This window comes from Pleurodeles waltl, chromosome 9 (assembly GCF_031143425.1).
Source record: "Pleurodeles waltl isolate 20211129_DDA chromosome 9, aPleWal1.hap1.20221129, whole genome shotgun sequence".
In the NCBI taxonomy this organism is placed as follows: Eukaryota; Metazoa; Chordata; class Amphibia; order Caudata; family Salamandridae; genus Pleurodeles; species Pleurodeles waltl.
In genome coordinates this window covers 134,289,842-135,443,274 of record NC_090448.1, presented here as the reverse complement: position 1 = coordinate 135,443,274, position 1,153,433 = coordinate 134,289,842, and the positions used below count along the sequence as shown (strand labels likewise).

The 1,153,433-nt window shown below is 44.1% G+C and overlaps 1 protein-coding gene across 2 annotated transcripts; it reads left to right on the top strand.

Annotated features, from left to right (window-relative positions):
* Positions 1-248,765: 248,765 nt before the first annotated feature.
* On the top strand, positions 248,766-886,246 carry WNK2 (WNK lysine deficient protein kinase 2). 2 transcript variants are annotated; one of them, XM_069206414.1, is made up of 27 exons: positions 248,782-249,067; positions 250,590-251,468; positions 418,919-419,091; positions 420,149-420,369; positions 464,895-465,052; positions 504,213-504,301; positions 505,014-505,233; positions 519,397-519,688; positions 520,377-520,436; positions 555,649-555,845; positions 576,194-576,343; positions 596,260-596,418; positions 603,254-603,730; positions 647,362-647,411; positions 652,695-652,851; positions 652,964-653,080; positions 681,904-682,074; positions 693,219-693,264; positions 694,684-694,803; positions 709,677-710,779; positions 719,915-720,510; positions 748,375-748,589; positions 828,002-828,232; positions 828,948-829,046; positions 832,140-832,184; positions 871,294-871,553; positions 884,137-886,246. In XM_069206414.1, the coding sequence occupies exons 2-27, from the start codon at positions 250,758-250,760 to the stop codon at positions 884,473-884,475; spliced, it is 6,456 nt and encodes a 2,151-aa protein (XP_069062515.1). In that variant the 5' UTR covers positions 248,782-249,067; positions 250,590-250,757; the 3' UTR covers positions 884,476-886,246. The 2 variants fall into 2 exon arrangements, with proteins under 2 accessions (XP_069062516.1, XP_069062515.1); XM_069206415.1 differs by lacking the exons at positions 520,377-520,436; positions 828,002-828,232; positions 828,948-829,046 and having other exon boundaries at positions 248,766-249,067; positions 576,191-576,343.
* The last annotated feature ends 267,187 nt before the right edge of the window (positions 886,247-1,153,433 follow it).

Below are 1,153,433 nucleotides of genomic sequence, written 5' to 3'. Positions count from 1 at the left end.
GCTTTTACCGCCAATGTTGTAATGACCCCCTTTGTCACTTTCTAGCTCAGTGTGGACAGCACTGTGCCAGTCCTATGCCTAAAACATTGGTAGAAGAACAGACATTTGAGGCGAGCAAATCTAGAGTGTTGTTGGTGTTGCAGGGTGATCCTTACTGGAGCTGCTCTCCACCTAAACTTGGGAACTACCCAGAGTTATCTCTTCTATTTTGAGTAATGTATGCATCACTGTTACTGGGTGCATCTTTATGCCTAGACAAAACTAAATCTAAAGAGATAAAATGACATCGAAACACAGGTCAGGGGTTGCTTTTTCTCATTCCAGGTCGGCTTAGATGGTATTTTACCAGTCCAAAGCTATCTGGAGTGGTGAAAGGTTATGTCATTTTGCAGCTCTGCAAGGGTGGCATTGTTCCAATCTTATGGTTAAAAATGTTGCTGTACAAATGGCAAAAGACTTTGTCGCTTTCTAGTGTGGATGGCACTGTGCCAATCCTATGCTTAATGAATACTTCACAGCCAGAGATATGCAAATTTGAATTTCCCTAAATTTCTCAAAAACTACTAAAAGGATTTACACCATTTATCAAAAAGCACAATCTGTGTACTGACAGCTAGCTTTCAGCCAAATTTGATGTAATTCCGTCCAGCGGTTCAGGCTGTAGATGACAAATCCTATCCTAACATGGGAAACACAAATTTTTTTTAGCTCCCTTTTTCTTGGCCCCCACTTGGTTGATAACCCCGAAACTTTCCATGCACACCAAGAATCACCGGGACACTTTTGTTTGAAAATTCATGATGTTTCGTCAAACGGTGCCAAAGATATAGGCATTTCAAAAAATGCTATTTCCATGGAAATATGGTCCTAACTATAACTTCCTAGTGGCGACTGCCAGTAGGTAATATATATTATCTCCTGGGGGTCACCAGTATGTAGTTAGAGTTAGGACCATGTTTCCATAGAAAAAGCATTTTTTTGACTTGTCTATATCTTTGGCACCATTTGACGAATCCTCATGAAATTTTCCCCAAAAAAGTGTGCCAGAGAATTTTGTTGTGCATGGGTCGTTTCGGGGTGATCCGTCAAGCGGAGCCCAAGAAAAAGGGGCAGTAAAAAAAAGAGCATTTTTCATTTTAATTCCCACAAGGATTTTAGACACAACTAAAGCCCAAACTGCTGCACAGAATTACACCAAATTTGGCAGAAAGGTAGCTCTTGGTCCAGAAAAAGTGCTTTTTGTTATTTGGTGTAAATCATTTTTGAGATATTAGATGAAAACTAAATATGTATATCTGGAGGTGCAAAGGCTTGGCGAATACTCTTGATCTTGTGCAGAAATCTGATTGGCTGGCAAAACTTCAACCAGGAAATGAAAAAAAAGAAAAGGGTGTAGGGTACCCTCCTAGGGCTTTTCAAAGCCCTGGGGACCGCCACCTCCATGTAGCAATGTAAAATAAGTATGCGGGGGGCGCACAGGCGCCTGACACCCCACCACCTCCCTGGGGTAAAACATACATTTTTAATGTGGGAGGCATTTAGGGCCTCCCCGAATCCCTCGGCACCGCCATCTCCCCAGGAATAAGTATGCAAGTAATGCAAGGGGGCCTGCACGTTCCCTCTGCAGCCCCAGAGCCACAACCTATCTAGGGCAATTAATTCAAAATAACTGGGGCACAGCCCTCTGCAGCCCCAGGGACTGCCACCTCCCCTGGGCTGAAATAAAATAAGATAGAGGGTCCATCATGGACCCCTGGCCCAGGGACCACCACCTCCCTAGGGCTAAATAGAAAAGCTAAAGGGGGGTTGTGTGCCCCACCTCTCATGGAGCCAATAATGGCTCTGGGCACCATCACCCCCAGGGGCAGCTCCTGCTATGTCCCTGGGTGCCCACCTCCAGAACATAGCTGTTTGCTTTGACTTTGCTGAGCTGGCAAAGTGCTCCCACCCGCTAGAAGCAGATGTCTCAACTCTTTCCCTGCCTGCAGAGCTGCGAGTTATAGTTACTTGAAATAACTCTGACAATGACTGCTGAATTTCTCTGCATTTTGTGTGAGTAAATTCAGAACCTAACTAAAACGTCCCTGCAACTTTTGTTTTTGTAACTAAATTTCTATATTTGTTTTAATTCTATTTCCTAACTATAATGTGCCTGGATTTTTTATTTTATTAAATATATATATATCGAGAGAGATTAAGAGAGAAATGGCCCGGGCAGAAATATAATTCCGCTCACAGAGCTAGTGGAATTGCCACCCACTAGAGTTATATCCAGTCACATGAAGCCTTCCGGAGCCATCATCGTCAAGGAAACCATCTAATGCATCATCACCAATGATGACCCAAAGCCCCTCATGGAGCACCTCAACTTCTGACTCCAGATCGATGCCAACATCACGATGCGAGGCACCCTTGAATACAGACCCCTGGGATCAGACTTCTGTGAAGCCATTGCAAACCTCATTGCCCTCCTCGCCATAGAGTTCCTCCACTACATCCAAGTTGGGATCTCAAATTCCACCTTAACAACCGCAACAACACCAACTCCCTTTTCTCATAGAGAACCTCAGCAACATCTGCCTCACCCAGCTGGTCATTAAACCCATGCACAAAGCCGGACACACACTGGATGCTGTCTTCACTTCTAGCGGCAGAATCAATTTCACCGACGTGATGAACTCACCTGGAACGACCATGTAATCCTCCACTACCATTTCCAATTTCCAGCACACCACCTCCAAGCAGTTCAGCATCCCCCACCGAAGCTGGGGCAAGGTAACCAACAACCTGTGGGCACAGACCTTAGGCACTGCACAACCTGAGCTTACGGCAGACTTCGACCTCAACCAGGCTCCAGAAAACTTCACCACCTGGATCACCAAATCCACCAACATAGTCTCCCCGCTGAAACCAGCTAAAACCGACAACACCTCCAAGCCAGTTGATGGTACACTATAGAGCCCAGAAACTCCAAACGTGACTACCACTGACTCGAGAAACAATGTCGTGTGACCAGGCACTGCTCTGACAGCTGCCTACAAGGCAGCCCTCAACAACTACCACCACCACATCAAAGCAGCAAAAAGAGCAGCAATCACTGCCTGAATCAACACCGCAGCCAATCACAGGAAAGAACCCTTAAGAATCATCAAGGAATTCTCTAACCTGATAGCCACAGAGACCACCATAATCCCACACAGGAACTCTGCAACACCCTCTCAGACTACTTCCACAGCAGGATCACCACTATATACAACGATTTCAACCCTAACCCTTCACCACTAGCCTAGACAACATCTCTCAAGTAGCAAACACCAGCCACATGATAACCTCCTGGTCCCCGATTACCACACAGACCACTGCAGCCATCATGTCATCTATCCAGTCCGTGGCACCCACCGGCTTACCTCTGAGCAAACACTATTAGCATGGAACTAACCTACATTCTCAACACCTCTATCTCCATGGCAACCTTCCTGGATGAATGGAAGCACTTAGAGGTCAGACCCCTCCTAAAGAAACCCTCTGCTGACTCCAGTGACCTAAAAAACTACAGACTGATCTCCCTTCTCCCCTTCCCAGTCAAAGTGCTCGAGAAAGCCATCAACCAACAGCTCACCGACTACCTCAAATGAAACCACCTTTGCGACACCTTATAATCAGGATTTTGGGACCAACCACCGCATGAAGGGTGCACTGATCACCACCACAGACAACATCAGGACCCGCCTCGACTGAGAAGAGTCAGCAGCTCTAATCCTTCTGGGCCTCTCCGCAGTGTTCAATACAGTCTCTCACCACATTCTCCTCAATAGACTCCACAAAATAGGCATTCAACAAAATGCCCTGAAGTGAGTCGCCTCTTTCCTCTTAGGCCACACGCAGAGCATCCACCTTTCTCCCTTCACGTCTACACCCAAGAGCATTACCTGCAGTATACCCCAAGGATCCTCCCTCAGCCCAACCCTGGTCAACATCTACATGACCCCCACGCAGACATCGTCGGATCCTACAGACTCAGTACAGTTTCCTATGCACACGGCACTCAACTAATCCTCTCATTCACTGAAGACCCCCTAAAAGTCAAAGCCAACTTTCGCAACATCATGACTAATATAGCAACATGGATGAAAAACAGCTGCCTCAAACTATACACTGACAAAACGGAAGTCCTGATCTTCGGGAAGAACACCTCTGTATGGGACCACAGCTGGTGGCATGCAGAACTTAGACCAACGCCTTCTCAATCAGACCATGCATGAAACCTTGGCATTATTCCCGACTGCCAGCTATCCATGATTCAACAGGTAAACATTGTCACCTCCTCTTGCCTCTACATCCTCGTATGCTCCACCGAATCTTCAAAAGAATCCCAACAGACACCAGAAAGACAGTCACGCCCACCCTGGTCACCAGCCGCATTGACTATGGCAATGCTCTTCACACTGGAGTGTCTTCCCAATTACTTAAAAGACTTCAGACTCTACAGAATACCACAGCCAGACTCATACTCAACTTCCCAAACACTCAAGCATCAACCCACATCTCAGGAACCTTCACTGGCTCCCTTTCCAGAAGAGATGCCAATAAAAAATGCTCACAATTACATACAAGGCTCTCCACAACCTATGGCTGTCCTACATTAACCATTGACTGAGCTTCTATGTCCCAGCAGGATAACTACGCTCCACCTCGCTAAACTTCACACACTCTACCTCCACATCCATTGCAGCCGCAGTGGAGGCCGCTCCTTCTCCTTCACAGCAGCCAAGCCCTGGAACTACTTGCCCCTCAACCTCCAAACAGCTCCCTCCTGGGTGAACTTCATAAGGAGACTCGAGATGTGACTTTTTGAGGGAGACACAGCACCCGCAACGCCCAGATACCCTTAGGGTGATAATGCTGGGCTTTACAAATGTTTGATTGATTGATTGATTTTTTAACACCAGAAATTGCAAGTGTCCATGGCTGATTCTAGAGTAGAATTTCTACTTGAGATGCCGCTAAATCAGCTCAAATATACCTTTTTGAGTTGGCATTGTACTTGATCTGACGGTTTAGGTTGTTTTTTAGTGTGAAAAGCATTTGTTTATTTAACATTTTTTAAAGAGGAAGGAAGTGACCCAGAGACTCCCACTTTCTCTTCCTGTCCGAAGGTTCTTCCTAGTGCTTTGTCCATCTCCTGGTCACTTTTCATTTTGATTCCAATGCGAAAGGATCACTGTCTTTGTCTGCAATGTCTGCTGCATATATACTATTAGATTTTAAGGACTTTGTGTGACATCAAAATAAGTAAGTTAAAAACATTTTGGATAAGGGTGCTGTTTGATAGAGGGCATGCACCAGTATTTTTATTTGTAGTTTTAGTCAATTTTTTAATTTGATTGTGGTTGTGGCGAGTGGCTTTGAGTTGCAGTAGGGGGCTAGTATTTTTTTGCATTGCATTTTTTGTCTTTTATAATGGAAAACGGATGCACAGTAAAGTACATTTTCTCCATGCCTATTTAATTTGCAATATTCATTTATTTGACCTTTTGACCTGGTCTGCCCATGGTCTATAAAGCCAGTTGTAATCACTGGGTATATGAAACAACTGTTTCTGTGATAGGTGTCATTTCAAAACATCTATAATTTAGGCCAGGGCTGTAATTGGATTAATGTATTCTTGTATTTTACTTTGTTTTTCTGCAAAAAGTGTATTTTGGTGGGGTAATATGCTTTGGGAGGCTGTGTGTTGCTGTAAAATTCTTTATAGCTGACTTAATTTTCATGTTTGGCATTGCTAAATTCATTGTAGTATTTTCTTCTTGTGTACCATGCCTCCTTTGGCTGGCTAGTGTGGGTCTGTGTGTGTTTGCCATAGCTCACCATTTTGTCTTTGTTCTCCATTCCATGTGGCTGGTGTCCATTTTATGTAGTCAGTGTCCATCCATAGGCCCGCGTGGATTCTTGTTGTCCGTGCCTCCTTGTTCATTATTGTTGTTTGACTATGTGGCCTGTGGCCATTTGTGAAGCCAGTCAGTGTGCTTTTGTAATGTGCCTGCATGTGTTCTCTGTTGCCCATCCCTCCTTGCTTGCTGTTGTTTGACCATGTGGCCATTATGTGCAGCCAATCTGTGTGCATTCGCCATAGGCCTGCATGTGTTCTTTGTTCTCCATTCCTCCTTCCTTATTTGCTGGTGTTTGACCACCATATGGCAGGCAGCCATTTTGTGTATATAGTCAATATGCTTTTGCCATAGGCCTGCATGTGTTCTTTGTTTTCCATGCCTCCTTGCTTGGTTGAAGTTGTTGCTTGGTCATGTGGCCGGCAGCCATTTTCAGCCAGCCACCTAGTGTATTAATCTTTTTTTTCCATTTTTCAAAGCCATTTTCTAGGAACATTGATAGAACCTAATATCAATTTAATTTGCTTGAGGATCATTGTAGTATATGTATGAACAGTGTTTATTAGATTATATGATTTTTTTTTTTTCATTTTTCCGTGTACCTCCTTGCCCCTCCCAATGGATTTCTGATAGTCCCTAATGATACACCAGCAATTCTTTTAGCATTTTCCCTCCACTCCCTGCCTGCCGTAGGTCTTCTTCTCTTAGGCCATTGAAGAACATCAGCTTTCATTTTTTAAGGAATATATCATATTCACCTGCCTGCCATGGGAGAAGAGCAGCATTCATTTTTAAGGATTATTCCATTTTCTCTTGCACCCCTTGCCTGCCATAGGCACACAGCATTATTCATTTTTTAAGGAATATTCAATTTTTTCCCCCGCAACCCCTGCCTGCCATTAGCGCACACCAGCATTCATTTTCCATGCACCCCTTGCCTGCCACAGGTGTCTCCCTTAGATGTAAATAAAGCAAACAGTTGCATCTACATGTTGCCACAGCCAGAAATAGTTCTTCCTGAAGTAGGAGCAGAACAGGAAGTTGAGCTTTCTGCTGAGGAAGATGCACCTCTTCTTGAACCACAGTTTTTTTTATCTCTAGCAAGAAAAATTAAGGTTACTCCATCATCTTTTCTAAGCCCCTGTTTTAATGATGTGAAAATGGATTGGACCCCGGCTGAGTCTGCGACCCGCCACGCAAGATAAAGGAAAAGGAAAGTTCCGAAAAGCCTCAGTATTATGGAAGGGGATGGGGAGACTGAGCTAGTCATTTTCATGGAAGCTGGCTCAAAGGAGACTGACATTACCCCTCCTATTCCACCTGCCCCAAAAGATGTGGCACTAGTTCCACCACCACTGCCAGATTCCATATTTGTAAGGCCCCTGCCTAGACCTGCATCCACCACTACCTCAGTCAAAGTATGCACTGCAGAGAGGCAATTGTCAACACACCCACCTACCTCCAGTTCTTCAGGCATTGGCACCAGTGGCACACTAAAAAAGTTCTTCCCCCCAGTTTGGGACTCCTTTACAATTAGCAAGCAAGAGGATAACATTACTATATACTTAATTTGCCATGTGAGCTTTCGTGGATGTAAGCCTGGCTCACACTATGGTACTGGAGTCTAAGCAGACCATATGAAAAAACAACATGCAATCCGGTGGAAGAAGCACCTTAAAAAAATTGCTGATGGTAGTGGTGGTGATGAGAGAAGGAAATCAGCTCCAATCATGGTTGAACGTGATGAGTAAGAAGAGGGTGGCAGCTTTACAGAAAGCAGTCCTGTCCTGAGCAATGCACCAGCATCAGCAGCCTCAAAATGGCACAAGACTCAGGTGGAGACACCACAACAGACAATGACTACTACAAGATGCACATTGAGTGTACCACATCCTGGTTCTCTCTGAAGTCGCCTAAGTCACCTGTATCAGTGGCACCACAAAAGAAAAAAAAATCCAAGCTACTATTAAGAGCATGTTTAGGCCGGAGAGGCCCTATGAACACAGCTACCCAATGGGATGCTCTGTACCACCTCCCTTTTTGTTTTGTAGAAGGAGCGATATTTTCCAGAATTTGTAGTGGCCGTTTGTCTGAACTGGAAGTTTCCCAGCCAGACCTATTTGGGTGTTCCAGTGCTCTATCATGATGAGCTGCAATTGGTTGGACAAGGTTTGCAGCAGAGTGCTGTTCACACTATCTACCTGGTGACAGAGATGTGGACCAGCTGTTAAGCAACTGATTTCAATTGTATCACTGCACACTGGATATCTTTTGTGGGGGGGTTAGGCAACAGCTACCTGCAGGTCTCAGCAATGAAGAAACTTTTAAGGATATTCAGTGGCATGCAACAGTAGTGAGGTTCGCCATAGAGAAATCCCATACAGCCTCAAACATCTTGGAAGACTTTAACAGCAAAGTGTTTGAATGGATGTGACCCAGAGGTCTCAGAATTGGATTTGTTGCCACAGACAATGGCAGTAATATAATCAAGACCTTGGCAGATGGTGAATATTTCAGGGTCTGGTGTTTGTTGCATCTCATCAACCTGCAGGACTTTCTCAAAAAAGAAAACATAGTCAGCAACATACTGGCCACCTGTACAAGACTTTGCACAAATTTCAGTCCTTCTTTTAAAGGATGGAAGCATTTGAGAACCATGCAGAGTACTAATAGAACTTGATTTAAAATCCCTGATACAGGAGGTGGCAACCCATTGGAACTCTGCCTACTGCATGTTGAAATGTCTGCTTGAGCAGTATAGACTTTGGGAAACTGGCACTTTGTTGCAGTACCTCCCCCCACACTTGTTGACTGGCTTCTGGATGCAACTTGGACTGGAGTGCACTGGGATCCTACTAACCACGTTCCCTGTGCCAGTGTTCTTTCCCTAAAAATGGCAAAGGTAATTGGCAAAACCTTTAGCTGCCACTATAAGTCCTTGGTAAATGATATTTAGATACCTAGAGCATGGGCTACTAAGGCTAGGCCCATGTGGACAACAGCAATGATTGTACTACGCTCTATGGCCATGCATCCAGATGTACCCAGCACTGCCATTGTGGGCTGAGTGTCCTGGTGCAATCCTAAAATGCAAACTTAACATGGCACACTGCGTGTGTGCCCTGTCCACTACACCCCCCGTGCAAACCCCCACTTTTGGTGGGAGCAAAGGTAGGAAACGCCACAAAGAGTAAGAGGAGTGGCCCCACCTGGAATGCACCACCCCTAAGGTGTTGCCTGTGAGGTGGGCACTCCATTTCATTTTCCTCCATCTTAGACCTGCTGCACCCAGGACCTGACAAATGCCACTGAGGAGCTGTTGGACAACTGGAAAAGCTCTAAGCTCTGAGAGGACCTCCAGGTTTTGAAAATCGCAACAGAACTCACTCCAAAGTGGAGGCACCACTCTGCAACAGCAGAAAACCAGCAAACCAGTGAGGGCCACTTCACTGACCAGCCACTAACTACCGGACTGGCCAAACCCTGTAAGTGTGCCCTAAGGGTCCCTGTCCCCTTGAAACCTCAGTACTCTAAGGGGACCCCAAGGAACCATCTTTAAATTTACCTGTGCAGTGTTTTCCAAATAGGCCCACGCACTGGCCCTGCAACAGCTCCAGAGACCTTTCACTGCTGCTCCCATCGGAACCGAGAGCCGACTGAACTTCTCTAGCTGGCACAGTGTCCCCACCAATGACCCTGACCAACCTGCAAAAGAAGAACTTTGTAAACCAACTGTACAATTTTATATGTATTTTTAAAGGTGATCTTCTATTGATTCCTATAGTGTGTAAATACACACAAAAAGACTATTTTTATTAAACTTCAAAAATTCATATCTCAAAAAGTACTTAACCAATTTTAATAATCTTGGTCTTAAAATTACATTAAAATCTGAAGTATTTTTATAAATTGGTCATGAGTTATTCCTTTGAGTGTGTGAGTTGCATGATTGATACTGTGAGTATAACAAATGCTTTACAGATTGGCCTACCTACTCGACCAAGCTACCTTAAAAATTAGAGCATTAGGTGATATAGTTTTTACCCCTGTAAACCAAGTGTAGTTGCCTGGACCTCCTGCACATTGTGCCTAGCTTTGCACACTACATAAAGGGCCAGCCTCCTACATTTGGTATATCAGCGGTGGGATAAAGACTTTGCATTTGCTGATACCACTTTGTCAATTTTGTGAGCACACGGATAACTCTTCAAATTCATGTTAGTTAATTATTTTTGTTGATTTTTAGTTGACGAAACATTTATTGCAAATTTTTTATATAATTGTTAGGGCCTTGGTTAGTCCCTGCAACTTTAGGAAAAAGGTTTAAAAGTCCTTACTTTAGTTGGCCTATCCAAAAAGGGGATTCCAAATTCTTAAAAGGTCTCAACTTTAGTAAAGTAAAAATGAAAGATGCAGAGACCAAGACCCAGTAGCTCGACCTGGAAACCGGACCTGGAACCTTATGAGGCATCTAGCTTTGACCAATTAGGGAGACTCCGCAGGGTGTAACAAAGTTGTACTGGAAAAAGCCCAAGTGCAGAGAAACCCAGGTTTCTGGTGGCCCAGCACAAAAAAGATAACCCCTCAGATGAAGAAAATGAATCATCTGTGGTGGGTGAAGAAGATCCTGTGGATAATGGTGATGAGGGTGGTTCCTCTTGTACCAGAAGCACTAGAACATCCACAGAACCAGATCTGGAAATTGCCAGGCTGACTAGGAGACTGGCCTTAGAGAGTCAGCTCTTGGAAATAGAGAAATAAAGAAAAGAGTGTGGCCTAGGACCCATTTTGGGTAGCAGCATACAAGTGTTGAGGGAGGCATCATTCAACATCAAACTCCCAAAAGGAGCTGCCCCTCCCTTCATTGAAGGGGATGATATAGTCAATGGTTTTCTGCCTTTGAAAGATTCTGCATTGGGCGGGAAATTGAGAGAAAGCATTTCTGCACCCTGTTGTAGGAGTTATTCTCAGGAAATTGCAGGGATAGGCTCCTGACACTGAATGAGGCAGATTCTAAATCTTATGACCTCATGAAGGGTACCCTGGATAACAGCTTTGGATTTACAACTGAAGAGTACAGAATACAATTCAGGGAGACTCAACAATCCTAGAGTCAGTCCTGGATAGAATTTGTGGAATTCTCAGTAAAAATGTGAGGTGGTTGGTTAGAAGGCAATTAGGTACATCGTTATGAAGGGCTGTACAATTTAACGATGAAAGAATAACTTCCGAGTAATTGTGTCCATGACAGGTTGCATCAGTACCTAGTAGATTTGGGGCCAGTTTCCCCCAAAGAGTTTGGGAGGAAGGCTGATCATTGGGTGAGAACTAGGATATCCAAAACTAGAACTGGAGGGGGTGACCGAAAGAAAGAGTCAGGGAGCCCCCCCAAAGAGAAAAAAGTTGAGAACCATAGAAATAAAGAAAAGGAGTCCTTAGGCCCCCAAAAATCTGTCCAGGAGGATGGGCCCAAAGACACCTAAAAAAAGCAGGATAAAAACTGGGATGCCAATAAGGCATCGTGCCACAACTGTCAAAGACAGGGCACCACACCAAGGACACTTCTTGTCCCAAAAACAAACCCACTAGTAAGCCCCCAGGGGTAACCAGTGTAGGCATTGGAGATAACTCCTCAGATGAGGAGTTCCTCATAGCCTTTAACTGGAAAGTGGGCCCAACAGATGAGTTGGAGATTCCAGAGGGGAGTAGACACTTCCACCACCATTGGTGAATGGAATCCCAACCACTGCCCTGAGAGACACCTGTGCCAGTCACACAATAGTGCATGACAGGATTGTGCTCTCAAATCAGTATAAGCCAGGAAAAGTCACTGATAGGTCAGTAGCCGTAGTGCCTATAGAGATAGATGGAACCCTTAGCTGGAGAAGCGTGATGGTCAGTACAGACTTCCGCCTTGACTGCCTTGACTGTCTCTTGGAAATGACCACCCAGAGGTTGGTCAGAACTCAAAAGAGGAACTGGTCCAGTGCCAGCCCTCTCTCAAGGATTCTGGAGGTGATGCCCCTGCAGTGCAAGTAAGCCCCAGAAGAAGAAGAACAAGCAAAAGAAAAGGAAAGGTGGGCAACCTCTAACTCGGGCACCAGAGAGCCAAGGAGTTTCTACTCCATTAAGAAAGAATTCTACTATCAGAACTGGTCAAGCCTATCTTGACTAATCAAGCACCTGCTCATCCTGAGTTGGTGGCTCCTCAGCTGACAGAAAAGATAGTGGAAGGAGGGTGTTCTATGCAGGATGTAGATATCCCCAACTCCCTTACAGCAGACAAGCAGTCTGAACCCAAAAAAGCCTGTAAGGTAGCCCTGTCCCCTGTGGGTATGGAGCTAAAGTTGTGGTTCTGGGCTCTGACAGCTGTCAGTGGCCTCTGCTGGGTGTTAGCATTTATGGCTGCACTGTCCTTGGCATGGTGGTCTGACCCCATACCAAATATTAAGTTAGGCTCCATGACCCTGTTGGTCATGGTGGGGTTACTCCAGTTATGGGTAGCCTCTTTGGGTAAGATAGGAGTGCCCTGGCTAAGATAGGGATAGCAGAGGTGGACACCTCTGACACCAAGACAGAAGGGAAAAGTGCAGACACTGGTGGTACAGGTATAAGATATTTCCGATTGGGACCTATAGCTGTTGAGGTGAGTCAATTCCCCACAGGGAATGACCTAGACAGGAGGATGTGAGTAGGGTAGCCTGATTCCATTCTCTTCCTCACCTGACAGACTAGGAAGCCTATACCAGATATTGGCTGAGTCTCCTGGACCATGCTCTGGGGGGACTTGTGTGGGAAATTGGCACTTTGTTGCAGTACCACCCCCCCCCCACATTTTGCCTGGCTTCTGGATGCAACTTGGACTGGAGTGCACAGGGATCTTGCAAACCAGAATCCCTTTGCCAGTGTTCTTTCCCTAAAAATGACAAAGGTAATTGGCAACACCTTTAACTGCCACTATAAGTCCCCAGTAAATTGTACTTAGGTACCTAGGGCATGGGGTACTAAAGGCAGGCCCCAGGGGGCAGCAGCACTGATTGTGCCACCCTCTAGGTTCATGCATTTAGATATACCCATCACTGCCATTGCAGGCTGAGTGTCCTGGTGCAATCCTAAAATGCATACTCAACATAGCACTCTGCTTATGTGCCCTGCCCACTACACACTGCGTGCAATATAGTTAAGTCACCCCTCTGGCAGGCCTTCCCTCCTTAAGACTGGGTGCACTATACTGTATGTGAGGACATAGCTCCATGAGCACTACGCCTCCACTGTTTCCTTGCCAAACTTGGGACATAATGAGTGAACAGGGCAGCCATTTTCCTACATCTGCCGGACACTGGTCAACATGAGTTTCCCAGCTACATGATAGCCACTCTGAACATTGGATTGTTTGGAATCAAACAACTCAGAATGATATATTCAAACTGGTACCAGTATTGGATTTATCCCCAAAATGTACCCCAGGGTCACCTTAAAGGCACCCCCTGCAAAAGCTAACTACCATGGCATGGTTGCTGACTGGTCCTATCCAGCCTGCCACTCCCAGACACCCAATCTACAAACCTTAGGGTAGAGATCTGTCTCTCTGGTTTGTAGAACAATGCCCTTCCTGGGTGGACGTGCTAACACCCCATCCCTCAGCAATGTGCACTTCCCTGGTGGCAAGGTTCAAAGCGCTTACCGCCTTTGAAACTCAACCCCCAGGCCTGCTGCTAGCAGCAGATGGTCACCCCCTTTCCAAAATCCCACTACCCACTTTTGGCAGTGGGAAACTACACAAAGAGGAGGAGGAGTGGCCCTACCTCGCATGCACCACCCTTAAGGTGTTGCCTGCGAGGTGGGTACTCCATTTCATTTTTCTTCATCTTGGATGGAAGGAAAATAGCCAATCATTGATAGGGAAGGGGCCCTTCCCACAGGAAGTGGTCACTTTAGTGGTTGTTGCCACCCAAAGATAGGTGACACATTGATCATTTCCAGGTTCCCCCTAAAATGTCCACTAAATACAGTATGTAGTGGGCACCCCTAGACCAGGAAATCAGATTTGCTGGACAAAAGACCAGCACAAAGAAGATCCAAGGCATGAGAACTGTGGACCTTCTGCAACCAAGAAAAGGCGCCAAACCTCGCCTGCTAGATCTAGGACCTGACAATCATCACTGAGGAGCTGCTGGACAACTGGAAAAACTCTGAAGAACCCCAAAGGACCTCCAGGCTTTGCCAACTGCCATACAACTCCCTCCAGAGTGGAGGCAACACTCTGCAACAACAGGAAACCAGCAAACCAGTGAGGGTCATTTGACTGACCAGCCACTTACTCCTGAACCGGAAGTGGCAGGTGGACTAAACAACACACCAACAACTGCGCAAACAAACCCTGTAAGTGTGCCAAGATTGGTGGCAATGCACCCTCCAGTGGTCAAACCATACCATTGCCCTTGGTATTGGTCAGCTAACAACAGACACCAAGAAATCCAGCCCGCCTGGGCTGAAAAATGACCAGGTGGAAGCCCCAGTCGAGGGACTTCAGGAACACCCAAGACTTCCTGCCAGAGAGCCCCAGTTGTCCTGCAAATGACCTATGAAGCAACTTACCTTCTGCTCGATAGGGCATTCTTGCACACAGCTTCTGGCTCACCGATTCGCTCTGCAGCTGCGTGCCCTGCAATGAAGAACTTGCTGTGCCCTAAGGGTCCCTCACCCCTTGCAACCTCAATGTTCAAAGGGGACCTCAAGGAACCATCTTTAAACCTACCTGTGCAGTGCTTTTCCAAGTGGTTCCCTGCAGTGGCCCTGCACCAGCTCCAGAGACCTTTCACCGCTGTTCCTGCCAGGACCAGAAGCCACCTGAACATCTCCAGCTGGCACAGTGTGCCCACCAACGACCTCCACCAACCTGCAAAAGAAGAACTTGGTAAACCAAATGTACAATTTTTTATGTATTTTTAAAGGTGATCTTCCATTGATTCTTATGGTGCGTAATAACATTCAAAAAGGCTATTTTTATTAACCTTCACAAATTCATACATCAAAAAAGTACTTAACCAATTTTGATAATCTTGGTCTTAAAAGTTACACAAAAATCTGAAGTATTTTCATAAATTGGTCTTGAGTTATTCCTTTGAGTGTGTGAGTTGCATAATTGATACTGTGAGTACAACAAATACTTTACACTTCTCCATAATTGGCCTAACTGCTCGACCAAGCTACCTTAAAAATTAGAACATTAGGTGATCTAGTTCCTACCCTTGTAAATCAATGTGTGGTTGCCTGGCTCCTCTGCACAGTGTGCCTAGCTTTGCACACTACATAGAGGGCCAGCCTCCTACACAGACCGATCACAGAATCTGTCTTTCAAAGAAGAGGGGATGCAACTGGAAAAAGCATGATCATGGAGTTGGATAAATAGAGCATAATCAAATGTCAGACACAATGCTACTTTCTTTTGAGGTATTCACAGGGGAAGTCAGCAAGGAGGACAGTAAGACAGTAAGATGTGTAAAGTGTACCTGTTGTCGTAGGACAGGGTGGAGGAGGTGCGGTGTTGCATCTGAGGAAGGGAGGGAGGTGGTGATATGGGTAGCAGTGGAGGATGCCAGAGGTGATAACAGGGCTGAGTTGGAGGTGGACCTGGCTGCCAGCCTGCGGTACCTTGTTGTTTTTGGACCTGGGCTTGTACCTCCTGCTCTTCAAGTTCCAGGGCCACCAGCCAGTGATTTTCACCAGTTACTGCCCCCATCTTTTGCCGCCACAATCAGGCAGCTATCTTCTGCTGTGAAGGTGGGTGGGGCCTCAGCAAGAATAGCTATTTCAGGAAAGTATAAGAAGAACAAAATACAAAAGCACAAATTGTGATGCTCACCGCAAGCACTTGTTTATACTATACATAGTAGTAGCACACTACAGTAGCAGGACAATGCTGTTCCCCTGCGGCCATTGATTTGTTTTTGGATGTGATGATTTATGATATTGGTTGCAGTACAAGTCAGTCACACACAACCAAGGCCAAGTTGTTCCCACACATACATCACATCATAGCTAGGTAACTAATCATAGCACTAACTGCAAGGAATAATTGTAAGCTAGAACACAAATATATAATCAAGAGAAAGAAAATAAAACATGATTTTTCAAAGGATTTAATTTCATAGTGAAACAGAGCACACACTTTGTGTGTTAAAAAGTTTGGATTACCTTACCTGGCATCAAGGAGCAAGGCATATACGTTTGTATGCTGCACAATTGATTCTTGACTATGCAACATATACAGATTCATGCTGATACTTAACTATGCAACATAGCAGATTCAAAATCCAGCATGATTTTGGGGAAGCCCAGCTGTAGCATGTTATGTGAATTTGTAGTTCCAAGGGCCCTGTTATTCTCCAGGCACCCTCCTCCATTCTACTATCTTAAGTCTAAACTTAGGTTATAGGCTTAGGATGATAGTCTTTCAGATGGGACATACTTGGTAGGATATCCCATCTGCCATATCGCAGGCAAAATCTAAATCAGGCCCTTATTCCCATATTACCCCGAGGCCACCAACGCAGATTAGTGTCAAGAAATAACTTAATTTGGAAGCGGGGACAGTTAGTCGACAGGGAGGTATGTTATAGGTATTGGGCCACATAGAGGTTTAGCTATGAAATGGTTGGTTGGGTGTCAATAAATTATCATGTACTACGGATTGTTGGTTCAAATAGTTTTCCTACCATCAATCAATGTGAAGAAGAACTTCAAAGTCACAGTGATCGGGGAGGAAAATATTTCAATCAATCCGTCTTGAAAAATAACTTCTCTTGGGCAGAGAAATGTGGCACAGACATCATATGCTAAGATAGAATTAACTTTTTTAGGTAGGCTGGGACACAGAGACAGAATGATGAAGTGAAGCACTAGTAGGTGACTGAGTGTACACTGGGAAAAAACACCTGTTTGTGCATTGAAGACTTTGGCCCTCATTTGGACCTCAGCGGTCTTTTTAGAAGACCGCTGAGGTACCACCATGCTGAAGACCGCCAGTGCAGGCGTTTTTCCGCACAGCATATTATGACTGCTGGCAGCTCTCCGCCCTTTTCCGGATGGAGAGCCGCCAGCAGCCATACTGGCGGTCGGCGGTGAAGTGGAGGCTGCTCCACCTCCACCGCCACGTCATCAGAACGCCGCCCACCGAATCCCAACCCAGGTGTGGTGGTGTTCTGGTGACGGGGAGCTGGAGGCGGAGCAGCCCCCATGGATCCCATTCCCTCCCGGAGGATCACCGGACCAGGTAAGGTGATCGTCCGTTAGGGGGGGGGTGTGAGTGTGTAGAGGGGGTGTGTGAGTGCGTGTGTGCATGCAGGGGGGTGTTTTGTGTATGGGAAATGTGTGCACATATGTCTGTGTGTAAGTGTGCGTGTATGTCAGCGTGTTTGTGTAGTTGGTGTGTGAGTGTGCGTGTAGGGGGGTGGGGTGTGTGTGTGTCAATTGGGGGTTGGGGAGGGGGGTCCTGCCACCTTTGGGGGATGGTAGGGGGGTCGTGGGTGTGGGGGGAGGATTCTGGAAAGGGGGAGTGGGATAGACCCCTATCAGTGCCAGGGAAGGAATTCCCTGGCACTGATAGTGCCTACCGCCATGGATTTCATGGCAGTACTGAACCCCACGAAATCCATGGCGGTATGCGGGGTCGTGATACTACCGGCGGTGTAGGGACGGCCGCCGGGCTGGAGACCGAAGTCTCCAGCCCAGAGGTCGTTACCACCCTGGCGGTCAGAGTGGAGAAGTGGCGGTTTAGCATGGCGGTAATTTCATTTTTTTTACCACCGGCCTGTTGGCGGTATTACTGCCACTTCTCCACCGACTGCCAGGGTTGTAATGAGGGCCTTAGTTCTGTCATGCTGCTGTGCTGCGGCCATCATACATGAATTCAATCACTACCTACACTCACTGCAGCACCAGAGATTACACCACGCTGCAGTTTTAGGTGGTGAGATGCTAACAGCAGAGAATGGACTCTGGAGGTGATGGACGGGATATCTGCCTCACTTAATCAGTAAAGTACACTGTCAATTAGAAAGCAAAGTGACTTACCACTTGTCCTGCCACCACAGGGCAGCTCCCTCTCCATCGGTTGTCTCTCCAACCATTGACATTCCAGCTTTGACGGCATTGCTGGAGGTGCTCTCTGCGCCTGGTGAAACCCATAATGCACCCATTTTAGATACCAGATAGACACCTAAGTATTTATCTTGCACAAGATACAACAGCAATATTTTACTACAGTTAGGTTAGCTATCTATCAATAGCTTTTTCTATCAAACAAAATCAATTTGGGAGTTTTGTGTTATTTATTGCTTGACAATATTTTAAGAACCAGATAGCCATTGCGTAACAATACATAATCGGAATTAGGAGGATTTATGAATAAGGGAAGGGCATATAGTAAGGCTAGGCCATGATTCTACGATTGATAAGGGGTAGAAGGGAATGCAAAAGACAAATGCCATTGGTTGTGGATGTGGTATCTCGTTCCTGCCATGCTACACTGTCATGGAAACTGCTAGTATAACACAACATTGTGGGACCATGACCATGATGACCACTCGGTCTCTGGCCTGTACTTTTTGGCTGTTTATTTGATCAAGAAAACAACCAACATGTTTGGTGACTAGAGTATTACTTGGGCCTGGCTGTGCAATCTTCTTTTGGTTACCAAAAATCTTTTCCCCTCTTGATACTACACAATAACAAGACATGGTATTCTAAAACAGGGGCAAGGGGAAGCTTAAGACAAAAGAGCAGACAAATGGTGCAGACAGGAGAAAGTCAGCTATGGATACAGGAAATATAGAAAAACACAGGGAAATGTGGGGTCACAAACATCCAACATGTAAAAAATAGTAAGTATGCACACGGCCATAATCTTAGTAGTGGGGGATAAAAATGACTTACAGGGGACAGCATTACAAGTGGCCGTGGTGCTGGTGGTCGTGGTCACACCCACCATGGCGCTGGTGGTACCCGGAACAGAAGATGCCCTCTTTCCGTTAGGTAGTTAGGAAAGAAGATTAAAAAAAAACAATGATTGGTGGTTCTCTGTACCTACACATATTTTTACAGGCACACCATCGTACTTTTTCAATCAGAGAGCCTATCTCTTGTTTCATAATCCCAAACCTCAAACCATAACATTTTGAATCATTGATGCATTCCAAACAATGATCTTTGCTTGGACACAATGTTATGAAAATGGGGAGTCCACCGGCAGGCTACATGCATTACGGACAGAAGGAGGCAAGCGGTCTGATACAAGCAATCAAGGACTCCAGGGGCAATGTAGCAGAAGATCTGCCAGGTATTATTAGGACCTTTCAAGAGTACTATCAGGCACTCTATTCAGAGGAAATAGACCGACTAGCGGCTGGGTTGGGGAGTATCCCCAGGGACAGACAGTGATAAGGTATCTGAGAAAGATCGGGTTGGTTGGACTCTCCAATCACAACTGAAGAGGTCTCAGTGGCAACAGACTCACTGGTGGTGGAGAAAGCAGCTGCCTGATACTCTACCACTGGAATTTTATAAAACCTTTCTTTCGGAGGTACAACAAAATATGCTCCAACTATTTGATCAGCACAGCAGGGTGAGGCTCCGGTCTCCTGGTCTATAGGCCTCCTATAGGCCTATATCCATATTAAGGCCCTCATTACAACCCAGGTGGTAAATGCTGCCTACTGCCGTGCTGACGGCCGCCAACATACTGTGACTGCGGCGGTAATCCGCCATGGGTATTATGACCCACACATAGAATTCCGCCTCAATACAGACACCCACACAAGTCCGCCAGATCAAAGGTCCGTGATAAACTGGCGGTACCAGAATCCACACCGTTACGCCAACAGGATTACGCCTACAGTATCACGACCCATGAATCACCGCAGCGGTCTTTCAATTGCGGTAAAACATTGGCGGTACACATCGCCGCGCTCAAAATACACACACACTTCCAAAACTACACCACATTGGACAATTCAAAATACACACACCTGACACACATACACACACCACACCCACACAACACTATAAAACACACACCCACAATGCCCACAACCCCTTACAGCAAAAGAAAGATAGCAAGCAGAGAGAGACAAGCAAGGAGCACCCACTCAATCAGAGGCACAGAACACCCTTACCCATACCCCATTCACACACATCACAGCATACACCACAACACATCACCCCACACATCACCCCACATATCCTCACACATATCACTCATACCACATCCATGGCACCCCAATGACACCCCAGGTTTTCTGAGGTGGAGCTAAGGGTCATGGTGGAGGAAATCATCCGGGTAGAGCCACGGCTATTCTGATCACAGGTGCAGCAGACATCCATTGCAAGGAAGATGGAGCTATGGCGGAGGATCGTGGACAGGGTCAACACTGTGGGACAGCACCCAGAACTAGGGATGACATCAGGAAGAGGTGGAATGACCTACGGGGAAAGGTGCATTCCGTTGTTGCAAGACACCAGATTGCAGTACAGAGGACGGGCGGTGGGCCCCCACCTCCTCCCTCACAACTAACAACATGGGAGGAGCAAGTCTTGGCAATAATGCATCCTGAGGGCCTCGAAGGAGTAACAGGAGGACTGGACTCGGGTAAGTCAAATCTTTACTACTACATCCCCCACTCTACCTTCATGCCATCACATGCCCCCACCCTTACCCTCACTCCCATCACTCCATCACCTCACATAAACCCCACCATCACAACCCACCCATCCCAATACCAAGCCCTGAATGCAACACCAATGCATGGACACCCATCACAGACCTGAATGGACACCCATCACCAAAGCATGCCCAGTAGGGAGACTCACCCAGCCAACAGATTCACCACCCACATAAGGCCAAGCTAACAGGGAAAGCACAATCATACAGGGAAACACACACATGTACAAGATGGCACACGCAGATACATTAACAATGCACTTGTATCCCAACAGGACCCCTACTCAACGTCAGCTACATCCAGTCCCCCCCTGAAGAGGCCCACAGTGACAACAGCAGCTCTGTACGCCTGGATCAGAATGACCAACCTGGCCCATCAAGGGCCTCTGACAGTTGGTTCCCCTGCCACTGTCTCAACCCACCACAGAGCTGCCCCCCTCAGGAAACTCCAGCACAGTACCCACCCAGCGGGCCCATGTCACTGTCCCCAGGACACATCAATCAGCAGTGTGTCCACCACTACAGGGACCCCAGGCAACCCCACAAACACAGGACGATCAGGGACCTGGGTTCAGTGGCAGTGGGCACACGGTTCAGGGGACAGAGGCACAGGACAACAGGGAAGCTGGGAGGACTGCTGTGCACAGGGGGAGGATAGGCCCAGGGAACCTGCTCTCCACAAGGCACTCTCCAACATCCTGGAAGCATACCACCATTCCCAGGAGACCATGCGCCAGGTACTGGCTAAGTTGCAGGAGACCTAGTGGCTGCAGGAGGGACAGTACCTAGGGATCAGGGAGGACCTAACAAAAATCTACACCATCCTGGTCACCATTGCAGGGGTGCTGGCTGACATGGGCAAGACCATGAGGGAGGCAGTGGCACAAGAAAGGGCGCCTGACACTAGCCAAACTGAGGAACAGCCTTCCACCTCCGCCGGTGCTAGTGGACAGGAGGCCCGCCACAGGAACAACAGGCCACCAGCACCCCACTCCCTGCAGAAGGAGAACCAGCCCACAAACGGTCCCTGCGATCCAAGCAGAATACAGAGAACGTTGTCAAGACCACAGCCAGGAAATAGGACTCTCCTGATTGTCACCCTTCTGTCCCACTCTGGTACCCAGTCCACCTTGAACTGCCATTGGTCCCCTTCCTATGCCCCCTTGGACAATGCACCTGTGATACCAAGAGACTGGATTCTAACTGGGCATTCCTCCACCATCACCCCAGCCCCTTGCACAGACCCCTATACTTATTGGCACATAAATAAACACCCTTGAAACAAATACCATACTGGAGTCAGTGTAATGGATCTCGTATGTACTAGTACAACATTCTCAAAGATTTGCAACATATATGTACAGTGAAATATACTACATGATGATCTTTGATGGGCAGCAGTACATATAGCAGGAGCCAGAATGGGGCACAGGGATCTGAAAATAGAGAATCTAAAGGGAACAGTCAGTGGCCATAGACATAGGGTAAGAGGCTGCCTTGTACAATGTCCAACAGATTACTGAAATGTTAAGTGAAGTTACAGTGTCTTACCTGTGAGTCACTGGAAGTACTGCTGTATTATATTTGTTCTGTTGTCAACATCTTCTTCCTCTGCCTCCTCTTCCTCATGGTCTACAGGCTCCACCGCTGCCACAAGACCATCTCCAGGCACATCCTCCTACAATAAAGGCACCTGGGGTCTCAAGGCCAGGTTATGCAACATTACACATGCAACGATGATCTGGCACACCTTCTTGGGTGAGTAGTACCGGGAGCCACATGTCTGTTGGAGGCACCGGAACCTGGCCTTCAGGAGGCCGAAGGTTCTCTCAATATCCTCCTTGTACGCCCATGTGCCTCATTGTAACGTTCTCCTGCCCTTGTCCTGGCATTCCTCACTGGGGTCAGCAGCCATGAGAGGTTGGGTAACCAGAGTCACCTGCAAATATAGGGCATACCTGTGGGTTGGCGGATGGCTGACACTAGGTCTGGCTCCAATTGGGCACACAGTTCTTGGATTGTGGCACAATCAAGTCTATATGTGATGAAAATGTGTTTGGCCTCCATTGTCGCAAGGTCCACCAGGGGTCTGTACACCGGAGGATGCCGCCATTTCATAATCTGCCTGAGCGGTTGTAGCCTATGGAAGAGAACGGTGAACAGAGGGTCATATTTCCAGATATATTGCACTGATGTTGCTGAATTTACTTTACAGAAGCAGTATGTGAAGTCGAGAGTCAGTTAATGTGCCAATCTCTAATGTGACGCAGTTAGGTGCCATGCCCTGTGCCCCCCTGAAATGGTGGCTGCCTGACCTGTGATGAGGGACAAGTGGAAATGAGGCAAGTGCGCTTGCGTTGTGCGCCTTTGCGGTAGGCGGTCGATGACGGCCACGCAACTTTGCATTGGTTATTATTGGGCCCTAGGGGTTCCAGGAGCCAATGGTGATGTACGCCGGTGGCGATGGTATGCACTGCCGTGGACGTCACCGCCATTTTCAAACTATTCACTCAAGTGCTGCTGTGATCTGTGTCTGGAAGCGACAATAGCTCATGTGTCTGGGGAAAGGGCCCCTGTCTTCACTGCGGAGGAGTTGGAGAAACTGGTGGATGGGGTCCTACCCAAGTATACATTACTCTACGGTCCTCCAGACAAACTGGTGAGTACACTGTGAGCATGATGCGTGGGCCATGAATGTTTGGAGTGGTGTGGATGTAAGCCACATGTTAGGGGGTGCTGAGACGTCCTGGCCTGAGTGCTGCATGAGAGGTGCTCAATGTATGTGCATCAGGGCATGGGTGGGAACTGGTGGGCAATGAGTATGACGGTCCGGACGGGTGAGTAATTTCCTTTTCTGCTGTCTTTTCCCTCCAGGTCAGCGCCCATCAGAAAAAGGGTATTTGGCATGCCATGGCCAAGGAGGTGCGGACCCTGGGGGTCTATCCCAGGAGGAGCACCCACTGCCGCAAGAGATGGGAGGACCTGCGCCGCGGGACCAAGAAAACAGCAGAGGCCCATCTGGGGCTGGGCTCCTAACTTGGAAGGAGTGCCCGTCACACCATGACCCCCCACGATGTTTCACATCCTGGCGGTGGCCTATCCGGAGTTGGATGGGCGCTTGAGGGCATCACAGCAGCCACAAGGGGTTGACTACAGATTCTTAAAGCGGACTTTGTACGCTTTAGGAGGTAGCTGGGTGGGGGATGTGGGCAGGCTCTGGCACACTCCTACCCCAATGGTGTAAGTGGCCATCTACTAATGGGCAGGGTCCTGTGGGTTTCAGGTGTGCAGATGCTGGCGTTAGGCATTGTACCCCATGGGCTGGTGACTGTCTCAGTAAATGGTTGGGCATGGCCTAGTGCATAGGGCTGCTCCCTGTGTGTTGTGTATGCCAACGGTAGTGGTGTTGCTGGCATTGACCAAGTGTATCCTCTGTCTCTTCCCCCCTCTTTTTGTTTTGTCACCCTGTCCTTGTGTGCATTAGCATCATCTGGGGGAGGAGCAGAGGCATCGGTGACGGAGGGAGCTGCATCCCACATGGGCCTGGAGGCTGAATCCACTGAGGGTGAAGGCACCAGTGGAACGGACGGCGAGGGGAGCTCCACGACGGGGACAGGAGGGGAGACCACTGACAGCGACTCTTCCTCCGATGGACACCTCTGTGCCCACCCCAACAACAGGTACAGCTGCACCCTACCTACCAGCACCGCCCCCCCCCTACAGCCCCTCAGCGTGTTTCCCGTGCCCGCTCACCCAGGAGGGTGGGCATCTCCTTCGCCCCAGGTACCTCAGGCCCTGCCCCAGTCAGCCCTGCTGCCCTCAGTGAGGAGTCTATTGACCTCCTGAGAGCCCTCAGTGTTGGGAAGTCAACCATTCTGAATGCCATCCCGGCTGTCGAGAGGCATTTGCAACAAACAAATGCATACCTGGAGGGCATTCACTCTGGCATGGCAGCCCAACAGAGAGCATTTCAGGCTTTGGCCTCAGCACTGATGGCAGCCATTGTGCCTGTATCCAGCCTCCCCCTCCAACTTCCACTACCCGGACCCAATCCCCTCAACCTCAGCCTATCCCAAGCACACCTTCAGACCAGCATGAACCCAAATCACCATACAAAAGTGGCTCAGGCAAACATAAGCACCACACTTCATCTCACAGGCACTCACACAAGCACCATTCAAACACACCAACATCCACTGCCTCCACCTTATCCCCCTCTTCTCCCCGTCCACCTCGCTCCCAGTAGCATCTACACTCATACCTGCATGCACTACATCTTCATCCACTACCTCCATCACCAGCACGCCCATCACAATACAGCCCTCATGAGCAGTCACCATCCCCACAACCATGCACACATCCCCTGTGTCCTCACCCAGTGTGTCTGTGACCCCTCTTTGCAAAGTACACAAAGCAAGCACCCAACCACCCACCCACCCAACAGCCTTCCACCTCACAACAGCATCCATCCCATGCACCTTCGTACACCTCCTACAACCACTCCCTCTTCCTCCACTCCCAAGCCCTCTACATCTTCCCATCCCAGGGTGTCTAAAAAACTTTTCCTGGCAAACATTGACCTCTTCCCTACGCCTCCCCCGCCGTCCTTCCCCTCGGGCCAGTGTGTCCAGGTCCCAGGCCAGCACCTCAGATGCTGTGGTACCTGCAAGTCCCAGAGGATCAAAGGGGGCACCCGTCAGGGCAGCCAGTGTGCCACCGACACCTGCAAAGGACCAACCCATTCTGCCACCTGCCAAGGTGAAGAAGGGGCCAGCACGCAGCACAGCCAAGGAGCATGACCCACCCAGCAAGGCCTCCTCCAAAACTCAAGCTGCCAGTACCAAGGTCCCAGCAGAATCTGCCAAGGTGAGGAAGGGGAAGAAAACTCAAGGCAAGCCACTTCAGGCCTCGGAGGCTTCAGGTGAAGGACTGCCCACCATCAGAACCGACAGCCCCGAGACCTGCACCGTGGCAAGCCCCGCCGCAGGCACCGCCACCTGCACCGCAACCTGCACCGCCGCTGCCACAACAACTGTCAGCAGCAGCATCCCCAGTAAGCACCCGTCCGAGGCTGCAGGAGACGGCCTGGAGCCTCCCACCACCACTTGAAGCACCCCCACCAGCACCGGCACTACCACCAGTTTGCAGCATTAGCAGCAGGATGGACTTTGGTCCTGCCTCCATGGAGTATCATGCTACCTGTTCCCTGCAAATCTCGTGCCTCAGACACCCAGGTGAGGGAATGTGAACTGCCACACCCCCCGTGCAGCATTACTGGGCACAAGGCCCCCTCCAGAACCAGTGGAGAAATGCATCCACTATCCCTATCCTTGGCAGGATGAAGCAGACTGAGCACAATGCCCCCTCCAGAACCAGTGGAGAAAAGAATCCACTATCCCTATACTTGGCAGGATGAAGCACACCGGGCACACTGCCCCCTCCAGAACCAGTGGAAGAAGGCATCCACCTAGAGAGACTGTGGCTTTCCACTCCCCAGGACCAAGCAGTGGGCAAACCACCCACTTGAGAGACTGTGGCTTTGCACTCCCCAGGAGCAAGCAGTGGGCAAAGTACCCACTTGAGAGACTTGAGAGACTGTGGCTTTGCACTCCCTAGGACATCACTGTGGGCATGTACTCCCCCCCCCCAAGAGCAGTGGCGTAGTACCATCTTCTGGCTGAGGTGCCCCCCCTTCCCCTTGAGGTGCCTGTGTGTTTATGACCTGATGCCCCTGCAGTGTTCTCTCCATTTGGAGGCAGGAGTCAAGTGTGTGCTTCGCCCATGATTTTTAGCCCAGTGGGCCACGGACATTTGCTAAGGACAGTGTACTGCCTTCTGTACATATTGTAAATATCTGTATATACTGTTTTTCTATTCGTTATGTATATCTGCATATTTCAAAATATCACTGATTGAACTCAATTTCTTTTGTCCTTGCGTTCTTCCAGGGGGTAACGGGGTGTAAATGTAATGTTGTAATTTTGTAGCAGACAGTGAACATTGTGAGGGTGCTGGGCAGGGAGGCCTCATACTTCCCACGCCAAGTGCATGGGTAGAGCAGGGCCCTCCTGTGGTCCTCTGCACCTGTTCTCTGGCAGCCTTTTCATGCCATTGTTACCACCATGAAAAGGCTGGTGGAGAACAAGGCCGTAATCTGCAGGGCAGCGCTTCAGATTACAATATCTGGCACCACCAGGCCACCGGGAAAAATTATCCTAGCAGAGCCGGTGGTTCCCTGGTGGTCTAACTGCCAGGGTTGTAATTTGGCGGTGGAACCTGCGCATCCATGACAGTTCTGCCAACCACACTCATAATGACTCACTTTGGCTTATATTGTGGCATAATCCCTGTGTTTAGTTTGCGTTTATTTTATGTTTTGTCAACTTTGTGTTTTATTTAATCCTTATTCCTTTCCTGGTCTTTTCTGTCTGTCCTACTCTTGTTTTTTGCTCGGGTCACACTCCTTCCTTAGTTTCTTCCTTCCTCCTCTAGTCACTCACTCTCTCTACTCTATCTATGGCAGAAGCAGGCAACAGAGGCACCACCCGTACCTCATGTGGGTGATGCAGAAGGGCAAGGGGTGGTCCTGCCCCATCTTTAGTGAGGCAGAAGTGGCAGCTCTAATTTTATGGGTGCAAAGCTATCTCCTCCACATGTTAGCAGCAGGTGGCAGGCCTGGCAAGGGCTATGTCCTGCGGGAGCGTCAGCTGCTGTGGGGGCGAGTGCAGTGGTCTGTTGACGCAGCACCAGAATCATCCGCATCCAGCAGCAGCTGATGCACCATTGAGCAGATGTCCTTCACTGGGAATAGGACCTGCTCAACCTGCTGGGTATCGAGGTTGTGGGGTTCAGTGACTAAATTATATTTTAATTTTCTACAAATTCTAATGTTTGCATGATCACAGGTAAGATAAGTGAAATTGGTGATGTTTAAGTAAAAGTTTTGATATACACACACACACACACACACACACACACACACACACATACATAAATACATACATGGCACAACACCCTTGATTGAAGGGACATCTCCCTGCACAAAAACAATCCTTACAGGCAAGGGCAAAACAAACTCGTAATAGTAGTGGTACATGGTGCCAGCCTGACAGGAAGGATGTAGGAAGATGAGAACGTAAGAGGGTAGTAGAATTCAAGGGAATGATACTGCCAGGAGTCTGTTCCAGTGTGAGCTAGACAGGTGCTTGCTTGGGCTGATTTAAGACATGTTCGTCAACTTGTCATCATGTCACTCACTCCTCCTTTAAAAAAAATATTTGTATTGATTTTTGCCAGTTCATAGATGTGGAAGACAGGTAATTTGGCTTTAACCCAGTCAGTGGCAATACATAGACGTGCCACCACCATTGCAATGGTGGGCATCTGTGCTTCCTACCATGAATCCCTTTGTAATGTCCATCAACCCTAGAAGCAGCATTTGGTCATCTAACTGTAATTGTTGTCCGAGCACATTACTTAGAAACTCTGCAAAGGACTACCTAAAGGGATCAACCTTGGAAAAGGCAAAAAACATGTGGACAGTATCAGCCATTCCTGTACCACAACATCTACATCTGCCCTCAGCATCCCCTCCCCATTTAACCAGCTTTGTCGGAGTATGGTATAAATCGAAGATAGTCTTAAAGTGTTGGCTCCGCAGGCTAGCAGTCAGTAACACCCTATCACAAAGCTCCAGTGAGCTCTGAGTCACCACCTTATCCTTGCCGAGTCTAGCACCCCACTTAATATTCTGTGTTTCTAGATCGTCCTCCAGCATCTGCAGCAACAAACCATAAATGCAGCCAATCTTCTGCTTGAGCTGAACTGACTCGATGAGCGGAATCTTGAGCGCATCCTGTAACCTTTTGCTATTCTTAAAGACAAAATCTTGAATTTGCAACTTTCAGTAGGTCATACAGTTCCTGCACTTCTAAAAAGGATCGGACTTGAGCATCTTGATAAAGATGTCCTATCAGTGAAAGACCTTTCTGCCTCCACTTCATCACCACAGAACCTTGAAAGATACAGGGTAATACATTAAATGCAAAGGTAGGTGTGTATTAATTGACCTTCCCAAGAGCCAACTGCCGTCTCAACTGACTCCATACTTTATGCGTAGTCTTCAGAACCTTAAAACTTTTTTTTTAATAATAGCTGAGTTCCAGAAGCCTTAAAATACTAGCCCTTGATTCTTCCCCTAGCAACATTTCATAGATAGTTGGGGCCTCTGCCGTAATTAGCCCACTGGTGTCTCCGGTTACCAATATAGCCACGTGTTGCAGCATACAAGCCCAATAATACAAAGTAAAGTTTGGGACTGGCCATCCCCTACGCTCCCTTGGCAAGATCATACATTTAGCAGCTCTCCTTGGTTTCTTATAGCCCCATATAAAGCTAAGACGTAACAACTCCAACTTCCTGAGCCACACCTTACCAATCTCTGGAGGGATGGCCCAAAATATGTAAAGTACCTTTGGCAGTACAGACATCTTAATCACATTGCTCCTGCCTACTAAAGAAAGATGTAGGTGATTTAGTCTATCAAGTTCCCACCTCACTTATCCAGTATAGGAGTCATGTTAACCTCTGCTAGTTGATCAATAGTAGCTGTGATTCTTATCCCCAAATAGACTGCTTCAGGAATGACCCGCTGATCTCTAAAGCCCACACTGTCTGTGCAAATGATGTGTGTCTTAGTAGCATTTCATTTATACCCTGACTACACCCCAAACTGTTTAGCGAGGCTCTTAATTTCAGTTACAGCCACCCCCGGATCAGGGAAGACCACGCCACATCATCAGCATATGTAAATACTTTTTAACATGTAGAATACTGGATTACAGGCTTTATATCTGAATTTTGTTCTAACTTAGCAATAAGGGGGTCAATATAGAGAGCTAAAAGCAGGGGTGAGCAAGGATACCCCTGTCTTGTTCCTCTCGCAACACATATCTCTCCTGACTCCAAACCTGTGATGCGTAGCCTGGCCACTGGATTCTTACATAATGTCCCAATGGCCCTTATAAATCCTTCCCTGAAACCTTTATGTTCCATCACTGCCCATAGAAACTGCCATGCCATGCGATCAAATGCTTTCTCAGCATCCAATAAAATCAAGCCCAGGGGGTATCTTGAACTGCAGCAATATCAACTACGTACGGGGGATGAACCTGTGCTGCCTATCTATAACTCTGGCTAATCTAGATGGAAGAATCTTTGAATAGCTCTTCCCTTTGACATTTAGGCCCTCATTACAACCCTGGCGGTCGGTGATAAAGCATCGACAACACCGCCATCGCCAACAGACCGGCGGTAAAAAAATGGGATCACGACCACGGCGGAAACCGCCAACATAGACAGCCACCTTAACACTCCGACCGCCACGGCGGTAGCAACAAACACCGCAGCGGTCACTGCCAACAGCCAGGCGGAAGACAATGTACCGCCCACCATATCACAACCCGCCAATCCACCAGCTTTTCCGGGGCGATACCAACGCCATCAAAAGCACGGCGGAAACAGGACTTGGAAGGGAAACCACTCACCTCTCGACACAAACGAAGAACCAGGATGCCATGGAGCCCGAGCTGCAGGTCCTGCCCATGCTGGTCTACCTCCTCATACATGACGGATATCAAAGGCGGCGGCAACGACCACAGTGAGTACTGCACCTAGCACACAGTGGAGGGTGGGAGGAAAAAGAGAGTGACACACACGCAACACCCCCACCCCCACCCCCACCCTCACCATACACACTTACTTCTAACCTTTCTGTAAGCATTGTAGTACCCACTGTCAAGCATCATGTTACTTGGAAAAGCTGTCCTAATATTTATGTCACTGATCATGGCAGAAGGCAAACCCCTGCATTAAATGCCCACTGTACATGGTGAAAAACTGTACTCAGTGTGGTTGGTTGCACGGTAGGTGGGTGCAAGGCCTGGTTGAATGCCAGCACTGTATTCACACCCGATTCCACACATCTGAATGTCATGCACTGCAGCTGAGGCCATGGTGCTGAGTGCAGTGCCAGGCAGAAGGCAAAGTTAGCAGAAGGGCCTAGATAAAATCAGCTAAGATGGGACACTGCAGCCACCTCCTGCAGCTGAAGTTTGTGCACAACTTGTTTTTTTACCATTACTGCAGAGCCTGACCAGAGGTAGGAGACTCATTTCTGTAGAATCCAACTGAAGGCTTTGCATAGTATTTTATATCAACATAGACGCTGCATATAATATATTGTTGAAATAAAAAATATATTGAGAATCTTGTTGTATTTTATATATATATATATATATATATATATATATATATATATATATATATATAGATTATAGAAATATTTACATATTTATTTATATGTGCGTGTATGTGTGTGTCTGTGTATATATCTAAGTGTGTATATATATATATAGATAAATATATACACACAATGCAACAATACAACAAGATTGTTAATAAATATATATATATATATCGCCAGTAGGTAGATATAGAAGGAGCGTTTTTTGTTTTGCCTTTGGCGCCGCTTGACGAATCTTCACGAAATTGTGAAATCTTATACTTTGCGAAGTTCAGCTTTTATCTTGAAAGTTTCAGGGTGATCTGTCAAGCGGGAGCCGAGAAAAAGGGGGTGTCCCAAATCGTGTTTTCCCGATTAATTTTTCCATAGGACTTTTAGACACGCCTACAGCCCGAACCACTGAACGGAAGTACACCACATTAGGCATGAAGCTAGATTCTGTTCCACAGATCACACTTTTTGTGATTTGGTGGGAATCCTTTAAGTAGTTTTGGAAACATTTAAGGTAAAAAAATATAGATCTATAGGGACACGGATCTGTGATTCACGCACCACAGGAATAATCTGATTGGCTGCCCGCGACCTGAGAGAAATGTTGCAGATGTCATTTTCATTTGTTGGTAAGCGGTTCCCAGGCTGAAATATGGGGGGCAGTTGAGTTGATGTGTTAAGGGTATAGGTTCCCTGGCCACATGGGGGTGATAAAGTTGTGGTGATGGGACAAATAAGGCCTTTAAAATGTAGAAAATGATTTTTGGGGGCATTTTGCAAGATCTGCAGATCCACCCCAGGGGCCCTGCGCGGCCCCAGTGTGAATCTCCGGTTGGATCCTCGGAGCTCGGAAAATGGTAAATAAAAAAGAAGTAAATTCTAATAGAGACACTCTCACATTCAGTATTACACGCAGGGAGACACTCTCACACCCAGTCTGACATGCAAGCAGACACCTTGACACTCTCACACCTACAGAGATGCTGTTACATCCACTGTCACATGTACACAGAGACTCTCACACTCACTCTCACAGTCAGAGGGACACTTTCACACCCACCCTCGCATCGAATCACACTCCCTCTCAAACTCAGAGAGAGACTCTCATGCTGAGTATCACACTAATATAGAGACTTTCACATGTAATGTCAAACCCAGAGACACACTCTGACACTCACCCTCGTACCCAGACAGCTACTCTCAGACTCAGTCTGACATCCAGGCATATACTGTAACAAGCACTCTCACACCTACACAGACAGTCTCACACTCATCCTTGCATCCAGGCAGACACTGTCACTCTCCCTCTCACACCTAGACAGACTCTCGCACTCAGTGTCACACTAACATAGAGACTCTCACATGTCAAACTCGGAGATGAACTCTGACACTCCTCCTCACACCCAGACAGCTACTCTCACACTCAGTCTGACACCCAGGCCGACACTTTGACAGCCACTCTGACAACTACAGAGATGCTGTTACATCCACTGTCACATGTACACAGACACTCTCGCACTCACTCTCACATGCAGAGAGACACTCTCACTCCCACCGTTACATCCAGGCAGACACTGTCACACTCCCTCTCACACTCAGACAAAGACTGTTACGCTCAGTCTCACACTAACATAGAGACTCTCATATGTAGCGTTGAACCCATATCTATACTCTGACACTCACCCGCACACCCAGACAGCTGCTCTCACGCTCAGTCTGACATCCAGTGAGACATTGTTACAAGCACTCTCACACCTACACAGACAGTCTCAAACTCACTCTCACGCTCAGATAGACACTGTCACATCTACCCTAGCATCCAAAAAAGTGTTTCTTTCCTTTTACGTGATCCACTGAGCCATTTGCAGGTCCAAGCGAGATTTGAGAAGTATATATATATATATATATGTATATATATATATATATATAAATACATCTGTGTATGGTAAAAGATTGGCTCTGAAAAGAGCCTTTGTGTTTACAATGTGTAGATGATATACTACACATGATATTGTCTCTGAAGCAACGCAGGAAATGTTTTTCGCCTTTTTCTGTTAGGTGAACTCCGTCATTTCTGTATATACCCTCCATATCACATGTATTTTGTTGTGGTATATAGAAATCATATTATGGTCCCTGAGGAATGCAGAAACATTTTTATTGACATGTTTCCTGGATTTCTCTATTTGTGGGCAAAACTGAGTTGACCAGTTCCACTTCTGCCTTTCGCAAAAGTTTGAAAAAAACAGGGCAGTGAGTGGGAAGAGCGTCATTAATTTTTCAAAGGTTTCTTTCATTAGGATTTCCAAACCAACTCCTGTGATTACACCTAGGTCATTGCCATCACAGTGTACAATCATAAAGTCTGGATGTTGGCAATGCTTGATAGCTTCAACTAAAGGAAGTAATTGATACCACTTTCACCTTCAAACTCCTCACCCACACTCACAAAGTACTGCACAACACCGGACCAGAATACCTCAACAGAAGACTCTCCTTCTACACCCCAACCCGGCATCTCCGCTCCGCCGACCTCGCCCTTGCAACCGTACCACGCATCCGCAGAACTACAACCGGTGGTAGATAATTCTCGCACCTCACCACCAAAACGTGGAGAACACTTCCCACCCACTTGCACCAGACCAAAGACCTCCTTACCTTCAGGAAACTTCTCCAGACCTGGCTGTTCGAGCAGTAGAAGCACCTACACCCCACTTCATCCTCCCCACTCCTCAGCACCTTAAGACCCTCACGGGTGAGTAGTGTGCTTTACAAATTTCTGATTAATTGATTGACTTTAACCCTCTCTGGCCAATCCAAGTAATATCCGCATTAGACAATCCTAGGTCCCTGTCAATACTACTTCTTTTTGCAGTCACACTGGCGCAAAACATAAAGCTGTGACCCACAATCCACACTCTGAGCATCTTGGAGGTAATCTGGAGAAGCACACAGGAGATGGTTGCAGCTGAATGAGGCTGGTATGAAATGACCATCAGTTGAACTAGAGGGTAGTAGGTACAGTCTGGAAGAAGTGATTCCATTGGCTGTTGTAGATATTTTAATTGGGTGAAGGTAGGTAGTGAAGGTATGTGAATTGTAAGTATATGTTGGATTGGGTTTAGAAACAACTGGAAAACAGTAAAAATATCTATGATATGTTTACTCTGAAAGATTCAACCACACCCACTAATTTTGGCTTTAAACTAGGCATGGTGTAGTCAGAAACAGTTATGAACTTGTGACCTGGTGCAGCAAGAATGTTGGAGACTGTGTAACCATGGTAACAGAACTAAAGGACCATGAGGGGGAAGGGAAGAGAAAAAAAAGACTATAACGTGACTTTGTTCTCCGCGATTTATAGAGGCAGTAATGATTCAAAATTAATATTTAATGTTATGATTTTGTTTTGTGTTCTAAACAAAGTGTTTATATGGATGTGTTTTTTTATAAGATCATAAAATAATTTCTGAACTTCTCAGTGTACCCACCCGCAAATTTACACAGGGGGGCCGCACTGAGCGCCGAGGAGGATCACCAGATTTGCAAAACTCACATGTTATTGGCTAACTTTTCAGGAGCACTGCAAAGGGTTAACTATACAATCCAGGGAGAAGTTGTATAACATTGTATTAACCCCTTCGCTGCCAGGCCTTTCCCCCCTCCTGTGCCAGACCTTTGCCTATTTGGGGCAGTTCGCGCTTAGGCCCTCATAACTTTTTGTCCACATAAGCTAACCAAGCCAAATTTGTGTCCTTTTTTTCCAACATCCTAAGAATTCTAGAGGTACCCAGACTTTGTGGGTTCCCCTGAAGGAGGCCAAGAAATTAGCCAAAATACAGTGAAAAATTCGTTTTTTTAAAAAAAAAATGGGAAAAAGTGGCTGCAGAAGAAGGGTTGTGGTTTTTCCCCTGAAAATGGCATCAACAAAGGGTTTGTGGTGCTAAACTCAGCAGCTTCCCAGCTTTCAGGAACAGGCAGACTTGAATCAGAAAACCCAATTTTTCAACACAATTTTGGCCTTTTACTGGGACATACCCCATTTTTGCAATTTTTTGTGCTTTCAGCCTCCTTCCAGTCAGTGACAGAAATGGGCATGAAACCAATGCTGGATCCCAGAAACCTAAACATTTCTGAAAAGTAGACAAAATTCTAAATTCAGCAAGGGGGCATTTGTGTAGATCCTACAAGGGTTTCCTACAGAAAATAACAACTGAAAAAGAAAAATATTGAAATTGAGGTGAAAAAAACATCAATTTTCTCTACGTTTTACTCTGTAACTTTTCCCTGCAATGTCAGATTATCGAAAGCAATATACCGTTACGTCTGCTGGACTCCTCTGGTTGTGGGAATATATAGGGCTTGTAGGTTCATCAAGACCCTAGGTACCCAGAGCCAATAAATGAGCTGCACCCTGCAGTGCGTTTTCATTCTATACCGGGTATACAGCAATTAATTTGCGGAAATATAAAGAGTAAAAAATAGCTATCAAGAAAACCTTTGTATTTCCACAAAGGGCACAAGATAAGGTGTTGAGGAGCAGTGGTTATTTGCACATCTCTGAATTCCGGGGTGACCATACTAGCATGTGAATTACAGGGCATTTCTCAAATAGATGTCTTTTTTACACACTCTCCTATATTTGGAAGGAAAAAATGTAGAGAAATAACACTTGTTTTGCTAATCTATGTTCCCCCAAGTCTCCCGATAAAAATAATACCTCACCGCGACAGGAAACGCCCCAAAACGCAACGTGGACACATCCCATTTTTTTAAAAGAAAACAGAGGTGTTTTTTGCAAAGTGCCTACCTGTAGATTTTGGCCTCTAGCTCAGCCGGCACCTAGGGAAACCTACCAAAACTGTGCATTTTTTAAAACTAGAGACCTAGGGGAATCCAAGATGGGGTGACTTGTGGGGCTCTGACCAGGTTCGGTTACCCAGAATCCTTTGCAAACCTCAAAATTTGGCTACAAAAACACATGTTCCTCACATTTCTGTGGCAGAAAGTTCTGGAATCTGAGAGGAGCCACAAATTTCCTTCCACCCAGCGTTCCCCCAAGTCTCCCGATAAAATGATACCTCACTTGTGTGGGTAGGCCTAGCGCCCGCGACAGGAAATGCCCCAAAACACAACGTGGACACATCCAATTTTTTGAAAGAAAACTGAGGTGTTTTTTGCAAAGTGCCTACCTGTAGATTTTGGCCCCTAGCTCAGCCGGCACCTAGGGAAACCTACCAAACCTGTGCATTTTTGAAAACTAGAGACCTAGGGGAATCCAAGATGGGGTGACTTGTGGGGCTCTGACCAGGTTCTGTTACCCAGAATCCTTTGCAAACCTCAAAATTTGGCTAAAAAAACACATGTTCCTCTAATTTCAGTGACAGAAAGTTCTGGAATCTGAGAGGAGCCACGAATTTCCTTCCACCCAGCGTCCCCCCAAGTCTCCCGAAAAAAATGATACCTCACTTGTGTGGGTGGGCCAGGTGCCTGCAACAGAATAAGGCCCAAAACTTGTAGAGATAGAGGGGATAGCACAGCGAGTTTATAAGGACATATTCTTTTATACATCTTTAGACGGACTCTGCTTTGAGGACCCACATAAGTGAGGTGTCATTTTACTTGGGAGACTGAGGGGAAAACTGGGGAGTAGGAATTTTGTGCTGGAGCGGTGATCCTACTAAGAAAAGTCAGGAAAATATGCTTTTTTATGCACATTTTGAGGTTTACAGAGGAGTCGGGGTAAGAAAATGTTGGGGGAGCCTCGCAAGCCACACCTCCCTGGACTCCTTGGGGTGTCTAGTTTTAAAAAATGTCTGGGTTTTCTAGGCCGCACCCAGGACCAAAAACATAGGTGGGCCCTCCCCCCCAAACACAGGTATTTTTGTAATATATCATTTTGATGTGTGCACATACGTCCGTGATGTGCCAAACACTAAAATTGTGAAAAGAAACACACTTAGGTTATGTGAAAAAGACCCCTCACCCACCAACCAAGTTGGTGGCATGCTTCATCATCGGGGTCCCTCCCGAGGCACCTAGCGTGTCACAGGTGTGCTGCGACGCCTGATTACAGCAGAGCAGGTTTTGTCATTTTTACCACACATACTGGTTGGATTTGGCACAAGGGTGAGTGATGGTTCAGTGGATCAAATGTTTTCACAAAAATGAAATGCACTGTTAATAACTGAAAGGCAAAAAACTGAACCAATGACTCACAGCTCATGAGCTGTAAAGCCACGACAAGGCACCAACCGCTTTACAGTCCATTCACACACCTTTCATACATGACACGCACAAGACCATTCACACCGCCAGCCACGGGACCAGCACATTACAACACTCACATCGACAGACCGCGCCACTCAAGGGCCCATCACTTACATACGCCCACATGCCTGATACAAGAATCACACCAACTGATGGGAGTGTGGACTGGCGTTTGCCTGGCACCGCCAGCCAAGCGCCACCCCAAGCACACCGCCAGCCAAGCCCCACCCCAAGCACACCGCCTTCCAAGCCCCACCCCACGCACACCGCCAGCCATGCGCCACCCCAAGCACACCACCAGCCAAGCGCCACCCCAAGCACACCGCCAGCCAAGCGCCACCCCAAGCACACCGCCAGCCAAGCTCCACCCCAAGCACACCGCCTTCCAAGCGCCACCCCAAGCACACCGCCAGCCAAGCCCCACCCCAAGCACACCGCCTTCCAAGCGCCACCCCAAGCACACCGCCAGCCAAGCCCCACCCCAAGCACACCGCCTTCCAAGCCCCACCCCACGCACACCGCCTTTCAAGCGCCACCCCACGCACACCGCCAGCCAAGCGCCACCCCACGCACACCACCAGCCAAGCGCCACCCCACGCACACCGCCATCACTTTTTTTTGTTTATAAACAACAAATAAACCACTAATTATAAAATAAGCACAAAACTACAAACACAAAAGCTCTAACTAAATACATGACAGAGATGCCAACCGTGAAACATATGAAAATATAAAACAGGCAGCTTACGCTCACGGTATTTCCCAGAAGTTTTATTTGGTATGGTAACTTCTATAACAGCTGGTCACACACAGAGCAGGCTTTGAAGGGCATTCGGGGCAGTACATCCGGCTCTCCCTCCGGATTAATCTCCGGGCACATACTCTACATTTCTTTGTGGGCAAGTCTTTTTTGGGAGTGGGAGGAATGTGATCTGGAAAGTTCCGATCTTTCAATCTAGCCACATCCTCCACCACTTCTACTCTAGGAACTCTTGCCGGTTCCACCACAATAAGGCTTTCTATCACCGACTCCTGAAATTTAACAAATGTCATCCTTGACTCAGGTGAACAATCCTTGTATACAATAAAGGCATTCAAAGTTGTCAAATGAAATAAATGTAGGGCCAACTTTTTATACCACACATAAGACTTACGAAGAGCAGTGTAAGGTTCCAACCTCTGATCTACTCTATCAACACCACCCATGTGCCTATTGTAGTCCAAAATGCACGCAGGTTTGCGCACTTCCGCAACCTGACCCCAAACAGCCACAGGGGAAGTACTCTCATCATGGATGGTCGATAGCATGTACACATCCCTCCTGTCTGAAAATTTCATAGCTAGCAGCTCATTATTCCGCAAGGCACTGCACTGTCCCCTCACAAGTTTCTTACAGACAAGCTCCCTTGGATAGCCTTTCCGGTTAGAACAGATTGTGCCACAAGCAACAGTGTCCACTCTAAACAACTCCTTGAACAACTGCACTCCAGTGTAGAAATTATCTACGTACAAATGGTGACCTTTGTTAAACAGCCCTCCAGCAAGTTCCCACACAATTTTTTCGCTAACTCCAAAAGTGGCCGGACAACCAGGAGGGTCAATACTGGAATCCCTACCAGTGTAGACCCGGAAATTATACACATATCCTGTACTGCTTTCTGACAGCAGATACAATTTAATCCCATACCGTGCCCTCTTACTAGGAATGTACTGCTTAAAAACTAAACGCCCCTTGAAAAGGACCAAAGACTCGTCCACACTTATCTCTTTGCCTGGAACATAGACCTCTGAAAACCGATCCACAAAATGATCAAGGACAGGCCTAATCTTAAAAAGACGGTCACAATCAGGGTGATCTCGTGGCAAGGCTAAAGCATTGTCTACAAAATGCAGCATACGAAGAAGAAGCAAATACCGATTACGTGTCATAGTTGCAGGAAATATAGCGGTTGCCATCAAGGGACTAGTAGACCAATAAGAAGCCAGTGACGGCTTCCTGATCAACCCCATCAAAAAAGTCAAACCTAAAAACCTTTTCATCTCTTCCAGATATGTGGGAACCCACTGAGTAGCTCTAGACTGAGGCTTAAGTCTGGCAGCGTTGTCCCGCAAATATTGCTCTGCATACACATTTGTCTGCTCCACAATCTCTTCCAAAAATACATCGTCCATAAACAAGTGAAAGAAATGGACAGGCAAAAAGTTTTCCGTATTAACTCTACACCCTGGGAGACCAGTAAATGCAGGTAACCTTGGCTGCTCCATGTTTGGGGCAATCCAGGTGTCAGGTCATCTAATGGGAAACCCTTCAGCCCCAGGCTGCTGCACTCTTGGCACATCAATGTCCTCCTCTAACACAGGCCCTTTATCTGCACTGAGAGTAGCTTCCTCATCAGAAGAATACTTTCGGACAGAAAACTCACTTCCAGAATCTCCTGCTTCCTCCTCTGCCTCAGATGCAGAGTCGGTGTCGTAATCATGGTCTGAAGACAACTCAAAGAGCATGCAAACAACCTGCTGAGCGGTCACTCTGCGGCTAGCCATGATCATCACTAACAACAAATGGATTGCCAACAACAACTAGCACTAAAATAAGTAATAAACAAAGTGTAGCTTTATCACAAAGAGTTATGTACTACAAAAAACTATACCACTCACTTGCCTGAAAAAGCTACTCACCAAGCAACTACTCTGCACAGACACAGCAATCACCAATGATATCCCACTAAAAAGAAAAAAGCTAATTAGACATATGACAACACAAACATCACTGTGCTCAAATCTAAGGACAATGTCAAACACACAATACTGCATTTAGTACACCACCTACAAACATGTCATTCATGCATGTCAACAATACTCCTTTGGAGTAAATTGCTTTCACTTACCTAAAACATGCAACTATGCAAACCGCAGGACAACTACTGCCAAAACTGCAAGGATCCACAGCAAAGGAAGCAAAAGCATTGAACTAGAAGAAAAAGAAGAAATAAATTGTTATAATCACAAATACAAATACTTCGCCAGTTGACAAACACCCCACCACCAAGAACTTAGAAGTTGTCCCTGGTACCTAAGTGGATCCTGCCCCCCTCGGGGTAGATGGGCATAAACAAATTGGCCAATCTGCCCCCAAGGGGGGCAGAAATGGGCAACACCTCTGTGCCCCCTTTAGGGGGCGACCCTTCCCAAAGGGGGCACCCCCAACACAAAACAACAATAAAATCCCTGGCGTATTGGTGGTTTCTGCCCTCCTTGGGGGCAGATGGGCCTACAAAAATAGGCTCATCTGCTCCCAAAGGCGGGAGAGATGGCCATTATGAACTTTCCCCACTTTAGGGGGGCGACCGTTGCCCAAGGGGTGCCCCCAAACACACACCACACACACACCACACAATCCCTGGCGCCTAGTGTGCTTCCACCCCCCGGGGGCCAGATCGTCCAAAAAAATGGCTGGTCTGCCCATCGGGGGGGGCGAAACAGAAAAAAAAATAGCCCCCAGGGGAGCGACCCTTGCCCAAGGGGTTGCCCCCAAAATAAACAATAAAAACAAAATCCCTGGTGTCTAGTGGATTTCGCCCCCCCCCCGGGGGCAGTCATTGATATGAGTGAAGTGTATTACTTCAAAACCTAAGAGAAAAGATTGGGGGAGAGCAGCTTGAACTGTTTTTTGTTGTAGAAGGGGAAGGGGTCAGAAATACTATATGTAGGCTGAGGAGGAAGTTGCTGTGTCAATAGAAAAGAAAAAATGTGTTGTTATTCTTTATTGTGTTAAAACAGTACTTGTTCTTTTTAAGGTATGTGTATACTGTCTAATGAATACTGTTAAGGAGATAGAAAATAACACAAATATAAAGGGAGACTTATACTCATTTAGAGACATTAACAACCACTTGTATTTTGATGTAGACATAGAGAATTTAAGTACATAGGCTGCAGTAAGAGATGTATTTGGGATGTAGTATACTGAATGCAATGTGTAGGCATACACTGGTCTGTACACTGGGGGCCTCATTACAACTTTGGTGGTTTCCGGGCAAGACTGCTGTGCAGAATACCGCAACCATGCTGTGGCCACTGTATCACGAGTCACAAACTGAAAGCTGCCTACAACCAGCCACAAATGCGTCACTGCCAGGCCCGCAGATGATGAGAGAATGACTGTCTGACCATCAGCCCTGCCAGACCAACACCATTTCGTCCGCCCTATTACGTGTCAGTTTCCTGCCCAGCGGACCATGCACAGTGGAACACGATTGGCGGTGCGCACCACCGTGGTTCAAAAAGGTACGACCAATAGTAGGCAACACCACATTCCATACAACCACAATCCCTTGTGATTTCTACGAACAGCACACATAGTGACAACCTATTCACACAGATCCCATAAACCACAGGCATCTTCACACAGCACACAACTGCACGTTTTGCACTAGGCACACATCACACTTACAGACCAACACCACAACCCATCTGCACCCACATCCAAACTTCCACACCCCACCAACCACCCCACACTGCACCCTACACGTACTTCAAAAATACCCATGTTTCACTGACAATGAGTTGAGGGCAATGATAGATGAAAGGGTCAACTCAGTGGGCACACATCCATGTACAAGGGAGGACATCAGGAACAGGTGGAATGACCTATGGGGGAAGATGCGTTCCATGGCATCCAGGCACCAGATTACCCTGAACAAAACTGGTTGTGGGCCCCCACCCCTTGAGTTAACATTCTGGGAGGAGAAGGCCTTGGACATCATGAATCCTGAGGGCCTGACCGGAATCATAGAAGGGCTCGACTCTGGTAAGTAAACAACACCCCCAGGCACCAACCACTCCTGCCTAGCATGCATCCCCACCACCCATCACTCCCAAATTCACCCCATCCCACACTTCTGCACCACCCAAAGTACCCCACACCCTTCCCCTGCATGCCACACCACCCAACTGCCATCATCCCCACACAGTCACCCCCTCATGACAGATACCAAGTTCAATGCCAAACACCACAACTCCCACAATGCAATACTCCCTACACATCAGAGGATCACAGTCCCACTTCACAGTGGAACACCTGCATGGAAAACCAAACCACATGCCGCACCAACGGGTTTCCTCAACTGCGTTCAAAACACTTGGCAATGACAGCAATGTTATTCACTATCCTCAATCCTCAATTGCACATGGAAACAATGGCACAATCTGCATTCCCCAAACAATGTTGCAGTACTGCAGCTGTCACTGCCATCACTGGCAAGCAAGTTAGGCTACAACATGCATAACACAATGTGGCCAACAAGTACATCTCCAAAATGGAACTCACTCCCTTTCCATCCACAGGTCCCGCTGCCACTGCCAACCACCAGCAGATGCCATGGTCAGACAGCCCTTCCCAAGATGAAGGCTCCAGGGAATGTCTGTACAGTGATGACTTGCCTGGCCCATCAAGGAGGACTAGTCAGTGAATACCCAGCAGCCCCACCCTGGACACACCGGACTCCCCCTCCCATGTAGCAACTACACCGCAGCCAACATTTCGTCCCCAAACCAGTGCCCCAGAGATGGGTCAATCAGAAGTGTGCCTCACAGTACAGGGGTCAGAGTCAAGGGCACACACTCACGGCAATGAAGGTCCTGGTGCTACTGGGAGTTGGCACACTATGCCAGGGGCACAGGCACAGGGGGAGTGGGAGGGGACCTGTGGTCCAAGGGACATGGCAGCCACAATCTACTGCCCAGGCGGCCCTCTCCTAAGTCCTGAGTGCATACCACCAAACCCAAGACACGATGGGCCACGTCCTCACGACCGTGCAGGAGAACCAGAGGCTGCAGAGGGAACACCATCAGGAGGCCATGCAGCAGTGGCAGACCCTCGATGCTACCCTGGCCTCCATTGCAGGGGTGCTAAAGGAACTGACCAGCATCTTGCATGAGTTCTCCACCCACCAGCAGGCCCCTTCCACTAGCCACATCCCAACAGATCCCTCCACTACAGCGACAGCTAGTGGAATGGAGGCCCTGCCTGAGGACCTGCAGACCACCAGTACCCCTCCCCCTGTAGCTGGGCGACCCCCACACAGGAACTGATGCCAAGACGAACACCACCGCCAGGAAGTGACCATCTCCTGAACATTCTCCCCTGTGTGCCACAAAGACACCCTGTTGACTGTCCACTGTCATCTATCCTGTTCTCCTATGGCCCCCTATACTGGACCCAGACTACACACAGCTGGGCTAACTAGGCTGATGAGTTCCCCCACCATGACCCCGCTCATCACCCCTTGCACGTGTCAGTCACAAATAAACTCTATTGAGCACAGCTACTCTCTACGTTCTTTATTGTAAGAAGTACCATTTACTGTGGCATAACCTGTTTAACTGTCAACCCATTGTCCTGCCAAGGGTTGTTAGAGTGACAGAAGGGGGAGCAATATGCAGCATGGATGATAGTGGAGCAGGCAGGGACTGGAGTAATGTTTCAAGGGAGGCAACAGGTGATGCAGGAACCAGTGTTCACCACACAAATACCCTGCAAGTAGAACAAGGCAGGGACAACAATCACTATGGGAGTCAAATATGCCCACATGCATGCCAATTACAAAGTCCCATGGGTGAGAGGGCAAGTGTCAGCTCTAACCATATGCCAATGTCAGACGCACATTCCCAAGACAACCGTCCCCAATGGTCCTTCCATAACAACAGACAAAGATAAACCTAAGGCATGTTCCACAGTCAGAAACAGTAATGCCTCCCAATGTGGACTCTTAAGATAGGTAGCAATACTGTTGACACTACAATGTATAGCACACATCTTGCAGTTGATATGGCAGTACAGGGAACAATGAAAAACCACAAACATGTCACATGTGAAGCAACACAACAGCAGGGTGATAATTGCACTGAAATGTGCACAGTAACAACTCCACTGATGGGGAAACGTGACCCCATCCCAAGCCTCCACAGAGACAGAGCTACACCCAATTCTACAAGTGCTAACAGACACCAGGAGGATCTATGTCACAAGGAAACCAGGAGTACAGGTCACATACCATACATCTGACACATATTTGTAGCTCAGTGGAAGTATTGTTGTATCAACTCTGCTCTGGAGTCAGCTGCATCCTCATCATCTTCCTCCTCATCACTTCCCATTACCCCTTCATCAGTCACTGGTCTAGCTGCCACCTCCTCTGCATCCTGCAATGGGATGTGACGCATCAGGGCCAGATTATGTAGCATGCAGCAGTCAACAATGATCTGACACACTTTGAGTGGTTTGTAGAGTATGGCACCTCCCGAGATGTGTAGACACCGAAATCTAGCATTCAGTAGCCCAAAGGTTCTCTTGATCACACGCCTTTTCCTACCGTGGGCCTCACTGAAATGGTTTTCAGCATCTGTAGTCGGATGTCTCACAGGTGTCAGTATCTAGGAAAGGCTAGGATAGCTAGTCACCTGTGTGCACAGAGGTAGGATCCATGTCAAGACCGGTAGGGAGATAGGGCAGGGTGTGAGGAGAGTTGAGTGTACAGGGGCACACAGACAAATGTATACATTCCGATGAGCCAGGCCCGGTCCCTCTGTAGTGGTGCCATCATGTGGGGGACATTGCTTTTCCACAGAATGAAGGAATCATGCACAGAACCAGGGACTTGGCCGCACACCACCTGCACATTGACTGAATACAAGTTTTTTCAGTTCCTGAACACTTGTTCATTTCTCCTGGGTGGCACCATGGCAATGTATGTGCCATCTATGGCCCCTATCACAGGAAGGACATGTGCCAACTCATAGAAGACAGCTTTGACAGTGGCTAAATCATCCAATGGGGGAACCTGATGTAGCATGGCAGATGTCTTAGCAGGGCACACAGTACATCCCTCAAAACGTTGAGCATCTGCTATGGCATCCCTACTGCCAAGCCTACTGTCATCTGGAACAACCCTTTGGCAAGAAAGTGGAGGACTGACAATACCTGTACTGGTGGAGGGATGGCATTGGGATGACTGATGGCAGGCATCTGATCAGACTCCAACTGGGTCACTAGCTCCATGATGGTCTTATGGTTTAGACAATACGTCTGAATGAGGTGTCACTCTTCCAGGGTGGCAAAGTTGACTAGGGGGCGGTACACAGGAGCATGTCTCAACCTCAACATTGCACTGTATCTGGGAATAGGAGAGGGAGAAGTCAGTCTAAACTGCATTGACTGTGTGAACACAGTGAAGCTGTGCAATAGTCACAAAATGTCACCCATGATGCATCTAACATCCAGCCACTATTCACTAAATACACATAAAATGTCAGCCACCTGTCCTGCATGCACAGGACAGATGAAAGATACCTAATACCGCCGGCGTTGGATGTCATGGCGGTAGGCGGTTGCAACCGCCGTGCATCTCCTCATTGGATAACATGGTTGTCTCTGGGATACTGGAGCCAATGGTGATCGCTGCCGCCGGTGACAGTGATGTCCACGGTGGACGTGATGACCATTTCATGTGGCAATGCCCACTTGACTCCGGATACTCCTACACACAAAACCTTCACTGTGTGTGCTGCTTTGTTCTGACTCTGGTAGCCAAGATGCCATGTCCTGTAGGTGAAAGGAACCCCGCCTTCTTCCAGGAAGAACTCAAGAAGCTTGTGGACGGGGTCCTACCCCTGTATGGACAGTTGTATGGGGCACCAGAGCAGTAGGTAAGTCTAATGTCACCATCCTGTCTGATAGTGATGTGTATGTGAATGAAAGGCTTTGGGATGAGGCAGATACAGTGGATGGGTGAGGAGTCTGAGTGTTAGTGGCGTGAGGACATGTGAGTGGGGACATGAGAGGTGTGAGATGTGTGCTGTCCATTGCTGTCCCTGTGATGCCGCTCTACAGTTAGTTACACACAAGCTTTATTCGGCCAGCAGGCCATCAAAGCAATACAATGCAAGGTAAAATAATCATCATAAAAGAACAATACAAATCGACCATTAACCAAAAGTAAAATCCGTTCTGCCCAAGCTAAAACCATTTAAGATCATTATAGATAAAAGTTACGTATACGCCATGCCTCTACTAAAAACTTGCTTACTGCATAAATTAACACACTTGAATTGTGACTTTTCAGAATCCTCAAAGCTAAAGCACATTTTCTTAACTTCAATACCCGACAAATGCTACGGATCCATTTGAACCTTGGAGTTAAATAAGCAGGACAGAAAAACATAAAATGCTCTACTGTTTCCGGGGAATTACCACACACAGGACAAATATCAGATGTTAAATTGGATCCCCATCTGCTTATCAAGGCCATTAATGGTAATGTTCCAAATCGGAATCTGGCATACAGTCCTTTGCCTAATAGGTCAGGTATTATATCTAGATATAATTCAAATTCTGGATACCATTTAAAATCAATGAAAAGATTAGTTAGACGACCACTAGATTTGCGGAAAATATAATTATTCCGTACATAAGACCAGTAGGCCTCCTTCAATACTTTGACATGGGATTTCTCAAGTTGATAAGGATTCTCCCATAAATCTCTCAGTCCCAATGTGCAAAACCAGCTGGATACATGTTTGATCCATGGGATAGAGGTAGAATTAGTACATTTTAGCAATTCTAGAAGTGAGGACTTATATACGACCAATTCTGGGACTACCCACAGCCTCACCCAATACAACAAGGGTTGTAGAATAATTAAGTCAGCCATTCGTTTTAGGCCCAGGAATTAATGGGGTGCTGGTGGGGCATGCACATAAAGCCCGAGCAAAGCTATTCTCAATTTTAGTTATTCTACTACTATCTGCCATGCCCCAAATCTCTGCATTATAGGTAGCAGCACCCTGCGCCTTAGCCACATAGATCTTTATTGCTGGAGATACAGCTTTGGCAATCGTACTCCTATAAAGGCGCAATATGGATGCTGCCCGGTGTTGCAAAAGCCCAGCGCTCTTGCTAACCTGGTCCTCCCAGTGGAGTAAATCTGTGAGCCTTACGCCCATGTAATCAATGGTGCTAACCTGGTCCAAAATATCACCATCTATCCTTATAGTGCATTTCTTCCGAGGTCCGGAACGGAGCACCATCAGTTTAGTTTTCTTCAGATTCAGCTCTAGGCCAGAATTCCAACAAAATAAATTGAATTTATCCACCAGAATTTGTAAACCCATCGTCGTTTTTGAAATAAGTAAGGAGTCATCCGCAAAGAGGAGAATAGGAATTTTCTGATTGACTAAAGTGGGAGCATCATTCTGACATGCCCTTAATTCTTGCACCACCTCATTAATAAATAGGGAGAACAAGAGTGGTGCCACTCTACAGTACTTTGTCCTTCTGTCTGTGTCACCCATGCAGGTCAGTGCCCATCAGAAAAAGGGGATTTGGTGGGCAATCGCCAAGCAAGTGCGGACCCTGGGGGTCCATATCTGGTGGAGCACCCATTGCAGAAAGAGGTGGGAGGACCTGAGATGCTGGGCCCAGAAGACCGCTGAGGCCCAGCTGGGGACGTCCTCCCAAGGAGGGAGGGGTGCCCGTCGGACCCTGATGCCCCTAATGGCCCGCAGTTTTACGCTGGCCTACCCTGAGGAGGCAGCCACAAGGGGCTAAGTGCACACTCTCACCTCATTAATGTGTTGCTTAGGTGAATTTAGGTGGAGTACTAATGGGAAGCTGTAGCGCAAGTACTGGTTAGATGCCTGTCCACTATAGGTATCAGTCACCCTGGCAGGATTGATATCACAGATGTGTACCCATACCATGCAGACAGTGACCTATGAGGGCAATTACTTCCAATGTGTAATTTGTGTGGTCACCTTCAACCAATTTTGGAACCCAGTTCCTGCCAACGTCATCAGTACACCTGAGGTGTCAGGGCATTGTCATCTGTATTTGCATACAACTGTGCTAGAGGAGATAAGTGAACTCTCAGTCTGCTGCCATGTACTGTATGTGTAGTGAGGCAGAGTGGGGCAAGATGTTACTGTGCTATTTGTCAATGGCTTAGTAAGCATGCTACCTACCCATGCAGGATTCAGTTGATACAGAAGTATAGGAATTGTTTCCCTAAACAGCCATGTGGAGTTGCCAAGAACTGGGCAAGTGTGACTAGTGTTACTCACATCAAGTACATGGGTGCAATTGTACCACCATCAGCAGTTCACATCAGCATAGCTGTAGTTTCCCCTATGGTGTCCCACTGTTGTAGCATGTATAGGTGAGGGCATGGTGTGCCATTCCACGGCGACAGATAATGATGTTGTTACTCTGTGTGACTGTTGTGCTGGCATTGACCCACTGCACCCTGTCTCTCTCTCCCACACTCCCTCCCTTCCTCTCCTCCTCTGTCTTTGTATGCATCACGGGTGAGTAGAGCGCTTTACAAATCCCCTGATTGATTGATCAGATCATCTGCTGAAGGAGAAGGGGCACCGTCGAGTGGGGAAGCTGCAGCACACGGGACCCAGGAGGCTGAATCCAGCGAGGCCGAGGTGACCATTGGGACAGAGTGTGAGGGGAGTTCCATGGGGAGACAGAATCGACCACACCATCTTCAGATTCCTCCCCTGACGGTGGCTCCCTGGCAGTGGCGGACCCATGTGGGACCACAAAACTAACATCCTTGTCCCCCACCCTTTGCCCGCTCACCCAGGAGGGCAGCATCTCCTACACTGCAGGCACCTCTGCCCCGCTCCAGTCAGCCCTCCTGCCCTCAATGAGGAGGCTATTGACCCCCTGAGCTCCATCTCTGTGGGACAGTCAACCATCGTGAATGCCATCCAGTGACTGGCATTGCAGATGCAGCAGACCAATGCCCTCCTGGAAGGCATTCACAGTGCCCTGGCTGGCCTGAAGATATCATTTCAGGCTCTGGCTTCCTCATTGGTGGCAGCCAGTGTCCCTTCTTCTTCTGTCCCCCCTCCAGCTAACTGTTCTCAATCCCACATCTCTCTCCCCTCACCCATCGAAGCCACATTTTCTGACCCACATGCATCCACATCAACAGACACTGTACACAAGGTCAAACATAAGCACCGCAAACGCCACCACTGCCATCATGCACACACACAACATTCAGATGCAGACATGACAACATCCACTCCCTACACTGACTTCCCACCACGTCCCCCCGCAGGCACTACACCACTCACACCTGCAGTCACCACCTCATCAGTCCCAGATTTTGCCACAAGTGCATTCACTGCCACCGCCACCACAACATCAGACCCGCATACATGTACCCCATACACCACATGCACAGTCAGCACGACTGTCAACACCCCTACATGCAGCACACCCACCCTAACTGCAGACACCAGCCAAACATTCACTCACAAGTCCCCCCTGCCATCTCCCTGCATATCCTCCTCCCACTACATCTAAATGCTCAGTCACCTACCCTACTGTCACGCAGCAAACACATAGCATCCAAGCACGCACCTACACCCAAATCACCTCCACATACACACCTCTGAACCACTCCCTCTCCCTCCACTCCCATACCTTTCTTCCATGACTGTCCCCATGCCCCCAAGAAACGTTTCCTTCATAAATTTTGCCTGATCCCTACCAGTGAGCTAGTCCCTGCGCCCCCAGGCACCAATACAGTGACACAAATTCACTTACCCAGACAACCACTCTGACACCCATGCGCACACACATACAGCCATCCATAGACCGACTAACAAAATGAAATGCAGCTGCTCACACAGTCACTTCCTCACCCATACAGCAACTCACACATTCATTCAGTCTCCCCTACAAAAAATGATTCAACTACTACTTCATCTATAGACCCACTCACACACCCATTCACACATTGATACATCCACCTACACTCACTGGATGATGTCATCAGTGATGTCATGTGAGATGTCATCAGTGATGTCACTGACTATGTCTTGAGTGATGTAATATGTGAGGTCATAAGCAGTGCATTACAGGAGCGCAAGTTATAGTTAGCTCAGGTAACTATAACTGCTGAATTTTTGTATGAGTAAATTAAGAACCTAACTAAAACATCAATGTAACCTTTGTTTTTTCAGTGAAATATCTAGATCTACATATATATGTATATCTATATAGATATTGTTAGACCTGACATGCCTTAGGGTGGTCACCTCTAACTTTTTGCCTGCCTCCCTCCACTTTTTGGACCCTGTTTTGCTGGCTTTTAGACTCTGTGCACTTTACCACTGCTAACCAGTGCTAAAGTGCATACGCTCTCTCCCTTTTTAAACATGGTAACTTTGGATCATACCTGATTGGACTATTTAATTTACTTATAAGTCCCTAGTAATGTGCACTACATGTGCCTAGGGCCTGTAGATTAAATGCCACTAGTGGGCCTGCAGCACTGGTTGTGCCACCCACTCAAGTAGCCCCCTTAACCTTGTCTCAGGCCTGCCATTGCAAGGCCTGTGTGTGCAGTTTCACTGTCACTTCGACTTGGCATTTAAAAGTACTTGCCAAGCCTAGAACTCCCCTTTTTCTACATATAAGTCACCCCCAATGTGTGCCCTAGGTAACCCCTAGAGCAGGGTGCTGTGTGGGTAAAAGGCAGGACATGTACCTGTGTAGTTATATGTCCTGGTAGTGTAAAACTCCTAAATTCGTTTTTACACTACTGTGAGGCCTGCTCCCTTCATAGGCTAACATTGGGGCTGCCCTCATACATTGTTGAAGTGGCAGCTGCTGATCTGAAAGAAGCAGGAAGGTCATATTTAGTATGGCCAGAATGGTAAGACAAAATCCTGCTGACTGGCGAAGTCGGATTTAATATTACTATTCTAGAAATGCCACTTTTAGAAAGTGAGCATTTCTTTGCACTTAAATCTTTCTGTGCCTTACAATCCACGTCTGGCTGGGCTTGGTTGACAGCTCCTTGTGCATTCACTCAGACACACCCCAAACACAGGGTACTCAGCCTCACTTGCATACATCTGCATTTTGAATGGGTCTTCCTGGGCTGGGAGGGTGGAGGGCCTGCTCTCACATAAAGGACTGCCACACCCCCTACTGGGACCCTGGCAGACAGGATTGAACTGAAAGGGGACCTGGTGCACCTCTTAGCCACTCTTTGAAGTCTCCCCCACTTCAAAGGCACATTTGCGAATAAAACAGGGCCTCTGCCCTACCTCATCAGACACTTGCTGGAGAAGAAACCTGAACCAGAAACTACATCCTGCCAAGAAGAACTGCCTGGCTGCTCAAAGGACTCACCTGTCTGCTTTCTACAAAGGACTGCTGCCTTGCTGTTGGCCTGCTGCCTTGCTGAACTCTTGTCTGGCTGTGAAAGTGCACTCCAAGGGCTTGGATAGAGCTTGCCTCCTGTTCCCTGAAGTCTCAGGACCAAAAAGACTTCTCTTTTTCACTTGAACGATTCGTGTGCCGAAATGTTCGACGCACGGCTTGTTCCGCGGCGAGAAAAACGCCGCACACCGATGCTGATCGACGCGACGCCTTCGGGGCGACCAGAACTTCGACACACGGCCTCGCAAGGACAACGCCGCCCGACCTCCAGAGGAGAAATCGACGCAACGCCTGCCGTGAGAGCAAAACTTAGACGCACAGCCCCGCAGAACGACGCACAGCCGGAAAACAAGCAGGAGAATCCAAGCACAGACCCGGGACATCTGGTAATCCCCGTGACCCACAGAAAGAGACTGTCCACATGCCGGAAAACTACGCACGACTTCCCGGTGTGAAAATAATGACGCAAGTCTGTGTGTGCTGGGGAGAAATCGACGCACACACCATTTTTCCACGTATCTCTTCTTCTGCGGCCCTCTGCGGAGATTTTCCACTCCAAACCAGGTACTTTGTGCTTGAAAGAGACTTTGTTTGCTTTTTAAAGACTTAAGACACTTTGGGGGTCATTCTGACCCCGGCGGTCAAGTACCGCTGGGGCCAGGGTCGGCGGGAGCACCGCCAACAGGCTGGCGGTGCTCCGCAGGGCATTCGAACCGCACGGTATGGCCGCGGTCAGAACCAGAAAACCGCGGTGTCCCGCCGGTTTTCCGCTGCCCTGCTGAATCCTCCATGGGGATTCCGACACCCCATACCGCCATCCTGTTCCTGGCGGTTCGCCCGCCAGGAACAGGATGGCGGTATGGGGTGTCGTGGGGCCCCCGTAAGAGGGCCCCACAAAGAATTTCAGTGTCTGCTTAGCAGACACTGAAATTCGCGACGGGTGCAACTGCACCCGTCGCACCTTCCCACTCCCACTCCCACTTCCCACTCCCATTCGGAGCCGGCTTCCTCGTGGGAAGGGGGTTTCCCGCTGGACTGGCGGGCGGCCTTCTGGCGGTCGCCCGCCAGCCCAGTGGGAAAGCCAGAATGGCCTGCGCGGTCTTTCGACCGCGGAGCGGCCATATGGCGGCTACAGCCGCCCGCCAGCCTCAGAATGAGGCCCTTTATATCACTTTTCAGTGATATCTTTACAAATTCACATTGCAACTTTATTCTTATAACTTATTTTTGACCTACAATTATCCTGATAAATATTATGTATTTTTCTAAACACTGTGTGGTGTATTTTTGTGGTGCTATATGGTGGTATTGTATGATTTATTGCACAAATACTTTACACATTGCCTTCTAAGTTAAGCCTGACTACTCGTGCCAAGCTACCAAGGGAGGGCACAGGCTAATTTTGGATTGTGTGTGACTTACCCTGACTAGAGTGAGGGTTCTTGCTTGGACAGAGGGTAACCTGACTGCCAACCAAAAATCCCATTTCTAACAGATATATATATATATATATATATATATATATATATATATATATATATATATAGATATAGATATATATAGTATCTGAACAGAGTGAACCCAGTCAAAAGCTAACAGAGTACTGTACAGGGTCAAAGGAAGCACAGATACAGCCAAAGGGTGATTGAAGGGGTTAGCTGGGTTCTGAGAGCAAACGTAGATTGGTACTTTGGTGTAGGTGGCTATGAAGGAGGGCATTGTCACCATTCACATGGGAGTGCACCAGGGCCTGAACAGCAATTCTTTAGTGGCTCTTTGGGAGAAACAATTTAATTTTTTTATAAGGGAAGAAATCGGATCCAGGCTTCATGGTTTTCTTCAGAATGTATTCCGTGATGTTGAGGCCTATAGCCAGGAAGGTTTTCATTAGATGCAAGTTAGGGATGAAATCTATCCAGGCTCATGACAGTGAGCCACATGTGGACTACTATAGTGGTATTAGACCATTGAATCTCAGTATTGTACACATTAAAATAACTAACACAATTTGTTGCAAGTGTGCTTCAATTCAACATTTTGCTTTTGAATGTTTATCAGAAAATGATGACCTGCTTAAGACGTTGCTACTTGCAACAGACAATGTACCTCAAGCTTTATAAGGTACAGGATAAACTTTATGTACCAGAAATTTGTGTGTAGAATGCATCTATATGTTTGAAACATAAAATGTGTTAATCAGAACTCTGTTTTCTATTTCTATGATTAGTGTGCCACTTACACAAAACAAAATATGAAATTACTGTTATGTATCACTTTACTGCAGGGCTGGATAGCATGCAGCAGGCACCTAAGATTAGGCCTGGGTGGAGTTCGCATAGCCACGCAACGTGGAACTCTGCGTAGTCTGAAAAAAATCTCTGTGCGCTATGTGGAGTTCCGCTAGCGGACAAAATTTCTTGCCGCACCTGTTCACCTGACGGTTAACGTCACTGGTAACACGAAATACATCCTCACGTTTGAATTCTCATGTGAACTGCACCATGCGGTACGCATCGGCACAGCCATCTTGTTTTTTTGCTTGTTCTGGTGCTGGGGCCTACTTTTATATCTCTCTACATCTCTCCCATCCCACACTTTTAAAACCTATATTCCCTAATTTCTGTTTATTATATTACCTTTTCTCTGTGTTTTTATATTTTAACATTTCTCCTTATTTTTTGTGTTATTTTGTGACTTTTTTACATTTTAGTTTTTTTGATTTAGTTTCTTTTTTTCCCTTCCTTCTTCCTTATCTCTCCCCTCCCAAGTCACCAGAGCCATGGCAAAGCAGGAAAGTGGCAGCACCTAGCCCTCTAACACCACCACCGCCTTTCATGCAAGTGGCGGAGATGTGAAGGCGTGCAGCGGCAAGTCATTTTTTCGGAGGTGGAGGTGGCTACCCTGGCGTTTTATGTGCAGCGTCACCTCCCCTCCACCTTGGCAGCAGGTGGCAGGCCCAGGTCTGGGTACACCCTCTGGAGCACCAGCAACACAGGGAGAGGGTGCACCGGGCTGTGCACCGCAGCTCTGGGGTCCGGCACACCCAGCAACAGCTTACACATCAATGGACTGTTAAACAGACCTCTTGACCTGCTAGGCATAAAGGTTGCGGGTCTCGGTGAGTAATATTAATTATTAGTTGTGTTTTATGCTAATAGTTTCTTCCCAAATAGCAAGCATGCTGCTCACACGAAGGTAAGTTAACGGTATGTTACAAATATAATATTATGTGATAGTCATCTAGACAGGTGCTCGGTGCTACCCAATTGTACTTGTTTTTGGCTCTTACTTGGGCTGATTAAGAAGTAATGCAGAGATTCCTCCTGTGCCCTGTCTAAGATAGTCATAGTTAATATTAGTATTAGTGAGTTAACATGTTCTCTCACTTCTCTATGCCTTTATCTTTTTGTAGCTCGTACAGTGCCAACTGCCATGCAATTTTCCGGAGATATGTAGTAGTTTTGCATGCATACATCTAATCAATGCATTGAGAGATGAACTGTAGAAATCATTCACTGCAATTCCAAAATGTAGTTTAGGAAATTTGGGATAGGGTTAAAACATTTGGAATAGGATGGTCCATGATACGAATATTATTATTATACAGATGTGTTGAACCTCTGATGTAGAAATGTTACTGTGTGTGCCTTTTCCTTTAAAAAAAAAATATTCTTTAAGAGATTATTTATTAACAGTACCACTAATCTTTTCTATTTCTTTTCTTACATCATCCAGCAACCAGGGTCAAGAAGAGGGTTGGAGAGGTGGGTGAGGTAGCTGAAGGGGGCCCCTCCATTAGTGCCGGGGCAGATGGGTCTGCCTGCCCCAGTAAGTCCTCCTGTTGTTGTTTATATTAATATTTATTTCCCTAACTTTTACCGCTCCACATTTAGAATTATTTTCTACTTTTTACTGTGCCTGCCTACTCATTTTTTTCCAATTCCACTTCAATTTATCCATTAAAAAAATTATTCTTATCCCTGCATTATCCTATTTACTTATTTTCTATATTTCACGTTTCTTTACTTCAAACTGTCTGGCTATACTAGTCTATCTGTAGCTTCCTTTCTTCTGCTTTGTCAGTGAGCTAACCCTCTTCCCTTATATATCTTATCTTGAGGGGAGGTGGTAAGGCTCAGAAAACCCATGTACTGAAGATTGCATGCCCATGTAAGGTATTCTACACATGTTTCATGAGAAGGGTTTCTTTTTCTTGCTCCAACTCAATCATTACAAAAATGAAAAAAAGCGTTTTTGAACATTGTCATGTAATTGTTTCTACCCTCCAAAGTTGTGTATTTTTAAACTAGCATTTAATGACGGCGCACCATGGTTGAAAGTATGATGCGGATAGCCCCATTGCATTAGCCAACCAAGACCATGGCGGTCATTCTGACTTTGGCGGGCGGCGGAGGCCGCCCGCCAAAGTCCCGCCGTCAGAATACCGCTGCGCGGTCAGAAGACCGCCGCGGTAATTCTGAGTTTCCCGCTGGGCTGGCGGGCGACCGCCAGAAGGCCGCCCGCCAGCCCAGCGGGAAACCCCCTTCCATGAGGATGCCGCCTCCGAATGGAGCCGGCGGAGTGGAAGGGGTGCGACGGGTGCAGTTGCACCTGTCGCGATTTTCAGTGTCTGCTTGGCAGAACCAATGCGAACAAAAACACGGCGGAAACAGGACTTGGAAGGGAAAACACTCACCTCTCCACACCCCATGAGGAACCAGGACGCCTTGCAGCCAGAACTCCAAATACTCCCTGCAATGGTATTCCTGCTCCTCTATCAGGAGCAACAAAGACGGCGGCGACGACCACGGTGAGTACTGCACCTACAACACAGGGAGGGGGGAGGGAAAAGAGAGTGACACACACACGCAACACGCAACACCCCCATCCTCACCCACAACACCATACACACAAATACATGCTGCAACATTACATTAACACCTCCCCACCCCCCTTTCAAGAACGCAAGGACAAAAGGAAATTAGTTGAACGATTGTAATCATGAAAAAAACAGTGGTCAAAACTCGAAATACAGTATATACAATTATGTACACCAACTACACAAGTCCGGATAGTGCACCAATAATTGTCTGTGGACCACTGGGCCCAAAATGCATTGGCGAGGCACACACTCGATACCAGACAGCAAACGGAGAGAACACTGCAGGGGCATCAGATCGAAATGAAACAGGCACCTCAGAGGGAAGGGAAGGGGGGGCACCTCAGCCGGATGAGTGCACGACGCCACTGCTCCACGAGGGGGCTCCATGCCCACTGCTGTATCCTGGGGAGTGCAAAGCCACAGTCTCTCAAGTCTCTCCAGTGGGTGGGTTGCCCACTGCATTATCCTGGGGAGTGCAAAGCCACAGTCTCTCAAGTCTCTCCAGTGGGTGGGTTGCCCACTGCATTATCCTGGGGAGTGCGAAGCCACAGTCTCTCAAGTCTTTCCAGTGGGTGGGTTGCCCACTGCATTATCCTGGGGAGTGCAAAGCCACAGTCTCTCAAGTCTCTCCAGTGGGTGGTTTGCCCACTGCATTATCCTGGGGAGTGCAAAGCCACAGTCTCCCAAGACTCTCCAGTGGGTGGGTTGCCCACTGCTGCATCCTGGGGAGTGCAAAGCCACAGTCTCTCAATCGGATAACAGTCTCCACTGGTTCTGGAGGGGGCTTTGTGCCCAGAGTGCTTCATCCTGCCAAGGACAGAGGTAGTGGATGCCTTTCTCCACTGGTCCTGGAGGGGGCTTTGTGCCCAGAGTGCTTCATCCTGCCAAGGACAGAGGTAGTGGATGCCTTTCTCCACTGAAGGTGTTGCATCATGGAAGCTGCCCAGGCTCCTGGAACTGACCACCAGGCTCGGTCGACTGACCACTGGGGATGGCAGCCATGTCTGCGGTGGTGCCACTGGCTCAGGACATTGCGGGGCCATTGGCGGTGCTTGCAGCAGTGTCAGTAGTGGCGGTGCGTGCAGCGGTGCGTGCGGCGGCCTCTGTGGCATCGGTGCTGATTGCGGACTCTGTGGCATCGGTGCTGGCGGTGGGCTCTGTGGCAGCGGTGCTTGCGGCGGCCTCAGTGGCATCGGTGCTGGTGGCGGACTCTGTGGCGGTGGTGTGGGTGGCGGTGCTGGTGGCAGGCTCTGTGGTGGCGGTGCTGGTGGCGGGCTCAGTGGCGGCAATGATGGTGGCTGGCTCAGTGACTGCAGTGCTGGTGGTGGGCTCAGGGACTGTGGTGCTGGTGGCGGGCTCAGGGACTGCGGTGCATGTGGCGGTGCAGGTGGCGGTCTTCTCCACCGTACCGGTTGGCGTCGACGTGGACAGAAGGTGTGACACTGGTCCCATAGTCGGTGCCACCATGCCCTCTCCTGACATGCCCTTGATTTTCTGGCCCTTCCCCACCTTGGATGGTGGCGCAGCTGTCTTGCCACTATCCCCTTTTGTTTTCCCTGAGCCCTTGGTGGCAGGTGTTTTTGCCTTCTCCCTTCGGGATGTGGGTAACTTTTTTACTTTCGCAGGTGGCGGAATGTCCTTGCCCTCGCTCCATGGCACACTGGCTGCCCTGATGCTTGGCGCACTCCAAAAGTCCTCTGTTGCTGGGACCACTGTGCCCGGTGATGTGGTGGCTGAGGTGCTGGGTTGGGACCTGGAAAGCCTGGCCCTAGGGGACGGACAGGGGGGGAGGTGTAGGGAAGAGGTCAATGTTAGCCAGGACATTTTTTTTACACACACTGGGCCAGGTAGATGGAGTGGGTTTGGGAGTGGAGGAAGAGGTAGTGGTTGTAGGAGGTGTACGATTGCTGATTTTGGGTGAAGGTGCATGGGCTGGAGGCTGTTGGGAGGTGGATGGCTGTTGGGTGGGTGTGTGCCTGTGTTTCTGTACTTTGGGAGGAGGGCTCACAGACACACTGGGAGAGGACACAGGGGATGTGTGAATGGTAGTGGGGGTGGTGAGTGCATGTGAGCGATGTGTGGTGATGGGCGTGCTGGTGATGGAGGTAGTGGCTGAAGATGTTGTGCATGCAGGTGTGAGTGGAGACAAGACAAGGAGGGAGGAGGAGATGTGGAGGAGGGGGACACAGTGGAGGCAGTGGATGCTGGTATGTCTGCATGGGAATGATGCTTGTGTGAGTGACTGTGGGATGTGCAGTGCTTATGTTTGCCAGAGCCACCTTTGTGTGATGAGGTGTGTTCATGCTGGTCTGATGGTGTGCTTGGGATAGGCTGAGGTACAGGGGATTGGGTCTGGGTGGAGGAAGTTGTAGGGGCGAGGTTGGACACAGGGACAATGGCTGCCATCAGTGCTGAGGCCAGAGCCTCAAATGCTCTCTGTTGGGCTGCCTGGCCAGAATGAATGCCCTCCAGGTATGCGTTTGTTTGTTGCAAACTGCCTCTCAACACCCTGGATGGCATTCACAATGGTAGATTGCCTGTTGTGAGGGATCTCAGGAGGTCAAAAGCCTCCTCACTGAAGGCAGCAGGGCTGACTGGGGCAGGGCCTGAGGTGCCTGGGGCGAAGGAGATGCCCAGCCTCCTGGGCGAGCGGCCACGGGACACACGCTGAGGGGCTGCTGGGAGGGTGGTGCTGGTAGGGGGGGTGGCGGCTGTACCTGTTGATGCAGGGGGCACAGAGGGGCCAGCCACCGCAAGGGAGCTCCCATCAGAGGAGGAGTCGCTGATGTCACCTCCTGTCCCCGCCGTGGAGCTCCCCTCGCCCTCTGTCCGACTGGTGGCTTCAGACTCCGTTGTCTCGCCCTCCAGGGCCAATTGGGATGCAGCTCCCTCCTGCTCCGGTGCCACTGCTCCTCTGCCTGATGATACTATTGCACACAAGAACAGGGAGACCACAAAAATGGTGGGGGAAAGACAGAAGAAAGACATGTTCAGTGCATGCAATACCACTACCGTTGGCGGACACTACAGACACAGCAACCCTCTACACTACGCCATGCACTTAGAATTCCTAGAATAATCACATGCCCATGGGGTACAAGGCCTATGCCAAATTGCTGCATACATGGAAGTCACAGGAGCCTGACTAGGTGTAGATGGCTCTAACCACTGGTGGGGTTGGGGTGCCACATAGCCTGCCTCACAAAGGGCCCTTGCCTACAAAGCTCACCTTGGCCTAGGGTAACCCACTGCCCACCTCCCCCACCCAGACACCTCATAATGCGTGCAGAGTCAGATAGATGTGACGGTACTCACCCCCTTGTGGCTGCTGTGATGCCCTCAAGCGCCCATCCAACTCCGGATACGCCACCGCCAGGATCCGGAACATCAGGGGGGTCATGGTGCGATGGGCACCCCTCCCACGTTGGGAGACCATCCCCAGCTGGGCCTCCGCTGTCTTCTTGCTCCAGCGGCGAATGTCCTCCCACCTTTTACGGCAGTGGGTGCTCCGTCTATGGTGGACCCCCAGGGTCCGGACGTCCTTGGCGATGGCACGCCAAATATCCTCCTTCTGATGGGCGCTGACCTAGAGGAATAGTACAGGGGAAAGGAAAATCATCAACCGTCCGGACCGTCACAGTCATTGGCCCATGTTCCCACCCTTGCCCTGACACACATACACTCACCGTCCGCACATGCAGGCCTCAGTCCCCCCCATGTATCTTCCATCCACACCACTCCAAACAGGCATTGCCCATGCAGCATTCTCACAGTGTACTCACCTGTTTGTCTGGAGGACCATAGAGTAGCGTGTACTGGGGGAGGACCCCATCCACTAACTTCTCCAACTCCTCCGAAGGGAAGGCAGGGGCCCTTTCCCCAGATACATGAGCCATCGTCGCTTCCAGACTGAGGTCACAGCAGCACTTGCAGTGTAGGTCCTCTCCTGTCGAAGGTCAGGTATCAAGTGAGTGAACAGACAGAAAATGGCGGTCACGTCCGCGGCGGTGCGTACTGTCACTGCCGGCATATATCGTCATTGGCTCCTGGGACCCACAGGGTCCAATGTTAACCAATGCAGGGTTGCACTGCGGTCTTTGACCGCCTACCGCGACGGTGTAGAACACCAGCGCAGTTACCTCATATCCCCTTGTCCCACCTGTCAGGTCAGGCAGACACCATTTCAGGGGGCCACATGGCATTAATATTAACTGTGTCACAGCTATTTAAGCTTTGCATACACACAGTAACAGGCACATTGCGAATTTACAAATGTATGCTAATGACATGTAGTAATACCTCAGTGTTGGCTGACTCTCTGCTCGATGTTTTCCTCCATAGGGCACGTCCGCTGGGGCAGGTGGTGAGATGGCGGCATCCTCCGGTGTACACACCGCTGGTGGACCTGTCGACAATGGAAGAGAGACACGTAATAGTCACCTACAGACTTGATCGTGCAACAATCCATGAACTGTGTGCCCAGTTGGAGTCAGACCTGATGTCAGCAATCCGCCATTCCCACAGGAATCCCCCCTCTAGTGCAGGTCCTGTCAGTACTCCATTTCCTGGCACGTGGGTCTTTTCAAACAACAGTGGCCATTGCATCAGGGATGTCCCAGCCTATGTTCTCAAACGTTTTGTCCAGAGTGTTGTCTGCCCTGCTTAAACACATGCGCAGCTACATCGTTTTCCCTCAGGTGGAGTATTTGCCTACAGTGAAAGGTGACTTATATGCCCTGGGACATATACCCAACATCATAGTTGCCATTGATGGGACACATGTGGCCTTGGTACCCCCGCAGGAGTGAACAGGTGTACAGAAACTGGAAGAGTTACCATTCAATGAATGTGCAGATGGTGTGGGCCGACCAGTACATCTCCCATTTGAATGCCAAGTTTCCTGGCTCAGTGCATGACACTTACATTCTGAGGAATAGCAGCATCCCTTATGAGATGGGGCAACCGTGTGTGGCTAATAGGTGAGGACAAGGACCCTATACCCTGTGAATAGTTGTCTGGGGTTGTCCCTAAGGGTTAGTGTGTGTCTAACAGTTGTCCCTCGACATTTGCAGGTGACTCTGGGTACCCCCAACCTGTCATGGCTACTGACCCCAGTGAGAAATCCCAGGACAAGGGCAGAGGAACACTACAATGAGGCACATGGGCGAACTAGGAGAGTGATCGAAAGGACCTTCCGCCTCCTGAAGGCCAGGTTCCGGTGCCTCCATGTGACAGATGGTTCTCTCTACTACTCACCAAAGAAGGTGTGCCAGATCATCGTGGCCTGCTGTATGCTGCACAACCTGGCTTTGCGACGCCAGGTGCCTTTTCTGCAGGAGGATGGTCCAGATGGGGGTCCTGTGGCAGCTGTGGAGCCTGTGGACAGTGAAGAAGAGGAGGCAGAAGAAGAATATATTGACAACAGGAACAACGTTATCCAGCAATACTTCCAGTGAGATACAGGTAAGAAGATGTCACTGCCGCACACCTCTCATACAATTGTGAGACCCATCATATGTCTGTCACTTTCACCCAGTGTATGGACCTTGACTTGTCACTTTGCCTTTCCATTTCACAGATGTGGGTCCCGCTGTGTGACCTCTGCTATATTACCCCATGGACTAGAGCTGTTTACATAGGTATGTTGACAATACAATCGACATTGCTATATTCCATAGTTATTGCAAATACACATTTGTGAAAGCACAGACTGACTCCAGCTTGTTTTGTGATTCAAGGGTGTTTATTTCAGTGCAAAATAGTGGAGGGGGTTGTAAAATGGGCAGGGGTGATGGTGGAGGATTGTCCATGGCAGAGTCCAGTCTATTTGTTTCACAGGTGCATTGTCCAAAGGGGCATAAGAAGTGGAGCTAGGGCAGTTGATGGATGGACAGGGTCACAAATTGGGACAGAAGGATGACATTCAGGGGGGTCTAATTTCCTGGCGGGGTCTTGGCATTGTTCTCTGTCTTTGTCCTGGAACTCAGGGACCGTTGGGTGGTTCTCCATCTGCAGGGGGTGGGGTGCTGGTGTCGTGGTCCTGTGGCGGCGCCTCCAGTCCACTCGCGCCGGCGGAGGTGGTGGGCTGTTCATCATCCAGGCTAGTGTCAGGGGCCCCTTGTTGTGCCACAGTGTCCCTCCTGGTGTTCACAAGGTCATCAGCACCCCTACAATGGTGACCAGGGTGGTGTTGATGGACTTAAGTTCCTCCCTGATCCCCAGATACTGTTCCTTCTGCAGCCGCTGGGTCTCCTGAAACTTGGCCAGTACCGTTGCCATTGTCTCCTGGGAATGATGGTACGCTCTCATGATGTTGGAGAGGGCCTCGCGGAGAGTGGGTTTCCTGGGCCTGTCCTACCCGTCGCACAGAATTCCTCCCAGTTACCCTGTTTTCCTGTGCCTCTGTCCCCTGAACCGTGTGCCCACTGCCACTGCCCCCAGGTCCCTGATTTTATTGGGGTGGTGGGTTTGCCTGGGTTCCCTGTAGTGGTAGACACACTGATGCTTGACGTGTCCTGGGGACAGAGGGATGGACCCGCTGGGTGAGTGCTGTGCTGGTGTTTCCTGAGGGGGAGGCTCTGTGGTGGCTTATGCCAGGGGAACCGACTGTCCCGAGGTCCCAGATGGGCCGGGCTGGTCATCTTGATCCAGTTGGACAGAGCTGCTGTCATCACTGTGGGCCTCTTCTGTGGGGGGAGTGGACATGTCTGGAACTTCCTGTCCGGTGACGTTGGGTAGGGGTCCTGCAGGGGTGTAAAGGCATGATTATTGCATCAGTGTGTGCTATCGTGTGCAATGGGTGGGTGACCCTGTACTCCAGTGCTTGTATTCTTGTGTAGGACCTAGTGTGATAATTGGTTTGGGGATCTGTGTGGGTATCTGTAGTGGACATGCTTTGGTGATGGGTGTCCATGCTTTGGTGTTGCATGCAGGGCTTGGTGTTGGGATGTGTAGGTTGTGATAGTGGGACATTGTGAGGTGTTGGAGTGATGGGGTGAGGGTGGGGTATGTGATGGCATGCAGGTAGGGTGGGGGATGTAATAGTTAAGATTTGACTTACCAGTGTCCATTCCTCCTGCTACTCCTGCGAGGCCCTCAGGATGCAGTATAGCCAAGACCTGCTCCTACCATGTTGTTATGTTGTGGGGGAGGAGGTGGGGGTCCGCCGCCAGTCCTCTGAAGTGCTATCTGGTGTCTTGAGACCACGGAACTCACCTTCCCCCGTAGGTCATTCCACCTCTTCCTGATGTCATCCCATGTTCTTGGATGCTGTCCCACTGCGTTGACCCTGTCTACGATTCTGCACCATAGTTCCATCTTCCTAGCTATGGAGTTGTGCTGCACCTGTGATCCGAATAGCTGTGGCTCTACCCAGACGATTTCCTCCACCATGACTCTGAGCTCCTCCTCAGAGAACCTGGGGTGTCTTTGCAGTGCCATGGTGTGGTGTGGGTGATGTGTGAGGTGGTGTCGGTTGTGATGTGTGAGGGGATGTGTTTGTGTGTGTTGTCTGAGGTGCGTGAATGTTGTGTGAGTGATGGTGGTGTGTGCCTGTGGATGCTGTTGTTGTTGATGGTGGTATCTCTCTCTGGGATTCTCTCTCAATTTTTGTCGTGGGAGTTTGTAGGTGATGTGGGTGTGTGTTTTATATTGTATTGAGTGTGTGGGAGTGGTGTGTGTATGTGTATCAGGTGTGTGTATTTCGATTTGTCCAATGTGGTTGTGTTTTGTAAGTGTGTGTGTATTTTGAGCGTGGCGGTGTGTACCGCCAATGGAATAGCGCGGTTGAAAGACCGCTGTGTGGATTCGTGGGTCGTGATAGTGTGGGCGTATACCTGTTGGTGTGACGGTGGAGGTTTTGTTATCGCCAGTTTATCACTGACCTTTGGTGTGGCGGACTTGTGTGGGTCTCTGGATTTTGGCGGATTCCGGGCTGTGGGTCGTAATAGCTGTAGCGGAATTCCGCCGCCGCAGCGTTGTGTTGGCAGGCTTCTGCACAGCGGTAAGCGGGATTTACCGCCAATGTTGTAATGAGGGCCATAGTCACTACAAGGGTTTACTAGTGTTGTTGACTCACTTGCTTTAGCAGATGCAGCGAGAGTTAAGTTTTAATGGCCTCTTCTATTTGCAACTCAGCAGACTAAGGTTCATAAAATGAAGTTAAACTATGATGTGTTTTAGAAAATTGAAAGAAGGATGGAAGGAGAAAGATGGGTGAAATATAATATTAGTGAAAGGATGTGTGGATGAAACGGTGCATAATAATCATATAGGTGAGTGACGAGGAGGATGATAGGATGCATGGGTGGGTGAAGGATGGATGAAAGGGTATACCGATGAAAGGCTGCCAGCCCAGCTGGGTGAAAGGGTATGGGTGAAAGGATTCCATGCCCTGGATGGGTGAATGGACTCATCGGGTGGGGTAGATCTTTTGGATGGGTGAATGAGTGAAAGGATGCATGGGTGTTTGTTGGGTAAATGGATGTTGGTGAAAGGTTAGTAGAGAGCAATGTTTGGAATTTGGATGGTTTTAAATGGGAAGGGATGGGATGAGATAATGTAAATCTTACATGGAGTGTATCAAAGCAAGGGTGAAGAATAAGAGTACTAGAAGAACAGACTTGCAATGATGAATAGATAAATGCTTGGAATAAAGAAACAAGAGAGCTCTTATAGATAGGTGCATTCTTCTCACCTACTTTACTTGCTTGGAATGGTTTTTATCAAAGTTTTGATTCAAAGGGTTGATGGTATTTCAGAATATTCCCTTGATTCACAGTATTTTTCCAGCTAGGCAGGTATATGTATCCACAATCCACTCACCATCGCCTCCCTCCCTCGCTATGGCCTTTCACCAATGCCAGCCATGATGACCTAACAGCTACATAGATCAATTTGGCAGAATCGGTACTGCAATGTTGGCTGTGCAATGTGCATCTATCTGCATCAGTTAAGTTAACGTGTCAAACACTCTTCAATGCATGGCAATGCAAATCCAATGTGTGTCTCACTTTTCTCCCACTGTCCACTGGGTCAGTTGCTTCCTAGTACTTAACTCCTTTAATGTTTCTTAAGTTCTGTCACAGACTTCTGAATAATTTGAAAAAACATATCTTTGCCTCTCCACATTTTCCTAGCCGAGTGATATAAATATAATTCATTATGGCTTCCATAATAGAATTACTTCTGTTCTAATGTTTCCCTTTCAACATTTGCCAACCATAGTAAGTAACACTACTAGCCAAACCGTAGGCACATGATGATGATGAGGAATTGATTGATCAGTAAAGTGTGTTCTCGACCTACCCATCCTAATCCCCTCTACCTTACCCTACAGTTGAGTTTGTTAAGAAGATTCCTTTCCTTACTGCAAAGCAGATGTAGTTTTTTTTAGAAAAAAAATAGTTATTTCAAAGTGTGGTGGAGGAGGGGCATGAGGACAGTGCCTAAAGTGGTACATAAGTAGGTGCCTTGATTTTCCGGAATCGGATAGTCTATTATGATGTGAATGCACTAAACACAATATATATAGTCTTAGAAGGTGGTGGTAGGCTCAATGTGCGTCTCAGGAGGCAGCCACTGTGTGTTCTTGCCTTGGTGTTTTAACCTGGCTCTGAGTCTTCCTGTACCATTGCGATGTAGCTAAGGTGGGCGATTATACTACTGCACTTCTAAGGACAGGGCTGATTTGTGTAACAAAAACGTCACCCTCTTCTTCACCTTTCACCATGATCGGATCAGATTCCCTGCTTTCAACACCTTCACTAACAACACTTGCAGGCTTTTGGCCGCTGAGGTGTGCTTCCCAGCGGATTGCATGGTATTTTCTGAAATGGGTTGTTTGGTCTCTGTTTCCATAGTTTGTACCAAGCTTACCCCAGCTAACACTTGCTCGGCAAATGGAGCATATGGCAATGTTTGACTCCTTTTCACTAACTGTAAAGTAGTCTAAAACTGGAGGGGGGGGCAGTTTTCTAACACTGGGGCCACTGCCAATGTCTGTAGAAGTGGCCGTAGGTGGATATTGTTTTGATGACATTTGCCTCTCTGAAGTGCCTTCTTCTACTGAGGTGCCTGTGGATGTGAGTCGCACCCGGGGCCTTGTAAATATGGAAGCTGGTGGAGGTGGTGGTATTTGTGTCACATCCCTCGGAGCAGGTTGAGAAGATGGGGTAATGTTTGACTCCACTGGGACCGGGCTAACATCCATGATGACCGGCTCGTCATCAGACTTGTCAGCCTTCTCTTCATTGTTAACTCTAAGCCTTTCAGGGACCTTCCTTTTCACTCCTTGCCACTCCTGGCACGTATCAGACTGAGGTGGCATCCAAGTGGAGTCTTGATCATCAGAAGAGGGGCTTGAACAAAGAAAATTGTGGAGATCTGGAAGACAGTGGATCTTGTGAAAGAGGGGTTTCCTTTGCTTCCTCAGCATGAAGCTCAACATCCTGGTGCACTCCTTCTTCAGGAGGAAATGCTATTGCTGGCTGCAGCTGTTGGTGTCCACTGGCCTGATTTTCTGGCAATAATTGAGTACTACTTTGAGAAACAGATAAGTCCAATTCAACGTCACTGCTCGTAGGCGTTCCTGTGATTAGAGGGGCTGCTTCTGTGGCAGACATGGGTTTGGGCCTAGTTTGGAATGGTGCCGCTGATGCGGGAGTGCTTCTCCCTGTTTGCTCTCCAGAGGCTGGTCCGGCAGACACATGTTTTTGCCCAAAAAAGGTCTTGGGTGACATATCAGTGGTGGGAAGCTTTCTTGGTAGCAACTTTCTTTGGGGCCATCTTGAAGCTGCAAGTTGGCAGTAGCACTTAGCTTCACAAGCTGAAGAGATATCCATGTGGTCGTGAGTGTGATCACACGTCACTTCATGCACAGGCCTTCTGACTGGCAGTACTGTGGGTGATGTCTCTTTATCATTTTGCACCTAAAAGCAAACATGCAAGAAGGATCAGTGAAACGTGGCATTGTTGCAGTTGTATTAGTAGTAGAAACAATATCATTTAATGGTTACTTAACTAAACTTATAAATAATTATGAAATAGAGTGTATACATTAGTAAAACCACACCAACGTTAACTTTTATTATCATCTACTCTCATGAAGGATATGAAAGAGAAACAACTACAACATACAGAATGTAACCGTTAGCTTTATCTGCATCAGGTCGGCAAATGGCACTCACAGAGCCGCTCGTGACAAATGGAATAATGATCCTTGAATAATGTAATGTAGTGCAAATGTACACCTATGGCAGACATGGGGCTAATGGGGAAAATGAAAAACAATGTAGATTAAAAAAATTCAATTTATTTTAAAACAATCAAAAAACAAGAAAAACATTTTTTTAAAATATTTAAATATTATTATTATACTTATTGCAAATTTAAATAAAATAAAGTTTGTGAAACAAATTACAACAAAAGAATAACATAAAAAAAAATAGAATTCAATTGCTGATGGACTAGGGGAAGGGGACTACCATGAAAAACGACAGGGATTGGGGAGGCAAGGAGTATATAAAGTACATAATAAAATATAAAACACTGCTCAGTACATTCAGTACTAAGCCAAGTAAAACTATAACTACCCCAAATAAAGGCCACCCACCACAATAAATTCTAAAAATTGAATAACAGTACAGATAAATCCTGGTGCATGCCCTCTATCAAACAACAAGTTGTACAACAGCCTTATACAAGTCTTTTTTAAACTTACTTGTGAAATCTCAAATACAACAAAGTCCTTAAATCCAATGATACATCCAGGAGACAAACAAAGTGATCCTTCCAGCTTGAAATCCAAGTAAAAAGTGACCAGGAGATGGACATAGCACTGGAAGGAGCCTGACGGACAGGAACAGGAAGTTGGAGCCTCTGGGGCACTTCCTGTTGTTGAAAAAAAAAAATGTTTAAGTACTCCTCGCACAACAATACCAACGCGAGTGGCCCATTAGAAATTTTTCGCTTGAAGTTGTAGATTTTAGCTGCTTCAGCTTTCCCAGTTTGCAGCAGCAGTTGATCGCGCTCACTCGCGCTTGCCTATGTCACAAAAGCTGCGCCGGAAGTCGCTGGCCTGGTGCTAACTCTCGTGAGCGGGTAAAAAATCTCGTTTGTGCTCACAAGAGACCGGAAGTCTCCTACAGGGGAAAAACTGAAGAAAACTCTGCCACGTTGCTGAATTCAGCAAACTCCGCCAGCGAAGCTGAGTTTTTCACCCAGGTCTACCTAAGATCTGCCTAAGGTCTACCTAAGTCAGGCATGCATTTTATGATGAATGGATCAGATACCCACTAGAGGCATGAAAATACGCTTTTCTAAGTCACAAGGCTCATTTGATGCTACTTCTGGAGCTTAAGTAGGCCATGCTGTAATGCTTACACGTAGGACTGTGAGAGTACAGTACTGGTATCATAAACCATGCCTTTAGAGAATGCACATTGACACTTTTTGGAGAAAAAAAATACTAAATTTTTGCGCCACGATTGTAAACATCCAAAGAAAACAAAAAAGGACTAAAGTTAGACTAACAACAAGTTGTTTCCGCATTGCACACAACTGGATCTTTCAAGGAATGTGTTATGCTTCTTTTTCTAAAACTTTCTCTCCTTGCCTGGGGTAGAAATGTGTCAAACACCAGTAACATCCAGGGACCCATTAACAGTAGATTTAACCTAGGAAACCCTATTTGTTTAAGCATGTCTCACAATAGTATATGCAGAAAATGTTTGCTAATTTAATGGCAGGATTCCTGAAACAGTGCTGTTGCCATAGTTAGAGTATCCTACAAGGACCTAGCAAAAAGGAAATGTAGGTAACTGAGAATACTTACAAATGGATGGTAACAAGAACATTTCTACAAAGTCCAAACTTCATTATGTGCCCGTGTACGTAACTGTCTCCAAGAAAAAACAGTAATCCTTCCTAATCTCGTCTCTGGACATTCTAAATGTATCACAGTAGGCTAGGTCAAAAAATATCTTGGAAAAGACATCAAATTGTAGATAAGTAACAGAAAAATGGGGATGTTCTGAGCAGCATCAAATAGATGACAAGAGCAAAGCTGAATTGTCTCAGATGTCATTAGGAACCCTCAGGTGAAAAACATCCCATTATTCAATTTTTACCCATCTTTAATTTTACTTTATGTAGGCCCCACAATTTCATCTGCCCTTGATGTCAACATTTATGCAGGGGCAGAGGATTTATCAATGAGCCAAAAATAAAAATCCCAGAGATGAACACAATCTGGCCTCTTGCCACCCACTTTCTGTGCCTTACCTCCCCGTCCTTGCCAAAAATAAAAAGGCCTTCCCTCCCAAAGATGAACACAATCCAGCCTGTTGCCACCCACCTTCTGTGCCTAACCTCCCTGTCCTTGCTGAAAGCTTTGATCTACACTGATATAGTGAGAGTGAAGAGCCAGTGCCACACTCACAGCAACTGTGGGAGAGTGGTGGGCAATTTGTTTTTCCTGTGAGTACAGGTCTGCTAAGAGTCAGAGGTGGTGGATGAAGCAGGAAGCATGTATTCTGCGGAGACCCAGGACAGTCGGTATAAAGAGGGGGGAGGTGCGGCCAGGAGCTGTCACTTCACCACCTCGCTTGGGTCTGACAGCGGGCTGCAACTGTTGTTTTCACACTGTTGTTATATCATAACAGTGAATAACCAGATTTCTACTGTTATTTATGCTAACTGCTTTCAATGGAAGTCATAGATAATAAATAAATAAATTTTCAGAAACCATGGAAGTAAATTAGGTCTTTGCCCTTGACCCGTCCTATGACTGGGACAGGTTGGAGGGGGCGGTTCTCAGAACGCTCTTGTGTCCAGGGTATAAGGAGGGAATCAAACTTAACCTCCTGAAATCTGTTGGCATTTTCCTGCGTTTTTAAGATTTTTAATAAGCTTTTGGAGGTGTGTGAAGTGGCAAAGGTCTTGAAACTTTCCTGGGATGAGATCCAAGGTAGTGAAAGAAGATGTCCAAGGGAAGTAAGGAATAGATTAAGGGACCTTCAAAATTTACATTCATAGAGTGGTACAAATTTAACCTGGTCCCTTTTTCCCAGTAAACACGTCTTGAAATAGTCTGTGGCAAAGGTGCCTGTGACTCTTGACTTGGCTTACTTGTGAAAGAAATCATCTATAAGCTTTTCAATAAGCACTCTTGCCCTTGACGTGGTCTTCCCCTACTTGGCATAGTTACCCAACCCCAGACTGCAGAAATGTTAAGGGTGAGAATGGGATGTAACCCAATCTTTTCAGCTCACATCCGATGTGCTATGATCCAGAATAACAACGGTCTTTGCCCTTGCCTCCTGTTAGAGCTGAGATGTTCTTGATAAATGCTTAGTCTTTATGTGATTATACTTACAGATTAATGTGTGAATTAATTTAATAATAATATTGTGTTTACGAGGAATGTGACTAAATAAATGGCCCCCATCTTATGTAAGGCCTATATTTTGCTAACTTAACCTGATGAAATTATTTTGTTTTTACAAGATAGTGTGTTTCCTAACTAAAATAAATGTCAGAATTAAATTTGTATTTAGTGGCCTCTGCTGGAATGAAGTAGAAGCAGATACAAGGTAACTGTGCAATACCAGCTGTATAAAATGTTTCTAGTGTGTTCTGTAGTTTAACTGACTTAATTGTTTGTAGTTATGTTTCTAACTCATATGTCTTTCCTCGAGGGAAAAGAAATGGTGTGGTAACAGATTTTTTAATCAATTTCCTGTGGCTTCCTATTCCGGTGGAGTGAAAACAATGGATCCACAGATGAAGCTGGAGAAGAGGAAATACAGGATACAAATGTATTAGTTTAGATTTTGTCAATGAAATAACAGCAAATAGAAGAGCTTGGAACATACTAATTGCATAATTTTTTATATCTGTTGATGTTCTGATTGGTCACCACTTTCTCACCTCATGCTTTAGCCAATAATTTTCATTTAACAAGTTTAATGTAATGTTCAGTCACTGTGGTCATTCAAACATTATTCTTCCTGAGTCAGTTGCTCTTTGTCCGTGTTCCAGGTTTCTGAGTATTACTTTATGATCTGTCACTTTGACATTTCATGTTTTCCAGATAGTCTCTAGACATTCTGGTACTTTATTAGTTTATGTCTGTTCAATACTGAACTTATGCTTAGATGGTTTAGTGTATCGTATAGTCCAAATTCTAAACCATCACCCCTACCCTTATTCCTGTTCCTGTCCTGATGTTGGTGCGTGATGTTGCTGTCCCACTGACGATGTTGCTGATTATCGTAGTGATTTGGTAAATGTATGACCTGTGAACTGTTATTTGTCTTTTGTTGTTCAGGTAGCAGCTGCAAATGTGTATTTGCTGCTGCTTATTATTTATAGCACCATAGTTAGGTGTTTTCTAAATTTGTGTTACCAAAACGTTTACATGAAGCCCAACATGTTGATGCTAATTAGTGGTTAGTGAGGTGTTACTCACATGCTCACAAATAATCATTGATATTTTTGTCTTATCATTATCAGATGTATTCAATTTCTCTTGCTCAGATCTTGTTACTATGGTTTTGTATAATAACCATTGAGATAATTTGTCTTTTGCATTGATTAAACTTAGATTTATTTGGTGTTCAAATCAGCCTTTGTTGTTTCTCTATATGTATCATTTGTGTTTGAGAATTATTTTCGTGACCTTAGCATTCTTAAAGCAGATTTGGTTCAATTCATCAGCCTAATGTGTGAAATCCACTATCTAGTCTTTTGTGACTAAAATATAGCTAGGTTTTCTCTGCATCAACAGTTTTGGTTGCAGAGTTCAGATATGTGTATCTTCTTAGATGATGGCATTGCTTGCGTCATAAATTGTGAAAATTAATTGGCGTGTTTTGATTACTATTATTGAAAATGTTGTTCAAACTTGATAAAATTAGTTGCTAAATGCCTAAAGTGACTTTTCCCCAGTCTTTGGAGAATGCCTAGGATGAGAGAACATTCTTTATGATTCTCAGCCTTCTCTTGTTAGATTGAGTGAGTAGAATATGCGCTTGCATAGCTGTAACTAATCTGCAGTTGATCGAGTTGTTTGTGAGTTTATTTAGGGTAGTTGTCATACGCCAAAAGAACATTATGTTAGAGAGTTGGCATACTCTGAAGTATGTGAGTAGGGAATTCGGCGAACTTTACATGTGTGTAGTGCATGGTGCTCGGAAAAATTGTCCACGTGGTTGTTGATAAGATGGACCTAACAAGAGAGGTGTAAGACTCCGGAGTATATTGAAAAGTGTAATGAGACACTTGGTTTCTGTTGTAATTTGTCTATTTAGTAGACCAAAAGGGGAGGTTGGTAAGTCGAGTTTGCAAGTTAAATTGAGTGTTTAGGAATTTTCAACTGAGATTTGGCAAGTTCTACGTGCTCCAGAACTGTCTCCATTGATCAGTTGAGGGTGAAATTTGCGGGTCGAATTTCGCTCGCAAATCTGGGGAAGTGAAGAAAAAAAACTAACTGCAAGAGCGAAAGCCGACAGTGAAATTTAGAAGGTTCCTGAAGCGATTGTGTTACCCTACCTATAGTAAATAGACAAATTTGCTTTTTCTTGGTTTTGAAGAAGTGCTTGCGATTAATTTTTGCATTAGTGTTGAGTGTTTTTGAGTTTAGGAGGACAAGCCGCAAGACTTTGTCAGCCGATGTGTGTAAATGTGATGTCAGTTTTGTACCATGCTGGGATAGTTGGTTAGTGGGAAGGGTCGCGCACAGATTGGTGGACAACCGTGAAGTGTAATTGGACGAGAAGGGAGTCGAGAAGGATTGTGGGATTGTAGTCACTTCCTGCTTATTGATTTTATTTTTTTAATAGATTTTGTGGAAAATTAAGTTTTTCAAAGCCTTAAAAAGTGCTCTTAGAGGAGATGAGTATATTCCAGCAAGGGAAGGAGAAATGTGTCCGCTAGAAGGTACTCCGGCATATATTGTAATTGAGGAGAAAGGTACCAGAGTTTGTCTTTGGTTAAAGCACTGGATTAAGATCACAAAGAAGGAAGGGAAGGAGAAATGTGTCTGCTAGAAGGTACTCCGGCATATATTGTAATTGAGGAGAAAGGTACCAGAGTTTGTCTTTGGTTAAAGCACTGGATTAAGATCACAAAGAAGGAAGGTTGTTTAGCTTTTCCCGAAAATTGTACATTTAATTTGAGAATTTTGGAGAATTTAAGACAGAAGATGTATGGTCTGAGCCCTCCACCAAGACCAGCTCAGTTTGAAACTTTAGCGATCTGGGAGCTAGTAGCTAGACACCAACAGTCTTTGAAATTTGAGAAAAGAATGAGAAGGGCAGAAAAGTCACTAGCAGAAGCTAGATGGGACATTGAGCAGAGACAGTGGAGAGTCGAAAACTTACAAGGTATTAGATTGTTTCCGGCATTGTGAAAAGACAATGAAAAGGAGACAAATAAGATTTCAAAGAAGTCTAAAAAGAGTTCTTCAGCGCTCGAGGAGCAGACATTGAAAGAGCCCATAAGGGTTTGGTTTAATGAATCATGCGATGATGAGTTTATTACACAGATTTTGAGAAATCGTCCACCACCCTATGCGCTCAAGAAGGTTCAAGCATAAGTGGTATAAATCCTACTGCACCAATACCTGCTGTAGTGACAGAGAGTTTAGTTCAGAATGACTATAACACAACTGAGAGTTCTGTACTGGTTAATCCTAACGTGAACCAGAGTTCAGGACAGAGTTAACAGAGCTCTGGACAGACTAGTCCTTTACTGCTAATACCAACGCAGAGTAGCTTTAATCAGTCAAAAGACAATAGACATCTACCAGAGATGAATGTTCCTGAGATTTATCCAGATGTTCCGATTGTAAAGACAACTACTAATTTAGTATTATCTTCGAGTCAGAATCCACAGGAGCTTAGATTGATTCAGAAAGAGCCTACTCCAGTATTATTACCACAAATGTAAAGTACTGGAATAATGCAGTCACAGAATGTAGAAACCAGGAGCCTGGACACGATTTCAGTACCAATTACGTTTGGTCCACCTATGCCTTTATGTGTTCAGGTCAACAGGGGTGTAGTGAATCAAGGAGTTCAAATTCAGAATGGATACATTGGGTTAATATCATCTAAACAAGTCGAGATCTTTAATAGATGTGGCTCCTGAAATAACTGGATCATGCAGTGGCCAGGAGAGAAGATTATTAACACCACAATGTGTGCGTCCAATGCAGCAGCAGTTACCTAGTGTTCAGCCTTATAATATTTTATTAAAGGATCTGACTGCACAGGAAATAACAAAATGGTTAGAAGATCTGAGTGTTTTCAAAGTCCCAGAGAATCAAAATAAGGGAAATTCAGTTTTAAATAAAATGAGATTGTCAATGGAAGCAGGGAACTTCTTGAAGGGACAATGGGAGTAAATAGACTTGAACCATATACTGCAGCTCAGTTGAGATATTTGTGTCAATTAGTTACAGAGGGAGCTGCTGAAGTGCATCAGCAATTACAAGAATTAGCAGATAAATATGAAATAGATCTTACAAAAACAAAGATAGATTAAATTTTGAGACTGAAGATATTGAACACATGAGGTCTGCAGGGATGAAAACACATCTTAGAGAGTTACTTGAAAGAGTGCAAATATGGAGAGCATTGGAAAAATAGGAAGGCAGATGGGTCAAGAAAAGAGAAAGGCCAAGGAAAGTTTGGGTACTCCTCTTGTAGATATAACGCAAACAAAAGAGCCAGTAAAAATGTTGCCAATGAGAGAGACTCCGGGAGGGAATTTTGTACATGTACCTTGGAGTAGAAGTGATATTTTGTCATTTACAAATGATTACCCCAGGTTGAAAGAGAAACCAGTGAAATGGTATAAACAGACAGATAGGTTTGTGAAACTTGTGAAATACCTGTGGGAGGACTTGAATCCTCTTTTTGAGATAGTTGTTCCAGCAGATCTGTGGACTGAGTATAAAAGGAGTGTAGATTGGCCTACAAGTGAACCGCAAAGAGATGAGAAAACAGGTGCACCATCTCCTGAAGTAATAAAATATTTCTACAAGGTCACTGAGTTCCTGAAGACAAGAATTTACCCCAAAAAAATGATTGGCAACACATAGATAGAACAGATCAAGAGGGGAAAGAATTGATTAATGCATATTATGAGAGGTTGTTAAAAACTTTCAAACATTACAGTGGTACAGAAATAATTGAGCCAAAAGATATGATTCATTTTGTGTTCGGGTTTGTCGAAGGATTGAGACCAGAGATTAGCCAGATGATTAAGAGTAATTTGATTTGTTGGCAAGCAAAGCCGATTGATGAGGTGTATATGAAATATTGTAGTGGTGAGATTAAAACAAAGAAAGTTGAAAGAGGAAGCAATGGTGAAGCAGATTAAAGCTGCACAGACAGGGATTCAAGGACATTTTCAGCAGCAGCAGCCGCAGGGAAATGGTGTGTTTCAGAATCAAGGCACAGGTAGAGGACGTGGTAGAATGACACTTACAGTTGTTAATTGAAGTGTGGATTTGAATTCTATGATGATGCAAGGAGAGCAGCAGGGAAATAAAATGTTACCTTGTCATGTTTGCGGGGCAATTGGACATTGGAAACCGCAGTGCCCAATGCTAAATCAGAGAGGTATTGTTCAACAGACACCATCTATCAATTCTTTTCAGAGCATGAGGGGACCAGAAAGAGAGGTCAAATTCAAACTTTTCAGAATGATGTAAATCCGATGCAGGGTTTCCAACCCTTACAACCAATCCAGCATGTGCAAAATGTACAACTCCAGGTACAACAAGTACAAATGCCCCAATTACAGCAGACACAGCCACAAGTGCAGATGGTGCCTGCACAACAAATTCAAATGCTTAGACAATTGCAAATACCCAAGAGCCCTATGGATCAGCAACAGGTGATGCTTTCTCAGGTGATCACAAGTCGGAAATTAAAACAGAGTGACAATTTAGTACATCAATTTCCTTTACATAGTGAGAATGAAATAAACAATGTTTGGCTGTCGGATAGTTCCGATGAGGAGGAGTGTGTGATGGCTGCATCATTAGAAGTGGATCAGAAAGGTCCTTATGTTGAAGGGAAAGTGCATGGTAATAAAGTTTATTTTCTGGTTGATATTGGAGCTACACGCTCAACAGTGAGATCTGCCGAGGTTACAGATTTATCTTTGTCAGGGAAAACAGTTAAGATTGTGGGAGTTGCAAACAAACATTTGACAAATCCTATTACAGAACCTGTTATAGTTAAGATTGGTAATTGTAAGGGATTACACAAATTTGTGGGTTGTGACTCAAGTCCAGTGTCACTCATGGGAAGAGATTTGTTGTGTAAAACAAGATGTTCACTTACTTGCACAGATGAGAGAATTGAGATTCAGACAAACAGTGATGATGAAGATCTGACACTAACTGTTAACAATGAGTCAGTGTCTGGGAAATTTCCTTTGATTAGTTTCAATGAGTCAGAGGTTGAAGAAGCATCTTTGATTAGTTTCTTTCCAGTTTTTGAAATAAGAGATCTTCCGGTTGATTTGCAGAAGACTGTTAAGTCTAAAGTTTGGTATCTTTTAGGAAAGGATATTGGGTTAATCAAAGGAGTATAACCATTCAGGGTTGCAGTGAAGCCAAATGTTGTTTTCCCTCAGACTCCACAATATCCAATGACAATTGAAGCAATCAAGTGTGCAAGACCTTTGATAGAGCAGTTTATGGAGAAAGGAATTTTGAAAGACATGTTGAGTAGCCCATGTAATTCACCAATAACTGGGAAAATCTGTCTTGTACATGATCTGAGGAAAATAAATGATGTTGTAATTAAGTGTTGTCCAGTTGTGCCAAATCTAGCTAAATAAAGTTTCAGATCCCATGTGAAGCTGTATGGTTGACTGTATTAGACATGTACCAAGCATTTTTCTCTGTGCCTCTTCATGAGGACAGTAGATTTATCTTCTGTTTTAAATTTTTGAGCAAAGTCTACTGTTGGTGTAGAATTCCACAGGGGTTTTCAGAGTCACCATACATTTTCAACCAGATCTTGAAAAAGAATCTAGAGTCATTGGTAATGCTTTACCAATCGACATTGGTGCAATACAGTGATGATTTATTGATTGCATCACAGACAAAGGAAGGGTGTAAACATGATACAATTGCCTCTTGAATTTCCTGGGAGACAATGGTCATAAAGTGTCCCCTACTAAATTGCAGTATTGTCAGAGAGAGGTGAAATATTTGGGTCATCTAATTGAGAAAGGAACTAGGAAAATTTTGAGAGAGAGAATTGCGACAATTTTGCAGATGAAACTACCAAGTACACAAAAGGATGTGAGGATGTTTTTTGGGAATGGTTGGTTATTGTCGCCAGCGGATTTCAAATTTCTCGGTTCTTTCAAAGCCCTTACAGAGACTGATGTTTCCAATCTTATATTAACGGATGCAACTTGTATGAAAGCGTTCTCTGATCTGAAAGAGAGTTTGTGTCAAGCTCCAGCTCTAGGTATGCCTGATTACACAACAAGTTTTTGGTTGTTTTGTCATGAGCATGTTCTTTGTCTGTTTTGACTCAGACACACGGTGGTGTCAATCTTCTAGTAGCTTATTTTTCAGCTACTTTAGATCTGGTCGCAGCAGCCTGCCAGGATGCTTGCAGTCCGTTGCAGCAGTAGAGCAGAACATCGCTCAGAGCGAAAACACTGTGATGGGTTACTCTCTTACTGTGATGGTTCCCCATTCAATAGAGATATTGCTCACACATTCAAAGACTCAGTATCTGACTAGTTCTAGACTGACCAGATATGAGACCGCAATCTTGGGATCTCCTAATGTAACGATCAAGAGATGTCCAGTGCTTATCCCAGTATCTTTACTTCCAGTGGACAATGTTGATTCAGATAATTGGATGATACTGAACATAATTGTTTGGAAATTACAGAGTTATGTACAAAACCCAGAGCAGATATTAGAGACACCTGCCTGGAAGACAATGATTTTTTGTTGACGGTTCCTGCTTGAGAGATAATGTGGGCACTTTGAGAGCAGGATATGCAGTATGTACTATCACTGGCATACTGGAAGCTTCATGGCTTCAGAGAGTGTTTTCTGCACAAGTAGCAGAATTGGTAGCTCTTATTAGAGCATGCCATATTTCGAGTCAGATGAAAGTGACTATCTACACAGCTAGTCAATATGGATTCGGCATTGTGTATGACTTTGGCCAAATATGGTCACACAGAGGTTTCTTTACTTCTTCTGGTTCACCAGTAAGAAATGGTGAGAAAATTCATGAGTTGTTGCAAGCTGTTAAAAAACCAGAGCAAATTGCTGCGGTGAAATGCAGTGCACATCAGAGATCACAAGATTACATGTCATTGGGAAATGCATATGCAGATCTTGCAAAATTTTGTGCCTTCAATGGCATATCTTTCAAAGGAAATTGCTACCTGAAAATGATGAAGTGTATACAAATTTTACTATGAAGATTATTGAAACTGTGGAAGAGCTGAAGGCTCTACAAGATAATGTTTCTAAAGAAGAGCGCAAGGATTGGATCAAGCTTAAATGTGTCCAGAGGGAGGATGATGTCTGGGTGAAAGGAAAAGGGAAGGGAGCTCTACCAATTAGTCTACTGACTCAAATGGCTAGATACTATGTTATGTTATGTTATGTTATTGCGACTTATATAGCGCCAGCTACCCGGAGGCCTCGTAGCGCTGATCAGTTTGAAAAGTTTAGAACATACTGGAGGAATCTAAAACTTCACTGGAGAAGGGGAACTTAGAAGAATTTAGAATAGCCAGGTTTTAATGGCCTTCCTAAATTCAATCTCCTGATTCATCATGCGAATATTCGTGGGTAGAGAGTTCCAAAGTCTGGCTCCTTGGTACTTCAGGGATCTTCCTCCCCATGATGTTCTCTTTACTTTGGGTACCACTACCAGGGCTTTAGAGGCCGATCTCAAAACTCTTGTGGGTGTGTATAGTGAAATTAATGATTTTAGATAATGAGGATCCTTTTTATATAAAGCTCTGTGGAAGAAGCAAAGAGCCTTAAACTTTATCCCTTTTGCCACTGGAAGCCAGTGCAGTTCAATCAGAGCTTTTTTAGCTGATGTGGTCCTAGGCAGATTAAAGAGCAAACGTGCTGCAGCATTTTGTACCACCTGTAGTTTGTTAACCACATAACCTGGAGATCCCCAAAAGAGGCTGTTTCCATAATCTAATCTGGATAAAATTAGGGCTTGTACGGCCAATCTTTTGGCCAATGGCGGAAGCAGACCAATAATCTTCCTTAGTAGATTAAGAATCCCAAAACAGGTGGCTGACATTCTCTTGGCTTGATGTTCCATGGTGAGTTTGAGATCCAACCAAACTCCCAAGGCTTTAATCTGAGCTTTTGGGGGGGGAGGGGGTAAGTAATCTAAATGTATTACTGGTCCTATATTTTTAGCAGGGTTGGCCAGTTTTTCTAAAAACATAATTTCTGTCTTTTCTTCGTTGAGTTGCAGCCTGCTTTCTGTCATCCAGGCAGCAATCGCTTGGAGACAGGCAGGCAAGGCCAAGTTGTCCGCCTCCTTATTGGGGGAGAAGGAAACCACCAGCTGTGTGTCATCCACATATGACACCAGGGATAACCCAAAGGGTTCTATGACTTCTGCTAGGGGGGACATGTAAATGTTGAACAAAGTAGGACTCAAAGATGAGCCCTGCGGAACTCCGCATAAAAGTTTCAACTGGGCTGAGAAAAAAGAGCGATCCAAGACTTGAAAAGTTCTATTTTGTAAGAACGAGCTTAACCATTTAAGCGCCCTTCCTTTAATCCCACTATTTTCCATTCTTTGAATGAGTAGATCATGATTGACCGTATCAAATGCCGCACTCAAATCTAGCATTATTATTACAGTTGCCTGACCTTGGTCCATTCGTTTTCTCGCTTCTTCCGTAACCGCAATCATGGCAGATTCAGTGCTGTAGCCCGGTCTAAAGCCCATTTGAGTTATATGCAAAATCTTATGTTCCTCCAAAAAGCCCGATAGTTGTGTATTTACGTGCTTATCAATAGGTTTTGCCATCATGGTCACTATCATGGTCAAACACACATAGGGAGAGATGCAATGGTCCGAAGTTTTAAGCAACACTATTTTAATCCAAAATGTAGACAGGTTGCTGAAGCAGCTTGCCATAGATGCATTGTTTGTCAACAGATGAACGTTGGCAAAGGAACACTGGTTAATATGGGACATATTGACATGGCAGGAGGACCATGTGTATTGGTGATTGTGTGCATTTTCAGTCATTGGATTGAGGCTTACCCTACAAGAAGAAACAATAGTCTTACAGTAGCAAAATTACTGCTTAGAAAGTTAATTACACATTTTGGTTTCCCGGTCTCTTTGGAATCAGATAGAGGAAGCCACTTCAACAATGAAGTGACAATGTTGCTATGTTCAGCTTTAAACATTGAGCAGAAACTCCATTGTAGTTACCTCCAGAAGCTTTGGGAATTGTAGAGCAGATGAATGGAACTCTTCAGTCCGGAGTGGCAAAGATGTGTGCATCCAAGAACTTGAAATGGCCAGATGCTTTGCTGTTGGTTCTAATGTCAATAAGAAGTCCCCCTGACTAGAAAACAGGATTGTCGCCCCATGAAATCCTCATGGGTAGAGCTATGAGACTACCAGCAGTACCTGCAAATGCTCTTATAAATATTACAGATGACATGGTGTTAGATTACTGCAAAGGTCTTGCTGATGTGGTTCAATCTTTATCTCATCAGGTGGAAGCAACCACACTTCAACAATCTCAAGGTCAAGGACACAACCTGAAGGCTGGTAATTGGGTCATCATTCATAAGCATGTGAGGAAATCGTGCTTGGAGCCAAGGTGGAAAGGACCCTACCAGGTGATACTAATCACAACTACAGCTGTGAAGTCTGTACAATTTGCAAACTGGGTGCATGTAAGCCACACTCAGAAAGTGAACAATCCAACAGAGCAAGAAGAAGAGCTGTTGAGATTACCTGCAGCTAAACATATTCAGGGAAAGAGAGAGAAGGAGAAGAACTTGGAACCTGGAAATGTTCCAAATGATTTACCCACTCCTGTATCAGATGAAGTGGAGAGTATCCAGGAAGAGGGTGAATCATCACCGAATTAAGTAGTGAAAGATCAGGTTCAAGGAGAACAAGAGAGAGTACCGGTTGAGAGAAACACTGCTCAGAGGAGGATGTCCTCAGAAGCAGGTGGTCTGACGAACCAGACTGAACAAGTAACTGACCCCAGTGGAAAGGGAGTTGAGACAGATCTCAGTCAAGAGGGTTTGACTCCTCCTGAAACAGTTGCAGGAATGTCAAAGGAGAAGAGTTCGAGTTCAATTCTGAAAAGAGTATTACCAAGAAGACCTTTGAAAGGTGACAACTGGCCAGAGGAAAGCTCAGAAACAGGGAAGATAAAAGTGGTACCACCAATTCAGGAGAAAACTAGTTAAACATAGGAGATTTCAGTGAAGAACCTGGTAGTAGTCGAAAAGGCGAAAAGAGAGTTGCAAACCAAAGATACTGTGGTCCTGAATGAGCATATCTAACTACAAATGAATGGCAAGAAGATTGTTTGAATTTTTGTTTTGACAGACACATTTCAAGTTTATATTTTGGTACGTGAAGAGAAAAGGAAAGACTGATGCTGATTTTTTTTTTAATTAAATGAAAAGACTTCGATGAAGTCGTACCTAGAGAGACTTTGATAACCTGACGTGTGAAGCTGCTAAACTGATTTGACAAATTTTTATCAAATTTTGACTAGAGGAATCCTGATAGTGTGAATACACTTTTGAAAAAAATTAGGAGGGATTGAAGACTGACGGTTGAAAGTTAAAGATTTTAGAAATTTTTGTCTTTTGTTATTCTTTCGTTTTTTTATTTTTGCTGCATAACCATATTTGTTTATTTCTACTTTTTTATTCTTTATGGACCATGGAGAATTTTAGTAATCAACACACTAAAAATAGTTGTTGTAAATGTATAAGTATTGGTTTGACAATTGTTTGTGTAATAGTATGTTTGTCATTGATTGTGAGTATGATTGTTTTTGAGGAAAATGGAGCCAACCATACTATAGAAACACTGACAACTGTTAGTCCTTTGGAGTCTACTACTACTCTTTCAGCAATAGATAGTTTTAAAATAGATGATAAGTACTCACACGAAGAGAAAGAACTTTCTTCTAATGTTTTCTATTGTTTATAGCATAAGTATGTTGATGTAATGCATGGAAAGATTGTTATGTCTTACGCAGATTCCAGCCTCTGTTTAGGAGGGAATTGCTTATCATAGTTTACCGCTTACTTATGCTATAAGCTGTAGTCTTTTACTTACACAATTCTATAACCAAGAATATATTTAATACTTTTATTTGAATATAGATGTTGTGTTTTCTTTTGTGCCTATTATTAAGGATCTTAGTAAGATAGCTAGGGATCACAACATAGAGATAGTGAAGGGTTACTTCGAACCTACATTAACATTTGGAACTGCTTTCATGCACCGCAATAACCTTACCTGTTTACTTTCACCTGTAGAAAAGAAATTTCTAGATAACACAAAAGACAGGAGAAGAGCAATCAAAGATAAATAAGGGAATAGTTCACTGTAGACCTGGCATTGATCATGCTTACACTGACATCACTAAACAAGGGAAGTTAGCATTAGATGTGCAACACATAGGAAAGCTTTGTATATATAGGCCGCAAATTTATTTTGATAGCAAATATGTGGGTACAAGTGAATGTAGACATGTGTTTTTGTTTCAGAGTAAATTGAATTTTATGTTAAATGGTCAGGATCCTCCTGTGCCTGGAGTATATTATATTTGCGGGAAGAATTCTTACTGTCGTCTTCCTAGAGGATGGTATGGCACATGTTATTTGGGAATAGTCTTTCTGAAAATGTACCAGCGGGAAGACTTAAGTATGTTTCCTAAATTTACTGAGATTCAAACAAGACAAAAATGAGAATCAGTTTCTACCATTGTGGGAGACATATTTGGGGCAATAATTCCTTCAGTGAGAGTTGCTCTGAAATCAATAAAAATACAAAAGTTGTCTACAGTTGTGGATAACATGTTAACAGATAATTCAGGAGCTAGTCTCCTCTTAGATACTGAAATGGCTGCTACAAGAGCTATGGCTCTTCAGAACCGCCTTGCCTTAGACATTCTTTTGGCAAAAGAGGGCAGAGTTTGCAAATTACTTGGTCCATTTCACTGTTGTTCAGATATACCGGACAATAGTAAATTAGTTAGAGGTTTGATTAACAATTTAACAAAAGATAAAACAGAACTAAAAGAATTAACTGATACTACCATTTGGGAAAAAGCTGGCAAAGGAATTGCTTCGGTGGGAAATTGGCTTGGCACATTGGGAGAAGGTATTTTATTAAAATTAGTCGAATGGATTTTGATTATTGTGTTTTGTTTATTTGCAATTTGGGGAATATATAAAAAATTTAAATAACTAAACAAAGAAGATTTGAAAAGAATCAGAGGAGGGTAGATGTTCAAATGGAAATATTTTATGGGAGAAATTCAAGGAGAAAGAAAATATATAAACAAGTGAATGAATCAAGATTCTGAATTACTAAATGAAATAAATACATTTATTTTTGTTTTTTGTGTGATGACATATATAGTCATGAGAGGAGGGATTGTGAGAGCTGAGATTTTCTTGATAAATGTTTAGTCTTTACGTAATTATACTTATGGATTAATGTGTGAATTAATTTAATAATAATATTGTGTGTACAAGGATTGTGACTAAATGGCCACCATCTTCTGTAAGGCCTATACTTTGTTCATGCTAACTTAAGATGATTAAATTATTTTGAGAGTGTGTTTCCTAACTAAAATAAATGTCAGAATTAAATGTGTATTTAGTGGCCTCTGCTGGACTGAAGTAGAAGCAGATGCAAGGTCACTGTGCAATTCAAGCTGTATAAAATGTTTCTAATGTGTCCCGTAGTCTGACTGACTTCATTGTTTGTAGTTATGTTTCTAACTCGTATGTCTTTCCTTGAGGGAAAAGAAATGGTGTAGTAACATATTTTGTTATTGTTTTCCTGTGACTTCGTATTCCAGTGGAATGAAAACAATGGATCCACAAATGAAGCTGGAGAAGAGAAAATACCGGATACAAATGTATTAGTTTAGATTTCGTCAATGAAATAACAGCAAATAGAAGAGCTTGGAACATATTAATTGTATCATTTTTTATCTCTGTTAATGTTCTGATTGGTCACAACCTTCTCACCTCATACTTTATCCAATCATTTTATTTAACAAGTTTAATGCAATGTTCAGTCACTGTGGTCAATCAAGCATTATTTTTCCTGAGTCAGTTGCTCTTTGTCCATGTTCTAGGTTCCTGAGTTCCTGAGAATTACTTTATAATCTGTCACTTTCACATTTCATGTTTTCCTGATAGTCTATTGACATTCTGGTACTTTATTAGTTTATGTTTGTTCAATACTGAACTTATGCTTAGAAGGTTTAGTGTATAATATAGTCCAAATTCTAAACCATCACCCCTACCCTTATTCCTGTTCCTGTCCTGATGTTGGTGCCTGATGTTGCTGTCCCACTGATGAAGGAGACATTGTTGCTGATTACCGTAGTGATTTGGTAAATGTATGAGCTGTGAATTGTTATTTGTCTTTTGTTTTTCAGGTACCAGTTGCAAATGTTTATTTACTGCTGCTTATTTTTGATAGCGCCATAGTTAGATGTTTTCTAAATTTGTGTTACTAAAACCTTTACATGAAGCCTAACATGTTGATGCCAATTAGTGGTAAGTGAAGTGTTACTCACATGCTCACAAATAGTCATTGATATTTTTGTCTTATCATTATCAGATGTATTCAATTTCTCTTGCTCAGATCTTCTTGCTATGGTTTTGTGCAATAACCATTGAGATAATTTGTCTTTTTGCATTGATTAAACTTAGATTTATTCTGTGTTTGAATCAGCCTTTGTTGTTTCTCTATACGTATCATTTGTGTTTGAGAATTATTTTCCGGACCTTAGCATTGTTTATATAGGGAAATAAATTATTAACTTCTTAATAAACTGGTGTGGTTATTGAAGTTGAATTGGTTATTCAACGTTATATGTGATGTTTATGACATATTCCGAATGACATCATTCTTAAAGCAGATTCGGTTCGGTTCATCGGCCTAATGTGTGAAATCCACTATCTAGTCTCTTGTGACTAAAATATAGCTAAGGTTTCTCTGCATCAACACCCCTGAATGTAAAATGTTCTCTGTTACACATGCTTATGGTGTGTGATTTTTATATTTCTAACTGGATTAAGTTTTTAAGACATTTGTTTTTAAAGTATAGAACAGTACAAAGGGTGAAGGCTATAGAGTTGCTGCCCTAAATGTACTAACTAGATGTGGCAGCAGGAATTTCTCATGTTTTACGCACTGTCAGAGCTTTAAAGATGGGCTAGAGTAGGGAGGGAGGTTTATGGGAGAGACAGGTGGGTTTTAACTTTATTTTATATTGTAAAATGTGTTTATTGTCTTAGAATGTTTTATGGACAACTGTCTAAAACTTGTTTTCTACTTTTCTACCTACCATGGATCCCTAGCATTCTGTTGATGGACCCTGAGTGTACACCCAGAGGTCCCCCTTGAGGAATCATTAAGGTACATGCTGCCGCCATCTACCTATTAGGGCCTGATGCCTTTTCTACTTAAAAATGAAACCACGTGCCAATGCAGCCACATGGTAGCTTTACTTTAACTTTGAGCTGTGGCAGTTTGTCTGAGGACTGTCTGAGCTGCCACTGTGGGAAAGCTGTGCAGCAATGTGCAGTTATGCTGCTCTTCAATAGGTAGCACTTGGCAGTAGGAAAAGGGGTGCAGAACGTATGAAAACAAGGAAGGTCCACCTTTGCAAGCACTCCAAGCCATTGCTACTCTTGTGAAACAGATTTCTATGGTGCACTTTTAATAATGCACAAAAGGGTTAAGGTTACCACTGTATTGGTCAACTGTTAACAGCGGTCAAACTCCAGATCAATGTAAATGACAATTTACAATTGTGAAAGTGTCCAATGATGCATAAACCATGCTGCCACTCAAAATGGACCCAGTGCTGTGACAGCCATAGTGCTGTAAGGAGGTAATTTGCAACAAAATAGAAAAACACTCAAATAAAACGTTTATTGCAAAAAAGATACGGAGAGAATTTGCACCCAACAAAGTAGGAGGAACACACTCAGATTCATAGTAAAGTGGCACCTGCGCCTTAAAATGATAATTGATGGAGCTAAAAATACAACACAGTGGCTCTGTTGAGAATATTGTTTAACTCCAAACTATTACATATATTTATCTCAGAGGCAGATAAGACTAAAGAAAATACTGACAAAATAGAAATAAAAAAAAACTAACTTTTTTATAATCCTAGATACACCTTTGGTACAATAAATAGATCATTACATTTGCTGATTTGGAATCTATTCGTCAATTATGAACATGGTAGCTACAACGTTGGAGTAAAGAACAGGTTTACAGATACTTGTCACATCATTGAAAGCCCATCACAAGTCACTTTAACCTAGAGATCATTTTGCTGTCATTCCGAAAAGCTAATCATTGTCTATCTGACATTCGTTGGACTGGAAACAATGATATCACCATGTGTCACAAGGAAAGCGCCAGGAGTAATATTTGAACGTAAATGATACATCCAGGAGATGGACGTATGATTTATGATTCAATGGGTTCGTGCACCAAATTGACATGGATTACACATTTGTGCAATAAAAATGATTTATTTCTTGGAGGCTGAATTGTCAGCCGTCTAACAAATGCACCAGTTCAGATCTAAATCTTGCATATGTTCCAAGCAAGTAATTTATGTATCACTCAGGTGTTTAATGGAGCTAAACAACTTTAGGCCCGAGTGATGTAAAGTGTTTGAAAAACATTTAGATCTTCCATTTTAAAAGTAAGTTACAGAATTTAACAATGACTCCACCGTCACTTGTGACCTTTCATTGCCGAGATAATACTGTGAGGCTTTGCAGGATGCTATTGACACACTGTGCTGCTCCCTGATGGAGGCTGCCATGGTTTTATTGCATGAGGCTCTTATTTAGCTATCCCAGGTCGGAGTTCACTGAAGAAATATGAAGGGAAGAGAACTAACGTCATTTGTGGGGGGCAAAGGTCGTAGTTGCAACCCCCTGCCCCCACCGCTTGCCCTTTAATACTCCTGGAACTGTGTGGTCCCCCGTTCTGATGCTTTCACAAGCATATTTAAAAAACAATGTTTTCTGTGAAAAGTCCAATTTGCACTGGAAAACGTAATATTAAAAATCCCTTTTTTTCTCCCACATAGGAAACTAAATTCAGACAAAGACTATTTGGCATATGTGGTTGCTGTTTGAGCAAGAATAAATATGGAAATGAGTTATTTTGTTGAAGTATATCTAAATATAGCAGAATAGCTTCATTGTTTATCTTGGTGAAAAAGCAGTGCTGATGCAAAGCTTGCATTGAAGACCGGCAAAGTTAGAAACATGAGCTCCAAACTCATGTGCAGTTTATCACTACCTTGGAGACCACTAAGTCAGAAAGTCTGATTTTAATCATGAGGAAGTAGGGAAGTTGGTATGTTACACCAAGTCAGCAGCATACTAACCAGGTTGCAATGTGGATGTGACTTTCTGTGCCTTTCTGTGAACCTATTAGCAACTCACTGTCTCTGGGAGTTAACCAAGACCACTTGATTCCTTACTTAACCCCTTAGCTGCTGGGTCACCAATCCCCCTACCCCAAGCACTGAGCCCTTCTTTGGCTATTTGGGGTAATTCACGTTTAGGCCTTCATAACTTTTTGTCCACATAAGCTATGCATGCCAAATTTGCGTCCATTTTTACCAACAACCTATGGATTCTAAAGGTACCCAGAGTTTGTGGGTTCCCCTGGAGGAGATCAAGAAATTAACCAAAATACAGCTAAAATTTCATTTTGTTTATCAGAAAAATGGGAAAAAAGGGCTGCAGAAGAAAGCACGTGTTTTTTCCCTGAAAATGGCATCAACAAAGGCTTTGCGGTGCAAAATCACCAACTTCCCAGCTTTCAGGAACAGACTGACTTGAATCAGAAAACCACATTTTCAATAACATTTTGGCATTTTACTGGGACATAACCCATTTTCAATATTTTTTGTGCTTTTAGCCTCTTTCCAGTTAGTGACAGAAATGGGTTTGAAACCAATGCTGGATCCTTGGCAGCTAAATATTCATGAAAAGTCAACAAAATTCTGAATTCAGCAAGGGGTCATTTGTGTAGATCCTACAAAACAACAGCTGAAATAAAAAAAATATTGAAATTGAGGTTAAAAAACAGCCATTTCTGTCCACGTTTTCTTCTATAACTTTTTCCAGCTATGGCAGATTGTTGAAAGCAATATATTGTTACATCTGCTGGACTCTTCTGGTTGCGGGAATATATAGGGCTTGTAGGTTCATCAAAAACCCTTGGTACCCAGAGCCAATAAATGAGCTGCACCTTGCAATGGGTTTTCATTGTATACCTGGTATACAGCAATTCATTTGGTGAAATATAAAGAGTCAAAAATGTGTATCAAGGAAACCTTTGTATTTCCAAAATGGACACAAGATAAGGTGTTGAGAAGCAGTGGTTATCTGTACATCTCTGAATTCCAGGGTCCCCATACTAGCATGTGATATACAGGGCATTTCTTAAACAGACTTCTTTTTTACACACTGTCTTACATTTGGAAGGAAAAAATATAGAGAAAGGCAAGGGGCAATAACACTTGTTCTTCTATTCTGTGTTCCCCCAAGCCTCCCGATAAAAATGGTACCTCACTTGTGTGGGTAGGCCTACTGCCTGCGCCAGGAAACGCAACATGGACACATCAAATTTTTACATTGAAATTTTACGTGTTTTTTGGAAAGTGCTTAGCTGTGTATTTTGGCCTCAAGCTAAGCCGGCACCTAAGGAAACCTACCAAACCTGTGCATTTTTGAAAACTAGACACCTATGGGAATCCAGGATGGGGTAACTTGTGGGGCACTCAACAGGTTCTGTTACACAGAATCCTTTTCAAACCTCAAAATTTGGCAAATAAAAAACACTTTTCCCTCAGAGTTCGGTGCTGCACAGCTCTGAAATTTGAGCGGAGCCACAAACTTCCTTCCACCCAGTATTCCCCCAAATCTCCCTTTAAAAATGATACCTCACTTGTATGGGTAGGTCTAGTGCCCGTGACAGGAAATGCCCCAAAACACAATGTTGACACATCACATTTTACCAAAGAAAACTGACCTGTTTTTTGCAAAGTGCCTAGCTAACCTGAACATTTCTGAAAACTAGACACCTAGGGGAATTCAGAATGGGGTGACTTGTGGGGCTCTCACCAGGTTCTGGTAACCAGAATCCTTTGCAAACCTCAAAATGTGGCAAAAAAAACCTTTTTCCTCACACTTCGGTGACAGAAAGTTCTGGAATATGACAGAATCCACAAGTTTCCTTCCACCCAGCAAGTCTCTCAATAAAAATGGTACCTCACTTGTGTAGGTAGGCCTAGTGCCCGCACCAGGAAATGCCCCAAAATGCAACATGGACACATCAAATTTTTACATTGAAAACTGATGTGTTTTTCGTAAAGTGCCTAGCTGTGAATTTTGGTCTCTAGCTCAGCCGGGACCTAGGAAAACCTACCAAACCTGTGCATTTTTTAAAACTAGACACCTACGGGAATCCAGGATGGGGTGACTTGTGGGGCTCTCACCAGGTTCTGTTACCCAGAATCATTTGCAAAACTCAAAACTTGGTAAAAACAACACTTTTCCCTCAGATTTTGGTGCTGCAAAGCTCTGGAATCTGAGAGGAGCCACAAACTTCCTTCTACCCAGCATTCCCCCAAGTCTCCTGATAAAACCAGTACCTCACTTGGGTGGATAGGTCTAGTGCCCGCGAAGGGAAATGCCCCAAAACACAACATGGACACATCGCATTTTCCCAAAGAAAACTGACCAGTTTTCTGCTTAGTGTCTAGCTGTGGATTTTGCCCTCTAGCTCAGCCGGCACCTAATAAAACCTAGCAAACTTGGACATTTCTGAAAACTAGACACCTAGGAAAATTCATAATGGGGTGACTTGTGGGGCTCTCACCAGGTTCTGTTACCCAGAATCATTTGCAAACCTCAAAATTTGCAAAAAAAAAGCTTTTTCCTCACATTTCGGTGACAGAAAGTTCTGGAATATGGAAGAAGCCACAAATTTCCTTCCACCCAGCATTCCCGCAAGTCTCCTGATTCAAATGGTACCTCACTTGTGCGGGTAGGCCTAGAACCGGTGTCAGAAATGGATTACAAAATATTCAATGTTAGTCCTTACATGAGGGCAACTGTTGACCCTGGGGTGATCCATTCCTGACGCAGGCACTAGGTACAGGCACTCAAGTGGGGTAGCATTTTTAGCAGGACAGGTGGGGATACAGTGGGTGGTAGGAATTTTGTGGATCCCAGCATATTCCTGTAGTTTTTGTGACAGAAATGCAAGAAAAAATAGAGTTTTTACTCAACATTTCACCTTTGCAGGGTATTCTGGGTAGGAAAACTTTGGGGAATCCACACAAATCACACCTCAGTTGACTTCCCCTGGTGTCTAGTTTCCAGAAATGTCTAGGTTTTGTAGATTTCCCTATATGGCGGCCGAGCCCGGGACCAAAAACGCAGGTGCCTGCCTTACAAAACCATTGTGATAGATAATTTTGATGTCTCCACAATAGGATTTGGGCGGTGGAATTTGGGGCTGAACTAAATTGCAGAGCTCCCAAGAGAGCACTCTCTCTGTGCTTGTTACCACATGCACCTGCTCTCTGGGGTGGGCTAACCCGCTGTTGTCCAGCTGCACAGACTATGCTCACCTCCCTCGGAATCACTGGAAAAGGAGTTGTCGGAAAAATCACTCCCAGAGTCTGCGCCATTCTCCTATCCCTCAGATGCTGTCTCAGTATCTGCTGTCTCAGTCTCTGATCCTTCGTCAGAGCTTTCCTCTATAACTCTAGTTAGGGCTTGAGCTGCAGTCTTCCAACAAGAGGCCATCTCTGCTATTGGCTAAACTGTCGCTCTAAAACACTAGCCTACGTAGACAGTCACAAAATTGCTGGTAGGTGTGTGTGAGATGCGTGCAACAGTAAAGGTCCGTCACCTTACCTTTGCTTCTTCCCTCAATCAGCACGTTCTCTCAAGACACAAAAAAACAAAAAAGACACACTATTACTTCGCCTTGTCACATACCACTCATCACAATCTTTAGCACCTCTGGCGCCCAGTCCAACAATCATTATTGGTGCTCCCACGACCTCCTCCTCGGATTCTCTCACTACCACGCAGCAAAAGTGCCCTTCATCTCTCCATAGCCCCTCTCGCACATACATTTCATTTGTACTATAGTGCAGGTAATGGCTGGCTTCACTAATCCACTCAGCTATTTCCATAAAATACAGATATGATCTTTGCAGTAGGCATATAAACCTTCTGCGCTACTTTATGGCATCAAAACTGCCACTAGACAAAAGTCAGATCCTTTCGTATCAGAAACATAATCCCAAGAGTTACTTGACTTTTTTTTTGCTGCCTAAAATCTACAGTTGAAACACGTCAGTTGAAGTATGTGCATTGCTTTGAAGATGCAAGGTGCATCTACCAGAGAACTGGTGGCGAATGTATTGATATATATATATATATATATATATATATATATGACAAGATCACTTTTATATGTGGGTGTGGTTTTCCTGGGGCCGATCGCAGCCCCCAGGGAAACCACACATGCATTGACAAAAGTGATATATATATATATATATATATATATATATATACACATATATATATGTTTTTGTTTTTATTTTTACTTTATAATTACTTTAGTGTTCACTTTGTGTTGAAAGGGTTTCTACCAGATGTGAGTACAGGTCATATTCCACGTTATCAGTTTCTGTGCCCTGCCAATGCTCTTGTAAATTCCTTTGACGTGCCCTTTGTTGATCTGTATTTCACAGCATAACAGATTCCATTGACACTGTTCTGAATTGTTATTCTCTTTTTACTATGCATACAGTACACAATATTGTATATGTGAATCCACAACATGTTTATTCTGGACTCCCCAATGGTTCTTTAATAAACTCTGCCTAAGATGAAAATCAGCATTTATTGTGTTTAATTCGCAGCACTAATAACACCTTTTTTTACTTATCTCCTTCTTCTCTCTTTCTTTGTATTTTTGTTTCCTTCTTTATCTGTTTCTTTCCTCTTACCTTCCTTCTTTTTATGTTCTTTCTTGTTTTTCCTTTATTTCTTTTTTCCTCACTTACATCTGTTTCCTTCTTTCTTTCCTTTCTTTGTTTACTTGTTCGACTTTCCTTCTTTTTTCTTTATCTTTCTTTCCTTCCTTTTTACTTCCTTTCTTTCTATTATTCTGTCTGTCTTTCTCTCTGTCTTGCTATTCTTTCTTTCATCCTTTCTTGCTATCTCTCTCTCTTTCATTCTTTCTTTGCTTCTTTCCATCTTTCTAGCTTTTCTTCTTTTTTGCCGCATACTTTCCTCTTTCTTTCTTTTTCTTCCCTTATTTCTTAAAGCCAATGGCAGAATGATTGGCTTTTTTTAGGTCTGTTTTAGCCAAGACCTTTTAATTTTACTTAAGTTCTGTGTCTGACACAGTTACTTGTAGGCATTTTCAGCCACACTTCAGTCGTCCGTGGTTGTGTCATTCACATTTTTTCCCATTTTCTCAAACCGACACAAGCATGCATCAAAGGACAAGGTGACAGCTGACTTCAGCCATTAGCTGAATTTCTTTGAGACCAAAAAACAGTTTTGCCTTTGGTCAATTTTTTTTTTTAGGTTGACGAACACCCAGCAGCTTCTAGAACAATAAAGTTTTGTCAAAAAACAATGAAAAAGCAAAACAGGATTGGCAAAAGGCTAGCAGACCTATTGGCTTTACCTATGTTTGTTAAATGTGCCGTCCTACCTGAAATGTACCCCGTGTTCGGATATACTCATGGGTACAAACTTTTTTCAACACAAGATAGCCCTACTTCGGCTGTGCACGGTCTTATTCTGTCATTCTCAAAGAAGGGAGTTTTTACCAATGTATTGCATGTTTATTCCTTCAGTGCTATTTCATCAAAGGCACAACTCCTTATTGACCAGGTTCACAAACATAGGATGAATAAAATCTGTCATCTCCTAAACTAATAACTCAAAATGACACTTTAGAAATATGCAAAAATTTGCAGTAGTGAAGAAACTTATTAAATTGTATCACTTCTGGTAAACATACATATAAATCCATTATTAGAAGTCGAAAACAATCATTAGTAGTGATATACACATGCCCCATCACTACATCCAACAATGTAATACATCAAAAACAATTAAAAAAAAGAATAGTGAAGCACTGACTTAGCAGACTTTGTACGTAGATTTAACTTAATGCCTTCCATGCTACAGCCAGAGTTCAAATATATTTTGTGAAGATAAACATTGTTATGCTGTCTTTAGCCGAGGACAAGTTAAAATTCATTGTTGAATGTTTTGAATTCCTTGACCACTGAAACACCTTAGCCATATTCTTTGAATTTTCCTCCAAAGGACTATATTTTCTTCTGGGGGTATACCCTTTGCATGTAGTTCTAGGAAAAGCAAATGAATTCTGGATTGTTTCAATTCTCAATATATAGTTCCAGTTTGAACTCTGACATGAGACTTATTGTTTCAAACAAACTAGGTTTTGAGTAGCAATAAAACAAGTCCTTGCTAAAACTACATCATTTTGTCTCAAATCATAAAACGTCTTATAAGGTTCCCCTGCTCGTGTTTACAATATTATACCTTCAGTCATGCCTAGAGCTTTCAGTGTTTTATGTAAGAAGATTTTACAATTTCACTTCTCAAAACTATCCTTAATCAGAACAATGAATACAATTGATGCAAAAGGTCTTCCAAGATCTCAGGCCAATTCAACTATTGTCCTATTAATGCCAAGTTGGCTTTTGTTTAAACACCCACTGGACCCATGTCCAGTCTAATCAAATGTATTGGCACACTCTTTCTTTTTTTAATAGCTCCTTCTATTGTTCCCATGAATATGTGAGTATCAATCAAGTCACTTTATTCGGTTAGAAAATGTTCAACCATATGAACATATAAATAAACAACACGTAAAAACAATTATAAAGACAATTACATTCAAAATTACAGTACTTATTTGATGAATCGATAAAAGAAGAAAAATGTATATAAACACTTGCAAAAACTTTAAAGTTAACACTATTCTGCCAAGTTATAGCTCCCTTTAAAAAAGGAGCCTATCCCTTGCCACACCAACGCATCAGAAGTCATACACAACCACATAAAGGCTGGGCGGTATTGCACAAAACCCCTGTCCCTCAAAAGAGGGACTAAATAGCGTTTCCTAAAAGGTACATAAAACTCACAAAACATAGTAAAATGAATTAAGGTCTGTGGGGATACACCGTCACACAGACACAATTTTATGGAGTTTTGCTCAAACTGCCCTAGCGGAAAACACAAATTGCTTCTAATTGCTCCCAGGTGGAATTGAGTAATAAGGGTCCTTTCCCATACATTTTTAACCTCCAAGAGGTAGGTCTCTGGGCCCACCCCATCTTTATCATAATATAGCCCCTCACTGATTTTTTCCTTAACTCTACCTCCTCCCTCTTGGCCCGTAGAATTTTTAGGAAGTTCTCCTTCACCCACCGTTTGTCTGAGCTGGTTAAACCCTATGGTGCATAAAAAATATCTGAGTGCCCCAATACACTTTTCTTACATAAGCCAACAAGCGAATTTCCTTTGCGTGATCGCATAGCAAACAATCTCGCAGGATTTCCCTGTTGAGGAACGCAAACTCATTAGTCCAGATTGAAATCCACAATAAAAGGGGAGCTTTTTTAATGGCATCTTCTATAAAATCCAAATCCAGCTCAACATGCAAGCAAAAGTCAGGAATATTTTGGCCCACCCCTAGTAACCTTCTACAAAAACGATTTTCCTCAATCGCAGGGGCCCTATTATTCATATAGCCCCAAAGTGGGGCCCCATACATCAGAACTGGAAGGCATTAACCCCTATAGACCTCGAGCAAAGGCTTAATAGGTTTATTGCCCACCCTGGCAGCAAACTCAAACGTGGCGCCTACAGTGGAGTTAAAAAGCCTCCCTCTCAGAGATACATGGTTTCCAGGAGCTCTTATCATCCAAGTTCACCCCTAGATAAGGGAAATCCTGTATTTTTCCAATTACCTGCACCTTTATTTGCAGCACACCCACCCTACTCAATGGCTTACCAAAAATCATAAAATGTGATTTGCTGCAATTTATCTCTAAGTCTAGGGCTGACATAAATATTTATAATCTTTGACTGCCTGACGTAGTCCATTCATGGTGCAGGCCATAAGAACTGCATCGTCTGCGTAAATCAGTACTGGGATACTTTTGCCATTGATTTTAGGAGCGTCCTTACATCTTTCAGCTAAAAAAATCATACAGCCCACTTGTATATAACAAAAAAGGATAGGGCCAAGACACCCCTGTCGCACGCCCCTATTTAATTCAAACAATTCCGAGTTTTCCCCATGCTGCCCAACCCTCACATTTGCATTGGTTCCTGTGTGGAGATAACGAAGCAGCTCCGCAATGTGGGAATCCATGCCCAACCGGGTTAGCCTGTCCCAGAGCTTACTACGATTAACCTTATCAAAGTCACAACTTAAATCCATAAAAGCAAGATACAGGGTACCCCTCTTAGCTTGTGTATATTTGCCAATCAACATAAGCCTGTTTAGGCACTGCTTTAAAGTGCCCAACCCTTCCCTAAAGCCATACTGAACCCTACTCAAGATTGTATTTTCAGTCATCCAGTCCTCAATATTTCTTACAATAATCCGACCTAGAATTTTTGCTGAGTAATCAAGTGGTGAGATCAGACGGTACGACTTCGGGTCATTACGATTGCCCTTTTTATAGGTACTATACAAGCTGACCTCCAAGTAGCCAGAATTCCTACACTAACCACCTCATTGAGGACATTTAGCAAAATAGGAGCTGTGGGAAATATTTGTAAATATCCATAGGGATAGTATCAGGGCCCGGGACTTTATGGCTAGCGCTGTGTTGCAGCGCCTCCTGTACCTCCTCAAGGTTAAATCTAATGGCTAAGTCTGGGGATCCCACAAAAGTGGGCCACCCAAGTCTCAGGGGCGATATTACAGCCCAAACCCTCAGTGGCTTCCGTCTCAAAAGAGCCCCTGTTGACCACCTTCCAGAACAGACCTGGGTTCTTATATAATGATGCTTGTTCTAAATCCTCCCAGGCCCGCTCCTTAAGCTGTTGTTTCCTGGCCCTCAAGACAGATTTATAATGGTCCTTCGCATCTATTACAAGAGCTGTGTCTCTCGGTTGTTCCTTTAATGCCTTCCTCAGAGATTTCTTAGCCTCCTAGCAGGGCTTACTAAACCAACCACCCTGTTGCTTACACAGAGGCTAGACAGCTGCAGTCATCTCTTCTTTAATAGCTCAGTTAACTTTACATATGGTATCCATGACTTCCCCTGGACTGGAGGAGTCTGCCAAGAGAGTGCCTAAAATCAGATTTAAATTTATTTCCACCATCTTCTCTGTTACTTGCTGAATGTTTACCTGTTTCCAACCAAGTCGTCTCCCCTGATCTTTGGGTCTCACCAAGACTGGCCCAACCCACACTGATTTCTGCATTATCTCAGGAAAATTAAAAGAAATCCTAAGGGGATTATGATCACTAAAACACTACACTACTACTTCACCATCCTTGATCATGTTCCTTATAGGTGGGGACACAAAAATATAATCAATTGTTGTTCCAGCCCCCTACCTACAAAAGTAGGGGCCTGAAGTGTACCCACTGCTTCCAGGTCATAGATGTTCAAAAGACCCAAACTCCTTAGGCCCTTGATCAGAGCCCCACCCCTCACTTCATGTAATCCCTCGTCTGAGTGTATCTCACAGTCCTGCTCAAAAGGGTTCATCGTAGTGCTGTAACTCCCTAGTTTGGCATTAAAATCCCCTGACACCACAGAATAGAAATCCAGCCCGAAACCCTCAAACCTACACTTCAATTTCTGCAAGACAGAAAAAAGGACCACAATTTGGCAACCAGAGTCCCAAACAGCATTGTAAAAGTTAAACAATACAATATTACATATATTTGAGAAAACTACCCAGGTGATTAGAAAGCCCTGATGTTTACAGGTAATTTGATAGGCTCTCGCTATTTTGGAAAATCAAATTAGGGTGACTAGGCCCCCTTTGGGTGACCACCTTGAGAACTTACGGCCGGGACTGCAAATCTTTGAAAACCATCACACTCAGCCAGCCCATCCGACCAGGTCTCTTGAAGTAGGATGAAATCATAGTGTGCCACAAACTTCAGTCAATTGCTGTCCAGAAGCTTAGAGTCATGCCCTGCTACATTCTAAGAAATAAGGCAATACTTCGCATTTGAACCATCCCGACCTTCAGTGATCAGGGCATTGAAAGGAGATTCTATCACCCCCGCCTTTGTGTCTCTGTACATAGCGTCAATCCACCCTCTCCAAGTCTGGGGAGGTAGAAAAATCATGACTCATACTACAGTATTTGGCTGTAAGGCACCCTGCCCTGGGTAGAATTCCTAATGGAGATATTGTCACTCAACTTAGTATGATTATAGAAAAAACCCAAAGGGACCATACCAATCTTACTCTTCAGCTTGAGTGCCAAACGTTGTGACAAAAGGATCCTCTGGGCCAGACCTGGATATCTATAATTTACAATTACACAATCCCTATTACCATCCTTTGCCCGAGACCCTACCCAGTCAATTCTTCTGACGAACAAAATATCCTCAGAATCCCTACAGACAAAATCACAGTTTTTACTCAGCCAATGACAGATTTTATTCTTCAGTTGAACTGTGGATTCGCTAATGCCCAACCCTAAGGGGGGAACATAGGTGAGCACCACCACATAGGGTGCACAGGCTGTAGGAAGCTCTAAGCAGACAAATGGGGCCCTTTCACCAAATATTGATTTTGAGTCTCACTTGAATATGTGAGTAGTTATAACACAAATCTCATACAGGATACTGGGACTTTGGCCTAATAGGTTTGCTTTAATGCTTGCACCCTCAATGCTTTTTCTGCATGCTATTGCCGGGAACCTTTTGAATGTACATCAGAAGCAAAGTAATCATGATGAAAAAATAACTACCAAAACATTGACTACAAAACATCTAAATTTTAACATTTGTACTTAAAATACAATAATATTGATTGCAAAAATATTACTGTTAAAATCATTGAAATATAACGTTATTAGGTACAAAAATATAGAAATCAAAATTATCAATAAACACACAAATCAATGGAGCAACATAAAAACATCAACACCACAAATCTCATCATCAGAAATATAGAAGACACATGCTAAGTTGAAAATAATACAAATAATATATAGAAATCTTGGAAAATCAAAGTTTATAACATACATTATTTATTTCTCTTTCCCTTATATCCAATAATATAAAAAGAAATAAAAGAACTACTAAAGCAATGATGTTCAAAATTGCTATAGTTGATTAACAGGGAACCACTACCCACTACTGAGATATAAAAATAGAAGATGCGTCAAACAATCAGTGCTTTTGCAGACCAACCTGAAAAAAGAGAAGTGATACGTGGCCTGAGAAAAGTACTATCCTGCCACCAACAAGCGCACATTTTTTAATTTAACACTGTAAACTAAACATAAAATATCAAATAAAATATTAATAAAAGAGCCACAAATTGAGAGGACACTTTATACTTCATTCTTTTCCTACATATTTTTCTGCTACAAATACTCCACCTAAAAATACTTTAACATTTTTTTCCCTAAAATAAGATAAAATTACAATTTTAACTGAGCTTTTCAAGGTGCAAAACCAAAGAAAAGTAACAACCACTAAGTTTGAGCTCTAATTGTATTCATAGATTGTTTTTTTAACTGTTTTTATTGAGTTTTGGTAAATTAAAACCAACAAGAACATACGTACAGTGCAGATAATAGCAAGACAATACATCATCATTACAGAGGAGTACCAGAGGGCCAATAGCAACCAGGTTTAAGTCATGTGAGAGTCACAACCACTGTACAGACATAACCCACCATCCCGCCATTCCAACCCAAAACATTGTGGGACCAAACATTAAACAGCTTATGCAAGTAGGAACGTGTCGAAACCATAGTTGGCCGCCCCCTGCTTAGAGGACGCAGCTCATGTCCCCACCCCCCTCATCCTCTGCGCTGCTTATAGAGCTCATGTCCTCCCCACCAGTGAACCGTTCCAACAAAGTTCCCCAAGCTGCTACATCAGCGAGTGCCTTCTTATCTCTTCGTGTCAGGCGCATAATCTGCTCCTTGGCTGCACCCCATTCCAGTAAATCCCTTAGCCAGCTGGAGACCATCGGGGTCCGGGAGCTCATCCAACTGATTGCTACTCTACGCTTGGCAAGCGCAAGCGGTGCCAATTTGTATGGAATGCCCGACCGCGCAGCTTCCGCACTACTTCCAAAATACAGGTCAACGGCGCTGCCCTTACCCCCAATCCTGTGACCTCCTCAATCGCTGCTACCACTTCCTGCCAAAAGTCATATACTGCTCTGCAGGTCCAAGCCAGATGAAGGAAGGAAGCACCAACCGCACCACACCTAGGGCAGCACGCTCTATGGTTCAGGTCGATCCTGTTTAGTCGACGGGGTGTGAGATATGTTCTATGCACAAAGTGTAGCAGCTTAAACCTATGATTGCACGACACCGTATGCACCCAAGAAAGAGCCAAATCCCAGACAGCATCCGTTATGGGTTCCCCCAGGTCAGACTTCCATGCCTTACATCCCAAACTGACCACACCTGGTTGATCCCCCCATAGGCCTTTATAAAACCGAGTAATCAAATGTGTCCCTCACCCCAATTAATCAGACCGTTCATCACTGATGAGGTCTCAGGGGCGACTGGGAAACCACTCCAGATCTCACGTGCCACATTCTTGATTTTCGCATATTGCAGAAATTGACCAGGACCCAGATCAAACAAATCTTGAGCGTCAGTAAAAGAGAGAAAATCTCCATTAGGGTAAAGATGCCCGCCACCTCACATCCTCCCAGTCTCCAAGCCTCTACTGACATTAACTTCTCCATATCCCAAAATGGGGCCAAGTCCCATAAATTCAACTCCCTACCAAAAGAGGCTCGTCTAGGTACATGTTTAACTACCTGCTCCCAAATCCCTGCAGTGGTCTTGATCAGGTAGGGCGCAGCAGGGTCAGATATCAATATGTGCACCAAAGACCACCCATCGCACAGTCCTGCATACAGCCTCTTCTACCAGTTATCAGTGTCCGTCATCCACTTGGCAGAATATTGCAAGTGTGCTGCGTAATAGTAGTGTCTGATGTTAGGTATTGCCAACCCGTCTCCTTCAAGATCCTTCTGCAGCACTGGCAGCGCCACCCTACTTCGCCGACTGGCCCACACCAGAGAGATCAGCAGAGTATCCAAAAAATGAAAAAGCTGGGCAGCAAACGGAAACAAAGAGTTCTGAACCAAGTATAGATACCTTGGCAAGAACACCATCTTAGCCACCGCAGCCCTGCCCGTCACAGAGAGAGGCAACCTGTTCCAAAAGGAGACTGAGCGTTCCAGGCCAGCTACTACTCGCTCAACATTTTGTTTATCATGCGCAGCCATAGAGTGAGTGACCCATATACCTAAGTACTGGAAACTGTCAACCTCCCATCGAAGTCCTGCTCTAGGCAGATCAGCACACGAAACCCAGTGAAGGGATCCCAAGGGAAACAGCAGCAACTTCTTTCTGTTGACTGTAAGTCTAGAGACAGCCCCAAAAACCTCCACCCTCCGCAGCAGCATCGGCACCGAAACACGAGGATCCCGTACATAAACCAATGCATCATCCGCATACAGGGAGATTACATGTGTAGACCATCCCACCTGGATCAGGCATGGCTCCATCTCCTCGCGAAGCTATATCACTAGTGGCTCCACCGCCAGAGCAAACAAGAGAGGCAAGAGCGGCCCCTACCGATCTCCCAGGTGTTCGAAAGCTCTCTCCCCACCTGTACTTGTGCAGTAGGAGCAGTATACAGCAACTGCACCCAAGCGCAGAAACCGTACCCAAACCACGTGCCCTCCAAGACCTCTAAAAGGTACCCCACTCAACTGTGTCAAAGGCTTTTTCCAAGTCCAAGGACACTAGCGCCAACTCAGTCTCCACATCTTCGGTCTCGTGCAGGATATGTGCCAAGTGGTGCAGATTAAAGGACGTACTACGACCAGGGATAAACCCACATTGATCCTGGTGCACTAGATCCAGAATCACCCCCACAGAGCTGGGTGGCCAAGATCCTACAAAGTATCTTAACATCACTATTTAACATGGTAAGCAGGCGATAAGAGGAGGGGTCCCCAGGGTCCCTCCCCCCCGGCTTGAGCATCAAACAGACAATACCCTGACAGATGGTGTCCGGCAATATACCACGCACTCGAGCTTCCTTAAAGACCTCCAGAAGCTTCTCCCGTAGAGACAAGGAAAACGTTTGAAACAACTCAACAGGAAAACCATCACTACCCGGGGATTTGGACTTAGTCATTGCAGCCACTGCCTCATTCACCTCCTCTAAAGAGATCGCTGTCTCAAGGGCATCCCTACTCTCCAGGCCCAAGCGTGGGAGCCGCAAGTGCTTAAAAAAAAACCCACACCCTCCTCAAATGGGACAGCACCAGCCCTCCACACCCTTTTGCGATGCGCCACCAATTCTCATAAAAAGTCTGTGCACTTCGTGATCATTTTGCCGTCAGCATTCCTGATATGCAATATAGGAGGGGCCTCCACCTCCCGTTTCAGAATCCACACCAGGAGTTTGCCAGATTTATCTCCCTCCCGATGCAGTCGCTGCCTATAACCTTTAAGTGTGATCCGACTTAAAGTATCCCAACAACTATTAACTTCCTTGTATAGCCTGAGTTCTTCTCGATCAGCCATTCTCGCATCCGGTGGCTGCTGTTGCAGATCCCCCAATTTCACCTCCAGCGTTGGAAGATCCTGCTCCAGTTGGCTGCGTACCCCGCACACCATGCCTATACACTCCCCCCTTATGACTGCCTACATAGCCTCCCATTCCAGACCCCTAGTCTGTGTTGTATTCCAATTCATTTCCATGTACTTTTTAATGGCCTCAACCACCCATTCACGACACCCTGCATCAGTAAGAAAGGCCGCAGGCATATGCCAACTAAGCTCTAGAGAGGCGGCCGCAGCACCCCACTGTAACTGTAACCGCACTGGTGCATGATCGGATAAGAATCTACCCATATGCGTAACATCCAGTACTTGCGAGCTATTAAGACCTCCTAGCAGAAACCTGCCCAATCAGGTATGCGTAGTATGTGTTCTGGAATGAAGTATATTCCCTGCCCTCTGGGTGCAGCTCCCTCCAACTATCCTATAGTCCCCAATGTGTCATTACTTTCCTAAGAGACTTCACCATCAAGGGCTTAGTTCCCAGCTTCAGCGGAAGGAGGTCCAGATCACAGTGCAAAACACAATTGTAATCCCCCGCCCAGACCAAAGGCCCATCCACACTGTCCCCGAAAATCTCAGGTATTCTGGTGTAAAATGAGTGATCATCAGTATTAGGTGCGTATGTATTGAGGATATCTATGGGTAAGCCGTCCAACATACCTTCCACCAGGACATATCGGCCCTCAACATCCACTTCACTGTATATGTGGGTGAATGGAACCCCCTGAGCCACCCATACAGACACACCTCATGCATAGGAGGAGAAGGAGGATGAAAACATCTGACCCCGCCACTTCTTGGACTGTTTGTGTGCTTCCTCCTCAGTCATATGTGTTTCCTGAAGGCAGGCAATATGAACTTTATGCCTCCTGGGAAATGAGTGTACCCTAAAGCGCTTGGTGTAGCTCTTCAATCCCCTGACATTCCAGGTCAATATGTTAAATTGACGACCCATAGTAATACTGAATTGCCCTCCCTCCCAACTGAACACCTCCCCCTGTGACCCACCCTCATGGGAGGACAAGGAAAGGACATATAGCACATCTCACCATCATACCTGCACTTTTGAATAAACTTCAAACTTTGACAAACTTGGTCACTCAATACCCCCAAACCCTGACCCCCACCCCGGATATACAGCAAAACAACCATAACAAACCATACTGTAATTCCATTCCATAGATGCTCCTAGGACAACAGCCTATCCCCCAGTTTACCATGTCTTAAGTCCTACCACAAATGTGGAGTGACCACCACCCACCCCGGCATCAATCCACTGATGACCCGAGTACCACCGCAGTCTTGGTTCATTAAGTATTAAAAGCCCCCCAATGGCCAGCGGATTTATTAAAGCCACAGCTCTACCACAGAATAATACATTGTTGACACCAACCCTGCAGAGATGGGTGCGATGGCACCCTGAATCATGAAGATCATAGTCAGAGTTGCACAGGAACCTCCCCAGCTTCTCACCCCAGTTCCACATCCAGACCCCCGGCCAAACCAGTAGACACTACCGCCATTGTTCCATCCTGCTGTATCTCCACTCTATGATTAGAGTCCACAGCTGACCTGCCAGTCCCAGCATCCACCAGCTGACCTTCTTCACGTGACCTCCAATCTGGGCTTTCTGCTCCAGAGGCCCGAAGAGCCACGCCTCCAGCTCCCTCCGTCCTCCCCAGAACCACCTTATCCCACATCTCCAGCCTTCGCCACACCTCCTTCAGACGAACAAAGAAGTGTGATCTCCCACCTGAGATCCCTTCAAACGTGCCAGATACAGAAGCATATATTGAATGTTCATGGCTCTGAGTTTTGCCTTGACCTCATGAATCCCTTTCGAGAACTCTGCACCTTGTTTGTGTAATCAGGATAAATGGATATTTTGCAGTTCTCATAGATTACCTTATCGGACTCACGGGTGGCCCGCATCACACCGTTGTGATCTTTATAGTTCAGAAGACGGGCAATAATGGCCCTGGGCAGCGCGCCAGGCCGAGGAGGCGCAAAAAGGGCCCTATGCGCATGCTCGACTACAAAAACCTTGGATAGCCCAGAAGGCTGCGGCACATCTCTGATCCAGCTTTCAACAAAAGATTCCGCAGCAGACCCCTCGACACGCTCCAGGAAGTCCAGCTGCCTGACATTGTTCCACCAAGACCTCCCCTCTGCATCCTCCAACCTCACCTCCAGCCGTCTGACTATGGAAATGGCCTGCACCATTTGTTTCCACAGGGCCCCCACCTCCGTTTGTAGCTCCACAATGGATCCCTCCGCCACCTTGACCTTATCAGACACCTTCCAAAGGTCCGCCCGAAGCAGATTAACCTCCACTGCCATAGTCTCTATCTTACCCTCCAGTGCCACCCTTGAGCCCTGGATGGCTGCGAGGAGCTCCGCACGTGAAGGCTCCTCAGAATTCGTTAGCACCCTCACATTATCTCCACAACCCTCCGATCGGGTCAGGCGTTGTGGCAGGGGCACTGGGGTAGTGTACTGCTCCATGGTGTTACCCTGTAATAGGGCTATCCCCTTGTGCCGCCCCATCCCGTCCCACCCCCAGACCAGGGCTCTGACCTAGTCCCTGTTGTGGCGGGGGCCGCTGGTGAAGTCCGCAACACAAAGTGCCACAAAAAATAAGGGGGTCATTCTGACCCTGGCGGTCCAAGACCGCCAGGGCAAAACTGACCAAAGCACCGCCAAGAGGCTGGCGGTGCTTTTTTCCCTATTCTGACCGCCGGCGGTTTCCCGCCGTTTATGCCCCGGCAGGGATAATCCGCCAGGGCAGCGCTGCCCTGGGGATTATGACCCCCTTACCGCCAGCCTGTTTCTGGCGGTTTGCACCGCCAGGAAGAGGCTGGCGGTAAGGGGTGTCCTGGGGCCCCTGGGGGCCCCTGCACTGCCCATGCCACTGGCATGGGCAGTGCAGGGGCCCCCTAACAGGGCCCCGGCCAAACGCGACGGGTGCAACTGCACCCGTCGCACGGCCGCAACAGCCGGCTCCTGTGTTGCGGCCTCATTGCCGCCGGCCCAGCGGGAATGTCGGAATGGGGGCCGCGTGAGTGCAAGCTCGGAATGACCCCCTATGTCTGCTGCTCTCTGAGCCACCAGGCACCACTATTCACCTCTGTTTCCCAAAGTGTCCGGTGCAAAGGCCGCAGGTGCCCCCATTGGGAGATGATCCCCCTCAAGGTACTCACAGGTGGGAACCAAAATGATCAGGAATGCAAAAAATTTAGGTCCAGGAGCCTCTTCTGCTCACGCCCATCCGGGCAAGCGCCATCCAGCCACTACAGGTCTCCAGACCCCAATGTGAACCCCCAGGGCTCAAGCCGGCCCCCCTTGTGTTCCCACAGGAGGCCGCCACCAGTCTCCAGACCCATACGACCTATACCACAGGCCAGGGGCCTCACGTCCAACAGGCCCGTAGAAGGCAGCAGTATGGAAAACGCTGCCCAACGTCGCACACCGCAACGGGTCCAGCAGTCAGTCTCCTGACAGCCCAGGGGAGGCCTTCGCCCACAACCCCCCAGCGTTGCTAGCTCCCGCGGTGATCACCAGTGTCCAGCCCCCACCTTCGGATCCTCCAAGGGCGCCGCTGCCCACCTCGCAGCCCAAGAGGCCCCTTGCTCAGGATAGGGGCCACCAAGACAGCACGCTCTCCAATCCAGCAGCGCCGCTGATATGCCGCCCACTGCTCCAACTCAAGCTCCCCAGGCCTGGCCGCTGCCTCCAGCGCAGCCCAAGAGAGGCGTGTGCTCTCCACCTCTATTCTGACTCCATTGGTGCCAAAAGAGGGACCCCATAGGGCATGAACTCACAGCACGATGTCCCGCTGCAAAAAGGGGGGTCCCCACAGCCTTAGGTACCCCAGGATCGCTGCAAGAATTCGACAGGAGCGGGAGCTCAGTAGGAGCGCGTCCCGCCAGCCATGTTCCTTGGCCACACCCCCATCAAAAGGCTGGCGGAAAGAGGACTTGTAATCAGCACAGCAGCGCTGAACTCAGCGCCGCCCCGGCTCACCATTTCTCCGACCGCCCCCACCCCGTCAGGAACCATGTTTCTGGCGATAATCCCCTGTCGGCCCGACTGCCAGGGTTGTAATTTGGAAGACAGATCACCAGGAGTGCGGCAGTCAGACCACCACAGTGAGTCTGAAGACCACCAGACACGTAATGAGGCCCTTAGTATTTTAATGCCAATTCTATAAATATTGGCCAAAGAACATATATTAGAGTGGGACTCATTTACTATTTTAACTTCAATCCAATAAACCTTGGTGAAGAAGCATACATTGGGGGACAGAGGAGGCATATGTTACTATTTTTAACTCTAACACCTAAAACATTGTGGAAACTGCATATCATAGAGGGGGTCAGTTTTACCCTTATAACTTCAATCCCACACACATTAAGTAAGTGAATGTATTTGATGGAATGAGATTTATTATTCTAATTCCAGACAAACAAACATTGAGAAAAGTGCATATGTTACAAGTGAACTCCAAGTTTTAAAAATTACAACATCTTATACAATATCAAAATGTATGTCTCTTACAAAATATTAATAGCACTTTTTAACCCCAAAAAGTAATGTAAACTAATAATCCAAATAACAAAACATTAATGACCTCAGCCTCAAAACTACCAAGAAACTGTCTTTCACAAAAATAACAGTAACATTTAAATATACTTAACCCCTTTAACCATTTTAATTATTATTGTTTACCATCTAATAAAATTAAATAGTACTACTTAACATTACAATGTTTAATTTTCAACTGAAAAAGTTTCTTCAATAAAATAAATGTAAATGAAAACACTAACCACCAATCCCTCAATAAGGCCCTCAAACTAAGAAATAAATTAAATACTTCATAACAACTACCATAAAAAAAATATCAAAAAGGTACAATGACACTGTTAACATTATTTACTTAAAAATATTTTGAGTATATTAAGTGAACATAAAATACCTAAAAATACATCTTAAAGAATAAGAAATCAAATTGCAATATCAATGTATTAAATTCCACAGTATTTTACTAAACTTTATTTTCCACATTAATACTATTTACAACAAACACATTAGCATACTTACCATCAGTATTATATCCCAACATTTCTGCAGGCAAAATATTTTGAGAACAATATTGCAGTCCGACAATATTATCCTTTGGTATTGATAATAATCAAAAAATCTTAATGTTTAAGAAAAAAACTACCACAGGATAGGTAAGTTCAGTCCCTCTCTACATTAATATTTATCTAGATACCAGTACCATGGTTTGTGTTTTGTTTGAGGTTATTCTGGTGAAGATTGAATTTAAGTGCTCATCAAGACAATCCAAGTTTCTTTGAGGACTGAATGGGGTTACTTCAATTAAAACTAAGGGTCCTATTAGAAATATGGCGGTCACAAGACTGCCAGACCCATTGTGGCGGTCGCACAGCTGGGGCTGAGGCAGTCAGACTTCCACATTGCGACCCTTGCTGTCGGACGGAGAAAAAAACGCTGTTTCTACCGGGATCTTTGATCCCAATGAGATGAAGGAGGTAGTGGTTGAAATCAGCCACGGTGGCGCTGAAGTCAGCTCGCTGTGCTGAATGCAACCATGTTCTCCGCCAGTCTGAAAAGGCTGGTGGAGAACAAGTGCAGGAGGCCACGGGGGGCCTTCTGCACTGCCCATGCCTATAATACAGGCATAATACAGGCATGCGCAGTGCAGCCCCCTCTCCCCAGCACTGCAGACAGTGCTTATTCCGGGAGTGCGAGGGAGGCTCCATGTGCAACAGCATAGGACTCGGCTCCACATGGAGTCCAATGCCACCAGACTTTTTTCCACTGGGCTGCAATGTTCCACCGGTTGGCCGAGTGGAAAACTTGTAATGGGGCCGGTGAGGAGACCACCAGCACAGTTACGGTCTCCTCATCAGGAGTTTGGCGGTCGATTTTTTTCAGACTGCCAAACTCGTAATCAGTCCCTAAGTCAAGAAACATCAATAGTGGAATATTTATAGGGCCTACTCTCCTCGGAAAGGGACAACAACCATTTAATGTGTCTGACAATTCTAATAAGTAGATAACAAACCAGAATGTGCCCAAATTGCATCCTTTGCCTAGGTCATGTTTGTGCTACATCCTTCTAACCTTGTATCTACAGAAATGTCACTGTTTTTGTCCAGAAGTACTTTTGGAATTCACTGTTTGTAATTATTTTGCCACAGGGCACTGCCTTGACTTGTAGTTTATCAGTATAAGGTATAATTAATTAATACTCTTTTGATTTTTCTTTACATCTTGTTTGGTAAACGGGTATTATGTTGCTTTTTCTTCCCATTCTTGAAGATAAAATAACAAGTGTTTACAGAACAGTTTACAATAGTCACTCTTTTTAAAGATTGGGACTATAAGACTTACTTTGTTTGAGACCAGTATGGCATGTCTAACAATGTTTTAATTGAAAATCTGTTGAAACAACCCAGGTCAATTATCCAGCTGTTATTTTATTACAGACATTATTGGTAGGCAATCGGGGCTCACAATTGTGTTCCATAAATTGTTTCAGGATGCGTTTTCAAGTGCCACATGATGTCCTTTCCTGTAATGTCTACCTGGGGAAAAAAAAAAGGTGAGCGATATTAGTTCCTTTACCATTGTCATCTTAGTGAATTGATGTCCATTAAAAGAGGTGTACCTCTTTGACAATTCTACCCTAACTGTAATGCATATAGTGTAGAAAAAAATAAAAGTACACTAGGTAGTGAAATCATGGAAGTAAAATACTGTCAACTTAAAGTTTAATCTGCAGTGATTTTTAAACATAGAGGGATTGCTCCCGCTCCAGCACTCTTTTAACCACTGCACAGCAGGGCATAGGAATGTAAGAGTACTGAGTGGTATGCACTACAATGCATACCCCTCAATGCCCCTACATAAGTATGTAAGGGTACCAAGTGGTACGCACAGGAGTGGATACTCCTAAGTGCCCTTACATACTAATGTAAGGGCACTGGCGGTATGTACCCCGCTGCAGTGCATACCCCTTGGTCTCCTTACATAACTATGTAATGGCATTGAGTGGTATGCATTGAAGTTGATACCCCTCAGTGCCCTTACATTCTTATGTAATAGCACAGAGGACTATGCACTGCACATAGCGGTGGCCACTCTGCCCCTTCATGGAGTTCCACTAAATCTCACAGAATTTTAATGTAATTCTGCACAATTAAGGCCTGCCAGTTCCGTCCACCCCTACTCTAGACTCCTTTTCATAATATTAAATTAACATGAATTTGCCATTGTACTAGTGTCCTTTTGTCCTGCCTACATTATGACCTGTTTTTTGCTTTTTACAGATGATTGTAGATTCAGTCGAAAGTTCCTGAAGATAGATACATTGCTGATCCTGAACTGGAATTCAGGGCAGCAGCTGCAGCTGCAGCATTGCCATGGATCTGTGAGGCTTCACCAAGCACGAAAACTGTTGTAAAGTAACTTCAGGACTCACTGTAATCCTGTGACACTTCTGCAAAGGTCCCTTAGTGTTATAGAGAAGGCTTGACTTATGCTTGACCTCGCTTGGGTATGGGTTGGATAGTTTGCTTCTTTTATCATGGCCCCTGGTTTCTTGGTAAATTATGTTTTCATCAATTCTCCCCAATTCGACACAGAAGAGGCTCACTAGCCATTTTTACCTTTCTGATCAGGGCGATTGCAGTGGAAGGTCGTCTTTTTTTCTAGTGCATGCCCATTTGCTGCTTCTTGACAACAAACTCCACCACAGATATGGCAGTGCATGTTCTGCAGGATTTTTGGCATGAGTTCTATTGGGCAGCTCCTCTAATTTCAAAACAACCTCTCCTCTAGTCTGTAAACCCTTTCAGTCCAACAAATGTGGGAAATAAACATGTTTTAGGGCTCAGACCATTTCCCACTTAGTACATGACTTTCTCATTATCTTCATATGTGTAGGACATGGGAAACAGAACACACCCTTAATGCTAGTGAGTGGGTTAGAGCACTGGACCAAGATTTCTCTTGAAATACTATGTAGCTCAAGTAGTAATACAAAATTATGAACAGGAAAAGGGTTCGGAGGAACCCAATTAAATAAGGATAAAGAAAAGTTTGTAATTCAAAACAGTTCCTATTTGTTAAAGTTAATTTATATTTTTTCAACAATTAATTCTAGTTTTTCACAAGTTCAGAGGTGTTTAGTTATTTGACATGGTTTTCAAAAGAAGAAATTGTGCTATGGTATTAAAAAGAGGTCTTGTCACTAGAAGGAATACATCTTGCTGGAAAGAAGAGAAACCACTGTTTGTGGACTGATGATTGTTCTTAAATGAATTTGTAACTAAATAGATAAACTGATGACTTCCTTCAAGACATGTATCATTGCTTTTAGAAGACTGAAAAGTATGAGTATAAAGTAAAAGAAAATAATAATGCTAAATACAAGGGAAAATCTTCTAAATTATGTAATTGAAGTAAATGATATACAAATATTTCAATCACCTTGCCCTTCCCCCTGATGCTTAAAATATTCTTTGGTTGCAACTTTTTGTTGGTCCTTTTATTTATCAGGACTCATAAGGCGTAAGCCAGAAGGGGTTATTGGTAATGAATAGTATTTTATTTCAGCTTTAGCCTTTTAAAGTGGCTGGTAGCTGAAGGAATTCTCTTTAAATTAGAGCGGTGTTCTTCTACCCAGTGGTATTTTACTTTTTCTTAACCATGTCTTTGACAACATTCTAGGGTGGTATCAATGAAGAAAATAAAATGGCAAAATTCCTAAAAGAAAATTTGTTGCATTATCATATTTAAATTCACATAACCATGATAGGGTTCACCCGAGCATCAACTTTCACCAGTATAAAAGAGAGATATTGTTCAACAAGTCGTTCACATTGTTCAACTGACTGTAGTTTAGTTACGGCTAAATAGTGAAAATACTCCTTTGCAGGCACCAGCCTACAAAAATCAGTCAAACATTTAACAACAAATTGTGGACCTTCACCGTGTTGAAAATACTGGCATGCAAGATTTGGAGCTGTACTGAGCCATTTCAAGGTAGAAAGAAGCCCCCTTTGCTAATTTGATACATAGTTATCATAACCATAATTGTTTGAGAGTTCCAAAATAAAGTACAGTAGATTCAACAACCATTGGCAAGGTAATATGTTATTGCCTTGCCACAATTTACAGCAGAAATGAAAAGTATCAGGCTAAATGGCTACCCAAAATACATCAGGAGTAGATTAAATGCTTTGAAGTCTCTTTGTAGTCCTACATGTTTGGTGTATTGGTCTCACATCAGAATATATTTTTTCAGTTGTATCGTGAGGATCAAAAAATTCTCACTGTGAAACATAATACTTCCAGGATTGGTTATCAAATGGTGACCTGCTAACTTTTCCCTAACATTCAAACCCATAGCTCCCGATTTAATAAAGACAAGAATTCTTTTATACCAGGTATTGCTAGGATCCTGGCCAATGGCAAAATCCAAGAGTCTTCTCAGGGATGAAAATCTGTCAGAAGAGGTAAGGCCTTCAACTTGCAAATTTTCTAGCTAGTTGGGATAGCATTATAAAATGAAAGTACACATAAAATTAAGTGCAACTCAATTTCTGAAACCAGTTCTCTGGTGGACATCAAAAACAGTAATCTGTAAATGGGGTCTATGTTCCACATACCCCAAAAGGATGTTATCAGCAACTGAGTATCTCAATTCAGAAGGAAATGTTTTCTTTGAAAAAAATGTAACTGCCCAGTTTCTGGGTGACATTCAGTAAAATGCCCACACAAGTGGTCTGCCTGGACTGGTTTAAATGACTTGCCACAGAGGCTGAACGAGTTTCAGGACATAGGGGGTCATTACGACTCCGGCAGTCGGTGCTATAGTGGAGGTATTACCGCCAACAGGCTGGCGGTACCTACCTCCACTATTATGACATTGGCGGTTTGGCCAAAGCCAAACCGTCAAGTCAACACATCGACCTCCACAGCGGTAATGACCACCGGGCTGGAGACTTCAGTTTCAAGCCTGGCGGCCGTCACTAGGCCACCCATGGCATTTTGACCCCGCCCACCGCCATGGTTTCTGTACCACCACGGAAACCATAGAGGTAGGCACTGTCAGTGCCAGGGAATTTCTTCCCTGGCACTGATAGGGGTCTCCTCTGCGCCTCTCCCCCACCTAATAACCCTCCCCCTCCCGACCCCCTCACATATACACACATACACACACATACACACCCATACACACACGCATACACACATTCACCCATGCATGCATACATTCATACATACTCACAGCAACACTCACTAACATACATCCAGACACACACGCACTCACACGGCACAACATGCACGTACACTCACACCCACTCATGCACACACACATTACACATGCATGCACGCATTCACACACAATCACACACATCCCACACTCGCACAACACCCCCTAACCCCCTCTCCTGTCGGAGAACCTGACTTACCTGCTTGAGGGGGTCCTCTGGCAGGAGACGGGACACGGCGCTGCTGCCAGCATCAGCATCCACCAGCAAGACACCGCCAGGCTGTATCATGGAACTTGATACGGTAGGCAGTGTTTTTCTGGCGTGGCTCTGCTGCTGGCATTATCATAGATGGAATTTCGCCAGCCTTCTGGCGGTATTCCGCCTACGGTAATAATTAGGTGGGCGGTCAGTAGCCACAGCGACGGTATCTTGGTGAGCGTCACCGTGGCGGTAGGCGGCATTTGACGCAAATGTCATAATGAGGGTAAAAGTATGCTTCGACGAAATAAAAGTATCTGTTTTGTGTATTAGATTCATGCTAGGAAATGCTACAGTTGAAAAGGCACAGATGCTGGTCTTGGTTGAAGCATTGTTTCTATTTTATGTGCCATTTGTAGTACTGAATCAGGGAAATGTTAGAAATCTGTTGTAGAACATATCATTCTGGAGTGTACTTCATTCTCAAACAGGATTAAAATATCAGAATTAAATTGATGCCTTTAGTCACAGGTGACAATTATATGTAAGATATTAGTCTGCTTTTTATTCATTTAAATTTGAGGTCTGACATTATTAGTTCTAAGCTTTTAATAAGCCTCTTCATAAGCCTACAATTGGATGTATTTTCTTGTGTGTCTTATTTTAGTATCATCAATGTAGACAGCAAAGCAGACACTGAAGACATTTCTAAGAAGTTCCTGTGTAAAGCAATAAGGGGTCCATTCTGCTAAACCACTCTTGTGTAGATTTTCTCCTACACCTACATGTATACCTCCACTTTTTTGCAAATCAAGTGGTGATATTTATACACCTAGGCCTAGACTACTTTCTCCAACCCATCAAATAGGGGTTGGGCTCTTACAATCTGTAAAGTTACTATTAGTAATTGCTTGGCTGTTTGTCAAGAACACCAGTACCAGGGCAGCAATCTCCATGTAGGCAAATATAAGGAAAATTTTAAAGTTTATTATTTAAATAAAAAATAAATACATATAAATGCAGATTACCTGTAAAGAATTACTGTTAACTAAGAACTGATAAAATAAAGTAAATGTTACATTTTATTATAAGCATTTTCATAAATACTGCATGTTGGCCAGGTAAGGAGACTCGTATTCTTTACTACAGAGTTGGAAAGTGGTTGTGTATTATTGATTGGTTCTTGAAAAAATATAAAATCCATAATTTTGGAACTTGTTGCAAACAGGTCAATAAGTACAGAGGGCCTAATTATGAGTTTGTCGGTTGGCGATCTGACCACCAAACCAAGCGTATTACAATGTTCCCACCAGGCTGACCAGCAGGAACATTGTGTTACGCTGTTCCTGCCGGGCTGACCGGTGGAAACAGTTCTACGGTATTGGTCTCAGCTCCCCTGAGGGAGCAGAGGCCAATACCATAATACAACAGCACCATCGGAATGGGCACTGTATATAAAACAGACAGTGCGCATTCCAGTGGTGCTGAGCAGGGGGGACTGCACTGCCCATACCCTGGGCAGAACAGGGGCCATCCTGTGGCCCCTGGCACTGGCTTTACACCAGTCTTTCCATGCCAGGGTGACCGCCATGGAAAGGCAGGTGGAAAGCTGAGTTGTAATAAGCACAGTGGCACTGAGTTCAGCACTGCTGTGGCTTGGTACCACTCAGACCTCTATCAGCCCATCTGAAACAATGTTTCTGGTGGTGACGGTGGTCGCATGGTGGGTCCGCCTGCCACAGTTGTAATGTAATGTGGCATTCGGACTGCCTGGAGTGTGGCAGATTCAGTTCCCAAGCTTTGGTTCCCATGACCCACCGAACCCTCCTACAACTCCACAGATCCATCCCATCGAACCTCCACAGACCCCACACCACTCACCACAGACAAGACCCGCACCATCATGAGCAGCATCCACGCGTTCCTCACCCCCAAGCACCAACACACCTTCAACTGTTCCATAGAGACAGCCACCTTCCGAGAGGACTGGAAGCATGCCGAGATCCGCACTCTCTTGAAGAAACCCACCGCTGACCCCCTTGGACCTAAAAAAGTACCGCCCCATCTCTCTACTGCCTTTCCCAACCAAGGTCATTAAAAAGGCCATCAACACTCAGCTCTGTAAGCACATCGAGCACAACAACATCCTGGACATCTCACAATCAGGCTTCAGGAGCAATCACAGCACGGAGACTGCACACCTCGTGACCACAGATGACATCTGTTCACTCCTCAACCACAGCCATGCAGCAGCCCTCATCCTACTGGACCTATCGGCCACCTTCAACATGGTCTCAGACCTCACTCTCTGCTCCAGGCTCCATGCAGCCGCATCCGTGGAAAGGCCCTACAATGGATACGCTCCTTCCTGTCTGGCCGAACACAGAGAGTCAAACTCCCACCTTACCTGTCAAAATCTACTGAGATCAGCTGCGGAGTTCCACAGGGCTCCTCCCTGAGCCCCACACTCTTCAACATCTACATGGCCCCTTTTGCATCCATCGTCAGGGATAGACTAAACATCGTCTCCTACACTGACAATACCCAGCTACTCATCTCACTGACTGAAAACCCCACCACTGCCTAGAAGAATTTCCACAACGAGGTGGAAGCTGTCGGCCCCTGGATGAAGGACAGCTGCCTCAAGCTCAACTCTGACAAGACCATCTCACCTCATCCTGGGACCATTCACATCAGCCTGGGATGAGTCCTGGTGGCCATCGACCCTCAGCACACACCCCCACACACACCAACAAACCACGCATGCAACCTCAGAGTCATCCTGGACTCATCATCACCATGACCCACCAAGTCAACTCAGTCACATCCTCCTACTTTTATACACTCCAACTTCTCCAGACGTTCTACAAATGAATCCCAAAGGACTGCTGCAAAACCGTAACCAATGCCCTGGTTACCAGTAGAGTCGACTATGGCAACGCCCTCTACACCGGTACCACCCAGAAGAATCTTAAGAAATTACAGCACATCAAAAACGCCTTTGCCAGACTCATCCTGGACATTTCCCGCCATGAACATATCTCCAAACACCTAAGAGGCCTCCACTGGCTCCCTTTCGAGAAGAGAATTAACTTCAAGCTCCTTCTCCTTGTCCATGCTTACAAGGCTGTGGTTCTAAAAATTCTGGACCCATGTAATTTACTTTGCAACAGCAGTACGATTTTAGTATCAAAAGACCGATAATGACTAGTACACTAAGCATGAGCATTTTCGCTCAATTCCAGCAGCGTTTTCACCTCGAAATCGCCATTTTCGTCCTGCACTCGTGGCTCCCATTTTATACACGGCAGCCATTTTAAAAGTTGCCCTCACATAGGCTTATAATACAGTCAGATTTGATTCCAAGGACACGTACACCTTGATTGACTTTTCTCTGACCTGGGCAAGCTGGAACCATTGCCTCAGGCCAAACCTGTTTGGTCAGTCCCTCTCCCAGTGGCCGAATCAGATAGCATCAAGGCACACCATGCCATAAAACCCTTATTATCGCTCACACACCCTGCCTAATCTTGCTCACACCTGCACCTGCTCTTTTCTTCTTCTTACTTTACGAGGGGGAGGTGCCCGTTTTTATTGGGGGTCCACACTTATCTGATGTAAAATACTAGGCCTTGCCGGGTAATTTATTATGGGTTGGATGACATGAAATATGAGGTTTCATCATGACACTGTTTTTTCCTTTGTAGTGAAAACATGTGAATGACCAACCAAAATGTCAAGAATGTTTGCTTGAAGCTTAAAAAACTGTATATAAGGAAACCTGACTTTGCATTGAAACACAGTCTCCTGAGAACATACAAATCGTGCTGTTGTACTTCTGGACACTTGTCAATTGGTTGCAGCCAATAAATTCGATCTTTGACTTCACCTAGAAGACTCTGAGTTTCTGTAGTCTGAATCAGGAAAGTACCCGAGGTCTTTGGGTGTACCCTGGCACCGCTGGGTTACCGGATCATTACCGGTTCTGAAAAACCCAGTACCTCAAGGCCCTCCATGACCTACGACCTGCCTACCTAAACCACAGCATCACATTCTACTCCCCCACCTGACCTCTCCGCTCAACAAGCACTAGCCACTGTCGCCCGCATACGGAATACCTCAGCTGGTGGGAGATCCTCCGCCTACCTTGCGGCAAAGAGCTGGAACACCCTGTCCCTGCACCTCAGGCAGTCAGCATTGCTACCCCAATTCAGAAAGGACCTTAAAACCTGGCTATTCGCCTGAAGGTCAGAAGACACACCCCCTTAGTGCCTTGAGACCCTTATACGTCAGTAGTTGCGCTTTATAAACCTCTATTTGATTTGAGTTTGACAGTCACTGTGAGTGTGGCGGTCCTCAGACCGCCACTCTCGCAATGAGGCTCTAAGTGATTTCTGGACTTTTAAGTAACATTCTGGCAACTCAGTTCAAAGATGAACCAATATTTCTACTGCTATGTGTTGAATTTAAAAAGAAAAACAAAATAACTTCACAATCTTTGAACTGTTTTATCAGTTTGGATGTGAAGATCCATTTTAACTGCTGGAATTATACCTGAAGAATTCAGAAGATCATACATCTGTTTTCTAATATGTTGGAAAGAGGTATATTAGTAGATACAGGTAGGTACCTATAGTTAGTAAAAACACCACAATCACAAATACATCCAGTCAAAGCCTTAATAAATGAATCCCTGCTCAACCCTTGGTAACTTGGCTCACGAGCAGTCAGGCTTAACATGGGAGACAGATGTATAAAGCATGTAACATCAACAAAACAGTAAATAAGTAAGACACAACACATAACAAAAATCCAACACCAATTTATAAACATAGGAAATATTGATATCTTTAAAATGACACTAAATTGACAAAAGTCCAATGTAGGGAACTCAGGATATGAATTTTTAAAGTTTAAATAAAAAATGTGATTTCTAGTGCCTAAAAGTGAAAAGCGCCAAACTAGGCTATCTGGTCACACCTGACTGGGTCAAAGTCAAAGTGTGAAGACGGCTGCAATGGTGGCTGGGTCTGATACACTGAGTGGTAGCCTCGGTCCAAATTTGATCATCGCATTCAATCACTTTTTGTGGGTTTTTTTCTCTTGTCATTAAGTGAGGCTCATCAGCAGGCTGGATTGCAAGTTGGTGGACACAGCTTGGTTCAATGCAAGGCCCTGGCAAACGCCTGGAGGTCTTAGCTCTCTTTGATGGCCAGAGTTCCGGAGCTTTCAGCTAGCCGCACCTGAATTTCAAGGAGTGTTGCAGTTCGACATCACCGGCTTGACTCTCAATGATGGGTCGGATCACTTATGGAGTTTTTTCTCAAAATTTCACAGAACTCATACACTGGTGTTTGGGGGAAAAAGGTTGGGTTTTGAAAATATACTCAATTTATCTAAAGTTGATGTTTTAGTAATAAATCATGAGGCACCAGGGTGGCATATTACTAATATCATTGCCTTTGTGCCAGAGGTATTGCAGCTGTGGTTGTTGTCAGCTATTAACCATACACAGGAAGTCCAAGTTCATAAAGTATTTTTTGCATTCCTGATGGCAATCCTGTTGGATGCCTGAGGTGCTCACTGCTGGTAATCTTGCGTGGGGTAGTCAGTAATGTAATCTTGTCTGACGTGATCACCATTAACACAGTAAACATATTAGCAGCTTGGTATGATTTTCATTTACACAATGTGCTCTTATTACAAAAATGTTTGGAGACCACTGTCTTAGACTCATATTACGTTAGTTTAGAAAGCACATAGTGGGACACTATTAGAGAGGCTAAGCCAAACTAGCCACCATTATTTAACTCTCATCAATAACAGTAAACTATTGTTTTAGAATAATAGGTGTTTTTCTTCTGAATTCCAGCTGAGTCACAAGTTAGGGTAAATACAACAAGGGGTGTGTCACATTTTCCTAAAGCAGCAGGTATTCTGTTCCTTCTTAGATCTTCTTATCCCATGGGTATTAAACTGCCATCTCTATCATAGAGTCACAGGTTAAATAGAAGTAGTGGGCATTTTGAACGGTGAGGTGGAATAATTACAGTGAGCGGCTGTATAGAACAACCACTGCAAAAAAGGTTGTCTTTTATTAATGACCTTCTCAGACAAAGATGAGATGTTAAGGCATGGCAGGTCCAATTAGTATAAATGGTTGCTTTTCTAACGTGAACTGAGGAATGAGAATCCAGGTTAATGGAAAAGATTCTTAGTTCACCATTCTTTTTAGAGATAACAAGTTGAAGTTTCAAGTGGTGTATACAATTCCTTCAGAACCTTTACTCAGTTTGGGTGAAAGATAAATTGTGCAACAACAAGAAAATATAATGCTTACGCAATAGAAATACCCAAGGTGGCAGCAAAAGTGACACTAGCATTGATTATATGGTCTTCCCAACTTTTGGTGATGCTTAGGTTGTGCCATATCTTAGTTACTGACCAGGCTATGGGGCTTTCCAATGAGACCTTGGGGTGCTTTCATGTGGCTGCAGCTGTTTGTTTCCTCAAATTATATGACTAACTCTTTTGACTTTCGATGTGCGTTTCTTAAAATGGCAGAAATGGGATGCAGGCTATTGATGTTACTGGCAGCCACGTCTGAAATGTTTCAAAAATTGCAAAAACTTTTTGAGAATAACTGCCAAAAGCATTGTTTCTGCCAATCATTTCCACAAGTCTCGTCTGGCAACAAAATGCTGCCAGAGCCGTACACATTTTTGGGAGGTGTTAGTAGTATCAGTACTCATCAGAAGAATCTTACCTTCAGAGGTGGTGCTGACCTAAAAAGTGCAGAACAATTCAACTGTTAAAGTGCCCTAGTCCCTGACCAAACAAAGGAGCAACCCACCGGTACAGACCAAATGTCCCTGAAGGATAACTGTCAGAGACATAAATGTGGTAAGATAGTACTTCAATAAAGGAGCACAGAACCTTTCAAGCTTTCAGTCACCAACTCCATGAATAAATTCCTCTGAAAAGCTTTCATGAAGCACAGTATCATGATGTGAGGAAATTATCTAAGTGAATTTGTACTGTACTAACTTTTTAAATTAAAGTAAATTACCTCTCCGTAAATTCATCAGAATATTGCTCCTATAAGAAGACTTTAAAAAATGAAATCAAATATGCAAATATGCTAGGACTGCATATACCAAAATGCAATGGGGCCTTACAGATGGTTCGCACTTCTGAAAAGTTTAGTACTCATTTGTTTGAGGGCCAGAACAATATGTGTTTATGTTTTGATGCTGGTTGCTCTTATTCATTGCGTTCTTCATAACTAAGCCAGAGTCTTCAGTTGTTTGAGTTTCTTCACTCTTGAAAACTGGTAAAAAACATTTTTACACAAAAGTGATTAAAAGGGTAGAAAGACAAGAAGTGAATCTTCGTTTCATGCCCTATCACAGCCACAAGGAGGTGAAGATGAACGCCCAACCTAAATATGAGTTTTTCTGCCAATGGGGATAATATAACCTAATCATTAGGTGGATTCGCTTAATCCCAAGTGGCAACATTTCACCCAAAATTGACCTGAAAGACCCTCAAAAGATTGCCTGCAGAGAGTACTTTAGGAGAAAAAACTAAAGTTGTTTAGGCGTATGCTGTTTAAATTTATTGTCATGGTCTTCTTTTAGGGGTTGTACTCCAAGAGTCCACAACCAAGTGGGATGGTAGTACTCCTACATGAGAAGCCAGTGGTGGTCACATTGAAAGGGCAACGGGGTAAGAGCTGCTAAAACATTACCGGTTGTAATGCCTTGTTCATCTTCAAGGTAAGTATAGGGATTCCAAGACCCAACTGTGGTCATCTTGCCAGGAAGCAGCTTCTTGTAGTTTGGATTGATTTATAGCAGGGGTATTCAACCTTTTCTGTAGAGAGAGCTACTACTGATCACTGAATATCATGGAAAGCTACTATAGGCTGTGCAACTTGTGCATTATTTCTAGAGACCCCCACTCAACACACCCATATCAAACTTCACTGGCCTTCAGCCTAAAGTCTAGGGAGCCAATACTGTGGTTTGAATAAATATATTCAGTGCTCTAGAACCACTGTTAAGAATGACTTTGGGTTTGTGTTGTCACCATACTTTATAGTATGGAGAAAGAGGAGTGAGTTTGCAATAAAAGTAGTACTGTTTTGAACTCAATTGAAGCCAATGAGATAGAAACGTTTTTATTTATTGAAATGCCTACATGAAACTTAGTCTTCTGCTGTGCATGTTCAAGGCAACTTCAATACGTCTGTGAGTTATATAATAATAAGCTCTGACGTTGACCAGATAGCTCAGTCTTAAACATGCTCAGCAGAGAAGAAGGAACATTCATGTGGGCATTTCAATACATAAAATATTTTCCATCCCATCAGCTGCCGGTGAGTTAGAACAACAGAACTTTGATTTGCAAACTCACTCCTCTCCCTCCTTTATAGGGCAAGACTTAACACAAACCAGAAATAAGCACATATACATTTACAGGTCCTGCATCGAAAACAAATCTGAAAAAAGAGAGAAAGTCAGCCTGTTTAACTGGGCCCAGTAACAATTATGAAATTGTTATACAGTTTCGTATTTCTTAAAACTAAAGTACCTTTTCATTTTTCTGATGACGTACATCTCAAGCTGGAAATTATAGCTGGTCCTTGCCTTTCGCTGATTGCGCTCTTTCACCGCACCACCTGCACAGTATCCAATCAGAAAACCCAGGCTTTATAATAAGGCTCCAGTGTCAAAATTGCTGCTTCACCCCACTGGCCACACAGGTTCTGCACTGTGTAAGCGCGGTGCCTGGCTCCAGAAGGCAGATACACAATTCCTGTTGGACAGTTTAACACTGCTCATACCCGAGTCAGGCTTTCAGCAATGATGTCATCTACTTTAGTACCCCAACCCCAGCTAAGCTCAATTGAGCCAATCAGAGTTGTGGTTTATTTAAGAATGGACAAAGGCTGCAAAGAGGCCTGAAATTAAACAAAATGCTAAGGTCTGGCTATACAAGGGAAAAAGGAGATACTGGTTCATGAGCTACTCACAGGGTGTCTGCAATCTACTGATTTCCTGTTTACAAGAACCACAGGCCTGCACCTAAACGTGGACAGTAGTGACAGGGTTTGCAGAGTAATCTTTTGTTTGAACTTAAGGTGAGAGATATCCATGACTTTTGAAATCTTGTGCTTAAGAGATTTACTGCTCTCTATTTACCTGTGAGGCCCATGAGCTATTATCACTCTATCAAACACCTAAGTAATTTCACTGTCTCAAAAGCAGATTAATTGTAAATCTTTGGACAGGGTCTATGTTTTATTAAAACCATGGGCTGTATTTCTTGCTTTAGCATCCATCTTTTTAGTACAATAATAACTCATCACATTTTTTACTAGCACGTTGTTTCCATGCAATGTGTGACGCATCTTAATTAATACAAAAAGTCTCATGTGCAGTCTAAAATCAAATAAAAAAATCTCCTAGTGATAGTGGATGATGAATGTTGAGGAGTGCACAAATGATGGTTTGAGACAGATCCAGCAAGAACATCCATCCAAAGAGTGCCCAGTCAGATGTTACAATCATAGAAAACTCCAAGAAAGCTGAAGAAGAGAACCTCTCTACTGCAAACCAATAAGGCATTTAGGCTTAATGTACTGTCTCCACAATGGATGGTTCCAACTGGGCAGGGTGGTGTGTTGACTGTACAAATTTGGAGATGATGTGCTTGCTTTTGGATCATCTTTTTCACACCACAGATGCATCAGCAATGTAGGCACACTATCAACCATCATGCATTCAATTGGCAGCAATGTCAGCGGGCTGACACAAAGACTTGGTGGCTTAGTAAGCCATCCAGGTAGGGACCAAGCAACCACCAAGCAATAATAGAAGCTGTACAATAAAATAAAAAGTTGTGATCAATTCTGACCAAAGGACACAGGAAAGACCAGGGGAGTGAGTGGAGGCCACACAAACACAAATAAATTAAAGAAAAAGGGGGGGGCCAGTAAAATAGAAAGACAACAATTACCAATGTAAATGTAGTTATGGATTCCAGTGGGACATCAAAAACTACAGACAAAAGAACACAGCAGCAACAGCTAAAGCAAAGAGCATAATCTTCCAAATAGCCTGTATGTCAGTTAGGAATTGTCTCAGTGTGCTGAAACTAAAACACAGAGTTTATTCACCAAACCTTGCAGTCACAAGATCAGAAAACCTTCAGGCTACAGTAGGAACTGTACAAGGAAAGAAAACATTTCTGGCTAATGGATACAATAAAGGGCAAGAGAGAGGGTCATAAAACTACCCAAATACAAGGGAATTTAATAAACAAAGGGGGGCCAGCACCTTAAATAGCAATAATAAACGCAGTGAGAGAATCTCTCCTGCATGCCTAGTGAAGAGTGCAACACAAACCTTTGGCAGGCCTAAATCTTCCTTTGTTATACTTATACATAACCGCTTATGTATACCATAAATGCCCATAAGACAGTGTGCATGGTATTTAAAAAGTAGGACATGTATAATGTATGCTTTACATGTTCTGGCAGTGAACTATTATCAAAGGTTGATTTTCACTGTGTCAAGGCTATCTCTCCTATAGGTTAACCCTGGTTTAAATTATTATCTTTAATAAGTGCTTAATTCCGTTTGAAAGTAGCTAGAAAAAATGGTTGAAAGACTCATTTTAATAGTAATTTAAAATCCCACTTAATGGTCAAGTGGATTTTATATTACTATTTCACAAAATTACACTTTAAGAAAGAAGTCACTTTCCTGTTTCAAATCAAAAAGTTTTCCTGCCAGTGTCCAGCTGTCTCATGATCCCTGATACCTCCCCTGTGGTGAGATGTGGACAAAGGGCCCTGGGTGTGGGGAGAGGGACTCTTCCTGACAGGATGGCCTGGGTGGCTGTGCCCCTTTTTGAGCTTAAAAGGATGCCTAAGGTGTCACTCGCAGATGAAGCTCTAACTTAGGCCTGCCTCCCCTTTCTCTTTCTAGTCAGGATGGCATCAAACCCAGTGGGGGTGGAGGAATTGACTAGAACTGGTTGAGGGGTGGACAAGTACTTGGTCTCCCCCCACAGGCTGAGACTGGAAATAAAAGTGGACCCCTCAGAGCATTCCTGAAGCTGTTGAGAATCGGAAGAACTGCCCTGCTGTCCGAAGAACCTAAAGGGAGACTGAAGCTGTTTGCTTTGAACCAAAGACCTCACAGCTGATTCCAAGGGTCTGTTGGCTGACATCCTGTTTGAGCTACAGGGACACAATACGATGCTGGCGGTGTCTCTCTCAGCCAGTAACCTGTTCGTCCCAAATGAGACACAATGTTGACCAAGCTGTTTGTTCCCGATTTCACCTAAACGTTGTGTGCCTCCCACTTGAATGCACATGATCAGCACCACATCGTCCCTGGGGAGAGGGGATGGATGAGAGAAGGAGAGAGACACAGGAATCACAGGGCTGGATCTAGATGTTTAGTGATGATTCTTGAAGAGCCGGTCTTTCCTATGATAAATTACATATCAGTGAAATAACTAATATCCTATAACCCAAGTATAATCTACGGTTAAAGTATGATGTGCAAGCTAGATGTACCTGTTTGTGTCCCCTTTCCTACTTTTAATGGCTCTCCCTCTCTCTAGGAATTTCGGAAACGATGTGGATTACCTGTAATTAAATAAGCTTCTATACTGTCTATAACCACTTCCACTGTGATCCCAGATTTGTCCCTCGTCACCTCAATTAAGTCTACCTAGATGTTCCTTGACATTCAGTGGATATCTTGTGTGTTTCACTTTGATGTGATTTTCCAAGATGCGGACTCACTTGACTCAGACATTTACATAGGCAACAATAATAAGAACAAACTCTCAGGGAATTAGATTCTCCAGATATTCATGGGTTAATCATTGTACTGTGCTAGTATTGCGAGGAATGCAATTCAGTGTTTAAATCACACTGAAAACATAAGGTTAATATCAAGGATTATGGTTTACATTGTATTCTATGAAAACATAGAGTTAATCAATAGCATTCAACTTCACGAGCAACCGTATCACTGTTACATCACAGCATAATTTTGAGCACTAGAAAGGTAAGCTTCAACTTTGTTTAAGCGCCAAGCACATAATGTTCTGCATCAGCAGCAACAATTTGAAATAATGCAAATGTCACTTTGAACTCAGTGATAATAATCATATTCACTGTACATCGTATCACTAACAGCAATAGTAATGCCACATTAAACTCAGAGATAATAAATATATTCACAGTATATCGTTTTCATATTAATTGTTCAATAGAAACTCCTTTCTCTGGCATAATGCAAGCAACTACAATAAGCGTTATAGCATGACAAGTGGCGAACATCCCAATGACCTTAAAATCCAAAGCTGTGCCCTTATAGGCGCATTGCATCCTGGAAAAATAAAGTTTCAAGTCAGCAAGTATCACGTTTTCACAATAAATGTTCTGAAATCAACCATAGCATGTTACTGCCTTTTTAAGGGTTAATTCCCTCGGTCTCTTCTTCCAGAAGCAGCCTCCAAGATGCTGGACAGAACGTGAAGATCAAAAGCGGGGGAGCAAAGATTCCTTCTCTGTAGCAGGTGACCTTTACAGCAAGCAATTCACTCAGGCCAGGTGTGGTTTTGTTAGAAATGGGGTCTTTGGTTGACAGTCAGGTTACCCCCGTTCAAGCAAGGACCCTCACTCTAGTCACGGTAAAAGAGAATCACCCTCAGCTAACTCCTGCTACCCCCTTGGTAGCTTGGCAGAGCAGTAGGCTCAACTTCAGTGTGCTAGGTGTAAAGTATTTGTACCAACACACACAGTAACTTAATGAAAACACTACAAAATGACACAACACCAGTTTAGAAAAAAAGGCAATATTTATCTAAACAAAACAAGACCAAAACAACAAAGATCCGACATGCACAAGTCAAGTTATGAATTTTTAAATATTAAACTCAAAAATAGCTCTTAGAAACACAAAATGCTTCAATGAGGTGTTAACACGGCGTCGTTCCAAACAATCAGAAACAGAGTCGCGTAGACCCCCAAGTACAGTACCTTTGGTGAAGAGTGAAAAGAAGTCGATGCACGAAGTCAGGGATCGCGGCGTCTGTGCGAAACATTGAGTCTGCGCACTTCGAGCGGCGTCAGTCACAACGTGGTGTGGCGACTTCAACGAAGTCACGGACTTCAGCAGGGGTGCAGCGGCGTCAAGCCGGCAAAGGTCGTCGCTTTCCAGCAAAGATCACAGAGTCGGTTGCAGGTGGTGTCACCGGATTCAGCAGCGGTGTCAGTCCGAAGTCATCCGAAGTTGATTTCCTTGGATTTCCACCAGCTTTCCTTTCAAGGGCCCAGGGACTGGATATGGCACCACTTGTCAGGCCCCAGACACTCACCATGGGGTCGGAGACTGCATTGTGCGAGGGCAGGCACAGCCCTTTCAGGTGTAAGTGACCACTCCTCTCCTCCCTCCTAGCACAGATGGCTCATCAGGAAATGCAGACTACACCCCAGCTCCCTTTGTGTCACTGTCTAGTGTGAGGTGCAACCAGCCCAACTGTCAAACTGACCCAGACAGGGAATACACAAATAGGCAGAGTCACAGAAATGGTATAAGCAAGAAAATGCCTACTTTCTAAAAGTGGCATTTTCAAACACACAATCTTAAAATCAACTTTACTAAAAGATGTATTTTTAAATTGTGAGCTCAGAGACCCCAAACTCCACATCTCAATCCGCTCCCAAAGGGAATCTGCACTTTAATCAGAGTTAAAGGTAGCCCCCATGTTAACCTATGAGAGTGACAGGCCTTGCAACAGTGAAAAACGAATTTAGCTATATTTCACTGTCAGGACATATAAAACACATTACTGTATGTCCCACCTTAACCATACACTGCACCCTGCCCTGGGGGCTACCTAGGGCCTACCTTAGGAGTGCCTTACATGTAAGAAAAGGGAGGTTTAGGCCTGGCAAGTGTGTACGCTTGCCAAGTCGAATTTACAGCTAAAACTGCACACACGGACACCGCAGTGGCAGGTCCGAGACATGATTACAGAGCTACTTATGTGGGTGGCACAACCAGTGCTGCAGGCCCACTAGTAGCATTTGATTTACAGGCCCTGGAACCTCTAGTGCACCTTACTAGGGACTTAATAGTAAATCAAATATGCCAATCATGAATAAACCAATCACCATTACAATTTACACAGAAAGCATATGCACTTTAGCACTGGTTAGCAGTGGTAAAGTGCTCAGAGTTCAAAAGCCAACAGCAACAGGTCAGAACAACTAGGAGGCAGGAGGCAAAAAGATTGGGGATGACCCTGCATAAGCAAAAAACATGTTTAAATACGTTCTGCATCCAGCCACACCCAATGTGAGTCATAGGGATGTTGGAGGCTTGTGTTCCCAAACAACCATTGGTCTTTAACAAGCATTAGTTCCAACAAGCATTGGTCTCTGCAAACAAGCATTTTTTTCTGTAAACAAGCATTGGTCCACGCAAAGGCAAATGATCAACTCAGAAGTTTTTTACTGGGGTATTTCTGGGTTTACAGGCCAACACTCTCTCTCTGCAACTATGCAGCTGACCAGTACCAACAGAACCTGCCTTGGAACCTGCTGCTGGTCTCTGTTGGAGAGAGTCCTAACTTCAAAGTAAAGCCCCCCCAGGTCCTGGATCATTGCCTGGCATTAGAGTACATTTTCCTTGTCCACACTGCAAAAGCTGGGGCTTAGAATCTTTTGGGCAACTTTCTGCCCGGAGAACCGACAGAGACCAGGATTGCCATCAAAGCCACAGCCATCAGTGTTGAAACACTGATTGGCCTAAGCTTGCTGGTTTGCCCTGCTGAAGGTGATCTGACTTCCAGAACCTTATCTAAGCCCACATGTAGAGGGCTTCATCAGGACTGACACTGAGCAGCAACCCATCGACAGAGGCCTTCCTGGGGACAGACTCTATACTTCACCTTTCATTAGAGCCCTACTTTTCAGGAATCCATTGTCATTGATCCCGACCTCGGATCCAGCATGCCCTGCAGATGACTCGAGGATGACCATTTTTCTCTATGAAAGTTTCTAAGTTCAAAGGTAAACTTTTCCCCAGGATAAACCTGGACACTGCAACTGACCAGTGCTACATAGCAGTCAGTCTTAACTTTGGACTTTTGACTTTGACCTGGTCTAGTGAGACCAGAAAATCTAACTTTGTGCTTTTTGGTGCTATTTTTAATTCAAACTTTAAAAATGTATATCTCTGGTTCTACTTATTGGATTTTTTGTTGTTGTTTTGTCATTTTATTAAAATAGTTTAATAAAATGTACTATATATTTCTAAATTGATTTGGAATTTTGTTTGTGTTGTGTTCTTACTTTATAGTGGTTTGATTGCTGCATATTTTACACATTGCCTCTTGTCGAGACGGGCCACTCACCTGAAAAGCAGGATGTCTGCAGGGGCGATGGTACGCCCCCAACCTCCTGGAACACCTGTCGGCACTTCCTGGTGGACACAGAAACCCCAGCAGGTGTCCCAAAAGGAAAGTGGGAGTGGAAGAGAAAGAGACAAAACACTGCCACATCTTGCCGGTTCAGCCAGGCACCCTGTATGTTCGGGGGGCAGGTCGTTGTTGACAGAGTGATAGTAGAGTTAGTGCACTCAACTTCCTTGAAACGGAATCTCTCTTTCTGATATGGGCATGGGAGCGGTAGAAGAACACTGGGATGCTCCAACACTTTTCTTGGATAATAATAACTGTTGGCATAATTACTAACACTACATTACAAAAACTCAAACTGAGTACCATAACAATAAGTACTGCAACACTAGGGATGGCTTCACAGAGATTCACTGTTGCACACTACAATTAGAACTGTGGTTGCACTTATCATGCATAAGAAAGACAAACAAGAGCATTAATTATATCACATATAACTTTCCTGCATGCATAGGGTTAAACTAAAAGGAACAAAAACAATCCAAGAAATACAAATGTCCACTTTGGGTTCAAACAGTTAGGGTGGCACAGTTTGGTTTGGTTTCACTGTGTGTGTGAAAAACCCTTCAAAAGCAAACTCCTCAAACCTGAAACACGGGAATGAATGACACAATTTAAATCCAAGAGTTATGCTATTAGAGAAAGAAAAGTCACGTTAATGCTCTTTTTAAATTGCACTGTCACTTTTTGTAGTACTTGAGCTCAAGCAAATTTCCTGAAGCACATTTAGGCAAGTAACTACAATAATGATGCAACTTGATCTTCAAATTTTGGATTGGCACTTGAATATTATGACTAAAGAAAATATAGTTGGGTTTTGCAAATCAAGTTTGAAGAAATTTGAGGGTATGTAATAATTGAAAATTGAAATGTAAAAGCTGGATCTCAATAGCGCTTAGCTAATACACATATTTGGTATAACGAAGGTGATTAATACATTACTTTAAACTTTAAGAGTGCAATTTGAATTATATGTCTGTGATTTAGTACTATGGACCTACTGAGTCTCTTGGAAGGTGCAGCTCAATGAGGTCTCTGGTCACATGAGAAGGCTAACATGAGGGAAGTTAGATAAACAGTGATGGCATCAAGCATGTTTCCAGGACGGTGGCACTGTAATGGGAGGGAGCATCAGGTAGTGGGACTTGAGCCTCTAAAAGGAAGTTCTTACAAATGAATATTGATTGTATTATTCAGATTGCGGGCCCCTGGAACTCCACATTGTGGGCTGCAGGAAAAGCTACAGGACAACAGCAACACTGTGATAAAAAGGCAGGTTTTCTTGCCTTGATCTATTCAAGAAAATACTGTGAATAAAATAATTATTATGCATGGCTTTCATAGAGAGACATTAGCATGAACAACAGGATTATACATTTAGTAAATGCACTGCAATTATTTAACAAAGGTGAGTAACACTGTTGATATGTAATAAAGGAATTGCCGGCTGCTCTGGTCTGCGAGAACCTGTCAGAGTAGTCCTGGAAAGAAAGGAGGACAACTTCTGGAGGGAAGGAAAGGCACGGAGAGTGATGGGATGGGTCGCATGAGGCCATGTATTTATTTTTAAATTTGGGACTGGCAGGAAAGACCTTGTTATGTATGGCCCCTCTGCGTAGTAGTTGAAAGCAGGGTAAGATAATGTTGAGGGCCATGGTTGACATAAAATTATAGATGAGCAAAAAGTGAATTATGGAGATGTTTTTCAGGGTTCTGAGTGCATGTTATATGTTGCCTCAACAACAGAATAGTGGGTATATAATAAAGAAGAACGTGGGAGGAGGGGGAGATTCCAAGGGAGACACGAGCGTGAGGTTATGGGGGATGTGTGCTGTTTTGCTGTAGGACTTACAACTTCTGTCCTGAATAAGATCCCTTTGAAAGTGAATTGGTCTACAAACTTGTTTCTACAGTACATCACAGAAATTTCAAGCTTCTTTCTTATTATCTATTTGATGTCACTGAGTGAAAACCGTCCTTGTAATTCACTGTTACCCATCTCTACTTGTATATGTTGTATGTGGTTCCACATGAAGCCTTTTTCAGGAATAAATGGATCAAACTCAAGTTATTTAATGTACTGATCCCATAACAGTGGTTAACCACTGTTGTGATTTGACCCAGGGGAAATGCTTGTTTCCCCTTTGTTTTTCCACCTCCTGGGGTCTCCTGAGCATGACAGTAGAATGTCAGTTGGTGGTCCTAACCTCATTTTCCTGCATCTTCACAGATACAAGGCAGAAGAGAGAATGCAGGCAGCACAGATAGCTTCTCTCTTAAAGCACACTTCTCCAAGCTGAAAGGGGAAATCAAGCAGCACTGACAACCAACTGTCACAGAGTCTGCTTTGTGCCAGCCCTCAACGGTCAGTATAAGACCGGGGAGTGTGACTTTGGGCTGAGAGTTCAGGGTAATATGAAGGGGGTGTTGCTGGTGGGCAGCATTTTTTAACATGTTCCATATAGCTCTATATCCCTCCTCTGCATATATGTTGGTAGCAGGTTCAGATGAACTAAGGACCAATACAGAACATAAAACTATAAATGTTTGAAATGTGATTTATGGGTTTGTTTTTCACCTCTCAGTTCTGAGTGACCTCATAGACAACTTGAGCTTTACTCAGTCACTCAGTCTGTCGCCCATCAGAAATTCTATGTATTATATACGGTTCTCACAAAACATCATAGCATGAATACTTAATTCTAAATCTTGTTATTCAATGTTATGACATAGAAATGATAGCAAACTAACGCTGTTTCCCACTGCTGCAACATCCTAATGGTATTCCAGGCTGCTCTGCAGTGCCAGATTAAACCCTATGGAGGCCCCTAGGCAGTTGAACTTTTGTAGCCCCCCCTCGCAAATTATCACATAATACGTTTTAAAATTTAACCAGCTAACAATTTTTAATAAACCACCTTTATTACACAAAACTAAACATTACATGTACATAGTTTACACCGAATTATTTTACAAACTGACAGAAGATGAGCTTTTAAGAGACAAACTGTTATGTGAACCTGATGTCTATGGTTTGCATACTTTAAGTTGTTAATGGGTACATTAAATTAATATAGTATTTTCTCTATAGTGTATTTAATGTAACATTTGCGTTTCTTTCAGTTAATTCATTTATTTCTATCTTTTGGAAACAATTGAAGAAAGCTTGATTGTAATTTTCTTTCAAGATCAAATCAATATTATTTTTATCAGTTGTTGAGGGCCCCTAAAAGGAGTGGGGCCCAGAGGCAGGTGCCTACTTTGCCTATTTGGTTATCCGGCACTGCTGCTCTGACAGAGCTCCCTAAGAGCTTGCCAGTCAGCACTGACTCTCTACTGTTATAGAGAGCAGGGAGAATAGCTTCAGGATGGGAGGTGGAGGGAAAGTACAGATTTGGCCGAAAGTCAGGCATTTCTTTCTACATCTGGGACGGGGAGGAGAGTCCATGTCAGATAGAGCTTCCCATTATTCCTCTGCTCCTGCAGCACAGTTGAAAGCAGGATCAAATGATTTTAGCGACCACACATAATATAACGTTATAGTTGGGTAAAAAGTGAATAACCGGGATTTTTTTGCACCTCATGGTTCTCAGTGACCAAATAGACAACCCAAACATTGTTCTCGTTGTTTATTTGATGCCATTCAGAACCGCCTGGTGAATATCATCCCAGTTATCCATTGTTACCCATCTATAATTTTATATATACTTCATTTTGCAACATGTAGCAGTTGTTCTTGACCAACTTGACCCTAAGCCCCATTTTGACAACAAAAAGTGATGAGTACTGTGAGAGCCCATTGTTGTGCTCCTCTGTGTTAATGCCAAATATAGTCAAGGAAAACTGTGCAAAATTAATACATTCTGATCTTTTAGCCTAAAAAATTCAACTTTGTACGCATTTATTTCTTGTATATTCCAGAAGTGAAGTCACTCAGACATATTCAAGCTTAAATAAGGATGCTGTATTTTCAAATTTCAAAATTTACCCATGGTTCTATGTAAAGTACTTGCTATCTGAGGCGCGTGATATTTGTAACAAGGATTTTTCAGCAAAGGAGAGTCTGCATTTAAGTAAAAGCCATCAGTAAGAAAGGCGAAATTACTTATTTTTGACTTGCAATGATTAAGCCAAAAATAATTACCGAAAACAAGGACTGTGAACCAAACCAAAATGTTTAATTTTCAGTGGGATTGTGTTTTTCCCTAAACTATTTGATAGGCGATAAGTGGTCTGTAGCGAAGTGCGTTGTGAGCATTAACCACTGAGGTGGTTCACTCGCAGCAGTGATGTATGTTTTGTGGCCGGGAAATCAGGAGTGTCACCGTAAGTCAAACCCTGAATAAACTCTGCTGCCGCAGGTGTGGAAATAATAAAGTACTTACAAGTGTTTTGGTTAATGAGCCATGACTTATGATGCCTGGTTTTCTGCTGCAGGCTTAGAAGAGCTGGCAGCAGGGCAGGCGCAGCATAGCTCGAGGAGAAGCAATCACACTGTGGGGTTTGGTACAGAACCTGAATTGTCTAAAAAGGAAAGTCCTTGCACTCTGAAACAACCCCTGCCTACAAAAATAAACAAGCATTTGCAATGCAATAGGGTCTCGCAATTCTCCCAGTTACAGCTATTAGAAGTTGTAAACTCCCAACCGGATTTTTCTTGTCACACCGAATGGAAAAAAACAGCGCGAACGCGCTGCTAGAGTTCACTCGTAGTGAAACCTATTGGCAAAAGTGCAATTATCTATGTAACCGGCAAAAGTGCAATTAACTATGTAACAGGGTCGATGTTATGCAAAGCGCTCGACTTCTGCCAAGCGAGATTGCACTGCGAACAAAAGATAAAAAGTAGTCCACAAACCTGACGGGAAACAGCGAGCCTCGCATGTTTTCAGTACTTGGTCGCTGCACTCGAGGAGGGTTAACCACCGGAAAAGGCATGACGTATGCGTGCATTCCACTAATGAAAGCAAGCAGATTTGAACAGGCAAGCCCATGAACCAATGAAAGATACTGATGTGACATGGACGGGGCTCCGAGCCCTTTTCTAATGCCTAAAGCGTCTTGCAAGCGAAATGCATGCGCAATCGCTTGTGACGCAGGCTCGACCCTAAAAAGCAGTCTACCTTCCACATGTTATAGAATCAAGAACCTGATGTACTATCCAGGTTCGTAAACCAGGGATATGTAAATTGCACAGCGACTGGTTTGTGTGGTAGTATACTCTTTATTTGGTCATATGACTAGATCATAAAAGAATCACAATATACATACATATCATAAAAACAGGTAAAAACTTCCATTAAAATAACGACATAAAATCTCACTAAAAGCAGAGAACGGATTCTTATCTTTAACAAAGGTTAAAACAACATCTTACGCCAAGCCACCACTTCTCTTAAGAAATGGCCCACTGAACTGCATACCTCATAGTCATTCAGCTGGCGAAGAAAGAGCAAAGATGCCCTACAATTAGTAAAATTATTTTCTGTAAAAGTGGTACCAAATACAGTCTTTAAAAAGACTAGTAAAATTAACAAAAAAAAAACAGAAAAGTGCAGCAGTGTTTGTGGGGATAGTTCATTACAAGGGGAAATATAAATATCACCAGAGGAGAACTTCCCTTTCCAGCAAAGGGACCGTAGCCTAAAGTGGGTTAGTAGCATTTGCTCATATACATTTTGAACATTCAATAAATAAGGTGCTGGTCCAGGAGACATTTGGGCCATACAGTTCCCCCTAACTGTGATCTTGTTACTTCATTTGTCTCTCGGTTTGCCCTTCAGTGCTCGAGAAAACAATTGTGGACCCATAATTTGTCTTTTTTAGATAGTAAATGTGGATTTTCGAACAGGTGCAAAGCTAATTCTATACTTTAGATATTCTAACCCCAATTACTGCTGAAAATAAAAGTTTGGTGAGGACAGCAGAATGCACAGCATCCTAAAGGCTCCCAACCTCTTTATGACCCCATGCCATAGGTCACGGCGGGTAAACACTTTCTCTTGTAGACTGCCAGTATGGGGGCGACTGGCTTCCTCCCTATATTCGCAGCTAGGGAATAAGTGGTTCCCACTGTGCACGTAAAGCGTAAAACCCTATTTTTCAAACTCAGGAGCCAACTACATGCCTCATCAAATTCTAACCCCAAGTATTGAAATGAACTTACTTTTGCCAGAGCATGTTCTCCTATGTGCACTGGGTGCGTCTTAGTGTTCTTGGGGCCACAGACCGTTAAAAAAGTTTTTGTGCAATTAGTTTCAAGATCCAAACTTTGAATGAACTCGACAAAGCTATCCACAAGCTGCTTAAGCCTATTAGCTGTCCTGGCCAATAGAACTCCGTCATCTGCATACAATATAGCCGGAATGGCGAGATTACAACTATGAGGGTCATCAGCTCCAATGAAGACCTAAGTTTTCTCCAGGTCATTATTGTAAAGGAGAAATAAGATGGGGGCAAGATCACAACCTTGGCGTACACCCCTACTGACACGTAAGGTTGAAGTGGTCTCCTCATTAGGACCATACCTCACTTTTGTCCTCTGCTCCTGGTGTAGAAGTCTCAGAAGGTTTACCAACCCACCAACAAGACCCATGGTCAATAAAATTTCCCACAACTTCTGCCTATTGACGCAGTCAAAGGCCCTTGACAAGTCCATGAAGGCTAGATGAATGGACACTCCCTTCACATACTTGTACTTGGGCATAAGGAGGTGGAGGTTGAGACACAGTTCTATAGTACCCAAATCTTTCTAAAAACCATATTGGGCCTGGGACAGAACCCAGGAAATCAGGCGTTCCAACACAACCCGCCCTATTAATTTTGAGGAAGAGTCTAGCAGCGAGATTGGTCGATAGCACCTAGGGTCCAGGATATTGTCCTTTTTAAAAATTAGTATCACTACAGAGGTCCGCCAGGACTTTGGAGACCCAGCTCTACACACCATATTGAAAATATTGGTTAGAAGGGGAGACCAAAACTCTGGATATTTAATAAATCCATTGGAATCCCATCTAGCCCAGGGGCTTTATTGGGGAGGCTATCACGAATGGCCTTATTTACTTCCAACTCTGAGAAGGGAGGGTTAAGATTCAGAGGTAGAATCACCAGTTCAGTGTTATCCATTGCCTTGTCAGACCCATAAAAACTAGAGAAATGGTTGAGCTAGTCCAGAGATTCACCATTAGCAAGGCCAGGCAGAACTACCCACCAAAATGCCTGGGAATCCTTTTCCTGACAGCTGCCACTATGGTTTCCCACTGCTCTTCCTTGACTTCGGCCCTCAACTTCTTCAAGGCCCAGACATATGCCTTTCTGCAGGCAGAAACAATGGCCTGATCTCTGGGATTTTGCCTAATAGCTGGCTCAGAGAAGCGTTTGCTATTCTACATGAGCCATGAGCAGCCAACCATGGGACGATTCTTAATGAGTCTGCTCATAAAGTCCTTAATACGAGACAAAAAGCTTGACGAAGCCTAATAGAGAATTAGCAGGGTCACCGCCATCCACTTGGCACAATGTTAACAAAAAAGAGCAGGCATTTTGTATGTGGTCCTTGATAAGCCCTAGGTTTGTAGAGCACCAAATCACCCTCCTACCATTGTCCTTAGTCCCTAGTTAATGGTTGGGACTGTCCTCCCTTACACCAGCCTGCGAAGGTACTTTAAGAGACAGAACCAGGGAGTTATGGTCACTATAGACAGATGGTATCACTTTTGTCCCATAGGTCAAAGCTAAGAGGTTCCGAGAAAAAAACACATAGTCGACTGGTTTGTGAATGGGGATATAAATTGCGAGCGAAGTATGTACAGATAGGACACATTGTAAATGTCAATTTGTGAAACAACCAGCCCAATGAATATTAATGAAGCAGGTCTTATTGTGCTCCATTCAAAGATTTGATTCCTCCAACGAAGTCCATTGCTATATTAAATGCTTTTCAATCTGACTCCCATAGAGTCATTTAAACTTTAAAGGGATAATAGGGAGTATGGCTTACATTATGCCTTCCTTCCCAGAACTAGTGATCTGAGAAAGTTTTCATTCATGCTCACTTTTCATTTCTAGCTCCCGTTTATAGTTGCAAGTGCAGGGACGATGTATGGTGCGCAATGGATGACAGACTACCATGATTTCATTTGTTATACTAATCGAGAAAAATGCAGCACATATCCATTACAAAGAGGCGTTGCTTTCAAAAAGAGAAAGAAAAGTTTCCCATTTGAAAACACATTGGGCAAAGAAGGCAGTGGTCCAGTTGACCACTGCCAGCCGTCCCACCCCATGGCCCCGAAGGAAAATGACTTGTTTCCCAATTGGGTAAACATTTCCTTTGACAGTCACTTAACACCCCAACTCGGGGATTGGTAACCAAACAGTGGTTAGTGATAGCTAACTATCCAAACTACCTGAAACATTCTTTAAGGACCCGCAAAGAAGAGGGGAAGGCCTCTTTTACACCCTCTCCTGTTTGCAGTTCAGAAAGAGTTTAGGGGCATATTTATGAACCCCTAGCGCCACTGACTCATCACTTTACATGACGCTCTAGTGGCGCTAACCTCTGCTCCATATTTACAAGGAGGTTTAGCTCCACTTTTTGTGGTGTTACACTTCCTTGTAAATATGGGCCCCTGCGACGCAGTTATCTGCATCAGAGGGGCATGCTATGGGTGTTGCTGTGGGTGTGCCACAGCAACACCCATTGCATTTTAAGACTGCCTCAGATTTATACAATTTTGTAAACCTAAGGCAGCGCCAAAATCTAACGCCACCCACAGGGGTGGTGTTAGCAAGGCACAACGAGAAGGAATAATTTTTTTCCTCCTCATTTTTTGCTTTTTCTATGCGTGCTGCATTCTGCAGCATGCATAGAAAGAGCAAAATGCCAGAAATTATTGTTTATGTGCGGGAAGGTGTCCCTTCCTGCACATAAACAATCATTTGAAAATGACACTTTGACACTTCTGTGTGTGCTGCATTCTTCAGGACACACAGAGGTGCCAAAGCGTCATTAGTGATTGTTTATGTGCGGGAAGGGACCCCTTCCCGCACATAAACAGTCACTCCCCTCAATGCAGACATCCTTGCACGATGGTGCAAGGATGCCTGCGTTGGCGCTGGCAGCTAAATTTAGCGCCAGTGAAGGGGACAACACATTCACTTAAATACAGCGCATCACTGCATTGTGAAAATGATGGAGCGCGGCGATGCCAATTTTGGCGCAGCATCACGCTCTGTCATTTTCCCATAACTATGGGTCTTAGTACCTGAGTTCAAAAGGGTCAGGTATTCGTGTGAGTGACAGAGACTTTGATGCAGCAGGTAAAAGTGATATCCCCAAACATCCAAGTCTTGATCTTGGTGTCAAATTAGAGAGGCAGTAAGGCAGAATGCCAATGTTATGTTGGAACATATTTCTTCAATGTACCCTGAAGAAACAATAGACCTGGCCTGTGAAAGGTTAGAAAGTTAATACAGCATGTTTTCAGAGAGATGCACTGATCCAGAGCCAGTGAATTGTCCGGATATGTCCTGATACAGACTTGTGACGACTGTGGCCCAGAATGAGCATGCCATATGAATGCATTCTGGACTACCTGACACTTCAGCAAAGCTAGATGCAGAAAGTTTTAGAAAAATAAAAAAATGATGGTAATAATCACAATTCTAAATTCTTATTTGCAAGGAGAGGAAGAACCTTCCTAAGGGCTAAGGGCCAGATGTACCAAGCCCTTTTGCATTTCTTAAAGGTCCAAATTGGTATTTCGGGCCGTTAAGAAATACAAAACAGCATTTTCCTATGTACAAAGGCCTTTAAGGAATTGCAAATTGTGATTTCTACTTTGTAGAAATCACAATTTGCGATTCCTAGAATAGGAAATCGAAAATAGGGATTCCTTATTTGCGAATACTATTCTGATGTACAAAGCATTTCCTATATGCAACTTGGGCATGTGCAAACAATTACTTGAAGTCGGAGGTAACCAGGTGCAATTTTTAAAAAGCACCTCATGGTGCTATAGAGCACACACGTGCCCCTTAGGCATATATGTGCCCTACAGATGCACCCCTATTTTGGGGTTGCACCCAGGGGGGCCTTTTGCCCTTTGCCATCCCTGGTTTTGCATTTCCTAAATAGTGATGTCTTAATGAGAAATCACTATTTAGGAAATGCAAAACCAGGCCATTGACTAAAATGCAATTTCTTAATACGGATTTCCTAAAAGCAATTCCTACCTAAGTAAATCTCTCACCCGGTTGCTTCTGTGAATCCCATCACCACCTTTATGTGAAATGGAGGAACTAGTCTCACCACCATCCATTAGCTTCATCATCACATCTTTCTGGGGTATGGTCTCACCCTGATCACCTCCACACTTCACCACTTTCCCCACATTCTACCAATTGCATCCATTAGCTCTGACTACATTACTGCAAAACTTGTCCACAATGACTGTGTCACGGTGTCCTTTCCTCTGGATCTGCACGTCGCTGAACAAAAGGCCCACCTTCCGGCGTCATCAACTCAGAAAGCTATTATGGCACAGAGTTATGATGAAGCCAGTGGGGGGGAAGGGAATTAGGGTAGGGAACTGCAGGGAGAGAGATCTGAAAAGTCAAAGTTAGAACAAATATGCATTTACTCATTTATAGAAATGTAACTCATCAATAGACTCTTGACTAAATGCGTCTCCGAGATATCGGATGGAGACCTCTTTTGAAATGAGGGCAAAACCCCTTCTTTGATACATGGAACAAGAGTAAACTACAACCTCAGAATCAACAGATGGCAAGAACTTTGAACTATGACTATACACAGAATATCAATCCTGTAACATCTATGTATTCACAACATAAACCTTTGATCATGACTTAGAAAATCTCAAAGAATTAAATATGCTTTTCACTTCTTAAGCTTTTTAAAGAACAATGAAAACTATGATTTGGTTATCTCCAGAAATACTTTCACATTCACAATAAATGCCAAAAAGTTTTGCTCATTGACCTTGAAGCGCTTTACTCAAGTAGCCTGAATCACTTAGATTGTTGTGTCAAGAACCTTTTACTCCTGTGAATTGAAGCGATTTAATTGTCGTGCCAAGAGCGCTTTAAACCTGAGGACTGAATTGCTTGTGCAAAAGAGCGCTTTACATCTGTGAACTGAAACGCTTCGAATTGCTTGTGCAGAAGAGCTCTTTACATCTGTGAACGGAAGCGCTTTTGATTGTTGTGCCAAGGCCGCTGTACTTTAGAAACTGGAACACTCTTTGCTCATTATGCTAAGGGGCGCTTTACCTTTTGGAAGTAATGACTTCCTCCAAACTTGGATTCAGCAAGGCCTTACCGCTACGAGTACGACCTACTCATTTTTTAATGCACCATGGAAACAAGGATTCTTTGGTTGGACGACACTTTGCCATTCAGGAACTCTGTTCTTCTCCAGAGAAACCCCCACAAGGTCTGGCTGCATCGAAGTCTTCAAAATAGTGAGCAACGTGCTTGGGTGTGGCTGGGCTTTATAGGCCTGCCACACCCAAAGATGGCTGCTGCCTCTAAAAACATGGGAATTGTAGTCCCTTCATAGAATAGCACTGATAAGTGCATCTTGTCCACCAATGTCCTGAACCTGCAGCTCTATGAGCTTTGCCACAGGGCAGACGACGCTGATGGCCACTTTTGGAACAAGAGGGAGTGACAAGTGGTGCGCATAAAGCACCTCAGAGTCACGCAGCGGAGTTTCGGCAGAGACCTGGACCGCCCCTGGCCTTATTCCTGACGTTACACCCCTCTCCCAAGCGCGGTCCAGGACCTAGTTTATCAGGATTGAGGAGGTGAAATCGTCGCACCAAACGTGGTGCATGGACATGTCTTGCAGGTTCCCAAGAGTCATTTTACCGGTCCATATCCTTTCCAGGACACCAAGTACAAAAGGGAAGACCCCCCCTATACTTAGAGTCTAGAATAGATCGCACCTCATACTCCCAATGACCTTGAACTAATAGAGGAGCAGGTTGTGTGACGCTTGAGGGCGAAGCAGGTTTAAGAAGCAAATTGTGGAACACTGGATGAATTTTCAAAGACAATGGTAATTTTAGCTTATATGTTACTGGGTTTACTTGTCGTATTACTTCATAGAGCCCTATGAATTTTGGATGAAGCATATTTTTATTTTTGAATACAAAGTTTTTTGTGGATAACCAAGCTCTATCTTTGATCGTATACTGAGGACCAGGCTGGTGTTTTTTGTCATATTGCATTTTATATTTTTTCTTTGCTTGACAAAGATTTGTTTGTAATTGTGCATGTATCTTTTTCATGTGCATTAGCATGTCCTTGACTGCTGGAGTGGTTTGAGTAGATGCAGGTAACTTAACTGGCAAAATGTGCGGATGACGCCCATATAAACCTTAGAAAGGAGTTGAGTTTATTGAAGAGTGGTGACAGTTATTATAAGCCAGTTCTGCAAACCACAAAAGATCCAGCCAGGTTGTAGGAGACTTTGTTGCATACCATCGTAAATATTGTTTCAGAGTTTGGTTTAGTCTCTATGTTTGACCATCCGTTTGTGGATGATAACTAGTAGATTAAGTCGAATCAATTTGTAGAGCCTTGCACCATTGTTGCCAAAAACGTGCAGAAAATTGTGTATCTCTATCAGAGAGAATAACTCTTGGAAGTCCGTGAAGCCGAACTATGGGGGTCATTCCGACCCTGGCGGTAAAAACCGCCAGGGCCGGGGACCGCGGATGCACCGCCAACAGGCTGGCGGTGCATCCTTGGGCATTCTGACCGCGGCATTACAGCCGCGGTCAGAAACGGGAAACCGGCGGTGTCTCGCCGGTTTCCCGCCGCCCTAGGGAATCCTCCATGGCGGCGCTGCAGGCAGCGCCGCCATGGGGATTCCGACCCCCTTACCGCTTGCCTGGCTCTGGCGGTTTTGACCGCCGGAACCTGGCTGGCGGTAACGGGTGTCGTGGGGCCCCTGGGGGCCCCTGCAGTGCCCATGCCAGTGGCATGGGCACTGCAGGGGCCCCCGAACAGGGCCCCACCAAGATTTTCAGTGTCTGCCAAGCAGACAATGAAAATCGTGACGGGTGCAACTGCACCCGTCGCACCCCTTCCACTCCGCCGGCTCCATTCGGAGCCGGCATCCTCATGGAAGGGGGTTTCCCGCTGGGCTGGCGGGTGGCCTTCTGGCGGTCGCCCGCCAGCCCAGCGGGAAACTCAGAATTACCGCGGCGGTCTTTTGACCGCGCAGCGGTATTCTGACGGCGGGACTTTGGCGGGCGGCCTCCGCTGCCCGCCAAAGTCAGAATGACCCCCTATATTTTTTTAAATGATAGTCGCTAAGGTGTCGGAAGTCGGGAGTGCTTTACAGGCAATGAAATGAGCATACTTGGTAAGACTGTCTACTACCACTAGAATGGTTGTAAATTGTTTTATTTGAGGAAGACCAGTAATAAAATCCATAGAAATATGTTCCCATGGATGATTGGGAACGGGTAGAGGTATAAATAGACCTTTGGGCTTGCTATGTTCGCTTTTGCATCTTGCACATACTTCACATGATTGTAGCATTTGCTTAAGGTCGTGAATGAATGTAGGCCACCAAAAATACCTTTTCATGAGTTCTATTTTTTTTGAGGACCTTGATGTCCTGCCAGAGGATGCTTGTGTAACCAATGAAAAGTTGTCTCTCTTAACTCTTCAGTAGGCAGGAATACTCGAAATTCATGTAGAGGTAAGCCTTGTTGAATAGACCTCTTGGTGTCTTGTGGTAACCACTCTTGCCACTTAGTGATGTGAAAATGATTACGAATGAGATCGAAAAATTCTCTGCAGCTACTAAACACAACACTTTTGAAGTCCTTATAATAGGCATGGGTTCAGTAGGTGTGATTGAAGAATCTTGTCTAGATAATGTATCGGCCTTACGATTATCTATTCCTGGTCTAATGGTCACTATGAAATCAAATTCTGCAAAGAAGAGCATCCATCTTAGTTGTCTTGGAGTTAGTAGCCTGGCAGAACTCATAAATTGTAAATTTCTATGATCAGAATATACAGTTATGGTGTGTTTCGTTCCCAAAAGATAATGTCTCCATTCTTTAAAGGCATTACTAATTGCTAGTAATTCTTTTTTTGCTATGGTGTAATTCTGTTCTGCTTCATTCAATTTTCTACTCAACAGCAGTAGCTATGGAGTGTTGAAGATTTCCTTCTTTGTTTTGTCTTGATTGAAAACATTTCGTTGCACAAGAAGAAGAAGAAGAAAAATGCAAAACCTGGTTGCGCCAGTCTATGCATGGATTATGTAACATTAACCACTGCATTCCTAAGATAAAACCATATTGAGGTGCTTGGATTATATCAAAGCGAATTATCTTATAGTGGTTCTGATTCTCCTCATCTTTGCAAATCATTTGTATTTGTGAGGTCTGTTTAGTAGCGGGGCTTCCTGCCAACTCACTTCCATCAACTGCATACACAACTTCTGGAACCTTTTTCTTGACACTGGGTGTATGCAGGTCTAGAGCAGTTTTTTGGTCCACAAAATTTCCTGTTGCCCCTGAATCAATTAGGACTTGAACCTTATGTATTTTTCCCCGCACAGTCATTTGTACTAAGATTCGGGAATGATTGATATAACGATTTGTGCAAGAGCACACTGAAGGTTTTGTCAATTTGCCCAAGAGGTCCCCTTCGTTCTTTCCTGGACACTTTAGTTTTCCTGTGAATTTTCCAAAGCAACCACTATCTTTTTCTTTGTCACAACTGTTGGATCAATTTTGCCTTTGGTTTTTTTTTGGCACTCTTGTACAAAATTACCCTTTTTCCCACAATACAGACACTGACCAATTTTTAGTCGCATGTCTTTCTCCTCTTTATTCAGTGGTGGGCGAACAGTTCCTATATCTATCTATTATAGAATCTGAGGACAATTGAAAGTGTCTGGATCTTTCCATTCGCCAGTTTGTTTTTTCCCATTTTTTCCTTGCTTCCTTTCTTTCAGAAAGTCTGTAATCTATCCGTAGGGTTAGATTAATTAAATCAGTACAAGTTTCTGGTTGTGGTTCAACTTGGGCCAATACATCTTTCAGTTCGTCATTTAGCCCTTGATAAAATACTGCTGGCCTTTTTCCTCAGGCCAAGCGGTTTCCAACACTAACCGGTTGAAGTGTGACAAATACGTTATCAGGTATTTATTTCCTTGACGTAATTCTAGTAACTCTTTGTCTGCAGCCATAGTGATTGCGCTTCTGTCAAAAACCTTTATGAATTATTCTACAAAGCGACACTAGTTATATAAAAGAGGACTGTCTAATCGAACTAATGGCACTGCCCAAGTAGCTGCACCACCATTCAGGTATGATATAAGGAATGCAATTCCAGATTGTGCATCCGTAAAAGCACTAGGCCAACACGTAAAATGTAATTCCACCTGTGTCAAAAAAATGTTTACCTTATTGGGGTCCCCAGAAAACCTTTCTGGTGCAGCTAAAGAAATCTGTGTCGGCACATTCACAGCTATGTTAGTAGATGCGGGACGCGTAGGAGGAGACTCAGATTCAGAGCCATGTACCTTACACTGTAATTGAGTTACTTTATTCACTAAATCAGCTGTAACATTTTTTTAGTCTGTGAAATCCCTTTGCATCTGAGTGACTATTTGCATAAGGGTATCTAGGGTGGCCATTTTGAGCAGCTCCCGTACAGACCAAGAGGAAAGTATAAAACTTGTGGGCTCACTATTCTGCCACGGTGTCCTTTCCTCAGGATCTGCACGTCGCTAAACAAAAGGCCCACTTTCTGGCGTCACCAACTCAGAAAGCTATTATAGCACAGAGTTATGATGAAGCCAGTCGGGGGAAAGGGAATTAGGGTAGGGAACAGCAGGGAGAGAGATCTGAAAAGTAAAAGTTAGAACAAATATGCATTTAATCGTTCATAGAAATGTAATTCATCAATAGACTCTTGACTAAATGCGTCTCTGAGATATCAGAAGGAGACCTCTTTTGAAATGAGGGCAAAGCCCCTTCTTTGATACATGGAACAAGAGTAAACTACGACCTCAGAATCAAGAGATGGTAAGAACTTTGAACTATGATTATACACAGAATATCAATCCTATAACATCTATGTATTCACAACATAAACCTTTGATCATGACTTAGAAAATCTCAAAGAATTCAATATGCTTTTCTCATCTTAAGCTTTTCAAAGAACAATGAAAACTATGATTTGGTTATCTCCAGAAATACTTTCACATTCACAACAATAAATGCCAAAAGGTTTTGCTCATTGACCTTGAAGCGCTTTACTCAATAATACCAGGAAGCACTTTTACTCAAGTAGCCTGAATCACTTAGATTGTTGTGCCAAGAACCTTTTACTCCTGTGAATTGAAGTGCTTCCATTGTCCTGCCAAGAGCGCTTTAAACCTGAGGACTGAAGCGCTTGAGTTGCTATGCCAAGAGGGCGCTTTACATCTGTGAATGGAAAGCTTTGAATTGCTGTGCACAAAAGCGCGTTACATCTGTGACCTGAAACGCTTTGAATTGCTTGTGCAAAAGAGCTCTTTACATCTGTGAACTGGAACGCTTTGAATTGCTTGAGCAAAAGAGTGCTTTACATCTGTGAATGGAAACGCTTTGAATTGCTGTGCACAAAAGTGCTTTACATCCGTGAACTGAAACGCTTCGAATTGCTTGTGCAAAAGAGCGCTTTACATCTGTGAACGGAAACGCTTTGAATTGCTGTGCACAAAAGCGCTTTACATCTGTGAACTGAAACGCTTTGAATTGCTTGTGCAAAAGAGCGCTTTGCATCTGTGAATGGAAACGCTTTGAATTGCTGTGCACAAAAGGGCTTTACATCTGTGAACTGAAACACTTTGAATTGCTTGTGCAAAAGAGCGCTTTACATCTGTGAACAGAAGCGCTTTTGATCGTTGATCCAAGGCTGCTGTACTTTAGAAACTGGAAAACGCTTTGCTCGTTATGCTAAGGGGCGCTTTACCTTTTGGAAGTAATGACTTCCTCCAAACTTGGATTCAGCAAGCACTTACCGCTACGAGTACGACCTACTCGTTTTTTAATGCACCATGGAAACAAGGATTCTTTGGTTAGACGACACTTTGCCATTCAGGAACTCTGTTCTTCTCCAGAGAAACCCCCACAACGTCTGGCTGCATCAAAGTCTTCAAAATAGTGAGCAACGTGCTTGGGTGTGGCTGGGCTTTATAGGCCTGCCGCACCCCAAGATGGCTGCTGCCTCTAAAAACATGGGAATTGCAGTCCCTTCATAGAATAGCACTGATAAGTGCATCTTGTCCACCAATGTCCTGAACCTGAAGCTCTATGAGCTTTGCCACAGGGCAGACGATGCTGATGGTCACCTTTGGAACAAGAGGGGATGACAAGTGGTGAGCATAAAGCGCCGCAGAGTCGCGCAGCGGAGTTTCGGGCGAGACCTGGGCCGCGTCTGGCCTTATTCCTGACAGACTGGACCACTGAACTTCTTGCCTCCTTTTTTGATGTACGCTCCTTTCCTGATACGAATAACATCACCTATCTTTAACTCACCCTGGCCTGACTGTCGTAGACTACTTTCTGCTTAGCCTTTGCCATAGCAGCGTTCTTCTTGCTTGTCACATTCATCCAATGACACTCCAAATTTGACCCATTTTCAAATCCAACCTGGGAAAATCTTGGTGAAGGGCTGCCTTCCCCTTAACAATTCAAAATCAGATATGAACGTAGAACTCTGCAGGCTGGTATGACAGAACCATATCATGGAACCCACATCATTCATATCAACACGCTTAATTGGAATTGTACACTGAAGACACTGTACTACTACCCGATTCATGAGCTCCACTTGACCATTGCTTTGGGGATGATACAGTGATGTTCTCAAGTGCTTTACATTCCCTGTCCTTTAAAAACCCCTCACTTTTTCCATTAACAAATTGGACATCGTTATCTGAAAGTGGAAACTCTGGAAAACCTTTGAGCATGAAAATATTCTTCAAAAACTCAATCACTGTTTTTCAATTGGGTTCTGACACAAACTTCACCTCAGGCCACTTAGAATACAAGTCAACCAAAACCAGCCATTGGCTTGGAAGAGCATAAAAAGAGTGCTTCCTTATGAAAAAATGCCTGAAGTGGCACAAATGGCACATTTACTGACAAAGTTATCTACTTCTCTATCCATCGAAGGCCACCAAAAAGTTTGCCTTAGGCGGCATTTAGTAAAAGTACCCTCTCAGTGTCCCTCATGAGCTATTGTGATGAGCTTGTGCCTCAAATCTGCAGGTGGTACCAATTTCTCAACTCTAAGCAACAAGCCATCCTCAACTGACTACTCATCTACCAATTCCCAAAAAGTTGGCACCCACCCTGGACAGATTTCTCATTGAGCCCTCCTTTCGTAACATACTTGATGGTTTGTTTAATTACTTCATCAGCAACAATATCCATCTTCCATTCCAGTTCGGATATAGCATGCATCTCTTCTAAATCGATCGCTGCAATCAAACAACTCTCCTCGCAAACTTCATCATACACATCATCATTTTCCTTTGACGAATATTTAGATAAGAAATCAGCTCTTGCATTTTTCACACCTTGAATATAGACAATATTGAAATTATATTGTAAGAGCTTCATTGACAGCCTATGTGAGTGGTTTGAACTGATCTCCACTCAAGATTGTCACCAAAGGTTTGTGGTCAGTCTTTACAGTGAACTTGGTTCCATACACACAGGGCTTAAATTTTGAATGGCCCACCAACAAGCCAAAAGTTCTTTCTCAGTAGTGAAGAAGCCTGTTTTGGCCTTCCTGAGCATCCTGGACCCATATCCCAAAGTGTTTTCTACACCTGCCTCACACTGGGTAAGTACTGCCCCCAAACCACAATTGCTGGCATCAACAGGTTACACAGCAAGGCAATTAGGGGTTAAAAGGTTTAAGGACCTTAGAGCTTGCCAACTGTCTTATAATCCATCCAAATGTTTCCTGACATTTAATGCCCCAATCAAAAGACACATTCTTTTTTAACAATCCAGTCAAAGCTTTTATGTGAGAGGCATAGTCAGGAATGAACCTGGCATAATCTTCACATAATCCCATAAATTACTTGAGAGTAGTTTAATCTATGGGTGCCACTTCATTGATAATGGCATCAACTGAACCTGGCCTTGGTTTGCTCTATCTAGCTAGCAATCTATGCAACACTATTTGTCAATACCACCCCCTGAGTCTTTGCACACATTTCCATTTATCCACATTTTCAACCCGATCTATTTGTAATGAAGATTTACAAAAACATTACAAAAAAGCATTAGCCAAGTGAAGAACACTAGACCAATTGGCTTTGTAGGCCTGGTGTTAGCTAAGACCCTTTGATTTCACTAAAAGTGTGTGTATTACACAATTACTTATAGCGGTTTCCAGTCATACATCATCCATTAGTCTGCTGCTGTGTCATTCTCGTTTTTCTTCCGACCTCTCCAGCAGGCATCATGGCGCAATGGGCCGGCCCACTTCAGCCAATGGCTAACTTCAGTGTGAGCTATGACATGCTCCTCTTTCAAAAGGAGCACATCCACACACAAAGTAGTTTCCTTCAGTGCCAGGGACTACTATGGTAATATGTGTTATTTTTTTTTTAATCCAAACATATTTTCCTTTTAGCCAAAGTTTTTTTTTTACATTAATGAGAGTCTAGAAGTTTGCCCGAAAATATTGTTTTGCAAAAAACATGACAGAAAAATACAAGAATTGCCAAGCCAAGATTCTGGCAGCCAGACCAATTGTCCTTGTGATGGCTTGTTTATGTTTCACTGCAACATATGTATAGTGATTGGCGACATGACAAATATGCATCGAGATGCCTCCCTCAAACAGGGCAGGCCTTTTGACATAGTGTAGCCAGCAGCTCTTTAGTGAACAGACTGCCCATTAAAGGTTTCCAATAGCGGAGCCGACTGAGGCAACATCTAAGGAAACTGATCCCTGCCCCTAAGAAAGGAGTTAGAGGAAACACACAGATTTGGCAGAGCAAGATATCTATTTATAAGAGGATGATGCTTTTATCCAATACAGTTTTTGAAAGTAAATAGCTGAATTTTCATCCCCAAACCTGGTGTCTAGGCAGGAGACAGTTCATATTTCACCATGCATGTCCACGAAGGGCAGTAGCCTTTGGAGGCCAGTTTTGAAAGCCTAAGGCTGCTCCTGCTGACTCTGCCACTTTTACCCAGATCGCCAAGGTTAATTTTAGTAGGCACAGGAAGGCTTCAAGAGAGAGAGAGAGAGAGAGAGAAAGATAGGTAGGGAGGGAGAGGGTAAAGAGAAAGCGATCAGAGACTGAGTTACTCTGCTTTCTGACACTCCAGTTATTGTTTGAGTCACTACATTCTAAAAAGCCACAGACTTTGACTTAACTCACTACCTTTGACACTCCAACACTCCCCTAAATACACACTTTGACATGATTCCACCCATGCCATCCACTTTTAAAAAAATGGAATTCACATTGTACGGCCATGCTTGCTAACCAAAGTGATATAAGCGTCCCACAGTCATGCCTTTGCAGCAAAGTGTGGACACCCAGTCGTGGCTCGCAGGGATTCCTGAGGGCAGGGCGGTGCGGGGGTGGGGGGGCAGTGGGGAGAATTGATAACATAGAATAAAATAAAATTAAAAAAACTTACCTCCGCTCCCGCGCCACTCCTCTCCTTTGTTGCTGGATGTGTGTTTGGCCACCCCAAGACGGCCGGACAAACACACGTGCGCTCTGAAGGGAGTGCACAGTGAACTCCACTCTGTTCGCCACCCCCAATGCCCCGCCCCTTTCACAAGGGAGGGATATTAAATACAGTTTATCATCTCTTCCTTGTGAAAGGATTTGCAGCGGATGCTGCTGGTGGGGGACGATGCTCCTCCGCCCTTATGGAGGGGCCGTCCCTGTGGATACCCCTAGGCTGTCATGGAACATGATGGGGAGGGCATTTCAGTTTGATGGCAATCCGAGGTGGCAGCAGTGCTGGTAGACCGCGTCACTCATTCCCCATGCAGAGCTCACCCCCTCACAGTAACTCCGCAGAGAGTATTGGGAGTCGCAGGCAACTGACAGAAGTTGGAGATCAGGGATTTCTTTGCCCACCATTGGCGAGATCGGAGGGTAATCCAAGGTAAGACAGTGTTAAAAGTCCAATCACAGGCAAGAAGAAGCTAAGATGAACCCGACATGAGAACATAGAGCTGTGACGCCACTGTGGTCACTGCAAAGTCACCCCTGAGTTTAAGGCAAGGGTGTACGTGGTTCAGCAGTGGCTTCCGGTATCTGGAATCTTAAGGGTGATTCCTTTTTGCTGAAGTCAGAGAACAAAGAGGGGCACTCCTACGTGAAGGCAACGAGATGCTATTCAGCAGATTGCTTGAGGCTGATGCCCCTTCAGCTACACACTTAAAAAGTTGGCTGCATAAAGAGAAAGTAAAAACCACAGGGGAGAAAAAAAACTAGCTGTAAAATGGATCCGAAGTTAGTGTTGCAAGTTTAAAAAAAAAACAGTGAAATGGGCTGTCGACTCGTCAGTTCATTGTTTCTTTCGTTTGATGACTCACGTTAAGGATTCAGGCTTAAATCTGAAACTAAAGGAAATTCAATCAATGTTTAAACCAAATAATGAAAACAGTCTAAGGTGAGTGTCGTCTGTTAGCGCAGTAACACCAAGAGCAATGGTAAAACGAGCATAGCTAAGCAGGCATTTTAAAAACAGTTTGATCACCACACCATGAATTTTGCAGCTCTAAATAGCAAACCCTATTCAACCACTTCCTGCTTGTAATGAGCAGAGAGCATCAAGTGAAATATTAGAAAGGCCCCCTCAATAATGGTAGGTCTAGATGCATGAATTTTAACCCCCCAAAACCTACGGACTTCATTGACAAGAGCCATGTGCTCAGGAGACAAAGGTGGTCAGAGAACATGCTAAAAGGTATTGGAGTAGAGGAGAGAGGTGTGGAGTGGAGGAGAGTGTCAGAGTGGGGTGAAGTGGAGTGGAATGTTGTAGAGTGGAATGTCATAGAGTGGAGTTGAGTGGCTTGGAGCGGAGTGACGTAGAGCATACTAGAGTGGGGTGTTGTAGAGTGGAGTGGTGTAGAGTGTTGTAAAGTGGAGTGGAGTAGAGTGTCAGAGTAGAGTGCCGTGGAGCAGAGTGAAATGGCATAGAGTAGCATAGAGTGGAGTAGAGTGTCTTAGAATAGAGTGGCATATAGTGGAGTGTCATAGAGTGGAGTAGAGTGTCATGGTGTGCTGTAGAATGTAGTACAGTTGCATAAAGTGGAGTGGCGCAGAGTAGAGCAGAATGGACTGGAGGCAAGTGGAGTGTCATAGACTGGGGTGAAGTGAAGTGGAATGTCGTAGAATGGCATGGAGTGGAGTGTCGTAGAGTGGAGTGTCATAGAGTGTTGTAGAGTAGAGTAACGTAGACTGTTTAAAAGTGGCGCCGAGTGGCGTAGAGTGACGAAGAGTTTTAGTGAAGTAGAACTGAGTAGAGTGGATTGGTGTAGAATGGAACAGAGTATCATAGAGTGGAGTAGAGTGTCGAAGAGTGGAGTGATGTTGAATGGAGAGGTGTAGAATAGAATAAAGTGGCATGGAGTTGGAGTGGACTAGAGTGTCGCAGATTGAAGTGTTGTAAAGTGGTGTTGAGTTGCATAAAGTGGTGTAGAGTGGAATGGAGTGTGTAGAGAAGAGTGGCGAAGAGTGGAGTAGTGTGTCACAGAGTGGAGTGACGTAGAGTGTCTTAGAATAGAGTGGTGTAGAGTGGAGTGACGTAAAGATGATTTTCCCTTTTTACTACACCATTTTGGGACTTTTACTATAAGTGAATCTCTCCAATGGAGGCTGAGTCACTGTAAACTCTGTGAGAATGAACTGAGAGTGCTAATTCCCAGTGTCCAACTTTTAAATAAGGTCACTGTTGAGCAGCTAGAGTACGAGGCTCTGGACTGGTTGCACAGGAATAATTGCTCATGCATTTGTAAAGGCTGCACATTTGGGCATGTGTATCAGCTGAGCATCTGAGACTATGGTCTGGTTCTGCCCGGCATCAGCACACAGGTTGACCTTTGCAGAAGAGACCCTTCAAGGATTGGTGTTGCTCTGGGGTAGTTATAATGTGAGTGAGCATTTACAGAGTAGGTCTGTAGTGCTCACTGAACGTCTGTGAATGTGAATTAAGCATTACAGGCAAAATCTGCAACAAGGTACAGTTTTGCCCCACCTTGGCCTACAGAGTTCAGTGAAATAGCAACCTTAGATTAAGCATGCACCGGGAGTGTAAATCCACAGCCACTTTCATGATATCTACACTCTTTAAGGAGCTTTAATAATTGTCATGTTTCTCTGGTCGAGCTATAATCAGATTCCAAGCCTTTGTCCCACTTACTGGACCAAGGTAATTACTCTGTTGGCCAGCTCTTAAAACTCTCTTAAGTAGGGCCTCCCAGTGGCTCCTATCCTCCCAAAGACTGGAGAGTGAGGTAGGTGCTCTCCCTTCTCCTTGTGCCCATGTCTGAAGGGAGGGGGCAGGCCACCCAGCAGCCATTCCCACTCATACTCCCTGTACGAAACACAGAAAAGTGTCCAACAAGTGGTGAGCCCATTGGGCCAGACAGGAGTGTGCTCTCCTTTGTCCCCAAACAAGTACCATCACCGGGTGCCCCATCAAAAGGCAAGGAACCCATCATTTTAAAACCAAAATCTGCAGCACAAGGCCACATGCATTAAATAAATGGCTGATACACAAGGCTACAAATTCAAGAAAACCATTCCCCGAAATAGACAGACTCGCTCACTTCATATTCATGCAATTGGCTAATGGATACACCACGTAAACACCAGTGCAGGGCCACAATTTACATCTTTCTTCTCTTTTGGTTGCCCCAGGATATGCATCGGCACCAGCAACATAGCTCTATAGTATTTGGAGATGGGCTGCAGGGAGTGCAGTAATCCCCCCAGAAATATTTTCCCACAAACCTGCCCTAATCTCCCAAGGGATTCAATTCCTGATCCCATGAGACGCGTTCCATGCTATTAAAGCACTCCTAGAACCTGAACCTTTAAACCTGGACTTAGGATTGCAGGGACCCCGGTTGGTTGATCCCAAAGATGCAGTAGAAGAATAGTAAAAGTAAAAATAAGGCTCAAGGACACACATCTTTTGCTATAATACTTTATTTATAAAGTTGATTATTGACAACACAAAGTTTCATATTCCTATAAACAATTTTGAATATTGATACTCTCCCAGTTGATTTCAATGATAGAGTATAATAGGATTTCTGCTATTACTAATAAAGTGACAACCTGACACAGTCAGTAGGCTTGCTTATTGATATTGACACCCCCTTATGTTTTGCGATTGCATGCAGTATGGGGGTTCTGCTGGTGTCACCAAAGGTATTTCCATTACCTGATTGTCCATATTTGAAATTTAATGAGCAGTATTTAGTGATGTGTGTGTAAAAATGTATGTTTCCTTTTTATAAGAAAAAGCACTGACTGGAAAATGTTGTCGGTATGCACCAGCGGACTGGGGATTCTAAATCACACCAGCTCCCCTGAGTAGGCCTTTGATTGCTCAGCTACCCTGAGAGAGTCAAGTGTCACAATTGGGCACTTGGTACCAAAAAAAAAAAGAAAGCTGCTGACTTATTACTTATGAAGGACCCACATCCTTTGCAACTAATCACCTAATTTCTTTAAATCAGTCTTCCAGCGACATTACCTTTTGTTTGAGGAATTTCACATGTTGACCCAGTCAGGAAGCTTGTCATATCTGGATTCAAAGACCCAGTATCTAGCCGTGTCTGGAAATCTGAAATGGCAGAACACGCTGACTTCATTTCCGTGGATAATTCAGTTAATTTGTTAGAAATGGGGTCTCTGGTTGGAAGTCAGTCCAAGCAGGGACCCTCACTCTAGGGTAAGGGAGTTACACTCCTTATACAACCCCTGCTCACCCCTTTGTTAGCTTGGCACAAGCAGTCAGGCTTATCTCAAAGGTAGTGTGTAAAGTATTTGTACGAACACACATAGTATACAGTGAAAACACTACAGAATGGACACCACACCCGTTTAGGAACATAGGCAATTTGTATCTAATCAGCCAAGACCAAAATTACAAAAATCCAACAAACACAAGTCAAGTTATGAATTTTTAAAGAAAAAAGAGTCTTACTCCATAGAAAACAATAGAAACGCTGTTGTTACACAAAGTGCCTGGTTTGCGTCAAAAATAAAGCCACACGGGGAAGCGTCTGTCGAAAAAGTCAGTGATGCATCGATTCCTTATTAGCAAGTGATGCCGTGCGTCATTTCTTCTCCGGTCGGGTAGGCAATGCATAATTTTTTTTCTCTCCGCAAGAGAGCGATGCTTCAATTCCCGTACAGGGACCTCGGATCCACGCAGGTTCACGCTGATTTTGACGCCCAGCGATGATGAGTGTGAAATCCGGCCGTACAGTGATGGAAAATCTGCACTGCAAGGGGTTGCGTCATTTTTCCTGCCGTGATGCAGGTGGTGCATCAACATTTTCCTTGCATGGCATCCTGTGCGTGGATTTCAGTCCTTTTTCTACCAGCTTCACCTTTTCAAGGGCCCAGGGACTGAATAGGCCACCACTTGGCAGGGCAGGAATCTCAGCAGAAAGCCCAATGCTGGCAGAGGAAGTCTTTGATGGCCCTGAGACTTCACAACAGGAGGCAAGCTCAATCCAAGCCCTTGGAGATTCTTCTCAATCAAGAATATACCACAAAGTCCAGTCTTTCTTCTCTTTCAGGCAGAAGCGGCAACTGCAGGCCAACCCAGCAAAGCACAGTCAAAGGCACAGGAGCAGTACTCCTCTTCCAGCTCTTCAGCTCTTCTCCTTGGCAGATGATCCTCTTGGTTCTAGAAGTAATCTGAAAATCTGAGGTTTTGGGTCCACTACTTATACCCCTTTCTGCCTTTAAAGTAGGCAAAGGAAAGTCTCTGCTGTTCACAAGATCCTGCCTTGCCCAGGCCTGGCTCCAGACACACACCAGGAGACTGCACTGAGTAAGGGCAGGCACAGCCCATTCAGGTGTAAGTGACCACTCCTCCCTCTACTCTAGCCCAGATGGCTCATCAGGATATGCAGGCTACATCCCAGATCCCTTTGTGTCACTGTCTAGAAGAGATTTACAAACAGCCCAACTGTCTGTCTGACCCAGACAGGGAATCTACAAACAGGCAGAGTAACAGAATGGTTTAAGCAAGAAAATGCCCACTTTCTAAAAGTGACATTTTCAAACTATCAATCTAAAAACCAACTTCACTAAAAGATGTATTTTTAAATTGTGAGTTCCATATTTCTATCTTCTCTCAAGGGGAATCTGCACCTTAACAATATTTAGAGGCAACCCCCATGGTAAACTAAGAATGAGATAGGCCTTGGGCAGTAAAAATGAATTTGGCAGTATTTCACTGTTAGGACACGTAAAACACATCAATAAATGTCCCACCTTTAACATACATTGCACCCTGCCCATAGGGCTACCTAGGGCCTACCTTAGGGGTGCCTTACATGTATAAAAAAAGAAGGTTTGGGCCTGTCAAGTGGGTACACTTGTCAGGTCGAATTGGCAGTTTAAAACTGCACACACGGACACTGCCGTGGCAGGTCTGAGCCACGTTTACAGGGCTACTAATGTGGGTTGCACAACCTGTGCTGCAGGCCCACTAGTAGCATTTGATTTACAGGCCCTGGGCACCTCAAGTGCACTTTACTAGGGACTTACTAGTAAATCAAATATGCCAATCATGGAAAAGCCAATTACACATTCACTTTACACAAGAGCGCTTGCACTTGAGCACAGGTCAGCAGTGGTAAAGTGCCCAGAGTACCACAAACAGCAAAAAGTCCAGCATACAGTCAAAACATGGGAAGCAGAAGCAAAATACTGGGGAGACCACGCTAAGGATGCCAGGTCTAACAAGGGGAAACAAGGCAGAAAGTTTGGAGATAACCCTGCAGAAATGGGCATTTCCAACAAAGGGGCAAAGTTAAATCGGCGGGGGCAAATTTTTTTTATTTGTAAGTAATTTTCAGGCAGATCTGACAAAGAGGCAAAGTTAAAGCAGGGGTCAAAATTTATTTTATTTGCTAATATCATTGGTGGTATATCATGGACTGGCATGAAATTTGGCATGCTTATGTATGTGGATGGATTATGTATATGGAGATTCATGCAACTCCATCAACAGGGCACAGTTCTGGGTGGGGGCAGTAAAGTGTTAATTTGCTAATAATTTGCTAACCTACCACAGACTGCCAAACGCCAAAACGAATGTCCTTCAAACATGCATAGCACCTGTTGGCCATAGGGTCTGGCCTTTAGACTGGCTTAGTATTTTATTTGTGGATCTTATTTAAATGAATGTGCACACCAAACTTTGGTATTGTGGGCTTGAAATGGACAACAGGAGCTAGAAGCTTCTTTGTCCAAAGGGGGCTTTTATTTTTGAATATTGATTTGCATAAGTCTGCAAACCTGCATTCTAGGACTGTGCGCACACTCATGGTCCAAGTAGCTCTATCTTTCAACCTTTTTAAGCCCAATTACACAATTTCGTAATGCAAATTTCTTAAAAACTACTCAACGTTTTTGCTCTAAACCAGGCAATTGCACTAACCTTAGTAAAATTTTACTTTGACTTCAAGAATGCTATAATTCCTTCGGGGTTTCTTTCTGTAACAGTGAGCAAAGATTCCTCTGGGCTTAATGTGCTAAAAGCCAGCCAAATCCCATGCAGATTCATTACAAACCACCAAAGTAATTGACACATGAAATCAATTTTGCCCACTATTCAAGTTTACCCTCCCTTGATGGATCTGAATGAAACTTGTCATACCCATGAAAGACTAAACATGCCAACTACCTGCCAAATTTAGGGCCTCATTGCAAGTTTGGCGGTCCCAGGACCTCCATTTTGGCGGTCGCACAGCCAACAGGCCGGTAGTTAAGACCTCCATATTATGACAATGGCGGTTTTCAGGACACAGCCAAAGCACCGTCTCCACTGCCAGTGTGGTCTAGCTACCACAGACGACGGTAGGCATCTTCAGACCAGCAGAGACCATGTTTTCACCAGACAGATTACGAGGTTGCACGCCGGCAAGGTTTCCGCCACGGTCGCACCAGCACGGAATCCCAGGTGGAACCAACCGAATAAAAGGAGACACTCACCTTCAGGAAGCCAGACTCATCTGGAGCTGCCATGGAACCAGAACTACATATCTTCCTGCTGCTCCAGCTCGCCCAGGGACACCAGAATCAACGCCAACAATGACGACAGCATCCGTCAGTACACACACTTACCTGACAAAGTATGTACGCACACACAACATATTAATCAGGACCGGGTGGCGAGGGCGACACACACGTAACCTGACACTGACACGCACACTCACAAACAGCCACATACACACCCACACATACACAGTACACACACTACAGCCATCACACACACACACACGTCAAAAACACACACCTACTTTCAGAAATACAGCACCGGCACAGTCACACACAACACCACCAAACAACACCACAACTGCGAAACCATCAAACATTGGCAAGTACCCTCAAAACACTCTACCCATTGACAAATCACACATACAACTCAATGTACCACCATCAAGGAACAAGCACACACTATCACACAACCATACAATGCAGCAGTCGACGTACCCAGCAAACACACATCACAACATATCTGACACACCATTCACCAAACACACAGTCAAACACACAAAGGCACACAATACTGCAACAAACACACGTAAACACTAACACCACTCAATACCATGACAACAACGTGTCCCCAACATACACATGCATATCACACAACACACACCCATCACTTGGGGACAAATGTACTGCAATCAATCAATCATAATACTTGTAGAGCACACTACATACCCGCGAGGGTCTCAAGGTGCTGTGGGCGTGGGGGGGGTGATGCTACTGCTCGAAGGGCCAGGTCTTGAGGTGTTTTCTGAAGGTCACATGCATCACATGCTGCCCAGACAAAACAGGTAGCACAAGCACCACTTACACACAAATACTCACACACAAACAATGTCAGCCATTTTTTTAAATGCCTGAAGAAAAGAAATCTGGGACAAATATGTAACGTTGAAACCAACAACTGGGTGGTCTAAATATGTAATATAAATATTAAAAAGTTCAAGGCCATAGGCCAATCCATAAATGTGAATTCCATATGCACACAATGCACAGATGAGTGCCCATAACTTGACTCCTGTCATTTAACCTCCACAGATAGAGGCATCAAGGGGGCAGGCAGGCACCTCAGGGATTGGGGGGGGGCAGAGGGCTGGGTTTGGGTTTAGGCTTGGGAGGGGCTCCTTTGGGATTGGGCTTGGAAGGGGGGATTTAGGTCTAGACTTAGGGAGGGTTTGGTTCTCTTGGGAGGGGTAGACTTCTTGGTGGGGGAGGGGCATGGGTTCTAGCAGGGGGTTTGGGGAGGCCCTGTAGAAGGAAGGGATGGGCCTGGGGAGAGAAACAGAGGTTTTGCGGTCTAAAGGGGGGGAGTAGGGAAAAGGTCAAAACATGAGAGGAACACATTCTTAGACACATAGAGACAGTCATCAGAAGGGGGTTTGGGTGTGGACTGTAAGGGAGTGGTTGTCTGACGTGTTGGTGTGCTCATCGTGGGTGTGTGTGTGTGGGAGGTATGCTTGTGGGTGGTGGCTGTCTGTTGGGTGGGTGAGTGAGGGTGTTTATGTGTATGGGACTGAGGGGGGTGGAGGTGCTGGGGATGCCGTGTTGGGTAGGTGACTGTCTGTTGGGGTGATGACTGCAGGTATGGTGAATGTGCTGCATGTAGGAGTGTCAATGGTTGTGATGTCTGTGAGTCTGGTGATTGGGGTGGATGTCTGAGGGTCTGCTATGGTGCTGTCTGTGAGCAAGATAGGTGTAGTGGCTTGATCTGTGAATGTGGTGTGGTGTCTGCAGGTGTGTCAGGTGTTGTGTATGTGATGCTGGGGGTTGTGGGGGTGTCAGGGCAGGTAGTGACTGTTGATGTGTGTGCAGGTGTATGTTGCTTGTGTGAATACCGGTGGTGTGTCTTGTGGTGCTTATGTTTGACTGAGCTACCCATGGATGTTGACGTTGAGGCATGCTTGTCTGTCTGTGTGCTTTGGCTGGGTCGGAGAAGAGGAGTTTGGGATTGGGAAGAGGAAGAGGAAGGTAGAGGGGGGACAGAAGACAAAGGGTGACTGGCTGCCATCAGTGTGGAAGCCAGAGCCTGAAATGTTCTCTGTGGAGTCATTGCACCATGAATGCCCTCCAGGAACACATTACTCTGTTGGGCTTGAGTTGCCAATCCCTGGATACAATGCACAATGGTTGACTGACCCACAGAGATGGACCTCAGAAGGTAAATAGCCTCCTCACTGAGGGCAGGAGGGCTAACAAGGGCAGGGGCAGAGATGCCAGGGGCAAAGGAGATGCCCATCCCTTTGGGATCAGTCCATCATTCCTTCATCGTACGGTGTCCAATGGCTGATGACACCACTCCACAAAGAGAGGGCCTGGCTGGTTGGTACGTTACAACTGAAGTGTGTCTGCAATGTATGTCTCCAGCCATTACAATGTACCATGTGTGTGTTGCTCTAACAATTTGTTCACAGGTGACTCTGGCTATCCAAACCGTCCTTGGTTGTTTACAAACCACGTCAGGTGGAACTCCGCTACAATGAGGCCCACGGGAGGATAAGGCGTGTAGTTGAGCGGACTTTTGGGCTCCTTAAGGCAAGATTTAGGTGCTTGGACAGATCATGGGGAGCCCTCCTCTACCCACCCAACAAGGTATGTCATATAATAGTTACCTGCTGCATGCTCCACAATCTTGCCCTGAGGTGACAGATACCATTCATTCCAGATAAGGGGGGCAGCAGTACCTGTGGTTGTTACTGCAGAATTGCCAAGTGAAAAAATCCACAGGAAAATTAAGCAGGAGACTCTAGGGCAGATCTCAACAATCAGTTGACTAAAAGGTATGTGAAGTAGACGTAATGTTATGGGTCAAATTTGCAACCTGATGTAGATGGGTAGCATGTCACCTCCTTCATTGCATCATCTGTGGGGTTGTAGATAGCTCCACTGCCTATGGTTGAGTTGTGCTTGCAAACTGTAAAATGTATTGTGTACAGAACAGAGTGGTCTTCATTGTAATGTCAAGGAGCGACCCTTGACCATGCTTCAGGCAGGTCGCTCCCCTGCACCGAGTGCCGGTGTTGCCGCTGCTCCAGGCTCCATATTTTCTCTGGCCTGCTCTCCCCGCCACTGCGTCCCTGCGGCCCCGCCCCTCTCCCTCCACTTCAAACTCCTTTTACCCCGCTGCTACGTCCCTGTGGCCCCGCCCCCCTCCCTCCACTTCAAACTCCTTTTACCCCGCAGCTGCATCCCTGCGGCCCCTCCCCCTCCCTCCTCTTCAAATTCTTCTTTTCCCACCGCTGCGTCCCTGCTGCCCCACCCCCACTCGCCCATTCGCTGCCCCCTCCCTCATCCCTGCTGCCCCTCCCTCCCACCTCCCCTTATATAGCGGACACGCGCAGCGGGTGTGCCTAAGGCAAACCCGTGTGCGCCCGTCAGCGTCCAAACCGCGCCCAGCACCAGGACCCCTAGTCCTCAAGACCACCACGGCCAGCAACGCCATTACACCGCCAGCACCCTCTGCGCACTCGACACCGGATGAGAACACGCCTGCTTCCTGGCCTCCCCTAAGCACACCCAGGGACTGTTCACCTGCCGGAACTGCAGCCTCACCAGCCTCCAAATCTCCAAACCTCCTTCCAAGCCTGACCGCAACTACCTCCGATGCATCCTACTTAACACCCGCTCCGCACGCAAACATGCCATCCAACTCTGGGACCTGCTCGACACCTCCACCCCGGACGTCGCCTTCCTGACGGAGACCTGGATGAACACCTCCTCTGCCCCAGACATCGCCATAGCCATTCCGGATGGCTACAAGATCACCCGCAGGGATCGCAACAACGGAGTCGGAGGCGGAATCGCCATCGTCCACAAGAACACCATCAGGGTCACGACCTGTAGTAATGACACCCTCAGCACCGCCGAACACCTACACTTACAGATCCACACCAACCCCAACACCACCCTCAGAGGAACCCTCATCTACAGACCCCCCGGACCACGGCCTCAGTTCTGCGACTCCATCGCTGACCTCGTCAGCAGGCACGCCCTAGCCTCCGCCGACTACGTCCTCTTCGGCGACCTGAACTTTCACCTGGAGAATAACAACGACCCCAACTCCACCACCCTAATCGACAACCTCGCCACCCTTGGACTCAGACAACGCGTCACTACCCCAACTCACTCCGCAGGCCACACGCTGGACCCCGTCTTCTCCGCTAGCCCCCACGTCACCTTCAGCCACACCACCGAACTCCCATGGACCGACCACCGCTGCATCCATTTCACCTTCCAGAAACCCACCACGCACCACTGCACCGAACAGATCCCCCGCCGCAACTGGAGCAAAATCAGCCAAGACCAGCTGAACACCAGCCTTGCCTGAAAACCACCCACGAACCCACCAATCCTGACCTCGCAGCCTGCAACTTCTGGTGCAGGATCGACAACTGCGCCAACACACTCGCCCCGCTCAATAAACCTTCCAACAGAGATGCCAAGAGAGCCAGCTGGTTCACCTCAGACCTTTGAGCCTCCAAACAAACCTGCCGGAAACTGGAGAGAAAGTGGCTCCTCGAACAGACACCAGACAACCATGCCGCCTTCAAGAACACCATCCGCAATCACCATCACCTCATCAGATCTACCAAGAAAACCTCCTTCAAAGACCACCTGGACAACAACGCACACAACAGCAAGGAGCTCTTCAACATCGTGAACGAACTCTCCCACCCCAGCTCCAGCACAAACAACATCCCACCTTCACAAGACCTGTGCAACTGCCTCGCCACCTACTTCCACCACAAGATCACAGACATCCATGACAGCTTCAACAGCCAGACCACCCCGCCAATCACCGACTCCTCAGACTCTCCACCCACCTTCAACTACGACCACTTGCTCATCTGGGCCAACATGAACGAAGACGACACAATCAAAACCATGGGCACCATCCACTCTGGATCTCCCGTCAGACCCATGCCCGCACCACATCTTTAACAAAGCAAGCGCCACCATCGCACCCCACCTCCACAAAATCATCAGCATCTCCTTCGAGACCGCGACCTACCCCGAGAGCTGGAAGCATGCTGAGATCAAACCCCTACTCAAGAAACCCATTGTGGACTCGAGAGACCTCAAGAACTTCCGTCCCATCTCCCTGCTCCCATTCCCAGCCAAGGTCATCGAGAAGATCGTCAACAGACAACTGACCCACTACCTCGAAGAAAACAACATCCTGGACCAATCCCAGTCAGGGTTCCACAGCAACCACTGTCACCGATGACATCAGGGCTCTGATTGACAATGGCAAAACTGCTTCCCTCATCCTCCTGGACCTCTTGGCCGCCTTCGACACCGTCTGCCACCGCATCCAACGCACACGCCTCCACAACGCAGGGATCCGGGACAAAGCTCTGGAGTGGACCACCTCCTTCCTCTCCGGAGGAACCCAGAGCGTCTGCCTCCCCCTTTCCGCTCAGAAGTCTCCAAGATCATCTGCGGCGTTCCCCAAGGTTCGTCCCTCAGCTCTACACTTTTCAACGTCTACATGGCCCCACTCGCCTGAGTCGCTCGGCTACACAACCTCAACATCATCTCCTACAGTGACAACACCCAACTGATCCTCTCCCTCACCAAGGACCCCCTCACCACAAAATCCATCCTCCACGAAGGTGTGAAGGCCGTCGCCGAATGGATAAGGAACAGCAAACTGAAGTTGAACTCAGAAAAGACAGAGGTCCTCATCCTCAGCGCCAACCCCGCAGAATGGGATGACTCCTGGTGGCCGGCCACTCTGGGAGCAGCCCCAACACCCACCAACCATGCACGCAACCTGGGCATCATCCTTGAGTCAACACTCTCCATGACCAAGCAAGTCAGCGCCGTCTCCTCATCCTGCTTCAACACCCTCTGCATGCTCCGCAAGATTTACAGATGGATCCCCACAGATATAAGAAGAACAGTCACCCAAGCACTCGTCAACAAAAGGATAACTTTCAAGCTCCTCACCCATGCACACAAGGCGCTCCACAACACCGGTCCAGCCTACCTTAACAGACGACTCACCTTCTACACCCCGTCCCGCCAACTCCGCTCAGCCGACCTCGCCCTTGCCACCATCCCCCGCATCAGAAGAGCAACTACCGGAGGCAGATCCTTCTCCCACCTCGCCGGCAAGACCTGGAACACCCTTCCCTTGCCCCCACGACAGACCGAAGACCTGTTGACTTTCAGGAAGCGGCTCAAAACCTGGCTATTTGAGCAGTAGCAGCACCCTTATCCCCCCCTCCTCAGCGTCTTGAGACCCTCACGGGTGGTAGTGCGCTCTACAAATACACTGATTGATTGACTGATTGAATGTACTGTTATAGCAGATGCAAAGTTACACTTCTAGACATTCACATATGTGACACCGACACAAAAAAAGGTGATAGGCTTAGTCATGGTAGATGACATCATCAGGCTAGCTGCTACACCATTTGAGAACACAGGTCCAGTGTCCTTGCACCATAGGAAAATGGAGATTGGTTACAGAACAGTCAACAGGGTGTATCTGTGGCACACACGGGGAACAGTTCGGGAGAGGTTTACTTCATGGCAGTGGGTTTGGTCTTGGCATCTGCTCCTGAACGATGTCTGGGTGGATGTCCACATTTGCGGGGTTTCTTCAGCTACAGAGGGTGGGGTGACTGAGGAATGTCTTTCCCCCGGCAGGGCCTCCATTCCACTAGCAGCCGCAGATGTTGAAGGGCCTGAAATATCATTGCTAGTGGAAGGGGCCAGATGTTGGGTACGAGACCTACTCAGTGTGTTATTCAAGTCTCTCAGCACCCCTGCAATTGAAGCAAAGTGGGCATTTTGTGCCTGCCACTGCTGTATGACTTTCTGGTGGTTGTACCTCTGCAGCTTTTGGATTTCCCCCAACATGGTGATAAATTGGTCTATCATGCTTTGGGAACTTTGGTAGGCTCCTAAGACTTGGGAGATGGTATCCTGGTCAGTAGTGTCCCTTTGAGACCCCATCCTCTGGCCCACAGCATCCCTCCCACACACCTTGTCCCCACATGCCTGTGCCCCTGGCGCAGTGTGTTCACTCCAAGTGGTGGCAGGTTCATCATTGTCAGGGGTGGCAAGGTGAGACTACGGTACCTGTACTGTGGGGAACACAATGCATGAGACAGTCCTTGGGACACAGATAAGGGGGCAAATGGTTTCCTGTGATGTAAATGGTACAGGGCTGGGTGGAGTTGCTGTGGGCAGGGTGAGGCTGACAATTGTTGACTGACCAGGTATCCCAGATGGGCCAGGTTTTTTGTCAGTGTCCAGACATTCAGGGGTGTTGTCCTCACTGGGGTCTTCATCCAGAGGAGTATTGGCAGTCTCTGGCATCCTCTCCATGCTGACAATGGCAAGGCAACATGTGGAGGGAGTGGAACACAGAGTTCAAGTTACAATGGGAGTATTGTAGCAGTTGTGTGAGTTGCAGACAGTGCCTTGACATGATCCCCAGCAATGACATTGACAGCTTATGCACTATGTAACTTGGATACAACGTGAAACTCTGCAACTTCAGTTCCATACGCCATGTTTTATGCTGGTAAACCATGTTGGTAGTGATTGATTGTTCAGCTGATGGCATCTGGTATTGTCAGATAATTGACTTGGCTGTTCACCTCTGTTACCTAGTGAACTGTCTGGAATGATAGCTGGCACAAATGAGAGCTATTGGAATGCACATTGATGTCCTAGTAGGAACACAGTATATGAGTTTACAATGGGCATTGGCCTGTATCTGAATGCGTTGCATGTGCATCCACTCACCCATCTGACTTTCCAAGCCAGGTTAGTAGGTTTCTAGCTTGTGTTCTTTGATCTGTGGCCATTATATATGGGCACTCAGCTATACCTGTGTTTTGGTTGGGATGTTAGTGTGAGTGAACTATTGCTTTCCTGTCATTGCCATGTACTGTTCCACAGTAGTACAATCAAGATGGTCAAGATGGGATATTGCTTTGACATGCATGACAAGTTATGTTTGGTGCAGTGTACTGGTGATGGCGATGTTGGGATTTAGCATTCTGGGAGTTGTAGTGCTATGTTTAGCCAGTGCTTAACATGCCATTTCCATGGACTGTGGGGCCAGATGTGTTTACACGTGGCATGCCAGGAAGGGGTATTGGGTGACTAGGTGAGAGTTGTAGTGGGTGGAATGTAATTTGGGGTGGGTATATGTGGTGAGGGAGCATGAAAGACAAGACAGTTGTGTGACATGAATGTTGTTGGTACATACCAGACGCCAATTCCCCAGGTATTCCTGTCAGGTCCTCATCATGCAGTATGTCCAAGACCTTCTCCTCCCAAGATGTGAAAGTAGGGGGAGGAAGTGGGGGCTCACCGCCAGTCTTCTGTCCTGCGAGCTGGTGCCTGGATGCCATGGAACGTGCCTTCCCCCGGAGGTCGTTCCACCTCTTCCTAGTGTTCTCCCTTGTGCATGGATAACTGCCCACAGAATTGACCTTGTTGACTATCCTTTGCTACAATTCCATTTTCCTGGCAATGGATTTTTTTTGTACCTGTGCTCCAAACATGTGTGGCTCTACCCTGACAATTTCATCCACCATGATCCTCAACTCCTCGTCAGTGAAACGTGAATGTTCTTGTGTGGACATGGTAGTGGTTGTGTAGACGGAGTGTTTGTGTTCAAAGTGAAAGGGTGCAGACTTAGGTAAATGGAGAAGTGTAGGTGCCGTGATGTGAGTGGGTGACGAGTGTTGTGGATTGTGCGTGCTACTAATATGTGTGTTTTGTATGTTGTGCAGGTGTGTGATTTGCGTGTCGTGAAGTGTAAATGGGTGCCTATCTGTGGTAATTTTGACTCTCTGTGATGCTGGTTTTCCTTGGCTGTGTGTTGCATTTTGATTGCAAAGGACTGTGGGGTGTGTAGGGGTGTGTTATGTAGTGCAGTGAATAGGTGTGTCTAATGTGGTGTGGTGTTCTGACAGAAGTGAATTGACGCTGCTGCGGTTCACACTGCCAATGGTTTTCCACCATGGAAGAACTGATGTTGTGATTTGTGAATCATTCTATGTTGGGAAAAGTTTTGTAGGGCTGGCGGTGCTGGTGGTGGGACCGCCTCTTTTCCATCCTCCACTGTCCTGGCGGTTTCGGGAATTTGGCTGTTTTTTGGCAGTCTACACAGTGTGACTCTTAATACGGTGGTCGGATTACAGCCAACATGGCAGTCTTTTGGCATCCACCACTGTGGCAGTCTTGCCAAAAGATTGCCAAATTAGTAATGAGGCCCTTAGTGTGGATTCGTCAAATGATGCCACAGTTCTTAGCAAATTAATACATTTTGATTTCCCTTCAATTAAAATATGGCCCCCCCTCGAAGAAACCACACAAATTAAAAAAGATAAAGAGAAAGCTACACATGCTAAGCATCTGCTAAATCAAGGGCAAATTCCTTCAACAGCACTAAAGTTATGTGTCAATTAAAAATACAGCTTTCTAACTGTCAATATATATCTCTAAAATGTAACCCGATGTCCAACCAGGCGCCTCTTTAAAAAGTAATTTCTCTAAAATTACTTAACAGGTTTACACCAAACCAACAACACCACAATCCCTGAATGAAGTTTTACCTTTTAGGCAAGTTTGGTGTTATTCTGTTCAGCCGTGTTTTTTTTCTATCAAACAGCAAAGAACTCTGGGAATCGCGCTTGTGTGGCCCCGTTTTTTATTGGGCCCTGCTTGATGGATCTCCACTAAACGTCTAAAGAATTACTAACGTAGACGAACTTTTTTTCCGAAAGTTTTTTTGCAGATTCTTCACAAGGCCACAAAGTAATTTAAAGAAAAATGACTTTCCTCACCATAACTATACTTCGGCTATCTCTGCGAGTGTAAACTATTTTTATATTGAAGCGTTTACCAACCCTGACAAAATAGGACATTATCATTGAACTCACTACAATTTTGTTACAAATTCCTTAATCTTATTTTCTCCGTAATTTTTCACCTCACAGTTTTCTAGGGATTATTTAGATTATTTATGTGGAGATGGTAGAGGGCAATAGCTATTATTGCTTTCTAAATATAGTTTGTTACATATTAAGTAGCTATTCCATGTATTGCATTTGTATAGAGCTTTATAGACCCGAGAAAGTAACGAACCATTGGGTTCCCGTGCCCTCTGCATGGTTGGAAAGGGTGTTGGTTGTAGCTTGGTCAGAATGGGGACAATTTGGTGCAGTGCACGAGACTTGGAAGTAGTTTTAATTGACTTTTGTTTGTGGTCTAGCGGTAGATTTTTTAGCAGCTTCCTTTTCAGAGAGGCCCCGATGCTGTCCACGCTCAGCTATATTCTCCACCCTTTCAGCTCACAGACAGTGACAAACTACACAGGAAATGAAAGAAGAACGGGAGAACATGAAGATAATAGCTGCAGCGCTCCAGGATGGAGTCATTAGCCAATGCTACTCACATGGTTAACCACGGCAGAAGCAAATTAATGTGTTACTGATATCAAAATAGGTAAGACAACTAGACTGCTTTTATTAATTATGATCTCACAGGGGGCGAAATTGTTTTCTTCCCTGACCCACAGGCAATAGAACACTGCGTTTTAAAATACGAAGTTCAGTGTTGTGATGTTGCTAAGAAGAGGGCTTGGTGTTTTTTTCAGTGAACGCATGTTTCTGGTTGGATTATAGAATTTATTTCTAAATTTTCTAAGTATTACGAGTGTACTCTGACTATGCCAGCATATTTGGAATTCATTTATTGAATTTTTAAAATATATTGTTCTTAAATTTCATAAAAATAAATTACATAAATAAACAATAGTACCTATAGTTTTTTGTGCACCTATTCGGGTCTTGGTAATTGTATGAGCAGATGGGTAAAATCGCAGGGCAGGGGTTAAAATGGCATAGCAGCAAAACCCTTTACAATGTAGTGCTCACAGCGCCATCCTCAGTATGGGTGAGGGGGAGCCATTCTCAGGGCACCAACTTTAAGAAGGGGGCAAGAAGCAGTCTGCATATGTTGTAAATAGCAGTCTTTTTCTAACTTGGCTCCAAAGAAAGGTGTTTTAAAACCTTTTTAACCTCCTGTGAACATCTCCTCATCCTTCCTCCTGCCTTCCGTTTATTTGAACACTTCACATGGCTAGCTCTTGGACAGTAATGTCAAGTTACAACAGGCATAGTGATTGAAATATATATATATATATATATATATTTTAAAGTAGTAGATGTAATGTATGGAATAATATCATATAACATTAATATAATGTAAATAAATAAATCCCACAATTTAATTTTATATAACACTATGGGGGTTATTCTAACTTTGGAGGAGTGTTAATCCGTCCCAAAAGTGACGGTAAAGTGACGGATATACCACCAGCCGTATTACGAGTTCCATAGGATATAATGGACTCGTAATACGGCTGGTGGTAAATCCGTCACTTTTCCGTCACTTTTGGGACGGATTAACACCTCCTCCAAAGTTAGAATAACCCCCTATAACATATATTCGTGTTTATTCAAATATATATATACACATGTTTCTATAAACAAAATGACACTAAAAATATTTATTTTACATTATATTCATTTATTACTGTAATACTTAAATTTGATAAACACAAATATGTATATTTAATACAAAATACCTAAACAAAAACATAAAAATATAAACAATTCTATGACAAAATATATTAATTTCACCAATATAAAATAGTAGAATATCAGACCCCCAAAAATATTTTGTAAAAATATTATAACCATTGAGGGATTAAATTTACTAATCCCACTACAGTCAAAGCAAAAGTGGGAAAAGTGTTGGACTTCGGGGCATGGTTAGATTTACTGTTCTTACGCCAGTCTAAGGCATAGTAGGAAAAGTGTTTGACTTCAAAATGATTACATATATGAATACAAGTCTTATTATTTTACTAACAAAATTGAACACTTAATATACAATAATAAATTAAAATATACAGAAATAAATATATATTTTAACAAAAATGAAACAATTTAATATAAAAATTCAAAAAAGGAAAACAAATACATATTATTAGCAACTCACCTGCCTACCAAAACACAACAAAATTATGAAATCATTACTTATTAAACTTCAATTAATACATAAAAATAACATTTAAATAAGTATCATTCCACATATGAATTTTCACAAACACCATTACTACTAAAATATAACTTCTTATTACTAATAGTAAAGCTAAACAAAACATTTAAATTACAATTTTAAATCAAAATACAACACTTAGAAATGTACCTCATTACTAAGCAGTTAAAAAGTGATGTACAATAAAAAATAAATATAATTAATTAGAAATTAAATTATATCTAATTTAAATAACATCCCAACCTATCCCACTACAAACAGAACAACCTGCTGTAACTCTGCAAATTACTTTAACACCTTAAATTACTATATTAATGAGACACATTGACATAATGAAAAAAAAGATATTTTAATTACCCAAAATAGTATTAAAATCAACAGTATTCTTAGAAATTATATATTTTTTTTTACTAAAAAACGATATTCTTGACAATGATATTCTATACCACTATATTTTTAAAACATAGGGGGTCATTCTGACCTCGGCGGTAAAAGGCGCTTACCGCCGGCCAGAAGACCGCCAGAACACCGTCGCGGCCGCGGTAAACCGCCACGGTCATTCTAACCCGCAACTGGCAAACTGCCAAAAACCCGACATCCACAAAAGTCCGCCACACCAAAGGTCAGCGAAAATATGGCGATGACCAAACCTCCACCGTCACGCCAACAGAAATACGCCCATACCATTCCGAGCCACAAATCCACGCGGCGGTCTTTCAAACGCGGTATTCCATTGGCGGTACACACCGCCACGGTCAAAATACACACACACATAGAAAACTCGGCCACATTGGTCAGTTTGAAATACACACACCTGATACACATACTAACACCACACCCAACACAATATAAAACACACACCCACATCACCCACAAGCCCCTACGACCCGAAATCATTACCGAAGGCTAGAGAGAGCACAGATTAGACAATCCCACAACACCATCACCCACACAGAATCCACGCACCAAACACCACACACCACCACACACACCACACTCATCACCACAAACGCCACACCTCAACCACACCACCCCATGGCACCCCAAAGACACCCCAGGTTCAGTGACGCCGAACTCAGGGTCATGGTGGAGGAAATAGTCCGTGTAGAGCCCCACCTCTTCGGGGCACAGGTGCAGCACACCACAATTGCCAGGAAGATGGAGCTATGGCAAAGGATAGTGGACAGGGTTAACGCGGTGGGACAGCATCCACGCAATCGGGAGGACATCAGGAAGAGATGGAACGACCTACGGGGGAAGGTGCGTTCCATGGTATCAAGGCACAACATTGCGGTGCAGAAGACTGGCGTCGGACCCCCACCTACTCCCCCCGAATTTACCGCATGGGAGGAGGAAGTCTTGCACATCCTGCATCCTGAGGGCCTCGCAGGAGTATCTGGAGGAATGGACTCTGGTAAGTCAAATCTTCACTACTGCTTCCCACCCCCACCCCACCTGCATGCCAAATCATACCCCCACCCTCACCCCCACCCCCATCCCACCAACTCCTTGCAAATGGCTCACCATCACAACCCACCCATCCCAACACCATGCCCTGCATGCGACCACAAAGCATGGACACCCATCACCAAAGCATGCCCACTGCACACACACATCACCCCCACAAGCCACCCTCACAAAAGCCCCCACAAGGAAATGCCTGCACTTAGGTACACGAACACCCACCCATCACACGAAATGCCACACACAGAAGCCATAACCATACCTTTATACCCCTGCAGGACCCGAACGCCACCACACCGCCACGGAGGGTCCAGAGATGTCCATCCCACCCCCAGAAGAGGCCCCCAGCGATGACAGCAGCTCTGTCTCCCTGGAGCCAGATGACCAGCCCAGCCCATCGGGGACCTCTGGACAGTCGGTTCCCCACAGACAGGCACAGGCTACACCAGACCCAACCTCCTCTGGGAACACCACCACAGCTCCCACCCAGCGGGCCCATGCCTCTGTCTCCAGGACACGTCAATCAGCGGTGTGTCTACCACTACAGGGCACCCAGGTTGACCCACCACCCCAACAACAACAGGGACCTGGGGGCAGTGGTAGTGGGCACACCATCCAGGGGACAGAGGCCCAGGGACACAGGGGAACTGGGAGGGCTGCTGTGCGACAGGGGGGGGGACAGGCCCGGGGAACCGACTCTCCAAGAGGCCCTCTCCTCCATCATGGGAGCATACCACCGCTCCCAGGAGACGATGGCGACGGTACTGGCCCGGTTCCAGGAGATCCAGGAACTGCAGGAGGAACGGTACATGGGGTTCAGGGAGGAACTGAGGAACATCGGTTCCGCAATGGGGACCATCGTCGTGGCCTTACCCAGATCGTCACCACATTGCGAGACCATGTGGCACCCCAAAGGGCCCCTGTCACTAGCCCAGGCCAGGAACAGCCTACCACCTCCGCCGGCGCTAGTGGACAGGAGGCCCCCACACAACGACAGGCCACCAGAACCCCACCTCCTGCAGAAGAAGAACCACCCCGCAAGCGGAACCTGAGATCTCACAAGAAGACAGAGTAGGATTGCAAGACCCCCGCCAGCCAAAGATACCCCCTGATGTCATCCCACTGTCCCACATTGTCACCCTGTCCAAACTTGAACTGCCCCTGCTCCATCCTTCCCCAGGCATATGGACAATGCACCTGTGCGACTGAGAACTGGACTCTGCCATGGACATTACTCCACCCCCACCCATCACCGTTTCACAATCATGAACCTATATGTAGCACTTAAAATAAATCACTTATTGCACTTAAAATAACAGGAGTCTGCTTGTATTCTTTACAAATGTATTACACATAACGGTGCAATAATGTCCAGTTACTTTGTGATGACAACATAACAATTTCAATAAGCTTTAGTCCATGGGCAAACAAAGCTGAAGTCAGGCAGTGGGTCATACAGCTCTGCAAAGGGAAGGGAAAGTCACAAATCAGTCAACAGGAACTGGGGGGAAACACAGACAGTGGAGACCCATGAGGCCGTAAGTAAATGTAAAATGGCGTGGCTGATTCTTACCTGTGTGCTACTGAAAATATTGTTGTATGACTGTATCCCTGTTGTCCGTGTCGTCACCGTCGTCTTCCTCCTCTTCACTCTCCACAGGCTCCACAGCTGCTACAACACCACCATCTGGACCATCCTCCTGCAGAAAAGGCACCTGGCGTCGCAAAGCAAGATTGTGAAGCATACAGCAGGCCACGATGATATGGCACACCTTCTTTGGTGAGTACATTAGGGATCCCCCTGTCATATGCAGGTGCCTAAACCTGGCCTTCAGGACCCCGAAGGTCCTTTCTATGATCCTCCTAGTGCGCCCATGGGCCTCATTGTACCGTTCCTCTGCCCTGGTCCGGGGATTCCTCACTGGGGTCAGTAGCCACGACAGGTTGGGGTAACCAGAGTCACCAATTAGCCTCACACGGTGTCTCTGTAGCTGTTCCATCACATAAGGGATGCTGCTATTTCGCATGACATACGCGTCATGCACTGACCCAGGGAACTTGGCATTTACATGGGAGATGTACTGGTCAGCCAAACAGACCACCTGGACATTCATCGAATGATAACTTTTTCTGTTTCTGTACACCTGCTCACTTTCTTTGGGGGGAACCAAAGCCACAATGGTCCCATCAATGGCACCAATGATGTTGGGGATGTGTCCAAGGGCATAGAAATCACCCTTCACTGTAGCCAATTCGCCCACCTCAGGGAAAGTAATGTAGCTCTGCATGTATTTCATCAGGGCAGACAACACTCTGGACAAAACCTTAGAAAACATAGGCTGAGACATCCCAGATGAAATGGCCACTGTTGTCTGAAAAGACCCACTTGCCAAAAAATGGAGTACTGACAGAACCTGCACCAGAGGTGGAATCCCTGTGGGTTGGCGGATGGGGGACATCAGGTCTGGCTCCAGCTGGGCACACAGTTCATGTATAGTTGCTCTGTCAAGCCGGTATGTAAGTATGATATGTCGTTCTTCCATTGTCGACATGTCCACCACCCGGCGGTACACGGGAGGATTCATCCTTCTCCTCGCAAGTCCGAGCGGACGGTGCCTAGGAAGGACAACATGGAGCACACAGTCAAGCAACCCACAGGTTCGTACACACAGCTTGCACAGTACATGAATCGCCATGCATTGAAAGGCTTGTATGAGTGGCAATGCAAGGCCTAGGCCTGTGTGACGCAGTAGAAATCATGCCATGTGGGCCCTTGAAATGGCGGCTGCCTGACCTGTGAAGTGTGACAGTGGGATGTGAGGTCACTGCGCTGGCATGGCACACCGTGGCGGTAGGCGGTCGAAGACCGCGGCGCAAAGCTGCATTGGTTAACATTGAACCCTATGGGTCTCAGGAGCCAATGACCCTATGGGTCTCAGGTCGCGGCACGCACTGCCGCGGTACGCACCGCCGCGGGCGTGACCGCCATTTTCTGTCAGCTTAATCACTCGAGACCTGATCATCCACAGGAGAGGACCTATACTGCAAGTGCTGCTGTGACCTCGGTCTGGGAGATACAATGGCTGCTGCGACTGGGGAAAGGGCCCCTGCCTTCACTTCCGAAGAATTGGAGAAACTTGTTGATGGGGTCCTCCCCCAGTATGCGCTACTCTACGGTCCTCCAGACCAACAGGTTAGTACACACGGTGCACGTAGAATGGGCTATGCCTGTGTTGAGTGGGGTGTATGTAAGATGGTGGGGAGGGGAGCGAATGAGGAGTGCAACGCATGAAAGATGAGAGCATGTGCCACATGGCAAGGTTGGGGAGGGGGGGTGCACTCACATTGATCAGGCAGAAAACTGATGCGATATCCTTTACCACCCTGTACATGTCACATAGGTCAGCGCCCATCAGAAGATCGACATTTGGCGTGCCATCGCCAAGGGCGTGCGGGCCCTGGGGGTCCACAACAGACGGGGCACCGACTGCCGAAGGAGGTGGGAGGACATCCGCCGTGGGACCAGAAAGACCGCCGAGTCTCTGCTGGGGATGGCCTCCCAACGTAGGAGGGGTGCCAGCCGCCAATTGACCCCCCTGATGTCCCGGATCCTGGCGGTGGCCTACCCCGATTTGGATGGGCGCGTGAGGACATCACAGCAGACACAAGGGGGTGAGTATCAGCACATTCTGCTATCTTTGCGCACAGTGAAGGTGTCTGGGTGGGGGAGGAGGGCTGTGGCTATCTCCAGGCCAGGGCGCATTCTGTAGGCTAGGCCCCTCCGTTAGACACGGCCCTGTCCCCCCGCCCCCCACCTCTGTAGGGTGCCAAGTACAGCTATCCATGGTCCGGCCTCACCCATGTGTGCATTTCTCGTCCAGAAACCTGTAGGCCTAGTCACAATAACTGAGTAGTGTACCCCGATTGCGTGGCCTAGTTCAGGGGGCTTCTGTGTCTGTTCTCTCCGACAACGGTGTTGGCAATGCATGCACTCAACCTGTCTTCATTTCTCCCCCCCCCATTTTCTTTGTCTTCCTGTTCATGTGTGCATTAGCATCATCAGGCGCAGGAGAAGTGGCATCGGCGCACGAGCGAGCTGCATCTCACATGGCCCCGGAGGGCCATACAACAGAGTCCGAGTACACCAGTGAGACGGAGGGCGAGGGGAGCTCCACAACGGGGACCCGTGGAGTCGTCAGCGACACCGACACGTCCTCGGAAGGGAGCTCCCTAGCGGTGGCGGCAACATCCGTGCCCACCGCCACAACAGGTACAGCCGCCACCCAGCGCACCAGCCCCGCCCTCCCAGCAGCCCCTCAGCCTTCGCTCCGTGCCCGCTCGCCCAGGAAGGCGGGCATCTCCTTCGCCCCAGGCACCTCAGGCCCTGCCCCAGTTACCCCTGCTTCCCTCAGTGAGGAGGTCATTGACCTCCTCAGGACACTCATTGTTGGGCAGTCTACCCTTTTGAATGCCATCCAGGGTGTAGAAAGGGAGGTGCATCGGAGCAATGCATACCTGGAGGGCATTCATTCGGGTCAGGCTGCCCATCAGCGATCGTTCAACGCTCTGGCCTCAGCACTGACGGCAGCCATTGTCCCTGTCTCCAGCCTCCCTCTTCTGACTCCCTCCCTCCACCCAGTCCCAGTCTCCTGTTCCTCTGCCTATCCCATCCACACCATCAGACCAGCCTGCACACACCTCAACACCCAAGGGCAGCTCATCCAGACATAAGCACCACAGATCACACAAGCATTCACCCAAGCAACATCCAGATGCAGACATGCCAACAGTCACTACCACCTCTGTGTCCCCTACGTCCTCATCTCCCTCCTCCCTCCCTGTGACGTCTCCACTCACACCTGCATGCACACCACCATCAGCCAGTACTTCCATCACCAGCACACCCTCCATTACAGTCCACACACGTGCAGTCACCACCACCACTGCCATTTACACGTCCCCTGTGTCCTCTCCCAGTGTGTCTGTCACCCCTTCTTCCAAAGCACACAAACGCAGGCAGCCACCTGCCCAACAGCCATCCACCTCACGACAGCCTCCGTCACAGGCACCTGCACCCAAAGACAGCACACTTGACTCTCCTACAACCACATCCTCTTCCTCCACTCCCAAACCCACTACACCTACCCGTCCCTGTCCTTCCCAAGTCCTTTTCCTTTCCAACCTTGAGCTCCTTCCAATCACTGACCCACCCCCTCCATCTGGTAAGAGTAAAAAAAGCACCTCAGCCACCACCAGCCCTGCATCTACTGTGACCAAAGTGCAGGGCTATTGGAGTCCACCAGATCCTAGGGCAGGAACATCGGCCAGCAGCAAGGGAACAGCCAGCCCACCCCCTGGGAAGAGGACAAAAAAGAAGAAGGCCCGGCGCGACAAGAGTGAGACGGCTGCCACCAAGGACAGTAGCCTTGCCCCGTCACCTGCCACATCATCCAAGGGAGGCAAGGGCCACAGAGCTTCAGCGAAGGAGGGCAAGGGCAGCAGGGCGGAGAAGTCAGGCAGGAGGCGAGCTGCCCAGGAGTGCCCCACCAGCCCCATTCCGGGTGTGACGGACGACACCCACGGGCCCAAGACTCCATCACAGGAGGGCGCCGCCACCGCAAGTTCGGATGGTGAATGAGCGGGAAGTCTTGCCCAGGTCTGGCTCCCTAGACACACAGGACAAGCACCGCTGAACAGGGCCCCGCCGGGAGGTGCACCGCTGAACAGGGCCCCGCCGGGACAACATCCGCTGAACAGGGGCCCGCCGGGAGGAGCACCGCTGAACAGGGGCCCGCCGGGAGGAGCACCGCTGAACAGGGACCCGCCGGGAGGAGCACCGCTGAACAGGGGCCTGCTGGGACAAGAACCGCTGAACAGGGCCCCGCCGGGAGGAGCACCGCTGAACAGGGACCTGCCGGGACAACATCCGCGGAACAGGGTCCCGCCGTCTCTGCACCGCTCCGCTGGGGCCTTCATCTCAAGCACTGCTCCACTGGGTCCCGCCGTCTCTGCACCGCTCCGCTGGGTCCCGCCGTCTCTGCACCGCTCCGCTGGGTCCCGCGGTCTCTGCACCGCTCCGCTGGGCCCTTCATCTCAAGCACCGCTCCGCTGGGCCCTTCATCTCAAGCACCGCTCCGCTGGGGCCTTCCTCTCAAGCACCGCTCCGCTGGGCCCTTCATCTCAAGCACCGCTCCGCTGGGCCCTTCATCTCAAGCACCGCTCCGCTGGGCCCTTCATCTCAAGCACCGCTCCGCTGGGGCCTTCATCTCAGGCACCGCTCCGCTGGGTCCCGCCGTCTCTGCACCGCTCCGCTGGGCCCTTCATCTCAAGCACCGCTCCGCTGGGGCCTTCATCTCAAGCACCGCTCCGCTGGGCCCTTCATCTCAAGCACCGCTCCGCTGGGCCCTTCATCTCAAGCACCGCTCCGCTGGGGCCTTCATCTCAAGCACCGCTCCGCTGGGTCCCGCCGTCCCTGCACCGCTCCGCTGGGTCCCGCCGTCTCTGCACCGCTCCGCTGGGGCCTTCATCTCAAGCACCGCTCCGCTGGGTCCCGCCGTCTCTGCACTGCTCCGCTGGGGTCTTCATCTCAAGCACCGCTCCGCTGGGTCCCGCCGTCTCTGCACCGCTCCGCTGGGGCCTTCATCTCAAGCACCGCTGGCCCATTTACAGTGCCGGTTCTGTGTCGACCAGGGCTTCAGGAAGCACTCTGGGCACCATGCCTCCTCCATTAACAGTGGAGTCGGTAATCCATCTGATGGACTGTGGCTTTGCACTTCCCAGGATGTAACAGTGGCCAGCCCACCCACTGTAGAGACTCGAGAGACTGTGGCTTTGCACTCCCCAGGATGAAACAGTGGGCAAGCCACCCACTGTAGAGACTCGAGAGACTGTGGCTTTGCACTCCCCAGGATGGAAGAGTGGGCAAGCCACCCACTGTAGAGACTCGAGAGACTGTGACTTTGCACTCCCCAGGATGGAACAGTGGGCAAGCCACCCACTGTTATCCACTCGAGAGACTGTGGCTTTGCACTCCCCAGGATGGAACAGTGGGCAAGCCACCCACTGTAGAGACTTGTGAGACTGTGACTTTGCACTCCCCAGGATGGGACAGTGGGCATGGAGGCCCCTCGTGAATCTGGCGTCAAGGACTCATGTGGCTGAGGTGCCCCCCCTTCCCTTCCCCCTGAGGTGCCTGTAGTTTTGTCATCTGATGCCCCAGCAGTGTTCTCTCCAATGGGATCTGGTCTCCTGTGTGGGCTTTGCCCATGTGTTTGTGCACATTGGCCCACGGACTATGGAACTTTGAGGGTATGTGCAGGACTTATTGCCTATGTATGTATTGTTGACTCTGTTCATTCCTTATTTTTGTATCTTTTTTATGGCATATTTCCCATACCTTTAATGGAGCTATTTCTACATATATTTTATAGATCAATTTAATTGTGTCTTTGCATTATTCCGGTGGGTTTGGGGGGTGTCACTCTGACTTGTTGCTCGGCATTGGGGTGTAGGTATTTGTGGTGGGGGGGTGGGTGTATGGCACATGTGTGTGGGCGTAAGCTTTCCTCCTCCCCCCTCGTAGGTGCAGTACTCACCGTTGTCGTCTGCGCCGGCGTTCGTACTCCTGGTAGATGAGCAGGTAGACAATAGCTGGTAGGATGTTTAATTCGGGTTCCATGCTGTCCTCCTTCCTCGTGTAGTGTGTATAGGTGAGCGTTTTCCCGTTCGTAGTCTGTTTCCGCCGTGTTTTTATCGGCGGGGCTCCCTCCCCGGAAAAGGGGGCGGATTGGTGAGTTGTGATAGGGTGGGCGGTACATTGTCTGCCGCCTGCCTGTTGGCGGTGACCGCCGCGCTGTTTGTCTGTCCCGCCGTGGCGGTCGGAGTGTTAAAGTGGCGGGCTGTGTTGGCGGTTCCCGCCAGGGTCAGAATTCCATTTTTTTGACCGCCTGCCTGTTGGCGGGTTGGCCGCCGCTTTATCACCGACCGCCAGGGTCAGAATGACCCCCATAATATGTTTTTTCCAATATTTGTGTTCTTAGTATTGTGTCCAAACACCTTTCCATCGTAAAGCAAATGAATCTACTTGAATGTTGACACCCTCCAGCATGTTGCCAAGCAGGAGCTCAGCTATGAAGTATTGAGATGACACAAGAGAGGAGTGTGGATCATGGGCGTTGTGTTAGATGCCTCACCGTCATCACAAGCAGGGTTGGTGTAGTTTTTCTATTTCTGTCTGGAAGGGGAGAGTGAATTTGGTTTTGCCTAGTCTTAGCAGTTTTTAAAATTAGATTTTATTAGCTAATCATGAAAGAAGAAAGTGTCCCAAATGTATTGGGGCAATTCAGCAAGCAGTTCAAGTAAAAAAGGGCATGAAGGCTTCTCAAGCAAGGCATGCAGTGTATCACAAAAGAGAAACTCTGTTACGTCTCTTTCTAATTCTGGAAGACTAGCCCACATGTGTCCTTTTTTACCCAGTTTCCAGCTTTTACTTCCTGTGGTGCAGTTCAGAAATTATAGCAACACTATTTCTGCCCACATCATAAAAAAGAACCTTCATTGACTAATAAAGAGTTGAATGGCCTGTATGTTCTAGTAAGCATGATGGGTATTTTGTCATTTGTGCGCTTGACTGAAACTCTGCTGTTGCAGCAGCGAAGGCATGATGACCAAAGTTCCTCTTGGTGTGTGACTACCCCCCAAGACCAGTCTGCTTTGTGTTCATCAAAAAGTCTTTTACCTAAGCAGCATATACTCTCTTGTTAGATTCCCTACCAAGGTCAGTGTGTGCAGTACCTCATACATCCCTATTATGGTTGCATCCTCCTGAATGAATGGAATTATGGTTTGGATGCTGACTGCAAGAGGTTACACAATTTTAACAATGTAGCAGATGTATTATTTGCCGTTCAAGCAGGGGCGGCTCCTCCGTTAGGGCGGAGGAGCAACGGTCCCCCTCTCCTCCAGCAGCAGACGCTGCAAACCTTCCAGAACGAAAGGATAATAAACAAAGTTTATTATCCTTTCGTTCTGAAAGGGGCAGGGCCATGGGGGTGACTAGCAGTGAGGAGGAGTGCACAGATCTCCCCCTCAGAGCGCATGTGTGTTTCGCCAGCCGTCTTGGGCCGGCCAAACAGACATGCACAGTAGGCTCTCTCCAGCCCAGCAACACGGTTGCGGGGCTGGAGAGAGCCCGCACAGGTTCCCAGTCTGCCTGGGAGCACCCTGACTTGGTGCTCCCAGCCAATCCTGACGCTGCTCTGAGCAACATCAGGATTGGCTGCAGGGCAGACTGGGAGCCTGTGCCTGCAGCGACGATGGAAAGGAGAGTGGCACTGCGCAAGTCGGCGGATCAGGTAAGTTTTTAAAAATTATTTTTATTTAATTAATGTACCCCCCAATGCCACACCTGCCTGGCCCCTTTTTAGCACTGTGAGCTGCAACCGCATTCAAGGAGGCCGTAGTGTCTTTGGAGTGAGAAATCTTGAGACAAAATCTGCAATGCTTTGGGGGCTATCATCTTTCCTCTGGGGATATGTAACATGGAATTTGCACTCATGCATTCACAGACTCCATCTCTCAATCCCAGATGAAATCTGTGCCTTTGATTTCCCAAAACTGAAGAGGAGCACTTGGTCATTTTTTTCCACAGAAGAAAATGTGGAAGTGTTTATAATGGTAAGACCTGTTCACTTCCTGAACATAGGCTCTGTGTCTATCAGGAAATTCAATGCACAGGCTACTATCTTACTTGGTGTGTAAAATCCTGGTTTGTGTTGAGCTGAAATGCCCCTTGGACGAAATGGACTAGTATCCACAGTCAGTCCCATATTGGAAGAAGTAATGAAATAGGTCATTTGTTTGAATTGTGATGTTTTAGTGCATGAATAAGTTTGGCAGCAATCAGTTTGTAAAAATCTCTGACTTTCATATGAGATCACAGTGGAGGCACACAGAAAGGCAAGGTTTTCAATATATATTACGTGCATTAGTAACTATGTGTTGGGATGTGAATAGAGACAGGATGTGTTTTGAGGCCCTATACGTTGTTATATTCCTTCCATGAAACAAGATGTCCATAACATTTAATCGAGGGCTTACGGAGGTCACATTTCTCTCCCACTTGCATTAGGTAATGTTTATCCTGTTCTATCTGAGTATTGACCAACACCAAGAATTCATCACTGCAATTCCCTTTTTGCCGAAGTACAGCCCTGGATGAACAGCAAATGCAGTTGGGTTTCCTCTAATTCATGCTGGTGGTATCCTTTGCTGATATCATGTTTTTAGAGCATAAGAACTCCATTAAGTTGGTAGATCAGGTTGTTTATCTGTGTAGTCTTGTTTCTCACTACCTGTCTGTACAGGTATATTGTGTTATCTCAAATTCATAGAATAATGCAAACACTAGTCTTTTTCTTTCAGGCATGAATATTGAGGTAACACATGGCAGTGGCTGTGATTCTAGTTCAGTGATGCTTTCTCTAAAAAGGATGGACACTCCTTCTTCCCCCCTGCTTATGGATGTTGTAGGAGACCACCTAAAGGAGCTGGACAATCTTCCTCAGCAATTATTCAATGTGGACAACTTCTAAATTCTGAACTCAGTAGCAAGCAATGCATCCAACAGATGTTAGCATATGAAGCACAGTAGACCCATCTTGACGGCAAACTGGAAGCTTTGCAGGTATACCGTATCAGTTTCAGCCTCCACATTAAAGAAGTGCCTCTAGGTGAAACTCGCAGCTTAGTGTTATATGAATGTACCCTTTGCATGTAAAAGGCCCACTAGAGTAGTTGGGGTGCATCCAGGCATTGAATGAGGTCAGTGGACACTTCACGGATAAATTTGTGAATTCTTCTAGTTTACTTTGGTTTATTATTTCTAATATATAAAATACAATTTATCTTTATGGTGAAACGTACAAACAAAGCAAATGATGAAAACATAAAAACTAAAAAACAGCAAATAAACCATCTCACAAGACACTTTTAAGAGACTGACTCCTGAAAACAAGCCAACATTTTCAGGAAACTCAACCATCATGAGCTAAATAATCATGAAATATTTTTATAAAAAACAAGGGCAAGTCTTGAAAGATTTTTAGTAGGACTGGGCAGAATTTTGATTAAGCCACAGTAATCACAGCAATTTTGGTAATTCTGCATCACTCTTTGATGAGGAATTATAGATAATTACACAATTACTCCTGCTGGTGGAACTAAGAGTACGTTTGTGGAACTAATTCTACCTCAAAAGCACATTAAATGAGCACAAGCTTGCTTTTTATGCTCTGCAGCACTTAGCGCTCTTTCTTGGTGTGAAATCTATCCTTGCATCCATTTTGGACAAGAGGATGGATTTTGTGCTAAGGAAATAATGCTGAATGCTGGTAGTAAGTTGACGGAACCTACTTTCCCAAGAGCACATTTAGCAGGCGGCTGCTCGCTCTCACTATTCGTGTCCTGTTGCATTTAGTGCTAGTTCTTAGAGCAAAAGGCATCCTTGTGTCCATTATATACTGTATATATAATAAATAGTGCTAAATGAAGAATTAATCATTGCTAATTCAAGTGGAATCTGGCTGAATTCTTAGGTAATTCTGTGTGATTATGCTACACAGATTTGTTTTTTATTATTATATTTTTTTTTCATTAGGCATTATATCAGTAAACAGCCAGGTCAGGTGACAATGACATGTACACGTTCATATAAAAGATAGCAAATGAGTCCGCCTGACAGGCTGTACAACAAAGCAGCTTGCATCTTAATCAGTTGAACCAGAATACAACAATAAATCCCATCTCCCACCCACTCCCACCGCCAGAGCTTCCATGTAGGGTCCATCATCTTCTATCTGTCAATACAAGATAGAGTTGTCTTCTCACTGTTTCAGTCTGTTATAGTAGTTATCCATTGGGCAATGAACAGACAGAAACCTCCCCCATCCACCATCATTGTTGTTATTCTACTCCATCCTCCTGAGATATGGGGGTGTTGGTTTGTGGGAAAGCATATACGAGCAGTGCTCCAGTCATCTCCACCCAGGCCAGCAACATTTCCTGTGCCTTGTCATCTCTCTTGGTCCTTCTCATATGCATTTCTTCAGCCCCCGCCCATTCTATCATATCCGACTCCCAAGTAGCTCTCGTTGGGGCCCTGGAACTTAGCCAATGGATGGCAATGCATCTTTTTGCGACTATGAGGCCCAGCATTGTGCAGCGCCTACTCAGCTTCCTGGCCGGGTTCTGTGGGAGACGTCCCACCAGTCATTTTTCAATCTCCAACAGGACATCCCATTCTGTAGCCGCTTTCAGCTAGGCAAAGGAACGCCACCCCATTAAACTCATATCTTTGGGCAGTTTGATGACAGGTGGAGGAAATCAGCATCCTCTGCCCTACACTTTGGGCAGTTTTGATCTCAAGAGGGGTATATGGTATGTAAGCGCCTGGGGGTCAGATATGTCACATGTATAAAATTGTATTGAATTTACTTGAAGCAGGTGCATACCTCCACTTCTTTCACACCTGTTAGACTTCTCATCCCTGGCGTGGTCTCCCTTAACTTTGTGCCTCTGTTTCCCAGGTTGTTGATGTGCGCTGGACTCTGTTTTTGCTGTTTTTGTTACTCTTGGCACTTTACCACTGCTAACCAGTGCTAAAGTGCAAGTGCTCCTATACAAAATGTGTATGTAATTGGTTCATCCATGATTGGCATATTTGATTTACTAATAAGTCCCTAGAACAGTGCACTATAGGTGCCCAGGGCCCGTAAATCAAATGCTGCTAGTGGGCCTGCAGCACTGGTTGTGCCACCCACATTAGTAGCTCTGTAAACATGGCTCAGACTGTTGTGTAGCCATTTTAGTTATAGCTCCATGCACATTATTTTAACACACTAGGCCGCTGTGCACTTTAACCTAGATATATTTTATTAAGCTTTGTCTTATTATTGTTACAATAACCATTTTTACGTTCTTGTTTTATTTTCCATTTATCTAACTGTTTTTGCCTAGGCCAGCACTCTGTTCTCAAACAAGACATTCTCGATCACTCTGTGCTTCTTCCAAGGCTACCTCACGGTACATTGCCGGTGAACGTGGTAGAAGTTTAGTCTCCAACATTCATAGAAGACACACATCCTTACGTAGGGACATTTTCTCAGAACATCAGCTGTGTTATTATAAAAACACTTCCATGTCCCTTACACGTTAGAAGGAGATTTCAGCCAGGACTGTATGCTGATTACTGAATGCTTCGCTACAGATGCTAACACAGACCGCAGGCCTTTGCTCAGGTATGGGGGTTGATGTCTTTCCAGGGGATCCTGAAGGGCAGAATTAGAGCTTAACATGCTGTGCTCTATCGTAGCCTAGGTAGGAGCTAGTCCATTGATTATAGTGACAATATGATAGCGTTGTTTTTATGCTTCACTCTTCTCGTCACAATTTTAATACTGTCATGTTGTGTCGTCCTGGTTATTGCAGCTCACGCTTTGCTATTTAAGATGCAGTCGTTTTATTAAACTCATTATTGAAACATATACTGCTTCTGTTTGTCATTTATATATGAGACTGAATTGTAAATGAGAGAAATGGATGAGACCTGAGTGACCATGACTTCCATGAGAAGCCAAGTATGTCATGCGCTCGGCTGCCCAGTCATCCCTATCCTTGGGTAGAGATGAGGCACTGCTAGTTAGCTGGAGCAAAACCCGGATTGGAGCGACAGGTGTCACCCGCAGTGGGTTAGACTTAGTCTCCCATACTGCGGGCGATTCTGCCGCTCAAAATCCAGTAGTCTCATTAGGATAATGAGAGCCTATGCGACATGGCACCGCCAACGTTTGGTCAGGCTCTCTGTCTCATTATATACAATGACGCCTCAATACCATATACGGAGACGTCCGTGGTACTGAGGATTTCCACCCCAGCTACGTAGGCTATCCTATCTGAGGCTGGAGGTTGCTCAAGCTTGAACTTTAAAAGAAAAACCTCCATTTGGTGTGCCTTCTCTGAACATATAGTCTGTCTATGATGGCGAATCCACAGCAGATACAAATAGCAGTTAATATGAGACAACCTCTGACTGCACATTTATTAGCAAATGGCCTAACAGCCCACGGGGTCCAGTCACATTTGTGTTGGATGCCCATGCAGCTTATAGAACAGAACTCTTTTATTCTTGGGTCACATTTCCAGCAGTTGATGGGAACACAAATACATTTCATCATTATACACTTTCAAATGCACCTGGACAATACAGAGCATACGCATATTTAGAAATACCACTACCTTATCAAGAACGTAATATTTGGCTTGATGGCGCCCTACCCCACACAATTTTACCAGTAAGTTTAGGTCCTCTAAGTAACGATGGTCAAACCTGGCCTTTATTGGCCACCTATACACCACATCCTGCAGTTGCAAATTCAGCGGTAGCTGAGGTTAGTCGCTTATATACAGAATTAAGAGCGATATATAGATGATTAGTACAATTCGTAATGCAGACATTAAATACAAACCTAGCATGTGCTGCTCCAGTGGCGCCTGTACATTCAATCATGGGTAAAGTACCCGCCAAAAGAGAGCAACCTCCGTTCTGGTTAGCACAAAAAATAAATGCGCTGGAGGCAGTATTTCCCCATACAGGACCTCAGGATAAACATAGAATATTAATGATGTGCTTGCCATTTGGGATGGTCCCTACAGTGGATAACTGTAATACCTGGGGCACGGTATTTGCCACGCTCTATACAACCGCACACAGTACACCGACAATTGCCAATTTACCGGAGGTGTTGAAGCAAATTCAAGATGAATACGGGGCTGCCCCGGCCCTAGATTTGGGGATGCAATTGATGGGCAATTTTGTCGTAGTATCCTCAATCATTTTAAGTAAACTTTAAGGGGAAGCGGTCGCACTGGCAGTGCGCATGTGGCTCAGTGACGTTCCGCAACAGGATCAGGAACGCAGGCTGATTAAGATTATCGCAGAGACCTATTCTAGTATAGGTCAAGACAGTTTAGGGGGGAAACCATCTAAACCACAATTTCAGGGCAAATCTAATAAAGATTTTCCCAAGCAAGGTCCTGAGGGTAATAAGAAATGCTGGAATAAAAAACAACAAACTCCTAAAAAAGAGAGGGGAGAATCTCCACGAATGGAGACCCCACAAAATAGATATAGGGGGTTATTACAACTTTGGAGGAGGTGTTAATCCGTCCCAAAAGTGACGGTAAAGTGACGGATATACCACCAGCCGTATTATGAGTCCATTATATCCTATGGAACTCGTAATACGGCTGGTGGTATATCCGTCACTTTACCGTCACTTTTGGGACGGATTAACACCTCCTCCAAAGTTGTAATAACCCCCATAATCTCAGAAATAGAGATAATATAAAAACGCCCGATAGTTATCAATGTACTGATACACACCAATCTCGTTCCTTTCAGGACTCATCGGAAAAACGAAATGAGAGAGGTGGGCGATCAGAGAGAAGAACAGAGTACGTGAAACCGAGACAGGAATCACAACGTTCATCGGAGGTTTCTGTTAAAAAGGAAGAGAAACCCACCCAACAAAAACCTCAATTCAAAAAGAAAAAAGTGGGAGCAGTCGCAGTCCGACATGCCACTCAGGAAGAGGGTCCTCTTGAAGAACAAGAAGTGGGCACTAGCACTCCTAGACAGCGCGGCAGAGGTCACAATAGTTTGCCGGAGTCTTCTAGAGCATCTGGAGGTGAAAGCAACTGATGACTTTATACAAGTAGAAACTGCGGACATGCGTGTCTCCACACCTGATAGGGTGTATAAAGTAACGCTACATTTAGAAGGAGACATTGAGCGCATAATAGATGCAATCTTTTGGGATTTTGTAGTAAACATATATGATGTATTGTTGCCCAATCAAGATTGGCCACCTGAATTTGTCCGTACCTGCCCATATGGAGAAGACGTAATTAAGCCTTCCTTCTCGCCCTTGTTCCAGAGGAACTTGCTGAATCCTATGCCATTGATTGGGCTTTGGCACAGGCACATGTGTTATACCGAAATCATTTAGGATGGGATAAAGAATCCCTCTGCCATGTAATTCCAATCAAAAATGAACCTCAGTATCCAATAAAACATGAAGCAAAAGCATCTGTGAGAGAAATACTCACACAATTAGAGTACCAGGGCATAATTGAACCCTGTGTCTCCCCAGTGAGTAATCCATTGTTCCCAGTAGCTCAACCAGACCATTCATATAGAATAGTCTTAGACTACAGACACTTAAACAGCCATACATGCACTTATGCTATACAAAACTCACATAGCACAGCACTAATGAACAATATAGTGTGTGAAAAATACAAAACAACACTGGATATTTCCAATGGTTTCTTCTGCCAGAATATAGCACCTGAGAGTAGAGACTTCACAAGTTTCAGTGCACTAGGCTCCCGGAAAAGAATTCTGTTGTTTACCTCAGGGGTATAAGAACAGCCCAGGACTGTTTGCAGCTCGTGAGACAGCAATTTTGCACGAGATTGATCCTGAGCATTGTCCTATGTAGATGATATCTATTTTATGGATGATGAATTGCTACAAGATTTAAGATGGGTAGCCCGCATTGTTGTAGGATTTGCTGAATTTGGCTACAAATTAAATTTCTGAAAAACAAAAATCACCTTCCTCAGTGTCCTGTTTCCGGGATGTGAGCTGTCAAGTGAAGGAAAGAGCCTAGCGCCACAATTCTTAGAAAAATGTGCACAGTTACAACCCCCAAATACGATTAAAAAACTCCAATCTCTATTGGGTTTCCTAAATTTTGGCAGAATTTACATTCCAGATTATGCTACACGCATAAAACCTTTATATGATTTGATACGTCCTGATTTTTCAAGCAAATTCTGGACAATTGAACATACACGCATTCTTAGAGCATTGCAAACAGACATGCTTGCAGCACAACATTTACACACAAGTGAAAACACGTCCTTGTTCCTTACACGTTAGAGGGAGATTCCAGCCAGGGAACCACGACTGTATGCTGATTGCTGAATGCTTCACTACAAATGCTAACACAGACCGCAGGTCTTTGCTCAGGTACGGGGGCTGATGTCTTCCCAAGGGAACCTGAAGGGCAGAATTAGAGCTTAACATGCTGTGCTCTATCATAGCCCAGGTAGGAGCTAGTCCATTGATTATAATTACAATATGATAATGCTTCACTCTTCTCATCACAATTTTAATACTGGCATGTTGTGTCGTCCTGGTTATTGCAGCTCTGTCAACACCAGAGCAGTACACGCTCTATTGGCGACAAAAATGCAAAAACCCAGCACTCTCAAAACAACGTAATTTATGCATTGTGCTGATATGTTGTGGTTTAACATTTTGCATTGCAGAGTTCAATCCTGAAAACTTATTTTTAATATGCTTACAAATACTGTTCCTTTGCAATGTATTGCTGCAGGTTTTCAGAGTGTGTTAGGGTGTGGTCCCTTTCCAGGGCCTTCCAGAAATGTTCCCTGCAACATGCCTGGGCGTGGTTCTGGGCTGGGCCAAGACTCTATAAAAGAGAGCCAGCCCAACTCCCAGTGCTCAATATTCAGAGGTCCCGGTTCAGAGCAGCAGCTGCTTCCTGAGCTCCTGTCCTGGCAGCCTATTTGGATCTTCCAGTCTTCTGCCCTTCATCCTTCATTGGTGATCATTGTTCTAGGCGGTAAGACGGTGGTTGGACTATCCCGACACCGTTATTTAGAATTTTCACATTCTTGGTTTAATTATTAAATGAGTAACAAATTACTTGCACGCTACCATTTCTTGACATTAATATGGTAGTTTACAAATAGGCAAGACGCGCGATTTGTTTCATAAAGGTCTGACTTTGTTATTCATTGCGTACTACCATTTTTTGACATTGGCATGGTGGCTTAAGAATCGGCAAGACGCGCGATTCGTTTTATGGTGTTTAAACATTGTTGTCCATTGCACGCTACTATTTCTTGACATTTACATGATGTTTTACGAATTGGCAAGACGCGCAACTCGTTTCATGAGGATTTAACCTTGTTGTTTATTGCGCGCTACCATTTCTTGACATTTACATGGTGGCTTAAGAATCGGCAAAAGAAGCGCGATTCGTTTCATTGTACTTTGATCTTGTTATTTATTATGAACTGTTATTTCTTGACATTCACATCGTGTTTTACGAATCGGCAAGACGCGCGATTCGATTTATGGTGTTTAAACATTGTTGTCCATTGCACGCTACTATTTCTTGACATTTACATGATGTTTTACGAATTGGCAAGACGCGCAACTCGTTTCATGAGGATTTAACCTTGTTGTTTATTGCGCGCTACCATTTCTTGACATTTACATGGTGGCTTAAGAATCGGCAAAAGAAGCGCGATTCGTTTCATTGTACTTTGATCTTGTTATTTATTATGAGCTGTTATTTCTTGACATTCACATCGTGTTTTACGAATCGGCAAGACGCGCGATTCGATTAATGATGATTTGACTTTGATATTCATTGCGTGCTACCATTTCTTGGTATTTTACATTGTAACACTCGAATCGGCAAGACGAACGATTCTCTCCTCGAGTTTAATTCATGTTGCTTATTGTATGCCACTATTCTAAGATATTTATTATATAATATTCGAGTTGACAAGTTATGTGATTTGTTTCCTGAATCCATATTGTGTTATTCATGGTGCACAATCCTTTTATGGTGTTTACTATATATATATCTGCAATATGCGCAATTTGTGTTGAATCATTTTAAGAGTACACAGAAGGCCAGAGTTTCTAGATGCGATATTGTATGGTCCTAGCATACATTCTCAAAACAGGATTGATATGACTGGTTTAAAATTTAGTCAGAATGTTTTTCTGATTCTCATGTAAAGGAAAGTACTTGAATAAGAAAATGTTCATTTAATTCATCTTGATTCCCCTACAGGTATCCGGCCATCTTGAAACTTAGTCATTTTAAACTTAACTCTTAGATTGTTCATGTTTTCAGAGTGACTAGGCTTAGAATCATAGTCTAGTATTGATTTCAGGAGATATAATTTTCTTATAGTGTGTTCTAACCTTTTTCTTATTACAGGTCTCCTTTCCAGCTGTTCCCTTCCTAATCCCCTCTTCCCCTCTTGAACTCTCTTAGCCTCTGTGATTTATCTATCAGAGTCTTGGAGCTGTTCAGTGGTGGACGTGTTGGGAACGTGCACAGACCCCGAAGATCTGGTGACTCTGACAGAATAGTGAGCCCACAAATTATTATCCTCCTGGCTTGTGTATGTTCTCAGCATGGCCACGCTAGACGAGTTAGTCAAGGCTATCACCCAGCTCCAAGCAGAGGTGGTATCATCCAAAGAATTGACAACTAGCTTAGCAGAGAGAGTGAGTCAGTTGCAAGATAAGGTAGAGAAGAAGGAACAACGTCCCACAGGTGTGTCTTGGCCAGGTACTTCTTCTCAGGCTTCTGGAAGTAATCCGATTTCCCTAAATGTTCCTTCTGCAATTCCTTTAGCTCCCCCTGAACGTTTCTCAGGTGACCCTTTGAAAGCACAATCTTTCCTGGTTCAAGTGGAACTACACTTCACCTGCAAACCAAATACTTTCCCCGATGCCCAGTCCAAAGTAGCTTTCTTGTTATCATATCTGTCTGGGGATGCAGCTACTTGGGCAATTCCCCTTGTGCGTAAAAATAGTCCCTTATTGTACAACTGGAGAAATTTTGTTCGTGAATTTGAGAGAGTTTTTGATCGTAGAACTGTAACACAGTCAGCAGATCGTGAATTATTAGATTTACGCCAAGGGAATCAAGACCTAGTGTCGTATTTAGCCAACTTTAACCGGTTGGTTGCCGAGACATCCTGGCCTGAAGAAAAACAAGCGGTCTTGTTTTACAAGGGACTCAAAGAGGAACTAAAAGATATCTTAGCGCAAATCGACCCACAACCTACAGACTGTCAATAATTAATAAATCTTGTCTTGAGACTTGATCATCGTTTAGCAGAACGTAAAGGAACGCGCAAAAAGATTGAAAAATATTCATGGCTCGTTCATGATAACAGAGACTCAAGAACTCCGAAAGAAAGAACACCGGAACCGATGGAAATTGGAACCATCAGAAGACCTTTGACCAAAGATGAAAAGGACCTACGCAGAAAAAATGGACAATGTCTTTATTGTGGGCGAAAAGGTCATTTTGCCAAAGATTGTCCAATCAAACCAAAGAACAAGCAAGGTCCAGTTCAGAAGGTCGCAGCCAATGCACCAGTCGAGTTGGAAAACTAAAACACCCAAGATGCAGAGAAGGGTTGCTCTTGGGTGTCAACGTGGACCCTTCACAATCTAGACATCTTAAACTGGAAATAAGAGTTCAGGTCAAGAAAAAGATCTATTTCAAAAAGGCTCTAGTCGATTCTGGGGCTACTGGGAACTTTGTTGATGTCCAATTGGTTCGTGCATGGGGGATCCCATGTATTGAAAAGAAGACCCCAGAAATCATCCAGGCAGTCGATGGAAAACTCTTGACTGGAGGCCCGGTAACTCTTCAGACTATCCCCTTGTCGATGATTTGTGAAGATAAGAATCAAAGAAAGAAACATAAAGATAAAATCATCCTTGACGTGATCCATGCTCCCCAATATGGGATTATCCTCGGCTTGCCATGGTTAACTCATCACAATCCGGAGATCAATTGGGCAGAACGAAAAATCGTGTTCTCATCTGTGCTATGTAACGAACAATGTCTCCAAAAGATTCAAGTACCAAATGTTTGCAACTCTTACATAGCTACTGCCGCGGAGAAAGAAATTCAGCTGCCCAAACAGTATTCATCTTACAAAGATGTATTTGATGAGATAGGAGCAGAGACTCTACCTCCTCATAGATCTTATGACTGTTAAATTGATCTATCCCCAGGTGCGATACTTCCCAACTGTCGTGTATATGCCCTGTCAGAACATGAAAATCAACATTTACGAAAATACCTAGATCAATTTTTGGAGAATGGCTTCATTCGCCCCTCTAAGTCTCTGCAGCTTCGCCTTTGTTTTTTGTTCCAAAAGCTAATGGAGAACTTCGAATTTGCATCGACTATAGGGGTTTGAACAAAGTCACCATCAAGAATAAATATCATTTACCCCTAATTCCGGTCTTATTGGAACAAGTAAAAAGAGCAAAAATCTACACGAAGCTTGACCTTCGAGGTGCTTATCATTTGGTCAGAATGAGAGAGGGTGACAAATGGAAAACAGCGTTCAGGACAAGATATGGCCTTTTTTAATACACCGTCATGCCTTTTCGTCTGTGTAATACTCCAGCAGCATTTCAATTTTTCTTGAATGACGTTCTTAGAGAGTACCTCAACATATTTGCCATAGTCTACATCGATGACATTTTGATCTACTCATACAATGAAAACTAACATGTCCAACATGTCAAGAAAATTCTTGCAGCCCTTCGAAAACACCATTTATACTACAAACTAACCAAGTGTGAGTTTCATGTTACCACAGTTGAGTTTTTAGGGGTTATTTTTACCCCTCAAGGTATGGTGATGGCAGAAAAGAAAGTAAAAGCCGTATATGATTGGCCCACCACAAAGACTGTTCGTGATGTACAATGTTTCCTGGGATTTGCACATTTTTACCGGAGGTTCATAAATCATTTCTCCCAGACAGTGGCTCCAATCACTAAGCTACTAAGAAAGAAAGAAACGTTTGTATGGTCCCCAGAAGCTGATCAAGCCTTCTCGACTTTGAAGGAAGCTTTCTCCACTGCCCCAGTCTTGACTCATCCTGATGCGAATCAACCTTTCATAGTGGAAGCTGATGCTTCAGATGTAGCAATAGGAGCCGTCTTATCACAACGAAATAAAGACACTGGTCAACTTCATCCTGTAGCTTATATGTCTCAGAAGTTGAACGAAGCCGAACAGAACTATGTCATTGCTGAAAAAGAATTTATGGCGATTTGTGATGCCTTTAAAGAATGGAGACATCATTTGTTGGGTGCCAAATACACTGTCACAGTATATACTGATCATCGTAATCTTCAATTCATGAGTTCCGCCAGACTTTTGACCCCTCGGCAATTACGCTGTGTTGGAAAATGGGTTATTGGTAAGGGCAGGTAGGTACCTACACCTAGCAACAAGCCACTAACCTCCACCTAGGTACAGTTAGGTCTCAGTAAATTAGTCCCAGCTCAACCATTAGTAGCTTGGCAACGAGCGTCAAGGCTTAACTTAGGAGACAGTGTGTAAAACATTCAAATATCACAAAACAGTAATTAAATAAAACACAGGAAACAGTTTAAAAATCCAAAACCAATTTATAAGAATAGTTTATATTTTTATCTTTAAAATGACACAAAAACGAATAAAATCGGATAAAGAGAACCGGAGATATGAATTTTTAAAGAATTATTACTTTTCGAGCGCTTAGAAACAAAAAGCGCCAATCGGGTCATCTGGTTGCACCAGGACCGGGGCAAAGTCAAACTTTCAGGCCGACCGCAATGGAGCCCTGCTCGGCTACAGGTCGCGGGAGGCCTCGGTCAAAAAGTTACCTTCTGACTTAGTCTTTATTTTGAAGTTTTTCTTCACCGGGACGAACCTGCCAGTTGAATCCGACCTCCTGGAGCCCTTGTCCGGATACGCGATGTGGGTTTCCTCGGTGGAGATTTTTACCTTCGGACTTAGTCGTTTTTTTTAGATGAAAATCCTTCGACCGGGGTAAACCTGGATCTTGATCCGACATCCGTGGAGCCCTTCTCGGATACGATGGCTGGGAGGTCCCGGTCAACTTTTTACCTTCGGACTTAGTCTCTTTTTCTGAGGTTTTTCTTTACCGGGACGAACCACCAAGTCAGGCCGGGTCGCGGTTGAGGCAAGCCGGCTAGAATTTCCGCGGCGGGTCGGTCCCTCTCTGGAGCTTTTTTTAAAAAATTCTCAAATCTTTTCCAAACTTCTGGGGCTTCACCCAGATGTTCTTTTAAGGTTCTTTTGGGGTCCACAGCTCACCCCAAGGGTCCAGAAGTTCTGTGATGGTCCTTGGGGGGTGCGGACTTCAACTCCCAGAGTGCACCTGGCGCAAACTCCTTTTTGGCCACTGGACAGTGGTCAGCTGGTCACTTTTCAGGAGTTGGTGCAGGGGGGCTCTGGATAGCAATTTTTCACCTGTAGCAAACAGGGAGTCCCTCCTTGAACCAGTTGAAGCCAGGCAAAGTCCTTCTTGTGGTGAAGCCCAAGTGTGCAGCTGGTGCAGTCCTTCTGAGTGCAGGTTCCAGGTGCAGGCCAGGGGTCCAGCAGGGCAGTCCTTCTTCTCCTTTAGTTCTTTTCTTCTTGAAATCTGGTGGGGATCTGAGGTGTGGGGGCAGGTCTGCCAGTTTTATCCTTGCTCCTGGGTGAAAAGCAGGGGGGTCCTGGTCCTCCAATCAGGTACAGGGTCGTCCCCCTGTGATGACCCCTTCCTGGGAAGTGTGGCAAAAATCCATCCCAAAAGGCAACAGTCTCTAAAAATCCAACATGGCTGAATCTGATTTTTGGAGGTTACATCTGGCTAAGCCCACCCACTGGTGTGGCTAAAAATCATAAACACACCCCTCTCCTGCCCTCTCCTAATCTAATCAAGGGGGCACCTAGTTGTCTGGGGTTGCAGGATGTGGGGGTGTTGCCGGGTGCTCCAGATGTCCTTCTCTGCCTTTGAAGACCAGTTTGGCAGCCCTCCCCCTTCCTGCCTCACCATCTGCTGAGGGGAGATTCTCTCCCCCAAGCACATTCCTTTGTGTGAAGCCAGGCCACTTCACACCTCATCAAGGCAGCTTGGCAAAAGCTGCTGCAGGCTGGCCAATCAGAGCACAGCAGCAAAAACAATGCAGAGCTGAAATTGGCAACTTTTTAGGTAAAGTCTAAACTTTTTACCTGAACAAGTTATATTAAATCCAACAACTGGAAGTTGTGGGATTTATTACAACAATTAATTTGATACCAAATTCTTGGTATGCAACATTTAAGGAGACTTTAAAATTTAAAATAAAGTCTCCCCATTCTAGCCTATGAAGGCCATTTACTTCAATGAGGGAAAAACAAATTTGGCTGTTTTTACCTCACCAGGGCTTATAAATCTATTTTTATAAAGTCCCATGGCACCCAGCCCTAGGGGCACATAGGGCACAACTTAGGGGTGACTTATATGTAAAAATAAGGTAGTTTAAGACTTTGGAAGTACTTTTAATTCCAAAGTCGAATTTGCATATAACTTTAATTTAAAAGTAGCCAGCAAGGCAGGCTTGCTTTTAAAATGACACTGGGCACTTCAGCAGTGCACCTAGGTGTGCACCACCTATGCTGTGGTCCCTTAACCTACATGCCCTACCATATACTAGGGACTTATAGGTAGGTTAACTTAGCCAATTATAATTAGCCTAATTTGCATATCCATTTTACACAGAGCACTGGCCCTGGGACTGTTAAGCAGTACCCAGGGCACAGCCAAGAGTCAGTAACCACCAGTACCTATCCAAAAAGTGTGGGGGTGATCAGGCAAAAAAGGAGGACTTTCCTACACGCTGGATGCTTTTTTTTGCCGAATTTGATTTTGTAGTATCCTTTCGGCCTGGTAAAGATAATCGCAAGGCTGACGCCTTGTCCCGTCAAGAGTCTACCACGTTGCCTGCATTTCAAGCCTCCAGAGCTATCATTGCTCCTGACAAGGTTCTATGTATCATAAAAACTGAAGATTTCTTTGAAGAAATTTGCAACTCTTTCACTGTTGAAAAATGGCAAACATGGGCCCAAGCAGATCCCAAAAGGTCAATCAAGCAAGGTTTACCCTTTCGTGACGCTCGTTTGTTCGTACCCACTACCAAACTTCGCAAGATAGTGTTTCATTCGTTGCATGTTATACCTACGGCAGGTCACCCAGGTACTCCTAAAACTCTTGAACTGATCCAACGCTATTTTTGGTGGCCTACCCTAACAAAAGATGTAAAAGCAATGGTAAACAACTGTGAAGTTTGTGCTCGCATTAAAACAAGTCATTCAAAACCAAAAGGGTTGTTACATCCACTTCCAACCCCAAGTCGTCCATGGGAGCACATTTCTTTAGATTTTATTACCGGTCTGCCAGTGGTTCAACAGCATTCAGTAATTCTGATAGTAGTAGATAGTCTCACGAAATATGGACATTTCATCGCCTATAAAAAAATGCCCACTTCTAGTGAATTGGCAACTATTTTACTGATCAGAGTGGTTTGTTATCATGGACTGCCAAAGGTTATCCTCTCCGATCGGGGGTCACAATTTTCCTCCAATTTCTGGAGGACCTGGGGTAAAACACTCCAAGTGACATTTACGATATCTACTAGTCACCATCCTCAAACAGATGGTCAAACGGAGAGACTAAATCAGACTTTGAAACAATACCTACGTGCCTACGCTGAAAAGGCACTTCATTCTTGGACATCTATGCTCTGGTTAGCTGAGTTAGCTTACAATAACTCATTCCACACTTCTATTGGCGTTACACCCTTTTTTGGTTTATTTGGCTATCATCCTGACACCTTGCCCATCACAATTCCTCAAGAAAGTTCTCTTACTCCAGCTGTGTCAGAAACCATTCAGCATTTACATCAAACACAGAAACTGATTCAACAACAGTTAGAAAAAGCAAAACAAAAATATAATAGGCATTATGACAAGAAACATTGTGAGGGACCGCAATATCAACCAGGTGACAAAGTGTGGCTTTCCACAAAACATATAGACTTCAAGAAGAAGCACATGTTTAACCCCAAATTCATAGGTCCTTATACTGTCCTTCAGCAAATCAATCCGGTGACCTATAAACTACAATTGCCCAGATCCTTACGGATTCATCCAGTGTTCCACACTTCCCTCTTGAAAAAGGCAGTCCAAAAGGTCCACCCTCATCCAGCTCCTGTTCTAGTACAAGGGGAAGAAGAATACGAAGTCAAGAAAGTGTTGGATTCTAAACTGAGAGGGCGTAATCTATGGTGCTTGATCTCATGGAAAGGTTATGGTCCTTAAAGTAACTCATGGGTTTCCGCATCCGATGTTCATGCTCCAGTACTTGTGAGACGCTTTCATCATCTTAATCCAAGCAAACCAGGCCCTAGAGCGCGTCTGGGAGAGGGGAGTACTGTCAACACCAGAGCAGTACGCGCTCTATTGGCGACAAAAATGCAAAAACCCAGCACTCTCAAAACAACTTAATTTATGCATTGTGCTGATATGTTGTGGTTTAACCTTTTGCATTGCTTTGTTCAATCCTGAAAACTTATTTTTAATATGCTTACAAATACTGATCCTTTGCAATGTATTGCTGCAGGTTTTCAGAGTGTGTTAGGGTGTGGTCCCTTTCCAGGGCCTTCCAGAGATTTTCCCTGCAACATGCCTGAGCGTGGTTCTGGGCTGGGCCAAGTCTCTATAAAAGAGAGCCAGCCCAACTCCCAGTGCTCACTATTCGGAGGTCCCGGTGCAGAGCAGCAGCTGCTTCCTGAGCTCCTGTCCCGGCAGCCTATTTGGATCTTCCAGTCTTCTGCCCTTCATCCTTCATTGGTGATCATTGTTCCAGGCGGTAAGACGGTGGTTGGACTATCCCGACACTGTTATTTAGAATTTTCATATTCTTGGTTTAATTCTTAAATGAGTAACAGATTACTTGCGCGCTACCATTTCTTGACATTTATATGGTAGTTTACAAATAGGCAAGACGCGCAATTTGTTTCATAAAGGTCTGACTTTGTTATTCATTGCGTACTACCATTTCTTGACATTGGCATGGTGGCTTAAGAATCGGCAAGACGCGCGATTCGTTTTATGGTGTTTAAACATTGTTGTCCATTGCACGCTACTATTTCTTGACATTTACTTGATGTTTTACGAATTGGTAAGACGCGCAACTCGTTTCATGAGGATTTAACCTTGTTGTTTATTGCGCGCTACCATTTCTTGACATTTACATGGTGGCTTAAGAATCGGCAAAAGAAGCGCGATTCGTTTCATTGTACTTTGATCTTGTTATTTATTATGAGCTGTTATTTCTTGACATTCACATCGTGTTTTACGAATCGGCAAGACGCGCGATTCGATTAATGATGATTTGACTTTGATATTCATTGCGTGCTACCATTTCTTGGTATTTTACATTGTAACACTCGAATCGGCAAGACAAACGATTCTCTCCTCGAGTTTAATTCATGTTGCTTATTGTATGCCACTATTCTAAGATATTTATTATATAATATTCGAGTTGACAAGTTATGTGATTTGTTTCCTGAATCCATATTGTGTTATTCATGGTGCACAATCCTTTTATGGTATATATATATCTGCAATATGCGCAATTTGTGTTGAAACATTTTAAGAGTACACAGAAGGCCAGAGTTTCTAGATGCAATATTGTATGGCCCTAGTATACATTCTCAAAACAGGATTTATATGACTGGTTTAAAATTTAGTCAGAATGTTTTTCTGATTCTCATGTAAAGGAAAGTACTTGAATAAGAAAGTTTTCATTTAATTCATCTTGATTCCCCTACAGGTATCCGGCCATCTTGAAACTTAGTCATTTTAAACTTAACTCTTAGATTGTTCATGTTTTCAGAGTGACTAGGCTTAGAATCATAGTCTAGTATTGATTTCAGGAGATATAATTTTCCTATAGTGTGTTCTAACCTTTTTCTTATTACAGGTCTCCTTCCCAGCTGTTCCCTTCCTAATCCCCTCTGGAACTCTCTCAGTCTCTGTGATTTATCTATCAGAGTCTTGGAGCTGTTCAGTGGTGGACGTGCTGGGAACGTGCACAGACCCCGAGGATCTGGTGACTCTGACAAGCTCACGCTTTGCTATTTAAGATGCAGTCGTTTTATTAAACTCATTATTGAAACATATACTGCTTCTGTTTGTCATTTATATATGAGACTGAATTGTAAATGAGAGAAACGGATGAGACCTGAGTGACCATGACTTCCCTGAGAAGCCAAGTATGTCATGCGCTCGGCTGCCCAGTCATCCCTACCCTTGGGTAGAGATGAGGCACTGCTAGTTAGCCGGAGCAAAACCCGGATTGGAGCGACAGGTGTCACCCGCAGTGGGTTAGACTTAGGGGGTCATTCCTACTTTGGCAGGCGGCGGAGGCCGCCCGCCAAAGTACCCCCGCCAGAACACCGCTGTGCGGTCAGAAGACCGCCGCGGTGATTCTGGCTTTCCCGCTGGGCTGGCGGGCGACCGCCAGAAGGCCGCCCGCCAGCCCAGCGGGAAAGCGCCTTCAACGAGGAAGCCGGCTCCGACTGGAGCCGGCGGAGTTGAAGGCGTGCGACGGGTGCAGTAGCACCCGTCGTGATTTTCAGTGTCTGCATAGCAGACACTGAAAATCATGGTGGGGCCCTCTTACGGGGGCCCCTGCAGTGCCCATGCCATTGGCATGGGCACTGCAGGGGCCCCCAGGGGCCCCTCGACACCCCATACCGCCATCCTGTTCCTGGCGGGCAAAACCGCCAGGAACAGGATGGCGGTATGGGGGTCAGAATCCCCATGGCGGCGCAGCAAGCTGCGCCGCCATGGAGGATTCCCCTGGGCAGCGGAAAACCGGCGGTACACCGCCGGTTTTCCGTTTCTGACCGCGGCTGTACCGCCGCGGTCAGAATTGCCCTGGATGCACCGCCAGCCTGTTGGCGGTGCATCCGCGGTACCCTACCCTGGCGGTCTTGGACCGCCAGTGTAGGAATGACCGCCTTAGTCTCCCACACCACGAGCGATTCTGCCACTCAAAATCCAGTAGTCTCATTTGAATAATGAGAGCCTATGCGACAAGACCTGCCATTGCAGTGTCTGTGTGTGCAGTTCAAACTGTAAATTCGGCTTGGCAAGTGTACCCACTTGCCAGGCCTAAACCTTCCCTTTTCTTACATGTAAGGCACCCCTAAGGGAGGCCCTAGGTAGTCCAAGGGCAGGGTGCAGTGTATGATTAAGGTAGGACATATAGGCCCTCATTCTGACCCTGGCGGTTTGTAACCGCCAGGGAAGAGGGCAGAGGAAGCACCGCCAACAGGCTGGCGGTGCTTCCGGGGCAATTCTGACCGCGGCGGTAAAGCCGCGGTCAGAAAAGGGGAACCGGCGGTTTCCCGCCGGTTTTCCCCTGCCCCAGGGAATCCTCCATGGCGGCGCTGCATGCAGCGCCGCCATGGGGATTCCGACCCACTTCCCGCCAGCCTGTTCCTGGCGGTTTACACCGCCAGGAAGAGGCTGGCGGGAACGGGTGTCGTGGGGCCCCTGGGGGCCCCTGCAGTGCCCATGCCACTGGCATGGGCACTGCAGGGGCCCCCTAACAGGGCCCCATTAAGATTTTCAGTGTCTGCAGAGCAGACACTGAAAATCGCGACGGGTGCCACTGCACCCGTCGCACCCCAGCAAATCCGCCGGCTCCATTCGGAGCCGGCTTCATCTTTGCTGGGGCTTTCCCGCTGAGCCGGCGGGCGATCTGCTTGAGATCGCCCGCCGGCCCAGCGGGAAAGTTGTGATCACCGCCACGGTCATTTGACCGCGGTGCGGTGTTTGGGCGGTTTCCGCCCGGCGGGCGGCGCCCGCCGGGGTCGGAATGACCCCCATAGTAATGTGTTTTATATGTCCTGACAGTGAAATACCGCTAAATTCGATTTTCACTGTTGCAAGGCCTGTCCCTCTCATAGGTTATCATGGGGGCTCCCTTTGAATAGATTCCCTTTAGGAGTGGCTAGACATGTGGAGTTTAGGGTCTCTGAGCTCACAATTTAAAAATACATCTTTTAGTGAAGTTGATTTTATGACTGTGTGTTTGAAAATGCCACTTTTACAAAGTGAGCATTTTCTTGCTTAAACCATTTCTGTGCCTGTTTGTGGATTCCCTGACTGGGTCAGTTTGACAGTTGGGCCGGTTGCGCCTATCCCTAAACAGTGACACAAAGGGAGCTGAGGTGTAGTCCGCATTTCCTGAAGAGCCACCTTTGCTAGGAGGGGGGGAGGAGTGGTCACTCACACCTGAAAGGGCTGCGCCTGCCCCCACACAATGCAGTCTCAAACCCCTTGGTGTGTGTCTGGGGCCTGGCCTGGGCAAGGTAGGATTTCACAAACGAGACTTTTCATTGAAGTAAGCATACTTCAATGGGCAATATGGGTATAAGAAGGGCACCCAAAACCGCAGCTATCAGAACACGTCTGGAAACCAAGAGGAACCTCTCCCTGGAGAAGAGCTGAAGAGCTGTCCTGCCTTTGACTTTGCTTTGTGGAGCTATCCTGCAGTTGCTGCTTCTGCCTGTGCTAGAGGACTTTGTGTGCCTTCCTTCTCGTGAAGAACTCTCTAAGGGCTTGATTTAGAGCTTGCATCCTGTTGTTTGAAGTCTCAGGGACAGCAAAGACTTCTCTCTGCCAGCACCTGGAGCCTCTGCTGAGACTCCTACTCTGCCAAGTGGTGCCCAGCCAGTTCCTGGGACCCTGAAAGGAGAAGCTGTCAGCCCAAGAGTGAGAAATCCATGCACAGACTGCTGTGCGGGGAAAAGATCGACGCAACTCCGATTTGCGTCTGAAAAATTGACGTGCCGCAGGCTTTGCGCATGAAAATTGATGCTCACCAGCAATGCGACCGGAAGATCGACGACCGGGGCTGGAGAAACAACGCGCAGCATTGTTGCCAGAGGCTGGTGAGATCGCAACCTGCGCTGAGTGGTTTTCGGACCATCGTGCGGCTGAATTTCTGATGCAAACACCGCTGAGCGTGTAAGAACGACACAAGGCCTGCCCGGAACCGAGAGTGCTGACCGAATCGATGCATCGCTCTCCTGCAGAGAGAAGACACAACGCACGCCAACCCGACTGAAGGAGAAACGACAAGGTCACGCTCGTGAGTGAAATTGACACATCGCAAACGCTTTTTTTACGCACACTCGCCCGTACAGGGTTATTTTTGACGCACCCGAGGTACATTTTAATGCTAACTGTGTTAGTGTTGTGTTTAAAATTACATGAAGACTCTTTTTGCATTCTTAGTGATAACTTGACTTGTGTATTGTGGATTTTTGTCATTTTGGTCTTGTTTTGTTTAGATAAATATTTTCTATTTTTCTAAACCTGTGTTGTGTAATTTTGTAGTATTTTTATTAAATTACTGTGCGTGTTGGTACAAGTACTTTACACCTATCACTCTGAAGTTAAGCCTGCTGCTCGTGCCAAGCTACCAAGGGTGTGAGCGGGGGATTAGTGAGGGTAATTCTCTTTTACCCTGACTAGAGTGAGGGTCCTTGCTTGGACAGGGGGTAACCAGACTGCCAACCAAAGAACCCATTTCTAACAACACCCATATGTATTTTGGTCCATTCCTGTGGGGTTAGTGCATTTCCAGTGTGTAGATGCCAGTGTCTTTACATGGTTAGGGTTTGTACCGCTCTGTCTGACCACAGTGCCTGGTATAGGTGGGTTATGAGCCTGTGCCCCCCACATCTCAAGCAGTGTAACTAGTCTTTGAGTAGGTGTGGGTCCTTCAGGGAATGTAGGCCACAATTGTCTGCAATTGCCACCACCAATGCGAATTGTAAGAAGTGTCCTGCAACCAGGTTAAACGATTCCTGTGCTTATTAGTATGTAATAAATTTACCCTACGAGTAAAGATCGAATAGCATTAAACAACCAAACTATCCTCCTGCCACTTGATCACTGACATTACACGTTTCATTTGTACAAAGGGAGGCAAGATCCAGACATCCATATCTGGAGCGTAAGGTACCCTCTTAAGAACCTTCCTAACTACTCTCTGCCATATTCTACCCATTAGCTGGCTTAAAAGGGGAAATGTGTTGGATATTCTTCTGCCCCTAATCAGGAGTTCCCCTAGTTGGTAGTTTTCTTGTGATCCCTGTAGTGGGTTTCTTTCCCAGTTCGGCTCCTCATCCAGCCAGTGCACCATATGTTCTAGCTGGGCAGCCAAGTAATACAGTTCAAGGCCTTGCACCTCTAATCCACCCTTCTCCCATTTTCTCTGAGGTGTGATAGAGTGTTTGCCACGCCACAGGAGGTCCACCATTAGGCGATCCAGTTCTCCAAAGACCCATTTTGGGATCTCGTAAAAGGAACCTTGCATCACATACAGGCACTGCAGTATCACCACCATTTTCAATAGTGCTATCTTCCCCATCAGTGATAAATGTAATGTGTTCCATAACTGTATGGAGGGTTTTAGTTTTGTTATTACTAACCCTAGGTTAAGGGCATAAAATAGGTTTTCATCATGAGTAAGGTGTAGGCCCAAACATTTAACCTTGTCCGTTTTCCATGGAAGGCCCTCCAGTGAGTCAACCTCAGTTGGCTGACCTGCTATAAAACTGATTTCTTTACATTGGCTTTGAGTCCTGAAAATTTCCAGTATTCTTGCTTTACATTCAATAGTATTAGGACAGAAATGGCCGGGCGTCTTGGGTATATCATGGCCTCATCTGCATATAGGGATACTACCTGGCTTCCACCTTTATGCCCCAACCTGTAAGGGTATGTCTTAGTCTCCAGGCCAGCAGCTCCATAGTGATGGTGAATATTAATGGGGATAGGGGATATCCCTGTCTGGTGCTGCGTTGAAGGAGGATTTCCTCCAACACGTAGCACACCATTCTTACTCTTGCTCGTGGGTGAGTATACAGTACTCTAACCCAAGAAACATATGAGGAGCCAAGCCCTGCTTTCTATAAGGCCCTCTACACATACTCCCAATGTAATGAATCAAAGGCTTGTTGTATGTCTAAAAAGGCGAGTGCTTAGCATCCCTCTTACACTTGAGGGTCATTGATCATGTGCGGCAGCCTTCATAAGTTTCTCAGAGTGTTTCTCCCAGGAATAAACCCCAACTGATCTTCATGGATCAAATGATGTAAGTATGGAAGGATTTGGGCCACCAACACATGGCTAAGGAGTTTAAGATCGACATTCAGCATTGTTATGGGGCAGTAAGACCCAGTCCCAGCCAGGAAGATCAAAACTTTGCCCATTGAGCTCTGTAGTTCCCGCCTTTTATAAGCCTCTGCATAAACTTCCACAATCTTATCCAGCAGTATAGCAGGGAAATCTTTATAAAATTCAGCGGGAAGGAAATTGCCTGCAGGCACTTTGGCTGATTTTAGAGTTTGTAACGCCTCCAATAGGTCTTGTTTTGTTATGGGGGCCCCCAATGTTTTGTGCTCTCCCTGGGATAGACATGGGAATGGGAGCTGATTTAAATATTTCAATAGGTCCTCGTCACGACCTGGTAACTGTGGTTTTGCATATACTGCATGCATAAGTGCAGTCAAAACTTATTTGATTGACTGTTATATATATATATATATATATAGAGTATATTTCACATTACCGTTGCTATCTTTAATAGACAATATGGGCTAAGGTGCCGACTCAAACTAATCGGTCGGGCCAATAACCTACCTACTTTGTCCCCATCACAGTACCAACTCTGCCAAGCTTTCTTCCTGCTACGTTTTTCTAGTTGATCTCAAAACTCACACAGCTTGTGTTTTTGTTACGCTGCATAGAATTATGTGAGTTACGCCCACCCCCAGTTTCTAGGTGCATGAGAGAGGCGTGATGTCTCTTACAACTCTTGGGAATTCATTCTTAAGCTCAGAAGCAGGAACTGTAAATGTTTCCCTCCCCAGATCAGACTATAGAATATTTGCCAGAAGCAAATTACGATAACTGAGAGAGGAAATCACTTCTGATATCAAAACAGGCATTTTTTTAAAACTTCTACATCAATATCGGGGTTGTAAATTTAATGTAGACATTGTTAACCAACTGTCAGCTAGAGCTGAGTGAGGGAGAAAACACAGAAGACATACCTGAAATCCATTGCTGCTTTTCTCTGACATCTGCGCCTACAATAATAAACAGAAAACACACTTTTATTTTTGCAGGAAACTGTGGAAAAAGAAGTCGACATAGAAGATAGACAGAGAAAAGCACAAAAGGAGGAAGTGAAAGTGAGGAAGGATGAGGAGCGCGACGAAGACCGAGGAGAAGACACCGAAAGAAACGTGAAAACTGAAACAATGGGAACAAACAAGGAAACACACATATCGACAGAGAGGCAGTACATTGAGCTGAGAATCTATTACAGCAAAGAGCTAAATAACCACTATATGGAGCTGAGAGTTAGTGGTTCTGTGCTAGAGGAGGTAGAGAGGATGAATTCCATCAGGATATCCAAGCCACCCACCAAGACCCAGCCACCTGCAGACGGACCTGCCAGCCGCGCAAGTGTGTCAAAGGTTCTGATAAGATCGAGGAGGATAAGGAAAAAGCAATTATTTGAGCATTTTGAGAATGCTGGATGTGAAGCCCCACTTCCAATATCTCAATTTACTTTTATCTGGACCCTCAGTATGGGTCTTTATATGGGAGTGGCTGAAAATATTATAATGCTGCAACAACAATCACTTATTTAGTAAATGAGATCCATTACAGTCAATAAAGAGAGTTTCAGTAGTTTTGAAATATTTATTTTAAAGAATATTGTTTTGTTAATCAAAATATTAAGTTACAGAAACACACATGAAGAGTGTCCTGAATCTGTCCCTACTCTATTTCTCTCTATCCCACAAAGTAGTACGTCTGTCCACTATACTGCCTTTTAGGGCCTTATTATGAGGCTGGCAGTCCTAGGAACGCCAGCCTCGCGGTGAGGGTCAGACCACCACAACTGTGGTCGTCCAACTGCCACATTACAACCCTGACAGGCGGACCTGCCAGGAGACCGCTGTTCCCACCAGGAACATTGTTCTCGATGCGGTGACCACAGTTGGAGATGTAAACAGCCAGGGCGGTGCAGAACTCAGCGCCGCCTGGCTAATTACAACCCCACTTTCCATGAGCATTTACATGGCGGAACCCTGCATGAAAAGGTTGGCAGAAATCCAGTGTGGAGGCCACAGGGGGGCCTCTGCACTGCCCATGGCATGGTCATTGCAGGGACTCGCTCGCCCAGCACCATTGGAATGCACACTGTTCGAAGAGAGTGCGCAATCCGGTGGTGCTGGGGGGGTCCCCCTGTGCGATGGCATTGGCGTCGGCTCCATGTGGAGCCGAGACCAACGCTGCCGCACAGCTTCCACTAGGCTGACCGGCGGAAACCTTGGTTTCCACCAGTCAGCCTAGTGGAAACCTTGTAATGAGACTGGTGGGGAGACCACCAGCTCCACGGAGGTCTTCTCACCGCAAGTCTGGCAGCAGGCCGTTACTCTGGGAAAGTTGGAAAAGAGCATTCAGGGCCTGATTACAACTTTGGAGGAGGGTGTTAATCCGTCCCAAATGTGACGGATATACCACCCGCCGTATTATGAGTCCATTATATCTATGGAACTCGTAATATGGTGGGGAGGATATCCGTCACATTTGGGACGGATTAACACCCTCCTCCAAAGTTGTAATCAGGCCCTCAGTCTGTTACAAAACTAAGATTCTCACGGTGATCTGTCTCATGTGCTTATATTTATCAAACTATTCTGAAACAATTTATCACTCTTTCTAAGACCTAATACAAAATCTGTAGCAGAATCAATGACTGTTGTAACTAGTAGCTCTGTAGCTGGACAGCTCTCAAGACGTTCTCTACACTCAATTCTATTTCCCTAAGCAAATGTAATTCACTCAGTATGGTCTCTTTAAAATCTCGTCTCAATCCCTCTATAGTTCAGATATGCTCTCTAGTTGCCTGTAGCACTCAGTTCCAGCAGCAGCGAAGAAATAGTGGCTCAAGGCAAAGGGCACAGGGGTCGTCTCTCAGTCTCTCTTGATTGGCCTTATCTAGAAGATATGCCTCCTTCTCTTTCCTTAGGGCATCTTTTATATTTAATTTGAGAGATACAGTTGTTAACAATGTTATAAAATTGCTGAGATGTTGCAACAGTAGACAATGCATTGTCTGTTAGATGGCAAGGATCAGATAATTTAGCTTCCTTTCCCATACGCCTTTCACTTTTGTAAGAACAACTTTTACATCCATAAACACCTACGTTTTTCACATCTTTCATGTAATGTTATTGTTTCGATTCTTTAAGCAAATGTTATTTTCTAAATACATGTCAGCACATTCCAAAGCAGTTTAGGATTTGGGTATGGGTGAAAGTAATGCTGGTTCTATTGTTTTAAAGAAAGTTGTACCATTTCAGAAGTCAAGTAAAAGTTATAGAGGAAACATATTAGAAAGAAATTGTGCCAGCATAGCAAGTTTTGCAAGTCATGCTGCACCAGTTAAACAAAGTTCAGAGCATGCTTTTAAATGTTTAAGCAACATCAGTTTTTGGCCTAGCAATTCTTTCTCATGTTAGTGAGTAGTATCATGATTCGTAATTTTCTATTGAGACCTTATCCATCACCCCCCTCTAATGGTTTGAAACCATCATAAACTTACTTCAATAATTATTCTTCAATTATTTCAGATTCTTTCTTTTTTGCTTTAGTTTTTCTTTTTCTCTTATTTTCTTCTATTCTTCACTCTCTCTTTCACTCACTTCTATATCCTTTTTCATTCTACTTTTTAATTTGTTTTCTCTGTGTTTCTTTATTAGCAATTTTATTACTGCACAGAAGCAGTAAAATAAAATAATACAAATTATCACTATTTTAATCAGGATTAGTACATAACAAAGGATTCCTCCACCCCGAGCCTTTACCCATGCTCTCACTTTAGTAAAACCTTTAGAGATACTTTCAGTTATAGTTGGAGTCTCCAGAGATTTTAAACCTAGTTTAAAATCAGTAATGTTGCTTGCATATGCTTCTATCTTCTTACTTTCACCTGGGATATAATTGCAGCAATTTTCAATTCTTAACATTTTACAGACTCCGTCCTTTTCAGCTAAAAGGATGTCTAAAGCATATCCATTATGTAAAACCATTCATTTAACAGCAGTAACCTTCTAATAATATAGCTTCAGCTTTACTTGTTGCTTATCTAGCCAAAACTGTGGAGAGTTTTCCAGTTTTCTCATCATTCAGTACCACTTCCACAGCAGGAATAACTGCTCCAAATATATCTCCCACCATTTGTGTCTCTTCATTCAAAGCTCTTGTGTATCTTTTAATTGCAGGTGTCATTGTTAGTGCATCCAAAGAATCAACACAATACATTTTGGGAAAGATTAATCCTAAATGACATATTCCCTCCCAAAATGGAGGTAATTTGAAATAAGCATTCATTCCACAAATAAAATACGCTCATGGTATTGTTGGATCATCTTCGTGAAAAATTTGCATTTCACCTACTGGCATTTCAAAAGTGTGTTTGCATGTACTATTTCCCACTAATATTGTCTTTCTTTGTAGTCATCATTTCTATACACATATCTTTCCATTCAATCAATCTTCCAACCTTAGTTTAGGTACAGTTATCTTTTTCCTGAATTCATCTTTCTGTCTTTTCCCCACATTCTTTTGTACATTTTTGTTATTCTCAGCCTTTGTAAGCCTTTGATTCCTTTGTTCTAACATTTGTATAAAACTTTTCTCTTGTTTATTCATTTTTTATGTTAAATTTTTCTCATGTGTCCTAACAGTATTTATAAGAAAACAAGGTCTAAAATATTTCAAGCTGTCTTCTTTTCTTTATCTTTTGGGTGTAGATTCATGTCTTTCAATAATGGTACCTTTGAAAGCACCATTTCATCATCTAAAAAATAATATTCAAAATGTTGCAATCTATATCCTAGGCTAAACAATATACTGCAAGAAGTAGCATATACAAGTGGTATGTGGTGATATGAAACTTGTTCATCTGCTGGAGAAGGCATGTGTGCACAAACATAGCAATCCTTAACATCTAAAGCTCTAGTGTATTATTGCACTAGTCTTGAATAAACATTCATCTCATAATTATCTGTCATATAGTTTACAATGCTTTCAGCCTGTCTTCGTCTGTTGTGTATGATGTGTTGCATGCTGTAGTAAAGATATCATCTTCTCAGTCTCTAGTGTAAAACAAACCACTAGAAAAATTGTTGCTGATATTACTACTATAAGTAGAGTCCCTAGGAATAGTTTAACTCTGGTTGTAGTTACAGTACACATTTTCTCTACAATCACATCTGCTATCAAAGAAATGTTTTATTAACCCCTTAGCTACTGGGCCTTTTCCCCCCCAGTGCTGAGCCCTTTTTTGGCTATTTGGGGTAGTTCGCACTTAGGGCTTCATAACTTTTTGTCCACATAAGCTAACCACGCCAACTTTGCGTCCTTTATTTCCAACATCCCAGGGATTCTAATGGTACCCAGAGTTTGTGGTTTCCCCTGGAGGAGACCAAGAAAATAGCCAAAATACAGTGAAAAGTTTGTTTTTTCCAAAAAAATGGGAAAAAAGGGCTGTCGAAGAAGGCTTGTGGTTTTTTCCCTGAAAATGCCATCAACAAAGGGTTTCTGGTGCTGAAATCACTATCTTCCCACCTTTCAGGAACGGGCAGACTTGAATCAGAAAACCACATTTTTCAACACAAATTTGGCATTTTACTGGGACATACCCCATTTTTACTATGTTTGGTGCTTTCAGCCTCCTTCCAGTTAGTGACAGGAATGGGTGGGAAACCAATGCTGGATCCCGGAATGCTAAACATTTCTGAAAACTAGACAAAATTCTGAATTCAGCAAGGGGTCATTTGTGTAGATCCTACAAGGTTTTCTTACAGAAAATAACAGCTGAAATAAAAAAATATTGAAATTGAGCTGAAAACAACAGCCATTTTTCTTTATGTTTTACTCTGTAACTTTTTCCTGCGATGTCAGATTTCTGAAAGCTATATACCGTTTTGTCTGCTGGACTCTTCTGGTTGCGGGGATATAAAGGGCTTGTAGGTTCATTAAGAACCCTAGGTACCCAGAGCCAATAAATGAGCTGCACCCTGCAGTTGGTTTTCATTCTATACTGGGTATGCAGCAATTCATTTGCTGAAATATGAAGAGTGAAAAAGAGGTATCAAGAAAACCTTTGCATTTCCAAAATGTGATCAAGATAAGGTTTTGAGGAGCAGTGGTTATTTGCACATCGCTGAATTCCGAGGTGCCCATACTAGCATGTGAATTGCAGGGCATTTCTCAAATAGACGTCTTTTTTACACACTCTCTTATATTTGGAAGGAAAAAATGTAGAGAAAGATAAGGGGCAATAACACTTGCTTTGCTATTCTATGTTCCCCCAAGTCTCCCGATAAAAATGATACCTCACTTGTGTGGGTAGGCCTAGTGCCCGCGACAGGAAATGCCCCAAAACACAACATGGACACATCCTATTTTTTTTATAGAAAACACAGCTGTTTTTTCCAAAGTGCCTACCTGTAGATTTTGGCCTCTAGCTCAGCTGGCACATAGGGAAACCTACCAAACCTGTGCATTTCTGAAAACTAGAGACCTAGGGGAATCCAAGGAGGGGTGATATGCGGGGCTCGGACCAGGTTCTGTTACCCAGAATCCTTTGCAAACCTCAAAAAGTGGCTAAAAAAACAAGTTTTCCTCACATTTCGGTGACAGAAAGTTCTGGAATCTGAGAGGAGCCACAAATTTCCTTCCACCCGGCGTTCCCCCAAGTCTCCCGATAAAAATGATACCTCACTTGTGTGGGTAGGCCTAGCGCCTGCGACAGGAAACGCCCCAAAGCGCAACGTGGACACATCCAAATTTTTGGAAGAAAACAGAGGTGTTTTTTGAGAAGTGCCTACATGTAGATTTTGGCCTCTAGCTCAGCCGCCAGCTAGGGAAACCCACCAAACCTGTGCATTTCTGAAAACTAGAGACCTAGGGGAATCCAAGGAGGGGTGACTTGCGGGGCTCGGACCAGGTTCTGTTACCCAGAATCCTTTGCAAACCTCAAAAAGTGGCTAAAAAAACAAGTTTTCCTCACATTTCGGTGACAGAAAGTTCTGGAATCTGAGAGGAGCCACAAATTTCCTTCCACCCGGCGTTCCCCCAAGTCTCCCGATAAAAATGATACCTCACTTGTGTGGGTAGGCCTAGCACCTGTGACAGGAAACGCCCCAAAGCGCAACGTGGACACATCCAAATTTTTGGAAGAAAACAGAGGTGTTTTTTGAGAAGTGCCTACCTGTAGATTTTGGCCTCTAGCTCAGCCGGCACCTAGGGAAACCTACCAAACCTGTGCATTTCTGAAAACTAGAGACCTAGGGGAATCCAAGGAGGGGTGACTTGCGGGGCTCGGACCAGGTTCTATTACCCAGAATCCTTTGCAAACCTCAAAAAGCGGCTAAAAAAACACGTTTTCCTCACATTTCGGTGACAGAAAGTTCTGGAATCTGAGAGGAGCCACAAATTTCCTTCCACCCGGCGTTCCCCCAAGTCTCCCGATAAAAATGATACCTCACTTGTGTGGGTAGGCCTAGCGCCCGCGACAGGAAATGCCCCAAAACAGAACGTGGACACATCACATTTTTTCATAGAATACAGTGCCTACCTGTGGATTTTGGCCTCTAGCTCAGCCGGCACCTGGGAAAACCTAGCAAACCAGCACATTTTTGAAAACTAGAAACCCAGGGGAATCCAAGATGAGGTGACTTGTGGGGCTCGGACCAGGTTCTGTTACCCAGAATCCTTTGCAAACCTCAAAATGTGGCTAAAATAACACGTTTTCCTCACATTTCGGTGACAGAAAGTTCTGGAATCTGAGAGGAGCCACAAATTTCCTTCCACCCAGCGTTCCCCCAAGTCTCCCGATAAATATGATACCTCACTTGTGTGGTAGGCCTGGTGCCTGCGACAGGAATAGATCACACAACGGTCAATGTTGGTCCTTACGTGAGGCAGCTGTTGACCCTGGGGTGATCCATTCCTGACACAGGCACTAGGTGTAGGCACTCAAGTGGGGTAGTGTTTTTATCTGGACAGGTGAGGAGTCACTGGGTGGTAGGAATGTTGTGGATCCCAGCATATTCCTGTAGTTTGTGTGACAGAAATGCGAGAAAAATAGAGTTTTTTTTCAACATTTCAGCTTTGCAGGGTATTCTGGGTAAGAAAACTTTGGGGAATCCACACAAGTCACACCTCTGTGGACTCCCCCGAATGTCTAGTTTCCAGAAATGTTTGGGTTTAGTGTGTTTCTCTATATGGCCGCCGAATCCAGGACCAAAAACACAGGTGCCTGCCTTACAAAACCAGTTTGTTTTGCCATAGACAATTTTGATGTCTCCACAATATGATTTGGGTGGTGGAATTTGGGGCTGAACTAAATTGGTGAGCTCCCAAGAGAGCACTCTCTCTCTGCTTGCCGCCGCATTCACCTGCTCTCTGGGTTGGCCTAACCCACTATTACCCAGTTGCACGAACAGCTTACGAAGGGACAGCAGGACTGTCCTCATCACCTCCCTCATAATGTACTGGAAGAGGAGTTTTCGAATGGGACTCCTCTGACTGAAAAATCACTCCCAGAGTCTGCGCCATTGTCCTATCCCTCAGATGCTGTCTCAGTATCTGATGTCTCAGTCTCTGATCCTATGTCAGAGCGGTCCTCTATAACCCGAGTGCAGGCAGCAGTCATCCATCAAGATGCCATCTCTGCTATTGGCTAAACTGTTGCTCTAAAACACTAGCCTACGTAGACAGTCACAAAATTGATGGTGTGTGTGAGATACGTGCAACAGTAGAGGCCACCTTACCTGCGCTTCTTCCCTCAATCAGCACGTACTTTCAAGACACTCAAAAAACACCTTGTCACATACCATTCGTCACAGTCTTTAGCACCTCCTGCGTCCAGTCCAACAATCATTATTGGTGCTCCCACTCCCTCCTCCTCGGATTCCCTCATTACCACCCAGCAAAAGTGCCCTTCATCTCTCCATAGACTTTACTAATGTACTCAGCTATTTACATAAAATACAGATGTGCTCTTTGCAGTAGGCATATAAACCTTCTGCGCTTCTTTATGGCACTAAAACTGCCACTAGACAAGTCGGACCCTTCTCCCCCCAGGGAAACCACACACATATTGACAAAAGTGATATATATATGACAGCCAACCACCTGAAACTCAACTCAAGCAAAACCGAAATAATCCTCTTTGGCCCACACAAAAACACCTGGGACCCCCCATGGTGGCCCACCACGCTAGGCCCTGCACCCACCCCCGCCAACCACGCACGCAACCTCAGCATCATCCTAGACATTTCCCTCTCGATGACCCAACAAATCAACGCTCTTACCTCCTCATGCTTCAACAAACTCCGTATACTGAAAAACATTCAAATGGATCCCCACAGAGACCAGAAAAACTGTCACTCACGCACTCATCAGCAGCAGGCTTGATTACGGAAACGCCCTCTACGCCGGCACCACTCTAAAACTCAAGCGCAAACTACACGCATCCAGAACTCAGCAGCACGACTCATCCTCGACCTCCGCCGACACCAACACATCTCTCCACACCTCAAATCCCTCCACTGGCTCCCCATTGACAAAAGGATCACCTTCAAGATCCTCATCCTCGCACACAAATCACTCCACAACACAGGCCCTGCCTACCTCAACGAGAGTCACATTCCACACCCTCACACGAAACGTCTGCTCAGCTGACCTCTCTCTCGCCTCTGTCCCCCGCATCAAACACACCACCACCGGGGGCAGATCCTTCTCCTACATTGCACCCAAAACCTGGAACGCACTCACAACCCACCTTCGCAAGACGCAAAACCTACTTCTTTTCAGGAAGGGCCTCAAAACCTGGCTTTTTGAACAGTGAACCTCCCAGCCCCTTTCCCTCCCCCCGTCCTCCCCCCCCAGCGCCTTGAGACCCTCACAGGTGAGTAGCGCGCTTTATAAATCTCTTTGATACAGATCTACCTCTATATATATATATATATATATATATATATATATATATATATATATAAATATATATATATATATATACATAGATATATCTACATAGATATATCTATAGATATATCCATGTACCTAGATATATCTATCTACATAGATATATACATAGATATATACATATATTTTTTTAGTAGTTGTATGGTTTCCTTGGGGGCCAAAATGGCCCCCAGGGAAACCCTACAACATCTAAAAAAAAAATGCCCCCACAGGGGGTCACCCTGCCCACGGGCGACCCCCTGTCATTTCATTATTTTTTTATTTTTTATTTTTTAAACAAAAAAAAATCCCCTGGGGGGGGCACGATCGCGCCCCCCCCCCCCCCCCCAGGGGGCTCCTACCTTTTTAAAAAAAAAAAAATTATGCGGGGGGGGCGGCCCGTTTTCCAGGGGGGCCGCCCCCCAAAAGTGAAATCCCTGGTGTCTAGTGGGGTTTCCTGGCCCCCGATCGCAGCTGTGCTGCGATCGAGGGCCAGGAAACCGTTTCAGAAGACCTCGTAAGAAAGGGGAGACTCTCCCCTTTCTTACGAGGCCTTCTGAAACTGTTTCTGGCCCCCGATCGCAGCACAGCTGCGATCGGGGCCAGAAACAGTTTCAGAAGGCCTCGTAAGAAAGGGGAGAGTCTCCCCTTTCTTACAAGGCCTTTTCAAAGTGTTTCCTGGCCCCCCCGATCGCAGCTGTGCTGCGATCGGGGGCCAGGAAACACTTTCAGGAAGGCCTCGTAAGAAAGGGGAGACTCTCCCCTTTCTTACGAGGCCTTCCCGAACGTGTAAAAGGCTGTTTTCCCCATCAAAGCAGGAAGCGGCCGCAAGGCTGCTTCCTGCTTTGATGGGGAAAACACCTTTGCAACGTCAGCGCGCCTCGCGGCGCGCTGACATCACAAAGGGGCGGGTGGGAGGCGGGGGGAGACACGGTAGCTTCCGTGTCTCCCCAGGGAAGAAAAAAATAAATAAATAAATCCTCGGGTGCGACGCACCCGAGGATTTATTAATGCCCTTCCTGGTGTCGGCCACTAGTCGTGACCCGCACCAGGGAGGGTGTGTGGGCGTCGGCCAGTGGCCGACGCCCGCACCTAAGTGGTTAACAGCAATGAAGAAAACAATAGTATGTTTTTCTAATTCTTTGTTATTAAAATCTTTGTTAGACAACTCCTAACCCTTCTCAATGGTCTTCTTAATTGTTATCCTTAACTTTATTCTTCTTAATCTCAGCTCTAGATTATCTTTTGTTTTCGGTTTCAGGGTATTTTCTTTTCTTTCAGGGGGTATTGACTGTTCTGTGCTCTATTCACGTATGTCAGAAATTGGCCTATTCAGTATTTGTCCCAGATAGTATGTCTATATAGGCGATGAATATTTTCGGCATTGCATTTGTGCTCTTTTTGACATTCTGAGTGTGCGTGATGAGTCTTCCTTTTCACTAGCACTACTTGATTCTTCTTCCTCTTTGATTGTTTTCACTGGTGGTAGATTATTTCTCACACTCAATCTTTGTTTCATTTTGGCACTCTTCTGCCAGATCTCAGTCACTGTTCTTTCGTTATTGTAGCTGTCAATGGAACTTTACCTTCTCCTGGGTCCTCAAGTTCCCTTAGTGCTTCTGTGTTTCCTTCTTAACCTTGGTTTACAACAATTACTGTTTGCACCTCTTAGTTGTTATCACTCTGTGATATGTCTGGCAATTGGAACACTTCATCTGTTAGAGTTTCTTCACCCCAATTTTCTCTTTGCTGATTCTGACCACTGATTTCTTCTTGTGCAATGTTTAGTGGCACGTACACCAAAGCACTAGACTCTATTTCTTCTTCTGGGTTTCTTGCCTTTTAACTGTGTGAGGCATGAATCCAATTTGCAATTCCAGCACACTTTATTGCAGTGTTCGTGATCAGAATTACCTGAAAGGGGCCTTCACAACAAGGCTCTAAACAGTACTTTCTCACATTCTTCGTAATGTGAATCCAGTCTCCAGGATTTAGATTGTGGAACTGTCCTTGGCATGGATTCTTGGTTACAGCTTCAGCCTGTTAAGACACAGACTGTACCACATCAGCCAGACCTTTGCAGTAAGCAAGTACCATATCGTCTATTATGTTCACAAGCACATTTGCTGGGACTGCAGGCAATCTCATGGTTCTTCCCATCAACACTTCCTAGGGAGACAATCCAGTTTTTCAATCTGGTGTATTTCACAAACTCATCAGGACAAGGGGTAAAGCATCTGGCCGCTTTAATGATGCTGATGCAAAAACTTTAGCCAATCTTGATTTATTAGTACTATTTATTTGCTCAACAATTCTGGAAACTTCTGGTCAGTAATTGCAATGACGTTTCTGATCAATTCTCAATGTTGCACACAACATTTTTATAATCTCACTATTAAAGTGAGTACCTCAATCTGATTCCAGAGAAACAAGGATACTGCACCTTTGGTATCAGCTCTCTCAGTATTAATTGAGCAACTGTGCAACTGTCATTTCTTCTTGTTGGATATGCCTCCACCCACCAGAAAAGACTCAGACAATCACCAAAATGTACCCTAAACCACTGCAAGGTAGTATTTCAATGAAATCCATCTGCATTATGTTGAAGGCTGTTTGAAATGGGTTCTCTAGTTGCCGGTCACTTTACACCCTGTCCAAGCAGGGACCCTCACTCTAGTCAGGGTAAGGGAGATACACAGCTCAGATAACCCCTGCTCACCCCCTTGGTAACTTGGCACAAGCAGTCAGGCTTATCTCAGAGGCAATGTGTGAAGTATTTGTACAAACACACACAGTAACACAGTGAAAACACCAAAAAGCCTTCCACGCCAGTTTAGACAAATAACCAATATTTATCTGAGTAGAACAGACTAAAACAACAAAAATCCAACATACACAAGCAAAGATACTAGTTTTCAAAGATTAAACTTCAATATAGCACGTAGAAACACAATAGCTCCACCTTGGCTATCAAAAGGATGTTCAAGGAGTCGTTCCCAACAATCCGATGCCACTTGCAAGGAGGGCGGTGCCGGTCACGGAGTCGCACAGACCCCAGGTACAGAATCTTTGGAAAACAAGGAAACAAGCTGGTGCACGGAGTCAGGAGGTGAGGCATCGCTGGATCCGGTCTGGTGTTGGTTCCTTACTGTAGAGCAGGGGAGGTAATGCGGCGTCGATTGCAGGCATCGGTTCCTGATGATCTGGTGGGGCCGATGAATCTGGCAGGTCCAGATGCGTTGGGCGACCTCACATGGTCGCGGTCAAGCTACGGGGCTACAGGCACCACGGCGGACTCGGGTGTCACAGATATCAGTAAGACAGCACTTGGGACTCACAGAGTCACGGGACATCAGCGGAGCTGTGGCAGCATTGGGCCTGTGGTGTCAGTTGCGGTCATCACACTCCAGCAGGGACCATGGCTTCAGTTGCAGCCAGTGCCACGGAGTCTTCCCGAGTAGGTGCGCCTGATTCTTCATGGTTGTAGGCCAGCTTTCACTCCCAAGTGTCCAGAAACTGGGATAGGCACCACCTGGCAAGTTAGGGTCCACAGCATGCGAATTCAGAGGCTGGTAGGTGAAGTCTTTGATGTCCCTGAGACTTCTTAACAGGAAGCAAGCTCAGTTCAAGCCCTTGGAGAACCTTCACAAGCAGGACACACTGCAAAGTCCAGTCTTTGTCCTCTTTAAGGCAGAAGCAGCAATTGCAGTCAACCCAGCAAAGCACACACAGCAAAGTGGCAGTTCTCCTCCAGCTCTTTAGCTCTTCTTCTTGCAAAGGTTACTCTTGATCCAGAAGTGTTCTAAAAATCGGGGGTTTTGGGTCCAATATTTATAGTTATTTCTGCCTTTAAAGTAGGCAAACTTCAAAAGAAAGTCTCTGTTGTTCACATGATCCTGCCTTGCCCAGGCCTGGCTCTAGACACACACCAGGAAGTTGGAGACTGCATTGTGTGAGGACAGACACAGCCCTTTCAGGTGCAGGTGTCAGCTCCTTCCTCCCCACTCTAACCCAGGAAGACGTGTCAGGATATGCAGGGCACACCTCAGTTCCATTTGTGTCAGTGTATAGAGGGAATTCACAAACAGCCCAACTGTCAGTCTGACCCAGACGTGGATTCCACAGGCAGCCAGAGGCACAGAATGGTTATGCAAGAAAATGCCCATTTTCTAAAAGTGGCATTTTCAAACAGACTATCTAAAAACTAACTCTACCAAAAGATGTATTTTTAACTTGTGAGTTCAGAGACCCCGAACTCCACATCTCTCTCTGCTCTCAATGGGAAACTACACTTAAAAGATATTTAAAGGCAGTCCCTATGTTAGCCTGTGGGAGAGATAGGCCTTTAATAGTGAAAAACAAATTTGGGACCTGTAAAACACACCAGTACATGTCCTACCTTTTAAATACACTGCACTCTGCCCATCGGGCTACCTAGGGCCTACCTTAGGGGTTGACTTACATCTAGTGAAAGGGAAGGTTTGGGCCTGGCAAGTGGGTAGACTTGCCACGTCGAATTGGCAGTGCAAAACTGCACAGACAGACACTACAGTGGCATGTCTGAGACATGTTTACATGGCTACTGATCTGGGTGGCAAAATCAGTGCTGCAGGCCTACTAGTAGCATTTGATCTACAGGCCCTGTGCACCTCTAGTCCACCTTCTAGGGACTTACTAGTAAATCAAATATGCCAATCAGGGATAACCAATCATATTCACAATGTATACAGGGAGCACTGGTCAGCAGTGGCAAAGAGCCAAGAGTACCAAAACCAGCAAAAATCAAGTCCACCACTCAGTCAAAAATACAGGAAGCAGAGGCAAAAAGACAAGGGAAACACGCCAAGGATGCCAGGTCTAACAAAGGGTGCTCCTGATTTACCTGCATGACTCAGTGTAACATGTGTTCTTTTTCCCCAAATTAATTTGCTGACATGCAACACATCTGTTGCAAACCTCTTCTGCTTGTACTCTAAACCTTGGATTGTACCAATACTGCTTGTCTGTTCGTATCATGGCATTCCTACCCAAATATTCCTGACCATGTAGATGTCATGTCACTGGAATCATCAAGCTGTCTGGTAATATTGGTTGCCCTTCCAATGAAACCCAGATGTTATTGTCATAAATTCCACATCCTGCCTTGATTCAACCTTGCTTTTCCGCGATCGGTGCATTCTCTTGCATTCGTCTCAATTCATCCCACTTGTCTGCAGTTCTCAGAATCATTGCAAGAAGGCTCTTTTCCTGATTTTCAATCATGCACGATCTGTTGCAAGTGCATGACATCGTCGCACAGTAACGTGTCACTTCATCAGCATACCTGTTGTCGATGGTGACATTGCTACAGTCACTCCTACTTGCCACACATTTTACAACAGCTATTTTTTTTTAGGTTCTTGTAAAGCCTCCAATAGATCTTTCACTTTTTGCCCATTTTTAATAGGCATTCCAGCAGAGGTCATGAAATCACTCTGCAACCGCAATTGCCCATAGTCATGGACAACACCAAACCCGTACTGACTGTCTGTGAAAATCATCACTCTTACTCCATTGGTCTGTTTGCAGGCTCTAGTAAGAGCAATCAATCCTGAAACTTGAATAGATGTAAATCCCTGTAACCAAGATGCTTAAACTACTTCTTGTATAGTGCAGACTGCAAATGCTGCTCTTAAGCATCCTTCATTTGTTCTTAAACATGAACCATCCACAAAAAGCACATAATCTGGATTAATCAAAGGCTCATCTTTTACATCTGGTCTGGGTTTGATGCACAAGCCTGTGACATCAAGTAATCATGTTCATAATGATCAGAATCACTTTCTTCAGGTATTGGCAACAGTGTAATGGAGTTTAAAAATGGCATATTTGTATTACCACATTGTTTCCAGACAATATCTGTTGCTCATATTAAGAAAGTCGCAAATTTGTGAGGTGCTGTACTTTAGTTTTGGTTAGTAACACCTCAACTGAATACAGGACCATAACAGTTAAAGGAAATCCCATCAAGATGTATTCATACTTTGAGACTCACACTTACTGAGGCTACCGCTTTCAGACAACTAGGCAAAGCAACCACCATAAGGTCAAGGATCACAGAGAAGTATCTAACTGGTCTTTTGTAAAATTCATGAGTTTGGGGTACCACTAAGAGAACGCACCCTTCCTTCTCACATCCAGAGCAGAACAAATTCTTTAGTATAATCTGGCATTCCCAAGGAAGGTGCACAACAAATATTTTCTCTCAATTTTAGGAATGCTTTCATGCGTTCGTTGTCCCATGGAATCGGATCAGTAATTTCCATGTGAGTCATTTTCACCAAAGTGTTTGACAATACGGAAAAGTTGGGTATCCACTGTCTACTGTAGTCAACCATTCCAAGAAACATTCTGACCTCTTTTTGTGTTCTTGGTGCACTCATTTTTTAAATCATTTAAATCCTGTCTTTAAACGTCCCTTTCTCAATTATGTGTCCCAAATAGTGTACTTCTTTTTGAGAATATTGCAGTTTCTGGGGTGACACCTTGTGCCCATTCTCCGCTAGATGGTTTAGCAACGCTATGGAATCTTCCTGATGTTTTTCTTCAGTACTAGACCCGATAATTAGATCATCAATGTACTGTATTAGGACCAAGTTACCTGGCAATTTCAAAAGTTCCAAACGTTTCTTTCAAATCTGATTAAAAAGTGACACACTCTCGGTATACCCCTGTGCAGCACAACACCACATGATTACCTTTTCTTGGAACACAAAGGAAAATAGGAACTGACTGTCTTCATGTAAAGGAATGGAGAATAATGCATTTTAGAGGTCAATCACCGAGGACCATTCAGCTGTACACGGTATCTGACAAAATAACGTGGCTGGATTTGGTACCACGGGACAACATGGGATTGGGATTTCATTGATTTCTCTCAAATCCTGCACTATTCTGTATTTGCCACTTGATTTACATAATCCCATGATTGGTGGGTTGCATGGACTCCCAATCAGTTCATTTAATATTTCTTTCTCCAACATTTTGTTTATTAGGGGTGTAATTTCTGCTCTTGTTTCTGGTGTCATTGGATAAGAAGGTGCCCTTGGAAAAATCGCATCAGTCTTAACTTTCACTCATACTGGCTCAACTCCTTTTATTAATCCAATGTCTGACCCAGTAACGTCCCACACATCTGCCTTCACTTTTTCAATCAACTCTTTGGGCAAATGGTTTAATACCAACATCGGGAAGAATTCTGCAGTTTCTCTCAAACATGGTCTGATTCCCACATCTTCGTCATTGTGAGTCCGGAAAATAACTCTGTTCGGAGTACAATTGATTATGCAATTTAAGTTGCACAATAGATCCCTTCCTAACAGGTTAACAGGGCTCGAAGCACATACTACAAACTAATGTTTGTCTCTGAAAAATCCTATAGGTATCGGGAATTCCACTGAAATTGGATTAGTAACCAGTTAATTTACAACATCTACTACTTGTATTATCAGTGTCTTTTAAAAACACTACTGAATGGCCACTTACAATTCCATCTAAATATGGTCCACTCTGGTCTAACACTAAGATTGCATCAAGCATGCAATCTGCCTCCCCCTTCAGGCACTGTCATTGTCACGTGCCAAAATTTAGTACCATATTCTCATCAAACATTGGGAATTGTTATATTATTTCAGAATTCTGTTACATTTCAGGACATTCAAGGTAATTGATTTTGATTAAATCGGGCTCTGTTCAAATTAGGCAGAATTACAGGGGGTTGTGACATGGGTATTAATAGATTTTGACTCTATAAAGGGGCTTGAATCTTTCTCATAGCGACATTTGCCAGCTAGACCTGATTCATCTGTTGCAGTTGATTACTATGATTCTTATCAGGATTAAATCTACATTCCCACTTCAAATGCCCCTCATTATTACACACTGACAGGCAGTTATTTTCTTTAGCATTGCAATAGCAACACCAGTACCTGAATCAACAGGAACTCCCCTTCCTCTTTCTGATAATGCCTGAATCACTTCTCTCATTCCTTGAATAGCGGTCACATTGTTAACGCCTGTAGGATTCTGAAACCCTTGCTGTGTCACCTTAGTCTGGGTTAGCATGAATTTCTCCTAAATCTTTTGCTGTTTCATTTCTTGTTCATCACTACAATGCTGTACATACTTCAAAATCTCATCCAAAGACTTTGGGGGTCATTACGACCATGGCGGCCGGCGGTAAGTTGGCGGTAACACCGCCAACAGGCTGGCGGTGTTCCGCCAGCAATTATGACCGTGGCGGAAAAGCCACGGCCATACCGCCGGCCCCTCCACTTTCCCACCAGGTTTCCGCCTGGCGGTCATAATCCCCAGGGCAGCGGTGCAAGCACCGCTGCCCTGGGGATTATGAGTCCCCGACCACCAGCCTGTCCGTGGTGGTAAACACCGCCATTGAAAGGCTGGCGGTAAGGGGACTTGGGGTGCTCCTGGGGGCCCCTGCACTGCCCATGCACTTGGCATGGGCAGTGCAGGGGCCCCCAAGCATAGCCCCGTCGCGCATTTCACTGCCCGAATTTCGGGCAGTGAAATGCGCGACGGGTGCTATTGCACCCGCTGCACATCACCATTGCCGCCGGCTCTATTACGAGCCGGCTGCAATGTTGATGTGACATTTCCGCTGGGCCAGCGGACGGTAACACTGTTACCATCCGCTGGCCCAGCGGAAATGTCATAATAGGGAGACAGGAATACCGCCGGCAATGGCGGTATTCTGTCTCCCGCGGCCCCTTTGTCTGCAAACAAATGACATTCTGCTGTTTATGCTGATAAATTGTCAGGTTGCAATCAAAGCATGAAAGTCTTAATAAAGGAACCCATAGTTCCTGGTTCTAAATGTGTCTCTCCTGTATGCTTCTGAAAGTCTTTCATCAATGATTAAAAAAACTCATGTACAGTTTCCTTAACCTCTTCTTGCATTCTATTTAACTTTAAATAGATTCTAGGGAGGGATGCTCCTCTTCAAAATCTCATTCACCTCATTGTACTTTTCCATTACTACAGGAGACAGCGCATTTGTACCAACTTCCCTCTGAGATTGGTCATTGAATTGCTGCTTTACATTTAGCCCACAAATCGCTCAGCCCTACTGTGTTGAAAAAGGTATCTAAATCAACCCACAAAACCTTTGACAATTTCACGAACCTTTTAACCTGGGCATACCATTGTTTTGGACTGTCTCTCAACTTTGGGAAATTGTAATAAATGATAAAGGATCACCTCTGCTCCAAGGCACATGAAGTTATGTCGCTCTTGGTGTTTCCATAAAGGGATATGCAGTAGTGGCTTCTTTCTTTTCTGACTGCTCTTCATTTTTCTCCCTAGCATCTTCAGCTAGCTGTTTTTTATTTTTCTGTTTTTGTGCGCACTTAATTTTGTACTTTTCCATATCACTCCTTTTGTGTACATGTTTCACCAACTCGGTAAGATGTATTCGCAACCTGGCGTGCACATGTTTTCAATGGATTTGTCATCTAGCTGCACCCTAAAGCTTCACTGAAGAGGCAGGCTCCTTGAAACGTCTACATCATATTTATTTGCTAATTCTATCAACTGATCAGGCACTTGTGCTGATTTTCTGGTAATTTCCTTCCACAAATCCAGTTCCTCTTCTTAAAATTGTTCAATATGCTCATTATTTAAACAACCTCTCAAGATTGCCTCCAATTCTACTTTCAGTTGTGGAATATTCAGTAGTCTCCCTTTTTGGGTTCCTGGATTTGTCTCAGCATTAACTACTCTAGTGCTAGTACTCAGTTTCTCTGCTTCATCTGTCTTTCTGTACTTTCTAAAAACTCCCTGTATCCATTCTGGGACCCATCCTTCTCTTGATACTTCCTCTGTCTGTGTAGGTTGTGCCATAAACACAAATTGATTTCTCTCTCTTAATGCTATAACATTCCGTGGTAATGTCCAAACCATGATTTGCGAGTACTGTGAAGTCGGGACAAATCTAATCATACAACTGTCCTCTGAAGCTTGCTCGGTCTCTTCAGTCATGTGACCTGTTTCCTCTTCCCTCAATGTTTCTGTTCTTCCTTTATACGCATAGGGTATAATCTTGTTCCTTCACTTATGGTCTTCCCCCAAATCTGTGCTTATCGGTCCCAAACTGCATCTTCATAATGTCTTACTGCTCTTTTGTTTGTTTGATATATCGCTCCCTTTCATGTTTTAAAGCTATTCTCTCCAATTCACATAATGCTTCAAAATGGGTGGGTCTAGCAGGTGGCTTTAAATCATAAAGTATCTCTCTTAATTGTCTTATTACTGCCAACAATAAGGTTCCCCATCTTGGGAAACTCAGCTCACCCTCCTTTTCTGTAATTTTACTCCATTCTTGGAGCCAGAAACATAATCCTTTCTCCACCATCATATGGTGCCTGGTTTTTCTTCTGGAGGAGTTTATTCTACCTCTATAACTGGAATCACCACATCTCCTGTTACTAATCTTATTGCTTTTTAAATCTTCATTATCGTCAAAACCCAGGTTAATTACAATGATCAGAAACAGAATGTCTTCCACCAATCAAAGCGCGAACCTTCACCAACTGACCAATAATGTGCAGTACCCTATTACCTCACAAATTACTCTCTGCAGCAGCTACCCCTCATTCACAATTCTCTCTGCTCTCAACAGAAAACCACTCAAATATATGAAGTTTACTAAATCTCTATCTGATTTTTCTAAAGAAATACGAAGATATTCTCTCAACTGTTGAGATTAAAACTCTTTTTAAAAGGAATCTACCACGTTTTTAATCCACAATTCATTCAAGTGAGTTTTGGACCCGTGGGAAATCCCCTAATTGGCAATGAGTCACCTTTGTACATCAAATTCCTCAATCACCAATCCCTGTTAGTACATCCATAAAAAAAGACATTGTGGGGGTCATTACAACATTGGCGGTAAAATCTGCTTACCGCCGTGCAGAAGACCGCCAATACACCGCCGCAGCTGCGGAATTCCGATACAGCTATTATGACCCACATCTCGAAATCCGACAAAATTCAGACACCCACACAAGTCCGCCACACCAAAGGTCAGTGATAAACTGGTGGAAAAAAAACCTCCACCGTCACGCCAACAGAAATACGCCCACGCTATCACGACCCACGAATCCACGCGGCGGTCTTTCAACCGCGGTATTCCATTGACAGTACACACCGCCGCGCTCAAAATACACACACTTCTACAAAACACTGCCACATTGGACAATTCGAAATACACACACCTGATACACATACACACACCACTCCCACACACCCATTACAATATAAAACACACACCCACATCACCCACAAACCCCTACGACCACTATTACAGAGAGAAGGCCAGAGAGTGACACCACCATCCACAAACTAGCATCCACAGGCACTCAACACCATCACCCACACAACTTCCACGCACAAAACACCACACACCACTACATATCACCACACTTATCACCACACACACCACCCCACACATCACCTACACCACCCCATGGCACGGCAAAGACACCCCAGGTTCTCGGAGGAGGAGCTCATGGTCATGGTGGAGGAAATCGTCCGGGTAGAGCCACAGCTATTTGGAGCACAGGTGCAGCACACCTCAATTGCAAGGAAGATGGAGCTATGGCGAAGAATAGTCGACAGGGTCAACGCAGTCGGACAACACCCAAGAAATCGGGACGACATCAGGAAGAGGTGGAACGACCTACGGGGGAAGGTGCGTTCCGTGGTCTCCAGACACCACCTGGCTGTTCAGCGGACTGGCGGCGGACCCCCACCTCCTCACCCACAACTAGCAACATGGGAGGAGCAGGTTTTGGCGATTCTGCGTCCTGAGGGCCTCGCAGGAGTCGGTGGAGGAATGGACTCTGGTAAGTCAAACCTTTAACTACCATATCCCCCACCCTACCTGCATGCTATCACATACCCCCACCCTTGCCCCCTCCCCTATCACTCCAACTCCTCACAAATGTGCCAATATCACAAACCACACATCCCAACACCAAGCCCTGCATGCAACACCAACGCATGGACACCCATCACTAAAGCATGCCCACTGCACATACCCATACACCCCCCTAAACCATCATCACACAAGCCCCCACACAGGAATGCAAGCACTGGGGTACACGCTCACCCACCCATTGCACACCATGACACACACAGATGCAATAATCATGCTTTTCCACCCCTGCAGGACCACTACCCAACGTCACCAGACAGGAGGGTCCAGACATCTCCACCCCACCCACAGAAGAGGCCCACAGTAATGACAGCAGCTCTGTCCAACTGGATCTAGATGACCAGCCAGGACCATCGTGGGCCTCGGGACAGTCGGTTCCCCTTACACAGGCACAGGCCACCACAGACCTTCCACCCTATGGTAACACTAGCACAGCACAGCACCCACCCAGCGGGCCCATACCTCCGTCCCCAGGACACGTCATTCAGCTGTGTGTCCACCACTACAGGGAACCCAGGAGGTCTGCTGTGCGACAGGGGGCAGACAGGCCAAGGGAACCCACTCTCCACGAGGCCCTCTCCTCCATCATGGGAGCATACCACCACTCCCAGGAGACGATGGCAACGGTCCTGGCCAAGTTTCAGGAGACCCAGCGCATGCAGGAGGAACAGTATTTGGGGTTCAGGGAGGAACTCAGAACCATCAGCTCCGCCCTGGGCACCATCATAGGGGTGCTGAAGGAAATACTCAACACCAGGAGGGACACTGTGGCACTCCAAGGGGCCCCTGACACTAGCATGGTTATGAACTCCCCACCGCCTCCGCCGGAGCTAGTGGACAGGAGGCACCGCCACAGGCCCACCACACCAGCACCCCACCCCCTGCAGATGGAGAACCACCCCGCAAGCAGTCCCTGAGATCCAGGAACAAGACAGAGCATGATGCCAAGACCCCCGCCAAGAAATGAGACCACCCTGATTGTCAACCCACTGTCCCACTTTGTCACCCTGTCCATATTGGAACTGCCCCAGCTCCACTTCCTATGCCCATATGGGCAATGCACCTATGAGACAAATAGACTGGACTCTGCCATGGACACTCCTCCGCCATCACCCCTCACCATTTAACTTCCCCCTCCAATATTTTGTATGTAAATAAACACACCTAAAGCACCAAAAGATCTGGAGTCTGTCTGGGATTTTGAAATAGTGTATTTGCAATTACAGTGACAACATACCTATGTCACACAGCTCTAGTCCATGAGGAATCTAAGCAGATGACACACGTTGGGACCCACACCTGTGAAACCGTAAGGGAAAGTGACAACTCAGTGACCATACACTGGGTGAAATCGACAGACAGGATAGAGGTAGAAGTGTAAAAGTACTTGTAGTAGGCAGGAATGTATTCTCACCTGTGTTTCACTGGAAATCTTGCTGGATGACTGAGTCCCTGTTGTCAATGTCTTCTTCCTCTGCTTCCTCCTCATCACTGTCCACAGGCTCCACAGCTGCCACAACACCGCCATCTGGACCATCCTCCTGCAGAAAAGGCACCTGTCGTCGCAAAGCCAAGTTATGAAGCATACAGCAGGCCACGATGATCTGGCACACCTTCTTTGGTGAGTAGAATAGGGATCCACCTGTCATATGGAGGCACCTAAACCTGGCCTTCAGGAGGCCGAAGGTGCGTTTGATCACCCTCCTAGTCCGCCCATGGGCCTCATTGTAGCGTTCCTCTGCCCTGGTCCTGGGATTCCTCACTGGGGTCAGTAGCCATGACAGGTTGGGGTAACCAGAGTCACCTAATAGCCACGCACGGTGCCTCTGTAGTTGACCCATCACATAAGGGATGCTGCTATTCCGCATGATGTAGGCGTCATGCACTGAGCCAGGGAACCTGGCATTCACATGGGAGATGTACTGGTCTGCCAAACATACCATCTGTACATTCATTGAATTATAACTCTTCCGGTTCCTGTACACCTGTTCACTCCTGTGGGGGTGGGGGGGACCAAAGCCACATGGGTCCCATCAATGGCACCTATGATGTTGAGGGTATATGTCCAAGGGCATAGAAGTCACCTTTCACTGTAGGCAAGTCCTCCACCTGAGGGAAAACGATGTAGCTCTGCATGTGTTTCAGCAGGGCAGACAACACTCTGGACAACACGTTGGAAAACATAGGCTGGGACATCCCTGATGCCATGGCCACAGTTTTTTTTAAAAGACCCACTTGCAAGGAAATGGAGCACTGATAGCACCTGTACTTGAAGGGGGATTCCTGTGGGATGGCGGATTGCTGACATCAGGTCTGCTCCAACTGGGTACACAGTTCCTGGATTGTGGCACGGTCAAACCTGTAGGTGATGATCAAATTTCTTTCCTCCATTGTCGACAGGTCCACCAGCGGTCGGTACACCGGAGGATTCTGCCATCTCCTCACATGTCCCAGCGGACGGTGCCTATGAAGGACAACAGCGAGCACAGAGTCAAACAACTCAGAGGTATGTACCCACAGTCTACACAGAACACGATTCATACACAAAATCTGGCCTGTATTTGTGTTGAGAGTAGGCCTAGGTATGTGTGACGCAGTTGGTAATTAGGCCATGTGGGCCCCTGAAATGGCGGCTGCCTGACCTCTAAAGCGGGACAATGGGATGTGAGGTAACTGCGCTGGCGTTGTACACCGTCGCGGTAGGCGGTCGAAGACCGCATCGCAATGCTGCATTGGTTAACATTGGACCCTATGGGTCCCAGGAGCCAATGACGATGTACGCCGGCGGTGATGGTACGCACCGCCGCGGACGTGACCGCCATTTTCTATCTGGTGAATCACTCGATACCTGATCTTCGACAGGAGAGGACCTACACTGCAAGTGCTGCTGTGACCTCGTCTGGAAGAGACAATGGCTCGTGCGTCTGGGGAAAGGGCCCCTGCCTTCACATAGGAGGAGTTGGAGAAGCTCGTCGACGGGATCCTCCCCCAGTACACGCTACTCTACGGTCTTCCAGACCAACAGGTAAGAACACAGGGAGCATGTTGTATGGGCTATGCCTGTGTGGAGAGGGCTGGTTGTAAGCAGGAAGGGGGCAGAGTTCTGCGTGCATGAAAGACGGTGGGGGCATGTGCCACATGGCAAGGGTAGGGATGGGGGCCACTCACTTTGACGGTGCAGTTGTTAATGACTTCTCTTCTTTCCCTGTACATTTCATGTAGGTCAGCGCCCACCAGAAGAAGGATATTTGGCGTGCCATCGCCAAGGACGTCCGGACCCTGGGGGTCCACCACAGACGGAGCACCCACTGCCGGAAGAGATGGGAGGACATTTGCCGCTGGAGCAAGAAGACGGCGGAGGCTCAGCTGGGGATGGCCTCCCAACGTGGGAGGGGTGCCCGTCGAACCATGACCCCCCTGATGTTCCGAATACTGGCAGTGGCCTACCCGGAGCTGGATGGGCGCTTGAGGGCATCACAGCAGACACAAGGGGGTGAGTACACTCTCATTCTGCTGACTTTGTGCGCAGTGGAGGGGTCTGGGTGGGGGAGGAGGGCTGTGGGTTTCCCTAGGCAAGGGCGAGTTCCGTAGGCTAGGCCCCTTCGTAAGGCATGGCCCTGTGGCCCCCCACCCCACCTCTGTAGAGTGCCAAGTACAGCTATTCATGCACCTGTATCATCTATGTGTGCAGATGTCTTCCATAGCCTTGTAGGCCATTTCCCAGGAATTGCACTGTAGAGCCCAACAGCGCGACGTAGTGCAGGGGGCTGCTGTGTCTGTCTTGTCCGCCAACGATAGCGGCAAGCCATGCACTCAACCTGTTTTTCTTCTGTTTCCCCCCACCTTTTTTTGCGGTGTCCCTGTTCTTGTGTGCATTAGCATCATCAGGCGGAGGTGCAGTGGCACCGGAGCATGAGGGAGCTGCATCCCACATGGGCATGGAGGCCCACACTACGGACTCTGAATACACCAGTGGGACGGAGGGCGAGGGGAGCACCACGGCGGTCACAGGATCTGCAACCAGCGACACGGACTCGTCCTCCGATGGGAGCTCCCTTATGGTGGCGGCAACATCTGTGCCCCCCACTTCAACAGGTACAGCCGCCACCCCCCCTACCAGCACCGCCCTCCCAGCAGCCCCTCAGCCTTCACCCCGTGCCCGCTCAGCCAGGAGGGTGGGCATCACCTTCGCCCCAGGCACCTCAGCCCCTGCCCCTGTCACCTCTGCTGCCCTCAGTGAGGAGGCCATTGACCTCCTCAGGTCCCTCACTGTTAGGCAGTCTACCCTTTTGAATGCCATCCAGGGTGTAGAAAGGGAGTTGCAACACACAAATGCTTTCCTGGAGGGCATTCATTCTGGTCAGGCTGCCCTTCATCGAACAGTTCAAACTCTGGCCTCAGCACTGATGGCATCCATTGTCCCTGTGTCTTGCCTCCCCCTCCAACTTCCTCCACCCAGACCCAATCCCCTGTACCTCTGCCTATCCCAAGCACACCATCAGACCAGCCTGCACACACCTCACCACACAATGGAAGCTCAGGCAAACATAAGCACCACACATCCCACAGGCACTCACGCAAGCATCACACACATGCAGACACACCAACATCCACTGCCTCTACTGTGTCCCCCTCCTCGTCGTCTCCCTCCTCCCTCCCAGTCTCATCTACACTCACACCTGCATGCACTACCACTACAGCCACTACGTCCCTCTCCAGCACACCCACCACTACAGCCCGCTCACGTGCACTCACCACCCCCACTACCATTCACACGTCCCCTGTGTCCTCTCCCAGTGTGTCTGTGACGCCCTCTCCGAAGATACACAAACGCATGCACACACCCACCCAACAGCCATCCACCTCACGACAGTCTCCAGCGCATGCACCTGCACCCAAATCCACAAAAGTTACACCTCCTACAACCACCACCTCTTCCTCCACTCCCAAACCCCCTCCAGCTTCCCAAAAACTTTTCATGTCCACCCTTAACCTATTTCCCACCACCCCCCCCCGTCCAACTCATAGGTCCCGTACTAGCACCTCAGCCACAAAATCACCGGGACCTGTGGTGCCTGTTGTCACAGGTATGTGGAGTGCACCGGCCACCAGGCCAGCCAGTGTATCACGGAGCCAGAGCAAAGCCAGTCCCCCCGCTGTGAAGCACCAGAAGTTGGCCAGTGCCTGGTGGGAGAGGGTGAAGACTCCAGCCACCCAAGCCGCTCATAGGGGTCCCGGGGGGAGTGTGGACTCAGCTGTGACTCCTCCCAAGGTGGGGAAGGGGCAGAAGAAACCTGCAAAGTCTGGGTGGACCAGCACGGCGGAGAAGAACGCCATCATCCCCGCTGGCCAGGAGGCCACTGCCAGCCCCATCGTCGCTGTCCAGTAGGACCCCGCCAGCCACAGCCCAGCTGTCCAGGAGGACCCCACCAGCCACAGCCCAGCTGCCCAGGAGGGCCCCGCCAGCCACAGCCCAGGAGGGCCCCGCCAGCCACAGCCCAGCTGCCCAGGAGGGCCCCGTCAGCCACAGCCCAGCTGCCCAGAAGGGCCCTGCCAGCCACAACCCAGCTGCCCAGGAGGGCGCTGCCAGCCACAGCCCAGCTGGGCAATGAAGGACCGCCAGCCACAGCCCAGCTGGGCAATGAAGGACCGCCCGCACCAGGCCAGCTGGGCAATGAAGGACCGCCAAGTCAAGCACCGCTGAACAGGGCAAGGACCGCCAAGTCAAGCATCGCTGAATATGGCAAGCACCGCTGAACAGGGCAAGGACCGCTGAGCAGGGCAAGGACCGCCAAGTCAAGCACCGCTGAACAGGGTAAGCACCGCTGAACAGGGCAAGGACTGCCAAATCAAGCACCGCTGAACAGGGCAAGCACCGCTGAACAGGGCAAGGACCGCCAAGTCAAGCACCGCTGAACAGGGCAAGCACCGCTGAACAGGGCAAGCACCGCTGAACAGGGCAAGGACCGACAAGTCAAGCACCGCTGAACAGGGCAAGCACCGCTGAACAGGGCAAGGACCACCAAGTCAAGCACCGCTAGCCCATGAGCGGCAGGGTCAGTGACGCAACAGGGACCGTCACGGGGTGAGTGATGCACTCTGGGCACAAAGCCCCCTCCAGAACCAGTGGAGACTTGCATCCACTCTGTCTGTCCTGCACAGGATGAAGCACTCTGGGCACAAAGCCCCCTCCAGAACCAGTGGAGTATCCCATCCACTACCTTAGTCCTTGGCAGGATGAAGCACTCTGGGCACAAAGCCCCCTCCAGAACCAGTGGAGAAAGGCATCCACTACCACAGTCCTTGGCAGGATGAAGCACTCTGGGCACAAAGCCCCTTCCAGAACCAGTGGAGACTGTTATCCACTTGAGAGACTGTGGCTTTGCACTCCCCAGGATAACGCAGTGGGAAAACCACCCACTGTAGAGACTTGAGAGACTGTGGCTTTGCACTCCCCAGGATGGTACAGTGGGCAAACCACCTACTGTAGAGACTTGAGAAACTGTGGCTTTGCACTCCCCAGGATACATCAATGGGCATGGAGCCCCCTCGTGGATCTGGCATTGTGCACTCATCCGGCTGAGGTGCCCCCTCCCCCTTCCCCCTGAGGTGCCTGTTGTATTTCTATCTGATGCCCCTGCAGTGTTCTCTCCGTCATGTTCGGGTATCTTGTGTGGGCCTCGCCCATACATTTTGGGCCCAGTGGTCCACGGACTATGAATGGTGCATTACCTGGACTACTATTTGTGGTGTATATTTTGTTAATAGTGTATATATGTATATTTTTGCTTACTCTATTTTGATATATTACAATGGTTACACTCATTTCCTTTTGTCTTTGCATTCTTCCGGAGGGGTTGGGGGGTGTTACTGTAATGTTTGGATATGCATTGGTGTGTGTGTTGTAGTGGGTGAGGGTGGGGGTGGGGGTTGGGGTGTTGCATGTGTGTGTCCCTGTTTTTTGCCTCCCCCCTCCCCTATGTCGTATGTGCAGTACTCACTGTGGTCTTCGCCGCCGGCGTTGGTGCTCTTGGTACCAGAGCAGGAAGACTAGCGCAGGAAGAATATGGAGTTCTGGCTCCATGATGTCGTCGTTCCTCGTGGAGTGTGTAGAGGTGAGCGTTTTCCCTTCGAAATGCCTGTTTCCGCCGTGTTTTTATCCACGGTGAATCCGCCCCGGAAAAGGTGGCGGATTGGCCTGTCATAATACTGTGGGCGGTACATTGTCTCCCGCCTGTCTGTTGGCGGTGACCGCCGCGCTGTTTGTTTGTACCGCCATGGCGGTCGGAGTGTTAAAGTGGCTGTCTTTGTTGGCGGTTTCCGCCACGGTCGTAATTCCAAAATTTTTACCGCCGGCCTGTTGGCGGTCTTACCGCCGCTTTGACACCGTCCGCCAGGGTTGTAATGACCACCTAAATCCCCTAATCTTCTGTAATCGACAATGTCTCACGATTTACACTTTACCTTAGCAGACAAACAATTTTATTATCTATACTAGGATCTTAGACTACTTCTTAGTCTGATAACCTATTTTTTTAGTACAACAAAACAACCATTCAAACATGTCTATACTCATGGATGCAACAGCCCTATTAATACTTAGGTCGATTGAAAGTCTTCTTCAGTTCAGCAGCTGCCACTTGTGACTACCATTGACCACTCTTCGTCTGCTTACTGAAGTAAGCTTCAAGAATTACTTTATGCTATTACTCACCTAGCTACTAACGTATTTTAATCTTTTGCAGCTTAATTTTTTCCTAGCACTCAACCATTTCCTCTGCTACCAGAAATTACTGCTGGGTGCACCATCACCCTCTCAATATCTCATTTACTTTTATCTGGAACCTCAGTAAGGATCTTTATCTGAGAGTGGCTGAAAAAATTATAATGCTGCAACAACAATCACTTATTTAGTAAATTAGTTCCCTTGGAGTCAATAAAGTGAATTTTAGTTGTTTTGAAATATTTGTTTTAAAGAATTAATATTGTTTTATTAATCAAAATATCAAGTTACAGAAACACACATGAAGAGTGGTCCAAAATCTGTCCCTTCTCTATTTGTCTCTGTCCCACAAAGTAGTTTGTCTATCTACAATACTGTCTCTTATTCTGGGAAAGTTGGAAAGGAACATTTTTTTCTATTACATTAACCAAGATTTTCATGGGTATTGGTCTCTTGTGCTTACAGTTATCATAATATTCTGAAAAAATGTATCACTCTCTCTAAGACCTAATACAACCTCTGCCTTTTTTTGCGGTCTCCCTGTTCTTGTGTGCATTAGCATCATCAGGCGGAGGTGCAGTGGCACCGGAGCACGAGGGAGCTGCATCCCACATGGGCATGGAGGCCCACACTACGGACTCTGAATACACCAGTGGGACGGAGGGCGAGGGGAGCACCACGGCGGTCACAGGATCTGCAACCAGCGACACAGACTTGTCCTCCGATGGGAGCTCCCTTATGGTGGCGGCAACATCTGTGCCCCCCACTTCAAAAGGTACAGCCGCCACCCCCCTACCAGCACCGCCCTCCCAGCAGCCCCTCAGCCTTCGCCCCGTGCCCACTCACCCAGGAGGGTGGGCATCACCTTCGCCCCAGGCACCTCAGCCCCTGCCACCTCTGCTGCCCTCAGTGAGGAGGCCATTGACCTCCTCAGGTCCCTCACTGTTAGGCAGTCTACCATTTTGAATGCCATCCAGGGTGTAGAAAGGGAGTTGCAACACACAAATGCATTCCCATTCATTCTGGTCAGGCTGCCCTTCATCAAACCGTTCAAACTCTGGCCTCAGCACTGATGGCATCCATTGTCCGTGTCTAGCCTCCCCCTCCAACTTCCTCCACCCAGACCCAATCCCCTGTACCTCTGCCTATCCCAAGCACACCATCAGACCAGCCTGCACACACCTCACCACACAATGGAAGCTCAGGCAAACATAAGCACCACACATCCCACAGGCACTCACGCAAGCATCACACACATGCAGACACACCAACATCCACTGCCTCTACTGTGTCCCCCTCCTCGTCGTCTCCCTCCTCCCTCCCAGTCTCGTCTACACTCACACCTGCATGCACTACCACTACAGCCACTACTTCCCTCTCCAGCACACCCACCACCACACCCCGCTCACGTGCACTCACCACCCCCACTACCATTCACACGTCCCCTGTGTCCTCTCCCAGTGTGTCTGTGATGCCCCCTCGGAAGATACACAAACGCAGGCACACACCCACCCAACAGCCATCCACCTCACGACAGTCTCCAGCGCATGCACCTGCACCCAAATCCACAAAAGTTACACCTCCTACAACCACCACCTCTTCCTCCACTCCCAAACCCCCTCCAGCTACCCATCCCAGTGTCTCCAAAAAACTTTTCATGTCCACCCTTAACCTATTTCCCACCACCCCCCCGTCCAACTCATAGGTCCCGTACTAGCACCTCAGCCACAAAATCACCGGGACCTGTGGTGCCTGTTGTCACAGGTATGTGGAGTGCACCGGCCACCAGGCCAGCCAGTGTATCACGGAGCCAGAGCACAGCCAGTCCCCCCGCTGTGAAGCACCAGAAGTTTGCCAGTGCCTGGCGGGAGAGGGGGAAGGCTCCAGCCACCCAAGCCGCTCATAGGGGTCCCGGGGGGAGTGTGGACTCAGCTGTGACTCCTCCCAAGGTGGGGAAGGGGCAGAAGAAACCTGCAAAGTGTGGGTGGACCAGCACGGCGGAGAAGACCGCCATCATCCCCGCTGGCCAGGAGGCCACTGCCAGCCCCATCGTCGCTGTCCAGTAGGACCCCGCCAGCCACAGCCGAGCTGTCCAGGAGGACCCCGCCAGCCACAGCCCAGCTGCCCAGGAGGGCCCCGCCAGCCACAGCCCAGCTGCCCAGGAGGGCCCCGCCAGCCACAGCTCAGCTGCCCAGGAGGGCCCCGCCAGCCACAGCCCAGCTGCCCAGGAGGGCCCCGTCAGCCACAGCCCAGCTGCCCAGGAGGGCCCCGTCAGCCACAGCCCAGCTGCCCAGGAGGGCCCCGTCAGCCACAGCCCAGCTGCCCAGGAGGGCCCTGCCAGCCACAACCCAGCTGCCCAGGAGGGCGCCGCCAGCCACAGCCCAGCTGGGCAATGAAGGACCGCCGGCCACAGCCCAGCTGGGCAATGAAGGACCGCCAGCCACAGCCCAGCTGGGCAATGAAGGACCGCCAGCCCCAGGCCAGCTGGGCAGTGAAGGACCGCCAAGTCAAGCACCGCTGAACAGGGCAAGGACCGCCAAGTCAAGCATCGCTGAATATGGCAAGCACCGCTGAACAGGGCAAGCACCGCTGAACAGGGCAAGGACCGCCAAGTCAAGCACCGCTGAACAGGGCAAGCACCGCTGAACAGGGCAAGGACCGCCAAGTCAAGCACCGCTGAACAGGGCAAGCACCGCCAAGTCAAGCACCGCTGAACAGGGCAAGGACCGACAAGTCAAGCACCGCTGAACAGGGCAAGGACCGACAAGTCAAGCACCGCTGAACAGTGCAAGCACCGCTGAACAGGGCAAGGACCGCCAAATCAAGCACCGCTGAACAGGGCAAGCACCGCTGAACAGGGCAAGGACCGCCAAATCAAGCACCGCTAGCCCATGAGCGGCAGGGTCAGTGACGCAACAGGGACCGTCACGGGGTGAGTGATGCACTCTGGGCACAAAGCCCCCTCCAGAACCAGTGGAGACTTGCATCCACTCTGTCTGTCCTGCACAGGATGAAGCACTCTGGGCACAAAGCCCCCTCCAGAACCAGTGGAGAAAGGCATCCACTACCTCAGTCCTTGGCAGGATGAAGCACTCTGGGCACAAAGCCCCCTCCAGAACCAGTGGAGTATCCCATCCACTACCTCGGTCCTTGGCAGGATGAAGCACTCTGGGCACAAAGCCCCCTCCAGAACCAGTGGAGACTGTTATCCACTTGAGAGACTGTGGCTTTGCACTCCCCGCGATAAAGCAGTGGGCAAACTACCCACTGTAGAGACTTGAGAGACTGTGGCTTTGCACTCCCCAGGATGGTACAATGGGCAAACCACCCACTGTAGAGACTTGAGAGACTGTGGCTTTGCACTCCCCAGGATGGTACAGTGGGCAAACCACCCACTGTAGAGACTTGAGAGACTGTGGCTTTGCACTCCCCAGGATAAAGCAGTGGGCAAACCACCCACTGTAGAGACTTGAGAGACTGTGGCTTTGCACTCCCCAGGATGGTACAGTGGGCAAAACACCCACTGTAGAAACTTGAGAGACTGTGGCTTGCACTCCCCAGGATGGTACAGTGGGCAAACCACCTACTGGTGAGACTTGAGAGACTGTGGCTTTGCACTCCCCAGGATGGTACAGTGGGCAAACCACCCACTGTAGAGACTTGAGAGACTGTGGCTTTGCACTCCCCAGGATACATCAATGGGCATGGAGCCCCCTCGTGGATCTGGCGTTGTGCACTCATCCGGCTGAGGTGCCCCCCCCCTCTTCCCCCTGAGGTGCCTGTTGTATTTCTATGTGATGCCCCTGCAGTGTTGTCTCCGTCATGTTCGGGTATCTTGTGTGGGCCTCGCCCATACATTTTGGGCCCAGTGGTCCACGGACTATGAATGGTGCATTACCTGGACTACTATTTGTGGTGCATATTTTGTTAATAGTGTATATATGTAAATTTTTACTTACTCTATTTTGATATATTACAATGGTTACACTCATTTCCTTTTGTCTTTGCATTCTTCCGGGGGGGTTGGGGGGTGTTACTGTAATGTTTGGATATGCATTGGTGTGTGTGTTGTAGTGGGTGAGGGTGGGGGTGGGGGTTGGGGTGTTGGGTGTGTGTGTCCCTGTTTTTTGCCTCCCCCCTCCCCTATGTCGTATGTGCAGTACTCACCGTGGTCTTCGCCGCCGGCGTTGGTGCTCCAGGTACCAGAGCAGGAAGACTAGCGCATTAAGAATATGGAGTTCCGGCTCCATGGTGTCGTCGTTCCTCGTGGAGTGTGTAGAGGTGAGCGTTTTCCCTTCGAAATGCCTGTTTCCACCGTGTTTTTATCCACGGTGAATCCGCCCCAGAAAAGGTGGCGGATTGGCCTGTCATAATACTGTGGGCGGTACATTGTCTCCTGCCTGTCTGTTGGCGGTGACCGCCGCGCTGTTTGTTTGTACCGCCATGGCGGTCGGAGTGTTAAAGTGGCTGTCTTTGTTGGCGGTTTCCACCACGGTCGTAATTTAAAAAAATTTACCGCCGGCCTGTTGGCGGTCTTACCGCCGCTTTAACACCGTCCGCCAAGGTTGTAATGACCACCTAAGTCCCCTAATCTTCTCTAATCGACAATGTCTCACGATTTACACTTTACCTTAGCAGACAAACAATTGTATTATCTATACCAGGATCTTAGACTACTTCTTAGTCTGATAACCTATTTTTTTAGTACAACAAAACAACCATTCAAACATGTCTATATTCATGGATGCAACAGCCCTATTAATACTTAGGTCCATTGAAAGTCTTCTTCAGTTCAGCAGCTGCCACTGTGACTACCATTGACCACTCTTCGTCCGCTCACTGAAGTAAGCTTCAAGAATTACTTTATGCTATTACTCACCTAGCTACTAACGTATTTTAATCTTTTGCAGCTTAATTTTTTCCTAGCACTCAACCATTTCCTCTGCTACCAGAAATTACTGCTGGGTGCACCATCACCCTCTCAATATCTCATTTACTTTTATCTGGAACCTCAGTAAGGATCTTTATCTGAGAGTGGCTGAAAAAATTATAATGCTGCAACAACAATCCCTTATTTAGTAAATTAGTTCCCTTGGAGTCAATAAAATGAATTTTAGTTGTTTTTAAATATTTGTTTTAAAGAATTAATATTGTTTTATTAATCAAAATATCAAGTTACAGAAACACACATGAAGAGTGGTCCAAAATCTGTCCCTGTCCCACAAAGTAGTTTGTCTATCTACAATACTGTCTCTTATTCTGGGAAAGTTGGAAAGGAACATTTTTTTCTATTACATTAACCAAGATTTTCATGGGTATTGGTCTCTTGTGCTTAAAGTTATCATAATATTCTGAAACAATGTATCACTCTCTCTAAGACCTAATACAACCTCTGCAGCAAAGTGAATGACTGTTGTATCTAGTAGCTCTGTAGCTGGACAGTTCTCATGATGTTCTCTACACTCGATTCTATTTCCCTGAGCTAATGTAATTCACTCAGTATGGTCTCTCTAAAATCTCATCTCCATCCCTCGATAGTTCAGATATGCTCTCTAGTCACCTGTATCTCTCAGCTCAGATAGCAGCAGCGGCAAAGAAATAGTGGCCCTAGGCAAAGGCCACAGTGGTCGTCTCAGTCTTCCTCAATTGGCCCTCTCTTGAAGATCTGGCCCCTTCTCTTTCGTTAGGACACCTGTTATAATTAATTTGATTGATACAATTGTTAATGTTATGAAATTCTTGAGATGTTGCAACAGTAGGCAATGCATTGTCTCGTTAGATGGCAAGGATTGGATACTTTAGCTTCCTTTCCTATACGCCTTTCACTTCTGTGAGAACAATTTTAACATACATAAGTATAACACCTAAGTTTTTCACATCATTCATGCAATGTTCATGTTTTAATTCTTTAAACAAATGTTATTTTCTAGATACATGTCAGCGCATTCCAATGCAGTTTGGTGGGTAAAGGTGTAAGTAATGCTGGTTCAATTGTTTTAAAGAAAGTTGCATCATTTCACAAGTCAAGAAAATGTTATGGAAGAAACATTTTTTTTAAATTGTGCCAGCCTAGCAAGTTTTGCAAGTCATGCAGCACAGGTTAGACAAAGTTCAGATCGTGCTTTTAAATGTTTAAGCAACAACAGTTTTGGGCCAAGAAATTCATTCTCATGTTAGTGATTAGTATTATAATTCTTAATTTTCTAATTCTCTATTGGGGCTTTATCAAGAAGTTCAACAACAGTGATATCATGGCAGATTTCAAATCATGGGATCCTTGGAAGCCAGATGGAAAGAAAATAAAGCACAGCTGTTGTCAAAGAAGGTCTGCAGTATAAGGGTGATGATGGGTTCCAGCAGTGTAGATAAGAATGGTAAGACTGCTACTTGTAAGACGTTGAGTTTGACATGGGTTGAATCAATTTTTCTTAGTGTTGGTTTGAGCGAAGCTAGGTTCAGGACACTTGGGATGCAGCTTTGTAAGAAACCCAGTTTGCATAGGGATGTAATGGTTAGGATTGCACTAGCACAATAACCATTGATCAAACAGGGTGTGCAATGTCACTGTGGGAGAGATAAATAGCCTGCTGATTGTGTTGCTAACTTTCTAAAGTGCTAAAGGATCTATTTAAAAGAAAGGTGGGTCTGGGGAGCTGGACAAGGTGTGAGCAGTGGATGCAAGAGCATCAGTGCCTTTAATGCTGATATTTTGGATAAGCGAATGCTTTGAGGTTTTATGTACCACTTTAAGGACGAAGAAAGTCTGGCAGTTCAAGCATGGAGGGCATATCAGTCAGAAGACCATCCTGAATAAGACACAGGGCTTAGTTGGCAATTTACAGATCTTCTCTGATATTAGACTGCTTTTCTGAAGTGTTGGGATTGACATCCCTGAGTATTTTTGTATTTGAGATGTTTGGAGTCTGTCCATGCCCCTACCTTGTGGTGGAGCTCTTGTTTGAGAATTAATAAATCTAGTGGGAAGCAGCTTGTGCTGAATTATTTGTCAATGTGCATCGTTTTGAGGACGACAGTGGCACACAGTTGCTCAATGACTGCTAAATGTCGGGGTTTGAGAGCAATGGGGGAGTCATCTATGGATAGAAAGCCAGCTAATTCAGGAATGGAAACAGATCAAACATCTGTGGTGATGGTCTTGTTTTAAGGTGATTCACTACTAAAGATGATGTTGAAGAATTATTTAGTGGATCACTGTGGTGCCACTTTAGCACTATTTTAATACATTCTTATTTACTGTTTTATAAAACAAGAATAAAATTACTTAAAACTCAATTAAACCACCACAAAATATACAAAACATTTTATTAATTGTCCATGATTCATCAAAATCAACAAAGTGTCCATCAGCATGTCTGGTTGGACCTAAAGAGTAATTAAGTAGTGAGCCAACCAAATGGCAAGATTGAGCAAGACAACAATATCTTGAGTAAGGGAACTGTGGACAAGAGCAAGGCTGTGCTCTTCCACAAGGTGGGGGGAGCTGCATAGAATTGAAATATAAGCTACAATGGTGTTTGACGATGGTAGTACAAATGTTGGCAGGCCATCAAGAGTATTTTGAAGTCATCAGTAACAATGAATCATTAAGTTAAGTTCGGATTGTGGAAATGTGATCTAGAAAACCGATGAGGACCATGAAAGTTGCCCTGGTGAATTGGCAAAGGGTGATAGGTGCATCAAATGACAGGTAGGAAATGTACCACTGATGTGTGATGGAGAAAGTATTGAAAAAACAAAAGTCTTCTATGTTTAATTTAATGTATGTGGTCTTTCAGATATTGAAGAGAAGTAATCAATTATTGACCAAAGATGGCCTTCAATCAAGGTTCAGATAGAGCAAAACTGCAAATCACATTATCCTGGATGAGATCTGAGGTCTAAGGTGTCCAAAACTGGGTTATTAGCTGAAAGGGGTGATACTTCCACTCAAATATTAAACACAATCTTTGTCAGGGTGAACACAAAAGTCACTATATAAATCTGTGTTTAATTTCCTGGTAGATTTGTAAAAATAAAAAGCAGTCAGGCTTAACCTAAGGGCAATGTGTAAAATATTTATGCAGTCCACAAACAGAAATAAATTGAAAATGCAACACAAAAAAATACCAAACCAATTCAGCAAAGTAGAGTATTTTTCGATAAATAAAATGACACCAAATTGACAAAAGTCCAATAAGCAGAACTGAAGTTATGAAAATTTAAAGTTTGAGGTAAAAATAGCAACTAGAAGCACAAAATCACAAGATCGGGCCAAATGCGATGGAGCGCAGGTCAGATAAAAGGCCTCGGCCAGAGCTTTGTGAGAGACGCGAGGTGATCATTGTTGAAGTGAAGAGCAAGTAGATGCTGGGGCTTTGCACTGACTGTAGACGGGGGCCTTCTCTGTGGAAGCAAAGAGTTGGTCAACTTCACAGCTTCTTGCATAGAGATTGGTCTATAATCCAACCAGCATGTGTTCATTCAGGAGATGCTAGGAATTGTACGAGAATGGAGATTAATTGGAGAGTTATCTACAAATGATGTTCATACACAGACTGAACTGTAGGGTTTTTAAAGGTGATTATTTTCGCATTGCAAAAGTGTACTCTGATTTTGAATCAGCAACTCTTGATCATTGCTTTATTTAGAGTCTCACAGATTACTGTAGTCAGCAAAGGCTTTGGTGTTGATTTCCCTTCTGGTCCCCTCCTCTAACAAACTCTATGGGTGGAAGATATGCATTTTGATAATGCTTGTTATACCGCTTAGGAGGAGTTGGATATGTTTTGTCACCTGTCCTTTTGTTTGTATTTATAATTTGCTGACTGTATGCTTGAGGGTTGTGTTGTGGGGCATCCTATTTAGTAGGCCTGAGCTGGTTAGGGTGGCAAGCCAATGATCAACTCTGTAGGTCTAATTGTTTCATTTGGGAAATGTATGTCAGATGCCAAAGGACTGATCTGTTTATAATGAAAAGTTATGAAAAACCAATAAACCGGTATTTATTGTGAAAAGCATTTGTAAAAGCCGATAGGCATTTAAAAGTGGATTGTCATTACGCTGAGTCTACTCTTGTAGACAGGTATTTTATTACATGGGGTCTCAGAGAGAATCGAAGTAGGCCGGGCCATTGGTGTTGGTTACTCCTCAAAGAAATTCTCAGGATAGATCTGTGCTTTAAAAATCCTTGTTAATGTATTTTTTACAAGAGGCTGTATATTGTTTTGCCAGCTGTAATGTCACACATATTTCTAATCTTATGACTGTATTGCATTTATTGCTTTAAGGCTAAGATTATACTCATTATAGTAAATTTTCGATTTTTATGGTGCGAAAGCAATGATAAATTATGTTGGCCTAATGAGTTAATTGGGAAAAGTTAGGTCTGTAACCCTAGTTCGGATTTGATTATTATGAAATGCTACAACAAAATGAGTATGTCTCACCCGTTTACTGTGAAAAGCGTATGATAAAGGGTAGGTCATTATTGCAGTTGGAATGCTATTGTGGATAGGGTATCATTGTTTATACCGCGCCAATAAAATACTTCTTGAAGTGGAAGCTAGTTTGGAACATCAAATAATGATACACTGTTGTGTTGTTATGTATGTAATTATTCTAGATACTATTATTCTAGATACTGAGTTGTTATTTGAAATATGTTGTTGAATTGTGCGCGTGTCTCCATCGCGTGTCGGAGTTCGGATTCGAGAATGGATGGGAAGTTGTTGGGAGATCGGAGAGAGGATTGGAGAGGAGACACGGAGACACGCAGTGCAGTGTATTCGGCAAGCCTTATCTCTTGTTGATACTTAATAAATATTTCATACCAAATATAAGGACTCCGACTTTACAGATTTGGCGACGAGGGAAATCGGAAGACGTTGTAACGACGTTAGAAACCCGCGCGGCATAGAAGAAAGGGTATGCATTACCGGTAAGGCTTGCCGGGATATCTAGAGAATTAACTCGGTTTTACGGTACTTGGATTTCGTCTACGGATTCGTTATATCATCCTTTATTTTTTTTAATGAGGATGTGTTGGTAAAAGAAGTGTTAAAGAAGCATTACCGTTAATCTTTGGTGACAGTTGAAACGACGCTCACCATTCTTCTTCACAAGATATATTGGAAAGGATCCAACTACGCTGCACGCGCTCTAACGCATGCGTGTTAACTGATTAAAGGAAAGGTTTTGGCAACGCTACCTGTTAACGCTTGCTGAAGCGTTTTTGCTATATTGGAGGACGAGGAGACAAGGAAACGAAATACAAAGAGTTTTATTTTTTTTTTTAAATATTTTGGACATGCGTTTAACAAGAGGAAATGTGTAATAAGAACTTTATCTATACAAGTACATTTTATGGAACGATTTCTAGTGACATTTTTTTTTATTTATTATTTTTCTTCTCATTCCAGTTATTGTATATTAAAAAAAAAAAAAAAATGTAATATATAATTTTGGACGTTAACAGATTCAATATGGCTACACAGCAATTTTCCCTTCAACCTCCACAGACATTTTGGCCAGCGGGTGCGAGTCCATGTATGAAATGGACAGAATGGAAGTCGTATTTTCTGAATTTTCTAGAGACTATAGACGAGGAAGGAAGAATGAGTTCAGAAAGGAAGAAAAAGATTTTTCTACATTCGGTGGGCCCTGAAGGACTAAAAATATATGAATCCATGACAAAGATTAGTGGCAGTGGGGACACTAATGTATTTGAGAATGTGTTAAAGGAGTTTGATAATTACTTTGCACCTAAAGTATGTTTAGGTATCCTAAGATACAAATTTTTTCAGAGGAAACAAGAATGTGGTGAGACGGTGGATGAGTATGTTACTGCGCTCAGAGTTTTAGCGAATGATTGCAAATTTGACCATTTGCAGGGGCAGTTAATTAGAGATCAAGTAGTAATGCATACCCGTGATCCAGCAATTCAGGAAAGACTGTGGATTCATGGAGATGCTGAGTTGGATGATATTTTAGCTATTGTAAGGAAAGCTGAATTATCAAGTCGTAGTGCGAAGGCAGTTAAAATGGAAAATAAGGAGTTTATGGAAGACACAGTTAACAAAATAAAATATAGGGATGTGAGTAAATTAAAGAAAGAAAGTGGAAAGAGTCAAGAGACATCAAATTTTGATGGTCAAAGGTGTTATCGCTGTAATAGTAGCTCACACTTGGCTTCTTATAAATATTGTCCAGCATTGAAGCAGAAGTGTATGGCTTGTGGAGTTATAGGACATTTTGCTAGGGTTTGTAAGAAAAAGAAAAAGAATAACACTGTGAAGTATGTGGATGAAGTAGGTGATAATTCAAGTGAAGATGAGGATAAGATCAATAGAGTCATGCAGAGTAGTAAATTGATAAACAAGGATCAAATGTTTGTGTTCAATGTACGTGAAGAGTCATGTTGCAGTAAAAAGAAACCAGTATGTTTAATGCGCATAGGAGGGATAGAAATTCAAGTTTATGTTGATTCAGGTTCTCCTTTTACTATAATTAATGAGGAAGTGTGGAGGTCAAAATTTGTTGGAAAATTAGGCAAAGGTTTACAGGAACCTGATATTAGTCCAGAAGGGTTTTCTGGGGAAAAAATAGATTTGTTAGGGTTCAGGGAACTTACTTTTGCTTTTAAGAACAGGAAGTCTATAGGAAAATTATATATAGCAAGGAAGGGACCTTCAGTCCTAGGTTGGAAGGACCAGGGAGATTTGCACATCACACTTGATCCGAATAGTTCGGAACCTGTCATGGTAGTCGATGAGGGAGAGAGCATTGCAAAAGAAATGTTAAAGAAATTTCCTAAGGTTTTTAGCGGGAAAATTGGTATTTTAGAAGGTTTTGAACATAATATTGTTCTCAAGTCCAATGCTTGTCCAAAGATTCACAAGGTGAGGAATATTCCCATTCTGATTAGAAGTGAAGTTGAGAAAGAATTAGATAAGTTGAAGGAAGCGAATATCATTGAACCAATCGAATCTTCCGAGTGGATTTCTCCAGTGGTAGTAGCTAAACGTGCGAATGGTAAGATTCGTTTATGCATAGATTTGCGCCACTTGAATAAGAATATCGTAGTGGACAAATTTCCTTTACCACGGATTTCAGAAATGTTGACATTAATTAAGGGGGCTAGATGATTTACCACCATAGATTTGGCCGCAGCGTACCATCAGATCAAATTAAATGAAGCAAGTAAAAAGTACACAGCGTTCATTACTCCAGTGGGATGTTTTCAATACAAGAGATTACCGTTTGGTTTAGCTTCGGCAGCTGCCATCTTTCAGAGATTGATGTATCAGCTATTTGGGAAACATACCAATGTAAGATGTTTCCAAGATGACATACTATTGTTTGGGAGGGATAGAATGGAACATGATAAAGTCTTGGAGGATGTGTTAAGTATTCTGGAAGAGAAGGGTTTGACAGTAGAACACTCGAAGTGTAAATTTGGAGTACAGTCAGTAACTTACCTTGGTCATGTGTTAAGTGGAAATGGTGTGACTATGAAACCTAAATTAGTAGATGCCATTTTGAATTCTCCACATCCTATGTGTAAAGATGATGTCAGGTCATTTTTAGGAATGATTGAGTTCTATGCGAAATTTGTGAAAGGTTTCTCTAGCAGAGTGTACAATATCAGACAGCTGTTGAAAAACCATGTTAAATTCAATTGGTCACATGAGTGTGAAGTGGAGTTTGAGGATGTTAAAAATGCAATTGTGCAAGCTCCTATTTTGGGTAGTTTTGATCCTGATTGTACAAGTGTAGTAACCGTGGATGCCAGCAACAAAGGATTGGGAGGTGTACTGACACAAATTGATGCTTCAGGAAAAGAGGTCATAATTGCTTTTGCTTCTCGTGCATTATCACCGAATGAAGATAATTTTTCGGTGATTGAGAAGGAAACACTTGCATGTATATGGGCACTGGAGCATTACAGATCTTTTGTGTGGGGTAAGGAATGTATTTTACGAACGAATCACAAACCGCTAGTGAAATTACTGACCACAGAAGGAATGTATAAGGCATCAGCAAGAATTGCAAGAATGTCAATGCGTTTGCAGGATTTTGTATATAATATTGAGTATGTTCCTGGAAGAAATAATGTACTGGCAGACTATTTATCCCGTATGCCCACAGAGATTTTGGAATGGAATGAAGAAGAAGTGGAGGAGTTACAAGTTGCTTTGATTCATGATGACGGAAATTTGAGCATAAGGGAAGAGGTGTGGAAGGAAGAATATTCCAAGGATTGTGATTTACAAAACCTGTTAAAGTGTGTTATGAATGGTTGGCCTAACAAATCTAAAATGCCTAATATACTTAAACAGTATTGGGAGGTGAGGAGTGAGCTTTCAGTTGTTAAGGGAACTGTTTTTAGAGGTGATAGAGCTATTCCACCAATGACACTTAGGTACAGGATTTTGAAGTTATGTCACGAAACGCATTGTGGAATAGTGAAAACTAAACAGAGGGTAAAAAGATGGTATTGGTGGCCAGGAATTGATATTCAGGCAGAAAGGGTTGTGAGAGAGTGTATCGTGTGTGCAAATTCTGATAAAACCTTAAATACTTTAAGGCCTAATATGTGTGAACCAATTGTTCCAAGTAAACCTTGGCATACTATTGCCATTGATATTATGGGTCCCATTGGTAATCCTGGGAAGTACATTATTGCCATGATCGATGTTTTCTCCAGGTGGCCAGTGGTGAAAGTGGATTCGTTGGAGGTTCTATCATTTATGGACTCTACGTTTGTTGAGGAAGGTTTACCAGTACAAATCATTAGTGATAATGGGGTACAATTTACATCTGGTTTAACGAAGAAGTATTTTGAAAGAGTTGGTATTAAACATAGAACGACATCTTTATATAATCCTAGTGGAAATGGTATGATTGAGAGGTTTAATAGAGTTATGAAGGGTGCGATTCAGATTGCGTGTAAGAATGGAAGTGATTGGATGGTCCAGGTTAATAAAACATTATGGTCGTATAGAACTTGTTATCATGAAGCACTTGGGTTATCTCCTTTGGAGCTAATGAGGGGCAGGGTACCAAGGACGAAATGTAATCCGGAATGGTTATTGGAGGCTTCTGAATGCAAAGTACCATTTGAAGAAGTAAGAGATCAAATTGTAAGAAAACATAGGAAATATAAGCAGACATTTGACAAGAGTAGAGGTTCAAGGAAGGATGTGGAAGTTCGGGTTGGTAGTTGGGTTAAAGTGAAGAAACCATGGAAAGTGAAGAAGGGTGAGAGTCAATTTTCGGAACCTATTCAAGTGAGTAAAGTTCTGCGCAATGCGGTTCTTTTGAGTGATGGGAAGGTATGGAACCTTAAGAGGATTGCAGTATTTAAAGGACAGCCTATTAATAGGCGGAAATGAGATGATTTTTTAGAAGATATTAGGATGGAAGAGAATATGGTGAGTGACAATCTCATGAATGACAGGGTTGAGGATGGTGTGTCAGATTTGCAGGATGAGGAGGTTCCGGGATGTGTGACTAGTGACGTTGGGGGAAGTGAAGTAGGGCAAAATATTAGATCTATGGAAAAGCAATTAGCTTTTGGAAATGCTGATAACAAGGAAGGTTCAAGTTTAATGGGTAAAAGGATTTCTTGTAAACCTAAATGGTTAAATGATTATATTTTGTGATTTATTTTTAATATGTATGTATTGTTTTATTTACTCTTTTGTAATTGTTTAAGGGGAAGATGTGTTGTGTTGTTATGTATGTAATTATTCTAGATACTATTATTCTAGATACTGAGTTGTTATTTGAAATATGTTGTTGAATTGTGTGCGTGTCTCCATCGCGTGTCGGAGTTCGGATTCGAGAATGGATGGGAAGTTGTTGGGAGATCGGAGAGAGGATTGGAGAGGAGACACGCAGTGCAGTGTATTCGGCAAGCCTGATCTCTTGTTGATACTTAATAAATATTTCATACCAAATATAAGGACTCCGACTTTACATACACCATTGCAAGATGACTGTCCGCTACTATGTTTAATTTTATTTTTGTATTGCAAACATATGTCCACGATTTTTAGGGGGTGGCATGTTTTATTTTTTCTACTTTTATTTTAGGAGTTTGTCTCTTTTGTCAGAGATGCGCAAGTGGGACAATAAAAGAATGAGTCTCTGAATGGATAACTGGGTGTCTGAGTTGAAGGATGGAAGACAGAGTGCATGAATGATGATTCACTGAGTGCGAAAAGCATGAGTGACTGAAGAGGCACCTAAAGGCATAAGCCAAAACGAAGGGCATTGCCAATGCTCGTTTAATATTGAAGTTGCTCCAGTATGCTCGCGCTCTTGGCATTGTATGCACTGTAATTACTGGGTGTATAATCTCGGTCTCCCAGGTGCTCGTACTAACTGTGATGCACTACAAATCTCAGAGTATGAAAGAAAGAGACTCGCTGCACACCGAACACGGGTTTAGTAAATGTTGCAGCGGAAACCCCCAGGGGGTATGACGCCTGCTGTGAAAGACAAGCAGGCCACAGTGCCGGTGGCCTTTGATGCTAAGCCTGGCGAGAAGCACCGGCAGGGCAGGGAGAAGGCAGTGCGGCCAATCAGTGCCGAGGACATGGAACATCCATCCAGCTGCCGCCCTGCTCTCTCTGTGGGCGGGCTGGTGATGAACACGCACGCTTTCCCCGGCCCCCGCCTGCCTGCCGCTCCCTCCTTCCCACCGCCCACTCAGCTCCTCATTGGAAGGCGCAAGGTGCCCCTGCCTCGGAGCCGGTGCGCTGCACCGAGTGGTCATTAGAGAGCTATTCCCATTGAAAGGGCACGGGTGGGGCGTGGCGCAGGAAGCAGGCATCGCCAACAATCGTGTGAACGCAGCGAGCGCATCAATGACTGCACCGCGGGCCGATCTCCTTCCAATGCGTGCGCCACCCTGTGCTGTGAAGAGCGTGCTATCATAGCCCGAGAATAGGCAACAGCCAGCACTGTCATAGCCGAGCAGCCGCAGCATCACAGATGGGAAGCAGGTCAGTCCGCGGGATGTCTATGCGTCGGACAGGCCTCGCGCACATTTATTTTAAAATAAGTGCTGCTCCATTTAGGAACTGCGCCTTCCCTCTCTCGGAGTACTTCCTGCAAGTTTTTTTCCCCTCGGGGGCGAGAATGGAGCCTGTTCTCTCAGCTTGGCTCTGCGGGTCCACCCTTCAGGTTACTGTGGGTGCCGCGTATAGACTGCGCTGTATGTGCGTTGGGGTGCTGGGACCTGGTGTCTGAAGCTGCACACCAACCCTCCTGCGTGTACCTGTCACACAGCTTTCGGGGTGGGGGTATACTGTGTCGCTGCATAAAGGCCTGGTGTCACAGTGCTTGGCCCTGCAGGTGGACAGTCCTCTGACAGAATGCGTGACAGAGAATCCAATTTTAGGAGAAAATTCCCTGACGCCACAAATGTTCTGTGCAATGTATCACAGTAGAACATGAAGGTTGGCCGTCAATTCAATACAAATCACTCCTTTGAAAAGTTGTTGCGTGTGCTGTATTGCTGGTGGTAGCGACGCCCCTTTTGGTGAGGTGCATTGAGCACATGGTGGCATCACTACTTGGTGTGGCTAATATGGTGCTTCGTTACTCTGCTAGGGGTAGTTAGGTTTTGGCATGCTGATTCTACTGTGTGCCTAATGTGGGAGCACAGTGTGGTATGTTAGATTAATGCTCTGTGCGTCAGGCGCACTTACTAAGGCCTGCTACTATTTTAATGGGCGTGGGATGCCGCAGGGGTGCCTGGTGACAGCGTTTGTGTGCATGCCAGAGTGGTGCTGCAAGACTACATGGCTACAGGCTCGTTTTGCCCGACCGCGGGGTTGGTTGATGCTAGAGCCCCTGCTGGCGCTCTTTTGCCACGTGCGTGATGCAGGGTCACCTGTCCATAAACCCTGTGGTGCACGGGGCTGTTAAGTCGCAGAGCCATCTGTTAAGCCATCCTTACTGTGGGCGTGCGTAGTGTAGGAACAACCAGTAGTGCTGAAAGCCTAGTGGCAGACTTCCTGTTAGTGTGTCGAGAAGTCCACAGCATCTTTCAGTGTGCGTTTTTGATGCTGGAAGGGCTCCCGGTGACACTTTTTGTGAGAGGGTGTGGTGTAACTTATAGCCCACACTCTTTTGTGGGTATGTTTGATTATGCACGACTTTCTGTTAGTGTGCTTGAGGAGCCAGGGACACAGGTGGTGTTCTCTTACTGTGTTTCCTTTTGGTGCTGCAGCAGTACCCTGTGGAGGCACGCTTTTGTTTTTTTGGGTAGGCGCAGTGGCGCGCGGCACCCGGCACTCTGCCGCATGGTTCTGAATCTCATGAATTTATCAGATGCGGATCGCACGCTCCTGTTGGACGCCCCCGCTCCTTGCGCTGCTGCGTATATCGGGTTTATTAACTACTGCAAGGCCTGTACTGCAGGTCACTCGTGCTGGCTTCCAGGGCTCACCTTGCGCACAGAGCGGCTGCTGCAGCGCGCACGCGGTCTCCTTGATAAACGGTTGCCCTTTCCTCCAACAGAGTCAGCGCAGTATCCCGGCCAGGATTTCATTCCCTCCTGAGAGTGTGAGGCGTCCCGGACGGAGAGACGGGCTTCTCACCCCGCCTTGATGGAGGTCTCCCGAGCTACCTCTGCCCTCCACGCCCCGTGCATGTGCGCCGGGCGCTCCAGGTGATCGCCCTCCCGGGATGATGGACCGTGATTGGCGCAGGTCGAGGAGCCGAGGCGCAGCCCCCTCGGCTCTCAGGAAGGCTGGGGGCGAGGCCAGGCGCGCTCCAGCTGAAGCCAATGCTTCCCATGATGACACGCACATGAATATTGATGGAACTGCCGCTGCTGCAGGCAGGCGTGCGGCGAGCAGGACCCCTGGCTCCGCAATGCTACCCACCGCCGAGCGCCCCACTCCATTTGCCACCGCGGCCAAGGACCCCAAAATCGTGAACCTCCGCTTCCTGAGGCGGACCGTGGTGGAATCAGACCAGGAGGAGCCCGTACTTGAGCTGGCCGTTCCTCTCCAGCAGAAGAAAGCCATTCCTATCTCAAAAACCAGGAGGGCCATCGCTAAGAGGGCGCAAGGGGTCAGCGAGGAAGGGTCCAGTGGTGGGGAGGGCTCCTGCGACCCGGCGGGAGTGACTCCGGAGAGCGGCAGCCTTCAGGAGCTCCGGGAACAGGTCAAGGTTGCAGAGCAAAACCATGTCCCCGACACCCCCCAAGAGCCTCCCAAATCCACGCGGGAGGAAGAGGACGAGGAGGAAGAGGCCGATATCAAGGCGGTCGCCACTTCCCCTGACGGCCGCTTCCTGAAGTTTGACATTGAGATTGGACGGGGCTCCTTCAAGACGGTCTACAAGGGTCTGGATACGGAAACTTGGGTGGAAGTTGCGTGGTGTGAGCTGCAGGTAAGAGTACAACTTCCCACAGTTCACTGGGGTCCACTTAAGTCTGTCTACTGAATGCAAGCACACGTTTTGTGTGTTGGGCAGGTCCCGTAGTGGTAAATACTGTAATGTGCAGCTAAACAACTTGTGCCTGATGAAGATTCCATTCACTGTACATCTTTCATAGTCATTGTAAATGCACTTAAAGTGAATTCTAATATCGGGTGGTCCTGCAGGCCCACCCGCATCTGAGGCCCACTTTGGTTTCAGGGGTGTCATTCTACAGTTGGTTACACACCTGTTTTATCAGCCAGTGCTGTGCTCGGCCACACATCAGTTTGTCCGCATTATGTGTTTCTGGTGGAATGGATTTGGGTCACTATCTAGGGCAGATGCTTTCTATCCTGTCACGGAGCCTTGTCTGAGGCTAGGAAGACCTGTCCCTCTGTGTCGATTGGTATAATAGGTGCCCACCTTCCCAGGTCCATGCCTGATCTGCTGGTCCAGAAAAGGTTTTTTTTTTTATTGAAACCTGGGACGTCAAGTCATGTTTTATGATGCAGTAAACAAAACTACATGTCCCAGAACTCAGAGAAAATATGGACCCGGGAAAACGTGACGGAGCTGCGGTACTAGTTACACTCCTCTGCTGGTGTCTTGAATCGTGTAGTCCAAAGTGTTTTTTTCCCTTTGTCCCATCTTCTCTCCTGAGTTGTAGCGTTCTTGTTTCCACTGGCAGCAGCACCGAGCACACGGGAAAAGCCAATGTGGACCTGTACCCTCTCTAGGAAAGTCAGCGCTTTATTCTGTGACATGTCTGGCCAGCGAGATGTAGTTCATGGAGCAGACTTGAAATAGACAGAAATGATGAATGGAATTGCTTGTCTCGGTTTAACTCCTGGCAATTTATTCTGGCTCATTCCATCCAATAATTTTTGATCCGATTGGTGGGAAAAACTAATGTGGTGCCATTGAGAGTAATTACCAGTGGGTGAGATTAATTGAAGCAGCGCACTCGACACCAATTGGCTTTCTAGGGTAATAACACTAGGTTGGGTAATAAACCAGACGCACACTAGCTACCCCCATCCTGTTTCCTTGAGGTTAATGTAAAAACAAATTAGAATCGACATCTTGCTATCACGTCTTCCTCCCGCCGCTGGTTTGTCACTTGCTTCCTGTTCGTTGCATACCTCCGATCCTGAAACCCCACACATTTGCAGTAATCTTGATTTACTTGGTTCATTTTGAAACCGCAGCCCCGTGTGTCGTGAAGCACCACGGGAAGCTTTGTTACTGCATTTTTATGCCCATAAAAAGGACTAGATTTTCAGCAGTAAAACGCTTGTTGACTGTTGTCACGTGCGCAAAGAATATTCTGTTGGATAGATTATCCTTCGTGATGTACATTGCAGTGTTCTGTTCTGCGTTTTTCAGTTCAGTAAATATTGTAATGAAGATTCAACAAAAGCTTTCTAGGATACTGTTCAGAAATGTTATTGCCGCATTTAGGGAGAAATACCATACTTTCTGAATCGACTCCCCTTTTATTAATTTAGTGTTTGCTTTTTAAGAGCAACTCTATTTCTTTTGCGCGCTTGTCAGGTTAATTCTCACTCATTTATTGCACAACTGCTGCTATGTGGCACTTGAAGCACAGTAATTGCCTGGCGTGTGCTTGCTTAGCATTTTGTTTGCAGACCATAGTCAATGTACGGTACAGATTGACTTATACAATGTTTTTTTTTGCCTCTTAGTTTTTTTCATTTGCTCAGCCTGGAGCAATTGCTTTTTATATAACATTTGTCTAACGCCCTGACTTTCCCAGACTCTTAGACTACATTATTTTTGTCCTCCTACAATCACCAGCACTAGGCTTTCCTGCGATACATGAGAACCACTGGTGGCACATACCTCAGAGCTCCAGCCAGACGCACGTGCATTGCCCACCCCAACAAACATGGAAACAGCCATCATAACAACTCTCGACCATCCACGTTTAGCTCATTGGATCATCACAGGAGCCCTTTGTGTGGCGTGCAACAGATGGAGTCACACACTGGGTCAGGGTGAAACTTTCTTTCTGAGCCACTGCCAGAACATGTCTCCTCTTGGTTCCATTGTACCTTTTAGTGCCCTACTTCCCCCTCTTCCCTCGCCCAGCCACACCAACAGGGAGTGACTATTTGGCACCTGGTCATCCGACAGGGTCCTGGTGACCTGCGATGACCTCTTATCTGCTTTCACTTCTATTCATCAGCCAGGCCTAGACTGGCTACCAGAAACGGGGATTGAAGGTATCACCATCCTAATCAGAAAAGAGATATGTTATTTCATTCAATCACAGATCTCCCACTGAACTATGCAAATTACCAACACGAACCATCTAAAATCGAGCCTTCAAAGGGTGTTACTTTTAGGCTAACCATTCAGCGTTAAATTGTTTTGTTCATTGATCACTGGAGTAAAAAAATAAAACACTAGTGTTATGTTACTCGCAGTTTCCCAAAATGTTTTCAGTGTAAGGCATAATTCCAGACGGTTTATCAGGGGTTAGTTATTCTACTGCCATTAATGCATGCTGATGACATGATTTTTTGTTTCAGCTGAATCTTTGATGTGTGGCAAGAAGCGTAGTGAACAATAATCCTATATCCATCAGGGCTGCCCCCAAAGCTTCTCCAGTTTAGAGTTGAGGACACGCTGTTTTAATGAACACTGCATCATAATGCATTAACAGTTCATAAGCCAGCCGCCTCTCCTATCACATGTTGACCGCATAATTGCCTTTGTACATGTACAGTGCTCCATTGTGTTTTTGACTAGGCTCTCCTTAGACAATGCCACATGCATACAAAAAGCAACTGCATGAGAGCAAGAACAATGTCACCTGTCCTCATAGTTGTGACATCACAATATCTCCTGGTGTGTAAAGGGGGATCACAAGTAAAGGTTCCAAAACCAGTAAGGTGACCGCTCTTTCATATAGTGCATGGAAATTGCTTTTCCAAGAGCCCCATATTTCATAGAGGGAGGCGTCTGAGAAGGAAGATAAATCGGGGAAGAGGTTGGGAGGTGAACCATTGCTCCATATCAATCTTGCATTGCCTGGTGTTTGTTTAGGACAGTAGATTTATTTGTGATAAAATATGAGCTTCCGTCAGATAACAATTCTGATTGTGTGTGTGTGTATTGGTGTGCATGCCAGCAGACTACCTTATGAGATGGCAGCAAGCTAGTTTGAGGTTTGTAAAGTCCCCTGACAGTTTGCTTGTACCACTATTGTGAACCCCTTGGTCAGTTGTTACAAACTTTCTTTCAATACTTAGTTTATTGTATTCCAAATTTTGATTATTTTTGCAACCCCGTTCAACAGTCTGCTTCTTTATTGCTTGGAGGTCGTGCTGGCCTGCAGGGGTGAATACACAAATAGCATTATATCTATTTTGAGTTTGATGTTGGAGCAGCACCGCTCAGCCCTTTCAATCACTCTTCATTTGACATAGCTTCATAGTGTGGCTAACTGCTTACCATTCTTTTCATTGTCTTCTGGGGTCATGTTGAAGATTTCTATTAACCTCCACTTGACCTCCTGAAATATTTTTTTACCTTATAACACATTACATTTTGTCCAATGCAAGTCTTCTGTGATATAAAGGGCTACCTAATGGATTGTCTGTCAAGGAATTTTTCATGAGCAAAGCAAGGTTATTTGTGGATTACTTTTTACCAGGGTGAACATTGGAGATTGTGCCTAGTTACTCTTTGACTTCATAGCTTTGTTTCGTGAATACCACTGGCATTCTACTTGTGATGTGCATTTCTGACCACTGGAATGTTTCTTGTAAGAAAGTTCTGTTGGTTGCAATATGATATTGTCAACCACCTGGCTTTTTGTGAGATCTGAAAGTGATTTTAAAACTCTGTAACTGTCCTTCATGCCCCTGGAATGTATCACTAGTCCTCCCACCTTGATCCATTCTATGAGCCTGTTGACAGCACCTTATCAGATAGTCTGAAGATGAAACACTACGCAGAATCGGATACATTGTTGTCCATGAGAACTTATGTGGAAATGTGCTCCACCATAGATTAAGATTGTCAATAAATCAAGCAATATAATATTGCTCCAAAGACAAGACATGAGTTAGAAACCATGAAGGTGTATTAAAGGTTTAAGACCATTACAGAAGCCAAAAATACATTTATTTAAAATATAGTTATTCATTCCTAGGCAATAAGCATAAAGCTTAATCCAATGCAGAAATCCATATTTAGTTGTAGTCTTGCATGAATAATGTGAAAATGCTTTCTAAGACTAAGGAAACCAATTCCAGAGGTTCGGGACTAAAGTCTGGCTGACCTCCAAAATAAACACACTTTTTATAGTAAGACACACAGCAAAAGTCAGTCAGGACGAGGTGATGAAAATGGTACATTGACTCAGCAAATCGCAACACTGAATAAAATGCAAGATTACATAACACCATCCCTTAGGTGAATAATATTTAGGGCCTAATTACGAGTTTGTCGGTCTTGAGACCACCAAACTTGCGGTGGTGGTCAGACTACCGCACTGGTGGTGGCCTGACTGCCAGATTATGATCCTGGCGGTCAGACTGCCAGAAGACTACCTCCACTGGGATCAGGGATCCCGACTGGTTGGTGGTGGTCAAAGTCATGGTCAGCCACAGCGGTGCTGAGTTTGGCACCACTAAGCTTATAACGACTTTGCTTTCCACAAGTCTTTTCATGGGGTGGTCGCCATCATGAAAAGACTGGTAGAAAACCAGTGCTGGGGGTAACAGGGAGGCCCTTGCACTGCCTATGACCAAGTCGTGGGCAGTGTAGGGGCCCCCCGGCCAGCACCCTCTGAATGTGCACTCTTGGAGTCCTAATACAGCATTTTTTTCCAGTCAGCCCGCTGGAAACATCGTAATATGACCGGGGTGAGGGCTGCCTCACCCCCACCGTATTGGAGTTGTGGCAGTTCAACTGCCCAACTGGTAATAAGGCCATTTTTCTCTTTTGCCCTTTTGTCATGATACGACAGTAGAAATCTAGTAAAAAAAAAAAAAAACAATCAAATACTTATGACACAAATCGGCTCACTGAATTTCGTTCAAGAAGAACGGAAGAGCTTTGAGCATTAACATTGAGAGGAAAGCTATCTCTAGTGCTCACCGAGGAAAAACATCTCAGACAGAAGGAAATAACAGAACCACAAAACAAATTAGATTTAATAAAATTTCTCTGCACGTCTAGCTTTGTAGTGTGCAGTGTTAGTAAATCAAAGCATTCATGATATCATTTATTAATTAGAAATTACCTCCAACAAGATTTAGCAAAACCCTTTCCTTGTATCCCTCCTTTGAAATATGTGTCATAGAGAAGTTTCTACTCCTTTTTGTTTTGCATGGTTCTGGATTTCTTATTCTGAAATGCTCTGGGGCTCCTGTGTTTCTGAAGAAGATTATTGTAATCTAATAAGATTAACAACCATCTTCATACCAAAGTGTAAGTTGAGTTAACTTCTAAAATATCTAAAGGTAAAATGGATGATTTTCCCCCATAGATTTGAACAAACCTTGACAACATTTCCAACATGATTGAAAAATACACTTGGTTTGGTGTGGTGGTTAAGACCTACAGTCACATTCATTAACTCCTTCTAAGAACTGGAACATATTTTTTTTTGTTAATTGCTATAGTTTACCAGTGTATAATGTACTTTTTATTTTTAGTGCTCTCCATGCCACTGTGATATATGCACTACTTTTACTCTTCTGGAAAATAAATTATTCCAGGAATACCTGTAATTCTGGGATTCACTATGCTTAAAAAGTACCCGATTTGCCTCCTCAGTAGTTAATACCAGTTCAAGCAGATGCCATGTTAAGGGTGTGGTTTGCAGACCTATTTCGAATATTAAAACTTTTACGGTGGTGAAGCCATTCAGTCTGGATTTTACCCTCTTACTCCGCCCACAGAGGAAAGCTGCATGTAATCGGATTTTTTTCACCCAATGCCGCTCATTCTGTTTAGCATTTCTGCAAGATCTTTTACAGCTTACTTCCATTGATTTTGAATTGTCTTTTGTAAACATCAGAGAGACTTTGCAGATGAATCTGCACAATCTGTTAACAAACTAAAGTTTCCAGGGGCCTAGCGTGGGTTATGAAGATTTTTTTTTTATCTAATCATTTCTGTAAACATTGGTAACAGCCACCATCTTCTTTTCCTTCTCTCATTGCTATGCAACGCGCAGAAGTTGGGAAGGAGCAATGGTACCAGAGGAGCAAAATATTCACATAGCCACGGCTATGTTCTTCCTAGAAGTCTAATGTTTTTGCAGCATGTGCCACTTCTGATCTGGCATTGAAGACCACACACTCTTCTTTTATCACTGCCGCCCTGCAGGTTTCTCTTGACTGTTAGTTGGTTATTAGCCACTGCCCTGTTCAGTGGAGTACCTAGATCTTGTCCTATTTGCTCGGTGCCATTATGAAGGAAGTTTCATGTTGACATGCCACCGGTTTCTTGCTTCAGCGTAATCAGTTTGAATCGTATGTGCTCCAAATAAGTCAGTTTACTTAAGCTTTGCATTTGAGGTCAAATTGTTTTTTGGACCACCATCCGGTTGCCCAAATTAAATTTAAAACCTCATCTACTGTGTATAGGACTAGAGGGGTAAGGGTCATTTCACCTCAAAGCGTCTTCAGGACTTTCATCTCTGAGGATCAATCTTTCTTTCCATTAGCAGTGAATTCTTTCCATCCACAACTGCATTAGTTCATTCCTGATAATAAGCCTTGCTTAAGAAGTGCGTTTTTTGCTGTTATTCTCAATGATCATCCTATTATAATACATTATATCCTAATACCTTTTAAAATTTCTGCCCTGTTTTTTAACATATGGATAGAAACCTCGATCTAAGGCCATATTGTTGTGTTCCGGTGAAGATCCCTCGTATTTCCATGTTTGGTTCATTTCTTTGGTCAATGAAGAACAAGATGTAGAATTGAAACCTACACAGAACACTCATATATTTAAGCCACGTCAAGGTTCAGCATTAAAACATACTGTACCTGAACATGCACAGTAACACAAGATGGCATTAGACTAATTGGGCTCTGCCTCTTTGTCACTGGAGTTAATTTGTATTGGTATTCTCTCCTTAGCAACCTCCAATAGAGATAATTCAGCATTTAAATCTAACCTCTTGGAACCTTTTTAGAAGGCGCTTGATCCATATTCAAAATGGTCTTCCTTGTGTCCCTCCCTTCATTGATTGGCCAGTTGAATACTTATCCGGCACATTGAAAGGATTGATGCATGTCCTCTCAGTCCTGGATCACTCAGTGATGGCTACCACTTGGCAATGTTGCATGGTGGGCAGTGTGGTTTTACCCTCACATACTGCTGTTCTAACAAAATAGTATCCAAGATACTACCTTTTACACAACCAATAATTAAAGGTTTGCGAATGTGAGTCGAATACATAAATTAAACCACAATTCTTCCCACTTGACCTATTCTTCACTAGGTAAAAATCCTGAATGAACAGCAACAATGCAGGCCTTAGCAACAGAGGATGCTTTCTCCACTAGTTTATATCCTGACCACGCATTATGGTGAAAATACTGTCTCTGTGGCTTTTGTTGCAGCTGTATGACAATGACTTTCACTGGAGAATAAAACAAAGAAGTTCATATCTGGACGCGTGTGTGTGTAAATATATTTTTGTATCTGTATTACAATCTGTGCTGTGCTTCACAATTTGCATCTTTAAGGGCTTTTATGTCCGTGAATTGTTATGCCATTATGCTAACCGTGAGAGCTGTAGGTCAAGGCTTACTCCAGGAGGGGAGCTCGTGTACTGCTTTACACATGTAATGACTTTCATTGTGCAGTCATAACTTTGTCTTTGAAAAATATATTCCAATTAAATTAATGAAACACCCTCAATTACTACTCCAGCTCGTCAAGATTTCTTAGTCCCTGTAGTGTTTGGGGGCACTAGGCCATCGCGCTACTGAAATAAGTGACACAGGCACAGTTGTAGGGTGACTGAAAACTGGCCCAGGGCACGTGCACGGCCCCTTTTATTAGCAGGGTCACCTGACTGGTGACGTCTGTGAAGGATGGGTGTGGGGTGAGTGTGGAAGCTAGCCCTCAGCTTAGTGGCTGGTGGAAACACTAGAATGTGTCTGGCAGGACACTACATCCCTCCCAAACTTTATTGAAGAGCAAACCAACAAGCCCAGTCTGTGGGAGAGAAACAAACACTATAATAAACACTGAGTCTCTTTAGGCAGTCCACTGGACATGCTGAATGGACCAGGACAGCTTGGGGCCTCAGCATCCTAGCACACCTCCGTCTAACCAGACTGCTCTGGACACAAATGGCAGTGTTGATTGAAGTCTGGATACCTCAATCGCATGACCACAACATTACAGTTCACTTGGGGACTGTTGGTCCTGTCCCGCCCAGGCTTACGGTGTTGGAGTCTATTTACAAAGTTTGATGTGGGTGCATCAGGAGCAGTGGGGAGTTCACTGCAAGGATCTCTGGGAAAGTGACCTCCAAAGACTGGAGATGACCTGGATTAAAAGGCATTGCCCTTGAGGGCCTTGGTGCATCCGAATGTCTGCTGGTAGAACAGCTCCATGCTTCCCTCTCATGCCCGAACTCCATCGGACAGGAGGCTCCTCGAGGCCCTTTGGGGGGCTGCCATGGGACCATGTGGACTGTGCCTGGCTTATCGCAGGCCAAGCAGAGACGTCACTGAGGAACTTCCATCAGGACCACACCCAAGACATGCTTAGAGCCACAAGGGTGGTTGTCACAGGGTCAGTGTGCTCTGGCCATCAGGACTCTGGTGCACTGGCCTTTATCCGATAGTCTTTGGGTGTCCAGTCTCCATCCGTGACCTCAGTGCTTCCCGGTGCCTGTCATGGAGCTGCCTAGGACACATCTCTCTTGGCGGGATTCCCCTATCACCGGAATTCCCTTTTAGGCCCTTGCCCCTGGATTGCCATGGGACCCCGTGGGCTGTGCAAGCCATTGGTAGGCCACGCCAAGGGGGTCGCTGCGGAACTCCCAACAGGACCACGTCCAAGCCTCAAGCAACCCCAAGGGTGGATGGTCCAAATGGTAAGTATGCTCTCTTCGGCAGATCTCAGGTTCATGGGGGCTCACAGCAGGTTTCTGGGTGGTTAGCCTCCCACGGTGGCAGGGATGCCTTGTCAACTTCTGGTCTTGTTGCTGACTTGGTCTCCACTCTGGTGGTGCTGTGCCCCTTTGGTGGTTTGGGTGATGCACCTGGTAAGGATGAAGATCTTGGTGAATAGTAGTTAGATCAACAGGTGGTGGTGTCGTTCTTGGAGAAGGGATGACTTGAGGGATTTCAGGGCCATGTGCGTTTCTTGCATGGCGTGTGCAGTTGGCAACAGAGATGCCATTGACGTCAAGCAGCCGGTGACAGGTGGCAGGACAGTTGAGCTGAGAAGTGTGGGGAATGGACGCAGTTAGCGCATGCTGGCGGCTTACAGTTGGTCCAATCATGGAGCTGTTTCCAGTGACGTCTACTCACCCTGGTGGCTGGCTTATGGTGATTGATACCCTCTTGTATGCTGGCACGAGTCCTGAGTCTGGTCGCTGTTCTCCCTTTCGCTTGTGCACCTGTGGTGTTCTTGATCTTCTGTGTGACAGGTCTGTCACACCCTTTTTCTTCATAATCTTCACATTGTGGCATCGTGCTGCGTTCCTCTTTCCTATCCTTTTCCCTTCTTAATGTGGTATTGTCCCACAGGTTGCATGTTGCGCCACATGGACCGTCTGCTAGCTTGTGCTGCACCTCAGCCGGTGCATCATGTTCTGCTGCGGCCTCTCACAGACCTAGTCCTGTCAGTAGGACTTGATCCATTTACCCTTCAGACCTCTTGCAGGCCTGGTCCGTCCGGGATCTTCTTGGTGTTCCGCTCTCTCACTGGAGGGTCAGCGTTCTCTTTTTCCTGTCTGCACTCTAGGGTGCAGCGCTTGTGCATCAAGACTGCACAGTTGTGGCATTTGCTCCTGCCTCTGTCTGGTTTGCTTGGCAGAGTTGGTCACTTCTCCTGAGCTACTCAACGATGGGCCAACGGTGGCCATCTTGCTCTGCAGTGTGGCCGGCTGGCACGGCCTCTTCTCACTGGCATTGTATGGCCCTCTCTCAGAGGGCTGGCTGTCTCTCGGGCTCCTGCTAGTGCTGTCAGGTTCGCTGGTGCAACCTTCTGTGCACTTCTGACATTGCTTCTTCCTCCATGGGCACACTTTTGCCGGCTGAGAACTACAGTAGACTGGGCACGTCCCTCACCAGCATACTGCACTTGTGGCATACGAGGCAGACTGGTCTCTGTGTTAGCAGGGTGCGCCACAGGCTGTGGAGGCACCGCACTTCTACGACGGTTGCCCAGAGCACAACTCACAGGGCACTCCGTTTGTGGGGCAGTGACCACCCAGGCCTTGGAGCAGTAGCTGCTCTTGTGGGTGTTTCAGCTGCCACAAGGTGATTGTCGTGTCATCGACCCTGCGGGCACTGAAGGTACAGGGGGCAGTGCTCCCCTCTTGCAGTGAGGGTTGGCAGCATAGAGGCTCCTCAAGTGCAGTGCTGGCTGCAACCCTTCACCCCCTTTCGTGCCTCTCACCTCTGGGCCAGTCTGTATGGCGTGCGGCTGCCGAGGGTATGGATGGCTGGTGCCCCTCTCCCCCAATCAGGACCAACACAGTTGCTGCCATTGCATACACGAGGTCAGACCCCTTCATCGCCAAAGCCGTGTTGGGGCCCCAGGCCGTCATGCTACTGAAATAAGTGCCACAGACACAGTAAATAGTAGGGTGACTGATAACTGGCCCAGGGCACTTGCATCCGGCCCCTTTTATTAGCAGGGTCACCTGACTGGTGACGCCTGCGATAGATGGGTATGGGGGTCAGTGTGGAGGCCAGTCCTCACCAGAGTGGCTGATGGAAACACTAGAATGTGTCCGGCAGGACACTACAGTCCCTGATCTCTGGAAAGAAGTGTTTGCAAGCAGTGTGTGCTAACATAAGGCTATGTAATGGGCAGGGTAGGAGAAAGCGAGGAAGCAGAGATTTCCAGCGCCTAGACTCCAACGTATTGGAGATTTGCACACCACTTCGTAATAACTGTTGGTATGCAGATCTTCTGTCACCGAGGCTTGGCTCTGGAAGTCTCCTTTGATGCACTGTCTCTTCTGAGGCCATTACTCGCCAGTGCTTGAATACAGTGTGGTTTCAGTGCTGTTCAGATTAGAATTGTTGATGATCTTCATGCATCCTTCGTACACAGGGGCCTAAAGTATTTTCTGGGTTAAAATGTATCTAATTAAATCAGTGCAACAGCAGCTTTGTTCCACCCCTTACAGCACTAACCGATTGATCAGTATTAGTTTGCCCTGCTAAGCACGTGCTCAGAATAACGTATACCAAATCATATTTGCATATATATTCACATGAGTTTCTGAGAGTTGAAAATTTTACACAGGGCTGGCTTTAGCGGTGCAGCAAAATTGTTTTTTTTTTCTTGTTTTTTTTTTTTTTTTTTTAGTTCTGCCTCCCTACCCCTTTCCCCCCCATCCCCCAACACCACCACCTCCTCCGATTCCCTCACTGCCACCTGTCAAAAGTGCCCCTCATCTCTCCATAGCCTGTCTCAAATACATTTCATTTGTTTTTAAAGCACAGGTAATGGTTGGCTTTACTAATCCACTCAGCTACCCACATAAAATACAGATTTGTCCTTTACAGCAGGCACCAGACACCCTCTGCTCTACTTTGAGGCTTCAAAACTGCCACTGGGGAAAACTCCAATCTCTCGCAATAGCAAGAACATTAATCACAATGGTTATCTTGACATTTTAATTGCTTCCTGAAGGTTGGGCGCACAAGGGACTTTTCAGCAGGAGCCTTTATATGGCAAGTTTTGTAAGTTATTGCTAAACACATCTCCCGCCCTGAGGTCAGCACCCCCTTTCCAGGTCAGCACCCAGTGTGGCCGCACCGCCCTAAAGCCGGCCCTGATTTTACATACCAGAATCAAGTCGATATCATTATCAGTTTCACGAACGCGCTATTTTGAGAACGAACAAAAACAAAACAAAATTTAATGGCGAAATAAATACGTGAAGATACAATGTAAATACTGGTCCACACACTGGAGTTTGAACGTAGCTAACTGTTTTCCATTGCATATTAAATCAACTTCGCACATTTGGGTGCCTACCAATTTAAATGTATATTAGATCTGTATTTCTCATCTGGCACAATTATTGCACAGTGTGCAACCATATTAATTATTCAGAGGTTCTTTCTTAAACTTTTTGAAAGTAATACATTATTTAAATTGCTTGTAATGATGACACTGACAGTTGCAAACAGTACGTTATTTTATTCATTTTTGTTAACGTACCTCATGAAAATGTTTGTTCCCATTAGCATATGACTTTTGATATTAAGAATACTAGTTAACTAAGTGGCTGTGAGGATTACTCTGTCATAATTCCCCTCCCCCGCAAAATGGCCCAGAGATTATTAAGCAGTTCAACCATCAGTGCAGCTAGGCAGTTGCAACTAAACTTCGAGATATCACAACGATGGTGGTTAGTTGTAGCTATGGTGGCCTTCAGCCCTCCATCTCCTATGGTGATGCCTATAGACCAACTACCATATTTGCCATCTACTCTCATGGCAAATTTTCAGTTTGTTGATTTACACTGCCTCGTGTTCACTGTCGTTCAAATAAATGATGCCAGCTTTATCTAGTGTTTTTACTGAAATTTCCAACCTTTGTTTTACCACGTGGCCGTTTTTTCACCTCATTTAATAGACATTTTGGTCATTTCAATTCATTGTTCCTTTGGTTCCGCTGAATTATTATTTTTATTTTTTATTTTTATTTTTCTATTTTTCTTTTCTTTTCTCCCCCCACCTAATTTCAGATGCATCTCCAATTCTTTTTCTCTCCATTAGTACACAAATATATTAGTCATGGAATAGCCCCAGGCATTAGCAGGTCTGAGGCTTTTGTAATGATTTGCAGGGCAGTTTCTGGCCTACTAGTTTGCAAATCGTTCCTTCAGTCAACCTAGCGTGCTCTTCAGCAGGTCACAGAGGCTTGGAGACTTTCCCCATCACTAACTACTGTATCAGCAATTTTTCATACGTTGACCATCCTGTACATCTGGAGTACATGAGACTTGGAGGTCAAACTCTGAAATGGTTTACCAGTGTCCTGAACATCATTATTGTACAGGCAATATGTATTCTACAGACTTGCTGTGTACCGCTAGGCTTATTTTTACCTCGGCCCCTCTTCCCTTCCTGTTTGATTCGAATTCTTTTCACTACTTTCACACCTTCAAATAATTTACTGCTGTTGATAAATGTTCTACGATTAACTCCAGTTATTTGTTACGTCCTTGCTTTTTCGTATTTCCCAGCCAATTCCACAATGTAATGACAAATTGATTGAAATCTTTTCTTAAAAAAAGAAGTCGCTGTGGGCTGTTATCAAAGAATGAGCGGCAATGATTATTGCTGAAACCCTTCAACTGGAATTATAAACCATTCAAAAACATCTAGTAACTGCATAACCCAAACCACCCACATTATGAAGAAACGCTGTTGGCTTTCTAATATGATTTTGCCAATATGAAATTAAAAAATGACACACATGTCGGGGTGCAGTAAAAGACAGGAATGTAATTTTTTTATTTTTATTTTATTTTTTTAAATTGATATTGTTCCTTTCGTATATCCCGTTCGCAAAAAAAAAACAGGACCACTCCCCCAACCTAGGATGGTTCCATTTTAAAGTGATCTCCATGGAAAACATGCTATTGCCAAGCTCCTTCAATCTGAATCTCCCAAATTGATGTTGAGCAGGGTCACTCAACCCTTGTTGCCATCATTAAAGTCTTATTGCGAGCTTCCAAATTGTTTAATATGGATCGGTGTTGGATACCAGATCTGATCTGCTATGCTGTTTACATTTGTGAGGCACTAGTGTCCATTTTCGGGGATTCCTAATGTTTATTTAACTGGGTGACATTTTTGCGAAACTGGCAAGGCCATCAATCAGCTGTGTCTACCGTTTTGTTAGTGTTTGGTTGTTTGAGAGTAGCAGAAAGCTACGTTTGTTTAGATTAGAGGTTGTTTGTGTAGTTTCATGTGAAGATAAATTGCAGCTAAAAAGCCTTAGGGTGTCTTCCTTTGGAACAGAAACCTCACTTGAACCATTGCGCACTGTAACTACTGACCTTTTTCCAATGTAGATGACCATCCCACTGTAAATCCTCAAAGACCGCGACCTGCTGCGGAAGCAACAGTTAATGAAGCAGCACTGTGCATTGGGTGAAGGACAGCCTAGGTTTCACCTAGTACTGGTGTAAAGTCTGTACGTCTGGGTGTGTGGTAGATCATCTGATCCATCCTAGCTGATGGCTCAATCTCTATATATGAATGCTTTTTGTGCGCTCTACGATTAATCCATCCTCTTTGAGAGAAGGGTTGATGTTCTGGGAATGTAGGATGAACCTAGAATCTGTTGTATGTAGGTGTGTCATGGCTAAGGGTGAGTCTGTACAGCAAATCTGAGGCAAAACCGCACACCTGAGAGACCTTTTGTAGCTCCAGCTTATCACCTTTTGTTTATTTGTATGTTATACTCTTAAACAATTACTTGAGAATTACACCGATGATTCACAAATTACCTTTAAGATGTACGTATAAGAAAGACCCAGTACAGTCTGCACTCAAAGCATGCTGTATCTGTGTTGGTTCAAGCAGCATGAATACAGAGGATGGAGCATCCCATTTCCATACAAATTCGGATCTTCCAAAATCCACAGTTCTGTTATGTTATTTGCAATTGGATCGCACCAGTCATGTTCTCCATATCCATTTTGCATTATATGATCTGAACTTAAGCTGAATCCTCACTCTTGGCAACTGTTTGATCCACCATTTTTAGGAATCTCATGATAAACAAATTGCATTTTCCTCAAACTGCTGCTTCCTATGTAAAGCCAGTGGCCACTTTTTGTTGTCAAAATCACAGAAGAGTGATCACAAGCCATCACTGGCTCCAAGATTGATTACTGCAACTCTTTTTATCCCGGTATTGAGAAATTGTCTAAAAAAAAAACTGCAGGTCTTGCAGATTTATGCTTCCTGGTTTGTTTAGGAAGTGCGTGATACCAGTCCTAAGGACATTTCACTGGGTGCCTAAGTTTGTACAGGAAGTGCGTGGCACGAATCCTAAGGACATTTCATGGGATACTTATGGATGCCATATTTGATCTGAGGTACTCTCATTAGCCCATAAGGCTACTTACTGAACTGATGCAACCAGCCTTAAAAGGAGGATAATAAACTATAACCTATTCAGATTATCAAATATAGAAGACCGCATATATGAGGCTAAAGAAGTTCCCAATTACATGGGCTGCTGCTTACATTTGGGTTGGGCAGGTGCTCTTCAGCTGGGGAGACAGCTACTGCTGCTCATACCTGAGCTATGGACTTGCTGAGCCCAACACTCGGGAGGTGCAGCATTCTGTTGTGTTGGACACAGACATTGAGAATAGTTGCTGGAAATGTGTATACGTCTGACAATGATGGCGCTGTTCTGCTTGGCCAAGAGTGGAGGCTTTTCAGAGCCTAGCTCAGAAGGATTGAGTGTCTTTTGGGCACTTCCGTAGGTTCCAGATGTTGACTGGTTGTGATTCTAAATACAAGTAGCGTGGACTGAAGGGGCCGGGATGGTGTTCTGCCCAACACTATGGAGTGGAATGCTTCTGAACCTAAGAACAGTGAGCAGTGGAACTGCTGCACCCTTTGGTCGGAAGTCAGCCAATGCACTGCACAGTGTGGGCGCAAGGATTCATCTGAGGAGCTGCCACTACGTCTAACAGGGGAGGTTGTTTCACATTTTATGGCATGACAGGAAGACCTGGCTCTTCAATTGCCCACGTCCCCCAGCTAGCGCCTTGAGACCCCTTGGGTGATAAACGGCGCTTTATAAATGCTGATTGATTGATCAAAGGCAAACTGCCTTCATATGACGGTGCAGTGGGTTGTGCTTAAATTAGTAGTCGTACATGCTGGCATTTAGAGTGCTGGTTCAGGCTGTCAGATGATTCTAGAGCACACATTATCTTTACTTACAAAGGACCAACTCATACCTATATTTAAAGAATGTTATTGATGTTTACAAAATAAATGCAAGGCTTGTACGGTTGGCGTTCTGCGGTGGGGACGGTTGAATCTTTTGCTCTATGTTGCGCTATGATCTCGTACCAGGAGTTAATGGCATGTTTTTAGGGCAATCATGAAACACACAGACTTACTGACACCTCTCCAAAATTGAAGATTGAGTGCAGAGGAGTGTAAATGAAATGATAACTTCAGGTTATCGAGGGTGGGGAAATTGATGAGGTCGGAATAAAAAACAAAAATTAAAGAGCAAGAAAAGTGCTATTTCTGTGCTAAGTTATTAGGCAGTATAACGCTTTTAAATCTGTAAAAAAATAAAAAAAAAAATAAAAAAAAAAAAATACCCATAACTATTGTTTAAATTTGTTGAGTGTTAAATTGAACTGATAGTTCTCTGCATCAGGAGTCTCATGCATAGCCCCTTTCACTACCCTTGTGAGACCCACATATATTCTTAATGCCCCCTCCGGCCCCCATCTTCTGAGATTTTTTTTTTCTTCCATTTCATAGGCCCATTTAGACGTGATATTACGGAGATACTTCATCCTGTTCTTAAAAACAAACATTGGCAAAGCTAATAGGTTGGACTTGCATTTGGAGTACTGACTAAAATATCAAGAAACAAACATGCAGCAGTAAAAGAACAAACAACTTGCTTTCTATAAGCAATGCATTGATGATGTAAAGAACTTAATATGAGATAATTAGGGGTATTTTTGAGTTTTAAAATAGCCCCTAATACATGACAGTACAAACACTTCATAGGATGTAGAATGTCATTTCAGCAAGTAGCATGTGGTAAGAGAGAAATGCTCCTCTGGTGGGGGCCGGTTCCCACCTGTGTGTACCTAAAGAAATGGTAATAGTAGGTCAAACCCACAGAATTCTGCTTCCGACTGAGCACAACACCTCAGATCTGAACAGCTTCGCAATATTTTACGATTGATAAAGTACTGTATAATTTGCTACGGTGTGTGTGTGTGGTGTGGTGTGTTTTTTTTTTTTTTTTTTTTTTTTCTTTTTTTTTTTTTGAAGTATGCAGATTGATAGCTTATCTAATAACATTAGGAAAGTAGAATGCAAAGGCAATGTATAGGGTGTTGTATTTATATTTCAATAATAATGCTATATTCTCATGTTAGCGCTTACGGTCTAAAACAACGAAAACAGAACGTTGCTTTTCTTCTTCTGTAGTTTTTAGCTTAGCATACACTCCTTAGATGGAGAAAATCTAGAATCTTTCAGCATGTTTCTACACATTCCGAGGTACGGTATCTATACTGACTTGTTTTGAACTTTTTTTAACATCTTAAAGGTTTTGGATGTGTTTAATTTTGCACTAGAGGTTTTATTTTTATTCTTCATGTTTGCAAGCATGCTTGCTCTGTCATATGAAAGAGCTATGAACCAAGGTTTAAGTGGTTTGTGGGAAAGGTGATGGTGCCACCATGTATTTATGAAGCAAAAGAACCCCCTAGGGAAGGGAGGATACTGCATGTCACCTTCGAGTTCCTCTTTTAGTCTCTTCCCTCCATGTGGTTATGCATTTCCTTGGTGGCTTGCAATATCCTTATAATGTGTGGCAGAGGGTCCCTTATCCCATATATACAACGCATTATTTTATAGCAATGCTCAGCTCAAAGTTTCTTTGTATCAGGCACTAATTTGAGGCCAAGTACCAGTGAAAAGATGGAAGGGGAATAGTTCCATTTCCTTCTATATTGCCGAAATAATGTGTTAAGTGGAATATTTGACTCCATAAACGCAGATTTAAGCTTTAATAACACCCAAGGAATAGAGACCCTTTGTCGTGTACAATTTACAAACTATGTTCCCATTTCGTGGTGATAAGAAAGCTAGAGAGAAAGCCATTTATCACTAGCGTAATCTCATGTAGTTTTGCTTTATGCAAAATACCAGAGATTGTGCCATTTCTGCCAGGTCGTTTAATCCCAAGCGGTTTGCAGCAAACATTTAACATGCAGGGAAACAATGTGAATGACCAGAACCCAAGCCACTGTCATTTGTGGCGCTTGTAATTTTTGCATTATTTTTTTTTAGCAAGAAATGCGTCCTCCCACCCAAAATGGTTGTGATGATGCATTTTTCTCTTAAATATAGCACCAAATGCCAGTTTAGCACTTTGCAAAACCTTACCCACATTTTGTGTGATTACGGAAGTACAAATTATGTGAATTTCACACTCACCTGAAGGATGACTGGTTCAGTAGGTTTTGCAACTATTTAAACCTTTCAACTGGGATCTCTGCATGATGGTGAGGCACCATTACGAAGTGGCTCCCAGTAAAGACCAGAAAACTACAATTTTTAAGGTCTTGGCTATGGGCTACTTGAGCTCTCCTGAGCTCATGTCACCATACACAAAAACACACACAACATGCGCACACACACGGACTTTTGGACAGCCTCTTTGAGCCAGTGACTACTGTGATTCAGCTGACCATTAGCGTTGGTATCAGCCCGCACCATTTTGAGGATGTGAAATGCCTACAAATAGTCAACAATCACATTGAATTAATGACAAAGCTTTTTACTTGTTTGTGTTTATTTTTTGTATTGGGAGGAGCCACAGCACCCCCTGTGCTTCTGATCCTCTCAGTCTACCTTTGCCCACTTGTCCGCTTCTTAAGAGTGCTCCCTTGCCAGTTCATGTCTTGCTCAGCATTTTTTTTTTTCAGACGTTCTGGCAGCTGCAGTGTGCCTCTGGGCCACTCGGTTTACTTTTAAGCGATCTGTGTACTTATTATTATTATTATTATTTTTTTTTTTAAGTTTGCTACTCCATCTAAGCAGTAATGCAGGTTGAAATGGCAAAGTTAAAAAGAAAAGAAGCTAAAATTAGCCACTGGTGTATCACAATGTATGTGCGTTTGTTGTGGCCATCTTGGAATCACAGTATTTTAAAATTCCCATTGTCCGGACCCATGCCTGAACATGCATCTCAACATACATAGATTCCTTCTTTTAATGTATGTATCGCTTACCTTTTATCCACATTTTAGTTTAAGTATTTCTGTTCATCCTTAACAAATATATATTTTTAAATCCATTAAATAACTTATTTACTTGACCACTACTTTTTTTTGTATACTTTTTTTATATTCTCAATCTTTCCCATATCTTCTTTTGTTGGGTGTGTGTGTATATGCATATAGGGGTGGGGGGGGGAAGGTTTAAAACAAAATATATATTTAGTTACTTATACTGGCCTGCAGTGTATTAGCCCTCAACCTCATAGGTCTTGCTCGCCGCTCCCCCCCTGCAGCAGACTCCAGTAGTGCAGAGGCACCACCCCGGTCAGCTACCCTGTACGGTGGTTCAAGTCCAGGTGCTCCTTCCTGTTATTTCTATTGCTGTGATGTAATAACGTTTTTCACTATTATAGAAATCTTTTGGTGGCTCCCTCCTGTCATATTCTAGGGCTAATAACGTTTTGTCTATTATAGATATCTTTTGGTCATGTGACTGCATTGTAACTTAGATTGCTTGCTCTATTCTTTGGGATTTGTGCTGTTTTTTTTCTGATCGGTTTTCCCGTGCTGTTTTCTTGCTGCCCAAGCCCTTAGCCATTCTGCCTCCCGGACCGCCCCCTCCCACCTCCCATGGCTACTTAATGGAGGCCACAGTGCAGCCATGCAGCGGACACCGACAGCAGGCTTGCCACAGGCAAGCCCGTCTGCGCCTGCTTACTCCTGGACTGAGCCCAGCACAAGGAACCCTGGCACCACACACTTCCACAAGTACTCCACATCAGAACTCCGTGCCCAGGACCCTACATTAACAATTTCTGGCAAGCTTCTCCTTGATCCATAGCGGGACCTTTCACCTGCATACACTGCTGATTCACTGACCACTACCACATCGAACAATGCCGCACCCCACAGGTCCAATTCAACTGTCTCCTGATTACGCCAGATTGCTCTGACAACATGCCACTGAAATGGGGGACACCAGCACCACCATTGCCCCAGACATGAACTTTGTCACGGAGACCCGGCTCGCCCCCATATCTTCTCTAGACATCGCCACAGCAATGCCCTGCGGATATAAGATGAAACACTGCGACCATACCAACAGACGTGGAGGGGGCATCACCATCCTACTCAATGAAGCAATCATGTGCACCAACGACGACACCATGCCAATTGTGGAACACCTGAACTTAACGTCTCATCCCTTTTTTAATCATGTCAGCCAGCTGAAGGTAATCCTTGCCATAGAAGTTAAACTTCACTCCAGGAAAAGGGGAAAACTTGAACAGTCCTCATGTTGGGCAACATTTTAAGTCTGCACACTGGTATATGTTAATCTTCTTTTGCAACAGTTCCTGGCAGGTCTATCTTTCCCCAGAACATATCTGTATGTTTAGACAACAGTCCACTGCTCAGATGCTAAGGCTGAGTCAAAGCCAGAAAGCAGGTTTATGGTTGCATTTTGTTTGATGTGAAATTGTAAAAGAAACAAATGTGGGTAAGAAGAATGTTATTCAAGACTGTCTCTGTTCATCCCTTCTGCTTTTATTCGCTAATACCCTTATGATAGACAACTCTACTTGAAAGTCACCTCTGCTCAAGCAGGGGTGTGGAATTTATTAAAATATCTACTTGTCCAGTGGACAGGTTGCTTCTCAAATCTACTTGTCCTGTAAAAAGATCTACTTGTCCCTTTGGTGCCATGTAGTGTGGCGACAAATTATGGCAGCAATCTCATTATGTAAGTGCTCTGATAATAGCCTCTCTGATTATGCCAGGGCTACTACCATAGTAGGGCTTGAATACTTGCAGTTTCAATCCCTACTGTAGCAATTTCCTTATTTTGCCACCTTTCTGCAGATCTGCATACTGGGGCTGGAGGAAGCAGTAAGCAATAGTTCTAGGGCTGGAATGCCTTTGAGTCTGCAAACCTACTAACCTGCATGTTTTAAAGATTTTTACCAGCTTCTCTCTAATATTTTCCCATAATAAGAAAGGTTGGACATTTACTCCTGACAATGGCAGAATTAGAACTTCTTCCAGGGTTGGGAAGAAAGTGGCTGGAGGGAAAATGAACTTGCAAATGCTCAATAGATTTTTACATGAGCAAATCTACACATCGTATTTACCCATGCTAAAATACAGTTCACAAATATTTTATAGGGTACGACATATACCATGGGTGCACTTTTGTGACTTTCTTTAAGAATTTGGGGCCACATGTAGGTAGGTTCAGATTTGCGACCTGCAAATTGCGAATCGCAAATCCGAATGTAGGATGGTGTCCCTGACACCATCTGTGATTCGCAAGGGCTTCGCAAATGCCCACCTCATGAATAATCATGAGGTGGGTCGCAATTTGCGACCCCCTCGCGAATGGCGGCCCTCACAGGGATGGTGGCCTGCTGGAGACAGCAGACCACCATGTCTGTGACTGCTTTTCAATAAAGCAGTTTTTTTTTTTGTAATGCAGCCCGTTTTCCTTAAAGGAAAACGAGATGCATAACAAAAATGAAAAATGAAACGTTTTTGTTTCATTTTTTCAGAGCAGGCAGTGGTCCACAGGACCACTGCCTGCTCTGAAAAAATGTTTACAGTGACATTCACAATGGGGAAGGGGTCCCATGGGGATCCCTTCCCTTTTGCGAAAGTGTTAGCACCCATTTGAAATGGGTGCAAACAGCGATTGGTTTGCGCCCGCGTTCGCGGTCACAAAACAATCCTACATTGCACGGCGAGTCGCAATTAGGAAGGGAACACCCCTTACTAATTGCAAGTCGCAAACCCGTTTTGCGATTCGGTAACCAGGTTACCGAATCGCAAAACTGGGTTTGTGCATCGCAGTGTGCTTTTTGCATGTCGCAAACAGCGAAAGTTGCTGTTTGCGACATGCAAAAAGCTACCTACATGTGGGTCATGGTCCCTAATTAGGTCTGGTGTTAACAAAGACATTTTGTTTTTATTAAACTTCTATTTCTCTCTCTTTCGGCCGGCTTTACTGTGAGTGATCGCATTCTGCTCTTCCACAAGGAGCATATTGTCACACAAAGTAGTTTTGTTCAGTGTCAGGTACTACAGTGGCAATCAGTGACGTAACTAAACTGGAGGGTGCCCCTTTGTAAAGAACATGGAGGAGCCCCCTCTCCAGACTCACTCAGGGCAGGTGCTGTGCTGAAGGGGCCCCCTGGAGGGCGGCTGCTGGGCCTTTGCTATGCTGCTGGTGTGCTTTTAGAGAGTTCAAAAACTTTTTTTGGGGGGGTTTGCCAGTGTTTGTTACAATGTTGAGGGCCTGGTAGCTCCCACAACAATAAAGTGTTACAAAAGCCATGTCAAAACAAGACACGCATTGATGAAACTAAAAAACTTATAAAAATATGTCAGATCAGTTGGCTTTGTCCGTGTTTGTTTATTTTCATGCTTCCCATAATCGTGTTGAAAATGGTTACACTGATTTTCCATTAGAAATATTTTTGGGAAATACTAGCATGCATCAACACATTTTACTAAATGACACTTCATTTGCATATAATCAGAGAGCATTCTGGGAGCATTATACTTAGCCTCATAGCCTAAACTTTTCAAACATGTATATACACGTTTTTTTTTTGGGTACTGGAACCAACGTCAGTAGTGAAGTGTGACCTTAAAACATTTATTTACAGCACTCACCCTAATAATGAAGGCTTTCAAATAATGAACCATAAATACAAGTTCGAACAGCATTATCTTTTGGAAACACATTACCTCAACTGCAGAGAGTTCCACTCTCTGTAATCAGGCAGCCAAAGGGTTTGTGCTGCAGGGAGTTGGGCCTACTTGTCCCAAGGACAAAGTAAACATAAAAACTTGTTGCCCTTGACCCCAAACAAGATGTCCCGGGCGTCGGGCGATAGGAATTCCACATCCCTGGGCTCAAGACATAAAATGCCTCATACACTGCCTGTACACCATCCAGACCCAGATATCTTGCACCTACCTGAAGCTCAACCCAACTAAGACCTAATTCCTGTTTTTTGCAAAGAACAACAAAATAAAAACCACACAAAACTGGCTCAAAGACATGGATCTTGATGCTTTCACACCCTACCTTTCACCAAATACCAAGTCACTTGAATTAACCCTGGACAACCACTTCCCCTTCAAGGAATACTTTGACTAAAAAATAGCCTGATACAAGCTCTTTCTTTTAAAGAAAGTGAAATCTTTTCTTCCAGAAAAAGACTTCAGACCTCCTGTTCTACCCCTGTTACCCTTACATTTGGAGGTGGTAATGCCCTGCTCCATGGCTTCCTAGACTGCATGCTCCCACCCCTTAATGCCATCCTGCATGCCATAGCATGAAAAAATATGATCACTTCATCCTCCTACTGATGGAACTCCATTTGCTTCCCTTGCCGACTAGCATCATATTTAAAACCTGCTGCATCATTTACAGAGCCATCACGACTAGGCCCCCCTGCTTTTTTTGCAGACAAGCTAACCATTTTGGATGTTTCTCAGCCCACCCACCACCCAAAAAACATCGGATTAGATAGTTTTAAAAAGAAAACGCACTGCAACACACATTTCCCATGTATTCACCCGGGCTCTGGAACTACTTCCCTGTATCGATCAGGACTGCCCAACATGCCTACCTTTTAGGAAAGAATTGAAGACAAACCTCTTTAAAGAACACTACATCATAATGGATTAACCATCTACAGACCAGCTACCTCTATTAGTCATTGACTTTATGCTTGTCTTTCACCCTGGACCTATTAGCTAGGTTTGCAGTATCGATATACCCATCACACATACATACCTACATACTATTATAGTACTAATTATTCTAGGGTAGATTGGATACGTTTTTGTGAAAACAAGAGAATAAGGGACGTTTTATCTACCTATTACACATTGATAGGCAAAATTCTGAAAAAGTAGTTGTATGTTTTAAATGCAATATGTTATCTTAAGAATAAGAACTAAACCTAACTTTTGGTGAACCCTAAGACTAAAGGGCCACTTGGGAAGGCAGAAGCTTTATTCAGGGAACTGCTAAGCTGTGGAATTTTCTACCTATGAATTTGAAGAACAGCCCTAATCTTTTGTCTTTCAGGATATCTCTTAAAACCTGCCTATTCAGCAACTAGTGGAGGAGCTTTTTCATTATGACAGATTTAGCACCAAGATTCCTCCAGGCAATCGAGTGCTCCTACAAATCTAACATTCAAATTCAAGAATGTATCATCTCTCTTGATTTCATCACAGAGTGGTATTTAAGAAGTGCTGCTTTGATTGAGCTAGCACAACAGCGTTTTCACTGTTGTAGGACTCGTTAATTGAACAAGACTGCTGGATTTGTGGCAGCAGCATCACTGTTTGTGGGTGACTGAGTCAATCCCACACTGTTTTGGCAGCTGTCGGTCCAACCCTTTCCGCTAGCTAGCAGCACCTCACCCAAACATAGAAAGCAAAGGTGATTTGTAACAGCCTGTTGTATGACGCTCTGTGGCTTCTCAGGGGAAGTCATGGTTGACAAATCTTACCCCCTTCTTTCAGCAAAGGTCTCATGCACACACATAGGCCAAAGAAAAGATGTAGGATGGGTTCCAATACATTTATTGAAAAGACTGCGATCAACGATAAAAGATAGGAGCTGTAATTGTTCGCGCAATGAGACCGAACGGGATTAGGATTGTTGTGACCAGCGAGAACAACCCCAGCACATTGGAATAGCATACATATATGAATTCTACTTAGGGGGCCACATTTCTCACAGTGGCAGATGTAGAAGGAGCCAGGAAATCCATATGTGGTGGCTCATAAGATGCCTCATGTATCAACCGGAGTTTCAATGGGCATGTCTGCGAATGAACCCTAATCGAGAGCATTAACAGAACCGTGTCCACAGAAGGCACAGGCCGCACAGCAAGACACACCTTTGGTGCTCACTTGAAGAAGCACCACAAGCAGTGGAAAATCGGCTGCACACATGTCAGTATTGGCAGGAATGTCCATGACCAATTCAGCTCAATCTTCTCCAGCAGTGAAACTCCGAATGTTGGACCTGGCCCTTTTACAGGGTCATTCCCCAACTTTTTGCCTTTTTTTCTTTCTTATTTTTCTGACCTTTGTTGGCTGACGTTATGACTCTGAGCACTTTACCACTGCTAATCAGTGCTAAAGTGCGTGTGCTCTCCCTAGTAAACTTTGGATGATTGGCTTATACCTGTTTGGCATATTTAATTTACCTATAAGTCCCTTGTACAGTGGTATCTCTATACCCGGGGCCGGTAAATTAAATGCTACTAGTGGGCCTGCAGCACTGCTTGCACCACCCACTGAAGTAGCTTTCTAAACTGTCTCAGGCCTGCTAGCGCAGGGCCTGTGTGCACAATTTTCTGCCACAGGGACCTGGCATCTCAATTTACTTGCCAGGTCTAGAACTCCCCTTTTACTACTTATAAGTCACCCCTGTGGTAGGCTCTAGCTAGCCCTATGGGCAGGGTGCTATGTATGTAGAAGGCAGGACATGTTCCAGGTAGCGTGGCCTGTCCTGGTAGTGACAAACAGCCTATTTGGTTTCTCACTGCTGTGACTGAGCACTTCTCATAGGATTGATTGGAAGTTTCCTGCCTTATGTGTAGGGGGTGTTGTCTGATTTATGAGGGGTAGCGTAGGCATGTTTGGTATGGTTGTAATGGTGATGAGAAATGCTGCTTACTGGTGTAAGTGGAATTTTTATTACTATTACAGAAATGTTACTTCTACAAAGTGAGCATTTCTCTGTGCTTATGACTCTGACTCCAATCCACGTCTGGACAGAGTGACAGTTGGGCTTTGTGCATACTTTTCGGACAGCCTGTACACACGGATGGTGGAGGTGTCACAGAGGTGCATCTACATACTGGATAGTCTTACTGGGCTGAGAGAAGGTAGAGCTGTGCCCTGGCCTCACACAATAAGGTCGTTTAACACCAAATGATGTTTGGGGCCTGTGCTGGAGGAGAGAGGGGCACTCCCAGAACCAGTTTTAACTGGTTGAATCCTCCTCTCTCCCCTCTTTGTGAAACACACTGTAAATTGAGTATAAGTACAGGGGACTTTTCCCCACAGTTTAGACACAAATTTACATTTCTGGGACTCCAGAGACTCTGCTGGAACTGGACACAGGACGCTGCTGAATGCACTCACCAAGACTCCCCTTGGACTGCTGCTGCTGTGCTGACCTGGTGACTATGAGGAACTGCCTCCATCTGCATTCCTCGTGCTGGCCTGTTGTTGGGCCTGCTATCTCTGTGCTTCTCTCCCCTCTTCTGCGTCCAGGGTGCCATGACCCCTGACCCCTGCAATGAACCAAGGGGAAGGAGGGCTGCTTTCCTTCTTATATAGTGCCGGATGAGCATTTTTTCTGTGCCCCCTGTGCTTCATAGCACCTGATCCCTGAGGGGAATTCACCATTGTTGGAATGGAGGAGCTCCGTATGGCTCTGAGAATGTTACCGCAAGCTAAGGTGCCGGGCGGTGATGGCTTCCCACCTGAGTTCTATCAGGCATTCTCAGCAAAGGTAATGTAGGGCCTCCTGGAGGTATTTTTGGAGGTGCATGAAAGCGAAGTCCTTCCTCCATCAATGCAAGAGGGAGAGATCTACATTTTCCTTAAACCAGGCGGTGGCGAGCCGGAACCGGCCACTTATAGAACACTTACTTGATAAATGCAGATTTGAAAATACTATGCAAGTTACTCGCCAACCGCCTGATTCCCCATATGATTCAGCTAGTACATGAGAATCAATGTGGGTTCATCCCGGGGCGAAACACTGGTACAAATCTTAGGCATCTCGCCCATGTCCTACATGAAGTGGAACACCTGCTTGAGGAGCTGGAACTGGTCTCCGATGACTTGGAAAAGTTTTTCGACATGGTGGACTGGGGCTACCTGCTTGACGTACTAAGAGCTATGGATTTCGGCCCACATTACTCAGGATGGATCCAGTTGCTCTATACCAATTCCCAGCGCATGATTACATGTAGGACAAAGCCGCTCAGAAACGTGGGCTTTGGAGAGGGGGACATGGCAGGGCTGCCCCCTGTCGCTTCTCCTGTTCACATTAGTGATAGAACCCCTGGCGATTTGTGCACATCACATCTTGTGGGATAGGGACATACGACTGGGTGATGCCCGACACATCATATTGATCTATGCAGATGAGGTGCTTCTTTACATCGCCCGTCCATGAGTAGCACTACCTATACTGTTGCAACTGTTAGATGAGTTAGGGGCTTTTTCCGGTCTCCGCCTCAACCATAATAAATCCTTGCTCTTTCCAGTGGCAGCGCTGGTCTCTACGCCACTAGATTGCCTCCCGAACCTGGGCCTGTGTTGAGAACCGGCACGCTTTAGATATCTGGGGATACAGGTGGCCCACACTGAGACACAGCAGCTACGCCTTAACATGGCCAAGGTCGTAGATGCCCTACGGAAGTCAGCAGCCTTCTGGAACACACTACCATTATCACTGAAGGGCAGACTGGCAGTGCCCAAAATGGTGATTTTTTTTTTGATTTTTTTTATTCCTGTATACATTGCAGAACTTGCTCTGCCCCATTCCCCAGAAAGTCTTTAAACAGCTGAACTCTGTACTTCCATCATTGTTGTGGGTGGCCACCACAGCAGAGTAGCCCTGACCACATTGACCAGACGGAAGAAGGTTTGGGTGTGCCAAGACTAGATCTGTACTATTATGCTGCAGATCTACAATATGTGGCCCAGTGGCTGAAGGAGGGGGACAATAGGGAGCAGCACCTACTGGCAGGGTCAGTGGCCTCCAATAACCTCCCTGGGGCACTGATGGAAGGGGTGGGAGCTGCTCTTGATCTCTACTATGATGTTCACCAAACAGCCCACATATGACAGCGCTATGTAGAGGTGGTCCTGAGGTGCGCCCCCTTCCATCGAGAACTCCCTCTCTGGATACTGGCGCCAGTTCAGCAGATGATAGCCATCTTCTCTTTTCAGGTCTGGATGGATGGCTGGGACATTTCTTCCATCATGCTGGACTGGCCAAGGTGGCTAAATTGACCTGGCCCTCACTCCCTGATGAACCCCAGTCCACACGCACGCTGGATGTTTTATTGTCCTGTGTTGCAGGTAGGCATCTGATCACACATCTCTACAGAACGATGAGAGTAGATGCAGCTGGACTGCTGCCAATAGCACGTGCTGCTAGGGAACTGGATCTGAATTCTTTGTTGGATGATAGTGTATGGATGGATATCCGTGAACTTGCACACTGTCTTGCAATGCCCGCTTTAGGCTGGTGCACTGCAATTTCTTCCATAGGATGTATATGACACCCAAGAGTCTCCACCGCATATCCCCCACCAGACCGGACAGTTGCTCACGCTGCAATTCAAGCAGCGGGATCTTCATGCATCTGGCATGGAAATGCCGGACAGTGAAGGACTTCTAGGCATGAGTAGTGACAGACCTGCAGCAGGCCACACACTTGCACATTGACCATATAACATTATATTGTTTGCTGGATTATGTTAGGAGACTGAAGGGTCATAAGATGACCTATAAATTCCTGCATTGGGCGCTAGTTGTAGAGTGGCCATCACGTGGCTGAGTCAGCGTAACCCAGCAGTCAAACAATGGCACAGAGACTTACACGAGTGGGTACTGGCTGAGGAGATACACATGAAACTGAGCTGGCAAAACACCACACTGGAGGAAACCACCCCATCCTGCGCAAAGACACAGAATCCTTTAACAGTGATGATACAGATGAGTGTGAGAGATGACGCACATTCAGGTGGGGGAGGGGTTAACCCACAGCAGTTGTAGGGTGTTCACACTGCCCGTCTGCTGTGTTGTCTGGCAACTTGGAAAGATAGACAAAGGCCGCCAAGCATTCTTTATTTGTCTGATAGTCCTTTCCATAATGACAGGCCATGTATTATGTACAATGTTCCCAGTACAGCTGTCTGTTCTTCTTTCAAACTGAAAAATAAATACATAAAAATAGGTGTTCTTTGACAGCTGATAATGTGGAAGAATGTAACCACTGTTGGCAAAGTTTACCCACACTAAATGTTGTAATTATACCGGAATGTTGAACAGTGGTGTAGCGATGGTCCGGTCGGCTTGCTCTGAAACCCTGTGTGAAATTTACCAAATGAGTGTCAACCATTTGTGTCCACTGGCCATAATACCCACCCGCCGGGATGTGAAAGTGAGGAACTAAAAGTACCATTCTGGACCCAATTAGTGAGCTGTTTGGTGACATTTAAAAAGTGTCTGCCAACTGTTAAATTTAGCTTGCGTCAGGATACTGGATGTATTCAGTTCTGTTATTTTTGCTAACCCAAGGCAAGTTGTTTGCTGAACTGTCATTCAGAAATATTATTTGGAAAGGAGTAAGGCATGCTTTAAATAAAGCATGTGTTCCCCATACACTCTTCAACAGTCTTTCCAAAATTCATAGTTCTCAACATCCAGCCGGGAAACAAAGGAATCCAAATAGATAAATTTTTTGTTGGTTAGCAATAACTTTTTCTCTTCAGAAGGAGTTTTGTTTTTAAATAATATGGCTCTGGATTTTTAGTAGCATGGCCAGAAAAAAAATTGAAACTTTTCTACATATGTTTTGGAACTACCACGGGTGAAGTCGGACAATGCTCCCATTGGATATTTATTTAAAAACTGATCTCTGGGTACTTGCTCAGTGCAGAAAGTAATGTCCATAATGATGAAAACAAAACATTTCCCCATAATTCACTGTGTTCACGTAAACATCTTCACTTTCAAATACAGTAGATTATTCAAGCTCACAAAGCTTGGAATCAACTGTTTTAACATCCCAGTCATCACAAACAACCGCAGGTGTAATAATATAATTTATTGAAACTTGGAAGACACATGGAATTTGAATGACCTCAGTAGGTCTGAATATATCATATGGTACTTTATCCCACACAATCCCATCAGGAACCGGAACAGCTGAAATGTTCACAAGGGACAAATCTCTTCATACCTAATAGGAAGAACAGTAGATATCAAAACCTCATCCAGCAGTTTTACAACAAAGCGTTAAGGAAGATAGTGACCATTTATCAGTAAAACAGAAAACAATGACAAACCCAAAGCAGAAAGGCATGCTCTGTCAGCAGTATCCATAAATGGTACCATGGACGAACCAAATAATTGTTTCTAAGTTTATGAAGCTTATGTGTTGAGATAGGTGCAGCCACGGATGCAGAGGAATTTGAAGAAAAGTTGTCAATGTCGACAAAATAAGCAGAAGCAGTTTGTGCAAAAAACAGGAACCAGTGCAGGCCTGGTAGATGGACCCAATGGTGGTGGTTCCTAGTAAACAATGTCTCCAGTTTGTGTTGAATTGGAATAGGCAAGATCCATGTTTTGGGTCAATGAAGTGGTGACAGAAAGTAACAAAAGGTCTTTCTCCACCCTCCCCAAGCTCGGGGAGACAATTGTAGCATTGGTACCTGAAGAAGCATTGTTGAGTGCTTGAAGAGGTATATTCTGTTGGATAGTGAGGGAGGCTAGGGAACTACTCAGGAGTCCTCATGGTTTACTGTGCAGGATCTGCCACATGATGCAATTTGACGTGGTTAATTAAAACAAAGTGGTTTTCTTTAGAACCAGGCAGCGGTGGTATGATGACAGTTCTGGTACCGTGTATTCCCAGGACTGGAACCGGTGCTCTATATGATGGGCCAAATTCCTTTTTCACAGCAATCTTTCCTCATACTAGATCCCTTACTTTAGAATCCAGCCAGTAGATGTTGTTGGCAAATCCCCCCCATGCCCAAGGTGGCAGCTTAGGCAGATGAATTTTCATTGTGGAATTGTGTTTCCTGAAAAACAGCAGCACATTCACTTATGTCAAATGATGTTTCTACTGTCAATGTGCCAGGGCCAGCAAGATCTGGGACATACAAACATATCCCAAATAGGGCCTCACAAGGGGTATGTCCTCCAAATGACCATCTGGGCAGATTTAGTGCTCTCTGGACCCCAGGTAGGTGATGAAACCAACTATGACCAGAACCTAATACCCTCGATATTAAGGATTGCTTTAAGTCTCCATTCTTCCACTCCACAACAGAATTTCCCTCAGGTTGATATGGAGATGAAAAATGGAGTTGATCACCCAACATTGCCGTGGTGTCCCTGATTGCCCTGGAGGACAAGACTGGGTCCTGGTCCGAGTGGAATGCTGCAACTACATATGTCTAGATGAAGACTTGCAAATCGTTAATAACAGTTCGGGCATCAGCCGATAGTTTTGGCCATAAGCACAGGAATCTAGAACATAAATCAACAGTGACTAGGATGTACTTGTATGTATGTTGTAAGGGACCACTATGGTCCAGGTACACATTACAGTGGTTTGTTGGAAACTAGGAGGGTGTTTGATGGTGGACCCTTTAATTTGTTGACACATGTCACAACAAAGGACATACTGTTTGGTCTGTTGTATAGACCTGGCCACCAATAGCATTTTTGTAAAAGGGAAATAGTAGCCGTCACAACAGCATGGGCAGAAGCAACACCCTCATGCACTGCTTTAATGAGATCTGATCTTGGTTGGGGATCACATGATCACTCACCCCTGAGATAGTTGCAAAGGCAATATTTTGGGCACTGAGGTGGTAGATATATTTAGCAGGGTATGCTTTTGGTAAAGGCTTGCCATCACCCAAAGCTTTCACAGCAGCCAGTGTCTCATTATCCAATCTCGTATGAGAACGAGTAGTTACAGAAGGCATAGCTACTCCAGATTTGGCAGATTAATCAGCCAAAGGGTTTCCTCCAATATGTACTACAACATGTTGATGGTCCATTGTATGAACTACATGAGCTCTTGGTAATCTGTCCTTAAGATCTGCTACCCTCCACCACAAGTTTGTGTTTGATGGTGTTTCCTTTTGAATCTCTGAACTCATTCAGGTGCCATTGATGTAAGTAATAATTTGAGGACTGGACACAGTAATACGAATCACACACAATCAATGTAGACTGTTTAGGAACCGTATGTTCCAGTGCCAGAATTATAGCAAGTTATGCTATGCAGTCCTCTAGGGTCTGCGTGTAGGTATGTTGAGGGTGGAATGTACCATTTCTCCACTAACAGCTGCCCAAGCGGCGGATTATTGATGCTTTGTACCTAAAACTGTTTGTGCTGAACATTCAGTGTAAATTATAATTTTGTATTGATCAAGAGGCATGATGTTAAAGGGCTCAGGGTACTCAAGTTAATTTTGAAGAAATTCTTGGGTCTGTAGTTCGGGGTTGAAAACATATTCAACATTGGTGGCAGGCAGGGAGGTTGCCCATCGAATCCAACGTGGATGTAATGCTTTTGCATTTGGAATGCTAGCTTTGGTAACTGCCTGAAGTACTGGCACCAGGGTAACGACAATAATGCGTTTCCGAATTGTGCTAAGCATCTATATATTGCTACTGGCTCATTGCATAATGTGCGTACTTCAACTACTTGCATATCCTACACATTGGGATGTGGTCTTTATGTGGCCAGTGTTTGTCAAGTTGGTCCATCATTGCTTAAAGGACCTTACCCAACAGGTTGTATTGTATGTGAAAGGGTGCCATTAAACCAATCTTGGTGTTCTCGATGATAATTTAAAGGTATTTCTAAATATTAATAGGCTCTGTATTGTGGTACATTCACCATTCTGTATGTATGAAATGTATTCAAGTCTGCGTTTATTGCTGGGAAGGTGATCCACAAAAATATTTCTGTTCTGTAAGTCTTGTGGGCTTCAACAACAAATGTAACCTCTCCAACCTCATTTTTTAGTCCATTTGCTAAAAGAAGCTTTGTAACAGGTTGTCTACAGTTCTCTCGAATATTTACTGGTTGTGCAATATTAAAGATTAGGTATCAGAGTTGGGAACACTAACTGGGGAATCCTTTTAAAGGTTCAAGCTTGAACAACCTAAAGCCTATATAGGAGGTCCCTATTGTTTTGCTTCACTAATGACCGAGCTGAAACACTCATGCACTGACAAAAATCTCTGGTATGCACTTCTTAGTCCAAAGAACATAATTATTATTTCATTATGCAAGGTGCTGAAAGCACACGTTTAAAAATAGTCACAGCAATAAAATGAAAACATGTACAAATGATTCTCAACTGCAATATACACAGCAAATATATGTATCTATATTATAATGCAAAGCAAATAATGAATTAAAACATTCATCACCATGAGGCAAGGGCATCACTGCTTTATCTCCCTCCTATTCAGCATCAGATCGCCAGATCCCTGGATCGATCGAGGAGACCGAGATCAATTATCCTCATGGGAAGGATGACGCACTCCAGCGTCCTGGATATGCCTGAGATCTACAAACACTCTCTGTCTCCAGTCCATCTGGTCTCGGCCTCTTGTACTTTGAACAAACGAGAGGAACATTTTAGAACCTCCCTCTCATTGCAGAAGTTTATTTATTCAAAAACTGCTGATTGCTTTATGCCAGCTTTGAAAATAACACCTCAGGACTTGGCCACAATCCCAAGGTGCCAATTCAAAACAGGACCGTCCCTCCCGTCTGAGTACATTCTTATCAGCCTAAGCCCTTGGTAGGAAAAGAACAAAAAATAAAACATCTGCACTTTGTACAATGTGGAAAACTAATGTGGCAGTGGCTAATGCTAAAATAAAGTCAATAGGCAAAATGAAGTTGGTGGTCACTAATGTGATGGTGTATTGCTAGGCTAAGTGCAACATGGAGTCACATCTCATTACATTCCACCCTTTTGACCAATGACTCGTAGTTTATAGCCCTAAACTCAACTTCTCTTTTTTTTTTTTTTCTTGGAAAAAAAACACATTACAAGCAAATTAGGTATGCATTGCACACAGCAACATAATGAAATAACAAGAGCAATCACTATAAAGTAATGGAAGTGGGATTAACTTACTGTTACTACAATTAAACCAAGCACACCTACAATAAAAAGACTGAAGCTTACATATTCTGATTGGTATAATAACTGATTGAATAGTGTCTGTAGGATAACGAGTTGGTATAGAGTTAGATGGAAATATCATGAGTCCTAATCATGTAAAGATACACGGTCCACCTGTAATGTTTGCTGGAATGTAAGTAAAAGTGAGGTTCCCATACGAGAATAGTCAGCCAACTGGCAACTCAAACATGTTTAATGTGACTGGCAGCAGTCATCAGGTGATAACAAGCCATGGTGTTTGTTCCGTTAGAATTGCAATATAAGAGGATGATCGAACATCCCGGGTACTCTGCATTATTCCCATGCAGAACTTTGATCTGTGAAGAACGATTTGTACCACATGGATCCATAGGTTTTGCCCTTCAAAAGCAGCAGGGGTGTTGTGCAACGTAATTGATCAATCAGGTTCAGGTTGGGGGTGCTGTCTCACCCAACTGCACACGCCCGAAGGGAGACCACACGGCACACTCATGGGCAGAGGTAAGTCCTATTATGATCTGTAAAAGAAACAAGTATGATCTTTCTTGCAAATAACATTTGTCAGCTGAAATGTGCTGCCCTTTTTCCTTTCCTTGTTTTATAATCAGCAGGGCATTATTAGGGCCCTTGGCTATACTTTCTGAAGGTTCTGGAGGGCCATTTGGGGATTCCACCCATACCTTAGCATCAGGGTTTTTGTCAGTTGAACCAAAACCTCCTGCTCCGTGTACTGTCAGAAGGGCTGGGGCAGTTCCCTTCCTCACTAATCCTCCATACACTGGACTTATGACAAGTTGGGCATGTTGTAAGCATGTAGGTCCAGACCTGCAGATTCTGGTGTAGCTCTGTAAGGAGCTGAAGCTCTAGGGTTTATTTCCCAGTACACAATGGTGTTAGTGGCCACATGTGGTTGTATCAGAGTTAACAGTTTCATCAGGGCAGTTTTAGCATTTGTGAAGGATTTGTTATTCAGAATCTGGAGGGCTTCAGTTAAGTGCTGTCTCCAGTTCTTTAAAGTCCCATCAGATAATTTTTTAGTCCAGAACCCCAGGGACTCTCCTGTTCTTCTCTGCTTTTGCCACCTGCTCCAATCTACATATTGTCTCTAGATAGTTACATGCAACACAATGTCTCCTTCCATCTGAGTACATTCGTATCCGCCTAAGCCCTTGGTGGGAAAAGAACACGAAAAATATAACGTGCACATTGTACAATGTAGAAAACTACTTGCAGCTTTTAACATGGAAGTGGGCTAAAATAAAGTCAGTAGGCAAAATGAAGTTGGCGGTCACTAATGTGACCCTGTATTGCTAGGCTAAGTGCAACATAGTCAGTGGTCAAAACTCACACCATTACATTTTATTCAGCTGAAAACAATTTTCCCTAAGACTGCAGGCATCTCCATATAACGGTACTTAGGGTACCTTTTCCATGTGACACAGAGATTCTCGGGGGACCTGTATAATTAGTGCCTTACCAACCTTGGCGGCACCATGTCCCAGGACTCACGTTATTGGAATGAGACTGTTGGTTTCAGGGTGAGAGCACCACTGTTTGTGGGTGACTGAGTCAATTCCACACCATCTTGGCAGCTGTCGGCCCAACCCTTTTGGCGTGCTAGCTTCACCTCACCCAAACATAAAATACAAAGGTGATTTGTGGCAGCCTGACATATGACATTCAGTGACTGTCAAATGCTGACACAAGCCAGTGGACTTTTCCAATGCTTGTTGATTATGACATATTTTCAGGCCAAAGTTATTCCAAGATGGCCTCCATCCCTGAATATGTGTGCAGATGCATGAAAGGGTATATTGGAGTAAATTATTTAAACTATTCAATCATTCTCCGATTGCTGCCATACATGCACACGCAGCAGTGACCTTCGTAGAATGTATTGTTTTTTTTAGTTTTTTTTTAATGTGCTATTCCAACATAATGGACTGCAGTTTCGAAAGGTAAACCACACCATTGCTCCATTCTTTAGATCTGTAGAGTCTTTAGGTTTTGTACTGCTACAAAAGCCCTTACACCCATGTGACTACTGCAGTTCAGTTGTCTAACATAATGAGATGAAAATCTACCATTCGTAAGCTGTCTGCAAACAAACATGCACCCCATTTACAGCAGAGTTGTAAGAAAAATCCAGTAAAACTACATGTCTGAGTGTCATGGAAGTAAGTATCTTCTAGAAAGGCAGTATAAGTACAGGCTGAAATGTTGGCCCTGAGCTCTTTCTCTCTTTGCTCTAATGTATCTTGTACTGCACAGGAATTCTCCATGGTAAGGCAGAACAAAGAGAGGAAGCAGGCCGCGTTTGAAGTCAGGAAGGCTTGTTGATAAGCAGGATCGGAGCGAGCTGCACTTGATTTCTTAAGATTCACAATCATAGATTAATGTCTGTTTAGTTGAATAATTAATGGCCCAAGCAACAGGCATCCCAGATCCTTGCTTTTATATTCACTGAATGTTGAATTGGGTTTTAGGTGCTACTTTCTAACCTTCTAAACCTCTTATGATTTAGAAGAATGAGTACAGAGCTCACAAGGTTGATATTCCTTGCAATATCAATTTCTACCAAGGCGCAAGCATCCCTTACTGTACAAATCTTGACCTGTTCCAGCACTAGCTCCACCCACTAAAATAAACTCAAATTTCTCATTGGCAGTTTCCAGACTATTATCCAGGTACTTCTGGTGTAAGAAAGAGACTGAGGAATGCAGAGAATATCTGATAATCAGACTATAGTGAACACAGTTACTCCAGTTTAGAGAAGAATTCAGATCTGCTCCTGCGTCACACATTCAAACCAGTTTACACCTGCACCCCACCCAGACCAAAATCTAATTTGATAGCATGCAACATATGTATTTCTCTTTCTCCTTCTCTTGACCCATTCTGCAAATCAATTAGCAACCCTTTTGCAGATCCTCAAATCGCTTCAAGGCATATAATCTCAATCCATCAATTGATCGACACCATGCTTACATTGTGTTAAAACTTTAATTTTTCCTAAATAATTAAATTCCATACAGTTAAACTCACTGATTTTGTGAGTGTGAAATGTGTTAATATTGAAAGCCATTTGCTCTTCTGTGGTGCTTCTACCTTACGGTTCCCCTCCGAGTAGTCTATGAAAATCCTTGGCTCTTATGATAACCCCCTGACTCTAATTGAGAGTCAAATGCAATATGTGACATTCCTGGGAGGCGGGAGTGGGGCAAATTGTGCTTGAGCATGGAGCAGTAGTCCGTCAATGTCTAATGATCTTATAGTGAGCTACAGTGATTCGTGGCACGTTTATAAAATGTGTGTGGGGACAAGTTATGAGTGAAAGCGCTGGGACGGGGGTTTGTGAGTGTCTAAGATGCTGCATTGAATTGAGCACATGCTGCCCATGGGTTAGCTGTTCGACTCCTATCCAGGTCAGTTCAATCTTTATTTCTAAGGTTGAAAAATAAGAATCAGTGACTATGGCACTAATAACTCATCTGTGCTTCGAAAATGGCAAAACTACATTAGTGACCACTCTATGAATGCATAAATCTTAGTTATTTTCATTTTCTCATAAAAAGCTTGTCAACCCAACTACACCAATAGACACTGTTGCATACGTTCCTTCCCTATTTCATTTTACTTCTTGTGGCATCGAAATTGTTTGATGTTGAAAGCCAAGAAATGAAATTTCGTTTCTGCAAAACTCCCATCCGCAGGCAGGCAACAGGACCCGTTTGGGTTGGTCCAGTGTTTTCCAAACTGTATGGTCTATCACAAACCTATGCTATTAGCGGGTTCACAGGTGAAAATATAGATTGGAAAAATATAGACTGCACAAATATTGCTCAAAACATCTGTCTATCTTGCATAGTTAAAAATACAGTTGAGAAATGCGTTTTTTTTTATTTATTTTTTTTATTATTTTTTTTTTTTTAAATTCCCAAGTCCAATCATACTTCTTTCCAAGGACTTGGTTTGTTTACAGTTATTTTACTATTCGAACCACAGTCCTAGAAGACTTAGGGCATGTTCTTGATAATATGTCTAGATTAATTTAGATATTTAAGTAAGACATGCATTTTGGTAGGAGATGTACATGCATTCTATATTTTTAAGTGTGGCCTAGATGCAGTCTTGTGTAATAAAAATAAGTCGTAAATAATATATGTCAATACACACAGGGGCTCTCGGTCAGCCTGCTTCAGCCATTTCTTCTCTTGCAATGTGAGTAGCAATGTTTTGCCTAATGATTCGAGCAGATCGGTACTGCACTTCATTGCAGGAATGTTAGGCAAATTCCTTACTTTGCCAATGATTTTTATCCTTCCATTCTTTATCTTTTTTTCCCCTTATGAACTATGTGTGCTTAAACTGTGCCTATTTAAAGCCAATAGTATATTTTCTTTGCACCATCAAGACTCATATTTTCATTTTGATGTGCATTAAAATAGTTTTCTCTACCTGTTAAGTGCGCTGCTTGCTAGTAACCTCTTGTACTGTTATATGAAGTGTGTGTGTGTGTGTGTTTTATGCTTGCCAACAAATACCCATTGCACTGGCTTAGACTGCCATACTTAGTGATTTGCAAATGCTCGTTTCAGTTTGTATTTTGGCACATTGCCGTCAGTAGTGCTAGTGGACAGTTATGCACATGATTTTCGAACTGATTATATACCGCAGCATGCTAAAACCTGAATTTTTACAGAGACTCTGCATCTGTGTAGGGGCTCATTGTACTTAAACGTGTTCCCTGGACTGCCTAATGAGTCTAGTTTAATTTAAAGAGTCTGAGGGTGTTTCTGCTTTACGAAGACCTGACTGAAATCAGTAACTGTGCTGCCATTTGTCAGATCCTTGTGATGTCTTGATTCTCTCTCAGCATGGAGCTGGAGTTATCTAATTTACTGCACACGGGATTGGAAGGGGGAAGTCGCTGTCCTGGCTGCTTGATGCAAGTTAGATTAAGAAAACGTAGATCACGCATTGCATATTCAGCGGTTTCAAGACAGACTTGGTGTTTTGATCAGTGAACTATTGGGATCTGTAATCGATGCTGCTGCAGCGTGCTCAATCATTCATCAATGCTTCTGGTGACAGCGAATGCATTTGGCTCCCTCTGTAATGTTCTAATTTGGAGAATAATCCAAAGAAGGCCAAAATGAGTGGTAAATATTTACTCCTCAGGAAAAACGACGATCTGTACAATATGCCTTTTACCTCGAAGTTCAGATGGTCCTTAAGCTATATTTTGACACATTCCATTTGTGAAAGCTGTGTTTCCACTAATTTTGTGTGTCTGATATGTCTCTTACCCATTACCACAATGTCCACTGCAGATTGTTTACAACACTTTAGGCTGAGAGCAAGACTTAATGCACGTTCACATGAATTGCAATCTCCAGCATGTGTAGCGGAAGTGATTTTAATTCAGGCATTCAAACCACCCACCCACACACACTTGGAGCACGGGACTAATCCATATGTCAAGCCCTCAGCAGATGAATATCCTCTTATTAGCTGTAGAGGGGCTAGGGAAAAGTGAGATGGTGTTAATGCATTTTCAAATCCTTCACAGGAGTCGAAAATGCTTCATCGAGATCGATGGACCTTTAGACCCAGTTAAGTGTGGTTAACCATATACAATCATTTCAAACTTACCCCCACAAATTTAAACACCATGGCCAATGTGGGCACAGAAGGAAAACTCCAATCGGTAAACGCTTCAAGGTTTTATTTCATATCCACAAAGCTAAAGTTTTATGTAAATTGTGCGCAGAATCAAATTGTAAAGATAAATCACTACCATTGGTTGCCCCAAATGGTGTAACACATTTAATCTATTTAGCATCAACACAACACCATTAAGCATTCAAGAAGAATAATACAGATCGATAAAGTTATAATTTGAGCAATAGAAACATATCTCATATCATAACATAGATGCAATAATCGGAGTTGCACATGGGTTATCCCTATAACTAGCCACATTTGGGCATGCATGTGTGGGAATGGACTAACACATGAGGACAGAATGCAAAAGAAGGCAAACAGAATTTGGAACAATCTATCTAGGGTTAGGGGAAACTAACTAGAAAAATAGATAGGTGTCCGCATGCTAACTTCTCTTAGAAAAAAAGTATGTCAAGAAAAATAACAATAAAAGGGAGCTATACCTGTCCTATAGACGGAATTCAAGATATTTCTTTGTCAGAAAAGCATGAAGACATTCAGCAAAGTCCATTAGAAGCACTATCTGGATAAGCGCAGAACACGAGCTGCACAGAAAATAGTTCTCTGGGACAGCCAAAGAACAACCAGAGAACCACTAGAGAACAACTAACTGACACTTACAAAGTCCATCCCCATAGTAAAGTACACAGATGCCTCTGATTTGAGGGTTCAGTGGTTCGACATCACGCAAAAGTGGCAATATATATATATATATATATATATATATATATATATATATATATATATATATATATATATATATATAGTCAGTCAGTCAAGATTCTTTATTCGGCAAATGCCATAAAAGCACAGAGAATTCAAATAGATTAAAAATTGAGATATTTAAAAAAAAAAAAAAGAAAATATGCAATTATCATTTACAAAGAAATTCAGCAGCATAACCCAAAGCCAAGGCTAATTACACTACCATATCGGCAAAAACATATCAGTTCCTGGTAGCAATAGCAAATCTAATAAGATTAAAAACAGAATAATAAATGTAGTACCCTTCAAGTTTATATAGTCAGTCCCAGCACAAATCAAATTTGCAACATGGCTATGTTTTCTCAGGTTTGGTTCGAAGTCATCTTCTTCCGTGTGAATCAAGGAGTCAATTTCAATTTTCTATCACTTTGCAACAATATGAGTTCTTCCCAGGGTGTACAATGGACTCTTCTTATGTGAAAGTGCATGACGACAGAAACAATTTGCTCCATGTTTTGTCCACAGTCCTAAATGTTACAGCACCAAGGTCCTTTAGAAACAGTCTTGTAAGAATAAACAAAGGGACCCTTTACCATTCATAAGAACAACCTAATGGAAAAAAGTAATGCTGGAGAAAAGGAATGATTCATCACTTTTACATGATAGCAAATGCGAAGTCTGCTGGCCTAGTTATGCTAACACATTATATTTCTTGTATTAATATTGTAGTTAATATAACACGCATAATATGCAAACTTGTAAATTCAGCATTAATACATCATCTAAATATGTAAAAACATTTCATTATGAATTGCAAACTGTTTAACAATGCCAGAAGTGCATTTAATTTTTTTGCACATGTAACTTTATACTTCTAAATCAGACATTAAACATTCGTTTGACTACTAGCAGTTACTCTAATATTTAAAATACACTTTGACATTATTTAAATATTGTTAGCACATAGTCAATCCTGGAAGGTACAATGCTGTCCGTCACAAAATAAAACATGAGCACTTTTTAAATATGTCAGTGCATCTTTACTCTACATTTAGCTTTTTAACACCCAACCTCCTGCTGACCTCTAGGTCACTATAAAGCATTACTCAATTTTATGCCCAACAGGCACTAAGAAGCACTCTTACTGCCTGATTTAGGTATTGGCAGATGGGTTTCTCCGTTAAAATGGTGACTGATATCCCATCCGCCAAATCTAAATCCAATAGGAAATATTGGGATTTAGATTTCGGCAGACAGGATATCCGTCACCATTGTGATGGAGTTACCTGGCCACCAACATCTAAATCGGGCCCTTAGATTCCTGCTGCAGCCACCTTTATGACCTCTTTGACCTGTGGTAGATAGGGCAGTACCTGGGCTGTGAAAAGACCAGCCCGCTGATATCCTTGGCTACACCCAATTGACATCCATTGTAATGATCTCTTTATTTTTTATATTGTACATTAGCTTACATACTGTGTACTCTTCATGCAGACGGTATCCCTGGAAATTGCAATGCAACTGGACTGAATTCTACATGAAAGTGGCTGGATTCCAAAGCCGGAATCTTTATCCATTTACTATAGATTTTTGCATTCATTAATTGCATATTCTGATTTAAAGCCTGCTATATTAATGATATTGCTGCGGATTTTCAGACTAGAACAACTAAGGGAGCATGGATTGAAGTTCGAATTACAGACAAAAGCATCACAAAGGCTTTCATTTAATTGAAAGTAGCATTCCTTTTTGTTTTACTTTGACACTACTAATAATATGCTCTTTAATACCGTATTTTATAATTGCTCTCTGCTTCGATTATTTATTTTATGTGCTGAGAAACCACGTTTTACATTTTGATTCTCTTTAACTGGAGTTCTTAACATTTTAAACATTGTCATACTAAGCACCTGCACACTGGCCAGCCTAGGAGGGGAAAAAAAGAGCATTAGCAACGCTAGTTGATTTCACATGCAACCAGGGCTTATTTTGAATAATACTTGTTCACATCTGTATAGAAATATGAATTTGAAAATATTGTACAGAAATTTCATCTGATATACTGTATCCCAAATATTTTCTACAAAATTATCTCCCATTGGGTGTTGATTTTCTATGAACTTCTGTGGGGCAGTATCGTTTGTAGATGATGTTTAAGATACAGTATTTGTCAGACAAAATGATGACTAATATTCTGGACCTACAAAGAACTGGTGTCTCTATCGATGTTAAACTCGTAGTGAAATTTAGATATTTTTCTTACGAAAGGCACATATGCATGCAAATGTCTGAGAGTATTTCTTCCTTTCAAGGGCAACGTTTTGGAAAAACGTAGCATCCCTAAAAACTTCCTGCTAGATAACCCCGTAATTGCCCTTTGCAGCTGTTTGAGTCCAAAATATGAAAAATAAATGCATTCTTTGTGTGCAGTACTCAATCTTCACCTTTCTCTGAGGTGCACCTTAACTTGTGCATATTAAACGCACCATGATCCAAATTCTGTTCTCTTAGAGAGGAGTCCTTCAAGCGGCTGGCAAATGAGATTGGAATATCTCATTAACCAATGGAGCCATGCCACCCCATCTGTGTAAAGCAGTTTTTCCTCCCACTGGGCGCATACACCAGCAACATCATCCTCAAATCTAAAATGCATCATCCTCAAATCTGTATGCCCAATTATTAACTGGTGTTCTCTGAGGATTACGTCGGGCAGGCACGGCTAATGAGATTGCAGCCCCCGAAAGTACAGAGGACTTGGATAAAACTAACTACAAAGGAGAAATAACAACCATAAAAAGAGACAAAACTAAAAATCCTGATTCAGAGGGCCTTAAACTCGGTTTTATAAACGTCTTGCTTTTATAAAAATTTACATCCAGCTACATTCTACATTATAACATGTCTCTTCAACTCGTTCCCTAGCTCTGGGAGAGTACGTTAATCGATGGCAGAAGGATAGTGTATCACTCTAAGCCTGGAAGTTATAACGAATACTTCTAGCTCAAGTTCACTCCTTAATGCCAACATCATTACTTTCATAAGGATTCTGTCAAAATGACTTAACAGGGTGTTCCTCCAGCTGGTCCATGTGGCCCAACAGGACTTTGGTGAAGGTGCTAAGTTGGTGACGACAAAAAAATGTAGTACACCTGCTGTTTGGAATGGCCCTTTCTGCAGTTATCTCCATACTTTTTGCCTTCCTCCTCCCCCTTTTTTGCTGAATTCATTTTTTGTTGGCTTAAGAACTCTGGGCACTCCACCAGTGCTAACCAATGCTAAAGTGCATGTGCTCTCTGTTGAAAACATGGTAAGCATTGGCTTATTCACAATTGGCAAATTTCAGTTACTCTTATGTCCCTAGTAAAGTGCACTGTATGTTCCCAGGGCCTGTAAATTAAATGCTAATTGTGGGCCTGCAGCACTAATTTTGTCACCCACTTATGTAGGCCTTTAAGCATGCCTTAGCGCGTGCCACTGGAGAGCTTGTATGTGCAGTTTCACTGCCATGTCGACTTGGCATTTGAAACGTCTTGCCAATCCTTAAACGTCCCTTTTAGTACATATAAGACACCCCCAAGTTAGGCCGTAGGTAGCCCATAGGGCAGGGTGCAGTGTACGTAAAAGGCATATACTTTTTAGTTTTTCATGCCCTTGTAGTGAAAAACTCCCAAATTTGTTTTTCACTACTGTGAGGCTTACCCTTCTTGTAGTATAACATGGGGGAGTCCTTATTACACCTAGTAAGTGTAATTTCTGTTTGAGAAGGAGTAGGACTGTCCTTTTAGAAAGTTGAAATTTTTCTGCTCCTAAGCCTTGTGTGCCTGCTGCCTGCCTCCAACACACGACTGGTTGAGGTGACAGCTGGACTTTGTTCATTCCCTCTAGACAGTCGCACACAAAGAGAGCTGAGGTGTGCCTGGTGGGCCATTCACATCCTGATGGGCCATCATGGGCAGTATGGGAGGGAGGCGCTGACACAGGCACCTGAATAGGACTGTGCCTGTCCCCACAAAGAGAGCTGCATACCCCCTGTAGTGTGTCTGGAGCCGGGGAACAAAGGTCAGGGACTTTGTCCACTTCAAAGTTCTCTTTGAAGTCTCTCCCACTTCAAAGGCATATCACTACATGCATACATATTTGCTAGGTTGGATAGCAGCCAAACGAATGACAATCCTCCTGAGAGTCCTCTGTCATTCTTCAAACTCTGCCAATATTAATACCCACTATTACTATGGTGGGTCTACAATAGGTGTACACTAACTTTATCGAGGAGGGGAGAAACTGAGAGTAGTGGAGAGGCAGAGCTTTGTACATCCTGAAATATGGAGACCAGGAGTTCCTCGTACAATTAGTGTTGCACTACTGAGGTAATTTGGTATTGGTTGATACTGGAACAGAGAAGCAGTGGGGCTTTCTTGACCATATGTTATGATATAGAAGCAAGGGTTAGCTTTCTAGCCACTAGATTAATAGCAACTGGGACACCACTAGGAATTTGGGATACAATCGGAAATCAGAAATGTTTATATTGCTATTCACCCCCATTTATGCCCCTTTTTGGAAGGTTGGGTAGGAACTGGGATTCCAACAGGTGTGCAAGCTGTGTGATCTCTCCCTTAGCAAGAAAAAGTAAATCAATCAAACAATTTAATTGGAATTTCCATTTAAGATAACTGAACTATTTTGCTGCACACAACACAAAGTTTGCAGCACAATCAGAGGTTGGGTTTATTGGAACTCGCAGCTTTTGTGAAACTCCTGCAAAGAGGATGCCTGGATCAACCATTGATCTCCAGACTTCAGCACATATTTCAATCCGAGATGAGGCGTAAATAGTTACCCGAGGTCCTGTAAAAAGGAGCGGACAATATTGCCCACGCTAGAGTACTGGGGGAGCTTAGCGTGCATTTTACAAATGCAGCAAAGGAGTCGGCTGAAGGGAATACAACTTAAAATTTATGTTTAGATTGCACTACACATCATTTAGGCTTTACTGCTTCAACAAGAAAAGTTCATATAAATGTTAGAGAACCTTTGACAAGCCAGGCACATCATACTATATTCTGTGTCCCTGCCCAAATCAATTTGTCACAGGTTATGGGGTTGCAGTTGCTCTTATTGCCCAAGCAGTTTCTTTGGGATTTGCACCTGGAATGGTCTAGGGACCTAAGAAGATCTCTTGGAGACTAGTGTAATTGCTGTTGTCAGCTGGAAGGCAGACACTAGTAGTTAAGCCATGAGCAGGTTATCTTACCAATGGAGGTTTTTATACAGGAGACTAAGGGGTATCCTGGGAATGGAAAAGATCACCCACAAGTTGGCGCAGAAGCACACAATTATGCAGGAAATGGGTGAGGGACTTGCATAGGCATTTTACACATACTAGGGGTCAGATATATGTAGATGCAATTTAGCATTTTCCAAATAGCAACTCCATAGAAATTGCTATTTAGGAAATGCAAAATGATATGTATCAAAATACCGATTTCCTAATAGCGATTCCTACAATGTAGAAATCGCTTTTAGGAAATTGTAATTAAGTAATCCCATGCCATTTGTGGCAATGGACCGGTTTTGCATTTCCTAGCAGGAAATCACTATTTTGGAAATGCAAAACCAAGGATGGCTGTGGGCAAAAGACCCCATGTGATGCACCCCAAAAATAGTGGCACACATGTAGAGCACACATATACCCTAGTGGCATGTTTGTGCTCTATTGTGCATAAGTGTTTTTAAATAAAAGCATCTTCAAATGCTTTTTTTTAATTGCACATGGTTACCATCGGCTTGAAGTCAGTGGTAATTGCATTTCCTAAATGCCCAATTCGCATTTAGGAAATGCTTTGTACATCCGATTAGGAATCACAAATAGGTAATCCCTATTTGTGATTTCCTATTTAAAGGATCGCAAATTGCGATTTCTTCATGGTAGAAAGCACAATTTGCGATTCCTTAAAGGGCTTTGTACATCTTAAAAACCCATTTAGCATTTCTTAACTGCTCGAAATAGCAATGCTGAATATTAGGAAATGCTAAATGGCTTTGTCTATCTGGCCCTAGATCACTGTCCTACCCTAGAATGTTTAAAGCATTGCTGATTATGCCACACGCCCCTCCTGTAAGATGCTCTTAGAATATACAGATATAGTGGATATGCTGCCTTGTCCCTACCAGTGGCAAAGAGTTAGTTGGAGGGAGGGAATGAGCTTGCATTTATGGTGTTGATTTGCAAGACTGATATACAGCAATATTAATGTGAAAATGTTGTGCTAACTTTAGTTAAAAACTTCCAGTAAGACCAATGAGAGAACTGACTTCTCTCATTGGTCAGTCCCCATACTTGACCTGCACATTAGAATTTAGGAATGAAAGGCAACAAGAACTGCTGCCAGTATATGCTGAGATAATATTTCCTACTTCAGATTCATCAACCAGGCTTCAGACCTGCAGGGTAGTATGAATGCATCCTAGCAACATCAGAGAACGCCACTACTCCTTGATCTATCATTGGGATGTAGTCCTACTCCACATCTGGAACCAGCAGAATCCTATTGGGTCACTTAATTCTCCAGTAAGTGCAGCGAGGTGTCAAGAAGAGTGCCACCTGGGTCCTCCCTGCTGTCTCTCTTGTTAAATATCTATATCACTTCTGAAGCACTGGTATTCAAACAGTATCCAACACATTCCTAAATTTATACTGCTAGTGCACAATTTCATTTCTGGTTGGAAAATGAAACGGTCTTTAATGAAACTTCACAAACCTAAACTACATACATTGGATGAAAGAATCTTGTGGACCAAGAATAGATTACGGCCCTTAAATGATCAATGTCTAGCCTTCTGTCCTTCACTGGTGATGAGGGTCCACATATGCTGCAAACCACTTTAAAGAAGGCAAGATCTTTGGATTCCTATTTTACTTAAAACTCTTCCACATCCCAAATATTTTAGTCTATTTAACATATAGGGGTCCAGACTTAGTTAATTTTCGAGTTCTAGAGATTTTCCTGGGGATACTGGAAGATAACCTTTGCATAAGTTCAACAGCAAAAGCTGCTCGGAAAGCCTTCAATTGGACCCCCTGCCCGGCTTTAAGTCACGGTTATCATTAGATAAAAAGTCAATAGGACCTGTTGGGGCAAAGGGCTGCAATAGCATACATTCTCTCCCTCTATCATCTTAAATATGGTGACAGATCCTGGTGAGATTGGCGATAGTGTGTTAAAGGTAAACTTGAAAACAGAATGTAATTGTCAATTTCACAAAGCCCCTGCATATGGTAGAGCAGTTTGAGCAAAGTAGCACCATCACAAATAACAATGTCTACCAACCTGTCCTCTTTGTTATTTTTTTGTTTTTTTTACTGACCTTTTTAACAGTCACATAAACTGGGCTTTCCAGCCTTCTAGAGATGTTGAGAGCTCTCCATTAAATAAGCACACAGATACGTTTTTATGTGACCACTTTTTAGGCCAGTTCCCATTTTTTTTCTGTATAGTCTGTAGGTAAACCTCCCTTTTTTTTTTTTTTTTTTTCTTATTATTTTTGGCTTAATTTTTGCTTATCAAAATTCTCTGTTTTCACTAGATTGCTTTCCCAATGCCTTGCTACATTTTCTTTTGCCATATTTATATTGATAGCACTAAGCTGACTCTCTAAACTTGGTATTCAGAGTGTGTATGGAAAATGAAGGTCAATTACACACTTTGCCATCTAGTCTCTAAAGCTCTACTTGTGCAATATGAGACTGACATTTTGTGGTGGTGTGTCAATGAGATGATGGTACTTTCAATTTACCCATCAATAGTGGAAGTGGAATCGGAGGTCCTTACATTGGCACCTTGGCTTGGTCTATTTCATTTCCAAGAGATGGCATTTTCTCCCCCTTATGGTTCAAGAAACAGACCTCGTCGGACCATTCCTACTAAGATGCAAAGGATCGCTCTAGTTTCAGAAGAAAGTAATTTATATTGAACTTCCTACATCTCTGTTCACGTAGGCCGTGGGAGACCAAGCCAGAACATAAATATTGTTTAGTAGTTTCTCTGTTTGTATTGGTTCGGTACTCCTCACTAAGGTCATCTAGCCACTTGCAGAGGTGATTAAAGCAATACGGTATACATTGAAATATGGTGGAGTATATACCGAATGTTAAGCATTTGAAATCTCTTCATAGTGTATTTTGCTTAGCGTAGCTCCACGGCTTTACTTGGTCAGTATTGAGGCAGCCTTTTGTGTTTGAGAGTTTACCCCTAGAAGTAATGCAGTGCTAATGCGAACCCCATGCATCCTTATTTTCCAGTATCCTATCTCCAGAGCCTATAAGGACTTTGGAAGAATGGTTGCAGGTTCAACCTGACAGATGTCATGAACCCTTTACTGACCCTGACAACTTGTTAGACAGTATTACCTTTAAACTTATTCCCTTCAGAGTCCGCGAAACAATATATTTCGAGAGGCAAATGATGTGTATGTTTAAAGATGGTGAATCCAGTCTTTCCCCATATTTGCAGTTAAAGTCCATAACTAGTTGAATTTGTTGTTTTATCAGTGAGCTCTTAAATACTTCGAGTAATGATGCTGAACTCGTGCAGTTGACAGGCAAAATTACACATTTGTAAATGCATTTGTATTTCTAGATATGTATAAAGTTTTAGAACTCATTGTTACTGCTTATTAGTGGAAATTATCCTTCACTGTGTACAATTTAAAGTGAATACATGTTTTTCTCGGTAATTGCCCCTTTGGTCTTAAAGTGATACAGTTAAATGAATTATTGACTGATATTTTTTTTAAACATGAAAATACATTATGAAATTGTACAACCTGAAGGGGAGTTAAGTAATTATCCAATTATACAATTCTGTAGATACAGCTTTTGGTCTGTAGTCTAGGTCCAGTTTGGAGGCTTCAAAGTATGCAGCACTCCGTTTATTTGATCATCTCAACATTAGTGTAAATAAGCAAAGACATTTCTGTTCACTGGATGTTTGTCCTTAGTCAGTTTTGTGCATACATTTACAGTCCTACAAGGATTAGGAAGCAACATTGTCTCAAGACCCTCTGGTCCCTCAGTTTGTGCTACTTTATAGATCGGTGATTGCTTTGACCTTTATTTTGTTACAAAAAAGGGATGGGTGGAATGCTTCATATAATCCTAGGTATTGGTATTTACTCTGGCTGCATTTCAGCCCAACCAAGGCATATTTGCATAGTAGTAGTTCCTTTTAGAGATGAGTTGGTGGGCTTAAGATGGGTGGGAATGCAGCTGGAGTAATGAACAGTGGCTAAGATTAATTTAAGCTTCCGACCCAACACTTTAAAAAAACATTTTTTCCTATATAGTTTATTGTATCCTTTCTGTGGGTCTTACTGTACCACATCTCTGTGATGACTTCTGTTGGTTGTCAGAAAGGGACCACCTTGTCCTTTTCTCTACTGACACATTCCTTCCCACTGGTTTGACCCAGTGACCTTCTACAACCAGGTTGCCTTGCATGTGTCCATGAACGTTCCTAATGAAAAAATATGGCAACCCAGTAATTGCTTGAAGAACCAAGTAAAAAATAGTATTTTGTATAGCGCTTACTACCCCTGATGAGGCGACAAAGCGATTTGCGGTGAGTAGCACGCAACTCAGAGCCTAGTTGGTTGTCTGTTTATTGGTTATTGGTGTTAGTTTGCATGCTGCGTGGGGCTTTTTTCATTTCATGTGATTATTAGAGGCTACAGGAGGCACAATTACTAGCTGGAATACTATTCTTATGATTTCAAAGGGCTTTAAGCCAGATAGCTATGAGATTTTTAGAGTAACTTGTTCACAGGTGAGGGAGACAGAAGGTAGAAAGAAGCAGAGGTTGATTTAAAAAACATAAGTGATGGTCAGTTTTTCATGCAGGAGTTTATACAACAGGTTGAGAATTTTTGCGTGCAATTTGTGGATGTAAACCTGTTGAAATTGAAAAATAGTTTCATTTAAAGATGCTTCTCACAGTAAAAAAGGAAGCACAGTGCGACAAATAAGAGCATCTTTTTATATACACACTACACCATAATAAATATTATACTAAAAGTATTGGAGTTCGTGCAAATTACATGCACCATTAACAATATAGTATAAAAATGTTTGTAAACATCCATCAACTTGAAAATATAACAAGGCATAATTAATATAAACACATTGCAGTAACCAATAGTATATACAGTGCCAGGTTTGTCACTCAGTTAATGCCTTGTTTTAGAAGGGGCCTGAACCAGAACAGACACCATGTCCAGCTGAATAGATGTCAGTAGTCACCTTCTCCTGAAATATAGGTGAAATGCACATGAACCACATACTCAACTCAGTTACTTGGCTAGCTAGTTGTGTGTGGAGATGGCAGGTCACCCACTGGTGGTATTTTTCTGTACAGTGTTTGGAAATCTGACTTTGGTTATTATCTTAGGACCTGTGTCAAAAGAAATGGGTCTAGGGCATATAAAATCTGCAACACAACATTGGTGGAGGCAATTTAATGCACTCCTACATTCCTTATAGTTTCACTACCGTGAGTAGCTTGCACGTGTTGACAAAATGCAGTCTGAGTCAACAGTAGAGGAGAAGCTCATTCAGTGTTATGTCTTCTGTTGCGCATTCTACATCAAGTGAGGGACACAGAACATAGCACCCTTGTCATCTCTCTTAAATAAGCCGATCCTTCTCCCTGCCACTTGTCATACTTCTTACCTCTGCCTGTGTTCATTGATGAAGTAGATTTAGGTGGGGATGAAGGTCCTTTGTGCTAATTTGACTATCGTAGTTCAGCGATGTGGCATCTCCCCATGTTGCAAGCTCTATGTCCATACTGCCTTTGGCCTAGTGGCATAGCAGTCTTGCCATGGGCCCTTATCCAGTTAAATTCGGCCCCTCTTCCTGTGTGTGTGTGTGTTTGTGATTGTTTTGATTTATTTAAAAAATTCGAGTTAGGGTAAAATATGCCCCAAAAACCCCGGGCCCGTTGTGCCACTCTATTGATAGCTATGCCCTGCTCTGGCCGTGTATAATCCTGCACCAGTGAGTCTGAGATACACCAGTGGGTAACTCCCTGATGACTGCAGCTTCATATTACCATCTTCCCCTTCCCAGCGGACTACAAATGCCTCAGACTCTGAGGCACGGCCTGCTTGGTAACTTTGCAGAGGCTAAAGAAACAGTCCCCTAAGCCCCTTTATGACCACTCTATCAGGCTTACTTGATCAGAGAAAGAATGCTTGAGCATTTCATGCAAAACTAGCTCAACACTGCTAGAGGTACCCCTTTTGATTGTTCCACAGGGTATCTAAATGGTTATAGACCAATTGCCAACAAATAATGTTAGTCATTGTCCTTTTTTAAAACCATGCAAATCATAAGGGTACAATCTATCACAAGTTTAAAAATTACAACCTGCAGAGGTTGGAGCAGAGGGTCATTAGCCTCTCTTACTTTTTAAACCCACCCGAGCAAGAGTTGCTTGCTTTAAGCCCGAATTGTGGCTTTTCAAATGGGACAAATTCTCTAGCTGTGACAGAAATGACAGAGACATGTGTCTGTATGAATCTTGCAGCCACTTGTCATTTTTTCACTTTATAGACTACACTAACATTTGAGTTAACTTTTCTCAGTGAAATAATTGGTATTGCATTATTTTTCTCTTCCTATAATTTTCCTCTAGGGGTGGCGAACGGAAACATTATAAGCCTCAAGTATAATTCCATACAATTACTTTCTAATTTAAAACGTATACCACATCTTTTTACTACTCAAAGATTACACTTGAGAAGGGAAATGTATCACACGAACCTCTTAAATTCTCTTTTAGTAATTGTAGTCTTCATTACTGACTGTTTTTAGATATGTTCAATAGCCATGCGCCCTAGTTTGGACGACTGCCAATTTCAGAAATTTTGTTTTCCTATTAAGCACTTCTGGTAATACACTTGTGACTTCTAGAAAGTCCTTTTGTATTAAGACGAAGCTGCTCATTTGTATTTATTGTGCTATTAAAACTGAAGTGGCCAATTATCAACTTAGACTGGCATTGTGGACTTGGTATCTGTAATGAAGCACCCAACATTTGCTTCAAGTTGACATGGTCACTGGAGCCTGGCTTAAAGATTTTTAAAGGAGAAACTTGTTATTACACACTTAAAATCATTTAGACTGGTTATAGGGAGTGCTTGAGGTTTTCTGAACAATCCAACCTTACTTGAGTCCTAACATCTGTTGAAGGTTGTAGTCGTGGAATAGTCTCTTGGCAACCTTGTCTGCCTCTTTACTACGTATCAGTTCTGATGGGGTAAATGTCGGCCATCTTTGTGTTGGCCCTAATTTCTAGCTTAGTTCAACATTTGAAAGGGGAAGGTAGCAGTTGTCACTCAGGTTTCGGTAAGTAGTATCTTTTGGTTTGTGTCTCATAGATAAAATTGTAAGTACTGCATGGTGTATCCCTTTCAGAAAAGTGAGACACCTGATTCCTCAAAGCAATAATCATTCTATATGGGATGAAGGTCTTGGTTTCACATGGTTCCAAAAAGTTAGCCAAAATATTTAGGGTTCTGTTTATTTGTTGTTTTCTTAACTCTTGTGATGCTTAAACGTGGGGCTTTTTTAAGGCTCTTAGAACAGTAGCATAGCTCTTTGTTGTAGTTCATGTATTGACTGCAGAGGGGATAACAATACATACCACAAAGTATTTCCACTCAGATCTCTGCGTTTTGGTTCAACAGACTGGCATAATTCAGTCGGACTTGAAGTACAGTCTCACAACTGGTCTGTGCTCATAGTTGCTAAATGATAGGCCTGTATTATAACGTTTTTGGAGCTAATTTGTGACAAATATGCAAAAACACCAAGCTATCACATTTTTAATGCCTAGATACTTGCAGTTCACCCCAGCCAATTATAATACTTGTTAGAAATGGGGGCTTTGGTTGGTAGTCAGGTTACCCCCTGTCCAAGCAAGGACCCTCACTCTAGTCATGGTAAAGGAGAATCACCCTCAGTTAACCCCTCTCACGCCCTTGGTAGCTTGGCACAAGCAGGTAAGCTTAACCTTAGAGTCTAGGTGTCAAGTATTTGTACCAACACACAGAGTAACTCAGTGAAAACACTACAAAATGACACAGCACAGGTTTAGAAAACAAGGTAATATTTATGTAAACAAAACAAGGCCAAAACAACAAAAAATTCACAAGTCCCGTTATGAATTAAAAAGCAAAAAGAGTCTTAAATTCTTAGAAAACAGCGCTAACACTGCTACCGTGAAAAAGTACCTGGGTTGCGTCAAAATAACACTGCACGGGCAAGTGTGCGTCAGAAAATGCCAGCAATGCGTCAATTTCTCACTTGCAAGCAAGACCGTGCATCGTTCCTCCTCTGGTTGGGTCGGCATGCCTCGTTTTTTCCTCTCCGCAGGAGAGCAATGCGTTGATCCGGACAGGCACCCTCAGGTCCGGGCAGGCTTTGCGTTGTTTTTCCGCACCCAGCGATGTTGCGTCAAAAATCCTGCTGCATGGTATAAAAAAAAAGTGCTATGTGGGTTGCGCCGTTATCAGTCTCTGTCAGTGGGTGTTGTGCATCGTTGCTCAAGCCGCGGGCATCTATCTTCCATCCGCGATGCAGGTGGAACATAGATTTCAGCCACGAAGCCGGTAGCACTTCGTTTCTCAGCCGTGTATTGGAGGGTGTGTCAAAATTTTCCCAGCATGGTGGTCTGTGCTTGGATTTTCAGTCTTGGTCTGCCAGCTTCATCTTTCAAGGGGCCAGGAACTGGATAGGGCACCACTTGGCAGGGCACTAGTCTCAGCAGAGGGACCAGGTGCTGGCAGGGGAAGTCTTTGATGGCCTTGAGACTTCAACAACAAGAGGCAAGCTCAGGTCCAGCCCTTGGAGATTTCTTCACAAGCAGGAATGCACAACAAAGTCCAGTCTTTGTCCCCTTTCACAGCCAAAAGCAGCACCTGCAGGATAGCTCCACAAAGCACTGTCACAGGCAGGGCAGCAGTTCTCCTCAGCTATTCTTGGCAGAGGTTCCTCTTGATGTCCAGAAGTGATGTAATTTTTCAGGGGTTTGGGTGCTCTTCTTATACCCATTTTGGTCTTTGAAGTAGTCCTACTACAAAGGAAAGTCTCTCTTGCTTGTGAGATCCTGCCTTTTCCAGACAAACACCAGGGGGTTGGAGACTGCATTGTGTGAGGGCAGGCACAGCCCTTTCAGGTGTAAGTGACCACTCCTCCCCTCCCTCCTAGCACAGATGGCTCATCAGGATATGCAAGCTACAACCCAGCTCCCTTTGTGTCACCGTCTAGAGAGAGGTGCAAACAGCACAACTGTCAAACTAACCCAGACAGGGAATCCACAAACGGGCAGAGTCACAGGATGGTTTAAGCAAGAAAATGCTAACTTTTAAAAAGTGACATTTACAAACACACAATCCTAAAATCAACTTTACTAAAAGATGTACTTTAAATTGTGAGCTGAGACCCCAAACGCCACATGTGCATCTGCTTCCAAAGGGAATCTACACTTTAATCATATTTAAAGGTAGCCCCCATGTTACCTATGAGAAAGATAGGCCTTGCAACAGTGAAAAACTAATTTGCCAGTATGTCACGGGTCCTTTCCTCAGGATCTGCACGTCGCTGAACAAAAGGCCCACCTCCTGGCGTCATCAACTCCGAAAGCTGTTATAGCAGAGTTATGATGAAGCCAGTCGGGGGGAAGGGAATTCGGGAAGGGAACAGCAGGGAGACAGATCTGAAAAGTAAAGGTTAGAACAAATACGCATTTACTCATTTATCTACTCTTGACTAAATGCGTCTCCATGACATCTAGTGGAGATCTCTTCTGAAATGAGGGCAAAGCCCCTTCTTTGAAACATGGAACAAAAGTAAAACACAACCTCAGAATCAAGAGATGGCAAGAACTTTGAACTTTGATATTCTGTGTATAATCAATCTTGTAATATCTATGTATTCGCAACATAAACCTTTGATCATAACTTAGAAAATCTCAAAGAATTAAATATGCTTTTCACATCTTAAGCTTTTCAAAGAACAATGAAAACAATGATTTGCTTATCTTCAGAAATATCTTCACATTCACAACCATGAATGCCAAAAGGTTTTACTCATTGAACTTAAAGCACTTTACTTAATAATACCAGGAAGCGCTTTTACTCAAGTAACTTTAATCACTTAGCTTGTTATGCCAAGAACCTTTTCCTCATGTGAATTGAAGCGCTTACATCTGTGAACTGAAGCTCCTGAATCATCATGCCAAAAGCGATTTACATCCATGAACTGAAGCGCCTGAATTATCATGCCAAGAGCACTTTACATCTAAGAACTGAAACACCTCGAATTACTGTGCACAAAGCGCGTAACATCTGTGAACTGAAACGTTTTGAAGTACTGTGCCAAAAGAGCGCTTTACCTCTTGGAAGTAATAACTTCCTCCAAACTGGGATTCAGCAAGACCTTACCGCTACGAGTACGACCTACTCATTTTTTAATGCACCAGGGATTTTGATTAGACAACACTCTGCCATTCAGGAACTCTGCTCTTCTCCAGAGAAACCCCCACGAGGTCTGGCTGCATCGAAGTCTTCAAAATAGTGAGCAACGTACTTGGGTGTGGCTGGGTATTTATAGGCCTGCCACTCCCCAAGATGGCTGCTGCCTCTAAAAACATGGGAATTGTAGTCGCTTTATAGAATAGCATTGATAAGTGCATCTTGTCCACCAATGCCCTGAACCTGCCGCTCTCTGAGTTTTGCCACAGGGCAGACGACGCTGATGGTCACCTGTGGAACAAGAGGGGATGACAAGTGGTGCGCATAAATCGCCGCAGTGTCGCGCAGCGGAATTTCGGGCGAGACCTGGACCACGCCTGGCCTTATTCCTGACACAGTATTTCACTGTCAGGAAACATAAAACACATTAGTATATGTCCTACTTTGAACATACACTGGACCCTGCCCTTGGGGCTATCTAGGACCTACCTTAGGGGAGTCTTACATGTAAGAAAAGGGAAGGTCGAATTGGCAGTTTAAAACTGCACACACCGACAATGTAGTGGCAGGTCTGAGCCATGTTTACTGGGCTACTTATGTGGGTGGCACAACCAGTGCTGCAGGCCCACTAGTAGTGTTTGATTTACAGGCCCTGGGCACTTCTAGTGCACTGTACCAGGGACTTACCAGTAAATCCAATATGCCAATCATGGAAATCCAATTGCACATACATTTTACATACGAGCACTTTCACTTTAGCACTAGATAGCAGTGGTAAAGTGCCCAGAGTAACAAAAACAGCAAAAACTGAGTCAAGCGCACACATCAACAATCTGGGGAACAGAGGCAAAAAGTTAGGGGAGACCACGCCAAGGATGCCACGTATAACGATACAATTGCAGATTGTGTAGAAGATTTCTCACTCTTAAATGTACATAAGCGTCTCAATTCCGTTTCCCTGAATTAAAAGCATTCATTTCTTGCCTAGTTCAAACTGTGGTCAGAAGTGATGAGATCGATAATTTTCTTCACCTTTGCTTTTTCCAAGAAGAATTAGATTGTAAAATCATGCTTTTCAGTTCTTTTTAAACGAGTCTTGTCAGATTTCTCCTGTTACATACACTTTTCTAACACTTAACATTTCCTAAAGAAAACTTCCTTTTTGCTCTTGTACCGTATGTTATGCAGCATAAAAAGATTATGTGCATCGGTGATTTTCTGGCTGTCATTGTCCCTGAATGAGTCATGGTGATGGAGGGCGATGTGTTCGGCCGGTTAATGGCGCACATATCACTAAAAGAGGTTGGCACTCAAATGCTTAGCCTGTACATTTGAGTTGTACAAGCGAATTCAAAACCCTGACCAGTGCCTTGAACTCAGCAGATTCCTAAAGAGAAAAGGAGAAGGGAGTTAAGTGTATTTTTTTTTGGGTCATCTGTTTTGTATAGTGCTAACCACCAATGTTGTAACACACTTGCTATCTGTGTGCCCTTTCGTTGTTTGAGAATGTCGTCTGTATTGTTGGTGTTAAGTTTTTTGTGTTGTCACCAACCATTTATTCACATATGTTTTGGCTTGGCTTATGCGTGAGGTATTATGAAAGTAAAAGGAGTTTGATCTTGGAAGATATATTGTTTGTGAGTGGCTCGCTGTGACAAATGACTGTTCATCTCTCAGTTTAAAGGGGATTTTCCTTTGGTCAGCTAGACTTACTGTTTTCCGTGTAAGCAACGTAATTCAGGTCGGTGTTTTATTATGCAATTTTCTTTATGCGTGAGGGCGAGGTTTTGCAAATTGTATATGTGCTTTTCTAGGTTGTATGTTCAAGACAGAGGTATGGTCCCACTCACTTGGCAACTGTCTGCCACTTATACAGCTTTAATGCTGTGTTGTGCAGATGCCTTGATGGTGATTGGGGGGGGGGGTTCAGTCTAGAGTATGAACATTTGCAGGACTAATTGGAACAGTGATGTCTTGTGTTAATGTTGGGTAGAAAGCGCTGTTAAATGCACCTTGAAATCCCAATTATGGGATACCACTGGTGCTGTTGATGCCTGTAGTAAGCCACAATGTACTGATCATGGAGGTTTTCTAAGTCTTCAAAGAAGCTTAAGCATGTGAAGAGTGACAATCCCATGGGAGAGAAGCAGGGCTAGCATGGCAAGCCAATAAAGTAAACATTGCAGTTTTACTATCCGCACAACCTGCTTAGAAGGGGTAGAGCAACAGTTGGTGAGAAGTGAATGCTCTTTATATTGGGATCTGCTAGGAGCCAGCTGGTCCCTTATGAGAATTTGCAAGGCGATTCTGTGTACACGCTACAATCTCTAGATTAATGAGACCCCTTGAGATATGTTTCTACACAATACATTGCTGAAATACAAGCCAGTATATTTCCAACTGAGACACACCTGGAAGCTCCCAAACTAGCAGGTCTATGTACTTGGGGATATACTCTGAGTGATTCTATCTTGGACCTCTCAAGCTTGAGTTGAATCTGGGCACAGATGTCCCTGATTATGTCGGGTTTTAAGTGGCTCTTTAGTGTAAGATGCTCATTGGGTGGTTTGTAGAATCTTCAATATGTAATGCTCCAACCTGCATGCCAAGCTGACCATACTAGATGAAGAACTAGACGCAGACTGATAATAAGGTTTTAGCCCTTATTAGAGGAAACTCGAGCATACCTGCATCAAATCCTCCATGCCTCCTCCCAGAATAGAGGATGTGAGGAAAATCTCACCCCATTATAACAGGAAATCAGTTGGAAGAGCTTCATGCAACTTTCATGATGAGTTTGAAATCCAGTGGACCAATTTACTGTAGTTAGTAGGAATAGCACCAGAGCAATGCCCAAATTGTTTTGTGCTTTGAGAGCGCGGTAAATACTTGTAGTGCCTCGGATGATCTGGTCATTGAGCTCTGACACTAATAGGCCAATGCACTTGTGTAGTTTGATTTTAAGGCCTGGTGTAAAGAGCAGCATATCCAGATTCATTCAAAGTTCAGTTTTCTGCAGACTTGAGCAATGAACTTCAGGTAATGAAATGTGTGCCTCAGGATATCTGCACTCCTGTTCCCCAAGATGGCAAACTATCTTCCACAAATCTTTGGACCTTGAGGACTGAGGCTGGCAGATGGTAGAATGCCTGAAGCCAAGTGTGCACGAAAAAAGTGCATAATGCAAAGGTCGGAGCCTCACATGCTAATCTTTGTTTCCAAATGCACACTGTGATGTCCAGACATGTTTCCACACTTCCCCAGCCACTGTTGAAGATTTTGGAAGTGGGAGAAGAGACCAAGTGTCCAAGGCTTAATGCCTCTGTCTGGTTCTTTGCCTGCAACAGATATGGGCAGCTTGTTTCTGAGGCCATAATGCTGACTAATCTCACTTGTGATTGGCAGGTGTCCACAAGAAGGGTTACACTCTACAGAGAGAAAAGGGAAGAAACAGCCAGTGGCACAAAATGACTTCAGGACGAAGAAGCCAAAAATACATGATGGTCTCTGGACTAGTTGCTGAAGAAGGATTCTTTGAAGACAAAATGGAACAGCTAGGGGCAAGAATACAGTAGGCCTAAGAACAGCGTAGGTGCGGAAGTGAAGAACTTTTAAATAAATCTATGGATGCATTGCAACACATCCTTAGACTAAACTGACATCTTTTTAGAGGAAGATGACATGAACAGTAAATCAAAAAATCACAAGACCAATTATCATGCTGGATTGGGAATCGCACTCAAAGAACGCCAATTCGTCTATCTTGGAATAGGAGCAGCCGAAGCAGGAAAAACCTGGACTGGAAGACCTAAAATAAACCCAATTAAAATTAAAGGATTCTAGGACCATGTAGACAAGCAATTGCCATTTTTTGCCTGAGCAGAAAAGTTCTGGCCCTGCCTACCCACAGGCTAGCAAGGCTTCTTTCAAGCATGCAAAGCTGTGGAGGAGACAAGACTGCAGGTGAAAGGAGGTGCCAGAGGCTGAAGAGGAGTGGCACCCCAACACCTCCGGGACTCCCCTAGGTTAATCCAAGGTGTGCTCACCTGTCAGTCACCATCAGCAATCTTGAGCCCACAAAGACCCATCCAAACCATGTTTTCCTTAGTGACACCACAAATCCAGGAGAATGTGGCTGCCAGATGCAGAAGGTGTAACACCAAGATATCTCATGTGCATATAGACCCAGACCTTGGAAGATGTATTTGTTACATCTTCATGGATTGTAAAAATGTTAATTTTTTTTCAATATTTACTTACTGCTCGTCAGCTTTGTAGTCCTTGGGTGCAATATCCTGGGCTGACTGATCTCTTGCTCTCCCCCTTATTGCCCTGCTCTAAAGCCACTGGTGGACCTCAAAAAGCAGTTGAAAGGAAAGGCTGAAAACAGTCTAGACTATCCGCCTTCAACTTCTGGTTTCCTCTGTCTGAGATCATTCATTCTGAAAGAAGAGACAGTCAATAAATACAAAAGTAAAAAAATATAGGCATAGATTCCACTGAATACATAAAAATGCATGATCTGGAGCATTATCTCTTAGTGTATGTGGTCTAACAGCTTCCCAACCTCTTGCAGTGATGAGAATTATTAACAGTATTAACTCCATAACAATATCTGAATCAACAATTCTCACTAGAGAAGACAAAACATCTTGGGTTGTTCATTGTCCATAGAGGAATCAACAATTATCTCAAGGAAGCTGAACAAGTACTCTTGTTAGCTACAGTGAGTGACTAAATCTTACTGGTTAATGACGTTTTTGGTCACAAATATTTGAGTGAACACATCTGGCTCCAGGGAAACAGTAGAAATACTTCAAGGAATTGAGAGGCTTTCCAGAATATGGTTTAGAATGAGCAGGATATTGACACCATGCAGATCAAAAGATTTAGTAGAAGCAAATCAAGGAGGTTCAGTTGAAAATCAACATAACTGATATCAAGTCTCCTGGCACAGGAGACAATGAAGGCTAGACAGCTACATGACTGGCTGGTAAGGAGTTGCTGTGCACATAGATACAAACACTTTGTATTTTTTTTATATTGCAGTATCCATCTTGCGTGCTTTGTCAAAGGACTGTGACATTTGTCAAGCCATTCTCCATGCTCCAGCCTCTAAATGAGGCAGCAGTCTTGGACTTATACATCGCATCACTACATTAGAATAACACCACTGAGGTTCTGACACTATTAACCAAAACCACAGTAAATTAGTGCCCTGTAAAGCTGCTCTGGTGGCTCAGATCCTGTTTGTTGTTCCTTTTCGTTAAAAAAAAAAAAAGATACAAAATATCATATCCCTGTACATCGCTCATAACAATCGATTTGTAGGTATAATGACAAATGTCTTCAACAGGACCTGCTGAGTCCAGGGTTTCTGCTGCAGCCATTTTTTTAAATTGTCAGAGGTTCTAAAGTAGCACATAGTGTATGGCAACTTTCAGAACTTACATCATTGCAACACTCATATCTGCAGAGACAGAGGGTGTAGCGGTTGATAGAAATCCACAGGATAGCAACAGTTTCTGCAAGTGATTTCTCCCATTTTCAGGAATACTTACAAAGGGAAATTCTTATTTCTCAGGGAATTATCTCAAACATGTTGTTCTCTGAAACATGTTAATGCACGTTTATTGCATAAGGAACACTTTACCTTGTTTTTTCACTGAAATATTTTTGTGTTACCTCTTTTTAGTGATAAAGAACTTCAAGAGACCTCAACTGGAGATCAATATAAAGGAATTAAAATGATTGCTTGTTTACTTTCGTTTCAAGAGGGAAGGCATCTATCAGCTATGGTTAATATTAATCTTTGAGGATGGGCTAGCAAGGCAGGGTCTTGGAAGTGGATACCAGACATGCTCTTACATGCTGCACACCAAAGTTGGTTTTCGGTTTCTATGTGCACATCAGGTCAAAAATGTTTTTGACTTGCCATTCAATTTTTCTATCGCAGTGTGGGGATTCAGCAAACTTCCCAAGAGGGTGGCACCAGCCCTGTGAATGTTTTATTTATTTGTCAGTCACCAGATCCTCTGGGTCTGCGCACGTTCCCATCATGTCCACCACAAGACAGCTCCAACCAATACTCTGATTAGAATGTCACAGAGTCTAAGTGAGTCCAAGTGGGGAAACTGGGATTAGGTAGGGAACAGCTGGGAAGGAGACCTGTAGGAAGCAAAAGGTTAAACAACACAACATCAGAATAAAATAACATTGACTGTCACTAGATTATGATTCTTAGTATTGTCTTACTGTTACCATGAATACTCTGAGTGATTTTAACTAGGCCTAAAGAACTCTGGATACTGGCATAAAATCAAGGATGATTAATGCAATGTTTCATAAAGGTTTTTCATAACATGTCACATAATGTCTAGAAATACAAGAACCTTCTAGAATAAAGCTTCAGAACAAGCACTGCCTTTTTTGTTAACAAGAGGACTAAAGACTGTCTGAAAACCATCTCTGGAAAACAATTGGAATTATGCTAGGAACTTAATATGGACTTGAACGTCACATTTAGGTTTTGTCCTTTTCACAAAAAGAAATGTGTGCACAATAAATAACATTACACTTGAGTCTTTTTTTTTTTTTTTTTTTTGTATTGCCATGAACTGATTGTACACACTGTTTCCGATCTGGGAATCAAGTTTTTTACATGAGGAAAATGAATCGTGCACTCTGCCGATTCCAACAGGAATATGTAAATGTCTTGAAATGATCGCGCAACCTTTTGCCGATCTGAACATCAAGTTTGTCATGCAAGAAATTAATCGCGCACACAGCCGATTCTAACCAGAAAATGTAAATGCCATGAAACGATCGCGCAAGCCTTTGCCGATCCGTACACCAGGATTATCATGCAAGAAATGAATCGCGCGCTCAGCCGATTTGAACAAAGTATGCAAATGCCATGAAATGATGATGCAAAACCTTTGCCAATCCGAACACCAGGTTAACATCAAAGCAATGCTTCACGTACTCTGATAGTTTTCAAGAATAGGCCCAAGAATTCGAGTCTTTTTAGAGCGGGGTCGGGGCCCTACCACCGTCTTACCACCCTGCTCTAGCATCACCAAGATAATGCTGTGCAGGCCTGGAACTTCAAAGTAGGCCTCCAGAACAGGAGCTCAGGAAATTGCTGCTGCTCTGTACTGGGACCTTTGAATAGTGAGCACGTGGAGCTGGGCTGTCTCCCTTATATAGAGTCTGGCCCAGCCCACAGATCACACCCAGTCATGCTGCAGAGAAAACTTCTAGAAGGTCCTAGAAAGGGACCACACCCTAACACACTCAATAAGTCTGCAGCAATACCTTGCAATTGAACAGTTATTGCAAACATCATGAATAGTGTTTTTCAAGGTGAATTATGCTCTTGTATAAAGGCTGTGTTTTTGCATTTTCGGCGCCCGTAGAGTGCGCACTGTCCTGATGTTGACTTTATTGCCATGTCATGTGCCTGAGTGAGAGCACCTTGAATCATCACATGTACGCACGGACATCTTCCATGACCTAGAATTAGCAATCTTCTCTGGACCCGAGTTGGATATGTTGCACTTCATATTGGAAGCTGTGAGTGCTACTTGAGATTCTTTGGGCAGAAGATGTGTCCACCTAGATTTGGTTACAAGAAAAGAAGTTAATTTAACTCTATTGAGAACAAAGTTAGAGCTCCTTTCTCATTGCCCTGTAGTCATTGAAGAGGCTAAAGGTCCAACAAATGAGAGAGTTTATTTTAAACCAAATAAGTTGATCTTCATTAACTATTTCAGTTAACCAGTATACAATCATTCCCACCAGTACCAACTACTAATCAGAAACAAGTTTCCACATTGCCTAACACTCCCTCACTAACTAGGACAAAGATTCCCCAAACAGACAAAGGAAGGTCTCAATATATTGAAACAAGACCCCCGAACTCTACATACATACCTAGTGGCCATTTACATCTTCCTCCGGAGGCAACTCCATATGTTGTGGTCCTGACAAATGTTCCCCCTATAGGTGATCAACACCGGGAAACGTGGCCGGCATTGAGGAATAAGGCCCTGAATTGGATAGGAACACGTTTGGGTCCTGGGGGGGGTGGGGGTCCTATTTAATGATATAAAAATGGCAAGAAGAGTCAAGTGGATAGGAAACAGGGAAAAAGTAGTGGAAGGAGAATGTGTGGTCCTTTCATTCAAGACCCCAGACTTGGTGCATAGTATCATCTACAAATTAGGTGCTAGACAAGCCACTTGTCAAGGAATTTCACTGCTACCCTTGGGTTTCTTTTATCCAAGATCTTCGGGGCGCAATGTTAGGAATCTACAACCCGTAAATGAACAAGTACCAAATACCCTGGACCATAATCCTCTTAGTAATAGATTTCAACCTCTTACAACGTTAGAAGATTTGGATTGACTAAACAGGAACAAGATAGATCTTCCATATGATCCTGCCCTGGATGCAAATAAAGAAAGGCCTACTGAGAACAGGGGAGATGTATTCTGCGAGAAGGTACCTGATAGGAACATCATAGACACCCGTTTGAATCAGGGAAACCAACTCCCTCCAATAATCTATACTCAAGATGATGTATCACCATTACCACCTATAGAGGAGGTGCACCTCCAACCCTATCAATATATGGGAACAACTATACTTTACTGGAATGTGGCAGGCCTAACTAATAAAATCAATAACGAGCTTTGGGTGAATTTCATTGGGGATTTTCCTTGTATCTGTCTTCAGGAGACTTGGACATTAAATCCAGTCCACATAAATGGGTACAAGACATTTCATACACCAGCTGTACAGGCTAATCACGGCAGGCCAAAGGGAGGCCTATGTACATATATCTCAAATAAGGCATGGCTACGTAACCCAAAAATGCAAATCACAAAAACCTATTACCAAATGATTGAATGCAACTTGGATCAGAACACGCACCTAGTACTCATCAACTTCTATAATAACGCAACGCATAGAGAAGTCCCCAAAATTTTAACAGAGATGGGTGAGGGCCTAGAGGAAATATGTGCGAGCAACAGACGCGAGACTCTTATTATATGGGGGGGGCGACATTAATGTACATCTTTGCAAGGAACCTACAGGAAAGGTGTGTGGTTGGGATACCGAAGATATCGGCATAGGACTGCACTTTTCACATACCATTCAAGGAGAGGCAATTAATTTAGTGGCCCAAAAACATAATTTGTCTCTTGTAAATGAATTACTTTCCAAAGAACTACAGCTTAAACCAACCTTTAATGGAAGGGGTGCAAATACAGTTATTGATTTATATTTTAATGTCAACACATTTTGTACACTATTTTACTAATTATATAATCCACGACCTCGCAATAAGCGACCATTTCCCTCAAAGCCTGGAACTTTCACTAATCCCTGCCACACAGGCCAAAGCCAGAGGGGTAACGATGGCAAATGATATTGTACTAGCCCCGGGTAATGGTTATATACTGAGATGGACTCAGACTGACCCACAGGCATTATTAAAAGATATATTACGTGAACATACCCAAGTGTTCCTTGATTGCCTTAGTGATGACACGGCCCCAGGACAATGTCTAAGTGCTTTCCAACAGATAACCTACGCCGTAAAAAAAGCCCTCGCGTTTAGGACAGGAGGGGCAGGGGGAAAGAAAAGGGAAATCGGCTGGTTTGACCACGATTGTACGAAAGCGCACACAAGACTAAAAAAAAGCCCTAAGTGCCCCCATAAGATGTCAGACTGAAATACGTATCTGCAGACTGGCATATAAGACAGCCACAAAAAAGAGGAAACTCGCTTTGAGAGGGAAGTCATGGGACAACCTACACAGAGCTAGTCTGACGAAAGACAACGCCCTCTTCTGGAAAATAATAAATACTCCCGTTCTAGGGGACAATAATACCCCTAGAATGGAAATTGCAATTTCGGAAGAGGACTGGATCACGTACTTTTCTAAGATATACTGTCAACCCAATGACAGAGTTCCTCTGGACCTTCTAAAAGTCCCAGATCCTGAGGAAGATCGACACCTAGCAGTATCACCTCAGTTTACCTTAGAGGAGGTAGTAGAAGCTATAAACACAAGCAAAGCCGGGAAAGCGCCAGGGCCTGATGGTGTTCCAATTGACCTATATAAAGCTAACACCGACTTATGGGGCCATTTATTGATGCAGGTACTGAGGGCTATTTGCACACAAGGCCCACCACCAACATGGCGCCATTCTATCATCATACCCATATACAAAAAGGGGGATCGCCTTAACCCAGCCTGTTATAGGCCAATTTCTCTCCTCGATACATCAGCCAAATTAGCGGGGAGAATAATTCTAAATAGACTTCAAACATGGGCGGAAGAAAATAACATTCTATCCCCAGTGCAGTATGGCTTCCGCACAGGATTAGGAACAGTGGAACAGGCCCTGAACTTAACTATCCTAGTGGGGAAATATACGAAGACCAGAGAGGGTAATTTGCACCTGGCCTTTATAGATTTGTCCTCAGCATTTGACTGTGTTTTGCAGGAAAAGCTATGGGACATTCTAATAAGCATGGGGGTCGAACCAACAATAGTCCATTTCATAAGAGATCTGTATACTGGGTGCAAGTGTAAGGTACGGGATGAGAGGGGAATGCACTAAGTCTTTTGGCATATACAGAGGGGTGCGTCAAGGCTGTGTTCTCGCACCACTTCTATTTTCATTATACATAAACAACCTAGAAAGTGAATTGATAAATAAATGTAAAGACCTTCCACAAATGGGCAACCGCCCCATTCCTGCACTCCTTTACGCAGACGATGCAGTACTCATGGCCAGGACACCGCTAGCCCTCCAGAAACTCCTAACCACTTGTATAAATTACATGACCGCCCCGGGCCTCACAGTCAACCGTTCAAAAACGTTTATAATGAACTGTGGCAGGAAACTGAGCAAGTCCTACAAAATCACTATTCACGAGGACAAGGTGAAGATAGCTCCCACCTTCTCATATTTGGGCATAATGTTTGACAAACAGGCCACCTGGGCACACTGCGTGAAAACAAAAAAAGATCAGATTATTAAAACAACGGCGGCCTTGAAGATTTTTTCCAAAAAACTAGGGGGGATCTCCCTGTCAAACATTGTAAAAATCTACAAAGCCAAATGCATCCCGGCGGCTACTTATGGAGCATGTATCTGGGGGTATACGAACTGCCATGCGATTCAGTTGGTGGAAAATGACTTCCTGAGATACCTGCTAATGGCACCAAATAGCACGTCATCATATATTAGCCATTCGGAACTAGGGGTCCACTTTGTAATTGATCTAATTAAGATACAACCTCTATTATTATGGCATAAAGTATGGACCTCGGAGTATACCGGATTAAACCAGGCCATACTATCTGACTGCATGAATCTAACACACTCGCTTAAAGTTCCTTGGCTAAGATATATTATGACCTTTTTTAAAAATATGGGCTGCGAAGCATATTACCAAAACCCACAATCATTGGAAAAAATAACTAGGAGAGATTTGAGGGCTCTGACTTTGAAGCACTTGGATGAACAGAGATGGGAAGTAGAATCAAAAAAATCTACAGTAATGTCTAACCAACTAATTCTGTCGACTGATGCAGTCCAGCCCTACTTAGTAAGCGTGGTAAATCCTCGACATCGATTTGTTCTTACAAGATTCCGCTTAAATATTTTCCATCGGCTAGTAACCTTTCCGATTATGTGTGATTGGAGTACAGTTTTAAGAGTATGTCCATGTGATGCGAAAGCTCCCCAATCTACAATGCATGTGGTCCTCTTTTGTAAATTTTATGATATACCAAGAAAACGTTTTTTATTGCCTTTTTTAAGATCGACTAATTTGCGTCAGTGCCGCGACGCGTATTTCAGCTTACAGATTTTATCTTCTATTGAAATGTGCGGAATTTTAGCAAACTTTTTATGTACAGTACTCTCTGTAAGGAAGTCTATGGTCGTACTGAACTAATTTTATTTGAAAATCCGGAATTTCCGGTAAACTCCTCACTCTCTAGAAAATACTGTAATTGAACTCGATTTTGCACTGATGTAAATTTATCAAGTTTTATATACCTGTCCTTGAATGAATTATGGATGTGTCTTATCTTCCCTATTTATTTATAATTTTTCTTATATATATTTATTATTAATGTGCTATTACTTGATACTTTTATGGCTTGTTGAAAACCGAATAAAGACTGTTTGATGATGATGAACTATTTCAGTTAGATATTCAGTGAAGAATAAAGCATTGTTAAAATTTGTTTAGGTACTGTTGACCATAATTCCTTGAGTCGTCAGTTGAGTGAGGTGGGAATGCAGGGTTCCACTCTGCTATAGTTTCAGACCTACAGAGAGCGTCGTTCTCACATCCCTACCGTTTTCCACATTCGGGTGTAATAGTATTACAGTGCCACAGGTCTCCTCTCTCTCCGCTATATTATTTCGTATTAATGCCAATACACCTAAGAGGGCCACACCACCTCAGTGAAATGGCTGGAAATTATCTCTGATCATGACCTCTTGCTGAACACACAGATAATGCCATTTGTGCTTCCTGATTCGATCTGCTGTGCCTTCTTCGGAATGCCTTTTTACCATACCGGTCACTGAAATCTCCAGCATAAGCACTTGCCAAATAGCATCTTGTCCAAAATGTAGATCCTCTTGTTTGGTTTTTTTATTTTTTTTAAAAAAAATTTATTTGGTTCAAGCTTGTGAGGTGCGATTCTTCTTCACTTGCCTGGAGTCTGCATTGGCCTGCTGAATGGCCAAGGATTCATTTTAAGTCCATTTGCTTCAGATTTTAGAAAGGTTTTCAGATCGTGTCACAACTGTAGGTTTTGATTTAATTGCTGAAAATGGATATTCTGTAAGCTCTCGTGTTATTTTTGAGGAATAAAAATTGCCTATTTTCCATGCATCTACATATGTATTTTATTATATGTTGGCGTTTTGTATGACTACATAATTAACTGGAGAAATAATTTGTCTGACTCACCTATTTAGCAGGCTTAAAGAAACTAAATAGGAAACATTTGTGATCCTCTAGTGTACCTTTCACCTGCGTTGAAGTTAAAATGACTAATTTCTAGTTACTTCAAAATGCATAAAGTATCTCCTTTCTTTTTACTGAGCATAATAAGAAAAAAAAAAAAACAGTGAAAAAATGATGGTTAACATATTACGTTATATATAGTGACTGTATATAGAGTTGTTGGATAATCATGACAAGAATTGAGGTGATGATATATTTGTAAGATTAACATATTGTTACTCAATATCTCATACAATACAACTGTTAGTGGGAAAGGGAAAGAAAAAATAATGGAAAGGAAAGAATGATCTAGAAATGTCAAGATAAGGTAATCACCTGGAATAGTATGGTGGTTACAGCAAGGTTATAAAAGAAATAGTACTGAAGCCTAAAGTGGGAAGTATGCAATGTTAGAGTGTGGGAGATTGTTGGACCTACCATGTTCAGCTTGACGGCGTTTGTTCAGAGAGGATTGACGATTTTAAAAAAAATATTAAAAAAATTAAAAAAATGGTCACGTTTGTTCCAGAGTGCTTTATTCACAGAAATCCAAAGGTAATGGGTGGATAAGATAGGGTGGGCTCACCTCTAGTGTATCTAAGCCATTCCACTCATGATAGGAGACCTTGTCTAATGCTTTCCACTAGGGGAGAATACTTTTAAGTGCTAAGGTGAAGAGTAAATCAACTAATAAGAGATCTTCTGACTCAAATTCAAGGAGTATGTGGGGTGATAAGCTCCAAGAATAGAGAAAGATAAACATTTAGGGAAATCCACATTAAAAATGTTAGTGATCGTCTCATGGATTTTTGGTCCAAAAGTCAGTCAAGTGAGGACATTCATATAATAGGTGTCATAGGTCCACATGACAGGAGTTGCAGCTCCAGCATCTTGTTTTTACGAGACCAGGAAATGGTGGATAAAGTTAACTTGAACAGATTTATCTCCACATCAGTGACTTGTAGCATGGAAACTCGAAAGTTATAAAACAAACAAAATGGAAAAAATAGAAGCAGTGGTACCTATTTTTGACAAATGTGTTAATTTGTTATATCACCTTCCACTGTCTCTACACTACACCTATATAGAATAATAATCATAAAATGAAACCAAGCTCTGGAAATTTGGAAAAATTATTCTTTGGTATGAATCTTGGTGTGCTCTTTTCAGTTTTTTCCCTTTTGACTCTAATAGCATAAGAAAACATTTAGTGGTCCTTCTATAGGTAAGAGAGCAAGAGCCATGTATATTGTGTTTATGAAATCTTTGTTTTTGCCATGTTTCTCCTGCTCATATTTTGAGCTCTTGTGGCCTTTTGAACATAACCAGCCAGGTGTACTTGGTTTAAACAATTAGGTGTTGCCCCGAAGCACATTCCCAGGAAAAGAAGTGCATAACAGTGTAGCAGGAAGCCTGTTAATCTTACCAGGATGTGAAGGATCTCATCACATTAAATGTTTGCTTACCCATTAAAATGTGCTGCTTAACCCATTTTTAAATATTTAAATCCAAAGATCAAGTCCATGCATGCAGCTAATGCTAGTATTTTTATGCATTTAGATTGACTGTATAACTTGTAAATCATTTACATTTTATTTGGCTGACATCAGTTTATTCGCCAGAAAAATATGTATTCGTATTCATTAACCAATATTGTAATACAAGAGATTTGTCTCACTCTTTCATGGAACTACTACTCTGTTATTTTTTAATTTTATTTTTTACCAGTACTGCTTGTGCTAGTCTCTTGATGACCTAAAAGGGTGAACGGGACCAGGATAATAACATGAAGTCATCTGTTTTCTGTGGAATGTCACCCCTGTAGATGGAGGGTGCTTAACGTTCTGAGATAAAGTAAGCTATGGCCTGCCTACAGCAATGCTCATGGAGCATATGGAACTGAACACTTATTGTGGACCTGAAAGCAGAGTTTGAAGACCTCTCTTCTAATTAGAACAGATTGGGTTGTCTTCTGGGGCAATTCTGAAGACTTGAATTTTGCCTCTGGATATATATCATACCAGAAACTGTAGGGAAAAAATTAGACTTTGAAAATTTCCCTCTTGAAGGACTAGAAACTACTTAGCCTAAAAAAAATATAACATCTGCGTTGGCGGCTCCTTCTTAACAGTTTCCTTTACATTTTGGTGTGCAGTTCAAGACTACAATGGAACTGCTCAAGCAACATCAGTTGGACCTTTGTGATTCCCTCGTCACTACATCTGCTAAGCTTGCCATTCTCACAGTCCTGACCTTCAGTAATGTTTATAAGCTTGAATGCCCAAACTTTCAGCAGACTCATCCATCAGCTTCTACCAGGCCACGTTCACATGCCACAGAATAAATCGGCTATGTATTTATAATCAGTCATGTGAAAGGCACTTTGATATCCCTTTTTTAATTTTTCTATTTTTTTTGCTTTTACAACAGAATAAGATTCAGCACATTGTCTGCTGGTTTTGTATGGGTGTTTTTTGTTTTTTAGCTGTTCATGCACATACCTAATTCATTTTCTCTGATTAGGACCTTGATGCTCAGGGTGAGGGGCAAGGTGAGTCAGGGATTCCTCATAAACACACTTACCTTTGTAGATCAAATTGTTTGGGCTTGTAAGGGCTCAGTCACAGCTCAAAGTAAGGCTGTGCTGGTTGCTCTTCACAAGCTAATGGAGTAGTTCTCTAAAGGCGCACACATTAAATTGTAGCCTATAAAGATTGTTTTTTTTATTTTATTTTAATCACATTATTTCCTTTTGCGTAGTTTTCTACTCATTACAATTTTTGCTGTTTGGTGACTATGAGCCAGAGAAAGCAGTGCAGCAGTAGAATAGGAGAGACAAACAAACTTCTCTTTGATACCTACTCTGAAAGGAATGATCTAAAGCTTCCCTTGTACCCTAGATGCAACCTGCTAGGAGGAGGGCTGAGGATTCTGGAAGAATTCCCTTTACTTGTACCACTTACCCAAAGATAGTTCACCCACCCATGCATGCCTTCCTCACCCTGTCCCCATAATGTACCAGCGGTACACCTAAATGTGACTGTTCACTCATGGTATGACTGATTGTTCTAAATATAAGTGTTTAACAAACCCTGGTCAACAATGTAACTGCTAGTCGTCCTTTTCTATTGAGCATTTGATTTTCTTTAGATTTTTTTTTTTTTTTTTTTTTTTTTTTATGCTCCAGAATTCCAACGATTGGATCTTCTGCTTGGTTTTCCCACCAAGGTCTAATTCATAAACCAGAGCTAAAGTGATATGAGTGTGTGGCGAATGGCTTGTAAGCTGTGAAGCGAATGGCCCATGGTCTGTAAAGCACTTGAATAAACAATATAATGTAAGAGGTCTGAATGAAAAACAAATCCAAGCTTCTTGTATTTTTTAATCCACAGTATTTAAGCCATATTCAAACTGGGGCAAACTGAGTTTAAACTAAGGAGTACAGACCATGTGTTGGGTGGGGAAAGGTGTACGTACTGTATATTGGAACATTCAACTTTAAGCATCTCCTGTATATATCGCATACAACTTTAAACATTCTTGCACACATACAACACCCCATTTAGGCACTAACTGATCTTAAATTCCATTGCAGAATATAGGAGACTTGTACACTCCTAAAGAGGGTCTGTCTTATTTTGTATTTTATCGATATTATTCAATATAGTTCAATGACCTAATATAGTACTTTAGTCTTTCTTTCATATAAATTCTTAAGATAATAAAGATTGCAACTAATAACATGAAGGTGTCACAGCTGTTAATCAATTGGTAACCAAATACAGTGATAGACAAACATGTATCAACTTTCAGTTGTATAGGAAGCTCAGATGCCTTTTTTACACTTTTCATATGCAAGGGTAAAGATGTAAGTGCAGAGAACATGCTCTTCTGCAACCCGCCCAACTCCATTGCCCTTGTCAGAGAATGGGCCAGACCTCTGTTAATTATTGGGCAGGTAATTCTGTATCTGCAGAGGAAGTGAACACAGTACTTCTCAGTCTGCCTAAAGGCACTTGATCACAATGATCGAGTCTCATTCTGAGGCCGAAACATAAAACCAAAATCAATCCCATTCCAGGCATTAAAATTAATAAAGAAACGCTGAATACGCTGCCCTAGAATACTGCAGGCTTTTTTTGGTCCGAAGAGAAACAAATGAAGGAAGGGATTGAATCCCATGGCTCCTCTTTCAATCCAGTACCCGGATACTATTGACCATATGCCCGGCCAATGGGATTTTTGATCTCTTTATAAATAAACCCCTCACTTGGCAATCTTTACTGCATAAGAGACTTATGTAATTAATGGAAAAAGAGGAACTACAAAAAGGGAACTGATATTGTCAATGAAATATCTTGCTGGAGGTTAAGTAATTAATACATAAATGAGCCTCCTTCGAAGCGGCTTATTTTAACTGACTTGTGTTGTGTTGTGTTAATACTACATCTGATAAATTACTAAGGGTGGGAGGAGCTTGTGGAGTTCTACTCTGCAGAGTTATCTTAAAACTCTGTAAAATTCCATGGAGTTCCACGTGTGGCAGTTTTTCATCTGGTCCTATTTAATACAAGCCTATGATCCTCACACGTGCCTCCGGCACAAAATGTGCTGCCATCACATCGTCTGATGTGTTCTGAGGTCCTGGCTCCCTCTGCCTACAAGGGGAGGGTCCCCAGGAGAAGTGCCCACCATCTTGTTCCTTTTTACCTGCTTGAGGCCCAAGTTCCTTCACTATTATCTGCACCACTGGGCTACAGCTGCACCCAATCTGCCACCATCCAAATTCAGAAGGGCCTTTTCTGCCTCAAGAGACACATCGGTCCATGAAAAGGGGGAGAGTGAGGGGGGGTCACCACAACCTCTTGCCAGTCTGACATCAGGAGCATCCGGCGGGGACAGTGGGTGGGGATGAGACACTGGCACTGCATCAGAGTTCAGCTCTTCAAATTGACGACTGCACTTCGCTGGTATGGATTCTTGCAAGGTTGCAGGGACTCTATGAAAGTGTAGACCATCAAAGACTCAGGTGCGCAACTAAAAGTGAGCATTGCTTCGTAAATTGGTACTGTGAGTTAACATGCTGTCAACAAGTTACTCACCTCGTGACTTATTAGCCATTCATAGACTATTTGTAGAGCAACTTTTGCAATGTGTGTTCGATACCTTGTGTACATCATTAGGGGTGGAGTTACCACCCACCCCTAATAAATACAGAGGTAATTGTCAAATACTTAGTACCACTGCGTTATGCTTTATGCACTGCAGAATAAGGCATTGTAATGTAATATTATGTAGTATTGTTTTATATAGCACGTTGGCTGATTACTTTGCCTCTTAATGTGTTTTCCCCATTTAAGTTAATTAAACTCTGAATGATACATTTTTTTCCTGGAAATTATTCTTCCAGGTTTAAATGCTGAAAATCATGGTGTTTTTTTGGGGGGGTTGGGGGTTAGAGGGTCAGGGGTAGCCTGCGAGCACGGCAATAACCAAATATTTTGACATCGTGGTTCAAGCTCCCAGTTGTGCCCATTTTGGGATATAAACGGCAATCCAAATAAGGGTCCAACTGTGCATGGAAAAAAAGATGAAAAATGGCATTCCTAGTTTTTCTCTTTGGGGACGGTGGGGCAATTTAAGTCCCCAAACTATTTCAGGGCTAGACTTAAAACAGTAAATAAGTGCCCCAGACTACTTTTGAGAACAGTTGCCCTTTCCCCAAATATTCTAGGACTGGGTTTAGAAGAGTGGTATATCCTTCCTGGCGTCCACAAAACCCTGAGCTGCCCTGGGGACGCCTCTGAAAGAAAGGTCCTGTGAGCATAAGAAGATCTGAGTTTTTTCTGACTGCACTAGCCCTGGATATAATATATACATATGTGTCTTTGTAGGTAAAAGCAAACACCATCTTTAAAAAAGCACACAGTTGTTGTCTTGAAACGGCTCTTGACTGTACGCCTATAATGAAAACATTGGTGCAATTTGTGCAACACAAACGGTTGATACCTCCTAGATGCATCCAGGAAATGAGGTGATCAATTGATTAAATTACTGGTTAAGAATGAACTTTACCCAGGTTTATTTATGTGAATTGTATTCGGCCCGGAATGGCAAATTTTGTCAGACCAGCCCCCATACGATGCTTAGCAGGCGCAGCAAGCGAGACTCGCCAGTGCAAGAGTGGTTGGGGCGTTCCCCCAAGAAAGTTTAGTTAAAAAAAAAAAAGGGTGCATTCTACAACACATTTTTCATTATGTATTCAATTGTGTTAGCTTTTAAAGCATAGTAACTGATTACCTTACAGTGCACCAGAGTAGAACAATGATTGTTTGGGCCTTTCGGTGATTCCCTCACTATCACCCTTCCACAGTGCCCCCCATCTCTCCATGGCCCATGTATTTGATTTATATTACAGCACCTCTCATACCACTGTCGGATGTCGGAAAACTTTACATCACACATACACACACAGACAATGAATGACACATGTGTAAATCAGTGTATAGAAAATGTTACATAAGATTAAAGGGAATACCAGGTGTAGGATTTACACAGCAATTTTTACGAGTGTTTGGTCTGGAGAAGCGCACATTCGGGATTCAAATCCTAACCACGGTAGTTGTGGTTGAATTTACTAATAATAATGTATTTCTTCCCAAAGTAATTTTAGCAACATAGAGATAACGAAAGACCGGGGGAAAAAACTTACCTTTCAAATCCCCACCATGCAGTTTGCACGTGGCTTTCTGATGGCAGATCAGAGCTCACTGTGCTGTTAAGATTGTAAACTATGAACTGCAGGTTAGTACAGTAGCCTAACCTACTGTAGTCTCTCTACTCGAAACTCAATATCTTCCAGCACTACAAAACATACACCCAGCTCACGATATTAAATATCCACTCCAAGCCTGCAGAGGTCCCTGTAGTACATGCTGCCTGTGGCAGACCCTCCTTCAAGACATGGGTGAGATGCTGACTGTCATGTTTGGGCATTATAAAGACTGGCTGATCTCTATGAATCAATTCAGAGAAAAGCAGGGCGATCCTGTTGGTTTGAATCTTGCACAGACTCTTACAATCCAGGTTGAGCATTGTGAGGATCTCTGTGCCAAAAGCAGTAATCCACTGAGGTATGCACTTTAAATACAAATCTGTGATCTGCATTGTTCTTGTTTTTTGAAGCAGGCATATTAACCCTCTGCGCTACTTTAGATGAGTTAAAAAAAAGTTACACTCCGATCTCTCTGTAGCAGAAAGATATCTTTACACCAGAGATATTAACCTTGACACTTTCAATGTTGCCTGAAAACTGCTGAACATACCCGGACTCTGCATCGAGAGTGTGTAGTGAGTGATTATGCTTGCCAGGCCTGCCGATTTGGTTTCTGATGGCTGATATCGCAGCACTGCTGCAAAACCGGCCCCCAGTTACAAAACTGCCCCCCATCCCTCCAGCCTCCTGGGGAAACGCCTGAAGCCGAGTGCGGCCAGTCCAGCTTTGCAGCGCATCAGTGCACTCTACGCTGTGTGTAGAAGTGAGCTACAGTGCTTAAGGATGGCATTAACAGTGGAGCGGGAAAGACAACTAAGAGAGAATGCAGTTTGCCTGAAAGCCAAGGCCTTTTCCTTCTGGTCTATTATTGCACAAGTTAGCACATACCAAAATATTACCAGGCAACTCTGTCTCCCTCCAGATGCAGGGGCATGCAACCAACATCGTAAACTACTCTTGCATCTCCTTTATCATAAATATGGAAAAGCCATCACGAATGAGAGGATTGCTCTGCCTACTAGTTTTGTTGGTAAAATTGACCACCAGTGCCACTAAATCTGGCCTATGCAATTGTTCGCCTGGGTTTCTGTGATCTGCAAACAAACAGTTGTCAAGGGCCATAATTGCACGTGCATTCTGACTAACTGGCCTCACCTGCGTATTTTCTGGACTTTTGTCTTCATTAGGACTTTTGGCTTGCAGATATATTTATATCCGCTTAGTTAATAAACGTGCTATTTTTAAATATAGGCTTGTGAAATTAGGAAGTTTTGAGGTCTCTAAACATCTTTAAGTATCATTTTGTTTTCAGGGGCACTAGCTTCATCAGTCTGGAGCACAATGTTGCTGCAGGATGTCACACTGAAGTGGTGGAACCAAAGCAGCTTTGAGTTCTTCACTTTTCCACCCTCTTGCAGTTAATTCAGTGCTTTGAGAAACTGAGCCCTAAGCTTTTTGTCTGTTTGTACCTCATGAGCCACTTTATATTGGTGAAAAATACATTAGCACAAGGGTTAAGCTGTGTTCCATTGTGTGTACAGTGATATTGTTCTGGCAGACATTTAAGCCGTTTAAGGGCACTTAAATATTGCGTTAATCTTTAACAACGCATGCCTGTGCACAACATGCAAATCATCAGTTAAATTGCATTAGTACCTCACTGAAGGGTATGATCTTTAAGCTCTTAAACTTTCATCATTGTGGAGCAAGCAGAGTTTTCTATGTGCAATTGTTATATTTGTATTCTCTCTGTATCACTATCTGAGTTACCCCTTGTAATGAAAATACCAGGCCGTTTGTTTCTTCAGCTGCCTCAAGTACACTGATCATCTCATCCGAGCTAGAAGTTCTGATACTGGCCTTTCCACCATGTGATCATTTAAAATATTTCTACCTAATTTGAAATGTATTTTTAAGGTATGCCCAAAATATATATTTCTAAAGTGATTACCTCCTGGTACAATCCCCTTCCTTACACAAGATAACTTCTCTCTACCTGTTCTGCAAACTCCTTATGACTTAGTTTTTTTTTGTTTTTTTTGTTTTTAAAGCACGTGGATTGCTGGACAGCTGATCTCTTGGTCCTTCTCATGCAATGTTTCCCTCTCTATATTTCATTGCATTCAGTGTGCCTGGTAATGAGCATCCAGAATCGTCGGGAGGTAGTGCAATGCTTTCTTTTACGTTTTGCGTTTAGTATGTTTTGGTTGTGTTTGGCTTGTATGCTTTTTCACATTCCTTTCCCCTGATTGTTATGACTTGGTTCCTCCTAGGACGCTTAGGTTCAGGAGGTTCTAAGAGGAATGGTCCATGTTTTTAGTACCGTTGCTGACTCAGGATAAGACTGAAATAAATCCTGTTCCTCACTTCAAGTAGTAGATTTATTCTAACGACGTATAACATTTTGGCAATGCAGGAAGGGATCCAAAGCGACTGCCTCTATCATATTGAGTCGGGAGCCCTGTCACGGCTATCCATTGCTGGTTTCTTCCCCAAGAGCAAGGTCTTCTGGTGAGGAGACTTTCCACCTTGGTCTCAGCCCGCTGTCTGCATCAGGAGCACTGACGGCAGAGAAGATACAATGCTGTACACCACCTCAGCTAGGATTTCGATCTCAGACTACCCTAGCAGTAATATGCAACAAATTCACCTCATGAATTAACAGCACTACAAGCCTTGTTTCTGGTGTGAGGGCAGTATTTTGTATAACATTGACTCTAATATTATTTATGTGTTCCAACCAAAGCACAGCCATTTTACAAAGGAACAATTATATGTTGTGAACCCTTTAAATGAATTGTGAGGAACATAGTAATTAGCTGTTCCCTGATCTTTGGCAGACAGTCAGGACCTGTAAATGTATTTTGAGGAATACAATAATCAGCAGTTTCCTGTGTCTGGAGAGACATTCAAGTGTCTTCATTTCATACATTCAGTGTTCTTGCATCTAACCCTGGGATACTAAAAAACGTCTCAACCATCTCCTCACATGCAGCTTCAAAAGTTGTTACTTTTAATTATCAATGCCAAGACCGGTTACCGATAAGCAATTAGATCCATCTCACAAATTCTTACCAGTGAAAGATGGCTCACCAGTGGAATGAAGAAGGAGGACAGCAGAATTTGAATTACCTCAGAGCTACTGATGCTGAAAAAATGCATGTGGAGAGGAAAAAGTGCACATTACTCCATCTATTAGGGTCAGAAGGACAAGAGATGTTCTGATCTCTACCAGAGGTTCAAGCATCTGAAGATGAAGATGACTTAGATGAATTTCAGCAAGCAAGGATGAGATTGGATATCAAATTTAAACCTACCTTGAGCAAAACTCTAAAGAGATATAATTTCTGTACAAGGAGACAACACGAAAATGAAAGCTTTGACGGATTTTTAACTGCACTGAAAAGCCTCTTGAATACTTGTACTAATGTGAAGAGAATACAAGAACATGATGGGAGACTCATCCATGAGCTTGTTTTTCCCACTGGACCTCTCGACTTTCGCTTTGCTTCTTGCTGCCACCAAATCACTCTCCTCTTGACCACCATCCAACCTCTGTTTGGAAAGCTTGGCCTTCAATCTGTGGATCAGCTCACCCAGCTTCTGAATGCATCTCTTTCAGAAGGCATCGTTCTAAAATCTTGGAAACATGCTATAGTCATGCCATTGTTGAAAAAGCCAAATCCTGATCATTTTCTGTGGTCTTTTTATAGACCAATCTATGTCTTGCCTATTCTGGCCAAAGTTTTAGAAAAACATGGAAATTAGCAGCTCAAAACGTACATTGAACTAAATTGCTTGCTCCACCGTTGGCAATCAGGCTTCAGGCTTTAAAGCCAGCCATAGCACTGAATCAAACCTCTGTGGTGTTACTGAATATCTGAGGTAGCAGCTAGACAAAGGGGGTACTGCTGCGCTGATCCTTTTAGATCTCAGTGCAGCTTTTGATATGGTAAACCACACCAATTTGTCTCCAAAGATTAAGGGAGATGAGAGTTCAGGGCACAGAACTGTGTCAGTTAGGATTTTTTTCTCAAATTTGCATCTTCCATGTACACATGCACCAGCATCATTCAAAGCCTTACCCTTTATCATCTGGGGGGCCTCAAGGCTCCACCCTTATTCCAACCCATCTCAATCTCAATGTAAAGCCATTGACCGACATTGTTGAAACATGCGGTCTTACACTCTTCTCATACATGGATAACACCCTGATCGTGGTATCACTATCATCTAAGGAGAATTTCAATGCAGTGACTCAACATCTGCCTTTGCTAAAGGTTTATCTCTGAACAATGCAAACTCCCTAAAACTAAATGAGCATAAGACTGAGGTATTGATGGTAGGCAACCATTCCACCTTTGTGGATCTCATCTATGCATTGTGCAATATTTCTACTTCGTCACTTATTGTCAAGCCTCTAAGGGTTTGGCTTGATAATCGCTGTTCACGAGTCACCAGATTACCAAAGTTGCTGCCATCTGCTTTAGTATCTTTGATGGCTCAGGAAAATTCTTGGTTGTCTTCCGGTCTCACCCCAGAGAATTGTAGTCCAGGCCTTGGTTATTTCTAGGCTGAATTATGGTAATATCATCTACCTGTGTGTATCAAAGGCTTTGCTTAAGTGGCTCCAAATAGTGTGAAATGATGCTGCAAGTCTTCTACTTCATCCCCCTAAATTTACTTCCAGAGCCAGTCTGCTCCATGACCTACACCGGCTGTCAATTGAACGCCAAGTTCAATTTAAAGCTCTATGCTACATGCATTAATGTCCATCCAACTGTGGACCCATCTATCTTAGATCCTTGGTGTCTTTGCTCGAGCACAGAAACCAATAGGGTGAGTACAATCTCGAGCTGGCTGTAATTCCCAGATTTCCTGCAAGGAGTTAGCACGTTCCTGGGTCCTAAGTGCTGGAACTCCCTGCCCCTGGCCTTGAGAGCATGTCACTCACTTTCAGTTGATGATGATAATCATTATCCCTAGAAGAAGTAATATCGTCTAAGGCCTTTAAACAATATGCCTTAGGTAAAGAAAGCCAATGAAGTCAAATATAAAAATAAAAAAAACTGAAGTATGTTATGTGGAGAATAAGAAATACACCAATAGAAAATTACATCAACAAAGAGAAGAAGTTCACACCTGATGTGAAGTGTTATACATGTGGTAGCATATCCCATGTTGCATATTTTAGAGGTTGCCCAGCAGTTAAGAAGGAAGGTATTGTGTATTCTGGGAGGACGTTTTGTAAAGGCATGTCAAGAAAACAAAAACAATTGCAATGTACAAACAGCCCAAATAACTGAGGAAAATATGGGAGATAGCAGGTTTATTGCAGGGCAGGGTAGTGAGAATACAGATATAGTGTTTGTGGTTAAATATAAGGATGAAGCCACCAATAAGAAGTTGGAATCTCCTAAATGCATACTTCAAATATTATAGAGTGACTTCTCTTTTCTAGGGGATTCTGGATCACCACAACGCCAAAGAACATTTTTAAAACAACTTTGCCATCAGAGAACATACAACTAAATTCAGCTGGTATCAAAGCAGCAACATTTTGGTGGCAGAATCAACTTGTTAGCATCAGGGTGTTCTTCAAAAACAGATCTTCAATAATAAAGATTTATATTGCTAACCCAGTTTTCATCTTTCAATAGAAGGACCACACTGGAGTGTAGCTAGTGGTTTTGGTTTGTAGAAATGACAAATGTATCCTTCCACGTGGTTTACAGAAGAGGCTTATGAGAAATGGTCACATAGGAATGTCAACATTAAAAGGTTTGTTGAGAAAGCACTATTGGAGGCCAGGCATGAATGTTGATGAAAAACATATGGTAAGATCATGCAATGTTTGTGACTCCTCTTAAGAACTGTAAAACCCACATTCCTCCAATTAAAAGTTTGACCTGGCCTACAACACCTTGGAAAAAATATAGTCTTAGATATTTCAGGCTTTTTTAAAAGTCAGCCTTCAGATACACAAATATGCATTGCTACTTCTACATTATCAATCTAAATGGCCTCAGGTTAAATTCACCGACATAATTAATACTAATGTGCTGCTGGAGTTCCCGAAGGAAGTGTTCAGCAGAGAAGGCTTCCCAGAAACTGTGGCCACAGACAATGAGGTCAAACTGTGTTCCAAAGAGATTACTGGATTTTTACAACACCACAACATAAGATACATCACAACAGCCTTGTACGACCCTCCTCCCCCTCCACCCCCTAATGCAATGGACAAGTAGAAACTTTACATAGATTTCTTAAGGACAGTGTCTGACTAGCCCTCATATGTTAACAATTCCCTACATTTTGACAATTTGTGGAAGGTTATGGGCATATGGATTAACACCCAATTCATTCACTGGGCTATCCCATTTTTTGTTGCTGAAAGGACAACATCCTTCTTCGAGTCTTTGTCCATTGTGCTTAAATGCTAGATTCCTGGTAAATTGCACCAATCAGAAATTGTCCTCCGTTCAAAATAGAGTTGCCAAATACCACGGGAAATCTATATCTAAGTATGATACTTTACATAGGTACACTAGGATGGGCTTTCAAGTGGGAGATCAGGTCAGGATTTGTATACCCAAAAGAATAGTGAAGGGGAAGAGCAAGTACTCCACACTCATAAGACTAGTCAAGGTCCATGAAAAAAGTTTCATTACACCGGATAGTAAATGCTCGAATAACAGAAGAATTTTGAGATGTGTAAATGATTTGTTGACCTTTGAGGGAAAAGATAGCTCAAATGTAAATGTAAATGATGATATTCAAGCCCCACAAGAGAAATTCAAGAATACAAACCCTAGCCAACCAAGTACTTTCCCTGGACTGTTGCTAAAGAAGCACAGCCGCTGGAAACGTCTGATGTAGGCGACTAGCGATCTGGTTCTGATTCTATAGCACAAAGGATAAATTCTGTGCCCCACAACAGAACCCAATCTTGGAAAGTTCGTTGAGGTTTCCAATTGTCCATTCGATCCAACAAGGGACTATATATGTTGTGTTTTACATTTAGTATGTTTTGGTTGAGTTTGGTTCAGGCGCTATTCCACTTTCCTTTTTCCCTGATTGCGATGACTTGGTTACTCCTAGAGCACTTGGGTTTGGGAGCTTCTAAAAGAAATGGTCAATGTTTTTTGTAGTGATGCCAACTCCAAATAAAGCCTGTTCCTCACCTAGAGTACTGCATTTATTCCAACTGACCTGTGTCTTCCCACTAAATGAATGAAACTAAAAAACTAAGCTGCATTTTCCAGAGTTTGTTTTTTAGATCTGGCATTAGCCAAGACCTTTTGATTTGACTAAAATTATATGTATGATATACTTACTTATAGAGGTGGGTGAGCCACTGAAAGCTCTGGCTCAGCTCAAGATCCTGTTGAAACTTCAAGCCCATAATGACCAGAGCTTTCATGTGGCTTCTGCCTGCTTCCTTCCCTCTACCCAGTATGTGGCATTACGGTCAGCGCTACTGACTGTAATGAGGGAACCAGGTTTGAGTCTCTGCTTCAGCTCAACATCCTGTGATTCTGGGAAAATTACTTAATCCCCCCCATGCCTATAAATAATGCATGTGACCTTGTATAAAATAACTGGTCCTCCCACCTTTGCGTTCCATTCAAAAACTTCATTAAGAGGTAAAAACAAAGCCTTTCGATAAGGAAAGACAAATAGTTACCTATTTACTAGCTTATTTGTACAAAGTGAAACTGGAAAACCTGGATAAACTGTAGCTTTCTTGCGTAAGTTGTGTGGTCTTAGGCAAATATTTTATTTCAGCAAAACTCTTTTTTTCCCTTTTATTGTCGTGAATGAACACACTTTTAAATGTGAGTTTAGACTACCAGTTGTACAAAGCTAGTACTTCTCAGTGCAGTGTCATGCTATAAAATTATATTATAATGTGCATTTTTAATGTCAGAGCTTCCAATATTAAAGATATACACATTTGGAATTTTGATAAGACTTTATCATATTTTACTTGATGTTTGTATGAATTACATAGCAACTATTTTCAGGGCTCTGCTTCTGCTGTAAGATCAGAACCAGACCCTTAGCTCAGCTCTGGCTTGTCTCTCTCTATTTATTAATTTGTTGGATTGCCAAACCTTGTTTATTAAAGGGACTTTCAACCACTTCTCTTCATCCATTGGTCTGTTATTGCATCATTCACACTTTGATTCTGCCCACTACAGCATACATCATGAGGCAATGGGCCAGCTTACTTCAGCCACTTCAATTTGACTGCATTTTGCTCTTTCACAACAAGCACATACACACATACAAGGTAGTTCCCTTCAATGACAGAGTTTTTCATTTCACTTTGTCATTTAGTTTTGCCTGTGTGTTTACAATGTGGTGTGATAGCAGGATGCTACCAGGTATGAGCACAGGGCACATTTCAGCTTTATCAGTTCTGGTCTCTTGCTAATGCATTTGTAAATTCTTTTCAGTTTCCTTTCTTTATCTTACTTCTGCTGTTTCAAAGCATACCAGGTTGTACATGAATGAATAGAACAAGAAAGGGAGATATGGGTCCCTTTAGATATGCTATACAGTATAAAACTAAGGACACATAGATTATCTGCTTCAACTGATCTTGAACCTAAATAAAATCAAAGTAGGCTCTAACAGCTTCAAGGAAGTCTTCTCAATCGTCAAGGATTTCTCCTCTCCCTCAGCTGGTAACATTGCTGCCTCCTAACAATTCTGAAACAACTTGTCCAACTTCTTCCGTAGCAAAATCGCAAACATCTACAGCAACTTCGCACACCAATCCATCCCCAGAGAACTCATCACAAACATACCCACCACCAACGATGATGGCCACCTGAACGAATGGACAACCTTCACCAGAAACAACTGTGGCAATCATGCGGACCATCCACTCAGGGGCCCCAACAGACCCATGCATGCACCACATCTACCGCCTGGGGACATTAACAATCAGCACCACCCTGGACCCACATCATCAATACCTCCATCATGTCCGCCACATTCTCAAATTAATGGAAACTGTAAGAAATGACTGCCCTCCTCTAGAAGCCCACAGCCAAACCAAATAAACAGAGGAACTTCCGACCCATCTCCCTGATCCCCTATCTAGCCGAAGTGATTGAGGTCATTAAGAAGCAACTGACATTCCACCTCATACTTCACCATCTTTTAGACAATACACAATCGGGATTCAGAAAGAACCACAGCACTGAAACCACTCGTTACGGCCACCAACAACATTCAAAACATCCTGGACTGAAGAGAAACAACGGCCCTCATCCTGCTCAACCTCTCCACGGCCTTCAACACAGTCTTCCACAAAGCCCTCATCAGAAGACTGCACGAGATTGGCATGCAAGGATCAGCTCTCATATAAATCTTTTCCTTCTTCAAGGGAAAAACCCAATGGGTCAGGCTTCCACCCTTCATATCGGGAACCAAGAAACTGGTATGCGGTGTCCCACATGAATTGTACCTCAGACCCACTCTTCATCATTTACATTACACTGCTCCCTCATATGTGATCATAACACATCACTGTCATCTCCTATGCCGATGACACCCAACTCATCCTCTTCCTGATGGACCAGACAAACGCAAGCAGCACCAACTTCACCAATTGCATGAAATGGTAGCAAACTGGGTGCAAACCAACTACCTGAAGCTTAGCTCTGACAAGATGGAAGTACTGGTCTTCGGCAATAAGACCTCCCCATGGGATTCCATCTGCTGGCTGTTGGATCAAGGACCGACAGCCACAGCCTACGCAAGAAATCTAAGGATCATCCTGGATAACAAGCTCAACATGACTGTTCGAGTCAACGCAGTGTGCACTTCCTGCTTCCACATCCTGTGCATGCTGCAAAAGATCTTCAAACGGCTACCTCAGAACACCAGAGGGAGTGTTATACAAGCACTCATCACCAGTAGGCTGGACTACAGCAACACTCTCTGCTGGAATCTCCAAATAACTCGTACACAGGATACAGATCTCCCAGAATGCAGCTGCAAGGCTCCTACTCGACCTCCCAGACCACACCAACATCACACCACACCTCAGGAAGCTTCACTAGCTCTGCATTCACAAGCACAGCCAATTCAAACGTCTCATGCACTCTTACAAAGCCCTACACAGGATCAGAATGCCACTCACTGAACAGCCACATACATTCTGACTAACCCCCTCCAGTCACCTAAGCTCTTCCTCACTCACTTGCACACACTGCCTGCATTCGCAGAAGAAAAACTGGAGGTCGCTTCTTCTCCTACATCGCAACCAAGACATGGAATGACCTCCCTCAGCACATCAGAGCCTCACTTCTTGAGTTCCGCAAGAAGCTGAAGACCTCGCTCTTCATATAACCTTGAGAGCACACACCTGCACTATAACATATCAAAATATTACTAAATCATCAAGAATTACAATAAGTTGATTCTCATATTGAAATGAATATCCCAACAGTAATGTTCCACTTAGGTTGTGTTGTGACATGACATTAAGATAATAAAAACTGCAACTATTTTTAAATATATACTGCTAAAATAGTGTCCTGGTGTGACCCTTATTGTTAAAGTGCTGCTGTAAGCTTGTAGTTTTCAATTTCAATATTTTTGATGGAAGACATTTTACAACATACTTTGTTATTAGAAGAAAGTGGTATACATTTCTTGTCTGAATGAGATGGGATGCATGTTGTTCCAAAGAGAGACTGAAAGGATGGGTGAGAGGATGAACCTGTGCAAGACACCTTGACATTTTAGAATTTTAATTAGTTTTTTCAGTGTCAAGATCTGGTAGAAGTTCCAGAAACATGAGGAGGGAGCAGTGTCCTCAGTACAAAACACAGAGCATTATCCAAATAACAAAGTTGAAAAGGTCCATTCTCCCGTCCTCGAAAATGCCCAGTTCTCAGCTGCTAAGTGGGTTGTCAATAGGGGTATGGACCAGTTTGCCCCAAGTCAGAAATAGAACTCCAAAAACGTAGATAACCCACTTATTTAAAGTATCAATATTATAATAGTGCCTCAATTTAAAGTCAATGATGATACATCTAATCCATATGTTCAATTTAAGCACATTTATTTGTTGGGGGTTTGACTTAGAAATCAGGAATATCTGTGAAAATCATATACATTGTAAACATCGTAAAGATATGGAAGAAAACAGCTGACACGTGTTTCGCCCCCTTGTGGTAAGTTCACCTGGGGCTTCTTTAAGGCTAGTATTGTTCATGCTAAAGAGTCCATTTTTAGATTATTGTGATTGAGGCATAGTCTCGGGATTAATGCTGTGAATATTTGTGCGGCGTCCTATTCTGGCACCATTTTGAATGGAAAGCATTCAATACTAGCCTTGAAGAAGCCCCAGGTGAACTTACCACAAGGGGACAAAACACGTGTCGGCTACTTTCTTCCATATCTTTAAGATCTCTACATTGAATATGATTTTCACAGATATCCCTAATTTCTAAGTCAAACCCCCAACAAATAAATGCACTTAAATTGAACGTATGGATTTGGTGTATCATCACTGACTTTAAATTGAGGCACTACTATAACATTGATACTTTATATAAGTGGGTTATCTACGTTTTTGGAGTTCACAGAGCATTATCATCTACTCTTAACATTGTTGTTTGTGCTGCAATCTAATTTTAAAGCTGGATTTAGTCTAGTCTACGAGGTAACTTTTGGCCATGAACATTAGCTGACCTTAAGTGTGACTTTCCAGGCCTTGGAATGAGTGGGTATTTTGGAGCAGGGGAAGAAACTGCTTTATCACCCAGCCCCCGTAATTTTAATACTGATAAAAACTGATCTTTTTTTTAGGCTGTCTAGTACTAAATCATGTGTCAGGGAGGTGATATTAGGGTTCATTTAGGAGGTTGTGACTACAGTGCTTAACACTTTGGGGAGTGTTGATACATTGGATTAAAAAAGGCAAGGAAGTTTTAGTTTCAACAACTGTGCTAACCATTTTAGACTGGGTAACTAATCTGAACAATGACCAGGTCAGCTTAGGTTTCTGTGTTATGACAGATCATTTGTGTGGTGTCAAGAGGGCAATAAAAACGTATTCAGCTTGATAGCATTTACAATAAAGAAGGTGGAGAATTTCTCATTTTTCTGTTGAATAGTCTCTGTTCCCTTCCAATGTATGGGAGCGGCGTGGTGTCGAGGAGTAGGACTATCTCTGTCTCTAAGCTTTTCTAGGGCAAATTTTCCTTGTTTAGTTTTCCTTCTGATAAAGCTGGACTTGGCCTCAGGAATGCTTGTATTTGTTTAGCTCAGCCATATGTTTAATCAAAATTAAATTATTTTTCACCATGGGTGTTCTGTGTGTCTAAGGGGATTCCTTTCTTTGCTCCTGATATTTCAATACCATGTGCTGATTTTTTTGTTTTCATTTTTGTTTTTTATTCTGTTTATCTATTTTTTGGAGCAACTTTGTTCAGGATATGACTTTGGAGAAGATGAGAAAGAAGGGATCAGGGAACAGATCCAATGAGTTGAGTGATTGGTGCCACTACAGTGAGCTTTCCTTCTGAAGCAAATGGGTCTAGAATGGAGCCTTCATTATAAGAGTAGTGCACACCTATGTGTGTTTATTATTCCCTGGCAATAAAGATAACTTGACTAATGAACACAGGACTGTGTTAACAGTATATTCAAAGTGAACACTGATGCAATCTCCCTCATGACGTGGTCTTAGTGGGAGCTTGGTGGTATAGGTGAGAAGTACCCATATATTTAACTTTCTCTTTGCTTCAGTATCTCCAGTTTAGAACTCTGGATTTCTAATATTTGCTGGGTCCCAGGTTATGCTAAACAGACTCAAGACTTGAGTGTTGCATGTAAACTGCACTCCTTTGCACTCCTGTGTGCAGTTTCAACTGATTGTGGTATAGACTGTCACCGAATCCTGTTAAAATACTAGGTACTCACTCTTTATAGCTTAGCAGTATTTTTCGTGTTAGAACCTCAGCTATGAAAGCTGTATCAACATCTCATAGCAGTCACACCATAACCATGTCTCTTATAATAAACCTGTTACTTTTGAGATAACTTGGAACTCTGCTTTTAAAAATACAGCCAAAATCCTGTCACAAAAATCATATCTCAAAGGAATTCTGACCGGTTACACTCAAACCTGCAATAATATTTAGCTGACTCTTTGTATTTTAAGTTTTTTGAGTCATTTTATGTAGGGTGCTTTGATGCTATAGTGAGATGCCATTGTTACAGCCTTTCAAAAACCTACTAGGCATGTTTGCTAATTTGCAAGTTACAGTGTACTCCTTTGATCCTTTGAACAGTATTTCTGGCACAACATCTATTGCTTTACCTCGAAGGGGATTCCACACACTCTGTGCTTTATAATAATCAGTCCAATTTAAAATTGGTGTTTCCAACCACTGGCATATGTTCCTGGCAGAATATTAGGAGTTCCTAGAATCCATTTGAAGCAAGATGGACTAGACTTTGTCATGTTATGGAGTGGAGAAGGATTTCATATTTAATCTTGCAGTTCCATGTACTGGCTTAGATTTTGTGATATAAAGTGCTTTAAGGAGGTTTGGTTGCTACAAGAAGGATAACTTAAACACCTTTGAATAAAAGTAGAAGTGAGGGTCCATAGTAGCTTTATTAATGCTTGATTTGTGACAACATAATAAGTACAGGGATCCATTTTTTTTACCTAGGAGGCTAGCACTCCAGAATACCAGTGCTGCCAAATATCAAGTCTATCTAGTATGATTACACCTTGTGATTCATTCGTCCACTATCCTGCACTTCCTACACCACTTTTGTAGTTTTTTTTTTTTTTTTTTAAATCTCCACATTCTCTTCTTTCTATCTCCGTTTTACATCTATCTGGCTCTGTGCAAACTCTGATGATGGAACCTGCCAAAAATAAGTGTGCCTGCCTACCACCTGCAAACACCATGTTAATTCGCATAGGGATTTTGAACAGGAATAGTGGCCGAACCACTGACTAGATTTACACCACATATGGCAGAAAGGTAGCTCTTGGTCCTTAAAATTACCTTTTTGTGATATGGTGTAAATCCATTCAGTAGTTTTTAGACTATTAAAGATAATTCAAATCTGTATATATTGTGATGTGAAGGCTCCGCAAGCCTTTCTCATCTTGTGCTGAGATCTGATTGACTGCCAAAAACTTAAATAAGGAAGTTCTGGCAGCCATCTTTGGACCCAGGTTCAGGAGAGTCCAGCAAAGAAGATAAAAAATTAAAAAGGGGCCAGGGTAGGGACATTCTGGCCCCTTAGCTTTGGTGCCACTTCCCCGTGGTTATTCATGAAAATTAAAGGAGGGTACAGCCCCAGGGATGGTCACTTCCCCAGGGCTGAATTCAAAGAATGAAGAGGGTCCGTTTTGGCCCCAGGGAGCAACACCTCCCTGGGCAAATACAATGTAGAAGGGGGACTGGGCGGCCCTCCTTGTGGAGCCATAGATGGCCTAGGGGACAACCGCCCCCCCGGGCTGGCTACGTCCCAGGGTGCACCCCCCTGGGAGATAGCTATTTGCTCTGACTTGGTTGGAGCTTTGACAGCTCCCGCCAAGTCAGAGAACTCGCCACTTCAAGCAAGTGAAAGTTGTCTAACAGCCATGAACTGCCCCAGATTTGCAGCACTCTTGACATGGTTTATAACATCAGTGAAACATTAGAGGTCAGATTATTGAAGAAAAATCTGTACATGGTGGGGGTGCGAGTTATAGTTACTTGAAATAACTCAAACTGCTGAATTTCTATGGTTTTGTGTGAGTAAATGAATTTTGTAAGTACATTTCTAAGGTTTTTATAATTATATTTCCTAACTATAACGTCCTATAACCTTTGGTTTTTTCAATGAAAAAAATGTGTGTGTGTGTGTGTGTCCGTCCCCCTCCTGGTTGTCAGAGTGATTAGTATTCCCTCTGACTAAATTATGCCAAGCCATGTGCATATTCCTGCATACCTTAGAAAGCAGTCAGCCTGCCGTCAGATAATGGTACTCCAGCACCACACCTCAAGCAATAGATTTTCTTGTCTCCCAAAATCTCAGGTCTCTTTATACCCTTCTCTCTATTGAGTCTCAACGGAGGGAGAGGGGTGTGTTCTATGCAGTGTCTCATATCTGTACAGAAAAAACAATGTCTCAGAGACACATTTTAAAGGCAAACACATGTATCCAACCTTGCTTCTTTTCACCCCGTCAGGTTTGTTATGTGGGTAGCCAGATGGCCTAGCAATGCTAATCATTATATGTAGCTTTTTGAATGGGGGAAGAGAAGATTCCTCCCTGCTGCATTTATTTTTTTAGAACAACTAATATCGACATGGTGTTGAAATGATATTATGATGTTACTCATGGTTGGCTATTATTGCAACCTAAAATATTGGCTCTCTCTAGACCCTAATTGTTACACTACTATGCTCCAAAGAGTTAGTGTCTCATGTTTGCCATACACTTATGCTTCATTTGTATGCAATATGTATCTTGCATAAGGATAAGCCCTGCCACATACATCAGTTCAGTATCAGCAACCAATAATATGCTAACTTTGCTTTTGACTCTGCTTGAACCAATTGAACGGAAGCAGCATTCCTGTCTGATACAGCTAAGAATGTTTTTGTTTGGTGGGGATCATGGGAAGGCTTTTCTGGGCTTTAATTTGACTTGGTTCTAGAACTCTTCCTCAGTTTATCTTGAGCTAATACTGATAACTGTTTGGGCCCATCTCTACTGGGGAAACTGCTTGCTTGCTGGGATGAGCCTCATTACTGGAACTATATTGCTGGAAAGCTGCAAAGTTCATTGAGCCAGATGAAGTACTTTCGGAAAATTCAGCAGTGAAGACCTATGTGTGACACAATGGTGATCACTTTTGATGCATTGTGAGCATTTGTGGCGTGATGGTACACATCCCTGGTGTAATGATGGTGTTCATATTTTGTTATCTTATGGGCACTCTGTGATGGTGCCCATGCATTTACAATGTTTACACTTAAAAAAAATAAAGTTTTGAATTTTGTTAATGAGTTTTGGGTAGCACTATATTGGGATTATTATGCCATTGCAGGACTGTTGAAGTTTGGTACTATTATGCTCTCGATTTGAGGAACCCATCACGTACCCAAATTTAATTTCTGTTTGCTTAAGTTTAAAACTTCAGCAATAATGTTAATTCTTAGCATTATGTTGGCATATCTAGAATGATACGTATCATAAATATAATATTGGCCTTGGTATAATAATGTTTTATCAAAATTTACAGTGTAGTTTTTGTAGAAAAGAGCAGGAAAAAAAACATATTACAACCCTGTTTCCATTCTCCGCCCCTGAAGTACCCACCCAAGCAAGGATGATGCAATTGTTTGTGTTGCTCATGGTGTGTCTTCTGCATCTCCCTCCCCAAGAATAGCATCCCCAATTCCCTCTACCACCCCCCAGAGGTGAGTTATGTTTCTCCACAGGTCTTTACCGCTGTGTCCACACGTCCTGTGACTCCTGTGTGATTCTGCGGCAGTGTGCCCAGGGGTGTAGCTTAGTCAGTAAGACTGGGTGGTGTGAGCTTCATATTTCCGAATAATCACAGTGGCACATAATGTTAAATTACAGTAAACAACAAGCAGGGGGCATGAGAAGGGCTAAGGGAGCAGTAGAAAGGGAGAAGAACGTGGAACGGAAGGGGTACTAAGTAAGAGAAAACACAATATTTTGTAAAATAACCAACATTTTTGAAGACTTCTAAAAGACAGAGGGAGAGTGTGTGCGTTTGTCTGTGTAAATGTAAAGATTCCTGGTGAAATCCAATAGACACCTCACCTTACCAGACTGAAAGCACCTGAACCCAACCATTTACCAGAAAATACGTTTGTTGGGGGTTCATAACACCCCAAACCACCCCACTCCTCCGAAGCTTCACCCCTGAGCGTGCCCAGAACACATCTGGTTACTTAGGTGGGCTTCTCCAGCTACATGCTTTTCTATTCCTTAAGTGGTGGGGCGTCTGATGGCTTTCAGTGTCTGGTGATGTCTTTTTGTTACCACCGGTCTTATCTGTAGTAGATCCCTTTTGTATCTCTTACCGTTGATAGTCGTATAAGTTCTATGTAGGTATTTGAGTTGTATCTGGTGGAATTGGGTGGCTATGTCTGCTTCTCTAGGGGAGCTTATGGCTTCTTGCCAGTCATCTAGGTGTGCAAGGTCCCAGGTCCAAGTAGCTCACAGGTCAGGAAAGGTGTTGGAGGTGTGTGAGACATTGGTTTATGAATTGCAGATAATTTGTGCTGTGTATGGCTGAGGCATGTATGATTTGTAGGTGCAATAAAATTGAGTTCTCTGCAAGTTGCACTCCATCTTCTGACTCAAGAATGATTTGATTGTTGTTTTTGTCAGGACTCCCCCAGGACACAGATGCCAATCGGGTCCCACCCAGTGAGTCCTGTAAAGGAGGCCACCTGTGGGAGCCATCATACCATTCCCAGTGGTGTCTCCCCTCTAAGGTGCCTGCTCCAACCCTGGTCTGCCAAAGTGTCAATCCAGACCTGGCCGACAACATGTGGCACCAGGTGGAGGCTAGAGAGGTGTTGGGGGTGACGACAGTACAGAAACTGTGAAATCTGAGTTCCTTGCATGGCCCACCTTTTAGAGGTGTAGTCTGGGCCACCGCCCACATCCATGCCACCATTCATTGAGATCCACCAGGTGTGCTGCCCTGTAGTAGGACAGGATGTCTTGCGTGACCAAGCCCCCTTTAAATGTTGACTTGTAGCATTTAGTCAGGGCGATACTTGGTTGTATATAATCCAAGAGGAAACGCCCCAGTATTTCCTTCAATCACTTGAAAAAGTCTTAAGTATGGGGTAGGGGTATTTTTTTTTAGCTGGCACAGTAGCCTGGGGAGCCCAACCATTTTATAGATAGCCTATCTGTTTGAGAGCTAGAGCGAAGACCAGAAGTCAAGGTACGCCTGTAGATCAGAGTGCAAGTTATCTTCCGGGGTTTGGTTACTATTGTCAGCGATGTTTACTCCCAGGTAGTAGAAACCATGTGAGCAAGTTCAGAGATCCACAGCCCAGGACGGTGGTTTCCCACTGGGTAGAGAGCGGATTTGTTGACATTGATGTGTAGGCTACCATATTGCTTAATAATCTTGAGGATGCAAATGGCACATGGACCTGGGATGGGCAGGTCTGTCAAGAAGAGTAGCATGTCATCGGCATACAGGGCAATTGCGTCTGATGTGCCTGAGCACCCCCTCAAAGCCCTGCAACTGTGTCCACTCGCATCGACTCTGCCAGATGCTCCATGGCCAGGGCAAAGAGTAGTGGGGCGTAGGGGTATCCCTGTCTTTCTTCTGCACACAAAAAAGGACTGGGACTCCACATGCAAACATATGCCACAGAGTCCATGAAAAGGAGTTAATAAACTTCGATCCAAACTTCAGTTGGTGAAGAGGGCAAACTGGTATGGCCATTCGACTGAGTCAAAGGCCTTGCTAAAGTCAACAAGGAGCAAGGCCCTGTTCCCCAATATCATAATGGTAATTTGTGATGTATTGTGAAAATGTTTTGCTGTAAGGCTGCCATACCAAAAATGCTGATATTGTACTAATGATGATAAATCTTGGCACATTGGCATACATCGCATGATGGTCCCAACCCCATTGATAAAGCACAAACTGGTGTTATGGTCCTAATTCCTGCCATATGATTGGTGCAGGGAAGTAGATTCTAACTCGTGAGAATCTCTATGGCTTTTTTTTTTTTTTGTGCCTTTTACCTCTGCTCTTAGTCTCACATATGGAGTCTCACTCTCTGTAGGTTTCTGTTTAAAATTGTTTTGCGCTGTAGTGGCCAGTGCCCACCTTCTAAAATAATACTGTTGCACTGTGGTAAAGGGGCTTTGTGAGGGTCCAGTCCAAATGATGTGCAGGGTGAGAAAGTAAGTCTCTGTGGCAGATGGAGCTTAGAATATGTTTGTTATAGCCTCCTGCTGCCTTCTTATTCAATTTGTACCCTTTCGTTTGGCTGAAGTGTGCATTCTGCTTCTGTTTGTTTAAACTATTTCTGCCTTTGGAGAAAATATACCTAGGCCATAATTTTTTACTGTAACTGGGTAGGAAAATTAGACTTTTTTTTTCCATTCCAAGCTTTGGGTCCTGAATGCATATCCAGACTTGGTTTACTATATATGTATTTTTTTTCTATACATTTTATTTTTTATTTTGGTATATTTCCCTGAGCTAGGCTTAACAGAATCTAAGCTCTGAGCTACCATGCTAGGCCAGGTTAATTACTCTTAGCAATATGGCAGTTCAAAGCTCACTCTGAACAATAGGCTCATTCTGAAAAATTGGCCTTCTCCTGTGAAAAACAAGGGGCGGGGATGAAAACTCCAAAAGATAATTATCCGCCTCTCTTGGAGAGTGCCTGGCAGGGTGATCACTACAACTACCAAAATAGAGCAGGCAGACTTCTGATACTCTTTGCCACAGGGAGGTTTCTTTGAAGTCTTGATGAGATGAAACCAGATCCGACTGGGAGGTTTCTTTTTCCAATTTCCTTTCAAACTGCATTTTGAAACTTTCCAAAATAATGTTCAGGGGGTTGGATACACTGTGGGCTGTTCATTGATAGCATGAGGTGGAGGAGTGATGTGGTATATCTGTAGGAGCGATGTGGTATATCTAGATTCCAAGAGAGGGAAGAGCATGGAGAAGCAGAGATGAAACTGAAGAAGGAAGACTCCCCAACACCGTGGATGAACTCATGACTGGAGTGGGAGGACACTTTATAATTGTATTACTTGAACTTCTATTAGCAGCACAAGTGACCACATCTCTTCACCTCACTCTTTGGGTCAGAAGGTGACCCTCAATAAGTGCGGGCCCTTAGGTGACTTTTTGCTAGTTCTGGCTTTTGTTGCACTTGGAGTGCTGACTATAAGCATCCGGTGGGCACACTTGCATTCTGCGAGTGGCAGAAAGCTTTGAGTGTTTGCAAAGTGCAGGCAGAGGTGGTGGTCTCACATGAGGACAATGGATGCTGCTTCAGAACACCCTAAGTCAGGGGACTGGAAAGAAGGTGGGGGAAAAAGGATGTACTCAAAAGCCTTTCCAGTGAATTGTTGCTAGCAAGAGGAAGGAGCTGTGCCAATGGGCTGTGAAAGACCTTTAGAACCATTCAGGAAATGAACAAACATAATTTGAGGACTTTTGGCCCCCACAAGAGGATTGCTGTTAGCTGGTTTGTCACCAGGAACAAGAAGAGCAAAACTCCATTGCAGTTGGCTCAACTCCGCTCGATTTCTCAGAAAAAGAATCCACCACAAGCATTCTGGGGCTTGGGTGCACCTGCCACATTTTCAGATCCTAAGTGGGATTTTCATCACACTTTGCGAGCCAGTGTGCTTTGGGCTCTCAAGGAAAACAGGAGCCCTGTTGTGCTCCTCTTACTTATTCTCACTTTTAGAGGTGGGAGTATCAGTACTTGCCTCCTCAGTTGCAAGGATGAGCAGTGTAGCATGTGACAACAAATATGCCTTGAGCATGGGACATGACCCTGTCTGTAGTGGGGCTCCCTGAAACAACTGGACATGGCTGCTGTGGGAGAAGGCACCAGGCATGTTGAGGAGAAAGGAGTGCAGATCAGGTGAAGCAGTGTGATTGCACGGCTATGGGACAGTCGCATAGTCATCCACTGCTTGCCTCCACACTTCAGCGCCACCACAAACACCAAAGATGAGTCTAGGTCCCTGACGAGACCCCTGTGAAAATGTGCATTGTGTTGATTCAATGTTAGGTTGCCTCACCTGTGTCAGGGGTACCAGTAAAAAAGTGAATTGTTTACTAAAGCAGGCACATCAAAACTGCTCCTGCAGCCAAGAGGGAAAATATAGAAAATTTGTAAGGAGGCCAAACCAAAGAAAAGAAAAAACCCTCTGCAGTAGGATTCTAACTTTGTATATTTGAGCCTGTGGTGCCCCACCAAGGAAGGGACATGGCAGCAGGTCCCCAAAAGAGCTCCTTGTACATCTTTAAAATTTGCCACCTTAAGCCTCCCCGAGTATTGTGTTAGTGACAATAGGAGACGTTTGATTTGATTCCTGGTGCTGATATTTCTGCATTACCTGGAGTGTCTGAACCTAATCAGTTTTTTTAGGTAGTGAGTGTTTGCTTGGCATCCTATTTCTATAGTAGAAAGCTGACTTTAAATGAAATGTCCACTTATTTATATTTTGTTATGAGATTGTCACATCCAAAGGTTACATCTTCTTAAGTCATCTATACCTATAATACCTCTGTAAGGCTTTTTAATATCTTAATCAAAATATGGTCTTCACTGAGAGTAAAATGCAGAGTTTTCTCTGCAATAATTTGTTATTGTTGTAATGACATTATCAATGAGGTCATGACTGATATAATATGTAGGGTGATTAGCAGTACAATGGCAGAGGTGCTAGATATATATACCTTAGTGCACAGGTTATTGTTTCTTGAGATGAAAAACTGCTAAATGTTTGTAAAATCTGAACCTAACTATAAAATCCCTGTAACCTTTTGTTTTTATTTTTAAGTGAATTTCTTTTTTTTTTTTCTTTTTTACTGTAAAGTAATATCTAATTAACATACGTTAATCCAACTGCTGCTGTGCACGGCCCTTGGCTGTGCATGGCAGGGGGTTGGCCGCAGGGCCTGGCCTGCGGACAATCCCCCCTCATGCAGACAACCCCATGCTGTGGGTCTGTGTTTGGGATTGGGATTGTGAGTGGCTGTGTGGCTTTGTGAGTGGCTGTGTGTGGTTTTGTGAGCCTATGAGTGGGTGTGTGAGTGGCTGTATATGTGTGCGAATGGGTGTGTGAGTGGCTGTATGTGTGGCTGTGTGGGTCTGTGAGTTGGTGTGCAAGTGGTTTGTGGATCCGAGTGGGGGTGTGAGTGGCTGTATGGGCATTTGAGTGGGTGTGAGTGGTTTTGTGTGTGAAAGCATGTGAGTGACTGTGTGGGTCTGATTGCGTGTCAGGGTAGTTTTGTGGGTCTATGAGTGGCTGTGAATGTGTGAATGGCTGTGAGTGAGTCTGTGACTGAGTGTGGTAGTGGTTTTGTAGGTCTAACCGTGTGAATAGGTGTTTTTTTTTTTTTCATTAGGGCTGGATCTGTGAATCTGCAGATCAATCGTGGATTCACACGGGGGCACGTGCTGAGCACTGCAGTAGATTCGTGGTTGCGGCTAGCCAATAACTGAATTGGAGTTGGCACGTGGATCTGCGTCTCGAGACATACATTAATCTTTCTTCTTTAATTGCACCACAACTACTGAACAGACTTAAACCAACGTATAAAAAATAGGTCTTCCTGGACCAAGATCTAGCTTTCTGCCAAATTTTATGTAATTCTGTCTAGCGGTTCAGGATGTAGCAGTGTCTAAAATCTGTATCAGAAATTGCATGGGGAAAATAGGTTTTGGGATTCCCACTTTTCTCTCCGCCCCATTCAATGAATCGCCGTACTACTTCCCAGACAGCAGGTGAAGGGATAGACAAACTAGTTTTGAAAAAAATCATGAAGATTCATCAGACGGCGCCAAAGTTATTTGCATGGCATAAAACTAATTTCCTATGAAAACTAGGTCCTACATAGAACTGCCTACCGAGGAGCACCAGTAGACTCTGTCTCTCGCTCTCGCTCTCTCTCTAAATATATAAAATATATATATATGTCTCAATCAGATATATATACCTACTGATGATTGCTACTAAGTAGTTAGGACCAACTTTTCCCATAGACCAAGCATTTTTTGTTTTGCTAATAACTTTGGTGTCGTTTGACAAATCTACACAAAATTTTCAAAACTAGTTAGGTCAGCTGCTGTCTGAAAAGTTTCAGGATTCATCAAGCAGGGGCCGAGGGGGAACAAGGGGGGGTGGGGCGGGTCCCCAAACGCTCTTTCCCCATTTTTGTCTATGGGGATTCTGCAGTCTTTAGGTACGGCTACAGCCCAGACCACAGAGTGGAATTACACCAAATTTGGCAGGAAGCTAGATCTTGGTCTACATATTGTACTTTCTGTGATTTAGAGTTGATAAAGAGGTCAAATATAGATGTCTAGGGATGCGGATCCACTGCTAATCTGAGCAAAAAGCAAGGCCCAGACTGGCTAGTGGCAACCTGAAAGGAAAGTTGGGGCTGCTATTTTGTTTCTTGGATTAGCCCCGGTGAGAAATCATAAATAAAAACACACATAAGGGGTCAGGATAAGAGGTATCCTGACACCATAGAACACATGGAGGGGTCTCTAAGGGACCTCTTCATGGACAAAAAATTGTTCAATTTCTTTTTTGGGCCAATCAGCAGATACGTTCATGGCACACAGCACGACACCTGCTAGTGTAAATTGCGATGGATCCATGGATCCAAAGCCCATTGGGGGGAAAAAAACTTACCCTCTCAAACACACCATACGCCGTGTGCAGCGTTGGGTTGACTGCATGAGGAGGGTGCAACCAACTCCTGACGTGCACGGCACTGGTTGTAAATAATGTACGGTATTTATATAGTACTTTACGGTAAAAAAATGCGAATTTTAAAGGTTTACAGAGATGTCGTATTTATGTTCACGTTTTACCAACAGAATATCATAGAATTGCAGCAGTTACAGTTATACTAATAGTTAATCTTATCTGAAGGAATTTTAACTCGTGCTGGAAAGTAAATTTTGGCCACGCGTTATAGTTTCTTAACATAAGCATAACTAAGTATAACTGACCAGCGCCACCCTGTTTCTGGATGGATGTGCGGGGATAAGATCACGTTATCACTGATGGCCTTACAGTTAAAAGTGAGATGTCCTACAATAGGCACCCTGACCATTTTGAATTCGTAACTAAGGTTTTAAATCCCACACTTGTAATTTATTACAGCAAGGTAAAGCAGGCAGCTCTGTGACCCACTCGGCACGAATACCACCCACAGAGAAATAGATTACTATGTAGGACGTGCCAGCATTTGAAGAGTCTTATTAATGTCCCTCTTGCTGTACCACCCAGTTAATTATAGAGCTCACTGCGGCACACAGCTCCGCTGGAGGCAGCATGAATCAGCAGGACTTGGCTGAAGAGAGCAGGATAAACTTCGCTCCTATAAACTAGGAGGCCAACTAAACATTGGCGATCTTTGGAACAGCAACACCTCGGACTGGGAGTAGGAAGACCAATTATAAAAGATTTAAGAAAGAGAAAGCAAGTCTGGCAATCCTCGTGTCCATCCCGAAGATGGCCAATTTATGTACCGGTGCTGGTTTAATTCCAAGCTAAGAATGGTTGCTGTGTATCGCTACCCATATGTCTATATTCATCGCTGAGATGTGCCGCAACGTTAGTGTGATGCACAAGAGCGGAGCTATTAATAGTGCAGCGGGTTCAGTGCTACCGTCTCTCAGAAATGTGAGCCCTTTTGCTCGACCTCGGTTTGCAAGGTTGCTGATTTAATTCATTTGCTGCATCCGTTACAGTCATTGAAGGAAATGTTTGAACATGAGCATTTTAGGGAGTTGGTTGCATTCCACCATAGTATATATTGTCAAGTGAAATAAATATTTCAGTTTTCAATGCAAAACACTTGGGCCTCGATACGGCCTGCCCGGAAATGGGTCTCGTATCACTCCTGATACATTCCGACACCCAGGGTTTGGCATTTATGCGGTGCTATAAATCACACCCATTTAAGATATTATTTCCCTCATACTAGTGCATGACATACAGATTGTGGTGCTTACTGCATCAAAATCAGCATATTAGCGGGCATTTTCCCCAACAAAATTAAGCCTGGTTTTATCTGAATAGGACATGTACTATTAAAAAATGCAGGACTGGTGGTGGTGGTGTTACGTGCTCAAATCGTAATAGATGTGTGCTGTAAGTGGAATTACTGCATATAGCACAACCTAGCACACCATAGTCGGTTCACTCCCTTGGAGAGCTCTATAGCTACGCCAGACAATAGTTTTGCAAATTAAAGGTAGACTCACCCGTAGTCATTTAAGTACACAAGCAAACTAGGATCGATATACTTCTGTGTATCACACTTTGCTAGGACTGGTATACTTCAGTATATAGTCCTAAACGGGTTGGGAATGCTCACATATGGGTCCCATGCACAGTCACTGGAACCAAGCTATACCGGGCTGATGAGCACGAACTAACACGAAACTGGTCCTAGTTTGCCTGGGTTCTAGTTCAGAGATTACATGACCTACCAGTTCAGGCTGAACTGTTATCAACAGAGCAGAGTTGAGACTGATTTATATATGCTGGTTTCAAAAGTTAGGTGGCATGGTGTGCAAATTCCTAAAGGACTGGGATGCTTCCTGAGTAATTACCAGTTGCTGAAAGCATTCAGTCCATCACTTTTATGCACACCTTACTGTGTTGCCCTATGTGGGCTGGGTATGTCCATGTGTGCGTCCCGTGCACTAAGTAACTAAGCAATAACTGGCTGATTAGCCTTTACTAGGGCGAAACCAGTAACAGTTTGCTTGTATTCTAGTTCATGGAGGGCCTGGCATGGTCGTTTGGGTTGGACTGTTCCCATTTAGCAGAATCGAGACTGATTTACAGTCGGCTGGGCCCAAGCTGGGGGTGGCATGGAGTGCAAAATAACAATGGACTGGAACACAGCCCAAGTAATTACCAGTGGCTGAGATTAATTCAAGCATTCCAGTACTTACTGACCTACCTCACAAACAGCAATTAGGATACAAGCATTTATGGTCATGTGTGGATTATTGGCTACTCCTTTGTTCACTGGTGTCGCGTTATGCCAAAGGTTGTCTCCTTGATAAAGATCTAGGTTTTCCATATGTGGATATATTACGTGGATTGGAAACACTGTGAAATAGCATCAACGTTTACCTATTACTGCTAGCATTTCAAAATCTGATCACCCTGTTGTGATCATAGTGCAATTTGAAGAAATGAAAAATCTTAGGAGAATTCTGCCACACAGTCTTTGTGTGTTCCAAAGTATGTCAAAGGCAAAAGCAGCATTGATCCAATCAATTTTTTTCAAAAATTGAAAAATCCTGGAAACATGTTAAATTAACTAATTTCTGCCTTTCTGTGAGACTATGGCAGGGGATCTAGCTACCGGTTAGTGTACATGACAAAATATCAACACAGGGGCTCTTGTGTTATAGCAACCCCATAGTCGTAATCTTACTTATACACAAAACCTTTAAATAAAATTTGAAGGTCTAGCAGTAGTACATTGGACTCTGACAAATACTCATTTTATCCAAAGTTTGTGAGGTAGTTCACATACAGTCTCTGTGGCAGTACAGCAAATCCTTTTATTACCCCAATAAAAACATTACCAATTCTAACCACACCTTCGCATGCAGCCAAACCTTGCACAGCATCTTTGACCATGCGTAGAAGAGGGCCAGGCCGGGCCAGGTCCTAGCCCCACCCCACCAAATGTAGCCAAACCATCTGTTGTGCGCATCCTTTGAAGGGGGCCATCCTACAAGTTTTCTTATCAAGGCGTTGCTTTCCCTTGCAAGCGATATTCACTGGTGTTGGCGCCACAGTTCAGAAACCGGTACTGTGGACCTGGCACCCACAAACAAAACCTGTACAGACCCATGTTTGTGCTGCACAACCAAGACAGAGCCTCATTGGGTCTCACGATCATATTTCAGATTCAGGTCCAAATATTATTATTATTATTATTATTACTATTATTCTTAAGTACCACAGGGGTCCCTTTGGATACTCTACACATGGGCAAGCGGGAGCAGGGCATCCTCATCCTGCCTCCTTTTTGAGCCCAAACATCTTTTTTGTAGGACCCAGGGACTCAGTCCCTAAGCCTTGCAATGACAGCTGCAACATTGTCTAATGACTCTGTGGCTAGCCAGTCACATTGTTTCTGTACTGCAGATCCTTCTGTGGATCCGCATTACTGATTGACCAACTGGAGAAAAGCTCCAGTGGCTAATTAGAATCATATTTTTATTTTTATTTTTTATTTCAGGTCTGTGGAGGTGCTGCGCTACCGGATATCTCAAACTTTCAATCCCTTCATGCTTCCCGGAAACAACTTATTAAACTCTAATTTATTTTAACACTAGTGAACATATTTGCACCATTAAAAGGAATGCTTTCTGTGTAAAGATCTAGCCAATTTTGGTAAAATTACATTCAAATTTTTTTTTTCTATATCAAATAGCAATCTTTCCTACGGGAATTAACACTTTTGGGATGCCCTTCCCTATTTAGTCAGAAAATCGCAAAGCTTTTCATAAAAGAGCCAGAACGGATTACATTTTTTGGATAGTTTTCTGTGCCCATTCATCAAATGATTAAAAGTTTATTACGAAAATAAAAAAGATATTTCCAATGGAAATTATGACTAAACTAGATCTACGCTGGTGCTGTTGTCACCAGCATGAATGTATCTCTATCTCCATCTCTCAATGACTTTAACGTGTTAAATTAAACCACAAATTCACCAGTTAGTTAGCAGAGCCAACTCTAATTTGTGCATCTGCCATGCACTGCTTATGACCTCATGTATTACATCACTCATGACATGTTCTGACATTTATGATGTCATGAGTGTTAGTTTGTTTTATAGCTTACATATCGGCGGGTAACTACTATATTAACTTCCTCCCAAATTTTGTACAGCCTGTGTCCAGCTGATGGATTTAAAACGTCACATAACATATCTGCTCTTAATGCAGCAAAGGTGTGTAGAGGTATTGACCACATTATAAATGTTTGCATTGAAGATTAACCCTGTGTGCAGGTAATAGTTGACGACTTGTGTCCATCATGTTCCACACAAGTTTTTAGGCTCTGCAGAAAAAGTTTGCAGCAGGGAAAAGATTATAAACAACATACTAAGGGCCTGATTTAGATTTCAGCACAAACTTGACGGATATCCCATCCGCTGTATTATGATCCCCATAGGATATCATGGGATCGCGATATGGCGAATGGAATATCTACCATGTTTGTGACCGAGTATTTCCCTTCACCGTCCTAATTAGGCCCTAAGTATTGTAATTAGTCTTGAGTTAACAGTTTGAATCGGCCCAGCATGCCAATTTCTAGATAACATGGAAGACTGGGTGCATCAGGTATTAAACTGTCTACATGTCCTTGTTTTGCTTCAGAAGATGGGCTGTCTGTAATGTTTTCACCACAGTATGAAGGCTGTGGTGAAAGTGATTTTTTTGTTGATTTTTTTTTGCAGAGTGTACTTTGTTATTAGTAGATACTTTTTATTACTCTGTAATGTATTTCTCATGAGTTTCACTGTCTGCAAACAGTATGGTACAGAGTAAACTCTCTCCATAGAGGGAATACTGTTTAAGAGTACCCACTTCTCTACTCATATCAAGTTCATTTCTCAAGGTAGGGTTGATAGCTGTGAGGGGTTTGAGCTAGATAAAAGCTGTCCATAGTAGGGCATTAGTCTTAGGAACTTGGTTTTCTCTGAACAGTTGTATACAGATTGAACACTGTATGCATATATTAGAAGTTGATTGTTAATATGAACTAAACTACCCATCAAGTGTGTGGTATAGGGCAGTGGCGCTGGTGGATTTGGAAAATGTTGAGGTGGGAATTTATGACCTGGGTTGTAGCATACATGCTAGCATAGCTAAAACTGAAAAGAGGGGGTTGGGCTAGAATTTCAAGAAAAATAAAAAAAAACAAGTCAAAGGCTGTCCCAGAGATACTTTGTTTTCAAACTACTGTGGGCGATGCGTCGAATTTTCTACCGCACAGCAGGCGCTGCGTCAATTCCTCTCAGGAAGTCGGGCTGCGTCGTTCCGGCTCAGCAGTGCGTCGATCCGGTGAGACCGTGCGTCAAATCTCTGGTCGCTACGCTGGCACTGCCTCGAAGTCGGGCTGCGTCGTTCCGGTTCGACGTGTGGTGAAATTTTCACCGCGGTGCAGGTTGTGCGTTGAATTTTGGCGCACAAGGAATCCTTCTTGTAGAAATGAAGTCTTTTTGGTCCTGAGACTTCAGGGAACAGGAGGCACGCTCTATCCAAGCCCTTGGAGAGCACTTCTTCACCGCAGCAAGGCAGCAGTCCTTCACAGAAAGAAGTCCGGCGAGTCCTTTGGGCAGCCAGGCAGTTCTTCTTGGCAGGATGCAGAATCTGGTTCCAGTTATCTTCGCCAGGAAGTGTCTGAGTTGGAAGGGGCAGAGGCCCTGTTTAAATATCCAAATGTGCCTTTGAAGTGGGGAGAGACTTCAAAGAGTGGCTCAGAAGTACACAAGGTCCCCTTTCAGTTCAATCCTGTCTTCCAGGGTCCCAGTGGGGGGTGTGACAGTCCTTTGTGTGAGACCAGGCTGCTGTCGTTTGACATGCAAGTGTCAGGCCCTCCACCCTCCCAGCCCAAGAAGTCCCATTCAAAATGCAGATGTATGCAAGTGAGGCTGAGTATGGGGTGTGTCTGAGTGAATGCACAAGAGGGCTGTCACTGAGCCTAGCCAGGCGTGGATTGTAAGGCACAGAAGGATTTAAGTGCAGAGAAATGCCCACTTTCTAAAAGTGGCATTTCAAAAATAGCAATATCAAATCCAACTTCACCAGTCAGCAGGATTTTGTATTACCATTCTGACCATACTAAATATGACCTTCCTACTCCTTTTAGATCAGAAGTTACAACTCCAACAATATATGAGGGTAGCCCTAAGGCCTCACAGCAGTGTAAAAACGAATTTAGGAGTTTTACACTACCAGGACATGTAAACTACACAGGTACATGGCCTGCAGTTTGTTTACACAGTACCCTGCCCTATGGGTTACCTAGGGCATACCTTAGAGGTGACTTATATGTAACCTTTAAGGCTTGGCAAGTACATTTAAAGGCCAAGTCGAAGTGGCAGTGTAACTGCACACACAGACCTTGCAATGGCAGGCTTGAAGCATGGTTAAGGGACTACTTATGTGGGTGGCACAATCAGTGCTGCAGGCCCACTAGTAGCATTTAATCTACAGGCCCTGGCACATGTAGTGCACTTTACTGGGGATTTATAAGTAGATTAAATAAGCCAAATGGGTGTGAACCAATGTTACCATGTTTGAAGGGAGAGAGCATATGCACTTTAGCACTGGGTAGCAGTGGTAAAGTGCGCAGAGTCCTAAAACCAGCAAAAACAGTGTCTACAAAAGTGGAGGGAGGCAGGCAAAAAGTTAGGGGTGACCACCCTAAGGCTGTTAGACCTTACATACTTTAATTCTTATGGGGCCTGATTTAGAAAGGTAAACTTACACCTCTGCATAAGTTTGCATTTGTTTTAGAATTCACAAAACTGCATTTTAATAGTAAGTTTACGTATGTAAAGACTCTGCAGTCAGGGTGGAGAACTCAGCACATAAAAAGATGCTATGCCTATTTTTTTTTTTTGTTTTTTTTTTACATGCAGAGTCTCTGCAGTTGTAAACTTGCAATCAAAATGCAGTTTTGTAAATTCAAAAATAAACGTTAAGTTACACAAGTTAAGGTTTACCTTTATGAATCAGGCCCATGAAGTCTTTGTTCTTTCTGACCAGCATTTCACACCTCAAAAGAGCAGGTTTTCCTTGGTAGTAGAATGTGAGGTTATGGGAATATGTTGTGTTACAATGGTGGCAGCCTGTTTTGCAAGCCTTTTACTCTGGTTTTCCCTCTTTTTTTTCATTTTCTTATCTTCATCAATGTCATCCTCCTCTTCATCATATATTGCATGTTCTCGCCTACTGCTATGATGTCTTATCTCGCATTGTAGTTTTGAATCTATCTCATTTGGCATTTTTCCTCAGCAGCTGTTCCCATCATCATCTTTCCCTTTCCCTTCATTTTCTGCTAACTTTCTTTTCTTTTCCAGTTCCACATATTCTTTACTTTCACTCATCTCCCACCCCTCCACAACTCTCTCTCTCTCTCTCTCTCTATTGAGAACATTCATTGGGTTATTGAGCTTGTTGCAGATGGCGCGAGTGACAGGTTCTAATCCTTATTAAGGGGAAATCAACTAAAGGGAAGCCACCCACAGTGGCTAACAAAGGTTCTTGAGTTGTACTGGGTCAGGAGAGATGGAGTAGCTCATTATGTTTTGTATTACTCTGTGTATTCTTGAACATTTAATATACTTTATAATCGAACAGCAACATTATAAGAACCAGAATTCAGAGGAAAGTAACAATGGATAAGCTCTTACTTCCAGAGAGAAAGAGGATTGAGGAAAAAAAGGAGAGTGTAGAGAGAGGGTGTGAGCACAAGACAGAAATAGATGAAATTTGAGGGGAAGCAAAAGAGAGGAGACATGAAGAGAGGGTGTGAAAGAGTGGGTAGAGTGAAAGATGCCACACAGTAAAGAAGTGTAAGAGAAAAAAATATCAGAAAATGAGAAACAGCGATGGGGAGGTACATAAAGAGAATGTGTGCGAGAAAATGCAAGAAACTGAAAGAAAATGGGACTGTAGCGGAGTATGGTGTCCCTGCAGTACTGCCCTGGAAAATTATAACTGCCCAACTTAAATTAGCCCGGCTGCGAACGTGACCCTGTGAGCTGTAGGAAGGTACATGATTGTGTGTTGAATCTGGGCTCACATAAAGCACTTTGTACTGTGCACCACCTTTACCCTTGCACTGTTTGCCTCCAACGCCCTTGTTACAAATCACTCTTATGGCATTATTTCCTTTTGAATGCCATATTTGGGTAGCTAACCACCCTTATGCTTGCAGTGTCCTGCGATAATATTGTATGTAGTGCATCGTCTAGAACTTCTGAGTTTGGCTCCAAGGGCGCCTGTTATTAAGGAACTTAGAATAAACGTTATATAAAGTAATAAATCAAAACAATTGTAATGTAGCTTATCCTGTTTCTCTAGCAATAATTATAAATTTCATCTAGTTGACCTCTGTTACCTTCACAATGAGTTGACCTTGAAAAACTGCAATGGAAGTCAGAACATTGTATCGGGCCTGAAGAGTGAACAAACCACAAACTCGTTGTTAAGGGGTAAAAGGTCGCTTTAATAGAACAGGTCTGGCAATATATAAACACCTTGACATAAAGCCTTACAAAACTACATAACCTCACTAATACATAACTTCCTCCTATCCCCTCCCCCTCCCTCTAAAGAACCCATTCAACCTACCCCTTATGCCTACCACCTTGACCTGACCTACCCCTTACCCATCCCTTCTAAAATTCCCCTTGCCTTGTGTAAATTCCCTGTCCACTGATTTTTATATCGATCCCTTTCCCCACCCAAAATGCTTCTTGACCATAAACCCCCCGCCACACAGGAAAACCCGGTCGGCGTTTTCCTGCCCCACCCGACCCCTTCTATCTATCCCATAGTTTAACCCCCCACAGGTCCGCAATCATCATTCGTAACTCAAACAAATAAATCTCATTACCCAAAAAGGATAAATGAACCCCATCCTGACGGAAAAAACCTACATCTGAACCGCTAATATTGTCATGACTCAACACAGAAAAACCTTGAACTCGACAAAAAGACCTCATTTCCCTATTCACCTTCTTTCGCTGTTTCTCTATGCCTTGAAAAGAATGAGCCCCCCTCCAGACCCTCCGAGGTACCAGTCCCGTCCAGACAATGTGTGTCCCTGACCACTTCTCCTTAATGCGTAGCAAATCTAACTTCATTGCCTTCAGTAAACCTATACCCGAAAGGGAAACCAAATCATTTTCACCCAGATGAATAACCAATAAATCAGGGCAAACACCTTGCCGAATCCTTTGTGAAAGAACATATAAAAGCTCTCCCCACCTCATCCCACTCTTACCCACCCAACTAACTTTAACCCTCACACCATCCAAACCCAATTGTCGACCAAAATGCCTTGTCGCAGCCTGCTTCTCAGCCCAGCGAATGAATGAGTGCCCGACGATCCACACTGTACATACTCCGTCTGGACCCCCAACACAACCTATGAAGCAAAAAAGATGTTAAAAGTATGTCTCACCCCCTCACTGTAAGCCCGCCCCAAAGGAAAGGACCCCGAAACGGACAGCTAGAACAGAAGGAAAAGAGCAGATAGTTAAAGGAGCAAAAGCACAAATTTGAAAAGAACCCCTTTACCATGAAAAATCACCCTATGATCATTTATCTGCTCTAATATAACGTTTAAAACACTGCGACCTCCACCTACCCAAGTTTTGGATTACTTGATCACTCCTCCCCAGTCTCCTGGCTTCTGTTGCCGCGCCAATCCTAAACGAATGAGTCCCGTATAATCCTGGATCCAAACCCAACTGCCTCAAGCACATTTTTAAAACCGCCAAAACCTGAGATGCCGATAAAGAAGAACCATCCTGATGTAAAAATACAAACCTTGCAGACTCCGGCAACTTACCTGCAAATATGAACCACAACCTAACCGGACAATCCTGAGAGCCTGTACGCCGTAAAACAACCTCCTGACCCCTGCCCAACTGATCCCCTTTGGTTTTACCCAACCAAACAACAACATCCCCTCCACTTACCTGTACATTGGAAATTAATAAACCTTCCCTCCCTTTTAAACCTAACAACTCTGAAATACGAAACGCTACATGAAAGAGCCAAGCCATGCATAAGGATAACAAACCCACCTCCCATTCTGAAAAACAAACCACTTCCAGTGCCCGTAAAATGGCCCGCAATAATTGGGACGTGATTGGCCTCCTTCTATCCCACCTTGCACCTCCCGACCTGGCCCAACCCGCTAAAATCCGCCTGCAAATCTCCCCTTCCACTGGGTCATAACCCCAAAAATACTTACCGTAAAATGATATTCCCGCCAACTTACCTGCAATTGTAACAGCAGACAAACCTTTATCAATCAGATGCATAATGAAGCGAACCGCCATATCCCGTCTCCTAATGACGACGTCATCCCCCCCCAACCACTTCCACTGCTCCTGCTTCCAAGAATTCCAACCAGGCCTGACCATAACTCTTCCTTGTAGATGGGGCTATAGACCGCTGTACCAGCTCCAACATTCTTAATCTCCCAAAGCCCACAACTCCCCCGGGACCAGCGTCTTCTCCGTATCCGCTCCCGGTGCTAGACCACGGAACCTCTGCCACTGAAAACGAGATAGGGCATCAGCAATGTCATTATTGATTCCAGGGATGTACTTAGCCTTGAACAGAACATTGAATTTTAAGCAATGCAACAAGAAAATACGCAGCAATTTCAACACTTTAACATCCTTCGCCTTTTGCGAATTCACCAAGGCTACCACTGTCTGATTGTCCACATTAAACACCACATTCCGATTAGCCAAATGGGATCCCCAGACTACCAACGCCACTACTAAAGGAAAAAATTCCAAAAAGGCAATGCTATGCCTTGCTTCTTTCCATTTCGCTGGCCAAGCCTCAGCCATCCAATGACCATCCCAAAACAGCCCGAAACCGTGGGCACCAGATGCATCAGAAAACAACTCCACCTGCCAAAACCAATCCGAATCATCCACCAACATAGACACTCCATTAAACTCCTGCAAAAAACAAATCCACATTTTCAGATCCTCCTTCACCTGAGCCTTGATCCTAATGTGATGATGCGGTAACGTCGCACCTCTCATTGCAAAACCAAGTCTCCTACAAAAGGCTCTGCCCACTCTGACCACCTTACAAGCGAAATTCAAATGACCCAGTAATTCCTGAGCTCGCCGCAACTCCAACTTATGTCTTTTGACCGTGTCTTCCAAAAGCAAAATCAACTGCCTCACTTTGTCCTGAGGTAACCTCACCTCCATCCTCAACGAATCCAGCTCAATGCCAAGAAAGCTAATACATGACACAGGGCCCTCCGTCTTCTCCTTTGCCAGTGGAACCCCAAATTCAGCCATCAAGTCCTCAAACTCCAACAAAGCCCTGCCACATGAACCTGTTCCTGCCGCCCCCACAAAGAAAAAATCATCTAAGTAATGTGTCGTCAACCTGTCCCCTCTCTTGTACTGGAAACACCACTGCAAAAACGTGCTGAACATTTCGAACAGGGAACAAGAAACCGAACAACCCATTGGGAGCATGCGATCCACCTAAATCGCACCCCCGAACTGAATCCCCAACAAAGACAAATCTTCCGGATGAACAGGCAATAACCGAAAAGCTGATTTAATGTCCGCTTTTGTCATCTCTGCCCCTTGCCCACACTTCCTCACCAAAGCAACAGCTTCATCTACTGATGCATAGTGCACAACAGTGTCCTCAACAGCAATAAAATCATTGACTGAACTCCCCGCTGGCCAGGACAAATGATGAATCAGCCTGAATTCACCTGTCTGTTTTTTTGGAACCACTCCTAGGGGTGAAATAGTCAAATTGGCCAAAGGCCACTCCGAAAAGGGGCGTACAATTCTTCCCAATTCCAATTCCTTGTCCTATTTTGCCTGAACCACCTCCGGATAAGTCCTTGCCGATTTCAAATTATTGGCCCACATTCGCACTCTAGGACCTTGATAGCATAAACGAAAACCTTCAACAAAACCACTCCACAACACCTTGGCTTCATCCCTTCGGGGATACCAACGTAGCCAATAAGAAATAACTTCACATTTAATAGGCGTAGGGCCCTTTTCCAACAACCTGCTGAATCTGGCCTCTGCCCCTGTCACCACCTCTATTTTGCTGTCCCTGCCATCCCCAGTGAATGCCTCCAAAACACTGAAAAGCTGGGTGCCTGCCTCCACAATGGGAGCAATCATGCCGAAATCTACAGGACTGCCTATTGCAGAAGCTGCTGTTAAATGCCCAGCAAGACCCATTTCCTTGCAACTGCCCACGCTGTCCAAAACCCACCCCAAATTGGGTGGGACGCCCCTGAAAGGGCTTATATTGTACCGGAAGACCACTTGCAGTGTGCGTAGTAGGAGCATACCTGGCCGTCCTTAACCACTGCATCCACAACTCATTATCTATCTCCCCCCCAAGCTTTGGATGGGTCCATCGCCTTCCTTGCACGAAATTCCTCGTCATACCGAAACCACCCAAATCCCCCATAATCCATTTGGGCCCGCCGCACCACATCCATATATTTAAACAAAGCAATACACAAATCCTTGTGCCTTTCACAATAGACGCTTGCATAAATCAGAAAGGCTGATGTCCAATTTTCAATATTTGTAGGAACTTTAGGTCTCCTGGCCAATTCCCACTCCTCCTCCTTTGACCCTTCCTTCGCTTGCACCTCTCTATGCAATAGTTTAAACACATCCACAAATTCCCCTTTCCAAATCTTATCTTTCAAATTCTGAGTGAGATGCGCCCCCAAAGGCATCGCCACTCCCATGTACAGCAATTTTTTACCTTTTACTGAAACCTCCGCACCTACTGCACCCCCTGCCTGTACTGACTCCTGCAAAACCTTTGACCCATCCTCTTCACGAACATCCCCAGTAACCTCTGACTTACCTGCCCCATCCTCTTTAATGCCATCCACCTGTACAGAAGCATCAACCCCACCGAAACCACATACTTCCCTCCCATAATTACCACCAACAATTCGACCCATCCCCATCCCCAGCTCACCTCTCGGTAAATTCCCCGCCGAGGCCCTGCGACGAATCCCAGAATGATTGCCCTGGACCACCTCCGCTACCCTTGTATCCTGGTCGTCCTCGTCGTCGTCATAATCGAGCATAGTTTCTTCAAGCCTTTCGAAACTTGCACCAGCGCCCCAGCTGGTGGAGGGCTGCTCATCTTCCAAAACTGAGCCCTCACCGTGACCCAGCGAACCTCGTACAACCGTTTCCCTCGTCGTTGGGTAAACCGCTCCAGAATTTACCCTCCCTTCTTTCCGGTGTATCAAAGGCGCCCTGGCCTTAACCGGGAAACTCTGCCCACCAGCATGCCGCCCAGCATCCTGATGCACCGTCAATCCACCCGGCCTGCCCGGAAACCGAGGAGCGTCACACCCAGCGCTAACCTCTTGCAAAGCTGGCTTCCTCCTATCCAGCAAAACCTTACCCTTATCCCTATTCACAAACCTACCTACCTGACCATAAACCAAACCTGTTACCAACACACCTTCCTGATCCACCAGATCCACCTGTTCACTCACCTGCAAAACATTCTGTGCGCTAACATTTCCTTCAAAACTCCTTACGCTTGAACACCTCACCAAACTGGACTCCTTCAAACCATCTGCCCCAGCTCCTCTACTCAAAAAATTCACATCCTGCTCAGCCATAAAGCTTTCAACCAAACCAAAACTCTCCTGTCCCTCTTGCTCCTCGTCAGATATAACAATGACGTCCTCTTCCCGGTCCCTGCCCTCCTCCGCCTTCTGTCTTTCTGCCAAAAGCCTTTTCTCCGATAAAATTACACCCGAATTGCCCTTTCCCATGGGTGCCGCCATTTTGACTGTGCCCCCCCAAGGTCCTTTCATCTAAAATGGCCGCCTCGCGTTCAAACGCGTTGTTACGCGGCAATTGGGCTTGTTTTAACGCCCGCCCACGACGCAGAGTGCCTGAAGCGCGCGCTGCTAAGCCGCGCCCCCTGCCTCTCACTTATAGTCACCGCACTCACTCGGCCCACCCACCCACCCACCAGCCGCCACTCTCCGCGCGAGAGAAACCCCGGATCTTCTCAAAAGATGTCCCGTTCCTCTCCTTCGAGGAACCACAGCCCCCGCCACTTTTGGAAACGGCTCCACATCCTCCTGCACACTAACAGGTGAGCGTGATACTTTCCGACCATCCGCGCTTTTATTTTAAAACTTCTTAAGCTTTCCCGACGGCGGGGAGCAAGCTGCCACTGCCGCACTAACACCTTGCGCAGATAACCTCTTCGGCCTTTTCAAGCCCACCCATGCTTCCTCCAAGACCCCATCCTTAATTAAATCTTCCCTACCCTCATCCCTCAATATTTTAAGGGCCTGCACCACTTTGCTCAATTCCATATCTTCAAGCCACCAATTTCGATCCTAAACACAACCACAGCCAAATAACTCCACTACGCTAGAACAAATCAATATTAATTATACGCTCCACCCCAAAAACGCCTCCAAAACCAGTATAAAACGCCTACAAAAAAACTCCAGCACGAAGACAAACACGCCTACTGGGTGTGACGACGGCCAAAGAGGCCGCCCACACCCTGCCCCTGTCTTTTATCCTCACACCAACAACCCGCCCCTTCCTGCACAGACTACCAATCCCCAACTCATCAGTGGCCTGTACCACTCTGGCCCGAAAAGCCCGGGGGGAGACCGGGCAAGCCCTCTGCTCCCCCCGAACCCCCATTATGGCTGATTAGGTATCTCCAGAAACCATTCAAGGTTAGACAGAGAGCACTTGAAATGAAAGAGGCGTAGCGCTTACTAACCCTGTGAGCCTCCCCTCCCCCAAGTAACTGCCCTGTGCCTTGAAGCATTGCACTGGTTTTAGGAACTTGAAGGCTTCCAGCCCCACAAGTGTTTGAATTGTTCTTGTGTACTTTGTGTGTTATTAATTTTATTTTTTTGTGAAGATTTGCACAGTGTAAAAGTCAGTGCCACCAAGGAGGTTTACTTAGGGACAAGGAAAAACGTGTTAAAGGCTAACTCTGCCTACAGGAAATGAGGAATATGATGGCTGAAAAGGGATAGCAGCCTTTTTATTATCAAAATGCACATCATACCATTATTACAACAACCGCTATTACGTCCAGGGCCCTGCAGATCTTCCTGTGCTTCATAGATATTATTAGAATTATACAGACTGCTCGTTTAAATTATTAACTGTAACATCTCCTAAATAAAAGAATAAGCATTCAGTTTTAAAAAACTGAACAATTTTAATAAAGGAGCCGAGCACAGAGAACGAATGGTGTTTATGGAAGACGACAGAACTACACCATGCATAGACTCAGATACACGCACGCGTGCATGTATTTATAGATGCAAACACACAGCCAATCACGTTCACGCACGGGCACACAAACTATTATTTACCTTAGCACTCCGGATTCCATCTCTTTGAGATTCTTGCTCCAGGGTTTTACTCCCTCGAATTGCACGCCAGTATAAATAAGCTGCTTGTCCTGGAACACGAGCTACTAGCCCATCAGCTGCCAGGACAGGGCTGGAGGTGAGCCCTCTTCCTCTGTCCTACCATCTGATAGGATATAGGGATGTAGAGTGACAAGCCTCACAAAGTCTCATTAGCAGACATGCTGCACAGTGGTATCGGGTCAATGTGGCAGATAACCCGCGATTACTGCACTTAAGGGAGTTGTTTCTGTGCAGGCATTAATGATGATTCTGAGTTAGTTTGTATTTCCAAAGCTCTAATTCTATCCATGTTGATAGAGCAGTGTGTACAAAAAAAACCTGCATGACGTCATCAATGAGGTCATCAATGATGTCACCAGTGGTGCCATCAATGATGTCAACAGTTGTGTTATCAATGATGTCATAAAAGCATCATAGAACATGCCATAAGTAATGTAATATGCTAGATTAGAAGCAGTGAATGGCAGAGAAGCAAGGCACAAGTAGTCCTGCTAACTATAACTGGTGAATTTCTGTGGTTTAACTTCAAAATGTTAGTTGTCACTGACAGATTAACTTAACTATAACATTACTGTAACCTTTCGTTTTTTTCATAAATTTTTTGTTTTCATTTTTTGTTTTCATTTTTTATTTTTTTATTTTTTAACCAAAACAGATCTTTTTATCACACCGAACTCTAACGTTACTTTAACCTTTGTTGGTTTCAATGAATTACTATTTTTTTTTTTTTTTTTTTTTAATGTAAAGTAATATTGTATTACCATACATCAAGCCAAACCTCCTCTGCGCACAGTCATGCGCAGCTGGAAGTTAGCTACAGGGAAATTTGTTAATTTTATTTTTTAAAGGAGGGACCTGATGGCCCCCACCCTGAGCTTAAATACGTCCATCAGGCCCTGGGGACTGCAGAGACTTAGGTTTTTTGTTTTTCTTTAACTGTAATGGGAGGTCATGTGCCCCCCTCTCTGAGCCTTATTAGGTGTCCTGGGACCCGATTCCCCAGGGCCAGTTTATTCGAAAGAGGAGATTGGCCAAGTAGCCCCCTTCCTCCGCTTTAAGCTTTGGGGACCCCATAACCCAGAGCCACTACTACAATTAAAGGGCAGGGGGGGTCACATCCCCAAGGGCCATTATTAAAACTAAAGGTGTGAGGGAATGCACCCTCCTCCCGAACTCGGTTATGCCCTTGGGGGGGCCCCATCCCCCAGGGCCATTACTGAAAATAAGGTGGAAGGGAGCTGCACGCCCCAAACCAGAACCTTGTAAAGTCATGGGGACCCCATCCCCCGGGCCACTCATTTCAATGAAGGCGAGGGGGCTGTGCAGCCCTCTCTTACTGAGCCTTGTTAGGCTCTGGGGATCCCATCTCCAGGGCCACCCAATAAAGGGTAGAGGGTCTCACGGCCCTCTTCTCCAGGCTTTTATCAGCCCCAGTCACCCCATCCCCCAGGGCCCTGACCCCTTAATGGTAGTCTTGTTGGGTGCTGCATGAGCGCGGGCAGGGACACAGATAAGAATCCAACACCCAGCTGGTGGGAGTAGTTTTAAAGCTCCCAGCTGTTGGAAGCAGACTCTGTATCCCGCTTGGCAAGAGTTTCAAAAATGCTCCTGCCAAGTAGGAGCAAACACAGGTTTCACTGCCCATGCAGGCAAAGAAACTGCAATGTCCCAAGGGTGGGTCCCTCGACATAGCCCTGTGGGATGGGGTCCCAACAGACAATAATGGCTAGAGTGGGCTGCGTGTCCCCCTCCCAAGTTACACTGAGTTTGGCCCCAGTGGTGGGCTCCCTGGGGCCTTCAGAGGCCCGGGGTTGGGGGGGCACATGCACTCCTCCCCATTTTGCAAATATTGGCTCCAGGGGTGGGCCGCTGGACCCTGTCATGGCTCGGGGCAGGGAGCTGTACCGTCTACTCTCCCCTTATTTAATGATTTAGGTTGCAGGGGTGGGCTCTCAAGGCCTTCGGTGGTTCATATGGGGTGGGTAGGCAAGCATACTCCCTCCCCATTTTTATTATTTTATGCCCAGGACTCTGTAAAGGCTGGGACAGTGGGGCCGTTCACCCCTCTCCCATTATTAGAACAAAGCGACCTCTGCCACTATTGTGTGTTGTTTTTTTTTTTTGTTTTTTTTTTCTGATCCCTTTTGGATCGCAGCATTTTTTTGCTTTTTTTCCCTCTTCTTGGCTGCAGGAGGGGGGGCCCTTCTGTGCCCCCAACCCAGTGGGCCCTAGGGGGTCAGGGTATCCCTACCCTGCCCTGCCCCTTATACTATTATTATATTTAACTTCAGGACAGGGGACTAAGTTCCCGAGTCCTGTTATGGTTGTCGACCAACATTTCTCTCATGTTGCTGCCAATCAATCAGAGCCCTCACTCCCACTGAGGTCTGGCTCTTGCAGGAGCTAGATGGCCCAAGGGAACTAAAGCTCCCTGGGCCAATCTACAGGCTCCATTTTTAAACTGCTGCTCTCAAGACTCCTGCGGACCCAGCCGTCCAGATATACAATTATTTTTTAACCTACATTTCTAAAAAATATAACCAATTCACCAAAAGTATGATCTGTGGATCAAGATCTAGCTTCCTGCCAAATGTGGTGTAATTCTGTTCAGCAGTTTTTGCTGTAGCCTGTCTTAAAGAAGTCTATGGAAAATTAATCAGAATTTTGTGTTTTGGGACTCCCATTTATTTCTCGATCCTGCTTGATGGATGGCCCTAATCTTTCCATGTTCAAACTGGTCAAAAAGTAGCATCTTTTGTAAGTGCCACTGTTTCACGAATTTCCATGAAAAAGTTACTAGAAACACAAAAAGCTTTTCCTATGGAACACCTGACCTAACTATAACTACCTAGTGACGACCGCCACTAGGTAATTAATATATATATATATATATATATATATATATATATATATATATATATATATATATATATATATAGTGTGTATCTATGTATGTATAATAAATCTGCACAAAGTGTGGCAGGCATTTAGCCTATGCTGCTTACTATTAGCGTTTCCAAATGTGCACTGACTGAACAAGGGCGGGGTCACATTTACCGGGAAGGCGGGGAGAGTCCTTGGACTCTTCGCACTTTACCACTGCTAACCAGTGCTAAAGTGCATGTGCTTCTCCCTTAAACATGGTAACATTGGCATATCCACAATGGGCCTATTTAATTTACATTTAAGTCCATGGGAAAGTGGTATACCATATACCCAGAGAGTGTAAATTAAATTTTACTAGTGGGCATGCAGCATTGATTGTTCCACCCACTCAGGTAGCCCTGTAAACATGTCTCAGGCCTGTCACTGCAGATTTCCTGTGTGCAGTCTCACTGCCACCCTAACTTGCCATTTAAAACCTCTTGCTAAGCCTTAGTCTCCCCTTTTCTCACATATAAGGCACCCTTAAAGTAGGCCCTAGGTACAATGTAGAGCAGGGTGCCATGTCAGTGAAAGGCAGGACATGTATTTTTTTTTAGTTTTTCATGTCCTGGTAATGAACAATTTCCAAAGTAATTTTTCATTGCTGTGAGGCCTGCCCTGGCATAGGTCAGCATTGGGAATTCCTTAAAATACTTTAAAGCCGTAATTCCTAATCTAAGAGGAGTAGTATCATTGGAATGATAATGAGAAATCCTCTTTATTGATTAAGTCAGATTAATTATTACTATTTTAGAAATGCCATTTCTAGAAATTGATTGATATATGGAATAATGGCCATTATATATTGGATCAAAATTGTCAGAAATATGTCTGTTGGTAAGAGTGAAGTCATGATACACATGTATTGGAACAGACATGAGTAGGTAAATAGAGTTTTATATCACACTATTTTGGTTTGATTTGTAATTGTTTTTGTGTTGAATAAGACTACATATCCCACAATGTACCATAATGGCATTGGATGTGTAATGATATAAAAGGAACTTGAAGGGTATGCTCAATAACCGTGAACAAGACTTTATAGACAACAGACAACTGACCTACTACCTCGAAGAAAACAACATCCTGGACCCATCGCAGTCAGGGTTCCGCAGCAATCACAGCACCGAAACTGCCCTCATTGCCGCCACCGACGACATCAGGGCCATGCTTGACAACGGCGAAACCGTGGCTCTCATCCTCCTCGACCTCTCTGCTGCCTTAGACACTGTCTGCCACCGCACCGACAGTGTCCGACACTGACTCTAGTGAATCTCAACACAATCTGTTTATCTTTATTTATATTAATAGCACAGTCCTATTTTTCACTATCTATAGAATCTGTACCAGTGTATTTTCAGCAAAGAAGCCTACTTCCAGCTGCTTGTTTCATAAATGGCAGTATAATTCCTCATCTGCATTAATCCCATGTGGGGCCCTGGTTTTAAGTCTAATATTGAATTTAGATTCCAGACGTCCTAATTGCAATACTCTATCACCCCCTCTCTCATGTTGTTCAACTTTGGCTATCCCAAAATATTTCATATGCAACCAATTTGCACCACTATGGTTTTTTCAATGTTTTGTCATGGCATAATTAGAGTCCTCATTCTGTACTGCCCTAATATGTTCTAATATTGGCTTTTTTAATGGACAGATGGTGCTCACCATGTATCTCACCCTGCAGAGGCACTCTCTTACGTACACCACAATGTTGTGTCACATGATTCTGTCCAAAATGGGGATCTCTCTTCCCTGCCAATCCATAATTTTATATTTGTTGCATCCAATAAGACATGCTTTACATTTCATACAGCATATGAAACTTTTATTCTGTGTTGTTAGCCAAGTAGATGTTTTTGGAAGTTCAAAATGACTTCTTACCAACTGATCTTTTGGAGATGGGACCTTCCTATAAGTTACACTTGGTTGTGCTCCTTCTCGTGATCCTATGTCTGGATCCCGCTTTAATATATGCCAGTGTTTATTTAAAACATTCAAAATTTTATGATTTTCCTTACTATATGTTAATAGAAGTTACATCTTCTCATCCTCTTTGTTATTTTTTATCATCAGGTTTTGTTACAAGGATCTGTGAGCCTGACATTTCTCTGGCTCTCTTTTTAACTTGTTTAACATCACAAGCTTTATATCCTCCTCTCATAAATTTTTGTTCAATATCTTTGAACTTTAAATCCATATCTTTACGCTCTGAGCAATTCCTTTTGGTCCTAATAAATTCCCCATAAGGAATAGTCTTAATCAATTAATGACTTAGGATAAAAACTAGATCCATGTAACACACTATTAGTTGCTGTTATTTTACGATGTAAAGTTGTTTGCAATTTCTCATTTTCTGTGTATAACATTACATCTAGAAAAATCTATATATGTTCTACTAATTTTGTGTAAATTGTAAACCTACATCATTAGTATTCAGTTTCAAAAGAAACTCATTGCATTGATTGTCCGTGCCATTCCAAATCAAAAATAAGTCATCAATATATCGAAGCCAGATTACTACTTTCTCCATATATTCCTTAATTTGTTCTCTCCAAGCTGTGTTTTCCCCACCAACCCATAGTAAGGTTGGCGTAGCTTGGAGAGAAGGGAACTCCCATCGCTGTTCCACAGATTTGTAGGTAAATCTCATGATTAAATATGAAAACATTATTTCTCAGACATAATTCAGTCATCTCTAGCAGCATTTCATAATGTTTCAATTCATGAATATTCCTCTGTTGTAAAGAACTAATTGCTTTTAGGCCAACTTTGTGTGAAATAGATGTATGTAAGGAAACCACATCTATGGTCACCAAGAGAGATTCCTTCTGCCACTCTATATCCTCTAATAGTCTTAAAACATCTCCAGTATCTTTAATATGAGGTCAAATTGTTTACCATAGGTGCCAAAAAATAATCCACATACTGTGATACATTCTCATATAATGATCCGCAGCTAGAAACGATTGGTCTTCCTGGAGGTTTATATAAGTTTTGGGAACCTTTGGTAAAAAAAAATACATCATTGGTTAAGACTTTCAATTCCTCAACACTAAGGAGGCCATCTGACTGCCATTTTTCTCAATTTCTTCATTAATATGATTCTTACTTAATTTACAGTAATGTGATTTAACCTGTAATTGTCTCATGGCCTCCTCCAAATAATAATTCTTATTCAAAATGACAATATATTCACCCTTATCTGCTGGTTTGATTTCAAATAATTGATTATTTCTCAGTTTGCTAAGAGCATCTCGCTCTCCAATACTTAGATTTTCTCTTCTCGTCTTGTTATTTACATATGGTATTTTTTCCAAATCAGTTATAATCAGATCATAAAATACATCTGTCTTATTGCCTGGTATTAAACTCAAACAAAATTTTGATTTGGTTCAAAATTAGTATGCATGTGTTCTTCTGGGTTAATCCCCAGTTCTGATAGTACTTGTGTTTTTGTAAGTTCATCTCCCTCAAAATCATGCATTAAGTCATAGACATTCTTAAGATCAGATTTTTGTTCAATTATTAGATTCACTTTGGGATCTCTCCCAACTTCTCCTGTTGAACTCTGAGTCCACTTTAGAAACAAACTTTCATCAATTTCCATTTGCGAATAAATTTATACATGTCGATCCATGTTTGACCATAATCAAAATGTTTTTCATGGCAAAAACTGAGGCCTTTTTGTAGTAGACGTTGTTCTTCTTCTTTGGTCAATTGGTGATCTGACAAGTTGAGTTGTGTTTCTCATGTTCATTGGGAAGGTCAAAAAAAGTTGTGTTTCCCATGTTCATTCCCATAGGAAATTTGGACATGACCACTGGATGGAAACACCACATTTGACAGAAAGCTAGCTATTTGGTACGCAGATTGTGCTTTTGCTTATTTGGTGTAAATGTTTCAGTAGTTTTTGAAATATTAAATATACAAATTTAATTTCCATCTCTGGCCGTGAAGACTTTGTGAAAACATTGGCTGCAAACACTTCGAACTAGAAAGTGTTGGCAGCCGTCTTGGTACTCTGTTTTAGCCGAAAAAGGTGGGGGGGCAGGTTTTTATTTTTTATTTAATTTTTTTATTTTTTTATACATTTTTACCATGATTCGTGGCTGATCCGGTAAAATAAAAATAAAAAGCGTGGGCTCTCACGCTTCTTTAGTCTAAAGCCCCCAGATGGGCCAAGTCACGTAGGCATTTTAAATTATTTTAACGTGGTGCGCTGCCTGCCCGCTGAGGCCCCGTGCAACCCTCCTCCTCCCCCAGAGCTCCGGGGACTACCACCTCCCTGGGGCACTGAAGACCAACAATGCAGGGGCGTGCAGCCCCCACCCCCACAGCCTTGGGGACCACTGCCCCCTCTCAGGTCCATTTCAGACCTCCGAGCCATGGGACCACCACCTCCCTGGGGCTGTGTTAACATTGGAGGGGGGCCACAAGTCTCCCCTCGAGGAGCCAACGATGGCCCTGGGGACTGCAACCCCCCATCCCCCGCCACCCAGGTCAGCTCCTGGTATGTCCCAGGGTGCCCACCCACGGGACATAGCTGTTTGCTTTTGCTTGGTGGGAGCTGACAACCCCCACTAGCTAAAGCAAACAAAGTCCGCTTTCTGATACCAGGAGGTGTCAAACAGCTCCCGCTGTCAGAAAGCAAGTTTTTCAACTGTCTTCCCTGCATGCAAATATGCGTGGAGGGAAGACAGATGAAAGCATTGTTCCCAGAAGCAGGGAGCTGCTATTAAAAGCAACTCCCCGATTGTGGGACCAATGCCAGCTCCCACGGGATGAGAGGAGTCGGCTAGGACTGCAGGGGCTGTGAGGCTCCCCCCACACTCCTGTCACTCTTCATTTTTGTTTTTTTTCTCATTATTATTTTTTATTTATCCCATAATGGGATGGGAGAGAGAAAGAGAATGTTATGGCATGGTCTCTCCATGCAGTATCTTAAGAGTTAGACTAGCAAGATGTGTGGTTCGAATGTTATAGTTACACTTTGATGCAAAGCAGAACAGAGTCTCTTCTGACCTACTGGTAAAGCTCTTGGAATGTCACTCAGTAGATTGATGGTTCAAAGCCTAGTATCTCAAGGCAGTGGATCTGTTTATTTACATGTGTCGATCCTGTTGAACGTTACTAGTAATGGAACATACATGTCTTTTTCCTCTCAAAGTGTGTGTGCTGAATGTCTTAGTTATGTCTGGACAAAGCAAAATAAGGAGTCACCTATGGTCTAATGTTTAAGGTATCAGAACGTCACACTTACAGTTGATGGTTCTACTCCAGGTGTGTCCATGATAATTTACCTCCTTTAATTTCTTTCTTGCTTCAAACGTTTAATGTTCATACTGAAAGGTGATCTCACTCTCTTTAATTGACAAATAAATTTCTCTTTTCAATTTGTCCAGAAATGTCATAAGTATATCATCCATCAAAGTCTAAAAAAAAAAACTCTCTCCCTCTTTCAATCTTTCTCCCACTCAAACACTTACCCACTCACAGACTCACGTGCACCCACTCACAGATCAACTCACTGTCACACCCAGTCACAGACCCACTGACACCCTCATGCACCCACTCACAGACCTGCGTAGACCCTGATGCACCCACTAAGACCCTGATGCGCGCACTTTCACACCAAGAATGAGACTCTCACAGCCACTTATACACCCTTTCACACTTATTTTCACACCCAGAGAGATTGGGGGGGGGGGGGGGGGGGGTCAACTCCTGCCGAGCATGGCCAAAGAGCCATGAGCAGTGTAAGGATTTGTGGCTCTGGGTTTGACCATAGGGTCTGGCTGCAGGCCAGGCCTTGTAGGCAACCCCTATCGTGCACAGGAGAAGGCCGTGCACTGTGCAAGGTTGGGTGCTTATAGGGGGTTTGGCCTCAGGGTCTGGCCTCAGGCCAGCTGCTGCCGTGCATATCCGAAGGCTGTGCACTGCAGTGGTTGGATTAACATATATTAATTAAAATTACTATACTTTAAAAAACCCATAGAAATTCACTGAAAAAATCAAAGGTTACAGGGACGTTATAGTTAGGCTCGCATTGCAAACGTACAAAACTATAGAAGTTCACCTGTTATCTCAAGAGAGAGAGAAATGAATCAAATAACGGTTTTTAATCCTTTTATGTATACAGCAAACAATGTTTTTGATCTAAATATAAAAAAAAATGCTTATCACTCCTGTTTTAGACACATTTTCATAGTTCACTTTATTTGTTCCTGCAATCGCTCGTGGTACATTTGCAGAATGTTGAATATTTCAGAAGAGCATATCGGCAGGGACATCTTTTTGTAGCACACGTTTTGCAAGTACATGGAAGTGAACATTCTGTGGGTAGAGGCTTTAGAATTTTGGTTCGGATCAAATTATTTTTTGAACCGAATTTGCACGCATCTTTTTCTACAGATGCATGAGCCAAAACATTAACAAATCTGATCAAGTAGAACGCTCTTTTAATGTGCACACGTAAAGAATATGATGTTGGTGAAAGGTCACTTAGTGGGACTGATCTCTTGAACTCAATGTACTGAAGATCGTCAAATGTGTGATAGTCAGAACTCATTTTCCAGACATGCACAAGGTATTTTTTCTATGCCTTTAAAGTCACATTCTTTTTCTGTCTCCGCAAATCCTTTTAGAAACTTCACAGGTCCAGCAGTTAAAGTTCATAGCTTTGTTCCAGTTTTGCTCATAGTGTCATCACCAGTAGGAATAGCACTGGGCATCTCTGGGTCATGTTTCTTGTGGAGAATACTGACTGGGATTAAGTGTCTTTTCTCACCTGTTCCATAACATACCCATAACTCTGACAATCCTTGATTTATGAACATTGCAACAAATCTAAGTAGCACAATAATATCAGTGTCATTTGAAAGTACAATGACTCGATTGGAACCATTTTGAACAGCCCACACAACATGTGGCACAACACAAAAGTCGGCTTCCTCCAATTTGCTGTTAAATTCTTGAACAATATGACCCATACCTCTGCAGACACCAACTCTTCATTGACAATCATTCCACTAGCAATAATTGGAAATTCAGTTTTCACTGAAGCATCAGCAATGTTTTGATGAGTTCATCTTGTTCAATGGTGATGACCAGAATTTATCAAGTTGCACAGGTATGGGTGTCAAATACTTGATGCAGGAAAGCTGAGTTGCTCCACTTGTAGATATTCTCTGGATTCTCTCACACACTTCGAGAAATAGTTCAAGATAACTGTCAAAGACAATGTGCAGTTCTTGCAAGGTGCACACTAAGGTTGACATCTGTCGAACAGTCTAAACTATCTCTCTGAAGTTTTGCATGGATGAAATCTAGACCATTTGCAATTGTGACATATTGTCCACAACAGCAGCAGTTTTCAATGAGGACACCTTTTCAAAATGAAATTCTTCAGGTAAATGTTTTTTTTGAGCTCTTGTATGAGTTTGTACTTCACTGGTATGGTTGCAGTACCTTCATCAAATAATGCTTTTCTTGGAAGATGATCATGCAACACAATGTCCTTGAAAAATTCATCCCTTTCTTTTGCTACATCCATCTCTCTATGTGGTTGTGTATGTTGTTTTTTTGTAACCTGTTTTGTCGTGGCTGGTGGTATGAAACTCTTAAAGCATGGAGGTTTAGCTTTGGTGATTGTTGAACAGCTTTTTTTTTCTTTTAATACACAACTCTCCTGCTTCAGTTCTGCATATAGTTTCAATCCGTTTTCCAGGGCATCTAGTAGACTTGTCTTTATATCATTATCACATATTGTTTGGTCACAAACCTGTGTAGTCTCACAGGCTCGATCGTTTTAAAGAGATTTCCTTGCTGCTGAATGAAATGAAGGAGGCTGTTAACATGTTTATGAAAACGTTCCTCTCACAAGTTTGTGGTGAGGAACAGTTTCCCAATGGTACATTAATTTTGAATTTGTCATCTGTCTGAAAACATTGCAAATCGAAAGGACTTCATGGTAAACTAGCTGCCATTGAGCAACATATTCACTTTTACATGTCTGACCAACAATTCCATTGGAGCTTTTCTGTGATCTCTGGATCGTATGTTCCAGTTTCATATCTGGAGCCACAGCATTGAACCTTCCTTGTCTGTCTTTCGCCACAAAATGTCTTTTGGATGATTTCTGTATAGGTATTGTTTTTCCACCTCTAGCTTCTTCACTCTTTCAAAATACCAGGACCCATATCTCAGGTAGTTTATGCAATCCTCAGTCTTCATGTGCAGCTCCGAATCACCTTCCTGATCAACATGTACCAAATCTTTCACTTGAGCGATCCTGTGTAAACTATTTCCCCAGTACTTGCAAAGTTATGATTTTTCTTCGCACTCGTTGACAAACTCTATGTACTTGGTTTTCTAATTTTGAACTAAGTATACTGAACATTACCTGACTTTGCATTGTCTGTTGAATGAAGTGCACCCTGTGCCTTGTTCACTTCTGAGATACGATATGCAGAACCTAATTTGTCATTCTTGTTCAGAAAGCACTCCAATGCAATGTTTCCATAGCCTCTATATGATGAGCATACCATGTAACAAATGATCATAGAGTTTCGCTCAATACTGACTGGACAGTTGTGCTTCCAGAGATTTCAGTCTCAATAAGTGCATTGTCTATGCCACATCCACTGAGAACTTTCTGCACAACACAACTTTCATTATGTGGAAAATGCCCATCATTGGATAAAGATCATCAAATTATACTTGATTGCTCATAAAAATTTCAGCTACAATATGAAAAACAACTTTATCGCAGAAAATTGGCAGGATGGGCTGGTCTTCAGCTGAGCACACGCATTTTGGAAACTTTTTAGAGCTGCATATTCTGTTGCATAGTTTGTGACTGGAGATAGTATTACTGGTAAAAACCCAACCTTCTTCAGTGGGACGGTAATCTGAGAGATAAGAGAATGATTTCCAGCCCATGGAGAAACTGGCTTTTCTTCATCCTTCTGTCCACACCAAATAAGCGATAAATAAATTCAGTTAAATCAGTTTTGCGGCACACAGCATCAGGTAGAAGAAGATCCATGTTCTCAGCCACTTTCCAAATTTGTTTGACTGGGACGTGATGATGGTTGTGATTTTGCACACATTGGCAAGGCAGTTGGGTTATAAATTTGCAGCTTTGTTTGTTTATGCCTACAGCTGACACAACTTGTTTTCCAGCAGTTACTTCATTGATACAGTCTTGCAAAAACAGTATAATGTGTGCTGGATGTTCCAGGCAAAGAAGAGCTGTCTTCAAAATAAGTTATCAAGAGCAGCAATTGTAAAACCTTTCCTGGTATGTGGAAATGGTACGTTGTCAGATTCACAAGATTTTACAGCATGAGTTTGTGCTCCCTATGTCATAACTTTTTGATACACGAATCCTATTCATTGAAGTGATTAGCTCTCTACTTTTACACTTGTCATAGATTGTGTGGGCAGTCATCAGGTGTAGCGGAGTTTTCTTTTTGGCGCAATGTAATTCATAAAACCTGGTTTGGAAAATATGGTACATTTACACAGCATAAGCCTATTGGTTCATGAGATTGTCTTCCAATTCTTTGGCTATACCTTAAAAGCCATCATCAATGTTGTCACTTTCTGTTCAGAACTCAAGAACTTTCGTTTGTAACAGTTGTGCTTTACTGATAAACAATGATGTAAAAAATGTTAAGGCAATATCAGGCATTCTTGTTAACTCCCATGGTTTGCGAAGCTCTGGGGCTTCACAAAATGTGTCATTTAGTCCAAAATCTAAATCTTTCAGGACATTTCTTGAAATAGTTCCTACAGATTTTATTGCATCCTGTAATCTTATTTGTCAGCAAGAACCTCAGGAGTCAAATCAGCTGAGAATACCATAAGAGGTCAATTCTTTTTCTTAGAATGACAAAAACGAATTATGGAACTGTACATTCTCACCAGAAAAATTTAAATTTCATTATTATGTATCAAAACGGTTTCATCAATGTTGACCATCGTTTCTCTGATCTCACTGAGTGTGAACCCTAAGCCAGCACTCAAGAGTGGCTATAAAACCTAATTTGCTTTTTGAAAGAGTGCAAACTGAACTGAAGTTTGGAAGTTACATTGTTGCTGGGAGCTCTTGTACAACCATATTTTCAAATGCATGCATGCCGTTCAGGTGGACATACAAATCTGCTGCAAATACATTCACCTCCCTGTTTAGATCAGCTACTCAACTGAAAATGTCATCTTGGAAGAAACTAGCTGCAGATAAAAAGTTTGCCCTTTGAGACTCCAATACTCTTGATTTTGTTCTTTCATCAGTCCCTTTGGCCCCTGTTCTGGCTAAACCACAGATAACACTTTGAAGATCCTCTGCTATCTGATCAGTTGTTGGAGGTGGACGGTGGGTAGCCATTTATTTTTTTAAGTGGATGAGCATCAGGTTTGATTGTGGTCGCTTTCTCATAAGACACATATTTTCTTTTTTATGATTCACTGGTTTCTGATATTTTTTGGCAAATTTTTCCAGGTTTTTTTCCACTTTTATATTATTTGTGGCACTTGTTGTTACAATGATAAAATCTTTTATCCCCTTCAGCCTTCAGTTTCAGTCTTTTTTGTGAACTTAATTTTACCGCATTTCTGCAGCATCTTAAACTCTCTTCTGTCCCACAGCAGTTGATATTCGCTTTTCTTTAGGATTGGCATATGACACATTTTTGTTTGTTGAAGGAGTTCTCAGATTTTTAGTTAGCAACACTGTCAGGAGGCAAAGGGTCCTCTGCTAGGCACTCGCTTCACTCATGTTTACAAATTTGAATAAACGGAAAATCTGAAACAAAAACAATATCAAAATTAACTACCAATATGATGGCTAGAGCACATCATTATATAGCCACCATTTTGGAAAATGGTGGAAGGGTTGCTCTGAGGAGTTATTTTCTGTCTACAAGACTACTTGACCCCCAAAACCTATATTTTGACACCAAAATGAAGTCTCTTGGTTCCTGAAATATTACACCAACACTGCAACACATCTGCTATTTTTAAAAATGTTGTCCAGAAAAAATCAGCCTGGGTTAACAATGTCTACCCAAGCTACATTATTTCTATAATGATACAAAAACACAAATCGAAAAATGAAAATCTCTGGACAACAATTTTTGTATGGAGATATATCAAGGGGCCAGGACTATACACCTGGTTTGAGTGTCTGCTCATGAACGGTTGCGATGTCTTTAACGTTTAACACGTTAAACCCACTGATACATTATTGTAAAGCTAATTTCTTGAAAGATACTGAATGGATTTTGTCCTAATCAAGCAATGTATCTTCCATTGTATAGTTTGCCATAATTCCCTTCAGGATTTTGTATATAGCTGAGAGCAAAGATTATTTTGAGAGTTCAAATTGAAAATATTGTACCTCTCATTCATGAGTTTGCATGAAACTCAACATTTCAGAAGCAATCTAAACATGGTAAGTGTCTGACCAGTATTATGCAGATCTGTAAACCTGCAGTCAAGTTATGAGTAAATGATTTTTTTGAATGCTGCTTTTAACTTTGCCCCCTAAATACACAATACCTCAGATTCCCACAATGTGCTTAACATGCTAAGAGCCTGCCAAATGTCATACAGATTAATTCCACAGTGCCAAAGGTCTTAGCATATCAAATTGTTCTAAAGCTCCCCAATCACCCCCACCCCACACTTGATGGAACTGAATAAAACTTGCCATGCCAGGGGAAGTTTTAACATGCTACATATGTGCCAAATATGAGCTCAACAAATGACACCATAATTATGAGCCAACATACTTTTGATCTCCTTGTTAAAAGATCATCTCTTGATGAATTTGAAAAATTTAAAAATACAACTTTGTGAAGCAATAATAAAGTTATAGACAAATACAAATATAGAGCTTTCAGCTGTCAGTATATGACTAACCTTTTTGAGAGTTACCTCCATGCCTAACTCAAGCTCCTCTTTATACTATAAATTCTCAAATAACTGATTGTATTTACACCGAATCACAAAAAGCACAGTCCTTGGGTGATGTAAACATTTTTTTTGCCAAGTTCAGAGTAAATTCCGTTCAGCTGTTTTTTTTATTTTTTTTTATTTTTTATTCTTTGCATCAGTGGGCAGTTCTTATTGGAATGAAAATTGGAAATGTTATGCTTGTAGCTATCTCGTTTTCATACCCTTCTTGACAAATCTTCACAAAACATTTCACGAAGGAGCTAAAGTTTAACTTTGGGTAGATTGTCAAACAGTTTCGGAGTAGTTAAGAAAACAAAAAAATACCTTTACTATGGAAACAAAGACCTTATCCTAACTACGCTGGTACTATCCATACCAGTGTAAATAATATATTAAAATATGTCTCCAAGTAAAGTCTCAGACACTGAAGGTGGCACTCCAAGAGCTGAGGTCAGTGCTCTCAAGTTTACAAAAGGTCTACACTTCCCTCTTTTTCGCAACCCAACAGGCTTGGCTATTGTTGATATCATTTGGAGCGCCATTCCTGCTTATCATTTAATGATTTTGTGTCCATTTAATGGATGTTTTGTGTGGGAATCCACACTGATTATACATTTGGTTACCATAGTCTCTTCTTATTTTATTGGTTATGGGGACACCTTTTGTTCTCCCAACCTTCTCCTGCACTATAGAGTGAAAGTATTTCCAGAGTTTCATTCCACTAAATCATTCTTTGAAATACTTGATTGATCCACTTTCCTATTTGGGGTCTATTGGCCGCCGTGGAGACCTGCACGACACATTTCCAGCAATCCTTTGCGCTAACTAGAGTGCTTCTCACTGTTCCCTGGTCCTGATGATGGCCTCCCACTTGCCCATAACTGGTTATAATGCTGTTGATTGTAGACAAACTCATAGACTCAGTGAATCTAATGTTAAAGAAATACTCAAGGGTCAAGAGTGATGTCTGTCTTTTGTATGACTAAGCATCACTTTTTTAATGTTTGTTTCGTTTTGACATTATTGATCAGAACACGTAAATTCTTGAAATACCATTGCATGCTTGTAGAACAAATAGAATTTTTCAGTATTTGAATGGTTGGTTTTAAGTAATCTAACAATTGATTTGTTTCTGGGTGGATTATGCATTCTCACATTAATGAATGTTATCGCAAAAATGTGTCCACGGTACACTTCCTGTTGAAATTACGGCAAGTTATTAAGAAACCAAAAAATGCCTTTTTGGTGGAAAATCTGAATAATCATAATTACAGAGGCAGTAGCAGCTGGTACCCTAAGCATTTGGTGGGGCAACAAACCAAAACATTTAGGGTACCAGCCGCATGTGAAAAATAAAAATGTGCTCATCCCCTTTGCTCGCCCCCTCTGTTCCTTATCCCTTGGCGCTCTGAGTGTAGCAATTGAATGCTGCACGCCAATCTAGACACTGCTCTCATGTTGCTGATAATGTTAGCATGAGAGCAGTGCCAGGATTGGCTGGAGCGGGCTGCCTGGATGCTCGAGCAGGCACTTGGGGGGGGGGGGGGAGCTGTGCTTGCTCGCCACCCTGCTGTCCAGACAGCTGAGTGAAGAGGACCACAATGAGCATGTCAGACTAGCCGTCTCAAGACAGCTATCCAAAATGATATGCACAGGTTAAACTGTGGAGTGAGCTTCACTCCAAACACAGCTGGCTGGGCAAAGGGGAAACGAAATGGTAATAAATGCATTTTATTACCATTTAATTTTTTCACCTTTTTGTTGTCGCTTGCAGTAAGAGGGCGATGCTTCTCTGCCCTAAGGCAGCGGTCCCCTCTGTACAGTGGCGCCATTGCCGAGCACATTTTCCTAATTAACATTGACACATCTATTACTATAGTACAAAGGTCGAATTCAAGTTTATCATCACAGTAGAGTAAAATTGACATGAGAAAAATACTGTCTAGTGTTTATCAAATTCCATGTTATATTTCATTTACACAGTCTAGTCTGGAGCTCTCTTAAATGTGATTGTAATTTACTACACATTTAACTGTCAGCATCACAATTTCGATTAAATCCTTCTTTTTAAAAGCTAATACACATGAAAGAATACAACACATACACTCTGTGCATTTGCATAAATGATAACATGCTGTTTATTATCATTTGTGTTGGCGGAGAGGGGCTTTAGGACTGGATGCTTTGTCTCTACACAGCTGCATGTGAATATGGATGGATATATATATATATATATATATATATATATATATATATATATATATATATATATATGCTACACATATTTTCTTGTCCAGTAGAAAGAAAAAAAGTCAAGACACACAGGGAGAGTTGCACAAATATATTTACAGAAACGGTCTTCCTCCCAACGCGTTTCAGCCTTAGCCTTGTTCACTGTGGTGCAGTGCGTCCATGGTAAGTGTATGGGTGCCTTTCAGTGGTACAGTACATAGAGGCTACAGTGATGTGAAGTGGGTGTATGTGATATACATACATACATACACTGGGTGTAAGTGTGCCTGCAAATGGTGCATTGCGTGAAAGTCCCTGGATTCCATTTTGTGAGATCTAGGACTGCAGGGTGAAGAGAGAAGAATAGGTAGTGTGCAGATTGGTGCATTGCTGAAATCCTGTAAGCTGGGGGAGACACACTGGGGAGAAGGAGAGGCAAGTTTCCCCTTTACACTTCATAGGCAGCTCTTTGATTCATTGGGAATTTACAAGCAAGGGGCTGGGCATATCCCAGGAAGGAGATGGAGCAGATAAGGACATTTTAAGGAGTTTGGTCTGGGAGCCCTTAGTCAACCTCATAATACACATGGCACTGTGGCTGATATCCAGGTATGCGATTTAGTCACTCCCATGGCCTGTTTTGTAGGCTTATCAGCTTTGGAGTTGTTCCTGTTGTGACAGACTGTTTTCCAGATGAAGAAGGTGGCAGAGAAGTGGGTACTTAAAAAACAAAGCAGACCCTCAACATAAAACTTCAGACTTAAACCCTTAATCACATTTGGTGTGTTCAAGTAGACTATAAGAAGGGACTTTGAGATCTCAAAACTTGTCAGCCAAATGGGCTGTGTGAGGAGAGGAAGTTATGCAAGACCAGGCCTGCTGTTCTCTCTCTGCTGGGTGACAGGACACCCAGGGAAACAAAGACCACCTGCCCTGGAGCACAAGCACCTGCCTACTTGTGAAGACCAGTGTGCCCTGTGTGGAAAAGAAGTGTGGAAGGAAGCAAGGTCCAGTTGAGAGGCCCTGTTGGGTGGACTCCCTTTGTGAGGGGTCGGGTAATAGCTGCTGCACTGGTCAGGTCAATTTGTTGTCCTCCTCCTCCCCCCATGTGCTAGGGAAATGCCACTGTGAAGTGAGTTGTGTGCTGCACTGCACTAATTGGGCCTGAGAGAATGCATAGTGCTAATAAGGTGACCCTGGGAGTCAGGAGGAGCCTTCATGAAGAAAACTGCCATGCAGTAAAGTCCCTTATGCTGTAGCCCACGGCGACCATGTATGCCAAGAGGCCTTCGCAAAGAATTTCAGTGTGCTGATTGGGCCGAAGCCTGTGTGCTGTGAGAAACAGTCACCCTGCATGCCGGGGGGGGGGGGGGGGGGAGGGGGGGGATCACTGAGAGCACCAAGACTTGTGACCTGATTTCCTCATGCATGGCAGAAAGATAAGCATACCATTGAAGGACCTGCACACCATCATCTAGTTAAGGGACCCAAAACTGGATCTTCACAGCCCCCCCCCCCCCCCCAGGAAAAGAAATGGACACATACGCAATAGGAGAAGCTTTAAAGAGCCTCTGGTTGCCTCAGTAGCATGACAGCAAGTGACACTCTTCACCCATTGAGTGCAGCCACCTAGGCCCCATAATCCAACTCAACTGATTTCAGCTGCTGTGAGGAACCGCGGATGGGGCACACCTAGGACTTCCAGAAGCTTCATGCCTCTTAGTGTGGGTAAGACTGGTTCTGGGCCTTATGGCCCTGGAGGAACATGCTGCTAGTTAGCGCTGTGGCCCTGGAACATTCTTGACCTTAAATTAGAGTCAAAATGTAGTCTTGAGTCTTGGACTACAAGTGGGGCATACCCTGGATTTTACCAATGGTGAATGGGGAATAACCACTATCGCTAGAGCGAGGAGAGAGAGGGAAAGGGAACCACCAAAGAAACACTGCAGCCCTGTGGAATCGTAAGTGAATACTGTATTCTTCCTTTTTGTTAATAGCAATAGAAATCAAATACTTCTCTTTTTATATAAAAGTGAGTATTGGACTGGACACTAATTTATTGTTGCTGCGTGCATATGGAGTTGGGAACTGTGTTCACAAATCTGTGTTCCCTCTCCACCCCCGCCTCAGACACCACCCCTCCCCGTGAGGGAGCCTTGTACTGCTTGGAGAATGCTAAACATGAGAGTCAAGTGCAGAAGGGGACTTGCCCAAGTTGCTCAGAATTCACAGTAGGTCTGACCTCAGAAAACAGGAATGAATGGCCTCAACCCCTACAGCTTTTCCTCAGTAGCCCCTGCATGCCCTGTGCCCCTATGAAAGGGGTTCTGATGGGCACAAGCAGCATGTTTTCTCTGAAGTGTGTGTGAGTCGAATAACACCAACACTGGACTATAATTGAGAGCAACTGCCTTTCTCAAAGCCTCTGGAAATGGTTTTAAAATAGTGTCTTTAGGAAATGGGTTTTATTCAAGGGGAAAAAAAAACTGTTTAACAACATTTGCAGTAGTAAATGTCTGTGTTTTTAAAAAAAAAATAGCTGATGAATGCAAATAACATCAAAACTTTCAGCAAACATTTAAAACAAATTCTGGTAGTTCCAATGTTCCTTGACTTTAAATGAATGTAGGCACCAGGCCACAGGTGTAAAATAGTTCTCCTCTTGCAACTCAAGTTAGAAGTCTTGTAGCTACTGGTGTTGATGGTTCTTTTTCCTGGTGATACAGCAAACTGGTTTTTGGACCTTCCACACACTGCCTCACTGTCTAGGAAAGTAAATTCGCAGCAGGCAGACATCTTCTAAAGAGATGCTGGACCCTGTTAGGTTGTGGATCTGCAAGACAGCATCTATCTTTCATAACAATGAGTTGCTTTTCTGTAGTCCGAGAATCCAGGGGATTCAGGAGCCCTACACTTCTGATTACATCTCCAGGCAACCCAAAATTCTTTCCAGCAGCCATCCTGCTCAGGCCAAGACTAGCAGGACTATCTAACTGAACTGGAATATATTTATTTCACTTTCACTTCAATCTTTTATCTATATGCCCCAGCTCTTGGTTTCCAGCACTAACTAATGGTGGAACAACTTAATTCAGCCTTGCTTCTCAGTTTTGCAAGATGGTGAAACTGACCTTTGTCTATCTTTCTTTCCACCACTTAGCTCCTTCCAAAGCCAATGTTTTTTTACTTCCACCAATAGCAATCTGCACCACTTGGGGAGTAAGGCTTCTGTTGGTAAGAGAAATGCTTAAGGTTTGGAGGAGCTATTATTGTGCCTTTCTTTTGACTGCCTGTTGCCTAAACAGAAGGCGGTATGCCTGAGAGATCTGTCTCTGAGGAGTTTGAGAAAATAACAATTTTATGGCATGGCTGAACAGTACAGCTTTCACTAGACTATTCTGCAAGAACACCAGAAGAGGGGCTTGGACTCCGCTCACATGTTGGAAGCCAGGAGTACATGTTTTGGGCAGAAGTTGTGTGCTTCCACAACTGTGATCATTTTGTATATTTAACCAGCTTCCTGAAGTTGAACGTTCAGATGCGCACACACATGCTATAAAATTGTCTTAGATATCTAGATAAGCACAGATGGGAGGAGGGCGGTGGTTAACCTACATGGTGTTGCAGGTCTGGCTTTACAGAGTAACTGTCACCCAACCTTTTACCCTACACCAATATTATTCTACAGTTCTTTGCTTCTAAATCAATATGCTTATCCAGTCCATTGCTAGGTCTGTGTAATACTTCACATTGCCATACAACAATCTGTTAAAACCAGACCTATTAGCATTTCCACTGTTTGCATGGTTAACCCCATTTTTTTGCTAACCATTATTGCTAGTTTTCAGATTCTGCACACTTGGGCACTGCTGGCCAGTGCTCGGTGTATGTTTTCGGACCCCAAAACACATAGAAATTGGCTAATTCCTGATTGGTGGGTTTAGCTTTACTTAAATGCCATAGTATATGGTACTGAAACTGAACCTGTGGGATATACAGAAAATGCATGTTAATAGTGACAAGCCTCGAAAAGGTATTTCCACCATGGCAGGCATAGATATTCTATATATAAAATAAGATTCCCGAGTTACCAGTATTAGTATTTTAATTTGCAAAGGGTCCAGCTAGAAAAATAATGAATCAACTATTTTTAACAGTTATTAAAAATCCAATTTAATGGAGAAGTCAGCTCTAATAAATATTAAGGAAAACTTTTAGAAAGTTACCCTTCATATTACTGGTCTTTCAGAAGGATGATTTTTATTAGCATTCCGCCTGCTCCCAGTCACTGATCAACCCTGAATGAGATGTGAAATTCCTCCCAGGAGCACAAAATAAGCAGACCTGAATGAGACCTGAGCTCAATAGACTATGAAGGGTGGCAGCTGTGCCCCTCCTGATGACTCCCCAAAGTCAAATCCTACATGATAGGTCTGTCTGAAGTACATGTAAAAGTTTTGCATCCTTCAAAGAGAGTAAACCGGATGCTAGGACAATTTTTGTGCATCGCCTGTCTGGTTTCTGAAACACTTTGCTTTTGTTGTACCAGACTTCTGTCTGGGGTTTGGTTATTGGTACGCTGCCAGTTTCAAACCAGATTTTAGTGTTGGATGTGGGAGGACACTGTGATTACCATAGACCACTCATCACAAACAAACACCAAGCCCTTAGAGCCCACATTCAACGTGGCTGAAGACTGTGACCATCTTCAAAATGCCATGACACCTGCATTTTGATCATGTTTGCAGTAATGCAAATAGGAATAATTGCAAATGTAGGTGGGTCACTGCCTGGGAATCTTTCTTCCATTGATCAGAGAGGAACTAACAGTGTCTTGGGGTGTCCTCCACAAAGATGGACCCTCACCAAGCCTTTCTCTGAATACTGCTGGACTTTCAAATAAATACTAGGCAGACTGAGCCAACTGCACTTGGAATCTGTGATTTGTGAGAAGGTCTTGGGGGTTGTAACCCCTTCCAATTTGGACAAAAGATCTTCATGGGTCATAGGGCAAATACCCAGTGGGATCGGCCATGAGCATAAAGCGCTGAAGAGGACATTCTTGTGAAATACCTCAGCTGACCAATGGCAACTAGACCTGGACTGGACCTTGTTGTTACCCTCAGCCTGACAACTTGAGAGTCTCTGGGTGTTCCCTCTGCAGTCCTGGGGGGCTTGGATGTGTACTCCTTTGGTTGTTTGAGCACCAAAGGAGTTTGGTAACTAAACAAAAGTGTCTTTTGAGACTAGAGCTTAAAAACAATCGAACTTCCAGGCCCTAGTGCAGCTAATATTCTTGGTGGTGGTGGTGGTGTAGTAGTAGATTACTCATGTTTTGGGAAATAAACATAGAAGTGCATTGAAAAAGTGCAAAAGAAACCATAATTAACAGCCATAAAAGAAGATTAAAAGCATTCATTTTTATCACTATACCAAAAGTGCAGTGAATTCTAACTAGAGCACCTGTGTGCAGAACTCATTGAAGTGTCCATTCCTTTGGCATCTCTACTTGGGCTTGCAGGTTAAAGATGCATCAGATTGCCCCCGGACGTACCTATTATTAATTAAATCATATATCTATTTTTGTGAAAATCCCAATTCCTGAAAATACATATCATGTTATTGATACATTAAAGTTGTCATAATTGTTGAAAGTCCATTTGAAGTAAGCCCTCATAATTATCATGGGTCCATAAACTGAATGTATTAATAGGTTCTCTTTCGAAATATTATCTTGCAATCCAGTAAAACAGAGAGTAAAGTCCATCTCTTAGTTTGATATAAATGTTTTCACCTTAACTGCCAAGCTTGCAGCAGATATCTAGCAAAGCAAAGACTAAAATCAATACGTAGTATCACTCTTTTAAAAATATTTATCCATATGTCTCAAAGACAAGGTACAGCATACCAGGATTAACCAAACCTTCCTGATGGCAATGTACCTGTGGCAGAAAAACAAGAAATGATCCAATGATTCTCAAGTAAGTAGACAATGGGCACAATTTGGAGAATAGTTACTGCCCACTCATTAACTCGAAACTCATTTAGTGGTAAAATTACATATCTAAATCTTATGTGCAAGGATTTAGCCTTGGGTGGTTCAATACAATTTAAGAAATCTTAACAACACATTTTGTCCTTGATGTCCAGGAATTTATTGGTCAATTCACCAACAGAGATGCAGCGTATCCATTGGTCATTAATATAGTTCTAGTATCTCTTCTTGACACTAATTAGATATCTTTTCTGGATCAACTCCGAATTTGTTCATAGTTCGGGCATCCCTATATCAAATAGCCATTCCCTAACATATTTAAGCAAGCGTATATTTCATCTGACATCAAGTGCAATAATCTCAGCAACTGATTCTCGAATCAAAAGTGGTGAATCATTGGTTCATAGTCTAAACCAGAAGGCTAGGAGCCTGAATGCAGCCACATGTACTATATTTTTCAGGCCAAGATCCAATCTAATGGGGATTAGTGGTGTGTAATGAGGAAGTGCCGGCACAGATCTCATGAAAGTGTTTACAATTTTTTCTAGTGTCTCCTATGTTGTTCGAACCCCATAATTCAGCACCATAAAGAGCTGCTACAGTACTTTTGGCCTGTTACATTTCCATTGCTGGTACTACTGGCCTAAAGTTTGAGGTCTTTAGCCTTTTGGCAAAAAGCACAACTTGCATGGTGGAGTGTCCGCTGACTGTTGCCGATCTTAATCTTACCTTTAAAATACATATATGGGGTTTGAAAAACCATTTCATTTTAGCAACATTGATTTCTAATGCATATTCCTCAAACGATAGTAAATTCTGTAACCCCCTGGGGGATTTTGAAATAATTGGCAAATAGGAATGATGGTGTCTTTTGTCCGGCAACTGAGCGGAGATCACCATTCCAATCAGCCAAGGAATCTATCTTCCAATTGATAAATATGGTGAACAGGGTCAATGCCAAAACACAATCTTGGCGTACCCCCCCCCCCGTCCACCCTAATACATTCAGCCAGTTCACCTTTTTGCCCCCTCTAGTTTGAGCATAGTTATTTATGTCCAGCCTTATTATAATGTGCAAAAGATTCTGAGGGATAAGTTCAAATGTTGAATGTAAATCCCCAAAAGCTACATATATTTGTTCTCTCCTGATGGTCATGTTCTTACATAGAATTGTAAGCAACCTGAAGGTTTGATCAACGGTACTGGTTTTCTCTCTGAACCCCGGTTTGCATTAGTGATAGTATATTCCCTTCAGGCATCCATGCTTGTAACCTCTCAAGCAGATGCCTGCAAAACAATTTCTGGGAAATATTGATTATGCTTATACGCCTGTAGTTTGATGGGATCCCTTTGTCCCCTTTTTTTTAAAAACAGGCACCACCTCATCACCTAACCAAGTGTCCGCTACCTCAGCTCCCATAAAAATTGTGCTGAAGATTCGATTTAGAATAATGCTCCAAATTGTATTTTCCAAAAGGTAGAGGCCATCTGGAATATTATCCAGGCCAGGGGCCTATCCCCTTTTTAATATGGAAAGAGCCAACTCTGTTCCCTCCAGAATAAACCGAACTGGATTACAATACTCAAGTCCCCAGATTTCTCAGAACAGTCTCTAGCATTTCCCCCAGATTGAATATCGGTCTGACTAGTGTAAAGAATACAAATGTGCTACACAAAGACTGCAGTTGGATGTGATGCACCTCTTCCTTTATTTGGTTCTTTGTTCCCTTAGCTACCATATGCCAGAACTACTTGCTGTCTTTTATTTTTTAGGCATATAGGAGACAGTGATGGCTCTTCCACCAAGGCCGGAGAAGCATCACTCCACTGCTTTGTGCAGTGAACAAAAAGGAAAAATAAAACGATAATAACCCAACGTTATTGTCATTTTTTTTTTTTCTCGGGGAGCCAGGTTAGGGCAGGGCAGGGCTGGTCTGAGCTGGGCTGAAGGAGGAGGAGGCTGTAGGAGGAGTGGTGAGTGCACCATACGTATGCATGACTGTTGGCTGGCCATAGACCCCTTTTCACCTAGGTTGACCACCTCCATATCAGTGATACCATTGTTTGTGTGGGCTAATACACTGGAGTGATTAGAGCATACAATTCCACGATCTGTATCCATATTTGATGGATTCACAGAGGTGGCATTAACCAATTCATTACATTGTGACAGAAGATCAGAAGTGCCCATCCATGAAAGCACGCACTCTTTCTGTGCCACCCCACATCATTGCCTTCCATAAGATGATGGAGGTACATGAGGAACAGTCAGCGATTTTGTAGTCTGAGGCTTATTCTTCTTAAAAATGTCCGGCACTTTCTTGCTATGTTCAGGGTGTTTGAGTGAAGTTTGACTACTGAGCAACGACTCCACCTCTTCAATTAAAACATTTATATCTGCTACCACACAGTTCTTTGCTGCGTTGGTCCCCAGAGTTTTTTTGGTTGCCATTGTCGGCATCCCATGTGTGCTGTCTTTCGCCTTCCTCTTGCCCATTGAGAAATCTCGCTTTACCTATTGAAAGTCCTAACTCTGTTGGTGCCCATTTTGAGAGGGATGACCGAAAGTTAGAGGCTGTAGCTCAGGAAGGGCGTTGTTAGAGCTATGGCCCTGCCCTGCCTCATCTTGTTGCATACTTCACCCAGGCGCACACTAGGGTGTGTCCCGCACACATCCCATGCAGGGGAACTGCTCCAGTGTTAAAGAGCACCTCTGGCTTCTCCTGGCCCCTCCTTATAACCCGTATGTATGCTGGGGGACTGAGTCCCACCTCTAATCCAAGACACAATGACACTGTCTGTAGAAGCAGGGTGCGGGCGTGAGGCAGCATCTAAAGGGCATCCCGTGCTGCAGAACTGCTCTGGTGCTTAAGAGCGAGTCAAGCCTCTCCTAGCACCTCTTCACAGCCCCTATGCACACTAGGTAACTGAGTCCCATCCCAGCTTCTGGGCACAATGACACTTTCTGTAGGAATGCCAGACTTTGGAAACAAATAAAAGACAACCCCTTCTTGGTGCATCCAACCCCTACTCCATCATGGTCATCTTAAAATCTTGTCTTGGTCCCCACGACTGTTCACATCTATTGGTGCTTTGCAATGAGTTTTGGTGCTATTTTCACTTAAATCTATAAAAAAGCATATCTCGGATTCTCCCCAATTGGATTTTTATTATTTTAGAGTAATTTTGCTGATTACATTTTTCTCTTTTTTATTTTTTTTTATAAATTGGAGTGCAAATTTAACTGTTTTGGTACTTCAAAATGCTTTTCACAGTTTCTCTACATGAAGCCTGTCTTCTCTTTCACAGATACCATTGGTTGAGCTCTGGATTAAATTACTGAAACCTTTGACTGGACCTAGCAAGATGGAGACTTTATTACTTGTGGCGGTACCAATAGACCCCAAATATTAACCCACTTTCGCACAAATGGCTTCAAGATTAATTTGCTAGGTGCCTCTGAGACAAAAGGCACTGAAAAACAGGCAGTTCTGTTTCGGAGTATGCTCTGTGTTAGTGGATTAGACCGATGACTGTCGAGCACGAAGGAGGCAGAATCTCCGGGATCCACTTGTAATGAGACCTACATATTCATGTCACACTGCTCTCAGTGTAGGTGTGAAATGAACCAATTACTGGTGAGGATCCCAGCCAGTGTCAATTAGTCAAACTGATTTTCCTAATGTGAGCAATATGACCATTTTATAAAAAGATGCATATAAAATAGAAATGTATAGAAACCAATGTTTTTGCAGGATGTACCTTCATATATTAAGCCCTTACTTCCAACATGACTTTGTCATGTTGCACCTTAAACATACAATTGGGTACAGTTTACATTTAAACACTTATCGGCGGGGTCTTAATTTTACAAGGTACATGGGTAGCGAAATCCATTCGTGCTAAATTTAATGGATTAAACAAAATGCAATAGTGGAGAGGACCGCAGAGTGGTTTGGGGCTGTATCTTTCAAACTGGTTACTGTTGTTTACAAAGGGGTTTGACTGAGGGTTTTGAAACTGATGATTGCGACCTTCAAACAATTTAAAGTATGTTTGCAGGAACTCTGTGCAAAGGTATGCCAAGGTTTGCCATAAACCCTCTACAAGGATGGGTGTGAATGCGTTTAAAGTAGCACTGTGTAGGTGGGCACCAGCCAGGCATTGTTTGGCATCAGGTGCCTCCTGGTTGTCTGTAAATGACCAAAGACCAGACAGAACTCCAGAATGCTACTCTGCAGCAGACATCTGGTCAAAAGTAGTGTAGTACAGAATACATTGTAGCAAATTTACAATGGGACCCTTCCGTTCCTGCAGTGTTTCCCAGAGACTGGAATCTGTCAGTCTTTCTCACTCAGGAGAGCTGGCTGTGCAAGACGGCATCTACCCAGCCTGCCTCTGGAAGCCTCCTTTGTTACAGAAGTAGGCTGTGCTGCTGCTTGCCCAGCCATCTAAACTCTGCTGCTTTGCAACTAGTGAGGCCAATGTGCCTGCCCACTATCCCTGATGGAGGGCCTTCATATGCCTTACAAGTAGGGTCTAAGAGGACTGCAGGGCAGGGGCCCGCTTCTCCACTTGTCCTTTCAAGTCCTTATAATGGCTCTGAGCCTCCGGCTCGTGCCACTACATGGTCCTGGAACCCCTTGGTGAGTTTAATTACCCTGATAATGTACAGTGTGGGGCATATCATGGTCCATAGTCTCATCCAGACCTCCTATCCCTTTATTATCGAAGTACATCATTCTGCGGCAGTCCTGAATCGAGCAGACTGTTTGGACCCAATGCAAGTTCAAATCTGAATTCAGTAACACAACTTTTATATTTTTGTTTGATCTGTTACCCTGAATGGGTGTTCTCGGTTAAAGAGGATCATTTCCCAGATTTTGCAATATTTAAACACACTAAGCACATTCGACTTTGCTCCTTATTAGCAGAGCAATATTGCACCAGCAATTCTTGTTCTTGCCTTTGCTAATAGTGCCCATCTTTGAGCAGAAATTTGCATCGCCAGCAAAAATGGCTAAAAGGATCCTCTTCTCCTGACCCACGATTCTTTTGCTGATCTGTGCAGAAAACAGAGTGCTGGAAGGCTAGACTGGGGCTAAGAAGCAATGCATGTTTGTTGTAATAAATCTTGTGCTTTTTTTGTCTTCTGAAAGCTCAATTTTACATGCGGCAAAAAGTAATCATCCTTCTGTTTCTCGGAGTTGAATGTAAAACCTTCGTAATAGATTTCAGGGATGCGGTCAAAATCACAAAACGGCTGCTGCCAGATTGTGATTTTTTGTGGAAGTTAACAAAAAAATTATTTTAGGTAACGCAATGGTAATCTCAGGTGACTGTGCAAGTTCAAACGCCTACGGTCAGGGTTAACCTTAAACCATGTCATATTCAACTAAACGATTACCTTTGATTTGGTACCTTGTATCTTACAGAGCTTTATAACCACTTCTACTTGAGTGCGTTCAATGTATTTTTTTATTAGAAGCATAATGAGGATTTTAACTATTTATGGAGATAGTAGATGAAGTAATGGTACACGCTTAGGGTGGGTAGAGCTGGTTAAAGCTGTGGAAGCAGCAAAACCTCTAGTACGCTGGACTGTAACTCTGCAGGTCTGAGGGCCATGGTGCTTCTCTGAGACGTCCGCATCTGGACCACTGTTTGGTGTTGGCCATGTTGAATGCAAGAGCATGAGATTGGCCAAGGTTCGCATAAGAGTTCGGGTGAGAATATTTAACATCAGGACAACCATTGTAGCCTTAAGCTTAAGACCGCAAATTAAAATAATATCTGTGATGCTCAAGGTGGTACTTCAGTACTTATTGATTGCTTGTAAGAGATCCTATGTGTATGTTCTAGTGCCTGGGGAGGCAGGCAGTGACTCAGGAGGGCAGTCTGTAATGCAGAATACCACAATTGGTTCTCCTATGCAGAGCATCATGAACATGCCCTCCATGTACAAGGGCTACATTGCTGCCTCTTGTCGCACTGCCTGGCCCACACACAAACTGGTCGCTGGATGGCTGCTGTGGTGGGGAGTGTTGAGGCTCACTCCTTGTATTCTTGGTACTTCCCACCCAAGGGGAATCTGACCCTAAGGATGCAAAATGGTGTCATTCATTATTACTGAAACTTCCAACACCACGTTGCCTTTGGGCGGATTCCAAATGTAAATAATTCTTCCATCAAGGCAAGTGCCTAAGGGTGCTAACCTGAAGCCCTTCTCTTTGTATTGTGTATTATTAAATTTGTAAGTTCTGGCAGACAGCTCAGGTTATCTTTATGCCAGACTTAATGTGTTGTAGTGAGCCCGATGTTGTGACGCAGAAGTTAGGTTAGCCTTCTGGCTTGCAGGCTTGTGCTAAGCTTTTCAAGATGGCTGCATTGTTTTTAGTTAGCATGAAACTAAAACACTTTCCTATCAGTGCCACTCTACTAAAGCATCACTATCAGTGCCAGAGATAGACGAGATGTAGGTATTCACGATAGGTACTTTCCCAATTCGTACTTTAGAGGGAATTGTATATGTAATTGCCGCCCCAAGCATGTCTTGTTATCTATTGTTTGGGAACAGACCTACGTCAGGGGTCCAATCAGATCTGTATAAATGCACCTTGCATAGACCAATAGTCAGAGGGATTCCTACCAGATGGCTTCGACGATATCCATGCTGCATGTCGGCTTGATGCTGACTCAGGCGTTGTGTCCATACAGAGTCTGATCTAAAGACCTTATTCCAAGATTATGAGGGTTGGGGGCCTCTTCTCTTGGACATGGTACTGGCAGATTAGGTTTAATACACCTACCTGTGTTTAGGTTAGGGGTTAGGATCATCACGCTAGGGTACTAGGACATATTTCATATCACGTCATTCTATGTTATTGCAAGATGTTTAACCACAACACTTCCTGAGATTTTGCACTCTTGAGCCCATGCGTAAAGGCTGCCACAAATGACTTCTTACTGTTTAGGTTTTTGGTAAGGTACTGCTTGTGAGCCAGGAGGATTGGGACGACAGTTGCGACTTGTTGTAGGACTGGCATAGTCGCCTACAAACATAAGTACTGTCATCCTTAAACCAGCAGTCTTGCCTAGAGCAAGAGACAAACTACGTCACTATCATCCTAATATCTCCATGAATACTATTCTTCCTGTATGATTAGTGGCTTCTTTTCTTACTGCTAGCCATTCACTCTTTTCTCCTACCACCCTCCCCAGACCAAAAATGCTTAACCTCCGACCACCCTTCCTAAACTCTTTTCTGCACCATAGTTTGTTCATTATTAGCTCGAGTATGAACCCTACAACTGTGTGTGCTCCCATACACTACACCCCTTCTCTATTTCAGCACTTATGCAATGTGTGTTTGGTGCCCATTAAAATTGCATTCGCCGTTTGTAGACTTTTTGCCCATGCATGCTTCCATTTACACCGCTTCCTAAATTCACTACAGGCCACATGAACCACGTTGCCTCAACTGGCATAATAAGTCAAGGTGTTAAAATGCTCGCCGCTGACTCCTCCAGTGAACAGTGGGTCACAAGTCCGTGTTGTGGCAAGGTGAACTTCGCCTTCAACTCAAGTCGGTAATATCTGCTACTTACAGGATATATTAATGGCAAAAGTACTACTTATTTTGAAGGACAGTTTTCTATTAAATAGTAGGATTGCATCGTGCACAGATATCACCGCGAACACTAGATTTAAAACGGTTTTTCTCTGTAAATATTTGTTTTAAAATGTATTAGAAGACTTTTTTTAACCACAATCCTAGCAAAATTAAACTACGTTCTGTGGAATATACTTTTCAAATATTCTGAATTTATTGTGAGGGTGTTTTCCTATTCCCATCTACTGGTGCAAAGAAGACGGAGAGCAGAAAGGGGCATTGGGGGGTCAAGAAGGCTAGAGACAGGCATGTAGGTCATGGCGCTTTTACACAGGATGGGTGATTTACCATGGGTGGGCGCCATAAACCCAGCGGTGTGCTAAGGGATCAGAGGCAACCCCAGGCTCTGCAAAGGGCACGGAAGATGGTACAGTTGGTAAGAGGAAACTCGACAGAGGATGAGAGCATAGAAGAGGTTGAGTGGCAGGTCACAGCAGGGGGGGGTGCACAGAAAGACTGCTGGTGGACAGACTGGACACATTGAGAGAGCATTGCTGCGTGAATCAGTACGCAAACAGAAATGAGTTGAGGAATATGTAACAACTGATTGGCCATTTGAACTTTGTTTGCTACTTAGTGACTCCAGGTAGGGCCTTTTGTAGGCACATGGGACTGGCAGGGGTGGGGGCATCAATACTTCACCACAGGATTAGGATAAATGAATGCATGAGGCAGGACCTGGGAATATGGATTATATTCTTGGATGAATACAGTGCAGTGAGCTAGGGTCCCGGAGAAGCTGCCAGTGGGGGAGACGAGTGCTGAGTTTGCTGAAAACTCACTGCAAAGTCCACAAGATTAGCATATAGACAGGCCTGAGCAGAATTTGTGAAGAACGGATCTTGGTGGAGGAAGGAACAGTAACTGGTGGTGCAATGCAAGAGAAGACAGTATGTGATGAATTTTCTCATGGCTTTGTCAAACAAGTATTTGTAAGTACTGACAAGGGCAGGGGACACTGGCAGGGATTACATTCTATAGGAAGATTTATTGGTGGGGTTATGTGCCTGATACGGGCGGAGGTAGAAGATCGTTAGGAGGGTGATGGAAGGTTGAGGTAGAATGAAAGGAAAAGTGGAGAAACTAATAAAAGGCATTTCTGTGGTTATACTGGGAAGGACCATGGCGAGAGTTATGTGCACGTCCTCTTAGGAAACTGGCTTGTTTTGAGTAATTTTCTCTATGCCTGCAGGGTGTTGCAAATAGTGGGGGCAAAGACATATGACAGTTCACAGCTGGAGGACGTGCAGATGCAAGGGTACATGATACGTTTGAGGATATGAGCAAGATGAGACCAAAGGTGAAAGGATGGTGGCTTGTTTTGCTATTTGTAGGAAATACTAAGAATGTTATCAAATTTTAAGAGCCATTTAGAGTGCGATATTAAGCCATAGGTTGTAACAGTTGTGGGATTTTCTTGCTTCCAGTAAAGTGACCTTTTTCACTCGAGTTGCATCAGGAGTGGTCCCTCTCCCAAAGACAGGGTCCCGTACAAGAGTTTAATGAGATCGTATTTCGATACAGCTACTTATTTGGAGATCTTAATGGTATTTTATGACTGTTTTGCAATGTCCACATGTGATTAGCTGGGTGGGCAGAGATGAATAAGAGCAAAGATTCATCTCCTGCCATTTTGAGGTGTTAAAATAGTCGGGAGCATTTCTGTGCACAAACCTTTAATACATTGCATACCTCTTTAATATAGAAATCCACCATTTTCAAACTGCATAATGTTATAGGGTCCCTACGAATTAAGTAGGATTGTGTATCTGGTCAACATAAACGTTACAATAGAGGGACTCTGTCCACATATACATCAGCAAATGTTTACACTGTTTCTAGCTAGCGCACACTGCCTCATCTGAACCCCTAAACACACTAGGGTACAAGATGGTAACTGCAACATCAAATATCACTACTCAGGTTACCAAGGAAATTGTGGAAACAGATCAACCCTTTCTTTGTCAACCTGCGAACCCAAGATGAGGCATTAGAAAGATGCGGGAATGTCTTTCAAAACATTTATTGCAAGCATATTCTTCATTAAAAAATAAAATAAAATGAGCTTTGATTATTAGGCACACTAGACAAATCATGTTAAGCAGCATTATGAAAATGGTGAAAAACATAAAAAGTTGAACCATGATAAAGTTATTATGTTGTAACACTCCTGTGTGTTACTACCTACACTATTCAGAGCATAGAGGGTATTCCCACTGCCAGATCAATGGGGTTAGCCCAACTCCCCCATACCTGGGTAAGATAAGTCAGGAAGCTGCTCTTCTGCAGTGCAGGCTATTGTCCTGTGTGGGGTAGAGGTCAGAATCCACATCAGACAGCCAACCTGCATCTCTGGCACGGTGTGCGGTGTTCCTGGATAATCTCAGCAGAAGTGCTCCTCTGCCGAATGTGGTGCAGAGGCAGGTTTTAGAATACAAGCACCGTTCATGTCAGACCATGTAAGGGGCACATGCTTGATGCTATGATATATCTGCAGATGAGGTGCTGTCTCCACTGGCAATCAGGATACTTTGGGCATCACATTCTGTGTGCTTAATCTTGGATGGGGAGTACAGACTGGAAGGCATCAATGCTTTCAAGAAACAAACTGCATGCACAGTGATTTCTCAGTACATTTTTTCAAGAGTAAAAAGCCATGTAAAAGGTCACAATCAGGAAGGAAATGGAAGCACTAAGTATGCTATATCAAACTTTACTACAAGAGGTACTAGGCATGCCCTATTATGCTTTACTACAATACAACTAATCTAATTTTAGACCCAGGTGTGAGTATAAGGCAGTAATCTTGATGCAGAGTCACTTTTCTGGTTTAGAATTCCAGTGGGCTTGATAGATTGTTTTACTTTCACCTTGGGGTTCAGAGGAAACAATAAAATCCTCTTTTGTTGGCTTTTAGTGTATGAGCAAATGAATGTTCTACCTCGAGGAATTCTTTACCATCTGAAGCTATCAATTGTATCACACAAAGTGTGTTCCATCTTTTTCCTATTATCTAAGAGATGTGTTTATTGTATTATGATACTACTCATTCGGGAACTCCCAACAAATGAACCCTTCCGAAAGAGGTAATTGTGAGTGTAGAAAAGATTGCATGATTGTGGTGTAACCTAAATGATGAGCAGCAAAAGGTGGTGTATTTCTGTTGCCTCAGTAGACGGGCATCAATGTTTAGTTTCCTCTTTACATTATGAACTCGAGCCAGCCTTATTTCAGAGTCTGATTCATGATTCTGGTTATACTCTGGCCATCTTAATGTCAACAGCAGTACTTGATCTACTAAAGTTAATATTCTCATCAGTACTGGAGCCCACAGCATTCTAGTTTGACTGATCTCTTTACAACTTTAGTAGGAGATCAAAAAACTATTAAATAAAGCCCTCCAGCAAACCAGTTGTTCTGCAAATTGTAAGTCGTTTGGCGAAATTGCTCCTGCAAAGACCTGCTTTAAGGACTGAAAGATCCAATAGCTACTTACAGCCCTGTAATGCTACTCAAGATGATGGTACATTTGAATGTGATTTTTTTTTTCTCTCTCAAACTCTTTCAAGCATTCCCACAAAAGTGATTTGACGCACCACTTGTAACGTATCACATCCCAGCCAACACATCATAGACCACACTTCATCCTTACACATAGTCAGCAACGCATGCATGTATTCTCATGTCTGCAATTAAATGAACAAAAATATTACTTCAAAGCCTCACACGGGGGTATACATTCTTTGAGTAAAAAGAACATTAAGCAAGGCTTGACCCAACGAAAAGATTGCTTCTATATTTTGTCACCAACATCTTCCAATTGCATTTCTCTCTTTTTGAAAGGCCTTCCTGGTTTAAAAGCCAGGCCCTATAGCCACAATTCTGTTACATGTTTTAAAAGGTCATGGTTTGCTTTCAATAAAAATGTACCTCAAGCTTGTGGTGTGTACAACGGAACCCGATTACATATCACTTGAGGGAGCAATATTAATGGAAAGCTGAGTTTATTAAGCATACAAATGGATTGCGGTCTATATAAAATGGTCCCAAAATACGTGCTGTCTGCAGCCAAAACATTTTTTTACTGGACGACTAACCGGGAGATCCGTGTTTTGAAGCCCACGTTTTTGACTCACAGTTGGGCTAATAACTTTGTTTTAGACCAGTGGTTCCCAACCTGTGGTCCGGGGACCCCTGAGGGTCCACAAAGCCTCCTCAGGGGGTCCGCGACTGCTTAAAAAAATTAAATATTATTAACAAATTAGTTTCCATCATTAAGTAATGACGCGGTAGAGGGGTCCCCAGATTCCAATAATGTGTCAGTGGGGGTCCCTGGGTTCCAGTAATGATAAAGCGGGGGTCCACAGAAGTCAAAAGGTTGGGAACCACTGTTTTATACCATGAATCTTTTGGCGTTATGGTAATACCACTGCAAATTTTGCAAATTATAGATTGACTGGGATTCTAGACATAACAAACATGCTTAATAAAATAAACACATTATTCTTGATTTCTAATTTATGCTGTTATGCAAAATGCAACATTTGATGTGTAAGTGTACTTGAGTCTATAAAATAAAAATATTGATTTTTCAGCTGGTGTTAAATCCTGTTATCATGAAATCAGTTTGGTATATTCCGTCCCTCACACTAAACGAATAATGTACCACCCTTCTGTGGAGATGTAAAATTAAAAACTCTGAAGTTAACCTTTCAGTATACATGCCGACAACGAATGAAGCTCTAAAACAGTGCCTGGGTCAATAAAAAGTAATTTTAACAAGACGAAGTTAAGCGCTGAATTCAATCAAATCGCAAGCATTTACAAAGAGAATGGATTTGTGCTTGCCTGGCACAATTCTTATGTTTTGTGTATTGCATGCACACGTATGCGTTTAAAAAGAAAAAAAAACTACTGGCCTAAGGATGGTGGTCGTATGCTTATTCATATTTAAAAAATATTACATCATTGTAATAGAGAAGCATGGGTGCTTACTATCGGGCCAGGAGTAATTTGATGCCGATTTCTGAACCATGTTTTGTTTAATACCTCCCTTGAAAATAGAATCTTCATTGGCGCAGAAGTACTGTTGAACTTGAATTATACAGTGACCTTAAGGCGTTGTTTAAATACAAGAGGACGACTAAAAAAAATTAAAGATTGAAGGAAAAAGTAATAGCGAAGTAAAATATTGGCCTGTCAGCCCTGTCAAGTTCAGTAAAAGTGGTTGGCTGTTAAGAGCTCTTGTATGACTGCCCTGGATAAGCATGAAAGGATGTGCACTTGGACTGACCCACGTGCTGTCGTTGGCAAAAATGAAAATGTGGGTGACAGATGAACAGCCCAGGGGATGAAGAAGGTTTACCAAAACGTATATGAATGTGTACATTTTTGATTGCATGAGGTTTTCTAGCTGTCTAACGCTGTCTGTGACAGGCCTAACAAATTCCAAGGTTTGTTTTCTATTTCATTTTATTTTTCTTATTTATTACAACTTCGGTCATTTTAAAAGTTTTGGTATTGGCAAATGTTTTTTTTTTTTGGTCGATTTAAGACCATTTCTGTACAATACTAGGCAATGCCCCAAGGATGAGACTAATGGCAAGTATTTAATGACTCTCCAAGAACAAAAAGAGTAACCTAAAGCGAATATGGATTTGAGCTCCACGAGTAATGCAGAGATTGCAAAGCTTTTAATATCATGTTCTCAGAAGATGAATATAGGCTTGTATTCAGACACTTTTCTTGTTGGGAAGTGTGGAGTTAGTGCAAAACAGTCACTGACTCCGATTATCAAATCTCCAGTGTCTGTCCGAGCTTGGAGTATGTAGTCGATGATGGGTGTCTAATTGAGCGCCTCTGCTGGTTTGGCACCTGTGTGTGCTTTGCACTAGTCAAATTAAAACAAATTAAAACAAAATTTTATAATGGCCTGCGTAACCCTGTGGCACGAGGATGGGCACACTCTAGCAATTCGTGACTGTGCTTCCAGCCTTCTTGCTCCCAAATTATTAGTGCATTAGTTAGTTAAAATTAAAGTTTCACTATGCCGAGTTGGACCAGGAATAATGGAAGATATACATTTATATTTTGTTTCACTGTCCCTAAATAGAGCAACATGGCTCCCCAGAGACTGCTTCAGAATGAAGTTGGTTGGTGTTGCATCTTGGAAAAAGTAGAAAGAAAACGTGTTGCTTGATATTGGGGAGAGCTTCAGTTCTAAAATAGTTTTTATAAAACAAGTTATACAATTAACAGCTTGCTTGTCAAAGCCTTTCTCGAGAGCGTGTTTGCTGTTCCTAAAGGAGGTGCAATCACTGCGGGGCAGTTTTGACTACATGGAACTGCAAAGTTTAAGAACAGCTGTGGCCCAGAAGTGAGTAACGGCCAGTTTTCTCACACAATGTCACCTATCACACCACTATGCTCTGCATCCTATGACATAACTACACTTCAGTGATCATCACTCATGTTAGCGCTTCTGACCTTAATAAGTAAACTTACAAAGGGGCACAAATTGGTCGATTAACTTTTTGACTCGCAGTTAAGATGTTCTTACCATAGATCCAGTACATAATCAATAGTCTATACACCATATTCAACAATCATTTGTAATCAATATTCAATGGAGTCCGTAATTATCACGCACCATGACCTTTCAGTCATGAATAATCACACCTGTAGTAAATGTTTTGAACGTTTATTTCCCTATATTAACAATGCTAAGGTCATGTAAATTAACCTCAAAATGAAACACATACAGAAACAACACTGGTTGTCCACATGGTGGAAGAAACGCAATCTAATCAAAGCTTGAACTACAACACATTCTAAGGTTATGGTGCAAATCAATAGCAAAGTCAACTGCATCAGCGAAATGAAGTTTAGCAGAGAAATTCATCAAGCATTAATCCCTGTTATCATAATTCATTAGTGAGGATCCTTAACTAACGCCAAATTAACATCAGCATGCTGGGCTTCATGCAAAACAATTTAGTAACATGAATTTGGAAAAACATCTAACTATGGTTCTATCAAAACAGAGCAGTTGGTACCTAGAAAGAAAAAGCAAATATGCATAGTAATCGCAGTTCAGAATATACCTATCCTCAGGGTGGATCAGCAAAGCAGAATCAGTCTTCCTCCTCAGGACATCAGTCGTTCAGCAAAGCATCAGGCTTCAGCATCAGAATTTTAAAAGGTCAAAGTCGTTAAGCATTAAAGTTAAGCATGTCTCTAGTAAAGATGCACAAAAAAGTAATAACCTTTCGGTCAGGAAATAAAGTATGGGCAGAAAGCTGTTTTCTCTCAGAATGAGTGACCGCATGAAGGCAGGGGCAGAATGACTTTCTTCTCACTGTGCAGTGTCGTTAAGTCAAAATTGTTAAAGCTATCCCCTAAGTCCCTATTGGTCAGTTAATCATATGTTTGCACTCTGTCCAATAAAACTAGAAAATCCCAAATGTATAAATTCTAATATTTGTCTGATCTCATATTGTTGATTGGTTCGTCTTGCGATGTCCTCATCATCCGGCTTGTCCGGTAACAATATTGTTGCAGCTTCTACTCTTGTCAGTATCTTCATTGTTCTTGTCCTGGGAAAGTCAGTCTCACACATATTACACATAAAATGTTGCATTGTCTCCTTGCTCCCGTTCCCGGCAAAAGTCTTTGAGAAGGCTGTCAACAGACAACTAACCCGCTTCCTCTAGGAGAACTGCACCCTGGACTGTTCCCAATCCGGATTCCGCAACAACCACAGTACCAAAACTGCCCTCCTCGCCGCCATTGACTGACCATACTGGACAACAGAAAAACCGCAGCCCTCATCCTCCTGGACCTCTCAGCCTCATTAGAAACAGTCTGCCACCACACCCTACGCTCTTGCCTCAGCAATGCAGGAATCTGCTACAGAGCCCTGGACTGGGTCACCTCCTATCTCCCCGGCAGAACCCAGAGAGTCTGCCTCCCCCCCCCCCCCCCCCCTCCACCACCATTCTGCTCGGAGGCCACCAAAATCATATTAGGTGTACCCCAGGGTTCGTCCCTCAGCCCAACCCTCTTCAATGTCTACTTGGCCCTGCTCGCTAACATTGCCCGATCCCACAACCTCAACATCATCTCATATGCCGACGACACCCAGCTGATCCTCTCCCTCATCAAGGACTCTGCCAAGACAAACTTCCATGAAGGAATGTAGGCCATCGCTGAATGGATGAAGAGTAGCTGCCTCAAACTCAATTCTGACAAGACGGAAGTCCTTATCTTCAGCTCCACCCTGTCCGCATGGCATGACGTCTGGTTGCCTGCCACTCTCGGAGCCGCTCCGACTCTCACCTATCACGCACGCAACCTAGGATTCATCTTGGACTCCTCATTATCCGTGACCCAGCAAGTCAACGCCATCTCCTCCTCCTGCTTCAACACCCTCTGCATGCTCTGAAAGATCTACAAATGGATACCCACTGAAACCATAAGAACAGTCACCCAAGCTCTCGTAAGCAGCAGACTGGACTACAGCAATGCCCTCTACGCAGGAACCACGGCCAAACACCAGAAGCTGCTGCAATGCATCCAGGAGGCCTCCGCGCGCCTCATCCTGGACACCCCCCTTGGCTGCCACATCACACACCACCTGAGAAACCTGCACTGTCTCCCAGTCAACCAGAGAATCACATTCAAACTCCTCACCCACGCTCACAAAGCACTACACAACACCGGACCAGAATACCTCAACAGACGGCTCTCCTTCTACAACCCGACCCGACATCTCCGCTCCACCGACCTCACCTTCGCAACCGTCCCACGCAGAACTAAAAACAGCAGTAGATCATTCTGGCACCTCGCTGCCAAAATGTAGAACACTCTTCCCACCCACCTGCGCCAGACCAAAGGCGACCTTACCTTCAGGAAACTTATCAAGACCTGGCTGTTCGAGCAGTAGCAGCACCTCCCGCTCCCCCTTTCCTCAGTGCCTTGAGACCCTCATGGGTGAGTCGTGCACTTTACAAATTCCTGATTGATTGATTTTCGTTAACATTGGTGGCCATTCTTCGTGATCACATTTTCAAATGCGTGCATTATATTTCTATGTTATTTTATTTTCTACATAAACCTATTGTTATTCAAAATACATCAACACTCAATCATTTTTATTAAGACACCTGCGCTATCACTGATGACATGAGAACACTTCTCACAAAGGCTCAAACCAAACACACCCATTCAACTGCACACCCCACATGTAGCTTGCTTGGGTAAGCACTTCAACCCTCAACATAGCGGTAGGAAACTTTGTACAAATGTTACAAGACTGTACTGCAAGTGAACAAAGGCTAATTTCCTAAAAGGCAGACTTGAGCGGCAAATTCTCAACAACTTCACCAACTGTCACCAACATAGTTATGGTCAAAGGTAGAGGTGTGTAAAGTTTTATTAAAGGGCAGGGCTCAATGTACTTTCAGTGGCAATAATGGCAGATTGTGGGTCAGCAGATTGGGACCAATTTTGCAATGAGAGGGTGAGTAGGACAAGTCCAATTGCCGAGGATTCAGCAAGGCTAACCCAATACATTGTGCTCAGACTTAAAGTAGTATGAGGCAGTCTACTTTTCCTTCAATGTGTCTACATTCTCAAGACCAGAATTCCTGGAGGAACAAAGCAGACAAAGGCTTTGCTTTGCCAGGCCAGGCCTGGGCTGCAGTATCCAGTGGACTCCATCATTGCTGGCTGCATCTTTCAGAGAGGCTGAAAAAGGTGTTGTCTAGGACAGGAAATTACACTCATTGGCTACTATTGTTTTAGTTCAAATGCCTCCTGCCAGAGCTGAGGGCAAAGTTAGTGGCGAGGTTAGGGGAGTGTGAGGAGACCAGACATAGGCTATTGGAAGCGAAGTTAATGGGTGGAGAGCGATATAAAGTGTTTTTTACACGGCTCTGTGATCAGACAATCTGGACTAAGACTAAAAAAAAATGAGGACCACCAAATCCGAGCCATTTTGCCGTCCAGCTGAAACAACAGTAGCATGGGAATTTTTTTTTTTCACCACCGTGCCTTTTTACCCACCCTAAAATGTTTTCACTACTAATCATCTCAATGGACTTTTTTCTGGGAAGAAATTCTAGAATGTCAAAAGGATGTTCTCTCATGTAAACTAGAAACAACTAGGGCCTCTTGGGGTTCTAAGAAAAACTTTGGGCTTGCATAGAGGAGTGATGAGAGCTGGATAACATGAGGCAGGCTGTTTAGCTGTTGTGCTTCCAGGGCACAAACCTGCCAGTTGGTTTGTTTCTCACCCTCACATATGCTCCATGTACTGGGTGGCCTGCGTCACAGCCTAATTTGGTCTTTCCCGACTTGGGGTTGTCAGTCTTTGGGAGTCTAAGGGAGCTGGAGAGGGTCTTGGAGAGTGAACCATGGTTTAACATTTAAGATTCTTCCCACCTAGAGGGACTACATGGAAGCATGGGCAATTTTTTGTTTGTGTTAATCTGTTCAGGTTCCCAGCCTTACCAAAGCAGGATACCCGCACGTCTGTGTTAATCACCCGCATAAATCCATTACCACATAGGCGCAAAACGAAAACGCCGCCCTTCTAACCACATATCCTACATGGTGTAGTTTGCTGTCCCTGTGGATAAGTGCTTCAACACACCGCATAGGGGGTAGTAAGATCTATACAAATGCCGTAATGCAATATAATACAATACACAAAGCAGATCTCAAACGGTTCACTCTGGAAATCCCTGCTGTTTCGATTAGGCAAGACAGTTTTGCCTTCAGCCTGAGATTAAAATGTTATGTGCATGTGTCGTATTTTTCTTTTGAATTATGTATGCGGCTGCATTATTTATATCTTCACTTTCGCATCCTTTTCAGAACCGTTTGTATGAACCGTGAAATGCAGAGCAGTCCGTGTGCCACTGCCCGCGCTCCAGACGCACACATGGTGGAGTGCACTGTGAAGGCCCCATGCTTTAGGAACAATAGGCTGTTGTGTAATCTCCACTCTCCTGACAGCGCGTGCGTGGCGGGCTGAAAGGGGCCTTGGGTTAATGGATTTCGATTGCGCGGGTGAAAATATTCCCTCTCCTTCTCATCCTGCTGGATTTGTAGTTTTTAGTGGTTTTTCTTGTCAAGTAGACACGTTACTACAGACATAAGTTCATTTTACAGGGAGAAAATAAGTTAAATTCACCCGTGTGTCCTCTTAGCCGAATTTTCTACAACTCCACACGTTCTCTCCTTGTGCTCTCTTAGCTCTTACCAGGGTGTGTTTATGATCGGATGTAGCATTGAAATCATTTTTTGAAGACACAATAATGGCGATTGATAAAGAATATATGGTTCTCTTTTTTTTTTTTTTTTTTTTTTTTTTTGAAGCCCCTCATTTACAGTTGATAATTACCACCCCTCAGCTGGTCTAACACTTCAAATCATAAACATCTGAGAACATGGTGGTTCACAATCTGAATTATACCTTCCTGTTCTCCGACATAGTCCTATGACACCCCTATTTACAGCGCTCCTTTGCTCCCTAGCACCCTAGCTAGATTCTTTCTACAAAATACCAATATATACACATTGAATACGCCGAACATTGCATAGTAGCAGAAAATAAGGCATAGGTTGATGCATAAACTCAAGAGCATCCTTCTAAGAACTGAATGCAGAGGTCGAACTTTTTCCTAATTTGATACCCAGAAACCCGGTCAAATACTTCATGTATTTTGGCTGTCGAGCCAAAGAAAAAATACATAAAGCAGCAGGTGTCTCCAGAGAATTATTGATAATAAGGAAAAAGGGGAGGCATGCGCATTCTCCTTGGAATGGCAGAAAACAGTAGGAATGGGCAAGATAAGCTGAGGAAGCTTGATTTGTTCAGGTGCTGAATACAGAAGAAATTACGGGCATAAAGTAGTCTCTGCTGAGCAAAGGCCTAATATGGAACACAAATCAGCAGCACAGGGACCGATGGCAGTGACGAAAAATACTGCAGAAGCTTTGCAGTGAAACTTTTTGTATACTTCAGTGTGGCACCCTAAATGGGAAGAGTATGCCCAGATGCGGGTCCTCTGCGTTCTGTGTCACTGGAACCAAACTCTACCCGACTGATGAGTACTAATAAAGGTAAAACCAGTCCTGAGCTGCTGGTGCCTCAGTTCAGGGAGGACCAGACCTGGCAGTTCCGGCTTATTGTTCTCATTGGACCAGGAATGTAGGAAGCTGGCTCTGTATGTACTATATCAAAATCAGATATAATGTGCACAGAGTTCAGGGATTCCCCAAGAGGCTTGACAGAAGCAATAATAGATCATACTAATGCTCGATTTGTGGTAGTGTGGTCGAGCAGTTAGGCTTATCAGAGGGTAGTGTTAAGCATTTGTTGTACACACACAAGCAATAGAGGAAACATACACTCAATGACTTAACTCCAGACCAATAGGTTTGTATATAGAAAAATATATTTTTGTTACTTTATTACTACAACCACAAGACTCGTTCAGAAGTAAATACTGTTGCAGGCAAGTACTTAGCATTGACATCAATGTAACTTTGTTTCACTTTAGTTAAGTAAACAGTTTTTAAGAAACCAGAGAATATCTATTTTAAAAGTGGACACTGCATTTTCAGAACAGTTCCTGGGGGAAGAAAATAAAGTAAATTTTTAGAGTTAAGTACACAATTTGCAGTTTCAGGCTCTGGGTTATAGGTAGTCCACCATTGGGGGTTCAAGTCAACCCCAAGCACCCACCACCAGCAACACGGGGCCGCCCGGGTGCAGAGGTCAAAGTAGAGCAATTTTAAGATGGGCTCCTATGGAGACAGGGGGGCAATTAGAACTCAGTCTGCTAGCAGGTAAGTGCCTGCAGCTCAGAGGGCAGACCAGGGGGGATTAGAGGAGCACTGGAGGTGCTCCTAGTAGGCACCAACCCCACACCCTCAGCCGCACTGGGGCGGCTCGGTGCAGGGTGCAAACAGGGCATTGGGTTTCCAATGACACTCTGACGGGACCCAGTGGTTCACTCAGGTGCTGCAGGCAAGGTCCAGGGGGGTGTCTCGGGCATACCACTGGTCGGACAGGGAAGAGGGACACCTGTTGATCGTCAATGCACCGGGTGTCAATTTCTCCAAGGCCTGGGGCCTGCGGGTGCAGTGGGTCCTTTGGAGTCTGTTGTCTTCCTCCAGGGCAGTCACGGTCAGGGGGGTCCTCAGGATTCCCTCTGCAGGCGTCATCGTGGAGGGGTGGAGAGGTCAACCCAGGGTGGGCACTTGGTCGCCTTCGCCTGGGTGACCTCTCTGGTCATTTGGGCCACCTGGACTTGGGCCATGGGCGTCTGGTGCAGAGTGGTTAGGACTCAGGCTTCTGGAGTGAGGTAGGAGTCCTTCAGAAGAGTTTTTTTTCCTTCTTCTGGTCTTCTTTGGACAGGGCTGCTTTTCATGGGAGTTCTAGATCATCTGTGATGGAGGCAGTCCTCTTGAGGTTTTTCAGAGGTCGCTGGACCTGCAGGACGCGTCTCTATTCTTCTGCAGGTTCTTTGAAGCAGAAGACAGGCCGGTAGGGCTGGGACAAAGTCAGTTGTTGTCTCCTTGCCTTCTCTGCTGGGGTTTCCGCTAAGCAGTCCTTCTTGTGAGGTCGTCGGGAATCTGACTAGCTTGGTTCAGGGAGCCCTTAAATACAAGATTTAGGGGCATTTTTAGGGGTTACAGGGCAGTAGCCAATGGCTACTGTCCCTGAGGGTGGCTACACCTCCTTGTGCCTCCTTGTGCCAAAAGTGGGGGCTTTGTCCGTTGGCTGGGCATCTCCGCTAGCTGGAGTGCCCTGGAGCATTGAAACATGAAGCCTGAGCCTTTGAGGCTCACCGCTAGGTGGTACAGTTCCTGCAGTGGGGATGTGTGAAGCACCTCCACCCGGTGCAGGCTTTGTTTCTGGCCTCAGAGAGCACAAACACTCCCACACCAGGGGGTCAGAAACTTATCTCTCAGTGGCAGGCTGGAACAGACCAGTCATTCCTGCACTGAAGGATTGGGTAAAATAGAGGGGGCATCTCTAAGATGCCCTCTGTGTGCACATTTTAATAAATCCAACACTGACATCAGTGTGGGTTTATTATTCTGAGAAGTTTGATACCAAACTTCCCAGTATTTAGTGTAGCCATTATGGAACTGTGGAGTTCGTTTTGACAAACTCCCAGACCAAATACTTAATATGGCCACACTGTACTTACAATGTCTAAGAATGGACTTAGACACTGTAGGGGCATATTGCTCATGCAGCTGCCCTCACCTGTGGTATAGTGCATCCTGCCTTAGGGCTTTAAGGCCTGCTAGAGGGGTGACTTACCTATGCCACAGGCAGTATTTTGTGTGCATGGCACCCTGGGGGGATGCCATGTCGACTTTGCCTTTTCTCCCCACCAACACACACAATCTGCAATGGCAGTGTGCATGTGTTAGTTGAGGGTCCCTTAGGGTGGCACAACACATGTACAGCCCTTAGGGACCTTCCCTGGTCACAGGGCCCTTGGTACCACTGGTACCTTTTACAAGGGACTTATCTGTGTGCCAGGGGTGTGGCAATTGTGGAAACAATGGTAAATGTTTAGTGAAAGAACACTGGCGCTGGGGGCCTGTTTAGCAGGGTCCCAGCACACACTGTCCAGTCAGCATCAATAGCAGGCAAAAAGTGAGGGTAACTGCCACAAGGGCCATTTTCTAGCAAGGATCAAGACTCAATTGAATATGGCTGGATCCAAATTAAGGTGGCATGGTGTGGAAAATAACAATAGACTAGGATGGGGCTAGGGTAATTACCAGTGGCTGAGATTAATTCTAGCGTTCCATCCATCACTTTTTAAAGTACTTCAGTGCCATTTTTTGGGATCTGGAGTCTTTTTTTTTTTTTTTTTTTTTTTTTTTTTTTTTTTTTGTGTGTGAAGGAGACACAAAATTAAATCATGTAGGTGTTTCCTCACCATGATGCTTTCAGATAATAAATTTGATAGCATGTAGTCAGGCCGCAATCTTCTAGGGCGTAAATAAGAATAGACTCTTCCTCCACCGAGGCAGAGAATAACAAAGAAGAAGGCAGTATGGAGGGTGATGTTCCACACTTCGGGCTTTTAATGTACGTTTTTGTACTAGGACACCTTCTGCCTTGTCAAAGTGCCTCCACCATATTGTTTTTGTCTGATTTATGATCACAGCTGGTCCAGTAAAAGTGATTGCCAGTGAAGAGCTCCTGTGCTGCTGTCCCAGAGAGGGAAGAAAGGGAAACTAAGAAGAGCACGAGAATCTACGGAAAACTCGTGCCTCTGCTCATTTGAGATGAAGATAGAGCTAATATAACATTAGCTCATTTATAGAGGAAATTGCACATAGGGCGTGCCGCTTTACATGCCCTTTCCTGTTTCACCCACTAGACTCCTTTACCTACGATGTAATGTATATCATGTGATCATACAACAGAAAGGTCCATAGCGCTCTACTGCCTTGCACGTAACCATTGCACCTTAATGCTGATATTGTGCAAGTTTACTCTGCCCCTTTGTGTCGCTGCAGGCAGCCATGAGTACTGCAGTAACACATGCATTCTAGACACAGATTGAGTCCGTTCTTTCCAGGGGCGGACTGGGACAAAGAAACAGGCCCGGGCATTAAAAGAAAAGTGGCCCCCCCTTAGCAAAGGAGATAGCTAAACAAGTGGTAGTATCCGGAAAATCAACGGTAAAGCCCAGCCTACAGACCATAAAACCATCTCCCGCTCGCAAAACAACTGCCCCACAGATTGACCTGCGAGACCAGTTCTTTTAGGCACTGCCTAATTGGCCTATAGGTCACTTCAACACTGGTTATTTTTAGGGCGAATAAATGTGCTTTTTTAACATTATGGTGTTCGAATGCTTCTCTCTGATGTACCCGAGCCCAACGTTTACATACAGAGTTGGATACTAACTTTAATCTTGTGCATTGTTCATGGGGTTGTAGACCCGTGTGCCCCACGATTAAATGATTGTCAATCCCAAAAGCCTTTTAGATTGAAAAGAAACCAAATGTTGGAGTTGTATTTCCATGCTTGGAGTTAATGTTCTTTGAAAAAGATTGCAGCCAGCATATGTTTCTAGTCATTAAACTGATCCTGCAACAGTGATACAATCCTTGATGTAGATGATCCATTGATCTTAAATTCTTACCTTACACGCTGTGCATTCACAAATGATGTACTTCTTGAAAATACACAGGCAGAGAGCACAACAAAAGACGTCAATGCTGGTGGCGTTGAAAAAAAAACAAAAAGAAACACACTACATAAGCATCAAATTTCATGACACAATCATCTTTTTTTTTCTTTTTACCCCTTCAAGGTCACAAATTAAGTGATTTGCTCAAAATCACATGGTGTTGAGCAGATACCATACTCGAACCTGGTCCCCAATTGCAAAGCCGGCAGCTCTGGCCATTATGTCGCACCTCCTCTCTACGTCTGTGTAAGCTGCAATCTATTTTTTGGCTCGGTCAGTGTCCTTTGGTTTTGTCATGGTTTTTGTAAAACATTACTGTTAAAGGACATGCCAATATCTTGTGAATATTTACGAACAATTGCTAAAAGTAAAACATTTTTGGTCATTAAAAGCACACACTGTCTTTGTAGTCCATGGCAATGACCGGTAACTACATCGTGTTCATTTGCTCCTAGTGAAAGATTGTAGCCGCTCACAGTGTAGGTAGCCAATGGATGGAGTGGGCTGACCCTCTGCCCCTTGCTGTGCGCTGTAGTTGGTGAAAGAAAAATATCAATGATACAATAGGTCAAAGGATGAAGATACACATTTTCAGTAGAATCATAAGGTCTTGGATATTCCCAGGTCTAAAAAATAAATGTGTTCAAACTAGGCACGGAACATGGTTGTGTACCAAGTGTTTTTCTCAAAATGAAAGTAACCTGAACATCCAACATTAACTGAACATCTACTGTAGAAATCCGCCTTTGAGAGCCGTACGTATGACAAATGCATCACTCTTAAACCTAGTCTAAAATAAAAGTATGCTTTGATTGACCCTTTGTAGAAAAGTCGAAATACTGAGCAGCATTTGAAAAATGATGATTTCACACTCCTATTTATAGAACACTAAAAGTGCCTCCTGCCAAGGGACCAGAGCCTCTGGGCAGCATTTCAAATAACGTTGGCTCATGGAACTAGTGGGTTTGTTGCACGTGCCCGTTAGATGCTACGTCGGTCGAGCCTTTGAGATCATCCTTTTATTTAAACACTGGAAAGGTTAAGCTGATCTGCTTTCAAACAAGTGATTCATCTTATAGCATCTATTACGTTCAACTACATAGATGCATTGCGAGCTTAATTTACGTAGTAGCGCAGTTGCTAAGTAAACAGTTGCGATCAGGTGCATGGAACAGTTGTGTGCAGTTGGTGAGAAAAAAACAAACCTTTGCACATATAATTTCAAACCTTTGGTTTAGCAGTTTCGATATTTTGTGGGTTTTTTTTCTCTATGGTAGCGTTGATAAAAGAATGGATGTTTTCATAGGATGTAAATATGTTTTCATTGCCTTCCAAAGACGGAGTTCTGTACATGCTCCTATGTTCCCTGAATGATATGATCTGTCTGGTAAGAGACAAGAGTACGTTTGCGTTACACAGTGTACGTCGAATTCTGAAAAACGACTGATTCTTGGTTTTGCCCCCATCTGCACTCATTCTCTTTGCCGATGGGTGTTATCCACTTTATTTGGCACAGCATGGGTGGTGGATGCCTTCTTTCAAGCCTTACTCACTAAATTAGTTCGTCTTTTTTTTGCCCAGTTTTCCTCTGATGGGTCAGCTGCTTTCCTTTGAAAACCAGACACGTGCTAAGGCAGCAAGGTACTTGTTTCAAGGCATCTGGGTGCGGATAATCCATTACCCATAACCTCACTGCTATCAGTTCTGCTTTGCTTGTGAGGCCTGCACAACCCATGCCCCCATTGATTACTTTTCAGCCATGTTGGTCATAAATATTTGTGTCAGTGGGCTGACCTCATCATGGTAGCTCTCCTTTGCAGTAAAGGGGCTTAACTTGATCAGAATCAAAAAGTAGCTTTTATTTCGCTAGTATCTGCTCTGAAGTAGTCTTCCTTAAGACTCTTCTGTCTCGAGAGAAACCCTTGCTTGTGTGATGTGTACACCAAGACGGGACCTGGCTTTCCTCTTTGGATGAGATGTGCAAAGCAGGAATATTCTCTGTCCCTTATTTCCTGAAAATGCACAGAATGGGTGTGTGCCCTAGAACTGATGCTCAGTACTGGCAGGTCCGGCTTTTGCTCATCTTTGACTAGGACATTTGCTCCTCTGATTGCTTCTTCTCCTGCTTTTTTGTGTTTTTTGCTTTTCTTGGCAGCATCCCCAATAGTTAAATGCATTCGTGCAACCTCCCCTGCTTGTCCTCCTTCCTCTGCCTACAGTTCCCTGAAGAGCACCCTGGAATTAACACTATAGTTGTGTTTGCACTTGAGAAATCGTCAGAGGCGAAGTCTCCCTCCATCACACTTCATAGATGGTGTTGTGGTTGCTTTTATGTATGGAGACCTTGCCTAAGGGACAGAGGAACTTGTTGCATGCATCACTACGTGCTTACCTTAGTATACAATGCAGAAAGAATGACCTCAACAAGTAGCACAGTGAGAGAGAGAGAGAGAGTGGTGGGCTGTCCCACAAAGATTCAACTTGTAAAAGTTAACCTTCAGGTTTTTCCTGAAGGGAAGGAGATTAAAGTTAACTGCAAAGGTTTCCACGATCTATCACAATAGTCTGGAGGGGAAACATGCAAATGCCTGTGAAAAAATCTTACACTTTTTTCTTTTTTTCTTTTAAGATTCTCCAGTAAAAGACAGGACTTGCTTTTTTTTTCCTACTATGGTATGCATTTTGTCCTTATGGTAGTTCTAAAGTCAGAAGTGCAGAGAATTGTAGCCCTCATTACAACCCTGGCGGTCGGTGGAGAAGTGGCGGTAATACCACCGACAGGCTGGTGGTAAAAAAATGAAATTACAAGCATGGCGGTGACCGCCATGCTAAATCACCACTTCTCCACTCCGACCGCCAGGGTGGTAACAACCGCCGGGCTGGAGACTACACCGCCGGCGGTATCACGACCCTGCATACCACCATGGATTTCGTGGGGTTCTGTACCGCCACGAAATCCATGGCGGTATGCCCTATCAGTGCCAGGGAATTCCTTCCCTGGCACTGATAGGGGATCTACCCCACTCCCCCTCTTCAGAGTCCTCCCCCCACACCCACGACCCTCCTACTACCCCTCAAAGGTGGCAGGACCCCCCTCCCCAGCCCCCCCATTGACACACCCCCACCCCCTACACGCACACTCACACACCCACTACACAAACTCGCTGACATACACTCACACATATACACACACACACAAACATACACACACATATGCACACACATTTCCCAATCACACAAAACTCCGCATGCATACATGCACTTACACACCCCTTCTACACACACACACGCACACCCCCATGCATGCACACAACACACAATACCCCTCTACCCTCTCCCCGAATGGACGATCACCTTTTCTGGTCCGGTGATGCTCCAGGAGGGAATGGGATCCATGGGGGCTGCTCCGCCGCCAGCTCCCCGTCACCAGAACACCGCCTGTTCACTAGAGAAAATGAACCAATTCCAGCACTACCCTAGGCAACTATTCCCCAGGTCATTACTGTCCTGTATTCTTTATAAAGGGTCGAAACGTCATTGACATTCAAGAAGACAGACCTTAGTATTATTGGTTCCAAAAGGAATATTGTCCCTTTTGATAAACTCTTTGGGACAATTAACTGCGGCTACCTCTGTATTTGTATCAATACACCATCTTCCATGTAACATTAGTGAATTTGTGTGGGCAAATTGTGGTGTATTCGTCATTTGGGGAGCACATGTTTTACTTTAATATTTTTGTTCGCCAACTTGTTTTTTGTCTTTGACTGTCCTGTTCTTCCACAATAAAAACCTTATTTGGTCCGTATACATCCGTTTGGTACTGGTTATAATAAGATTCAAATTTCAGATGCTGAACAGTGTGTCAACTGTTTTGGTATACACATTTTGGATTGATTCAAGGGCATGATAGTTTTATGACTTATTGTATATTACGTTCAAATGAGTTTCACATGAATTTTGTGTTTTTCTGAAATACCTTGACAACATGTGGCAAACTTGAACCTACTCTATTGGCACTCCCTGCTGACCAGTACCATATCCAAAATTGGCTGCATCACTTACAAAGCCATCATGACTTGTACTCCAATTGTCCTGCAGATAAAGGTGCCATCTCTGGTTGTTCTCGGAACACCCTCAGCTAGGGCACCATCATTCTATATACTAAGAAGAGTAAAAACTCTAAAACAAGACAGCATGCCTTTTCCCATCTGTGCATCCAGCATTTGGAACATTTCCTATCCATCAGAACTGCCCCAGCACTACTTCAGTTTAGGAAAGAGTTAAAGACCCGCCTTTTTAAAGAAAATGGCATTGCTACCTCGTAATGCATTAACTGCCTACAACGCAGCTTCCTTGCGTTTTGCTCATTGACTTTATTCTTGTCTTTGACCATATACAGCACTTCACTGTCTTTTAGCTAGGTTTGCACCATAGAAATATCATATATATATATATATATATATATATATATATATATATATATATATATATATATATATAATATATTTACATATATATATATATATATATATATATAAAAAAAAAAATACACACACATGCATATCAAACCTTAATTAATGAGTTCCTAGACAATGCATATCCAGTGTCTATCCAGGAAACCAAGCCTGATTTTAAAGATTGCTTTTTAAATGTATCTTTTGTGGCTAGCAACAAAACCTGTCAGTGACTGTGCCCTCCTTTACCTTGTGGTAAGCTTTGTTAGAAAGCTTTCTTACTGCTCCACTTTAGAATGCTTCTCCCAGGAACAATAAAATTCCTTCCATAGGGAACCCAAAGCCGCACTCACCTGTGGCCTATCTAAAACAGGACAACTCTCCATTTATAAATAATCCTCAGTTGGCTCATCCCATCCAATGTATACAGCACTCCTTATCTTACGATATTCACTGTAGGTGCATACATAAAGGTATGACACCCTACCTTTCAAGAATTTGTTATACTATGTAGCTCGCTGCCCGTATTCTTTGTAGAAGATGGTGAAAAGGCTTTTATACCATCTAGGCTACTTAATGAGAACTCAGTTTAGCAGCGAAAAATACATTAGCCAGACTAGTACTGAAGGACCTCTGTTAAGGTAATAAAAGAATTGTTACAAATAAATCTTGGTATTGCGAACGTATGTGGCTTATTGAATCGAGCTCTGTATGAAACCTTAGCTTTATTTTTTATGTTTTTTTTAGCAAACACTTCATAGACTGTGAGAAATCCTAACTATTTTTTTCACTACTTAATCGTATTGTAAAGTACAATTTAAAATTTGTGACTATAAAAGTAAATCATTTAAAATGCAACGAGATCAGCTTTGCTGTAATAGACCTATATCTTATTTACAGGATCGGAAACTGACAAAGATGGAAAGACAAAGGTTTAAAGAAGAAGCAGAAATGCTTAAAGGTCTGCAGCATCCAAATATTGTTCGTTTTTATGATTTCTGGGAGTCCTGCGTGAAAGGGAAGAAAGTCATAGTACTGGTGACAGAGTTAATGACGTCGGGGACGCTGAAAACGTAAGTGTTTAAGAACGAATTGAACAAATAACGTTGCTCCAATCATAAAATATCCAACTGCGCCTCAGTTGTACCTCGAAAAATACACTCTGGGGTTCAAGATTGTTTTAAAATTATTTTCAGTTGAGAGCCAAAAAGCAGAGATGAAAATCACGTACAGTGGTTACATGTATCTGGGAGACATATTACTACTAAGTGTTCTTAATTAGTGACGCGCATGTGAATTACGCTCTTTCCTGAACACTAAAATGACTAGTGAGATATCTAAAGCCATTTAAACTTAAGGCACAAATTCCATCTGCTCTTTGTTTAAGTTTACAAAACTGTAAATTGTTTCCAGATAGGAGTGAATTAAACCCTATTCGTCTTAAGTAATGCAGAATAAGGGCCACGTTTCTAGTCGTCTATCTAGAATCTTTCAAAAGAGCTCCTCTAAATCCAGTACCCACACGTTTTTTAATGGTTTGAAAACTGCATTAACATATAATGGTGAATCATTTCTATAATCCTACTTTAAGAAAATAAACAAAAAGTGATAGTTAAAAAAAAAAAAAAAAAAAGTAACCCCCAAATGAGAGACACCACAAAGCAATAAAGAAATCGTGATCCATGGTGTATCTCACAAAGACAGCCTCTTATTAAGTTTTAAAGTATGCTTGTCAATACATTGGTTGATAATTCAAAACATAACAGAAGAGGTCTTATGTCGACGGCGTTTCGACCCTTATGCTGGATTCTAGGGTCTCATCAGGAAAAAAATGACCTGGGGAATTGCGATAGGTGCAATTGGGAATTTTGTAAAGGTCTCAGCTGAATGTAGAATATTGATATCGATGTCTGGCCCAGAATGGTGCTTTTCCACTGTGGGATGATGCTGCCAGTCTACTCCGCTCCTATAGCAAGGTCACGAAAGCACAAGGAAAGCAGATGAGTTTCACGTGGACATGTTGTTTTTTGTGACAATTTTACCAAGGTTCACGTGGACATTCTGGGTTGCTTTTGTATTTGTTTAGTGACTTTTCTACTGGTATCCTCTAACTGTAAACTTTTCTTGCAGGTACTTGAAGAGATTCAAAGTGATGAAACCCAAAGTTCTTCGTAGCTGGTGCCGGCAAATCCTGAAAGGGCTGCATTTTTTACATACAAGAACTCCACCTATTATTCACAGAGACTTGAAGTGTGATAATATCTTCATTACTGGACCAACTGGATCTGTTAAAATAGGGGATTTGGGCCTGGCAACCCTGAAAAGGGCATCTTTTGCCAAGAGTGTAATAGGTAAGTGGCACCCTCTTTCTAACATTACACCTGTCACCTATTTCATAGCTCCTTATGTTTGTGACTCATGATTTGTACGGTATTACACAAACTGGGGAAGTCAATTTACTAGTTTTACACTAACGAGTTCTGACAATTGGCGGAAATAGGCACATTGTGCTGCTCATGCTGTGATTTAGTGCCAGGAGCACATCCATGCTGAAAGATTAGTGCAAACTACACCACGTGGCATGCCAGAGGGTACAGCTATTCGAGTTGTTTTTGTTGCCAGTCTAGTAGATTTTCTACTCGCGCATCCACCTTCTGACTGCGAACAGTCACCACTGCCCATGTGGGAAAAATCTTGCTGGATCTCCTAGCAAAGGTTCCCCTCCTAGCGACTGGAAATCTCACCTGATAACCTCCTAGGGAATGCTGTTAGATCTGGCATCCTTAGGGTGGGCTTACCCCAGACCTTTTGTCTTTCACCCCCTGTTTTTAGACGTATCTTTTTGTCAGCCATAGTACTCAGGGCATTTTACCACTGCTAACCAGCGCTAAAGTGCATGTGCATTTTTAAATGTTGTGGTAATGAAAAACTCCTAATGTTGTTTTTCATTACTGTGAGGCCTGCTCCTCTAATAGGCCAACAGTGGGAATTCCTTGGTATACTTTTAAGCTGTAATTCCTGATGAGAAGGGAGTAGCTGCATCATGTTTTATCATTGGAATGTAATGATAAATACTCTTTACTGGTAATGTTGGATTTATTAATACTATTTTAGAAATGCCATGTTTAGAAAGTGGGCATTTCTCTGCTCTCACTGCCCTGTGTACCTACAGCCTGCCTCTAGTACACGTCTGGCGGGGGCTTGGCACTCCCTTTGTGCATTCTCTTCACACACCCACAACACAGGATACTCAACTGCATCTGCATTTATTTACATACTGATGCGTCTTCTAGGGAAAGAGGTTGGGAAAGGCTCACACTTGGTGTTTACAGGGTATTGGGCTGAGCTCACACAAAGGGGCTGATTACACCCCCTCACTGATAGTCTGGAACCAGGGTAGGCCTGAAAGGGGGACCTATTCACGTCAGAAAGATCCTTTGAAGTCATCCCCCACATCAAAGGCACTTTTGGATATCAGGACTGGGTCTTTGACCTCCTGAAAACAGTACACTTCTGGATCAGGAAGAACCTCTGCTGGAGAGAAGGCTGCTGTGCTCAAAAGACTGCCACTTAGCTATGCCTCACTGTTCCCAGGAACTGCTGCCCTGCTTTGCCTCGCCACCCTGACTCCTGCTGACCGCTGTCCTGCAAAGAGGGGTGACAGACTGCACCCAGAGTGACTCCAAGGGCATGCTGACTTGCCCCCTGTTTTTTCCGAGGTATCAGGGACAATAAAGACCTAACATAACAAGACCTGCAACTTTCTGCTAATTTACAGTGCCAGCCCAGTTGCCATGGTACCAACTACTTCTCACCCACCAAGAATCTGAAGACCGTTCAGCGTTGCAGCCGCATCCCTAACCAGAGAGCACATGGATGACTCTGGCTCTCCATCCATTCAGTGCGGTGTGACCAGAACCTGCCGCTTTGCCGATGTCCACACCTGTGTCGCGGAGGGTCCTGAACCTGCCACTTCTCTGCAGAAAACACTTTTAGAATTTGTGCTCTGTGCTTAGGCCCGGGATCACCGAGTGCATTTCTCTTGTGGAGCTCTCCGACCTAGGATCCTTGACGACTGGGCACTTCTGCCCCAACCCAAGGAACCTGTCTGAAGCAGTTGTCGGCTTCCAGGACCAGGAGCACAGTGATGCAAACCTGCTGATTGAGGCCTGCAGTTACTACCTCAACAGGCTCACACCATATACCTTGTCAACAACTCCCCAGGACAAGCGGGTTCTAGCTGTACTGCGTCCCACCCCAACATTGCATATGCAACTATATTTACAGGGCACCTTACATGTACTCTGAACCAAGGGGCAAAACAAGGACACCCCTATAGTCTTCAGCCTTGCCCATCCCAGCCTTGGATTGCTCGCAAGTTCACTGGTGGGGCCCTAATCACCATGAAAGACGTGCACTTGCTTCTCCAACTACCTGCATTGTTTTTACCCACACAAATTACTAAAAGCACCGCTTGAATACATCTAAAAGTGAATGACCCAACTTTTTTTCCTGTGTTACTGTATTTCAAGTGTTGCTCAAATACTTTATACATTGATTCTTAAGTTAAGCCTGACTGCTCTGTGCCAAGCTACCAGATGGTGAGCACAGGTTAATTTAATTTAGGGAATGTAACTTACTTACCCTTACTAGGATTGTGATCCCTACTTGGACATGGTGCACACCTCTGCCAACTAGAGACCCAAATTCTAACAGTTGCCAGGTTGGCGGAATTAGGCTAAAACTCCATGTTACAAGAGTAAGTCATCATTTCCATGGGCAGGGCAGAATATTTTGCCCACCTCCTGGTTTTCACACCTTTCAAACACACTCCACAAATATGGACTATTAAAGCATGGGAGTGGCAGATAGACAATGGTGGGTGTTATAGGCCTTGTACTCCAACATTCCAGTGTCTTTCTGTTTTAATTTAGAACATTCTACCCTTAATGAGTGGAATATTTTAATAGCTTTATAGCCCTTGTAAGCCTTTGTCTTGAGTTATATTAGTCCTTACCCTTGTCAGAGGTCCTTATCTGAGGCTCAGTACTGTAATTTAGGAGAGGGACTGTAACAGCTTATACAGTCCTCTGCAGCAGGCTGTAATGCAATACTGAAGTCAATTGTAGTGCCTGTTTGTATTCTCCAAGCCAAAATTATCCAATGTGTGCATATGTCAAATGTTCAGGATATGTACTGCCTGTTCACCCCTGTTAAAAGTGTTTTGAATTTCTAACAGGTATGTTGAAATGTGATTTCCATTTGTAATGGAAAAGAAAGATGTTCAGCCTACTAGATCTCAAAAGTGCTTTTAGTCAAAGTTACATTTTGGGCACTGGCGTACTGGAAAGTGATGCACCCTGCCCCCACAGACCATAATGAGAGGCCCTTGCGTTCCCTGTATCTCACAGGTATTCATTGACATTGAGCTGAACGGCGCCTTCTTAAAGGTTGAGGCGCCCCTAGAAGTTTGCACTCCCTCTGCAGCACAAGGGCTTCAGTGACCTGCAATACTCCCCTGATTTTTTTGCAAACTGCTAGTCTTATGCCATTGGACCCAAGCATCTTTGAGTAAAGTACGCATTTTATTGTGTCCTGCAAATGGCATAGTGCCATGAAGACACTTGTGGGGCACACAGCTACTTTTCACGCATCCCTGTATGTACAACAGCAAACTAGTGAAGGGATGTACAAGTCTAACTGATCATGCCACCTTGAAGTGCTACAGACCAGGCACACAAAAGCATTCTGTGCATACTCCTCGACCTATCCGCAGCATTCAACACGGTCTCCCACAGCACTCTGCGCACCAGACTCCATGACATATGAATCTGCGGAAGAGCCCTGGAATGGATCCACTCCTTCCCCTCCAGAAGAGCGCAGAGGGTCAGACTTCCGCCCTACGCTTCCAGACCCACAGGAGTCAACTGCGGAGTCCCCCAAGGATCCTCACTAAGTCCCACACTGTTCAATGTATACTTGGCCCCTCTCGCTGCCATCGTCAGAAGCCTCGGTATGAACATAGTGTCATATGCTGATGACACGCAACTCATCATTTCCCTCACCGAAGACCCTAACACGGCCAAAAGGAACTTCCACTCAGGAATGGAAACCGTTGCCACCTGGATGAGAGAAAGCTGCCTCAAGCTCAACTCTGACAAGACGGAGCTCATCATCTTCGAACACAACACGTCCGCTTGGGACGACTCCTGGTGGCCCACATCCCTCGGCACCTCCCCCCTGCACTGACTGAGCATGTCCGCAACTTAGAAATCATCCACGACTCCTCCCTATCCATGACCCACCAGGTAAACTCGGTCACCTCCTCCTGCTGGTACACACTCTGCAAACTTCGGAAGATCTTCAGATGGATCCCAGCAGACTGTTGCAGGACAGTCACCCACACCTTAGTCACTAGCAAACTCAACTACAGCAATGCCCTCTATGCCAGCACCTCAGCTAGGAGCATCAAAAAGCGACAGCTCATCCAGAATGCCACCACCAGACTCATTCTGGACCTCCGTCACCAAGAACACATCTCCCAACACGTGAGGACCCTTAACTGGCTGCTGGTCAAGAAGTAAATCACCGTCAAGCTTCTCACCGACACATAAACAGCCATACATAATGCATGACTAGCTTACCTGAACCACCGCATCTCCTTTCACACCCCGCCTGATTTCTCCACTCCACCCAGATGGCCCTAGCCACCATCCCTCGCATCTGCAAAACCACCGCTGGAGGACGATTGTTCCAGCTCTTTGCTGTGGTGTAGGTGAAAAACCTCCCCCCTTCAACTCAGACAAAGCCTGTCGCTCACCATCTTCAGGAAGAACCTCAAGACGGGGCTCTTTGGATGAGGCCCCTCCCCCCCCCCCCCCCCAATAGCACCTTGAGACCCTCACAGGTGAGTAGCCTCACTCTACAAATATTGATTGATTGATTGATTTATTCTAAAAACTGTTGAAAAGATCTTTAGCTTGAATAGTGTGATTATCTTTAAAGTAAGTCTGTCTAGAGGTAAATGTTCCTAGAACCCAGTTTCTGCTTAATGGGATAGGAACAGCACTAAGTGATTGCTGAAAATGCAAACTGCATACCACCACAGGATCTCAAGGGGTACGTTACAGCGAAGAAACACCCAGATTGGTTTGATTTTTGAAGGTCATGAATGGGAAGGCTGACATGGCTCCTTATGGGATGATCGCTGCATTAAAGGCATTGAGCTATAAGAGGGGTTATAACATCAGTTCTGCAAGCCATCTAGGTGGATTGCATGTGTGGCCATTGGTGAGACACTGGGTAGTTTGTCAGAGGAGCTAAGAGAGGAGTGAAGAACACTTTGAACATGACAGGTAACCTGCAGGGCATCACCGGTGAGAACACAAATAAAATCCTTAGCCATGAGGTGGATATTAGGCCTAGGCAGAATTTTCAATTCTGCAGACTGAATTGGAGGAGGTTTGGTAATTGCGTGTTACTCTTGTAACATAGAATTACTGGTAAATTAAAAGTCTGTTGCTCTGCCGGTCGGAATAAAAAATTATGCAGTTATTTCTAAAGCATAGAAACCACTACATACCAATCGGCTCCCATTCTCTGCAGTGATAATTTTAATCACTGCAGAGTATGTAAGAAGGGCACAGAGTGATATATGCAGTTGTTTCTAAACTTCAGAAACCACTGCATTCCACTAAGCAGTGGTGTCCTTAGATATTGAGCAGTGATTGGGAAGGGTGTTGAGTGGTCTTTGGCAGCGCTATTTTCTTAGTGCAAAATGCATCCTCACATCCATTTTTTGACGCAAGGGTGCAGTTTGCCATAAGAACCTAGCTCTAAATGCCCACTCTGGATGGTCATGGAATTCCACAGAATTCTACGGAATCAAATTCTGAAAATTCTGCCCACCCTTAATAGATATCCTTGCTGACGTCGTATGGAGACGAAAGATTAAGAATCCTATTCAGGCTGCCAATACCACAGTATGGAATAGATGTCCTTGCACAGAAGACTATTGTATAATGGAGCTAGAAGGAAAATAGCTGCATTTTTATGTCATGAAGAAAAAAGAGAAGCCTGCATTTTAATAGTCACCCAAATGTTTTCCTGACTGGTCAATTAAGGCAAGGTAGTTTTCCACTGTGTATACTCTTTAGGTTGCACTGAGTAAAGAAAAAAACACTTTTACTATTTTCATTGCGGTCCTTGTATTGAAATGTTATTAAATTAAAAGTGCACTATAAAAAGTGATCCTTCAAGTCACTCTTATGCACGGACATTGAATGTGTTCAGATTATAAATCTTACGAAAATACACACACTTTCATATTGCCAGGATATCCATATCAACATTTCTTTAGTTGGCCTTCCGGGAATTGTTCGTCTGGTTTAGAAAACTAACGAATTATTGACAAAGTGTGTAAAATGAAATAGTCATCACCAATCATTACATCTTCAGTGTGGAGTGAGACATCTATTAAGGGACAGCACCAATAAACAGCCCTTAATGTGCTGGAAAATATTGTTTGCATTAGTGCAGAGCAAGAACATGCTTGCACAGCTTAAAATGTGTTGAAATGTGCGCAAGGTTGGGCAGACATCCCAACAGGAAGCAGCATCACTCTATCGTTCCTTGTTGAGAGTAACATGGCACATCATGACGCTGTTTTTGCTCAGTGATTACATTCATAGATTCATTTTAATGGCCTGTTTGCATAATTGTGTTTAAATATTTAGTCCACATTTCTTAGACTAGAAGCTTAATCATATTCATAGAATCAATGTCAATTGCTTATGTTGGGCTATTCGGATGCTATTTGTGGCTGGCTTTACAGAGAACTGGGTGCTGGCACGGAAGGACTGCAGCAGATGGTTCAACAATAGAGCTGTACAGCAGGAGTGCGAGTGTTTATCTGTGACTAAAACGGGCACGTAAAGCATAGCTTGGTACAAGTTCTGATCTTTAGAATGTAGGACATAGATAGTATACTATGAGCAGGTATGGGTTTCCCGGAAATTTAAACGGGCTTGTAAAGCGGAGGAGGAAATTGCAAACTAGGTAAAATCAGGGCTGGGATATACTTTCCATACGGAATCCTTGTATGGGCTATGAAACAAGGGTAGCAAACCGTAAAGCTGCTCTCTCCAGATCCTACAGAAACCTAATGAACTGAATACTTGTATGTTTGTACTGTGTGTTTGTGTGTGTATATGTGTGTGTGTGTGTGTATGTATGTATATATATATATGCAGATGTGTGTGTGTGTGTGTGTGTGTGTGTGTGTGTGTGTATATATATGTGTGTGTATATATATATATATATATATATTTTTTTTTTTTCGGTGAAACTTGCATGTTATGGTTAGCATCATAACACATCACTCGCACAAAAGCCATGCGAACCATAAATCCCACACAAAGTTAAAATCTCATTATCTGACCCTTCAGGAAACAGATGCAATTGCAAATGTTGTAACTCGTGTTACAGATATTGCATATTCTATTATCTTTAATACTTTGTCTAGACTACGGACGTAGTATTATTAGGTTTGATTATGTGTTGTAGTTTAATTACATCATCAATAACTTTATTTCGATCATAGGCCATAAAAGTCAAAATAGATACATTATGCTATAATATGTTATTTTAAAGAGTCATCTCACAAAAAAGTTTAAATAAATACACATAAAACATCTGTAATATCAATGCATATGTTAGCGCGTCCCTTTATGTCAATTTATACACATCAGGACTCGTTTTAGGCCGATAAATCTTTGGACCCAGTGGTGAGACACCGTAAGACGAGATAACTGATCAATATACCAAGCAATACATCAATAATATTGTCAATGTATATCACCACAATATATTTCACTTTAAACATTTGATAAACCTTCGGCGCAACCATGACCTTTCAGTCATGAATAACCACACCTTATTGAAGTTTTGTGATTTTATTCCCTATTGATTACAATCTAATAGCAAACGTATTCATCTCAAAACCAAGCAGCAAAGAAACATAGTCACAATGCAGTAATAATGCAAAGATTACATACATAAGATAATAATATGAAGATTACAAATCTAACACATAAAACCTCCTATGTGTTTAGTTCAGCATAGCATCACGTCAGTTATGTCAGTCAGAATGAATGTCTCATCTATCCACTAATTAGCATCAGCATGTTGGGCTTCATGCAAAACAATTTAGAACATCAATTTGGAAAACATCTAACTAAGGTCCCTAATCAAAATACACAGCAGTTGGTACCTAGAAAGGAAAGGCAGATAAGTGAATTTCAATAGCAACAATATAATTACCCTCCTCAGGATAGGTCAGCATACAGGATCAGTCTTCGTCTTCAGGACATCAGCTAGATCGTCATCAGTCTATCTAATGTAAGAGCAGGGACACTTCCCTCATAAGGAGGAAAGTATAATGGGATGGTCTATGGGTGAGGATGGTTTTGTCTAAGTCTCAAGTCACCAAATAAAGTGACAGAGTTTCTGGATGCAATCGATGTCATTCCCTACCTAGTTCTGTGAGTCCTCTGTGTCATGGGTTTTTATCCCTTTTTCATAATACATTCCCCCAAAATTCTATTGGATGGTCACTTCGCCCCACTATCTATAACCTATCAAATTATACACTAAGTAATGCACTTGTCATCTTATGATAAAATATAGCACTTTGATTGGTCTTCATAATTGACGTTTTTTGTAGGTGGCACATCTGGCACGTTCTTCGGGTCAAGAGTTCTCTTTACCACAGTTGAATGTCCTTGAAAGTGTTCATAGTTTGTTGCAAAGCATACGATTTTATACTAAAAGCAACTAGCATGCGGATGAGACTATACCAGCCAATGATACAATAAGCGGAGGAAAATAACAAATGCTGGGTCATGGCCTTTTGCAAGTCAGCACACTGGAGAAACAGAAAAATATGCTTTAATATGAGAGTTACACAGCTAGTTTTTCAACTCACGCTAACTTAAGGCTTATGGATTCTAATGCAATGCAATCTTTGTACGCGTTAATACAATCAATTATTTCTTATGTCGACGTTAGTTTATGCATACAATTTCTTCTGCGTTAAAATACGTTTTATATGATTGTTATTAATGCAGCGGTGTTAATATGAACATTTCACATCTAAAACAGGTAATGTTTAAACTACGCTCTCTCACATACATATAGATAAATAAAAGCAGAGTTCCAAGAGTCTACCAGGTGCTTGGTATAGTGTCATACAAATATAACTTAAACACACTAGTCCTCATAATAAAAAAGGCTAACGTCAAGTAATAACAAAAGACAACCTAAGATACATAAATAAGTAGAATATGTACAACTAAAACATTTAAGATCACATCCTTGTTTCAGTTTTCATAGAGGTACGCAAGATACATAAAGTGCACCAATACAGCCAACAGTTGTGCACTACTGTTTACTTTCAAACAAGGCTCTTGATAACCAGAAAAAAACGTAATGAGCTTACTATCCTACACAGAGTTTACAATTAAATCATTAGAAAACGCCTATTACTTTCCCTACCAGCTTGTTGGTATGGATCTTCCAAGCCCACGTCCAAAACCTGGCAACAGCAAGAACAATTTATTCTGTTGTGTCATATTTAAAGATTCTACTCGCTGACCACAGTTGGGTTATTCCCACAAGTTTACAAGCAGGAATATTCCACCTCCTTGTGGGGTGGAATAAGTGGACAAAAAACAGAAGTAGTCATCTGTTTCTAATTACACTTCACTTTAAGGTGTTCTGCACTGGTATAAATACTGTGAGGCTGTACGGAAAGTGTTGGGTGCTGGTATGGCCACTGGTAAAGCTGCAACACCGTACCTCGCTGCACATGGCTGAAGGCCTTGCATATCAGGATATAGCTGCCTGTGGTCGGTTGAGTGCCAATGGAGAGTTGGCTGCAGGGCCTAGCTGTCGAGCACTATACACAACCCTCCACTGGCAGGCAACATCTGATTCCCACAGCCTTTTAGTTGGGGCCTTCAGCCAGGCCCTGCACCTAACTTTCCATTGGTAGTCAATATCCACCATGCACTTCACTGCAGCTGGAGTCAGTGTGCGTTCAGGAGTGGGGTGGAATGGGTTGTAGGCCTGCATCACAGACAGCCAAACCAGCTGTGCATGTCCTTCAGCCACTGCCATGGTGTTACCCTCGTGACCTGCACCCTTAGGTGTGGCTGTTGGCCAAACACATCGGTGTTCTTAATATTTTTGTATCAGGATTTGTAGATCCTGTGCTAGACACTCAAGTTCGAAGACCCAGGATGGTCCATATTTTACCCATCTTGTTCACAACTCCTGTGATAAAAATGTTTTTGGATAATATTTTTTTATTCAAGGGGAGTACCTTTTGGGGCTCTCCCACAGTGGCTTGGGGGGGGGGGGAGGAGGGGTCATGGTATGGTAATTCTTCCCTCCTGATAGCCTGTGCTATTTTTACTCAAAATGGTGCTCAGTGCGCTATGATGGGTAATGGTGGCTGCTACAGAAATGTTTGTGTGACAGCCAGCCAATCATCAAATGCCAGCTTTGCAAATCTATTGCCAGAATTGGAAATCCACAGCAAAAGAAAGGGTTCCCTAGTCTAATGGTTTCCATTATTTTAGTTATTTTTTTATTTTTATTTGATTTGCGAATCCTCTGTGAATCCATGGAGGATCTGCATATTCACAGCTTGGATGGCTGTACAATTTGATATCTTGATTCCCAAGCTGTGCTCCTTTTTTAAAAGCCTATTTTCTCAAACTACTGTGTGGATTTGCTCCAAACCAAGCACAGGGTTTTCAGTAAGTGAAGTTCTATCTCCATGCCAAATTTAGTGTAATTATGTTCGACCATTCTATTTGTTTCCGTGGAGCCAAGAATTCTAATGGGAAGGAATAGGAGCAATGGCCTTTATGGGAGTTTTTGTCTTAGCTCCCAGTTGATGGATCTGCAAAAAACTTGCCATGAAGAACCCAAAGTTAATGTACCTTATTTGTTTTAGGGTTTTAGTTTTGGAACGTTCATTGCAATGTCGTTCACTGATGCCAAAGTTATTAGAAAAACAAAAAATGCCTCTTCTACTCAAACTCTGGCCAAGCTCAAACTGTACCAGTGCTATTGCCACTAGGTTAATATAGAATGCCTTGCTTTTACAAAGGAAAGGTATACTCAGGCCTACTAAAAGAAAGTGATTGATGCAGTTACTATGTTGCATCGCTTTTCACTGTCTGTTGTTTTCAAAGACCTCCTACTGACACTTAATAAATACGAAATGAAGTTCTCTGTTCGGAAGAATTATGTTGTAATAAAAGGATGTTCCAAATAATTGCTGAATAAATTGCCTTACTTTGCCATGTAATATCCTTTTTTCTTGGTGCGTAACATAGTCAACCACAGCAACCAATATAGTCCTCTATTGCTGCATAATTCCCATGACTATCTGACCATTTATAGGAATAGGCGACTTGTCGGTCATATGCAAGGTACATTCATCCACAATGTAAGACCCACACATTGAGTAGTGTGAAGCATCTAGAACTCAGATCTCCATCCTTGCATTTAGCACCTTTTTCAGTGTGTTGTGTGCACTTTCCTGTGTCCGTTTCAAGCAGTAGAATGTTGTTGCAACAACCCACTGCTGAATCTACATTAGCTGAAGATCTGTTCACTTTGTGGTCTATTAAAATAAAACCTTCAGGGAAGTGAAGCTGAGACCATTTGAAATTATATCTATTGAAAGTTTTATGTAAGACAAGGGTGTTCTGGGTAGGGAGTTGCGCTATAATCTGCCGTACATATGTCTACAGGAACCCTTTGTTGTATTGTGTATTCATTAGTGTTGTAAGCTTATTTTTATGTTCATTCTATGTTCATTTTGAAAACTACTATGCCTGCGAAGTGATTTATACACATTTTACTTAATTTAGTTAAACTGTTGTATTAATTGCCAAACTTTTAGGGCAACTTACAGTTTAGCCCTGTTAGAAATGGGATTTTTGGTTGGCAGTCAGGTTACCCTCTGTCCAAGCAAGAACCCTCACTCTAGTCAGGGTAAGTCACACACAATCCAAATTATCCTGTGCCCACCCTCTGGTAGCTTGGCACGAGCAGTCAGGCTTTACTTAAAAGGCAATGTGTAAAGCATTTGTGCAATAAATCATACAATAACATAATATAGCACCACAAAAATACACCACACAGTGTTTAGAAAATTACATCATATTTATCTGGGTATTTGCAGGTCAAAACGATCAAAGATGCAATATGAATTTGTAAAGATATCACTAAAAAGTGATATGAAGTGTCTTAAGTCTTTAAAAAACAAAGTCTCTTTCAAGCACAAAGTACCTAATCTCTGCAGAGGGCCGCAAAAGAGGGGATGCGTGGAAAAATGTTGTGTGCGTCGGTTACACCCCTTCACACACTGACTTGCGTCATTATTTTTCACGCGGGGAGACGTGCATCGTTCTACGGGAGGAAAAATGGTGTGTGCGTCGATTACGCCTCTTCACACACGGGCTTGCGCCGTTATTTTTCACTCGGAAGACGTGTGTCGTTTTCCGGCACGCGGACAGTCTCCTTTTATGGATCGCGGGATTACCAGATGTCCCAGGGTCTGTGCGTGGATTCTTCAGCTTGTTTTCCGGCTGCGCGTTGTTCCGCGAGGCTGTGCGTGGAATTTTCTTTCTCACAGTAGGTGTCGCGTTGATTTCCCCTCTGGAAGTTGGGCACCGTTGTCCATGCGAGGCCGTGCGTCAAAGTTTCGGCCGCCCCGTAGGCGCTGCGTCGGTGTGCGACGATTTTCTCGCCACGGAGCAAGCTGTGCATCTAAATTTTCAGCGCATGAAGAGTCCAAATGAAAAAAGTTTTTTTGGTCCTGAGCCCTTGGAGAGCACTTTTACAGCAAGGCAAGAGTTAAGCAAGGCAGCAGGGCAACAGCAAGGCAACAGTCCTTTGTAGAAAGCAGTCAGGTGAGTCCTTTAGGCAGCTAGGCAGTTCTTCTTTGCAGGATGCAGGTTCTGGTTTAGGTTTCTTCTCCAGCAAGTGTCTGATGAGATAGGGCAGAGGCCCTGTTTTATACTAAATTGTGCCTTTGAAGTGGGGGTGACTTCAAAGAGTGGCTAAGAAATGCACCAGGTCCCCTTTCAGTTCAATCTTGTCTGCCAGGGTCCCAGTAGGGGGTGTGGCAGTCCTTTGTGTGAGGGCAGGCCCTCCACCCTCCCAGCCCAGGAAGACTCATTCAAAATGCAGATGTATGCAAGTGAGGCTGAGTACCCTGTGTTTGGGGTGTGTCTGAGTGAATGCACAAGGAGCTGTCAACTAAACCTAGCCAGACGTGGATTGAAAGGCACAGAAAGATTTAAGTGCAAAGAAATGCTAACTTTCTAAAAGTGGCATTTCTAGAATAGTAATATTAAATCCGACTTCACCAGTCAGCAGGATTTTGTATTACCATTCTGGCCATACTAAATATGACCTTCCTGCTCCTTTCAGATCAGCAGCTGCCACTTCAACAATGTATGAGGGCAGCCCCAATGTTAGCCTATGAAGGGAGCAGGCCTCACAGTAGTGTAAAAACGAATTTAGGAGTTTTACACTACCAGGACATATAAACTACACAGGTACATGTCCTGCCTTTTACCCACACAGCACCCTGCTCTAAGGGTTACCTAGGGCACACATTAGGGGTCACTTGTATGTAGTAAAAGGGGAGTTCTAGGCTTGGCAAGTACTTTTAAATGCCAAGTTGAAGTGGCAGTGAAACTGCACACACAGGCCTTGCAATGGCAGGCCTGAGACAAGGTTAAGGGGCTACTGAAGTGGGTGGCACAACCAGTGCTGCAGGCCCACTAGTAGCATTTAATCTACAGGCCCTAGGCACATATAGTGAACTTACAAGTAAATTAAATAGCCAATCATGGATAAACCAATCAATAGTACAATTTATACAGAGAGCATATGCACTTTAGCACTGGTTAGCATGGTAAAGTGCCCAAAGGTCAAAAGCCAACAACAACAGGTCAGAAAAAATAGGAGGAAGGAGGCAAAAACTTTGGGGATGACCCTGTCAAAAAGCCAGGTCCAACAAGCCCAAATGTGTTTTCAAGATGATCAACGTTTTTATGCTTAGAATTTTTTTTCGGGTTTAAATGTTTGAGAAGAGGGGTCCACTTGCTGTCCAAGAGCCTTCCTAAATCCCAAAATACTATCTTTGGATGTTCTAGTAAACGTCTTACCCTCTTTCATTCGCCTTCCTTTTTGGGTATCGAAGTACTAGTTAGACTTGACAATTATGTCAGAATTGCTCATGGTAGAGCAGAGTCAGGACTGAGGTGCATACATGTGGTCTCTTTCCTAAGTAGCACAGTGAATAAAACATGAGGGACTGGGATATTGGCCAGAAACATTATAGGTTAATTCATTCCACTCATCACTTTAATACTATTTTTTTAGAAGCCTTAAGCTCAGAGTAAACCCAAAAGTGAGTCCTGTGCTCACGGTTTCATCGGACTTAAGTTGCACCTCACTGATGAGGCCATGCAGGGTTGGGGTAACTTGATCGTTTGAGAGACAAGGCATGGAAGTTCAGGCTGGGCTGCTTCTTTGCTGGATGGAAGGGATTTGGTTAATGTTGCTTCCCATTTGAAGTGGCACAGCAAGCAGAAATCTATGGGGTGGAGTGTGGTCCATAGTATTTACCAGTGGCTGAGATATATTCACGCATTCCACCCCTTGCTTATCTCACAAGTTTGGTATATGCCATTATTTCCTTCTACAGACGTTTTGGCAACCCAGTACAACTGCAAAAACTTAGACACCATTTCTGGTGTCTTCCACACCATCACAAAATAAATTTCAAAAGTACGTTAGATAAGAGACATACTTCTCTGTTTCAACTACATACATCAATCCCTCATCTGACATGCATGCTAACTCGAGTATTAACCATTTATCTGCCTTCAACTGCAAAAGTACTGTAATACAAGGTATTCTAATATTGGTAATGGCATTCTTCTTAATGCATATTGTGTTTGGCTCCTTTGAGAAGCTTTTGTACATAAGAGCTTCTGGCAACCTTTGTCCATGTCTGTGGTGTCACAAGTGCTTCAGTTGCCTTGTAGGGTATTCTGAGACATGAGAAAAGTGAATGAAAGCAGTTGATTCCGCCACCTCCTCCAATTAGCCTAAGTCTCTAAAGAACCAAAGGGAGCAGAGGAGAGGCATCTTGCCTCCATCCCCCGCACTCCCTGGGTCTTCATAAACAAACTAAATAGAAATTGTCAGTGCAGCAGCACTTCATCCAACAACTTCCACTTCCTCCCCAGGTTCTGCAAAGAGTTAAGGGAAGTGTCCGTGTGCTCTGCTGCAGTCCTATCACTTGCACTGAGCTGCTGACAAACATGGTTGTTGTAAAGCCCCGAGAACAGGTGTGTAAATGTAGAGGTGGGTGAGGGGAGAGTGGCAGGTCCCAGAGGTTAGTTACGTACCTGTGTAGGGGAAAATAATGTGAGCAGATTTCGGGGGTTAGCAGTTAGCAGGCAAGTTGTGAAGACCCAGAGGGGGATTGTACATGAGACTAGTTTAATGTGTGTAATACGTGTGTGTGTGTGTGTGTGTGTGTGTGTGTGTGTATATATATATATATATATATGTGTATATGTATGTATATATATGTGTGTGTATATATATATATGTGTGTGTGTGTGTATATATGTATATATATATATATAGAGAGAGAGAGAGATATATATATATATAATATCTTGTGTCTGTTGCCCCAGTTGGAAATTCCACAGCATGGAGGGCAGAGCGTGCAGGATGGTGGAGCAAGCTGCCCACTCGAAAAATAACTTCAGCAAAAAATCCTCAAGGAAAGTCTTACTCGTGGTCATAAAATTGCAAAAAAGTTTATTGGCAAAAATGAACATGTTTGGGCCACACAGAGGCCTTGATCACCTGACAAGTGTACAATTTGCGTCCCTTAAAACAAGGAAACCACTAACCCAATTGTGAACATAAAAGATGAACAAGTGTATCAAAGTGGAAAAAAACAGCAAGGAAGCAGCAGCACCATCTTAAGCATTCCAATCTAAACATCAGTTATTGCATTTTATGAACTACAATTACAATAAAAGTAAACCTAACCGTTCATGACCACTTCACAGTATGTTGCACTATTCATATATTGGTGTGCATAGTGGTAACTCTATCATAGTTATTGAATTCACTATTAATGCAGAAAGTCTTCCAATAAGGAAACTTATACCTGCAAGATAAAAATATTCACACATCCAAGTGTAACAAAATTAATGCCAACATGAAGTACCTAATAATGTATGGATATAAGGCAACCTCAAGATGACAACTAAACCAAATGAGCCCATAAACACAAATCGGTATGCATCAAGTATGCAGATATAGGACCAAAAATAAGGCATATATCATATATAACACACTATATAATTCATGCCACACATGTCCATCCACATCATTGCTGATAATTCTGAGAAAGTAAAAACCCAACATCGTCAAAGTATTGAAGGAAGAGAAAGGTAGGGGAGACCTAAAGTCATAGCATCCAGCATCATGCAGCCCCTTCCTTTCTTCCTAAAATAAGAAATATAGAAATAATTAAAATCAAGAGCATACTGGATGCAACAAAAAGGAAGCATATTAATTGTGAATCAAATGGCTCCAAAATGTATTATTAATTCCTCGTCAGAGTTTAGCCTATGTGGGTATTTCGTATCTGCTCAATCACAAAAAGTGATAGCCTGTTCTCCACCATGTCTCTCATGGAAGTGACGTGCAACGGAATATTGATGATCATTCTTGTTTATGGCCTTTATATGTTCCAACACTTGTTTCTTCACACTGTGTATGGTACTACCTACATAATACAGATCACAAGATCACTCCAGCATATATTCCACATGTGTGGAACTGCATGTCAAACATTGTGTGATTTGTGGTTTACCGTTCCCTTAGGGGTCCCTGTACTCCTGTACGTTAGTACGGATTTTACAAGCTTTAAAGTCACCATATATAAAGAAAGAAACCTTGTAACTTGGAATGTTTCTACCTGCCTCAGTGACATTATAGTGCACTAACATGTCCCTCAGTGAGCAGCCTTTGCAAAAAGTGATGCTTGGTTTCTCTGGGATCATAATGGCTAAAACCGGGTCACACTTAAGTATACCCCAAACATCTGAGGACAACTAGTGAACATAACGGGAACACACATGACATGAATGGTTCAAGTACAAGCCTAGCACCAGGGAGTGAGAATGACACTATTGTCAAAAGCGGTGGAAACCCTACGGAATCTGACACAGGTTCTCAAAGCTCCAAAGTGCATACTTTTTTCAAGAATACAGACTATTTTGACAAGGGCGCAAGAAAATTATATCAAATCCAACAGGCCGTGGAGAGGAACACCAGCATAAGGTCGCGGCCAGGGAAACCAAGGCAGAGGAGGGACCGGCAAAGAAATAAGACGGAGGAAGAATAGAACAAGCTCTAGTCGGACATTTTCAGCAGAGCTTCTCAACAGGACAATAATGGGAGCTGATGGGGTAAACTGCACCATTATTAACTTATCAGATAGAGTACTTACTGAAACTGAAAAATCTGTACTTGATTTTGGTCTTTAATGTTGTCCTTTTTCTGGTTTCAATTATGTGGAGTCTCGTATTGATCTCTTTAAATTAATTCAAAACCCATAGTGGTTCCTTTTACCATGAGAGAATCACAATGTTGAGAATTGGGACGATTATGTAGAAGGGGTGGTATTGAGAAATGGAGGCATCTGAATGCGTGGCCCAGCAGTGATTGCAGAGAAAAGCAATGGTGGTATTTGCTTGTGTGCCAATTTAAGGGATCTAAATGCTGCCATCTGGGTTGACAGGCACCCTCTACCTAACATAAATGAGATGTTAACCACTATTAAATGGGGGACACAGTGTTCATGATGTTAGATTTATCATCAGCATATCATCAAATATAATTACATCCCATATCCCGCCATTTGATGTCTTTTATGCTGAAGGTACACATAGATACAAGCAGACGCCTTTTGGCTTAGCATCCACAGCAGCTGTTTTTCAACGAACCATGAATCACTTATTTAAGGGGATGTCATCGGACACATATTTCCAAGATGATATACTAGTTTTTAATCACTTATTTAAGGGTATGTCCTAGGACACATATTTCCAAGATGATATACTAGTTTTTGGTAAAGACTTTGTTGAACATGATGAGGCATTGAGGAGAGTGTTGCATGTGTTACAGAACAAAGCGTTACCATAAAGAAGAAAAGAAAGAGACTATTTAGGATGTTGGATTGACAAAAATAGTAGCTTAGTTAGTCACAGCCTTCGAAAAGGCTCCTTCACCAGAGAACGTGGACCAATTAAAGTCTTTTCTCGGTTTAGCTGAGTATTAATCAAGGATTTCCCAATTTTGCAGACAGAATAAAAAATTTGAGAGCGCTCATATTAAAAGGAAAATCGTATGTGTAGAACGATGAGTGTGAAAAAGAGTTCTGTCTGTTGAAGAAACAGCTCCAGCGCTTTTGATATTAAGGATACATCATTATTAATACTGATGCTAGTAATGTTGGCTTAAGAACAATATCAAAACGGAAGCGTGATGGAAGGGAGGTCATTATTGCATACACTTCCAGACCTTTAAGAGTATCAGAAAATAATTATGCCACCATAGAAAGTGAAGCTTATTGGGTTGTGAATTACTTTAGGAACTTTGTTTGGGGAACAGAACTTAAGATCAGAACGGATCATAGACAATTACTTGAAGTATTCTACAGCAGTGTAGTGTGGTCATTTTTATATACCCTTTGCGCGTTGCCCTGGATGTCTTTTATTCCTTTGCTCGCAGCATCTGGCCTCTGTGCACTTTGCTCTAAATGCATTTTATTCAGCTTCGTACTGCTGTTTTTCAAATAGCCAGTTCTACGGTCTTGTTTTATTTTTTATATCACACTGTTTAGCCTACTTCAGCACTGGAGTTCTCAATAACACATTCTTGCTCACTCTGTGCTTCAGTCAAAGATACAGTCTGGTACATTGCCAATAGACATGGTAAGAGTTTAGTCTTTGGGTTGCAGATATACATTCTTGCGTAGGGACGTTTTGTTATCACATCGACATGTTAGTTATCAAAACACTTCCTTGTCCTAATACACGAAAGAGGGAGATTCCGACCAGGGAACCACAACGAGACGCTGACTGCCCTGTTGCAGATGCTGATCCAGATCACAGGCCTTTGCTCAGGTATCAGGGTTGATGTCTTCCCAGGGAATCTGAAAGGCAAGCTTAGAGCTTAACATGCTGTGCTCGAAATAGAACTTAATAGATTCTGTTCTCTCTAAGTAACACTATTATAGCGTTGTTCTTCTGTTTCACTCTCCTCGTGACTATTTCAATCCTACTGTGTTGTATGGTTCTGGTTATTGCGGCTCACACCTTATTATCTAAAATGCAGTCGTTTTATTAAAAACAATCTATAAAACTTAAACTGCCTTTGTCATTTGTATATGAGATCATACTGTAAATGAGAGAGCTGGTTGGGACCTGAGCGACCACGACTTCCCTGAGAAGTTCTAAAGATGTCATGCGCTCGGCTGCCCAATCATCCCTTCCCCTTGGGAGAGATGAGGCACTGCTAGTTAGCCGGAGCAAAACCGGATTGAAGGTGACAGAGGTCTTTCTTAGTGGGTCAGACTCAGTCCCCCACACCAGGAACGACCCTGCTAACTAGAAATCCAGTAGTCTCATTTAGGATAATGAGCCAACGCGACAGGGGGGGTCTGGAAGAATTACCCCAAGAATTGCTGGATGGGTATTGAGTTTACTAGAGATTAACTATGGAATGGAGGATGTACCAGTATACAAATGCTCTGGCAGATTGCCTACCTAGATCGCCGATATGAGTGGAAATGACGAACAAGATGATGAGTACATGATTGTTGAAAATTGTGGATAGAAGAATCTCCCATGAAAAATGGAAAAGAAATGTGGAGGAAGATGGCGTTTTGTGTAAAGTGATGACATACTTAGTGGAAGGTTGACCAATGAGAACTAAGATTGGGAACACTCACAGACCCCTGCCCCCACAGGAGCTTCAACCTCAGAAGAAACAAGATGAGTGGCCAGCTCACCACCATCCTCAATACCTCATTAACCATGGCCACTTTTCTAAAAGCCTGACCCCTCCTTAAGAAGCCCTCTGCAGACCCCAGCAAGCTCCAGCGTTACTGCCTGATTGCTCTGCTCCCGTTTCCCTCCAAAGCCCTCTAGAAGGTCATCAAATTACAACTCACCAAACACCTGGAGAGAATCAACCTGCTAGACCCCTTCCAGTCAGGCTTCAGAGTCAGTCACAGCAACAAGACTACTCTGATCGCTGCAACATACTACATCCGCACACTGCTCAACAGAGGAGCAGCTGCCCTGTTTCTGCTGAACATCTCTGCCACCCTCAACAGTCTCCCACCACACACTGATCAACAGACTATGCCAGATTGGGATCACAGATGATGCGCTTAGATGGATGGCATCCTTCCTCACAGGACACACCCAAAATGCCTGCCTCCTCCCCCTTCACTTCACGGGTCAAGCACACCACCTGTGGCGTCCCCCAAGGCTCCTCCCTAAGCCAAAGGCACCTCCCTGAGTCCAACACTAGTCTTTATGCTTCTACTCACTGACATTGTGAGGTCGCACATCAACATCATCTCCTATGCTGATGAGACACATCTCATCCTCTCGCTCGCAACAGACCACACAAAGCCAAAGGCCAACTTCCACCACTGTATCAAGAACCCAGCTGCCTGAATGGCCTGAACACTGACAAAATGGTGGTTCTGATCTTTGGCAGACACTCAACCCTCTGGAGCAACTCCTGGTGGCCAGCAGAGCTCGGACCCACCCCCACACCAAAAGATCACGCCTGCAACCTTGACAGTATTCTCGAGAGTGAACTGTCAATGAAACACCAGGTCAATGCCATTTCCTCAGCCGCTTCCACAAGCCCACCTACTCCACAATATCTTTAAGTATCTCTCCATTGGCACGAGGAAGACCGTGACACAGGCCCTCTTTACCACCCAACTAGACTACGGCAATGCACTCTTTGCAGGCACCACCACTAAAGCCATGCAAAGACTCTAGACGATCCAGAACACAGCTGCCAGAATGATCCTCAACCTGTGCAAGAGAACCCACATCACCCAGCATCTGAAGGACTTCCATTGGCTCCCGATCCACAAAAGATGCCACTTCAAGCTCCTTACCCATGCCTACAAAGCCCATCATAACCAAGGACCCGCCTACCTGAACCACCACATTCACCTCCACCAACTGACCAGGAACCTCGGCTTGGCACACATTCCCCTTGGAAAGATACTTCGCATACGTCGCTGCTGTACCGGCTTCACTGCCAAAGCCTGGAATGCCCTCCACTGCTGCACCGCACCCTTGCTGACCAACTTCAGAAACACAAGATGCGCTATACAAATAACACCTGATTGATATAGTTAGTGTTGAGATGAATAAACGTTACGAAATTCATGTGATTTACAAGCTTTTATTGTAACGTTAAATGCGACCCCGATACAGGAAATCCGAAGCGCGTCGTCTTCGCAACTGTCTTTCCTCAACCTCCGTCCAACTCCCGTTGCCTAGCGATGCTCGTGCCCAGTGTAAACACACTGTGCGCGAAGCACTGTGCGCGAGCATCGCAACACATCTTCCCCCTAACAAACAGAAAATACAACGAGGAAAAAATAAAAAACAATTACGAAAACAATTTTACCCTCAAGGAATAATACATTCACATTCGTAGCATTATGCAAAACAAACATAATCCTGAAATTTGCTTGGTGTCCTGACTAAACGACCACACCTGCTTGTTTTCCTTGCAGGCACATCAAAATGATTGTTGACAGTAGGTACGTTAGACTGTACATTAGAGTTATAATCAGAATCATAGGAAGGCGTATACTTCCAATCATCTAACCAGTCAAATTTGCATACCTTGCGTTCTGGGCTGATAACTTTTCCTTCCTTCCCAACCAACCCAGAATTAACATTCCTACACATGGACAATGAAGACATGTGCCAAACCTTACCATCACTTAATAATGCAGAATTACAAAAAATTCTATTTACTTTAAGGGGATCTGAAAATCGATTATTACCTTTTTTTATGAAACCTGGTTTCTTAACTCTAACCACATCACCAACTTTTATGGCTTGTTCTTTGCATTTGTGTTTCGCGTCATAATACATCTTACTATGCACTTGGGAACTTTTAATGTTGTGTTTAACTTGTTTAAGTGTCCAATCAGCCTTTTTATCCCCAAAACTCCAACCCACATTATCTTTCCCTGTGGGAATTCTCCCTCTCATCAACACAAAGGGAGAATACCCTGTAGAAACACAAGGTGTCGTTCTGTATGACCATAAATCCCGCATTAATTCACATCTCCAATCCAAATTGTTGTAATTTGCCATTTGGATGACGCCCTTAATCACCCGATTGAATCTCTCCACAGCACCGTTTCCTGCCGGATGATATAAAGCCGTAGTATTATGTACAATACCTTTCCCCTGTACAAAATCTTTGAAAATGCGAGACATAAATTGAGGTCCATTGTCGCTTACTATACACTTAGGTAAACCCTCTTTCAGAAACACCTTGTCCAGGAAGTGTACAACTGAATCCACATCAGCCCTATTAACAATCTCAATCTCTGGCCATTTAGAAAAATGATCAACCAAAACTAAAAAATACTTTTGTTTATCATTGTACATTATTGGCCCTGCAATATCTATGCCTATCCTTTCCCAAGGTCCATCTGGACACGGAATAGGATGGAGAGGTGGTTTTAATGTTACCTGAGTCTTGTCAGATGAATTACATGCATAGCAGTCTCTAACTTTTCTTTCAATGTCTGAGTCCAAACCTGGCCACCAATAAGTACACTTAATTTTGTATTTGGTTTTACCAATTCCAAGATGACCTTCGTGACATATATCAATAATCCTATTTCTTATAGATGTTGGGGGAATAACCCTGCCATTCCTAAAAATTAGACCACCTTCCAGAGAAAGTTCATGTCTCAGTTCCCAAAACACACGCATACTATGATCTAACAAATGTTTATTAGGCCATCCATTCTTGATATATCTGCTAACCACACCAAAGATGTTATCTTGAGCTTGAGCTTGTTCCCAATCCTCTTTGGTAATACCTGGACAATCAGTTAACACATTGGCTACTGTAAACTGTTCAATATCCGTATCTTCATCACACACAACAGGTAAAGGCATCCTGCTTAAAAAATCTGCCACCACATTTTTGACTCCCGGAACATATTGTACACTGTAATTGAAATCTAAAAGTCTAACCAACAAACAAGCTATACGTGGTGACGCTGAAATTAACCCTTTTGTTGTCAACACTTTAGTGAGCGGTTTGTGGTCACAACTTAACAACACATGAAAACCCCAAATGAACTGTCTGAAATGTTCCAAACCCCAAACACATGCAAGTGTCTCACGCTTGATCACAGAATACCTTTCCTCAGTCGGTGTAATCGAACGCGAGGCAAAAGCTATGGTCCATTCAACTCCCTTTTCATCGATCTGGGATAACGTTGCACCTATGCCTTTAGAACTGGCATCCGTTGTGACCACACTTTGCAACATGGGGTCAAAACCATGAAGTGGTGGAGCATAAGCCACATCATTCTTTATTACCTCACATGCTTCATCACATGCCTCACTCCACACAAACTTAACATTAGTTTTAAGAAGTTGACGCAGAATATATGTTTTTTCTGAGAAATTGTGGACGAATTTGGCGTAAAATTCAGCCAATCCTAAGAAAGCTCGCAAATCATCTTTAGATTGAGGTCTTGGGGCATTTTTGACAGCATTAACTAATTCCAATTTGGGTTTAATACCAGCATCTGAAATTTCATGACCTAAATAATCAATTTTGTTAAATGCAAATCTACATTTTTCAATTTCTGCTGTCAAACCGTGTGTGCTCAGTCTATGCAAAACAATATCTAAATTACGATCATGTTCATTTCTGTCCTTCCCCATTATCAAAATGTCGTCCTGAAAAATCAGTACATCCTTTATGTCCGATAATACCTTGTGCATTAACCTCTGAAACATAGCTGCTGCAGAAGCCAACCCAAAAGGTACTCTTTTAAATCTGTAACAACCAACAGGTGTCACAAAAGTTGTTAAACTTCTACTATCAGCATGTAAAGGCACCTGATGGTAAGCAGCTTTAAGATCAATACTAGAAAACCATCTAATACCTTTAGTGCGAGTTAACATTTCGTTTATTTTTGGCAAAGGAAATTGATCAATTAAAATATTCTTGTTAAGATCTCTGAGATCCACACAGAGTCTCAAATTGCCATTTTTTTTTTGACTACAACTAAAGGTGCAACCCATTCTGCGGATTCCACGGGTTCGATAATGCCGTCTGACTGAAGTTTTTTAAGTTCTTCTTCTACTTGGTCCCTCACAGAAACAGGTATGTTTCTGACTTTGTGAATACAAGGTGTGGAATTAGCTTTCATTTGGATTTTATGATAAATCTTCGGTATGTTGTACAATAGACACAGGTGTACTACTACTGGGGTTCAAAATAATACCCAACATTCCTTGGTCCTTCCAACCCAGTACGGACGGCCCAGAAACCGCTACATACACCTTGCAGTACGCTTGTTTGCGTTTAAATTCAATTAGCAAATTTCTGTAACCCACCATTCTAATAGGTTCACCCGTGAATGTTTTTGGAGAAATGTCAGTTTTTTCAAAGCAATTACCTAAAAAAGGTTCAAAATATTGTTGCCAAATCTCCTCATTCAGAATAGTGTAGGGAGAACCAGAATCCGCAACAACCGAAATATCAATGCCAGCAATCGTAACATGGCATAAGGGTCTACTCATGTTTTTTTTAACATTCTGTACCTTATCATCAACATTAAGAATGCATAAATTAGAATCAGACTCCTCCGATGAACCGCTGTCACATTCCCTCACACATTTAACACTTGCGTCACCCCCACCAAATTTCCTTCTGCGACACACTTTGGCAAAATGTCCCAAAACACCACAGTTTGAGCACTTCTGATTCCGAGCCGGACATTTCCTATCATTTGCCAGATGAGATTTGCGGCCACATCTGAAACAAAATTTTTTGTCTTTCAGGAATAAATTATCTTTCTCCCTTTGATAAAAATGGACTCTCTTAGACGATAATTCATTGTTTTTCTTGACTATGGCAATAGTAGCATTGTCTTCCAACTTTGAAAATGATTTTTCCTCACTGCGCAGAACAGCCTTTGCGCATCTTCCAGTGAGTTCAGCGCTTTTGACCATGTCAATAACCTCTCGTAACGGTGCTTCCCCTCTAGACCAAAGTTTCTCTTGGATATGTGGATTGGCAGTGTGCATTATAATTTGGTCTCTAATGAGTTCGTCATGAAGATTACCAAACTTGCATGACAAAGCCAAATTCTTGAGTGCAGCAACTTAATCATCTACAGATTCCTCAAATTGTTGCTTCCTATGATAAAATTTAAATCAGTCAACAGCTACGCACACGGCAGGTCTAAAATACTCTGTGAGATCTTCAAGAGCATGGCTAAAAACATCTCCTTGCTCAGGTGCTCTAATCTTTTTGTTAATACTGTTGTAAATTTTCAAACCCTTTGCACCTAAACAGTGTAAAAGAATTTTCTTCTTCTTTTCTGGAGTAAGTTCTTCTTCATCTTCAAAAGTTGAAATGTAGTTTACAAAATATTCTCGCCATTCCTCCCATCTTAGAGTAGCTTCTCCATCTTTTGGCAAGAATGGCTCAGGAGCGCTAAGATTCCATGCATTTCCAGAAGCCATGACCAAAAATTATGATGAAACAACTTTACAACAAATATTTCCTTGGAAAGGAGAAAATATTAATCCAGCAAGTTCGCTAAATTTGAAAAAATGATGGACTTACGAAAAAAAAAATAATAATCAAACGTGCGCAGGCCCTGCGCAAGAGCACAAGAGACTTGTTTGCTTGACACTGTCAGACAATCTGAAAACGTAAGATGCGGCGTGTAGACATTTTCAGTCTGGTTTACTTGGCACAAAACAACTGATAAACAAAGTCTTAATCCTACCGCTACATCAATCACCAAGTCCTGTTGAAAACAGCACGAAAATATCAAATCCTACAACTTCCTTTAAATCCTGCCTCAAGCTGTGAAGACATTTGCTTGCTGGACGTGTGGGTTCTTCCTCGGGGTCGCTAATAACTCGTCGCCAATTTTGTTGAGATGAATAAACTTTACGAAATTCATGTGATTTACAAGCTTTTATTGTAACGTTAAATGCGACCCCGATACAGGAAATCCGAAGCGCGTCGTCTTCGCAACTGTCTTTCCTCAACCTCCGTCCAACTCCCGTTGCCTAGCGATGCTCGTGCCCAGTGTAAACACACTGTGCGCGAAGCACTGTGCGCGAGCATCGCAACAGTTAGGACCTAGTTTCCATAGGAAAATCATCTTTTTTGAATTGCTGATAACTTTGGCATAATTTCATGAATTTTCACAAAGGTTTCAAAACTAGTAATCCCCTCACTTGAGCTGCTGTGTTGAAAGTTTAAGGGTGCCCCACCAAGCAGGGATTGAGAAAAAGGAGGGTCCCAAAATGAGTTCCCCCCCTCCCCCATGCAGTTTCCCATTGGAATATTAGACACAACTATAGCTCGAAATACAGGATGGAATTACACCAGAGTTGGCAGAAAGGAAGCTCTTAGTCCAGAAAGAACCCTTTTTGTGATTTGTTATAAATCAGTTCAGTAGTTTTTGTAGTTATTAAAGGAAAAATAAATATAGATATCTAGGGTCACAGATATGCTACAGATCCAACAGTTCCATGCTGATATCAGATTGGCTGTCAACACTTCAACCAGAATGTGTTGGCAGCCATTTTGGGACACACTGGGGCAGGCTGATACTGGTTTTTATTGGAGGGGGACCCGTGCGTACTCTGAGGGTCTTAAGAACCCCGGGGGCCACCACCTCCCTGGAGATTTATGAACAGCATTTAAGGGGGGAGGGGTGGTGTAGGACCATCCTATTGAGCCATATTTGGCCCCAGGGACCACCAACTACCCATTTTGTAAAAAGGGAGGTGGGTGTGTGGTCCCCTCCTGGGCTGATTTTGGCCCCAGGGTCCACCAACACCTCCCCGGGGCTGGACCTAAAAAAAAGGAAGAATAAAAAAGTGGTGGGCTGCGCAGCTCCCGTCCTGAAGCCGTTAACAGATCTGGGGACTGCCAGCTCCTGAGGTGCCAACCTTCAGGACATAGTAGTTTGCTGTTGCTTGGTGGGAGCTTGATGGCTCCTGCAAAGCAAGAGCAAACAAAGTCTGATACCAGCAGGTGGGAGCAGGAAAACTGCTCCTGCTAGCTGACCTGTTTTCCTGCCCGCTGTCAAGCAGGCAGCAACACTGATGAAACAATTACTCCTGCACGCATAGAGCAGCATTTCTTACTGCAGGTGGAACTGAGACCCCCCATGGTCTACAAGAGTCCACAGATTAGTGCAAAGATGTGGGGCCTTCTAGGAAAAATAAGAGTATCTATTCTGGCACCAATGCTCTTTTTACAGAAATTAAATCTCAATGGGATTCACTTACAAATATGAAAATACCAGGTACCCCAGTTGAGTCACCACTTCTGTAAAGGATAAATCCTCCCAACTTCTTGAACTTATTCAAAGAAAGGGTGTTATCTCTGCAATTCCGTGCTAAAAAATGATCTGGAATACTTGATGATGGAGGTAAATGCATTCTTGCTGTACCGAAGCACAGTCTCTTCTATAGTGACTGTCACAAGCGGGATCTTTCCCTTCATCTTCTTGAGAGTGCATAGTTCATCATTTATCCTTTTAATTACTATGAGTTTGCAAATGTACAGAATGACCTCGAAGCTGTCTGTTTGGCCCCACCCCTAGACATAAGTGGTATTTATTGACCTTCCTGCCTTTTTCCACCTTGATGGACAGCTTACCAAATGACCCCAACAATTAAGCACTTAACTACGTAGAAAGTACCCTTGTTTGGTGGAAATTTAACTCATTGTAGTCTTGTTGTAGTCTCATTGTACTCTTGCCATCTTCTGTGTACGAGGATTCATGTTAGGACATATTTTAGTAGGAAGATGCTCCAGGAATAGTTGCATTCCCAAAATTACACCAGTCATGGTCACTGGATGCATTGCCTTGGGGTCCCATATGCAGAGGTAGAGTAAAGTGTGCACTGTACATTTATCCAACAAGGGAGCACTTACTAATTAGCTAGTAGAAAGTACTTCAGTTGGGTAGACATTTTGCATAAAACTGTGGAATTTTCTTGGATAAATAAGCAGACAAGCATCCAGTGCACTGCTCTGCCTCCCGTGGCTCCACCTTGCAAGTAGACCCCTTTCCCTCCGCGCCCTCAACACCAACTGCTCTCCCACCTGCCTTCAAACCTCCCCGCAGACCACCCACGGACCCTTCTCCTGCCGGAACTGCGCCTTCACCAGCCTCCACGCCAATGACTCACCCACCAAGGCAGGACGCAACCATCTCTGATGTATCCTCCTCAACACTCGCTCCATCCACAAGCACGCAGTAGAGCTATGGAATCTACTCGACTCAGCCTCCCCAGACATCGCCTTCCTGACTGAGACCTGGATGAACCCCTCCTCAGCATCTGACATTGCCATAGCCATCACGGATGGCTACAAGATCACCCGCAGGGACCGCTCCAACAAACCAGGAGGAGGCATCGCCATCATCCACAAGAACACCCTCAGGATCACGACCAGCACCGAAGACCCCCTCGGCACCGCCACTCTGCACTTCCAGATCCACACTGACCCAAACACCACCCTCCCGGACCCTCATCTACAGGCCACCGGCCCCCGACAGCAGTACAGCAAATCCATCACCGACGTCCTCCTCACGCACGCTCTCGCATCCACTGACTACATACTCCTTGGGGACTTAAACTTCCACCTCGAGAACAACAACAACGCCACCCTGCTCAACAACCTCTCCAACCTCGGCCTCAAACAGTTCATCATGACACCGACCCACTACGCAGGACACACACTTGACCCTATTTTCTCCACCAGAAATGACATCTCCTTCAGCCACACCACCAAACTCCACTTGACAGACCACTGCTGCATCCACTTCTCCTTCAGGAAGCCCGCAACACACCACCACAGACAACGGATCCCCCACCACAGTTGGAACAAGGCCCCCGAAGACCAAGTTATTGGGACTCTCTCCTGGAACCCACCCATCGACACCACCGACACTGATGCAGCTGCACGCAACTTCAGGCAATGGGTCGACACCTGTGCCAGTACTCTCGCCCCCATCAAGAATCGCTCCAACAGACGCACAGACAGCAAGGTCTTCTGGTTTATCGCCGACTGCCACGAATCATAGCAAACCTGCTGCAATCAATCCTAGTATTTATAGAGCGCACTACGTACCGGTTAGGGTTTCAAGGCGCTGAGAGGGGGGGGGGGTGCTGCTACTGGTCGAAGAGCCAGGTCTTGAGGAGTCTCCTGAAAGTGAGAAGGTCCTGAGTCTGCCGCTGGGAGGTCGCGAGGGTGTTCCAGGTCTTGGCGGCAAGGTAGGAGAAGGATCTGCCGCCGGAGGTCTTGCGTTGGATGCGTTAGAGGCGTCAGACGTCTTTTGCTGGGATGCCTGTGTAGAGTGCGTTGCCGTAGTCTAGTCTACTGCTGACGAGGGCCTGGGTCACCGTTCTTCTGGTTTCCGTCGGGATCCATTTGTAGATTCTGCGGAGCATGCGGAGGGTGTTGTAGCAGGAGGAGGAAACTGCGTTGACCTGTTTGGACATGGTGAGGGCAGAGTCGAGGACAAAACCCAGGTTGCGTGCGTGGTTGGCTGGCTTTGGTGGGGGTCCCAGCGAGGTGGGCCACCAGGAGTAGTCCCAGGCCGAGGGGGTGCGTACGAGGATGAGGACCTCCGTCTTGTCGGAGTTCAACTTCAGGTGGCTATTTCTCATCCACTCGGCGATGGACTTCATTCCCTCATGGAGGTTGGCTTTGGCGGTGTGTGGGTCTTTGGTGATGGAGAGGATGAGCTGGGTGTCGTCGGCGTAAGAGAGAATGTTGAGGTTGTGCTGACGGGCCAGTTGTGCGAGGGGGGGGCCATGTAGACGTTGAACAGCGTCGGGCTTAGCGAGGAGCCTTGGGGTACGCCGCAGATGATGTTGGTGGGTTCGGAGCGGAAGCGTGGGAGTCGGACTCTGTGGGTTCTGCCGGAGAGGAAAGAGGAGAGCCAATTGAGGGCTTTTTCTTGTATTCCGGCTTCGTGGAGGCGTGTTAGTAGGGTGCGGTGGCAAACCGTGTCGAAAGCTGCGGAGAGGTCCAGGAGGATGAGGGCTGATGTTTCGCCGTTGTCCATTTGCTGTCTGATGTCATCTGTGGCAGCGAGGAGAGCAGTCTCGGTGCTGTGATTATGTCCGAAACCGGACTGGAAGGGGTCCAGGATGGAGTTGTCCTCGAGGTGGTGGGTAAGCTGAGCGTTGACGATCTTCTCAGTGACCTTCGCCGGGAAGGGGAGGAGGGAGATCGGACGGAAGTTTTGGAGGTCGTTGGGTGTCTGCCTTGTTTTTTTTTTTTTGAGGAGGGCGTGTATTTCGGCGTGCTTCCAGCTTTCCAGGAAAGTTGCGGTTTCGAAGGAAAAGTTGATGACCTTTTGAAGTTGGGGGGGCGATGGCTGAGTCGGCTTTGTTGTAAAGAGAGTGGCGCCAAGATCAGACTCTGTACAACCACACAGCCTTAAAAAATGCCATCCACAGACACCAGCAACTCATCCGAACCACCAAGAGAACCGCCTTCAAAGACTGAATCAACAACGCACACAGCCACAAGGAGCTCTTCAACGTCCTGAAGAATCTCTCCAACCGCAGCTCCAACAACATCTCGCCATCCCAAGACCTCTGTGACTCCCTAGCCTCCTACTTCCACCGCAAGATTGCAGACATCCATGACAGCTTCAGCACCCAGACCCCCCCGGCGACCGCAAACACCACAGATTCATCTCCGACCAACCTCCTGTTCTCCTGGACCCCAGTCAATGACCACAACACCATCAAGATCATGAACACCATCCACTCCAGCTCTCCATCCGACCCCTGCCATCACCACATCCTCAACAAAGCAAACTCCATCGTTGCACCTCAACTACGGAAGATCATCAACAGCTCCTTCAAGTCTGCCACCTTTCCAGGGAGCTGGAAACGCGCTGAGATCAATGCCCTGCTCAAACAACACAAGGCGGGCCCCAAGGACCGCAAGAACTTCCGGCCTATCTCCCTGCTCCCCTCCTGGCAAAAGTAATCGAGAAGGCTGTCAACAGACAACTAACCCGCTTCCTCGAGGTGAACTGCACCCTGGACCCTCCCCACTCTGGATTCTACAGCAAGCACAGTACCGAAACCACCCTCATTGTCGCCACTGATGACATTGGAACCATACTGGACAACAGCGAAACTGCGGCCCTCATCCTCCTGGACCTCTCGGCCACGTTAGATATCGTGTGCCACCACACTCTGCGCTCACGCCTCAGCAATGCAGGAATCCACAAGAGAGCCCTGGACTGGGTCACCTCCTATCTCACCAGCAGTCCACCTCACCCCCATTCTGCTCGGAGGCCACCAAAATCGTCTGCAGTGTACCCCAGGGCTTGTCCCTCAGCCGACCCTCTTTAACGTCTTCAATGCCCTGCTTGCTAATGTCACCCGATCCCACAACCTCAACATCATCTCATACACCGACAACACCCAGCTATCCTCTCTCTCACCAAGGACACCGCCAAGACCTACCTCCACGAAGGAATGAAGGCCATCGCCTAATGGATGAAGAGCAGCTGCCTCAAACTCAATTCCGACAAGACGGAAGGCCTCATCTTCGCCTCCACCCCCTCCGCATGGGATGATTCCTGGTGGTCTGCTAGTCTCGGAGCCGCTCCGACAATGCACACAACCTAGGATTCATCTTGGACTCCTCATTATCCATGACCCAGCAAGTCAAAGCCATCTCCTCCTCCTGCTTCAACACCCTCTGCATGCTCCGAAAGATCTACAAATGGATACCCACCGAAACCAGAAGAACAGTCACCCAAGACCTCATAAGCAGCAAACTGGACTAGGGCAATGCCCTCTACGCAGAAACCATGAGCAAACTCCAGAAGAGGCTGCAGAGCATCCATAACGTCTCCGCACACCTCATCCTGGACATTCCCCACCACTGCCACATCACAGACCACCTGAGAAGCCTGCACTGGCTCACAGTCAACAAGGGAATCCTCTTCAAACTCCTCACCCATGCTCACAAAGCAATGCACAACACTGGACCAGATTACCTCAAAAGACTGCTCTCCTTCTACACCCTGACCCGGCATCTCCGCTCTGCCGACCTCACCCTCGCAACCATCCCACGTATCTGCAGAACTCCAACCCGCGGTAGATCATTCTCGCATCTTGCTGCCAAAATGTGAAACACTCTTCCCACCCACCTGCGCCAGACCAAAGACTTCAGGAAACTTCTCAAGACCTGGCTGTTCGAGCACTAGCAGCAGCACCTCCCTCCTACCTTCCCCCCCCCCCCCTTCAGCGCCTTGAGACCCTCATGGGTGAGTGGTGTACTTTACAAATTCCTGATTGATTGATTGATTGATTGATTGATTGATTGATTGATTCTGGCACTGATGCTCTTTTCACAGAAATGAAATCTCAATGGGAAGTACTTACAAATATAAACACAGCAAGCGCCCCAGTTGAAGTTTCACTTCTGTAAAGGACAAATCCTTCCAACTGATTGAATTTATTCAAGGCAAAGCAGGTGTTTTTTTTCCTGCAATTCCATGTTGAAAAACGCCTGTGGCCAATCACCGTCGTGCACCAGCAGAGGCCATGCATGGTGCAGGGTTGGGTGCCTGTGGTGGGGTTGGCTGAAGAGCCTGGCCGCAAGCCACGGCCTGTGGCCAACCCACAATGCACAGGGCTGAAGATCGTGTGTGGCGTGGCATTCACTGCCTAAGGTGATATAATTTAACTGTAAGTTGTGCCCTCGCCATGTACTACTACTTACCCCATATATTACATGAGTAATAACATCTTCTATGACATCAATGATAATAATCACCATAGCATTTGCAATAAAATTATTATTGAGAAAACTGTGCATGGCGGGGGCGAGAGATGTAGTTACCTTAGAGCATGTTATAGTGCCTTGAGGTAGGTAAGTATAAGTATCACTGAATTTCTATGGTTTTGTCTATGTAAAACCTAACTATAACGTACCTCTAACCTTTTGATTTCTTTTTTTGTGAATTGCTAAGATTTTTTTCATACATATATATATATATACATATGCGCCAGGTATATATGATAAAAACACAGATATGAGAGTCTTTTCTCATTCTTAATTCTAATCCTTACTTTTGAGCAGAGTTTACATTTTACTGTTGGCTGTTCTGAAGCGGTCCAAATTCTGCCTATCTAATGTCTTAGTCTTGTCACATTATACTGTGTTCTGTCTGCTGCGGTGAATGTGGCACTCTGATTAGATATAATTATGCAAGTGAATGCAGTAAACTGTTTTACTGCTTTCTGTTGATTTAAGAATACTATGGACTGCTTAGCATGCGCTTCATTTTTCCCTGTTAAAATGCGAAACACCTGGAGGAGTAAAGTCCTTAGGGACCCTTGCTTTTGCTATTCATGCACCATGTGTACACACTGTATGCTCAACCTGTGAGTAAATATAGAACAATATTCCTAAGATAATAACCTGTTGCTACAATTAACTTTTCTGTCCATTTACGAACAATAACTGTATGTTACACCCTTGAGAAAAGGAATAATACACTTGATAAACATTTTGTTTTTCTAGCTTAGCATAAACACACACTGGTGCAGATTTAACAGTAACAATAATAAAACACTGTTCAGCAGTGGAACACCACACCTGACTAGGGTTTGCTTAGTGAGTTTTAGGATTCATTGTGCTAACAATACCAGCAGAAACAAAGTTGATGGAATTATTGGTTAGTTCTAAGCAGGCAGATCAGTAGCCATGTATGGATAACAGTAATTAGAATGGCACTACTATTGGCAGTGTAGTAACCCTGATAAATGTAGTAGTGTTAATACATTCTATAATAATGCTAAGACCTGAGTTTCACTAAGGAAATAAAAATGCTATCTTCTGTTTGCTTTCCCACCTCCACAACTGGGAATTACAACACTGAGCTATCCTCCTATAAGAAACCTAAAAATAGAGTGTAAACTTTAAGCTCACCCAAAACGATTTGTAAATGGTCATATGTTACTCAGTCAAAATCTGTGGCAGAACAATCTCGGAAAATCCCTTCTCTCAGCCCCAGTGTTCCGAGTCAGAGCTTGCATATGTGTCCTGGAAGAGGATTGGTTGCTTTATTTGGTAGCAAGATGGGCTCCATTAACAGGCTTCATCTTTGCCTCAAACAAAAAAATGCCATAACGCTGATCTAACAGTGAACAACTGCCCCCTCTCCTCAACCCTAATCAATTTCCACTGTTAAATTACACTGTTCCTCCTTAATATTCATACATTCTGGTTTAACTCGTTGTCTTGAAGTCCGTAGTCCCTTCCATCTGGCTCCAGTACTTGATGCTTACCTGTCCTGCATGGTCCTGGACCAGGCCTACTTTTCTGTTCCTTTCTCCTAGCGCATCTGTATATTCTTCAGTTTTCTTGTTAATCCAGTATCTTCTTTGATGCCCTCATGTTGCCCTCATGTTGCCACCAGAAAAAAACACTGAACTTCCTTCTGGCCACAATAGATGGTGAATCAGCTGGAGCTCACCCCTGTCTTTTTCAAGACAATGCCTCCATAAACAATCAATTGGACATCCTTTCTGCATGTACGTTGTGTGGTTGTTTTGATACATACACAGCCATTTCTCTGTTCTGTCATTTTAATTCCTGTAACTGTCCTTTCCATACACTCCCTTGCAGTCCCCTCTGTTCTGCATCTCACTACTGTCCCCTAGACACTGTAGCAGTGCAGTACCTGGTGTATGTCGATCAGTCATGCCTAGACTTACAGGGGTACCTATAGCATGCCCCCATTGTGACCCAAAGTCACCAACTATCTTTGCTGGTCCTTCACTTGTCACCTATTCTGCTCTAGACTTCTGACTTTTTCTCCAAGTATTTTCCAAAGACTGGAACAATGCCTTCTTATCCTGTGTGAAAAGTTCCCCACTCTGATTCCTACCTGTCTTGTTGCCTCACATTTTGTGCCTTCCTGTGCTCCATATATCCCCCCCCCCCCCCCCAATGCACCTTTATATCCACTGCCTGGCCTTACTGTAGTCTGGTTGCAGCTCTGGGATCTTCTTGGTCTTTTGTCCCTAGATGCCTTTCTCTTTTTAAACATGTCACAATGTCTGTTGCTCTCCTCCGACTAGGCTCCAATCTCTCATTCTGCCTTGTCTTCTGGACTCATCCGTCCCTACTTCACTGAACCTTCGCTGTCCATGTCTTCCATTTCCAGCCTGCCACCTTCATTGCATGCACCACATCTGCTCAGTCTTTCCATTGGTGCTGTCTTTGCTTCAAACTCCCCACCCCTTCCACTGATCTTCAGTCCTGCTACTGCACCACTACCACTACTGATCTTCATGCAGTTCCCTGGAAGACTGCCCTGATGCCCCTCTTTACACATTTCTCCCTGGTCTACAAGTCCACTGTCCCTTTGCTCTGCCTCTCTGATATGCTTGAGGCAGAGAGTGCCCTTCCCACCTCCACCCTCTGTGTCAGCTGCCAAATAGCCACTCCCTACCACTGGCCTTTCTCCCCAGTGATGCAGGTGCTCTCTCTTGTAATTCTACCTCTTCGGTCTGAGATTCACGCCTCCAACTCTGCACTGGCACAGTCCCTTCATGGGTTCCCATAGGTTGTCTTCCCACTTCCTCTTCTTTTGATCCCTTCTTGGGCCTCTCAGATTTCCTCTGCTTTTGCTGCCACCTGAGGCTAGGATCCCAATGATATTTTCATATTTTCTGTTTTTGGTATCCACATTTTTGGATTATAAATGTTCATTTACTTAGGTGCCTACTTCAAATATAAATGCACAGTAAATAAGGACAAAATATTTGTTCCATTGCAAAGCGATAGTTCAGTTTGCTCATGTATATTCATTTTCATTTTTGCATGGTTTGGATTGTATTTCTAGTTATTTTTATATAATGAACATGGCTTCAAAGAAATAAATCTTGATTTATCCATTTATTGTTTTTAAACAGTAAGCAATGTTTGGAAGAATTTAAGTAGATGAAAGGCTGCAGGGCCTTAATTGATTATGTATTCTGAAAATGTTTAACAATGTTCAGACAGAGTATATAAACTGGAAAGAAGCATTGTAGGAGAGGAGCTTTGATTGAGGTGTTTCAGACTGATGGTCAGTAGCTGTAAACACATTTCATTGCTGAAGGCTAAAGACCGAAAGACACTGAGTCCTCCAGAAAGCTTATCTGCCAGTTACAGCACAGCTCCTGAGACTCGAAGACTTGGAAAGCAGCTGCTGTCTTTTTATTGAACACTGCTTCTTATGTTCAGAAAAGGTTTGCGGGTGTCACTCATTTTTAAGACTCAAATAGGCCCTTTTTTGTGCTAAGATAACTTTAGTTGAGAGTTGAAGTTTTTGATTGACAAACCCTAAAATGCAGTCCTAATCTAACAATATTTTCTGTTCTTCCTTTTGACAAATATGATTGCCAATAACTTCTTTATTTTCATAATAGCCACTACTCATATTGTGTGCATTAGTATAGGATTTTAATAAATCTTGAAAAAATATTTCATGGATCATGGTATTCTTGAGTCCGTCTGTTTATAAGCGATGTTTTGGGTTCCACTAACTGTTCTAGTGAGTCTCACAGGACTGTTTATCTGAAACACACCTTTCTCATTTACTGCTCAGTGGGTTATGGGAGGTTGCAGTCCACGGCTTTCTCTTTCACATTGGCATATGGACTAATTCTTTAGTGCAAAGAATAAAGAAAGCTTATTCCTAGGCTGTTTTCATGAGGAATATCAGCTCGGAGGTCCCAGGAGGGTTGGGACTGCTGCCTTCCCTCACTGGCTAGCCAGTGAGGGAAGGCAGCAGTCCCAACTTTGTCACAGAATGGAATGAGGTTCAGTGGGAATTCTGACCCCACCCCACTCTGTGACGAGGTGATACTGATTGACACCCGCCCTGGGTGCTTCAGGGCTTAAACCTGAAGTGCCCAGGTTAGAGTCAATGGGTGACACTTCCTCTCTTCACCGAGGGGGAGGGCCTTGAGGCACCTTTGCTGAGCCAAGGAGGTCACGCCCATAGGAGCTGTGACCTCTTCAGCCCAGCAAAAGTTCAGCTCAGGCAGCTAGGAGTCTGCGCAAATCGCACATGTCCCGCTCCTGGCTGCCTGAGCTGAACATGAAGAGTGTCTGTCAGGCTGACCTTTGCTTAGCCTGACAGGCACTCTTCATGAGGAGCAAAAGGTGGGGGAGGGGATTTGTGTGGCACCTCCGCCCTAAAGGACGGGTGACGGCTGAAAATTTGGGCTCTATTCATCGTACTTAGGGTGGCAGTGGTGAGGACATACTTTGTTTTCAAAAATATGTTGTATCTTCTAGTACTACATCCAGATTTTCTGGTCAACAAGTTTTTTCCATCTGGTTTGCTTGCAACTTTCTATAGTGGTGTGACTTTCCACAAACCATAAGATTGGTGAGAGAGACATCATATGGCACTCAAACCCCAACACCATTGCTTATCCCTATCACAGATTGCCATAGTGTTTACTGGCCTATGTTACTGTCTATCTAGATCAGGAGAGTTCTATGTTGATCACTTACTGCCTTGTGTGCTCCCATTTATATTGGAGCATGCTAACTTTTTACTAGTTTGGGATTGTAACATATGGGCTGAGCCACCCATTAGCCCACTAGTGGACACATTAATTTTGTGTGTGTACCTGGGGCTAGCCCTGGACCTTAAGGGCCCCACCCACAGTAAAGCCCACACGATTGACATTATATTTGACTTGGATGACTTCTTAGTCTGCAAGGAAGCTACCCCTCTTATTTGTTATGACCATCTGTCAATACGTTTCTCGTGTAAGTGTTATTTAACACAGACTATTATAAAAAGGCCTAAATTTAATCTGCAGAAGGAAGTGACCATGGGCTAAGCTATCCTAAATCTAATGCAGCAGCTGAGGAATTCTGAGCCATCAGGAGGTAAGGTACTCAGGAATGGAAGCCTATGCATGCTTTGCAGACTGGGTTATGTCTGCGTTAGACAACCAGCTGCTTCATAGGATCATGAAAAGCAGACCTACTGCTCCTACTTATCTCCTGCTTTGAGGGAGGCTAGACTTTTTTGCAAAAGACAAGAGGATTTGGCATGTGAACTACTCTTGCAGTGCAAGAAACATACTAAAAAGGGTTCTGAAGGATTACAAGAGGCAGATGTTCTCTATAAAATAAGCCTTCCTTACTAATGAAGTCCTGGAGGCTGGGAACTCAGCAAAGGAAATGTTGGAGATTGCAACTTTTCCTGCTCTAAGTATGCTGAATATCAAATTGTGAAATCTCATGTGCTGCCAGATAGACTATTTTTTTTTTGATGAGACAATGTATAATATTCTGCAATCCTTATCTTATTTTGTGACCGTGTGTCGCATGGATTGGAGAAGCAAAGCCTGTGCCTTTTTGGGGTGAGCAGGATGGTAGGTAGAGAGCTTCTGGAAATTGACGATACCAATCTCAAAATGAGAGCCATGAAAGCCTGGCAACATCAGTTCTATAATGGCTGCTGCCTAAAATCAGGGTCTTTTCTGGATCATATTGGAAACCACAGCTGAAGCCATTGGTATGTTACTTCTAGAGATCTTCAGTAATTTACTGCAGAATGGACATGTTCAAGGAGAATTTGTAAAATGCACTTATAGTGGCGTTACTAAAAAAGGAAAAGACAGATCCTGCTGTTCTTACAGATTATCAACCAATCTATCTGCTGCCATTTGCTGGGAACATAGTGGAGAAACACATCAATCATCTCTTGTTTAATTGGTTGCCCTCTGAACAAATTCTTGACTCAGTTCAGTCAGGGTTTTGCTCATTACATAGCACAGATAGGGTTCTGTTAGTAATGTTGGGGGGCTATTAAGTGCTTGGTGACAAGTTAGACTGTGTGGCCTTGGTTTTATTAGAGCTATCGGCAGTATTCAACACACTATCACATTCTATCCTTCTGACTAGGCAACAGGAAATCGGTATCGGAGGGAATACTTGGAGTGGTGCGCATCCTACCAGACCAATAGGTCCCTGCAATTTTTCTACAACCATATAGGTCTAAGTTTAAAACCTTGAGCCAAGGATTTCCTTAGGGTTCAACATTTAGCTACATGTTCTTTAATATATACATCTGTCCATTGTTGAGACTCCTGTTATTGGTCCTCAGTATGTGCATAATGCAGATGACACTGGAGGCAATGTCACACGATCTTTGGCCCATTAGCTGGGTGACCGTTCACCCTACTGCTAAACTGGTCATAAAGCTACAGATTTTTTTGGAACCTGAACTTTTCTCTGGTAAACCAATCAAAACACGGTGCTTCTAAATGGTTTTTAAACTGCTCAGGACAATACCCTTTCCTTCTAAATCAGCTCACCAGGTGGTGATCCAGGCCAGATTGCGTTACCTGCACGTTTGTTTGTTCCTGGTGCTGGATGAAGGTCTCCGTAAGAATCTCCAAAGGATACAAAATGCAGTAGCTGGATTGGCCTTGGACCTCCCTCATTTTTCTCCAGCCTCTGAGGCACTAAAATTCCTGAATTGGCTACCAAAGAAAGAGGGTGCTCTTTAAGTCCCTTGGCTTTCTATGTCAAACCGTTCATTACAGTGGCCCTGAGCACTGATCCAAAATGTTTGTAATTAATCACCACCACATGGTCTTCGCGCCTCTGGAGTGCAGCTGCTGGTTGTGCAAGGATTTAAACAGGCTACCTCCAGTGGCAAAACCTTTTCTGTGAGGGTGAAAAGCTCTGGAATTAGTTACCAGGTCTCTTGAGACTTGTTCTTCCTAGGAGCCTGGGTGGATTTAAAGGCATGGATGGTTCTGGATGGATTTAAAGGTATGGCTTTTCAATAACTAGGACCTGTTGAGCTGATCCCCAAATTGGTTGTCAGCACTTTGTCTGTGACTTGATTCAGACACTTCCTTCCCTGTTTTTACTTAGCACCAGAAAAATGTTTAAAGTATTTTCCATGCTTTAAAAATCTGGTACCTGGACATACCTGATCCATAAGGAAGAACTTGAGTCAACTTAACACATCCGAAATGCCTGTCACCTCCGGCAGCCTTTTTAAAAGAATATCATGATCTGTTGTATCAAAAGCTGCATATAAATGGAACAGCAGCAGGAGTGCAGAATCTACAAAGTCTAACAATGAGAATGGTGGACTGTATTTTAAGTGCCTTCTTTGCACCTGTGTTTGAATGGAAATGACATTGAAATACCCTGAGATGCACCATGGATTCCATGCGATTCTGAAATTGTGGCCTAGCTGCTTTGCTGTCCACCCCAGCTTTTTAAGGAGCACTGCCACCCAGGTTTACTTTACAATATGGTGCATTACTCCTTCTCTAAAGGAGCTAGAATGTAAAGAGCTCACTACAGATGCCCTGTCTGAACACATTTTGCTGACCATGGATCTTCCTGACAGAAACATTCTTTTTTTTTTTTTTACCTTAATGAATTTTAGATAAGCTGTCTCAACTCACGTCTTTAACCGGTGATATGTCTAGCAACTACTCAGTGATAGTGTTCATTACAATCTTGCCTGCCAAAATTAAACATAAATTAATCAAAAAAGTTAAAGACCAGCCTACACTTGACTTAATAGGAGTATAATTACCACATCTGTACATCAAGCATTGAGGCCTTGGGAACAATAAAAATTTAGAACCTGCATGTATTTACCAAGGTCGAAAGCTTATACCATTTACGACTCTGTGCAGTTTACTGGCTCTAAACGTGCCACTTAGTGGGAGGTTGCTCTAAGGCTCGAATGGAAGATCTATTGAGAAGGTGTAAGACGTCCAGTGTGTGTGGTTAATCTTATCTGAGCCTTCTAACTGCGCAGAAGAAGCTGTGATAGAAGTCCCTACATTTACACAGATAGTTAAACAATTTTCATACCTAGGTGATATGAAGTGGTCAGATCTCTTCCGTTTATCATAAAGGGATGTTTATCTTCCCATTTTACTGCTGCTGCTGATATTTCAACCACCATGGGAGGCTCTTTTGTTTATATACCCACTTAGGGCAACCCAGTATTCCCCTAGGAACTCGGTACAGACAATGTCTCACTTAAAAATGCTCCTAGAGGAATTGTTTAGATCTAGTTTGTGTACATATGATCCAGTCTTCAATTAATGAATAAAACAACTCTGTACTGTTAAAATCCAATAAATTACTCAATAGGATTCAGGAGGTTAAAATAAATTGTACAACAAATCCAACAAATGTTCATCTCATAAACAACACTGTATATAACCTCCTTAGATCACAAGATTGAATCCCAACAGAAGATCCAGGAAGGGGTTATAACCCTCCTCTTGACACAGTTTATATGTTTATATACTCTGCACATAATGATGGTCGACCTATTTTTGGAGCAATAAGACATAGAGGATGACTTAGTCGTCGTATCAGGATGATCTGTGAAGATCAGAACAATTATTTTGTTAAATAACTGTTCAATGTCACTGCCAACTGATTCAGTACAAGTACCTACTTTTTTCTTTGATTTCCTATGCAGAATATGGTAATAACAGCTAAAAGCTTTCGAGCAATTAAACCACAAAATAGGAAATGGGACTCCCATGCAGTGGATGTGAGGGCAAATTGGCAGCAAGTTGTACCTCTCATGTCTACACAATATTACCAGGCTCTGAATGGGCACATGCATAGGTGGCGTGAGCCAATGCCTTTTCTTTAGGGACCAGTTTCAGGCCAATGACAGACTACCAAAAGCATCTCAGTCTGCTCTTGAGAGATGAGTTCCAGAATTAGTTGGTAAGAACAATCAACATCCGTCTGCTTTCCCTGTAGGACTGAGTGTTCACAGTGCAGCACTTCCACTCACTAATGAGACACCATGGAGCTGCAGTAAGGGTTGGTGCAGCATTTATGGGCCAACCCCCTCAAAGTCATTGTTTTACTTGGGTGAGTCCTCTTTAGCCATTGGCTTGCAATGTGGTCAATCACTTCATGGATCATCCTAGAGAAATATTGTAATCTCACTATCCTGCTATGGACTGGTTGTATCCATCTAATTCCAAGGAAGTCCTTCCATGTTAATGTGCAGTGGATTATTTTTTCTGAAGTGTACACACAATCATTAAACTTTTTAAGACATTCAGTTCTTATGCATGTGTTTTATTCATATAAAAATCCTTATTTATATATTTTTTTCACTGCAAGAAAGACCAACTGGTTAACACCCAAACAAATAGTGATTGAGATACCAGCGGTCTACCATGCTAATAGTTTTTATTAGGGGAAAAACCGTTTAGTGTCCCTGGCAATCATATTCAGCCAATGGGTCATTGACAAAATTTAGCACACCTGACTGCAAGCCTGCTCCTGCTGAAAAGCTGCACTTAAAAACAAATTTGGTGCACCTGGCGGTTGTGGCAAAACACAGATCTCAGAGAGTCCGCCTCCCTCCATTCCGCTCTGAAGCCACCAAAATCATCAGCGGCATACCCCAGGGATCATCCCTCAGCCCGATCCTCGCAAACATCGCTCGATCTCAGAACCTCAACATCGTTTCATACGCCAATGACACCCAGCTGATCCTCTCCCTCACCAAGGACCACGTCATCGCCCAAGCCAACCTTTAGGAAGGAATAAACGCCGTCGCCGAAGGAATGAACGCCATCGCCGAATGGATGAAGAAAGCTGCCTGAAACTGAATTCCGACAAAACTGAGGTCCTCATCCTCTGCTCCACCCCCTCCCCATGGGATGACTCCTGGTGGCCTGCCACACTGGGAACCGCACCAACACCCACGGATGCAACCTGGGATTCATCCAGACTCCTCACTATCAATGACCCAGCAAGTCAACGCCATCTCTCCCTCCTGCTTCAACATTCTCCGCATGCTTCGCAAGATCTACAAATGGATCCCCACTGAACCCAGAAGGATGGTCATTGAAGCCCTCTTAAGCAGCAAACTGGACTACGGCAATGCCCTGGATGCAGGAACCATGGCCAAACTCCAGAAAAGACTGCAACCATACAGAACGCCTTCACACGCTTCATCCTGGACATCCCCTGCCACTGTTAGCGCATCAGTCCTTAATAAGTAAACTTACAAGGGGACGCATATAGGTCGATGAACCTTTTGACTAGTTTAGGATGTTCTTACCATAGTTTCAGAACAGAATCAATAAATAATCAATACACAATCAATAACTATTAGTCAATTTAATGATCAATAGTCAGTAAATCACGCACCATGATCTTTCATCCATTAATAACCACACCTTTAGTAAAGTTTAGTAATTTTATTTCCCTTGTATATACAATGCTAGAGTCATGTAAATTAATTTCGAAATCAAATGAAACACATATAAAAGCAGTACTGGTAACCAAAGCGATGGAAGAAACGCAATCTAAACAAGGCTCGAATCACCACACATTCTAAGGCAACAGTGCAAATCGATAGCAAAGTCAACTGCAATAGCGATATGTGATGCATAAAATTCAGCAAGATAGCTCGTCAAACATATGTCCCTATAAATTGTCAGTCGTCATATGAAGAGCCTCAACTAACCCAGATTAGCATCAGCATGTGGGGCTTCATGCAAAACAATTTAGAACACAATTTTTGGAAAAAAATCTAGCTACGGAATTATCAAAAACAGCGCAGTTGGTACCTAGAAAGAAAAGCCATAAAATGCATTACAGTCACATTGTCATATCTACCTATCCACGGTATGGGTCAGCAAGCAGAAACAGTCTTGGTCCTCAGGTCATCAATCGATCAACAAAACATCAGTCTCTCAGTCAGAGAGCATGAGCCCAATGACAAAATCTCGAGTCTCTTCTCTCAAAATCTGCATAAGTCTGAATAATTCTCCTCTGCCGTGTTGTTACATCAAAGTCACCTAAACTATCCCCTAATTCCCTATTGGTCAAATAATCATATGTTTATACACTATCCAATAATGTTTCTACACCAAATCTATGAATTCTAATATTTCGTTCTTCACACGAAGTTGATTTGGTCCGCTTTACGATGTCCTCATCATCCGGCTCATCAGCTAACAAAATTGTTGCATCTTAATCTCCAGTGAGTGTCTTCATTGTTTGCGTCCTGGGAAAGTACATCTCGCACACATTACACACATTTCGATACATTATTAGAGTCTTCATCTCTTGTCTGTCTTTCCCATAGAAAGCTTCGGTTAAGCACTTTTAACAAGACAATGAACATTTCACAGTTTAATTCTACTCGGTCAGCATTTTAGTTGTAAAATTTTAATTGTATATTATATTTATATAGCGCTTACTACCCCTAACGAGACATTGAAGTGTTTAGGTACTAATAGTCACATTTATAGTGTTAGAATAATTCTCTAGACTTTATTTACTAGACTTTGTTCCTTACTTCCAGGTACTCCAGAGTTTATGGCTCCAGAGATGTATGAAGAGCACTACGATGAATCTGTGGATGTATATGCCTTTGGAATGTGCATGTTGGAAATGGCTACCTCAGAATACCCGTACTCCGAATGCCAGAATGCTGCTCAAATTTATCGCAAAGTTACTAGTGTAAGTATTTGGAGGCGTGCCGTTGACAGTCATGTTTTTTAAAATTTGTACATGGTCTATACTATGCTTTCTGTAACACTTATTTATGTCTAAGAGGTAAAATTGTATTATCGTTTTTCATTACCCATAACTATTGGCATAATTTAATTCTGCAAATCTGATTCGATTAATTTCGTAACACTTTTTTATTCCAGCACACCATGGTGTCATGCAAAGGCACAAACATGTAAGATGACTATCTCCATGTATTTATCATTTGTGATTCATGTAGTTAGTGATCATAATTTAGAATCATATTTTTTCTTTGTTTCCTATTAAAGTCCTAACCAATATGCGTCAAGTTCGATAACTCTGTGCAATTTCAGCCAAGGCACTCATGTCACTTGTGAAATTATACAATTCTTTTGTTGTTACCCTTTGGTGGATGGGAAGATAAAATATGATGACCGTAAAAAATAACTGAATTGAGGAGTATATCATATCAACTAAAATCCTGCTTGCAGTATCATTAAAAAGAGTAATGTTCATCCTCTTGTGCAGAGCGATTACAAATCAAGAAACTTAACGTATATCTATCTACCGAGCAACAAAATAGAGCTGCCGCAATGTTCATCTCTAGCTAGCGATTTCAATCTGTGTACATTTGTCATTGTGCATCATCTATGATAAAACCACGGCTTTTTCAATCCAAATGGGAGCCAGATAAGTAAAGTGCTCCGGAATCAACTGAGGCTTTACTCACGTATACAGATCTTAGTTTTCAAGCTTAAAAATGCTGATTCAGAAACCAAAAGCTCTTCTGCACTAGCTGGGCACATTCGAGATTAATCCACGAGATGCGGATGAGAACCATCTGAGATTTCTTGAATAGTTCACCAAAAAAAACTGTTAGATTTGCCGTTTCTAGCCAATGAATTTGCCACATAAATACAACTAGGTACTTAACGAGTTCTACGTTGAAATTAAGTTGGCTAATGTACATTTTATGAATTTCGAAATTACGAAATTTTGGACAATAAAATGGGTATATCTTAAATAAGACACAAGCCAGTTTCAATCTCTATGTAATCCTCCCGTTGATTTGTGTTTTTTAATCTGACGGTAAATTGAGTGTACTTGGTGTATTTCTTGAATTTCTGATGGATTGCCACATTCTGTTATTTTCGAGCAGTGGAAGAGACGGACCTTCACGTACTTGATAAGGGAAAGCATTTTTAGATTTAACGTGTTCTTGCGCTGCACTGTTATTGGAAAACCTGTTTTATTCCAGATTTACTTTGGGTCCGCCTCGACAAGCCATTGGCTTCTTTTCTCGGAACCTTCAGACATTGGCAGTCTTACCAAGTTTCTATTGGCTGTTAGGGTGTGTATGTTCACCTTCATTACAAATGCACGAGAGTCAGTTTTCCTCAATTGCACTGAGCAGCGTCTTGACAGAATCATCTGAAAAATTAATTTGACAAAGTATCTTCTGTAGCGTTCATTTTTTAGATTCTTTTGTCTGTTCTCACTCCGCAATAGACATACAAGTACTGGCAAAGCCAATAACATGTCAAACGTACCCGCTTTGGCAAAGCCTAATAAACTTTACCCTTACATCCAAAGTATACCTGCTCTGACGTTACAGCATAGCTTGTGGTTTCATTCTTTTCTTTGGATTTGGAAAACAAGCATCTGAGATGCTTATATGGACTACCCTTAATTACAAACATTCATGAGTGAGTCATCCGTGTTTGCTGACAAGGGTTCACATTTATATATCAGCTTTTAAAATAAGATTGTATCAGGATGCTTTTTATAAAATAAGTAGTATTATTAATATTCTCTCTGTATGGGGAAAAATTACCTATGCCACATCCTTTATATAAAAAACACGCAGGTAAAAGTGATCAACATTTAAAGTTAGAACACAAATCCATGGTAATTGCGATAGTGGGGTCCTTACCCTTCTGGATGCTTCAAGGGTGTCAGTCTATCTCACCCTTTCCCCGAGGGTTCGTTCAGTGGTTGCAAGCTGTTTGTATTATTCCAAGAAAGTTTACTTCACCATTCTTAAAGTACGGCCCCTTCTCCTTTGGCATATATAGAGATAACATCAGGCAGCAGAATCCCCAATGAGAAACCACGGGCCTACGGCTTTACATAGCGTCAGGAATTCTGGAATCCATGATCTAATGGGTCACAATTAGTATCAACAGAATGCAATCACCCTTAACTTACAGACTTGCCAAGCTATCATTAAACCAAATATTTTTGAGGATCCATAATCTGATAAAATATACAGACAGGGGCTACCACTTAGTTGACCTCAGACAGAGGGCCCTTTGCCCAAATGCATTCCATCATCCTGTGCTTTTGAGGTTCGCTGTCCAAGACGCTTAAGGAATGTTTCTTCTCTCTACTACCCTACCCCTGTATAGTTTCTTCAGGGTATGGTTGGCAATGCACTTATCGATTCACTGAAAGAGGAAGGACTGTGGTTATTTTCGGAATCACTAGTCTGAATGGCAATTAATACCCTGACAATGTATTGACTTTTTTTTTTAAAACATTTATTTAAAAATGTTCAGCAGCCACCAGCTCATTAAAACATACCACAAAATCATTTGTTGTGTATGGTATCTTGTGTCACTGCATTCTGTAGCTAGGTGGTGAGGCAGTTATGTAACCAGGACATCATCACCTAGAATATTATGGTTAGTGTTAGACTTTTCATCCTTGGTGTGGTCTCCCTTAACTTTTTGCCTCTGTTCCCCAGGTTGTTGATGTATGCTGGACTCTGATTTTGCTGTTTTTGTTAATCTGGGCACTTTACCACTGCTAACCAGTGCTAAAGTGCTCCTTTACAAAATTGTATGTAATTGGTTTATCCATGATTGGCATATTTGATTTCCTAGTAAGTCCCTAGTAAAGTGCACTAGAGGTGCCAGGGCCTGTCATTCAAATGCTAATAGTGGGCCTGCAGCACTGGTTGTGCCACCCACATAAGTAGCTCTGTAATCATGTCTCAGACCTGCCACTGCAGGATCTGTGTGTGCAGTTTTAACTGTAAATTCGACTTGGCAAGTGTACCCACTTGCCATGCCCAAACCTTCCCTTTTCTTACATGTCAGACACCCCTAAGGTAGGCCCTAGGTAGCCCCAAGGGCACGGTGCAGTGTATGGTTAAGGTAGGTCATATAGTAATGTGTTTTATATGTCCTGACAGTGAAATATTGCTAAATTCGTTTTTCATTGTTGCAAGGCCTGTCTATCTCATAGGTTAACATGGGGGCTACCTTTAAATATGATTAAAGTGTAGATTCCCTTGTGGAGCAGATGGACATGTGGAGTTTGGGGTCTCTGAGCTCACAATTAAAAAATACATCTTTTAGTAAAGTTGATTCTGAGATTGTGTGTTTGAAAATGCCACTTTTAGAAAGTGGGCATTTTCTTGCTTATACCATTTCTGTGAATCTGCCTGTGGATTCCCTGTCTGGGTCAGTTTGACAGCTGGGCTAGTTCCACCTCACACTAGACAGTGACACAAAGGGAGCTGGGGTGCAGTCTGCATTTCCTGATGAGCCATCTGGGCTAGGAGGGAGGGGAGGAGGGGTCACTTACACCTGAAAGGGCTGTGCCTGTCCTCACAGTGCAGTCTCGGACCCCCTGGTGAGTGTCTGTGGCCTGTCCTGGGCAAAGCAGGATTTCACATTCAAAAGAGACTTTACTTTGAAGTAGGCCTACTTCAAAGGAGAAATTGGGTATAAGAAGGGAACCCAAAACCACAGACTTTAGAACACTTCTGAAACAAGAGGAAACCTCTGCCTGGACAAGAGCTGAGGAAGAAGAGCTGCCCCTGCCTGTGCTTTGTGGAGCTATCCTGTAGTTGCTACTTCTGCCAGAGTAAGACTGGACTTTGTGTGCCTTCCATCTTGAGAAGAAATCTCCAAGGGCTTGATTTAGAGCTTGCCTCCTGTTTGAAGTCTCAGAGACAGGAAAAACTTCTCTCTGCCAGTACCTGGAGTCTCTGGAGAGACTCCTACTCTGCCAAGTGGTGCCCATCCAGTTCCTGGGACCCTGAACGGAGAAGATGGCAGCCTAAGAGGAAGAAATCCATGCAGGAAGCGCCGTGCAGGGAAAACATCGACGCAACTCCGATCTGCGGCTGAAGAAACGCCACGCCGCCAGCTCTGCGGCTGAAAATTGTCACTCGACGGAAATGCGACCGAAGATTCGGCGCACGGAGCTGGAGGAACGATGCACAGCATTGCTGATGGAAACTCGGAGATCGAAACCCATGCTTCGTGGTTTTCGGATCATTGTGTAGCTGGATTTCCGACGCAAACGCTGCTGGGCGTGTAAAAACACCACAAGGCCTACCTGGACCCGTGAGTGGTGACTGGATCGACGCATCGCTCTCCTGCGGAGAGAAGAAACGATGTGCCCTAACCCGACGAAAGGAGAAACGATGCAAGATCTTACTTTGATTTCACTCACAAGCATCGCAAGCTCTTTTTGACACAGTCGCCCGTGCTGGGTGATTTTTGACGCACCCAAGGTACATTTTCACACTAACAGTGTTAGTGTGTGTTTAAAACTACATGAAGATTCTTTTTGATTTTTAATTGATGACTTTTGTATTGTGGATTTTTGTTGTTTTGGTCTTGTTCTGTTTAGATAAATATTCCCTATTTTTCTAAACCTGTGTTGTCATTTTATAGTGTTTTCATTGAGTTACTGTGTGTGTTAGTACAAATACTTTACACCTAGCTCCCTGAAGTTAAGGCTACTGCTCTGACAAGCTACCAAGGGGGTGAGCAGGGGTTAGCTGAGGGTGATTCTCTTTTACCCTGAAAAGAGTTAGGGTCCTTGCTTGAACAGGGGGTAACCTGACTGTCAACCAAAGACCCAATTTCTAACAGAATGGCGGGAGTCTTTGATTTGGTGACTCGGACCTGGTATACCGATGCAGATGGGGTCTCTGTATCTGAGGAACTAATAAAGAAATTATCTTTCTCCAAATGTTGATTTCCGCTAAACTTAACATTGTGCTTCCACTTTCCTCAAAACTGTATCTGTTTTCTACAATCTAATAGTGTAATTTGAGTATGTGCAAACTTTGACTGGTCTCCCACTCCTTCTGTAGATGTCTGTGCCTTTCTTTTTTTTGGTGGAAATCTTTGGATTTTTTATATAACGGGTACAGAATGCAGAACATCTAAAGCAGTGTATCAGCTCTTAACATGTAGATCTGTTGGATAGTGAAAATAGAGGTTCCAACCATAAACCTTATGTACATTTTATGCAACACCACCACCTTCAGAGGTGAAAAGGAAATACAAGTCCAATCAGTGATTAAGGTAATTGTTACATTATTAAATAGATATATACTTCAAACTTCATCCAACCCTTATTTAAAGTGTGTGTTCTGGAAACATATGTCTGAGTGTCCCAAACGTTCTTTACAGTAATCTATGCTTCAATTTATTCTGCCCCTTGTCACCAACTCGTTGACCTAACAAACTCAATTTATGCTATATGGATGATAGTACATACGTTCATCAAATGTTGACTTTCTTTCAAAGATTACAATTTCCAGCCTGGCTGAAAATCCTTTTCCCCCCTGCCCTCACATAATGATGAAAACAAATGAAAACCGATTCTGTTAAAAATTAGCTTTACCCTTGCATCGCGATAAGGCATACTCAACTATAATGAGCCCAAGATGCCACTCTGGTATGGATTTTCTTTACCATAATCCATAGCATATAGTGGATACCGCATGTTTCATCTGTGCTAGGAATCAGCCATGCAGAACTACTCCTGCCAAGGAGCTGAGGAGTTGATGTTATTTGGGCAACATTTATGAGGAAGTGGAGTCTCCCAGAAAGGATGTTAAATATTAGACTTTGTAATCATTAAACAATTTCATTGGTTGTGTATTCCAACATTTTTTTTAAAAAATGTTGGATACTAGATGTAGCCTTCAGATCTCCGACTGATTGTACGTACTGTGTTTAAGAGTGCAGTCCTGCTGTCAACCTTTGTCTTTGAAAAGAGGAAACACAAGTCTTATGTGGGTGAAGAGCTTGTCCATTCCGTGGGCCTGAATACTGCATTAACAATTTGTTGCTGTAGTACATCTTCCCCTTGTGCTTGCACTTTATTTATTGTACATCATTTTCTTCCTAAACTTTGGGACTCCTCTGTCAACAACTCAAAATGACTCACCTAACTCTCCTACACACCTTTCTGACAGTCTTCAACAAACGTCTGAATAATCATATAACATGTGTGCATAGAGAGGTAAGGGGCAGAGAGGCTCTTCTTGCCAGGTGGCTGGGGGACATGCACAATCATGCATGTGCTTTAATTGAAGGTTTCTGGGAAGCAATCTGCCTTCGCTGGCTGTCAGGCTGGTTGCGTTGTTGGTTGTGCCTAGCATACATACACAAAACTGTCTTTATGAGCCAGGAATAGAACATATTTTTCTGAAATCAGGTATTCAGGTGCGAACTAGCTCTGAAACTCTGAATAGGCTTGTTTGCTAGTGCACTAGAAATAGTATAGCACTTAGAAATAGTAATTGAGGGTCTTGGTGGTATAGATGTCATAGCAACAATGTTGTATTTTTGCTATGTAATCTCCTCCTAAATTTCTTTGCTGCCTTAATATTTTTTATTGTGAGGTCAATTCGTATAGTGTGCACTAGATTAGAGTTTGTTTTAAAATACATATTTTGAAATCTATATTCTGTTTTCTAGTGCTCGTTCAGTGTATTATTTATGAAAACTGTTTTTTTTTTGTTCCACTAACATCCCCTTTCATGTCTCACTGGACTGATTGCTACTTGAAACATATTGTGTGAAATAATTGCTTAGTGGGTTGCGTACGATTTTCAGTCCAACTAGTTTTCTGACTCCGGTTATCAAAATGAATGAGTCCTTGCTATTGTGAGCCTAGTAATCGAACCCTGCTGCCCTTGGAAAATTAAAAAAAATATATAATTTACCACCCATTCGCGGGCATGGATTATCTACTGTAGATATTTCAGTAGTTCTGGATGACACACTCACGAGACAACATAGGTGTGTCAGGTGCATGACATATAAAAGGTTACTCTTCATTTTATAACTTCTGGATTTTGAATTTCATGTTTATTGAATGTTTGTTATAAAATGGCACAGGCTGCTCCTGTATCATTAGGAGTAAGTTGCAGGGCTCCAGTTACATAACATCTAATTGCTAGGGGAGTCCCTAACAATGGGGAGGGGAGTTGGTAAGATGCAGTTAGCTGTAAATGCATATGCTTCAAACACTTTTGAAATTTGTATTCACGGGTGCAGTTTTGAGCATGTAGATCCCAACACACAACTTTTATACATAGAGACCTGCATAGCTGCCAACTAAATATGTGTGCTAACATGACTTTAGGTTACCGGGAACACTAGGTTTGGTTTGTTGGTCAACGATCTAATTTAATTTAGAATTTTAGAATGGGACCCCACTGTTTATGAAGGGGTTTCCTGGTTTGCAGTGTCTAGGTACCCACCATATCCTGACACAAAAAATCGCCCCACAGCAAATTATACCCGGGGTGTATATAATTTACGGGACCATGATCAAATTAGGAAACTAGATCTGTATCAGTATCCTGATGGCTGTTCTTCCTGCTCTGGTCAAGATTCTGACAGTAAAAGGGCTGCCAGAAGTGGATAGACTGAATGTCACAGAAACAGCCAAATATTGAGCAGAAAAGTGGGCCAGGCCATGAGACTGAGGTTAGTGTAAAGAAGGAAGAGAAGGTTTGGGACTTTAGGACTCGCTTCAAAAAGAAGAAAGTTGTTGGACTAACAAAGAGACATGCCCTGCTAACTATAGATACCTCTGCAGAATGTGACTTTGGTGATAACGCTTTTGCATAGTGCAGCAGTAATGGCAACAGCTTTCCAGACTCTCTAAGAGCATCTGGAGTTGAGTCCACTAAAGGACATATAGAGGATAGAACTCCAGACGGAGAGGTAAACCCTCCAGAAAGGGTTTATATTTTTAAAAACCAGATTGAAAGGGATATAACAGATAGCATGAAAGCAATATTCTGGTTCATGTCTGCTGGGTTGCTTGATACCATTCTTGCAGTGCACCTCGAGGTGAGGTGCTGATAATTCAAGCATTTCCTTCTTTAGCCCTTGAAGAGCTCAGTGGAAAATATGCAAGCAAATGGGTTTTAAAACTGGCTCCTGCATTATGCAGAAACCAAGCGAGGTGTGACAGTTCCACGTGCCGTTCCCTTTAGGAGTGACCAATACATACAGGCTCAATATCCTCGGAAGCCAGAAGCTAAACATGACATAAAGGCAATTTTAGATCAGCTACAATATCAAAGTATGTTCGTTCTTTGTAGTTCTACATCCCTGTTTTCTGGTATTGAAATCTGATGACTCATTTTGAATAGTTTTAGATTGCAGGAATTTTAACATACATACACATGCTGTATAAAATACTTACAGCACAGGATAATGATGAACCTAGTGGAAAAAATATAAAATGACTCAGGACATCTCCAATGGGTTTTTAGCCAAAACACAGTACCTGAAAGCCACTATTTTTCCGCTTCCTCGTTCAGTGGGTTTCAGTACTCTGCTCTACAATATTACCTATGGCCTATAAGATCAGTCATGGTTTGTAGGCAGCAAGTATTATGGCGGTCTTACAAAAGATCCTGAGGCACTATCATATCTTGATACATATATCGCAGACAATGGCTTGACTGAACACCCAAGAAAAGATAGTGTGATTTGGAGCCTGGTACAGGTATACAATTAATTTTCTTTCAAATCCAAAATTGAGTATTTGAATGTGATGGTTTCCTGGATAAGACCTATCCAGTGAGCATAAAGGTTTGGTGGGAGAAGAGTACTACTTCACAACCTTCAAATGAATTATGAAGATTACAAGTCCTGATGATAATTGTTACTTTTGGTAGACCTTATTAGCTGCTTATTGTGAGAAAGTGAAGCTCTTGCTCGACAGAAAATATTCTAGTTGTAAGAAATTGGGCTAGTAGGTAAAGGGGTGAGTACCCACCTCAAGTAATAATCACAGTCCTGGTCAGAGTTAACCTTTAAAGTCACCAAATTAACCTGAGCTCAATCCCCCTGGTAGCTATGGCACAGGTTTAACTTAGAAACAACATGTAAAGTATTAATCCAGTACTAAAATAGTAAGAAAGTCTAAATTCAAAACTAAAGTTCCAAATTAAATTAGGAAAAAATAAAATGGCAAAAATCCAATAAGGGGAACCGGAGATATCTATTTTCCAAATTTTACGTAGAGATAGCGGCACGAGGCACACACAGCCAATGATAGTCAGTGGTAGCAGTAGAACAGGGCCTAGGTGCAATTTGACCCTGACAGTGATGGAGCATAGATTGAATACACTAACCAGGTCCTTCCTAGTCAAAGATCTTACCGTCTGTCTTTAGTCCTTTAAGCCTCAATCCACCAGTAGACTACACTTCTTAAGCCCACAGGACACCCGGGGAGGCACTTAGAGATTCATGGGTTTTGGTTCATGTCTAATTGTCACTGGTAACCTGGGCATCTGCAGGAGAAGGCCTCATGTCCCTTGCTGTGTCCCTGTAGCTTTAATATGAGGTATACACACAAACTGTAGTATTAGTCTCTTTCCCTCCTTAGAGGTGTGCCCCAAACATTAGATCAATATCCCAGCAGACCTGTCAAACTTGCTGTGATACTGTAATATCAGAGTCCCTCTGCAATTGGGGACTGTCAGGATAAAAAGGGCCCTGCCCAAGTTTCTGCTAACATTTGCCTGTGACAGGGGAGGCCTCTTTGAAGAGTGCCACACGTGCCACATCCAAAACACCTGCCAAGCAGGATGTGACATTCAAGCAGGACTTGGCATTCTGTCAAGTAGGATGCTCTCAGCCCCACTCTGGTGGTCACTCTAAACCAGCTCTATGGCAGCTCTCCCTCCCACTGGGGTTGGTGTCTGGCTGACTAGATGAACAAAATGAGATGCAGGCCAAGGGAGAATTAGATCTGCGTGGAACAATGGAAGCCAAATTGAAGTGCACCACAGTCTTGGCACAGCCCTTGGTTCTGTCTGTGAATCAGTAAACCCAGTAACTGTTGCCATGACCCAGTAAATGTTCACGTGCAGTCCAGTCCACAAATACAGAAGGTTACCTGAAAATATAGGATACTGGCAAAAGCGCTCATCTCAGACATCTCCAACATACACAGTCTAGAGGATTAAGGGCCAGATGTAGCTACAAACCAATTTGCGACTTGCAAATTGCGAGTCCTTCCGACTCGCAAATTGCAACTCGCAAACTGGTATGCAGAAAGGTGTCTCAGACACCTTCTGCGACTCGCTATGGGGTCGCAAAGACCCAACTCATGAATATTTATGAGGTGGGTCGCAGTTTGCGACCCCATAGCGAGTCTAGGCACTCACGGGGATGGTGGCCTGCTGGAGACAGCAGACCACCATGTCCGTGACTGCTTTTAAATAAAGCATTTTTTTTTTTTTCTTTGCAGCCCGTTTTCCTTAAAGGAAAACGAGCTGCAAAAAGAAAAAATACCGAAACCTTTTTGTTTCGGTTTTTTCAGAGTAGGCAGTGGTCCATAGGACCACTGCCTGCTCTGAAAAAATATTTTTGTGAGCATTCACAAAGGACCCCTTACCTTTTGCGAATGAGTTACCATCCACTTCAAGTGGATGGTAACTGCAAGTTGATTTGCGACTGCTTTCGCGGTCACAAATCAACTCTACATCGCGATGCGGTCGCAAATAGGAAGGGAACACCCCTTCCTATTTGTGAGTCGGAATCACATTTTGCTCGCAAAATGTGATTCTGCATCACGTTCAGCCTTTTGCGCCTTGCAAACTGCGTTTTTAGCAGTTTGTGAGGCGCAAAAGGCTTCCTACATCTGGCCCTAAATCCCACCAAGAGAGTCAGAATCTCAGGAACATTGTTTTGTTTTGAATTCTGTCCTGGAAACTATACAAATAAAGCACACACAATGAAATCCTCCACCTCCCTTAACTCATGTGGGCGAAGCAGGGACCAAGCATATTTTTCTAAAAAGACATTAAATACTTGAGGTATGTAATGATCATCTTGCCAATGTCGGTGTTTTTTTGTGCCCTTTTAAATTATGCATTATAAACATTGTACAGAATATAGATCTAAACTCAAATTAGCACGTGTACACTTATGTGATGGTATTCGCTTTGAAACGATTTTGCTATGACATGTTAAAGTGCCTTTTCTTGGCTTATGCTAATTAGGCCTCAATGCCACATTGTTTAAAATGGTTATCTCACCCTGCACTTTCTCTGTTTATTATACTAATGTACTCAGTCAAGCACAGTTATATTTGTTTATTTCCAAATGACATTGTCACTATTCTCAAATCCTCTGCAACATGGGTTCAGAAATGCTTCAGCTGTTCAAGGCATCTTCCACCAGCTCACTGTATTACTTTCATTCACAATAATGTATTGTTTTGTTTTTCCATCTCTGGATGACAGTAGCATAGGGGGGACTGAAAGGCTGACTCATCAATATTCATGTAGTGGGATAATGCATGGGTGGTATGGCAGTATGATTCCCTGATGCTCTGTGCTTCAATTTGTCAAAAGTGTATTCTTTTTGCTCACATCATAATGAACCTGCACATTTTATGTAGTCCTATGAGAAGGGTTTTTGTATAAAACCTCAGATTTGGGGGTGAGCAAGAGCCCTTCCCAATGCTCATGGGTGCTGTCCAATTTCTTATTTATTTTGCTACTCTTTGGAACTTAGAATAATTCTTGATCATTCTATATTGAAATATTGCATCTGCATTTTATGACTTCTATTTTGCACTTTTTGAATTTGTAATAAATATTTGAGTTTTTTAACTTTGTTCTAGCACTCACTTAATGACTCTGTCTATGTTTAACTGCATTGTGATGTGCTGATTGGTGTATTGTCTTGGGACACATTGCGTCATGAAACTTAGGTTTAACACTGTCCAGATTCATCCACCCCTAAATGTGTTATTGAGGTGTCTTTGAGGGTATGGGGTTTAGGTTTCTCCAAGCCCATAACATGCTCACAACTTAGGATTTGAAAGTTTGATGCTGTGCCTCAGCTTGATAAGCTCCCATCTGAGGGTCTTGCCATGGAATGTATTTGGAAAAAGGGAAAAAAATATTCTAACAAAAGCCTTTAAAACCTGCAGAAATAAAAAAACAGAAGTTTGCTTCTCACTATGCCCACTGTTGCAAGAACTGTTCAAATTGAATAGCTGTATTCTAGTGAAGAGGGAAAAACCTTCGCCATGACTGATAGTTATAGCAAACCAATGGCCGATGGATATGGTCCGACCAATACATAGATGACACCTATAACAACCAGTAGGTGAAGGTGCCCGTAATTTTGTGCTTTCCTCTGTATAGATCTTGTAAGCTATTGAAAGACATCTAAAGCAGTCTCCAACCTGACCTCAATATCATGGCTCGTCATCTTCATCTTGCATTTGGAATCGCACAATCAGAAGCCTCTTCCAAATGACTCTCAGCTTCTGCTGTCGCAGAGTCTGATGACAGCAAAAATATTTGCCAGAGTCCCCTTTTGAAAAGTGAAGGATTCTTATATTCCTTGCAGCTCAAACAATTTGCTCTCAGTGAAGCTCAGTGCACTTACCTCATTGAGGCCAGTGGGGTGGTAATCAGCCTGCAAATCAGTGAGAGCAGTTGTGAAAGCTAGGGTTGAGGCCTACCTTGGTTAGCAGACACCTGCTGGGATTGAGGACGGCTTGGGATAGCAGGTCAACGGCTTGGATTGAGGCCTGATTGAGATATAGACCTCCCCCTCCCCCAATCATTTGCAGTATGTAGCATTGCAGCCACTGCTCTTTAGCCCGACGGGTTACAAGAACTGGTATACTGTGAATGTGACACACTGCCCTGCAAATGTCAGTACTTAAGTGTTTAAATCCTTTGTCTCAGTGCACTACAAGGCAAAGACGTTATACACATTTTACCTGCTTTAGAAAAAGGAGAAACCTTTCTGTCCCTGAAATGTGTATAATTTAGTGACTGTTTACAAAATGCTGAAGACGTTTGTGTGACGTTCCAAAGCTGGTTGACTGGTTTGTGTGCCCAGCTTTGTATGGTAAACTGGCCTGAACTGAACAGGGTGGAGCACAGATAGTGAAGGACTTTGCTGGGTTTACAGATGTGTAGGATTACGGATGGCAGATGAATCATGGAACATTAAATTGACCTTTTCTTTTTCCAAGTTTATATGAAGCTTTTGGGATTTTTTAAAAAATGTGGTAGAGGTTCATATTTGTGAAAATCAATCAAATTTCTTAAGCGCGTTACTCACTGGGTAGGATCTCAAGGCGCTGGGGGGGAGAGTTACTGCTCGAAGAGCCATGTTTTGAGGCGCTTTCTAAAAGTTAGGAGGTCCTGGGTCTTGCGAAGGTTGGTGGGAGGGAGTTCCAGGTTTTGGCGGCGAGGTGGGAGAAGGATCTGCTGCCAGAGGTGGTGCGTTGGATGTGGGGGACTGTTGCAAGGTCGGCGGAGCTGGCGGGTCGGGATGTGGAAGTTGATTAGTTCGTTGAGGTAGGCTGGTCCGGTGTCGTGGAGGGCTTTGTGAGCGTGGATTAGGATTTGAAGACAATTCTTTTGTTGATGGGCAGCCAGTGTAGGGATCTGATTTTGGCAGAGATGTGCTCATGGCGAGGAAGGTTGAGGATGAGATGTGCGGCGGTGTTCTAGATGCACTGGAGTTTTCTTTGAAGCTTGGCTGTGGTCCCTGCGTAGAGGGCGTTGCCGTAGTCCAGTCTGCTACTGATGAGGGCGTGGGTGACCATTCTTCTGGTTTCTATTGGAATCCACTTGAAGGTCTTGCGTAGCATGCGGAGGGTGTTGAAGCAGGAGGATGATATGGTGTTGATTTGCTGAGCCATGGAAAGAGACGAGTCTAGTATGATGCCGAGATTGGGTGCGTGGGTGGTGGGTGTCAGGGGCGGTCCTAGGTCAGGCCACCACGAGTCATTCCATGCTGTCTTGTTGGGTCTAAAGATGATGATCTCGGTTTTTCCTGAGTTCAGTTTGAGGTGGCTTGCTGTCATCCAGCTAGCGATGGCGAGGAGTCCGGCGTGTAGGTTGTTCTTGGCGGTAGATGGGTTCCTCGTGAGGGAGAGGATGAGCTGGGTGTCGTCGGCATATGAAATGATGTGGAGGCTGTGGGGGCGGACGATGCTGGTGAGCGGAGCCATGTAGATATCGAAGAGGGTGGGGCTGAGTGAGGATCCTTGGGGGGGACTCCACATATGGTCTTGGTGGCTTTAGACCAGAATGGAGGGAGGCGAACTCTTTGGGTTCTATCGGAGAGGAAGGAGGTGAGCCAGTCCAGGGCTTTGTGACGAATTCCGGCATCGAAGAGGCGTGTGCGAAGGGTTTGGTGGCATACAGTGTTGAGTGCTGCGGAGAGATCTAGAAGGATGAGGGCAACTGGTTCACCCTTGTCCAGTCTGGTCCTGATGTCGTCAGTGCAGGCAATGAGGGCGGTCTCAGTGCTGTGGTTTTTGCGGAATCCAGACTGGAAGACGTCGAGTATGTTGTTGTCTTCCAGGAAGCAGGACAGTTGTTTGTTTCCTATCTTCTCTGTGACCTTTGCGGGGAAGGGGAGTAGAGAGATAGGTCGGTAGTTTGTGAGGTCTTCGGGGTCTGCTTTGGGTTTTTTGAGCAGGGCGTTGACTTCGGCGTGTTTCCAAATATCTGGGAAGGTTGCGGTCTCGAAGGAACTGTTGATGACGGCCCGGAGCTAGGAGCAATGATTTGGCTGGCCTTGTTGAAGACGTGGTAGGGTTCTGTTGGGGAGCCTGAGTGGATGGAGATCGTGGTTTTGCTGGTTTCTTCATCGTTGGTGGGGGTCCAGGTGTTCAGCACGTTGGTGCGGCAGGGTGCTGTGGGGTTGGCTGCAACGGTGGTGGTGCTGGTGGGTGGTGAGGATATGAAGCTTTCTTGTATGTCTGCAATCTTGCAGTGGAAGTAGCAGGAGAGGGAGTTGCAGAGGTCTTGCAAGTGCGGAGGGTCGATGGCGCAGGATTTGGGTTTGGTGAGTTCTTTAATGATGGTGAAAAGTTCCTTGCTGTTGTGTGCGTTGTTATCTATGAGTTCTTTGTAGAAGGATCGTTTGGTGGTCAGGATGAGATGGTGGTGTTTGCCCATGGCTGATTTGAGGGCGGAGAGGTTGCTCACTGATGGTTCTTGGCGCCAGGCTTTCTCAATTTTCCGGCATTCCTGTTTGGAGGTCTGGAGTTCTGCTGTGAACCAGGGAGCTGTCTTGTTGGTGTAGGTGTTGTTGGTTTTTTTGAGTGGGGCGAGGGAGTTAGTGCATACGTCGAGCCATCGTGTGAGGTTGAAGGCGGCGGCGTTGGAGTCGTTGGTAGTGGGTGGTGTAGCTTGGGCGAGGTTGGAGATCAGTTGTTCCTTGGAGATCTAGTTCCACTTGCGGTAAGGGATAGGATGTTGTTGGTGGTGGGCTTCAGGACGGAGAAGTGGACGCAGTGGTGGTCAGTCCAATGGAGTTCGGTGGTGTGAGTGAAGGCGATGTGGCTGCTGGAGGAGAATATGGCGTCAAGCGTGTGACTGACTGGCTGGGTGGGTGAGGTGACCAGTTGCTTGAGGCCAAGGTTTGCGAGGTTGTCCAGCAGGGCAATGAAGTTGCAGTCGCTAGTGCTCTCCAGGTGGAAATTTAGGTCGCCTAGGTGCAGGTAGTCCGTGTAGGCAAGGGCGTGGGAGCTGATAGCGTCGGCGATGGTGTCACAGAATGGGGGACGTGGGCCTGGTGGTCAGTAGACGAGGGTTCCTCTTAAGATGGTGTTGGCGTTGATGTGTATCTGAAAGTGTAGGTGCTCTGCGGCATCCAGGGTGTCGGTGTTGGTGGAAATCCTGATGGAATTTACGTGTATTATGGCGATTCCGCCTCCTGGTTTGTTGATACGGTCTCTTCGGGTGATTTTGTATCCCTGTGGGATGGCTATGGTGATGTCGGGTTCCGATGAGGGGTTCATCCATGTTTCAGTGAGGAAGGCGATGTCGGGAGAGGCTGTTGTGAGTAGGTCTCAAAGCTCGATGGCGTGCTTGTGGACGGAGCGGGTCTTTAGAATCGTAATTCCAGTAAGATGAATCTTGGAAGCATCAAAGCTCTTCAAAATTCAGAATCACAGACTATAGCAAAGCCCTCGAGGAAGACTAATTTATCACCAGTTTTGGAAGATTGCACGGCATCCATGATAGGCCAGGGTAAAGTCCAAAACATAGACACTAGTATCCCTAACCTCCTGAAAATAGATGGTTTGGAGTACCCCAGGAGCTCTTAGCTCTGTAGGAACGTTTCTTTTAGCAGAGCCCAGAAGGAGAAGGATAATTCATGCAGGAGGTGCCTTATGTCCTTCATGACTTGCTCAGCCTAGAGGACACCACCACAATATGAGTAAACATTGTGCATGTAGCATTCACAAGGCTCTTAAATCTGTTGTGAACATCTGTAATCATACTGTTTGCTGCACAGCGCTCAGATGCCAGGTTTGGGATAATCGGCACTACACACATGCCCTTGACACCTTTGACACCATAGCACAAATAGCGTTCGTATATTGACCCGCCACACATATGCTTTGGATGTTTCCTTGTAGACCATGCACTGTCGAATGTAATTGCTTCTCGGCGCTAAGTCGGAGAGGCCATCTATTTACGTCATGGTAGTCTGATGACAAGGTTAATTATCACGCCTCGTCCGGACATATTTGCATTAAATAACCATACACTGGATCACAGAATAGGCCATGAGATAACCGTGGGCAGTCGTTGCAGGTCTGGGCAGAGCAGTGAGCTGGGCCTAGGAGAGGGTTGTTTTGAGGTTGGTTCTGCATCGAAAGAGACTTGGCTGTTTGTTCAGAAATGTGCTCCGCTTTGAAATGTTTCTGCGATGCTTTGGCAACGTTTACATGAGAATGACTGTTGGCTGAGATATTTTTAGCCCAGGTCGTGGGTCACTGCAGAGGAATACATTTATCTGATGTCCCTCTTTCATTAGATTAGTGCGGTCCCCCCCTTGCTACAAGCCGCAGTGTTAGTGAAATATTTATAATGCTGCCATACGGATAATAATAATAATGCACATTTTGAAACGCTACCTTTACAAAGGTTTCAGATGATGTATTTCTAATAATAGACATGTCTACCCTTGCACTCGTCTGCTGAGTCATAGCCGCGTCTGACCTAAAAGGCTTTGGTACAAGTACTTCAAAGACTCGGGCATCTGAAACAATTTTCTCTTGAGGGTTTTAATATGCTTTAAAGTTTGGAGGGGTGTTATAGCCAGATACCACAAGCTTGTGTGATATTAAACAGAGCGGCCTCAGATTGTTAGCCTGGTTGGTGATCTGTTTTGGTCTCGACGGAGCCATAATGATTATTGTCCTTTACAGGAAAAAATCAATAGTTAGATGAGGCAGCAGCATTTTTCCACTGTCTCAGAGATCCAAGGTCAGTTTGTCGATATATTAGCACACGAGTAGAGCGCAAATAATGTCTGCAGGAGACTCTTGTTATGGGAGGTGTTGCAGAAGGTTTGTGCTGAAGTGCTCACGGATTAGAACAAAAAAAAAACCAATGGTAATCTAATTACTGTCTTTTATTTGTATCCAAATCCGTGGCCTTTTTTTGAGCGGCCAATCTTTTCACACAGTGGTTGCCTTGTGACACTGGGGTGACGCTACTTTTGCTGGCCACACTGCAATGTATTCTGGCATGCACAACATAGGCCCAGTTAATACTCCTTTTACCTGGCACATCTGCCTTTTTTCGGTGTGCTAGAGCAATATCATTATAGCCTCTTTCTCTATAGTTTTCCATCAGTATTGGTGCTACATGGGTAAAGGAATGAGTTACATTTGCTGATACTTTTAGTACATGGGACGTGACCCTTTGTGCACATCCATTTTGCATCCATTTTTTGGAATACTTAGGGGAAGGCTTGGTGCAGTATGAGCAGATGGTTGCTCATTGCCACATTTGTTAAAGATCTGATGTTAGAAATGGGGTCTTTGGTTGGCAGTCACGTTACCCCCTGTCCAGGCAAGGACCCTCACTCTAGTCAGGGTAAGTCACACACAATCCAAATTATCCTGTGCCCACCCTCTTATAGCTTGGCACTGAGCAGTCAGGCATAACTTAGAGGGCAATATGTAAAGTATTTGTGCAATACATCATACAATAACACAATATAGCACCACAAAAATACACCACACAGTGTTTAGAAAAATATATAATATTGATCTGATAAGATGCAGGTCAAAACGATTAAAATGCAATAAGTAAATGTTGAGATATCACTGTAAAAGTGATATAAAGTGTCTTAAGTCTTTTAAAAGCAAACAAAGTCTCTTTCAAGCACAAAGTACCTGGTTAGCATGAAAAATCTCTGCAAAGAACCGCAGAGGGGGAGATGCGTGGAAACAAAGGGGTGTGCGTCGATTTCTCGGGCCGCACACGGCAATGCGTTGTTTAATTTTCACGCAGGGCCGGCTGTGTGTCGATTTCCGGCACTCAGTCAGGGATCCTCTTTGAGTTGTGGGGATTTCAGTCGCCCCGGGGATGATGCATGGATTTCCTGAGCTGGCAGGACGAAGTCACTGGAGCTGCATCGATCCGGTGGGTGTTACATCTAATTTTCTACCGCATGGCAGATGCTGCGTAGATTTCTCTCTGGAAGTCGGGCTGTCTAGTTCCGGCTTGGCTGTGCATCGATCCGGTAAGGCTGTGTGTCGAATTTCCGGTCGCTATGCTGGTGCTGCGTTGATCTTCTCATTGCGAAGTTGGGCTGCATCGTTCCAGTTCGGCATGCGGTGAAATTTTTACTGTGGTGCAGGCTGTGCATCGTTTCTGGCAGGCTGTGCGTTGAATTTCGCTGCACAAGGAGTCCTTGTAGAGATGAAGTGTTTTTGGTCCCGAGGCTTCAGGGAATCAGAGGCAAGCTGTATCCAAGCCTTTGGTTAGCACTTCTTCGCCAGAGAGCAGCAAGGCAGCAGGGTAACAGCAAGGCAGCAGTCCTTCACAGAAAGCAAACAAGTGAGTCCTTTGAGTAGCCAGGCCAGCCTTCTTGGCAGGATGCAGGTTCTGGTTCAGGTTCTCTTCTCCAGGAAGTGTCTGAGTTGGTAGGAGCAGAGGTCCTGTTTAAATACCCAAATGTGCCTTTGAAGTGGGGGAGACTTCAAAGAGTGTCTTAGACGTGCACAAGGTCCCCTTTCAGTTCAACCCTGTCTGCCAGGGTCCCAGTAGGGAATGCGGCAGTCCTTTGTGTGAGGTCAGGCTGCTGTCCTGTGACATGCAAGTGTCAGGCCCACCACCCTACCATCCCAGGAAGAACCATTCAAAATCTAGATGTATGCAAGTGAGGCTGAGTATCCTGTGTTTGGGGTGTGTCTAAGTGAATGCACAAGGGAGCTGTCAACTAAGCTCAGCCAGACGTGGATTGTAAGGCACAGAAGGATTTAAGTGCAGAGAAATGCTCAGTTTCTAAAAGTGGCATTTCTAGAGCAGTAATATTAAATCCAACTTCACCAGTCAGCAGGATTTTGTATCACCATTCTGCCCATACTAAATATGACCTTCCTACTCCTTTCAGATCAGCAGCTACCACTCAAACAATGTATGAGGGCAGCCCCAATGTGAGCCTATGAAGGGAGCAGGCATCACAGCAGTGTAAAATGAATTTAGGAGTTTTACACTACCAGAAAATGTACACTACACAGGTACATGTCCTACCTTTTGTCTACACAGCACCCAGCCCTGTGGGTTACCTAGGGCATACCTTAGGGGTGCCTTATATGTAGAAAAAGGGGAGTTTAAAGCTTGGCAAAACTTTTAAATGCCAAGTTGAACTGGCAGTGAAACTGCACACACAGGCCTTGCAATGGCAGGCCTGACGCATGGTTAAGAGACTACTTATTTGGGTGGCACAATCAGTGCTGCAGGCCCACTAGTAGTATTTAATCTACAGGCCTTGGCACATGTAGTGCACTTTACTGGGGACTTATAAGTAGATAAAATAGGCCAATTGGGTGTGAACCCATGTTTGAAGGGAGAGAGCATATGCACTTTAGCACTGAGTAGCAGTGCTAAAGTGCGTAGAGTCATAAATTCAGCAAAAACTGTCAAAGAGGGAAGCAGGCAAAAAGTTGAGGCTGAACACCCTATGGCTGTCAGGTCTAACATCTGACCAGTTAGTAAAAAAACATAAATGCTCAATTCCTTCTCTGGGTGCTTGAAGGTGTCAACAACTCCCTGGTGATGGTGACCACTCCAGACAGGATCGCGGTCACACTCTACTCCAAAGCCTTCTGAAGATCCTGCTGGCCCTCAAGCAGATTCATGCAGCTCCCTACTTTGTTAGGGCACAAGAATCATTGACATTACTCCGGTCATTAGTGGCTCCCTGTTGGAGCCAAATGCATCTAGAAAACAGCCCATATAATCCTTCATACCCACCCTCCACAGTACGTGGCTAAAAATCGCACCATCTTGTTGGGGGAATGTGACAACCCACTCTCCCCAGTAGTGTTTTACTTTGCTTGGAGGCTACAACCTACTACAAAAAGTATCTTCTATGGTGGGCCTCCAAGAATATGGAACTACTTCTTTAGGCGGTGCTTTCAAAACAATCCAAGGAAGCACATGTTCTATTGCCACTTGCACCTTTATTATACTGAGCTTGGTTACGGTCTAAGGACTCCATAGCCCCTTTCAAAACCACCTTTTGTTGGACCTATGTCTAAATTGCCACAACCAAGTAATTACCCACAGGACTCCTGCTATCATTAAGGATACCTACTGGAAAAATAATTATCATAGAAGGGCAGTTGAAGCCACACAAGGCCACACAGGCCTTCTTGTGGTTTAAATGCCCACAGCCTAAATGAGTTTTAATTGGGCGATATTAAGTCACAATTTGCAACACTATTGTACTTGGTTTAGGCCAGGTAGCTTACTTTTAGCCACCTTCTCTCAAATATTGCTCTTGCAGCAAAGTCTTGCTTTTATTTCCGTAAGACTGAGACTGTATCACTTTTCCTACCACTTTACCTGGCCTCTCCGTTACACATGAAACAAGCATTGGCAAAGCCAATAGGTATCGCCTATGCGAGATCTGTTGGTTTGTCCATGTTTTTTTTAATGTTGCACCGTGGTGCAAGCTACCGTGCAACATAGTTTAAAAATAAAGTAGGGGATATGATGTGGCCAGACCGCATCATAGCATTTCTTTTTAACGTACAAACAATTTAAAATTGGTATTTTCCTTATACTTAATACACAGTTTATATGCTTGAACAAATGACTATTGCAGTTACTACAGTGTCAAAGTGTAGCTAGCTGGAATACTGAGCATGCAACGGCTGTAGCATTATGGCCAGAGCTACGGACTTTGGAGCTGGGGAACCTGGGTTAAGTGTTGGTGCCAGCTCAACAGCCTGTGATTCTGGGCAAATCACTTAATCTCCCTTTGCCTGAAAACATTGTGTTCTTGCGCTCATGGAAAGTGCCCCAAGTCCTTCCAGTTGACTTCACTCTATAAACAATAAGTTATGGCAAGGGATGGAATGGGAAGAGGGCATTCAGTGACCTGAGCGAGGTGGTGCTAGGGATGGGCCCGCAGCAAACAGAATGCGGATGCTGGAAAGTAAAAAAGAAAAACTAACTAAGTGTGTTACAAGTGTGCGACCAGTGGAAGGATACTGGCCCTCAGAGGCAGTACTTGGTCCAAGTTCTGCAGAAATGCTAAAAACGTGAAGAAGAGCAGGAATCTTGCAGCAGGAGGAGGTGCTGACCAATAGGAAGAAAGGAATCCAGAGTGCCGTGAGAGTCAACCAATGGTAAGTAGAGCTAAGTAATGTCTGGACTCGAAGCCCCTTTAATGTGTAGGCAAAAATTAAAAAGTCATAAAAAGCAGTGTTAGTGACCAATTTGACATGAGTTGTATTCTTTAGAATTGTGTTTTTTTAATGTGTAAAAATGCACTGCTTCCAAAGACTTTGGTACATCAAAGATGAAACCATAGACTCAGTTGTCATAATTTGTTAGAATCCAAGACATAATTATTTTGTTTCTGAAACTGACATAACTTACAATGAGGGGCAATAAATCCTGGGATGTTTCCTTCTACAATACTCTTCTTCCAGATAATGTGCTTTGGCTGTGCTCTTGAACTTCTTAAGCTCCATATCTGCTTTAGATACATAGGTCTATTTGTGCTGTGAAGGAGTGTAAGCTATTTTTGTGTGTCCTTACACTAATAAATTAAGGAAAGAAATACCTTGTGCCATATATTATAAGGACATTCCAAGTCACTGAGTAGTTCCATAACTATGTGAAGGAATAAGTAATAAGGCAGAAGGCAACCTGCAACAGCCTTATGTACACCAAGGGGGTACTTTATCCCTTTTACGACACGCTCACGTCATTACCTTACCCACAAACCACTTAAACCTTGAAGCATAGTTCTTTCATATGAAAGAGCACACATGTTTGCAAAAATGAAGAATAAAAAAAAATATGTAGTGCAAAATCAGACAGATCAAAAACCTGTTAGATAATTCTTGCAAACAGATATTAGAAACATTTCAATAAAAGTATTAAAAAAAAAAACTTGCAGTAGTTCAAAACATGTTAGTCTGAAAATTACTAATAGAATTGCATGATTACCTGAAAGAAAAACGTGTTTAAAAGTGCAAAGCTGAAATGAAAATAAGGCCTACACTGATAATTGACACACATTTCAGCTTATTAAATGTATTTTATGTTTTACCAACAGAGTAATGAAAAATTAATAATTACTTGTTCAGAAAATAAACAGTTTTGAGTTTTTATGAAATGTTGTACACTGCACATTTTACTGTGTTTAAAGGCCTATGTTAAGCTAATTCAGATAAAATAATGTGATGTTTAGAAATTGATGTGAATGGAAAGTCACTGCCAATGATTTGTAATTTCTGTGTGATGATCTAATGTCGGAGAAAAATGTTCTCGTGTTGTAACCTTCATAACATTTTATTTAGTTTCCTGATAGAAAATGTTCCACAGAAAACAATGGCTTTGAGTAGGTTTATGTAGCTTGAAACATTTTATCTCTGCAACGGAAACTGGTGATGACAGAGGAAGAAGCTGAACCATTGAGGGAGAAATATGAAAACAAGAAATGCAACAGGAAGAAACGTGTATTAGTTTTTTATAGGTTCTGTCCTAACCACCCCATAGTCTGACCAAGGAGTAGCTAGTTATTTTCTAGGGCATTTTAATATTAGCAATGTTTAGGTGTTGTCAGTTCAGTCTTATTCTTTCTTGCTGAAGAGAGACTTATTCTTTCTTGCTCGAGCTCAGACTTATTTTCTGTTGCAGTTACTGTCTGTGCTGTATTTAAATGTGCATTTATTTCTGCTAGTGAATTAATGTGTTATATGCCACTTGCAGTTCAGATGCGTAAGGTCAAATATTACTGAACTGTTCCCATACATGTTACTGTCCTCTGAAGATGACCAGAAGATGCTCAACTGATGAAGATTTTACTGCCTGCTGAACCCATTATGGAAAGTTATAACCTAATGTGTGCATTTGTCTTTCTTGCAAGTTTTCATGTTTTTTCTCTTCTAGAAACCCAACAGCTATTTTTGCTAGTGCCATAGATGTTTTCCAAATTAGTTTTTCTTTTGTCTTTTGTTCTTTTTTGCATGAAGTCCAACATGTTTAATCTAATTAGAGTAATAGTTAGAATGTCACATTCTGAATTTGGCTGCACAAAATAACTGATTGTGAATAATACATTTGTGTTAACTAAATATATTCAATCTCAACTGAACATCTGATATTGCTGTTATTCTGTATGATAATTCTTGAGTGCCTAATAATTCATATTCTGTCAAAGCTGAGATTCCTTAGAAGGTTTGGTCAACCTGTGTTATTCATGTATCTTTATAATTTGGTTTTGTGCTTGATTTCCTGATCACAGCATTGTTAATTTAAAGGGCAATAAATGTTTGACCTTTACTAAACTCAACACACACAAGTCGCTGACCTGCCTTTCACCTCGGCTGTTGGCAAATGGCATTGTGACTCAGTACTCAACTGTAATAACCTCATAATTGTCGAGTTCTGACATCTTTTCTTCATAATCGGTGACTGGGTGGCTCACAAGTAGCTGATTATAAAGAAATTAGTGACTGGTGTTTATACAGGAATTACAGAATACCACATATTATAAGCATTTGAGTGACACTCAATACAAATGAATATGTTGGCACTTAGTAAAATACTTGTTTTTCAATTTCCAACAGAATCCATTTTATCTGCCTCAGAATAAAGAAAGATTAGCTTGAAACCTTTAAAGATTCAAACTCATGCCTTGCATGCTACATGCAGCTGCTTGCACTGAGTGCATAGATCACTGTCTTTTTAACTTGTAGGTTACACAAGGAGCTCTGCAGCCAAAACATTAACCCACTGAGCTACCATTCACACAGTACATACCTGTACAACAGGCACGTTAACCCAAACATGTCTTTTATGATGATTCAAACCTGTGACCAGTGGCTACACAAAGAGCTCACCAACAAGTACTTTAACCACCCGATTAGCCTTACCAAAATCATACCTTGAAATTTGCTGCCTGTTCATGTATATCTCTGGAGCAGGTGCCTTCAACCCTAGGCTGTCTTAAAATACATTTTCTGGTCCATTAAGAAAGCCAGAAGAGATTTCCTATCACAGTGTTCCTTAGGAATTTATTTGAGAACAGAATTCCTTAAAAAAAAAAAAAAATACATAGGCTGACTGACACAACTCTCCTCCTGATGGTGCTACACCCCCTGAATCCATGTCCATTATGCTACCACACCCTACTCCCAATTTCTGAGACCTATACTAAATATTTCTTATTTTCATCACCTTGAAATAATCAACAAAACAAATATGCAGGTGAGACAATGATAGGTAGAGGTACGAGGGGTACTGGAGAAAGCTGGCAGTGGAACAACAAGGGCGTAGCTACAAATAGTGCACCAGGAGCAGTGATGCAGAGGCCCAATGAACCCCACTTTTGGCTGTATTTTATTACCCAACCAGCAGACAGAAGGCCTAATTCCTTGTTTGTGTCGGAGCCCATAGAATCTTTGCTACACCATTGAGGGACATAGGTAGATATGGAGGTTGGTTGTAGGTAGGGAACTGAGGACAGTTTAAGGGAGAGACATGCTTTGAGAGTATGTGATAAAATGAGCACAGAAACAAAGGAGATAGAAGATTACAAAGTGAGAGATGGAGGCAATAACGTGAGATAGAGATGGAGGAGCGATGAGGGCTAAGGTACAAATGAAGGTGAGAGCATGAGACAGTGATGAACAATGATGATAGTGAGGACGGAGGTTGCACATGGGTAGACAGCGAAAACTAGGGGTGAGTGCAGTGAAGAAAGATGAGCCAAAAAGACATGGGTGACAGGACAACCAGAAATGAGAGGAGGTGACAAGGATGCTAAAAGATGGATGTGAGAAGATAAAAGAAGTGGAAATTATGGTAAGGCTAAAATGGTATAGGTACATCATGTATGCACATTGCATTTGTACAACGGTGCTTTAATGCAGAGCCACAGTTGATGTCCATATGGCAGCTTTCCCACATCACAAAACATTCCCCTGTATTGTGACCCTGCACCGTGCATGATTGGATGTAATTCTGTATCCCAACTTACAGCCAAAACACTACACAATTCAACATGCACATTATCCATGAGTGCCATGGATTGGCGAAACCAGGAACTAGGCCCAGAAAATGGCATTTAATTAAGCAGGAGGGGGGTGGAAAGGAGATGGTAATCAACTGCAAAATGGGAAGGACAGGGGAAGCAGTATTGGAGCCGGAGGAGGTGGGAGGGACGAGGAAGCAATGAAAGAGCAGGAGAGGGTGGGAATGTTTTAGAGAGCTTGCAAATACATGCACTGTTTCTGGGTTTTACTTGTAAAAAGAAGTGCCTCGGAAAGGGGGTGGCAAGTGGAAGCACACTGGCCACCGGAAGTAGTATTTGCTCAAGAGTCCTCAGCAGGACTGAAGACTCCATGACTCAAAGCATAGGAGGAATACCGAAGCGAGGAGGTGCTGACCAATAGTAAGCAAGCAAATGAAAGCATTGTAAGAGCCACATGGGAGACAGCCAATCGTAAATAAAGTGATGTGGGAGCCGGCCAATGCTAAGTAGAGGTTAGTAATGTGCGTGCTCTAAGCCCTTTTTTGATATATTTTTTTATTTTTATTTTTTATTAACAACATATTTTGTACCAGGTGTGTGCAAGTGTGCAGGTGAATCCTAAAAGCATGATTTGTAGTAGCCCTCAGAATCGTGAGACTTTATACTTATCTGGTAGCTTTTTGTACGTGCATTTCTGATACTTTGAGCAGCCTCTTTTTTCTCAGTCTTACGTTTTCTGTATTTGGCTTGGTTTATGATGCCTGGGTATTTATGACTTGCACCCTGAGATACCTGTGACAGGGTTTTCAGAACACAAGGGTGACAGTGGCCTTTGTAGAGATGCACATTGAGTCCTAATGATCAAGAGTGGCCGATGAAGTACTGTATAATTAATCCATTTTACTTGCTTTGTATAATGTTCATTATCTTTTTTTGTTTTAAAAATGTTGATGAATTATGTCAGTCCTGTATACTACTTGCAGGGTCTAGCTTTTTATCTAGTACTTTTTGTATTAAACATTTTATGGATGAGTTGCTGATTTTCATATATTTTATAACATTTATACAACGCATTGTCCACATAAAGATACTTTGGTGCTCCTGGACATACTTTCTAAAACCAAATAAAATAACTAACAAATGAGTTTTCAGGAATTTCCTGAATTGAAGTAATGAGGTTTTGATCATAAGGATAAAGTGGTACAGCATTTAGCTGCTGCCACTAAAACTCACCCCCTGACCCATATGTGCTGCATCATAACCTTGGTACAGTCACGGGAAAGGTGCATTTAAATCGAACACGTTCCCTGGCCAGAGGATTATTCTGATTTCTGCTTACTACTTTGCAAAACATAGAGCCCATAATACCCTTTGTCCGCCTGCCTTATTACAGATGGGTAGACATTTAGTATTCTGTCTACAAAGCTCCTGTTGGGTCGATCATCTGAATAATTCCACCAGCGGCTTAGGGGCTGGTGGAAAAAATAATTTACTCGGATGCCATATTTAGAGAGGGACTATATGATGTATTTTATTTTCCTGACTATCACCAGCAGTGCAAATTAATGTACAGCTATACCCTATGGAGAAAACCGACTAGGTGTTCAGATCATTCGTTTCTTTGTTTTTCAGAAACAAACTCTTGCTTTGGACTTGTTCAGACAGTACCACCATGGCCAACAAAGTGTTGTGGCCCGTTCCATTCCTTGAGTCTGACTTCTGTCCCCAACCCAGGGAAAACTCTGTCCACAAGGACAGTAACCAACAGACACCACTGACAGATGTCAGTGTCATGAGCCAGGCACCGGACCATCCACTGCTAAGTGGAGACCCTGAGTGGGGCCTTTGGATGAGCTTCTCCACCCAGCTGTGGGCCTGGTAGGGAGTTCCCAAGGGGCTCCTGAGGCATCTCAGAATGGGGGGCAGTAGCCCCAGGGGTCTTGCACCCCTTCTCACCAGTTCAGGGGTGGATCCCTGATACTGGTCACTCAGCCCAGGGTCTGTACCTTGAGGCTGAACAGGGGACAAGGGTGAGTCCTCCCTCACCTTGCCTTCACATCTGGTTTCACGTATCCTCCTCTGGGGAGTGGTACTACCAGACTGCTGAACTGTCAGGGTTGCCCTTAGGGGTCAACCCTCTCAGTTCTCCTGACACTAGGGGTAACTAATTCCCCAGAATGCAGTCAATGGGCAGCTGAGGACTAACTGTGACTTGTCTCTGGGTCACCGCTCCACCCCACTCTAGGGACACCAGAGCCATAGGAAGGAAGAAATCCTCCCTAATGGATGGAGTCACTCTGCACACCTGGCCGGTGTACTGCTCTGGTGAAACTAGTCTCTCCACCATCATGGTAAGACTAGCCCCTGTGTTCCTCAGAGCGGGGACTGGGACTCCATCCACTCCGTCCTGGTGGAAGTGACGACTCCCACCCTCAGGGATCACCAGCTTACCCTCTGAGTCCACCTCCCAACTGAAGGAGATGAAAGCATGGTCTACGACCTGCCCCTGGGGAATAATTTCCCCTAAGGCCACATTGGCCACCCCTGTAGAGGTCCCACAAGTGGGTGATTTCTTTGGACAGACAGAGTCCCCTTTCCTGTGTCCTAGCTGGGAACACTCAAAGCAGCAGGGTTGAGAATGGGATGCTTTGGGCTATGCCCACCAGAACCACCACCCTGTTTCTCAGATGTGGCATGGGAACCCTTTCTTCCCCCCCCCCCCCTTACTCTGGGACTTGTCTGGGTCATCTCTAACCTCCCCCTCACTCTGTTGGGGGGAGCCAGAACCACCCTTCTTTGGGTCACTCCCAGGTACCTTTTTGGACACTCTGGTACTAGTTCAGAGGTCTGCCTCCTCAGCAAGCTTTCTAGGATCAGTCAGCTTACTGTCGACCAGGTGCTGGCGCAACTCTGTAGAACAAAGACTGAGCATATGCTCGCTCAGAATTAAATAACCCTGTGTAATCCTCTACTTTGTTGCCCTACACCCATCCATTCAGTGCCTTATTGGAGAAATCAAAACAGTCTACCCAAGTCTGTGTGGGAAGTTTGGTCCTCTACCTAAACCTCTGATGGTATTTTGCAGGGGTCAGCCCAAACTTGGCCAGTAAAGCGGCTTTCATGGGTGCATAGACATTCTGATCATGTGGATCTAGTGTAAGGAGTGTGTCCCTCCCCACTGCTGGTACATAAAACCACAAGGCCGCCCCCCCCCCCCATTGCTCCTCAGACGTCCCATGAGCCATTAGTGCAACTTCATAGGCAGCCAACCACTTGTCAATGTCATCTCCCACCACATAACATGGCACAACATTTTTGTGTATACAAACCTTTCTCTCCCCTACAGGTCCTGCGTGTATGCTGCCACCATCACTGCTGGACTTAGACTATCTTGCCTTGATCTCCAGCTCCTTGAGACTCAGTTCATGACCCAACAAAAGTTTCTTTTCAGCCTCAGGTCTCTCAGCTTCAATTTACTTGGCTGCTCTCTCGGCTTCAGCCTGCTTGGCTTCTCTCTCTGCCCTCCTCTCCTCCTCCTGTTGAGCTTCAATTTTTAACCTTGCCATTTGCAATTGGAATTCTCTCTCCTCTCTCCTTTCCTCTGCGGTCAGGCCATGATCACAGACCCTGCTCCTTGGTTTGGCAGGGAGAACAAATACAGTGGTAACCTTCCCCCACTAATGGCAAGAAATGCTCTGAGGGGCCATCCTCCGAACCCTCCTCCTCAACATTCTCATCAGAATGGGCTTCTGCCCAGGCTCTCAGCGCCTTTTGGAATTCCTCCTTTCTGGAGGCCTTTTGGGTAGGTACTCCCATATCCCTGCAGAACTCCTACAGCTGTTTAACAGTGTAGGTCTCCAGCATGGCCAGATCAAAATCTTCATTTCCTGCTTGAGACCCAGCCAGAGACTTGTTGAATGAGGATTTTAGTTAAAAAAAATTTAAAAAAAAGTCAGGTAGAAAACGAAATTGCAGAAAAAGATAAAAAATCAAGTTGACCTTCAACTGTGGGTAGGTAGTGAACACTTAGCTATTGTATGTCACTGCACAAATACAAGTCACCGCTGATCACCAATGTTAGAAATGGGTTATTTGGTTGGCAGTCAGGTTACCCCCTGTCCAAGCAAGGACCCTCACTCTAGTCAGGGTAAGTCACACACAATCCAAATTATCCTTTGCCCACCCTCTGGTAGCTTGGCACTGAGCAGTCAAGCTTAACTTAGAAGGCAATGAGTAAAGTATTTGTGCACTAAATCATGCAATAACACAGTACAGCACCACAAAAATACACCACACTGTTTAGAAAAATATATAATATTTATCTAGTAAAATGCAGGTCAAAACGATTAAGATGCAATAAGTATATGTTGCGATATCACTGTAAAAATGATATAAAGTGTCTTTAGTCTTTTAAAAGCAATAAATGTCTCTTTCAAGCACAAAGTACCTGGTTTGCATTCAAAATCCCCGCAAAGAACCGCAGAGGAGGAGATGCGTGGAAAACAGGGAGGTGTGCGTCGATTTCTTGGGCCGCACACAGCAATGCGTACTTTAGTTTTCACACAGGGACGGCTTTGCGTCGATTTTCCGTGCTCGGTCGTGGATCCTCTTTGGGTTGCAGGGGTTTTGGACGCCCCGGGGACAATGTGTGGATTTCTGGCGCTCACAGGACGAAGTCACAGGGGCTGCGTCGATCTGGTGGGCGTTGCTTGGAAATTTCTACCGAACGGCAGGCTCTGTGTCTATTACTCTCTGGAAGTCAGGCTGCGTCATTCCGGCTCGGCTGTGTGTGGATCCAGTGGGCTGTGCGTTGAATTTCCAGTCGCTATGCTGGTGCTGCGTCAATATCCTCATTGCGAAGTCTGGCTGCATCATTCCGGTTCGGCGTGCAGTGAATTTTTTTACCGCGATGCAGGCTGTGTCGTTTCTGGCAGGCTGTGCATCGATTTTCGCCACACAAGGAGTCCTTGTACAGATGAAGTCTTTTTGGTCCTGCAACTTCAGGAAACAGGAGGCAAGCTCTATCCAAGCGCTTGGAGAGCACTTCTCAGCACAGCCAGAGAGCAGCAAGGGAGCAGTCCTTCACAGAAAGCAGACTGGTGAGTCCTTTGGGCAGCCAGGCAGTTCTTCTTGGTAGGACGCAGGTTCTGGTTCAGAGTTTCTTCTCCTGGAAGTGTCCCTGACAAGACTGTCTTGTCAAGAAGTGTCTAAGTTGGTAGGGTCAGAGACCTGGCTTAAATACCCAAATGTGCCTTTGAAGTGGGGGAGACTTTATAGAGTGGTTTAGAAGTGCACAAGATCCCCTTTCAGTTCAATCCTGTCTGTCAGGGTCCCAGTAGCGGGTGTGGCAGGGCTTTGTGTGAGGGCAGGCTACTGTCCTTTGACATAAGTGTCAGGCCCTCCCAGACCCGGAAGACCCATTCCAAATGCAGATGTATGCAAGTGAGGGTGAGTATTCTGTGTTTGGGGTGTGCCTGGGTGAATGCACGGGGGAGCTGTCAACTGAACCCATCCAGACGTGGATTGTACGGCACAGAAGGATTTAAGTGCAGAGAAATTCTAAAAGTGGCATTTCTAAAATAGTAATATTAAATCCAACTTCACCAGTCTGTAGGATTTCGTAAGACCATTCTGGCCATACTAAATATGGCCTTCCTACTCCTTTCAGATTAGCAGCTACCACTCAAACAGTATATGAGGGTAGCCCCAATGTTAGCCTATAAAGGGAGTAGGCCTCATAGCAGTGTAAAAACGAATTTAGGTGTTTTATACTACCAGGACATGTAAACTACACCAGTGCATGTCCTGCCTTTTGACTATATAGCGCCCTGCCTTATGGGTTCCCTAAGGCATACCATAGGGGTGTCTTATATGTAGAAAAAGGGGAGTTTTATGCTTGGCAAGTACTTTTAAATGGCAAGTCGAATTGGAAGTGAAACTTCGCACACAGGCCTTGCAATGGCAGGCCTGAGACAAAGTTAAGGAGCTACTTAAGTGGGTGACACAATCAGTGCTTCAGGCCAACTAGTAGCATTTAATCTACAGGCACTGGGCACATATACTGCACTTTACTAGGGACTTATAAGTAAATTAAATAATCCATTTGGGTATGATCCAATGTTACCATGTTTGAAGGGAGAGAGCATATGCACTTTAGCACTCGTTAGCAGTGGTAAAGTGCCCGGAGTGCTAAAGCCAGCAAAAATGAGGTCAGAAAAAGAGAAGGAGGAAGGCAAAACGTTTGGGGTGACCCTGCTGAAGGGACTTTCCAACAGGGGTTTTTCTGAAACACAGTAAAAATGTTGTTTGGTGGACGACTGTCAAAACAAGTGGCAAGCTTCTACCAAACTTTTTAACATTGAAAGGAATGCTGTGGTTTCATTCCTTTGCTGGTGGGCATCTCTAAATTTGACAGATTGCAGTAGCTCCGAATAGTGGAGATAAAGCCATTCACCATCCTGACAGACTGAGTACTATCTATCAAACTCTTATTCAGGTCCCTAGTGACTTAAAAATGACTCTTTGCTTTACAGTTTGGCAATGTAGGTCACAAACACCAGGTGTGACATAATCAAAGAGCCAAAGATTTCAAATTATTCTGATAGCACAGTTTAGGACCAACTGAAGCCTCCTAATTTCTTACTCTGGCAGATCTAAAAATAAAAACCTTAGCAATTTGTATTTTTTGTGTTATCGTAAACTTGCACAGAACTTTACTTAACTTGACCAGCAGAAAAAGTACATTTTAACCAGAGTTTTAATATGCTCCATCCTATTTAGCTGCACATCGAATTCTATGCACAGGGTTTGCGTAGCTTCTGGTTTCTGTCCGAGACTGGCAGGCCAAAACTGGGCAGGGATGACAATAGCAATAGCTGTCACTGAGACTAGCATTTCAGTCTGGTCTCCTTTCAACTTCAGCTGATTGCATCTCCTCCATTTTAGATCCGACTGAGGCATCAAAATAAATTATTAGCACTGTGTATTTCGTCCCCATCTAATTGAAATATGATTTATCATCAACATACATGAACAAGTCATGCACAAATGACTGAATTATATATGCCAATGGTGGCGTGTATCTGTTGACAAACAGAAAGGACAATACCAAACTGTTTGGTACCACACATGATCACTTTGGCGTTGGACACATAACCCATCAAGAAATCCTGCAGCCATTTTAGCTCGATGTTTTGTATTCCTGCCTCTTCAAGCTGTTTCAATAACCTAGCACGAGCAACATTATTGAAAGCAATTGATATGTCCATTAACACTAGCACTGCTGGAACACCTGTATCGCAATGCCATAAGATGTTACCACTGTCTCTGTACTGCAACCATGTCCAACGACAACTTGCAATGGATGTAACAAGGTATCGGTATTTACTCTGGCAACAAGTTGATAAAAAAGAGCACCCCCAACATTTTTAACCAAGAGCAATTGAGACACTGGTCTACAATTCTCTTACCCGGAACATCCACTGTAGGTTTTTTGGGGTTTTTTGTTTGTAAAAAAAAAAAAAAAAAAAAAAAAAAGCCTGATCGTAAGCTACCAGGTGCACTAACTACCCTTCGATGGTGAGGCATCAATTTGATTTACCTGGAGGAGGATTGGAGAACATAAAATCCTAAAAATATTTTGGCACCCTTCAATATTTATGTTGCTCCTCTACTTGATTGATCAGTTCTTACCTTTTTAACCAGTGCTGATGACACCCTTCTGATAATTGCATGATTCCTTTGGGGCTGACCATGCAGAAAATATCACGATTGGATGAACAATCATGCTAGAAGTATGAATTTTCGAGAAGACCGAAGTTCTCGTACTCCAGTAGCTACAGTGACGACTGGTGAGACAGTTGGTGGCCCTGTGAGTTGGGCTTTATTAACAGGTAGGTTAACTGTCATATCTTCATGCTTTCTTGATCGAAGGATGCTAAAAAAAAAAAATATCTCCCTTTAATGACCTCTTCATAGTAGCACATTAGTTGTCAAGTCGTGCTTTTATCACGACTTTATTACTATAATGGATTTTACCTTTGCTCACCTAAAAGTTATCAACTTGTGCTGATTCCACACTGTGCAGTTAACTCTCACTTATTGAGTCGTTTACCACCTTGGCCCAATATATCTTCAAGCTAAATTTGAACAATAAACCCCACCCGGAAAGTGATGCAGCAAAATCATATTCCGCTGTCAGATTAATCCTTCCGTGCTTTTTTGAAAGAAAGAAATCACCCTGTAAGGGCTCTAGCAGGAATAATGGGCGCCCTTTCGCTCCGCTCAAGACTTAACGCTGCATTTTAGAAACGCTTTGAATACTTTGGCATTTTAACAGCAGGCTGGAAATAGGTGTTTGGACCTCCTTTTTTTTTTTTTAGCTCAATTTTTTTCAGAACCGAGACGCCCTTCTGGGAAACAGCTGCACTTTGTAAAAATATTATCATAACATATTGCATTGCATTGCATCCACATTTTAGTCTGCTTTGATGGAATTGTCAATTTGGAAAAATTGCTTGTTCACAAACATGTTGAGATTGGCCAGCTCCAGACCGACGAAGATCCTCCCTTTACTGTCCTTTGTTTGCAGGAATGTTTAATTCTTATAAATCTAATTAAAGCCAAATGGAAAATGTGGAATTGCATGCAAATTAATTCAATAAATAAATGAAGCGCAACAAACTTGCGTATAAAAATGAAATGGCAGTTTTGTGTAAAATGCTGTATATGAATTCTTATTTTATTTTGTGTAGCTGTTTCTTTTTTTATCTGTACAAGAAAACTATGATTCAAATAATGGAAATATTAAGTAAACTCCTTTTAGTTGACCACTTGACTCAAGTTAGTTATTGACACTGTCTCCAGAAAGTTTCACCTACAAATTATTGACTCAAGGCGTGTTAGTGTAATAGAAGAAAAAAAATACAAAAACTCCCAGAATACATTAGGATATTACCCAAAATCTCAGAGTTCAAAACAGTTCCCGTAATGACCTGGATGTTTAAGCTATAAGTGGGCTAGGCAGGAATACATGTTAATGAAGAATAACAGCAACATGCATCAAAAATCCAATTTGTTTACTTTGTGTGAACCACGTAGTCTTCACCCAAACAACCTAATATACTTACGCCCTAAGGCTAACCAGGTAGTCACTTTACCTTAAACACAAGTATACTTTGGCCTTAATTATGATGACAATCGCTTGAATTAATAATTTTGATCACATGACTAGAGGGTGTTTATCTGCCATCTTTGGACTGGAAATGCAGCTCGAAGTAATGGAGACCCTTTGATACTGGGCCAACATGTTGACTTGCAATGGGAGTTTAGTCATGGAATACTGCGGTCAAGCAGTTGCTTATTTTATCAGGACATGCATGTGATTTCTTAAGCCAATTATTACCCTCATTCCGAACTTTGAGGGTACCATGACCATCATGCCTTTTATCTAGGAATTGTTTAAAGTATTTAGGTAACTTCAGGGATTTGCCAGAAGAAAATATGTGACAGCAGAAAGTGATTCTGAACCAGATATTCTTTGATGGTTACCTAAGACAGGCTTAGCCACGTCTGTTAGAAACATTCTTTTTTACTGAGGTTCCGTAACATCAGGTAACGCCTTCATGTGCAGTTGAGGGTCGTGTCTCTTCAGTGTCGCCCCCTAAGCCCTGGCAGATTCTCCCCTGAAATTCAGTTTCTTTAAGAAACACTGTGGATACTGCAGAAGGACTACCCTGCTGCTAGAGGACTGCTCTGCTGTCTGAGAAGGAAGACTGGACCTGCACCCTTCAGACCAGTTTGAAGTGACTCCAAGGATCAGCTGACGGACCTCCTGTTCTTAGCTACAGGGACATGACATAAGCTCCAGAGGACACCCTGCAACTGTCCAGCTGACCTGCTGCATTGGGCCTGCCTAGGCTCACAACTGGACTTTGCCTGAGCAATGCTGGCTTTTGTTGGAGTGGGTTTGTGATTCCAAAGAGGTGCCTCCTAGGTCCTGGATGCTTGGTGTGGCATCAGTTGAACTCCTCTTGGAAGAAAAGGAGGAATCCTGATGTTTTAGGCTCTTTGCGATCACGAACAGGCTCATTCATGCCAATATCTTGCCACCCGCCACCTCAAATCTCTGGTGAACCTGACTCTTTGCACTAAAGTGGAATTAGCGATGCAAGATCTGCATTTTGCATTACAGCATCACCAGCCTGCAGTGACTACCAATACGAAACTCCAGCAAAGACCATCCGCGATTCCGGACAGGATCTTCATACTATAGCACCACCATCCACGATACCTGAATGGCTCTTCATACTCATCTGCAGCACTTTGCCTGCTCCTCACAGCTTTCTCCACGCAAGACTTTGAGAAGGTAACTTTTGCAGCAAGACAAGCCTGGTCCCTTTATCCCACCTGACTCCATTGTGGTCGGCCTGAAATTATGACTTTCATCCAGTCTAGCACGACCAGATGGCTTCAAGTGGGCTTTTTGCTTTAAACTTGCATACCTGATAGGATTTTTGTCCTTTTGGTGTTAAATAGTTTTTGATTTTACTCTTTTTCTCTAAAGCAGTGTGAGATTATTTTTGTGTTGTATTTTCACTTGATTACTGTTTGTGGGCATAAATATTTTACACATTGCCTTTAAGTTAAGCCTGGCTGCTTTTGTGAGAGGCTACCAGAGGGCTAAGCACAGCTTAATTTAATGATGTGTTGCAGTTCACCCTGACAAGGATTGTGGCTGTACTTGTTGACTCAAGTTGAAGAGAATGGAAGGAATCCATTTGAGGAGAAAACCTTTTAACTCTGGCCTAATACTTTAGCATTACTAAAAACCAGTGTTGTAGACCTTTCATAGGCAGCAGAAAGGTGAAAGATGATCAGAGCTATTTGCTAATCTTTATTTAAGGTAACCAGGAATTCTTGCTAGTACTAATTCGGTAACAAGATGGTCTGAAGTTAATTTTGCAATCATTCCTCAGACGATTGGTTATACGAACTCTTGGAGCTGACTGGTGACTTTACTTTAAAAGATTTTGTGTGTAGTGGGGAGGTTCAACATTGTTTCATAATTGAACAGCACCCAAGACTCTTGTGTTTCATGGAGTCAGAAACTGAGTTACCTAAGATGAGAAGTGTTTACTATGCGTGTAACAGCCTCAGAAATGGACAGGAGAACTTTCTCCATATATTCAGCTTGGCGGAGATCATCTGGTACATTGGTGGATTTGATTACTATGTGTATCTTTTGAAATGGATGTGAAAGAGGAGAAAGGTTGTAGGGAAGGCACAGTAGCTGACTGCAAAGATAATTGTGCTGCTGGTAATAGATTGCACATGTTAAAGATATAATTCTTGTAGTCGATCAGATCTTATCACAGTTGTTTAGAGCTGCAGGGAGAGTATTTATTTGGACACTTTCAGACCGAATATTTCCTGAAAGATGGGGCAAGCTTTCCATATTACAGTTAGGAAGCTCATTAGTCCAATGGGTGAGTTTAATTTTTTCGATCATTTTATTGACTTTTGGATGCCCTACTCCAGAATATTGCAGATGGTTTGGGCTTTTTCGGATAGCGAAGTATCCTCTTTGCATTTCAGATTATAACATTTTTCATCCATTATATTTATATCTCTTGGTGGTTTATTTACTTTTAACTTTTTGCTGCATAAGTCATCGGGGTGTTAGCTTTTGGAGGGCTAGCCAACATTGTTGTGAATCGTAGTTAATATTAGTTCTTAACCAAAGTGCACAGAAAGTTTTAGGTTTCATGGTTTAAATAGATTATGCAACTCTTCTTCGCCTATGATGTTCAATTTCCTGGATGGGAAAGGTGAAAACCTTATCTTGGGGTGTAGTTGTGGCTGAATTTAGTAAGAAGGAGAGTTTTTAAACAATTGTCTGATTGTGATTGCATGGAAAATGATTCAATTTCCTTGTTGTTATTGAATGCAAGATCCAGAGTTAGGTTAGTGTGATACCCAATATGCTTATGATCTTAGTCATCTTAAATGTTAGTTTTCTGATTGCACTGTCTGCTTTGCCATTGAATATACAACTATTTTTCTTTTCCAAGGCAATGGATTGGACAAGGCAGTTGAAATATTTTGTTCAGCACGAGGTAGACCACAATTCAGATGAATTAACTGCTAAAGGTTAATCATGCAGTTAATGATAAGGAATTTGAGAAAGTTGGATCTAGGGCGTTATACAAGTGGGTGACAGTTCGTAGAGCTCAACCTACCTTGTGTGTAACACTTTTATGGATCCCTGGGGGAATCTGTTTTTCAGAAATAGTGGTTGATTGGCCCTACAACCAGGTTTCTGTGAGGCCAAGAAGATGACATCCAGACTTGGATTACCACTGCATGTTTATCTTCTGAATGGGTATCTGAGATCAAGTTTGAGAGGTGTAGGTGCTGGTTTTAATTGGTTGTGAGGCCAAAGACTGGAAGGTCATATTTTGGTAAGTTCAGGACCTTTCTCCATACTGGAGATGTATATTGACTGGGACCAGGGTCCAGCATTGGAACAATTTGGAAATGACTTTGTTTTGTTGGAATGAAAGGCTGAATCTCAAAGGTGGGACTAGGGCACCCTTTCCAATGTAGGCTACTGGATAACAAAACCTTGGGGTTTCCATTCCAGATTAACACTTTGCCTGAAACATAACAACATGATTCAGAAACACTTGCTATAGTAGATGACAGAAGTCTGCAGTACCCAGCAGACTATATTTCTTATTAAGCAGAATGTGGAATATTTCTTTAAAAGTGCTCCGATTCATGTGATTGGCTTGGGTCATGATGGTGCGTATGTACTAGATTTTTGTATACCCTTTGTGGAAGGAAGAGTTTCTTTCTTTGTCTAGTTTACAGCATCCATGGATCGTCAGATTATTGGGGGTACTGGAGAAAAATAAGTCTGTCGCTATGATATTGATTTTTAAGTGAGTCCGTGATAAGGGTTTTTGGGACTTTTTTTCCAAAAAGTTGCATCATTTTGCTAGCAATCGTGGGAGTACTATTAAATCATTTTCTCCTCACATTCACCTGACCTTGACTCTGAGTTTAGTATGCTCTCTGAAATGGATTTGAACTGATAGGGCAATGGGTTTAGGTTCACTTCATGGATGCATTTAATAACTTATTGTTTGGTTTGTGTGCCCCATACCAAAAAGATATTCCAGTAGCAGTGTAAGTATGTGTAATTAAATGTGCCTAAAACATTAACAAAGAGGAAAGACTACACATGGGATAGGAAATGAAATAGTTTTGCATTTTAGAAGTTCAATGCACATATCTAATGGTAAAAACAGAATGTGGTAATTAAACGTTTGCATGTTTACTTTCAGGGTGTCAAGCCAGCTAGCTTTGAGAAAGTGTCTGACCCTGAAATTAAAGAAATTATTGGAGAATGTATCTGCAAAACTAAAGAAGAAAGGTATTTTTTTAGTATTGCTTTTTCATTCTTTCAGTTTGGTTGAATCAGAGACCATAGCAATCTGTAGCATATAACGTTGACTTAGAAACTTATGCTTCCCTGTATGGTAACATTTGCCCCAGTTGTTTACCACTTTGCTTTGATAATGAGGATTGCATTAGAAATCTAGGCACATATGCCCAATTTTTGCAATATGACTAACTTTATTATTGAGAAATTCTGCTTTGTATAAATGCAACACTTTCTGTATCTAATCGTATTTGCAAACTGCGAATATAGCTATTATGGCACCCATTTATTATCCTTGAAGCTGGAGTGCATACTGCAATTCCAGTCAATAGAATATGCCATTTTGAAATGTTAGCTTGTGATCATTGCGTAGCTAGAACATCTGTGAATAGCTCCTATATGGACGTCCTTCAGGTTGTATCCCTCGTTAGACTATAAAGTACGTGGTGGATCCTGCTCCCTTCTCTGTACTGCTATTCAGCCATTGCATGTAGTTGTTTAATGGTGCAGAAAACGGAAGTGAGTCTGTGGTTGTGATATCACCACAGTCCTGCCTACAATCATTCAGAAGATGCTGCACAACATACAAGTTTTTGTCTAGATTGTTAATCCCCGCTAGTTAAATCGAAATAAACTGTGATATGGAAATAGTCTGTGAAATTGAAAAGTTCTAAGACTAACATTTCCTAAACATTATTTGTAGATATGAAATTAAAGACTTATTAAGCCATGCCTTCTTCGCTGAAGATACAGGGGTACGAGTGGAACTTGCAGAAGAAGACCATGGGAGCAAATCCTGTATTGCCTTAAGACTTTGGGTAGAAGATCCGAAGAAACTGAAAGGAAAACCAAAGGATAATGGAGCAATTGAGTTTACTTTTGATCTGGAAAAGGAAACTCCTGATGATGTTGCACAAGAAATGGTAAACAAAACAGTTTTAGAAATGTCTTTCCCTTCATTTGAGTTACCTTCTATGGGCCTGAGGAGCAACTGCGTAGCCTTTTCCTTCACTAAAAAGTTTAACACACAGCAGGTTATTTCTGAAAGTTTTTAGAACAGTAGGTTGTGGAAAGGATTACGTTATTAAAATGTTTACTTTATGTCGACAGCTGTATATATATATTTCCTAGTCGATATGCAGGTCTTTCTAAAAATAAATGAATGTTTGAGTTAGCACAGTGACTCACAGAATAGTCTAGGTAGTCTATAGCAAGCAACTATTATTGTGTTACCAGGGACATCATAAAAGATATTATGGGCTTGATTTAAGGCCCCCTGCTCGGAACAACTCTGACCTTATCAATTTTCAGCTCATTTACACCCTCCGCATCTGTCATCAGATCATTAACAACCCTCTTCTTTGGCCGTCCTACATTTGGACTTCTCTCTCCCCCTCTCCCCTTCTATCTCTCTCCCTCCCTCTCTCTCTCTCTCTCTCTCTCTCTCCCTCCCTCCCCCCTACTGAAGTAGAAAAACAAGCAGCCTGAACAAGCCTGCTGCATGTGGTGCAGCAGACCAGTTCATTACCCTTTGACCCTGTGCACTTGGAGGGTATGTTATTTGTTTGCTGCACTCCCGTCCCTACTCTGTGAGAAACTGAGTTTCTGAGTCCGGTGTCACTAGGCTGTGATTGCCCTATCTCCACACGGACAATGCAGTCTCAGAGCATATAATGCAACACTACACTGCACATTGAGACCTGGCCTATCCTTGGGCCCTACCTAGGCATAAGCAGTCTCCAGCTGAATGGCACCAGAAGAGCAGAAAGAATAGTGGTCCAACCATGCCTTCCGTCAACATTGTATATGTGCAGCATTTAGGCATGCAGTTTTATGTAACCTTTTGTTTATTACAATACCTGTTATACATTGGACTGGTATTTGCAGTCAGGTGGCAGCAGGCTATTATAGCACCAGTCTGGCAGCAGCTCCACAAGGACAATGCAGTCTCAGAGGGAGCACACAGTGCCAATCTCTACTGCATACTAAAAGGCACATGCTGCATAAAAGGCTTAGAGCTTGATTACGATCTTGGCAGATGGAATATTCTGTCACAAATGTGACGGACATGCTTTCCGCCATATTGAGATCACCATAGGATATAATGTCATTGTAATACGGTGGACGGGAGAGCTGTCACATTAGTGATGGAGTAACCCTGTCTGCCAAGATCTTAATCAGGCCCTTAGTCTTGTGTAGTTGGGATGGGCCACTGCACATTGGAAGGGTATAGCACTTGCTGAATATGATAGGTATTTTTCTTTATCCTTATCTGTGTCTCAAGGGGAGGTCCATGCTGGCCTTAAAACCGCAGCTATCTAAAAAAGGTAAGTAAACAAGCTGGTTATTTTTAAACTCTAGACTTCTGGGACTGTCCTGGAAGTTTAACAATGGGGCCTCTAGAAGGGTGGAAGTCATGGGCCAAAGGCCACTTTGGCTGGGCCTTAAAACGTCTCTGCTTCTAACTTATTTCTTTGCATATGCAAAACAGAATATTCAGTTGTCATGCTATTTTTTTTTCTCTTGCAGGCAACATATTAATTGTGAAGCTGTGTCCATTCCATGGTCTTTGATAGCTTAAATTGTTTGCATGGCCCATTTTGTTAAATATTTCAGCCCTGTTCATTGGCAGGTGTTAGAGTAACTCTTGGGCGAAATGTATGTTGACATGAAGTTTGTAAGATGTACCCAATTACTGTGGGTGTTCACTTTAAATTTATGGGACGATATGTGCTCTAGTGGTTAGGTTGCTGCCTTGGGAACAAGAACCACAGAGTTTGAATCCCAGCCTTGACACTTCTCTGAGAAATATGTGACTCAGGGAAAATAGCCTAGTCTCCAAATGCTTTCCCACGCATAGATCATCTAGTATCATCTTCCAACACCCCCTTAATGTACAATTCTTTGCTCTGCACATGAGTTTGTGCTATATACATTTCTCAAAATACATAGGACTCTATCCCTCGGCATTGCCCAGATGCTGCCCCTACCTTTGCTTTCTGCTGTTTCCATATACCTAATCATGACCATTTTACACTAAGTCCTGTTTTATATTCATCCCGGATATGAGAGTAAACTGTTATTGACAGAAGGTCATTTTTGCGAGTATCGTATTTGAAATATCGGATAATGGTTGGGAGGTGCTACCAAGTAGTCATGTAGATCTCCAGTAGCCTTTTTCAACTTCATTAAATTAAAACGATTGATGGGCCCAGGTATTGGAGCAGGATTTATTCCACCCTGCTGAAAGCATGTACAATACTTACCTGTGGTAAGTTATAAAGTCTTGTGGTACCCTCAGTCTAAAACTCTGTGACCTTTTTCTGACGTGATTCACTGGATGACACTAGTGCATGCACAGGTCAAAAAAGCGAAGGAGTCCTGAAGAGCTAATTTAAAAGTATTTGAATTTACTTTAGTTTGTGTGGTTGAGTTACAATAGTGTCAACAGACGGAGGATTTGTAAATTATCCTTATGTGCACAGGTCTTCTTCCAGGTTTACCAAAAGGCATGAACCATGACTTGCTTTGCAAGCTAATTTAGGAATAATGGTGAGGGACATTTCATTTGAATTATGCCTGAAGAAAGCTCGTACATCTCTTTGGTCCCTGGGTAAGCACACAGAAGCGAGAGTTCATGAGCTGCTGCAACATATTCTTAAAGCGTGCCTTTCAGTCAATGATTTGTGTAATTACATTACCTGGTGAATTAGTGGCAAAAGGCCTTTGTTGTCTGGACTTGAAGGGAGGGCTTATGGTTCCCTTTCATTTGTGCATGTCAGGCACATCTCTTTAAAGCTGTCGTTGTTGAAAAGCTGCATTTCGGACTTGTCCCATCTTCCGCAGGATAGTACAGATGCTTGGTGTGTTCTCTTTTTCTTAGTGCTTCAAGTTATTTCATGATCTTTGCTCAAGTCTCCTTGGGCCATAACCAGAACGCACTTTATACGGTGCTCTGCTTCCGATGCATTTATAGTTGGTTTGCACTGTTGCCCAGGATGGTTGGCTCTGGATGCAAGTCTTTCTATGAAGACAATACTTTGTCTTTTCATCTCACCAATTCTTGGAGGAGATTGTACCTCACTTAAAGAGTAGCCCGTGCCTAGTAATTTCTGTAGGAAGTTGGCTCTGTATGCACTATTTCAAAGTAAGGAATAGTATGCACAGAGTCCAAGGGTTCCCCTTAGAGGTAAGATAGTGGCAAAAAGAGATAATACTAATGCTCTATTTTGTGGTAGTGTGGTCGAGCAGTAGGCTTATCAGAGGTTAGTGTTAAGCATTTGTTGTACATACACAAGCAATAAATGAGGAACACACACTCAGAGACAATTCCAGGCCAATAGATTTTTGTATAGAAAAATATATTTTCTTAGTTTATTTTAAGAACCACAGGTTCAAATTTTACATGTAATACTTCAAATGAAAGGTATTGCAGGTAGGTACTTTAGGAACTTTGAATAATCAAAATAGCATACACAGTTTTTAAATAATCACATATAGCTATTTTAAAACTAGACCGTGCAATTTTCACAGTTCCTAGGGGGAGTAAGAGTTAGTTAGTTTTTGCAGGTAAGTAAACCACCTACGGGGTTCAAGTTTGGGTCCAAGGTAGCCCACCGTTGGGGGTTCAGAACAACCCCAAAGTTACCACACCAGCAGCTTCGGGCCGGTCAGGTGCAGAGTTCAAAGTGGTGCCCAAAACGCATAGGCTTCAATGGAGAAGGGGGTGCCCCGGTTCCAGTCTGCCAGCAGGTAAGTACCCACGTCTTCGGAGGGCAGACTAGGGGGGTTTTGTAGGGCACCGGGGGGAACACAAGTTAGCACAGAAAGTACACCCTCAGCAGCACGGGGGCGGCCGGGTGCAGTGTGCAAACACACGTCAGGTTTCCAATGGAAATCAATGGGAGACCAAGGGGTCTCTTCAGCGATGCAGGCAGGCAAGGGGGGGGGGCTCCTCGGGGTAGCCACCACCTGGGCAAGGGAGAGGGCCTCCCGGGGGTCACTCCTGCACTGGAGTTCCAATCTTTCAGGTCCTGGGGGCTGCGGGTGCAGAGTCTTTACCAGGCGTCGGGATCTGGGAAGCAGGCAGTCGAGGTCAGGGGGAGCCTCGGGATTCCCTCTGCAGGCGTCTCTGTGGGGGCTCAGGGGGGGCAACTCTGGTTACTCACAGTCTCGTAGTCGCCGGGGAGTCCTCCCTGAAGTGTTGTTTCTCCACAAGTCGAGCCGGGGGCGTCGGGTGCAGAGTAGCAAGTTTCACGCTTCCGGCGGGAAACGCAGTTGTCTTGAAGTTGCTCCTTTGCAACAAAGTTGCAGTCTTGGGTGAACAGAGCTGCTGTCCTCTGGAGTTTCTTGGTCCTTCTAGAGCAGGGCAGTCCTCTGAGGATTCAGAGGTCGCTGGTCCCTGGGGAAAGCGTAGCTGGAGCAGTGTCTTTAGAAGTGGGGAGACAGGCCGGTAGAGCTGGGGCCAAAGCAGTTGGTGTCTCCGTCTTCTCTGCAGGGTTTTTCAGCTTAGCAGTCCTCTTCTTCTTAGGTTGCAGGAATCTGAGTTCCTAGGTTCAGGGGAGCCCCTAAATACAGAATTTAGGGGTGTGTTTAGGTCAGGGAGGGCAGTAGCCAATGGCTACTAGCCCTGAGGGTGGCTACACCCTCTTTGTGCCTCCTCCCAAGGGGAGGGGGTCACATTCCTATCCGTATTGGGGGGGGATCCTCCATCTGCAAGATGGAGGATTCCTAAAAGTCAGAGTCACTTCAGCTCAGGTTGCCTTAGGGGCTGTCCTGACTGGCCAGTGACTCCTCCTTGTTTTTCTCATTATCTCCTCCGGCCTTTCCCCCAAAAGTGGGGCCGTGGCCGGAGGGGGCGGGCAACTCCACTAGCTGGAATGCCCTGTGGTGCTGTAACAAAGGGGGTGAGCCTTTGAGGCTCACCGCCAGGTGTTACAGCTCCTGCAAGGGGGAGGTGATAAGCATCTCCACCCAGTGCAGGCTTTGTTACTAACCACAGAGTGACAAAGGCACTCTCCCCATGTGGCCAGCAACATGTCTCGAGTGTGGCAGGCTGCTAAAACCAGTCAGCCTACACAGGTAGTTGGTTAAGGTTTCAGGGGGCACCTCTAAGGTGCCCTCTGGGGTGTATGTTACAATAAAATGTACACTGGCATCAGTGTGCATTTATTGTGCTGAGAAGTTTGATACCAAACTTCCCAGTTTTCAGTGTAGCCATTATGGTGCTGTGGAGTTCGTGTTTGACAGACTCCCAGACCATATACTCTTATGGCTACCCTGCACTTACAATGTCTAAGGTTTTGCTTAGACACTGTAGGGGCACAGTGCTCATGCACTGGTGCCCTCACCTATGGTATAGTGCACCCTGCCTTAGGGCTGTAAGGCCTGCTAGAGGGGTGACTTATCTATACTGCATAGTCAGTGTGAGGTTGGTATGGCACCCTGAGGGGAGTGCCATGTCAACTTACTCGTTTTGTCCTCACCAGCACACACAAGCTGGCAAGCAGTGTGTCTGTGCTGAGTGAGGCTTATCCAGGGTGGCATAAGACATGCTGCAGCCCTTAGAGACCTTTCCTGGCATCAGGGCCCTTGGTACCAGGGGTACCAGTTACAAGGGACTTACCTGGATGCCAGGGTGTGCCAATTGTGTATACAAAGGTACAGGTTAGGGAAAGAACACTGGTGCTGGGGCCTGGTTAGCAGGCCTCAGCACACGTTCAACTCAAAACATAGCATCAGCAAAGGCAAAAAGTCAGGGGGGTAACCATGCCAAGGAGGCATTGCCTTACAATTTCTAGCTGCTGTATAATTTTCCATGTGTTGGGGACTAGCCTTACACTGGTTTTCTTTGATGTTGGGAATTAACTTGCATAGGCATTAGCTTTTCTGTGCAATTTTATTCAAGCAAGCCTATTTGAATTTCGCATCTTTTTAACTCCTTTTCTGCAACATGCCATTTAAATGCCTACTTTCTATCTATTAGTTCTCTTCTCAAACTTGGGTAAATCCGCCAGCTTGTGTTGCATGATTTGTCATAGACCCTCCTTATTACTTACCTTTTGAAAATATGAGAGATCTAAACGTTGTGCATGAACAAAGATGTTAGATAACTCTAAACTCTAACAGGGAGAGAGAGTTAAATTTTTTCTGTGTGAAAAGAGAATGCACTTGCTCCACTTCAAGCTCTTTTTAGGTCAATCGTTCGCGTTCGGCCTGCTGTATACTAAAGTATACAATACAGTGAGTTCCAGTGTTTTGATTTGTTAGTTGCAGTGTCCTTCAAAAATCCTTGCTTGCTAGTGGTCACTTCTGCCTCTGTCTTGCCTTTTTTCACTTTGGGAGCAGCACAAAGTACTGTGTAATTACGCTATGTCATGTTTATCTCTTCTGAAGGGGACTTTTTCTTCCAGTATTGGCCTGTTTGCCTTGCACTGTGGGTGTGTGTTCAGTCGCTCCTCCCCACCAGCTCCCTTTGTAAACATAAACCAGCATCAGAGGGGGGCTTTTCCAGGGCCAGCTCGCTCTCTTCCTCTTGTTGTTTTCAGTCTGTGTGGCAAAAAAAAGCCCAGTCAGTAATTTACAACGCTATGAGCTCTAACTCGAGCAAACACAAGACTATTGCATTCCAAATGCTTGCTTATTTTTTGTTACTTTCAACGCACTATTTTTTAACTATCTAGGTCCAGCTGCATGTGTAAAGAGATTTTCTAATGACCTGCTTTTCTAGCCCAGTAGGCTTTGGCTTCATCAGCAGGGCGCAAGGCTACACAGACGCCGTGCTTGATGTTTCATTTATTTATTTTTTCATTGAGCAGCACACGTGGCTTTTGTTTAATCAGCTCAACGCCTGCTACACGGGTGCTGCGCTTCATGTTTAATTTTTTTTTTTGTTTGGGAGGAGGTAGCGTGTTTTGTGGTTCTGGAGTCCGTGCTGATTTTATTGATCAGTGAATTTGTTGATCAATGGCATGAGCGTTTTTAAAATGTCCTTTAAAAAGTATGACAGCCTGGGTTGCAGCTGCCAGAAACCTCACACCACCGCCATGCCCCCACCTCTGACCCGCTTTTACTGCCGCTAGTTTTGTGGGTGTGTGATCCGTTCAGGCGCGGTCCCTGAATTTCTTTTACATTCATCCCACCTCATCCCTCTTGCCCTCGTAGCTGTGCAGCTCAATCTTAGAAAATCAGGGCTGTAAATCTCCGGGACGAAACGCGCTCGTTGTTTATTTTGACCGGTTTGCGTTTTATAACAAAACGTGATCAGTTACCTAGTTTTGTGGGTTTTTTTTTTTGGTTGTTTTTTTTTTTTGGGCCCAGTTTGGATTTCCATTAAGGTACAAATGTGCACAGACTATTGCATTTGTTTTTCTTCTATCTTGTTTTTTTTTTTGCGTTGATTCCCCCTCCCTCGTCTCCCTGCGGCTAAATCTTAGAAAAACAGTAATGGCAATGTTACTTCGTAGCATTTGCTGTTCATGCAAAGACGGCGTTTTCCCTGAGGGTGCCTGTGAGCTGGATTCTTCTACCCGCAAGACAGTGCCAACCCCTCCCCAATCCACTTCAGGTAACCATGTTTCAAAATAGCTCTAATATGTAATCTTCAGTCTACACATTTTCTCTGCACCCTTTACTCATTACATGGCCGTGTCTCAAGGTACTTGCACTGTTCAAATTGTGTGCGTCTTTTAAAATAACGAAAGCAGCACATCGCCTCACCTTTCAGTGTATATTTCTAAGATACATTTCTGTAAAGCACTTGATGTCGTCCTCGTGGCTCTATAAATAATGTGAAGCAGGTATCTTTCGACACCATGATTCTGATTACAAACCCGACACTCATTCGTTGCCTCGGATGAAAGGTGCCATTAAGATTAGAACCTGCGAACACCAGAGCACACCAAGCGGTCAGAAGCGAACTCAGTGAGCTGTACTTTGTTGCTTGTTCAGCTCTCTGTGCCTGCTCATTGGTACCATCAGAGTTCTTTCGTAGTACCCCTTGTTACTCTCCTGCTTCAACATGCACATATCAGACAATGTCCATAACCGATGTAATCGAGCAGGAGTTTATCTTCGAAGTCGTAACTCAGACATGGCACGAGAGGAATGCTGCTTGGAAGTTCTCAGCTCACACAGTTATGTGCACTTTGTCAGGTATATTTTGCTCTCAGTTGGACCCTTGTTTTACCATGCTGTGTAACCAGAACGGTGATCCACCGGTGCATTAGAAACAGGCGGCCAAATTGCAATCTTTGCTGCACATCTGTTTTGTGTTCTTTTTTTAAATAGGCAAGCGTAAGAGTGACCTGCCGGGAGTCGCTATGAAAGGTATCTTTCAAACGAGGAGTGGTCAGTGCTTGCATCATTTATGCACAAATCACTGTGAATCCTGACAATTTAGAAAATATTTTTTTCAGAGATGCTTGTTGATATTGCCAAAATCGGAAGTATTTCAACTGAACAGTTCAGCTGCACAAAACACTGTGAACAGTTGTTTTGTTCCATGGGCTAGTAACACATATGTGATCCCGGGTGTCTAGCATTCAAGGTGTGATAGTGAAGCTTGATATTGTGACTTAACGTGTATAATGGTCGGGGCCCTGCATAGCTGTTACATATGTCGAGGTTTCCCAGAAAAGTAGGGTTTTAAAGATACCTCCCCTCCAGAATGAAACAAAAATATGTTGTCACAATACTTGAATTCAGTGTTGTGCCTTTACTCCGTTGGCAGCAGTAACGTAATGCAAAATGATAGGGCCTGATGTAGAATGTGATGTGGGGCCCCTCTAGTCCCCCATATCTCACAAACATTAATTGGCCTTGGGCTGAATGGAGGCTCACTTAAAAGGTGAGGCCCCACCTGCGCCACAGGGGCCCTAACTGGCAGGACAGTCTAAAGTACACCATCAACTTCAGCCAATATCGACAAAGATGCCAGCATAAATATCGAACACCAACTCCATAATTCCCAACCCTCTTTGATTTAGACTGCAAGGTACCCCCTCTTGATCAACACTGCAGGGTTTAGATTTCATTCATTTCACTTTTGTGGAAACTTCTATTTCAGACTGAAGTAGTGAAAGACAGCTCTCGCGGAAAGTAGAGCTATGTAGTATGCAAAAGTGCATGCCTCATAGCTGCTACACGGGGGCAAGGCACCCATTCATGCTTTAGGTATTAACCCACCACTATTTTTCGCATCGGTGAAATTGTCTGAAGGTGCAGTGCCAGCTCTTCATCACAGCTCTTCACGCATGAGGAATGCGTTAAGAATGGTAGTTGGTTGGTAATTCGCGGTTAGGTCGCAGCAATTGTTTTCTACAAAGTTATCGAGGCCAAATTTGCATCTTTTTTTCCAAACATGTTGGGTTTGTAAACGAAATCTAGCCGCTGTTACTAATCCTGTAACAAGTGACAACAATATAACCGTATTCGTTTTGATGAAAATGGGAATCCCAAGTGCCGTGCAAGATTTGTTTCGTTTCTGAAGAATACTAAAAGTGACTGATGGAGTGCTTGCATCAGTCTTAGCCACTGGTACTTACTCGAACCCCCATCCCAGCCCATCGATATTTTGCACACCATGCCACCTCTGTTTGGGCCCAGCCATTTGCAAATTATTCTTGACCCTCCAGTCCAGCACGGACTGCCAGTCCAGGTGTGCACAGGTTCCACATCTAGGCACGGTCATTTCATTTAGGGCAACTGGGGCAAAACTGGTTCTGGGATGCTTGTGTTCCTGTTCAGGGAGGCCCTGGCCTAGCATCAGGCTGACCTATCCCACTATAACAAGGTCAAGTCTGTGCATATGGAGGTTTCCAAACTGAGGTGGCATAATGAGAAAAATAATGATGGACATGGATGCATGCCTGAGTAATTACCAGTGTCTGAGGTTAATTCAAGCATTCTATCCATCACTTTTTGTTTCTAAGATTAATGATGGATTCCATCTATTACTTTTGGTATAGTCTTGTTCAAAAGATGGCATCATTAAAAGGTTTGTTGTTCTAAAATCACCCTCTTCCTACCTTTCACAATGGGTATAGAAGAAACAATTTTCACTACTTTTTCAGAATATTATATGTTGGCTGGACGAAACTCAGAAGCCTTACACACGAAGCTAGGCAAAATTCTGAATTCAGCAATCCATTTGTTTAGATTCGTCATGGTTTTCCTGCACGTACTAATTGTTGAAATAAGAAATAGTTTAAAAAAAAAAACCAGGAAAAATAGAATGTAACAATTTTCATCTGTGTGTTTCTGCAGTGAAGGCTGATCTGCAAAAGTAACCGTGTTACATTCAGCAGATTTGTTAGTCCACTTTAAAAAACCTGAAATACCTAGAGCTATCACCCAAGATCTGGCGTACACAATGATCTTTTCCTTGTGTACTTACCATGCATCTCTTCATAAGATACATTCTAATTAATAATAACGCAGATAAATATAAATTATGTATCTTTGAAATGTACAAAGAATATGCATCTGGCATAGAGGTTCTTCAGCTACTCGGAATACTAGATTACCCACAGTGTCAAGTAAGTTTCGAGGTGTTAGCCAAGTTGTTTTTGGGCACAATGGCATACAATTGGAAACCAAAACTAAAGGGAAATGTAATAGTTAAATGGAAGTTTCCTTCCATTCTTCATTCTCAAACACCTACCGATCAAACCTGCAACCCAAATGTAAGTAAACCTGTCACACCGAACAGGAATGAACCAAAAAAGCAACCATGTTAAGAACAAATAAATGTTTGGTTAAAATAGACGTTTGTGTTTGCCTGCCTTCTTTAGGCCAGGTACAGCCATCATCCAAAGAGCACTGGGGATCAGGGAATTTCCAGGATTGTATGGCTCACATGCATCCTACCACTTTATCTTACACAGAATGCCTTAAGACCTTCAAACTATACTTCTTAAAATCAAATTTCCAACATTTGTGTGGCAATGTTGTGGAAGTGGCAGGTGAAGGTGAAATTCCTACCACCCTGCGTTCCTACACTTGCTCAATAAAAATGGTATGCTGGGGACTGCTGGAGAATATGGCTTACTTAGGTTCAGCACATTGTCTTACCCAGAATGCCCTACAAACCTTATAGCTTTGCCTTAAACAAAATAGAAATCCCTCCCACTTTCCATAGGGACTGGATTTAAAATTTGGGCCTGAGGTCTGCCAGCTTGCTGGCCATTGTTCAGACATCTTCAAGGCATTCTGAGTAGGAAAGGGTGCTGGGATCCATGCAAGCCCGACCAACCTCCATTCACCTGAGTCTGTAGTTTTCACGAAAGAAAGGGTTCAGCCCAAATACTGCAGCCATGGAAAGTGCGGGTAGGTTGGGTTTTAGGCATAGTTTTGATGTTTAGAAGGCATTCTGAGTAAGTCAATATGCTGGGTCCACACACCCTAATCCGCCCTAGACGTTTCTGGGTCTATACTTTTCAGAAATGTCCAGGGTTGGTAATATTCCTTGGGTGCATGAGTGAGAGATAAATCCTAGCCTGAATACTGCAGCCATCTTCCATGGGAAGTGAGAGGAAATTGGGTGGTTTAAGCATAACTTTGACATCTTTAGAGCATTTCACCATTTTACTCCTTTGAGCAATACTGCTTTGGCCAATTCAGGATAGCTCAGTGTTTCTGGGACCAGAATAATGGAGTCTGCAAATACCAGACTCGGAATACCAGACCTGGATGCAGACCTTTTGGGGGTGTGGGTATCTGCAGAGCCGATTCCCCAACCTTTAACAGCATTCCTCTATGCTCCAAGCAGAGGGTTTATTGCAGGGGAAATGCGCCCATATTCTGAACTATCTGTTGGATAGGACTTGGTAAAACTGGACCCCTATTGCCCATTCCGGGCTCTTTATAGTTTAAGAGCTGCATTGTTGGTGTGGGAATACTGGTGGGAATTAAATTCTAAACTTCCACCCACTCTCCACAGCAATCCCCACTTTGCTTGTTATGAGTGCCTGAATATGCCCCAAGAATAGGAAGTTATGGCCCAGTGCAAGGGAGACCTGATCCTCGCAGAAAATCTAGCATATGGAGGGTGTGGCTTAGTCGAGGCAGGCCTATGCCTTCTTCGCTCCTTTTATTCTTATTATTTGTTTGGCACCAATATCAGGTGTCAAGTGGGCTTTTGCCCACACCTATCCCCATCCTGCCTCCAGGGAAGGACAGAAAGTGTTTATTGGGCTATGGGTGTTGGGGTGGTGCAATGCCAGATGAGCCACTGCTTTAAAAGAAAAATCCCCCTTGTTAATAGGCTACTTGGTACCAGTTGGTAGGCAGATTTAGGGTAAGTCCCCAACCCACCCACTCAGAAGGGGACAAAATCTATGCTGGGCCCATGGTGGTGCGAGAAGTGTTTGCCAAAGCATGGTGGTGCTCCCTGGTTACTATGTAAAAGGTGACATTTTCAGAGAAGAATTAGAGAGATTAAGTAATTCATTGTCGAATGAAAGTGCTTACTGCCAACAGTAGCAAAACACCTTGGCAAAGCCAATTTGCTTACGCCATGATGTCTTGTAACTCCCATATGGCAGTCCCAAAAAGGCAATAGTGTCAGCCCAGGAGCAGTAAATTTGTAGGGGTTTCAGCTTGTATGACTCACATGCTTAAGCAAAGAATATATAGAATCCAGTGGCCAACAGAAAACGTTCTGTGCTTGGTTAGGCACAATGGACAGGTATGTGGATTTAGTGGACAGGTATGTGGATTTCCCTAGACTTGCTGCTCTTAATAACTAAGTTTGCACCCATAGCCATTCTCATGCTTATGCACTTGGAGCCCCTGGCAGTGCTATCCACTGGAAGTTCAACAAGGTAGGCTTCAAGGCTTCCACAACTCCGAGAAGCACATCCTATGCAAAAAAGTGAAGGAAATGAGGGCTGGAAAGAGTGACTGAAGCATCTCCCGGCTTGCCCACAATTCACCAAGCATTACAGGAACAACGTTGGCATGGTGACAAAGTAAGTGCTAAAGAGCAATAGGAAGGGTATCGATGAAGGAGTGGGTAGGGGCAGGAGGGGAAAAGCAGCACATGGTGAGGGAAGTATGCAGACGAGAAAGAGCAAAAGGGGAAGAGAGCGGGAAAACAAATGCATCCTCGTGGAGCACTTAATCAAAAAGAAAAAAAAACAGTCCCAAAAGTGAGCATTTTAAGGACACAATTAAAGAGCATATGCTCTAGAGGAAGGGACAAACACAAGCTGGATAAGGAATGTTATTGAATAAGAAAGATGCAAATGAGTGACAATAAAGCCAAAAGATGGTAAACAATTGGCATTCTAAAAGTTCACTGCAAATTCTTGGAAAACAGACAATAGCTTTTACAACCACCCCAAAAAATGTAGCCATACGCCTTTAAAACTGAAAATGCAATTTGTCAATGATTTTTAGTTTAGGAGGTTATTAAGGTTTCATAGAAAGTGATAGCGCATGTATAACAATGCTATTTGCAGCGTTTAAGAACATTGACAAATATTCGTTTCTGTTGAAACGGTAAAAATTACAAGTGCTAACTATGGTCCCTTGGAATTTTTCTTTTTATGTAATCCAAAACTACTAACAAAACCTGTGGCCTGTTAAAGTGGATTTTAAAAAAAACATACAAATGTTGGATTTTGTCACTACTGGTTAAAACATTTAAAAATTGATTTTTTGTTAAGCCAGAGGATAGGAATTTAGGATGGCTCTATCATTGTATTTGTTCTTGTCCTGTGACAAAGCGGGCTTATAAATGTGGAAAGTAGCATTGCTAAGAAAGTAGTGCGCTTGCACGACTTAACCTTCTCGCTCCGGGCTGTAATCGTGCTTTCATCATCTACGTTGAAGGAAAAAAATAAACTTTGTTTTTAAATATAAATGACACTATTAATTTGGAAAGTAAAAATTCATGGTTTTGAAATTTGCATGTTAAACATGCCATTTTCTAAGGTAACAAAAGTTCCCATGCCTTGTGGGGTACGTGTTACATTATTAAATTGGATTATATTGTGCCGTACAACTATAGGTCAGAAGGCATGTATGTACTTATTTCTGTTTTTATGGCACAAGTGGTATACTAACATTTGGTTTTTCTGCAGGTTGAATCTGGATTTTTTCATGATAGTGATGTCAAGATTGTAGCAAAATCAATTCGAGACAGAGTTGCATTAATTAACTGGAGAAGAGCGCGCATGAGGCCTGCAAAAGTGACGGAAGACCAGAGAGAAGTAGAAACAAGTGAAAAACCTACGCAATTTCAAGCACAGCCACAGGTTCAAGTTGCACACCCTAGCTATGCTGGACAATATATTCCCTGTGAAACAGAAGAGTCCGAAGTTGACCAGCACCCGTTTCAGCAGAACCTTCCTGCGAGCATTACATCTGTTGCATGTAAGCCTGGTGTTTACATTTATTTTTTTCTAAGCAATGGTAGTTCTTCTCCATGTTGATAGGCCAGATTTTCTGGCTTTAGTTTCCTGCATTATTCTGCAGCAGGGTTTGCAGCTCTTTGGTTCTCACATCTGGTGAGTCAATGTAATCTGTTGATGGCTCAAGAACTGTAACATAATTCGTTTCTGGTGACACTATACACCATGAAGAGATACAGTAACAGTAGTAGAAATATCAATAAAGTTCTCTTCAAACATTTTCTGTAATGAGAGCTACTTCTGATCAGTGAAACGTTTTGTGAGGTACCGAAGGCTAAGCAACTCCAGCATTGTTATGAGGCACCACCAACATTCTGCTTCATTGCCTTTAAGCCTAATGTCCATAGAGTCAGATAGTATTGTTTGAACAAAATATTTAGTCTAGGAGCACTATGACAGGGGTGCCATGTGAACTTGTATGGGTATGAATAGTATGTATGTGTACGAGTGACTGTTGTATGTACGTGTGGCACAAGACGTACCTTTTGCCATATGTGGCACTGTGCATGTATAACACACATACAATGATTCTTTTTAAATGAAAAATGTCTAAAGTGCACAAAAATGTTATGCAAAAATGTTCACAATATGGAACAAAAAAGTCTGCATTTTAAAATTCTACCAACTAAAATAATTACTGTATTTTTCAGTTATGAATATGGCACACTGTCTACCAGCCACTGGGAGCAAGATGCCTGCTGTGTGTAAAGGTGAGACTTTGAAATGGGAGAAAATTAAACTGATGAGTTATATTTGTTTATATGGATTCAGTTAGACTCATTTAAATGTTCTCCTATTTCAGAGTTTAACATTTACATGCACAAGGCATCTTGCTCCCAGTGGCCAGTAGACACAATGCCATATTCATAAAATAAGAACATAGCCATTTGTTTAAATGAGAGGAATTTAAAGTGAAGAAACATGCTTCAGAAAACAGACATCATTTGCTTAATTGAAAGTGGAGAAAGACAGTATGACTCAATGTTTCATAGAAATATTTTTCTTCACTTCAAAATTCTCTCATGTACAAAACAAAAAGACTTTTTTTAGTTACAGATATGTGACCACTGGGAACAAGAGCCCTACGGCTTTTAAATGTGACACTTTGAAATGGGACAAAATTATAATGTAGAGTTAACTTAATCATTAAGGTAACTTTTCACTTTAATTTGTTCCCCTTTAATAGCATTCAGAAACATTTTGTTCTCCTGCTCCAATATTGAGTTGGCAAGGTCTTTTATTTAAGAGTTAAACACATCAATGCTTCAGTTCTACACCTCTGGGCTCCAGCTAGGGTCATAAAACTGAGTACTGCTCATTATCAGGGCCTGCTACCTGCAACCTGATAATAATGTAAAATAAACACGACCGTCTCTTAACTTTAAACAGAAAATGTGATCCTGTGCTTATTTAAAAATTAGCTCAAGGCTGCGAGCTACTCTTAAAGAGGTCTGTGAGCTGCTGGTAGCTTGTGATCGACTGGTTGGAGACACCTATTCCAATAGTTGTAGCAAATGAGTATCCCCAATTCTCCTCTTGTCCCTGGTACATTTCTGATGTCTTCTGCATCTTCTTCATTTACTGCTGAGTGGTGGAGTTGAAGACGCCTCTCAGAAGTGACCAGCATTTTTACTTGTAGCGTGTTTCCGCGTGTGGGTGGAGACCTGCACATTGCAGCAGTGTCTCTTTTTTTTTTTTTTTTTTTTTTTTTTACAATTCTGATCCAGCAACAGAAAGACCAGGTTGGTGATCTGTCTGACTGAAAGGATTGTGCTTTTATTTGCATTTTGTGTTTTAGAAAGAGTAGGAGTGAAGAGCTGTCTAATGATGGTGATTTCTGTAGACAATTGTCCATGATTTGTGAGGTAATGTAGTGGTGAGAAAAGTTGTGAGTGATGGGAATAGTAACCTTTACTGCAGCTTCCGTATGCATACATCTCTAACCACAATCCTGTTATAATTTTAAAAGTCAATAAGGAAGTTTTCAAAATTTACTGTATTTCTTTGTGGTAGGTGGTCAATTGTTGAATAAGACATTATTTGTTTTATTCTCTCCCATCCAGATTAACTGCTGTTAGTTACGACTGTAAACTTTCATGTCTCTTGGATGTGATTTTTTTTTTTTTTTTTTTTTTCCCCATTGTCAGTACATCAAAACACAATTAGAGTCTTAATGTTTTCTGCATGAATAGCCATGTTTTAATTTATTAGTTACAGAAGGAGCTCTAATTCCTATATTCAGATGAGACTGCGCTGTATTCTGGCTCACAATTTGTTAGATATGTGCATATGTTTAAACGAAATACATCTTGTGTGCTTATGTTTAAGGCTGCGTTGGGATCCAGTTGGTTCTGAGTTAATGCTCTGAACTGCAGTTGATAAAGGCTATCTAGATGTGTCACACTAGATTCAGAAATAGAAACTTAGTGGGTCATTACGACTCTGGCAGTCTTAGGACTTCCAAGGCCGCAGTGGCGGTCGGACCGCTGCTAATGTGGCAGTCCCACCACCACATTATAACCTCCAGCACCGCCAGTTTACTTCCAAAGGAGGGGCTGGTGGACTTAATCCGCCATGGCAGTGCTGCAAGCAGCACCGCCCTGGGGATTACGACCCCCCTCTCTGCCAGTGATTACATGGCATAGCACCACTATGTAAAGGGTGGTGGAGAGTGGGTGTAGGGTGCCCCAGAGGGACCCCTGCACTGCCCATGCACTTGGCATGGGCAGTGCACACCCCCGCCAGCCCCATCACGACGTTCACTGTCTGCTTTGCAGACAGTGAACATTGCAACGGGTGCTGCTGCACCCTACGCACTACAGCATTGCTGCCAGCTCTATTATGAGCCAGCGCCAATGTTGTAGGCAGTTTCCCGCTGAGCCAGAGGGAAACTCTTAATGGGGCCTGCAGGAAGGCGGCCGCACTGGCAGCATCCTGCCCGTTGGGACTTCGGCAGATGGCCTTTTCCGTCTGCTGAAGTCCTAATCGGCCCCTAAATGTTTGTGTTCTAGTTTTTGTTTTTAGTTAATGTTCTGAGGCTGTTATATTGATAGTGTAACTTTTGCACCAGAGTACTTTGGGAAGGGTTTGGTATGCATCCGGTGAACAATGTATTGAAGGGCCTCTTAATCTCGCCTTTTATATTAAGATTTGGTTGTCCCTGCCCACTCTGCTTGATTTATTTTTTATGTGCCTCTGCTTTCCCCTCCCCCTTCTCTGCATCTTTGCCTGCCCCGTACCCTTTCTTCTCATGATCCTTTGTATTCCATTTCTCCAGCCCAAATCTTGCTCTCCTCCATCCAAGCTTCTCAGCGTAAACAAGACATGATGGCCCTATTTATTATAAATTCACAATCATTCTTCTTAACCCCTCTAGTGAACTCATCATATCCTTTTCTGTATGGTTATGACTTGGGAAATGGTTATGAGTTGGGGTAGCCTTTCCATGATACCCCATAGAATATCAAGTTGATTCCTTAGGAACCCACCTTATGCCCTTCAGGACAGGCTGTGGCAGGCATGGAATCTAAATTCATGTCTCGTTCACCATCCTTTTCCCCCCAAATCTCTTCATAATTGATAAATTAGAGGAATTTGATTCTGAACTGTTGGGTTGTCTTCTGTTTTGAATTGCAATTTTCACTCTTTTTCTCATGGCTATAAATATTCACTGGAATACGGGGATTCAAATATTTTTGTTTTAATTATCGCAGTAGTAATTTTGAACATTAATGTTTCTCTCCAAAACCACACCGTTCTACTTGTAAACACAGAATAACAGTCCTTAGTTACGAAACTCCTTCTAGACCTTCTTAATGGCAACGCTAAGTAGTCCATCAAATTTTCTCTTGTGCAGGTTAGGAAGCCCTTTGTTGTTGAACGTGTTTATTTTCTTTGAATAATGAGCACACACTCTTCCAGTCCTATTCTTCTATTATATCTTCTATTATATAGCATCTTATCAGACCAACACTGAACAACCTCCACCGAAGGCCCTCAAGTACAGATTATAGTCTTTGGTTTGAGAGGTATCGGGCCTCTTCCCAACTGTATCTTGATCCAGAAATGCCTGTGCACTTTGTATTTGTGCCAAAGCAGGTATTGCACCATGATTTGCCCCCATTATGGGATGCCATACCCAAAAGACTGTGTTTTATTGATCCATTCCAGGAAAAGGTGATAACTGTTTACCTGTTTTGCCTGTGGTGCAAACCTCAAAGTACGTATTATGTGATGTTTCTTTGTTTGATTTCTAGAATAATACAGTTTAATACAGCTTTTCTAGAAAAACGATATAACTTAAAACTTGCATAGAGGTTTCTAAAATATTGACAGTAGTGATAGATTAATCTTTTGTTGTTTTATAAGAATTCTAAATCTTTGTACTACATAGGAAAGTCTGATAAGGATTAGAAAAGTTGATAAGAGTTAATTAGTTCTATTACATTTCCACAGAATGCTATGCCATAGCCCAAGCAAGATACACCACCTTGTGGATCAGGTCTTTGCACAGAGCTGTACTGACACTCGGTCACAAAAATGATGCAGTTAATTCGGCCAACTGAACGGCCATATATGTTTTATACATGGCCTGTGTAGAGGTGGATCATCACAAGAGTCTCATAATCCCTGGTGAAATGCAGCTGTTCAACGCATATAAACTATTAGGTGTCCCCAGACCTTTTTAGGTTATGTTATTGATTGACAAAATACATGTACAATCTTCCTTTACTCAAGTCCCAGAGTAATACTTGGCTCTATCTTGTCTATTCCTCTAACAATGACCATAGTTCAGGTTACTCCTACTCTTCAGACTGAAAGTGATGTGTACCAGATGAACACCACACACTATCACAATGATGATTCAGGACCATGGTTGGACATATTACATCTCCTTTTCTGATGCCAATCTATTCAAACATTTTTTTCTGTTTGAGGATTGCCCTAATTCCTGGTTCCACCAGCAGAACCCTCATCTCCTGAAAAGGGATTTTTAGTCCCTTTCTTCCTTATTTGCTAGCCAGAGGTCCTCCATCTCTCTTTAGCAGGTTATCTTTAATGTGACCAGCAGAATTGGGCTCTTTGCCCCAGCAGCAAGAACAGGATGGCAATTTGCCCTTTAAAGATGTTTACAATCCTGGTTAATGTTCCAGCACTTATGTCTTTGCTACAAATAAAGTATGGTTTCCAAGAGAACTGTAAAAGTTGTTTCCAGGCATTTTGGCAATTGCAAGTGATGTGGAACTATTGCATTTCCGGGAGCAGAAGTGAAAAGAGTGCGTGACTAGGGTTCTTTGTGGTGTGAAGAGTGCAAGGAACTCACTCAGTTGCTTATTTTGCAAGGTCCTTTCCTTTGTCTGACCTGGACCAAATCCGAGATCCATAAGGACTTGTACAAAGCAAATGGCCCCAGTCAGTGGTTATACTCGGGTTCATAGAATCAAAACATGCTGGTAACTAAACCCAAAATAATAATTAAGATCAACCATTAGTAATCTGAAAGGGGAGAACTTGTCTCTGGTTTCTGTTTTGAGCTAAATCAAAAGAAGAAACTCAGTTCAGGGCTTCTGGCGGAGGACCATCATAACCATTGGTTATCCCTGGTCGTCACATTCACTAGAGCCAGGCTAGTCCCTAGTCACTGCTGCACATTCAATATTTCCTTACAATCCATTTTTAAAGAAACACACTGCTGTGCACAAACTGTGAGACCATATGCATCAGACATCTCACTTGGGTTTGTGCGACCTGAACAGCGAAACTACAGTATCAATGGGACTCAATATCGGGGACAAAATATCGAAAACAAAATATCAAAAACAAAATATCAACAGGTAAGTCTAAATTTTCTATACCTCATTTCACATATGTAACTGCGCTGTACATATATCTTCAAGGTACGCCGATGTGGATTAGCAATAGTAAATCTATACTTCCCCATATGCAATTACCTCTGATATTTTGTCTCTCGAGACTCTCTCCTCAATATTGTTGTTCCAGGGTGTTATAGTCCGTATTTAGTAGCACAATGGATAAAACAAAATCCGCGTGCTCATCCTGATAGGCCTGGCTTCTGCTAAGCTTCTCTTCTCATTCCAGTGTGATGGAAACACGAGGGAAGGGTTAGTATTTTTGATAGATGCATGTGATACCCAAAGCAGACAAATAAGCCTCTACGGAGTCAAATCCAGGGTGTGAAATAGCCATCAGTTTGTGCTCCCCAACAATATAGTTACTACATTCAGTTATCTATTCACATTCTGGGAAGCCATTTAAATACTACTGCTTCTTACCTGAATCATTTTATATGACGAGGACACACTTGGAGCTTTATCTGTTACATAAAAAAAATTAAAAATCTGCAAGGGAGCAGTGGGCATATTTCACTCTGTAGTAACACAGGGCCTTTCAGTGCAGTAGGCCAGCCCCCAACCACAGACCCCTCTGAATCGCAGCTAGTCTTGACTGCAAACTTGTGCTGCAAGTTTACAATGAGGCTTGTGAACTGTCACATGACAAGATTTAACAAGGATTTATGATGCTGTCCAGTAAACGAAAGATAGAGGATTGTCGACGTGGATCCAATCCTTAAAGAGGTTGAGCCTGAATCCTACGCCATCGTAAAGGAAGCATCCTGGTGGAAGCTCTGTGAGCCGGCACAATCTCTCAAGTTTATCAAACATAATATGCCATTTAGAATTCGCTGAGCTGTGAGATGTACAAGCTATCGATCAAGCAAAGCAGCCTGTGTAATAACCGAGTCCTGGGATTGTACAGATGCTGCAAGAGATTTGTAAATTGAAAAATCAATGCGTGGTCAAGCACGCAGTGCGCTTGCGTGCTGGAAACCTATCTGAAAAAAGGATCAGCTTTAATAAATCCTGGATTTTATAAGGCCCTGTACTATGATTCTATTGTCATGCACTGAGATCTATATGTTGCAGAGTGTGACAGTAAAAGAAGTACTAAACCAGTTTAGTGTATTACCTTTTAGAACGTAATACATAGCTTAGTGCGTACTTTTCAGGACGGGACAAATTTTATTATGCAAGAATAATCTCGCATAACTTCCAGCATTTTGCCTTATGCTTTGTGTGTTAAATTTAAGGTATTGCGACGCAAGAAGCGCTTTCTCTATGAGAGCAGGGGAGAATCACCCACCCGCCCACTGTGCGCCACAGGTGACAAACATAAAATGGCAATGAAATGATTTCATTGTCATTTTATCTTTTCCCCCGATGTGCGTGCTGCAGTACCCGGGCCCTGAAGCAACAGACATGGGGGCGTGTCCTCTGCTGCCGGTTAGCAGCAGAGCACTGGAGCAGTGGCTGAAAGGATGCTCCAAAGTGCGCATGTCACTTTGGCCAGCTGTTGTTTTCTGGCCAAAGTGACATGGGCACTTTGAAGCTCACCACTCAGAAGACTTAAGAAAGCTGGGTGCAGACCAAGCACAGGCCTCCAGGGCCTGAAGGAGCATCCAGCCAGCCCACTCCATCCACTCCAGGCACTTCTCTCATGCTGGTTAACAGCATGAGTGCAGTGTCTGGATTGGTTAGGGGAACTCCCCAGCAGACTGCAGTCTGCAGAAGACCTAGGAGGTCGTGCTACATTCGGCAAATGCCTTTTATTTTAATTTAACATGGGGTTTTGGAGGGAGGGGTTGTTTTATTATGGGCTTTTGGGGGCGTGTGTTTCATTAAGGGCTTTTGGAGGGAGGGGCGTTTTATTTTCTTTTTTTAGGAAGTGATTGGAGAACTTATTTCACCCCACCACTTGTTAGGATTACCAACTGCCCCTGCACGACACGTTGCATAATAACATGTCCATTCACGATTCAAAAAATCCCATCACGGAATACAGCAAACTATGAACATGTTCACAGCATTTGTGCTTTTTGCTTTATTTTTTTAGTGCCAATTTGGTCCTTGTGACCATAATGAGTGTGAGGAATCATTTAGCATAATTCTACTTAATAATGCAGAAAGAAGTACACACATTTTGCACACCCTGACTAATTTGACTGAATTTGGGTAAAAAGCATAAGGCTAAATGACCAATTATGCAAATTGCGTAAGCATAATAGAAATTCTGCCCAGGGCTGCAAAACATGTGCTGTATTTTCTTAGTTGCCAATCTGTGGATGGGAAAATGCAGAGGTATATGTACGCACTGAGACCATTGCATGTGAGTTGTACATACATAGGGCAAGGCATGCTTAAACGTATTACTAAATAAAACATTGGTAACATGTCTAAGTAACAAATGCTTCTGTATCAAAGCCATAACTGGCTAATAAAATAATGTAGTATACACTAATTATATTTGCATGTTCATTGGTTTTACTTTCTGTCATGATAAAATGTTGTTGCATTAAAAAAAATAATGAACAAAGTAAAACGTGCATGCACATATCCTTTTTTAGGGATTCAGTGGAAATGCATGCATTTTGTAAAAAAAAAAAAACACATCTACTTAGCAATATTTTGTTGTATATGCCTTTCGAGTAAACTGTTTAGCATGTAAATATCTTCTGGCTTCTTTTCATAGCACTCTTCTAGTGTAAAGCTGTTGCGTAAGTAGTCAAAGTCAAATCTTTATTTCGGTTAACAAAGTAACCATAAAAGTACAGCCCTGCGACTTAAAATGCCTCTGGCCCAAATTATTCGGATTAAAAACCTTTTAGTAAGAGCAAGATCTAACTGTCAGAAAAAAGTAGAATGCAATCAACTGTGGGGTGAAGTTTCATCACAAGGCCTAACGATATTTTAGATGGGCCAAACTGACCGAGAAGAAAACCAGGTTGTCACTACAAAACCTAACCTAAAACGGGTGAGCAACATTCTATCCAACATATTATCAAAACATTCCAGACACAGATTCATAGTTGTAGTGCTACGGAGCGCAACATATTCTCCTACGGGGGGTGGGGGTTGATAAGTTTGTAACTCTCTCTAAGGCAGCACTTCTTCAATATAAATGTGGTTTTACACCCAAGTTATCAGTTTTTGTCACGGTTTCAAGCTCAAAGACGAGATGCTGTCTTCCCAAACTTGTCAGCTCCATCTTTATATAATTGAGCCGGGGCATATTCAGGTTTTTCTCGCATGAGAGGCAATCCTTGACAATCTACCTGTTAGAAGAGGCAGGCAGGTTAGTCCAAATCGAGCACCACGGGTGCGGGGGGTGGGGCAGTTTAATTGTGTCTACCTCTTAATCTACCTCAGCTCCTGGTGCAGGATGAAGGTAAAGAAATCGGGCGGGATACCCACTAGTCTCCTAAGCACCCTGTTTTGTTAACCCTGAAAAGGGTTCACACTGGTGTATCCCCAAATGCCTGCCCGTACATCGAAATTGATAAACACTTTCTTCTATAGACCTTAAGCAGTGGGACCACAGGTTTTTTGCCAATCCAGTTGGCATGATTGAAGACATACCCTGCCGAATTGACTAATTTGTGACAAACTTTGGCAGTACATGAGCCCCAGCTACACCTTACATCAAAAACAGCACGCAGGTATGAAGAAGTCTGGGTAAGGGCGAGAGGATGTCGTATTATAGAGATGCCCTGCATCTTGGTTTGCCTAAGATCACTGGTTTACAGGCACTCTAAGACCATAATTAAGGTCTTAGAATGATTTCTAACTAGTCCAAGGGACCCCATAAAGATGTCAAATTCTTGTACTAGAATGTTAAAACTTTTTGCAGGTCCTCAAAAGTAGTACTGCATCATCTGCATGCAATAAATCAAGGACCTTCTTCCTGCCAACAGACCGGGCATCAGTAGCTTTGTTGGACAGGGCAGTGTCTAAGCCATTATTATGCAATAAAAACAACAATGATGCTAGGATGCCCCCCTAGCACACCCCTCTCCCCACCCTGAAGCACACTGTCCGCTTACCTGAGGGCTAAACCTGACAGAGGCAGATGAATCATAATGAAAGGCTCTCAGGAACTGGACCAAATCACCATCCTCTCCTTAGCTGGTCAGAATCTCCCATAACTTGGACATTACCACACTGTGGAAGGCGCAGGATAGGTTCATGAAGGCAGGCAGATGTAGCCTTACTTAGCAACAGTATATTTTTGGATCAACAGGTGTAAATTCACTCACTGCTGCATCACGCCGAACCCCTCATGGAACCCATACGACACACCCAACAGAATGTCAGACTCCCTGACCTGGACCAGAAGGCATTCCAGGACAAATCTGCCCACAAACTTAATGGCTGAATCCAACAGAGATATCAGAAGGTAGCACCCCAAGGGTTGAGGGCTGCTCTTTTTAACAATGGCCCCAATGACAGCAGATCACCATCATTTTGGAATGCCCATCTTGCTAATGGATTTAAAACAGTTGCACAACAGGGGAGCCCATAGATCCGGAGATGATTTGTACAAATCTCTGGGTACCCCATCTGGCCCAGGAGCCTTATTTCGGGGGTTTTAATGATCACTTCCCTAACCTCATATAAGGTAAATTCTACGGCTAAAGGGAGGGTCACCTCCTCCTTTGCAAGCTGGGCTAAGGTCTCAGACCCGTAGTCCACTTTAAAGTGGGTTCTTGGCTAATGGTGGTGATGAGCGTATTAGCACCCACTGTTTTTAATATTTGCTGCCTCTGCCCAAAAGGCCCTGGTGTCTTTCAACCTGCAAGCCAAAACCAGCTTTCCGCAGGACTCATTCTGGAGCTCTTTGCGCCTGGACCCTTGGGCAGCTTTATAATCTGCTCTGCATTGTTGGATTTTGTTTATATCCCTTGGTGTGTCCTTCAGTGCCTCATGTAAATGTGCTGAGGCCTTTCTACAGGCTTGGTTAAACCATTTGGCCTCCTCAGCCCCTGAGCTATTGGTTTCAGATGCAAGCTGCTAACCACAGAATTCAGCTTGACAAATTGTTCAGATGCAACCTTATGATCGTCAGTAAAGGTGAGGCATTCAAGCACCAAAGGAAGGTGGTGCAATCATAATTGTTTTCAAAAGGTGCTCAAGTCTGCAATTTTCCACTCCACACGCAGACCCTGGTTCTTGGTTACTAGAGGCTGAGAGGCCACACTTTTGTGGCCGTCCCCCTCCTAGGAATAGATAAATCAAGACTTAAGGGATTATGGTCACTGTGAGGACTTACATTAATAGCAGACCTTGAAACCCTGGCTAAACGATCACAGGTAACAAAAATGTAGTCAATAACAGAGGATTACTCCCCCTTTCCAAAATAGCTTTTGTTGGTTAGAGTGTGTCACAGAATTAATTAAACTTGCAGTTTGAGATAGGACATGACCCCCCGCTCATTATACCACGGCTGCATATTACTCCTATACTGAGGCAGTCAAACATATGGCATTCCTTTTCCAGTTGGGTTGCCCCTAATTTTACATTAATATCTCCCCCTAGAATAATGTGATACCCTTTAGGTGCTGAGGCAAGTTGGGCTTCAAGACCTAAAATAGGGAACCCTGGAGATTCTAAAGGTGACAATAACAGTCCCCCTGAAATTCTTACTGCATCTTCCCTATCCACCCCACCTTTCTTGCCATGAGAACCACCGGGAATAAGTTGCCCTGGGGCCTGGAGTTCCTCTTACTGCAGTGTCTAGCGTTATTAATAAGCTCCACTGTGGACTCGCGCTACATGGCGCAACATCATGACATTTCTCATAACTATAACATAGGGGCATGTGGCAGGTGGAAGATCACATCTTGTGGCACCCTGGGGTCAAGCACGCATGTTTTGGGGGTAAGGTAGAATTTCCTACTAAACAATGGTCCCTAGCTTGTGTACCAGGCAACTCGTGGTCCCTCGTACAAGAGGGAACAGACATGTCTAAACCAGGGACAGGGCCTATACCAGGCAGGCATACAAAGAAGCAATTGTCCCCTCCCCCTGAAAAGGGGCTATTGCTTCTGAATAGGACATGATCCCTTCTGTCCAACAGAAGTAGCATCACCCCTTCCTCTTGTACCTTTTATCAGCCTATCATCCAATTCACTCTGTTTAACCTCAATACGCCAAAAGCATTCACACAGCCCTAATAATTTAGAAACCAGGAGGTCAATAATCTCCTTGTTGAACTGCGCAAATTATCCCCAAAAGCCTCTTTGCAGTTAGTCATTAGACATTAGTGTAGGCCTGTCTGGATTAGCTGTAGGGTTGTGAATAGCCCCCCTCTTCCATTTGGTTTGCAATGGCAGGGTTTGATTAGCAGTCTGTGGGTACAGAGAGGAGGCACACTTATCAGGATGGTCACAGCCCACACTTTCCTGGCCCGAAAGCGTAGTGGAGGATCCATTATCAGTAGGTAAAACAGCTAGAGATAGTAGTCTTTCAGCAGGGAGGATTTCCTTGTCTATGGCCTCCACTGCCTTTTCGACTTACCCTTCAAGGGTGCCTACATTCTTGGCAGCTGCACTCTGTGTTGGGGCCTAGCTTACGCTTTGCCATCCTGCATGGGTGTAGAACCAATAACAGACAGCAGGTGAATCAAGAATGGGATAGGCTGCCCTGTGCAGAGGGAGAAATATGTCCAAAGAGATTTTTGGAGAAGCATAAAATAAAATAAATAAAAAAAACACTGCAAAAAAGCACTGCACCTTTTTTGAAAACCAAAGTAAGGGGGTTGGCCCAGCCTCCTTCGGGCTCCAACCGGTGCTGGAAGGGCTGCCCTTGGCCTGGGCTCTGCCCAGTTCTGTTCTAGTGACATATTTGTTGGCCAGGGCACTAGCTTTGTGAAGCCTATCTGTGGATGTGCATTCTTCCGTAGCAGTAGAATAATAGTTTGCTTATTTTTCATTTGTATCTTTGAAAAGGGATTACTTGGAGAAATTGATATATTTTGGATTTAGGTTTTAAATAGCTCTGGTTGCTTTGTGTTGGCAACTTTTTAGGTCAAGCCTAGACAGCGCTTGTGCTGCCATTTAGCAACCTGTTGTATATGCTTGGTATGGTTAAACTCCACCCATTGCTTTTCATGTCTGTCAGTGTCCTTTAAAAGTCCTTGCTTGCTAGCGGTCATGCCCCCTTCTTTGTCCCTCTTTTTTTAGGCTGAGCATAGCAGTGCGCTAGCGCTGCTTTTCCGATGCGTTGGTATGTATCTGGGCTTTTAACAACGCCCACCTCATGCTCATCACTACCACTCATTCGAGGGCTTGCCATTCAAAAATCCTTTAATGACATTGGTAAATGGTTTATGTTTGCCCCTCCTTGGGGAGGTTTTGTTACCGCCTTAGCTATCGCCCCTGTTACATGGCTAATTGCACTTTTGCCGATAAGTTTGACTGCAAGCAAACTTTTTCCTTTTGTGTCTCTCCTTTTCGCTGATGGTCATGGCGGCTGTGATACTGTGAATATGCTCGCTTATGTGAATAAGTTTTACTTTTGATTTTCAAGTTATGTGGCAAGAAAAGTCGGGTTAGGAGTTTACAAAGCTAATAGCTCTAGCTCGAGCAAATGCGAGACCCAGTGCATTGCAAATGCTTGTTCTGTTCCTCCCACGGAGTAAGGACTAAGTACTGTATCATTACCCTATGGTTCTTTATCTGTTCTTTGGGAGGGCTATTATTTTCTTCGTTTCCTGCTCTGTTACTGTTTGTCTGTGCTCAGCTTCAGCTCAATAGCTGCTTACGTTATAATATAGTATTCCTTACTCCCACCTCCTCTTAATGCTACAGTTGTGTTAATGCTGCCTCCCACGCCGTGCCTTCCACTCCGTTGCTTATATTATTTTAGCCTTTTTGCAATTTTTGATGTCGACTGTCAGTTAGGCTTCTTTTGGTAAGAGATTTGTTTGGTTTTGGGCTTCCTTTTAAGGGGGATTGGGCTTGGTTTTAGCCTTTTTTCACAGTGACAAAATGCTAATTCACGTTCGATCGCCGTAACTGCAGCCAGGTAGATCAGGGCGATACTAAGCATCTGGGGCCTCCTTCTATAAAGTCCCCATGTTGGCCCCTTGTGCACATTCAAACAGATCACAGAAGCACCAGGGTCAGCAGCTTCAGTTACAGACGCCCCTTTTCCTGCTCTCTGACACAGTTCCTCTTGTTGCGCTGACCGAGCACAGCAACATTGAGCACTACCCGCAGCAAAGGTATGGTTTGTACACTCTTTGACTGTGCCCAACTGAACTTTGCTTACAGCTGTTCTTATCTTATCTTCCACCTTTCTTATCACATGTTTTCCCAGCATCTTGGGTCAAGGCCTCATGTTTCATAAATTGACCCACAGGTAAGTTGGAAATAGTCTGCATTATTTCAAATGTAGTTAGTATGCAACCTTGATTCAGATCACCCACAAGCCGAGTCCAGTATTCTCCCAGATCTTCCTGTCATAATGGGGTGACAAATCTCTGATAGGTAAGCACCATAGTAGTATTTCTAACACGTATGGCCATCCCTTCCCCAATTTATTAACATATCTGTGCCAACAGAAAGAAGTGAGCCTGATTGCCCTCATATACACTGTTATTCTCCTTTTGGCCCCAAGAACACTCCTACAACTCCACCCATCCCAGATTTATTATGGAACCTTAGAGATTCTAGTGCTGATCTGCTTACCATCCACCACACCAGCCACACCAACTTTGCGGCACAATAATATGCCTCAAAATTGGGGGTGCCCATGCCACCTTCACTAAGAAGTCCCATCATCCTGTTTAATGTCATTGTTTTTTTCCTCACAGCCACATCAAGTCTACAAGGAAGCTATTATTATCTACAGAAAAACACCTACTCGCTACTTCAGGAACAGCTGCAAAGAAATGTGTGTGAAGTTGTGGCAAGATAATAGTTTTGGTAATCTTTGCTCAGCCCAGGGGCAACAAGGGTAATCTGGGCCATAAGGGGATGGCTGCTTAATCCTTACACCGCCCTTCCAAATTCCCAACTGTTAGATCATTATTGGTAAGATAAACCTGTACCCCCAAATATCAAAAAATATTTGGTTCCCACATAAGGGAGGCGATCTCCGTAAGCGAGCCAGATGCATCACTGCTTTGAAACACTCTGAACAAGCAAGATTTTGCCCTATTAACCCTTAATCCTGAGTATGAGCTGAAGGAGTCCAGTAGATTCATAGCTATTGGCAGACTCAACCTATGTTCCCTCAAATATAACAGGGCCTTGCTGCATACAAGGAGATCATATGAACTCCTTTAGCAACGGGATGCCCCACTTTGCTGCTCTTTCTTGGAGTAGAAATGCCAGGGGCTGCATCGCATGAGCAAACAGTGGGGAAAGTTGGCACCCCTGGCATGTTCCCCTGCATATATAAACCAGATGTATGAAGGCAGAATCTATGCACACTCTTGCTACATGCTCCTGTAAAGTATTATTCATCTAATGATCTTTGATCCCAGGCACACAACAATGACCAACTCAAGATGTTGCAGGCCTTTTCTATGTCGAGGGAAGCCACTGCAGCATGTGGATACATATGAAAATTCTCCATAGATTAAAATGCATGCTGTTCCTGGAATGAACCCACTCTGGTCTAAATGGACTAGCTCAGGAATATGCTGGAGGAACCTCTTTGCCAATAGTGGAGACAATGTCTATTTGTTGAAGGACCATATATGCTCCAAACATGAACCAAAGTCAGCTCTTGGGATCCCTGGATGTAAAATTGGTGGAAGTGACTGTTAGGGCATGGTTGTTAGGGTGTCTCTATAATCAAGATAGATCCCCACACATCCACATCTATTAAAGTGTGGATCATTATATATGAAAGAACCTCAAGACATGGTTGTTCAAACAGTAACTCCCCTCCCTCCTTCCCATTTCCCTCCCGCTCCCCCCCCCCCCAGCGCCTTGAGACCCTCACAGGTGAGTAGCACGCTCTACAAATTTGTATTCAAATCATCTATCCCCCTCAAATATACAGTGTAGGTGGTACCCACTAATTGACCCCTCCACCTCAACTTTTCAAACTGTTTTATTAATATGGGTTTCTTGTATGCAGGAGGTATGTATTGACCTACTTTTAACATTAGAATGTACCACCACACATTTGGAGGGAGTCCCTAAACATTTGACATTTTAGGTTAACTAGTTGTATCCACCCTGCATTCTAGTTATGCAAATCTCTGAACCGGGGAACCATCAACCTCCCAAAACAGGGCACCCTTATACATGGAGTTTGAGTTTCCATGGTGATTCAAATCATCCTTTGCGTGTTTCAACCATGTTTTTGTGCTTTGTGTGAAAACGCTTCCCTAAAGTCGTGGCTACGTAACTTCCTTGCCATCTCAACAAGAAAAGAACATATCCCACCAGTCGGTCCATATGTAGTGTGTATAGGTCAGACATATACAACATGTATTGTGTTTCATGTGTCCTGCAGCCACTTTGAGGAACCAATCTGAAGCTGCTAGCCAAGCCTTAACATTTACCTCTGTGCATTGCATCATTGGCAAAGTTACAAACCAGATTAGACCCTCACACTTAGTGACCTACTCAAAGAAGGGAGAAACCCATCAAGCTTATCTTCAGGGTTGAGTCTTCTTTATCTAATATCCAAGTCTGAATTCATCAGGGAGACTTCCAGGCAAGGCCATAAGTACCTCAGTGGTTCATCTGAATCCCCTGACTTGTGCTACAGCCCTGTTTTGAGATCCAGTGGCTCATATTGCATGGTCTTGCACAAATGTTGCTTTCTCCTACGTTACCTGCTGCATAAATGGGCACCCATCAGAGGGCTTTCTCTTCATCTTTTTTCTGCTTCTCGGCCTGCGCTCCTTCTGGGCAGTCTCATCAGAACATACCTGTGGAATACTCTGTGATTCTCTCCAGTCCCTGGCATCGGGCATGGAGGCATTCAAGTGAAGCCCATAACACCCAAGAGTTGTTAAACTACAGGGCTTTAACTACTGTTGTTTGAGTGGCAATGTACCTGATATTGAACCACGACATTTCTTTAAAATGATGTGGACTCCTAGATGAAACCGTGTGGAGTCACCAGAGAGGTGATCATATTTTTGCAGACCTTTCATACCTTTGGTTGCACAAATATGCTCTTAAGTGGGATGAGGATGACGTCAAGAAAACTAACAAGGAGGGCAATTCTACTGCCTTCTTTGGACACAATGGTGGTTCTGAAGTCTAAATTGGTTAGGTATGGCTTAATTCTTCATAGGAATGATAGATGATTTCTAGTCATGTGTACTTTGAAATAGAGCTCAACCTCACTGGGGAGTGAGTGATTGTGTGTACAATGTGAGTTGAGACATGAATCTGCCCAGTTTGTTGTTGGATAACCAGCCATGGATTTGTTCCTCTTCAGCGCTATTACCAGTGAGGAGAAATGATGACTTGGTTCAATCAATTTGAGTATTTGTAGAGTGCACTACTCACCCATGAGGGTCTCAAGGCGCTGAGGGTTGGGGTGGGGCCTGCTACTGCTCGAACAGCCATGTCTTGAGATGTCTCCTGAAGGGAAGTAGGTCGTTTGTCCGAAGCAGGTGGGTGGAAAGAGTGTTCCATGTCTTGGCGGTGAAGTGGGAGAACGATCTGCTGCCGGCGGTCATTCTGTGGATGCGTGGAACAGTGGTGAGGGCAAGGTCGGCGGAGCGAAGCTGTCTGGTCAGGGTGTAGAAGGAGGTCTGTTGAGGTATTCTGGTCTGGTGTTCAGTGCCCTGTGAGCGTGGGTGAGGAGTTTGAACGTGAGTCTCTTGTTGACGGGGAGCCAGTGTAGGTCTCAGGAGGGCTGTGATGTGGCAATGGCGGGGGATAGCCAGGGTGAGGCGTGTGGAGGCGTTCTGTATGTGTTGCAGTCTTTTCAGGAGTTTGGCTGTGGTTCCTGCGTAGACGGCATTGCCGTAGTCCAATGTGCTGCTTACGAGGGCTTGGGTGACCTTCCTTCTGGTTTCAGTGGGGATCCATTTGTAGATCTTCTGCAGCATGGAGAGGGTGTTGAAGTGGGAGGAGGGAGATGGCTTTGACTCGCTGGGTCATAGATAGTGAAGAAACCAGGATGAATCCCAGGTTGCATGCTTGGTCGGTGGGTGTCAGTGCAGTTCCCAGTGCGGCAGGCCACCAGGAGTCGTCCCATGTGGAGGGGGTGGAGCCAAAGATAAGGACCTCAGTCTTGTCGGAATTCAGTTTCAGGCAGCTGTTCTTCATCCATTTGGCGAGGGCCTTCATTCCTTCGTGGAGGTTGGTTTTGGTGATGGCGGGGTCCTTGATGAGGGAGAGGATCAGCTGGGTGTCATCAGCCTATGAGACAATGTTGAGGTTGTGAGATCGGGCGATATTAGCAAGCGGGGCCATGTAGAGGTTAGAGGGTCGGGCTGAGGGATCCCGCCGATGATTTTGGTGGCTTCAGAGCGGAATGGAGGGAAGCAGACTCTTTGAGTTCTACCAGTGAGGAAGGAGGTGATCCAGTCCAGGGCTCTGTCCCAGATTCCTGTGTCTTTGAGGCGTATGCGTAGGGTGTGGTGGTAGACAGTGTTGAATGCGGCTGAGAGGTCCAGGAGGATGAGGACTGCGGCTTCGCCGTTGTCAAGTATGGTTCTGATATTGTCGGTGGTGACGATGAGGGCAGTTTCGGTGCTGTGGTTGCTCCAGCATCCGGATTGGGATGGGTCAAGAGTGTTGTTCTCCTTAAACAACAGGTCAGTTGTTTGTTGACAATTTTCTTTGACTTTTGCCGGAAAGGGGAGCAGGGAGATGGGCCGGAAGTTCTTGAGGTCCTTTGGGTCCGCCTAGGGTTTCTTGAGGAGGGCATTGATCTCTGCGTGTTTCCAGCTCTCCCAGGAAGGTGGCAGACTTGAAAGAACTGTTGATCTTCCAGAGTTGGGGTGCGATGACGGAGCATGCTTTGTTGAAGATGTGGTGACGGTAGGGGTCAGATGGTGAGCCAGAGTGGATGGTGTTCATGATTTCAATGGTGTCGTTTACGTGGGTCCAGGAGAGCAGGAGGCTGGTGGTTGGTGAGTCAGTGGTGTCGGTGGTTGAGGGGGGGGTCTGAGTGCTTAAGCTGTAATGGATGTCTGTGATCTTGTGGTAGAAGAAGGTGGCTAGGGAGTCGCAGAGGTCTTGTGATGGTGGAATGTTGTTGACGTTGAAGCCTAAGTTGGAGAGCTCTTTCACAATGTTGAAGAGCTCCTTGTAGCTGTGTGCATTGTTGGTTAAGCTTAGCTTGAGGTAGGTGCCAGGCTGGCGAGAAGGAAGTAGTCTTTTAGGTAGTCTGTGTTTTTATTGTGGAGCCACTCAGGCAAATATTGGTGTCCTCTGATTGTTGTTTAATCTAGAAGTGGCAACGATGATTCTTGATTTGCAGCATGTAAATGGTGAATATCACCAAAGAGGTGAAGAGTCCTTTAGGGACTTTGCAGGTCGCTGCAGCCTCTGTGATCTGGGGTGTCTTCAGGATGACTCTATGCGTATCAGCTTGGTTGCTGCCAATTCAACACAGGGGGTGGTACAAACCTCACCTCTCGGACATAGCTGGAACATCTCTTAGAAACAGCTTGGGTTCTCTTCTCTCTCTGACACTGACTCAGCCTCCATGCACACCAGCATAATGCAGTCTCTGCTCCATAGAATCATCGAGTAAAAGCTGCAAGTGGAACAGCTGCTGTATATCTCTGAGGAACGTGGGCCATTCTAAGACAGCAGAGCATCCCTTTAAATTAAAGAAGTCATTTCAATACGCCTAGCACTCGGTAGACGTAGAGGCTCCTTTGGCAAAGCTGTAATATGTAAGCCTTCCAGCTACTCCTGCCAAGTAGCTCATTCGTTTTGATAATATTGCAGCACTTTACACTGATGAGCCCAAACGGCCACAACGTGAGAAGAGAAAAATAAACTGGAGTTTTCATTTACATTTCACAGCACATCTCTGCTCCAGCTGCAGCACAGTGCCCAAATTCACAAATAATACATTCTGTGTGCCAATTGTTCTCGCTGTTCCGTGGGGACTGAAATGCACATCAATGCACCAAGACTGTGTTAGCATAGTGAGATAACGAGGCAGAGTTCGGCCCCGATGGCCTCCTGCATGCAAGCATTTATTAGCAGGTACAACATTCTCAAATCTGTTGTCCATGTCAGTGGCGGCTGATTCCTTTTTATGGGAATGCCCTTAGGCCGCTGTGTGTGAGAGACATTTCCATGGCTCAGATAGCACTGCATCCCGGCAACTTTTGTAGGTAAAGCTCAAACTGCACGATGGCCTTAGTACTGCCTTGTGGGTAAACAAGAAAACAATGAATTTCCTTGTAAGTGTATGTGAACGGTGAGGTAAAGGTCTCCGACTGATTCTTTGTGTGTGCAATTATCTTCCTTAGGCTCCATATAAACTCCAAGTGTTTCTGGATACGGAAATATCCTCATCTGGCTGTTACAGAAATTGTCTGAAAAGAGCTGAGTGAGGAGATCAGCATAACCCATGTGTTATTTGAGGCAAAGCAACACTTTTTCTTACCGGCCTCTTGTTGTGGAGACAGGAAAAGAAAGGGAAGAACCAGCCTTATACGGCATAGTAATTAAACCTATAGGCTACCACTGCAATTTTTAGGTCGAGCAAAGCAGTGCGCATGGGTTGGGAGCATAATTTGTGAAGTGAGCTGCCAGTAAATGTTGGCAGTGTTAAATACAACTGTATACGATGGCCTTGGCCTTTATCTCAGTCTTTTAGTCAATGGTAAGTCAACTGGGTATCCCAGAACTTGTTTTTTGTTTTCATTCTGCAAATCTGCTGCAGTCCGTAGGTGCAAGACTTGCCAGAGCAGATTTAGTCCAGATGTGCAGCCATAAGAGCAGAAGCAATAATTAACTATAATTAATTTCCAGTAAGAGCAAAAGCACGTACTTAATATTTGAAGTGAAAATGGCAGGATTTCACACAACATCAACCTGCATGACACGCAGACAAGCAAGAGGTTGAGCTGCATCCATGCATGAAAGACTTGGATGTATTCAACCTGGGGAGACATTGCTTGCAATTTACTCGCCAAAGAATTAAGGTGCCCTCTGCGTATGAGGAAAGCTTTACAATAAATGAAGAAAAAGTGGGAAAAGGGGCATATCAGTAGAGTGTCTACAGTTACTTGGGCCGAAGCTGCCATGTAATTTTATCCTAATCTTTGATACGTCACTCAGCGCTTGGATTATTAATCAAATCTAGAACACAACATTCCCAACATAAACAAATAGTTAAAGCATTGCTTAGAAAGCCTTCATCAAATCCAGCTGCCCTAAACAACTACAGGCCTATTTCATTGTTCCCTCACCTGGGTAAATTATTAGAGAATGTAGCCTTCAGCCAACCTTAGTGTTATGTGGGTGAAAACAGTCTATTACACCCCTACAATGCAGATTGCCACCCAGGTAGAAGTACCGAACTTGTGTTGACATTGGTTCTAGATGATCTATGAAGACTGATGGATGGTGGTGGTGTCAGTGATCTGATGTTACTCTGCCTGTCTTCTGCCTTTGAAACCATCATTCATATCACCTTAGTCAATGCACAGTCCGATGTACCCACAACAGGGACCACTACTAAATTGATAGTATCCTTCTTGGGAGATTGAAAAAAGCCTTACTGCTTTTTATTCAGAGTCAAAAGAGCTCAGTTTTGGTTTCCCGCAAGGTTCCATTCAGTCATCTGTTTAGTTCAATATCTAGAGGCACTCTCCTACCAAAGTTACTGCACCTTACTAAGGTGAAATTTTCATGTATGAAGTTAACCCCGAACTGATCTTTGGTCAGCTTGTCTTTCTAAGCAGGTAGTGTTTCAGTCTTCGCCACAATAGGACTGCCTAGCACTCGCACAGCGGTAGTAGATATTACCAAACTTCATGAAATGCATTCTTACAAAAATGGAGCTCCTCCATGCCACTCAAGACACCACCTCTTGGGTAGTTTATAAATGGCCCAAAATAATGGCCTACGCCAGTACCTGTAGCATCTACTTGGACTCTAAGGTGTCCCTGACCATCAAGGCAGCCAACATTGCTAAGATCCGCTTTTCCACCTATAGACCTTGAAACAAATTATGTTTTTGTTGACCGTCATCATCATTTGGCAGCGATCAATTACTTTGTTCACTATGAACTGGCCTATAATAATTCAGTCTTTCTGGTGCCACCAGAAAAGAGTCTGCATCTCCTGCAGCTGGTGCGAATGCTGCTGCCCGTCTGATCACTGACCTAGCCATTTGGAAACATGTCATATTGAAGTACCCATGTTTGTCTCCCGTAGCCAAATGGGCTTTAAAGCCATGACTATTTTCTATAGAGCAATCCACCAGATTATTCTTAATTTAAGGCTAACCAACATACGCAGTACAGGCTAGACCTCTCGATGCCGTCTCTGTCTCCAGACCCCTCCTGTGGCTGAGGAAAGCCTGTGTGTCAGAAAGCTTCTGTATGGTCTGTCAACCAAAAGGTTGAAGTGTGAAAGGTATGTTACTTGAGACATGGTCTTTCAGCTGTTTGCAGAACTGGGGAATAGAAGGAGCAGACAGACCTAAGTGGGATGGTGTTCGAGGTCCTCAACAGAAGGCCTGGTGCAGCTAGTGCATTTGAAAATTTGCCAGGTATACATTTCTGACCAGAGTGACAATGTGTAAACTACCCCTTAAATCCAAAAAGAAGGGCTAGGAAGCAGCCACAAGACAATTTGAAGAAATGTAGTTAATTTTCCAGCCTAATTTTCAAGGAAACGATAAACCAAACAAGCGCTCGCAACGCCAATCGATTTGCTTTTAAAGGAATACTGTATGAAAATGTGAGGCATTGCATGTAGATAGCATGAGAATGGCTATGTCTTTCATGCGGAAGCAAAGAACTGTAGAATAACATTGGTGTAGGTTAAAAGGTCAACTGGCAGTTGCACTGGCAAACCAGATCTAAAAATCCAGGTAGTTTAAGGATTCCCTTTTCCCATCTGTGCTGCTCCCAGAGAAAAGACGATCAGTTATCCAGTTATCAAAGACACTGTAATAGCCTTACAATGTCATGTGTGTGCCACTGAAAGTTCAAGCTCGGACAGCTAGATAAACAAAATGATCACAGCTGTGTGAAGGATAAGTACATTTTTTTTGTGGAAGCTCACAACATCTGCCACCTCAAAACATGTACTCCCGGCTCCTAACATATCGGCAAAGACCAGGATCCTCTTTCCTGGTAATTCTCACTTAATTTTCGGGCAACTACTGTGTTATCAAGTCAGACCATGGCTATAGGTTTGTTTGCAAATTAACTTTCAAATCTCCCAACCAAGCACACACAGGCACCTGTTAACAATGTATTTCATGGTAACTTTACCTGAGTCGTCATCACACCTAAACAACCCTTGGGCTTTTAGAACTCATTTAAAAACTGTGCATAGTATAAAGAATTGAGACAAGCTAGTTCAGCAAGTTAATGATCATAAATGTGTGTAGTTTGAAATTAATCTCATTTATTATTGTCTTGATTAAATCTTTCATCCACCCTTCCCTGGTTTCACGCGAGGTTACGTCTTCATGTTTAGAGGCTGGACATTTACTTAAGGTATCTTCTGGTACAAATTGCTCCCTTTTCAGCATGAGCTACTATTCGGGTGCATGTAATGTCAACGTATGTAATTCTTCCGTATTTTCCATGTAGCGTGATTTGGTGCATATTCCACTGGTATGAACACAAGGTGGACTGGAGCAGTTTGTAAAGTGGTCCCATATTTTTAATGGTCTTTTTATGTCTGTTTCATTACAAGCAATAGGACACACTCCTTATATTGAAGAGGCCAGAAACCATTTGGCCGAAGCACATCAGCATTCTTTCTACAAGGAGTCCTCGCCAAAGGATAAAATCCTAGAATAAGAGGAAGACTATTATCCTAAATCCACATTAGGAGATAATCTGGTCAGTCTTGATAAAATGGACTACCTAAATGAACAGACCAAACAGGACTAAAATTAGTGGCCCATTACCCTGAAATATTGTTGGTATAAGGGCAAGTGTGCATTTTCATTTTAGACTTTTTCACATTTGTTGGGGTTGATTCATTTGTCTATGTATCTTTATCATGTGAGCTGAATTACTGTATTCAAGTATGATATGTTGATTCCATATCCTAGTATGGTTAGATATGATCCTAACCCAAGAATGAAATATGCTGTAATAAAAATCACAGATCCAATAATAACTAGTGTATTATTGTTGATATAATGAAGATGTTATGATCCATCCCTCAAGAGCTTTGATTTTTTTTTTTTTTTTAATTGCCTGCACTTGCAGCATTTTGTTGAGTCATGCTCAAGGCTCGAGAGAGTTATTTTGGACAGCCTTTGTATTTTCTAGACATTGTATGGACTGCTAAATATCCAATTATATCACACTGGGTGAATGGGCAGTGATATTGCAGATTAATGATGTCTCTGATCACTTGCAGTAAATTATGAGCAGAAGAATGTGCTAGTTTATTATTATTGACATGTTCACATGTCACTACGTCTGTAATACAGAAACTAGCAGGAGTTAATAAGCACAATATGCTCTAATTATATTATTCAGAAATTATACAAGGTTTGGCGTTGTTATCTTTGTATTAAGCATGAGGCTGCACTTCGGCATATTGAGACAAAAAAGTGAGAATCTGCTCTGCCCATTCAACATATACGATTCCATTTGCCCACGTGTATTCAAAATGTGTGTGTGCCTAGTATGACATAGTAGCTGTGAATTACTGAGCGGCCACATGGGGTACTCCTAACACTTTCTCTAAGCAGTGTGTACTGAAGGCTAGCTCTCAAACTGATGCTCGGTCCAGGCTATCTAAGTAAATATATCCGTGACTAAATAATGATGTCCTTAGTACCTGGCTTCCATTTCGACCTCTTACCACACACGCCAATCATTTTCACTGCTAGTAATCATACAGTGAAGATAAGAGAGGTTGGCTAGACCCCGGGACAAGCTACTTTGCACTGTAAAACTGCTCCTTTTTTTCGTAAACTCAATTTATTTACAGTGGCATGCTTGCCCTTCGTTCTCTGCTCTCCACCCCACCACTTCTTGGTGATAATAGGCATCAACCATCGAATCCAAATAGTTAGGGCCATTGCTCCTAGCCCTAAATTTTGTGTCATGTACACACACTGTAAAAGGAAAAAAACGCCTAGAAGTACAAGACTTACTACCCGTTTTTATGGTGGCATGTTGCAAAATATTCTCTCAATTTTGTCTGCTTATAAGTTTCACATTCTCAGTGTAACTTGGTTCAAGCGATTTTTTTTTTCCCAGTGGTTCACAAACCTAATACCATTAATAAATAGTTTTCCAGGGTTGCATGGCCGTATTTGTATGCAACTATTACTATGCTGGGGGGGACGTTGCTGCTGCGACCGGGACTATGCATCCCAGGAGAACACTGGCTGCTTTGGAGGTAGGGCCACAGGTGCATCACGCTACAAAGTGCAGAAGGGCTTACTGCTGTTGGGGATGTTGCTGCTGCGACTAGGACTACATGTCCCAGGAGACTTCAGAGCACTGGCTGCCTTAATGTTGGGTCCACAGGTGCATTGTGCTACAAAGCGCAGAAGGTCGTCCTGCTGTTGGGGATGTTGCTGCTGCGACTAGGACTACATGTCCCAGGAGACTTGGGAGCACTGGCTGCCTTAATGTTGGGTCCACAGGTGCATTGTGCTACAAAGCGCAGAAGGTCGTCGCGCTGTTGGGGGACGTTACTGCTGTGACGGAGAGCCTTCTGAACACTGGCTGCCTTGGAGGCGGGGCCACATGTGCATTGCAGTACAAAGTACAGAAGGGCATCCCACTGTTTGGGAGTGTTGTTGTTGGTGGACGTTGCCGCTGCGTCTGGGACTAGGCATCCCAGGAGACTTATGAAATCCGGCTGCCTTGGAGGTGGGGCCACAGGTGCATCGTGCTACAAAGTGCAGAATTACATCCCTTTGTTAGGGGACATTGCTGCTGCGACCATGACTAAGTGTCCCAGAAGACTTCTGAACACTGGATGCTTAGGAGGCAGGGCCACAGGTGCATCACACTACAAAGCACTGAAGGGCATCCCACTGTTCCACTGTTGGGGAACGGTGCTGCTGCGACCGGTACTACGTATCCCAGGAGACTTCTGAACACCAGTTGTCTTGCAGTTGGAGGCGGGGCCACAGGTGCATCGTGCTACAAAGTTCAGAAGGGACATACTCCAGTGAAGTGCAGTCCCTGAGAACACCAGTCGTGGGGTCAGGGTTCCTCCAAATCATGACCGTAGGCAGCGCTGGGTTTTAGCTCCCAGGCTCCATCTCCCTCCGGACTCTACCCCTTTCGTGGCTATTCTGGCGGACCCCCCCTAACATCAGGGATAGAGGAGACTACATGAGAACGTATCACAAAGCTAAGTATTGGTGTTCTTTTAAGGGGGAATGTAACTGGACGTGACAGTGAAAATATTATGGCCAGATGAGTTCACTGGTTAGGCCCGGTCAAAAATTATTTGAAGGGGATTATATTGTGAGAAATTTCAGGCGGTCGGATATAGTCAGACAACTTATCTTTCACAATACTGCAGAGGAAGTGTACTGGTTGGGCATTCAAGTGCTCCCATTAAGCTTTTTTTTTATCCCCCGTCTTGGTGCAAAGGCAAGGAGATCGTAGTCATGCATATCCCAAAACCAGGCCAGATTAGACCCTTAGAATAGAGGACTTGTAGCACCATTAGAGTTGAGGAACAGATTTCAACCTTTGGAGTTCTGGAGTGTAATGACTGACTTAGAGTAGAATAGAGATCCCGCTCCCCAACCCCTCCAGAGATTGCTCAAGCCTATTGCTGAGGTCCAGAATAAGCAATCACCTCTTTTTTTTGTGTTTGGAACATCTTGCTGGGTTGGGCAGCAAAAGAAAAAAGGAAGTTAGGCTAGAAAAAAATTAGTGAATGTGATGTAGTGGGATTGCAAGAGACCTGGGAACCAAAATATTATTTTTATCTAGATGGATGTATCTCTTTTTCTGTACCAGCAGAACCCTCATCGGTAGGCAGAGCAAAGGGTCGTTTTCTTATATTGATTTCCCTGGGCATTGAGTGTACCCTTATGCAGATTGTACCCGATATGAGTAATCTGAAGGCTGCCAAATTAGATTTTGAAGGTTTATCAGGCATTTTATTAAGTTTTTATAAGTCTTATGATCGAAAATCCCCTACAGGACATTTATGTACCCTACATTCCTTTTTACATACCTCTGTGGGGAAGAAGAAATCTCCCTATTCAGTTGTGTTATTGGGTGATTGTAACTTACATCTATGCCCCAGAGTTATGGCACAGAATGTAATTTTGATGTAGGTTCCGAACAAGGTAACCACTTTGAACGTTCTGCCGAGGGTAGTATACTGGGTGATGTTTTGGCAGATTTTAATCTGGTTGACACTAGAGTGGGCTTGGAAGGGCCTCTTGTCCCAACTTTCAAGGGAAGAGGGGCCAATACAAATATTGATCAAATTTTTGTTTCAGCCTACGTGGTTTAGTTTATGTATAGTTCTGAAGAACACTGGTCTGAGCGTAGTGACCATGAGCCTTTAATTCTTTTTTTGGATTGGGAAGGTCCAAAGGTCGTGACAACAGAAACTGGCCCTACTAATAGAGACTACTCCACATGATCAGGGGGACAGGGTAAAATGGAGTAAGGTCCCACATGACACCTTCCTTAATTCTCTCTATATGTGTGTGATAATGATTTTCAACTGTGCCTGAGTGACTCCAGGAATGAGATACTTTTGGATGCAGTTGGAAGAATTTGCAAGCAAATTAATACCAATCTTAGGGCCACAGGCAGTCCAGGCCAATGTACAGGTGATAAATGGTTTGATTCTAACTGCTCTAAGACCCACCATACCCTGAAAATGGCTGTAAAGAAAACCCCAGAGATAGAACGTAGATAGCAAGGAGACAGAAGGATTGTAAGATTGCTATGCTAGCCCGCAAGAGAGAGATTATGGAGAAAGCTTCAGAGGACCTTGTGAATCCTCTTACCTTAAGTAACAGTGTCATATTTTGGATTATTATTAATTGTCCCTTTTTCTCTGGTGAAGCAAACAGAGTAATAAAGTGTACAATCCCAGCAGATGCATGGGTAAAGCATTTTTAAGGGATTACAAAATCTCTGGGTACACTCAGGGAGGACGCTGTCACTTGTTTTATGGAGGAGGAAGTTGGGGCAGCCATTGTAACTGTGTCTAAGAATAAGGCCCCGGGTCCTAATGGGGTCCCCGCTGATTTATTTAATTATGACCCTACGGTTTGTGTAAAATCTTAATAGGATACATCTAGCTTTTATGGATCTATCATCGGCCTTGAACCAAGTTAATAGAACCAAATTATGGTTGATATTATTAATTGATATAGGCTTTGACCATGGCATTGTTAGTTTCCTACACTACCTTCATCAGGATTTAACAGCTGCAGTCAGATTTAATCATGAAGGGTCCCTGGCAGCGCCAATAAATATACATAAAGAGGGAGAGTAGAAACGGTTAGGAATTATGATAGCTTTATTTCTATGTTTTACTCTCCTGGTTACTATATCAATCCTACTATGTTGTATTGTTCTGGTTATTGCGGCTCACTTCTTAATATCTAAAATACAGTCGTTTTATTAAAACATTATATAAAACTTATACTGTCTTTGTCATTTGTATATGAGACCATATAGTGAATGAGAGAGTTGGTTTGGATCTGAGTGACCACGACTTCCCTGAGAAGTTCCAAAGATGTCATGCGCTCGGCTGCCCAATCATTTCTTCCCCGTGGGAGAAATGAGGCACTGCTAGTTAGCCGGAGCAACAACCGGATTTAGGGTGACAGAGTTCCTTACACGTGGGTCAGACTCAGTCCCCCACACCGTTATCGATCCTGCTGCCTAGAAATCCAGTAGTCTCATTTAGGATAATGAGAGCCCACGCGACACTATCACTGTTTCCTATTAACACGTTTTAGATTATACCTTTTACATTGGCTTTTAGCAGAACCTCAGAGTCGTCATAATGTGGAAAATCAGGGGCCATGTTCCTGTGACATTTTTTAGATTCAAGATACAACGCACTTTATTTTTTTCTGTAATTACTATAGCACTTTGGGACAGCGTTACATCTTACTATTACTCAGAGGGAAAGGATTTTGGCAGATAAAACCTGCCTTGATTTTTCTGCAAATGTTGCAGTCCTGTTTTAATGTGCCTAGCTTTTTGCTGGGAACGCTTAGAATGAGAAAAAAAATCTGTGCTGCTGAAGGGCGAGGGACAATCCTCTTATGCTTTTTATAATATTTTACTTCATGATGAGATGTATCCACAGTCAATATCAGTTTTAGTTTGTGTACCCCATGCATGTGTTTTACGGTTTTACTGATTGATAAGAGTAGTATTGATGATGGTATTGCTGATGAATTTGGGGGTACTTGAGACAGAACGAACTCCTTGTTGCAATTCTGCATACTTTTTTTATTGTTTTTCTGATGGATTTTATGACTGAGTTTTAATTGCATCTAATGGCTTGTATTTGAGCTATTTAATTGTATTCGGACTAACATAAAAAAAAAACAATTGCACGATTTTGCACATCTGTTTTAAGTAAGGAGCTTTAATAACATTGTAAATTGCACTTCGTTCTTTTTATCTGTACTCTATAGAAGCTGATGCAACTTTTTATAACCTGATGAATATTGTTCTTTGTCTGCATTTATGGATTTTTTATTTAATCCGAATAAAGATTGACTGAATACTTTTCCAATATTCCATTAACTGATTTAGATGTTGACAGAGGGAATACTCCATCACAAACGTGACGGATATTCTGTCTGCCATATTACGATTCCCAAGAATAGAATGGGATCGCAATAAGGTGGACGAGATATCGGTCACGTTTGTCACTAAGTATACCCCTCCGCTGAGTTCTAAATCAAGCCCTCAGTCTTTGAAATTTGTGATCTGGGGGTTGCCCACCTTAAAATGCCTATTCCTCTGTCTTGCTTTTCCTCCAGAGAACAGTGCATCACAACACGCATGGTATTGACTAGAGAAACACATCCGGGTGTCAACCTCAGTGTTATGCTCATCAAAACTTTACAAAGGCCCCAGCCCTATTCTTTAGAATTATTTTATCATCCCCATCTCCTTGATTATATTTTTCCAGGCCCTTTTGACCAGTGACCTCCTTTTAGAATCAAAAAGCCCTTTTGAAGAGTCTGGCTCTTTCTTCCTCCATTGTGTGTCGCACCCAGCTCTCGAATGCAGCAATCCAAAAATCTGTCAGCAGGTGGGGGCTCCTCCGCTTCCACATGTTCTATAGCAAAACCCGGCTTTCCCAATGTGGGATCTACAGGCCCTTATGTACCATACTACTCACAGACACTTAGGTATCCTTATCGCTTCATGCAAACACAAGTTTAGCCCTTTACGGACTGTACCACTCACAGGCACCCGTACGTAGCAGCGGTTCCTATAAACATGCACAAGCTGCCTCCATGTACTGTTCCACTCACTGGCTCATGTAAACCACAGCACCTTTAAACATACACCCTCTGTTTCCATGTACTGTAGCACACAGTGGCTCCTATACACACCATACCAGTGCACACAGCCACAAATCCAGAAATCACCACTGCTGAGGCACCCAGGGCAGGGGTTCCCATCTGCTACCATGTTTGGGATTTTTCCATCAAAACACGTCATATTCTTCATACAATTCCACCTGTTTACTCAAACCAATCTAATCCCACCTTTAAAATTATAAAGCTTTTTTAAGTATCTCAACCCTTTGGCCACTTCAAAAGGATCCTACAAGTAATCTTTCCTTTCCAACTGACCATGGAAGTGGCAGCCTGCCTGGATCAGACCAATCCCTCTACAGGCATGTGGTGGATCAACAAGGTCTTACTCCCTTAAATCAATCATAGGTAGCCCTTGTTAATCACGGCAATCTTATTTGTTGGCTCAATGTCCAGTCTTACTGTGGAAGCAGTACTGATTTTAACTCCGTAACCATAAGAGCAGAGCAGTAAAGCCATCTTCAAGTCATATTGTCTTGATTGGCTACATATAGAATATCATTTATTTTTAAGGATATCCTATCCTTCCTTTTCAAACGCCAATGAATTCCCATTGCATCTCTTTGAATCCAACTGGCCAACTGCTAGCAGGTGAAACAAGCTGCAATGGAGATAGGAAAGCAAACCTGTGTTCTGCCTTTCCCTAGGCCAAAATCATCAAACACCCTGGAAGGTTTGAAGGGTATAGGAGTACAGAAGGTCAATCCACAATAAATACTGTAGGCTGAATACCATTTTCTTCAGTATCCTAAACATAAAGGGACGTTACACTCAACTGAATGCCTTCTTTGCACCCAGCCAATATATTTTAAGTTCTCATTCATTCGTCTTAGGTTTGTCCTTTTTAACATGTGGGGAATTCACCTGAACTAGTGTGGGAGTAAAATAGTCTATATGACTGAGAAGGCGGCTAGCAAGATACAAGTGAGTGCTTTGCTTTCAATATTTAAGGAAGCGATATGAGGGACAGCCAACCCTCAGTTCCTCTAATTTTTGGATAAGCGTGTGGAAAATCATTTTTAACCCAATAAAGTGAAAAAAGTGGTTTACTAGTTTGGGTTAAAGGTAGGTCAACATAAGTAGTAATGTCACTATCCTGATCAGGTTCAGTAAAGGGTTTTGTAATTTAAACCTGAGCTCAAACCCTGGTAGTTATGGTAGACGGCAGCTGGGATTATCTTTAAGAAAATGTGTAATGCATTTAGAACTACTAAAATAGTTAAAAAGTTGAAAACACATTAAAAATGGAGGATGGGTCTGAGAGAGAAATCAGGCTGAAGGAAGTTTTAACTTCTGACTTAGGCCTCCATTACGACTTCAGCAGTCTTGAAAAAAGATGGCACTATCTGTTTCTTGAACATAGATTAAAAAAAATATAAACTCATGAGGCACATGCCCCTGGAAAGTCTTGCACCATGACCGGGGGTAAAGAAATGTGAGGTGGCCACCAAACTAAGGTAGACAAGTTTACACATCCCAGAGATCTGACTGGGGCTGTTGCAACAGAAGAGATGCAACTTCCTAAACCCCAAACATCACAAGTGGGTGAAACTTTGACCCTTAAGGACATTATGGTGGCACTGCAGAGCATACCAGGAGCCCTTGAATCTAAGATTGACTCGATCTTGATGGAGATCACACTAACAAGAGCAGACTTCCATCCCTTGGGGGCCCAGGTGATGGAGGTGGAGAAATCCTTGACCACCCTCACAGATGATACCTTGGACTTGAAGAAGCAGGTCGGTCTGCTCCCGTAGAAATAGCATATGCATCATAGTTGTGCCTGAGAAATCTGAGGGGCCAGCGGTTGATCTGTTTATGGTGGGCCTGGTCCTAAAGCTGTTCCAGCCAAGTGGGCTCTTGAACTACATCTTAGTGGAGTGGTCACACCGGGTCCCAGACACCCTCCCTAAACTGGGTACTCCTCCATGCCCCATCATTGCTAGCATATTTAATTACCAAGGCAGGGATGTGATCCTAAGACAGCAAGCACTGCTCCACCAGTTAAACAAAAAAATGCCACTATTACCTTTTTTTTTGGACTTCACACTTGGGGTGCAGAGAGTGTGCCACAACTTCCTTGACATCCAAAAGACCCTCATAGTCCGAGATATGTATCCTGCTCAGTTGAGTGTAGTGTCTCATGGGAAAACTCACTTCTTTACCAATTCGTAGTCTGTCTGGGATTGACTGGACTGTTGGCAACAGGTGGAGGCAAAACCCTGGGATCGATCCCGACGACACCGGCATGGGGAGGCGCACTCCTGAGAGAACACTGGAAGAATCACTCCTGGGGCATTCTTCACCGTGGATCCAAGAGCTCCGGAACATTCACTACAATCTGCGTTCTGGTTCACAAGCAGACTGGATTGAGGTCACAGAATGAAATGTTGATCTTAGAAAACAAATCGGTCTTCTGCTTGAGCTGAGACTCCGACTTCATACCAGTATTTTGAGGCAGGTGCCATGGAATGGGCAGCCCTGCGGCAGATGACTTTAGTCCCTGAACAATGAACCCTGGCAACAAATATCCCTTTTGGGGATGGTTGAGAGGCTTTTAGGCAGTTGCCACTGTCACCTTAGGTTAATATGTTATATTGGGGTAACAAGTGCTCTGCATGTTTGGGGATGCAGGCAGCTTGAGGTCCGAAATGTGTCGGAAGCAGGGTGGGGGGGGAGGAAGTTATTTATTGGGAGACAGTGTGTGTTGTTTCAGTTATGCATTGTTACACACCCAGCAAGGTGGGTGGTGGGGAGAAACACTATGAGTATGTACCAGCTGATCGAGTGACTATGCACCTCCTCTCTTGGAATGTCAGTTGACTGAGGGACAAACTTAAACGAGCTACAGTTAAGCAATATATTAGGAAACACTCCCCAGACATTGTCCTACTGCAGGAGATGCACCTCCTGGGCAACTCTTGTTGTGTGCTGGATTGATGAGGGTACAAAATGGTTGTGCATGTAGGCTACATCTCCACTTCTAGGGGCGTGGGAATCCATTTGAAGAAATCATGCCCCCTTTTGATTAAGTAGACGTGGACAGATCAAGTGGACGCTACGTGGCCATCACCGAGGGCGACTATAAACCTACTTTGTTTACGTCCTGCCCCTACCCCCTCGATGCTATGTTTCCTGAATTAAGTGCGATGTTACTCACGGTTCCCGATGGGGACCTCCTAATAGAAGAAGAGATTAACCCAACAGTGAGGGGTGACATGGACCGATTCCCATCTAAGTTGGTGAGTCCTGCCTGTAGGCCCCTTGCTGACTTCCTAGAGGCCATGGGCCTTGTTGCTGCATGGCGTACTCTGATTTCCCCATATGCGTCAATTCACCTACCACTCAGGGGCCCATGACAGCCTTTCCTGTGTTGATTACATTCTGGCCCTGGTCCACCAGCTTCCCGAAATATGGGAGATCTACCACCTGGCCAGGAACATCTCAGATCTCTTCCCTCTATGGATAGTCTATGGTGCGGGAGATGGAAAGAAGCGTAGGCAGATAACGCTGAATCCCTGATATGTCAAACTGCTGAAAATTAAGGTGGGGTTGATAGAAACAATATAACACTGTTTTAAGGAGCATGAGTCCTCCATAAACTTGAAACAAATGCTTTGAGAGGCCTACAAGGCAGTGGTCAGGGACTCTCCTTCATAGTGGGACACAGGAAAGAAAAGAGGGTGAAGATAGAGACTGTGGAGAAGCAGATAATAGAGCTTGAGTCCAAAATTAGCGGCCATGGGGAAAAAAGGTACAAATGAGTTGGCTCTCAAAAAGTGTGAATACCATGATGTTGCGACAGATGCAGCTAGAGTCGGCCACAAGGCACTGCAACATCGCTTTTACGAAGTGGGTGATAAAGCTGGGAAATTGCTGGCCTGGCTCAACAGAAAAGAGTTATCAAACAAATGGGTGAGTGGTCCGGATGCCTACTGGAGAACTAGTGTGGGGCAGTCAGGGTTTAACAGAGGTTTTTTCCCCATACTACGTAAGACTGTACTGCCCCCCCCCCCCCCCCCCCCACTCCCAGGTCGACCACAATGGTCGCAGACTCCTGTGAACTATTGGCAGATATTAAACTCTCAACTCTTACTCCTGAAGATAGGGAGTCTCTAGAAAAAGACATCCCCGAGGCAGAAATAGCAGGGGCAATAAGAGATTTGAGAGATCAAGCAAAGTGCTAGGTCCTAATGGCGTCCCCATCGAGTTGTATAAGATTATTGCCTCTAAGCTTGTCCCACACATGAAGATGTATGATGAGAGTTGTGAGGTGGGACTGCTTCTGAAAGAGCATAGTCTGACCTCCATAGTGGTCAGTGAAATTGTGCCTACTGAATATAAGGGATGAATCCGATCTTGTAGAATGGAAAAAATGTGCATGACCTTGGGGTCGGCTCTGGCTAAGTGTAACATTGCACGGCTGTGGGGGGTCGCCATCATTACCACAATTAAAAGATCGGAAAGATGATGTGGACTGAAGCATGATGGCGGAGAGAGTCGTTTATGAGAGCCCAGGGTGTCTGAAAAATGGGCTAGAATATGGGAACACTGGAATGATTACAGGGCACTTGTGTACCTCCCTCACCTTGAACCCGGACACAATGTGAAACCCTGATCATCTTGGTACGAATGTATCTGCGAACGGGAAGGGTAGGGAATCCGAGTATGCTCCACTGGCTATGTAATGGTGTGAATTCCTCTCCGTCACCGAAGTTATCATTGATGATACAGACCTACTGTGTTTTATGTGTACTTGCCCTGTTTTCAGTAAAAGATCTTATAAAAAAAATATGTAATTCAAATGTTACTTAGGTCTTTAAAACATAACTTTGTTTTAACAGCTAGAGATCATAGATATGTCTTCTGCCATACTTGCAGTTTGCATAGATCGTTATTCAACGTAATGCGTTCGTGCCTTTAGCTGATATTGTCCCAGAACAAAATTACACTTAACTGTGTGAGGTAACAAAAGTCATGTTGTCAAGAAAATAAAAACAGTTGTCCATTGGCTAAATTTTTAATTTGTAAATCCATTTTCCGGGGTTTGTTCAACAAGAACTTAACTGTATTGTAAATCAACAGTAAAGGTAACATTTATTGCTCTCATTTCGAATGATGTTGCTCAGAAAATAGTTTTAAAGAGGCTTCTTCGTTCTTCTTCTTCTTCTTCTTCTTTTTTTTTTTTTTTTTTTTTTTTTTTTTTTTTTTTTTAAGCTGAAATATTAGCTCTTGTCTAAATTTGAGGCAGTTTCTGACCTGTATGTTTGATTGCTTTTTTTTATTTTTATAAACCAATGTACAGCGCGAGCTCCTTATGCAGTTACGTCACTCTGAGGTATGTGTTGGACTGGCTGATCCCTTTGAGTAAATGCAGTTTTTTTTTTTTCTTCAGCCGACAGCACTTTTGACAGTGGCCAGGGGTCTACTGTTTACTCCGACTCCCAGAGCAGCCAGCAGAGCGTCATCTACTCCTCTGTGCCGGAGTCTGCGCCTCCTGCCGTCCAGCGTGTTTACAGCCCTCCTCTCGCTGACCACCAGGCCGGTCCCCACAACCCGCAGCAGCCGGGGCACTTCCAGCAGCCGCCCTGCGTGAGTTTAAACTCTGTCTAAGGCGCAGTCCAACCCTTTATTTCACTCGCTTGTTACCTATCGGTGTCTAATATTGTAGGGTTTGTGTTGAGATTTTATGCGGTGTTGCTCTTAAGTATTGCCTTTGCGATATCATCAAACATATCCTGGTCATGTGTTCACCATTTAGTCATCTAATCGTAAAACGGCAGGATATTCAATTGCAGACATTTTTTCAAATAAAAGTGTAAGTCTATACCTATGCGTACGCACTTGTGTGTGTATATGTATATAATATCCTATGTAAATATATCTTTGTGTGTGTATGTATATATATATATATATATATATATATATAGACGGTCTGTGATTATATTTTTATTTGACTCATTTGTTATGATTTTGTCTATTCACTTGCACATTTTTGAACACTTTAATTTTCTCCATTTTGCTTTCTTCACTCTGATATAGCCACGCATTGATATTTCTCTGTCTGGGTCAGTTGCTCCCATGAGTGATAATAAAGGGCAAACCTCTATTCATTTACTTGCACAGTCTGTAGGTGAAAATAACCGTACTGTGAGGCGGAGTAGTACTTCCGTCATCGAAGCTAAAACCTCCACATGCATCTCTGACTCTCCCTCATGTCGTATGTGCTGTGGTTCGTTTGGCCAGCAAGAATCCACATCGGCTTTGTTGCAAAAGCCGGGTTCAGCGAGAACCATGCATAAAGGTCTTGTCAACCCATTGGAAGCTCCTGACATGCAGACCTCCAGTGGCATTCGGTGTTTGTTACATGCTCTACCTCTTGTTTACTCCACCTACCGTCGTCACAGTGATTCTGTGGTTGACTCCGCCTCAACTGTTCGATCACTTCCAGGATCCCTTCCAACAGTGCAAACAGAGGAAGGCATTGAAAACATTCAGAAGAAACAGGAGCAAGAATCTGGGGTTAATTTGAAGGCAACAAACCAATTATTAAATTCCTCTGAGGGAATGATCAGTCAACTCCAATACGACAAGTATTCTCCAAAAATGTCGTCGTTGCTGCCTAGAGACCTATGTATGCCAGATTGCCACTGCGCAGACAATGAGTCGTCAAAGCAGGTGGTCACTCCATCGCTACCTCGAGGAAGCAGACCTTGTGGAAGAAGTTTAGACCTGCCTTGGCTGCACAAGTCCCTACATTTCATAATTGACCAGAAGACTAGTGGCAGTTCGTGTAGGACAGCAAAAAATCCAGGGAACAGCCTATGTTGCTCTTGCTTTGCTAGGGAAGCCATTGCTGAAAGCAGCACAAGAATTTCACAGTTCCAGGACAGAAGCAGCATGGAAGATCTGTTGAAAGAAGAGCAGTCGTTGGCCCCACCAGCTGCACATTGCAATAGGATTCCTTCAGCTGTTGAAAACACCTGTGATGTGGTAGGTTTGAGAACTCCCTTATTCCTCTTAGTGCCACCAGAGCAGTGAAATCCTGTCCCTGTACCACCTTCTCATTAAAAATGAGTGAGCTACCTTCCTCCTCTTCGTACCTATCGTTTTTTCCTCAACCTTCCTCAATGGATATCCTTCGACCTGGTGCCCTGCATGTAAATTGAACTGTTTTACATAAATAGCAATACATCAATATAATTGCTAGTGTATTTGTTCATCGGAAGACACAAGGACTTATGAAGGAAAGAGTAATATGATGATAGAGCTTTAAAATGTATATGTATATTTTCTAAGTTGGGCAACTGTCCAAGATCCTGAAACTAAGCCTCCTTTTACATGCATTAGTATTGTTTGACGTATGTAATGCGGATCTCCAGTATTTGGTTGCAACATCACCCTTGGTTTGAATCCATCAGTTGAGGTCTTCAGCAAAAGAAGATCAGCACATTTAATACCACATTGTTTTCTGAGCTACTGTATCCCTCCGCTCGGACATACATTTACGCCATTCAAAATAATACTTGATTTTCATAAAATCTTACATGTCAAAAAGCAACAAATGTTTGTATAGTCGAGATGAATAAACCATATTAACAGTGATCAACCGCTTCCTATGAAATAATAGTTTCAGATCACTAATAAGTTTATTTAATTATAACATATAGTTTGGCAAGACTTGCAGAAAAATTCTGATTAAACTTAAGCCAGTGATTTGACAAGAAAGTAACTAGGTTATCCAACAAGCAATAAATGACTCCTGTGTATTAAACTAAAGAGACTTCTATTCACACCTATTGAACATTATATTGTAACAGATTGTAAACGTGTGGCTACACCTACAGTATACAATCATTGAGTACGTGCAACTTGAACGCTATCGAGTGTACGGAATTTTATGGTCATTTAGGAAATTATAGAGGGAGGCCCATAGAACTTGTAATTGAATCATTCCTATAGAGTAGAGCATCACCTTGAAGTTTAAATATTTATTGGCATTGTTACGTATTGAAATCATAACAAGTTCAACCAATAATGCGCTGTTGTAGGTCAACATTTCCCCAGACTGCAGCCATACTTGTAGAATTTTAGTCAGTCCCATTGAGCAGCTTCTGGTTTTTCACTTCCAAAATAGCCTGTCGGCATAGTGACATATTCAACAATAGCAACTGAGGACTGTTTCTCATTGTACTCTGCGGATCAGCCAAACCACATTCACCACCTTTTCTATATGTCTGCAGTTAGAGTATTCATAATGTCATATTTCTGAAGTTTTAGTTACAATCGTCTCAGAATATTTAGGGACTTTGGAGACATCTTTCCTGATACAAAGTAAGAGAGATTCTCAGTGGAATTTGGTGGCTTTTCTAAAGATTGTAGTTCTTTTCAATTTTTTTTACGTGCTTGTAGGGGGGAGATGCAACTAGAAATATCTGAATATGCAAATGGTATCGTCCGATGAATACCTGGTGCCTAGGAAAAGGTGTTTAGTTGTATTAATTGGTTGTGTGGGACCGAATCTAAGAAATTCATGTTGGGTTTGTACATTTGAAATTTGGTTATTGATGTGTTCCTGGGATCGTGGAATACAAGTTGCCTGCTGTAAGACTTCTGTTATATTTTCTGTTCAAGTAACATTGGAGTTGTGTGTCGAATCTTTGTCAATTTCTAGAAAAACATATTTCTGGGGTTTCTACATAAGATTATTGACATCTTGCTTTCTAAATCCTATTCAGCGAGATTCATCACATGCTGTCTCTGTCCATCTGTTAAAAAGGGTGACTATTTCATTTTCCCATAATGATGTGCCTCCTGACAAAACTAGAAAATCATACGTTTACCATTGCTTCCAATCTTGCTGTTGTAAAAGGACAAATATAAAATGCACGGAAAACCCACAAAGGGTGCATTCTCAAACAAGACGAACTACATAATTCATGCTATTAGCACGTTCAGACATCTCCAATTGTACGGTCTTCTTGATTGTTAGGATTTTTAGACTTCCACAGAAGGATTAAGTAAATAATTAGGATGTTCTGGAAAAACATAGAAATTCTGTATCGAATGTATACACGCTCATTGTCAGCAGCGATAGATTTATCAGAGGGGGAAAGCCCAGATACATTACTTAATACGAACTAGGCCTCTATAAATAAGTAAAATAAGAGCTACATTTGTTGCTGAACAGTCTTGGAGTATATGCAGACACACCAGGACTGTCTCCGGAAATGCCTTTGTTGAAAAGATACACTTTAAATAGTTGCACCCAGCATGCTTAAAGCTATCAATGTTGCATGAAGTTTGTGCTGCAGTCTTGGAGCCCCTAGAGGATGCTCCGATGATGTAGTGAGGTTGTCCATAGAAGTACCTAAACCCAAATGAGCTGCTTAAAACTGAGTGGCAGCACCCAATAGTCCTCACTCTTCCCACTTGGTATTTCACTCTCTAGGTCTCGCAGGTTCGTTTCGGAACATTATTAAGATGCATTTGTACAATAAAGTTGCACCTGGAGTCCAAACCCACACATAGTATCACAGACGCCGGCCCATTTTCTTATCTGTAGTTAAATACTAAAGAACCATCTAGATTTGGTACTAGAGCAAAACCTTCTACAACTGGGTCCTGCTAATAACACTCTGTCATGAGGTATGAGAGCACACACAAAGATGGTTTTCTGTCTTCGAAGCCAATAATCCATGCAGTGTTCCTGTTTTCGGATACAGTGGTTCCACTCCTTGCTTAAAGCACACCGAACATTCCTATCGGTGTCAGATCTGCTGTCATTTTCCTTGTCAAACCATTGCAGTTTGTGGGATATTAACATTACCGCACAGTTCGTATTACAAAGAAACTGAATGTGCCCTTTATTGCGGATTATGACATTACTTTTACACTGTAGTGTTTAGGTCATCTTATGAATCTGAAAGCTTTTGGAGTTTAGTAAAGATAATGTATTATCTATGTATTTTTGCATTAGCTAAACAAAGCCCACAAGAGGAGATGCAAAGCTTTCTGATTGGGGTAAAAAAGGTACATCAGTAGAATGTAGTGATGTAAGTGGCAGCCACAATCCTTGCTCTCAAACTATCCTAGAGACACCCTTGTCTTGCCCAGGTTAGTGCTTTATGGACACTTGAAATCCTCTCACACTCATCAATTTATCCAAAGAAAATCCTACTTGCATCCCAGTAATGAAACAAAATAATTGCAGCCAGGTTCTAAAAAATGTTGCACAAAACATTTTTGAACTTGCACTAAACGTGAATAAGATGCCTCCTTTAATTCAAAACTCACCTGAGCAATTACACTAACACCAAACTTCAAATCCAGGCATGCCACTGAAGACCTGGTCTAGTTCACAATTTATCTGAAAACCTCTCTATATTCCTGTCTGACCACTTCCTCCCATTCAGTCACTTAGTCTTCAGTGGTTTCAGCTTCTCATTTCAGGATCGGTCTGTTCCCTACTCTATGCTATTAATTGATGTACCTAACCTCAGCTTAAACATCACTACCAATTTCCCCTCCCATGTCAAAGGCCAATTTCGAGACACTAATTCTCCATTGCCTCCAGATCTCATCACCTGCCCTCTTACCTGATCCCATCAATGCACAAATTCCTTCATGAAAGATCCAAGCCCTTCTTAATTCAACTCTCAGGAAAAAAATGTAGGTGATGCATTCAAAGAGACACTGGAAAAAATCTCTTTAGCTTATTTTAAAAGCTCCCTCCAAAATATGCAGAACTTCTTACACTTCGATATTTCAACTACATTTGACACCCACTCAAAAAGGCTCCATAAAACCTTGGCATAATTTATGCTTATCAGACTCTCTAAAATACCAAAATGCCTTTCTTACTCTAAAGCCTCAGACCAAGTATCAGCTTATGAGTTCCTGCTAGATGAGACTGCTTCCTACCATTTCTTAGCCCCACCCTCCCCTGCCTCCTCCTCCTGACAGCCTTTATTAACAAAATCCTTCAGCTCGAAGACCCCTGTCTGCTAAAATGCTTCTTGGCCACACCCCTCATGTAACAGTCCTTCCTTAACTCTGTAGACCCTTACAACTGCCACCATATTGCTGTCCTCACTTCTATATCTAAAATATTGGAAAGGTGATGACTTCCCACCTTTCAGTTTCTAATTCCAGTTCTATGTGAATGACACTAGTCTCAATACCTGAGAGTCACAGGAACTGAGAACCAATGCACAAATGGCCTCAGAGCTATACAAACATGGACAAACTAAAACAGGATTAATCGCAATGGCCCCAAGACTGAAACTTGGTCCTTGCATCTCACAACCCTTTGAGAACAATCTACTTACTGTGACTCTACCTACTTTTTTTAGGGAGACTGAACCTGTCACAAACAGTGCTAGAAATGTGAGCGCCTATTTGAATACTAATCCTCAGCCTTAATTCACAAATTAGAACCATGGTTAAGTGATCCTTGATCCTTTTACCGACTACACCTGCTCAGGAAGGCCCTACCTGACATACCCAAACCTTGCCACACCTCAACGAAACCTCCCTTGGGTACATTGTCTTGCATCCTACCAGGTAAATATATTCCAAAATACCTTAAATGCCAGTGTTCTCCTAATCCATGGCCTGAGTTAAAAAGAAAAAAAAAGTCACTCTCCAACGGTAAAAACGGATCCCCCGCCAAACCCACTATCTGACTTTCAAATGTCTGTGGTTCCACCCCCACCTACCTTAGAAACAAAATAGTTCCTGCAGGGGGAGGTGTGAAGCACCTCCACCCAGTACAGGCTTTGTTACTAGCCACAGAGTGACAAAGGCACTCTCCCCATGTGGCCAGCAACATGTCTGGTGTGTGGCAGGCTGCTTAAACTAGTCAGCCTACACGGATAGTCGGTTAAGGTTACAGGTGTCCTCTGGGGTGTATGTTACAATAAAATGTACACTGGCATCAGTGTGCATTTATTGTGCTGAGAAGTTTGATACCAAACTTCCCAGTTTTCAGTGTAGCCATTATGGTGCTGTGGAGTTCGTGCATGACAGACTCCCAGACCATATACTCTTATGGCTACCCTGCACTTACAATGTCTAAGGTTTTGCTTAGACACTGTAGGGGCACAGTGCTCATGCACTGGTGCCCTCACCTATGGTATAGTGCACCCTGCCTTATGGTTGAAAGGCCTGCTAGAGAGGTGACTTATCTATACTTCATAGGCAGTGTGAGGTTGGCATGGCACTCTGAGGGGAGTGCCATGTCGACTAAGTCGTTTTGTCCTCACTAGCACACACAAGCTGGCAAGCAGTGTGTCTGTGCTGATTGAGGGGTCCCCAGGGTGGCATAAGACATGCTGCAGCCCTTAGAGACCTTCCCTGGCATCAGGGCCCTTGGTACCCAGGGTACCAGTTACAAGGGACTTACCTGGATGCCAGGGTGTGCCAATTGTTGAAACAAAAGTACAGGTTAGGGAAAGAACACTGGTGCTGGGGCCTGGTTAGCAGGCCTCAGCACACTTTCAAATCAAAACAGCATCAGCAAAGGCAAAAAGTCAGGGGGTAACCATGGCAAGGAGGTATTTCCTTACAAATACACTCTCACCAAACCCCTACAATCCAACATGCAACCCTCTATGTTCCCCCAAATCCAATGGAAAATCCAGAGGTCTCTTAATTACCTGGGCAACACCTGTGGAACAGACCCCCCAACAACCTACTCGCATCCAGGAAGCAGCTGAGAATATACCTCTTGTACAACCTGTGTCTCACTTTCTCTCTGCCCTTAGAAGCCATTTAGTTACTGTTAGGCCTGACATGCTTTAGGGTGGTCACCCCTAACTTTTTGATGGCCTGCCTCCACTTTTTGGACTCTGTTTTTGCTGGCTCTTAGACTCAGCGCACTTTACCACTGCTAACCAGTGCTAAAGTGCATATGCTCTCTCCCTTTAAACATGGTAACCTTGGATCATACCCAATTGGACTATTTAATCTACTTAAGTCCTTAGTAATGTGCACTGGATGTGCCTAGGGCCTGTAGATTAAATGCTACTAGTGGGCCTGCAGCACTGGTTGTGCCACCCACTCAAGTAGCCCATTTACCTTGTCCCAGGCCTGCCAGTGCAAGGCCTGTGTGTGCAGTTTCACTGCCACTTCGATTTGGCATTTAAAAGTACTTGCCAAGCCTAAAACTCCCCTATTTCTACACATAAGTCACCTCTAATGTGTGCCCTAGGTAACCCCTAGAGCAGGGTGCTGTGTGGGTAAAAGGCAGGACCGGTACCTGTGTAGTTACATGTCCTGGTAGTGTAAAACTCCTAAATTTGTTTTTACACTACTGAGAGGCCTGCTTCCTTCATAGGCTAACATTGGGGCTGCCCTCATACATTGCTGAAGTGGCAGCTGCTGATCTGAAGGGAGTAGGAAGGTCATATTTAGTATGGCCAGAATGGTAATACAAAATCCTGCTGACTGGTGAAGTTGGATTTAATATTACTATTTTAGAAATGCCACTTTTACAAAGTGAGCATTTCTCTGCACTTAAATCTTTCTGTGCCTTACAATCCACGTCTGGCTAGGTTTAGTTGACAGCTCCTTGTGCATTCACTCAGACATACCCCAAACACCGGGTACTCAGCCTCACTTGCATACATCTGCATTTTTAATGGGTCTTCCTGGGCTGGGAGGGTGGAGGGCCTGCTCTGACACAAAGGACTGCCACACCCCCTACTGGGACCCTGGCAGACAGGATTGAACTGAAAGGGGACCTGGTGCACTTCTAAGCCACTCTTTGAAGTCTCCCCCACTTCAAAGGCACATTTGGGTATAAAACAGGGCCTCTGCCCTACCTCATCAGACACTTGCTGGAGAAGAAACCTGAACCAGAAACTACATCCTGCCAAGAAGAACTGCCTGGCTGCTCAAAGGACTCACCTGTCTGCTTTCTACAAAGGACTGCTGCCTCGCTGAACTCTTGTCTGGCGGTAAAAAAGTGCCCTCCAAGGGCTTGGAAAGAGCTTGCCTCCTGTTCCCTGAAGTCTCAGGACCAAAAAGACTTCTCTTTTTCATTTGGACTCTTTGTGCGCCGAAACTTTCGACGCACAGCTTGCTCCACGGCGAGAAAATCGCCGCACACCGACGCTGATCGACACGACGCCTTCGAGGCGACTGGAACTTCGACGCACGGCCCCGCAAGGACAACGCCGCCCGACTTCCAGAGGGGAAATCGACGCGACACCTGCAGTGAGAACGAAACTTCGATGCACAGCCTCCCGGAACAACACGCAGCCGGAAAACAAGCCGAAGAATCCACGCACAGACCTGGGACATCTCGTAATCCCGCGAACCACTGAAAGAGACTGTCCGCGCGCCGGAAAACGATGCATGACTTCCCCGCATGAAAAAACAACGCAAGTCCGTGTGTGCAGGGGAGAAATCGACGCACACACCATTTTTCCACGTATTTCTTCTTCTGCGGCCCTTTGCAGAGATTTTCTACTTTAAACCAGGTACTTTGTGCTTGAAAGAGACTTTGTTTGCTTTTTAAAGACTTAAGACACTTTATGTCACTTTTTAGTGATATCTCTACAATTTCACATTGCATCTTTATTCGTTTTGACCTGAAATTATCCAGATAAATATTATATATTTTTCTAAACCCTGTGTGGTGTATTTTTGTGGTGCTATATTGTCTTATTGTATGATTTATTGCACAAAAACTTTACACATTGCCTTCTAAGTTAAGCCTGACTGCTCGTGCCAAGCTACCAGAGGGTGGGCACAGGATAATTTTGGATTGTGTATGACTTACCCTGACTTAGAGTGAGGGTTCTTCCTTGGACACCTGACTGCCAACCAAAAACCCAATTTCTAACAGTTACGCAGTGTGCACTTTACAAATCTGTGTAGATAAAATAAATATATGGTGACAGTGCAGAATGCATTGCTTCTGTGTAGAGGCAGTACACCTGCAAAATCATATGCAGTGGTGCGGTTAGGAGTATAGGTTGACACTTGGGCAGGCACAGCCGTTGTCCCTAAAAAGATACGGTGGCTTCTGAACTCCATACTCTAAGCTGTGTGAGGTTGGACCTCAGGAGGAAAAGGTACACTGTACAAGTGATAAGAAAACCAGTTCTGTTTGTTGTCGTGCCCCATTTGCCAAAGCCTTTTCAAATCTGGGTAGGTACCTGGCTAAGCAATAAAATACCTTCCTTGGCAATGGATTAGCATTTATTTACTACAACTTGTAAGGTAGTGGAAAATATGAACGCAAGTAACCCCTTTCCATCTCCTTATGGTCTATGGGAGACCATGCAGGCAAAACAAAGGAGCGCACCATCAGATGCTTTCAGTGTATTAAGGGCCAAACTTGTTGCTGTGCCAGCCTTCTCTAAACACTCGCCTTCCATCTGAGTATATAGGGCCCAAGGAACTGGGGTTGCACATCTACAATTGAGCAGGGATGAGCAAGGAGCAGGTATGAGCAAATACACTGTCAGTAATAGGCGCTTCAATGCTACTTCTGCCAGTCATATTCTATTCCACTTCTCGCAGAGTAGCGTAGCACGGATGTCATGGGCCCTGGTGCAAGCAAAGGAAATGGCTCCTTTGACTGTTGCTAGGATAATAATTTACGGCAATTAGCACTGTTTAATGAGCCTCCTCGTGACTCTGGGCCTTGGTGCCACCGCACCTGCTGAGCCAATAGCAGCTATGCCTCTGAGCATGTGGCAACTGACACTATTTGTTCTGTTTATATTTCAAAAAGTTAGCCTAGCATCCGACTGGCACAAAAAAGAGGCCCAGTGACCAAAATAAGTGTTCCATAGTTACTGAGTAGTAACAAAGTGGCACAAACTTGTAAACTGAGCAACTCTCGATTTCATAAGATTTGCTGCCTTGGTGATCTAAGAGATGTTGGGAGCCCCATGCATTTGTTAATGCTGCGGGCTGTGTGTGTGCAGTAATATTTGAGACAGTGTTACTTCCCTGTAAAAAAGATAAAAACCTGGACCCATCCCTGATCTTCTACCTACAAAGTATGATCGCTCTATGTCCATCCACGGTGCGTGCAATGAGAAAACAGCATCGACGCCCTGCTGTGCGCTGCTAGCTACTGCCGCGGAGTCTTTTTTTTTTTTTTAAAGATGTTTTCAACACTGACTTCACAGCACGAAAATGGCCCACCCGCTGACCTATCAAACTGGCCCTTATGGCTGTCCAGATGGCCTAATAGGCCAGTCCAACTCTGGATCTACATTTAACAAATCGTGTTCTTCAGGAAGAAACAGAAAATGGGCTATTTATATTCTAATTGTAATATTCTCAATAAAGAAGTGTACAGAGGTAAGCCACTATGGAGTGCCTTGTACTTCAAATCTTGTCACTTATTCGACTCCTTATACAGGAAACGTTGGCAAAATAATTCTGGATGTAATCTTTTCCCTGGCATTTGTAAAGTTGTCTACATAAAGCTCTCGTTTATAAATGAAAAGGCATTATCTTCTTTCATTTACGAGTCACAGGGGTCAACAAGAAAACCAATATCTCCCTTCCCTCCTCGTTAGTGTAAATACATTGGCCCACTCTGACCTGCAGGGCAGAGTACATTTCCTTAATGCAGTTCAATATATTTGCGTCTGTGCAGGTTAATAATACAGTCCCTGAATATTAATAAAAATTGCTGACTAAGGAGAATGTAAAACTGAATGAATCCATCTAACTTCATTACCTCTTCTAAGCCTCTTTATATTCTTCGAATGGAGGTCCAATTGGGAATGCATCTACTTTCAAAGTGAATATCAGTGTTTTTTCCTACATGTGAGTAGCTATCTCATTGGCCTGCCTTTTTACTTGGCACGCATCTGTGCTGATAACTCTGGTTGCTGTAGATAGTTCAATAGCAATAGTTACCTGTGCAAGCTCCCATTTATTTGATTAGTGGGTGTCTCCATTCCATTTCAATATTAATGCTTTCCTCTGGTACCATATTTTCTAATGGTAAGAGAATAAGCTTCAGCTGACACTATTGCTATAGGATCTTGGGCACAAATTTATGTATGTGCACACAATGTCACAAGACCTTCCACTGCTATTCCTTCCATATCGCTGGGGTATCTCTCCTCTCCCTTTTCTTAACTCCTATCCCTTTTCTTAACTCATGTTTTTTGGGACTAATCATGTTCAGTTCCCTACATGATATATTGGAATTTTTCCCTTCTCTGATCATTCTATCCAGACAACAGTGGAATCCCCCTGCCCTAGACATTTCACACACTCCATTGTGAAATCCTACCCATAACCATACTCTAGTGTTTCAATTGAAAATCCTTGTCCTACCTGTTCTCGTAATGTGGTTGAGGTTCTTGCCCATTCACTGGTGGCTGTATTCAGGGAAAGCTCACTAGCAGGCCTTACTAAAAAGTTCACTCCGACTCTTAGAATATAGTCAAATGTGTCTCACAGCATCGTAACTTTGAAACAGTGGGTGAGCCTGTAGGCCTCACTCCAGTGCGACAAGTTAAAGACCAGTCCACTCCTACTGGTCACTACACTGTATGCTGCCACTATGGCACTCTTGTTGCATACCTCTTGGTAAAGGCAGTAGCCTTCCACCACTGAAGGTAGCACTTTGGTCTCCCTTCTCGGTCCAACAAGAGCGCAATTTGTGAAACAAGCCTATGTCAGGTTGCACACCCATGAGCTGTGTTTGCCTATGACAGCAAAAATCTGCATTAGGTATCCAGACATCATTACAGTTGGACACTCTGGTTGGGATACACATCCATAACCGTGCAGAGGACTTTTCAATCCCAACAATGACACTTTAACCAAGGGATCTCAGTGCAGTCTTACTACAAATGGGCCTGCTACTGTAGCTTATATACACACTGGAAATATTTTCAATAAGGAACCAAATTGAGATCGCTCTGTGCCAGAATTGACAGTGCTGTACATGCAGTATCTATATGAGCATACAGTATAAAACCAGGCAATGTTACCGTAAGCAAGAATGAGCTGATCCTAAAGTAGACCAGGGTTAATGACGCTATATATAATACAATAGAAAAAAAAGTTGCAGTTGATGGAAAATGATCATTTACGAGTCCATAGTGAATTATAGTGCATTACAGGAATGTTTTTCATTGAGGGGTTCTGAGTGACATGAAATAGACAACAAGAGCGAAGCTAAAGTTCTGGATTGTGGGACCTGGCATCCTTGGCGTGGTTTCCCCTAACTTTTTGCCTTTAGACTTCCTGTTTTTCGGACTTTGGTTTTTCCCACCTTAGGATTCGCACACTTTCATACTGCTGGTCAGTGTTAAAGTGCTTCTGGTCTTTCCAATAACATGGCAACATTGACTTATCGCCAACTGGCATGGTTAATTTACCTATAAGTCCCTAGTAAATTGCACCGCGCATGCCTAGGCCCTGTACATTAAATGCTTCTAGTGGGCCTGCAGCACCGATTGTGCCATCCACTTAAGTAGCCATTTAAATATGTTTTACACCTTCCATTGCAGAGCATGTGTGTGAATGTTTGAACTGCCACTTCGACGTGGCAAAATAAACCATTTGGACGGGCTCAAACCTTGCTTTCTATTACACATAATCACCCCTAAAGTAGGCCCACGGCAGCTCCAAGGGCAGGGTGCAGTCTATTTAAAATATTGAACATGTACTTATAAGTTTTACATATCCTGGTGGTGAAAAACTCCCAAAATTGTTTTACCCGCTGCAAGGCCTATCCCTCCCATAGGTTACATTGGAATTGTCAGTCACCAGATCCTCGGGGTCTGCGCATGTTCCCAACATGTCCACCACAAGACAGCTCCAATACTCTGATTAGAATATCAGAGAGTCCAAGTGGGGAAAAGGGGATTAGGTAGGGAACAGCTGGGAAGGAGACCTGTAGGAAACAAAAGGTTAAACACACACAGTATCAAGATTGTCACATTAAACTTTTACTAGCCCATTATTCTAAGCATTGTCATACTGTAACCATGGATAACTTAAGCATGGACTAAATAACTAGGCCTCAAGACGTCTGGTTACCTGGGAAGAAATTAAGAATGATTAATACAACTTCTCAATGAATCTCTTAATGAAATGTCACTCTTTGACTAAAAACATAAGCACCCTCTAGAATTATGTCTTCAGAATCAAACATAATCTTTTTGCATGAGGACAAGGAAATAATCTGAACGTTTTCTGGAACACCATAGGAGTTGTATTAAGGGGCTTATTATGCACATTTAATGTAACATCTAGAATTCTAACACTTAGTTTTTAATGCAGACACGTGAATTGCGCACATTGCTGAATTCAAAAGAATATGCAAATGCCATGAAATGATTGCGCACACTGCAAGTGCTCTGAAACATCAAGTTTAATTGCGGGAAAAAAAATTGCGTGTTTTGTCGATTCGAAAGCCACAATGTAAATGCCATGAAATGGTAGCGCACAATCAATATCATGAGTTAAGCACAAGAAATTAATTGCGAGTCTTGCCGATTCGAATGCCACCATGTGAATGCCGAGAAATGGTAGCGCACAATGAACATCAAGAATTAAACACAAGAAATGAATTGTGTGTCTTGCCGATTCGAGTATCAACATGCAAATGCCAGAAAAAACCAAGTGCACATTCACTCGCACAAGATCAAATCTTCCATCATGAAAGTTAGGCCCAAGAACTCGAAAGTCTTCGAGATCGGGGGCCCAGCCTGACCTCAGTCTTACCACCCTGATCAAGTATCACCAACACGATGAAGGGCAGGGCCTGGAAGATCAAGGTAGGCCTCCGGAACAGGAGCTCAGGAAGTTGCTGCTGCTCCGCACCGAGACCTCTGAATAGTGAGCACGTGGAGCTGGGCTGGCTGCCTTATATAGAGTCCTGGCCCATCCCCAAACCACACCCAGTCATGCTGCAGAGGAAGCTTCTAGAAGGCCCTGGAAAGGGACCACACCTTGACACACTCTGAAAGCCTGCAGCAATACATTGCAAATGAACAGTATTTATAAGCACCTTGAATATAAGTCGTCCGGATTAAACTCTGCAATGTAAAAGGTTAAACAGCACATCAGCATAATGCATGAATTACGTTATCTTGGAAGTGCTGGGTCTTTGCATTCCAGTCACCCTTAGAGCACACACTGCTCTGATGTTGACAGGAATTACTTTATTACACTTTATAAGCATCATTTTCAAATGGGACCAGCTCACACCTCCAAGCTTGGTGTCTCTGAAATCATAATTTAAAACCCTGGCTAATGTTGAAGTTGGATTTTAAATTGTAATTCTAAAAAAGCTATTTGTAGCATGTTGGCATTTTCTTCCTTTAGCCTTTTGGTGCCCGCTGCCTGTCCCTGATCACATGTCTGGGATGGGAGACAGTTGAGCTTTTGTATTCTCTCTAGACAGCCAACATAAAGGGAGCTTAGGTAGGACTAGATAGGCCTTCCGAGTCTTGATGAGCCAGCCTCCACGGGATGGGAGTAAGGAGCTGTACATAACCTCACCTACACCTGAATAGGCTGTGTCTCCCCTGTAGTGACTCTTTAGCCAGGGCAGGAAGGGCACAACATCTGTGCACTTCAAAAGCATGTCTTCAAAGTCTCCTCCCTCCCCCGTATCAAAGGCAACACTGGATATAAGCACTGGACCTCAGACACCGCCAATTCGGTACACTTCTGGACCTGTTGATACTCTGCCAGGAAGAAGTGCTGATGAATGATTGCTACTCTGCTGGACTCCTGACTTGCTGTGCTGACCTGCTGTCCTCTTGCCTGGGATTGAGAAGGACTGGACCTGCATCTCTCCAACCCAGAACCTGGGGTGACTCCATGGGCTAGCTGGCTGACTTCATGATCTGAAGTCTCAGGAACATAAAATACTTCCAAACACCCTGCTCCTGCACCTGGACTCTATCTGTGAGTCTACCCTGCCACCTCAGTCCTGGACCCTTGGAAGAAAGCCTAAGGTATTAGCTCCAGCCGAAATGATGTACCCTCTGCTGCAGGACCAGAACAGATGCATCGCTGCTGCGTGGAGCAGAACTGATTCATTGCCACAGCAGCGAGGATCAGAACAGACGCAACAGACTTGCATCACTGCTGCATCCCGCATCTTGGAACTGGCTCATCACCTTTGGAACTGCCACTGTGGGACACTTTACACAGTGCAAACTCCTTGCATCCCTTATCGATGGCAAGCTCAACAATGATGCTACAGCTCCACATTGCAGCCTCAGCGCTTATCAGAACTGATGCATCTCCTCAGCTGCACAACGCATCCCAGACATCACCCTTTGCATCGCAACCTCTCATCGACGGGATCCTTGACAACGATGCAACAGGACCTCACACTGCAGCCTTACCGCATCTCGGATCCAACACATCGCATCAGCTGCTCCACGCATCTTTGTTTCGGATCCACGCAACACCCCGCAACCAGGATTTAAGGTACTTTGGTTCAGCAGGCCTAACGGTAGATGGCCTGTGCTCCATCATGGTCACTTGATCTTTTGACTTTGTCCCAGTCTGGTGCAACCAGATACTCTCGATTGGCACTTTTCGCTACAAAGTGCTAATCTACAATTTTATTCTTCCAAAATTCATAACTCAATTCTGCTTATTGGATTCTTGTTGTTTTGGTCTGGTAATATTTATTGAATTGAGATCTGTTTTTCTACCCTGGGGTGGGATTCTTTTTGTGTGGTGTTTTCACTGTTGTACTGTTTGAAGTGCTGCACAAATACTTTACACATATTTCCTTCAAGTTAAGCCCGATTCTCTGTGCCAAGCTACCTGAGGGACAAGCAAATTTGGGGTTTGCTTGTGCTATAACCTGACAAGAAATGTGGTTGCTGTTTGACCAGGGGTCACACCCCAGTCAACCAACAACCCAATTTCTTAAATCCATGGTGACACTCAGAACCCTGAGGAGAAAAACATCACTGTAATTCACTTTTTAACTACCTATAACTTTGCTATGTTGGCCCCTGCTTTCCACTGCTAGCAGTAGTACAGGAGTAATAGGGAACCCATATAACATGTCCTCTGATTTGAATCCTGGTCCCAATGGTTTTTAAAAAAACTTACTTGCCCTCCTTGATCAACCTCTACTACCTTCTCTGCTTTATTTCCCACTCTTGAAACCGTGGTTTCTGCTTTCAGTCAAAGCAGACATGCAGAGTTGCACTGACAGGCTCTCAGGGAGGCCTGTCAGTCTGGCCTGGGAGGCCTTTATAACATCGCATTAGTGGGTAACCAGTTTTGTTATCAACTGTTGCTATGTCACTGCAGTGGGTTATGAGATTCAGAAACTGATTTAAACAAATGAAGCTCTCTATGAGAGTCATGCATAACAATGTTAGCAAAGCCTTTATACAGGCAGCCCATCCCTAATCTGAGAGAAACTGGCTACAGGAAGCAGCTCTTCCAGTGGAAAGTACATGCTTCCATACAGCTCTAACCATGGCTCACTTACAAGCATAGGAAATTTAACAAAGTTTTTTACTTTGTCCTACATTTATTTCTAATTTTCAAAGGCAGTTGATTCTGTGCCTTGATTGAGTGATGCAAGAAACCACATTATTCAAATCTTTCTCACCTAATTTAAGGCAGCTGTAAAGGTATAAGCATGCACCAAGTGATGAATGTGCCTGAATGAAGATAGACCTCTGAGGATTAAGAACTCCTTGGCAGAGCACATGAGTTTAAGCAGAACGTTTTAGGGGAAGCCAATGCAATTCTGTTAACCAATTACTGACCAAGCCTTGATTTTTAAGACCCAAGAATTAGCTAGACCTAACATTTAGAAAAATCTGCAGCTTGTTTTCAGGCTATTCTGTGAAACCGGGGAACAAACAATTGCTGTAGTCTAGATGCGAATGGCCTTTTGAAAATCCACTGGAGCAAGTGAGAAGAATTATCCTTTTGGTCTTAAGAGTTAGAAGGGAAGTATTGTCCAGTGGCTTGAGTGTTAGGCTGCAATCAAAGATGTAGCCTAAATTTATCAGTAATTTGGAGTAGGATTGAGGTTTATCAATTCAGCTACTGCATCCATTCATGAATCAATTGATTCCAATTAACCACCAACCAAGTAATCAGCTAGGAATCGTGTGCATATCTATAACAAACTCTGGCAAAGCAATAGGTCTTGCCTTTTCGACCTATTGGCTTTGCCAGTGCTGTTTGCTGATGCTATGCAACTCTGGCAAAATGAAAAGGGACAAAAGCATGATATGGTCATTGGCTACGTCATTTAGCATGATTTTGCATGTGTCCTCACACATGCACAGCCAAGGAAATGACACTGGTGCCTTTTTATTTATCAATCTGAGATGGATCCCTGAATTAAAATAAATAAATAATAATAATAAGTAGTACGAAGCACTTTTGTATGGTGATGGGGTGGAAGCATTTGCTGTGTGGTCTTCCTAAAAAGCGTGTGTGTATGCAGCAGTGGCGTAAGGATGGATACAATAAAAAGAGAGCATGGTAGGGGGATGAGGTGCAAATCAACATATACAGGAGAGCAGCACCGGAGTGGTGGAAAGGCTCTTGAAGGATAGAGGAACACGAAGGGGCAAGGAAGAAGTACACAAGGGAGACAACTGGAAAACACATGCACTCTTATGAAGTGCTTAACCAAAAATGTTCTCTAAAAGTGAGCAGTAGGAAGGTACAAGTCAACCTATCTAAATGATAGTAGAAAGGTTGTGCTGTAAGTGAGGGACAAATGCAAGTCATGAAAATAAGAAGCAAGAAGATGAGTCACAATAAAGCCAAATGATGACAAGCAATGAGTGGACTGTAGATCCACTCAAGGTTCTTAGTAAGCCCTCACTAGATCTTTCACAAGACCTAGGAACCGAACAATGAAAACAAAAACATTACTCAGTGATACTAGGGTTCCCTATAAGTTGATGAAGATGTCAGTGCAGAGATATGTGGTATATGATGGTCCATTTTCGTGGGTTGGAATGTATTAGGGCCCAGAGAGACACTGTGTGTTCATCCAAAAAGGATATGAAACACTCTAGCACCTTCCCTCAAACAGCTGCTAGAGTAAGATAGAATAAGAAACGGTGGTTAGAGGTCCAAAAGGACCATGACTGACACGTCTGTGCCCAATGAGGTATGTAAATCATCCACTGCTCTTTTTAAAGCATGTTAATTTTGATGGTTGGATTTGAGGCTGGGTTAAGGTAGCTGGAAATTCCCTGCACTATTGCAGTTCAGTAGCAAGTAGGAGTGAGATGGACCAATAGAAATTATGATGAGATAGGCATTGAATTAGTAAGGGTTGAACTCCTGCTTTCCCCTCTAGTCTTTAGTACTTTGGAACAGTGGTTCTGATAGGCTCATCACATGAATCAGCCAATTTAGGTGCACTAATTTCTGGCACTACTTTATTTGACTGCATGTTGCTAGATAAGGGTGTGTGTCAGTCTTTTATTTCATGCAACTTCACCTCCATAAACTCTTCAGATAGAGGTGCAAACTTGGTGAGTCTAGATCGCTAATAAGAGAACAGATCAAAATTAAATTTAGTCCAAGAGAACCTTGAATTTACAAAGTGGCAGTTATAATTTTAAGCTTTTCTTGAAGAAAAGTGGGTCCATATGACTGGTTATATTTGATGGACAGTTCAGATGATGGAGCTCTGGTATCAATGTTGTCGGGGACCTTGCAAGCATTATGAAGGAAAACGAATACAGTTAAAATGCCAAGCTTTATGAGGGGTCTCATGGGGCAGAACCTTTGTTTCTTAGTGGGAGATAAGACAATAATATGGATATGGACCTGTGATCCATTTGTTATGGTTAGAAGTAGTAAGGACCTTATGTAGGGTATTGTGGTGCTGGAGGAACATAGAGTAAAGCAGCTGTCCTCCTGTACCACAAAACTCAAAGGGCCTACACTGTCTTAGTCAGTGATAACCATTAACCTGGTGGCCCTTCCACAACAGCACTGCTGGGTTCAATGATGGCCACACTGCTTTATTGAGAGCTGGATGACCATCTCTCATTTTCCGTGCCTGTACTCGTAATGTGAGGCATGACAGAAAAGGGCAGAAAACATGTGCAATGTCCTCCAGGTGCAGGGAAAAATCTCCCAGCTCATGTAGGCGTTTACAGTTTGTTCAGAAATGCAAACTCCTGCTTTGGCACTTTTTCTCTCTGAAATACCTTTGTCGAGCAGGCATTTTTAACATGGCCAGTAACCCCCACCAAGGTAAAAAAAAAAAGTCTTAATAGCTATGAATTATAGATAAATCAATTCTTTCACTCGATTTCTCACCCCATTAGTTCAATGCAAAATGTGTAGGCATTGTGCAAAAGATAGATTACCAAACTATCACTTTTCACAAAAGTGTGTCTGTCAACACCTATAGGAGTATAAAAGCATGATCATGGCAAGCATTCCTGCTTACCAACAACCCTGTAAGGAGACACAGCCAATATCACTACCCCACCCCTAATTGCATTACAGCATTACAAGTCGATATTTCTTCTGATTGATTTGGATTGATGAAGGCAACGGCCCTGGAGAGGGTAGGTAGATGCACATATCAAAGAAATGTACACTTGCTGGTGGCTAAAGTAACTAAAGGCAAAGAAAGTTAGTGTTATGTACCCTTCTAAAACAAAATCAACAAGTCAAAACAGTCTGGGAAGCTTAGAGAGTCCTTCCTTAAAATATTGGCTGTTGAAATTAACAAGAAATTCATTAGGTTTCAACTGGTTTTCTCCTCTTCAACTATTTATCTTTTACCTCTTGCCCGCCTCACCTCTTTGTTTTGTCTTTTGGTTATAAAAGTAGACTGAATATGGGGCCTACTTGTCCCTGTGGTTTGATCCCCTGGCTTAACCTCCTGTCTATGACTGATATTTGTAACTGCACATACAGCTAATAATGAAAATATTGAAGCGTGTGTTTGTCATTAGCAGGGTCTGGGATTGGTCCAGACGTCCGCTCCCATCATCCCACAGACAACACAGCAACATTACCAAGAGCCTACGGTGACTTTACCAGCAGTGCCCCCACCTGCAGCTACTTCCATGCAGTATGGTCAGCCTCAGTCTCTCTTGAACACCCAGGTGAGGAGTAGACGTTCAAGCCTTTCAATTCACATTTTGCATCTTATTTCTAACCTATTGATACTCAACGATAATATAATTAGAAATATTCTGAAGAGTTTGTGCTTGGTTTACTTAAATTGTGGTAGCTTGTCAGATTTGCAAACCATATTTTATACTGTAGCGTACCATTGATCCACTTGCATGACAAAGTGAAGACATTTTACCTTATTTTCGACAGGGTCAGTGGAAGCAACTCATTACAGGAAGAGTCCTTTTACTACCTATCAGATGTTTGTATTCTGTTGTGTTCCTACCTAGTTTCTAGAAAGCCGACAGCCACTCCTGGTTCCTATGTCACTTTCTCCAGCTCGCTGAGGTTTCTTGCAACAGGATAGGGAGGGTTTTAGAAAGAAGAGGAGAGCGAAGCAAGATAAAGAGAAAGTGGTCAGAGAGGAGGAAAGAAGCAAGAGAATGTGTGATGGAAGAGTATGGCACTCGGAGGGCGAAGGTGGCAGGGCTGGTTTGAGCATTTTTGCAAGGGCTGCTTTTGGTTCCCCAGTCTGGCCATGGTCATAGCTCTGTAGTCAAGGTTGATGCCTATAGGTATTCAGATTTTCTCCCATCCCCCCCCCCCTTTTTAACTAGTTTGCACCGGTCATGGGGGAGGGGGGCAGGGGAGTTGGAGGAATGTACAGTAGGGCACCTTACAGCATGCAAAACTCGATGTAGATCAGTAAGCAGGCCAAAAGTTGTTATAAGTAGATACCAACGTTGTTTTTCACTAGCCCCAGGGTTTGCTGAATGGATGCTCACTACATTTTTAATGGCACAGCAGGCTTTGGGTCATTCTGTGCCTTTTCTTGGTTTGGTGAAAATCAGTTTTTGCCAGTTTGGAAAAATAGGGCAAATTGAGTGTTCAGTACACAGGTCAAAGAATGTTTTCTAAAAACGTTTTCAAACACCTGATAGGGATGCAAAGAGTAGGACTTAAGTAATCATGCCCAACATTCTGTGCATGCGCTCTGGACACTGAGAAGTGTTTTCCTCCGAATGGAACAAAAATGTGTTCACATGAAATTAACCCTAATGTTCCACTCAATGTTCACAAGACAAACATAAGTTAAAAGGTAGTGTTGTGGGTTTCATAAGACAGGCCGGGACAGATTAAAATGATTAAGGCCTTTAGGCTCTATTTAAATTGGGGTGTCGGGCCAGGGACTTAATTTTGCTCTCATGCGCCTTGCCTACGGGTGGCGGAGTTAATTCCCTACCATTAGGTGCCCCTGAGGAGCGCTTCAGGCCAAATCTACATAGACCTGTCCAGGTTGAGGGATCTGTCATCAAAAATTAGAGATAGCTCTAATTTTGGAGTATTGCAAAAGTGCTCCCACAAGATTTGTAGTGTGGGGGTCAGTTAAAAGAGAGACTATGCAAAATCATCTGAAAATGAAAAGATGCTGGAGATCCTCTGGCACAAAACAATCAGGCACTGGCACAAAATAAGCAAGCACTCTCAAGGCCTGTAGGTCTAATTTTGATAACCCAGATCACTCCTATGTGCAAATGCAGCCTGGTTATGGTATCTCCATAGAGCACCTGAAGCTAAGCAGAAAAATATTATTTTTTGTGTGCCTGAGTGTACATGCTTTAGCACATTAATGCAAGACCTATTGGCTTTAGCAATACGTTTTTCAGGATGCCATTCTTTTAAGGCATACAACATTCTAGATCAGCTCAAGACCATTCGTGTACCATGCAAGTATATAGGAGCAGGCGAATTAGCTGTTATTTCCCCAAATTTTCATATGCCTGGATCCACTGTGAATTCATAATAGTCTTCAATTCCGGCAGTTGAGTCCACTTTTTATTCTCCATTACAGGAGCAATAGGTGTAGTTACTTCCTCATCCACATCTTTCAAAATGGTAGTTTACAGCTCTCTTCTTTCTGCATTTTATAATCTCCCACCCCCATTTTCATGGGTGTTGACTGCATTCTGAATTCAGTTAAGGGGAATATTTGATAATTAGATTAATCCCTTATTTGTTTCTCACCAGCTATCACAGAGGTACGGTAGGTCTTTAACATCTCACTCTTGAATCTGTGCGGTAAAGTACACAATACATAAAATTTGGGAAATTGCAAGGGATGAGATGGGTCAATGGTTCGCAGAATCATAGAGGGAAGCCCTACATTTTATTTATCCCTCTGGGAGAAAGCAGCGGTATTGCAGTGCAGAGTGGCACAACTTGCAAAACCTGTATCTGCCCAAGGACAAGAAAAGAGAAACGGTGATTCCCCAATGATTGGGTGAGGCGTGAGGCCGACTGATTACCTCAACTCTTCATCAGCTATGTTTTTTTTTTTTTTTTGTCTTTTGTAGCAGAAGACACTTTAGGCAAATGTTCAGGTTGATGCACATCCCTCATGAAAATCCCAGATATTTACACACATGCATACCTTATATATTACCAAGAGAGCTGTCTTTCTGGAGAATAAATTAACAGTACAAATTGCAATTAAATGCTGCTCTTGTGTGTATTTTGTTTAATGTAATATTTCTGTGATTTGTAATAGTGCACTAGGATTTAATTGAAATATATAACTACTTCAATATTATTCTAGTACCTATCCATTGCCCACAGTCTAGACGATCTCCAAACTCATCTTAGGAAATGCTGCCCTGGCTAGAGCTCCACATTTCTTGCTAGCCCTGATAAAGGCAATGCTGCACTCTGCAGCTAGACTGGTCACTGATGCACACTAGTTGATTTAGATCATGCTAATAGTCCCCAGTCTTCATAGCTGCCAGTAGCAAACAAAATCAGATTAGGTTTTATTTGAATTGCACCCATACCTATTCTTACTTTCCGGACCTTAGCATACACCCTCAAATGTAATATTTATGTGTTCAATGTAATCTAAGGAGTTTTCTTTATAGTATCCAGATTTACTGTGTGGTTCAAGAGTACTAATTAAAATTCAAATAACTGCAGCAATGTGGTTGTTTATTTTTGACCTGGTCAGACGCCAAGGTTCTTTAATTTATGTGTGAATTCACATTTGTGACAAAAATATGTAGTGATTGGACCCTGTAACAGGTTATTGTAAGTTAGTCTTTAACTGCCAAAGAGCATGACATTGGTTTTAGAGATGTTTATTTGTAGCCGATTTCAGGGCTGTCACAGGGGGGTGGGAAGTCCAACCAGAGATGTTTGACCCAGGTCCCATCCTGCCACTACTAAATGTATTTATATTTCAGAAAAACATGGCTAGTGTGCCTTTTTCATAATTAACTGTGTGTCAGGGAATGCTAGTTGCCACTCAGTGGCCCCATACTGCATCCTCCTCAAATTGTCCCAGTACCTTCTTTTTAAGGATTTGCTCATATAACAGAGTTTTGTGTCAGATGGTATTAATACCCAGCCTCAAAAAGCCTCTTACAGGCATTGACAGCTCAGCTGTATAGGAGGTTTTCTTCTAATAGGCAATTCAGCAGAGGTTGATATTAGTTGTAAGATCTAGGGGGGGCGTGGCCAGGCGAGCAGTGATGAAGGACATGCTCTGAAAGCACTCCGCTCCACCCCCCTTGATATAGTCATGAATTCGTAACTTGGGTCTGACATCTTCACTCCACATCAAGTTCCAGAGGTATACCCATAGCATATCTGCAGATCACTGCTGTTCCTGCTACCCTTCAATGATCTAGGCCGATCGGTGTGGCCAGACAAGCAGCAATGTCGAACGTTCTATGAAAGCACTCCGCGCCACCTGTCTTGATATAGCCATAAATCTGTCCGCCATTTTCTCCTCACATCAAGCACCAGGGGTAATCCCATGACATACCTGCATAATTGTCTTAGTTTCTGCTACCCCTTTATGATCTGGGCCAATTGGAGCGACTGCTCAGTGGACCCTGTGGCTCGAGGGGAAAATGGTACCTGATGCTGGGCCCTGAAATGCAGCCCAGAAACCTGGCAACCATGTACAGTCTCTGAGCCCACCACCTGCCAGAGCCGGGACACCAATTCCACTAGCGACCCAAAGCATCACCCACCTCAGTGAGGCGTGATATGGGCCGACAAGGGCAACCGAAAAAGGACTCACTGCTGCAGATTGTGAATGGTACCCAGCACCAGGCCCTGCAGCATGGCCTAGAGGATTGACGGTCTTGTCTGACCACTGTGACCATCACTGACTGCAGTGGAGCAGTGCTTCCCAACACCCCCCAGCCCCCCCAAGGACATTCAGCACCCTCCTTCGCAGGTCCTGGGGAAAAGAAATCCCGGACCAGTCTCTGCGACTCTGGGCTGTGACCCGCCCCCTGCTCTCCAGCGGTGACTGCAGCTTCCGCTTGCCTGCACCAGTGTCCTGGGACCCATGTTTGAAAACCTCCAGGTACGGGCGCGCAAGCAGCGGAGAGGCCTCTTGTTGCTTCCCTGCCCTAATTACCACCATCCTGAGTCGCCATTTGGCAGGCCTCCATTGCACCGGGAAGCCCCACTGTGACCATGCTGCTCCCTGTTGTGGCTCTCCCAACCCCACCAACACTAATTAACTGGCTTTTTGGGAATCTGGACTTGTAGCACGGCCATCAACACAAAAGGGGCCCTTGCTCCGGGCTGTGATCTGACTGCCTCTGCCTCTCCAGATCCAGGGCTTGCCCTCCCTCTGACCATTACCATTGGGGGCCCTCCTTACCTATCGTAGTGGAAGAGACTCCTGTTACACGCAGCTGCAAACATCCTAGGGTGTGCTGCTGCCTCAATGCATTAAGCCACCAGCAACCCTGACACCACAGTGGGTGTGGAGGGGGGTTGGGGGGGGGGAGGGTGATGCGTGTTGAACAAGTCATAAGGCTATTTAGTGCACCAAGCCTCCTCAACATCCACTAATTGATGTGAGTCTAGCACCGTGGAGTGACCTGAATGGGGGGGTGAGAAGCTGCATTCCATGGGGCACCAGGAATGTGCGGGACCCTCTTGAGGAGCCACCCTAAACACCAAGAGACAGTCCGTGCCCGGCTGTTTAATTACCAGGAAGGAGCCAACAGACTCCTTGTGTGCATTTAAGTGCTGGAGGCTGGGGCTTGAAGGGTGTCCAGACGCTGGCCTGCACTGTGAGCCTGCCAGTGGCATTGACTACCTACCTTTCCTTCCTCTTTCTACAAGATTATTCACCTTTGGCTCTACTTACATACAGAAGAAGCTCCGCACCCAAGAGCCTTGTCACAGCGGTCCAGACTCAGGGAGCCTTCTATCCCCCAAAACACTCATCATGGGCAGCTCGAAGACCAGTATACCAGCAACTAAATCTGTGGTGTCTGATTGCCTCATTCCGACCAAACCGGATACTCTCCAGCTATGTGGCACGCATGACCCTCCTGAAATCCCTCGACACAAACTGTAACAGGTACCCACAGCCATTGAAAGCTCCCTGAAATTATTGAAGGCTGCCCTTAGGTCTCTGTTTTCAGGACTTAGTTTCCTCTGAAATGACCATGGGAAACACTCAGCTAGAGTAACTGAAGGGGAGAAGACCCTAGTCACACTACAACCCCTAGCATCAGACAATCAACAAGCTATCCGAGATCTACTGGAGGGAATCCAGGTTTCGGAACACAGTGCAGATGATGCTGAAGGTCGCTACAGCAGGAGCAATATTTGCATCCTAGGTGTTCCAGAGGGGATGAGGGTAACAAACCCCTAAAATTTTGAACACTTGGCTCAAATCCTTCATTTTATCCTCGGATATCACACCCTTCTTCGCCTTAGAAAAGTTGCACCACATACTAACACATTATTACTCACTCGGGACCCCACCTCTTCCTATGCTCGCCATACTCTTGCACTATCGAGACCTAAATGCCATCCTGCGAGTGACCTGAATGGCAGGCTGCTTACATCTTAAAGAAAAACCCAGACTATGCAATGGCAGTGCTGCAACAACTTGCCACCTTTTTAGAGGTTAAACTGCTACTTCAACAGATGAAAGTCCAGTACTCTTTGCTCTTTCCGGCCTGCCTCAAAATACTGGACCAGGGAAATTACCTCTTTTCCCTGACTCCAAAGAGGTCTGGAAGTAGTCACCCAGATTCCACCATGCATAAATCCACAGATGGATCACTCCAGCCTCTTAGACCCAGACAGAAGCACCAAAGCTGCGCTCACAGGGGCACCTTTCCAAAATCGTCAACCCTTCAAGCCCCGGCACCTAAACAGACAGCAAACCCTATAGCCAATCTGAATACTGAGGCAACCCCTAATCAGACCTTGACTGCGGCCCCAGTATATTCTCCTCTGGTGGGGATTCAGACTCATCTCTGGCATCTACAGAAACTACGCCTTTGCTTTCTCTGGTGACGCCTAAAACAGCTTAAGAGATTATTAGATTACACAACAAAATAGACTCCTCATATGTATCCTTCATCAATATTTGACTCACCTTATTCTCATTTATATTGTAAATAAATGACGCATGTTGTCTTTCCGTTTCTCTCCCCCTCCCCTTTCCCTGCCAACCCCCAGGATGAACTTCTTATACTCGATAGTCCTAGAGATATTGCTTCTAGGCTCATAACAGGCTCCTGACACTGCACAATCTACCATGGGTGCCACCTCACTCCTGACCATCGAATGCTGGTTCCTCCACCGATGAACGACTCATGAGGATTGTCGATCACGTCCCGTGGATGGCCAATTCTGCATGGTTATCGCACCCCCCGATGCAGTCTCCTTGTCGGGCCCAATAGAACTACACTGCAGATACAAGCAGTGGACTGTGACTGCTCTCTCTACCACATGTCCACCATGCATATCTTATTGTTGGTTTTTTCACTCATCCAGTTTGGGTGTACCACCGGTATCGGTAGGCTCTGTGCGTTTTCATTTATACATCAACCCTCATTACTCACACTTTCCCTTACCAACGTAGGGCGGTAGATTACCACACAGCTTCACTTACAATGCAGGGACTTAGCATGGCTCTAGGGTGGCATTTGCTTACCCCCCCATTCTTTTATTTATATTGTGACATGGCTCCCCTATCCACCACCAGGTTTCTTACCCTAAAATTAGGGGGAAGAATACAGCACATAAACATTACTCTGTGTATGCATACCTCAAGCGAATCCAGGCACAGGTTGCCTCCCTTCAGAAGATACATGCACAGAATTACCAGGTCTTCAGAAATGCGTGGGTGTGGGGTCAGTTTATGCTACTACCTACTCCAATTAGGCTAGGGGGGGCCATAATAAAGATCCACCCAAGAACCCCTCTTCAAGTCTCCCATACTATCATTGACCAGGAGAGGTGGTATGTATTCCTGGAAGAGTGACTTGATGGTACTCTATTGCTCCTCAGGAGCATACATGCCCAAACTTTGAGCAAGACTTGTTTTGGACCAGACTTTCAGACATCCTGGCTGAAATACGGCTTTGATCGGATTCTTTACTCTCTTCCTTCTGTTGTCCCTGGTCCGCGAGGTGGAATAACTGGGCCATATTGTCCCAGAACACAACGTCACATAATACATTTACAGTGGGGTGCCCCACATCCACCGATTCCCCATGTGACGCCTTCCTCAGGACTGCCTGAAGGATCCTGCTTTTTGAGAGGTTCAAGTCACACGTATACCCAACTACTTTGCTGAGAATGAAGGCACAGCATCTGACAAGACCCTGGAAGGGGACACCTTCAAGGTGGACACACAAGGGCTATGCATTCAGGAGATTGTGGGAGTTCATAGAGCCCTGGATAGAGATATTCAGAAGGCTTAACAATGCCTATCACAGCTTGAGCTGTAAGGGGAATATGACACATCTGGTCGCCAATATGAGGCTCTCTTAGAAGGCCTTTGATGCTTTAACGTCACCGCTTATGTGTCTAAAACCCACGGAGAGGGCAACAAATCTGTTGCCTCCTCACTTGGCTGATTCACTAGGAGCACAGGGAGACTGCAATCTGTGAACTACAATCCCCCACAGGCCAAACCCTGAACACACAACATGACATTCTCCATGAATTCCACAGGTATTATTCAGAAATTTACGGAACTCTAGCATGGTCACGGCTCGGGGGCAAAGTCTTGTTTCCCGCACATCTGCCTCTACCACAGATCTCAGTGATGCTCCTAGATGTTGTCGTAACCCCCACTGACATCAAACAGGTGTTAAAGGACTTGGCAAGGAACAAGACCCCTGGTCCTGATGGCCTCTACCGGAATATTATAGCACCTTCGGAGGTAGTCTGGTTTCTCATCTGGCCTCATTGCACAGTGAGGCACTACAGCTAGGGAAATTACCACCATCCTTTTGAGAATCCTTCTTAATATCTCTACCCAAGCCTAAAAGGGACCTCGCCAATGCCTCCTCCTACTGCCCCATTGCCATTCTAGGGGGATATAAAATATTGGGCAAAATCCTTTCGACCAGATAAATACAAATCTTCCCAGAACTCGTAAACCCGGATCAAAATGAATTTGGCTCTGGTTGTTGCACATCACACAAACTCCAGTGTTTGTTCCATGTGAATGATCAACTACAGGACCACTTTCCACACGTTGCATGCCTGATCTGCATCTGGAGAGGGTATTCGGCTCTCTCAGCTGGGATTACCTGTTTCAGGTCCTCGTAGTGATGGGCATTAGTGAGCGCTTAACAACCTACACTCATCTGTCATATACCAAGCCCCTCTATCAGATACGACCAGGGCGATAAATCTCTGACCCATTCCTGATCGAGCAGGGTACTCGACAGGGGTGTTCACTCTCCCCCCTGCTGCTCACGATCACCATGAAATGGTTAGCCATCCGAATGTGGAGGGATGGATAGGACTGGAACATTCTCCTCAAAGGCGGGACGCATGCAGTGTCACCGTACGCAGATAACCTCCAACTGCACCTATGGGATGCACACATAGACTTGATCCCCATTCAGGGCGTGCTACACTCATTCACTCAATACACTGACCTGGTGGTAAACTGGGCCAAATCATTCATCTACCCACTACATCCTGACTCTCCTTCACAGATGATGCGTATAGGTGGGGTTTCACTTCCCTAACTAGACTCTGAAGTGCCGATACTAGGGCATCCACCTCTATCACATTTCGCCCAACCTCCTCGAGGGAAATCTCTGCCCCGTGTTGGCGGTGGAGAAGTCACTGGTTCAATTCTAGAAAATCTTCTGCTCACTATAACAGAGAAGATTGCCTTGTAAAAATTGGTGGTACTATATTACTATATATATATATATATATATGTTGCTATATTACTTCACCAGCTTGCCTGTGATACCACCTCAGTTTCTTTTGTGACCCTGACACACTGTTAATAGAACTCATATGGGGCAGTGGGTGCCACCAGATAGCCCTGAAAGAACTACAACTACCTGTGGTTGAAGGTGGCCTCGGTGCCCCGTCTTTTGAGGCTTACTACCTGGCAGTCCAACTGCAGTGGGTGGCTAGGTGGTTAGCGAACTGCATCTTGGAGGGAGCATATCCTTCTGCATGCTCCCTCGCTACTGCTGTTACCTGCAGCTTTCTGCTCCCCCGGGTCATGCCAGACTCCTAATGCTTTTTACACATAGTGATAACTCTCAAATGTATCAATGATGCGATTTATCACACCACACATCACATCGTACACTCCAGGGTTCCCACTACAGGGTCTACCCCGATACCCAAGGACATTCTCTGCGTCAGTCATGAGATGCTACCACAGATGGTCCTTGACTACTGCAGCTGATCATTTTTTCTGAAAGCTATCTTCTGACTTTTGACCAACTATTCACAGACCATGACCATCCACCAGGCCAATTCCTCACGTGTCAACACTTACACAACACATGCTACATCTTATGGTCCACTCAGGATGATGAACCCTTACACATGCCATCCTGCAGGCACTCCTCACCAGGGGAATTGGGGTCATTTGATCACATGGCTGTATCGAGCTGTTCGGACCCACACAGGTTCTACCCTCGCTCCTCTACATGTGAAGTGGGAGGAGGACATGGGGAGAGCCTTCATTTACAGAGTGGGGCTAGGTGCTGGCCTTTCCATAAACTGTCTCCAGGAAAGCTAGATGTAAAAACATACAATTTCATATCCTACACCGAGTGCGTTTAACTTCTGCCCAACTGCTATTGTCACACAGGTGACCCCCTACTGCCAGGCAGGTGATGCAGACCTTAGCCATATGCTGTGGTATTGCCGTGCCCGTGCTGTCTTCTGGAGCGGTGTTCATGCCGCACTGTGCAGTTACTTAACTCGGACATTTTCACAATGGAGGCTTGCACCTTATGCATATTTAAGTGCGGAAATACACTCTGTGTTTAATTCTTTTGCTGTAATGGCCCTCCTCACCAAGAGAACGCTCACATTACAATGGAAGGCCAAACATGTGCCCCGGCTGGTGGCTTGGCGGACACTATGCATAAGTGGGGGACAGCCGAGGGAACAGCCCACCGATTTGAAGAAATGCAGCATCTTCGCAAATGCCCTATATTCCAGGAATGGGGAAACCCTTCTCAACCAATCCATTCAATTCATGTCCCCAGACAACCCTCCTTCCTGAGACCTACAGCGACGCATGCTGACCCAACACTCCTGCATGTGCTCACCAGCCCTATCCCATGATGTTAGAAGAGCCTCTTCTGTCAATTCTTTATTATCCTGAAATTGGAAGCCATCTCTTTTGGGGCTCATTTCAACTTTTAGTTATATTTCAGGAAATCATCCACCTGTCAACTCGTAGCACATTGCCAAGAATAAAGCGAACGGAACTAGCTGGGTTAATGAATTATTTGACTAAATCCAACTCTAAATCTAATGTCTCTAAACCTAATCCATCATCAGGCCTCCGTACCTTCTTAGCTCTAGAGAAGTCACTTGAGAGAAACTGCTAAGTGGTGATAAGCGGCATAACTAAGGACATATCTTGAAGCAGACAGAATTCCATGAGGCTTACGCATTTTGATTTTCCCATCTGTTGGCACCACCAACGAAGAACATATACAAAGATGGGAATCTTACCTCCAAGAAGCCTCTAACACTATGCTTAAACAAATTATTGATATCACAAACAAAGAATGTGAGATAGCTAAACTAGAGGTGGATAATCTCACTTAACATATTGATGAGGCCAATTGGGGCGTAGAGACCAAAATTAATTATGAGATTCTCAACAACATAACAATTAGAGGATGACACGATCAAGGGTAAAAAACGCAAATCCAGTTTGACTACAAATTAAAAACAGTATATACATTTGCGAAAAAATATAATTCCACCTCTAAACCCTCTGTAATTACAGAGTCCCTATCTGCACAGATCTCAAGTTCTGATATTGAGTCACCTGAATCCTGTTTGGAAACTAACCCATCTGCATATAAGGTTCATTTTTTCAAGGAAGTGCAATTCTACAGACTAGGTATAAGAACTCCAAGCACCCGCTATATAAAAACAGCCCTAGAAACTCGAAAAACAACAACACCAGGGATAACCACAAGAGCCAGAAGGAAGGATCGGGAGAAAGCCCTCAACATCAACCACCTAGTTGTCAATCTTTCTCAAACAACACATACCGACCTGCTTGACAAGGGACTCTCATTTTGTCTGACTGCTACTTGGGCTATTACCAAAATCCAAGTGTATTTATTTAAATTTACCTTTCAACTTAAACTGCATTCTTTCTTTCATGTCAACCCTCAAAAACCTCTGATATACCTGACAGTGCATCTGACATCTATGTCCATCCAGGATCTTGAAGATATCAATACACTACCTAACCTATCGGAAAGAGAAGCTGACTATAGCTCATTAATTGATACAGCATCTGAACTGTGAAAACCCAAATCCATCATTTGTCCCTAACTAACACTTGACAACAGTATTGATGCTTTCCAACAAGCGGTGCCTTAGGATTTAGAAGGGGTACATGCCAAATATCTTAAAAAGCCAAAATCCTTCAGAACAATATCACCTCAATGGAACGCAAGGCCATCACATCATTACACAATCGTAACGACATTGTCATCAAAGAGGCAGATAAAGCCGGGAACAGAGTTATACAACACATAGACCCGTGTTTCCCAACCTTTTGACTTCTGTGGACCCCCACTTTATCATTACTGGAAACCGTGGACCCCCACTGAATCATAACTGGAATCTGGGGACCCCCCCCCGAGTCATTACTGAAAGCTGGGAACCTAATCTGTTAATATTATTTAATTTTCTAAGCAGTCACAAACCCCCTGAGGAGGCTTCTCTGGCCCCCAGGGGTCCCCGGACCATAGTTTGAGAACCACTGATATAGACAACTACCTATTAGAAGCTATATGTCAATATCAGATGCTGATTGCTCTCAGATGCTGGATCATGACCCTACTCCTGAAATACAGTATCAAATTCATACTCTTTTACAAGATTGACATAAACGAGGTTTCCTGACGGATAAAGAGAAGGACTATCTCTATCACACAACCAATCAAGCCTACTTTTTCTATTGACCAAAATCCACAAAAATGGCAAAACACTGCCTGGTAGACCCATCATTGCAGAGATACATGCAGCATGCTCTGTAATAGGTGAGTCCATAGACACAAATCTATAGAAACCTATGCAAGACCTTCAATCCTATATCAGAGACACCAAGGATATTTTACTAAAACTTCAAAATATCAGTTAGGAGCCGGACTTCATCTTAGTGACCATTGATATTGTAAGTCTTCAAACTTCTGTTCAACATGATGATGGTATTGAAGCAATTGGGTGTGCACTTTGGACCAAGCCAGCCAGCTTCCTTAAATCATATCAAATGATACTGCTGAACTTGTGTCTAACACATTTCTTTAGCTTTAACAAGAAATTCTACCATCAATTACGTTGGACTGCAATAGGTGCAAAATTTGCAATTCCATACGCCTGCATCTTTATGGGCTGGGCCGAAAAATTCTGGCTCTGGGCCAATGCCTTCTCCAAATTCACTCCACACATAAACGTCTGGGGTCACCATATTGATAATATCTTTTGCATATGGTAAAGAGAAGTTGACTTACTAAAGTCCTTCCTTAATAAACTCGATTACAACACATGGAATATAAAGACGACATCTAACTACTCCAAAACAGAGGTAAACATCCTGGACCTGACAATTTATATTCAGAATAATCAAATCCAAACCAAACTTTATCGGAAGAAAACTGCCACCAACTCCATCCACCGTGCAGATAGCTGTCATCCTACCCATAACATTAGCCATATACCAAAGGGGGAGCTGCTGCACTTAAAATGAAGCTGCAGTGAAGAGGAAGTCTTTCTAGCAAAAGGACAGGCACTTGAACCTCGCCTTAAACATCAGGGATAGCAGCCTACTGTACATAAGAGATCATTCAATTAGATCAAAAACCTTAACTGTATAGACACTCTCAAATCTACCAAACATAGTTCTTCAGATAAGACTCATTTCGTTTCAACACGGATTACCATAATGGTCACAGCAAAACAAGATCCATCCAAAAAAAACATTGGCATTGACTCTGCCGTAATCCGTGCCTTCTAGGGTACTTCAAACAATTTCCGGAAATTGTTTTTTGGAAAGCCCGAAATTTACGCCACATTCTGTGTAAATCTGAGTTTTACGACCAAAGTAATATGACCACCACGTTTCTTGATCAACCAGCAGGTTTCCATTCCTGCCATAACTGAAATATCTGTAAACTAGTCCTGAATAAAGCGCATGATATTCAACTCCAGACGAGACAATGTATAAGGATTACTGAAAGGATAGAATCAAAAAAGGGGGGGGGGGAACCGGGAGGTTAATGGTCCAGTGTACGATCTCCCAAATGAATCAAAATACAAAGAGTACACTGTTCCACAAAAGTTTAGGCCAAGACAGAGGCCCAAAAGTTACTAGAGCGTGGAACCCTCATGCATCTCAGTGGATGACTGGCTTCATCATCGGGAACGCTCTTCACCAGGCTGGTGCTGCAATGCCTGGTGGGCTTACCTGAGGGGGCTCATAACCGTAATGCTCTCTAGGTAGCGAGTGAAACCAAGTTAGATGGAAGGGTACCTCATTATAGGTCCCAGCGCAAACCGGACAGAATAGTACAGAAATAAAATTGGTTATCCATCTCAAAAGAACATCATCAATTTAATCAGTATAAATGTGGTGGAGACCAAGATTAAAAACAAGATCAAAGTAAACCTAATGAGTGACAATGCTCAAGTACTTTCAACAAAAACCTTAAGAACTCCAAAACTCAAAGAGCTCTAGACTTGGGTCGACATGTTTCGCGTCAAACGATCCTAACGGATCCTATGACGCTTCTTCAGGACCAAAAAAAATGTTCAACAACATCTTCTCCGAAAATAACTTAAACTAAAGTAGTGGAAAGCAATGACTTACATAAAGTTGACTTGTGGATATAAAAAAGGTCGCCCATCCCCAGATTCAGGAACGGCTCCTTGGGAATCGCATGTCAGGGACACAAGTTGACAAATTATGTCAAAATGATGGCGCATTGCACCTACTCTCCAGACTGCGTTCCCGTTACTGAAAGGATAGTCTGTAATTCCAGATTGGTGATTTACATCATTATATGCCCCTGCAAATTACCATGTATTGTCAGTACTATCAGACCGTTATGCACACTCATTCAAGAACATTAAATCAAATCAAATCATTAACATTTATAAAGCGCGCTACTCACCCGTGCGGGTCTCAAGGCGCTAGGGGAAAGAGGGGGTTACTGCTGCTCGAAAAGCCAGGTCTTTAGGAGTCTCCGGAAAGCGGAGTGGTCCTGGGTGGTCCTGAGGCTGGTGGGGAGGGAGTTCCAGGTCCTGGCTGCCAGGAAGGAGAAAGATCTCCCACCTGCCGTGGAGCGGCGGATGCGAGGGACGGAAGCGAGTGCGAGGCCAGAGGAACGGAGGAGGCGGATAGGGATGTAGAAGCTGAGGCGTCGGTTGAGGTATTCCGGTCCCTTGTCGTGGAGGGCTTTGTGTGCGTGAGAGAGAAGTCGAAAGGTGATCCTTTTGCTGACTGGGAGCCAATGCAGGGGTGTCAGGTGTGCGGAGATGTGGCTGTTGCGGGGTACGTCGAGGATGAGGCGGGCCGAGGCGTTTTGAATGCGTTGCAGGCGATTTTGGAGTTTGGCTGTAGTCCCAGCGTAGAGGGTGTTGCCGTAGTCCAGGCGGCTCGTGACGAGGGCGTGGGTCACGGTTTTTCTAGTGTTGGCGGGGATCCAGCGGAAGATCTTGCGGAGCATGCGGAAGCAGGCGGAGGACACGGCGTTGACTTGCTTGGTCATGGTGAGAAGAGGGTCCAAGATGAAGCCGAGGTTGCGGGCGTTGTCTGCGGGGGCCGGTGCGGTGCCGAGGGCCGTGGGCCACCAGGAGTCGTCCCAGGCAGACGGGGTGTTGCCGAGGATGCGGACTTCCGTTTTTTCAGAGTTCAGCTTTAGGCGGCTGAGCCTCATCCAATCTGCGATGTCCTTCATACCCTCTTGTAGGTTGGTCTTGGCGCTGGCGGGGTCCTTAGTGAGGGAGAGTATAAGTTGGGTGTCGTCGGCGTAGGAGGTGATGATGATGTCGTGCTTGTGTACGATGTTGGCATTACAGGAATATTAACAAATCAACAGCAGGTACTCGCTTTCTGACCATTTTCACTTGACCCATCCTCATAAGAAACCATTTTCCTTCGCAGTTATAGAAATTGCGCTCAAGAACACAAGAGGTGGTAACTATGAACTTAACATCAACGAACAAAGTGAACTTATGTTGAAATATAATGCAATAAAATGGGGAATCAACAGAGATGCAGAAATGCGCTACTGGCTGTCCTACGTATAGACTTGCATACATTTTTTCCTTTTTGTACATTGGGTCAATTTGTCCCCCAATGCTAATGTATGATGTTATCTCAATGTACCTTTCAAACTGTGTTATTGAGCTTCCTTTACTGCCCTTCCTTCATTCTGGGCTTTCCTCAACTAGCTCTTTCGCCTTAGTGCTTTAGTCTTGCTAGAGTCTGAGCGCACTCATTCCCCTATTTTTCTTCCTGTTCTCTATAGTCGGTATAGCCTATTCCTATACTTCAAATATGGGTTACAGTAGTACATCTTCCAGCCCAGATTTCGCTGTCCCTGCTTGATCGCTTAAAACACTTGACCAACAGAGATAATCCTTGGACCGTATCCGTACAGCTATTCCCTATTCCTGTGCCCTTTAGCTAGTAAAGCTATACCCATACTTCAATATATTATCACGTCCTATTTTTCTCCTGGCTCACACTCCATGAGGCAGCCTAGTATTTCACTCCACCCCCGGAAGTCCATCCCCGGCACACCACACGAAAAATACATAGCCACCAGGTCTCGCTAGTTTACCTTCCAGCCTAGGTTCACTGTTCCCGCTAGACTGCAGTGGACACCTTACTAACAGTGGTAACCCATGGACCACACCTGTACAGCCGCCCCGCCTTATTCTTCTAGCCGGCTCTGGGGCCACGTACTTGATGAGTCGATTTCCCTATCTTTATTTTTTTTATTTGGGAACTCTGCATGTTTCTTTATACTCTTTTAGGACGTTTGTCCTGTTCATATTCCACTTGGTGCCATCTTTTCTTCTGAAATTAGTGTGGCATGCCTTCCTTGCAGGGCTATATCTGATTTTCAACTGTGCATTATGCTCCAGTATTATACCTCCCAGTGATGTCACCACTCTATAAACCACAGGGCTTACCACTCTTCTACCTCTCAGGGAGTCTGTTCACTTCAGGTTTAAACTGGATGCCTTATCCCCTATCTGGTAGTTTCCTCACTACTTGTGGTTGTGGACTTTACCTCACAAAGATCACAGCGACCATACTTAAACCACAGTGACTGCTTTGTTTATGGAACCTACACATTTATTTGGCACCTTATTATTTTTCTCATTTTACATCTTGGAGATTCTTTGCTCTATCCTCTACGTGCACAGTTGTAGCATGACTTACACTTTGGGCTATTCCTATGTTGGCCACTAATCAAAGTCATGCTTTCTTTCTATCCTAAACTCTTTGACTAAACATTTTGTATGGATTACTGGCGAAACTGGGTGGCTTACTTTTTTACCCTTTTTTACTGACTGGACTTGGTGCGCTCTGTTGCGCTTCAACATGATCCTCTGTGGGACCCATGTGTATGTTGATCTTATCATGATATTTTTGTATTTTTCATGAATAACGTCTTATTTATGATCTTAAATCACTATATGAATAATTGCGGGCTTACTTCTCGCAGATTTTCGTGGTTATGGTTCACCCGTTTGGTAATGGACCAATGTCTGGTTGATGTTATCTCCTAACTTTGTACATAATCTGGTCACTGATTATGTGACCAATGGGTAATTTTCTTATACTGTAATAATTTTAATATTGATGGATTTTTTTTAAATCTCAATCTATACCTATTTTGTAACTGTTGTGCCTTTCTACTTCTATTTTCTTATTCTCTGACTGACATGCGACTCTTACGTATGAGGAATTTGTGAATCGAATTATTGAAACATCATACTTAATATGCCATTTATGGTTGCCTTTAATTTGGTATTTCCTGTGCCTGACTGGGCATTTGACTGATGTTGCTTTTGTCTATATGAACTGCATGTGTTTTAAAAATGCACCACAATGTACTCCTTGATTATAATCTACAATCCAGTACTACTAGGCTGCCTACTGTTCTTGGCTCTTTATGTCTACTTTATTGTTCTCTTTCCCTATTTTTTTTAAAACTATTTGTCTACTTGTATATATGCTTCATTGTTTTCTTTGCCTTGTCCTCTTACTTCTTCGATTACTGCTGTTTTCACACTCTCTCTGACACTTTATGCTTGTATTGTTTCAATCCAGGCTTTTCGTTCCCGGTCTCTCTCTTTTATTGCACTTCTGAACTTGTGTTGTTGGATTATATGTTCAGCCTTGAGAAAGCCCCAGGTATCTGTACCATATAAGGGGCGAAACACCAGTGGGTTGTTGATGATTAGGGGATTCCGAAAAATTGTTTGCATGTTGAGGGGATCCGCCTGCACATTAATACAGTCCGAATTTTGCATCACTTCAGGAATTTTTTACTGCTTCACACTGTTCTGGATTATTCCATCATTTATTAACAAGATACATATCAGTTATGACCTTACATTCTTTAATCTAAGCCATGATGTCTCCTGTACTTACCGCCAGGACCTCTGTTATCCACTCCTCACTCCCTTTAACAAAGGGGGGCACCGGCCATGCCACTCGGACCCACTGTTGCTGTCCCACCGTTACCTGCAATTTTATCCTTGTACCGCACCATGGTATCTACTTCCCCATCCCATGGTTACCACCTCTACCTCTACCCCCCTTCTCCCTGTTACAACTGATTCATGTAGAGGTACTAAGTTTGCATACCTCTCAGTGTGGGACTCGAGCATATACTACTACTGTGCTGATTGAATATCATGCGCTACTCATGGAATGTTTATGTATCATTGTTGATCTTGCAAATATATTTGGTCTCCTGATTTCCTACGCAGGAATTATTTATGTTGCACCACAAAGTTTGTATATTGGTAAAACCTGCAATAAAAACATCTAAAAAATTATAAGATCTATCAGGTTTTATTAGCAGTTGTGTGTCACCCGCAAGGAACTGGCATTTGACCCTCAGCTTCTGGATGATAGATATCAAAAGTCAAATATAAATGTTTAGCATGATGGATAGAAAAGGCGGCCCTTAGAGCCCACCACATTCCAGATTAGGTCGGAAGAAGTGATATACCCACGCTGGGCTGTGGTGAAACAACCCTCCCAGGAAGGGACAAATCAAGACAGCGCAGAATTCGCACAGAATACCACCACCAAAAGTCTGTTGCAATAAGTGACGGTCTACTGTGTCATAAGCAGCAGAGTGTGCAACATTGCACCTGTTAGCCTGTCTGTGTCCCTTATCCTTTTAGTGTTATTTACTATGACCAAATAAATTGTTCCTGTTAAAAAATATGAATATAACCATAATTTATATATGTCTAGACTACTTGCTTTATTTATGGTCCTTTGAAGTTATATCACAACTATTTTCTCCAATTAACTGATTATCATGTGGGCTCCTGTTGGTTGGTACTGCTGCATGATTATTCTCTTTCAATCAGTTTTCCAGAAGTCTGGCTTTTCTTCTTGAAACTGTGCAAAAATAGTATCACCTCCCCATTATTGTGAGCTTTAAAAAGGTCTCCTTTAAACATTACTATTGGGAGATAAGAAAATGTGTTGATGCATTATAGAGGTGTTATAGAATCCTCCATTTGACGCACCGTGAAAGTTCAAAGATAACCAATGAAAAATACCCAGGCCGACAAAATGCTACAGGTGAGTAAATTCCAGTGGCCTGTACAATGCAGTGGGTTTCCCAGTGAAAGTGCTTTTCATCTTAAGATATCATTGCACTCTCTTGGTGGAGTTAGGGGAAAAGGACCTATTTGTTATTCCTCTGCAAACCCATGCTCTCAGCATATTACATGCAATAACCTCTGTTGCTTGATATCATTTATTAAATGTTTTTTACAATATCTCTTTACGATCTTTGGCCTTAATGAGATTTTCTGTCTTGGAACAAAGTATTTGGAGATGAAGAGGATTTTGAGTCAGTAGCTGATATTTAAAATGAGCGTAACTTATTCTGTTATGAGAAAAATGATCAGGCACTTTGCAGGACACGAAGATCCGATTTCTCAGAGAAGATTGCTTGATAAGCTTTTAAATATTAAGTTTCATTCTTCATTCCCAGTTAAGGACCACTAGCTATGACAGGCACAAAAAGGCAGATTTCTACTCTCCATTTATTGCATATTAGGTTGCTAATTGTAATATATTAATTGCTCTTGTTCTTTTCTTAAACCTATTGCCCCCCCACAGCAACCGGGTCCTCCAGTCCAGCCAGTCTGCCCCCAACCACCAACCTCCATTCCATTTACACAGTACCAGACTGCCCATCAGGGTACTGTTCCCCAACTTGCACCTCTGCTGGCTTCTGGCATTCCGCTGCAGCAGCTTCCTCAAGGGAATGTTGTTCAGGTAGGAGGTCGCAAGACTACAAAAAGCGTTCAGCCATGTTTGAGAACCTTGCTTAATGTTTACCTATTGTTTGATTCCATTGGTGGTGTATATTACAGTTGTACTGGAAACTGTTCTGTGTATTTCTTGGAGAGCATCAGTGGGTCCTATGGTGGGAGCACAAAAGTGAAGCCGAACTCTTGAGTTTGGTGTGTAAAACGTAGTGCTATTTATGCATGCATTGTACATTTGTTTCAAATTGATTGATGGTCCCAAGAACTTTTTTTCCACTCCAGGGAGGTTGTTTCACCAGTCACTTGAGGTTTTTACAGTCTAATAAGAAACCGGCCCCCACATCTAATGATTTATTTCTCAGAAAATTCCCATTCTCATGATTGACCGCTCTAAATTTATTTAATTTAAATTGATTCAAATATTTCTACTTCAGCTTTCTTGATGTGACTCTAACTCAGGAAATGGGTGGATCATACTTGTCTGTGTCACTTGTGAGAACAGTCTCATTTTGATACGTTTCTGCAATGGAAATTCCGGTTCTGTGCTACTTTCTCCGGCTTAAAATAGCAGTTTAATATGAAATTAAATAACCTCTCTTCTCAACTATTCCAGTAAAACTTCTTTGTGGGTTAATAAATAATTTATTATATTTTTGCATTGCTCTATACAGTATCTTGGTTCTGCGTTTGAGTGCAAATAGACGAGCAAGAAATAGAGACAGGAGTGGCACACAACTCATATCTATAGTTAAGCATGGGTATTTAAAATTCCAAATAAGCCGATATTTTGTACGGAAAGGTCAAACCTTTGCAAACCAAAAGCGCAAATCACCTTTCAAGAGCAATTGTATTCAATGTTGGAAGGGATTCATACAGAAGTGTCGCCAGGCGCATGACTGTCCTATCTGCCGCCCTTCTATCGTTTTCATGTCTTCTGCCCTCTTAAAGAATTTATCATGAGCATACAGAATAGGCATGATAAACTTGCTTGTTGCGCTTCCAGTAAATCAAATGCAAAAAATCTGTTATCGCGCTTTTCTCTTTTACAAAGCTTGAGAACAAATTTGCATCAAGTGCCCTTTGTTGTGCATTATCATGGTTTTTGTACTGTTCATAGATTAAATCTTATTCGGGTATTTAGGCTGACTGTTTTCTTTATAGGCTTTGTTATCCTTCATCATACTCTTTTTGGTCAGACGTTTGTTTTCATGAATCTGCAAATACTGGGTCTTGCCCTAAAAGGAAGTCTTCACTTACCATCGGAAAGCTTTTAATCCTGCTCCTACTGGTACCACCACCTCCCCTTCCAAAAGGTGCTAGACAGCCATGCAATAGAGACTGGGCCTGTTTGAGAACCTTATATTTACATTTATAAAGTGTTTGGGCCTCAATTAAATCAAGCAGGCATATGTCGTATCTAATGAAATCTTGGCATGAGCAAATTAACTGCACAGATCATTGCAGCAAATTATTCTTATTAGTTTTGAGTTGAGCAAGCATCAGACAGAGTTTAGAAGCAGTATGCAGTGCCCTTGAATCAGCTAGTGACTGCCAGTCACTACTCACTTTATGGTATTCAGAGTACTGTGTCCCTAGGCTGGCGCAGGACAAACAAAGAGTCCCAAGATGTCTTGCATTCTCATAGGAGCTTCTTTTATGTTTATGTAGAAGAACATATACAATTATTACAACTCTCCACAGGAGCATTTTCTGCTGAGGGATGCCGCAGGAGCGAAGATTGTTACATCATTGTGCCGTAACTTCTAGCCTTTTCTTGATGATAATTATCGCTTGGTGCCTGGTTCATGTTCAGTCTTTAGAAAGAATACAGAGGTAATCATTGTCAAGCGTAGCCAACGTGCATGGCCTCATTTGCTTTTAGTTCTACATTGCAGTGTCCCCTTTAGCACAATTTCTCAGTCAAAACAAATTTCCAAGTCAAAATGCTCCTTGCAGGACAAAATGAAAAATATATGCGACTAGACTAGCAAGTGCATATGATTGGCCTGAACTACTACCAAATGTTTTTTTGCTTTTGGACATAATTACTTTTACAGGGTGGAATGCCTTTCCGCAGGGCCATCATGGAAGTTGTTTAGTGACCGGATGTTTCTTACATGAACCTCCAATCAACCAAATTTCTCTGAAATCCAAGTGGTATGTCACCTTGAGTGACTATCATCTGAAACAAGATGACCGACTTGCTGCTTGTGGCTTTTCTCAGTTCAAACTATGGTTTACTGTTCAAACATTAATGGAGTAAAGGCATTGTTCATTTTCCTAGTTGTGTTTAAATAAGCTGCACAAATCTCCAGTGAACATGTCCAATTTGTAAAAAGGTGCAGGAGTGTCCTGCCACAGGACCACTTTGTTCCTCACAACTAGTTTAAGTTCAGTTTAGGCTTCAAGACCTCAACTTGACTGTAAATCCCACACTGGTCAGCAGATTCTTGTGGATTCAAGCTCCAAGTCAAACGTCCCAGAGCAAATGTCCACAAGACACAAAAATCTTTTCACCGTAGCCAGGGGTCTCATTATACCTGGAAGCCCCACTCAGGAGTCTCTGCAGGGTACACAGAAATCTCTTCACTGAACTTGATCTTCAACACCAAGAAGAGTAGTTATGCTTCTTTAAGAAAAGTACGAGACATTTTCTAGAGTATATCTAACCAATATTTAAAAAAAAGTTTCACTCTTACCTGTCCTTTGCATGGAGCAAAATGATATAACAGTCTTGGTTTTTTTTTTTTCTTGGTTTTTTTTCAATCTTATCGTATCATAAATTATTTATGAGTTAAATGACGTTGGTCACTGGTTCTTCCCTGTAAACCCCTAGGATTCTCTCCAAAAGGAACAAAATCTCACATGAACAGTAAGAAACAGGCCAGGAGAGGTACTCCAGAGTCAGCAGTTTCTTACTGGAAGTATTAAAAAAGTATTCCTCATAACATTTTTACAAAGAGTTAAATGGAGTAGGATTTTTTTAACAATGTGCTTCAAGCTAAACCATGTCCTGCAGACAAAAATCATAACATTCACTACGTACCCGCCTGAATATTATGAAAGTAATAATTTATAACAATTTAGCCTTATTTGAAGAAATGTGGCTGCAGCTATAAGTGGCTGTAAGTCTGCGTGTGACCTTTAAGTCACAGTGGTATATTTTGGTACTTGAAGAGCAAGTAATTTATTCTCCACAAACCTTTAACTGTGCATTTGAGACAGGCGTGTGTAATGTACAGTTCCAGTTCACAAAAAAAATGTGAATTATTCATTGAAATGCCTGGCTCTGTGCCGGCCTGGCATTCTAACTCAGACTACAAATAGCAATCTAGGTTTTTGCACATGAAGAAAGTAGATTACATTTATCAGAGAGACTCCTCATTTGGCTTGGCAAATCCTTACACACCCATTAATAAGAGATGCTTGGGTAGAAACCAGGTGCCAGGGACAGGTTTTGAAGGCTTGCTCATGGCCATCTTGCTAACGGAGATGTCCCGCTATTACAGAAGTGATCACAAAGTGCATGGTGAATTAGTCGTGGAATGGGCCTTTCCTGTTTGAAAATATCTTCACATTCTTCCATCGTCAATTTGGTGTTGTTTTAATGTTCATATTTGTGGCCCAGAGTAGCCGGGCTTATTGGCTAATTTAGTCAGATAATCAGAACTAAATTAGGATCATTGATGCATGAACCAAAGAAACTGTTGACACTGGATATATAAATTAATAGAATAGTTCACCTAATATATTTCACTTCCCCTGTCTCTTTGATAGTAGCCATTACTGCCCTGGATTTCATTCCATGCTAAGACATTTGTTGTTATATTGGGAGGCTAATTTTATAAGGTTCTATTACACAGTTAAAGATTTATGAAAATATGTTACATGTATTACAAACTATAATGAATTTTACCATATCCAATATTTTACTAAACAATCATATTAAATGTAGCTGGTGTTCCGGAGAATGGTGCACAAAAATATTTTAACTTGATATTGCAAATTAAATATTCTACACATATAGTTCTATGGCAGAAAAGAGAAAAACGAACTTGTACATTCAGTTGCTAGAAACCCTACAAACATACAGCGTTCTTATTTAAATTCTTAAAGCATATAGTTGGGCATACATCCAATGTGGTTACTTTAAGCGTTCAATGTATATCACTTGCTGTATTCAAAAGATAAATATAGTCATCATTTTAAACAATTGAGTGATAAGAAGTAGCATAGGCTACCGAGAATAAAGAACTACAACCACTGAAAAAGGTTTTGTAGAAGACCTAGTGAAGCCTAAGGAAATATGCCCTTTTCTTATGTACTTTTTGCGTGCAATATTTTAACTTGTGTGTGTTTCTCCTCAGCAATGGTGTGTAGAAGGATCATTTTTTGCCACTTTCATTGTGAGTGGAGGAATGACCAGAGATTCCCTAGATTGTGTGGTTCTGCTGGTAATGCCAGTGTTTTTTATTGCATTTTCTATGATGGCTGACCTAAAATTCCTACACATATTCTCTCCGTACAGTATTTTTTTTTTTTCTTGGAGTCTCTACCTGAGCTCATACTATGCATTATGTTTGTATACTTCTAACTGAATTTCACCTATAAAAGAGTTCCTGACACATGATGGTGGGGACTCACTTTTAAATGGTTGTGGCATTGTCAAGAACACACCAGACTTCAGGTGCAGTGTAAATTCAGAACCATGGTAGCTCTTTGTGGGCTATTGTACTCCAGGTCTCTGGTTTTGCTAGTCAGTCCTGCAGTCTGTGGATAAAGGAAACCACTTCTGCAACGGTCTTTTGTACAGACACCTCCTAGGATCCTTTGAGGGTATACTTAACAAGGGACCTCATTGTTTTGTCTTGGCATTCATTCACAGGAATAAAACACCACCTCCCTCCTTTGATGGCTCTAAAAGGTTTGATGGCTGCGGTCCTCCCTGCCCCAAATGAGCTGTGGCTTGATTCCACATTCCTCTTGACTGGTCCTACAGCTGGGGTAACTCGGGAGTGTCCCAACTCAGAAGGGGTGGGGGGTCCTGGGTAGTAACTTAAAAGCTGGTTGGGTCGGTATCTTGCTGAAAGGAAAAGATGCCTTATTGTGCCAATGGTTGCCCCTTTCTAATTCCACAGTGCTTCACAGTGCCATCTGTCAGTGCACACTAGGGCCTCTTTTTCATTTTACTGACACTGTCCTATATCCTTATAGCTGTATCAAGGGCATCATTGGGCATCTATTATCCTGGGGCTGGGCAATTCTCAGATACGATCTTGGGCGCCCTACAGTTTCATTCTACAATCCTACTCTTCCAGATATGCTTAGATGTTAGTATGCACATTCCACTGTATAAAGGAAGCTACAGAAAGCCCAATAGAACTAGGCAGTTTAATGTCACTTGCTGAATGAAAGACTGCATTTTATATTCCTATAAGTTCGTTCTCACTGGGCTTTGACCAAATATTAAATATTGGAGTAGTTCTGACAAAGGACGATTGTAGTTTTGACAATTTGCCAATTTATCTAATGGCTATACCAATCATGACTTCCTTGTAAGAGGTACCATATGCGATAGGCATTTTGAAAGAACAAAACCCAAAAAGCATTAAGCTTAGTAAAAGCTTTTAATTTTCACTGTAGTATGGCTGCCAAAAGCATATTTAACCCACTTTTGCAAATATATAGCCTCATGTATGTTGCTTTATCTAAATACTGTGTTCCTTGCAGGGATGGCTTTGGCACTGGTGGTGCGCAGTGTGACAATTTTTAGCGCCTCCCTCCTCCTATGACCGCCTTCCCAGATTCCTTTACTACTGCCAGTCAAAAGTGCCCCTCTTCTCTCCATGGACCCTCTATCACCTACATTTCACATGTTTTAAAGCACTGCTAAAGGCTCGATTTACTAATAAGAATGTATATCGACCCAAACAAACCCTTTTTAGCATCATTAGGAATAGATAATGGAAGACTTTATGAAAAAATAACATCATGTCCTGACCATTTTATGCAGTTTGCATGCAGCTATTTGACAGTTCATAAAAGTCACTGTTCTATATTACAAATGTATCTTATGAACTGCAGGAGGAAAAGGATCTCTGTGACACAAGCAGTAATCCACTCAGCTATCCACATACTATACAGATCTGTTAATGGCTCGGTACACATTCTCTGCAGTAGGCATATTAGCCCTCTGTGCTTCTTAATGGCGTGTCAAAACTGCCACAAAAGTTAACTTGACATTTTTTCATTGCTACATGAAATCTGGACACACAAGGAACTCTGCAGCAGCTGTTTTTAAATCGCTAGTTATTGCTAAACACAGCACCCCGAGGTCAGCACCACCCCTCCCCAGGTCAGCACCCAGTGCTGCCGCACCAGTCGCACAGCCCTAAAGCTGGCCCTGGTTCCTTGTGGTTAGTGGTACAACGATCTGATATATTTTTGAGAATTCTGAAGTTTCAGAAAGCAAAGTGTGTAAGCTACAAACCGTACTTTATCATTGAGATGCAAATGAACAGAGGCATTGGTAAGGAACATCCAAGATATCGGCTTGAGGGTTTGGATTGGACACCCTTCATATCATTATAAATTATGAAAAGATAAACTGCAAAGGAGCCTTATTTCAAAATAGCAAGTAGATCCCATTTCTGTGGTGTTGAATTTCTAGCTTTACATTTATATTTAAAATATGCTTTACAAACGTTTTGTGATTGGAATTAATGTTTCCTTGACTTTTGCCGAAATAATTTTCTTCTTTTGTAAGGGTCGGAACTGTGGTTACATAGCCATTCTAACCATTATAAGCATTTACTTTTCTGCTCTTGTATGTTGTTTTGCAGCTTTCGCAATATGCCACCCTAGCTCCAGTTACTTCGATGGCAGGACTCGACATCGTTCCTTCAAATGTGTCTGAGTTACCTGCTGCCACCGTTGTGTCTATTCCCACTGCAGCGGGTATGCCAAGTCTTTCAGTGAACACCCTGACATCTCTAGCACCAACTTCTCCGGCTCCTCTTGTGCAGCCATTTAGCCCTTATTTGTTCTTGCCTTTCCAGGCAAGTGTGCCAAACAATTCAGCTACTCCTGTACCTACAGTACCTTCTGAAGTGGTACAGTCAACGGCAAGCCACCTACCACAATCGCACAAGTACCAGCCTGTTTTTCCACCAATAATCCGCTTTGAGACTCACTCCCCTCTTCACTCTCAGAACATGCAAGCAGTGCCACAACTTTTTCCTCCACTCACTCATTTACTTCATCCAAGCATAATTCATCCTTCAGAGCATGCTCTTTCTACAATTGGGCCTAGCAACCAGGTAATACGTTTGATATTATCACAATTAATGAAGAAAAGTACAGTGTAGCATGCATCATAATGAGTACATTACTTTGTTCATAGGCAACTCATGAACGTCAACAGGAGCTGCATGGGCTTTCTATTTGCACGCTCTCAGTTGCTCTAATTGGTGGGGTTAGACTGACCTGTAAATGGGATCCAACATGTAAATTGGTAGTTTCTACATTGGCATTTTAGGTGAAACATTCCTCCTCCTTCCCACCTAAACGACAATGATTAAATTCTATCATGTCAGTGTGTGGATAAGCTGCCACAGTTTACTTACATAAGATGCTACAGTTCGATTAAAAGAAATATAGTGTCCAAGATATTAAGTGTGTAATCAAAGCAACAGGTGGAAATAATTGTCCATTTCTAGTTTCACATTGGTCTTGAAAGTTACTGTTGAAACTAGAGTGGAAGAGTGGCACATCAAAGTAACAAACAAAATCAGAAGCATTACTTAGGTAAACAAAAAAATAGGAGTTGTGTATACCAGGCTGCCTTTCTTAAGCCAGGGGCATGTGTATATGTCTGTGGTTTTAATATTTCAATGACCTTTGAACTTTATCCAAAGAGTCCATCTTTCCTGGTGAACAGTTTATTAGCATATTAAAGATGGAGTAAATTAAAATGTTGTACAATGTACCACTTCAGAGATTAACTTAAAATCATTGCCATTCTAGAGGGCTTTTTCCTCTGTGCTCCGGCGTCGAAGTATGGCTCAGCAATTCATCATTTATCCAAGAAGTAGCACTGCCATGTTTTTTCAGGTCACCACTGACATAAATGAATCCCTCTGAATGTTTCCTTATTAGTAAAAAAAAAAAAAAAAACTCACATAGGATAGTTTTCTAGGGAATTAATCTAGCCAGTGATGTATTCATGCATAATATGATGTGCTATCAGAACTATGGGTTATTCTTCTTCTACGTCTTTTCTTCCATCTTGGATGGTAGTTTGTCAGGGAACCAAGTAATTAATCACCCTCCAGAATTAAACCTTAAAAGGCTTGAGTAATAAGTTATACAATCAAGAAGCTGATGATGCAAGCTTGTTTCACACATTTGCAACCCTCCTATAAAAATAATAGTAATGTTTAGTTAATTAATATTGTGCAGAGTTGTATCATGAAGTTCAAATGTGGACCTATGGTTGGCTGTCCGCAGCTGAAGGAAGGAGTGTCTCTTTACCAGTTTGGGCATGGAGAGATAAATGGAAGCCCATAAAATAAAGTACTTCATCTATGCCATTGGCTGCTCAAGTGTTACAGGACTGACTGCCGTGTAAAAGTGACAGGCATTATTCGCATGATAAAATAATTGTTTTCTATTTCTATTAAATGATTATATTTTTGTATTTCTACACTGAGAAGTCATGGCACACACACAGAGTATACCCATAATGACTGCACTCCCGTTGACAATACAAATGAGTCTGTCTATGCACAGTATGTGAATGTACATATTCTCAGATGATTTTCTTTTCAGAATTACCCCTTGCATTATTCAATTGCTTCTCAGGATCCTAGGCCCTAAATTTAGACAAATTTGATTGTAGAAAGTTGATTATCACATATGCTTGCTTTAAGAGCCATATCACAATTAATCCCACAAAAGGGCTTTAAATTAATTGTTTTGGTGGATGGTTGTTTTCTCAGTCTGGCAAGCATCCAGAACTACTTACCATTTAAGAGGCTGTGGAAGGTTGCTGTTGGCTGTTGTATCTGTTACTCAGGCCAATGATGCATTTAGTCAACAGAAAGACTTTTACCTTTACATTTTCATGACTTGTTTTTTTCTTTGGCAGCATTGATTAAGTTCTTATGTTGGTGCATAGCATATGGTAGCAGCAGATATGCGAGCCCCACTACTTAGATTGTGTACACTAATAATTGAAAGGTTGTGTGTGGCCAGCCTTCTCTAACTTGAAAGAAATAGTTTTCAGGTTAAACATGTTCCGTTCCATTCTGGTTGCAAGCTGTGATCCACATTGCTTATAAGGTTATTGGTTTGCTGCAGGTATGTTCCTATTCTGAGTTCGCAAGCATTTTCCCCTCGTTATTTAGTGCAGTGCCCTGTAACATTTTATGTGACCAATCGCTTAACTCTCTAGGTGTTAAAATGCCCCTCTTCTCAGTTGGTAAGATTCTCTGGCAGGATGAAATATATTTTGTGTTTTTTTGTAGATTGATGTAATAAATTTTTCTAGAGGGATGTAATGTTCTTTGGAAATGTTCTATGCAACAGCCAATCAGAAATGAGTAAGCTTTCCTACAATTTTTTTTCCTGACTAATGCAAAGCCAGTCCCCCAGACAAATTGAGGTGAGCGCAGTACATATGTAGTACTCTCCCCTCATTACCTGACCGGTTGTCACAATAGCATTCTAGAGGTTCCTGCTATAGACTCTGATTTGTATAGAACAGTTTCATCATTTGCAACAAAGGTAGAGAAGACCTCGGGTACAGAGCCTGAGTTTAGTTGCATTTTGACTGGTATGTTTGACATGGCTTTAGTGGGCAACGACTGGCATTATCGTGAGATTCACCTGCAAGAGCCAGTAGAAGGTTGAAAAACACACTGTATAGGGGCACGTGACTGCAGTTGGTGCTCCCTCTCCAGCCAGCAAGCAGCTGACTCCAGAAAGAACCCAGCAGAGTCACAGTACATAAGAGTGCTAGAACATAGGACTATAACATTCTAGTTTAAAGACTGGTACATTTACCATATATAAACTATGTGCACAGATACAAAATACTAATTGTCTTATGGTCGTAGGCTCAGTGGTGGTAGTTCAAATGTAGAGGGCAATGCCTCTGGTAATTATTTTGCACACACACCCAACTCTTTTATGCTTCCATCTACCCTCCCATCTACTGTAAACTGAAATCTTAGCACATAGGCCAGCATACTTTATTAATCACATATCATCTACCTTCATGATGTTGGCAGCTTTGTTTTTGCATTTGGAATTGATGGGAGAGCAGTTGTAGTACTTACTATCAAATACCTTGCAAATCTTAGAGTAGTTTGATGAAATAAACCGTTAGAAATGCGGTCCAAATAAATTGTTAATGTTTGACCAAACACACAAAGAGTGTTTTCCTAACTTGCTGATTTAGAGTTGTAGACACTTTGCAAAAATGTGGTTTCTAGGATTCTTTAGAAAAATTGATGGCCAAAGGGGTAAACCTGTTAGAAGTACATCTGAGAAAAAATATTATGTACTGTACATTTAATTTGAAGAGTATTACACTATAGTTCTATAAGGTTATTTTGTAAATGATGTGCATGCTTGCCTTTTGCATATATGGTGCAAAATAGTTTGAAATTGCAAATAATCGATCTTCCTTCAGCCCTCACCAGGTCTGTCTGTCTACCTATCTGTGAAAAAAGTAATTAAATGCATATTTTCTAGCAGTTAACATGCATTTTAACTTGTTCATAATGAATGCCCAGTTCATTCATTCATGACTGTTAAGATTTCAGAACTAATTAAATGAGTGGTGCATTCCTTTACATTGAGACTTGAGTTCTCTTAACATTGTATTTCTTCACAATGTGTGAATTTCCAAATCATTCATGTGCAACAGTGCTGTCCAAAATCAAAACAAAAAACTTAGCTTTTAAAAGTTGTGTTTCTTCAACTGTATGTCATTGTTTGTTCAAGCTCCTTCAGTTCTATGAATGTTAATTCTAACTGGATTGCACTAATGCAAGTTCCTCAGTACTTTCTCAAAAGGGGTGGATTTGAACACAAGAGTGACCCTGCCCATGTCAGTGCTGTGCTGTTGCTTGCCCATTTGGCTGCCACTGCCCTAGCCTTTGTTTCTTCTGAACCTATCAGGCAAATGGTGTTTTGTAGTTCATTTTATGTATGTGTTTCTTGCTGCATGGTTTAAGGGTTGTAAGTATTCCCTGTCATGTGCCTGCTTTTCAGCACATTCTCTGTTTCATTAGTCATAAATCAATGGTGAGTGGCCCTCCATATGTCCTTCTGATCCACACAGGTGTGATCTCCTACGACCGCAGCATCAAAATCACCAGCGTAGCTTAGATTATCAAATGTGCTTTATTGAAAGAGCAGCCTTAGTCTCTAAGGAGCTACAGGATTTTGTAGGAAAAATGACAAAATGAGAAAATGTTTTTTATACAGCTGTTTTACCATGGAGGAGCTCCCAAGCCTGGAGCATGTTAGTCACCCTGCTGCTCAACCAGGTTTGCCTCCTTGGTGAAATCCGTGTCCTAAACCAGAGGTTCACCAAAGTGCCTTCTGTTGTTGGGACCACACTCAAAGTGCCCTTCAGGCCTGATATTAAGAAATTTCCTTGCATTAGAGCTGCCTAGCACTGACAGCACATTTAAGAAACCAAACATAATTCACAGTATATAAACTAAAGTCGTTCAGCCTAGATTTGCCTGCCATGAACTTGGCCATACCAAACTAGTAGCATGTAGTAATGGAGTGAAGCCGGGGACTGGATGGTCAAGCCCTGTCCTAGAAGTACATTGTGGCAAGTTCAGCTAGTCTAAACACATTCTAATACATTCAGACACATCCAGAAGCACTGATCCAGTATTACATCTTGGCCTGAAAGCAGTTTCTGTACTATGGAACAAATCATGTGCATATAGGTAATGCGAAAGCTGACCGTTCACTCATTTCTCCTTCATCTTAGAAACAAATGTGAGTAGTGATATAGGCCTCCAGTTGGTCAAAAGTTTAATCCACATGCCTGTGCATGTTTCCAGATTTTTTTGAATAAATCCTAAAATAAGAGGTTGAAAAGTATTCAGTATTGGATTGACTGCCAGCCTTGCTGTTAAGAAAATGGGTGATGGACAAAGGTCTGGTGGAGAACGAGAACGGCACTTAAGTATCGCTTGTGTCCATCCTTCCAGTGTGATATAGTTAAACTCTGCCAAAGTGGGGCAGAATTTAACTATATCACACTAGAAGAATGGACATTGTGATATAGTTCCAGGACTGCCAGGAACTGGGGCTGGAAAGTGGAGGTAACACAAATTCAGAATAGCCTGCCAAAGACTGACATTCTAAGTGAATTTTCTCAATTTTATTTTGAAAGAGTAGGGACCAGTTCTCGCACAATTCCGCTAAAATGATAACAGCTAACAAGCAAACTGTTCTGTCTTGCTATCAATATATTTATCTGGAAACAAAGAAGGTCTTAGTTCATATCTATCTTTTGTTAACAAAATCCTTTTGACTTTCAATCTGAACCAGAAGTCTTTCTTCACCTTCTAGAAAGTATCGAAGGCTCTCAGAAAACTTTCCACTATTGTAATATTTAACGAGCCATCATACTTTTTCTGTAAAAAAGAAAAAATAAATCTGAAGTTTTCCTCACTTGTTGACAAAAATGCAAACGAGCAGCCAAAACAGTTACCAGAAGATGAGACGTCCTCTGTTTTCTACAGTTTTATAGTGTGATCCCTTTGGCTAGATGGAATTCGTGCACATATAGTTGTGGCTAAATAGTCATATACAAAGCGTGCAGCTCACATTATTGTTATTTCTTTGATAAAGACTGTCCATTTCATTTCTTCGCCAGAGCAAAGACCCATTTTCCAGGCTTTGATTTAGAATATCTTTAGCTGTTCCTTCAAATACCATTGTTGCAGCGGTCTCCACTTTTGTATTTTTAGATATATGGAAATATTTGTCTATAGGGCAGAGCCTTGGGGCGCTCCGTTCAAGAAACTTGCCATTGTGACTCTTGTTCTATAGTCTCAAAGCCCCTACATTTTCACTATCCTCACTCTGTAGTACACTTTTTCGTCACTATCTATAGGCAGAAACTAAAGAACATGTTTTGGGAACAACAGTGTGTGTGTCTTTGATTCCAAAATTAATTTCTGTTGAGCAACCATTGCAGTCCCAATACCGGTATGAAAGCATGTATAAACAAGTGTTTGCATTGCAATGGGTCTCACATTTGCTCGCATTAGAGCTATTAGCGTTGTAAATTCCTAACCTGACTTTTCCTGCCACATAAATTGAAAATGGAAAGTAGTACGGTTTTACATAAGCGAGCACATTTAAAGCACCATGCCATGAGTGTGAAGGAGCACACGAAAGGAAACAGAAGTGCGCTCGCAGTGAAACCCATCGACAGTTATGCAGTTATCCAGGTGAAGGTCAATGTCATGCAAAGCGCTCGACTACTGCCCAGTGAGATCGCACTGCGTAGGAAATAAAAAGAAAAAGTGGTCCAGAAACCATGCACAAAACATGGAGCCTTGTATGTTTTCAGTAGTTGGCCGGTGCACTCGAGGAGGTCTAAACACCGGAAAAGGCTTGACATATGCATGCCTTCCACAAATGAAATCAAGCGATTATTAAAAGGCAAGCCCACAAACCAATGAAACTGATGGGCGTGTGGTGGGCGTGCTTAAAAGCCCACAGAGAGATTACAGCAGGCTAGAATGCTTGCATGTTAGACCCTAAAAAGGGGGCAGTGTGAATGTGCACACAGGAGTGAATGTATTATCCTTTATTTGTAATCTCTCAACTCTTCCTGATTTATGAAGTGACTGCCATCTCTTTTGCTCAGTGACTGCATACCTGAACCAGCAATGCAGCCTCAGACCAAGAAAAGAGGCCCCAGAATATGTGACAGGATTGTTGGATGGAGGGGACTGGAGGGTGGAGCGGGGCCGGTCTTTGCTCAGACAGTGTCCCAGGTGAAACCTAATTTGGTGCCCGTTTTGGTGAATTTCCCACTCCCCCATTGATTGCTGCTTGTGGTGTTTGGTAGGTGGCCTTTTCCTTTTCACAGGTCAAGTCCCGGCTGATTATCTCAGCTGCGACCGCCAGTGAACACACATTTCTGCCTCCTTCCCTCTCACGCGATATACAGAGTTACCTTCCTTCAGAGTCAAATTGGAGGTGGGAGGCACTGAGGGTGTCTGGGTTGAGGTGCTAGGGAGAAGGAAGAGGAGTGAATAAAAAGGGAAACGGAAACCATAAAGTTTATGGACAGCCAAAAAATAATGAACAGGTGTTGGTGGCTTTTAAAAAATTTAATAATTAAAGCTGATTTTAGGCTTGCCTGGCCTGGGCCCATCTCACTTAAACATAAGGCCTTCCCTTGAGGTGGAGGGAGGAGAAGGGGCTGTTGGCCATGTTATGAAATAAGTTTGCTCTTTTCTTTTTTAGAAAGTGCTGAGAGAAGTGCTATGTCACTGTCCTTTCATGACTTTACATCCGAGATGGAAGGTAGCAGTATTATTTACAAAGGCAGAAACTAGTGAAAAAACCTTTTTGCCGAGAAATTATGCCTTGTGCACACAGATTGTGCAATCTGTGATGCTTGTAATTGGACATAAAATGCTGAAGCAAAACATTTTCAGTTGGCAAGTTAAAGGAAATTTTAAAAAAATGTAATAACTTTTGCGGAGGAATACAATGACATTTCCTAAAAATCCCTTTAGGAAAGTTTTGACTTTTTTTATTTTAATTTTAATTTTTCAGTTTTTATTTGTGTGCGTAGTTACATGCAAATCTGGGTCTGCCATTGCTTTTGATTGCCTAACAATGTAACTACTGGTATTAAATCTTAACTTTGGCTGTTGTGTTTGAACTCTTGTAATGTGCATGTATTTGACATAAAATATTGTGTGTTTATTGAAAACCTGTTCAGTAAACCAGCTGACTGTATTGGCAAAAACTGCATTTTGCAACAATTCAGCAAACTAACTTATGGTTTGTAAAGCAGAGAAATATTAATATTCTTCCAAACCCAATACAAGCACATTTTTATTTGCACTACTGGTTTCTTTAACTCTGACTTAATATAACATTTGCATGGAATATCTTTAGATGTGCGTACACGCCCTGCTTTCAAAAATATATTGACATGCTGAGAGTGGGGCAGACAGTGAATGAGGTGTCTCAGAATGCATTTTGCAACGACTCCATATTTAATACTGGCAAAACACTGCTCATTCAAAGTATTGGCAGTGACAGGAGTTGTTTTAGAAAAAGATGAGAAAGACAGCAGTCCCAGGACTGGCAAGCGCCATCTCTTCGGATCACCTCAACCTAGCCTGATTGACCAACTCCATAGTCCAGCAACATCTTGTGTTCTTATTATGCGCCAACTTCTGCAGTTTGAAGTCGCAAGTCAGGTGAAGGATATAGTATTGGTGTTATTTACCAGCAGTTAATCAACCTAAACTCAATCAAAGGTTATCAACTTAAAAACATACCAGAAGCAAAATTATTAACAGAGAAGGAACTCAGACTCTGCATTTTAATGTTATAATTAGATAGTATATGAATGAAAAAAAATATTGAACTTGTTCCATGAACATAGTTTAGTGAATATTGAAAACAGATATAAAACTGGGTCAGTAAAAACAATAGAGCGTTACATTGTGACAATGACATGTCCATAGATGTGACCTGTCCTAGTACTCTGCACCACAGGAGTAAGAGTTGTTGCTCACCAATACACCCCAAGGATGGGGTGGGGGTGCTCGTGTTCTACGCACAAGGGACTGGCCCTAGTAGGTATTTCTGGATTGCTCCTTTATGGATGGTGTAAGACTATTGTGAAAATGTTTAAAACTTTTCTTTATGGTTGCAGATGGGCTGGCAAAAGTCAAATTGAGTCATGTCAGGTTCTAGTGCTTTTGATTAATTTAAGTATCTTCATTCATCAGTATTGCTCTCCACAAATGCTTTGAATGCAGATACCAGGTTTAAAGGTGGATGAGGACCCTACCTGTGTTTGCAGTGACCAACCCTTTGTCTTGCCTACATCTCAGGAGATAGAGTATCAATCAAAGTGTTTTGCCTGCCGGAGAAAAAAGGAATAGTAGAAGTCAGATGTACACAGACCTTGCAGTGCAGCCTTATATACCTTGGCACTCGAGTGAGGGATTCTGAGCGTGAGAGAGATACTTACACATGCCATGAGGCATCATTTTTAAAAGGTTTGCTGCACAATTTAGATGATGAATCAGACCAGATCTTCTGTAGGGGAGCTAAGCAGCACAAGTTAAGATGGTAATATTGGCTTCTTCTTGAACTGAGAAAAAGGGAAGTTGCTCACTTTATAGTGGAGGGGTCAGTAGAGACCAGCTCCAATAAAAAATGAATTTCATGCAGTGTATTTGGCCTCAGGATGAGTTTCTGCACACTCTCTAGAGAGTAGTCATTGTCTGCTACAGCAGTTCCAAATGGTGCCCACATTGTATTTCACAGGTTTGTAGGCAATGTTCAATAACTCCATTACTTGGGCACAAAGAAGCCTAATTGAACAGCCCTACGTTAACTCTTTCTGGAAAGCAGTGTTTCCAAGCTTTTCTTCATTTTTGTGAGGATTTCTAAGTATTCGACTTTGTAAAACATGGTAATACTGTGTGCAAACATTTTTCATGGATACCAAACACTTCCCGAATGTATTACAGCCAATGGCAATACTTATCTGCTTTTTTTTCATATAGTGTAACATGGCAGCTACTCAACTTGGTAGGGTTTTAACCTCAAAGCTAGAGATATTTAAATTGTTCTCCCCATACAGCAAAGCCCCTGTGTTCATGACACCCCACCCTCTGTGTGTCAGAAAGTAGACACTGTGCTAACTGTTTAACACCTAACATAGTTATCATAGCCTTTTGTCACATGGTTGAATCTAGATTAGTGGTCAAGCACACTGAGAAGGAAGAATCCACCTGGAAGTTAAAAGTAGCATCAGGTTTTCCCTTTCATATTACACCCACTCGTAAGACATTCTCCTTCCTCAGCCTTAACATGGAACTTTGAGTTGGTGGGTCCTGAAAATTAGGAGTAATTGGGCACCACAGTGGACTAGATTTAAATTGCCAGTTGGCTACAAGTCCCTGGTCCTGTCTTTGAGAGACATTTAATGCAGTGTGTTTTTAACAAGTTGACTATTTTGCTTAACGTTGTTGGTGCCCACGTTGAACTGGATAACTGTGTACATCTTGGTTAACTGGATAGCTGCTTGCAGTTTTATAAGTGGTGACTGTAGGCATGGCATAAATAGTGGTGATTAGTATTCCTTGGGGATTGTACAGCGTATTCAGATGGAGTATGTAATTTATTCATCATTAGATACAACGGGTACCTTTTCCAGTAACATACTTTGTTTGCCCCTTCTTTGTTGATGATTCTTGACCTGAGCCGCATGGGAGCTGCACAGTTGCTGGTCATACATACAAGAAGGGAGAATGAAGTGCCAACTATTATTGGCAACTTACCCTTTTTTTCTTCTTTTTTTTGTACTATCCACAGCCACTAGTAGCATACGGTCAGGACCCTATGCAACACCACAACTTAATAGCAATTGGATTTCTTAAATGTCTTCAGAACATAGAATGCAAATAGACTAGCTGCCCGAGGAGGGGCAGGCAAAGTGAAATCAGATTTCTAAATGACAGTCACTGAGTCTTAATAAAACACTAGGCCTATATCCTACATAGTTTAATGCATTTGGAGAACTACAAAACACTTTTGCAATCCCTGGTCCCCTTAATTGTTGTTGCCTATTAGTTTAATGAAGTACACAAACGCTTGTACTGCAGACTGATAATGTAAAACCAGTAACTGAAAAGGAACTAACATGACACTAGCACTCACGGAACATAAAGCAACTCTCTGATAACCATGTATATATTGATTGTAATGAGTAGAGCAGAGAAAAGAAACTTAAACACTCAATAGACTTCCTGATAGGACAAATATGTTGAAAATGTAACTGAAAGCTATTGACACTGGGGAAGAGAGGAAACAATGTAATGGACCCATATTGCAGATCACTAACCGCTTTGGTTATAATGCAACATAATGTGTGAACCTCACCCCAAGCATATTTGGATAAACCATGATTCCACACCATTGTGCTGAGAGAGCACTGAAAGGGCCACATCAGTTGAAGTCAAACATGTGGACCATGATTGCAGTGCCAGTGCTTGGAGTTGTAGAGGTGAAACATCGAGTAGAAGCTTGCGATCCTGCACCTGATGCAGGCACATCATAGATTGAGGCCCAAGAGGTGTTCATCAGTCAACGTGCTAAAGTACAAATGCTTCTGGTTAAGTAATGCAGAAAGGAAAGATGCAGCACATTAAGTATTGATGGTCGCCATGCTTGAGGCATTTAGACGTCTGAGTTTTAGGTTATCATATTGTGAAGACCTCAGAGTGAGAAATTGTGCTCTTGGGGTCTGTGAATCAGAAGTTTGAAGTACAACCCACCTGCGGCGTATATCTAAAGGGTCTAACAGGTGTTAGCTACACTAAAAGTTAGATAAAGGTTAATTTCTTAATTAGTACCAACAGTGCTTAAAAATGAAAACACCAGTGAAGATAAACTTGTTAAGTGTACATATTTTGTAAAACACACGTCATGTATGAGACTAGGAAGAACGTGAGTATTCTCTTTCTCAGCAGATCAGTTTTCCCTATTGAGAGAATTCAGCAGAAACTCTGGATGAATAAAAAATTAAGAATTTTTACTGTGAGAATTAGCAAATACTTACCAGAAGGTTTCTGTGTATGTTTTCTGCATTCTACCAACCTAACCCAAATGGAATTAGGGCTCCAGTTGAGGAAGATAAACATGCATGACGAGGCAGCTGGGTAAGTGATAATTGGTAATACTATGAAATTTGCAAAGAAATTGGGACTGGAGCTGCTTAGGCATAGTAAACAATGATGAAATAAAATGTGGAGCCTACCTGAGAGATGTTTCTAGAACACTGTTCTTACCGAACCTTAGGGGGTATGGGTTTTCTGTTTGTCTTTGTGTTATATTTTTTGTGAGGTATGACACTTGCTACTTGAAGGGAAAGGAAAGTTGCTTGGCTGTTGTAGGTTGAAGAAGGTTGCTATCATTGACTTAGTTCAACTTAACTGCACTTTTCTTCTGCAGTTATTGCCTTAGTTTATATCTGTGGATGTCGGTGGTGCATTGATGGCATTGTAACTGAGTATATTAGCTGTGCACTGACATTGCAAGCCCTGGCAATCAATATACAACCCAATTATAGCCTGCTATTGAGTTGAGAGAAACTACAGTGTATCAAATTTCATATCCCTCTATTGTTATTCCACCTTACCTTCTTTACATATTATTTTGCCAGCACAACATTTTCAGGAGTGGGCATAAAGACCTGACTCCTCCATTAGAAAAATGTCACATAAAGTGCCAAAACTTCAATTTTCATTTTTAAGGGTTAAGTATGTATATGCCATAGCCTGGAATGGTGGATGGTCTGTGGTGAGGTTAACACTATATTTGGACTGTGTCGTATGGTTAATGCTAAATGTGGAATGACTGATCATTTGTAGAGTCTGCCTAAGATCCAGAAGCTGTCTGACACAAAAATGGCCACATCAATGTGATGCCAGAACCAAACTCAGCCGGAGCAGAGATGTAGTGGGAATGTTCAAGAAATGGATGGACAGATGTGCAGTTAGCTTTGAAACGTCGGACACTCTGGAGTTTAATTAAAATTCCCCTTTCTCTTGGATCAGGTGAGAAGTTTAATGGCCTGATTTAAAGTTTGACCGATGACTACTCCTTCACAAACATATCACAAGTACATTAGGATACCTTGTACTAGTAATGAGGGGAGGACAGGATATCCTCAGATTTTGTGACTTGAGCACCCAACAGCCAAAATCAAAATCAAGCCCAAAGTACAGCCAGATGCTTTAAGTGGCAGAGATGAGCTTAAATGAGCTTCAGTTAATCACGGATACTAGTGAAATTGTGTCTCTTATTAATAAAATGTAAAACAGGTAAAAAGTACACAAGAAAAACTTTGACCCTACAGGACCACTTGGTGTGGTTTGACAATCTGATCAGGCAGTGTAAGTTTCTGAGGACATGTAGATGTATGTTCATGGTCACCGCCTACATATTGATAGAAGTGGCGTACAATGAGCTCATGTAAAGCCACTGTGGAAATGTCTTAGTCACAAGAAACACAAACAATATGTTAGTATGCCATACTCAATAAGGCAAAACATATTCTAGCTGTAGAATTGTAAGTAGTAGCAGAAGGTTTAAAATTTGTAATCAGGCCTCCCTATCGTCAAAAGGCCAGTGTGAGCAGAAGTGTTGGAGTCAAGTGTTTAAAAAAAAAAAAAAAAAAAAAAAAAAAAGCAAGCATTTCCAATGCAATAGTGTCGCGTAGGCTCTCATTATTCTAATGAGACTACTGGATTTTGAGCAGCAAGATCGTCCACGGTGTGGGAGACAGAGTCTAACCCACTGTGGGTGACACCTGTCGCCCTGAATCTGGGTTTTGCTCCGGCTAACTAGCAGTGCCTCATCTCTACCAGGAGATAGGGATGATTGGGCAGCTGAGCGCATGACATATTAGGCTTCTCAGGGAAGTCGTGGTCACTCAGGTCGCATCCGGTTCTCTCATTCACACTTCGGTCTCCTATATAAATGACAATAAGAAGTAGTATAAGTTTTAATGACTGGTTTAATAAAACGACTGCATTTTAGATAGCATAGCGTGAGCTGCAATAACCAGGATGACACAACATGACAATATTAAAATGGTGACGAGGAGAGTGAAGCATAAGAATAACAATATATTGTCACTATGATTTATGGACTATTTCCTATCTAAGTCATAATCGGAGCACAGCATGTTAAGCTCTAATTCTGCCTTTCAGGTTCCCCCGGGAGGACATCAACCCTCATACCTGAGCAAAGGCCTGTAGTCTGCGTTAGCATCTGCAGCAAAGCAATCAGCATACAGTCGTGGTTCCCTGGCTGGAATCTCCCTCTTAACGTGTAATGGGACTAGGAAGTGTTTTTATAATAACACAGCTGATGTTCTAAGAAAATGTCCCTACGTAAGGCTGTGTATTTTCTGCGAATGTTGGAGACTAAACTTCTACCACGTTCACCGGCAATGTACCAAACTGTAGCCTTTACTGAAGCACAAAGTGATCAAGAATGTCTTCTTTGAGAACACAGTGCTAGGCTAAGCAAAAACAATTAGATGAAAATAAAACAAGACCGTAAAACTGGTTATTGTAAAAATAACAATGCAAAGCCGAATTAAATATATCTAGGTCAAAGTGCACAGCGGCCTAGTGTGTTAAAGTAACGTTCATGGAGCTATAATTAAAATGACTACACAACAATAGGTCTCACATTTTCTTGAGTTAGAGCTATTGGCATTGTAAAGTTGTTAGAAATGGGGTTTCTTGTTGGCTAGGGTATGCACCTCAGCCAGGCAGAACCTACCCACTCTAGTCAGGGCAAGGGAGTTGCACTTCCAAGATAATCCCTGCTCACTCCCTTGGTAGGTTGGCACGAGCAGTCAGGCCTATCCCAGAGGCAATGTGTAAAGCATTTGCACAGCACACACAACACACGTGATGCAATATCCCCAACACAAAGGAAACACAACACCAGATTATATGAAAATATACTGTATTGTACACAACGCAATTATTAGACCAACCATCACATATCAGTAGTATCCTGCTACCTTAGCAGTTGTCCGAACGTTACACATTAGTTACTCTGCAAACTAGCAGTAGTCACATATAACACACATGTTACTCAGTATTCTGCAACATAAGCAGTAGTCAGGAAACATGTTATTACACCAAAGCACTTGTCATAAGAATATCATAAACGCCCATAGTAGGAACATTAGAAACCGTATGGCAAGTTAGAAAAACATATTAGCATGTTATGCCCATAACAGGAACATTTACATCCATATATAAACATTATCAAGCAGGTAGGCAATATATGTATTCAAGTCTGCAGAAAGAACGTAGAATATATCTTATTTCTGTAGGAAATACCTGTTTGTAATGATGATGGCACCTCTAGTGCCTAGAAGATGAAAAATGGGGCCCCGGCGCTCCTATGTGCAAAACGGGGGGCCTCTCTTATCCTTTGGCTGGAGGAGGGCAGCACGCACCTCCTCTCTATTGTGGATGGGCCCCTCCTGGGGCCCGTGATAACCAGCCCTCATGAGGGGAGGGGGAGCCAACGTCCTCTGGATAATATAGGGAGAGGGGGATGCCACCCACCCCTTCCGATTGGTAACAGGCCCCTCTTGGGGCTCCGTGATCTCCTGGGCTCTCCCCCGGGCCTGCACTGGCCCTCCGCTTTGGAAGGGAGACCTCAAAATCCGATACTGGCCCACACAGGACCACAAGGGGAAGCCGGAGGCGCAGGGGGACCTCCAGCGGGGTTCCCGCCCCACCCGCAGCCTCCACAAATGAGTCTGGAGTGTCAGGGGAGCAAGGGGAGCCTCCGGTGAGGCTTCCCTTCCCCCTGCCCGGCAGAAGAAACAACAAGGGGCCTGGTGGGGCGAGGGAGCCTCCGAGGAGGCTTCCTTCCCCGCCCACCGGCTCCAGCAGCACTCAGCGGCCCGTCCGGCTGTCGGAATGGGGCAGGGACCAATGTAGGTGCCTGCCTGTGCCCCAGGGGCGCTCCACGGAGCGTGCTTCACCCCAGTGCACGACAGGAGCGCTGAGGTACTGGGTTTTTCAGAACCGGTACTGATCCGGTAACCCAGTGGTGCCAGGGTACACCCAAAGACCTCGGGTACTTTCCTGATTCAGACTACAGAAACTCAGAGTCTTCTAGGTGAAGTCAAAGATCGAATTTATTGGCTGCAACCAAGTAACAAGCGTCCTAGAAGTACAACAGCACGGTTTGTATGTTCTCAGGAGACTGTGTTTAAATGCAAAGTCAGGTTTCCTTATATACAGTTTTTTAAGCTTCAGGCAAACATTCTTGACATTTTGGTTGGTCATTCACATGTTTTCACTACAAAGGAAAAAACAGTGTCATGATGAAACCTCATATTTCATGTCATCCAACCCATAATAAATTACCTGGCAAGGCCTAGTATTTTACATCAGATAAGTGTGGACCCCCAATAAAAACGGGCACCTCCCCCTCGTAAAGTAAGAAGAAGAAAAGAGCAGGTGCAGGTGTGAGCAAGATTAGGCAGGGTGTGTGAGCGATAAGGGTTTTATGGCATGATGTGCCTTGATGCTATCTGATTCGGCCACTGGGAGAGGGACTGACCAAACAGGTTTGGCCTGAGGCAATGGTTCCAGCTTGCCCAGGTCAGAGAAAAGTCAATCAAGGTGTACGTGTCCTTGGAATCAAATCTGACTGTATTATAAGCCTATGTGAGGGCAACTTTTAAAAATGGCTGCCGTGTATAAAATGGGAGCCACGAGTGCAGGACGAAAATGGCGATTTCGAGGTGAAAACGCTGCTGGAATTGAGCGAAAATGCTCATGCTTAGTGTACTAGTCATTATCGGTCTTTTGATACTAAAATCGTACTGCTGTGGCAAAGTAAATTACATGGGTCCAGAATTTTTAGAACCACAAACCCTCCTTTTGCCCTTACATAGGCAATAAACCTATTCTCATGCTAATCTGAGTCCAGGTCTATGTTTCTAAAGTCGTTGAGATGTTGCTGTAACATCATCCTAGTATTTAGCTCGTCTCTTGGTGCAGGTTTCCTTATGCATGATGTAACACAGAGGCCACATATGGCAGGACAAAGTAAGGAATACCTCTATCTGCAGTAGGTGGCATAAGATCACACACCCAACAATTAGTGATGTTCACTACTAATTAGTGTTGATGCAGAAGCTGTACAAAAGAATTGCTTACGAATTCTGATCTTCTAACCTGCTCATGTTCAGGAAAAGGGTGAAAAGAGTGCAAAGAAACAATAGTAGGAAAAGACATAGGTTGGGAAGTGGGTGCAGAAGTCAATTGAGTAGAGAAAAACAATCCCACCCATAAATGACAACATCATGTTTAAAAGACACTAGAAAACACGTTATTAAGAACATATAGACAACGGGAGAAAGTAGTGACCACTATTACAAATGAAATAATAATTTTTCACAACCCTAACCAAAAAGCAAATCCTAAAATTATCTAGTAACATTTTTAGGGCTCCTCTGCATTTCAGTAATTTTGGTATGTTCAGGTGGAACAGTGGTGACTCATCAATGCTCTAAGGTGAAAAGGGGGTACTCTTTCCACAGAGAATGGACTTTATTCTGCTTTTACTAAACAGAATAGTACTTTAAAACAATGCCAGCAAAACAATCAGTCTCCTAACACCTAGTCTATACAATCACACGGAAACCTCTTGTGAAACCAATTATGCCCAGAGTCCGTTCAAAAAGCCTCTCTGGCAGGCTTCTATTGTCCATCAAATTTTCTTTTGTTGTTTTCTTTCGCATGGGCCTCTCAATTCAGGCCTCTTCGTGAGAAAAGTACTGCTTAGTTGGAGTGCCCTCCTGGCAAACAGCCACAGCTCACTCGAAAGTCTCAATGTCTTAAAGCAATGCACCAGTGTCTCTCCTCTGTGGCAGAGACTACAAACAATGTGCTCTTCATTGATCAAGGGCACAAATCATCTCGTGCAGACCCAAGCACCATTAATTGGGAAATAGCTCAAGCTCAGCAGCACTTTCAGACTCCAACACTCATTATTTAGTGTCCGAGGACGCTCAAGCTGCTCTTTCATGGGCACCACCATATAGTGCCTTTTCCCGAACTTGAAATCTCCGGTGCACTGCCCTTCTTCCGTTGGAGCAAAGAAAAGGGGGGGTGTGGCCAAAACTCAGGCCAAGGGGCTCAAGGGATTGCACACTGTCAGAGGTTACCAGCACATGACAGGTAGAGAAATGAAACCTCAAAACAGCTCTGCCATCAACAGGAATCCTTCTCTTTAGCTCTTTTACACTGAAACTTTGGTTTTGTGATGTCCAACGCCGTCTGATGGAGCAAGTACGATACCATGCGCTGGCGATCGCTGTCCAGCTTTGCTACTTTCTGGGTGCTGAGACTGTAAGGCCAAAACGTCCGTCTTTCATCTGTAGCTGTCACTGATGGGAATTAGGCTTAAATCAATGTCCTGCAGGTTATTATGACTTGATACCCGCAGAATCTAGTGACGTAGGAAATGTGCCACAGTTGTTAGTTCCCTTCAATTTAGTACAAAAACAGTTCATGGTTTTTAACAAGGGGACTGCAAGCAGGTGGTCTGCAATCTTCAAAGGAGTAGCCATACACCATGGGCATAAAATACAAAGACAAAGGCAGAAGGGCAAAACAGGGTCTCTAGCATCTTTAATTGGGTTCTCTCCATTATTCTCTGCCATCTATAGCTACATGAGAATTCTATCTGAATGGATTTCCTCACACAGTGGCATTGTCTAATGGGGTAAACACATATTTTCCTCAATGGTTAAGTCTAGGTGTTCCTCCTTATCTTAGAACATCTCAATAGAGAAATCACATGATACCGATTATCAGGGACATGTAGAAACCTTCCTTTAAAAACTGTGCATCAGGTGCACTATGCAATACACAGGCTAATAGTCAAATGTGCAAACAAAAAGACCAGAACTAGAGGGTCCTGATATTTGCATGATTAGGACACATCTGATCCCACCAAAAATTAAAGTAGCAGGAACAGAAGGGAACCGAAAACTAAATTAAAATAGACATTGAAAAATTCGTCATGTTCAAAAAGGTAAACATAAGATATCTCCTATTGAGATGGAAAACTTGTCTTACTATAATATTGGGTCAGTTAACCAGTCTATCGCTACCCTGACAGTCAGGCTGGAAAACATTGAAGCAGGCCTAAAGCAAATTCTTGAAAAACAGTCTGGTCATACCAAAGGGAATTATACATAACATGGGGGGCCCTGGTACATCACTGCAGTCTGGAAATGAGAACCTGAACAATACATCAATAATAATAAAAGGTCTGACTGGTGAAAGGAATTTGAAAAAGAGAAATGGGACTAGGACATAGCTAAAATCTCAATAACTAAGCATGATGCGACATTGGTCAGGGGAAGTAACAAAAGAAAAAAATCTATAGGAAGAACAAAAAAATTATTTGGGTGATAGTCAGGCATGTGACACAACACCGAGAGTACGGGTGATACACAAAAGCCAAAGTTACACAAATTTTAACTCTACCGTTGGTGACTACACCATATACGGTACTCCTAGCTAATGTTTCAGTTCCTTCTTCAGGAAAAAATGAAAACCTGGTTTTCTTTTAAGGAACAAAAGCCATATGCTACTTAGGAAACAGAACATCATTAACTAATGTAATATAGAAATTAGGCCACCTTGAGTCACAGATCTATAATTTCATCCTTAGGTCCAATCAAGGCTACATAAATGTAGGGCTGCCTGTTCCTTTAAGGGAAGGGGCAGTAACGTGACTAACTGCAGGTGACACACTTTGATCCTGTATATCTCTTTTTATTTTCCTTCAATACCATTATAGCCAAATAGACATGCACTGGTGAAGTGTTGTCTCTTATGTTCACAGCATGAAATATCATTATCTGTGGAATTTAGTAACCAGAACAAGTTCAACCAACTGTTGCGTAGCGATGGGCATCGTCATGACCATCTCCTCACAACACAGGGGAGCTTGTAATACTATCAAAAGCAGCAACAAACATGCAAAAAAAACAAATAAAAAATAATAAAAACGCACAAAACGTCAAGCTATCAGATATACTTGCTGTGTATCAAACACAAAAAGCATAGACAAAACAATAGCATGTGTGAATAAGCGGTGACACACAACACCATGTCATGTACTTTATGCACTGTAAACCTGCAGCCCAAAACCCAATATTTGGGCCTGTTTAATTTGTCAGGTTTAAAATCCTTACCCTCCTTTTGACAGTAGATCACCAGGCAATGGAAATCTGCTGTCAAATATAACTTTACGGTTTCTCTTCTAACATACAGGACCAGAAAGAACAATTCATGATGGGACCAAATACACGAAAATAAATTTCCATTACTTAACTGTTACCCTCTTGTCAGTTACTTCGCAACATCAAGCCACCTTAGTTTTACCTTTCTAAAAGTAAAAATTGTTACACTGACACTCCATATTAATTCGGCACCTACAATTTCCACTGTGAAAAATAAGTCTTAATTGGTAAATCGTTCTCATTAAGGCATGTAGCCTTCAAAATTTTAGAAAAGGGCTGCATCTTATTTTCTGTCTAAGACTTAATGCAACACTTCGTTTTCTGTCAAATAAAAGCAACTAGCAGGCATCATTTTATTTTTTTAGAGCGGAGACACATGTATCCGTTCTGCAGAGCATTTAACATGATGTTGGGACTTTCGAAGAAACCCCTTTTTTTTATATTTTCCCTTTGGAATTAAGTTCTTTAATTGTATTGATGTTCTTCTGGAGAAACCAGAAATCCCACTTTTAGAGGCTTGTAGGGTCATTCTGCATTTCACAGAGGCAAGGTCCTAATTTAAAAGGTCACAAGTATCAACATGACAGCCTCCTCCATTGTTTATGGGAAAACTAAAGATAGCATCTCAGCAGCGTGACTTGAGCCAGCCTCTGTAGCTCTCCTAGCTTCTGCCACTCTGAATCTGTCAAAGACAGTAGGCCTTCCTATTTTCCTTCTAACCTGCAATAATTCACTCTATTTTAAAAAAAAAAAATTTTCCTTTTTAGGCGCTAAAAAAATTATCTCTATTTCCAGATTATTAAACTACATTTACTGTGAATAATTCACAAATCTTAATAACACACATACCAGTTGTTAGAATAAATGCTTGTTGCAATCCCATGCAATGGTACATATTTCATCAACCTCGAATGAATGAACGTCTCAGTAGGCCCAGCTGAAGTTAGAACCTTCAACCTCGATATTAAAACAAGCCTTTGTACTGGCACATTGACTCATTGAATCATAAGAAGGCACAACCTGCAAATATATATCAAACCTAAATGTATGCATTTACTGAAGCCTGAGACACTTTAAAAAGTACTCTGAATGAAAGAAAATGCAGTTTAAACAGTGCTTTTGCCCAAAATCGACTTTAATATTTTAGGCATTAAAAATCAATATCCTACAATTTTCTTGCATAATATGCATTACCAGAATGTCTATTACACAATCCATGAGTCAGCCATTGAAAATATTAACTTATACTTTATAGAAATGAGCTTGTTTGCTCCTGCGCCAAGGGAAAATTGCACATACAAATGTCATTTTAGCGGTGCAACATAACTTAAATTAAATTTTAATGCTAGGAGGTCATAGTATAGGTATTAAGCTTTATAAATATTAAAAAACGATTTTGAAAGGCACTTATTTTTTAAATAATTTTTCCATAATTAATAATTTTCTTTAAAAAAAAAAAAAACCAAATTATTCTTTTTTTTGTGATATTCCACATATAAAAGCAAGCTGCATCCCTTGCCTATTATTTGGGATACATTAACTCACAAGCCTAAGCGCATAAGCCTAACTTGAAATGCGTCACATTTTTGCGCCACTTTCATTTAAAAGGAAGGTTATGCAAAATTCCACCCGTGTTTAACTGGGAAAGTGCTGCCTGAATTGAACATTCCTATCAAATATACTGCAGCTGAAAAGTTTGCCTGTGAACATCTAATACAATACATCTAAGAAAAATGCTGTAAATCTTTTTTTTTTTTTTTTTGCAAAAATAGATAATTTCGTTTGTTTTTTGGGCCCTATTTATATCTATTGAATGTGTTTTCTAATTTATTAAGCATTTAACGTCTGTTTTGTATATGTGCACAATTGCTCATTCTATAAATTAAAGAGCAACATATAGCTATGTTAGCACATCACATGGTTCATTTCTGGATTTTTTCTAAGTTTCTACTTAATATTAATTAACCAACATTTTACTTAACAAACTGAAAACATCAAGAAGACCCACAAACACACATTGAGCTCATTTCAGATATAAACCGAAAACACTCAGGACACACAATACATCGCGCTTTAGCCATTTTTCATAAATAGCGCTATCGCAATTTACTTATAGAGCCGTTTGCAGATCCTAGTTGTAAGTCATATTTACAAGAGAAAAGAAAACTTTCTCAATAGTGTTCCAAAAAACTGCAAAAACAGCCTCACACATTTATTTTCAAGAATAGCGGACCCATACTTTATTAAACGTGATGGGGCCCACTCCGTGCTTCACATATAGTTCATAGGTTGGAGTTCCAATCGGAGGAACCGGACAAGAGTCCTCCAACCGGGAGTCCCTTTTACAACCAAGACAAAACAAATTTCCAAGTCTGCTAAGACCAGGCATCTTCGCTCACTAGTCTAGCTTCAAACTTCAAAGGATTATCGTTTACGATAGTCTCGTGAATACACGAGTCCTTCGGCTTTGGTACTTGCAAGTTCCAAATCAAAGTGATCCCGAAGGGATACCAAACCAAATGTCCAACTAAGGACCAAACCAAGTGTCCAACTAAGGACTGGGAGACGCTCCACTTATACTTAACTGAAAATATCGATGACGTCACCAGAAGACTCGTCTTATCGTTTCGCTCTACCAAACATCAAGGGTCCAAATCAGGGCGATAGCCAGGGCAGCAGTCCTTCGTAGCCGTCGGGAAGCGGGGAACCTCGCAGCAAAGACTTTCGGACCACGTCGACATGCAGGGATCGATGAAGTGGCGGCCTTCCTCCAGAATTTTCACACGAAGCTCCTCACGGACCTCAGGCTTGGACCGGTACCGCTGGTATCGCCCCACGTTGGGCGCCAACTGAGGTACTGGGTTTTTCAGAACCGGTACTGATCCGGTAACCCAGTGGTGCCAGGGTACACCCAAAGACCTCAGGTACTTTCCTGATTCAGACCACAGAAACTCAGTCTTCTAGGTGAAGTCAAAGATCGAATTTATTGGCTGCAACCAAGTAACAAGCGTCCTAGAAGTACAACAGCACGGTTTGTATGTTCTCAGGAGACTGTGTTTAAATGCAAAGTCAGGTTTCCTTATATACAGTTTTTTAAGCTTCAGGCAAACATTCTTGACATTTTGGTTGGTCATTCACATGTTTTCACTACAAAGGAAAAAACAGTGTCCTGATGAAACCTCATATTTCATGTCATCCAACCCATAATAAATTACCTGGCAAGGCCTAGTATTTTACATCAGATAAGTACTGCTGTGGCAAAGTAAATTACATGGGTCCAGAATTTTTAGAACCACAAACCCTCCTTTTGCCCTTACATGGGCAATAAACCTATTCTCATGCTAATCTGAGTCCAGATCTATGTTTCTAAAGTCGTTGAGATGTTGCTGTAACATCATCCTAGTATTTAGCTCGTCTCTTGGTGCAGGTTTCCTTATGCATGATGTAACACAGAGGCCACATATGGCAGGACAAAGTAAGGAATACCTCTATCTGCAGTAGGTGGCATAAGATCACACACCCAACAATTAGTGATGTTCACTACTAATTAGTGTTGATGCAGAAGCTGTACAAAAGAATTGCTTACGAATTCTGATCTTCTAACCTGCTCATGTTCAGGAAAAGGGTGAAAAGAGTGCAAAGAAACAATAGTAGGAAAAGACATAGGTTGGGAAGTGGGTGCAGAAGTCAATTGAGTAGAGAAAAACAATCCCACCCATAAATGACAACATCATGTTTAAAAGACACTAGAAAACACGTTATTAAGAACATATAGACAACGGGAGAAAGTAGTGACCACTATTACAAATGAAATAATAATTTTTCACAACCCTAACCAAAAAGCAAATCCTAAAATTATCTAGTAACATTTTTAGGGCTCCTCTGCATTTCAGTAATTTTGGTATGTTCAGGTGGAACAGTGGTGACTCTCATCAATGCTCTAAGGTGAAAAGGGGGTACTCTTTCCACAGAAAATGGACTTTATTCTGCTTTTACTAAACAGAATAGTACTTTAAAACAATGCCAGCAAAACAATCAGTCTCCTAACACCTAGTCTATACAATCACACGGAAACCTCTTGTGAAACCAATTATGCCCAGAGTCCGTTCAAAAAGCCTCTCTGGCAGGCTTCTATTGTCCATCAAATTTTCTTTTGTTGTTTTCTTTCGCATGGGCCTCTCAATTCAGGCCTCTTCGTGAGAAAAGTACTGCTTAGTTGGAGTGCCCTCCTGGCAAACACCCACAGCTCACTCGAAAGTCTCAATGTCTTAAAGCAATGCACCAGTGTCTCTCCTCTGTGACAGACACTACAAACAATGTGCTCTTCATTGATCAAGGGCACAAATCATCTCGTGCAGACCCAAGCACCATTAATTGGGAAATAGCTCAAGCTCAGCAGCACTTTCAGACTCCAACACTCATTATTTAGTGTCAGAGGACGCTCAAGCTGCTCTTTCATGGGCACCACAATATAGTGCCTTTTCCCAAACTTGAAATCTCCGGTGCACTGCCCTTCTTCCGTTGGAGCAAAGAAAAGGGGGGGGGTGGCCAAAACTCAGGCCAAGGAGCTCAAGCGATTGCACACTGTCAGAGGTTACCAGCACATGACAGGTAGAGAAATGAAACCTCAAAACAGCTCTGCCATCAACAACAGGAATCCTTCTCTTTAGCTCTTTTACACTGAAACTTTGGTTTTGTGATGTCCCACTCCGTCTGATGGAGCAAGTACGATACCATGCGCTGGCGATCGGTGTCCAGCTTTGCTACTTTCTGGGTGCTGAGACTGTAAGGCCAAAACGTCCGTCTTTCATCTGTAGCTGTCACTGATGGGAATTAGGCTTAAATCAATGTCCTGCAGGTTATTATGACTTGATACCCGCAGAATCTAGTGACGTAGGAAATGTGCAACAGTTGTTAGTTCTCTTCAATTTAGTACAAAAACAGTTCATGGTTTTTAACAAGGGGACTGCAAGCAGGTGGTCTGCAATCTTCAAAGGAGTAGCCATACACCATGGGCATAAAATACAAAGGCAGAAGGGCAAAACAGGGTCTCTAGCATCTTTAATTGGGTTCTCTCCATTATTCTCTGCCATCTATAGCTACATGAGAATTCTATCTGAATGGATTTCCTCACACAGTGGCATTGTCTAATGGGGTAAACACATATTTTCCTCAATGGTTAAGTCTAGGTGTTCCTCCTTATCTTAGAACATCTCAATAGAGAAATCACATGATACCGATTATCAGGGACATGTAGAAACCTTCCTTTAAAAACTGTGCATCAGGTGCACTATGCAATACACAGGCTAATAGTCAAATGTGCAAACAAAAAGACCAGAACTAGAGGGTCCTGATATTTGCATGATTAGGACACATCTGATCCCACCAAAAATTAAAGTAGCAGGAACAGAAGGGAACCGAAAACCAAATTAAAATAGACATTGAAAAATTCGTCATGTTCAAAAAGGTAAACATAAGATATCTCCTATTGAGATGGAAAACTTGTCTTACTATAATATTGGGTCAGTTAACCAGTCTATCGCTACCCTGACAGTCAGGCTGGAAAACATTGAAGCAGGCCTAAAGCAAATTCTTGAAAACCAGTCTGGTCATACCAAAGGGAATTATACATAACATGGGGGGCCCTGGTACATCACTGCAGTCTGGAAATGTGAACCTGAACAATACATCAATAATAATAAAAGGTCTGACGGGTGAAAGGAATTTGAAAAAGAGAAATGGGACTAGGACATAGCTAAAATCTCAATAACTAAGCATGATGCGACATTGGTCAGGGGAAGTAACAAAAGAAAAAAATCTATAGGAAGAACAAAAAAATTATTTGGGTGATAGTCAGGCATGTGACACAACACCGAGAGTACGGGTGATACACAAAAGCCAAAGTTACACAAATTTTAACTCTACCGTTGGTGACTACACCATATACGGTACTCCTAGCTAATGTTTCAGTTCCTTCTTCAGGAAAAAATGAAAACCTGGTTTTCTTTTAAGGAACAAAAGTCATATGCTACTTAGGAAACAGAACATCATTAACTAATGTAATATAGAAATTAGGCCACCTTGAGTCACAGATCTATAATTTCATCCTTCGGTCCAATCAAGGCTACATAAATGTAGGGCTGCCTGTTCCTTTAAGGGAAGGGGCAGTAACGTGACTAACTGCAGGTGACACACTTTGATCCTGTATATCTCTTTTTATTTTCCTTCAATACCATTATAGCCAAATACACATGCACTGTTGAAGTGTTGTCTCTTATGTTCACAGCATGAAATATCATTATCTGTGGAATTTAGTAACCAGAACAAGTTCAACCAACTGTTGCGTAGCGATGGGCATCGTCATGACCATCCCCTCACAACACAGGGGAGCTTGTAATAGTATCAAAAGCAGCAACAAACATGCAAAAAAACAAATAAAAAAATAATAAAAACGCACAAAACGTCAAGCTATCAGATATACTTGCTGTGTATCAAACACAAAAAGCATAGACAAAACAATAGCATGTGTGAATAAGCGGTGACACACAACACCATGTCATGTACTTTATGCACTGTAAACCTGCAGCCCAAAACCCAATATTTGGGCCTGTTTAATTTGTCAGGTTTAAAATCCTTACCCTCCTTTTGACAGTAGATCACCAGGCAATGGAAATCTGCTGTCAAATATAACTTTACTGTTTCTCTTCTAACATACAGGACCAGCAAGAACAATTCATGATGGGACCAAATACACGAAAATAAATTTCCATTACTTAACTGTTACCCTCTTGTCAGTTACTTCGCAACATCAAGCCACCTTAGTTTTACCTTTCTAAAAGTAAAAATTGTTACACTGACACTCCATATTAATTCGGCACCTACAATTTCCACTGTGAAAAATAAGTCTTAATTGGTAAATCGTTCTCATTAAGGCATGTAGCCTTCAAAATTTTAGAAAAGGGCTGCATCTTATTTTCTGTCTAAGACTTAATGCAACACTTCGTTTTCTGTCAAATAAAAGCAACTAGCAGGCATCATTTTATTTTTTTAGAGCGGAGACACAAATGTATCCGTTCTGCAGAGCATTTAACATGATGTTGGGACTTTCGAAGAAACCCCTTTTTTTTTATATTTTCCCTTTGGAATTAAGTTCTTTAATTGTATTGATGTTCTTCTGGAGAAACCAGAAATCCCACTTTTAGAGGCTTGTAGGGTCATTCTGCATTTCACAGAGACAAGGTCCTAATTTAAAAGGTCACAAGTATCAACATGACAGCCTCCTCCATTGTTTATGGGAAAACTAAAGATAGCATCTCAGCAGCGTGACTTGAGCCAGCCTCTGTAGCTCTCCTAGCTTCTGCCACTCTGAATCTGTCAAAGAAAGTAGGCCTTCCTGTTTTCCTTCTAACCTGCAATAATTCACTCTATTTTAAAAAAAAATAATTTTCCTTTTTAGGCGCTAAAAAAATTCTCTATTTCCAGATTATTAAACTACATTTACTGTGAATAATTCACAAATCTTAATAACACACATACCAGTTGTTAGAATAAATGCTTGTTGCAATCCCATGCAACGGTACATATTTCATCAACCTCGAATGAATGAACGTCTCAGTAGGCCCAGCTGAAGTTAGAACCTTCAACCTCGATATTAAAACAAGCCTTTGTACTGGCACATTGACTCAATCATAAGAAGGCACAACCTGCAAATATATATCAAACCTAAATGTATGCATTTACTGAAGCCTGAGACACTTTAAAAAGTACTCTGAATGAAAGAAAATGCAGTTTAAACAGTGCTTTTGCCCAAAATCGACTTTAATATTTTAGGCATTAAAAATCAATATCCTACAATTTTCTTGCATAATATGCATTACCAGAATGTCTATTACACAATCCATGATTCAGCCATTGAAAATATTAACTTATACTTTATAGAAATGAGCTTGTTTGCTCCTGCGCCAAGGGAAAATTGCACATACAAATGTCATTTTAGCGGCGCAACATAACTTAAATTAAATTTTAATGCTAGGAGGTCATAGTATAGGTATTAAGCTTTATAAATATTAAAAAACTATTTTGAAAGGCACTTATTTTTTAAATAATTTTTCCATAATTAATAATTTTCTTTAAAAAAAAAAAAAAAAATTATTCTTTTTTTTGTGATATTCCACATATAAAAGCAAGCTGCATCCCTTGCCTATTATTTGGGATACATTAACTCACAAGCCTAAGCGCATAAGCCTAACTTGAAATGCGTCACATTTTTGCGCCACTTTCATTTAAAAGGAAGGTTATGCAAAATTCCACCCGTGTTTAACTGGGAAAGTGCTGCCTGAATTGAACATTCCTATCAAATATACTGCAGCTGAAAAGTTTGCCTGTGAACATCTAATACAATGCATCTAAGAAAAATGCTGTAAATCTTTTTTTTTTTTTTTTGCAAAAATAGATAATTTCGTTTTTTTTTGGGGCCCTATTTATATCTATTGAATGTGTTTTCTAATTTATTAAGCATTTAACGGCAGTTTTGTATATGTGCACAATTGCTCATTCTATAAATTAAAGAGCAACATATAGCTATGTTAGCACATCACATGGTTCATTTCTGGATTTTTTCTAAGTTTCTACTTAATATTAATTAACCAACATTTTACTTAACAAACTGAAAACATCAAGAAGACCCACAAACACACATTGAGCTCATTTCAGATATAAACCGAAAACACTCAGGACACACAATACAGCGCGCTTTAGCCATTTTTCATAAATAGCGCTGTCGCAATTTACTTACAGAACCGTTTGCAGATCCTAGTTGTAAGTCATATTTACAAGAGAAAAGAAAACTTTCTCAATAGTGTTCCAAAAAACTGCAAAAACAGCCTCACACACATTTATTTTCAAGAATAGCGGACCCATACTTTATTAAACGTGATGGGGCCCACTCCGTGCTTCACATATAGTTCATAGGTTGGAGTTCCAATCGGAGGAACCGGACATGAGTCCTCCAACCGGGAGTCCCTTTTACAACCAAGACAAAACAAATTTCCAAGTCTGCTAAGACCAGGCATCTTCGCTCACTAGTCTAGCTTCAAACTTCAAAGGATTATCGTTTACGATAGTATCGTGAATACACGAGTCCTTCGGCTTTGGTACTTGCAAGTTCCAAATCAAAGTGATCCCGAAGGGATACCAAACCAAATGTCCAACTAAGGACCAAACCAAGTGTCCAACTAAGGACTGGGAGACGCTCCACTTATACTTAACTGAAAATATCGATGACGTCACCAGAAGACTCGTCTTATCGTTTCGCTCTACCAAACATCAAGGGTCCAAATCAGGGCGATAGCCAGGGCAGCAGTCCTTCGTAGCCGTCGGGAAGCGGGGAACCTCGCAGCAAAGACTTTCGGACCACGTCGACATGCAGGGATCGATGAAGTGGCAGCCTTCCTCCAGAATTTTCACACGAAGCTCCTCACGGACCTCAGGCTTGGACCGGTACCGCTGGTATCGCCCCACGTTGGGCGCCAACTGAGGTACTGGGTTTTTCAGAACCGGTACTGATCCGGTAACCCAGTGGTGCCAGGGTACACCCAAAGACCTCGGGTACTTTCCTGATTCAGACCACAGAAATTCAGAGTCTTCTAGGTGAAGTCAAAGATTGAATTTATTGGCTGCAACCAAGTAACAAGCGTCCTAGAAGTACAACAGCACGGTTTGTATGTTCTCAGGAGACTGTGTTTAAATGCAAAGTCAGGTTTCCTTATATACAGTTTTTTAAGCTTCAGGCAAACATTCTTGACATTTTGGTTGGTCATTCACATGTTTTCACTACAAAGGAAAAAACAGTGTCATGATGAAACCTCATATTTCATGTCATCCAACCCATAACAAATTACCCGGCAAGGCCTAGTATTTTACATCAGATAAGTGTGGACCCCCAATAAAAACGGGCACCTCCCCCTCGTAAAGTAAGAAGAAGAAAAGAGCAGGTGCAGGTGTGAGCAAGATTAGGCAGGGTGTGTGAGCGATAAGGGTTTTATGGCATGGTGTGCCTTGATGCTATCTGATTCGGCCACTGGGAGAGGGACTGACCAAACAGGTTTGGCCTGAGGCAATGGTTCCAGCTTGCCCAGGTCAGAGAAAAGTCAATCAAGGTGTACGTGTCCTTGTAATCAAATCTGACTGTATTATAAGCCTATGTGAGGGCAACTTTTAAAAATGGCTGCCGTGTATAAAATGGGAGCCACGTGTGCAGGACGAAAATGGCGATTTCGAGGTGAAAACGCTGCTGGAATGGAGCGAAAATGCTCATGCTTAGTGTACCAGTCATTATCGGTCTTTTGATACTAAAATCGTACTGCTGTGGCAAAGTAAATTACATGGGTCCAGAATTTTTAGAACCACAGCGCACTCGCTCCAATTTCTGGCTTAGATGAATCTTCTGGTGCCCCTGGGGCACCAAGGACAGTGCGAATTCAGCGCTGGAAACCACGCAGCCCGGGTCGTGGTGGTGATCTCTTAATGCAGCAATGAATATGCGCTTTTTAAGGTGCCCAGCATCTTGAAGGGGAAGCGCTTTCAATCGCTAAAGAAATCCCCCAGCAAGCACTTTACCAAGTGCTTAATTTCAGCAAAAAGGTGAAGCACCCCTCGTGCTTCGAGGTGGATGCAGGGGTCAGGGGCCACAGCACCCTGCCCCTTGGGGACAACAGTCCAGGAAAAGGGCTCACAGGTGGAGGGGCCTAGCAAAAGGCCAGCACAAAGAGGATGCAGCAAGTGGCAAGTCCTTTACAGTGACCAAGCAGGTCACAGGTCAGCATAGCAGCAGTCCATTGCGGTTCCTGGTGAGTCCTTCCAGCATTTCTGTGTCCAGCTCCAAGATGATTCAAAGTGTCTCCAAATTGTGGGGAAAATTCCCCTGTACTTATACTCAGTCCTTGTTTTGTAATGGTAGGGAGAGGAGGTTCCAGCCAGTTACAACTGGTTTGGGGAGTGCCCCCTCTCTCCTTCAGCACAGGCTCCAAACATCAGTGGGGGGTAAACAACCCTATTGTGTTAGGCCAGGGCACAGCCTTTACAAATGGAGGTGTGACCCGCCTCTCCCTTCTCTCAGCCCAGGAAGACTATTTAGTATGCAGATGCACCTCTGTGACACCTCCATCCTCCATGTGTACAGGCTGTCTGAAAAGTATGCACAAAGCTCCAACTGTCACTCTGCCCAGACGTGGATTGGAGTCAAGCTGCAAAACACCAGAGCACAGATAAATGCGCACTTTCTAGAAGTGGCATTTCTATAATCGTAATAAAAATACACCTACACCAGTAAGCAGCATTTATTATCACCGTCACAACCATACCAAACATGCATACGCTACACCTCATAAATCAGACAATACCCCTTACACATAAGGCAGGGCACTTCTAATGCAATCCTATGAGAAGGCAGCACTCACAGCAGTAAACCACTAAGTTAGGCTGTTTGTCACTACCAGGTCAGTCCACGCAACCTGTCGCATTTCCTGCCTTCTACATACATGGCACCCTGCCCATAGGACTAGCTAGGGCGTACCTTAGGGGTGACTTACATGTAGTAAAAGGAGAGTTCTGGGCCTGGCACGTAAATTTAGATGCCAGGTCCCTGTGGCAGAAAACGGCACACACAGGCCCTGCGCTAGCAGGCCTGAGACAGGTTTGAAAGTCTACTTCAGTGGGTGGCGCAAGCAGAGCTTCAGGCCCACTAGTAGTATTTAATTTACAGGCCCTGGGTATAGCGATACCACTGTACAAGGGAATTATAGGTAAATTAAATATGCCAATTAGGTATAAGCCAATCATACCAACTTTAGATGGGAGAGCACCTGCACTTTAGCACTGGTCAGCATTGAGAAAGTGCTTAGTCCTAGAGCCAACAGCGAGAGGTCAGAAAAAATAGGAGGAAGGTGGCAAAAAGACTGGGGATGACCTGCGTAAGAAAAAAAAACTCCAACAAAATTCATAACTGGACATTTTTTGCCACATAAATTGGTCAACCCTGCCTCAAAATTTAGTCTTTTCCTGCTATATAATTCTAGTGGCCCAGCATTTCACTAAAGCACTTCCATTTACCTTCTTCCTCTATCTTAAAACAAATACAATTATCGTATAAACCATTATCAGAAATAAACTTTTGGCATTAGAATGTAATGCTCACAATACCATAGGAAAAATGTAATTTGGGACAGATTGGAGGGTGAAAGGAAAGGGGGAGTCAGGAGTAAAAATGGAGAGGAGAAGTGGCATATTAAGAAAGGAAAATGATGGACTGCAATTTCGGTAGGCAAATGCAGCAATAATTAGAGTTGAGTGAGGTCCATAAGTCTCAGGGCCCCAGTGCCACTGCACCTGTTGCTCCATAGATAACTAGGCCTCTGGAGAGAAAGCGGATGGGACAGAAAAAAGAAGCGAAAGGAATACAACAGACAAAAGAAAGAAAGAGAAGAGGTCGCAAAGAAATAACAGAAAGGGAAAGAAAGAATAAAGAAATGAAAACACAACTAAGAGAAGAAATAGGGCAAACGTAAGAAAAAAGGAAGGAAGCTAGCGAACGAAAGATAAAGAGGAAAAAACATTGCAAGAAGTGTGAAAAGAAAGAGAAAAAAGAACATTAGGAACTGTTAACGCGTCCCTTTCTAGATAATTTAATTAGTCTGGGACTCGTTTTAGGCCAATGAATCTTTTGACCCTGATTGAAGACACCTTACAACGAGGCAATTAATCAACATACTAATCAATAGATCAATGACGTCAACAACATTTGCAATAACAAATCGATTCAACTCAAACAGTGACATTGATACGGATCGGAAACTACCATGACCTTTCAGTCACGAATAACCACACCAGATTTAGTAAGATTTATGATATTTATTCCCTATTAATCACACTTCTACGAGTAAGTTTATTAGTCTCAAAACCAGAAAACACATCAATACTGTTATAATGCGGCAACTCGAATAAGATTTCAGCAGAGCAAAGATCATAAACATCAGAACAAAGCACGACGTCAACATGGATTTACTTTAACAGAGTATCAATAGCGCATTATTCAACAAAGCAGAGATTCAGTCATTTGTCTATTTGCGTCTGTCTTCGTGAACCTCTTAACTAACCTCGAATTAGCATTGGCATGTTGGGCTTCATGCAAAACAATTTAGCAACACAAATTTAGAAAACATCTAACTATGGTCTCTATCAAAAGATAGCAGTTGGTACTTAGAAGAAAAGGCAAACAGACAATTAAGATTTCATCATCATATGGTTACCCTCCATAATGAGTCCGCATACAGAATCAGTCTTCATCCTCAGGACATCAGTTAGTTCGCCATCAGCCAGGAAAACAGCAAAGTTCAGCAAGACAGGACAATAAGGAACACCTCCCTCATAAGGAGGAAAAGTATAGAACTGGCAAGGCAAGGATGAGGATGGTTTGAAGAGATAAACCACAAAGTCTTTACACAGAGTGATGAAGTGGCTAGGCAATGGCAGTAATGGCTCCGAGATTGGCTAGATTAGTAAGGCTAATTTCTCCTTGTGGCAAAGGGTTATTTCATTTTTGTTGTCCAGTCCCCTAATTTCAAATTGGGCAAGTTTTCGGTGCACCATTTTCTCCATCCAATGGGTTACTTGTCGCCTCATTAAATTGGTCACCTTAAAACAGTTCTCACGTAGTTTATTGGCTCCTTTAATTGACGTCTCCTACGGGTAGAATATCAGGTACACGTTTTTACTCTCCCAGTCTCAGTCAGTAGCTCCATTGTCTATACCAGTTCAGGCGACCTTGTACCTGTTGCAAGTTTACACTGTTGCATTCGGCAAGAATGTCTCCTTGAGCACGTCGGGTCTCATGAGAAAGAATTTACTACGGTTACACACATCTCCTAGCTTCTGGAAAAGTATGGCTACATGTCCTTCAGCAAGTCAGCACATTGCACGTTTTATAAAACACATCTAATATGAAACCCGGGCAGCTAGGCCCCGACTCAGGCTAACTAAGGCCTATTGATTAATTTTAACAAAGTCTTAACATATAACTTCTTAATTCTAATACAAATCAAACAGTAATACATTAGTAATTCATTATTAATCAATTTCATTACTCATCGTATATATTGGTGGCCACTCCCCGTGGACACATTTCACACACGCGCTTAGTAAAAGTACATTAATAAATTTTTCTAAGCTGCATCATTACGCATTAGTTTGCAAACATTTCATGTTAATTTTGATTATAAAAACTACACTCCAACAAGACAAAAAGAGAGATGGTGAGAGAAACAAGCAGCTAAATAACTAGGGCCTGTATCTACTGACACATTTCCCACACACACAGACTGGGAAAACCACTTTGACACTTCGGGTCCTGACAAGTAACTTGTGGCTTCCACATACGGGAAAAAGAGGGATTTATACTGCAATGTGAATTGGCAGATAAAGGTAAGAAAAACACCAAAGAAAGGAACGAAGAAAGATAAAAAAAAAAAATGAAAGGACTCATTTCAGAGTCAAACGAAAGAGCACATAAAAAAAGACAAAGAAAGAATGAAGGGAAGAGAATAAATAGTGAGAGAATGAGCACCTGATGAAGAAAGACAAGAGGAACAAAACAAGGAAAGAAATAACTGTTTTTGCGAGTTTGAAAGACGAGGTAGCAAGAGGAAGAGGAAAATAAAAAAAGGGAGAGGAGTAGAAATAAACAGTTGAAAGAAAGACCAAAACTGTTAACCTGTGGATTTTAAGAGCTTGGAAGAGAAAAGTGGGGGAGAAAGAAAACATTGAGAGTAAACAGATTAAAGGGAAGAACGGAGTGAGATAGGTGAAACAGACCCTCCCAAATAAAGATGGTAGCTAAGAATAGATTTATTTGGCTCCCCCACGCCCTCAAACAGAATTCAGAGTATGGAACAGCAGGGGGCCCTGCAGAACAGCAGGAGGTGCATTAGCAGAGTTTATGTGAACCCCAATGCAGCAATATTGGGGTGCTTCAGATCAGGATTGGGGGTGTAGACAGAGCTGTGTCCCGGCCCAGTGCTGGAATAACAGAAAGGCAGCGGGTGAGGAATGAGAAACTGAGGGCCATGTAATTCCTGGTATTGGAATAATGGGGTGCTGTAGGTTAGAGTTGAGGTTCACTGATAGAGCTGTATGTGGCCTGCAGTACGGGAGTGGCTTTGCCTCTGAACCACAGAAGCGAGGAGCCTTGAAGGGTGTGTGTGTGAGCCTTAGTACTGAGAAGATATGTGCACTGAATTGATGGATTTCTGGCGGAGCTGTGGTGGTTTCCATCAACAGTGGCGTTGGATGTTCAACTTGAGGTGTACTGGTTGAGTTGGGTCCAGTATTGGGTTGGAAGTGGGACTGAATATTAGAATTGGGCTGCTGTAATGGAACTGTATGTGAGCGGGATCCTAGTACAGGAAAGGAAGTGACCTCGCCGAGGCAGAACGGAGGTGCACTGATGGAGTTGCGCCCGAGGTCCTAGTACTGGAACAGCAGAGCGTAATGACTTTAAGAACTGAGGTGCTCTGGCAGATGGCATGTGTGCAGTTCTGGCATGGCTGAGATCTTGGAGTGTGTGAACTGAGGTGCACTGATGGAGCTGCGCCAGAGGTTTCTGTACTGGAACAGCAGAGTGTACTGACTGTAAGAACTGAGGTGGTCTGGCAGACTGCGTGTGAGGTTGCTGCTGCTGGCACGACTGAGGGCTTAGTGTGTGAACTGTGGTGCACTGATGGAGCTGTGCCCGGGATCCCAGTACTTGAGCAGCAGAGTGTACTGACTGCAAGAACTGAGGTTCTCTGGCACACTGTGTGTGTGGGGTGGGGTGGGGTTCCTGGCACTGGCACGGTTGAGGGCTTGGAGTGTGTGAACTAAGGTTCACTGATGGAGCTGCAAGTGGGATACCAGTCTGGAGCAGAACTGGGCACTGTCTCTAAAGATTGTGGAGTCCTGGTAGAGATGGGTGCCTAGGCTATAAGCAATTACAAGCAATCCTTTGCCCTTACTCTCAGCACACAGACAGGCACACTTGGTAAAGAAAATCCAAGCCAAGGAAGGGTGGGAGCCAGGCAGCTGAGAGAGGGTGCAAAGAGCCCACAAAGACCAAATGTGACCAAGATAGCAGCTTGATTTATAGCCTTGTTTACAGCTAAGCTCAGAGGAAAAATGCTGTGCAAAGGAAAAGGGAAGCTTCCCTGGACAGGCGCAGGGCACAAAGTAAAAGAAAAGTCCCCTACAGACCAGCTAAACAGGACAAAGCGTAATTATACAGTAGTTGGCCCTGCTCCCACACAGAAGAAGGAGGGACAAAGGGGCATGACTGACCACGAGCAAGCAATGATTTTTAAATGACACAAACTAACAAATGAAATAGCTGGAAGCCCACAGAAGAAGTATACTTAAAAGTATACAAGAGGTCATATGCTTACGCTCGACCTAAAAAGCTGGAGCAACTGTGAACTTGCCATGTAAGCTAAAGGCGGAAGGTTATTTGTACTTGGAGAAGATTAGAGGAACTGTTGAAAAATTCCTTTTGAAAAATCAGCAACTTTAACATTTTATTGGAAACCTACATGCTTAAATACATTAGATAACTGTAGGAGTATAATGCATATGATATTGGAGAACTGTGCTGGGGCCTACAATCATTCCTGGAGCTATTTTATTCAAAGACAAAAAAGTCGATGTCAAAAATAAACAAATACGAGAGAGATCAGTGAGAACAATGAACTGAGTGTTACTGGAATCAGGTTTCAATAGAGATTAGTGCCCTATTTGGAATCTGCAAGCTCTTTTCTATTTTATTGTAGTGTGACATTAAAGGAGCACAATGGCATACAGGAAGGTCCTGGGAGGCATGCAATCACAAACTCCATACAGGATCGCAGGTGACAAAATAATGCTAAACCTGTAATTCGGCACTGCCCATGCCAGGTGCTTAGGCAGTACAGGGGCCCCCAGGTCCATGATGCCCCCATTCCACCTGCCTTACCGTGGTGGTCCAACTGCCATGTAAAGGCTGGCAGATTCGGGAGTCGTAATCCCCAGGTCGGCACTGCATGCAGATTACAATGGCCGAGATCGCCACACTGTCGACTAGTGGCAACCTGGCGGTGTCGCAGTCAGACCGTAGCAGCTCTGCCATGGTGGTAATGTGGCAGTCGGACCGCCACCACCACAGTGGTCCAACCACCTCTGCAAGTCTGGCAGTCTTAAGACCGCCGGACTTTTCATGCCAGCCTATATGCTACAAGTTCTCCCTATTGGAAGAACAAAAATACACTTTCTTTAGCAAAAGTGACCAGCCAAGAAGGTATTTTTGAAAACCTAAGAAGCTGTTTGCAAATAGATTAGACTCAATACCACTGCCTACTTATATGGCCATAAGTATTGGCAGTCTTTTAGTTTACATGCAATTGATAGTGTAATCAGACAACATCCTAGGCATATTATTGTAGGAAGCAAATTTTACATGGTTATATGGCCAGATGTAGATAAGATCACAAACAACCATAATCAATGTCAAAAAGCAGGTACCACCTCAAAATATCCTTTACAGTATCTTTCTTGTTGATATGTGGAGGTCAGGAATCGACTTCATGTTGGTTAAGGAGGAGCTTTTGTACAGTAACAGCATGAATTAGCGAACAGACTTCTCATCAATGCTAAGACCGATCTACAGGTTTTCAATAGACAACATTGAAGCAATAGCCAAAAAGATGCACTCTTGACAGTGAGATGTCACTTGCAATCTCTTGCTTAGTGTTGTAATGAAGTGGCTACAGATATTGGTGTAGATTTCGATACTTAAAAATGAAGTTCAGATGTTTTTGTAACCAATATGAGCGAAGGCCCAAACAAATGCAAATCCTGGAAAAAATTGATATTGAAAGATCTGAAATTGGAACAATTCATATAAACTCAAATAAAATAATGGAAGAGCTTTCAGATGATTATCTGAAAGGCTCATGGATGCATTTTTCATCCTTCACAGAAATCACATGCGTAACAAGGTTGACGGGCCTGTGGACCCAGAAAGATGTGTGGTGAACCATCAACAATATTTCAACATCATCGGAACAATGTAGACATCATGAACCAATGTGGTCATGGAACAAAATTCCAATCAGGAATAAAGTGAAACAATTATTACAAACACAAGCTTAAAGTCATATAGACAAGGCACAAAACTAAATTATAAAGGTACATAAACACCAAGGGTTGCCCAAGGCATCGAAATAGGTTCAGGTGAACTAACATTAATAAAACTAAGCATTCAAGAAGAATAATACAGAAAGTCAATAAGCATATCTGTGACACAGATATTACACAATGCTCAGAATTCACAATCAGTCAATTCAAATTTAGCACAGTCAATAATCTTAGGCTGGCACAGGTCAACCCTACAGCTAACCAAATAAGGGAATTACATGTATGGGGAGGAACACATGCAAAGAAAATATAAAAAGGACAAAAATAATTCGAAACGGGATAATCTTGGACAGCAGGTCACTAAATAAGTTTGGCAAAAGTGAAAAAAGAGAAAGTATCAGCATATCAGAAGCTCAAGCACATGTCTTCTGAAAGGGCAAAATCTTAAAAGAACATTTCAAGGGTAAGGGCAAATTGCAGACAGGATGATTCCTTTCCAAGGGTACAGCATTCAGGGAATCTTCATAAGCAAAGCTTCAGGATCAGCAAGCATAAGGACAACCATTGCATACTGCAAATGTGTGCTCAAGACTGCTCAGGAAAATGCTGCAGACTGACTAAAATTCAAATGTTCATTGATATATTAATTTACAAGAAATGTTCTGGTTTGCCAATGGTATCAGTTCATGTTATGTTGAATAGGCATCATCCAATTATAATTCATCACCAGACTCCAGATTGCAACTCATTTTCCCAGGTCTGTCATGGGCTCATCTCCTTTCTGTCTGACTCCAAACAGGTTTGAAACAAATGTATACGACCACAGTCCATGTTACTGCAATGTAATGTTTCCTAGGACAAATGGTACATCTCTCCACGTTCAAACGATAATCTTATTACAAAAAGACTTTTCTTCTCATGAGAACGGAATCTGAAAGAAGACTTTGCGTTATGAAAAAATAATTCAATACTTTACATGACTGCAAAATGCAAGCTCTGTAGGCCACAATGCTAACACAAAAAAAAATATAAAATAAATGTAATAGATTTTAGTAGACCACAAGTAATATGTAACTTATAAATTCAACATTAATATTTTATCAGTATAAGTAAAAGATTTCATGTAAATGGGAAAACTTGTTACTGCATTTCATTAAATATAACAGAAAAGTGGATTTCTCTTACTTGAATATGATTTTAAAGTCATTAATTTTCATTAAACTCAAGAAATTCAATATTGTTTCTATATGCACTTACTCTAGAGTCTAAATTACATTTTAACATTAGTCTTAATCTTTTAACATGTGATTTTATTCAAACAGCGGCTAAGTCAATTTTTGAAATACAAGCAGTTGCACATTTAAAATGTGTCAGTGCAGCTTTCTATGTTAGTTTTTCTCTCTCTCATTTTCAAAAACATACACTTGTCACATTCTAATAACTTTAGTTAAAGGAAAGGCAGCACTATAATTTACATGCTATCAGATGTTTGAAATTATGGTAGTTTTGTCAATTGGGCCTTGGGAAAGATGAGGTCGGCCTGTTAAATGTTTGGAGTAACATAGCTACGTTGCTAGTAATTAGAGGATTAAACCTCAATTCCCTAAAGTGGTCAATCTGTATTATTAATATCTGCCAGAAAATCAGTGCTGCTATTTTAAACAGGTGATTGCTAAGGCTTATACCAGAATTTATGGTGGGAGACCAACATGGTTTTATATTGCACTGTTATGTACATGATAAATTGAAGGTGTTCACTGCAGCCTTGTAGGCACTCTGGCAAAACCTATAGAGGTTAGTGGTTTAGAAGTCACCACTATGCATATTTTCAAACCTACAGATGTATCTAAAGGTTCTTAAAAACATTAAATCTCTTTATCAAAACATGCTTGCCATCATGTTTCATTCAAATACTTTATCATTATTAGTGCAGAAGGCAGTACAGTGCAGGGTTAGCCCATGAGCCTTTTATAATGAGAATGAGAAGCAAGGTAGCAAGCCGGATTAAGTAAGGCCATGTTGGTGTGATTGTAAAAGGGGTAAGAGTCAGGGAGTCTTTCTTGCAGCTCTGAAATGATGGTGCAACAATATGGTTGGCACCAGCATGGATTTTAATAGGGTTGCTTGGCATCATCCTTAACATGCTTCGTGAAGGCATCCAGCATGGCGTCCCTATAGATTGCTATTGGTCTCCTGCAGAGACCCCTTCCTTCTTCCCTGAGGAGAGCAGTACCCTCTGCTCAGCCCTATTTTATGGCCTCATCACTCCTGTGGGCCAAAAACGGGGGATGAGAGGGCAGGTGGAGGTAATCTCCAATGCATGGAGATGGCTCACTTGGCCAGCAACAGTGAGAGGTCTATAAGTCTAGTACTAACTGATATATCTTTAGGCCGGGGAAGGAGGCCAATCAGGCAGCTCATGGGTCCACAGCTATTGTGCATTCCATTATGATAGATATGTCCACAATTACCTTGGAGCAAAACAATTTAATGGTGGGAAGTTGCAAACGTGGAAAATTAAATATCGGCCATAGCTGTATAGAGCTCGGTTTGGCATCCGGCGCCACCGGGTAAATCATATGAAATCTGTTTGGACGTCACAATAATCCCTGTGCAGGCCTTCAAATTCAATACACTTAAATTGGTCATTGTGTGAAACCATTTAGGGGCATTGCAGGATTTGTAGCCACTCAGCATCTGTAAAGGGCTTCCCTAGTGCATCCTCTTGTAAAGGAAGCAAACTAGTACCTGTCTATTTTTGGATAGCTTTATACAGCCAGATACCTAAACGTCTACCGTGCTGAATTGTATGTAGTTTTTGAGGGATGCTATTTGATCCTGGTTCAGACAACTGTATGTCCCACTCTCTTTTTAAGAGTTCACAAACTCTACAGAATAACAGGAAGTTGCTTCAATGTAAATCGTGCATTTCCATTAGGTCTTTGGAGCTAGCTAGAGAGCACTCCTTGAAGAGGTCCCCCACTGTATTCAAGCCCACCTCTGTCCATTTGGAGAGCTCTGTAGATCAGAGGGGACCTCCTAGAAGGCGGAAGACTCAGTAGTGGTGTTGTGAGGCATAGGGATTTAGCGGTTTCACATAGGAGATGACAAGTTTTAAATTAGCTAGAGCCATCTTGAGTAGGAGGTAAAGTTTATCAAACTTGGTTGAACGCTCAGGTAGGGTTGAGAGGAGGACCCTATTTCACATCTGATTTTGGGAGAAGCCCATTTCTCATATGTAATTTCCAGCGAGCCAAAAAGCTAGCCATTGTAGTTATGCTGCAAGATAATAGCCAAGAAAGTCCCAGATCCCCGAGCATCCAACAAACGTTGGGAGTGTCATCTTAAATAAAGCAAATTGTTTATTTGGCTGCCCACTTCCAACATTCATTTTATTGCTTGGATGACGAGAGTAACTGGGAGAGGATCACCCCTAGCTGGCTCCCATGACATATATCAGTTAGGCGAGCTCCCGATGAGGGGCAGAAATATATCCCCAGCACACTACCCCACAAGATTCGGCTCAAATCAAATCATAAACATTTATAAAACGCGCTACTCACCCGTGCGGGTCTCAAGGCGCTAGCTAGTGGATACTGAGCCCATTTTCCCAAATCACCCAGACAATGTTGACTAACAAATGGCAAGTGGGTGATTGTATTATGTTATCCAACTTATACTTGGGGGACCATTTTATAACGATACAGGATGTTTTTTTAGTCATTTGGACTTGGACATTGGCAATTTTTGCAATATGCAAAAGCAGCCTCCACTGCCAGACAACTGTGGCCATCTTTTCCTTAAGCCCCAGATCCTATTCAGACCGTGAATACAATGCTATCCCTAGCTGGAGGACATAAGCAGATAACCCACTTATATCAAGCGGTACATGTGGATCAGCAGTTAGCACTGCTCCGAATAGAAGAGATATGGTAATGGGCTACTGACGATCCCATTACACCTAAGGAATGGAGGAAAATAAATGATGCGGTATGGGGGTTTCCTCCAACACACATTTGAAACTAATGCAATATAATTACATCCACAAGGCTTATCTATTGCCGAAAAGACACCATGCTATGTATGTCGATTGGCCACCCACATGCACTAAATGTATCAGTGCATCAATGTTGTGTGGTGATACTCAGTTATTTCAATCTACTTGGCAGAGGTATCGGCCCATATCAAGTCGGTAACAGGGTGCACTCAGGCAGTCCCATCTGGGTTTACGCCTGGGAAATGCCAAGATGTTGAGCAGGAGATTCACGGTGCTGGGGTTGATAGCCGCTAGATAGCATTGCTATCAACCCCAGGTTAGGTTTATTCTCTGTGCCTAATATCCAACTGTGTATAGAAGCAAGTTGGTGGGAATGGATGGTGGAGAGTTATTTTGGATGCATGTCCTCCGACTTAAATGTCTACACTAATTCTTAATGAACAATTATTGATATTTTTAGTGAGTGCTTGTCAATAAACACAGTAAGCTGAAGCTATAAATTGGACTTGGACTGAGACGTGTGAAGACAACAGGGTACTATATCGTTGGTCAATGCTTGTAACATCCAGAAATGTTGTATGCATAGTCACACTTGTTGAAAGGTCTTTTGGGGAAAGCAGTATTCAAAGACTGAGACATGAGCTGTGGTAGCATCTTCATTTTAGCCATTGATACCTGACTAGTCAATGTGTTGGGCAACAGTGTTACAAAAAGTAATTGTGACCTAAGCAAGCTAATTGTCTTACACAGTTTGCCATCTAACAGATCGAAGTGTATTTGTGTATATGTATACCTAGATAGCAAAAAGTGGTTGGGGTTCAGGGCAATATTCTTTAAACTAACTTTGTTTGACGCTCCCTTTGGTTATTACTCATTTGCATTACGATAAAAAGTATCCATAGTGAAATGTAAAGAACTTTTGTTGATTTCTAATATGGGGTGGTGTGCCTGTGAGCAAATATTTAAATATAGTCAGGGAATAGCATTATTGTCATGCAATGTTGCCTCAGTCTTCTCACAAGCTATTTATTTAAATGGAATGGTCATGTCTTCATTTTTACCTGAGATACTGCACCATTCATAGAATGATAATAAACTCCCTGGCTCTTTTTAATTTGTGGCCTATTTGTAGGGGCTATTAGTGACTTTCTTTTTACATTCTTCCTTAGTCTAAATCTATGAAAATTAGTGGATCATGTGCCATTGAGCTCATATTATTTCTACACAGAACAGGTTTACATTCTTTCAAAAGTGAATTTGGTTCAGGTTCTTATCACAATTCATTCATTGATCGAATGTGCTAATTTGAAACGTTGTGTTAACTGAACTTTGTAAAAATCAAATTGAACTTCAACATTCTTTAATAATGCTTAACAACTGAGACAGTAAAGTCAGATACTGACCAACGGTGCTGTCATATATTTGCAGTTTTCAGTCATTCCTGCCTTAGCGTAATCCAGATGTCCCATACTGACACTAATTGAAAAACCTTTTAAGGTCATGTGGTTGGAATAAAAGAAGGTAGATAATTCTACTGAACTCCTCACAATTCTTTCAAATAATGATCTTTATCAAATAGCTACAGTTTAATTCAGATGTTTTTTCATTGTGTTGTATGCTAAATTACATTTATTACGTTTTAGGAGCATGCATCTCAGGAAAATCAACAAACTCCAATACAGACCAGTGATAGGTAATTCTTCAATTACTGTTTGACATTATTGAAGTATCTTAGCAACTGCTGTGTGTAAAAATCATGACATAACATTTCAGTTACGTCGGCAATAACTGGAATTGATGTTATTCGAGACACACTTGTTAGTAGATTGTTTTGGTTTATAAAATGACACATGGTGGGAGCATAGTGTAGTTACTCAACTAGTGTTATCGAGTCCTTAAAGGAAAATAATGATTTAAAAATCATTGCCCACCCCCCCCCCCCACTTGCTTGAACTACTTATCACACATAGACGTAGTACCTGATTCTACTGCTCTAGGCAAAATAGTTTGTGATACATACAACGCAAAAGCTACTTTTAAAAGAACTGAATAGACTTAGTCGTGTCCCCAAATCATTAGTATTACTAACAATTAACACATCTATTTTCTTTTGTACACCTTCACTCTTTTGGGCACACAACATCATGGGGACTTGAGTACTACACAGCTGTTTTTCCTATGCATGAAGAAGCCACCCCCGTAATGGTTCAAAGATATCTGGTTAACCTGTCTACCTTTTAATTGTTTATTCTATTATGTAAACAAAAAAATTAAGTAGGAGTAACACTGACTCCTTCCTAATGCAATCCAAATGATCTGCAATTACTATCTCACACTGCCCCTATTAACCTTCAACCATTTCATAATTAACCATTTTCATATCCTCATGTCATCACTTATCTAAGTGTCACCCACGGCCCTAACCCATGCTTCAATTGTTACATGGTAACCCAGTCTCACTGACCATGCTTTGTTCATATTCACTCACCACCACCCTCACCCCCAAGGTGTTCTTAAAGCTTAAAATCCCACAACACTAAAAGATAACCTTGACCATCTTGTCTGACCTTCCTTCAAGTAATGACCCAGCCTTCTATTTTTTGTGTGCAAACCATGGTTTTGAAAGACCCACCAAAAACTATTCCTTTTTTTACATTCCACAAAACACCACAGACCTTACCGTTCAATGTTCACTGTGGTGTACACACCGAATGTAGTGCCCTATTTGTCGCAAATAAGCGTATCAGACACCACCTTGAACTAATGGAAACTTTCCTGAGTGACCGGTTAGAGCCATGGTCTTTGTCTTTACAGACTAGGTAGAAGATTCTACTGGCGCTCTAGAGGTAGTGGACTTCATTTTATTCAGAAAGCATCCACCTGGCACTCATGTAAACCTCTGTGGATATTTACTTGTAACATGCATTACTGTGATGGCATCTTCCTTTGCCTATGAAGTTTACTGTGGCCCCTGCCTTCCCCCTCACAAAAAATGTATGCAATATTCCACTCAAACATACGGGATCAAAACATTCTGTTTATCTTGGAGGACATCGTTCTCCAAAAAGTATCTAGGTGCATGAAGTGGTAGAAGTCATGGACAAATCTGAATACTCCCATATAAAAGGTAGGTCACAGGTTTGAGGTGATCTTTGCCCTGATGATGAGCCACCTCATATAAGAGCAGAAATCACTGTCCTGACCCATACTCCTCTTGTACACTGCACTGTTCTTGAACAATCTGATGTCAGTTGCACACTAAATTGTCACAAACAGTTCTACTTCTGGGACCAGAAACTTGAGTAACCTTCATGCCGGCAACTTCTACCACACTTCTCTGGACATTCACCTATAATGGAAAGAGTCCCCTTCAGACATGTGAACTATGATGAAATCAGACATGACCTCTACTGATGCCCAGGAACTAGAAAAGCATTGTGAAAAAGCAAACCTTACTTGTGACTGCAAAATGAGATGTATTCACTGTCTGAAATGCATGCCTGCTACCGCGAGAAACAAACAAATCTCCTTTCCATCCCAAGTTATAAAAGCAGAAACACTTATTCAGTTATGTACTACACTCTGTTGCCCTCTTATCGGTTTCCCTCAGTGAGGGTTCCTCCCAATGCCAGAGTGATGCACTAACAACCTTCTTCCATAGAATAACTGGATCAAAATCAGGGAGCTGCCCCTCCCCCACACTCAGACAAATCAGATGCATATTCAGAAAGCAGGACTTGAGCGACTAAAATTTTACTCTAAGCCAAGAAGTAGAATACTAATTCTAGAAAGCTAAATAACATTAGGGTGCTAGCTACCACCATGAAAACAAATGCTGGCAGTGATCAATTGCAACAGCTATCGCATCAGGAATAGCTCTCCTCTGAAGAAGTTCTGCTGTAGCTTAACAGACCATCCTCATTAAAGAATGTCAGGGCACATGCAGAGAGACTGGCAGTTTAAAGTGCAATAACCAGCCTCTCTTGCATGGAAAGATCATTGAAACTATATTAACATTAAACATCTAATTTCATCAAGAGTAAAACTGCCTCCTCCACAATTTCTAATCTAACTTCTGCTCATGTCTTAGGCCCAGACCGACTCACAAGCACTAGAAGAAACTGTCTCAGTCCAAAGGCCAAGGTACTGCCCCAAACATTAATGAATGGTCAGTGATGCTGAACATGTTGGATGATAACTTGCACATCGGCAATATACCTAGGTCTACCAGAGTTGGTTGCAAAATATGCTTTATTTCTGGTCGCAAATACTGGTCACAACTTGTCAACCACAAAGTTTCTTTTGCAAAGTGACTTCTGTGAAAAGTTGGATCACAAAATAAAATTCAGAGCGGGTCGCAATCCGACCTATCACAATAATTTGTTTGTCACTCACTCAGATTGGAGAATATCACAGAAATGGTTGTCTGCTAGGGCCAGCATAGCAAGTGCCTGTGTTTAACTTTAAAGTACTAAAGTACCTTTTTATTTTTTACTAACTTTTTTAGAAACTGATTTCCTGGGACGTTCTCTTATTTTGTTTCCAAAGTTTCTTTGAGAGTTGTCAGTGGTCCCCTCAGACTCTAAAGAGTCAATAACTTTTCAATGGTTTGGGACCAGAAATAAAGTTGCAAACCATTGATGTATATGGTAAGGAATCACTATTTGGAAGTGCCCCCCACCTCATGATCTTCCAAATAGCAATTCATAAACAATTTCTAAACTCATTTACCAATTTACAAATACATTTGCAATTCGGTAGAAGGGTTTAGTAGGTAGATAAAAACATTTTGACTGTTCCAAACCTACCTATTTAATGAATCACAGGGTTTGAGACCCTAATTTCACATATATGGCTCTGTTTCTTGACTTTATGTAAAAACGTATCCTGATGGCTGATGATGGAGGAGTCAGCACTGTTCCCAGTTCTCTTCATTGTGTACATGCCACTTCTCGCAAACATTCAAGGGCCACATCTTAGGGCATCTTGAATACATTTGCGGTACCCAAATACACATCATTTGCATTAGCCACTGACTGCATAAACCATGCAGATGTGAATGAATCAGAATGGGTTGTGTCTCAGCCCACCAAAGACCAATGTCTTGATTCCTTGAACCTTTTGGACATTTGATACCCTTTGACAAAGTCAACATTTCGGTCCTAATGACCAGATGTGCTCTGCTTCTTCACCTACTTTCTGTAGTGTATCTCACATCTGTTGATTCTGGCCATGATGCTTAGAACCTTTGGTATTTTTGTTATGAATGATGCTGGCAACATGAAGATCATATTTGAAATAACATTGCTATACCCATCCCACTTGGGCACGACCATCCAACAGGGACCTAGGGTATTCATTTAATAGATGTCTGAGATTTGACTTAATGGTGTCTAAAATGGAAACTGCTGTAACTGATAATGTACCATAGAATCCAGAACATATCTGACTTAGATCAATAGGCTGTACGTGTGGACCTTCTCTACTAGTTGAAATGACAGGCTTTTATGTGTATTCAAAGCTCACAACTAATGCAGTTACAGGACCCACTTGGAAACTAGTCAAGTTTAAGATTCTGTCCATCAAGATTTTAATGGGCCTAGATTAAGGGTTGCTATGTCTCACTCAGTAGCTCTCACATTCAACCCCAGATCAGCCCGATGGAGGAGATCGAAAATTTAGTTTTTTCAGCATAATGTTTAATTTCAACTTCTAAAAAGGATTTAGCTCTTGAAGACCTATTAGCATTGCACTGTAGCAACTGGCAAGATAAAACAGTAAACACACTATATTGCTTCCAAGTCATGCAGAAGGTCACATTCAAAATATTCTGCTTTGTGCTTAAATCCTTACAAATTTAACCATCTCACCACCTAGTGAATCTCTTGCAGCCCTAACAACCTAGTAGACACCTTGGTGGCTTTCAAAAAAATACTTTTGCTTTTTCCAGTCTGTAATGTAAAAATATTTTCATACACACTCCAGAGGAAAATACATTTCCATTAAAGTGCCAATGCTTTTAAAATCAGATCTCTGGCCATCCACTACCAGGGAGACACTGCAAATAATCGTAAAGCATTTGAGGAGTCCTCTTTCAATAAGCAATATAGGGCCTCATTATGACATTGTCGGGGGCGGCAGAGGTCGCCCGCCAATGCCATCCCGCCAAAAGGCCTGTGTGGCCTGAACCTCACTGGCCCTATTATGGCTTCCCCACTGGGCCGAAACAGTTTCCACCCGCCGGCCCAGTGGGGAACAGGGCCTTAACATTGCAGCCAACTCCTAAGGGAGCCAGCGGCAATGTGGCGGTGCAGCAAGTTTTCATGGAGGTGTTTACCGCCAACGACAGGCTAGCGGATGGGGAATCGTAATCCCCATGCAGTGCTGCCCTGGTGGATTACAACCGCCAGGAGCGCCAGGCTGCAGGCTGGTGGGAGCCTGGCTGTTTGACTGTGGCAGCTCCACCAGGTTCATAATGTCGCGGTGGGATCGCCACTTTGGCGGCGGTCCAACCGAGAGCCTGGCGGTCGAGTGACTGCCAGGGTCATAATGACCCCCATAGTCTTGACAATAGAAAACCTTCAGTCTGTCTCATGTTTAGTGTAAATCTGGTTATGGGCATATACTAACGGTGAATTAGTTACAGAACAGGAAATGTTAATTGTAAGTAGAAGATGGCGATTAGAAAGGGGGAGAAAGAGCAAATATAGATATTGCAGAAATATGACTGCATCAAAGCAAGAAACATCTATATCAGAAAACAGTAACGAATAGGTAAAGACAAATTCAAAACAAATGTGGATAGAATACAAACAAGGGAAAGCCAACACAATCCTGAGTGCAGTGAAAGGTGGCAGAGGGAAAGAGGATTTTCTGGGATGATGCCGTTAGGCAATAGTGGGGTGACTGTGCCATTTTATAGTCTTTGCCCTTCCTTTTGCTAACACCTCATATCCAAATGTATTTTGTTTTCAAGCTATGCAGGCTCCGATGCTGCTTCTGGAAGAGAATTCAGTGATGGGTGTGAAGGTATGCAAGCAGGAGGAAAACCTGCAAAGAAACATCATAGGAGATCTTCTCGTACTCGTTCACGCCAAGAAAAGACTTGCAGACCCAAATTGACCATCCTCAATGTAAGCATTTTGCATATGTCTGGTAGATAAAGTTGGTAATATAAGATACTGTGTTGCATATTCCTCAATTTAGGAAGTGCCACTGTGTTTCTAACAGCATACTGTGTTCTAGGTTTCAAATACTGGAGATAAAATGGTAGAATGCCAATTGGAAACCCACAATCACAAAATGGTGACATTCAAGTTTGATTTAGATGGTGATGCGCCAGATGAAATTGCTACTTATATGGTAAGTCTAATGGCATTGTATTTTTGTGTCCTGAAATACACAAGACCGGCTATGTTTGAGTGATCTAAATGTTGTTGTCTGTGAACATGATGGTGCATATCCATCAAAAGCACACACAACGCTGTCCTTGTATCCAAAATATAGTTTGCATGAGTGCAAATTAAATATATTTGTCAGGCTTCTGTGCCTTTACTGTAATCCATTGCTACATTGTGCTTTAACGCATGCTATAAAGAGCCATTTAGGTTTTCAATGATTTTAATGGGCATAAAGCACAATGCAAGTTGGGCTTTTCCATCTCGTAACTTGTATGAGTTCATAAACAAACAGAAGAAAGCCACAGCAGAGAAATCATATGCAACGGAAGAGAATTCTATCTCTTCCACTATTACAGCACTGCTGTCCAATATAATGTCATTTAGGACTATAAGTAGGAGAGAAGGGGATCATAGAAGGAGAATGGAGTATAAACATGGCAATCAATAAATAGGAACCCATACCATAGAACCTTGCACCATCTCTCCTCCAATGGATGTATCCCTGTTGAACCAATCTTGATCTTCACCGCTTTTGATAAACTGTTGAAGCTGAATTAATATGCATATTAAAGTATTACTCAGGAAAAATACTAAAAAACTTACTGGAAAAAGACTCTGGCAGGTTCCATGTGTGATAAAACAGAATGCTTCCGCCACACACTTCAAACACTGCTCAGACTGCAGTAGAGTGAACTGTTACAAGACAAATTGTGCTTGCACAAGAATACTTTCAGACAGATATGCCAAAACATTTTGTATTAACAATTTGTGGAATGTCAAGAGTTGGTATCCTTTAACAAAGGTTGAATATCAGTTGCTAATAACCTTTCACAGAATTCCATTACTCTACAAAATGTACCATCATTTATTTAGTCAGGCAAAGTCAAAATTTCTGTTAGTTTAAAGAAAGATGCTGTCTCTTCCATTCACTGCTTTCTTTAGGCTGGCTTTCCATTGCCCCTTTATGTACTCAGTCCCTGATGTAAAGCAAACGTTTACATTTTAATCTTGGGATCCAGGGCACTCTAGCTAATGTCCAGAGGAAACAAACTGCAACTCATGACTCTTCAAATCCGGAGTATGGTCCTTTGAGCAGTAAACCTGCTGGCCTTTTATGGAACCAATCCCCTTCATAACTTGTTAAGCTTTGAACCAGTCTCTGCATATTGATTTGTGCTTTAAAAAGGTTAGTCTTATGCTAAGTCATGACAAAATAAGGTTATACATTTCTGCTGACCAATGAAAATAATGGATGAGGCACAAAATAAATTCCATACTGAACATCGAGCAGAGCCAGTGTTTACTTTGAGCCAGTGGCTGCAGGTGTGGCCCACTGGCACTCATTTTTGAGCTGCGAGAGTCCCCCCTCTAGTGAGCAATTATTGCTCCTTTGTCCAGGACCACACACCAATACTAAGGTTGTTTGTTTTCTTCCCTTTTTTTTTTTTTTTTTTTTTTTCCCCTCTCTCCCTACTGCCTCATACTGGTGTTCTTTCTTCCCCAGTATGGCAGAAGGACTCTCCTTCAGTGATGAGGATCTGACAGCCATTCTGTCGGCCCCCTCACTTCTTGGTGATACTACCCTCTCCAAGAGTCTATCCCAGTTGGGCGACTGGGACACACTAGTAGAACTAAAACGATCTCATGTCAAAACTATTCTCCACAGGGCCGTTCTGACTGAATACCTCCGGAGCAATACAGCACCAAACGGATTGTTGGTCACCAATGCCCCACGTATATTCCTTGAAGATCTAGAATTCAGAAAGGATTGGGCTTTGATAGCATGGAAGTGTACCAGAGATTGGCTCATCCTGATCATAAAAACAGCGACAAGGTTATCCGAGGCACTTCTAATTCAGATAAAAACGAGTGAGAATAACCTAAAATCAGGGATGAGCATTCTCTCCTTTAAAAAGAAACTAGAGGAGGTAAACAAAAATATGAACGAGCATAAGGAATATCTCACTCAGCGAAAGATTTCTAAATTCCAAAAAGATCTCGATCGGTTCTCCTACGAGAAAATATACCCTTACACCAAATCGGATTATGTAGCGAAAACTAACAACATATCCGACACTTCATCTGGTGGTAACACCAGTTCAGATAATGATAGTTCATCATCAGATAATATGCGGCAACGTCGTGGACGACGTGGGCAACGCCGGGGAAGGTGGAATCACCCACCTATGTTACCCCCCTGCCCACCATACCATAATCAACAATGGGGTTGGCCTTCCCAATATGGACTCCCACCTCAATACCAGGCGCCCTTTTTCCAACACCCTGCACAATGGTCTTTTCCTGAGCCACCGCAGCCTTTTTTAGACAGAGGCAACGGGAGGGGAAAAGGAAAAAGGAAAGAGGTACATTGGAGGCCAAGAGAGGACACCCCAGAGAATATTGCACAAAGGCAACCCCTCCCAGGGACAAGCAAAACACTATAACGAGCCTGACGGATAATCAAACAGATAATATTATCAATCTGAGTAACCGGGTTCTGAGTGAAATTGAAACTAAGGCACTAAACAAGGGCTTAAACTTTGTGCCCACGCCCAAAATTGACTTATTTAAAACCCGAACAGAACTAGCGGGTTTGTTCCGAAAAATACGCTTGAAAACGTTCTTTTTGGGTAAACACTACGAGGCTTCAGAAAAAAACACTGGCCTACGCCCCAAGTCCACTTTCTGCCCAACCACGGGACAGATGCCCCCCGAGGTCCTGGCTTTTGAGAAATCAGTATCCCTAAAGGTCAACGCACTTACTGGGACCACCACAAAAACATACCATAATATGAGTACGGCCGAGCTTTCAGCTCTGAAAGGCCTAACATCTGACCCCATGATAATCATCAAACCAGCAGACAAAGTGGGAGCAACGGTAATTTCTCCACTTAAAATGTATAGAGATGAGTGCGAACGTCTGTTAGGTAACACCCACCATTATAAACGCTTATCTCGAGACCCCACACCTGATATTCAAGACGAAATTTCCTTTTTCGTGATGAAAGGCATGGAGAACGACTGGATTACTCGACATGAGGCAGACTTCCTGATACAGGCTAACCCTAGGATTCCCTATTTTTATATTCTCCCAAAAATGCATAAAGGGAAAATTCCCCCACCAGGGAGACCTATTGTATCCGGGATCGGATCGGTTCTAGAACCCCTGTCTCAATTTGTGGATTTCTTCCTTCAGCCATTGGTCAGAAGAATTCCTACGTACCTAAAAGACACGACGGATGTGTTAGTCTTATTAGACTCTGTGGCTTTTGACACAACTAGAGAACTGTTGATCACCCTGGATGTAGAATCCCTGTACACCAACATTCCCCAGGAGGCCACCCTGCAGGTCATTAGCGACCTTTTGGAAGCCAATAGAGGAGAGTCACGTTCACCCCCTGACTTCATACTTGACTTGGCACATTTGGCTCTCACAAGGAACTATTTCAAGTTTGAGGATAACTTTTTCTTGCAAATACAGGGTACATCTATGGGCAGCACTTTCGCACCTAGCTTGGCATGTCTCTATGTTGATCACTTTGAGAGACAGGTAGTCAACCACGATGACAACCCGTTTTTCCAGCAGATAAAACTCTGGAAACGATATATAGATGACATTCTATTGGTCTGGACAGGAACTAGAGATGAGGCGATTAATTTTGTAAATTGGTTAAATACAGCTAACCCTTTCCTGAACTTCACCATGACCATAGGTGAAAATCAACTAGCATTTCTTGATCTATCAATCTATGAAAGCAATGGGGCTTTAGCCACAGAGGTCTATTATAAACCTACAGATCGAAATAACCTGCTCCAATTCCAAAGCTTCCACCCAAGGTCCCTGAGGGAGAATCTCCCTGTTGGTCAATTTTTACGTCTGCGACGGAATTGTTCCACCCTCACAGACTACCGCAAACACGCTGAGAAATTGGTTAGTAAGCTGCAAACCAAGGATTATCCCACACATCTGGTGAAGAGAGCATACAAAAGAGCGGGGAATAATAATAGGGATCAACTACAACCACGCACTAGGACGTCTGACACTGAACAAATTGTGTGTGTGACTACCTTTAACCCACTATCCAATAAGATTCAGAAAATCATCAAAGATGAGTGGAAAATCCTTATATCTGGGGGTTTACCTTTTCAGCAGCCACTACATGCGTTTAAAAGAGCCACAAACATACGGGACATGGTTGTCCACACAAGACCCAAAGAAAAAAACAAGTCCCTAACGACACAAACCACACTATGGGGCTTCCCACCACCAAGAGGACACTACCCATGTGGTAACTGCAGTGTCTGCTGCTTCACAAAAAAATCAACCACAATAGACCTAGACCTTAAGACTCCATGGGCTCAAAGATCCCTAACCAACTGTAACAGCAAAAACGTGATATATTTGATTAGATGCCCCTGTAACCTTAAATACGTGGGAATGACATCTAGAAAGGTCGCCACAAGAATCTGCGAACATAGGAGTACGATCCGTTGTAAACGAGAGGCTACTAAATTGACTAACCACTTCCTTCTGGAAAAACATTCGGCAGATGACTTAAACTGGACGGTAATTGAGCAACTACCTCCATCGTCCTCCAATATGACACAGAGATTGCTCCAGACCGAACAACGTTGGGTCTGGAGATTACACACGGACACCAATGGTCTTAATGATGAGATCCCCTGGTTCACACTCAATAAATGATTTCTCTTACTAATTTATGAGTCCTCCCTTCCGTCCGCTTCTGCTCTATCTTTTTCTTTTTCCCCCCCCCTCCCCTTTGTACTGTCCCCACCCTCTACCCTGATCCTTTACGGGACTTTGCCCCGGGACCACTCTGTTCTCTTACCCCCTACTTTGTTTTTATCCCCCTCACTACCTTCCCCCCCCCCCCTGTCCGTTTTGTTCCCTCTTCTCCCTCCTCCCTTTCTTCCGTCCTTTCCCCCCCCCCTTTTTTTTCCTTTCCCCCCCCCCCCCCCCTCCTTCCTTTCCTTCATCCTTTCCTTCTTCTTTTTTCTTTTTTTCTTTCTTGGCCCTTTGGGCCACGGGACCGCTGGGAACTACATTTCCCAGCGACCACTGGAAACGCGAGGCTTCCGCTGGTGGCGCTCGGGCAGGAATCTTCCGGCTCGGGCTCCACCCTTACACTCGCTCGCATTCATGCCGGCTCCCCGGCTTTGCTGGGGCCCCGGCTTTGCTGGGGCGCCCACGGGTGCGTTTAAGCACATCGAGGCCATCAACGTTAAGAGGCCCGCCCCAGCACTCGATCACATTCATGCCGGCGCCCCGGCTTCGCCGGTGCGCCCGCCATTACGGAAATCATATCGAGGCTAGCAACGCAACGAGGCCCTCGGCGGTGATTAACTTCAATTGAACTCCAATTAACGCGCTAACAGGGCGCTCCTGGAATATCTTACAGCCATAAATAGACCGTTCTCCCTCAGCCACTTGTCTCAAGCGGTCCAAGGAGAGGACGAAATAGGCGCACGGCGAGCGTCCCCTTTGATGTAGTGAGTGGCATACCGGATCACAGGCAGCACAGATAAGCCCTTATTGCTTTTAATCTTACTTTTCATGTTTACACCCTTGGCCTAGTCCTGTCTGCACTCACTCAGCTGCCATTTCCCATGCCCTTGGATTGGTCAGGCACATTTTCTATGCCATTCCCCCACTACGAGATGCCATCAACTCACATAGTTGCCAAAAACTCAAACTCTTGCATTTGTGCTTGTCGGCAGTCAAACAAGACAGAATAACTGCCATGCCCAAAATGTTGCATCACAATGAAACCAAAACCAACTTCATCAGAAAGGCTGAGAATGCTCCAGTGACACATTGTGTAGAAAATCATAGCACTTTCCAGCATTGCACTTTCATGAACACAACTCCAACCAAATCATCCAAAAACACAGAAACAGTAGGCTTGAAGCAAAGACTATGAGTGACCTTGTAGAACCGCAAACATCTGCTCGCTTTGCAGATGCTGTACCCCCAGTCAGTGATCTATTACAAAGTGGCAATCACCTAACCTGAAAACAGCATAGCAGACTTCAAGATAATCATCTACTGTCAAGCTTCACATAAGCATACCATACTTTACTTCAGCAGTGGTTTCTTTATGTGGGAATTGGGGCATTGCCCCCACCTGTTTGTTTGCCTCCAAGCCCAACATTAAATGTTTTGGTTCAATTATTTTTCTTTTCCTAGACACACCGACAGTGCAGTGATTTTATTTGAGCGTGGGCAAGTTTGCCTTTCTGCATGAGTGAGGGCAGGTGAGACTCAATTGATTGACACAGGTTCAGACGGGTGCCTTGCTCTGACCAACCTGACATGCACACTTGAATCCTGTCCTACCTGACCGGGCCATTCTTAGAGCGGCTGTCATATTACAGCAAAGGAGCAGCATCTGGATTGGCACAGAAGATGTGGGGGTAGGACTGGGGGGCCGAGCTGTAAAGAGAAGCATGGTCAGGTCATAAGGTACCATTATGCACGCCCAGAGATAGCTCACAATTCGGTTCAGGTAGGAAAAGTGCTGTGACTGTGTTGTCTCCAAAGGAAATAGGAGGATTGTTTAAATTGCCAACTGCTTCTGGAAAAAATAACCGGATTCGGCAGAAACTGTTACTGCTGGAAGTGTTATAATGCTCATTCTCCACCTGCTTCCATTGACCCTTGTTCTTTTTTTGTTTCGGAGCCGGAATGTCTCAGCACGCGACAAGAGTAGGCGCTGTAAGTGGCTCAGTCTCAGCCAGTCAGTGCTATAACAAGCATGTGAATTTAGAGGTTACCAATAGCCCTGTTCAGGCTGGTGGAAAGCTGCTACACTCCACTGAAAGGTTCAGGGGGCTGCGTCCATGTGAAGTCCCTTCCAATCTTTCAAGTAGGTCTGCATTCACGGCAGAACCCCTAACTGCTTTTCTAAAGGGAAAAATACTGGCCAGGTGTTGCACATGTTAATTGCATCTGATGGAATGAACATGACATCACAGTTTGGCCAAGTCCATTTCTGAGACAGTTCATTATCTGAGGAGGATAGGGCGAGGAGGACCGCGCAGAGAACACTTCCAAAGAGAGGAGCTCTTTCTGTTAATGGTAATTACCCTTTAAATCAGTAACGACACCTCTGGGTCCACAACTGAGCTTTGGACAAGCGTGGCAAATCTCCTGCTGATGAAATACAATTTGCTCATTGCTACAGAGACACTGTGAAGAAGTGGTGGTAAAAAGGCAGGTCCCAGCATGTGGGAGCTAACAATGGTCGATCACTGGAAAGTAGAAAATCGTAGTCAAACTAAAATGGTTGTTTATTTTCTTCTACTTCTCTTCGGCAAGTCTGCATACAATCCCCTTCAGCAAATAAAAGGGTCGAGGCCGGGCTTTAGCCAGACAGTAGCCGTAATTTTCATTACATTTATGTAGCGCTTAATTTAGTGGTTAGTCCAGCATTCTTGTTTGTTAGTTATTGGGATTAATCTAATATCTCAAACGACAGCTGCCGTGAAAAGAATCAGCAGCCCCGCAGGACAATGGAGCTGATTTTCACCTGTTCTTCTGGTGAGAGGATGCTCCTTGTACAGCTAGTTGTAGCGCACATGCTCAACATCTGCATCCTTCCAAGGTCACTCGTTCTTCCTCCACACACCTTGCCAGAACGGACTGTAGGAACAACAGCACTTTCTAGTTCTAATTCTCACTCTTTGCTTTCCACCCTTCCCAACAGGTACTACCCCTTTCCCACTCTGGCAGCAACACGCGTCCTATTTGCTTATCTAGGATAGAATTCACGAGCATGTTAAATTTGCACTGTAAAGGAAGAGGATTTCACAAGGATTTGCTTTATCATGATTGTTCTACTTTATAAATGTCTTTAAATAATTTATACACTGTGTACGTGTCTTTGTTGGTATTCGGATGACCCTGGGCACCTAAATAATCCAGTGTTCATAAGTAGTGCTGCAAAGATTGCAAGATAGTGATTTTAGACGCTAAACTCCACGCCTTTATTATGAATGGCAAGTTTCTGTCTCTGAAGCAGAGTTTGGTGCTGTTAATCCTTGTATGTCAGCACTACTGTTTGAGCTACAGTATTTTTTTTCATCTCATCACTGTTATTTGAACATTTCTGGGGTCAGCAAAAAAATAGTCTGTACGTAGAAGATTGCAGATGAAGTCATTAATAAGAAAGGGTGGTGGCTAGGGTGGACACTTAACGTAAAACTCTACTAAAGGCCCGTTGAGAGTCCTAACTAATTCACCTCTTTCAGTTGCCAAACAGCGAGCATGTTATCCCGAGTGGGCACTGCAGGGTGCCAATGCTCAACAGCTCTTTCATTCACCTGCTGGGGGCGAGGTAGGAGGCTAGCTGCGTCCAAGAGGTGGCCGGCTGGAGAGGCCGAACTGCCTCCCTGAGCAACACCCTGTGCTGCTGTCTGAACCAGTGAGGACAGGCCACCCCAGCAATATTGTCCATAGTGGGGAGGCCTTAGCTTAATCCTCGGCCCGCTCAACCGCCACTGGAGCAGAACACGCTTGTTTGCAGAATATGTGTGAGCCACAGAGGGCTGCCAGGAACCTGAAAGCGGTCCTCGTACTGATGCACACGACCCACAGGGCCTCATGCATTCCTCATGCCCTGGGGGATAAATAAGCACACAAGACAAGAAGTTACAACACCACTAGTGCAGCACTGTTGCTACTCGAGACTACAGAATTGCGGCGCTTGGAGATGCATTAAGTTGGGGTGCTGCTCGGGCAGCCTAGAAGATCTTTAGGAATTCCAACGCACACTCCTGTGAGATGCAGGCTCCGGTCTCTGCTCTGAACTGGGTGGCTTGGCATTAAACTTGTGCTGTTGATACTCTCTTTTCCAATATATCCACCACGTGGGGCCGGTGGTATTATTTGGCCACACACATGTGCTACCACTGTGGGGTGTTCAGTGTGGGGAATCCCATCCCAGGCACTCTATCAAAGGTCCTCTCTTCCCGACCCCAGGCCTTTTACCGTCAGCAACAGAGGGGCCTATCATTCCCCCCACCTCCTACTCTGATCATTGCCTCATGACAAGATGAAGCCAAAAGGTGTAAAGCCTTCCCTTCCTATGGGTGAGGACCTGGTGCCCCTCTGGGCGCCTTCAAACAGCACTTCAGTGGCCCTTCAGCAGCTGGATGCCACTCTCTCCATGCACTCCACCAAGTTTGAACGGGTTATACAGGCCATACTGGACACAAAGACATCCCTCGAAGTAAAAATTTATGTAGTGTCACAAGACGAAAATCTGTGAGCCGACCATTGCAAGCTGACAAAGTGGTGGCAACAGAGTCATCCCTAGTCGCCTTGCGTCCTACTGTCCTGGAGCTGCAGACGCAACTGAAACACCTGAGTGCAGAAGTCGCCTTGCTGCACCACAGGGCATACGATGCGGAAGGGCATTCAAGATGCAACCATGGACGTTCCATGGCCTTTTCCAAATGGGCAGAGGGCCCAAATGTGGAGTATTTTATTAAAAAATGGTTGATGGACAATGTGCTTTGCAACAGAATACCTATTTGTTTATTGATTGAACGGGTGCACAGGATTCCAGGCAGGCCTCCCCCTCTTGGTGCCCCCTCAAGACCACTTATGGCCTGCCTCTCAACTATCGGGACTGTGACTTGATACTCCAGCGCTTTCGAGCCAAGGGGCATTGGAAATTTGAGGATGCCTTCATCACAGCCTATTCCAACTTTACAGCAGAGATACAGTTGATGCAGAGCTCTTGCACCAAGGTCAAGCAGTGTCTCCATGACCACAATGTTAAATATACCCTATTGTTTCCTTAAAAAAAAAAAAAGTACTAGATGGCAAAACAGCCCATATTTCTGCTTCCCCAGAGGACGTCTGGACATGGCTACATGTCATGGGTATGTCTCAGGGCTGCAAACGGAGGCTGCAACTGAGGAGTGGTTGACTCCTCGCCCCTGCCGCCGGCGTCACAACTTGTCAAGGTTAAAACCCACCAAGACTCAAGCGGCAGAGGATCAGGCTAAAGCTCTGCTTTAAACCACCCAATACACCACACTCTGCTTCACTGTGCCCCCAGACGAATGTATATTAGAATCTGGCTCTGACACAGGGAGTTCCCATGGCTCCTCTGTGGACTCCATCAAAGGACCAGTGGTCACCCCACAGACAGCTGATGATCTCTGATAAATGCACCACCGCCTGCCATGCCCCCTGTTTTTGTCACAGGTGGCTCAAACCACACCAGGAGCAGTACGTCCCGCTATTTACTGATTGAAGTGCAGCTGGTGCTTACCCTCTTCTGGGTTCACTGAGGTGCTGACGACCCGGGGTACGATGGGCCTGATACTTGTACACCACGGAAGGTTGCCAGAGCTCCAGTGATTGTGTCTGGGCACTCCTAAAGTATCAGCTCTAGAAAATATGCCACCGGCAGGCTGTAACCATTACCTACTAGGAGGACTGGATGCAGTATCACATCCTAATGGCCTAACCCATGAAGTAAGACACTTCCAAAGAATCAGTGCCCCACCAAGAAACTTCCACATGGACAAGTTTAACCCCATGCATGATTTTTGTTGCATAGATAGTTATTTGGGGGTTATTCACTAGAACCGTTTTGTATAATGATGCATGTTTGCTTCAGCAGATTTGAGATTGGTTGACAGGAGGTAGGGGGACCCAGTGAGGGGGCACGACTACATGATTGTTTGTCAAATGTTGTGATCAGCGGTTGTCATCCCCTGTTCAATTACTGTATCTGCATTATACAACATGAGCACCCAAGCTGACATGATTGCTCCACACTATATTGTGCTGACATGGAATGTGTGTGGTATGACGACGTATACCAAATGCTATTGGATTCATGCTTAACTCGAGCGCTGCCACATGCACATAGCCATGTTGCAAGAAACCCATCTTACTGACTCAGTGGCACAGGGGTTTGGCTCCTAGATGACAGACAGAGGTCCATGATCTATGGCATCTTGAACACCCCATGGAGTGTGAATACTCCTTTTGCACTCTGGTCCACAAACTACACACTATAATTGATTTGTTTCTCGAATCAGCGTGCCTAACCCAGATGGTTGCCAGGGCTGAATGTTTGACCTGCACCCTGTCTGACCAGTGCCCACTGCAGGTGGAACTGCAGTGGGGCAGGCCATGCACAAATATCCCCATTTTGGCACCTACAAACAGAGGTACCCTCTGATCCTCCGTTTTGAGAGGAGCTATTGGTGTATATTGCCCAATACTTTGAGAACAATAGAGACAGTACTGTGCCACAGGATGGGATGCACACAAAGTGGTAGTGAGGGGTCACTGCCTCTCACCAACCTGGGGAGTCAGGCATTTTTAGAAATTGGGTCTCTGGTTGGCAGTCTGTTTGCACTCTGTCCCATTCAGGGACCCACGCTCTAGTCAGGGTAAGGGAGGTACAGACCTAGGATAACCCCTGCTCACCCCTTGGTAGCTTGGCACAAGCATTCAGGCTTAGCTCCAATGCAATGTGTAAAGTATTTGTACAATAACACACAGAAATACAGTGAAAACACCACAACATGACTCTACAGTAGTTTAGGAAAATAGGCAGTATTTAGCTGATTAACACAAGACCAAAATGACAAAAATCCAACACACACAAGCAAAGTTATGAATTGTCAAAGGGGCAGTACTCCTCCTCGAGCTCTTGAGCTCTTCTCCTTGGCAGAGGTTCCTCTTGATCCAGAAGTGTTCTAAAAGTCTGGGGTTTTGGGTCCACTACTTACACCCATTTCTGCCTTTGAGGTAGGCCAACCTCAAAGGAAAGTCTCTGTTGTTGAAAAGATCCTGCCTTGCCCAGGCCTGACCCCAGGTACACACCAGGGGGTCGGAGACTGCATTGGTTGAGGACAGGCATAACCCTTTTCAGGTGCAGGTGTCAGCTCCTCCTTTCCCCACTCTAGCCCAGAAGACTCATAAGGATAAGCTGAACATTCCCAGCTGTCTAGAGGGAATTCACAAACAGCCCAACTATCAGTCTGACCCAGACATGGATTCCACAGGCAGACAGAGGCACATAATAGTTAAGCAATTAAATGCCCGCTTTCTAAAAGTGGAATTTTCAAACTGACAATCTAAAAAACAACTTTACCAAAAGATGTATTTTAAAATTGTGAGTTCAGAGACCCCAAACTTCTCATCTCCATCTGCTGCCAATGGGAAACTGCACTTAAAAGATATTAAAGGCAGTCTCGATGTTAGCCTACGGGAGAGATAGGCCTTGCAATAGTGAAAAACTAATTAGGCATTATTTCACTATCAGGACATGTAAAACGCATCAGTACATCTCCTACCATTAAATTGCAGTGCACCATGCCCATGGAGCTGCATAGGGCCTACCTTAAGGGTGACTTACATGTACAAAAAGGGAAGTTTGGGCTTGGCAAGTGGGTACACTTGCCAGGTTGAATTGGCAGTTTAAAACCGCACACACAGACACTGCAGTGGCAGGTCTGAGCCATGTTTATAGGGCTAACTCATGTGGGTGCCACAATCAGTGCTGCAGGCCCACTAGATTTACAGGCCATGGACCCCTCCAGTGTACTTTATTAGGGACTTACTAGTAAATCAGATATGCCAATTATGGAAAGGACAATTACAAATACAATTTACACAGAGAGCACCTGCACATTAGCACTGGTCAGCAGTGGTAAAGTGCCCAGCGTACTAAAACCAGCAAAAACAAAGTCCAGCACACAGTCAAAAATACAGGAAGCAGAGGCAAAAAAACAGGGGAAACCACGCCATCGATGATAGGTCTAATACGCGTGTACTATACCATAAACTGATGTCACTGGAGTCTGAAGTGTGCTCACTAGAGAAGGGGATCGCAGTTCAGGTGACCAGCCCTGACCTCCATTGCTACCTCTGGAAAGCAGAGATGTGGAAACACGCCTAAGCAGACATGACTACAATCATTACCTGACCAGCCTGCATGCACAAGGTGACCGCTCAGGTAGACTGCTGGCATGGCTCATTCGGGATGAACACCAACGTACCCCAGTTGGGGCCATCAGGTTAGACACCGGCTGCTTGGCCACTACACAAACAGCCATTAATGATGCTGTTCACGACTATGACCGCATGCTGTATGCGTTTGGGCCTGCTCCCACCTCTGGTGAACTGGCGTCCCCTATATAATCTCCCCTGACTGCTCACTCCACTGCAGAAGGCTGAGTTCGATGATCCGATTCAGCTCAAGGAAATTCAGGCTGCTCAAGGGCATATTGTCTGGAACAAGACTCCAGGCACAGATGGCCTACCGGCTGAATGGCAACCTACTCTGCACTTCTTGCCTAACCCCTGCTGGAAGTGTTTGAGGAAATAACTTGAGGTCAGCTCCTGGACTTCCAACCCGAAGCACTCATAGTAGGGACATGAGTAGCTTGACGTGCTCTCTTACAGGCCACTTTCCCTGCTTAACCCGGATTGTAAAGTGTTGGGTAAAATACTTCCAAACAGACTTCCTCCCCTAGTTAGCAATCAGGCTTTATTCCAGGTCACAGTACTTTTCTAAACATTAGACACTTCTTAAGAATTCTCCAGGATATCCCACAGTCTGATAGGGTGGCAGTCTTCTACATTGAGAAGGGTTTCAGTCCCCTCAGCTGGGAGTTCCTGTTGGAGTCCTTACTGTACATGGATTTCAGTCTGGGGTTCATGAACTGGGTTAGCACTTTGTACTCTAACACACTAGCCAAAGTGAAAATGGGTCGATTAATTTCCGACAGCTTTCCTATACACAGAGGCACTAGGCAGGGATGTCTGCTCTCGCTGTTGCTGTTCATGTTAGCAATGGAACCTTTTGCATCCCTTTTACATCTCCATACATAACACTGTGGTATTCCGGACCTTTTATGCTGATAATCCGTTGATATATCCTCAAAAGCGTGTGGCCTCTCTTCCAGATTAAAATGGCTTTACTAGACACTTTTGGTGATATATTCGGGCTTAGAATAACCTTGTTGAAATCCTTCCAGTTCCCCCTCGCTCAGGTTCCAGGCCTCTTCCAGAGTAACGGCAATTGATGAACTAATATAACCTGTGTCCAGATAGTACTACCAATGTTAACAACTCCACGATAAAAAAATAAATCTCAAGCTTTCAACTCGCCAAGAAGTCCTTCTGTTGACAAATGTAGGGCCAGATAACTACCCTACTGTTTTTTCTGAAGCAGTTTGCCAGTGTAGGGAAAACTGGACAGTGCATAACTAGAATGAACAATGGCTTCACAGATCCCCTTTGGAACTCCTCAACTTGAAACTAGTAAGCGCATATGCATGTATGTACATACAGGATGCATTTCCATTTCACCAGCAATAACGGTAATATGCACAGAGTTCAGCTATTTTTCAAAGTGGTACATGCTTACAACGGTTGTATGACAAGACAACAAAGAAAAAAACACGCAGGCCTTTACCAATCATTTTGTACCATTCAATGTTATACCACGCATATGCCTTTACCTTGCATTGAAAGTCTATTTAAGGTAAATATTATTAAAGTAAGTTTGTTTGTGTGTATATGTGTATGTATATATATTTTATTATAAGGTAAAAGATGTGTGGGTGTATATATATTTTAAATATTTTGTGTGTGGAGACCCCAAAACCCCCCTGTAGCCGGTTGTCTTCCGACACGGCTCCAGCATCCGAGTGGCGCTGTTCGCGCAGCCGCGAGATCAGCATCACTCGTTGCCCTGACGACCGGGGGGCCGGCGTCGGTGCAATGACCCCGGATTTCTGTATCCGGGGAGCAGAAAGGAGAGAGGACGGACAAGAGCGCGGGACAGAGGAGCCGGACACTGCCGACTTCAAGAAGGAAGAAACCACGGAGAGCGGAGACCAGGAGGAACCCAAGACAAGAGCGGGAACCACTGACGATTCGAGGGACAAAGAAGGCACGGAGAATCCAGAACGGAGTGAGGATCGCTGAAAAGCCGCCACGTCCCAGGAGCGGCGTGGCTCACCAAGGTACGGTCCTTTCTGAGGGACAACCAGCTATTGAAATGGGGAGAAGGGGGCAGGAGGGGAGAGGGCAGGGACGGGGAGAAAGGGGTTGGAGAGGGGAGCAGCTGGGAGGGGACAGGGAATTGAGGAGAGAAGGAAGGACTGAAATAGCAGAAACAGTTCTACTGTGGGGTATAGATTTAATATTAAAGAGACATTGAGTTTGCCATTGCTCTCTCTGGTCAGACACCGAGGGTGACTGAAATCACGACCTCCCATTCATACCTGTCCACCCAGACACCGGGATTACTCTCTCTCGCTCTCGCGCTCTCTCTCTCTCTCACTCCCCTTGTTATCTATCATTTATAGGCTCCCTATAAATACATCTCCTGACTTACCTTCCCTTTTCGTTCCTTTCCGGTACGTCGGGAGACGAAACAGAGGATCACCGCCAGTCAAGCAGGGAGCTGGGAGAAAGACAAAGAAAGATTACGGACTAAGAGGACACCAATACACTGTGAAAATTATAAGAACCTTTAAATAAATACACCCTATCACTTACCTGCGTCTCAGAGTCCTTTCTATCACCTGCCCACTGTAACAATGGTGTCAGAAGTGGGATTTTAAGGTGATATTAAGGAGACCAGGAATCATGGGGGAAAAGCCTACCCTAGAGGACATGATCCAGCAACTAGCTGAGGGACAAAGGCACCTCCAGCTAGTATGAGAGGCACACCAGAGGGAGGCCAAAGAAGACCGGGAAGCCTTACTGAGTGCACTAAAAAGCCAAGCCACCATCATGGCCAATAACCAATTAGTGCACGAGACGGCCCTACAGAAGTTGACGGATACCATTGCGGCGAGTAAGGTACACCCCAATGTCCCTTGTTCAGTCATCCAGGAATTCCAAGACGGAGAGGATCAAGATGCGTTCTTCACGAACTTCGAACGGGTGGCTTCCTCTGCCCAATGGCCAGAAGAACGTTGGGGACAGTACATTGCACCGCTTTTAACCGGCATTTTACAAACAGCCTACCAAGCCGCTAACCCGGGAGGCACGACACCCTATAAAGAGATTAAAAGAAGTATACTAGAGAGGGTAGGCCATGATTCCGAATATTATAGGTTGAGATTTCGGAAGATTAAGTGGGGACAGGCCGAGGATCCCCGGACCTTCTACTTTAAAGTCAAGGACCTCAGGTTAAAATGGCTAGGGCCCCTGGGATCAGAGAGGGAGGATGTAATTAAGGCAGTAATACTGGAACAATATCTGGAATCCCTACCCTCATCCACCAGGAGTTGGATAAGACAACACCCTAATGTGAACACCGACATGGCAGTAGATTTGGCCTGTGCCTACCATAGATCAGTCATTTTTAAAAGTCCTAGTCCTAAGATAACAAGCAAACCACCTATTGTACCCTATAAGTCCTTCTCCCGAAAATTCCCAGAAGAGACAGGGCCTGGCCGCAGCGGAGATACCCCTCCCATGCAACAGCCACAATGTTACAGCTGTGGGGAGTGGGGCCATATAGCCAGATTATGCCCAAGAAAAGGAGAAAGAGGGGAACCCATGGAAATTGGGGTCACCCGGGGAAGGGTCTTGTGCACAGGGAAGGGTACTCTCAAGTATAAACAAACTATTAAAATAAACGGAAGGGCTGTCTTAGCTCTTATAGACTCGGGATGCAGTCAATCAGTGGTGCGAGCAGAGATATTAAATACCTCCGACCCACATACTAACCAATGGGTATCCATCTGTTGCATCCACGGCGACAAGAACAACTACCCTTTGGCGGTAGTTCGAGTAGAATGGGAAGAGAACCAGGACCTCTTACCAGTGGGAGTCATGGACCGACTAGTGGAAGAGTGTATTCTGGGCACAGACTACATAAGGTTTCCCGAACTTTTAGAGAAGGTTAAATCTCATACCTTGACTACTGACTGGTGGACCGAAGCACCCTTTCATAACACCCATATCGAAAACAAACCATGTCGCATCAAACTGACGAGACGGGAAAAGAGACAAGCAAAACAAAAATATCTGACCTTAGGACAAGGAAAGGACAAGAAAAAGTAGTAGCCAATCTCACCACGTTCCCACCATCATTTAGGGCGAGTCAACGAGAAGACCCAACCCTACGTCATGCGTGGAGGACAGCAAAATCCGAATCCACGAATGAGGTGGGTCCCTACTTTCTTATCCAAAATAACCTCTTATTGAGGGTTCTAAAATCCAACAACATTGTAAAGAAACAATTAGTAGTACCCGAACCGTATCGCATACAGTTCCTCTTCTTAGCACATTACCAACCGGGGGGGGCACTATGGAAGAGAAAAGACCGAGGAATACCTCCTAAGACGGTTTTAGTGGCCCGGGATCTATGGCCAACTCAGAAAATATTGTGCGCAATGCCCCCGGTGCCAACTGATCGAACCCTGACCCCACAGGAAAGCCCCACTACAACCCCTTCCTATTATCGATGTACCCTTCTCCCGGGTCGGTATGGATCTTGTAGGTCCCCTTTTACCCTCCACCAATTGGTATTTAGTTGATTATGCTACGAGGTATTCCGAAGCCATTCCCCTCTCTAGCATGACCACCAAGGCAGTGGCCCAAGCGATGATCTCGTTCTTTGCCAGAGTGGGATTTCCTCAGGAAATCCTAACGGATCAGGGAACACCTTTTATGTCTGCTCTAACGAATCACATATGCAAGATCCTCTGGATAAAACAGTTAAAAACCTTGGTTTATCACCCACAAACGGACGGCCTAGTCGAACGCTACAACTGTACCATCAAAACACTACTCCGGAAGACGGTATCTGAGACCGGGAGGGACTGGGACCAGAAACTCCCTCTAGTACTCTATGCTATAAGGACCCACGAGCAGGCTTCCACCGGACACAGCCCGTTTGAGCTGGTCTTTAGAAGACAACCCCGCAATCTCTTAGATATGGCTGCAGAACTCTGGGAAGAAGAAGGCGGGGAGAAAAGGCCTCTACTAGAATATGTACACAAATTAAAAACCCAGCTCCAATCTGTGTGGGAAGATGTCCATAAACACTTAGTATTTCTTTTGACTGATTTGGGCTTTTTCTATGTCCAAGGAGCCAGACCTCGCTCCTTCCAATCCAACGACATGGTCCTAATATTAAAGTCCTGTTCTGATAACAAACTTTTAGCACGGTGGCAAGGTACATATACCATCTTAAAACCCGTATCCCCAGTCACGTATCTAATTGAGCTCTCCGGACACCCCAAAAGAACCCAGATATATCACGTCAACTTATTAAAGAAATGGGAAGAGCCAAATGAGAACCCTCCAACGGAGGCTACAGGATTTTTAGTAACTCCTGAGGCTTCCCTAGGAATATAACTATTTCCCACTAATCAGAAGGAGATAGAAGAAACTCCACCCATCAATCCGAACCTTACAGAAGGTCAGAAGACCCAACTTATGGGTTTATTAAAATCATATCAAAAGTTATTTTCCGGAACCCCCGAAGAACCAAAATTGTGCAACATCACATCAGGACCCCTGAGGGAAAAACAATAAGACTAAGACCATACCGTATACCTGAGGCCCGCAAACACCTCATTGAAGAGGAAGTACAAAAGATGCTAAAATTACGCGTTCTAGAACCGTCCACTAGCCCATGGTGCTCCCCAGTGGTTATAGTACCAAAACCTGCCGGATCTATATGTTTTTGAATTGACTAACGCAAACTAAATGAAATATCGCTATTTGATACCTAGCCCATACCCCGAGTTGACGATTTACTAGAGAAATTGGGGAAAGCACAATATATGTCAACCCTAGACCTCACAAAGCGATATTGGCAAATTCCTCTAGCACCTGCAGATAAGGAGAAAACGGCATTTGCCACTCAATCAGGGTTCTATCACTTTACAGTTCTTCCTTTCGGCCTACACGGGGCCCCTGCAACGTTCCAACGATTAATGGACCATCTATTAAAACCATTTCAGTCATTTTCCGCAGCTTATTTAGATGATATTGTCATATTCAGTAATACCTGGGACGAACACCTAGAACACCTACATAACATCTTCTGTGCCCTGCTTCAAGCAGGTCTCACCGCCAATCCTAAGAAATGCAATCTCTGGAACAAAAAAATTTCATACCTGGGGTACTTTATTGGAGAGGGACAACTGCGGCCCCAAAAAAATAAGGTGGAGGCCATACTACAGGTGCCCACTCCCACTACAAAGAAGGGTCTGCATTCCTTTTTGGGTCTCGTAGGGTATTATCGTTCTTTTATTCCCCAGTATTCAACATTAGCCGCTCCCCTCACTGATCTCCTTAAGAAACCATACCCATCGAAGTTGCCTCCCTTCTCCACGATACAGTTAAACAGCTTTCACCTACTCAAAACTGCCCTCACTTCAGAACCGGTTTTATGGTGTCCTGATTTTTCTCAGCCCTTCCATCTCTACACGGATGCTTCCGATGTGGGACTAGGGGCGGTACTCGCGCAACCAAGCGAGACCTGTCTTGACCTCCCTATAGTTTAATATCAGTAGGAAGTTGCTGCCACGAGAGTCATTATCCCATTATCGAAAGGGAGTGCTTGGCCATTAAGTGGGCAGTGGATAGCCTGAAATATTACCTTCTGGGTCGCCCTTTTGTGCTGTTCACCGTCCATGCCCCTTTGAGTTGGTTGGCTTCCCATAAGGACTCCAACTCCCGGGTGCTACGCTGGTTTATGGAACTCCAACCTTTTTCCTTCCAGGTCCGACACATTCCGGGCTCTCAGCAAGGACCCGCCGACTTTCTGTCCCGGTTTCCGGATCCTGCGGTACTGTATCAGTCCCGATCTTGGGATGGGGTGTGTAGCGGTTGTCTTCTGACACGGCTCCAGCATCCGAGTGGCACTGTTCGTGCGGCTGCGAGATCAGCGTTACTCGTTGCCCTGACGACTGGGGGGCCGGCGTCGGTCAATGACCCCGGATTTCCGTATCCGGGGAGCAGAAAAGAGAGAGGACGGACAAGAGCGGGGGACAGAGGAGCCGGACGCGGCCGACTTCAAGAAGGAAGAAACCACGGAGACAGAGAGTGGAGACCAGGAGGAACCCAAGACAAGAGCGGGAACCACTGACGATTCGAGGGACAAAGAAGGCACAGAGAATCCAGAACGGAGTGAGGAGATGCTGAAAAGCCGCCACGTTCCAGGAGGGGCGTGGCTCACCAAGGTACGGTCCTTTCTGAGGGACAACCAGCTATTGAAATGGGGAAAAGGGGGCAGGAGGGGAGAGGGCAGGGACGGGGAGAAAGAGGTTGGAGAGGGGAGCAGCTGGGAGGGGACAGGGAATTAAGGAGAGAAGGAAGGACTGAAATAGCAGAAACAGTTCTACTGTGGGGTATAGATTTAATATTAAAGAGACATTGAGTTTGACATTGCTCTCTCTGGTCAGACACCGAGGGTGACTGAATTCATGACCTCCCATTCATACCTGTCCACCCAGACACCGGGATTACTTTCTCTCGCTCTCTCTCTCTCTCACTCCCCTTCTTATCTATCATTTATAGGCTCCCTATAAATACATCTCCTGACTTACCTTCCCTTTTCGTTCCTTTCCGGTACGTCGGGAGACGAAACAGAGTATCACCGCCAGTCAAGCAGGGAGCTAGGAGAAAGACAAAGAAAGATTACGGACCAAGAGGACACCAATACACTGTGAAAATGATAAGAACCTTTAAATAAATACACCCTATCACTTACCTGCGTCTGAGTCCTTTCTATCACCTGCCCACTGTAACACCCCCTTTTTAAATTATCCTTACAAACCAATACCCCTACCTATCCCTAAACCCTAAAAATACCCTCACCACCATTACATTTACCACCCCTAAACCCTAAAAATACCCTCACCACCCATTACATTTACCCACCCCAAAACCCTAAAAACACCCTTACCACCCTCTAACCACTTCTACCCACCTCAAACCATAAAATGTCCTTACCACCCAATACCCCTACTCACCCTAAACCCTGAAAATACTCTTACCACTCAACCCTACCTACCCTTAAACACACCCTCGTCATCCAATACCTTTACCCATCTCTAAACCATAAAAATACCCTTACCCACTCCTAAACACACCCTTACCATCCAATGTCTCTACCTACCCTTACTACCCAATTTGCTTAGAAATTCACAGGAAAAAAAAAACAAAGTTTACAGGTATGTTATAGTTAGGTTCAAATTGTTTACACACAAAACCATAGAAATTCAATTGTTATAGGTATACTTTAGAAACTATAACTTGTACCCTAATGTAACTATAACTCACCCCTGCCGTACAGTTTTCTCATCACTAATTTTATTGCAAATGTTGCAGTTATATTATGAATGATGCCATACAAGATGTCATAACTGATGTGATATTGTAGGGTAAGTAGCAGTGCAAGGGAAGGGCACGAGTTATAGTTGTTTGAGATAAATATAATAACTGTTGAATTTCTATAGTTTTGTACTGTACATATAAAATTTTAACCGAACTATAACTTCCCTGTAATGTTGGTTTTTCAGTGAATTTCTAGGGTTTTTTCAACATTAAGTAATATTTAATTACCTTATGTTAATCCAACCCCTCCTGTGGCCAGGCCCCGTGGCCATCCCCCCTAGAGGCCACAAGCTCCCTCCAAGCGAAAGCAAACAACTATGTCCTGAGGGCGGGCACCTCGGGACATAGGAAGCCACCCCTCGTGGCTGGAACCCCTACGGCCATTAAAGGTTCGAGGAGGAGGCCCCCCTCCTTTGTATTTGTAGGGTTTGGCTCTGAGGAGGTGGTGGTCTACCTTCCTTTCTTAACATCACCCTGCCCTGGGAAGGTGGTGGTCCCAAGGCTGAAAAAGGCCCAGGAGGGAAGGCTGAGTAGTCTCCCCTCCCCAGTGTAAAGAACGGCCTGACCTAGGAGAGGTGGTGGTACCCAGGGCAAAAAAGGGCAGGGAAGGGGTCTGTGTGTTCCCCCCCCCCCCAAGATAAAAGATAGATCTTTCTCCAGGGAGGTGACAGTCCCCAGGGTTGTAAACAGCCTTTGAGGGGGGACTGTTCATCCCCCCTCCCACTTTTTGTCCCAAAGATGTGTCAGTCCCCGGGACTGAAATCGGCCATGGGGAGGAAGGGGCCGTATGTACCCTCCTCCCCAGTAAAGTTATTACAGTTTGCCCCTGGGGCCTGGCCCACCCAGGTGCCAACGTTTAAACCAGCATTGGAGACTACAATTGTTTTTTTTTTTTTTGCCAAGATGTGCAGATCCTCTGGGAATATTGGGGCAAAAATGTAAACAAAAATGCTATGCTTTTTGTCCCCGGCGGTGTTCCTGGAGATCCCCACCACTAGGCCTAGGGGGTCAGGGTGTTCCTACTCTGCCCACTTATTTTTTCACTTTTTTTATGGGACTCGGCTGAGTCAAGTCCAAAAAATGGCTGCCAGCCCTTCCTGGTTAAAGTGTTGGCAGCCAATCAGATCTCAGCATGAGATCTGTTAGATCCACAAAGGATCTTTGTCCCTAGATATCTATATTTCTTTATCTTTCAATATTTCAAAAACTCCTGAATTGATTTGCACCAAATCACAAAAAGATCTTTCTAGACAAAGATCCAGCTTTCTGCCAAATTTGATGTAATTCTTTTCAGCGGTTTGGGCTGTAGTCCTGTCTAAATTCTCTATGGGAAATAACGTTGGAAACATGTTTTTTTGCCCCTCCCCCAGCACCCGCCCCCTTTTCTCGGCACCCACTTGATATATCACCCGGAAACTTTCCATGCACAACTAGACACAGGAGGACCCTTTTTTGGAAAGTTTCATGAAGATTCGTCAAACAGCATGCCCTAAGATAACTATAACTGCCACCCTCACCATGCACAGCTAACTACCCCAGATATTACATCATTCATAACATCTTCTATGGCAACATTATTATCATTGCAACATTTACAATAAAATTATTGATGGAAAAAAAACTGTGCATGGTGGGGGGTGAGTTATAATTATCTTAAGGCACGAGTTGTAGTTACTTGAACTAATTCTAACTATAATGGCTGAATTTGTATGGTTTGGTGCATGTAAATTCAGAACCTAACTATAACTTCCCTCTAACCTTTGTTTTTTCAGTGAATTTATAAGGTTTTTTAAAATGCTAGTTCCTAACTAAACGCCCCTGTAACTTTTGCACACACACTCACTTATACTTACCTTTAATGTGTGGTAAAAACTTGCATTGTAAAGGCACTGGGTGGTAAAAGCTGTTGTAAAGGCGGTTTCCCCTTACAACACAACTTGCATCTCCAAGATGATCTTAAAACACTCTCAAGGAAGTGAATCTGGCGTAGAGGCCCACTGTTGGTGTGTACCGATCTATATACATCATAGGTCAAAGTATTATTTAGCTCACTCGTGCACAGTTTGACAGGGTACACAATGATGAAAATGAATGAAAAAGTGAAAACACTCAATATTGCCCAATTGGGCAGACACTCCAAAACAGTATGATAAACTCAGTGCACATCCTGGACAGAAACTGCCATATACAAATTGTGCAAAGTGAATAATCAAATCATACCACCCAGTCTCATCATCTGTAGTGTCATGGAAGAGTATGGTAAGGTGCCCCCCGCCAGGCCCTCCTCAAGTTTGTGCGGAGCGAGGTGAGAATCCATTCCTCTCCTTTCTGAAGTAACAATAGAAAAAAACAGGTATCCAACACAGCAAAAGGACTCAATGAAAGAACACTAAAATACCACTGTAAAATGAAGGTAGATTAGTCTGTGAACATGGAGCTCCTCATCGGTATTCAAACCATTGGGGGCTTGGTGTTCAGTTAACTTAACTTAGATTCCCGCTTTCTTAGCATGGTCACCCTGTCACCTCCTCTGGGATCCATAGTGACATGTGCCAAAATATTTAAGTATCTTACAGTTACTATTGTAGTGTGTTTAAAAAACAACACACTTTGTGAAAGAGTACAATATGACAAAACTTGTATTGCATGTGATAAATTGTGTTATAGGTTTGTGCCTAGTGGTATGCGGGGGTGTGATCTCCTTAAGGTTCATAGATAATTGGCAATCTTTACATTTACCACATATGTAAACACCTTTGAGTTGGGAACCAATACTGTTTGCACAACCTTTCTCCTGTATTATCTCTCTCTTCACCAGTAGGTCCCTAGGGGATCTGTTTCTACAATAGGTGATGAAGGGCGTATCACTAATGGTATTGCCAATTATCCAGTTGCTTTTCAAAAGACTCCAGCTTTTTGCTAGAATCCCCTGCATTGACTTGATTAGCTGTTAAACAAGGTCATCAGTCTGGTACGGCTATTCTCATTACTGACTTCATTAGCTCTATTGCCATTTTTGGGCCCAAACAAGATTTAATTTTTGGTCTGTCTGCTGCTTCTCTGGACTGCTCTATCTAAAGCCCACTTGGGATAGCCACGTTGGGTCAACCATAGTAACATGGCATTTTTCTTAGTCCTAAAATCCAAATTATTTGCAATTCATGCAATTCATTTTGGCTCACACTAATTCACAATAAGGGCTCTTGGAACACTGATGTCCTGGACATCAGCTCCTCCCACCAGCCCATCAGCAGATTCACGTAGCTGGGAGTGAAGCAAGTGCTTAACACAATCCCCTGTACCTGCTTGTATAGTGTCTCAGTGAATGTGAAGATGTTGTTCATTAAGCAAAATTGCATCATGTCCAAGAGCATCCTTGTATGGGCATAATAGAAGATGAGTCTTGCCCTGAGGAAAACATCTTTGTGTAATATGTTCGTGTAGAGCGACTCAATTTCTAAGGTCAGTAAGAGAAATTCAGGTTCCCATATGATGCCCTCTATCCTCTTCAGGAAGTCTTTAGTGTCTTCTATATGAGAAGGTAATGCACCAACAAAGGAAAGTGAAAAATTATCAATGTAATTTGAAGTGTTTTCTAGAAGACTATTCCTGGAAGACACTTTGGTTCTACTGGTGGGTTCATGAGCGATTTGTGGACCTTAAGAAAAAGATACAATATCAGCAGTCTAGAATGCCCTTTTCTGAGAAATTTGATACTCTATTTCGATCACCTTAGTTCTTCCATGTGCTCAAATTTCTTGCACACATAGTATTTCCATAGCACAAACCCAGACAAAAGGTAGTGAAGCATGTTTCATGGTCAAAAATGTAAAGTCAACAAGTAGGACGCTGGGTTGCAAATGCTAATGTATTGTGATGTAGTACTCTTTAAAAAGGTGAGTCTTCAATTATTTTCCAAATCGGAGCAGTGTTGAGGTGGTCCTGATGAATATGGGGTTGTTGTCAAGTACCTGGGTGCATAGATGAAAAAGTCCTGCTGCCTTTTTTTCTTCTTTTTTTTTACACTTCTTAGTCTGCAGTCTGATGGTGTCCTTGCTGTGCGTGTGCCAAGATGGTGAGCTTGTCTACAAGATAAGCGGCAGTGCTGGTGCTGCCAAAAATCAGTTCATCAATCGATGCATACTTACTTTTTCCTTTAAAATGTTTTTGTTTGGTAACAACTGCCTATACGTCCAATTTATAATTTGGCTAAGTAATGATAATCTTCTACGTAGCTTCCCAATGTAGAGTATATGCAACTCTGTACACTCTAAGCAAAGATAATGAACATTCAGTATCTCCAGAAATTCAGAATGCTGGTTTAGATTATGCTATTCCCAACCAGATATTTCTTCTGCTGTAAGCAAAGGAGCAAAGATGGTATGTATGTGCAAAATCTTAACTGCATCTCTTACTTCTCATCATACCATGTATATGCAAAGCTGCGGGTGTGCTGCAGCCCAGTCTGGGTATCCCTTCAGCCCAAAGGCATGACTCCAAACTCTTCAACATAGGTAACATTATAAGCCAACTCTCTGCAAACCAAGCACATTGAGCTAATGGAATAGCCACCTACTCTTCCAGTGAGAATTGCTTTGGGGCCATGTCAATGGCATTAGGCACTACAAAATTAGTACCTCAATATACTTTTCGGACTCTTATTTTGAATCCGATCTAATCACTGTAAACCTACCCACACCATAACTAGATATAACCATGTGAAACCCCCGAGAGGAGCAAACGCTCATCATGCCGCACACTGTTACAGGTAAAGACAGTACATAACTGACCTTACTCTGTACACACAGAACAATAGGACATTACATACCAACAGAAGGTATTTTGAATGCTGAAAAAAGTTATCATTTTGTTGTTACAAAGCAACAGAGTAACTCTTTGAAATCCAGCCGTCTCTTGAATGAGTTAACATTTTGTTTCATACTGGTCTTCACCTTCTGAGAAACATGCTGGGAATATCAGCACGAATGATTTCATGAATTCTCGTCATTCAGGTGTCCAGGACATTCAAACAGTATATATAAGTATAAAACAATCATATTATAAACATAAAATATACACACATAAATAATAACAAATAAAACAAGCAGAAATAGTTGGAAAAGCATTGTTATTAGCATTTGTAATTGATTTTGTAATCTCTCTGGCCCCCAGAACTTGTGCAGTAACAATAGTTTTCTTCTATCCAAGAGCTCTGCCTATGCCCATGCATATCTTTTCCTAGTCAATCACCAATGGCTGCTGACTTGATTGTTTCATTATTGCACTACATAAATCTTTTTTTATTAATGTATTGTTTTATCATCTTACTATATTTAGAGACTACAGCAATTTTCAAATCCAGCCACCTATCTACTACTGTGAATCATGTTTAATTGTCTCTGCACTATGCATATGGCTTATGATTTGATTTCCCTCACATATTGGCACCCTGGAAAAACTACATTTTGTTGTAAGAATGTATTTCATTACACAGCACTTTGTCTGAAAACAAATTGACAGGAACCCATTTTTTTACACAAGAAATTCAGAGTTGTTCTTAGTAGTTTATTGATAAATGAATTAGGTGACCTCTAAATAGTACTACAAACTGAATAATGTGTGCCCTTAGTGATTAGCTCTAAGTCCTTTATAACAAACGTTTAGTACTGATGCTGCTAAATATTTCCAAGGGCTTGACCACTTACGTTGTTTGTGATTGCACAAACACCTGCCATGCTTATTGGGGTTCTACACTGTTTGTGGTAGAAAAAATTTAATATTTGTGAATCTGCAACCTTCATAAATATTTTAAGGTAGCTTTAACCACTTACAGTTCTGTAAGGTCTATCACATTTGGCCTTCCTTGTACAAGAAACCTTACCATCATGTACTGAGCTCCCTCAACAGTAATCTACTTTTTATGCAGCTGTGAATTCTTTCTGAAACTCCTAACAAATCAACAATCTGACATTGATAATAGACTAGAATGCTGGACAGCTGTCACAGCCTGTACACAAAAACAGTCATTAGAACTGACAGAGAAGCTATGATCGAAACAGAAAAAAAGACCTCTAGGCTATTTCAATGATACTTTTTTAAACATTATCTTCAAAGCTAAATCCGATAAGTCCTTATCATTGTATTGCCTAATGAATGAACAATGTGTATGGAACACTGTGGGTCCAGAGCAAGAGCTTTGAAATACCAAAAAACCTTTCCCCATGCTGGTTAGTTTGTGGGATCTTGTCGGCCAGAGAGTCTTTGCTTTCTAAACTACTTAAAAAACCTGCTGACCTTACCAGTAAGGTCACAGCTACTACAGTTGTTAGCAGTCTGCATTGTGGTAGTCATTTCATGCTTGTCCTGAGACAAGTACGTTGACCACCATATGATCTTGCCCTTAAATTGATACTTAAGGTATCTTGGAGTGCATTATGTTCATATCTAGTTGCTTAATTTTTACTACATCTATTTAGCTCATTCTCCAACCTTCATACCTTAAAATTCATTGTTAAATATAATATTGGGCTTTACTCAAATGAAAAGCTTCCTGCCAGCCAACATTGGGATAATATTTGGCCTCTTGACGTTCCCAAAACTATATTAGATGTGCCTTTTTTAATGAGTGAAGCTGTAGATCTTGTTACTCTTACTTCGATCCTTTTAAAGCCTAGCCAAATGATGACTATATAAATAAAAAGCAGTGTAATGCAGTCTGTTACATTAAGTGATATTTTCTTGTATAAAAAGTGCAAGGAAAGATTATAGAAGGAAGCTGACCGTCCCATACTAAACTCGCCAAGTAGCAAATGGCATGGCATGGTATGTTATGTTACTGTAGGAGCTACATATTCACTTTTGTATCAATATTATTGCTAATGCTTAGGACTCTGAAATGTATGCCAAAATGTGTTGTCAGGTTTGGTACAAAACATCTAAATGTAACATGCGCTGTCCATCAATGATAAATGATTTTGAGGCAGTTCATTATCCTGTTCACTTCTAGTATCTTACATTTTGTGAACTTTGTTCACTTTTATGGCAATCCAGATGAGGCGTATATATATTGCAGGTGAAGTCATTTTGCAACACTTCTGTTCATTTGTACCTCTGGGACAAATGGAATGTCCCAACTCTGTTTTTTTCTTTCTGTAGCATAGGCCTATCTTCTGTCTCCTCAGTTGTGTGTCAGTAAACAGTATTAAAGTCAGTAGGTTGTTTGACAGGCTGTTAAGGTGATTGTTCTGGCTATTCGTTTTTATCTTAATATGTGAATTAAATAATTGGACCTTTGTCAGAATGTGCACAAAGCCAAATTAGCACTGCTTTGTCTTACCTCTGTTCATTAAAGATAATGTAAACTAAATACTTCCACAACAGTTCTTTCACATTAGGGTGTTATGCATTTGCAGGTAGAGAATGAATTCATTCTTCAGATAGAACGAGAGATATTTATTGAGCAAATGAAAGATGTTATTGATAAAGCCGATGACATGCTGAATGAAGACACTGAAGGTGAAAGAAGTTCTGACCAAGGAACAAGTCCTCAGAAAGCTGAAAACGGCAGACTGGACATGAAAGATGTAAGTAGTACCATATTTTCTGTAGTTTATTTGTTGCTCATTTCCAATGTTGATGGAAGCACATAATGATTTATTGAAATCCCAAAAAACTCTTGCATCTTAAACATATGTTTAAGGCACTTATAATGCATTCAGCTATTCGAACAGTGTGTCCTAGCACTCCAGTTGATTGGCCATCTGCCCTCCAGTAGGGGTAACTCTAAAAGGTAACATTAAATAGCCTATTTATTAGATGACGCTTAAAGAAATCAACCTACATTATAGCACGAAGGTGGAAGGAAAGAGCATTCCACTTGGTCACAGCCCATGCAGAGAAATAGGTGCCTCCCACTCTCTTCCTCTTTCTTTTAGGCATTGTCAATATCAATGCACTGGTTGGACGTAGGACCCTAGATGGTGGATTATGGGAAAGTCTCTCTAATAGGAGGGTCCATGGCCACTGAAGGCTCTGAGCTAACATCAGCCCCTTGAACCTCACTCTCTCCCGAATGGACAACCAATGCAGTTAATTGCAGTGGGCTTTAACAGCTATTCCTCAGAATGTTACACTGGAGCCGTGCTGCAGTGTTCGGCACCAACTGGAATCTTTTAAGTAAATACATAAAACATTTCCCAACCACGCTTTCTACCGGAGGTTTAAAAGACACAAGATTTTGAGCTACTTTAGTCGGAATATGGGGAAGAAGGAGCAGAGCTAGGACAAACTTCACTACCCCACAAAGAAGGAGGAGGAGACCCAAATACCAAAACTTCTGTCTTACTTGTATTACATTGGAGGTTGCTTTGATGCATTCAGTTCAACAAGGCTAACACACACTTCAAATTTAAACTAATAGAGACATTATGAGCCCATGTTGACAGTATCTGCATGTTGTCATTCTCTTCAAGTCCATTAGCAGACCCTATGACTTATTTTTACAGAGTCTGCAAAGCAAATATTGTATTGCCTACTTGAATCTGATTAATAATGTTTTGTTTACTTTTTCATTGCCTATGGTTTTCAAAATGTTGCTGGTGATTAGGCATAGTAATTTGATGTCTGAGCTGCTTAGTTTACTGTGCATGCACTTTTTTTTTTTAGGTATGTTTTTTATAGTGTTACAAATAATTCTATGTACCTCATTACAAATTACCCAGCAGATTATCGCAATATTTGCATGCAAGGCTAATTGCTCCTCTGAGGCTATACAACAGTGCAGGCGTGCATTTATTACCTGTCTCTGGAAGCTGCAAATTTGTTGAATTCAAGAAATGTCAATTTTTCTGTTAACATCCCTTTGACATGTGAAAATAGCCTATGGACAACTACATTGTTTTTAAACATGTCTGCCCTTTTTAGACCAGAATAAATTTCAGTTTTGTTTGTTAAAAAGTTACCCTGCCTCTAATTATGACATGTTTTAGTCTCTAACTCCTTGATGATCTTAGCCCATTTGTAAATTATTCTCTGCACAAATTAAAAGTGCAAATTATAATTGTAATCATGATTAAACTCTTAGCTAAACAAGGATAATTGAGATTATATATTGAATTAGTTCCAATTCTGAAAGTTATGTTCTCCTGGCAAAATGTGTGCTGAAGGTATATAGACCGAACCATTGAACAGGACTGAAAATAGAAAATCTAAACTCACTCATTCAGACAGAATTCAGGACTGAATCTAGGGCAAGAAAGTGCATGAATTATATGGGGTGTTGTGCAGCATCAGTATGATTTCCCGCCCCACCAAAAAAAAAATTGTATATGAATGGAGCAGTAATTGGGCCATGGGGAGAATAGTTGTTGAAATGAAGTGGGGGCTGTTGCCCATAGAAACGTCTACAGGAGCACATGCACATTCACTTAGTTGATGTTAAGGTGACAGTAAAAAACTAAGCATACTCTGGAAATGGTCAGCTATAGCACGACTTGTTTTCTTTCTTTTGTGAGTTGATTATAAGATTAGCACATGGAAACTTATTCTGACCTTGAATTGGCATTAAGAAACTTACTGCTTTCTACAATGCTGATTGCCCTGTACTCTGCAGTGTTAGAGCAGCAGTCTGGTAGATTTTAAATGCCGTTTAAGCGTGTTCCTCTGAAGATGGGCTACTTGTAAATGTGAAGTAGATACATTATGATATTTTGAATTTACAGTTATAGGAGGAAAAGATACTTGTGGAACTTTGGGCTCATACAGGTAATTACATGTAAGCACATTGGATTGTGTATTATTAACAAATTGTCGTGGACAACTCTTTGGAAGGGTAAGGATAGGTTCCTGAAAGTACTAAGTAATTGGTTTACTGAGCCTATTGGAAAATCAGTAGTGAACATAATAGGACTGAATAAGGGCTTCTAATGCAAAACATCTTAGATATTACATGATGTATTATAAAATACAGTCAATGTCACAAATTTAGATAATGTGGTTGATTAGCCAGTAATTCATATTGGTCTAAAGCTTATGAGGATATCTCTGGTCAGGGTGGAATGCAAATCTGATTTTGACTCCCCAAGAAAAGAAGGAAGGAAACTGTTGTATTCATTTAAGTGCTGACATTTTGGTGAACAAACGGATTATATATATATATATATATATATATATATATATATATATATATATATATATATATATATATATATTTCAGTGAAGTTCAGAATGTTAGACTACTTTATGAATTTTAGGTTTGGTCACTTACCTAGATTTTCTACTGGAGCATGGTCAAGTAATGTAGAACAAGATTGCATGTGTGATTTGTGTAGTTGTTTTTGAGACATCTCTTAATGCTTTATTCCAGTGGTGGGCTTGATTTTAATAGACATTTAATTTTTATTTACAGGATTGTAGACAAAACATTGACAATTTTGATGATTACTGAAGATGAGGTTATCATTCAGTCAATGTTTAAACGTTTTATATTAGCTAGTAACAATACAATTAAGGTTTTCTTATTTGCTTTTAACATTGAACGTATAAAATATAAAAGCAAAAAAAAAATGGAAGAAATATCATTTTGTTAAAAGTAATCCTTTCTCTGAAGATTAATGCTACTTTGTCCATTTTAGCCCATGCTCAAATTAACCCAATAAGGTATCAACATTAGCATTAGTTTAATTTATCCAGAAATTATATTTCATTTGCTAAAGTATTCAGTATTAATAGCTGTGTATTAAGCCATGACTTGTTGCCCTACCCTTGTCAATTATCTCACTTGCAATTATGTATAAAATAATTGCAAGGTGTTTAGTTGTGAAGGTGGAGCGCCTGGGTCTGAAAAGATTATCAAAGTGTCAGTCTTTTTTTCTTATATTTATTTGCAGTTTGAAGCGGCCTAGCTCACTGCTCAGTATCCACTTGAGTGAAAGGTTCTATGTAAAAGTCAAAATGGGTCTGTAACAAAGGTCAGCCTGTCTCACTGGCCCTTCCATCTTTAACGTGTCACTTTGTGTATTGATAATTAGAATTCAAAATCCTTGGGTATTGTCCTTCTTTATTGGCTTTAATATTTTTAAAAGAAATTGCCACTTTTTTAAAATGCGTCCCTTCATTACCGCCAGCCTATTTGTTAATTGATTTTTCCAGTGTTTTATTTTGCATTACTGGATCAGTTCACCTTATGTATCTTTTCTAGTTTCTAATAGAAATCCTAATTGTGGTCTTTAAGTTGTTTTTCATTTAACTGCATTGTTTTCAAAGCGTTATTACCACACACAACTTTAAAGAGTAGTCTATGTGCTGCACCAAGATATGAAAAAGGGAACCAAAAGGATACTTTATGGAGCGGTAGAACTGAATCAAGCCAAAATGAATAAAAGCTCAGTCATGGCACAATCAGGTCTGTGACCTCAATTCCCTTCGGCCTGCCAGGTGGATTTCTTAAATCTCTCTTGTCTAGACCACACAATCCATTCAAATGAGTTTAATGCAGTGGTGCAGTCCAGTCTGGGCGAAGATGGGGCAAAGATGGAATCTATGAAACTTGTTGCATGTACCTTCTGTGAAAGTGTCTGAGGGAAATATTCCCTACCTATGACATCTGTTTCAGTGATAGTAAAAAAAAAAAGCAGAACCCATTATCCATCTTAAAGCAGGGTATTGACTTGGGTGCTGCACTTGTGTAGCATTTTGGAATTGCTGTTCGTTTAGACACAAGATCCTTAATTGAGGGCCAAGATTTAGCTGTCTAGTCACTGAAAAAAATACCAGTGCAGTAATTTTGTGTTGATGGAAGGGATGTCTTTTATTCTTGCTGAGAATTTTAAAAGCATTTTGGCCCCTTATTATTGTCAACTACATTTGTTTCTCTCTGCTATTTCATCCACGTACTAGCCATTTCTGTTGAGAGATCTGGTTCCAAAGATGTTATGGCAGGCATTTGCCCTTAATTAAATTTAGACTTCAAATGTCTTCACTCTGAATTCTACCACATGTTGATCTGTTTAATAGTTTCACTGTTAAGCTGTTTCAAAGGGGCCACTTGTATCATCATCAACAAGCTTCTACAGAGACAACGAACCATAAGGGTTAAAGTGTTAGTAAACAAAAGAAAGAGGCAAATCGCCTGACGCAGTCATCAAACACCAATTCTTGGACAGGACCTGCTTGCCATTGGAAGAGTTATATTGAGGCTTGCACTAGCAGTACTCTCTAGTGAATCTAAAATTGCCATCGCTAAATTAGAATGATCACTATGGAGAGTAATTGGTCAATCAAATGTATATATGACTGTTAGTGTATAGTATCATGTAGCTACTGTAAGAAATCATTATTATTAGTCGAATTTTGTGTTACACTGGAAACCACTTTAGCCCAATTGTCCTAATACCAAGCATTAATATTACTCAGGTCAATTTGACAGTAATGACAAAAGCCATATAGCCAATGAACTCTTGATGAAAAATACTCATTTGTCTAAGGAACAGTATGTACATAGCAATACAAAGTGTGGGATGCAAGTTGGTTTCGAGGACTTCAAATGAGAGCACATCCAGCACATTGAAGTAATGGATCTTCTGGATGTCATTAATCATGAATGCTAGGCCTACACATCCGAGAGTATCATGACTACCCCTTCGAATGGCATACCAATTAGAAAAAGCAATCAAGATAGCTGGATTAGCCTGGTCATCCAGCAAATATCCATAAGGTGGTCTTGCCAATATTTTGCAGAATAAGCAAATAAAACAAGAGAGTCAGTATTATTGCAGTTAATCAGACCTCACATGTAGCCACCGTTACCCCTTTCTTATGTTATGTTACACCAAATTTGTAAAGCAGGCGTACACCAAACAAGGTTTTGTGGCACTAGGGGCACAACAGTGGGAAGGTCACAGTAACTAGCCATATGCCAGTCTCAAAAGCCAGATTTTCACCAACGATCTAAAACTAGCATATGAAGTCGAAGCTCCGATGTTAATAGGCAGCAACGAGTTAAAAAAAAAAAAAAAACAGGGGCAAGTACAGAGAACCTGTATCCTCCCAGTCTTTTCTTCTTGAGCTTAGGGACCTCTGATATATTTTGGAACGCAGAATGCACATTGCGCCTTAGGTATAGTTCTGGAATACACGATTGGCCCACTTGGGTAAAAATGGAACTCAAGTGCTAGCATGAATGCATGAACATAAAGACTTTGGTTAATTAAAACAATTAAAAGTTATAAACATTAAAAAAATTACAGTCAGTTAAAATACGTATTTAACAATCAAATGCAAAATGCATTTCACATGGAGACGTACAATCCAGTTCAACACTGTGCCTGCAGAAACAAAGAATAGGATAAACCAGTGTGTGCATCAGCTGTGATTTTTTTTCAGCATGATCCATAAACTTGAGGGATCTGGACCTTCTTGGTCTGATACAACACTGGCCCTAGAAGATTAAAAACCATAAAATTAAGTTAATCAGTGTGCATCACATCACATCACATAAACATTTATCAATCTGATCCATATAATTCATAAATCAAGATGACTGCTATGGATTATCTCCTTAAAGGTAGCAGATTAAAGCCTGGCAATAACTTAGAATTCCCAGTTTATTTAGGAGATCACAGAGCCATTTCCTGCAAGTGATTTAAATGGCTGCACATGCTAAGTTGTATAATGTGGTTTCTTCCTCGTAGCCACAGAAGCAACAGTTTTGAGACACACCTAGTTTTGCCCAGCGAGGTATGAAATTCCAAGATGGTAACATACCAAGTAGATATTTCATTAATTTGCACTTCATGTAAACGTGGAAACTGTATCCTAAGTAGGATTCATTTTTAGCCATAAATATAAGAATTTATAACCATCTAAGCATGCACCATTTGTTTAGGGGCAATTTAGCTTCCACAGAGGATACTGTTTTTTTATTTTTTTATTTTTATTTCAATAAAACATTGGATGTTTTAGAATTCTATTGCTCCTGATGCTGAACTTCCATGGATTTTTAATACTCCCTTTAATACTATTCCCCTTCAAATTAGATTTACCTAACCGTTATTAAATTGCATGTAGGAGGGCTGTAAGTGTTCATATATGATTTTTGTGACTCTGTCAAATGCCAACTTGAAGTCCAGAAACAGGCATAAATAAAGGCTGTGGTGCAAAATATATTTTAGCTATTATAGACAATGCATTTATAGTATCTAATTTTCAGAAAGGGTTGAAAGTCTGTTAGATTAGTGTACGAACTTGGACTATTATTTGGGATGGGTGACTACCTACTTCAAGGAATAATCACAACCCTTGGCAAGGTGAACTCTCAAAGTCACTAAATTAACCTGAGCTCAGCCTCTGATGGCAATGGCTGAGAACAGACAGTCTTATACTACGGCAATGTGTAAATTATTTACGCAATACCAAAACTGTAATAAAATCAAAATGTAAAAAAATATAAATCCCAAACCAAATATGAAAAATAGTTACCTTTTCTTGGACTTGACCCTCTCTGCAGGGCCATCTCCAACCTTTTTGCCTTAACCCTCCTGTTTTCTGAACCAGTTTTTGTTGCCTTTTAGGACTCTGCACATTTTACCACTACTAACTAGTCCTAAGATGCCCATGCCCTCGCCTTTAAACATGGTGAAATTGGCTTACACACATTTAATTTACGTATAAGTCCCTAGTACAGTGATACTTCATGTGCCCAGGGCCTGTACTTTAAGTACGTCTAGTGGTCCTGCAGTAGTGCAACTCACTTAAGTTGCCTTTTAAATATGTATCAAGCCTGCAAGTGCAGCCTGTGTGTGCAGTTTTAAACTGCCATTTCGACCTATAGGTCACCCCTAGAGTAGGCCCTAAACAGCCCATAGGGCAGGATGCAGTGTATTGAAAAAGCTGAACATGTATTTTTAACTTTTACATGCCCTGGATGTGAAAAACTCTTAAATTAGTTTTTTTCAACTACTGCAATGCCTACTCTCCTATACGATAACATTGGGTTACCATATTACATTTAATAGGTGTTAACTTTCAATTGGGAGCACATAGGAATGTCAAAGTTGGTCTAAAGAACTGTAATTTAAAACCCTCTCTAATGGTAAAGTCATGTTTTAAGTCACAATTCTGAAAATGCCACTTCAATAAAGTCAGAATGTTTTGCCCCAAACCATTTGATGCATGTATCCTGGGTGTAGCTGGCTGATGGTGTTTTTGAATTTCTCCCAGACAGTGAGACAAAGGGGGAATAGGTGCTGGCAAGATTGGCCATCTCCGAATTGATGAGGGGTAGAAGCTGTTATCTACCACATTTGCACATAATAAAGACTCTGCCTGAGCACACTCCAACAAAGGGTTTCACATTACTCTTTTGTAACCCCAGACAAACTGGAGCCAGGGAGGCAGAAAATTCCAAATGCACCTGGCAGTGAAATACTCTAAAAATGTCTCCTACTTCAAAGTGGACACCAAGTGTTAATAATGGACCCTCACACCCAACTCTTCTGTGTACCTCTGGACCTGTGGACGACTCAGAAGGACTGCTGTGCTGCTCTGCAAGAAGGACTGCTGCTCTGTTGCCAGAGTGAGGAGGATTGGACCTGCATCTTAAACCCAAGGCTCCCAGAGTGACTTCAAGGGCTAGTTGGCTGGCCTTCTGATCAGAGCCTCAAGGACAGAAAAGGGTTCAACCACCTTGAACCAGCCCCTAGACTCTTACGTGAGCCCTTTCATCAAGTCATGCCACCCTAGTCCTTGATCCTTGACATTGGGACTGAAGGTGCTCTGACAGCCCAGCTATGGTCCTGTCAGCTGACCTGTGATGCACCTCCTCACAGTTGCATCGGAACTGCTGCTATGTGATGTGTCCCCGATATAGGGCTTCTTATCACAGTCCGCAGCTTCCTCAGAACCGCTGCTGTGTGCAATGGACTCTCTATGCAGGCCTCCACAGGCCCCTCGTTGATGGCATCCTTAACAACGATGCTGGAATCTGCATCACAGCCTTGCGGCTTCCTCAGAACCACTGCTGTGCATCCTCGCTTTGTGATCTTGCAATGCTGCAATACCAGGAGTTAAACTTTGTTCAGAGTGCCCAACTTTGTCCCTGTAGCCAACCCACACTCCATTGCGCTTGCCTGAACTATGACTTTGTCCCAGTCTGGTGCAACCAGATAATCACAGTTTGTGTTTTGTACTTTTCAGCACTATTTTCACTTAAATCTTTAAAATTGCGTATCTCCAATTCTGGTGATTGGAATATTGTCGTTTATAATAATAATAATGTATTAAAATTTACTTTTATTCTAAGTTGGTGTGGAATATTTCCTGGGCTGAATTTTTCACTTTATTACTGTTTGGGGTGCTGAATAATTTCTTTACACATTGCCTCTAAGTTAAGCCTGACTGTTTGCGCTAAGCAAGGGTTGAGAACAGGTAAATTTGGGCTTTGCTTGTGTTTCACCCTGACCAGAATTCTGGAGGTGTCACAGTTGTGCCTCGTACTAGCTAGTGGGTGGGAATGACACCTGGGCATGCCCTAATCAATGCAGTAAAATTCCCAGGGCCAACCCTACCTACTTTACACATTTTCAAGATGGTGAAAGTCTTTAACCACAATAAATTTGGGCCCAAGGGCTAGAGATGTGTGTGTGGTGTACTATGGTATTCCTAGTGTGCTTTCACAACTAACACTAAAATCAAGTTTGAGAAAGCCACTGTATCTACCCTTTTTCTGGTAGGAAAAAAGCAGAGTCTCTCAGCAACTAGATACTTGATCCACAAGAATAGTTTTGTCATCCTTCAAGTGTACCCCAAGTGTTCTATGTAAACCCAGAAGAGCGTCATGCAAGATTTGACTCTGATGTTAAAAAGGATGCTCACAGCCTCAACCTCGCATATTTTGCAGAGTTCAGAAGTCAGGTATGCCCTTTCTGGTCAGCCTATTGTTTGCTTCTATGAGGCATCTCATAACTACTCATACCTAAATACTGTCTGAGAGAAGAGGGGGAGCTAATGCAAATCAGGCTCCAAGAAAGGCATGAAAAAAGTAACATTCTAAGAGTTCATTTTCCTTAAAATGTATGAGAAATTGAGCTTGACTATTGAAATGGATTTTTAATAACTCTTAAAAAGATAGAGTATTAGTATTTTGAACTATTCTCCTGATTCCTACATAGGCCAGCTAGGTCTGCCACAGCTTTTGGGTACTAGTCACTGTAAGGACATGTTAACATAAAATTTCAACATGTACATTTAAAACCATGCACCATGGGTTTTTCTCTCTCTGAGCTGCTCTGCAACAGGAAATCAGTTGCAGCTCGATCACAGTAAGAAGGCACCAGCCTCCTGGAGCCCTCATTTGACAGACTGCAGTCCTGCCGAGTATAGGAAGTTAAAAATCTTGTCTGGGAAAAGGTGTTGAAAGTATCAAACCAGCGAGTGGACTTTCCTGGCTGCAGAGTTCAAATGTTCCCGCTTCCCACTTTCAGCTTTTTGTGCCTAAACCATTGGCTTCACCTGGACCTGGAGCCCTCCTCAGATACAGCTTGCTGCCTTGCCTAGTTGAAGTATTTTGACATCCAGGACAAAGACAAAGTCCAAAGGTAAAACCTCCGACCAGGTCAGACCTGGGTGACATATTCGACCCGTGCTCCATCGCGGTTAGCCTTAAATCACACTTAGGTCCTAGTCTACCACAAGCGTTGACTACCATTGGTGGTTTGTGCTTTTTGCTGCAACTTTTTCTTAAATCTTTAAAAAAAAAAAAAAAGCATCATTCTGGTTCCCCTTATTTGACTGTATGTCATTTTGGTGTAATTTTCTTCATTAAATGATTTTCTATGTAATGGGAAATATTGTGTTGTGTTTTGACGTTTTAGTCGTTTTGTACTTCTAAATGCTTTACACAGTTTCTGTACAGTATGCCTACCTGCTCTGTCCCATAGTTACCAAGAGTTGAGTCCAGGTTTAGGTTACTTAAACCTTTTACTGCATTTAACAGGATAGAGGCTTTACTACTTGTGGTGGACTTCAACTAATAATTCACTTTCTTACACCATGTCTTTAGCAAATTTCTTTGGTAATGGTTTTGTAAAATCTATCACCTGAATGCATTTCTCGCAAATGTCTTCTATGTGGTATTTTGCTCCCTTGCAAAGTATAAGTTCTGGATGGTGATCATGCACCACCTGTTTAAAATCTTACTTGCTGCAGCCACCAAGGTGTTTGTAGTCCATTTGCTTGTCATTGCTGAAACCTTTCACTATGATTTGTTCACAGTGTTTGGTGAGTGGGTAAGAAAGAGTTACAGTGGTGACTACTATCTGGTTAGTCCATAGGTTGTTTCCTGTTGCCGAAATAGACCTTGCACCCCTGGGTTCTCTTTCCTCCCTGGTTAAGGTTCTGCTGGAAAAGTATAATGATCTGAGACAGACAGAAAGAGTAGGAAAATTGATGTCTTAGGCTTATGATGTTCATACACCATGGTTCATTACCATCCGAGTTGTTTCAATGGCAATTTTAATAGCTCAATATTATAGATTCTGGCGTCAGCTCTGATGGATGTAAAAGTAATTTTAACACATTTCAGTTAATTCTTCTATATGGGCGACATAGTTTTAGGTGGCCTGCTCGGGTCACTTGTGCACTATAAGCAGCTGCAGAAACTAGTAATACTGAACAGACTGGTGTAAGTGGTCAGTGTGAATGCTTAAATCATTATTGTCTTTTATCTTCACAGGAGAGTCAGCAGAATCAATCAAAATCCCCTGTGTATCAACAAAATGGTAAACATTTAATTTCTTAGTGCCTTTGTGCTTTATGGAGATGGTACTCCCTTGTTTTGCATTTAAATGCTATAATATCCTGTAATCACTGACTTACCTGATTGATGGCGTGATATAATTAAAGTGACCCCAATCCTGCATGTGATTTTTTTATTTTTTTTCCCCCACATTGCCACCAGTCCCAGAATAGGAGACATGACACAGTGCTCTAGCGCTTTCTGGGCAAGATTTCCTGACTGATTTTGTAAAGCACAGTCTTGTGTCTTATCACATCTCTAATGCTAGAAACTATGCCCTGGGATTTAGGACACCTGTCGCAGTCTTGGAAAGTGGAGCGCTCCCATGTGCGGCAATCATTTCTCTGGCTTACAGGGGTGGACACCCTCTTGATTTTGGTGATCATCTTGAAAAGCTGTGAACAATGGTGCATGAACAAAGGCTTCACTACACTAGAGGTCTTGAGAATGGGAAATATTGATATGCGGAATTTCTTTGCCTAGAGTATATGAGCAGAGAATCATTGTTTAGATTACAATTAATTAGAGGCTATGGAGTCCTACATTGGCGATGAACATACTTCACTGAGTATATGTTTTATGTTTGTGTTCCTTAGTCAGACTAGTAAACAGACTATTCTGCCCAATCCATGGTCCACCTGCTTGCTGCCTCACATCTTACTCCCAAGCATATGAATCTGTTACAGAACTAAAGCCTTCAGAGATGGAAACCTTTACTAACTATAAGGCATAAAATGCTCCCCAAATGTTTAGTTTAAGGGAATTAAAAGCCTCCTTCGCATACTCGTAAAGGCTCTTGGCTTTTGACTTTGTGCCTCAATATGATTCTCATGATTTCCAATATTATTATAAGGTACACTCGAGGTATAACATCCAAAACAACTTTCCATGTCATCCCTCTGCACATCTTGAGTTGAAAAAACATTTATAAAAGTAATATGTTTATCTAATGTTACTTAGGGATTTTACTAAATGTTAAATATGCATGGTTAATTTCCATAATGTTAGCATCCTCTTAAAGGTGGTTTGTACTGACTTACTAGTGTTAAATTTAAAAATACAGAAAGTAATGAGGTGGTCCAATGTACAATGAATTTGCTTAATGTACAGTTATTGATAGAAAGTTTTCCTGAATAATATTATTTCTTGAAATTATCATGCACGAAGCAAACTGGCTGCTTTATAAGGAAACCAAAGGATTGAATTTTGAGACCGAGGAAATGTAGGATTTTAATATCACCATTGAGCAACCTCTACTAAAAGACATGCCTTTAACTCTTCGTTCACTGCCTTGGTGTGTCATATTCATAAAAAACCTACAGTATTCTGACAAAATCCAATTCACATTGTTGCCTAGTAATAGTTACTTCACATCATTAACTTTTACTTTTGACAATTGCAGTCTTACATACTGGAAAAAGATGGTTCATTGTTTGTCCTGTTGTGGAAACTACATCTTCTGAGCAGTCAGAGCTTTCTTCCTCTGCCTCCGTGCACACACAACCTGCAGAAGACATTAAAGGTATATAGTACTACTAATTTACTTGCATGTCTCATGCCTGCCAGTTAAAATTCAATGTTTTCAGTAGTATTGGCATCTCTCATTGTTTTGTAATTATCTGCCCAAAAAGAAGTGTGATTGCTCGGTATTTGGGGTTAAAGTGAATAAATGCACTCATTATGTTAAAGGTAAAAAATATTTATATGTAGTAACACCTCATACAAAGGAACTTGATCCTACAATGTCCTCTAATTATAGTGCATGTGACGAGTGTCCCTTATTAGTGGAAACACTTTCCATCCATTCAGCTTTGCTTTCAAGAAACTTTCAGGGGAAACTGCCTCCATCCATTACCTCGTCCCTCAAGGGAACTGCATGGGCATGCGAAAAAAGACACAATGTAACATTAACCAAGGTGATTTTTTGTTTTTGTTTTCAGAAGCACATACAATATACCATTACCAAGTCACCCATTTTTTCCTACGCTCTGGAACACAGAATTGAATTTTAGCCCAGCCTATCCTGCTTTCGTTTCCAGAATGGTACTTGGAGTCTGAATAGTGAGAAGAATGAGCAGCGGCTGCCTTTCTGTACTCTACATACCTCCAATATGATGTGTGCAGTCAGTCGTGGCTCACTTTACACATAAGGAGCGGTGTGGGTGAGGCGCGCGGGGGTGGGAGCGGGTCTAAAAATAAATTAAAATAAATAAAAACTTACCTCGCTCCTCGCCGCACAGCGCCGCTTCTCTCCTCCATCTTGCTGCAGGCATAGGCTCCCAGCCTGCCCTGCAGCCAGTACTGATGCTGCAAAGCAGTGTCCGGTTTGGCTGGACGCGCCCAACCAGGGCCCTCCCTGACAGACTGGGAGCCTGTGCAGGCTCTCTCCAGCCTGGCAACACAGTGCCGGGCTGGAGAGAGCCTACTAGGCATCTGTTTGGCCAGTCCGAGACGGCCGGCCAAACATACATGCTCACTGAGGGGAGTGCACAGTGCACTCCGTCACCCCATGGCCTGCCTCTTTCACAACAAAGGGATAATAAACATGGTTTATTATCCCTTTGTTGTGAAAGGTTTTGCAGATTCTGCTGCTGGCGGGGAGCGGCCCATGCGTGCAGTGTGGTTTTATACATGGGTACAATGCACTATCTGTGTGCTGCCCCTTTGGTACTTTTTGTACCCACTGGCTCTTTGGGAGGGACGGAAGACTAAGTAACTTCCCTGACAACAAATAACTGGCTATCTCAGTATTCGTCCAGACATGCAGGATCTACTCCTCACGAAGGGGGTCAGGTTGTTAGGAGTGGTCCCAGCATGTGTTGTGCTCGTCAGTCTTCCTCACATAAATCTCTGCACCACATTTGACACAGTAATCCACGTATTCCATTTTTAGCAAAGGGAGAAGCGGTTGCTAATTTCAGCACATTTTGGAGTTTGGTCCTTTTAGTATATTTTTTTCATTTTTAGCTTCAATAAGAACAAGCATTTGCTATGCACTAGGGTCTCTCACTTCTCCGAGTTATAGCTATTAACAGTTGTAAACTCCGAAACTGGATTTTTCTTTCCACATTGAAGGAAAAAAACAGCGTGATCCCGCTGCTACAGTTCACTCGTAATGAAACCTATCGGCAAAAGAGCAATTATCTACGTAACCGGCAAAAGTGCAATTAACTATGTATCAGGGTTGATGTTATGCAAAGCGCTCGACTTCTGCCAACTGAGATCGCGCTGTGAACAAAAGATAAAAAGTAGTCCACAAATCGGACAGGAAACAGCAAGCCTCGCATGTTTTTCAGTACTTGGTCGCTGCGCTCGAGGAGGGCTAACCACCGGAAAAGGCATGACATATGCGTGCCTTCCACTACTGAAAGCAAGCAGATTTTAACACGCAAGCCCACGAACTAATGAAAGACAACTGACGTGACGTGAACGGGGCTCAGAGCCCTTTTCTAACTCCTAAAGCATCTCGCAAGCAGAACGCATGCGACGCAAGCTTGACCCTAAAAAGGAAGTGGTAGAAATTAGGTCTATGAAGAACTCTGTGAAGTCGGTCGTGAAAGGAAGGTCTGCTTTTGATCAACTGTGTTCAACTATTCAGTATTGAGAGATGATTTCAAAATTGCACTGACTGTGCTGCCCAGCCATCCTGTTAGCACAAATTTGTTAGATCTGCTCTCCATCTTGGCATCTGACAGCTGTGCGTGCTGGTTGTGCAGAAGTACTTCCATACATTTCCAGAAAAATATTTTTGTCTCAGGAAAGATGCATTGTCGATCCAGAGGGTGACATCCATTCACTGGCTGGGCTCCCCAGTCGCCACAGGCAGTGGAGCGGGGGTCCTTCCCTAAAAAGAACCAGGAGCAAGGACCAGAAGTGTTCCAGCTCAACTGAAAACCGAAGAGGTGGCGATGGGCACGCCTCTCTCACAAAATGGAGTCAGTTCCTGTTTGAAGAGCAGCATAGCAAGATAGGCACTGTACAGGCCAGTATGAAGTTAGAATCACCCCCCTCTATGGACAATATGCATGTAATAAGAGGACCACGGAAGCACCTACTTGGCCCCCGAGCAAAAGTGAAATGCCGAAAAACGAGTCCCACACAACAAAAATCCTGCTGGATGTGGCCCGCTGAAGGTCAGTGAATGAGACCTGAAAGTGAAGAAAGAGCCCACTAGCTAGCTATGAGCATTTCTGCCTCACTGTGGCAAAGGACACATCAGAAGAGAGGTAGGTAGAGAACAGACACCCTCCACCCATGAAGAAACACAATAAGAGGGCCCAATACATCACTTAAGGCATCTTGCATACCCTGGGGGATAATGAGCACAACCTAGAGGGCTTTGGGAGCTGCAAATGGCGATAGGCAAACGTTTTGAGTCAGAAGCCTGAAACCATGTGAATGCCTTATTACAGATGCCTACCTGGGACTGATCTGCAAAGCAGGAACATCCCCTGAGCACTAACAAGCATCTCTTCCTCAGTCAGCTCATATTGCTCAGTAAGAAGTGCCTAGCTTCTCCACATTTGTTTCCTCCACCCCAGTACCTATCCTGAAGACCTGTGTGGCAGCTGGGACCTGAATTGGGGTACACTTTCTGAGCATGGGAGGCAACAGTGAACAACTGAGCTGGGACTGGTTGTGGTAAGACCCCTGATGGGGCATGGCAGAGTACCCACCAGCCTCAGAGCTAAGTTTTCTAAGGGGAATCTAGGGTGTATGAAATAGAGACTGAACACCAGTGTGACTTGAACTAATACTACAACCCAGCTTAATAAGAGGGTTCCTCACCAAGAGGCTGTAGTCAGTCCACTGAGACCCATCTGGGTGGATTTCTCCTCTTACACATACAAGCCCTTGCCCCAGCTGAACACCTACACCCGCTGCAGTGGTTCCCTGGCATTGTGCCTGAAAATGCAAGAGTCCTCTCCATCTCACCTGGAAACGACTGAGTAAAAATAAAAGGAACTCCACATTCTGAATCATGCGGTTGTATCAGCAGTGAAGAAGGACAATACCCCCTTGCTACCTCATGGAGAAATGGGCATAGCTTGGGGTTTGCAGCAACTAAAATATGAAGCTGGGAGGTATCTCTTACCACATTTTTCATGGAGGACTTCTTTGAGAGACTTATTGATGCCATATCGGCTCGAAATGAAGAAGTAGCAGAAGAGGTCCGGAAAGTGATACATGACCGGACTGAGCAGAGACAGGGGGTCTCCACGCTGGAAGAGTTGGGGATGCTAGAGAAGAGGGGATGGTAGCCATCAAGAGATAATCCAGCTCAAAAACAGAATTTTTACCTCCAACAATACCTGGAATGTCTTGAAACTTGATATTGAAGATCCTACATCAGAATTCACTGCATCCCAAGAGATGCTTAGCACAGTGACAATGAGGGATATGTGAAGCTCATTTTTGACAGATCTGCTTATAGCTGAAGGTTTGGAAATTCACCTGGACTGGACACATCAGATGGTCCTGGCACATAGGGTCTCAAGGGTGGCCACGAACATCCTAGTGTGTGTGCATTATTAATGGCTGAAAGAAGACATCTCAGAGGCAGCTAAAAAGACCAATTCTGTGACTTTTGATTGGGCCATGTTCTGGCTCTATCAGGACTTATTTTCTATCACTCTGCAGAAACATCACCTTCTCTACCCGGCAACCAGTTTCCTGAGGGAGAAAGGAGTGAAACATAAATGTAGGCTACTTATTCTGACTTGTGCTCACCTGGAAGGATGCGGCCCACATTTCCTGCTCCATGGAAGAGGCTAGGTCCCTCCTGGGGCTTGATGAAGTCAGGAGGAAGGCAATCCAGTACACAAAATTCCTAGGCTCAGTCCCCCTAGAACCTGTAAATCAGGGAGATAGACCAACAGCAGGCTCAAAGAAAATGACCCTGAAACCCACAGCAGAGAAAATCTAGAAAGAAAGGAACAATGTTATCAGTAATTTTTCAGATGAATGCAGAGGACCGAGGACAAGAGTCTTCTATGCTGGAAGCATCCAAGCGAGTACAACATTTTGTCTGACACAGATTGCAAAACCAGAGGGATTCTTCAGATCTGGACATAGGCACACCCTAGTACTAGATTGCAATAAATGTGGCAGATCGGGCTAGTAGTGAATGGACTACTGCCTATAGGGGAGAATGACCTCAAGACCTGGCTCTTCGACTGATCCAAGTCACCCCACCAGCGGTTTGAGACCACCATAGTGATAAGCCACGCTATACAAATATCTCATTGATTGCAGGAATTACAGGGAGTGCAGAATTATTAGGCAAGTTGTATTTTTTAGGATTAATTTTATTATTGAACAACCATGTTCTCAATGAACCCAAAAAACTCATTAATATCAAAGCTGAATATTTTTGGAAGTAGTTTTTAGTTTTAGCTATGTTAGGGGGATATCTGTGTGTGCAGGTGACTATTACTGTGCATAATTATTAGGCAACTCAACAAAAAAAAAAATATACCCATTTCAATTATTTATTATTACCAGTGAAACCAATATAACATCTCAACATTCACAAATATACATTTCTGACATTCAAAAACAAAACAAAAAAAAATCAGTGACCAATATAGCCACCTTTCTTTGCAAGGACACTCAAAAGCCTGCCATCCATGGATTCTGTCAGTGTTTTGATCTGTTCACCATCAACATTGCGTGCAGCAGCAACCACAGCCTCCCAGACACTGTTCAGAGAGGTGTACTGTTTTCCCTCCTTGTAAATCTCACATTTGATGATGGACCACAGGTTCTCAATGGGGTTCAGATCAGGTGAACAAGGAGGCCATGTCATTAGATTTCCTTCTTTTATACCCTTTCTTGCCAGCCACGCTGTGGAGTACTTGGACGCGTGTGATGGAGCATTGTCCTGCATGAAAATCATGTTTTTCTTGAAGGATGCAGACTTCTTCCTGTACCACTGCTTGAAGAAGGTGTCTTCCAGGAACTGGCAGTAGGACTGGGAGTTGAGCTTGACTCCATCCTCAACCCGAAAAGGCCCCACAAGCTCATCTTTGATGATACCAGCCCAAACCAGTACTCCACCTCCACCTTGCTGGCATCTGAGTCGGACTGGAGCTCTCTGCCCTTTACCAATCCAGCCACGGGCCCATCCATCTGGCCCATCAAGACTCACTCTCATTTCATCAGTCCATAAAACCTTAGAAAAATCAGTCTTGAAATATTTCTTGGCCCAGTCTTGACGTTTCGGCTTGTGTGTCTTGTTCAGTGGTGGTCGTCTTTCAGCCTTTCTTACCTTGGCCATGTCTCTGAGTATTGCACACCTTGTGCTTTTGGGCACTCCAGTGATGTTGCAGCTCTGAAATATGGCCAAACTGGTGGCAAGTGGCATCGTGGCAGCTGCACGCTTGACTTTTCTCAGTTCATGGGCAGTTATTTTGCGCCTTGGTTTTTCCACACGCTTCTTGCGACCCTGTTGACTATTTTGAATGAAACGCTTGATTGTTCGATGATCACGCTTCAGAAGCTTTGCAATTTTAAGAGTGCTGCATCCCTCTGCAAGATATCTCACTATTTTTGACTTTTCTGAGCCTGTCAAGTCCTTCTTTTGACCCATTTTGCCAAAGGAAAGGAAGTTGCCTAATAATTATGCACACCTGATATAGGGTGTTGATGTCATTAGACCACACCCCTTCTCATTACAGAGATGCACATCACCTAATATGCTTAATTGGTAGTAGGCTTTCGAGCCTATACAGCTTGGAGTAAGACAACATGCATAAAGAGGATGATGTGGTCAAAATACTAATTTGCCTAATAATTCTGCACTCCCTGTATATGCCAGTTTCAGTTTTTCCCAGTTGTAGAAACGTGTTGTCACTTGATAACAATTGAGGGTAGGGTTCTCTTGCATATGAGGCAGTTATCCCTAAGCATACACCTGAGTACACATGGCTGGCAAGTGCTCACAACCTTTGCCCGCCACCGTGATCACCAAGCCTTCCTTAATTTAAACAGATGCCTAAAATAATAAGATTAAATGTTAGGTGACTTAATGCTCATACAAAGAGACTGTCATTACTTAATATACTAAAGTTTAAGGAACAAGACCTCTGTCTGCTCCAGAGGACCCATTCCTTCTAGCAGGATTTAACTGACTCCACACAAAATGGTTTCTTAGACAATATGTTTCTTCTGGCCCTAAAACGTCTGGAGGAGGTGGTGGTGGTGTTGACTGCCACCTTCTGCAGGAGGTATTAGCCACGCAGTGGTGGCGCTCCAGCTAAACATAGACTACTACATTTCACACATAAACACAATAAAAGCGGAGAGCAATTTGTCAGAGATGTTCAAATTGAGGTATTCGCTTCCCTGGCCAAGGACATCCTGGTGGGTAATGACCTGAACTTTGCTATAAACTCACTGGTAGACAGATCAGCGCAGACATCCTGGGAGGCTGGGGCCGCATTGCAAGAGGGGCTGACGTGGTTGAGATGGGCATGAGTGAAAGGTGCCTGGTGCAAAAACATCCATCATCAGGCATATGCCAGCTCAGTTTTTCTATGGTATATGGAACAGTTGTCTTGTATAATTCAAAATAGTATTGTATTAAACCATTATCCTTGCTACTGCACAAATTCTCGAACGAATTACATAAAAATGTCATAAGTTTCAGAAACATGTAGTCATGAACACAGCAATTATTTCAACAATGCTAAATGTCAATTGTAATAGAAAAAAGTCATTCATCATGAACTCAAGATGCTCCATAAGTAGTATGTGCAAAAGGTGCTTGTGCAGTGCATTAAAAAGGTGACTGTATAAATACATAAAAATCACAAAATTGAAATCCTCTTTAGTATACCTGCCCGCTGTGAAATAAATCATGTACTTTCTCCTCTGGACTAGTATTAGTGCATCCGTTATTGCCGAGTTGGAGAAATTATAGTGCAGGCAACACTTGTAATCATCGACGTTTGGACCCCCTTCAAAAGGTGTGTGATTCCACTACATTTACTGAGGTCTTCATCAGGCCTGTGTGTGGGACAACCCTGAGTTGATGCCTCAAAATCTTCAGAAGCCCCATCATGTCGCTCTGGGGTATATGAAACTTGGTTCCGAGGTGGGTGTCCTGTCCAAAAATTGACAAAATATTGAATTACTAACCCACAGCAGGGGTTACTCTCAAATATGCTGCAGGATGCACGTCATAAATTCTCATCGCGTCCCAAATATGCTCAAGTCCTAGGCGAGAGAAACGCTCCCGCTCAGTGAGAATCAGCTGGGCCACGTGACCGTGAGGGAACCTTTCTCTATGCACCCCCTGGGATTCTTTGAGCTAGCAACAATTGGAGTCTCATCAAGAATATAGTCAAAGTGAATGCACAGACTGTTGTAAGCTGGGCCATTCAAGCTATGGACAAAGCTGTATACGCATTATTATGTTAGGGAAGGTAACAAAGCTGGTCGGCAGCTGGACTGTAAACTTACGGCAAAGATATATAGGGCAAAGGTCACAGAGATCAGAGACCGCAATCCGGATATGATTGGCGGGGATTTGGAAATCCCTGGACATTCCGAACGTTTTATAGGGATATCTACACTGATGAAGAGACCCTAGGCATAGAAGAGTGAATCTCTAAGAATGGCCAGATTGCAGGCCAACATGGCCCCAGGCCCTGATATGTTCAAGCCCCTATTTTATATTACTTTCTACCTAGCACCTCTTCACCTATCTCTTCAAATTGTTTGCTGATACTGGCATGTTAGCGGAGTCCAAGGGTGAGGCAGTAATAACTGTGATTCATAAACCAGGACAAAGCCCTTCTGACTGTGCTTTCTATAGGCCTATCTCACTCCTGAACATAGTTGACAACGTTTTCAATGGTTTACTAGCTATGATATTGGGGCTGCATAAAATTTGCCCTGCATGTATGGCCAAGCGAAGCTAAGAAGTGTTTGCATGTTATTCGTTCAAGGCATGGATATGGTGAGATGTTAATCTGTCCTGTCTAGGTACAGGATGGGCAGTTTCAAGCTACATTTTCACAATTGCTAATGTTGTGTAACATAAGATTTTCAGGGTCGCACCTTGTAAATTTCTTGAACCAAAAAAGGAAATGATGTCCTTTTCAGTGGAGAGTAACATTGGCAGGCGTCTCTTGCGCACCCACTGCATAATATGCCTAGGGAAGGGAGGTGTTTGAACTCAGACCACTCTATTTTATATGCAGCTGATATTGCAGAGTCCCATGCCAAACATCTGAATCAGTGCGCACAATGAATTGCATTTTATATAATGTATTATATTATGTTCTTGGAGAAATCATGTGAGCGGTAATTCTAATCTAGTGCTTAATTTGTGCTATTGTTTCCGGTGCTGAGCACGGGCACTTATTTTTGAGGGCCGGGGATTAGTCTTCTGCCTCAAGCATTTGCTGCGGGCAAAAGACACATAAGGAAAAGACGGAGGAAGAGAAAAACTAAAAAGCGTCACAATGGGAGAAAGCAAAGAGCTGCAAGAGTGAGCTGAAGGGGCAGGGAGTGTCTGTAAATGGTTTGAAGAGGCCCGAGATGGCTTCAGGATTATGCTCTCTCAGTATTCCGTGCTCGCACATTAAATGCAACAGCCGCGTGTTTAAGAGGAAGGCTTTGCACACCGGCACCTTTTTATTTACAAATTAAGCACTGTTCTAATCATATTGATAAACATTTCAACAAACAAAAATGAAAAAAAAGGTAAAATCCCGCAACATTTTTGATGTTCATCCCTAACATTTTAGTAGAATTCCCTAACCAGGTTAGAGGTCAGATGACACACAGCTTAACGTATTAGAATAGAATAATAATTGCTGAGACGTGCACTGTCCCCCACACACCACTATACCAGTACCTCAAACTGACATTCTTATTTTTATCTATGCTACTCGGCAATTGTTCAGTCGGTTCAATCGTTCCTGCTACTATGTTGTGTTACATCTTTTCAGTGCACTGAGGCTTGTTTGGCAAGTGAAGAGCTCCCTGTGTAAAAGACAGAAAATGCTTCCGTTAGCCACAGAAGGTGCTGCATGGTGACTTCCGGTTCCTCCAGCCCAGATATTGCATCTACTCGACCTGCTTGTGCAGCTAGAGATACCTGTCAACTTGTATGTTCGATATGTGCAGCAGAAATACTGACAGAAAACATTGCAATATTCATTGGCGTGCTAAAAGAAAGCTAAGACATCCATGTTAATGAAAGCCTAAATCCTAGCCCTAACACACCTGGCACGCAATCCATTTGAACTGATTATCATACAGCAAGTAATGGAACGTGTGCAATGTTGTCTAAACATATAGCAGACGCTTACATCCACTAACACAACAACGATGTCAATTAGTTCCATTTAGATTTGTTGTCACTTTATCGTGTACTAGTATCCTAAAACTCTGGCTTGGATCCGGCTATTGGATACCCCTGCTATAACATAACTACCTGTGCCCCTAAATAAACCATAGATTTCCACTGGTTCTAATGTGTAGATGCAATACCCTGTTAACAGTACCAGCTGATATTGGTCAATACAGGTGTTGTGTAATTGTATACCTGTATGCGCTATTCCTATAACGTGATTCTAGTCAAAAGACAGTGGAGCAATCTACACGGTCACATGCAAGTATAAAATGAGCAAGTGATGGGAGAGGTAGCTGGGCTGTGGACGGTTAATATTTTGTAATATAGTGTTCTTTAAAGTTTTTGCTTTTTCAACTATTTCCTAAATTGGAGCTGCTTTGGGCAGTTCTAATGGATAAACTGCATAGATAGTAAAGGCGTGTTTTTTCATTTTCCAATACATTTTAGCCTGATGGTTAACTGGCTGCGCTGTGTTGAGAAGCACGATAAACTAAACTGCTTCTAAATCTGGCCTAGTATGATCAATCTGACAAAACCTCTTAACTTCGATTTTGGAAAGTTATGAGCAAATTGGTCAGGCTGGGATGGGTAGAAAGTCGCACACAAATTCACGAACTGAAATTCTTATTACCTGAGGACTATGCTCAAATGGTACTGTGGATGGAGGAAAGACAATAGGATGTGGCCACTGTCTTTTAGAATGGCCAAAGTCCCTGGACAGTAGAAGTCGACAGAATAGGATGCAGTTTATGGACCAAGGCCACATCATGAATCCCAGAAGCTATGCCGGATATTTGGGCAAGGCATAACTGGGCATAGGCTTAGTTGAAGATCACATCCACAGAACGTAATGGAACGTGGATAGTGAATGCTGGGGGTGACCATTTTATGGTACCTTGCTGCCCAGGCATAGTGTATTGTGCAAATAATCTGGCGATATGCTTTCTTTGTGCAGTCTGTGGTTGAGAGGTTGATGCTGAGTAGAATGTTAAGTGTCTACTACTCAAAACCTCAAACATGAAAAACAAAAGTTCCAGAGTTTAGGTACTACCTTAGCCTTATAACCTATCTCTGCTCTACATGATTGTCCTCTGCCTCTAGGAAAGACCAGAAGAGCAACAACCCCTTTATTATTGTTCAAAAGAATGGGAGCCCTGGAGTTAACTATCGCACCACTCTCCTTGGTCAGCGCTAAGAATGTGTGACAAAATTCCATACACACCTGGAAACTTGGGGGATTGCATGCATTACCAACCCTCCCAACACTAAGGCAAGTCTGAAAGAATAAGATGACTATTGAGCAAGCAGTTAGCTGCCCGCTGCAAATAAAATAGTCTGCTACCACGATTGGACATGCCAAAAAATATGCAGGTCAGCATTATACATTTTTAGATATGTTGTCCTTCCACTGCTTACAAAGTTACTTAGACAGTGCATGGTTTTCTCACGAAGAATTTGCTGTAGTTGTCCAGAGATTGCACGCTTGCTTATAGCTGCAGAATGGCTGATTGAAAATAAATCAAACCAAGAAAAGGGCAAGGAAACTGAAATGTAATTTGTGTGCTAACAATTCAGCCTTAACAGCAGAAGTACACCTGCATCTCTTAATCATAGCAAGATTTTGTGATGACGTCTTCTAGGAGGCTCTCAATGAACATTGTGGAGCACCCAGCACAACTTAAAAGGGATATTTTCTTACCGACTTACTGTTTGCCAGATTTGTGGGAGCTTGCATTTCACTGAGTAATGCATCATTTTATGTTGTCCCCTACAGCAATGCAGCTCGTAGGAACAAAGAAAAATAATTCTGTAGTCTATTCTTTTTTTTGGTGGCTTTTTTTTTAAATATATTATGCTTTAAACCTATCGCATTCAGATGCATGTAGAGTGTAATGTTAGGACCCATTTTTTCCTGCATACTTTTGTTATTCATGCACTATATGGCGGTTAAATGTATTTTATTTACATCACTCTGATTCCCCTGCACACCACTCCTTCTAAATAGTTGGTCTTTCCACCGACTGCTCTTCAGTGTACCTACACCATCATGATGTTCGAGACACACTCTGGGGCAGTGTCACCAAATCTCGGCTGGGAGGCTTGCATGCTGAAGTGAAATTAATCATGTGAGGTCAGTGCCTCTGAAAGGCTGGTAGGTTTGGGGAGTCTTGCATGCTGGGCGCTCCTCCTAGTCCCACATGTTAAGAAGATCCCTCAGTTGCTTGTAGTCAAACCATTCACTTAATGCCCAGTATCATCAAAAAACTAGAACCCGTAGGTAGTCAATCATCTGTCAAGATGATGCCTCTAGGTGGTTTGTGTAAATGATAATTTTGCATGGCTAATTCCTTCTTAACTCAATGTCTCTGGGTGGCCATCGAGGTGAGGGGCAGAGTTGGTCATGTTAGGCAAATGCTTCTGGGTGCACTGTGGTATTTAGACAAAGTTAATTACATACTAGGTGTTAGACCTGACATCCTTGGCATGGTATTCCCCAAAACATTTTGCCTATACCATTCCTATTTTGCTGAACACCTAACCAGTGTTCTTCCTCCATAAAATATGGTACAATTGTCCTACACCTGATTGCTAGATTACATTAATTGGAATGCTCTAGTAACGGTACTACCAGTATCCAGTGACCTTAAATTAAATGCTACTAGTGAGCAGCAGCACTCATTCTGCCACCCACTAAAGTAGTACAGTAAAGCGTGTCTCAGGCCTGCCACTTCAGCCTGTACTGCAGTTTTAAAACTACAGTTTTGACCTGCCAACTAAACATTGGCCAGGCATACACCATGCTTTTTAAAACATGTCACCCTTAAGGTAGGACCTAAAGGTTCATAGGGCAATGATCATTGTATTTAAAAAGTAGGACATCTGTACTTAGGTTTTTCATTTCCTGGCACTGAAAAACTCAATTGTTTCAATGTTGTAAGGCTAATCTCTCCTATTGACTAACATATAATTACCTAGTTACATTTAATAAGTGCTAACTGTATATTAGGAGCAGAGAGAGAGATGCTGTTTACACTCAAGTGAATTCCAGACATTGACAAAAAGGGATCCTAAGTGTCAACAGGATAGGCCATCCTGAAAGGATGACTGAAGGAGCTGTGGCCAACCACACTTACTCTTCAAAGGTATTTGCTTACAGCACATACAAAGGAACCTCGCACCAGAACTGCCCTGCCTTTTATCACCCCAGACAATTTGGAGCCCTGCCCAGGGAAATGGGAAGAACGTTCCAGGACTAGTGTAGGGAGTAGGTCAGAGAGACCCTTACAAAGAGGCTACCACCAAGGATAAGTAAATGACTTACAGAGCCACTCATCAGAACACTCCTGCAACTGTGGAATATTCAGGAGGAGGACTTCCCTGCTGATTGAAGCACTGTTTTGCTGCCTGAGAAGGAAGATTGGACCTGCTTTCCTTTGTCCCAAGCTACCCATAGTGACTCAGTCAGCTAACCTCCAGTGTGAGCTACAAGGACACAACAAGCTTCAGAGGCCTCCCTTCAACTGTCCAGCTAACTAGCTGCAACTGGACCTGCAGAAGCCTAGCTGCTGGCCTCTGATGAAGTGAGTCTGGATCCACAAGAGGGTCTCCCCCAGCTCCTTGAACCTTGCTAGGCCTCCGTGAGCGCTGCTCCTCAGAGAAAGGGTGCAAATGCTGAAGTTTGGGCTCCTTGTGACTGTAAACTGGCCGGTAGATGCAGATACTCTGCTGTCCACAATAGCTGCCACTGAGAAGCTCCAGTGAAACCTGCTCTTTGCGCCAACAGTGACTGCCTATGGTGACTGGCAATGCTCAACCTGCACTTTACAACAATGAAAGCCCACAACAACTGTCAATGTGAAGCTACAGCAACAATCGTCCAGAACATCCGACAGGCTCTTCGCACTGCAGCGTGGACTGTCCCCAAAGCTTGACCTGCTCTTAGTGGCCTCCTCCAACACAAATTGAACTCTTCGGTTGGACTTGGGAAGGTAACTTTTTAGTGGGACCTTCCTGCTCTCTATCAAAACTTGGCTGCAACGCCGGCGACTTGAACGTTTGACTTTTACCTGATCTAGCGTGACCACATGACCTCAAGTGGCACTTTGTCCTTCTAGGTGCTATTTCTACTAAAGACTTTACAATTGCATATCTCCAGTTCTACTGATTGGATTTCGGTCATTCTGGTATCATTTTATTTATGCAAATTTACTCTATTCTTCTAAGTTAGTTGTATTTTGTGTTGTTTTTTTCACTTATTGCTGTTTTGTGTGCTACATAAATACTTTACTCATTTCCTCTAAGTTAAGCCTGACTGCTTTTGTGACAAGCTAGCAGTGGGTTAAGCACAGAATAATTTAGGTTCACCCTGACAAGGTTTGTGGTTGTTGCCCGAGTGGGGCTTCCACCCCCACTCAACCAATAACCCATTCTCTTACACTAGGTCAGCATCTGGAATGGCAAAATATTTGGGATGCTACTAGTCACAAACTTCTTTGGTATACTTAAATGCAATGTTAATGTATAAAATTGGCTGAAGAATTAATATATATTTCTCTCAAAGCCAATGCTAAATATTCAGCCATTGTCTTTTGGGGTCTGCTGTCCATCAAGATTAACGAGCTGTGTTAAGTAAGAAAAAAGTACAATTATCCTTCAATTAGTCTGAGACCCTAAAAAACTAAATGTATGTGAAATTATGTTTTATTTCCACGAGCTTGATATTGTGTGGTTGAGCTGTATATCTCTGTGAAGGACCCTTCAATGTGCCTTGCGTGTTATTGCACAATTAGGCTAAGATACCCCTAACAAACACGCATTCATCCATTCTTTAAACCTTTGTTTTTAATTATACTTTTGTTACCCAAATTATACTCTACCATCTCCAGTTTTTCTCAACTCCGTTCCAGAAACATTTGGTGTTGAAGCCCCAGTCTCTGCTAATCAGAAAGAAATATACTGAACACTAAGTTAAAGGGAGCAATTTGTGGCTTTGACAAAAATTACACTTACTGTTTTTATTATTACAGATACGGAGAATCGCACTGAAGACAAAAAAACATATTCTGTAGCAACAGAAGAACTCAAAGCATCAGCCTTACAGAAGACACCATTGCAACCAGCCATCACAGATACTCCAGATGCTCCTCCCTTTGTACAGATAACTTCTGCGGATGCTTTGGGTTCTCTCCGAAACCATTCAGAGCTCCCAGCACAAGCGCCACAAGGATCTACTCCATGTACTAAAGAGGCTATTGATGTCAGCCATATTGCACCAACCACTACGCAAATAGCTTTGAGCGGTCAGACAGATGCAGCAAACAGTGTAATTTCTCTTCAAGACTGTTGCTCAACCCACTTTTCTACAACACCCACAAGTCTGTCAAATCCACCAACAAATGAGTCTGCTATTCCCGTGGCCATTCCTTGCAGTACAGTCAAGCCTTCAGAATCGCTCTCGACTGTTCCAACGCTAAAAAAGAACATAGGTTTACTTCCTGTTTCTCCTGGCAGTGTCGATTGTCATTCTGAAATGCATACTTCTCCTCCATCTGAGCCCAATCAGCATATTCCTAATGGCAAGCAATTTGGTGTCCTCGAGTCTCCTAATCTGCCTGGATCTCACCCTCCAAGTCCTACTTTAGTCCCTTGTTCTACATCTGAGCTTGGATTACAAACCCAGTCTCAGGCTTCTGCCTCAGTTGGTGTCAATGCTAGTGTACAGCAATCCAGTATTACAGAGTCAGATGGTGAAGGCCCACCTAGAGTTGATTTTGCTGATAATACCATTAAAAGTCTAGATGAAAAACTACGCACTTTACTGTATCAAGAATATGCTCCAACTTGCACACTTGGAGAAACTCCTGAAAATGGTGTACAGTTAGATTTTCCAGTTGACTTAAATAATTCACAGAAGTTGAATGATGAAACAAGTCTTGCATCTAGACACGGAATGGAATCTGACCTTGAAGACTCAAATGTATGCAAACCTTGTAAGGCAGGTTCAAAAGATAATCAGCAGCATATCCCTTTAAAGAATTTGGAACCAACACTTAAACACAGATTACTTACTAGTCAAGCTGGAAATCTCCCTGAAGTCCCAGTTAAGTTATCAAAAAGGAATTCATATGAGGTAAGAATTAATTCTGTATTTCGTTCATTTCCATTTTCAATTTCCCTGTAGACGTCATCTCTTATTTAAAACCATAATGAAAACACAGAAATTATTTTAGATGGTCCACATAAATAAACCAATCTTTTGGCACCTCCAGCCTTAAATTTAACAGGCCATAAATTTTGTTTATGGGTTTAAATTTTGTGGGCCAGTAATTTAACTCCCTGCCATTCTGCTGTGACCTGTTTCTAGAGTCCTGTGATCTTCAAGTTCCGTTTTATGTTTGTATTACAGTATTAGAATCTAACCTGTTTTGGTTCAAACTATTATGGTTCTGAATTGAGTGAGGATAGCCTCTCGTATTCATCTCCTTACACAAGACAAGACAAGCCCAGCTTACAGAAAATGCAAACACACTTATATCCTGTGGTTTGAGAATGGGGCCTTTTGGTCAAGAACGGCAAGTAAATACATTTTTATTAACAATTCTTTCTACAATAAAGACTTTCTACTCCTTGATAATCAGCTGGCTTGGTAACCTAAATGGTCACTGCTACAACATTTGGCAGTTCAAAGGTCACAATTTTCAAATCCCAGGAATACTTTATGAATTAATTTACTATTTTCAGATGGCCGGAACACCAGACTCTGCATGCGTACAAACAAGACATTGCTTTATTCATTATATACTTAATAAAGATCTCCACACTCAGCCAAAGGACAGATACATGTGTCCACTGATTATTTTAGAAAATTGGCTACGAATCATGAATGCTGTTCAACATGGTACATTGTTTGTTAAAGAACCGTCAAAAAGAGTAATATTATTGCCCCGAGGAAGTTCCCAGTTTGATTGAAAGAACAGTGTGTGCAGTTGTGGATTGTGTGTGAAAATAATTGAAAATTAATCTGTTGGAAAATATAGAACTGATTGGTTTCTAAAACTGAACTTCATTATATTGAACAAAAATTGATGAGAAGAAAAATGCACTGATTTAACAGCAAGCTATCACTTGTTAAATGTTTTGTGTGTATCCCTAATTATAGGGATACACTCCCATACTGAGATTACTGTTAAATTAGAGCTCATTTAGTAGTAGTATTTACTTACTTTTATGGTTGTTTTACCAAAATTATACATAAATACTAAAATTGAGTATATACAATCTCCTAGTGTAATCAGATCTTTAATTTAAAAAAAAACAAATGTATTATTTACACGTGTAAAAGACTTAAAATACATATGCATCGTATAAGTGCAAAGTACAAATTTAACTTGGAGTACATGTACGGCATATGGGAAACAGGTTTAAATTTGGAGATGGGGGTAATCAAGTGTAAGTTCAAAAAGTACCTGCCCGATAGCTAGACAGCCTGGGAACTTTGTCAGTCCACGAATTTCCATTAGGACATGGCTCTCTGTATAATGCACCATGCTTGCTCCTGGTATTTGGTTACAGCTAAGACCATCACCGCCTTTGAGTCATATTTAAGGATTCTGAGGGCCTTCCAATAGTGATTGGCACCCAAGAGTTTACAAACGGGGATTATCCATCTCCTGCGAGGGTGTGAATATTGCTGGCAGAAAAGGAGAAAATGATCTTCAGTTTTTTTTAGCTGAAGACAGTGGTGGCAAGACACAGAGTGGGTATACTGCTCCCTTTTAGCCATTAGATGTCTTAGTGGTAAGGACCCATACCTAAGCTGTAGGTACAGGTGCTTGGCCAGGGGGGGATGGATTTCATCCAGGAATCTTTCATAGGATGGAGAGCATTTGATATTTAGAAATTGCCCAGCCAGGTTCTCCTGGGCATAGTTCCAGTAAGCTCTTTTCAATGTCAAGGATACATCCTTGGCAGCCACTGTGGGAAACTTCGAGAGGTCAATCATTTTCAGCTTCTCACACTGGGACTTAATGTAATTCAGCCAAGGCGTAGTTACCCGTGAGTCACTAGAGATAGTCACATTAATATCTGAAGCGGGGTTCCTGATAGCTTAGGGGCATCATGCGTACATTGTGAGAGTCATTTAACTGCCCCATTAATGTAGAGGCTGAGGAGTGTCTGGACCAACACGCAACCTTGCTTTCCCCCCGGCAGGTTGGAATCGGGTCTGCTAAATCCCTCCATGTTCCATCTCACTTTGGCATAGGTGTTTTTGTGGCGTGCTGTCAAGATACACATTAAATCACACGGCACGCCATATCCTGCCAGTATTTCCCACAGGTTATCACTAGGTACCAGGTCAAAAGCTGTCCTAAGATCTATGACTGCGACATACAGGTGGTCCCGCTTTAGGGTGACATACTTCCAGCATAACAACTTGAAGTGAAAGACCTGATCAACAGTGCTGATCTTGCTCATGAACCATGCTTGGGCATCCTCAAAGATGTGATTGTCCATTACCCATGCTTGTAGCTTAGCCAGAACCTGCCTGCAAAATATTTTTTGAGAGTTGTCCAACAGGCTTATGGGTCTATAGTTAGAAGGAACGTGCCTACTTCCTTTTTTGAATATGGGTCCGATAACAGCTCCTAGCCAGGTAGTGTAATGGTCTTTCCCTTCATTATAGTGTTGATCAGTGTGTTCAGGTAGGGGATCCAGACATCTGGGTGTGAGAGGAAAAAATCGCCAGGAATACCATCTGGGCCAGGGGCCGCCTTCTTTATTTGCATCAGCGCTACCCTGGTTTCAGCCTGGGATAAATTTGGGCCCTCAGTCTCTAAGTTAGCCTCCTTCTCAGGAGGGTTGGAAAAAGCCTTCAGGCCTACCGAGCAATCCCTCTTAATAAGTTCCTCCTTAAGGCTTCCATCTTGCTCCAACCCACTCTCACTATACAGGGATCTGAAATGTTCAACCCAAACTCCCAGTTTCACTACCGCTTCAAGGTGATTATCTATTAATTTCGAGCTGGATGCCACCAGTGACATTTTCTGATTCTTACTCTCAAGTGCGTTGGTAAGCTCTTCCCATTGGTCCATCTCTCAGTTTTCTTTGACCTTTTTTAAGATAGTATTGTAGTTATTCCTGGCAGGGGTTATTTTTGACTTGGTTCCCTCCTTCAGAGCGTCTAGGACACCATGTTTGGCCAAGCAACAGTACTTAGTGAACCATCCTGGGGCAACTTTATTGGGAGCTCCTCTTTTCCTAATTTTAGTAAACAGAGGCCTAAGCTGTTCCATTAGCTGACAGTGCGCAAGGACCATATTGGGCACATGCAGACTTAGGGTTGTTACTTCAACTAGGTTATCCATAAATAGTTTGTATACTTTAGTTTGAATTTCTGCATTATCCACAACTTCTGCCCATTTCACATTCCTCCTGTGGTTAACTGTCTGTAGGGGATTTGCATGAACCACTGCTGGGAGATTATAGCTAGTGAATATAGCAGGAGAAAATACAGCATTTAGGGCCTCATGATCGCTATCTGTTCGAGGGATAGCTGCCATATCTGTAAAGAGCGGCCACATTGCCAGGTCAACACAATATAGTCAATATGAGTTCTCACAGTGCCTCTGTTAAATTTCAGGTGCGGAGATTATCAGAACAGATATTACTATTAGCGATTATTAAGCCATTCTCCATCAGGTCTTCTGTTGGCCAGCGCCAGCACTTAATTTCCCTGATGTTTGTGCGGCCACCCCAGAACCAATCAGAGAACCTTGTAGATCCTGCGAGTAGTCGTGTTACAATCACCTGCAATCAGTTTTAAAGTGCCTCCTTTTAAGCGCTGTACAGTATTAGTGAGATGAACCACTGTGGAGGAGGGGACCGTAACAGGGACTGATCTGATGTAGGCATACATTATTGCAATATGTCTGGCCCCAGTAGGCATTTTACCTTTTATTACTACCTCTAGCAAGTCCTTACTTCCCATCAAAACTACTTTCACTAATGGGAAAAAATCTAGTTTCATCCAGATAAGAAGACCCCCAGAAGCTCTACCAAAAGGGGAAGGGACTGCATTAGCAGCAAAGGTAATTTACCCACTTCTGTGTACTAGTGCCACTGTCTTCTGCAAAAGAATAATCTGGTGGTCATCAATGAACCCACCCCACTCTGGATCTTCAAGCTTAGCACCCAAGTCTACTACATTCCACGTTAGAACCCTAATGTAGTTTTTGGCAGTCAGCCTGCTATCCCACCTCGATCCCACACTAGCGCCTGCCTGTCCCGCCATAGTAGAATTAATCTTACTCTGTGTAGCTATATTCCTTATATCATCACCCACAGTACTCAGCTCTAGGTTCTCAGTGGCACATGCTGCTGTTTGCCCATTCATGCCTCCCCTAGATGTACAGTTAGGGACAGAATGTGTCCTTACCCCCATATGTCTATCAATGTCTGCTAAGTTAGAGCATTCCCCCACTAGTGTGGTGCGTTGGAGGTGAGTTAGAGTTACACCCTTCTGAGATCTGGGGTTCTCCTAGTCTGCTCAGGGCATTGAGTTTAAGACGTATGTGAGTTCTTGTTGTAGGTCTAAATCTTAGTTCAATGGATATCAGCTCGTCCACCAATATAGGACTCTTAAGTTTCAATGCTATATAATCCCATTGGAGTCCAACGGGTCTACAACGTGAGGCAGATTGTCATCCCTAATAATATACGTACAACCCCTGGTGTGGCAGAGCCAGTGGATTACTTTAACACGAGATTCTTGAGTTTCTCTGGCTCCATGTGTGAGTTTGGGCACATTTGTCGGGTAGATAATGCTAGACAGACGTGTACTGTGGTTGTTATTGGAGGTGTTTGGGCTCCCACAATGATTCTGGCCTATTTGGCTGGCAAGAGGCCAAGTGGGCTGTGCACTGTTGCTTGAAGGTGTATCTATCTTCAATTAGTTCTCCTCTTACAAGGTTAGATGGAGTTAAACGTGCTTTGCTAGCAAACCCACCATTGTCAGCAGCTAACCCATTACCCTTAACTGACTGTGGTTTTGTGAAGGGTGCTTGGCTCTAAAGGTTTGGCATTAGATTTGCACTACCTATCTTGGTTCCTAAGTTTTCCCCCAGAGCAGATAATTTGGCCACCTTTTCACCTAATTCGACTGTCAACATGTTCATAGACTTAAGCAATCTCTGTATCTCTCCTCTTAATATCTGTAGCTGTGCCAGTGGTTCCTCTGTCTTGGGCTGATCTACTGTGCCTGGGTGCCTTGCTAGATCCGTTGAATCAGGGCTCTCAACTGACATTGTTCCTTGGTTAGGTAGGAGGGCAAAACGGGTGGAGCAGTCAATATTGATAGCGGCTGTGCTTTCAACCAGAGTTTGATCTATTGAAGGGACCGGGGCAGTTGCTAGTGTGCTTACTCTTGATTGCTCATCCCCTGGACCATATTTATATTTTGGGCTAGAGCCAGGCCTGGATCCATGCCCCTTTGTGGTTTTCCTAAAGTAGGTCTGAATACCCTTGGGAGGTGTAACTCGTTTCCCCTTATGCTGAGATGAGACTGCGTTGTTTGTGGCCAATAATCCCTCTACTTCCACTATCAGATCATCAGTTTCGTTCAGGGTACAGTTCTCTGCGGAATGCCTAGCAAACATTCTTGTGCCTGCTGCCCCCAAGGGTTTGTCGGTGGCCTCTCTCTTTCCCATAGTACATGAGTTACTTCCAGGGTTAGGAAGGAATCTCGCGTGCCTCGACGATATGGGAGTGATTTACCTACATGGTGCTTTAATGTTGGTAGCCAGCTCAGCCCTTGTACAATCCATTAACTTCACAAGCATCCACCCTGCACCATTCAAGGGGGTACGCCCCAAAGACCCAGGCTACCGGCACCCATCACCAAGACTATGACCAGCCTAAGGAAAGCCTTTGCAGTCACTTCCCTTCTTCCCTACCTGCCCCGCACAAGAGCTCCCAGGCACATGCCAAATGGGGTGGCCCTGCCTCTTGCTGTTGCTGACGGGCGCAGGACGAGCCTGCCCTTGGCCCGGGCACAGCCTGCGTGTGTCCCGCGCTGTGGTGTGCCCCCTTGCACTTTATAACGCTCATTTGGTCTGGCAAGTGGGAGCAGGTGATGGTGAAAATGGCTGCCTCCTGGGGCCACAAAGCAGTCTGGGATCTGTTGTCCCTCTGGTCTTGGTTAGCGCATTCCACACTGCGATGTCCCGTTGCGCTTTAGAACGCTCTTTGGATCTGGCAAGTGGAAGCAGGTGATGCAGAAAATGGCTGCCTCCTGGGGCCACAAAGCAGTCTGGGATCTGTATTCCCTCTGGTCTGGGTTAGAGCTCATTTGTTACTGAGGTATATGAGCAATGTATCACATATTGTTGTACTGGGCGGGCTTGTTGGGAAGTGCTTTCATATCTACAGCTGCTTTGGTAAATTGAAGATGATGACAGAGCAGTAAGTCAATAATAAAGGATGGCAAGCAGCGTGGTAGCAGTGTGCTGCTGCCAGGCCTTTACTTAAAAAAAAAAAAGTACATTGTTTTTAAAAAGTCAGATATTGGGGAGTGGGAAGAGGAAGGGTTGGAGATAAACTGTCAAGGGGACCGTGGGAAGCAGGAGGATTGAGAGGTAGCAAATAAAGTATAAAAAATGTAGTACTAGCTGAAAGTAATCAGACAAGCCATATGGTGGAGTGGTGACTCCCCAAAATAGGAGGGAGGGGTTGACGAGAGAGTGAGTAAAGCGATGAGCTTGAGTTGAGATCAAAACGCCCCCCAAAAAACGTTCCATGTTGGCAATGTCAGGACACAACTTTTCCAATCTGAAACCTTGGTACAGAATGTAAAGGTGTTTTTTTACCCTTCAAAGGAATCAAAACTCTTCACTGGGGCTAAGGGACCTTTTGAACCAGTAAGGAGTACGGTTAACCTTACACAATTACATCAAACCCACCCAACACTTTAGACCCCATGACCAACAATGGAAAGAAAACTCTAATCCGTATAATATTTCAAGGCTTTATTTTATTTACGTCAAGCTAATGTCACATAAACCGTATGCAAAATCAAATTGTAAAGATAAATCAACACCATTGGTTGCCCAAAACTGTGAAACACGTTTAATCTAATTAGCATCAACACAATTAGGCATTCAAGAAGAATAATACTTATCATTAAGGACATGACTTGAGTCACAGAAATATATTTCTGATTTGACTGTTAGTATTTGTCAAATCAAATTAAGCAGAGAACACAGTTCGAGGTTGGACATAGGTTGACCCTACAGCTAACCAAATTAGGATATGCATTTGTGGGGACAGGCTAACACATGCGGCAACATACAAGAGACAAAAATAGTTTGGAAAAATGTATCTCTAGGGGTATAGATTACTAACTAAAAAAATAATAATAGGTGTCAGCATGCTAGCTTCTATTCTAGAAAAAGGACTTGTCAAGGGAAATGGCATCCACAGGGATATACCTCTCTTATAGTCCACAGTCAGGGTTTCTTCATGAGCAAAGCATGTATATCATCAGCAAAGTCCAGTCCAGAAGCACTATCAGGGAAGTGCAGAGCAAGAGCTGCATTGAGTCAATAGTTCTAAAAAGCGAAGGAAAGCCTAACTAAAACGTGTAAAGCTCAAAACCTAAATTAAAAAGAATAATTTTCTCTGATTCACCAGTTCAGTGGTCCCACATCACGCAAAAGGGACAATGTCCAATCAAAATTAGTGACATGACTTCAGTTGCAACAGTACGATATTTTCTCAGGTTTGGTCTGAAGTTGTTTCCTCTTTCTATGTAAATCCAAACAGTCAGTTATAATTTAATACTACTTGCAACAATTCAAATTCTTCCCTTGGAATACAATGGACTTGTCTCCGTCCCATGTGAATCTGTATGTTACTTGAAACAATTTTACTTCGTTATGTTAACAGGCCTACATGTTCCAGACCAAGATAATTTAATTAAAAATCTATGTAGAATTGAACAAAGAGCTATTGCTACTCAAGAGAGTGAAACCTAATGGAAAAATTCACGTTAGAAAGAAAAATGATTCATCACTTTTACATGACTGCAAATTTGAACTCTGCAAGCATAAATATAGGACATAATTCGGCAGCTTCTGCTCCAACAAGAATAAATAGCTGGATGGAGATGGGTTCTGGGAAAATACACAAAACAGTAAAAAAAACTATTGAATAAGGAGTAATTCAATCATTACCAATAGGCTGACTCATAGCCCACTCTAAGACCCTAATTACAAGTTCTGTGAAGTAGAATTCTGATGCGGAATTAGTCTGTGTTCAGTTATCAGTGGACCTGCCGATTGTGTTTATTGTTGTCCAGAAAGATGATATTTTTGAGTTCCTAAAAAACATAAAGGAGTAACCTCTTGATGATGACATAAGTGTATATAGTCTGAGAGGCTCCCCTCTCCTTAATCATGTCTTATTCTCATCAGAGGACCTCAGCCATATTTATTATTCCTCAAGGCACACAGATTTTTCTTTCTTTTGGTATATAGTTCTTTCTGTGCATTGTGTTTTTGTAAATTGTAAATCATAATGTGAAACCTCATTACACAAACAAAATTTGCATTTGGAACACAAACCTGAACCTATTGGCTTTACTACCTGCTGGTGCAGACATATCTCTAGCGAGCCCAGCATAGTGCAGAACTACCATTGTTATCTGTTTGTTTCCGGGTTCTTTTTGGTACAGGCAATAACAATCCTTCTGGAAACAAGTGGTAGAGAATGATCTATTTAGAAAATTAGATGGGCTTGAGAGTTGAGAAGCACACATCTTTAGTGCCATTCTTGAAGGCCCGCCAAATTTTATGCTAATGCTTTGTTGATTAATATCTGAAGTGTAAGTGTGTTTTGCATGCCCTGCAGAGGATTTCGTGCATACTAAAGCCAGAATTACTAAAAATGTTCTTTCCTTGAGACAAGAAAAGATGGCCCTGTTTCATGAAAGGTTTTTTAATGGCTTAGAACTGCATAAATAGTCAATACAATTTTAGAACTGCATTACTGTAGAAAACTCCTTAGTACACCTGGCTCATTTCTAGCATTATGAAGTCTCTGGGCCGATGGAAACTTAAGTAAATCAGACTTTAATTGCTTGGAAGAGCAGCAGACATTACGTTGATAAATCTTGTATATGCTTGAAATTAAAAAAATGTAAGTCATTAAAAAATCTGATACGGATGTTACATATCAGATTTCTAAATATAAAATTAATATGCTTTTGCAGGATGCTCCATCCACAGCAAAGAAGACTGATCCCATCAAAAGGACGAAGATGAGAATTTCATCGGGCCAAATGGCGGCCTCTTCAATTGGATACTCAGGATCCTTTCATGGAAAGCACACAAGTGGTACACCATCTAAAACTGTGGGCAGATTTTCTGTGTCTGCCACAGAGGAGGAATCATCCATGGCTTCTCCACAAAGCTTGAGGTATTCAGCACCCCCTGATGTCTATCTGGATGATCCTCCTTCCAGTGTTCCGGTATCTGTCCCTCGTGCACAGACTGCATCGCCCATTTGTGGACATGTGTCAAGTGATTCGGAAGGCGGTGGGTCCCTCAAAAATAAAATACGATACAGTAGAACTTCTTTGCCAAGCAAGGGTTCAGCGAATGATTTCATGAAGAAGGCAGCAGCTTTTTTGCATCGATCCAAGCAAAGCAGTATGAAGACGCCTGCGTCTCCTAGTGGCAACGTAATAAAGATCCCTGCTATAAACATAAGCACTTTTAACTCCCAGTCTTCATACATGAGCAGCGACAATGACTCGGAGTTTGAAGATGCAGATATGAAGAAGGAGCTGCAGAGTCTCAGAGAAAAGTATGTTTTGGTAAACCTACACTTGTTACATTTTTCTGTGAAATCAGGTGCATTAAATGATTATTTTTGTACTAGTAGAGAGGAAGCATGTTCATGCCTAACATCTAAGTAGTTGAGTCATGCTCTTCAACTTATATGTATATTTTTACCTCCAAACCAGTTGTATACCCTTCTCTGAAAAGATTCTTTACTTTGTACTTCTCAGATATGAACATTTGTAAGATATCAACACCTGAAGAGAAAGGTTGCAGTAGTACTCCCACCCCGTGAATACACTGCAACTTTATAACTCAACAGAAAACTTCTTAATGCTATTTAACCAAAGGCCAATTCTTTATTATTTTCTGCCGGTCAGTGTGAACTGGAACATGCTCCTTTCACAGTGCATTTCAATCCCAAAGGCCCAAACCTACCTCTTTCTCCCCCCAAAAGAATCTGGCGTTATGTAATGTAACTAGAACTCCTGTAAAGCGCTCCAGTGAAGACTTTGCAACTCGGGAACCAGGTTTAAATTTTGTGATTCTGGGCACAAATCCCTTAATCTCCCCAAGCCTAAAACCAAAATGAACGTGTCCTTGTGTGATGTAACTGATACTCATATAAAGCACTTGAAATACCTTCGGGTCAGGTCTGCGCTATATAAAGCTGCAAAAAAAACAATTAAGTGTTTTGCACACTTTTGTCATTGGGCTATACTTGAGCTACATTTGGGTGATATTTGTGCTACATTTGAGCTCTTTTGTCTCTGGTGGCCATCTTGGGAGACTTATTTTTTATGAAGCTCCCTAAGTTCCTCATTTAGTGCAATATCCTCAGTAGAAAATGCTTTCAGTTTTCCACTTCTATTCCATCAAGATGGCATTGAGATGTGCCACACTTCTGTCATAATTTCAGAATGTTAGCATTCTGGTTGCTCATTAGAACACTCTACTAATGCTACTGATTACCAGGGAGTTAACTGGCAGTCTGCTGCTGGTGTTGAAAGTGCATGTTTCAGTCTGCATGTCAGAATGATGTAATGAAGTAGAAGAGGAAGATATTTCAGAACTCACTTAAAACATGCCCTAATTTTTCTTTCTACCGCAGTAACCAACCAAGACTATAAGGGCACTAGTTTTTCTTTAGAACACTTTGGCAGGCTGCAGTACAACACAAGGCAATCAACTGACACGCTGCTCCTGATGGAAGTACATGTTTTACTGAGAATGTCAGACTTCATTCTCATCTGGCTGAGATAGTGTGAATTTACAGAAAATATGCTCTAATTTTAGCTTCTGGATCACTGTCCATAACCTCTATGGGAAAATCATGAGAAAACTGTTTTGTCTTAAACATGATTAAAAAAAATCCAGGCAGAAGGCTTTTACACAGGGTAAAATCACCTTAGAACACACCACAATTCCTAAAATTAATAGGGTATCATCAAAAAATTATTTATATTGTAACTAAAATCTGTTATCACCCTTCATATATTCTCCTTTTTGTGACCCTCAAAACCTGAGGTTCACTACAATGCATTGCAGTGGGGTGATTTCATGTATATTGGTCCCAAGATGGCTATCAGCACTTCCTGGTTGAATTGCCGACAGTCAATCAGAGCTCACCATGCGATCTGTGCTTAGGCTCCACCCAGATATCTATATTTCTTTTTCCTTTAATAACATCAAAACTACTTAACAGATTTACACCAAATAACAAAGCACGATATGCATACCAAGATCTAGTTTCCTGTCAAATTTGATATAATTCCGTTCAGCGGTTTGGGCTGTTGTCATGTCTAAAGACCCAATGCGAAAATGCATGGGGAAAAGTGTTCTGGGACAACCCCCCGCCCCCCCCCCCCCCCCCCCCTTTTTTTTTTTTTTTTTTTTTTTGGCCCTTGTTTGACAGATCACTCCTAAACGTTCAAGACAGAAGCTGAACAGATTGTCGTACTAAGTTTCGACATTTCGTGAAGATTCGTCAAACGGCACCAAAGTTATTGGCAAAACAAAAAGTGCTTTTCCTATGGAAACTAGGTCCTAACTATAACTACTACTACCTATTGGCCGCCAGTAGGCTATATATATATATATGTGTGTGTGTGTGTGTGTGTGTGTGTGTGTGTGTGTGTATCTCTCTCTCTCTCTCTCTCTATATATATATATATATATATATATATATATATACACATATGTGTGTATTTATTTTTTTCACAGAAAAAAAACAAATGTTAAAAAAATAAAAGTAGAAATTCATTTAAAACCCAAAGGTTACAGGGACGTTATAGTTAGGTTCTCAATTTACTTGCACAAAACCAGAGAAATTCAAAGTTATAGTTAGATATCACAAGTAACTATAGCTCGCGGCCTAGGGTAACTATAATTTGCGCCCCCGCGTGCATAGTTTTTTATTCAATAATTTAACTTTTAATGTTTGATTCATATTATTATTGATGTTATAAAAGTTGTCATGAGTGCTGTAATATCCGGGGTAATTAGCAGTGCATGGCGAGGGTGAGAGTTATAGCAACGATAGGCCGCAAGTTAGTTTCTTGAAATAACTCTAACTGACCCCCTTCATTATGTTAGTTCAGCCCCGTGAAGGTGGCGTCCCATAGACTGCGGGGTGGGGATGCCCCCCTTATTTGTAATCAATTGTCCAGGGGAGGTGGTGGTCCCTGGGGCCGGGGGTCGAACAGATCCCTTTTATCATATTTCAGCCCCGGCGAGGTGGCGGTTCCTGGGGCTGCACATGGCCCTCCCTAAATGTGAATGAATTGCCCTGGGGAGGTGGCGGTCCCTGGGGCTCCACTAGACCCACCCTACTATACACAAGCTATTTTGCCCCCCAGGGAGGTGGTGGTCCCCAGGGCGTGGGGGGCTGCGTATCCCCCCTGCATACTAATATGTGCCCCAGGAGGTGGTGGTCCTCAGGGCATTAATAAGCCCTAGAAAGGTGGCCCTGTGTGCCCCCTCCCTTTTTATTTTTTTAATTTTTTTACATGCCCTGGGACTTGAAATTTACAGCATTTTTTTAGAGTGCTTTTAAGCCCTGGGTGGTGTCTCTCTGGGGCCCCAGCACCAGAGCTAAGGGGCCACGGTGCCCCTAGCCCTGGACCCCTTTTTTTTTTTTTCTTTTTTTCTTTTTTTTCTTTTTAAATCTTTTTGTCCTGGGACTTTGCTGAAGCTGAGTCCCAAGATGGCTGCCAACACTTCCTAGTTGAAGGGTTGGGAGCCAATCAGATCTAACCACAATATCAGGAGGATTTGTGAAGTCTTTGCACCTCCAGGTATATAAATTTGGTTTTCCTTTAATTTCTCTTAAACTACTGATGAGATTTATGCCAAAGAACAAAAACGTAATCTGCCTACTTAAAGCTACCTTTCTTCTAAATTTGGTCTAATTTCAACCAGTGGTTTGGGCTGCAATAATGCTCAAGGCTCCTATGGGATTTAACATTAGAAATGCACTCTTTTTTGAGTCCCCTTACTCTTCCTCTCCCCCTTTTTTCTCCAGTGGTGGTTGTCATTGGGTAGTTATTGTTAAGTGAGCATTTCCAGAGGAAATCTGCACAAAACTCTCCAAAAGAGGTGTTTTTTTTTTGCCTAGTTCGTGCATGGGAAGTTTCGGGGTGATCCGTCAAGCAGGGACTGAAAAAAACCAAAACAGGGGGGGGTCCCAAAATGCAAAGCTCACATGCATTTTCAATAGGCTTCTTTAAAAACCACTACAGCAAAAACTACTTTGAGGAATTGCACTAAATTTGGTGGGAGGTTAGATGTTGGTCCCCAAATTGTGATTTTTATGATTTATGAGAAATATACATTTAAAAATAATTGTATATCTTGATTGTTGAGTCCACAAGAGGGTTGAGAGAATGCTCATTTAAAAATAGTGTTTTTATTGGGGCAGGGAGCTCTTGTTCCTCTTGGGCCATCTCGCTCCTGTGGGAGCAAGCAATCTTTTTGGCTGCCAGCTACATTAGCAAAATGCTGCTGGCAGGCATTACAGCACTCAGGGACTTAGTCCACTATCCTGAAGTTTAGAAAAAAAATGAAAGGATATAAGGAGGCAGGGTGTGGATACCCTGCATCCCTAGGCCCCATGATGGGATCCAGGAAGGACCCCCTGGGACAAAAATTAAAAAAACAAATGTTGTTTTTTGCTACTATCTCATGGTGGAAATGTATGTATGTATATATTAGTTTCCCATCAGAAAGCGGCACACACTAATGGAGTGTAATCATAAAAAAACAATTTATTGTGCCACCACCAAATCCATCAAGAAATGGGCAAACATGCTTCGGCTATTGGCCTTTCTCAATACCATGAGATGCCGAGCCACTACAATTCATTTAAATCATAGCCTCATTTAGTCAAATAATAAACGGACTGACCCACATGACAAAACACTTGAACTCATTGAAAATATGTGACCGCCATCTTTGAACATGTAATTGACGCGCCAAATAATGTTTACATATAATTTACAACCAGAAACTGCTGATTCTACATTTCTTCTATAATCGCAAATAAATAATTGCGTATGCTCAATTCATAATTCCATACCTTAAAAACCATATTCAATGTACACAATGCCCATCACTTTTGGTTTGCTGCTTTATTAGTCCGATTTAAGCTACAATTCGAGGTTACTTCTAGCACACACTTCTCCTTATTGACTAGGCAGCATAGAACTCGTTTGTTCAGTTATCTTAGAAACTTTACTAAATCCATACTAATATAGCAGGTATTCTTTGCAAGACTATAGTTACACAATCACTACCCTAATTGTGTCCACAACTCTTCAACTTCATTAAAGGCCATGGAGTACCATTGTACGCAACCTGATGATGTGACCGGATTCAAGTTGCCTCTACGTTTTCACTTTATCTCCCCCTCTCTCATCCCTATTGACTTGGTCAATACAAAGGAAGCATAGTTTATTTTTGTCTCTCTGATGTTCTGCCTGAAAATGCCTTGCGACCGGATAGATAGGATCCTGGTTGCCAATTTCTCTCATATGCTCCAAGTTCCTTTTCCTAGTAGTGTAATTTGTGCTGCCCATGTACTTTTTACCACATGGGCAAGCCAGGCTGTACATTACAAAATCTGAATTGCAATTCATAAATGCACTGATAATTCTCTTTTCCTTCTCACCTGGGGCTTCATAGCCTTTTACCTTGCTACTGTATTTGCAGGCTTTACACCATGTGCAAGGATAAAATCCACTTAACTGCAATTTCTTACCTCTTGTTTCTGAAAAATGACTGTGCACTAATAGATCTTTCAGTGAGGTACCCCGTTTGTATGTTATTGACGGAGAGCCAGGGAGTCTGGGGCCTATGATGTCTGTTTGCAAGATGCCCCAATTTTTCTTCATGATATTGTCAAATCCTTTCAACCCTTCTGATAATTTTGTTACTATCCAGGAACCTTGTTCTGCATAGTATTGTGAATTATTCTGCGAACTGGTGACTAACAAACTTGTCCTGTCAATTTGCCATACCTTCTGAAAGGCTTCCACAAGTAACCTTCTAGGGGACCTCCAAATTGTATCTCCCTCTGCTTTCTGATACTCACTGGGCGAGGAGCAATTGTGCCTTACCCACAATAACTCACCATACGGTATGCTCGTCAGCAAAGTATGAGGATGCTGACTTGTCGCCTGTAGTATGGAATTGCCTGCAGTTGGTTTCATGTACAACTTAGTGTATAACTGATTATCCTGTACATAAACCCGCAGATCTAAAAAGGCTCCTGTGTTGCTGATCTCACTCGTAAGTGTTAAATTCAAATCATTAGTATTTAATCTGTCAATATATTCTTCTGCTCATTGTCTAGAGCCCTTCCATGTTATAAACAGGTCATCTATATATCTTGCCCATAGGACCACCTGTTCAACCCAGCTGTCATTCTCCTCAGCCCAGGCCATGCGCTTTTCCCACCAGCACATGAACAAGTTCACATAACTGGGGGCGAAGCACATACCAATGGCTGTACCTTGTTGTTGCTGGTATAGTTGTCCCGCAAACAAACAAATGTTATATAAACCAAAAGCTGTCATATGCAAAAGCATCCTATTTTGCTCAAAATATTTGAGGGGCCTATCCTTGAGAAAAAATTCCACAGCCTCCAGCTCACAATCATGAGAAATGCAAGTATACAAGCTCATTATGTCCAAAGTGATTAGAAGGAGCCCTGGTTCACATTGTACCCCTTCAATGATTTTCATAAAGTCACTAGTGTCCCTAAAATACGAGCTCAGGCCTTTTACAAAGGGCATTCTCTAATAAACTGCCTTTGGATAAGACAATAGAACAACCTGGAGAATTTTTTGCATTTTTATGTATTTTAGGTATATGATTAAAAAGTTGGAATGCATGGATCGTTCTACCCTCAAGTACTGATACTCGTCGAACTCCAAAATGCCTCTAGCCTTCCAAATATCCAATAACTCATAAAAACGCTTTTACACTCGCCAATTTTAGGTCCCTGGTGGTAGCTTGATACCATGACCTATCAGTTAATTGCCTCAAAGCTTCCATGGGATATTGTTCCCTTGACTGAAGGTTTAACTATAACTCGCGTCCTCGCCATGCACAGTTTTTTCTTCAATATTTGGAAGTAATTTGGGGTAATTAGCAGTGTATGCAGAGGGCACGACTTCTAGTTACCTTATGGCACAAGTTATAGTTAATGGAGATAGCTTTAACTATAACTGGTGAATTTCTGTGGTTTGATACATTTAAAATGTGAGCCTAACTATAACGTCCCTGTAATCTTTGTTTTTTTTTATTGTCTTTTTTTAATTCTGTTTCCTAACTCTATCATTCCTGTAACCTTTGTTTTTTTTCAGTGAATATCTAAGGTTTTTTTTAATGTAAAGTCATTTTCATTACTATACGTTAATCCATATATATGGATGAAAGTGCCAGTAGCTCCCCTCCCAAGCCCATTTTCTGCCCCCAGAAACCCCATCTCCCAGGGCACTTCATAGTTCATAAGGGAAGGGGCCATGAATCGCCTTGGTGCTCCTTTAAGGGTCTCTGGCTGGTTCACTTGATGTATCCAGGGGAGCTCGCCCCTGGGACACAGTATATTTCCCTGCCTCCATTGTTGTGGGCAGAGAAACTTGTTTTTGCTCCTGTCTGGTGGGAGCATTTTTGCACCTCCCGCCAAACTGGTGCAAGCACAAAGTCTGCTCCCAGTGTGGGAGCAGATTTGAGATCTATTTCCCTGCCATCACTGGTACGGGCAGGGGAACAGAAGAAGAGATTGCTCCCACCCAGAGGGAGCAGAATAAATGATTGTACGACGGAACACCGACTTTAAAAACAACTACTGCCTTAACAACGAGGTCGGAACACCGACCTCGTTCTTACTACTAATGATTTTACGAATGCCTTAATGATATTTCATTGTAAAGGCATTCCTGATAAAAGCATTACTAATAGGCACCATTCACCCTACATCCCTCAACCCACCCCCCCACCCCACCCTAAAACCCCCTAACCCCCACCCCCTCCCCAAAACCAAAAAACCCCCAGCCCAAAACCTAAAACCCCCTAACCCCCACCCCCTCCCCAAAACCAAAAACACCCCAACCCCACCCCAAAACCTAAAACCCCCTGACCCCCCACCCCCTCCCCAAAACCTAAAACCCCCCACTCCAACCCCATCGCAAAACCTAAAACCCCCTGACCCCCCACCCCCTCCCCAAAACCACCCCACCCCAAAACCTAAAACCCCCTAACCCCCACCCCCTCCCCAAAACCAAAAAACCCCCAGCCCAGAACCTAAAACCCCCCACCCCCTCCCCAAAACCAAAAACACCCCAACCCCACCCCAAAACCTAAAACCCCCTGACCCCCCACCCCCTCCCCAAAACCAAAAACGCCCCAACCCCACCCCAAAACCTAAAACCGCCAACCCCCGACCCCCCTCCCCAAAACCAAAAACGCCCCACCCCAAAACCTAAAACCCCCTAACCCCCACCCCCTCCCCAAAACCAAAAACGCCCCACCCCAAAACCAAAAACTCCCCACCCCAAAACCTAAAACCCCCTACCCACCAACCCCACCCCAAAACCAAAAACCCCCACCCCAAAACCTAAAACCCTACACCCCCAACCCCACCCCAAACCTAAAACCCCCTAACCCCCACCCCTCCCCAAAACCAAAAACGCCCCACCCCCCAACCACACCCCAAAACCTAAAACCCCCTGACCCCCCACCCCTCCCCAAAACCAAAAACGCCCCATCCCCCCAACCCCACCCCAAAACCCCCACCCCCTCCCCAAAACCAAAAACCCCCTAACCCCACCCCAAAACCTAAAACCCCATCCCCTCCCCAAAACCAAAAATGCCCCACCCCCCAACCCCACCCCGAAACCTAAAACCCCCTACCCCCCACCCCTCCCCAAAACCAAAAACGCCCCACCCCTCCAACCCCACCCCAAAACCTAAAACCCCCTAAACCCCACTACCCCCCCCAAAACCAAAAACGCCCCAACCCCACCCCAAAACCTAAACCCCCCCACCCCCTCCCCAAAACCTAAACCCACCACTTACCTTAGTCGACCCCTTGTCACCTGCGTCGTCCTCCTTCGCCAACTCCCTTCTTTGTACCTTAACCATGCATGTTTGTTGTTCAGAACATACGTAGTTAAGGCACAAAATAACGGAGTCGTGGTTAAAAAAAAGTGTTGTTGCGCTTTCGTTAACCACGACTTTCGTAAAAAAAAAAAGAAGAAAAAAAAAAAAAAGTCGTATAAAAGGATGTTTCCCGAATAAATAGCTGCTCCCTCCAGGTGAGAGCAGCATTGGCTCCTGCAGCATGCAGTGCCTGGATTGGAGCTGCAGGAGCCCTGAGAAAGCCTGGGGAGGGGGGCCACGCATCCTCCCTCCCCTTTCAAAAAAAAAAAAAAAAAAAAACTTTGGGGAATGTGGTCCCCCTACCCTTTTAAAATAATATGACCCTGGGGGATGGGGTTCCAGGGCCCTAAAAAGGCTCAGGAATGGTGTGGTTGCACACCCACTTCCCTTAGATTTTGGCCTGAGGCATGGGATTTCTGGGGATTAAGAAGGGGCAGGAAGGGGAGCCATGCTGCCCCACCCTTTTTTTTAAATGTAGTTGCTCCTGGTCGATCAGGACAGCAGGGCCTTTAAAGGCTTGGGGAGAGGGGCTGGGGCCATGCAAGGCAGGGATCTGGCCGCAGTACCTGGTCTCTGGGGACCGGCATCACCCAGGCCCAACCCCCAAAGCATTATATTGATTGCCCCAGGAAGGTGGCTGTCCACAGGGCTGTAGGGGGCCACACAGCCACCCCATATACTATATTGACTGCCTTGTGTGGTGGCAGTCCCTGAGCTTCGGAGTCGCGGCTCAGCTCCGCCATACATAATAGTTGATTGCCCCAGGATGTGGTGCTCCCGATGAATGCATGTTATAATTATCTTGCCAAGGGGAGGTGATGGTTTGCAGGGCTTTAAAAAGCCCTAGGAGGGGGGACTTCTGCATTCCCCTACTGTATTTTGAAAATGACCCCGGGGCTTGGCCCTCCCGGCGCGGTGCTAAATGAAAAGCTTTTTTTTTGTTTGTTTTGTTTGGTTTTTTTTCAATTCACAGTGGAACTTGTGAATATTTGTGATTTCTGCCATGAATTAAAAAAAATATGCTTTTTAGCCTTTGGGAGGAGGGTAGTGGAGCTAGTCCATGGGGGGACCCCTGCACCAAGTCTAAGGAAGTAGGGTAACAGTACCCAGCCCCCTTTTCTTTTTTTCATTTTTTTCAGATCTCTGCATGAAATCGACAGTATCCATGCATTTGTCACAACCCAAGATATACAAATTTGTATTTCTGTTAATTACTCCCAAATTCCTGAACTGATTTACACCAAATAAAAAAAAAAAACCAAGGTCATGTGTGCACCAACAGCTACCTTTTTGCCGAATTTGGTGCAATTCCGTCCCTTGGTTCAGGCTGCAGGTATGTCTAAAGAGTTTATGGGGCATTAACATGGGAAACACATATTTGTTTTTACCTCCCCTTTTTCTCAGCCACCTCTTGACAGATCACCACAAAACTTTCCATGCACAACAAGATTCTAGAGAGCACTTATTTCGGAAAATTTCGTGAAGATTTGTCAAATGGTGCCCAAGATATAGTCAAGTCAAAAAATGACTTTTCTACGGAAACTAGATCCTAACTATAACTACCTACTACTGACCACCAGTAGGTAATTTATATATGTGTGCATATATGTGTGTTTATACATATATAGCTTTATATTTACCTGTGAAATACTTACATTTTCATTGTAAAGGCATGAATGGTAAAGCTATATGTTGGTGGTAAAGGCATGCATGGTATAGGCATATGTGTGGTAATGGTCCCGTTGTAAAGACGTACGTGGTAATGGCATGTGTTTTTCCATCATATAATGAAAGTTAACACTGAAAGGCCCGCCCTGATCCTCATCAACACTGGCCCTGATGTAAAAAAAAAAACTCTAAAGAATGTAGCTGTAACTGCCATAGGTCCATAAAAGGAGATGAAAGACCTTCATCAATCTCAGGGAAATGCTTGCCAAGCCTCCGTCTTCCAAGCCCCCACACACCCCCTTTGGCATCCCCTAAAAGATGGAAGTTGTCCTTCGATAAGGAAAGGTCACCATTTCAGTGTCCTACTTTTCCACCTAAGGGACTTAGCTACAAGCCCATCGCCAACTCTTCCTGCTGCTTGGCCTTATCCTTCACCACTGCCACTTGTACGCCCTTACCCACCTCCAAAGTTTCACTCTATTCAATCCACTCCTGAATTCCTCCACTCTGAATCAGATCTCTGCTCCCTTCGTCACTCCCAGGACCCATACTATGAGCTCTTTGTGCACAAAGAAGGGGATGACTTGTGGAGAGACAACTTCATGGATCCCTCAGATGAGTCTGACCTAAAACCCTACTACCACCAAAGAGTCCCTACAGGATAACACCACTGCTTATGCAACATTTCAGAGGGCTGCACACCATCGCAAGATTAAGATGTGCATCGTCCACGACAACAATTATTTCCTTATCAAAACAGTCTCAAAGATTGGGCGATTGGTGCACTGCATCCCCAATACTCAAAGGCAAGCTGAAGTCTGCACCTGATAATTTTCAGGAGCCAGTCAAGGCAAGGGTCGTCACCCCAAAGATTGAAAAGAAGCTCATACCTGCTTCAGATGTCCCAGTGTATATCTGTGGAATAAAGCCACCAGACTCATTGTTTGTACACACAGCATGCAAACATGCTTCAGCACAGGCAAAAGGCAATCTCCCTGTGCCTGACAAATCAATCAAGCAGATAGATGCTTCTGGCAACAACGTGGCAGTGGGGCCTGGCACACACTGGTGCTTCGCACTCACTTGACTTGATCTCCAGCTTCAACAAGCATCATTGTAAGGAAATTAAAGACCTCATCAAACTCCTTCATATGGCACACAGGAAGTAAATAGCTGGTGGCACAGGGCAAACCCATATGCAGTGTGAACACCTGATGCTGTCTGGATGCTGCAAACACTACCTCCAAATGCATTAAAACCATAATCAACCTACACCACAGCACTTGGCTCCAAATCTCCAGTTTCCGGCCAAAGCGGCAACAGCACCTTCTCAACGTGCCGTTTGATGTTGAGCATCTCTTCAGCCCCAGGTCGACAACATGTTAGAAAAAAGTCAAGAAGGACACAGACTTTGCCAAATCCATGGGCGCCCTTCAATCCTTTATGCAACGTTCACCTTTTTGTAAACACCAAGCCAAAAGTGGATTCAGAACTCCTGCATCCACCCCAAAGCATAATGGATATGGTGAGAATCTGTTTTTGTCCTGTTTGACTTTTCCATTGTTCTCACCACGCTCTGTGTATTCCAGATAAATATCGTGCCACTATGAGTCGTTTCTTGAACAACTGTGTCCTATATATCAATAGATTAGTAACATTCACTTCCAATTATAATTGCAAATAGGAACTGAATATTCACCCTTCTGTATTGATATCTAATAGATGGTTGACAGCATTGTGTTTGTCAAAATCATATCCATAGTTTGGTATATTTGTTGTGGCAGTCATACTCCTTTTCTTCCTTAAATAATTGGTGTTGTCACAACCATCCATTAAGGATTAGTCATTTGATTGCATTTTTATTTAACAGAAGTCTTTTTAATAACCCTTGCAGATTAAGTAGCATGTTTGACTATTGTCCGTTCTGACCATTGTTGTTAGTTACAGCACTGTCCATTTAATGAACTGTCTGACCGCACATGATATTAGCTCTCGTTTTTCTTGCATAGATTTTAATGGTTGTTAGACTTGGCATCCTTTGCGTGGTTTCACCTGACTTTTTGCCTCTGCCTCTTGTATTTCTGACTGTGCTGGATTTCGTTTTTGCTGGTTTTGGTACTCTGGGCACTTTACCACTGCTGATCAGTGCTAAAGTGCAAGTGCTCCCTCTGTAAATTGTGATTATGATTGGTTACCCAAGATTGGCTTATATGATTTACTAGTAAGTCCCTAGTATAGTGCACCATGTGTGCCCAGCGCATGTAAATCAAAAGCTCCTAGTGGGCCTGCAGCATTGATTGTGCCACCCACATGGGTAGCCCTGTAAACCTGTCTCGGACCTGCCATTGCAGTGTCTGTGTGCAGTTTTAAAGTGTCATATCGACCTGGCAAGTAACCCACTTGCCAAACCCACACCTTCCCTTTTAGTACATGTGCATGTACATCACACCTAAGGTCGGCCTAAGGCAGTCCCATGGGCAGGGTGCAGTAAATTTAAAAAGTAGGACATGTACTGGTGTGTTTTACATGTCCTGATAGTGAAATACTGCTAAATTCAGTTTTCACTGTTGCAAGGCCTATCTCTCCCACAGATTAACACGGTGATTGCCTTGAAATATCTTTTAAGTACAATTTCCCATAGGGAGCAGATAGAGGTTTGGGGTCTCTGAACTCGCAATTTAAAAATACATCTTTTGGTGAAGTTGGTTTTTAGATTGTAAGTTTGAAAATGCCACTTTTAGAAAGTGGGCATTTTCTTGCTTAACCATTCTGTGCCTCTGGTTGTCTGCTTGAATACACGTCTGGGTCAGGATGACAATTGGGCTGTTTGTGAATTCACTCTAGACAGTAACATAAAGGGAGCTAAAGTCCGCCCTGCATATCCTGATGGGTCTTCCTGGGCTAGAGTGTAGGGAGGAACTGACCTGAAAAGGGCTGTGCCTGTCCTTACACAATGCAGTCTCCGGCCCCCTTGAGTGTGTCCAGGACCAGGGATGGAAAGGCAGGGTCTTGTGCACCTCAAAGACTTTCCTTTGAAGTTTGCCTACTTTAAAGGCAGAAATTAGTATGAGTATTGAATCCAAAACCCCAGACTTTTAGAATACACTTCTGGATGAAGAGGAGACTCTTCCAAGGAAAAGAGCTGTGCAGAGGAGGAGTACTGCCCTTTGCTGTGTGTGCTTTGCTGGGGTGGCCTGCAGTTGCTGCTTCTGCTTTGGAGAGGACAAAGACTGGACTTTGCTGTGCATCCTGCTTGTGAAGTTTCACCAAGGTCTTGGACTGAGCTTTCCTTCTGTTAAGAAGTCTGAGACATCAAGGACTTCACCTGCCCCTCCCCTGGATTCTCTTGCTGAGGACCCTGAGTTGCCAAGAGGTGCCCCTTCCAGTTCCTGAGCCCTTGGGAGTGAAGTCTGGCATAAAACAAGAAGAACCAGGCACCCCAACTCCGGATTACTCCAGAACTGGCGCAGACACCCTGTTCCGCGACGCAGCCTACACGTGAAGCCGTGGTCCCCGCTGAAGTGTGATGACCGACACCACAGACCCGACGCTGCTACAGTGCCTCTGAAGTCATGCAACACTGTGCGTCCCGAGTGTGTGTCATTGATGTCTATGACACCCAACTCCACCCTGGCACCTGTGGCTCCGTGGTGTGACCTCAGCCCTGAGAGGTTACCCCATCGCATCTTGACTCATAGGACTCATCGATCCCACTGGATCATAAGGTACCGATGCCACCTCAACTCCTCTGCAAGGAACCAACGCCTCCCCTTCCTTGTGTAGCAGTAAGGAACCAACACCTCACCTCCTGCATAGTAGTACGAAACCGAGGCCACACCTACTCCAGCGACCCCTCAATCCCCTACTATTTGTCACGTCTTTGATTCTGACTCATTTCTAAGATACTGGACCTGGGGTCCATGCGACTTCGTGACCGGTGCCGCACTCCTTCGTAAGTAGCATGGGACTGTGGGGAACGGCTACGTTATGACGCTGTGATAGCACTATTTTGAACTAGTGTGCTTCTTAGCGCTTTCTTGGGATTTCATCTTTTAAAATTCATATTTTTGTGTATGTAGGATTTTTGTCCTTTTGGTCTTGTTTTAGTTAGCTAAATAGTTGCTATGTTTCTAAATTTGTGTGGTGTCCATTTGTAATGTTTTCACTGTCTTACTGTGTGTAGGAACAGATAATTAACACATTGCCTCTGAGATAAGCCTGTCTGCCTGTGCCAAGCTACCAAGGCGGGTGAGCAGGAGTTTTCTTAAGACTGTGACTCTCTTACCCTGATTAGAGTGAGGGTCCCTACTTGGACTGGGAGTAAACTGACTGCCAAGTAGAGACCCCATTTCTAACAATGGTACACTAAAATAACACTGGCTAGTCCCTTTTCAGTTTCCATTAGTTGGGATGTCCCAGCAGAGGGAACTAGGATTAAGTTTGTTCTCTTTCTAAAGTCATGTTTTGCTGTCTTTCAGTTCGACTTGATGGCATGCCATTAACTAGATGAGTGCTTCACAAGGTCTCCTGTTCGGGGCTAGGGCTAATATGGCTGCTAATAATTATGGTGTTCATACCACCATTTGCAGGTTGACAGTTTTGACCTTCTTCATGCAAATCCTTTTTGGAAATACTATTTGTTACCATTTCTTTTGAAAGCAGCCATTTAGAACTTGTAAATTGGTGTGTGATTTTTCTGGTTCTTGCCTCATCGATGACAAAGTTTGTGTATTGATGCATTTCAGCATCATCAAGCCTTGTACAGCACTATCAACCACTTTAGAAGTTCTGTGATTTTGTAATGGGTTTGGCGCCAATATAGTAGTAATTTTTTACTAAGTAAACTTACTGATTTGGGAATTTATTGAATTTTTCTGAGTATGATTTCAGAGCACTAGTCGATAGTCACTGAGGCTTTTCTGGACTTTTGTTTTGGTTTTTGACTTTACTTTGAATGAGAGGATGTGATCTTTACTTGGCCCTTCCCCATTGTATATGACTACCATTGCATCTCTTCAGTCAGAAGTTACGCCCTGCCTGGCTTCGTGTAGTTTGTGAATTTAATTTTTTCTTAGTATCTTATAGGCCTCTTCTTTTTTCTGTGTAGAACGGTGGCTGCTGCAGTTGCTTGTTCTGCCCTGATGATGACTTAATCCAATTTTGACTATTGAGGTTGAAACATCAATATTAATTGAACAGACTGACCATTTTTCTGAATTTAAGAATACATGGAAATATGACATTTATAATAAGTGATCTTGGAAAGTATGTGTACCATTATCTACACTGTACATAATTGACCACCAAGGTCACATTCTCACTGTCTTTTTTCACTATTTTACCACCATTCTATTTTTAAGTGAAAATACTGCCTATTAATAAGATTTGCTTTTTCATTAATAAGAGTGTAATAGGATATTTCAGGCCTCCTCATTAATTGGTAATGTCCAAATGTGCATGACATAGCATTCATATCATTCTGAAAAGTTATGTTAGAATTTCAATATCCAGCATCCTAGTGGATTATTGGGTTGCCGTTGTTTTTTTCTATGTCCCTGGTCAGGGATATTTGCATGTGCGTTTCTTCATTTCCTACACATGTCATAAGCAATCAGGAAAATAAAGCAAAAGTGATGCAAACATGGGCTAGGCAGCCTTGGTAGTTCATGCTACCTCAGAGGTCTGAGTGTCCAAATCACCTTCTCACTCAGCATCAGGACCAGCTCAGACACTCAGGCCTCAACCAGCTCACCTAGCAATTTGGCACCTATGATTCAGGTGCCTTCAGCTTGCAGGCCTACTGCATGTACCTGTTATGCAGCAAAGTAGAAAAGGTTAATCCACTACTAAATAAATAAATACAGAGACCCTCTAAAGGTCACTATTCATGATATTGTATGCTACCTTCTACAATTTGAAAGGATGGGTTAGCATACACTTCTATCTGCCTATAACTGGCTGCAGTTGAATCATACATGCAGAACAAGGAACTCGTGTCTCTTTTCAAAAACTCTATTAAAGCTTTCATGGAAAGCCTTAGAAGGGTATATCTCCCAAAACTCCTCCATCCCCTGTCTGGAATTTTAATGTAGTTCTTGCATGCCTTTATAGGCTCACCCTTTGTACCATTCCACTCCTATGGGCTAAAGTTTTGTCATGGAAGGCCACCTGCTTAGTAGCAATTAACTCCCTCAGGTGCATCAGTGAGTTACAGGCTTTGACTATTGAGGGACCTTTCAAGTGCATATGGCCAATGTGGTTGGAACCAATCGCAAATATTTGCCAAAGGTAGTATCACACTTTATTATTCAAACTATGAACCTATCCATCTTCTTCCCACACCCGACTCTGCAGCGGAAAGAGCTTTACATATGTTATGCTCATGTATTTCATTGGTAGGACCAAGTCCTTCGTAGTATAACTCTTTGTAGCCTTTGCATAAGCCTCACAAAGGACACCCCTTTTCCAAGTATGACATTGTAAGATGGATTGTTAAATGTTTCAGACCTGTAAAATGAAACACTAGTGGGCTGTGCCTCCTGGTGCATATTCCACACACAAAAAGGGAGCCACCATGGTATTTCTAGACTCCATCTCGTTAGCAGACATCTATAAAGCTGCCATTTATTCAGCTCCAAATGTTAAGTCTGCTTGGACATCCATGCTTATCAACTGGCTTCAGTTGGCCAAATCTTTTGTTAAGAACCTGGTTTAAATCTAGGTTGTCTGCTTGCTGCTGTGCAGAACATGCTTATCTACAGCTAGATCTGCTATGAACTGAAAGTTATACTACCCTTTAACCATCTTTTCATAGCATGTAGTGCTGTGGATACATTCCCCGACCCTCCTCCTTACTTCCAAGCCACTGATTATCAGATTTTTTATTACTCTTTAGTTTTTATATTACATTTTACAATATACAGAACACTTGTCTCAGGCATTACACTCTGCTTAAGCTACTCACCCTGTGGTCAGAAAACAATCTGAGGTGAAGCCATTGTCCTGGATGGTTGTGGACTAAGGGAGGAGTCACAACAGAGCTTCTGACTTTGCAACTCATTTCATTTGAAGAAGTTTCAACGTCCAGACCCAAAACTAAATGGAAGGAGTATATGAAGCATGCAACTCTACAACACTACACATTATGAATGGATAGTTACACAGGGTAAGTAACATTTTCCACCATCAGTTCTGTTACATTAGTGAATTACAGAACCTCTCTGTACCACCTCTCCATATCAGTGTTCCTTGGGTAAACTGGTGTAGTGCACTCCAGCAGTTGTTCTGCCACAGGAGTTATAACATTCGCATGTTGGGCAATCGATCACCTTGCCAACATTTGTTTCTCCAGCGCATCCCTCAAAAGGGGAGGAGAGGCTACACTGGTTTGGCCGTGAGACAGCTGTGAGATTCTGCATTGACTGAACTAAAGACTATTGTGAGATGATCAGCTCTTTATTGGGTTCAGTGGGACCATGAAAGGAAAGGTGGTACAAAAGAGGATTTTCTATGTGGAGATAGTCCTCTGTTAGAAAATATAAGCGCTGGTGAAGAAGAAATGCCCAGAAGGTCTGCAGGCTCATTTCACCTGTCCCACTATGACTGCATTGGCCAGGGTGGTATCTGCCAGTTCTAGATACCTGCAGGCTGTTATGTGGTAATAGGTACACACTTCCACAGAACACTACACCTTTCACAACAAAGCCAGACGGGAGGGCCAATTTGCCTACTCTGCAGTACAAGACTTCCCAATTTCAGTCCAATCCTACCATTGAGAGGTACCTCTGTGGTATCTATTGTAATGGTGGGAAATCTGTAGTTAGAAGTATCCAACAGAAGAAAATGTACTTACCTTTGGTAACGCTATTTCTGGTGGATGCTCTAACTGCAGATTCCTCACTGCCCTCCCACATCCAAGTTCTGTGGAGTTCTGAACATCATAATAAGGTCCTAATTTCGATTTTTACACACTGTCACCAGCAATTCGTTCGGAGTGCTCTGTAATTGAGTGCCTGGAAAGAGAAAGTTTAGGAAACTGACAGTGTGCAGAGCTAGCACTTGTATGTGGGTCCGCACCATCACTTAGGGGCAGTGTGAAGTCACCAGAGAGTCATATAGTGCACCTAATAGCACTCTGGGAGCATTGCTAACAACATTCTCTTCATACAGTCTGATGCCTGGTACTATTCTAAAGGTGAGAAATCTGCAGTTTGACAGACTATTTATCAGGAAACACATTACAAAATATACATAACTTGTTCTTCAGTATCGCATGGGTTTTCTTCATCACAATGAGCCATTTTGAACAGCTCAATAAAAAAATAACGTGCAAGTAGAAAATGACAGCAAGAATGGTTTGTGGCTTAGGGTTCGGTGAAGCTGGAGCAAATTCAACATTTGCTTTTCATCTGGCATTAAAGAGTCAAGTAATTGTTGGTTCTTACAATTAGTGAGGCTGTCTCATAATGAACAACTAGACGTTGCTCCCTGGGCATCACTTTAATCTCTGCAAATGCCACTAAATTGGAAAGCCCACAGGGACTTACATATATGTAATATTTTTTTAGATGATTGTGTCCAAGGGACTTATCTCTGTTAATGCCAAAGTCTTAAATTACAGGCTTTGGTCTACTAATTTTCATGGCATGTAGTATGTGCATAAGCCAAGATGGTGCAATTGATTCAAATAGATTAGATGGTTAGCTAATGATATTCAGCTGTCTGCCATGTGTGAATCTGTCCCCTTCTGGCAGTGTTTCAGAGCAGCCTGCCCCTCTCTGAAGGCCTGACAGCTCTTACATGAGAATCCTTGGTCAAATTGTGTAAAAATGTCCTAAAACAATATGAATTGCAATTTCTTCTCTCTAATTCTGCACACACTAAAATTATTCTTATTTTCTGCCAGCAGTTTGTGTCCTCAGTTAGTTAGTAGAACAAGTGTAGCTCTTTTGAATAGTGTTTCTTAAATAATTCTTAAAGAGCTTCTTAAATAATTGAAAACAAGCAATCTAATCTTATCTTTCTGCTCCATTTTAAATTAATCAGTACACTCTCCCTAGCTTGCAGGATAGTCCAGTACACTCTGCATCTGTCTGTTTACTTCGGGTCCAGCTCACTCTGATTATCTGCTACTCTCAGAGACTTAAACTTACTCCCTTGTTAAACTGCTTTCCTCAATTGACCCCTTCACTCTCATAGCCTGTTGATATATTGGATGCTTTCCCCCAATTACATCTGTTCTAAAGAGACATACAACCTGAGCCGTGGAGACTAGTCTTGTGTATGGTAAAATTGCACCTTTCTTCAGAGCCCATATGGGGTCCAGCTCACAACAATGATACCATGATTTTTTCTTCTTCAAATGTCTGTCCTGTGAGTGATACAATGTACCTAAAGAAATATATTTTGGTAATATGTCCTGTAACTCATGCTGGTTAACACTTTTTCAGGGATCAAAATGTACTTTCATCTTGGCTCCTTGGGTTTCAGAAATGGTTAGCGTTTTAGAAGAAATTTAACTCAACTTGTGCCCTGTATGCAAAGCAGCTGAAAGCAGAACTCATAGGTATATGTGAATGTAATTAGCCTGGGTACTTGGGTAAATCTTCTTTACTCAGAGGTCTGGACTTCCTTGTTGCAGTCCTCACCTCCTGAGAAATTTGCCTCCATTCTCACCAATAGCTATCCAAGTTTGAAAATAGCCCACCTTTCCAATGTGGCTCTTTCTGTCTACTGAACCTCCACCTTCTGTAGAAAAGTATGAAGCTTTCCCTAAACACTTCCGGTATTTTCTTGATCAACTCACAACAATTGGAAGCCGAAAATAATGTTTAGGCAGGGAAGTGGGGAACTTGAATTGTGAGGAGGAAGATCAGGACTCTGAATAATGAAGATTACCAACCTACCTTGGATGGGCAAATCTATTGAGAAATGCCCTGTGACCAAATGAACAAATGCAACTCTATTCTGGTTTTAGAGAAGGGGGCAGCACTGAAATACCAACGGTAAACGTACTGGGTGTCATCCATCATTTGGTAGACAAAGGGGAGGCATTCAATTCAGTGGACCACAATGTCCTACTCAATACACTGGAAACTAGATTGGGATTCAGAGGCAAGGTGTTAAGCTAGCTCAGATCCTTCCTGTCAGACTACTTTTTATTAGTAAAACTGGGGAACAGTAGGTCACAACCAAAATAGATTTCCTGCTTCCTGCGGCATCCTGCAAAGCTAGACTCTTTCCCTGTTCTTGTTCAGTCTTTCTCGAGCTGCTGCTTGCAGTGCCAACCTGGGGATTGGGAGTCTCCATCCGCCTACCTTTCGGAAAGGCTGGCGGAATCGGAGTCTTGGGTGGCCCATGCACTGCCCATGCACTTGGCAGGGACAGTGCAGGGGTCCTCATGCACAGCCCCATTTTGCATTCCACGGCCTGAATTATGGGCATTGGAATGTGCGACTACCGCTGTGGCACCCACTGCACCGCCACATTGGCACTGGCTCCATTAGGAGCAGTGCCAATGTTGAGACCGTGCTCGGCGCAGGGCCAGCCCTGCGGTGAAGTCCTATTAGGGCTGGGGGATTCAGGCCGCACAGGCAGTCTGAGGGTGTGAAGAGTTTGGGGGGCAGCCTCTGCTGCCCGCCAAACTCTTAATGAGGGCCTAAGTCATAGTTGCCTGCTGTAACCAGTGACTAAACCGTAGAGGAAGAATGGAACCACTGACTAGAAGCTCCAAATGTGGCAAACAAAAAAATTCCTTTTTTTAAGCACTTAGTTCTGTAGGTTAGGCATGATGTAGCAGAAACCTTAATACTGTCCCTCATTTCACAGTGATCACATATATGTGACAGCTTATGCATTATATTACCCAAATCACTAATAGTTTGACTGTAGAGTGATGCACTGGGAAGCTATTTTAGTGTGCTTTTGTTTAGACAGCTTCCTGAAATCTAGGTGGTATTGTTAGCGTGTCTGAACTTAATAAGTAAACTTACAAGGGGACGCGAATAGGATGATGAACCTTTTGACTCGCAATTAAGATGTTCTTAGCATAGCTCCAGTACATAATCAAAACACAATAACCATTGGTAGTAATCAATGGAGTCAGTAATTGTCACTCACCATGACCTTTCAGTCATGAATAACCACACCTTTTAGTAAATGTTTAGAATATTTATTTCCCTATATTAACAATGCTAAAGTCATGTACATTCATCTCAAAATCAATTGAAACACATACAGAAACAATACTAGTTGTCCAAAGCAGCGGAAGAAACGTAATCTTATCAAAGCTTGAACACATTCTAAAGTTATGGTGCAAATCAATAGCAAAGTCAGCAGCGTCAATTTAATTATGTACATGAAGTTGAGCAGAGAAAGTCATCAAACATTACTCCCTGTTATCATAATTCATTAATGTGGATACTTAACTAACATCAGATTAGCATCAGCATGTTGGGCTTCATGCAAAACAATTTAGTAACACAAATTTGGAAAACATCTAACTATGGCTCTATCAAAACAGCACAGCTGGTCCCTAGAAAGAAAAAGCAAATATGCATAATAATCACAGTTAGGTTATACCTAGCCTCAGGGTGGATCAGCAAAGCAGAATCAGTCTTTGTCCTAAGGACATCAGATGATCAGCAAGGCATCAGGATTCACCATCAAAGTTCAGGAAAGGCAAAGTACCCAAAAGATCAGAGGTAAACCCTCTAGAGGAAAAGAGAAAAATGGTGCGTCTTCTCCCTGTGCAGTGTCGTTAAAAAAATGTTACCTAAACTACCTCCCAAATCCCTATTGGTCAGTTAATAGTATGTTCACACCGTCCAATAAAACTAAAATCCCAAATGTATGAATTCTAATATTGCTCAGTTCACATGTTGTTGATTGGTTTGTCTTGCAATGTCCTCATCGTCCGGCTTGTCAGGTAACAATATTGTTGCAGCTTCTGCTCTAGTCAGTATCTTCATTGTTCTTGTCCTGGGAAAGTCAGTCTTACACACATTACACATAAAATGTTGCTGTAGCAGGAACATCATCTCCTAACAGTCTGTTCACACTAGAAGCTTCTGTTAGGAGCACATTTAAGCAATATAATAGAAATTCACAGTTTAACTTTCTTGGTTAGCCATTTTATTAAACACTAAGAAATACAGCTTTTACATGAGGCCTGGCAAATAGGCCAATACACTATCTAAGTTAAGGCCTACAATTTATAAAGATAAAGCTTACTGCATAACCCTTAACATGACATATTACTGCATTAGTCTAACATATATTCAACATTCATAATATTTAATCATTGATTAGTACATTTCATTAACATAGGTGGCCATTCTTCGTGATCACATTTGCAAATGCATGCATTATTTTTCGACGTTATTTTATTTTCTACTTAAACTTATTCAAAATACATAAACACCTGCGCTAGCAGTATTGCGGTTAAAATAAATGTTTAATCTGACTGTTAATATGTTATAGTTTAGATTCTAAACTAATAGTGTGTATTGAAACTATATATTTAGTATTTAGTGTCTAAAATGTGTGTGAACATAAAGTGATCTGCGTTATACTGACAATCAATAGTTATTTCATTAAAAGTACTGTTACATAAACGCCAATGGTGATTTATTAACGCAGAATTTATAGTTTACATATTAAAATGTTTTATTTGAATGTATTATTGTGCTGTATTAATTCACTTGCATTAGCCTAAGTGAGGCCTGCTAGGCCCTGTGTTTCGTGACTGTGCAGAAAATGTCAGGTCATCTTGATGACCTGTACCTTTCTTTCAGACTCCATTCCCATGAAAAGAGTAGGTTGGTAATATTGTCTATTTCTTTACGCACAGAGAGTTCTGAGAAATTAACTTTAGATGTTGAACATCCTGGTCTCTGGACGAGCATTTTAAATATTTGTTTCAATTTTGTGTGGAGCTACACGGATGGATGCTCTTCCCATGACAAACTTGGGAAAGCATGAAGATGTTTCAATTTGGAATCGTATGATCGATTTCTATTGAATGTTGCCTCTTCAGCTTCAAATGAACTGTTACTTTGACAACTCAGATTGCCGTATGAACTTTACTATGTAAATACCAAGAACGACTTTGGTCAGATCTCAGTAGAATCCTTGCATTCCCCATCAGAGTGCCTGGAGCTCTGAAAGGAATCTTTTTGCCCTGCATGCTGAGCCCTTGGAGAGGTATCTTCCTCTTTGCCATGCTGAGAATTAAAGATTTTTTCCCTAACCATTATAAAAGACTCTTGACTGAGCTTCTGATATGCTGACGCTTTTTACCTATCTTTTGTCTATTTTAGTTAGTAACTGATCGTCTGAGATTACCTTTTCCCAAATTATTTTTTTTGTCCCTTTTTGTTGTTCTTCCCACATGTGTTTAGTCCCGCACATGTTATTCCCTGATTGGCTAAATAGTAGGGTTTTCCCTATGCCGAGCTAAATTGAACTTTGATGATTTTAACTGCCTTGATGCTTATTAAAACTAGCCAACATTTGCTTTCTGTACATCAAATGATCTTACTGATGTTCTGTATTGTTTTATTGAATGTTTAGTTCTTTTAATGTTAGTCATTTTGAACTTATTTCATCGCCTTTGACATCCTTTGGTGATTCTATATAGTTATTCCTTTGTCTTGCGAATTGTCTACATGACTCTGAGCTTATGTTTGTAATAAAACCCCTTTACCTTGTTCCTGACTGGAGTTTTCATTGTGTGGCCACATTGGTTATACTGTGTAATTTAATTGGTTTGTATGGCAAAATTGGCTTATTATTCTGCTCATCCTGTGCAGGGTCCAAAGATCTGTTGACCCCGTTGAGTATTGATTCCTGCAAAGGATGGAAATGCTCCAGCGGGCATATAATGCTGTGTGGATATAAACTGTGAGGGTTGAAGCTTATGATGCAGAAGAGGGAGAATGGAAAATATGGCATCACCAGATCCTGCTCAGAGTGAACAGATAATGGAACATTTAGAGTAAAATCCAGACTAGACCTCAAAACTACTATGTCAGGGGGAAAAGTGTACAAATGATTCTGAGATCAACATTCTCCCAATCTCACCAGTTCCCCTGCCTGAGTAAATGGCAACCTTACATAGGACACTCAATGATAAGAACTTAAAGTCAAGACACTGATGTTTCAAAAAGCGATTCTTGTAAAGCCTCTTTAAGACTTGATCATTACTCCAAGGGTGCAACAAGAGGATTTATCACTGGTCTTCACAGAAAGAAACTGTGTAGTTACTTAGTAGCCTAAAAGAAAATAGTCTGTACTTCTGAGCAGCTCAATAGTCCATGGCCATGCAAAGTGGATACTGCTAACCCTATAAGAAAACATCTCTCAGAAAAGCTAGAATTTTTGATAGTTCATATTAGGAGGGTTGCAACCCTTTGGGAGGACACTACTTCTCAACATTTTTCTAATGACCACAATATACTTTGAGTGGAGGGACTGTTAACTATTGAGGCTACTTCTGCAAAAAAAAAAAAAAACCTGAAGCTGCACCCCCACAACATCCAGACTCCTAGATTACATCTCAGAGAAGATTTTCTAAATACAGGATATTGGCAAATGAAATAATAAGAGGTACCAAAGTCACTATGGCCAGCGCCACCAGCAGAGCCTGGCTTGCTCCTGCTGGATTTTATGAAGAACCTGTAGTATTAGTGGAAAGGAATAGAGGAGAACATGTGGTCATGTGAAGGAGAGACCCTAACTATCAGAGATGGAATCAACAAGCTTAAATTTAGAAGTAGAGTTCTTTTTAGCCGTAAATAGAACTAGTCAGGAAGCGCCAAAGTTCTCCCAAATTTGCTGGATTTTTGAATGGCTGTGACAAAACATTATTTAAGAAGGAAGGACCCAACTCAGAATACCTGCTGTGGGTGCAGTTTCCTTCCCAAAAGTTACACTGCCCTTAAGGGAGATTCATCTTTGACCAAAAACAAATCTTGTGAGATAGCTCTCCTAAGCTGGGTTTTATCAATTCGTTCCCCTTCCCCCCAATGGCTTAGATGTAAGCAATCAAGTTGTCTATCCTTATACAAACCACAAGGCCTCTTAAGCGGGGAGCAAAATGAAGCAATGTTAGCTGAACTGCCTCCAGTTTCGTCCAGTTGTCAGTTGCATCTCAATCCACTGGCATTTGCTAATATAATCTTGGGAGTAGGGAAAACTAGAGGAAATTCCTTGCCTAGATTTTGGGGGTTCAACAACGATTGAAGGTTCAGAACTACTTTTATGTTACTGTATTCTTGGCCTTGTAAACGTGATTGGATTCCAAAAGTGAAGATGTTTCACTAAAGTACAAAGATGAAGTCTTGATCAAGGAAGCAGTACCAATGTTGCAGCCATATGCCCTTTACTCCTCTCAAGCTGTTCGGAATGGCTTGCTGAGAAGTCTGGAGAGACATCTAAATCCGCTCCCTTGTTGAGCGAAGAAAAACTTGAAGAATTGAAGGTCTTCTAATGGCAGCAGCTGGGATTTCTTTATTGTGATGAGAGAGCTGCAATTCCAAGGGATATCACAGACTTCTATTACTTGATAGCTTGCCTTTGTAAAAGAAGAGGAAATTAGCAAGTCGACTAAGTATGGAAAGACTCTGATACCTCTGGAATGAATCATACCCACCGGAGTTCCATGAAGTTAGTAAAAACCTTTGGGGTGATGATAGACCAAGGGGAATTACTTTTAATCGATAAAGCTATCCATGATCACAAAATAGAAGAAACCATACACTAAAGTAACCTGTTACTTGCCACATTATTTGGCGATAGGCAGCTGTCATGCTTCCACCAAGAAAAATTGACATTTTAGGGAATGCTTCCTCCTTTTCTACTAGCGGTGAAGTTTGTGAACTGTGCTTGTAACACATCCCAATTGACTTCAATACCATGTATCCTGAAAGGCGGTTCTGGAGCTGTCCCACTTCATTAATACAAAACAAACATGTTTGATTATTGAGTGAGCCTGATATTGCCTAATTTAGCAATTAAGGAGAAAAGCAGATCCATCTTTTAGGGACTCAGCAGTTTTGCCTGGGGTTGCCTGGCTCATAACCAAAAGAAAGGGGGGTGGGGGCGGGGGTGTTCTGCTTGTGGTGCAGCTAGTTGGTTTTCCAGAAAGGAAATAACCAAATAGGAATGTGTGGGACAATGATCTTAGTTCGGGATTTACCCTGTGATCCTGACCTGACTCGCACCCCTTAAACAAATCTATTGTTACTCCTAAAAGCATCATAACATAGCTGCCCTTTGAGCACTGGGATTAGCTAATCCTTGTTGGAAGAAATAATGCTTCGGCTTGACCAGCACCTAGAAGTGTATCAGTCCCATATCGTTGTGATCCAAAGGGGTGAGCATGACTACCCTTTCTCAATTTTTACACTTGAATTGAGGTAGTTTGTTCTTAGTAGTAGAATTACTCTAGACACCAGAGTTTCCTTACAGTACAAGCTAGGCAACGGTAATAGAGGCCAAAGTGGCAAAGGACCTTGGTATGTAATAATGTTCTCACCCTGAGACTGGTAGGAAAGGGCTTCAGCCCTTGCCTGTTGAACAGATCCAAACCTAGAACAGCAGAATCAAAAGATGGAAGCTGTTCAGCCTGTCTGATGACTTGCATTCTTCACTCTTTCGCCAGAATGTTTAACTGTTGTTAAAGATTCCTTACTGCAGTCTCTGAAAGAATCTGCCTAGTATTGTCAAATACATCGTTCTTTCATTCGACTGTCCCTGAAGAGTATTAGCTTCTAGGAAGTTTCAAAGTGTAAAGGTCATATTTTATCTTTGTACCAAGCCCAAAATTCGGCCTTATTCACAGTTAAATTATACTATCGTTTCTCCCAAGTACTTCTAAAAGAATTCTCTCCACCACAATTATATTTTCTGACGTTGTCCCACATTTTCTGACTGTGCCACTGGCTGTCTTTCCCATATTATAAGTTGGTTACTTTGACTTTTTCTAAAATATTTATAAATATTTTTTTCGGTTTTTCATCTTCTGCATATCTTTTTTATGGTATTTAGTTAATATATTATTACTATTTTATAATCACGTTCCATCTTATATTTTTTAATTCGCAAAACTGTTTTGCTATTGGTTTGCTACTCCTGCACTACCAAGCACCTCTTTAAGAGAAAGCCTGGTTATTAAAGGGCGCGTCTGGGATACCTTAAGGATAACTTTGGTTTGCCTCTTCTGATGTTTTCCTGGCCAGGGTGCTATGAAATGTCGGATACAGCACAAAAAGTATCCAGCCACTCACTCGCCCTCTAACTCTTTACCGGAAGAATTTATAGTTACTATATTAAAGTTTTCCAAGTTGCGCATTGGACCATGCACTGTTCTAAAGTCAGTACTTATTAACTTGCCTGGGTTTCCATGAGTTTATTATTTGTTACGGAGACTTCTGTATTGCTGCTTGGGCACAAATAATTTGATTTTGTTTTTTGTTTGAGAATTAAGGATGTATAGAAAGAATTTCAATCATCTCTCAAAAGCCTTAATGCAGCCATTTATTTCATTTCCTCGTAGACACATGAAAGAGATTTCAGAACTTCAAACCCAGCAAAAGAGTGAAATCGAGGCTCTCTTTATTCGCCTTGGAAAGCCAATACCCCACAACGTAGGGTTATTTCAGGTAGCTCCACCAAGTGGCCGACGGCGACGAGTGAGCAAAAGTAAACTGAAAGCGGGAAAACTCCTAAATCCTTTGGTCCAGCAGCTGAAAGGAGTCCCATCAAACACAAGTAAGATCATTTGCTTTTTGTTGATATTGTATGTTTTTATGGCCCCTCGAAATACACCAAATAACCATGACTTGATCATGATGTTTACATTTGAAAATATGCAATACTCTGGGCTGATGCTCATGTGCCAAAAGGAATTATGTAACTACGAGGAGACCTTTATGAAATAATAGTATGGCTCAGTAATACATATTTCCTTTAGGGTACTATAATACAGATAAAAATGACAGAATATAATTGAAAGGTATTTTTTTTTTGTTATCAGTCAAAATACATTGTTGCCTAAAAATAAATTATGTTGAAAAGGGCAAGATTTTCATCTAGATTTAGGATTAGGGTCTGTCAGGGTATTAGAAGAGAGTGATGAGGGTTATTCTAATAGCAGTATTGGCAATAGGGCTATTAATAGTTTGGGGGAGAGTAGATAAATTGCATTTTCTTCTTAAAAGAACACCTGGGACTCAATTATGTAATAAGTGCACTGTTTGAGCCATAGGGCACCTTTAAGGCGGTGTGCTGGCACACACAGTGGCAGTGTGCCCTACTACAATCAATAAGTTGCCACCAGGGCATCTGTAAAATTGTGCATGCCCTGGGGCCTACAGATAGGCTGATTACAGGACTCTGTGTTTTGCAGTGCAGGTGGTGGATGCCTGCACTTTAAAAAGGGGGCAGCGCTCCCCCTGGAGGCAGGTGCAGTGAGTGACTGCACCTGCCTTCAGGGGAATGCAGAGGGCTGTAGTCCCCAGGCGTGCACTAACAATGACCCTCCAAAAGGCTGGTTTGCCGCTGCACTCACACTAATAATACGCAGTGTGTGCACAGGCAAAGTCATTCCATCATTTGCACGGGGCCATGTCCCTATGCAAATGAGGGAAAGCTCTCTGAACACTGCGCTGGCACTACATGTGCACCAGAGCTATCTGTATTACAGAAGCGGATGTCCAAGATCCTGCAGCCCCTTCTCCAATACCATAGTGCCTGGGGTTGCACTGATTAGGCACACACTCCAGCTGCACCCTCGGGCACTGTGTGTCAATCGGCCCGCAGTAGAAGTTCTGTTATAAGGGTTTAGTTAATGTTTTTGAATATGTTTCATAGTGGATTCTTTGTAATAGCATTTAATCTAACTTCTTTCCTCATTTGAACATAGTTGGGTGCTATGACACATCATTGTACAGTTAACTTTCAGCTGTTCCTCGCATCTTAATATATGTGACTAGATCAATCAAGTCCATGTATTGTTTTTTGACAATTAGAGTTTTTTCTTTTCTTATTAATGCAGCTGTTTTTTGCCTCCCATATTTTGTTGAATTGCATAAATAAATCCAATGGTGCATCTCACTGAAAAACGCTTTGAGAATTAACGTTTCAAAGTGAATCCCGGTACCTTTAGCAAAGCTTAGTTCCTGTATCTAATATTAGAAAGGTCTTTCCACTTTAGTATTTGAGGGTAGGTCGGAGAGGAGAGCAATTGGAGATTTTTTCCAGTTAGAGTATATTGTATTTTTACAAACGAAAAGAACAACGCGAAGGAGACAACACCCAGCGAGTAAATGGTCATTCCACTTCTTGAATATACTTAGTGAGTGCATCTATCCATACCTGACCACCGCCATGCTTCCAACGAAGGGAAAGGCTGAAGCCCCACTTGCTTTACCCATCATCAAACATGGAGTGTTTGCATTCCCAGCAGACCAATGGGCCAATAAACAATGCATGGCTAAACCTGGACTATGTATGCTAATCTGCGCAGCAAAGTTTTAGGGCACTTTAAGGACGACTTACTTCCGTTGATTCTTTGGGAAAACCTGCTAGATAGGGTTGTCACATCACTCACGTTTGTCATGGCAATCATCAAGCAAAGTGAGGCAGCCTTTTCATGGCAAGACATCGCCACAGTCCATGTGCCCTACACTTCACAGGATTGTATTAGTCTTTTTTCCACGCACAGCCTTGCTGCTACATCCCCTCTATCCAAGAGTGTCTCAATCCCAGAATCAGATAATCTGAGTTCTCCTTGAGTAGGTACCCCCAAAACCCCTCAATTTAGTGGAGAACTTCAAACCTGTAGTTCACCCCTAAACATCACAACCCCATATGTTTCCGTTCTGCATTTAGGTATATTTTTTATTTGCTGGGTGACATGTTCTAGTTAGTCATTACTTTATATTGTGTTTCTCCATGCAGTACACATCTCTCAAGTATCTTGGCAGGGTCTCCTATCATATCTTGAGCTCCAGAATGGCAGTGGGTGTTATAATTAAGCAGAGCAATGTGGCACCACCATTGATCCCTCCTCTACAGCCTGGATAGGTCACTGGACGATATGGAGTTGCAAGGCCTTTGGTCTTTCAAGAATCAGCACCATCACATCAGTTGTTTGGAGTTGCACACAGTCTATCAGCCCCTTTGGGCCTTTCTGTCTTCCATCAAGTGCTGGTTTATCCGGGTGCTAGCAGACAACATGACTGCTATGTGATACTACAACAAGCAGGGCAGGGTGGGGGGTCCTATGCCCTCTGGAGACTGAGATGCTTTGACAGTGTTTGGACCTTTGCAGGTTCATGCTGGCAGTTAATCACCTGGCAGGATCTCATTTTCAGGGCAGATAAAATAAGCAGGCCTTGTTTGGATGGGTACGGGTGGGGCTACATCTGGAAGGACAGCATGATCTCTTCTAAGAGTGGGGTATATATTTGTTATTTGCTACCTCCAAAAACACTCTCTGTTAGGCCTGTTGCACTCTAGGGTTACCTTCTGTGGGTTTGTAGGCAATGCGTTCCATCTTCAGTGGGGTTCTGACCTCCTATACGTATTCCTGCCTCTGCCGCTGATCCTGCGGGTCCTGATGGAAAGGCAAGCAGCAGCAAGTGCAGCTAATTCTTGTGGACCTTCATTGGACCAGGAGGGTCTGGTTCTCCAAGTTCCCTCAGCATCTCCTGTCCGGCTTGTTCCTCAAGAGAAACTGCTATCTCAGCAACAGAACAAAGCACTGCATCTGAAGTTCCACATACTACTCATCCATGCATGGAGTTTGAGTAGAACAAGCTCAAAAACTTTGATCTTCTAATAGAGGTGCTTGCCACCCTTTGAGAAAATCTGTCTTCTTGTGACATTGACCCACATTAGCAACTTAATTCAAGGAAAAGCAGGTTTACCCCTTACAGGCTAAGTTGTATATCCTTTCTTTAGTAGTACATTTTGCTCTTCAACACTTAACTTTTGGCACTTTTAAAGGTTACTTATCAGCCCTTACACTTTTCTCTATTTGACTGATCAACCCTGTTTACTTACATCACCCATTCTGATGTATTTTTTAAAATGGGTTCCATACATGTTCTTAATTAAGCTGCTAAGGGACCTTGTTGTTTGTACTCACTCTCTTGTTGTATGCACTTTCCAAGCTTCTAACTCTGAGGACGAAGTTTCTCATAAGCATTGTGAGTTAAGCTTTGTGGACTGTCTTCTTCCCTGACTAGCTGGTGCTTGGGGAAAGTGCATAACTTCTTCAAAAGTAGTCACCCTCCCATGTGAGGGTAGTACATCATGCTCCTGACGATCTCTTCTGCATCTTTGTAAGGAGGAGAAGCTACACTGGTTGGATCCATGGCAGGACCTTAGCTTCCACATTGATAGAACTAAGGAATATTGGGTGGATGATCAGCGCTTTGTGGGAATTGCCTGTGCAAATAAATGGAAGGTGGTACAAAAACGGTATTTTGATGGATTGTCTGAATGCGTCCAACTGTGATATGCTTTGATTACAACTGACCCTCCTGTGGGCCTTTGCTCTCATTTCACAAGGGCAAAAGCCTCAGCAACAACTTTTTGAGGTGTCTCTGTTTTGGGCATCTGTCAGGCAGGCAGTTGGGCATCGATTCATGCATTCCGCAAGCATTGTATCGGTTCTGCGATCCACAGGAACTCATTGGTTGCTTTTCCTGCTGCACTTCCTGGTCTAAATTACACTCCCAGACCCCCACTGCCTTAGAGGAAGTATTGCTTTGCTATCTGCTGTGATTTCCATAAAAGCAAAACCCTCTCTGTTCAGCCAGTTTCTCTCTGTCTCTTGGAAGCCTTCCCCATCAAACTTTTCTAGGTAAATCTACACACCTTAGGCAATATACACTCATCCTTCAGTACAGCTTTAACACTTTCCGCACCCTTTAAGAAAGGCGATAAAGATTAATGTGTTCATTTATTCTTGAGGCTAACCGTTTTTGCAGTTTTCCAGTAGCTGGTGATTACTAAGATTAACTGTAGTACAATATTCTATCCAAGATATTAGAAAGAGGGTTTTGTTTGCAGATCAAATAAATGTCCTGGGAAGTAGATTGGTGTTTTACAAAGAATAGGCTCTGATCCATCCTACCCAGAGTTTCATAAAGATGCAGAACAAGAGACCTGGCATCTGTATGACAGAGTGGAAGAGGGTTGCTTGAGCAAATGACTTCTGTAGCATTGCGCTTAAATATTCCTCCATTATCAGGCTAATCTTCAATAAATTCATAAAAGAACCGAACGTTAGTGGTCGAGGAAAAATGTGAACTTTTCTGTACAGCCATTAGTGATTTTTTTTGCCTTGAGTAGATCTCAGACATTTAGGTATCCAAAGCTGCATTCTAGCAAAAACGTTGTGGTCCGATTATGTACCTTTTTACACTGTGACTTCTGAAGGAAATCAATCCAGTCAAAAATACTTCAGTTCTATCCCTAGCGCTAGTTTAAGGGAGGAAAAAAGGTGTTTTTTAAATAAGCTCTCTGTGGGTGCAAGTATTTCAAACTACATTACATGTTAGTGATAACGCGTCCCTTTATGTCAATTTTATACACATTAGGACTCGTTTTAGGCCGATGAATCTTTTGACCCAGTGGTGAGACACCGTAGAACGAGATAACTGATCAATATGTCAAGCAATATATCAATGACGTTATCAACATATATCACCACAATATACTTTACTTTGGATAAAGACATTTATTAAACTGTTGGCGCAACCATGACCTTTCAGCCATGAATAACCACACCTTTATTGGAATTTTGTGAATTTTATTCCCTATTGATTACAATAGAAGTGTCAATCTCAAGACCAAGCAGCATAAGAGTAAAGTCACAACATGACAGCTAAGACTTCAATAATGCAAAGATCACAAACATAAGAGCACCAACATAAGATATGCATAGATCAGAGTGCATAGAATATCATATACGTCTCAGTTCAGAATAGCACAATGTCAGTCACGTCTATTTGCGTCAGTCAAAGTGATCACCTAGCCTAACCACTGATTAGCATCAGCATGTTGGACTTCATGCAAAATAATTTTGAACACAAATTTGGAAAACATCTGACTAAGGTCTCTATCCAAAAATACAGCAGTTGGTACCTAGAAAGGAAAAGCAAGCAGACAAATTACAATAGCATTGTCATAATTACCCTCCTCGCAATAAGTCAGCATATAGGATCAGTCTTCGTCTTCAGGACATCAGTTGGATCGCCAACAGTTTATTTCATCTAAGGGACGGGGGACACTTCCCTCATAAGGAGGAGAAGTGTAAAGGGGCAGTCTATGGATGAGGATGGTTTTGTCTAAGTCTCAAATCACCAAACAGAGTGACAGAGTTTCTGGATGCAATCAATATCATTCCCTACCTAATTCTAACAACTCTTCTGTGTCATGAGTTTTTATCCCTTTTTCACAATACATTCCCCCAAAATTCTATTGGATATTCGCTATACCCCACTATCTTTAGCCTATCAAAATATACATTGGGTAATCCAAATTGTCACCCCACGATAATTTATAACGCTTTGATTGGTCTTCATAATTGACGTCTTCGTAGGTGGCACATCTGGGGTTACTTCATCCTTTGGCACGTTCTTCAGGTCAAAAGTTCTCTTTTCCACGGTTAAATGTCCTTGAATATTTCTACTTTTGTTGCAAAACGTATAAAACTTATACTAAGGCAGTTACCATGCGGATGGGAACAGGGCAAATCTTGCAACATAAAACAAAGGAAAAGAAACACATGCTGTGTCATGGCCTTTTACGAGTCAGCACACTAGAAAACAGAAAATATGCTTTAATATGAGAGTTACACGGCTAAAACTTCAACTCGCGCTAACTTAAGGCCTATAGAATACTCAATATCATATTGCAAATACTAATATAAGTTTGGTCAATCATATCATAAACAAGTTTACTCATTATTGTCATTAGTTTAGTTTATCATAGTTGTAATTCAAACTCATGTTAAGCAATAACTAAACCATAGTCGTTTCTATGTGCAACATTGTTAAGCATTTCACGCTAGCATATGTAATATTTAAGCTACGCTCTCTCAGTCCCTCCTCTGATGACGCTCGTCATCACACAAATCTTTCCTTTGACTTTTAATTTAAATTTTTCACCTTGCGCATAATGCGCATTTCAACATCCTGGCCTTTATGTGAACTTTCCCAAATTTCATTAAACATTTTCTCTCTTTCACTCTCTTCATTTCTCCTGGTTCTTTTAGTCCAATTTCTCCTTTATTTTGTCATTAATTTTGCATGCTCCCCATAATCCTTATAGACAGACCAGAACAATTAATAGACCCATCAAGATTTTTGCAAGTACCCCATTCCAAATGTTGGTAAACCAGCTCCCAACTCTGGCAATTCCCTTTCCAAATTTCTCCCAAACACCGAGTTCTTTCAAATCCTTCAAATCTGTACTATCTCTAGTAAGGTTAGTAAGCATACTTCTAATCTTCTTACTGTTATCTGGTATGAATGAACAACAATGACGCTCATTGAGCATCTTGCAGACTCCTTCACTCTTAGCTAAAAGAATGTCTAAAGCAAGCCGATTTTGAAGAGTCATAGCTCTTTCTGCAGCAAGTTCAGTATCCATCAGGAGTATAGCCCCTGTAAAATTTGTCAGCATGTTATCCACTATAGTAGACAACTTTTGAATCTTCATAGAATTCAAGATAACCCCTACTGATGGGATTATAGCTCCAAATATATCACCAATGACAGCCGCCACTGATTTTCGTTTCTGTCTGGGATGTTGTAATTCAGATGTCTTAGGTATTTGTTTTAGGTCATCAATTTGGTAAATCTTTGGGAAAACTATCCCCAAATAACATGTCCCATACCATCCCTTAGGGAGACGGTAATAAGCATTTAGCCCACAGATGTAATAGATTCCAGGGATCGCTGGATCTTGTCCATTTAGCATAAAGGTCCATTTACTCTGAAACAAAAACACATGCCTGCATTCACTCGTTCCCACAAACAAATGATCTTGTTCAGATTTTGGCCTATATATACAAAGCCTACCTACATGTAATGCACATGTACAAGACACAAGGCAAATTAGCTACATGTAGCTAATTTGCCTTGTGTCTCGATTGCAGTGTAAGCATAATCATTTGCGTATGTGCGTTTCTCTAATCCTTTTTCTAATCTCTTTTAATGCTTTGCGTCTATCATCTGTGTGATCTAAGAAGCTTTTCTCTACAGGCGATAGTAAGCAAGTCAAATTATTGCGGTGTGCATAGGCAGTTCCAAATGTAAGCGTCGGCTCAAAAAATCCCCTAACTATTTTTATATCATGTTCCTTAGCTAACTTGTTAAAAAATTCAATCACAGGCACAAAAGAAAACACAACATCCAGATTTGAATAAAAATATTGCACATGCTCTTGATTATAGAATCTTGTTAATAACAAGCTACAACTAATTCCATAAGTAAGAGAGAGGCTGTGATATGTAACTCCCTCCTGCACAGACAAAGGAATTTTAGTACATACATAACAATCTTTCGCATCCATAGTTTCCACATACTCGTTTAGTAAACGATAGAAGACATTAGTAGAAAGTTCCCCTTTTGCATTAGTTCCCTCATGCATGTGTCTTGCATCTTGCTCAAATCTCTCGAACGGTGTTAGTGTGGTAGTTTCAGGTTTTGAAGTAGCGTTAATAGTTTATTTCTCTATCCATGGCATTCCTACAATCACTCCCACAATTATTACTGCACACACAACACCTATTATAAGGCCTAACCAACCGCACACTTTACTTCCCTTGCTGCTATTTCTATTGTAAGCCATGTTTATATAGAATCAGACAGTAGAGCAACAATCAACTAGGGGATAGTTCAACATTTTCTGGCTTTCTTCGTTTATTTACAGCGTCTTCACTCACTCCTGGACCTCTTGTCAAATTCGGTTAGCAGCTTGTCGTAGTCAGGTTTAAAGTCAATTCAGTTTTAGTGTCACTTCCGGAAGTTTATAATGTCTCTTTTCAGTTTCAAAATTTTCCAAAACTTAATCAGGCTTCCCTCGGATTCATTCAGGTACCGTAGTATTGGCTTGGTACTTCTCGATCAAAGCAGAATGCTAGAAATTCTTGTTGCCATTCAGAAGTTGTAGCATATGCCCATTCAGGACCCGTATATCTTCTGTTTGCGATTCTTTTTCTTTTTAACCTTCGCTCACCCTGTTGTTCTCCTTCACTCAGATCATCCACTCTATATGTATTGTTCTCTTCAATTGTCATTTGATACATCTCTTATCTTGAAGAGTGGCTTATCTGGCCAATTGTTGCCTCTGTGTCTTTTCTCGATGTGTCCTTTTAGGACGTTGGACAGTACCCTCCTCTTGTGATATGGTGTTTTCTCTTGATGGACCTGCAACTGGTTCAGGAGGTTCTGATACGTTCTGATTCCTCTCTACAATTTCTCCTTCTTCTTCTTCATACGGTTCTGTGCCGGGTTCGAACTCTAACCCGTATCCGTCTGCTTCTGGGAGAACCTCTCCTCGACTTAGTTCTCCTGTCGCTTCTTCTGAGATAGGCACTCTGTCACCTCTCTCGAACTCATTGACTGTTTGAGGGACAAGGCTGTTCTCAGTGGGCTCTCCGGTAGTCTCAGTTTCTTCTTGACTGTTCTCTAGCTCTGAGACTTCTCTTTCTAAAGATGTTGTGCCGCAAACTTCAAGTTCCTCTTCAGGACACGTTACCCTTTTTGTATGACTGCCATGTATCCAGTTGGGAACCCTGGCACACTTTACAGCAGTAGTAGTCATCAATATTACTTGATATGGCCCTTTCCAACGTGGTTCTAGACACGATTTTCTCACGTGCTTCTTGACAACCACCCAGTCACCAGCTTGAAGAGCGTGGCCTGGATCGCCGATCGGTGGCAACGTGCTAGCTTCCACCTGGTGAGAAAAAGAGCAAATCACATCAGCCAACCCTTTCAGTAATTCAACACCATATCATCTGTAATATTCACTAGTGCATTTGCAGGTACTGCTGGTAATCTCATAGCTCTGCCCATTAGGATTTCATGGGGGGATAGTCCCGTTTTCTTGTCTGGGGTGTCTCTCATTGACATCAGCACTAGAGGCAAGGCATCTGGCCACTTCATGTTAGTTGCTGCACACATTTTTGCCATTCTCGATTTCAAAGTACCGTTCATTTGCTCTACTAGTCCTGATGCTTCGGGCGATAGCTACAATGCAGCTTTTGTTCAATGTTGAGTGCAGCACACAGGAGTTTAATCACCTCATTGTCGAAGTGTCTACCCCTGTCCGATTCTATAGAAACCGGAAACCCGAACCTTGGTGTCAGTTCCCTAAGTAGTAGTTTGGCTACTGTAAGGCTGTCATTTCTACGTGTGGGATATGCCTCAATCCATTGACTGAAAACACACAATCACCAACACATACTTCAGTCCTCCACAAACAGGCATTTCAATGAAATCCATTTGCATTTTGTTAAATGGACCTCCAACTCTTCCAATATGAATCAAAGTTACCATGGTTTCATTTCCTGCATTCATCTGTTGACAGATGATGCATCTGTGACAAGTCATTTCTGCTGCATGTCTGAATTTTGGGTTAAACCAATCAATTTTAAATGACCTGATCATGGCGTCTCTTCCCAGGTGAGCCTGCCCATGGGAAAGCCGGGCAAATTGTGACAGGAGACTGTTTGGCAAAACTAATTTCCCTTCCTCTGAAACCCATAAATCATCAGCTCTCTGTACACATTGCATTCTTTGCCAAGAGCGTTTTTCTTCCTTACTTGCACGGCTTTGTAATGTTTTTAGTCCGTCCAATGTGTCAACTACCCACAATGCTAGGTTTAAACATGTGTCATTCTCAGTTTGTGGTAACAATTCCCATTGCTCCTTGAACGATATACAGTTCAATGCGCAGAATCTTGCGACTTGATCTGCATAACCGTTTCCCATGGACACAAAGTCTTGTGATCTAATGTGAGCACTGCATTTCACCACAGCAATTTCAAGAGGTAACTGAATAGCATGCAACAAATCCTTTATCTGTTCACCATTTTTCACAGGAGAACCAAATGAGGTTATAAAACCTCTCTGTGACCAAAGTTGGCCAAAATCATGTACAATTCCGAATCCGTATCTGCTGTCTGTATAAATAGTGACACTTAAATTTACAGCTGCGTGGCATGCCTTAGTAAGGGCGATCAGTTATGCCACTTGTGCAGAAAACACTCTTTCGAGCCAGGAGGCTTCGACGATGCCGGTTATAGTACATACCGCATAACCAGCTCTCAGTGTTCCGGCAGAGTCTCTAAGACAGGACACATCAACAAACATGATGCAGTCATTTTCTTTCAGTTGAATGTCCTGAATATCTGGACGAGGTTTGGTGCACAATTCAGTCACCTCAAGACAATCCTGTTCAAATTCTTCCCCATCTTTGATTTCAGTATTTTCATTAGGAAGTAAAATTGCCGGGTTCAGTACAGTGCATCTCCTAAGCGTGACATTTGGTGACCCCAGTATGATCGTCTCATACCTAGTAAGACGTGCATTTGTCATGTGCTGAGTCTTAGTTCGAGTTAACAGAATTTCAACTGAATATGGAACCATTACTGTTAGAGGGTATCCCATGACTATTCCTTCACATTGTAAAAGGCTCTGACCAACTGCTGCAACTGCACGCAAACAACCCTGTAAGGCTGCTGCGACAGGGTCCAAGGTAGCTGAAAAATATGCTACAGGGCGATTTGCATCTCCATGGACCTGTGTTAAGGCAGACAAAGAACAAGCATCACGTTCATGACAAAACAACAGAAATGGTTTCTCGTAGTCTGGCATTCCCAGTGCTGGTGCCTTGCACATGCATTCTCTCAGTTCCATAAATGATTCGAGCTCTTCTTTTGACAAGGTTATAGTATATGGCTCATCCTTGATTTCCTTTCCTGTCAGTTTTATTAATGGCTTTGAAATGATTGAGAAGTTGGGTATCCACTGGCGACAGTAGCCCACCATTCCCAAAAACATCCTGACATCTATTTTTGTTGTTGGGGGGTTCATTTGCAAGACAGCTGTTATTCTTTCTTTTGATATTCTCCTGGAACCCTTCTCAATCAAATGTCCCAAATATTTCACCTCCTTCTGACAGTATTGTAGTTTTCTGGGTGACACCTTATGTCGATTCTTTCCCAGATGATTCAGTAATGCAATGATATCATGCTTGCAACTGTCCCTTGTTTTGGACGCAATTAACAAATCATCAATGTACTGCACAAGAGTTGAATTAAAAGGCCGCACCAGTGACTCAAAATCCTTCTTCAATATTTGATTGAAGATGGACGGTGACTCAGAAAACCCCTGAAGAATTCTACACCAACTGTACACCTTATCCAGGAATTTTAAACTGAACAAAAATTGACTGTCCTCATGAAGAGGTATTGAAAAGAAGGCTTGTGATAGGTCTTCTACAGTAAACCATTCAGCATCACAGGGGACCTGAAACATTATTACTGCTGGGTTGGGTACCACAGGGCAACACTTTATCACAATTTCATTTATTTTTCTCAGGTCCTGCACAATTCGAACTTTTCCACAGGGCTTCTTTAGACCCATTATTGGAGAGTTACATGGACTGCTCAAGACCTCTTTCAGAACTCCCTGTCTGAGAAAGTCTGCAATTATTTGTGACACTTCGATAAGAACATCTTGGGTCATGTGGTATTGTGGCACTTGTGGGAACTCTGCATTTGGTTTTATCTGAACTTTAACTGGTTCTACTCCTTTTATCAATCCTACTTCTTTCCCAGTTAAGTCCCACACTTTTTCTATTACTGTCCCTTGTAGTTCGACAGGCAGATCGATCAAAGTATGCATTGGGAATAGAGTAATTAGAGGATAGTCCTCATTTGTGCCTGCTTCTTCCTCAAAAATTTGACTTTCATCTCCTTCATCGTCACTATTTGTCTGTACTTCAATTCCATCATTGGATCAGGTAATTGAGCATTTTGTCTTGCACAGTAAGTCTCTTCCCAGTAGGGATACCGGACTTGAATCACATACTACAAACCTATGTAGTCCCTGAAAGTTGCCGATCTCAACCTGCACTGGATCTGTGATCGGGTTGGTCAGATACTGATTTGCTACTCCAACCACTCGTATGGTACGCCCTGACAGTGGCAATCTTGGAACCTCCGCACTTCTAACTGTGGAGCGTGTGGCTCCTGTGTCAACCAGAAATGAAACCTTATACCCCATCACTTTTCCCTCGACGTATGGGCCTCTCTGATCTACCTCTAAGGATGCTGCAAGCCTGCACTCTTCACTGTCTGAGCTGTCATCTGACCAATCTTCATTCATGCCATTTTCACCTCGTAATGGGAACTGTTTTACAGTATTGTTTTGATTTGTTACCTGGCCTGTGACCTGCTGAGGAAGCAGCACCTGTTGCTGTCCCATCGGAGCCATTGGTAATTGCATTTGCTGTCTAGGCACCATAGGAATCTGCTGCTTCACTGGTTGCATTTGTATTGACTGAAAACGTGTCATTTGCATCTGTTGCATGGGCTGTACCCCTTGCATTTGTACCAAGTTGTTCTGAAAATTTGGGTTCTGATGTCTTATTTTTGGGCCTCGTGAATTTTGTAATGCACCAACATTAGAGCTCTGCTGAACTGCACCGTCATGTACCATATTCAGGCACTCCCATTTCCAGTGCCCCATGCCCCCTCACGCATGACATGGTGAAATCTTCTTTGCCCCTTGAACATCATTTTGAATAACAACCGTATTCAAGTCTGAACTGCTGTTCACAAACCCTCGACCCCTCGGTTGGGTCTGAAACACACCATTCATTTGCGGTTGTTGCTGTATCATCTGTTGAACTCCATTTCCCTGTATTCCAGCCTGTGCAGCCCTTATCTGCATCACCATCACTTTTTCCTTCAACTTTTTCTGCTTTAACTCAATCTCATCACTACAGTACTTACTGCAACACCTCGTCAATCGGTTTAGCTTGCCAACAAATCAAGTGATTCTTACTCATTTGGCTAACTTCTGGTCTCAATCCTTCGACGAATCTGAACACAAGGTGATTCATGTCCTTCGGCTCAATAGTCTCAGTACCACTGTAGTGCTTAAACACTTTTAACAATCTCTCGTAATAAGCATGTATTGACTCTTTAACCTCTTGAGAGGTCCGGTCGATTTTCTGCCAATCAGTTACTTTCGGCGAAACCTTTTGTTTCAAAAACTCAATCACCTTATGATAATACTTCATCACCTCTTCAGAAGGTGCTCCAGTCACCTTATCCCTTGCTGGTTCTTTTGTCGGCCAATCAACACCTCTCTTGCACTCGAGCCACAAATCAGGCGGAACAATGATCTCAAACAAGGTATTCAAGTCTTCCCAGAGACACTTTGCAAGTTTCACAAACCTATCTGTTTGTTGATACCACTCAATCGGCTTCGCTCTCAATCTGGGATAATCGTTAGTAAAAGATAGAATATCCCCTCTACTCCAAGGCACATGAACTAAAACACCACCAGCTGCCTCTCTCATAGGTAATATTTTTACCAAATTCAAATCAGGTGAGGTCTTGGCTTGATTAGACCCTGGGCTGTCACCCTTTCCCTGATCTCTTTTCTTTGCCCATCTGCCTTCCCATTTTTCCAGTGCCCCCCAAATTTGTGCGCTTTGCAATAGTTCTCTCAAATGTGCCTTCATTCCTGCAGATCTCATGTGCTGGAAATCCTTTGAATCAAAATCTAATCTGTAACTTCTTTTCAAATGTTTAGTGTTTCCAATATCGATATTGTATTTGTCTGCTAAGTTCGCTAATCTCTGATGTACTTTGCCTACCTCTTTGGTAATCTTGGGGCATAAGTATCTCAACTCTGCCTCTGTGTAGGACTCCAATCTATTTACTCCCATAGTCCCTTCTACCAACTCGCCAGCTTCCGCCCCTAGTCGTAAAAAGTTCAGGTATTCATCTTGTTTTTCTTTTTCTGGTTCGACTGTAACCACTGCGGTCTTCTGTGAAGTATACGTTTTTTCTAACCATTCATTTAACTGTTGAACTGTAAAACCTTGCAGTGAAATGTTTCCTGCATGCATCATTGGGGAATGTGAGGTATTCGTGCTCATGGTTTGTGGAGTTAAAACTCCCAAACCTGCTTGACGCATTGCTTCGAGGGGTGCTCCTACTGGACTAAGGTCCATTAAGGGCCTAGGCTGTTCAATTACTTGTTCTCCGGGGGCCATTATCTGTAGAGTTCCCATGGACCCTCCTCTTATCGCCTCCTGAGTCATCACTCCCTGATCACACACACCCGTTTTACCCTGTGCATACAATGGCACTGGTGGACCGACAGTAATGGGTAATGATATAGCGGCAGGTGTCTGACCCGGACCCAGATTTCTTGGAGCAGCAACTCCATAGGTCTGTTCCAATGTACCCGGAACCGGCACTAATGGTGGACCTGCTACAGGGTTGTACCCTGGTATCAGCTGTGGTTGTGGTTGAGATATTAATTTCGGAGTTGATTCAATCTGTATTAGCTTTGGCTTTGTGTATATCGGGTCTGGCGGCACTATCAAATTCGTAGTTGTCTCAAGCACTGGGACGTCAGGGTAGATTCTCTGTATCTGCGGTGGAGGCTGCAACTGTATCGGTATGTCTGGTGCAGTGGGTACACTGACACCATTCTGTATCGAAGCTGTATCTCTAGTTTGTGTTGTATCAGTAACTCCCTTTTCCTGCATCTGGTTCCCAGGATCCAAGCTAGTACTTGGAGCATTGTCGCTCACCGCATATGGTGGCGGACGATCATGTAAAAATCTGTCCATAAATTCCTCATCGTCTGAATCATCTTCCTCTTCCCAAGATCTTTTATTCTCTTTAGATTTGTTCGAGTCTTTATCTGTTTTGCAAGAGGCTTTCTTTCCCTGTGTCTCTTCTCCCTGTGTTATCGCTGGAAACAATTTCAATCCGTCTACAATTCCCAGTCTCCACATTTTGTTCTCATTATCCCACCTAGCCTCTGCATAAGATTTTTCTGCCCTTCTCAGTCTTCTCTGAAACCTTTCTTGTCTATGTTTAAGAGCCATCAAGTCCCAAATTGCCAAAGCCTCATACTGAGCTGGTCTCGGAGGTGGTTTCTGTGTACTTAACATCCACCTCAAATTTTCCAGTACCTTTGGATTAAATGTCCCATGCTCTGGGAACGCTAGACATCCCTCTTTTTCTGTTAATTTGCGCCATAGTTTCATCCATAACCAAGGTGCGACTCCTTTCTCTTCCATGACTATATAAGCTGGAGTACCCTCAGGTGGTGTAGGGTCTCCATCAGTTGCAACAATATACACATCTCCTTTCAGAGCGCTCTTAAATGCTTTAACGAAATTCATTTTTGTGATTCTCTTAAATTGTATTTAATCAGAAGTGACTTAGTTCCCAGGACACTCTTCACCCGCCCTTTTCAATCTATTGCCTTTCACGGACGGCAGCCAATCCGTGTGCGACCCCTCTCGACGACTGACCTATCTCAGCGCGGCACCACTGACGTCACACTCACATACACACTGCGGCTGACAAAGTCTTGCGGCTTGTCTGCTCCTCACGGAACCTATACAATCTCACATAAACAAATGCAATTATTGCGAGCACTTTAAATGACAACACAAATTTGCCGGTTTACTACAGGAAGGGTAACACATTCCCTTCAGAACTTTACAGAGATTTCACTTGAAGCCTCGGCCGCTACTCTCTCCTTATCAATTCCCGCATACGCAAGCAGAATTCGACCCGCAAACTCTACTCTCGACTTGTCAATGACTCCTTCTAGTGCACTTTAGAATTTGTCAAATCTCCATCGAAGGTTTCATACATACATTATGACTCAAACTTGACTTGTCAACCACGCCCGATTGACCTATTAAACCGCACAGATTACAATATAAACCAAATTTGTCTTCATACTCCGGAGTCTTAGACCTCAACAGGTCCGTACAGAACGACCAACCACGTGGAAAATTTTTGAGCACCAAGCGCCACACTCATATGAAGTACGCCGACTTCCCTACTCTCATACTGCTCTAAACAACACTTAGTTTGGCCTAAATACACACAAATCTTCACAATCACCTGCAAAATGCGTAAGCTTTGAGCAAGCGCAGAGACCCTAACCACATACACTATGGCGCCGAGAACATTCCCAACTTACTCAGGCAGGCTCCGAGATCCCGGGAAAGTCATGGTGAACTTAGAAGCCCATCATATCTCCAATTTGCATTATCACAGAAAAACAAATTAAACAATGAATCTCCGTCCTAGGGCCCCCAAGGGCCAAACCGTCGCTCTGCTACCAGAACTGATAACGCGTCCCTTTGTCAATTTTATACACATTAGGACTCGTTTTAGGCCGATGAATCTTTTGACCCAGTGGTGAGACACCGTAGAACGAGATAACTGATCAATATGTCAAGCAATATATCAATGACGTTATCAACATATATCACCACAATATACTTTACTTTGGATAAAGACATTTATTAAACTGTTGGCGCAACCATGTCCTTTCTGCCATGAATAACCACACCTTTATTGGAGTTTTGTGAATTTTATTCCCTATTGATTACAATCTAATAATAGAAGTGTCAATCTCAAGACCAAGCAGCATAAGAGTAAAGTCACAACACGACAGCTATGATAAGACTTCAAAGATCACAAACATAAGAGCACCAACATAAGATATGCATAGATCAGAGTGCATAGAATATCATATACGTCTCAGTTCAGCATAGCACAATGTCAGTCACGTCTATTTGCGTCAGTCAAAGTGATCACCTAGCCTAACCACTGATTAGCATCAGCATGTTGGACTTCATGCAAAATAATTTTGAACACAAATTTGGAAAACATCTGACTAAGGTCTCTATCCAAAAATACAGCAGTTGGTACCTAGAAAGGAAAAGCAAACAGACAAATTACAATAGCATTGTCATAATTACCCTCCTCGGAATAAGTCAGCATGCAGGATCAGTCTTCGTCTTCAGGACATCAGTTGGATTGCCAACAGTTTATTTCATCTAAGGGACGGGGGACACTTCCCTCATAAGGAGGAGAAGTGTAAAGGGGCAGTCTATGGATAAGGTCTAAGTCTCAAATCACCAAACAGAGTGACAGAGTTTCTGGATGCAATCAATATCATTCCCTACCTAATTCTAACAGCTCTTCTGTGTCATGAGTTTTTATCCCTTTTTCACAATACATTCCCCGAAAATTCTATTGGATATTCGCTATACCCCACTATCTTTAGCCTATCAAATTATACATTAGGTAATCCAAATTGTCACCCCATGATAATTTATAACGCTTTGATTGGTCTTCATAATTGACGTCTTCGTAGGTGGCACATCTGGGGTTACTTCATCCTTTGGCACGTTCTTCAGGTCAAAAGTTCTCTTTTCCATGGTTACATGTCCTTGAATATTTCTACTTTTGTTGCAAAACGTATAAAACGTATACTAAGGCAGCTAGCATGCGGATGGGAACAGGGCAAATCTTGCAACATAAAACAAAGGAAAAGAAACACATGCTGGGTCATGGCCTTTTACGAGTCCGCACACTAGAAAACAGAAAATATGCTTTAATATGAGAGTTACACGGCTAAAACTTCAACTCGCGCTAATTTAAGGCCTATAGAATTCTCAATATAATATCGCAAATACTAATATAAGTTTGGTCAATCAGATCATAAACAAGTTTACTCATTATTGTCATTAGTTCAGTTTATCATAGTTGTAATTCAAACTCATGTTAAGCAATAACTAAACCATAGTTGTTTCTATGTGTAACATTGTTAAGCATTTCATGCTAGCATATGTAATATTTAAGCTACGCTCTCTCATTAGTATGAAATGTTTTTTTGTGAATAGCACTTTCCTGAGAGCATGGGCTGCTCATGTTGTCAGCATAAAAGAAAAAATTCTGCTGGGGGGAGGGGGTTGCGGTTGTACAAGCCTAAGTAGTGCTAAGAATTCTTCAGAAAAAACAATTCAAGTCTCCTTGTTCCAAAAGGGTAATTTACGTATAGTAATGATCCTAAATACTACACACAAGTAAACGTTTTATGGCATCAATCTAATAAATAATCTTCTGAATGAACTAAAGCACCTGTTCATCCTCTAGGGCCTTGGTTGTTGATATACTTCTCATTGTACTTTACTACTTGTCCAAGGCCCAAAGGAACATCAAGAAACCAAGCTTCCTTGTCACTAAATGGATGAGGCAGGAAGTAACAAACTATCTTATAAGGCTCTTGCAGTAGTGCTAGCAATTGGTTCCTGTTTGTACAAAAAAAACATGACAAAGATAATGGGCATTTTTTTGCTTTGAGGGGTGATCCCAATTAGACTCCATTCCTACATACATTTGGCTGTCATGGTATTACAAATTGCTGTGCCTTCTGATTTGAGTTGAAAAGTAAGTGTAAGTGAAACGGAGAGTGGCTGTGTATTGGGGTGTCAGCCATTTCCACTAGGAAACAGTGGTTACATGATCTGGTATATTGCAAGAAACAACATGAACTTTACGCTGAGGAGCTACTGGGCCCTTCTAAAGCTAAGGAAATTTGGGCCCCCCTTATTGACCCATCTTCTTAGATCTCAACAGGATACCAATGATACTGAGCCAGTAGCTCCTGGTCTGTGGGTGTGTATCTTCTCTTTCAATATTATTTGGATATTGCTCTCACCGGATGGGCCACTACTGATGTGAATGATTATTATGCTGTACATTTCTGGGGGTGAGGGCAATCAGTGACTTAGGCCCTCATTATGAACACGGCAGTAAACACCGCACCGCTGGCGGTAACAACCGCCAACAGACGTGCGGTCCGAACCGCCAAATAATGAACCAACTGAAACACAGGCATCCTGAAAACCACTCACCACCAGCAGAGGAGTGCCGACAATGACGGCAGAGCCCACCCACAGGCCGGCGGTGTAGGTGCACGTGATGTGGCTGCAGGTGACTGGACAGAATGCTGAGGTGTGGTGGATGTGTGATGGGTGGGTGTTTTGGTGCATTTGAGTGTCTTTGGGGGAAGGGGGTGGACACAGTGGGACAAGACAGGCTGCCATTGTAAATGGATGTTGCCTGGGTGTCTGCAAGTCTGGTGAGTGTGCTGCATGTGTTAACTAAAGTAGTTGTGGTGAGTGCAGGTGTGGTGTCTGGGGTGCATGAATGGATGTGTGCTATTGTGGTGACTGCAGGAACAGGGTCAGCAACATTGAAGGAGGGTGCAGCGCCTGTGCCTGTGGGAGTGAATGTCAAGGGGACAGACAGGGATGTGGAAGAGGTGGACTCACTGGGGGAAGTGGATGTTGGTGTGTGTGCATGTGTATGTTGGCTGTGTGTATGCTTGTGGTCGGAGGTGTGGTGCTTGTGTCTTGAAGTGTGCTACTTGTGTGTTGAGGTGTGTGCCTGCGTGTCAGAATGTGTGCTTTGGATGGGTGAAGGGAGTGGGGTGCTGGAAGGGGTAGAGGTGGTTGGAGGGGGGACGGAATGACCAGGGACACCAGCTGCCATCCAAGAGGAGGCCAGAGCCTGAAAAGATCTCTGTAAGGCCAGACACTGCACCATGAATGCCATCCAAATAGGCATTGGTCTGCTGCACCTCTGATGCTAGCCCCTAGGTGGCATTGACGATGGTTGTCTGCCTTACAGAGATGGTTCTCAGGAGATCAATAGCCTCCTCCATGAGGGCAGCAGGGCTGACTGGGGCAGGGGATGAGGTGCCTTGGGCGAAGGAGACACTAACCCTTCTGGGTGAGCGGGCACAGGCAACTCGGTGGGGAGCAAATGGGAAGGCGGTGATGGTATGGGGGTGGCAGAAGATGACACATTAGGGGTGGGCCACCGCCAGGTAGTTCCCACCGGAGGAGGTATCGGAGTCACTACCTCGAGTGGTGGTTGCCTCCCCTGTGGTACTCCCCTCACAATCCAAGCCACTGGTCCCCTTGGCGTCAGACGACTCTGCCTCCAAGGATCCGTGGGCCGCTGCATCCCCACTCGCCGGTACCTCAGCTTCCTCGCCAGATGATGCTGATGTACACAGACAAAATAAGAAAACAGGGATGGGGAGACAAAACAGGAGAGACACTTGTAAATAGCTGAATGGAGGTACATTAGTGGTTCACACATACACCGACCCAGAAAACCTTCCACCAGGCAGCACCTACCGCTATACACATGGCTGTGCCCATGACTAGTGGCCAAAAACACTGCTCTACAGCCATTCCCCAACTAACTTAAGGACCTGACGTACTGCAGACTTGACCCAAACACCCCTACTCCCCACGGGGGGCCATTATGTAGATGGACATCCGTCATAGGCCTTGCCACTAGACAGCATAATTACAAACGCACACACACATGTCCATCAAGGGGCCAATATATTGTATATGTACTCACCCCCTGTGACTGCTGGGCAGCCTTCAAGTGCCCATCCAGGTCTGGGTATGCCACCGCCAGAATGCGTGGCATAAGGGGGGGTCAGTTGCCGATGGGCACCCGTTCCTCGTTGGGAGGACTTGCCCAGTTGGGCCTCACAGATCTTTCTGGCCGAGCGCCGCAGGTCCTCCCACCTCTTCCTGCAGTGGGTGTTCCACTGGTTGTAGACCCCGAGGGTCCACACTTCCTTGGCGATGGCATGCCAAAGTGCCCTCTTCTGGTGGGCGCTGACCTATATGGGGGACACATAGAAGTAACACTGAGGTCAGACACTGACCAATCATATACATCTGGCTATACGTCCACTATGGGACTGACATTTCAAACAGCCTAACAGCACACACACACGCGCAACATGTCGGGAACCCTGGACCATACAGGATCACAGGTACACACATGTACGTAGCCAACACTCACCACTACACACATCCATGCTCCCTGTTAGAAATTGGGTTTTTGGTTGGCAGTCAGGTTACCCTCTGTCCAAGCAAGAACCCTCACTCTAGTCAGGCTAAGTCACACACAATCCAAAATTATCCTGTGCCCACCCTCTGGTAGCTTGGCACGAGCAGTCAGGCTTCACTTAGAAGGCAATGTGTAAAGCATTTGTGCAATAAATCATACAATACCATAATATAGCACCACAAAAATACACCACACAGTGTTTATAAAAACATATAATGTTTATCTGGGTATTAGCAGGTCAAAACGATCAAAGATGCAATATGAAGTTGTAAAGATATCACTAAAAAGTGATATAAAGTGTCTTAAGTCTTTGAAAAGCAAACAAAGTCTCTTTCAAGCACAAAGTATCTGGTTTGGAGTGGAAAATCTCCGCAAAGGGCCGCAGATGAAGAGATACGTGGAAAAATGGTGTGTGTCGATTTCTCCCCTGCACACATGGACTTGCGTCATTATTTTTCATGCTGGGAAGTCATGCGTCGTTTTCCGGTGCGCGGGCAGTCTTTCTGTGGGTCGCGGGATTACCAGATGTCCCGGGGTCTGTGCGTGGATTCTTCTGCTTGTTTTCCAGCTGCGCGACGTTCTGCGAGGCTGTGCGTCGAAGTTTCGGTCTCCCAGCAGGCGACGCGTCGATTTCCCCTCTGGAAGTCGGGCGGCATTGTCCTTGCGAGGTAGTGCGTCAAAGTTCCGGTCGCCCCGAAGGCGTTGCGTCGGTGTGCGGCGATTTTCTCGCCACGGAGCAAGCTGTGCATCGAAATTTTAGAGTTTTACACTACCAGGACATATAACTACAAAGGTACATGTCCTGCCTTTTACCCACACAGCACCCTGCTCTAGGGGTTACCTAGGGCACACCTTAGGGGTGACTTATATGTAGAAAAAGGGGAGTTCTAGGCTTGGCAAGTACTTTTAAATGCCAAGTCGAAGTGGCAGTGAAACTGCACACACAGGCCTTGCAATGGCAGGCCTGAGACAAGGTTAAGGGGCTACTGAAGTGGGTGGCACAACCAGTGCTGCAGGCCCACTAGTAGCATTTAATCTACAGGCCCTAGGCACAAATAGTGCACTCTACTCAGGACTTATAAGTAAATTAAATAGCCAATCATGGATAAACCAATCACTAGTACAGTTTACACAGAGAGCATATGCAATTTAGCACTGGTTAGCAGTGGTAAAGTGCCCAGAGGTCAAAAGCCAACAACAGGTCAGAAAAAATAGGAGGAAGGAGGCAAAATGTTTGGGGATGACCCTGTCAAAAAGCCAGGTCCAACACTCCCCAATCCTCCTACTCACCTGTACCTCTGGCCGACCGTAGAGCTTGACGTAAAGGGGCAGGACCCCATCCACAAGCTTCTCCAATTCCTTATTGGTGAAGGCCGGGGCCCTTTCCCCTGCAACACGTGCCATTTCCATGACCAGAGGCAGGACACAGCACTACACTCAGTAGAGTACCTGCATGCACGAGATCAGAGAGTCAAGTGAAGTTGGGGTGACGAGTTTGCGTACACACCGCGGCGGTGTGCACCATCTCCACCGGCGGCGATCATGATACAGCAAGATTGCCCATTGACAACCAGTTTAACCAATGAATTTGAGTACGGCGGTAAACACCGCATTATACTATTACGTCAACTGCTAGCGGTATGAGGTCACTTCCACCACAACACTTCTGGATTACAGGGGGCAGACATTTTGGCCTTAACTACGCAGTTGTAAAACGCTCATCTACGCAATGTAGGCACTATTGTCCCCTAAACACCCCTAGGCATGTAACAATAGACATTACCTCACCTGACCAGTCCTGATACACCATTGTGGTCATGTTACTGTTTTGTCACACACACTAAGCATTAGTGTCGTCGACAATCATGCCTGCAGTGCTGAATGAAAAACAATGTGTGCAGATGTATGTGTGTTCCTCACACATGTTTTCAACTCCTCCTAGGTACAGACCCTTGTGGCGAGGAAGGGCCCCATCGGTGTACAGACCACTGGTTGATTTGCGGACCATGGTGGAGCGTCACATTATCATTTACAGACTCACTCGTGCAACTATTCATGAACTTTGTGCATTACTGGATCCAGCACTGATACCGGCAAATCATAATCAGCATGCCATCCCTACTGAAGTGCAGGTGGTCTCTGCACTCCATTTCCTGGCCACAGGCTAATTTCAAGTGACAGTGGGCATGGGTGCAGGTTTTTCATAGCCAGTGTTTAGCATAATACTGTCAAGATTCCTGAATGCATTTTTACGACACCTACAGTCCTATGTGAAGTTGCCCCAAAGTGCTGACCTCCCTGCCATCAAGTCGGACGTCTATGCCTTTGCCAACATACCCCATGTGATAAGTGCCATCGATGGCACCCCCATAGCTATCATCCCCCCAAGAGTCAGTGAACAGGTGTACATGAACAGGAAGAACTTTTATTCCATGAACATTCAGTTGGTGTGTACTGCAGACCAGTACATCTCACATGTGAATTGCTTTTTCCCTAGTTCAGTCCATGATTCCTTTGTGCTGAGGAACAGTAGTGTGCCACACAAGATGGAACAGCTACAAGAGGACAGAGGGTGGATCATAGGTAGGTGTTTCTGGCACTTATTGCCACATAGCAGACAGCCAGGCTGTCTTCCTCTGAAGGTTGTCAATCAATGTCCTGTTTTTCACCATTTTCTAGGTGATTCTGGCTATCCCAGCTTGCATTGGCTCCTGACACCAGTGAGGTTTCCTGGAACAGATGCAGAGAGGAATTACTGTGAGGCCAATGGACGTACTAGGAGGGTGATAGAGCGCACAATAGGTCTCCTGAAGGCTAGATTTTGTTGTCTACATATCTCTGGCAGTTCCCTGGCCTATAGGCCTGAAAAGGTGTGTAGAATAGTGGTGGCCTGCTGCATGCTGCACAACGTGGCTGTGAGAAATTCTATCCCCCTCTTGGAGGAGGAGGGTGCTGTACATCACCAGCTTCCTCAGAGAGGGGATGAGAGTGATGGTGATGATGAGGTGGGAAGATGTACATACCGGGACCCAACTGATACAACACTACTTTCAGTAACTTTGTGGGACAATTGGATGATATTGCTGTCTGTGCATCATACTGTCAGTGTGCCTTGTCATCTAGGGGGGTGTTGGGTCAATACTCATTGCCACTGTGACCAGGTCTGCAACGGATAGATTACAATATAGTATAAAAGTTCAACACATCAGTAGGCACAACAACATGTAAGGCGTGTGCTGCATTTCCTGCTACTCAGGTAACAATAAAAGAGTTATCATACAGTTGCATCCATGCTTCACTTTGTTTAAAATTACTGACAGGGGACATTGTAACAGGTGAAAAGGTGTTTAATTTGGTGCAGGTTTACAATTGTGCAGATTACAGTGATGGGAGTGGCCTACTGGTGGTTGTACAATATGGCAACATGGTTGCTGCACTGTTGGCAGTAGTGATAGGTCCATCAATGTTTACAAGAGTTAGTTGTAGTTTTCACACGGTTTGGTGGTTGATTCAGTGGGACACTTGGAGTACAGTTCTTGCTAGAGTCACTTATTTGAGGGGGCCTTGTTCTTGGCAGGTGTGCCTGTGCCATACCTGGGCCTGAGGGACCGTTTGGGCACCTGGTGTTGGCCGGTACAGGTCGAGATGGATGTCCCATGTGTGTCCTGAGAGGGTGGTACATGTGCAGTTGCTGCTGATGCAGTTTGTATCCTGGCGTGTAGTAGGGGCGTCCTGGTCTGTGTGGGCCTCCGGCAGTGTTGGGACAAGGTGCAGCAGCGTACCTGCTATGCTGGCCATTGTGACATTGTGCAGTTTCCACTGCTCCATGGCCTCTTGGTGGTGTGCTAGCTGCATCTTTTGACTCTGCTCCAGGGTGGATACTATCTGGGCCAATCTGTCCTGCGTATGGTGATATGCTCCCAGGACCTCAGAAATCACGTCCTGGGCTGCAGCATCCATCCTGTGGCATCCCCCCGGGCCACTGATGCCCTCCCACTGGGCCTAGCCCCCGGTACCTGTGTCCCCTGCACAGGTCTGGTGGTACCACTTGTGCTGGGGCCATCGTCTTCCTACCAGTTGGTATGGGGGTGACTGTGGCCTCTGTACTTGTGTTACACCAGTCTGTGGCATGGATACACAGGTGTGGGAACGGTTGCCCCCGGCTGATGTTGTTGGCTGGGTGGTAGGGGTGTCAGTTATATCCTGGGTAGGGCTGCTGGATGTTGACAGTCCAGGACTGTGTGAGGGGCCAGGGTGGAATCAGTGTCCAGGGTTCCACCCTAGTGTACTAGGAGGTGCTTCTGTCTCCCTGTGGGCCACTGCCACTCCTTGTCCTGTCCTTCAGGGTGGCATGAGTGGTGGTGCCTGTTGGGAGGAATGGACATGTATGTTACATTAGCATGATCGGATGGGGAGCACCGGACTGGGCGGGATTGTGCAGGTTTCATACTTTGGGGCCATGCAGGTTGATTTTGTGAGGTTAGCATTGCTTTTTTGCTTAGGATGTTCATTGTGGGTGCTGTAGGTCACAGAGTTCTTGCAGGGGTGGGTGGCTGTGCACAGGGGGAGGGATGTGGGCCTGTTAGTGGGTTTGTGGGCATGCAGGGGGACTGGGTGTAGTGATTGTGGCCTGGGTGGGGTAGTGGTCTGGTGGTAGTTGGAGGGGTAAGGTGGTGCATGCATTCCAGGTGTGATGGATATGGGGTAATTGTAGATGACTTCCCCGAGTCCATTCCTCCAGTGAGTCCCTCACGGTGCAGAATGGCCAGTACCTTTTCCTCCCAATCAGTGTAGTTGAGTGGTGTTGGTGGAGGTCCTCCCCTTGTCTTCTGGACTGCAATGTGGTGCCTGGATGCCATGGACCTGACCTTCCCACGCAGGTCGTTCCATCTCTTGCGGATGTCGTCCCTGGTGCGAGGATGGTGTCCCACTGCATTGACCTTGTTGACTATTGTCTGTCATAGCTCCATCTTCCTGGCAATGGGTGTGTGCTGGACCTGCGCCCTGAATAATTGTGGCTCGACCTTCAGGATCTCGCCCACCATGGTCCTTAGCTCCCTTTCTGTGAAGTGTGGATGTTTGGGGGGTGCCATGGTGAGTGTTGTGAATGGTGTCTTGTGTGGATCTAGGTGAGGGTGCTCTTGTGTGGTTGGGCGTATATATTGTGTATTGTGGTGTTTGGTGTCTGCTTCTGGAGTTCTCTGTATTAGTTGTCCTAATTTAGTTGCAAAGGATTGTGGGGTGTGTCTGTGTGTGAGTTTCAAACATACCAATGTATGCATTTCTTACTATTGGGTCCACTTGCCGCCCGTGGCGGTCTGTACCGCCAATGGTCACTCGGCTTCCACTGACCGCCGTGGTGATTTGTGCTTCATAATTTGGAGGGTGGGGTGTTTGTGTGCTTGGTGGTGGCTGGGTGGGAGGGCCAGCATTTCCGCTGACAAAGTCCTGGCGGTGGCTGGTGGCAGGGAGATTTTTGTCAGTTTCTGATTTTTGCATCATCATATTGCGGGTTGCTGTTCACCGCCAATGCCGGTCTTCTGTTCGCCGTCACCACGGTCGACGGTGTTTACCGCCGTATTCATTATGAGGGCCTTTATGTTGGGTTGTATGTGAATTGTTTATTGTCACATGTTGTGACATGATGATAAGTATTAAAATATATATTTTTTTAAAGTAGATCTAGATTGTTCTTATCCAGAAACTAAGAACTATGTATAGGCCACTTTGGTTCTGGTACAAGTCCAGCTAAAGATGGCACCAGGGCTTTATTAAAGGATCTAGACGTGGGTTCCCATTACATGTAATCAGATTGTCAGAAACCAATCATAAGGAAAGTCCTCCTGGCTTTAGGATAGGTGATCACGCTAATAATTTAGAACTGTACTTGGCTTGTTCCAAAGAAGTATAGCAAACATTTTTGATTATGTAATCTGGTATGGGATTCTTAACCAAACAAAAGCTATAACAGTTTAATGGACCAAAAGAGAAACCATTAGTATATTGGTCTTCTCCCCCAACAATTCGGTCAAATCAACCTGGTTCCAAGATAAACCAGCGCGTGTGCGGATATCCCTAATTGCATCAAAATGACATAGACAAAGACTTGGCTTTGACTCAAAGGATCTTCAACAGAATCAAGTTAGCTGTCAGGTTTCCCTTCTGCATGCATCATTACTCTCTCCGTTCCCTTATGCATGTTTGTCTTACATATGTAAATATGTTTAACATTTTTACAGTTTGAGGCACAAGTAGACTAAGTAAAAATGATTATTGATTATTCATCTGACACAAAAATAACCTAGCATTGCCCTAGTCTGTCTATTCTTTGTACCCTCTTCTCAAGTCAGCGTGCTTGTGGTTGGGTCGGCACCTTCACTTGACCCTATCAAGTCGAAAGACCAATTTTCTGGGAAACTATTCCATTGTAGAAGAATTTACAAAGTCTAATTAGCGGGGGCTTCCATGAGGTGAAGTCATACACCTGACGGGGGAAAAACTGTTCCTCAAAAATATTTTTTAATGGCATGTTGTAAATGTTCCAACTGCTTGGAAGTTATTGAATTTTGAATTCACTTGTGGCATTTGTTAATTCTTTTCACGAAACAAAATGAAAACTAAGACTAAAAATAGTTCCTACATCTCCATAAACCCTAAAAGAAAGTTCCTTCTGTAACTATTAACTGTTTAGTCCTTCTGTAAATCAAAACCCAAACATAAATAGAAAGTAAGCAAAATGTAACATTATTTTTGATGATTTGTGTTGGGGATGGTCAGATTGATCACTGAATTTGATTGAGGTTTTTTTTTTCCTGATGGGAGGCAATAATACACATCATCTCCCAAAGTAAACAGATTTAATCACAGTTTCCCTTATTCCGTAGTCCCTTAACTGTTCCTCTACAATCTATGGCCCCCACAGAAGTCAAACTATCTTTAATTGACTGATCTGTATCTTTTATTCTACTTTCTGGATCCCTGACAATAGTACCCAAGCAAAAAGGGAGAGCACCATTGTTAAGTTACTGTGGGTTATGATGGAACCATCTCTCCATGTGCAGGACCTGTACAAAGCAAGGTGACTATTAGCATGGTGATTATGGTGGTGTTGTCCAGCTACATTGAGAGGGCCTGGTAGTGTTTTCCTTGTAGCTCTGACCTACACTTTGGGGTGTGGGTTGAAAGTTTAATGTACATAGCAATGCCTTTCTTAACTCTCTATACTTATTGTTCACATGGCCTTCCCTGCATATAGTCAATCCCTGCCCTTCAGACTCCACCACGTTTGTCACCATCTCAATATCACTGTCACTGCCACCAGATAGATTAATTTACCCTGTACACTTCAAGCAGCTTCTCAGTTTACTTTAACAGAATTAAGTACATTTCGTCCTATTTAACCACTTCGCACTTTAACATCTCCTGACAATATGTATATAGCACATAATTCAAGGTGTCTCTTGTGGTTTGACTTTGGAAATCACTATCAATACAGTGAGGTTTTTGTGCTCTGATGGACACTGGGGATTGTTAGCGAAGGGAATCAACTTTGCCAAGTTACTGTCTGCTTTTTAGATGTTACTCTACTTTATCAGGTGAATGTTTTTTTTTTCTCCAATTTATCGCTATTCTTTGATTGTTTAAGCATGAAGGTTTACCACAGTAATATTTAAATATGTGGACGTGCTTGGAGGATAACTCCAGGCCTTGGATTTTCCATGGTCTGTTGATGGAGAGAAGGCCTAAAACAGAGAGTGTGGGTGTTTATCTGAAAGACCTTTTCACAAGTGATTGTACGTTTTTTTGCAGATAATGTAGTATGTGTTGATTTAAGAATGGAATTCTTGGGAATTGAATTACTATACAGTTTTAATTCAGTTGTGATGGGATGGAGAAGTACTTCATGAAAGAATCATACCAAAATACTATCTAGAGCAGGGGGTCTCCAACCGGTTGATCGTGAGCTACCGGTAGCTCACCGAGACCCCCCCGAGTAGCTCAGGCCGGTAGCGTCTAAATTTAGTAGCCCATCAACGTCATTAACATTTAGGCCCTTTTTTAGGTGATGTTGCCCGCCCTCACCCAAACCAGCTGCTCAGATTGGCTTAACTGAGCTTAGCTGGGATGGGGCATGACCAAGAGAATGACACTTTTACTCCCGGCATATCCATCTCTGTGCCACCTGCCTTTAGCACCCTAGCACTGCACTTTTCTTGTGCAAGAGTGCTGGTACAAAGCTGCAGGTGTGGCAGAGCAGAGTGGCCAGAGCAAGGAAGTGGTGCAAGTAGTATTGAATTGCTATCAGGACCTGCGCACCTGTTCTCTTTTGCCTGCCACTGATCGGAGCAGCAGGTAAGAGCCCTGTGCAGAGTAACACCAGTCTAAGCCCCGGGCTAAAGTTTCATTTGTTGTGGCGGCTCATTTCTAATTACGGCTGCTGATGCTTAAAGGAGAATCGATTTGCGCATATAAAAAACAAACACTTTTTGTGGCCCTGGCACGCAGCGTCACAATGATTATTGTGACGCTGCATGCCAGGGACACAAAAAGTGTTTGTTTTTTATGTGCGCAAATTGTTATATCTCCGCAGTGGGGCCAGTATTTTATATGGATTATTGTCACACGTGCATTGACAATAATTCATATGAAATATTGGCCCCACCGCTTCCAATGCTTACAGGAGATAAGCGCCTCTAAGCAGCGGCAGCAGTGGGGCCAGTATTTCTTGTGAATTATTGTCATGCGGGCAGTGATAATAATTCAAATGAAATACTGGCCCCTCTGCTGCTGATTGACTATATGCAGGGAAGCCATGTGAAAGTGTTTCTTTTTTATATGAGCGAATCATCTTGTAAGCATCAGCAACACTGGGGCAAGTATTTCAACTGGATTGTCATGTGCTGTGTCAATAATTCATATCAAAGACTGGCTCCACTGCTGCCGATGCTTATATGAGATAAACCCCTATAAGCATCAACAGCATTGGGGCCAATATTTCATATGGATTATTGTCACATGTGCCGTGAGAATAATTCATATGAAATACTGGCCCCACTGCTGCCGATGCGAGAGAAACTCCTCTAAGCATCGGCAGCAGTGGGGCCAGTTTTTCTTGTGAATTATTGTCATGCGTGGCAGGGGTACAAAGAGGTTGCCCTCGCCCACCTACACATTCCCTCCCAAGCTCTTCTCGTGCCTGGCCCCTTTTGCCCTTTCCTGAAATGCCAACACCCCCAGCTCTTCCCTCCAACCCCCACCTGCCACTCCTGTCCCTCCTCCCCCCTTCTTGCACTGATTGTTGGGCAGGGGCTTAGCTTGGTCAGTAAGATTGGGGGTGGGTGGGGGTGAAATTCAGATTTCTCAAAAATCATGCTGGTGCATAACGTTAAAATACATTATAAGACAAGCCAATGCACAAGAGGAGCTTTCTGGCAGCGGAACGGGAGAGGAATGCAGATTGGTAGGGTCACTCAGTGAGACAAAACATTATTTTGTAAAAAAACAGCATTTTTAAAGTATTTCCAAACAGAGTGATGGAGAGAATTTGTGTGCGTTTTTGTTTGTACATGTAAAATTCATGGCAAAATCCTGGAGACACCTCACCACACCTGACTAAAAGCCCCTCTACCCAACTATTTATCACAAGGTAGATTTGTTAGGGGAGTGTACCACCCCACACCACTCCCCCCGAAGCTACGCCCCGGTTGTTCGGACAACTCCGGTCCTCTCCTCTCCTCTCCACCCTTCCTCATAGAAAAGTCATCACTTTGCCCCAGTCTGTGTGAGAGAGGCCAAGCAGAGGTGAGAGGCCCCGTACCCGGTGCTACTGCTGGTTCCTCACAGGGCCTGGGTGTATTTCAGAGCCATCCTGGGCCCTGCTGGAAGCGAGAAGCCATGAGTGTAGCTTATCTAGAGAACTCTAAGTATTTTGTTCAAATCACTCCTCTGGCCTCTGAAGAAATTAAGCTTAGTCAATGAAGTTGGGCGTGGGGGAGTCGCTAGAAAATATCCAAGATTTGCTTGGCTGTTAGTAGCTCACGAGGATATTCATTGACCAGAAGTAGCTCTCACTACAGAAAAGGTTGGAGAGCCCTGATCTAGAGTGTGGCCCTGAACATGAGCCAGGTCATTGGTAACTTAGTGTCTGTAAATGGGGCCACGGTGTCATACTGGTATTTTAGTAAATTATTGAAGTCTCCAGTACACGCCAGGAGGAATACTGTAGAATGATTAAATGAAAAATGGTCCTGTCGTGATGTCAAAATAAGCAGGGAATCCACATGAGAGAAGAGAAATCCAGCTTTTTGAGTGTGTCCTTTGATTTAGATTTTTTATGTTTTAAAAAAAAAATAATTATGCACCTGGGCGCCTGGCGGATTTTACCCCTGGTGGTTATTGTTTGGCTGAATCAGTGCGTTTGACTTTAATGTGCATTTGTCGTGGGTGCGCACGAACACTGCAGGTAGAATAACAAATACCCTTTTGGGGCAACTACACTCTTTGCTACCCATATGTGGGGCACATTCCTAGCAGATGGGCTGAATAAAACTAGGAGACACTTAAATGCGAGGTGTAATTGTAGAATTGCAATGTGAACCCCTTTTTAGTTTTACGACGTTAGAATTGACCTTAGGCTAGTCAGACGTCCTGGTGTCTTTTAAAACCATAGTCGAGCAGTCCTATGATCCTATTTAAAACATTTAAGTTCTACCCACTTGCATGTTCAAAAAGCTAATGTGGTCTAAAGATGCCATGTTTCCCTTTAGGCTTCAGCAGCCACTCCTGTATGTCTGCACAAAATTAAAAATCATTCTTTATAGGTCTGGCACAGAGTTTCACGAATCTAATCGAATAGAAAGTCATAATAAGAAAATACATAAGTACCTAAAGTCATTTTAGATTTAGTCCTTTTCATTCATTGCAATCTCTTTGCAGTGTGATTGTCTCCTGGTTGCCTGATCATCTGTCACAAATGCCTAGAAGGACCCACACTTTAGTGTTTGGGCTGTTAAGTTAATAGTTTCTTACTAATGCTGTTTTTCTTTCGTTGACTTCGTTTAGCCATCCTACATGTTTAAAGTATGTCTTCAAGTTACAGAAATGTCAATAGTTATTTTTCTCTGCATCAATAAAAATCACATTTATTGTGAAGTTAATTACATTTATAAAGGATTTCTATTTCTGGTCTAAGTACAACCTCCAGCTAACAAACATCCGTACTATTAAAACAATAAGCAATGGTTATTTCTTTTTAAATTTTTTATGTCCTTCATATGGAGGTCATGTTTAGACACAGGCATGTTTGTTTTCGTTTTTTAGTTCTTTTTTTGTGGGACAGTCATGCAAAAACAAACGTTTTAACCATCACTCCATGTTGTCAAGGCAAGACCTATTGGCTTTGGCAATGGCTTTTCTAATTTGGATTTGGGATAAGCTAGCAATGTAGCATATGCCTAATTATTGAAAATGAAAACCATTCTCTGATGTACATTTTTATTTTGTGTCAAAAGAAGTCAATTCGCTTCTTGAGCTGAGCACCCTACTGTTTGATAGACATCTGCCGCAAGCAGAATGTCTCTAATCAAAGGCATATTTAAACGAAGGATTGATGGCTATCACTGCTTTCTCTTCTGTTACCCTGCTGACAAGGAAGCAACCACAGTGAATCCTTTTGAAGTTGTGTGCTCATTTTAGTGGGAAATAACACAGGGGTGCCTAGAAGTGGTGAGATTCACTTTATCATGATGGGGCTGAGCAAGGTGGGCTTTGGGTAGTGCAATCAGTTTATTGAAGCGGCCAGAACTAGCAATACACATACCATATCCTTACAACACTCATTCCAGAATGTAGCAGGGAACATTTGATGCATTAAAGTAGACTACACAATACATCCTCCCCCATTGAACAAACATAACTTAGAAGAATTTAGTGTGAACTAAGACAGTGAGCTACTACAATTATGACTAAACCCACATTTTCTAATATGACAATAAATCTACAATCTCATGAAAACCGACTGAGTGCAAAACAAAGCAAGCACTGGCAAAGCCAATAGGTTTCACCTATGCAAGAGCTATTGACTTTGTCAATGTGTTTTAGCCACGTTGTTCACCAGTGTGGCTGCTGTTCAGCATGTCTAAAAGTTAGTGGCATAGAGTGGTGTGGAGTGTCACAGAGTAGAATGGCTAAGAATGGATTAGAGTGTTGTAGAGTGGAGTGGCAGAGAGCGTCCTATATTAGAGTGGCAAAGAGTAGAATGGACTGGTGTAGAGTGCCCTAGCGTGGAGTGTTGCAGAGCATTGTGGCATAGTGAAGTGAAATTGAGTGCTGTGGCAGCGAATTCAGCGGCGTACAATGCAGTGGTGTAGATTACAGTGGTGCAGAGTGGAGTGGCACAGAGTAGAGTCAAATGGCATAGAGTGCAGTGGGGTAGAGTGGTGTAGAGTAGCATACAGTGGTGCAGAGTATAGTATCAGTAGCAGTGGCAAAGACTGCACTGGCATAGAGAGGAAAAATGCAGAGTGGAGTGCAGTGGCATAGAGTTCAGCGGCAAAGAGTGCAGTGTTGCAGAGGTAAAGTGTCAGACTAGAATGGAGTATAGTGGTGTACAGTAAAGCGATGCAGAGTGGATTGCATTGGTGCAGAGTGAAGTGACATAGAGTGCTGTTGTGTGGAGTGCATTGGTTTCGAGGTCAGTAGCTAAGAGTAGAGGGGCATAGAGTAGAGTGGTGTAGAATGCAGTGGAGTAGAGTATATTGTTTCAGAGCAGAGCAGAGTGGAGTGGTCATGGTAGAGTGCAGTTGCGTAGAGTGGCATAGAGTGCAATGGTGTAAAGTGCTGTAGAATGCAGTTTCATGGAGTGCAGTGGTGCAGAGTAGATTAAAGTGTCATGCAGTGGATTGGTGTGGAGTGCAGGGGCATTGTTGAGTGTTAGAGAGTAAAGTGCATTGGCATAGTGTATTTGCGTAGAATGCAGAGTGGAATAGAGTACAGTAGCGTAGATTAGATTGATGTGGCCTAGACTGGAGTAGTGCAGAATAGATTGGTGAAGAGTGCATTGGCATTGAGAAGGTAGAGCAGTGAGGCATAGAGTGGAGTGGTGCAGAGTGCAGTGACATGGAGTGGTGTAAAGAGGTGTGGTGCAGATTAGAGTGCAGTGGTGTCAGTGCTGTCGAGTGGAGTCACATTGAGTGGAGTATTCATGGTGTGGCAACATATTTTTAATTGAAATGATCAGTACATTAGCACAGACATACAGCTTTACTAATAAAACTATACAGTGCACAGACAAAAATGTGTGGAAATTTTCAATTGAAATGACCATTACATTTGCTCAGAAATATAGCTTTACTAATGAAACTATACAGTCCACAGATGAAATGTGTAGAAATTGCACACCTAGTTTAATGGTTGTTTTGATCATATTAAAGTATTTTTTTTCAACACACACCAGAATGTGACGAGATAAGAACAAGCTTTAAAGGCCTGTTAACAGAAAGCCAGTTTGTGGAAGAATACAGAAAACATAGTTTGGGCAATGAGAGGAACAGACTGAACCTAGAGACCCTAAAACGAATAAATCCAGAAAGTGGGAGTTATAAACCACAAAGTCAATGGTAATCAATGAGCTAAAGGAATTCCTAGGTCAACTTTCGGAAAGTCCCCAAGATGTCTTTAGCAAACAAGGCATTTGTGCTGCCTTGTAGGCTGTGATCTAAAACAACTACTCCCTATTGCATCCACCCTTCACATATGTAGACATCAAATTATTTTGGAGGTTTCATCACTCTAATGGAACTCTCACTTCCTCTCCCAACATACCATTGGTACATTCAACACTTAACTTTTGGGATTATATACCTCTGATATTGAAACATTTCGGAATGCCTTGCTAACAGACCTCTTAGCATTAGGTTCTAGTGCACTCTGAGAACCTGATTTTCCTCACAACTTTCTGTCTCCCCTTCATAGCATCCTCTGCTCTTGTGTGACCACCTCACTCCAGGTCATTATAGATGGTTTGTGTAGTTGCAGATTTCTCACTTGCGAATGACTGTTTTCAGGTGTATTAGTGTAATAAAATCATTATAAACAATGCACGACTGCAATGCCATAGAGTGCATTAGGTGATCTCTCAAAAGTTCAGGACTGGAAGCTGTCTGTAATGACCTGAAAGGAAGTTATTTCACTCAAACCTACTCATATCACACTCCTCTGTATTCACATCTTCACACCTTCTGTGACCTTGCAAGTATATAACTTTATCTGCTCTCAGCAACATCTATTCTGAACACGATAAATCATTTCTTACTTCCCAGAATGTTTCCCTTCTTATGGTCTCTTGGTGTTTTGCCAGCACATCACACACTATCTACTCATCCTTGTGAATGGCATGTAACCAACTGTTCACACCTATGCAACACAAAAGTAATCAGAAAATGCCTTACAGTTTTACACAAGGTGTGGCCATTCCTAATAAAAAGTAAACCACCATGTTTTTCATCCCAGGGAAATAATTGTTTAAGAACAACATATTGCAACTGAATTGGCATTTGTACAATTTTTGCCAAAGCGTTCGCAATTCCTCCAGTGGTAAGGATCCTTGTTAAGTATTTGACTACTCCTTACAATCAACTCTTTGCCCTAAATGAGCTCCCTGAGTTCAAGAGCACATACACATGCTAGGGCATCACATTAAACGATAAAATACTACTATTCAGCTTGAGTGAGTGCACATGAAGCAAAGTCAATGGCTGCTTCTTTCCCTTAATCATAACGTTGTTTTAAGACAGCTCTCAACTCGCTAGTCTGTGCATCTGTCATAATAATGGTGTTACCTTGGGGGGAACACACTGCAGTGCTAGGACAGCACATATTGTGTTCTTTACCTTGACCAAACTTTTTTGACATGCATCAGATGAAACAAACTTGAGTTTACCTTAATGGAACTGGGTAATACTGTACATCTTGTCAGCAAATCTATGCATAAATTGGGCTTGGATTTCAACCAGCTCCTAAAATGGTCTGGCATCATCTATATTCAGAGGCACAGGTGTATTTTTAAAGCCTTTATCAGTCAGGCTTTTGGTCTAATGCCCACACCATTTTTAACTCTCTTTTGGGTGAATTTGCACTCAGATATTCAGTTGTCAACCCATTGCTATTCACAATTCTCCATACCTTCTCTAAGCTACAGTTGTGTTCTCTTTTTTTTATCTTTTCCTGTAATAAGTATATAATCAAAGTCCACTTGCTTCTCCTTACCCAACAATTCAAACACTAATCCTTGAAAAACAACAAAAATGCTAATCCAAACAGCATTAATTCAATTTTCTTAACACACTTATCAGGACTGATAAACACAGTGTACTCTCTAGAAATATTATGTAAAGTATTTGGTGACAGGCAGAAAAGAGATCAATAGTGGAAAGCAATCAGATACCTTTGATTAAGCCTAACCGCTCACGTTTTACTTAGCAGAAATCTGTCAACTAATATATTGGTATGTAGGCTGCACAAATGTTCACACATCCTGATTTTGCCATTGGTCCAACCTGTGATCACTAATGGAGCCAACCAATTTGCAGCTTAGGATGATTCACTTAAATGTGCCGCTTCTAACTGTTCTAGTTTTCTGGAAACATATTCCCTTAGCAGGATGGAAACCTCCTGGGTGTGTGGGTCTTTGGGCAAGCATTGTCTTTTAGAATCATCTTATACTCAAGCCCTACTAATTTACCAATTTTCCCCCTGAGTACATTGAAACAAATTCCAACATGACATTGCCCTGTGGAGTTTTCAACATCCAAAACCAAAATTGTACAACACTAATTAGGTCTAGGACTATGTGCAGACCATTCAGCCTAAGAACAAGAGGTCCTTCTAGCCACATATAATTTTGAAATCTGAAAAATTGGACTCCTTCATCCTCACATTTCTATAGATTATCCAATATTGCCAGGGCTTTAAGTGGGCCCGGTTCTGTCAGTGCAGAGCGCTAGCAGTCCTAAAACCCAGGTGCTGAGGCAGGTCTCTATCATGCTCTCCATTTTTGCCCTTCCCTTCATAGTGCAAAAAATATTAACTCTGCAGCTGTACTGCTCTTCACTGGCCTTTGATGTAACTTCAAAAAGGCTCATTATAGTTAGTTTATAGTCTCCTCATTTTATTATTCAACCATTTTCAATATTTTATACAACAAAGTCATTGTTATGCAACTTACAACCATTGACAAAGCTAGTAGCCCTGACTTGCTTTAGGTGTAATGTCCATTGTTGTTTTATATATCTGTATGGAATAACAGAAAGAGACATCAAAATACCAGTCAGTTGGCACACTATGCTGGGCACAGATTTTAGGCTTACTTGTTTAAGTCACAACATTAATTACATTGACCTCGCCCTTTTGAGAGGCCACCCCACAGATTTTTATTTATCTCACTTAAAGCCCTATCACCTTCAGGAATAATTCTTGTCATAACTTCTTCTCAAATGTTTTCCCTCCACACATCCTCTTTGAATAGTGCAAGGCAATCCTAAATCTACTAGTATTTGAATGTTTAAACCACCAATGCTTATGTAGCACACTGGTTTGATGTTAATCCTGCTTTCTTCATTAATGTTTAAAATGACCCTTTCACATTTTAAATGCCATTACTGAGTCTTTGCTCTTCATCACTAGAAAGCGTGTCCTTCCATTTGTTGACACATTATATCTGGAATTGCGAGATATCTTCCTGCATGTCCTAGTACTTTCCTTTTGTTTGAGTGCTGGACATATTTTCCTGTATGCTACATGGTTCGAATCTATCTATACCAGTAGGTGTATTTTTTTCTCTTTCCTTGCTCTAGCAGCAGTGTCATTGGACTGCTTTCTGATATTGACCTTCCCTATAAAATCGCAGTCTACTATATTAGTTTTTTGATATCTGATAAAGCTGCTTTTCATGCAATTGCTATGATGTCTTGAGTTCTGAATTGCTATTAACACATCACCTTTCCTGAATGGCTGGATTTCTAGTGTGCATCCAATTTGATCCCTTGTCAGTTTGCCATTACGTGTCACAAGCATGCAGTGCTAGGCTAAACTTTTTAAGCCTACTATGTAGACAATATACTGTCAATTCTACTGTTTATTCTGGAAAGAAATCTGTTATACTAATACAGTCCTTCGGCTTTAAGTGTGCATCTAAGTCATTTAATGCATCAATAAACAAAATCCTGTCCCCATCATCTGTAGGCATTTGACTATAATCTTTTCTTCAGGACCGAAGGAGTGCAGCAGAATATTTTTTTCCAATCTGGAATCAAGTTCTTTCCTTTATCAATAGTGCAAAGAACTCTTTCCATTCCGACCATTGTATTGTTGATTCCCAGATGTAACAAGACATTCCTGAAGTAGATATCTACTAATAGTTTGAGAATACATTTTAATACTGTTGATAAAAGTGGCTTAGTCCCAAGTAATCTTTTACTCACAACTTGCCCTTAGCTCATTCTTCAACATTTATAGCTGCAGTAAAATATGCTGACAGTTTTCAAAGTAACCAGAGGTGAGATTTCCTTTATAAAATACCTTCTATCCGTGCTCCATCCACAGTACCCAGCTTGATTTTTCAGGACTTCCTCTATTCGCATTACAATGTTTTTGACTATTTTAGCAGCAATAACAAAAGTTGAACTGTCAGTCTTCAACAGACATGCATTGCAGCACCACTAAATTTGTAAATGTAAGCATCCACCTCTAAGATGGCTGTCACATCAGGTCACAGAGTGCAAATGCCATACATAAACATTCAGTACACAGTGCTGGCACAATGAGTAAAATTAAAATGCTCAACAATCTGCTCCCAACATTAAGCACTTGTGGATCGTAACAGTAGAATATAGAGGTAATGCTTCAATTCCCACCAAGAACTGCATCAGTAGCGATCGCTCATTTTTAAATGATATGCAATGCTTCCCCAAAGACTGCTCTCGCAAAATATTCATTCAAGGATTACTTACTATTTACCTACTCGCTTGATAGTCGCCACCAATTCTGTAGTGAATACATGTTGCCTTTTATCAGTTCAACAATCAGGTTATTGAAGGAACTAGGTGGCATCCTTCCAACTGGCTATCCACATCAGTACAACATTGACTCCAGAATGTGGAATGTAGGAACACGGCAGAAGGGGTACACTCACTGCCTACAGGAATCTTAGCGAAGGATCCCCTCTGTGTTTTTGAAAGATAGGAAATAGAGCATTTAGCAAGAGATTCATGACATCTCTCTCTCTGTTCATAGAATTTTGATGTGATATGTTTAGGAAATTCAGCCACTTATCAGTTGGTCAACCCTATAAAGCACTGCTCCTATCGCACCCAACTCAAAGCTGCCAGAATTCCAGTAAAGAAGCTTCTGTTGAAGAATTCCTGTCAGTCAGTTGAAGGTCTGAGAATTGTTCCCGATTCCTCGTAAATGTATGAATTTAAAGACTTCTCTCAAGTCTGGGGAAGCTGGTCTTCTTGGAACCTGCTGACCAAAGACAACTAGGACATCTGAGGAAGAACCACCAGCATGACCAGTGATCATTTGGAACTTGCCCTTTAACTGTGATTCTGACTGATAATGGGTTTGTTTTTCATATTGGATTGGATGTACAGAAAGCACGTCCCTAAATGTTTGGGGACAGTTGGAGCACTAAAGGTTGGCAGCCTTTAGTGGATAAAGGACTGGTACAAGATGCCAAGGATCCTCAAGAGGATGTGAGTTGGACAGGCAAGATGTCCAGTCTTGTCCTGCCCTCCGGTTTTGGCTGCCTTAGTCAAGGCCTAATTGGGGATTTGTGGAGACCTGACCTCCTAGAGCCACACCCAGAAGCTGCCTCAAGCCTTAGTGCTTACAGATTTCAAACTCCTGAACAGTTTTGAAAGTAAATTGGGGTTAAAAGAAGTCAAAGTGGTCCTAATGTGGAGTTAACCTTGGTGGCTACGATTTTATGGTTTTTCCCTGTCCGAGTTCTTTTCAGCATGGCTCATTGACTCTGCAGCTCTGCAGAACTTATATTACTGACCTCTTGAAGCCCTCCTGGGCCACACCTTGCCCTACAAGACAAAGACTGTGCAAAGGTATTACATTTGACCGGCTCCTAGTATTTTCTGAACCTCACTCCATCGCTGGTAGACCATGAAGATTGCCTAGTATCTGGTCTACTACAACCCCATAGAAAAATCTCTTTTTAGGGTCCCATTGGTTTCTATGGGCACTTGTTTTAGAAATAATTTCAGAGGTCTATGTCTCTTTTTCCATTTTTCTTTTTTTCTTAGTTTTGGAGTCTTTTAATCATCACATTTTACCCAGTTTAACCAAATTGTATTTGGGAATTTTAACCTATTAATTGACTTTGTTGAAGTTGCTGTATATGTATTGCTTGGAATGTTCTCAAAGAGAAGGCCTTGCAAGGTTTTGGCAAGCTCACAAGGCTATGTGGTTAGCCACTTGTCTATCAAAATATTTTTTCTAGAGCACAGACGTACACTCTAGTTCGAGCCCTAGGTACTGTCTTGTCAAACTCCAGAATAGAGGGCAGAAATGGCACGAAAAGGAGCATTCCAGGAAAAAGTAGAAAATAATTATTAAAAGGTCAGATCGAGCAGGCAGGTGCCTAGCACTTTCCTGACATTGAGGTAGTTAAGTTTCATTTTATAAGGATGATGCCTGTTCAACCATTTCCGACCAATAGCTCAAAAATACTTTCCCAAAGTATTGTTGTTGAGACTGTGGATAGACAAAAGGTATTGACTTTGTGTATTATACAAACATCATTGAAAAAATATGCTTTCCAACTGGTAGCCAGTGAAGTGAACGAAGAGAATTGATTGAGTCACATTTTCTTAGAGACTGAAAATGAGCCACACAGCGGCATTTCAGATATATTGTAGTCTGGATAAGTGATTCTTGGTGAGTTCAAAGCTGTTGATATTACAGTAATCAATCCTGAGGGTGGATGAAGGCATATATTACCATATCCTTTTCTTCATAGTAACTTTAACCACAAGGACTCATTACTAAACTGGAAGAAACTTGATGGGGCACGACTTCCTCTTGATCAGTACACCAAGGTTCTTTGCTGTGGAGACTGGAACCGGGCAGAGACCTAGTGTAGGTGGCCACAGAATGAGATCTGAGAGATTGGATGGATTATAGTTCAGGAGAATCTTTGTTATGGAGACATTTATTCAAGGTGGGTGAGCAACATCTAGCTGTTAATGGACTCCTGGACCTGGGGAATTAAACTGGGGCCATTAAAGCTGTTATGGTGAATGTCTAGTAGCAATTCGATGACATTGCACACATTGCATATATACATAGTAAAGGGTGACTCAAAATTCTCTTAAAAGGGAAGTCAGAGGACACACATAGATAGTTTAAAAAAAAAAAAAAAGTCTTCTTTATAGAAATGGACTGAGGTCTACCCAAGTGATCTGCTTGTTTTCAAGGGAATAATTGTCTTTTCTCTGCCATTATAGTGTGGTCGGGGAGAAGATATAATCCAATCCATTGTCTCCAGGGGCAGCTCCTTCGCTATAGCAAAGGAGCCTCGCCCCACTGGCTGTGCCAGAAGCAGACAAATAAAACAATAGATTATTTTATTTGTCTGCTTCTGGCTGAGCCAGCAGTGCAAGGGTGGGGGGGCTGGGCCACGTGAGGTGGGGGGGTATCAGGGGTGAGTGCACCTAAGTGCGCATGGGTGTTTTGGCTGGCTGAGGCTGGCCAAACACACATGTGCACTTAGGCTTATCCAGCCCAGCTGTGTACATAGCTGGGCTGGAGAAACTGCCTAGACCCCAGGGCTGTGTCCTGGCATTGCTTTCATGCAAGGTTTTGCATGAAAACAGTGCCAGGATTGCCGGTGAGACTGTGCTGGTGTCCCAGCAGTGAATGCCTTGACACCAGAGGAAGTAGAGCACTAGGCAGCAGGAGGCAGCAGACATGGATGTGAGGTAAGTTCTTTTCATTTTATTTTTTAATTTGTAACTTGTCTTCGTTTCAACCCTTCCTCCACCCCTCTGCCCTTGCATTATGCTGCGCCCACCGCTGCTACCTCCCTAATCTATGCATCAAATAAGTGGGACAGCAGTGTGTTCTGATCTGTGCTGGGCACCACCTTCCTCCATCTACGCAACCAATACTGTATTCACTGTTGTTGATTTCAAAATCTGTCCTCACCGGCACCTCCTAGAATAAAACTGCTACAACCAATGTCCTCTGTTTGAAGTCAACCCTGTCCTCCTAACGAAATAAAATGGAAGCTGGAAATAGAGAGGGTATAAATGGAAATAAAATAAACCCTGAACATCAACAGCAAATAAAGAATAAAGTCAGCCCCTAAAGAGTAAACAAAAACACAGCAGGGAAAGTGGCCTGTTAATGAAAATAAGACACAAATGTTCTGCAGCCCTAGCTTTCCCCAAACTGGACCTCAAATTGTTTCCAGCTGTGTCTCACTTTCTTGTAGCTGGACCAAATCCGTGAAGATAAGAAAGTCGCTGTTTGATTTATACATCCTTGAACAATTTTTGCATGTCAAATCAATATACAAATCATATGAACACCTGAACCTCATCTAATCTAACTCTGGTCTGAGTTCACCTAGCTGTGTGGTGAATCCTTTTTAGTTTCTTACTGGGCACAGATCCACTTAGCATGCTCTGTTTTATTCCATTTATTTTATTATTTCTTTTAGCTTTCACCATTGCTTATATTTTATAAGAAATGTTTTGATTTTCATTATCAATGCCATTCTGAGAAGGCGTCATTATCAGTCTTGTCCCTTTTTCACTTACGTGTGACAGTAACATAATGCGCGCTTGCTAGGGATTGTTTATGCAATTGTCGACCCAAGTCTTCCACATTATCAGTTGTTTAGGTGCATACCTGTGTCAGAGATCCTACATGATCTGTATAAACACACCTCACACGGACAAGATCATTAGAGGGGTTCCTTCCACATGCCATCTATGCTGCACGTCACCTTGCTGCAGAACTCAGCCTTTGTCGCTTTATGGAGTCTGACCTAGAGACCTCATTCCAAGGTAACAAGGATTGCGGTGCGCTTCTCATGGACATGGTGCTGGCAGATTAGGGTTTATCACTCATAGCTCTCATTAGGGTACAGATTAGTCGTTCTTGGTTAGGAATTACCTATCTTATGTCTATTTGTAAGATGGTGGGGGTTTTCATACTTACAACGCTCCTATTCACAATTCTGCTTTTATAACTGTTCATTATCCTAATCATTGCAGCACATGTATTTTATCATAGGTTGCAGTCTTTTAAATAAATATATTGAAAACTTTCCTGCATTTTCTTCATTGCCTGAGTGTGAATGAGACTCATTGCTAATGAGAAAAAAGGGTAACTTCCATTCCACCATGACTTTCCTGAGGGGGTCTCGTCTAGAGTCCATGTGTAAGGCTGCCAGAAATCACCTTTACTGTCCGAATTTTGATGAGGTACTGCTTGTGAGCCGAGAGGGTTGGGCTGACAGTTGCGACTTGATGTAGGAGTGGCTGAGTCACCTACAAAAATAAGTGCTGTCACCCTTAACCCAGCAGTCTCGCTTAGGAGGGAGAGTTCAACTACGACATGGTACCACCAACAATGTTGTTTTGGCACTAATTTATGGATATCCTGAGTATCCCTGTCTCAAACACAGCAGGTACCCTAAGTACCATTATACAGAGATGTCCGTGGTCTTAGGGTTATTCCTCCTCAGCTGAATTGGGAGAACCTAACTAAGCTGTAAGTTGTTCAAGCTTGAACCTTTAAAAGGATTTTTCCACATTTGGTGTTCCTCCTCTGTACCCATTATTCAACATAGCTAGCGCCATAAACATTCCAGAAAATGTCAGACACACATTAACACAACATCTAGTAGTCCATGGCTCAACAGAGCGTAGGGATGTCACATTTATAGTGGAAACTCACAAGGCTTAACAAACAAACATTCTATTCCTGGGTCACTTTTCCTGAAGGAAGACACTACAACAAACACATTTCACACATATAAAATAGCGAACATACTGCAGCATTACCTGGCTTACCAGTATCTAGAAATACCACTTTCTTATCAAGAACATCAAAATTGGTTCAATGGCACCCTACCACATGTAATACAACCCGTGAGTTTTGGTCCCTTAAGTAATGACGGGCCAACGTGCCCCATGTTTTCTACATATACACCACATCCTGGCGTACAAGCAATGCAAATAGCTGACCTATGCACACTTCATAATGAGCTTGCAACACTTTACAGGTGATTGGTGCAATTCACTATGTAGATCTTGAATAGCGCCCCAGCACGGGTTGCACCAGCTGGACACCAATTGCCTGTTACTGGGATTAACTAGTACATACTAACATGGGCAAGGTGCCACCAGAATGTGAGAAACGTCTGTTCTGGATAGCACAAAAAGTATCCAGCTGGAAGCAGTGTTGTCCCCATATGGGACCCCAAGATAAACATAGAATTCTCTCAATGTGCTTGCCATTTAGAATGGTTCACTCAGTGGATGACTGCACCTCATGGGGTACAGTCTTCGCTGCAATTTACACTACCACACATGGTACCCCGACACTTGCCAACAAATTCAAAATGAACACATGGCTGCTCCAACCCTGGATTTGGAGATGAAACTGATGTGCAACTTCAACACCGTCTCCTCATTAATACTCAGTAACATTAATGAGGAAGCAGTAGCATTGGCTATATGCCAGCGGCTCCGGGAGATTCCGTCAACTGGAACAGGAGCGTCAACTACCAAAAATGATTTCCAAGACCTATAATAGCATAGGACAGGATAGTTTGGACTCAAACCGAAGAAGACTGAAATTCAGAGTACCACCCCTAAGAATAGTAATAAACAAGCACAAGAGGGTTCTAAAAAACTTTGGGATAAACAAAAACAAAATAAAGTCAGAGGGCAGACTCTCTGCATTCGGAAAGCTCCCAATGGAGATATAATCTCAGAAGCAGAGCAACATTAAAGGCCCCTTACAGATATGATACACGTCCCTCTCATTCCTTTCAGGACACCCCGAGGAGACAGAGTGAGAGAGTGGGCCGGTCAGAGCAATGCACGGACTACATGAAACAGAAGAAAGACTCATAGCGTTTCTTAGACAAGAAAGAGGACAAATCCCCACAACAAAAGCCGCAATTTTTAAAGAAGGTAGCAGCAATTTCAATAAGACATGCCAGCAAACTTGAGAATATTTCTGAGGAACAAGACGTGGGCAATGACCATGCTGGACAGCACAGGAGAAGTCACGATATGTTGCCAGAGTCTGAAAGATCATCTGGATTTGACAGCAGCTAAAGACTTTCTCATAATCGAGACTGCAGATGGGCACGTTCTCCCACCCAACAGGTTTTAAGATTTAAAGATCTCAATTGAGGGAGACATAGAGCGGACTATTACTGTAATTTTTTGGGAAGAACTTAATTGCGATATCCTTTTGGCAGAAAGACTGGCCACATGAGTATGTCCGCAAGCTCCCACATGGGAAAGGTGCCATTTTGCTTTCTTTCTCAGATCTTGTTCCAGATGCAGTAAAGGAAGTCTACGCTGTTGACTATGCTTTGGCGCAGGCACCCGTACTCTACTGCAATCATGTAGTGAGATAAGGATTCCCTCTACCATGTTATACCTATCAGAACTACACCCCAGCCTCAACCTCATTATCCATGTAAATATGAGACTAAAGCCCCAATGAGGGAGATCCTCGCTCAACTAGCGTACCAGGAAGTAATAAGAGCCCTGTGTCTCTGTAACAAATAACCCATTATTTCCTGTTGCAAAACCAGACATTCAATAGAATAGTCCTATATTATACACACTTAAACAACTACACACGCACATATGCAATACAAATGGCACTAATTAACAACATAGTGCGCAAGAAATACAAAACAGCGTTGGATATTTCCAACGTTTTCTTCTGCCAGTTATTAGTGCATGAAAGTCGGGACCTGGGTGTGTTCTCCTTTGGCTGTCAGTGCCATTTGCCCCAGGGCTATCAGAACAACCCAGGTTTGTTTTCTGCCCGTGTAACATCAATATTGCAAGATATTGATCCTGAGGTGGTGTCCTATGTGGATGACATCTATCTCACAGATGACCTCAACATTCATCTTGCCAGGGTCGATCAGATTGTCCTGAGATTCACCGCCTTGGGCTACAAATTCAATTACAAGAAAACTAAAATGGCCTTTCTCAGTTTATTGTTCCGGGATACCAGCTATCCGATGAGGGCAAAACCAAATACCATCAAGAAACTACAGTCATTACTTGGTTTCTTTAACTTTGGCAGAACTTACATTCCAGATTATGCACAACACATAAAACCACTTTATTATTTAATCTGCCCACATTTCTCAAGCAGATGCTGGACAGTTGTACAAACATGCATCCTAAGAGGATTGCAGCAAGACATGCTAGACAACCAGAAAATTGACAACAAACCAAATTTGGTCATCAGAATAATTGCTGGTGCCATCGGGTTCACCTATGTCACTTTTAATGAGGGCGACATGGTGCCCATAGCATACAAATCACATTTGTACTCAAACACAGAATGCTTTGCACCCACAGAAAAGATTCTGCCCAAGGGGAACACATTGTTGTCGTTACCCCAGTGCCGGCCTTAGAGGCTGTCACCAAAGCAAGTTTTCCTAATGCTAAAGCATTACATCCACGCTGGATTCAATGGGAAACACCTCTGACTGCCACTGATGTAGACTACGTGTTTGGCCCAAAATTCCAATGTAAAAAATGTCTCCAATACAAACAGGAGTACCCCGCACCTACTAACATCTTGCCAACAAACTGTCATTTACACTGAAGGTTCAGCACAACCAGCTGTAGGTACAACACATCAATACTCAGCCGCTTGCAAATGTGTGAGCGGAATGATGGACTGTGTATTCCACCCTCAACATACCTACACGCAGACCCTTGGGGACTGCACAGCTCAGTTGACTGTGCCTAAAGCTCTTATCTCGGCACTGGAAAATATGGATCCAGAACAGCTCACATTGATTGTGTGTGATTCTTACTATTATGTCTAGTCCTACAATGATTATCTCAATCATTGGCGGCTGAACGGGTTCAGAGATTCAAAGGGGAACACCATAATACACAGAACTCTGTGGGGGAGGCTGACTGATCTGAAGGATAAGCTACTAGATGCTCATGTAGTACATACATTGGGCCATCATCGTGTAGGAGTACATGTTGTAGGAAATACTTAGGCTGCCAAATCAACAATAACTACGCCTTCTGTTGCTGCAGTGACTTGTTCTTGCACAAGATTGGATAGTGAGATTCAGGCTGCCGTGAAAGCTTCAGCTGAGGGCAAGCCTCTTCCAAAAACATACCCTGCAAAATATTCCTACCAATATCAGTGCACAGAATGTTGCCTTTGCAACAATTCCTGGGGTGGGAGATCGAGTGATTCTCCAACTAAGATCAGAAATCAGATCTCCTCAAAGCAGCGCATGGGGGTGTTACCTCTGCTCAGGATGCTGTCGCTGCCGCAATATCACATTTACAGAAACGCTTCTGGTAGCCAGGTCTATACAAACAGACCAAGCATTATGTCCTTTGTTGTGACATTTGTCAGCAAATAAAGGGCTCCTACTTCAATCGCCTACCGCAGACATCCTTCTTAGTGTCCAATAGGCCACTACAATGTGTGTACCTGGACCATTGTTGTCACTTACAACCTGATGCTGCATACTAATACATCTTAGTCGCTGTTGATTCTTGTTCTAGATTGTTGTGGTTATGGCTGCTGCTCGAACTGTTATAAAAGGCTTGCTGGTCTTTATTGGTACATATGGGGTTGCAGCATTCGACTCGGACCAGGGCCCTGCTTTTATCTCTAGGGCATTCAGGGACACCATGAGTACGATGGGTGTTAAACTTCATTACTCTTCCCCATATCATCCTGAGGGTAATTCTGTTGAGGAAAGGTTATCGTGACCTAAAGCAGTCCTTAACAGCAAGGGCAATATGTTCAGGCGACAGTTGGCTTCATCATCTATATGGGGTCCAGAGAGCACTGAATAATCTGCAGACAGTCCTTGTGGGGGACGCACTCCTTATGAGGTCCTCTTTGAGATACCTATGTATGTCCCAGTTCTAGATAGCCCTGGTACGGTGGAGGTAGACACACAGTTTGACATAAATGAATGTCTCACTGTCTTACAGGAACTTCAACAATTTTGTGATAACTCATCTGACAATGCCGCCACTTTAGGAATAAGGGATTTGCCAACACCCACAGGCTGAATCCCTAAAGTAGGGGATCTGGTTTGTGAGAAGATTGCTGTGAAGAAGGAATTCAGCCCATGCTACAGAGCACTGTTAAAGTCTTGGAAATTCAAGGCTCCAGAGCTGTCATTCTGCCATCACTGCCAGGATCCAAAGGGAACAGATTTGCCTCCACCGACTACATCAAACTGCACCATGTTTCCAATCCTGCACTATAGACCCCGAGGTCCCTTGGGTAGTTCCTGGTCCCCTCTCACTACCCAACAGGCTATACTTCTTCAAAGAATGAACAATGCTTCTGAATACACCAGCATTTACAGCAATGCTACAAATGTCTCCTCGAGCAGGAGGAGGGTAGAGAATGAGCTTCTGCTAATTCCTGCTACCACTTCAAAGACAAGAACTGCCAAGATGTGGCTGTTTATTACTCCAATGCAACACAAATTGACGACATCTTCTACTATGAGCCTCCAAGCAAAGTGGATCCATCCACCAGCAATGCACTGGCTCCTGTGTTTGCACAAACTGTTTCTGGTTACTTCATCGACCAAGATGACTTTCTTCAACTTCATCTGCAACTGACATTGTTTCAAAGACATGTAATCTGTACATATGGCTTAAAATACTTATTTGTTCTATCCGTGGCATTATCTGGGGACACCATTGACATTGATTGCCTGTTATGGAGTGTTCTCTTACTCTTGATTAATGGTCATTATCTTCCTGAACTCTCTTCGGTTGAGCCAGTGGATTAAGTTTTGACACCATATCTGTCCTCACATAAGGTCCGAAGAGACTTGTCCTTTGTGAACATTTCAGCAGTACCAATTCCTGATGGGATTATTTGGGATAAAGTACCATTTAATATATATGTGCCTACTGAGGTTATTCAAATTCCTGATGTATCTAAAATGTCAGTGACTGATATAAATACACCTGGTGTTGTTTCTTAAGACTAAGATGTTAAAACAGTTGATTGTATGCTGTCTGAACTGCAGTTTTGAAAGGGAAGATGTGTATATGAACACAGTGAATTATGGGGAAATGTTCTGTTATCATTGGGGACATTACTTTCTTTACAGAGCCACTAGACATAGAGCAGTATTTAATTACAAACAATGGGAACATTCTTTAACTCCACCTGCGGGGAGCCCCAACATAAGTAGGCAAATATACATATTTCTCTAAGCATGACTACAAATGCAGTCATATTATTTTAAATTACAACCTTCTAAAATGTGGAAAATGTTGCTAACCAACACCAAATTAATCTATCCAGATTCATTAGTTTTCCAGCTTGTTATTGAAGGTTATGAACACTGGACGAACACTATTGATGTGACAAGTGAATGGGAAACACAAGCTTGGCAAATTCAGGGTAGGGAGCCTTTGTTTAGAGCATGTCTTTTTCCGATACAAATGATATTTTAAATGACCCAGTTCAGCAAACATCCTGCTTAGGGTTAGCAAAAAAAGAAAGACATTAATGGGCCCAGTATCCCAAAACCAGCCAAATTCACCAATTGGCAAACATTTCTCAAAATCACTGAAGAAGAACAAAATGCTCTCGTTAAGAATGGTGCCTATAACTCCATGCTTTTAAGTCCTGGTGGGTAGTTTTTGTGGCTGTTGGACACAAATGGGTGTCAGGCATATTTAGTTAATTCCTTAGGGGGTTTCAAGATTAGCCGACTAGACCCTCGCTATGTCTCGGGTGAACACTCTGGTAAGGTTACTACATACAATGTCGGAAAACTGTGCCAACAATGGTTATGTACTAACACCTTAGCAGCAGTTAAAGAACATCTAAGCCTCCTATCAGAGGAAGTAGTCTTGAAGAACGTCTTGCTACGTCCAAGAAAACCCTGCTCTAAACGATTCACGTATGCTATGTACAATGAGATTTGGATGCTTTCTCAAATGCAAGCGGCTGCATGTTTGAGGCAGATAGATAAGGAAAATATGAAAAGGCATTAGCTGTTGTTGGAAATGGCATGCACACTGTCCAATAGAATATAGACTCCTAACAATATTGTGTCATCTGCAATTGATATAGTTCAGAATGACCTGTCCTTTTTAAAACATGGACAAAGTCAGCTGCATTCCATCATGCAGTTGGGTTGGATATTGCAGATTGTGAAAAATGGCCATATCCCTTGGAAATACATAAACAGTAGTCAATTGTTTGCTGCTTTTAATTTGTCTAGGGAGCAACAAGAAATGGAAAAAATGGAAGCAAGTTACACCATGCATAACATTGAAAAGTTAGCAAAGCTGCCTTTCACTCTAGCAGAGACACCATCAATAGTATGAATAGCGCATGGGGTTGAAAATCTGCCAGTGTCCTCCTTTCATTTTACAAAATGTTTGAAATATTTTACTGGGGCGGATACGAGCATCTAAGAGATAGCTATATTAGGGAAGAGTGGGAGTTGCTTTTCGAGTTCAAATGTATGAACAGCGAAACAGGTCTTTCTCAGCGAAAGCGAATGTGAGACTACTGTTAGTCATTCAATGATTTGTTAGTGTTAGCGCGTCTGACCTTATTTGGTTAATTTTGTAGGTCGCTGGATCTTTTGACTGCGTTTAGAGTAGTTCCCAACCAGAGACCTCATACCAATACAAATCAATAGCAGTGACAATCAATAACATAAATAATCATTAGGAGTCAGTCATTTCCACACACCATGACCTCTCAGCCATGACACCTTTATGTACAAGTTAGAATGTTTATTTCCCTATATTAACAATGCTAATGTCACGTAACTTAGTCTAAAAATCAAATGATAAGCATACAGAAACAATACTGGCTGCCCAAATCACCTAAAGAATCACAATTTAATCAAAGCTTGGACCACTACACATTCTAAGGTTACAGTGCAAATCAATAGCAAGAATAACTGCAGAAGCGAAATTGCACACATTTAGAGTCAGCAAAGAAAAATACAACAACTGTTATTACATGTAGCGAGCATCATCAGTGGGTACCCTAACAAACCTTCAGAATAGAATAGCATGTTTGGACTTCATGCAAAAGCAATTTAGTCAACACAAATTTGAAGAAACATCTAACTATGGCTCTGTCCAAATTTGTGGTTGGTTCCTAGGGACAAAAGCAAACAGACATAACAATCAGTAACATCCTCTTTTACCTTGCCTCCATATGGTTCAGCAAGCTGTGACAGTCTTCGTCAATTGGACATCAGTTCGGTCAGCAAAGCACTGAAATTCAGTATTAAAGTTCAGGAAAGCAAAAGTCTCTTCATGCAGTTCGGAAAGAGTAATAACTAAACGCTCAAGAAGAATGGAAAGAAAGGTGCATCTCCTCTCGGTGCAGTCTGGCTAAGTTAGATTTCCTAAAACTACTTCCCACATTGCTATTGGTCAAAGAATCGTGGGTTTACTTTTAGTCCAATTAAAGTAGAACCCCAAATCTAAGAATTTACTTGTACACGGTTCACATATCGATGGGTGGCTCCTCTCCTCCTGTCCCCACCGTTGGGCATGTCAGGTATCAATATTGTATCAGCTTATACTCGAGTCAATGCGTCCATTGTCTTCTCCTTGGAAGGTCGCCTTTACATACACCACATTATACATTGTATCCCTAGTTACAGCATGTTTTAGCAAGCAGTTCTCATGAGTCAGAATTTAATCTAGTAGCATTTGGTCAATACAGTGGAAAATCACAATTTAATTCTCTGAGCAGCCATTTTATAAGTTGCCTATGAAACGCAGCTTGACACAAGGCTGTGCAACCAGGCCAAATACCTCGCTAAATTAAGGCCTACTATTAATAAAGCTAATACAGAACTATGACATACTACTACATTAATCAAAACATTAGATCAACATTTTACATTAATAAGCTGTTAATAAGTACACTTTGTGAACATTGGCAGCCACTCATAAGGTGCAATTTCAAATGCGTACATTATTTCTCTACGTTAAATCATTTCTATGCAAATTCAACACTCCGAATACATGAATATTCAGTAGTAAAATTCAACATTAACACTAGCAGGTGTCCCTTCATGGCTTTTGTCATGCAGAGGCTGCAAAAGCACTGTGCTTTCTGAAGGGTACTCCCGTCCCTTTGGTTCGACCAGCATTTCATACACTTTCGAATGGAAGTTATGTGGTTCTGAACGATCTGACTTATTACAATTTGTTGAAACCATGTTTTATTCCCCCCATACACAAGAGATAAGAGTAGCAGAAATGTGGCCTCACATTGATTCTACTAATATACATTTTGACAAGTGGAGCAGACTAAAAGTGCTACTGTTCCAAAGACAAGTGGGGATGACATCGGCCAAGGAGACATACACTCTCCAGATAAGCAAGATCATCAGCTGAGATACAATGCTTATTAAATACCAACCCCCCAATCACTTTGGAGACCTCGTCTGCAGAATATTCAACACCTCAAGCACTGCAGGGATTGTACACTTTTTTTTAAGAAGGCTGTTGGCGCTGGATTTGTTTCCACCATTGAGACCATCTTGGAAGTCATTCATTCTGCTATCCATTCATTCTTTTCAAGTGTGTTTGGCAGATTTCCTATAACTTTAATGCTGATTGGTTGAAAACTGCTATTCCTGATATGCATTGGTTGTGCTTTCTAAACTAAGCGGAGTGATGGAGCTACCACCAGCCCTGCTGTGTCGTGACCGCATGATGCAGTACTTTGGCACTCCACTGGTGGAAGACAGGGATCCTGATTGGTCGTTGTCATTTCAACCAGTCCTGTGGTGCGTGCAACCTGTTTTTCATTGCACCTGGTGCCTCTTTGAGTGTACACCCTTAGTGTGTCTTGCTGTACAAACAGTGCCTATTGTGAACAAGGAACTGTTAATGTTCCCAACTAGGGTTCATTCATGGTTGTGCCCCATGAGACTGAGGTTGATTTGCAAGGTCACCTATGAGCCACTGCTTGTGAATTACTCAGCTCCAATGACATCTGGCAGTAGGGATGGTGCTGCCTACATAGGTGATCCTGAGTCTGAGGCTTCTGCGCACTTCTGCTCCGTGGATCCTTCTGCCAATCCTGTGATTGATTTGACATCTGCCGATGTGAAGTTCTTTCTGGACTTGCACTCATTTGAAGACTTCGGAGACCTTCTTCATGACCATAATGATTGTTGAAAAAATTAGACCATTGGCTTTTTTGAAAATATAAGTAACACCAAATTGCCTTTTAAATTCAGCCCATGTCCGGCCTGCCTTGCTTGTCATGGTTGACATTATATCTCTCTTGTATGTTTTTAGCTTAAGTTTTAACTACGTTTTAGGTTTATAGTTCAGAGCATTTCAGACTTGGAGCCATGCACCCAAGCTAATAAGTTAGCATCTTTGTTTCGGCAATCGGGAGGGTGTAGTGAATCCATCTTAGTTTCCCACTGGGCACAGGAGTCAGCTTAGCTGTCGACTTGCAGGACTGTTGCTGTTGTCACCTAGTGACCTTTTACCCACTTAGCGTGCCCTGTTTTATTCCATTTATTTTGTTATTTCTTTTAACTTATACCATTACTTATATTGTATAAGAAATGTTTTGATTTTCATTATCAGTGCCTTTCTGAGAAGGCCTTCTCGCACTTGTGTGACAGGAATATAATGTGCACTTGTTAGGGATGTTTTATGCAATTGCCGACACAAGTCTGCCACATTATTAGTTGTTTAGGTACATACCAGCGTCAGGGATCCTACATGATCTGTATAAATATACCTCACTCGCACAAGGTCATTAGAGGGGTTCCTTCCAGATGCGATCTATGCTACAAGTCACCTTGCTGCAGAACTTAGCCATGGTGTCTTCATGGAGTCTGACCTAGAGACCTCATTCCAAGGTAACAATGGTTGGTGGGCACCTCTCATGAACATGGTAGTGGCAGGTTAGGGTTTATCACACCTAGCTCTCGATAGGGTAGAGATTAGGTGTTCTTGGTTAGGAATTACTTATCTTTAGTTTATTGTAAGATGGTGGGGGTTTTCATATTTACAACTCTCATCTTCACAATTCAGCTTTTATTACTGTTCATTATCCTAATCGTTGCAGCACATGTATTTTATCATAGGTTGCAGTCTTTTCAATAAATATATGAAAACCTTCCTGCATCTCCTTCATTGCCTGTGTATGAATGAGACACATTGCTAACAAGAGAAAATGGTAACTTCCGATCCACCACAACTTCCCTGAGGGGTCTCATCTAGATTCCATGCATAGGGCTGCCAGAAATCACCTTTACTGTCTACGTTTTGGTGAGGTACTGCTTGTGAGCCGGGAGAGTTGGGCCGACAGTCACGATTTGTTGTAGGAGTGACTCAGTTGCTTACAAACCAAAGTGCTTTCACCCCTAAACCAGCAGCCTCCATTAGGAGCAAGAGTCCAACTACAACAGCTGTTTGAATTGCCAGACTGGCTAATGGGTTTGAGCCAACTGACTGCCATTTTATTGTAGCAGTGAAAAACTACAATCATACACAACAGTGACAAAAAGGATTAATCGAAGCTGGCATTATTATCCATTCTTTAAACCCGATAATTCGTGAAATTAAATCATATTAGTTTTTACCCCCAATTTGCATAGGCTTTTTCTCATGCACAGTGCACTATGCCTGTAAGGATGTGCGCAATTCTCGTAACTTGCTCCCGCTGTATCATATGAAATTATGGCAGAATTATGCATAGTTACTCAAAATGCTAAATTGTCATTTCGTGCCATGAAATGAAACCTCTTATTCCTTTTTGGCACAAGGACACATACACAAAAGCATCACAAACAGCCACTTCAGTTCTGTTGTTCATGTGCATCTGTTTTTTTTTTCTTCAAACAACAAATGCCATGTAACTAAACACATGGAGTGGTTAAATGACACAATCCCATACATTTTGCATAACAATCATAATTACTGAAATGATGCTGCCATAATATAAACTTCACCCATATCTTCATCAGTGATTTGGCTCTTAACCGCCAAATTATATAATTATCCTTTGGTATCGATGCCACAATTCATTTGATCTAGTAGTCTTCGCATGAATCATGTCAAGCTCATAAATCAGTCTTGTATTTCTTGCTGCTCCCAGGATGTTAAAAATGGTAGCGTCATTTAAAGAAACTTCATGTAAAATGCCATTTTCAAACATGCAATGAACATTCCAGGGAACAGTCCATCCATAGGGATCTTACCATCATAGGTGATTAAAAGACACAGCTCCTACATCTTAAGTTCTAGAACTTTTTAACACTCCATATCTGAAAAAAGAAGATTGTTACCTCTGTCTATTGTTAAACATGTCTACTTGCTTTAAGATCCAAAATGGGCGTGTTTGTTCTTCATATCTGTGTCTCAATTTTTTCACTGTGTCCTCTTGTTTACATCCTTCTTTTTAAAAAGGAAGTGATTACTCACCTCTGTATCATAATGGATTTCTTCGATACACATTTTCATGTTGTCCCATCCTACTGTGTCAATGATATTACATGAATAATTGAAAATCAGCTAAAACACATAGGCGGTCATTCCTAACTTGGCAGGCGGCGGTCGCCGCCCGCCTGGCGGGAACCGCCAGAAGACCGTACCGCGGTCAAAAGACTGCGGCGGTCATTCTGTCTTTCCCGCTGGGCTGGCGGGCGACCGCCAAAAGGCCGCCCGCCCGCCCATCGGGAAAGCACCAGCAACGAGGAAGCCTGCTCCGAATGGAGCCGGCGGAGTTGCTGGTGTGCGACGGGTGCAGTTGCACCCATCGCGATTTTCAGTGTGTGCCAAGCAGACACTGAAAATCAATGTGGGGCCCTATTAGGGGGCCCCTGCTGTGCCCATGCCAGTGGCATGGGCACAGCAGGGGCCCCCAGGGGCCCCACGACACCCGTTCCCGCCAGCCAGGTTCTGGCGGTGAAAACCGCCAGAACCAGGCTGGCGGGAAGGGGGTCGGAATCCCCATGGCGGCGCTGCAAGCAGCGCCGCCGTGGAGGATTTACAGGGGCAGCGGGAAGCCGGCGGGAAACCGTCGGCTTCCCTTTTCTGACCGCGGCTTTACCGCCGCGGTCAGAATAGCCCCAGAAGCACTGCCCCCATAATCTTGTCTCCATATCATGTGCAGTACATATATTTTCACTAATCAACCTCTGGCTCAAAATACTGGTATAATTCTCATATTATTTTACATAAAGTTGATAGTTGATTAGTTCCAAGTTTTCTGTTTTTGAGCAAACTGATCCAAAACTGCAGTTGTGGCCCGCAAGAACTCTCATGACACTTTGGAGAAGGTGTGCCCAATTACGGCTATGGTAAGGAATATAAATAATAAACTTGTTTTGTGTAATTCTGCTAAGTGAATTACACAGAGAGAGATAGAGAGAGAGGAGAGACTATATCTACCATATGCATACCTGTCAACTCACCCGCATTGTGGTTGTCACACTATTTTCACTCCAATTCACCTACCTGATCTACAAAATGTCTCATAGATTTTTACGGAAGCACTCAATTTTCAGACCCATATCACCCTCCAAAAAATGTTTATTTTATATCCACCTAAAGCACATCACTTTCTTTAATGCTTGATTTCACAGTTATGAATATGATTTATATAGTGTGAATGTATTTAGCGGACAATATGGGATTTATAAGAGGTGGATGAATTATTTATTTTTAACTGAATGCTACGTGGTTTGACTTGATGTTAATTATCAGTAGTAGGGAATTCCACATCTGCAGTTTTAGTCTGTGTTGTGTCTGCCTCCCTTTGAAGTGAAGCACTGTCGGGAATCTGGATGAAATTTAGATGAGTAAAAGGTTGAAGTGCTACTTAGATTTTTAGATGTCTTTTTGCAGTATTCAGTGCATGTATTTGTACTTCTAGCGGATGTGTCGGTGCAGCAGAACTGCGGCAGTTAGCGTAATTGCAAATTGTAATGGCAATATATTGAGTACTTTGCATGCCCACCACTAAACTGAGACTTAAACTCATTTCACAGAAGGTATCAGCCAGCCAGGAGGGAAATATCTTTGTTTACTGGCCTGGGTTGGGGCAGAACTATCACACCTTCTCACAGCCCTCGCACTTGAGTTAAGACGTTACTAAAAACACAGGCACCGTATTACTATTGTTTTTATTCAAACTACAACCCTTTTTTGCAGCTCTAACTACCTGTTTTGTCCTTCCTTGGAGGCTCTTCATCACTTTATGCCCCCGCCCTCTTTAGGCATGTGCCTGAGGCACCTTGGACAACTATGCTACAATAAAAGTATCCAATGTGACAAAATGTAATGTTCCATGGCTAAATCACCAAAAGCATCAAAGGAAGAAGATCTTGTAAACATCAAAAGAATCCCTGCACCATAACCGCTCAAGTGCAACTAACTTTAAGGCGCCACCTATGAAATGAGAGAGAGAGGCAAGTCAAACCTGTACTCAAGACACTGCTGACTAGCCACAACCGTGCACCCAGCAGAGAGCAAGCATGGAAGCAGTAAAACACCATCACACTGATGAACGCTATAACACGAGTCGAGTCCCAAAACTGTAGTTACCTGCACAAAAGACATTTTATAGAAGTCATGTAACACTCTCAGCCTCTGGCAAATTATACTGAAGAGTGAACTGAAATCCACACAATGCAGCATGCAATTGGAAAAGAACTGATGGATGTGACTGTTTCATAGCTTGCATCCACCCCTCCAGAGTGATGGCCCCATCTCTCAGGTGACGTCACTCCAGGAAGTTAGACGCTGTAAAAAAATAATTTTTTTTAAACAAAAAACATAAAGGTGACCTTGCTTGCTCACTGTATTGTCTAAGCAAGGACCAGCAGACATGACCTTTAGCACATATGAGAGCCACCATCATGATCGAGATGTGCTAGCCCCCAATGCATTTCTGACAATATTTGGGCATAGGAACTCAAGGACGGTAGCTGACCCAGCACATCCTTCTGGACCCTACCTGTGCAGACAACACCCCACCCTGGCTGGAGCATGGTATCTGAGGGACAGCAGGCCAGGGTAAGCAAGTGAAGTATATAGGTACATAAATGCAGTTGATACATGTTCACAATTTAGGGGGCAGAGACCGAGGCAGAATGTGCTCAAAGAACAGCTCAGCCGTGCAAGAAAAACAAAGTAACAAAAATAAGTCTGAATATCACGTGAGACAGGCAACCCAACTACTCCTAGGAGTGAACCAACGGGGAGAAACCCATGTTAGCACCACATACATAGAAAAAGAAGAGCAGAGAATTAGCAAACCTCACACGAATAAAGGCAATCCGAGCACATGCATGAATAGCGGAGGGGTGGGGGGGGCCACAAATTGAAGATCTGTCTTCAAAGTAAGACAAAACAGGATGGTACAAGAGGCTTGTAGGTAGTTATAGCAGCAAATGAGATTGGAGTTTGAAAGGAAGAATATATTTTAGTATAGGGTAAGTGAATTGCCTGTCCTCTAAGTGAGGTGTTAAGTCACGTGTAAGGACTTTGACAAAGTGTGATGTTTAAGCCCCGGCCTAGGTCAGTACAGACAGATAATTTTTCCAACCTGGCTGGCCGGTGCTTCTGAGAAAGGACATTTTTGTGGACTATATGTAGTGGTGGTTGTGTCATCTGCTATCTGGCAATAACTCTCCCAGCTGGTGACAGTCTGAATTGAGAGGATGCAGATTGCATTGAGATGGAAACTAGCCCTACTACAAACAAGGCTGTCTTACAGTGTGGGAACTATGTTGATCAATTGGGAAGCCACTACCTACTAGGAACCGTGCACTGCAGCAACACCTGCAGTAGCTAATCTAGCAGATAAAGGAAGAGTGTATAAACGCAGCAAGTTAAAAATAAGCACAAAAATGTTGCTTAAAAAAGGGTACGAATGGCATATGCATCTGAAAAAAGAATTTGGCATGTTGGATGGCCCTTGTAAATTATGGTGAGGTTCTGCTTCACAACCATTTTGCCAGTTTTATTTGATGGAAGCAAGTGATCTATTGGGCCTTAAATCGGACTTTCTTTCCCCACCTGAGCAAAGCGAATGCATATTCATGAGAGTCAACTCACTAAAATGCTTGAGTTAATGACATTGATGTCAAGTACCCTTGGAAACCACCTGTGATGTCACATGGAGGGCCGATTTTCCTCGTAATAGCATTCCTTTTACTGCTTAGGCCTACTGAAAGTGCAAGAAGAGCGAAACACAAAAGGTAATGTTAACAATGCTTCACAGAGGTCGACAAACTTTTTGACCCAGTAAGGAGTGTGGTTAACCATACACAATTATTTCAGCACCACCCCTGCAGTTTAGACCCCATGACCAATGTGGCCACAGAAGGAAAAATCCCAATCAGTAAAAGTTTCAAAGTTTTATTTTATAACCACAAAAATTAATGTCATGAAGACTGTGCTCAAAATCAAATTATAAAGATAAATCTTTAAAATGTCGAAACAAGTTTAAACAAATTAGCATCAACACACATAAGCATTCAAAAAGAATAATACATATCATTAAGGAAATTCTCTGTGTAACAGAAATATATCTCCAATTGGACTGTTAGCATTTGTCAAGCCATATAAAGCACATTATACATTTCGGGGTTTGACATGGGTTGTCCCTACAGCTAACCAAATTAGGACATGCATGTGTGGGAACGGGCTAACATGCTTATGTTATACCCCTGCTAAGGTCAGCATTCAAGGATACTTTATCAGCGAAGCAAGTAGATCATCAGCAAAGCCTAGTCAGAAGCATCATCTGGGAAGTGCAGATAGAGTTGCTCAGTGTCGAAGGTTCTCAAGAGCCAAGAAAAGGCTGACTAAAGCCTACGAAGTCCACCCCCTACTAAGAAAACCATAAGACATCTTGATTTGTCAATTCAGTGCCCCCACATCATACAAAAGAGGGAATTTCCAATGAGAATCTGTGACATGTTTTCAGGCTGCAAAAGTACGGTATTTTCTCAGGATAAGTCTGAAATCATTTCCTCGTTCAGTGTGAATCTAAAGTCAGAATTTTACTGTCACTTGCAACAATCCAAATTCTTCCCAGGATGTACAATGAACTTGTCTCAGTCCAATGTGAATCTGCTTGAAACAAATTTACTTCGTTATGTCCACAGGCCTAAATGTTGGGGTCCAAGGTCACTAAAATAAAAGACTCTGTATAATTGAACAAAGAGCTATTACTACTCATAGGAACAGAACATAATGGAACAAATTCACATTAGAACAATGATTCCCCACTTTTAAATGACTGCAAATACTAGCTCTGCAGGCCTAGATATGCTTACACAAGAAATATAAATGCTTTACTATAAGTTTTAATAAACTCACATAATATGTAAACTTAGAAAATCAACATTGCTAATATGCCATACGAAAGAATAAAACATTACATGATAAATTGCAATACCTTTTAAGGCATCATGTCAGACATATCAGAGAAGTGCATTTATTTTTATGTTTTATGCACACTTCTATTTAAGCTCCTAAATCACACATTAAAATTAAAGAATGCAAATTCATGTTAATGTTGGCAGTTAATCTAACAGTTAATCTAGTGTCTAAAATATACTTTGCCATCATTTATTTTTCATTAGCACATTAATAAATCCAGTGGGCACCATTGTGAACAACAAATGAAAACAAACACTTTTAAAATACCTACAACTTTCTATGTAAGGCTGTTAAACATGAGACCTAGTTTGTCCTCTTCTGTTGACCTCTGGGTCACTAAAAAGGACATGCCAGGGATCGCAGCATCTGTCTACATCGAAGTGGTGTTAATGTGTATGTGTTGCCATTGCCTGTGTGGAGGAGACTTGTGTGAGGCTATTGAATGTAAATTAAGCCCGCCGTGATCTTGAGACAACACCAATCGCGCAGAACTCGTACTCCAATTGACATCCGGTCGTCTGCATGAATTTGAGTTTAGAAGTGCTATAGTTAACGCGTTTTTAAAATCCAGGAGCAGCAGTTACGCTTCCTTAAGGTCTATATTAGAAATACAGTCTGCGCATCATGATTAAGAAAAATGCAGGAACTAATAGATGTGCTTGAAATATTAAAATAATCAGTGTATATGAAACTCTGAAAGTACAAATAGTGCTCTATAATTATCTAAAATTATTAATTCTCGATTATAGGAGCCACTGCAAAGCCAGAACAATCTTTCATCAGAGAAGCCCAAGTACATTATAGTCATTAATTTTTATCCTCATCAGGCGTGCCCTACCTCTCTTTTATGTGACCTTTTTTGTCTACAGCATAGATTTGCTCCCTGATTGCTCTCAATGGCGCACTATTCAAAAGAGGAGATGGCCCTCTAGTGGCCTATATATATAGTGGACTTGTTTTTATGGTACCCGGGGTTGTTCCATCTCATTTGAGCAACTGCTTAGCCTGCTAATTTCATGTTAATTTCTTTCATCTGCTATGTGGCGCTGATAATGTTTCAACCGGTAGCCTCAACCAGTGGTAGTGGAACAATTTTCAGAGTTCGCGGTGCTGCCATCAATGTTACATTAGTAACGTTATAAAGCACTTCAACATCTCGTCGGGTGTAATAAGCACTATATAAATGCAATTACAATACGATAGTGATTCTGAAAAATCCACGTTATTTATAAAGAACAAGTACAGCATATGAGCCACATCCATTCAGCAGCACAGTGGTAAAGATATGTAGCCAGTGGTGCATTTTGGGATTACCCTGCCGCCAAAATATTACTAAAGCATGATGTGGTAGCACACTGTCATTTACAGACAGTACATTTTCCCTTAGCACAGCCACCAAACTCGCACGGTCATGCTGTTTTACTGATAAAACAACATAGAGTGCACATGATAATATATGGAAATATTTCATTTGCAAATTACCAAGTAAGGTTTCTTAATTTGTGTTGATCGTATTAAAATCTATGTTCCGAATCCACCTTAGAATTACAAAAACAATTGTTTGTGTGTTTTCCTAACTGTTAGCATATTTTGAAATAAATTTATTTTACAGGTAATTAGATTTTATTGTGTGTTAGGAAAATAAATTGGCATCCCTACCCTTTCCATTCACACTGCCTGTATCCCTGCAAGATTGTCAGATAATTCACTTTACAAAATCCTCTAATCTAGAAAAGTAAATACCAACCTCCAGGTTAAAACAATAAACAGCAATTTGTCAGGCGACATCCTGACATTTGACCACAGTCTTTGAAGGACAACAAATGTGACAAGATAAAAAAAAAATGTAAAGGCCTCTTTATTGCTCGTTCGCCTTCTGCAGCGCCCCCGCACCCTTACCTGCAGCGCTTACCCTTAGAATGACTGGTCAAGATGTTTTTTTTACGTAGCAAACTTAATTTGACTGCAGTCACAATAACCCATCCAGGGGTTACCGCCTTAAAATGTGAAGTATTCTATTGATAAATCGGTCTCCATCAGTTAATCCATATTTTAATAAATTTCATAGATTTTTCAAGAAGCAGTTGATTTATAGATTCTTTATGTAAAGTGTTGCGTTATTGGTGGATTTTCAGTCTTTCAACTTTCAAAGTGGCAAAGATATACTTGCTGTATTTTTTATTTTTTTTATTTTTTTAAGCACGGTTTTTTCCAGTACAGGTAATTGTAATGATTTGCACAGTGTGTATACCTCAGTTAACGCCTTGGCACTGATCAACTGCTGATTGGATGATGGGGCCTAGTTGGTACAGAGGAACATAAAGGGCATCTGCTAGCTTGTTGGGTTATTTTTTTAGCAGAACATTTCTTGCATGCCAAGTGCTGTAGACTTAAAAGTGTCGACTGTCTAAATGTGTTACACGTGCCCTAGAGGCACTTGCCAGCAATGGAGAAACTGTTGGTTCACAGTGGGTCTTAGGCAGTACTGCATCTAAACAGGGTGTAAAATACTTTAACCTTCAACACGCATTTAATGGAGCTCAGCTCCTAGGCTTGCTAAATGCGAAGGAACTTGCAAAACAACCTAGATTCAGATCAAACAGGGAAGAGCTAGGCATGAAGTTTATTTTTGAAGGAGTATCATTTTTTTATTTATATTGTGCCTCCAGTTGTAAGTTCAGGTGCTTGTTTCTAAGTTAGCCTCTGTCTTGAGAGTGGGAGCCAGAATACCTCAATTTGCTCACTTCACATCATCGGAGACAAGTAGGGCGTCCCCAAAACATACGCCGTTACAAAGCTTAACTTTATATATTAAATAAGGCACAAAGCTTGTAGCACTCAGTACCTTGAGTCCCTCAGCGTTGATTTGCTGCACTTTATAAGTCCTTAATTGATTGAAGTATGAGGTAACAGTTCTTCCAAAGGGATGTGTATTATCTGAGGGAAACCTTTCTTGGGGAAACAAAAAGGCCAAAACTTGGCAGACGTGGTATTGTGCCAGGGCAGGCAGCAGTACGGGGTGAATTGTCCAGTGTCTTTCAAGTGCCTGACCATCACGTGCTGCACAGGTGTATCTTACCAGCTATAATGCAAACTAAAGCTACATAAGTTCTATCCGCTGTAGTACATCTGGCTGGAAGCTGTGGAGTAAACAGATGTCTTACCAGCTTCTGCACATTCCTTGGAGAAAAGCTGCATATAACTGAGCAGGTCTTCTGAGAGGCAGGTAACAAGCATTGTGCATGGCTGCATTTTAATAGCTTGAATATGATATTGTGCAGAAGGTGGATTTCCAAACTAGGGGCCAAATTTATCAATATTTGATGCAGCATGACAACTTGCTCTGCTGCATCAAATGGACAAAGCAGGAATGCACCATATTTACTTATATATGCCACAATCCTGCTCTCTTACTGCGCTGGAGCACTATGTACTGACTAGCACCAATGCAGGCACCCTTCCACCCTGTTGCAAGGGCACCTTAGTTAAGGCAGGATTGTTTTTGTGCAGAAAGGGACACTTTCCTGCAGACAAATAATGCTTAGAATTGTTTTCCTCTTTCTAAGTGTGCTGCAGAATGAGAAAGAAATTTGGAGAAATAAAGTTATTTCTCCTAGTTGTGCCTCTATCAGTAAGGCATACAATGTTGACACATTCACAGATTTAATGCACCAAAATACATGGGTGGATACATAGGAACACCCACTCTCCACCCATGTAATACCTTTCCGGCACAGAGTAACGCAAGGCAGCGACTTGCACATGCACGGTACCCTTGTGTGGCTTGGCAAATCTGACTTAAGGATTACGTTGCATTTGTGTCACCCTGCATGACGCAGGGACAATTCACTCCTTTGGTAAATCTGGGCCTAAGTAACTATCACTGTTACATAACAGATGCAGCAACTAAGCCGCTTAATCCAGACCGTATTTGGTTCTTTTTTCTGAGTCACAAAGTGTCTCATGGTGGACTGAAGTTAATTGCATCACTGAGCAGGAGCAGCCCAGTGTTAATCATGTATCTGTATTTAAGTGTATGGTACATAGTCTGACAGTACATACAGACCTGATGTCTACGATGCGTGGGAGAACTGTTTGCCACATTAATTACACTACTTACATACATAAAGCGTGATCCAAGCAGGACAGACGGTGGTAAGCTAGTACAAACCTTAAAGTACAACCTGCCTTGGTCAAACTAAGCTTCTACAGTCACTGCAATGTTACCACTACCAAGGTCAAACATGTTAATTGATTGTCGTTCTTAGAATGTCTGTGGACGGGATGGGTATTCACTTTATAACTTGTTTTATACTGTGACAAATGGCAAAACGAAATGGCCGAGTTCAAAAGGGTATGATGAAAAGAAGCAACCCAATTTAAAGGAGTTTTGCTCCAGGGCTGAAACTCCCTGTATGTGTTTCAAAAATAATTCGGACAGAGCCTTCAAATACTTTTTGCAGGATGGAAAGTCCACAGTGGGCAGGAACTGCAAACACTATTTCATTTCTGTATAGACTGGTGACAAATCGGTTACAAAAAACTGTTTAAAACATTAATGAAAGGGGTACAGCCCCCACCATGGGTGGACCTGGGGAAACCTGTCAGTGGGCTATGGTGCATAGTTAGCAAATTACCTATGCATTGTTCCCCTCTAAGTACCAGCATCTTAATATCAAAACCATATTTGTCACCTCCACTGTGATGACTAGTGTTTTTATAAGCCATGACCCATGCAAATGTGCAACATCGCCACGAGAAGAGAGTGGTAAGCTCCATAGGTTGTATAAATGTGCGAAAGGACATCAGTACAGAGCATAACAAGGGTTTGTCTAATAAAGGATGTCTAGTGCCTGGCAGGAGACCCCACAGATTTGCATATTACAGCCACTGGCTCTTATTTAGAGGTGCTCACAGATATAACAAGAATTGGCAATGACAATAAGTCTGAGTTTGCAATGCTACTGCAAGCAATTTAAAACCGAGTGAGACACACCGTAGGAACCTGGACAAACGGGAAGAGTGTACTATTGTTGTAAAGTAGTCCCTCATGTAGTCCTGTGCAAGCACTGGAGGCAGATGGATACACCCAAACGGGCAATAGCATTAGGTGAGTGGTGAATGGTCCACTGGGCTGAACCAGGCTGTGATTGAGAAACGTCTCTAACTAAGTGCTGAAAGAGCCAATGATTGAAGGAGACCGACTCAATTGCCACTTTTTGTATATTGCAGGAATAGGTCTGTCTGACAGTTGTACTGTAAAAACCCAACCCTAATGGTCATTGAGTTATGCAGTATTTGGGGCAGTCCCCCAAATGTAAACTATTTGTAGATCATATGCATGTAATATAGCTGTAAATAGTGTCTCTTTAAAAAGTTTTCAATGCAACGATAGAAAATCTATGTTTAAATTGTGTATAGCTGGGTCGGCTTCAGTGCTAATGTTGAACCTGAAAATCCATGCCAGGCGTGCCTTTAACAAAGCGCACTTGAAAGCATCAACTCCTTACTAAGTCTTTAAAGCTGTGCCGACTGCCCACACACACACATTTGTGGGGACCTGTGTGCATATCGCACTATTATAAACCTGCACATACAGAGCACATTACTTGTGCTTGACCTGATTTTTTTTCACAGTAAGTCAAGCATTATTTTATCAAAGTCTGATTAGAAGTTCAAAATCACGAGGCGCCTTTGGTGAACTTTGAAACTGGTAGGGCAAAAATACCCCAAATTAAACAGTAAATCCAGAAAGGCCAATTTCCTCCAAGCGAGTTTGGGGCAGGAGCTTAGCTTCAGGGGCGGGGTATTTGGAGTGTTACACCCCCTCTAGTAACAGTATTATTTAGTAAATAGTTTAGTACAGGAGTTTACAGTCAGATATGGTAAAATGTCTGTCGGATTTCACCTGGTATTAATAAATACTCTCAAACAAAAACACACACACTTCTGGTCTGAAGGCCTTAAAACATGGATCTTTTACAAAATACTGTATTTTAAGTATCCCTCACAATCCGCACACCTTTCCCTTTCGATTGTTCCTCAAGCCCCCCTCATGCACTGCTTCACATATTATAATTAACATGATGGGGCAGCGTGGTACCTACCAAGCTAGGCCCCTTGTTAGGGGCTAGGTGAAGCCAGAATTATGGGGGATTTACCACAGAAAAGTCTGTCTCCAAAAATTGGAGAAACACTGCATTAAGCAGAACAACTTTGGCATAAATAGGCTAAAACGCCATTAGGTCTGACGGTGCTAATAACATTTTTTAATACTTTAAAGGTGCGTTTGGCAAACTTTAACCTCCGCAGAGGAGTTTGGGCTCCCACTTCGCAGGATACAGTGATGAGTTTGAAGATCCAATGGGATGGAACAAAAGTTAAACAGATCTCATAACTGCAGGCCATAGACAATGGATCCAGTAATATTTTATAATCTCTTAAAGCAATGCTGCTATTGAGTTTACAGAATTTGAGACTAGATAGCAGACTGGTTACACTACTCTTACTTGCTAGGGTCCCCAAAAGTAGTAGTGATGGTATTAAAACCGTTATCAGTTTAGAAGATGAGGTTTCTCCACAGGAGTCATGGAATAACTACAACAGCAGAAAGCATGCTCTGGCACCAAGATCCACAGTAAGCCTCCTGTGCTCATCATAAAGTATCAGACTAATAGCTTTAAATACGTTTCAGAAATGCAATCCTTTTGTCTCCAAACATAGGTTTGAATGTTTTTGATCATTACACATTTTGCTAGCAATTACAAACTTTTCATTTTGAATAAATACTCTCAGTACTTCAGAACCTTGACATTTTCATTAAAACCACTATTTTTGTCCCGAGATATCAGATTTTCATTTTTTAGCTCACGTTTGGTCGACAAAGTGCAGATTTTCCCCACCCATAAGCAAAGTATAGCATGCATAATTTAAAGGATGTCTACAGTATGCCAAGTATCAGATTATTGTCATATGTAACAACAATTATGTCAAGTGCCACATTAAGCTGTGTGGGCAGCATTATCTCAGGAATATCAGGAGCCATTTTAAGAATGTGTATAAAATGTTGAAAGGTTAGTAAGCACTATGCCACATCTAACCATAATTATGCATGGGATGCCCCAATTTGTACATGCCAGCTGCCATTATGCTTATGATAGTCTCAATTATGTCAGTAATAGCCACAATATTATCTTGTATGGGCACCATTTGACCAGCAACATCATTATGCCAGGCACATTAATGCAAAGATTCCCCACTGTATGTCAAGGATGAGCCAGTGTTACTCTAGGGGTAATAAGAATGTCTAGAATATGCACAATATATCTGGGATGGCCACTGTTATGTGTAGCAGCTACCCAAATATTGCCACCATTGGACCCGTATTAAAATAAACACAGATGTCAGACATGTCCTCACCATCCGTTCACTCAAACGTTCATGTGTGATCACAGACCCATAACAGGTTTAGAGGTTCTTTACTTCCCTCTTTAATAGCCTTCTAACATCAGAGGTGCTGCAGGCATTCTCCCAGACTGCAGCAGGGGCAGGTAGAATTTGTATTGACTGAAAACATCCACTTATCTGCCCAGGTCAATGACCATTAATGACAACGTCTGTCAGTCGTATTCTTGCACCGTGAGAGCAGGATGTTTTTTTGTCAAATGACACTGTTTGATAGTCTATGATTTAGTAATGTTAAGCTTCAGATGAATTCAAGGGTAACTTTATAGGTCTAATTTAGCCCTCCCCAATATATAAATATATATGTACACACAAACATATCTATTAACACACATACTGAAGGTCACCAGTAGGTATAGATAGGACCATGTTTCCATTAAAAATGTTTTTTTGACTTGCCTATATCTTTGGAGCCATTTGACAAAATCTTCACAAAATTTTCCCAAAAAGTGCTTCAGTGGATTTTGTTGTGCATGGGAAGTTTCAGGGTGATCAGTCAAGCAGGGGCTGAGAAAAAGTGGGGGGGGGGCAAAAAAGTGCATTTCACAATATAATTCCCATAGGGATTTTAGACAAGACTGCAGCCAGAACTGCTGGATGGAATTACACCAAATTTGGCAGAAAGCTAGCTGGGTCAGAAAGAGTGCTTTTTGTTGTTTGGTGTAAATCTGTACAGTAGTGTTAGAAATGGGGTCTTTGGTTGACAGTCAGGTTACCCCCTGTTCAAGCAAGGACCCTCACTCTAGTCAGGGTAAAGGAGAATCACCCTCAGCTAACCCCTGCCTACCCCCTTGGTAGCTTGGCAGAGCAGTAGGCTTAACCTCAGAGTGCTAGGTGTAAAGTATTTGTACCAACACACACAGTAACTTAATGAAAACACTACAAAATGGCACAACACCAGTTTAGAAAAATAGGAAATATTTATCTAAACAAAACTAGACCAAAATGACAGAAATCCGACATACACAAGTCAAGTTATGAATTTTTAGAGGTTAAACTCAAAAATAGCGCTTAGAAAAAAAAATGCTTCGATGAGATGTTAACACGGCGTCGTGACGGAGTCGTTCCCAACAAGCTGACACCAGCGGCGCCGGACACGGAGTCGTGTAGACCCCCAAGTACAGTACCTTTGGTGAAGAGTGAAAACAAGCCGATGCGCGAAGTCGGGAATCGCGGCGCCTGTGCGAAACGTTGAATCCGTGCACTTCCCTCTCCCTGCCCTCGCTTCTGGGGTCCTGAACCACCCAACTAGGAGTGGCCCCCTCAGAAGACAACATGGTAGGGGCACTGTTAGCAGTAGCCCCTTCCTCCAGGTCAGGGGGGACACCCTGAACCTGGCCTTCCAATCCAGGGTCTGTACCCTTAGATTGCTCTGGGGTCAGGGGTGAGTCTTTCTCTCCCCTTCCCCTACTCTCAGGGTTCTGCACCCACCCCTCAGGGAGAGTACCCCTTGAAATCACACCAGGAGGGGTGATTGGGCAAACAGCCCCCCCCTTCAGGTCAGGGTTTATCCCCTGCACCTGATCCTCCAGTCCAGGGTCTGTACCCACAGACTGGACCACTGCCTGGCAACCCAGGAATTCCTGGGGGGCATACCTACCCTTTTTGAAGTATTAAAAGAAAACTAAATATAGATATCTAGAGGTGCAAAGGGTTTGTGAATAATAACAATATTGTGCAGGGAAATGCAGAGCTCTCATTGGCTGCCAACATTCCAGCCAGGAAGTGGTGGCAGCCATCTTGGGACTCAGCTTTAGCCAAGTCCCACAAAAATAGATACAAAGAAAAAATTAAAATGGGCCAGGGTAGGGACAACCTGACCACTTAGCTCTGGTTTTGGGGTCCCAGAGGGACTCTTTTCCCTGGGCAAAAAAGCATTTTTTTTAAAAACGTTTTGCCGTAAAATCGCGGTGGATCTGCAAATACATGGCAATTATTTTTTTTTAAATAAAAGCAGTGCGTGCGTCTGCACTTGTTTTTAAGAAGCCCCCAGGTGGGCCAGGTCTCGGGGGGATGTAAAATTTAAGGAGGGGGTTGCACGGGGCCCCCCTCCTAAGGCAGTTTTATACCCCGGGGACCACCACCTCCCCGGGTCAATTGTTAAATTATATGTGGGGGTGGCACGCAGGCTCCTCGCAGCCTTTTGACTGCCACCTCCCTGGGGCTAAACTAATTTTATATGCAGGGCTGCGTCTCCCCCCCCCGCAGCCCAGGGGACTTCCACACCCCTGAGGCTAAAATAAAACAGTAAGGGGGGGGGTCCTTTGTGGACCCCTGGACCTGGGGAACACCACCCCCCCAGGACAAAACGCAATTACCCCTTGAGGAACCAAAGAATGCCCTGGGGACCGCCCCCTCCCCTTCCGCAAGGCTCCCCATGCAGTCTTCTACTCTACAGTTTTAAAAATAAAATGGGCTCCAACTATTAGACTGTAGGTTGAAGGTTCAAGTCTTGGTTTCTCATTCTGTGTCTGTTTATTGAATAAGTCACTAGTGGCATAGTGGTTAAGGTCTCAGGATATGGCACTGAAGGTTGTGGGTTCTAGTCTCTGTCTCATTGCAGGTATTTTCATACTACAATTTCTTTTCAACTTCAAATCTTTAAGGGACATACTGAAAGGTGATTTCACTCTTCCTACTTGAGAAATGCATTTTCTTTTAATTTGAATGAAAATAGCTCATTCTAAGTATATCATGCATCAAAGGCTGAAAAAGCTCTCACACTCTACCTCTGTTTCTCTCTGGGTGGTTATAGGGACTTGGCCTCAGCCAGGCCCTACAGCCAACCCCCCCGCACATGACCTAAGGCTGTGCGCAGAGCTTAGTTGGATGCTTATAGGGGTGGGCTGCAGGCCAGGCCCTGTGGCCAACCCCTACCGTGTACAGTCGAAGGCCGTGCATGTCGCAGGATTGGGTGGTTATAGTGGCTTGACTGCAGGGCCTGGCCTGCAGCCAACCCTTGCTGAACGTGGCCAAAGACTGTGAGCGGCACAAGGTTGGGTGGCTTTTGGGGTTGGCTGTAGGGCCTGGCCACAGGTCAGTTGAATTAACGTATTGTAACGAAATTCACTGAAAAAAACAAGTTACAGGGACGTTAGTTAGGTGATAGAATTATAGAAACTCACATAAAAAAAACAAAGGTTACAGGGACTTCAAAGTTAGGTTTTGAATTTACTCGTACAAAACTTTAGAAATTCACCACAAGTTAATTTCAAGTAATTAACTTGTGCCCTCTCTAAGCACTGCTAATTAACCCAGATATTACAGCAATCATGACATCTTTTATAAGATCATTGATAATATTACTGCAACATTTGTTGTAAAATTATTCATTAAAACACTGTGCATAGCGGGGGTGCAAATTTAGTTACCGTAGGGCATGTGTTATAGTTACATGAAATAACCTATAATTTGTGAATTTTAAAGTTATGTACGAGTAAATTCAGAACCTAACTATAACGTCCCTGTTACCTTTGTTTTTTTAAGTATATAAATACACACACACACACATATATATACTGTATATATATATATATATATATATATATATATATATATATATATATATATATATATTCATTCACTGGGGGATAAAAACAAAGGTTTCAGGGATGTTATAGTTAGGTTCTGAATTTACTCACACAAAACCATAGAAATTCAGCAGTGAAAGTTGGAGTTCTTTGAAGAAACTATAACTCCCGCCCTAAGGTAACTATAACTCATGCCCTTGTCATGCGCAGTTTTCTTATCAATAATGTTAATTCATATGTAGCAGTGGTATCAAAGATGCCATACAAGATCTGATCAATGATATACTATGTGGAGTAATTAGCTTTGCATGGCAAAGACACAAGTTATAGTTACCTTAGGGCACGAGTTATAGTTACTTGAAAGAACTCGAACTGTAACTGCTGAATTTCTATGGTTTTGTACAAGTAAATTCAGAACTATAATGTCCCTGTAACCTTTGTTTTTTTCAGTGAATTTCTTTTTTTTAATTTTTTTTTTACTTTAAGTAATGTTAATTACCATTCAACCCCTGCTGCACACGGCCTTCGGCAGAGCAAGGTGGGGTTGCTCCCAAGGCCTCGCCTTCCAGCCAGGCCTTGCAGCCAAGCCCTCATAACCATCCAACCCCGTGCCACGCATGGCCGTTGGCCATGCGCTGTGCAGGTTGGCCACAGGGCCTGTCTCTGTCAGTGGATGTGCGAGTGTGTGTCTGTCTGAGTGGGTCTGAAAATCGGTGTGTGAGTGGGTACATGAGTGTCTGAGTAGATGTGTGAGTGGGCTTCTGAGCCTCTGTGTGTGTGTGTGTGTGTGTATTGGTGAATGAATTAGTGTATGAATGAGTGTGTTTTTTCTTTAAAATTTTTCCATAATCATGAATATTTTGCAAATAATTTTCAGAAATTTGTGAAAAATCACGAATTTCCACAAATATTGCATGCCATGATGCAAAATTATATTAAATCTATAAATTGCCCCTAAAGCACCCCTATCTAACACCCCTGGAGTCAAGGTACCTTCACCCTGACCCCATATGTCACTTTCAATTTGAATTTTCACCCCAGGGGACTGTATCCCGTGAAATAAAATGGCGGTCACAACTTTCTAGTCAGGTTGTGGCCAGCCAATTGCAACGCTTCTTTTCACACGCGTATTCGTGAAAATTCACACATTTCACAAAATATTTGTGGCTAGAGATATACAAATGTATTAACTCCTAAACTACTGAATGGATTTACACCCAATACCAAAAAGCACAATCTGCGAACCGGCAGCTAGCTTTCTGCCATTGGTGTAATTCTGTCCAGTGGTTAGGGCTGTAGATGTGTTGACCCGTCCTATGGGAATTAACATGGGAAACGCAATGTTTTTGAGCACTCTTTTTCTCTGCCCCCGCTTGACGGATCACCCTGAAACTTCCTGTGCACAGGCCACTTTTTGGGGAAAAGTTTGTGAAGATTTGTCAAATGGTGCCAAAGCTATAGGCAAATAAATACACATATAGATATATATAAATATATATACATATATATATTTTTTTAAAAACATTTATCTGCCTGGGTGTAGATGCCTGCTTACCCTGGAGTTTGGTTCGAGTCACAGGCTGCCCAGGTGGGGAATAATAATGACAGGGGGAGCAGTATGGGGGTAGGACCCACAAAGCAGATGATAGATAATGTTAATAATAAGCCTGTGATGCTCTGACACCCCTGGGTCCAGATGGATGTACGACTTGATCATTGAAAGGGGTGCTTCCAGATTTTGTTCTCTGACTATGGACTGCTCCTGCCCTACAGCTTTCTAATACTTATATAGTGAGATCCAGCCTGCACAAGCTGTCTGTAGCTCACTCTGTGGCCTGTGGTGTGGGTGGGTGTGGGCACATTATACATTGGCCTCCAGTTTGCTGATTCCAACTGCTTAATACAGAGAGGCCCAACGACTGGGAAGGTGCTGCTCCATGGGCTTCTCACTGTGGTCCTGAGTCTAAATACCATATTTTGGCATCACTTTTATCCTGCTGATATTCCCCTATGAACACTCAACTGGGGTAGAAAACATGGGGGCACCACAAATCCAAATCTTCACCGGCACAATCCAAAATGTATACATTTGCGATCTCGGTAACTGACGCACATCGACCGCCAGGATACACGGGTCCATTTCTCCATCCCCTAAACGTAGGAGACAGTGGAAGGATTCTAAGCCATCTGGGTCAGTACTGGAGACCAAGATTTGAGGAGTAGAGGTCATCTCGCTCCTCAAAGACTTCTGTAATGTGAGCTACCACATTTGAGAATCTGAAAGACGGATCTCTAAACTGGAGGATGCAGTTCAGGGGTTCAACTCCACTGTCCTGTAGTTATCTACAACGTTTAAGGCACCGCTGACCAGGGTAGAAGATGCCCATAATAAGGGGAAGAGAAATAACCTGTACTTCGTGGGGTTCCTGGAGGGGGCAGAGGGCTCCAATCCAGAGGCAAGTTAATGACATCCTGAATGTCCAAAGATAAACTCCCTACATATTTTGTGACAGAGAAGGGCCCTCCTATCACTGGATCAGACACCCCAATCAGGGTGCCAAATCATGCTTGCCAAACTGCTAGAGACATATGTGCATGGGCAAAGGAGTAACTGCTGTTCCAATCTGCATGCATCATGATGTTTATAGACTAGATGAGCCATGTTTAAAAATAAGGGTGCTACTACTGGATTGTCGAACAAGTTGAGAGCCATGAAACATCAGTACAACAAAGCAAAAACTGATTCATGACTCCAAATCCTCCCTTTTTGATACCGCGGAGGCTGCCTGGGACTGGGCATCCTTCTTTTACTTGCAGTCTTACCCCTGGACAGGGCACTGCTTCATCTTAAAAAAGACCCACGCAAACGGGATCACTCCCGTCGGTCTTGGCAGGCGTAAAGGGTCACATGAGAGGTGCAGCTAGACTAGGGGAACACTGGACTCATCTGAATAGGAGGGGAGCTGCACAGCTCTTAATAGAGTTTTGGGATGGGATCCCCTCACCTCTGGGCATTGAGATGGCAGACAGGATTGGCATAGACCACAAACAATGACTGGTTCATTGAATAATTTTCCAATGTTATGTCAGCAACAATGTATCCTGTATATGGTTCAAGTGCGAAAGCCTCAGTCAACACATGGGATGGAAGGGGATGGGCAAGCCTTACACCTAGTTCTTAACTTCCTTGTTTGGGTTGAGGTGTAAGGATGGGAGTTGTTGGGGAAAATAGTTGTGTATTGTCGTCTAGTTGGATAGTAGTCTGTTTTACATAGTATGTGCCTTGACTCTGCTTATTATTTATAGCTCTAGGGAAGTTCTTCAGATGATGAGGCACATGCAGATCATCTCTGATGACCTCTACTGGCTAATTGCAGTAGGCATCACCATTTCACTACTCCATGTTACTCTCCCGAATGCCATGGGTTCATGGTTATGACATGGAATGCCTATGGTTTGAATCACAGCATCAGTACAGTGGCAGTGCTAAGGTTTGTGAAACAACATACTCTTGCAGTCCTTATATTAGAAGAAACTCACTTATTGGGTACCAAATGTTCATTGTTTGCCTGTATGAGTTATAGATATATAATGTGGGACACACCATAGGAGCCAGGGTACTGGTGATCCTCCGTAAAAAAAAAAAAAAAAAATTCTCTTTTACTGTATCTCATTCCAACCACAACTTCATTGGCATATACCTAGCCAGTGAGCGATACCTCGAAGGCCACCATTTTAGTTTAGTTCCTCCACTATTCCTCCATAGATGGCCAGATCCGCACTTCGGCACTTCGAAAGCTACTTTTTGGATTTCCCCAGGGGGTCACCATGCTGGGGGAGTCTTCATCCAAACTATTTACCACATATAAATCAGGAAAGGAGGTAGAAAGAAGCTCTCTCTGAAGTTCACTCAGCTTCCTTTGTCCAAATGCCAATAACCAAAAGAAGTGAATCCTCATACCATATAAATCCGGATTGCTAACTGAAGGGTATCTCAGTGAGAAGGCAAGAAAAGAAATGTGAGTTCATATTACCTCATATCTTTAATTCCTATTTATTAGTGTCCATTAAAAGGACAAGGTTAAGATTTTAAAAACAGGTAATGTTGTGAGGATCAGCAATGAATCCCATGCAACTAAAATTAAGGGTGACGTGTTTCAGCTTAAAATGATCACTCAGGGTCCATGGCTTTCACCCGGACCTACTGTTAATTAGATTACCTGTAACTTTCAAGTAATCTCCAAATGTATTTGATTCATGGTTCAACTAGTGCTGCTGCATTGAGAGCACAGAAGGGGACCTCAATGGGAGCTCTCCCTCTATCCGACCACAGGAAAGGGCCTCTGTTTTTAGAGAAGTGCTCAAAATATTCAATTTTAACTCTGATTTCTTCACTTGCCTTCTCACTGAGATACCCTTCAGTAATCATTCACTTGGATACCGGGGCACTAAAGTGAAGAGAGACCTTGTGATGATGCTACCCTTGAAATCACACACATTGGTAACATTCACTGTTGAGGGTAGAATATGTGGTTGAGGGTCTGTTGAGAAAGCTCTGAGGGCCTGGAATGATATGGCATGAGGGTTCACTTCTTTTTGTTATTGACATATGTTGTAACTCAAGAAGGTTGCATCTGGTCTCCAAGTGAATTTGTCCAAGTCTGTATTGGTGGCACTGAATGGGGACACAGGGTGGCGGTAGCAACTACCAAACCGTAGACTTAATGTGTACATGGAAGGGTCGATGTTGTCCTAGAACCTAGTCTTATCTGGACTCTTAATCTCAGCACCTGGATGCTCTAGATGAAGCAGGACCTAGCCACATGGGGCCACACACCTGTTGAATATACTGGGAAGGGGAGCCCTCGATAAGATGATGTTCCTATTGAGTCTCCTGAATGTGATTCATAATTTCTTGCTGCTTATTCCCCAGAGCTGGTTTCAAGTCTGGCTCTCCAAAAGTGGTTCTTTTTTTATGAGCAGGTCAGTAAATTCACCCAGTTGATTTATTATGGAGGGCTGGGTATGGCTAACATAAAAGTGTATTACTGGGCATCTCAGGCACTGGTGCTGAATGACTGGTTGTGTGGAGGGTTGTCCAGCCTTGCTTTTCAGTTGGAGATGGTGCTTGTTGGCCTTGACAAGATTGTTGGTATCCTGTGTAGATCTTCTGTACCCTTCCAGAAATTACCAGAGTGGTCTTTCTGCCCTCGCGGTTAGCCCTCAGGTGGATATGATGGAAGCAAAAGATCATGCTGGACATCCTCCTCTGGCAGGGTTGCTGGCCGGACCATTGCACACATGAAGAGTTTCATAGAAGGGATCTCATCTGTAAATCACAGGTGGGAGACATTTTGCAAGGTTCACAGATAGTCTTTCAGAAACCTTCAGCAAGGGTATGACTTTTTTTAAGTTTAGGCACAGATGGGAAGCAGACCTTGGCCACGGCATATCAGATAAAGAATGGGACCAAATGCTATCTCACATATAAGAGGTGTTCCGGAACACACGTCTGAAATGTACACAAATAAGCTTTTTACACCAAACCGAGCTCTGCCCTTAGAAAATAGAGACATGTTTGTAGGTAACACTAGATTATGCCTTAGATGCTCCACCCAGCTGGCAGACTTTATCTACATGGTATGGGCTTGCCCTATGAAAGAAAGATTCTGGTAATGTGTTATAAGCCATTTGAGTAGGTGCCTTGACTGGAGCTTGGAATTATGTCCTGAGATATGTCTGCTAGGCGGAGTTCACCATCCGACACCCAAAAGAGCAGGTAATAAACTGACCTTGCACTGGCTATAGCAAGAACATTTTTAGCCAGAACCTATAAGGCCTGATACATGCTACATGGGCAGTGGATGTGCAATACTGGCCTAGGGTGAAGGAGGAGGCTCTACTGAAGGAGGAAGAGGGGTGCAGGGGAGCTCTCACAGACAGTGCCTATATAGATGTTAAGGGAAGCCTCCCAGGAATCCATAGACTATTCTAATCCCCCCAGAACTTGGACTGAACCTTACCCTGAGCCCACCACTCCTGACCTGGGCCTTGGGATTGATAACCCCCTGGATCACTCTTGGTAAAGTACCCTAGATCTGAGATTACTCAATTCATCAGCTCTCCTACTCACATGGCTTACCTAATGAAGGTGCACCATGCTGACAATAGAATCTCTAATATAAATGAGATGAATGTGGATTGTTTGGTTTTGTAATTGTTAATGTTTTAAGGACCTCAACTTTACAACAATTACATGAGCTGTATAAATAGTAATATTTCATAGAACAGCAAATTATATGTCGAAGTTATGCACTGCAAGATTGCCGTCAATAAAAAGAGGCTTTAAAAAAGCGATCAGGTCCCAATGCCTGTAAATTACTCAAGTATGAAAAGGGTACAGTTTCGCAAAAAATTCTCACAAACGAATACTTACTCAGACACTAACTCTCTGATTGAATGTCTTTCACGGATTCTTTTGCTAGCTTACTTACTAACAACCTTAATGGCTTATTAGTCGACTGCCTCTATATACCCTTCCTTAACTCACTCATTTTCTGACACTCACTCACTGAATGTTTTCGTTGCAAACTGATTAACTGGTTTGCTTTCTGGGTTTTTGACCTGATCTCTCACTGACTTAGTCACTAAATTATTCTCTTACAAAACGGCTCATTAACTCACTTAGTCTTTCCTTAACTCATTTACTAATTAGGTCTTATGAGCAGACTGATTATCTTTAACCCACTGGCCACATGACTCAGTTACTCTTGCATATTCCTTCCTGCATCACTTATGTACTCACTAACTGAGCTGCTTACTTGCATACTTGATAATTTGATGAGTTGTTCACTCAACTGACCCAATAAAGCTTTGCATAAGCCCCACTCATTTGATGTCTCATGAACATTTACACACACTGTGAAACTCATTCCCAACCAGGCAGACAATTGGGCACATTTTGACAGTCACACTGACGCACCAATTCCCACAGCAACATCTTTGTAGATATTCTCCCCCACACCTAGGGGGGGGGGGTGGGAGCACACTCCCAGTGTTGCCTTAGGTAAGAATGGAAAATCTGAAGGGCATGTAGTAAGGCAAAATGATCTAAGAGGTTACTGCCATCCATCTGTTCAGCAGTACCCTATCCCAACTTAACATGAACATGTACCTGTCTTTGAAAGAGCACAAGTGTTCTCAGTAATTCACAATTACTATATCTGCTTCAATGCAATAGACTGCATTAACATCGGAAGCGTACTTGGTTTTAAATTAATTATTGTACTGGCAGTTACTTAGAACACATTACTGTTGTTTTAAATAGCTTGTCCTATGGAAATCCTTTCTCTAAGGCTGGATAAATACATAGTCCTCTAGATTGATATCACACAGCGTTAATGTATTGCTTTTGATGCAGATATTTTTCCCTTTTCACAGGTAACCTATCATTGGACTCCAAAGGTTCTCCTCTCAAAGTCTCTGATAAAGCTCATGCAGGCTCACTTGCAGAACCTTCAGTAACCTCCCCAGAACCCCTACCAGTGTTAGCTTCCTCAGATGAGTCTGTGCAGACGCAGCAGCCCTGTTCAGTCAAAGTCTCCATGTCATCTGACATCTGTTCTGGGTTTGCCAACGATGGAGTTGATGTGCATGGACATTCTGGCCAAGGTGATCTTTCTTTAGGTTTCATACTTTATGCTAAACCTTTATGGTGCATTTTATGCAATGATAATGAGGCGGACCTCGGTCCACCTCAATATAGTCTCACATAGCATGTCTACAATAAGTTAAAAGTAAAGACCTTGGAAAGTGCATACAGCATGAATTGAACATGTAAAGGTCATTAACATTTTTTAACTTTAGAACTGAATAAGTGTTTGGGAAGAAAATGTATCAAATTGTTCTCTTTCCTTGAGACACTCTAGGCTGTGCAACCGAGCCTGAGAGTGCTGGTGAAATTGACAGCCTATCTGTCTCTTGGTTACAATGTTCATTAAGACGTACTTTTGGAAATACTTATGTATGGTAACTCAAAGTGAGAAATTGTGCTTTCTTTCGAGAGCGTGATTTCTTTCACTTGAACTCTCCCAGACAATACGCTTGTCAGTTCTAACATGAGATACCAAAATTCTTGCTTATGTAGGCTTTGTTTGACCTAGCCCGTCCTCAGTGAACAAAGTGCTGCACGTATGCCAACCAGTTTTCACAAAATCCATTCATCTGCTATTGTTGCAAGATTTTACATCACATGTACTTCTCGGCTAGGCTGAAAGTGTGTGGATGGTTACCAAATTTGCTTTGCCTGATACTTTGGGATATCCGATGATAGTAGGCTGTTCTTTACAAGTGTCTTTTGTTTTCTTCCCTTTATATTCATTCACAGGCTGGACGGTTTACCATCAAACACCTGAGAAAGTGACCTTTAAGTCTAGTAGCAAACCTCGTACCCGATTCCTCAGTGGACCCGTGTCTTTGTCCATCTGTTTGTATTTGTTCTTCTATATTTAAATGCAGTTCATCCCTTGCAAACCTTTTATTTTTTAAGTTCATCTTTTTCTCTCTCTAATATTTTTTGACAGCTTTAGTTTTTTTTTTCAACCGCTTCCTTTTGTCCCACATGTACATGTCACAACAATGCATTTTTGTTTTACATTTTTTCTTCAAAATGCTTTTGTGCACTGCTTTTGGCTATGCCTGGACACCAAAGGCATGTGTGGAAGAGCTCATCTTTTATAGTGTGAAGTAAAATTTTACTCTGAATGTGTCTAGACTTTTCTACTTCAAGTAATGTCAATTTTGGAAGTTGAGAAGGGCCCATCCCGATCCAGTGGCAACAAAGCGAAATACAACATTCTTTACAGGAATGGTCTCTTTCACACATGTTCGGACTAAGAAGACATGCATGTAGAAGGCATGTACAGTCCAGAAGGTCACAAACCATGTAACCTCTGTGGAAGGAATGTATGAAAGTACTTTATTAATATTCACTTACATCCTGCCCCCTGCATGTGGAAGCTGCTGCACCAGTGTTCCAGCTAGTTATGTAATTGTTGGACAAAATTTTACAAAATGAAGTAAAAATAATAATATACACAATTCTGTTGCAACTTTCAAATTCTAAATGAACAAGCCATTTTCTGAACCATGCTTTTCACTTTACTTTTAGCATAACGATTGTAAACTGGCTGGAGCACTTTTTTAAGTTATCTTTTTGTGACCCTATGTAATAGTGAAAATGTCACTTATAGCAGTTCACTAAAGTAAGATTGTAATCCAACATTTTTCTGAAGTTTTAAAAGAAATTTAGCGAACAGTGAATTTTATTCTTAAAGATAATTTATCAGAAATTGGCTCCTTAAAGAAGATTCTATAAAATATATTTCAGTGACAACCCTCACACTTTATCAAGTTGCTGTCCTATGAACTTTGAATATGTAGCTATCTAAGATGGATCAAACAAGGGAAACCTAGACAAAGTTTGCATAATGTTTTTGTATCACTAGAAAATGTGCATTGAGAATCAATATCCAGAACTCATTGTAGTAATTTATCTTTTTTAAGTAGTAAGATAGATGAACAAAGCTCAGAAGCCATGAGGAAGTTGTATAGATTAAGGTCTGCCAAATTAAAGATACTGGACCAAATTTAAAAATGATTCAGAGAGACTCAAAGTATCAAGGATCCATGCCGCAGGTGATAGAATGATCACTGAATCTTATGTGAATTCATTCTGATCCCGAAAAATCCACAGAGTAGCCAAGGCGAGATAGTAAAATATATATATTCATTCATTTTCTGGTTATTGGAATGGGTATAAGCAGGCATCCTGTGGAAGATACAAATTTAATTTGAAAGACCACACAATTGAGGTGGTTCCATATTGTAATGCATGTTGTGGGCCTCAAGGGACACACCAGCATTTTCTTACCCAGTCATTTGACTAAATAGTTGGTATGTCAACTCACTCTGCATACTTTTTTTCAAAATGAAGAAAGTGCATTGCTCAGGAGCTCTTTCTCAATTACATCTAGGCATAAACATTTTCAAATTCATGCTAGAGTCCAACAATGCTCTGCAAAGCCTAGTGTGCCGTATTCAGATCTGAGTCTATGAACAATAGTTGTGTGCCTCCAGTGGCGTAGCGTGGGTTGTCAGCACCCGGGGCAAGGCAAGTAATTTGCGCCCCCTAACCCGTGGATTTTAGCACTCGCGATTGCGCCCCCCCACCCCCCAGATGTTGCGCCCGGTGCGGCCGGCCCCCCCTGCACCCCCCACGCTACGCCACTGTGTGCCTCCTGCATAGGAATCACACATTCGTCCTAATATGATTATTTCTTTGCCAATATCTAGAGGACTCTTTTCCTAATTTCCATTAACATTTTAGTTTTTATGGTTTATTCATTATTGTAAACCTGAATCAATTAACATTTTTAGTTTGTATTTGATTTATCTCAATGAATACCATTATACATGTCCTTGTCAAACTCTCTCTACCATTGATCTTTCCCTTCTCTGAGTTTTGAAATCTCCATTTGTTAGAACCTGGATCCCTTTTATGTGCTAATTCCCTACTCCTAACTTTCAGTTGCACTATCAAGTTTTTTTCCAAAGAGAACATTTTTCCCTTTCCCTATATTTTTATAAAGCCACAAATTCAGTTTTAGTGCTTGGTAGGATATTCTGCTAGGGTATCCACTTCTTTTTAACCGGCTATAATGAGACACATTTGGCATACCATGATGAGCACTACCATATTTAAACGCATAGATCGCATTATCCCCATTGTATCACAATAAATAAAAACTCACCCTATGTGTGTAAAATACTAATTGATTGGCAAAAAATGATACAATTCAAATAGTTGATAATGTAAAGGTTTATGTGCATTTGAATTTAGAAGGATACGTCTGCATTTAGCACTCAACATTGAAGGTCACCAATATGCACCCCAACAGGAAGACATAAAAATTCAAACTATTCGGTGTTAGGGGAAACTATAGGCATGTGTGTTATTATCATGCTTGGCATTAGCATATTGATTTATTTCTGCAGACTAGCTAAAACCTTTCATGTGGTCAATCTGAACTTTTCCTGTGTTTATCTATAGTATTTATACTCCTTTTCGAAGACACTAATTGGTTTGCTGATTTAAATGTGTGCATGCCCTGTTTGCGTGTGTAACACACGATTGTGTGTACTACACCTAAGCACACCATGCAAAATCTAAATAACCTCTTACCTGTAACGAACCAACCCTATAAGTGTGTGTTCATTTTAAATTGCTGTGCTTTTAAAGCACAGGGTCGGCATCAGTGCTTCAAGTCAAACACATGCTTTGCTGATCATAGAGGGGATACAAGTAATTGTGCAGGAATACACTGACTGTTCCTTTTGGCTCAAAAGAAAGATTGGCCGCAGTTTGAAGGTTTTTGCACTCAGGCAGTAGGCTAAGATTTTGTGAAATAAACTGCTAATTTTGTCTGATTTCTGTTGCACACCTGCAGTTATCTTAATCAATGCTTTTGTTGTGATAAAGCCTGTTTAACGGTTCTCAATTTTTTACTTTTATTTGCAGGGTCCACCCTGAAACGATTGTGTCTAGGCAAAGAGCACAGCAGCAGTAACTATCCCACTTTGTCTTTTTTGCTTTTTACGTCATTGCATGAGAGGTCTTTGCCTGTGGTTATCTCTCTCATTGGTCATCTTGTTCTCCAGTGTGACAGAGAATCCTGCGTACACACAGGCTATCCTGACAGCATGGAGATCTTCTTTCATGTGCATGACATTTGTCACTGCTGGTGGAATGCATGCTGCCTCCTGGGTTTATATAAATGATCTTGGTTATGGCCTTGTTCCTTAGCATAAACAAAAATACCAGTATACTGATGAGTAAGATATTATAATATGTTAGTGTTATACATTGGGAATTAGTCAAGTAAACGGTTGATTACATCTTATTTTACAGAATCAGAGGAAGAAACATAAATGCTCCACAAAGCGTCCTGTAGAAACTTAAAAATTGCTAGTGGAGAAGTGTGGCACAATGATTAGAGAGGCAGACCCTGATGCAAAGATCTGGCCCGGGACCTGGGTTCAGTGGGTCTTGGGCTCAATTCCCTTGAACCAGATAATTCTCGTCTCAGTGCCTAATCTAATTAATGGGTCCCACTCTGTAACTCTGGGCAATAGCTTGCTTAATCTCCACAACGGCCCTGACAGTGCTTGAAGGCCTGGCTTCACCCTGGGGGTTGCTCAGGAGTGGGCGCCTCACAGGGAAAAGCCAGGAGGGGTTCCACAGCGGTATGCGTACAGCACCTTGAGACCCTAACGGGTGAGTAGTGCGCTATACAAGTGCAAAGTTTACGTTTTACTGTACATGCAATTTAAAACGGTTTACAGAAGTTGGAGACAGAGTGGTTCAAAGGAAAGAACAAGGGAGCAGTGGTTCTGGAACAATGTCTAAATATGCCTCAAAATTTGGACAGGTGCTTCGCACCAGGCTGAGCTTTCAAAATAGTGATAAGCAAAGAGTCTTGCTAGCTAAGAAAACAGGCAAGGCCGGTATTCATGAAAGCACAGAAGCCTATCCAATACCACTTGCTATAATATAAAAAGCTTAAACTAGCCCATCACGTCATAACACACTGTCCCTTCCATTTCCCCCCAGAAAAGATTTGCAATTTGAATGGGTGTTATTGTATATTAATTGGATTATGGAATTTATGTTGAAGTTATGTGATGTATTATTCTTTTATTACATAATTGTAACTTGTGGTCAGCTCACAGGTGGGCCCTTGCGTCTGCTTTTATTGTTAAAGAATATGTTTTTTAGAGAGGGTTTCCTGAATTAACCCATAACTAAACATTAGCTCGAGACACTAAAAGTGTGTTGAATTAAGAGGCGCCACCATGTTCTCCACTCAGTAATGATGTCAACTAAAGTTTGGACTGAAAACTATGGCAGTCCAGATTGTCATACTCCCATGACGTGTACACTTGGCTCCACCTACAATATTTTGCAATTATTTTGATACCTTTCATGCAGGAGTATGATACTGCTTGGTATCATATATTTTGTTTATGTTCTAGCCAAAATGAAAACTAAGTTCAAGTATTGAAGTTTCATGGAAAGGCTTATGTGAATGAATGAAATGAAACATGAGTAGTGCATATAGAGGTCCCGCAAAGTAAGCCTTTCTGCTTCATTCCCAATTGGCTTGTGTTTCTAGTTCCCTTCCTCTTTAGACTGAGGTGCCTCTTACTTTGTCTGTTACATTGGAAGTCATACAGTTCTGTGGAGGAGTGTGAAAATCAACAGTTGTCCCTCACACTCCTGGAGTGTAGATCAAATATGTATACTGGAGAAGAAAATAGTGAAACTGCTTACATAAAATGAGAGAAAAGCAGTAAATATTAAACATATCACTTCAATGCTTCTTGTTAGAACAGTCACTGAAGATGAATTGTAAGTGCAATTGGAGTGGGGGTGATTTCTAAGAGTAGAGTGGAGAAGCCAGATAAAAGAGCTAGCAGATTATTATTATTATTATCATTATTATAACTTATTATTGTGTTAGATTCACTCCCTTAGGAGCATCTCCGCGCCCAGCAGGCAGGAGTTAGCAAGATTGAGAGACTAAAGAGAGGCATTAAACAACCATGCTTTTACTAACTTTTTGAATTTGGCATGATCCTCACAGGAGCGAATAGAAAGGGGCAACTTGTTTCAATAAAATGGAGCCAAATAAGAAAATTATCTGCCTCCATATCTAGCTGTGAGGAAACAAGGTATTTTCAACTAAAGCATGTGAGAGGATTCTTACAACCAGGAGGGCTGATTTAAAAAAAGTGAAGTTTGCAATGCAAGTAAATGGGCAAAGCCGTGTTTTAGGGCCTTCGAAGTCAAACAGCATATCTTGAAAATTATATGTTTCTTTATGGACAGCCATTGTAGGACCCTTAAGATGGAGAAGTGGATGTGCAGTGAGGCATGTTGCAAATTAGTTGGGCTGCTATGTTCTGCACATCTTGGAGTTTTGATATCAAGGTGTTGTCAGCTGCTCCTAAAAGTGCATTTTCTTAATCCAGGCGGCTGGTGATAAATCTTCATATATCTGGGAGGAAGCCATGGAAAGGTCTTCCTTAGGATCCTCATGGTGGCATAGCAAATACCACAAGTGGAATCACCAAGGGATTTCATAGAAAGGGTTTGGTCAGTTTTAACCCCCAGATTTTTACCACCTGTTTGGGAAAAGGAACTAGGCCAAGCTCAGATGGCCACTAGTTGACTGACTAGATTTCCTGTGCCTTGCCAGAAAGCACAATCTTATTTTTTGGGCTATTCATGCTGTGGCTTCAAACATACACTGCATAAAATGAGTGAACTCGTCTTGGATCAGGCCCAAAGGAGATGAGTAATTGTTTATCATCGGTGTAAGATACGATATCAAATCCACATGCTTTGAGGATATTAAATAATGTAGGGCCAGGCTGCAACCCTGTGGAGGTCCTTTGTTGATTCTTATGGTTTTGGACCTAAAGGAGCCCAGGCAAATATTTGAGGTTCAGTTGTCCAAAAAAATCCCTGAGCCAAAGCAAGGTGCTGCTGCATATAACAGCCTCATACAATCTGTGGATAAGAATGGACTGAGAGACTGTATCAAAGGCTGCTGACACATCCAGTAGAACCAGTATAATCAGGGTCCAGCATCTAAGGATTGTCTAATAGTATCAGAGACTGCAACAAAGTGCTGTTTCTCTTCTATGAGATGCTCTATATCCTGACTGTGAGTTGACTAATCTCATGTTCTTCAAGAATGTACATTAATTGAGAGTTAACATAACTTTATAGAATTTTGGCAAGCAATGGTAAAGAGATTGGACAATAGTTAGAAAGACACTTTGGGTTGGCAGAAGGCTTCTAAAGAATGAGCAACATTTGGGCACACTTCCAGACTGCCGGAAGCTTAGCTAAGGTTAGAGAGAGATTAAAAAGCTCCCTTACAATTAAAGCAATAACCTTAATCAGACTAGCCATTAACCTAGGGAGACATGGGTATAAGTGGGATCCTTTTCACCTGTTCAAATCAGCATAATTCAAAGTTACTTAGGCTGTTATTGATGTTGCGCTCTTTCGAATGAGATTCCGGAGCAGGTGGAAAATTCTTATAAATTAGGTTAATTTTGTCCTCAAAGAAATCTACCAATTAGTCGCACAGTTTTTGTGAGGCCAAAATAGACAGGGTACAGGTGTGGGGGTTTTATGAAACAGTTTAGAGTTTTGCAAAGTTCCTTAGTTGAGCAGCTAGCATTGTCAATAGTATCCATGAATTACTCTACAAGCTTTCATAAGTTGCTTACAAAAGCTTAATAGTAGAAGCTTTAAAACTTCTTTGTTGGCCAAATATTGTGGCATGCCATCTTTGTTCCAAAAGTTTACAATTATGTTTGGAATCGCCAGCCTCCTTGTTTTCCCCGTGAAAATTTAAATCACCCAAAAGCAGGAAATTATTTGTGGCCAGAACATGTGGTTCGATACAGTTGATTAGGGGCTGATTAAAATCTTTCTTTGTGCCTGAAGGGCGATAGATCAATGCTCCCTTCCAAGAATCGATGGCCGAAATTATGATTTTAAAAAATGGGTTGCTCCACCCACTCTGATATTAGGGTTTCAATTAAACCTGGAGAGAGTCCCGAAACACAATGGGCACCCCACCACTAGATCTGCCCTTTTTATTGAGTTTAAACATATGAATAGTTAGAGGGATACCCAGAAGTGTTGTAGCATTTAGCCAGGTCTGTGTAAAAAAAAAAAAAAAAAAAAAAAAAAACACAGTTTAGGAGACAGGGAAGAGATCCGATCCCAGGTTTGTTGCGTTTCTTAACCAGTGACCTGGGATTGCAGTGGAGCCCATAATTCCCTTTCCACAAGGATTATTAGCTTGAGGGGAGGTCATAATGCTTGAAGTAGGAACCAACAAACGAGACTCATTGTCCGAATGTGAGGCATTGTTTGATTTAACTACAGGCCAAGAAACAGAAACAGAACAACTAAAGCTGCAGTGATTGCAAGAAGCAGGACCCTCTGAAAGAGGAAAACACTGCTCACAACTCCAGGTAGAATTTTTTAGTAGTCTTAAGGTTTGTCCTAATGTAGGAGAGCTCAGGTACAGACTATAGCAGAACCGTGGGGCTTACCATGATACCACAGAAAAAGAGCAGGCATCCTGGAGTCTGGCATCGTCCAGGCATGGACGGGCGTAGACAGTCTTGCCTTCATCTGCTGTGTGGATCCGCACTCAGCAGTCTCTTAAATAGTACCTGTTGGCAGGGTGGCAATTGACGTCTAGAATGCCATCCTGACCAAAACGGCAGCAGTTGAGAAGCCCCAAGGAAGTGAGGAAGGAAGAAACCCGAAAACACCTGGCTTGCTACGCATCAATCACCATAAGCTGTGGCTGACCAGAGAGCAGTCGGTGATGCCCAAGTGAGAGCTGATAAATTGGCAAGTGATTAAAAATACCTAAAATGCCTCCCCCAAAGTAAAACTATAACAAACTGAGCAAAGTACAAAATAAGCTTTTAATAACAGTCCCATGCAGTACTAAGACCGTGCCTGGTGCAAAAATGTAGCTAAATTTAGAGTAAGTACAAATAGCAAGAAGAAACAAGTAAACAGGATTAGAGCAGGTGAGAGGCAAGAAGGGAGGAAGAAGGATCAATAGATAAAAAGATAAAACAATCAATCTCAGAAGGTGAAAGTAACATTAAATGAGATACAGTTTGAAGAGAAGGTTTTTTCACTTCTTACAATAAATAATAATGGTCTGATGTTGAAATAGAGAGTTTTACAACAACAGTGTTACCTCTTAGAAGGATTAAGTTTCTACTTAGTACATATTGCATTTTTGGGTCTCCAGGATAAAGTTATAGAGGCTCCTTAAGGTCTGACTGGCACTAGATAACTAGAGGATAAAACAAAGATAATCATGTTTTGAAGGTGTATTGCTTTTTGTGATGCACGCCAATTTAAATGTTGTTCTGTCTTTTTACAGGACCCATTGCTTATCCCTTAGCACTAGGGAAATATGCTGTGTTCTATTGAGCCAGATAAAAGCTTGCGTGAAAAAAGAAACCAAGTAACTTGGTATTCATATAATTGAAACCTGTGAGGCATTAAAGTATGATTGTTTAATCATTAGTTAAATAAATCTAGACATTTGCTAGTTTCAGCTTAATTTCTGCAATTTTTCACAAATCCCAAAATATATTAGGATGAACAGACAACATTAGCAAAACATTGTGAATAAATACAGATGGAAATTAATATATATATATATATATATATATAAAACTGGGAGCCCTAAATACATAATAGGGATATATTTTAATCAATTCTTAACTACCATAAAACTCATGGGAGTTTGTCTGGGTTTCATAACATCAGATCTCACAGATTTTAAAGTGACTTCCTTTTTTACAGTATTGGTCGTCCAACGAGAGTTATGCAAGAAATATAGATCAACGGTATTGTTTGACATATAAGGAAAGCCTCTCATCTCTGCAACTTCATTCTATTTACCTTATACATTACAGTATACCCTCTGTGGCAGCTATCCTGTTGATGTATTTCTCAAATTCAATAAATATTGGTTCCCACACAGCTAAAACCCTTAGCCATTTCATTTTTGTTGTCTTCTGTCGCATTATGGCAGTCTCGGCTTCAGTCTTTTTGCCCATCTGTCAGCCATGTTGCAAGTGAAAAAATCTCTACTGTAATCCATTTGTCATCCATAACTCTGAACCAACATTATCTACCCATCTGGACTTTTTATCAACAATGTTTTAGTTGTGTGACATTAGCAGTACTTGATAAAGGATAGATACTCTCCTGTGACCCAAACTGTGTGCTACAAGTACTTTTAATGCTTCTTGAGGCCCTGGTTCACCTGTCACTTGCTTCCATGTCTCTTTAACTGCCTGCACAACACTGTCATAAGCTAAGAATTGATCTGGCTGAATCCCAGATTCTTCCCATAGCTCCTGAAATGTACGAAACACAACAGCCTTTTTATAAATTGCCTAATGCCAGTCCTTACCCAGGAAATACCTACTGTGCAAATCACAGATTTGCAGAACATAGAAGGCCCAACAGCTGCATGCTCAGATACATACACCATCAATGCCCTAGTCCTCATCTCAGTTTGAAAAAACCTGGCCTCTTCATTATCGTTCATCACAAGCCATTTGGATGCCAGTCAATACAGTACTGCTCAAGCAAGAATGTAAATCTGAATATGGCACCTGTGGTACAGAATAATCGCACATCTACTGTCAGTATTGGTTGAGTCCATCTTCAACACCACCAATGTCCATCTTACAAACGTATTTGTCAGAGGTGCTCAAACAATGTATACACCCTGCTTTCACTCAGGTGCAAATTAGATTGGAACACATCCATTCCAAACATCTATTAATTGTATGTCATAAGAGCACTCAAACTACTGTAAATTACAAAAGACAAGTGTTTGACCTGTCCCTCTCCAGAGGGTCACTCTCAAAGCTTTTGCCTTTACCCTCCATTTTTTGGGTGAATTTATTTTTGTTGGCCTTAAGGCTGTGCACTTTACCATTGCTAACCAGGGCTTAAGCGCTTGTACGCTCCTTTAAGCATGGTTAGATTGGCTTACACCTGTTTGGCATATTTAATTTACTTATAGGTCCCTTGTTAAGGGATATTTCATATACTCAGGACCTTTAACTTAAATGGTAATAGGTCTGCAGCACTGAACGGGCCACCCACTTAAGTAGACCCTTGAATCATGTCCCAGGCTTGCCGCTGCAACCTGAATGAGGTTTTAAACTGCCAATTCGACTTGGCTATATATCCCCGTGCTCAGCCCTAAACTTCCCTTTTATTACATATGGCACCCCTAAAGTAGGCTCTAGGTAGCCCATAGAGCAGGGTGCATTGTAATTAAAAGGTTGAACGTGTACTTTTAGGATTTACGTGTCCTGGTGACAACTCCTAAATTCATTTTACACTACTGTGGGGCCATTACTGTCCCATAGGATAACACTGGGTTGCCTTATTACATTTAATAAGTGCTAAATGTTCATTGGTTACAGATCAGCATTTCATGTTTGGTAGCTATGAAGCATAATAAAAAATTTGCTTCAGTGGTAAAGGCAGACTTTGAATTACAGTTTTGAAAATGCCACTTTTAGAAAGTTGTATTTTCCTTCCATTTGGTGCCTTCAGCCTGTCTTGGTTCAGATGACGTGGTGTCGCTGAATTCCTTCCAGTCAATCACACAATAGAGGGATTAGGTGTATCTGAATGGGCCATGTGCTGGCAGGATGGGGGCAGAGCTGGGCACAGCCGCACATGCAACTGAATATTCTGTGCTCTGCCTTCACACAAAGGGCTTGCCACCACTGCATTGTCTCTGCAGCTAGCTTGTAGCCAGGACAGAGGAGTCAGTAAAGGAAGGCACCAGGTGTAACAAGGAAGAAAAGGCTTTGCCTATTCAAATCAATTGGATTTTTTTCTATCTTTAGTATAAATAAAAGGTAATTACTTGAGTACTAAACAGCCATATTTTGTTAATTATGTATCTTGTCTTGCATGTGTGTAAGTTCATGGGGGGAAAAAACACAGCAAGAACTCCCCTGTTGGAATGCTAGTAGCTATACACAGGCACCACAGAAGTGCAGGAGATTGACAAAGAAAAGCATCTTAAAGCATTTTATTTAAGGTGGGACTCTGCTGGCTTCCCATTTGTTATTTTATTGTAACTTATATGGCACTTACTACTCTGACAAGGGACTGAAGCGCATACTGGATGAGCAGCATGCTACTTTACATTCTTTATTTTGACATTTTTGAAAAATAAATCTGAAATTGACACTTGGATACATCTCTGCTTTCGTGTTAAGGTGTTTATCTTGCTATGGCTGGGGGCATGGGTTACACTTGCATTGTCCACAGTTCACATATTACTTAGTTAATAGTGTTCTTTGCAGCACAGCACTAATTAGAAAACAATGGAGGTCTCGGAGCCATTTTACAGCAGTGTGTTAGGTTTGCCATTTGCTTAATCTTACATTTCTGGCATTAGGGAAGAGGGCTCTTGAAACTACATCGTACAGCGAGCATTGCTAGCAATAGGGCAATAAATGGACTGGTAGCAGAGGAGCTTTAGCTAGCATTCGTCTAAAATGGGCTTGTTCGCAGAAGATGGGAGGTGGGCGACAGGAGTCATCTTTGCACTTTGCAGCTAGGAGAGCATTGCATTCTAGTCTGTAGAAATAGGGTGGTAGCACCCTATTCCCACATCCCCTTCGTATCTCGGGAAGGGGATCTGGTGGGATGCTATCAAAGATGTGAGAAGAGAGCTGAGTAGGAGAGGAGACAGTCTGTAGATAAACTCATGTGAAGTGCTAGATTACAAATGGAAAAAAAGTACCTTCCAAAGTGATTAGCCAGTGGAAGAACACTGGCCATTGAACAGAAGTTTTACTTGGACCAAGCTTCATGGCATGGACAAGCAAGCAAAGCAGCTGCAGGAAGCCATGGAAAGTTAAAATAGATGACATGCTTACCAACGAGAAGCATAAAAATTAGAGAAACATTGATTCCAATGAATGGTAGGTACAGTTAAGTAATGGGGGTTCTAAACCCCTTTTAAGGTTTTTGTTTGAATACAAGAAATTTTGCAAGCACAGCACAAGCAAAACGTAAAAATAGAGCCCTCTGACCCACTCTTCATTTCACTTTCTGGACCTGCAGAAGGACTGTGAGGATTACCTGCTGTTGCAGCCTGTTGTGCAATCCACAAGACTGCTTTGCTGTCTAAGGCCTGCCTTAACCCTTCAGAGCCCTGCCCTGCTGTTTGAGCCCTGCTTCTTCACCTGACCCCAGAACTAACAGAGTGACTCCAAACGCTAGTTTGCTGGCCTGCTGATCAGCACCACAGGAACATGACAGGCTTCTACCATCGTGAACAAGCTCTTGGACCCAGCTTTAGTGACTCCTAACTTTCCCAAGTGGTGCTCCTCTAGCCCTGGACCCTTGGTGGTAGTGCTAAGTGGCCAGATGGCCAAAATCCTAATGTTGAGACCGAAAAGCAGAAACTGGGGGAAGACCGGAAAATACCTACTCGCCTGCCTGCACATGGTGCATTGCTGGTTGCCCTGACTTTGCAGCTGCTCCCGCCACATTCTTCTTTACAGTAGCGAGTCCTTTTAAGCATCCATCACCAAAGAGGTAGCCAGCCTGCTGGAACTCTTATTGGCTTTAGTCTCCTGCCTCGTCCTGCTGGAGATTTTCGACATCCAAAAAAGTGGCTACTTTTGAACCTAGAAATCTTCACCTTCACTCTCTCCAGTGTCTCCCCAATGACACTCCACCCTCAGACACAGTCTGCACCCTTGCCCTGCTGAACTTTACCTTGTCAGAACATTTCTATTAAGCCTGAAGTTAAGCACCAACAGGGCCCAATCCACTTTTTGTGTCTGACCCAAACTGGTCCATCGGGGTCAGCCATATTTTATTATTACTTTTTTAACTCTGACTCCGTCTTTTGTGGCTAGAATGTCTGCAGTTGGCACTTTGATCTTTTAGGCACTATTTATTAATAAAAGTCTTTAAAAATTCATAACTCATGGTCTACTCATTGCATGTTTATGATTTTGGACTCAAATAATTTACTAAAATCCACTCTATCTTGCTAAATTGGTGTAGTTTATTTCTTATGTTGTGTTTTCACTTTGTTATGGTTTGTGCTGCGTAAATACTTTACACATTGCCTTTAAGTTAAGGCTGATTGCTTTTTGTGCCAAGCTACCCAAGGTTAATTACAGGTTAATTTAGTGCCTTTTTGTGGTTCACCCTGCCAGGGATTATAGCTGTTGTTTCACCAGGGCTAACTCCCCAGTCAACCAATAACCCATTCTGCTTCAAATTCTTTGCTTTTGGACAAGTAAAAAAAAACTGATTCTTCTTCACTTTCAGAAACACCAAAAACACACCAATAATCTGTCTAAACAGTTTACAACACTTTTACACCAGTTGGCTATCCTGTTGTAAATATTGACATTCTAAGTGATTCTCAAAATTTCAATATGACTGAATTATCTCTGTCATCAGTATTTGAAACACGGTTTACCTTGTTTACTGTGATTAATATAGTTAAATTCTTTGTAAAGTTCCAGAATACTCTGAGGTGTAGGGCCGCTATATGAAGCTGCTATATACTCCAGCACACCCACCAACCCCTACTTCCATCGACTCTTCAACCTCTGAACCATCCCAATCAGCACCAAACTCACCAGCATCAACACCTTCATCTCCATGGCAGCCTTTCTAGACAGATGGAAACACACAGAGGTCAGGCCACTCCTAAAGAAACCCTCTGCCAACCCAAGCAATCTCAAAAGTTGACTGATTGCCCTGCTCTCTTACCCAGCCAAAGTACTCGAGAAACCCATCAACCAACAACTCACAGAACACCTGGAACAAAACCACCTATGTGACGCCTCTCAATCAGTTTTCCGTGCCATCCACAGCACTGAGACCATGCTGATCGCTGCCACTGATTACATCAGATCTCTCCTTGATGAAAGAGAAAATGTGGCCTTGCTCCTTGAACTCTCTGCTGCGTTCAACATCACACCCTCATTGACAGACTCTACAACATGAGCATACAGCAAAACGCCCTCAAGTGGATCACCTGCTTCCTTTCAGGTTGCACACACACCTTCTGGCTGCCTCCCTTCATCTCCGAACCCAAGGACATTATATACCGCATACCCCCAAGGTTCTTGCCTCAGCCCAACCCTGTTCAACAACTACATGATCCCCTGTGCAGACATCTTCGGATGTCACAGACTCAACATAATCTCCTACACTGTCAACACTCAACTAATCCTATCGCTCACAGAGGACCCCTCCTTCGCCAAAACCTACTTCGGCGACTCCAAGACTAATGCAGCCAACTGGATGAGAACCAACTGTGTCAAACTCAACTTTGACAAGACTGAAATACTGATCCTCAGGAAGAGCACCTCTGCTTGGGACCACAGCTGCTAGCCAGCATAACTCTGGCCTACACCCATACCCACAGACCATGCGCACATCCTAGGCATCACCATCAACAGCAAACTGACCATGAAACAACAAGTCACACCTCCTGCTTCCACACCCTTCAGTTGCTCTACAGAATCTTCAGATGGATCCCAGTCAACACCAGAAGAACCATCACCCAGGCCCTCGGTACCAGCCACCTCGACTATGGCAACACTATCAATGCAGGCATCTCCCAGATCCTCAAAAGACTCCATACCATACAGAATGCTGCAGCCAGACTCATCCTGGACCTTCCCAAACAGACTCACACCACCCCCACCTCAAGAACCTCCACTGGCTCCCTATCCAGAAGGGACACTAGTTCAAGATTATCACACATGCCTACAAAGCTCTAAACAATCAAGTATCATCTTACATCAACCATTGACTGAACTTCCATCTACCTTCAAGACACTTGTGCTGTTCCTCTCTTGCTCCAGGGCACACTCCCCTGCATTGGTTATAGACGCAGTGGGTGCTGCTCCTTCTCCTACATCGTTGCCAAGACCTGAAAAAACCTGCCCCCCCACTTCTGAACGACACCCTCCCTGGCAGACTTCATAAAGAAACTCAAGATCTGGCTGTTCCACAGAGACTTGGCACCCTCAGTGCCCAGATACCCCTTGGGGTGACAGTCATGCCCTTTTCAAATGCTGATTGATTGGTTGATTAAAAAGTCAATCTTCAGCTGGAATGGGATACCCCACAGAAAAAAGAATTTGTAGAGGTGAAAAACTATAACTTCAGCATTGGTTTACTATTTAAAAACTAGTTTGATCCAATGTAAGAGTGAGATGCAGGTGTATTTTGGACAGTGCCACTCCTGGATTTGTTGTGTTATGCTTTGTGTAAGTATACCCTGGAAAGACTTTTTCTAGGTTTTTTCCCTATATTTCGTTCCCCTCAAAGATGTCCCTAGAATTCATGTGATTCTGTTGGTCTTAAGCTAGAGTTTGGTAGATGTGCTACATTAAATGTAAACTACATAGGATCTGGTTTAGTACTCACTACTTGTGGTTTGATGAAGCCCTTACTGGGGAAAATGTCCTTAGCTGGAAAACAGTTGGGGATTCTCTTCATCATCTTGTCTTCAACCACCTCCATGTCAGGGATATCTATGCCTATTGCACTGAAAGGAAGTAATCTACCAGTCCTTTTCTCACTAGGAAATCAGTTTCTGGTCTGTTAAGTGCTGCTTTTAATTATTCAAGATTTATTTGGAAATCTAGCTGGCAATTGATTGCTTGGGAGGCGAAATCTAACAACCCTGATTATGTTTAGCTACAAAAGATAGAAAATACCAAAATCAGTTGTGTTAGGACTCTTACTATGGGGGCGGGGTAAGACTGCTTGGTTTGGGCAGCAACACCACTGCGTTTGGGTGACTGAGTCAGACCAACACCGACTGGACAGTAAAGGTGATTTGTAGCAGCCTAAAAACATGGCACGGCTCCTCTGAGAAGCTGTGGTGGTACAGAGCTTACCCCTTTCTCTCATTTGCACAAGTTTCACACATGCGAAGATAGACAAATAGATGCAGGATAAGTTTCAATACATTTGTTGAAGCAACTATATTCTATGATAAGGCATGAGCTACAATCTTTAGGAAGATGAAACAGAACACAGTGATGATTGTCACCATTAGAGTAAAGCATAAAAACAGTCCCAGCATCCTAACATCATCATTAGTTTAAGAATTCCTACCTACACGTCCAGCACATAACATGAGAGCATAGCAGTTTTAGCCCTTTTGCCCATAGTAGTGTGTGGAAGGAGCACCTGATCCCATACCTGGAAAGGCAGAGGTCTGCCTGTTGTTCTGCTGCTCTTCCTTCCAGGTGACTGGAAAGAGAAGACCAAGATCAGTGAAGCTGATGACGAAGTGGCACACAGCATAAGATGTCTGGCTGGAATGTCCCCACTACCCTTCTTGTGCCAGTGTGCTGTTTATATAACAAAGAATGTTGTGTTCTAAGAAGAGAACAGGTCTGACATGATAATTTGGCTCCATAATTCTTGGACTAGCGATACCATATAAACTATTGCGTGCAATGAGAACCTTGAGCAGGGTACAGAGTGAAATGTCAAGCAAAGAAACTAACAGTGCTTTCGCCAAAAGGCAGATGATTAGAATATAAAAAACATGCTGTGCTAAAATATAGTGGAATGAATAAACAAGTAAAATGTGTGTATAGGTAAAAGGGAACAGACCACAGACCTGGAGCTAAAATAAAGATGTCCAACCTAAACACTAATGGGAACCCACAACACCCTCCCCATTGTCAGTACAAGAGTGCAGGGGCCAATACCTAAAATTAAATATACTAAAACTAACTACTTTAAAGCGGGCTAAAAATATACATAGAGAGACAAAAAAAGTCCAAGTTGACAAGCAGATCAGGCAGAGATGTGCGGCCAAATTAAAAACATGACAATTTAAGAATTTTAGAAAAATATCCAAATGTCAAATTACCAACAGTCATGATTTTGTAGGAGGTCTCAAAGCATGTCAATGTGAAGAAAATGCAAAATTTACCCCACTTTGGTAGGCAATAAATACACTAGCTTGTCCGACAAAAGGTGGAAGGAGCACACAAGATCCATTGTTTCAGCCTCAGCTCCAGCTGAGCAGGCAGAATTCCGTGCTGTGCCAGATGTTGAAGCACAAGAAGCCACTAAATTCTTATATTGTGGCTTATAGACAGCATCCTGCAATAACCTCAATCTCAATGGACAGTTCTGGCAATGAGCCCTCATTGGGAACATTATCAAATGTACATCCAAAGAAGGTACATGTTGAAGGGCAAAATACACTTCTAGTGTGTGTTCGAAGGTGCATCACAAGCAATGGAGGATGAGCTGCGCACAATTGAGAACTGGTCAAAATGAGGTTGGCTGGTGGGAGCTCCATCGTTTCTCATTGTTGAGATGGGGCAGCCATTGCGAATCACAAATAGCCACAGCAGGTTACCGCCAATTAACACCAATATTATCAGAAATCCTCCCAAAAAAATAGAAAAAAGAGTGGATGGCCGAAGGTAATACTAGAAAGACGGTCTGGAAAGTGATGACAAAACCAGAATCAACAGCCTTACAAAGTGTATGATCCCAGCGGTGTTAGATGCATTAAAGATGCAACTTGTTAATTCACAGAAATGTTTAGGAAAGTTGGTGTTTAAAAGGGACTGCATCTCTGATGACGTCCTTGCCACTCGGTGGTCGTAGGTCTTAGGGGCTGATGTAAGAGCCATGTATTTTTTAAACAAAGGAGTCTTCAGTCTGCCCAGCTTGTCAAAATGTACATTATAATTAGCAATGTGAGCCCACGTACCCCCTACATTTATCCTATGCTTGGGGGGGAAAGGAAATTTCTGCAGTAAGTCACAATTGTAAAGACTGAAATTACATAGTGGACACCTCGCCTCATTCCACAGCAGCCTTGATCTCTGAGCATTAAGTAAGTCTCATATGAAAGTAACAAACACCAGGCAAATCAAAGGAATAGCAAAAACCTTCAGATAACAAGCTAAATTTGCAATGGAGACATTGTAAGCTCTGTGCAAGGACATCTGATTACAAATCATAGAATGGCTTGCAGAAGTCCTGCATTTGCTAACGCTAAAAAATACCTCTTTCTCGCCATTCAAGCATTTGTAATCAAAGGGTAGCTCTCACACCTCATGGATGTAACTATCATCTAGCTGTTTAAATCTGCCTACAGGAAAATGTTTTAAACACAAAGCGAATTGGAATGTTAAAATGGGCAGAATAATCACTCCATGTATTAACCACACTGACAATGGTACTTTTGCCACAATAAAAGGCAACTTTCCTAACTTTATTATGTTAAGCATTATGTAGCTAGCTTGTTGTTTAGCCATTATCTATTGTTTGTGTCCAATGCGGCACTAGCCATCGTTAAGAACTTGTAACCTCCAACACAACTTCATAATGGACTCCATGATGCAAAACTGATGTATCATTTTGTGTAATGTCAATTGCAAAGACACAATGTTTAATGTGTAAATGTGGTTGAACAATGTGTTCATATCATTATAGACAACGGCTAGAGCTTTCTCCAAATTTTCATTATCTATTTACCTTAACCGGGATGCAGCTTCCGAGAGCTTCCAGATGTCATTATATATTGCATATAAGAAATGTTTTGAGCGTGGTTTTCAGGGACCTAACAAGAAATCTTGTAGGTCTACATCTTCTCAAAGGAGACTAAGGTGTTATTTTACAGCTGTTAATGTGGAAGTTTTTAACCATTGTTGGCAAAGTTTGCCCATGCTGTATGTTGTCACAATACCAGAGTGTTGTGATGTAACCAGGGTAAAGTCTACTCACTCTATAACCCTGTGTGGCGTTAACAAAACGTGCATGACAACCATTTGTATCCACTGGCCGCACTACCCTCCCATTGGGTGTTGAATTAAAGGTGTCATTCTGAACCCAACCATTGAGCTGTTCTTCAGGGAAATTTAAAATCTTTTGCCAATTGTCAAATTTAGCTAGTGAGGGAATACTGGATGCATTAATTTCTTTTATTTTGCCAAGCCTAAACAAGTTGTTTATTGTGTCATTGAGAAATATAATTTATAACGGAGAAAGGCAAGCTCTAAATAAAGCATCCCTACTCTGTATTTGCCAATCTTTTGTTCCCCAAGCACCTCTTTATGTCAATCAACTTCATCCAATACTCATTTTCTTCTGTAGCCTATTGGTGAACAAATGAATCAGAGTAAACCAATTTGGTGTATGTTAGAAAATTATCCTTGCTTTTGTAGGGGTAATTTCAAATCACAAGACTCAGCATCTTTAACATCATGCCCAGTAAAATAAGAAAACCTTTCTACATATGTTTTTTAACTTTCCACTGATGAGGTTGGACAAAGCTTCCACTGTGTATAATTCTAAACTAGTCTTGGGGTACCAGCTTGGTGCAGAAAATGATGTCCATAATTGTGATAACAGAATATTTCCTCATAAATTGCACAACAAAAAGGAAAGGGTCCAAACAAGATAACTTCCTGTATTGAAATGCCAATTTATTCTGCAGCTGTGGGAGCTTAAACCGGAGGACATGGACCCTAGTCCTCCTTTTTAAAAGGTACACTACTGGATTGCGGTAAGGTCCCACCATAAGAGCGTGTATTTCAAGCATCCAATTGCAATGAGAGATACGGTTCATAAGCAAGGACTGCAAAAAGGGATATTTTGTTCCCAGTTCAAAATTTATTGATAAAAAGTGGATAGCTCCAAGTGAAAGTACACAAAGCTGGATCACAAAATACAGCAGAAGTTCAGCCAACACGTGTTTCGCCCCACATGGCTTATACGCCAGGATTTTCTCAAGGCTGCAAAAGAGAAGCAACATGAGGCTAAGGATTATACTCATAGTAGAAGAAGAACACCAAGAAGTGAAAGCCCAAGATGCGTGAAGGAGGACCATGCACCTCATTCACTGTTCTTAATTTCAAGAAGAATAATACCCCAAGTGAATGGTGATCTGTAAAAGAAAGGATAATACCATCTAATAGTGAGGCTTAGTTCCATCCATTATTGGTGTTCTGTGTTAAGAAAGAAATGCACTTAAAGATATTAAAGGTGCTCCATGCTGAAAAAAATTAGACTGAAAGATTTGAAAAGTTACCTAAGAGAAGGGAAAGGAAAGAAGGGTGCATGAGTAAGTTAAATAAGTAATTATATTAATATTAATAGTGCTGGAACCGGAATATAACGTTAGCAAAAGAGAACTATGTAGTTGTGCTATTTAATGTTGTGCAAGAAAGTAAATAACGATGTAGGAGAAATGTAGTCATGAATATGACTGATGATTACAACATACCGCGTTATTTCAAAAACATGTTTCTTCAGGCAAACTGCCTTAATTTTGTCAGAAAATCTGTGTATAAAGTATGCATAAAACATATATAATGTGAGAAATAGACTGAGGTCAATACAATTAGATGAACAAAAGTGTTGATAATATCAAACTGATTTCCAATATCTGATTAATAAACATAATATGTAATAGGGCATGAAAATGACTGGCCCGTAAAATATATAAATGGTTACCCTGGAGGTAAAATCAACATGGCGCTGTGAGGTACTGATCTAATGTCTAAAGACGATATTTGTAAAGGGAGTTAAATAACCCATTGGAAGAGTCTAGGGAAACCAGTGTTCTCGTTTGAAAGGTGCTTGGGCATAGTACTGATGTACGATAACACGTACCGATGTCAAGAGAAACGTTCAAGCGGTCAATAGACTTCCGAATGAACAATAAGTTACAGTTCTCTTATGATGGCGAAATTCTCACCTGAATATTCAGTATCGGTAGAATTTAACGTCCTGTCGCGTCTGTCGCCTCATTTCGGGGGATGCGCCGAGTCAAAACGAAACCTTTTATATGTAATGAGGTTGGTCCTACCTCGATATTGTCAGTGCGAACACTGAAGAAGGACTAGAAAAGTGAGTCAGAGAGGCTCCATGATAAACATGGAGTGACGGCGGCGCCATCTGATATTATAGATCGGCGGTGCCATCTTGTAGAGATGTAATAGTCCTTCCTAGAGAAGGACCGACTGGGTAAAAATGTTATTATATTAGACATTGGTTAAAGTAAATAAACAAAGGAAGGCTAAAAATTTATATAAGACCGTATTGTCTCGAAAAAATAGAAAAGAGACTGAAAACTGAGTCGTATGAGAATAGAGGTGCCATAAAGGGCGTCCAGAGTTCGTAGTGTTTCAGTATATGTTATGGGAATACTTTTATCCTCCACCACTAAGTAACTCATTGTTACATAAAAGCAGCATCAAAAAGAGATAAGACATACTGTTATGTTGAAACTAAGAAAGACAATAATATTAGGTGAATACTACTACTAATGAGAAGGATCTAGAGTCTAATAGTGACTGAAGGACTAGGAAAACATGGACATACATTAATATTTTCTATCAAACTCAAGGAAGTTATTAGGAACGAAAAATGAGTTCTCCTTTTTAAATGTCAAGTTAAATAAAAAGATTGCCTGGCTGGCTCTTCACATCAGCCAGTAATGCCACTCATGGTCTTTGAGGCCGTGATTAACTGTCATAATGAATTATCAGACAACTTTCCTCCTGACGTAAACGTCGAAGACCACAGAAAGTAAAAGTACGTTCATGGGGACGTACTTTTACTTTCTGTGGTTTTCGACGTATCATCATGTCCTCAAGGGGTGGTAACCTACCACTGCCTTTACGTCAGGATGAAAGCCGTCTGATAATTCATTATGACAGTTAATCACCGCCTCAACAAAGACCATGAGTGGCATTACTGGCTGATGTGAAGAGCCAGCCAGGCAATCTTTTCATTTAACTTGACATTTCAAAAGGAGAACTCATTTTTCGTTCCTAAGAACTTCCTTGAGTTTGATATAAAATATTAATGTATATCCATGTTTTCCTAGTCCTTCAGTCACTATTAGACTCTAGATTTTTCTCATTAGTAGTAGTATTCACCTAATATTATTCTTTCTTAGTTTCAACATAACAGTATGTCTTCTCTCTTTTTGATGCTGCTTTTATGTAACCATGAGTTACTTAGTGGTGGAGAATAAAAGTATTCCCATAACATATACTGAAACACTGCGAACTTTGGACGCCCTTTATGGCACCTCTATTCTCATATGACTCAGTTTTCAGTCTCTTTTCAATTTTTCCGATTCAATACGATCCTATATACATTTTTAGCCTTCCTTTGTTTATTTACTTTAACCAATGTCTAATATAATAAAAATTTTACCCAGTCGGTCCTTCTCTAGGAAGGACTATTACATCTCTACAAGATGGCACCACCGTCACTCCATGTTTATCATGGAGCCTCTCTGACTCACTTTTCTGGTCCTTCTTCAGTGTTCACACTGACAATATCGAGGTAGGACCAACCTCATTACATATAAAAGGTTTCGTTTTGACTCGGCGCGTCCCCCGAAATGAGGCGACGGACGCAACAGGACGTTAAATTCTACCGATACTGAATATTCAGGTGAGAATTTCACCATCATAAGAGAACTGTAACTTATTGTTCATTCGGAACTCTATTGACCGCTTGAACGTTTCTCTTGACATCTGTACGTGTTATCGTACATCAGTACTATGCCCAAGCACCTTTCAAACGAGAACACTTGTTTCCCTAGACTCTTCCAATGGGTTATTTAACTCCCTTTACAAATATCGTCTTTAGACATTAGATCAGTACCTCACAGCGCCATGTTGATTTTACCTCCAGGGTAACCATTTATATATTTTACGGGCCAGTCATTTTCATGCCCTATTACATATTATGTTTATTAATCAGATATTGGAAATCAGTTTGATATTATCAACACTTTTCTTCATCTAATTGTATTGACCTCAGTCTATTTCTCACATTATATATGTTTTATGCATACTTTATACACAGACTTTCTGACAAAATTAAGGCAGTTTGCCTGAAGAAACATGTTTTTGAAATAACGCGGTATGTTGTAATCATCAGTCATATTCATGACTACATTTCTCCTACATCGTTATTTACTTTCTTGCACAACATTAAATAGCACAACTACATAGTTCACTTTTGCTAATGTTATATTCCGGTTCCAGCACTATTAATATTAATATAATTACTTATTTAACTTACTCATGCACCCTTCTTTCCTTTCCCTTCTCTTAGGTAACTTTTCAAATCTTTCAGTCTAATTTTTTTCCGCATGGAGCACCTTTCATATCTTTAAGTTCATTTCTTTCTTAACACAGAACACCAATAATGGATGGAACTAAGCCTCACTATTAGATGGTATTATCCTTTCTTTTACAGATCACCATTCACTTGGGGAATTATTCTTCTTGAAATTAAGAACAGTGAATGAGGTGCATGGTCCTCCTTCAGGCATCTTGGGCTTTCACTTCTTGGTGTTCTTCTTCTTCTACTATGAGTATAATCCTTAGCCTCATGTTGCTTCTCTTTTGCAGCCTTGAGAAAGCCCTGGCGTATATGCCATGTGGGGCGAAACACGTGTTGACTGAACTTCTGCTGTATTTTGTGATCCAGCTTTGTGTACTTTCACTTGGAGCTATCCACTTTTTATCAATAAATTTTGAACTGGGAACAAAATATCCCTTTTTGCAGTCCTTGCTTATGAACTGTATCTCTCATTGCAATTGGATGCTTGAAAAGACACGCTCTTACAGTGGGACCTTACTGCAATCCAGTAGTGTACCTCATAAATTGCAGTATTCATATAAATATCCTCACTTATAATTACAGTGTAATATTCAAGCTCAAAATGCATAGAATCAACTGCTTTTACATCCCAGTCATCGGAAACAACCACCACTGTCATAATATTATTCATTGATACTTTAAAATCATATGGAATTGGATATGCCAAACAGTCCCATCAGAAACTGGAACCACTGAAATGTTCACACAGGACAGGTCTCTTCGGACCCTGTGGGAAGAAAAGATTTTAAAACCTCATCTACCAGTTCAACAGCATAGTGTTCAGGAAGATAATGACCATGTATCAGTAGAGAGAAAACGATGACAAAACCAATCCAAAGCAGAAATGCAAGCAAGGACAGATGTATCTACAGATTATACCATGGACAAACCAAATAATTATGTTTATGCCACACATAGAGCTTATGTGCTTTTGATACAGGTACTGTAGATGATCCTGAAGAATTTGAAGAAAAGTAATCAATGTCCACAAAGGAACCACAGTCAATCTGTGGAAGAACTGGAGCCGGTGCATGTGAATTGGTAGTTGTATCCATTGGTGGTTCATATTAAACAATTCCATCCATTTGTGATGCATTTGAAGAGTGCAAATCTAAATTTTGGACGTTTCTTGTTGATGAAGTTATGACCGGAATCAACAAAAGTTAATTCTCTGACCCCCTCTCCCTCAATGCTCAGTGTAAATAATTTCAGCATTGTTGAGTGATTGAAGAGGTAACTCTAGATGGTAGTGAGAGGGATGCAGGAACTACCCAGGAGTCCTCGTGGTTTACTCTGTAGGATCAGCCACATGGTGCAATTTAACATTGTCAGTTGAAACCAAGTGGTTTTCTTCAGAACAGGCAGAGGTGGTGAAATGACAGTTCTCCTACCGTGTATTTCCAGGACTGGAACCGGTGATTTGTTGGATAGGCCAAACTCCTTTACAGGTATCTTTTCACGAACTAGATTCCCAGCTTTAGGACTCCAGCCTGAGATTGGTGGCAAATCTCTAATTCCCAAGGTGGCGACATGTGCAGGTTAATTCTAAGCACAGAACTGTTATAATTCCTGCAAGACAGTGACACATTCATTTATGTCAAAAGGTGTTTCTGCTGCCACCGTGCCAGAGCCATCAAGATCTGGGACATGCATATCCCAAACAGGACTTCATAGGAGATGCGTCCTCCCAAAGACCTTCTGGTCCAATTATTTAGTGCTCTCTGGACTCCATACAGATGATGAAGCCAAATATGGCCTAAACCTAATACTCTAGCTGTTCAGGATTGCTTTAAATCTTGGTTTTTCTGCTCCACAATCATGTTTCCCTCAGGATGATATGGAGATGAGAAATGTAATTCAACACCCGTCGTTGTCATGGTGTCCCTGATTGCCCTGAAGGTAAAGGCAAAGCCCTGGTCCAAGTGGAATGCTGCAACTGCATATGTCCCAATGAAGACTTGCAAATCTTTAAGAACATTTTGAGAATCAGATGATCATTGTGGCCACATCCATAGAAATCTGGAGCATGGATCAACAGCAAGAAGAATATATTTGGATGCCCTATTTGGTAGTAAGGGACCGCAATGGTCCAGGTACACACATTATAGTGGTTTGTTTGAAACTAAGAGTGGTGGCTGCAGTGGGCTTTTTATTGTGGACCCTTTTATTTGTTAGCAAATATCACAACTATGGACATACTGCTTGGTCTGTTTATAAAGACCCAGCCACCAGTGTTGTTTGTGCAATAGGGAGATGGTAGCCGCCATACCAGCATGGGCAGAAGCAAACCCTTTATGCACTGCTTTGATGTGATCTAATCTCTGGCCTTGGTTTAGGATCGCATGATCCCCCACCCCTGGTATAGTTCCAAGTGCAATATTGTGGGCATTTAAATGGTAGGAATACTTTGCAGGATATGCTTTTGGTAAGTGCTTGCTATCAGCCAGCAGCCAATGTTTCATCATCCTGCCTCGTATGGGAACAAGTAATTGCAGCAACTGGAGCCATAGCTACCGCTGATTTGGTGGTTTCATCAGCCAAAGTGTTTCCTACAATGTGTATTCCAACACCCTCATGACTCAGGGTATGTACTACATGAGCCCGTGGTGGATTCTCTTTGAGATTGCTACCGCCCCCCACAAGAAGTTGTGTTTTATGGTGTTTCTTTTGGAGTCTCTGAACCAATTTAGGCACCAGCAGTGTAGATATTCATTGAAGGACTGAACACAGTAGTACGAATCCCACACAATCAAGATTGAAAGTTCAGGCTCCATGTGTTTCAGTGCCAAGATTAGAGTGTTAAGCTCTGCAAGTTGTGTTATGCAGTCCCCTAGGGTCTGGGTGTAGATCTGTTAAGGGAGGATTGTATCATCCTTCATTTTCCCACAAATAGCTGCAAAAGTGGCGGAGTATTGGTGTTTTGTACCTGCAGCTGGTTGAGGTGAAACATTCAGTGTAAATGACGATTCAGTATTGTTCAAGAGGCAAACGTTTGGTGGACATGGTGTACTCAAGTTCATATTGAAGGAATTCTTGGTCTGGAGTTTTGGATCGAAAACACGATCAATATCAGTGGCAGTCAGAGCGGTAGCCCACTGAATCCAAACATGTATGCTTTTGCTTTTGGAACGCTTACTTTGTTAACAGCCTCATGGGCTTGTATTGGGGTAATGGCAATAATGCATTTTCCTTGGGATAGTCATCTCTTCTTTATGACAGCCATTTGGACAGCATTCAGGATTTTTTCTGCGGGTGCAAAACGCTGCTCACTGTTGGAGTGCAAGTATTATTTATATGCTATGGGTACAGAGCTACCTTCATTGAATGTGACAGAGGTGCACCCAATGGTACCAGGAATTATCCGGATTACCAAATTTGTTTTGTCGTCATGTGTGCAAGTGTTTTGCTTCAGGCATGTCTATCTGTAATGCTCTGAAAATTAATGTGTGTTCGGGTGTCCAATGTTTGCTTGAGAAATCTTGATGAATTAAGTCATAAAGTGGTTTTATGCATTGTGCATATTCTGGAATTGTAGGTGCTGCCAAAATTAAAGAAACCCAGGAATGACTGTAGTTTCCTGATGCTTTTTAGTCATTGTAATTGCACACATTTCTCTAGGAATTGTGGTGCCAGGCTCTTCCCCCAACTTGTTAGTACATATTCTAAAAATAGAACACTCAGAAAAGGAATTTTTGTTTTCTTGAAATTAAATTTGTAGCCCTGTGCTGCTAATCCCAAAAACAATAGGATCCACCCTGGCTAAATGTTGCACAAGTAGAAAACAATCCTGGACTGTTTGTATACCCTTGAGGGATCCTACAGCATTTCCTTTGAGAGCAGAGCGCTGTGAAGGCACCTAAATCCCTACTTTCAGGTGCTAGATTTTGGCAGAAAAAAACATTGGAAATTTTCAAGGTTGTTTTGTATTTTTTTGCAAACTGTTATTACATGCTGTGCTATGTGAATTTTGTATTGAAAATCTGTGTGTGTGTGTGTGTGCCTTTTCAGGTGTCTGTAATCTAAGACTATTTTATATAAATGGTACAGCTTAGCTACGGGAAAGAAAGGGTTACTCATTGGAGAAGCGCAGGGTTCAGTTACTCCCTGGTACTCAACTTGTAAAAGAATTTCCCTCACTGGTGCTTTAACCTCATGTTTAATGGGATATTGAGGCTGTATTTGTGGAATGGACCTTGTTGGTATGACGTAAGGGGAATCCCTATCGCACCCCACATTGTTGCGATACAGAACTGGGGTTTGCGCCAATGCCCAATCTACGGCATAAGCTTCCTTTACTGTTTCTAGAACAAGGACTGAGAAAGAAGGCAAAATTACATTCTCCCCTTGTGGGAGCGAACAGACAAATTCAGGTTGCCAATCTTTTTTGCCAAGAGGGTTTCATAACTTAGGTCCCGATTAGGAGTTTGGCAGACTTGAAAGCCTGTCTGCCAAACTCCCAACAGGGTGGACCTATTACGAATTTTAAGCTAGGTCGGCAGGTGGAAACCACTGTTTGTGCCCACTGACCTAGCGGGAAACAGGCTGCAGCATTGTCTCTGGCTCGTAATCAAGCCGGCAGCAATGCTGTAGCCTGCATCACCCTTGCAGTGTTCACTGTCTGCACAGACAGTGCAACGGTGCTGGGCAAAGGGACCCCCTGCTCTGCCCATGTCAAGTGCATGGGCACTGAAGGGGTTCCCTGGTGGATTACTGTCTCTGCCACCAACCAGGCCGTCGGGATCATGGATCCTGGCAGTGCTGGCGGAACCCTGGCCATCTGACTGCCAGGGTCTTTATGTGGCAGGCAGACTGCCACAGCAGCGGTGGTCCTGGCCGCCACCACGAGGCCAGCGGTCTGAAGACTGCCAACTTCATAATGGGGCCCTTAGTATTAATCTTCCCTTTGGTGCATTCAATGTCCACCTCAGAATGAATTTTTTGTTTGTAAATGCTGTCAGGTGGGTATATGCACATGTCCGGAGTTTTGACTTTGAGAAAGACAGTTGATGTCACATCCAGAGGTTTTGGAAGATTCTGGTGAACTATCGTGATCTCTGCTCACTCACTTGTGGAGTCACTACCCACGTCCTGTTATTCAGTAAGGTTTTCAATGTGTGTAATCATGTTTTGCCGAACTTGCTGCAACCTTTTGCTTTTTTAATTGGGGTTTTTGCTGTGGAAAGTTGTTCCTTATTTTTAACCAAAATTTCAGAAGAGCTTTATGACTCCCTTCTTGGTTTCACATACTTGTTTCAGTGATCTGAACACCCGCCTCTCTCACAGCATTTGTCGAGTGGGTCCTGATAGGAACTTGATGGGCGAGTGTCAGTATATTGGTATTTGTCAGAAGTTTTTAAAGTTTTTCTATTTCTAAGATTGTAACACTTTTCTGAAGTCTCTGAACACGAAGATTCTCCTCTTTGCTTTTGTTAATCTTTATTAAATTTACTGTATATCCAAGCCCTTTTTAGAACCCTCTTGTTTATTATTATCCTTATTGAATTTACCTTGTAATTTTGGTTTACCTCGTCTGGCTCCCAGATTATCCCAACCTATCCTGGTATAAGTCTTGGCAATAATTTTAGGCAGCTCATGTTCCTGTCCCTGTTGAGGAACATCCCAGAGCCACTGGCATACTGCCAATACTGCTGCTTCCCCCTTAAGATAACTTAATATAATTGAGGACACTATGGCAAAATTGGCCATTATTTGCATCCCCAAATCCAGGACAGGGGCAGCCCCATACTTGTCTTGAATTTGTTTTAACATTTCTGGAAGATTTGCAAGTGTTGGTGTACTGTGTGCGGTAGTGTAAATTGCAGCAAAATACTGCACCCCCCCCCCAAGTGGCACAGTTATCTACTGAGGGAGCCATCCCAAAGGGCAAACACATTTTGAGAATTCTATGGAAACACCGCTTCCAGTGTGTTTATTTTCTGTGCTAACCAAAATGGAATTTCTTCATGTTTGGTGGGTACCTTACCCATTACTGAATTCACAGTTGTGGCATTTATCCCGGTTGTAGCCAAATGTAGTTCTCCTGGAGCAGCCAGTGCTGTGGCAGCATTTAAAGTCTGCATTACGATTTTTATTAATCGGCTATATTTATCTACTGCATTATTATATAAGCGGCATACATCTACAACTGACATGTTTGCTACTTTTGGGATGTGATGTATATCTACCCAATTTTGGCCATGTAGGTCCTTCATTACTTAGGGGACCTAAGCTTCTCTTTTGTACAACATTGTTAGGACGCCTTCAAACCAATTTTGGTGTTCTTGATAAGATAATGGTATTTCTAAATATGCATAAGCTCTGTATTGTGAAGGTGCATTTGCTATTGTGTAATTGTTTAAAAAAAAAAAAAAAAAAGTGTTTTTCCATCTGCTGCTCGAAAAGTGACCGAGGAATAAAACATTATTGCTCTGTATGAATCATGTGCTTCTACCACAAACATAACATCCCCATCTTCTTCAGTGAGTCCATGAGCTAATAGATATTGTCATATTTACTGGAATTGCTACCGGTTGATGCAGCACCATATTTTAGAGTAGTAAGTTCAGAGATGGAAACACTAATTTGGGGAAATCCTTTTGAGGAACAACCTACAACCTAAGACAGGTACTACCTATTTAGCGGAGGATGATGTTTCTCTAACACCACGGACATCTCCGTATAAGGTAATTAGGGTGCCTTTGAATGGAGCTACTCAGGAGTTAGTGCCTGACCAACATTGTTGGGCCATGTCTTAGGACTTTTTCCATGGGGGCAAGACTGCTTAGTTTTAGGTAAGACTGCTTGGTTTTAGGCAGCACAATCACCACTTGTGGTTGAATGAGTCAGTACAACACCAACTGGAAGCCATCAGCCTGACCTTCTTGGCTAGCTAGCAGCACCTCACCCAAACCTAGAAAGTAAAGGTGATTTGTGGCAGCCTAAGAACATGACACTCTATCTCCTCAGGGAAGTCATGAGGGAACAGATCTTACCCCTTTCTCTCATTTGCACAAGTCTCACACATGCAAAGGATAAGTTTCAATACATTTATTGAAGCAGCTGCATTCTATGATAAAAGCCACGAGCTGCAATTATTAAGAAGATGAAACATAATAAAGTGACGATTGTGACCATTAGAGTAAAACATATAAACAGTCCCAACATCCTGACATAATCATTAGTCTAAGAATTCTTACATACACTTCTAGCATCTAACATGAGAGCATAGCATTATTAGCCCTTCTGCCGGTACTAGTCTATGTAAGGAGCCCCCAACCCCATACCTGGAAAGTCAGGGGTCTGCCTGTTGATCTGCTGGCAGCCCTTCTGGTTGGTTGGAAAGATAAGGCCAAGATCAGTGAAGCCGTCAATGAAGTGGCACACAGCGTAAGATGGCTAGCTGGAAAGTCCCCTCTAGCCTTCAGCTTGTGTGGTTTTATATAACAAAATATGTTGTGTTCTGAGAACAAGCCTGACATATGTTTATGGTGAGAAGGTTGACCCCATAACTCTTGGACTGGTGATACCAAGTAAAGTATTGTGTGCAATGACAGCCTTGAGCAGGGTACAGAGAAACATGTTGTGCAAAGAAACAAATAACAAAGCTTTCACAGTAAGGCAGCTGATTGAATATAAAAGCAAACTTTGCTAAAATATAATACAATGAATAAATGAGTAAAATGTGTATGTAAGTAAAAAGGCACAGGCCTTTAGCTAAAATAAAGATACCCAATCTAAACGCTAAAGGGAACCCACAACAGTGTCCTTGCCAGCTCTGCCTGGCTCACAAAGGATAACATTCAAATGAGCCTGTATAGTGTACTAACACCTCTTAACCACACACATTTAACAAATGAAAAGAAAGCCTACTACACTGTGCCTTTTCTGAGATACATAGCGTAACACCTTGTGAAATAACCCCCAAGTTTGCCTCTCCTCCAGAGAAGGTAAAGGTATCTAATCCAAAGCTAGCTTTTAACTCCATCCTTTTGGAGGCCAGGACATTCCTTCTATCCAGCCTTAAGAAACTAACTTGTACATTTTTTTACATTTTTGAAACAGGGTTTCCTTGGCATTTGATGTAATTTTAGGTGTGGCGTGATATGCAAGTGATTGTAGAAAGCGGTGGCAGAAACCTTAAAAATAATTATTTTAGTATCAATGAATACTAAATTAAAATGTATATGAATTATATATGTAATCAGAAATTGCTAATTCCAGAAAGTCATTAAAATTGTTTAAGGAGCCATATCCTACTGGCTATTTAGCACTTGTGTCCAGGATCAAGATTACAACAGAATGTCTGGGCTTTTATGCAATAATTACCTCCCATCTGTACTGGCATCAATGTATTACTTAATAGGTCTATGGTTTGAGAATATCATGTGTGCTTTGAAACTATTACAAAGACTAATATTCAAAACACAGTCTAATGATGGTCCCCGACTAGACACACCCAGAAGAAACAGCAGATGGCTGAGCTGCAACCAGCAGATAATACAAGTTAAACCAGGCACTTGCAAAGCTGCCTAGCATTTATTAATTTTGCACATTTATGTATTTTGAATCCTTTATTTTTTAAACTAACAATTTTTGAATAGTTTGCTATTCGTAATGTGCTTTAGTAAGAGTCCTTATCAATGTTAAAACACGGGCAGCTTAAATATGTCAATTAGTTATGATAGACATTCCAAGCAAGTCATTTTAAACATGCATATGTAGAGGAGACAGGTTTTTAATACTGCCATATCTTTGTGCTACCCCACTAATCCAATTTCAGCTTCGTTGAAAATGGAGCCTCGCTAACAGCACAGATTTTTCCACTTCGAAAACACCCTGACAGTACTCCTCACTCAAACTTAACACCACTCATATGGAACTATCACAACAGCTATGGTAGGACATGAACCTTACAGTCCGTTGCTCAAAGGGTCAACAGCCCAATGCCACGAAATGGGATAAGATAGGATAATTGTCCTATTGAAACACAACGGAAGCTTTTCCTTATGGAAGAGGAAGCCTCACACACTTGTTCGTATCATGCTTCATCATCAGCAACCTCTTCACCAGTCTGGTAGGACAGTGCCACCAGGGCGGGCTCAACCTCTTAGTGAACCTAGACAGGAGGGAGTTCTTTGATAAAATCAACTAGACAGAAAAGGAGATCCAGATTACCTTAAGGACTACCGGTGTATTCCTTTTAATAGTGGTGTCCACAGACATGGTTAAAAACAGAATGTAATGGCACTGGCCTGTTGCTCCATCTGGGCAACGGTCTGTAAGGTTTATGTGTTACTGTACCTGCTTTGATAGTAATATGTGACCTTGGAGAATGTACAGTGGCCTAAAAAAAACTCCCCTCTTTCCTAAGTTTTGATAACATTCAAATAGAGACACTGAAACCTCACAATCTTCCCTGTGAATATGCCCTCACATCCCAATTAGTTAAATCAAAGGTAAGCAGAGTTGCTTAAAATGGAGGTCCCTTCCATCAAACAAGAAATGTCTGCATTCTGCAGAACATCAGTCAATCCAAAAGGTGTTTCTCACTTTAATTTTTATCAGCCTGAATGATCACTTTTTTCTACACTCACCACAATTACTATATGTTCTAACTTGTCTTTTACTTTTCTAACATGTTCTTTTCACCAGAGTTGCATAGTTACTTATCAGCTGTTTTGTAGAATTCTTACTTTTGAACAGTATAAACGACCACCTCCGATTTGTCAATCCTTTACCCAGTTCGCATCTAGTGAAACTAAACAATGTTTGTTTTTAGGAATCAGTACACACCCTCTCCTTTCTCTACACAGCTTCAAATAAGACTTCAAGCTCCTCCTAATTCAGGAAAATGGGATTAGACACATTTCCTTTTAGTTACAGAACACACTTTGCTACCGAGCTTTCCTCTACTTTTCTTGCTCACTTCCTCTACCGAGCTTAATCCTTGCTCCTGCAGGTTACCTTCACCAAGACAGTGGGCAAAATATACCACAATTTTAATTTCCTTTGAGTAACTCTAAAGTGACTGTCTGCCATTCCTGGCAATTTGAGCTAATGTTTTTGGAGATAACATCATTCCCCTGTGTAAACCATAAACCTAATGTGGTTCCTTGCATTTACTGCTGTCGGGAAGTGTGGCTGGAGGTGAAATGTACACATCCTGTGGTTCTTACTTGTCAGGGTGATGTGTCAAGACCACTGGTGCTCGGTGTCTTACACTCAAGGGCAGCTCAGTGGTTATCCCAGAGTGCTGGTACATAGAGGATACAACCTATGCGACAACATAATAGATGTGAAGTAAAATTCCCAGCAGGTCAAACTCTTGCATGTCCCAGAGAGATTGCAGCCTTCTTAGAGGGTTGGATCCTTGCTAGTCAGTAATGCTATAATTTTGCTGCAGCCAAGACTTATTACTTTGATATTCGATTCCTTTTTCAAGAGACCATGTTGCCTTTTGAGGCTTGTTGGATCCATTGGATTACAAGTAAGTATACTGAAAGCGTATTGTTGATAAAAATGAACTTAAACTGATGTTTAACTTTTGAAACTAGGGTTTAATGAATTATAGAGGTACACTTAAAATAAGTATTGTTATTGAACACAACCTTTGAGCTTGTACTAATTCTGAAGTATTTGATAGAAGTTTCATTTAAAAGGAGTATAATAAATACTCTAAAGTTGTGTTATTGGCGGAAACAAACTTGACCTATTTTTGAATGGTAAGTGGCCCATTATATTCAAATGTTCTCTAGTATCATGAATAGGATATTAGAGCTTCAATAGGAACAGATTTAGGAATAGCGTGGTATTATATTGGTTATCTTTCCACTTCACATCTTCACAAGGGAGTGTACAGTGATGGCAGTTATAAGCATACAGTGACATATAAGTGTTACTTTTGAAATAGTTATTGTGCGGATCTCTAGGTTTCAGCAATTATCAATTTCATGTCATAATACGGAAAGTTAGAGATACAGTTTAGGTATTCACTGTTGTGGTTACGTTTAGTTCTCTGTATGACAAAACAACTTAGGATTTCTTTGCCTTTGTAGGAGTTCACTACATTTCACTGACCTCATTTTTCAACTGAAAGATGGCCCAGAAGAGCTAGATTCCTGTGTCCCTTTTCTCTCACCCCATTCCCCTTTTCTCTCATCCCATTCCCCTTTACCACTTGCCCTTATATTTCTGCATCTGTGCTCTTTTGAGTAAGTGGTGATAGGTAAAAAAGAGCATTGCTCCTGTTGGATCCTGTGCATGAGATTGGGGCAAATCTAACATTATCAATTTAGCAGGATGCTTGTATCAACGCTTTCACGGAGTTGAGTAGAAAAATGATTCAAGATGTATCCATCCCATTCTGTTCAATAAATACTGGACAAAACAGCAGAGTGATCCTTTCCGATGGGTGGCTTAGCTCTTTCTTCTGTGAAGGACCAGCGCAATTTTAATTTACAGCCTTTGCTTTTTCTAACAGAAACATGTTGATTTTATACTTTGTGACTTCTAACACAGAGGTTTTTGTTGCTACGCACCCCTTTTATCAATTTTTATCTCTTACAGTTAAGGACTGATCAGTTTTTATAGAGTCAGAGGCCAGTAAAAACAGTTCACTCAGTGAAAACTTCCTCCACTGTATATATTTTTAAATCCATCTCAGAAGCTAGGATTTTATATGCTGTACTCCCAGTATCTTTTGCACATTAGCATAGTCCAATTTAAAAAACATGATAACCTAAAAACACACTATTATTAATTACTAAATAATTGCATCCCCTTTCTATCTAAAATATACATTATTCTGAGAGTAATTATTTTAAGCTCTCTTTTTATGAATCATAGGCATTAGTCATTTGTGTTATTTTTTTACATGAATGAGAAGCAGCTTTTAGTGTTTCCACTATATACTTGATATACCTTTCAAAATGAGTTTGTTGTGTCTTAATTGCCATCTGACATAGAGGTGGGCCAAAAACTGAGAGCTTCAGCAAAGCTTGAGCCTAAATCCTTGCTCAGCTCGAAGTCCTGTTGGAGCTTTCATGTGGCTTCTGCCTGCCTCCCTCTACTTAGGATGTGGCTTTACAGTCAGTGCTGCCGACTGTGGAACTGGGAAACCAGGTTTGAGTCTCAGCTTCAGCTCAACGTCCTGTGAATCTGGACAAATCACTTCATCTAACCAGGCTTTTAAACAATGCATGTGGCCTTGTGTCACGTAACTGGTGCTTGTGTAAAGCACTTCGAAACCTTCCAGTCAAGTCTGTGCTATATTTTAAAAAGATTTGTAACCAAAGCATTAACATAAGAAATGACAAATAGATTCCCTTTTACTGGCTAATATGCTCAAAGTGAAACCAGAAGCCCTGGATAAATCACTTCAATTGTGCAATATTAGGCAAATGGTTAATTTCACCAAAACGTTTTTCTTCATTATTGGACATGTAGGGACTTTGAAGTATGTGAGTTCAGAATACTGATTGTACAAATCTATCGCTTTTATTAAATAATTCTCAGTGCAATGCTATAATGTGGCCTATTAGTGTCAAAGCTTCCACATGTTAACAAAAATAAGTCTTTGAATTTTGAAGAGACTATCATAGTTTACGTAATATTTGTTGTATAATTTACATAGTAAATAAGTTTAGGCTTGTGCACGAGCCCTACGATCAGAGCCAGACCCTTAGCTCGGCTCTGGCTTAGGTTACCCCTGAATTTGTTGGCTCACCCACCTCTAATCTGACATGAGATGGTCTAACATGGGTGTCAAACTAGCCCAGTGCTATTGTTAGGATCCTAGTCATAGCTCAGTAATCTTTCTACACATGATAGGAGGTCTCTAAAATTAGTTAACCTGCATTGATTTCTTGATGGTGTTGGTTGTTCTCAAGATTGATTGACCCATCAGAGATGTTACAAGCTCCTGTTCTGTAATATGGCCAGTCCTGTATGAGTACAAAAAAAAAATAGATATCTGCTTTGTGTGTGTGTGTGTGTGCGTGCTGGCCATCATAGAATAGTTTTTCTTATGGTTAAGAAAAATCATTCAAACATGGCTGCTGTGCCTGAATACACATGTGCTGATATCATCATTCTATCATGTTTCTTAAAACTAAAGTAAAACCACTGCAAGATGGCCACCACTCGTACAGATCCACTACTGCAATATGGAAAGATAGACAAGCACTGGCAAAGTCAATAAGTGTCACAAGCAACCACTGTTGACTTTAACAGTGTTATTTGTTAGTCGAGTCGAGGTTGATGTATCCGAGTGATGCATCGGTTCTGAGAAGCTGCAAGGTTGCGATGTGGAGTTTGGCATCATTGTCAAGGCAGCTGTCCATGAGGGATGTGAGGGCCTGCACCATGGATGCGTTGTGCAGCAGCAGTTTCGATGCAGCAACAAGCTGTGATTCAATGTGGGTCTTTGCAGTGGTTGTGATCCACGCAGTAGTGGTGATGCATCAGTTCTGCTCAGGGTTGCATCAAGCAGCAGTGGAGATGTGTCAGTTGTGCTGGGTCCACAGGGGCTGACAGAGCACCTTAGGCCTATTTCTAAGAGACTGGGGTGGCACCACTTGGCAGGGTACACTCACAGATGGTGCTGGATCAAGGTTGTTGGAGCCAACTGTCCCTGAGGCTCAAGTCAGGAGGCCAGCCAACTAGCCCTTGGAATTACTTTGGGGTTCTGGATTCAAAAGATGCATGTCCAGTCCTTCTCACCCAGGCAAAAGCACAGCTAGTAAATACAGCATGGAAGCAGTGCATTGGAGCAGCAGTCCTGCAGAGTGGCAGTCCATGTAGCAGCACAGCAGTCCTGCAGAGTGGCAGAGTATCCACAGGTCTAGAAGTATACTGAAGTGTTTGTGCCCGAGGTCCAGTATGCCCTCGCTCCAGACAAATTACAGGGGTATGCAGTCCTCTGTTTGGAGGCAGGACACAGCCCATTCAAGTGTAGTTGGGGCTGTGCTCAGCTCCTGCCTCCTGTCCTGCAAGTGATGGCCCACCAGGCACACCTAGACTCCCTATTTTGTTTGGCTGTCTAGGAGGAATAAACAAAGCTGACAGCTAACCCCAGCATATGACCCTGGTACAGGCAACAGGCAGTAAAGAGTTAAGGAAGGAAAATGCCAACTTTCTAAAAGTGACATTTTCAAAGATTGAATTTAACAACTGACTTCATCATAAGTTAGGATTTTTCATTCCAATTCAGAGACAACACACATGAACGGGTTACCTGTATACATATGGAAATTACAGCTTATTAAATGTAATAAGGTAACTCAAATGTTAGTCTACAGGAGATGTAGGCCTTGCAGGAATGAAAGCGACTTTAGGGGGTTTTTCACTGCCAGGACAAACTAAAAATAAACTTTCCAACTTTTTAAATACACTGCACCCTGCCCTCTGGGCTGTCAAGTGCCCACCCTAGGGTTGACATATGAATTAAAAAGAAATGTTTTGGCCTGGCAAAAGGCTTTTTTGCCAGATTGAAATGGCAGTTTAAAACAACACAGAGGCTGCACTGGCACGGCCGAGAGAGGTTTAAAGGCTTACATAAGTAGGTGGCACAATCAGTGCTGCAGCCCTGATATTAGCATTTAATTTATAGGCCCTGGGGTACAGGTAGTACCACATTACTAGGGGCTTACATGTACATTAAATATCCCAATTTGGAATAAACCTATGTTAGTGTGTTTTAATCAGAGAGCACAAGCACTTTAACACTGGTTAGCAGTGGTAAAGTGTGCTAAGTCCTAAGGCCAGCAAAGATGAAATCAGAAATAAATTGAGGCAGAAGGCAAAATGTTTGGGCACCCTAAAGCTGACAGGTCTAACATACCCACAGCCCTCTGATATGGCTGATATGGTCGAAGGTCACTTCCTTTACCATACTCCTGCTAAGCTTTTCTGAAGGCCATGTATGTGTCCATAGTATCTGGATTTGAGGGTTCAACCCTAAGGATAGGTCCTGGCTAAATGACAACCAATGATCTCAATGGATAAAGTAGTGTACAACCTCTCCGCCCCTTAACCATCAATGAAGGACTATCAAAAAGTTGAGACTCTGCTCCCAAATGAAAATGATCTGTTCATATCCGTTCCCTTCCATCCAAGTATAATGTTGCGGGTCACACCTTATTTCCACTGTCTTTTAAGTAGAGCTCTAAATTATGCGCATAGACTGTTCTGGAGTTTCCATGTGTTGCATCATTTGTCACCATTGATATACGTTTAGCTGTGATGTTAATGTTGCTACTGATGTCAATTATGTAATTTGTAGTATGATGTGAGGTCATGTGACGCGCATGACCGGACGGGAGTTAATGCTGCTTAGCTATCTTAGCTGGTGGATTTCAGTATTTTAGGTTTTGTTTATAAGAAATGTCTTGCAGCTACTCAGTTTTTATTTGATTACGTTGTCCTACTGCTTCCAAGAAAACACCCACTGAACTGTAACAAAGGTGGTCTCAGTGAACGTATATATGTCATTACATTAAAAGAAATGCTGTTGCAAATGAATTAGTTGCCATTTTCATTGAACCAGGAATAACAGCAAAGCCTTCTTTAAATACTGTTAAGACTTGAAATGAGGATGCAGGCAGGGCAATATTCTGCAGCAAATGAGCAGGAAGCATTATCAGAATGTGGCCTTTAATTCGGAGTTTGCTTTGGATAAATCTGCATCATTATCATAACTGAAAATTATTTTTGTCTAATCTCTTCTTTCACAGGGTTTGATGAGACCGCCAACCTCTTGTCTTTTGCTATTGTTAGACTAATGGTGTTGCAGATGCGTAACCACTAGATAGTGTATAGTTTAACAATCTTTTACCTACATTTCATATATTCAACAGTTTAGCTCTGCTTATGTACAAATGAGCTATTTCAGCGTGAAAAGATACTTGTGTTTCATATTATCTGTAAGGTGGACTATTTTGTATTCTAATTTATGATTCTGAAACACCTTTGTGAAAATGCATGGTGACGAGAGTGGATATTGGGACCCCCATGTGCCTCCTCAAAGGTAGAAGTGTGTTTCAAGAGAAATCTAGACTTAACACAGTTGAGGCTAGCACACAGTTTCTTAGGTCATGTTGGACCTGGTCTTTTCTACAGGGTCATCCCAACACCTTTTGCTTTCCTCCTTCCCCTTTTTGCTGAATTCATTTTTGTTGGCTTTAGGTCTCTGGGCACTTTAGCAATGCTAAAGTGGATATGCTCTCTGCCTAAACCATGGTAACAGTGGCTTATCCATAATGGACATATTTAATTTACCTATACATCCCTAGTAAAGTGGACTACATATGCCCAGGGCCTGTAAATGAAATGCTGCTAGTGGTCCTGCAGCACTGTTTGTGCCACCCACTTAAGTAGCCCTTCAAACGTGGATTAGACCTGCTATTGCAGAGCCTGTGTATGCAGTTTTAAACTGCCATGTCGACCAAGCAAGTTAACCCACTTGTGAGGCCCAGTCCTTCCTTTTTAGTACATATGTTGCAAGGGAGGCCCTGGACAGCTCCAAGGGCAGTGAGCAGTGTATTTAAAATATTGGGCATGAACGTTAAGTTTTACGTGTCCAGGTTTGCAAAACACTTAAATCCATTTTTCACTACTGCAGGCCAATCTGCCCCAGAGGTTGACAGTGGGATTGCCTTATTACATTTTAAGTGTCGTTTCCAAGTGGGAAGAGGTGGGACCTCTAAATTGCAATTTCAATTTAAATGGTAATTCTGAAAATGATACCTTTAGAAAGTTGGCATTTTGGTACTTTAATTCATCTAGTGCTTTTTGCCTTTCTCTGAATACGTCTGGGTGGGCAACAACTGGGCTTTTGTGCATTCCCTCCAGACAGGCACACAAAGGGAGCTTAGGTGTAACTGAGTTTCCATCTGCATGCTGATGCCCCGTCCTGGGCAGGATAGGAGGGAGGAACTGACAATTAGACCTAAATGGGTTGGGTCCAGAGCTCTCGCAAAGGACTGCATAACCTCCTGTAGTGGGTCTGGTGCCAGAGCAGGGACTATGTGAACTTCAAAGGCCTCTGTTTGAGGTCTACCCAACTTCAAAGGCACTACTGGGAATCAGAACTGGACTTCTGACCCTACCAAATAAGTACACTAATGGACCTGAGGACATGCTGCCAGGAAGAACTGCTGTTCTGCTGAAGGGACTGACATGCTGCTGGACTTTGATAGACTCCTACTTTGCTGTGCCTGCAATGCTGCCCTCCTTGTCTGGAAGTGAGGAACTGGACCTGCATCTCTACATCGCCAGAACCAAAGTGACACAAAGGCATGCTAGCTTGCCTCCTGTCCTGAGCTCCCAGGTACAGCAAAGACTTCACTCAACTCTGCTACAGCTTCCGGACTCTGCCAACTGTGAGTCCTACCCTGCCAAGTGGTTCCAATCCAGTCCGAGGCCCTTGGAAGTGGGTTCAGCAGCTGGGTTCTACAGAAAGCCATGCATCGTCATCACCGATCGGAACCGCCACATCTCTCCTTGATGCTGACGCATCACCAACTGCGCAGCTCAGTTCGCTATCTTGCCCTCAGTCCCGACGCATCGCCTTAATCACAAAGGGTTTGATGCCACACTGCTGCTCGAGGACATCACATAATGATGCATCCCTGACTGCGCCGATCAGGAGTGTTGCATCGTCTTCACATCGTCCCCTCTGTACCTCACATCGGATCTTCACTGTCGACACAACTCTCCACACAGGATACTTTCAGCGAGACATGGTGGTCCCTGTAGCCGGCCCACACTAAATCGTGGTCGTCCTGAGCCTTTAGATTTACCCCTGTCAAGTGGAACCAGATAGCCCCGGTTGGCACTTTAAGATTCTATACACTACATTTGCAGATGTTCTTTAAGAATTCGTATCTCAGTTTCTACTTATTTGATTTTTGTTGTTCTGGTCTTGTTTTAATTAAATTAAGCTCGATTTTTCCTAACCTGTTGTGAATTATTTTTGTATGGTGTTGTCACTGTTTTAAGTGTTGCACAAATATTTTATTCATTGCCTCATAAGTTCATCCTGCCTACTCGGTGCCAAGCTACTAGAGGGTGAGCAGAGGTTAATTTACGGTGTGTAACTGCCTTACACTGACTAGGATTGTGGTTCCTGCTTGGACAAGGTGCTTACTGCTTCCAACCAAACCCAATTTCTAACAGGGCACATTAAAGTTGTCACCATACTTGGGATGTTTTTCTGGCAATCAGTGCTGGAACAAAAGCGGATACCTCACCTTGCTTACGTCGTGTTGTATCAGCTAACAGCCATTAGGTGGAATTCCTTGTCAAGACTATATAGAATACTTCAGGTGAACTAATATTCTACTCCCTATCCAAAAGAATTCTGAGGGAGTGGAAGGTAGGAAGAACCAATCGGTCACAGGAATCCACCATAAGAAGAGAGAGTTTCAAAAAGTGTGCAACATTACAGAAAATATATTTGTTCTTAGAACAAAAGTATAGGAGTTAGTAGAGACAGTCAAATTGAAACAAAAATAAGAACACAATGAACCATGTAAGGATTAAAATAATTAAATTAATAACTATCGGCGAAAGCTCAGAAAATTGGGCAAGACAGATGCTACCTGTGAATACTAACTTGAGATGATTTGCAAGAAATAAATATTTTTTTAGAAATGCCTACAATGGAGTGTGAGCATTCAAGAAAAATACTGGAATAAAGTTTAAATAAAAAACGATATATTATAGTTTGTCCTATGCAGCTGCATACTGATTGCAACAAATTAGACATTTTAATGTGACTGCAATGTCCAGCTGTCTAATGTATTTAGATCTTGGCCTACTTGACATCTAATCTGTAATACCCTAGGATCATCGACAAACAGCCTGCCAACCGGCACAGACCCTGCTCCACCACCACTGCTGCCAGGTGTCCAACCCCAGGCTCAAACCAATAACAGCAACAACAAGAAAGGGATGTTTACAGACGACCTTCACAGGCTGGTAGATGAGTGGGCAAGTAAGACTATTGGAGCAGCCCAGATGAAGCCATCTCTGAACCAGCTGAAGCAGAACCAGCAGAGGCAGGACATGGAGCCCAAACCAGCACAGACAAATGAGCCATGTGGAGTAAGTAGCTGATTTTGAATAGCGTGTCAATGTTCGTTTTTTTTGCTTTAAGTATCAGTGAAAAACACTGACATGACTAAATAGCCCAATAAACATTTACAATATATATGTATATATTTATATAGTCTGGAAACCTGTAGTTGCAACAGTGTTGCAGATAAATTGATTATGAGTAATGAATTTCACAAGCATCGTAAAGGGGACCCTACAATATATTAAAATACTTCAGGGGGGCAGAGCAAGACAGATACTCCTCATGGCATTTTCTAAATGGCATTGATATCATCCCAATCCATTATGAAAAACATGTTGTTCACGGTGCGGTTTACAGCGCATTTTCCTAAATAAACTGGCTAAGCGTTCTTAGGCACATCAGCAGTGTTGAAAGCGACCTCGTTACCTATTCCATTATTGTAGGTTCAGTCACAGTATCCACAAGCCCTGTTTCCATGCATTAGCAAATCCTGTATTATGCTGTTAGAATTTTGGCCACCCAAATGAAACACACTGGATGCAAAGCGGCCAAATGCCAGTTTTCTAGGAGGAACAGTGCCTATCAAACACACTTAAAATAAGGCCATTCGGAATTGTATGATAGTTATTACTGATTTTAGATACCTTGCAATCACATGGATGTGTGCTGCCATTGATTGCTATGAATATGCAGCTTAGTGTGCAGGTAATAGTCTGCGTAGACATGCCAGATTCCAAAATAGGTATTGCCATCTTTCCTTGTGTTCATGTGTCAGGCATTACCTTTTTTATAGAGATGAAATAGTCTTCTTGGGTGGAATCACAAGGGAGACTTTGAAACAGCACTCTATCCCAGGGCCAGGGATCAAGTTTTGCCAGTGGAGAGCACAGTGGAGGGAGTAGACTTGGTGACAGCTTTCCCCAAGGTTTTTCAGGCAAGAGTGTGAAAACTGAGATTATTTGAACATTACATAGGCTAGATCTGACAGTCTTAGCATGCCCCCGTCCCCATTTTTGCTTATATACTACACTTTTCTGACTTCGTTTTTGCTTGCTTCAGGACTCTGTGCAGTTTACCACTTCTAACCAGCGCCAAAGTGCTTGTGCTTTCTCTCCTAAACATGGTAACATTGGCTGATCACCATTTGGCATATTTAATTTTTGTATAAGTGCCTAGTAACGTGCAATACATGTGCCCAGGGCCTTTAAAATAAATGTGACCTATGGAACTTAAGCACTGTGCTGCCCCCTTAAGTAGCCCTTTAACCATGTCTTAGGCCTGCCATTACAAAGCCTCTGCCTTGTCAACCTGGCAAGATAACCATTTTGCCAGGCTCACACCATCCCTTTTTATACATGTCACCCCCAAGATAGGCCCTGGAAAACCAAGAGGTTAGGTTGCAATGTATCTAAAAGGCAGGACATGTACTTTTAAGTTTTACATGTCCTTGTAGTAAAAAAAACAAAAGTCATTTTCACTACAGCATGGCCCATCTCTGCCATCCGATAACACTGGGATTACCTATTTATATCTCTTCAGGGTAACTCACAATCTGAAAGAGAAACTTTCTGAGTTTGGTGTGTCTGGAATTATAATTTAAAATTACAATTTATGGTGAAGTCGGATTCTAAATTGCAATCTGAAATGCCACTTTTAGAAAGATGGCATTTTCTGACTTCAGCCATTTGGTGCCTGCTGCCTGTCTCTGATCACGTGTCTGTGGTGAGTGACAGCTGGGCTTTGTGTATTCTTTCTAGACAGCCACACACAGTGGGAGCTTAGGTGTGACTTGATGGGCCACCCTGGGAGGAAGGAACTGGGGGACAGCCTCACGTGCAACTGAATAGGCTGTAAAATGTCAAACGGCCCATAACCCCTTGTAGTGAATCGGGAGCCAGGGCAGAAAGGTCAGGACCACTTCAAAGGCCTAACTGGGTATAAATACTAGACCTCTGACACCACCAACAGTACACTTCAGGGTCTGTGAAATGTCTGCCAGAAAGGACTGCTCAGCTGCTGAAGGACTTCCACCCAACCTGATTCTACACATGGACTCTGCCATCTGTGAGTCTGCCATGTCAAGTGGTGCCAGCCCGGTCCTGGACCCTTGGAAGTGGGCCTGAGGTGTTTGCTTCAGCAGAACAGACGCATCCCCTGATGTGGGAGCAGAATCAATTCATTGCTGCAGTTGCACGGAATAAATCTGGCGCTTTGCCCTCGGAACTGCCACTGCAACACCTTTCCCAGTGCAAGGTTCTTGCAGTGTCGACTATGGCATCAAATCTCCTCATGACAGCCACAGCACTCATTGGAACTGACGTATAGCCTTGACTACACAAGGCATCCTCAACCCCAGTCTTTGCCTTGCAAGTCCCAGTGCCTGGAGCCTCCACGTCGATGCAGCAGGAACTCACAACCAAATTCCACCACTTCTCTGAACCAATGCATCACCTCCATTGCATGGAGAAAATCGACCACCTCTACGGTGTGGTTTGGGACAAACATAACACTCCACAACCAGGATTTAAGGTACTTTGGATCAGTGGGCCTAACTGGGTCTCTGTAGCTGGCCATCTCTCCATCACAGTCAGCCTGAACATTTGACTTTGTCCTGGTCCAGCAGAACCAGATTGTAGGAAAGTACCCTCTTTTTGGCATGGTTACCCCCATTTTGTGACTGCTGTCAGTGTGTTTTGACTGCTGCTAAATAGGACCCCAGTGATTGGGCTCTCTTCCTCTAAAATGGGTTGCTTAGGACTTTGCACACCCCACATTTGGCATACTGGGACCCCTTAAAAGTCCCCAGTATATAGTACCCAGGGCATTGGGGCACCAGGGGTTGCCCACGGGCTGCAGCATATATTGTGCCACCCAGGGGAGCCCATGCAAAATGTGTCTGCAGCCTACCATTGCAGCCTGCATGAAAAGGTGCATTTTTACTACAGGTCACCGCACCAGGTCACTTTAAGTCACCCCTGTGGTAGGCCCTGCAAGCCCAGAGGGCGGGGTGCAGGTACCTGTGTGTGAGGGCACCCCTTCATGAGCAGAGGTGCCCCTATGAACTCCAGCTCCATTACTGGACTTTGTAAGTGCGGGTAATCCATCTTTACCTGTGGACTGGATACATGTCAATACCGGTGTCCAACTACATAAAGGTAACTCCGAACCTGGGCATGTTTGGTATCATAAATGCTGGAATCATACCCCAATACTGTTGCAAGTGATGGTTGTATGATTCTGTGAACTCTGGGGGCTCTTTTGAGTTCCCCCAGCATTGCTCCTACTAGTCTTCCGGAGTTTTCCGTGCAGCCCGTGCTGCTGCCACCTTTCAGACAGGTTTTTGTCCTCCTGATGCTTGACCAGCTCAGGCAGAGGAAGGCAGAACAAAGGTTGTCCTGTGAGAGAGGGAGGTAACACCCTCTCCCTTGGAAATAGGTGTTACATGGCTTGGGGGCTAACCTCCTCAAGCCACCAGTATGCTTTGAAGGGCACATTTGGTGCCCTCCTTACATAAACTGGCTTGCACGAGTCCAGGAACCCCTAGTTCCTGCTCTGGCACGATACTGGACAAAGGAAAGGGCAGTGACTCCCCTGTCCATCACCACCCTAGGGGTGGTGCCCAGAACTCGATTCTGCCATCCAAGGTGGACAGAGGCCCCTGGGAGCATCTGAGTGGCCAGGTCAGGTAGGTGACGTCACAGCCCCCTCCTGAAAGGTGGTCACCCTGCTAGGTGACCAATCACCCTTCCTGGGCTGTTTAGGGCCTCCCTCTTTGGTGGGACCTCAGATTCGACGTGCAAGATTCCAGCAGGACTCCTCTGCATCATTTACTTCATCTTCTGGTCACTGGGACTGCAACTGGACCCTCCAGGAACCGACAAAATACAACTTCAGCAACAACTGTGCTCTGCAACGTTGTTTCTCTGGCTCTTTCAGGCAACTGCAACATTACCCTGGCTGTGCATCCTCTGAAGGTGACAAGTCTTCAGCCTGCATGAGAAGTAAGAACAAATCTCCTTTGGAGTGAAGGAGTCACTCCCCTGCAATTGCAGGCACCAATTGCAATGATGACCGGCTGCGTGGATCTTCTCTCCTCCAATGCTGCGTGGATTCTGCATCACAGGTGGTGGTGGTGGTCGTCTGAAGTGGTCCCCTTGGTCTTCCCTACCAGCTGGCCAACTTGGGAGACAGTAGGCCCTTGCCTCTCCTTGCAGGACAGTACCCCTATGCACTGTGACTCTTGCAGCTACAAGGACTTGTTTGTTCCTCCTCCTAGGGATCTTCAGGCTCCATGTAGCCCCGGCCTCCAGCACTCCCACCTGCAAGGAACAGTCTCCTGCCTGTTGCTCAGCGACGTGCGACTCTTCTTTAGGTGTGCTGAGTGGTCCTCACTGCGACTCCTGTGCCTGCTGCCAGTGGGTTGCCTGTCGGGCTGCATCCTCTTCTTGTGACTCTCCAATCTGCTGAGGTTCACCCTGGACTCCCCTCCTTGGGTTGAGTCCCCTGGACCTTCCTGATCATATTCAGCCTTGCAAACCTTCCTCTCCGTCTCCTGCATTTGCCAAGACTTGTTGGTAGTTGGACCACTGACCAACTGTATCTCGACCACCGATGTGGGACATCACAGGCATCACCTCTGAGACTCCACTTCAGCTTCTCTGCTGCACTACTGACCACCTTCATCCACCGTCATCCTTGTCCTGCATCCACAGAAGGGTGGGTAGTGGCTGCGGCCACAACCGGACACTCCATTTCGAGCTGGACTTTGTCCCCTTCCTTTGCGGGTCCTCTTCTGTCAGGATCCACCTTTTAGGGTCTTCCAGTCTTGGTTGGGTTTTGCAAAATCCTTTTCCAAAGTCCTCCTGTTGGTAAGCCAGGTACTCACCTCTGCTCTGCTGGTTGCTGGGTGGGGGGCACACTCTGGTACTCACCTCTTGGGGTTCCTAGTTCCTCCAGCTCCCTTCTACTGATTTTACTTCCTTGGGTGGGGGACTGCCTTTCACATTCAACTTTTTTTAGTTTATGGTTTGGCCCTCCCCTAGGGCCCTCGCTATTTGCTATAGCTTTTACCAATGCCTATTGCTTTTTATGCTATTTACTGATTGCTAATGTGTACATGATAGTGTGTTTACTTACCTCCAATTGTGGGATTGCCCATTCAGTATTCTAGTATTTGTGTTACTATAATAAAGTACCTTTATTTTTGTAACACTCTGTGGTACTTTAATGTGTGTAAGTACTGTGTGACTATAGTAGTATTGCATAAGCTTTGCATGTCTCGTAGATAAGTTATTGCTGCTCATCCACAGCTGCCTCTAGAGAGCCCTGGCTTCCTCAATACTGCCTGCACTCCACTAATAGGGGATACCTGGACCTGGTATAAGGTGATAACACCATAGGTGCTCACCACACACCAGGTCAGCTTCCTACACAGATATCCCCAGTCGGCACGTCTTGCTGCTAAGTGCTGTTTTACAGTTTATTTTTTAAAATCCATAACTCAAGTTCTACTTATTGGATTTTTGTCATTTTACTCTTGCGTTTTTTTATTAAATCCAGAAGAACATCATTCAGTCCAGCTGTAGCGAGGTGTGTATTATGGGCAAGGCATTCTTTAATGATATGGCCATTAAGTGTGCAGCTTTCCAAGCAAAGATACAAATAGTTCAGGTATCCATTTGCCCCATACTCTTTGCGAATGGCAATCTGGTGCAGGAACCCCCACAGCTCATTACAAGTAGCCAGCACAGAACATTTGAGGCAAGAGAAATATGACACTTTAAAACCCATGTAATGAATAGCATCTCCTCCTAATGTCTGTCCAGTACTGTGCTCAGCTTTTAAAGTATTATGAGACCCCCTTCCATCCTTTTTCTCCTATCCCCAGGAGGGTAAAAGAACATAATATTTATATACCGGAAGATTAATATCTGTCCTATCAGTGATATAAATGAGACATTACAATTAACACAAGCTCAATATCATCAACAATCATTTCTCCTCTTGTGCCCATGTCGTCCACTCGAGTGATATACACCAGTGTTTCTAGAGACAGGGAACTTTCAATTATGAGGTTATAATCAAAGTTGCCTCCAGTCCTTGTCTGCAAACCACTACCCAGGCTCGTATTGACAATTTTTACAGGGGCTGGCACGAATTTGTTTCCTGTATATTGCAGTAAGTGTAGTCTTCAAATTTGCAAACAAATGTACTACCGTAAGTGCACCTTTTGAAAGAGGTTGATCTACTGATGAAAAGGCAACATTATAATTTTCTCCTTCTAAAGCCGTGCTGCATTAGTGTATCCATTGTAGGGTTTTTTGTTTTTGGGGGGCGGGGGAGAATTATTATACTTCGTGCCTGGAAAGGAAGCGTCACAGGACTGTTTCCATTTCCTTGTTAGAAGAAATCTGTAGCCTAGTTTTGACTTTGGAGAAAATCATGAAAGTGGCACACTGCTTGAGGCCCTGCAGTAAGGTCTATATTAATGTTTTGTTTTAGGATGGAAGCTCAATTTCTAGCATTTAGAGGTTTGGGGTTGCTTATGTTTCACACCCTACAAGACTATAGGGTGTGTAGAAACCTTTTCTCAATCATTGGTCCTTCAGTAGTAAAAAGCATTGGACTCCCTGGTATCCAGGGTTCTGAATTTCTGTCCACTGATGTGGGTGATTTTTTCTTTGTAGCCTAATCTTTGATATGACTCTTATTTCTGGTCTTTAGACCTGCTTGCCATGTGAAACGTTCCCAGTTAAGCTCAAGTGATTCCTGTCTGCTAAACACAAGGATGTGGATGAACTCTTCTCTTCTTTTAAAGTCAATCAATATTTTACCCAAACCTGGGAAGTACAAGTCCACGTTGATCCTCTTTAGCCACTAATTTCACAGTGCTTTTCTAAACTCTTCTTTTGCATTGGGTTCGAATGGCTCTCTACACCGGGTCGTTGACCTGTTGTTGACTTTCAGGCATGGTTGGAAGATATATTTTGTCACCATTATTTGTATAGTTAATCGGTTGAACTCATCAAAATATTTTTCTTGCAGCAGAGCGATTTTTAAAGAGCATTAAGAAAGGACCTTTTAAATTAACGATTGTATTATCTGTGCTAGCATTTACACATCATTATCACGAGCACTCGAACATATAATGCATGTGAAAACGTTTCCTTTTTTTTATTGCAAATAAAGGCGCTTCCAGTGCGCACGATTGTCATTATTTAGGGATTGCTAGTTAATTTACCTTTCACCTGTCCGATAAATTGCGATTTTTATTATATTTTGTTTGGAGTCTGTGGTTGACTTTATTGGCTCTCAATCCATGTAAGATATGTTCTATTTAAAATGTGTTACAACACCAGACTGAGAAAAGCAAGAAGATAATATGCTAAGAAGAAAGCTTCTAATTTTAGACTTCAGGGATCCAAACCGTGTGCCCTGGCACCGTCCCTTGCTTTCATTGACTTCAGTTCCATCTCCTTGTTTCATGGGATTAGTGCAAGAGCTTTCTAAAGGGAGTTAATCTTTAGATTGCATGGCTGCACTCAGACTTCTAATCCCATACCACTGCACACTGATTGATTCAGCATTTTGTATTTATTAAAACGTCAATCTTTTACATATGTATCTATGCATGTTTAAAATTGATTTACGTTAATTGCCTAATTTGTTCAGTTATACATTGGAACAGAAGAATTGGTGTAGATTTGCAGAGGTCTTATGGAGAATTTTGTTTTCCTAATATAGTTCAGACAATCCGATTTTGAAGGTTCGTGTCCACCAATTTATTTCTACCATTACATGATTCCTGTTTCTTTCCAGTCTGGCTCAACCTCTTAAATAAATAACTGTGAGAAGTAAGCATTTTGATCTTGACTCTAATTAGAAACATTGCAGTGACACTGAGTACTTCAAATAGTGTAGCACTGTTGCAGTAAACGAAGGGGGACATTTAAAACTACAGGGAACTAATTGGAGGAGTACTTACCAGTCAGTAAAGCAATTACTATTGCAATACATGCAACTGAAAAACAATTGTATGTGTTAGAAATTGGGTTTTTTGTTGGCAGTCAGGTTACCCCCTGTCCAAGCAAGGACCCTCACTCTAGTCAGGGTAAAAGAGAATCACCCTCAGATAACCCCAGCTTCCCCCCTTGGTAGCTTAGCAGAGCAGTAGTCTTAACTTCAGAGTGCTAGGTGTAAAGTATTTGTACCAACAGATACAGTACCTTAACGGCAACTCTACAAAATGACACAACACAGGTGTAGAAAAATTGGAAATATTTATCTAACCAAAACAAGACCAAAACGACAAAAATCCACAATACACATGTCAAGTTATCACTAAAAATGCAAAAAAGAGTCTTTAAGTAGTTTTAAACACACACTAACACTGTTAGCATGAAAATGTACCTTTGGTGTGTCAAAAATAACCCTGCACGGGCAAGTGTGCTTCAAAAAGGGCTTATGATGCGTCGATTCCACCCACGAGCAGGACCTTGCGTCGTTTCTCCTTTCGTCGGGTCAGGGTGCATCGTTTCTTCTCTCCGCAGGAGAGAGATGCGTCGATCCGGTCAGCACTCTCGGGTCCGGGCAGGCCTTGCGCTGTTATTACAGGCCCAGCGGTACTTGGGTCGGAAATTCAGCCGCATGATGATCCGAAAACCACGCAGCGTGGGTTGCAGCCTCCATCAGCGATGCTGCGTGTCGTTTCTCCTGCTCCGTGTGTCGATTCTTCGGTTACGTTTCTGGCGAGCGTCGATTTTCGGCCGCGGAACCGGCGGCGTGTCGTTTCTTCAGCCACAGATTGGAGTCACGTCTATCTTTTCCCCACACAGCGCTCTGTGGGTGTATTTCCTCCTCTTGGGGTGCCAGCTTCTAATTTCAGGGGCCCAGGAACTGGATGGGCACCACAGTGCAGAGTAGGAGTCTCTCCAGAGACTCCAGGTGCTGGCAGAGACAAGTCTTTGATGTCCCTGAGACTTCAAACAACATGAGGCAAGCTCTAAATCAAGCCCTTGCAGATTTCTTCTCAAGATGGAAGGCACACAAAGTCCAGTCTTTGCCCTCTTACTCTGGTAGAAGCAGAAACTGCAGGATAGCTCCACAAAGCACAGTCACAGGCAGGGCAGCTCTTCTTCCCCAGCTCTTCAGCTCTTCTCCAGGCAGAGGTTCCTCTTGTTTCCAGAAGGGTTTCTAAAGTCTGTGGTTTTGGGTGCCCTTCTTATTCCCAATTTCTCCTTTGAAGTAGGCCTACTTCAAAGTAAAGTCTCTTTTGAATGTGAAATCTTGCCTTGCCCAGGCCAGGCCCCAGATACTCACCAGGGGGTTGGAGACTGCATTGTGTGAGGACAGGCACAGCCCTTTCAGGTGTAAGTGACCACTCCTCCCCTCCCTCCTAGCACAGATGGCTCATCAGGAAATGCAGACTACACCCCAGCTCCCTTTGTGTCACTGTCTATTGTGAGGTGCAATCAGCCCAAATGTCAAACTGACCCAGACAGGGAATACACAAACAGGCAGAGTCACAGAAATGGTATCAGCAAGAAAATGCTCACTTTCTAAAAGTGGCATTTTCAAACACACAATCTTAAAATCAACTTTACTAAAAGATGTATTTTTAAATTGTGAGCTCAGAGACCCCAAACTCCACATGTCATTCTGCTCCCAAAGGGAATCTACACTGTTATCAGATTTAAAGGTAGCCCCCATGTTAACCTATGAGAGATACAGGCCTTGCAACATTCTAAAACGAATTTAGCAATATTTCACGGTCAGGACATGTAAAACACATGACTATATGTCCTACCTTAAATATACACTGCACCCTGACCTGGGGCTACCTAGGGCCTACATTAGGGGTGTCTGACATGCTAGGCCTGGCAAGTCCGTACACTTGCCAAGTCGAATTTACAGTTAAAAACTGCACACACAGACACTGCAGTGGCAGGTCGGAGACATGATTACAGAGCTACTTATGTGGGTGGCACAGCCAGTGCTGCAGGCCCACTAGTAGCATTTGATTTACAGGCCTGGCACCTCTAGTGCACTTTACTAGGGACTTACTAGTGAACCAAATATGCCAATCATGGATAAGCCAATTACATACACATTTTGTACAGGAGCACTTGCACTTTAGCACTGGTTAGAAGTGGTAAAGTGCCCAGAGTAATAAAAACAGTACAATCAGAGTCCAGCACACATCATCAACCAGGGGAGCAGAGGCAAAAAGTTAAGGGAGACCACGGAAAGGATGAAAAGTCTAACAGTGTGAAAACACCCCACAGCCAAATCACACATGCTATAGAACGGCATACATCTAAAACTTTCCTGTGTTCCTATGAAAAACACCCAACTGAGCTGAAATGACAATTACATCTCTAACTTTTTAATACCTAAAAAAGAAGTCTCAGCACACAATACTCATTTCTCGACAGTAGTTTTCTTTATTAGTTTATTGCAGACAGCAAGAGCCATAAACTTCCTATATTTTCCATAGACATACTCACACTCACACACAAGCCAATAAGAAATTGTGCACTCATTCCACTTGTAGTGATGTCTGCAAGTTAGTTGCTCTGTATATTTCTACATAACTGGGATTGGTCTCGTTTGTTGCTACGTTGTACTGCAAATGAATAAGTTGGTATTGCACAGAACCTTTTATCACGTGATACTCATTTGCATTGAACTTAGTGTTTAGTGGCCCTCTCGCCTACACTTTTTTATTTAATGGGAATTTTGCTTAGGACTAACTAGGAAGCCCGGAATGCCTCCTATCGCCTGCTCTCTGTTTGTTCTTATTCTCAATACACCTGATGCACTCACAGGAATATCTTCCATGTTACTGGTCTTCAATTTGTTAAAGTATTAACATCATTTTGAAACAAAATAATGTAATACTGTGCCTTGGTTAATCTTGTGGGACCATTCGTATTTGGATGTTTACTGCATGAACTCCAATCTGAGATTCTTTAGTCATTGCCATGATATCAATGCTTTTCTAGGAATTCATTTTATTTGACCAGATGTTCGATACATTTGAAGTACCTGAATGGTTGAAACTTGGAATAATTCAGAGGTTTAGTAATATATGTACAGGTGGAAGGTGCGTAAATTTTAAATGTGAGTCACAAAATGTGTTGCTACCCATTTTTGTTTGATAAAGCTGTAGAGCAAACTGTTCAGACCAATAAAACCTACATCATTCTAAGTACAACAGGGAAAGGTGTCTAAGTGAATACACTATAGAGATTTCTCAATAGCTTCTTTTTTTTGCTTAGTTGGCTTGATATTCTAGTAGATTATTTTGTTTTAACAATTTCTCCACACAAATTTCGCAGCCAGAAAATCAACCATCAGAATTTTACAAAGATAAGGATAGATATGTAAATAAACGTAGCAACTCACTGAAAAAGAGGTATTGTTTAAAAAACGCAGAACAAGGGAAGTTCACCAGTTATGCGTAACTGACATGAGTATAACTTGCACTGCCATAGCTTTCAGATGTCATCAGTGATGTAAAATGTGAGATCATAAGCAATGCACCACCGCAGTAAAACCTATTACTTATATCAGTTACACATAACTGATGAATTTTCCTGGTTTTATGATTTTTAAATGGTAGTGCTTTTTTTTGTGAATTTCAACAGTTTTTTTTATTTTATTTTTTACATAAGGTAATGGCTTATTACATTTGCCGCCAAGCCCTTGCCACTTGAGGCCTTAAGGTTTTTTTTTTTTTTTTTTTTTTTTTTTTTAATTTTTTTTTTTTACTCATGCAGGACCTCAACTCTGCCAATGTTTTTTGTAATGGTGGCTACAGCATTTTTCTTTTTTTCTTCATGTTACAGCCACCAGTCACATGGCTTGGTGTAGCGGGCCTAACCAATCAAACTACTTTATTTTGCCACACTGTCCCGCAGGAGTCCCGTGGCAACAGATAACTTTTAAGATGTGATCCTTAGTTTTGCTAAAAAAAAAAATTACACCAAATCACAAGTACACTTGCTGAATAAAGGTCCTACTTTCTGCACAACTTAGTGTAATTCTGTTCAACCGTTTTTACTTTATAGTTGTCAAGTATTTATTTAGGAAATGCATGGGGGGAAATGTTTTGGGACCCATCCTTTTTTCTCAGCCCCCACTTGACGGATTACCTTGAAACTTTCCTGGATTTGAGGCAGATGAACCTTTTTGAGAAAGTTATGTGATGATCCAGCAAATGGTGCCAAAGTTATTAGCGAAACAATAATCATTCTTCCTATGCAAACACTGTCTCACAAATAATGGCACAGTGGTGACTGCCACTATGTAAATTATAAGTACAAATGTATTCTTAACTTCACATACATGTACCTTAACAATGCATATACTTTCAAGACATGGAGTTAAAAGTAGTAAATCTCTACTTACGAACATAGACTTACCTTCAGATTAGTTTGGTAGTCCATTTTCTGCCACAATATATTTGTACTTTGATACTCTGATATTTACCAGTGGTCTAGCAGCTGGATCTTCATTGTAAGCATCCCCAATTTAGGATTGAACATTTACTTTTAAAAACAGTGGTTATTTAATTTACTAATCCTTCTTCCTAATCTTTTTTTGTAGGTCACTTCAGGAGTAGCATTGGGACAGAAGTATATTGCCTCAACGCCTTGTCCCATGTCAGCTCAATTGGCGATCAATGTGTCAGCACCTAATACAGGCACCATCTTGCCTGCTTCAGTCCCCCCTTATAGGATGCCACACTGTCAGTATGGAGGACTCCCAACTGCAGTGTTTGGTGTACAGTGGTCAGCCACAACAGCACAACCCGGGATTGCATGCGGTCAGGCTATTGCACCCTTGTCAGCTGTCAGCAAATCAGACTTGAAGACATTTCCGCTGCCATTACAGCAGCCAGTCATCAGCCCTGCTCTTGGCCAACCTGGCATGAACATTACATAGCTTTTTCGCCTTTGAAGAGGGATAGTTGGACATTTTCTTAGAGTGTTCGAGCCAATAATTGCCATACAGTATGTTATGGGTGGTATGATTCCTATGCCATCCCATAGTTTAGGCCTGACACTGTTCACAGCCATACACTACATCAAGCAATCACTGTGAAATGTTTTCACACCAGGAATAGGTTGTTTGCTATGGCAATATTTGCTTCTTTTCCATCGCTGAAGACACTTTATTATACGTCGATCCACTGTTTTACACTTGCAATGTTCGAATTAATGTACTTGAATTGACGATTTCGAAAATATTAACCGTGCAGAAGTACAGTGCCTTGACTCTGATTTCCAGCCTCAGCTGGAAAGATGTAAAAATGCTTGAAAGGTGAATTTTATTTTATGATCGGCTGACTTTCTATTTTTATTTGCGACAAAGGTATGAAGGTTTACTGTTTAAAGTATTAGTCTTGCTCTGCTCTATTTTGTAATGTAAATGCTTTTATTTTAACTAATGACGTGCACAGATATTGGCAGATGAACAAATTAATTTTGTTGAGTTTTTGAACAACTCTTTGGGCATATTCAATACTACAAACAGATAGCTTTAAAATGAGAGCATTTACAAATGATGCAAATTTTATTCTTTTATGTAAGATTTTGTTTTGTTAAGTGTCATGTATATCTATTTTCTTTACCGCACAAAGTTCTCACTTGCTTCCTCCTAGTATCATTTCCATAGCTAGCTCGCCACCAAATGTTCACAGTTTTTTGTTTTAGTAAAAGGTGTTGAAGGTCGTTCAACTTTTAAGTTGTGGTTTTCTCTGTTGAAAATCAGTGAGTAAGTGGTCTTACAATCTGAAAATGTTTTAGTTTAACTTCTGTTGCAGTTCCACCCGTTCTTCTGTTCTCACAAGCGTTTACCGGAGAGTGTTTGTTTTGTCAAGAGCATTTTTCACTTTAAGTATTAGCGCACACTAAAAAATGCATGCATATTGTTTCAAGCTTCTTTCCTATGTACACTTGTTTATGGTGGCATTATAAACAACGTTATATTTACTTTTTGTTTTAAGTTCAATATTTATCACCAGGCACGACAGGTAAAGGGACATAGACTGGCACTGTATCTTGGCACTCCTGTTTGCATTCTCTTTCCACAGTTTCACTCTTCTATGGTGTGTTTCACTAGAATGTGATTATTTTGTAACACTTCTTTGTCAAAAAGGCTCCAAGTCTGATTTGCTAAATTAAAGTTTAATTGAAAAAGGGGTATGGGCACAGGTAAAAATATGTAAAAATGAAGGCACATTACTCAGACTCCGCCTGCCATATGTTTGCAGACTTTGCAAAAGGGTGGGCAGGTCTTGAGCTGCCAAGCTGTGAATTGTATAGTTACAGTGTAGTATTTTAAGCAGTCTGATGGTAATTTTTTGTTTGTACCCTTGAACATTGTTATTCCATCAATTCAAGTAGAATTGAATTTTGTAGACATTTAAGCAGACTCTTCTGCCAGTTCAAGGTACTTGTGGTAAGAGATTTCTGTTCTCTCTCTTGCATCTTTGTTTTTTAGATTCAGGTCTGTATGCTTCACAAGCAAAGATGGAAAAACTGCTCCCACCTCAATGACTCCTGCTTGCACTTCATCTTGCCTTCAGAGACGGTTTGCCTGTTAATGTACCCTTCCCTTGGATACTGACAACGTCAGTGGCACTAAATCCCCAGGAGATTGTATATTAAAGGAGAAAAATAAAACATTTTGTGCTCGAAATGATTGAAAACAACTTATTTTGTTCTCTCACATGTCAGCCACTGCTCAGGACTCCAAGCTGACATTTGGTCAACTGCTATTAGGAAAACAATTGACGGCTTTACAAAGAGAACATTTTTGAGTAAACTCTTTGTGACAGCAGATTGTGTTTTACACCACAATATTGCGATGGCAATCGAGTCTTTGAGAATTATGCAGTTGTAAAGAATGGACATATTAATCAAAACCAGGACAAATCATTTAGGGGACCCGTAGTCTTGGTACTATAATGATGGATTCAAAACTTATTTGTGTATCCTGTATGTACACATGAAAAGTAACAGCTTGAGAGTAGGGTAACATTTTAGAACATTTTAAGTTTGTTTGCTCCAAATCTGTAACTACAGTTCAGAAATTATAATTGAAGATGTTCCTCAGTACCATTTTCATCAGAAGACAGCACTCTTTACTGATGAACAAGTCACTTAATTTCGGTAAAGCCTTTTCTGTTAGAAACGTTATCTAACCACAGAATCCTCACCTTGGAATATTTCCCAGGTGTCAGACTGGATCCCTAGAAATCTTGAGGGGTAACTCTGCGTACTGGTAGGTGGCGCTGACAGGCTGTGCATCAGCAGAAGCTTCAGGGTGCCCATATAAGTGCCCCAGTGTGCTGACAGTTTTTCGTGACCATTTCTGTGACAAAAATGCAATGCCCAATAAAAACACACATGTTGACCAGTGTGCAGTATCTAACGGGTCTTCAGGGTGAATAACTCAGTTCACATAGCAGGGAGGATTGAGGAGTTGGTGAGAAATCTGCAGTTAGTCTCTACCAGAAGAGGCATTACCAAAGGTAAGTAACTCATTCTTCTGATAGACTTCTAACCGCCGATTCCTCCCCTTAGACTAGATACCTATAATATATCTCCCAAGAGGTTGGTATGCAAACTGGCTCAAACCAAAATGTCCTGGAAGACCGAGTGGGCAATTGCCCATCTTGACGGACCTGACTGTCCAACCAATAGTGTCTTGTAAACCCCACATAGCAGCTTAGGCTGTGGTGGAATGGGGTCACTAAGCTCTCAGGAGGCTGCTTTTTAGCCATTGTGTAGCACATTTTAACGCAGAGTACAATCCACTGAGAGATGGTGTGCTTCAAGCTTTTCTCTCCAGTGAACCTGATGAAAAGCTGGTTGTCTACCCAATGGTCTTTGGTGTAATCAATGTAAAATGAAAGAGCTCTCTTTGGGTCCAGATGGAGTCTCTTGTCTTCCATGTAAAGATGAGGCGGGGTGAAAAAAATAGGCAGATTGATACTCTGGCTCATTTCAAAAGGGGTGCTGACTTTTGGCCGGAAGGAGGCACGCATCCGAAGGACCAGATTGTAAGGAAAAAATCTGGTGTATAGAGGGTGGACTGACAGAGCTTAAAGTTCACTGGCACTCTTGGCCGATATACTAGCTACCAAAAAGACCATTTTGAGAGTCTAGAACCGCAGAGGACAGCTGTGTAGAGGCTCAAAAGGAGAGCACATGAGAAAATGTCAGGACCAGATTGAGTTCAGATTGGGGCATCACAAAGGGGTAAGAGAAAACAATTTATGTAACCATTTCAGAAAATGAGTCACAACAGGTGACTTGAACAGGAAAGGTTTGTCAGGCAATCACAGGAAAGCCAAAATGGCTGACATGCAACTATTAACAGTGCCCATGGTAAATAGCAATACCGCCAATAGTATGTGTACTTCACTTACATCTCCCGGACAAGGAAATTGGAAGAAGACTGAAACATGGGTTCAGTCACTTCAGAGCCTATGCAAGGATGCTTTTGCCAGACACTGGCAACGTGTAGTAAGAGCCTGCCTAATGCTTGTGCAAGGTAGATCAATGTTATGGGACTGGCGGTCTATCACAGCTAGAGATAGTTAAGTGACTGCAGAGGAGGAGCACACTTAGAGCAGCAGGTTGGAGGTAGCAGCATCAGACCAAAACTTTGAGATAGGTCGGGAATTTTGAAATGCGTCAAAGTCAAATGCTAAGATGATGTAGGCCTTGCGGTGATCAAAGGAGGGTTGAACTAATTTGTGATTGTTCTGAGCTGTGTCCAGTACATGCTGCTGCTGCTCTGCCTAAAGTCTTTAGTCTGCCCCCTCTGGGCCACTCAATTCATCCTATGGTTAGTGTTTGACCCTATAGAAAAGATTGTCCTGTTCGCCATGTCAGACTTTCTCTTTTTTTTGTTTTGTTCTAGTTCTAAGCAACAAATCTCAAGGTTGGAACTCTGACTCGAACACTCTTCCTAAAAACGAAATGGTGGTGTGGTGGACTTCTTTGTTGTGATAGCAGAAACCTGTATGTAATACTTTAAAATGTATAATTTTAGTCTGCTCTCCCAAAGCACCGATACAGGCCTATTTCGGACCCTCACTGAGTATCTTCCTTCATTAACAGCTGTGAATTCTGTGGTCGTCTCTGCTTTCCTTGGAAGTCATTGATTGGGTCCTACAAGAACACTTTGAGTACCTAGGTGTCTAATGTAACCAGACTGATGGTATACAGTCAGCTAAGTAAATGCAGCTTTAATGAGGGACTGAGTACATGAGATAATGAAGGTGGGCTTTTGACAAGATGAATAAATGCATGATAAAGTAAATAAATAGCATGGAAAATTAACACCTTTACTAAATGGAGTGATTGAATGGGAAAGTGAATAGAGGGTAAGCTGAAGTAGTAGGAAAATCTGGAAGTGGTTGAAGGGGAATGATTGACTGGGGTTCAAAAACATGCAAGGGATTGAGAGTGGGACACTAAATAATTGAAATCTCAAACACTTATTTAGTTCTTAGATTCCCACACCCATGCTTTGAGATGTTGTACACAGAAGCCAATGCAAAAATGTGGCATTAGTGCTCTTGGCAACATTGGCACACCACTGATTTTGAGCTTACGCATACGCAGTGCGTTAATTGCTCTAAAGACATGGTACCAACAGTACTGGGCAAAGTGCAAACACCTGAGAGAAATCAGCTCACAGACCTTAAATGGCATCAACTTTTGATATGGTTTCCAATAAAGCTAGTGGACGGTGCAGAAGAACTATTTGATTTGATTGGCCTGTAGCCCGATTTTGGAATGTTGTCAGTCACTTACCATTAGTATTGGGTGCAGCAGGCCTTTCATAGAGGTCTTTCCAGTACGTCCACCCAAAGCAAGACAATGGCAAAACTTGAATGAATTACCTCAGCACTTAATATATTAACTAGGGGAACGGAGAATGACAAGTCACTCAAACAAAACAAAATTTTGCGTAAAACACTCTTTTTCAATGTCTCCCTTTGGTGTACAATAACAAGGTGTTGGTGTCGTGAGTTCTGAAGACTCTTCTAATGCAACGAGTTCATAATACATTGTGTGTGAGGAAAATATGCAACAGGAAGTTCGGAACTGTATAACCCATGTACTGCTGCAAATAATTTGCAGTAGCAATGTATCCTGCAAATAAAATATTCTGGCAAAGCCTTCTGTATGATCAATCAGGGTTTAGACATTTGTTTGGCCAAAGGACATTCTAATCCTACTATGATGAACACTCAATAGGGATGTTGAAGGAATTGTGTTCTGGAATTCTGAGACAAACATCTTGTGTAAAAAGCAATAAGGAAGGATGTTGAATATCGTTTTGGAAAGGTGAGGCAAACTTTGTAAGTATGATATTCATAACACTATGAGACAGACTACTTATCATGAATCTGGGCAAGGTGTTGTGTGTTGCCTTTGCAGCCACCTTGCACTCTGAGTGATTTAGAATGGATGTTGCAGTGCTAACAAGGAACATAAGCATCTACCTCTGCTGTCATCTAACTACGGGATAATATCTACATGTATGCTTTGATAAATAAAAAATATATATATATTAACTTTTTGCCAAAACACATTGTATTGCTATATTCTTTTTAACTCCTGCAGAGTGTCGATTTAGAACTGTGTGTGTTCAAAAAGAAGTTGAGGCTTCCACAGGTAGTTCGTCTAAAACAGTGATACGCTTTTCCAAGAATAGTTTGGTGTAGATGTTTAGTGATCAAACTTGATCAAACTATAGTAGAATAAAGGTGAAGAATATAGATTGTTCACTGTCCTCTACTGAAAGGAGCTGTAATCAGTGCACTTTCGAAATTACTGTTTTTTTCTTTAGGAAAAAAGCAAGGGGCAAGCAAGTACCTTAAAGTATTTATCTGACAATATCTTCCTGTGTCTGTTTTTCTGTTTTATAACTGCATATACTTTATCAGTCCAATCTTGGATGTTGTTAGGCTTAAACCATACTTTTCAATGAATTTTTCTGCAAAGCCTATATAAGGAACCAGAGGAGAAACGGGAATTTCCTTGCAAATTGAGACTACTTCTCAGGAAGCCCTGCATTACAAATAGAAAGAAAATAAATGCTGGAAGTCTCGCATTTCTTGCCTTCAGATTAAGTTTCCAGACAAAGTTGCCTAGGGTTTCGCAAGCATTAGAAAAGAGAGAGAGACATTGCAATCCGTACTTTGTGGTAGGATTGTGAAATAACAAGGGCACCCGCTGCACTAACCCGAAAGTTGTGAGGAAGGCGCATTTAATAGGACAAAGTCCTTTCTTTTTTTACTAATGAATTTCTTTAAAACGTGCAGCCATATTGTACTATGGGTCCTGAGGCCATAAGTATCATGACTGTCAACTGATTGATAAGGCTCTGTTTTTCCGGACTGTCCTGCTGTTACACCTACGAGCTGAGCAAATGTGATGAATACAGCTGTACTGACTGTCAAAGAGTCTACCAGGGCATATCGAGTTGTTGGATGATGTTCTAGTCAGTAAACAAGAACAAGTAGAGATATGTGAGCTACAAAAACCTGAAGACTTTCAGGCACAGATTGTATCTAGGACGTCTGCTCCTAGGTTATGTCTGGGAATGGTTCCCTGATTCACGTAGGGTGTTCCCCACAGGCTTACCCTTTGCCTTGTCTGTAAAATTGCATATCAAATGGATGGTTCTGTTAACACAAAGACACAGCCTCTGCTTTCTACATCTTTTTTGATTCCCATGAAATCAGAACCGTTGTAAATCGTTGTTTTACTCAGTAAGTAACTTCAGCAACAAATGCTCCAAGGAAAGTGTTTGAGTTTCTGGAGCATAGGAAAGAATTTGACTTTAAATACAGGTATTGTGAATGATGGCTGAAGAGAAGAAATAACCTTGTCTCAAGTAAAAAAAAATTTTTTTAAAAAAACCTTCATTGGATTGGTTTATAGTAGAATCTAATTAAATTTATTTAAGACCTCAAGATAAAAGATAATTTATGAAAACAGATTATATCACAATAAGGTGCTGCAAAGAAAATAACGGTGCAGTGAAAGTGAAATAGGTGAACTAAAGTGTCCATGTGCTTTATACAAAATATATATACAAGTCTTATGGTTAAGGATGCAAATTTAATTAACATCACTCTGTCGTAGTATAATGTTAAGAAACATATGTAAAAACAGTCCACGAACATTTCTGTCAACATTTCGGGCCTACTAAATTACTTGTGTGACGGTCATCATCAGGACCAACAACAAAAATTGGTAGCACCAATATGTAGAGGTGACTTCTGAAAAGTCCATTAACTATTAACTAGTATTAACCATTATTTTCTATTGTGAATTACTTCATCTCCTAAAGTCAAGACACATTTTCTACCAATCAGCCGAAATAGTACTCTTGTGAATCAAAAGTCTGCAAGAATCAATTCCTTCAGACTTCATTGAGCAATCGGTTAGTGTGGAGCTGCAGCACAGATACAACGTGCAGTTGAGGCTTACACATTCCCCCCCCCCAGGAACCATTGTTTTCCTTCACTGCTTTTTTCTCCCCAGGTCCCAGGGTCATTGGGCTGCCCCTTCTTATTTTCTGTATGAAGAGAAGAAAGAGGCATGCCAATGTCTGTAAAAAGGAATACATTAATGAACCTCAATCCTCTCCCACCTCTTGCTCCTAGGGCAAATTTGTGGAGTTATCTTATGTGACATTTTGTGATTGCTCTAACGTCTGCACTCTCTAACACCCTCACCCCTCTATTTGATTTGTTTGAGTCCTATTGTTTTGGCGTACAAAGTATGATAAATGGCAACAAGCACCTCCATAGCAATATAAACAAATGAAAGCACAGTTAAGACTAAGAAGCAGTTGCATATCCAGATGCGATTACACAATAGAAGAATATAAGTAGGTGAGAAACACACACGTTTTCAAGTTGGGATACAGTAAACATAATACTACTAATTTAAGGTTACTTGGTGCTTTGGGTATAAAAACATATATTGAAATTGTGACATTGCTTGGGGGTTAAATATTTAAGGTAATACTGAAATCCACGTCTAAGGTAATTATAACTGCACACGTTTCTTATCAATAATGTTATTGCAGATGTTGGAATTATATTATAAATGATGTTATAGAAAAAGTCATTACTGATGTAATATGTGGGGTAAGTAGCAGTGCATGGTGAAGGGGTGCATTATAGTTACCTTAGAACATGAGTTATAGTGTCTTAAGATAAGTATAACTGCAACTGTCCAATTTCTATAGTTTTGTGTGTGTAAAGTCTGAACCTAAATATAACGTTCCTCTAATCTTTGTTTTTTAGTGAATTTCTAAGGTTTAAGTTCTATTTCCTAACTATAACATCCCTGTAAACTTAGTTTTATTCAGTGACTTTCTAAGGTCTTTTTAAGGCTAATTAATATTAAATTACCTTATATTAATCAAACTCTCGCTGTGCACGGGCTTTGGGCCAACCACCCCAACCCCAACCCCCTCATATGTACCCAACATTGCATTACTTAAAGGGAAGGAGGGACGCAAGGACCACCTCCTCAAGCTGATTTTGGCCCCAGGAACCCCAGGGCCCAGCAAACTTGTGAAAGTGGAGGGGGGGACATGCGCCCTCCTTGGACCAGTTTTGGTCCCAGTGACCCTATCTCCTGAGGCCTGGCCAATTCATGAAATGAGAGGGCTTGTGGCTCCCTTTCCAGGGCTTAATGTGGCCCTGAGGACTGGATAATCCAAAATAGAAAAAGAGGAGGAAGTCCAAGAGGCCCCCATGCTTGGGCTGATTAGGGCCTCTGGGACCCTACCACTTGGGGCCTGGCCAATTATTGGAACGGGCCACAAAGCCTCCTCCCTAGGCCAATTTTGGCCCCGGGATCCCGTCCCATGGGGATTTCATGAAAGGGTAGGGACCACATCCCCTCCCATGCAAATTTTGGCCCAGAGGACCCCATCAATCAATCAGTTTTTTTATAGTGCGGTAACTAAACAATGAGGGTCTCAAGCCACTGAAGAGGGGCCCTCATCCGAAGTGCCACGGCTTGAGGTTCTTCTGAAGATGGTGAGCAATGGGCTTTGTCTGAGGTGCAGGTGGAGGTTGTTCCAGCTCTTTGCTGCGATGTAGGTGAAGGATCGTCCTCCGGTGGTGGTTTTATGAATGCGAGGGATGGTGGCCATGGCCAACTGAGTGGAGGGATCTGGCCGGGGTTGTAAGGAGACACAGTGGTTCAGGTAGGCTGGTCCTGCTTTGTGTATGGCCTTTTAAGTGTGGATGAGTAGCTTGATTCGTTTCTCGACCGGGAGCCAGTGGAGGGCCCTCAGGTGTTGGGAGATATGTTCTCGTGTGGGAGGTCCAGGATGAGTCTGGCGGCATTCTGGATGAGTTGTAGTTTTTTGATGTTTCTAGTCGAGGTATTGGCATAGAGGGCATTGCCGTAGTCGAGCTTGCTTTGTGACTAAGGCGTGGGTGACTGTCCTGCGGCAGTCTGCTGGGATCCACCTGAAGATTTTCCGAAGTTTTCATTGTGTGTGCCACCAGGAGGAGGTGACTGAGTTTACCTGGCGGGTCATGGGTAGGGAGGAGTCAAGGATGATGCTTAGGTTGCTGGCGTACTTAGTCGGTGTAGGGGGTTGCTGAGGGATGTGGGCCACCAGGAGTCTTCCCAAGCTGAGGTGGCGTTTCCGAAGATGATGAATTCAGTCTTGTCGAAGTTGAGCTTGAAGCAGCTTTCTCTCATCCAGGTGTCACCGCTTCCATTCCTGAGTGGAAGTTCCTTTTGGCTGTGTCCGGGTCTTTTGGTGAGGGAAATGATAAAATGTGTGTCATTGGCATGTGACACGATGTTCATTCCGTGGCTTCTGGCAATGGCTGTGAGAGGGGCCATGTATGTGTTGAACAGTATGGGGCTCAGTGAGGATCCTTGGGGGACTCTGCAGTTGACTCCTGTGGGTCTGGATATAGGGCAGGTGTCTGACCCTCAGAGTTCTCCCAGAAAGGAATGAATGGATCCAGTCCAGGGCTCTTCCGCAGATTCCTATGTCGTGGAGTCTGGTGTGTAGAGTGCTGTTGGAGACCATATTCAAGGTTGCTGAGAGGTCAAGGAGTATGAGCGCTGTGGTGTGGCCGCAGCCTAGGAGTGATCGGATGTCATTGGTGGCTGCCAGGAAGGCTGTCTCCGTGCTGTGGTTGCTGCGGAAACCAGACTGGGAGCTGTGTAGGGAGGAGTTGGCCTCGATGAAATTCTGTAGTTGTGTGTTGAATGCTTTCTCCAGTACTTTGGCGGGGCAGGGTAGCAGCGAGATGGGCTGGAAATTCTTTAGTACTGATGGGTCGGCCAAGAGTTTCTTCAGCAGGGGACATATTTTGGTGTTTTCAGTCCTCTGGGAAGGTGCCAGTGTTGATGGAGCAGTTCATCGTGTTTCGGAGCTCAGGGCGATGAATGTGCTGGCTCTGATGTATATGTGGTGCGGGTAGGGGTCCATGGGGGCTCCAGAGTGGGTGCTGTAAATGATGCTGACTGTTTTTTCAGTGGTGGGTGTGGATCAGCTGTGGATGGTCTGGGTGGGGTTCTGGGGGGGGTGGGGGGGGGGATTCAGTTGCAGGTTCCGGTGCCAGGTTTATCTGGGTGGAAGGTGTCGTAGATGTCCTGGATCTTGCGGTGGAAAGAGGTGGCAAGTTTGTTGCAGAGGTCCTGTGACAGGGGATGCTGGTGGCTTCGGAGGGAAGATTTGTGAACTCGTGGATGACTGAGAAGAGTTCTTTAGACTTGTGTGTGGAGGAGTTGATGCAATCCCAGAGTGCGTCCTTCCTTGCATTCTTGATGTTTTGGCGGTGGGTGGCGAGGTCTTCGCTGGTTTGGCTGTTCCTACATTTTTTCCTCTAAGCGTCTGCAGGTGCACTTTGATTCTTGGAGTTCAGTGGTGAACCACCTGGCTTTCTTAGGTACGTGTTTAGCCGTTGTCAGGGGGCTAGAGTGTCTGTGCATTCGGTAATGAGATTGTGTGCTGCTGTATTGGCATCATCGGAAGGAGGGAGGGAGGGATTTGGCATGAGTTGAGGTGAGTTGCTTGTTGGTGATTTTGTTCCATTTCCTGTGAGGGTTCCTGGGGGTACGGGTGCGTCTGATGGGAGTGGTGATTGTGAAGAAAGGTATGCAGCGGTTGTCAGTCCAGTCTGGGGTGGAGATGGTCTTGATGGTGGAGCTGTTGCTTGAGGTGAAGATGCGGTCCAGTGTGTGTCCTGCGATGTGTGTGGGTGCAGAGACCAGCTGTCTGAGGCCGAGGGTGCCGAGGTTGTCTAGTAGAGTGGTGGTGTTTGGGTCGGCACGGTGTTCGAGGTGGAAATTCAGGTCACCAAGGAGAAGGTAGTCGTCTGACACCAGGGCCTGGGGATTAGTGATGTGAACAACGTCTATGAATGCTTGGCTGGGCAAGTTGGCCTGTACACCAGGGTGCCGTAGATGGAGGAGTTGTGATTGGAGTGGACCAGGAAGTGGATGTGTTCCATTGTGGCTCATTGTTCTTCTGGGACAGCCTTGACACGTAGTAAGGACTTGTGTACGATGGTGAGTCCTCCGCCTGGGCGGGAGGGCCAGTCCTTCCTTAAGATGCTGTATCCATTGGGAATAGCGATGACGATGTCTGGTCCTGAGGAGGGGGTGGTCCAGGTCTTGGTAAGGAAGGCAATGTCTGATCGGGTGGTGTAGATCAAATCCCAGAGTTCAGTGGCATATTTGTGGAGGGAGTGGATGTTCAGGAGAAGGCAGATGATGGGATTGTGGAGGGTGTTGGTATCTCTGTGTGTGGAGAGTACGTTCAGCTTGTTGAGGCAGGCACAGAAGTTGCAGTTCCTGCAGGTGAAAGGTCCGTGGGTGTCCTTGGGGGAGGTGGTGCAGCAGTTGCTGGGACGTCCAGTGCTAAAGCGGTGGAGGGTCTCGGCGTTGTAACGGAGGCTGGCCAAGGGGTGGCTTAACGGAGATCCACGGTTCCTGGTGCTAGACGCTGTCGAGGCGCGGACGGTCGCAGATGGGCTTGCCTTTGGCGCGCCCACTGCGCACGGCTGCCATTAAGGAGGGGAGGGGGATAGGAGAGCAGTCAGCAGGGAGGCGGGAGGGTGGGAAAGGTGCTTCGTAGGGGGTGGGGGGAAAGGGCGCCAGGGGCCGGAGTGGCACAGGAGGGAGGCACGGACAGCAGGGAGAAAAAAGGAAAAGAGGTGGAAAAAACAGAAGTAAAAGGAAAATGAGTGAAAAAGGCAGAAAAAAAGCAACAATGAAGGAGCTAGAGAGGAGATACTTGTTGATGGCCACTAGACCACCAGGGATGAGGCGCATGGACGATCCTGAGGGTGGAGGAGGGCCTCAAACTGAGAGTCGGGAAGCTCTCAGTTCGTCCCAGACAAAGGCAGCAGCAGCCAGAGGAGTTGGGGAGGGCAGCAGATCCTGGCCAGGAGGTCAGTGCAGTTGTCCTCTCACAGCACTGCAGCCACAATTAAGAGGGGAGCGGTCAGCTGTGAGGTGGGAGGATGAGAAAGGTGCTTTGTGGCAGGAGGGGTTTGGGCCGCAGGGTCTGAGCAGGGCTGCAGGGTGGCTGGGACAGCAGAGCAGAAAAAAGATGGAAAAAAAACAGAAGTAAAAGAAAAATTAGTGAAAAAGGCAGAAAAAAAGCAAGAGAGGAAGAGAGATAGAGAGAAGATACTTGTTGATGGCAACTAGACCACCAGGGATGAGGCAAAGGGACAAGCCTGCAGGTGGAGGAGGGCCTCAAACTGAGAGTTGGGTGGCTCTTAGTTCGTTCCAGGCAGAGGCAGCAGCAGCCAGAGGAGCTGGGAAGGGCAGCAGACGCTGACCAGGAGGCCAGTCCCCAGTCACTTGACAGCAGGCAGGATAACAGACAGTCTGCTCCCAGCGGGCTGGAGCAGTTCTCCTGCTCCTGTCCACTGGGAACAGACTTAGTTTCCTCTTGCTTAGCCGAAGCAGTCATAACTCCCACCAAGCGACAGCCTATGAGGGTGGGCACCTCGGGCATAGCGAGTGGGCCCTGGTGGGGGGATGGTCCCCAGGGCCCTTAATAGCTCCAGGAGGGCCCCTCTCTCCTTTTTATTTGGAGAGCCAGCCCTGGGGAGGTGGTGGTTCCCGGGACCTAATATGGCCTGGAGGGGGTCCGTGCCGCATTCAAAGTTACCATGATCCCAGGGAGGTGATGATCTCCGAGGACCTAAAGGGGCACAAGAGGGGCGTCCACACCTGCCCCCCTCTTAAAGTCCAGGCCCTGAGCTGTAAAAGGCCTATGGAGCGGTCCACCCCTTCTCACAATTGCAAGTTGGCCTGGTCCCAGGAGGTGGCAGTCAACGGGACCCATATCAGCCATGGGGTGGGAGCCATATGCGCCCACCATCCCCATCACATATATAATATGCCCCTGGGACCTGGCCCATGCAGGGACTCAAATGCAAACAAGAGAGGGAGACCACGTTTGGTTTTTTTAATACATTTTTTCCTGGAAATCCTTGGATCCTCTGTGGTTTTTAAAAAAAACAAAAATGTTGGCCCTGGCCTGGTCCTTGAGGGACCCCCCACCAGACCTAGGGGATCAGAGTATTTCTACCCTGCCTTTTCTTTGTTTTTAACTTTTTGGGGGGGACTCGAGTCCCAAAATGGCTTCCAATCACATATCAGCACGAGATCTGTTGGATGCGGCGTCCCTAGATATGCAATTTTGATTTCTCTTTGGTTACTCTAAAACTACTGAACATATTTAAAGCAAATAACAAAAAGGGCTATTTTTGGACCAAGAGCTGGCTTTCTGCCAAAGTTGATGTAATTCGGTCTAACCGTTTGGGCTGTAGTCGTGCCTAAAATCCCTATGGAAAATTGCACGGGAAAAATGTGTTTTTGGGCCCCACCTTTTTTCTCTGCCCCCGTTGGATACATCACCCTGAAACTTTCACGACGGCTGCTGAAGCGGGTGGTGTTCTAGTTTTGAAAATTTCATGAAGCTTCGGCAAATGGCGCCAAGGTTATTTTAAAAACAAAAATACTTTCCCTATGGAAACTAGTTTGTAACTTGGCGAGTGCAAGTAGGTAACGTGTTAATGTGTGTGTGTGTGTGTGTGTGTGTGTGTATATATATATGTTCGATGGCATTTGTAGCTGCAGATACACTTGCTGTGCATTATCCTGCCATCTAGTGTTGGGCTCGGAGTGTTACAAGTTGTTTTTCTTCGAAGAAGTCTTTTCGAGTCACGAGACCGAGGGACTCCTCCCTTTCGGCTCCATTGCGCATAGGCGTCGACTCCATCTTAGATTGTTTTCTTTCCGCCACCGGGCTCGGACGTGTTCTTCTTCGCTCCGTATTTCGAATCGGGAAAGTTAGCTAATTATTGAAAATTCGACAGTATTGTTTGCGCTCGGTACCGGTTTAGTGTTAGTACATCAACACCGATAGTAGAAGCGCTCCGGTGGCCCTTCGGGGCTTCAACTCTTCAGCGGGGCCTGGTCGGCCCGACCGTGTCCATCGTCGAAACTCATGGACCGGACCCCCTTCTGCTTCTGCCCGAATTGCCACGCCAAGTATCCTTATTCAGACCAACACTTGGTCTGTAATCTGTGTCTATCACCGGAACACAGGAAGGATACTTGTGAGGCCTGTCGGGCATTTCGATCGAAAAAGACTCTACGCGATCGAAGAGCCAGAAGACTACAGATGGTGTCGACACCGAAAGAACAGATCGACGTCGGGGAGGAGGAAAGAATCTCCATACAAGAATCGGACTCTGATGACTCCGAAAGTCAGCTACCGACAACACCGCAGAAAACTGTGAGTAAAACTGCCCCGTCCAAGACTCACTCCAAAATCATAGAGTTTGTGTTCGACACACCCAAGGTGAAAAAGGATACCTCAGAGCCAAAAAAGACTGTTCCGAAACCTTCGGTATCGAAAAAGGCAGCCTCGGAGCTGAAAGTAGGCTCCTACACAGAAGAGCACGGACTTTCCAGCCAAATGCAAGAGCGTAGATTTGAGCAGGAATTAAGTATGGGAGAAACAGACCATACTCAAAGGAGGCTGCACATCCAGAAAGAGACTGGTAAAATACAAACTCTTCCTCCAATTAAAATAAAAAGAAAGCTAGCATTTCAGGAGTCGGAAATGCAGCCAAAGGCAAAGGTGGCAAGAGACAAAACACCACCACCAAGGTTTTCGCCACAGCCTTCTCCACGCCATTCACCACAGCTGTCCCCGGTAACAACAGCCCCAATGCAGTCACCAACACACACGGGGATGACACAGGATGACCCGGATGCATGGGACTTATATGATGCACCGGTCTCCAACAACAGTCCCGATTGTTACCCGGCAAGGCCAGAGGACAGCACTGCATATATGCAGGTATTATCAAGGGCAGCTACTTTCCACAATGTAGCAATGCATGAGGAGCCAATAGAAGATGATTTCTTATTTAACACCTTGGCATCCACCCACAGTTCTTATCAAAGTTTGCCAATGCTCCCAGGCATGCTCAAGCACGCAAAACAGGTGTTCCAGGACCCAGTGAAAGGCAGAGCTATCACGCCTAGGGTGGAGAAAAAATACAAACCTCCCCCAACGGACCCTGTGTTTATAACACAGCAACTGACACCAGATTCAGTGGTTGTGGGAGCGGCAAGAAAGAGGGCAAACTCCCAATCATCAGGAGACGCACCACCGCCTGACAAGGAAAGTCGGAAGTTCGATGCTGCGGACAAACGAGTGGCAGCACAGGCAGCCAATCAATGGCAGATTGCCAATTCACAGGCCCTACTGGCTCGCTACGACAGGGCACACTGGGACGAGATGCAACATATAATACAGCACTTGCCCAAAGAACACCAGAAACGTGCCCAACAGGTTGTTGAGGAAGGACAAGCAATTTCCAACAACCAGATAAGGTCTGCACTGGACTCTGCAGACACAGCAGCACGGACAGTCAACACTGCGGTAACCATTCGCAGGCATGCATGGTTACGGAGCTCAGGTTTTAAACCAGAAATCCAACAAGCTGTGTTAAATATGCTGTTTAACCAGGAACAATTGTTTGGGCCAGAGGTGGACACGGCAATTGAGAAACTAAAGAAGGACACAGACACGGCTAAAGCCATGGGCACGCTCTACTCCCCACAAAGCAGAGGCACTTTTAGAAGACCACAGTTTAGAGGGGGGTTTCGTACCCAAACCCCAGAGCCTTCCACCTCACAAGCCAGACCCACCTATCAGGGGCAGTACCAGAGAGGAGGGTTTCGAGGCTCATACAGGGGTGGTCAATTCCCAAGAGCAAGGGGAAAATTCCAAAGCCCTAAAACAACTCCAGCCAAACAGTGACTTCAATGTCACAAACCCCCAACACTTAACACCAGTGGGGGGGAGACTTACTGCATTCTACAAAAACTGGACAAACATAACTACGGACGCATGGGTCCTAGCCATTATCCAACGTGGTTATTGCATAGAATTCATAAATTTCCCACCAGATGTGCCCCCAAGAGCACACAATATGTCCAAACAACACTTAGACCTGTTACAGCTAGAAGTCCAAGCATTGTTACAAAAACAAGCAATAGAACTAAGTACCCAACCATCAAAAAGGAACAGGTGTCTACTCCCTATATTTCCTAATTCCAAAGAAAGACAAAACATTGAGATCCATATTAGACCTCAGAACGCTGAATCTCTACATCAAATTAGATCACTTCTACATGGTAACACTTCAAGACGTGATTCCCTTGCTCAAAAAACAGGACTACATGTCAACGTTAGATCTCAAGGATGCATATTTCCACATACCCATACATCCTTCTCACAGGAAATACTTAAGGTTTGTAATCCAGGGCGTGCATTACCAATTCAAGGTGTTACCGTTCGGGATAATAACAGCGTATTCACAAAATGCCTTGCAGTAGTGGCCGCTCATATAAGGAGACAGCACATGCACGTATTCCCATACTTAGACGATTGGTTAATAAAAACCAGCACTCAGCAACAGTGTCTTCTTCACACGCAATACGTTATAGAAACTACACAAGTTTTTCTATAAATTACCAAAAATCACATCTACAACCATCCCAGATACAACAATACTTGGGAGCAACACACAAAAGGCAATTGCCACTCCAAGTCCGCAAAGGGTACAAGCTTTCCAAAATATAGCATTAAATATGCAGCCAAACCAACACTACCAGGTGAAGTTTGTAATGAAACTTCTAGGCATGATGTCTTCCTGCATAGTCATTGTCCCAAACGCAAGACTACACATGCGGCCCTTACAACAGTGCCTAGCAAAACAATGGACACAAGCACAGGGTCAACTCCAAGATCTAGCGTTGATAGACCGCCAGACACACTTCTCGCTTCAGTGGTGGAACCCTATAAATTTAAACCAAGGGTGGTCATTCCAAGACCCAGTGCCTCAATACGTGATCACAACAGATGCTTCCATGGTGGGGTGGGGCGCACACCTCAACCAGCACAGTATACAGGGACAATGGGACATTCAACAAAAACAACTGCACATAAATCAGTTAGAACTGTTGGCAGTGTTTCTAGCATTGAAAGCATTTCAACCACTGATAGCCCACAAACACATTCTTGTCAAAACAGACAACATGACAACAATGTATTACCTCAACAAACAAGGAGGGACACACTCGTCACAACTGTGTCTCTTAGCACAGAAAATTTGGCATTGGGCGATTCACAATCACATTTGCCTAATAGCACAATACAGCCCAGACATTCAAAACAAGTTAGCCGACAATCTCAGTCAAGATCACCAACAAACACATGAATGGGAAATTCATCCCCAGATCCTACAAAATTACTTTCTATGCTGGGGAACACCAAAAATAGACCTATTCGCAACAAAAGAAAACGCAAAATGCCAAAACTTCGCGTCCAGGTACCCACACCCTCAGTCCAAGGGCAATGCATTATGGATCAGTCCCTCTCCCACTCATTCCTTATCTGGTAAACAAACTAAGTCAAAACAGACTCAAACTAATACTCATAGCACCAACATGGGCTCGCCAACCGTGGTACACAACACTGCTGGACCTATCAGTAGTACCTCACGTCAAATTACCAAACAGGCCAGATCTGTTAACTCAACACAAACAACAGATCAGACACCTGAATCCAGCATCGCTCAATCTAGCAATCTGGCTCCTGAAGTCTTAGAATTTGGGCATTTAGACCGTACACAAGAATGTATGGAGGTCATTAAACAAGCTAGGAAACCTACTACAAGACATTGTTATGCAAACAAATGGAAAAGATTTGTTTACTACTGCCACAATAATCCAATTCAACCACTACATGCTTCCGCAAAGGACATTGTAAGTTACTTATTACACTTACAAAAGTCTAAACTAGCATTCTCTTCTATTAAAATACATCTCACAGCAATATCTGCAGATTACACATTCAACATTGCTTTTTAGAATCCCAGTCATCAAAGCATTTATGGAGGGATTAAAAAGAATCAAACCCCCGAGAACACCACCAGTACCTTCGTGGAACCGTAATATTGTATTAACACGACTCATGGGACCACCATTTGAACCCATGCACTCTTGTGAAATGCAATACTTAACTTGGAAAGTAGCCTTCCTAATAGCTATCACATCTCTTAGAAGAGTAAGGGAAATACAAGCATTTACTATACAAGAACCCTTTATACAATACATAAACATAAAGTGATTCTCCGTACAAATCCCAAATTCTTACCAAAAGTTATATCACCATTCCACCTAAACCAAACAGTGGAACTTCCAGTCTTTTTTCCACAACCAGACTCAGTAGCCAAAAGAGCCTTACATACGTTAGACATAAAAAGAGCACTAATGTATTACATTGACAGAACAAAACAGTTTCGAAAAACAAAACAATTGTTTGTAGCCTTCCAAAACCCTCATGCAGGGAATCCTATATCCAAGCAAGGCATTGCCAGATGGATAGTGAAATGTATTCAAACCTGCTATATTAAAGCAAAAAGAGATCTACCTATTACACCAAAGGCACATTCCACTAGGAAAAAAGGCGCCACAATGGCTTTTCTAGGGAATATACCTATGATAGAAATGTGTAAGGCAGCCACATGGTCTACGCCTCATACATTCACAAAACATTACTGTGTAGATGTGTTAACACAACAAGCCACAGTAGGACAGGCTGTATTACGAACATTATTTCAAACAACTTCAACTCCTACAGGCTAAGCCACGCTTTTGGGGAGATTACTGCTTACTAGTCTACACACAGCATGTGTATCTGCAGCTACACATGCCATCGAACGGAAAATGGCACTTACCCAGTGTACATCTGTTCGTGGCATGAGACGCTGCAGATTCACATGCGCCCTCCTACCTCCCCGGGAGCCTGTAGCCATTATAAGTTCAATGAAAATTGTAAATTTGTAAATAAATACTATTTTAATACACATTATGTACATACATACTCCATTGCATGGGCACATTTACTATATTCACAACTCTTACCTCACCCTCTGCGGGGAAAACAATCTAAGATGGAGTCGACGCCCATGGGCAATGGAGCCGAAAGGGAGGAGTCCCTCGGTCTCGTGACTCGAAAAGACTTCTTCGAAGAAAAACAACTTGTAACACTCTGAGCCCAACACTAGATGGCAGGATAATGCACAGCATGTGAATCTGCAGCGTCTCAAGCCACGAACAGATGTACGATGATATATATTTCCCCTGTGATCTCACCTTCTACATGTTTCGTCATTTCTTGATTACAATGATGTTTGTTGCAGCACTGTTACTGCTAAACCCGAATCAAATATTGACTGCTTCTAGTGTAAGTAATGACAAAATGGTGGAGTTGCTGGTGTTGTATGTGCACACGCTTTTCTTCTATCTTTGACAAGGTTATATGTGACACAGTCCTAAATGTAAATTAACCTGGTGATTGTTCCTACATTGAATTAAAGTGCAAGACATATGTTTTATGGCTTACAATCACGCATCTATTAACGTGGGCTTCTTAGCTTTATTTTAGCTGGCTAGCAAAAACATAATGCACTCAATCATACATCTCAGCTATTCACATTGCAAAGCCAGAGAATATTTTTCCATTTGCTGCAGCATTTAGTGGTATCTGGAAATCTGCAAACGGTTTTATATCAGAAGCTGGACTGCAAAAGTATTGTGCAATAAAAATGTTGGCAAAATAAGGCCCATGCAAATATCATGAAGTATATATATACAATGAAAGAGTTATTATTCTTAATTATACATCTATAGACCTGGGGTAAGGGAATATATACTATTAGGCAGTTATAGTTAGGACCATGTTTCTACAGAAAAAGCATTTTTGACTTGCTTCTATCTTTGGTGACATTTGACGAATCCTCATAAAATGTCCCATAAAAGTGCCCTGATGAGTCTTGTTGTGCACAGAAAGTTTCAGGGTGATCTGTCGAGCAGGGACTGAGATAAAATTGGGGGGTGGGGGGGGCGGTGTGTGAAAAAAGTTGTTTTTTCCATGTTAATTCCCATAGGACCTTTAGACACATCTGCAGCCTGAACTGCTGGACTGAATTGCACCAAATTTGGCTGAAAGGTATCTTTTGGTACGCAGATTGTGCTTTCGTTTATCTGGAGTAAATCCATTCAGCAAATGTTTAGAAATTAAAAGGAAACCAATTTGGATATCTCTGGTCATGGTGTCTTTGCGATTATTTTGCAAATATTTTATGAAAAATCATGAATTTTTGCAAATACGTGTGCGAAAAGAAGCGCTGTAATTGGCTAACTGCAATCTGATTAGAAAGCTGCAACCGCCATTTTATTTCACAGGACTCAGTCGCCGGGGGGGTGAAAATCCCAATTGAAAGTGGCATAAGGGTTCAGGGTGAAGGTACACTGGCCTCAGGACTGTGATATAGATGTGTTTTAGGGGCAAATTAGGGGTCTAAAATCACCACAAAATATTCGCAAAATATTTGTGAATGTGAAAACATTTGAAAGAAAAAAAAACGAATTCATACATTGATTCATTCACTCATGCGCCCACTCACGCACCCACTCACACTTGTGCCCCCACAATCAGACCCATCAAACACTGACACACCCACTCACAGATCCACCGACAAAGGCAGGCTCTGTGGCCAACATGCGATGTGCATGGCCAAAGGACGTGCGTGGTGCGGGGTTGGGTGGTTATAGGGCTTTGCTGTAAGGCCTGGCTGCAAGGCAAGTCTTGCGACCAACCCCGCCTCACACAGCCGAAGGCAGGTGTTGGAATGATGTATAGTAATTACTCTACATTAAAAATACCCTAGAAATTCATTGAAAAAACAAAGGTTTCAGGGACGTTTATAGTTAGGTTCTGAATTAACTTGTACAAAGCCATAGACATTCAGCAGTTATAGTTAATTCAAGTAACTACAATTTACACTCAAAGGTAACTATTACTTGTGCTGTCACCATACACAGCTAATTACTCCACATATTATATCACTTATGAGATCTTGTATTGCATCTTTGATATTATCACTGCTACATTTGCAATAAAATTATCAGTAAGAACACTGTGCATGGCAAGGGTGCAAGTTATGGTTCCCTTAGGGTGTGAGTTAAAGTTACTTGACATTAAAATGCACCCATTACAACGAGAGTGCCATTACCATGCATAACATTTACCACACAGGATTTTGCAATGCATATGCCTTTACAACTAATTCCGTTGTCAAGACATGAATAGTGAAGGCATATGTGTTTTAAATGTAACTGTTAGGTAAGTACCTATATATTAGGTAAATGTGTTTTAAAAGGATTTAGGGTGGCATTTTTAGGGCTTAGTGTGGGTATGGGTTTTTGGGTGGCAAGGGTGATTTTAGGGCTTAGTGTGGGTATGGGTTTTTGGGTGGCAAGGGTGATTTTAGGGCTTAGAGTGGGTATAGGTTTTTGGGTGGCAAGGGTGATTTTAGGGTGGGTATGGGTTGAGATATGGGGTTTTAAGGATATTTATACTGTATACGTGTGTGTATATATATATATACACACACACTCTTGTGTATTTGTGTGTAAAAATATAAAATTACACACATCTAAATATATATACACAACAAAAATTACCTACCTGTAATTTTTTTTATTTTTTTTTTTACACAAAATATATGTCTTTACCACATAAATGTAAGTATTTTACAGGAAACTATAAATCCTTTGTGTGTGTTTGGCAGCAGGATGAAAAGCAGCCACTAGGAACACTGAATTATAGCAGCAGGATGACAAGGAGCTGTTGGGGATAATGAAAGCTAGTAGCTTAAAGCCCTACACAGTGCAGAATTTGAGGTGTCCCTCAAGGAGTGAGGCTACCAAGGAGTTGCTTTTGGCAGGTTAAAAAGAGATGTTTGACCGGCTTAAAAGTAGAAGCTGACCAGTGAAAGGATGAAAAGGAGCAATGACTCAATGGCAGGAACTTAGTGAGCATTTGGGTGCCCTGAAACCTAGATGATTGCCTCAAGTCTTCTGAAATTGAGATTTTGGGAGCTAAAGCTTGAGATCAGGCTATCCTCGTGTAGAAGACAGAAGGAGCCATCTTAGGCTCAGAATCGGATGTAAGCACTATTACAATTAAACCAATGTGTGCAGCAGTAATCTATATATGATGGAAATGATTAGTGTATAGCATAATCATTTTACACACACATATATATATATATATTTATATATATATATATATATACACATATATATACACACCCATCTTCCCCAGGCCATAAATATAACAATATATATGGAGGAGGAGGGGGGCCATGTCCCCGGCAGTAATGGTTCCTGGGACTGAATATGGCCAAGGAGGGGGGTCGCAAGGCCACCCTTATATATTTATTGCCCTGCAACGGTGGTGGTCCCTGGGACCCTCAAGGGCCAATGAGGGGGTTCCACGTGGGCCCCCTCCTATTTTCTTTCCCAAGCCCTGGTGAAGTGTCATCCCAGAGGCTGTGTGCGGTGGTGTTTATATTAACATAAAGTAATGAAAATTACTATACATAAAAAACAAAACATAGAAATTCACTGGAAAAAACCAAAGGTTACAGGGGCGTTATATTTAGGCTCATATTTTAAACATGCAAAACCATAGAAATTCATCTGTTATAGTTAAAGCTAGCTCAAGTAACTATAACTCCTGGCCTAAGGTAAGTATATCTCGCGCCCCCGCCATGCACAGTTTTTTTGTCAAATTTTACTGCATCTATTACATTGATATCAATGATGTTATCAAAAATGTCATAAGTGCTGTAATTTGTGGGGTAATTAGCAGTGTATGGCGAGAGTACAAGTCATAGTTACTTGAAATAACTCTAACTATAACAGATGAACTTCTATGATTTGGTACGTTTAAAATGTCAGCCCAACTATAATGTCCCTGTAATCCTTTTTTTTTTATATTTTAAAGTGAATTTCTATGGGTTTTTAAAATTCTATTCCCTAACCATAAGGTCCCTTTAACCTTTGTTTTTTTCAGTAAATTTCTACATTTGTTTTTTTACGTAAAGTAATTTTCATTACTATACATTACATTAATCTAACCACCATCGCGCATGGTCTTTGGCTGTGTGTGGCGGCGATTTGGCCACAGAGCCTATAACAACCCAACCCCAAGCTGCACACATCCTTCAGCTGTGCACAACACCAGTTAGCCAACCTCTATAACCATACAACCGTGTGGTGTCAGTTCCTTACTGCTACCGCTATCAGATCCTTACTGCTATACAGGGGAGGTGAGACGTCGGTTTCTTATGTTTGCAGGTGAGGTGATGTGGCGTCGATGGCGAGGCATCGGATCCTTACGACAAGACGAGGTCAATGAATTCAGCAAGTCAAGATGTGATGCATTGACTTTGCGGTGTTGCGATCACACTACGGGGCAGATTGTCACTTGAGCGGCAAAGCCAGAGTCTGGTGTTATGGTCTTGGTGACATGGTAATCGAGACTCAGGCTGTGACAGGACTTTGGAGGTGCTGTGGCAGTATCAGGCCTGTGTTGTAGGTTGAGGTCCCTCTGGAGTCGCTGTGCTTAGTTGCTTCTTAGTTGCACCAGAGCTCACTTCTAAGTGACTGGGAACTGGATTTAGCATCACTTAGCAAGTCAGAACTTTCAGCAAGAGAGTCCAGGCACTGGCAGATGAATACTTAGATGGCCCTGGGACTTCTTAACAGGAGACAAACTCATTCAAGCCCTTGGAGAACCTTGGAAAGCAGGATGTAGTAACCCAAGTCCAGACCTTTCACTCCCAGGACAGAAGCAGAAGACCAGCACAACAAAGCAACAGGAAGAGTGTCAGTTCCTCCTACATTATCCAGCTCTTCTTCCTGGCAGAATGGGCTCAGTCCAGATGTTTTCTAACTATATGGTGTCAGAGGTCCAATACTTATACCCACTTCTGCCTTTGAAGTAGCCAAACATCAAAGAGAAGTCTCTGCAGTGTACAAGACCCTCCCTTTCCCCGCCCCGGCCCCAGACACACTCCAGGAGGTTGCAAACTGCTTTGCTTGAGGACAGGCCCAACCCTTTTTGGTGCAAGTATCAGTTCCTCCCACCAATCTAGAACAGGAAGACCCATTAGCCTGGTGATGGGCCATCAGGATATGTGGGGCACACCTCGGCTCCCTTTGTGTCACTGTGTAGAGTGAATGCACAAACAGCCCAACCGTCATCCTGACCCAGACATGTATTCAGCAGACGGGCATAGGCACAGAATGGTTAAGCAAGAAAATGCCCACTTTCTAAAGGTGGCATTTTCAAACTCACAGTTCAAAAACCAACTTCACCAAAAGATGTATTTTTAAATTCTGAGTTCAGAGACTCCAAACTCCAGGTCTCTATCTGCTCCCAATAGGACACTACACTTAAGATATTTCAAGGCAATCCCCATGTTACCCTATGGGAAAGATGGGCCTTGCAATACTGGTACCTTTTAAATACACTTTATCTTGCCCATGGCGCTGCCTTGGGCCTCCTTTACGGGTGACTTACATGTAGTAAAAGGGAAGGTTTCGGGGTTGCAATAGCAGTTTAAAACTACCCACACAGGCACTGCAGTGGCAGGTCTGAGACATGTTTACGGGACTACTCATGTGGGTGGCACAAACAGTGCTGGAGGCCCACTAGTAGCATTTTATTTACAGGCCCTGGGCACACATGGTGCACTATACTAGGGACTTACTAGTAAATCAAATATGCTAATCAGAGATAAACCAATCACCAATAAAATTTAGACAGAGAGCATTTGCTCTCTAGCGCTGGTCAGCAGTGATAGAGTACCTAGAGTCCTAAAGCCAGCAAAAATGAAGTTCAGCAGAGAATCAAAAAAAGAAGGCCAGAAGCAAAAAGAAAGGGGGGAACCACACCAAGAGCTGACAGGTCTAACTATATATATAGATATATGTATATATATAATTTGCTATTTCTTACCACCATGTTTCCGATTCAGCCAGAGCATTACATAACTGTGTCTTAATGGGAGGATTACTTTTGTCTTTTATTACTGCTGTCATGCCAATTTCTCGATCTATCAAAATGCCTATCTTCATTCTCGCCTAGTGCATTTCTATACTTATAATACTTGTAATTACTTATATACATTCTAGATGGGTGTGTTCTCAATTGGCCTTCATAATGTGTTAAATGTATAAATGTCAGTGGGTGAGCAATTTATCAGTATCTCATTCTTATTAGAGTAATACGGACCAGAATGTCTAAAGAAAATGTGCGCTGCAACCTTAATCACTGCTCAGTGCACTGAATCATGAACACTCTAGATGCTATGTCAATTATTACGACTCAGTCCCACCATGTTTAATTCTGGATTACCTATTGCTCTACTTTCTCCATATAGGGGTGCTGATCATTATTTATTCCATAATAGATTTTGTCTACAACCTCATATCTCTATAGAGTTCAGTTATATTATTCCAACAGACCCTCATTACTTGCCTAGCTCAGTGTACTCCAAACAACACAACATAAATTGAGGATTCATTCTAGAATGGCAAATTGTGCTTTCAATTGCAATATCCCAAGGACTTCTCATGTAAAACAGTGCAAAACAAATGTCACAGAAACATTCTATCAAGGCAAAATATGCTTTAAATTACAGATGTGTGTAAAGTTCTTCAACCCCATTGAGTCCGTTAAGGATCTTGGTTCATAGTCTGATAATGAAACGTGATTCCAGACATCATAGTTTAAGTTCTCGGTCACCACCTTTTTAATTCTTACGTATACAGGCTATGCCTTAATAACTTATTGTTTTCCTAGGATTTTGGAGGCAGTATTTAGCAAAAGCATAACTGATATCTTTATTTTGCACTGCTCTAATATGTTCAAGTAGTACAACCCACATACTTCAAGCCACATTGACGTTCAATGATATACACCACATAACTGGTATCACAGGTTAATTTTTGATAGATGAGGATATTGTGGTCATTTTTATATATATATATATATATATATATATATATATATATATATTACCTACTGGCAGTCACAAAGTAGGTAGTTATAGTTAGGACCTAGGTTCCACAGAAAAATCATTTTTGGACTTGCCTATATCTTTGGTGCCGTTTGACTAATATCCAGAAAATGTTCCCAGCAAATTGCCCTCTAGGGCCTTGTTGTGCAACCCCTTATAACTACTCCAGCCCACCCACTCATGGCCTCAGCCACCCATGCCGGGGGTCGACCGCAAGGCCTTGCCTGCAGTCCACCTTCTACAACCACCTGGCCATGCACAGTGGGGGTTAGCCATAGAGCCCCTTTAAGCTCCAAGCACAGTGACTGGCCATGCACCACACTGGCTAGCTGTAGGACTTGGCCTACCGCACATAAGCAACCATCCTTTGGCGTGTGTGGCGTTGGGGTTGGAGCTTAAAGAGGCAACAGTAAATATATTTGGGGGGGTGCCTGTGGCCAACCCCTGCCGTTCGCGGCCAAAGACAGTGCAGGGCATGGGATTGGGTAGTTATAGGGGGTTGCCAGCAGAGCCTCATGCCCTATGGTAACTATAACTGGCACCCTCGCAATGCATTGATAATTACCCCGGATACTACAGCACTCAGTACATCTTTTTATAACACCATTGATAATGTTACTGTAACTTTTGCAGTAAACTTATTGATGAGATAATTGTGCATGTCGGGTTATGACTTATAGTTACTTGAAATAACTCTAACAGTTGAATTTCTATGGTTTTGTACCTTTTAAAATGTGAGCCTGACTATAATGTCCCTGTAATCTTTAGTTTTTCAAGTGGAAAAAATATATATATATTTATTAGGGTAAGGGTATTTTGGTGGCAAGGGTATTTTTAGGGTTTAGGGTGGGTGATCAAATTTGGTTGGCAATGGTATTTTTAGGGTTTAGGGTGAGTGAGGGTATTTAGATGGCAAGGATATTTTTAGGGTGGATGGGTGAGGGTATTTGGGTATTAAGGGTATGCTGTGAGTTCCCCTTTGCACCTAGGCTGGGCGCCCTTATCTGAGCTTTAGGCCCGTAGCCTTTGGCTTTAAATCATTTTAATCCTTTTAATATTTTTAGCACAACTAACTTTCAGCTTGTTTTTATATATTTATTAGTTGCCTTTTCTGGGAAGGCATAGTTGTTCCCATTGCATATTTTATCAGCACTTTCTCACGCATTTCACTCTGTGCCCTGATAAAGGCTGTCATGTTTGGTACATGATATTCTAACTAGTATTGCCACTGTAGGAATTACAAAGACATCCCTCGGTTCTAGACATATTATCACATCAGGCATGTTCCTAGAACACTGTTCTGTTTGTTATAAACCATGTAGGTCTAAGGAGGGTAGAGGGCATTCCAGCCATGGCCATCCGAGACGTACAACATTTAATTGTCAGCTTTCTCGATCCTGGCTCAGACTCTTCAGTCAACCAGGAGGATTTCCAAGCAGACAACATGCAGACCCTTGCCCCTCTTTCAGGTATAGGCCAGGACAGGCAGAAGGGCCAACACCACTATGCTCTCAGGTTTTAGACTTTAGGGTTTTAGGTAGGAATCATTAGGTTTTATAATCATACCAGGATGGTGGGATTGTTTATTTTCTCAATTCTAATGGTAACCTTAATCACTGTATTATTCTCCATCTGTCTAATTATTGCAGGCCACGCTTTTTTTTAAACAAATGCAATTGCTTCAATTAATACATTGAAACCTATTTTGCATCCCCTCGTTTGCCTTGGTGTTAGACCTGACAGCTTTAGGGTGGTCACCCCCAACTTTTTGCCTGCCTCCTTCCACTTTTTTGACACTGTTATTGCTGGTTTTAGGACGCTGCACACTTTACCCCTGCTAAGCAGTGCTAAAGTGCTTATGGTCTCTCTCTTAAAACATGGTAACATTGGTTTGCACCCAATTGGCATATCTGATCTACTTGCAAGTCCCTAGTAAAGTGCACTACATGTGCCTAGGTCCTTTTGATTGAATGCTACTAGTGGGCCTGCAGCACTGGTTGTGCCACCCACATAAGTAGACCCTTAACCATGTCTCAGGTCTGCTATTGCAGGGCCTGTGGGTGCAGTTTCACTGCCACTTCGACTTGTAATTTAAAAGTACTTTCCAAGCCTTAAACTCCCCTTTTTCTACATATGTCACCCCTAACGTAGGCCCCAGGTAACCCAAAGGGCAAGGGGCTGTGTAGGTAAAAGGCAGGACATATACCTGTGAGTTTTCTATGTCTTGGTAGTGGAAAACTCCTAAATTCGTTTTCCACTGTTGTGAGGCCTGCTCCTTTTATAGGCTAACATTAGGGCTACCCTCATATACTGTTTGAGTAGAAGATTCTGATCAGAAAGGAGTAGAAAGGTCATATTTTGTATAGCCAGAATGGTAATACAAGATCCTGCTGACTGGTGAAGTTGGATTTTATATTACGATTTTAGAAATGCCATGTTTAGAAAGTGAGCATCTGTCTGCACTGAAAATCCTTCTGTGCCTTACAGCCTGTCTCCAATCCATTTCTGGGCTGGGCTGGACTGGTTGACAGCTCCCTTGTGCATTTCAGCCAGACAACCACAAACACAGGATGCTCAATCACACCTGCACACATCTGCATACTGAATGGGTCTTCCTGGGCTGGAAGGGCGGGTGGCCTGACACTTACATTTCAAAAGACAGTGGCCTACCCTCACACAAAGGACTGCCAAACCCCCTATTGGGACCCTGGTAGACAGGATTGTACTAAAAGGGGACCTTGTGCACTTCAAAACCACTCTTTGAAGTCTCCCCCACTTCAAAGGCACTTTTGGGTATATAAATTGGGTCCCTGACCCTACCAACTCAGACACTTCTTGGGACAGACACCAGAACCTGCAACCTACCAATAGAAGCTGCCAGGCTGCCTAAAGGACTCAACTTGACTGCTTTGCTGTAAAGGACTGCTGGCCTGCTGCCTTGCTGGCCTCTGGCATTGCTGAGAAGGGCTCTCCCAGGGCTTGGATTGAGCTTGCCTCCTGTTTCCTGAGCTTTCAGGGCCAAAAAGATGTCACCTCTGCAAAGAAACTCCTTGTATGGTGAAAAGCGATGCACAGCCTGCCCAGTGGTGAGAAAACCACTGCATCACCAAACTGGAACAACACAGCTCGGCTCCTTGAGTGGAGATTGACACAGCACCAGCATTGCGACTGGAACTTTGACACACAGCCATCTGGATTGATGCATCGACAAGCTGGAATGACGCAGCCCAACTTCCGGCGAGAGGAATCAATGCAGCGCCTGCCGTGCAACAGAAATTTTGACGCATCGCTCACTGGATTGACGCACCACCTGTGACTTAGCCCTGCACGCCCAGGATTTCCACGCATCATCCGTGGGTGTCAAAAGACCACGCATCGCAAAAAAGGATTCAAGCCTGCACGCCAGAATTCAACGCAAAGCTCTTGCCATGTGGAAAAGAATCGACGCATCGTCTGTGTGTGCCACGAAATCTGACACACACCTACCTTTTTCCACGCATCTCCTCCTGCAGTCCTCGTGCGTGCCATTTTGACGCAAACCAGGTACTTTGAGCTTGCAAGAGACAATTGTTGCTTTTAAAAACTAAAGACTCTTCTTATCATTACAAAAGTGATATTTCAACTTGTGATTATCAAACCTTGATCATTTTGACCTTAATTTAATCAGATAAATATCTTATATATATATTTTTCTAAACCTGTGTGATGCCTTTTTGTGGTGTTCTCACTAAGTTATTGCATGATTAATTGCACAATTACTTTACACATTGCCTTCTAAGTTAAGCCTTATTGCTCAGTGCCAAGCTACCAGAGGGTGGGCACAGGATAATTTGGATTGTGTGTGACTTTCCTTGATAGGATTGTGGTCCCTATTTCTTATTATTATAACTAGAGACCCCATTTCTAACACTTGGCATGTGAGAGACTGTGTAACTAAGCAAAAGGGTACTACCTGTTCACCACAACGTCCCTAAGGAGTCAGTGTCATGACTTTAGGCTGCCACAAATCACCATTACTTTCTAGGTTTGGGTGGGGTGCTGTGAGCTAGCTGATGAAGTCAGGCTGAGAGCTTCCAGATGGTATCGGACCGACTCAATCATCCACTCTCAGTGGTGCTACCACCCTAAACTACACAGTCTTACCCCCATGGTAGGAAACCTACAACATGGTGCAACCCTTTGGTCAGGCACAAATTTAATGGATCTCCTTAGTATCTCTCTCCCATGCCAAAGATACCTTAATTACCATTATACGGAGATGTCCGTGGTGTTAGGGAAAATCCTCCCCAGCTAAATAGATAGTACCTATCTTAGCCTGTAGGTTGTTCAAGCTTGAACATTAAAAGGATTCCCCAAATTTGTGTTTCTATCTCTGAATTTTACCATTTTAGACTATGGCAGACCCAAAACAGGTGGTAAGTCCAGTAAGTGTGAGACTTCCTCTCATACATCATTTATTAACACATGGGCTCACTGATGAGGGTGGTGCTGTTATGTGTGTGGTAGAGGAACACAATGTGTACAGAGCAGATATCTTATTTATGGGTCACCTTTCCTTCAGCAGATGCAAACACACACCACTTTCATAACTACACAGTGGCAAACGCACCTGCATGATACAGAGTTCATGCATATTTAGAAATACCCCTCCTTTATCAAGAACACCAGAAATGGTTTCAAAGCACCCTTCTATACTTGATTCAAAATGTTAGATTGGGTCCTCTAAGCACCGATGGACCTGCATGGCTAGATTTGGCCACTTACACACCACATCCCAATGCACAAAATATACCGGTAGCAGATGTACATCTCTTATGTGGACCTTAAATACCGCCCCAGCAAGGGCTGCTCCAGCAGTACCACAATTAGCTACGGCTTGAAAAAAACTGGTGACTGTGCATTTAATAATGGGTAAGGTTCCCTCCAAGCTTGATGAAATTCCGTTCTGGGTAGCAAAGAAAACGAGTGCGCTGGAAGCAGTGTTTCCTCATATGGGACCCCAAGATGAGCATAGAATTTTCACAATGTGCTTACCATTTGCAACGGTTCCCTCTATAGATAACTGTACCACTTGGGGCACAGTATTTGCTGCAAGTTACACTGCCACACATTGTACTCCGACACTTGCAAATCTACCAGAAGTGTTAGAACAAATTTAAGATGAGCACGGGGCGGCCCCTGCCCTGGATTTGGAAATAAAATTGAATGGCAATTTTGCCATACTCTCCTCCATCATATTAAGGGGAATTAGTAGCATTGTGATTAGGCCAGAGGCTCTGGGGCGGTCCTCCAGAAGAACAGGAACCCGAGCTGCGAAAGATTATCACCAAGACTTATAATAGTATAGGACAGGATAGACTTGTAGTCAGACCAGGTAAACCACAATTACAAGGAAAATCCAGGAAGGATAATATTAGACAAGCACAAGAAGGTTCTATAAAACGCTGGGATAAACAGAAAAATAACAAAGATAAAGTAAAACTAGGAGGAGAATCTCTGCCTTCTGAGACCTCAGAGAAACGTTAGACTCTTATAAATCAGGACACTTTAAAAACTCATGACAGAGATCACAAAAGATTGCCAGAATCTTTGAGAGCTTCTGGATGTGACAGCAAGTAATGACTACCTTGAAGTTGAAACAGAAGACAGGCATGTATCCCCACCCGACAGGGTTCATAAACTAAAAAGACAAATTGAGGGAGACATTGAGCGAAATATCAAAGTAATCTTCTGGGGAAGATTAACACTAAGGCCCCCATTAGGAACACGGTGAGAAAGACTGCATCGCCGGCAGTAACTACCGCCAACAGGCTGGCAGTCTGGACCACCAAATAATGAAGCACATGAAAAACATGCAGCCTGAAAACCACTCACCACCTGCAGAGGAGTGCCGACAACGATGGAAGAGGCCGCCCACAGGCCGACGGAAAGGCCCTACCCGCCGAACAAATAATGAAGCACAAGACCGCCGTGAGTTCCGGGGCGGGAACCACTGCCACTCAAAGCCTGGCGGAAACTAACCAAATAAAACTAAACACTCCTCCGAGGCACACACAACATGCCGAAGCAGACATGGAGAGAGAATTGGAAATCATGCCAGTGCTGCTCCTTGCCATATACCTGCGTGACTGCTGACGAAGACGGTGCTAACGCGTCCGTCTATGTTAATCTATACACATCAGGACTCGTTTTAGGCCAATGAATCTTTGGACCCAGTGGTGAGACACCGTAGGATGAGATAACTGATCAAAACACCAATCAATATGTCAATAACATTGTCAATATTTAACACCAAAATATATTTCGCTTTAGGCATTAATAAACCTTCGGCGCAATCATGACCTTTCAGTCACGAATAACCACACCTTAATGGAGTTTTATGAATTTTATTCCCTATTGATTACAATCTAATAGCAAAAGTATCAATCTCAAAGCCAGGAAGCATATAAGCACGGTCACAAGATGATAGTCATAATAAGCTTTCAATAATGCATAGATCAGTAGCATAAATAATCAGATGGATATAAGTGAATCGTAATACATCGAATACATCGAATGTTCTAAGATACTAGTTCAGCATAGCATTACGTCAGTCACGTCGGTTTGTCAGTCAAATGAATACCTCGTCTAACCTCTAATTAGCATTAGCATGTTGGGCTTCATGCAAAACAATTTGAACACCAATTTGGAAAACATATAACTAAGGTCTCTAATCAAAACATACAGCAGTTGGTACCTAGAAAGAAAAGGCAAATAAATTAATTTTCATTAGCAATATTTTTATAATTACCCTCCTCTGATTAAGTCAGCATTCAGGATCAGTCTTCGTCTTCAGGACATCAGTTAGATCGCCAACAGTCTATCTAAGTTAAGGGCAAAGACACTCTCCTCCTACGGAGAAAAGTGTAAGGGGCAGTCTATGGGCAAAAATAGTTTTCTCTAAGTCTCAAGTCACCAAATAGAGTGACAGAGTTTCGGGATGCAATCAATATCATTCCCTACCTAATGACCGTTTGTCTCCTGTGTCATGGGTTTTTATCCCCTTTTTCGTGATACATTTCCCAAAATTCTATTGGTCAGCCAGTACACCCCACCATTGTTAACCTATCAAATTATACATTAAGTAATGCATTTTGTCATTTTCAATAAAACATTATGTTCTAATTGGTCATCATAATTGACGTATTTTCGTAGGTGGTTCAGCCGGAATTACTTCATCGTCTTTATACATATCAGGTCACAAGTTCTCTTCTTCTCGCTCCATCTTCCTTGGAAGTGTCAAATAATGTTTCGAAGCACATAATTTTATACTAAAAGCTGCTAGCATGCGGATGGGAAAGTGTGGTTCTGTTGCAAACTAGTGAAAGGAAAAGAACAATCGCTGGGTCATGGTCTTTTACAAGTCAGCACACTGAAGAGACAGAAAAATACACTTTAATATGAGAGCTACACAGCTTTGCTTGGCTCATGCTAACTTAAGATATGCGAGTTCTAATGAATGCAGTTTTATACGTTTTAATAGGCACAGTTTTAGCAATCTATGAACGATTATTTCTTATAGTTGACATTAGTTTACACACATAAAATCATTTATGTTAATGTATATATTTCAATGAATATTTTATTTAATGTAGCATTGTTAATCATAAGCATTTCACGTCTATAATATGCAATAAAACTACGCTCTCTCAGTCCCTCCTCTGATGACGCTCGTCATCACAAATCTTTTGGTCTTAATTTTTCACCTTGCGCATGATACGCATTTCAACATCCTGCCCTTTATGTGAGCTTTCCCATATTTCATTGAACATTTTCTCTCTTTCACTTTCTTCGTTTCTTTTGGTTCTTTTAGTCAAATTTCTTTTCACTTTATCATTAATTTTGCATATTCCCCAAAATCCCAATAAACAAATCAGAACAATTAGTAGTCCCATCATGATTTTTGCAAGTACCCCATTCCAAATGTTGGTAAACCAGCTTCCCACTCGGGCAATTCCTTTTCCAAATTTCTCCCAAACACCAGATTCTTTTAGACCCTTCAAATCTGTACTATCTCTAGTCAGGTTAGTAAGCATGCTTCTAATTTTCTTACTGTTATCAGGTATATATGAGCAGCAATGACGTTCATTAAGCATTTTGCACACACCTCCACTCTTTGCTAAAAGAATGTCTAAAGCAAGCCGGTTTTGAAGAGTCATAGCTCTTTCTGCAGCAAGTTCAGTATCCATCAGAAGTATAGCTCCTGTAAAGTTTGTCAGCATGTTGTCCACAATAGTAGATAACTTTTGAATTTTCATAGAATTTCGGATAACCCCCACTGATGGGATTATAGCTCCAAATATGTCACCAATGACAACCGCCACTGATTCTCGTTTTTGTCTGGTATGTTGTAATCCAGACGTTTCAGGTATTTGTTTTAAGTCATCAATATGGTAGATCTTTGGGAATATTATTCCCAAATAACATGTCCCATACCATCCCTTAGGGAGACGGTAATATGCATTTAACCCACAGATGTAATAGATTCCAGGAATTGCTGGGTCTTCTCCATTTAACATAAAGGTCCATTTGCTCTGAAACAAAAACACATGCCTACATTCACTCGTTCCTACAAACAAATTATCCTGATCAGATTTCGGTCTATATCTGCAGAGTCTACCTACGTGTAATGCATCTATAGCTAACTTGCCTTGTGTTTTAATTGCAGTATAAGCATAATCATTTGCATAAGTGCGTTTTTCTAAACCTTTTTCTAATCTTTCTTTTAATGCTTTGCGTCTATCATCTGTATGATCTAAAAAGCTTTTCTCTACAGGAGACAGTAAGCATGTTAAGTTATTGCGATGTGCATAAGCAGTTCCAAATGTTAGTGTTGGCTCAAAGAATCCTCTAACTAATTTTATATCATGCTCTTTAGCTAGCTTATTTAAGAATTCAATAACAGGCACAAAAGAAAACACAACATCTAAATTTGAATAAAAATATTGCACATGCTCTTGATCATAAAATCTTGTTAGTAGCAAGCTACAGCTGATCCCATACGTAAGAGGGAGGCTATGATAAGTAACTTCCTCCTGCACAGATGAAGGAATTTTAGTACATACATAACAGTCTTTCGCATCCATAGTTTCCACATACTCATTTAGTAAGCAATAGAAAACATTAGTAGAAAGCTCCCCTTTTGCATTAGTTCCCTCATGCAGATGTCTTGTGTCTTGCTCAAATTCCTCCCATGGTGATAGTTTATTAGTTGTAGTAGTAGTCTCAGGTTTTAAAGTTGCATTAATAGTTTCACTCTCTCTCCATGGCATCCCCACAATCACTCCCACAATCATTATTGCGCATACAACACCTATCATAAGTCCTAACCAGCCACACACTTTACTTCCTTTGTTACTATAAGCCATGTTTATATAGAATCAGAATAGCAGATCAACAATCAACTCTGAGCAGTAAACTCTCTCTCTGCGTATTTTACAGCGTCTTCACTCACTCCAGGACCCTTTTTGTCAATTCAGGTTAGCAGCTTGTCGTAATCAGGTTTCTATAAGTCAAATCCAGGTTTAATGTCACTTTCCGGTAGTTTTTTTTTTTTTTTTCTTAAGACTTTTTATTATTATTTTTCAGCTTTCACAATTTCGATCTTTTATCTCAGTTTTCTTGTTGTAATTCTTCAGGTACCGTAGTACTGGCATGGTATTTCTCGATCAAAACAGAATGCTAAGAATTCTTGTTGCCATTCAGAAGTTGTAGCATATGCCCATTCAGGACCTGTATATCTTCTGTTTGCTATTCTCTTTCTTTTTAATTTTCGTTCTCCTTGTTGTTCTCCTTCACTCAGATCGTCAGTTTGTGAGGTATTGCTTTCCTCTATTATTGTCTCGTTTGCTATTTCTTTTATTCTAAGGTGTGATTTGTTTGGCCAATTGTCACCTCTGTTCGTCTTGCTTCGGCGTTTCCCTTCAGTACCTTGGACAGCAACCTCCTCTTGTAATATGGTGTTTTCTCCTGATAGGCTTGGAACTTGTTCAGGAGATTCTGATTCGTTCTGATTTAAATTTGCCACTTCTTCGTCTCTCTCTCCTTCTTGTTCGACACTGTATTCAGACTCTGAATTGTATTCGTTTGCTTCTGGGAGAACCTCTCCTTGTCTTTGTTCTCCTGCTGCCTCCACTGAGATTGGCACTCCGTCACCTCTCTCGAACTCACTGATAGTTTGAGGGACACGGCTGTTCTCAGCGGGCTCTCCTGTAGTCTCAGATCTTTCTTGACTGATCTCTGACTCTGAAACTTCTCCTCTTGAAGTTGTTGTACCGGAATTTTCAAGTTCCTCTGCAACAGGACACGCTACCCTTTTTGTATGGCTGGCATGTATCCAGCTGGGAACCCCGGCACACTTCACAGCAGTAGTGGTCGTCAATATCACTTGATATGGCCCTTTCCAACGCGGCTCAAGACACGATTTTCTTACGTGTTTCTTGACAACCACCCAATCTCCAGCTTGCAGAGAGTGTCCTGGTTCGCCGATTGGTGGTAATGTGTTAGCTTCCACCTGGTGAGAGAAAGAGCGAATCACGTCAGCCAAACTTTTGCAGTAATCCAACACCATATCATCTGTAATATTCACTAGTGCATTTGCAGGTACCGCCGGTAACCTCATTGCTCTGCCCATGAGGATTTCATGTGGGGACAATCCCGTTTTCTTATCTGGCGTGTTTCTCATAGACATCAGCACTAGAGGTAATGCATCTGGCCACTTCATGTTTGTTGCTGCACACATTTTTGCTATTCTTGATTTCAAAGTACCATTCATCTGCTCGACTAGTCCTGAGGCTTCAGGGCGATAGCTACAATGCAGCTTTTGTTCAATGTTGAGTGCGGCACACAGAAGTTTAATCACCTCATTGTCGAAGTGTCTTCCCCTATCTGATTCTATAGAAACCGCAAACCCGAACCTGGGTATTAATTCTCTGAGTAGTAGTTTTGCAACTGTAAGACTGTAATTCCTACGTGTGGGATATGCCTCAATCCAATGGCTAAAAACACATACAATCACCAACACGTACCTCAATCCTCCGCAAACAGGCATTTCAATGAAATCCATTTGTAGTTTATTAAATGGACCACCAGCTCTCCCAATGTGGCTCAAAATTACCACTGTTCCTTTTCCAGCGTTCATCTGTTGACAGATGACGCACCTGTGACAAGTGATTTCTGCAGCATGTCTGAATTTTGGATTGAACCAATCAACCTTAAATGATCTGATCATGGCATCTCTTCCTAAATGTGCCTGCCCATGATACAATCGGGCAAATTGTGACAGAAGACTGTTTGGCAAAACCAGTTTTCCCTCTTCTGACACCCAAATATCATCTGCTCTTTGTACACACTGCATTTTCTGCCAGGAACGTTTTTCTTCTTTGCTAACGTGGCTTTGTAATGTCTTTAATTCGTCTAAAGTATCAACCACTCGTAATGCTAGACTTAAGGTTGTGTCATTCTCAGGTTGTGGTAACAGTTCCCACTGCTCCTTAAAAGATATACAGTTTAATGCACAAAATCTGGCAACTTGGTCTGCATAACTATTCCCCATTGACACAAAGTCTTGTGATCTGGTATGAGCACTGCACTTCACCACGGCAATTTCGAGAGGCAACTGAATCGCATGTAACAAATCTCTTATTTGTTCTCCATTTTTCACTGGTGAACCAGAGGATGTCATGAACCCTCTCTGTGACCAGAGTTGATCAAAATCATGTGCAATTCCAAATCCGTATCTGCTGTCTGTATAGATTGTGACTTTCAGATTTACAGCAGCATGGCAGGCTTTTGTGAGAGCTATCAATTCTGCCACTTGTGCAGAAAACACTTTCTCGAGCCAGGAGGCCTCGACTATACCAGATATGGTACATACTGCATAAACAGCTCTCAAGGTTCCTGTTGAATCTCTTAGACAGGACCCATCAACGAACATAATGCAATCGTTTTCCTCTAACTGGGTATCTTTTATATCTGAGCGAGGTTTGGTACTGAGCTCAGTCACCTCCAGACAATCATGCTCAAACTCTTCCCCATCTTTTATTTCTGTATTTTCAATGGGAAGTAGAGTTGCCGGGTTCAGCACAGTGCACCTTTTCAATGTGACATTGGGTGACCCCAAAATAATTGTCTCATATTTGGTAAGTCGTGCATTTGTCATGTGTTGTGTCTTAGTTTGTGTCAGCAGAATTTCAACAGAATGTGGAACCATTACTGTCAAAGGGTATCCCATGACTATGCCCTCACATTGTGAAAGGCTTTGACCAACTGCTGCGACTGCTCGCAAACAACCCGGTAAGGCTGCTGCGACAGGGTCCAAAGTAGCTGAAAAATATGCTACAGGGCGATTTGCATCTCCATGGACCTGTGTTAAAACAGACAAAGAACAAGCATCACGTTCATGATAGAACAACAAAAATGGTTTCTCATAATCAGGCATTCCTAATGCTGGAGCCCTGCATATGCACTCTTTCAGCTCTAGAAATGACTCAGGCTCTTCTTTTGTCAATGTGATTGTGTATGGTTCATCCTTAACTTCCTTTCCTGTCAGTTTTGTTAATGGTTTTGAAATGATCGAGAAGTTGGGTATCCACTGGCGACAGTAGCCCACCATTCCCCAAAACATCCTGACATCTCTCTTTGTTGTTGAGGGATTCATTTGTAAAACAACTGTTATTCTCTCTTTTGATATTCTTCAGGACCCTTTTTCAATCAGATGCCCCAAATACTTCACTTCTTTTTGACAGTACTGCAGCTTTTTAGGTGACACCTTATGTCCGTTTTTTCCTAAATGGTTTAATAATGCATTGGTATCATATTTGCAGCTGTCTCTGGTTTTGGATGCAATCAACAAATCATCAATGTACTGTACAAGAGTCAAATTGTAAGGTAGCACAAGAGGTTCCAAATCCTTCTTCAATATCTGATTGAAGATGGATGGTGACTCAGAAAACCCCTGAGGAATTCTGCACCAACTGTACACCTTATCCAGGAATTTGAAACTGAACAAAAACTGGCTGTCTTCGTGAAGTGGTATTGAGAAAAACGCTTGTGATAGGTCTACTACGGTAAACCATTCAGCATCACAAGGAACCTGGTACATTATTACCGCTGGGTTGGGAACCACAGGGCAGCATTTTACCACAATTTCGTTTATTTTTCTCAAATCCTGCACAATTCGAACTTTCCCACAGGGCTTTCTCAAACCCATAATTGGAGAGTTACACGGACTGCTCAGGAACTCTTTCAAAACTCCCTGTCGGAGAAAATCTGCAATTATCTGTGTCACTTCAATAAGGACATCCTGAGTCATGTGATATTGTGACACTTGTGGGAACACTGCATTCGGCTTTATCTGCACCTTGACTGGACCTACTCCCTTGATTAATCCAACCTCCTTTCCAGTCAAATCCCACACCTTCTCTGTTATAGATCCTTGCAGATCAGCAGGTAGATCGATTAAGGTAAACACTGGAAAAAGGGTAATTAGAGGGTAATCTTCATTCATCTCCCCTCCTTCTTCTATGAGTTGACCCTCATCTCCCTCATCATCACTGTTTGTCTGTACCTCTATTCCACCATTGGAACAGGTAATCGAACATTTGGTTTTGCATAATAAGTCTCTTCCTAATAGGGATACTGGGCTTGAGTCGCATACAACAAATCTATGCAGGCCCTGAAAATTTCCGATTTCAACCTGCACTGGGTAAGTGATTGGATTAGTCAGGTACTGGTTAGCCACACCAACCACTCGTATGGTGCGCCCCGAGAGAGGTAATCTTGGTACCTCTGCACTGCGAACCGTAGAGCGTGTAGCTCCTGTATCAACTAAAAATGAGACTTTGTAGCCCATTACTTTTCCCTCCACATATGGGCCTCTCTGGTCTACCTCTAAGGATGCTGCGAGTCTGCACTCTTCACTGTCTGAGCTGTCATCTGACCAATCCTCATTCATCTCATTTTCACCTCGTAATGGGAATTGTTGTACAGTGTTGTTTTGATTTGTTACCTGACCTGTGACCTGTTGAGGAAGCGTCACCTGTTGCTGTCCCATCGGAGCCAGGGGTAACTGCATTTGCTGTCTAGGCACCATAGGGATCTGCTGTTGTATTGGTTGTACTGACACTGTTTGGAAACGCGGCATTTGCATTTGCTGCATAGGTTGCACCCCTGACATTTGCACCAAATTATTCTGATAATTTTGATTCTGGTGTCTCATCCGTGGACCTCGTGAATTTTGCAGTGTACCGGCATTAATACTCTGCTGAACTGTACCATCCTGTATTATATTCGGACAATCCTGTTTCCAATGTCCCACGCCCCCGCACGCATGACATGGTGACATCTTTTTCACTCCTTGACCATCACCTTGAACAACAACATTATTCATGTCCGAACCACGGTTCACAAACCCTCGACCTCTACCTCTCGGCTGTGCCTGAAACACACCATTCAAATGCGGTTGTTGCTGTATCATTTGCTGAACACCATTTCCCTGTATTCCAGCCTGTGCAGCCCTTATCTGCATCACCATCACCTTCTCCTTCAACTTTTTCTGCTTCAACTCAATTTCGTCACTACAGTATTTCGCGTACTGTAATACTTCATCAATCGGTTTAGCTTGCCAACAAATCAAATGATTTTTAATAATTTGGCTGACCTCCGGTCTCAGCCCTTCGACGAATCTGAACACAAGATGATTCATGTCCTTCGGTTCAATTGTTTCAGTACCACTGTAATGTTTAAATGCCTTTAACAACCTTTCATAATATGCATGTATTGATTCTTTAACCTCTTGAGAGGTCCGGTCGATTTTCTGCCAATCAGTTACCTTCGGCGACACCTTTTGTTTCAAAAACTCAATTTCTTTATGATAATATTTCATCACCTCTTCAGAAGGTGCTCCAGTCACTTTATCCCTTGCTGGTTCCTTTGTGGGCCAATCTACCCCTCTCTTACACTCGAGCCACAAGTCTGGCGGAACAATAATCTCAAACAAGGTATTTAAGTCTTCCCAGAGACATTTCGCAAGCTTCACAAATCTATCTGTCTGTTGATACCACTCAATCGTTTTTTCTCTTAACCTAGGATAATCATTCGTAAAGGACAAAATGTCTCCCCTGGACCAAGGTACATGCACCAAAACACCACCAGCTGTTTCTCTCATAGGTAGGATTTTCACCGTCTCTAAATTTGGTGTGACTGTTGTTTCATTAGATCCTGGACTTTCTCTTTTTCCCTTATCTCTTTTCTTTACCCATCGGCCTTCCCATTTCTCTAGTGCACCCCAAATTTGTGCGCTTTGCAGCAACTCTTTCAAATGTGTCTTCATGCCTGCAGATCTCATGTGTTCAAAATCTTTAGTGTCAAAATCTAATCTGTAACTCCGTTTCAAATGTTTCGTGTTTCCAATGTCGATATTGTATTTGTCTGCCAAATTCGTTAATTTCTGGTGTACTTTGCCTACCTCTTTGGTGATTTTAGGGCATAAGTACCTTAATTCTGCCTCAGTGTAAGACTCTAACCTATTTATTCCCATTGTTCCATCCACCAATTCAGCAGCTTCTGATCCTAGTCGTACTATATTTAGGTATTCATCTTGTTTTTCTTTCTCAGGTTCAATTGTAGTCGCTGTAGTCTTTTGTGATGTGCAAGTTTTCTCTAACCACTCATTTAACTGATGTACTGTAAAACCCTGCAGTGAAATGTTCCCTGCATGTATCATTGGAGTGTATGAGGTATTTGTACTCATAGTTTGGGGAGTCAGGACTCCCAACCCTGCTTGTCGCATTGCCTCAAGAGGTGCCCCTATTGGACTGAGGTCCATTAAGGGTCTTGATTGTTCACAAACCTGTCCTCCCTGGGCCATTATTTGTGGAGTTATAATAGGCCCTCCTCTTATCGTTTCATGAGTTTTGACCTCCTGTTCACGTGTCCCTGTTTTCTCCTGTGCACATAATGGTACTGGGGGACCAACAGTAATAGGTAGTGATATAGCGGCAGGTGTCTGGCCTGATCCCAAGCTTCTTGGAGCTGTGACACCATAGGTCTGCTCTAATAACCCTGGTGCAGGTTCTTTCAAAGGACCCGCTACTGGGTTATACCCAGGTATCAGTTGTGGCGGTTGTGACACTAACTGTGGAGTTGACTCAATCTGCATTAATCTTGGCTTTGTATATATCGGGTCTGGCGGTACCACCAAGTTCGTAGTAGTCTCGAGTACTGGAACATCGGGATAAATTCTTTATATCTGTGGTGGAGGTTGTAACTGTATCAGTGAGTCTGGTGCAGTGGGTACACTGACACCATTCTGTATCAAAACTGTATCGCTAGTCTGCACTGTATCAGTAACACCCTTCTCCTTCGTCTGGTTCCCAGGATCCAAGCTAGTACTTGGTGCACTGTCGTTCACCGCATATGGTGGCGGACGATCATGTAACAATCTATCCATAAACGCCTCATCATCTGAATCATCCTCTTCTTCCCAGGATCTTTTATTCTCTTTGTGTTTGCCTGGTTCTTTGTCAGTTTTGCAAGAAGCTTTCTTTCCCTGTGTCTCCTCTCCCTGGGTTATTGCCGGAAACAGCTTTAACCCATCCACTATTCCTCGTCTCCACATTTTGTTCTCATTATCCCACCTAGCCTCTGCATAGGATTTTTCTGCCCTTGTCAATCTTCTGTGAAATCTTTCTTGTCTATGTTTAACCGCTTAGGTGCGGGCGTCGGCCACTGGCCGACGCCCACACACCCTCCCTGGTGCGGGTCACGACCAGTGGCCGACACCAGGAAGGGTATCAATAAATCCTCGGGTGCGTCGCACCCGAGGATTTATTTATTTTTTTAAACCCCCCCCGGGAGACACGGATGCTTCCGTGTCTCCCCCCACCCGCCTCTTTGTGACGTCAGCGCGCCTCGCGGCGCGCTGACGTTGCAAAGGTGTTTTCCCCATCAAAGCAGGAAGCAGCCTTGCGGCCGCTTCCTGCTTTAATGGGGAAAACGGCCTTTCTCACGTTCGGGAAGGCCTCGTAAGAAAGGGGAGTGTCTCCCCTTTCTTACGAGGCCTTCCTGAAAGTGTTTCATGGCCTCCGATCGCAGCACAGCGCCCCCCCTCCCCCCCCCCCAGGGGATTGTTTTTTTTGTTTTTTTTTTTAAATACAAAAAAAAAAAATGACAGGGGGTCGCCCGTGGGCATGGTGACCCCCTGTGGGGGCAATTTTTTTTTTAGATGTTGTAGGGTTTCCCTGGGGGCCATTTTGGCCCCCAAGGAAACCATACAACAACTAAAAAAAATAGATCTATATATAGATCTATATTTATATATCTATGTAGATAGATATATCTATGTACATGGATATATCTATAGATATATCTATGTACATAGATATATATATCTATATATAGAGGTAGATCTATATATACCAAAGAGATTTATAAAGTGTGCTACTCACCTGTGAGGGTCTCAAGGCGCTTGGGGGGGGGGCAGGGGGAGGGAAAGGGGCTGGGAGGTTCACTGTTCGAAAAGCCAGGTTTTGAGGCCCTTCCTGAAAAGAAGTAGGTTTTGGGTCTTGCGAAGGTGGGTTGTGAGGGCGTTCCAGGTTTTGGGTGCAAGGTAGGAGAAGGATCTGCCCCCGGTGGTGGTGTGTTTGATGCGGGGGACAGAGGCGAGAGAGAGGTCAGCTGAGCGGACATTTCGTGTGGGGGTGTGGAAGGTGACTCTCGTTGAGGTAGGCAGGGCCTGTGTTGTGGAGTGATTTGTGTGCGAGGATGAGGATCTTGAAGGTGATCCTTTTGTCAATGGGGAGCCAGTGGAGGGATTTGAGGTGTGGAGAGATGTGTTCGTGTCGGCGGAGGTCGAGGATGAGTCGTGCTGCTGAGTTCTAGATGCGTGTAGTTTGCGCTTGAGTTTTAGAGTGGTGCCGGCGTAGAGGGCGTTTCCGTAATCAAGCCTGCTGCTGATGTGTGCGTGAGTGACAGTTTTTCTGGTCTCTGTGGGGATCCATTTGAATGTTTTTCAGTATACGGAGTGTGTTGAAGCATAAGGAGGTGAGAGCGTTGATTTGTTGGGTCATCGAGAGGGAGGAGTCTAGGATTTTGCTGAGGTTGCGTGCGTGGTTGGCGGGGGTGGGTGCAGGGCCTAGCGTGGTGGGCCACCATGAGGGGTCCCAGGTGTTTTTGTGTGGGCCAAAGAGGATTATTTCGGTTTTGCTTGAGTTGAGTTTCAGGTGATTGGCTGTCATATATATATCACTTTTGTCAATATGTGTGTGGTTTCCCTGGGGGGAAAAGGGTCCGACTTGTCTAGTGGCAGTTTTAGTGCCATAAAGAAGCGCAGAAGGTTTATATGCCTACTGCAAAGAGCAAATCTGTATTTTATGTAAATAGCTGAGTACATTAGCAAAGTCTATGGAGAGATGAAGGGCACTTTTGCTGGGTGGTAATGAGGGAATCCGAGGAGGAGGGAGTGGGAGCACCAATAATGATTGTTGGACTGGGCGCAGGAGGTGCTAAAGACTGTGACGAATGGTATGTGACAAGGTGTTTTTTGAGTGTCTTGAAAGTACGTGCTGATTGAGGGAAGAAGCGCAGGTAAGGTGGCCTCTACTGTTGCACGTATCTCACACACCATCGATTTTGTGACTGTCTACGTAGGCTAGTGTTTTAGAGCAACAGTTTAGCCAATAGCAGAGATGGCATCTTGATGGATGACTGCTGCCTACACTCGGGTTATAGAGGACCGCTCTGACATAGGATCAGAGACTGAGACATCAGATACTGAGACAGCATCTGAGGGATAGGACAATGGCGCAGACTCTGGGAGTGATTTTTCAGTCAGAGGAGTCCCATTCGATAACTCCTCTTCCAGTACATTATGAGGGAGGTGATGAGGACAGTCCTGCTGTCCCTTCGCAAGCTGTTTGTGCAACTGGGTAATAGTGGGTTAGGCCAACCCAGAGAGCAGGTGAATGCGGCGGCAAGCAGAGAGTGAGTGCTCTCTTGGGAGCTCCCCAATTTAGTTCAGCCCCAAATTCCACCACCCAAATCATATTGTGGAGACATCAAAATTATCCATGGCAAAACAAACTGGTTTTGTAAGGCAGGCACCTGTGTTTTTGGTCCTGGATTCGGCGGCCATATAGAGAAACACACTAAACCCAAACATTTCTGGAAACTAGACATTCGGGGGAGTCCACAGAGGTGTGACTTGTGTGGCTTCCCCAAAGTTTTCTTACCCAGAATACCCTGCAAAGCTGAAATGTTGAAAAAAAACTCAATTTTTCTCGCATTTCTGTCACACAAACTACAGGAATATGCTGGGATCCACAATATTCCTACCACCCAGTGACTCCTCACCTGTCCTGATAAAAACACTACCCCACTTGAGTGCCTACACCTAGTGTCTGTGTCAGGAATGGATCACCCCAGGGTCAACAGCTGCCTCACGTAAGGACCAACATTGACCGTTGTGTGATCTATTCCTGTCGCAGGCACCAGGCCTAACCACACAAGTGAGGTATCATTTTTATCGGGAGGCTTGGGGGAACGCTGGGTGGAAGGAAATTTGTGGCTCCTCTCAGATTCCAGAACTTTCTGTCACCGAAATGTGAGGAAAACTTGTTTTTTTAGCCACTTTTTGAGGTTTGCAAAGGATTCTGGGTAACAGAACCTGGTCCGAGCCCCGCAAGTCACCCCTCCTTGGATTCCCCTAGGTCTCTAGTTTTCAAAAATGTACAGGTTTAGTAGGTTTCCCTAGGTGCCGGCTGAGCTAGAGGCCAAAATCTACAGGTAGGCACTTTGCAAAAAACAGCTCTGTTTTCTGTGATGTGTCCACGTTGTGTTTTGGGGCATTTCCTGTCGCGGGCGCTAGGCCTACCCACACAAGTGAGGTATCATTTTTATCGGGAGACTTGGGGGGACGCTGGGTGGAAGGAAATTTGAGGCTCCTCTCCGATTCCAGAACTTTCTGTCACCGAAATGTGAGGAAAACTTGTTTTTTTAGCCACTTTTTGAGGTTTGCAAAGGATTCTGGGTAACAGAACCTGGTCAGAGCCCCGCGAGTCACCCCATCTTGGATTCCCCTAGGTCTCTAGTTTTCAAAAATGTACAGGTTTGGTAGGTTTCCCTAGGTGCGGCTGAGCTAGAGGCCAAAATCTACAGGTAGGCACTTTGCAAAAAACAGCTCTGTTTTCTGTGATGTGTCCACGTTGTGTTTTGGGGCATTTCCTGTCGCGGGCGCTAGGCCTACCCACACAAGTGAGGTATCATTTTTATCGGGAGACTTGGGGGGACACTGGGTGGAAGGAAATTTGAGGCTCCTCTCAGATTCCAGAACTTTCTGTCACCGAAATGTGAGGAAAACTTGTTTTTTTAGCCACTTTTTGAGGTTTGCAAAGGATTCTGGGTAACAGAACCTGGTCAGAGCCCTGCGAGTCACCCCATCTTGGATTCCCCTAGGTCTCTAGTTTTCAAAAATGTACAGGTTTGGTAGGTTTCCCTATGTGCCGGCTGAGCTAGAGGCCATAATCTACAGGTAGGCACTTTGCAAAAAAACAGCTCTGTATTTTGTGAAAAAATGGGATGTGTCCACGTTGTGTTTTGGGGCATTTCCTGTCGCGGGCGCTAGGCCTACCCACACAAGTGAGGTATCATTTTTATCGGGAGACTTGGGGGAACATAGAATAGCAAAACAAGTGTTATTGCCCCTTATCTTTCTCTACATTTTTTCCTTCCAAATATAAGAGAGTGTGTAAAAAAGACGTCTATTTGAGAAATGCCCTGCAATTCACATGCTAGTATGGGCACCTCGGAATTCAAAGATGTGCAAATAACCACTGCTCCTCAAAACCTTATCTTGATCCCATTTTGGAAATGCAAAGGTTTTCTTGATACCTCTTTTTCACTCCTCATATTTCAGCAAATGAATTGCTGTATACCCAGTATAGAATGAAAACCAACTGCAGGGTGCACCTCATTTATTGGCTCTGGGTACCTAGGGTTCTTGATGAACCTATAAGCCCTTTATATCCCCGCAACCAGAAGAGTCCAGCAGACAAAACAGTATATTGCTTTCAGAAATCTGACATCGCAGGAAAAAGTTACAGAGTAAAACATAAAGAAAAATGGCTGTTGTTTTCAGCTCAATTTCAATATTTTTTTATTTCAGCTGTTAATTTCTGTAGGAAAACCTTGTAGGATCTACACAAATGACCCCTTGCTGAATTTAGAATTTTGTCTAGTTTTCAGAAATGTTTAGCTTTCCGGGATCCAGCATTGGTTTCACACCCATTCCTGTCACTAACTGGAAGGACGTTGAAAGCACCAAAAATAGTAAAAATGGGGTATGTCCCAGTAAAATGCCAAATTTGTGTTGGAAAATGTGGTTTTCTGATTCAAGTCTGCCCGTTCCTGAAAGGAGGGAAGATAGTGATTTCAGCACCAGAAACCCTTTGTTGATGGCATTTTCAGGGAAAAAACCACAAGCCTTCTTCGGCGGCCCTTTTTTCCCATTTTTTTGGAAAAAACTAAATTTTCACTGTATTTTGGCTATTTTCTTGGTCTCCTCCAGGGTAAACCACAAACTCTGGGTACCATTAGAATCCCTAGGATGTTGGAAAAAAAGGACGCAAATTTGGCGTGGTTAGCTTATGTGGACAAAAAGTTATGAAGCCCTAAGCGCGAACTACCCCAAATAGCCAAAAAAGGGCTCAGCACTGGGGGGGAAAAGGCCCAGCAGCTAAGGGGTTAAGAGCCATCAGGTCCCAAATTGCCAAAGCCTCATATTGTGCCGGTCGAGGAGGTGGTTTCTGCGTACTTAACATCCACCTCAAATTTTCTAACACCTTTTGATGAAACGTTCCATGTTCCGGAAACGCTAGACACCCCTCTTTCTCGGTTAATTTGCGCCATTGTTTTATCCATAAACACGGTGCAACACCCTTTTCCTCCATAACCGTGTAAGCTGGTGTACCCTCAGGTGGTGTAGGTTCCCGATCAGTTGCAACAATATACACATCTCCTTTCAAAGCGCTTTTAAACGCCTTAACAAAATTAATTTTATTTTATATTTAATCAGAAAACGGCTTAGTTCCCAGGACACTCTTCACCTACCCTTTACTCAACCTATTGCCTTTCACGGACGGTAACCAATCCGTGCGCGACCCCTCTCGACATCTGACCTATCCCAGCGCGGCACCACTGACGTCACACTCATACACACTGCAGCTGACAAAGTCTTGCGGCTTGTCCACACCTTGCTAACTCCTCATCACTCATACAAACTAATGCGAATTATTGCTAGCACTTGAATGACAACACAAATCTGACGGTTTACTACAGGAAGGGTAACACATTCGCTTCAGAACTTTACAGAGATTTCACTTGAAGCCTCGGCCGCTACTTTCTCCTTCTCAGTTCCCTCATACGCAAGCAGAATTCGACCTGCAAATCCTACTCTCGACTTGTCAATGACTCCTTCTAGTGCACTTTAGAACTTGTCAAATCTCCATCGAAGGTTTCACACATGCATCATAACTCGAAACTTGACTTGTCAACCACGCCCGATTGACCTACTAAAACCGCACAGATTACAACATAAACCATTTTAACATCATACTCCGGAGTCTTCAACCTCAATAGGCCCGTATACAACAACCAACCACGTGGATAATTTTGAGCAACAAGCGCTGCATTCACATGAAGTACGCCGACTTCCCTACTCTCATGCTGTGGAGTACGCCCACTCCTTCTAAACAACACTTAATTTGGCCTAATCGCACTCAAATATTCACAATCACCTGCAAAGTGCATAAGATTTTAATAAGCGCAAAAGACCCTAACCACACGTACTATGGCGCCGAGAACATTCCCAACTCATTTAGGCAGGCTCCGAGATCCCGGGAAAGCCATGGCGAATCTAGCAACTCATCATTTCTCCAAATTGTATTATCACAAGAAAACAATTAAACAATGAAAAAACTCCGTCCTAGGGCCCCCAAGGGCCAAACCATCCTCTGCTACCAGAACTGCTAACGCGTCCGTCTATGTTAATCTATACACATCAGGACTCGTTTTACGCCAATGAATCTTTGGACCCAGTGGTGAGACACCGTAGGACGAGATAACTGATCAAAACACCAATCAATATGTCAATAACATTGTCAATATTTAACACCAAAATATATTTCGCTTTAGGCATTAATAAACCTTCGGCGCAATCATGACCTTTCAGTCACGAATAACCACACCTTAATGGAGTTTTATGAATTTTATTCCCTATTGATTACAATCTAATAGCAAAAGTATCAATCTCAAAGCCAGGAAGCATATAAGCACGGTCACAAGATGATAGTCATAATAAGCTTTCAATAATGCATAGATCAGTAGCATAAATAATCAGATGGATATAAGTGAATCGTAATACATCGAATACATCGAATGTTCTAAGATACTAGTTCAGCATAGCATTACGTCAGTCACGTCGGTTTGTCAGTCAAATGAATACCTCGTCTAACCTCTAATTAGCATTAGCATGTTGGGCTTCATGCAAAACAATTTGAACACCAATTTGGAAAACATCTAACTAAGGTCTCTAATCAAAACATACAGCAGTTGGTACCTAGAAAGAAAAGGCAAATAAATGAATTTTCATTAGCACTTTTTTTATAATTACCCTCCTCTGATTAAGTCAGCATTCAGGATCAGTCTTCGTCTTCAGGACATCAGTTAGATCGCCAACAGTCTATCTAAGTTAAGGGCAAAGACACTCTCCTCCTACGGAGAAAAGTGTAAGGGGCAGTCTATGGGCAAAAATAGTTTTCTCTAAGTCTCAAGTCACCAAATAGAGTGACAGAGTTTCGGGATGCAATCAATATCATTCCCTACCTAATGACCGTTTGTCTCCTGTGTCATGGGTTTTTATCCCCTTTTTCGTGATACATTTCCCAAAATTCTATTGGTCAGCCAGTACACCCCACCATTGTTAACCTATCAAATTATACATTAAGTAATGCATTTTGTCATTTTCGATAAAACATTATGTTCTAATTGGTCATCATAATTGACGTATTTTCGTAGGTGGTTCATCCGGAATTACTTCATCGTCTTTCTACATATCAGGTCACAAGTTCTCTTCTTCTCGCTCCATCGTCCTTGGAAGTGTCAAATAATGTTTCGAAGCATATAATTTTATACTAAAAGCTGCTAGCATGCGGATGGGAAAGTGTGGTTCTGTTGCAAACTATTGAAAGGAAAAGAACAATCGCTGGGTCATGGTCTTTTACAAGTCAGCACACTGAAGAGACAGAAAAATACACTTTAATATGAGAGCTACACAGCTTTGCTTGGCTCATGCTAACTTAAGATATGCGAGTTCTAATGAATGCAGTTTTATACGTTTTAATAGGCACAGTTTTAGCAATCTATGAACGATTATTTCTTACAGTTGACATTAGTTTACACACATAAAATCATTTATGTTAATGTATATATTTCAATGAATATTTTATTTAATGTAGCATTGTTAATCATAAGCATTTCACGTCTATAATATGCAATAAAACTACGCTCTCTCAACGGTAAGTACCGCAACCTAACAAACATGGGAAGAATGGACACAGTTACATACCTACCCACTCCACTCACCCTGCAATGCACCCACAACCCCTCACAACATCACAAGTTATACACACCTGAGCAAGAGGTACTTACCCGACACAAGGCCAAGACAACCTTCCGAAAGTACACACATGTGCACAACACCCCCCACAATGAAACAATGAACCACGTATCCAGAGTGTGCCAACACCAACAATGGGCACACAACCTTTATTACAGATGTAGTAAAAGCAGATTGTCCACATGAGGCCATTGGCCAGTCCAACACAAAAAGGCTGATGGGCCCAAATGGCCCGAACTTGCCCCATGTGCACATGGTACTCCACCTTAAAGGGACATCAATGGGGCAGCCAGGCACCTCAGGGAACAGGGGCAGGGGCAGGGGCTGGCAGGGGTGGTCTACTTACATCTGGGTGGGGGGGTTTGGGTTTAACCTTGGAAGGTGGGGGAGCGGGCTTGGAACGGGGGGTGGCAGTTCAACCAGGGCTAGCACGTGGCTTCTTGCTCACTTGGGAAGGGGCACAGGAATGGGAAGGGCGGACAGGGGCGGACGTGGAAGGAGTGGACAGGGCAAGGAGGTGGCCACGTTTAGAGACGAGACGGGGTGGGCTAGTGGGTTTGAAAAGGCCACACAGGACAGGAAACTTTTTTAGGGGCAGTTCGGGTGGACATGGAGAAAGGTGTGGGAGTGGAGGTAGAGGGAGTGGTTGTCACAGGTGTAGGTGTGCGTGACGTGGATGCAGGTGCCTGTACAGTATGCTGAGGTGTGGTGGATGTGTGTTGGGTGGGTGTCTGGGAACGTTTAAGTGTCTTGGGAGGAGGGGGGTGGACACAGTGGGACAAGACAGGCGGCCAGTGTAAATGGATGTTTTCTGGGTGTTTGCAAGTTTGAGTGTTCTGCAAGTGTCACTCAAAGTCGTTGTGGTGAGTGCAGGTGTGGTCTCTGGGGTGCATGACTGGATGTCTGATGTTGTGGTTACTGCAAGAATGAGCCAGCAGCAGTGACTGAGGGTGCAGTGCTTGTGAGTGTGCATGTAGAGGTGACCGACAGGGATTCGTGAGAGGTGGACACACTGGGGGAAGTGGATGTTGTCATGTGTGCCTTTGTATGTTGGCTGTGTGGATGCCTGTGGAGGGAAGTGTGGTGCTTGTGTTTCTCTGTATGTTTTTTGTGTGTTGAGGTGTGTGCATGGCTGTCTGAACGTGTGCTTGGGATGGGCGAAGGGAGTGGGGTGTTGGAAGGGGTAGAGGTGGTTGGAGGAGGGAACGGAAAAAACAGAGACACTGGCTGCCATCAAAGAGGAGGCCAGAACCTGAAAAGATCTCTGTAGGCCAGACATGGCACAGTGAACGCCTTCCAGGTATGCATTGCACTGCTGCATCTGGGATGCTAGCCCCTGGATGACATTCACAATGGTTGTCTACCCTACAGAGATGGTCCTCAGGAGGTCAATAGCCTCCTCAGTGAGGGCAGCAGGGCTGACAGGGGCCGGGGATGAGGTGCCTGGGGTAAAGGAGACACCCACCCTTCAGGGTGAGCGGGCACGGGCAACTGGGTGGGGAGCAACTGGGAGGGCGGTGATGGTATTGGGGGTGGCAGAAGATGTCAAAGATTGGGTGCGCCCATTAGGGTCCACCACCACCAGGGAGCTCCCAGTGGAGGAGGTATCAGAGTCACTACCTCCAGTGGTAGTAGCCTCCTGTGTGGTACTCCCCTCACCCTCCAACCCACTGGTCCCCTTGGCGTCGGTAGACTCGGCCTCCTTGGAACTGTGGGCCGCTGCATCCCCACTCACCGGTGCCACTGCTCCCTCGCCAGATGATGCTGATATACACAGACAACACAAGAGTACTGGGGTGGGGAGACAAAACAGGAGAGAAATATGTTAACACCTGAATGGATGTACATATTTGGTTCACTCATACTCACAACCAGCTAATACACCAACAGGAAGCACCTACAGCTATAGTCATGCCTATGCAACTTACTAGTGGGCACAGCCCTAGCATACAACCATTGCCCACATTACAGAAGGACCTGAGGAACTGCAGACCTGCCCCTGGGGGCTGTATTGCTATAAGACACCAGTCAGAGTCCCTGTCACTAGACAGCATACATACTACAGCACCCTCAGACATTCATCAAGGAGGCAGAAAATGGTCTTGGTACTCACCCCCTTGTGTCTGCTGTGCAGCCTTCAAGCGCCCATCCAAGTCTGGATAATCCACCACCAGAATGTGGCGTATTAGTGTGGTCAGGGCCCGACGGGCACCCCTTCCTCCTTAGGAGTACTTCCCTAGCTGGGCCTCGCAGGTCCTCCTGGCCCAGCCCTGCAGGTCCTTCCACTGCTTCCTGCAGTGGGTGCTCTGCCGGTTGTAGACCCCCCCGGGTCTGCACCTCCCTAGCAATGGCCTGCCAGAGTCTCATCTTCTGATGGGCGCTGACCTGTAGGGGACACACAGAAAAGTAACACAGAGGTCAGACAATGCCCATTTGATACTGCTGGCTATACGTCCCTCATGGGACGGACACTTAACATCATTCCACCACCTCACTCACGCTGATTGTCAAACTTTCAATGCCTGTGTAGTTACAAATCGTGCACACATGCATACAGACATCCACCACCATCACACACATCCATGCACCCCATCCGCCTACTCACCTGCACCTCTGGTTGCCCATAATACTTGGCATATAGGGGTAGGACCCCGTCCACCAGCTTCTCCAGCTCCTCCATGGTGAAGGCCTGGACCCTTTCCCCTGTGACTCGTGCCATTTGAGTAACCAGAGTCAGGACAAAGCAGCACACTCAGTGCATGGAATCCAGGAGTCAAGTGAACCTGGGGTGACGAAATGGCGTACGCTCCGCGGCAGTGTGCACAGTCACCGCCGGCGGGGATCATGATAGACCCATATTCCCCATTGACAACCATGTTAACCAATGATTGGGTGCACGGCGGTGAACACCGCCTTACGCCATTACAACAATCAATCAATCAATCAAAAAAAATTATAGAGTGCGCTACTCACCCGCTAGGGTCTCAAGGCGCTTAGGTGGGGGGGTGGAAGATGGGGAGGTTACTATTTGAACAGCCATGTCTTCAGTTTTTTTCTGAAGAGCAGGAGATCTTGGGTCTTGGGGAGGTCAGTTGGGAGGGAGTTCCAGGCCATGGGGGCGAGGTAGGAGAAGGATTTGCCTCCTGTGGTGGTGCGTTTGATGCGGGGACTGTGGCGAGTGCGAGGTCGGCAGATGGGAGGTGGCGGATGGGAGTGTGGAAGTTAACTCTATGGTTGAGGTAGGTTGGGCCGTTGTTGTGGAGGGATTTGTGCGCGTGGATGAGGATTTTGAAGGAGATCCTCTTGTTGATGGTGAGCCAGTGAAGGGATCTGAGGTGTGGTGAGATGTGTTCATGGCGAGGGAGATCCAGGATGAGGTGGGCGGCTGTGTTCTGGATTCTCTGGAGTTTGCGTTTGAGTTTGAGTGTGATGCCGGCGTAGAGGGCGTTACCGTAGTCTAGCCTGCTGCTGAGAAGTGCGTGGGTGACGGTCTTTCTGGTCTCTAAGGGAATCCATTTGAAGGTTTTTTTCAGTGTGAGGAGAGTATTGAAACAGGAGGAAGTGACGGTGTTGATCTGCTGGGTCATGGAGAGGGAGGGGTCCGGGATGATGCCGAGGTTGCGTGCGTGGTTAGCAGGGGTAGGAGCGGGGCCTAGGGCTGTGGGCCACCAGGAGTCAGCCCATATGATTTTGTTGGGTCCAAAAATGATTATTTTGGTTTTGTTGGAGTTGAGCTTGAGGTGGTTGACTATCATGCAGACGGCGGTGTCGAGGAGTGCAGCGTGGAGGTTGGTTTTGGCGGTGATAGGGAGATGGTGAGTTGGGTGTCGTCTGCTTAGGAGAGGATGGTGATTCCGTGCGGTCGGAGGATGTTGGCGAGCGCGGTCATGTAAATGTTGAAGAAGGTGGGGCTGAGGGAGGATCCCTGGGGGACACCGCAGATGAATTGGTGGCAGTGGAGTGGAAGGGAGGGAAGCAGACTTTTTGGGTTCTATCGGTGAGGAAGGAGGTGAGCCAGTCTAGGGCTTTGTGTTGAATCCCTGCGTTGTGGAGACGTGTGCGGAGTGTGTGATGGCAGACGGTGTCAGAGGCCACGGAGAGGTCTAGGAGGATGACTGCGACGGTCTCACCTTTGTCGACTCTGGTTCTGATGTCGTCAGTGCATGCGATGAGGGCGGTTTCCGTGCTGTGGTTTTTGCGGAAACCAAACTGGGAGGGGTTGAGTGTGTTGTTTTCCTCCAGGAAGTGGGATAGGCGTGTGTTTACTAGTTTTTCACCGACTTTGGCGGGGAAGGGGAGGAGGGAGATGGGGCGGTAGTTGGCGAGGTCGTATGGGTCAGCTTTGTTTTTTTTAAGGAGTGCAGTGATTTCTGCGTGTTTCCAGGGGTCTGGGAAGGTGGCAGTGTCAAATGAGGTGTTGATTATGTTGCAAAGCTTGGGGGCGATGGTGGGGCTGGCTTTGTTGTAGATGCAGTGGAGCAGGGGTCGGTGGGGGATCCGGAGTGGATCGAGTTCATTGTTGTTTTGGTTTCTTCGAAGGTGGTAGGGGCCCAGGTGGTAAGTAGGCTGGCGGGGTGGAATGGGGGGTCTGTGTTGGGTGAGTGGGGGGTGTGTGCAGTGGGTGTGTGTGTTGTGAAGCTATTGTGTATGTCTAGGATTTTGCGGTGGAAGTAGTTTGAGAGGGAGTCGCAGAGGAGTTGTGTGTGTGTGGGGTCTATGTTGCTGGCTTTGGGTTTGGAGGGTTCTTTGATGATGGTAAAGAGTTCTTTGCTGTTGTGGGAGTTGCTAACTATGCATTCCTTGTAGTAGGCTCTTTTAGTGGTGTGTATGAGTTGGTGGTGAGTGTGAATGGTTGTTTTGTGGGTGGAGAAGTTAGTGATTGAGTGATCCTGTCGCCAGGCTTTCTCAGCTTTGCGGCATTTGCGTTTGGAGTCGTGGAGTTCAGTGGTGAACCATGGGGCATTCTTGATGTTGCCGGTGGTGATGTTTTTTCTGAGAGGGCTAGTGTGTCTGCGCAGGTGGTGATCCAATTTGTGGGGTCGTGGGCAGCAGTGTTGGGGTCGTTGGTGTGGGCGGGGGTTCTGTGCCAGTTGGGAGTTCAGGTGTTCTGAGGGGATCTTGTCCCTCAAGCGGTAGGGCATGGTGTGTTGGGGGTGTGAGGGGGGTTTGGCGTAGGAGAAGTGGACGCAGTGGTGGTCAGTCCAGTGGAGTTCAGTGGTATGGGTGTAGGTAATTGTAAGGAAATGTCTTCTTGGCATGGTTACCCCCTGACATTTTGCCTTTGCTGATGCTATGTTTTGATTTGAAAGTGTGCTGAGGACTGCTAACCAGGCCCCGGCACCAGTGTTCTTTCCCTAACCTGTACTTTTGTTTTACACAATTGGCACACCCTGGCATCCAGGTGAGTCCATTGTAACTGGTACCCCTGGTACCAAGGGCCCTGATGCCAGGGAAGGTCTCTAAGGGCTGCAGCATATCTTATGCCACTCTGGGGACCCCTCACTCAGCACAGACACACTGCTTGCCAGCTTGTGTGTGCTGGTGAGGACAAAACGAGTAAGTCGACATGGCACTCCCCTCAGCGTGCCATGCCAACCTCACACTGCCTATTCAGTATAGATAAGTCACCCCTCTAGCAGGCCTTACAGCCCTAAGGCAGGGTGCACTATACTATAGGTGAGGGCACCAGTGCATGAGCACTGTGCCCCTACAGTGTCTAAGCAAAACCTTAGACATTGTAAGTACAGGGTAGCCATAAGAGTATATGGTCTGGGAGTCTGTCAAACACGAACTCCACAGCACCATAATGGCTACACTGAAAACTGGGAAGTTTGGTATCAAACTTCTCAGCACAATAAATGCACACTGATGCCAGTGTACACTTTATTGTGAAATACACCCCAGAGGGCACCTTAGAGGTGCCCCCTGAAACCTTAACCAACTACCCGTGTAGGCTGACTGGTTTTAGCAGCCTGCCACACTCGAGACATGTTGCTGGCCACATGGGGAGAGGGCCTTTGTCCCTCTGTGGCCAGTAACAAAGCCTGCACTGGGTGGAGATGCTATCACCTCCCCCAGGCAGGAGCTGTAACACCTGGCGGTGAGCCTCAAAGGCTCACCCCCTTTGTTCCAGCACCACAGGGCACTCCAGCTAGTGGAGTTGCCCGCCCCCTCCGGCCACGGCCCCACTTTTGGCGGCAAGGCCGGAGGAATTAATGAGAAAAACAAGGAGGAGTCACTGGCCAGTCAGGACAGCCCCTAAGGTGTCCTGAGCTGAAGTGACTCTAACGTTTGGAAATCCTCCATCTTGCAGATGGAGGATTCCCCCAATAGGGATAGGAATGTGACCCCCTCTCCTTGGGAGGAGGCACAAACAGGGTGTACCCACCCTCAGGGCTAGTAGCCATTGGCTACTAACCCCCCAGACCTAAACACGCCCTTAAATTTAGTATTTAAGGGCTTCCCTGAACCCAAGAATTTAGATTCCTGCAACTTAAAGAAGAAGAGGACTGCTGAGCTGAAAAACCCTGCAGAGAAGAAGAAGACACCAACTGCTTTGGCCCCAGCCCTACCGGCCTGTCTCCCTCCTTCAGAAGAAAACTGCTCCAGCGACGCTTTCCCGGGACCAGCGACCTCTGAATCCTCAGAGGACTGCCCTGCTTCCAAAAGACCAAGAAACTCCAGAGAACAGCGGCCCTGTTCAACAAAGACTGCAACTTTGTATCCAGAGGAGCAGATTTAAAGACCCCTGCAATCCCCGCAAGAAGCGTGAGACTTGCAACACTGCACCCGGCGACCCCGACTCGACTGGTGGAGAAACAACCCTTCAGGGAGGACCCTCCGGCGACTCAGAGACTGTGAGTAACCAAAGTTGTCCCCCCTGAGCCCCCACAGCGACGCCTGCAGAGGGAATCCCGAGGCTCCCCCTGACCGCGACTGCCTGACTCTGAAATCCCGACGCCTGGAAAAGACCCTGCACCCGCAGCCCCCAGGACCTGAAGGATCGGAACTCCAGTACAGGAGTGACCCCCAGGAGGCCCTCTCCCTTGCCCAGGTGGTGGCTACCCTGAGGAGCCCCCCCCTTGCCTGCCTGCACCGCTGAAGAAACCCCTTGGTTTCCCATTGAAATCTACTGGAAACCCGACGCTTGTTTGCACACTGCACCCAGCCGCCCCCGCGCTGCTGAGGGTGTACTTTTTGTGTGGACTTGTGTCCCCCCCCGGTGCCTACAAAACCCCCCTGGTCTGCCCTCCAAAGACACGGGTACTTACCTGCTGGCAGACTGGAACCAGGGCACCCCCTTCTCCATTGAAGTCTAGGCGTTTTGGGCACCACTTTGAACTCTGCACCTGACCGGCCCTGAGCTGCTGGTGTGGTAACTTTGGGGTTGCTCTGAATCCCCAACGGTGGGCTACCTTGGACCCCAATTTGAACCCCATAGGTGGTTTACTTACCTGCAAGAACTAACATTACTTTACCTCCCCTAGGAACTGTGAAAATTGCACTGTGTCCACTTTTAAAACAGCTAAATGTGTTTTATGTAAAAAGTATATATGCTATTGTGATTATTCAAAGTTCCTAGAGTACTTACCTGCAATACCTTTCAAATGAGATATTACATGTAGAATTTGAACCTGTGGTTCTTAAAATAAACTAAGAAAATATATTTTTCTATAACAAAAACCTATTGGCCTGGAATTGTTTCTGAGTGTGTGTTCCTCATTTATTGCCTGTGTGTATGTACAACAAATGCTTAACACTACTCCTTTGATAAGCCTACTGCTCGACCCAACTACCACAAAATAGAGCATTAGTATTATCTCTTTTTGCCACTATCTTACCTCTAAGGGGAACCCTTGGACTCTGTGCATACTATTCCTTACTTTGAAATAGTGCATACAGAGCCAACTTCCTACATTGGTGGATCAGCAGTGGGGTACAAGACTTTGCATTTGCTGGACTACTCAGCCAATACCTGATCACACGACAAATTCCAAAAATTGTCATTAGAAATTGATTTTTGCAATTTGAACTATTTTTCTAAATTCTTAAAAGTCCTGCTAGGGCCTTATGTTAGTCCCTGTTTAGCATTTCTTTTAGAGTTTAAAAGTTTCGTGAAAGTTTGATTTAGAACCTAGAACTAGTTTTAGATTCTTAAAAAGTATTCCAACTTTTAGAAGTATAATGTCTAGTACAGATGTGAATGTGATGGAACTCGACATCACCCCTTACCTCCATCTTAAGATGAGGGAGCTAAGGTCACTCTGTAAAATAAAGAAAATAGCAATGGGCCCCAGACCTTCCAAACTACAGCTCCAGGAGCTTTTGGCAGAGTTTGAAAAGGCCAACCCCTCTGAGGATGGCAACACAGAGGATGAAGATAGTGACTTGGAGGAAAATTCCCGCCTACCAGTCCTAACTAGGGAGAACAGGGCCACTCCAGCCCTGTCTCCGAATATAGTAGTCAGAGATGCTGCTTCTCTCACAGGAGGGACCAACATCTCTGAAATCACTGAGGATAACTCCAGTGAAGAGGACATCCAGTTAGCCAGGATGGCCAAAAGATTGGCTTTGGAAAGACAGATCCTAGCCATAGAAAGGGAAAGACAAGAGATGGGCCTAGGACCCATCAATGGTGGCAGCAACATAAAAAGGGTCAGAGATTCTCCTAACATGTTGAAAATCCCTAAAGGGATTGTAACTAAATATGAAGATGGTGATGACATCACCAAATGGTTCACAGCTTTTGAGAGGGCTTGTGTAACCAGAAAAGTGAACAAATCTCACTGGGGTGCTCTCCTTTGGGAAATGTTCACTGGAAAGTGTAGGGATAGACTCCTCACACTCTCTGGAAAAGATGCAGAATCTTATGACCTCATGAAGGGTACCCTGATTGAGGGCTTTGGATTCTCCACTGAGGAGTATAAGATTAGATTCAGGGGGGCTCAAAAATCCTCGAGCCAGACCTGGGTTGATTTTGTAGACTACTCAGTGAAAACACTGGATGGTTGGATTCAAGGCAGTGGTGTTAATGATTATGATGGGCTGTACAATTTATTTGTGAAAGAACACCTGTTAAGTAATTGTTCAAATGATAAACTGCATCAGCATCTGGTAGACCTAGGACCAATTTCTCCCCAAGAATTGGGAAAGAAGGCGGACCATTGGGTCAAGACTAGGGTGACCAAGACTACCACAGGGGGTGACCCAAAGACAGGGGTCACAAAGCCTCCCCAGGGGAAGAGCATTGAGACATCCAAAAACAAAAATAGTAAAGAGTCTTCCTCAGGCCCCCAAAAACCTGCACAGGAGGGTGGGCCCAGAGCCTCTTCACAAAACAATTTTGGGTACAAGGGTAAAAACTTTGATCCCAAAAAGGCCTGGTGTCGTAGCTGTAATCAGCTTGGACACCAAACTGGAGACAAGGCCTGTCCCAAGAAAACTACCACTTCTAACTCCACTCCAGCTAACACTGGAATGGCTAGTCTCCAAGTGGGATCAACAGTGTGCCCAGAGCAAATCAGGTGTCACACTGAAGCTACATTAGTCTCTGAGGGTGGGGTGGATTTAGCCACACTGGCTGCCTGGCCTCCTAACATGCAAAAATACAGGCATTAGCTCTTAATTAATGGGACAAGTGTAGAAGGCCTGAGGGATACAGGTGGCAGTATCACCATGATGACAGAGAAACTGGTTTCCCCTGGTCAATACCTGGCTGGACAAACTTATCCAGTCACCAACGCTGACAATCAGACTAAAGTACATCCAATGGCTATGGTAACTTTGGAGTGGGGAGGGGTCAATGGCCTGAAACAGGTGGTGGTCTCCTCAAATATCCCAGTAGACTGTTTGCTTGGAAATGACCTGGAGTCCTCAGCATGGGCTGAGGTAGAACTGAAAACCCATGCAGCCATGCTGGGTATCCTTGAACTGGTGTGTGTCAAGACAAGGGCACAGTGCAAGGCTCAGGGTGAAAAAGTAGAGCTGGAGTCTGGAAAAGGGGCCCAGCCTACCAAGAGAAAAGGAAAGCCAGCTGGGAAACCAGCTGCAACACAACAACAAAAAGAGAACCTCTCTTCTCAGGAAGAAGTTCTGCCCTCTGAGGGAACTGAGCCTATGGAGTTAGAACCTTATCAGGTTGAGCTCTTAGGCCCAGGGGGACCCTCAAGGGAGCAGTTGTGTGAGGGGCAAGAAACCTGTCCCTCTCTTGAAGGCCTTAGGCAGCAAGCTGCTGAAGAGTCCAATGGCAAGAAAACTGGAACACATAGGGTCTATTGGGAAGATGGGCTCCTGTACACTGAGGCAAGAGATCCCAAACCTGGTGCCACTAGGAGAGTGGTAGTGCCTCAGGCGTTCAGAGAGTTCATACTGACCTTAGCCCATGATATTCCCCTTGCTGGGCATTTGGGACAAACCAAGACGTGGAAGAGACTAGTCAACCACTTCTACTGGCCCAACATGTCCCAGAAAGTTAAGGAGTTTTGTGTCTCCTGTACCACCTGTCAAGCCAGTGGTAAGACAGGTGGACATCCAAAGGCCCCCCTCATTCTACTTCCAGTGGTGGGGGTCCCCTTTGAAAGAGTGGGTGTGGACATAGTGGGTCCACTTGAACCTCCCACAGCCTCAGGAAATATGTACATACTAGTAGTAGTGGATCATGCTACTAGGTATCCTGAAGCTATTCCCCTTAGGTCGACTACTGCCCCTGCAGTGGCCAAGGCCCTCATTGGTATCTTTACCAGAGTGGGCTTCCCTAAGGAGGTGGTGTCTGACAGAGGTACCAACTTCATGTCAGCATACCTGAAACACATGTGGAATGAGTGTGGAGTGACTTATAAATTCACTACACCCTATCATCCACAAACTAATGGCCTTGTTGAGAGATTCAACAAGACATTAAAAGGCATGATCATGGGGCTCCCAGAAAAACTCAAAAGGAGATGGGATGTCCTCTTGCCATGTCTGCTTTTCGCTTACAGAGAGGTGCCTCAGAAGGGAGTAGGGTTCTCACCCTTTGAACTTCTGTTTGGCCACCCTGTAAGGGGGCCACTAGCTCTTGTGGAAGAAGGCTGGGAGAGACCTCTTCATGAGCCTAAACAAGACATAGTGGACTATGTACTTGGCCTTCGCTCAAGGATGGCAGAGTACATGGAAAAGACAAGTAAAAACCTTGAGGCCAGCCAACAGCTCCAGAAGTTTTGGTATGACCAAAAGGCTGCACTGGTTGAATTTCAACCAGGGCAGAAAGTCTGGGTTCTGGAGCCTGTGGCTCCCAGGGCACTCCAGGACAGATGGAGTGGCCCTTACCCAGTGCTAGAGAAGAAGAATCAGGTCACCTACCTGGTGGACCTGGGCACTAGCAGGAGCCCCAAGAGGGTGATCCATGTGAACCGCCTTAAGCTCTTCCATGACAGGGCTGATGTGAATCTGTTGATGGTAACAGATGAGGATCAGGAAGCTGAGAGGGAACCTCTCCCTGATCTTCTCTCATCAAACCCTAAGGATGGCTCTGTTGATGGTGTGATCTATTCAGACACCCTCTCTGACCAACAGCAATCTGATTGTAGGAAGGTCATGCAACAGTTTGCTGAGCTCTTTTCCCTAACCCCTGGTCAGACACACCTGTGTACCCATGATGTGGACACAGGGGACAGCATGCCTGTCAAAAACAAAATCTTCTGACAGTCTGACCAAGTGAAGGAAAGCATCAAGGTGGAAGTCCACAAGATGCTGGAATTGGGAGTAATTGAGCACTCTGACAGCCCCTGGGCTAGCCCAGTGGTCTTAGTCCCCAAACCTCACACCAAAGATGGGAAGAGAGAAATGAGGTTCTGTGTGGACTACAGAGGGCTTAATTCTGTCACCAAGACAGATGCCCATCCCATTCCTAGAGCTGATGAACTGATCGACAAATTAGGTGCTGCCAAATTCTTAAGTACCTTTGACTTAACAGCAGGGTACTGGCAAATCAAAATGGCACCTGGAGCAAAAGAAAAGACAGCATTCTCCACACCTGATGGGCATTATCAGTTTACTGTTATCCCCTTTGGTTTAAAGAATGCCCCTGCCACCTTTCAAAGGTTGGTGAATCAAGTCCTTGCTGGTTTGGAGTCCTTTAGTGCAGCTTATCTTGATGATATTGCTGTCTTTAGCTCCAGCTGGCAGGATCACCTGGTCTACCTGAAGAAGGTTTTGAAGGCTCTGCAATCAGCAGGCCTCTCTATCAAGGCATCCAAATGCCAGATAGGGCAGGGAACTGTGGTTTACTTGAGACACCTTGTAGGTGGAGACCAAGTTCAGCCACTCCAGCCTAAGATCCAGACTATTCTGGACTGGGCAGCTCCAAAAACCCAGACTCAAGTCAGGGAATTCCTTGGCTTGACTGGGTACTATAGGAGGTTTGTGAAGGGATATGGATCCATAGTGACAGCTCTCACAGAACTCACCTCCAAGAAAATGCCCAAGAAGGTAAACTGGACTGTAGAATGCCAACAGGCCTTTGACACCCTGAAACAAGCAATGTGCACAGCACCAGTTCTAAAAGCTCCAGATTACTCCAAGCAGTTCATTGTGCAGACAGATGCCTCTGAACATGGGATAGGGGCAGTTTTGTCCCAAACAAATGATGATGGCCTTGACCAGCCTGTTGCTTTCATTAGCAGGAGGTTACTCCCCAGGGAGCAGCGTTGGAGTGTCATTGAGAGGGAGGCCTTTGCTGTGGTTTGGTCCCTGAAGAAGCTGAGACCATACCTCTTTGGTACTCACTTTGTAGTTCAAACTGACCACAGACCTCTCAGATGGCTGATGCAAATGAAAGGTGAAAATCCAAAACTGTTGAGGTGGTCCATCTCCCTACAGGGAATGGACTTTATAGTGGAACACAGACCTGGGACTGCCCATGCCAATGCAGATGGCCTTTCCAGGTTCTTCCACTTAGAAAATTAAGACTCTCTTGGGAAAGGTTAGTCTCATCCTCTTTCGTTTGGGGGGGGGGGGGGGTTGTGTAAGGAAATGCCTCCTTGGCATGGTTACCCCCTGACTTTTTGCCTTTGCTGATGCTATGTTTTGATTTGAAAGTGTGCTGAGGCCTGCTAACCAGGCCCCAGCACCAGTGTTCTTTCCCTAACCTGTACTTTTGTTTTACACAATTGGCACACCCTGGAATCCAGGTAAGTCCCTTGTAACTGGTACCCCTGGTACCAAGGGCCCTGATGCCAGGGAAGGTCTCTAAGGGCTGCAGCATATCTTATGCCACCCTGGGGACCCCTCACTCAGCACAGACACACTGCTTGCCAGCTTGTGTGTGCTGGTGAGGACAAAACGAGTAAGTCGACATGGCACTCCACTCAGGGTGCCATGCCAACCTCACACTGCCTATGCAGTATAGATAAGTCACCCCTCTAGCAGGCCTTACAGCCCTAAGGCAGGGTGCACTATACTATAGGTGAGGGCACCAGTGCATGAGCACTGTGCCCCTACAGTGTCTAAGCAAAACCTTAGACATTGTAAGTGCAGGGTAGCCATAAGAGTATATGGTCTGGGAGTCTGTCAAACACGAACTCCACAGCACCATAATGGCTACACTGAAAACTGGGAAGTTTGGTATCAAACTTCTCAGCACAATAAATGCACACTGATGCCAGTGTACACTTTATTGTGAAATACACCCCAGAGAGCACCTTAGAGGTGCCCCCTGAAACCTTAACCAACTACCCGTGTAGGCTGACTGGTTTTAGCAGCCTGCCACACTCGAGACATGTTGCTGGCCACATGGGGAGAGTGCCTTTGTCACTCTGTGGCCAGTAACAAAGCCTGCACTGGGTGGAGATGCTATCACCTCCCCCAGGCAGGAGCTGTAACACCTGGCGGTGAGCCTCAAAGGCTCACCCCCTTTGTTCCAGCACCACAGGGCACTCCAGCTAGTGGAGTTGCCCGCCCCCTCCGGCCACGGCCCCACTTTTGGCGGCAAGGCCGGAGGAATTAATGAGAAAAACAAGGAGGAGTCACTGGCCAGTCAGGACAGACCCTAAGGTGTCCTGAGCTGAAGTGACTCTAACTTTTAGAAATCCTCCATCTTGCAGATGGAGGATTCCCCCAATAGGGATAGGAATGTGACCCCCTCCCCTTGGGAGGAGGCACAAAGAGGGTGTACCCACCCTCAGGGCTAGTAGCCATTGGCTACTAACCCCCCAGACCTAAACACGCCCTTAAATTTAGTATTTAAGGGCTTCCCTGAACCCAAGAATTTAGATTCCTGCAACTTAAAGAAGAAGAGGACTGCTGAGCTGAAAAATCCTGCAGAGAAGAAGAAGACACCAACTGCTTTGGCCCCAGCCCTACCCGCCTGTCTCCCTCCTTCAGAAGAAAACTGCTCCAGCGACGCTTTCCCCGGGACCAGCGACCTCTGAATCCTCAGAGGACTGCCCTGCTTCCAAAAGACCAAGAAACTCCAGAGAACAGCGGCCCTGTTCAACAAAGACTGCAACTTTGTATCCAGAGGAGCAGATTTAAAGACCCCTGCAATCCCCGCAAGAAGCGTGAGACTTGCAACACTGCACCCGGCGACCCCGACTCGACTGGTGGAGAAACAACCCTTCAGGGAGGACCCTCCGGCGACTCAGAGACTGTGAGTAACCAAAGTTGTCCCCCCTGAGCCCCCACAGCGACACCTGCAGAGGGAATCTCGAGGCTCCCCCTGACCGTGACTGCCTGACTCTGAGATCCCGACGCCTGGAAAAGACCCTGCACCCGCAGCCCCCAGGACCTGAAGGATCGGAACTCCAGTACATGAGTGACCCCCAGGAGGCCCTCTCCCTTGCCCAGGTGGTGGCCTCCCCGAGGAGCCCCCCTTTGCCTGCCTGCACCGCTGAAGAAACCCCTTGGTCTCCCATTGAAATCTACTGGAAACCCGACGCTTGTTTGCACACTGCACCCAGCCGCCCCCGCTGTGCTGAGGGTGTACTTTTTGTGTGGACTTGTGTCCCCCCCCCGGTGCCCTACAAAACCCCCCTGGTCTGCCCTCCGAAGACGCGGGTACTTACCTGCTGGCAGACTGGAACCGGGGCACCCCCTTCTCCATTGAAGCCTATGCGTTTTGGGCACCACTTTGAACTCTGCACCTGACCGGCCCTGAGCTGCTGGTGTGGTAACTTTGGGGTTGCTCTGAACCCCCAACGGTGGGCTACCTTGGACCCCAATTTGAACCCCGTAGGTGGTTTACTTACCTGCAAGAACTAACATTACTTTACCTCCCCTAGGAACTGTGAAAATTGCACTGTGTCCACTTTTAAAACAGCTAAATGTGTTTTATGTAAAAAGTATATATGCTATTGTGATTATTCAAAGTTCCTAGAGTACTTACCTGCAATACCTTTCAAATGAGATATTACATGTAGAATTTGAACCTGTGGTTCTTAAAATAAACTAAGAAAAGATATTTTTCCATAACAAAAACCTATTGGCCTGGAATTGTTTCTGTGTGTGTGTTCCTCATTTATTGCCTGTGTGTATGAACAACAAATGCTTAACACTACTCCTTTGATAAGCCTACTGCTCAACCCCACTACCACAAAATGGAGCATTAGTATTATCTCTTTTTGCCACTATCTTACCTCTAAGGGGAACCCTTGGACTCTGTGCATACTATTCCTTACTTTGAAATAGTGCATACAGAGCCAACTTCCTACAGTAATGTGCTGGCTTGAAGTGAAGATTGCTTCTAGTGTGTGTCCTGCTGAGTGGGTGGGTGCTGTGACCAGTTGAGTCCGAGGTTGGTGAGGTTGTCTAGGAGGGAGGAGGTGTTGTGGTCTTGGGGGTTCTCCAGGTGAAAGTTGAAATCACTGAGGAGGATGTAATCTGTGGAGATGAATGCGTGAGGGCTGATGGTGTCGCAGAAGGGGGGGCATGGTCCTGGGGTCTGTATATGAGTGTTCCTCTGAGGGTGGTATTATTGTTTATGTGGATTAGGAAGTGCATGTGTTCTGCGCTGTCGAGGGTGCCGTGTGTGTTGGTCTAGGCCATCTTAGCGTTGGAGTTTGTATCCGTCAGGGGTGACGGTGGCTATGTCGGGCTCAGATGAGTGGTTTGTCCAAGTTTCTGTGAGGAAGACGATGTCAGGTGAGTGTGATGTGATGAGGTCCCAGAGTTCTATGGCGTGTTTGTGTAGGGATCGGGTGTTGAGGAGTAGGCAGTTGAGATGGTTGTGGGGGGTGTTGTTATTGTGTGATGGTGTTGGTGCCTGTGGTGGTGTTGTAGGTTTTGGAGGTGTTGTAGTGGAGTGTTGTGGGGTTTCTTGAGGTGGGGCCTGTTGGGGTGTGTGGGGGCTGTGCATGAGTCTGTTGTGTTGTGGTTGTGATGTTTGGTGTGGGGGGTGCCTGGGGTAACAGATGAAGGGTCCTTGTGTGTGTGTGTGGGGTTGGTTTGGGTGCATGCGGGCATGTTCCTGGGTTGAGGGAGTGGAGTGTGTTTGTGGATTAGTGTTGTCTGGGGGGGTCTCAGCAGGGGGGCCAGGGGACTGGCGCTGGGCGCGGTCCGGGCGCAGACGGGCTTGCAGCGCACGTCCGCCATTAAGATGGTGGGGTGGGAGGGTGGGGCAGCTGGGAGGAGGGTGGGAGGGCCAATGGGTGTGTGCGGGGGGCGGGCCGCAGGGGAGGCATCTGCAAGGAAAGCGGAGACCGGCCAGAGCCGGAGAAAGTAGAAAACGGGCAGGGAGAGAGAAAGGGAGCGGAGCAAGCGCTGCCAGTGGGGGGCAGAATGCAGAGTGCAAAAAGCAGCGAACTACAGAAAAACTACATACACGGCAACTAAAGAGTGCAGAAATGGAAAAACACAGCACAAATACGTACACTGCAACTAGAGCGTGCAGAAATGGAAAAACACAGCACAAATACGTATACGGCAACTAGAGAGTGCAGAAATGGAATAACACAGCACAAATACGTACTCGACAACCACAAAAGTATAGAAATAGAAAACACAAAGGGTTACTTGCACGGTAACCGGAGCTGCCTACCACTAGGCACCAGGGATGAGGTGCAGGCGGGTGCCTGCTGGTGGAGGAGGGCCTCGAACTGCTGTCCAGGCGGCAGTTGGAAGGATCAGGTGCACGGGGCAGGCTGGTGGAGCCAAGTGGACTCCTGGCCAGAACCAGGTGAGGGAGTCACACAGGGCTACGCGCAGCGGGCGCCATTAAAAGGGTTGGGTGGGAGGGTGGGGCAGCTGGGAGGAGGGAGGTGGGAGGTAGGGCCAATGGGTGTGTGCAGGGGCGGGCCGCAGGGGAGGCAGGGAAAGCGGAGACCGGCCAGAGCCGGAGAAAGTAGAAAACCGGCTGGGAGAGAGAGAGGGAGCGGAGCGAGCACTGAGAGCGGGGGGGGCGGGGTGGTTCAGAATGCAGAGTGCAAAAAGCAGCGAACTACAGAAAAACTACGTACCGCTAGCTGTATGAGGTCACTTCCACTGCTACATATCTGGATGGCAGGGGGGCTGCCATTTTGCAAGTACTACGCAGATATTTCCTGATCACGGACCCCATGCAGGCCCTATGGACCCCAGGCCTCATTTGCATGCCCAAATCACTATTTACCGCCTACAACAGTCCAGACACATCAGTTAAAACATGCCACTCCAGTTATATATCCTACAATGCTTATGCTACATGTTGGACAGCAGTGTTTTATACACAACAGGTTGAGCAAATGAATGTGTGTCCCTTGCATGTGTTCTCAACTCCTCCTAGGTACAGACCCATGTGGTGAGGGAGGGCCCCATCTGTGTACAGACCTCTGGATGAATTGGAGACCATGGTGGAACGTCACATCATTATCAAATACAGACTCACTTGTGCTACTATCCATGACCTTTGTGTATTACTGGATCCTGTACTGAGACCGGCAAATCGGAATGAGCATGCCATCCCTACTGAAGTGCAAGGGCTCTCTGTACTCCATTTCCTGGCCATGGGCTAATTTCAAGTGACAGTAGGCATGGGTGCAGGGTTCTCACAGCAAATGTTTTGCCTTATCATGACCAAATTCCTGGATGCATTGGTATAACACCTGCAGACATATGTGAAGTTTCCCCAAAGTGCTGAACTCCCTGCCATCAAGTCAGACTTTCATGCCTTTGCCAACATTCCCCATGTGATAGGTGCCATCGATGGCACCCACATAGCTCCCATCCCCCCAACAGCAAGTGACAGGAACAGGTAGAACTTCCACTCAATGAACATACAATTGGTGTGTACTGCAGACTAGTACATTTCACATGTGAATGCCATGTTCCCTGGATCAGTCCATGATTCATTTGTCCTGAGGAACAGCAGTGTGCCACACATGATGGAACAACTACAAGGGGACAGAGGATAGATCATAGGTGAGTGTGTTTTACACTTTTTCTGTACATGGCTGACAGCCAGGCTGTCTGCAACTGATGATCGTTTTTTACAGTCCTGTTTCACCCACTTTTGCAGGTGATTCTGGCTACTGAAGTACTGGGTTTTTCAGAACCCAGTGGTGCCAGGGAACACACCCTAAGACTTCGAGTCCTTCCTGTTTCAGACTACAGAAACATAGAGTCTTCTTGGTGAAGTCAAAGATCTTGTATATTGGCTGCAGCCAGTAACAGGTATCCTAGAAGTACAACACGGTGTATATTCTCAGGAGACTGCTGCTCTTGCAAAGCTAACCTTCTCTTTTATACAAAATATTATGCTTTGGGCAAACATTCCTTATTTTACAGTTGACCATTCACATATTTTCACTACAAAGAAATAGCAGGGTTATGATGACAAGCCCATATTTCAGTTTGTCCAGCCCTCAATCAATTACCCGGCAAGGCTCAGTACTTTCATCAGATATCAACGGACCCCCAATATAAACAGGCACCTCCTCCTTGTAAAGCAAGTCATAAAGAAAGAAACAGGGACAGGTGCGTGTAAGATTAGGCATGGTTTGTGTGTGATGAAAGGTTTTATGATGTGTTGTGCCTTGATACTAATCTCATTCGGCCACTGGGAAAGAAACTGGCCGAACAGGTTTGGCTTCAGGCAGTGGAGTCAGCTTGCCCAGGTCACAGAGGAGTCAGCAAAGATGTACGTGTCCTTCAGACTCGTTTTCGGCATTAGTCATTGGCCTATGTGAGGGCAATCACAAAATGGCTGTCGTTTAAATGGAACCCGAGGGTTCAGGACGGAAACTCTGATATTCGGGTGATTTCGTTACCCGAATATGAATACAATGCTTGTGCATACTATTCTAATCATTCTCGGTCTGCTTATACCAAAATCGTTGTGATACGACGATGTTTATAACACGGGTCCAGAATTTTCAGTACCACACTACCCCAACATGCATTGGCACCTGACACAAGTGAGGAATCCTAGGACAGATGCAGAGAGGAATTATAATGAGGCCCATGGATGTACTAGGAGGGTGATAAAGCATACTAGAGGTCTCCAGGAGGCTAGATTCCTCCATCTCTCTGGGGGATCCCTGTGCTATGGCCCTGAGAAGGTGTGTAGAATAATGGTGGCCTGCTGCATGCTGCACACCGTGGCTGTGAAGAAATCTATCCCTTTACTGGAGGAGGAGGGTGCAGTATATCCAGACCTGCTCCCTCTGAGAGGGGATGAGAGTGATGGTGATGATGAAGAGGGGAAGATGTTCACTCCAGGAACCAACTGATCCACCTATACTTCCAGTGACTGAGGTACTGTTCACTGATGATGTTGTCTGCACTGCATAATGTCAGTCTGACTTATTCACTATGGGGATGTGGGGTCTGCAGTCATTGACACTGTTACATGAATTTCAGGTGCCATGTGCCATGATAACCAACATGGTATTCATTTCTGTTTACTCCAAACAATGTTGTGTGTGGGGTGCCATTCCTGCAATAAAGGTCTGATTTTTAATTTAACTGGCAAATGCATTCACACTTACAATCGATTCAATATATTGACAGGGGACATAGAAATTGGTGTACATGTGTTTTAATTGTTGTCAGGGATGCATTGGTGCTCTTTACAGTGATAGGGAGTGGACTGATGGTGGATGTCCATACTGGCTGCATGGTCTCAGCAATTGGAGGCAGTCGGTGTAGGTCCATCTGTACCTTGCAAGTTGTTGAGTTGCTATTGGCCGGTGAGGATGGTTGCACAGTGGCACACTTGGAAGAAAGTTCACTTCTTTGAGGGTGCCTTGGTCTTGGCAGGTGCTCCAGTGCCGTATCTGGGTCTAAGGGACCATTTGAGTGTCTGGTGCCAGTCTGTACGGGTAGCGGTGCTGGCCTCCTGTGTGTCCGTAGACAGTGACACCAGTCCAGTTGCTGCTGCTGATGTTGATGGCTGGTCTGTGTCATGGTCAGTGGTAGGGGTTTCCTGGTTTGTGGGGGTCTCAGGCTGGGTTGGGTTGTGGTGCTGCAATAGTGACCATGGTGGCATTCAGTTGTTTCCACTGATCCATGGTCTCTTGATGTTGGGCTATTTGCAGCCTTTGACTCTGCTCCAGGGTGGCTAGGATCTGGCCCATCCTGTCTTGGGTATGGTGGTATGCTCCCAGGTCCTCAGAGATCACCTCCTGGGCTGCAGCATCCATCCTTTGGCCTCCCCCCTAGGCCACTGATACTCTCCCACTGGGCCTAGCCCCCTGTGTCTGTCTCCCCTGCACAGGTCTGGCAGTGCAACTTGTACTGGGGCCATCATCATCCTGCCTGTTGGTAGGTGGAGACTGTGGCCTCTGTACTTGTGTTCCACCAGTCTGTGGCCTGGATACACTTGTGTGGGGTTGTTTGGCATGTGCAGAGGTTGGTGGCTGGGTGGTAGGGGTGTCAGTGGTCTCCTGGGAGGGGCTGCTAGAGGGTGACAGTACAGGACTGTGTGATGGATCAGGGTATTCTCAGTGTCCACACTTCCTTCTCCAATGTCCTGAGTGGTGCCTCTGTCTCCATGTGGGGCGCTGGCACTCCTTGTCATTTCCGTCAAGGTGGCATGGGTGGTGGTGCCTGTGGGGGGGGGGAATGGACATGCATGTCACTTTTACTAATTCGGATGAGGGTGCACAGCTCGGGCCTACTTTGTGCAGTTTTTTCCCCTGTTGGGCCATGCAGGGACCATGTGTGGGGTTGCCATTGCATTTTGCATGGGATGTGGTGGTGCATTGTGGGTGGTGTAGTGCCATTGTGATACCTTGCAATGGTGGGTGGCTGTGCACAGGGGGAGGGATGTGGGACTGTTGGTGGGTTTGTGGTGATTGAGGCAAGGATGGGGTGTGATCCTTGTGGTAGTTGGAGGGGTGAGCTGGTGCATGCATTACAGGTGTGGTGGATATGGGGTAATTGTAGATTACTTACCCGAGTCCATACCTCCAGTGAGTCCAGTGAGGCCCTCAGGTTGCAGGATGGCCAGTACCTTTTCCTCCCAGTCGGTGTATTTGGGGGGTGTAGGTAGGGTCCTCCCTCAGTCTTCTGTACTGCAATGTGGTGCCTGGAAGCCATGGACCTCACGTCCCCACGCAGGTCGTTCCATCTCTTGCGGATGTCGTCCCTCGTGTGTGGAAGGTTTCCCACTCCGTTGACATTGTTCTCTATTGTCTGCCATAACTCCATCGTCCTGGCGATGGGTGCGTGCTGGACCTGTGCCCCGAAGATGTGGCTCGACCTTGAGTATCTCATCCACCATTGTTCTTAGCTCCCTTTCTGTGAAGCAGGGGTGCCATGGTGTGTGTTGTGGATGGTGTCTTTTGTGGATATTGGTGAGGGTGCTGTTGTGTGGTTGGGTGTGTGAGTTGTGTGATGTTGCGTTCAGTGTCTGCTTGTAGTGTTGTCAGTCTGGCTTATCCTATTGGCGATGCAAAGGACTGTGGGGTGTGTCTATGCGTGTTTTATAGTGTTTTGGATGTGTGTCAGGTGTGTGGGTTTCAAACTTGCCAATGTGTGCTTTTCTTGCTGTTGGGTTCCATTGCTGGCCGTGGCAGTCGGTGCCGCCAATGGTTGTTTGCCATCCACTAACCGCTGCGGTGATTTGTGCATCATTATTTGGAGGGCGGGGATTTGTGTGCTTGTTGGTCGCGGGGTGGGACGTGCAGCTTTCCCGCCAACAAGGCCCTGGCAGTGGCTGGTGGTAGCAGAAATGTTGGCGGATTCTGTTTTTGGCATCTTTATATGGCGGGTTTCTGTTCACCGCCAATGGCGGTCTTCTGTTCACCGTCGCCACGGCGGCGATGGTGTTTATCACCATGTTCATAATGACCCCCTAAGTTATGATATTTTAATGATGGAAAAAGATTGGCCACCAGATTTTGTTTTTATGCTCCCACAAGGGGAAGGTGTCACTGCCTTCTTTCTCAGTACCTGTTCCTGATACAGTAAAAGAAGTCTATGCCACAGATTGGGCCTTGGCACAGGCACCAGCGCTGTACTGCAACCATTTGGGTTAGGATAGAGATTCCCCTTACCATGTCATACAAATGCAGTCCAACTCACAGCTACAACCTCAATAGCCCATTAAACATGAAGCTAAAGTACCAGTGAGGCAAATTCTCTCCCAACTTGAGTACCTTTGTTTCCCGTAGCTAAGCCGGACAATTCATATAAAATATTCTTAGATTGCAGACCCATAAGCAGTCACACGCCCACATTTACTATACAAAACTCGCACAGACCAGCACTAATTAACAACATAGTGCACAAAAAATACAAAATAGCTTTGGAAATTTCCAACATTTTGTTCTGCCAAAATATAGTGCCTGAAAGCAGGGTTCTAATTGCATTTTCTGCTTTGGGTTTTTAACGCAGATTTTGTCATCTCCCTCAGGGCTATAGGAACAGTCCAGGACTGTTTTCTGCCCGTGTGACATCAATATTGCATGATATTGATCCTGTAATCTATTTGACAGATGACAACCTAAACACGCATTTAGCCAGGGTGGATCGCATTGTTTTGGGATTTGCTGCACACGGCTATTGCTTTTCTCACTGTCCTACGTTTGGGATGCAAACTATCAAATGAGGGAAGGAGCCTGGCACGACAATTCTTAGAGAAATGTAAGCAATTACAACCATCAAATACAAGCAAGAAACTGCAATCATTGCTTGGTTTCTTTAACTTTGGCAGAACATACATTCCAGACCATGTATAACGCATGAAACCTCTTTATGACATAAATTGTCCTGATTTTTCTAGCAAACATTGGACACCACAACATACACAGATTCTCACATCATTACAGAGTGACATATTTGAAGCAAAACACTTATACACATGTGAAAACAAAAAAGATTTGGTGATCCGGTTCATTCTGGGTTACACCGGGTTCACATTTGTAACATTCAATGAAGGTGACACTGTACCCTTAGCAGACAAAACACATCTATGTTCTAATGCAGAACAGCATTTTGCACCAACAGATAAATACTCACTGCAGTCCATATGACAGTCATAAAGGAGAGACCACTAGCCCTAGGGAAACAAATCATTGTTGTTACCCCAATACTGGCCCTTTAGGCTGTCAGAAAAGAAAACATCCCAAACACAAAAGCACTGCATTCACACTTGATACAATGGGCTACCTCGTTGACTGCCACTGATGTTTATTAAGTTTTCAATCTAAAATTACAGACCCAAGAATTTCTCCAGTATGAACTTGAATACCCCATATCTACTAACATTCTGCCTCTTGACCGATGCAGAATCATCATTTACACCAATGGGTCAGCTCAACTACCCATAGGTACAATGCTCCATGGCTTGTGCAGTCATTTGTGGATTTGTGAGGCAATGAGGGATGGTAAATTTGTCCCTTAGCAAACCAACATGCAGACCCTAGGGGACTGCACAGCACAACTTGCAGAGCTCAAAGCTTTATTCTTGGTGCTGGAACAGAAGGATCCTGAATTGTCAACACTGATTGTGTGTGATTCATATTATTGTTCCCAGTCCTTCAATGAATACTTACACTACTGGTGCATTAATGTGTTCAGTGATTGTAGGAAAATGCCCCTTTTGGGCATGCTTACACCCATTTTTTGCTTTGCCTGATACATGATGTAATTTCTAAAGAAAGTGCATTGGGTTCCTGCAAACTAGGTCACCAGTGCCAGATCTCTTTCACAAAATTGTACAGTTGTTTCCCCCAATTGGTACAACCTTTAGCACCCTCTGTAAGTCCCTAGTAAATGGTACCCCTGGTACCTAGGGCACTAAAGAAGGTCTCAAAGGGCTGCAGCATGAATTGCTCCACACACAGCGCTACCATCACAGGCTATATGACTTAGTGCAGACAAAAGTGAAAACATAACCTGTCGCACGTCCCTGTGTGCCAGGTCCCCTACCACTACATACAATAGTTGTCACTCCTACAGAACACCTTACAGCCCTAAGACAGCGTGCATTATATCACATGTGAGGACATGACTGCATGAGCAGATTTGCCCCTGCTATATCTTTGTCAATTCTTAGACATAGTAAGTGGACAGGAAAGCCATTTTAAATGCATGCGCTAGACACTGGTCTATACAAGTTCCCCAGCTACATGATGGCTTCACTAAATCTAGGGATGTTTGGTATCAAACATCTCATATTATTAAACCTTCACTGATTCCAGTGATGGATTTATTAATACATGCACTCAGAGGGTACCTTAGCGGTGGCCCTTGAAAAACCTACTGATGGCTAGTGTGGTGACTGACTGGTCTTCACCAGTCCAGCCACCCTAGACCTGTTTCTGATCTCCTGAGGTGAAAGCCTCTGCTCTCGGACGACAGGAGTAAAGCCTGCTCCAGACAGAGGTGTTGACATCCTCCTCCATGCAGGATGTGCATTCCAGGACGGGAAGCTTCAAAGGCTAATCTGTCTTTCTTTTGTGTCCCAGGTCTCTCCAGATGGCGGAGATGACCAGCCCCCTGTCCTGACCCCACTTCTTGTTGGCAAGACAGGCAGCAAAATTAGTAATAATAGATGGTGTGCCCACATCATGCCAGTCTCACCTGCAAGGTGGACTAGCTGATGTAGACATCACTTTTCAGATTCCTCCATCTTGTTTTTAGTGTAATTAGCATTCTAGGGTCAAGGTTATGCCCACTTCCCACCGGAAGTGGTCATATAGAGGGTGTAGACACCATAAAGGTAGGCAACCCATTGGTTACCTGTCGCTCCCCTTAACACCACTAAATTTAGTATTTAGGCGGCAACCCTGCACCCAGGAACTCCGATTCAATGGATCAAGAAAAGAAGAATGAAGAAGAGTCACTGCCTAACGAGAACAGCAGAAGATCTGAGAATTTGTGGCAGAAACCCAGCCTGCTCACAATTCTCTTGACAATCATAACAGAGTGACTTATCCTGCAAGCTGGAGAACTACCAAAGCCTTGGAGAGCCCGCCAGCACCTCAAATATTGCTGCCAGTCACCCTTGCAGTAGAGGAGCTACTTCCCTGCAGACTGCAGGTACTGACAAGCAGAGTCCTGTCCACCACCTTGCAGCTCCTTGGCCCAAACAACCAGCCAGGGGAAGGTGCTCATGTTCTGGAGGACCAGATCTGTCTCCCCACCAAATAAGAAGCCACTAAGACCACCCATAGCCATGCAGCACCAACCCCGGGGTACTAGCCGGCATGCACCAAGCACCAACAGTCAGAGTCCATTGCAGATTCCCACTGCACCAGGACCGAGCAGCTATCAAGAGGCATCAACACCACTGAAACCCACTTTGTGAGTGGCTAAGCAGTCCTAATTTTGCCCCAGCCAACTGTTGGCCCCTAGGTGTGAGGAGCATCTTTGTGCACCAGCCCGGCTGCCCTAACCACTCTGCACCCGAGCTGCTCGTCCCAGGTACCAAAGAACCGGCTGTGCCCCCTTGCTCTAAGATCCCTTGCTCCCCAAGCCCTCATTTGGGAGCTCTTGGACCCAAGTCCCACTGTTCAGCCTGATTCCAGGTGGCCCCTCTTCACTGTGGTGCACCCAGATACAACCTCACCAGCACCCTGCTCCCGGTGGAACTCAGGCACCTCTCAAAGAACTGCTAGTAGTACTTTGGAGCTTGGCCCACTACGACTCCAAATCCTGAAGGTGAACTCCTGAAATCAACACTATCTATCTTTGTGCCTCACTGACTTTTCCTTCCATAGGATTGTGAAAAGGCGCATGGGTTTGAACGTTTGACTTACCTGTGAAAATTCATAACAAAAACAGTACTTACTTGTGAGCAAAGTTCTTGCTTTCAAAACATATATAAAAAGAAGTGTTATTTTTCTAATGTGGTCTCAGATTTATTCTTTGAGTGTGTGTCTCATGTATTGCCTCTGTGAGTACAGCAAAAGCTTGGCACTGCCCCCCTCATAAGCCTGACTTCTGGCCCACACTATCCCAAAAAAGAGCTTTAGTATTATTTATTTTGCATCTGTAAACCAATTGTGTATCCACTGAACTTGCTGCACAAGTTTACTTATTTTTTGTGCATCACATAGAGAACCAGCATCCTACAGAGATTCAAAAGGAAACACCACAAAACACACTTCTGGGGGAAAGTAGCAGATCTTAAAGACAAGCTACCACAGGCTCGTAATACATACATTGGGTCAATAATGGTGTGGAATGCACGTTGTAGGAAACTCATTGGTAGATGAAGCTGGGATAGCTCACTCTCATAGGAGGGTGGATGATGAAACATTGGCTGCAGTGAAAGCCTATGCTGATGGCAAGCCCTTAAAAAAAGCATACCCAGCAAAATATTCTTACCCTTTAAGTGCCCAAAACATTGCTTTGCTACAATGCCAGGGGTGGGTGATCATGTGATCCCCAACCAAGACCACAGACTAGATCTGATCAAAGCGGCTCATGAGGGTGTTACCTCTGCCCATGCGGGTGGTGTGGTAGCTACCATCTCCTTATTGCAAAAATGTTATCGGTGGACAGGTCTATACAAACTGATAAGCAGTATGTCCTTAGCTGTAATATTTGCCAGCAAATTAAAGGGTCTACCATTAAATGCCCACCGGAGACACTCCTGCTAATTTCCAACAAGCATTTGCAGTGTGTACTTGGATCGATGTGGTCCCTTACAACCAGATGGTGCATACCTATATATTCTATTTACCGTAGACTCATGCTCCAGATTCTTATGGGTGTGGCCACAACAATCGTCTGACACTCAAACTGTTACTAAAGATTTGCAAGTCTTAATCAGGACGTATGCATTCGGAGTATTCCTCTCGGACACAGACCCTGCATTTGCATCCAGGCATTCAGGGACACCATTGCAATAATGGGTGTTGGGGTGCATTATTCCTCACCATACCATCACGGGGGATTTTTGGTAGTGGAGAGGAAGAACCAAGACTTAAATCAATCCTTATCTGCTAGGTTCAGGTCATAGTTAGCTCCATCACCTATATGCGGTCCGGAGAGCATTAAACAATCTGCGTAGAAGGTCTTTGGGAGGACAAACCCCTTATGAAGTCATGTTTGGCATCCCTATACACGTCCCAGATCTTGGTGGCCCTGGCACGGTGGAGGCAGAAACACTTTGACATTAATGAATGTGTGACTATTTTACAAGGAAATACAACAATTTTCTGATGAAAATTCATCAGCACATGCCCCCATGTTTGGGAATGATGGATTTGCCACCATCCACAGGCTGGATTCCTAAAGTTGGGGATCTAGTTTGTGAGAAGATACCTGTGAAGAAGCAGTTTGGCCCATCCTACCAAGCACTGATTCCAGTTCTAGGAACACACGGAAGCAGAAATTTCATTCTATCACCACTGCCTTGTTCTAAAGATAACTGTTTTGTCTCCATTGACAATGTCAAATTGCATTATGTGGCCAATCATGTGCAGTAGACCATGAGGATTCCTGGGTAGCTCCCTTGCCCCTCTCACTACCATTCAGGATATACCTCTTCAAGCACTCAACAATGCTGAAATTATTTCCCAGAGGATGGGTAGGACGGAGAATGAACTTTTGTTGATTCCTTTCACCACTTTGACAAGAAATGTCCAAAATATACATTTGGAATTTTCCAATGCAACACAAATGGATAGAATCATTAATGATGAACCACCTATGAGTTGTCCCTCACCTGCACCGGCTCCTGTTTTTGCACAGACTGCTTCTGGTTACTTTGCCAACATTGATGACTTTGCTTCAAACTCTTCAGCATCAGCTACTGTACCTGTATCAAAAATAAGTGAGCTTTTTGATTGGCTTAAGCAAAACTATTTGGTTTGTTCATGGTACCATCTGTGGATAATGCTGACATTGGTTACCTTTCTTCTGCAGATCAGATTTGTTATTGGCTTCTTTTTGCTAATACATGGTCATTATCTTCCTGAACACTCTGCTGTGAACTGGTGGATAAGGTTTTAAAGTCTTATGTATCATCACATAAAGTGCAAAGAGACTTGTCCCTTGTGAACATTTCAGCTGTTCCGGTTCTTGATGGGATTGTTTGGGATAAGGTACTCTGATACATTCAGTCCTACTGAAAAGATTCAGATTCCATATGCATTTAAAGTATCAATGAGTGATATTATTACACCTCTGGTTGTTTCGGATGACTGGGACGTAAAGACAGTTGATTCTATGCTTTCTGACCTTGAATATTATTCTGTATCTGAAAATGAAGATGTTTATATGAATACCGTAAATTATGGGGAAATGTTCTGTTTTCATCATTATAGACACCATTATTTACATAGAGCTAATACTCCAAGAGCAATTTTTAATTATACACAATTGGAATACTGTCTGACTCAACCAGTGGGGAATTCTAAAACATACATAGAAAGGTTTACTGGGCATGATGTTAACAATGCTGAGTCCTATTATTTCAAATTACCACATTAAAAAGCTAGGAAAATGTTTCTAACCAGTACTAAATTAGTTTATTGGGAATCCTTTGTTACCCAGTTGGCCATAAAAGGTTATGAATATTGGAAGAAATCAATTGATTTGAAAAGTGTTTGGGGAATGAAAGATTGGCAAGTGCATAGCTTTACTTAGAGCATGTTTAATTCCTTTGCAAATAATATGCCTTGATGACACCATACAGCAAATGACTTGTCTAGAGTTAGCAAAAATTAAAAAATGAATGCACCCAGTATTTCCTCAATAACTAAATTTGAAAATTGGCAGACTCTTCTAAATTTCACAGAAGAACAGCTCAATCATTTGCTCCAGACTGATACCTTTACTTTCAGGTCCCAACGAGTGGTTGTTGTGGCCAGTGGACACAAATAGATGTCGTACAACTGGGCCCTTGTCACATCATCACAGAGCACTCTGTTATCGTTACCACATATATTATAAGTAAACTTTGTCAGCCATGGTTACAATCTTCCACATTAACAGCTGTAAAAGAACACCTTTCTCTCCTTTCTGAAGATATTGACTTACAAAATTTCTTGGTAGGTCCCATAAAACCATGCTCAAAATGTTTCTCATATGCAGTATATAATGAAATATGGAAGCTTTCACAAATGGAAGCTACTGCGTGTTTAAGGCAAATAGATAAAGAGGATTCAGAAAAAGTCTTAGCTGTCGATAATGGTATGAAAACATTGCCCAACAGCATTTACGGTTTCTGCTATTGACATTATTTAAAATGACATGTCACTTTTACACCATGGACAGTCCGCTTCGGTCCATTATGCAGCTGAGTTGGACTTTACAGGTTCTGAAAAATGGTTGTATGCCTTGGAAGCACTTTAAGGAGTTTTTTGCTGCATTTAATCTTAAACCAAAACAACAGATAATGGCTAAGAAGGAAGCTACTTACATCATGCTTAACATTGAGAAGCTAGAATAGTTGCTTTTCACTGTAGCCAAAACACCATTGTCAGTCTGGTTAATACATGGAGTGATCTCTCTGCCAATATCAACAATCCAGTTCGCTTCATTATTGAAACATTTTCCTTTTGGCAGATTTGAGCAGTTAGGTGACCTGACCTTTGCTTACAAATGCCTGAACATTGACAAAGAGGTTTTTCTTAGTGGAAGTGAATGTGATCCTTCTGTAAGCCATTCTATGGTTTGTAAGCAGATGCTTTTGCTTGATACAGGTAACACGTCTGTTGCAAATTTAGCTTGCTGTTTGAAGGGTATTTAAATCCCTTTGATTCACCCAGTATTTCAGTTACTTTCGAATGAGAGTTACTTGATGCTGAGTGCTCAAGGTTGCTGTGGGATGACAGCAGGTGCTGCTTATGTGATTTCTGTTTCTAAGATAGTGACTTGCTGTGGAAACGTACTTTTTACCCCAACGCATGGGATAAAAGTAGCAGATTTGTGGCCTCACATTGCTACTTATAATGTTGATTTCGACAGGCTGAGCAGAATAAAAGCACTAGTGATTCAGAAACACATGGCCCTCACATCAGCCTGGGAAACCTATGACCTGCAAGTGGCAAGGTCGTCAGCAGCGATACAGTTCCTATTGAATACAAAACTTTCTAAGACACATTGGTGATTTGGTCAGTAGCATCTTTAATGCATCCCACAATGCCTGGATTGTACACTTTTTCAAAGCTGTAGTTCTGGATTTGTTAGCACCTTCCAAACTTGATTTGAAGTTACACCTTCAGCCATTCACTCACTATATTCTAGTGTGTTTGGAGGATTCCCAATAGTTTTGGAATTAATTGGTGGTATCCTTCTGTTGCTATTTTTGATGCGCCATGGCTGCCCCAGCTCCATGGAGAGAAATGATGGAGCCCCCACCAGCCCAACTGTGTCATGAATGCGTGATGCAGAATTTTGGAGCATTGAAATTGGAATAACGTGACAAGAATTGGTCAGTGTCATTTCGACCAGTTCTCAACTGTGTGCATCCCGTCTTCCATTGGTTATGGTGCTGTTTCGAATGTGTACTGAATATGTGTCTTGCTTTGCAACATGTACTTTCTGTGGGTGTAAATTAGATGATGTTCTCAGTGAGGGTTCATTGCTAGAGGTGTTCCATGACCACCTCAAACATTATGCTCTTAAAACAGAATTCCATCTGATCTCTGCCCAATATTGCTCCTAGTAACAAAGACCGGCTCCCACAACTTACTGCCTTGAACTGTACCCCACACATCATTGATTCAGCTAAATCACTAGTAATAATTTTGGACAATGACCTCTCCATGTAAAAGCAAATCAGTGCCGCCACCTGATGAGCTAACCATCAACTCCACGCTTTAAGGAAACAAACACCTTTCATTACCATGGCAGATTTAAAAACAGTGGTTCAAGCTCTTGTAATGTCTCAACTAGACTATGGCAGTGCTACCCTTGTGAGGCTTCTGAAAAGCAAACTTGCATTACTGAAGGCTACCTTGAGTGCGGTAGCAAGGCTCACCACTGGCTAAAAAAAAAAAAAAGAGATCATATCACCCCGACCTCCAATCACTGAAATGCCTACCTTTTGAGGTGAGGATCCATCTCAAAATTGCCTGTTGACCCACAATGCACCACCCCACAACACACCCTCTTACCTGTACCAGAAACTGACCCTTTCTGGCAGAAACAGACCTTCTAGAATTACAAGCTTCCTTCTACTTAAGCCACATAACTTCAACAAAAAGACAACCTACAAACTATCCATTTCTGGTATTGCCCCTACAATCTAAAACAGGTGCAACCCTTCCACGACCATCTTCAGGAAAGAAGTAAAACTTCTACTTGCCAATAGATTTCTCTCACACTGAGGTCAGACCTCCCTTCCCTCAATCTATATGCTTTCCTGCCTGTCTAACTTTTGATTTTTCGTACACCTTCACTAATATCATTGTGATCCAAGCTGTCTCTCCATCTCCCAACCTCTCCACACCGTGCCAAAACACATCTATTGTACTCTGCCCATGCCAGTTTTTTATGAAAGACTGTGATCCTGGCTCCCTCCCTAGAACTTGCATATATATTTATACCAATTTTTTATGTATGTGCTTCGTTTGTATCACAACTACCTTTGTTATTACAAAAAAGCGCTCTGTCTCCTGTAAGGGTTTTGTTCGCACCATATAAAACTCTGAAAATAAATAAATACAAATGTTATAGGTGAGTTACACTTTGCTCTGTTTTAGGTTTTGGCCCAGCACTCCTGTGTTGTGGGTTCCTCTTAGCACCTAGGCTAGGCACCCTTATTTTAGCTTTGGGCCCATAGCCTATGCCTTTAAATAATTTTATTCCTTTAAAAAAATGTAAGCACAGGTAGCTTTCAGCTCATTATTTTAAAATGTTAATCTGTTGCCTTTTCTGAGAAGGCATAGGTGTTTGCATTGCACATTCTATCAGCACCTTCTCATGCATTTCACTCTGTGCCCTGCTCAAGGCTGTCACATTTGTTACATAATATTCTATTCTAGCTTGTATTGCTGCTTCAGGAGTTATGAAGACAACCCTTGGTTCTAGACATATTATGTCAGTGTTCCTAGAACACTGCTCTGGCTGTTCTATAAGCACTATGTAGGCCTAAGGAGGGTAGGGGCATTCCAGCCATGGCCATCCGAAGGCGTGCACCATTTCATTGACAGCTTCTCTGATCCTGGATCTGACTCTTCAGCCAACCAAGAGGATTGCCAGCAGACAACAGACAGACACTTTCCATCTTTCAGTATGGGGTTGGGGCTCCTTCCATAGACCAGGGCAGACAGAAGGGTCAACACCACTATGCTCTCAGGTTTTAGACATTAGGGTTTTAGGTAGAATAATTAGGTTTTATAAGCATTGTTTATTTTCTTCACTCTAATGGTAACCATAATCACTGTATTACGCTTCATCTGCCTAATTATCTCAGCCCATGTTTTTTATAATCAAATACAATTGCTTCAATTGATATATACAACCCTATTTTTGCATCTGCTCTGTTGCCTTGGCATATGTGAGATTTTGTGTTACTGAGATAAAGGGTACGACCTGCTCACCACAACTTCAATAAAGAGTCAGAGTATCATGTTTTTAGGCTTCCACAAATCACCTTTACTTTCTAGGTTTGGGTGAGGTGCTGTGAGCTAGCGGATGCAGTCATGCCGACAGCTCCCAGACGGTCTGGGACTGACTTAGTCACCCACACTTGGTAGTGCTGCCACCCTAAACTACACTGTCTTATCCCCTTGGTCAGAGCCCTACAACAGGGGTCTAGGCTGGGTCTTTGGGTGGCAAAGGTATTGTTACGATTGAGGATGCTTGAGGGTATTTGGGTGGCAAGGACATTTTAGGGCTTGGGGAGGGTATTTAGGTGGCAAGGGCATTTTTAAAGCTTAGGGTGTTGAGAGGGTATTTGGGTGGCAGGGGTATTTTTTGGGATGGGTAAGGGTATTTGGGTGGCGCTGTATTTTTATGAGTTAGGGTGAGTGAGGGTATTTGGGAGCCATGGGTATTTTTAGGGTTAGTCTGGGTGAGGGTATTTGGGTGGCGGGGCATTTTTAGGGTTTAGGGTGGGTAAGGGTATTTGTGTGGCAGGGTTATTTTCAGGGGGTTGGGGTTGTTAAGGTAATATATATATATATATATATGTATTAGATATATACACACTTATGCATTATTATATATATATATATATATATATATGTGTGTGTGTGTGTGTGGATATAGAAAGGGTTTTCACTTACCTGTGATAGCTTACATTTTTTTGTAAAGGTATGTGTGGTAATGGCTTACGAGGTAAAGCCATGCATGATAAAGGCATAGGTGTAGTTATGAACGTGTTGTAAAGGCAAATGTGTTAATGGCATCCGTGATTCCATCATACAACCAACATACACAGCCTTGAAAACTATGGAAGCTGGATGTGCTGACTGCAAAGGTCCTTTGCGGCTAGAGCGAAAAATCTCTGTACATCTGGGTGATACGGTCTGAACTCACAAGCATGATTGGCACTGCAGGGGTTGAAGAGGCAGCACCAGTTAACGGGCAACAGAGATGGTATTTGACCCTTGGCAATAGTGGTTATTGGACTTGTTGCACTTTGCTCAAGTTTGTACCTATTTGGCGCATCTGCACTTCAGTCATTTTTTAATTTCCTCAGCCATTTGAGAGTTGCTCCTAGATAGGTTGGATGCTGTTTTTTCCGCCGCCCTTTCTTTCTTTCGTATTTGCAGTTTAGTTTACCATCATTGGAAGCTGAAATGTTCACATGACTCTACAGCACACTTTCCAAACTGGTTCTCCGGATGTATCAGAAGTACTCACCTGGCTCAGCACACACTATCTTCTCTAGTTTTCCAGCTGTACCCTGGTAGCCATGGCGGCTAGTCACCTTGTTTTATCATATCTCTGTTTGTAAGCCATAGACCAGGCGAGGGTTATAGATGAGCTCTGGTGTGAATGTTCAAACAAAGGTAATTTGTCGTTTGTGTCGTAACAGAGAAGCCAATATATTTCTCTAGAGAACTGTGTGTCATTGGAGACTCCAAGACTTTAACCGAGTCAGACCCTTCCAGCTAGGGCTTGGAAGAATTGTGGGCCTTTTGGCAAACCCATGTTGTACTTAGCTTTAGGCGTCCACTGAGGGTTGGGTGCAGAGTCTGACCCTGTGGCGAACCCCAGCAGTACATTGTCAAAGGCCGGGTGTAGTGGGGGTACCAGGTGTGTTGGGCAGAGGCATGGCTGTAGTCCAGGCTCCGCTGCCTACCCCTGCTGTGGACAGCTGAAGGCCATGCACACCACGATACAATGAAGTACCTCATAAAAACATTAAAATGTAATTTAAAAACACTCCAGTTATGATTTACTTGATATAATTTGGATTTGCTAATAACATTTGGCATATGTTCGGTGTTTGTAGCTCAGATTAAGCATTCCTAATTTTGGGCAGATTTGAGATTGGAAAGGGGGATCAATTTATTCAGACTGACCTAAAAATGGTTTCTCTCTTCTGCATCAAAAACTACAGCATTACTATAAACTTGACCTGTAGGTAGAACTTTACCCAGGATTTTCGGTGATGTGTGCAAGTAGGTGCAGCAAATTTTGAGACATTTATGTTACAAAGAAGTGCTGGATGAGCATGACAGCTTTTCCTTGGGTATATTTTAACAGTTTGAGTCAAGAACCATATAGTTCGACAAGTGTTTATGAACTGTAAAACCTGCGATTTTCTGAGGCGAGCATCTGGCTGCTTTGTCCTGCAAGGGGTTTGAGGGCTGCTACCGCTGGCTGACTGTCAGTGGTTAAAAGTTCCTGAACTGATCTTGTTCATTATTGAAAATAGTGGACATCCCAGAGCGGTGAAAGTGTCCTTGTGCATCAGGCTGTTGGATTATAGGACTTTGCCTACACCCTGTTTCCAGACACTGCTGTGCACGGCCAAGGGTCAGACCTAGCAGCCTTTGTGTCCTGATAGTGCCGGAGTGCGGGGGACAATGAACAAATATTTATAATTCTGAAAAAGTATACGATTTTGGTAATGTCGAGGCAGTTTTAAGCCACTTCAAAAGAAGCATAAAGTCACATAAAACGTAAAGGACAAAGTTGAAATGTATGTTTTGCTTTATTTACCTAGATACAGGGTTGCCCCGTGTGGGCTGATATTGGAAGTGCTGATGTATTTAGCTTCTCATCTGGAAGTGACAGTTCTGAACAGAAGCTTTGTTTGGTTAATTTGGGTTTTATTCTTAGGGCTTGGGATATCAAAAACAGATTCTGTAGAAAGAAGAATGGAAACAATGGGTGTTCTTTAAAAAATTGTAATTCATACATTCACCATGCGCAAAAGTGCAAACTGCTGATAAAGCAGGACAGGTGATTTTGTGAGTGTATAACTGGGGTTGGAGTATCAAAAAACAGTTTCACCAACAGGGAGAAGTGGAATTAGAAAGAAGAAAATAAACCTAGCACATCTCAAAATGTTTGGCCATTAAAATTTTAAATTAGGGCACTTTCCAATGATACATTCTGGTGGCACAATGTGCAAACCAACACAAACCTCTGGTAACGCACAGCAGCTTATCTCTTTCACTGAAGCTGGAACTCTGGTACCCAAAAGAAACTGCTGAGTGCCAAACTCGGATTTGCTTGGCAAAAAAATATTGGGACCTATATGTGCATTGAGAAAGCTCTCGGTTGCTGTGTGTGGAAATCTGATGATTGGATTTGGTGGGTCTTGGTATCTAATGGAAACATTCCAGGAACAATATGGTTATGGGTACAATGGCTCAGTTTCTACCTTTTTCAATAAACCATCATCCTCTGACTCATCCTCGTTTGTGGATCTGGACCAAGGATTGCTGGAGAAAGGAAATCGGCAGGTCCTGCAGAGCCTTTAACTCAAGGCCAGTACAATCTGTCGATAACTGAAGAAGAAGACCCTTGCTGTAAAACCTCGTCTGCAAGCGACTATGAGAAGTATCCAGCATTCAGTCTGTTCTTGAATATGTCTGCAGGTTCACACACCATAACAGGGTTGTCCTCAAGTTCTCATTCATGAACCACTTATCGCAAATGTGAGTGCAGACTCATGAATTGTATCCTGGATACACGTATGCAAATGAAGGCCTGCGGTTCTTTAAAATGCACCTCCATTCAAAAAAACATAAGATTGCAATCACCTGGCTGTTTGCAAACACTTGTTACTTGAATATGCGTGCCCTGTTCTTGAATTATTAACACACATTTTCGATCACACACCCAGTTCATCAAAGAATCTTTAAGAGTGGGGTCTGTTGATTTCCTTTGCTTGAAGACTCACCCTTCCTGGATGCTAAGTGGAGTCTACTGGTTTTTGGAACATCACTGCTCTTCAATAGGGCCCAAGCATCTGTTTTAGCTGCTCAGCCCGCCCCATCTCCTGGGGGTCGGTAAAAAGGCTATCCATACTCAATAGGATGCAGGGGTTCTCAACGAAGCCGAATGGTTGGCAAAAGCATTTCTTACCAACGCACAAGCATGCCCCGAAGGCACCATGAGTTTCTTGTACATGAATGTGCAATCAAACGGAACTTGAACTGAGAATTCACAAATACACCATGCGATTGCTGAACTTTATAGGTGTTACACGTTAAAACAAACATTGGCAAAGCCAATAGGACCAATGCTGGCTGCCAAACCTTTGGATTTATCAATGCTTGTTTCGACTACTCATGGTTTTTGAAATAACTTGTTTTTTTTCCTCCGAGGTAGGATACCCTCAGCAATATAAAAAACTAACTGGATAAAAGCATGTACTACCATAGTTGGCCTTGACATTAAAGGGAACTACTTTTTGCGCGGATGTGCCCAATCTGAAAGAGTAGAATGCAGTCACAAACATTGAAGTTAGCCAATGGCTGAAGTGGGCTCTCCTACTGCCCGGTGTTGTATGCTGTAGTGGGAAGAAGGAAATGTGAAAGACACAACAGACCAATGGATAAAGGAGATAGGTTGAAAGCCCCTATCAGCAAGTAAAGTACATACAAAATTATAGTAAAATCAAATGATTTGGCTAACTCCAAGCCTAAAAATAAGAATTTTAATTAAATATCTTATGGAAACTTAAATGAGAAAACAATGATTTGTATGTTGGTCTACATATTTAAATAAGTAGAGTTTAGAGTTTATTATTGAATACTTTTGGTTCCATGAGCCTTTTAGACAGAAATAATTTTCTTTGCAGAAAATATAAATCGTCAACAAGATAACATTGCGAGTCCATAAATGTAAGAATAACAGTTTTGAACGTTGACAGGAGCACATAAAACGGCTAGAAGGGGTTAACATCGAGTCTGGATCCTAAATTAATAAATGCAATAGGGGTGGGGAGGGAATAGTGATTGAAATGGGCCTAGAGGGAAGAATAATTAGGAGTCAGAAAAGCTAAATATGCATAAATGAAATGGGTATAATTATGTTACTTGTACATAGTGGGCGAACTGGGGATGATAGGAGCCACAGGTTGACAAGTCCAAGACCTAAGCTCCTCTGCCACAGAGTCACATAATTCCAAATTTGAGACTTTCGTTCATGTCAACAGATCGTTATGTTTCAGTAGTCTGCTTAAGCTATGGTATGCGAAAGCTGGCATACGCTCCATGTATTTTACAACAATTCTGAGGACAGTGCCAGGGACTTGTACAAGCCAACCCGGTCCGGTATTACATACAAGGTGCACTGTTCCCGTTTGTTAACTGGGAGTACCTGGCACAGATCGAGGCAGTGCACCTTATTACATCCAGTGTTCTTCCCCTGTGTAACTGCAAACTCACGCCTCCACTGAAGAGCATTAGTGAACGGAAGACCAGCTGTTTGAATTCGCCAGTGTGTCTTTCAATATGCAGGCAGCAACGTTCCCTACGTTTGAAAGGGGGGCAAAAATTCCCCTGCAGGTGGGCGATTTGGGTGATTGTTGGGTATTGCCTGGGCTGTCCTGGTTCCCTCTTCCGAAGGGCACTGACTGCACAATCGCAATGTGCCACACAGTGTGTCTCCTGACGGCCTCTTTTACTCTGAGCTCACCTCGGTTATTTGGAGCAGTTGCAGAGGGTAAAGATTTCCTTATTTGCTTTAGGCCATGTCTCCATGCAAATGACGGAACACCTATTAGAGAACATGTCGGTGGAAACAGTGATATAGAAGGGGTCCACCAAGCACCTGAAGCCCTTTCCGTAATATCAAAAAGCTCAAAGCATGCGAAAAGAGGGGGCACATGCCCACTGAGCACCTGGGGTACCTTGTATAATCTGGGCCATGATTTAATAAAGGGTGGCATGGTCACATTTAATATTCTTTTCCTTGCAAATGGGGACTACCCAAAGGATCATTTGGGATGATAGGCTGCATTCTCTTAAGTGTCCATTGGTGGCAGTGCAGTTTAATGCTTACATGTGCAAAATTAAAGGTAACTCTCGTCAGAAATTCTTATTGTTTACTTACCAGGCTATGTGGAAAAAATGGCTATTGCATATACCTGGTACTGGTATTTAGTAAATGTTGAAGACAAATGTGCATAGATTTGATCTGCATGAGGGATTATGGCTGTCCTATTGCAATTGAATCTATTTAAGAATGTATTAGCATTGCTTCAGGTAGGAAATGGGCATAGGGATTTTCTTCATAGGGAAGATGGACATTGAATGGCTGTTACACATACCTGGTACTGTTACTGTACTAGGGACTTACCAATAAATCATATATGCCAATCATGGAAAGCCAATTACATACACATTTTATAAAGGAGTACTGGAACTTTAACACTGGATAGCCCAGAGTAATAAAAACAGCAAAAACTGAGTCCAGCACACATCAGCAACCTGGGAAACAGAGGCAAAAAGTTAGGGGAGACCACGCCAAGGATTGAAATTCTAACATGTTTAATGAAATATGCCGGTGGCTACTTACACTTGTACCTTAGTCCATCCCCAGAAGTTCTATTTATATGCCTGGTTAGGTATCCTTCTTGCTGTACACTATAAACTGTTATCTGTTAGTTTTAGCCGGTATGTTGAGATGGCCTGCTCTTTCTTTCAGGTCACAAATGGCTTGTGCTGAAAAATGGCCCTCTTTGAACGGTCATCCCTTACTTTTTGCCTTCCTCCTCCTCTTTTTCTGACATTGTTTTTGTTGGCTTTAGGACTCTGGGCACTAAACCACTGCTAACCAGTGATAAAGTGCATATGCTCTCTCCCTAAAATATGGTAACATTGGCTCATACCCAATTGGCATATTTAATTTACCTATAAGTCCAAAGCAAAGTGCACTATATGTGCCCTGGGCCTGTACATTAAATGCTACAAGTGGGCCTGAAGCACAGATTGTACCACCCACATAAGTAGCCCCTTAACTATGTCTCAGGTCTGCCATTGCAGAGCCTATGTGAGCAGGGCCTGTGAGTGCTTGTCCTTTGAAACTACTTGCCAAACCTTAAACTCGCCATTTATTACGTATAAGTCATCCATAAGGTAGGCCCTGGGTAGCCCACATGGCAGGTTGCTATGTGAAAAAAGGCAGGACATATACTTGTAAGCTTTACATGTCCTGGTAGTGAAAACCTCAGAAGACATTTTTCACTACTGTGAAGCCTGCTCCTCTCATAGGCCAGCTTTAGAGATTCCCTTCTATGCTTTTAAGTGGTAATATCTGATCTGAAAGGAGTGGCATTGTCATGTTTGATATAGTTGGAATGGGAGGGAGAAATCCTGCTTACTGGTGAAGTTGGGTTTAACATTACTATTTTCGAAATGCCACTTTTAGAAAGTAAGCATTTCTCTGCACTTACTGCCCTCAGTGACTTACAGCCAGTCTCCAATCCATGTCTGGTCTGTGCTGACTGACAGCTCCCCTTTTGCATTCCACTGAGACAACCATAAACACAGGGCACTCAGCTGCATCTGCATTCTTTTGCATATCGAAGGGTCTTCCTGGGCAGGAAGGGTGGAGGGGCTTTCCATTCAAAGGCTAGTGGCCTGACCTACCACAAAGGACTGATAACTCCCCGACAGATCTCTTAGCAGACAGGACAGGGTTGAAAGGGGTGCTGGTGCACTTCAAAACCACTCTTTGAAGTTTTTCTCCATTTGAAGGGCACATTTAGATATATATACTGGGTTTATGAACCCGTAAAATTAGACACTGCTGGACCTACAACTGGACTCTGTCAGAGGAACTGCTGTGCTGCCCAAAGGACTCATCTGGACTGCTTTTCTAGAAGGATTGCTCTCCTGCCTGTTGCCCTGCTGCCTGCCAGCCTCTGACTCTGCTGGAAGGACTCTGCCTTCCCCCACAAGGGCTCCCCAAGGGCTTGGACTGAGCTTGCCCCCTGTTTTAAAGTCTCAGGACCATCAAAAACTTCATCTGAAGGAGAAAATCCACAGCACCGGAAAAACTGACGCAACGCCTGCAGAATCAATGCAGCGCCTGTCTTGCAGCTGAGAAATTGACTTGCTGGAAAAATCAACTCATCGCTATACTTTACGACACATCTCCTCCTCTGCAGGCCTCAGTGTCATTATGTTTGATGTATCCCAGGTACTGTGTGTTAAAAGGATACAACCACAGATTCTTAAGAATTGAGACTCATCTAAACCTTTAAAAAGTGATATCTTGACTTGGGCATATTGGATTTTTGTCGTTTTGGTCTTATTTTATTGTGATAAATACTATCTATTTTCCTAAACTGGTGTGGAGTACTTTTTGTGGTGTTTTCACTGTGTTACTGTATGCGTTATTGCACAAATACTTTACACATTGCCTTCTAAGATAAGCCTGCCTGCTCTGTGCCTTGCTACCAGAGAATGAGCACAGGATAATTTAGGTTGTGTTGTTGCTTAGCCAGACTAGGACTGTGGTCCCTACTTGGACAGGGTGCATACCTCTGTCAACTAGAGACCTAATTTCTAAAATTTGGTTATCAGCAGTGAGGATAGGACTTGTGTTTGTGCACTGCCATACAATAGCTACCTGTACACCACTTACCCACATTCAAAGTCCATTTCGATTGTTTTGTCTTTTTCTTCAATTTTCCCTGCTTTGCCCTTTTAATACATCCTGTACACCATGTTCCTGGCTGCTCCTACAAGTGGAGTTATGGAATTTGAGCTGGCTAAGTTGAAGGATTACACAGCTAACCAGTTGAAAAGCTTCTGCAAAGGGATGGGTGTACCTGTCCGGGCAGACACAAAGAAGGTGGTGTCTCAAATGCCATTGAGGGCCTGAACAGAATCTCACTCCCAAGAGAATGATGAGCTGGGTGAGCATGTGAAGGGCTCTCCTGAGGAGCTACCTGCAGCAGTTGAGGCGGGACACCCCTGGATTTGTGCTTCCTGTGAGGGCAGGGAGCAGTGTCTCTAGTTATGGTTTGACCCTAGAGGAAAACATAGAGGAGAGGGAATTTCAGCTGCAGTTGGCAAAATTAAAAATAGAGGCTGAAAGGGAAGCCAAGCAGCCTGAAAGAGCCTTAGCAGAAAAGAAACTACTTCTGGCTCATGATCTGAGTCTGAAAGAGCTGAAACTCAAGGCCAGGCAGGCAGATTCCAGCAGTGATGGTAGCAGCATACATACAGTACCTGATGGAGACAAGACGTATTGTATACACAAGGACTTAGTGCCCTGTGATGTGGTGGGGGATGACATTGATAAGTGTTTTTCTGCTTATGAAGTTGCAGTGAGGGTACATGGGGTTCCTGAAGAGCACTGGGGGGAAGATCTGTGGAAACACATGCCAACACTTGGGAGTGACACACTTCTAACATTAGAGGTTGGGGGCCAGACCAAGTACACTCCTATGAAAGCCATTTTGATTGCCAAATTTAGACTGACCCCTGAGAAGTATCGCCAATCAGTCCTGGGTAGATTTCATTGATTACTCAAGTAGGGCAGTGAATGTCTTAATCAAGGGCAGCAAAGTTAATGATTATGTTGGGCTGTACAGTTTAATCAATTTAATTCAATAACGATGTATTGCAGTTTAATTTTTTTGATAAAAAAAATTAAAGGGAGGTGTACCTTGCTTCTAAAAACTGCACGATGTTTTTTTCCAGCCACACTAACCACCAGTCGAGCCGAGTTAAGTTTTGCTGCAGGACCAGATGGAGAAGGGGAAGAAACGGTGGCAGGGATGGGCGGTGGTAAGTCACATTGCTTGCTTAATGACAATTACTTTTACTCACTAGCTACAAGGGCATCGTTGTGATCGTGAAGCCAACGCGTTACCGCTACAGTGGTGGTTGGGTTACTTATGGCTTCTTCTATCTGCAATTCAGTAAATGCACACTGGGGGGTCATTACTACTTTGGCGGCCACAAGACCACCATGTTGGCGGCGGAGCTCGTACTGCCAACAGGCCAGCAGAGAAGACAGCCGAATTATGACCATGGCGGTCTTCCTAACTCAATACAGCCATTCCACCACCAGCACCGCCACTGCGATCAACCCGACGCAGACAGCGGTAGCCACCTTTAGGCCGGCGGAGACCATGCTTCCGCCGGAAAGATTAAGAGGCTGCACACCACCAGGCTTTCCACCGTGGTCGCACCACCACAGAAGCCCTGGCAGAAACCAACTCTAGCTAAGGAAACACTCACCTTCAGGAAGCCATACCTGTCTGGAGCCAGCATGGGACCTGAACTGCACATCCTCCCACTGCTCCTGATGCCCAACGAATCCGGAATCAGCGACGACAACAACCGTAAGTACACACACTTTTCTTTCACTGTTGTAATTTGTGAATGTACCTAGGCACACACAACATACATATCCAGGACGGGCGGCGAGGCGGACACACACACATACCCTCAAACTGATACGCACATTCACACACAGCCACATACACACACCACAGCCAACACACATTACCAAAACACACACAAAACCACAGACACACAGCACTAGCACAGACACCACAATAAACAATTCTAGCAATTCACACAACTACACCACAGCCACAACGCCCCAAACACATCGTCAAGCATCCACAATGCACACCTTCAGCTAACATTAAATACATACAACAACATGTAACGACACCTGACAACCAACACACACAATCACACAACCATACAACAAAGCATACGTCATACCATGCAAACACACCACAAAACGCTATTGAGATACAAATCACCACACACACATGCGCACACAGTACAACCACACAAGGGCACACCACACCACGAATAACATGTCAACACAAACAATACACACTACATCAACATACATGCATGTCTCAAACACCAACATGTCCTACAAACAATAGACAGCCATTACTGCAGTACAAATGCCAAGCCCACACCCACGCATGCTGCCCAGACACAACCGGTAGCAAAACCAACACACCCACAAAAGACACACACACATCAAAGCAGGCAAGAACTAAACAGCCATGTTGAAAGAAAGGCAGGACAAATATGTGACCATGGGACCAAAAACTGGTTGGCCCAGATATATTGCAATAAATAAAAAGTAAATAAATATTCAACTATATACAAGTTAAATGGCCATAGGGCAGTCCATAAAATGTGTACAATGTGCATATGGCACTTCAGTGTGCACCTACATGACTCCTGACTGCTACTTGACCTCCACAGGGTAAGGGCATCAAGGGGGCAGGCAGGCACTTCAGGGATCGGGGGGGTTTGGGCTTTGGATTGGAAGGGGGGCTCTTTGGGCTGGGGAGGGGGTCTTAGGGAGAGGTTTAGGGGAGGACTGAGAACACTTGGGAGGGGTCGACTTCTTGGCAGGGAAGGGGCATGGGTGCTAGCAGGTGGCGCAAGGGAGGACTTCGATGTGGAAGGGCTGGAATTGGGGATGGACAGTGCGTTTGGGGTTATCACAGGGTGGGAGAGGAGTAGGGACGAGGCAAAACTTAGAGAGGAACACCTTTGTGGACACACGGGGACAGTCATAGCAAAAGGGTTTGGGAGTGGTTGTAGGAGGTGTCTTGGTGGATGTCTTGAGTGCATGTCTGTGCGAGGAATGCTTGTGGGTGCTGGGTGTCTTTTGGATGGGTGAGTGTGGGTGTTTATGTGTCTTGGGAGAAGGAGGGGAGGAGCTGCTGGGAGATGCCATGGTCGAAGGGCGACTGTCTGTCTGTGGGTCTGCTATTGTGCTGACTGTGGGTAGGATTGGAGTGGTGGCTGTATCAGAGAATGTTGGTGTAGTGTGCCCAGGTGTGTCCTGTGTAGTGTCTGTGAAGGTGGGGGTGGTGAGGGAGTCTGCGCAAATAGTGGGTGTTGATGTGTCTGCAGGTGGGTGTTGTTTGTGTGCATGTCAGTGGTGGGTCTTGTGGAGCTTGTGTCTGCCAGCTGTACCAGCTTGAGGTGGGTTCATGCTTGTCTGTCTGTGGGCTCTGGCTAGGACAGGGAAGAGGGGTGTGGGATTAGGAAGCGGTAGATGTAGGGGGGACGGAAGACAAAGGGGGACTGGCAACCATCAGTCTGGAGGCCAGAGCCTGAAAGGATCTCTATAGGCCAGCCAGTGCACATTGAATGCATTACTCTGTTGCACTTGATTTGCTAGTCCCTGGATGGCATTCACAATGGTCAACTGATCAACCTCAGGCGGTCAGTAACATCTTCACTGATGGCAGCAGGGCTGACTAGGGCAGGGGCAGAGGTGCCTGCAGCGAAGGAGACGCCCACCCTCCTGGGTGACCGGGCACTCAAAACTTGGTGGGTAGCTACAGGGAGCGTAGTGGTGGTAAGGGGGTGGCAGACAAAGATGGTGCTGGGGTGGTCCCACAAGGGTCCATCAGCGAGTGTCCACTGGAGGAGGATTACGAAGATGAAGTGGAAGATCCAGGCTCCCCCGTGGCACTCCCCTCGCCCTCTGTTCCACTGGGTCCTTCACTATCACTGGTCGCAGCACTCCGGGTATCCGTGGCCTGCAGCATCCCCACTCGCCTGTGCCTTGTCTCCTTTGTCTGCTGATGCTGATGCACAAAACTAGTAAGAGAGAGGGAGGGAGAGAGAGTGATAGGGAAAGAGAGGGTTTACAAAATCCTCACATACACACATTTAAACATACACATCTGTAGGTAAACATCTCCTGGCTAGGCTATCTTTGTTGGCATTACACATATCCTACACCGTGTCACTACATGTCACTACTAGCCACCCATGTATGTCAAGCCTCACACCCACATTACATTTCAAAATAGTTGGCACGACTGGAGTAATCTACATGATCACCAGCTAATTTATGTCTGCATGCACATCATGCCTTGGATGAAGTACACATGACTAAACGATTCCAGAACAGATCTCTCCATACCCCTACTACCTATTGGAAGAGCAGGTGACTGAACAATACACATCAGAGCTGTACTGGAACTACACCTGATCAGTCCATGTCCACCTGTAAAGTCACTTGCTAATTATGACTACTCCACTCACAGACCACACAGCACATGCCAGTCACATTACATAGCTGACCTAAAACACTGTACATAAATGACAAAATAGATCCATTAAGTGATGTAGCCACTACATGTTGGATTCCCATACAGGTCACATCTGATGTGTAGAATACAAGTCTGGGGTACAGCCATGTGATTAGTTTGACCCAATCATAGAGGAGGGTCTGCAGACACCTAACACATACACCACAACAAATCATACATCAATGTGCATCTACAGTGGCTTACATGGCACACATGACACATCCACAGACAATCACTGAGTGCTGTGTCACTACTAATTCCCTTCTGGTAGCCTCATATTACATCATAGAACACCTACCATTCCACCAGACAGTCAGTTACAGTAGTACTACTTCACAACATGAACAGACCTACATCACTCACACCTTTCCGGACTTGTGATTACCTGTACTTAAGTCCAGACAACACATATGTCAGATGGAAATGACCTGTATGCATCATGCATACTTGGACCTACATGACTGCCATTGCACTGACAACTCCCACTACTACATAGGACCGCTACAGGAATGATGATACAACGTAAAGAAAATATCAGCATTTCATAAATCTGAAAAATTTACTCACATCAGCTAGGCCAAGGTTAGCAGTCATTGACCCACTTCCTCCGATGTGCCTCCAATTAACCACTGAGGCAGGATGTAGCCTGCAAATGAACTATGTTGCACTGTAATTAGTAGTGCATTGGCACACATGCGATTGCCATAGCATATTGTCAAAGTCAAAATCTGCCTAGCCACTTACCTCCTCCATAGCAAACCCTTTGGGTTGAAGGATATATCCCCACCAGTCAAGCACATGGAAATGCATGATGAGTCCAAATATACCAAATCAGACACCCTAATTATATTAGCCTACTGTTGGTACCTTCACATGCCCCATAAATTGAAGATGAACTTAGAATGGGGATACTACTAAAAAGCCATCAGTACAGTACTATACAAGTCATATCTGTGGTGTAAATGAGATGGCTGCCTCCTATGGCGTCTACACCTGTGCCAGTACTAGATGTCTATAGTCCCTCTACCAAACAATGAGTCAGCCAGTTGCAAATACATGTGATCAATACATATGGGAGTGGACAGACACCTTAGGGCCACTAACGCTCATATGCTGATGGATAGACCAAGTCATACTCAATGGGTAGGGTGCTACACAAGCATCCATAGAAAAGGCAGGATGGAGTTACACGTGTGGCATTGTCATTTGACCATATTCACATGCGAACATGGAGATGTCTTGATACAGGTGATGTTATTTACTGAAAGCAAACCATGAAGCAACATCTATTACTCATGCAAGGTGGGAGCTACACATGTCCACTAGTCTACCTACATGTGGCATTTACTACATTGTCACAGACGCTCCAGTGGGGCAGTAAACATCATACAACCAGAGCCAAGTACCTGGATACAGTCAGTACTAACCCCCTTGTGGCTGCTGTGCACCCCTCCCTTGTTAGGAGGACATCCCCATCTGGGCCTCCTCAGTCTTCCAGGCCCAGCGTCTCAGGTCTTCCCAGCACTTGCAACAATTGGTGCTCCACCAGCTGTGGACCCTCAGGGTCCGCATTTGCTTGGCCATGGCACGCCAAATCCCTTTCTTCCGATGGACGTTCACCTGCATGGATGGCACAGATAAAAGGAAAAAGTCATGTACACATCCACCATATCATCAGGAGTGGACACTGCACATCTGTCACAGCAAGTGCCCACACATATCCATCCTCTCTGCTCACATGCCTTCACCATATGGCCTTTGCATGCAGATACTCGCTCAGCAGTACACATACCCGAATCAACATCACATGCATCCCCTATCACACATGGCTGGTCCATTGGACTCACCTGCTCCTCTGGTGCCCATATTACTGTCCACACAAGGGTAGGACCTCCACCACTAGCTTCTCAAGTTCTTCTGAGGTGAAGGCAGGGGCCCTATCACCTGCAGGTCATGGCATGATGGCTCCCAGAGGCAGTACACAGCAGCTCACGTCCCGTGGAGGTCTTGCTAGCAACAGTGTCAGGAGTCAAGTGAACAAGGCTGCAGAAAATGGCGGTCACGTCCGCCACGTACAGGATCATCACTGCCGGCGGTCATCTCCATTGGCCCAAGTCCGCTACAGGCGGGAATGTTAACCAATGATAATTTGCACTGCAGTTTCGACCGCCTACAGCCATGACGACTTCTGCCAGCAGACTTAGGTCACTTCTAAATGTCCACTACAGCAAGACAGGAGACCACCATTTTGTGCACATTTAATCCATGGAGGAGCCTAATTAAGTGCCATACACATACTCGCCCATTTGGTGGTGTAACTCTATGTTGTGCCATCATGGTAGTACTTCACATTGTGACATTATTGACACAATGATGTGTTGAGGCTGTATTAATGATGATAGCTATGTTTAGATACTCGGAGGCCCATAGGCAAGGGCTGTATATGGGCTGATTCCAATAATATATGCGTGATCAGTGCAGCAAAGTACAATTACACATGTGACATGTGTCCTATATGACTTACATGTCAACCAATGTGCAGCAATGAGGGTGTAACATGCGTATAACCATGGTCGGTATTGTATATGACAGCAGTGCAATGCTTCCCCTATAGTGTTAGGTGTGAGCTAATATATCTTGTGGTGCTTACGTGTGCCAACTTCTTTACTCGTACATTCTATCTTCTCAACATAGATATCCTGCCATGAGGAGATTGAGACAACCACCAGTGTACCTTCCACTAGTTGACCTTGCAACCATGGAGGACAGGCATGTAATCCAGTTAGATTGTCTGGATTGTCAGACCATCATGTATCTATGTATACAGTTGGAGCCAGATCTCTTGCCAGCCATACGCAATCCCTATTGCATCCCTACCATTGTACAGGTCTTGTCATTGCTACACTACCTGGCCACAGGCTCCTTTCAGAATACAGTGGCCTTAACAGCAGGTATGTCTCAGCCCATGTTCAGTCTTGTCTTGAAGGATGTACTGTGTGCTCTGTTAAAGCACCTGGACAGCTATATCAGGTTCCCCCAACATGAACACTTGGCCCATGTGAAGGCAGACTTTTATGATTTGGGACACGTTCCTCATGTGATAGGGGCCATTGATGGCACCCATGTAGCCCTGGTCCCTCCCAGTGCCAATGAACAGCTGTATAGGAACAGGAGGAACTGCCACTCCATAAATGTTAAGGTGATGTGTCTGACAGACCAGTACATCTCTCAAGTGACAGCCAAGTTTCCAGGATCAGTGCATGACTTCTACATTTAAACAGCAATGTCCCACACATGATGGCATGACTACACACAGAGAGGGCATGGCTCGTTGGTATGTATGCATATGTAGATGTTTAACTGTTATTGCACCTGTCATCACAATCTGCCCAGTCTCTGTACCTAGTATTTCATAAGTCCTTTATTTGTGCACACAGGTGGCTCTGGCTATCCAAACCTTCCTTGGCTGTTGACACCGGTGAGGCACCCTGCCACGGAAGGGGAACTCCGTTTCAATGAGGCCCTCAGGAGGACAAAGCGTATCGTCGAGTGCACTTTCGGCCTCCTGAAGGCAAGATTCAGGTGCCTGGACCTAACTGGAGGTGCCCTCCTCTACTTGCCCCAAAAGGTATGCCAAATCATCGTTGCCTGCTGCATGCTTCACAATCTAGCCCTGAGACGTCAGATACCATTGCTAGCTGATGAGGGTGAGGCAGCTGAACCCCTGGCTGGAAATGCTGAAATGGCAAGTGAAGGCAGAGAAAGAAGGTGCAGGAGACTCGAGGACAGAGCTCATCAATCAATACTTCCAGTGACATCCAGGTATGTAGAGGGGGGTTTACCAAGTCTTGTGTTTTCAAAATCAGAGGTGGATTGGTGACAATAGTCCTCCTGACATGATTCATCAGTGGGAGTGTAATGTGGTCCTACCTCTATGTGAGAGTTGTGGAAGCTGACTGATAGATTGTAAGGTGCACTGTAAAAGTGCTTAAGCTCTAACATGTGTGTACACTACAGTTACCTACATCAACTTCTCAAATGAACAGACCAGTTTTGAGCTATTTTGTTGCATTCTCCTGTACTTATGTCATTCCACCCACTGACTGTGCTTCATAATCTGTGCCTCTGCTACCTATAGCGTGAGGCATTCATAGTCATTATCCATTGCTAAATGATTCCAGACATGAGGGTTGTACATGACAAATGGAAGATAAATGATTTGTGTCATAAGTCTGTGACTGGTGATGAGTGGTAATATCTAGGGGGGGCCCTGTCTAGGAGGTATTCTACATTGGGCACAACACCTATGACTTTCATATGTGCTTTGTTTGGCTGCATGTCTTCCATCTTGATGGTACTCTCTGTCATGGTCTTTTTGCATGTTGGAATACTGACTTTACTTTTTTGTGGCCCTGGATTACTTCCTCACTGACATCTGTCCTGGGACATATCAGTATTTCTTTTTGTCTCATGCTGAGGGTGCCTCCCTCTGCTGTCCACTATACTGCCTGTCCGATGTAGGGGGGTATAATCAGACCACATTTGGCAAGCATGACAATTGTAGATGTTTTATTAAAGACACATATACAGTAGCTGTGTTCAATGGTGATTTATTGTGCATATCATGATAATGAAAATAAAAATAAGGTGCATAAATAGAAATAAAGGTGATGAGTGAGTTCATGGTAGATGGAATCATCAGAGTAGCTGCTACAGCAGTTGGTTGCACGGGTCCAGTATCCAAATGCCACAGGAAAATGGAGTAATGTCTTAGAACAGACAACAGGGGGTCTCAGTGGCACACAAGGGAGACAAATCAGGTGAGGTTCACTTCCTGGCAATGGGTTTGGTCTTGGCATCTGCTCCAGCCAGATGTCTGGGTGGACATTCACGTTTGCAGGGGATCTTCTGCTACAGAGAGAGGGGTGTCTGAGGCTAGTGGTTCCCCTGGCAGGGCCTCCATTCCACTATCTGCCACTGATGTAGATGGGGCAAATGTAAGGTTGCTAGCAGAAGAGGCCTGCTGGTGGGTCGAGGAAGCACGTAGGGTGGTGTTGATGTCCCTCAGCACCCCTGTAATAAAGGCCATGGTGGCATTGCGGGCCTGCCACTGCTGCATGACCTCCTGGTGGTATTCCCTCTGCAGCCTTTGGTTTTCCCCCAACATTGTGATAATCTGGCCCATCCTGTCCTGGGAACTTTGGTATGCTCCCAGGACTTGGGAGATAGTTTCCTTGGTCAGTCAAGTCCCTTGGGGGCCCTCTCCTCTGGCCCACAACTTCCGTCCCACGCCCACTGCCCCGAGGTGCCTGTGTCCCTGGCACGATGTGCCCACTCCCAGTGTTAGCAGGATCTTCATTGTCTGGGGTGTCATGGATCGACTCAGGTCTCTGTACTGTGGGGCATACAATAGTTTGAACACTCTTTGGGACACAGGTTTGGGGACGAACTGTTGACTGTGATGTTGTAGTAACAGGGGGAGGGATTGGTTTGGGCATGGAGTCGTAGACTGACCTGGTGTCCCAGATGGGCCAGGTAGGTCGTCACTGTCCAGACATCCAGCTGTGTTGTCCTCACTGGGGCCTTCATCCTGAGGAGGGCTGGCCGTCTCTGGTATCCTCTCCCTGTTGGTACTGGCAGGGGTACCTGGGGAAGACACTGAGTTAAATATAGTAAGTGTCTTTGGTTATCTCTTTGTCAGATGCTTAAAATGTCTTAACATGATTCCCAGCTATGACAATGACAGATGATGCACAGCATAATTTTGATGGTACATACTAGTCTGTGACATGTGTTCCATACTCCATGTTGGGTGCTGTCATTCAGGTTTTGTACATATAGCACTGTGGATAGGTTCAGGTACTGTCTGATACTTCACATGGCTGTACAGCACTGTTGGCGGTCTTCAGTGTGTGACTGTTAATACGGCAGTCATCTGACTGCCAACATGGTGGTCTTTTGGTGGCCGCCACTGCAACGGTTTTCTGATAAGACTGCCAAAGTCATAATGAGGCTCATAATGTATGTTAAAAATTATGGCTTGATGGAAACGAAAAAGAACAGAAGGTTAAAAGAAAGGATGGGTAAAATGTGCAAAAGGAAAGGATGCATGGGTGGGTAAGGATGCGTGGGTAAGTATTGGACAAATGGATGGATAGGTCAAAGGATAATTGAAAGAAAGGATACTGAATGGATGGATAATGGATTGTGAATTTGGTGAAAAATGGATGAGAGAAAGTAAAGCTTAAATCATGGTGGCTATGGGTGAATATAGTACGAAGAATGAAAGGATGATTGAGTAATTGCTTGCATGAATAAACATGGGAACTCTTCTGAAGAGGGGTATTGTGCTCACCTACTTTGCTTCATTTATGTTTTATAATTATCAAAGCTATGGTTCAAACTGCAGGGTATTTTCATTTGTGTTATATCTCTTGACTCACTGTATTTGTTAAATGAGGCAGATATGTATCCCACCCATCATCATCATTCATCAACCCCCTCCCTGCAAATGGCATTTCACCACCCATGACCGAAGAAGTACAATATGGTTCAATTTGGGCCTGCAGTTTTGGCTGTGCAATGTGTGTCTGCTTCAGTTAATGGGGCATTTACAAAATAAATGTTCAATTCAATGCAAATCAAACACACAAGGGCCCTCATTACAACATTGGCAGCAAAAGCTGTTTACTGCCGTGCAGAAGACCGCCAACACACCGCCATGGCAGCGGAATTCCGCCCCCGGTCATTATAACCCACTGCTCGGAATCCGCCAAAATTCAGACACCCACACAAGTCCGCCACACCAAAGGTCAGTGATCAACTGGCGAAAACAAAACCTCCACCGTCACGGCAACAGAAATACGCCCACACTATCACGACACACGAATCCACGCGGCGGTCTTTCAACCGCGGTATTCCATTGGCGGTACACACCGCCGCGCTCAAAATACACACACATCTACAAAACACAACCACATTGGACAATTCGAAATACACACACCTGATACACATACACACACCACTCCCACACACCCATTACAATATAAAACACACCCACATCACCTACAAACCCATATGACAAAATTACCGAAAGAAGGCCAGAGAGAGACACTACAAACTACTACCAAGCATCCACAGGGACACAATACCATCACCCACATAACTTCCACGCACCTCACACAACACACCACTAAATATCACCCCACTTATCACTACACACACCACCCCACACATCACCTACACCACCCCATGGCACGGCAAAGAGCTCAGGGTCATGGTGGAGGAAATCGTCCGGGTAGAGCCACAGCTATTCGGATCACAGGTGCAGCACACCTCCATAGCTAGGAAGATAGAGCTATGGCGCACAATAGTGGACAGGGTTAACGCAGTGGGACAACACCCAAGAAATAGGGATGACATCAGGAAGAGGTGCAACGACCTACGGGGGAAGGTGAGTTCCGTGGTCTCAAGACACCACCTTGCGGTTCAGCGGACTGGCAGCGGACCCCCACCTCCTCCCCCACAACTAACAACAAGGGAGGAGCAAGTCTTGGCGATTCTGCATCCTGAGGGCCTCGCAGGAGTAGATGGAGGAATGGACTCTGGTAAGTCAACTCTTAACTATTACATCCCCCACCCTACTTGCATGCTATCACATACCCCCACCCTCACTCCAATCACTCCAACTCCTCACAAATGTCCCAACATCACAAACCACACATCCCAACACCAAGCCCTGCATGCAACAACAATGCATGGACACCCATCACCAAAGCATGGCCACTGCACTTACCCATACACCCCCTAAACCACCATCACACAAGGTCCCACACAGGATTGCAAGCACTGGGGTACACGGTCACCCACCCATTGCACACCATGGCACACACAGATGTAATAAACATCCTTTTATACCCCTGCAGGACCCCTACCCAATGTCACCGGACAGAAGGGTCCACACATGTCCACACCACCAACAGAAGAGGCCCACAGTGATGACAGCAGCTCTGTCCAACTGGATCTAGATGTCCAGTCTGGCCCATCGGGGACCTCTGGACAGTTGATTCCCCTGACCCAGTCACAGGCCACCACAGAGCTTCCCCCCTCTGGAAACACCAGCACAGCACCCCCCCAGCGGGCCCATATCTCTGTCCCCAGGACACGTCAAGCAGCAGTGTGTCCACCACTACAGGGAACCCAGGCTAACCCACCACCCCAACAACAACAGGGACCTGGGGGCAGTGGCAGTGGGCACACGGTCCAGGGGACGGAGGCCCAGGAACACAGGGGAACTGGGAGGGCTGCTGTGCGACAGGGGGAGGACAGGCCAAGGGAACCCACTGTCCACGAGGCCCTCTCCAACATCATGGGAGCCTACCACCATTCCCAGGAGACAAAGGCAACGGTACTGGCCATGTTTCAGGAGACCCAGCGGCTGCAGGAGGAACAGTATTTGGGCTTCAGGGAGGAACTCAGATCCATCAATTCCACCCTGGGCACCATCGTAGGGGTGCTAAAGGAAGTCCTCAACACCAGGAGGGACACTGTGGCACAACAAGGGGCCCCTGACACTAGCCTGGACGATGAACAGCCCACCAACTCCGCCGGCGCTAGTGGACAGGAGGCACCACCACAGGACCACCACCCAGCACCCCACCCCCTGCAGAGGGAGAACCACCCCGCAAACGGTCCCTGAAATCCAGGACAAAGACAGAGAACGATGCCAAGACCCCGCCAAGAAATGAGACCACCCTGAATGTCATCCTTCTGTCCCACCTTGTCACCCTGTCCATCCTTAAACTGCCCCAGTTCCACTTCCTATGCCCATTTGGGCAATGTACCTGTGAGACTAATAGACTGGACTCTGCCATGGACATTCCTCCACCATCACCCCTCACCATTTTACAACCCCCTCCAATATTGAGCACTGAAATAAACACCCTTAAAGCACAAAACAATCAGGAGTCGGTCTGTGATTTCGAAATGGTGTATTAGCAATTACAGTGTCAAAATGCTCTTTCAATTGTAATGTCAACATACCTATGTCACACTGCTCTAGTCCATGAGCAAACAAAGCAGATGTCGCACAGTGGGACCCACATCTGTGAAATCGTAAGGGAAAGTGACAACTCAGTGACCATACACGGGGTGAAAACGACAGATAGTAGAGAGGTAGTAGTGTTAAAGTACATGTAGTAGGCAGGTTTGTATTCTTACCTGTGTCTCACTGGAAGCATTGCAGGATAACCGAGTTCCTGTTGTCGATGTCCTCTTCTTCTGCTTCCTCGTCTTCACTGTCCACAGGCTGCACAGCTGCCACTACACCTCCATCTGGACCATCCTCCTGCAGAAAAGGCACCTGTTGTCGCAAAGCTAAGTTGTGAAGCATACAGCAGGCCACGATGATCTGGCGCACCTTCTTTGGTGAGTAGAATAGGGATCCACCAGTCATATGGAGGCACCTGAACCTGGCCTTCAGGAGGCTGAAGGTCCGCTCTATAATCCTCCGAATCCGCCCATGGGCCTCATTGTAGCGTTCCTCTGCCCTTGTCCTCGGATTCCTCACTGGGGTCAGTAGCCATGACAGGTTGGGGTAACCAGAGTCACCTGCAAATGGCGAGGGGCAACTGCTAGACACACACTAACCTGTAGGTATATCCCCAGACCCAGACAACCGTTTCCACTGACTTGCTTCCAGGTGCTCACCTAATAGCCACACACGGTGCCTCTGGAGTTGACCCATCACATAAGGGATGCTGCTATTCCACAGGATGTAAGCGTCATGCACTGAGCCAGGGAATTTGGCATTCACATGGGAGATGTACTGGTCTGCCAAACACACCATCTGCACATTCATAGAATGATAACTCTTCCGGTTTCTGTACACCTGTTCACTCCTGTGGGGGGTACCAAAGCCACATGTGTCCCACCAATGGCACCTATGATGTTGGGGATATGTCCCAGGGCATAGAAATCACCTTTCACTGTAGGCAAATCCTCCACCTGAGGGAAAACGATGTAGCTCCGCATGTGTTTCAGCAGGGCAGACAACACTCTGGACAACACGTTGGAAAACATAGGCTGGGACATCCCTGATGCTATGGCCACTGTTGTTTGAAATTACCCACTTGCAAGGAAATGGAGTACTGACAGCACCTGCACTAGAGAGGGGATTCCTGTGGGATGGCGGATAGCTGACATCAGGTCTGGCTCCAACTGGGCACACAGTTCCAGGATTGTGGCACGATCAAGCCTGTAGGTGATGATCACATGTCTTTCCTCCATTGTCGACAGGTCCACCAGCGGTCTGTACACCGGAGGATGCTGCCATCTCCTCACATGTCCCAGCGGACGGTGCCTATGAAGGACAACAGCGAGCACAGAGTCAACCAACTCAGAGGTACGTACCCACAGCTTACACAGAACACGAATCATAATCCGAAATTTGGCCTGTATGAGTGTTGAGGCAAGGCCTAGGTATGTGTGACACAGTTAATAAATTAAGCCATGTGGGCCCCTGAAATGGCGGCTGCCTGACCTGTAAAGTGGGACAATGGGATGTGAGGTAACTGCGCTGGCGTTGTACACCGTCTCGGTAGGCGGTCAAAGACCGCAGCACAATTCTGCATTGGTTAACATTGGACCCTATGGGTCCCAGGAGCCAATGACGATGTACGCCGGCGGTGACGGTACGCACAGCCGCGGACGTGACTGCCATTTTCTATCTGTTCAATCACTCGATACCTGATCTTCCACAGGAGAGGACCTACACTGCAAGTGCTGCTGTGACCTCAGTCTGGAAGAGACAATGGCTTGTGCGTCTGGGGAAAGGGCCCCTCCCTTCACATCGGAGGAGTTGGAGAAACTCGTGAATGGGGTCCCCCCCAGTACACGCTACTCTACTGTCCTCCAGACAAACAGGTAAGTACACTGGGAGCATGCTGTATGGGCTATGCCTGTGTGGTGGATGAAAGATGGGGGGGGGGAGATTTAGGCATGCATGAAACAACAGTGAGTGCATGTGCCACATGGCAAGGGTAGGGATGGGGGCCAATGACTGTGACGGTGCAGTTGGTCATAACTTTCCTTTTTCCCCTGTACAATTCATGTAGGTCAGCGCCCACCATAAGAAGGACATCTGGCGTGCCATCGCCAAGGAAGTCGGGACCCTGGGGGTCTATCACAGACGGAGCACCCACTGCCGTAAGAGATTTGAGGACATTCGCTGCTGGAGCAAGAAGATGGCGGAGGCCCAGCTGGGGATGGCCTCCCAACTTGGGAGGGGTGCCCGTCGCACCTTGACCCCCCTGATGTTCAGGATCCTGGCGGTGGCGTACCCAGAGTTGGATGGGCGCTTAAGGGCATTACAGCAGCCACAAGGGGGTGAGTACACTCTCATTCAGCTGATTTTGCGCGCAGTGGAGGTGTCTGGGTGGGGGAGGTGGGCTGTGGGTTTCCCTAGGCCAGGGCGAGGGTGCTAGTTAGGTCCCCTTGTTCTGGCAGACCCTGTGGCACCCCACCCCACCTGTGTGCAGTGCCAAGTACACCTAGTCAGGCTCCTGTGACATCCATGTGTGCAGATGTCGGCCATAGCCTTTTAGGCCAAGTCCCAGGGATTGAACAGTGGGCCCCAAGTGCGCGGCGTAGAGCAGGGGGCTTGTGTGTCTGGCGTGTCCGCCAACGGTAGCAGTAATGCATGCACTCAACATGTCTTTCTTTTGTCGTTCCCCCCCCTTTTTGTGGTCTCCATGTTCTTGTGTGCATTAGCATCATCAGGCGGAGGAGTGGAACCGGAGCAGGAGGGAGCTGCATCCCACATGGCCCTGGAGGGCGAGACTACGGACTCGGAATTTACCAGTGGGACGGAGGGTGAAGGGAGCTCCACGGCGGGGACAGGAGCTGACACCAGTGATACGGACTCGTCCTCTGATGGGAGCTCCCTTGTGGTGGCGGCCACATCTGTGCCCCCCGCATCTACAGGTACAGCCGCCAACCCCCTACCAGCACCGCCCTCCCAGCAGCCCCTCAGCCTTTGCCCCGTGCCCGCTCACCCAGGAGGGTGGGCATCACCTTCGCCCCAGGCACCTCAGGCCCTGCCCTAGTTACCCCTGCTGCCGTCAGTGAGGAGGCCATTGACCTCCTCAGGTCCCTCACTGTTGGGCAGTCTACCATTTTGAATGCCATCCAGGGTGTAGAGAGGCAGTTGCAACAAACAAATGCATTCCTGGAGGGCATACATTCTGGTCAGGCAGCCCTTCAGCAAGCTTTTCAGACTCTGGCCTCAGCACTGATGGCAGCTATTGTCCATGTCTCTAGCCTCCCCCCTCCAACTTCCTCCACCCAGACTCAATCCCTTGTACCTCAGCCTATCCCAAGCACACCATCAGACCAGCATTCACACACGTCAACACACAAGGGAAGCTCAGGCAAACATAAGCACCACACATCGCACAGGCACTCACGCAAGCATCACAAACATGCAGACACACCAACATCCACTGCCTCCACTGTGTCCCCCTCCTCCTCGTCCATCACACACATGCAGACACACCAACATCCACTGCCTCCACTGTGTCCCCCTCCTCCTCGTCTCCCTCCTCCCTCCCAGTCTCGTCTCCACTCACACCTGCATGCACTACATCTACAGCCACTACTTCCATCACCAGCACACACACCCCCACACCCCGCTCATATGCAGTCACCACCCCCACTACCATTCACACGTCCCCTGTGTTCTCTCCCAGTGTGTCTGTGACGCCACCTCCCAAGATACACAAACGAAGGCACACACCCACCCAACAGCCATCCACCTCACGACAGCCTACAGCGCATGGACCTTCACCCAACGTCACCAAACGAACACCTCCTACAACCGCAACCTCTCCCTCCACTCCCAAACCCCCTCCAGCTACCTGTCCCAGTGTTCCCAAGAAACTTTTCCTGGCCACCCTTGACCTCTTTACCTCACCTCCCCCACCCCGTCAGTCTCCTAGGGGCCGACTCTCCAGGTCCCAACCTAGCACCTCAGCCACAACATCTCTGGGACCAGTGGTGCCTGTAGTCACCGGAATCTGGAGTGCACCGGGCAGCAGGGCAGCCAGTGTGGCACAGAGCCACAGCATGGACAGTCCCCCACCTGTCAAGCATCAAAAGTTGGCCAGTGCCCAGCAGAAGAGGGGGAAGACTCCAGCCACCAACGCCGTTCCCAGGGGTACAGGTGGGAGTGTGGAGTCAGCTGGGAAACCTTCCAAGGTGGGGAAGGGGCACAAGAAACTCAGCAAGTCTGGGAAGAGCAGCACGGCGGAGAAGACCGCCATCATCCCCGCTGCCCAGGAGGCCACCGCCAGCACCAGCCCCACTGCCCAGGAGGCCACCGCCATCATCCCCGCTGCCCAGGACACCAGCAGCATCCCCGCTGCCCAGGAGGCCAGCACCAGCCCAGCTGCCCAGTGGGCCACCGCCAGCATCATCCCGCTGCCCAGGAGGCCACCGCCAGCATCGCCGCTGCCCAGGAGGCCACTGCCAGCACCAGCCCAGCTGCCCGGGAGGCCACCGCCATCATCCCTGCTGCCCAGGAGCCCACCGCCATCATCCCTGCTGCCCAGGAGGCCACCTCCATCATCCCCGCTGCCCAGGAGGCCAGCACCAGCCCAGCTGCCCAGGAGGCCACCACCAGCATCATCCCCGCTGCCCAGGAGGCCACCGCCAGCACCAGCCCCGCTGGGCCAGACAGGACCACCAGCACCAGCCCCCGCTGGGCCAGAAAGCACCACCAGCCCCGCTGGGGCAGAAAGGACCGCGAGCACCAGCCCCGCTGGGCCATAAAGTACCGCCAGCACCAGGCCCGCTGGGCCAGACAGGACCGCCAGCACCAGCCCCGCTGGGCCAGACAGGACCGCCAGCAGCTGAGTCACTGCCAAGGACCCCGTCGCAACTCGCACCGCTGAACAGGACACCGCCGCCACAAGCACCGCTGAACAGGACACCGCCGCCACAAGCACCTCTGGCCCATGAGCGCCAAGGGCACTGACGCTACTGAGTCCGTCACAAGCAGGATGAAGCACTCTGGGCACAAAGTCCCCTCCAGAACCAGTGGAGATTTACATCCACTACCTCAGTCCTTGGCAGGATGAAGCACTCTGGGCACAGGCCCACTCCAGAACCAGTGGAGACTGTTATCCACTTGAAAGACTGTGGCTTTGCACTCCTCAGGATTGAAGAGTGGGCAAACCACCCACTGTAGAGACTTGAGAGACTGTGGCTTTGCACTCCCCAGGTTTGAACAGTGGACATGTGGCCCGCTCGTGGATTTGGTGTCGTGCACTCAACCAGCTGAGGTGCCCCCCCTTTCCCTTCCCCCTGAGGTGCCTGTTTTATTGCTATATGATGCCCCTGCAGTGTTCGGGTATTGGGTGTGGGCCTCGCCCATGCCGTGTAGGCCCAGTGTTCCACGGACTTCAATGGAGCACTACCTGGACTACTATTCTTGGTGTATATATTTGTTAGTAGTGTATATATATTTTTGCATACTGGATTTTAATATATTACAATGGTTACACTCATTTCCTTTTGTCTTTGCATTCTTGCAGGGGGTTTGGGGGGCATAACTGTAATGTATCATGATGTATTAGTGTGTGTGCTGTAGTGGGTGAGGGTGGGGGTGTTGCATGTGTGTGTCCCTGTTTTTTCCCTCCCACTCCCCTGTGTCGTAGGTGCAGTACTCACCGTGGTCTTTGCCGCCCGTGTTCGTGCTCCTGGTAGAGGAGCAAGAAGATAAAGGCTGGCAGGATCTGGAGCTCGGGTTCCATGGCGTCCTGATTCCTCGTGGGTTGTGTAGAGGTGAGCGTTTTCCCTTCGAAGTCCTGTTTACCCCGTGTTTTTGTTCTCGATGAATCCGTCCCGGAAAAGGTGGCGGATTGGTAGGTTGTGATAATGTGGGTGGTACATTGACCTCCGCCTGTCTGTTGGCGGTGACCGCCATGCTGTTTGTTTGTACCACCGTGGCGGTCGGAGTGTTAAAGTGGCTGTCTATGTTGGCGGTTTCCGCCATGGTCATGATTCAATTTTTTTTTCCGCCAGCCTGTTGGCGGTCTTACCGCCGCTTTAACACCAACCGCCAGGGTTGTAATGACCACCAAGGTGTCTTGTTTTCCCTTCGCAAACTGAGTCACCTATTAGTACTTAACTCCTTTATTCTTTCCAGCCTACCAAACAGATTGAAAAATCCATTCTTGGCATGTGCCACTTTTGTATAGCTATGTGAAGTGTTTCCAAAATATATTTCATGGTTTCTCATAACAGATTTATTTTACGTCTGTTCAGATTTTTCTCTTCACACTTTTATATACAAAGTTACTGAATAAGCCAAAACTTAGGCATGAGGAATCAGTGATCATTGACACGCCTCTAATCTAATCCTTCTAATCCCTCTGCCTTACTCTGCAGTAGAGTAAGGCAAGTTTCCTTTCCTTACTGCCACCAAATTAATTTGTTGGAAATAATTTGTGGTGCTGGGCCAGGCGAGTGAGTAAAGTGGGATCAGTAAGCGCCCAGTTTGATTTCAACTTTGGTGTTAGGGATACTCTGTGATGAAGGTTGCAAATATAATCTACATAGCCCGTTCCTTTCCCTGTAGTGAAGTGCATCGCTTCTCCCACCTTCTACTTACAGCAAATAGAAGAAATAATATATGTGCATTTTATACATGACGTGTGACGCATCTTATTTAATCATTTGTCTCTTTGGAGTCAGGGTAGAAACTAAGTGAAAGGCATTTGGGGAAGAGCAAGGCCATTGGAATTAAAGATAGTTAATTGTTAACTACAGCTGCCCTAGCTGTAGACAGTAGCAAAGTATGCGAAGAGCTGGCTAGCATGCCTCCATTAATTAAACACAAAAATGTGTACTCCATAGAAAAGCCTTTAAAATAAAAAAATTATTGAAATGACTGTTTTTTAATCTGGTGTTATTCCATATTAATTATTTTCTACCAGACAGGCAGTGCTTTTTAAGTGAGACATATATGGGTAAACAAATAAAATTGGCCCTGTGACTGTCCTAATCATAATCACATCGAATTCCAATGTCCCCATGCCACCAGTAATGTAGTGCTGCTGTGCCACCCACTACCTACTTTTGAATAAGTGTTTGTTCAGAGCATTGTTTACAATTTGTCTTTTTTATTTTTGCCTTTCTAGATATAGCTACTCCTGCTGGACAACCACCAACCAGGCAGGAGATAGCGGCCCGTCCACAGTGACAGAGGCTGGACGACATCCAGGCCGAATACCGGCAGCTTGTAGTCATGGAGGAGGAAGAGGCTGAAATAGCTGCTTCGGACCCAGCCCAGCGCATACCAGCGCCAGCCTCCTGGCCACCACATCACCGGAGACACCGCTAGCGGTCAGAGTCCCTGACTGCCACTGCTGCCACCCCCTCCAACTCGGACACGTTATGTTAGGTCTTTGTCCTGCAGCGGCTCAACCGCATTGAAAGCTGGCTAGGGAGCATAGAGCAGAGCCTGGACCAGCTCCAGACCCATATGGACAATGCCCTCTTCTAAGCCCTTTTTAATTTTTTTTGTTTTGGTGGAAGTGACTTGTGTGCGGAGAGGGTGGGGTGGGAGTTGGGGCCTGGCTTCACCTTACACTTTAGTTGGACTTTTCAGGTATGGGCTATTTGTTTGAGGAGAGGGGTGGGCCTGTTGTTGGTGGAAAGGGTGGGTTTTTGTATTTGTTAAAAATAAAAAGGGGATAAGTCATTTTACTTGATTTATGCCTCATATGTTTATTTTGGTGTTTCAGTTTGCCCTGCTGTCTTTTGGTATAGACTGTTTTCTAAATCTGCTAAAAAAAGTATATGTGATCTACTTATACCATTGCACTAGTGCCCTCTGCAGCTATATTGACCACTAGTGGATGATTGCCATTGTCTGTTTTGCCTGTAAAAAAACATATATCTTCTTCAGTAGGAGTTAATTACTAACTAAACAGGTTAACTTCATGAACATAAGAAGAATTTGATGTTTAAGCCAACAATGCAGCAAACACATACTCAGCAGCATTTCCCAAAAACGCACCTCTCTCCAGTCCACAGAGCTGAGTGAGTACTAGATCTCAGAGACTTCACCATCATCATGGTTTCTCTTTGAAGTCGATAACATTTTAGCTGTTGAGGTAGTCCTGCCCTGAGTCCTTCTATCCTCCTCCTCCTGAGTCTGAGGCACTCCATCTCAGTCTCAAACTGAGCAAGGTAGACCTGTGTAGTCAAGTGCACTGCTGTTGAAGAACAAACAGAGAAACAGAACTTGAGTATTTTGTGTAGATTTGTGTTTGGTAACTAAATTGACTAGTCTGGTCTGAGGAACCAGAAAAATTCAGTGTACCTTGCAGGTAAATTTCACTAAGTTTGAAAGACCAATCACTTTCATGAAACAACTATCACCCATGAGCCCCCAAACATTGCAAATCATCAGAATCAAGCTGACAAATTTGTTGAACTTCCTCCCTCACTGTCAGCCACCACATACATCATTAATCATCACTCACAATCACTCAATATATCACCAATCATTGGTACAATATTTAGTAGTTACCTCTTTCAATCCAAGCATGTGGTTGAACAAAATACTATCTCCTCCATTGGCAAGTAGCAACACACTGGAATTTGGTATTGGCACTGACAGTCTTTTAATCAATGATCCTCTGGGGCAGCCCTGCTAGTTGATGTTAAAAAAAAAGATAGGCAATGACATGTGAGGGAGGCAGGCATCGTCTCCAATGTCCTGAAGGGAATGTGGGGGCTCCTTCACTGCACACGAGTCCAACTCCAATCCGGCCATGTAATAATATGTGACTAAAAATGGAAGGGCAGCATAAAGCAGACACAAACATAATGCTCCACTAGCAATTTAGTTATTTATTTGCAAAGAAAGAAAGAAGTTGAACGAGAAATAATTAAATAGTTCTATGGTGGCACTGGCACACTCATTCTGAGAAGTAGAGTTCATCCTCAAACTCAGGTGGCTCACCCAGAGGTTGGTCAGCAAACACACTTGATTCTGACCAATCATCCTCTTCCTTCTCCTATAGTGTTTTGTGAACTGTGTAATCAGGTAGTATAAAATGCTGGTTCATTTTGATCATGGTTAATATCTCCACGTTTTGAGGTGAGAGACTAGTCCTTCTCACTGTAACAACTGCACCAGCTGCACTGAACACATGTTCAGCAGATATACTGGCTGCAGGACAAGCCAGATACTTTATTGCCAGCCTGCTGAACTCTGGCCATTGGTGCATCTTCCCATACCAATACATCAATGGGTTTTAATCCACATACGCCTATTTTGGGTCATCCAGATGCTCCAGGAACATCCTCTGAAGTGTCACTGGTGCTGCCACTTGCTCAACCTCTTTTGCCTTCACCTCTGCAATGGACTTAAGACCTGCCACTTGAAACCAAGTCAATGCAGAGGTTGGGTCTGATATGTCTGATGCTGTTGGTGCCTGTGTTCTTATTGCTGGTGTTGACTGCTGAGAGACAAGACTGTTTTGTTTGTCGAATTGCCATGGTTTACAATTATTCACCAGGATTTTGTCTTTATTATGGCTTATGAGAAAGCCGTGTGTCTTCTTTACATTCAATTTAAGACCTGTGGTTTTGCTGAATTTTTCTATTATTTTCAAGTTAGTACTCATTCCGTCCCAAGTATTACTGAGTACTGCAATGTCATCGGCAAAGGCTAGAGCGGTGATTTGCTCGAATATTCCATCAGATCCAAAAGTAAAGCCTTTACCGTTTTTTTGAAGATCACAAATCAGCGGGTCCATGGCAATGTTGAACAACAATGGAGAAAGTGAGTCGCCATGCTTTACTCCAGATCTCATTGTGAGTTCGGGCGTTGAGATGTTATTTTTGCCCTTGAAAGATGTATTTGAGTTAGTATATAAGTCAATGAATACCACTGCAAGCGAGTGTTTGTTTTTCGAGGCCCTTTGATAATATTTTGTAATAGTGTTAGATTTTCGAGACATCCTCTGACTTTCATGAAGCCCTTTTGTCTTGTGTTGAGGTTTACGAAGAAGTCCAGTCTTTTTGTTAATATTTTAGTGAAGAGCTTCATGAATGCTGTACCAATTGTGATCGGTCGCCAATTGCTTATTTTATCAAATTCTTCAATTGGTACATTTTTGGGTATGAGAATTGATCTATTTCTTTTGATACAGTCTGGGACCATTCTCATATTTAACCAAGTAGATAATATTTTGGGCAGCATTCTTGGCTCTTTGTTATGTACTTTGAATAGATCATTCAGGCCGATATTGTCAGGCCCCACTGCTTTATTTAGATTTGATTCCTCAAACGCATGGGTAACTTCATGCAGTGAAATATCTTTGCATACATTTTCGAAATCCCACTCTTCCGGTATCCTGTCAATTTGTTGGAATTTGGGATTTTTCTTGTTTTCAGTCTCGATTATATTTTTGTAATAATCAAAGATAACGTCAGCACTGATTTGGCAGGTGGCATCCTCCGCACTATCAGTGATTATTCTGGCAATCTTTTTTTGTCTTTCTTAAACATTGCCTGATATTTTTTATAGCTGCCCTTTGCTTTGGCGTATCTTATTCTGTGCGATTTATTGAGATTTTTATTTCGTATATCTTTTTTAGATATTTTGTTATTCGTTGGGGTGCTCGGTTGCTCAACTTCAGCAGAATTCATATGTTCTGTGCCAGATTCTATTGGTTGTTCATTGGAAGGAACTGGCCTTGGGTTGATATCACCAGTGTTCTCTGAGATATAGCTTACAATTTCTTCTAGTAAGACCAAAGCAGCTTCGTGGTGCTGCACATTTTTTGAATATCTCTGAGCTTCTGTAATTCTGTCATTCAATTCAGAGAACTTTGTAATTTTTGGCGCTCTTTTTTTATTGATAAAGTCTTTGCGCCTTTCTTTTGTTGTTGATTCTGATGTTTCAGGCTCATCATTGGCGTCGTTATCGGAATTGTTGGATGACTGCTCTGCATCAATTGCCTGTTTTTTCCTTTTATCCCTTCGATCCCTTCTTTTTTCTGCAATTTGTTTTCTATTTTTGTTGGTGAAGTGGGGAACCATAAGTGCATTAATGTTTCTTTTATTTTCATACAACTTTTCTAGTTCCGCCAGCAGCAATATTTCCTCTTGTGACCAAAGCTTTGAAGGTTTGCTGTTAGCTAGAGCTGCCAATCTAGCATCATTTTGCGCTCTTGGGTGAGCGTGTCGAATGTGTTGCGACATCCCAATTTTAGTTCCGAATCAGAGGTCACAGTAGCTACATAGGAATTGTAGCTCTCCTTTTTTGGGTCTACCTTTGCATTTTGCATAGTGGCATGCAATGTTGTGATATTCCGCTTCCTAATCACATTTAGAGCAGTAGGTTTTTAGGCAGAATCCCTTATGTTTATTGGAGACGTGTTTTTTTAGTTCTTTGAATGTGCCCATTATGTCTCCGCACAAATCGCAGTTGAATTTGTCGTTGGGATATTTCCAAAAAGTGACTTTTTTTGTGAAATCACTTTTCTTTCCATTAATATCTTTGACCTCATATACATCAGGCAGATTTTGGAATTTTGAGGTCAAAATGTCATTCACGGCTGACGATGTTAGGAATTCAATGCTTTCCTTGAGGTCTACGTTTTCCTCATCTGACATTACATCTTGTGTGTTGGTTTGTGCTATGTGATTCAAGTCGATGTTATTCAATGCGTTATTGGAACGGGGAGTGAAGTTGACAAAATCGGTGAGGAGGGTAGACATTTGTGGCAAAGACAGCACCCCCTTACGCCATCTGAGCGGGGTTTTAATTAACCAGGAACTACCCCATCTGGTATTGTGTTCGTTTGATTCGCCATTTCTCACTATCACGCACCCTGACATGATAGAACCTTGTTTGGCCTGCCTCTATGTACTTCCTCTCACAGAGTAGAGTTGTATAGAGGTTAAAAGATTCACAGTTACTGTTTAGCTGTGCCTCATTGAATTTCTTCAAATATGCCTGTACGTAAGGCCACTCATTTGGGGACCAGAGCTCGGAGGGAAGAGGGCCACGTCCATTCCCCTTAGTGCACTGCCTGGTCGCGGGGCACCTGTTGCTAAATCATTTGTAGATGACCTGATTCTGGGTCAGCGTTTCGTGAGTAGCATGGCAGCTACTTTAATGTGATCTAATAAAAGTCATCCTCTAAGCCAAGCTTTTGTCTCTGTCTATGGTCACTCGCACCCACTCCCAAACGCAGGGGTACCTCTGCCTCCAAGGAGGGACAGGGTGACGCGGGCCTCTGGAAGGCCCCATCCACAATGTACCACCCGACACGGGGCCTCCCCCTCCCCCTCCCGCCTGGCACTGCTGGGTGCAGGGACAGGGGCATGATCCCTTGAAGGTCAGCAGGATGACTGGAGGGCCAGAGTGAAATCCACCCCCTCAAGACTCCTGAGTGCTTGTCTTACAATGCACGGCCACTCTTGTCATCGTCAGATTGCCATGTATCTGAGGTCTGGGTCGCTCTGGTCAGCCATGGCCATCTGGTCACTGGGTCCACCCGGGCCATCTGGTTGCTGAGTCGGCCTGGGCTATCTGGTTGCTGGGTCGGCCTGGGCCATCTGGTCACCATGCTGGCTGAACAGATGGCTGGTGGGCCAGCCGACCAGATCAACAGCTAGCTAGCTGACCAAATGAGTGGCCGGCTTGCCAACTAGATGACTGGCGGACTGGCCTGGGGGCTAACTCTGACTTTTGGCCCTTCCAGGTTCTGTAAGCACCACCTTTATGGGGGCTTAATAGTCATGGAAAATCAGCTTCCTGTGCAGACCTAAGGGGAGAGGGTTGGCTGGGCTTAACCCTCTTTGGATCTCCGAGCCTGGGCTCCAGGATGGTAGAAGGCATCCACCCAAGGCAACAACCTCAGCCCACGGTATGGTGGTGGCAGTCACTACACAGGGCAGGGTGGCTGCAGACCAGGGAGCACTTTCTTAATCCTCCACTGGGTTTGGGCTTAGCGGGGAGATCAGCCCTCAATCAAGTACTAGCCCCCCCCCCCCCCCCCACCAAGGGTGCTGTTCTGGAACATGAGCCTAGGAGACCTCCAAGAAGCCCTCAGTAGATGCCTAGGCCCGTTCTCAAAGGCAGACACTGATAATGTCCTGCACCACCCAGGAGGTACTAGCGCCAGGCCCAGCACAAGGCTTACCATTCTCTTTCACACACACCGCCACAAGAGCAGGGAATCTGCTGCACCTCTGCTGTGTCTCAGTCCAGAACCTGGCTCCAGGGTGGGCACCCCATTTGTCCTGTGATCCGGCTCCCAGCCTGGCATGTCACAAAGGACCCAGGAGGAGATCCTATGGGCCCCAAGAGGCTTCACCTGCTCTGCCTGGTTCAGGAGCTCTGACTGGTCCCCAGGTCAAGGCTCTGGCAGGGAAACCGGCTTAAACTATGCAGGCTCAGCCACGCGTGCCATTTGTCCGCAAGTAGAACAAAGCTTGCTTGAACCACGTATATGCGTGGAGTCCACCTGAACCACACATATGCCTTAACCCCGCATATGCGTGTTTGAGGCAGAGATCTAGCTGTGAAGATGGTCGGGCATGGCTCAGGAGCAGGAAGAATGATCAGGAGAGTTAAGTGGGGCTGGGGCTGGGTTTGGGTTGGGGGTTGTTTTTAGGAGTGAGTGGGTGGTTTTAGGGCTCAGGCCCTGAGGGTGGGGGGGTGAGGGTCGTTTTTTAGATTTAGGGCTCAGGGCAGGGGGGCAGAATAGTTTTAAGGGCAGGGTAGATTGCAGGGCAGGGGTATTGATTTAACCCCCATCATCCCCATTTAAAAAAAAAAAATTACAGCCATTTCTTCAACACGTGACTACACTACAGTGGCAGGTATATGCAACAGCCATTTAACACCCATCATCCACCATGCAGAAATCATTATGGCCATTACCACAAAAGACCTCTGTAAAAATACAATGCCCAGGGAATGCATCAGCCATTTATCCCCCTTAGTCCCCCATTTAAACATTATCTATTTCCTTACAGGGCCATTATAATATAGGGGAAATGTGTTCAACAGCTGTTTCAGACCCATAATCCCCTGTGAGTAAAGTAGCTATCACCATTTTCTTACAGTTATCATGAAAACACAGTGGTAGGTATATGTCAAAACTATTTAACATCCATCATCCCTGAGGTAGAAAATCCCTATCCCTATCTCCTACCTTGAACAATCCTAATACATTTCAAAATACATTCAATGGCCCTGTAACACCCATTACCCCCCCATGCAGAACACGGCTATGCCCACTTAACTACCATCCATTTAACCCCCATCATCCTCATAAAAATAAATATTTATGCCCATTTCCTCAACGCACATACTCAACAGTGGCAGATGTATGCAACCGCCATTTAACATGCAATATCCCCCTTGCAGAAATCATTATGGTCATTATCCCAAGAGGGCTACATAAAATACAATGTGCAGAGTATGTACCAGGCATTTAGTGCACCCCCCTCATAGTCCCCAATTTAAACATTATCTATTCCCGTTTTTCTAACAAGACCATTATAACATAGGGGAAAATGTGTTCAACAGCTGTTTAATGCCCATGGTCCCCTCTGAGCAATGTAGCTATCACCATTCCTTACAGTAATCAATGAACATTTCCTTACAGTAATCAATGAAATACAGTGGTAGGTATATGCCAAAGCCATTTAACGTTCATCTTCCACGATGTAGAAAATCTCTATGTCCTACCTAGAACATTCCTAATACATTTCCAAATATATTCAATGGCCATAACCATAATCCCCCATGCAGAACACAGCTATACACACTTCCCTTCAACATTTACTAAATAAGAGTCCCCATTTAAAAAATATTTATGCCCATTTCTTCGGTACACGTCACTACACTACAGTGGCAGGTATATGCGACAACCACTTAACACCCATCATCCTGCATGTAGAATTCATTATGGCCATTATCCTAAAACAGCTACAGAAAATACCATGCCCAGTGTATGTAGCAGCCATTTACCCTTATTACCCCATTTTAAAGATTATCTATTTCAATTTTTCTAACAGGACCATTATAATATAGGGGAGAATGTGTTCAACAACTGTTTAAAGCCCATGACTGCCTCTGAGTAAAGTAGCTATTAAGATTTCCTTACAGTAATCATGAAATAATGAAAATTAGGTGGTAGGTATGTCAAAGCCATTTAACGTGCACCATCCCCGATGTAAGAAAATCCCTATCCCTATTTCCTACCTTGAACAATCCTTATACACTTCCAAAACTGTACAATGGCCATTTAAAACACCCATAATCCACAATACAGAACACAAGTATGCCCACTTATCATCAGCGTTTACTAAATTACAGTACCGGGTATATGCACTAGCCATTTAACCCCCATCATCCCCCTAAAAAAAATATTTATGCACATTTCCTGAACGCACGTTACTACACTACAGTGGCAGGTGAATGCAACAGCCATTTAACACCCATCTGACCCCATGTAGAATTCATTACAGCCATTATCTCAAGAAGGCTGTGTAAAATACCATGCCCAAGGTTTGTGGAAGCCATTTACACATCATAATCCTCCATTTAACATTTTCTGTTTCCATTTTCCTAACTGGACCATTATAATTAGGGGAACATGTGTTCAACAGCTGTTTAAAGCCCATAATCCCATGTGTGTAAAATAGTGATTACCATTTTCTGACAGTAATCATGAAAAAACAGTGGTAGGTATATATCAAAGCCATTTAACACCCATCATCCCCAATGTAGAAAATCCCTATCCCTATTTCCTACCTTGAACAATCTGAATACATTTCCAAATATATCCAATGGCCATGTAACCCCATAATCCCCTATGTAGAACACAGCTATGCCATTTTCCTTCAACATTTACTAAATAACATTACCAGGTATATGGAATAGCCATTTAATGCCCTTCATCTCTATGTAGAAAACCCCTCTCCTCATTTTCTACCTGGAACAATACTAATACATTCCTAAATAGATTCAATGGGAATGGAACTCCCTTCATCCCGCATGTAGATTTAAACTATGCCCATTTTCTCTAATCACTTACTAAATAACAGTACCGGGTATATGTAATAGCCATTTAACTCACATATCCTGACAGGTAGACAGTAAGAACTGCTGAAGAGAGTTAACTTTCACTTTGCACAAGCAAGCATTAAATTATACTGCCACCGGTGGACACTTAAGAGAATGCAGACCATCATCCCATCATCCATAATGATTGTTTTAGTATGTCCCTTTTGGTCCTTTTAATACGTCCCTTGCAAGGGTCCTTTCAGCACCTGTATGTATGGAACCTGCAATGCTGATGACTAGTTGATCCAAATCTAGTGGCAGTCTCAGGATCGAAATATAATACTAAGTAGGTAGGGGTATCTTTGATCTGGCATGTCATTGGAGGACTAAGGGCCTGATTACAAATTTGGAGGAGGTGTTAATCCGTCCCAAAAGTGACGGTAAAGTGACGGATATACCACCAGCCGTATCACGAGGTCATTATATCCTATGGAACTCGTAATACGGCTAGTGGTATATCCGTCACATTTGGGACGGATTAACACCTCCTCCAAAGTTGTAATCAGGCCCTAAATGTCATGGAAATGTGATGTATGCTTAATTCAGCTAAGCACCTTTTTTCTGTTTTGATGACTGGTCAGAAGTTCTCCATCGTACAATTTGATTTGAGCATGAAATCTGAGGAGGAATTTGGGCTTCAATTCATTCTTTGGTTTGCATTTTCTTACTTGTTTATAGCCCTCCTCGCTCCTCCTTTTGTACATGGGAAACAGCATTTTTTAACGAAAACGAAACCACAGAAGACTTTAAAACGACGGCTTTACAACGAAACAGTCTTTACAATGACTGTTTTAACAATGAAGTATTTTACCACGAGTATGCCTTTACCACTGATGCCTTTACAGTGAATTTCATTGTAAAGGTATGAACGATGAAGGCATATTTGTGGTAAAAAACGTACATGTATTTGAAAGCATTTTGCAGGTAAGTATCTAGGACCTCATTTTGAGTTTGGAGGACGGAAAACTCCATCCGTCAAACTCCCGACAGGGTGGCAGCCGCCTGGGCGGCAACCTTCCCGTCACAGTCATTAAGAGTTTCCTGCCAGGGTGGTGGGCGAAACCTAAGTTTCCGCCCGCTGGCCTAGCGCGAATCAGGCTACAGCATTGTCTCAGGCTTGTAATCTAGCTGGGGGCAAAGCTGTAGCCAGCAGTGTACACCAGCACCCTCGCAATGTTCACTGTCTGCAAAGCAAAGCAGACAGTGAACATTGCGACGGTGCTGGGCAGGAGGCCCCGGCACTGCCCATGCCAAGTGCATGGGAATGTAGGAGGCTGGCCTGGCTTATTGTGGGTACCTTGTGGTACTTACACCTTGTGCCAGGTACAGTTATCCCTTATTAGTAGATTAAAGGTGTTCTAGCAGCTCAGGCTGATAGAGGTAACTATAGCAGAGTAGCTTAGGCTGAACTAGGAGACATGCAAAGCTCCTACTATACCACTTATATCACTTAGCACTATAGCATAAGAAAACACAATACACAGAGTTACTAAAAATAAAGGTACTTTATTTTAGTGACAATATGCCAAAAGTATCTCAGAGGATATACTCCCTTAGGAGGTAAGTAATATACACAAAATATACACACACAAACCAAATCAGGTAAGTAAACAGTTAGAAAAGTAGTGCAAACACTGTAGAAAACAATAGAGTGCAATAGGAGGAAATAGGCCTAGGGGCAACACAAACCATATACTCCAAAAGTGGAATGCGAACCACGATGGACCCCAGGCCTAGTGTAGTTTGTAGAGGGTCGCTGGGAGTGTAAGGAAACACTAAGGGTGTCCAAGATACCCCACCCCAAGACCCTGAAAAGTAGGAGTAAAGTTACCCTACTACCCGAGAAAGACAGTGAAGTCAAGATAGGGGATTCTGCAAGAACAACAACTGACTGCAAAGCACTGAAGACGGACTCCTAGACCTGAGGACCTGTAAAGGAAGGGGACCAAGTCCAAGAGTCACGCAAGTGTCCGGGGAGGCAGGAGCCCACTAAACCCTGGATGAAGGTGCAAAAGGGGCTGTCTCTGGGTAGAAGAAGCCAAAGATTCTGCAACAACGGAAGGGGCCAGGAACTTCTCCTTTGGTCAGAAGATGTCCCACAGCGTGCAGGAGGATGCAGAGTTGTTTCCACACAGAAAGATCGCAAACAAGACTTGCTAGCTGCAAGAGTCATGGTTGAAGGTTTTGGGTGCTGCCAGGGCCCAGGAAGGACCAGGAGGTCGCCCCTTGGAGGAGGAGACAGAGGGGGCACTCAGCAATACGGAGAGCCCACGCAGAATCAGGCAGCACCCGCAGAAGCACCTGAACAGGTGCTTAGAAGATCTGAGGACGGCGGTCAACTCAGCACAACAAAAGAGGGTCCCACGAAGCCGGTGGTCAACTCAGCGAGTTGAGCAATGCAGGACGGAGTGCTGGGGACCTGGGCTAGGCTGTGCACGAAGGATTCCTTGCAAAAGTGCACAGAAGCCCTAGCAGCTGAAGTTCACGCAGTACCCAGGATTACTGACTGATGAGGGGAGGCAAGGACTTACCTCCTCCAAATTTGGACAGATGGACCACTGGACTGTTGGGGGTCACTTAGTTCCACCACCTGTGTTCCAGGGACCACGCTCGTCACAATGAGAGGGGACCCAGAGGACCGGTGAAGCTGAGGTTTGGTGCCTGTGTTACCAGGGGGAAGATTCCGTCGACCCACAGAAGATTTCTTCTTGGCTTCCAGTGCAAGGTGAAAGCAGACAGCCCCCAGAGCATGCACCACCAGCAAACAGTCGAGAAAGCCCGCAGGATGAGGCACTACAATGTTGCTGGTAGTCTTTTTGCTACTTTGTTGCGGTTTTGCAGGCGTCCTGGAGCATTCAGCTGTGGATCCTTGGCAGAAGTCGAAGAGGGAAGTGCAGAGGAACTCTGGTGAGCTCTTGCATTCGTTATCTGGTGAGATACCCACAGGAGAGACCCTAAATAGCCCTCAGAGGAGGATTGGCTACAGAGAAAGGTAAGCACCTATCAGGAGGGGTCTCTGACATCACCTGCTGGCACTGGCCACTCAGAGCTGTCCATTGTGCCCTCACACCTCTGCATCCAAGATGGCAGAGGTCTGGGACACACTGGAGGAGCTCTGGACACCTCCCTTGGGAGGTGCTGGTCAGGGGAGTGGTCACTCAACTTTCCTTTGTCCAGTTTCGCGCCAGTGCAGGGCTGGGGGGATCCCTGAACCGGTGTAGACTGGCTTATGCAAGGAGGGCACCATCTGTGCCCTTCAAAGTATTTCTAGAGGCCAGGAGAGGCTACTCCTCCCAGGCCCTTCACACCTATTTCCAAAGGGAGAGGGTGTAACACCCTCTCTCAGAGGAAATCCTTTGTTCTGCCTTCCTGGGACCAGGCTGCCCAGGCCCCGGGGGCAGATACCTGTCTGAGGGTTGGCAGCAGCGGTAGCTGCAGAGAAAACCCCGGGAAGTTAGTTTGGCAGTACCCGGGCTCTATGCTGGAGCCCTGGGGATGCATGGAATTGTCACCCCAATACCAGAATGGTATTGGGGTGACAATTCCATGATCCTAGACATGTTACATGGCCATGTTCGGAGTTACCATTGTGACTGTGTAATGGTGTCCCCGCACTCACAAAGTCCGGGGAATTTGCCCTGAACAATGTGGGGGCACCTTGGCTAGTGCCAGGGTGCCATCACACTAAGTAACTTTGCAACTAACCTTCACCAAGTGAGGGTTAGACATATAGGTGACTTATAAGTTACTTAAGTGCAATGTAAAATGGCTGTGAAATAACAAGGATGTTATTTCACTCAGGCTGCAGTGGCAGTCCTGTGTAAGAATTGTCTGAGCTCCCTATGGGTGGCAAAAGAAATGCTGCAGCCCATAGGGATCTCCTGGAACCCCAATACCCTGGGTACCTGGATACCATATACTAGGGAATTATAAGGGTGTTCCAGTGTGCCAATCAGAATTGGTAAAATTAGTCACTAGCCTGCAGTGACAATTGTAAAAGCAGAGAGAGCATGAACACTGAGGTTCTGGTTAGCAGAGCCTCAGTGATAAAGTTAGGCACCACACAGGGAACACATACATGCCACAAACTTATGAGCACTGGGGTCCTGGCTAGCAGGATCCCAGTGACACATATCAAACATACGGACAACATAGGGTTTTCACTATGAGCACTGGGCCCTGGCTAACAGGATCCCAGTGAGACAGTAAAAACACCCTGAAATATACTCACAAACAGGCCAAAGGTGGGGGTAACAAGGCTAGAAAGAGGCTAAATTCCTACACATGGGCAGTGCAGGATCCCCCTAGTGGCCCCCTGCACCTGTTCTTCGCCAGCCTTTTCATGGCGGTGTTACTACAATGAAAAGGCTGGCAGAGAACGAGGTTGTAATCCGCAGGGCAACACTGCTTGCAGTGCAGCCCTGATGGATTAGGATCTCCACCACCGCCATACCGTTGGGATCCAAGATCCTGGCGGAGCTGGGAGTCAGACCGCCAGGGTTGTTATGTGGCCGTCAGACCACCGCATCTGTGGTGGTCCAGACCGCCACTGCGAGTGTAGCGGTCATAAGACCGCCACACTCATAATGAGGCCCTCATTGTTTTATATATATATATATATATATATATATATATATATATATATATATATATATATATATATATATATATATATATATATTAGGGTTTAGGATGGGCACAGGTTTTTGGGTGGAAATAGTAATTTTAGTGTTTAGAGAGAGTTTAGGTTTTCGGATGGCAATGGTATTTTTAGGGTTTAGGGTAGGTATTGGTTTTTGGGTGGCAAGGGTAATTTTAGGGTTTAGGGATGGTTTGGGTTTATAGGTGGCAAGGGTATTTATGAGGTTTAGGATAGGTATGAGTTTTTGGGTGGCAAGGATATTTTTAGGATTTAGGGTGGGTACAGGCTTTTGGGGCCAAGGGTAATTCTTAGGGTTTAGAGTAGTTATGGGTTTTTGGGTGGTAAGGGAATTTTCAGGGTCTAGGGTTAGTATGAGTTTTTAGGTGGTAGGGGAATTATTTGGGTTTAGCGTAGGTATGGATTTTTGGGATGTAGTGGTATCATTAGGTGTAGGAAAGTGCCATTGTTAGCATGGTTTCCCACCCCCACACTTTTTTGCCTAGTGTTGATGCCAACTTTGATTGAAAGTGTTCTGGGACCCTGCTAACCAGGCCCCGGCACCAGTGTTCTTTCCCTAAAGCTTTACCTTTGTTTCCACAGAGTGGAACGGCCGAAACGCGTTGATATTTAGAGTGGCGAGATTGGGTTCTGTATTCGGAGTCAGCTTTACAAAAATCATTAAATACGCACTGCAAAATACCTCAAAAAATATATAGGTATTTGACAGCTGCCTGTATATGAATTTCCAATCATCGCAACAGAGTGGATTACAATCAGAATGTTGAAAATGTGACCACCAATATTTCATAAAGAAAGGTTGTTGGGCACAACCCTCTATTGGCGGTATGGTCAGCCACAAGACTTTGAGAAGCTAGATGTTGGCCTTCACTGAATCAAGAAGAAAATGCAAATTTAATTGTATATGTTTGAATTAATTGTAAATGTGTAATATTTTGTTTTGTTTTGTAAATATTTTGGAGTTTGTATTTATTCACCAATGATTTATTGTCTGCCTTGCACATAAATAACTGTAATACATTTTGGAAAGTAATCAATCCATAAAGACAGTATTGAGCACTGTGTTTGAAAATACTGATATAATTTATCCTGACCTGTAGACCATTTTTCTTGTTGATATTTTGTTTCCACAATTGGCACAACCCTGTCACACAGTTAAGTTCCTTGTAAAAGGTACCCATGGTACCAAGGACCCTGTGGTTAGGGAAGGTCTCGAAGGGCTGTAGCATGTATTATGCCACCTTAGGGGACCCGTCACCAAGCACATACACACTGCCTTGCAGCTTGTGTGTGCTGGTGAGCAGAAAAAGACAAAGTCGACATGGCACCCTCACAAATCACTGCCTGTGGCATAAGTAAGTCACCTCTCTAGCAGGACTTACAGCCCTAAGGCAGGGGACACTATACCACAGGTGAGGGCACAGCTGCATGAACAGTATTCCCCTATAGTGTCTAAGTCCATTTTTAGACATTGTAAGTGCAGTGTAGCCATATTGAGTATTTGGCCTGGGAGTCTGTCATTACGAACTCCACAGCTCCATAATGGCTTCACTGAATACTGGGAAGTTTAAGATCAAACTTCCCAGCACAATAAACCCACACTGATACCAGTGTGGGATTTATCGAAAAATGCACACAGAGGGCATCCTAGAGATGCCCCCTGTATGTAAGCCAAACTGACAGTGTAGGACTGACGGGTCTGTGCCAGCCTGCTACTTTCAGACAAGTTTCTGACCACATGGGGTGAATGCCTTTGTGCATTCTGTGGTCAGAAACAAAGCCTGTCATGGGTGGAGGTGCTTCACACAGGAACTGTAACACCTGGCAGTGAGCCTCAAAGACTCAAGCCTCGGTTTACAGTGCCCTAGGGCACTCCAGCTAGTGGAGATGCCCACCCCGGGACAAAGCCCCACTTTTGGCGGCAACTCCGGTGGGAAAATTAGGGAAAACAGGGAGGAGTGACCACCCCAGCCAGGACCACCCCTAAGGTGTCCAGAGCTGAGGTGACCCCCTACCTTCAGAATACTCCATCTTGGTTTGGAGGACAGGGACCAATATGATTAGGTTTGTGCCCTCCTCCCCAAAGGGAGTGGGCACGAGGAGGGTGTAGCCACACTCAGGGACACTAGTCATTGGCTACTGGCCTCTGACCCCTAAAACACCACTAAATCTAGGACTTAAGGACCTCCCTGAACCCAGCTCACCAGACTACTGGCGACCTAACAAGAAGAAGAAGGACTGCTTAGCTGAAACGCCCAGCAGAGAAGAAGGAAGATGACAGCTGCTTTGGCCCCAGCCCTACCAGCCTGTCTCCTGCTTCAAAGAACCTGCAAACGACCAGCGACGTGTCCAGCGGGACCAGCAACCTCTGCCCAACTCCAGTGGACTACCCTGCACTCAAAAATACCAAGAACCCCAGAGGACAGTGGCTCGGCATGAGAAGAATCTACAACCAAGGACTCCCCCCTCCCTCCGGATGCGTGCACCCGATGCCCATGGTCCGTGTCCAGGTAGTCCACCAAGCAAGGAGATTATGAGCAAGTGCCCACCCTAGGTTGACCTCTCCACCCCTCCACGACGACGCCTGCAAAGAGAATCCCAAAGACCCCCCCTGACAGAGAAGCTCCACACGAAGATATCCAACGCCTAAGAACACACTGCACCTGCAGCCCCCAGGCCTTGGAGAAACCACCCCCGGTGCCTCAACATTCTGCAGGCGGCCCTACTCCCTGTCCGACCGGTAGGGTGCCCGAGACACCCCCTCTGGACCTTACCTGCAGCCTCTGAGTGACCCCCGGGGTCTTCTCATAGACCAGCATTGACACCCTGATGTCTTGTGTGCACCCTGCCGTCCCTGTGCAGCTGAGGGTGTGTATTTGGTGCATTCTTGTGGCCCCTTCAGTGCTCTTCTAATCCCCCCTGGTCTGCTGTCCAAGCTGTGGGTGCTGACTTGCAGGCAGGCCTGATTCCGAGTACTCCCTGTCTTCATAGCAGCTCACGTTAAATTTGATCAACTTTGACCTCTGCACCCGACTGCCCCAGTGTTGCTGGTGGTGGGTGTTTGGGGTTAACTTGAACCCCAACCTGTGAGCTTGTAAAAACCCGGAGACTGAAACTGGAAAGTATTGTACTTACCTGTAAAAAGATCTAACATTTCTTCCCCCAGGAACTGTTTCTGAAAATTGCAGTGTACATTTTTAGGACAGATTATTGTCAATAATTCAAAAACTGTATAGCTTATCAATTTACTGTTGATACATGTGTGAAATACAAATCTATTGAAGTACTTACCTGCAACTTGGATTTTGTGGTTCTAAAATTAAAGAAAATATATTTTTGCTATATAGAAAACATTGGTCTGGAGTTGAGTCATTGAGTGTGTGCTTCTTCTATTGTCTGCGTGTTTACATCAAATGCTTTGCACTATCCTCTGATAAGCCTTACTGCTTGACCACACTACCACAAAAGAGAGCATTAGTATTATCTAATCAAGCCTCTGTTAAGCCTCTGGGGAACCCATGAACTATGTGCACACTATATCTCACGTGGATACTTTAATGTAGTATATACAGAGCCAGCTTCCTACATTAGGGTTTAGGGTGGGTTTGGGTTTTGGGGTGGCAAGTGTTTTTTTTGGGGTTGTGGGTAAATAGGGATATGCATATATACACATATATATATATATATATATATATATATATATATATATATATGTTTAAACTTACCTGTTAATTTTTTTTAATGAGTATGCCTTTACCATATATATATATATAGAGAGAGAGATATATATATATATATATCTATAATTGTTTTTAATGTTTATACTTACCTGTAAAATACTTGCAGTTTCCTGATAAAGGCATTCATTGTAAAGGCATACTCGTTGTAAAAACAAAATTGTTGTAAACACTTGCGTTGTAAAGCCTGTGTCGCTTTTCAAAATTAGTGTTAAAGGCATTCGTTATAAATGCCTTCGTTATTCTGTCATACATCCTTTGAACATCCATCTGACTTACTCGTTCTAGTATGTCACAGACTCAACGTAATTGAGATTCACTGGCGATGCTCTTGAGCTGTTACTGTTCTTGAACGTTTTTTCAATTTGTTGTGGGGCGGGTACATTAAAATAATTATCACACAAAGATAGAGTACATTTCCTAAAAATACATACATAAACACGAATACAGGTCGACCCATTGGCAAGTCAAGTGTTAGAATGAATCTAAAGTGCAAAAATAAAGTACCATCATGCCTAAATTGCCCCCAAAATTATAACAACGTTGTCATAACATTAAAAAGCTATCTGACTCAACACATTGACGAAACAGATGTACATTTCGTAGAACTAAAGTGCGCTGTTAGTTTAATGAAGTGCAGAAGTGTCTGCCCCCGTCTCCCCTTCAATAAAACAACTTTCTCATATCCTTGTAGGGCCAGACAATGTACAAATTGACTTTGTACTAAAATACACACAAAGTTTACGGACAAAAACACTCTCCTACACTTAGATGGCACACATCTCCACGCCCTCAGAGAGAATCTCCCAGTGGACATGTTTCTTCTTCTAAGAAAGAACTGCTCAATAATGCAAGATTACGGGACAGAGACCAATATGCTCACCACCAAATTGCAAGATCGGCATTTTCTTACAAATGTGGTCCAGGAAGCCAAATAAAGGGCAAGAAACAACCACAGAGAGGCTCTATTAGTAGACAGACAAAAGGCAAAAAGAAAGAACTTATATGTGTGAGTACATATGGTATTGTCGCAAACCACATCAAGAAAATCATCACCAAGAATTGGCGAATACTTACACATAATCAATTGACTTTTAAGAACCCCTGTTCTCATTTAAAAGAAACACCATTCTAAGGGATCTTTTAGTCCACACCAGACCTAGGGTAAATACTGCTCAAGACCAGAGCCCCTTCTGGGCCTCCCCAGAGTTACTGGCCATTTTCTTTGTACCTTTATTTGATATGCCCTACGTCAAAATGCAGCAAATCCTTAGACCTAGGTCTGCACACACCTTGGGAGCTGAGAAACCATCCCAATTGTAATTGAAATAACATGATTTACATGATTAAATGCCCCTGTAAATTATGCTACATTGGCATGAGATCAAGGAAAATCAAGACAAGAATCAGTGAGCACCGTAGCAGATATTCATTGCAAACAATCCTAAGCCAAATTGATGGCACATTTTTATCAAGAAGGGATACACTGCTGCTGATATGTACGGAATAGTTATAGAGAAAGTGATCTGGGCAATAACATGACATGAACACCGTGAGTGAGAACAACAGTAGGTATACAGGCTTGGCACCCATAAACTGGACCTCAAAGTTGATATTCTATGGAATCAGATCAATTCCATACCTTCACTGCATCTCTGTCTCCTCTACTTCATCACAGCCAACAATTCCTCTAAAGGGTTTTCCATTAAGTGAAATAATAATGGTGCATGACTCGTTCCACACCCAGCTTAGGTGTGCCTTCTTTAGCTACTATGGAGTAAGGTCCAAACATCAGAACATGGAAGGAAATGCTTACTCTGATAACTGCTTTGGTCCTAGTGCTGGCTGACAAATGCCTATTAAAATTGAACTGAAACATGTGAACAATTAAATTGGGTAGAGGGCCATTATATCCCTATCCTACTCCCCTGTATTAGTTTTTAGATATAACTGAACAACTAATACTCCAGTGTGTAACTGTACAAAGTGCAAAATATGCAAAACTATTTCCTGTATAGCAGTCTATTTTTCAGCATTGTCTTTAACAAAAAAAATGTGCCCCATGTCTTAACACATTTTAAACTAGCACCAACTCATTTGGCATACAATTCTTCATATTGTCTAACTTGAAACATTTTAACACACCAGACCATAAAGATGGAATGAATGGGGTCTCCTGTAATATTAATGAATAAGCCACTAACTCCTGTATAGCAGTCTATTTTTCAGCATTGTCTTTAACAAAAAAAATGTGCCCCATGTCTTAACACATTTTAAACTAGCACCAACTCATTTGGCATACAATTCTTCATATTGTCTAACTTGAAACATTTTAACACACCAGACCATAAAGATGGAATGAATGGGGTCTCCTGTAATATTAATGAATAAGCCACAAACATAGAAATGTAAATCAGCTTCTAAAATTTCTTGGCTGTTCTCCGCATAGGATAATATCATAGCAAGAGAATCCTAGCATAATAAGGAATAGCAATATATAGTAACTTTTCAAGATTCTTATAAGGAAATGCCTCTTTTTACATGTTCAGTCTCACAATTTTGGACTGATGCGTCTGTTTTTTTGACTTTGGGAATGCACTGAGGCCTGCTGACCAGATCTAAGTGCCAGTGTTTTAGCCCATTACAAAGTATATGTTGACTTGGCTATTCCCAATTGGCACAGACTGACCTACTTGTAAGTCCCTTGTATAAGGTACTCAGGGCATGTAAGGCAGAGTGTCGTTCCAGGGCTGTAGCACTGATGGTGCCTCCCTGTGTGAGTACAAAATGGCTCCCAGCCTGCCACTGCAGCCTGGACGGGCAGTTTTAAAACTGCTTGTTCGACTTTGCCAGTTAGACCAGTGCTAAAGCCCCCACTTCCCTTAGCAATGTCTGTAAGTCTTCCGTAAGGGAGAGCTACTGAGCCCTAAGGCAGGGAGCTGAATATTATGAAGTGGAACATGTATTTTTTATGTGCCTTAACAACAAAACTGCCAAATTGTAATTTTTGCTGTCGAAGAGTTAGTAGCCCGATTGGCTAACACAGAGTTACCGGCTGACCACTCAGCCAGGCTGACTTCTGAATAAGACTACTAAAATGGTAACTGTATTTTGCTGAGGTAATTTTGTGCTGGCCCCATGAGGAAGCAGACTGCTGATTACCCACCTGTTTTATTGTAAGGTGTGTGTTCAATGACCTTTATGCTCTTTGGTTAATGCAACCAAAACATAAGAATAAAAATACGTAATAAAAAGACTACTAAAACGGGTATTTCAAGGTGTCAAATTAAGCATGACATTTAACCTGACTTGATGCCCAAGTTGAATTTAATGCCACTTTTATGGAAAAGCAACTTTAAGAAAATTGCTACTCTTTTGCCCAGTTTTTCCTGTTGCCTCAAACGGTTGTTGGCCACCATACAGCCTTCTTCTCTCCTGGTGAGTAGTGTGAAAGACTACCAGGCTCCTGTTACGGGGAGAGGTGTTACCTCCTGCTTGCAGGAACCCATTCAGAAAACCACTCAGGGTGTTGGCCGAAAAGAAGATCTTCAAAGTCTAAGCCACCTTTGGAGATCATACTCCTGAAGGATTGCCCCTTTGTTCAGGTAGACAGGTTTGCAGCAGGAACAGAGAGGGAAGTCCAGTGCCCAAACAGGTTTTCCCATGAGCGTGTAGCCACACATTTAGGGTGGGCTACCAAGCTCATGACATCCAAGGAAGGGTCACAGATATCCTGCTCCCCTTCTTCCAGAAAACATTTTTTCCAGCTCCAGGCCCACCTTGTGATACCTAACTGCGCTATACACTGAAGGAGAATTGGATGGGAATAGTACTGAATGCTGTGGATAAATCAAGCAAATAAGGGCAATGCCTTTGTCCTCATGCAAAGTGAATTTAATTATTTGGATTGCCTTAATTAAAGCTATCTCAGTGCTGTGATGTGGCTGAAAGCCTGACTGAGTATAATGGAGTAGTTAATTCCCCTAAAACAACGGATAGCTGAGAAATGACCAGCATTTTTGCAAATGCCGAGAGAAGCATCGGGCAAAATTAGACAAGATATTGGGATTGACATACTGTTTTTTCAGCAGAGGAAGTACCTTCACTCTTTTCCATATGTAAGGCACCACTGCAATGTCTAGGAACTGCTAAAGACTGTGAGAAAGGGCAATATAACTTCTGCCAACGAGACCATAAGAGCAGGAGGGCAGGCATCCCTGGGTGACCCCAATTTACATTGTATGAGAACTTGTTCCAATTGTGCAGTAGACAAGTTGTCAAATTGTGCAAAATACATCCAGCCCCCATCTCATTCAAGTTCCATGCCCCACACAGGGATCTAATTGTGCTTTGAGGCCAGCAGCAGACCTGAGAGGATCTTAAAGATTTTATCTTTGAAGAAGGTGGCTAACATTGCACCAAGGTCCACCAAGATCTGTATGCTCATAGTGTTGGCGTTAGGATTATTGTACATTTTGTAATTTTGAAGATTTTCTTACAGGAGTTCTCAGCCCTTCAGATTTCATGGGTATAAAAAGTGTGCTGCACTTTCTTAATTCCCTTATGATAGGCTTTCAGGGCTGTCTTGTAATACTCCCTGTTAATTTGGCAGTAGTTTGACCGTCATTTAAGCCCATGCTGTTTACCACATTTCTTGAAAGTCAGCAGCTGTAGGGTGATCCAGGGCGCTGAAGGACCTTTTCTTTACAAGGGGCAACTTTTAAATGGCTCAACGAATTGCTGATCTTACGTATCTAATAGTTAAAAGTCTCTGCGTCTTGAATGTATTGTTGGTAAAGCATAGTTGCATGTTCCCTTCATAATTTGAGATATCGAATGGTATATCTTTAGCACAAACTTTGACTCTCGTCTGATTCTTCGTGCCTAAACAGCTCCCCTCACAGTTCCATTTGTGTATAGGAACTTGATTTTTCCAGCGCAACAGAGAAATCCGGACTAGTTGGACCTTGAATAACTTGATACAAGCCATAATCCAGTCCTGCCAAACAGCGACCTTGAGGGTTATAGGATCCCTAATGCTCTCAAGTGCTCTCATGTAAGTACCTTGTGCAGTACTGTGAAGCCATTTACACCATATGTTGATTAACTCAAACTATCAGTCGAGTTAGTAACCCTTTTCAATAATTTTCCAACTTAACGGTGATCAATCGCTAATTGATGCCCCCTAATGCGTAAGTGGATATATATATATATATATATATATATATATACCAGTTTATTGATTCTTTCGAAGGTTTTTCCACCTCTAATATTTTGTTTCATTTAAATCTCGATATGCAGATACCCTTGTCACTGTGTTCTATTCACTTAGCCAGAACTGAATTCTCTGCAAAGTGCCACCATACATGTGCTTCACTTTTTACACCAGGTTCAACTGTCAATTAAGTGATCTAAAACGTATTTGTTTCTTTTGCCACATTATCGAATGCCCTAGACTCTCTTTTTTACTTTCCTCTCTGTTTCTTGGCCAGGAACTCCAGTTTGTAATTGTTTTTAATTAGGTCATTTTAGTCCCTTTCATTTTAACAGACGTCTTCTGTGCACAGACTCATCCTGTTGATGACCTGCTAATTATTTTTGAGTCGAAACACCAGCCACAACAACCAAATAAAATGCATGTAGAGTGTATAGTAGATGACATTATTTATGGCCATCATGATACAATGCAACTTAAAATGTAGAGCATGTTGTCAATCTTTTATTTTTGCTAATCAAATGCTCTGCAACCTATTTTCTGTTGTACTGGCACTGTGGGGGTCATTATGAGTATGGCAGATGTTTTTTACCGTTCACCAACTTTCTGACGGGGAGGTTCCTGCCACACAGGCTACCTCCCCGCAGGCCCCATTAAGAGTTTCCTGCTAGGTCAGCGGGCAGAAACCTGAGTTTCTGTCCGCTGGCCTAGTGGGAAACAGGCCACAGCATTGTCTCCGGCTTGTAATCGAGCCAGCGGCAATGCGTAATGAGCAGGATGCACCAGCACCCTAGTAATGTTCACTGTCTGCAGGGCAGACAGTGAACATTGCAATGGTGCTGGCCGGGGGGGGGCCCTGCACTGCCCATGCCAAGTGCATGGGGCCCTCTGCACCTGTTCTCTGCCAGCCTTTTCATGGCAGTGGTACCACCATGAAACTGCTGACGGCGAATGGGGTGGCGCTGCCCTGGCGGATTAGGACTGCCACCAACTCCAGACCGCAGAGATCCCCGATCCTGGCAGAGCCGGTGGTTTCCTGGCGGCCCAACCACCAGGGTTGTAATGTGGCGCTCAGACCTCTGCATAGGTGGGGGTCAGACCGCCATCCGCGAGTCTGGCGGTGTAGTAACAACCAGACTCGTAATGACCCCCATTGTGTTTAACATTAGCACTGAGCACTTTCCAAATCATAACGTGATTAAATTCTAGACAATTAATGATTTTTTATGTTACACACATTCTCATTCTTTCTTTAACTGTCTATGTAATTTACTAAGTACATTACCTCAAGTACACTATGGGCCAGATGTATGAAGATTAGGAATAGAGATTTCCTAACTGTGATTGCCTGTGAATTGCAATTAGGAAATCATTATTCCTAATGTATGAAACTCTTCTGAGTATAATTTGCAATTTTTAGTGGGTTGCAAATAGATCTACCTCATGCATAATAATGAGATAGGTCACAATTTGCGACCCACGAGGATTCGCTGCCATCAGACGGATGGTGGCATGTAGGTGTCAACAGACCATTTCTTTAAATGCACCTTTTTTTCTTTCAAAGAAAATGGGATGCATTCAGTAAGAAAATATGAAACGCTTAGGTTTTCTTCTTTATGAGTAGGCAGTGGTCTCTGCTCTTAAAAAATATTTATTCAATCATTTTCAAAGTTCAAGAGGCCCCTTGTGGACCCCTTCCCATTTGTGAACTTTGAGTTGGCAGTAAATTGTAAATGTTTTGCGATCGCTTTCGGTCACAAAACATTTGTATATAACACTGTGAATTGGTATTAGGAAGAGGAGCTCTAAACAGCTGCGGCTCATTCTAATGGGATAAGGGGCCATGATCCCTCCCCTTTTGGCCACAATGAAGAATGTCTGACAGGCTGAACAAAGGGCAGCCCAATAGACACTCTTTATTTTCAGGTCAGGCAGCCAGAAGCTAGACGCATTAAATGTGCATGCTCCTGGCTGCCGTAGCAGATCTTTGCCGTGCTGAAAAAGTCAAGGCTCCTGTGGGTGAAACATCTTCAGCCTGGCAAAGCACCTCGAGGCCCTCCCCCTTGTGATGAGGTGGAGCATCACTAATTGCCTCAGACCTGAAAATTTCAGTGCTGCTTTCTCTCATTGGCAGACCTAAGGTCAGCCATTGAGGGAAAGCAGCAGTTCAAGCCTGGATCCTCCGAGGTTTGGGACTGCCAGCTCTACTCAATGGCAGTCCCTCCTCTCATGGGACCTTCGAGGCAGAACTGCACAGTAAGTATGATTATTTATTTTAATCTTTGATGGGTGAGTGTGTTCATGAATATTTGGGAGTGAATATTCTGAATGGATGTGTGTATGAATGCATGTGTGAATGCATGAGTGTGAGAGTGTGTGTGTGTTTGTGCCCCGACCCCCCACACTTGCATAAAGCTCAGGCCGCCACTGGCTCTCAACACGCACTTTTGAAATTATAAATCACTAGACCCAAATTGTGATTTGGTAACAAGTTTACAAATCGCAATTTGGAATTTGCACCTTGGAAAAAGCATGTTTGCAGTGTCAAATGGCCCAGTTCTGAGAATCTGACCATTTGCAACAGCAAAAATGTTTCGTACATCTGGCCCTGAGTCTTATGCATTGATATTCCTTTTGTGGACATGGTTATTGATTACATATTTATGTCTAGTTTCCACTTGCGCCTACTGGACTGCTCCCATAGTTTGTTTTCTTGCTTGCTATTTGGTTAGACAGTGGTCACTCTGTACAGACCCTTGCTTTCAACCGTCTTTTGCTAAGAGTCTATGGCGATGTACCATGTGATGCTACCAGTCATCAATTATGTCATCTTTGATTTCTTCTGTGGCATCACGAGCCGTGCATTAGGGGTTGCACTGCACACCAGGCGTGGTGCATTAGTGGTTTTGTTGTTGTTTGTACTCTTGATCTGAGCAAGACTGCTGATTTAAGGATGACAGTACTTTTGTTTGTAGGCGACTGCGTCTTTCCTACAACAAGTTGCAACTGTTGTCCCAACCTTACCGGCTCACTAGCAGCACCTCACCAGAAACACAATAGAAAAAGGTGATTTATGGCAGCCGTTTACGCATGGACTCGAAAATAAGATATCTCAGGGAGTGTCGTGGTTAAACGGAGATTACCCTTTTCTCACAGATATATTATGTCTCATACAAACAAAGGCAATGACACAGATGCAGTAGAGTTACAATAGTTTGTATTTAACATAACTGAAATTTGCGATAAGTTGCATGGGCTGCAATGATTAGGATAATGAATAAAGCAAGAAACAGTATTGTGAAGACGAGAGTCATTATTACAAAGACCTCCACCATCTTGCAATACATAGAAAAGATATGAGATGTAATATGTCCTAATACCCTAATGTGAAAAGGCCTAACCTCCTACCTAAAGGAGAGCTGGGTTTGTTAAACCTAATCTGCCAATGCCATGTCCATGAGAGGAGCCCCCAACCCTCGTTACCTTGGAATGAGGTCTCTATCTCAGACTCCGCAGGGACACGAAGACTGGGTCAGCGTCAAGACGGCTGCAGCATCGGTATCATCGATGGTGGCGATGCCCTCTGGTCGGAATCCCTCTGATTATCTGTCTAAAGTGTGATATATTTATACAGATCTACAAGGTCCCCTGAAGTAGGTGTGTTCCTAAACAATAGATAACGGACATGCTTGGGACGGCAATTAATATAAACAATCCCTCGAAAGTATAGAGAGGGAAAATCCCTAAGTGTGAACACCTACTGTTTGTTTGTCTTTGGTGCTTGATCTTGATGCCTTGGCGTGGTGACACTGATAATGTTACCCATAACAAGTGGCCTAACTATAAACAAGGCAGCCATCTTAGAAGAAATAAATAATTAAATGGGCTAAGACAGAGCAAGCTAAGTAGGTTAAAAGTCACTAGGTGACGGGGGCACAAGTCTGCAAGCCAAAGGCTAAGCTAACTCCTGTTATCCCATTAAAACGAACTAGGATTTACTACAGTTTTAATGTTTTGAAATTCTTCTACAACTTTCCTTCATTTTCTAAGATTTGATATATATGTATATATTTTCAATGAAAAACTTTGGTAAAGATAAGTAATGGTTGACATAGCACAGAAGACATCAAAATGCGTTTAAAGCTACAACCCAAAAGTAAACGAGCCTTTGTGTCGACATAACCCACTTTTACAAGGCCTCTGCCATGCACAGCAGGCGTTTAGTGCAGGGTCAAGTCTTTGGGTGTACGGAATTGGATGAATACAGAACTGAGCCTTTGGTCAGGTCCACCAATCAACCACATTGTGGACTCTCGCCCCATTCCCACTGACCAAAATAGTGTCTTGCATTAGCATCAAACTAAATTTTGAGCATCACAATGAAAGGATGATTTCATACTTTTAGGTGATTCATTTCAGCAATAATAATTTTTAGTTCCATGAATGTGTGACTTTTAGTGCATAATGTGATCAATTTTAAATTGCTGTGCCCATAGATGTTTTCTTTTATTGGTCTGAAACTACAGTCTTTGGGCCATCAATAGGGATATCATTCAAAGTGTCAATGGTGAAGTACTATGTGATACCTCCAGTGATGTCATTGGGAGGGTCCTGTTCTCGCTCAATGTCAGCAAATGACGCAGTGGTTGCCTTGTTAAGTCCTTCAAGAATTACTCCAGTGGCCCACTTTCAGTAATAAACTACTTTAAAGCCACTGCGAAGATTGATACGCTGACCACCAGTCCCTCCTCCTGCACTTCACTATTTTGGAAGTATTTATCCTGTTCCCAAATGCCAGGCTTTGGGAAGGAGAATTACTATGATGCAACAGTGGCAGCCCTAAATGTGCACTTTGGGCCTATGATGACTGCTACGAGAAACTGGCAAAATTCTTAGCTGCAACAATGCAGAAACCCTTCCTGGTACCACATACAAGAGACTTAAAAGTAAAATCACTTTTCTCAGCCCCTATTTATAGGGGAAAGTGAAAGCAACTAGTAACGACTGGCTAAAAAGAAAGTGCACCTCCTATGCAGATGTCTTCAAGCCTCTTACGGGGAACATAGTTCTAAATTATACCAAATGTGTAGGAGATGTCCAATAGGATCAATCCCACCTTTTCCCCATTTGTCAGGTGTGACCACCAGTGTGGATCCTGCGACTCACCGTGGATCAAAATCAGCCTGCCGAGAATCAGGAATCTTCTGGTCATGCAGAGGGTTGAACAGCTGTTAGTTATTCCCTACTTAAAGATCTTGCTCAAGGCCTTCTGCAAAGTTATAGTTCTGCAGACAGCAATCCACACTACTTGAAAACTGGAGCCACTGCGTTTTCCATTGATTAGAAACAGTCCTGGCTGTAGGACTAGCATTAATAATTTTAATCATACTGCCAGAAATAGCAGGTGTTGATTTTACCTACTTTTCTGCAGCAGGCTATAGGTTTTGCTCATTAAAAGAGATAGAGTCCCTTTCAGTGGTAGATCTTTTCGACCTTTTCCAGAAAACAATCTACAGACTCATCAGAGAAGGCGTCTGAACAGGGAACACTACAGGACATGCCAGGCTCAGAAAAATCTTCGAAAACAAACAACAGGAGGTCTGTCTCCGAACCTAAAATCTTACCATAAACATAGCCTTTTCCAAAACAGTTTGCAGGAGTAAAGCTATAGGCAGAGGTAGAAGGGGAGAGTTTTCTCTGATTGAGGTGGCAGGGATAAAGAGGGCTTATAAGGAATTACACACAACTCGCCTCCAGTAGGACTTTAATAAGAGGGTGGCTCTGACAGGAAAGGAGAACACTTTGGAAGAGCACTTGCTGGAGATGAAATCTCTGTAAACCTTCAGGTTGCAATGCCACCTGTGACTTCACCCCCGCCAAGGCTGAAGCATCGTCATATTAATGGTGATATGGTTTTGGAACACCAGGTATGCTAATAACCATGCAAACAGGTATAGCCTCTTCACGCAGGGCTGAGACACACTTGTATGACATTCACCACAGATCTGCCACAATGAGCAAGCAGAGCATGGTAATAAAAAACAGAGGTTGCCACATGTGTTGTGATTCATATAGTTTAGCTGCTGTGTGCTCTTTCTTGCGTGACTTGCACAGAGGCTCGCAATGCTATCCACAGTTCAGAAAGGGGTACATTTCTTTTATCTGTAGTATTTTATTCTGCAACCTCACCAATACTGGGAGGTCTACCTCACTTCCCATCAGCAATCAGTAAATGCTTGACTTAAGCACCTAACCACTGTAAATGGCGTATGACACATCATTTCATCAGTGCTTCACAACTACAAACCAACTGCCATGTACAACGTAAATATGTGTCACACTGATATCAGTAATGTAATTTAGACCTCAGTGCTAGTGCTTGAGTTCAACCAGAACCTTTGCATCTACTTATAACCTACCTCCTGTCACAGATTGAGCAGATGTTGTGGGAACACAGTTTGCATGTGTTACTCACACTTTCTTACTTTTTTTGTTTTTATTTTACAATAAGAGCCTCTTTCTATGTTTGGTGCCAATATTTTTTTTTGCCTGATTTTAGGTCTTGGTTACAGTTAGCTGTTGAGGTCTTAGGGGGTCATTACAACATTGGCGGTAAAAGCGCTTACCGCCGTGCAGAAGACCGCCAACACACTGCCGCGGCCGCGGAATTCCGCCACGGTCATTATGACCTAAAGCGCGGAATCGGCCAAAATGTAGACACCCACACAAGTCCGCCACACCAAAGGTCAGTGATAAACTGGCTATAACAATTCCTCCACCGTCACACCAACAGGAATGCACCCACACTATCACGACCGCGCTCAAAATACATACACATTTACAAAACACTACCACATTGGACAATTCCAAATACACACACCTGATGCACATACACACACCACTCCCACACATCCAATACAATATAAAACACACACCCACATCACCAACAAACCCTTACGACCACAATTGCGACTGAAGGCCAGAGAGAGACACCACCATCTACAAACAAGCATCCACAGGCATTCAACACCATCACTCACATAACATCCACGCACCTCACACAACACACCTCTAAATATCACCCCACACATCACAACACACACCACCCCACACATCACCCACACCACCCCATGGCACTGCAAAGACACCCCAGGTTCTCTGAGGAGGAGCTCAGGGTCATGGTGGAGGAAATCATCCAGGTAGAGCCACAGCTATTCGTATCACAGGTGCAGCACACCTCCATAGCTATGAAGATGGAGCTATGGCGAAGAATCGTGGACAGGATCAACGCAGTAGGACAGCACCCAAGAACCAGGGATGACATCAGGAAGAGGTGGTACGACCTACGGGGGAAGTGCGTTCCGTAGTCTCAAGACACCACATCGCGGTGCAGAGGACTGGCGGCGGACCCCCTCCTCCTTCCCCACAACTAACAACATGGGAGGAGCAGGTCTTGGCTATCCTGCATCCTGAGGGCCTCGCAGGAGTAGCTGGAGGAATGGACTCTGGTAAGTCAAATCTTTACTACTTCATCCCCCACCCAACCTGCATGCCATCACATACCCCCACCCTCGCCCTCACCCCCATCACTCCAACTCCTCACACATGTCCCAATATCACACATCCCAAACCCAAGCCCTGCATTTAACACCAAAGCATGGACACCCATCACCAAAGCATGGCCACTGCACATACCCATACACCCACCTAACCCATCATCCACAAGGTCCTACACAGGAATGCAAGCACTGGAGTACACGGTCACCCACCCATTGCACACCATGGCACACACAGATGCAATAATCATGCTTTTACACCCCTGCAGGATCCCTACCCAACATCACCGGACAGGAGGGTCCAGATATGTCCACTCTACCCACAGAAGAGGCCCACAGTGATGACAGCAGCTCTGTCCAACTGGATCTAGATGACCAGCCCGGCCCATCTGGGACCTCGGGACAGTCGGTTCCCCTCACACTGGCACAAGCCACTACAGAGCTTCCCCCCTCTGGAAACACCAGCACAGCACCCACCCAGCGGGCCCATACCTCTGTCCCCAGGACACGTCAATCAGCAGTGTGTCCACCACTACAGGGAACCCAGGCTAACCCACCACCCCAACAACACCAGGGACCTGGGGCAGTGGCAGTGGGCACACGGTTCAGGGGACAGAGGCCCAGGAACACAGGGGAACTGGGAGGGCTGCTGTGCGACAGGGGGAGGACAGGCCCAGGGAACCCACTCTCCACTAGGCCCTCTCCAACATCATGGGAGCCTACCACCATTCCCAGGAGACGATGGCAACGGTACTGGCCAAGTTTCAGGAGACCCAGTGGCTGCAGGACGAACAGTATTTGGGCTTCAGGGAGGAACTCAAATCCATCAATTCCACCCTGGGCACCATTGTAGGGGTGCTGAAGGAACTCGTGAACACCAGGAGGGACACTGTGGCACAACAAGGGGCCCCTGACCACTAGCCTGGACGATGAACTGCCCATCACCTCCGCCGGCGCTAGTGGACAGGAGGCACTGCCACAGGGCCACCACACCAGCACCCCACCCCCTGCAGAGGGAGAACCACCCCGCAAACGGTCCCTGAGATCCAGGACAAAGACAAAGAACGATGCCAAGACCCCCGCCAAGAAATGTGACTACCCTGATTGTCATCCTTTTGTCCTACCTTGTCACCCTGTCCATCCTTAAAATCTCCACTTCCTATGCCCCTTTGGACAATGCACCTGTGAGACTAATAGACTGCCATGGACATTCCTCCACCATCACCCCTCACCATTTTACAACCCCCTCCAATATTGAGCACTTAAATAAAGCACAAAACAATCAGGAGTTTGTCTGTGATTTCGAAATAGTGTATTAGCAATTACAGTGGCAAAATGCTCTTTCAAATGTAATGTCAACATACCTATGTCACACAGCTCTAATCCATGAGGAAACAAAGCAGATGTCACACAGTGGGACCCACATCTGTGAAATCTTAAGGGAAAGTGACAACTCAGTGACCATACACTGGGTGAAAATGACAGACAGTAGAGAGGAAGTAGATTTAAATCAGATGTAGCAGGCAGTGTTGTCTTCTTACCTGTGTCTCACTGGAAGTATTGCAGGATCACAGAGTTCCTGCTGTCGATGTACTCTTCTTTTGCTTACTCATCTTCACTGTCCACAGGGTCCACAGCTGCCACAAGACCTACATCTGGACCATCCTCCTGCAGAAAAGGCACCTATCGTCGCAAAGCCAAGTTGTGAAGCATACAGCAGGCCACGATGATCTGGCATACCTTCTTTGGTGAGTAGAATAGGGAACCACCTGTCATATGGAGGCACCGGAATCTGGCCTTCAGGAGGCCGAAGGTCCGCTCTATAATCCTCCTAATTCACCCATGGGCCTCATTGTAGCGTTCCTCTGCCCTTGTCCTGCGATTCCTCACTGGGGTCAGTAGCCAGGACAGGTTGGGGTAACCAGAGTCACCTGCAAATGGCGAGGGACAACTGTTAGTCACACACTAACTCATAGAGACATCCACAGACCCAGACAACTATTCCCACTGTATTGGGTCCATGTCCTCACCTAATAGCCACACCCGGTGCCTCTGGAGTTGCCCCATCACACAAGGGATGCTGCTATTCCGTAGGATGTAAGCGTCATGCACTGAGCCAGGGAATTTTGCATTCACATGGGAGATGTACTGGTCTGCCAAACACACCATCTGCACATTCATGGAATGGTAACTCTTCTGGTTTCTGTACACCTGTTCACTCCTGCGGGGGGTACCAAGGCCACATTTGTCCCATCAATGGCACCTATGATGTTGGGGCATACGTCCCAGGGCATAGAAATCATCTTTCACTGTAGGCAAATCCTCCACCTGAGGGAAAACGATGTAGCTCCGTATGTGTTTCAGCAGGGCAGACAACACTCTGGACAACACATTGGAAAACATAGGCTGGGACATCCCTGATGCTATGGCCACTGTACTTTGAAAAGACCCACTTGCTAGGAAATGGAGTACTGACAGCACCTGCACTTGAGGGGGATTCCTGTGGGATGGCGGATAGCTGACATCAGGTCTGGCTCCAACTGGGCACACAGTTCCTGGATTGTGGCATGATCAAGCCTGTAGGTGATGATCACATGTCGCTCCTCTATTGTCGACAGGTCCACCAGCTGTCTGTACACTGGAGGATGGCGCCATCTCCTCACATGCCCCAGCGGACGGTGTCTATGGAGGAGAACAGCGAGCAGAGAGTCAACCAACTCTGAGGTACGTAAACACAGCTTACTCTGAAAATATTAGCAAATCAAAATATGCCTGTATGAGTGTTTAGGGAAGGCCTAGATATGTGTGACGCAGTCCAAAATAATGCCATGTGGGCCCCTGAAATGGCGGCTGCCTGACCTGTAAAGTGGGACAGGGGGACATGAGGTAACTGCGCTGGCGTTGTACACCGTCGCGGTAGGCAGTCGAAGACCGCGGCTCAATCCTGCATTGGTTAACATTGGACCCTATGGGTCCCAGGAGCCAATGACGATGTACGCCGGCGGTGACGGTACGCACCGCCGTGGACGTGACCGCCATTTTCTATCTGTTTAATCACTTGATACCTGATCTTCGACAGGAGAGGACCTACACTGCAAGTGCTGCTGTGACCTCAGTCTGGAAGAGACAATGGCTTGTGTGTCTGGGGAAAGGGCCCCTGCCTTCAGCACGGAGGAGTTGGAGAAACTCGTGGATGGGGTCCTCCCCCAGTACACGCTACTCTATGGTCCTCCAGACAAACAGGTAAGTACACTGTGAGCATGCTGTATGGGCAATGCCTGTGTGCAGTGGGATGGATGAAAGATAGGGGGGGGTGAAAATGAGGCGTGCATGAAACGACGGTGAGTACATGTGCGTCATGGCAAGGGTAGGGATGCGGGCCAATGACTGTGACGGTGCAGATGGTAATTACTTCTCTTTTTCCCCTGTACAATTCCTGTAGGTCAGCGCCCACCAGAAGAAGGACATTTGGCGTGCCATCGCCAAGGAAGTCCGGACCCTGGGGATCTACCACAGACAGAGCACCCACTGCCGGAAAAGATGGGAGGACATTCGCTGCTGGTGCAAGAAGACGGCGGAGGGCCAGCTGGGGATGGCCTCCCAACGTGGGAGGGGTGCCCGTCGCACCATGACCCCCCTGATGTTCAGGATCCTGGCAGTGGCGTGCCCGGAGTTGGATGGGCGCTTGAGGGCATCACAGCAGACACAAGGGGGTGAGTACACTCTCATTCTGCTGATTCAGCGAGCATTGTAGGTGTCTGGGTGGGGGAGGTGGGCTGTGGGTTCCCCTAGGCCAGGGCGAGTTTAGTAGGCAACGACCCTTCTTGAGGCAGGCCCTGTGGCACCCCACCCCACCTGTGTACAGTGCCAACTACACCTAGTCAGGCTCCTGTGACCTCCATATGGGCAGAATTCGGGCATAGCCTTGTAACCCATGTCCCTGGGATTGAATAGTGGACTCCAAGTGCACGGCGTAGTGCAGGGGGCTTCTGTGTCTGTCGTGTCCGCCAACGGTAGCGGTATTGCATGCACTCGACATGTCTTTCTTCTGTCTCCCCCCCCTTTTTGAGGTCTCCCTGTTCTTGTGTGCATTAGCATCATCAGGCGGAGGAGCAGTGGCACCGGAGCAGGAGGGAGCTGCATCCCACATGGCCCTAGAGGGCGACACTATGGAGTCAGAATTCACCAGTGGGACGGAGGGCGAGTGGAGCTTCACAGCGGGGACAGGAGCTGACACCAGCAATACGGACTCCTCCTCTGATGGGAGCTCCCTTGCGGTGGCGGGCCCATCTGTGCCCCCCGCATCTACAGCCGCCACCCCCCTCCCACCAGCACCGCCCTCCCAACAGCCCCTCAGCGTTTGCCCCATGCCCGCCCACTAAGGAGGGTGGGCATCACCTTCGCCCCAGGCACCTCAGCCCCCGCCCCAGTCACCCCTGCTGCCCTCAGTGAGGAGGCCATTGACCTCCTCAGGTCCCTCACTGTTGGGCAGTCTACCATTTTGAATGCCATCCAGGGTGTAGAGAGGCAGTTGCAACAAACTAATGCATACCTGGAGGGCATTCACTCTGGTCAGGCAGCCCTTCAGCGAGCTTTTCAGACTCTGGCCTCAGCACTGATGGCAGCCATTGTCCCTGTCTCTAGCCTCCCCCCTCCAACTTCCTCCACCCAGACCCACACCCCTGTACCTCAGCCTATCCCAAGCACACCATCAGACCAGCATGCACACACCTCAACACACAAGGGAAGCTCTGGCAAACATAAGCACCACACATCCCAAAGGCACTCGCGCAAGCATCACAAACATGCAGACACACCAACATCCACTGCCTCCACTGTGTCCCCCTCCCCCTTGTCTCCCTCCTCCCTCCCTGTCTCGTCTCCACTCACACCTGCATGCACTACATCCTCAGCCACTACGTCCATCACCAGCACACCCACCACCACACCCCGCTCACGTGCAGTCACCACCCCCACTACCATTCACACGTCCCCTGTGTCCTCTCCCAGTGTGTCTGTGAGCCCACCTCCCAAGGTACACAAACGCAGCCACACACCCACCCACAGCCATCCACCTCACGACAGCCTCCAGCCCATGCACCTTCACCCAAAGTCACCAAACGTACACCTCCTACAACCACTACCTCTTCCTCCACTCCCAAACCCCCTCCAGCTACCCGTCCCAGTGTTCCTAAGAAACTTTTCCTGGCCAACCTTGACCTCTTTCCCTCACCTCCCCCACACCTTCAGTCTCCTAGGGCCTGACTCTCCAGGTACCAACCTAGCACCTCAGCCGCAACATCAGCGGGACCAATGGTGCCAGTAGTCACTGGCTTCTGGAGTGCACCAGGCAGGAGGGCAGCCAGTGTGGCAAGGAGCCAGAGCACGGACAGTCCCCCACCTGTCAAGCATAAAAAGTTGGCCAGTGCCCGGCGGGAGAGGGGAAAGAAATCAGCCACCAAAGCCGCTCCCAGGGTACAGTTGGGAGTGTGGAGACATCTGCGACACCATCCAAGGTGGTGAAGGGGCACAGTAAAACTGGCAAGTCTGGGAAGATCAGCACGGCGGACAAGACCGCCAGCAGCAGCCCCGCTGCCCAGGACAAGACCGCCAGCAGCAGCCCCGCTGCCCAGGACAAGACCGCCAGCAGCAGCCCCGCTGCCCAGGACAAGACCGACAGCAGCAGCCCCGCTACCCAGGACAAGACGCCAGCAGCCCCGCTGCCCAGGACAAGACCGCCACCAGCAGCACCGCTGCCCAGGACAAGACCGCCACCAGCAGCCCCGCTGCTGCCCAGGACAAGACCGCCACCAGCAGCCCCGCTGCTGCCCAGGACAAGACCGCCACCAGCAGCCCCGCTGCCCAGGACAAGACCGCCAGCAGCCCCGCTTCCCAGGACAAGACCACCAGCACCACCGCAGGACAGTGAGCGCCAATGATTACAACGCTATTGAGGCCGCCACGGGCAGGATGAAGCACTCTGGGCACCAAGCCCCCTCCAGAACCAGTGGAGAAAGGCATTCACTACCTCTGTCCTTGGCAGGATGAAGCACTCTGGGCACCAAGCCCCCTCCAGAACCAGTGGAGACTGTTATCCACTTGAGAGACTGTGGCTTTGCACTCCCCAGGATTGAACAGTGGGCAACCCACCCACTGTAGAAACTTGAGAGACTGTGGCTTTGCACTCCCCAGGATTGAACAGTGGGCAACCCACCCACTGTAGAAACTTGAGAGACTGTGGCTTTGCACTCCCCAGGATTGAACAGTGGGCAACCCACCCACTGCAGAGACTTGAGAGACTGTGGCTTTGCACTCCCCAGGATTGAACAGTGGGCAACCCACCTACTGAGGAGACTTGAGAGACTGTGGCTTTGCACTCCCCAGGATGCAGCAGTTGGCAACCCACCCACTGGAGAGACTTGAGAGACTCTGGCTTTGCACTCCCCAGGATACATCAATGGGCATGGAGCCCCCTCGTGGATCTGGCGTAGTGCACTCATCCGGCTCAGATGCCCCCCACTTCCCTTCCCCCTGAGGTGCCTGTTTTATTTCTATCTGATGCCCCAGCAGTGTTCTCTCTGTCTTGTTCGGGTATTGAGTGTGGGCCTCACCCATGCCTGTTGGGCCCAGTGGTCCACGGACTATGATGGTGGAATCCCTTGGACTTGTGTTCTAGGTGTATATAATTGTTTATAGTGTAAATGTATATATATGTAAATATTTTTGATTTATGTAATTGAATATATAACAATTATTCGACTCATTTCCTTTTGTCCTTGCATTCTTCCAGGGGGAGTTGAGGGGTGTAACTCTAATGTATCATGATGTATTAGTGTGTGTGTTGTCGTGGGTGAGGGTGGGGTTTGGGGTTTTGCAAGTTGCGTGTGTGTGTCACTGTTTTTTCCCTGCCCCCTCCCCTGTGTCATAGGTGCAGTACTCACCGTGGTCTTCGCCACCGGCGTTCGTGCTCCTGGTAGAGGAGCAGGAAGATAAAGGCTGGGAGTATCTGAAGTTCCGGTTCCATGGTGTCCTGGTTCCTCGTGGGGTGTGTAGAGGTGAGCGTTTTCCCTTCCAAGTCCTGTTTCCGCTGTGTTTTTGTTCGCGGGTAATCCGCCCCGGAAAAGGTGGCGGATTGGACTGTTGTAATTCTGTGGGCGGTACATTGTCCTCCGCCTGTCTGTTGGCGGTTACCGCCGCGGTGTTTGTTTGCACCGCAGTAGCGGTCAGAGTGTTAAAGTGGCTGTCTATGTTGGCGGTTTCCGCCACGGTCGTAATTCTATTTTTTTTTACCGCCGGTCTGTTGGCGGTTTTACCGCCACTTTAACACCGACCGCCAGGGTTGTAATGACCACCTTAATGTCTCCAATTCATTAAACTGCATAGACGTAGTGGACTATCAGTGATCCTCTTGCACAGATGGCTTTCTTGCCTATCTTTCTTTGTAGTTTTTTTATAAGGCGAACTCAACCCAAAGGTATGGGAGTGTTTTAAACAGGCACAAGTTACTTTACACAAGGACACATTCATCATTTTTGGTAGGCACGAAGAGATTAAGGGGGTCATTTTGACCTCGGCGGTCTTTTTGAAAGACCGCCGAGGGACCGCCGTGCGGAAGACCGCCAGTGGTGGCGGTTTTCCGCTCTGCCTATTATGACCGTTGGCAGCACTCTGCCCTATTTCGGACGGAGAGCTGCCAACAGCCATACTGGCGGGAGGCGGGGAAGTGGAGGTTGCTCCACCTCCACGGCCATGGCCACGTCCTGTGATTCGCCATGGCGGTGTTCTGTTGGCGGTGTGGTGTCGGCGGAGCTGCCCCCATGGCTCCCGTCCCCTCCCGGAGGATCGTCGGACCAGGTAAGTCGATCGTCCGTGAGGGGGGGGGGTGTTGGGTGTTGTGTGAGTGCATGGGGGTGTGCATGTGTGTATGTGAAGGGGGGGTGTGAGTGCGTGTATGCTTGCGGGGGTGTTGTGTGTATGGGAATGAGTGCGTGTATGTCTGTGGGTTTGTCAGTATGGATGTGTGCATGAATGATTGAATGTGGGTGTGCGTGTCTGCCTGTGTGTGTATGTAGGCATGTATGTTGGCGTGTGTGCGTGTGTAGGTAGTGCCTGCGTGCGTGTCGTGTTGGAATGGGTGATGTGATGTTGGGGGTCGGGGTGGGGATGGGGGCACTGATAGTGCTTACCGCCATGGATTTCATGGCGGTTCAAACTGCTGGAAATCCACGGCAGTAAGCCAGGTCAAAATACCGCCGGCGGTATAGTGACGGCCGCCGGCTGGAGACCCAGGTCTCCAGCCCGGCGGTCGTCTCCGCCCTAGCGGGCGGAACGGAGAACCGGCGGATGACCATGGCGGTAACCACTATGGTTATAATTCCATGAAGGGAGACCGCCAGCGTGTTGGCGGTCTTACCGCCGGTTCTCCGCCTTCCGCCAGGGTTGTAATGACCCCCTAAGTGATTTGCCCAGAATCACAGGATGTTGAGCCAACGCCGAGACTCAAACCCAGTTCCCCTGTCGGAAGCTCTGGCCATTATGCCACATCCTGTCTCGTTTCCACAGCCAAGCCCTATCTCATTTCCATCCTTTTCATTCAATGGCTTTCCAACCTAGTTTGTCCCACCATTGGAGCATTTCTTCTTAACCATATTCTTCAGACTGGATGATTTGTAGCGTTCTATTGCTTACATTCAGAGAATATATTTTTTCCTTCAGCTCTTGTTCTGCTTTGCATCAAACTAAGAGGGAACAAGGGTAAAGAATGCAGCACTCTTAGTCTGAGTAATTAATTTATTAAGGCACTTCCCAGGGTTCAAACATAAGTATACAAAAATATTATTGTGAACGTTTAACTTGAATGCAGCAACACACGTGCAGCTACTAAAATAATCACAGCAGTTGAATAATTATAATCAGACAAAACGCAATATATCAACAATGATAATGCATGCATTGATTATATATATTTAGGCATGCACACAGTAAAAATGCATCACCATAGGGATTGAATCCGACATCATCCTTGTATTTGCCAATGTCAAGCTGTGGAACCCTGTACAGCTGAAACAGGAGAAATTATCTGCAATGGTCTTGTTATTAGCACTGCGTCCACCCTTAGAAATGAGTTCCTTCTGCCTCAACACCAAGTTTCCCCACCTTATATACCTTAAACAATCTTAAGAAGAACGTTCGGGTAACCTCCCTCCCTTCAAGTAAGTTGTGAAATCCAAGCACTGGCTGTACTTGGGCAGTGTTGAAAACACTCAAAGAGACTGGCCAGATCCCAAGGTGTATTTTCAAGACTGAGCTGTACCCTTCTGTACTATAAACATTCTCATACTTGTACACTCTTTGTTACTTTCCCTGGTGAGAAAAGCAAAAACACGTTAACAAGCTGTGCGTGGAAAAATACCTGCACCACCGATGTGACAGCATTTGAAGCTAAGCTAAGCACAAAATGGAGTCAGTGGTCAAGATGGAATCAGTGGTTAAATACAGGTAGCATTACAGTACTCCATGGGGGTAGGTGTGTGTTCTTGCTGTCTCCCAGCTGATCCTTTCCCTTTCATGGTTTGCACTTTGTTTTGCTCTCCCTTTCCCCCAGCTTACCTTTTGCATCTGCTACCTTCCATTCTGCCACTTACATTTTTTTTTTCAATTATCATGCCCACCTCCGTGTTCTCCCATTTCTCTCCTCAGTGCCCATGCTAGTCGGCTGCATTAACTTTAGCCCCTCCACACATCCCTTTTATTTTTATTTTTTACTTTTTTCCTCACTTCTAAGGAGGGGCCTTCAACTGCAGTTTGCTACCAACCGCTTAGGAATGTCATGCAGAGCCCATAGTACGGAAGCAACCACCACAAGGATAGCGCGTGTGAATTAATATACTACTTTGGACCCTGACATGCCACACCAAATCACAGCATATGATAGCCACAGTCTCAGTGAGTCAGAGCAATCCTATTCTCAGGCAGAAGAAAGAAGCCTGGGTGTTGTGTGGCCTTAGAGCGCTTTTATTTATTTCTCCACTGAAAAACATTCACACTCTCCACAGTCTGTCGTGCTCTTTTCACAATCTTCAGAAATGCAAAAACAAAAAAATCCTGCATGTGACAGAGAAAAGGTAATTTGAAAACAAGCATTGACAAAGCTAACATGTCTCGTCTGTGCAAGAACTATGGGTTTTGCCAATGTGTTTTAGTCATGCTGTACACCAGTGTGACTGCTGTTCAGCATGGCTACAGGACAGTGGAGTAGAGGAGAGTGGCATGGAGTGGAGTGGCGTAGAGTGGAGTATTGTAAAGTGGAGTGTCGTGGACTAGAGTGATAGAGAGCAGAGTGGCATAAAATAGAGAGGCATGGAGTGGAGTAGAGTGTTGTAGGGTGAAGCACAGTGTGCTGGAGGGGAGTAGAATGGAGGGATGTGAAGTGGAGTGGCATAGAGTGGAGTTGGATAGAGTGGAGTACAGTGTTGTAGAGTGGTGTAGAGGATCGTAGAGTGAAGTGTCGTAAAGTGTCATAGAGTGGAGTGTCATGGACTGGCATAGAGTGAAATACAGAGATGCTTGGGAGTATGCCACCAACATGGCGGTCGTGTCCTCCCTGTGAGTTTGGTGGTCCTGTGGTGGAAACGGCAAACTCATAATGAGGGTGTTAGGCACATTGCAAAAAAACGGTCAGTTTTGGGTGGAAAATGTGCTGTGTCCATGTTATGTTTTGGGCCTTTTCCTGTTGCGGCACCAGACCTACCCTCACAAGTGAGGTACCATTTTTATTGGTAGACTTGGGGGAATGCTAGGTGGAAGGAAGTTAGTGATTCCCCTCGCATTCCAGAACTTTCCATCACAGACATTTAAAGAAAATGTGTTTTCTTAGACACATTTTGAGGTTTGCAAGGGATTCTGGGTAACAGAACCTGGTGAAAGTCATGCAAGTGTCCCCTTCCTTGATTCCCCTTGGTGTTTAGTTTTAAAAAATGTACCTTTTTACTAGGTTTCCCCTAGGTGGCAGCTGAGCTAGGATCCAAACTCTACAGCTAGATACCTTGCAAAAAAAGGGTCAGTTTTGGGTGGAAAAATGTGCTGTGTCCACTGTGCGTTTTGGGTCATTTACTGTTGCGGGCAATAGGCCTACTCACACAAGTGAGGTACCAATTTTATCGGGAGACTTAGGGGAACATGGAATAGTAGAACAAGTATTATTACCAAGTGTCTTTATCTGCAGTTATGCCCTCCTAATGTAAGAGAGTGAGTAAGAAAGAAGTCATTTTGAGAAATGCATTCTTATTCACATGCTAGTATGGTGTCCCCAAATTCAGAAATGTGCAAATTGTCACTGCTTCTAAACTCCATATCTTGTGCTTATTTCGGAAGTACATAGGATTCATTGATACCTATTTTTCACTCTTTATTTTTTACCAAATAAATCACTGTATACACGGTATACAATGAAAAACCATTGCAAAGGGCAGCTACGTTATTGGCTCTGGGTACATAGGACTCTTGACAAACCTACAAGTCTATATATCCCCACAGCCAGAAGAGTCCAGCAGATGAAACTGTATATTGCTTTTGAAAATCTGGCAAAGTTAGAGGTTAAAGATGAAAATGTAGAAACAAAATTAAATTTCAATATTTTTACTTTTTTATTTCAACTGTTACTTTCTATAGAAAAGCTTGAAGGATCTACACAAATGACCCCTTGTTGCATTCAGGCATTTGTCTAGTTTTCAGACTGGGTAGCCTTTCAGGATCCACCATTGGTTGTACAGCAATTCCTACCACTAACTGGAAGAAGTTTAAAAGCACAAAAATTATGAAAAATGGGCTGTGACCCAGTAAAATGCAAAAAATGTGTTGAAAACTTTGGTTTTCTGATTCAAGTCTGCCTGTTCCTGAAAGCTAGAAAGCTGGTGATTTTAGAACCACAAGCCTTCTGTTGATGCCATTTGCAGAGAAAAAAAACCAGATGTCTTCTTCTGCAGCTCTTTTTTCCCATTTTTCTCAAAAATCCAAAAATGTAGCTGTATTTTGGCTGATTTCTCGGTCCCCTCAAGGGGAATCCAGAAACCCTGGGTACATTTAGAGTCCCCAGGATGTTGAAAAGAAAGGAGGCAAATTTAGAGTGGATACTTTATGTGGGCAAAAGGTTATGGGGGCCTAAGCGCGAACTGCCCCAAATAACAAACAAAACTGCTTAGCACTAGGGGTGGGGGATGGGGCTAGCAGCTTGCTGTTAGTAAATTTCTTTTTTGGGGTTTCAATATTTTACTTTTTTATATCATAGTGAATTGTATTAATATATTTTGCTAATGAATTAAATAAATGTATGTCTTTTGTTTGTGTATGTATTTTGTACATAAATACATATATGTATGTGTGTGTGCAATTTTAATATATATGCTTTTTATAGTAGTATTTTAAAATATAACAAACATTAAATATAATGTAAATCAAATATTTTAATATACTATATAAATAAACACACACATATATGTATATGTTTGTGTGTTTATATAAATATATATTTACATAAAGCATTAAATAATTAGTGGAATGTGTTTATTTTACATTATATGAATGTGATATATATTAATATTTATTTTTTGCTACTTTAAACTGTATGTATATATATATATATATATATGTGTGTACATATATATTGAAAAAATAATGTTTCATCTGTTTTGGACAATATTATTTTCTAGTATATGTTTTGCTATATTTTTCTAATTTCCATTATAAGTTTAGAAACACAAAAAAATTATTTTTGACACAATATTTCTGTCAATTATATTTTTCTATGGTATTATCATTGAACCGCCCATGCAGCCTTCCTGACCTTTACATGCGGCCCCCTGGCCTAGAGCAGCACTGGGCTGCTGTTTACTTGACTCAGCACTAACATTAAAATGATGCTAAATAAAAAGGCAAGCCTTTATTTAAAGGTTAATTAAAGTTAAAGAAAGGAAGTAACAAGGTTATCCTGCACTGATTAACTTTAGGAACACTTACATTTTTAAAGACATCTTGCAGTACAACTGTGAAAATATGATAAGGTCTCTTCATTATTCAAAAGTGTATTTCATTTACATGCAAAGCTGCTTCACCTTAGTACATCAGATTATATCAGTGCACTGAGAAGTATTTTTTAAAGTAATAGTTTTCAAACATGAACTTAGAAACATTTAGGCCCATATTTATACTTTTTTAGCGCTGCATTTGCGTAATTTTTTTACGCAAAAGCGGCGCAAACTTGCAAAATACAATTGTATTTTGTAAGTTTGCACTGTTTTTGCATCAAAAGTGGCGCAAACGCGGTGCTAAAAAAGTATAAATATGGGCCTCATTCTTCCCCTTCCCTTGTCAACATTGTCAATACTGAACTAAGAGTCAAGTCTTCAGGTATGTACTCTTTGTATTCCTGTTATACACGAACAACATTATAGTTTATTAAATCAAACACAGGAGAAGGTTTTGTACAATGCACATCCTGGAGTCATGCGTTTTGATGCCCTCTTATATGTGTAATGAAGCAAAAGGAGGAAAAGTGGAATAAAACAACTGCCTAGGATCACACAGTTTGGTAAAGTGGGGAATCAGGTTTAATCCCAGGTTTTCTGGCTTCACATTGTGCAATTCAGCCACTAGATGTATTTGGTTTTCTTCCCCTACATCCACCTTACCTTCATCCACCGAAGGAGACCAATACCTTGCGCACTACTGGCCTAGGAAGACTAAAGAGTGCATCTGCAGTCCTGGATAACTTAAGGATAATGGCTGAAATGTGGGTGTCCCATGTCCCCGATCTATCAAACATTACAACTAAATAAGGGAAACTTTGTACAGTGTTTACTCGCTGCCCTTCGCATGCATTTTGTTTGCTAGGACCACAGGCAGTGCTATCTGACTTACTAAAGTTTGTGATCAAGTCGAGGTTAGCCATAAATACAAGGGAGTCCACCGACCTAGAAAGTGCCATGAGGGTGTGGGCTATGACAACAGGGCGGAGCATACAATAGGGCGGAGATGCCCGCACTGCCAATCTTTGGTATATCCTTGGAGGCGTCCAGCAAACAAGGAGTTAAGTTGTTATTGTATATGATAAACATCAGTCAGGCCATCACATAACCTTCGCAGCAACCACATTCAAGGCTCTAAACTGCGATAATCTCCCCATCAGGTCCAAAATGTACCCTAGCCCCCACGTTTTTATGTAATGTATGCCAAAAGTGTACGAATGTAACATCAAGGTCCATGTCCAGCAAAAACCTCTAGGGTTTGGTGCTGTTCACACAATCAAAAGCAGTAGATAAGTCCATGAACACTAGGTACAGCGGGCACGGGCAGCACCTAGCTATGGTATATTTCCTCACACTGAGGTGGAGATTTAGAAACTGCTCCACAGTACCAAGACGCTCTCTGAAACTACATTGACTGAAGTGCAGTATATTATGCTCACGGGTCCATTCCTGCACCCAATTAAAAATTACCCCTCCAATGATTTTATGGCAGAATCGATCCGGGAGATTAGATAATAGCATTATTGCAGAGGGGAGCCAAAATGTTGGTGAAATGCTGACGAACAGGCTACTGAATACGTTAGTGAGAAGAGGGTCCCAGAGCTTTAAGTTACGCTTTATGAGATCAATTTGTACCCCATTCTGGCAAGGAGATTTTGAGCTAGAGATTTCAGAAATAGCAGCTGTCACCTCTTCAACTGAAAATTCAAATTTACGATCGTGTCCCTGCCAATGTCCTATTAGGGAGCCAAGTGCAAGATCATCAACAGCAACAAGAGAGCAATATGTGCTGGAGAGGCTTTGATTAGCATCAGTGGTAGGGTATCCCAATCCTCATCAAAAGGTTTATCCCTTTTAATTTGCTGTTTGTACTGGCTCCTTGCACTTCCTAGATCTTCGGCCTGGCTAAAAGCACTTTCCTGAGCTGCCTATTGGCAAGTGAACATGCAGAGTCAAACTAGCTGGTTACCAGTGATTTCCAAGCACTGGCGTTAAAAGGGACCTTCTAATAAAACAGCAAAGCTCCTCAAAATGATACTGAATATTACAGCGATTGGGCACTTCCATATTAGCTTTTATTGGGACACAGAAGGTTAGCTTAGCCATTTGGCTTGCAGGCCTGTGCCCCATCACCTAGAGACTTTTAACCTATTTAGAGTGCTCTGTTTTAGTCCATTTATTTTATTATTTATTTTAGAATGGCTGCTATTGTTTATAGTTAGAGAAATGTTTTAATTTGCATTATCAGTGCCACTCTGTGAAGGCGTCACTATCGGCATCATAATCAAGTGATGTATGTAGGTGTTCACATCATGTCCCTTTCTCAATTCCGTGTGACAGGAACATAATGTACACTTGTTGGGGATTATTTACATAATTGATGCCAGAAGTCTGCCTCATTATCAATGGTTTGGGAACATACCTGCTTCAGGGGTCTTCCATGATCTGTATAAATACAACTCACACAGACAAGGTTATCAGAGGGATTCCTACCAGATGCCATCTAGCCATCTATGCTGCACGTCACCATGCTGCAGAACTCAGCCTTTGTGTCACCACGGAGTTTGACCTAGAGACCTCATTCCAAGTTAATGAGTGTTGGGGGGCACTTCTCATGGACATGGTACTGGCAGATTAGGTTCATCACACTTAGCTCTCATCAGATTAGGGATTAGGTTCTTTATGCTAGGGACTTTATATTTCATGTTTATTGCAAGATGGTGGTGGGTCTTTGTATTCAAGACTCTCATCTTCACAATTATGCTTCTTTTATTGTTTGTTATCCTAATCATTGCAGCTCATGCATTTTACTGTAGATTGCAGTCTTTTCAATAAACCTATTGAAAACTCTCCTGCATCTGCTTCATTGCCTGTGTGTGACTGAGACTTCTGACTAACATGAGAAAAGGGTAACTTCCATTGCACCAAGACTCCCCTGAGATGTTGCAATCTGGAGTCCATGCATAAGGCTGCCAGAAATCACCTTTTACAGTTTGGGTTTTTGCTAAGGTACTACTGGTGAGCCGGGAGGGTTGGGCCGACAGTTGTGATTTGTTGTAGGAATGGCTTAGTCACCGACAAACAAAAATGCTGTCATCCCTAAACCAGCAGCCTCGCCTAGGAGCGAAAGTCCAACTACGACATGGCGCCACCAACTATGGTGTTTCAGCATTAATTTACGGATATCCTGAGCATCTCTATCTCACACACAGAAGGTACCCTAAGTACAATTACACAGATATGTCCATAGTCTTAGGGATAATCCTCCTCAGCTGAATAGGGAGCACCTAACTAGACTGTAGGTTGTTCAAGCTTGAACTCTTAAAAGGACTTTTTCCCCATTTAGTGTTCCATCTCTACACCCATTATTCAACATGGCTAACGCCATAGACATTTCAGAAAATTTCAGACAAGGATTAACAGGGCTGCCAAATTTATAGTGGAAGCTCATGAAGCTTACCAAACAGAAGCATTCTATTCCTGGATCACCTTTCCAGAAGAAGACACTACAACATACACATTTCACACATACCAAATTGCAAGCGTAACACAGCGGTACCAAGCATATCAGTATTGAAATACCCCTTTCCTATCAAGAACATCATAATTGGTTCAATGGCGCCCTACCACATGTAATACAATCCGTGAGTTTAGGTTCCTTAAGTAATGGCCAACTAACGTGGCCCATGCTTGCCACATCCACACCACATCCTGGCGTACAGGCACTGCAAGTAGCTGACGTACACTCACTTTACAATGAGCGAGTACAACTATACAGCCGATAAGTACAATTCGCCATGCGGACCTTGAATATCACCCCAGCACAGGCTGCACCAGCTGGTAACCAATTGACCGTTATTGGGATTAACCACAAATGATACATTCTATTATGGGCAAAGTGCCCACAGAGCATGAGAAAATTCTGTTCTGGATGGCACATAACACTAACCAGCTGGAGCAGTGATTCCCCATATGGGAGCCCAAGGTAAACATAGAATTCTCACAATATGCTTGCCATTAGGAATGGTTCCCTCAGTGAACAACTGCACCACATGGGGCACAGTCTTCGCTGCAATTTACACTACCATGCATTGCACCTCGACACTTGCCAATTTACTGGAAGTGTAAAAACAAATTCAAAAGGAGTAAAGGGCTGCTTCAGCACTATATTTGGGGATGAAACTGATGCAAAACCTCGACACCGTTTCCTCAATAATTCTCAGTAACATTAAAGGGGAAGCGGTAGCGTTGGCTATACGCCAGCAGTTCCGGGAGATTCCACAGCTAGAACAGGAGTGTCGACTGCTGAAAATTATTTCCGACACCTATACTAGTATAGGACGGGATGGTTAGGGAGTCAAGCTGAAGAAGCCTGAAATTCAGAATACCACCCCTAAGGAAGGTACTAAACAAGCACAATAGTGTTCTAAAAACACTGGGATAAACAAAAACAAAATAAAGACAGATGAAGTCAGACAGCAGACTCTCTGCATTCGGAAAACTCCAAAAGGAGATATAGGCCCTCATTACAACTTTGGCAGTCTTCACAGAAGACCGTCAAAGCCGCTGGTGCCAGAAGAACGCCAGTACTGGCAGCCTTCTGGCCACCATGTCACGGATACTGCTGGATTTCCGCTACACTTTAGTCAGAAATCCGGCAGTAGTCGTGATGGCCGGCGGAGGCACTCTGGCAGTTCCCCCACCAGCCCTGCTCCACCAAAAGGACTCCACCAGCCATATATGGGCAATAATATGGCCTGGCGGTGGCCTGATGGTGGGGCGCTATCGGAGGTGGAAGCGTCCCTTCCCGTTCCCTTCCTGATGACCTTCTCCCTGGAACAGGTAAGGTGATCATGTGTGTGAGTGTGTGGTGTCTGCATGTGTGTATGAATGTGTGTATGCGTGGTTGTATGCATGCCTGAATGTTGAAGTGAGTGCGTCTATGCATGTAAGTCTGTATGCGTGTGTGTATGCGACTGTGAGTGTTGTGGTGAATGCGTGTTTGCGAGTGAGTATGCGTGTTTGGATGTGTGTGAGTATGCGTGTTTGAATGGGTGTGAGTATGCGTCTTTGGATTGGTGAGAATATGCGTGCTTGAATGCGTGTCTGAATGTCGAAGTGAATGCGTGTATGGATGCTTGTGAGTGAATGCATGTGTATGTATGTGTAGGTGAATGGGTGTATCCGTGGTGCGTGTGGGTGCCTGTGTGAATGCATGTGGGAGGTGGGGGGGCACTGTGTCTGGAGGGGCAGCAGGGGTGTGTGGGAGGGAGGCACTGTGGCGGGGGTGGGTCTAGTGCTTGCTGAGGGGGTGGGGGAGTCATCTACCGGTGACAGGGAAGAAATCCCCTGTCACCGGTAGCCTTTCTGCCATGGTTTTCGTGGCAGTGCTACCGCCGCGGAAACCATGGCGGTAAGCCAACTCATAATACTGCCGGCGGTCTTCTGTGGACCACCAGGTCAGAGATGCTCATCTCCGGCCCGACGGTTCTGACCGCAATAGCGGTATGATTGGAGATGTGGCGGTTTGGCAGATGCCAACCCGCCACACTCATAATGTGACTGCAACATTTACCCTGGAGGTCAGAAGACCGCCAGGGTCATAATGACCACCATAATCTCAGAAATAGAGAAAATTTAAAGGCTCCTGGCAGATACACTGATTCACGACCCTCTCGTTCCTTTCAGGACACACCAGATAGACGTAGTGAGAGAGTGAGCAAGTCAGAGCAACGTCATGATTACATGAAACAGAAGAAAGACTTACATTGGTTTTTAGACAAGAAAGAAGACAAATCCCCACAACAAAAGCCACAGTTGAAAAATAAAAAGGTGGTAGTCTCTAAGATGGCGGCATAATAAGTGAGCTCCCACAAACTGGTAACATGTGCCCCAGCATCCTTCACTTATCCGCAGGAATCCAGCCACAGAAGGGCCCATGAAGTGTGGAGGGCACGCGGAGCAAAAAGGAGAGCAGCAGGCGGCCTCCACACAGCGGTCCTGGAGGACGACGAAGGCCTGGAGGCAGGGCTCAGTAGGACCAGAGCGGCCGGCAGAAGAGAAGTGTCCCGAGCCCCAGTGGACAAGGGCCGGGACCACACTGGCTGGAGGGCCTGACCAGAGGCTTTGTCAGGGCCCGTGGGGCTGCTCGAAGCAAGTGCTGGAGGCGGCCGGGCAGACACTGAGAGGCCAGCTGGCTGAGGTCTCCTGAGTGGTGATGGCCGTGGGGCCTGCCCAGTCGTTGAGTGGAGGAGCAGGGGCGTATCAGCCCAGCCCGAAGGAGAGATCCCTGATTGGGGGAGAAGAGGCGGCCCAGGTGAGGTGCAGGTGGGATCCCATGGCGGTCCTGGAGGACGAGAAAGGCCTGGAGGCGGGGCGCAGTAGGCACTGAGCAGCTGGCAAAAGAGAAGAGTGTCTCAGGCCCCAGTAAGTGAGGGCTGGGACTGCATCGACTGGAGGGGCCCGACCAGAGTCATTGTCAGGGCCCGTGGGGTGACTCAGAGCAAGTGCTGGAGGGGACAGGTGGACTCTGAGAAGCCGACCGAGCCCTGTGGAGGGGTTACGGCCGCGGGGACTGCCTGGTCACTGAGTAGTGGTCCTCCCTCCCCATTTGGGACCATTGTGCAGGTGTTGTCCCCCTGAGGGGGATCGGAGCGGTGCGGGGGGCACCGGCGTGGCCACCCACCGGGGAACGCGGATCTGTGCCTGGTCCTAAACACTGAGCAAATCCACAGTGGTACTGGGGGGTTGGCGACCACCAAGGGACATCAACAGCCCTCACCCTACCCCCACACAGAAGCAAGGACCGCATCAAAGAAGGCACCTGTGGGGGAAGCGGAAGGGAGATAGCGCCACCCGGGTGGAGACAGAGCTGATCTGAGAGGACCAGCGAGCTACAGAGGAATCCTACAGGCTGGCCAGAGGGGCAGCGTGGCCACACTGGGGGTCACCTGGTAGCTTGCCACAACAGAAACAGTGAGGAATAGGAGTGGTGAGGAAACCAAAAGGAGCGATCGCGGTCTAGTCGAACAAAATGGATAAATACGTCACACCTAAGATGCCCAGGGGACAGGTGGGGGGCAACGGAGGACCCAAGTGTGCTGGAGACATCACTAGGAGCCATAATGGCAGCGATTCAGGATCTGAAATCCTCCTTGGAGCCCAAACTTGATGCCGTCACAGTGGATTTATCCATGCTACGGGCCGACTTCCAGAATATGTCTTAGAAGGTTACATCGGTGGAAACGCATATTAACCTGCTACAGTCAACATCAAAGAAAGTAGAGGAACAGGTACTGTGTCTCACCCGCCAGCAGGAGATAATGGCCTCATGACTTTAGGATCAGGAGGGATGGGCGAAGAGGAATAATATCCAAGTAGTTGGGGTCCTGAAGGGGGTAGAGGGGCCAAGTGCAGACCTTTTTCTGGAGAACCTTATAACTAACACCCTCCGCCCAAAGCGTTTGTCACAGTTCTTCTCAATTGACCTGGCGCACAGGGTGCCAGTTTCACCGCCAAAGCCGGGGGCCCCGCCGAGAACAATCTTCGCAACAGTGTTCTACTACAGAGACCGGGACACTATCCAGAATGCGGTCCACTCATGTAGAGACATTAAATACAAAAATGCTATGTTTCACTTTTTCCCAGACTTCATACTCCAGGTGCAGCGAAAAGGTCAAAGCTTCGAGGTCAAAAAGGTGTTATGCTCAAAAGACATAAAATACATGAGGATATTCCCTGCCCAATTGCGAGTGGTGTCGAATGGTAGGTCCTGGTTCTTCAACACACCTGTGGAGGCCTGACAGTAAATGGAGGGCTGGCACACTCCTGAGAGATGTGCCCCAAGAGGAGCTAAAAAGAATGGAGAGAGAGTAGCCAAGGACAGTAGACTACTGGAGCACCAGCCTGAGGTGGAGCTGGACCTGGAAGGGACACAAACCAGTCCTGGGTCGTTAAAAAGAGCGCAGGCTATGGATCAAGGCCTGAGTGACTGGTGGGGCAGCAGGACGGCCATGAGCCTGGGATGAAATGCGAAAGAGCACAACAACGCAAGCATGCTGGGTACACGGGGATGGAAGGGGAACACCACTGCTGAGGGCTGTGCGAAAATGAGAAGAATCCTCAGCACTGCTTGAAAATTGGAAAGAGGAATAACCATTCTGGATGTGAATTGTTATAATTCAAAAAAGGAGTAATGTGTATTTGAAAGGTAGGCTAACTTGTTTGGCAGCGCCAGCCAATCCTAATTTAGTCAAATGGCTCGGGGAGCGACAGGCACTCTGCAAGTTGGGGGAATGCGCTATCTTATGCCTGCTGTGCAGGGTAGCAGGGAGGGCGGTGGTGGGGAAGGGGCAGTTGTTTATGTGTGTTCAGAAGTTGGTTAAATGCGCACAATGCAATTGCTCAGCGATGCTAGAAGCCTCTGATCAGAGTAGAGGGAGGGGGGAGCCAGGTGGCTGGTTTGGGCTACGACCTAAAGATACACTGACGATAACTGAATTAATATGTCGAGACACAGTTCTGAGGTAAAGTTCATGACATGGAATGTGAACAGCCTAGGGAATAAGATATAGTGCACCATAGTCCTTCAATACATCCGCAGACACTAGCCTGACTTTGTCCTTCTGCAGGAAACTCACCTAAAAGGTAATAAGTACAAGGCGCTTCACCAAATGGGTTATTCCCTTCAGGCACACTACAGCTTCATCTCCAGTTCCAGAGGAGTGGGAATCCTAGTTAGATTGTATGCCCCTTGCACTTCAGGGGAGACCTGGAAGGACGCATTGGGGAGATCTGTGGCACAGATGGGCACTATCAGGCTTCGGCAATCAATCTCTGTTCAGTATTTGTGCCTCCAAAACTGCATACGGAAACCTTTCAGAAACTAGCCAAAGTGTTGCTGGGAACGCTGGTAATGGGGGGGACATCAACGATGCTATGGACCCGAAGTGGGACAAGCTCTCTGGAATCAGAAGGGGTCCTAATAAGGGCACGCTCAGACTGTTCATGGATGTGATGGGTTTAGTTGATTTGTGGCGGGAGCACCACCCTATGGAAAGACAGTACACGTATTTCTGACATGCACACAACATTTACTCCTTTCTGGATTACATTTTCACTCAATCTACACAGACGGCACAGTTTCATAGGGCAGATCATCTCCCACGGGGCATATCGGACCACTCCCCAGTGATGGTTGGACTGACTGGCCCAGGGGTGGGGTCAACTCTACCACACAGGAGGGATTCCAGGTACTTTAGGGACAGGTCCTTCCAAGACAAGATGGGGGAACGGGCAACTCAATACTTCTGAGAGAACATAGGGATGGTTGACTCACAAAGCGTCCTATAGGAAGACTTCAAGATGGTCCTGTGGGGCTACGCACAGGCCTTGATCGGCGGCATGAGAAAGGAATGCAGTCTGCAATGTGAAATGCTAGAAATAGAAATTGCCACTCTAGAGGTGGAAGTGGTGAGGGGGGACGCCTGGTCCGGATCAAAGTCACTGGCTTCAACTGCGGAAGCAAGAACTTCGAGATCTGGCTGAAAATAAGGCCAGGGCGATACAACGCCGTCTCTATGGCATCGGAGACAAAGGCTGGAACATAGAGAAAGGGGGAGGAACAGGGTGGTGACATTGAGAGATAAGGGGAGGAAGGTGCATACTACTGGGGAAGCCATTGCTGAGGATTTTGCCACATATTATGAGTGACTATATAAGTCTCCATCCACGCGTACTGAGGAGGACTGTACACACCTTTTAAAAGATATCCCTCTCAATGCCCTCTCTAGGGGGGACCGGGAGGAGCTGGTTTAGGACTTGACAGAGGAGGAGGTCGGGGCGCAATCAGGGAATTTCAGAGTGGGATGGTGGCAGGCAGGCAGTAAGTAGCGGAGCATATGATGGAAATCTTCAGGGAAGGTAGGAGGAAAGGGGATCTCCCGGTGGATAGTGATGATACTGAAACCGGGCAAGAAGCCTGAGGCTTGTGGTTCATAGCGACCCATCTCGCTCTTAAATGTGGAGGCCAAGGTGCTAGCAAAGGGTCCAGCCAATAGACTTAAAAAGGTAATTACGTCCTTCATCCATCTGGATCAAGCAGGATTCATGCCGCACAGAGGCACGAGGCTTAACCTAAGGCGACTGAATGGAGTTCAACATATGACAGAAGCATCTGACCATGAAGACGCGGTCCTGATGTCTCTAGATGCTCAAATGGCATTTGACAGTATTAAATGGACATATCTCTTTGCCATCCTGGTCAAGATGGGGTTTGGGACCTCCTTCTGTGCCTGGATTAGACTCCTGTACCAGGCCCCGAGAGTGAAGGTACGGGTCAACAGGGCGACCTCCTACCCATTTGCCCTGTAGCAGGGGATGAGACAGGGCCGCCCTCTCACCCCAATGCTTTTTGCTCTTGCACTGGAGCCGCTGGCAGCCTGTATTAGACAGCACCCTCTAGTAACAGGAATCATAGGAGCCAGGGGGCTGGGAGGAACGTAAATCTCTTTACGTGCATGACATCCTATTGTATGCCACCAGACCATGCACCACGGTCGATAAGTTGCTCCACATCTTCCAGATCTTTGGAACACAAGAGAAAAGTCTCTTTTCTTTCCCCTCGTGGGGACATCCTCTTCTCTCCTGGCGCGATGCACAGCCCTGGTTGTGCACGGGGGCTTCAAGTATTTAGGTATGTACATTACGCGATCAGTCGATGCTTTCCGGAGGGAGAATCTGCACCATGAGCTGGAGCGCCTCCGGATGGATGTGGAGCATTGGCGCGGACTCCCAATATCTCTAATGGGGAGGGCAGTCCTATTCAAGATGAAGGCCTTCCCATGCCTACTATACGTCCTTCAATGTACTCCTTATCGGGTGCCACCTGAGCTGTTCAGGGAAATCAACTTAGAACTTTGCCTGTGGGATGGTGGAGCTCCCGTATCTCTCTCTGCCCAAGCTCCAATGCAGTGTATTTGAAGGGGGACTGACAGTGCAAGATATGCGCTTCTTTTTCTGGGCACCTCACCTAAGTATAATAAATGAATGGGTCTTTGTGGCTTGGGATGGCACGGCGTATCGGGCGGACATGGAGGCTATGGGAGACAAGGGATATCTGTCACTCCTCTGTGGGACTGGGTGGGAGGGCCGGATGCCGCAACACACCCAGATGGTGGTTCGGGCCTGGAAGGAGGCTAGCAAATTTCTCTGTTCGGGAACAGAGTGACAAAATGGACACCTCTCTGGGATAGTACATTGCTGAGCAAGGTTGGGAAATTACAGGGAGTTAGACAATGGAGGTTGATTGGAATTGAGTATTTGGGAGACTTTGGAGAGGGGGAACGTTTGTGCCTTCCACAGCCCTGGTGGAGGAGTATGAATTGACTAACTCGGAACAGTTTAGATATGTGCAGCTGAGACATGCACTGAGATGTCATGTCCCTGAGGAGGAGCAACCTCCGGAGTCGGCGCCATTGGAGGATAGGCTCCTTCTGGAACCAATGCTGGCTAAAGCCATCTCCCTAATATATAGGAAGTTACTCAATATCTCACCTGACCTCCTACAGCATCTTCGAACAGCATGGGAGGGCAACATAGGGCTGTTCGAAGATGACGACTGGACAGAGGCCATTCAGAGCCCCAGGGAGACCGCCATTAGGGCTCAATTCTGGTTAATACAACTTAGAATCCTACATGAGGCATACTACTCCAGGTCACTATTACACCAGTTGGGGGGGGGAGTGCAACTGACCACTGCGTCAGGGGCTGTGGTATGATGGGATCATTTTTTCATATTAAACGTGAGTGTCCAAAGGTGCAGGAGTACTGGAGGGAGATTACACAAATTATGTCCAAAGTGACGGATTTCCGAATACCGTTGGAACCCAGGTGGCTCCTACTACATATCATGGGGGAGGAAATATGGCCCAAACACCTGAAAATTTGGCTGAATGTAGCATCGGGGTGGCTAAGTGGAACATAGCACAATTGTGGGGGGCAAATGGGGCACCAGGGATCCCGAATGGAAGAGACATCTGGACTGGTGCCAGCTGGAGGAGAAGGTGGTCTATCAGAGCCGTGGCTGTCCGAGGAAGTATGAGAAAAGATGGTCCCCATTCAGAGACTCAGAAGATTAACTGAGGAAGATGGGCGGAGAGGGCTCAGGGGGAGTGAGGGAAGGGGGGGTCAGGTGGAGATGAATTTTCTTCAACTTCATCTACATCTGCAAATGAAACTGTTTCAAAGACATGTAAGCTGTATATATGGCTTAAAAATAACTATTTGGTTTATCCATGGTATTATCTGTGGATAATTCTGATATTGTTTGCCTTTCTGTTATGGATTGGTTTTGTGACTCTTTTCTTTCTCTTGATAAATGGTCATTATCTTCATGAATGTTCTTCTGGCGAGCCAGTGGATGAAGTTTTAACACCCTATCTTTCCTCACATAAGGTCCTGAGAGACTTGTCCTTTGTGAACATTTCAGCAGTACCAATTCCAGATGGGATTGTTTGGGATAAAGTTCCTTTTGATATATACGGTTCTACTGAGGTTATACAAATTCCTTATATATTCACAATTTCAATGACTGATGTAATTACACCTGGTGTTGTTTCTGATGCCAGGGATGTTACAACAGTTGATTCTATGCTTGCTGAGCTGCAGGATTACACTGTATTTGAAAGTGATGATGTTTACATGAATACAGTGAATTATGGGGAAATGTTCTGTTATAACCATTGGGGACATTACTATCTGCACCAAGCAACTAGACATAGATCAGTATTTAATTACACACAGTGGGAACACTGTTCTACTCCACCTCTGGGGAGCCCCAAAACATATGTAGACAAATGTGCATACTTTTCTGGGCATGACACTACAAATACAGAGTCATATTATTTCAAATTATCACCCTCCAAAATGAGGAAAATTTTGCTGACCGATATCAAATTGATCTATTCAGATTCCTTTGTGTTCCGACTTGCTGTTGAAGGTAATCAATACTGGAAGAGCACTATTGATGTGAAAAGTGTATGGGGAACACAAAATTGGCAAATTCAGGGTAAGGAAGGTTTGTTCATAGGATGCCTTATTCCTGTACAAATGATATTTTTAAATGACCCGGTTCAACAAACATCCTGCCTAGGGGTAGCAAAAATAAAGGAAATTAATGAGCCCAGTATACCCACACCAGCCAAATTCACCAATTGGCAATCATTACTAAATGCCACTGAGTAAGAACTAAATGCTTGGGTTCAGGATCACACCTATAATTAAACACTTTCAAGTCCCAGCGGATGGTTATTGTGGCCAACAGACACAAATGGGTGTCAGGCATGTTTTCCTTATTCCTCAGGAGGTTTCAAGATTAGCCAGCCAGCCCCCCGCTATGTCTTGGGTCAACACTCGGGTATAATTACCACATACTGTGTGGGAAACTGTGCCAAGAATGGTGACACATTAACACCTTAGCAGCCGTTAAGGAACATCTTAGTCTCCTATCAGAGGAAGTAGACTTACAAGATTTATTGTTAGGTCCAAGAAACCCACGTTCTAAATTATTCCTGTACGCTGTATACAATGAAATATGGAAGCTTTCTCAAATGGAAGCAGCTGCATGTTTAAGGCAAATAGATAAGGAAAATATGGAAAAGGCTCTAGCTGTTGTCGATAATGGCATGAATACTCTGTCCAACAGAATATACACACTCAATAACAGTGTGTGTTCTGCAATTTATGTCATTCAGAATTACATGCTCCTCTTAAAATATGGGTAAAGTCAGATGCGATCCATCATGCAGTTGGGTTGGACGTTACATATTCTGAAAAATGGCTTAGTCCCATGGAAATACATCAACTTTAGTGATTTGTTCCCTGCTTTTGATTTGTCCAGGGAGCAACAGATAATGGCTAAAAAGGAAGCGGGTTACAGCATACTCAACATAGTAAAGATAGAAAAGCTGCCTTTCACAGCATCAGAAATCTGCCAATTTCCACCTGTTTGAAACATTTTGATGTGGGCAGATACGAGCAGCTAGGAGATAGCTACATAAAAAAAGAGTGGGAGTTGCTTTTCGAGTTCAAATGTCTGAACGGCGAAACAGAGGTCTTTCTGAGCAGAAGCACATGTGAGACTACTGTTAGTCATTAAATGATCTGCAAATAGGTGTCACTTCACAGCTTTTGCAATGCGGGGGTTGCAAACTTGGCATGCTTTCTGAAGGGTACTCACATCCCTTTGATTCGTCCAGCATTTCATGTACTTTTGAATGGAAGTTATATGGTCCTGAACGATCATAGCCGCTGCGGAATGAGACCAGGAATTGCCTACGCAATTTCGGTCTCTCAAATTGTAACTTGTTGTGGATATGTTTTATTCCCCCCCACACAAGAGATAACAGTAGCAGAAACGTGGCCTCACATTGATACTACTAATGTAAATTATGACAAACTGAGCAGACTAAAGGTGCTACTGTTCCAAAAACAAGTGGAGTCGACATCGGCCAAAGAGACGTATGCTCTCCAGATAGCGAGGTCATCAGCTGAGATACAATCCCTATTAAAAACCAACTTCCCTAAGCACTTTGGAGAGCTGGTCTTCAGAATTTTCAATGCTTCAAGTATTTTGGGGATTGTACATTTTTTCAAGGCTGTTGGGTCTGGATTCGTTTCTATCTTCCAGACTGCCTTCGGAGTCATTCCAACACCTATATATTCACTCTTTTCAAGTGTGTTTCGTGGCTTTCCTGTGGCTTTGGCACTGATTGTGCGATACAGCTGCTGTTCCTAATACACAATGGTTGTGCCTTCTCAGCTAAGCAGAGTGATGGAGCTACTACCACCAACCCAGCTGGTGATCACATGGTACAGTTCTTTGGTGCTCCATTGCTGGAGGAATTGGAGCAAGAGTGGTCACTGTCATTCCAACCAGTCCTGTGGTGCGTGCAACCTGTCTTTTGTTGCACCTGGTGCCTCTTCGAATGTCTACCGTCGGTGTGTCTTGCTGTTCCACCTGTGCCTCTTCTGAACAAGAAACTGCTGATGTTCCCAATGAGGGTTCATTTACAGTTGTGCCCCATGAGACTGAGGCTGATTCGCAAGGCCACCCATGAGCCACCTCTTGTGAACTATTTAGTTCTATCAGGCACTGTGGATGATGCTGTCTACGTGGGTGATCCTGCCTTTGGAGGCTTCTACACATTTCTGCTCCATAAACCCATCTGCCAATCCTGTCATCGATCTGATGATATGGAGTCATTCTCGGATGCGTTCCCATTCAATGACTTTGGAGAAATTTTTCAAGGTCACGACTATTGCTAAATGATTTGACCATTGGCCTTATTTTAAAGATTGAAAGTTTATGCCAAATTGCCTTATTAATTCGATTCACATTTGGCCTGCTGAGCTTGTCATGGTCGACATTTTGGGGGTCATTCTGACCCTGGCGGTAATTACCGCCATGGCGGAGGTCGGCGGTAGCACCGCCAACAGGCTGACGGTGCACCGCTGGGCATTCTGACCGCGGCGGTTCAGCCGCGGCCAGAAACGGAAAGTCGGCGGTGTACCGCCGACTTCCCGCTCGCCATGGGGATTCTGACACCCCCTACCGCCATCCTGTTCCTGGCGGGTCTCCCGCCAGGAACAGGATGGCGGTAGGTGGTGCTGCGGGGCCCCGTAAGAGGGCCCCACGAAGAATTTCAGTGTCTGCTTTGCAGACACTGAAATTCGCGACGGGTGCAACTGCACCCGTCGCACCTTCCCACTCCGCCGGCTCCATTCTGAGCCGGCGTCCTCGTGGGAAGGGTGTTTCCCGCTGGGCTGGCGGGCGGACTTTCGGCGGTCGCCCGCCAGCCCAGTGGGAAACCCAGAATGACCGCCGCAGTCTTTTGACCGTGGTACGGTCTTCTGGCGGTTCCCGCTTGGCGGGCGGCTACTGCCGCCCGCCAAGCTTAGAATCACCCCCTTTATCTCTTTGTATGTTTTTAGCCTAGTTTAATTATATTTTAGCGTGATTTTAGCCCAGAGCATTTTAGTTTGAACCCATGCCCCTTCTATAGCATAGAGGGGAACAGGGTCAAGACTGATTTGCATATGGCTGGGTCCAAACTGGGGTGGCATGGTAAGCAGAAGAACAATGGATTAAACCCAGATCTGTGACTGGGGGTGAGTGTTTGAAAATTTTTAGCACTCCATCCATCATCCTTTTGTGTTGCTAAAGCTGCCCTCTATAGCATATTAGCATCCTAATTCCAGCAATGGGGAGGGTGTGGTGAATCCATATTAGCTTTTATTGGGACTCTGGAGGTTAGCCTAGCCTTTTGGCTTGCAGGCCTGTGCCCTCGTCACCTTGTGACCTTTAACATACTTAGGGGGTCATTCCGACCCTGGCGGTCATAGAACGCCAGGGCCGGGGACCGCGGATGCACCGCCAACAGGCTGGCGGTGCATCCAGGCCAATTCTACCGCCGCGGTCAGAAAAGGGAAACCGGCGGTTTCCCGACGGTTTTCCCCTGGCCTGAGGAATCCTCCATGGCGGCGCTGCAAGCAGCGCCGCCATGGGGATTCCGACCCCCTTCCCGCCAGCCTGGTTCTGGCGGTTTTGACCACCAGAACCTTGCTGGCGGGAACGGGTGTCGTGGGGCCCCTGCAGTGCCCATGCCAATGGCATGGGCACTGCAGGAGCCCCCTAACAGGGCCCCACAAAGATTTTCAGTGTCTGCCACGCAGACACTGAAAATCGCGATGGGTGCCACTGCACCCGTCGCACGCCTTCAACTCCGCCGGCTCCATTCGGAGCCGGCTTCCTCGTTGAAGGCGCTTTCCCGCTGGGCTGGCGGGCGGCCTTCTGGCGGGAAAAGCGGGAAAGCCAGAATGGCCGCCGCGGTCATTTGACCACAGTGCGGTCATTCGGCGGCTCCCGCCGGACGTGCGGTTACCGCCGCCGGCGGGAGTCGGAATGACCCCCTTAGTGTGCTCTGTTTTCGTCTATTTAATTTATTATTTCTTTTACGATGGCTGCTATTTTTTATTGTTATAGAAATGTTTTGATTTGCATTATCAGTGCCACTCTGTAAAGGCATCACTATCAGCATCATAATCAAGTGATGTACGTAGGTATTCACATCATGTCCCTTTCTCACTTACGTGTGACAGGAACGTAATGTACACTTGTTGGGGATTGTTTACATAACTGCCAACACAAGTCTGCCTCCTTATGAATTGTTTGGGAACATACCTGTGTCAGGGGTCCTACACGATCTGTATAAATACATCTCACACAGACAAGGTTATCAGAGGGATTCCTACCAGATGCCATCCACGCCATCTACGCTGCATGTCACCTCGCTGCAGAATTCGGCCTTTGTGTCACCACGAAGTCTGACCTAGAGACCTCGTTCCAAGGTAACTAAGGTTGGGAGGCACTTCTCATGGATATGGTACTGGCAGATTAGGTTTATCACACCTAGCTCTGATTAGATTAAGAAATAGGTTTGCTATGCTAGGGATTTTATATTTCATGTTTAGTGCAAGATGTTGGGGGTCTTTGTATTTACTACACTCATCTTCACAATTATGCTTCTTTTATTGTTCATTATCCTAATGATTGCAGCTCATGTATTTTACCATAGATTGCAGCATTTTCAACAAACCCTTTTGAAAACTCTCCTGCGTCTCCTTCATTGACTCTGTATGACTGAGACTTAATACTAATATGAGAAAAGGGTATCTTCCGTTTCACCACGACTCCCCTGAGATGTTGCAATCTAGAGTCCATGCATAAGACTGCCAGAAATCACCTTTTACTGTTTGGGATTTTGGAGAGGTACTGCTTGTGAGCCGGCAGGGTTTGGCCGACAGTTGCGACTTGAGTCCAACTATGTCAAAGAAAACACTCATAAACTGCTGAAGCAATTTTGCCAGACACTCACAATGATTTTGCATATGCCAATCCAACCTTAGACCTTACCCCAAAACCAATGGCTGTTCCAGGGCTTTCAGTGGTACAGAAATTCTCAATAAAGGCAGTAAGAGAGTTGCAAATAAGGCATAATAATTGCTATCAATGGTTTCTCATACATCATCCCTAGTAGCGTAGGGCAAGATGTCTCTAGTGACAAATATATAATCGATTGTAGTCGTGTGCATCTCGAAATGAGGACGGATTCTGATCACTATTGTCCAAGTATTCCAGTAACTTTACCAAATCATGGGCCAGATTTACACTTTTTGACGCAAAACTGCACTCATGCAGTTTTGCGTCAAAAAGTTTAGCGCTGGCTAGCATCATTTCTTAACGCCACAGTGCGTCATATTTATACTTTGATGCTGAGTGGCACTAAGAAGAGGTTAGAGTCATTTTTCCTGACGCTAATCATTGCGCCCTGTCATAAGGCAAAATTACGTTAATGCAGGAAAAATGACTCATCCGGTTTACGACATGTAAACACGTCGCAAAACGGATATGCGTGATTTTTCCCTGCAATAGCGTCAAAAAGTGATGCAAATGGAGCAAACAGTGCAAAGGAGCCCCAACATGGATCCCAAAAGCCAGGAGAGACCCCATGGAGACACCAAAGGACCAGGAACCAGCCAGGAGGACACAGCGAAGACCCAGGGGAGACACAAGAAGCAGAGTAAGTGTCGCTTCAGCACAGAGGAGCATCAAATACTAGTGAGAGAGAAGACGGAGCACCATCATCAACTCATCACCTCTAAATTGCCAATTTAGAGGAGAGAGGCAATTTGGCAAAAGATTGTGGACAAGATTAACAGTGTGGCAGAGGTCAGGAGAACTGTCACTGAGTGCAAGAAACGCTGGCATGAATGCAAGTGGAAGAAGGCAGCACTGCAGACCAGAGGTGGGAGTCCAGCACCGCAAGAGGACTTGGACAAGATGGAGGAGATGGTTGCAGCCGTCATCCCGGAGGACATCGTCACTGGTATCGCAGGACAGTACAGCGCAGACTCCCAGGAAACAACACATAAGCAAGGTAAGTTGCATGGGGGACCAAAATGCCTAAATGTCAAGTGCAAAAAGGGGGAGGCACATACCTACTACACAATGCATGTCAGCCCTGCAAATCAGGCAGTGGAAAGGGCAAAGCCCATGCCAGGTGCATGGGCTGTGAAGGGGCATCCAGGGGCATAGCACAACACAAACAACCTTTGCCTGGGGATACACCGCCATGCCCAGGCTGCTGGAAATGCTGAAGCAGACCAGGAGTGTAGGGTAGAAGGTAAAACTGGTCTGGTGTCACAGGACAGCTGGTATTGTCAGAATTTAAACTAGAGGACAATGCCCAGTCTCGGCCATTAGCTCAAGCGACATTACCCATTGACAACATTTGCCACAACTACCTGTGCTGTGTGCACTGGTCAATTAGGAAATGTGGGTTAGGTGCCCATGGAACAAACACACTCAAAATGAAGGTTCAGTACGACTACGTGATCAATCCCCATCAATCCCTATCCAAGTGCAACTTCTGTCAACTGGTTATGTCTGTAAACTCAATCACCATCAGGCACTGTCACATACATAATGAGGTACATAGCAGTAATCTCATACCCATGCTGCCCACACCTGTGTTTACCCCTGTGACTGTGTCACAATAGCTGCAATGCCACCATGCTAACATCTCAGGTGTCAACTGCATTGAGGGGGAGGACATTGGTGTGTAGGAAGGCAAGCACACCCACACAGTCACAAGAGAAAATGGAACTCTGCCAGGTCCATCAGTGCAATGCAATGTAGCACACATACACAAACATCAACATGAGAAACTACCAATGATAACACATGCTTTGTCTCATTGAAATGCTATGCATGTTGTGGTGCTAGGTCTAAGCACCGCATAGGTGTATGTGAAAAATTATAGACTAGGACAGGGCCATATTATTATGTGTGGTGCTGGGGTATCAGCACTCCAACAATCATTGCAAGGCCTCACCATGCAAATGGAAGCAGAGAGAGGGATGATGAGGACAAGAAGGTGGCAATCCACAATTTGGACAGAACCCACACCTAAAAGATGTGACGCAGACAATTGCCCAAACTGCCCACCCTACATGTGACATGCAGGTGGGGCAGAGGGCTGAGAGACCGCAAACATTAACGACAGGAACAATGCATGGGAACCAAAATGTTAATGTACCACCAATAGGAAGTCAGTGGCGTCACATTACAACTGGCACAACACAGACACACTAATTGTATAATATCTCATTGCAGAGGATGATGGCTCTCCTGTGGATCTGCCTGTCCTGACTACCCTGATGACCTGGATGACCAACGGACAACCATCAGCCAGGAAACCCTCCAAGATGTCCTGGGAACCCTCCAGACACCACCTCCAGTCGCAAGGAGGAGCATTCCTGTAGCAGTCTTCGCAGAGGACCCACCCACCACCCCAATAGTATGACCTGCCAGCTCAAACACAGCTGAGGACTCTGATGACACAGGGACCACCTTTGAGAGGACAGTAGTGGGAGTACAACGGGAGCTGGCCAAGGAGGTGAGGGTGGGGATGCAAACTATGGCAGCCAGCCTTGAGGGGATGCGCAAGTGAATGATGACATCCGCAGAACAGACAGCAGGCAAACAAATCACACAATCCCTACTGCATGGAGTCCAACAGTGTGTGAGGGACCTAACCACTGCTGTGAGGGAGTTGCCACAACACCTGCCCTCCCAATCTTGCTGCTGCATGCATGACAACAAGCAGGACTCCATGCACCGGGAACTGGCCTCCCTCAGGGCAGACATGGCTGCCTACCACAGGGATGTTGCTGCCGTACTCAATAATCAGCAGCTCCTCCTTGCTGCAGTGATGCCATATGTAGTTCCACAGATGACAGCTGCCGGGAAATTGGTGTCCACTTCTCCAACCACTGAAGTGTATGTGTGGCCCCCTCAAACCCACCATCAAGGGAAAAGGAGATGACTCACACATCAGAGGATGAAGATGTGGAACAGACCATCTTCACCCGTAGGAGTACCCAGTAGCACCAGCCCATGCCACATGGGCAGTGATTTCCCTTTGTCCTCTGCTCGACAACATTCCAGTGTTGCTACAGTTGGTGACATGCACTCTTCAGTGACACACTGTTAACCTTTCCACTATGGACTGCAATTGTCTCTCACTACTCCATTGGCAATTCATGTTCCCCTAAACTTAACGACACTTCACCTCAGCATGTTCAATGACATGTCCCTCAACCTTGCACTTGTGTTGTGTCACAATAGAATGCTTTACACTTATGGGGTCACAGACCTGGAGTATGTAAATACTGCACTACAGCACTTTAACCCCTTTGCTGCCAGGCCTTTTCACCCTCAGGTGCCAGGCCTTTTTTGGGCTATTTGGGGCAGGGGGCGCTTAGGCCCTCATAATTTTTTGTCCACATAAGCTACCCTCGCCAAAATTGCGTCCTTTTTTTCCAACATCCTAGGAATTCTAGAGGTACCCAGCCTTTGTGGGTTCCCCTGAAGGAGGCCAAGAAAATAGCCAAAATACAGTGCAAAATTTGTTTTTTTATAAAAAAAATGGGGAAAAAGGGCTGCAGAAGAAGGCTTGTGTTTTTTTCCTTGAACATGGCATCAACAAAGTGTTTGCGGTGCTAAAATTACCAGCTTCCCAGCTTCCCAGCTTTCAGGAACAGGCAGACTTGAATCAGAAAAACACATTTTTCAACACAATTTTGGCATTTTACTTGGACATACCCCATTTTTATGATTTTCTGTGCTTTCAGCCTCCTTCCAGTCAGTGACAGAAATGGGTGTTAAACCAATGCTGGATCCCAGAAACCCAAACAATTCTGACAAGTAGACAAAATTCTGAATTTGGCAATGGGTAATTTGTGTAGATCATACAAGGGTTTGCTCCAGAAAATAACAACTGAAATAAAACAATATTGAAACTGAGGTAAAAAAACTGCCATTTTCCTCTTCGTTTTACTCTGTAACTTTTTCCTGCAATGTCAGATTTTTGAAAGCAATATACCATCATGTCTGCTGGACTCTTCTGTTTGCGAGGATATATAGGGCTTGTAGGTTCATCAAGAACCCTAGGTACCCAGAGCCAATAAATGAGCTGCACCTTGCAGTGGGTTTTCATTCTATACCGGGTATACAGCAATTCATTTGCTGAAATATAAAGAGTCAAAAAATAGGTATCAAGAAAACCTTTGTATTTCCAAAATGGGCACAAGATAAGGTGTTGTGGAGCAGTGGTTATTTGCACATCTCTGAATTCTGGGGTGCCCATACTAGCATGTGAATTACAGGGCATTTCTCAAATAGACGTCTTTTTTACACACTGTCTTATATTTGGAAGGAAAAAATGTAGAGAAAGACAAGGGGCAATAACACTTGTTTTGCTATTCTATGTTCCCCCAAGTATGCCGATAAAAATGGTACCTCACTTGTGTGGGTAGGCCTAGCGCCCGCGACAGGAAATGCCCCAAAACACAACATGGACACATCACATTTTTACATTGAAAACTGACGTGTGTTTTTGCAAAGTGCCTAGCTGTAGATTTTGGCCTCCAGCTCAGCCGGCACCTAGGAAAACCTACCAAACCTGTACATTTTTGAAAACTAGACACCTAGGGGAATCCAAGATGGGGTGACTTGTGGGGCTTTCACCAGGTTCTGTTGCCCAGAATCCTTTGCAAACCTCAAAATTTGGCCCAAAAAACACTTTTTCCTCACATTTCGGTGACAGAAAGTTCTGGAATCTGAGAGGAGCCACAAGTTTCCTTCCACCTAGGGTTCCCCCAAGTCTGCCGATAAAAATGGTACCTCACTTGTGTGGGTAGGCCTAGTGCCCGCGACAGGAAATGCCCCAAGACACAACATGGACACATCACATTTTTACATTGAAAACTTACGTGTTTTTTGCAAAGTGCCTAGCTGTAGATTTTGGCCTCCAGCACAGCCGGCACCTAGGGAAACCTACCAAACCTGCACATTTGTGAAAACTAGACACCTAGGGGAATCCAAGATGGGGTGACTTGTGGGGCTCTCACCAGGTTCTGTTACCCAGAATTCTTTGCAAACATCAAAATTTGGCCAAAAAAACACTTTTTCCTCACATTTCGGTGACAGAAAGTTCTGGAATCTGAGAGGATCTACAAATTTCCTTCCACCCAGTGTTCCCCTAAGTCTTCCGATAAGAATGGTACCTCACTTGTGTGGGTAGGCCCAGTGCCCGCGAAAGTAAATGCCCCAAAACACTATCTGTACACATCAAAATGATCAAATACAAAACTACCTGTTTTTGCGGGTGTCACCTGCGTTTTTGGTCCTGGGCTCAGCAGCCATACAGGGAAACCTACTGAAACCCAGACATTTCTGAAAACTAGACACCCGAGGGAGTCCAGGGAGGTGTGACTTGCGTGGATACCCCAGTGTTTTCTTACCCAGAATCCTTAGCAAATCTCAAATTTAGCTAAAAAAATCACATTTTTCCCACATTTCTGTGTGGGATCACCGCATCAGGACAAATTTCCTACCACCCAACATTCCGCTCAGTCTCCCGGTAAAAATGATACCTCACTTGTGTAGGTGGGCCAATTGACTGTGACAGGGAAGAGCCAAAAACATGTCAAAATTGAGGGGGAACCAAAGCGGGTCCAAAAGGGCAGTTTGGAAAAAAACATTTTTACGCTGACAAGTGGGGCAGAATTTCTATGGGTATAGATGAGACAATGCTGGGTGGTAGGAATTTTGTGGATTCCTGCAGAATCCGGTAGGTTCCATTACAAAAATCTAGGAAAAATGTGTGATTTCCAGCAAAGTTGGAGGTTTTCAAGGCATTGTGGGTAAGAAAATGGTGCGGGGTGCGTGTGAAGCACACCACCCTGGACTCACCCAGATGTTTAGTTTTCAGATGTGTCTAGGTCTTGTGGATTTTTCTACATGGCAGCGTCCCAAAGTCCAAAAAGTGCAGCCCTCACCATTCCAAGTGGGACGATTTTGAGAGTTAGCCAAGCTCTCATGGCCCAAATGTAAAACCAAAACCCCAAATAATCAAATGTCCACTTGATTGCCATGGGATAAGATGTTTTAGTGTACGGGGGAAAGCTGAAAGACTGTTACCCCCTTCAGTTGGGGTGGGGGCATAACCATGCCCATACTGGTTGGTAACCACCACCCCACTTTTTTTTTTTTTTTAATTCCCTGGCATTTAGTAGACTTCCTGCCCCCCGGGGTGTGGATCGGGGGTAATTGCCCCATCTGCCCACTGGTGGGCAGAATAACTTTGGCCCCATTTATTTGCGGTGGGGGTATGGCCATACCGCCACCCTCTTATTTTGAAAAAAAATCTTGCCTGGTCTCTGGTAGGCTTTCTGCCCCCCCTTGGATGTAGATGGGCCTTCCAAAAATAAGCCGATCTGCCCCCAAGGGGGGCAGATATGGCCAACAGTAATATGCCCCCATGGGGAGCGAACCTTGCCCAAGGGGCTGCCCCCCCCAAACAAAACACACACACCAATCCCTGGTGCCTAAGTGGTTTCTGCCCCCTGGGGGCAGATCGGCCTAATAGGAATAGGCCGATCTGCCCCCAAGGGGAGCAGAAATGACCTAAAATAAATTTGCCCCCCGGGGGAGCAACCCTTGCCTAAGGGGTCGCTCCCCGCATATAAAAAAAAAATCCCTGGTGCCTAGAGGTTTCTGCCCCCCCCCCCTAATTACAATATTACAATAGGCGGATCTGCCCCCAAGGGCAGAAATGGCCTAAAACAAATTTGCCCTCCTTCCCCCCAGGAGAGTGACCTTTGCCTAAGGGGTCGCTCCTCTCAAGTGAAACTGACAAAAAAAAAATCCCTGGTGTCTAGTGGTTTCTTCCCCCCATGGGGGCAGATTAGCTTAATAGAAATAGGCCTAGAATTATTTTTGCCCCCTGGGGAGCGACCCTTGCCTAAGGGGTCGCTCCCCACATATAAAAAAAATAAAAAATAAAAAATGCAAATAAAATACCTGGTGTCTAGGGGGTTTCTGCCCCCCGGGGGCAGATCTGCCTAATTATATTAGGGGCAGAAACAGCGGTAAAATTATTTGCCCCCCTGGGGAGCGGCCCGTGCCCAAGGGGCTGCTCCTCTTATGTGTACATATAATAAAAAAACAAAATCCCTGGTGTCTAGTGGTTTCTGACCCCCTTGGGGGCAGATTGGCCTAATAAAAATAGGCCGATCCGCAGAAATGGCCTAGAAAAAGTTTGCCCCCAGGGGAGCGACCCTTGTCTAAGGGGTCACTCCCCAGAAATAATAGACACAAAAAAAAAACCTTGTGTCTAGGGGGGTTTCTGCCCCCCTGGGATTAGATCGGCCTAATTGTATAAGGCCGATCTGCCCCCGGGGGGGCAGAAACAGCTAAAAAACAAATTGCCCCCCTGGAGAGCGGCCCTTGCCCAAGGGGCCATTCTCCTTATCAAGTAAACAAACAAAAAAAATTCCCTGGTGTCTAGTGGCATTTCTGCTGCTCAGAGAAGCCTGAAAGGAGAGGAAAGGCCTTTCCACTCCTTTCAGGCTTCTCTGCCCCCTCCACGTGATCGGAGGAGAAATGCTCTTGCATTTCTCCTTCGATCGGCGCTGGAAGCTGAGCTTCCAGCACCGCGGGGAAGGACTCTGATGAGGTCAGTGCGTGAAAGCGCGCTGACGTCATCAGACGCCGCAGGGGGATCATGGGGAGGGGCGGGCTGGAAGTGGAAGTGATTCCCCTTCCATCCCTGCCCAGGGGAGAGGGGGTGCCTGGCCATCGGGGGAGCGCTAGCGCTCCCCCGGGGGCCCATAGCAGGACGAGGTGGTCTCGTCCTCGGCGCCAGTTCCCCTTGTACAGGGCACCCAAGGGGCTAAAATAAAGGGGACCTACACATCCACTTTGTCTCTGTGTAATGTGATACATCTACTTTGCTGGAGATTTGTGATGCGTGTAACATGTCTATGGACACAGAGTATCAATACCAGAGTGCAGAAATAATGTGGGCAGATATCTATGGACAAGGTATTTACAAGATGAACGTCAATGCTGGCCACATCCCCTACAAGCAAGTCACTGTGTATGTGACATTTGCTTTAAAACATATATGCCTCACCAACAACATTCAGCAGGAATGGCTGTGTAAGAGTGCTTGGCCAATAACGTCAGCTGGGAGCACAAGTAAAACACATTGGCGTGAAATTTATATACTTGACCTCATCTGAAATTGGCACTACTCCGTTTAGCAGTGTTGACATGAACTTCAGGCAGGCATCACACAGTGCCCAACATCACGACATAGGATCAAAACAATTACAGCCTGAAAAGCACACCTACCTGTCGAATACATGTGAACCATAGTCACGTTGAGTGGTGGGTACAATGGATGGCAGATGCATTGAGATTTACATTTGTTGTATCTGCCAATGTGACAGCTCAGTTGGAAGTGGGAATTAACATGTCAAGAGAGGGATGTGGATGCAGTACAAAATTCACAGACCAACAGACAATTGGCACTGTACACTAATCCAAAGACCCTGAGCCCTAAGCATATGCAGTAATGGAGTACCTACATGTTTAATAACTATGTACGGAACAGAACTTAAAACTATGTAACACACCCATACTAACCTAATCTATACTAACTATACATTACCCACAACCGGCCCTATCTACCCTATGCTTAGCTTACTTACCACATTTAACAACACACTCTAAACATTTGCCCCCCACCCCCTTATATGACGAGACACATGCAGGATAACATATACTAACCTAAATATATAGTACATAATACTAAACAAATATATATATTTTTTCATTTTTTTTTTTTTTTTTTTTTTAAATATACGAAAACCCCAACATTAATCCCCAAACATACATGTAATAATATGAAAAACCACCCCCCAAACCTACATATCCTATCTAAACAACTACCCTACTCTAACCTATCACTAAACCCCTTAAGCCCACTACAAAACAGGATGAGGAATGAGAAGGGAGGGGACTGAACTACGGGTGAGGGGAGACAAGAGTTCACAGGTTGGCCCTCCTCAGTGTCTTTTTAATTGCTTTCAGTCTCGGTGTGTTTTTGTCCACATCCTTCTGAATGCTGTCCAGCTTTTTTAGCACCTTCTTTATGTCCCTGTCAAGCTCCACAATTGTGGCCATGTCCATTGCAGCAGGTGTGGTGGTCTGTGTTGCAGAGGTTGATGGTGCACTAGGTGTAGTGGTCTGTGGTGCAGAGGCTGACGGTACAGCAGGTGGTGCAGATGTGACGGTGGCGGCTGTGGTACTGTGTGTAGTTGTGGAGGTGGCTACAACCTTTGTGGCCAATGCCGGTCCCCCTTGGCTGACAGCTCATCATTCCCCTGTGGCTAGCTATCTTTGATAGCGTTGTGCCATCTTTCGATACCCAGGCTCCACATCCAAGATGTGTCGGTATTGCACTGCCTGCTTCTGGAAATCCCTGATTTCTGCAACATCCATGTTGGCAGCTGCAAAAATGAGATAGGCAACCATCAGTGTCATCATTGTGTGATGCATGTACAGATGATAATCTAACACTCTGCCTCGATTTGCACATGCAGTCCAAATCACAGTCCAGATAATACAATGTCCCTGATGAATGTAATGGCAATGCTGCCTACCCATCATGTCTTTTACACCACAGCAAAGCATAACAAGAGTTGGACCAAATAAAGTGATCTGTGCATTGATGTAGTGCAATGTGTCACAATGCAAAGACAGCAACTACTTCACGTGGGCCAGGCCGACTAATCTTTATCATCTGAGTCAACTTCAAAGCACACAAGACTAGTGACTTGTAGATGTAATTGGCAGAATGGTATGCAGTTGCTAATCATAAGGGGCATGTGTTGTTTGGGACACATGCATGCTTGAATGAGATGACTGTCATCTACAATGTGACCATCACATCTACCAACGTATATGTTGTTCCCCTACCCCTGTGCCTCAGGTGTGATGGGCATGCAATACATCATCACAACTGTCGAGGACAACCACAAAGGCATGTCCACTTGTACATGGATTTAGTGAGTGGAACACAGGTGAGGAGGGCTGCCACCTAGAAATAAGGTATCCACAGGACACATTTGACCAGATCTAGTGATAGGTGTCCATGCAGGTCTGTGAGTGGTATCCATGCATTGGTATGGCATGCAGGGCTTGGCATTGGGATAAGTGAGATGTGATGGTGGGGTGTGTGGGAAGTGGTGGAGTGATGGGGGTGAAGGTGATGGTGGGGGTATGCGATGGAATGCAGGTAGGGGGGTAGTAGTAGTATAGAGTTGACTTATCAGAGTCCAGTCCTCCTCCTACTCCGGCCAGTCCCTCAGGATGCATGATTGCCAAGACTTGCTCCTCCCATGCTGTTAGTTGTGGGGGAGAAGGTGGGGGTCCACCGCCAGTCCTCTGTACAGCGAGTTGGTATCTTACTGCAATGGAACGTACCTTCCCCTGTAGGTCGTTCCACCTCTTCCTGATGTTATCCCTAGTTCTTGGGTGCTGTCCCACAGCTTTGACCCTGTCCACGATTCTCAGGCATGGCTCCATCTTCCTAGCTATTGATATTTGCTGTACCTTTGCTCCAAATAGCTATGGCTCTACCCTGATGACTTCCTCCACCATCACCCTTAGCTCCTCCTCTGTGAATCGGGGGTGTCTTTGTGGTACCATGGGTGTTGTGTGAGGTGTGTGGGTGAGGATGTGTAGGGTGATGTGTTGGGGTGTGTGATGTGGGGTGCGTGAGTGCTGTATAGGTGTAAGTAGTGTGTGGCTCTGGTTTTGTCTGTGGGCTTGGTGTCTGTCTCATGCCAATGGTTAGTAGTCATAAAGGGTTGTGGGCAATGTGGGTGTATGTTTTATAGTGGTGTGGTTGTGTGGGTGTGGTGTGTGTATGGGTGTCAGGTGTGTGTTATTTAAATTAACCAATGTAGTGTTGTTTTGTATGTTTGTGTGTATTTTGAGCGCTGCAAAATGTACCGCCAATGGTTTACCGCCATTGAATATCCTCTGTGGTGATTCGTGGGTCATAATGTGGTGGGTGTTGTTCTGTTGGCATAACGGTATGGGTTTGATACTGCCAGTTTATCACTGACCTTTGGTGTGGTGGAATTGTGTCTGTGGCTGAATAGTGACGGATTGGTGTATGTGTGTCAAAACATGGTGAACGGATATCCGCGGCGGCGGTAAGTTGGGAGTAGTCAGCATGGCGGTAAGTGGGATTCACCGCCAATGTCATAATGAGGGCCAATATGGCAATGGCCTTCTTGTCGGTAGGTCAATAAACCTAGCAATATACACACAGCACAACAACCCTGTAGGAGACACAAAACATACACCACTACATTGACACGTGGGCAGGATGACACTGAGGTGTGACACTGGTAGTTATGTTGTACACCCTGACACAATGGGATACACACCTCTGGACAAATGACGACTGCCACAAACATTAGCTGTCACTCTAGAGCAACAAGGGACCAATGTAAAAGCCCACAGTGACAATGACATGCCCCCCCCGGAAGTACAACTTGGAAGATGAACCATTTTCAATTACATTAGGTTACATAGTCAATCGGACACCCTCCCAAGCAGTATGTAGCGTGGAAGGGGTGTGCAATGTGTGTTGCAGCAGGTCTAACATCATTAGACACATAGCATGATGATGCTGACTCACATGTAGGTGACACGGAAATACTGAGGCAGTCCCAAAATCATACATCCCTCCTGGGGTGCCGTTGCCAGGTTGCAATAAGGAAGTGGACTGTGACATGAAAACATATTGATGTGGCATGAATGCAAACTGCACACTGCTGCACACACTGAAAGAGCCAATTGTCCATCAAAATAGCATATGTACAGGAAGAGTGCCCTTCCTGCCCAGATACATTCACCTCCACAAGGCAGTTAGCCAGGTTCCCTGGGGCAAGTTTGGCAGTGTAGGTGCATGGTTGCACATGAGCTACTGGCAGAGGTAACAAGAAAGGTTTGCCTAGAACCAAGTCACACATTGGACAATTGTGCATTGTCAATACTGAGCACCTCACTGTTGCCAGCGTATGGAGATGTGTTGTGCATTGTCACCTAGCCAAATCAAAGGGCCTCACTGTTGTATTTCATCTGCAATAACATATGTCTAAATGGATGGGATGTCCAGGCCATGTAGTGCAACCGTGTTACCACCACATCAGAATCTATTGTGTGTGTGGAAGTATCATGTCCCCTCCAGTGAAACCACACTAAAACATGTTGGACACTACACAACACATGGTACCTAATACTGACCAAGTTTGGAAAAAAAATCATAGATCCCAGGTTAATGAGCCAAACACAAGTTGACAAGTCAAACAACCCACTGTAGAATAAACCTCACAGAAGCCCAAGATCTCACACAATACCACAAACACATATGAGTCACAGACGACCCAAGATATCAACTGCCATGCTACATGACATTCCTTTTGCAAGCACTAACATAATACTTACTCCTATTATCTTTTGCAGCGAATAAGGGTCACGGCATCCAGCCATGGAGCATGACCTAATTCCCCAACCCAAGTACAGCAGCACAGCGTGCCTATAATGAGGCACATCGGAGGACACGCACCATTGTGGAAAGGACCTTTGGCATCCTGAAGTCCAAATTCAGGTGCCTGGACATCAAAGGAGGCAGCCTACTATATGCCCCACACATTGTGTGTAAAATTATGCTTACCTGTACCATCCTGCACAACATTTGTGTGAGGAGGAACATCCCTGTATATGAGCCAGAACAATAACTGCCTGAGGAGGAGGAGGATGGTGGCAAGGAAAATGAGGGGGAACAGCAGAACACAACTGCAGGAATGCACCACTGACAGCAAATTGTACAAAACTTTTTTACTCAGTAGTCACTGTACACACCTTGTTAAGATATGTAAATAAACACCTTACTTGATCACACAATCCTGCTCTGGTTTCTTCATTCTCCATCACATGTTCCTTAGGAATGTGAGTGTTACCTCAGGGAGCATGTTAAAAAGACAAATCTGACTACTTCTGATGCAACATCACTTGTGATGCGTATGATTGTACACCTTCATATATGAAGGACAAAATCAATGGACCACAGCATATGACTCACATCCACGTTGCCAACATGGTCTACTGTAGCACATGACACACAACTATGACATCTCCAATCATAAGGTAAATAAGTGCCCTATACATGAGGCAGTGTATGTGAAATATCAGTGGAAACAGGAATGTATGAGCAGACCCCTGACATTAGTAAGTGTGACATTTGAAAATGGATAGCATGAGTGTCCCAGGTATGACTCACAATGTTCACAGCATATGCCCTGCGCAGTCCATCCCTGGAAATAAATCCTGCAACTGTCATGTGTTACGTCTCTGCCCTCCCATCTCTAGGGGGCACTGTAAACCTCATTGCCAAATCAGAAAACAGGGCTTGCTAGTGGCATTTAGGAAGGGGCGTTCCCTTCCTATTTGCGAGTCGCAGTCTGCTGATTGATTGTTTGGTGATCGCGAATGTTGTCACAAAACAATTGCAGTTACCACCAGTTTCAAGTTGGTGCTAACCCATTCGCCAAAGGTAAGGGGTCCCCATGGGATTCCTTCCCTTTTGTGAATGCATGCCAAAAAATTGTTTCAGAGCAGGCAGTGGTCCCACAGACCACTGTCTGCTCTAGAATAAAAAAATGTTTTTGACATGCTTTCTGTTTACCCTTATTGAAATAAGGCTGCATTTAAAAAAAGAAAATACATCTTTATTTGAAAGCAGTCACAGACATGGTGGTCTGCTGAGCCCAGCATGCCAGCATCCCTGTGAGTACCGCCATTCCCAAGGGGTTTGCAAAATGAGACCTACCTCATTAATATTCATGAGGTAGATCATTTGCTACTCCATTTCTGATTTGCAAACAGTGTCATTGACAGTGTTGTACATCAGATTATCCTACTCCCAAATTGCGAGTTGCTAAGTCTCGCAATGTGTGACTCACAAAACCTGATCTTCGTACATGTGGCCCTTAGTCACACATTTCAGGTGCAATGGCAACCACCTGTGCCCATGCATTCTGTCAATGATGATCAGGTAAGACATTGTCAGCATACCACATTTCACTGTATCAGTACAGCAAAGTGGGAAATCCATTTTCATCATTTTACACACATGATCCCTGCCATTATGTTGGCAAAGGGGACATACACAGCTTAGGGGACACTGCCAATGGGGCACTTGTTACCTACATACAACTGTGCCACATCTGTCATGGACCACTGAATGCATGATAATTGCAGACTGAAAATTGAGCCACATGTCCATCACACAGTAACTCAGTGTCCCTTGATGCACAAGCCACAATACCTGAGTCACTTGTATTGCAGTGCACCAGGGAAGTGCCATTGAAATTGTCACCAAAATACAAATCATGCCATGGAGTACCATCTGAAATGGATTAACCACAAACGGTTGTAGTCAGGTTTAGCACCTCATGATTGTTAGGCCCAATGCATGTGTACAGATGTGTGGCTATCACTCCCTGGAGTGCCAGTGTCACTGTGAGTTTGCAGTGGTATGTCTGTTGTACTGTCTACATGCAGGATCACCAGCTCATTTATGTAAAATGTTACAAACTGTGATATGTTGTCCACATGTTTGTACAGTGATCTGACATTGAGCATACATTTCCTTTCCGTCTCTTACAGGTGGACCTGCCCCTTATGCCATCGGGGAAGTCGCTTGATTTCAGGATCCAGACGTATCCAGTAAGTGTGATAATGTCTCTCCCGTGTAGTGATTGCAGCTGTTGTGTGAGTGACTCTTGTGTGTTGCACTCATTGCAAGATATGATGAGCTGGCACGTGATCTGATATCTTACTCGGCTGGATGTTGACATAGTGTTCTGTGCAAGGGTTACACATTCACAGGCAGGGAGTCATATTTTGGGAGTCTTGTGCTGTGCAATAGGCAGCAGCGTGTGAACAAGGTGATTATTAGCCATAGGTAGGCTACATAAATGTCTGACCTGTGTACATGTTTGGTCCTATGCCTTAATTCTACCCATAAAATGCTTGGTACACGTCAGTTTGGCTCACTACAATTACCTATGTTACTTGTGTTGCTGTGGTGGACCTGCTGCCCTGGCTGCATATGTTCACATATTTTCAGATGTGCATTCCACAGAAATATCCAGTTCAAGTGTGTGGGCATGTGTACCCTGTGTCAGGATTGAGCTCCATGGTGTAACGGTTTCGGGCGGGTCTAGTCAGGACTCTATTAGGGGCACCCCTTGAGTTCACAGAGTATCTCGCAAGGAGGTAGTGTACCAAAGCAGAAGCGCAGCTAAAGGCATACAGGGGAAAAGGCCAGCTATGGTATGGCAGAGAAAACAGAAATGTGAAGGCAGAGCAACCTTAGTGTGAACAAATATGGAATGGGTCAGTAATGGACAAACACGCTGGGGTTATCACTAAGGTTGTACACAGGGTAGGGCTCAGAACTTTCCACGGCAACAGGGAACGTCAGTGCCTCAGTGCAGATTAATCTTACCGATAGTCACCACGCAAGCCCCATAGAAAGGAGGCAGCAGAAGTGATTCTGTGCCTGGACCCTTAGGGCACAAACAAGGATTGTACTTATAAACACAAGACTAGCCCTTGAGGGTCCGGCTGGAGTCACAGTGGCAATTCCTGGAATACAGCCATCTCACACTGTCACTGTCAGGCACTAAAGACTACATGCAACACTAGACAAAGGATTGGGGCTGAATTTGCCTCCTGGAAACCAGGTGCCAAACCAAGTACAAAGGAAAACACTTCTACACAGGTGAGGACTGATAGGACACTTACCAGGCACGATAACCCAAGAGGAAACAGAAAGCCAAGGAACCAACTTAGGAGGCAAAGCCAGTAACAGGGAACAGGCTCAGGCTGAACCAAAGGCTGAAACAGGTCTGGGAAACAGAAAGCAGGCTCTGGCAGAAACAAACATGTACAAGGCTGAGAAACAGGGAGCAGACTCTGACTGTAACAAACAGGAACAGGACAGGGTAAACAGAGAGCAGGTTCAGGCTGAATCAGGACTGTAACACAATCCAACAAGGGGTCTGGAATACAAAGGAATCGTACTCCAATGCATGACGAGGCGCTTCAGGAAATGGCAGCTTATAAGCAGTTCCAGGCAGCAGCAAGGCCAGGGCAGTCACATGGCTGGGCTGCACAAGAGAGTTCACAGGTGTGTGCAGCTTCAGTTTCTCAAAGGTCCTGGAGGAGAGAATTCAGTATAAAGGGACAACCGGACTTTTCCCATAGGAAGCAATGGACAGAAGATTACAGGTCTTACCGACTACCAGCAGTGCATTATGGGACCTGAAGTCCATGCATGCTAATGTAGTTTTTCTATAGCATGCCATATGGAAAATGGAAGCAAACAGGAGTCAGAAAAGGACTCTAGGTGAGTGTTAATGAGGATTCCCAGGGTACAGATAGTCGGTTTACAGTGCCCCCTAGAGATGGGAGGGCAGAGACGTAACACATGACAGTGGCAGGACTTATTTCCAGGGATGGACTGCGCAGGGCATATGCTGTGAACATTGCTAGTCATACCTGGGACACTCATGCTATCCATTTTCACAAATGATGCCCCCTCCTTGTCACACAGGCTCCTTGCAGAGGTTGCAAATGTCACACTTACTAATGTCAGGGGTCTGCTCATACATTCCTGTTTCCACTGATATTTCACATACACTGCCTCATGTATAGGGCGCTTATTTACCTTATGATTGGAGATGTCATAGTATGTCATGTGCTACAGTAGACCATGTAGGCAACGTGGATGTGAGTCATATGCTGTGGTCCATTGATTTTGTCCTTCATATGTGAAGTTCAAGAGATGAGTGTTTTTTATATGTGTGTGAAGTTTGCTGTACAATCATACACATCACAAGTGATGTTGCATCAGAAGTAGTCAGATTTGTCTTTTTAACATGCTCCCTGAGGTAACACTCACATTCCTAAGGAACATGTGATGGAGAATGAAGAAACCAGAGCAGGATTGTGTGATCAAGTAAGGTGTTTATTTACATATCTTAACAAGGTGTGTAGAGTGACTACTGAGTGAAAACATTTTGTACAATTTGCTGTCTGTGGTGCATTCTTGCAGCTGTGTTCTGGTGTTCCCCCTCATTTTCCCTGCCACCATCCTCCTCCTCAGGCAGTTCTCGTTCTGGCTCATATAGAGGGATGTTCCTCCTCACACAAATGTTGTGCAGGATAGTACAGGTAAGCATAATTTTACACAAAATGTGTGGGGCATATAGTAGGCTGCCTCCTTTGATGTCCAGGCACCTGAATTTGGACTTCAGGATGCCAAAGGTCCTTTCCACAATGGTGCGTGTCCTCCGATGTGCCTCATTATAAGCACGCTGTGCTGCTGTACTTGGGTTGGGGAATGAGGTCATGCTCCATGGCTGGATGCCGTGACCCTGATTCGCTGCAAAAGATAATAGGAGTAAGTATTATGTTAGTGCTTGCAAAAGGAATGTCATGTAGCATGGCAGCTGATATCTTAGGTGACTGTGACTCATTTGTGTTTGTGGTATTGTGTGAGATCTTGGGCTTCTGTGAGGTTTATTCTGCAGTGGGTTGTTTGACTTGTCAACTTGTGTTTGGCTCATTAACCTGGAATCCATGATTTTCTTTCCAAACTGTTGGTCAGTATTAGGTACCATGCGTTGTGTAGTGTCCATCATGTTTTAGTGTGGTTTCACTGGAGGGGACATGATACTTCCACACACACAATAGATTCTGAGGTGGTGGTAACATGGTTGCACTACATGGCCTGGACATCCCATCCATTTAGACATATGTTATTGCAGATGAAATACAACATTGAGGCCCTTTGATTTGGCTAGGTGACAATGTACAACACATCTCCATACGTTGGCAACACTGAGGTGCTCAGTATTGACAATGCACAATTGTCCAATGTGTGACTTGGTTCTAGGAAAACCTTTGTTGTTACCTCTGCCAGTAGCTCATGTGCAACCGTGCACCTACACTGCCAAACTTGCCCCAGGGAACCTGGCTAACTGCCTTGTGGAGGTGAATGTATCTGGGCAGGAAGGGCAATCTTCCTGTACATATGCTATTTTGATGGACAATTGGCTCTTTCAGTGTGTGCAGCAGTGTGCAGTTTGCATTCATGCCACATCAATATGTGTTCATAGCACAGTCCACTTCCTTATTGCAACCTGGCAACGGCACCCCAGGAGGGATGTATGATGTTGGGACTGCCTCAGTATTTCCGTGTCACCTACATGTGAGTCAGCATCATCATGCTGTGTCTAATGATGTTAGACCTGCTGCAACACACATTGCACACCCCTTCCACGCTACACACTGCTTGGGAGGGTGTCCGATTGACTATGTAACCTAATGTAATTGAAAATGGTTCATCTTCCAAGTTGTACTTCCGGGAGGGGGGCATGTCATTGTCACTGTGGGCTTATACATTGGTCTCTTGTTGCTCTAGAGTGACAGCTAATGTTTGTGGCAGTCGTCATTTGTCCAGAGGTGTGTATCCCATTGTGTCAGGGTGTACAACATAACTACCAGTGTCACACCTCAGTGTCATCCTGCCCACGTGTCATTGTAGTGGTGTATGTTTTGTGTCTCCTACAGGGTTGTTGTGCTGTGTGTATATTGCTAGGTTTATTGACCTACCGACAAGAAGGCCATTGCCATATTGGCCCTCATTATGACATTGGCGGTAAATCCCACTTACCACCATGCTGACTACTCTCAACTTATCGCCGCTGCGCATATCCGTTCACCATATTTTGAGACACATACACCAATACGTCACTATTCAGCCACAGACACAATTCCGCCACACCAAAGGTCAGTGATAAACTGGCGGTATCAAACCCACACCGTTATGCCAACAGAACAACCCCCACCACATTATGACACACAAATCACCACGGAGGATATTCAATGGCGGTAAACCATTGGCGGTACATATTGCAGTGCTCAAAATACACACAAACATACAAAACAACACTACATTGGTCAATTTAAATAACACACACCTGAAAACCATACACACACCACACCCACACAACCACACCACTATAAAACACACACCCACACTACCCACAACCCTAACCATTGGCATGAGACAGACACCAAGCCCACAGACAAAACCAGAGCCACACACTACTTACACCTATACAGCACTCACACACCCCAAATCACACACCCCAACACATCACCCTACACATCCTCACCTACACACCTCACACAACACCCATGGTACCACAAAGACACCCCCGATTCACAGAGGAGGAGCTAAGGGTGATGGTGGAGGAAGTCATCAGGGTAGAGCCACAGCTATTTGTAGCACAGGTACAGCAGATATTGATAGCTAGGAAGATGGTGCCATGGCTGAGAATCGTGGACACGGTCAACGCTGTGGGACAGCACCCAAGAACTAGGGATAACATCAGGAAGAGGTGGAACGACCTACAGGGGAAGGTACGTTCCATTGCAGCAAGATACCAACTCGCTGTACAGAGGACTGGCGGTGGATCCCCACCTGCTCCCCCACAACTAACAGCATGGGAGGAGCAAGTCTTGGCAATCATGCATCCTGAGGGCCTGGCCGGAGTAGGAGGAGGACTGGACTCTGGTAAGTCAACTCTATACTACTACTACCCCCCTACCTGCATTCCATCACATACCCCCACCCTCACCCTCACCCCATCACCCCACCATTTCCCACACACCCCACCATCACATCTCACTTATCCCAATGCCAAGCCCTGCATGCCATACCAATGCATGGACACCACTCACAGACCTGCATGGACACCTATCACTAAAGCATGCACACTAGAGAGAATCAGCTATCCCACCATATACCAACTTACACAAGTGAAAGCCGCCAGGGCAAATACAACCAAAGAGGGCAACCCACAGATGCACAATATGTCAGACACAGAAACAATAACACAGCAGTTACATCCCCACAGGTACCCCAGCCAATGTCAGCAGAGAGAAGGTGCCAGCAATATCTAGTCCCCCAACAGAAGAGGCCCACAGTGATGACAGCAACTCTGGTCTTCAGGATCTGGATGACCAACCTGGCCCATCAGGGACCTCTGGACAGCTGGTTACCCAGGCCCAGTCACACCACCACAGAGCCTCCCCTATCAGGAAACACCACCACGGCACCCATCCAGCACACCCACACCTCTGCCCCCAGGACACGTCAATCAGTAGTGTGTCTACCGCTACAGAGACCCCAGGCCACACCTCATACCCAAGACAATCAGGGACCTGGGGTCAGTGGCAGTGGGCACATGGTTCAGGGGACAGAGGCACAGGCCAACAGGGAAACTGGGAGGACTGCTGTGCGCCTGGGGGGGGGGAAGGACAGGCCCAGGGCACCGACTCTCCAGGAGGCACTTGCTGAGATCCTGGGAGCATATCAACATTCCCAGGACACGATTGACCAGATCCTAGACAATGTGCAGGAGAACAGGCGGCTGCAGGAGGGACAGTACCAGGGGATCAGGGAGGACTTGCAGGCCATTAACAACATCCCGGTCTCCATAGCAGGGGTGCCGGCAGACATGGCCAACATTATGAGGGAGGCAGTGTCACACCAGCGGGCCCCTGCCACTAGCCAGATATTTGAACAGCCTTCCACCTCCACTGCCACAAGTGGCCAGGAGGCCCCGCCACAGGTCCAACAGGCCACCAGCACCCCTCCCCCTACAGAAGGTGAACCACCCCGCAAGAGTTCCCTGCGATCCAGACAGAAGCCAGAGACACTTGCCAAAACCCCGCCAGGAAATGAGACTCTCCTGATTTTCCTCCTTGTGTCCCACCCAGTCACCCTGTCCACCTTGAACTGCCATTGCTCCCCTCCCAATGTCCCCATGGACAATGCACCTGTGCTACAAAAAGTCTGGAACAATACCCTATACTTTCCTCCATCATCACCCCATCCCATTGCACTTGCCCCTCTAGATTTTCGCACAATAAACACCCTTGGAAAAAAAAGAAGTATAGAGTATGTCAAATATTTAAAGTATGTATTCTATTCGACAGGTACAGACATTGCAGTTCAACTGTACAGAAAATGAGCATAGGTCTATGACCTGTAGCTGGCTGCAGTGACCACACCAGGAGCATTTGTGAGGTCACCAGCATCTGTAAAATGAATTGCCAAAGGGTACAGTAAGTGGTCATAGAAGAGGAAAATAACAGCATGACAGTGCCACAGAAATTCCAAAAAATGTAATTGAAATGTGAAGTAACACTGTCTTACCTGTGTGTCATTGGCAGTATTGTCTGATGACTGATGTTCTGTTGTCCTCATCCTCATCCTCTGCCTCCTCATCCTCAGTGTCCACAGGGTCCACTGCTGCCACAGAGGCATCTTCAGCCTCCTCCTTCTGAAGAAAAGGCACATGGCATCTCAGGGCAAGGTTGTGCAACATGCAGTATGTCACTATTATCTGGCAGACCTTCTTGGGTGAGTAGCACAGGGATCCACCTGTTAGATGGAGGCACCTGAACCTGGCCTTCAGGAGGCCAAAGGTCCTTTCTATTATCCTTCTGGTTTGCCCATGGGCCTCATTATAATGTTCTTCTGCCCTTGTCCTGGCATTCCTCACAGGGGTCAGCAGCCATGATAGGTTGGGGTAACCAGAGTCACCTGCAAATATTGAGGGACAACATTTAGCCACACACTATCCCATATGGCCCACACCATACCCATACACCAACATATATTGTGTGGGAACCAGGGCTAATCTATTAGCCACACAGGGTGCCTCTGTAGTTGGGCTATTACATTTGGGATGCTGCTATTCCTCAGGACAAAAGCATCATGCACCAACCCAGGATACTTAACATTGACATGGGAGATGTATTGGTCCACCAAGCACACCATCTGTACATTCATAGAGTGGAAACTCTTTCAATTTCTGAACACCTGTTCATTTTGACAGGGGGACAAATGCAATACGTGTTCCATCAATCGCCCCAATTATGTTTGGGATATATCCCATTGCATAGAACTCGGCCTTCACTGTGGCCAAATCTTCAACCTGGGGAAATACAATGTAGCTGCACTTGTGTTTAATTAGGGCAGACAACACTCTGGTGAGCACTATTGAGAACATTGGTTGTAACATTCCTGCTTCCAAGCCCACTGTCACTTGGAAGGAACCAGTTGCCAGGAAATGGAGCACTAATAGAACTTGCACAAGAGGGGGGATCCTAGTGGGGTGACGGATAGCAGATATCAGGTCAGGCTCCAATTGGGCACACAGATCTATGATTGTGGCCATGTCAAGTCAATAGGTGAGGATAATGTGCCTGTCCTCCATTGTTGCCAAGTCCACCAGAGGTCTGTACACGCGGTATGTCTCCATCTCCTATTCATCCACAGCGGTAGCAATCTTTGGGGCAAAAGAGTGAGGAGCCGGTCACAAACTGAACAATGGGGCTACCACAGTACTTTGCATGCTGTGAACTTGTAATGGGTAAGTGTGAATTGTCCAGTATGTACAAATTTCACAAGTGGCGCAGCAAATGTCCAGGGCCTACCCCCCCCCCGAAATGGCGTCCGCCTGTCCTGTGTGGAGGGATAGGTGGAAGTGAGGTAATTCCGCTGACGTTGTGCGCCATTGCGGGAGGCGGTCGGAAACAGCCGTGCAACTCCTCAATGGATAACATTGGGCCCTAAGGGTTACATTGGTCAACGGTGATCTACGCTGGCAGTGATGGTATGCACTGCTGCGGACATGACCGCCATTTTCTATCTCATCCCTCACTTGCTACCTGATCTTCAACAGGAGAGGACCTACTGCATGTGCTGCTGTGACCTGTGTCTGGAACCTACCATGGCCCGTGTGACCGGGTTAAGGGCCCCAGCCTTCACTTCGGAGGAGCGACTGATGGATGGGGTCCTACCCCAGTACGGACTGCTGTATGGGCCTCCAGACCAACAGGTGAGTACACTGTGGGCACGATGCACGTGGCATGAATGCATGGAGTGGTGTGTGTCAAGGCATCGTGTAAGGGGGGTAGGTGGATGTCCTCTGGGTGGCGTATTGGTTGGGTGCAGGGCCATGTGTGTGTAAATGGTGAAGTGAAGGGGTATGGTAGGCCATAAGTGTAACATGCAGGATTGTTTGACTAATTCGAGTTTCCTGTGTGTATTTCCTCTGCAGGTCAGCACCCATCAAAAGAAGGGTATATGCGTACAGTGCCCATCATTACAAGTTACACATGGTAAGGTGGTATCCGGGTGGGGTATGTGTGTCAGTGGGTGCCCCTAGGCCTGGCCTGGCATTGCAACATAGGTCCCCTGGTTGCTAGGGTTCTGAAGGGATAATCCTGCTACCTAGCTATTAGGCATCCACTACTGGTCAGTGCTGTGTGGGTCCCAGGTGTGCTGCATTTGCCGGTGTGTGCCCCTCCCCATGCTTTGGTGGCTAGCAATATCACTGGTAGTGCAATGCATAGTGAGTAGGCCTGTTCCCTATGTGTGAGGGTGCTTTCTATGCCAATGGTGGTGTTGGTGCTGCCATTGACCAAGTGTATCCCTTGTCTCTTCCCCCCTTACTGTTTTGTCACCCTGTCCGTATGTGCATTAGCATCCACTGGTGGAGGGGCAGTGGCACCGGCGACGGAGGGGGCTGTATCCCACAGGACCCAGGAGGCAGAATCCACCAACGCTGAGGGTAGCAGTGGGACAGAGGGCAAGGGGAGCACCACGGCGGAGACAGGAGGGGACAGTTCAGACACAGATACTTCCTCCGATGGAAGCTCCCTGGTGGTGGCGGACACCTCTGTGACCACCCCAGCTACAGGTACAGCCGCCACCCCCTGTACCAGCACCGCCCTCCCAGCAGCCCCTCATCGAGTTGCCCGTGCCTGCTCACTCAGGAAGTTGGGCATCTCCTTCGCCCCAGGCACCTCAGACCCTGTCCCAGTGAGCCGGGCTGCCCTGAGTTAGGAGGCTATTGACCTCATGAGATCCATCTCTGTAGGACAGTGAACCATTGTGAATGCCATCCAGGGACTGGCAGCCCAGATGCAACAGACTAATGCATTCCTGGAGGGCATTCACATTGGCTTGGCAGCCCAACAAAGATCGATGCAGGCTCTGGCCTACTCTCTGATGGCAGCCATTGTCCCTGTTTCCACCCTCCCCCTCTAACTTCCACTTCCCAGTCCCATTCTCCTCAACCCCAACCTATCCCTAGCACACAGGCAGACAAGCATGCACACAAGACAGCACACAAGAGTGGTTCAGGCAAACAGAAGCACCACACTTTATCCTACATGCATTCACACAAACACCATCCAGATGCAGACATACCAACATCCACTATTTCCACTGTCTCCCCCTCTTCCTCCTCCTCCACCTTCCTCCCAGTTCCATCTACACTCACACCTGCATGCACTACATCATCATCCACTACCAGTATCACCACCTCACCAAGCAGAACACACACCTCACTGGCAGACACCTCCACAACATCCATACACACGTCCCCTGTGTCCTCTCCCGCTGTGTCTGTCCCCCCCTCCTAAGGTACACAAACAAAAGCAGCCAGACACCCAACATCCATCCACCTCACAACAGCATTCAGCCCATGTACTTGCACCCAAAATCAGCAGACAGACACCTCCAACAACCACCCCCTCTTTCACCACTCCCATTCCTTCTCCCTCTTTCCGCCACAGTGTCCCTTTGGTACTTTTCCTATCCACCATTGACCTCCTCCCTACCCCTCCCCCACCCCGTCCTGCACATCTGGCCAGGGTGGGAAGAACCCAGCCAAGCACCACAGCCACCCAGTGCACGGGCCCAGTCGTCACCACACCCACTCGTGGTGGAAAAGGATCCAGGGCACATGTCCTGAGGGTGAAGGAGTCTGCACCAGGCAACCTCAGGGGAAAGGAGCCTGCCCAAGCTGCTGCCAGGAAGACAAAGGAGCCTGCCCCAGCTGGCAGGAAGACAAAGGAGCCTCCCCCAGCTGCCAGGAAGACTAAAGAGCCTGCCCCAGCGGCCAGGAAGAGCAAGGAGCCAGCACCAGCAGGCAGGAAGAGCAAAGGGCCTGGGGCTGGAACTGTGACGGAGCCCCCACCACCAACCATGGTTGTGCAGCCATTTGAGGTTGCAGGGGATGAGCAGGAGCCTTCCCCCCACCAGCAGCAGCACCACCACCTCCAGTGACCAGCCGTCCGAGGTTACCGGGGATGGACAGGAGCCTCCCCCTACAAGCAGCAGCACCACCACCTCAAGTGAGCAGCCGTCTGAGGTTGCAGGGGATGGGCAGGAGCCTTTCCCCGCCAGCGGACGGTATGTACTCCTGCCTCCATAGGCAGCTGTGCGGCCTGCCCCCTGCAAATCCGGTGGGTATGACACCCACCTGAGAGACTGTGACCTTGAACTCCCCAGGATCAAGAGCACAGGGCACGATGCCCTTCTAGAACCAGTGGGTAAGACACCAACCTAACCCAGAATCAAGAGCACGGGGCACGATGACCCCCTCCCCAAGAGCCAGTGGGTAAGACACCCACCTAACCCAGACTCCCCAGGATCGAGAGCACAGGGCACGATTCCCCCTCCAGAACCAGTGGGCAAGTCACCCACTTGAGAGACTGTGGCCTTGCACTCCACAGGACCAAGCACAGGGCATGTTGCCCCCTCCAGAGCAAGTGGGCAAGTTGCCCACTTGAGAGACTGTGGCCTTGCACTCCCCAGGACCAAGCACAGGGCATGTTGCTCCCTCCAGAGCAAGTGGGCAAGTCACCCACTTGAGAGACTGTGGCCTTGCACTCACCAGGACCAAGCACAGGGCATGTTGCCCCCTTCAGAACCAGTGGTCTTGTTACATCTGCCGGTTGAGGTGTCCCTCGTCCCCCTGAGGTGCCTGCCTATTTCCCAACTGATGCCCCTACAGTGTTCACTCTGTGTTGATGCAGGTGCCATGTGTGGCCTTGGACTTTGGCCTGTGGCCATGTGGACTATGTACATTGTGGACTGGGCTGTGTCCCTTTTTGGGTACATATGTATATATCTATTATCTTGCTTAACTTATTTATCTCGATGTGTTACTCTCATTACATTAACTTTTTCAAAATCGTTTTGTCCTTGCATTATTCATCCAAGGTAAAAATGTTTTAGTAATGCAGCTGATTGTGTGTATGGTGTTGGGGGGAGTTGTGTGTGCCACTCTCGTTTTCCTCCCTCCCTCCCTCATGTGCTAGGCGGCTGTACTCACCGTTGTCGTCTTTGCTGGCGTTGGTGTTCGTGGTGGAGCAGCACGTAGAAAATCATGGGGAAGACATGCAGCTTGGGCTCCATGGCGGCGTGGTTGTTCCCTGTGTCTCCAATGGTGATTCCTTTCCCTTCTGAGCTCAGTTTCCGTCAGCCTTTTGATGTCGTTGGTACCACCCCAGAAAAGGTGGCGGTTTGGCATGCCATAATATGGTGGGCAGAACATTGACTTCTGCCTAGCTGTAGGTGGCTACCGCCGTGGTGGCTGTTGTTTCTGCCCTGGCAGTCGGTGTGGTACATTGGCTGTATATCGGAGATCTTTCCACCATGGTCATAATTTGGCGGTAATTACCGCCAGCCTGTTGGCGGTATTACCGCCACTTTAACACCAACCGCCAGGGCTGTAATGAGGGCCTTTGTCTGTCCTGGAAGTGCTGATTGATCCTGCTGTGGCGGAATATGAATGAATCATGGACACTCCCAGGATACTTGGCCAAGATGTTAGTGAACAATCCCTGGTGGTCAAGTATGGCGTGCATATTGATGAAATGCGTGTGCTTTCTGTTCCGGAATAGGTGCTCTGTTGCTGCAGGTGGGACAATCAGGATATGGGTGCAGTCAATTGCACTGAGCACATGTGGGAAGCCATGGATTTGGTAGAAGCCCTGTTTTATCTCCTGGTGCTTCTGCTTGGTGTTGGGAAAGCTGATGTGGCGGGGTGTGAGGAAGATTATGGCATCTAACACCTTGGGCAGGAAGGCTGAGAATGAGGGTTGTGATACCCCAGCGACCAGGGCACCCGTTATCTGGAAGGAGCCACTTGCCAGCATATATAGAACAGCAAGCAGCTTGGTCACTGGTGGTATGTTGTGTGGTCTCCGCAGGTTAGCTGTTAGTTGTGGCTCAATATGGCGCAGCAGCTGCAGTATGGCTTGCCAGTTCAGTCAATACCTCCAGCTGATGTCCTGTTCCCTGAGGCCACTGAGGGTTGTCCTGTTCCTGAAGACCCTCTCCTGCCTTCTGCGTTGCCTTTGTGGGCCACGTTGGGGTGGTGGTGGCTGCTGCTGTTGGTCTTGTGCTCTGCGTCGTCTTGCAAGCTACATAAGAAGCCCCTCCATGTTGTCCTAATGGTCTGTGATGTTGTTTGTGTGTGTTTTCCTTAAGTAGTGGTGCGTTTGCCTCATTTTAACACCTGCTCTGACCCACGCGATACATTTTGATGAAAATCGAGTTTAGCGTCATTTTTCGGGTCCGCCTCCCAACCGTACGTCATTTTTGCCCTATTGGATAAATATGGCGCTAGGGTGTTTGAGTCATTTTTTGGAAGCGAACGCCTACCTTGCATCTCATTGATGCAAGGCGGTTTCAAGCATCCTTATAATGACATTAACTCCATATTTTTTACGCTAGATGGGTCAAAATATAAATATGGAGTTAAGTTTGCGCTGGCTTTGCATAAAAAAAAAGACGCAAATCCGGCGTAAACAGAGTATATATATATATGGGCCCATGTTTGGCAAGATACCTCCCCAACTCTTTCCCTCTTCGACCTTGCCTCATTGCTAGGACATGTACAGCGTCAGTTCTCACCTCAAGGTTGGGGGCACACTGTGTGTTAAAATTACCAAAAACCATGCAATTTAAGACTTAATTATAGCGATCGGCCTTCAAATTCATTACAAACAAGTGCATGAAATTACAATTATATCGATTAGTAACATAATTAATATAAGAGTTTATCAGATAAAAACTCATATGGCCTCCTTAATAAGAATGCACTGAAAGGCATGATGTGCCATGGAATCTCCTCCACCTCTAAACATGAAGAGGCTTTCACCAAAATAGCTGTCTTTTGCTCACGCAACATGGGTTTGAGTAGCTGGAACAGAATAGCAAACAAATACTTCTTGAGCCTCTAACTGTGTATCACATTTTCCCTGGAAAAGGTTGATGTCGTCCAATGAAGGATATCCATTTTGCCTTCTGTAGTTTGGGCCCCAGTCATGAAACATTCCAACTACTTAATGACAAAGAGAATTGGAAAGTAAGAGTGGGAGCTGCAAGCACAGAAGAGATGATGGAGGAAATGGTGGAACTCTTGGCCATAGACAGTTCGAGTCAGGCAGGAGTCAATCAACGGCATTTAAGTGTGTCAAAACATCAAAACAGTTGGAGGTAACAATTGGGGTGTTGGAAGGGTTGGAGGTAACAATTGGGGTGTTGGAACTGAGGTACAAATTTGAAGCCGATTTTGACATGTTTGAAAGAGCGTGGGGTTGCCGAATTCATGACTGGGCAAAAAGGTCGTAAGGTTTACAGGAATAGCCTAAGGGCAGGGTAACAATCCGACTTGCTGAGTTGGCCCAGCTTCTGGGGTGTGTCAACATGTTCCTAGGGTAAATTGTGCTGCTAAGGTTTATGACGCAGTTGCCATAGATGTCTTTCTGTGAACAACCAATCCAGCCCACTCTCTTCCCCATAAGGATTTTGCCACAGTTGGACAACTGGAAACCCCAGAGCTTATGTAGCCAAAACAGTACTTTATTTTGGAGGTCGTCACAAGATTCCTCCGCAAGGATGGAACACCTGCAAGAACTAAGTCAAACGGACGAGCAGAAAGGGGAAGATCAATGAGTTCCGTTCTGGGAACAATCATAACCTGGTTAGTTGGACCCAAGCTATTATCTAATCAATTGGAAAATGATACTGCATAAATGGCATTTGCATCCGCCTTCTAAGCCACATTCAAGGCAGAGTCTGGACCGCAATGAGCTGATAACTCTGGATATGTAACAACATTCTTTCCTGCCGGCGGGTGGCTATTTTTTTGGTAGCCTTAGCACTATGCCCCACCTTGAGTTCAAACGTCCTTCGAAGTAAAAGTATAAGACCCATCACAAAAGGGCACTGAAGTTGGGCGGCTGGCGTGGCTCGTTAACGCTATTGATTTTTATTATATGGGGGGGGGGGGGGTCCAATGCTTGGAATTTCAAACCTGCACTCAGTCAAGATTCAATTTGTACTAGGTTGCAATTCTGCCTGTAGGATGTCCTTGAACTTTCCACAACGATCCTCCAGCCAGCGAGCTATGTTGGCCTCTCCTGGCTTATAAAAGAAAGATACTTAGTTAGCTCCCAAGTGGGAGGTATTGGAACCTGTGTGTGTTGTCCCTTTCCCTTCCTTTTAGGTGCAGGTGTACTGCGGGAGGACACCTCAGCAAAGGTAGTTTGAACAAGGCGTGGACCAGGTCAGGAAATAATCTCAGGAACGTTAACCATGTCTATGAGGGAAGCTGCTCCTGGAGTCCCATTATTTCCTTTGCTTGTGATGTGGACGCAATCTCCGGGCATTATATACAGCGACAGTCTAAGATCTCTTAATGCAATTTCATAGGAGATTACTCCTACAGCTCTCGCCAGCATTTTAGCAATAGCAGTACCCTTAAAACGTGTAGCTGTGCCACTTGGTGCTCTTCTTTTCCCCATAGCAATATGTTGTTAACAGGTGCGCCCCGCCCTGTGTGTGGTGTTGACACTAATGAAGTGCTGAGGAATTGCCTCGCCTTCTTCTCCGCCGAGATTCTGGGCATTATGGTCCTAGGCACCCCCAACAAGCCCTGAGGCTGGAAAGCTTCCTGTGCTGTAGGTGGAATTGGCGCTAACGAAGCGCTGAGCGGAAATGCACTGCCTTTCTGTCTCTCTGGATCCTAGGTGTCATATTCCTAGGTGCTTTCAACAAGCCCCAATGAGGAGGGAAAGCATTCTGCAATGTGGGTTGTATTGGCACTAATGAAGCGTGGAGTCCTGGGTGTTTCTTGAGTGAACAGCATTGACTTCACAAGTGGCAACAAACCTTCTACGTGTGTACTCTAAGGCCCTGATTTATAATTTTTGGTGCAAAACTGCACCAACGCAGTTTTGCACCAACATTTTTAGCATTGGCTTGCACCATTTCTGAGCACCAGCCAGGCCCCATATTTCTGGAATGGTGCAAGCCAGTGCAAAGGGTAGGCTAGCGTAAACAAAAATGACGTTAGCCGGGTGGGGCTGGCGGTATGGAAGAAGGGGGTTTTGCACCAATAACTGACATTAGGCAGGTTAGAGTAAATAAAATGACTCTAACCAGCCTAGAGTCATTTTCTGACACAAAACCATCCATACCATAGGACTCCAGTCTTAGGAAAGACAGAAGTTGTGCCCACCACCCCAATTGCCAGCACAGGGGACCAAGGTCCCTTGGGCATGGCCACTGCACCCAGTGCCATGTAGGTGGGCCCACTTCAGGGCCCCCAATAGCACTTAAAAAAAAAAACTTACCTGTACTTACCTATACTTACCTGGGATGGGGTCCCCCATCCTCCGCTGTCCCTCTGGTGTGGGTGAGGGTGTCCCTGGCACCTGTGGGCTTATTCCACCATGGAAATAGGCCCACAGTCCCCTAACAGGTCCCTTAACGCCTGCCCTGGCCCAGGCATTAAATAATGGTGCAAAGCAAGCTTTGCATCATTATTTGACCCCTCCTCCCCGTGCATGATTTTAGCACAGGGGATAAATATGGCGCTAAGGCCATAGTCATTTTTTGCACAGGAACGTCTACTTTGCATCTCATTGACACAAAGTAGGTCTCCACGAACAAAAAATGACTTTAACTCCATAAATGTGGCGCTAGATGGATCTGGCGGCAAAGTATAAATATGGAGTTAGTTTTGCACAGAATTTGCGTCAAACTAAATTACGCAAATTCGGTGCAAAACAAGTAAAAATATGCCCCTAAGTGTGGGGAATATATTTGTTGGTTATTGCAGACTCTGGATCTTGATATACTAAAATCACCAAGGAAAGGCTTGAAAACTAATTTGCTTTGAAAAAGTGAATAAACTGTGAGAACCCAATGCCAAGGCAGTGATGGGCGATTTTTTTTTGAGGATTTTCCAGTGAATGGTCAAAATAAGATGTGATCTGTTCAGATTTAAATTTATATGACTGTCAACGGTGTAAATGTACTACAATGGAAAGATCAATAGTAGTTAATTTTCCACCTTTGGGCTTCAGATCCTGTTTTGGTAGTGACGTGGACAAGATTGTCCAAATTTACAAATCATTCCCTAATGTGTTTAACAATGGTTTAGGTACAAACAAAGGTAGTATCGATCACATTAGCCTCAAGGACAGCACTACCTCGGTCAGACACAAATTTAAATGGGTGCCTATTTTTGTTAATAAGGAACTACAAAGTCTGTTATTGTCTTTACAACAAGGTGGCATCACAGAGGAATTAGAGTCCTACGAATTGCTGTCCCCTATTGTTATAACAAACAAAAGCAGTGGTGGACTACATTTGGGAGTCGGCTTAAAGTCCTTGAACTTTGCATTGGCATGGACAAAAATCCACTGCCCAGAATTAACGAGATGGCTTTACTCCTATATGGTGCTACAATTTTTTAACCCTAGATCTTTCCAAAGTATATTGTCAAATTGAGCTTGCAGTGAAATCCGAGTGATGACGAAGTGGGATATGCACATTGTCATACTGCTCATTAAATAAAGGCGCCTGGCGTCTGACAATCTGCAGGACAGAATTCTTACCAAAGTAAACAAGCACTGGCAAAGCCAATAGGTTGCATCTATACAAGATCTATTGGTCTTGCCAATGTTTTTAGACATGTTGCACAGCAGCATAGGCTACTGTGCAACATGGTTTCAAGTAAGGAAAAAAAGAGTTGTGATGCGGCTCTCCTTTAGGAGGGAAAACCCCAGAAATTTCAATATTTCACCAAAAGAAAAGTTTCAGCCACATTTAGAAAGTTGGCTTTCAGGACATTGAGACTAAAAGTGTCTGCAAACAACTGTGATTAGCTGTTTTAAAGAATGGACGGACTCTCCTTTAGATTGATTACGGCCTGGGCAAACACAAGTGCCTTCAAGGTCAACAAGCTGGGACGGGCAACCGGCCTCAGAGTTTGGCACACATAAAGTTGATAAAACGGAACTGGCAATGGGATAGTTTTTTAATTTGGATAAATGTTTTGTAAAGTGTTGGGTATAATGTTACAGTGACCTATTACTGAAAAGTCAAAAACATAACAAACCTGAACAAAAACTGAAAACCTAGTTCAGCCAGATTGGGTGAAAACCCTTACCTAGCACTGGGATTATAGGCCCAGAAAAAACTTGTCAATCAAATGTTTCTGAAAGACTCTTCAGTGGTGTCTAGCGCTGTGCATCCCTTGCCTAAAAGATGCACTTCTGAGATCCTCATGTCACAAGCCCAGCAGCACGGGCGTGGCCTGCGCCGAAGGACCCATCAGGAGCAGAGCAAGCACCAGCAACCTTCAACTCCAGGCTATTGAAGCCATCTAAGGATGCAGCTGCAAACACACACCGCCCACCTATTCAACTCCCTTTGGTCAGAGAGGGAAGGAGAGCCACTAAGAGAGAGGGTCTGGATTTATTAAACTGATAAAGATGCTAAAAGGAAAACAGACTAGACATTATAAAATCTGTAAACTTTGTTTTAGCTGTTTATTTATGATTCGGCACATGGCTCTCTGAAAGTTATAGTGCGTCCCAAAAAGGAAATGTATAAAAAAATGTGAGTGGCTTTAAGACTTCATAAAAATGCACAATTATGCAAAGTTGCACACTCGTTTGGAGCCTGGTTCTTTTGAATATCACCTTTTATGAGTGATTATCAAGGTCAGTTATGTATGACTTGTAGCTTATTGTCTATTTTTTGTGGAACTTTAGTAAATGATAGTGCTGATGGCCATGGTTTGAAGATAGTGGTTGTGCGCGTATTATATAAGACAAGATTTTGCTATGGTTCTTCTATTTTGAGTATTCCATCCTGCTGTTTATTGAAGCGTGGTCTTGAAGAAGAACAAACAAGAACAAACAAGAACTTTGCAGGAGTGTTCATTTTTTCTTTTTTTTTTACTTTGGTCCTTAATCCCTCCATGCTTTTGTTTAATACTAGAGCTGAGTGTGCTTGTAGTAGGCATTTTCAGTCTGCTGTTTTACTTTATCATAGATCTGCTGTGAATTTTAACAGATTTGCCTCTTTCTGTGATGTGATGTAGAACTTCACGTTTCCGGCAGCATTGGTGGGTTAAAAGGATGGAGTGGGTAAAGGAGATGGACTGCAGGTGCAGCATTCTCTAGAAGAGCATGTTGAAAACTGAAAAATTATTACCTGCGACCAGTGGAAGAGCACTGACCACAGGAAACAGTACTTGGTGCATGAAGACTCTGAAGCCCAGGATGAAACCGGAGCCCTGGAGGAGCCGCTGACCAATAGCAAGCAAGGAAACAAAAGAGACATGGGAGCCAACCATTGGTAAATAATGGCTGGGATGAAAACCACTTTAACAATTGTTTTTAATTACAAGAAATTTCACTAGAATAACACAAGTGCTGAGGAGGCGAAACATAAAAAGTATGTTTGTGATGGCTGGCTAATAGAGATCGCAAAAGGTCCAATGTATTCTTTTTCTCAAGTTTCAGAAGAGCTAAGTGACAGGGGGCCTGATGTACGACTGCCTGAAATAGCGACTCGCAATTTGTGTAAAAACTCGGATATGAAATTGCGACTCACAAACGGGTCGCATCGCAGTTACCGAAAGCGCAATCTGGGAGTCAGATGGTTGAAACTATGGAGCCTAAGGCAGTCTGTGGATATGGGTCCCTGGACACATCAGGCATGCAACACACCCTCACGCATATATGCCTGGATGATCTATGTAGATGAGGGAATCACCACAACTGGTGAACTGGTGCATCATGGTGCATGTAGACATGTACTGAAATAGTGATGTCACTGTCAGACAGTATTTGGATCTTCATCCAAACAAATGAGCCAGTGTCTCATACACACACTTTTGATTCTGTTTCCCATTTCCGAAAAAGATACACCTGGAGAAATACAGGAAGGGGTATGTGAAGAGGAAGAGGACCAGTCCCAGTCTCAGCTGGAGGAAGGGGACGGTGATGTGTCCACAAGTCCATCCAGAACATCGCTGAGCTATGTAAGTGCAGCTTCCCAGGCAGGTTGAATTGGGGGTCCAGCAGATCCGCAGCAATCCACTACTCAAAGCATACTGTAACCAGGGTTCAACGTCTGCGCCCAACACAACAGGGCCAAAGGTGCCAGCAGGCACTGCAGGCTGCACGCTCACAGGCAGGAACCATCGACCAGTCTGAGTCAGGAAATGTACAGCAGGCCATGTTGAGGGTTCAGCTCCTGCAAAACAAACAATTGTGCATTATCGGCAAGAAAATCACCCTGGGCTTTGAAAATCTCATCCAGCAGATATCTTCTATCCAGGCTAACCTCAGTACAAAATTGGATGCCATCCAAAGCTCCCTTGACCGATTCTGCATGGAGTTGGCACAGGACAGACACCTATTCAGGTGCCAGGACCACAGCCGTGCTACAAGAATGAATGCCCTCACCAGAGGAATTGGCAGGCTAGCCCAGACAACAGCTCAACATAGCAGACGCATGCTGGCCCTGCAGGTGGAGATGGGCCACTTCAGTGGCAATGTGGCCAGAGGGCTGCATCAGATTACTCAAACAGTTGAGGTAATTGTAGCCGGGCGGCGGGCGCCGCAGCTACCTTTCATCCCGATCCGGGACCGGCATGGCCCCCGTCAACGACCACAGAAGACAATACACCTGAAAACGGGAATCCGGTGATCCGGATTCCCGTAACCTCACCTGTGAAGAAACTGACATCACACAGCCGGGAGGAAAAGGGAGTGGCCGACAAAGCCGGGAACCCGGATATCTGGGTTCCCAAGAGTGTAAAAAGTGAAGTAGGACTATGCGTGCGCGGGACAGCGAAGGAGAAGAACGCCAAGGAGAGAGACGCCGAGGAGAGAAGGACTGAGACTACGAACAGAGAGGACATCGAAGGACCCGAAGGAACCAGAGATCCACACTTTGGGGGAGCAGAAGAAGAGAACAACCAAGGGACCCCCACGGAGGGACAGGACAGTCCCCAGAGACTCGAACTCTGCCACGTCCCTGGAGGGACGTGGCTAAAGCAGGTACGGTCCTGCTTAAGGACTAAATTACTGTCTTTGGTCGGAAGGGAGGAGGGTGGAGTAGAGGGGTAGGGGGAAGGGGGGAGAAAAAAGGAGGGAGGAAGTTTGGAAAAGGGAAAAACTCACAGAAAAAAGAAAGATCACTAACCACTGAGCACAGGGACAGTGTGATTTGATAAGCTTTGAAACAGAGGTGTAGGGATGGGGTCCTGCATCCCCCACCCTTAAATCCTACTTCCGTTTCTTTTTTGCTTATCTTCTCTTGGGAGAAGATATTGCTACCACACTCTCTCTCTCTCTTTTCCTCTCTACACACCCTCCTTGCACGTTATTAAATACAAACTCACTCACAGAGACACTACTTACCTGCCTTTCGTTCCTCTTTTTCCGGTCCTCCTGACAATTCCGCCGCCGGGAAACCATCAACCACCACTAAGACACCTGAGGGAGAAGAAAACAGAGAAGATCACCCATCTTAAAAACCCCGAATAGAGGCTGTTATTAAGACACTGTTGGAATAGAATAAAATCACGTACATTCACCTTGTCTCCTGAGTGTCATCTTATTCCCTATCGCTATACCCACGGCCACAGTGGTGTCAGAAGTGGGATTTTGAAATAGCGGTAGAGGACAAAACACAGCAGACAACATGGAGGTGAAACCCATACTGGAGGACATGATACAGCAACTGGCCAAAGGTCAACGCCACCTGCAAATTGTATGGGAGGCCCAACAAAGAGAAGCTAAGGAAAACCGAGAGGCCCTCCAGAGTGCATTAAAAAGTCAGGCCACTATCATGGCTAATAATCAGTTGGTGCACGAGAGGGCTATCCAAAAGCTAACGGACACCATTGCCGCCAGTAAGGTCCACCCAAATGCACTGAGTTCGGTCCTCTAAAAGTATCACGAGGAGGAGGTCCCTGATGCATTCTTTACAAACGTTGAAAGGGTGGCATCCTCCGCCCAATGGCCCGAAGAACGTTGGGGTCAGTATGTGGCTCCCTTATTGGCGGGTATCCTACAAACAGCATACCAGGCGGCCAATCCGGATGGAACAACCCCATATAAGGACATCAAAAAGAGTATCCTGGAGAGAGTAGGACATGACACGGAGTACTACCACTTATGCTTACGGAAAATAAAATGGGGTTCTACCGAGGATCCCCGGCCATTCTATTATAAAGTCAAGGACCTGGGACTCAAGTGGTTAGGTCCCATAGGAACAGAAAGAGAAGATGTTATAAAAGCGGTCATCCTGGAGCAATATTTGGAATCCCTCCCTCCGCCCACCTGTAGTTGGATCCGACAGCACCCTAATGTCGATACGAGTATGGCAGTTGACCTGGCATGTGCCTACCACAGGTCAACCGAGTTTAACAGTGGAAGCTCTAAAATGACAAGTCCCTCAACACGACTTCCAACAATACCCGTTCGGTCATTTACCCGAAAAACTGTCGAGGACACTACTTGGCTGAAAGTAGGGGAAAAACCTCTTATGCAGCAACCACAGTGCTACAGTTGTGGTGAATGGGGCCACATAGCCCGGGTATGCCCTTGCAAGGAGGACAAAACAGAGCCCATGGAAGTCGGGATTACTAGGGGAAGAGTCCTATGCACAGGAAAAGGCAACCCCAGATACATACAGGAAATAAGAGTCAATGGAAGAACCGTCACAGCCCTGATTGACTCCGGTTGTAGTCAGTCCGTTCTCAGAAATGGGGTGGTAGGCCTGCCAGAAAAACAGCCAGAACAATGGGTCTCTATTTGCTGCATACACGGGGACAAAAGATAATATCCCCTGGTTTCAGTTTGTCTAGAATGGGAAGGGAGACAGGAGGAGGTCCACATGAGGGTTATGGACCGCTTAGTGGAGGACTGTATATTAGGGACCGACTACATACACTTTCCGGAGGTATTACAGAAAGTAAAAACTCAAATCCAATCAGACCCTTGGTGGGTAGAGGCTTCGTTTTCGGTTATCCCCATAGAGAATGACCCCCCCCCGCTACAAACCTACTAAACAGGAGAAGAGATGCAATAAACAGCTCTATTGGTCACAAGAGAGGGAAGAAAACCCAAGGAAGATCTTAGGCGCTGTCCCAACCCCCTGTCCCTCCTTCCGGGGAAGTCAAAAAGGAAGATCCATCCTTTCAAAATGCATGGAAGGCTGCCAAAACAGAAAGCACAGGAGAGGTGGGTCCTTATTTCCTTATCCACAAAAACCTCCTATAATGAATTATCAAACACGATAATAAAGAGAAACAACAACTAGTTGTACCCGAGCCCTATCGCACACAAGTGCTCTATCTCGCTCACAATCAACCAGGAGGGGGTCACTATGGTAGAGAGAAAACAGAAGAATATTTATTACGCCGGTTTTATTGGCCGGGAGTCTATGCACATATCCGACGGTATTGTACCCAATGTCCCAAATGCCAATTAGTAGACCCTGGACCCCAGAGGAAAGCACCCTTACGGCCCCTACCAATAATAGACATTCCCTTTTCCCGAGTTGGAATGGACTTGATAGGCCCCCTCCTCCCATCCACAAAAGGGCATACTTACATTTTAGTTCTCGTCGATTACGCCACCAGGTATCCCAAAGCCATACCCCTCACTAGCATGACGACCAAAAATGTGGCCCAAGCCATGATTGGCTTCTTTTCTAGGGTCGGCTTTCCCAATGAAATTTTAACCGACCAACATACCCCATTCATGTCGGCCTTGATGGCGCATATCTGTAAAACTTTGGGAGTCAAACAACTCAAAACCTCGGTATAATCACCCGCAAACCGATGGCCTAGTCGAACGATATAACCGTACAATTAAATCATTGTTGAAGAAAACTGTCTCAGAATCAGGGCGGGACTGGGATCGGAAACTCCCACTGGTCCTCTATGCTATAAGGTCCCATGAACAAGCCTCTACAGTGCATAGCCCTTTTGAACTTGTCTTTGGGTGACAACCCCGCAATTTAATAGATATGGCGGCTGTAGGAGGCTGGACTGGCTTGTAGTGAGTACCAAGGGGTACTTGCACCTTGCACCAGGCCCAGTTATCCCTTATTAGTGTATAGGGTGTCTAGCAGCTTAGGCTGATAGATAATGGTAGCTTAGCAGAGCAGCTTAGGCTGAACTAGGAGACGTGTGAAGCTACTACAGTACCACTTAGTGTCATATGCACAATATCATAAGAAAACACAATACACAGTTATACAAAAAATAAAGGTACTTTATTTTTATGACAATATGCCAAAGTATCTTAGAGTGTACCCTCAGTGAGAGGATAGGAAATATACACAAGATATATATACACAATAGCAAAAATATGCAGTATAGTCTTAGAAAACAGTGCAAACAATGTATAGTTACAATAGGATGCAATGGGGAAACATAGGGATAGGGGCAACACAAACCATATACTCCAAAAGTGGAATGCGAACCACGAATGGACCCCAAACCTATGTGACCTTGTAGAGGGTCGCTGGGACTATTAGACAATAGTGAGAGTTAGAAAAATAACCCTCCCCAAGACCCTGAAAAGTGAGTGCAAAGTGCACTAAAGTTCCCCTAAGGACAAAGAAGTCGTGTTAGAGGAATAATGCAGGAAAGACACAAACCAACAATGCAACAACTGTGGATTTCCAATCTAGGGTACCTGTGGAACAAGGGGACCAAGTCCAAAAGTCACAAGCAAGTCGGAGATGGGCAAATGCCCAGGAAATGCCAGCTGCAGGTGCAAAGAAGCTTCTACTGGACAGAAGAAGCTGAGGTTTCTGCAGGAACGAAAAGGGCTAGAGACTTCCCCTTTGGTGGACGGATCCCACTCGCTGTGGAGAGTCGTGCAGATGTGTTTTCCCGCCGAAAGAATGCCAACAAGCCTTGCTAGCTGCAAATCGTGCGGTTAGTGTTTTTGGACGCTGCTGAGGCCCAGGAGGGATCAGGAGGTCGCAAATTGGACCAGCAGAGAGAGGGGACGTCGAGCAAGACAAGGAGCCCTCTCTGAAGCCGGTAGCACCCAGAGAAGTGCCAGAAACAGGCACTACAAGGATGCGTGAAACGGTGCTCGCCGAAGTTGCACAAAGGAGTCCCACGTCGCCGGAGACCAACTTAGAAAGTCGTGCAATGCAGGTTAGAGTGCCGTGGACCTAGGCTTGGCTGTGCACAAAGGATTTCCGCCAGAAGTGCACAGGGGCCGGAGAAGTTGCAAAAGTCGCGGTTACCAACAATGCAGTCTGGAGTGGGGAGGCAAGGACTTACCTCCACCAAACTTGGACTGAAGAGTCACTGGACTGTGGCAGTCTCTTGGACAGAGTTGCTGGATTCAAGGGACCTCGCTCGTCGTGCTGAGAGGAGACCCAAGGGACCGGTAATGCAGCTTTTTGGTGCCTGCGGTTGCAGGGGGAAGATTCCGTCGACCCACGGGAGATTTCTTCGGAGCTTCTGGTGCAGAGAGGAGGCAGACTACCCCCACAGCATGCACAAGCAGGAAAACAGTTGAGAAGGCGGCAGGATCAGCGTTACAGAGTTGCAGTAGTCGTCTTTGCTACTATGTTGCAGGTTTGCAGGCTTCCAGCGCGGTCAGCAGTCGATTCCTTGGCAGAAGGTGAAGAGAGAGATGCAGAGGAACTCGGATGAGCTCTTGCATTCGTTATCTAAAGTTTCCCCAGAGACAGAGACCCTAAATAGCCAGAAAAGAGGGTTTGGCTACCTAGGAGAGAGGATAGGCTAGCAACACCTGAAGGAGCCTATCACAAGGAGTCTCTGACGTCACCTGGTGGCACTGGCCACTCAGAGCAGTCCAGTGTGCCAGCAGCACCTCTGTTTCCAAGATGGCAGAGGTCTGGAGCACACTGGAGGAGCTCTGGACACCTCCCAGGGGAGGTGCAGGTCAAGGGAGTGGTCACTCCCCTTTCCTTTGTCCAGTTTCGCGCCAGAGCAGGGCTAAGGGGTCCCCTGAACCGGTGTAGACTGGCTTATGCAGAATTGGGCACATCTGTGCCCAACAAAGCATTTCCAGAGGCTGGGGGAGGCTACTCCTCCCCTGCCTTCACACCATTTTCCAAAGGGAGAGGGTGTCACACCCTCTCTCAGAGGAAGTTCTTTGTTCTGCCATCCTGGGCCAGGCCTGGCTGGACCCCAGGAGGGCAGATGCCTGTCTGAGGGGTTGGCAGCAGCAGCAGCTGCAGTGAAACCCCAGGAAGGGCAGTTTGGCAGTACCAGGGTCTGTGCTACAGACCACTGGGATCATGGGATTGTGCCAACTATGCCAGGATGGCATAGAGGGGGCAATTCCATGATCATAGACATGTTACATGGCCATATTCGGAGTTACCATTGTGAAGCTACATATAGGTAGTGACCTATATGTAGTGCACGCGTGTAATGGTGTCCCCGCACTCAAAAAGTTCAGGGAATTGGCTCTGAACAATGTGGGGGCACCTTGGCTAGTGCCAGGGTGCCCTCACACTAAGTAACTTTGCACCTAACCTTTACCAGGTAAAGATTAGACATATAGGTGACTTATAAGTTACTTAAGTGCAGTGTAAAATGGCTGTGAAATAACGTGGACGTTATTTCACTCAGGCTGCAGTGGCAGGCCTGTGTAAGAATTGTCAGAGCTCCCTATGGGTGGCAAAAGAAATGCTGCAGCCCATAGGGATCTCCTGGAACCCCAATACCCTGGGTACCTCAGTACCATATACTAGGGAATTATAAGGGTGTTCCAGTAAGCCAATGTAAATTGGTAAAAATGGTCACTAGCCTGTTAGTGACAATTTGGAAAGAAATGTGAGAGCATAACCACTGAGGTTCTGATTAGCAGAGCCTCAGTGAGACAGTTAGTCACTACACAGGTAACACATTCAGGCACACGTATGAGCACTGGGGCCCTGGGTTACCAGGGTCCCAGTGACACATACAACTAAAACAACATATATACAGTGAAAAATGGGGGTAACATGCCAGGCAAGATGGTACTTTCCTACACAACCCCCCCCCAAACGAAGGACAATAAGACTAGCCATGACCTGATGAGTCTTCATTGTCTAAGTGGAAATATCTGGAGAGTCCATCTGCATTGGAGTGGCTACTCCCAGGTCTATGTTCCACTGTATAGTCCATTCCCTGTAGGGATATGGACCACCTCAACAATTTAGGATTTTCACCTTTCATTTGTTTTAGCCAAAGTAGAGGTTTGTGGTCTGTCTGAACAATGAAGTGAGTGCCAAACAGGTATGGCCTCAACTTCTTCAGTGCCCAGACCACAGCAAAGGCCTCCCTCTCAATGGCAGACCAACGCTTTTCTCTAGGGGTCAACCTCCTACTAATAAAAGCAACAGGTTGATCCTGGCCCTCAGAATTAAGTTGTGATAGGACTGCCCCTACTCCTAATTCAGATGCATCAGTTTGGACATAGAATTTTTTAGAGTAACAAGGGCTTTACAGGACAGGTGCAGAGCACATGGCCTGCTTCAGCTCCTCAAAAGCTTTCTGACAGTTTGCTGTCCATAATACCTTTTTAGGCATTTTCTTGGATGTGAGGTCATTAAGAGGGGCTGCAATGGAGCCATAGTTCTTAATGAACCTCCTGTAATACCCAGTGAGGCCTAGGAAGGCTCTCACCTGAGTCTGAGTGGTAGGGGGAACCCAATCAATAATTGTTTGGATTTTCCCCTGAAGTGGTGCAATCTGTTCCCCACCAACAAGGTGTCCCAGATAAACCACCTTACCCTGCCCTATCTGGCACTTTGAAGCCTTGATAGTGAGGCCTGCCTTTTGCAGGGCCTCCAAAACTTTCCATAGGTGGACCAGGTGATCATCCCAGCTGGAGCTAAAGACAGCTATATCGTCCAAATATGCTGCACTGAAAGCTTCCAGCCCTTGCAGGACTGTGTTCACCAACCTCTGAAAAGTGGCAGGTGCATTTTTCAAACCAAAAGGCATTACAGTAAACTGGTAATGTCCTCCAATGGTTGAAAATGCAGTCTTAGGTTTAGCATCTTCTGACAATTTTATGACAATATGCCAAAGTATCTTAGAGTGTACCCTCAGTGAGAGGATAGGAAATATACACAAGATATATATACACAATAGCAAAAATATGCAGTATAGTCTTAGAAAACAGTGCAAACAATGTATAGTTACAATAGGATGCAATGGGGAAACATGGGGATAGGGGCAACACAAACCATATACTCCAAAAGTGGAATGCGAACCACGAATGGACCCCAAACCTATGTGACCTTGTAGAGGGTCGCTGGGACTATTAGACAATAGTGAGAGTTAGAAAAATAACCCTCCCCAAGACCCTGAAAAGTGAGTGCAAAGTGCACTAAAGTTCCCCTAAGGACAAAGAAGTCGTGTTAGAGGAATAATGCAGGAAAGACACAAACCAACAATGCAACAACTGTGGATTTCCAATCTAGGGTACCTGTGGAACAAGGGGACCAAGTCCAAAAGTCACAAGCAAGTCGGAGATGGGCAAATGCCCAGGAAATGCCAGCTGCGGGTGCAAAGAAGCTTCTACTGGACAGAAGAAGCTGAGGTTTCTGCAGGAACGAAAAGGGCTAGAGACTTCCCCTTTGGTGGACGGATCCCTCTCGCCGTGGAGAGTCGTGCAGATGTGTTTTCCCGCCGAAAGAATGCCAACAAGCCTTGCTAGCTGCAAATCGTGCGGTTAGCGTTTTTGGACGCTGCTGAGGCCCAGGAGGGACTAGGAGGGACCAGGAGGTCGCAAATTGGACCAGCAGAGAGAGGGGACGTCGAGCAAGACAAGGAGCCCTCTCTGAAGACGGTAGCACCCGGAGAAGTGCCAGAAACAGGCACTACGAGGATGCGTGAAACGGTGCTCGCCGAAGTTGCACAAAGGAGTCGCCGGAGACCAACTTAGAAAGTCGTGCAATGCAGGTTAGAGTGCCGTGGACCCAGGCTTGGCTGTGCACAAAGGATTTCCGCCGGAAGTGCACAGGGGCCGGAGAAGTTGCAAAAGTCGCGGTTACCAACAATGCAGTCTGGAGTGGGGAGGCAAGGACTTACCTCCACCAAACTTGGACTGAAGAGTCACTGGACTGTGGCAGTCTCTTGGACAGAGTTGCTGGATTCAAGGGACCTCGCTCGTCGTGCTGAGAGGAGACCCAAGGGACCGGTAATGCAGCTTTTTGGTGCCTGCGGTTGCAGGGGGAAGATTCTGTCGACCCACGAGAGATTTCTTCGGAGCTTCTGGTGCAGAGAGGAGGCAGACTACCCCCACAGCATGCACAAGCAGGAAAACAGTCGAGAAGGCGGCAGGATCAGCGTTACAGAGTTGCAGTAGTCGTCTTTGCTACTATGTTGCAGGTTTGCAGGCTTCCAGCGCGGTCAGCAGTCGATTCCTTGGCAGAAGGTGAAGAGAGAGATGCAGAGGAACTCGGATGAGCTCTTGCATTCGTTATCTAAAGTTTCCCCAGAGACAGAGACCCTAAATAGCCAGAAAAGAGGGTTTGGCTACCTAGGAGAGAGGATAGGCTAGCAACACCTGAAGGAGCCTATCACAAGGAGTCTCTGACGTCACCTGGTGGCACTGGCCACTCAGAGCAGTCCAGTGTGCCAGCAGCACCTCTGTTTCCAAGATGGCAGAGGTCTGGAGCACACTGGAGGAGCTCTGGACACCTCCCAGGGGAGGTGCAGGTCAGGGGAGTGGTCACTCCCCTTTCCTTTGTCCAGTTTCGCGCCAGAGCAGGGCTAAGGGGTCCCCTGAACCGGTGTAGACTGGCTTATGCAGAATTGGGCACATCTGTGCCCAACAAAGCATTTCCAGAGGCTGGGGGAGGCTACTCCTCCCCTGCCTTCACACCATTTTCCAAAGGGAGAGGGTGTCACACCCTCTCTCAGAGGAAGTTCTTTGTTCTGCCATCCTGGGCCAGGCCTGGCTGGACCCCAGGAGGGCAGATGCCTGTCTGAGGGGTTGGCAGCAGCAGCAGCTGCAGTGAAACCCCAGGAAGGGCAGTTTGGCAGTACCAGGGTCTGTGCTACAGACCACTGGGATCATGGGATTGTGCCAACTATGCCAGGATGGCATAGAGGGGGCAATTCCATGATCATAGACATGTTACATGGCCATATTCGGAGTTACCATTGTGAAGCTACATATAGGTAGTGACCTATATGTAGTGCACGCGTGTAATGGTGTCCCCGCACTCACAAAGTTCAGGGAATTGGCTCTGAACAATGTGGGGGCACCTTGGCTAGTGCCAGGGTGCCCTCACACTAAGTAACTTTGCACCTAACCTTTACCAGGTAAAGATTAGACATATAGGTGACTTATAAGTTACTTAAGTGCAGTGTAAAATGGCTGTGAAATAACGTGGACGTTATTTCACTCAGGCTGCAGTGGCAGGCCTGTGTAAGAATTGTCAGAGCTCCCTATGGGTGGCAAAAGAAATGCTGCAGCCCATACGGATCTCCTGGAACCCCAATACCCTGGGTACCTCAGTACCATATACTAGGGAATTATAAGGGTGTTCCAGTAAGCCAATGTAAATTGGTAAAAATGGTCACTAGCCTGTTAGTGACAATTTGGAAAGAAATGAGAGAGCATAACCACTGAGGTTCTGATTAGCAGAGCCTCAGTGAGACAGTTAGTCACTACACAGGTAACACATTCAGGCACACGTATGAGCACTGGGGCCCTGGGTTACCAGGGTCCCAGTGACACATACAACTAAAACAACATATATACAGTGAAAAATGGGGGTAACATGCCAGGCAAGATGGTACTTTCCTACACAACCCCCCCCCCCAAACGAAGGACAATAAGACTAGCCATGACCTGATGAGTCTTCATTGTCTAAGTGGAAATATCTGGAGAGTCCATCTGCATTGGAGTGGCTACTCCCAGGTCTATGTTCCACTGTATAGTCCATTCCCTGTAGGGATATGGACCACCTCAACAATTTAGGATTTTCACCTTTCATTTGTTTTAGCCAAAGTAGAGGTTTGTGGTCTGTCTGAACAATGAAGTGAGTGCCAAACAGGTATGGCCTCAACTTCTTCAGTGCCCAGACCACAGCAAAGGCCTCCCTCTCAATGGCAGACCAACGCTTTTCTCTAGGGGTCAACCTCCTACTAATAAAAGCAACAGGTTGATCCTGGCCCTCAGAATTAAGTTGTGATAGGACTGCCCCTACTCCTAATTCAGATGCATCAGTTTGGACATAGAATTTTTTAGAGTAACAAGGGCTTTACAGGACAGGTGCAGAGCACATGGCCTGCTTCAGCTCCTCAAAAGCTTTCTGACAGTTTGCTGTCCATAATACCTTTTTAGGCATTTTCTTGGATGTGAGGTCATTAAGAGGGGCTGCAATGGAGCCATAGTTCTTAATGAACCTCCTGTAATACCCAGTGAGGCCTAGGAAGGCTCTCACCTGAGTCTGAGTGGTAGGGGGAACCCAATCAATAATTGTTTGGATTTTCCCCTGAAGTGGTGCAATCTGTTCCCCACCAACAAGGTGTCCCAGATAAACCACCTTACCCTGCCCTATCTGGCACTTTGAAGCCTTGATAGTGAGGCCTGCCTTTTGCAGGGCCTCCAAAACTTTCCATAGGTGGACCAGGTGATCATCCCAGCTGGAGCTAAAGACAGCTATATCGTCCAAATATGCTGCACTGAAAGCTTCCAGCCCTTGCAGGACTGTGTTCACCAACCTCTGAAAAGTGGCAGGTGCATTTTTCAAACCAAAAGGCATTACAGTAAACTGGTAATGTCCTCCAATGGTTGAAAATGCAGTCTTAGGTTTAGCATCTTCTGACAATTTTATGACAATATGCCAAAGTATCTTAGAGTGTACCCTCAGTGAGAGGATAGGAAATATACACAAGATATATATACACAATAGCAAAAATATGCAGTATAGTCTTAGAAAACAGTGCAAACAATGTATAGTTACAATAGGATGCAATGGGGAAACATAGGGATAGGGGCAACACAAACCATATACTCCAAAAGTGGAATGCGAACCACGAATGGACCCCAAACCTATGTGACCTTGTAGAGGGTCGCTGGGACTATTAGACAATAGTGAGAGTTAGAAAAATAACCCTCCCCAAGACCCTGAAAAGTGAGTGCAAAGTGCACTAAAGTTCCCCTAAGGACAAAGAAGTCGTGTTAGAGGAATAATGCAGGAAAGACACAAACCAACAATGCAACAACTGTGGATTTCCAATCTAGGGTACCTGTGGAACAAGGGGACCAAGTCCAAAAGTCACAAGCAAGTCGGAGATGGGCAAATGCCCAGGAAATGCCAGCTGCGGGTGCAAAGAAGCTTCTACTGGACAGAAGAAGCTGAGGTTTCTGCAGGAACGAAAAGGGCTAGAGACTTCCCCTTTGGTGGACGGATCCCTCTCGCCGTGGAGAGTCGTGCAGATGTGTTTTCCCGCCGAAAGAATGCCAACAAGCCTTGCTAGCTGCAAATCGTGCAGTTAGCGTTTTTGGACGCTGCTGAGGCCCAGGAGGGACCAGGAGGGACCAGGAGGTCGCAAATTGGACCAGCAGAGAGAGGGGACGTCGAGCAAGACAAGGAGCCCTCTCTGAAGCCGGTAGCACCCGGAGAAGTGCCAGAAACAGGCACTACGAGGATGCGTGAAACGGTGCTCGCCGAAGTTGCACAAAGGAGTCGCCGGAGACCAACTTAGAAAGTCGTGCAATGCAGGTTAGAGTGCCGTGGACCCAGGCTTGGCTGTGCACAAAGGATTTCCGCCGGAAGTGCACAGGGGCCGGAGAAGTTGCAAAAGTCGCGGTTACCAACAATGCAGTCTGGAGTGGGGAGGCAAGGACTTACCTCCACCAAACTTGGACTGAAGAGTCACTGGACTGTGGCAGTCTCTTGGACAGAGTTGCTGGATTCAAGGGACCTCGCTCGTCGTGCTGAGAGGAGACCCAAGGGACCGGTAATGCAGCTTTTTGGTGCCTGCGGTTGCAGGGGGAAGATTCCGTCGACCCACGAGAGATTTCTTCGGAGCTTCTGGTGCAGAGAGGAGGCAGACTACCCCCACAGCATGCACAAGCAGGAAAACAGTCGAGAAGGCGGCAGGATCAGCGTTACAGAGTTGCAGTAGTCGTCTTTGCTACTATGTTGCAGGTTTGCAGGCTTCCAGCGCGGTCAGCAGTCGATTCCTTGGCAGAAGGTGAAGAGAGAGATGCAGAGGAACTCGGATGAGCTCTTGCATTCGTTATCTAAAGTTTCCCCAGAGACAGAGACCCTAAATAGCCAGAAAAGAGGGTTTGGCTACCTAGGAGAGAGGATAGGCTAGCAACACCTGAAGGAGCCTATCACAAGGAGTCTCTGACGTCACCTGGTGGCACTGGCCACTCAGAGCAGTCCAGTGTGCCAGCAGCACCTCTGTTTCCAAGATGGCAGAGGTCTGGAGCACACTGGAGGAGCTCTGGACACCTCCCAGGGGAGGTGCAGGTCAAGGGAGTGGTCACTCCCCTTTCCTTTGTCCAGTTTCGCGCCAGAGCAGGGCTAAGGGGTCCCCTGAACCGGTGTAGACTGGCTTATGCAGAATTGGGCACATCTGTGCCCAACAAAGCATTTCCAGAGGCTGGGGGAGGCTACTCCTCCCCTGCCTTCACACCATTTTCCAAAGGGAGAGGGTGTCACACCCTCTCTCAGAGGAAGTTCTTTGTTCTGCCATCCTGGGCCAGGCCTGGCTGGACCCCAGGAGGGCAGATGCCTGTCTGAGGGGTTGGCAGCAGCAGCAGCTGCAGTGAAACCCCAGGAAGGGCAGTTTGGCAGTACCAGGGTCTGTGCTACAGACCACTGGGATCATGGGATTGTGCCAACTATGCCAGGATGGCATAGAGGGGGCAATTCCATGATCATAGACATGTTACATGGCCATATTCGGAGTTACCATTGTGAAGCTACATATAGGTAGTGACCTATATGTAGTGCACGCGTGTAATGGTGTCCCCGCACTCACAAAGTTCAGGGAATTGGCTCTGAACAATGTGGGGGCACCTTGGCTAGTGCCAGGGTGCCCTCACACTAAGTAACTTTGCACCTAACCTTTACCAGGTAAAGGTTAGACATATAGGTGACTTATAAGTTACTTAAGTGCAGTGTAAAATGGCTGTGAAATAATGTGGACGTTATTTCACTCAGGCTGCAGTGGCAGGCCTGTGTAAGAATTGTCAGAGCTCCCTATGGGTGGCAAAAGAAATGCTGCAGCCCATAGGGATCTCCTGGAACCCCAATACCCTGGGTACCTCAGTACCATATACCAGGGAATTATAAGGGTGTTCCAGTAAGCCAATGTAAATTGGTAAAAATGGTCACTAGCCTGTTAGTGACAATTTGGAAAGAAATGAGAGAGCATAACCACTGAGGTTCTGATTAGCAGAGCCTCAGTGAGACAGTTAGTCACTACACAGGTAACACATTCAGGCACACTTATGAGCACTGGGGCCCTGGGTTACCAGGGTCCCAGTGACACATACAACTAAAACAACATATATACAGTGAAAAATGGGGGTAACATGCCAGGCAAGATGGTACTTTCCTACACAACCCCCCCCCAAACGAAGGACAATAAGACTAGCCATGACCTGATGAGTCTTCATTGTCTAAGTGGAAATATCTGGAGAGTCCATCTGCATTGGAGTGGCTACTCCCAGGTCTATGTTCCACTGTATAGTCCATTCCCTGTAGGGATATGGACCACCTCAACAATTTAGGATTTTCACCTTTCATTTGTTTTAGCCAAAGTAGAGGTTTGTGGTCTGTCTGAACAATGAAGTGAGTGCCAAACAGGTATGGCCTCAACTTCTTCAGTGCCCAGACCACAGCAAAGGCCTCCCTCTCAATGGCAGACCAAAGCTTTTCTCTAGGGGTCAACCTCCTACTAATAAAAGCAACAGGTTGATCCTGGCCCTCAGAATTAAGTTGTGATAGGACTGCCCCTACTCCTAATTCAGATGCATCAGTTTGGACATAGAATTTTTTAGAGTAACAAGGGCTTTTCAGGACAGGTGCAGAGCACATGGCCTGCTTCAGCTCCTCAAAAGCTTTCTGACAGTTTGCTGTCCATAACACCTTTTTAGGCATTTTCTTGGATATGAGGTCATTAAGAGGGGCTGCAATGGAGCCATAGTTCTTAATGAACCTCCTGTAATACCCAGTGAGGCCTAGGAAGGCTCTCACCTGAGTCTGAGTGGTAGGGGGAACCCAATCAATAATTGTTTGGATTTTCCCCTGAAGTGGTGCAATCTGTTCCCCACCAACAAGGTGTCCCAGATAAACCACCTTACCCTGCCCTATCTGGCACTTTGAAGCCTTGATAGTGAGGCCTGCCTTTTGCAGGGCCTCCAAAACTTTCCATAGGTGGACCAGGTGATCATCCCAGCTGGAGCTAAAGACAGCTATATCGTCCAAATATGCTGCACTGAAAGCTTCCAGCCCTTGCAGGACTGTGTTCACCAACCTCTGAAAAGTGGCAGGTGCATTTTTCAAACCAAAAGGCATTACAGTAAACTGGTAATGTCCTCCAATGGTTGAAAATGCAGTCTTAGGTTTAGCATCTTCTGACAATTTTATGACAATATGCCAAAGTATCTTAGAGTGTACCCTCAGTGAGAGGATAGGAAATATACACAAGATATATATACACAATAGCAAAAATATGCAATATAGTCTTAGAAAACAGTGCAAACAATGTATAGTTGCAATAGGATGCAATGGGGAAACATAGGGATAGGGGCAACACAAACCATATACTCCAAAAGTGGAATGCAAACCACGAATGGACCCCAAACCTATGTGACCTTGTAGAGGGTCGCTGGGACTATTAGACAATAGTGAGAGTTAGAAAAATAACCCTCCCCAAGACCCTGAAAAGTGAGTGCAAAGTGCACTAAAGTTCCCCTAAGGACAAAGAAGTCGTGTTAGAGGAATAATGCAGGAAAGACACAAACCAACAATGCAACAACTGTGGATTTCCAATCTAGGGTACCTGTGGAACAAGGGGACCAAGTCCAAAAGTCACAAGCAAGTCGGAGATGGGCAAATGCCCAGGAAATGCCAGCTGCGGGTGCAAAGAAGCTTCTACTGGACAGAAGAAGCTGAGGTTTCTGCAGGAACGAAAAGGGCTAGAGACTTCCCCTTTGGTGGACGGATCCCTCTCGCCGTGGAGAGTCGTGCAGACGTGTTTTCCCGCCGAAAGAATGCCAACAAGCCTTGCTAGCTGCAAATCGTGCGGTTAGCGTTTTTGGACGCTGCTGAGGCCCAGGAGGGACCAGGAGGTCGCAAATTGGACCAGCAGAGAGAGGGGACATCGAGCAAGACAAGGAGCCCTCTCTGAAGCCGGTAGCACCCGGAGAAGTGCCAGAAACAGGCACTACGAGGATGCGTGAAACGGTGCTCGCCGAAGTTGCACAAAGGAGTCCCACGTCGCCGGAGACCAACTTAGAAAGTCGTGCAATGCAGGTTAGAGTGCCGTGGACCCAGGCTTGGCTGTGCACAAAGGATTTCCGCCGGAAGTGCACAGGGGCCGGAGAAGTTGCAAAAGTCGCGGTTACCAACAATGCAGTCTGTAGTGGGGAGGCAAGGACTTACCTCCACCAAACTTGGACTGAAGAGTCACTGGACTGTGGCAGTCTCTTGGACAGAGTTGCTGGATTCAAGGGACCTCGCTCGTCGTGCTGAGAGGAGACCCAAGGGACCGGTAATGCAGCTTTTTGGTGCCTGCGGTTGCAGGGGGAAGATTCCGTCGACCCACGGGAGATTTCTTCGGAGCTTCTGGTGCAGAGAGGAGGCAGACTACCCCCACAGCATGCACAAGCAGGAAAACAGTTGAGAAGGCGGCAGGATCAGCGTTACAGAGTTGCAGTAGTCGTCTTTGCTACTATGTTGCAGGTTTGCAGGCTTCCAGCGTGGTCAGCAGTCGATTCCTTGGCAGAAGGTGAAGAGAGAGATGCAGAGGAACTCGGATGAGCTCTTGCATTCGTTATCTAAAGTTTCCCCAGAGACAGAGACCCTAAATAGCCAGAAAAGAGGGTTTGGCTACCTAGGAGAGAGGATAGGCTAGCAACACCTGAAGGAGCCTATCACAAGGAGTCTCTGACGTCACCTGGTGGCACTGGCCACTCAGAGCAGTCCAGTGTGCCAGCAGCACCTCTGTTTCCAAGATGGCAGAGGTCTGGAGCACACTGGAGAAGCTCTGGACACCTCCCAGGGGAGGTGCAGGTCAGGGGAGTGGTCACTCCCCTTTCCTTTGTCCAGTTTCGCGCCAGAGCAGGGCTAAGGGGTCCCCTGAACCGGTGTAGACTGGCTTATGCAGAATTGGGCACATCTGTGCCCAACAAAGCATTTCCAGAGGCTGGGGGAGGCTACTCCTCCCCTGCCTTCACACCATTTTCCAAAGGGAGAGGGTGTCACACCCTCTCTCAGAGGAAGTTCTTTGTTCTGCCATCCTGGGCCAGGCCTGGCTGGACCCCAGGAGGGCAGATGCCTGTCTGAGGGGTTGGCAGCAGCAGCAGCTGCAGTGAAACCCCAGGAAGGGCAGTTTGGCAGTACCAGGGTCTGTGCTACACACCACTGGGATCATGGGATTGTGCCAACTATGCCAGGATGGCATAGAGGGGGCAATTCCATGATCATAGACATGTTACATGGCCATATTCGGAGTTACCATTGTGAAGCTACATATAGGTAGTGACCTATATGTAGTGCACACGTGTAATGGTGTCCCCGCACTCACAAAGTTCAGGGAATTGGCTCTGAACAATGTGGGGGCACCTTGGCTAGTGCCAGGGTGCCCTTACACTAAGTAACTTTGCACCTAACCTTTACCAGGTAAAGGTTAGACATATAGGTGACTTATAAGTTACTTAAGTGCAGTGTAAAATGGCTGTGAAATAACGTGGACGTTATTTCACTCAGGCTGCAGTGGCAGGCCTGTGTAAGAATTATCAGAGCTCCCTATGGGTGGCAAAAGAAATGCTGCAGCCCATAGGGATCTCCTGGAACCCCAATACCCTGGGTACCTCAGTACCATATACTAGGGAATTATAAGGGTGTTCCAGTAAGCCAATGTAAATTGGTAAAAATGGTCACTAGCCTGTTAGTGACAATTTGGAAAGAAATGAGAGAGCATAACCACTGAGGTTCTGATTAGCAGAGCCTCAGTGAGACAGTTAGTCACTACACAGGTAACACATTCAGGCACACTTATGAGCACTGGGGCCCTGGGTTACCAGGGTCCCAGTGACACATACAACTAAAACAACATATATACAGTGAAAAATGGGGGTAACATGCCAGGCAAGATCGTTCTTTCCTACACAACCCCCCCCCCCAAACGAAGGACAATAAGACTAGCCATGACCTGATGAGTCTTCATTGTCTAAGTGGAAATATCTGGAGAGTCCATCTGCATTGGAGTGGCTACTCCCAGGTCTATGTTCCACTGTATAGTCCATTCCCTGTAGGGATATGGACCACCTCAACAATTGAGGATTTTCACCTTTCATTTGTTTTAGCCAAAGTAGAGGTTTGTGGTCTGTCTGAACAATGAAGTGAGTGCCAAACAGGTATGGCCTCAACTTCTTCAGTGCCCAGACCACAGCAAAGGCCTCCCTCTCAATGGCAGACCAACGCTTTTCTCTAGGGGTCAACCTCCTACTAATAAAAGCAACAGGTTGATCCTGGCCCTCAGAATTAAGTTGTGATAGGACTGCCCCTACTCCTAATTCAGATGCATCAGTTTGGACATAGAATTTTTTAGAGTAACAAGGGCTTTTCAGGACAGGTGCAGAGCACATGGCCTGCTTCAGCTCCTCAAAAGCTTTCTGACAGTTTGCTGTCCATAATACCTTTTTAGGCATTTTCTTGGATGTGAGGTCATTAAGAGGGGCTGCAATGGAGCCATAGTTCTTAATGAACCTCCTGTAATACCCAGTGAGGCCTAGGAAGGCTCTCACCTGAGTCTGAGTGGTAGGGGGAACCCAATCAATAATTGTTTGGATTTTCCCCTGAAGTGGTGCAATCTGTTCCCCACCAACAAGGTGTCCCAGATAAACCACCTTACCCTGCCGTATCTGGCACTTTGAAGCCTTGATAGTGAGGCCTGCCTTTTGCAGGGCCTCCAAAACTTTCCATAGGTGGACCAGGTGATCATCCCAGCTGGAGCTAAAGACAGCTATATCGTCCAAATATGCTGCACTGAAAGCTTCCAGCCCTTGCAGGACTGTGTTCACCAACCTCTGAAAAGTGGCAGGTGCATTTTTCAAACCAAAAGGCATTACAGTAAACTGGTAATGTCCTCCAATGGTTGAAAATGCAGTCCTAGGTTTAGCATCTTCTGACAATTTGATCTGCCAATACCCTGCAGTCAAGTCAAAAGTGCTTAGATACTTGGCAGATGCCAGTGTATCTATGAGCTCATCTGCCCTGGGTATAGGGTGAGCATCAGTTTTGGTTACCAAGTTGAGACCTCTATAGTCTACACAAAACCGCATTTCCTTCTTTCCATCTTTGGAATGGGGTTTTGGTACCAGTACCACAGGAGAAGCCCATGGACTGTCAGAGTGCTCAACCACTCCTAGTTCTAACATTTTCTGGACCTCTTGCTTTATGCAGTCCCTGACATGGTCAGGCTGCCTATAGATCTTACTTTTGACAGGTAAACTGTCTCCAGTATCTATAGTGTGCTCACACCAAGAAGTGGTACCTGGCACAGTAGATAAGAGTTCAGAGAATTGATCTAGGAGATTTATGCAATTATCTTTCTGCTCAGCAGTAAGACAATCAGCCAAAACTACACCTTCCAGAAGAGCATCTTGTTCTGTGGAAGAGAAGAGATCAGGTAGAGGATCACTGTCTTCTTCCTGTCCCTCATCAGTTGCCATGAGCAGGGTGAGATCAGCCCTGTCATAGTAGGGTTTCAGGCGGTTGACATGGAGCACCCTAAGGGGACTCCTGGCAGTGCCTAAGTCAACTAAATAGGTGACTTCTCCCTTCTTTTCAACAATTGTGTGGGGACCACTCCATTTATCTTGGAGTGCTCTTGGGGCCATAGGCTCCAAGACCCACACTTTCTGCCCTGGTTGGTACTGAACCAAAACAGCCTTCTGATCACGCCATTGCTTCTGGAGCTCTTGGCTGGCCTGAAGGTTTTTACTGGCCTTTTTCATGTACTCAGCCATCCTTGATCTGAGGCCAAGTACATAATCCACAATATCCTGCTTAGGAGCTTTTAAAGGTTGTTCCCAACCCTCCTTTACAAGTGTGAGTGGACCCCTAACAGGGTGTCCAAAAAGAAGTTCAAAGGGGCTGAAGCCCACTCCTTTCTGGGGTACCTCCCTGTAGGCAAAAAGGAGGCATGGTAGAAGGATATCCCATCTCCTGCGGAGTTTTTCAGGGAGACCCATAATCATGCCTTTGAGAGTTTTATTAAATCTCTCCACCAGTCCATTTGTTTGTGGATGATAGGGTGTTGTGAACTTGTACGTTACACCACACTCCTTCCACATGGCCTTTAAGTATGCAGACATGAAATTGGTTCCTCTGTCTGATACCACTTCCTTTGGGAAGCCCACCCTGGAAAATATTCCCAGGAGGGCCTTTGCCACTGCAGGTGCTGTAGTGGTCCTTAAAGGAATAGCTTCAGGATATCTTGTGGCATGGTCCACTACCACCAAGATAAACCTATTGCCTGAAGCAGTAGGAGGGTCAAGGGGGCCAACTATGTCAACCCCTACCCTTTCAAAGGGAACCCCAACCACAGGCAGTGGAATAAGGGGTGCCTTTGGTGTGCCACCTGTTTTGCCACTGGCTTGACAGGTTTCACAGGACTTACAAAATTCCTTTGTGCCCTCAGACATCCTAGGCCAATGAAACAATGGAACCAGTCTGTCCCAAGTTTTCATTTGACCCAGGTGCCCAGCTAGGGGAATGTCATGTGCCAGGGTTAAGAGGAACTTTCTGTACTCCTGAGGAATCACTAATCTCCTGGCAGCTCCAGGTTTAGGATCCCTATGCTCAGTGTACAAGAGGTTGTCCTCCCAGTAAACTCTGTGAGAGTCACTGACATCCCCATTAGCCTGTTTGACAGCTTGCTGTCTGAGACCCTCTAATGTGGGACAGGTTTGCTGTGCCACACTCAGCTCCTCTCTGGCAGGCCCCCCTTCACCCAAAAGCTCAGCAGTGTCTGCTTCCAGCTCCTCTGGTGTAGGTTCTGCACAGGGAGGGAATTCTTCTTCCTCAGAAGTTGAATCCACTGTAGAGGGAGGGATAGTAGGAAGTGGTTTGCTTCTACTAGCCCTAGCTTTAGGGAGCACTTGGTCCATTGTTCCAGGATCCAAGCTTCCCTGTCCTTTTTGCTTTTTGGCCTGAGCCCTTGTCAAAGCAAAAATATGCCCTGGGATGCCCAGCATTGCTGCATGGGCCTCCAACTCCACATCTGACCAAGCTGATGTCTCCAAATCATTCCCTAATAGACAGTCTACAGGTAAATCTGAAGCTACCACAACTTTCTTTGGACCAGTAACCCCCCCCCAGTTGAGATTAACAACAGCCATGGGGTGGCTAAGTGTGTTGTTGTGAGCATCGGTTACTTGGTACAGGTGACCAAGTAGGTGTTGTTCAGGGTGGACCAGTTTCTCTATGACCATAGTCACACTGGCACCAGTGTCCCTGTAGGCCTGAACCTCAACACCATTTATTAGGGGTAGCTGCTTGTACTTATCCATATTAAATGGACAAGCAACTAAGGTGGCTAAATCAATAGCCCCCTCAGAGACTAACACAGCCTCTGTGGCCTCCCTAACACGGCCAACCCCAACTAAGTTACCAATAGTGAGCCCAGCTACTCCCTTGGATTGGCTATTAGTAGGTTTGCTCCCACCACCACTGCTATTAGTAGGGACACTAGGTGTAGCAGTAGGGGTTGTAGTGGTAGGAGGCTTGGTGCCTTTCTTTGGACAACTGGGATCTGTTGTCCAATGGCCTTTTATTTTACATAAATAGCACCATGGTTTCTTTTCCTTGTTCTGATTAAAAGAGGATTTGGGCCCACCACCCCCACCAGAGTGTTTTTGTGGGCCTGATGAAGACTCATTTTTAGATTTGTCCCCACCCTTGTCAGAAGACTTACCATCCTTCTTTTTGTTGCCATCTTTGTCACCCCCTGTATGAACTTTTCTGTTCACCCTTGTTCTGACCCATTTGTCTGCCTTCTTTCCCAATTCTTGGGGAGAGGTCAGATCAGAGTCCACCAAGTACTGGTGCAACAAATCAGACACACAATTATTAAGAATATGCTCTCTCAGGATCAAGTTATACAGGCTGTCATAATCAGTAACTTTACTTCCATGTAACCACCCCTCCAAGGCCTTCACTGAATGGTCAATGAAATCAACCCAGTCTTGTGAAGACTCCTTTTTGGTCTCTCTGAACTTTATCCTGTACTGTTCAGTGGTTAAGCCATAACCATCCAGGAGTGCATTCTTAAGAACTTGGAAATTATTAGCATCATTTTCTTTCACAGTAAGGAGCCTATCCCTACCTTTTCCACTAAATGATAGCCATAGGATAGCAGCCCACTGCCTTTGAGGGACATCCTGTACAACACAGGCCCTCTCAAGTGCAGCAAACCACTTGTTAATGTCATCCCCCTCCTTATAAGGGGGAACTATCTTGTGCAGATTCCTGGAATCATGCTCTTTTGCAGGATGACTATGGGGAATACTGCTGCTGCCACCATGGGTTTCTAAACCCAGTTTCTGTCTCTCCTTCTCTACTTCTAAAGTCTGTCTATCCAAATCCAGCTGTTGCTTCTTGAGCTTCAGTCTGGTTTGTTCCACTCTCAATCTATTGAGCTCCCTTTCTAACAATCTGTCATCAGGGTGGGTGGGAGGGACATGCCTTGAAACAGAAGTATGGTGAGAATGGACAGAAGGAGACCTGTCCCTTACAGAAGCCACCCTAACAGCTTGGCTAACAGAAACATCACTACCAGTATGGTGAGAATAAATGCTTTTGCTATGATGTGAGACAACACTATTTATATGGTGTGGCTCATCATCATTACCAACTATGCTAGACTGTCTAGTAATGGGCAGGGTAGGAACTTTCTTTCCTGAATCTTTTCCTGGGGGAGTCCCTGTTTCAGATTGAGAACCATTAGCTACTTTTTCTACAGATGGGGCACTTATGGCCTTATCCTGTACTCTAAGCATGTTAATTAACAGTTCTAAGGAAGGATTCTTCCCTACACTCAAACCTCTCTCTATGCAGAGATTCCTTGCTCCTTTCCAGCTAAGGTGATCATATGCAAGTTTGGACAGATCAACATTTTGGCCTGTGCCAGACATTTTTTAGAGAGAGTTAAAGTGATAGTAAAAGATAAAAAGTTTGTCAGAGCTTTTAGAAAGACAGAGAAAAAAACTTTTTAAACTTTTTAGAACTTTTTAGAAAGTTAGAAGTACTTTTCAGCACTTAGAAAAGAGTGAAAAGAGGAAATGCAAAACTTTTTGGCTATGTGTATATACACTGACCTTGTTTTGTATATTTTTCTCTTATGAAAAGTACAATGACAAGAGTGGTAAGTAGTCTCAAAGCACTTATCCCACCGCTGCACAACCAATGTAGGAGGCTGGACTGGCTTGTAGTGAGTACCAAGGGGTACTTGCACCTTGCACCAGGCCCAGTTATCCCTTATTAGTGTATAGGGTGTCTAGCAGCTTAGGCTGATAGATAATGGTAGCTTAGCAGAGCAGCTTAGGCTGAACTAGGAGACGTGTGAAGCTACTACAGTACCACTTAGTGTCATATGCACAATATCATAAGAAAACACAATACACAGTTATACTAAAAATAAAGGTACTTTATTTTTATGACAATATGCCAAAGTATCTTAGAGTGTACCCTCAGTGAGAGGACAGGAAATATACACAAGATATATATACACAATAGCAAAAATATGCAGTATAGTCTTAGAAAACAGTGCAAACAATGTATAGTTACAATAGGATGCAATGGGGAAACATAGGGATAGGGGCAACACAAACCATATACTCCAAAAGTGGAATGCGAACCACGAATGGACCCCAAACCTATGTGACCTTGTAGAGGGTCGCTGGGACTATTAGACAATAGTGAGAGTTAGAAAAATAACCCTCCCCAAGACCCTGAAAAGTGAGTGCAAAGTGCACTAAAGTTCCCCTAAGGACAAAGAAGTCGTGTTAGAGGAATAATGCAGGAAAGACACAAACCAACAATGCAACAACTGTGGATTTCCAATCTAGGGTACCTGTGGAACAAGGGGACCAAGTCCAAAAGTCACAAGCAAGTCGGAGATGGGCAAATGCCCAGGAAATGCCAGCTGCGGGTGCAAAGAAGCTTCTACTGGACAGAAGAAGCTGAGGTTTCTGCAGGAACGAAAAGGGCTAGAGACTTCCCCTTTGGTGGACGGATCCCTCTCGCCGTGGAGAGTCGTGCAGACGTGTTTTCCCGCCGAAAGAACGCCAACAAGCCTTGTTAGCTGCAAATCGTGCGGTTAGCGTTTTTGGACGCTGCTGAGGCCCAGGAGGGACCAGGAGGTCGCAAATTGGACCAGCAGAGAGAGGGGATGTCGAGCAAGACAAGGAGCCCTCTCTGAAGCCGGTAGCACCCGGAGAAGTGCCAGAAACAGGCACTACGAGGATGTGTGAAACGGTGCTCACCGAAGTTGCACAAAGGAGTCCCACGTCACCGGAGACCAACTTAGAAAGTCGTGCAATGCAGGTTAGAGTGCTGTGGACCCAGGCTTGGCTGTGCACAAAGGATTTCCGCCGGAAGTGCACAGGGGCCGGAGAAGTTGCAAAAGTCGCGGTTACCAACAATGCAGTCTGGAGTGGGGAGGCAAGGACTTACCTCCACCAAACTTGGACTGAAGAGTCACTGGACTGTGGCAGTCTCTTGGACAGAGTTGCTGGATTCAAGGGACCTCGCTCGTCGTGCTGAGAGGAGACCCAAGGGACCGGTAATGCAGCTTTTTGGTGCCTGCGGTTGCAGGGGGAAGATTCCGTCGACCCACGGGAGATTTCTTCGGAGCTTCTGGTGCAGAGAGGAGGCAGACTACCCCCACAGCATGCACAAGCAGGAAAACAGTTGAGAAGGCGGCAGGATCAGCGTTACAGAGTTGCAGTAGTCGTCTTTGCTACTATGTTGCAGGTTTGCAGGCTTCCAGCGTGGTCAGCAGTCGATTCCTTGGCAGAAGGTGAAGAGAGAGATGCAGAGGAACTCGGATGAGCTCTTGCATTCGTTATCTAAAGTTTCCCCAGAGACAGAGACCCTAAATAGCCAGAAAAGAGGGTTTGGCTACCTAGGAGAGAGGATAGGCTAGCAACACCTGAAGGAGCCTATCACAAGGAGTCTCTGACGTCACCTGGTGGCACTGGCCACTCAGAGCAGTCCAGTGTGCCAGCAGCACCTCTGTTTCCAAGATGGCAGAGGTCTGGAGCACACTGGAGGAGCTCTGGACACCTCCCAGGGGAGGTGCAGGTCAGGGGAGTGGTCACTCCCCTTTCCTTTGTCCAGTTTCGCGCCAGAGCAGGGCTAAGGGGTCCCCTGAACCGGTGTAGACTGGCTTATGCAGAATTGGGCACATCTGTGCCCAACAAAGCATTTCCAGAGGCTGGGGGAGGCTACTCCTCCCCTGCCTTCACACCATTTTCCAAAGGGAGAGGGTGTCACACCCTCTCTCAGAGGAAGTTCTTTGTTCTGCCATCCTGGGCCAGGCCTGGCTGGACCCCAGGAGGGCAGATGCCTGTCTGAGGGGTTGGCAGCAGCAGCAGCTGCAGTGAAACCCCAGGAAGGGCAGTTTGGCAGTACCAGGGTCTGTGCTACACACCACTGGGATCATGGGATTGTGCCAACTATGCCAGGATGGCATAGAGGGGGCAATTCCATGATCATAGACATGTTACATGGCCATATTCGGAGTTACCATTGTGAAGCTACATATAGGTAGTGACCTATATGTAGTGCACACGTGTAATGGTGTCCCCGCACTCACAAAGTTCAGGGAATTGGCTCTGAACAATGTGGGGGCACCTTGGCTAGTGCCAGGGTGCCCTCACACTAAGTAACTTTGCACCTAACCTTTACCAGGTAAAGGTTAGACATATAGGTGACTTATAAGTTACTTAAGTGCAGTGTAAAATGGCTGTGAAATAACGTGGACGTTATTTCACTCAGGCTGCAGTGGCAGGCCTGTGTAAGAATTATCAGAGCTCCCTATGGGTGGCAAAAGAAATGCTGCAGCCCATAGGGATCTCCTGGAACCCCAATACCCTGGGTACCTCAGTACCATATACTAGGGAATTATAAGGGTGTTCCAGTAAGCCAATGTAAATTGGTAAAAATGGCCACTAGCCTGTTAGTGACAATTTGGAAAGAAATGAGAGAGCATAACCACTGAGGTTCTGATTAGCAGAGCCTCAGTGAGACAGTTAGTCACTACACAGGTAACACATTCAGGCACACTTATGAGCACTGGGGCCCTGGGTTACCAGGGTCCCAGTGACACATACAACTAAAACAACATATATACAGTGAAAAATGGGGGTAACATGCCAGGCAAGATCGTTCTTTCCTACACAACCCCCCCCCCAAACGAAGGACAATAAGACTAGCCATGACCTGATGAGTCTTCATTGTCTAAGTGGAAATATCTGGAGAGTCCATCTGCATTGGAGTGGCTACTCCCAGGTCTATGTTCCACTGTATAGTCCATTCCCTGTAGGGATATGGACCACCTCAACAATTGAGGATTTTCACCTTTCATTTGTTTTAGCCAAAGTAGAGGTTTGTGGTCTGTCTGAACAATGAAGTGAGTGCCAAACAGGTATGGCCTCAACTTCTTCAGTGCCCAGACCACAGCAAAGGCCTCCCTCTCAATGGCAGACCAACGCTTTTCTCTAGGGGTCAACCTCCTACTAATAAAAGCAACAGGTTGATCCTGGCCCTCAGAATTAAGTTGTGATAGGACTGCCCCTACTCCTAATTCAGATGCATCAGTTTGGACATAGAATTTTTTAGAGTAACAAGGGCTTTTCAGGACAGGTGCAGAGCACATGGCCTGCTTCAGCTCCTCAAAAGCTTTCTGACAGTTTGCTGTCCATAATACCTTTTTAGGCATTTTCTTGGATGTGAGGTCATTAAGAGGGGCTGCAATGGAGCCATAGTTCTTAATGAACCTCCTGTAATACCCAGTGAGGCCTAGGAAGGCTCTCACCTGAGTCTGAGTGGTAGGGGGAACCCAATCAATAATTGTTTGGATTTTCCCCTGAAGTGGTGCAATCTGTTCCCCACCAACAAGGTGTCCCAGATAAACCACCTTACCCTGCCCTATCTGGCACTTTGAAGCCTTGATAGTGAGGCCTGCCTTTTGCAGGGCCTCAAAAACTTTCCATAGGTGGACCAGGTGATCATCCCAGCTGGAGCTAAAGACAGCTATATCGTCCAAATATGCTGCACTGAAAGCTTCCAGCCCTTGCAGGACTGTGTTCACCAACCTCTGAAAAGTGGCAGGTGCATTTTTCAAACCAAAAGGCATTACAGTAAACTGGTAATGTCCTCCAATGGTTGAAAATGCAGTCCTAGGTTTAGCATCTTCTGACAATTTGATCTGCCAATACCCTGCAGTCAAGTCAAAAGTGCTTAGATACTTGGCAGATGCCAGTGTATCTATGAGCTCATCTGCCCTGGGTATAGGGTGAGCATCAGTTTTGGTTACCAAGTTGAGACCTCTATAGTCTACACAAAACCGCATTTCCTTCTTTCCATCTTTGGAATGGGGTTTTGGTACCAGTACCACAGGAGAAGCCCATGGACTGTCAGAGTGCTCAACCACTCCTAGTTCTAACATTTTCTGGACCTCTTGCTTTATGCAGTCCCTGACATGGTCAGGCTGCCTATAGATCTTACTTTTGACAGGTAAACTGTCTCCAGTATCTATAGTGTGCTCACACCAAGAAGTGGTACCTGGCACAGTAGATAAGAGTTCAGAGAATTGATCTAGGAGATTTATGCAATTATCTTTCTGCTCAGCAGTAAGACAATCAGCCAAAACTACACCTTCCAGAAGAGCATCTTGTTCTGTGGAAGAGAAGAGATCAGGTAGAGGATCACTGTCTTCTTCCTGTCCCTCATCAGTTGCCATGAGCAGGGTGAGATCAGCCCTGTCATAGTAGGGTTTCAGGCGGTTGACATGGAGCACCCTAAGGGGACTCCTGGCAGTGCCTAAGTCAACTAAATAGGTGACTTCTCCCTTCTTTTCAACAATTGTGTGGGGACCACTCCATTTATCTTGGAGTGCTCTTGGGGCCATAGGCTCCAAGACCCACACTTTCTGCCCTGGTTGGTACTGAACCAAAACAGCCTTCTGATCACGCCATTGCTTCTGGAGCTCTTGGCTGGCCTGAAGGTTTTTACTGGCCTTTTTCATGTACTCAGCCATCCTTGATCTGAGGCCAAGTACATAATCCACAATATCCTGCTTAGGAGCTTTTAAAGGTTGTTCCCAACCCTCCTTTACAAGTGTGAGTGGACCCCTAACAGGGTGTCCAAAAAGAAGTTCAAAGGGGCTGAAGCCCACTCCTTTCTGGGGTACCTCCCTGTAGGCAAAAAGGAGGCATGGTAGAAGGATATCCCATCTCCTGCGGAGTTTTTCAGGGAGACCCATAATCATGCCTTTGAGAGTTTTATTAAATCTCTCCACCAGTCCATTTGTTTGTGGATGATAGGGTGTTGTGAACTTGTACGTTACACCACACTCCTTCCACATGGCCTTTAAGTATGCAGACATGAAATTGGTTCCTCTGTCTGATACCACTTCCTTTGGGAAGCCCACCCTGGAAAATATTCCCAGGAGGGCCTTTGCCACTGCAGGTGCTGTAGTGGTCCTTAAAGGAATAGCTTCAGGATATCTTGTGGCATGGTCCACTACCACCAAGATAAACCTATTGCCTGAAGCAGTAGGAGGGTCAAGGGGGCCAACTATGTCAACCCCTACCCTTTCAAAGGGAACCCCAACCACAGGCAGTGGAATAAGGGGTGCCTTTGGTGTGCCACCTGTTTTGCCACTGGCTTGACAGGTTTCACAGGACTTACAAAATTCCTTTGTGCCCTCAGACATCCTAGGCCAATGAAACAATGGAACCAGTCTGTCCCAAGTTTTCATTTGACCCAGGTGCCCAGCTAGGGGAATGTCATGTGCCAGGGTTAAGAGGAACTTTCTGTACTCCTGAGGAATCACTAATCTCCTGGCAGCTCCAGGTTTAGGATCCCTATGCTCAGTGTACAAGAGGTTGTCCTCCCAGTAAACTCTGTGAGAGTCACTGACATCCCCATTAGCCTGTTTGACAGCTTGCTGTCTGAGACCCTCTAATGTGGGACAGGTTTGCTGTGCCACACTCAGCTCCTCTCTGGCAGGCCCCCCTTCACCCAAAAGCTCAGCAGTGTCTGCTTCCAGCTCCTCTGGTGTAGGTTCTGCACAGGGAGGGAATTCTTCTTCCTCAGAAGTTGAATCCACTGTAGAGGGAGGGATAGTAGGAAGTGGTTTGCTTCTACTAGCCCTAGCTTTAGGGAGCACTTGGTCCATTGTTCCAGGATCCAAGCTTCCCTGTCCTTTTTGCTTTTTGGCCTGAGCCCTTGTCAAAGCAAAAATATGCCCTGGGATGCCCAGCATTGCTGCATGGGCCTCCAACTCCACATCTGACCAAGCTGATGTCTCCAAATCATTCCCTAATAGACAGTCTACAGGTAAATCTGAAGCTACCACAACTTTCTTTGGACCAGTAACCCCCCCCAGTTGAGATTAACAACAGCCATGGGGTGGCTAAGTGTGTTGTTGTGAGCATCGGTTACTTGGTACAGGTGACCAAGTAGGTGTTGTTCAGGGTGGACCAGTTTCTCTATGACCATAGTCACACTGGCACCAGTGTCCCTGTAGGCCTGAACCTCAACACCATTTATTAGGGGTAGCTGCTTGTACTTATCCATATTAAATGGACAAGCAACTAAGGTGGCTAAATCAATAGCCCCCTCAGAGACTAACACAGCCTCTGTGGCCTCCCTAACAAGGCCAACCCCAACTAAGTTACCAATAGTGAGCCCAGCTACTCCCTTGGATTGGCTATTAGTAGGTTTGCTCCCACCACCACTGCTATTAGTAGGGACACTAGGTGTAGCAGTAGGGGTTGTAGTGGTAGGAGGCTTGGTGCCTTTCTTTGGACAACTGGGATCTGTTGTCCAATGGCCTTTTATTTTACATAAATAGCACCATGGTTTCTTTTCCTTGTTCTGATTAAAAGAGGATTTGGGCCCACCACCCCCACCAGAGTGTTTTTGTGGGCCTGATGAAGACTCATTTTTAGATTTGTCCCCACCCTTGTCAGAAGACTTACCATCCTTCTTTTTGTTGCCATCTTTGTCACCCCCTGTATGAACTTTTCTGTTCACCCTTGTTCTGACCCATTTGTCTGCCTTCTTTCCCAATTCTTGGGGAGAGGTCAGATCAGAGTCCACCAAGTACTGGTGCAACAAATCAGACACACAATTATTAAGAATATGCTCTCTCAGGATCAAGTTATACAGGCTGTCATAATCAGTAACTTTACTTCCATGTAACCACCCCTCCAAGGCCTTCACTGAATGGTCAATGAAATCAACCCAGTCTTGTGAAGACTCCTTTTTGGTCTCTCTGAACTTTATCCTGTACTGTTCAGTGGTTAAGCCATAACCATCCAGGAGTGCATTCTTAAGAACTTGGAAATTATTAGCATCATTTTCTTTCACAGTAAGGAGCCTATCCCTACCTTTTCCACTAAATGATAGCCATAGGATAGCAGCCCACTGCCTTTGAGGGACATCCTGTACAACACAGGCCCTCTCAAGTGCAGCAAACCACTTGTTAATGTCATCCCCCTCCTTATAAGGGGGAACTATCTTGTGCAGATTCCTGGAATCATGCTCTTTTGCAGGATGACTATGGGGAATACTGCTGCTGCCACCATGGGTTTCTAAACCCAGTTTCTGTCTCTCCTTCTCTACTTCTAAAGTCTGTCTATCCAAATCCAGCTGTTGCTTCTTGAGCTTCAGTCTGGTTTGTTCCACTCTCAATCTATTGAGCTCCCTTTCTAACAATCTGTCATCAGGGTGGGTGGGAGGGACATGCCTTGAAACAGAAGTATGGTGAGAATGGACAGAAGGAGACCTGTCCCTTACAGAAGCCACCATAACAGCTTGGCTAACAGAAACATCACTACCAGTATGGTGAGAATAAATGCTTTTGCTATGATGTGAGACAACACTATTTATATGGTGTGGCTCATCATCATTACCAACTATGCTAGACTGTCTAGTAATGGGCAGGGTAGGAACTTTCTTTCCTGAATCTTTTCCTGGGGGAGTCCCTGTTTCAGATTGAGAACCATTAGCTACTTTTTCTACAGATGGGGCACTTATGGCCTTATCCTGTACTCTAAGCATGTTAATTAACAGTTCTAAGGAAGGATTCTTCCCTACACTCAAACCTCTCTCTATGCAGAGATTCCTTGCTCCTTTCCAGCTAAGGTGATCATATGCAAGTTTGGACAGATCAACATTTTGGCCTGTGCCAGACATTTTTTAGAGAGAGTTAAAGTGATAGTAAAAGATAAAAAGTTTGTCAGAGCTTTTAGAAAGACAGAGAAAAAAACTTTTTAAACTTTTTAGAACTTTTTAGAAAGTTAGAAGTACTTTTCAGCACTTAGAAAAGAGTGAAAAGAGGAAATGCAAAACTTTTTGGCTATGTGTATATACACTGACCTTGTTTTGTATATTTTTCTCTTATGAAAAGTACAATGACAAGAGTGGTAAGTAGTCTCAAAGCACTTATCCCACCGCTGCACAACCAATGTAGGAGGCTGGACTGGCTTGTAGTGAGTACCAAGGGGTACTTGCACCTTGCACCAGGCCCAGTTATCCCTTATTAGTGTATAGGGTGTCTAGCAGCTTAGGCTGATAGATAATGGTAGCTTAGCAGAGCAGCTTAGGCTGAACTAGGAGACGTGTGAAGCTACTACAGTACCACTTAGTGTCATATGCACAATATCATAAGAAAACACAATACACAGTTATACTAAAAATAAAGGTACTTTATTTTTATGACAATATGCCAAAGTATCTTAGAGTGTACCCTCAGTGAGAGGATAGGAAATATACACAAGATATATATACACAATAGCAAAAATATGCAGTATAGTCTTAGAAAACAGTGCAAACAATGTATAGTTACAATAGGATGCAATGGGGAAACATAGGGATAGGGGCAACACAAACCATATACTCCAAAAGTGGAATGCGAACCACGAATGGACCCCAAACCTATGTGACCTTGTAGAGGGTCGCTGGGACTATTAGACAATAGTGAGAGTTAGAAAAATAACCCTCCCCAAGACCCTGAAAAGTGAGTGCAAAGTGCACTAAAGTTCCCCTAAGGACAAAGAAGTCGTGTTAGAGGAATAATGCAGGAAAGACACAAACCAACAATGCAACAACTGTGGATTTCCAATCTAGGGTACCTGTGGAACAAGGGGACCAAGTCCAAAAGTCACAAGCAAGTCGGAGATGGGCAAATGCCCAGGAAATGCCAGCTGCGGGTGCAAAGAAGCTTCTACTGGACAGAAGAAGCTGAGGTTTCTGCAGGAACGAAAAGGGCTAGAGACTTCCCCTTTGGTGGACGGATCCCTCTCGCCGTGGAGAGTCGTGCAGACGTGTTTTCCCGCCGAAAGAACGCCAACAAGCCTTGCTAGCTGCAAATCGTGCGGTTAGCGTTTTTGGACGCTGCTGAGGCCCAGGAGGGACCAGGAGGTCGCAAATTGGACCAGCAGAGAGAGGGGATGTCGAGCAAGACAAGGAGCCCTCTCTGAAGCCGGTAGCACCCGGAGAAGTGCCAGAAACAGGCACTACGAGGATGTGTGAAACGGTGCTCACCGAAGTTGCACAAAGGAGTCCCACGTCACCGGAGACCAACTTAGAAAGTCGTGCAATGCAGGTTAGAGTGCCGTGGACCCAGGCTTGGCTGTGCACAAAGGATTTCCGCCGGAAGTGCACAGGGGCCGGAAAAGTTGCAAAAGTCGCGGTTACCAACAATGCAGTCTGGAGTGGGGAGGCAAGGACTTACCTCCACCAAACTTGGACTGAAGAGTCACTGGACTGTGGCAGTCTCTTGGACAGAGTTTCTGGATTCAAGGGACCTCGCTCGTCGTGCTGAGAGGAGACCCAAGGGACCGGTAATGCAGCTTTTTGGTGCCTGCGGTTGCAGGGGGAAGATTCCGTCGACCCACAGGAGATTTCTTCGGAGCTTCTGGTGCAGAGAGGAGGCAGACTACCCCCACAGCATGCACAAGCAGGAAAACAGTCGAGAAGGCGGCAGGATCAGCGTTACAGAGTTGCAGTAGTCGTCTTTGCTACTATGTTGCAGGTTTGCAGGCTTCCAGCGCGGTCAGCAGTCGATTCCTTGGCAGAAGGTGAAGAGAGAGATGCAGAGGAACTCGGATGAGCTCTTGCATTCGTTATCTAAAGTTTCCCCAGAGACAGAGACCCTAAATAGCCAGAAAAGAGGGTTTGGCTACCTAGGAGAGAGGATAGGCTAGCAACACCTGAAGGAGCCTATCACAAGGAGTCTCTGACGTCACCTGGTGGCACTGGCCACTCAGAGCAGTCCAGTGTGCCAGCAGCACCTCTGTTTCCAAGATGGCAGAGGTCTGGAGCACACTGGAGGAGCTCTGGACACCTCCCAGGGGAGGTGCAGGTCAGGGGAGTGGTCACTCCCCTTTCCTTTGTCCAGTTTCGCGCCAGAGCAGGGCTAAGGGGTCCCCTGAACCGGTGTAGACTGGCTTATGCAGAATTGGGCACATCTGTGCCCAACAAAGCATTTCCAGAGGCTGGGGGAGGCTACTCCTCCCCTGCCTTCACACCATTTTCCAAAGGGAGAGGGTGTCACACCCTCTCTCAGAGGAAGTTCTTTGTTCTGCCATCCTGGGCCAGGCCTGGCTGGACCCCAGGAGGGCAGATGCCTGTCTGAGGAGTTGGCAGCAGCAGCAGCTGCAGTGAAACCCCAGGAAGGGCAGTTTGGCAGTACCAGGGTCTGTGCTACAGACCACTGGGATCATGGGATTGTGCCAACTATGCCAGGATGGCATAGAGGGGGCAATTCCATGATCATAGACATGTTACATGGCCATATTCGGAGTTACCATTGTGAAGCTACATATAGGTAGTGACCTATATGTAGTGCACACGTGTAATGGTGTCCCCGCACTCACAAAGTTCAGGGAATTGGCTCTGAACAATGTGGGGGCACCTTGGCTAGTGCCAGGGTGCCCTCACACTAAGTAACTTTGCACCTAACCTTTACCAGGTAAAGGTTAGACATATAGGTGACTTATAAGTTACTTAAGTGCAGTGTAAAATGGCTGTGAAATAACGTGGACGTTATTTCACTCAGGCTGCAGTGGCAGGCCTGTGTAAGAATTGTCAGAGCTCCCTATGGGTGGCAAAAGAAATGCTGCAGCCCATAGGGATCTCCTGGAACCCCAATACCCTGGGTACCTCAGTACCATATACTAGGGAATTATAAGGGTGTTCCAGTAAGCCAATGTAAATTGGTTAAAATGGTCACTAGTCTGTTAGTGACAATTTGGAAAGAAATGAGAGAGCATAACCACTGAGGTTCTGATTAGCAGAGCCTCAGTGAGACAGTTAGTCACTACACAGGTAACACATTCAGGCACACTTATGAGCACTGGGGCCCTGGGTTACAAGGGTCCCAGTGACACATACAACTAAAACAACATATATACAGTGAAAAATGGGGGTAACATGCCAGGCAAGATGGTACTTTCCTACAGCGGCTGAGATAAGGGAAGAGGAGGAAGGAGGTGAAAAACCCTTACTAGAGTATGTCCACAAACTAAAGTCACAAATACAAACAGTATGGGACGACATGAGGAGTCATATGGAGAGAGCCCAAAACAAGCAAAAACAGTATTATGATCAGGGTACGAAAACAAGAATACTTCAGCCCAACAAGAAAGTTCTCATGTTGCGCCCCAGTTCCGATAATAAACTATTAGCCAAATGGCAGGGTCCATATACAGTGTCAAAGCCAGTTTCTCCGGTTACCTACCTCATTGAATTATCAAAAAACCCAAAAAGAGTACAAATCTACCATATCAACTTGCTGAAGAGGTGGGAGGAGCCCACTATGTCTATTAACCCTGTTGCTACGGGTTTCTTAATAACACCCGAAAAACCTTTAGATGTCGAGTTATGTCCCAATAACCCGGAAGCATCCCCAGAACTGCCCCAGATTAACCCCGAAATACCAGGATACCAAAGCAGACAGCTGGACCGCCTCTTGTCTCAGCATACCAGCTTCTTTTCAGAGAAACCAGATAAAACCACCCTAATACAACATCACATCAGAGCACCAGAGGGTCAAACGGTACACCAACGACCCTACCGTATTCCAGAATCCCGACGACATCTTATTGAACAGGAAATAAAAACCATGCTACAAATGAAAGTCATAGAACCATCGGTCAGCCCTTGGTGTTCACTGGTCGTATTGGTACCAAAACCGGATGGCTCTATCTGTTTCTGTATTGATTTTCGCCGGTTGAACGCCATATCCCTTTTTGATACGTACCCCATTCTCAGAGTCGACGATCTACTCGAAAAACTAGGCAAGGCCCGATACATGTCAACTCTCGATTTAACAAAAGGGTATTAGCAAATACCCCTAGCTCAAGCAGACTGGGAAAAAACTGCTTTCTCAACACCTTCCGGGCTTTACCAGTTCACAGTACTGCCCTTCGGCCTACATGGGGCTCCGGCTACCTTTCAAAGGTTAATTGATCATCTCCTAAGACCCTATCAAAATTACACAGCCGCCTATCTCGATGATATAGTGTTTTTTAGTGAGACATGGGAAGAACATCTTGAACATCTAAATAACGTTTTCCATATCCTACGCGGAGCAGGTCTTACAGCTAATCCAAAAATATTTCATCTGGCACATGATCATATAGCTTATCTATGCTACTTCATAGGGAGGGGACAACTGCGTCCCCAGAAGAACAAAGTAGAGGCCATCCAACAAGTACCTATTCCAACAACCAAAAGAGAGCTTTGTTCTTTTTTGGGCGTAATAGGCTATTATCGACAGTTCATACCTAGTTATTCCACCATAGCAGCTCCCCTTACCGACCTGTTTCAGAAAAACCAACCATCCAAAATATCAGCTGTAGGAAGTTGGCTCTGTATGCACTATTTCAAAGTAAGGAATAGTATGCACAGAGTCCAAGGGTTCCCCTTAGAGGTAAGATAGTGGCAAAAAGAGATAATACTAATGCTCTATTTTGTGGTAGTGTGGTCGAGCAGTAGGCTTATCAAAGGAGTAGTGTTAAGCATTTGTTGTACATACACACAGGCAATAAATGAGGAACACACACTCAGAGACAAATCCAGCCAATAGGTTTTGTTATAGAAAAATATATTTTCTTAGTTTATTTTAAGAACCACAGGTTCAAATTCTACATGTAATATCTCATTTGAAAGGTATTGCAGGTAAGTACTTTAGGAACTTTGAATCATTACATTAGCATGTATACTTTTTACATAAAACACAATAAGCTGTTTTAAAAGTGGACACAGTGCAATTTTCACAGTTCCTGGGGGAGGTAAGTTTTTGTTAGTTTTGTCAGGTAAGTAAATCACTTACAAGTCTCAGGTTTGGGTCCAAGGTAGCCCACCGTTGGGGGTTCAGAGCAACCCCAAAGTTACCACACCAGCAGCTCAGGGCCGGTCAGGTGCAGAGGTCAAAGAGGTGCCCAAAACGCATAGGCTTCAATGGAGAGAAGGGGGTGCCCCGGTTCCGGTCTGCCAGCAGGTAAGTACCCGCGTCTTCGGAGGGCAGACCAGGGGGGTTTTGTAGGGCACCGGGGGGGACACAAGTCAGCACAAAAAGTACACCCTCAGCAGCGCGGGGGCGGCCGGGTGCAGTGTGCAAACACGCGTCGGGTTTTCAATGGTTTTCAATGAGAGATCAAGGGATCTCTTCAGCGTCGCAGGCAGGCAAGGGGGGGGCTCCTCGGGGTAGCCACCACCTGTGCAAGGGAGAGGGCCTCCTGGGGGTCACTCCTGCACAGGAGTTCCGTTCCTTTAGGTGCTGGGGGCTGCGGGTGCAGGGTCTTTTTCAGCCGTCGGGAAATGGAGTTTCAGGCAGTCGCGGTCAGGGGGAGCCTCGGGATTCCCTCTGCAGGCGTCGCTGTGGGGGCGCAGGGGGGACAACTTTGGTTACTCACGGTCTCGGAGTCGCCGGAGGGTCCTCCCTGAGGTGTTGGTTCTCCACCAGTCGAGTCGGGGTCGCCGGGTGCAGTGTTGCAAGTCTCACGCTTCTTGCGGGGAGTTGCAGGGGTCTTTAAGTCTGCTCCTTGAAACAAAGTTGCAGTTCTTTTGGAGCAGGGCCGCTGTCCTCGGGAGTTCCTTGTTTTGCTTGAAGCAGGGCAGTCCTCTGAGGATTCAGAGGTCGCTGGTCTTTGGAAAGCGTCGCTGGAGCAGGGTTCTTTGGAAGGCAGGAGACAGGCCGGTAAGTCTGGGGCCAAAGCAGTTGGTGTCTTCTGTTCTTCCTCTGAAGGGGTTTTTCAGCTCAGCAGTCTTCTTCTTCTTGTAGGTTTCAGGAATCTAAATTCTTAGGTTCAGGGGAGCCCTTAAATACTAAATTTAAGGGCGTGTTTAGGTCTGGGGGGTTAGTAGCCAATGGCTACTAGCCCTGAGGGTGGGTACACCCTCTTTGTGCCTCCTCCCAAGGGGAGGGGCTCACATCCCTAATCCTATTGGGGAATCCTCCATCTGCAAGATGGAGGATTTCTAAAAGTTAGCGTCACTTCAGCTCAGGACACCTTAGGGGCTGTCCTGACTGGCCAGTGACTCCTCCTTGTTATTCTCATTATTTCCTCCGGCCTTGCCACCAAAAGTGGGGGCCGTGGCCGGAGGGGGCGGGCAACTCCACTAGCTGGAGTGTCCTGCGGTGCTGGCACAAAGGGGTGAGCCTTTGAGGCTCACCGCCAGGTGTGACAGCTCCTGCCTGGGGGAGGTGTTAGCATCTCCACCCAGTGCAGGCTTTGTTACTGGCCTCAGAGTGACAAAGGCACTCTCCCCATGGGGCCAGCAACATGTCTCGGTTGTGGCAGGCTGCTGGAACCAGTCAGCCTACACAGATAGTCGGTTAAGGTTCCCTCTGGGGTGTATTTCACAATAAAATGTACACTGGCATCAGTGTGCATTTATTGTGCTGAGAAGTTTGATACCAAACTTCCCAGTTTTCAGTGTAGCCATTATGGTGCTGTGGAGTCCGTGTCTGACAGACTCCCAGACCATATACTCTTATGGCTACCCTGCACTTACAATGTCTAAGGTTTGGCTTAGACACTGTAGGGGCACAGTACTCATGTACTGGTGCCCTCACCTATGGTATAGTGCACCCTGCCTTAGGGCTGTAAGGCCTACTAGAGGGGTGACTTATCTATACTGCATAGGCAGTGTGAGGTTGGCATGGCACCCTGAGGGGAGTGCCATGTCGACTTACTCGTTTTTGTTCTCACCAGCACACACAAGCTGACAAGCAGTGTGTCTGTGCTGAGTGAGGGGTCCCCAGGGTGGCATAAGATATGCTGCAGCCCTTAGAGACCTTCCCTGGCATCAGGGCCCTTGGTACCAGGGGTACCAGTTACAAGGGACTTACCTGGATGCCAGGGTGTGCCAATTGTGGAATCAAAAGTACAGGTTAGGGAAAGAACACTGGTGCTGGGGCCTGGTTAGCAGGCCTCAGCACACTTTCAATTCAAAACATAGCATCAGCAAAGGCAAAAAGTCAGGGGGTAACCATGCCAAGGAGGCATTTCCTTACACAACCCCCTCCCCAAACGAAAGAGGATGAGACTAACCTTTCCCAAGAGAGTCTTCATTTTCTAAGTGGAAGAACCTGGAAAGGCCATCTGCATTGGCATGGGCAGTCCCAGGTCTGTGTTCCACTATAAAGTCCATTCCCTGTAGGGAGATGGACCACCTCAACAGTTTTGGATTTTCACCTTTCATTTGCATCAGCCATCTGAGAGGTCTGTGGTCAGTCTCAACTAGGAAGTGAGTACCAAAGAGGTATGGTCTCAACTTCTTCAGGGACCAAACCACAGCAAAGGCCTCCCTCTCAATGGCACTCCAACGCTGCTCCCTGGGGAGTAACCTCCTGCTAATGAAAGCAACAGGCTGGTCAAGGCCATCATCATTTGTTTGGGACAAAACTGCCCCTATCCCATGTTCAGATGCATCTGTCTGCACAATGAACTGCTTGGAGTAATCTGGAGCTTTTAGAACTGGTGCTGTGCACATAGCTTGTTTCAGGGTGTCAAAGGCCTGTTGGCATTCTACAGTCCAGTTTACTTTCTTGGGCATTTTCTTGGAGGTGAGTTCTGTGAGGGCTGTCACAATGGATCCATATCCCTTCACAAACCTCCTATAGTACCCAGTCAAGCCAAGGAATGCCCTGACTTGAGTCTGGGTTTTTGGAGCTGCCCAGTCCAGAATAGTCTGGATCTTAGGCTGGAGTGGCTGAACTTGGCCTCCACCTCCAAGGTGTCCCAGGTAAACCACAGTTCCCTGCCCTATCTGGCATTTGGATGCCTTGATAGAGAGGCCTGCAGATTGCAGAGCCTTTAAAACCTTCTTCAGGTGGACCAGGTGATCCTGCCAGTTGGAGCTAAAGACAGCAATATCGTCAAGATAAGCTGCACTGAAGGACTCCAAGCCAGCAAGGACTTGATTCACCAACCTTTGGAAGGTGGCAGGGGCATTCTTTAAACCAAAGGGCATAACAGTGAACTGATAATGCCCATCAGGTGTAGGGAATGCTGTCTTTTCTTTTGCTCCAGGGGCCATTTTGATTTGCCAGTACCCTGCTGTTAAGTCAAAGGTACTTAAGAATTTGGCAGCCCCTAATTTATCAATCAGCTCATCAGCTCTAGGAATGGGATGGGCATCTGTCTTGGTGACAGAGTTAAGTCCTCTGTAGTTCACACAAAACCTCATCTCTCTCTTTCCTTCTTTGGTGTGAGGTTTGGGGACTAAGACCACTGGGCTAGCCCAGGGGCTGTCAGAGTACTCAATTACTCCCAATTCCAGCATCTTGTGGACTTCCACCTTGATGCTTTCCTTAACTTGATCAGACTGTCGGAATATTTTGTTTTTGACAGGCATGCTCTCTCCTGTGTCCACATCATGGGTGCACAGGTGTGTCTGACCAGGGGTTAGGGAAAAGAGCTCAGCAAACTGTTGCAGGACCTTCCTACAGTCAGCTTGCTGTTGGCCAGAGAGGGTGTCTGAATAGATCACTCCATCTACTGAGCCATCTTTAGGGTCTGATGACAGAAGATCAGGGAGAGGCTCACTCTCAGCTTCCTGATCCTCATCTGTTACCATTAACAGATTTACATCAGCCCTGTCATGGAAGAGCTTAAGGCGGTTCACATGGATCACCCTCTTGGGGCTCCTGCTTGTGCCCAGGTCTACCAGATAGGTGACCTGACTCTTCCTCTCTAGCACTGGGTAAGGGCCACTCCATTTGTCCTGAAGTGCCCTGGGAGCCACAGGCTCCAAAACCCAGACTTTCTGCCCTGGTTGAAATTCAACCAGTGCAGCCTTTTGGTCATACCAACACTTCTGGAGCAGTTGGCTGGCCTCAGGGTTTTTGTTTGCCTTTTCCATGTACTCTGCCATCCTTGAGTGAAGGCCAAGTACATAGTCCACTATGTCTTGTTTAGGCTCATGACGAGGTCTCTCCCAGCCTTCTTTCACAAGAGCTAGTGGTCCCCTTACAGGGGGCCAAACAGAAGTTCAAAGGGTGAGAACCCTACTCCCTTCTGAGGCACCTCTCTGTAAGCGAAAAGCAGACATGGCAGGAGGACATCCCATCTCCTTTTGAGTTTTTCTGGGAGCCCCATGATCATGCCCTTTAATGTCTTGTTGAATCTCTCAACAAGGCCATTAGTTTGTGGATGATATGGTGTAGTGAATTTATAAGTCACTCCACATTCATTCCACATGTGTTTTAGGTATGCTGACATGAAGTTGGTACCTCTGTCAGACACCACCTCCTTAGGGAAGCCCACTCTGGTAAAGATACCAATGAGGGCCTTGGCTACTGCAGGGGCAGTAGTCGACCTAAGGGGAATAGCTTCAGGATACCTAGTAGCATGATCCACTACTACTAGGATGTACATATTTCCTGAGGCTGTGGGAGGTTCCAGTGGACCCACTATGTCCACACCCACTCTTTCAAAGGGGACCCCCACCACTGGAAGTGGAATGAGGGGGGCCTTTGGATGTCCACCTGTCTTACCACTGGCTTGACAGGTGGGACAGGAGGTGCAAAACTCCTTAACCTTCTGGGACATGTTGGGCCAGTAGAAGTGGTTGACTAACCTCTCCCACGTATTGGTTTGTCCCAAATGCCCAACAAGGGGAATATCATGGGCTAAGGTCAGAATAAACTCTCTGAACCCCTGAGGCACTACCACTCTCCTAGTGGCACCAGGTTTGGGATCTCTTGCCTCAGTGTACAGGAGTCCATCTTCCCAATAGACCCTATGTGTTCCATTTTTCTTGCCTATGGACTCTTCAGCAGCTTGCTGCCTAAGGCCTTCAAGAGAGGGACAGGTTTCTTGTCCCTTACACAACTCTTCCCTTGAGGGTCCCCCTGGGCCCAAGAGCTCAACCTGATAAGGTTCCAGCTCCATAGGCTCAGTTCCCTCAGAGGGCAGAACTTCTTCCTGAGAAGAGAGGCTCTCTTTTTCTTGTTGTGTTGCAGCTGGTTTCCCAGCTGACTTTCCTTTTCTCTTGGTAGGCTGGGCCTTTCTTCCAGACTCCAGCTCTACTTTTTCACCCTGTGCCTTGCACTGTGCCCTTGTCTTGACACACACCAGTTCAGGGATACCCAGCATGGCTGCATGGGTTTTCAGTTCTACCTCAGCCCATGCTGAGGACTCCAGGTCATTTCCAAGCAAACAGTCTACTGGGATATTTGAGGAGACCACCACCTGTTTCAGGCCATTGACCCCTCCCCACTCTAAAGTTACCATAGCCATGGGATGTACTTTAGTCTGATTGTCAGCGTTGGTGACTGGATAAGTTTGTCCAGCCAGGTATTGGCCAGGGGAAACCAGTTTCCCTGTCACCATAGTGACACTGGCACCTGTATCCCTCAGGCCCTCTACACTTGTCCCATTAATTAAGAGCTGCTGCCTGTATTTTTGCATGTTAGGGGGCCAGGCAGCCAGTGTGGCTAAATCCACCCCACCCTCAGAGACTAATGTAGCTTCAGTGTGACACCTGATTTGCTCTGGGCACACTGTTGATCCCACATGGATACTGGCCATTCCAGTTTTAGCTGGAGTGGAGTTAAAAGTGGTATCTTTCTTGGGACAGGCCTTGTCTCCAGTTTGGTGTCCAGGCTGACTACAGCTGCGACACCAGGCCTTTTTGGGATCAAAGTTTTTACCCTTGTACCCAGAATTGTTTTGTGAAGAGGCTCTGGGCCCACCCTCCTGTGCAGGTTTTTGGGGGCCTGTAGAAGACTCTTTACTATTTTTGTTTTTGGCTGTCTCACCACCTTTCCCCTGGGGAAGTTTTGTGACCCCTTTCTTTTGGTCACCCCCTGTGGAAGTTTTGGACACCCTAGTCTTGACCCAATGGTCCGCCTTCTTTCCCAATTCTTGGGGAGAAATTGGTCCTAGGTCTACCAGATGCTGATGCAGTTTATCATTGAAACAATTACTTAATAGGTGTTCTTTCACAAATAAATTGTACAGCCCATCATAATTACTTACACCACTGCCTTGAATCCAACCATCTAGTGTTTTTACTGAGTAGTCTACAAAGTCAACCCAGGTCTGGCTCGAGGATTTTTGAGCCCCCCTGAATCTAATCCTATACTCCTCAGTGGAAAATCCAAAGCCCTCAATCAGGGTACCCTTCATGAGGTCATAAGATTCTGCATCTTTTCCAGAGAGTGTGAGGAGTCTATCCCTACACTTTCCTGTGAACATTTCCCAAAGGAGAGCACCCCAGTGAGATTTGTTCACTTTTCTGGTTACACAAGCCCTCTCAAAAGCTGTGAACCATTTGGTGATGTCATCACCATCTTCATATTTAGTTACAATCCCTTTAGGGATTTTCAACATGTCAGGAGAATCTCTGATCCTATTTATGTTGCTGCCACCATTGATGGGTCCTAGGCCCATCTCTTGTCTTTCCCTTTCTATGGCTAGGATCTGTCTTTCCAAAGCCAATCTTTTGGCCATCCTGGCTAACTGGATGTCCTCTTCACTGGAGTTATCCTCAGTGATTTCAGAGAGGTTGGTCCCTCCTGTGAGGGAACCAGCATCTCTGACTATGATTTGTGGAGTCAGGGCTTGAGAGGCCCTGTCTTCCCTAGATAGGACTGGTAGGGGGGAATCACCCTCCAAGTCACTATCATCATCCTCTGTGTTGCCATCCTCAGAGGGGTTGGCTCTTTCAAACTCTGCCAAAAGCTCCTGGAGCTGTAGTTTGGAAGGTCTGGGGCCCATTACTATTTTCTTTAGTGTACAGAGTGACCTTAGCTCCCTCATCTTAAGATGGAGGTAAGGTGTGGTGTCGAGTTCCACCACATTCATCTCTGCACTAGACATTATGCTTCTAAAAGTTGGAATACTTTTTAAGAATCTAAACTAGTTCTAGGTTCTAATTCAAACTTTTACCAAACTTTTAAACTCTAAAAGGAAATGCTAACAGGGACTAACACAAGGCCCTAGCAGGACTTTTAAGAATTTAGAAAAATTTCAAATTGCAAAAACAATTTCTAATGAAAATTTTTGGAATTTGTCGTGTGATCAGGTATTGGCTGAGTAGTCCAGCAAATGCAAAGTCTTGTACCCCACTGCTGATCCACCAATGTAGGAAGTTGGCTCTGTATGCACTATTTCAAAGTAAGGAATAGTATGCACAGAGTCCAAGGGTTCCCCCTAGAGGTAAGATAGTGGCAAAAAGAGATAATACTAATGCTCTATTTTGTGGTAGTGTGGTCGAGCAGTAGGCTTATCAAAGGAGTAGTGTTAAGCATTTGTTGTACATACACACAGGCAATAAATGAGGAACACACACTCAGAGACAAATCCAGCCAATAGGTTTTGTTATAGAAAGATATATTTTCTTAGTTTATTTTAAGAACCACAGGTTCAAATTCTACATGTAATATCTAATTTGAAAGGTATTGCAGGTAAGTACTTTAGGAACTTTGAATCATTACATTAGCATTTATACTTTTTACATAAAACACAATAAGCTGTTTTAAAAGTGGACACTGCAATTTTCACAGTTCCTGGGGGAGGTAAGTTTTTGTTAGTTTTGTCAGGTAAGTAAATCACTTACAAGTCTCAGGTTTGGGTCCAAGGTAGCCCACCGTTGGGGGTTCAGAGCAACCCCAAAGTTACCACACCAGCAGCTCAGGGCCGGTCAGGTGCAGAGGTCAAAGAGGTGCCCAAAACGCATAGGCTTCAATGGAGAGAAGGGGGTGCCCCGGTTCCGGTCTGCCAGCAGGTAAGTACCCGCGTCTTCGGAGGGCAGACCAGGGGGGTTTTGTAGGGCACCGGGTGGGACACAAGTCAGCACAAAAAGTACACCCTCAGCAGCGCGGGGGCGGCCGGGTGCAGTGTGCAAACACGCGTCGGGTTTTCAATGGTTTTCAATGAGAGATCAAGGGATCTCTTCAGCGTCGAAGGCAGGCAAGGGGGGGGCTCCTCGGGGTAGCCACCACCTGGGCAAGGGAGAGGGCCTCCTGGGGGTCACTCCTGCACAGGAGTTCCGTTCCTTTAGGTGCTGGGGGCTGCGGGTGCAGGGTCTTTTCCAGCCGTCGGGAAATGGAGTTTCAGGCAGTCGCGGTCAGGGGGAGCCTCGGGATTCCTTCTGCAGGCGTCGCTGTGCGGGATCAGGGGGGACAACTTTGGTTACTCACGGTCTCGGAGTCGCCGGAGGGTCCTTCCTGAGGTGTTGGTTCTCCACCAGTCGAGTCGGGGTCGCCGGGTGCAGTGTTGCAAGTCTCACGCTTCTTGCGGGGAGTTGCAGGGGTCTTTAAGTCTGCTCCTTGAAACAAAGTTGCAGTTCTTTTGGAGCAGGGCCGCTGTCCTCGGGAGTTCCTTGTTTTGCTTGAAGCAGGGCAGTCCTCTGAGGATTCAGAGGTCGCTGGTCCTTTGGAAAGCGTCGCTGGAGGAGGGTTCTTTGGAAGGCAGGAGACAGGCCGGTAAGTCTGGGGCCAAAGCAGTTGGTGTCTTCTGTTCTTCCTCTGCAGGGGTTTTTCAGCTCAGCAGTCTTCTTCTTCTTGTAGGTTTCAGGAATCTAAATTCTTAGGTTCAGGGGAGCCCTTAAATACTCAATTTAAGGGCGTGTTTAGGTCTGGGGGGTTAGTAGCCAATGGCTACTAGCCCTGAGGGTGGGTACACCCTCTTTGTGCCTCCTCCCAAGGGGAGGGGGTCACATCCCTAATCCTATTGGGGAATCCTCCATCTGCAAGATGGAGGATTTCTAAAAGTTAGAGTCACTTCAGCTCAGGACACCTTAGGGGCTGTCCTGACTGGCCAGTGACTCCTCCTTGTTATTCTCATTATTTCCTCCGGCCTTGCCGCCAAAAGTGGGGGCCGTGGCCGGAGGGGGCGGGCAACTCCACTAGCTGGAGTGTCCTGCGGTGCTGGCACAAAGGGGTGAGCCTTTGAGGCTCACCGCCAGGTGTGACAGCTCCTGCCTGGGGGAGGTGTTAGCATCTCCACCCAGTGCAGGCTTTGTTACTGGCCTCAGAGTGACAAAGGCACTCTCCCCATGGGGCCAGCAACATGTCTCGGTTGTGGCAGGCTGCTGGAACCAGTCAGCCTACACAGATAGTCGGTTAAGGTTTCAGGGGGCACCTCTAAGGTGCCCTCTGGGGTGTATTTCACAATAAAATGTACACTGGCATCAGTGTGCATTTATTGTGCTGAGAAGTTTGATACCAAACTTCCCAGTTCTCAGTGTAGCCATTATGGTGCTGTGGAGTTCGTGTTTGACAGACTCCCAGACCATATACTCTTATGGCTACCCTGCACTTACAATGTCTAAGGTTTGGCTTAGACACTGTAGGGGCACAGTACTCATGTACTGGTGCCCTCACCTATGGTATAGTGCACCCTGCCTTAGGGCTGTAAGGCCTACTAGAGGGGTGACTTATCTATACTGCATAGGCAGTGTGAGGTTGGCATGGCACCCTGAGGGGAGTGCCATGTCGACTTACTCGTTTTTGTTCTCACCAGCACACACAAGCTGACAAGCAGTGTGTCTGTGCTGAGTGAGGGGTCCCCAGAGTGGCATAAGATATGCTGCAGCCCTTAGAGACCTTCCCTGGCATCAGGGCCCTTGGTACCAGGGGTACCAGTTACAAGGGACTTACCTGGATGCCAGGGTGTGCCAATTGTGGAATCAAAAGTACAGGTTAGGGAAAGAACACTGGTGCTGGGGCCTGGTTAGCAGGCCTCAGCACACTTTCAATTCAAAACATAGCATCAGCAAAGGCAAAAAGTCAGGGGGTAACCATGCCAAGGAGGCATTTCCTTACATCAGCCTTGTCAGACAAACAACTATCTAGTTTCCGACGTCTCAAACACTGCCTCACGACTGAGCCCGTCTTACAATGCCCCAACTTTACTAAAGTCTTTCACCTTCAAACTGATGCCTCAGACATTGGATTAGGAGCAGTGTTATCACAAACAGATGAGAAAGGTTATAATCATCCCATAGTATTCATTAGTAGGAAGTTATTGTCTAGGGAATGTCATTACCCCATTATCGAGAGGGAGTGTCTTGCCATCAAGTGGGCCATGGAGAACCTACAATACTACCTGTTAGGGCATCCCTTTATTTTGTATACAGATCATGCACCCCTCACTTGGTTGGCCGCCCACAAGAATACCAACTCACGTATCCTCAGGTGGTTTATGGAACTCCAAACCTTTTCATTCCAGGTCCGTCATATCCAGTGCTTTAAATGGAAAAATAGAAGTGCAGGTACTCTGTAATAGAGTACCTGCTTGTTTCTGAGAAGTGCCGGTACTCTCCAATTAAAAGTATTACGTTTTTCTTGAGATGTGCCGGTACTCTCCCTCTCAAAATAAAAAAGTGCCGGTACTCAGTACCGGAGAGTACCGGCCCATTTAAAGCACTGGTCATATCCCTGGAGACCTCCAAGGTGTTGCAGACTATGGGGGTCATTCTGACCCTGGCGGCCGGTGACCGCCAGGGTCACCGACCACGGGAGCACCGCCAACAGGCTGGCGGTGCTCCCGAGGGCATTCTGACCGCGGCGGTTCAGCCGCGGTCAGAAAGGGTAAACCGGTTTACCACTGCCCCATTGAATCCTCCATGGCGGCGGAGCGTGCTCCGCCGCCATGGGGATTCAGACACCCCCTACCGCCATCCTGTTCATGGCGGGAAACCCGCCATGAACAGGATGGCGGTAGGGGGTGCCGCGGGGCCCCTGGGGGCCCCTGCAGTGCCCATGCCAATGGCATGGGCACTGCAGGGGCCCCCGTAAGAGGGCCCCGCAAAGTATTTCAGTGTCTGCTTTGCAGACACTGAAATACGCGACGGGTGCAACTGCACCCGTCGCACCCCTGCAACTACGCCGGCTCAATTCTGAGCCGGCGTCCTCGTTGCAGGGGCATTTCTGCTGGGCCGGCGGGCGCTCTTTCGGAGAGCGCCCGCCGGCCCAGCGGAAATGTTTAAATGGCCGCCGCGGTCTTTTGACCGCGGTGCGGTCATTTTACGGCGGTACCTTGGCGGACGGCCTCCGCCGTCCGCCAAGGTTAAAATCACCCCCTATTTGTCCAGGTATCCTGACACCACAGAACTCCACCAGTCCAGTCATTGGGAGGGGAGAGGTAGCCGGGCGGCGGGCGCGGCGGCTACCTTTCATCCCAATCCGGGACCGGCATGGCACCCGTCAACGACCACAGAAGACAATACACCTGAAAACGGGAATTCGGTGATCCGGATTCCCGTAACCTCACCTGTGGAGAAACGGACATCACACGGCCGGGATGAAAAGGGAGTGGCCGACAAAGCCGGGGTGTAAATAGTGAAGCAGGACTATGCGCACGCGGGACAGAGAAGGAGAAGAACGCCGAGGAGAGAAGGACTGAGACTACGAACAGAGAGGACATCGAATGACCCGAAGGAACCAGAGATCCACACTTTGGGGGAGCAGAAGAAGAGAACAACCAAGGGACCCCCACGGAGGGACAGGACAGTCCCCAGAGACTCGAACTCCGCCACGTCCCTGGAGGGACGTGGCTAAAGCAGGTACGGTCCTGCTTAAGGACTAAATTACTGTCTTTGGTCGGAAGGGAGGAGGGTGGAGTAGAGGGGTAGAGGGAGGGGGGAGAAAAAAGGAGGGAGGAAGTTTGGAAAAGGGAAAAACTCACAGAAAAAAGAAAGATCACTAACCACTGAGCACGGGGACAGTGTGATTTGATAAGCTTTGACACAAAGGTGTAGGGACGGGGTCCTGCATCCCCCACCCTTAAATCCTACTTCCTTTTCTTTTTGCTTATCTTCTCTTGGGAGAAGATATTGCTACAACACTCTCTTTCTCTCTCTTTTCCTCTATACACACCCTCCTTGCACGTTACTAAATACAAACTCACTCACAGAGACACTACTTACCTGCCTTTCATTCCTTTTTTTCCGGTCCTCCTGACAATTCCGCTGGCGGGAAACCATCAACCACCACTAAGACACCTGAGGAAGAAGAAAACAGAGAAGATCACCTATCTTAAAAACCCCGAATAGAGACTGTTATCAAGACACTGTTGGAATAGAATAAAATCATGCAAATTCACCTTGTCTCCTGAGTGTCATCTTATTCCCTATCGCTATAACCACGGCCACAGTAATACAAACTGTCAGCACTGCCAGTGGTGCGACAGCTGAGGCAGCCGACAGCGAGGAATCTAGTTTGAGCAGTGTGTGTACTGCTGAGCCACATGTCCTATGACAGAGCAGCAGCCGCCAGTCAGCACCTACTACATCTGTCCCCCCACATGCCTGACGAAGTGACAAGCAGGTCTTGATATTTTCTTGATGTTCTCCCATGCAGTGACGTAACCGCTCAGCACGTGCAGGCACAATTTATATTGCACTTATGATGGACTGGGTTTCCAGGCCTGTTGTTGCCAACACTGACATTAAATGGTTGCCTTTTGGCATTTAGAAACAACATTTGTTTTTGTCATTTTTGGAGGGTATTCGGTACATGTGTATTTCTCACCGTGAAAAAGAATGCCTAGCTGTGTGGTCCCTGCTCCTTCTCCCCTCTGCTGCTCTGCTTCATTCGATTGGCTGTTGTGCAGCTGGAGCTGGATCAGAGTCCTCAGATTCAGATCCGGAAACCTCTACGTGTAGATCATGTCTGCAGGATATGTTGTGCAATATTGTACAGGTTCCCACTATCTTGCACACTTTCAGGTGCATACTGCAAGTCTCCCCCACTCTTGTACAAACACTGGAAACGTGACTTCAGGAGTCTAAACATATGTTCAATCACATTCCTTGTGCACCTTTGTGCCATGTTGTAGCACCTTTACTGGGGAGTGTTGGGAGTCAAGAATGGTGTCATGATCTAGAGACCCAGGGCATCTGCACTGTCACCTGTAGAGAAACATGTGGGTTAAAAAACATGAAGTTCTATGTATTTGCAAGTAAATATGTATGTGCACATCCATTCAATCCCCTAATAAGGGTCCTTAATCAAAGTCATCTCTTTCTAGACACTGTTATATGCCACGGTGCCTGAATATATTTGTCATGTGGGCTCCCTGGGTACTTAGTTACAAGGTGTGTGATGATGTTCTGAACATTGCACACAACTTGAAAGTTAATAGAATTTGGGCTATTACGGTTCCGAAATATGTATTCTAGACCGGATGGGGGACATATGGGCCCAATGGTCCCGTCTAGGCAGCCGATGACCTGCGGGAATCCCGCAGTCTGGTAGAACTGTGTTTTGGTTTGCTGCATTTCCCGGTTGTCCCTGGGCATGTAGATGTGCTGGCAAATGTGGTGGTGCATGGCATCTAGGAAATTGTTGAAGAAACGAGTCAGCACACTCTGCAATACCCCTCCAGTCAACGATATGACATGCTGGTAGCTACCACTGGCCAATAGGTCGAGTGAGCACAGGACCTGGACATGGGTGGGGAATGCATTGCTGTGCTGTGCTCTAAAGGTGTGGCTTTAGGGTGGCAATTATCTCAAGGATCACATAGCTACTCAGCCTGTACTGCTCAAATATCTCCTCCTCCGTCTTCTCAAACAGGGTCAGCTTGACACTACAAATCTTCTCCTGTCTCTCCCTCCTCTGCTAATCAGCCAGTACCCATCTCCTCCTCACCATCAGATACAGGGCAGCCTCTGTGGATGGTAACTGTTGTATTCTGGGCCCTGTTTATATAGGTTGGCTCAAGTTAACACCTATTTTGGATTGGTGTTAAATTGTGGATCATTTTGCGACTACTCACAAACTGCAACTCGTTTGTACATGCATTTTTGTGACTCATATTTGTTGACTAACTAAATGCGAGTCAAGTTTTCTGACCGCAAGTTTTTGCGACTCTCAAACCGCTCACATCACAATTTAGGGTTTGCTTGCTTGTCGTATACCGACTACGGCTGGTTTTACATTCAGAAACCAGATTGCGACCGATTTGTAAGTCGCAAATCGGTCGTACATTGGGCCCTTAGTTTTTTGTAAAGACAAATGTGTTCTCCAGAGGAAGTGTGTGAATCCACTCTTAAGGCAAGAGACCAGGTACACGTGGGTATGTCTGTGTTAAAGAACTTGTTAAGAATACATCTTGGTGGCCAAGAGTGGAAGCTAAGGGCAGAGTGTTTGATTAGGGGGCGTGATGTTGTGCCACATGTTATAAGAATTTAAATGTTTTTCAGCTATTATGCAACCTGTTATGTGGCCCTGGCTAGTGTGGCAGATGCTGGACAAGACAATATAGGACCAATAATAAATAAACTCCACATTTACAGTATTACATATCACTCTGGCCAGAGGTCAGATTTGTTGATACTATATTACATCTGTAGTCACAAATCTTCTCATGGAGATGTTCAGCAAGGAAGGACCTCCATGAGAACTTGGTCATAGATGATGGGGTACAATTTGTGTCACATGCCATGACTGAATAGAGGCTCTCCTTGTATTGGCATATCTAATTTCATTACAGTTTAACCTTACCTCACGGGTATTGAAGTGATTTATACAACATTACGTATAGATTATTTGTGTCATCTCCTTTGGGATGCGGGCCCTTTATTACCACCACAATATAGAAAGGCCCTCCTGTAGAACATGGTGAGGAGACCTTCAGACTGATAACTCACGTTCTTAAGATTTTGATTCAAATAGTGGGTGTGGTGAGCTGGTGCACAGGGGTGAGCCTGGTACCAGCGCAGGCAGGCCCCACCAGAGAAAACACTTCAGCAATACAATACAGCCCAAAGAGCATTTTATTATAGCCACGGGCTGCACCTAGCTTTGAGGCTGAGCACTGAGAGGCTCACAAAACCCCCCCAACTTTAGTCCAAATTAGTAACTTTGTCCATGGACCACTGTGATGCACACAAAGTCCTGAGGGTTTGGGCGCAGATCATAACATTGGCTCCTGGAAGCGTTGCCTTGGTTTGAGGAATTTTCTGGGTTGGTCTCTCCTTTGGCGCCTTTTGGGCATCCCTTGCTTGGGGATTTCTGCCCTTGCGGCAAGTACCTCAGGCTGGAGGTCTGTCCCTCGACCACCGCTGGTGGCACTAGGCCTGACTCGGGCGCCCCGTCATCATGCCTCCCTTCTGCGGAGGTCTCTACTCATTGAACCATGAGATGTTTCTAGTCACTGTCTCTGATCCCCATGGCACCATGCACTGCGGTTACTGTTCACACTCCCGGTTTGTAGGACATGCAGAACTTCTATCCGAGTTGTTGGCCGCTAATGAGGATATAATCCCTCAGCTCAGGTGGCGGCTATGTGCACACCACAGGTGGCTTGCTTTATTGTTATTCTGTTCTTGCCACCTTTGGGTGTCTTCTGGGTTGTATTCAGGGGGTGTCCACTCTAGCTGGATGGGAATCAAGTCCCACTGTTGTCCTTTCAGTATCAGAGACCACGTGAGCATTTTATTATACAGTGTGGGGTCTCATAGTATACTCTCAGAAATTTGCTGAGACTCACTTCTGGGTCTGATTCCGCTTGTTCTGTGTGATGCCCAACACCTTGTTTAGGGTGTACATAAAGTGGTCAATGTCCCCATTGCCTTGCGGCCATTGTGGAGTTACTCTTCGGAGTTTTATGCCAAGATTTTGCAGGAATTCCTGAAACTCCAAGCGCTGGAATGGCGGGCCATTGTTATTGTCTGTCCTTGGAGAGTTTAAAGTGTTCAAAAACTCTTTCCAGTGCTGGGGAGACCTTGTTGAAAGCTGTTGACTATCAGTTCCACTATGGGGTATTTCGATTGATTATCCATCAGTGCTGTGGTGGTGCACCCATCTGGGAAACTGCCAAAGTTGAGGCTGGTACTGGTCCACGGCACATCACAATGTTCTTCCGTTATTATCAGTGCAGGAGCTCCGATCTGCCTGTCATGTGGCAGGAAAAGCAGCTTTGCACCAGATTGTTGACAGATTCTTCTAGACCAGTGAACCACACTTTCCCCTTTAGACGGGTATCAACGCAGCCAGTATGACTATGCAATGACCCCACAGCATGAGGCCACCTTGTGTGGTGCTCAAATGGTTCCTGATCCTCCAGAATTTAGTCCGCCTTTCTTTGTTTGGCCTGTCCTAGTGGTTGATGGCATTCAGAAATGCTTTCCACTCTCCTCCTTGCAACGTGTTTACAACTTTCTGAAGCATGGCAGCCAATGTTGTCATGTGGCTGGTATCGTGGAGACCCATTGCATTTGGACCTGCCCTCTGGCTTACCATCTGCAGCTACTCCTCTGTTTGAGTGTTGTCTTGCATGATGGGGTCCTTTTTTGCGTCAGGGTGCCTCAACAGGAAGTCTGCCGGGTTTCTCGACCTCTGGCAGTAGATGAGGTTATGTCTGCTTTGTTGCAACTGTATTGCCCACTGTTCGATCAGAGGCGGGGGATACAGTGCAGTACCTTTGAAGAGGGGTACCAGTGGCTGATAGTCAGTGACTACCTGAAAGGGCTGCCCACACAGGAATGAGTGAAAGTGTCCACAGCCCCACTTGATGGCAAGCATCTCTCTCTCGATCTGAGCATACCTTGTTTCCGTCACGGTAAGTACCCTGCTGGAGAAGGTGAGAGATGCCCATCTCCCGGGCTCCAGCTCCTGGGTCAGCAATGCTCCCAGTCCTATGGAGCTGACATCCACAATCAGCTCTGTCTTCTTCTTCGGATCAAAGTAGGCTATCGTCGCCTTTCTTAGGCAGGCACTCTTGATTTGTTCAAAGGATTTTGCCTCTCAGGGCCCTCATGACCATTTTGCGCCAGTCTTTGTCAGGGCTCAGAGTGGCTCTGCAATTGTTGCTAGGTTGGGAAGGAAACGGCCACAGTATGCTGCCATCTCCAGGAAACTGCATACCTCAGAGGAATTTCTGGGAGCCAGGGCTTGATGTATATCCTCAGATTTGCATGGGTCAACTTGGATGCCATCTTTAGTGAAGACATAGCCAAAGAATTCAATTTTAGTTCCAAGGAATGAATATTTTTCTCTGTGGAGGATGAGGGAGTGGTCGCTGAGGCGCTGCAGGCTTGCTTTGAGCTGGTGGTGATGATCTTCTGCAGTTGTTGAATGTATAAGGATGTTGTCATTTATATTCTTAACCCTTGCAGGCCCAATAGTACATCTTGTATGGTGTTTTGGAATACTTCAGCCGTAGACAATATTCCAAAGTTCAGCTGTTTTTATTTCTGCAGGCTGATATAAGTTGAGAATGTGGTAATGTACCGGCTGCAGTTGTCTAGTTGCAGTTGGTGGTACAAGCCTTTACATCTAGTCTAGAAAACAACCAGGCTCCGTTACAGTCAGCAATTATGACATCCATGGTGGGCATGATGTGTCCCTCCCGCCAGATCGGCTTATTTAGGATGCGCATATCAATGCACAGATTGACTGCACCCGGTTGTTTGGGTTCTTCTGCATTGACCATCGGTGACACTCACAGGGAAGGTCTGGAGACTTTTTCGATAACATCCAGCTTTTCAAGACTCTCTAGCGCCTGATCTGCCAGTCGCCATAGGTGGAAGAGTATCCTACGGCGGTCTATTGCCACCGGCTTTACTGATGTATCAGCGTGATGCTTCACCAGAGGTCCGCTGAGACATCTGAGACCTGGAACAGGTGGGGAAATTTGCAGTGTATGCCACTTTAGGAATTTGGACCTTCCGGGCCAAGAATATAAGACCGAGGTACTCCACCATGATACATCCTAATAGAGTTTTAGTGTCCCCCTTGATGCTTGGGAATTTCACCAGCATTGCCTTTCCATAGGATTGGGCCAGAACCTTAATTGTGCCTCTCAGCAGCAAGGGTGTGTAACCTCCATAGGTATATATTTAGGTTGTGGTGGTGGGGGGGGGGCGGTGTAGGCTTGGTTCACAAGCAAAGGTGCTGGTGGCTGCTCAATGTCAATGAGAGCCTTGACCTTCGTGCCTGTGATGTATACTTCACATATGAGCTGATGTCACTGGCTCATCTTTAGGTGTTCAGTAATGATACAAAGAGGACGTCTTTGTTCTCAGATGGCATCTCGCTTTGGTGGCTCTTTGGGCCATGCTGGCTGCGCTGCGTGGTCTTGCTGCTGGGTGCTCGGTGTCAGCCAACACTGAGGTACGAAAACACAACTTTATTCCACTCATTTTTTAATCCGCTATGTGCCTGTCTTAGTGTGTATGCAACGCATAGATATGTGTGACGCATTTAAAATGAATGCCATGTGGCCCCCTGAAATGGCGGCTGCCTGACCTGTAATGTGGGACAAGGGGATATGAGGTAACTGTGCTGGCGTTGTACACCGTCGCAGTAGGCGGTCGAATACCGCGGCACAATCCTGCATTGGTTAACATTGGACCCTATGGGTCCCAGGAGCCAATGATGATGTACGCCGGCGGTGATGGTACTCACAACTGCGGACGTGACCGCCATTTTCTCTCTGTTCACTCACTTGATACCTGATCTTCGACAGGAGAGGACCTACATGGCAAGTGCTGCTGTGGCCTCAGTCTGGAAGAGACAATGGCTCATGTGTCTGGGGAAAGGGCCCCTGCCTTCAGCGCGGAGGAGTTGAACAAACTAGTGGATGGGGTCCTACCCCAGAACACGCTACTCTACGGTCCTCCAGGCAAACAGGTAAGTACACTGTGAGCATGCTGTATGGGCAAGGCCTATGTGGAGGGAAGATGGGGGGGGAGAATGAGGCATGCATGAAATGACAGTGAGTGGATGTGCGTCATGGCAAGGGTAGGGATGCGGGCCAATGACTGTGACGGTGCGGACGGTTATATCTTCTCCTTTTCCCCTGTACTATTCCTGTAGGTCAGCGCCCACCAGAAGAAGGATATTTGGCGTGCCATCGCCAATGAAGTCCGGACCCTGGGGGGTCCACCACAGACAGAGCACCCGCTGCCGGAAAAGATGGGAGGACATTTGCCGCTGGAGCAAGAAGACGGCGGAGGCCCAGCTGGGGATGGCCTCCCAACATGGGAGGGGTGCCCGTCGCACCATGACCCCCTTTATGTTCTGGATCCTGGCATGGCGTATCCAGAGTTGGATGGGTGCTTGAGGGCATCACAGCAGCCACAAGGGGGTGAGTACACTCTCATTCAGCTGATTCAGCACGCATTGGAGGTGTCTGGGTGGGGGAGGTGGGTTGTGGGTTCCCCTAGGCCAGGGCATGTTTAGTAGGCAAGGTCCCTTCATAAAGCAGGCCATGTGGCACCCCCCCACTTGTGTTCAGAGGCAACTACACCTAGTCAGACTCCTGTGACTTCCATGTGTGCAGCAATCGGACATAGGCCTTGTAACCCATGTCCCTGTGATTAATTAGGGTACTCAAAGTGCACGCGTAGTGCAGGGGGCTTCTGTGTCTGTAGTTTCTGCCGACGGAACATGTCTTTCTTCTGTCTTCCCCCCCTTTTGTGGTCTCCCTGTTCTTGTGTGCATTAGCATCATCAGGCGGAGGAGCTGTGCCACCGGAGCAGGAGGGAGCTGCATCCCACATGGCCCTGCAGGGCGACACAACGGAGTCTGAAGCCACCAGTGGGACGGAGGGCGAGGGGAGCTCCACGGCAGGGATGGGAGCTGAGACCAGCGACACAGACTCCTCCTCTGATGGGAGCTCCCTTGCGGTGGCAGCCCCTCTGTGCCCCCGCAGTTGCAACAGACCAATGCATACCTGGAGGGCATTCATTTTGGTCAGGCAGCCCAACAGCTAGCTCTTCAGACTCTGGCCTCAGCACCGATGGCAGCCATTGTCCCTATGTCCAGCCTCCCCCCTCCAACTTCCTCCACCCAGCCCCAATCCCCTGTACCTCAGCCTATCCCAAGCACACCATCAGACCAGCATGCACACACCTCAATACACAAGGGAAGCTCTGTCAAACATAAGCACCACACATCCCACAGTCACTTACACAAGCATCATACCCATGCACACATACAAACATCCACTGCCTCCACTGTGTCCCCCTCCTTCTCATCTCCCTCCTCCCTCCTAGTCTCGTCTCCACTCACACCTGCATGAACTACATCTTCAGCCACTACGTCCATCACCAGCACACCCATCACCACCCCCACTACCATTCGCACGTCCCCTGTGTCCTCTCCCAGTGTGTCTGTGAGCCCACCTCCCAAGGTACACAAACGCAGGCACAAACCCACCCAACAGCCATCCACCTCACGACAGCCTCCAGGCCATGCACCTTCACCCAAAGTCAGCAAACGTACACCTCCTATAACCACTACCACTTCCTCCACTCCCAAACCCCCTCCATCTACCCGTCCCAGTGTGTCCAATAAACGTTTCCTGTCCAACCTTGACCTCTTCCCCTCACCTCCCCCACCCCTTCAGGCCCCTAGGGCCCGCCTTTCCATGTCCCAACCCAGCACCTCAGCCACCACATCACCGGGAACAGTGGTGCCAGCAGTAACCGGCTTCTGTAGTGCACCAAGCAGCAGGGCAGCCAGTGTGCCAAGGAGCCAGACGATGGACAGTCCCCCACCTCGGAAGCATAAAAAGTTGGCCACTGCCTGACGGGAGAAAGGCAACACATCTCGCACCAAAGGCTCTCCCAGGAGTACAGTTGGGAGTGGGAAGACAGCTGCACCACCATCCAAGGTGGGGAAGGGGCACAGAAAGAAAGGCAAGTCTCCGCAAACCTGCACAGCGGACAAGACCGCCACCAGCACGATGCCAAAGACACCACCCCCACCAGCACCTATGCCAAGGACACCGCCGCCACCAGCACCGCTGCCAAGGACAACGCCGCCACCAGCACCGCTTCACAGGACACCGCCGCCACCAGCACCGCTGCCAAGGACACCGCGCCACCAGCACCGCTGCCAAGGACACCGCCGCGACCAGCACTGCTGCCAAGGTCGCCACCAGCACCGCAGGCCAATGAGCGCAGAAAGCTCTGACGCTACTGAGTCCGCCACGAGCAGGTTGTAGCACTCTGGGCACAAAGCCCCCTCCAGAACCAGTGGAGAAAGAAATCCACTACCTCTGTCCTTGGCAGGATGAAGCACTCTGGGCACAAAGCCCCCTCCAGAACCAGTGGAGAAAGACATCCACTACCTTAGTCCTTGGCAGGATGAAGCACTCTGGGCATAAAGCCCCCCTCCAAGGATAAAACAGTGGGCAAACCACCCACTGAAAAGACTTGTGAGACTGTGGCTTTGCACTCCCCAGGATAAAGCAGTGGGCAACCCACCCACTGAAAAGACTTGTGAGACTGTGGCTTTGCACTCCAAGGATAAAACAGTGGGCAACCCACCCACTGGAGAGACTTGTGAGACTGTGGCTTTGCACTCCCCCGGCTACAGCAGTGGGCATGCAGCCCCCTCGTGGATCTGGCGTTGTGCACTGAGGTGCCCCCCCTTCCCTTCCCCTTGAGGTGCCTGTTTTTTTTCTAACTGATGCCCCTGCAGTGTTCTCTCCATTTTGATCGGTTATCTTGTGTGGGCCTCGCCCATGCATTTTGGGCCCAGTGGGCCACGGACTTTAATGGTGCAATACCTGGGCTTGTATTCTTGGTGTATATATTTGTTTGTAGTGTATATATATTTTTGAGTACTGAATATTTTAATAGATTACAAACGTTTAAATCATTTCCTTTTGTCTTTGCATTCTTCCGGGGGGGGGGTTGAGGGGTGTAACTGTAATGTATCAATATGTATTAGTGTGTGTGTTGTAGTGGGTGAGGGCGGGGGTGGGGGTGTTGCGTGTGTCACTCTCTTTTCCCTCCCCCCTGCCCTGTGTCGTAGGTGCAGTACTCACCGTGGTCTTCGCTGCCGGCGTTCGTGCTCCTGGCAGAGGAGCAGCAAGACAAAGGCAGGGAGAATCTGGAGTTCTGGTTCCATGGCGTCCTGGTTCCTCGTGGGGTGTGCAGAGGTGAGCGTTTTCCCTTCCAAGTCCTGTTTCCGCCGTGTTTTTGTTTGCGGTGAATCCGCCCCAGAAAAGGTGGCGGATTGGCCTGTTGTAATACTGTGGGTGGTACATTGTCTTCCACCTGCCTGTTGGCGGTTACCGCTGCAGTGTTTGTTTGTACCGCCGTGGTGGTCGGAGTGTTAAAGTGGCTGTCTATGTTGGCGGTTTCCACCACGGTAGTGATTCTATTTTTTGTACTGCCGCTTTAACACCGACCGCCAGGGTTGTAATGACCACCAAAGTCTCTAAGCATTAAAGTTGAGCACGTCTCTTATCAATACACAAGGTGGGCAAAAGTAAGGGCAGAATGTCTGTCTTCTCTCAGTGTGATCCTGTTAAGTCAAAACTGTTAAAACGACTCCCCCCCCCATCCCTATTGGTCATTTAATCGTATGTTCACACTGTCCAATAAAACTAAGATCCCAAATTTATTAATTCTAATACTACTCCATTCACATGTCGTTGATTGGTTTGTCTTGCAATGTCCTCATCATCCGGTTTGTCAGGTAACAATATTGTTGCAGCTTCTACTCTAGTCAGGATCTTGATTGTTCTTGTCCTGGGAAAGTCAGTCTCACATACGTTATCTATAAAATGTTGTTTTAGCGGGAACATCATCTAGCAGTCAGTTTTCAAGAGAAGCTTCCATTATGAGCACATTTAAACAATACAATAGAAATTCGCAGTTTAACTCTCTAGAACAGCCATTTTACGAAACGCTAAGAAATACAGCTTTTACATGAGGCCTGGCAAGTAGGCCAAGACACTCACTAAGTTAAGGTCTACAATTAATAAAGCTAAAGCTAAATTCATAACCCTTAATATGACATATTACTACATTAGTCTAAAATATATTCAACATTTCACAAGTATTAAATCATTGATTAGTACATTTCGTTAACATTGGTGGCCATTCTTCGTAATCCCATTTCAAATGCTTGCATTATTTTTCTACAATATTTTATTTTCTACACAAACTTATTATTCAGAATACATGAACAGTCATTAATATTTTTATTAAAACACGAAGAATACATGAACAGTCATTAATATTTTTATTAAAACACGAGCGCTAGCAGGGGATATACCCAGCTGAGCGTTGGGTGGCTTTTTACAGTGTGGGGGGTAGGTGCTGCAGGGTTCTTAGTTACACCAAGATAGCGATCTAAGCAATCCCATAGGTAGCTTGTGATATCATGCATTGAGAATCACTGTCCCTCCTTGTCCAAGGCAACTCAAC

Excerpts from the sequence above, each read along its gene's own strand:
- WNK2 (XM_069206414.1), top strand. The coding sequence starts at position 250,758 with ATGATGGACCGTGATTGGCGCAGGTCGAGGAGCCGAGGCGCAGCCCCC. Across the intron at positions 504,302-505,013 it reads TGCAAAACTAAAGAAGAAAG|ATATGAAATTAAAGACTTAT; the intron begins GTATTTTTTTAG and ends CATTATTTGTAG. Across the intron at positions 693,265-694,683 it reads CCCTGTGTATCAACAAAATG|TCTTACATACTGGAAAAAGA; the intron begins GTAAACATTTAA and ends TGACAATTGCAG.